The 1,135,034-nt window shown below is 40.2% G+C and overlaps 16 protein-coding genes, 2 long non-coding RNA genes and 1 other non-coding gene across 38 annotated transcripts; 15 read left to right on the top strand and 4 right to left on the bottom strand.

Annotated features, from left to right (window-relative positions):
* Positions 1-16,476: 16,476 nt before the first annotated feature.
* gclm (glutamate-cysteine ligase, modifier subunit) lies at positions 16,477-30,700 on the top strand. The gene is made up of 7 exons (XM_023273474.3): positions 16,477-16,828; positions 21,149-21,211; positions 23,265-23,349; positions 25,913-25,969; positions 26,070-26,272; positions 27,552-27,666; positions 29,069-30,700. Exons 1-7 carry the CDS (start codon positions 16,700-16,702, stop codon positions 29,236-29,238), a joined length of 822 nt encoding a protein of 273 aa, XP_023129242.1. The 5' UTR covers positions 16,477-16,699; the 3' UTR covers positions 29,239-30,700.
* A 2,996-nt stretch (positions 30,701-33,696) lies between these two features.
* Positions 33,697-47,668, top strand: dnttip2 (deoxynucleotidyltransferase, terminal, interacting protein 2). Its single transcript, XM_023273480.3, has 7 exons — positions 33,697-33,864; positions 37,439-39,336; positions 42,454-42,592; positions 42,805-42,900; positions 43,106-43,270; positions 45,355-45,464; positions 47,153-47,668. The coding sequence occupies exons 1-7, from the start codon at positions 33,724-33,726 to the stop codon at positions 47,247-47,249; spliced, it is 2,646 nt and encodes an 881-aa protein (XP_023129248.2). The 5' UTR covers positions 33,697-33,723; the 3' UTR covers positions 47,250-47,668.
* A 60,047-nt stretch (positions 47,669-107,715) lies between these two features.
* On the top strand, positions 107,716-137,281 carry vtg3 (vitellogenin 3, phosvitinless). Of its 2 annotated transcripts, none has more exons than XM_055015280.1 (28): positions 107,716-107,794; positions 108,767-108,787; positions 108,885-109,036; positions 109,906-110,157; positions 112,553-112,711; positions 112,791-112,939; positions 114,413-114,563; positions 114,886-115,043; positions 116,195-116,360; positions 116,941-117,066; positions 117,151-117,369; positions 119,357-119,574; positions 121,503-121,600; positions 121,684-121,808; positions 121,909-122,010; positions 123,899-124,018; positions 125,293-125,482; positions 125,572-125,659; positions 125,763-125,948; positions 126,665-126,758; positions 129,856-130,024; positions 130,510-130,619; positions 130,699-130,779; positions 132,538-132,744; positions 135,164-135,309; positions 135,385-135,523; positions 136,837-136,929; positions 137,036-137,281. In XM_055015280.1, exons 1-27 carry the CDS (start codon positions 107,755-107,757, stop codon positions 136,912-136,914), a joined length of 3,744 nt encoding a protein of 1,247 aa, XP_054871255.1. In that variant the 5' UTR covers positions 107,716-107,754; the 3' UTR covers positions 136,915-136,929; positions 137,036-137,281. The 2 variants fall into 2 exon arrangements, with proteins under 2 accessions (XP_054871255.1, XP_054871251.1); XM_055015276.1 differs by having other exon boundaries at positions 137,033-137,281.
* Positions 137,282-148,785: 11,504 nt separating this feature from the next.
* ttc39a (tetratricopeptide repeat domain 39A) lies at positions 148,786-205,202 on the top strand. 4 transcript variants are annotated; one of them, XM_055004273.1, is made up of 21 exons: positions 148,787-148,989; positions 152,259-152,309; positions 152,423-152,473; positions 152,670-152,723; positions 161,428-161,532; positions 175,840-175,971; positions 176,565-176,605; positions 182,558-182,625; positions 182,725-182,789; positions 182,895-182,994; positions 184,786-184,851; positions 186,370-186,478; positions 187,355-187,422; positions 187,506-187,565; positions 189,311-189,472; positions 191,643-191,734; positions 193,613-193,733; positions 197,137-197,248; positions 197,460-197,574; positions 197,741-197,857; positions 203,317-205,202. In XM_055004273.1, the coding sequence occupies exons 1-21, from the start codon at positions 148,937-148,939 to the stop codon at positions 203,429-203,431; spliced, it is 1,857 nt and encodes a 618-aa protein (XP_054860248.1). In that variant the 5' UTR covers positions 148,787-148,936; the 3' UTR covers positions 203,432-205,202. The 4 variants fall into 4 exon arrangements, with proteins under 4 accessions (XP_054860259.1, XP_054860248.1, XP_054860266.1 ...); XM_055004284.1 differs by lacking the exon at positions 152,259-152,309 and having other exon boundaries at positions 148,786-148,989; XM_055004291.1 differs by lacking the exons at positions 148,787-148,989; positions 152,259-152,309; positions 152,423-152,473; positions 152,670-152,723 and adding an exon at positions 156,087-156,303.
* Positions 205,203-205,661: 459 nt separating this feature from the next.
* rnf11b (ring finger protein 11b) lies at positions 205,662-243,087 on the top strand. Its single transcript, XM_055017832.1, has 3 exons — positions 205,662-206,251; positions 237,316-237,485; positions 239,103-243,087. Exons 1-3 carry the CDS (start codon positions 206,129-206,131, stop codon positions 239,272-239,274), a joined length of 465 nt encoding a protein of 154 aa, XP_054873807.1. The 5' UTR covers positions 205,662-206,128; the 3' UTR covers positions 239,275-243,087.
* Positions 243,088-253,146: 10,059 nt separating this feature from the next.
* On the bottom strand, positions 253,147-268,493 carry cdkn2c (cyclin-dependent kinase inhibitor 2C (p18, inhibits CDK4)). 2 transcript variants are annotated; one of them, XM_023274591.3, is made up of 4 exons: positions 267,711-268,493; positions 265,240-265,372; positions 261,015-261,372; positions 253,147-253,185 (listed from the first exon to the last, which is right to left on the bottom strand). In XM_023274591.3, exons 2-4 carry the CDS (start codon positions 265,369-265,371, stop codon positions 253,181-253,183), a joined length of 495 nt encoding a protein of 164 aa, XP_023130359.1. In that variant the 5' UTR covers position 265,372; positions 267,711-268,493; the 3' UTR covers positions 253,147-253,180. The 2 variants fall into 2 exon arrangements, with proteins under 2 accessions (XP_023130359.1, XP_035805629.1); XM_035949736.2 differs by lacking the exon at positions 253,147-253,185 and having other exon boundaries at positions 253,890-261,372.
* On the top strand, positions 257,090-257,163 carry trnat-agu (transfer RNA threonine (anticodon AGU)). The gene has a single exon. It is a non-coding gene; the product is annotated as a tRNA-Thr (tRNA).
* A 3,214-nt stretch (positions 268,494-271,707) lies between the features above and the next one.
* On the top strand, positions 271,708-356,298 carry faf1 (Fas (TNFRSF6) associated factor 1). 8 transcript variants are annotated; one of them, XR_008604599.1, is made up of 20 exons: positions 271,708-272,023; positions 278,878-278,946; positions 283,087-283,133; positions 285,507-285,772; positions 285,899-285,990; positions 286,958-287,049; positions 296,879-296,984; positions 302,632-302,718; positions 311,639-311,734; positions 312,573-312,696; positions 312,819-312,882; positions 312,991-313,072; positions 321,270-321,424; positions 326,324-326,460; positions 326,585-326,673; positions 335,124-335,204; positions 336,409-336,486; positions 340,607-340,822; positions 354,201-356,033; positions 356,114-356,298. XR_008604599.1 is itself a non-coding variant. In XM_023275060.3 (19 exons), exons 1-19 carry the CDS (start codon positions 271,964-271,966, stop codon positions 354,282-354,284), a joined length of 2,025 nt encoding a protein of 674 aa, XP_023130828.1. In that variant the 5' UTR covers positions 271,708-271,963; the 3' UTR covers positions 354,285-356,298. The 8 variants fall into 8 exon arrangements, 5 of the variants coding, with proteins under 5 accessions (XP_023130828.1, XP_035806094.1, XP_023130994.1 ...); XR_008604598.1 differs by having other exon boundaries at positions 354,201-356,053; XR_008604597.1 differs by having other exon boundaries at positions 354,201-356,073.
* A 23,525-nt stretch (positions 356,299-379,823) lies between these two features.
* On the top strand, positions 379,824-383,575 carry dmrta2 (DMRT-like family A2). The gene is made up of 2 exons (XM_055014431.1): positions 379,824-381,370; positions 381,852-383,575. The coding sequence occupies exons 1-2, from the start codon at positions 380,911-380,913 to the stop codon at positions 382,736-382,738; spliced, it is 1,347 nt and encodes a 448-aa protein (XP_054870406.1). The 5' UTR covers positions 379,824-380,910; the 3' UTR covers positions 382,739-383,575.
* A 71,861-nt stretch (positions 383,576-455,436) lies between these two features.
* Positions 455,437-460,088, top strand: LOC111583978 (uncharacterized). Its single transcript, XR_002747513.2, has 3 exons — positions 455,437-455,575; positions 455,861-455,928; positions 459,998-460,088. It is a non-coding gene; the product is annotated as an uncharacterized LOC111583978 (long non-coding RNA).
* Positions 460,089-522,746: 62,658 nt separating this feature from the next.
* On the bottom strand, positions 522,747-538,766 carry LOC111583977 (ELAV-like protein 4; the record flags this gene model as incomplete). Its single annotated transcript, XM_023293228.3, has 3 exons — positions 522,747-527,397; positions 530,297-530,335; positions 538,525-538,766. Coding segments are annotated over 3 exons (609 nt in total), but the record flags the coding sequence as incomplete, so codon positions are not given.
* Positions 538,767-540,829: 2,063 nt separating this feature from the next.
* Positions 540,830-628,978, bottom strand: LOC111566277 (ELAV-like protein 4). The gene is made up of 7 exons (XM_055017664.1): positions 628,381-628,978; positions 627,703-627,843; positions 599,094-599,180; positions 589,810-590,056; positions 570,274-570,377; positions 565,039-565,192; positions 540,830-541,056 (listed from the first exon to the last, which is right to left on the bottom strand). The coding sequence occupies exons 1-7, from the start codon at positions 628,426-628,428 to the stop codon at positions 540,830-540,832; spliced, it is 1,008 nt and encodes a 335-aa protein (XP_054873639.1). The 5' UTR covers positions 628,429-628,978.
* A 9,802-nt stretch (positions 628,979-638,780) lies between these two features.
* agbl4 (AGBL carboxypeptidase 4) lies at positions 638,781-1,078,384 on the top strand. The gene is made up of 13 exons (XM_055015739.1): positions 638,781-638,916; positions 641,827-641,949; positions 668,179-668,303; positions 787,242-787,336; positions 862,868-863,084; positions 922,085-922,124; positions 1,022,211-1,022,300; positions 1,024,408-1,024,522; positions 1,028,864-1,028,975; positions 1,054,767-1,054,919; positions 1,060,287-1,060,449; positions 1,076,972-1,077,065; positions 1,077,186-1,078,384. The coding sequence occupies exons 1-13, from the start codon at positions 638,871-638,873 to the stop codon at positions 1,077,283-1,077,285; spliced, it is 1,473 nt and encodes a 490-aa protein (XP_054871714.1). The 5' UTR covers positions 638,781-638,870; the 3' UTR covers positions 1,077,286-1,078,384.
* Positions 948,158-968,452, top strand: bend5 (BEN domain containing 5). Its single transcript, XM_023298435.3, has 6 exons — positions 948,158-949,987; positions 951,020-951,150; positions 952,033-952,501; positions 954,174-954,322; positions 959,758-959,971; positions 962,220-968,452. The coding sequence occupies exons 1-6, from the start codon at positions 949,804-949,806 to the stop codon at positions 962,414-962,416; spliced, it is 1,344 nt and encodes a 447-aa protein (XP_023154203.1). The 5' UTR covers positions 948,158-949,803; the 3' UTR covers positions 962,417-968,452.
* Positions 1,078,385-1,078,525: 141 nt separating the features above from the next.
* spata6 (spermatogenesis associated 6) lies at positions 1,078,526-1,123,432 on the top strand. Of its 4 annotated transcripts, XR_004846460.2 has the most exons (13): positions 1,078,526-1,078,658; positions 1,080,126-1,080,263; positions 1,083,308-1,083,356; positions 1,083,485-1,083,526; positions 1,083,652-1,083,776; positions 1,086,134-1,086,214; positions 1,091,642-1,092,049; positions 1,093,283-1,093,385; positions 1,095,379-1,095,419; positions 1,096,304-1,096,467; positions 1,098,981-1,099,077; positions 1,121,502-1,121,644; positions 1,123,227-1,123,432. XR_004846460.2 is itself a non-coding variant. In XM_055019120.1 (12 exons), the coding sequence occupies exons 1-12, from the start codon at positions 1,078,569-1,078,571 to the stop codon at positions 1,121,520-1,121,522; spliced, it is 1,359 nt and encodes a 452-aa protein (XP_054875095.1). In that variant the 5' UTR covers positions 1,078,526-1,078,568; the 3' UTR covers positions 1,121,523-1,121,826. The 4 variants fall into 4 exon arrangements, 3 of the variants coding, with proteins under 3 accessions (XP_054875095.1, XP_023154212.1, XP_023154211.1); XM_055019120.1 differs by lacking the exon at positions 1,123,227-1,123,432 and having other exon boundaries at positions 1,121,502-1,121,826; XM_023298444.3 differs by lacking the exons at positions 1,121,502-1,121,644; positions 1,123,227-1,123,432 and adding an exon at positions 1,107,081-1,111,656.
* Positions 1,104,036-1,105,393, bottom strand: LOC129350944 (uncharacterized). The gene is made up of 2 exons (XR_008604540.1): positions 1,104,371-1,105,393; positions 1,104,036-1,104,256 (listed from the first exon to the last, which is right to left on the bottom strand). It is a non-coding gene; the product is annotated as an uncharacterized LOC129350944 (long non-coding RNA).
* On the top strand, positions 1,115,588-1,119,129 carry LOC118469558 (uncharacterized). Of its 2 annotated transcripts, XR_008604536.1 has the most exons (5): positions 1,115,588-1,116,881; positions 1,116,987-1,117,055; positions 1,117,226-1,117,297; positions 1,117,860-1,117,931; positions 1,118,560-1,119,129. XR_008604536.1 is itself a non-coding variant. In XM_055019132.1 (4 exons), exons 1-4 carry the CDS (start codon positions 1,116,902-1,116,904, stop codon positions 1,118,766-1,118,768), a joined length of 507 nt encoding a protein of 168 aa, XP_054875107.1. In that variant the 5' UTR covers positions 1,115,588-1,116,901; the 3' UTR covers positions 1,118,769-1,119,129. The 2 variants fall into 2 exon arrangements, 1 of the variants encoding a protein (XP_054875107.1); XM_055019132.1 differs by having other exon boundaries at positions 1,115,588-1,117,055.
* On the top strand, positions 1,121,524-1,123,477 carry LOC111588211 (probable serpin E3). Its single transcript, XM_055015637.1, has 2 exons — positions 1,121,524-1,121,581; positions 1,123,227-1,123,477. The coding sequence occupies exons 1-2, from the start codon at positions 1,121,524-1,121,526 to the stop codon at positions 1,123,475-1,123,477; spliced, it is 309 nt and encodes a 102-aa protein (XP_054871612.1).
* A 1,941-nt stretch (positions 1,123,478-1,125,418) lies between these two features.
* Positions 1,125,419-1,130,062, top strand: LOC129350943 (probable serpin E3). Of its 4 annotated transcripts, none has more exons than XM_055019178.1 (5): positions 1,125,419-1,125,614; positions 1,125,713-1,125,813; positions 1,125,902-1,125,988; positions 1,126,622-1,126,705; positions 1,127,091-1,130,062. In XM_055019178.1, exons 1-5 carry the CDS (start codon positions 1,125,595-1,125,597, stop codon positions 1,127,108-1,127,110), a joined length of 312 nt encoding a protein of 103 aa, XP_054875153.1. In that variant the 5' UTR covers positions 1,125,419-1,125,594; the 3' UTR covers positions 1,127,111-1,130,062. The 4 variants fall into 4 exon arrangements, with proteins under 4 accessions (XP_054875153.1, XP_054875144.1, XP_054875133.1 ...); XM_055019169.1 differs by having other exon boundaries at positions 1,127,035-1,130,062; XM_055019158.1 differs by lacking the exon at positions 1,127,091-1,130,062 and having other exon boundaries at positions 1,126,622-1,127,028.
* Positions 1,130,063-1,135,034: the final 4,972 nt, after the last annotated feature.

Here is a 1,135,034-nt window from a genome sequence, read left to right as displayed (position 1 = left end):
CACCAGCTCACCCCGTCAGGGTCCCCCAGTCAGCCATAACTATAAGCTTTGTCAAAAAGTAAGGTTTTAAGCCTGGTCTTAAAATTAGAGAGGGTGTCCGCCTCCCAAACCCAAACTGGGAGCTGGTTCCACAGGAGAGGTGCCTGATAACTGAAGGCTCTGCCTCCCATTCTACTTTTAGAGATTCTAGGAACAACAAGTAAGCCTGCAGTCTGAGAGCGAAGAGTTCTGCTAGGATAATATGGTACTATCAGGTCTTTAAGATATGATGGAGATCGGTTGTTAAGAGCTTTATATGTCAGGAGAAGGATTTTGAATTCTATTCTAGATTTAACAGGGAGCCAATGAAGAGAAACCAATATAGGAGAAATATGATCTCTCTTGCTAACTCCCGTCAGTACTCTGGCTGCAGCGTTTTGGATCAGCTGTAGATGTTTCAGAGAGCTATTGGGACAACCTGATAATAAGGAATTACAGTAGTCAAGCCTAGAAGTAACAAATGCATGGACTAGTTTTTCTGCATCACTCTGAGACAGGATGTTCCTGATTTTCACAATATTTCTCAGGTGGAAAAAGGAAGTCCTACAGATTTGTTTTATGTGTGAGTTAAAGTACATGTCCTGGTCAAAGATAACACCAAGGTTCCTCACAGTAGTACTGGAGGCCAATGTAATGCCGTAACCATAATGTTTACATCTGGCGCTTTTTTCTCGGTTTTGTTGAATTGCAGATATCAACAAGCAAAAAAGCTCGAATAAAGAACTGATTTGCGTACTAAAAAACAGGCCAAAAGTGTTTTACAATTGGGATTTTTTCCCCCTCAGGTGATACACTGTAAGGATCCATCACATACCTGTTTTCTAAAGGTAGTTACTGTTAGGTAAGAGATGTTTTTTTTTTTTAAATTGCATTAAATTATAATGACTATCTTGGCAGGAAAATGCTGTAACTGTTAAATAACAACTTTATACTGCATTTAAGGTGCTTAACCCTTCATTAAATTGGAATTCAGCTCCAGGAAGACACAGGAAAAACATCATCCATATGCTTTTAGAAAACAGTTAAATATTCGTGCAATCAAAACCTAAATTTAAATTAAAATATCGCTGTTAAGGTCTGAAACAAGTCCAATTTATTCTAGTTACCAGTACAATCACTTTTTAAAAATAAATTTATTGATTCACATGTTAAAAAACGGGCCAAAACTGTTTTACGTTTGGTTTTTCTGACGTTCGAACAGTAGCCGTATGGTAAGTTTCCAACCATTTCTGCACTAAATGGATTTAATGGTGTAAAATTACAGATTTCATGTTAGGTTTTTAACTAGTGGTGGGGATGCGATTAAAAAATTAATGTAATTAATTACAGGCTTTGTAATTAATTAATCGCAATTTAATTGCAGTTTTGTCAAATAGCAATATTTGACACAATAAGCGAAGTTTTTCAATTCAAATAAAATTGTGGTTGACAGTTGAATCAATGAATAGACATATACGTGTTTATAATTTAAAATTTATTTAAAAAAGGAAAATGGGACATATAGAAAAAAGTGATTTTGATGACTTAAAGCCTGAATTTAGTTGTTTTTTCCACTGTATGGCACATAAAATCAGCATAAGTAGTTCAAGGAGCTTCAGAAAGTTGAAAATCCAGAGATTCATTCTGTTTTCATCTTTTCTGGGTCTGATAAATGGTGTCATTTTGATGGTTCTTTTTGTAGGAATATCAATTTTTATTTAAGTGGTTTTTTTTTTATAAACAAAAAGTTTTTAATTAAGTTATTAAAAGAGATATTTTTGTTGTTTAGGTTCTTCCTCCTCCAAGGAGGCAGAGCCTCCACGGAGTAAAAACTTAAACCATAAAAATGTTTCATTTCTGTTTATCTGCATTTTTCATCTGTCTGCTACATTCACAGATTACTGCAAATCTAAGTGAAATTATAGCGATTTTATTCAACATTTTAAGACTTTCTGTAAACTCAAGCACTGTCTAGAAAAGTGGTCTATTATGGGATGGCTACACCGTTAGCATGACTCGTAGCTAACGTTAGCTCTGGTGCTAACAGCAACATGTTTTACATTGAGGTGATACCGTCGGCTTGAAGTGACGCAGTGATCAGAAAACTCTTTGTTGTACAATTTGCTCACAACCAGGCTTTTATCCAAGCTGCCATCTGGAAGATTTTTAAAAGGAAACTTTCTGTCCAACAAGCTCAATCTCATCTTCCTTCACTGTTCACCAGTGCCTGACTTCACTCAGTGCTTCCTGTGCTTCTTCTTCATGGCTACAAATAGACTTTAGGTTCATTACCGCCACCTACTGGGCTGGAGTGTTCAGCAGAGTTACCGCTGTGCCAGAAATGAGGGAACTGAGGAGGCTGCAATTAATAGCATTATTATTTTTAACGCGTTATTTTCCAGTTATGAATTATTCGAAAGTAATGCGTTAATGCCCCAGTCCTATTTTTAACACAAAATTGAATATATTTATGGTATTTTTCTTTTATTCTTCAGGTGATTCCATCACATGCCTGTCATTTAATGCTGGTTGCTGTTGCATGAGTAATATTTTTAGTTTAAAAAAAAAAAACAAAAAACAATAATTATCTCTTTTAAGGAAGAGCTAGTTGTTTAATAACTCATGTCCACCTAAAACATTGTCCATATAATTTATTCTAGCTACCAGTATAACCACTTTACTGATTCACATATTAAAAAAACAGGCCAAAACTGTTTTACGTTTGGTTTTTCTCAAGTTTTACCAGTAACTTTATGATAACTTTCCAAACATTTCTGCACTAAAGGGATTTAATGGTGTAAAATTACAGATTTTTAACACAAAATTGAATATATTTATTCAATTTTTCTGTTATTCTTCAGGTGACACTCTGTAAGATTCAATCACATGCCTGTCATTTAAAGGTGGTTGCTATTTCATGAGTGATATTTTTAAAAATTATTAGTAAAATAAAGTTATCTCTTTTAAGGAAGGGATAATTGTTAAATAACAGCCAATACTATATTTAAGGTACAAAACACATTCATTTTAAGTGGAATTCAGTTACATTTGCAAAAAATTACTAAAACTAAAATTTTATTTAAAATATAGCTCTAGTTTGAAATAAATCCAATCAATTCTATTTAGTAGTAAAATCACTCAAAGAAAGGATTTACACATTAAAAACTGGCCAAAACTGTTGTGCAACAGTTTTTACAGGAATTTTATGTTGACTTCAAGAATCATTTCTGTACTAAAGATATTTTATAATGTTAAATAACAGACAAATTGAATATATCTTTGGTATTTTATGTGATTTTTCATGTGAAACTCTGTGATTCCACCACATGCCTGTCATTTAAAGGTGGTTATCATTGCACAAGTGATGTTTTTGCATTAAATTATATTTATCTTGGTAAGAAGATTTATACTGTATTTGTGGTACATAACTGCTGTTCTTTGACAATTTTTGACTGTTTCATATGAATGTTGTCGTACACTCTAAGAAATTTCCCTGTAAATTTACAGTAAAGAGCTGTCAGCAAAAGTTGCCAGCAGCACACTGTTATTTTACAGTAATCCTACCATATTCTACAACAACAGTTTATTACTGTAAAAAATATTACAGTATTATGCTGTTTAGATAGCTATTTCCTGGGGCTTTCATTTTGAAAGCCCCAGGAAATAGCATAGCATAGAAATGGCTCATGGATTATTTTTCAACATTAAGCTTTTATTAAAGCCAACTCTGTATCAAACATAGTTCAAAAACTGACCTATCTAACCCATTCAATTTTAGTAACATACAATCATTTCCTCATACTGAACAGGTTCCCATTGTGCACGTTCTAGTTCAGGTACACTGAGTTTGGTTTCCATTTTTCCTGAACTGTAACAAAAGATACCTATATATCATTTAAATTAACTCCTGCATTGAACACATTCAGCAGCTAACACATTTGAAGTAATTCAAGTCTTGTAAAATACAATCTATAAAAACAATTAATGATGTTTAACAGGTTGTCAACAATCTGTTTAAAAATTGCATATCACATTTCAGGAACCCTGCCTTTAGAATCAGTCTTTCATAACTCTTGATCATGTTCAATAAACACCTAGTCATGGAACAAACCTGGAACTGAAGTATTTTATACTGAACCCAACACAATACTGAGACTTGTTACCTTAAAATGACAACATGAACATCTGGTTGCAGACTGGGCTTTTGCTTTGTGAAAGTGAGGTTCTGTGTGGAGAGGTGTTGTGGGTTTACATGAAGTCCCACTCAGAGTCCATCAATCTTTTTATAAGGGTGACTACATGGGGATTAAAGTAGATGCCTTTTTCTGGAACAGCTTCCTGACCTCTTGAACATCACCTTCTCCTGACTGGCCTTTGTTCCCCTCTCAGGGTTAATAACAAGAAAGAGCCTACAACGAAATGACAAAGAAAGAATATATTAGGTGTGTAGGCAAAGATCCCTCGAACATAATATGGAACTCTGTCACATTCATAAAAAAAACATACAAACAAAAATAAACAGGAAACTCAAATTATTAAGCAAAACAGAGGCTTCCACTTATAACAGCTTTTTAGTTCAATACACATTTAAATCTAATTTTTGCAGCTGTTTGCATAACACCCAAATTTACCTTTCCTAAGTGTAGAGAAAAGCAACATGACATCCTACAAACCTTTTTAAAACTTGAAATTACCTAAATGGTCGAATGCAGACAAGTACATGTGGAGATTTGACAACAGATCAGTGGAGCATCACATTGTATATTTGATGGAAAATTAAACGAAAGACAGAGATAGCTAACCTAACCTAGCTGGATCTGGTTGCTTAGAAATTCATTTTCCTGGTCTGGTTTAAAAGAAAGACCCAAAGTTGTGTCCACTCTGCAGCTAAAGGGGAGCATGCTAGCTGCTAGCTAGCTAGCTGCTAGCTAACAGTGTGGGAAACGTTAGCATTCATGCTAGCAACTCGTGGCTAACACCAAGCAGTAACTAACTGGCTATGTTTATGTTACTGTCAAAGAATAAAACATAAAGTAGACTGACAGAATTAAAAGTAAGGCTGACTTTTTAATAATCCGTTATCTTGTTTAGTGAACCACAGGAGCAGGATGGATCAGCTACAGATGGTCCCTGCAGGTCTGATCCGGGCCAAAAATCCTCGTCCTCAGTTCTTCCTTTACTCCCAATTCTTCCCTCAGTAATGAGTAAAATCACTGATACAGAATATTTTAAACCTATTTCGTCACTTCTTTGTGTTGGCTGTTTGCTAAATGTGGTGATGTGCAGGAAGGTTTGCTGAGACGAGTAACAGTCGGACTGCAGCAACAGTCACACTCAGATCAACCCAAACCAGAAAAATACTGTAATCTGCTGTAAGATTGTATGGTAGCTTGCTGTTAATATTTTGTTCTTTAAAAACACGTGAATTTACAGTATTCAGCTGTATTTACAAAGAACGGTATATTACTGTACAAAATATGCTGTATTTTTACAGCAATTTGTTACAGTGTAGCAGACTTTGACCAAAGGAATTCATCTTATTCAAAGTGGGAATTTTCTTACGGTATTAAAGGAATGTGGATTAGGAATGCAGCAGCTGCTGAATCAGGTTGAGAGTGTCCACATTTATAAAAAGTGGAATTTAGTTCAACCAAAAATAATATCCATATGCTTTTAGGTTCTAGAGTGTCTGTACAATCTAACTTCAATTTTACTTACTAGTAAAGTCATTTTAAAAAGTATTGATTTACATATTAAAAACTGGCCAAAACTGTTTTTTCCCCAGGTTTTTACAGGAATTTTATGGTAACTTCAGAACCACTTCTATACTAAAATGATTCCATCATGTTAAATTGCAATTTTTAACCTAAATTTGCAGAATTTTAAATTTTTACTCAGATGATGTTCTATAAGGTGCCATTATATGCCTTAAAGGCAGTTACTATTACAAATGCATTTTTCAAAATTACATTAAATTACAGTAATTATCTTGGTAAAGAAGAGTTCCTAACTGTTAAATAACAGCTTTATGCTGGATGTGTGGTACATAGCTGCTGTTCTTTACAGTTTTTGACTGTTTAATTTGAGTGATGTGGTAGCAGACTTTGGAATTCATCTTATTCAAAGTGGGAATTTTCTCATTATATTGAAGGAATAAGGATGAAGGAACTCAGCAGCTGCTAAATTTGTTTGATTTATAAAAAGTAGAATTTGTTCAACCAACACAACGTCTATATGCTTTCAGAAAGCGGGTAAATATTTGTGCAGTCTAACTAAAATAGCTGTCATAGTTCTGGTGAGAAACTCATCCATTCTCTTCTTACTTACTAAATAATCAAACAGGCCAAAAATGTTTCAAAATTGATTTTTTTTCTCAAGTTTTTACAAGAGTTTTGTGGTGACTTCACGACCAAGGAACTTTCTCATCTTAAACTACAGTTTTTATCATGACTCCAGTGGAAGTCATCATTAAGCATGCAGTGGTAACACCAGGGAGTTGGAACAGAAATGTCTGAAGCTGATTCATCCCTGAAAGGTCACTGCAAAAGATGCTGTAAAGATAGCAGAGTCTTCCACATAAAGACTCAGCTAATCTGGTGTTACTAAATCGATCCAGATGCACAACACCCCTCCAAAGTTGGTTTATCCTGTGGCTTGTTGTACATCTTGTATTGGTTACCCTCATCAATCCGCCTTACAGCTGCAACCGTTTACATACCAGCGGTGCTTCAAGCCTTATTCCTAAAAAGTGAAGAGTGTTCTGTCCATCATGATATATATACTTCACAGTCCATTGTGTGCCTTGAGATGGCCTTTTGTGCTGTTAATCATATGTGGGAAATTCTACATCTCTCGTTTTCCTGCACACAACCTGTAAATTTACTGCAATGTTGCATCTGTTATAATCATTCACAGTGGTGCTCTGACTGGTAAATGAATCATTCGACTGAAGAGGAGAAGATATTTGTGTTTCTGTTGTTCAGCTGGTGGTGATTCAACCTCTGAACAACTAATCCATGAGAATTTGTGGAAAAAGGCAAACAACAGTAAAGAATGCCTGAGAAATATTAAAGGAACCATTAATGAAATCTTCCAAACAATCCCAAGATCTTGCTCTTAAGATATTTACTGGGGTTATGCCCCTTTGTCATCTTTTCCAAGCATTCCATGTTGGTATTTGGTTTGGCATCTATTAGTGGGGTTAGTCCCTGTCATTCCAGATACAGTTGTTTCCACTTGTAAAGACCATATGTGTCATGGCAGTCTTGAGTTTTAAATAAACTGCTATAACTTGGAAACACAAGCATCTTTGTCACAAAAACAATCAAGAATTTTGGTTAATTCATAGATATTCTTCTAGAAATATGACAAAATCTGCTGGGTCAAAAATATACATAGTGAGTCTTCATTTGAGCATAAAAAACAATGACTCATCAGATCACAGATATAAAATGAATTCCAACTTCTTGACCTGTCAGTGGAAGATGTGAATCCAAACACACATTGTGAGTCAGATTGTGTCTTCTGGATAGAATGACATAATGTGGAGTTGACAGTAAATATTGACAAGGAAGAGAGGCTCTATGGAGAAAAAAGTTCTTCCTCTAGAAGCAGAACCTTAAAGCTCCACTCAAGTTTGCTGCTGATCACATAGACAAAGAAAAGGCCTTCTGGAGGAAAGTTCTGTGGTCAGATGGAACAAAAACTGAGCAATTTGGCCACAATGACCAGAAACATGCTTGGAGGTGAAAAGGTGAGGACTTTAACTAACCCTATCAAGCATGGTGGTGGCAGTATCATGATCTCAGGTTAATTTGAAGTAAATGGAATGACGAAGAAGAAGGATTATATCCACTTTCTTCAGGAAAACCTAAAATCATCATCCAGAAGGTTGGGTCTTGTATGTAGTTGGATGCTCGAACAAGAGAATGACCCCAAACGCATCAAAAGTGATAAAGAAATGGATAAATCAGATTAGAATTAAGGTTTTAATCGACTGAAAGTTCTGACTTAAACCTCATTTAGAACATGTGGACTGTGATTAAGAAAAACTTCTGTGTAAAAAAGACAACTAATCTCGTTAAACTGCACCAATTCTGTCAAAAAGAGTCAGAATCAGAATCAGAATCAGAATCAGAATGAGTTTTATTGCCATTGTTCATGAGGTTCACAAACGAGGAATTTGACTCGGTGCAATGCTGCTACATTAAACATTTAACAAATAGTAGAGATAAAAATAAAGATAAAAATAAAGATAAAGATAAAGTAAATACTATAATAAAAGCTAACAGCTACTATAATAAAAACTAACAACTAAGTACACTGTACAACAAAAAAGTGACTAAGTGAATAAAGTGACCAGTAGCAGCAGGTGGTGGGGGCCACCACGTAGTGCAAATATTGTAGTGCAAAAAACAGTGGTAATTGTTGATGAGTCGGTGCTGAGCTGCTGAACATAGGCACGTGTGTGTGAGGTAGAGTCATCTAGTGTTCATCAGTTTGATGGCAGAGGGGAAGAAGCTGTTCATGTAGCGGGAGGTTCTGGTCCGGATGGACCTTAGTCTCCTGCCTGAGGGGAGGGGGGTGAACAGTCTGTGTCCAGGGTGAGAGGGGTCGGCAATGATCCGACCTGCACGCCTCCGGGTCCTCGAGACGTACAGATCCTGCATAGATGGAAGTCTGCAGCCGATCACCTTCTCAGCAGTGCGCACAATGCGCTGCAGTCTGAATCTGTCCCTGATGGTGGCTCCAGCGTACCACACAGTGATGGAGGAGGTGAGGATGGACTCGATGATGGCCGTGTAGAACTGCACCAACATCTTGGTGGGCAGCTTGAGTTTCCTCAGCTGCCGCAGGAAGAACATCCTCTGCTGGGCCTTCTTGAGGAGGGAACTGATGGTCAGCTCCCACTTGAGGTTCCGGGTGATGGTGGTGCCCAGGAAGCGGAAGGAGTCCACGGTGGAGATGGGAGAGTCAGTGAGGGTGAGGGGGGGTGGTGGGGCTGTGACTTTCCTAAAGTCCACGATCATCTCCACTGTCTTCTGGGCGTTCAGGTCCAGGTTGTTGTGGCTGCACCAGGACACCAGCCGGGCCACCTCCCTCCTGTAGAAGGACTCATCACCGTCTGAGATGAGCCCGATGAGGGTGGTGTCATCTGCGAACTTCAGCAGCTTCACAGACTGGTGGCTGGAGGTGCAGCAGTTGGTGTACAGGGAGAAGAGCAGGGGGGAAAGTACACAGCCCTGGGGGGAACCGATGCTGATGCTCACCGAGTCCGAGACAGTCTTCCCCAGCCGCACGTGTTGCCTACGGTCCGTCAGGAAGTCGATGATCCACCTGCAGAGGGAGTCGGGCACGTTGAGCTGGGACAGCTTGTCCTGGAGCAGAGCAGGGCGGATGGTGTTGAAAGCAGAGCTGAAGTCCACAAACAGGATCCTGGCGTAGGTTCCTGGGGAGTCCAGATGCTGCAGGATGGAGTGGAGGGCCAGGTTGACTGCGTCGTCCACAGACCTGTTGGCTCTGTAGGCGAACTGCAGTGGGTCCAGGAGAGGGGTGGTGATGGTCTTGAGGTGGGACAGGACCAGGCGCTCAAAGGACTTCATGACTACAGAGGTGAGCGCCACAGGTCTGTAGTCGTTGAGTCCTGTGATCCGTGGCTTCTTGGGGACGGGGACAATGGTAGAAGATTTGAAGCAGGCCGGCACGTGGCATGACGCCAGAGAGGTGTTAAAAATGTCCGTGAAGACAGGAGCCAGCTCCTCCGCGCAGTGTCTCAGAGTGGAGGGAGAAACACCATCAGGACCTGGGGCCTTGCGCGGGTTCAGTCTGCTGAATTGTCTGTGCACATCCTGCTTACAGAGGGAAAAGGCATGGGGGGATGTGGGGGGGACTGCCTTTGATGAAGTGACAGTGGCAGCAGTGGAGGTGCTGGGGGGAGGGGAGGTGCTGGGCACAGCTGACGAGGTGTCAAAGCGGGCGTAGTGCTGGGACAGTTTCTGACAAAGGGCTTTGTCGTCCTGTCCTTTAGGAGCCTGAGGCCGGTAGTTGGTGATCTGCCTCAGTCCTCTCCACACAGAAGCAGAGTCATTAGCAGTGAACTGCTGCTGGAGTCTCTCTGAATACACAGTCTTAGCTCTCCTCAGCTCCCTGCTAAAACGGTATTTAGCCTCCTTGTAGCAGTCTCTGTCTCCGCTCCTGAACGCTGCTTCTTTCTCCTTCCTAATCTGTCTGAGTCTGGGTGTGAACCACGGCTTGTCATTGGCATAACTCACCCTGGTGCGCGTTGGCAGAATGCGCTCCTCACAAAAGTGGATGTATGAGGTCACAGTGTCCGTGTACTCGTCCAGATTGTCTGTGGCTCATTTAAACACGTCCCAGTCAGTTGTCTCCAAGCATGTGCGCAGCTCCTCCACAGCCTCACCAGTCCACTTCTTTGCTTTGCTCACAACAGGCTTTGTGAGCTTCAGTCTCTGTGTGTAAGTGGGGATGAGGTGGACCATCACGTGGTCTGACAGTCCCAGTGCAGCGCGGGGAATCGCGCGAAAAGCGTCCTTCACTGTAGTGTAACAGTGATCCAGCGTGTTCTCCTCTCTGGTGGGGCATTTAATAAACTGTTTATACTTGGGTAGTTCGTGGCTCAGGTTCGCCTGGTTAAAGTCGCCAAGTACAATAACCAGGGAGTCCGGAAGGGCCCCCTCCACTTGTTGAATCTGATCCGCCAGAGCGCGTTGAGCCTCACGCACGTCTGCCTGTGGCGGGATGTAAACTGCGGCCAGAACAAAGGAGGAAAACTCTCGTGGGGAGTAAAAGGGCTTGCAGTGAATGAAGAGATATTCCAGAGCAGGAGAACAGTGTTTTGAGATCACAGTCACATCCGTGCACCAGCTGTTGTTGATGTAGAAGCACACTCCTCCACCTTTGCTTTTCCCCGAGAGCGCATCGCGGTCGCCTCGCAGCAGCTGAAACCCCTCGAGTTGGAGCGCGCTGTCCGGTGTGCTCCCGTTGAACCACGTCTCCGTGAAGCACAGGACACACGAGGAGGAGAAGTCTTTGTTCTTCATCAGCAAAAGCAGCTCGTCCACCTTATTGCAGAGTGAGTTGGCGTTGGTCAGGAAGATCCCAGGTAAAGCCGTGCGCGAGCCTCTCCGCCGAAGTCGTGCAAGCACACCCGCTCTCTTCCCTCTCCTTCGTCTTCTCACTCTTTTGACTAAAAAGTGAACCAAATCGGCAGCGGAAGCTAAAAAAACTGGAAGTAGGTCCGTGGGGGTGATAGTCCTGATGTTCAGTAGCTCCTCGCGAGTGTAAGGGCAGGCGGACACACAATTTACGCACAAAAACAGACAAAACAAGGCGCAGCGAAACACCAAGGCGGCCGCTCGGGGCGCCATCTAATACATCTAATGTGGTCAAAGATTCAACCAGAAGCTTATGGACGGGAACCAAAAACTGCTAATTGAGGTGAAAATGGCCCAAGGACATTTAACCGAATATTGGAATTGCTGTTTGTCAATTTTTTGACCCAGTAGATTTTGTCATGTTTCCAGAAGACCTATTTTTAAATCTATGAAAGAACCGAAATGCATGATTGTTTTCTGTTTCAATGGTTCTGTCATAGAAAATGAAAAGTTGTAGCAATAGATTTGTGGCATTTTAAGATTGAAAAAATGTTAAAAGTAGCTGAATAGGATGTGTAAATCAGATTTTAGTACAAACAATGATAAGGCTAATATAACCTAATGTGTCGGCCGAATTTATGTGTACACTAATTAATCCTGTGAAAACTGCAACCCAACGGAAGCCCATGGAGCCCATATAAGGTGATAAAACCGGATTGCAAGCCCTCTCTTCATCTGCACTCGTGAGTTGAAACCAAGGTGACACTAAGCTAAGCAGAAATAATGTCAACCGAGCAGAAATGAAAAACAGGAAGTGGTTAAACTTTTGATACGATTGCATCATACACATCCTGATTGGGTCTTAGGACGGCGGGTTGTGGCTTTCCAGAACAAAAGAGAAGTGTTTAGGAGAAGTTTGCAGGTATATAAGACGATGTAACGCTTTGTGCAGTCAGTTAAAATCTCAAGACTGTGTTCATGTTAGTTCTTACAGCCTCTGTGTTGAATAAACATGATTTGCATCAGACTCTGAAGACGGCTTGAAGACTCTTCCTTGAAAAATTTTTGACTCTAACTTTTGATCCAGCATTGATTTTTGACTACATGTTTGACAAAGCTGCCCGATCATCACTGGCATTTAGCAGGCAGACTGAGTGACAACAGACTGGAAACCTGACTGCCATGATATACACTACAGTACAAAAAGTTTGGAGTCATCCAGACAATTTCATGTTTTCCAGTAAAACTCCTACTTTTATCCATGTGCTAACATAATTGCACAAGGGTTTTCTAATCATCAATTAGCCTTTCAACACCATTAGCTAACACAATGTAGCATTAGAACACAGGAGTGATGGTTGCTGGAAATGTTCCTCTGTACCTCTATGGAGATATTCCATTAAAAATCAGTTGTTTCCAGCTAAAATAGTCATTTACCACATTAACTATGTCTACACTGGATTTATCATTCATTTAATGCTATCTTCATTAGAAAAACACTGCTTTTCATTCAAAAATAAGGACATTTCTAAGTGAGCCCAAACTTTTGAACGGTAGTATACATGGTTTTACAAGTATATGTGATCTTTTCACGGCTGCAGCGGTGTTGCTGTGTCATTTTGTTCAGTTTATTTAATTGTTATCATGCCCCGACACTGAGCTTATGTAAAATGTTTTGGCCAACTGTTGAGAATTTTACATGTTTTCTGACCTGCAAATTTTTATCGTCTGAAAGATACCCATATCACCTTCAGCACGTCCAGAAATAAAACTACCACAGCCATGAGCTTTGGTGACGACATACACAAACTGTTAACAGCACATTCAAATTAATGAATGGCTCCAGCAGTGGACACATTTTTAATTATTGGACCTTGAAAATTGAAAAACAAGTGTAAAACTGTTGTCACGAGGGTGATTTTGGTGCCCCAGAATGTTCCTGTAAGTGTGTATATGTGGAAGTATTCACATTTCCTACTAAAAATACAGACTTTGGTTGAACATTTTACCATTTTTTTATTCTTCTACCATCAATAGAATTTGATGTGCGGCAAGTATGACACACATCAAATAAATTACAGTTCTTTGCTATTTTGACAAAATGGTGATATTTAGGTGTCATGGCACTGAGCTCTGTCTGAAGTGACCTTGAAGTCGACAAAGCTTATAGTTATGGCTGACTGGGTGACCCTGACGGGGTGAGCTGGTGTTTTCATTTGCACAACTGACTTCCCCTCTTGACGTCCCTTTAGTTTGCCCCTAGTTATGCTGCTATAGGCCTAGGCTGCTGGGGAACCTCTCTTGATGCACTGAGCCCTTCTCTAACTACCTATGTATTTACTATATATACCATTATTGCATTACATTCACTCTGTTTCTTTCTGTGTCCTTTCTCCGAGTGTCCCTGGTCCCAGAGCTGGATGCTGGATGCTTCAGATGTGTGGCTGTGTTTTATGGTCCTTGTGTCCCACCCCCCACCTCTCTATCTCTACCTCTACACCTCTATCTCTACCCCTCTACCTCTTCTCCTCTACCTCTATCCCTCTATCTGTATCCCTCTATCTCTACCTCTCTACCTCTTCTGTCCCTCTCAACCCGTCTGGCCAGCAGCAGATGGGTTCCCCCACATTAGAGCCGGGTTCTGCTCGAGGTTTTTTTGTAATCTGTAATTTTTGTAATCTGTTGTAATCTGTAATTGGCGCTATATAAATAAAATTGAATTGAATTTAATTTAATTGAATTGAATTGAAGTAACCTCCTCTGTGATTTAGGTGTTGTTATAGTTTGCTGTTGTGTGGTGCATCTAAACCAAGAAGCTTTTAGAAAAACAACTGCTCCACCTCAGTGTAGGAACCTCTTCAGAACATGTTCACCAGTCACCTCAAGTGCAAAATGTTATTAATAATTTATATTTGTATTTAATATGAGGTGCTTTTGTTGTTTTCCAAACTTTCTGGTGATACAGTTCAAGTGTGAAATATTTTGTTGCACTAAATGTACACGGCAGCATGTAAATACCTCGGAGATGCTCAAACTTCCAAATTCCTGGAAAAAAATCCAGAGAGGACATGAACTCAGTGAAAAGTGTTTCTTTCTACACAGTTTAAAAAAGCACAAGTGCCTCTTGATACTCTCTGCACTCGTGGTCATTTCTGATCACTTTCAAATGAAACATAAACAGTGAGCAGTGCTGTAAATCTGTCCAAACAAGCTCCAAAAGCACTGCAGGCAGGTCTATGTGTCAAAACTGTAAGACAAGAATGTTTGATAGACTCCTGTTTAATACGATTTATTGCCAAAAGTGTTATATCATTACTACACACAAATGTGATTGTGGAACATCTCCTTCCAGATCCACAGGCTTTAACATGTTCCTATAAAAGCCTTCGCTCTCTGTGAGATTTGAAGTCGTGACTGCAGGGATTTCCTGTCATTCGGCAAGAACATTAATGAGATCAGGCAGTTAGGCTGGGTGAGAGGGTTTGGCTCGCTGTCAGAAGTACATGGAAGCAGGGTCAGGACTCTGAGCAGCCAAATTGAATTCTTCCTCCAAAACTGGGAACAACCTTCTTTCAGTGACCTCTGCTTTGTGCTCAAGGGCACCGTCATCTCGAAAGGGAAACGGGACTCTCCAGACTATTAAAAACCTATGCTCTTGTTCTTGTATATAAATGGACTTGTTTCCCATATCTAAGCTAAAAATGTGTCTCAATCCAATATTAGAAAGATATGTAAGACCTCAGACACATTGACTCAAAATGAGAAAATCTTGCAATGTGACTTTAAAAAGATCAAGCTGCTGTAAAGGTTTACAGCATGAATGGAACAAAAAAATGACACAAACGTGACACAAAATGACAAAAGCCACATAGAAAATGATACAAATGAGACACAAAATATCACAAACAAGACAAAAATAGACATAAAAGAGACACAAATCATCAAAAAACAGACAAAAAATTACACAAACGATATCCAAAATGGGCTGCACAGTGGCGTAGTGGTTAGCACTTTCGCCTTGCAGCAAGAAGGTCCCTGGTTCGCGTCCTGGCTTTCCCGGGATCTTTCTGCATGGAGTTTGCATGTTCTCCCTGTGCATGCGTGGGTTCTCTCCGGGTACTCCGGCTTCCTCCCACAGTCCAAAAATATGCTGAGGTTAATTGATCATTCTAAATTGCCCGTAGGTGTGAATGTGAGAGTGATTGTTTGTCTCTGTATGTAGCCCTGTGACAGACTGGTGACCTGTCTAGGGTGTCCCCTGCCTTCACCTGAGTCAGCTGGGATAGGCTCCAGCCCCCCCATGACCCTAGTGAGGATTAAGCGGTGTATAGATAATGGATGGATGGATGGATGGATATCCAAAATGACAAAAACAAAGACAAAATGTCTAAAGCAAGACACAAATACCAGATGAAATAACACAAAATAACACAAAAACGAGACACAAAGTGACACAAAACAGACACGACAAGATGCCGATGAGACACAAAATAACCTAAAAGAGACACAGAGACACCCTGGAAACCTGCCGGACTACTTTCGCCGCGACCAGAACCGGACCAGAACTCGGCTCACGGGACACTGTCGGGGGTAAGACAGTGAGAGTGTACGTTACTAATGATAGGGATGCCATAGAGATTCATGTCAAAAATCCCGAACTATCCCTTTAAATAAAGCATTATCCATATAGTTTAGAATGTTAAAGGAAAGCGTTAATATGATTAAATGTATTAATTACAGTGTTATACATGTAGTTTAGAATATTATTTAATGTATTATTTACAGTATCATACATATAGCTTATAATATTATTAAATGTATTAATTACAGTATTATTTAATATATTATTTACAGTATCATACATATCGCTTATAATATTATTAAATGTATTAATTACAGTATTATTTAATGTATTATTTACAGTATCATACATATAGTTTGTAATATTATTAAATGTATTAATTACAGTGTTATACATGTAGTTTAGAATATTATTTAATTTATTATTTACAGTATCATGCATACAGTTTATAATATTAAATATACTAATTGCTGTATGATTTAATGTATTATTTACAGTATCATGCATACAGTTTAGAATATTATTAAATATACTAATTGCAGTATTATTTAATGTATTATTTACAGTATTCTAACAGTCAGACTAGGCTCCTGGTTTTACCGAAGAGCTTTGGCTCCACCTTAGCGGTCTTCCAGGGGATCTACCAGAACCAGAGTCCGCTCCAGTGATCCGGTCCAGGGTTGAGCCGATCCTAGCTCCGTGTTATCCGGAGCAGGGTTTCCAGCCCACTCCTCCCTGTGGGCGGCACCGACCGGCTTACCTCCGTAACAGCCACTGGGCAACAACCGGAGCAGCAGGTCGGTGAGTGGGGACTGCAAGTCATCCTGACTCCGTCATTTTATCTCCAGCAGCAGCAGCAGCAGCAGTACCAGCAGCGGCCGGGCTCACCTGCTGTCCTCCGGCCTCTCTTCTCCCGTCCCGGACCCTCCGATACCCGCACCAAAACACTGTTCAGCAACTTGTTAGCTTAGCCGCCGAGCAGCACATGGATCCCCAAAACAGCACCGAGGCGAAGCAGCTGCTGAACCACGCCAAGACTCTCCGACTGCACACCGGGAACCTGGTGAACCGGAGCCGCCTGAAGAAGAAGTGTCCCGGGTCAACGAGCGAGGAGGTGAGGCGGCGGTGTCCCGGGGTGACCGTTAGCATGTTAGCTTAGCCTGCTGTTAGCGGAACATTGAACCAGCTACTGGTACCTGGGAGCGGTGTTCACTGAAAACACGGCCTGAGGAGGCTACAAAAACCCGTAACTATGGAGAAAAACTTGACAAGAATGTTTAGAAGTTAATATTTCATGCTTCATTCGTCCATATTTATACAGCTGTTTGGGTCTAAAGTGTAGTAGCTTCGTTGTAAAGTTCTGTCCTGCACCTGAGTTTATTTTGAGGAGTTACCTGGTAGTAAAATGAGATGAATGATTGTTTTCAACTGTAACAGATCGTACAGGTGACATGACTCACCTGCACGCCTAAACAGGTGATGAAAACCATGTAATTAACCCTCGAGCTGTCCTATGGGTCAAAATTGACCCGTTTTAAAGTTTGAAAATGTGGGGGAAAAAAATCACAGTGAAACTTCTGATGTCCACATTTTCAGCATTTTATGGAAATTTTTGAACATTTTTTGGTGGGAAAAAAATGTTTCTGAAGAACATTCACAAAAAATCAACCAAAATCCAGCGAATTTCGCGGGATTGTGGTTGATTTTTTTGGTGAATGTTCTTAAAGAAAATATCAGAAGTTTTACTGATATATATGGAATCACTTTAGATATTTTTAGGATGTTTTTGGAAGATTTTTACTTATTTTTTTGAAAATATTTACTCTTGTAAATTTCTTGTATTTTCTTGCCAAATTTGGGGGCTGTTTTTAAAAATAAAACTTTTAAGGGAAACTTTAAGAAATTACTGGAATTTTCTTCCTGAAGGTTTTGCAAATTTTCAGAAATTTGGGGAATTTTCTTTGCTGAATTTTTGGATTTTTTTTCAGACAAAGAAACAATATGTTTTGGTGCCTGTAAATGAGGACAACAGGAGGGTTAAGAAATGGCAAAGGCAGCAAATTAAGATGTAGATTGTTATTTTTATTTGTATTATTTTATTTAACTTGATATCAGAATGCAGTTCCTGAGCCATAAAGCTGTTTCAGTATCAGAGATTGTTTACAAAAGGTCCCATCGGAATAATTTAAATTGTTATTGTTATTGGTTTACTTATTTTACTTAACTTTTGCAATAATTCCTCTATCTCTATGCTATTAAAAAACATAGTAAATCCACATCCCTTAGAAGACAGTGCGGTTTATAATTTGATGGTGTCTCATGTGGTAATCACATGTTTTAAATTGCCTATATTGCACCATAAATAATGAACTGAAGCTGTTCAATATTAAAGTGCAATATACATTAGAAAAATCTCAATTAGATACCATTTACCGGTGGCGGTTTTTAGAAATACCAACAAGACAGGAGTCAAAATGTGATTAAATTGATATAATTGGCCAGATATCAGTAGTATATTTAATGCTGCAGCTACTGATACTGGTGTATTTTTGTAATACTAAAATAATGTTCTGTGTCCATGACAGTTTGTCAAAACCTAAAAAAATCCTCTTCAGATGGTTTGTTTTGACCGACCAACAGTCTAAAACACAAAAATATTGAATTTAAAATGGTACAAAAGTGATAAAAACAGAAAAAAAACTCACATTAGAGTAGCCGGAACTAGTTATTATTAGCGACAGATTTTCTTTCTTTTGTGTGACTCACCGTTTATTTTGGCTCCAGTTCACTGATAAGCAGAGGTGTGGCAGCTCTTTAGTCGGAAGCGTTGATGATGTGTTTTTTTTTTGTTGTTGTTTTTAGCTCAGCGTCAGTTGTTTCTAGAATGAAAACCTCACCAGTAGTTTTCCTGTGAAGCATGATTGTAATCCCTCACAAGTTGGTTTTCTATTTTTTAATCGCTGTAAACAATTTACTTTTTTTTTTTTGACTAATCAGCTAATAAGTTAATATAGAAATGATTCAGCAAATTAATTATGGATAAAAAATCATCAGTCGTAACAGCAATACGAAGAAGACAGTACTATTACAATTAATAATGCACTGTAATCTATTAAAATGACTATATTTTAGTGCTGCAGCTGCTGATAATGGTGTATTTTTGAATAATAGACTGTTCAGTTTTATTCATACTTTCTCAAAGCCTAAATAGTGCCTCATCATGATGCTTGTTTAGTCTCAATAACAGTCTAAAATACATTCATTAACAATGATATAAAAGTGAGAAAAAGAGGAAAATCTCACATTCAAGAAGCTGAAACTAGTGATTGTTTGGTATTTTGTTTCATAAATTAACTGATCTGGTAACAAAGCAGGTGCTAGATTTTCTTTAAGTATTTATTTCAGAAAAGAAAAATCTAAATTCTCTTCATTCCAGTTTCCTAAATTCATATATTTCTGTTTTCTTTCCTCCTCTGTGGCAGTAAACTGAATGTCTTTAGATTGTGGACAAAGCAAGACATTTGAGGAAGTTAGTCTGAGCTTTGGGAAACACTGATTGACACATTTCACACTTTATTTTGACATGTTGTGAACCCAATGTTAACCAACTGATTGAGAAAGTAATATGAAAATTATTGTAAATTGCAGCCCTACTGACATCATGCCACAGAATATTTAGTATATGATGCAGAAACATGTTTTACAAAGTTATTGAACATGTCCTCCTGCAACATTATGACCATTTTTGCAGCTACTTTGAATTTTTGTTCGTATTTCGCCGCCTGGTTGAGACATCAGAATCGAGGTTTGTTAGCTGAATGTTCAGTCCTGTTTAAACCTCTGTCTGTCCTCCGATTCACATCTTCCTGTTTCAGCTTGTTCCACATTTTCTGCTGCCGTCGACACTCACAAACATGTCTCGCTCATTCATGCGCTCCTCAGACAACTGCTGCAGCTGTCGAACACACCCTTTGTAGACAGACGGGAGGCGTATTTTAAAATAAACCATTCATTGGTCCTTGAACCCGGCTTATCTCCTGTCCTTATCCCACACTACGACTGACCTTTTGCAAAGTTGGTCCGACTGGTTTTTAGAGTAGAATAGAATAGAATATCCTTTATTCGTCCCACAAGGGGAAATTTGCAATGTCACAGCAGCTAATGTGACAGTAAGAAAAATCAACACATCTATAAATTAAAGACATAAGATATATATACTGCACTGCAAAAACTTAAAATCTTACCAAGTCTATTTGTCATATTTTTAGTCAAAATGTCTCATCTCACTTGATTTAAGATAAATTCACTGAACAAGAGACATTTCAGCAGATGGAGGGACTTGTTTTAAGATAATGCATCTTAAATATCTTGTTAAGTCAAACAATCTTGAAATTATCTTGTTTTGAGTTGAATTTTACAAGAAAATTCAAAATAAGTTTAACCCTCGTGTCGTCCTGCAGGTCAAATTGACCCGTTCTAAAGTTTGAAAATGTGGGAAAAAAAAAAAAAATTCATAGTGAAACTTCTGATGTCCACATTTTCAACATTTTTGGGAAATTTTTGAACATTTTGTGGTGAAAAAAATAAATGTTAAAAATGTTTCCTAAGAACATTTACAAAAAAAATCAACCAAAATCCAGTGAATTTTGCTAGATTTTCGTTGATTTTTTGTGAATGTTCTTAAATAAACTATTAGAAGTTTAACTGATATATGTATGGAATCAATTTAGATATTTTTAGGATTTTTCTGCAAGATTTTTACTCATTTTTTGAAATTATTTACAAGAATTTTGTTGCCAAATATGGGGATTTAAAAAAAAATAAAAAATAAATAAACTTTTCGGGGAAACTTTTAAGGAATTATTGGAATTTTCTTCCTGAAGGTTTTGCAAATTTTCAGAAAGTTGGGGATTTTTTTTTTGCTGGTTTTTGGATTTTTTTCAGACAAGGAAACAATATTTTTTGGTGCCCATAAATGAAGACAACAGGAGAGTTAATACATCTCAAATTAGGAGGTTACATGAAAGCAAAAATGTATTTTTGAGTGAAAAACTATTTTTTTTTTTTAGCGTATCTGGCTCATTTTAAGCCACCTAAGCTTGACAATCCTGGTAAAATAGAGCTTAAAATAAGTTTTCCCAGCTAATTTTAAGATCTCGGTATTCTAAATATATCTTATTTCCAGAAATCTTACCAAGACATTTTTCACTTGTTCTATTGGCAGATTTTTTCACTTATTTCAAGGTGAAAGTTCCCTGAAATAAGTGTTTTTTGCTTGTTTTGAGAGGGGCATTTTTTCCACTTATCACACTTGGTGACTTAGATTTTCTGGTTGTTGGTGTGGAGTGTGATGCCGGATTGCAGCTCAGTTTTAGGGTTTCTTGAGGACAAATTGTGGATGTTCGTGTAACTTTGTCTCTGCTTGATTTTCCAGCTTCGAGACTGCATTCAGGCGACGCTGAGCGACTGGTTTTCCACGAACAAAGTGTCATCCAAGGTGAGGGAGCGTCCACAGTTTTCATACAATTCAACAGTTTATCCCGCGTTTCCTCACTCGGTGGTATTTTGTATTGACTTTGGTCAGAGCGTCAGCATGTGAAACATCGGACTGTTGGATTCCAGTGTTCGGGGGAGTAGAATAACTGCAACGATGGGCAGCAAAGCGCCTCTGGGCTCAGTGAAAAGAATCTGTCACGATGAATGTTCATCCAACGCTGCTTGCCAAAGGCGTCATTCCAAATGTGCATCTGTCTGTTCTCTCAGAGGGGTGGGTGGAGGGTAAAAAAACCCATCTGTTGAGGAGGTTTTAAAGGCCTGTTAACTGCAAAATGATTTCTAGAAAGCGGTTTATATGTTTCAGCTGAAGTATTGTGGTCTGAAGATGCTGAAATTGGACGTTCAAAAGTCTGCAGGAGTTGTTGTGAAGCACCGTTCCTGCTGGACCGACTCCTGATCCGGCTGTTTTGTTAGGCTCAGCTAATCTGCCTCAGCTCTTATCACCACGCCCACCGGACTCAAATAGACAAAGAGCTGCAGTTGAGGGTCTGAAATACTTGCAGACACAAAGCTCATGAGATGCACCCGCTGCAGGGATGTGGTTAAAACCCCACGCTCGAGTCGTGGTTTCAGGTTGTGCTTTATGTAGAACACAAGCTGACTTCCATGTTCCTGTCACACAACACTCATCAAGTACAGTTGTCAGCTGCACTTTGAAAATCCATTCTTCATTCAACCCTTATTTTAAACACGAAGGTTTGGAGGTCTCATTTAAAATGGAGCTGTCATGAAAATCAACAAATGTAGAAAAATAGAACTCAACTAGTGATATTTTCTTAACAGTTCTTGTCTAAACACACCCAAGAAATAAGTTTTTTTTAATAACAGAAGAGAAGGGAAATAACAGTGAAAATTTCAGGCTTTTATCTTTAATTTAACCTCAAATTTCAAAGTGCTAAAAAAAATACCATGCTGAAAGTAGGTTGATGAGCAAACTATATATCTGGAAAAGTTTTCAACATACCAAGCTAAAATTTCACAAATATATGTATAAATATCCATATTTTAGGCTATAAAAAATTCAGGCGGATTGACGATGGTAGAGCAGAAATTTGTCATTTATTCAACCCCCTTTTTTTTTTAAATACCAAAATTTGGATGCTTCATTTGCAATGTAGCTAAATAAGAAAATAAAAGATGTTGGCACACAAATGAGAAACTTGGTTAACAATAACAAATACAATTACAAATTAATTTTTATTTAGCAGAAAAATATAAAAAGGCAAAGTTAGCAAAACAGGAAACCATGAATTACAGCATTTAAACATGTTGGAAATAACTAAAAACAAGTGCAGTTGAAGGTAAAATAAAATGAAATTTAAAACCTGGATTGCCCAAAAGATTAAAATGCTTCATATTGCTCTGCAGGTTCTTCCAGGCTGCAAGTGCATGATAAGATAAACTAGATTTTCAAAGGTCTGTAAAAACCGCCGGCATCTGCAGCTCAATCAGTCTGAGTGTGTAAATGAAGAACTGACATCACAAGGCAACAAAACAATAGCCTTATAAATAAATAAAAGCCCACTGAAGCCCTGCATACACTCAGTTAAAAATGTTGCACTTTTTTGCCATTTTCAAGGGTTCATAATTAAAACTTTAGTGTCTTCTGAAGCCATTTCCTTCTAGGAACTATTCTGTCCATGTCCTCACCAAATTTCATAGATGTGAGAGTTCTATTTCTGGAGATATTAACCCCTTTCATGATGCTTTTTTAGAGATGAAAATACAAAAATTTGCAGGTCTGAAAACTCTAATTCACAATATTCAGTTGAAAGTTAGTTCTGTGTCCCAAATATCGAATAAGCAAATTTTAAACAGAATCTGAGACAGTGCAGCAGCATATTTTCCAAATTCTGTCTGACACGAAGTGACTCGACTGACAAAAAAACACTTGGAATAAACAGACAGATGAGGAACGTCATGCTTTTACATGTCTGCAAATAGCTTCAGTCCTGTGGTCTGTAGTTAATGTGTGTGTGTTTTTAATCTCGTAGGAGCTGCCAGAGACGCTGGACTGCTTCCTCTCTGAGGCAACAGATGCTATCACACCTGAAGAGAGGGAGGAGGTGAAGGTTTCAGGTCAGTGCTGGTTTTGTTGTGCTGGATTGTACAAACAGGAAGAGTAATCGAGATTCCTGGGAAAAAATGCCTCCCTTAAGGGCGCCATCCAAAACCACTCCTCCAAAACCGATGAGTGCTGCTGGAGGACTAGACCTGCAGATCCAAACCTATTTCTGCAGAGACAGACAGTTTTGGTTTTCAGGTCCATTATAAATACCTCATATCTAAAAAAACACAAAGATGTTATGTCACTCATCTGCAAAACTACCTGCTCAAAGCCAGCTTAACTAAGACAAATACCATCAAATGACACTTGTTTGAATGCAATATTATGACACAATAGTTGTGTGCGTACTGCATGAAAAAGCACTAATTTGTACTTAAAGTAATTTTGAATGCAGCAGGAGCTGGTGCAGGTATGTTGTTAGACAGGTACGTTATCCAGTCATCTTATACAGACTTGATGCCCTGATTGGACAGTCCTTTTACAGGCCCGTGATTTGTCACTGATAACACATGTTTTTCTTTCAATCAGAGCACTTGATTTATTGATTGCTGTTAGAATATAAAGAGATTTTCAACAAACACAGCAAAAATACTTCTGGAATACACTGTAGCTTTAAATCTCCAAAGCGACACAGAAGATGAAATTCTGCTTCTCTAAAATGCTTTTAATGTGCACAGGTGATGTTCAGAGATGCTTGTCATGTGTTTCTTTTCTTTTATATGTGTTTGTTTTGTAATACATTTGTCCATGAGCAAGTTTTGTCTGGTTCACTTCATTTCTGAGAGCAAATTCAAGAACCTAAGAGAAATCCAGCTGCGTCTTTGTGAGGATTACCACAATCTGGATGACTAAGAATCTACACAGACATATTAATAAATGGTGTTACGATACAAGCAAACACATGCTTGCATTAATCAGAATACTTCTTAGCTTTTCTTTTATTAAACAAGTTGTTGAGACACGTCTGGTTAGAAAAAAACACAGGTTTTAATAAAAACATGTCAGGATTTCCATTTATTCGCCTCGCCTGTTTCTAAAACCCCTTAGAAAGTTGTTTGTAAAGAAAATCCCTGAACTCAGAGGCTGACAGATTGATCAGAGCATCTCCAATCAATCCATGTCACCTCAGTGAAGGTGGTTGTTTGACCATCTCAGAATCTGTTGAGACTTTGTAGGAATCATTTTTGGCATCTGAAACTGACGTCTGCCTATCTTTAAAGCTGAAATTCCAACATTTTCATGATTTTTCACCCAATGGACATTTTCAGTTAATCTATCGCATGTTGGAACTTGAATAAGCTGCCACTTTCAGATGTCCAGATCTCTTGACTTATACGTCTTAGAGCCCTTACATTTTCAGGAGATGTCCAGAAGTTTCTGATGAATGGAGAGAATGCAGCAAATTCTGGCAGGCAAGCCTCAGTTTTGAGCTGAAGACCTCTCAGATTCAAGATTTGTTCAAAAATTGCAAATAAGGCCAATTTTCAAAAGTCTATCTAATATGTAGGATCTATTTCATCTGTGTTACTGTGAGAATAATGTCTGAATGCTATTATGCTTAGAAAGCTTTCATGTGTTTGTAGAAATGGGAGTTACGGCCAATCAAAGGTGACAGAGGTTTAAAAAAAGCAATTAATATCCAAAATGCCAGATGGACATCTTGAATCATGGTTAGGTTGGTGAAATTTGGGATAATAAGACATGGAAGTATCTTCTACTGGTGTGCAAAGATTCAACATCCTTCCTTGTCTTCATGGCCTGATCCTAGTTTGATTTTCTCGTAGACTTCTGTACAATCAGACTTGTTTTTGCCAGAAGAAGATTCACCCCCTGCTGGCAGAAAGCAAGAATGCAGTTTTAATGCATGTGTGTAAAACAAGAAATAGATGAAGTATTTGAGCATAAAGACAGTATGGAAGTATGTTGAAACTCTCCTTTCAAGTAGATGATACTTTCATCTCTTATCATCCCAAATTTCATCAACGTACCCATGAATCAAGATGTCTATCTGGCTGTTTGGAAAATAACTACTTTTTTTTAACCTGTAACATCTTTGATTGGCCATAACTCCCATTTCTACAAACAAATGAAAACTTTCTAAGCACAGGTAATTTCATGAAGATAATATTCTCACAGAAACATTGATCAAATAGATCACATGTATTAGAGATAGATTAAACATCTCCTGAAAATCTGAAGACTCTAGAACGTTTACTTCAAGAGATTTGGATGTCTGAAAGTGGCATCTCATTCGAGAGATTTATTGAAAATGTCCATTGGATGAAAAATTATGAAAATGCTTGAACTTCAGTTTAAAAAATGGGCAGATGTCAAAGATGATTCCTACAAAGTTTCAACAGATTCTGAGAGGGTCAAACACCTGACTTCTACTAATCTCATTGAGTTGACATGGATTGACCCAATTCATGACTGACTAAAGGGAGAATAAAAGTAGTAGGAAATACTAACTACTACTAAATACTACGTAGTACTAAGGGTTTAAACCTACCAGACTCAACAAAATAGCTACAGCATGTTGGGGATGATGCGTTTATCGTTGCCTTGTTTCCACAGTCAAGTTGTTCCTGTGTGAGTCGGGTCAGTCGTCCATCAGAGATGCAGTGGAGATGGGTGAGTTTTCGGCCTCGTTAAAACTGACTCATGTCTCTCTCAAACCTTAGAAATCCAAACTCTTTTCTGTGATTTGACCTCGTTCGTCTCTGATGTCCAGCCTGCCAGACGCTGGCGGTGTCTCAGCTGGACTCGGTGATCATAGCGCCCCCTGGCCCTCTGGAGGGTGACTGCCAGAGTCTGGCTCACCTGCAGCCAGCCTGGGAGCAGCTGGAGGCTCTGGTCAGGAGTCAAAAGATCGCAGCCATCGGAACCTCTGACCTGGACAAAGATCTGCTGGAGCAGCTCTACAACTGGGCTCAGGTCAGTGGGAAGGTTGTGTAGGTTTATCTAAAATCATCAGAGGCCTTCTGCTCGGCCACCTCTGATTTGCTTGAATTTTTTTTCAAATCAAACTGAAGATATTTAAAATGGTATCTGTGAAATTTTAGAAAGATGTATCAAATAATAAAAAGAAAAAGCCTCTCAACCCACTTTCAGCACATTTTTCCACACTTACAAATTTGAGGCTGTTTGAACAAAAGTATCTCAGGAACTGTTCAAAATAAAAGCCTGAAATTTTCACCGTTTTTTCTCATCATGTCGTTGATTCAGAAGCTGCAATATTTGGCAAGTAGATCAAACATTCCCTGATTATAGGTGAGTTGAAAAATCACGAAAAGTCCCATCTTTGAGCACATTTTAGTGATAAACTGATAACACAGAAGTGATATTTTCTGAACCATATGTAGCTTCATGTCACAATAATACAAAACAAAACGTATAGAATACTTTTAATATGACATATTTATTTAAAAAAAAAGAAAAAAAGGTATTTTTGTTGGACTTTCATAACTGATAACTGAGCAGGCGTGACAAGTTATACCAAAACAAGAACTTGCTGTGGAGATTTGAACTTCTCAGTAAACACCTTATAGTCAGGATCGTTGTTTCCTGGTTTTCTTTTAATGTGAACAAAATCCTTTTTCTGCAGCAGAAGAGACATACAAGATATCAGAGTGAGTCTGTCCAGTGAGGCAGGCTGACAAAACTTATAGTTTCACTCAAAAAGAAACTCAGTTTCACGACCTTCAGTACTTTTCCCCCCAAAAACAAGTCCCAGTACTTTTCCACTTTTATCATGTGACACAGCAAGGCTTCTAATACAATGAAGCATTAGCTCTAATACAATGACCACTACAAACTAAAATAATAAACTGAATACTGCCATATCATTAATTAGAAGAATTAAAGGCATGATGAGAAATATCGGTGAACATTTAAGGCTTTTATCTTTAACAGTTCTTTAGATGTTGTCGTTCAAACAGCCTCAAGTTTATTGTGCTCAAAGTGGATTTTTTTTTTCAAGGTAAAATTTCACAAGTCCATTTAGAAATATCCATACGTTATGCTCTAAAAAAAAAATCAGAGATTGTCGAGCAGAAATTCTTCCAAAAATGTGATGATTTTAGATTTTAATTTGAGTCATCTGAGACGTTGAACTCTGATTGCAGCTTTAAACACAATGAAGTATAATGAGCTGTGAGCAGAGCACCACTGACACACCTGGCAGTCCCTGAGGTTAACTCTCCTGTGTGTCCAGGTGAAGCCCAGCAGTAACCAGGTAAATCTGGCCTCCTGCTGCGTGATGCCTCCAGACCTGACAGCCTTCGCTAAAGAGTTCGATATCCAGCTGCTCACACACAACGATGCCAAAGGTGAGGTCGCTTTCTCTTTACTGTTGGTCAGGAGGGTTTGTTTGATTTTTTTATTTTTATTTATAGTCCAGGTTTGTGTTTTGTTTAGCATGAAGAAAGTGATGATGTTTGTGGGTTTTAAAACAGACTCCATTTGTTCCCACTCAAGTTCTCTGTTTTTAGCAAATACAGTAAAAAACCCAAAGCCAACAGAGAGAACTGAACATTTTCTGTGCAGCTAAAGCTTGAAAACAGTTTATCTTTGTCTTTATTGTGAACACAGTAGTTTATTTTTAGTCAGTCCAATGTTCTGAAGAAACTCTTAATTCTGAGAAAGAAGTGTTTGTTTTTCCAGACAGGTTCCAGTAAATCCTAAAGATCTTGGTTATACTGTAAACATATCCAGTGTCATATCTGTGTATCATGAATTGGCTTTTTTAAAAAACAAAACATGTTTAATAATAATCAAAAAAGAACAGCAATAAAAGCATCTTTATCAAAGAGCAAAACACTGAAAAAGACAAATAACAGAAATGACAAAGATTTTTTTTAATAAAGGAACCGTAAAACATTTAAAAAGTCAAAGCAAAGAAATTATTTCTGTTAGAAAAGCCACACTATATATTTTTAATGTGTTTAATATTGTTTTGTGTAATTTATCTTTTATTGCTGCTAATAGAGTGACAATAAAAACTTATTCTATTCTAAACAAAAACAAAAGACAGTAAGACATCCTTTTTAGGAAGAGCAACAGCGAAACATTAAAAATGATGCTGACATTTTTTTTAAAAAGCAACAATGAAATATTGAAAAAATAAAACATTTTTTTAAATAGCAATCTGCCGTAAAATAAGAAAAAATGAACAAATACAATAAAATTTTTGAAAAGCCAGGCATTGTAAAAACAAGACAACAATAAAACATGTATAAAGGCAATTTAACAAGAAAATAACTCATTTTTTAAAAAGCAACAATAACTGAATATACTGAAAACACAAAAACTAAAAACTACCAAATGTCTGATCTGTACTGTAAACATTTAATGTTGTCAGATATCTTTATATTATGAACTGACTTTATTAAAATCATTAAACATATGTTTTCTACAACGTTGGTGTTTAGTCTTTAAAAGCTGGATAAACATTTGATAATGAGACAGATTTTTATTCAAATATCTCCTAATAGATTTACTCTCCAGTCCTGTTTGAGTTCCAGTTTTTTAGGAAATGACTTAACCTTTATACAAATGGAAAATATACATTTATGGCCTATCTTGTAAAGAATGAATTACTGCCTTGAGTGGGAATAATTAGGATTAAAACACAATGAATCTTGACTGCCCAGTTTAACTAGTGTAAGCTGCATGTCTTGATGTTTTTTTTGTGAGTTTTAAACTGCTCCTTCCCGTCGTTATCTTCTCCAGAGCTGATGTCGGCGGCCACATTCCAGGAGGCGGTTCAGGAAGGAGCTCAGGACCTGAGCATCGCCGACTGGAGGCTGGAGTGGGTCCTGCGTTACTCCATCATCGTCAAGAGCAGAGGCATCATCAAGTCAAAGGGCTACCTGGTCAGCGCGAGGAAGGCGAGCCCCTAGCAGCAGCAGCAGCTGCAGATAGACACACGGGGATGAAGCCATTTTCCTGTTTCCATTCTCACACACAACATGAACCCCGGACGCTGCCAATCACCACGAGTCCTGAAGTCATTGTTTTATCTGACAGAAAAAAGTTGCATCTTCCTCATCTGTCATCTGTTTTCTTTAACAGATGCAGGTATTCAGAGATTTAAAACCAGGAAGGTGAACTTAGACTGACAGTGAGATTCCCAGACCTCGCTATGACCAGTTCACTGACAGATCAGAATGATGGAGAACCGCCATGTGAAGTGCCTCTCATCAATCGCTCCTCCTCTTCTCATGCCTGCTTTATCTATTTGTTGGTGTGATTCAAGCTTTAAATCAGTCCGGGTGAAGGCAGAAATGTTTGGTTTGTCGTAGAGAATTCCACTTTGAACAGAGAAATGGAAACTCCTCTTTTCATTGGGGGGAAAAAGTCAGATTTTATTCACTCGATTTAGATTTTCCCGCTCTGTGTGTGTGTGTGTGAGTGTGTATACGTCATATACATTCCTTAATTGAGAAAAACGATGCACTACTTCAAACGCAGATATATTTGTCATGTTTATTGTGTGATACAGATTGAATTCACCACTCTGTGAGTTTATTTTTGTCATGAAATGTTTACCCCCCGTGTGCTCATGAGATTAATCCGAGGGAGAGTACAGCACTGTTTGGAGATGGACGTACCTGGCAGGCTGACGTCTTCGCCTCGTATTCGTTATTAAAAAGCACTGGAATCTCCACATTCAGAGATGTGAAGAAATTGTTCATTCTGAGGACGAAATTTGTATTTATGAGTCCTGGTTGTTTTTCCAGACAGGGTCCAGTAAATCCTAAACTTCTCAGTTGTACTGTAAGCATATTCAGTGTTGTCAGATGTCTGTATATCCTGGATTGGCTTCATTAAAAGCATGTTTTTACCATCAACACTGGTGTTAAAAGAAGACAGGGTAAACACGGGCGAGTGTGACTGACTTTGATGTGGTAACTGAAAAGAAAAAAACATTAAAATTTAAAAGATAAAACTATATCTGAAATGGATGTACTGAGTTTAAAGTTATTTTCTCCTGCAGAATGTTTGATGCTCACTTAAAATTGAATTAAATGAATTAGAAGTGGGCCTTTTAATGCTACCTAAAGCTCTGTGCTGATAGGAAAGAAGTTATTTTAATAGTTTAGAATATTATTTGTGTTTGTTGTGAATTTTGAGGTTTAGCTTTATAGTTGAGTGTCGAGGTCTGATCAGCCTATTAAAGGGATTTTGGGTGCAAAAAATTGACTGGTTCTCCTGCTGCCTCACTTAAAAATGAACCTGACAGTCAGTTTCCCATCATAGACTGTATAAGAAACATTTAAATATGCATTTTAAAAATATGTATGCTTAATTATGTTATTACTGAAGCAATCTATGGTTCCCATTAAAGCCTCTGCAACCAGACCTCCTGTGTTGAAACGGTTAATAAGTCTTAATTTGTAATATTTTGATTAAACACAGCTTTATTTAGGAATATACTCCTTTTGATGACAGTATAAACTAAAAAGATCCTAAATCTAGAGTACGATAAGGATCTACTGTTAGCTGTAACGTTCTATTTTAGTGGTTCTTTTGTAACTAATTAAATGACCTTTAGTACAGATGGATGAACCTGTAGCGTACTTCTGCACATACATATTTCACTGTTTTCACATTTTTAAATGTCTTTCAATAAAAAAAACCCAAAACGAGTTGATACAGTGGTAAGCGTGAACTAGTGAGAAATTAAAAACATTCCATTCACATGTACAAGTTGTGTACTCTGTAGTGGCATTTCCGTCAGTGTTTTAATAGCTGCCTACTTTTACGTAACCACCACTGACGTCTATATTAAGCCTAACAAATGGATTATTATTATTTATTATTATTATTATTATTATTATTATTATTATTATTAATAATAATAATAATAATAATAATAATAATAATAATAATAATAATAATAATAATAATAATAATCATAATCATAATAATAATAATAATAATAATAATAATAATAATAATAATTATAATAATAGTAATAATAATAAACATTTCTATAGTAGCTTTAAAAAATGTAGTGCTTTACAAAAATAGAGCAGCAATGAAATGTTGAAAAAGACATTAAAATATCTGAAAAGAAGCTTGAAAAAAAGACCAAGCACCAGAAAAGACAGCAACATTTAAAAGCAACAGTAATAAAACAACACTTTAAGAAAAAAAGCAACAACAAACAAGTAAAGAAGACAATAAAACCTAAGGGAAGATTAATATTCCTGAAATTGTTAAACATTAAAAAGATAAAAAGTCAACAAAGTATCAGACAAGACATTTTTAAAATTACAATAAAACATTAAAAACTAAAACAGCAAAGAAATCTTAAACACAACGAAACACTTTAAAAGACACGAACATCAACAGATGGAAATAAAAGTAACAATAAAACATTTAACAAAGGCAGCAAGACAACAAAATGTCAACAAAAATACAATAAGACATTCTTTTAAAGTTACAATAAATCATTAAAAATACTAAAGCAACAGAAAAGACAAAACAAAAAAACAAACAACTAAACACAGAGACACAAACATACAACGAGGGAAAAAGGAACAATAAAACATAAAAAAGTAAAAACAGAAAAGACAGAAAGTATTTTTAAAAAGCAACTAAACGCTTAAGACACAAACATCGAAAAAGGAAAACAATGAACAATAAAACATTGAACAAAGCAGCAAGCGAATAAAACAATACAATGGTAAAACAACAGAAAAGACAAAGAAAACTTTAAAAAAGCAAACTAAACACTTAACCCTCCTGTTGTCCTCATTTACAGGCACCAAAAATATTGTTTCCTTGTCTGAAAAGAATCCAAAAATTCAGCAAAAAAATTCCCCAAATTTCTGAAAATTTGCAAAACCTTCGGGAAGAAAATTCCAATAATTCCTTGAAAGTTTCCCTTAAAAGTTTTATTTTAAAAAAAAAATTCCCCCAAATTTGGGGAAAATTCTTGTAAATATTTTCAAAAAATGAGTAAAAAATCTTCCAAAAAATCCTAAAAATATCTGAAGTGATTCCATATATATCAGTAAAACTTCTGATATTTTCTTTTAGAACATTCACATAAAAATCAACCAAAATCCAGGGAAATTCGCTGGATTTTGGTAGATTTTTTATGAATGTTCTTTAGAAACATTTTTAACATTTCTGTTTTTCCACCAAAAAATGTTCAAAGATTTCCCAAAAATGTTGAAAATGTGGACATCAGAAGTTTCACTATGAAAATATATATTTTTTTCCAGATTTTCAAACGGGTCAGTTTTGACCTGCAGGACCACATGAGGGTGAATCAGCTCCTTCAGCAGCAGACTGAGACCTCCATCCTATCGTAGGTCCTTCATTCCATCTGCTATAAGACTGAACAACATCAGCATCAGTGGCTGATAATAGCAGATACTGGACTCATATCACCCCAAATCATAACAATTTGCACAGCAATTCTTGCACTGCTACATCTTTGCACTTTCTAAACTTATTTTTTCCATTCTCATTTCTCATCCCTGTACATATTGTAAATATTATTACTACTATTTTATTATTATTTTATTACTCTTACTATGTTTATTGCTATATAAGCTGCTGTAACAATGTGAATTTCCCCTGGCTTGGGGATAAATAAAGGATCTTAAATGATTTTGTCAATAAAGGAGAAAAAAAGAGACTGGTTTCCGGCTCCACAGCTCTGCCATCAGCTGTCCCATATGTGGAAGCTTATTGGAACACCTTTATTAATAACCTTAACTGGAAAACGACGTGGAACCTGCCAGCTAGATGTATGATAAATAATAAAGTAAAAGAAGTATCTTTTAAAATAATTCACAGATTTTACCCATCAAAAGTCTTTTTGCAATGATTCACAAGAGACATAGATATAATCTGCTTTTTCTGTGAAGGACATCCTGAAGATGTATTTCATTTATTTTGGTCTTGCCCCTTTTCCACCAAATTATGGGAAGATATTTGCAAATTGATTTCTACTTGTATTGAATCAGATTCTTCCTTATACTTTGAACATATATTGTTTGGTTTCACTGACTATCCATCTACCAAAAAACCCAACAATTTTATATTATTAATCTTATTATATATTTAGCCAAATGGCATATCCACAAATGTTGATACACTAATCAGAAACCACTTCTTTCTGTCTTTGATGATGAAGTCAAACAATATATTAAAACTATTAGACATTCCACTAATATGAAAGCCATTAAGACTCTTTTTAATATATTTGTGTTCTGAGGTGCTGCCCCTGAATGTTTGTAGCCCCCTGGCGATTGTCTTCACATTGTACTGCGTTGTTTTCTTAAATAAAGATTTAAAAAAAAAAAAAAAAAAAAAAAAAAAAAGCAGCAGTTCTGCGATCAGCTGCTTCTGCCTCGTTTCTCTTCATGGATTGGTCGCGTCTCGCCGTCAGACCGGAAGTGAACGGAGCGAGGGGAGACGCAGCGTGGAAGATGGTGGCGACCAGGAGAGGAGTCCGAGTGAGCTCTCCGGCTAAAAGCGAGCCGGAGCCGGCAGCCGAGGTCCAGGTGAGTCCGGAGGAGAAGCTTCTGCTCACACCTGGACACGTCACAGGTTACGTGGAGGTTCGATCCGCTTCGAGTGAAGCGTGCACGTGGCTGATCAATGGACCCGATCGGAACTCACGTGGAGTTTGTAAACGTGTCGAGAAGTTAGAGAGGAAAAAACACACAAATGTCACAGTGGCACAGCTGGATGTTGTTTATCCAGCTGTTTACATTAAACTTTATTTAAGCAGCGCGATTTAAAACAATCCAGAGAAAAAGCAGCAAAATTAAACTGTATAAAATGCTATAAACAAGGCCAAACAGTGGAGCAGGTTGTCAGATCAGTTTTTAAAACACAGAAAAACAAAACACTAAAATATTTAGACCACGAAGAGCAAACAAAAGCCATAAAAACCGCCACATTTTTCTTCAAGCTGTGAACGAGGACAGACGTGATTGAAAGAGGAACACTTCTGATGTTTTGAATCACAATCAGTTTGATTTTCAAGTAGATTTTCACGTACAAAGAATTGGATGTTGGGTTTTTGACAGCAAACATGTAGAAAGTTTTCTAAAGAACAACAAAAATATTTAGTAACTAATAAGGAACAAGTTTGGAAAATCCAAGGAATTCTAAAAGTACCAGGAGTTTTTACAAAGTGCAGCACTAGAAAAAATGCTCCTCTCAAAACAAGAAAAAAAACTTACTTCAAGGAACTTTTACCTTGAAATAAGTGAAAAAATCTGCCAGTAGAACAAGTGAAAAATGGCTTGGTAAGATTTCTTGAAATAAGATATGATATTTAGAATAATGAGATCTTAAAATTAGCTGGGAAAACTTATTTTAAGCTCTATTTTACCAGGATTGTCAAGCTTAGGTGTCTTAAAATAAGTCAGACGTTAAAAAATAGTAGTTTTTCACTGAAAAATAGATTTTTGCTTTCATGTAACCTCCTAATTTGAGATGTATTAACCCTCCTGTTGTCTTCATTTATGGGCACCAAAAAATATTTTCCTTGTCTGAAAAAATCCAAAAACCAGCAAAAAAAATCCCCAAATTTCCGAAAGTTTGCAAAACCTTCAGGAAGAAAATTCCAATAATTCCTTAAAAGTTTCCCCTAAAAATTTTATTTAAAAAAAAAAAAAAAAAAAAAAATCCCCCAAATTTGGCAACAAAATTCTTGTAAATGTTTTCAAAAAATGAGTAAAAATCTTCCAAAAAATCCTAAAAATGTCTAAAGTGATTCCATATATATTAGTAAAACTTCTAATTTCTTCTTCTTTCTTTCAAAAATGTTGAAAATGTGGACATCAGAAGTTTCACTGTGAAAATATATTTTTTTCCCCACATTTTCAAACTTTAAAACGGGTTAATTTGACCCGCAGGACAACACGAGGGTGAAACTTATTTTGAGTTGTCTTGTAAAATTCAACTCAAAACAAGATCATTTCAAGATTGTTTGACTTAACAAGATATTTAAGATGCATTGTCTTAAAACAAGTCCCTCCATCTGCTGAAATGTCTCTTGTTAAGTGAATTTATCTTAAATCGAGTGGAATGAGACATTTTGACTAAAAATAAGACAAATAGACTTGGTAGGATTTAGAGTTTTTGCAGTAAAGGATGTGCAAATTATTTACCTAGTTGCTTTTATTAGCTTGGATTTTTAGGGATTAATCCGTTATTTTTGCTCATTTACAAACAAACAAACAACAACATAACATGCATATTTAACAGTAGCAGGAGTAAAAAAATGAGCAATTTCAGTTAACTTTCCCTCCATATTTCATTCAAATTTTCCTCAAATTTTCAAATTGAACTGCTGTTTTTTGGTAACTGGTGAATTTCTGTGAAACGAGTCGTGGTTTTCTCGCTGACCTCCGAACATCTCGACCACAGCGCTGAAATCGCAGCTTTAATCTTCAGGGAGGAGGAGAGGAAGGCTGTAATAAATGCTCAGACTGCAGCAGGAAACCGAGTCGCTGAACAAAAAGCAAAAGTTAGGACTCAGTTCCAGCTATTCTGTTCTGTTTTTGCTCTGTAGAAGACGGTTTAATTCTGTGCTGTCAGAGAGTTTAGAAACCTCATCCTGATATACTTTAGTTTCTTATTTTAAAATCACTAAATATCTGATTTGCATCAACTATAGTCCTTTTCAGACCTGGTGTGTGAGCTATGTAACACTGCTGCTTTGTTAATTGATTAAAGGGACATATTCTGTCATTCAGATGGACGTCACTGTCCCATTAATGTTCCTCTTTGCTTCATATCATATTCACCACATTCCAGCATTTGTTATACATGTGAGGTTGTTTAATCCAGTAAAAACTTACTAATAATCAAAAGACTGACATTTATCAACAGCCATGTTTATTTAGATTATTTCTGTCTGTGTTTGATGGTAATCTAAGTTTATAAACCGTAAAATAAAAATATCATGACATATATATATATATATATATATATATATATATATATATATATATATATATATATATATATATATATATATATATATATATATATACATATATATACATATATATACATATGCTGTGATGAAGTTCAGGACTCAATCTGAGGCCTAATGCTAAAAAACAAATGATTTAACTACAGAGGATAAACACATCTGTGTCCATGTTGGGAGCGATTTACAACTTTAAACATCTATTACAGCTACCAGTGCTGTTGTTTTACCTAAATATGCACAACTTTGTCACTTTGGAGACACTCATAGGAATCTTGCAGCTGTTTGTGGCTGCAGGTATTTTTTTTTCGATGTTTTTTTAATTAATTTCAGCATTCCTACAGAGAAAAGTATTTTTCTCTCTCTCTCTTAGGCATTGTTTCATTGGAAGACAATATAAATATAGTGCACGTCATTGTCCTGAGTACAGAATAAAAATGCAAAATAATAAGAATACAATTAAAACATTTAAAGAAATAAAATAATAATGACAAATAAGTTTATCAGTAGACAAATATTATGAATAGTAAACATGGCTTGGTTCTAGTATTTGGCATTGCTTTGGGCTTTGAGTGTCATTTTCTTGGGTTTTCCACTCTTTTATGTCATCGCTCCTCATGAAGTCACCAAGTGGTTTCCAAATATCCTCATAGACTTCCAGTTTGTCTTTTAAAATATATCTTATTCCTTCCATTGACTTTCATTGTGCCATGTTCTTTGTCCAAGCACCAACTGGAGGTGCGGCAGTTTTCTTTCACTTAAAAGCTATTAATCGCTTTGCCTGCAATATTGACAAATCACTACATTTATATTGTTTGGATCTCAGATTGAGATCTGGTGGATCTAAAAACAGCAGTATCATCTTAGAGTCTAGTTTAATATTTACAGACAAAATGGATCCTATCCGGCTGATCACCTCCCTCCAGAATTTCTTAACTTTCTGTGGCTGCAGGTTTTTAATAAATCTTGAGGAAAAAAATCCAACAAACAGCTGAAAGCAACAAGTTAACTTCATTTCTAACCAGTTTTGTTCATCGTTCTTTCATCAAGGAGGATCAGCAAAATAAAACTTTCATGCTTTCTGTGCACATGACAACAAACCTCCTGAATCTCTTTCCTCTCCACAGGCCACCCCGTCCGGACGGAGAACCAGGAGAGCTGTTAAACTAGCAGAGAGTCCGACCCGGCATCAACCTGTGGAGGCCTGCAGCCAGCTGGAGAAGAACGAAGAAGGAAACGTCCTCAACAGCCCGAGAAGAAGATGCACGAGAGCGTCCAGACTCCACAGCCCAGAGCAGCCGTCCACTCCGGTGGACTCCACTCACGAAACGGACGTGTCAGACATGGAGTCCTGCTGCTCCACGGCGTCCAACAGCGAACCACCGGCGACCAGAAGCACCCGGAGCAGGAGGAGGAAGCCTCGAGTGGCACAACAACAAGATGAGGAGGTGTCTGAGGTGGAGTCGTGCAGTTCTGCTGTATCTGCCTCAAAACATCCCCAGAGCAGCCGCCGGAGCACGAGGAGGAAGACGGTTCCTGAAAGTTCTGATGCTGAGAAAGGTGATGTTAAAGCCGAGGAGTCCCAGAGAGTCACCAGAAGTCAGAGGAAAACCACCAGATCAACTACGAAGCAGCAGACTGAGGACTCTGAGCTGTCCGACGCTGAAAGCTGCACTTCAAGCGTCTCAGGAGCTGAAGTTTCTAAATCGACAACCCGCAGATCTACGAGATCCAGGAGGCCACCTCGTCCTATCCCCATGCATCTAGACGAGCCGTCGGACAGCTCTCAGTCTTCTGCACCGACGGGCCGACGGACCAGATCGGCGAGAGGGAAGGCAGCAGAAGACGGCAGCGAGCCCCAGTCTGACGGGTTTGAATCTGGACCCACTTATAGCGTCGCCACACGGAGACGAAGCAAAGCCGCAGGTCTTAAAGCTGTGGATTCGGACTCTGAGGTGACGGACGTGCATTCCCCGGTGGGCAGCCCGACCCGAGGCCGAGGGACGCCCTGCAGCAGCCGGACGGGTTCAGGGAACAGCAGCCGCGGAGCTCCGACCTCCAGACGATCAGTCAGAGACATAACCGCGGTTAAAGAAAACGTTGAAGAACCAACCGAAGAGGACGATTCTTTAAACGACTCTAAATTAGAAAACACATTGATCACGGAGGACGCAGACTGTACGCTGGTGGAGGAGGAAAAGAGCCAAATCAAATCTGAAGAATCCAAAGTTGCAGTTGTTGAAGTGGAAAAGGAAGCATCAGACAGTCCTGTTTGTCCTTATGAAGCTGTTAAAGAGCCTGCAGTGATCACAGAGGACCAGCAGGAGGAGCCGTCTGCTGAAAAAGAAGCCGGGGACACCTCAGAGATGGAGAGGATGCAGGAAACAGCCCCATCATCAGAGCCGGTGGAGCCTTCAGTCACAGCAGGTGAGAAGGCCTCAGAAACCGAGGACGACGCTGAGCTGGACGTCATGGAGGCAGCTGACGAGGATGTTCCACAGAAAGACAGGCTTCTGGATGCTGCTGAGGAAACCCAGCCCGGTGAGGAGGAGAAAATAGAAGTCAGCACGTTGGAGACAGACACTCAGCAGGTGGTTGAGTCCATCCAGGTCACATGGAGCCAGCAGCAGAAGGTCACGGTAGATCCTGAACCCGAGCAGGAACCCAAAGACGTCGTGGTTCAAAATAAACAAGTCATCAGCCTGTTGGACAGCAGTGAGGAGGAAGAAGATGATGAAGATGAGGAGAGGGAAGTTTCTGAGGAAGAGGAGGAGGTGGAGTCGAGAGGAGAAACTTCCAACAAATCGGAAGCAGCAGCCGCATCTGTTGAAGGACTGTTTATGATCGACACGCGACCCGGACAAGACGCCGACGAACATTATTACAAAGACGAGGAGGAAGAGGCAACCACCAGCAAAAGAGACGAGCAGGAGGAGGAAGACGAGGAGTTTGTAGATGAGGAGGGAGACGACGATGACGACGATGAAGACGCACAAATCCTGTTCTCAAGCAGAGATTCTAGACTGTAAGTAAAGTAGATTCTAGGTGGAGGCCTCAGATCAATATAAAGAAATGCACTTTAAGGAGAATATATCTGAGGATAAAACTAGCAATCATGTCTTATGGATGTCTTCTCTTATTTGCCTTTTTGGGGAGAGTTAGATGAGAAGATCAAAGCCACGCTCATGTCTGTACAGTAAATATGCAAAGCTATTCAGCTGAAGGCAGGAGCTTTATAAAGAACCGGTAGCTTGGGGATAAAAACTGTGCAGCACCTCCACCGCGTTACACTGTACAGACTGTCTGAGGTTTCTGCTGCTTGCATTGTAAGTATGCGCCCATTAAAAGCACAAATAGTTGCTTTTATATGTGGTACAACTGGCTTTTTTGACAAGAATTAACAAGGAAGGGCAAAAGTGATTTGTACAAAGTAATGTTAATTAATAGTATAAAGTGTAAGATAAGTTTTGCGTAAGTTTTTATGCCCTTTGTTAGTATTTAGATGATGCCAATGTATTTGTGTCATTTAAAAGAGGGTAAATAGCCACGCGGTCACCTCTTTTACATGTTAGATTTTAATTAAAAGACATTAATTTGTAGAAATCTCTTTTCACTTCAATATTAAAGAGTCTTTTTTTTTTAAATTCTTGCCCAAAAGTCATCATATATTAACAATGATGCAAACTTCCAATTCGACTCAATCGGATGAATATTGTTATAGGTACTGTGTTGATTATATTCTAGTTTGGGAGCTGTAGAGCTGCTGGTGTAGTTTTTTAAAATTATTTTTAAAGCAAATGAACCTAACTCTTCCCCACATTTCCACTTATAATGCAGCATGATACTCCTGAAACTGGTGGTAGTTTGCTTATCTAAATTTTGGTAGAGCTAATGGCTGTATATAAAAGATGTGAGGCCAATGCCAAAGAGCCTTATAAACCTGCATTCTTTCTAGTGGCCAGCAGGGGGAGAATAAGTCAGATTGTATAGAAGTCTATGAGAATATGACCCAACTTCTCCCTTCATTTGTTACCTCAGTGAACATTTTTCCAATGAGTTGATAGTAGGGCTGCCACAAACGACGCGTCGACTAATCGCCTGAGCACGATACGTCATCAAAAGCGGAAGTGAGCGCGCAATGCAACAGAAATCACCGTCCGAGTGCAGCGCGGAACACGCATGGACATCCGCGCTGTATCGTGCATATATAGTATATGCATATATTATATACGCACAATACAGCGTGGACATCCGCGTTTACGATACAGCGCGGACATCCGCGTCGCATCGTGCATATACTATATATGCACGATACAGCGCGGATGTCCATGCGTGTTCCGCGCTCCACTCGGACGGTGATTTCTGTTGCATTGCGCACTCACTTCCGCTTTTGATGACGTATCGTGCTCAGGCGATTCGTCGACGCGTCGTTTGTGGCAGCCCTAGTTGATAGTCTTATTTGCTAGTTCCAAGATTTATTCAGTACAGCTTGATGTTAATTTAGTAAATTTCAGTCCCATTTAGAGGAAAATAGGTGGTAGAGCAGGGTATTTAGGGTGAGGCTACAGTATCGGCATGCATAGAGTCCTGGAGTTTTCAGTCAGATCAACGCCTCGCTTGCCAAGTATGATTTAAAGAATTTAAACCAGAGTTGGCCAAATTCCAAACTTAAGCCCCCAAAAGTTTGTCCACAAACCAATAAATGACGTCAGCATGTCTTTGTCCATCTTATAAATCCAGTCTTTGGGTGGGACAGAAAAAATCGCATTTCGCCGAAAGACCAAAGCCATCAATTGTGTTGTGTTCCAGCTCCGTCCATCCCTGTTTGTGGCCTTTTGAAGACAGGAATCTTGAAAAAACAGTCACAATAATGCATTTTTTAAACTTAAAGCTTCTATTGCATTCTTCTATTACTGCTGTTTTACAGTGAGATAAATCTCAAATGATAAATAGAATAAAAGATTTTTACTGTCAGTTTCTCCAGGATATACAGAGGAACCGAACACACTTTTGTCTCACACCTTTGTATTACCGCCATACGTTTCAAAAAAGATCAAAATACAGTATGCAGGGGGTCCTCGAGTTACATCGGAGTTCCGTTCCTACGGCCCAGCCTAAGTCGATTTTCGCCATAAGTCGGAACTCTGGCGAAAATGTAAACAATGCCGTTAGGTGCATCACGATATTGATCAGTTCTTCATAAAGTCATGAATACCAACGACTTTCATGCATGTATGAATCATTTTACAAGAAGATAACAGAATAAGCTGCACTGCTTTTACAGCTTGATCAAATAACGTCCCTTTGAAGGGCAAAAATTTAGCGAATGTAGCGCAGTCCAAGGTGGCGTACAACCGGCGAATGTAAACAAAGCCGTCTGATAGCGCCTCGTGACGACGTATTCATCCGCTCCGCTTACCAGCTAGTTCTGCGTAACCAGTTCTGACGTAATGATAAAACGCCGTATGTCAAGGACGTCGTAAACCGAGGACCTCCTGTAAATAAAATAAGCAAAATCTATAAAAATCAACCTATGAACTGGTGGTAGTGCCAGGTTATTGAGGTGATAGTAGTGCATATATGGTTGCAGCTGTGCAAATGGTTCAGTGAATTTCTTATTGTCAACAAATCCTTTAAAAAGACCAACAACATGTTTGTCAGTCTCACTGTTTACCTTCCCTGAACTGTCTGCGGAACTCAACCCCAAAGCAAGTTGAGTTTTTTTAAACAGGGCTAAATAATATCCTTAAACAGCTGGGCTCTACAGTTTTTATAAAATGTTAGTCATTGCCAACACTGCATTTGCTGAGGACTATTTTCAGCTGCGCATTAATACACATTTGGTGCAACATCGAGGACTTCTGATAGCAGGAAAATGCAGTAAATAGTGTAAATGTTCATTAGAATAAAGGAACGTGGAGCTCTGCAGTACAGAGGAGTTTTAGATCCATCAGTTAGTAGGATCACTTTACTTTTTTGTGATTTTTTTTTTCACCCTTGTTTAAAAAAAGAACAAACAGCTAAAGTAATGAGTTTCCACGGAGTCTTCAAGCACATTGTGATATTTTATTAATATTCAGAGGTGAGAAACAAGACATGGCCGCAGCTCCTGAGGAATTTTCTCACCGCCTATTTGTTTCAGGAAAGAGTTGTCCAGCCGTATTGACCCCGGCATCAGAGTGAAGCAGCTCGGGGGGTTGTACATCAGTTTTGATGGCAGCAAATCAAAACCTGTCTCCAGTTCGCTGCAAAAACTAAAGGAAAAGAAGATCCAAGATGAGGTAAATAAGAGATCGATTTTTTTCCTCCTTTTTGAAGGTGATCTGTGATGCAGAATGAATAACGAACTTCATAGTTATGCAAGGACGAGTAAATCCAATAACACCTGAGATGCTGTTATTTTCCAGTTCTTTCTGACTTTGACCTTTTATGTCTGAGTAGCCGAGTGTTCAGAGAGTTTTCAGTGTTGTGGTTTTTTTGTTGTCGTCCGCAGGTGATGAAGAGGAGTGTGATTGGACCGGACTTTGAAAAGAAAGATGCGGTGCCTCCATACACCGAATCCAAACAAAAAGCAAAGTTAAAACGAAGAGTAAGTTTCACAAATTAATGCTTTGACTTTCTGTGCTTCTGTCTGCAAAGTTTTGTCATTTGATTGACTTGCAAGCACTTATGACACTTTCTGCCCAGAAATGTAACCTGTAGTCATCACAAGTAGTTTATCTTGATTTGTATTTAAATCTGGACTTCCAGTGCTTCACAAATGTCTTTATAATCAGTGAAATCATTGTTCTCAGGCTGAGAGGGAGAAAACAACAGGAGATAGCTGGTTTAATATGAAGGCCCCAGAACTGACTCAGGAGCTGAAAGGAGACCTCCAGGTTCTGAAGATGAGAGGCTCCATGGATCCAAAGAGGTTCTACAAGAAGAACGACAGAGATGGTTTCCCCAAATACTTCCAGGTCAGTGGCATCACTCACCTGCTGCTCAGATTTACCCTCTAATAGCATTTTAGACAGACATCAGTAGATACTTTATCAAAGTCAACTGTATTGTCCGTTCTGCTGCATGTAGAGGATATAGACGGGGCTGAAATGTCGTTTCTCTCAGACCCCGTCACAAACATGCAAGACAGTAGAAAAAACAAAGAAGATAAAGACATAGGGGAACAAGACACTAAAAAATGTGGTAAAATACTGCCTGAGTGGTGTACAGATAGATACGATATTTACAGATGGCAGTACAGAATGAAATCAGTATATTGATTTAGAACATAAATAATACAAAATAAGTAATATATTAACAATTATAATTTAATAACAATTAATTGAATAAATAATAATAACGTCCACATCAAAAATCTGTGTTTTTACAAATGGTCATTTGTTCTTGTACAATCCCTGACTGCAAAATAACTTTTAATTAACTCTTTATTAAATATTAACTTATTTTGAAGATACTTGCTGTTAATTTCACAGTTTTTACAGTTTCTGAAGCATTACTGTTAGTTTTTTCCAGCAATAATGTAAGAGCAGTTCTGGATGTCAGAATCATCAATATTGATTAAATTTGCCAAATATTTCATTCATTCATCAGTTTAATTGAATGAAAACTGATATTTACAGACTAAAGAAGCAGTGCAGTATATTGTAATTGTTGGAAAATAAATAATAAAACAGTCCAGTCTGATTGTTTCCATCCACAGATTTATTTATCCCCTTGGGGAAATTCAAGTTATACAGTAGCTCACATGTTACATTTAAGAAAAAATGGCGAAACTAATGTGCAAAAGAACGTACAATTAATGTGCAAATCATGCTGGTCATAGAAATAAGGTGCAAAAATTTATGCTATTTACCATAATTGTGTAAAATTTGCGTTGTTTGAATTAAAATGAGTATTAAACAGTCAAAAAAATCATTATTATTAGAAATAATAATGAATAATTAGCAACGATTTTATAACTGCTCCCAAAGTTTTTCTTCTGGTACAGATAAGCCATGCTCCAACTGATGTTTGTCCAGTATTTATTCTTTTCTTTGGCACAGCAAATCTTTCCTTCACCAGCAAACACCGTGAAAAATTAATAGAAAGTAATGATACAAACAAAAGTATTTTATCAGCACAAAATAAAAACACAAACCTAAACAAAACGTCAATACAAAATAAAATTACAGTCACATACCGTGTGCGCCTTCTGACCAGAAATTCAGGAGTTGTTAAAGTCTTTAAATGTCCTCTTATTATTTCCACTTACGAAGCATCCTCTTTACGTGTCTTGCTATACCAGTAGCTCCTGCAGCTCACAGTTTTTTCTAGGTGATCATGTGAACACCGCATGCTGTTCACTAAGCGCAATACACACTTTGACCACTAGGCGCCAATAATACTCCAGAGAATTCACATACATTCAAAACAAAAGTTTTCTATGCAAAACACAAAATCTTTACTAAGAAACAGAATCCTGTGCAACAGCTACAGATTTGTAATTTGGATAACTCTGGTGCATGAAGCTAACATACATGTCAGCACCTTTGGATGTCTAATCCAGTGGAAAAAACACAAGAAACATCTGTAAACTCAATAAATGGCTGCAAAATGCATTGGATCTGAACACTTTATTAAAAAAATCAACAAAGAGCAATGTTATGCTACGTCGTCGTACTTGCAAAAAATGTAGAACATACAGACTGCAAGGAAAACTGCACCAGAGGAACATACATTAGAAAGAAAATCAGAAATAGATTATGTTTTTATGTCCCAAATCCGATGCAACAACAAATTAGAAAAGTTGATTTGCAGCTTCAAAGCAAAACACAATCTATTGTTGAGTGAAGCAAACCACCTGAATGAACTTTTACCACACATATATTGATGTTTTTACAGATAATACTGAAATTTTTATGCATTTATGAGCATTTTAAATGGAGGAAATCTGTGTGTTTTATGGACATTTCAGATTAGTTGGCATGTTTGAGCTACAAGTACAGTCTGCAGTCCTTACAGGAATTATACTGAGTGTAAAGTGTTTTTATGTGTGATACAGGTCGGTACAGTGGTGGACAATCCAGTCGATTTCTATCATTCTCGTATTCCCAAGAAAGAGAGGAAGAGAACGATGGTGGAGGAACTGATGGCTGATGCTGAGTTCAGACAGTAAGTTGAAGTTTACAAGCAGTCATGGTTTCATTATCATCATCTGATAGTTAAAATGTGGTGAGAACTCAGCACCTAACCCTACTGCAGGTCTTCCCTTCTTTCCTGTGTTCCTCTTTAACCCTAACCCTTGCCCATTGAATAAAACCAACAAGAGGGCCTAAAAAACAAATCTGAAAAAACATCATAGGATGTCGTCCAAAATATGACAGAAACGGCATAGTTTAATATGTCGTCCACATTGTGACAAAACCATCATAGTTTAGTATGTCGTCCAAATTGTGACAAAACCATCATAGTTTAGTATGTTGTCCAAAGTGTGTTAAAAAAAAGTCATATGTCGTCCAAAATTTTACAAAAATGTCATAGTTTAGTATGTGGTCCAAAATTTGTAAAAAAAAAACCTCATAGTTTAGTATGTCGTCTAAATTGTGTAAAAAAGCTCATAGTTTAGTATGTGGTCCAAAATATGACAAAAACGTCCTAGTTTAGTATGTTATCCACAATGTGTAAAGAAAGTCATAGTTGGTATGTCGTCCAAACTATGACAAAAATTTCAGTTTCATATGTTGTCCAATATATGACAAAAATGTCATAGTTTCGTATATCGTCCAAAATGTGACAAAAACGTCATAGTTTAGTATGTGGTCCACAATGTGGAAAACTGTCATAGTTTACTATGTCGTCCAAAATTTGACAAAAATGTCATAGTATGTCGTCCAAAATATGTAAAGAAAGTTATAGTTTACTGTCGTCCAAAATTTGACAAAAATGTCATAGTATGTCGTCCAAAATATGTAAAGAAAGTTATAGTTTACTGTCGTCCAAAATTTGACAAAAATGTCATAGTATGTCGTCCAAAATATGACAAAAATGTCATAGTATGTCGTCCAAAATATGACAAAAATGTCATAGTATGTCGTCCAAAATATGACAAAAATGTCATAGTATGTCGTCCAAAATATGACAAAAATGTCATAGTATGTCGTCCAAAATGTGACAAAAACGTCATAGTTTCGTCTGTCGTCCAAAATATGACAAAAACGTCATAGTTTAGTATGTCGTCCAAAATATGACAAAAATGTCATAGTATGTCGTCCAAAATGTGACAAAAATCGTCATAGTTTCGTATGTCGTCCAAAATGTGACAAAAACGTCATAGTTACTCCACCAAGGAACACTGTTTCTTTCTAGTCATTTCTGTGGTACTTCTGGACATATGGACACAGTTCAGATTTACTGGGATTTTTGTTTGCAAACTGATTTGTTTTTTACTTTGCACTGAATTTGTGACTCTTGTAAACCTTCTCAACTCTAAAAATAAGCCCTTCTTCTCTTTTGTTAACATCTCTTCAGCATTTATCTGGTAACATCAATGTATACCTAAAGATAAATTGAGGAAAATGGTGCAGATCAATGACTAAAAAGTCTACTCATTCAGTAAATACATCCCAAAATCCATACTGTTTTTTTTTTTATTATTTTTATCTTTTTAAGAAAGACATTGTGAACAGAAACTTGAAGTTGCTTCCAAACTTTTGGCCCAATAAAAACACACTTAAGCAGAGAAACAAGATGAAACCAGAGGATGTTTGCGGTCACATTTTTTTTTTATTGCTGATGGATCCCTTAAAAAAAAAAAAAAACACTCAAACATTAAATACAGAATTTTTTTTTTCTTTTTTCAGCAACAACAAAAAGAGATACCAACACATTTTGGCAGAGAAAGCAGCGCAGGGAGCCGGCAAGAGGAACAGGAAGAAGAGCAAATTCCACAAGAAGTGAATCTAAGGACTTTACATGATGAACACTGAGGATTCTCATGAATACTAATATTCAGTTCTTCAACAAGATCGCAGCACGATTGGTATTTTGGAAGTTAAACATATTTACACAAAGCTTTGCCAGATGCTGCATGTTCAAGACTCTTCATCTGTGAAGATGGAACGAGTATCTGTTCGTGTGAAACAGACAGTCGAGGTGATTTAGTAAAAAAAAACAGTCATTACTTTGTACAGTAAATATGATGTGCTTATATTTACCACTGAAACTTGACCTTTTTTATTAACTCAAATGAACCTAGAAATTACATTCTAAAAATAAATGGGATGAACAGAACACTGAAATATTTTTGTTTCACACTGTTTGTATAAAATCCAAGTGGTCATAATTTAAATAAAAGCTCCTCCTGCAGCATGATTAAATATCACTGTTGACTAAATTAAACTGTCAGGTGATTGTTACAAACAGTGATGTGACTAAAAAGGATACAAAACTCAGAAGCAGAGTGAAACTTTAGATGTTAGAGCAGCTGTAAATGTGAGTTAGACAAAAAAAAGCACATCACAAATTGAAGTTCACGTTTCATTTCCACATCGTTCGTAAACCTGTATAATACTCAGACTGCATCTCGTGGTGTTTAACGCAAGGAAAAGCATTTGACTACAGATGAAAGGATAGTCAGAGGTTACCAGTTTTTACAGAATATGTGCATGAAGCATTATTGACACTAAAACAGGACCAATAACACGTGAGAGGTTATTCTGCCACATATGGAGCCGGTTTACTTAAACATATCGTCTTGTAACTATACATTAAACTAGCTTCTTTTGCAATTACACATGTACATGATTTGACTGTCAACATATTCAAACAACAAAATAGCCTGTTAGCTAATTAATTTATCCAATTTCCTGTCACACATAGTCCAGTCTCTCTATAGTCCACTGCAAAAGTTAAAGTTTTCAAAATACTCAAGGGAAATTTGAGATGAAAAACAGAAGGAGTGTCGCAAACATATCAGAGATCAGACGTTCTCATAGGAATGAATGGATCTGGTTGATGTGCATATGAACATAGAACTACGTGGAATTAAGGTGTCAGGATACAGATTTGTGTCTGATTGATTAGAAAAAAATGATATAGTTCCTCTGTCTCCGAACACAAACATATGAGAAGAATTTAGTTTGATGATTAATTAGCTCCTTGCTGCACATATAGCCAAAGATTAGCACTTCAGTCAAATAAAAGGTGATCATTTACTGTATTCCCAGCTGTAAAACAACACATCATCTACATTTAGTGTGATTCAGTATTAATCTGTGAGGAGAGCTCATAATGCCGCTGCGCTTCGTTTGATAAGCCATGATAAAAGGTGTGACTCTGCTCTGGCAGAATGATCATATAGAAGACCTCAGTGGCACAAACACCACATATAGTTCTGATTTTCAGCCCAGAAGAGGTCTCTGTGAAACTGTCTTTTGGTTCCCGTTAGGGCTAAATCTCTTTGTGTCTCCTGCTCTTTCATTCAGGATTACTTTTGTTCCTCCTCTCCCTCAAATCTCCTCAGTCTCTTGTAGGTCCTGGCTCCCAGCAGTGGCTCTTGGCTACCTTCTTGTCTCTCCTTTGTGTTGTGAGAGATGAGCCCTTAACAGCTGCAGCTTACATCCACTACATCTCCTTCACTCACTCACTCACTCACTCACACACACACACACACACACACACAGATAAAACTACCAGAAATACATATATATATATAATATGACCAACATATGACAAAAAAACTACCAGAAATATGAATAAAATGACCAAAATATGAGATGAAACTACCATAAATATGAACAAAATGACCAAAATATGAGCTAAAACTACCAGAAATATGTTCAAAATGACCAAAATATGAGATGAAACTACCATAAATATGAACAAAATGACCAAAATATGAGCTAAAACTACCAGAAATATGAACAAAATGACCAAAATATGAGATGAAACTGCCATAAATATGAACAAAATGACCAAAATATGAGCTAAAACTACCAGAAATATGTACAAAATGACCAAAATATGATTGGCTGATAATGTATCAGTGTTGTTATTGATTATTGATGGGTTGCAGGGACAGAGATTTGTGTCTGAGTCTCTGCTGCCATCTATTGGTCCATCAACAACATGACTTTTCCCAGATTTAATCCCAGAGTCCTGACTTGTTAGTAGAATGATGAAGAGGTCAGAGGTCACAGCATGCAGTGTAAAAGTTCCAGAGAAGACATTAACTGCAGATTGTAAATTTGTAATAGTTTCTACATCATGACAAGTTGTTTTGATCATAGAGTTAAATACCAGATTGTTCAGTTACTAAACGACTGAATGTTGTGTTCCTTTGTAGACACTCTGGAAGTTGTCATGTGGAAATGATGAACCGAGGCATAAAACTGTTGAAATTTAACTTATTTTTCTGAAAACATTTCTGGTTGTTCATAATGTTTTGTCAAAAGATAATTCCTCAAATGTGAACATTTTCAAAATGTGCTTTTTGCACTAAAACTAATGGAATAATTAGGAGTTGTGGTTATTTATAGGTTATTATGCTGTGGTTTTACTGGAGATCAGACTGGGCTGAATGTGGAACCTGGACTAGAATCAGTTTGACGTCCTGCTGCAGGGCTTTGAGGTAAAAGATTCACACTAAGTTGGATGATGAAAAGATGTTGAAAATATTAGGTCCACGTGACCACCACTGTTTCTCTCCCTGCTCAGATTTAGTTGCATGTTCTAGTTGGTGAAAGGTCAAAACTTCTACAAGCTTTGACAAAGTAAATGAGTACAAAATGAGTCAATCAGTAACCTGCAGCTCTAACTTCCTACACGCTAAATGAGACTCCTAATATGTAGACGACGACTCATCTGCATTCCAGTATCCTCACTACCAAACTGTCCAGCAGCCAGAGAAAGATGAGCCAGTAGATGGAATGTCAAAGAATACCTGGATGTCCCTCTGTTTGGATTGGGAAGTATCACAGCATGCTTTTCTGGCCATCCTGACCCACAATCCTTTGCAGTTACTTTGAGCATGAGTATAGACAAGCTGGATCTGCTGACAGATGACGGGTTATTTTCCACCACAGAAAGTTTAAAATGCATTATTCTGATGAAGCAGCATGTCCCAGCTGTACTCATGCTGAATAAAACACAACGGACCATGGGCTGTACTGAAAGTAAAAAGGATGAAGAACTGCATCAAACCTGCTTTCTGTGATTCTGTTTTATTTTATCACCAGTAGGTTCCACTTCCAGGGTAACAGATGACATTTGTATATATATATATATATATATATATATATGTATATATATATATATATATATATATATATATATATATATATATATATATATATATATATATATATATATATATATATATATATATATATATATATATATATACATACATACATATATATACATATATACATATATACATATATACATATATACATATATATATATATATATATATATATATATATATATATATATATATATATATATATATATATCTCAGTTTATGAGATTATGGTAATGCAGTGGACTTATATTTCTGCCATTTGGCTTCAGGTGTGTCTGATTAAACCCTCCATCACCGGTAGATGACTCTAGATATCAGGTGACTCCGTGCATGCCTCATTCTGCTCTGAGGGTTAGTGAATAGAAGTCCAACATGGACTCAATAATTATCACTATTATTGTTGCTAAAGGTACTGCATAGGTGTAAACATTATTTATTTAGCAAGAGATAGTACTTCTGTATCCTAAGAAAGTACCAGAAATGTGCAGAAAGTAGCTTTAAATGCATTTTTGAAGAGAAACAACAGTGTATACTGTACAATGGAATGGAAAACTACAACACTTCCTGGTCTCTAAGGCCTCCTTAATCCATGGTTTGTGTTTGTTGGTCTCTGATGTTAAATCCTCCCCCTGTCCCAGTCCATGATGTGCTTGTTTCTTTTACAGTGGTCCCTGATGGCTGATTTTTTTGTTTTCTTCATCTGCTTTTTCTTTTTGTCTTCTTGTGAGTCGTCCAGCTGTTTCCTTTATTCTGTCTGCTGTTCCTTTCTTCTTGTGTTGAATGATCTTCCAGTTTCTCCAGTGTATGTTTTATCGCATGATTTACACGGAGTTTCATATATGATGTTGCATTTTTTGTCTTTTGGATGGACTAATAGCTGCTGCAGTTTTCTATGTGGTTCTACTGCTGTGTTGATGTTGTGTTTTCTCATTATGGGATGTATGGGTTCTGTTGTCCCTCAGATATATGGAATGCTGATTATGTCTTTATTTTTATTGTCTGGTTTTTGTGTATGTTTTGTTTTTGATGTCCAGAGGAGGTTCTGGTCCGTTCTAATAGTGTTCTAACTGGTAGTTTGTGTTCTCTGGATGTTCTGATGTCCAGAGGAGGTTCTGGTCTGTTCTAATAGTGTTCTAACTGGTAGTTTGTGTTCTGTGGGTGTTCTGATGTCCAGAGGAGGTTCTGGTCTGTTCTAATAGTGTTCTAACTGGTAGTTTGTGTTCTGTGGGTGTTCTGATGTCCAGAGGAGGTTCTGGTCTGTTCTAATAGTGTTCTAACTGTAAATAATAATAATAATAAGTAATAATAAGTAATAAGTAATAATAATAACTATAAATGATAACTCTGCAGAAGGATCCCAACATCACAATCCTACCTGCAGATAAGGGGAGATGTACTGTTATCCTTAACACAGCTGACTATCACTCAAAGGTCAGCAGCCTCCTATGTGACTCAGCAACTTATGAGACCCTAAAACGAGACCCCACCAACACCTACAAACTCAAAGTGGTTAACTGCCTGCAAAAACTGGAGAAAGGTCAGATCATCGACCGGGCCCTGTACTACAAACTCTATCCAGGCGATGCTATCCCTTGCATATACGGGCTGCCAAAAATTCACAAAGAGGGCGCCCCTCTGAGACCAATTGTAAGCAGCATCAACTCTGTGACATACAACATTGCTAAGTATCTTGCCACCATCCTTTCCCCATTGGTGGGGGACACCCCCCACCACATAAGGAACTCGATGGACTTTACAAACAAGGTCAGAAAAATCAGCTTAGACCCTGAGGAAACTATGGTTTCATATGACGTGACTTCGCTTTTTACTTGCATTCCCACTGGAGATGCAATACAGACAGTAAAGAGAAAACTGTTGCTCGACAACTCTCTGTCTGAGAGGACCAACCTCTCCCCCGAACAGGTGTGTGACCTCCTTAACCTTTGCCTCAGCACCACTTATTTCCAGTACAACAATGGTTTCTACAGGCAAAAACACGGCTGTGCCATGGGATCCCCTGTATCCCCCATTGTAGCTAACCTGTACATGGAAGAAATGGAGATTGTGGCACTGAGAACATTCAGTGGCCACTCCCCGAGGCACTGGTTCAGATATGTGGATGACACATGGGTCACCATCAGGAAGGGTGAGGTCGAACCTTTCACAGAACACCTCAACTCGGTGGATAAAAACATCAAGTTCACAAGAGAGGATGTCCAAGACAACTGTCTGGCGTTTCTAGATTGCGTGGTACGCATTGAAACCAATGGGGAACTCAACATTGAGGTCTACAGAAAACCCACTCACACAGACCAGTACCTCCTGTTTGATTCACACCACCCACTAGAACACAAGTTGGGGGTGATCCGTACCTTAAAGCACAGAGCACAGAACATCCCATCAGAAGCGGATGGAAAAAGAAGGGAACACAAACATATTCACTCTGCTCTTCAAACTTGTGGCTATCCAAACTGGGCTTTTATCAAAACAGCAAAAAAGCGCAGGGAGGATAAGAAAGACGAGGACCACAAAAAGAGAAACAACATTGTCATCCCCTATGTGGCAGGAATTTCAGAGAAACTCAGGAGGATCTTTAACACCCACCAGATCCCAGTACACTTCAAGCCCAGCAACACTCTGAGGCAAAAGCTGGTCCATCCCAAGGACAAAATTCCAAGGGAGAAACAGAGCAATGTGGTGTACGCAGTGCAGTGCAATGAGGAATGCTCTGACCTGTACATTGGAGAGACTAAGCAGCCATTACACAAGCGCATGGCACAACACAGGAGGGCCACGACCACAGGCCAGGACTCAGCAGTCCACCTCCACCTCAAGGAGAAGGGGCACTCCTTTGATGACCACAAGGTGCGCATTCTAGCCAGAGAGGACAGATGGTTTGAGAGAGGGGTAAAAGAAGCCATTCATGTCAAACTAGAACGGCCATCTTTGAACAGAGGAGGGGGCCTCAGACACCACTTGTCTCCCACTTACAACGCCGTTCTTAGAGCCCTCCCAAGGAGGTGCAGCCATCTGTCCCACTTGCAGTCAGGTGACCCCCAACCACCCTCCTAGAGGGCTGGGAGGGGTAACGACCGCCCATCAAAGGCTAACGACTCACATTAACACCTAACGAGTCTGTTGGTTTCGGGTCTTTGTCCACTTGTTTTTGCCACCACCCTCCTGGTGGATAAATATCTGGTACTCCCCACCAGGCTTTCAGAACTGAAGAAGCCTCTTGGATGAGAGGTGAAACGTTTTCGACTCACATGAGGTTAGTCCAGTTGCCATAACTTATGCTTGCTTGTGACTTATCATGACCTGGATGACTGAGAACATCCACAGATTTAGTGACAGGATGGTAAATTGTTTGTTATTTGCATTAAAAATCCACTTTATGTCCGTGTACTGTGCTGAGGAGTACCGACAGTTAGAGCAGTGGTTCCCAACCTGTTTGGCTTGGAGCCCCCCCTATAAGCTGCACTCCAGCCCCCAGCGGGCGTAACTCCATCTTTAGCAGAGAAACGAAGCTCCAGCAGTGTTTGTCCATCATACATGAGCAGCGACTTGATTTGTTGAGTGCCGAGGGTGAACTACAATAAAATCATCAACAAAACTGACAGTGAGAGACAAGCTGCCACACACACTGGCACCATCTTGACCCAAGCTGATCAATCATGATGTTCTTAGTTCCATGAAATATGAATGTATTATTATATGCATTGTGTTTTTGTGTTGGTTAATGATGAGATATTTCTAACTGCTTTTGTGTTACTGCAGTATGTGTTTAGAACAGAGGCTTATAGAGGGCAGTGTGGTAACTGTAGGTTTTATTTGCCCACTAGGTGCCACAGCCGTATGTTTCTGTTTTTAGTGCTATTTCTGGTGCTGTTTCTCATATTTCTACTAATGTGTTGCGCCATAGGTTTTTGTAAAACACAATTCATTGTATAAATTCTATTAGATGTAAATAACTTGGAAAACAAAGAACCCCCACAAATTTAATTTGAAGTATTGGTTTCTGATTTAACCCGGCTTCAAATCTAATGTTAGATTCAGTGTTAAATCCACAAACAGAGAGACTTTTGGTGACTTTTCAGAGCGTATTTTAACATAAACTCAGACTTTTGGTGACTTTTCTGTTTGGATTTTAAGATAAGCTCAGACTTTTGGTGACTTTTCTGTTTGGATTTTAACATAAACTCAGACTTTTGGTGATTTTTCAGTTTGGATTTTAACATAAACTCAGACTTTTATTGACTTTTCAGAGCATATTTTAACATAAACGCAGACTTTTGGTGACTTTTCAGAGCGTATTTTAACATAAACTCAGACTTTTATTGACTTTTCAGAGCATATTTTAACATAAACTCAGACTTTTATTGACTTTTCAGAGCGTATTTTAACATAAACTCAGACTTTTATTGACTTTTCAGAGCATATTTTAACATAAACTCAGACTTTTGGTGACTTTTCAGAGCATATTTTAACATAAATTCAGACTTTTGGTGACTTTTCAGAGCATATTTTAACATAAACTCAGACTTTTCTTGACTTTTCAGAGCGTATTTTAACATAAACTCAGACTTTTATTGACTTTTCTGTTCGTATTTTAACATAAACTCAGACTTTTGGTGACTTTTCAGAGCATATTTAACAAACTCAGACTTTTATTGACTTTTCAGAGCATATTTTAACATAAACTCAGACTGTTATTGACTTTTCAGAGCGTATTTTAACATAAACTCAAACTTTATTGACTTTTCAGAGCGTATTTTAACATAAACTCAAACTTTATTGACTTTTCAGAGCGTATTTTAACATAAACTCAGACTTCTATTGGCTTTTCAGAGCGTATTTTAACATTCGGAGCTCTAACTCAGACTTTCCTCTCTTCTCCAGCATTAAAACTTTGTCTGCAGAGAGAAAAGAACGATGTTGGAGGGAGTCTGTTAATATCTCTGGACCTGACATTTCAAAACCTCCACCTCTCCTCACCCTCCCAGCCCACTGATGTGAGGAAATCCAGCTCTGAACAGACTGAACTCCTAAATCCCTCCTGGAAGCTTCACCCTGAACAGACAACTGCAACGCCGTGGTAACGGGCAGATTACAGGTAACAGGTGTAAACTGTTAGTAACGCTCAGAGTCACGTGATGCTGCTCCGTTTATGTAGCGAGGCAGAAAATAAGGACGGGAAGCCGCCACATTTAACAGATCAGAGTTTCCACAGACCAACAGTTCACTCTATTTATGCACTCTGAGAGGAAATTTATCGCTTATTTCTGTCAACCAAACTGGGTCAACATCATACTGTAGCATCAACTTCACATCACGTGGAATTTACACTGGAATTTATAAAGAAGCTGAGAGAAAACTGAATTCAAGTCGAGCTAACTTAACCTTCCTGTTGTCTTCATTTACAGGCACCAAAAAATATTGTTACCTTGTCTGAAAAAAAATCCGCAAAAAAAACTAATTTCTGAAAATTTGCGAAACCTTCAGGAAGGAAATTCCAATAACTCCTTAAAAGTTTCCTTTAAAAGTTTTATTTATAAAAAATTTCCTAAATTTGGCAAGAAAATTCTTGTATATATATATATATATATATATATATATATATATATATATATATATATATATATCAATAAAACTTGAAATATTTTCTTTAAGAGCATTCATAAAAAAATCTGCGAAATTTGCTGGATTTTAGTTGATTTTGTTGTGAATGTTATTCACAAACATTTTAACATTTCTTTGAACTGTAAACTGTCTGAAAATGACAAAAAAGATGAAACTTGGTGCAAAATTACTCACAAATTTCTCCTAATGAGATCAAACTTTGACAAAATGACTTGAAATTATCTGAAATTACCCATGATTTGTCCAAAAAGATTAAGAATTTGTGCAGAAGTGGATTAAAAAGTGAATTCAAATTGAGGTATCTCTATTCTTCTATTTGCTTGATTAGACTCAACAACAAGTAACACAATTTCACCAATTTTACTCAAGATTTGACAAAAGTTCAACTAATGCACTAAGCATTGCAGGAGACCCCACACACCCATCCCACAACCTGTTCAGCCTGCTGCCATCAGGGAGGAGACTGAAGAGTCTGAGGACCAGGACCAGCCGACTGAGCAACAGCTTCATCCACCAGGCTGTCAGGAAGCTGAACTCTCTCCCCTCTCTGCCCTCTCTACCACCCCCTTCCCCCACATACACAAACTCTGGTCAATAACCTCTGACCTGCACTGTAATAGCACATTCAACCGTCAAGCATATTTGCACTTCTTGGACTGTTACTTATTTGCACTGTTCTGAGTATTCTGCACTAAAATCCGTCACTTTATCTCATAGTCATGTTTACATTTCAGTCAGTTCTGCTTTTCTTAGTTCTTAGTTGTTGCTCAGCTCTAATTTTGCTTCCTTTGTTCTTTTTTGCCCTTTAATATCTTATTTTCTAAGTCTTTATTTAATGTCTACTGTTGCACGAAGAGAGAGGAGCGAAATTTCGATTCTTGGTATGTCATGTACATATTGAAGAATTGACAATAAAGCTGACTTTGAAATCACTGAAAACTGTTCAAAATGAATCCAAATGACTTGATTTGCTCAAAAAAGTGGAATCTTTGTGCAAAATGATCCAAAAACTTTTTCTAATTGACTAAATTGTATAAAATTACCCAAACATTTGCTCAAAAAGATTCAAAATGTATGCGATAAGTTGATGTGATCTTCTTGTTAAGCACATTTAACTTCTAGAATTAGGGTTAGGGTTTTAGGAATCTAACGTTCCTAAAACTGATTTAATGGTTAAATATAGATGCATACAAATATATTTTCTAATATACGTGAGTTTGCACACTGTATGCAAGTATTTTTGCTCTATATTAATTCTACATTACAGGTCGTTTACATTTTTTTAGAAACATTTTTACATACGTTTTTTTTTACATACAATGTCTTTGACATGTTTTAGTTCTTCAGTGAACAGTTTTTATGTCTGATCTTGTTGTTGAATCAGTTTTAGACATGTTTAACTTCTAGAATTGAAAAGAAAAGAGTCTAAAGAACCTTTCCTTAAACTGATTTAATGGTTAAAGATAGATGCATATAATATTTTTTTTGTCAAATTTATGCCAGTTTGCTCACTCTGTATTAGTTCTAGATTACAGGTTTTCTACATTTCTGCACACAGAATCTTCTCTCTAATGTCTTTAACACATTTTAGTTCTTCTGTGAACAGTTTTTATGCCTGATCTTCTTGTTAGATCAGTTTTAGACACGTTTAACTTCTAGAATTTTAAAAAAAGAGTCTAACCCTAACAAACTGTCCTGAAACTTGTAAAATGAATAAACAGAGTGATGGACTGCAGTTTGTTTTATTTTCTGTTCAGCTGAATCTCAGTTGAATCCTGATTTCTGTGCATCATAAAGAGAAACAGTTTATGATAAACGTGCGTTTCCATTTTTTTCAGTTTTTTGTCTGAATGTTCTTTCTGATGATATAAAATCAGTTTATTGTGTTAAATGTGTGTTTTAGTTTCAGTGTTCTGGAGATTGAGATCTATTCTCTAACATTTAGCGTCAGACGTTCCTGCAGAAACCCTCAGAGCCCAGAGGGATTCTTACCGATGCTCAGGAGATGGACGAGGAGAGGAAACGTTGTCCATCCTCCAGACGGATCTGAAGACCCGACCGGCCTCTGGGGCGGCGTTTGGTGAAGTTATCTCTGGAGGCTGCTGGAGGATAAATGTGGAGATCTGCAGATAGAAGCCAAGAAGATGAACGGAGCTGGAGAGGAAGAAGATCTACAGTGGTGTTCAAAATAATAGCAGTCCCACATCACTTTATCAGGACCGTCAGTGTTGATTTAACTTATTTCTGTAAGTTATACCTTGAAAAAAGAAACGGGGTGCTGGGGGGAGGAGGGGAGCAGGGCCATGCAGAGACCTTTGGAGGGGCAGGTGCTCAAAGTTAAAAGGGGGCACATGGAGCAAGAATTTGAAACATCATACAGAAACATACCTCATAATACAAGGTGCAGCAGTGGCTAAGTCTCAGGACTGCTGATCAGAAGGTCATTGGTTCAAACTCTGACCTGTGATGTAGTGTATGTGAGAAAAATTATTATTTTGAAGCTGAATTTACGTCATCATTAGACACTGGACTGTTTAACTGTGGCTACTCTTCCTGGAGTCCTTGCTTTTAAATTTCATACCTTTTCCAGACGTACTGTAGAGCCACGGATTTGCTCCATGGTGCTGATTCATAATCTGCCCTTTATTATTCGTAGTGCTAATAATAAGTTTAAAAACAATTAAATGATATAGAAATCATGTATTTAAATGTATTTGTACTTTTATTCAGTTTGACTATCCACTTTGCACAAGACAGCAAGGTTGTAAAAGTTTTATATTTTATATTTAGGCATATTATATTTAATTTGTCTATATATACAAATGTTATAAACAAGTACTGATATCTTTAAATGAGAGGTTGAGAAAATCACAATTCAAATTCTTCTAATTATTATTGTATTTATACTGCAATAGTCCAAAATTATGTGAAAATGCATGTACGTAGTTTCAGTGAAATAACATAACCTCTGTCTCATTGCCTCTAGAAACAGGAAACACACTGCAACTCACTGACAGTAAAATAATACATCTCTCTGATGCACTTTGCCCATGACAACAGAAATATACAGAAACAAAAAGAAGCCTGGCAGACTTTATCCTCTCAGCAGCTGTGTGGTTAACTAGCGGCTAGAACTGATGACAGGTGTGTGTGCAGAGTCAGACACACACACACAGGATGCTCACTTCATCGGTCATCTTGCAAAAATACACCGTACATAAACGAATCCCGCTGCAGAACCTCCTCTCCATCAGGACCATCAGTTGTTGATGTCCTCCCTCGGGTCTCCGGTTTCTAGACTAGCGGCGCTAGCGCAGAGCTACAGGGAACATCTGGACCCCTCAGAGCAGTGGGGGACGTCTACGTAGATCACGTGACCGACCGACGGTAGATCTGAATTATTTTTAGTTTTGTTTTATTTATTATTTTGGTCCTCAGAGACTTTTACACACACACACACACACACACACACACACACACACACACACACACACACACACACACACACACACACACTTACAAATAAAAACAAAATTAAATAGAATTTAAAAAAACAACTTTGACAACAGGGCACTTTGGGCATCAAGGAGCAAAGGGGCAGGTGCTTCGGCCCCCTCCGCCTCCCCCCACCCCCCTCCGCCTCCACCTCCCCTGCTGAAGAAATACCATAATCTTGGGATTAATCAAAAATAAAACCCTAACTCTGTGATATACAAGAACTGTCGACCTCACCTGTTGTCTAAACTGGACAAACCACAGTATTTCAACCCCAACTTAATTATTGACAAAACAATATAGAAAACAGCGGCGGACTACTTCTAGCTGCGGAGGGACACCCTTTTCCAGCTAGCTGCAATCTGACGCAGTGACGCAGCAGAGTGCAACTGACCAGGGCGGAGGGATACGTCATTCTGCTGGGAGAAGAGACACCACGAGGAGGTAAGTTATCTTCTGAAAGTGCTTTTAAGTTTTTGTTGATAAAATTTAATAACAATGGCAGTTTCTTCTGTGATAAAATGGAATGAAATCAGCACATTGACAGAGCTTCGCAAATATGACTACATTTCCGTGTTTTTCTCTATGCTAATCCATGGCGTTAATCAAAGTTTGAAATGGCGCATTAGTAAACTACACCACTGTTGTCAATGGCGGACATTTTAGTTGAGGGGCGTTTATTTAGGTTAGAAATGCTTCAGACGTGACAGGAGCAATAAAAAAAACTTTGGAATTCAACATTTGCCTGCAAGCAACTTCTGGCTAACGTTACCCTTTTGTTAGCTAGCTAGTTTGCACACAGTTAAAGTTGTGCCGGTATGCCCGCGAAACTGAGCCCCCCTCCCCTCCCCTCCCCGGATCAAAAGGGCCGCTATTTGTCTATTTGTCCATCTGCACGGTAAGTTTTAACTTGTGAAATAACAAGTTAATCAAGTCTAAAGACTTGGACGCTTATATTTACTGCATATAGTCAACGTATGTGTCGATGGTCCGAGTGTTTGAGGGGAGGCATTTGTGTTTGTACGGCGTATAGTAATGAAACGAGCTGAAATACTGTGAATTTCTTGCATTCACGCTGTTTATCTACCGTCGCTCTCTCTCTCTCTATTCATCCTCTTGCTCGCTCTATCACAACAGAGCTCTTCTACCGCTGCTGCTCTGGGGATGAAGATCTCTGTCAGGGTGCAGCACTGTCTGAACTGTGTGGCTTGTCTAGTTTATCTTTCTCTACTTTTACTACTTACCCTACAGTCTACTGTTAATCTGGTTATTAAATTGATTATTACATAAAAGGTCAGAAAAATCTGGTTTGATGTAATTCTTATTCCTAATGACAGCTTCATTAAGCTCATATTGACACCCTCAAATTTGTCCCAAATAGATTATTTTCACTGTCACATTAAACAAAACAATGGAGCAATTTTTTTTTCAATTTGGGAGCTTGTAAAAGGCAAATTTGGGGAAATTAATTTATTTTTATTGATTGAAATTCTGGAATTTATTTTCTATACAACTTACAATATCAAATATTTGTTAGATCCAATCCCTGTGTCTTTTTTTAAATGTTGTACTAGATTTTTTGGTTCTTTGTAGAAATACTTGATAACGTAAATGCAGTTTCATGTAGAAGGACCCAAAATATCTCTTTCTCTCACTCTTACTCACTCATGCGATATAAGATGATGCAGATAGGTTAAAAATTGATTCACATTATCTTTTTCAAAACATGCAGCTCATTTTGGTTTTTTTTCTCTTGCAGTTGTATAAAGCAGCCATTTCTTCAAGCAGGAGGTTGACCCTTCAAAGTGTTATGCAGTACCTGGATAAAGAGGTATGTATAGTGTGAATTTGTCAATGTGAACTTCCATAAGAACTGTAGTATTGCATGAGCTCACTTTTGTCTAACTTTGTGTAGGACACAAATCAGAACAGGAGGACAGCTGCCCTTCTTGGTTTTCCACGTTTTTTCTCGGAGGATAAGAAACGTGGAAGACCAATGTCAGGATGTGTGATGTAAGAAAATTAACGTGTTTATATTAATCATTGACTAGATTTACTGGTATTCATTTTAAACAAACGTAAACATTTCTTTTTTCCACAACATTGCAGTTGTACGTTTAGTACACCATTCAAAACTAACTGGCAATTCAAACATTGTCTGATTGTATGAACATTTAAAACTGGTAGGCAGTTTTAAAAAGAGACTGTGTGATATGATGATGATATAGACTGCTGAACTGACAAGTTAATCCCAATAAATGCATAGCCGAGTATGGGGTGTATTTTAATGCAACCACAATTTTTTACCACTTTCGGTTCTTATTAGGTCACCTGAGACAAAGTCAAGGACCTAAATTAATTATAAATTCCAAAGATCTCAGGCTGTCCAGAACCCTATCCAGATATGGTAGAATCCAATACACTTTGTGGATGGAAGGGTCCAGGCCCCAGGGTTTCACATTTGGCAAAGTTTATCTCCCTTATCTATAGTAATCGTAACCTTGATGCCCTAGAAATTAAGATCTTGATAAAAAAAAAATGTAAACACTATTTTTATTGAAATTTTAACATTATACAAACATTCAGACAATATGGTGTCAAAAGGCAAAACAGAAAGACAAGTAAACTAGAATGAATACATTTGGAAAAAAAAATAAAAATAGTACAACAGACACAACGCTCAACATTCAGCAGTTCATGCCACAGCACCTTGTTGTTCAAGATATTCCAACAGCTGTTTCCATACATTTTCAGACTCCTCCGTTCTACCTCTGATCATGTGAGTGAGTTTCTCCAATACAGTACAGTATGCCATCTCCTTCACCCATACGCTTATCGGAGGAATGTCCATTTTCTTCCTAGATAAAGATATCGTCCTCCTGGCCGGCAGGAGTCCAAAATCGGAGTCGATTGTTTTAAAGTTTTCTGGATATATACCTAAAGTACACAGTTTGGCTTGGAGATTTTTGGACATTCCCAAGCACAGTGAATCAGAGTTCCTTTTTCTTCTGAGCACTTAATGCAGGTATCTAGAACGTCAGGGGACCAACGGTTCAATTTCACTGGTGTGATACAGGTTCTCATTAACCATTTGTTTTGTAATAAGTTCATTCTGGTATTAATAGTTTGTTTCTGGGCTTTGATACATGCTGCCTCCCATTCAGAGGCAATCAGATATACAATTCTTGCATATCTGATTGCCATGCTTCCAGCCTATCAGTGGCAGACTCTTTATCATGACACTTCAAGGCCTCGTAAAACAAAGAAACCTGCTTCTGTCCCTTTTAAATAATGACATTTTCAATATGATAGTGGTGGTTCAGTCATTACATTTTTATGTTTTGATCATGTGAGTGAGTTTCTCCAGTAGCTGTAAATATTTGAAGAAATGTTTTTTCGGAATATCGTGCACCTGGCGCAATTGTTCAAATGTAAGGAGGCTGCCCTTAGAGAATATTATCAACACACATCTTCTATTTTCTGCACACCTTCATTTTTCCAGATTTTAAAGCCACCATCTGCCCTTCCTGCACTGAATTGTATATTACCCCATATCGGGGCAAAGCGGGAAGTAGATGAAGTGTCTCCAATATGCTTGTGCACTTTATACCAATTATCAATGGAGTTTTTCAGGAAAGGATTCTTGGTCATTCTTTTCAGGTTCTTTGGGTCAGCCGAATGTAAATACATCATTAATGGAAGGCTTAAAGCAGAATATTGCTCGAGGGTTGTCCTCTATCCCCGATATTATTCATCGAGGATAGAGGACAATACGGTGGCCGAGAGGTGCAAACCAAATTTGCATAATGCAAAACACTTTTACAAAGCTTGAGACAAATTTACATTTAGAAAAACATTTTTACATATCATAAAACAAAATGACAAGTTCTGTAACAAATTTACATTTTAGAAAAACAATTTCACAAGATGCAAACCACTTTTACAATCTCCAAGACAAATTTACAAGCGACAAAACACTTTTACAAATCCAAAAACAAATTTACAAATGAAATTTAACCGGAAAGGGAATGTCCCAACTCCGGGATTGAACTGGAAGTGACAACGAGGAGCGGCTAATGCACTCTGTCGGTCTGATCTGCGCCATTTAAACACTCTAAAGACCGACCACACGAAAAACAAAACCGCGTCAATCGGTTCATATGTTCCCCACAAAACGGGCAAAACATCACCTGCTCGCTGTCCATCTTGGTTCACCATCAATAACAACCAAAAGTTGCATTAGCCCTACCTCCTGTTGTCGTTCTGCACGTTCTGCGCCCAGATACTCCTCCTGTCGTTCTCCTCCACGTTCTGCGCCCAGGTCGCTCCTCCTGTCGTTCTCCTCCAGGTTCTCCTCCAGATGCTGCGCACAAGTCGCTCCTCCTGTCGTTTTCCTCCAGGTTCTCCTCCAAGTTCTGTGCCCACGTCGCTCCTCCTGTCGTTCTCCTCCAGGTTCTTCTCCAGTTTCTGCGCACGGGTCGCCCCTCCTGTTGTTCTCCGCCAGGTTCTCCACCCATGTCGCTCCTCCTGTCGTTCTCCTCCAGGTTCTTCTCCAGTTTCTGCGCACGGGTCGCCCCTCCTGTTGTTCTCCGCCAGGTTCTCCGCCCAGGTCGCTCCTCCTGTCGTTCTCCTCCAGGTTCTTCTCCAGGATCTGCGCACAGGTGGCCCTTCCTATCGTTCTCCGCCAGGTTCTCCGCCCAGGTCGCTCCTCCTGTCGTTCTCCTCCAGGTTCTCCTCCAAGTTCTGCCCCCGGGTGGCCCCTCCTGTCGTTCTCTTCCTGGTTCTCCTCCACGTTCTGTGCCCAAGTCGCTCCTCCTGTCGTTCTCCTCCAGGTTCTCCTCCAAGTTCTGTGCCCAGGTGGCCCCTCCTGTTGTTCTCCTCCAGGTTCTCCGCCCAGGTCGCTCCTCCTGTCGTTCTCCTCCAGGATCTCCTCCACGTTCTGTGCCCAGGTCGCTCCTCCTGTCGTTCTCCTCCAGGTTCTCCTCCACGTTCTGCCCCCAGGTGGCTCCTCCTGTCGTTCTCCTCCAGGTTCTCCTCCACGTTCTGCGCCCAGGTTGCTCCTCCTGTCGTTCTCCTCCAGGTTCTCTTCCAAGTTCTGCGCCCAAGTGGCCCCTCCTGTCGTTCTCCGCCAGGTTTTCCGCCCAGGTGGCCCCTCCTGTCGTTCTCTTCCTGGTTCTCCTCCACGTTCTGTGCCCAGGTTGCTGCTCCTGTCGTTCTCCTCCAGGTTCTCCAAGTTCTCCGCCCAGGTGGCCCCTCCTGTCGTTCTCCTCCAGGATCTCCTCCACGTTCTATGCCCAGGTCGCTCCTCCTGTCGTTCTCCTCCAGATGCTGCGCACAGGTTGCCCCTCCTATCGTTCTCCTCCAGGTTCTCCGCCCAGGTCGCTCCTCCTGTCGTTCTTCTCCAGGTTCTCCAAGTTCTCCGCCCAGGTGGCCCCTCCTGTCGTTCTCCTCCAGGATCTCCTCCACGTTCTGTGCCCAGGTCGCTCCTCCTGTCATTCTCCTCCAGGTTCTCCCCCACGTTCTGTGCCCAGGTCGCTCCTCCTGTCGTTCTCCTCCAGGTTCTCCTCCACGTTCTGTGCCCAGGTGGCCCCTCCTGTTGTTCTCTGCCAGGTTCTCCGCCCAGGTCGCTCCTCCTGTCGTTCTCCTCCAGGTTCTCCAAGTTCTCCGCCCAGGTGGACCCTCCTGTCGTTCTCATCCAGGTTCTCCTCAACGTTCTGTGCCCAGGTCGCTCCTCCTGTCGTTCTTCTCCAGGTTCTCCTCCAGATGCTGCGCACAGGTTGCCCCTCCTATCGTTCTCCTCCACGTTCTCCGCCCAGGTCGCTCCTCCTGTCGTTCTCCTCCAGGTTCTCCAAGTTCTGCGCCCAGCTGGCCCCTCCTGTCGTTCTCCAGGATCTCCTCCAAGTTCTCCGCCCAGGTTGCCGCTCCAGTCGTTCTCCTCCAGGTTCTCCAAGTTCTCCGCCCAGTTGGCCCCTCCTGTCGTTCTGCCCCCAGGTGGCTCCTCCTGTCGTTCTCCTCCAGGTTCTCCAAGTTCTGTGCCCAGGTCGCTCCTCCTGTCGTTCTCCTCCAGGTTCTCCTCCAAGTTCTGCCCCCAGGTGGCTCCTCCTGTCGTTCTCCTCCAGGTTCTCCTCCACGTTCTGCGCCCAGGTTGCTCCTCCTGTCGTTCTCCTCCAGGTTCTCCTCCACGTTCTGCGCCCAGGTTGCTCATCCTGTCGTTCTCCTCCAGGTTCTCTTCCAAGTTCTGCGCCCAGGTGGCCCCTCCTGTCGTTCTCCGCCAGGTTCTCCGCCCAGGTCGCTCCTCCTGTCGTTCTCCTCCAGGATCTCCTCCAAGTTCTGCCCCGAGGTGGCCCCTCCTGTCGTTCTCTTCCTGGGTCTCCTCCACGTTCTGTGCCCAGGTTGCTGCTCCTGTCGTTCTCCTCCAGGTTCTCCAAGTTCTCCGCCCAGGTGGCCCCTCCTGTCGTTCTCCTCCAGGATCTCCTCCACGTTCTGTGCCCAGGTTGCCGCTCCAGTCGTTCTCCTCCAGCTTCTCCAAGTTCTCCGCCCAGGTGGCCCCTCCTGTCGTTCTCCTCCACGTTCTGTGCCCAGGTCGCTCCTCCTGTTGTTCTCCTCCAGATGCTGCGCACAGGTTGCCCCTCCTATCGTTCTCCTCCAGGTTCTCCGCCCAGGTCGCTCCTCCTGTCGTTCTTCTCCAGGTTCTCCAAGTTCTCCGCCCAGGTGGCCCCTCCTGTCGTTCTCCTCCAGGATCTCCTCCACGTTCTGTGCCCAGGTCGCTCCTCCTGTCATTCTCCTCCAGGTTCTCCCCCACGTTCTGTGCCCAGGTCGCTCCTCCTGTTGTTCTCCTCCAGGTTCTCCTCCACGTTCTGTGCCCAGGTGGCCCCTCCTGTTGTTCTCTGCCAGGTTCTCCGCCCAGGTCGCTCCTCCTGTCGTTCTCCTCCAGGTTCTCCAAGTTCTCCGCCCAGGTGGACCCTCCTGTCGTTCTCATCCAGGTTCTCCTCAACGTTCTGTGCCCAGGTCGCTCCTCCTGTCGTTCTTCTCCAGGTTCTCCTCCAGATGCTGCGCACAGGTTGCCCCTCCTATCGTTCTCCTCCACGTTCTCCGCCCAGGTCGCTCCTCCTGTCGTTCTCCTCCAGGTTCTCCAAGTTCTGCGCCCAGGTGGCCCCTCCTGTCGTTCTCCAGGATCTCCTCCAACTTCTCCGCCCAGGTGGCCCCTCCTGTCGTTCTCCTCCAGGTTCTCCTCCACGTTCTGTGCCCAGGTTGCCGCTCCAGTCGTTCTCCTCCAGGTTCTCCAAGTTCTCCGCCCAGGTCGCTCCTCCTGTCGTTCTCCTCCAGGTTCTCCTCCAAGTTCTGCCCCCAGGTGGCTCCTCCTGTCGTTCTCCTCCAGGTTCTCCTCCACGTTCTGCGCCCAGGTTGCTCCTCCTGTCGTTCTCCTCCAGGTTCTCCTCCACGTTCTGCGCCCAGGTTGCTCATCCTGTCGTTCTCCTCCAGATTCTCTTCCAAGTTCTGCGCCCAGGTGGCCCCTCCTGTCGTTCTCCGCCAGGTTCTCCGCCCAGGTCGCTCCTCCTGTCGTTCTCCTCCAGGATCTCCTCCAAGTTCTGCCCCGAGGTGGCCCCTCCTGTCGTTCTCTTCCTGGGTCTCCTCCACGTTCTGTACCCAGGTTGCTGCTCCTGTCGTTCTCCTCCAGGTTCTCCAAGTTCTCCGCCCAGGTGGCCCCTCCTGTCGTTCTCCTCCAGGATCTCCTCCACGTTCTGTGCCCAGGTCGCTCCTCCTGTCGTTCTCCTCCAGGTTCTCCTCCAGATGCTGCGCACAGGTTGCCCCTCCTATCGTTCTCCTCCAGGTTCTCTGCCCAGGTCGCTCCTCCTGTCGTTCTCCTCCAGGATCTCCTCCACGTTCTGTGCCCAGGTCGCTCCTCCTGTCGTTCTCCTCCAGGTTCTCCTCCAAGTTCTGTGCCCAGGTCGCTCCTCCTGTCGTTCTCCTCCAGGTTCTCCTCCACGTTCTGCGCCCAGGTTGCTCCTCCTGTCGTTCTCCTCCAGGTTCTCCTCCAAGTTCTGTGCCCAGGTCGCTCCTCCTGTCGTTCTCCTCCAGGTTCTCCTCCACGTTCTGCGCCCAGGTTGCTCCTCCTGTCGTTCTCCTCCAGGTTCTCCTCCACGTTCTGCACCCAGGTTGCTCCTCATGTCGTTCTCCTCCAGGTTCTCGTCCAAGTTCTGTGCCCAGGTGGCCCCTCCTGTTGTTCTCCGCCAGGTTCTCCACCCAGGTCGCTCCTCCTGTCGTTCTCCTCCAGGTTCTCCTCCACGTTCTGCGCCCAGGTTGCTCCTCCTGTCGTTCTCCTCCAGGTTCTCCTCCACGTTCTGTGCCCAGGTGGCCCCTCCTGTCGTTCTCCGCCAGGTTCTCCGCCCAGGTCGCTCCTCCTGTCGTTCACCTCCAGGATCTCCTCCAAGTTCTGCCCCGAGGTGGCCCCTCCTGTCGTTCTCCTCCAGGTTCTCCTCCACGTTCTGTGCCCAGGTCGCTCCTCCTGTTGTTCTCCTCCAGGTTCTCCTCCAGATGCTGCGCACAGGTTGCCCCTCCTATCGTTCTCCTCCACGTTCTCCGCCCAGGTCGCTCCTCCAATCGTTCTGCTCCAGGTTCTCCAAGATCTCCGCCCAGGTGGCCCCTCCTGTCGTTCTCCAGGATCTCCTCCAAGTTCTGCCCCCAGGTGGCTCCTCCTGTCGTTCTCATCCAGGTTCTCCTCCACGTTCTGCGCCCAGGTTGCTCCTCCTGTCGTTCTCCTCCAGGTTCTCCAAGTTCTCCGCCCAGGTGGCCCCTCCTGTCGTTCTGCCCCCAGGTGGCTCCTCCTGTCATTCTCCTCCAGGTTCTCCAAGTTCTACCCCCAGGTGGCTCCTCCTGTCGTTCTCCTCCAGGTTCTCCTCCAAGTTCTGTGCCCAGGTGGCCCCTCCTGTTGTTCTCCGCCAGGTTCTCCGCCCAGGTCGCTCCTCCTGTCGTTCTCCTCCAGGTTCTCCAAGTTCTCCGCCCAGGTGTGCCCAGGTCGCTCCTCCTTTCGTTCTCCTCCAGGTTCTTCTCCAGGTTCTCCTCCACGTTCTGTGCCCAGGTCGCTCCTCCTGTCGTTCTCCTCCAGGTTCTCCTCCAAGTTCTGTGCCCAGGTGGCCCCTCCTGTTGTTCTCCTCCAGGTTCTCCGCCCAGGTCGCTCCTCCTGTCGTTCTCCTCCAGGATCTCCTCCACGTTCTGTGCCCAGGTCGCTCCTCCTGTCGTTCTCCTCCAGGTTCTCCTCCACGTTCTGCCCCCAGGTGGCTCCTCCTGTCGTTCTCCTCCAGGTTCTCCTCCACGTTCTGCGCCCAGGTTGCTCCTCCTGTCGTTCTCCTCCAGGTTCTCTTCCAAGTTCTGCGCCCAGGTGGCCCCTCCTGTCGTTCTCCGCCAGGTTTTCCGCCCAGGTGGCCCCTCCTGTCGTTCTCTTCCTGGTTCTCCTCCACGTTCTGTGCCCAGGTTGCCGCTCCAGTCGTTCTCCTCCAGGTTCTCCAAGTTCTCCGCCCAGGTGGCCCCTCCTGTCGTTCTCCTCCAGGTTCTCCTCCACGTTCTGTGCCCAGGTTGCCGCTCCAGTCATTCTCCTCCAGGTTCTCCTCCAAGTTATGCCCCCAGGTGGCTCCTCCTGTCGTTCTCCTCCAGGTTCTCCTCCACGTTCTGCGCCCAGGTTGCTCCTCCTGTCGTTCTCATCCAGGTTCTCCTCAACGTTCTGTGCCCAGGTCGCTCCTCCTGTCGTTCTCCTCCAGGTTCTCCTCCAACTTCTGCCCACAGGTGGCTCCTCCTGTCGTTCTCCTCCAGGTTCTCCTCCACGTTCTGTGCCCAGGTGGCCCCTCCTTTTGTTCTCTGCCAGGTTCTCCGCCCAGGTCGCTCCTACTGTCGTTCTCCTCCAGGTTCTCCAAGTTCTCCGCCCAGGTGGACCCTCCTGTCGTTCTCATCCAGGTTCTCCTCAACGTTCTGTGCCCAGGTCGCTCCTCCTGTCGTTCTTCTCCAGGTTCTCCTCCAGATGCTGCGCACAGGTTGCCCCTCCTATTGTTCTCCTCCACGTTCTCCGCCCAGGTCGCTCCTCCTGTCGTTCCCCTCCAGGTTCTCCAAGTTCTCCGCCCAGGTGGCCCCTCCTGTCGTTCTCCAAGATCTCCTCCAAGTTCTCCGCCCAGGTGGCCCCTCCTGTCGTTCTCCTCCAGGTTCTCCTCCACGTTCTGTGCCCAGGTTGCCGCTCCAGTCGTTCTCCTCCAGGTTCTCCAAGTTCTCCGCCCAGTTGGCCCCTCCTGTCGTTCTGCCCCCAGGTGGCTCCTCCTGTCGTTCTCCTCCAGGTTCTCCAAGTTCTGTGCCCAGGTCGCTCCTCCTGTCGTTCTCCTCCAGGTTCTCCTCCAAGTTCTGCCCCCAGGTGGCTCCTCCTGTCGTTCTCCTCCAGGTTCTCTTCCAAGTTCTGCGCCCAGGTGGCCCCTCCTGTCGTTCTCCGAAAGGTTCTCCGCCCAGGTCGCTCCTCCTGTCGTTCTCCTCCAGGATCTCCTCCAAGTTCTTCCCCGAGGTGGCCCCTCCTGTCGTTCTCTTCCTGGGTCTCCTCCACGTTCTGTGCCCAGGTTGCTGCTCCTGTCGTTCTCCTCCAGGTTCTCCAAGTTCTCCGCCCAGGTGGCCCCTCCTGTCGTTCTCCTCCAGGATCTCCTCCACGTTCTGTGCCCAGGTTGACGCTCCAGTCGTTCTCCTCCAGCTTCTCCAAGTTCTCCGCCCAGGTGGCCCCTCCTGTCGTTCTCTTCCAGGATCTCCTCCACGTTCTGTGCCCAGGTCGCTCCTCCTGTCGTTCTCCTCCAGGTTCTCCTCCAGATGCTGCGCACAGGTTTCCCCTCCTATCGTTCGCCTCCACGTTCTCCGCCCAGGTATCTCCTCCTGTCGTTCTCCTCCAGGTTCTCCAAGTTCTCCGCCCAGGTGGCCCCTCCTGTCGTTCTCCAGGATCTCCTCCAAGTTCTCCACCCAGGTGGCCCCTCCTGTCGTTCTCCTTCACATTCTGTGCCCAGGTCGCTCCTCCTGTCCTTCTCCTCCACGTTCTGTGCCCAGGTCGCTCCTCCTGTCGTTCTCCTTCAGGTTCTCCTCCAAGTTCTGCCCCCAGGTGGCTCCGCCTGTCGTTCTTCTCCAGGTTCTCCTCCACGTTCTGCGCCCAGGTTGCTCCTCCTGTCGTTCTCCTCCAGGTTCTCCTCCAAGTTCTGTGCCCAGGTGGTCTCTCCTGTCGTTCTCCGCCAGGTTCTCCGCCCAGGTTGCTCCTCCTGCCGTTCTCCTCCAGGTTCTCCAAGTTCTCCGCCCCGGTGGCCCCTCCTGTCGTTCTCCTCCAGGTTCTCCTCCAAGTTCTGTGCCAAGGTCGCTCCTCCTGTCGTTCTCCTCCAGGTTCTCCTCCAACTTCTACCCCCGGTTGGCCCCTCCTGTCGTTCTCCTCCAGGTTCTCCTCCAGGTTCTGCGCACAGGTCGCCCCTCCTGTTGTTCTCCACCAGGTTCTCCGCCCAGGTCGCTCCTCCTGTCGTTCTCCTCCAGGTTCTCCAAGTTCTCCGCCCAGGTGGCCCCTCCTGTCGTTCTCCTCCAGGATCTCCTCCAAGTTCTGCCCCGAGGTGGCCCCTCCTGTCGTTCTCTTCCTGGTTCTCCTTCACGTTCTGTGCCCAGGTCGCTCCTCCTGTCATTCTTCTCCAGGTTCTCCAAGTTCTCCGCCCAGATGGCCCCTCCTCTCGTTCTCTTCCTGGTTCTCCTCCACGTTCTGTGCCCAGGTCACTCCACCTTTCGTTCTCCTCCAGGTTCTCCTCCAGGTTCTCCTCCACGTTCTGTGCCCAGGTCGCTCCTTCTGTCGTTCTCCTCCAGGTTCTACTCCAGATGCTGCGCACAGGTTTCCCCTCCTATCGTTCTCCTCCACGTTCTCCGCCCAGGTAGCTCCTCCTGTCGTTCTCCTCCAGGTTCTCCAAGTTCTCCGCCCAGGTGGCCCCTCCTGTCGTTCTCCAGGATCTCCTCCAAGTTCTCCACCCAGGTGGCCCCTCCTGTCGTTCTCCAGGATTTCCTCCAAGTTCTGTCCCCAGGTGGCTCCTCCTGTCATTCTCCTCCACGTTCTCCTCCACGTTCTGCGCCCAGGTTGCTCCTCTTGTCGTTCTCCTCCAGGTTCTCCTCCACGTTCTGCGCCCAGGTTGCTCCTCCTGTCGTTCTCCTCCAGGTTCTCCTCCAAGTTCTGCGCCCAGGTGGCCCCTCCTGTCGTTCTCCGCCAGGTTCTCCGCCCAGGTCGCTCCTCCTGTCGTTCTCCTCCAGGTTCTCCAAGTTCTGCCCCCAGGTGGCCCCTCCTGCCGTTCTCCTCCAGGATCTTCTCCAAGTTCATCCCCGAGGTGGCCCCTCCTTTCGTTCTCTTCCTTGTTCTCCTCCACGTTCTGTGCCCAGGTCGCTCCTCCTTTCGTTCTCCTCCAGGTTCTCCTCCACGTTCTGTGCCCAAGTCGCTACTCCTGTCGTTCTCCTCCAGGTTCTCCTCCAGATGCTGCGCACAGGTTTCCCCTCCTGTCGTTCTCCTCCAGGTTCTCCTCCACGTTCTGTGCCCAGGTCGCTCCTCCTGTCGTTCTTCTCCAGGTTCTCCTCCAAGTTCTGCCCCCAGGTGGCTCCTCCTGTCGTTCTTCTCCAGGTTCTCCTCCACGTTCTGCGCCCAGGTTGCTCCTCCTGTCGTTCTTCTCCAGGTTCTCCTCCACGTTCTGCGCCCAGGTGGCCCCGCCTGTCGTTCTCCGCCAGGTTCTCCGCCCAGGTCGCTCCTCCTGTCGTTCTCCTCCGGGTTCTCCAAGTTCTCCGCCCAGGTGGCCCCTCCTGTCTTTCTCCTCCACGTTCTGTGCCCAGGTCGCTCCTCCTTTTGTTCTCCTCCAGGTTCTCCTCCAGATGCTGCGCACAGGTTGCCCCTCCTGTCGTTCTCCTCCAGGTTCTCCAAGTTCTGCCCCGAGGTGGCCCCTCCTTTCGTTCTTCTCCAGGTTCTCCTCCAAGTTCTGCCCCCAGGTGGCTCCTCCTGTCGTTCTCCTCCATGTTCTCCTCCACGTTCTTTCCCCAGGTCGCTCCTCCTGTCTTTCTCCTCCAGGTTCTCCTCCAAGTTCTGTGCCCAGGTGGCCCCTCCTGTTGTTCTCTGCCAGGTTCTCCGCCCAGGTCGCTCCTCCTGTCGTTCTCCTCCAGGTTCTCCAAGTTGTCCGCCCAGGTGGCCCCTCCTGTCGTTCTCCTCCAGGATCTCCTCCACGTTCTGTGCCCAGGTCGCTCCTCCTGTCGTTCTCCTCCAGGTTCTCCTCCACGTTCTGTGCCCAGGTCGCTCCTACTTTCAATCTCCTCCAGGTTCTCCTCCAGGTTTTCCTCCACGTTCTGTGCCCAGGTCGCTCCTCCTTTTGTTCTCCTCCAGGTTCTCCAAGTTCTCCGCCCAGGTGGCCCCTCCTGTCGTTCTCCTCCAGGTTCTCCTCCAAGTTCTGTGCCAAGGTCGCTCCTCCTGTCGTTCTCCTCCAGGTTCTCCTCCAACTTCTACCCCCGGTTGGCCCCTCCTGTCGTTCTCCTCCAGGTTCTCCTCCAGGTTCTGCGCACAGGTCGCCCCTCCTGTTGTTCTCCACCAGGTTCTCCGCCCAGGTCGCTCCTCCTGTCGTTCTCCTCCAGGTTCTCCAAGTTCTCCGCCCAGGTGGCCCCTCCTGTCGTTCTCCTCCAGGATCTCCTCCAAGTTCTGCCCCGAGGTGGCCCCTCCTGTCGTTCTCTTCCTGGTTCTCCTTCACGTTCTGTGCCCAGGTCGCTCCTCCTGTCATTCTTCTCCAGGTTCTCCAAGTTCTCCGCCCAGATGGCCCCTCCTCTCGTTCTCTTCCTGGTTCTCCTCCACGTTCTGTGCCCAGGTCACTCCACCTTTCGTTCTCCTCCAGGTTCTCCTCCAGGTTCTCCTCCACGTTCTGTGCCCAGGTCGCTCCTTCTGTCGTTCTCCTCCAGGTTCTACTCCAGATGCTGCGCACAGGTTTCCCCTCCTATCGTTCTCCTCCACGTTCTCCGCCCAGGTAGCTCCTCCTGTCGTTCTCCTCCAGGTTCTCCAAGTTCTCCGCCCAGGTGGCCCCTCCTGTCGTTCTCCAGGATCTCCTCCAAGTTCTCCACCCAGGTGGCCCCTCCTGTCGTTCTCCAGGATTTCCTCCAAGTTCTGTCCCCAGGTGGCTCCTCCTGTCATTCTCCTCCACGTTCTCCTCCACGTTCTGCGCCCAGGTTGCTCCTCTTGTCGTTCTCCTCCAGGTTCTCCTCCACGTTCTGCGCCCAGGTTGCTCCTCCTGTCGTTCTCCTCCAGGTTCTCCTCCAAGTTCTGCGCCCAGGTGGCCCCTCCTGTCGTTCTCCGCCAGGTTCTCCGCCCAGGTCGCTCCTCCTGTCGTTCTCCTCCAGGTTCTCCAAGTTCTGCCCCCAGGTGGCCCCTCCTGCCGTTCTCCTCCAGGATCTTCTCCAAGTTCATCCCCGAGGTGGCCCCTCCTTTCGTTCTCTTCCTTGTTCTCCTCCACGTTCTGTGCCCAGGTCGCTCCTCCTTTCGTTCTCCTCCAGGTTCTCCTCCACGTTCTGTGCCCAAGTCGCTACTCCTGTCGTTCTCCTCCAGGTTCTCCTCCAGATGCTGCGCACAGGTTTCCCCTCCTGTCGTTCTCCTCCAGGTTCTCCTCCACGTTCTGTGCCCAGGTCGCTCCTCCTGTCGTTCTTCTCCAGGTTCTCCTCCAAGTTCTGCCCCCAGGTGGCTCCTCCTGTCGTTCTTCTCCAGGTTCTCCTCCACGTTCTGCGCCCAGGTTGCTCCTCCTGTCGTTCTTCTCCAGGTTCTCCTCCACGTTCTGCGCCCAGGTGGCCCCGCCTGTCGTTCTCCGCCAGGTTCTCCGCCCAGGTCGCTCCTCCTGTCGTTCTCCTCCGGGTTCTCCAAGTTCTCCGCCCAGGTGGCCCCTCCTGTCTTTCTCCTCCACGTTCTGTGCCCAGGTCGCTCCTCCTTTTGTTCTCCTCCAGGTTCTCCTCCAGATGCTGCGCACAGGTTGCCCCTCCTGTCGTTCTCCTCCAGGTTCTCCAAGTTCTGCCCCGAGGTGGCCCCTCCTTTCGTTCTTCTCCAGGTTCTCCTCCAAGTTCTGCCCCCAGGTGGCTCCTCCTGTCGTTCTCCTCCATGTTCTCCTCCACGTTCTGTCCCCAGGTCGCTCCTCCTGTCTTTCTCCTCCAGGTTCTCCTCCAAGTTCTGTGCCCAGGTGGCCCCTCCTGTTGTTCTCTGCCAGGTTCTCCGCCCAGGTCGCTCCTCCTGTCGTTCTCCTCCAGGTTCTCCAAGTTGTCCGCCCAGGTGGCCCCTCCTGTCGTTCTCCTCCAGGATCTCCTCCACGTTCTGTGCCCAGGTCGCTCCTCCTGTCGTTCTCCTCCAGGTTCTCCTCCACGTTCTGTGCCCAGGTCGCTCCTACTTTCAATCTCCTCCAGGTTCTCCTCCAGGTTTTCCTCCACGTTCTGTGCCCAGGTCGCTCCTCCTTTTGTTCTCCTCCAGGTTCTCCAAGTTCTCCGCCCAGGTGGCCCCTCCTGTCGTTCTCCAGGATTTCCTCCAAGTTCTGTCCCCAGGTGGCTCCTCCTGTCATTCTCCTCCACGTTCTCCTCCACGTTCTGCGCCCAGGTTGCTCCTCTTGTCGTTCTCCTCCAGGTTCTCCTCCACGTTCTGCGCCCAGGTTGCTCCTCCTGTCGTTCTCCTCCAGGTTCTCCTCCAAGTTCTGCGCCCAGGTGGCCCCTCCTGTCGTTCTCCGCCAGGTTCTCCGCCCAGGTCGCTCCTCCTGTCGTTCTCCTCCAGGTTCTCCAAGTTCTCCGCCCAGGTGGCCCCTCCTGTCGTTCTCCTCCAGGATCTTCTCCAAGTTCATCCCCGAGGTGGCCCCTCCTTTCGTTCTCTTCCTTGTTCTCCTCCACGTTCTGTGCCCAGGTCGCTCCTCCTTTCGTTCTCCTCCAGGTTCTCCTCCACGTTCTGTGCCCAAGTCGCTACTCCTGTCGTTCTCCTCCAGGTTCTCCTCCAGATGCTGCGCACAGGTTTCCGCTCCTGTCGTTCTCCTCCAGGTTCTCCTCCACGTTCTGTGCCCAGGTCGCTCCTCCTGTCGTTCTTCTCCAGGTTCTCCTCCAAGTTCTGCCCCCAGGTGGCTCCTCCTGTCGTTCTTCTCCAGGTTCTCCTCCACGTTCTGCGCCCAGGTTGCTCCTCCTGTCGTTCTTCTCCAGGTTCTCCTCCACGTTCTGCGCCCAGGTGGCCCCGCCTGTCGTTCTCCGCCAGGTTCTCCGCCCAGGTCGCTCCTCCTGTCGTTCTCCTCCGGGTTCTCCAAGTTCTCCGCCCAGGTGGCCCCTCCTGTCGTTCTCCTCCAGGTTCTCCTCCAGGTTCTGCGCACAGGTTGCCCCTCCTATCGTTCTCCTCCACGTTCTCCGCCCAGGTCGCTCCTCCTGTCATTCTCCTCCAGGTTCTCCAAGTTCTCCGCCCAGGTGGCCCCTCCTTTCGTTCTCCAGGATCTCCTCCAAGTAATGCCCCGAGGTGGCCCCTCCTGTCGTTCTCTTCCTGGTTCTCCTCCACGTTCTTTGCCCAGGTTGCTCCTCCTGTCATTCTCCTCCAGGTTCTCCTCCAGGTTCTCCTCCACGTTCTGTGCCCAGGTCGCTCCTCCTGTCGTTCTCCTCCAGGTTCTCCTCCAGATGCTGCGCACAGGTTTCCTCTCCTATCGTTCTCCTCCACGTTCTCCGCCCAGGTAGCTCCTCCTGTCGTTCTCCTCCAGGTTCTCCAAGTTCTCCGACCAGGTGGCCCCTACTGTCGTTCTCCTCCACGTTCTGTGCCCAGGTCGCTCCTCCTGTCGTTCTCCTCCAGGTTCTCCTCCACGTTCTGTGCCCAGGTCGCTCCTCCTCTTGTTCTCCTCCAGGTTCTCCTCCAAGTTCTGCCCGCAGGTGGCTCCTCCTGTCGTTCTTCTCCAGGTTCTCCTCGACGTTCTGCGCCCAGGTCGCTCCTCCTGTCGTTCTCCTCCAGGTTCTCCAAGTTCTCCGCCCAGATGGCCCCTCCTGTCGTTCTCCAGGATCTCCTCCAAGTTCTGCCCCGAGGTGGCCCCTCCTCCTCCACGTTCTGTGTCCAGGTGGCCCCTGCTGTTGTTCTCTGCCAGGTTCTCCGCCCAGGTCGCTCCTACTGTCGTTCTCCTCCAGGTTCTCCTCCACGTTCTGTGCGCAGGTTGCTCCTCCTGTCGTTCTTCTCCAGGTTCTCCTCCAAGTTCTGCCCCCAGGTGGCTCCTCCTGTCGTTCTCCTCCAGGTTCTCCTCCACGTTCTGCGCCCAAGTTGCTCCTCCTGTCGTTCTCCTCAAGGTTCTCCTCCAAGTTCTGCGCCCAGGTCGCTCCTCCTGTCGTTCTCCTCCAGGTTCTCCTCCAAGTTCTGCGTCCAGGTCGCTCCTCCTGTCGTTCTCCTCCAGGTTCTCCTCCACGCTCTGCGCCCAGGTTGCTCCTCCTGTCGTTCTCCAGGTTCTCCTCCAAGTTCTGCCCCCAGGTGGGCCCTCTTGTCGTTCTTCTCCAGGATCTCCTCCAAGTTCTTCCCCGAGGTGGCCCCTCCTGTCGTTCTCTTCCAGGTTCTCCAAGTTCTCCGCCCAGGTGGCCCCTCCTGTCATTCTCCTCCAGGATCTCCTCCACGTTCTGTGCCCAGGTCGCTCCTCCTGTCGTTCTCCTCCAAGTTTTCCTCCAGATGCTGCGCACAGGTTGCCCCTCCTATCGTTCTCCTCCACGTTCTCCGCCCAGGTGGCCCCTCCTGCCGTTCTCCAGGATCTCCTCCAAGTTCTGCCCCGAGGTGGCCCCTCCTTTCGTTCTCGTCCTGGTTCTCCTCCACGTTCTGTGCCCAGGTCGCTCCTCCTTTCGTTCTCCTCCAAGTTCTTCCCCCGGGTGGCCCCTCCTGTCGTTCTCCTCCAGGTTCTCCTCCAGGTTCTGCACACGGGTCGCCCCTCCTGTTGTTCTCCACCAGGTTCTCCGCCCAGGTCGCTCCTCCTGTCGTTCTCCTCCAGGTTCTCCTCCACGTTCTGTGCCCAGGTGGCCCCTCCTGTCATTCTCCTCCAGGTTCTCCTCCATAATCTGCGCACAGGTGGCTCCTCCTGTCGTTCTGCTCCAGGTTCTCCAAGTTCTCCGCCCAGGTGGCCCCTCCTGTCGTTCTCCTCCAGGTTCTGCGCACGGGTCGCCCCTCTTGTTGTTCTCCACCAGGTTCTCCGCCCAGGTCGCTCCTCCTGTCGTTCTCCTCCAGGTTCTCCTCCAGGTTCTGCACACGGGTCGCCCCTCCTGTCGTTCTCCTCCAGGTTCTCCTCCAGGTTCTGCGCACGGGTCGCCCCTCCTGTCGTTCTCCTCCAGGTTCTCCTCCAGGTTCTGCGCACGGGTCGCCCCTCCTGTTGTTCTCCACCAGGTTCTCCGCCCAGGTCGCTCCTCCTGTCGTTCTCCTCCAGGTTCTCCTCCAGATTCTGCGCACAGATGGCCCCTCCTATCGTTCTTCTCCACGTTCTGTGCCCAGGTTGCTCCTTCTGTCGTTCTCCTCCAGGTTCTACGCACGGGTCGCCCCTCCTATTGTTCTCCACCAGGTTCTCCGCACAGGTCACTCCTCCTGTCATTCTTCTCCAGGTTCTTCTCCAAGTTCTGCACCCGGGTGGCCCCTCCTGTCGTTCTCCTCCAGGTTCTCCTCCAGGATCTGCGCACAGGTGGCTCCTTCTGTCGTTCTCCTCCAGGTTCTCCTCCAGGTTCTGCGCACGGGTCGCCCCTCCTGTCGTTCTCCTCCAAGTTCTCCTCCACGTTCTGTGCCCGGGTTTCTCCTCCTGTCGTTCTCCTCCAGGTTCTCCTCCAGGTTCTGCGCACGGGTTGCCCCTCCTATCGTTCTCCGCCAGGTTCTCCGCCCAGGTCGCTCCTCCTGTCGTTCTCCTCCAGGTTCTCCTCCAGGTTCTGCGCACAGGTGGCCCCTCCTGTTGTTCTCCACCAGGTTCTCCGCCCAGGTCGCTCCTCCTGTCGTTCTCCTCCAGGTTCTCCTCCACGTTCTGTGCACAGGTGTCTCCTCCTGTCATTCTCCTCCAGGTTCTCCTCCAAGTTCTGTGCCCAGGTCGCTCCTCCTGTCGTTCTCCTCCAGGTTCTCCTCCAGTTTCTGCGCACGGGTCGCCCCTCCTGTCATTCTCCGCCAGGTTCTCCTCCAAGTTCTTTGCCCAGGTCGCTCCTCCTGTCGTTCTTCTCCAGGTTCTCCTCCACGTTCTGTGCCCAGGTTGCTGCTCCTGTCGTTCTCCTCCAGGTTCTCCAAGTTCTCCGCCCAGGTGGCCCCTCCTGTCGTTCTCCTCCAGGATCTCCTCCACGTTCTGTGCCCAGGTCGCTCCTCCTGTCGTTCTCCTCCAGGTTCTCCTCCAAGTTCTGCCCCCAGGTGGCTCCTCCTGTCGTTCTCCTCCAGGTTCTCCTCCACGTTCTGCGCCCAGGTTGCTCCTCCTGTCGTTCTCCTCCAGGTTCTTCTCCACGTTCTGCGCCCAGGTTGCTCCTTCTGTCGTTCTCCTCCAAGTTCTCTTCCAAGTTCTTTGCCCAGGTCGCTCCTCCTGTCGTTGTCCTCCAGGATCTCCTCCAAGTTCTGCCCCGAGGTTAGCGCTCCTGTCGTTCTCCTCCAGGTTCTCCAAGTTCTCCGCCCAGGTGGCCCCTCCTGTCGTTCTCCTCCAGGTTCTCCTCCACGTTCTGTGCCCAGGTTGCCGCTCCAGTCGTTCTCCTCCAGGTTCTCCAAGTTCTCCGCCCAGGTGGCCCCTCCTGTCGTTCTCCTCCAGGATCTCCACCACGTTCTGTCCCCAGGTCGCTTCTCCTGTCGTTCTCCTCCAGGTTCTCCAAGTTCTCCGCCCAGATGGCCCCTCCTGTCGTTCTCTTCCTGGTTCTCCTCCACGTTCTGTGCCCAGGTCGCTCCACCTTTCGTTCTCCTCCAGGTTCTCCTCCACGTTCTGTGCCCAGGTCGCTACTCCTGTCGTTCTCCTCCAGGTTCTCCTCCAGATGCTGCGCACAGGTTTCCCCTCCTGTCGTTCTCCTCTAGGTTCTCCTCCACGTTCTGTGCCCAGGTCGCTCCTCCTGTCGTTCTTCTCCAGGTTCTCCTCCAAGTTCTGCCCCCAGGTGGCTCCTCCTGTCGTTCTTCTCCAGGTTCTCCTCCACGTTCTGCGCCCAGGTTGCTCCTCCTGTCATTCTTCTCCAGGTTCTCCTCCACGTTCTGCGCCCAGGTGGCCCCGCCTGTCGTTCTCCGCCAGGTTCTCCGCCCAGGTCGCTCCTCCTGTCGTTCTCCTCCGGGTTCTCCAAGTTCTCCGCCCAGGTGGCCCCTCCTGTCTTTCTCCTCCAGGTTCTCCTCCAGGTTCTGCGCACAGGTTGCCCCTCCTATCGTTCTCCTCCACGTTCTCCGCCCAGGTCGCTCCTCCTGTCATTCTCCTCCAGGTTCTCCAAGTTCTCCGCCCAGGTGGCCCCTCCTGTCGTTCTCCAGGATCTCCTCCAAGTTCTGCCCCGAGGTGGCCCCTCCTGTCGTTCTCTTCCTGGTTCTCCTCCACGTTCTTTGCCCAGGTTGCTCCTCCTGTCGTTCTCCTCCAGGTTCTCCTCCAGGTTCTCCTCCACGTTCTGTGCCCAGGTCGCTCCTCCTGTCGTTCTCCTCCAGGTTCTCCTCCAGATGCTGCGCACAGGTTTCCTCTCCTATCGTTCTCCTCCACGTTCTCCGCCCAGGTAGCTCCTCCTGTCGTTCTCCTCCAGGTTCTCCAAGTTCTCCGACCAGGTGGCCCCTCCTGTCGTTCTCCTCCACGTTCTGTGCCCAGGTCGCTCCTCCTGTCGTTCTCCTCCAGGTTCTCCTCCACGTTCTGTGCCCAGGTCGCTCCTCCTGTTGTTCTCCTCCAGGTTCTCCTCCAAGTTCTGCCCGCAGGTGGCTCCTCCTGTCGTTCTTCTCCAGGTTCTCCTCGACGTTCTGCGCCCAGGTCGCTCCTCCTGTCGTTCTCCTCCAGGTTCTCCAAGTTCTCCGCCCAGGTGGCCCCTCCTGCCGTTCTCCAGGATCTCCTCCAAGTTCTGCCCCGAGGTGGCCCCTCCTTTCGTTCTCGTCCTGGTTCTCCTCCACGTTCTGTGCCCAGGTCGCTCCTCCTTTCGTTCTCCTCCAGGTTCTCCTCCAAGTTCTTCCCCCGGGTGGCCCCTCCTGTCGTTCTCCTCCAGGTTCTCCTCCAGGTTCTGCACACGGGTCGCCCCTCCTGTTTTTCTCCACCAGGTTCTCCGCCCAGGTCGCTCCTCCTGTCGTTCTCCTCCAGGTTCTCCTCCACGTTCTGTGCCCAGGTGGCCCCTCCTGTCATTCTCCTCCAGGTTCTCCTCCATAATCTGCGCACAGGTGGCTCCTCCTGTCGTTCTGCTCCAGGTTCTCCAAGTTCTCCGCCCAGGTGGCTCCTTCCTTCGTTCTCCTCCAGGTTCTGCGCACGGGTCGCCCCTCTTGTTGTTCTCCACCAGGTTCTCCGCCCAGGTCGCTCCTCCTGTCGTTCTCCTCCAGGTTCTCTTCCAGGTTCTGCACACGGGTCGCCCCTCCTGTCGTTCTCCTCCAGGTTCTCCTCCACGTTCTGCGCCCAGGTGGCCCCGCCTGTCGTTCTCCGCCAGGTTCTCCGCCCAGGTCGCTCCTCCTGTCGTTCTCCTCCGGGTTCTCCAAGTTCTCCGCCCAGGTGGCCCCTCCTGTCGTTCTCCTCCAGGTTCTCCTCCAGGTTCTGCGCACAGGTTGCCCCTCCTATCGTTCTCCTCCACGTTCTCCGCCCAGGTCGCTCCTCCTGTCATTCTCCTCCAGGTTCTCCAAGTTCTCCGCCCAGGTGGCCCCTCCTGTCGTTCTCCAGGATCTCCTCCAAGTTCTGCCCCGAGGTGGCCCCTCCTGTCGTTCTCTTCCTGGTTCTCCTCCACGTTCTTTGCCCAGGTTGCTCCTCCTGTCGTTCTCCTCCAGGTTCTTCTCCAGGTTCTCCTCCACGTTCTGTGCCCAGGTCGCTCCTCCTGTCGTTCTCCTCCAGGTTTTCCTCCAGATGCTGCGCACAGGTTTCCTCTCCTATCGTTCTCCTCCACGTTCTCCGCCCAGGTAGCTCCTCCTGTCGTTCTCCTCCAGGTTCTCCAAGTTCTCCGACCAGGTGGCCCCTCCTGTCGTTCTCCTCCACGTTCTGTGCCCAGGTCGCTCCTCCTGTCGTTCTCCTCCAGGTTCTCCTCCACGTTCTGTGCCCAGGTCGCTCCTCCTGTTGTTCTCCTCCAGGTTCTCCTCCAAGTTCTGCCCGCAGGTGGCTCCTCCTGTCGTTCTTCTCCAGGTTCTCCTCGACGTTCTGCGCCCAGGTCGCTCCTCCTGTCGTTCTCCTCCAGGTTCTCCAAGTTCTCCGCCCAGGTGGCCCCTCCTGTCGTTCTCCAGGATCTCCTCCAAGTTCTGCCCCGAGGTGGCCCCTCCTCCTCCACGTTCTGTGTCCAGGTGGCCCCTGCTGTTGTTCTCTGCCAGGTTCTCCGCCCAGGTCGCTCCTACTGTCGTTCTCCTCCAGGTTCTCCTCCACGTTCTGTGCCCAGGTCGCTCCTCCTGTTGTTCTCCTCCAGGTTCTCCTCCAAGTTCTGCCCCCAGGTGGCTCCTCCTGTCGTTCTCCTCCAGGTTCTCCTCCACGTTCTGCGCCCAAGTTGCTCCTCCTGTCGTTCTCCTCAAGGTTCTCCTCCAAGTTCTGCGCCCAGGTCGCTCCTCCTGTCGTTCTCCTCCAGGTTCTCCTCCAAGTTCTGCGTCCAGGTCGCTCCTCCTGTCGTTCTTCTCCAGGTTCTCCTCCACGCTCTGCGCCCAGGTTGCTCCTCCTGTCGTTCTCCAGGTTCTCCTCCAAGTTCTGCCCCCAGGTGGGCCCTCTTGTCGTTCTTCTCCAGGATCTCCTCCAAGTTCTGCCCCGAGGTGGCCCCTCCTGTCGTTCTCTTCCAGGTTCTCCAAGTTCTCCGCCCAGGTTGCTCCTCCTGTCGTTCTCCTCCAGGTTCTTCTCCAGGTTCTCCTCCACGTTCTGTGCCCAGGTCGCTCCTCCTGTCGTTCTCCTCCAGGTTCTCCTCCAGATGCTGCGCACAGGTTTCCTCTCCTATCGTTCTCCTCCACGTTCTCCGCCCAGGTAGCTCCTCCTGTCGTTCTCCTCCAGGTTCTCCAAGTTCTCCGACCAGGTGGCCCCTCCTGTCGTTCTCCTCCACGTTCTGTGCCCAGGTCGCTCCTCCTGTCGTTCTCCTCCAGGTTCTCCTCCACGTTCTGTGCCCAGGTCGCTCCTCCTGTTGTTCTCCTCCAGGTTCTCCTCCAAGTTCTGCCCGCAGGTGGCTCCTCCTGTCGTTCTTCTCCAGGTTCTCCTCGACGTTCTGCGCCCAGGTCGCTCCTCCTGTCGTTCTCCTCCAGGTTCTCCAAGTTCTCCGCCCAGGTGGCCCCTCCTGTCGTTCTCCAGGATCTCCTCCAAGTTCTGCCCCGAGGTGGCCCCTCCTCCTCCACGTTCTGTGTCCAGGTGGCCCCTGCTGTTGTTCTCTGCCAGGTTCTCCGCCCAGGTCGCTCCTACTGTCGTTCTCCTCCAGGTTCTCCTCCACGTTCTGTGCCCAGGTCGCTCCTCCTGTTGTTCTCCTCCAGGTTCTCCTCCAAGTTCTGCCCCCAGGTGGCTCCTCCTGTCGTTCTCCTCCAGGTTCTCCTCCACGTTCTGCGCCCAAGTTGCTCCTCCTGTCGTTCTCCTCAAGGTTCTCCTCCAAGTTCTGCGCCCAGGTCGCTCCTCCTGTCGTTCTCCTCCAGGTTCTCCTCCAAGTTCTGCGTCCAGGTCGCTCCTCCTGTCGTTCTCCTCCAGGTTCTCCTCCACGCTCTGCGCCCAGGTTGCTCCTCCTGTCGTTCTCCAGGTTCTTCTCCAAGTTCTGCCCCCAGGTGGGCCCTCTTGTCGTTCTTCTCCAGGATCTCCTCCAAGTTCTGCCCCGAGGTGGCCCCTCCTGTCGTTCTCTTCCAGGTTCTCCAAGTTCTCCGCCCAGGTGGCCCCTCCTGTCGTTCTCCTCCAGGATCTCCTCCACGTTCTGTGCCCAGGTCGCTCCTCCTGTCGTTCTCCTCCAAGTTTTCCTCCAGATGCTGCGCACAGGTTGCCCCTCCTATCGTTCTCCTCCACGTTCTCCGCCCAGGTCGCTCCTCCTGTCGTTCTCCTCCAGGTTCTCCAAGTTCTCCGCCCAGGTGGCCCCTCCTGCCGTTCTCCAGGATCTCCTCCAAGTTCTGCCCCGAGGTGGCCCCTCCTTTCGTTCTCGTCCTGGTTCTCCTCCACGTTCTGTGCCCAGGTCGCTCCTCCTTTCGTTCTCCTCCAGGTTCTCCTCCAAGTTCTTCCCCCGGGTGGCCCCTCCTGTCGTTCTCCTCCAGGTTCTCCTCCAGGTTCTGCACACGGGTCGCCCCTCCTGTTGTTCTCCACCAGGTTCTCCGCCCAGGTCGCTCCTCCTGTCGTTCTCCTCCAGGTTCTCCTCCACGTTCTGTGCCCAGGTGGCCCCTCCTGTCATTCTCCTCCAGGTTCTCCTCCATAATCTGCGCACAGGTGGCTCCTCCTGTCGTTCTGCTCCAGGTTCTCCAAGTTCTCCGCCCAGGTGGCCCCTCCTGTCGTTCTCCTCCAGGTTCTGCGCACGGGTCGCCCCTCTTGTTGTTCTCCACCAGGTTCTCCGCCCAGGTCGCTCCTCCTGTCGTTCTCCTCCAGGTTCTCCTCCAGGTTCTGCACACGGGTCGCCCCTCCTGTCGTTCTCCTCCAGGTTCTCCTCCAAGTTCTGCGCCCAGGTCGCTCCTCCTGTCGTTCTCCTCCAGGTTCTCCTCCAAGTTCTGCGTCCAGGTGGCTCCTCCTGTCGTTCTCCTCCAGGTTCTCCTCCACGCTCTGCGCCCAGGTTGCTCCTCCTGTCGTTCTCCAGGTTCTCCTCCAAGTTCTGCCCCCAGGTGGGCCCTCTTGTCGTTCTTCTCCAGGATCTCCTCCAAGTTCTTCCCCGAGGTGGCCCCTCCTGTCGTTCTCTTCCAGGTTCTCCAAGTTCTCCGCCCAGGTGGCCCCTCCTGTCATTCTCCTCCAGGATCTCCTCCACGTTCTGTGCCCAGGTCGCTCCTCCTGTCGTTCTCCTCCAAGTTTTCCTCCAGATGCTGCGCACAGGTTGCCCCTCCTATCGTTCTCCTCCACGTTCTCCGCCCAGGTGGCCCCTCCTGCCGTTCTCCAGGATCTCCTCCAAGTTCTGCCCCGAGGTGGCCCCTCCTTTCGTTCTCGTCCTGGTTCTCCTCCACGTTCTGTGCCCAGGTCGCTCCTCCTTTCGTTCTCCTCCAAGTTCTTCCCCCGGGTGGCCCATCCTGTCGTTCTCCTCCAGGTTCTCCTCCAGGTTCTGCACACGGGTCGCCCCTCCTGTTGTTCTCCACCAGGTTCTCCGCCCAGGTCGCTCCTCCTGTCGTTCTCCTCCAGGTTCTCCTCCACGTTCTGTGCCCAGGTGGCCCCTCCTGTCATTCTCCTCCAGGTTCTCCTCCATAATCTGTGCACAGGTGGCTCCTCCTGTCGTTCTGCTCCAGGTTCTCCAAGTTCTCCGCCCAGGTGGCCCCTCCTGTCGTTCTCCTCCAGGTTCTGCGCACGGGTCGCCCCTCTTGTTGTTCTCCACCAGGTTCTCCGCCCAGGTCGCTCCTCCTGTCGTTCTCCTCCAGGTTCTCCTCCAGGTTCTGCACACGGGTCGCCCCTCCTGTCGTTCTCCTCCAGGTTCTCCAGGTTCTGCGCACGGGTCGCCCCTCCTGTCGTTCTCCTCCAGGTTCTCCTCCAGGTTCTGCGCACGGGTCGCCCCTCCTGTTGTTCTCCACCAGGTTGTCCGCCCAGGTCGCTCCTCCTATCGTTCTCCTCCAGGTTCTCCTCCAGATTCTGCGCACAGATTGCCCCTCCTATCGTTCTTCTCCACGTTCTGTGCCCAGGTTGCTCCTCCTGTTGTTCTCCTCCAGGTTCTACGCACGGGTCGCCCCTCCTATTGTTCTCCACCAGGTTCTCCGCACAGGTCACTCCTCCTGTCATTCTTCTCCAGGTTCTTCTCCAAGTTCTGCCCCCGGGTGGCCCCTCCTGTCGTTCTCCTCCAGGTTCTCCTCCAGGATCTGCGCACAGGTGGCTCCTTCTGTCGTTCTCCTCCAGGTTCTCCTCCAGGTTCTGCGCACGGGTCGGCCCTCCTGTCGTTCTCCTCCAAGTTCTCCTCCACGTTCTGTGCCCGGGTTGCTCCTCCTGTCGTTCTCCTCCAGGTTCTCCTCCAGGTTCTGCGCACGGGTTGCCCCTCCTATCGTTCTCCGCCAGGTTCTCCGCCCAGGTCGCTCCTCCTGTCGTTCTCCTCCAGGTTCTCCTCCAGGTTCTGCGCACAGGTGGCCCCTCCTGTTGTTCTCCACCAGGTTCTCCGCCCAGGTCGCTCCTCCTGTCGTTCTCCTCCAGGTTCTCCTCCACGTTCTGTGCACAGGTGTCTCCTCCTGTCATTCTCCTCCAGGTTCTCCTCCAAGTTCTGTGCCCGGGTCGCTCCTCCTTTCGTTCTCCTCCAGGTTCTCCTCCAGTTTCTGCGCACGGGTCGCCACTCCTGTCATTCTCCGCCAGGTTCTCCTCCAAGTTCTTTGCCCAGGTCGCTCCTCCTGTCGTTCTTCTCCAGGTTCTCCTCCACGTTCTGTGCCCAGGTTGCTGCTCCTGTCGTTCTCCTCCAGGTTCTCCAAGTTCTCTGCCCAGGTGGCCCCTCCTGTCGTTCTCCTCCAGGATCTCCTCCACGTTCTGTGCCCAGGTCGCTCCTCCTGTCGTTCTCCTCCAGGTTCTCCTCCAAGTTCTGCCCCCAGGTGGCTCCTCCTGTCGTTCTCCTCCAGGTTCTCCTCCACGTTCTGCGCCCAGGTTGCTCCTCCTGTCGTTCTCCTCCAGGTTCTTCTCCACATTCTGCGCCCAGGTTGCTCCTTCTGTCGTTCTCCTCCAAGTTCTCTTCCAAGTTCTTTGCCCAGGTCGCTCCTCCTGTCGTTGTCCTCCAGGATCTCCTCCAAGTTCTGCCCCGAGGTTAGCGCTCCTGTCGTTCTCCTCCAGGTTCTCCAAGTTCTCCGCCCAGGTGGCCCCTCCTGTCGTTCTCCTCCAGGTTCTCCTCCACGTTCTGTGCCCAGGTTGCCGCTCCAGTCGTTCTCCTCCAGGTTCTCCAAGTTCTCCGCCCAGGTGGCCCCTCCTGTCGTTCTCCTCCAGGATCTCCACCACGTTCTGTGCCCAGGTCGCTCCTCCTGTCGTTCTCCTCCAGGTTCTCCAAGTTCTCCGCCCAGATGGCCCCTCCTGTCGTTCTCTTCCTGGTTCTCCTCCACGTTCTGTGCCCAAGTCGCTCCACCTTTCGTTCTCCTCCAGGTTCTCCTCCACGTTCTGTGCCCAGGTCGCTACTCCTGTCGTTCTCCTCCAGGTTCTCCTCCAGATGCTGCGCACAGGTTTCCCCTCCTGTCGTTCTCCTCCAGTTTCTCCTCCACGTTCTGTGCCCAGGTCGCTCCTCCTTTCGTTCTTCTCCAGGTTCTCCTCCAAGTTCTGCCCCCAGGTGGCTCCTCCTGTCGTTCTTCTCCAGGTTCTCCTCCACGTTCTGCGCCCAGGTTGCTCCTCCTGTCGTTCTTCTCCAGGTTCTCCTCCACGTTCTGCGCCCAGGTGGCCCCGCCTGTCGTTCTCCGCCAGGTTCTCCGCCCAGGTCGCTCCTCCTGTCGTTCTCCTCCGGGTTCTCCAAGTTCTCCGCCCAGGTGGCCCCTCCTGTCTTTCTCCTCCAGGTTCTCCTCCAGGTTCTGCGCACAGGTTGCCCCTCCTATCGTTGTCCTCCACGTTCTCCGCCCAGGTCGCTCCTCCTGTCATTCTCCTCCAGGTTCTCCAAGTTCTCCGCCCAGGTGGCCCCTCCTGTCGTTCTCCAGGATCTCCTCCAAGTTCTGCCCCGAGGTGGCCCCTCCTGTCGTTCTCTTCCTGGTTCTCCTCCACGTTCTTTGCCCAGGTTGCTCCTCCTGTCGTTCTCCTCCAGGTTCTTCTCCAGGTTCTCCTCCACGTTCTCCGCCCAGGTAGCTCCTCCTGTCGTTCTCCTCCAGGTTCTCCAAGTTCTCCGACCAGGTGGCCCCTCCTGTCGTTCTCCTCCACGTTCTGTGCCCAGGTCGCTCCTCCTGTCGTTCTCCTCCAGGTTCTCCTCCACGTTCTGTGCCCAGGTCGCTCCTCCTGTTGTTCTCCTCCAGGTTCTCCTCCAAGTTCTGCCCGCAGCTGGCTCCTCCTGTCGTTCTTCTCCAGGTTCTCCTCGACGTTCTGCGCCCAGGTCGCTCCTCCTGTCGTTCTCCTCCAGGTTCTCCAAGTTCTCCGCCCAGGTGGCCCCTCCTGTCGTTCTCCAGGATCTCCTCCAAGTTCTGCCCCGAGGTGGCCCCTCCTCCTCCACGTTCTGTGTCCAGGTGGCCCCTGCTGTTGTTCTCTGCCAGGTTCTCCGCCCAGGTCGCTCCTACTGTCGTTCTCCTCCAGGTTCTCCTCCACGTTCTGTGCGCAGGTTGCTCCTCCTGTCGTTCTCCTCCAGGTTCTCCTCCAAGTTCTGCCCCCAGGTGGCTCCTCCTGTCGTTCTCCTCCAGGTTCTCCTCCACGTTCTGCGCCCAAGTTGCTCCTCCTGTCGTTCTCCTCAAGGTTCTCCTCCAAGTTCTGCGCCCAGGTCGCTCCTCCTGTCGTTCTCCTCCAGGTTCTCCTCCAAGTTCTGCGTCAAGGTCGCTCCTCCTGTTGTTCTCCTCCAGGTTCTCCTCCACGCTCTGCGCCCAGGTTGCTCCTCCTGTCGTTCTCCAGGTTCTCCTCCAAGTTCTGCCCCCAGGTGGGCCCTCTTGTCGTTCTTCTCCAGGATCTCCTCCAAGTTCTGCCCCGAGGTGGCCCCTCCTGTCGTTCTCTTCCAGGTTCTCCAAGTTCTCCGCCCAGGTGGCCCCTCCTGTCGTTCTCCTCCAGGATCTCCTCCACGTTCTGTGCCCAGGTCGCTCCTCCTGTCGTTCTCCTCCAAGTTTTCCTCCAGATGCTGCGCACAGGTTGCCCCTCCTATCGTTCTCCTCCACGTTCTCCGCCCAGGTCGCTCCTCCTGTCGTTCTCCTCCAGGTTCTCCAAGTTCTCCGCCCAGGCTGCCCCTCCTGCCGTTCTCCAGGATCTCCTCCAAGTTCTGCCCCGAGGTGGCCCCTCCTTTCGTTCTCGTCCTGGTTCTCCTCCACGTTCTGTGCCCAGGTCGCTCCTCCTTTCGTTCTCCTCCAGGTTCTCCTCCAAGTTCTTCCCCCGGGTGGCCCCTCCTGTCGTTCTCCTCCAGGTTCTCCTCCAGGTTCTGCACACGGGTCGCCCCTCCTGTTGTTCTCCACCAGGTTCTCCGCCCAGGTCGCTCCTCCTGTCGTTCTCCTCCAGGTTCTCCTCCACGTTCTGTGCCCAGGTGGCCCCTCCTGTCATTCTCCTCCAGGTTCTCCTCCATAATCTGCGCACAGGTGGCTCCTCCTGTCGTTCTGCTCCAGGTTCTCCAAGTTCTCCGCCCAGGTGGCCCCTCCTGTCGTTCTCCTCCAGGTTCTGCGCACGGGTCGCCCCTCTTGTTGTTCTCCACCAGGTTCTCCGCCCAGGTCGCTCCTCCTGTCGTTCTCCTCCAGGTTCTCCTCCAGGTTCTGCACACGGGTCGCCCCTCCTGTCGTTCTCCTCCAGGTTCTCCTCCACGTTCTGCGCCCAGGTGGCCCCGCCTGTCGTTCTCCGCCAGGTTCTCCGCCCAGGTCGCTCCTCCTGTCGTTCTCCTCCGGGTTCTCCAAGTTCTCCGCCCAGGTGGCCCCTCCTGTCGTTCTCCTCCAGGTTCTCCTCCAGGTTCTGCGCGCAGATTTCCCCTCCTATCGTTCTCCTCCACGTTCTCCGCCCAGGTCGCTCCTCCTGTCATTCTCCTCCAGGTTCTCCAAGTTCTCCGCCCAGGTGGCCCCTCCTGTCGTTCTCCAGGATCTCCTCCAAGTTCTGCCCCGAGGTGGCCCCTCCTGTCGTTCTCTTCCTGGTTCTCCTCCACGTTCTTTGCCCAGGTTGCTCCTCCTGTCGTTCTCCTCCAGGTTCTTCTCCAGGTTCTCCTCCACGTTCTGTGCCCAGGTCGCTCCTCCTGTCGTTCTCCTCCAGGTTCTCCTCTAGATGCTGCGCACAGGTTTCCTCTCCTATCGTTCTCCTCCACGTTCTCCGCCCAGGTCGCTCCTCCTGTCGTTCTCCTCCAGGTTCTCCAAGTTCTCCGACCAGGTGGCCCCTCCTGTCGTTCTCCTCCACGTTGTGTGCCCAGGTCGCTCCTCCTGTCGTTCTCCTCCAGGTTCTCCTCCACGTTCTTTGCCCAGGTCGCTCCTCCTGTTGTTCTCCTCCAGGTTCTCCTCCAAGTTCTGCCCGCAGGTGGCTCCTCCTGTCGTTCTTCTCCAGGTTCTCCTCGACGTTCTGCGCCCAGGTCGCTCCTCCTGTCGTTCTCCTCCAGGTTCTCCAAGTTCTCCGCCCAGGTGGCCCCTCCTGTCGTTCTCCAGGATCTCCTCCAAGTTCTGCCCCGAGGTGGCCCCTCCTCCTCCACGTTCTGTGTCCAGGTGGCCCCTGCTGTTGTTCTCTGCCAGGTTCTCCGCCCAGGTCGCTCCTACTGTCGTTCTCCTCCAGGTTCTCCTCCACGTTCTGTGCCCAGGTCGCTCCTCCTGTTGTTCTCCTCCAGGTTCTCCTCCAAGTTCTGCCCCCAGGTGGCTCCTCCTGTCGTTCTCCTCCAGGTTCTCCTCCACGTTCTGCGCCCAAGTTGCTCCTCCTGTCGTTCTCCTCAAGGTTCTCCTCCAAGTTCTGCGCCCAGGTCGCTCCTCCTGTCGTTCTCCTCCAGGTTCTCCTCCAAGTTCTGCGTCCAGGTCGCTCCTCCTGTCGTTCTTCTCCAGGTTCTCCTCCACGCTCTGCGCCCAGGTTGCTCCTCCTGTCGTTCTCCAGGTTCTCCTCCAAGTTCTGCCCCCAGGTGGGCCCTCTTGTCGTTCTTCTCCAGGATCTCCTCCAAGTTCTGCCCCGAGGTGGCCCCTCCTGTCGTTCTCTTCCAGGTTCTCCAAGTTCTCCGCCCAGGTTGCTCCTCCTGTCGTTCTCCTCCAGGTTCTTCTCCAGGTTCTCCTCCACGTTCTGTGCCCAGGTCGCTCCTCCTGTCGTTCTCCTCCAGGTTCTCCTCCAGATGCTGCGCACAGGTTTCCTCTCCTATCGTTCTCCTCCACGTTCTCCGCCCAGGTAGCTCCTCCTGTCGTTCTCCTCCAGGTTCTCCAAGTTCTCCGACCAGGTGGCCCCTCCTGTCGTTCTCCTCCACGTTCTGTGCCCAGGTCGCTCCTCCTGTCGTTCTCCTCCAGGTTCTCCTCCACGTTCTGTGCCCAGGTCGCTCCTCCTGTTTTTCTCCTCCAGGTTCTCCTCCAAGTTCTGCCCGCAGGTGGCTCCTCCTGTCGTTCTTCTCCAGGTTCTCCTCGACGTTCTGCGCCCAGGTCGCTCCTCCTGTCGTTCTCCTCCAGGTTCTCCAAGTTCTCCGCCCAGGTGGCCCCTCCTGTCGTTCTCCAGGATCTCCTCCAAGTTCTGCCCCGAGGTGGCCCCTCCTCCTCCACGTTCTGTGTCCAGGTGGCCCCTGCTGTTGTTCTCTGCCAGGTTCTCCGCCCAGGTCGCTCCTACTGTCGTTCTCCTCCAGGTTCTCCTCCACGTTCTGTGCCCAGGTCGCTCCTCCTGTTGTTCTCCTCCAGGTTCTCCTCCAAGTTCTGCCCCCAGGTGGCTCCTCCTGTCGTTCTCCTCCAGGTTCTCCTCCACGTTCTGCGCCCAAGTTGCTCCTCCTGTCGTTCTCCTCAAGGTTCTCCTCCAAGTTCTGCGCCCAGGTCGCTCCTCCTGTCGTTCTCCTCCAGGTTCTCCTCCAAGTTCTGCGTCCAGGTCGCTCCTCCTGTCGTTCTCCTCCAGGTTCTCCTCCACGCTCATCGCCCAGGTTGCTCCTCCTGTCGTTCTCCAGGTTCTCCTCCAAGTTCTGCCCCCAGGTGGGCCCTCTTGTCGTTCTTCTCCAGGATCTCCTCCAAGTTCTGCCCCGAGGTGGCCCCTCCTGTCGTTCTCTTCCAGGTTCTCCAAGTTCTCCGCCCAGGTGGCCCCTCCTGTCGTTCTCCTCCAGGATCTCCTCCACGTTCTGTGCCCAGGTCGCTCCTCCTGTCGTTCTCCTCCAAGTTTTCCTCCAGATGCTGCGCACAGGTTGGCCCTCCTATCGTTCTCCTCCACGTTCTCCGCCCAGGTCGCTCCTCCTGTCGTTCTCCTCCAGGTTCTCCAAGTTCTCCGCCCAGGTGGCCCCTCCTGCCGTTCTCCAGGATCTCCTCCAAGTTCTGCCCCGAGGTGGCCCCTCCTTTCGTTCTCGTCCTGGTTCTCCTCCACGTTCTGTGCCCAGGTCGCTCCTCCTTTCGTTCTCCTCCAGGTTCTCCTCCAAGTTCTTCCCCCGGGTGGCCCCCCCTGTCGTTCTCCTCCAGGTTCTCCTCCAGGTTCTGCACACGGGTCGCCCCTCCTGTTGTTCTCCACCAGGTTCTCCGCCCAGGTCGCTCCTCCTGTCGTTCTCCTCCAGGTTCTCCTCCACGTTCTGTGCCCAGGTGGCCCCTCCTGTCATTCTCCTCCAGGTTCTCCTCCATAATCTGCGCACAGGTGGCTCCTCCTGTCGTTCTGCTCCAGGTTCTCCAAGTTCTCCGCCCATGTGGCCCCTCCTGTCGTTCTCCTCCAGGTTCTGCGCACGGGTCGCCCCTCTTGTTGTTCTCCACCAGGTTCTCCGCCCAGGTCGCTCCTCCTGTCGTTCTCCTCCAGGTTCTCCTCCAGGTTCTGCACACGGGTCGCCCCTCCTGTCGTTCTCCTCCAGGTTCTCCTCCAGGTTCTGCGCACGGGTCACCCCTCCTGTTGTTCTCCACCAGGTTCTCCGCCCAGGTCGCTCCTCCTGTCGTTCTCCTCCAGGTTCTCCTCCAGATTCTGCGCACAGATGGCCCCTCCTATCGTTCTTCTCCACGTTCTGTGCCCAGGTTGCTCCTCCTGTCGTTCTCCTCCAGGTTCTCCTCCAGGTTCTACGCACGGGTTTCCCCTCCTATTGTTCTCCACCAGGTTCTCCGCACAGGTCACTCCTCCTGTCATTCTTCTCCAGGTTCTTCTCCAAGTTCTGCCCCCGGGTGGCCCCTCCTGTCGTTCTCCTCCAGGTTCTCCTCCAGGATCTGCCCCCAGGTGGCTCCTCCTGTCGTTCTCCTCCAGGTTCTCCTCCACGTTCTGCGCCCAAGTTGCTCCTCCTGTCGTTCTCCTCAAGGTTCTCCTCCAAGTTCTGCGCCCAGGTCGCTCCTCCTGTCGTTCTCCTCCAGGTTCTCCTCCAAGTTCTGCGTCCAGGTCGTTCCTCCTGTCGTTCTCCTCCAGGTTCTCCTCCACGCTCATCGCCCAGGTTGCTCCTCCTGTCGTTCTCCAGGTTCTCCTCCAAGTTCTGCCCCCAGGTGGGCCCTCTTGTCGTTCTTCTCCAGGATCTCCTCCAAGTTCTGCCCCGAGGTGGCCCCTCCTGTCGTTCTCTTCCAGGTTCTCCAAGTTCTCCGCCCAGGTGGCCCCTCCTGTCGTTCTCCTCCAGGATCTCCTCCACGTTCTGTGCCCAGGTCGCTCCTCCTGTCGTTCTCCTCCAAGTTTTCCTCCAGATGCTGCGCACAGGTTGGCCCTCCTATCGTTCTCCTCCACGTTCTCCGCCCAGGTCGCTCCTCCTGTCGTTCTCCTCCAGGTTCTCCAAGTTCTCCGCCCAGGTGGCCCCTCCTGCCGTTCTCCAGGATCTCCTCCAAGTTCTGCCCCGAGGTGGCCCCTCCTTTCGTTCTCGTCCTGGTTCTCCTCCACGTTCTGTGCCAAGGTCGCTCCTCCTTTCGTTCTCCTCCAGGTTCTCCTCCAAGTTCTTCCCCCGGGTGGCCCCCCCTGTCGTTCTCCTCCAGGTTCTCCTCCAGGTTCTGCACACGGGTCGCCCCTCCTGTTGTTCTCCACCAGGTTCTCCGCCCAGGTCGCTCCTCCTGTCGTTCTCCTCCAGGTTCTCCTCCACGTTCTGTGCCCAGGTGGCCCCTCCTGTCATTCTCCTCCAGGTTCTCCTCCATAATCTGCGCACAGGTGGCTCCTCCTGTCGTTCTGCTCCAGGTTCTCCAAGTTCTCCGCCCATGTGGCCCCTCCTGTCGTTCTCCTCCAGGTTCTGCGCACGGGTCGCCCCTCTTGTTGTTCTCCACCAGGTTCTCCGCCCAGGTCGCTCCTCCTGTCGTTCTCCTCCAGGTTCTCCTCCAGGTTCTGCACACGGGTCGCCCCTCCTGTCGTTCTCCTCCAGGTTCTCCTCCAGGTTCTGCGCACGGGTCACCCCTCCTGTTGTTCTCCACCAGGTTCTCCGCCCAGGTCGCTCCTCCTGTCGTTCTCCTCCAGGTTCTCCTCCAGATTCTGCGCACAGATGGCCCCTCCTATCGTTCTTCTCCACGTTCTGTGCCCAGGTTGCTCCTCCTGTCGTTCTCCTCCAGGTTCTCCTCCAGGTTCTACGCACGGGTCGCCCCTCCTATTGTTCTCCACCAGGTTCTCCGCACAGGTCACTCCTCCTGTCATTCTTCTCCAGGTTCTTCTCCAAGTTCTGCCCCCGGGTGGCCCCTCCTGTCGTTCTCCTCCAGGTTCTCCTCCAGGATCTGCGCACAGGTGGCTCCTTCTGTCGTTCTCCTCCAGGTTCTCCTCCAGGTTCTCCGCCCAGGTCGCTCCTCCTGTCGTTCTCCTCCAGGTTCTCCTCCAGGTTCTGCGCACAGGTGGCCCCTCCTGTTTTTCTCCACCAGGTTCTCCACCCAGGTCGCTCCTCCTGTCGTTCTCCTCCAGGTTCTCCTCCACGTTCTGTGCACAGGTGTCTCCTCCTGTCATTCTCTTCCAGGTTCTCCTCCAAGTTCTGTGCCCGGGTCGCTCCTCCTGTCGTTCTCCTCCAGGTTCTCCTCCAGTTTCTGCGCACGGGTCGCCCCTCCTGTCATTCTCCGCCAGGTTCTCCTCCAAGTTCTTTGCCCAGGTCGCTCCTCCTGTCGTTCTTCTCCAGGTTCTCCTCCAGATGCTGCGCACAGGTGGCCCCTCCTATCGTTCTCCGCCAGGTTCTCCGCCCAGGTCGCTCCTCCTGTCGTTCTCCTCCAGGTTCTCCTCCAGGTTCTGCGCACGGGTCGCCCCTCCTGTTGTTCTCCACCAGGTTCTCCGCCCAGGTCGCTCCTCCTGTCATTCTCCTCCAGGTTCTCCTCCAAGTTCTACGCACGGGTCGCCCCTCCTGTTGTTCTCCACCAGGTTCTCCGCCCAGGTCGCTCCTCCTGTCGTTCTCCTCCAGGTTCTCCTCCAAGTTCTTCCCCCGGGTGGCCCTTCCTGTCGTTCTCCGCCAGGTTCTCCAAGTTCTGCCCCCAGGTGGCTCCTCCTGTCGTTCTCCTCCAGGTTCTCCTCCACGTTCTGCGCCCAGGTTTCTCCTCCTGTTGTTCTTCTCCAGGTTCTCCAAGTTCTCCGCCCAGGTGGCCCCTCCTGTCGTTCTCCTCCAGGTTCTCCAAGTTCTACCCCCAAGGTGGCTCCTCCTGTCGTTCTCCTCCAGGTTCTCCACGTTCTACCCCCAGGTGGCTCCTCCTGTCGTTCTCCTCCAGGTTCTCCTCCACGTTCTGTGCCCAGGTCGCTCCTCCTGTCGTTCTCCTCTAGGTTCTCCTCCACGTTCTGTGTCCAGGTCGCTCCTCCTGTCGTTCTCCTCCAGGATCTTCTCCAAGTTCTGCCCCGAGGTGGCCCCTCCTGTCGTTCTCTTCCTGGTTCTCCTCCACGTTCTGTGCCCAGGAGGCCCCTCCATTCGTTCTCCTCCAGGTTCTCCTCCAAGTTCTTTGCCCAGGTCGCTCCTCCTGTCGTTCTCCTCCAGGATCTCCTCCAAGTTCTGCCCCGAGGTGCCACCTACTGTCGTTTTCTTCCTGGTTCTCCTCTACGTTCTGTGCCCAGGTGGCCCCTCCTGTCGTTCTCCTCCAGGTTCTCCTCCAAGTTCTGTGCCCAGGTCGCTCCTCCTGTCATTCTCCTCCAGGTTCTCCAAGTTCTCCGCCCAGGTGTGCTCAGGTCGCTCCTCCTTTCGTTCTCCTCCAGGTTCTTCTCCAGGTTCTCCTCCACGTACTGTGCCCAGGTCGCTCCTCCTGTCGTTCTCCTCCAGGTTCTACTCCAAGTTCTGTGCCCAGGTCGCTCCTCCTGTCGTTCTCCTCCAGGTTCTCCGCCCAGGTCGCTCCTCCTGTCGTTCTTCTCCAGGTTCTCCAAGTTCTCCGCCCAGGTGGCCCCTACTGTCGTTCTCCTCCAGGATCTCCTCCACGTTCTGTGCCCAGGTCGCTCCTCCTGTCGTTCTCCTCCAGGTTCTCCTCCACGTTCTGTGCCCAGGTCGCTCCTCCTGTCGTTATCCTCCAAGTTCTGCCCCCAGGTGGCTCCTCCTGTCGTTCTCCTCCAGGTTCTCCTCCACGTTCTGCGCCCAGGTTACTCCTTCTGTCGTTCTCCTCCAGGTTCTCCTCCACGTTCTGCGCCCAGGTTGCTCCTCCTGTCGTTCTCCTCCAGGTTCTCTTCCAAGTTCTGTGCCCAGGTTGCCCCTCCTGTTGTTCTCCTCCGGGTTCTCCGCCTAGGTCGCTCTTCCTGTTTTTCTCCTCCATGATCTCCTCCAAGTTCTGCCCCGAGGTGGCCCCTCCTGTCGTTCTCTTCCTGGTTCTCCTCCACGTTCTGTGCCCAGGTTGCTGCTCCTGTCGTTCTCCTCCAGGTTCTCCAAGTTCTCCGCCCAGGTGGCCCCTCCTGTCGTTCTCCTCCAGGATCTCCTCCACGTTCTGTGCCCAGGTCGCTCCTCCTGTCCTTCTCCTCCAGGTTCTCCTCCACGTTCTGTGCCCAGGTCGCTCCTCCTGTCGTTCTCCTCCAGGTTCTCCTCCAAGTTCTGCCCCCAGGTGGCTCCTCCTGTCGTTCTCCTCCAGGTTCTCCTCCACGTTCTGCGCCCAGGTTGCTCCTCCTGTCGTTCTCCTCCAGGTTCTTCTCCACGTTCTGCGCCCAGGTTGCTCCTTCTGTCGTTCTCCTCCAGGTTCTCTTCCAAGTTCTTTGCCCAGGTCGCTCCTCCTGTCGTTGTCCTCCAGGATCTCCTCCAAGTTCTGCCCCGAGGTTGCCGCTCCTGTCGTTCTCCTCCAGGTTCTCCAAGTTCTCCGCCCAGGTGGCCCCTCCTGTCGTTCTCCTCCAGGTTCTCCTCCACGTTCTGTGCCCAGGTTGCCGCTCCAGTCGTTCTCCTCCAGGTTCTCCAAGTTCTCCGCCCAGGTGGCCCCTCCTGTCGTTCTCCTCCAGGTTCTCCAAGTTCTCCGCCCAGATGGCCCCTCCTGTCGTTCTCTTCCTGGTTCTCCTCCACGTTCTGTGCCCAGGTCGCTCCACCTTTCGTTCTCCTCCAGGTTCTCCTCCACGTTCTGTGCCCAGGTCGCTACTCCTGTCGTTCTCCTCCAGGTTCTCCTCCAGATGCTGCGCACAGGTTTCCCCTCCTGTCGTTCTCCTCCAGGTTCTCCTCCACGTTCTGTGCCCAGGTCGCTCCTCCTGTCGTTCTTCTCCAGGTTTTCCTCCAAGTTCTGCCTCCAGGTGGCTCCTCCTGTCGTTCTTCTCCAGGTTCTCCTCCACGTTCTGCACCCAGGTTGCTCCTCCTGTCGTTCTTCTCCAGGTTCTCTTCCACGTTCTGCGCCCAGGTGGCCCCGCCTGTCGTTCTCCGCCAGGTTCTCCGCCCAGGTCGCTCCTCCTGTCGTTCTCCTCCGGGTTCTCCAAGTTCTGCCCCGAGGTGGCCCCTCTTCCTCCACGTTCTGTGTCCAGGTGGCCCCTGCTGTTGTTCTCTGCCAGGTTCTCCGCCCAGGTCGCTCCTACTGTCGTTCTCCTCCAGGTTCTCCTCCACGTTCTGTGCCCAGGTCGCTCCTCCTGTTGTTCTCCTCCAGGTTCTCCTCCAAGTTCTGCCCCCAGGTGGCTCCTCCTGTCGTTCTCCTCCAGGTTCTCCTCCACGTTCTGCGCCCAAGTTGCTCCTCCTGTCGTTCTCCTCAAGGTTCTCCTCCAAGTTCTGCGCCCAGGTCGCTCCTCCTGTCGTTCTCCTCCAGGTTCTCCTCCAAGTTCTGCGTCCAGGTCGCTCCTCCTGTCGTTCTCCTCCAGGTTCTCCTCCACGCTCTGCGCCCAGGTTGCTCCTCCTGTCGTTCTCCAGGTTCTCCTCCAAGTTCTGCCCCCAGGTGGGCCCTCTTGTCGTTCTTCTCCAGGATCTCCTCCAAGTTCTTCCCCGAGGTGGCCCCTCCTGTCGTTCTCTTCCAGGTTCTCCAAGTTCTCCGCCCAGGTGGCCCCTCCTGTCGTTCTCCTCCAGGATCTCCTCCACGTTCTGTGCCCAGGTCGCTCCTCCTGTCGTTCTCCTCCAAGTTTTCCTCCAGATGCTGTGCACAGGTTGCCCCTCCTATCGTTCTCCTCCACGTTCTCCGCCCAGGTCGCTCCTCCTGTCGTTCTCCTCCAGGTTCTCCAAGTTCTCCGCCCAGGTGGCCCCTCCTGCCGTTCTCCAGGATCTCCTCCAAGTTCTGCCCCGAGGTGGCCCCTCCTTTCGTTCTCGTCCTGGTTCTCCTCCACGTTCTGTGCCCAGGTCGCTCCTCCTTTTGTTCTCCTCCAGGTTCTCCTCCAAGTTCTTCCCCCGGGATGCCCCTCCTGTCGTTTTCCTCCAGGTTCTCCTCCAGGTTCTGCACACGGGTCGCCCCTCCTTTTGTTCTCCACCAGGTTCTCCGCCCAGGTCGCTCCTCCTTTCGTTCTCCTCCAGGTTCTCCTCCACGTTCTGTGCCCAGGTGGCCCCTCCTGTCATTCTCCTCCAGGTTCTCCTCCATAATCTGCGCACAGGTGGCTCCTCCTGTCGTTCTGCTCCAGGTTCTCCAAGTTCTCCGCCCAGGTGGCCCCTCCTGTCGTTCTCCTCCAGGTTCTGCGCACGGGTCGCCCCTCTTGTTGTTCTCCACCAGGTTCTCCGCCCAGGTCGCTCCTCCTGTCGTTCTCCTCCAGGTTCTCCTCCAGGTTCTGCACACGGGTCGCCCCTCCTGTCGTTCTCCTCCAGGTTCTCCTCCAGGTTCTGCGCACGGGTCGCCCCTCCTGTCGTTCTCCTCCAGGTTCTCCTCCAGGTTCTGTGCACAGATGGCCCCTCCTATCGTTCTTCTCCACGTTCTGTGCCCAGGTTGCTCCTCCTGTCTTTCTCCTCCAGGTTCTCCTCCAGATTCTGTGCACAGATGGCCCCTCCTATCGTTCTTCTCCACGTTCTGTGCCCAGGTTGCTCCTCCTGTCGTTCTCCTCCAGGTTCTCCTCCAGGTTCTACGCACGGGTCGCCCCTCCTATTGTTCTCCACCAGGTTCTCCGCACAGGTCACTCCTCCTGTCGTTCTCCTCCAGGTTCTCCTCCAGGATCTGCGCACAGGTGGCTCCTTCTGTCGTTCTCCTCCAGGTTCTCCTCCAGGTTCTGCGCACGGGTCGCCCCTCCTGTCGTTCTCCTCCAAGTTCTCCTCCACGTTCTGTGCCCGGGTTGCTCCTCCTGTCGTTCTCCTCCAGGTTCTCCTCCAGGTTCTGCGCACGGGTTGCCCCTCCTATCGTTCTCCGCCAGGTTCTCCGCCCAGGTCGCTCCTCCTGTCGTTCTCCTCCAGGTTCTCCTCCAGGTTCTGCGCACAGGTGGCCCCTCCTGTTGTTCTCCACCAGGTTCTCCGCCCAGGTCGCTCCTCCTGTCGTTCTCCTCCAGGTTCTCCTCCACGTTCTGTGCACAGGTGTCTCCTCCTGTCATTCTCCTCCAGGTTCTCCTCCAAGTTCTGTGCCCGGGTCGCTCCTCCTGTCGTTCTCCTCCAGGTTCTCCTCCAGTTTCTGCGCACGGGTCGCCCCTCCTGTCATTCTCCGCCAGGTTCTCCTCCAAGTTCTTTGCCCAGGTCGCTCCTCCTGTCGTTCTTCTCCAGGTTCTCCTCCAGATGCTGCGCACAGGTGGCCCCTCCTATCGTTCTCCGCCAGGTTCTCCGCCCAGGTCGCTCCTCCTGTCGTTCTCCTCCAGGTTCTGCGCACGGGTCGCCCCTCCTGTTGTTCTCCACCAGGTTCTCCTCCAAGTTCTACGCACGGGTCGCCCCTCCTGTTGTTCTCCACCAGGTTCTCCGCCCAGGTCGCTCCTCCTGTCATTCTCCTCCAGGTTCTCCTCCAAGTTCTACGCACGGGTCGCCCCTCCTGTTGTTCTCCACCAGGTTCTCCGCCCAGGTCGCTCCTCCTGTCGTTCTCCTCCAGGTTCTCCTCCAAGTTCTGCCCCCGGGTGGCCCTTCCTGTCGTTCTCCGCCAGGTTCTCCTCCAAGTTCTTTGCCCAGGTCGCTCCTCCTGTCGTTCTCCTCCAGGTTCTCCACCAGGTTCTCCTCCCAGGTCGCTCTACCTGTCTTTCTCCTCCAGGTTCTCCTCCAGATGCTGCGCACAGGTGGCCCCTCCTATCGTTCTCCGCCAGGTTTTCCGCCCAGGTCGCTCCTCCTGTCGTTCTCCTCCAGGTTCTCCTCCAACTTCTGCCCCCGGTTGGCCCCTCCTGTTGTTCTCCTCCAGGTTCTCATCCACGTTCTTTGCCCAGGTGGCCCCTCCTGTTGTTCTCCGCCAGGTTCTCCGCCCCGGTCGCTCATCCTGTCGTTCTCCTCCAGGTTCTCCTCCAAGTTCTTTGCCCAGGTCGCTCCTCCTGTCGTTCTCCTTCAGGTTCTCCAAGTTCTCCGCCCAGGTGGCTCCTCCTGTCATTCTCCTCCAGGATCTCCTCCAAGTTCTGCCCCCAGGTGGCCCCTCCTGTCGTTCTCCTCCAGGTTCTCCTCCAGATTCTGTGCACAGGTTGCTCCTCCTGTTGTTCTCCTCCAGGTTCTCCTCCAAGTTCTTCCCCCGGGTGGCCCCTCCTGTCGTTCTCCTCCAGGTTCTCCTCCAGGTTCTGCGCACGGGTCGCCCCTCCTGTTGTTCTCCACCAGGTTCTCCGCCCAGGTCGCTCCTCCTGTCGTTCTCCTCCAGGTTCTCCTCCAAGTTCTTTGCCCAGGTCGCTCCTCCTGTTGTTCTCCTTCAGGTTCTCCAAGTTCTCCGCCCAGGTGGCTCCTCCTGTCGTTCTCCTCCAGGATCTCCTCCAAGTTCTGCCCCCAGGTGGCCCCTCCTGTCGTTCTCCTCCAGGTTCTCCTCCAGATTCTGTGCACAGGTGGCCCGTCCTATCGTTCTCCTCCACGTTCTGTGCCCAGGTTTCTCCTCCTGACGTTCTCCTCCAGGTTCTCCTCCAAGTTCTTCCCCCGGGTGGCCCCTCCTGTCGTTCTCCTCCAGGTTCTGCGCACGGGTCGCCCCTCCTGTTGTTCTCCACCCGGTTCTCCGCCCAGGTCGCTCCTCCTTTCGTTCTCCTCCAAGTTCTCCTCCAAGTTCTGTGCCCAGGTCGCTCCTCCTGTCGTTCTCCTCCAGGTTCTCCTCCAGGTTCTGCGCACGGGTTGCCCCTCCTGTTGTTCTCCACCAGGTTCTCCGCCCAGGTCGCTCCTCCTGTCGTTCTCCTCCAGGTTCTCCTCCAAGTTCTGCCCCCGGGTGGCCCCTCCTGTCGTTCTCCTCCAGGTTCTCCTCCAGGTTCTGCGCACGGGTCGCCCCTCCTGTTGTTCTCCACCAGGTTCTCCGCCCAGGTCGCTCCTCCTGTCGTTCTCCTCCAGGTTCTCCTCCACGTTCTGTGCCCAGGTGGCCCCTCCTGTATTTCTCCACCAGGTTCTCCGCCCAGGTCGCTCCTCCTGTCGTTCTCCTCCAGGTTCTCCTCCAAGTTCTGCCCCCGGGTGTCCCCTCCTGTCGTTCTCCTCCAGGTTCTCCTCCAGGTTCTGCGCACGGGTCGCCCCTCCCGTTGTTCTCCACCAGGTTCTCTGCCCAGGTCGCTCCTCCTGTCATCTCCTCCAGGTTCTTCTCCACGTCCTGTGCCCAGGTGGCCCCTTCTGTCGTTCCACCCCAGGTTCTCCTCCAGGATCTGCGCACAGGTGGCTCCTCCTGTCGTTCTCCACCAGGTTCTCCTCCAAGTTCTGTGCTCAGGTCGTTCCTCATGTCGTTCTTCTCCAGGTTCTCCTCCAGATGCTGCGCACAGGTGGCCCTTCCTATCGTTCTCCTCCACGTTCTCTGCCCAGGTTGCTCCTCCTGTTGTTCTCCTCCAGGTTCTCCGCCCAGGTGTCCTTTTCCTGTCAGGTGTTACTGATGAAGATGACGATGAAGGTTTCCTGTCATGTGTTACTGATGAAGATGACGATGAAGTTCTCCTGTCAGGTGTAACTGATGAAGATGAAGATGAAGGTTTTCCTGTCAGGTGTAACTGATGAAGATGAAGATGAAGGTTTTCCTTTCAGGTGTAACTGATGAAGATGAAGGTTTTCCTGTCAGGTGTTACTGATGAAGATGAAGGTTTTCCTGTCAGATGTAACTGATGAAGATGAAGGTATTCCTGTCAGGTGTTACTGATGAAGATGAAGGTTTTCCTGTTTGTCTCTCTCATGTCCCCCAGGACAAGTCTCTGTCCTCCTGTCCCCCATAACAGGTGTTTTTCTCTCTCTCTACTTGTTCCCAGGACAGATCTGTCTCTCACTCCTCCTTTCCCCATGACAGGTGTCTCTCACTCCTCCTGTCCCCATGACAGTTGTCTCTCTCTCTTCCTGTCCCCATGACAGTTGTTTCTCTCTCTTCCTGTCCCCATGACAGTTGTCTCTCTCTCTTCCTGTCCCCATGACAGGTGTCTCTCACTCCTCCTGTCCCCATGACAGTTGTCTCTCTCTCTTCCTGTTCCCATGACAGTTGTCTCTCTCTCTTCCTGTCCCCATGACAGGTGTCTCTCACTCCTCCTGTCCCCATGACAGGTGTCTCTCACTCCTCCTGTCCCCATGACAGTTGTCTCTCTTTCTTCCTGTCCCCATGACAGTTGTCTCTCTCTCTTCCTGTCCCCATGACAGTTGTCTCTCTCTCTTCCTGTCCCCATGACAGTTGTCTCTCTCTCTTCCTGTCCCCATGACAGGTGTCTCTCTCTCCTCCTGTCCCGTGACAGGTGTCTTTCTCTCCTCCTGTCCCCCATAACAGGTGTTTGTCTCTCTCTCTACTTGTTCCCAGGACAAATCTGTCTCTCACTCCTGTCCCCATGACAGGTGTCTCTCTCTCTCTCTCCTGTGTTCCAGGGATGAGGGATTCACCGTCGAAAAATGTTTGCATTTCAACCTGATCATTTTCAAGTTTCTTTCACACTGAAATGAAGTGCATGACTCAGGTCACACTCCTGCATCCTTATGTGACATATGATCTGAGTTGTCCTGAAAAAATAGATGTTATGGACTGTGATTGTTTTTCAAAAGGAAAAAGCAAAGGTGTGAAACAAAAATCAGTTTCCAGCAGCTGTTGGTGGTAAAGTGTCCAGTGCCCACCACAGCCAGAGAGAAAGGTCAGTGTAAATAAAGTTATTACCATTAATAATATATTGCATTGTTTTTCTTAAATTTCATCATCCTGTTTTAAGTGTTGTTTACCTGATACTCACGCAATCATGAGCACATCAGGACTGATCCAATGTGATTGTAGAATGTCTGCATTTTATGTAGTTTACAAGTGTTTTCGTGCTACCTGTCAAAATCACTTTAAACCATTTAAATAATTTTAAATCACTTTAAACCACGTTGTCTTGAAAGGTGTAAACACTGTTTTATTGACTTTTAATACAATTAGTATTTCTATAGATTTTAAAATTAGAAATGTTTATAGTATTATACAGCAAGTTTTTTAGAGTATATACTAACCGTTAACGTTCATGTTACTAACCTGTCTGTTTTGCCTTTTTGTTATTTTTGTTTTTGTATGTAAGCTGCTGAATATTTTGAATTTCCCTCGGGATTAATAAAGCGTCTGTCCGTCGAGTCGTCGGATCCTCTTGATCCTCATCAGGGTCATGGGGGGCTGGAGTCTATCCCAGCTGACTGCGGGTGAAGGCAAGGGACACCTGGACAGGTAACAGTCTATCACAGGTTCACCTGGACAGGTCACTGTATCACAGGGCTACCCAGAGAGACAAACATTCACACCTATGGACAGTTTAGAATCACCAATTGACCTCAGCATGTTTCTGGACTGTGGGAGAACCTGGAGGAAACCCACGCATGTACAGGAGAACATGGAGACTCCATGCAGGAAGATCCCAGGAAGGCTGGGACACAAACCGAGGATCTTCTAGCTGTGAGGCGACGGAGCTAACCACCAAGCTACTGTGCAGCCTGCTGCTACTATTATTTTTTTTATTGTCTAATATTCAGATTATTGTCCAGATGAGTAGTTAATCATTCTGTTAATCGCTTGTCAGAAAATTGGTTTAAAAAAAAAAAAAAATGGGATGCCAGATTGAACAGGCCACACACCTGAATATATTGAATTTGTAATAGCAACAACAACAACCTGGTTGTGTCACATTTCTGTGCGTTACAAAATGTGTTAGGTGGGAAATAATAATAATTAGAATTACTATCATGTCAAAAACGTACAGAGGAAGGAGAAAATGAGATTGAAAACCTAAATGCAGGATCTAAAATCATAAAGTGGACATAAATGCTTTCTTACAGTGACATAAAAAAACTGAAAATACACACATTTGACTTTTTTCTTAAAAAGTGATGCATTAGATGAAATAATTGTCAGAATAATTCAAACCCAATTTGCTGTTGCTGTCAGCTGTTTTGTGTAGGTATTATGTTTGAAAATGAGTTAGAAGACCAAATGCAGTTGTCTTTTGTGCTTTTTTTTAATTGACTTTTATTTCTAAAAATGTAATTCTCAGTACCTCAGCTAAAATGCTGTGCAATTATGTCTCACTGGGGCATTCAACAGACTCACTGTCAAAACAACCACTTGTGATTTCTGCTGTTAAAGTTTTGCAGAGGTTTTAGCTAAGTGTGTGTACATGTGTAATTGTGGTGCATAACCTTTCATGCTTCTGTTTAAATTGCTTGAAGCGGACCAGCGGTCATCAAGCTTTCTGTATCAGCAGAACGATGGTGCCGCCGCTGTTTGCTAACATGGTTCACTTTGTGTGTCTCTGCAGGGGGAGGTGGTGCACTGGCTGGCCTGTTGGCTGGATGCAGCCTGCAGGAAGGGCTCCACTCCCACAGTGGGTAAAGGACTGATGGAGGGAGGATCCTTCACTCGTCCAAACTCAGGTCAGACGCTGGCGCCTCTGCAGGACAATAATCCAGTAAAACCTGCCTCTGAATACGGCCCAATGCATAAAAACACTCAACTATTTTAAATAACTAATGGATTCTGGTTAAATGTCTTTTATTCTTTTAAAGCTGTGTAATCCTTCAAACTACTGGATCATGAACTATGTGTTTGCAAACTCAGGCTTTGCCAAAGTGAGTTGAAAAATGTCAGCAGTTGTTCAGTGAGTTATTTTAAACAGGAGCCAGTGAACAAGCACAGTAGACCTGTTTTTATATCTCCTCTTTGTCTGTGTCACAGAGCTACCTCAGGTTATAAACATTTCTCAGAGAGCCCATAGTGTACACATTTAGAGGTTCCGAATTGATTTTGTGGGTCGAGTAGAATGTTTACAAGTATTCATTTTCAAAAAACACATTATTTTAACACGAGTATTGGGATGTAGCAGCAGCAGAAGAAGCTGCTCATTCTTTGTTTGAGGCCAAACTAGCCACCAGGCAGGCGTTTTGTGTTACATGGTGATGTAGATCAGTAACAGAAGAAATAACTGCACTCTGAATGAGATATTGTGATATGATGATAACAACAGAGCAGCCCCTTATTCCTATGATTTCTGAAAATAGAAATATGTGAACTGGTGATTCCAACACAAGAATGATCCAGGATTAGAAAACGAATGCGTTTAACCTGCTGTCTTTAGATGCTCTGCCAAGGTGGTTGTTGAGTTGTGATATTAAAAAGTTTTTTGCAAAGTTTATCTTCGATTTTAACAAAAATGCAACCACACCATCAAGATGACTTCTTCGACTTGGTATCAGACTATTTAGTTCAGCCACTGAACTGAAAATGTTTTCCTGTTCTTTTTTAGACTTGTCGTTCTTTAACATCTGGGCTAGTTTCATTCTTAAACCTACTGCTGAGTTTTTCTTATCTTAAAATGGATGTTTGACCACACACAGCAGTGAGCATGACTGATAAAATGCTGTAGAGTGAATTTATCTGACAAAAATCTGAATATTTTTCTGTTTTTTTCTCACTATTCAGTAACAGACACATCAATAATGCTTGAGTACTTGGATTTCTGCCAGTGCACCACCTCCCCCTGCAGAGACACACAAAGTGAACCATGTTAGCAAACAGCGGCGGCACCATCGTTCTGCTGAACGGATTTCATACTAAGTTCTGTTATTATTTTCCTTTGGTACCTGCTCAAACCTCTGGATGGTGTAAAACAATTCTCACTGCAAGAAAACCCTTGTTTTTATTATTTTACAGTGGAAAGTTAGTTGCTTTGTGTGAATGCTTTTTGACACTTGTGTCTGTTGAGCAGGTTCGTTTTTTGAGATAGAAAACAAACTACTACTTTCCAATTAAGCTGTTTATTTTCTGCCATCAGTGTCTCAAAAGAATCTTGATCAAGGACCTTTTCTGTCTGGAACAGCCTCCCAGAAAATGACAAAGTCTGATATGAACAGAACATTTTATACCGTATTGTGAAATGTGATTGGTTATTGAACACAAACATATCATTCAAATATTGAACAGTGATTGGCTAAAGGTGGGGATAACCGTGGTGTAGACTTAGCTCTCCCATTGGTTGGTGCACAGATACGTCCATATCTCTGGCACACGATTCATCCAATCTCCAGGAACCATCCTGTAAAAGAACCTCCTAATACCCTCTTCCCTCTCTCTACCTGTCAGTCTTATTCCTCTGTTAACTGAGATGTGATGCAGCTGCTGGTGGTGTCTCATAGGGAGGATTATTATGGTTTCCACTCTTAAACAACCTTGAGTTTAGCGGTTTCAGTAAAATTAGTTGTTTTATTATAAGGACATAGGAATGTGCTGTGTGTGTGTGTCATAAAACTGAGGGAGAGCAGCTTAACTAAACACAGACTGGTAATGAGAGATCTGTTAGCAGGAAAACTTTTTTGGGACATAGTCACACTTGTCTTACTCTCTGGTTCACCTTCTTTGACCAGTTTTTTTTTTTCACCTCATCTCAATTCAAACCCTAACCTCGTTCTTACTTTTTAATAGATTGTTTTATTTATTTTAAATTTTTTAACACATTTCTTAATGACAATTAGTTCCCCATCCCTTCTTCTTCTTTCCTTTTTTCTTTTCTTAAATCTATACCAAAAAAGATTAAAACGATCATGACAAAGACCTGTGCCAGTTCATTGAGTTCCCCTCAAACCTAACCCTTAAACACAGTTTCTCAGTGTGATTTTAGGACAGAAATGCGACGTTGGAGTCGTCTGCTAGATGATGCTGAAATAAAAAACAGGAATGAGGACGACCAGGGGAGATGAAGTCTGGGAATAATCCCAGATGTCCAATTTCACCAGAGAGTCCAGTAGTTGTGCAACCAGAGCTTCATCCTGAAAGAACAAACAGACTGATTTCATCTTGATGTCGTCATCTCAGAACTTTAAATAACTAAATAAGTTACTTTAAATAAGCGTGAAGAGCAGCAATCCTCCACTTGTTTGTTTCATCCAGACAGACAGAAGCTCTGTGGTGTCGGGGGAATGTGAATAAAGTTAAAAACATAAAGCATCACCGGATTTATCTGTGAGAAATCTTCTTTTCTGACAGATTATAAATTAACCTTTCATGCTTTTCCAAAAAAACCCACCTTTGTTCATGAAAATCAAATCACAAAATCTTTAATTTTCAGGTCATAATCAGAGTTAAAAAATATTTTTTTCAGCAAATTCAGTCTTTTGAGTTTGTTTTTTCAAAGCAAACTGAGTTTTATCTTCTTTTGCAGATTGTTCGTGTCACTCTGACAATGTCACAGGTCGACATGGCTTCATCTCAGAGTTTACTTTCCTCTGACCTGCTCTCAATGTGGAATCAAACGTATAAAAGGACATTTCAGGAAAATCGGCCTCCACTCCTGTTTCACAATGCGGGGTCTGATAATCTGCTGCCTGGTGGCTCTGGCCGGTAAGTTTTCACTGTTTTATTGTGATTTTTTACCTCCATCACAGACTCGCAAACCTTTAACTTTTGTGGTGCGTGTTTGTAACTGTAAGTATATTTTCTGCCTTTTAATACCAAAAATTGACAAAACTACACTGTAAATTCCCTTAAAAATGTGGATTAACTACACTTTAGTTGATTAATTACTTCAAAGTCTACTTATGAGTAGTAAAAAAGTAAAATTAGCTGCAGAAATTTAATTAAACTTGAGAAACCAAGTTCAACAAACTCAACATATTAAGTTGAATCAAGCAATCAATCACATGGAGTTTGCACACAGAATTAGTTTGTTTCTGCTCATTTTTGATAAGAAAACGTGGTTACAGTGAGATCAATTAGAAGTTTGCAGGTGAAAGAACTAAATTTACGAGTAAATTTACGACTAACCCTAACCCGAACCTCTGTAATTTAACAAACACACACACAGCAAGTTTGCATTGTGTTTGTTTTCTGAAATAAAAAAAAAACAACTGAATTTAAACTCCTGGGAAGTCTGTTAAATGCGAGTTTTATTTCTTATACATTTTATTTAATGAGCTCTCAAAAAACTCATCTTTTGAAGTCAACCTACTTTATAAGAACTCGTTTATTGAACTCCAAAGTGAATAAAAATAATACATTTTGAATTAAATTAACTAGAAATGAATAAAATTTGTATATTCACATTTAGTAAACTTGAAAAGTTGAGTAGATTTTTACTAAATTCTTTAATGTTTCGGAGGTAAGTCTGGTGTCATTTAAAGACCTAAAATAATCTCATTTTGTTAGTTTAATTTGAAAATCATTTGGTTTAGCATATTCTGATGTTGTTTACAGTCTATTTTCTGTTAAATTATTTCCTGTATTTGTTATAACATCTGTAACATATAACATCATCATTTTCCCCTAAAATTAAATGAAAAATTCCACTAATCCTGTGTCTCTTGAAACTTTCAGCCTGCCAAAGCGTCCGATACGGTGAGTCTGATTCATCATCAACAAATCACAGTAAAAGTGAATGTTTCCTCTTTTAAATCATTACATTTACCACTTACCACTGACTAAACCTTTCCAGGTGTCAGCCTGAATCCTAAGAAGACCTACCAGTATAAATATGATGGTTTGGTGAACTTCGGCCTCGGGATGCCGGACTTGGCTGAGTCTGGAGTGAAAATGTCGTGTAAGGTTAACATCAGCGGAGTGTCGGCCCAGATGTTCACCCTGACAGTAAGAAGTTCCGCAGAGGAAGATAAAAAGAACAAAAATATATAGTTTAATGTCAGGAATACTGTAAACAAGCAGCTAATGCTATATTTTATTCATGAAACACTGCAGCAGCTGTTGGTCATAATTTAATCATGAATCGTAAATTATTTAAAGCTCCATTTGATAAACTCTGAAACGTTATAAATTACTTTAAAAAACGGCAAATAATCCCAGAGATGTTTAATTACAAACTCTAAAATCTGATGCCTTTTTGGAGAGAATAATAATGAGAATAATAATAATAATAATAATAATTATTATTATTATTATTATTATTATTATTATTTTTATTATTATTATTATTATTATTATTATTATTATAAAAACAATTGATAATAATACAAGAACCTTCTGTTTATGTTGCATTATTGTTGTTGTTATGAATAATAATTAGCATTATGAAACATCAACAGAAGGCTGCTTAAAATAATTATTATTAACCCTAATAAAAATAAAATCTGACATTGTAAATTTCACTAAAAGTCTTTGTTCATGAAGAACTACTTTGTCTTGATTTAGACCGTTAGAATATTAATAATAATAATAATAATAATAATAATAATAATAATAATAATAATAATAATAATAATAATTATTATTATTATTATTATTATTATTATTATTATTATTATTATTATGTACTCTGAGGTCCCGAGATGGAACGTTTTTACAGTTTTTTAAAATGATGTTAAAAATCTTTTCTTTGGTTTCTAAAATATATTCAGGACACTACAGCTTGTCAAATGTTCCTTCTTTAGACATTAAGTTTTGTTGTTTGTATCCATGCAATGACAAAAAGGGTATTTGAATTAGAATTTTCTGTTTTGCAGGTTTCCGATCTGGCCTTCCAGGAGTTCAACGGTTTCCCGGCTAAAGACGGTTTCATTCCGTCTCCGAAGCTCACCCAGAGGATCTCCTCCCAGCTCTCCAAGCCCTTCCTGTTCGACTACACCAGTGGACACATCGGAGACATCAAGGCCAGCACCGAGGTTTCTGAAACGGTGGTGAACATCGTCAGAGGAATCCTGGATTTCTTCCAGGTCACCGTGAAAAGCACCCAGAAGTTCTACGAGCTGGAAGAGGTAAAACATTAAAGTGTTTGTTCTGCTCTGTGGATCATTTAAAGCACATTCAGCTGCCTTAGATTTATGAATTAACTGCAATTCAGATGATTAATTAGTTCAGTCATCTCAAGAGTCATGAAATTATAAAACTAGCTGATTTAAGTTAACTGAACCTGAGGAAACAAGTTCAATAAACTCAAGATATTAAGTTGAATCAACTAGTCACATAAGTTTACAGACTTATTTAGTTTTTAAATACAATTTAAAGAGTTTCCCACTATAGTAACCCACTAACCCTACAATTTACAGTAAACTGTAGATCTGTTTTATTAGGGAAAAAACAACCAGAACTTTAACAAAGTCACACGGCAAGTTTCAATTGTGTTTGGTTTCTAAAATTGAAAAAAAAAAAAAGTCTCTGTGGAGTTTTAACTTTTCAATCCCAGAAAATCTGCTTCAATGCAGATTTCGTTTCTTAACATTTTAATTTGTTGAGTGAAGTGTCAACTGTTCATTTAATGCTTAGAATGAATTTAAGTTAGAAGAAGTCTTTAAGTTCTGAGGTGGTCTGAAAATAGAGATTAGAACCACAAATCATCAAAAGTCATATTTACATGAAGTAAATTGAGTTGAGTGAATTCTCAGCTGCTCATTTATTTAACTTCAAGGAACTCGTGTTTATTGAACTCTATATAAAAATATTTATATTTTAAAATAAATGAACTGTTACGGTTTCTGTGAGGCTCAAGTGCAGGAAAGAGATGGAGACGAACAGATGCAAGATCAACAGTTTTATTTACAAGGAAAATAGATACAAAAACTACAAAACTAAACCGGAAGACTACAACCGAAAGCTGAACCAAGATACTGGTGTCAACCGGTACGGATAACATACTAGTGCCTCTAGAGGCAGGTAGGCGGAATATACAAAGAGGTTACTATGAAGCAAGATAACTAACCCACTGCAGGTAAAACCTTGGCAGGAAAGTGGAACTAAACACACTAGGAAATTCAGGATACAAAGTACAGATGCAACTGATAACTGCAAATGGAATAACTGGAACTATACTGTGTCTTGCACAATGAAAGAGTGGCTACACTCACAAGAATACTTAGATATTCTACTTGCAGTATACTGAGACAATAATTCTAACCTGAAACTCGAAGACAAAAAATTACGAACTAAGCTGGCATACCAGGCAAAAGACAAACAAGTGACTACACTCACTACAGATACACGAGCAATACTAACTTACAGACAACTACAAAACAAGAACCGACGCTAGTCTGGAAGGCACGGACTGAGACTTAGCTGACAGCACAGAATAAGGGGAGACATTAGAGCCAGGAGGGTGTACGTTGAGGGTGGAGTGGCTGGAGAAGGCTGGGAGTGTGGCTGGTGATTGGAGGCTACGACGGCAGGCGTGAGGAAGGGGGAGGGAATCATCAATATTGTATATAATCATCAGAGGTGGTGGAGGAGAGAGGTAGATGAACCAGGTGAGTGTCCAGAGGGGGTACAGGGCTGTGGAATGATGATGGGAGCTGGCGAGTTTTGCAAACCAGGAAGCCAGGTGGATCCGGGAATAGGAGTGGATTGTGCACCAGCAGGTGGCAGTGGGTAGGGTTACAAAACAAACACAGATACAGGTTACAGGGGTTCTGCAAGAAACGGAGGCAGGATAGAATGGGTCAAAGACTGACTGGTATCATTCACGGTCCGGCGCAGAGTGATGAGTGGCATCTGATTATATTGTACAGAGGTAGAATCCTGATTGGCTTTGATCCACCTGCTCGTGCTTCTACTGATGCTGATTACTGATAGACATCACCTGCCTCTGCCATCACAGTCTCTGTGCCAAGCACACCTAATCAGGAAAAACAGAAAAGAGGGGGAAGGAGGAGCCCTATCCAGAGTCTGCAGCAGCAGGCCTGACATTAACTAGAAATGAGCAAAACTTGTACATTTAAATTAACGGTTGAGTTGATCTGACTAAATGTCACATTTATTTATTTTTTATTTATCACAGTATTTATTTTTATTTATGTATTTTATTTCAGACTTACCACAGCATCATAAAGGCAAAAAATAATAGTCATAAAGCAGATAAAATGAAAAACAAAACAAATACAGAACCTAGAATAATGTGTACAGTTTGGATCAAACAACTTCATATAACGGTTTTACCATTTTCCTGAAATAACATAAATAAAAGTTTAGGATTAATTGTGTTTGTATCAAACAACTTCAAATAAACGTTTTACCCTTTCCTTGGCTGTCTAAAAATCAGAAATACTGAACATAAAAATCTGAATTTTTTTAGTTCAATTAACTAGAAATGAGTCAAGCTCAACCTTTCAGTAAACTATGGGTAGATTGGACTACATGTCTTTTTGATTTCCTGTCCTGCAGATTGGGATCTATGGAAAGTGTCAGAGTACCTACGCTGTTGAGGAACTCCAGAACGATGAGCTGAAGCTCACCCGGGAGGTGGACGTCAACAACTGTGAGGAGAAAGCCGCCGTCTACCAGGGGATGGCCACAGCTGTGCTCGACAAAACCTCCCAACAGGTGGGTTTGTGTCACTGCAGGTAAACAGGAATCCTTGGTGAGGCATCAGACGGAATAAACTCTGTTCTGTTTGGTCCAGAGAGGAGAATCCATTGTTTCCACGGTGACGTACGTCTACACGGTGAAGCCCACGGCAGAGGGAGGCCTCATCAAAGCAGCCCACAGCCTGGAGAGACAGCACTTCAGCCCCTTCAATGTGAAGGGAGGCAGCTTCAAGATGCAAGCCACGTAAGACCAGAAATACACCCACCGCCACTTTATTAGGTACACCTGTCCAATAGCTCGTTAACACAAATATCTAATCAGCCAATCACACGGCAGCAGCTCAACGCATTTATTCATGTAGACGTGATCCAGACAACCTGATGAAGTTCAAACTGAGTGTCAGAATGAGGAAGAAAGAGGATTTAAGGACTTTGGACGTGGCATGGTTTCAGAAGCTGCTGATCTACTGGGATTTCCACGAACAACCATCTCCAGGGTTTACAGAGAACAGTCTGAAGAAGAGAAAACATCCAGAGAACAGCTAGTAGATGTGAAGGTCAGAGGAGAATCAGACTGGTTGGAGATGACAGAAAGACAACAGGAACTCAAAGAACCACTGGTTCCAACCAAGGAATGCAGAATACCATCTCTGAAGGACAACAACCTAGAAGAAGATGTTCTACAGCAGCAGAAGACCACGACGAGTTCCTCTGATGACCTCTGATCTGAAACTGAGGCTATAATTCACACAGACTCACCAAAACTGGACAACAGAAGATTGGAGCAAGGTTGCTGGTCTCATGAGTCTCCATTTCAGCTGTGACATTCAGATGGTCACAATTAAACACCATAAAGCATGGATCCATAAAATTAGATAAGTTAGATAAAAAGATTAAAAATCACAAAAAATGAACCCAAAAGCAACAAAAAGATTGAAAATGACAAACAAATTAGACAAAAACAACATAGATCCATCTGGCCTGGTATCAGTGGTTCAGGCAGCAGCTGCTCTAACGGTGTGGAACATATCTTCTAGATAGCTTCTGGTGGTCTAACGGTGTGGAGGATATCTTCTAGATAGCTTCTGGTGGTCTAACGGTGTGGAGGATATCTTCTAGATAGCTTCTGGTGGTCTAACGGTGTGGAGGATATCTTCTAGATATCTTCTGCTGGTGTAATGGTGTGGAGGATATCATCTTAGTACCAACTGATCATGGTTAGGGTTAGAGAGAGCTACCTGAGCTACCTGAGTATTGCTGTTGACCATCTCCATCCCATAATGACCACAGTGGACCATCTTCTGATGCTACTTCCAGCAGGATAATGCTCCATGTCACAAAGCTCAGAACATCTCAAACTGGTTTCTTGAACATGACAATAAGTTCTCTGTCCTCCAACGGCCTCCACAGTCACCAGATCTCCATCCAGTAGAACCTTTGGGATGTGGTGGAACGGGAGATTGGATCATGGATCAAATCTGCAGTAACTCTGTGATGCTGTGATGCCAGTATGGACCAAAACCTCTGAGGAATGTTTCCAACACCTTGTTGAAGGCATGACACCAAGAATGAAGGCAGTTCAGAAGACAGAGGGAGTCCAACCTTTTACTAGCAAAGTGTACCTAATAAAGTGGACAGTGAGTGTGTGTGCATTTTAAGGCTGCTCACACTCTGTCTGTCTGAGATACTAACCAGCTGTGAATGACTTGTGATGCAGGAAGAAGCTGGAACTGTTCAGTGAGGAGGCTTTAGCTGAAGAAGCCACCATTGGCCCGATGGAGAGCCGAGGAGATCTGGTCTACAAGTTCATCAACGCAGAAGATAAAGTTCCCATCATGATGCAGGACCTGACAGACCCGGTTCCAAAGGTAACTGCTCCACAATAAATCAGATCTTTAAGAAAAATAAGAGATTGAAAATGAAAAAAAATGAGAAACAACAAAAAGATTGAAAATGGCCAAAATTGAACCTCAAAAAAGCCCCTCAAATGACCAGAATCCAGAGTAATGAGCTCCGTCTTTTTCATGGTTTCTAAACCCTAAATCTGCTCCGTTCTTTCTGAACCCTAAATCCGCTCCGTTCTTTCTGAACTCTAAATCTGCTCCATTCTTTCTGAACTCTAAATCTGCTCCGTTCTTTCTGAACTCTAAATCTGCTCTGTTCTTTCTAAATTCTAAATCTTCTCCTCAGGCCATGGAGCTGATCAAACGTCTGGCTGCTGCTAATAATCACACAATCGACAGTTCAACCACTGAAGACACGGTGAAGCTGTTCCAGCTGCTCAGAGTAACACCGTACGAAGGACTAGAGGAGACGTGGAAGCAGCTGAGAGAAAACCCAGAGGACAGGTGAGTGTCGTGCTGACGACAGGTGAGTGTCGTGCTGACGACAGGTGAGACTTTTGAATGAGTCACTTTTACAAACTAAACGTCATTCATTATATCTGTAAATTCATCTGCACCTTCTTATGTTTTTTTTTTTGCACATTCTGTTGACTTTTTAATAATTTTTTAAATATATAAATAAATACAATAAATAAATTAGATTCTAACTGTTTTATTAGAGGTTCAGATTGGTCATCAGGGGGGTGGACAAGAGGAAAAATGGCATTTTAGGGGAACTCCAGACTTATTTGGTATTTAAAATATTTGAAAGCTTCTTTTCTCCTAGTTTTTATAGATTTGGTCTCACGACAAGAACATTTACACGCTACTGCATGTTTTAGGGTTTAATACGTGGATTACTGGACATTAGATGGTGGGATGTAGAATGTCCTCCAGCTGGAATGATCCTTCTAGTTTTCAGGTATTTGTTCATAAACCAAAAGTGTGGACACATTTTCACCTGATGCTCGTGCTGGAAGTCAACGTCTGCAGCAGTTTTTATGGAGATTCAACCAGTTGTTTGTGTGTTAAAATGCGCATCTTGACCCTCTGACTTACTGTGTAAAGCTGCACAGCTAGAAAACGGTTAACATTAGCTGCTATATCCGGTGGTTTAGGGACTGATCTGTCACATTTTACTGTGTAGAATCATTAGTGCTCTGAGGAAACTGTGATATACATATGGTCATTTAAAATGTTCAGTTTAGCAAATAAACTCAGCATGTGATGGTTAATGGGCATTTAAAAGCTGCCCTCGTGTGTTATGAATTCACAAGTTATAGTTTAATCACTTTCTTTAGATGTCTTTGTCCAACAACCTGACATTTCCCTTCACTGATAACCTCTAACCGAGCTTTTTATCACAGCTTCATAATGATCCATCTATAAAATCTGATTCCGATCCACTTCAGCTGATTAGATAATTGAAACGAATCTTCCCACTTAATAATAATAATAATAATAATAATAATAATAATAATAATAATAATTAATAAGATTTAGAGGTCCACTACCTCCGATGATGTGAGGCTTCCTCTGGTTGCTTATATTAGGACAGCGTAGCTCATAAGTATTTTCCTTTTAACCTGGTTTTCTCTCCTTTTTCACTTCTTCAGACGTTGGTTTTTGGACACCATTGTTGAGATCGGCGATGCCAGGATCCTGAAATTCCTGGAGAAGAGGTTCCAGGCCAGAGACATTTCTGTTAACGAGGCTCTGCAGACTTTCCTGGTGGCCATTAATCATCTGAAGACCGATCAGGAGCTGGTGGAGATGGCCAAAGTGAGTTCATCTAAAAGACGGTTTGAATACTGATACAAAAACAAGACATTCTTTACATCATGGCTGTCAAATGTGAGGTCCAAAACCGGCCCTCCGGAGGGTCCAAAAGTCCAAAACCGGCCCTCCAGAGGGTCTGATCTGGTCCTCAAAGTGTAAACATTCCAGAGAAGACATTAACTGCATTAATTCGTAAAACTATAAATTCAGTAAAACTATAAATTTAAAATAATTTCTAGACTATGACAAGTTGTTTTGATCATAAAGTAAAATACTAGATTGTTCATTGTTCTTTTGTCATTTTGTGTCTCATTTTTGTAATATTTTGTCTTGTTTTTTCTCTTTTTTGTCTGCCTTTTGTCATAAATTTCAGGTTGTTCATAATGTTTAGTAAAAAGATAATTCCTTAAATGTGAACAGTTGTGCACTAAAACAAAGGAATCATTAGGAGTTGTGGTTATTTATAGGTTATTATGCTGTGGTTTTACTGGTCCAATCCACTGAAGATCAGACTGGGCTGAATGTGGAACCTGAACTAAGATGAGCTTGACTCCACTGGTTTACATCATGTCTGTCTTTTCAGATGTTCCTCAACGTGCCTTTCAGTAAATCCGACGTCTATCTGTGGCACACTGTGGTTCTTACCTACGGTTCTCTGGTCTACAAACACTGTGCTTATAACACAGCTTGTCCAGTATCTGTTGTTCAGGTAATCAGACTCAGGAACACCAAGGTTTTTGTGCAAACATGTAAAATTCTGAGTAAAACCAGACCATACCTGTGTTTGCCGTAGCCCCTGTTGGACATGGCTGTGGATGCTCTGAAAAATGGAATCCATGAAGACCAGGTCCTGGTTCTGAAAGCTCTGGGGAACGCGGGTCATCCAGGCAGCATTAAAACCATCAAGCGCTTCCTGCCAGGAGTCGCAGCGAATCCCGTGGATCTGCCGCCTCGAGTTCAGAGTGCCGCCGTTCAGTCCATGAGGCTCATCGCTGCCAGAGACCCTCACAGTGTAAGAACACTAAAGGACACTATCAGATGAAGGGGTTAGAAGCAGAGTGGTCTGCTAGGTTCCCAACCTGGGAACCACTGGGTTCCCAACCTGGGATCCGAGGAGGGGTGCAAAGCTTTGTCTGCTCTGAGGCTGTGATGTTATAAAAAAAATAGATTTTTACATTCTGGATAAAATCAGAGTAACAGACTCACTGTGTCATCACAAGTCCACCTATAACACATTTTTAAAACACATTTATTTGGTCTTTCTTCAAAAATCCTTTGCTACTTCAATGGCCACACCTCCTTGACCTTTCAACTTCTCTCCTCGCTTTCTTCAGGTTGGCTTCTAGTTCATCCAGATTCATTTGTTTGTGTGCAGTTAGAAAATTACTGATGGAAACGGTGTATGAAAAACTCAAAACGAGTGAAGATTCATCAGTACCTAAAAACTCCAGCTATACCTCGAGAGTTACCTGAAATTAATATCAGACAAATACATGTCCTTTAATATTAAAGGACAAGACAGAATTGTGTCATTTGTAGTGAAATGCTCGCAAATGACAGCATGAAACCAGCGAATTACGGCGACATCAGGAAACAAAACACAGTTCGGTAAAGTCGGAAAGATATTCACAAATTCCGACTTCCGGCATCAATAACTCATTAAATATACGTTGTCTAAACATAAACGATGCCTCTTTTCCATCGTTGTAAGGTAGACAATATGCTACGAGCCCAGTTTAATCAAAAGTAGCTGCAGAAATAACATTGGTGTCTATGAGCAGCTGGCTGTGAGACGAGTGAACAGGAACCGTCTGCAAAATGCAAAACTGCTGCCAACAGCGAAGAGACACAAATATTCAACAAATTTACTGCAGCCAGCAACTTACCCCTGCTGGTCATACTTACATACATACATACTCTTGGTTTGATATTAATTTTTTTTTCTTCATAATTTTAAGGATTTTTTAGTGGAAAAAAAAAATCAACTTAACTCTTATGCATTGTAGTGTCACCAAATTTACTGCAGCCATAAACTCTCTCCTCCTCGTCATAGTACAGCTATTGAACTCTTGGTTTGATATAAAATATTTTTTTTGGAATTTTCTATTAGTAATACAATTCAATAACTTCCTCTTATGTTTTGTAGTGTACTTATGTGGTGGTGGTGGTGGTGGTGGTGGGTGGGGCGCTGGGGCTGGGGTGCAACTTATAGGGGGGGGCTCCAAGCCAAACAGGTTGGGAACCACTGGTCTAACCCACGAAACATCCAAACTGAGTTTCATAGAATTTCTGTAATATTTTCTGGTCTTGATTTTAGTGCCAGAGTGGTCTAACCCAGTACTCAAATACAGCATTACAGTGAATGTTAGACCATTCTGAAAAACACTAAACTTTGAACCCATTTTTCTCCAGAACTACAGAAAGTGGGTCAGACCACTCTGCTTCCAAACCTTTATTGTCCAAGATGCTTCAAAAATTCTCCAGAATACAGAAAATTTTCCAGAAATAATCTAAAACAATGAAAATTTGTTCAGAATGACATGAAAATGGTCAAAAATGGCTGGAAAATGATCCAAAATCAGTCAGAATTTATCTCAAATGATTAAAAACAATCCAGAATGAGTGAAAATTTGCAGAATGAAACAAAATTTGTCCAAGATGCTTAAAAAATCTCCCAAAATTACTTAAAATCTGTCTAAAATGATCCAAAATTGTAGAACATTTGTCCAGAAATACACTAAAGTTGTCAGAAATGACAAAAATCTTCCCAAAATGGCTCAAACATGGACCAAATGATTTCAAATTGCACAAAATAACTGAAAAGTTGTCCAAAATTACTTAAATCTGTTAAGAAGGACCTGAAAATAGTTTTAAAAATGACTGAAAACTTGCAGAATGACATGAGGAGGTTAGAAGCAGAGTGGTCTCACCCATGAAAACTGTGTTGAAGATGGTAAACATGTGAAGGCTCCTAATGATTTTAACCTTCTTGTTTCCAGGTCCAGGAGATCACCATGAGTCTGTTCCTGCAGAAGAATCTCCCCACTGAGATACGGATGTTGGCCCTCATGATGCTGTTCGACACCAAGCCATCAATGGCGCTCGTTTCCATGGTTACTGGTCACTTAATGGAAGAAAAAGACCTGCATGTCGGCAGCTTCGCCTACTCTTACCTGAAAAGTTTTGCCAGATCCAAGACTCCAGACAACCACTTCCTGTGAGTGTAACAATGAAAAATCAACCACTTCCTGTGGGTGTAACAATGAAAAATAGCCAGATTTTATTGTTTGTGTTGTATCCTGTAAATCAATAAATAAATAAATAAATGTAAGTTTACTTTAAAACCCCCGCTGTCCTAAAAATCATGAACTAATTGATCAACTGAAGTAGAAAGTTATCTTATGAGTTGTAAAAGTGTAAAAGCAACTGAGTTAAATTAGCTTCATGATTTAACTTTGAGAATTTAAAGTCTCTGCTGTTGAAGCCATTCTTCTCCTGTTTCCAGTGAGATCAGTTATAAATCTACATATATAAGGACTGAGTTCAACACAACCGCTTGTCATAATTTAAAGAAACAACCACAACTTGCTTTAAAAAAGACATACATCAAGATTACACCATATTTGTTTTCTTAATCTACAAAAAAAAAAACAAAAAACATGAGCCTCTCTCTGTGGAGCTTCATTCTCTAAGAATGCATGCTGGGAAATCTGCTCACATGATAAGTTTGTTTCTTAAAAAAGCAAATTTAATGAGTTCTGTCAACTCCCTGCAGTTCATTCATTCAATTCATTCAAGACGCCTCAAGCTGTAAGAACATGTGTTTTTAAGTTATATGGCGGATCCCTAAAGTCTTGGCATATAGAAAATATCATAAACTATAATGGTACTTCTCAATGGACGTGAAGGATGGACATATGGAAGGATAGGGTTAGTAGGGTTAGGGTTAGTAGGGTTAGTAGGTTAGGGTTAGTAGGGTTAGGGTTGGATTAGGGTTAGGATTGGGGTTGAGTTAGGGTTAGAGGGTTAGTCGGGTTAGGGTTAGTAGGGTTAGGGTTCATAGAGTTAGAGTTAGTGGGGTTAGTAGTGTTAGGGTTAGTAGGGTTAGGATTAGGATTGATTAGGGTTATGGGGTTAGGGTTTGTGGGGTTAGAGTTAGTCGGGTTAGTACGGTAAGGGTTGAGTTAGGGTTAGAGGGTGAGTAGAATTCGTAGTTAGTAGGGTTAGGATTAGTAGGGTTAGTAGGGTTAGTAGGGTTAGGATTAGTAGAGTTTGGGTTAGTAGGGTTAGGGTTATGGGGTTTGGGTTTGTGGGGTTAGGTTTTGGGACAGAGCATCATACCACAGGAGAGGTATGATGAGGGCGCTGGCACAGGGCTTTTTCCTGTTATTTTTGTTCTTTCTTGGTAAGTGTTTCTAAGTTTAAGCAAACTCGCTACCAAGTTTAAAAGGATTAGGGTTAGTAGGGTCAAGGTTAGGTAATTGCTTTTTGGTGCTAGGATGAACTTTAGCCGTGATCAACTCTTTAGTTTGGGCTGATCCATTTGGTCATCCAGAGCGGAGTTTGTCCATGACACTGCCTGTTTCTTTACACTTTTTAACCACCCTCACCACTGTGTAAAAGCCAATTGGAATCCTCCTTGGATGAGTTAAATTCATCTGCTGTCTTTCCAAATGTCTATCCTTCACTGAGAAGTACCAGTTTGACTCTTTCTTCTTTCCACAAAGCCATATTTAATCTGTGGAAGCAAAAACATTTTAGTTATTGACATTTCCTATGTGTCCAGACTTTAGGAACACTCTGGTAAAGTGGTCAGAAAACAAAAACTGGAATTAGAAATCTGCAAAACCCATGTATTAAAATTATATAAACTCCAAACTATAGCTTGATTTGGATACCCTAACCTTAATCCCCCCCCCCAACCCCCCCCCCCCAACTTAATGAGTTCATTCATTAAACTCAACATTTTAAGCTGCAGAGCCTCAAGTTTTTAAGAAACTCTTGTTTCTAGGTTACAAAGTGGTCTGAAAATTTGAAATTTTAACTTGAGTTAACAAGAAGTTTGCAAAACATATTTAACCAAGGTAAACTAGAAAAGATGAGTTCATATGGTTACATTTTCCTTTATTTTCTGCCTTGTAACAGCTCGACTGCCTGCAACATTGCCATGAAAATCCTGGCTCCTAAATTCGGTCGCCTCAGCTACAGCTACAGCCAGGCCAGACGGATGGATTGGTTCAACGGTGCGTTCAAGTACCTGAGCTAGATCACTTTCCTGGCTTTGTTTAAAAACAGTGTTTAACTGTGTATAATTTTCTCTTTGCAGATGATTTCCTAATCGGCACGGCCGGTGAAGTCTTTATGCTTGGAAATGCGACCAACATCTTCCCCACTGAGTTCATGACAAAAGGAAAACTGTATGTTATCGGTAGAATTCTTCAGCTGATGGAGGTAGTTTATTTCTATACTCACAGATTTTCTCTAAAACATACGTTGAAGCTAAACATGTCTTCTGAACAGTGATTGCCTCCTTTTTCTTTACTTTCTAAAGTTCGGTTTCCGTGCTGAGACAGTTCAGCAGCTGTTTGGCAGCTCCATCCCTGGATTCAAAGGAGATTTTAGTTTCAGCGACTTACAGGCTGTTTTCAGTGTGGTGAGTATTAAAGAGTATTAATTACAATTAAATACACAATACATGGTTGATATGAAGTATCCACCCCTCTTGGAGTTTTTTCCCTTTCAACACTGAATCCTGGTCAGTATATTTTGACCAGGCTCTCCTACGTACCTGATAACAGGTACGTAGGAGAAGAACCTTCAGGTCCATCATTGGTCGTGTTGGTCTCCATCAGTCTGACCATCTGGACCTCCATCTTCTTCATAAACTGTTAAACTCTGTCAGGTTCCTCAGGGATCATGATCAACAGAACTTTTCAGGTCCAGACTCTTGTTCTCAAATGGATGGAGGTCTGGACTCTGACTCCTCCAGATGGAAAACTGATCTTCTCCACGTCTCAGTTCTCTTCAGACTGCATCAGGTTGTCCTCCAGGACTTCATTTACCCTCGACCTTTACCAGCCTTCCAGGCCCTGCTGCTGAGGTACACCATGATGCTGCCACCACCATGCTTCACACTACGATGCTGCCACCACCATGCTTCACACTATGATGCTCCCACCACCATGCTTCAAACCATGATGCTGCCACCACCATGCTTCACACCATGATGCTGCCACCACCGTGCTCCACATCATGATGCTGCCACCACCGTGCTTCATACCATGATGCTGCCACCACCATGCTTCAAACTATGATGCTGCCACCACCATGCTTCAAACCATGATGCTGCCACCACCGTGCTCCACACCATGATGCTGCCACTACCGTGCTTTATACATGATGCTGCCACCACCGTGCTTCACACATGATCCTGCCACCACCGTGCTTCATACCATGATGCTGCCACCACCATGCTTCACATCATGATGCTGCCACCACCATGCTTCACATCATGATGCTGCCACCACCGTGCTTCACACATGATGCTGCCACCACCGTGCTTCACACCATGATGCTGCCACCACTGTGCTCCACATCATGATGCTGCCACCACCGTGCTTCATACCATGATGCTGCCACCACCATGCTTCACATCATGATGCTGCCACTACCGTGCTCCACATCATGATGCTGCCACCACCATGCTTCACATCATGATGCTGCTACCACCGTGCTTCACACATGATGCTGCCACCACCGTGCTTCACACCATGATGCTGCCACCACTGTGCTCCACATCATGATGCTGCCACCACCGTGCTTCATACCATGATGCTGCCACCACCGTGCTTCACACATGATGCTGCCACCACCGTGCTTCACACCATGATGCTGCCACCACCGTGCTCCACATCATGATGCTGCCACCACCGTGCTTCGCAGTGGGAATGGTGTGTTTGTGATGATGTTCAGTGTTTGGTGTCCATCAAACATATCATCTAGTCTGATGGACATAAAGCTCCATCCTGGTCTCCTCAGACCAAAGAACCTTCTTCCAGGTGTCTTCAGAGTCTCCACATGTCTTCTGGTGAACTCTAGTCCAGATTTAATTGGAGCTTTTTCCATCAGAGTCTTACTCTTTGTCTCCATAAAGCTTTGACTGATGAAGAACACAACAGTTGTTGAATGAACAGTCTGAAGTTGGAACTCCTTCAGAGGAGTCATAGGAGTCTTGGTGGCCTCCCTCGCTAGTCTCTTTTTTGCTCAGTCTCTCAGGAGTCACTTTAAAGAAGATGATTACTGATGCAGTCACTTAATTCACACTTGATATTTTGGCTTTGTAGAAATCTCTTTTCGCTTTGACTTGAAAGAGTCTGTTTATTTAAATTCATATCAAAAAAGTAAAAATTAAATAGAACATGATTCAATGTTGAAAAAACTATAAAAGGGTAAAACCTCTAGTAGGCACTGTAGTATTAAATGTACTATTGTGTGTGAGCTGTTTTGTGCAGTAAATATTTATATTTTGTTTTATTTTTTAGCTTAAAAACTGGGAAGTTCTGCCAGAAGATCAGCCCGTTCTTTCTGCTTTTACTCGAGCCTCTGGACAGGAGTGGTTCTTTGCTGATATCAACAAATCGCTCATTCGGAGTGTTGTCAAGGTGAGAATAATTCTGATCTACAGTTTTTCTCAGTCGCTTTGGTACATTTCTCAGATCAGAAATGTAAACCTGAATGTCTCAAAACTACTCGTTCAATCTTCACATCATTGTGTCACTTGTGCACATCAAAAAAGCAGTTTCTGATTTCTTTGAAGAAGTTGCAAATGCTTTGGTTCATCTGCAAGGATGAACCAAAGCATTTGTAAAATTCTCTGCTGTCTCCTACATTATCAATTGTTTAAGTCACGCCGATCAAAATGTACTATAATAGGTCTCTGTTGAATAGTCTCACACCCAACAACATTTAGGCATTAGTGCATCGCATAAGTCTTTACATGCAAAATGGTTGAACGAGTTGTCAGAATATGTCAGGATATTTCTATACATTTCCATGAGACATTTTTCTAAATCTGTCCTGAGTTGGTAAATTGCTCCCAGGTGAATCTTGAATTTCTCTACGAAGGGAAATGTGTGAAGGGTTAGGGTTTTCTGAAATCACTCAAAGACACAAGAGAAGATTTATTTTTTTTTTATTTATTATTTATGATGAGGATGAGAACTTGTGTCCCAACAGACAGGAACGTGAGGAGGTGTAGGAAGACTGAACTGGAATTCCTACAGCACTACATGTACAGTTAGCATTTAACCCCGTAGCAACACATTTCTACTATTTCTACTTACATTTCTACTGTAGTTTTTTTTTTTTTTTTTTTCTTTGTGCTATATGTGCTGTTTTCTTTTCTGTATCACAATGAAGTGGTCTGTCAACAAATTACAATACAAACAGTAAAAGCCTAAATGTGAATCTTGTCCAGTCTCTTGGAATCAATCTCCCACATACACTAAGGAGGAACTTACAATTTAGAGAATCAGAACTCATCCTTCATCAAAACTTTAGCAATAGCTTACATCAGAACATCCCTCCAGAGAACACTGCTAGAATGACAACATCACTAACCAATTTGACTGTTTCATCCATACACAATGACACAAGGACTGGTCATTCTGATGGCACTGACATGTTCACTGACACAGACATTTACTTTTGAGAGATGAACTAAGGATTTTGAGCAAGAGATTGGCTTTTGTAAGTAATCCACAGTGTTTTTCTATTTGTACGAATTGTTTTGAGAAATGCACTTACTGTTTTGCAAATGTCGAGGATGATTTGAGAAATGTACCAAAGCAACTGAGAAAAACTGTAATAATGATCCATCTACATCAGCACCAGGGAAGTTTGACAGGGATTAATGCTCCTGTGATGTTATTTTCAGGCTCTCAACGTTTCTGCAGGGAAAGATACTCCTCTGTGGATGATGATGGAGAATCTTCAGAAGGGATATTCATGGCGTTGGACCAAACCTTTCCTGATCTTTGAGGCTCGGTACTTCCAGGCCACCACTCTGGGTCTGCCACTGGAGATCAGCAAATATTACCAGAGCGTCACTGGAGTCTCAGTTAACGGTGAGGAGTCGAACCACTAGGCACTGCAGTTTGATGGGATTCAACCCAGAAATACTATCCCATTTGATGGAATGTTATCTCTTGTGTAGCTAAAGCTGGAATAAATCCTCCACCTACTGAGCATCTCGGACAGCTGTTGAAGTCTGAAATTTCCCTGGACAGCGATGGTTTTATTGGGTAATTATTCTTACGTTTTCGCTGTATTTTTGTGGTGTTTGCCTCAACAGTTTTAAATCACCTTTTTATACTTTTTATATTCAGCTGAGTTCTTCTTTTTTAGGTTCACGAAGGACTTCTGGATGTTCTACGGAATAAACACCGAGTTCTTCCAATCTGGTTCCGAGTTTATCACCAAAATTCCTGTCAGTGCTCCATGGAAGTTCACCGCTAAAATCAATGCTGCACAAAAGAAATACGAGTTTGACTTCCCACTGTGCAACAAAGAGATTGAATTCTTCTCAGTCAGGTATGTTTTAGGAGCTGATTCATCAAAGAAATATAATTATCTTCCCACAATTCTGAATAGATTCACTGTAAAAGTTCAGTTTTTAAACCTTTTTTCACTCGAACATGAACATATTGTGGTGTAAGAGCTTGTTGAATTGAGAGTCAAACCTGAATTAAAAGTTGCAGTGATCCAACAATGAAGTACTAATTGTACATTAACTGTAACAGCACCAACATGTACAGTTCAAAAACAAGTTCTAATTAATGTGAAATAACTGAATATCTGCCAGAAAGAAAAAAGAATCAAAAACTGTAAAAAAGATTGTGGAGATATCATTATTTTGCAAATATTTTCCATCTGTGTAAAATACTATAAAATAGTGTAATTTTATAATCACAGTAAATAAATTATTATTCATAAAAATACACATTATTGATGTGAGCAGTTTTCAACAGTCAACATCCAAATGAATCCACTTTTTCCATAATTTTTACTAGAATTTTTACTTACAATCTAGGTGTAATTTAATGCTTTTTTCTGAAATTTCACTGGATATTATCTGTAATTTAACAAAACAAAAACATGGTTTACCATTTTTCCTACTTTAAATATATCTTGTTTTTTAAAATTATTTATTTCCAAATAATTTAAAATACAGTAAAAACTGTGTAATTTTAAGATCAGATTTTTACAGCAGATGCTCTCTGAGTTTAAGACATGTTTTTTTCTTTCAGCTCCAACGTTTACGCAGTTTCCAGGAACATCGAAGAACCAATTTTGGCCAAAATGACTCCAATGATCCCCGACATTACAGTTTCTAATGACCAGGTACAGAAACTCCTTCATAAGATCACTGTTAAACTAGAACTAATGCAGATTTCGACACACAACAACTTAAACTGGATTTCCAGCTACATTGTTTGGTTCTGAAAAGGTTCTGCAAAGTTCTATTAATGTTTTAAGTCAGCACTTTTTAAAGTTACCAGATTATTTTTCTTAGACGCAGGTAAATGTTCTCTAGAGACGTTCTGAAAGTGTTTGATGATCAAATTATTGCACCGTTTTGCCATAACGTTCTTGAAACTGTCATGAAACCTTATGGAAAGATTTACTAGAGGAATTATAGAATTGATGTTCTACCTTTATTGGAACACACACACACACACACACATATATATATGTATATATATGTTGGGGCTGGGACTTCAGCGCGTTCATTTCAATTAATTAGTTACCACGAAAATAACGCGTTAAAATAAGAACGCTATTTATTGCACCCGCCTCAGTTTCCTCATTTCTGGCACAGCGGTAACTCTGATGAACACTCCGGCCCAGCAGGTGGCGGTAATGAACCTAAAGAGTTTTCTGATCACTGCGTCACTTCAAGCCGACGGTATCACCTCAATGTAAAACATGTTGCTGTTAGCACCACAGCTAACGTTAGCTACGAGTCATGCTAACGGCTAACGGTATAGCCATCCCATAATAGACCACTTTTCTAGACAGTGCTTGAGTTTACAGAAAGTCTTAAAATGTTGAATAAAATCGCTATAATTGCACTTAGATTTGCAGTAATGTGTGAATGTAGCAGACAGATGAAAAATGCAGATAAATAGAAATGAAACATTTTTGTGGTTTAAGTTTTTACTCTGGAGGCTCTGCCTCCTTGGAGGAGGAATAACCTAAACAACAAAAATATCTCTTTTAATAACTTAATTATAAAATTTTTGTTTATAAAAAAAATACATAAATAAAAATTAATATTCCTATAAAAAAGAACCATAAAAATTACACCATTTATCAGACCCAGAAAAGATGAAAACAGAATGAATTTCTGGATTTTCAACTTTCTGAAGCTCCTTGTACTGTATCAGCACTTATGCTGATTTTATGTGCCATACAGTGGAAAAAATAACTAAATTCAGGCTTTAAGTCATCAAAATCACTTTTTCTATATGTCCCATTTTCCTTTTTTAAAATAAATTTTAAATTATAAACACGTATATGTCTATTCATTGATTCAACTGTCAACCACAATTTTATTTGAATTGAAAAACTTCACTTATTGTGTCAAATATTGCTATTTGACAGAACTGCAATTTATTGCGATTAATCAATTACAAAGCCTGTAATTAATTCGATTAAATTTTTTAATCGCGTCCCACCACTAATATTATTATATATTAATAATATATATATATATATATGTATGTATGTATGTATGTATGTATGTATGTATGTATGTATGTATGTATGTATGTATGTATGTATGTATGTATGTATATATATAAACATTCCTTCACCGTAGTCTTCGATAACTTGCAGACATTTTTAATAACATTGCAGGCAAAATATTCCACCTTTGTTTATACATGATAAAGACATCTGAGGTGTCCACATCTGCAAAAAGTTTGTTGAATGTACCTTTGAGAACATTTCTCCTTATTCATCCATCCATCCATCCATCCATCTTCTTCCTCTTATCTGGGCTCGGGTCGTGGAGGCAGCAGATGAAGCAGGTCATTCCAGATGTTCCTCCTCCCAGCAACACTTTCCAGTTCTTCCTGGCGGATCCCGAGGCATTCCCAGGCCAGATGAGATATATAATCCCTCCAGTGAGTTCTGGGTCTGCCCCGGGGTCTCCTCCCAGGAGGACGTGTTCAGAAAACCTCCAAAGGAAGTCTCCCTGGAGGATCTGAATCAGATGTCCAAACCTCCTCAGATGGTTCCTTTCGAGGTGAAGGATCAGCAGCTCTACTCCGAGCTCCCTCCAGATGTCTGAGCTTCTCCCCCTATCTCTAAGGCTGAGTCCAGCCACCCTACGGAGGAAGCTCATTGCAGCCGCTTGTATCCACGATCTCATTCTTTGGGTCACTACCCAGAGCTCATGACCATAGGTGTGGGTTGGAACGTAAATGGATGGTAAACTGAGAGCTTCTCCTTGAGGCTCAGCTTCCTCTTCACCACAACGGTTCGGTACAACACCTTCATTACTGCTGACGCTGCACCAATCCTCCTGTGCATCTCTAGCTCCATTTTCCCATCACTCCTGAACAAGATCCTGAAATACTTGAGCTCCTTCTCTTGGGGAAGCAACTCCCCGCCAACCCAGAGGGACCAATTCCCCGGTTTCCATCAGAGAACCATGGCCTCAGACTTGGAGGTTCTGATCCTCATCCCCACCACTTCACACTCAGCTGCAAACTGCTCCAGTGCTGCTGAAGGTCTGAGGAAGCCAGCAGAACCACATCATCTGTAAAAAGCAGAGATCCTGAGGTCCCCAAACCAGACACCCTCCTCATGACGGCTGCACCTTGAGGTCCTGTCCATGAAGACCCAAAACAAGATCAGAGACAAGAGACAGCCCTGGAGGAGTCCAACACCCACTGGAAACGAGTCTGCCTTTGTGCCGAGTATGTGGACACAGCTCTCACTTTGGTTGTACAGGGAGCGAATGGCTCGTATCAAAGAGCCCGGTACCCCATATTCCCTCAGTACCTCCCACAGAGCCCCTCAGGGGAGACGTTCGTAGACCTTCTCCAGATCCACAAAGCACATGTAGACTGGCAGGTCGAACTCCCATGACCCACTCAGCAGCTCCACAAGAGTAAAGAGCTGATCCACCATTCCACAACCAGGACGGAATCTGCATTGTTCCTCCTGAATCCAAGGTTTGAAAATTGCGTTCCCCCACGTTCCTCCTTAGTTATGTCAAAATGTTTTCTTATTTGACTTTTAACCTTCATAGACCTTCTGTATATATGGGGGAACATCATTTGTTGTGATAAATATCTATAAAACCTTCTTTAAACATCAGATTCTAACTTTAAAACATTATTAGAACCCGTGGATAACATTAGATAACGCTGTGGGAATGTTCCCTGCTAGCTGGGTTTTACTTCCTGTGATTTCTGCCCTCACATAGATCCAGACAGCAAACATCTGGCGTCCAAAAACCAACAGCTGTGTGGAGAGTCAGATCTACGGAGCTGGACTCTGTGTGGAGTCTGAGATAAGGAGGCAGTATTATAATGAGGAGTATCCTCTCTTCTACTTCCTGGGTTACACTCAAATGGCCATCAAACTAGGCCCAGGTAGGAACTGAACCCTGAACTGCAAAAATAAAGAAATCAGGAAAAACTATGTGAAAATCTGACAGCATGACAGACAGAAATATAATACTAGATATTATTAGATATTATTATATTTCATGCAGACTTTGGGAAAATTGGCAAAACTGTAAATTATGTCCACATTAAAAAACTCTATTTATTTCACAATTAGTAATGTTCTTAAATAATGTGCATAAAATGACACTATTTAAATATGTTCTAAACATCATCACAGATATTTGCTATTATTTATTATTGTCCATACAGCTTTAGATTCATTACAGTACTCCATTTTTTTTACACAGATATTTTAAGATGTTTTTATTTTACAGTTTAGACAAAGCACAAATTTAGACATGAACAACATTTCTGAGAGGATTGAATAGATGCAGGTTGTTATTAGTCCAGGTGTGTCCAGGTGTTTCCTAGTTAGCTCATTGCTAACCTAGCTGGTTCTCCTCTACCAGTCAAGGCAAACCGAGATGTGGATAAAATCCACTTGGAGGTGAATGCCGGCCCCAGCACACATCCGATGAACGCCCGCCAGCTGCTGGAGACTCTCAGGAGGCTTTCTCAGGTATCTGGTTCCTCTTAGTGCTCTTATTTTCTCCTGTTTCATCCATTCAGCTTCTCCTGATGCTGAACTGTGTTTGCAGGATGCAGCCCAGAAAGTCGGCGTTTCCTCAGATTCAGCCACCAGAGGAACTCGACGAAGCCCACGAGACGCCGCAACGGACGTAAGCTAAACAGGAAGTAACCCGGCAAGCTCTTAGCAGTGCTATGATTTAGCAGTGCTCATGTTCATAATCATGAAATAGGTGTAAATAAAGTCTGCAGCTATTTGTGTGCACATAGATAGAAAAACCCTTTATTCATCATCTTGGGGAAATTCAAGTAGCTCACACATGTTAAATTTAAGAAAAATAAGGAAAACTAATGTGCAAAATACCGTGCAAAGTAAACCATGCTGGTAGAATTAATAAGGTGCAAAACTGCACTGGTATTTAAACTAAAAAAAGGATATTAAAGAGTCTAAATATGTTATACAACCCTCCTATATTTACATTTAACAAGGCTTATTTTACTCTACAATAATTGCTTTTTCCTCAGTTTTCAACCCTGAAAATACATAACTTTATTTTACAAATATTATAAAAAATATATCTATAAAATAATTATTTTTGCTCATTTTAAATAGACTAAAAATGTAAATTTTTTTATGAGGAAATGCTGTAAAAGAATGAATTACTATTTGTAAAAACACATATTGTTTTGTTCTGTATTTTAAATATTTTTTTCTGTGATTTTACTAGATATTAGCTGTAATTTAACTAAATGGAGAAAATGTCTAAAACAACAGTTATAATCCTTTTTTTACACCTTAGTATACCCATTTGTCTTTCAATATTTGCAAATATCTACAAAACAATATGTCATGTCAATGACAATGACGTTAACACGTCAATTTTTATTAATTTTTTTTTTACCAGATATGGTAAATCATTAGCGGTTATTCATCAAAACAGGGAGAGCAAATGTTTAATCATTTTCAGTCCAAAAAATACACTATTTATTCTTTAAAATAATGTAATTGTTAGGAAAGGAAGGAAGGAAAACTGTAAGGAAAACTAATGTGCAAAATAACGTGCTAAGTAAATCATGCTGGTAGAAGAAGTAAAGTGCAAAACCAATGAATCCAAGCATGTCCACCAGGTAGCGCTGCGACTGAGTGTATTTCAGCCGATGGATGTGATGAAGGCCGGACTCTGATCAAACATATAAAGTTTGAGGCAGATTGGAGCATCTTCAGGAGAGTTAAGCAGCACTTCCTGTTTCATGGCGAACATCAACATTTTACCAGCCGCTATTTTCCCTCAGACTGTTGTGGAACATTTTGATAACTTTTGATCACCCAAGTCTGCTGGACATCCTGACCAAATCTGAGTCAGATTTACCCTGGTTTGAGTTTATAGCTTTTGAAAATGTCCAAAAATGACCCAAAATTGACCAAAACATGACACATAATTCAAAATGGCTGACTTCCTGTTAGGTTTTGGGTATTGGTGTCAATCACAGTTTTCTGCGTCTTGATGAGTGGACTAAATGTGGACTAACTACATGTGGACTAAATTTCAGAAGTCTTGGTCACACATACTGGTCGTAATAAATGTTTGAAATTTTGCAGGGGGCGCTATTGAGACATTTTGACAAACAGGTATGATTCCCCTGAAATGTCACATTAATCATCAGTCCTGATGAGTGGCAGCTTTCACGTTTCCGAGTAATTTTAGGGCCTCAAAATGTGTTTCTTTCATCGGATGAAGAGAGCAGAATAACAAACCCAGCAGAGTCCTCGGACCCTAAAAGTCTAAATAAAATATTCAACAGTTTACACTTAATACTCAGTATTTACGCTTAACAAAACTTCTTTTACTGAACAGGAACTACTTTCCTCCTAAAATCTGCCTCATCCATCCCTGCTTTTTGTTCCTCAGGGTTTAGACTCAACTCCTGAAGCCATGTTCAACGTTAAACTGTTCGCCCTGAGCGGCAACCAGAAGCCTGAAGGGTTCGATGCTGTCATGTACAACGCGTCTGAAGGAAACAGTCGGAACGCTGAGCTGATCGTGTCTCAGGTCGGAGAAGACGTCAACTGGAAGGTGTGCGTCGACGCGGCGATGAGTAATGGCGCCGAGGCAAAGGTGGGTTCAACACAACATCTGTATATCTGGAGGAATCTGTCAGGTTTTAGTCTTATAAAGTAATGAAAGCGTCTCAGCCTTTTTATGGTTTATAAGTCAAGTAAAGTTGTTTTTCTACATTTTTGTTGGGTTAGGGTTAGTTAGTGTTTTTTTCTCATTAATGTGTAAAATATTCAGCTACATTCACACTATAAACGATGCTGTAGGGCCTTAGCCTCAGTTTTTAAACTTGTTGGGTTCATTTTCAACATCAGTTGGTGTTTTTAGGTTATTTCATGTCTCATTAAATAAAGACTGAAGATCATTTGTTGTTATTTCTCTGGTTTATTCTTATAGATTCTTCCAACACTCCTACCTCATCTTTTAGCTTTGAGAAAATCCATCATACTGTATCATACTGTATATCATAACGCCTGGTTCAAAAGGGAATGGGGAGCTGTGACATTTGGAATAGATTATTCGTACGGTTTTTATAAAATTCGTTATTGTTTAAAAATCTCCATTGAAATGAATGGGAAGATGACCGCCAAACCAGTCGTCTATAGAACCGTGTAGCTCTGGAAGAGTTTACAGAAGAAACTTCTTTTAAAGTTAAACAGCTCACAAGACTTTGATGTTTCATTGAACAAATGACTATTCCAGAATGAAAATCCTCGTTGCAGCTCTAATTTCATGCTATTTTCTGCCCCCAAATGAAAGAACTCCAATAAAAACCTAAACTTTAAGTAATTTAAAGAACCTTCCCCTCAATAAAGAGGTTCTTCAGTGGTGAGGAAACTAGTTACCACGGAGAAATATTCCTTAATTGCGATAAAAATATCCAGTGCAGTTTATTAAAGATTGCATTTTCAAACTTTAAACAGCAGCTTTGTGTATATTTTGGACAGAAGTGTTTCTACAACATCTCGACACTTTGACAAGTTGAAAACAAAACAGACTTTTCCCTCAGTGAAGATGAAAACATTGAAGCATCGTTGAAGCTGCAGATTTATTTTTCTTCTACATTCATTGTTGGCTTTGGTCTTTTCCCTGGGTTGGAGAGAATCAAAAGATAAAAGATGCAAAAAAAACCCATTAAAAAGAATCATTCTTGGTGTGAAACACAGCTGCAGTCACAACCAATTATTATTAATCATATTATTATTATTATTATTATTATTAATAATAATAATAATAATAATAATAATAATAATAATAATAATAATAATAATAATAATTATTATTATTATTATTATTATTATTATTAATTAATTAACTAACCAACGGTGAACAGATTTACTCCTGCTTCATTTCTCTACAGAGTTCTCACATGGATCATCCAGAACTGGAGGGCGTTTTATATCCAATAATCCACGTGTTAAACCCTAAAACATGCAGTTGTTGTGTAAATGTTCTTGTCTTGAGACCAAATCTATAAAAACTAGGGGAAAAGAATGTTTAAAATATGTTAAAATACCAAATAAGTCTGGAGTTCCCCTAAAATACCATTTTTCTCTGTCCCACCCCCTCGATGACCAAACTGGATCTCTAATAAAACAGTTAGAATCTAATTTAAATCTCTTTTTTTCCGGTTTTATTTTTTCATTCATATCTCTGTAATTGTGGGAACATTTTTTAATCAACATAACATTTTAAATAATAATAATTATTCATGGAACGTTTCCCTTAACATGTTAGCAGAACCTGGTGATGTTTTTGACATTTTGCATCTTTTTTTGCCTTGTTTGTTGTTTTGTGTTTCATTTTAGTCATTTTATGTCTCATTTTTTCATTTTGTGTCTCATTTCTGTCGTTTTGTGTCTTGTTTTAGTTGTTTTATGTCTCATTTTTGTCGTTTTGTGTCTCATTTTTGTCATTTAGTGTCTCATTTCTGTCGTTTCCATCATCCAACAGTGTTCCTAAAGAATGAGTAGAGCAAGGCTATGTCCTCTCTTCCATTTTCCATCTTTTCATCCCATTGTCAACCTTGATTGAATGTCTCCCTCCAGCTCATACCATCAGGATCAGACTAATTCTTTGGACTGTTTTCCATCAGTCAGTTTGTCCTCTTGGTCAGCAGTAACAGCAGCTAAATATCTAGCTTCTACTGCTGAGAAAAAGATCACATTAGCATGGATTAGCACCCCTGTTACTGTGATTAGAGTAGGGTTAGCAAACAACACAGAAAACATGGAATAAAATGCCACCATTGATGTGGAAGCTGAGCCAATCAAGCCTTAGTTTATTACTTATTGCTGATGAATATGGAGCAGAGAACTGGAAAACAGAGGGTTTATGACCTTTATTTAAGTTTTTGTGTTGGACGTGTGCCCACATCTTTCTGCAGAAACCCTTTTATGTTTTCCACATTTAGCGTAGTAACTCCTTCCAGCCATTTGTGGCGTAGTTTCCTCCTCGTTGACCTCCTGTCTCTGTTCAGGTTCACATCAGTTGGGGATCTGAATGTCAGTCCTATGAGATGTGGATGGAAGCTGCTGCTGTAAATCCTCCTGGTTCCAAACCGGCGTTTAACGGCACGCTTCGCTGGAGCAGAATCCCAGACTACCTGGAGGAGTATGGCAGCAGGTGAGTTAAAAACCTGGAGAATCAGACACATTTTCTGTGTGTTTTCTTGCTGAAGGCGGCTTCACTTTTCTCCAGGATTGAAAGCTACGTTCCCAGCATGGCGTTGCTATTCGGCTTCTACCAGGAAAACCAGGAGAATGTCCAGCGGGAGGTTTCTGCTTCGGTTGTTGCTGCCTCAGCACACAGCTTTGATGTGAAGATTAGATTCCCAAAGGTGCCTCAGAAAGAAATAGGAATTCACAGCACACTTTATGCATTTTCTTTTTGCCGTTAAACTTCTTAAAAGTCAAAGTTAAAACTTAATTCAGGGGCCACGCACAGATCCAATAAAAGCAGTAAAACCAGAGCATAATAACCTAAAAATCACCACCAACTTCAAGTGTTTCCTTTGTTTTAGTGCACAAAAGAAAACATCTTTTTTACAAAACATGATGAACAGCCTGAAATTTTTTAGGAAATATATACGCTGTGACATTTGGAATAGATTCTTCGTACGGTTTTTACAACATTCATAAAAGAAAAACTGCATTCAGCCTCCCGATTGAAATGAGTGGGAAGTTCAGTAATTATAGTAATTATTAATGTGAAGCGTCTCAGCCTTTGTAGGGTTTATATGTCAGGTAAAGTTTTATTTTTCTACATTTTTGTAGGGTTTAAATCCTTAATATATGAAATATTCAGCTACATTCACACTATAAACGATGCTGTAGGGCCTTAGCCTCAGTTTTTAAACTTGTTGGGTTCATTTTCAACATCAGTTGGTGTTTTTAGGTTATTTTATGTCTTAATAAATAAATACTGAAGATCATTTATTGTTATTCCTCTGGTTTATTCTTATACGTAGATTCTTCCAACATGATTTTCAGCACCAAACTCGTCCCACATCTTTTAGAAATGTTTGTCCTTCTGGGTAATGTAGGAAATAAAGCAGAAACAGGACTAATGACACAGTTTGATCCACGCTGATGTTACTTTCTATGTTTTCTAAGGCAGTGGGCCTAAATGAGTGTAGTTTCAAACACCAGACAACAACAGGGATTCGGTTTTCCTGTTTGCTGGAAAAGATTTCTGAAACTGGTGATTTGTTGAGAAAATAATGATATTTGACTTAATAACTGGCTGCATAAATGCAATTATTTTGAAGTTTAGTTGAATTTTTAGTTTAAAATTAGGAATCCATAATTGACTACAGCTTGACTTCTGTTTTAAATGAGCTGATAAATGAAATTGAGATTTCTGTCTAAATTCCAGCTGGTAATGCATGTTGCATGAATGCATGAATCCTCTGTGCAGATTCATGCAGGCACCAAAAAGTCAATGCAAACTGCAAAATGAATTCTCTAAAAACAAATGTTTTGGCTGAACAACAAAAACTTGTAGTTTTGTTGACAGGACTTGTGGGTAATGTAGGAAATGAAGCAGAAATAAGGCTTTGACTTGATAATGTAACTCTTAAACACGTGAGACTTTAACTTTATTTCCTCTTTATATATATATAACCCTTTATTTGCTCTTTGTTGTTTAAAGTACACGGTGTACCGGCAGGCCGTTCCATTTCCTCTTCTAGCCTCCAGCAGCTTCCACGCTTCAGGAACTCAAAAATAATCTGGACAAAAACATGTGAGACTGAATGTTTGCAGTAATTCAGAGTTTGTTTCTGTGCAAACTAAATGAGGAGCTGAGCCGTTTCTGTTTCCTTTCTAAAATATGTTTTATGTTCCAGAAGAGCCCAGATGCGATCCAGACGTCCCAATCCTGAAGGAAGAGAGGACCATGAAATATGAATATTATTAGTGCGCCACATGTTTAGAAATCACCTCTAAAAGTCCTGATTTATCCATTTAGAGCAGTTTAATGTTGGAACACCGATGTTTTATCATTATCTTCATGGTGCTGGACAAATCAGAAACTAATTTTTCAAAATGTTGTAAAAATCTGTGCTTCCCCTGATTAAAATGCAGCGAAGAAAACACGTTCTGTTGTTTTATCTCTTTATTGTAACGGCATTTAAAGGTCAGACTGTGGATTCTACACTAAAAATGATGTTTGGGTTCCATAAACGCTATTAAATCCCATTAATCTTTTTGAATTATAAGAACTTCTAATAAAAGTATGTTCAACCAACAGTTGGAGGAATTAGTTTTTACTCTGTCAAACAAACTTCATTAAACTTTATTTTATTCTGTATTGAAGCTTTTACTCTATTAAAGGTATTTTTAACTACCAGTCTGAACCATCTGAAGTTGCTCATGCAAGTTTTCTTCACTTGAACTTGAAGAAAAATTTGATTTTTAAGCCGATTTTGTTCAGTTACCTCAACTTGAATCTAGTTTGAAATCAACTAATGCAGAAGTTTGAGTTTAAATTGCACAGAATAGCAAGCTGATGGGAGCAATCATGCATTTAATTGAGTTCCTTTAATTACAGATTCTACTCCATGTCTTCATGAAATCTAATTGCCACCATAACCAGATTACTGATAGACAACTTTACAGTGATTAAACTATTATCTGAGCTCATTAATAACGGGGTAAAGTCAGAAAATCAACCACAGTCCTGATAAAATCCCTGGAAACAAGGAAAATACACATCTGCTCTAGAAATCTCACATTGTAATTGAAGTTAAATGAAGACTTTCATCCTTTTCTGGTGCCAGTTTTGCAGATTTCTTTGGTTTTAATTGAAAACCAATCAGTTTATATCTGGTTCTGTTTGCCAGATCTAAAGGGCTGGAATAAAAGCTGTACTAAACGCCGTACAAACGGCAGCTTTGTCCAGGTTTTTGGTAAATAAGCTGCTCCTTTAATGCTTGTTGTCACAGTTCTGGCTGCTCCGGGTGAGATTTGGAGTCAGTAAACTGGATCATAAATGCAAATGTTGGAAGAGACGAGTGTTTATCTGTGACCTACTCTGTTTGTCTGGTCAACACGACTGTTTGTGAGGCCGCTCTGATCCATAAATACCTCTAAAGTTCACCGACCCTGGCGCTGAAAGCACCAGACACCCTTCAGAGAGCTAAAACTTAGATTATTCAGCGTGTTTTTGCGGCTTTTCTCAGTGTCTGAAACGTGTAGTCAGAAATAACAAGGCTTCCTAATCAAAGATCCCGCCTGCTGCCGGCTCTAATTTAACCAGATGGAGCTGAATGGAGAGAAAAGCCTCCAAACACTGAGCAGGAGGAGCTGGATGCTGACATGAAGCTCCATTTGCGTCTCTAATATGGACCTCCGACTTCACCAGGTGACATCAGCCGGTGACGGATCAGCTCATCAGGAGGAGGAATCGACCGTCTGTCCTCTTTACTGCTGCTGGCGCTGTAATTATAGAACGCCTCATTAAACCAACAATTCAGATCCCAATAGTGAATGAATAATGAAACCACACGTCTTTGGACAAAACTCCATGATTTCTGCACTGAGGATTCAGCCGACACCAAAAAGTCAAACTGCAAAATACATCCTCTAAAAACAGATTACGATGAGTAATTTAGGGAGATTAGCCTTTCCTTGAAAATTAATGATATTTTACTTCATAACTGGCTGCATAAATGCAATTATGTTCAAGTTTAGTTTTTAGATCAAAATTCACTTCAATAATTGACTACAGCTTGAGTTTTGTTTTAAATGAACTGATAAAGTGAAATAACATTTATGTCTAACTTCTATCTGTTACTCCATGTTTTCTGCACTGAGGATTCAGCAGACACCAAAAAGTCAAATCAAACTGTAAAATACATCCTCAAAAAAGGCATGTTTTAACAATAAAAGTATTTTTCAGTCATCTAATAATAAATTAGAATGATAGAGGATTAGTCTTTCCTTAGTCGTTCCTTAAAAAAATAATGGTATTTTGCTTAATAATTGGTTTTAAGGACTTGAAATCCTGAACTAAAAGTAAAGAAAAATGATGTTTTTGATCCAATTTATTTAATTTCCAGCAACTTGAATTTGTATTAGTCTCATATTTAGAGTCTAACTGACTCTAATATGAGGTTGGAGTAATTTATGTCGGCTCTTTAAAACTATGTCTGCAGCTTAAAAAGGTTTATTCTAGATTTATCCTGCATCTGGTGGCTGTAAGAGGCTCCATTCAGTCCTTTTCAGAGTTTATCAGAAGTGATTGAAGGCAGAGCTGGATGTTTTCTCTTGGATGAAGGGGAAATGTTGGATTATTGATCAGCTATTACAGGATCAATATCATTTTAGTCAACAAACATCATGAATTCCTTCTGTGCAGTCGGTTTTTGTGTCCTTGAAAAGAAACTGTGTGCGTGCGTGCGTGCGTGCGTGCGTGCGTGCGTGCGTGCGTGCGTGCGTGCGTGCGTGCGTGCGTGCGTGCGTGCGTGCGTGCGTGTGTGCGTGCGTGTGTCACAAAGGACAGCTGTACTGCCCAGGCTTTGATCCCAAAGTGCCTGAAAGTTTTTAAATCCAGAAGTCTGGCCTCTTCCTGCACAACATAGCCGACTTCGAGAGGACCTTCTGAACAAAGCATCTTAGAAAAACTTCGAAGCAGTTGGATTTACTGAAAGATGAACTCTGAACAAACAACCCTAACCCTAACCTTCTGTTTGACGGAATGACAAACACCCAACTGAAGAAATCCTGGCGATGGACCCAGATGAAGTAGAAGCAGCAAACTCTGAGACTCCTAGGAAACTGTTCTCAGTGGGTCTGGACGAACCAGAACCACCAACAGAACCAACACCGGCTCAATCTCCAACAGACAAACCAGTTTCTGGAGACCTGCCTCCTCTGGACCAGCCTGGAGCTCCAGAGGATCAGACCATCCATGTCTCCAGAGAGGACATCCTGCCCGTGGTGATCAGAGCCTTCCAGAGGAGCTCTGAGCTCCAGTGGACCATCCAGTGGACTCCAGTGGACTCCAGCTGGACGACTCCACCGTCATTGCTCTGGTCCTGGTGGTCAACGATATGGTTCAGGGTCATTCTGCAATGACCCTGAAAGTGGCCTTTGAGATCGTAAAGGACTCCAGGACTGCCAACAGGGGCCAATTCTATGTTTCTCTGGGTGACTCCTTCTACGGCAGCATCTCCTGGGTTCTCGGAGTCCCTCTGGAGAGATGCCAGAGTGCTGAACGGCTGACGGAGCTGGTAGTGAAGGAGGTTTCACGGAGGGTGAACTCAGCTCTGTCTCTGGCCGGCAGCAGTCCGGATCTCCCTCCAGAACTGGCCATCTATATCAGCAGCACCAAGTCCAGCATGGAAACCCTCCACCAGCTGGTGGTCCATGCTGCCGCATGTCTGAAGAGATGTGCGGTGAAACTGCACTAACCCTAAAACTGGGCGGCCACTGCTGCAGACGGGATCAGGATTACGGTCACCTGGATGGAAGCATCCAGAATATAAAATCCAGCATCTCTGCTGCTGCAGCCACCGACTCTGTGAGAAACATCCTGGATAAATGGTCCTCAGAGTCTCCTGAGTCTCCTGAGGCTGAACGTGTTGCAGCTGATATCGTCAGAATCATCCTGGATGACCTGCACATATGTGAGTCTGGAGGTGGAGCTGCATATCCTGAAAAATCCCCCAGAACTCATTTTAGCATGGGCCTGGTCATCAGTCAGGTCCGGAGCTTCTTGTCTTCACATGCTGCGTCTTCTGAAGATGCTGGTGCCAGAAGAAGAGTTCCCCAATGCTGTCGCTTTTCCAAAGCTGCCAAAAGGCAGTTTGAGAAAATGGTTTCAGATCTGAAGAATGCCTTCAAGAAGAAGGATCCAGAGGTCCTCGTGGATCTGGAACCGGTCCGAAGCACCAAAGCTGACGACAAATGCCCGTGACCTGGAAGTGTTCCGGAGTCTCCCAGCTATGTTCCACTTTCAGCGAGCTACCGGGTCGTCTCACCAACATGTTCTGGAGAACATCAGGCTTCATTAGAGTTTGACTCCATCAAACCAGGTCTGGATAACTTGTACAACATGTTCAACCGGTTAGATATAGCTGGAAAACATATCAGGAAAGAAATCAGGAAGTTCTCAAGAGAACTGACTGATAAGTTGTACGACCATCTGATGGTTGGCCGTACGTATCACATCCCCATCATTCCTCCAGGAAGATGTCTGTCCGACTCCATCCTCTCCAAAATCAAGAGGCACATGGACAACCCTCAGCTTCAGCTTTCCCCTGAAGTCCTCTCCGCCATGACGGAGGACGCTGTGGGAAAGTTCCTGCAAACCGTCTTATTCTGCACCCAAGAACCGTCGCTGGAAACTCCTCACAGTGAGGAAGTGGCTGGAGCCCTAGAAGACATCAAAGAGTTCTTCATCAAGATCACCAGCCCACATGAAGAACAACCAGAGGAACCAGAGATTCCTGCAGCCCAACGTTCTGCAACACCTGCCAGGCCGAGTCCAGGTCCAGGTCCCAGTAATGCTGCAGCTTCTCCATCTCTCTGCAGGGACGATGAGACTGAGGTTTCTACACCAGTTGTGGCCCTCAGATACTCAGAGTCTCTTTGCAGTTTGGTATCAGTTCATGAAGAGTCAGAGCCCCAAGAGAGCTCCTCTTCACCAGATCCAACCACCGACTTCATCGCTGCTCCTCAAGTTGAGGCTGAAGCTTCAGATCTTCATCCTGAGAGGTCTCAAGAAGAGACGGACACCATCACTGCTCTGGTCCTGAAGGTGATCACTAAATCCCTTCACAAGTCCAAAGCCATCGTCACCGTAATGGACTTCCAGGCCATCCTGAAGTGTCTGTTGGAGCTGCCGCTGAACAACATCAACGTCTCAGCTGAGAGAGTAAACAAGAAGATGGGCAAAATCTCCAAAGCTGTGCTGAAAGATCTTCACAAGGCGTTCGCTTTGGCAGAAGAGCTGATGGAAGCAGTGATGAGATCTGAAAATCTGTTGTTCGGTAACATTTTTGTAAAGATTTTAAAAACGCACCTCGATGCTGTCGCCCAACAGAAACAGAAGACAGCATTCAGAAGGTTCCTCTCAGCAGTGGGACGAGTTTTCACAAACCCCTTCCTGCACACCGACTTGAGCACCCTGCCCACCTTCTCCTTTATCATGCTCTGACCTGAAGGAACCATCAGGAGCTCTCATGGTGTCCAGGTGGAGATTCCACCGAGACTTAAAGACTACCAGTTAGAACAATGTATACAAAACAGTCAAATTTAAAAGACAACTAATTCAATTTAAAAGAAAATAATCTATTTAAAATCCAACTTGACTGTAAAATAAAACAACTTAAATTTAAAAATAATAATTAAAACATTAATTAAAAAATGTAAAAAATAAAAACAACAAATAAACTAAAAAATGTATAAAAAAACTAAAAACAACAAATAAACTAAAAAATGTAAAAAAAAATAAAATAAAAACAACAAAGAAAACTTTAAAAAATGTGTGTCGGTTTGGTTTAAATCTTTTCTTCTGTCTTTAAATCAAAAAGCTTCACTACAGAATCTGTTCTGATGTTAACAGACTTTTCTCACGTTGTTCCTCTAACAGACGTTTCTACAACAACAATAAAAATGCAACTAAAAAAGTAAATAAAGATTGAATTAAAGCTTTAAATACAATCAGATTTAATCAGATTCATATTATTGTGTTTTAACTGTTGTGTATTCATTTTAAAATAGTAATAAATAAATACCAAATAAATACCAAAGTTTTTCTATTTTCAGAAAACTTAATTGATTCTAAAAAGTCAAATATTCATTAATTTCCACAATTTTAACTCTTTAAATACCTGTTTGTTGACTGGATGCTGCTGTTTTATAGAGAAAAATCTTAAAGAAATGAATTATTCCCCGTGTCATAAATGCTAAAGGAAGATGTTTATTATTTCCTTATTCCAGTCTGAGATATCTGAATAGAAATTAGCCACAGCACTGATTCCAATCCATCTTTATTTTCAGGTTTTTATCAACAAATTAATCTTCTTCATGAAATCTGTCAATTTTTCTGGAGTTAATCAGAAATGTCCAGCAGCTCTCTGGGATGAATAAAGTAGATCTGATCTCCTGAAGTCTCCAAACTGCTGCTGAAGGTTCTTCTAGAATCTGGACTTTCATGTGTGACTTCACATGGTGGAGGACATTGCCTAGCAACAGCCAAACAACAAGCTCAAACCTGTTCCTCTGATCTGATTGCTTCAATTTTAATATTTTCACCATAAAAACTAAACAAAAATGATTTCATTTCCACTTAATAAATGTTCAAGGAAATTATTTTAAAGCGTTCAAACAGGAATTGTTCTCATGTTTCCTGTTTCAAATAAAAATTAAAACTTTAAATAATTTACATTTTAGTTCTACATTTAGCTGTTGTCAGATTTTTAAACAGGATGAAATTGTGTTTCAATTTCAATTTTTTTTCAATTTTATTCAATTTTATTTATATAGCGCCAATTACAGTCAAATTGTCTCGAGAGGCTTTACAGAACCCATATGCCTGAACCCCCAGAGCAGCCCTAAGGAGACAGTGGCAGGAAAACACCCTTTTAACAGGGAAAAAAACCTCGAGCAGAACCCGGCTCTTTATGTGGGGGGAACCATCTGCTGCTGGCTGGGTGGGTTGAGAGGGACAGAAGAGGTAGAGAGGTAGAGATAGAGGGATAGAGATAGAGGGATAGAGGTAGAGGGGTAGAGATAGAGGGATAGAGATAGAGGGATAGAGGTAGAGGGATAGAGGTAGAGGGATAGAGATAGAGGGATAGAGATAGAGGGATAGAGATAGAGGGATAGAGATAGAGGGATAGAGGTAGAGGGATAGAGGAAGAGGGGTAGAGATAGAGGGATAGAGGTAGAGGGGTAGAGATAGAGGGATAGAGATAGAGGGATAGAGATAGAGGGATAGAGATAGAGGGATAGAGATAGAGGGATAGAGGTAGAGGGATAGAGGAAGAGGGGTAGAGATAGAGGGATAGAGATAGAGGGATAGAGATAGAGGGATAGAGATAGAGGGATAGAGGTAGAGGGATAGAGGTAGAGGGATAGAGATAGAGGGATAGAGATAGAGGGATAGAGGTAGAGGGATAGAGATAGAGGGATAGAGGTAGAGGGGTAGAGATAGAGGGATAGAGATAGAGGGATAGAGATAGAGGGATAGAGATAGAGGGATAGAGGTAGAGGGATAGAGGTAGAGGGATAGAGATAGAGGGATAGAGATAGAGGGATAGAGGTAGAGGGGTAGAGATAGAGGGATAGAGATAGAGGGATAGAGATAGAGGGATAGAGGTAGAGGGATAGAGATAGAGGGATAGAGGTAGAGGGATAGAGATAGAGGGATAGAGGTTGAGGGTTAGAGGTAGAGGGTTAGAGATAGAGGGTTAGAGGTAGAGGGTTAGAGATAGAGGGGTAGAGGTAGAGGGGTAGAGATAGAGGGTTAGAGGTAGAGGGTTAGAGATAGAGGGGTAGAGGTAGAGGGGTAGAGATAGAGAGGTAGAGGGTTGGAGAGATAGAGGGGTAAGGGGTTTGAACTTCTAATTCAGTCTAACTACATGATGCTGCTTCTAACCTAACCCCACTACTGCTGGTTTTATTTTGAAAAATTAGATTATTTTCCATGTTTATTTTCATCATCACATCATGGAATATAAGGAATTGATAATTTTCCACAATAAATAAATTTTTTCCACAGTCTGGGACACAACAATAATCAGCAGCAACATTGATTCAGATGCACAACTATTTTTAAAACAATGTCGGGTTTATAGAAAAAAACCCTCAAATTATAATGAAAACATCAAAATACATTTAATTTGTCGTGCATTTTTCTGATTTCCAAATAAAAACAAATACAAAAAACAGAATTTAAAAAAATTAACTCGATTAAATTTTAATGGTTGCAAATATGTTGAAAGGAGTTTAATTTAATCAATTTTAATTTTATTTTCCATCACACGTGAGTTAACATCTGTGGTGTTGTTACGGCGGGCACAGAAGCTCAGATGTAGGAAATGAGAAATGCAGATTGAACGATTTAACAGAGTTTTATTTACAACATAATACTACAAGGACTACAATTCAGAACCGGAAATGATTCCAGAAACGGAAGTACTACCTAAACTGCTCAAAGAGGAGTAGAGCTAGGAAACCTCTAGAGGCAAGGAAGGCCAACTACCAAAATTAGAAAAACAAACTACCGTTAATCCGCTTAAGGTACAACCAGGGCAGGAAAACAACTTAACGGGGGAAAAAAAACAAGATAATCCCTAAAACCTAGTCAACAGTAATTCTGTACAGAAAGCCCAGACTGAACTACACAACCCGACTTAGATAACTGTGGTAACAGACACGAAGCTAGATAAAATACTGATGGGCCAAATTACAAACGATAAAACAGACTAAACTCGAGAAGCCTGATGTTGCTTGTATAGTTCAAGGACCAGTCGGGAGTAATATCGGCTCTCGAGCTTTAATGAAGAACGTGCATACAGACATGTGTGACTCTCTTGATACACTTCCGGATTAACCGTCTTAGTGCGCATGCTCATCCCAGAACCCACAACACTTCAGCCCTATAACTCACTGTGCATTACACAACATTAACTACAGTCACTCTTTACATTACATTGCTAGGACTAGAACTTAACCGACTCAGACAGGAATATCCAGCTAGTGGGGGAAAGCAGGCTCTCTCCGGTCCGACACACGTCCTTGTATGGTGACAGCGATGGTATAGCTCAGCTGATGGAATGGCGTCTGACGTGGTATGGAGATTTTCCAGGCGGTCTGGTTAGTTTCTCTTCCAGAGGCGAGCAGGGGGCAGGTGATCCTTTGAACGGAACGGAACCCACGGAGGAACGAAGAACCAGGCATCCGACGATGGAACCAGAAGGATCAGGAAACCACAAGCTGGCAGAACTCAGCTCTAAACACAAGAAAACAGAATTACTGAACGAACCAGGTAAGTGGCACAGGAACGTTCGGCTCACAGAACGAACGAGTAGAGTCAGGTTTTAAAGGGAGAGCCGGAATGACTGATTCGCTGACTTCCACCTGCACCCAATCTGCTGATTAGCAGATGCGCCACACCTGTCTCGGCTTCAGAATAGCACACATCTGGAATAGAGAGAGAAAGCAGGGCCGGAGGAGGAGAGAGCACTGCCACAGCCCACAGCCTAAACTGTGGCTGTGACAGGTGTCATTTAAGATGCTTTCATTCCATCAGATTCCAGCTTCGTTGTCACAGTTTAGATCTGATTCCAGTCGTTTCTCTGCAGCAATGAAATGTTCTGTTCATCGTGTGAATGAATGAATGAATGAATGAATGAATCAATCAATCAATCAATCAATCAATCAATTCATGAACGAATCAATGAATCAATGAATGAATCAATGAATCGATCAATTCATATATGAATCAATCAATCAATCAATCAATCAATTCATAAATGAATCAATGAATGAATCAATGAATGAATCAATGAATCGATTAATTAATTAATCGCAATTAATTGCAGTTCTGTCAAATAGCAATATTTGACACAATAAGTGAAGTTTTTCAATTCAAATAAAATTGTGGTTGACAGTTGAATCAATGAATAGACATATACGTGTTTATAATTTAAAATTTATTTTAAAAAAGGAAAATGGGACATATAGAAAAAAGTGATTTTGATGACTTAAAGCCTGAATTTAGTTATTTTTTCCACTGTATGGCACATAACATCAGCAAAAGTAGTTCAAGGAGCTTCAGAAAGTTGAAAATCCAGAGATTCATTCTGTTTTCATCGTTTCTGGGTCTGATAAATGGTGTCATTTTGATGGTTCTTTTTATAGGAATATCAATTTTTATTTATGTATTTTTTTATAAACAAAAAGTTTATAATTAAATTATTAAAAGAGATATTTTTGTTGTTTAGGTTATTCCTCCTCCAAGGAGGCAGAGCCTCCACAGAGTAAAAACTTAAACCACAAAAATGTTTCTATTTATCTGCATTTTTCATCTGTCTGCTACATTCACAGATTGCTGCAAATCTAAGTGCAATTATAGCGATTTTATTCAACATTTTAAGACTTTCTGTAAACTCAAGCACTGTCTAGAAAAGTGGTCTATTATGGGATGGCTACATTGTTAGCCGTTAGCATGACTCGTAGCTAACGTTAGCTCTGGTGCTAACAGCAACATGTTTTACATTGAGGTGATACCGTCGGCTTGAAGTGCTGCAGTGATCAGAAAACTCTTTGTTGTACAATTTGTACACAACCAGGCTTTTATCCAAGCTGCCATCAGGAAGATTTTTAAAAGGAAAATTTCTGTCCAACAAGCTCAATCTGGTCTTCCTTCACTGTTCACCAGAGCCTGACTTCACTCAGTACTTCCTATGCTTCTTCTTCATGGCTACAAACAGACTTTAGGTTCATTACCGCCACCTGCTGGGCTGGAGTGTTCATCAGAGTTACCGGTGTGCCAGAAATGAGGGAACTGAGGAGGGTGCAATTAATTGTGTTATTATTTTAACGCATTATTTTCGCTGTAATTAAGTAATCAAAATTAACGCGTTGAAGTCCCAGCCCTAATATTTGTATATATATATATATATGTTATTTTTATGTATATATATATATATATATATATATATATATATATATATATATATATATATATATATATATATATATATATACATTTGTATGTATTTATGTATGTATATATATGTTATATATATATATATATATATATATATATATATATATATATATATATATATATATGTTTATATATATGTAATTTATCATATCAGTAAAATAAATATATTTTTGATAATTTAAAGACATTGTGGGGCTGCACAGTGGCGTAGTGGTTAGCACTTTGGCCTTGCAGCTAGAAGATCCCTGGTTCACGTCCCGGCTTTCCCGGGATCTTTCTGCATGGAGTTTGCATGTTCTCCCTGTGCATGCGTGGGTTTTCTCCGGGTACTCCGGCTTCCTCCCACAGTCCAAAAATATGCTGAGGTTAATTGATCATTCTAAATTGCCCGTAGGTGTGAATGTGAGAGTGATTGTTTGTCTCTGTATGTAGCCCTGTGACAGACTGGTGACCTGTCTAGGGTGTCCCCTGCCTTCACCTGAGTCAGCTGGGATAGACTCCAGCCCCCCCCCCCCCCCCCCCCCCCCGCGACCCTAGTGAGGATTAAGCGGTGTATAGATAATGGATGGATGGATTAAAGACATTGTCAAATGCTGCAAAAGAACAAACACAGATTGACACATTTTTCATGTGGACATTACATAATTTTTTTGTTTGTTTTTTTATTTGTTTGTTTTCACAGTCAACATGTAAACTACGACTTTTTGTGTAATTTTCCATTATTCTTTGTAATTTAACAAAATGTTGAACATATATAACATCAGACAGTAGAAACATTACAGTTAAAACAGTTCATTTTTTACAGTGTAGTAGAGCGTAACCTTGCTGCAATCGGAGGGCTTTAGGACCTGGGAGCAGCGGCTTCATTCCGGAACATGTAAATAGAAAGTGATGATGATGATGATGATGATGGTGATGGAAGCAGCACCTTTCCCACGTCACGGAGGAGGAAGAAGCTCCGCGGCGGCACCAGCGGCTCTTCTTTCACCTGAGTCCGAGTTAGCGCCGCTCTCCGCCGGGGTGAGCCTCCCTCCATGCCCGCTGAGTGAACCTGCCACCCGGGGGAATGAGTTTTCTTACCAACTGGAGGCGCAGTGGGAAGAAAGATGACAGCAAAAGGTGAGCACAGAAAAGAGTTCCTCCATGAATCAGAGCAGCTCCAGACTCTGTCGGAACACGTCTGCTTCCATACTTTAGGACCGACTGTTCGTCATGAGCCAGAGATGTGGAGGCTCAGTGCAGGTCTGTCCAGATTTATCAGAAATAAATCCTCAGAATGGATTTAAACTCTGTGAGACTGAAAAGTGTTGAGGAGACTTTAAACTGCCTCAGCTCTGGTTTGTCATCAGATTCAGCCTGTTGGACAACATTCATGATGAGGACGATCAGGAAAGAATTACTCTGAGTACTGGATACTTTACTACCACTAAAGTACACTTTAGAGTACTTACCTTCACTAAAGTACACTTTAGAGTATTTCAATAATGAAGTATTTCCATTTTATCAAGTCAAGTCAAGTTTTTTTACACAGTACATCTGAAACAAGGGTTTTACTGTTTCCTGCATTATGAGTTTAAAAGACAGTTTAAATCCAGAGGTTGAAAGTTTAAATCCAGAGGGCGTCCAACATGTGGCCCGCGGGCCAAAACCAGCCCTCCAGAGGGTTCAATCCGGCCGGGATGAATTTGTAAAGTGTAAAAATTATAGAGAAGACATTAACTACAAACTATAAATTTAAAATAATTCCCAGACCTTGACAAGTTGTTTTGATCATAAAGAAAAATACTAGATTGTTCATTGTTCTTTTGTTGTTTTGTGTCTCATTTTTGTAATATTTTGTCTTTGTTTTGTTGTTTTTTTGTCTTTTTTTGTCATTTGTCTCATGTTTTTGTCCTTTTGTTTCTCATTTCTATCATTTTGTCTCGCTTGTGTTCTTTGTCATATTTTTGTCATTTTGTGTTTTACTTTATTTGTTTGTTGTTTTGTGTATCGTTTTTGTCGTTTTGTGTTTCCCTTTTGTCTTGCTTGTGTCGTTTGTCCATTTTTTGTCATTTTGTAAGTTTTTTGTCAAATTTTTTGCCTCTTTTTGTCTTGTTTGTCTCATTTTTTTGGTCATTTTTTAAAATCTTGTTTTTGTAATATTTTGTCTTGTTTTTGTTGTTTTTTGTCTTTTTTTGTCAGATTTTTGTCATTTGTCTGTTTTTGTTGTTTTGTTTCTTGTTTTAGTCATTTTGTGTTTTCTCTTTCGTGTTTTCTGTCTTAATTTTGTCATTTTGTGTTTTAATTTATTAGTTGTTTTGTGTAGCGTTCTGTTTTTTATGTCTTGCTTGTGTTGTTTGTCTATTTTCTTCTTATTTTGTTTTTCTTTTTTGTCTCGTTTGAGTCCATTTTTTGTCCCTTTGTAACTTTTTTGTCAAGTTTTTTGTCTCTTTTTTGTTTTATTTCATGTTTGTCTAATTTTTGTCATTTTTAAATTTGTATATATATATATATATATATATATATATATATATATATATATATATATATATAGATAGATAGATAGATAGATAGATAGATAGATAGATAGATAGATAGATAGATAGATAGATAGATTTTTTATTCATGCACAGAGAAAGACAAATATATTCTACCAAAGTAGTTACAGCAGATGTACATGAAAGGGAACCCCAGAGAAGCAAGTGCTTATAATTAGGGGACCCAAGCAGCCAAAAGCATCATTACCCACATTCCCTCTCAACCCCGACCACCAACCCCTCACCCCATCAATATACACCTCACACAAGCATACACACAAGCATACACACATATACAGACAGCATCATTTCCAACAATACATGATTTTGTCAGAGATTATACATAGGATGAAGTTGTTTTTTTCTAGCATTTTTTTTTTTGAAGGCAGAAAAGGACTGTGATAATTTAATGAACCCATCGAGTTCATTCCAGATCTGTGGACCCCTACAAGCAACACTCAGGCTGGTACATTTAAGTTTACGCTTCTTCCCAAGTATATAGGTTTTTTTTCCTGGTGTTATGAGTGTGGAGGGGATGGGAGATTGGGATGAGCTCACATAAGCGTTTATTAAGTTGGTTGATAACCTGATACACAATACAGGCATTGTGATCGATGTTAAAATCAGGAAGCCTCAGGAGATCAACAGAGAGGAAAACAGGGCCAGAAGGAGCTGCGTAAGCAGACCATGTAAAAGCATGAATTATCTTCTGTTGTAGTGTAGTTTGATGAGATAACTTGGAAGAGTGTTACACCATATTACAATAATTGATATGTGGTTCAATGATGGATCTATACAAAGTAAGAAGAGCAGAGAGTGGGAGATAATGTCTTAGTTTAAACAATAAACCGTTATATTTTGATAGTTTGTTGATTAACACATCAATATGATACTTAAAATTAATAAATTCATCCAAGTAGATACCAAGAAATTTTGTAGAATTTACTCTGTTAATGTTTTTTCCATTTATATTGAGAGGGATATGATTGGTAATACTTTTATTTCTAACACAATGAAATACTATGTGATTTGTTTTCTTGATGTTGAGTGATGGTTTATTGCATTTAAACCAAGAATCAACTCTCTCCAACTCCATATTAGCTAGAGCCTGAAGTGTAATTGGACTCTTGTGAGACATGAGCAAGTTTGTGTCATCCGCAAACAGGACTTTATGAACGCTATCAGACACATTAGCAAAATCATTTATATATAACCTAACCCTAACCCTAACCCTAAAGGCCCCAGAATGCAGTCCTGGGGAACCCCACGATTAATTATTTTTCCCTGGGATTCATGGCCATTTATATGAACATACTGTACTCTGTCCTGTAAGTAGCTACTAAACCAGCTCAAAGCAGTACCTCTAACGCCATAGTGGTGCAGTTTGCCAAGCAGAATCTCAGAATCAGCGGTGTCAAAAGCCTTTGACAGATTGAGGAAAATTCCAATGGCATGTTCACCATTGTCAATGGCATCATTAATTTTTTCAATTAGATTTAAAACTGTCATGCAAGTAGTGCTGTGTTTCCTGAAGCCATATAAATAAGAGAAAAATAATATTAAAGGAAAAAAATTGTAGAATGTCAGTTAAATTCTAAAGTAAAATCCATACAAAATACTAAAACATTAAGAGCATCTTAAGCTACTAAAACATGTATTAAAGTAGAACTGTCAGTAAAGAGAAAAAGGCCAGAATGAGTGTTTTTGAACTTTTCCAGTTACTGTACTTTGACATCTTTTCTTGTTTAACAGTATTTCTGAGCTGGATTTTAAACAACCCTCAGACTTCCAGTCTTCTTGCTAACGTCTTTTCTCACCATTATGACGTCTTTTCTTACGTTCTCTCTAAGTCGACCTCTGACCTCTTCACAGGGATGCTGTGGCGACACAAGACATCCCTGACAGCCCGACCTCCCCAAGCCGGTACATCCACATTCATCAGGACCAACACCAAACCTTCTGCTGCTAACAGTAGAAGCACATTATTATCATTTTCAGTTCCATTTATTCAGATTGAACTGTGTCTCTTATCTCAGGCTGTCAGTCGTGAACAGTCCAGACCTGGATCCCATCATCACAGACTTCAAGTAAGTGATTTCAATATTCAAACAAAGTCATATTATGAAACTGTCAGAAAATATTCATCTGCCTGGGAGGTCGGCATTCATTACCGTCCATGATTCTCACGATCCTCTAATAATAGCTGCCCTCTCGGCAGGTTTTTGTCCCTTGAGATTTGCTTCTTTTCTCTGAAACATCCTTGATATTGTTCCTCTGTTTCAGGTTACAGCTGCCGGACAACAGAGATGCTCTGGAGTCAGCAAATCCGTCAAAGGGGTAAGAAGGGACAGTGATTGCACAGCTGAAGTCAGTATAAATTACAGAAATAATAAAAGAAAAACTGCACAAGTCCTTAAAATCTCGTGATATACAGGCGGTCCTCGACTTACATTGGAGTTCCGTTCCTACGGATTGACTAAAGTCGATTGTCGCCATAAATCAGAACTCTGGCGGAAATGTAAACAAAGCCATTCCGTGCATCACGATATCGATCAGTTCTTTGGAAAAGTCATGAATAGCAACGACTTTCATGCATGTATGAATCATTTTACCAGAAGATAACAGAATATGTTGACCTGTTTCGACAACTTGAGTATTTTGTTCTATCTAATTTCACTTCCATGGAGACGGCTTTCCTTTTCTTCCAAGCATCAGAAGAGTCTGACTTACGCTGGGAGCCATAGTGAAGGACATAAAATTAGTGAATGTAGCACAATCCAAGGTGGCGCACAACCGGAGAATGGAAACAAAGCCGTCTGATAGCGCCATGACGACGTATTCATCCGCTCCACTCGTCAACTAGTTCCATGTAACCAGTTCTGACGGAACGATGAAACGCTGTAGGTTGAGGATGGCGTAAACCGAGGACCTCCTGTATGCTTTCCCATATTAGTCCTGTATTAGAGTAAATTGCTGTGAACAGATTGCGAACTACAGCAGACAGAAAGAGCTTCTTATTAACGACATGCTGAGGTAAAAGTCAAAAGGTTAATGACTTGAATGCAGCTTCTCCTGCTGTTCATAATATCAATAATTCAGAGAATAACATCATCTCTCAGCTCTGTGTGTGATTCATTAGTTGGTTAGAAGTGAAGCAAGTGATTAAATGCAATGCTACCAAAGTGCTATTACTGTATTATTCTTTAAAAAAAAAAAAAAAAAATCACAAAAATACCCTTACCTGGAAGCCTGGTAGCTTGTAGCTCCCTTTACAGTTCAGTTTATTTTACATTTTGTGCAACAAAAGTTTCATTTGGAAGGAAATCTGCTGTTTTTTGTTGATTTACAGCACCAAGACCTTTTGCTTTATGGCATAAAATTCAATAATAGCCCTTTATTTTATTTGTTTTAACAACTCCTGCCAACTTTAAAGTTACAAGTAAGAGTCTGGCAGCAGAACTACCACACAAATAACTCAAAACAAGCAATAAATAGTATCACTTATCCCCATTCTACTATGTATGTACTGCATTGTACATTTATTTTTGAAGCACAACCATTTTACACACCAGAAACAGTGCAATTATGTGTGCATCAGTTAAGCTGCAACTTCAGCAACCTGATGTCACCATCCACAATTTACTAGATTTTTTGATGTTTGTTTCCTTTGTGCACCAGTTTGAGCCTCAATAATTCACATTGAATTCTCAAAACTCAAGTCTTTTAGCTGTGGTGTTCACATTAAATCACCGCTGTTTTGTGCAGAACAGTTTTAGATGTTTTATTATTATTAGATTAAAGTTAAAAGACCTGAATTGTTTTGAAATAACAGCAATTCTGAACTATCAAATCTGATTTCCTCACACGTAAACCCCATGACCTGCTGGCCTCCTCGCAGCACAGGCAGGAAACCACCGACTGTTTTTAACACTGCTCCAGAAACGCTGTGAATTCCACCTCGTGTTTGTGCTGAAGCCAAAGTGCTTCACTCTTGTGTTTTCATAGGACACTGTGGGGGAGAAAAATATGTCAGATGGGATTTGCAGTTAGACGCTGTCACATGAGTGTGATTTTTATGCTTTTCTGATGTTAGCGGTGTTGCTAATTGAGTGTGTATGTGTGTTACAGAGGCTGGCTGAGTCATACTCAGTGTTTTCAGTGAACAACATTGGTGCTTGTGGCTGAGTTGAGAGTTTTAAAGAAATACATGATACTGAAACAGTTTTTTTTTTCATTTTATAAACATTTGCCTGACACAAAACCAGACTCAAATGAGCTAATTGGTAGAATGCCAACATTGGTACGTTTCCTCTCAGCGTGAACTTCCTTTTTATTGTTATAAGAGTTCATTTAATCCCACCAGCCACTTCTTGAAAGGATGAATCATCTGAACAGTTTTCTAAAACACCTCTAGTACAGCAGACACTTTGACTTCTGCTTGTGTCATAGCAGGACAGTTGGCGCTCACATTAGCAGGAGTGTGATTCTTGTAAATCTAAATGCAGCGTAACTCTTATTAATATCATGAGCTTCCTGTGGTTCTGCTGCTGGTTGTCATGTCACAGTGTGTGTGGTTAGAACGACCTGTTTGTCATGAACCGCACGTTTCTAATTAATACTACTGTTGGCTGCTGATGTGAGAAGTGGATCTAGTCTGTAAAACACCATAAAGGAATTTAGTCAAACCAACTCAACTGTTCTAGCTGACTTAATGTAAATACAAGAGTTGTGCTCATTTCTAGTTAATTGAACTTAAAATGTCTTTTTCTCTTTTTTTTGCTTCTACACCATTATAGGATTTAAAACACAAGTTCTTACAACTTGAGACATTTTGACATAAAATAATGAGTTGAATGAATGAAAATTTGTGAGTTCACTCAACTCATTAAATTAAGCTTAACAAAACTAGCACATGAGCAGATTTCCCAAGATGCACTGCAGTAAGTTAAAACCCTCTGGAAACATTTTGTTGAAGAAGAAACGCTTCGCAGTTAGAAAATATAAGTTTGTGTGCAACTAGTGTTTGTCGCTAGTTGATTCACCTTAAAATCTTGAGTTCATTGGGCTTGTTTCCTCAAGTTTAGCTAATTTAGCTCATCTAGTTTTACACTTCAACAACTTGCAAGATCATTTTGAACTAATCAGTCACTGAAAGTGCAGTTATGCGATGCTGTAAAGGCTGCAGGGGAGCCTGAATGAACTTCAAATGATTCACTCATTTACATATCGGAAATGTAAATCTACTGTCTGTGGTGATCAAATGTGGTGGCACCATGCCCGCTCTCCATTCATTACTTGTTGTGCGTCTCCACCTGCTCGTGCTGCATCTATGTGATCTATTTCTGGACTCGCTGCAGCATTGTGCCACTGCAGCAGCAGAAATCCTCTCAGCTCAGCAGCTTCACTTTCTAATCTATGGTTTTACAACCTTCCTTCCTCTTTTGCTTTTTCTGTGTTTTTGAGTAATTTCACATCTTATATATAGATATATATAAATAAAAAGAGAATCCTGAGGTGGTGGACATTTTAGCTCCTCCTCTGATTTAGCTTCGACCAATGGGAGCATAGACTGCAGTGTGTAGCATAAGGGGTGATGATCGAAAGAGGTGGGATAGGTTTTGTGTTTGTATGTTATTCTCTTTCCTCATGTGTGATAGTCATCCCAATCTTATTAAGGGCTGCTGCTGTGTCCTTCCTCCTCCTCCTCCTCCTCCTCCTCCTCCTCCTCCCTCCTCCATTCATCCTTCCTCTTCTCTTTCTGCCTTTCTGCCCTTCTGCTGCTTCTGCTCCTCCAGAAACAGACCATTGCACTGCGCTGCTGGAAAGGCCTTGGTGCATTTTCTCTTTTCTCTGCCTTTCACACTCACTTACTTTGCCAGATGAAAATGTCAGCAGAGGAAGCAACTCTGTCAAACGGGTAAGACCCTCAGCTGCATGTGTTTTGTCGTTCTCTGAGATCTGTGTTTTTCTTTTTTCATTTTGACACTCAGGCATGTGGACGCTCCGGTTTGCTGTCGGCTCTTTTGTGTCTGGAATGAGTGTGTTGAAAAGCCGTGTGAACCGGCAAACTAATGCTTCGTCACTCTTAGGAAGAAGTGCATGAGCAGATGCAGCAGTGTGTGTGTGTGTGTGTGCGTGTGTGTGTGTGTGTGTGTGTGTGTGTGTGTGTGTGTGTGTGTGTGTGTGTGTGTGTGTGTGTGTGAACAGTGGTTTTATGTGCTTGTAATAACCAGCATTGTGCAAGTTGCTCTCTGGAGAAATCAACTCAGAATTTCAGGCTTGCTGACTCGAAATTGAATTATCAGGGGGACAATGTCCGGTATGCGACAGACTCTCCCCCATTGTCAGTTATTCCAAAATCCTCTACTGTTTTATAGTGTTTGTTTTTTTTTGCTCGCTTTCCTTTTCAGTGTTCTCAGGCCTCGGATTGTGTTTAAGCTGCCAATAATCTTCAGATTTCCAGTCAGCTGGTATCCAGCTACAAGGAAATGATGAAGCCACTGATTGTTTCATCTTTTTAACCTTCACTGATGAGATTTCAACTTTAGTCCTAACAATCTGAACAACAGGCGTCTGAAAACACAAAAATATGTACTTTGTGTTTGATTCTATCAGAGCTGTTATGTAATATGCACGTTTCTCAACCACAGTCCCTCAGTGATGATTGTTCATTAGATTAGTCTTCTAATTTCACTCTAACAGGTGATTGATTAGACTGCGACAAATGTAAAATCTTTTAAATAATGTGAAATAAATAAGCACAGGCTCAGGAATTTGTTGTAGTGTGATGGTTATTGTTCATGTTTTGGCTACGATTAGATCTAGAGGCAGGATTTAACATGTTTTTAACAGTTCAGTTTGAGGTGAAGATCCAGGGAATGTGAATTCAGTGAAACAGCAGATAAGTTTGATGTTGATAATTATTAACACAACTAAAAACTCATGTCCGAGTGCCAATTTTGCCGTTTTTCTGCATGAAAGTAACTTCTTCATGCCTTTAAATGGCCAAGATGTAACTCTGCACTGTTGCTTCCTCTAAAATGTGCAGATCAGATATGAAATCTGCACCTCAAATACTCTACAACTTTGCCATGCTGCACAATAGCAGCTTGTAACACTGGAGTTATTCAGCTAACCTGACTCTGTACAAGAACAATGATCAGGAAAGTCCCACTTCGCGAGTTCACATAATTAGTTCCTTAAATATGTTCTGGATGAAAACCCCTGAAATTTTCTGCTTCAAGGTGGAAATGCTCCACCATGATGTCTTCCTGCATGTAAAGAAACACCAAACTGACATGTTAACAAGATAAAAAAACTAGATTTTCACTGAAGAGAGGCTCAAAGTAACAAGTGACAGCAGTCATGACGCAGTAGAGAAAGCTCTGGTTGGACTGGTTTGGTTTAATCAGCGGGAGAAGACATGTGACACTCCAGCATTATCCAAAAAGTCAATGATGTAAATAAATAAACACCTTGTTTAATCACCTCCTACCAATATTAAAGGTTGCGTTATTGATCCCGCTATCAATTTAGCATCAGGAGGCACTAGTTAGAAGTGGTTATATCCTCATACTACTGTGTTGTGATACTATCAGTTTTTTTGCTGTTTAAAAGTCATTCATGTGTAGAAGAAAATCCCATTTTCCTACGTTGCCGTGCATATGTTTTGTCTGCGGTTCGTGGTTTGTCAGTTTACAGCTGTGACGCCTGATAAGATGGAAATCTTGACACACAATGATCATACGTTTGCTTGTTTTCCTGACAGTAGTGATCTGTGTTATCAGGAAGCTGGGCTTGCTGCTGGTCATATGTCGAACACAACAGTCACCCGCATGTCATTAGCGGTGTGTGTGCTCCTTTATCATGGTGGTTTGTGTGCCATCACTTTATAGTCCGTCTGTGTTTCTAATGGACAGGAATGTAGAGTTTATTAGTCACCGCTGTTACGTATATTAGTCGTAGCTCTGTTTGCTGGTCGGTGCTCGCTCCTCTATTCTTCTGCATGCATCTAAAGTTTGCTGCCGACCTCATATAGTTTGTGTTAAAGTGGTAAAAGTTACTGTTCTAGCCGTTAAATGTACACTACCGTTCAAATGTTTGGGGTCACCCAGACAATTCCATGTTTTCCATAAAACTCCCACTTTTCTCCATGTACTAACATAACTGCACAAGGGTTTTCTAATCATCAATGAGCCTTTCAACACCATTAGCTAACACAATGTAGCATTAGAACACAGGAGTGATGGTTGCTGGAAATGTTCCTCTGTACCTCTATGGAGATATTCCATTAAAAATCAGCTGTTTCCAGCTACAATAGTCATTTACCACATTAACAATGTATACACTGGATTTATCATTCATTTAATGTTATCTTCATTGAAAAAAAATGCTTTTCTTTCAAAAAAAAAGGACATTTCTCAGTGACTGAAAACTTTTGAATGGTGGTGTAAATGACAAATAATTGTTTCTCAAAACAGAAATCACGTTCTGTTATCACAAAAACACGGGCAACAATTCAGATAAGTCACCATTTTGTTTTGCACATAAATAAGCAGAAAAGCCAGCAAATATGATTCATAATGCAAATGAGTGAAATCAATCAGCCTTATGTTGAAGATCATTAAAGCGACGCTCCTGTCAGCCATTAGCGCTTTCAGTTTTACATTAACTTAATCCCCTTTTTCTGCTCATTATGCTGAATGCCTCCTGCAGTGAAACGCGCATTTAAGACAGATCCGCTAGAAGCACAGTGAGTGAAAACAAAGATCCTGGTCATGAAAAAGCCGTGCGCGATTCTTCAGTCATGACTTGTGTTGAGTTTGAGCTCTCTGCAGTCGTCACGTGAGGCTCATGTGTAACGAATACAAAACAACATTATCATCAGCCATTAGGGACATCTGGTCTTCAACCGTAGTCTTGTTCAAACTGCTCCCTGAGCAAATGCGAGGGCTGTAACTTATGCTGATTCCTTTTGTTACTTGCAGCGCAGTGAAAACAGAAACAGCATTAACAGCAAAGCATTCTCTGCCTGAGCCAGGGTTAGGGTTAGGTTAGTTAGGTTTGTCTGCCGACCTTTTTTCTGCCTGTGCTCCTGTTTCCCGTCTGAAATTGTAGATGAGTGCAATGGATTTAATAAAAGAGGAATTTATAAGTAAACTGAGAAAATATCAAGGCTTGGAGGGTATGGCAGAACAGGATCTTGTTCAAAAAGTTTCCCTTTAAAGACAGCCAATAACCCTTGATAGACATCAATTTGTAAAAGTTTCTCAAGGTCCTTAAAGACAAAACTGGCCATGTCTAATACACAAATATCAATATGATTTTCCACTCTCACTGAGTGCATTTTTTAACCAGCATTACTCCTGATCTTACATACCAAATTTTCATTGCAAATAATCATTCATTTTCTGCATTTCCACCCTTTAAATGTCAATTCTTTTGACATGAAGAAAGTGCTGAGATTCATGAATAGTGGATTTAGAGCTGCTCTGGTGGACAAATGATGTGATTCTAAATTACCCCAAGCATCTTTTCTGTGTTGTTTTGTGTGGAAGTTTAAATATGAGCATATGTTGGACAACATACACGATAAGCCAGAATAACCCAATAGTATCGATTCATCAATCTGGAATATGTCAGTGATTAGCAGCAACATTCATTCTGATAAATTGTTGTGTGCAGACATACTCTTAGGATCTTAAAGACGAAAATATCTCATCAAAAAAACTCCCATTTTACTGTTACGTTTTAACATTATTTTCCATTTTCACAGAGTAAGATTTTTAACCAACATTAATCCTAATCATGACTATGAAATGTTCATTCATTTTTAGGATTTTAGCCCTTTATATGCCCATTTGCTTACATTATTCCATGGTTGTTTTAGATAAAAACAAACAACGAACAGAAGATAATTATTTTCTGCATGATAAGTGGTAAGTTTAGTCTTTAGAAAAAGCTCACAGTCTGGGATATGTTCATATGTAGCAGCAGCGTGTATTGTTATTTTGTATGCAGCATCACATTTTAATAAAAAAAAAATAAAAACACAATCAGGACCTGAAAGACAAAAATATCTGCATCATAGAGTTTCCTGAAAATATATCATTAATATTTTTGTTTTTAACCAAAGTCAGTCCTGAGCATCACTACCAAAGTTAGGAACTTGAAGACAAAACTGGCCGTGTCAGAAAACATTCACATATCAATATTTTATCAGTGTTAGTTTAATGTCGTCACTATTGTTTTTATTTATTTTTTAAATACCAAAACATTTTACCATTTACCATTACCATATCATTATCTCATTCTTGTATATGTCAAAGATTAGCAACAATATTTTTTCTGATCGTTTTTTAAATTTTTCATGCAGGGATTTAAAACAACTCACTCAGGACCTTAAAGACAAAAATGTCCACATCACACATATAAACACTTTCATAACAATTTTTAATATTTTTTCATATGTAGATATTGTTTTCTTCCTTAACTGAGTACACTTACATGAGTCCTGACCATTATTATCAAATATTTGTGTGTTTTCAGTATTTAAATGCGTTAGATGCCAGTTTGTTTACATACTGTACTACCATTTTTTTGTGGAAAAAAAACATTAAATGAAATAAAATACTTTCCATCAACTAAATGCTGACATTTAAAATGCTTTTTAAATATCACAGTCAGAGATATGTCAGTAATTTGCCACATTGATTCTAATGCATTATCATTTTTGTGCAGTTTTTTGTGTTGTGTCACATTAAAAAACAAACACAGTTCTACAATTATGTAATTTTATATAACAAGAAATATAACTATTTAAATATAACTTTTTGTCCAGGAGATAGCAGGTTTAAAACTGTCTGTTGTAATAAGATATCTCAGATGTAAAATATTATATATATAATTATAATTTTGATAAAAGGATTCAAAAATTCTCTAACAAGTAACTGATGTAACTCTCATACCCTAATCTTGGTATTTTGTTGGATAATTGCGTATTTTCAGCACCTTTTCATCCAGATGTCTGTTTGTTCTGCAGGTGCTCGCAGTCCGACCTGTCGCTGGCTCTGCAGGACTGCATGGCTGCCCTGGATCTGTTCCTCAGAAATGACTTTGAGGAGGCGCAGGCTCGCCTCAGATGCAGGTAGGAGCTCAACCTGCATCACAAACTAACACAGCTGGACGGATATAACGAATCAACCCACCTGCTTAACTGCATACAAGCAGCTGTAGCGTGTTTTTGGTGTTTGGCCTATTTTTAGTGTTTTGTTGAATAAACGTGCAAGTCATTTTAAACATGTCACAGTCAGAAAGCACAGGCGTGAATAGTAAAATTAATTATGGCTGAATTTTGTTCAGCCGGTTGGGTTTCAGAGGCTGTTAAACTAATGATGAACATGGCAAACACAACAGCTGTTAACGTCAGCAGGTTATTGCTGTCGTTGGGAGCTGCTGACTTCAGCATCGAGCTCAACACTGTGCAGTCCCTCCGTACAAAGCTGTGAAGAAGTATTTGCCCCCGCTTCTTGATTTTTTATCTATTTTTATGTGTATCTCATACTAAACTGTGCTCAAACATAAAACTAGGAAACCTAAATACACACAAAATATAGGTTTTTCTAAAGCAAAAAGGGATTTTATACCTAAATCACTAATGTGAAAAAATAACATTGACAACTAACTTTGATGAAACACAAAAAACGGATCAGTTTCTGATGTTACTGTGATGGAGATTTGTTTTTTTCTGCTTTTTGCAGCCACATTAGAGGTGTTCAAGGATGAGCTGCTCTTTTCTTTTCTCTTCAGGTCTGGGTTTTCACTTAGCCATTCTTTTGTTGAGGATTTCTGAGGTGAACTTATTCATGTCTGGGATCATTGTCATGCCACATAACCCAGTTAACCTAGAAACTTCGATAACCGGATGTTCTTCTGCAGGATTTTCTTGTCAGAGAGCAGATTCATGTTTCAAGCTAAAATAGGACCCTTGTCATCCAGAAAGTTTATCTGTCACTCACCAGCCCATAGAACTTTTATTTCAAATGTTTTAGGGTCATTTTCATGGCTAAATTTATACAAGCCTCAATGTTCTCGATGTTCGCAGTGGTTGTTGCATCATCACTCTCCCATTGGATGCCATTTTTTGCTTGTTTCTTTCATCTAGTGGAGTCTGACCCATGTTGAGGTGAAGAAGGACTGCAGTTCTTTGGATTCATTCAAGTTTTATTTAAGTTTCGAGTCATCTCATTGATGTTGAGAGTAGAATCAAAACTGAATAAATTGGGCAGTAAATGGATCATTCCAGAGCTGGAGGACATTTTATATCCCACCCATCAAATTTCAAATAATCCATGTACAAAATAGTAAAGCATGCCGTTGTTGTGTAAATTTATTTTATAAATCTAAAAATAACCAGTAGAAAAGAATGTTTGAAAATATTTAAAAAAAAATAGCAAATAAGTCTGGAGTTCCCCCTAAAATGTCGTTTTGCGCTTGATGATGACCAAATTGAATCTCAAATAAAACGGTTAAAATTAAACTTAAATCTCCTTTTTTTTGTATCATTTTTTTTCATTGATGTCTCTTGTAATTGTGGGAACATTTTTTTAATCAACATTATATTTTAAATAGTAATTATTATGCATGAACGTGTCCCACAACAACCCTGTTAGCAAAACCTTTTTAGCTGGTAGAAGAAGAAGAAAACAGTGAATCACATGAAATGCTGGAATTAACATCATCAAACAGTTTTCTAAAGAATGGGTAGAGCAAAGCTATGTCCTCTCTTCTATTTTTCATCTTTTCATCCCATTGTCAGCCTTGATTGAATGTCTCACTCTACCTCATATTATCAAGATCAGACTAATTCTTTGGACTGTTTTCCATCAGTCAGTTTGTCCTCTTGGTCAGCAGTAACAGCAGCTAAATATCTAGCTTCTACTGCTGAGAAAAAGATCACATTAGCATGGATTAGCAACCCTGTTACTGTGATTAGAGTAGGGTTAGCAAACAACACTGAAAACATGGAATAAAAATGCTGCCATGGATGTGGAAACTGAGCCAATCAAGCCTTAGTTTATTACTTATTGCTGATGAATATGGAACAGAAAACTGTAAAAGAGAAGGTTTATTTTTCTAATATTTTGAAGCCCAAATGTCCTCCAGTTGTGGAATGAACCAAATAGCAAGAAAACAAACAACAGGACACAGTTAAAACAGTTATACTCAAGAGCAGAGTAGTTTGTAATAGTCGTTTTAAATTTATCTGTAAGTATGATTTGTTAAATTTTAATGTTTGCACAAAAACTAAAAGCAGTTACTGGAAATTGTAACTAAATGGCATTAGCCAGTTGCTTGAACAAATCAGGTGAAGGCCAGTTTAACAAGAAGTTATGTTCTTGTTGTTCAGTGCCTTAGAAATAACAAAATAAACCAATGTCTGTCATGTGTTCCTCCTGGAGATGGCCAGCCAACCTTTTTATACAATAAGCAGTGATGAGTATAATAACTGTCACAAGCAGTGAATCTTAGAGCCAAGTGGTGAACTCATGATATTCTTGGATGATATCTTGCGACTTCCCAGTTGAGATGTCACAGAGCCCTTGGAGGAATTTTGGAAGTTGGACACTTTCTGGAAGATTCAGTGTTCATTAACATTCATTAATGTTCTGTCTGTGGATCTGTGGAGTCCCAGAGCCTCAGACATAACTAAGTGTTCCTTCCCAGACTAATGTATTTCAATCAGTTTGCTATTTCGATGCTTGGCATACTGATGACACCTTTCAGCCAAAGTCATGCTTCTATAAATGGTCTATTTAAGGGATGATTTGATTGAACAGGGCTGTTAGTAATCATTCCACAGCAACTGCAGCCACTTATCAGTGCAGTTTTCACACAGACCTTATTAGTATGAGATAACCTTTTTGTGTCGATACATACAATTATCATTTAAAACTTCTACTCTGTGTTTACCTGGGTTAGCTTAGTTTTATATTTGAAGATTGTTTAGTTTAAAAATACACACAAAAATAGAATAAATCAGGAGGAGGCTGAATGTTTTTTCACATCATTGTGCAGTCTCAGAGAACTGCTGGCATTGCTGGAGACTCTCAGTTTGTTTTTTCCTCTCTAATGTGTGGCAGTCCACATTTGAAAGTCAGATTGGAAGGGACGAATGTATTACAGGATGTGCTATAATGTCACCAACATTTATCTTGGGTTTTGTTTTGTTGATAACAAAATAACACTAATTTTTTTGTTAATTTCCTTAAAGGAATTCTGTAAGTTTATAGGCTTACTAGAAATGTCACAATTCTCTTTTAAGAATGTCAGACTTTTAGAAGATTTAGTGTTTTAAAATGATGCCCGTGGTAAAATCAGTGTAGTATCTATAATAAAAAGAGGCACATAATTAATTTTACACATCTAGATGAGTCTATTTGCGGTGGGAAACATTTTTCAGCCTGAAACAGTTGAATAAACCTCCCATTTTTATGAAAGTGGAATGCTAAAATTGCCTGAGGAGCCCTGTAGAGTTTAAAATATCCAATTTGTGGCTCAGTAAAAGGTCAGAAACAGAGATCCCAGTGTCTATATCATGGCTGTCTGAGGTTTTACATGCTTGACGTTCTGCTTTAGCATTGATAAACTCAAACTCCCTTTACAGAATCACGCCCTGAATCCAGTTTTGTACTCCAACACCATGTTATCAAGTTACTCCATTGTACACTGCTTATTATCTGCTCTATTATCAGAACCTTCATCACACTGTTGCTATAATTTTGCGGCTCTCTCTTTTCTCTCTGAGGCTTTAGGCCACTCCTTAGCCCCAGTTTCTTCTTTTCAGTGCCGAGATGCAAGAACAGTCTCCTACCAGCCACACTTATGTGCTGAAGTCTAGATTACAGACATGGCTAGCAGCCCCGTCAGTGTTTACAGCGATGTTATTTCTTAAGCCAGACACAATTTTATAGACTTTAATTGCAACTGCACAGAAATATTTCTTTGCAAAGTGTCTTTCCCGGTATCATAAGTATAAAATGCTTCAGTATTTTTGAATTAGGATTTGTGAAATATTCCAACACAGTGGACAATTTGTCTAAATCTACCCTGACAGCACCTCAGGCTGCAGTGGGTGTTTTGATTTCTGACTTCCTACTGACTAAAATGGGCCTTCAGCAACTGATGGCTACGAATATGTAGCCTCCATGTTTTGTTTGTGCCTGTTTTGAGTACAACTCAAATGATGTTGGATTTTTTGTGGTAGAAACCATCTTTAGGAAGTAAAAAATTTTGGTATTGATATTGTTTTGTTATATGTCAGAGTTACATTGACAAGGGAAAATGATGGTAGCATAGTTTATTAACTTTCCAGCTACGTACACTATATTGCGAAAAGTATTCACTCACCCATCCAAATAATCAGAATCAGGTGTTCCAATCACTTCCATGTCCACAGGTGTATAAAATCCAGCACCTAGGCTGCAGACTGCTTTTACAAACATTTGTGAAAGAATGGCTCGCTCTCAGGAGCTCAGTGAATTCCAGCGTGGAACTGTGATAGGATGCCACCTGTGCAACAAATCCAGTCGTGACATTTCCTCCCTCCTAAATATTCCACAGTCAACTGTCAGCTGTATTATAAGAAAGTGGAAGTGTGTAGGAACGACAGCAACTCTGCCACCAAGTGGTAGGACACGTAAACTGACGGAGCGGGGTCAGTGGATGCTGAGGAGCATAGTGCCAAGAGGTCGCCAACTTTCTGCAGAGTCAATCTCTACAGACCTTCAAACTTCATGTGGCCTTCAGATTAGCTCAAGAACAGTGCTTCAGCAGAGAGCTTCATGGAATGGGTTTCCATGGCCCAGCAGCTGCATCCAAGCCATACATCACCAAGTGCAATGCAAAGCGTGGGATGCAGTGGTGTAAAGCAGCCACCACTGGACTCTAGAGCAGTGGAGACGCCTTCTCTGGAGTGACCAATCACGCTTCTCCATCTGGTAATCTGATGGACCAGTCTGGGTTTGGTGGTTGCCAGGAGAACGATACTTGTGGGACTGCATTGTGCCAAGTGTAAAGTTTGCTGGAGGGGGGATTATGATGTGGGCTTGTTTTTCAGGAGCTGGGCTTGGACCCTTAGTTCCAGTGAAAGGAACTCTGAATGCTTCAGCATACCAAGACATTTTGGACAATTCCATGCTCCCAACTTTGTGGGAACAGTTTGGAGCTGGTCCCTTCCTCTTCCAACATGACTGTGCACCAGTGCACAAAGCAAGGTCCATAAAGACATGGATGACAGAGTCTGGTGTGGATGAACTTGACTGGCCTGCACAGAGTCCTGACCTCAACCCCATAGAACACCTTTGGGATGAATTAGAGTGGAGACTGAGAGCCAGACCTTCTGGTCCAACATCAGTGTGTGACCTCACAAATGTGCTTCTGGAAGAATGGTCAAAAATTCCCATAAACACACTCCTAAACCTTGTGGACAGCCTTCCCAGAAGAGTTGAAGCTGTTCTAGCTGCAAAGGGTGGACCCACGTCATATTGAACCCTATGGATTAGGAATGGCATGTCACTTACATTCATATGCGAGTCAAGGCAGGTGAGCGAATACTTTTGGCAATATAGTGTATTTCACAAACGAGTTTGCTACTTCTAATAAAGATAAAGCTTGTCCTCTGCTACATGTGCTGCAAAAAGTGCTTAGATTAGTGAACAATGGATTTAGCGCTCCTCTGTTGTACTAAAAATGTACCCCAAAAAACTATCAGACGCAGCTTTTTCTATATTATCTTGTATAAAAGAAAGTTTTAATCTCGGCATATATTAGACAACATATAATATATAATGTAACCCAACGATTTATCAACCAGGTGCTGGTTTTGAGTCCAGATGATTAGATTAGCCACATGAATTAGGAATCAGTTAAGAGTTAAATAATAAGACAAGTAAGTAAGTAAAGTTTATTTATATAGCACTTTTCACAGAAATGAAATTCACAAAGTGCTTCACAGTAAAATCGATCAGCAAATAAAAGCAAGGAGTGACACAACCATGTGCACAAACACATAAAACAAATCAAGTCGTCATAACAACACCACCTAGCTAAAAGTTTGACTGAACAACCAGGTCTTCAGCTGTCTTTTAAAGGACTCAACAGAATCTGAAGTGCGCAGAGACATTGGCAAAGCATTCCATAGCCTCGGGGCCACTACTTGAAAGGCTCGATCCCCTCTGGTTTTAAAGTGGGTATGGGGAATGACCAGCAATCCTTGGCCTGAGGATCTCAGAGAATGTTTTGGGTTGTAGCAATTTAAAATATCAGAAATATAGGCTGGAGCTTGACCATTCAGAGCTCTAAAAGTGATAACTAAAATTTTAAAATGAATCCTAAAATGAACTGGGAGCCAGTGAAGTTCTTTTAAAACGGGGGTGATGTGATCTCTTTTTTTAGTGCGGGTTAAAAGCCTTGCAGCAGAGTTCTGAAAAGCCTGTAAGTGATGAAGTTCTTTCTGGCTCAAACAAGTAAAAAGGCTGTTACAGTAATCTAAGCGTGAAGAAATGAAGGCGTGAATGATCATTTCAAGCTCCGCTTTAGACACCAGAGCTCTCAGTTTAGAAATATTCCTTAGCTGGAAAAAGCAGTTTCTAATTAAATTTTTTGTATGCTGCTCCAGAGACAAGGCAGAGTCAAAGACAACACCCAGATTTCTAAGACGAGACTGGATGGACGAGCCTAAGGTGCCTAAGTGATGCCTAATCAAGGGGATCCTATTTTCTGGGGCAACAATTAGTGTCTCCATCTTATCTAAGTTCAACGGAAGAAAATTTCCAGTTAACCACTGATTTATGCTGGGCAAACAGCTGGTTAAGGAAAACAGTTTGTGCAACTCAGTATCCTTAAAGGAGCAGTATAACTGGATGTCATCTGCATATAGATGGTAAGAAATATCCTTAAACTGACTAATTAACTTCCCAAGAGGGAGAATATACAATAAAAACAAAATTGGTCCTAAAACCGAGCCCTGTGGTACCCCACATGTCAGGCGTGCCGTTTCAGAGAGAATCTGATTAGCAAGGACACTAAAGCTTCTGTCAGAGAGGTAAGATGTAAACTATTTTATGACAGAACCAGACAACCCTACCTGCTCAAGTCTATTTATCATTATGTTATGATCAACAGTATCAAAAGCAGATGACAGGTCCAATAAAACCAGAACCGTGTATTCACCAGAGTCAGCTGCCATCATAATGTCACTGGAGACTCTGATCAAGGCCGTTTCAGTGGAATGATTTCTGCGGAAACCCGACTGAAATCTGTCAAGAACATTAAATTTTTCTAAAAAAGCAATGAGATTCTCTGCTACCACTTTTTCCATTATCTTAGACAGAAATGGAAGTTTGGAAATAGGCTTGTAGTTTAGAGGTAGTGAGGGGTCTAGATTCGGCTTTTTAAGTACTGGTTCAACAACCGCATGTTTAAAAAAGCTGGGAACCACACCAGTTGAGAGTGAAACACTTATCAATTTCACAGTTGTGGGGCCAATAGTGTTGAAATACTGGGTCCTGGCAGTTCTCAACATTTCATTTAAAGAGGCTCTGAGTTCCTTTAGGTGGAGTCTGTGGACCTCAAGCTGTGTTGACTTCCACAGCCGATCAGCCTGTCGACAGTTTCTCCTAAAAGAGCGGATGGAGTCATTTACCCAAGGTTGAGGTGCATTTACTGGTGCAAAGCTGGATTTCACTGGTGCCACTCTGTCTAAAATAGCTGTACAGTGACTATTGAAAGTTTGTGTAAAAACGTCAAGGTTGTTAATTCCCATCAGTACCTGTGGAGCAAACAAGGCTGAGAAGCCATCAGCAACATCCTGATTAATAATCCTCCTTTGAGTTTTAAGTTTCACAGGGGGAGAAACTGTGGGGAAGTCAATGTTAAAAAGCACACAGCTATGGTCACTGACGTGAAAGTCCTTCACACACATATTCCCAACATTTAGGCCAAGTGAGAAGACAAGGTCCATGTGTGGGTCCAGAGACATGCTGAGTAAAGTTAAAAGAGTCAGTGATGGATAAAAAGTCAACAGTGGAGTTACATGTGACATCATCAATATGAATGTTAAAATCCCCAATGATTAAAACCCTCTCCAGTTTAATAATAGATGATAAGAAGTCTGTAAAATCAGTAAAAAAGGCACCCACAGGGCCAGGAGGGCGATAAACTAAAACACAATAAAATGAGTTAAAAGACCCAACTTTTATTATCTGACACTCAAAGGAAGAGAAAGGTTCAGAGTTTACCAGCCTGCTCAAGAGGCTGTCATGGTACACAACGGCAAGACCTCCACCACGGCGCGCCGTCCGAGGCGTCCCTATAATAGAGCAGCCAGGTGGACAGAGCTCCTTTAAGTGGAAAAACTCCTTTTCCCTCTGCCACGTTTCCACCAGGAACATAAAATCCATGCGTTCACTCACAAAGAGTTCATTTAGAGTGAGGGATTTGTTAGAGATGGAGTGAGCGTTCAGTAATGCCATCCGAATCCCCAATGACAGATCAGCTGATTCCACCGCTGGACGGAGTGGCACTGACAGCAAACACCTGTTGCGGTCACGTGGTTTCCAGCTGAGCCGAGTACTCAGTCTCTGGGGAGGTCTGTTTGTGATAACAGCTTGAATAGGATGATGTGGTGGTGGAGGAGATGCTGAAAAAGGCCAGCAAGGGAGGCTAGCGCTAGCAGTAACAGCCTGGGATGGAGCTGAAGACGGGGGCTCAGAGGAGGGTGTGTGGTGAATGAGTAGTCAGTCCTGTGGAAGTGACTGAACAGCATGCTGGATGTTGCCCGTTAGCACTGAGCTACCTAGCTTGTTTGGAAGTGTTCCATCTGAGCGGTAGAATGACGGGCGGTTCCAGAAGAGGTTGAAGTTGTCGATGAAGCCCGTGTTGTGTGTTCTACAGTGGGTTCATTGTGGTTTTGCCAGATATTAAGGTTAAATTAATTACATGCAAACTGTTGAACATTCACAATCTCACACAGAAGAATTGACAGTAAATTCAGTAGACAGTAAGAATGCAGTGAAAATAAAGTATTGCTTTACATTTGAATGCAACACTCCAATCTGATTGAGAAAAATCTTCTTAGTAACACACACAGCCTTGTTCAGAGTTTCCCCAGTTTGTCCTCAGAATGGGGTTTTGTGAGGAAGCTGATGGCCTGGGGTTTCAGACTGATAGTATGTGGTCTCATGTAAAATGTGAGGACATTTGCTGCATTGTGCGAAAGAGAAACACTGAATGATTAATCTGTGAGAACCAAAAAGCCCCGAGGATGTGAAACACCAGCAGAAGCTTTTCTTGTCTGTTCTCTGCTGTAATCCATGTGTGCTTTCCAGTTCTCTTCTTCTTCTTCATTCTGTGACTCCTTTCAGTGGCTATTTGGTGTGTTGTGACGCAATCAGGTGGAACAAGCACAAACACAGCTGCATATCTCTGACTTCAGAAGACATTATGCTAACTTACAATCATTTTCTGGAGACCTAATCTAACTTATGACTCCACATTAAAATAAAATAATGTAGATCCACATAAGGATGACATGTTCCCAGACTGTGACTGTTTCTACAGATGGAGGTCCTCACAATGTAGTAATACCAGAAGGTGACACACTCAGAAACTAAAATGCTATAAACACTGTTTCTTTTCCAAATTGCTTACATTGTGGTTCACATTAGAAAGTGTCACCAGTTACAGACTTACTCAAAGTCAGTGATTAAAAAAATTCGGAACAAAAACGAGACGTGAATATAGTTTAAACTAATTAATTGTGACCTTATGCTACAATAAAAACTGCAATTATTACCTCATGATTGTATGGCTGCACCAACCAGACAAGTAGCAGTTTACATTCACATCTGTCCAGTCTCATGTAATACATGTAGTGAAGTGTTTAACAAAAAACTGTTGAATTTCTTGCATTTTTCACATATTTGCTCAATAAAGCTGATTCTGTTGTAACACGAGATTGTAACCATGACAACAGATGATGCTTCAGTATGGAAGTTGCTGCAAGGAAGCGACAGATTCTAAAACATGGAGGCTTCACATATTATGTTATAATCAGCATATTAGTTCTTGAGTTATAGCTAAAAACATGTTTCATGGGTTCACAGAGGCCTTGATCTTTTGCCTTTGGGCACCAAATTCTAATCAGTTCATGCTTCAGCCCAAGTGAATGTTTGTGCCAAATTTGTAGAAATTCCCTCAAAGCGTTCCTGAGATGTCTCAAAAGCATCCACAGCTGTGCAGTTTTTTTTTTTAAATTTGTGTTATATGCTAAAAATAGATGTTTGGGCACCAACAAAAATACATTGCATCAATCTTTTTGAGTGATGACTTCTAGTGAAATTATGTTCATCCAACAAACTGCACTGAATTAGTGTAATTAGCTTTTCGTGTACAATCAAAGATATTTTTAAATACCACTTACGTAATGATTGGTTGCATAAACACAAGTTTTAAGTTGTTCAAGTCATTCCAAGTCATATTTAAATGTTTTTAAAAATGAATTCTTAAGTGTTTTGTATTTATAATTATCATGAACACAAGTTTCTAAGTTGGCAAATTTCAATAGTTGTGCTGCTCTGGTAAAACCAAACAAACAAAAATCTGTAATTTTGTGGAATTGTTCTTTTTTATTTTACATATTTTTTCAGAATTTTTGAAATATGTGAAAATATCAATAAAATTACAATTTAGGGTTTGAATTCACATGTTTATTGCAAAAATAATATATACAAAAATCTACATACATCTATGAAATATACAAGACTTTCATGTACAGGTACATGCTTTCTGTTGTTGTGGTGCAGTTTTTGGGCCCCAGCTGCTGAAATATTGCAGGTAAAAAACAAAACAACACTTTTTACAGTGTAGGAAAGGGTGGGACCTCGACATCCATAACTCTATGAAGAAATATTTAATTATGATGTAAATTTCATTAGGTTAGCTATACTTGAATTTAGTTTTAAATCAATTCATGTGAGTTTAAATGACACAATCTTCAGGTGATGTAACGTTGTTATGTCACGACTCATCAAAGTAATGTTTGCAACTTAAAAATTACATCATTTAATTTAATTTAATTAGAATTTTTACAGTCATGCATTTTATTAAGTGATGAAAATAGGTCCCTTGAATGACCTTTGTGTAGGTTAAACAGTTTTTTTCCCCCACTGGCTTCCTTTACTGTGGTTTATCTAGGCCCTCATGCTTTAGTAATTCTGAGCTACATGTGCTTCCCTTACATCCATACCACTGCAGTTAGAAACTCATATCGTGTTTTATCTCTTGAAACAGCTTCTCTATTGCAGTATTCAGATGTCTGAGACTCAGGATCTAAGTTTCTCCTGCTCTGATTTACAGTCAGGGAGCTGCTACAGATTCATGTACAGCGTTGTGTGAACACGCTTGCTAAGTAACAAGTCGAGTGTTTTCTGGCATGTTTGCTGTTTTCTTTATCATCCTTTAAATCCAGCAGCAATAGCAGGCTTAGTTGTATTTGCCAGTTCGCTGTTCAAGCATGCCGGTGCAATTTAATTCTCCCATCATGCTGTCCCACCCCATTCCTCACAGCATAGAGCGGGGGCTGGAGCTCTGTGCTAATGTGTACAGTAATAATAGTAATATTAATAGTGAAAGTGACAGAGGTGCCTTTTGACAAGAAGGTGTGATGTTTTCCTCGCTAGGCTTCGTCTTTGTCCCTCTGTGATTCTATTTTTTCTGCAGAAAATGGTTGCACTTTTTAAAGATTTGTGTCTATTTTAAAGACTTTGCTACAAATATCTGCTTATTTGTCACCATTTTTAGTGATCTATTGCTGTCAAAACTGATGCTTTTAGTCAAAAATTGTCCATTTTGCATACAGTCATGCTCTTGCTGTTGCTGCACTTCATGATTTACACCAACATGTGCAGAACTGAATACAAGGCGTGTCTGTGCACACATGTTGTTGGAAAAATTACAGAGCAGCTCCTCCCTTGCATCTCGGAACCTTATGGTGAAAATATGTGGGAGACCCGGCTTCAGCGCCGTCTGAGGCCTTTTGTATCACCAAGATCTGAGATGATGCTGACTGAAGTTAAATATCTGAAGTTCAGCTGAATGAACCTCGCAGCTCCATCTTTCAAGGTTCTTCAGCTCAAGTTTGTGTTGCCGTCTTACTTAAATAAGCGTGATGCAATGGAAATGTAAGGCAGCCAAATCTCCCTCCACCTTCTTTGGTTCTCTGTTGTTGCTTCCTGGTTGTTACTGGGCGCGTTCTTGTTTTCTGTTTGGTCACCGAGATAGAACTGATAATAAACTCAGTTAGGCGAGCAGCTGAAACCGTGCAAATACTGTCTCACGATTAATTTACAATGGCCCATTTTTATTACAACAATTATAGCTCATCACAAGCTCATAGCCACATGGATGATCCTGCTTTAATGTCCTGTCTTCTTTTCATTCTCTATAATTCACCCACAAGTGTCTTCTTTGTCCGCATAGTTTGTGTTCAGAAAAGTGAACTTCAGCATTTTCAACAACCGCTGGAATGTGTTTGTGCTCAGTTTCCATGGATTGAAGAAATCTGTTTACGGTAATTTAGTTAATGTGACTGTGAAGGAGTTGGAGCTCAGAGTAACGTCACAGAAGCCGAGCACTTGAGTCGATCTGCTGGTGAACAGCAGCGAAATGTCAGTAATGCAGACGAACAGCATTCCTCTCTACACACCTCAGTCCTTTTTGTTATCAAAGTTGTCTTTGTGTGTGCATGCATGGGTGTAATAGGTGCACAAACCAACAATAAATACAGGAGCTAAAGCTATTTTAAGCCTCAGCAGTACAACTCGCTAATGGAAAACTCCTCCTTCTGTATGTTTTAAGTAATTACTAGTTATAAAATGCTTTAGAACTGGAACAGCAAGCTTTTTAACTAGTTTAACAGGAGCTGAAAAAAATGTGACAGAAACACGTTTACCTATCTATATAGTGTTTAAAAACCCATATAAATAGACACTTTTTTAAAAATAGAGTTTTAATCTTCAATAGCACCTGTCTGATAGTAGTAACTGATTATTCTGTGGCCACGTTTTTGCTAATCTGCCGGCTAATCTCTCTCATATTTAAACAATAAGGTTTTTCTCTCTAGCACAACAAAGCAGAACGTTATCTGTATGAAGCAATATATTGTTTAACATCCACTGTGCCTTGTTTCATTTTCGAGGCCAGTGCAGCATCATGCTTTCTCCTGCTTCAGAACAGGCATTTGGGGCGTGAAATGTCTACTAACAGTGAAGGAAATGTGTCTGTGTTACCTTATTTGAGAGAAATCTGTCCTTTTTTTGTTATTTCTCACATTTTATAGACTGTTGTTCTTAAATAAATGAAACACCAGTTGACAAAATCAGTTTAATATATAAAGGATAAATTGGGGAAAGACTCCTCTCTTCAGAACAGTGTCTATTTTCTTCTAAAAATGTATGAATATTTTGAATTTTAATATAATATGTACACAAGAAATATGATTAAGCGAACGAATCTAGACGCAAATGAATGTAAAATCTTAAAAATGTGCTTTTTTTAACTTCATGAGTCATTTTAATCAACACAAACTTGTTACATGAGCACATGATCAACTATATTCTCAAAATTTTCAGTTGTTTTGACTTAAACTTTAGTAAAAATGTTAGATAACACACACAGATTTCTTTGATGGTTTGATTATTCCCAGTTATTTCAGAATTTAGCAGCTTAGCCCCAAAATTATAATTTTACTAGAACATTTTTTCCATTGATATTTAAATTTCTGACAATAACATCAAATCACTAGAGATGCTTAGACTACAGGTGTGAGGAATTTAAGATAATACAGTCAGCTAATGTTTTCTAGTTCTCCTTTTGACTGATAATAAGACATTATTAACTGCTTGTTCACTTTTATGTCACTGTATTAGATAATATTATACACAATTTATCACAAATCTAACATTGGCAGGGCTACTGTATTAAAAAGGATTGATGTTAATGGGAGGCCTTTTAGTTTAGAAGTCCTTTTCTTATACTTTAAGATATTATATGGAAAATATTTGTCATTTTTTGTTGAAACTAATGGAAAATTGCCCATAAGACTCCCATGTTAGTGATGAAAAAAACACTGTTTTTCTACATATTTGTAAAAAAAAAAAAAAAAACAAAAAAAACACATATTGTACCATCAAAATATTACATCAACATACCTCAAAACCACTTTTTCTGATTTCCTGTGCTGTTTTAAAAATTAATAAGAACACTATCATCCAAAAAAAAGACCTAAAAGACCCTTTTATTCTCAATTTCTATATCATTTTGTGGCTGGCTTAGACCTTTTTGATTGAGAAATTCCTCTATGCAGGAAAAATCAACTGTTGCGTGTTTATTCCAGGACCAAAGATAGCATGTACCACGCTCTGACCTACGCCACCATTCTGGAAATGCAGGCCATGATGACGTTCGACCCCCAGCACATCCTGACAGCAGGAAACACCATGAAGGAGGCTCAGGCGATCTGCCAGCGGTGAGGCTTTTACCACAACACCGCAGCCAAATAATGACCATGATCAATCACTTTCTCTCTAGTGGACACGAGGCAGTTTAGAAACAAACAGAAACATGAGATTTGAGTCCCTAAAGTTGCTCCTGCTGCAAGTTTAGACACTAGATCCAGTTTGCAAGCTCAGACCAAAACCAAGGAGCTCGCTGAGATCATCCCGACTGAACCCAAAGAATGTCACAACTGACTGCCGCCATTTGTCCTGACGCTCCTGTGAGAATCCATCATGACTCAGCAGCATTAGTCCATCTGACACACACTGTTATTTAGGCTGATCTGAGGTCAGAGCTGCAGGTTGCCTTTTTAATGTCCTGAAGGCTGATAGGAGATTTAAAGCGCGCTCAGCAACTTTTTTTGTTCTTTTTTTTCTGCGGAAACTTCACCCCGAAGCAGCTCAGCGTCCTGGAATGATGCTGAGTCACTGATTTGCATGGAAACAAGATGAGAAAAGGAAATGCAGAGCAGTGGAACGTCACTAGAAAACAGCTCAGAGGTTTTGTCTTCATCGATTTGAGATGGATGGTTTGTGTTTTTTAATTCTTTGCTCTCTCCATCAGGCACCGGAAGAAGTCAAGCTTCTCCAAAAGCTTCACAGAAGGTCAGTAAAGTCCGGATGTGTCGGATGTCAGAGGTTTACATGTCTGACAATGTGAATATGTGTGAAGCCAAGTCTGTGCTCTCATGTTCAAGTGCTATATACACCGATCAGCCACAACATTATGTCACATTTCATATATTCTATCTCACGATGGTCACAGCAAAACATTATCATGTATGATAATGTGCATTCGGTTTTCAAGGTTTTCATGGTTATGTGCCCTCACCTCTCAAGTTGTTATTCATTGCACTTCTGGAAATCAGGACAACAAGGGCTTCTTCTAGGTGGCAGTGTTGTATCCCTGTATGTAAAACTGCCTTTGGACAATCAGCTTTTTCCAACAAAGCAATAATGGAATGGAATCAGCTCCCCACTGAACCAAAGACTGTAACAGATTTTAAAGACTTTTCTGGAGAAACTAAAAAATGGATCAGGAGAAACCAAACCTGTCAGAAATGACTTTTTTTTTTTTTTAAATATGATGCAGTGCTTTTCTACCTTTGCTTGTTTCTCTGCCCCAGGGACTGCAGATGGAAATTAGCGAGTATGCTATGATCTGGTCCAGAGCATCTTTACCTTGTGTTTAATGTTCTTCTAACCCTAACCCTAACCCTTGGATACCAAGTAAATGTTGTCCCAGAACAAACACTCTCCTTCATGCAAATGGAAATCCCAAATGCCAGTGGCCCACCCCCACAGGAAAATGCACCCCAACACATCGCACAACAATCAGGAACATCTTGAGGAACATGACAGTCGCCCAAGATGTTGATTTGACCTGCAAACTTCCTAGACCCCATTCTGATCAAGCTTCAGTAAGATGCAACGGAACAAGTTTGATTCATAGAGACCCCACTGGAGAACCCAGAGAACTCAAAGGATCCAATGTCCTGGTCCAGACCCCATAGGACACTCTGAGAGGTCCTCTGGTCCAGACCCAATGATTCAGAGCATTTTTGACCACCAACACAATATGATGCAGATGGTCATAATTGGGGATGTCCAATATTATCGGCCTGATATTGGCATAAAAATGTAATATTGGTCAATATTGTTATCGTTTTTTTTTGCCTATCATGAAAACCAATAAAATAATGCCTGGATTTCGCCGGCATTTACCGACTGATAGAGGGAGGGAGGGAGAGTGTGAACTGTTGTTTGAGACAATGATATATATATATATATATATATATATATATATATATATATATATATATATATATATATATATATATATATATATATATATATATCAATCATCAATCAATAATCAAGATTTATTTATAGAGCACTTTACAACACTCAAAGGTGACCAAAGTGCTTTCCAGTTAAAATCAAACAATAAAATTAGAATAAAAGCAAATTAAAAGAAAGGAACAATAGAACACATGTCAACAAATAAAATCAAATAAAATAAGATAAAATAAAATAAAATGTCACCGCATTACTGAGTATTAAAAGCCAGTCTGAAAAGATATGTTTTGAGCCAGGCTTTGAAAAGGCCAAAGTCGGTGATAATGCGCATGTCAGGAGGCAGTTTGTTCCTAAGTCTGGGTCCAGCGACTGAAAAAGCGCCATCACCCCAGTGTTTGTACCTGGCCCTAGGGACTTCCAGAAACAGCTGTTTAGAGGACCTTAACACCCTGTTAGGGTTTTGGACAGAAAGAAGTTCTGTTAAATAAATAGGCGCAAGGCCGTTGATTTTAAAATTTAAATTTAAATTTAAATTTTAAAATCTACCCTAAAAGAAACTGGAAGCCAATGGAGGGAAAAGAGGACCGGGGTGATGTGCTGACGCCTTGAAGTGATCGTCAGGAAACGGGCTGCCGCATTTTGCACCAACTGGAGGTGGCTCAGGGCTGACTGGGAAACACCAACATAAAGAGCATTGCAATAGTCTATTCGTGAGCTGATAAAAGCATGAATAGTCCTTTCAAGGTCAGTGCGATTTAAAAAAGGCTTTACTTTAGATAAAAGACGTAATTGATAAAAACTTGCTCTGACCACGTTGTCGATCTGTTTGACAAATGTGAAACTGCTGTCAAAAATAACCCCAAGGTTCTTTACAGACAGTTTTAGCTTTGAAAACAAAGAGTCCGAATCCGCAAGAACATTGTCACCTAATAAAATGAACTCAGTCTTGTCCTCGTTTAGATGGAGGAAATTTTTCCCCAGCCATGACTTGATGTCATTGATACAGTGTGTGAGGGACTGAAGAGCACCACTTTTGTTTGGGAACACCGGTAAATACAACTGGAAATCATCGGCGTAGCAGTGAAATGCTAAATTATGCCTCGCTATAATTGACCCCAGTGGCAACATATACAGTGAAAATAGCGAAGGGCCCAAAATGAAGCCCTGGGGAACTCCACAAAACAAAGAGGCAACAGAGGAGGACAAGTCGCCAATCATTATGGAAAAAGTCCTGTTGGTCAGGTAAGACTGAAACCACTTGAGTGCAGTACCACGGATGCCAACATAATTATTTAGGAGAAGAGAATAGAATAGTCGACTGTATCAAATGCTGCCGTTAAGTCAAGCAGCACAAGGACAACAGGACGCTTGGCATCAACAGACACAGCTATGTCATTGTGAACTTTAAGCAGCGCAGACTCTATGCTATGCCGTGACCTGAACCCAGACTGAAATTTTTTTCAGAAGAAAAATGTTTTCTAAAAATGCCTGTAACTTTGTAAAAACAATTTTCTCAAGGACTTTAGAGATAAAAGACAAGTTAGAAACAGGTCTAAAATTAGATAAAACATTAGCATCGAGATGTGTTTTTTAAGAAGTGGTCTCACAACAGCATGTTTAAAAGAAGCCGGAGCACATCCTGAGCTAAGACAAGTGTTCATTAAAACCAAGAGGACAGACCCAACAGTAGAAAACACCTCTTTAAGCAATTTAGTTGGGAAAACATCCAAAGGGCAATTTGTTGTTTTCATGTGTTTAACTACATCAGTAAGGGATGAAAGGGAGATGGGCTCAAAGTGGTCAAACACTGGAGAGAGTGGGGTTGTAGCAGACTAATCTGGGCTGATGCTGCTGCTGCACAATGCTCTCACAGACAACACTTTGTCCACAAAAAAGCGTAGAAAGTCCTCACATGTAGAAACCGTGGCATCAGACAGGATTGGTGTGGGGGCTCACAACAGAATTAATAGTACTGAACAACACATGGGGGCAGAGTCCATTAGTTGAGATAATATCCGACAGATATTGTGATTTAGCCTCCTTCACAGCCTTCTGATAATGAACGAGACTGTCCCTCAGTATCTCCAGCGATACATGTAGCCTGTCCTTTTTCCAGTGTCGCTCTGCCTGTCTGCAGCGCTGTCTGAGGGCCCGGGTTGAATCATTCAACCAGGGATCAGTCCTGGGCTTGGTGGACCTGGACCTAATAGGGGCGATAGTGTCCAGGATTTCAGAACAAGCTGAGTAGAAAGATGACAGGAAGCTGTCTGGGCATCCAGTAGGATTAATTCCATCACAAGCATAAAACTCAGAGTCCATAAAAGCAGTCTCAAACTCTGCAGCTGTTGAAGAAGTAATAATCTGATGGCGAGATGCTGGGACGGGGGGCTTTCCAACAAGTGGAGGAGCAAGAACTTCAAAAATAACTGGGAAATGATCTGAGATGAGGGGCTGCACAGTGGCGTAGTGGTTAGCACTTTCGCCTTGCAGCAAGAAGATCCCTGGTTCGCGTCCCGGCTTTCCCGGGATCTTTCTGCATGGAGTTTGCATGTTCTCCCTGTGCATGCGTGGGTTTTCTCCGGGTACTCCGGCTTCCTCCCACAGTCCAAAAATATGCTGAGGTTAATTGATTACTCTAAATTGCCCGTAGGTGTGAATGTGAGAGTGATTGTTTGTCTATGTATGTAGCCCTGCGACAGACTGGCGACCTGTCCAGGGTGTCCCCTGCCTTCGCCCGAGTCAGCTGGGATAGGCTCCAGCCCCCCCCGCGACCCTAGTGAGGATTAAGCGGTGTATAGATAATGGATGGATGGATGATCTGAGATGGGAGTCTCAGATATTTCAACAAGTGACACCTTAAGCTCATGAGAAATAATTAAGTCTAATGTATGCCCAGCACTATGTGTAGGACCATCCACAGTTTGAATAAGGTCGAAGGATGACAGTAGACGTTTGAAATCAGTGGCCAGCTGATCAGACGGACAACAAACATGAATGTTAAAATCCCCACAGATTAAAAGCTGTTCATATTTAGAGGCCACCTCTGCTATGAACTCAGAGAACTCCTGAATAAAGTTCTTGTTGTATTTAGGTGGACGGTAGACCACAGCACATAAGACTGGACAAGATAATTCCACTGTGAACAACTGTACTTCAAAACAGGAATAATTATTTACATGTAACGGTTTGCAGGTGAAATTATCCTTAAAAACTGTGGCGACTCCGCCCCCTCCATCTGACTCCGCCCCCTCGACCTGACGCTCGCGGTGTGCTGAGGAAAGAGCAGCGAGGGGGGAGGAGCTCAGTGAACACGCTGTCATCACCGGGTTTAATCAACGTTTCAGTCAACAACAGGAAATCCAGCACGTGTGTTGAGAAGAAATCATTCAGGATTGAAGTTTTATTTGTTAAAGACCTCGTATTAATGAGGGCGACGCGCATCGGTGTGTGGTCAGTTTGCTTGGAACCACGAGCAACAGGGCGGAGATTTCCCTGCATGGAGCCTCGTCTGCAGATGCTGACACGCCGCAGGCGGCCAGAATGTGTGTAGCCGGCATCTGGAACAGCTGATCGGAGCCAGCTGACCTCCGAGGAACACCGCACGATGAAACCGTCATATTCCCAGGGAAACCACAGCAGGTGACGACGATCATCCTTCGAAGACTGCGTCATGTAGGCTCTCAGTCAAACGAGGACGCCGCTTCGTTTCCCCCGCTTTCTGTGCCGACGTTTGCGGGGCGGGGGAACAGGTAGACGCCGCAGGTAGTGGGGAACAGGTAGAGTCCACAGGTAGTGGGGCACAGACGCCAGGAACGGTGGGAGCGTCTTTGATTGTCCACTACAGTGGACAGTAGATCGTTGGCTTTGTCACTAAATCACGAAAATTCGAGGAGGGTCTGGCGATCATACACCAGCAGCGGTGACACGTTATTAACAAAAAGTGAAATTAACAGTAGACCTGCCATACACAGTGGCGCCATCTTGCGACATAAAAATGGACAAAAACATATATATATATATATATATATATATATATATATATATATATATATATATATATATATATATATATATATATATATATATATATATATATATATATTTATATATATATATATATATATGGCATTTTTTCCTTAAGTTGAAGTAGTTTTGCACACAGTGCACTGTGTGCTGCTCTCTTTTTTATTCAAACTGTTCTATTTGCTGCTGTTACAATGTAAATTTCCCCGCTGTGGGATCAAGAAAGGTTTTATCTATCTATCTATCTATCTATCTATCTATCTATCTATCTATCTATCTATCTATCTATCTATCTATCTATCTATCTATCTATCTATCTATCTATCTATCTATCTATCTATCTATCTATCTATCTATCTATCTATCTATCTATTTCCTTATTTTGCACATATAATGTTTCCATCTGACAGCCTTGTTGCATTTGAGAATGCATCCAATGGGGCATCACAATAAAATGAGGCATGGTGTGATAATTCCACCACAGGAGATATGTGATGTTACCTAGAATTAGTTAAACAGCCCACAGATATCGGTATCAGTTGATATCAGACTCAGAAATTGAGAGTTGGACAATATCGGCATATCGGTTATTGACCAAAAAAAGCCAATATTGGACATCCCTAGTCCTAATGTTATGCCTGATTGGTGTATTAATGTACATATATCTGTTTGGTTATGAGCTCTGTTTTAAACTGTCTGACTGAAGATGACTTAAAGTTCTCCTTTTTACCTCAGAGGAACTCCATGCAGAAGTTTGCTACGCTGAGTGTCTTTTGCAAAGGGCAGCCCTCACCTTCCTTCAGGTCAGGAGCAAAACTCAGCCAGATCCTCTGAAACGTCCACTGATAATAATCTTATCTTTGCTCATGCTCATCCCTTATTTCTCTCTATTTCCTGCTCAGGATGAAAACATGATCAGCTTCATTAAAGGAGGAATCAAAGTGAGGAACAGCTACCAGACGTACAAGTGAGAATCTCCACATTATCGGTTGTATAGTTTCCCTGTAAATCTTAATTTTTTTTACTACTTTGTGACACCATTAATGTCATCCTATGATCTGATGTCTCACAGAGAGCTTCACACCATCCTCCAGTCCTCAGGATACACTCATGGTGACAACCACGGCCATTTTGAAGGTGGCGTTAAACTGGGAGTAGGAGCTTTTAATCTGGTAGGTTGAGGGTTCAGTATAATGGTTTGTATCTGTCATTAAACCCTCTACACACCAAAACTTGGCTGCAATTTGAAAAGCTTTAAAGAATTGTGGAAATGACACCATTTTTCCAAATCAAAAACTGCAAAGACAGAAAGAATGTGCTGATGTTCCGTAAACTAATCATGTGGGACTCGAGGTTCTATTGGAAAAATTGACCAAATCTAAGCTTAAAATAGTGACATTTCATCATAGTCACTTGATTCCACAAAATCTTGGCAGTGTTTACACAGAGCAGTGTGGAGACTTGTCAAAATGGAATTAGTAAGAGTCACCATTTATTTCCCAGTATTGGTAACACCTATGTGAAAAATGCTGTGCATGTTTCCATGTTTTTTTTTCAGTTATGTAATGTTTGCGGAATTTCCCTTTTTTGCCTTAAATCTGGTGAGTAGAGGATTCAGTATAATGGTTTGTATTTGTGGTTGAACCCTCTGAACAGCTGAATCTGTGTCAGTTGGTTGGAAAAGCTTGAGAAAATTGTCAAAATGACACCATTTATCAAAGTCAGAAGCTGCAAATACTGAAGGAATCCTCATCAAAATCACCTTATTCTTCATGTTTCATATAAAAGTTTTCCAAAGAAAATTAAGCTTCCTTAAACTAGGCATGTGTCATAAAGCTTATAACTGCAAAATTTCATCAAAATCACTTTATTCTGCATGTCTCATATAACTTTATTTTTTTAACAGCATTTGTTCTGCAAAGAAAAAACAATAAAATGAAGCATTCCTCTGGGTAACCACACAGCCCTTAGTGACTCAGCTGAAACATCCAGTCACGTCACAAACTTAAGGGATTTTTTTGGCTGAAATGCCAGCAGTGTTTACACAAAGCAGTGTGGAGACTAGTCTAAATGGAATTAGTAAGAGTCACCATTTATTGCCCAGTGCATGTTGATTCCAGGGTTTTTTCATTTATGTAATTTTTGAGGATTTTTTTCTTCTTTTCTTCATTATTTTTGGCATTAGAACTGTGTCATGCTTCACAGAAGACATTGCTTAGTTCTCTCTGCTTCAGGTGGTTGTGCTGTTTCCACAGAGGAGCAGGACTTTTTATTGCAGTGAAAAATGAGTCCACAGTGACAGCAGCAAAAAAATATCCAGAAACAACGCTGGATACACTACCGTTCAAAAAACTGGGGTCACTTAGAAATGTCCTTTTTTTTGAAAGTAAAGCATTTTTTTCACTGAAGATATGATTAAATGAATGACAAATCCAGTGTAGACATTGGTAATGTGGTAAATGACTACTGTAGCTGTAAACAGCTGATTTTTAATGGAATATCTCCATAGGGGTACAGAGGAACATTTCCAGCGACCATCACTCCTGTGTTCTAATGCTACATTGTGTTAGCTAATGGTGTTGAAAGGCTCATTGATGATTAGAAAACCCTTGTGCAGTTATGTTAGCACATGGATAAAAGTGGGAGTTTTCATGGAAAACATGGAATTGTCTGGGTGATCCCAAACTTTTCAACGGTAGTGTATGTCTGGAGCCTAATCCAAAGTAAAAAAATAAAAATAAATCATAGTTTGTGATGCTAAAACTCCTCATAATTAAACAACAACACTCAAAGTCTGAAAGATGAACACACAGTGAGAGTTTCTACAATCTAACATGCAAACAGGTGGTGTGTTTTGTTCAGTGCTCATCGTATTTCAGTGTTTTTCTGTGGAAACCTCCAGAAGAAGTTCCTGTAATCGCATTTCCAACCTTTCAGCTCCACTGATTGTCTTCTTTCTGCAGATGATCTCCATGCTGCCCACACGGACACTGAAGCTGCTGGAGTTTGTCGGTTTTTCCGGTAACAAGGTGAGTCTTCCTGACAGTATCTGATGTCCTGACAGCAGATGGAGCCTCCTGCTCTGCTAATAATACACTGAAATTCCACCAAGTATTGGTATGATTTGCAGGTCATGTTGCCTGTGGTTTGTGGTTGCAGGGTTGATTTTCCCGCATTTAGTCGAAGCAGCACAGCTTGACGTGTCAGAGGCTTGAAAGTTTGATGACTAAAGACTGTATCATCTCTGCAGTTTGTTACTTCCTATTATTTGTTGTGCTACAAAAAAGACTTCCAATTCTGTCACTACTGATTAATTCATGTACAGAAAATGACCCTAGCAGTGAAGGTGGTCGAGGTTTGGGTCCTGGTTTGAATTGGGATGGTATTCTAATGACAGATTCATCCTGTAGACCAGGAGAGTCAAACTCATTTTAGTCCAGATTCCACATTTAGCCCAGTTTGATCTCCAGTGGACCGGACCAGTAAAATCCCAGCATAATAACCTATAAATAACCACAACTCCAACTACTTCCCTGTGTTTTAATGCAAAAAATTACATTCTGACAGTGTTCACATTTAAGGAACTATTTTTTATGAAGAACCTGAAATTTCAATTTCAACAACGTTAAGCCTCACTTTTTTCATTTACACATTAAACCTACAGATCAGTGTGTGTTTACAAAAGCAGAAAACGTTTAGTTAGAAGTATGTAGAACTGAACAATCTAGTATTTTATTTTATGATCAAAACAACAAAAAAGCAAGACAAAATATTATAAAAATGAGACACAAAACGACAAAAGCAAAAAACAAAATGCCAAAAAATGAGAAACAACATGAAACAAAACAAAAAAGAGACAAAAAATTTGACAAAAAAGTTACAAAGTGACAAAAAAATGGAAAAATGACACAAACAAGACATAAAATGACAAAAGCCTGGAACAAAATGACAAAAAATAGACAGCAACACAAGAGAGACAAAAAACACGAAACAACAACGACACAACAATGAAGAAAGCAAAACACAAAATGACACAAATAAGACAAAAAACACAAACAAGACTTAAAGGAAACACAAAATAACAAAAACATGACACAAATGACAAAAGTCAGACAAAAAAAGACAAAATATTACAAAAATGAGACACAAAATGACTAAAGAACAATGAACAATCTAGTATTTTACTTTAAGATCAAAACAACTTGTCATGGTCTAGAAATGATTTTAACTTTATAGTTTTAATAATTTACAATCTGCAGTCAATGTTGTCTCTGGAATTTTTTACACTTTGCAAAGCGGGCCGGATTAGACCCTCTGGCGGCCTGGTTGTGGCCCGTGGGCCACATGTTTGACAGCCCTGCTCCAGTTGATGCAGATACACAAACCAAGATCTCCATTCGTACTGGCAGACAAGCAGACGCTGTTCACCCGCCAAACTTTCTACAAACTGCATTAGTGTTTTCTAAATGTCCTGGTTCTGCCGTAATTAACCCACAGATCCTCCATGAACGGAAACTTAATTCCAACTCTTGTGTGTTTTTGTGCAGGAATTTGGCCTCCAGCAGCTCCAGGAGGGTTCTGCAGAAAGCACGTTCAGGTCCTTCCTGTGTAACATGCTGCTGCTCTGTTATCACACATTCATGAGCTTCATACTCGGTAAGCAGTGACACGCAAACACACCAACACACACATCCATCCATCCATTATCTATACACCGCTTAATCCTCATTAGGGTCGCGGGGCGGGGCGGGGGGGGGGGGGGGGGGGGGGGGGGGATGATCAATTAACCTCAGCATATTTTTGGACTGTGGGAGGAAGCCAACACACACATGTACCGCAAAAACGGACAAAGATTTTAGCTGCTTTTGTTACTCCACCAAGGAACGCAGCGCAGTTATGTGACGATTGCCGTACGTTTGTCTGCCCGTCTGTTATTTCGTCTGTGTGCAAAATCACTCAAAAACAGGCCAACTAATTTGGATGAAATTTTCAGAGAAGGTCAGAAATGACACAAGGACCAAGTGATTAGATTTTGGCAGTGATGGGGCTTATAGTCCAGATCCACGGATTTGTTAAAGATTTTCATATCATTGCGAGATAGCGACACGGCGTCACTGTAACCATGACAACCAGTGAACACTATGTCAGCTGCCTGCTGATGATCACATGATTGTGATCCTACTACAAATCCACCGCTGAGGACTTATCAGGACTTATCCATCAGAAATGATCCAAGGAACAACTGATTAAATTGTGGGGGTGTTTCTGAATCCCATCAATTCCTGCTGCTTGCTACATATTTAGGTCACGTGATCCGGTATCTGTACATAACGTACACATGCAAAACACACGCCTGTGCTCAGCGCAAGGTCATTTAGTCTGTGGGTACATCTATATTAAATGGCCACATTCTATGTTGCTGTGATTTCTGGTCATCAATAACTAATAAACTAATGCTACACTTGGGGAATGAGCAGCCTTGGAGGAGTACTGTGCTCTGAGAGCTTTTCTTGTTGTGAATCTCTTCTGCAGGAACCGGAGAAGGAGACGTGGAGGACGCGGAGAAACTGCTGCAGCCGTATCTCAAAAAATATCCCAAGGTCTGCCAGGAGGAGCATCTGTATTTCCTGTTAAATTTAGTGTAATTTTCCTCAAACAAACTGTGTTTTTTGTCTTTCCCCAGGGCTCCATCTTTTTGTTCTTTGCTGGCCGAATAGAAGAGATTAAAGGCAACCTGGATGCTGTGAGTTGTTTCTACTTCCTCTGGGAATATTTGTCCAGTAAAACAAACCAACTCATAGCAGTTAGTATATCATTTTCATCAGTTTAACTTGTAGAAATACTGCAGTGGCTCTGTTATGTATAAAAATAAATAAATGACCCTTCCAATGTTTCACTTTCGCCTCCTTTCGGACCTGCTACTGAAAGTTTCGGCTTCATGTCCGAATGAGCAACCTGCTCCCTTTTCCATAGAAGTTGCAATTGAAATCTTTTCTAAAGTGATTTCTGGAATACATTTTTCACATTGAAACACTGATATTAACCCAAGCACATTACAGAGATTCATTTTGTGTGACAGAATCATAAAACATCTTCAACGTCACATCTGCAGGCTACAAACATCCAGAATAATAAACTCTACTGCCATAAAAACAGAGAAATCATACTCATCGAAAATGAATGTAGTCTGAGTTTTATTTCCCCAACTAAACTTTAAATAAAGGTTTATTGTGTTGCTTCCAGCTGTTTGCAGGAGTGTATCCTCTGAGTTTATTAAATACCTGCAGCGTCACAATAGCAGCAGGATCAGTTCTAACATCTTATAAAGAGGATTAATCCCTGAAAGACAGGAAAAGAGAACATGTCGTCACTTTAACAGACTGATGAAGCAGCAATGTTACGTTTAACGTGTCTGAAAAGGGATTTTGTGGCGAGATTCCTGACTTTACAGTTTTTATCACGACCCATCAACTGAATTAATGAAATGTAATGGATATAGAAAGAACGGGTCAGACTAAAACTATGATTATGATTCTAAGGAAGTTCTGCAAATGTACATAAACATTTAATAGCTGTTTATGTATTTAAAAAAAGTTCTGTAACTAAAGAAACATGTTATTTCTGACACAGTAATAACAAGAATAAAGTATGTATAATTCTTAGTCGGCCTGCTGTGTAAATATATTACACGATACAACATTTTGACCCGTTAGTTGAAGGTTTTATGTGTTTTGTGTGTTTTTTATTTTTTACATGATGTTTGAATATTAATCGCATAATAAAACTTAATATAACTAAAGAAGCGTACATTACCGTTGAAAAGTCTGGGGTCATCCAGACAATTACATGTTTTCCATGAAAACTCCCACTTTTCTCCATGTGCTAACATAACTGCACAAGGGTTTTCTAATCATCAATGAGCCTTTCAACACCATTAGCTAACACAATGTAGCATTAGAACACAGGAGTGATGGTTGCTGGAAATGTTCCTCTGTACCTCTATGGAGATATTCCATTAAAAATCAGCTGTTTCCAGCTAAAATAGTCATTTACCATATTAACTATGTCTACACTGGATTTATCATTCATTTAATGTTATCTTCATTGAAAAAAACTGCTTTTTTTTTCAAAAAAAGGACATTTCTAAGTGCTCCCAAACTTTTGAACGATAGTGTATTATTTCTGAGTCAATAACAACAACAACAAAAACAATTATAGTTCTTACTCGGCCTGCTGAGTGAATACATTATATTTTATTTACACTACGTCGACCCTTTAGTTGAACAGTTTTTGTGTTGTATTTGTTTTTTACATGATGTTTAAATATGAATCACCAGAATCATAATGAACTAAATTAGCTTTTATTGTGCTGAATCATTTCTAAAATCATTGCTGACCCATTAAAACGTGCCTTCTGCTCGTCCACATTCAGACTGAATACGTGTAAGACACAGAGATTCTGAATGGCTTTTTGTGTGTTTCTTCCAGGCTATCAAGCGTTTTGAGGAGTGCTGCGAGGCTCAGCAGCAGTGGAAGCAGTTTCACCACATGTGCTACTGGGAGCTGATGTGGTGCTTCACCTACAAGAGGCACTGGAAGATGGCCTACTTCTACGCCGACCTGCTCAGCAAGGAGAACTCCTGGTCCAAGGTGAGCCGCCAGCTGAGGGATTTGAAAATAATAAGTGCAAACTGAAAGTTCCGATAGCAAGCAGCAAAGTGCACTTTGGTTTCCAACAAGCAAACCATTCAAAAATCCAAATTCACATCTCTCCTCTCGGTTTAGCTGCTCTCAAAGTAGAGGTAATAGTTACTGAAACTGCACAACTTCACCTTTATAACAAAGCTGGTTGTTTGTCCAAACAAAAAATAATTCTAAAGTTACATCAAATTTAGTCATAGTTACAAGTCAATCTCCACATTACTCTGGATTGAAAGACTCACAAACTCTTTATTACAAATATATTATTAAATCTGTATTTAAATATCTGTTTTCTTGTGACATATTAGTCTGAATTTTAGAATTATACTTCTTGTGTCCATGCTGAAGCGATTATGTTCTGACAACAGATCAAACTCATCCAAACATCTATTACTAATTTAGTCACTGATTTACACTCTCCTGCTTTGTGGTTGAATAAATCGCAGATAATTTCACAACATAGACTGAGTGCATGTCAAAATAAATAGCACAGCCTGGATTTTTCAGATGATACTATTAGACGTTTCTCTGTAATCCAGTTTTAAAACTATTTCTGCATTGTTTCCAACATAAATCTGACATTGTATCCCACTATATATTCAAAATAAACTCAATAATTTATTTATATTTACTTTACATTGCACTGATTCACAAACATGCAATGAGGATCCTGGACTCTGGGGGGCGCAATGTGGCGAGCTGGACATCTTTAGACACTAAGTACATTTGTTTTTTTCCAGTTTCTGAGTCACCATCATGGTTTGATATTTCAGATTCAGAAAGATATCGCTACTGCATGCCTTTTATGTGAGATTCATGTAAAAACATAACGATTTTATCATACGAGGTAAGTTTATCCTTAGTATAAAGGCAAATATTAGATAATCTGCAAGTATTATCCTACCTGGAACAATACTAATAAATAATAAGTAAATAATAAAAACATTTATTTCTGTTAGACACTAAGTCAGTATTTTTTCTAAGTCGCACAGCTTCCCCCAATCAGGTTTTGATATTTTATATCTCTGCTGCTCGTTTTTTATGTGAGATACATGTAGAAAAATAACAATTTTATAATACAAAATGTTTTCTCCTCGATATAAAGGTTAATATCAATAATCTACAAGTATTATCGTGCCTTGAGCAATCCAGTAAAATAAAATAATGACATGTATTTTCATTAGACATTCATTTTTTCCCTAATTTCCAAGTCACAGCTATAGTTTTGACATTTCGTATTCAGAAAATTATCTTTACTGCTAGTATTTCATGTGAGATTCATGTAAATCATAGCAATTTTAAAATACAGAATAAGTGTATCCTTAATATTAAAGGACGATATAAAACGGTATACTAGTATTATCATACTTTCATACTAAAGTAATGACATTTATTTGACATAATTTGTTTAGTTTCCCACTTTCCATGTTTAGTGATACAGTATCCCACCGTTGTTGTTTTTATATTTCAGATTCAGAAAGATATCTCTACTACTAATATTTTATGTGACATAGGTGCAAAAACAAAGCAATTTCATAACAAGAAATATTTTTCCCTTGTTTAAAAGGCTGATATAAAAAAATGCAACTGCAAGTATTATCATACCTTGAGCAATGAAGTGAAATAAAATAATGACATTTATTTGACATATTTTTATTTATTTTCCTAATTTCTAAGTGATACAGTGTCCTATCATCATGGTTTTGACACATCTCTACTGCTAATAGTTTAAGTGAAATACATGCAAAAACATAGGAGTTTCATTGCCTTGTTTAAAAGGGTAGTATAAAAAATGGACGAGTATTGTTGTATGAAATAATAGAAGACCAGGATAGTGTAGACTGTTCTTTAAAAAAAAAAAAGAAAGAAGATCCAACGTGTGGCGTCTGAAATTAGCCTGAACACAGCCTCGTAGGGTTAAAGACCACAGAAGACCTTCAGTAAACTATATATTTTTGTTTTATCTTTTCTCATCTCATGGGAGAAACCTATAAAAATCCTTGGCGCTGCAGGCGTCTCCGTGTTCCCAAATATTTGTGGGGTTTTTTCCGTCCTCATCTAACCTGAAAAAGAAAGCTCAGACTGCAGTAGTCGGTAACCACGTTTTTCCTTCCCTCAGGCCACCTATGCGTATATGAAAGCAGCCTACCTCAGCATGCTGACGAAGGACGATTGCCTCACCTTCGGGGAGACGGCGCTGACTCTGTTCAGGTATGGAATTACTCACAGACTACCACAGATGATTCACGTTGACTTTTACATACAGTGGGTACGGAAAGTATTCAGACCCCTTTAAATTTTTCACTCTTTGTTTCATTGCAGCCATTTGCTAAAATCAAAAAAGGTCATTTTATTTCTCATTAATGTACACTCAGCACCCTATCTTGACAGAAAAAAACAGAAATGTAGAAATTTTTGCAAATTTATTAAAAAAGAAAAACTGAAATATCACACAGTCATAAGTATTCAGACCCTTTACTGTGACACTCATATTTAACTCACCTGCGGTCCATTTCTTCTGATCCTCCTTGAGATGGTTCTACTTCTTCATTGGAGTCCAGCTGTGTTTAATTAAACTGATTGGACTTGATTAGGAAAGGCACACACCTGTCTATATAAGACCTTACAGCTCACAGTGCATGTCAGAGCAAATGAGAATCATGAGGTTGAAGGAACTGCCCAAGGAGCTCAGAGACAGAATTGTGGCAAGGCACAGATCTGGCCAAGGTTACAAAAGAATTTCTGCAGCACTCAAGGTTCCTAAGAGCACAGTGGCCTCCATAATCCTTAAATGGAAGAAGTTTGGGACGACCAGAACTCTTCCTAGACCTGGCCGTCCAGCCAAACTGAGCAATCGTGGGAGAAGAGCCTTGGTGAGAGAGGTAAAGAAGAACCCAAAGATCACCGTGGCTGAGCTCCAGAGATGCAGCAGGGAGATGGGAGAAAGTTCCACAAAGTCAACTATCACTGCAGCCCTCCACCAGTCGGGCCTTTATGGCAGAGTGGCCCGACGGAAGCCTCTCCTCAGTGCAAGACATATGAAAGCCCGCATAGAGTTTGCCAAAAAACACATGAAGGACTCCCAGACTATGAGAAATAAGATTCTCTGGTCTGATGAGACCAAGATTGAACTTTTTGGCGTTAATTCTAAGCGGTATGTGTGGAGAAAACCAGGCACTGCTCATCACCTGCCCAATACCATCCCAACAGTGAAACATGGTGGTGGCAGCATCATGCTATGGGGGTGTTTTTCAGCTGCAGGGACAGGACGACTGGTTGCAACTGAAGGAAAGATGAATGCGGTGAAGTACAGAGATATCCTGGAAGAAAACCTCTTCCAGAGTGCTCTGGACCTCAGACTGGGCCGAAGGTTCACCTTCCAACAAGACAATGACCCTAAGCACACAGCTAAAATAACAAAGGAGTGGCTTCGGAACAACTCTGTGACCATTCTTGACTGGCCCAGCCAGAGCCCTGACCTAAACCCAATTGAGCATCTCTGGAGAGATCTGAAAATGGCTGTCCACCAACATTCACCATCCAACCTGACAGAACTGGAGAGGATCTGCAAGGAAGAATGGCAGAGGATCCCCAAATCCAGGTGTGAAAAACTTGTTGCATCATTCCCAAGAAGACTCATGGCTGTACTAGCTCAAAAGGGTGCTTCTACTCAATACTGAGCAAAGGGTCTGAATACTTATGACCGTGTGATATTTCAGTTTTTCTTTTTTAATAAATTTGCAAAAATGTCTACATTTCTGTTTTTTTCTGTCAAGATAGGGTGCTGAGTGTACATTAATGAGAAATAAAATGAACTCTTTTGATTTTAGCAAATGGCTGCAATGAAACAAAGAGTGAAAAATTTAAAGGGGTCTGAATACTTTCCGTACCCACTGTATGTGTGACGTCATAGTGTCATCATCCAGGAAAAGACTGTCCCTGGTAGAGAATGTGTGCTAGAAGAAATCGGGACGGTCAGTGATGTGAAAACAGCAAGAATTTAATAGTTTTTGATATTTTTAAACTGTCTTTGAGATCTGTAACTTATTTTCTCTACATGCTGATGTATGTCTGTGTGTTAAATTTCAGGCAGGTTCCGGGGCTGAAGCAGAAAATAGCAGGAAAATCTTTACCAACAGAGAAGTTTGCTATCAGGAAAGCCCGACGCTACTTTGCAGAAAACCCCATCCCTCTTCCTGCTCCTCCGCTGGTCAGTGCTGGATGAAAACTACTTTAAAATTACATCTGAAATCCACTTCAGTTTCATTTCAACATGTCCCTGTTCACCATGTGGGACAGTGCTTTGAAATTTGAATGAACTGTTTCCAATAATCAGAAAAACCAATCAACTGCCGTGGTTCAGGCTTCACACAGCAAAGTGGAGGTAAACCTCTGTTCATAAAGCAGGTTTACAAGGTTTAATATTTACTCTGTTTCCAGAAATGTCACCCTGTTAAAGGCCAAAGAGAGTCGACTTTTCACAAACCTATCCAAAGTTGTTTCAATCAATCCAAAACAACTAACTAAACAACTTTGGATAACCATGACCTGGATGAATGAGAAACTACACGGACATTTTCACAAACCTGTCGTGCAGCTGGGGTGGATCAGAAAGTGTTTGTCTGGATAAATGTATGTCACCATGGCTCCACGTGTTGAGACCCACTTTTACACTCCTTTAATTCATGGGTCCTTTTGGTCTCCTGGTGATTGATTCAAGCATCAAGCCTGTAGCACCGAGCTAAACGTAGTTGTATGAGCAGAGAAAACAAAAGATACAACTTTATTAACTTTTACATAGCAAAACATGACATAGCCTAATGTAGCATAGTATAGCATTACAGAACACTTTTCTTAATTACATAATATAACATGACATAGCATAGCATAATATAGCATAGCATTACATAGCATAGCTTTACTATGTAGCATAGCATAACATGCTATAGCATTACATACCATAGTTTTACTATGTAGCATAGCATAATAAGCATAGCATTATATAGCATAGCTTTATATAACATGACGTAGCATAGCATAATATAGCATAACAATACATAGCATAGCTTTATATAACATAACATGACGTAGCATATCATAATATAGCATTACATAGCATAGCTTTATATAACATAACATGTCATAGCATAGCATAATATAGCATAGCGTTACATAGCATAGCATTACATAACAGTGTAACATAACAGAATGAAATGGAACAGAACATAGCATAACATAGCATTAACATAGCATAGCAGAGTATAGCATAACATAGCGTAGCATAACAAAACAGCATAGCATAGCAGAGTATAGCATAACATAACATGGCATAGCATAGCATCACATAACATGACATAATATAGTAAAGTATTGCATTAATGGAACGAAACGAAACAGCATACAGCATTACATAGTACTGCATTACAAAACAACATAACATAGTATAGCATAGCAGAGCATAACATAACATAACTAGGGCTGGGACTTTAACACGTTAATTTCGATTGATTAATTACAGCGAAAATAACGCGTTAAAAATAATAACACAATTAATTGCGCCCTCCTCAGTTCCCTCATTTCTGGCACACCGGTAACTCTGATGAACACTCCAGCCCAGTAGGTGGCGGTAATGAACCTAAAGTTTGTTTGTAGCCATGAAGAAGAAGCACAGGAAGCACTGAGTGAAGTCAGGCACTGGTGAACAGTGAAGAAAACCAGATTGAGCTTGTTGGACAGAAAGTTTTCTTTTAAAAATCTTCCCTATGGCAGCTTGGATAAAAGCCTGGTTGTGTACAAATTGTACAACAAAGAGTTTTCTGATCACTGCAGCACTTCAAGCCGACGGTATCACCTCAATGTAAAACATGTTGCTGTTAGCACCAGAGCTAACGTTAGCTACGAGTCATGCTAACGGCTAACGGTGTAGCCATCCCATAATAGACCACTTTTCTAGACAGTGCTTGAGTTTACAGAAAGTCTTAAAATGTTGAATAAAATCGCTATAATTGCACTTAGATTTGCAGTAATCTGTGAATGTAGCAGACAGATGAAAAATGCATATAAACAGAAATGAAACATTTTTGTGGTTTAAGTTTTTAATCTGTTGAGGCTCTGCCTCCTTGGAGGAGGAATAACCTAAACAACAAAAATATCTCTTTTAATACCTTAATTATAAACTTTTTGTTTATGGAAAAAAATACATAAATAAAAATTGATATTCCTATAAAAAGAACCATCAAAATGACACCATTTATCAGACCCAGAAAAGATGAAAACAGAATGAATCTCTGGATTTTCAACTTTCTGAAGCTCCTTGAACTACTTATGCTGATTTTATGTGCCATACAGTGGAAAAAACACCTAAATTCAGGCTTTAAAGTCATCAAAATCACTTTTTTCTATATGTCCCATTTTCCTTTTTTAAAATAAATTTTAAATTATAAACACGTATATGTCTATTCATTGATTCAACTGTCAACCACAATTTTATTTGAATTGAAAAACTTCGCTTATTGTGTCAAATATTGCTATTTGACAAAACTGCAATGAATTGTGATAAATTCATTACAAAGCCTGTAATTAATTAGATTAATTTTTTTTAATCGTGTCCCGCCACATAACGTAACATAACGTAACATAACGTAACATAACATAGCTTTATGGTACTGTAAAATACCATGAAGGAATTTGGCCAAATTAATTCTTTTTTTTTTATTTTTTTTTTTTAGTTTACTTAATGTAAATATATGAGTTTAGCTTATTTCTCGTTAACTGGACCATATTTGCAGGCACGTTTAGCACTTAAAAACAAGAGTTCTTCTAACCTGAGGCAATTTGACTTAAAATAATAAGGTGTATGAATGAGTTTACTGAATTTAGAGAGGTACAACTGTCCAACAATGTATTTAAAATTATCCATCTCTAACAAAGACTCTTGTTTTTTGTAGTTTGAGAAGGTAGACATGGTGGAAACTTGCTGTATGTTTTTGTTATATGAAATTCTGTTTTTTTCTTTTCATAATAATCTAACCACGACATAATTAGTGTTAAATTCAGTCCTTATACCTGTAGATTTCTGATTTATGTCACGGTAACCCGGAGCTGCCTCACAGGTTGTCTTTGTACTGACTCTGAGGCTGTTTTTTCTTTTGTTTTTAATGATAAGCTCTTTAAACTTGGGAAATGTAAAAGGAAAGCAAGTCTGTTTATAATTATTGTCAATGAGATGAGTTGATTTTGAGTTTACTGAACTTGTTTTTGCAAGTTTACTCAATTTTTGTTAGTTTTTTAGTCACAAGGCAACTTCAAACTAAGTTATCATCCAAACTACTCGCATTTTTAAGGCTTTTGAGAAACTTACATTTCTAAATTGAATTAACTTAAAAAGATTAATAGGTTTTACTCTACATTTGCAGGACTTATTTGTTATTTGATTGGCTGAAGTTTCACAGCAGTTGAGCCCATTGAACCAGTGATATCACGTCAATTATTGTTAAATTGAGTTCCAAGGTTTGCTGCAGAGAATTTTTTTTTTTCATATTCACCTATATCAATATAAACTTCACTGATTGTCTCCTGTGCATGGTCCATGCTTGTGTTTGTTCATTGTCTAGGAGATGATGTACATCTGGAACGGCTACACAGTCATTGGCAAACACAAAGACCTGACTGAGGGCATGCTGAAAACACTGGACGAAGCGCAGGCTAAACTTGAAAGCATCCCAAGTACGCTAATGCATTAACCACATTCACAAAGCTCGTTCTCATGGAATAAAATTATAATTTTATTTTCCTCTGAAGTGAATCAACCAAATGTGTTTGATGCTGTACAGATGCTTAACTTCATTCAAGCTTGTTCGAATAGGATGTTGTGTGCAGATGGAATTATGGAGGATGTTCGTCCAGAGTTCAGCTGTTATTTGGTTTTGTTTCTCAGGGACGGAGTTCACCGTAGATGATCAGTGTCTGCTGAGCCTCCTGAAGGGACTTTGTCTCAAACACCTGGGACACCAAGAAGAAGCCGAACACTACTTCACCCTCGTCCTCTGCAAGTAAGTCTGCAAGACATGTGCAGACGAAACCAAACGAGAAAAGCAGATGTCGTTTAGCCTGATTTAATTATCTTCTGCTGGTGCTGACATTTAGCTCAGTTTTGAACAAGGGTTAAAGGGAGTCTTTATTCATCCACCATCGTGTGGATTTGTTCATTGTGTGCAGTGAGACTCAGATTAAGTACGACCACTACCTGGTTCCTAACGCTTTGCTGGAGCATGGGCTGCTGTGTCTGGAACAAGGCAGGAAAGACGAAGCGATCAGACTCCTAGAAGCTGCAAAGTAAGTTTTTAAACCAGAAAAACATATGTCAATATATAACTACGGGACTTTTTGTAAAATAGTCAAATTTTTTGCTGTTTTCAGGCCTAAAATCACCATGACCGCCTATAACTAAACACCACACGGCATTTTAGAGAAAGATTCTTTGAAATATTATATAGACAACTGAGTAAAACTGAAATTAAAAGCTATCTATAAAGATATTGTAGTAAACCTGTTGACTACTTTATATTAAACGCGTCAGAAAGCCTTGGAGTCTGGCCAGTCTTTTCTTCAGGAGGAAATGACATCATGTGGAGCAGGTCATGTGATCTGGAATTAACACACTTCCTGGAGAGGTGTTTTTGTAATGGAGAACTTAGTGGAAAAGGATTTAATTTGTTATTTTACATATTAAATATAATATATTGCCACAAAGGAAATATCGGTCATGATTATCTCAACTTAATAAAAGAACACAATCCAAACTATTTCTGAATCAGCTCATTTTATTATTGTTTAGCTCATTAGAAGGTGGTTGGTATTAAATTCAGACGCTTATTTAGTTGACATTTTAGTGATATCCAGTCATCTTTATTAATGTGATGGTTTCCTTAATAAATAATTATGGAATTTGTAAAGACATGATCATAATGAACATAAAAAAATATTGCTTTTTTTTACTTTTAATAAAAATGTATGCAGATATATCCCGTGGACTTCGAAAGTCCCTCAATTATATATTAACCCATGTTAAAGTCATCTGGACTCATGGAGAAACTTTTAAAATCACCATTTGCTTGTTGAAATCGTAGAAGATCTTTCCTTCACATTTGGGTCATCAGTGCCTCCAACCTGGTCCCCTCAGAGTCAGAGGACTTTTTATGTACGCTAACTTTAGTATGTTTAATGGAGTCATGGAAAATTTTGCCTTCTTACTATGAATATTTTCAGAGTTACAGGCCCTAGAAGTACGTAGAGCTGAGATTTTGACGTGGAAATTAAATCCTAAATCATGGACCAGAGACGTGACCGTGTTCAAATGTCCAAACAGCTTCTTTAACCCTTAGATGCACAAGTTATTGCACCCTACATTCTTCCATAAGTGGGTCAAAAATGACCCGTATAAGAATCATCTTATCACTTGCATAGAAAATAAAGGTTGTTTTGCTAAGGAGGAGCTACCGGTACTTAGTCCTTTGAGTTGGAACAAATTTTGCACAGAAATGACCCATTTGTGCTATCGAGGTGCTTCATATTTGCTCAAAAGTTACTAAATCACATTTAACCTTTAGATGTGTGAGTGATTGGACCCTACTCTCTTCCATAAGTGGGTCAAACATTACCCATATAACAATCAGTGTGTTTTTATGCCATTTGTCATTTTGGTTAAGAATAATCATTTGTATTATTTATTTGTATTCTATTTTTGTCGATACAAGAATGATTTCATGTTATTTTTCACTTTGTAGCAGATTTTGAACATTTTGATCATTGAAAAAGATGAATATTACATAGAACAGCAATAGAAGAATGACACCATCCATTTTGTAAACATTTTTCCACTCTTTTCCTCCTATTCTCCGTCCCTTCGTGTTTGTGCATCACCCCTTGTATGATATCATCAGTGATAAAGAACTTGGAGTAGGAATGCAATAATTTCCTAAAAGGAATAAAAGGTAACTTAAAAATTTAAATGGAATGATGTGAAAAACATGTTTTTTTTATCAATAGCTGGAAAATGAGATGATAAAAACTTCTCATGACAAAGACATTGTAAGAAAACGACCTCACCGGGTCCCCCAGAGAGGACATTAGGAGTAGGTCATACTCCAGAGAGGACATTAGGAGTAGGTTGTACCCCAGAGAGGACATTAGGAGTAGGTCATACTCCAGAGAGGACATTAGGTTGTCAGTAGGTCATACTCCAGAGAGGACATTAGGTTGTCAGTAGGTCATACTCCAGAGAGGACATTAAGAGTAGGTTGTACCCCAGAGAGGACATTAGGAGTAGGTCATACTCCAGAGAGGACATTAGGTTGTCAGTAGGTCATACTCCAGAGAGGACATTAAGAGTAGGTTGTACCCCAGAGAGGACATTAGGAGTAGGTCATACTCCAGAGAGGACATTAGGTTGTCAGTAGGTCATACTCCAGAGAGGACATTAAGAGTAGGTTGTACCCCAGAGAGGACATGAGGAGTAGGTCATATTCCAGAGAGGACATTAGGTTGTCAGTAGGTCATACTCCAGAGAGGACATTAAGAGTAGGTCATACCCCAGAGACGACATTAGGAGTAGGTCATACTCCAGAGAGGACATTAGATTGTCAGTAGGTCATACTCCAGAGAGGACATTAGGTTGTCAGTAGGTCATACTCCAGAGAGGACATTAGGAGTAGGTCATACCCCAGAGAGGACATTAGATTGTCAGTAGGTCATACTCCAGAGAGGACATTAAGAGTAGGTTGTACCCCAGAGAGGACATTAGGAGTAGGTCATACTCCAGAGAGGACATTAGGTTGTCAGTAGGTCATACTCCAGAGAGGACATTAGGTTGTCAGTAGGTCATACTCCAGAGAGGACATTAAGAGTAGGTTGTACCCCAGAGAGGACATTAGGAGTAGGTCATACTCCAGAGAGGACATTAGGTTGTCAGTAGGTCATACTCCAGAGAGGACATTAAGAGTAGGTTGTACCCCAGAGAGGACATTAGGAGTAGGTCATATTCCAGAGAGGACATTAGGTTGTCAGTAGGTCATACTCCAGAGAGGACATTAAGAGTAGGTTGTACCCCAGACAGGACATTAGGAGTAGGTCATACTCCAGAGAGGACATTAGGTTGTCAGTAGGTCATACTCCAGAGAGGACATTAAGAGTAGGTCATACCCCAGAGACGACATTAGGAGTAGGTCATACTCCAGAGAGGACATTAAATTGTCAGTAGGTCATACTCCAGAGAGGACATTAGGTTGTCAGTAGGTCATACTCCAGAGAGGACATTAGGAGTAGGTCATACCCCAGAGAGGACATTAGATTGTCAGTAGGTCATACTCCAGAGAGGACATTAAGAGTAGGTTGTACCCCAGAGAGGACATTAGGAGTAGGTCATACTCCAGAGAGGACATTAGGTTGTCAGTAGGTCATACTCCAGAGAGGACATTAAGAGTAGGTCATACCCCAGAGAGGACATTAGGTTGTCAGTAGGTCATACTCCAGAGAGGACATTAGGTTGTCAGTAGGTCATACTCCAGAGAGGACATTAAGAGTAGGTCATACCCCAGAGAGGACATTAGGTTGTCAGTAGGTCATACCCCAGAGAGGACATTAGATTGTCAGTAGGTCATACTCCAGAGAGGACATTAGGTTGTCAGTAGTTCATACTCCAGAGAAGAGATTAGGAGTAGGTCATACCCCAGAGAGGACATTAGGTTGTCAGTAGGTCATACTCCAGAGAGGACATTAAGAGTAGGTCATACCCCAGAGAGGACATTAGGAGTAGGTCATACTCCAGAGAGGACATTAGGTTGTCAGTAGGTCATACTCCAGAGAGGACATTAAGAGTAGGTTGTACCCCAGAGAGGACATTAGGAGTAGGTCATACTCCAGAGAGGACATTAGGAGTAGGTTGTACCCCAGAGAGGACATTAGGAGTAGGTCATACTCCAGAGAGGACATTAGGTTGTCAGTAGGTCATACTCCAGAGAGGACATTAAGAGTAGGTTGTACCCCAGAGAGGACATTAGGAGTAGGTCATACTCCAGAGAGGACATTAGGTTGTCAGTAGGTCATACCCCAGAGAGGACATTAGGTTGTCAGTAGGTCATACCCCAGAGGGGACATGTCCAGACATGTTCAGACTTTGCTTCTGCCTTCATGCACGTTTACCCATATTATTTTGTGACAGATTTTATGGATAGTAAACCATTACGTATTGTTATGTTTCTTATACATTTTTAACAGTTATATTGCCTTAAGTATACACCATTATGTTTTGTGTACTCCATATTTCATTTATTTGCAAAGGATATGATTTGTCTTCACCCCAAAAATATATGTTTTACTTGATGATCTTCCAGCTGTGTGTGTGTGTGTGTGTGTGTGTGTTTGTTTGTTTGTTTGTGTGTATGTGTTTGTGTGTGTGTGTGTGTGTGTGTGTGTGTCCTCCACAGACACACAATATCATCAAAACATGAATCATTACCAGAACATTAATCATTATGTATATCATACACATCTTAACTCTATTCTTCAGTTTAATAGCATTTGCCATAATTATACATCTTTTACTTTTAGCATATCATACCCAAAAACATTGCACAATAATTTTGTGCTTTTTATTTCACATTACTTTTTCCATTATTTTTGACCAGATAGACACGCATTTGACTGAAAACACATTTGAGTTCTGTTAAAAACTGCAACCAGATCAAGTTTCCGTCCTCTCCAGGAGTCACAATCTCGATCCCAAATCAAATTTTTCTTCTTCAACCAACTTTGAGCCTCAATCTAATTGTATTTATCATAGTTTGAACAGTAAAACTGTTGCAGGTTGATATCTATGACATGGAGTCATAGAAGCAGTTGGTACCCTGGATGTGTTTCTGTTTTTTGTTCTGTTTTAATTTACCAGAGAAAACTTTAAAAAGTGTATTCTGTGTAAACTTTCAAGGCTTATACCGGCATGTGTGATAGGTGGTTGGTCAGAACAAGTTCTAGACATTGAAAGGAACATTTTGATACCAGGATCATCTTCTAGACAGGATTCCTAGGCTTATTTGAACACTCACAGTTGTAACTTCTGGCTGTGAAATGAAGGGACATTTTTGTTCTTGTGTTTTATAGAACAGTTTGGATAAATCTCATTGATAACTAGTCTGCAGGATTCAGCTTGTTTGAGAGTCTTTCAGATTGTCATCTGATAGTGTTCAGTTCAGTTTTCTCCAGTGAATTAAGGAGATTTTGTCTTTAGATTGGGACACCTGGAATGGATTTGGTTGCAGCTTTTAACAGAGCTCAAATGTTTTTTTCAGCCATGGAAGTTTCATGTGTCTATCTGCTGTATTTATGAAGATACGAGGGCTCAAAATGCCTTTATATGTAATGTGAAGTGAAAAGCATGAACCCTAACCTACTCTTACGCACTTCAAGGGCCTGTAACTGAAAATATTCATAGTATGAAGGTAAAGCTTTGGATGGCTTCAATATACATACTAAAGTTTTTGTACATAAAAAAATTTGCTGATTCTGAGGGGATTTTTTGTCAGATATGTGCACATAATGTTTAACTACAAGTCATCACTTATGACACTGTATTTATGTAAATATTAATCCATTCAGCTTTTTGTTTTTCATTCAGTTTTATATTGAACTTTGCAATATAAGTCAAGGTTTACTTTACAGTTTACTTTAAATAATTTTGTGATTTATGGATTTAGATTTAGTTTTGCTGTAAATGAGTTTTTGTTTTTGCTTTTTTCTAGACAAAATTACAAAAACTACTCGATGGAATCACGGACACACTTCCGTATACAGGCTGCTCTGCACAAGGCCAAGGGATGCAGGGAGAACGGCATCCATGTGCCCTCCAGCCCATAGCAGACAGAGGAGGGCAGCCGAGGGCAGAGGCAGCGTTCTGTTTCTGCAGTCCCACAATGCAACACTCAGACCAAAGCAGCTCTACCTATCAGGGCGGACGAATTGTTTTTTCATCAAGAGGGTTGGAGAAGAGGGAGGCTTGTTATTTCTTGCGTGGCCCCCGACCGGCTTCAATGGATCCACTGTGCCCTCTTATATAGATTACAAAGAACTTCACCTCCTCGTGTGGTTTTAAATAGAGTTTCATTGAGAAATGTGTCCATATTTATGAAACATTGCTTCTAGTGGGCTTTGATTAGCGCAGTGGCCACCCATAAGGGGCGCAGTAGAGTAGATAAACAAGGCCAAATGTGCAGATGGAGAATAAATGTGCCTCGTGCAAGGTACTGGGGTTGATTGAGCAGAGCACCGCCTCCATATAATGACTGACACTTGCTCGACCCAGCCAGCAGACCCAGTTGACCTTGTTGCTACGAAGCTTTCCCACTTTTCATGTGTAATACAAAACAGAGATGATTAATTTGACGACACCAGGTATCTACCACATCATCGAGGATTATTCTTTTATAACGTGTCTTTGATCAAAACCAATATGACCAAATAAGGTGCAAATTCTGAATGTTGGATTCGCCTTTTTACACTACAAAATCTGTGTTTGTGAGAATGAGTGAATGAGAATATTAGTGTGCATTTTACATTTTCTTCCTTTACTTGAAACATCGAAAGGCACCAGTTTATTTTTGTGGAATACTATCACAGTCTCCTTCTGAAGAAATGATCAGATCTAAAATCTTGTATTCGCGGTTACATTTTGTGGCTTTTGCACAGCACTTTGTAAATCAGCCTAACATGCAAACTCTCCAGAGTCAACAACAAAAAAGAAAAAAGAAATGCCTGTAAGACTTGCAGTGAGAGTTGTTCTTTACATTTATATACTGTAAATGGCACCTTTTACACAAATTGTCCCGTTTTAAGAGGACAGATGAATGTGTCTTTTAGAAAGGCAGACTCCCTCCTTTTCTCCTCCTGGTGTGTGGGACAGACTCCAAGCAGTACTTGAGCTTGAACAAACAGGCCATTCACAGCGAAGGCCTGCGCTTGTCCGCCTGCTGCATCTTTAGGAGGTGAAGAAGCTCTGAACCAGAGCAACCACCACAGCAGTCCTTCCTGCTTTGTGAACGTTCTCCGCTGCTCCTGTACCAGGCATGAAATACCTATAGAAGCATTTGAAGATTATAACCACATCCTGTATCAAATAGTCATCTGTATATGAACAAATAGAAGAGAAGGAGGTTGGTGGTTAGGTTTTTGGAAAGGCTGTGTACCGGCTACAAACCTAGAAACTCAGGTGGTGTCTCAAGTGTTGGAATTAGAGCACTGCTGATTAATTCATGATTAGAGTGAGGTTTTCAGTTCAATGTGATGAATAGGAGTCAGTTTAAGTTGTGTTTTTTTTTCATAATGGTGGAAGAAATATATTCTTATTATTGTTCTAACAGCAGTTGCTCTTCAGAATATTTCAATAACAAACCACATTTTGCTTTATCGTAAATAATTAAGCTTTTTTTCCTTCTTCTTTTTTGGGTTTTACACATGTAACCACAAAAAGAAATTCTAACCACGCTTAGTGACGTTGTGATGTTTACAATCTGTATATTTTACTGGGCATGACTACCACCGCGCAGAATGACATTCCTGTACATACTGAATGTTTCTGTTGTAATTTAAGATGAAATGATGATAAGCAACTAAACATCTCATTATGTGTTTCCTTTTTTGTGTGTTATCTGAGCAAATGCAATGTGTGTCGTACAAAGTGGTGCTATTTACAGAACAAAGAAGCTCTGCTTGCTTGCTGGCTGCAGGTCTTTATGTCATCCAGTTCATGAGACGCATCTCATTGTGTTGATATGTAAGGCAGTGGCAGCCAGGGATTAATGCTGCCTGCATGATGCATATTTAATTGAAAATGCACAAATTGACCAGCAAGAAAATTGTATAAACGTGAGTTATTTTTAATGGCAGTACTGGGGAAAGCAGAAATGTCCTGGAATTTGCTGTTACAGCGACTCATTTATCGATTCTGCTCGGTGTTTATGTTTTTAGCGAAGGGCAATGTGATGCCGAATCCGATTGGCTGTCAGAAAGAGCATCCTGAATGTAGGCGAGAGCTGATTGGCTTCGGGGGCAGACGGGGCGGGGCGTCGTGTTGCTACATCACCAGCTTTAGTGAGCAGCTGCTTCCCTGACGGCCGGAGGCTCCGAGCAGGAGGACGGCCGTTAGCTGGCTATTTAAATTAACGACGTTAGCTGGTTATTTTAAATAACGACGTTAGCTGGGTTATTTTAAATCAGCGACAACGTTGTCGTCGCCTCGTCCCCCTCCTCGGGTGTAAATTTCCACGAGGCTGCTTCGGTCGTGATTTTTCCAGCCCGCCGAGTAGATGCTGTTAGCTCTTTGTGTGGCTAGCTGCTAGCCGAGAGATGTGTTGTTGTTGAGCCGAGCAGAGCACCTCCTCCCTCCGTCGGGGAGAGGAGATCCCAGCCGAGCAGAGCACCTCCTCCCTCCGCCTGGGAGAGAAGATCCGTGCCCAGAGGAGCAGCCCTCCTCCACCCGCCGCCGTGAAGACTGACCCCCGCGAAGCCCTCGTTACCGACACCGACGACAGCGGGGAGTTTGGCCGAAGAAGGGAGGAGATGGGAAACTGTTTGAAATCTCCCACCTCGGATGACATTTCTTTGCTGCATGAATCTCAGTCGGACCGGGCCAGCTACGGGGACGGAGCGGACCCCGACCAGGAGCCGCCGCCCCCCTACCAGGTGAGTTTATCCAGTCAGGATTAAGAAGTGTTGGTAGGTCTGGGTCAGTTTATTCGTCTATTTTCGGCATTATCTGACTGTGAAGCAGCAGAAAACAGCTGAAAACATGTGAGCCTGGATCCAACACCAGCCCAACCCACTGACCCGTCCCTGCAGGGCCGTCACACTAATCCGCTTTGTTCTGTCCCAAGGTCCTGTCTGTGTCCACCATTTCCCTAAGTCCTGTAAAGAATTCTCCTCCACCAATATAAAATCAGCAGGACTTCATTCAGACATACTGAACTGTGTAGTTGTGGCTCGTTTTAAGAGGAAGTGAACTAAGACACCCAGCTGATTATCTGAAGACTCATTCCTTCTAAGAAAACCAAAATGACTCTTTTATTCAGCTGAATGCATAATGCCAAAATGTAAACAAAGCTTTACATGTAAAACTGTAGAATTCAACTAAAACCTTCAAAGTAATATAAACAAGAGGGTTTACTGTTTCTGTCAGGAGTGCAACTACAAAGCAAATCCAAAGTTTCCAACAAACCCTTCAACGGAAGCATGCAGTTACAAACTGTATGCCATTGCATAATATGCAAATGTAAACAAAGCTTTGCATACTAATGTGCAAAACTGTAGAATTAAACTAAAACATAATAAAAATAAGAGGTTTAAGTCAGTAGTGCAAATACTAAACAAATCCTAATTTTCCAATAAACCCTTCAAAAAAAGCAAAGAAAGTTAATTTTTTCTATTAAACTAAGTGTGAGACTTATTTCATTCAAAGACAAATGGAATGATGATTTAATTTAACTAGATTTCATTTCTATGCCATTGCATAAATCCCACTTGTAAACAAAGCTTTACATATGTACATGCAAAACTGTAGAATTAAACTAAAACCTTCAACATAATAATAAAAATGAGGATTTACTGTTTAAGTCAGTAGTGCAACTACTAAGAAAATCCTAATTTCCAACAGACCCTTCAACAAAGCAAGAAAGTTTGTTTCTGTATTAAGCAAAGTGTAGCATGTCCATATCGTTTTTAATGTAAATGACTATTTCATTCTAAGAAAAGTAAAATGACTATTTCATTTAACTTCATTTCATTTTGTGGAACTGTATGTCATTGCATAATGCCCAAATGTAAACAAAGCTTTTTGTATTTACATGTAAAACTGTAGAATTACTAAAACCTTCAACATAATAACTTACTATTTAAGACAATTGTGCAGCTCCTAAACGATCCAAATTTCCAATAAACCCTTCAACAAAGTCAAAAAGTTAGTGTTTTTTTGTTAAAGTGCAACATGAACATATTTTTCAACACATAGCTAATTATTGCACAGTTGTTCTCTGACTTTGGTCGTAGCTTCAGATTCTATTAATGTGCAGCCAAATTCACACAGCTGTTACCGTTAGCTTCTGTGTATCATGAGTTTGCCAGGTGACATTGCAGTAATAAAATCAGAATTGTAGCAGGAGGTAGATTGCCTTGCAGTCATAACAAGCTGCATTCCAGTCACTGTTTCATACCTGTTCTGTTGCCTGACAACAAAATCGGAAAAATACGTAAATGAGAGCAGCTTTATTGGGAATTCAGCTGAATTCAAGTGCAGTGAACGTGAGCACAGAGAGCAGGAGAGAAGCTAACAAATGTAGAGTGCTTTCTCTGCTGTTTCAACTCTATGCAGTTTACAAAAAAAACTTTTTTTTGTTCTATGATAAGTTTAAGTTCTGCCAGTACTTTTGAAACTTTGGATGTTTGGAGTCGAGTTGGATTTTTGCGCCGCTGTCATTGTCTAAAACTGTAACGCTGGAGCCAAAAACAACTGACGCAACACTTACTGAAGAAGAAAACATCTGTTGTATGAATTAAAATTTCTAAAAAAAAAAAATGTCTGTCGATTAAGCTAACTAGTCGCAGCAGCTCTAACCTGTTGCTGAGCGTTAATTTTAAAATGCATGAAACAAGCCCCAGTTCTCCATTTTTAAGAGAGAGTTAGTAGTTTTGGAAAAGGGTGACTTTCATAAGTTTCCAAACTGCCTCTGACTGATCCCCTCCAGGGCAGCTGCTTTGTTTGTCTGGCGTCCTTGTTTCCAGATTTAGATCATCTACAAACAGACCAGGTTATGCTGTAACTGTAAATATCATGCCTGCTGTTATCCAACTTTTGTGTGTTTTTCTATGTTAGGAGGCAGCTGGTATGTGTTATGCAAGGTTCTGACAGAGAGTTTGCCCATTACTAGGTTAAGCCAAACCTTATCTCTAGATTGAAGATAAGTGTTTTTCAAGCTCTGGAGGCTGGAGGCAATCTCAGGTCAGGGCAGTGGGAGAGCGCTCATTGTAGGAAGCTGCATAATTATTTTAGGTTCAAAATGATGTAACCTTTATTGTAAACTATTTACTACAGAGATTACAACATAAAGGGGAACATTTGCTTGTTGTTCTCATATAAAAATAATATAATTTTGCATTGTTAGACAACTGTAACTAGATTTTAAAATGCAATATTAAAAAAAATAAAATCATAAAAGAAGCATATTGATTTCCCAATTGAAAATCTATGCGTGGAATTGCTTTATGATCAGAAAATCTCCAGCTCCATCATGCATGCCGACCAATTATCAACAGCGTAAATGGTGTTTTTGGTTCTTACAGATCTCACTCTATCACATTCCTTTGCCTCTTTATCTACACATTCCTTTAAAAGATGGAAACTAACAAGAAATACATCCTATTAATAATTCCAAAAATAACAACACATACAGTGGGTACGGAAAGTATTCAGACCCCTTTAAATTTTTCACTCTTTGTTTCATTGCAGCCATTTGCTAAAATCAAAAAAGGTCATTTTATTTCTCATTAATGTACACTCAGCACCCTATCTTGACAGAAAAAACCAGAAATGTAGAAATTTTTGCAAATTTATTAAAAAAGAAAAACTGAAATATCACACGGTCATAAGTATTCAGACCCTTTACTTTGACACTCATATTTAACTCACCTGTGGTCCATTTCTTCTGATCCTCCTTGAGATGGTTCTACTTCTTCATTGGAGTCCAGCTGTGTTTAATTAAACTGATTGGACTTGATTAGGAAAGGCACACACCTGTCTATATAAGACCTTACAGCTCACAGTGCATGTCAGAGCAAATGAGAATCATGAGGTCGAAGGAACTGCCCAAGGAGCTCAGAGACAGAATTGTGGCAAGGCACAGATCTGGCCAAGGTTACAAAAGAATTTCTGCAGCACTCAAGGTTCCTAAGAGCACAGTGGCCTCCATAATCCTTAAATGGAAGAAGTTTGGGACGACCAGAACTCTTCCTAGACCTGGCCGTCCAGCCAAACTGAGCAATTGTGGGAGAAGAGCCTTGGTGAGAGAGGTAAAGAAGAACCCAAAGATCACCGTGGCTGAGCACCAGAGATGCAGCAGGGAGATGGGAGAAAGTTCCACAAAGTCAACTATCACTGCAGCCCTCCACCAGTCGGGCCTTTATGGCAGAGTGGCCCGACGGAAGCCTCTCCTCAGTGCAAGACATATGAAAGCCCGCATAGAGTTTGCCAAAAAAACACATGAAGGACCCCCAGACTATGAGAAATAAGATTCTCTGGTCTGATGAGACCAAGATTGAACTTTTTGGCGTTAATTCTAAGCGGTATGTGTGGAGAAAACCAGGCACTGCTCATCACCTGCCCAATACCATCCCAACAGTGAAACATGGTGGTGGCAGCATCATGCTATGGGGGTGTTTTTCAGCTGCAGGGACAGGACGACTGGTTGCAACTGAAGGAAAGATGAATGCGGTCAAGTACAGAGATATCCTGGAAAAAAACCTCTTCCAGAGTGCTCTGGACCTCAGACTGGGCCGAAGGTTCACCTTCCAACAAGACAATGACCCTAAGCACACAGCTAAAATAACAAAGGAGTGGCTTCGGAACAACTCTGTGACCATTCTTGACTGGCCCAGCCAGAGCCCTGACCTAAACCCAATTGAGCATCTCTGCAGAGATCTGAAAATGGCTGTCCACCAACATTCACCATCCAACCTGACAGAACTGGAGAGGATCTGCAAGGAAGAATGGCAGAGGATCCCCAAATCCAGGTGTGAAAAACTTGTTGCATCATTCCCAAGAAGACTCATGGCTGTACTAGCTCAAAAGGGTGCTTCTACTCAATACTGAGCAAAGGGTCTGAATACTTATGACCGTGTGATATTTCAGTGATATTTAGGGTGCTGAGTGTACATTAATGAGAAATAAAATGAACTTTTTTGATTTTAGCAAATGGCTGCAATGAAACAAAGAGTGAAAAATTTAAAGGGGTCTGAATACTTTCCGTACCCACTGTATAGCAGGCGTATGTTTTCCATTTCGTGAAATATTCCCTCAAAAACTGTGTATACGCTAATAGAATTGAAGCAGCAGCGTCACTGCACATGCTTAGAGAGGTTATTCTATCTCGTTATTTAGTTCTGTTTTGTATATTTGAGTCATTCGTGACAGCTGTTAATCTGATTTAGGTTCACATTTTAAGTCATGGGCTTGCATATTTCACATTTTCTGCCTGGTTGTTTTTTACAATTGTCATATTACCATACTTTTTATAGGGCTGGACCCGAATATTCGGCCGTGATGGTGGTATCCGAATAGTTATTTTGAGATCCCAATATTTGGATTCCACCACCAACACCTCTCCTCCCCTCCCTCGGACGTTGCGAACCGAACCGAATATTTGGATATTCGTCATTAATCAGGCCGAATATCCGGAGCCCAGAAACTGCTGTTCGGGCCAGCCCTAACTTTTTACATACCGGTTAAAAATCTCAGGCTGTCAGAGCTGAGCCAGCTCATGAAAACTTCAACTTTTACGGCAACAGTGCCCAAGAAACCTATTTAAATGACAAATTCAACTGATTTGTTGCCCTTCATTGTAGAACTGCATGTGAGTCAGTGTTACATTTGAACAGACTGTGTCTTCCTTGTTCTGAATGCTTGTCCAGGTGTGCCAGTGTGTGGTAGGTCAAAGCAGCCAGCTGTTGGATCATAGATGGTGTAAGAAATGACACAATCATTGCTCAGTTTCTGTGGAGGAGCTCTGACTAAACTTCCAAGTGTATTAAGAAAGCCTGAGTGCTAGGAGTTTCAAAAGAGGGTTAACTAACGAGTTCAAACCTGCTTATAAAGGACTCTGAGAGCAGCCAGCTTCTCCCTGGTGACCACAGTAATCAGCACCTTCACTATCGAGTTCAGCTTAATACTCTTAGGAGGTGCTGTGTGCGGTAGAAAAGGGACTAAATTCTCCCTTATGCTCGGTTTGAAATTTAGTTTGGTGTGTTGGAAAAAGCTGGCGAGCGTTGGTGCAAATGCCTGTGGATACTGGCTGGAGGTCTGTCCTCCATGCAGAGGGTGGGATTAGCTAGTCGTGGTGCAAAACTTGATGCTGGCAGACCGACCAGTGAAATCCAGAACAAAGACAACATGAGCTCCGGCTGTGCTTCGGTTACAAAATAAATCAGAAACGGAAACAGGATGAATGTACTTTCATCTTGTTTTCAGTAATAAATGAGAAACATTTTATTTCATGAAAAATCTCTCTGCTGTTAATAGCATATGAAATACAGTAAAGCTAGGGCTGGGCGATATGGCCTAAAAAAAAAAAAAAATCTCTGATTTTTTCACAAAAAAATCCCGATTCACGATTTATCCGATTTTTTTTTTTTACCCCCTAATTTCTGAAAGCATTTGAGGTGAGAAATAATCTGTGCAGCAGCTGAATCTGTCCTCGTTTTAGGTCACCGATGCCAAGTTTAGAAGTTTGAGGACAGTTTCACAATGTGTGTAATCTCTGCACGCAGCATCCAATTTGCATAAAGTAGAAGTCCAGTCTACTTTATGCAAATGAGCTGCAGCCCTCTCCAGGTAAACACACATTTTCACTGTACCTCTCATGTCTAGAACCGGAGGGGGCGCTCCTGAGTGTGCGACCCCGCAGTCTGTTGCTCGCAGCAGGTGTGCTTTTTAAATGTTTTTATGTCCGTTTTTTTTATGACCCATGGTGTGTACTTTCGTGAGTGAGTGGTGGAACTGTCACTGTTCAGGATGTGGGCAAAAAAACCCGAGATTTACGCACAGTTAGGAATAATTTTGCTCTTTTGTGACTGCTGTCATGCCGGGGAGCCTGAGGTCTGCTCTCGTGTCACTTACAGCCGTGACTTTCTCCTATCTATATGGACATCTACAACTGAAATCAGAGCACCAAACATCCCTATGGAGCTCTGTAGACCAGAAGAAAGGACTAAACGCCGAAAAAGAGGAAGGAGAGGCGGCTTTCGCCGAAGATTAAAAACTTTTCGGCTGGACTATCGCCGTAAGCTTCCGCCTCTCCCCTCTGTCCTGCTGTCAAACGTCCAGTCCATCAGGAATAAGATGGATGAGTTGGAGACTCACGCAAAGTTCAGAAGGGAATTTATGGACACTTGCATGCTTGCTTTCACTGAAACGTGGCTGTCGGAAGGGGATCAAGACTCGGACCTAAGTCTAACTGGATTCGGAGCCCCATACGTCTGGACCGGGACCCGGAGGCAACTGGGAAGAGCCGAGGAGGAGGTGTGTGCTTTTACGTAAACCAGAAGTACTGTAACACTGTGGTGATTCGGGAGACAGTATGCATTGCTGACATCGAAATTTTCCGCACGGAAAGGCCGCTGGAGGGGGCGTGGGTGCGAAAATGATGTAATTTTTCCGCACGGAGCCGCACGGACCGCACGGACCTCGCGGACGCGGTAAGCATAAAACAAGCTTAAAACAAGCTTGATTTTCAGATGCAGTGCGTTGCTGTGCAGGAAAATCACATCTAGTGGACATGCGCCTTTAGATCTGCACCGCTCGCCGCCATGTTGTTTGTGTATCAAGCGCGGGGGGAGGGGGGCGCGCACTCTGAACTACGGGAGCCCAGCAGGAAGGCGATGGTGGCGGATGTTGATGAGAAAATTGATTTTCATTAAAACAAATCGACATTAAGTACAAAGTCGAATTAATCGATAAAATCGATTTATCGCCCAGCCCTAAGTAAAGCTATAGAAGAATCAGCCTGATCGCACTGCAGACCCAAACATATGATAATAGCAAGTTTCAGCTGGGATTTCCACTGAGGCCGTTTACTGAACTGGGAAATGACTAACTTAAGTGCAACACTTATTCTTAGCTGGAAATTCTATCAGATTGAATAGACAGGAAAACTGCCTCAGGCTCACACATTTAACATACGACTTATGTCACATGTTATAGGAAAGAATGAATTGGGGAGTGGTGAATTACAAGTTTTGACTGCGTTGATTACTTGTGACAACATGCCATTGATTTGATCTCACTTTTTGTGTGCTTCTGCATAACCGGGATAGTTTAAAACCCTTAAAAAACAGTGTAGAAGCCTAATAACAAAACTTGTTTAGTAGCAGAAGTTTACCCCATAGAGATTTAAATTAGTTGATGCCATGCATGTTTACACAAATGTGAAAGTGGTCACGAAGCCGTATCCACCGTGGACACTCTGTGAATAACATGCAAGCACTTGTACAGTACGTAAAACTCTTTAAGTGAATGCTACTCTTCAGACACATTGGTATCGATCAGATGGCGTTTCCTGAGTATCCAGTCAGCAGTGAATTAGAGGAAGGTGAGTTCCTGCGTCTGTAACTGTCCGTACACATCCCGGTCATAACCTGCATTTGGTGCTGCTGATTAAGCTCGTTAATAATTTCAAGATCTGCAAGGGTCAAGTCCAAGAGAAGAGAAGTCCACATGAGGACACTAATCCTAAATTCTGACTGTTTAGATTGACTGCTATCACTTATTTCTCCACCAAGGAGCGCGGTGGAGTTCTGTGATGATCGGCTTACGTCTGTCTGTCTGTGTGCAACATTACTCAAAAACAGAACAATGGATTTGGATGAAATTTTTAGGGAAGGTCAGAAATGACACAAAGACGAAGTGATTAGATTTTGGAAGTAATGTGGCTTATAGTCTGGATCCACGGATTTGTTAAAGATTTCTGTATTATTGCGAGACTGCGGCATGGAGCAGTACCTGTAACTATGACAACAAGTGAACACTATGTTGACGATCACATGATTGTGATGCTACTACAAATCCCCCGCTGTGGACTTATCAGGACTTATCCGTCGGAAATGATACAACTGAGCAGCCTTGGTGGAGTACTGCGATCTCTGAGTGCTTTTCTTGTTCTAGTTAAGACAATAATTTTATTATGTTTTCATGATTTTGTCAAAGGATTTCAGTCATGTTACCACTACGATATACCTTTGTGAATAAATTTAGCTAAATTCATGTGAGCGATAAAGCTCACACCAGATTTATGTTATTAGAAAAATGGTAATTGCTGTAAGGGTCAGTAGGAAGTGACTTTTAATCTCTGCTGCTACCCTTTTGCCCAGAACACAGCAACAAGCCGTTGGAGTACAGCAGTGCCATTGTCGTGTTCTGTGGAGAAAAGCTCAAATCTGCATTCCCTGAATTACAGGACATAACTTTGCTTGCTTCTTTTCATGGGTTAGATATACTACAGTTGAAAAGTTTGGGGTCACTCGGACAATTTAATGTTTTCCATGAAAACTCCCACTTTTATCCATGTGCTAACATAACTGCACAAGGGTTTTCTAATCATCAATGAGCCTTTCAACACCATTAGCTAACACAATGTAGCATTAGAACACAGGAGTGATGGTTGCTGGAAATGTTCCTCTGTACCTCTATGGAGATATTCCATTAAAAATCAGCCATTTCTAGGCTGCATTTCTAATTCAGTTGAAAATCATTGAAAAAGAATTCCTTTCAAAAAAAAAAAAAAGAACATTTCACAGTGACCCCAAACTTTTGAACGGTAGTGTACATCTTCCAGGTTGAGGTTTCTGCAGCAAACTCAGAGCTTCCCACTTGAGTTGACCAGGTAACATTGTCCTGCTGGAAGTTCTGAAAACTATTTTGCTCTCCTGATCTCAAACCATGTTCCATTTTAACAGGGCCGTAAGGCTGTGTAATGTTTTTGTCTTTTTAACGTTTTTTTTTGTTGTGTTAGACTGACCCTAACTGCCTGGCTGTGAGTGATGCAGTGTGCTCAAGCAGGAACTCTGCTGTATATTTTACAGTATGCCTTCAAAACTCACACTTTAGTGTGTATTATAAGTTTCTAAAATTTGCTGTATAAACAATATATAGGCCTTGGCAATGGACGTTTCATCAATAGCAAAGAGACAGCTGTTCGATATGAGGGTAAATAGTTTCACCTAAATGCATCAGTTGCAGAAACAAACCCTTAAAGGGGCCCATTGGTCGCCGTCGGGCATAGGTGTGATGTAGGTGTGCTAATCCACAGACTCCTGGGCCTTCTTTTTTATAGTGTGTCAAGCTGAGATAATTCTTATATCCATAATAGAATAGAATAGAAATACTTTATTAACCTCCAAGGGGAAATTCTGTTGTTACAGTAGCAAGCAGAAAGAGTAAAGTAATATATTAAGATACAAAAAGCACAATAAAATGTAAAATACACTATGAATAAAAATGTACTAAATTGAAAACTACAGTGTCAAATGCCAACAAAAATATATACAGTGAATGAGGAAATTAGCATGTGCAATTATTTTCCTTTATATGTGTAAATTAATTTATTTTTGTGTCACATTGTTACCTAAACTTTAAGATTGCTGCCTGTGTACCTTGATAAATAGGCTAAAGTAGTTACATTCAGATTAAATCTTTTTTCTTCTGGTCTTTATCAAAAATACACTATATTGCCAAAAGTATTGGCTCACCCATCCAAATAATCAGAATCAGGTGTTCCAATCACTTCCATGGCCACAGGTGTACAAAATCCAGCACCTAGACATGCAGACTGATTTACAAACATTTGTGAAAGAATGGCTCGCTCTCAGGAGCTCAGTGAATTCCAGCGTGGAACTGTGATAGGATGCCACCTGTGCAACAAATCCAGTCGTGACATTTCCTCGCTCCTAAATATTCCACAGTCAACTGTCAGCTGTATTATAAGAAAGTGGAAGTGTGTGGGAACGACAGCAACTCTGCCACCAAGTGGTAGGACACGTAAACTGACGGAGCGGGGTCAGTGGATGCTGAGGACCATAGTGCCAAGAGGTGGCCAACTTTCTGCAGAGTCAATCGCTACAGACCTTCAAACTTCATGTGGCCTTCAGATTAGCTCAAGAACAGTGCTTCAGCAGAGAGCTTCATGGAATGGGTTTCCATGGCCGAGCAGCTGCATCCAAGCCATACATCACCAAGTGCAATGCAAAGCGTGGGATGCAGTGGTGTAAAGCAGCCACCACTGGACTCTAGAGCAGTGGAGACGCCTTCTCTGGAGTGACCAATCACGCTTCTCCATCTGGCAATCTGATGGACCAGTCTGGGTTTGGAGGTTGCCAGGAGAACCATACTTGTCGGACTGCATTGTGCCAAGTGTAAAGTTTGGTGGAGGGGGGATTATGGTGTGGGCTTGTTTTTCAGGAGCTGGGCTTGGACCCTTAGTTCCAGTGAAAGGAACTCTGAATGCTTCAGCATACCAAGACATTTTGGACAATTCCATGCTCCCAACTTTGTGGGAACAGTTTGGAGCTGGTCCTTCCTCTTCCAACATGACTGTGCACCAGTGCACAAAGCAAGGTCCATAAAGACATGGATGACAGAGTCTGGTGTGGATGAACTTGACTGGCCTGCACAGAGTCCTGACCTCAACCCCATAGAACACCTTTGGGATGAAATAGAGCGGAGACTGAGAGCCAGACCTTCTGGTCCAACATCAGTGTGTGACCTCACAAATGTGCTTCTGGAAGAATGGCCAAAAATTCCCATAAACACACTCCTAAACCTTGTGGACAGCCTTCCTAGAAGAGTTGAAGCTGTTCTAGCTGCTGGTGGACCAACGTCATATTGAACCCTATGGATTAGGAATGGGATGTCACTTACGTTCATATGCGAGTCAAGGCAGGTGAGCGAATACTTTTGGCAATATAGTGTAGGACATTAAAATTATCAAGAATATAAACTGCCATTGGAATGCCAGCAAAACACACATGATTGTCTTTTAAAAGTACAAAGAGTTGTCTTGGTGCAAACTCTTGTAGATATGCTAAAAACACATTTTAGATTTGTTTTGCTGCTGGAAAATAGTGTAACTTGCACATTTTGTTGGCATGATCGACTGAAATGAAATATTTTATGACAACAAATTTTCCAGCCTTGACACAAACTGGAATGTTCTGTTTAATTATGCGTACAGTAGCCACAACCTCGTTTAAGATCAGGAAATGCTCGCCTTGATTAGCTTCAAGTCCGCGCAGATAGTAACGATGTTACTAACAGTAATAATAATGATATTATGTAATTAGCACAGAAGGTCCCTGGTTCGCGTCCCGGCTTTCCCGGGATCTTTCTGCATGGAGTTTGCATGTTCTCCCTGTGCATGCGTGGGTTTTCTCCGGGTACTCCGGCTTCCTCCCACAATCCAAAAATATGCTGAGGTTAATTGATTATTCTAAATTGCCCGTAGGTGTGAATGTGAGAGTGCTTGTTTGTCTCTGTATGTAGCTCTGTGACAGACTGGCGACCTGTCTAGGGTGTCCCCTGCCTTCACCTGAGTCAGCTGGGATAGGCTCCAGCCCCCCCCCCCGCGACCCTAGTGAGGATTAAGCGGTGTATAGATAATGGATGGATGGATGGGTATTTCTTAAGAATGTAACAATAATGATACATTTTTGGTTTTTTATCTAGAACCTTTCAGGCTTGTTTGTAAACTGTTACGATAGGTTTTATGGTTGTCTTGCAGGCCATTGCCCAACTCGTTATACAGTACAACATGTGGGGCATAATCATTGCATCAAAATATAGTTTAGCTGATTCCAAAGATAAATTATTCCGAATAAGTCTAAAATTGGACAGGTTAAATTTCATCCTTTTAGTAATCTTCCTCACCTGTTGTTTAAAATGAAGTTATGAGTCTAAAATAATTCCTAAGTATTTAAATTCTTGTACAACTTTAATTGTTTGGCCTTGTACAAAGATATTAGGATCGATTTCTCCAGTTGTGTTTTTGGAAAAATACATACACACAGTCTTAGAAACGTTCAGATGTAATTGAGAGCTATCAAGCCATTTAAAGACATTACTCATAGCAACTGTCAGCTCTTGGCAGCTTGCTTTTTGTCTTTTGCGTGAACAAACAACACTGCATCATCGGCATACATTTGACAGACCACATTCGGTGGACAACAACTTGGTAGATCATTTATAAATAAACTAAATATTCAGAGACTGATCCTGCATACCTTCATTGTAACCAGTGGTTGTTTGAGTTACTGTTGCCTTTCTGTCATCTCTCAGATCACCAGTCTGCCCATTCTCCTCTGACCTCTGGCAACAACAGAACTGTCTCTCCCTGAATGTTTTCTCTTTTTCTGGCCATTCTCAGTAAACCCTAGAGATTGCTGTACATGAAAATCCCAGTAGATAAGAAGTTACTGAAATAGTCAGACCATATCTTCAAAGTCACTTAAATCACTTTTTCTTCCCCATTCTGATGCTCGGTTTCAACTTGAGCAGGTCGTCTTGACCATGTCTACATACCTAAATGCACTGAGTTGCTGCCAGGTGATTGATTAATTAGATATTTATTCAGTTGAACAGGTGAATGCTCATCGGTTTTGTGTAAACATGAGCCCCAGGAGGTAAACAAATGATCTTAAACATGTGAAATGAGAGGGTTTAGTAGACTGCAGTGTACGCATCAGTGGCTTGTAGATTCTCAAAGCTGACTGGTGCAGTCTGTCAACCAGCTTCTTTGCTGTCTAGATGTGAAGGTTTGCTGTCAGCAGTTTGCTTTAAACTCAGTAAGTTTGCCCAGAAGAAGTAAGGATGGAAAGTTTTCTTTGGAGGTTGTTTCTAATGAGCTGTCAAACCTGGAGTGAATACGAGAGAGAGAGAGAGAGAGCACAGGAGAGGGAAGAGAAGACTTGAGGATCCAAAAAGTGATTTTTCTGAATCATTCTCAGGGCATCTCTGAGTGCAGACTGGCACAATAAATATAACAACATCCGTAAAAAATGCATGGTGGAATGCCAACAAAACACACTCGGTTGTCTTTTCAAAGGGAGAACAAGCTGTCTCGTCCCAAACTGGTGTGTTTCGAAAACACATTTTAGATCTGTTTTCGCTGCTGTTATCTGAAGATGTCACCATGAAAGTAGCGCAACTTCCTCATTGAGTTCACATTACCGTAATGCGCTGGCCAGACAAGCTGAACCTTCACCACAGGTGTGATTAGCTCACTCTGATATGACGCTGGTTGTTTGTCTGGTGAGGCAGTGATACTCCATCAGAGAGCCACCTGTGACCGATTACCTGCCGTCTTGTCCTAATATGGTAGCAGAAACACTGGAGGGGTGAATAGGGCAACGCTGACAAGTCATTTTGCTGCAGGTCAGCGACACAGTCTGTGGGCTTTGCTTGACACACTACTGCATAGAGATCGCTGTTTGTGACTGCTTACCACAATGGTCTGCACTCAAATAACAACCAATGAATTCTTTTGTCCTTCTCACGCCTTCTATTCACAGTTAAACTCTCATCTGTCTTTGATTTGAGAGCCGTCGCTCACTATCAGAGGGGTCAGAATGGTTTTGGTCATTATATTTGAGTGACAGGCTGCAAACAGATTCCATCCCTAAACCTCCTCAGATTTGGCGCCTCAACATCTCTCTACTCAAAGACCCAGAATTTGATCGAGTAATAAGGAGTGAGTGGGCAGACTTTCTAAAAAACAATGACTTATTTCCATCTTTGCTTTGGGAAACTGGAAAGGCCGTAATCAGAGGTAAAATAATATCGTACTCCTCATACAAGAAAAAAAAAAGATCTACAAACAGAGAAAGAAATTGAAGAAAAAATTAAACAGCTTACAGAGAATTATGCAATAAATCCAAGTGATCAATTATGGTCCGAACTACAAAATGCAAAACTAAACCTCGATAATATCCTATCCAAGAAAACAGAGTTTTTATTACAACAACTAAGATATAATGATTTTGAGCACAATAATAAATCAGGAAAATTTCTGGCGAACAAACTCCAGCGCAATAAAGAAAAATCCTTCATAACAGCAATTCAGGATCCCTCAAGAAAATATACTCAGTCACTTCAGGAACTCAACCAGACCTTCTATAATTATTACTGGAGTTTATACTCAGCAACAGTTAACCCAAACAAAGAAGATATTCATGATTTTCTCATCAATCTAAACTTGCCTGAACTAACGTCAGATTACAGAGACATACTAGATGCTCCACTGACTATCAAAGAATTACAATGTGCATTAGACAGTATGCCAGCAGGCAAGGCACCTGGTCCTGATGGTTTCCCTGCTGAATTTCTTAAACATTTCTGGTCAATGTTAGCACCCCTTTTCTTCAGGACAGTGACAGAGATTAAAAATAATGGTTATATCAGTCCGCACATGAATACAGCTGCAATTAAATTATTATTGAAACCAGACAAAGATCCTGCGCTTCCCTCTAGCTATCGACCTCTGTCACTGATCAACACCGACATCAAAATTATCTCAAAAGCTCACGCCCCTAGGCTAGAGAAAATCATCCCGTCAATAATTCACAGCGATCAAACAGGATTCATAAATGGCCGACACTCCACCAACAATATCAGAAGACTTCTAAATCTAATCTCTTTGACGCAACGCCACAACAAAGAAGCTATTGTTATGTCACTGGACGCAGAAAAAGCCTTTGACAAAGTTAATTGGTCCTTTCTCTTTGCTGTGCTCCACAAATTTGGCTTCGGAGAATCGTTTGTCCAGTGGGTATCAGCTCTGTACAGCTCACCCAAGGCTACAGTCACCACTAATGGGATCACTTCACAAAGCTTCAGACTGCAAAGGGGAACGAGACAGGGATGCCCACTCTCTCCCTTATTGTTTGCGATCTTTATCGAACCATTAGCAACAGCTGTACGTCAGAACACCGATATCAAAGGTATCTGCACTCTGGAGTCTGAACATAAAATTAACCTATACGCAGATGACATTTTACTTTATCTACAAGAACCCCAAACTTCAGTAAAGGAAGTATTTAACCTCATCACAACCTTCTCGCGTCTTTCAGACTACTCCATCAACTGGTCAAAATCAATTATATTACCTTTAACAGAAAACTCGTGGAATCCCGAAGTCCAAAACTCGCATTATTCTTTTCCTACTGTCAACATCAGATATCTGGGCATAAATATTTCCTCCAAACTCTCAGAACTAGTTCACCTGAACTTCACTCCACTTTTGGACAAAGTCTGTGATGATCTGAGGCATTGGAACAACCTCCCCATCTCCCTTTTGGGACGAATAGCTACAGTCAAAATGAAAATATTACCTAAAATCAACTATCTCTTCTCAATGATTCCATTTAAACCCACATCAAAGTGGTTCCAATCGTTAGACTCTGCTATTGGTAAATTCTACTCAAAGAATAAAAAGGCTAAAATCAGTTTGACTACCCTCCAGAAGAATAAATCCGAAGGGGGACTGGAGGCTCCCAACTTCATGTATTATTATTTAGCCAACCAAATACAATATCTCACCAAATGGATACATCCACATGAAGAATATAACTCCTGGCTTAAACTAGAACAGTTAGATTGTAACCAGATCAAAATCTCTGATCTTCCCTTTATCACTTCTGCCCTTAAACATCACTCCTGCTGGCTGGCCCTGGGGTTTGGGGTGGGTCGGCCCTCCCGTCGCTCCCCTGTCCCTTCCTGCTCTGCTTCCCTCCTCCTCCCTCCTCTCCTGCCTGGCCGCTCGTCCTCGTCCCTCTCCCTCCCCTGGGGGGGCCTGCGGCCCTCCGCTGCCTGGGGGTCTGGCATGGGGGCCTGGTGGTCTCTCACTGGTGGTCTCTCTCACCTGTGCCCAGATGAGCCAGAGCCACCCCCCCAGGTGGCTCTGGCTCATCTGGGCACAGCGATTGGTACTTACCTGTGTGCCGCCGCTGGAGATCAGTTTCTGCTGGCTGGGGGCTTCTGTCCGGGCCCGATGCTGTCCTGGGGAGTGGTGGGGTGGGTGGGGTCTCGGTGGTGCTGCGGGGTGGGCGCCCTGCATCCTGGACGTGCCGGCTCCGGGGTGGGCGTGGGGGCTCATGGCCTTTGCTTCCTGGTGGTGCGGCCTGGTCCTCCCTCCGGGGCAGGGTGCTGCGTGCGGCTGGCCCGTGGTGGGGCTGTGGCGCCTACCAGGGCACTGCTCTAGCACTGTGACTTCTCGGGGTTTTGGTGCTGGCCGGGCCGGTCGGGTTCGTGTGGGCCCACCTTGGCCTCTTGCCTCCGGGCTCTGGGGGCCCTCTGCATCAGTACCAGTGGTCTTACTACCTGTCTCCCCCGCTGCTCTGTTCTCTTGGGCCGGATCCACACCAGACTGCCTCTTACTGTGCACTTCACATACTTCACACATCACTGTATATAGCTACTCTTAGGCACATATAGGGACACGACAGTTAGGGCCCTGAGAGCAGGTGGGGGCGGGAACGATGGGCTCTGTGGTGGGGCGGATGGCAGGGCTTTATGGCCTTGTCTCTTCCCCATCACCCTCTTGCTTGCCTCCCCTGCTCTCTAATTTCTTTTTAATGCACCACACACACTCACACCTTAGGGGTAGGTCTGGGACGGCTCGGGGAATTTGGGTCAGGGTAGGCTGCAGAGTAGCCATCCTCTGTGGTCCTCTGGCCCGCCCCCTGGACGCCTCACCCAGCCTCTCCACTTTTAATGCACCACATGACACTCAGGGTTACACTATCACGGTACAGGGATAATGTCTCCAGTCTGGGATCGGGAGACGTATTAATAGGGAGTAAATGGGGGGATTTCACTAATATGGCCTCACTGGTGGGACTCAGCCCCCTTATGGCTATGGGGTGGCGGGGGTGGACCATCATCCGTGTGCTGTGGCTGGGGGGTCCCCGGGACCTTGGGGCTGTGGCCAGGGGGGGTTTTCTTGCGTGCCCGACGGGTCCAGGCTGGTGCGGTGGCTCTTGGTGGGCTGCGAGGGCTGGATTGGCCGTCCTGGTGGGCGCTGTAGCTGTACTGCGGGCTGGTGGCGTGTGGTGGCTCTGTCCTGGTGGGTTGTCAGGGCGCGTTGCGGGGAGTGGGGGCCCTGGGTGTACTGCGCTCACCTGGGGCCTGGTACGGGGGGTATGCGGGGTGCCTCCCTGTCGGCGTCACCGGGCCCCACCACACTGTCCATTTTTAGCCTCTGGACTCGCATCGGGTCCCGGCTCCGATTTCCTCTGGCCGGCTCCCGGTGGCGGCCTGCTTTGTGCTGGGCTGGTTGCCATCCCTTCGGCGGGCCGCTCGGCCCCTGTGTCTGGCTTCCTTGCTGTGTGGGGCCGCTGGCCCCCTCGGGGGTGGGGGTGGGGGAGGGTGTGGGTTTGGGCGGGCGGGATGGTGGGGTGGGTGGTCTGGTGGGGGCTGGGGTGGGCGGGGTTGGGGTTTGGGTGGCGGGTGGGTCCTCGTGCCCCGGGCTGCCTGGGTCGGTCTTGGCGCGCTGGGGGTGTCGGTAGCTGCTCCCTCTTGTTCTCTGGGTCAGCGTCGTTCACGGTGGCCCTGGTGGCTCTCTGGGGGTGCCGCCCTGTGGCTCCTACGGCCCGGGGGGAGGGGTGCCCTGTTGGCTTGGCCCTGCCTTGCTGTGATTGCTGTTCTGGGCTTCGGGGTCCTTCACACTTGCATGTTTGACCAGGTCTCGCCAGCTACTGCCGAGTTCCATTGTCAGCGAATGATGGGACCCACCAGAATGTGCTGAGAATCTCTCCAGAGTCTCTACCCTAAACTCATTCTCTCCTTCACTAGTATCCTCTTCTGGCCTATTCTATTCCATCCTATTCTATACTGTCAAGACATCCACAATTATGGTGCTCAGTACTACTTGTTTATTTATTTATTTACTGATACTCTTTTTCTTTTGTGTTGGTTTTCTTTTTTTAGTTAATTTTTTTTTCTTTCTTTCTGTTTTATTGATGGGCAGTTAGTAGTTGGGAATAACACACCACCTTACAATCTTTAATTGCAATAGCACCACCTGTTATTTTCTATCCCTTTTCATCCTGTTCGTCCTGTTCGTCCTGTCCAGTCTTTGTTTCCCCCACACATCACTGAGGTGTAGCACTGCCCTCCCTGGCTCATCATAGGGAATTCTAATAAAGAATATCTGCTTAGCTTTCAGGGAGGGCTGGTGATGGTCACACACATGCACTAAATATTAAAATATTTGGCTGCAAGACTAAAATATGCATCAATCTCATATAATGTTGACACCTCTTTTGTGGAGTTAAACAATGAGAACAAATGCAGACAAAAAAAAAAGAGTGACGGGCTGCTGTGGGTCTATGTAATGTGGTAGAGAATAAGGATAGTCCAGGCCAATTACTGGTAATCAAGAAAGACTGATATTTTGGGCTGATACCCATTAGATATAATGTTTCATCAGCATGTGATAGCAGAGAACCTGTCACTGATGACTAGGTTTCTTCATTAATAAGTGTGATTGTAACTGAACATGTAAAATAGAAATAGGAGTGATTATATTAGGATGCTCTCCTCTGTTGATGTGGAATCTGCTGGTCTTCTGTATTTTCTTCATCTTTCCCTGTTTTGTCACTTTTACTGCCCGCTCAGGTCCATGTCTTAAAGCTTTGATTATTGTTGATCAGACTCTTTCTATTTTTTTTTTCTGTCTATTATTTTATAGAATGCTTTCCAGGATTAGCTGTTAGCAGAGCCTTAGACACTGCAGCAGCTTGTGTTTCTTGTTTTTGCATTCTCTGCTTGAGAGACATTTCTGGGACAACAGAGTAACGCCAGACAGAGAAAGGAGGCTGCATCAGACCGTATTTAATTTATCAATATTTGGACAACAATTTCCCGATACCGACAATAGGAAAATTCTGTGATTTAATCGGCCAGACTGATTATCGTTCTATTCCTATAAAAGCTGTTGTGGGTCTTTATAATGTGGTACAGACTAGGGATTGACCAATTATCACCATGGCAGATTATCAGAGCCGATATTCTACGTTTTTCAATCATCAGTGTCATTATTTTTTGGCAGATTCTCAATAAATAGATTAAATGTGCTACTTTGGATTGGTTACCCATCACAAGCAATACCCAATCACCACCTAAAGCTGCAGTGGTACGTGCACTGTGTTGTGCAGGTGAAATAGCAGGTGTTGCTGAAGTTGCAATAAACACTGCAGTCTAACCCTAACCCTCACACCAGCATGCCCAGTTTCCCTGTTACCCTGAAGTGCCTGATAATGCATTTTAGATGTCAGTGCTAGGCTAAGGCTATCAGCGACAGGTTTGCTGTCCGGCCCATGGATAACGCTATCTGGACCCGTCACATCTCTGTAAAGTCAGAATCGCTTCAGCAGTCTACTCTAAGGGTGCTTTCACACCTGTTAGTCCGCTAAAGTGGTTCGTTTGGACCCAAAAGTTGTTACAATGTTGCTATTTTCAACTGGTTCGGTTCGCATTCACACCAGTGTTTTCGCAGGTGAACCTACTCCAATTAATGTTATATCTCCCCCCAGTCGTTTGGCGGCGCTGTTTACAAAACAAGGCGTTTACGATGACGTAGGTGTACGCTGATTGGCGTAAAATTCCATGTGCAGGTTGCTACGGAAGCTCCCGTAGACCAAAAAGTCTGCTGCGCCATCAAGTGGTCCGAGACCACCTCCCGAAGGTGGTCTCGGTGCGGTTCGTTAGTCCGAACCAAAAAAATCTGGTATGCTTTCACATCAGCCCAAACGAACCGTACTTGCAGGTGTTGCGGACTCCAGTCCGCTTTAAGTGGACTAAAAGACGTAGGTGTGAAAGCACCCTAACTGACCCACAAATTGAACAAGAAGCGCAGCCATCACCTCAGGAAATTAGCTGCTTCCACAGATGCTACAGCTACACTAATGGCTAGCAGCTAAGTTAGGCTGCAGCCACAGATAAACCTGAAACAGTGTCGTAAAAAATCATAGAACGGTGAAAGGTTTAGAAAACAGAAAAGCGCAGCAGACATAAGTGCAGTAAACAAAGGAGAACGTTTTAGCATCACATAGCACTGTTAATCCATTACTTCTGTTGCCATTGTGCATAGTCAACTCTAGTAATACCTATTAATGAAGTAGCCTAGCCATTAATATCTTCTTCTCTGCTATGACCTGCTGTTAATAAATAAGATTTAAGGCTTAGGAGTTCTGAATATCAATTATTTATCTCCTTAAGTACTAATAAGCTGTTGATCCCTAGTATATATCACCATAACTTCCCTGTTTTTATCCATTGGTAATGCTCCTTATGGCTACTGGTAGAACTGAAAATGAATGAAAGTTTAACCTTTTTCACAAAACTGCTCGTTATCATAATGCTTTGTGTGCCTGCAGTGAAGTCTTTGTGTGTCACATATAAAGACCTGGGTTAGCACACCAACTTCCTGCTTTGATGAAGTAATGTGATGCACACGTCGTTATCGTCACGCTGCCGGCCCCTTCTCTTATCGTATCAACAAACACATCCTGTGATGCTAATGTCCGTCCTTCACCCATTGTTGTGCTGTTTATGTCTGTGCATGCTCGCTTGCATTGTGTGCAGGTGTGTGCAGGTCTCGTTCAAAGCATTTGTTACTCTGCAGTCCTGAGATGCAGAGCTAAGATTTCAGACGCTGCTCTGCAAACGCTTCGTGTTTCCAGTTTTGCTTCCGGTGGTGCATGCTAGCGTCGCTTAGGTGGCACAACAGATACAGCCACAAATGGCGAGTAGTGGAGTAGATATTTGCTGCCCTGGAGAGAGTCTGCATTTTCTCACAATGCTGTTTTCATAGCATGTGTTCAAAACAGAAATTATGCCCGTCTGGCTGCAGCTCCTTTCCCACATGCACATTAGTCCATAAATGCTTCGGCAGGTTTGCATTCACGTCTGTGCAGCTTTCAGCAGCCACTGAGGTATTGTTTTACCGAATTAGCAGTCCAGCCATTTGACTGTAAAACAAGATTCGGGATCCATAAATTAGTCAGTGAGCGTGCAGAAGTCCTCTTTTGCTGTCATTTTCCAACTCATTGCTGTTTAGTGAGCAGAGGCAAACTTGACATATCTGCCTGGAGCAGTCATTTACTATAGGGATAAAGCTGAATACTGGAGATTTGAGTGTAAATACCAGAAACCAACACCTTGTCTGGATGAATGAATCAGTGGTGTTACAGTTGAAAGGGTTTTGTGTGCATCTAAACCGTTTTTCCTTCCTTCTCATGGCTAAATATGTGTGAGAATCTGGGCTGCTGTATCTCTGATGATGTGTGTGTGTGTGTTTTGAATCCATTGCTTCTTATTTAACTTGTGGGTTGAGAGTGCCTCTGGCGTTCGTTCATCCTCCCACTCCTCTTTCCTCAGAATTTCTATCAATTAGTGACTGATGATGAAAGAGGTAAACACCTCCCTTCTCTTGTTTGTTTTTCTTTCACTTTGACCGTGTGCGTCTGCTTTCCCCTCTTGTTACCTGTAATTTTCACCTTGCTTCCCGCTCACCATTAGCAGCCCTGCCTGGCAGTCCTGACAGCTGCTGCTGCTTGGCTCAGCTTGTTTGGCAAAGGAAACCAAGGTCTGTTTTTTTGGCAAGGCTCATTCTCACCTTCCATCCTTCCCACATACTGATTCCTCTTTTCACCCTCACCTACTCCAGTCTCTCAGACTGTTGTCCTTCTGGTCAAATCGAGGTGAGGTAATGAACAGTTGTCAGAGCCCAGCTGACATGCCATGTATTAACTGGGAGAAGCACATGACGACAATCACGCTGCTGACTGCTGCACCCTAAAACACAGAGACCACAGCTGCTGCCCTCTCTGAGGCCCCGTCTATAGTTTTCATTCTTGCTGCCATACCTTTTTGACGTAGCTGACAGCTTCAGCCAGTGTGCTGACTCATGGGTTAACATGCTGCCATGATGAGAGGCCGACTGCCAGTCAGCTTGAATCTACATTTGTCCCGTAAAAACTATTCAACTGAAAAAGACATCTTTTCAATTAGTAAAATGAGATTGTTTTCCAAAAAGGGTTTCTGTGCTCATTATACTGGCTAATTCTAAATCTAGGAATACCAGTGTACCATTATTGGATCGTTGTCTGTTATGATTTTGCATTGAAGGTGTGCTTTTCTGTGCTACAGCTAATATCATCTTGGCTAACTTTATCATGTTATGGAAGATAATACCTCATATTCACAATCACAAAAACAAGGTAAAACAACTTTTTAATGTCAGCATTAGATGCTCTTTCAGCTCTGATTTGGTTTAACAGACTATAAAGTAGAGGTCGACCGATATGGGATTTTCAAAGGCCGATACCGATACAGATTTTTAAAAAAATTTTCAGCCGATGGCCGATATCTAAAGCCGATTGTAGAAGCCGATTTTTAAGGCCGATATCTTTTTTTTTTTTTTAAAGCACATTGATTACAAAAGGCAATTTATACACTAAAAGTATATACATGTATATATTATAAATTAAATACACTGCATTTTCTCTCTCACCAAGAAACAAATCTCTTACCTGTGTTTTTTTACCAAATAAGCAGGTGTGGAGCGAGGCTTGTTGTTGCCTGGGTCACTCGCTCCGCTCATGCGCCGCTCTCTGAGTGCCAGGGGTCCTTCTAAGGGAAAAGCGGTTGCGGCAGCTGCCCGTACGGGTGCCTGATCACAAATCGGCTTTTTATTTGTAAATATCGGCCGATGGCCGATATTGAAAAAAGTCCATATATCGGCCCAAAATATCGGCCGGCCGATATATCGGTCGACCTCTACTATAAAGTAGTGTTCAGGCAATGCAAGTTTATTTGTAAAGAACAATTCAAGGTCCTTTACAACAGAAAAGAAATACATTCAGAAAAATGATTTAAAGGTAGACATTAAAATCATAGAAATAAAACGTATAAGTAGACATGAAGATCATAAAAGTGCATTAAAAGGCAAGAAAATATATTGAGCATCTCAGAGAAAGCTGCTGTAAACAGTCTGGTTTTCAGGCCTGATTTAAAGAGCCGACAGTTTGTTTGTTCAGGAAGTTTGTTCCACAGGTGAGGAGCATAGTAGCTGAATGCTGCTTCACTAGTCTAGGTTCTGGTTCTAGGAACACACAGTAAACCTGTCCCTGATGACCTGAAGGTTCTGGATGATTCTTATAAGTCCAGGATGTATTTGGTCCAAGATCATTCAGTGCTTTGTAGACCAGGAGTAAGATTTTGAAATCTATCCTACTAGAAAAGTATTGTGTTTAAAAAATTACACTAAATCTGGCTTTATTAGCACCAATACTCTTAATTGTTCAGCCGTGTTTTGTCACATAGAGATTTATTTCTGATAATCTGCAGCGGCCTGCTTCCAACCCTGCAGGCAGAGTGGCTGTACCAACTGCTTTTTTCTCTACGGCAGCTTTTATATTCCCAACACATGGCTGCAAATTCAAGAACTGATGCTGACCAGCTTGTGGACGAGGCAGACGCACCGAGCAAAAATACGGAATTATTTCAATTATATAGGCGACGGTGCAGAAACATCCACAGACACCAGGAAGTCCATCTACAAAACATGTTATAAAAAATTATGGAGAACTTAGCAAACCGTCTTGCTGACATACAAGTAGAGTTATGACATAGCGCTCTTATAACACAGTGAGAAACATACAAGATCCAAAACAGTGTTTTCATTTGGTAAAAACTGATGTACTATACTTGCACTAGCATTTAAATTCAAATTTTTAAAGTATTTAAACTAATGATGTATGTCAAGCTCAGTACTAAACAGCAGCCAATTTAGACAATATGAAAGCAGTAAATATAGAGTAGATGTCACTTTATCTGTTTTTTTTATGGTGGTGAATCAGAAAAATTATCTAGTAAATAAAATATTGTGTTAAGATTTGTGGTTACAGATACATAGGCCTCTATCTTGATGAGGCTGGTGTGATCTCCAGCTTCATTCGTGGTGCTTTGAGTCAAAAGGTTACCCGTGGAGTGTGGATATACATGTGGATAATGACAGAGCTCACTTCAATGGCTTTAGCTCGGAGTTGACACACTTTGGCACTCAGTCAGAGGAGTAGAAGGCAGTCGGTGGCTGTTGGAGGCTCAGGGGAGGACGAGGAGGAACTAGTGAACAAACCACAAGAGTCGGTAGTGAGTGTGTCAGAATTTATTAGAATAGAGGGAGGAAGACGCACAGACCACGAAGTGAGACCGTTGAGTGAACAGAAAGTAGTTTAGAGTGTAGCAGGATACTTTTAGAGACGTAGGTTGTGCAATCTACTTTGTTAAATACAAGGATGTAAAGAATGGTCACATGAGGTAGACCCAGTTAGATACTCACGTTAGGCTTGCAAACCCTTTAGAACGATTCGTTTCCCAAGTCAGCCGTGTTGAGAATCAATAACAGTTGAAATGAATGGAAAAACAGAGGATGTTTGTATATGCAGATAACACTGCTTTTGTAGCCACTCAACAAAAGTTTTCAGACACTTGTAGAGACCATAATATTCTTAAATGGGTGTCCTTGGTATCCTTGTGTTCTTCTGTTTTTCTTATATGACATTTGTTGTGTTGATTTTTCAGTTTTTCTTTTTGTTGTTAGTAAACTTTCATTCAGACAGACATGTTGTGGAGTTGTACCTTAAATAATCCAACCATGTAGGCCGCGGTACGATGATATTAGGGCTTTCTTTGACTCATTGTAATCCAATACTGAAACTCATTTTGGTTTTTACTTTGATTTGATGTTGCTTTCAGTACACTTAAATCATTTACTCATGTGGTTTTGCATTCCAATATGTAGAAGAGAAATAGTGAAAGACTTCTTACATTCTGTTTCAGTTGTTTCAAAGCAAAAGACAGCTTCTTGTTGGCCGAAGCGTAGAGAGACAAGGCTGTGGCTGCTTTGAAGTTGGATTCACACCAGCATTGGGTTTCCACGCTTCAAAGAGTGGAAATTTCGGACGGTATACATGAGATGATTGTTTTGAAAGACTTGGACATTGATCAGGAAAGTGGCAACTCTGGCAAGAGGTTGTATTTTACAGTCAGTCGAGGCTTCATCTCTCTTTAATCTGTCCTGAGAGAATTAAATTAGAGTCAAGTGAAATTTTATTAATTATGTGTGTGACACCAGCAAAAAAAAAACCCCCAAAAAACAGTTATGTTGATTTTATTGCTGTCTAACAGCTTAAAAGCATTTCTTATGTCTATCCAGATAAGGAAAAGTGAACAGTAGCTACACCCACCGGCTGCTGGTACAAGGTGTGGAAACGCTACCACCTGCTGCCTCAGACCAGAAATGTTGACAGGCTTACTTACTGTCAGCAGAGACGTAGTTGTATCTTAAAGCAAAGAATTTTGGATTTGATTGGGAAAACTTTCAAGATTTTTGTTAGCTGTTCTATGCGAGTCATTGCATATAAAACATGGAAAAGTTCTCGCCAGCACTCTTCTGAATTAACTCAATAACTTTAGGATATTAAATTAAGCCAAGCAAAATTTTACCTTCATACTATGAATATTTACAGGTTATTATGTCCCTGTAAGCCAGGGGATGAGGCGAGCAACAGAAGTTGTAAAGAAAACCGGGTTAAAGAGACAGGAAACTGATTATGAAACAAAAAGCTATGTATTTATAAATGAAAGCAAAAATAAATCAACTTAAAGTGAGCTTCTTATCAAAAAAGTACAAAGAGTAGGTCAAAATGTCGTACTTTTAATTTTTTCTAGCATTTTTGAGCCTCATAGTTAGCACAGGAGATAAACACGTGACATTTTCAGGGCTGAAAAACATGAGCTCTGTTAAAAACTGCAACCAGTTTATTGTCTGTGACATGAAGTTATAGAAACAATCATTGGTACCCTGGATGTGTTGCAGTTTTTTGACAATTCACCAGAGAACACTTTAAAAAGTGTATTCTGGGTACACTTTAACGGTGATCATGTGTCTTTGTGGTAGTTTTGTGCATTTTTGTGGTTATTTTCTGCTTATTTGTGGTTATTTTATACCTTTTTCCAGCACTACCACAGTGAATGCATAGTTCTGACAGTGAAGCATAGAGGTGGTAGTGTGATATGTGGCTGGAGAAAACTTAAAAAGGTCATTCTGGGTAAACTTTCAAGGCTCATATCAACATGTGTGATGGTTGGTTGTTCTAGACAATGAAAGATCTCATTTTTACCTGCGTTTTGATACCAGGATCATCTTCTCTGTCTGTGTCAAAAAAAATTTCTAATCATAATGATTTATTTACATTAGGTTAGTTAAATACAGCAAATTCATAGAAACATGTTTTGGAGCATTTACAAATCAATAAAAGACAGCTGCATATTGTACAAAATTTAAATTGTAACCTGCTTTAGTTGCTGATATACAGCGTGATGCCTGCTCTGTGGTTTTATTGAAATAAAGTGTTTAAATCAAGCTCTTTCAGCCTATTTTCAGTTCAGTTTAAGCATTACACACAGTGTGTAAATGAATGAGAAAATAAAACGGTTCAAACCAACGAACATGAGCTTACCGTGTCAAGTTTTTTGTGTTGAATGAGTAATTTCTTGCATACAGAATTTGCATTGAAGTTCAAAATGTCCTCGTACTGTTGACATCATCTCACTCAACCTGATTTACTGACCAGTCCAGCTCCAGTTTCAGTTTCTGTCATCAGTTGATGTTTTCCTTCAGCACCAGCTCACGCTGCTAGATACAAAAACAGATTCAGATGTATCATCGAGTACAGATGCTTTAGAATTGGCTGTAAGACCAGATGGACATTTCGAATTTTTAACTCCCATACATCTCTCTGAACTAATTTCAATAGTTTCTGCATCCAAACCATCGACATGTCTTTTAGATCCTATCCCAACTAGACTGTTCAAGGAGGCTTTACCTTTAATTAATTCCTCAATGTTAGATCTGATTAATCTCTCTCTAGTAACAGGCTATGTACCACAGGCTTTTAAGGTTGCTGTAATCAAACCTTTACTTAAAAAGCCCACTCTAGGTCCAGATGTTTTAGCCAACTATAGACCAATTTCCAACCTCCCATTTCTCTCCAAAATTCTGGAAAGAAGTTGCAAATCAATTATGTGAACATTTACAAAGGAATAGCTTGTTTGAAGAGTTTCAGTCAGGCTTCAGAGTGCATCATAGCACAGAAACAGCTCTGGTCAAAGTTACTAATGACCTTCTCATAGTGTCAGATAATGGACTGGTCTCTATACTTATTTTATTGGACCTTAGTGCAGCATTCGATACAATCGACCACAAACTTTTATTACAGCGACTAGAACATTCTATTGGCATTAAAGGGACAGCACTGGACTGGTTTAAATCCTACTTATCAGACAGGTTCTAGTTTGTGCGTGTCAACAATGACTCTTCTGAGCATACTAGGGTTAATCATGGAGTTCCTCAAGGTTCTGTCTTAGGACCAATACTGTTCACATTATACATGCTTCCCTTAGGCAATATTATTAGGAAGCACTGTATTAATTTCCATTGTTATGCTGACGACACTCAATTGTATTTATCTATGAAGCCAAATGAAACTAATCAGCTAGCTAGACTGCAAGATTGTCTTAAGGACATAAAGACCTGGATGACCTATAATTTCTTACTACTAAATTCAGACAAGACTGAAGTCATTGTATTTGGCCCCAAACATCTTAGAGAACTGCTTTCAAAGCATATAGTTACTCTGGACGGCATTACACTGGCCTCCAGTACTACTGTGAGGAACCTCGGTGTTATCTTTGACCAGGACATGTCCTTTAACTCGCACATAAAACAAATCTGTAGGACTTCCTTTTTCCACCTGAGAAATATTGTGAAAATCAGGAACATCCTGTCTCAGAGTGATGCAGAAAAACTAGTCCATGCATTTGTTACTTCTAGGCTTGACTACTGTAATTCCTTATTATCAGGTTGTCCCAATAGCTCTCTGAAACATCTACAGCTGATCCAAAACGCTGCAGCCAGAGTACTGACGGGAGTTAGCAAGAGAGATCGTATTTCTCCTATATTGGTTTCTCTTCATTGGCTTCCTGTTAAATCTAGAATAGAATTCAAAATCCTTCTCCTGACATATAAAGCTCTTAACAACCGATCTCCATCATATCTTAAAGACCTGATAGTACCATATTATCCTAGCAGAACTCTTCGCTCTCAGACTGCAGGCTTACTTGTTGTTCCTAGAATCTCTAAAAGTAGAATGGGAGGCAGAGCCTTCAGTTATCAGCTCCTCTCCTGTGGAACCAGCTCCCAGTTTGGGTTTGGGAGGCGGACACCCTCTCTAATTTTAAGACCAGGCTTAAAACCTTACTTTTTGACAAAGCTTATAGTTATGGCTGACTGGGGGACCCTGACGGGGTGAGCTGGTGTTTTCATTTGCACAACTGACTTCCCCTCTTGACGTCCCTTTAGTTTGCCCCTAGTTCTGCTGCTATAGGCCTAGGCTGCTGGGGAACCTCTCTGGATGCACTGAGCCCTTCTCTATCTACCTTTATATTTACTATATATACCATTATTGCATTACATTCACTCTGTTTCTTTCTGTGTCCTTTCTCTGAGTGTCCCTGGTCCCAGAGCTGGATGCTTCAGATCTGTGGTTGTTCTCCCACCTTCAGCTGCCCATTTCCACCGATCTACTTTGCATTGCCCTTATTATACTTGATTTGCTCATCTACATATTTTTGAATTTACCACCAGCTATATATGTAGTATATTTAATGCCAGAGCCGTACACCATAGCAGTAAACTATAATTAGTTTCCATGTTAGTTGTACTTTGCATGTATCATCTGTCTTATCATGCATGTATTATACTGTGTGTTTTATGGTCCTTGTGTCCCCCCCACCTCTCTACCTCTCTACCTCCACCTCTCTATCTCTACCTCTGTACCTCTTCTGTCCCTCTCAACCCACCCAGCCAGCAGCAGATGGTCCCCCCACATTAGAGCCGGGTTCTGCTCGAGGTTTTTTTCCCTGTTAAAAGGGTGTTTTCCTGCCACTGTCTCCTTAGGGCTGCTCTGGGGGTTCAGGCATATGGGTTCTGTAAAATGTCTCGAGACAATTTGACTGTAATTGGCGCTATATAAATAAAATTGAATTGAATTGAATTGAAGTCATGATTTCCCTTAATTACAATTCCTCATTGACATGTTGTCCCTGTGCATTGGCCTTAATCTCTTTATTACTCCGCCAAGGAACGGGCGGAGTTATGTGACGATCGGCGTACGTTTGTCTGTGAATCTGTGAATCTGTCTGTGTGAAACATTACTGAAAAACGGAGCAACACATTTGGATGAAGTTTTCAGAGAAGGTCAGAAATGACACAAGGACCAAGTGATTAGATTTTGGCAGTGATGCAGCTTATAGTCTGGATCTACAGCTTTGTTACAGATTTCCCATTGGGAGATATAGCAGCCGGCACGGCGTCGCTGTAACCATGATGTGAACAACACTGTGTCAGTTACCTGCTGACGATCACATGATTGCATCCTACTACAAACTGACTGATTTATCAGTTGGAAATCATACAAGGAACAAATGATTAAACTGTGGGCTGTTTCTGAGTCCCATCAATTCCTGCCATCCGCTACATATTTAGGTCATGCAATGCAGCAAACCCCAGCCAGACACGTTAAGTTCAGCCGTCAGCCTTATTTTGAACACAAATCCACCTTCCTGTCCTTCACTCATTCCTTCACAGTAAGAGCTTGTCTCCATTGCAGCTGCTTCTAAGTTTAGACACATCCTTTGCTAGACAGCAACAGCTGGAACCGTTGTCTTTCATCTTTATGTGAATTTTCTGACTTTTCGGCAGCGTCTTCGTCATGCCAAGAAACCGCTTCTTAGAGAATCACTTCCTGGGCTGCTGGAATGGTGACAAAATAAAAGCCCACAACATTAAAAATACGTTTTCAAAATAAAAGCATGGCAGGAACGGTTATTTTAACAGCAGCAAAACAAAGGTTTGCCAAAAGTGATGAACTGATCAACAGACTTTTATTAGAGTAATTTACACGCAATTTGGTATTCATACATAACATGCACATGCATAACACAGCAAGGTCATTTTTTATTAAAGATTTCATCCGTCGGAAATGACACGTCAACTGAACAGCCTTGGCAGAGTACTGCACTCTCTGAGTGCTTTTCTAGTATTGTTATTGGAATGCATTCTGTCTGGTATTAAAATAAACCTTTAGGTCCACGTTTACATGATGTGTGTGCCATACTCAGAAGAAAGTTTCATAAACCTGTGGTTCATCTGCTCCACCCGACTTCCAACTAAAATGGTAACATCTTCTGCTTATGTTAAAATAAAACTGAAAAAAATAGTGGAGAGCGACATGCTGGGCATCAAACCACAGTATTTGGTGGACTATTCCAACCAGTTGTGAGAGTTCTTCCTCAGAAGAGCACTTCTAAATAAATATTAAAAAGTTTGATAGAGAAGTGTGTGTGCTTGGAGCGGTGATTCATCATAACGTAAAATCCTTCCTTCCGAGGCCAGCCTGTTTTTTTCATGCTACATAATTATTAGAGGGCTGCACAGTGGCTTGGTGATTAGCACCGTTGCCTCACAGCTAGAAGATGCCCAGTTCGCGTCCCGGCCTTTCTGGGATCTTTCTCCATGGAGTCTCCATGTTCTGCTTTTCTGTGGGTACTCTGTTTTCCTCCCACAGTCCAAAAACATGCCGAGGTTAATTGGCAGCTTTAAGTTGTCTGTAGGGGTGAGTGTGAATGTGCTTGTGATAGACTGTTACCTGTCCAGATGTCTTCTTCCTTCACCCTCAGTCAGCTGGGATAGACTCCAGCCCGCTAGGACCCTGATGAGGATTAAGCGGTGTATAGATGATGGCTGAATGGATAGGTATTAGGTGCGCTTTCTTAGGAAAATAATCTCTTTATATGGTCTTTTCTCTCTCCACAGGAGCAGATCCATGTGCCTGTTTACCACCCAACACCCAGCCAGGCCCGACTGGCCACCCAGCTGACCGAGGAGGAGCAGGTCCGCATCGCCCAGCGCATCGGACTCATCCAGCACCTGCCCAAGGGCGTCTACGACCCGGGCCGGGACGGCTCTGAGAAAAAAATCAGAGAGTGAGTAGAAAACATCTGTGGGCAGACTCAGCAGATGCAAAGACACAAATACCTGACTCACCAGAATGAGTCACTGTCAGTGGCTTTCCAAGGAATGTTATCTTTAAAAAATCCCACAATGACACCACTATCAGGCTGACAGAACTGTTTGAAACTTTCACAGGGTTCTTGAATGATGCACTATGACATACTGTCTGTGGCACTGAAAATCATTCAACACAAAACCTACAATTACATTCTGTCATGTACGTATCTTTTAAAAAAACAAAACAAAAATAAAGCATTTGCACTAACCAGATTCTTTAAAAAAAAAAAAAAGCAAATTCTGAGCTTTTTGGTGCAACTGCGAAGCGGTTACCAGTAGTCCTGTTACTTTTCAGCTCAACCACAGACTGTGTTTCGACAGACCAGATAGGAGACAGGTATACAAACAAACTGAAAATATAAGTAGTAAAATATGTTAAAAAAGAAAACTAAAAAAGTAGTATAAGATGTTGTACATGTTGAGTCTGGGTTGTTTTAATTTTTTATAAAATATATCACCAAAGCAGTTCTTTACTTTTTGTGGTTTATGCCATTACAGCTGTCATACAGCATAGAAAGTGTTCTCTGTTCTTCTAGTCACGATTGTGCTGTTTCCACAGAAGTGTTTGACTTCATGTTGCAGAAAGAAAATGAGTCGGAACAAAAAAACACACCAAGAAGCTGTTCAACCAAAACAAACAACATGGAAGATTTGAGAGTTTCAAATTGGCTTTCAGTTCCACAGCAGCGTTCCACGTGTGCAGCAATCGTATTCATGTGCCAAAATGTTCAGTACAGATCTGTGTAAGGTCACAGCGAGAGCAACACTTCACTTTTTTTGCTTTGAGCTTTTCCTTCTCTTCTACTATTTCATGCATTTTTTCTGCTTTCTGTGTCCAGTGCCTACCAAGCTGTAGTACTGTTTCTGAGGGAAATATTGAAAGTAGAGATCGACGAATAATCAGGGTTGATAATCTGCATTTTTGAGAATATCTGTAGTATTATTTTTATTAACCAGTTATCCATAAAATTAATGAAATGCATGGGTTTGGCTCTCTCTACCTGTAGTCGAGTACACCAGTAACAGTCAATCAAAACTGAAAGCTACTTTTAACCGACCGAGACAATAAAGCACATTTGGTGATGAATAGATTACAGCAGTTTTCTACCTAACCAGCATTCCTGTCTTACATCATTTATCATCGTGGCACTTTTTACCATCATACATTTTTATGTTCCCCATTGTTCTCCACTAAAACAACCTGTTCTGAATCAGTTCATTTTGTGCAGAAAATGAGTCGAATGAAGCGTTAAATGCTCCTGTTTGTGTGGATGAGTTTGAAGCAGGAAGTCTGAGTTAACAAAGAAAGTTGGTAACCACCTTCATACTTGTTAACTCTGACTGAGGTTTTAGTTTTTGTCGAGCCGATTCACACAAAGAAAGTCTGACGACATCAAACTGTCTTCGTAGTTCAGTCCAAATCTTTCCCAAATGTCAGTTATTGGTCTTTCTTGATTGCCAATAATTGGTGTCTGCCCTGACGACCCCACACTGGTCGATCCTGAACTGAAAGTGTGTGTTAACCTCTGCAGGTGCGTCATCTGTATGATGGACTTTGTTTACGGAGACCCCATCCGGTTCCTGCCCTGCATGCACATCTACCACATGGACTGTATAGACGACTGGCTGATGAGATCCTTCACCTGCCCCTCCTGCATGGAGCCCGTGGACGCTGCGCTGCTTTCCTCCTACGAGACCAACTGACACAAACACCCCTCAGACCAGACCGGACACACACACACACACACACACACACACACACACGGAATATGCACACAAATGGAAATACACAAAACTTCCACCTTGCTAACTTATATCCTGCATTAGTAAGACGGTGATATCCAACCAAGTAAAAGATGTAGGGTGAATTCTGTGTGTTTGTGTGTGAGCATGAGTGTGTGTGTGTGTATATATATATATATATATATATATATATATATATATATATATATATATATATATATATATATATATATATATATATGTGTGTGTGTGTGCGTGCGTGTTTACGGTGCACAGTTTCCTCAGTTGGCCTGCTGGACAGGATTACATCTGGGTAAAGGACCGGACAGGAAGAAGAGTGTCGGTGGTGAGAAGACGGGAGCCGACAGTGGGGGGAGAGCATTGAGGAGGGAGAGGATGGATGACGGTTATTTCTAGATGTGCTTTTAGATATGCGATACATGCACACAAGCGTACACACTTCCTTTATTTACTCCCAGTCAGAAGTGAGCCAAAATGCAGCAGGACATCTGATGTCCGACGTCTGGCTGCAGATTGTGTTTGTTGGACTGCTGAAGCCTGATCGATGCGATGTCGTACTGCAGGACAGCGGGGGGAAGAAGCACCCTGCTGAGTCATATATGATGCAAGAACTGTCACAGATGCAGATATGTGGTTTGAAGACTGCTAGAGATGGACATCAGACTCACAGAGGTCTATCCTGCAGGCCTCCTGGAGTCGTCTCTCTGTACAGATCTTTTCTGAGAAAAACCAGATGGGTCGGTGGATCGGTGGATCAATTGTCCCGCGGCTTTGTGAAATCTGTTCTCCCATTTGTTTTATCAGTCAGCATAAGGGCTCCGTTGAACCAACAACACAGACATGACACAAAGGAAAGTGCTTCTAGTCACCGATGTGATGGAGAGACAGTTGCTGTTGAGCATTTTTTTTTTTTGGACTCCTCAGTGGGATCTTGGATTATCGGCCAAAGCACAAGTAGACCAGTTAACAAACCATCAATTATAAATTAGATATTTGCACTTCTTAATCATTTTGTGTGACAAAAGGACCACATGCATTCAGTAAATATGTCAATGTGAAGTTTCTGATTTGCTTTATGTATATCCTCATTACTGATTTGTAATGAACAATGTGGAGCAGGAGAGGGTACTTAATTTATTACAGGTGACATGAATCAAACTACTGAGTTAATTCCAAGGTTCGTGTCCACACATGGACAGAAATATTTAAAGGTCCCATATTGTGCCGCATCAAACCAAATTATTTAAAGTCTTACAGTGTGTCTTTTGGCTTAAAATTCTTCAAAGATGCTTTATTCCACCAGAACCTCTGGTTTTAGGGATGTTCTAAATGAAAACCGATGAGCTGTTGCTGTTCCCGCCCCCATCAGGAAGAACGCGCTCTTTGTGTCGGCGTTCCACAGCATCTAGGCGGAATTCTTACTGACTTTTATTTTACTCCTCCTGAGAGCTGCGTTATAAACCAAGAGCAGCGGGTTAGCGAGGAATGCTGAGCTTAAAGTCAGTTTTCAGTGTCGCGAAGGTCTAGATCACCATGGCAACCTCTGCTCCAGAACAAGTTCTGTTCAGTGTTTTGGATTTATATCGGCTGTAAGAAGTGCCTCCCTTTAACTAAATCACTTCCTGATGATTCTCTAGAAGTGATACAGATTCTCAACTGAGTGAAAATGTTTTATCTGTAAACTTACTGAAAAAAAAAACATCGCTAAAAGCACTGAATGAATCTGTGCAGTTAGAGCATCGCACGCTGTATGCATCATATTGCCATGGGAACCCAACATGTATCCAGCTAGTGATGCAGAAATCACATAAAATCTGTTTGTTTTTGTTTGTTTGGTCCGTTTACGCTGCTGGTACTGCAGCTGATAGAACACAGATTAGAAAATGAAATACTCTACTGGTATTTATTACATATAAAATTCAACCAATATCATTAATTGTGCTTCGATCTGGGCCAAAAATTACAAGTGATATCCTGCATTACGGGACAGTGTCAGACCTGCATTCACTCCAATACAATATCATGTTAAAACGTATGAAGTTTAACAGTCTAATGTGCAGCTTTCAGTTCGGGATAAGCGGCTGCATTGATCGGTAAAATAAGTTATATTAACACACATTCCTGCAGCGTTTCTTCTTCAAGGTTGGTGTTACGACCTCTTTAAAATTAACGAGTTTAAAGCTCAAACAAACAAAGAGACCGGCAACATATGAACTGGACACAGACACAGCAGGTAAATTGATGAAGGGAAAAAAACCCCCAGCTTTATTTACAAATAACGCAACTAATCAAGGTAGAAATAATGGTGAAAGAAAAGGGCTGTAGCTGCTGGCCAAAAGGAACAAAAGAGGGGTGGTGAACATGGCTAACCACACAGTGGGCTCTCGGACCAGTCACCACCCCCTACTAAACTGCCTAACCACAAATAACTGCTACGAAAGAAAAAAACAGCGAAAACAGGACTACCAGCAACTACAGCCAAACTAAAACAACAAAACCCAGCAATCTAAACATGCATGGGGAGGGAATGAATCAAATACCTGAAAAGAAAGAACTCAATGTTAATCACAAAAGAAAAGTTTACAAACAAAACAAAACCCCTCACGTGTTTGTCCGGGAGGACGTGTGGCTTTGTTGTGCTTGAATCTCTGCTCTGACTGCTGCTCTCTCCTGCCTCCCTAAATACCCTCCTCCTCCCTAAGTGCTAACAGCACTCAGGTGTGCTGCAGTTGCACAGGTAAAGGGAGGAGGGAGATCAGAGAGAGCAAGGAGAGACACAGCAGCCAGCCACACGTAACATCGGAAATTTTTAGATTCCTTATTGTTCTCCATTAAAACAACCTGTCAACTAAAGAAGAAGAAGGAGATTCACATGATGCATCAAAGCCCCTTTTTATGGGACTCTGAACCAGAAAGTCTGAGATAAAGGAGAATAGTTGATGACCACCTTTGTGATACCTGTTATATCTGACTGTTACTGTATTTTTTGTTATGTCGACTTACAAAAACAAAGCCTGACTCTGTCAAACTTGCTTCATAGTGCAGGTCTCTGGTCTATAACAGCTACAAAACTCAAGAAAAGTGGCTTTTCACCATATGGGACCTTTAAAACATCCACAAGGTTGGACTCTTCTAATGTGTCTATAAAATCTGCAGCGAACATGTTCATGAAACTCAAACAGAAATCATTCACGCTGGCAGGTGCCACCGTCAGAGCCTGGGTTTGGCTTGCATGTCAGTTGCATTTTTGCTTTGTTAATTTTCTTGGCATCAAGTTGATGCCTCAATCTAATCCAATCTCCTGGCCACTTTTTAAAAATGTCTACAGCCCAAGTCACCCGGTTTACTGTAAAAGCACAAAGAAATGCGACTGCTCGGCTCTACTCTGGTTCTTCTCCCTGCTAACTTTGGCCCGTGGGTGAGTCGATCAATCACTGGACGCAGATCAGTTTGCCTTTTGTGATCTGTGCGTGTTTGAGAAATGGTGGCAGCCAGCACCTTAGTTTTTGCACAGTACTTTAATGTACTTAACTCTTTATGTTGTACCTCCATCGTGAAGGTGGAGCTTCATGGCCTTAGGTTACATGCGAGCAACATTTTGGTATCAGCTGCTAAAATCTGTCCGGTAAGAATACGATACGATGATACAGACTGTTTAGATCGCTGTCAGTCATTGTACATGTCATGTCATGAAGAATACAGAAAAGTGTCCTGCTACATTGTCACACAACTAATAAATGAATTGTCAGTGTATTGAGGTGTTTGGATTTCTGTCGCATCTCCTTCCTCTGTCTTGCAGCAAATACACTGTGCCAAAAATGAGGAAAAGACAGCAGTAAGAAGTGTTTCCTGTCCATCAAATTACTCACATCGACTACTGCAGCTCCTCACTGGCAGGCCTCCCCACATGCACGGTCAGGATCGCTTCACTGGCTTCCAATTCAAAACTCTGACACTTGCATTCAAAACTACGTTGAAAATACCGGGTCTACACTCCAGCCAAGAAAAAGGGCGCCAGATAAAACCACCACAACAGGAAACCAGGTCGATAGCTTGATTCTTTCTCCTCTGTGGTTCCCCTGTGGTGGAATGAGTTACCAAACTCTGTTCAATCTGCAGAATCACTCTCAGTCTTTAAGAAAAGACTACAAACCCAGCGCTTCCCTGAATGCCTTTGGACGTAACAAGACTACAAAACAAAAGTGTCTGTTGCCTTCCACACTGCCTGTAGACACCAAGCTCCTGTTAACATACTTGAACTTGGTTTATGGCTCTTATCCAGGTTGCTTTCTCCTGACTAGATCCTTGCTTGTCTTGCATCTACTCTCAGATGGACGTCACTTTGGACAAAAGTGTCTGCTGAATTAGAGTGTAGAAACTAATTTAGGGCTTTGTATAACTTGCTGCATGCAGCCTGGACAAGTTTTTTCAGACCAACACCTCCATGACCTGGAAGCAGACTGCAAGATAAAAAATATGCCCAAAAGTTTCCACAGGCAGGTTTCCAGAATATCTGCGCTCCAGCAAGATTACCCACTGGGTTTACTGACTACTAGCCCACCATTAACAGCATTCAGTGTAAAAACACAAGTGAACTGGTGGACTAAGAAGAGCTTTCTCCTGCAGGAGGGTTTCACATTAATTAGTAGGCCGGTAATTAGTGTGCCAACGGTGAACAGGCAAAATTACAGGAGGGTGACATGACAGAGTTGTGTGGATTCTTCATGCCCTGGTGTCATGATTAAATATTTCCGCAGTTAAAACCCATACATATTATATATGAAAACATGCAGGTTAATCAGGAATGTGTGCTCTGACTTTTGGTAATGATCTGTCTGATGTTTTTTTTTTTTACAAAATTCATAAAAAACTGCCAGGAGAAGCTTCATTCAAAGTTTAAATGGGTCACAAGGCTTTGAATGTTATTCATCTAAATCTGTGTTTTGATATCATTTGCGGTTTTCACGCAGTCGCAGCTGAAGTTTTGAGAATTCTTTTGAAAATCCAGAATTCTTCTTTAGCTAAAGTGGATGATGGCACCCATTCTATATTTTGACCAGTAAAATTTTCTGAAAAAGGCGCAGTTAACCTTGTCTCCTTCTCATAAGTTCTCCTCTGCGTGAACAATTTATACTTTATTTGGCATTTTGTCCTCTTTCAACCAGTGTGAGTCTCATTAACATGGGATTTACAGTTTTTTCGTAAATCACCTCAGAGCTCAGAGCACGTTGACCAAAACTCTCATTGACTCCCATTATATCTGAGCTCTAAAATCAGAAACGGTGAGACTCTCAAACCTGCTGCCAAACGTACATAATATACAGTACGGACATGAAAATACATCAGAATGTTCAAAACAAGAGTGTGCTTCACACGGTGAAGGAATTTTTTCAACATGACTTACAGTTTTTGAACTATGACTGTTCGTTTCAGGATCTAATCCTGTCTGCTCACTCCAGCAGCTGATTGGCTGATTGATGCACTTTCAAAGTAAAAGCTCAAAGTTTTTAAAAGATACTGATCAGGGTTTGTGAAAGATGCTGGCTTTTCAAAATAAAATGGCACCATTTATCTTCCGAAATTATTCTTTGACATACCACAAGCAACCCATAATAATAATAGTCCTTCTTTTTAGGGTACTTCCAGGTTACAAAGTGACAACAAATAAAACAGACGAGTCATAAAATCAGCAGAATTTTTGGTGCCTATACCCATTAACATAATCGATCAAATTCGTGCTTCATGCTTTCTTTGACCATGTTCCATTTGCAGTAACAGCAGTTCTTTTTTACCTTTTTGCTAATTCGTGCATTTGGACAGAAATTTTGAAAGTCTGATTCTTTAGCTGCTTATCCTGACCTTTTAGCAGCCCCTTTTCAGCTCACTTTGACTTCAAAGCAGCTTTAAGTGAGGTTCCTGGGACCTGTTGCAGCCAAACACAATCCGTCAGATGTGGTCCTGATGTCTGGTGAGTTTCCTGGATGGACGATTCACAAGAAAAGAAGTCTGCTAAACGGGCGGCTCACTGACTGAGTTAACCCAAGTGCAATGGTGAGAACAAAACCGGACGAGCTTCTAGTTTGTCGGAACCCAGTAAATTGCCAAAAATGCCAGAAAAAGCCAAACAAAAGTGTTTAATAAATCATAATAGAAGGATGTAGTGTGTCATTCAGTGGTTGTTGTGAGTGGAAGGTGTGATCTAACGTGGCAAAAATGGCAAATATTCCAAACTGGGGTGGAGGCTGAGGCTTTTATAGCTCCCTCCATGCTGCCAGGACCAAACTCAGACTCCTACACCTCCATTATGTAGACACAGACTGTGAGATATGAAGTCCACCCAAATGTGCCCACAGGATTCCACTTCAGGGTTACAGTCTGGACCTAATGAAGGCTGGATGGAGCTGACAGTGCAGGAGATGGGGGATAAACACTGTGGCTTCTTTAACAATAGTTTGCATCCGGCTTCAGGACTTGTGGTTTGGCACTTGCCGCTTTGTGGAGCTGCTTTGTTGGTTCTCTGTTAGAGGTGAGCTCATGAGCTTAGATTTCCTGTAATGTGCGAGTGATGACTCAGAGGTATCCAGCTGAGGTATCCACTTTCTTATTTTCTTTGTAAACAATGAAACAGCTGCACTAAATATCAGGAAAGAGATTTTCCTCTGATTTGGATCCCCAGGAAAAACTTTTTTATTTGAGAGAATTGAGCTGGCGGGGATGGTAAGTGACTGCTGTTTTATGATAGAATAATTTTTTTTAAACTTTGAACAGCAGGTTTTCTCTTGCATGAATGAGGTTTGTGTCACAAACAAAAGTCGCACACTCTAGTAATTCATTGAACCTCCTTTAACTCTGAGAACGACACATTCACCGTGGCATCATTTCGATAATCTTCTGCACTGTCACAGCATTTATTTCTGTCCAGAGTTGCGTTAATATTCTACCAAGATCTTGTATTGATGATGGGAGGGTCGGACCAAAGTCTCCTCCAGAACATCCCAAAGGTTCTCAGTGGGGCTGAGGTCTGGACTCTGTGGAGGACAATCCATCTCATGCTCCCTGATCCACTCATTCTCAATGTGAGCCCCATGAATCCTGAGATCGTCATCTTGGAACATGTTCGTGCCATCAGTGAAGAAAATGTCCGCTGATGGAAAGACCTGGTCATTATTTTTATTTTTATTTTTTCTGTTAAGCCACTTTATCCTCATCTCTCACCCTTGTATATATTGTAAATATTATTACTATTGTTCTATTATTACTTTATTCTTATCACTATGTCTACTGTTACATAAGCTGCTGTAACAATGTAAATTTCCCCTGGCGTGGGGAGAAATAAAGAACTTTATCTTATCTTATCTTATCTATTCAGTATCTTCAGGTAGTCAGCTGATCTCATTCTTTGGGAACGTAACGTTGGTGAACCTGACCAACCCCAGATCATAACTCTAACCCCCACAGGCTGGTAGACACTAGACATGATGAAGGCATCACTTCATCCACCTCTCTTCTTACCCTGATGCCCCCATCACTGTGGAACAGGGTAAATCTGGACTCATCAGACCACATGACCTTCTTCCATTGATCCAGAGTCCAATCTTTATGCTACCTAGCAAACTGAAGCCTTTTTTCCTGATCATCCTCACTGATCAGTGGTTTTCTTAGAGCTACAGCTGTTTAGTCCCGATCCTTTGAGTTTTCTTTGCGTTGTGCGTGTGGAAATGTTCTTATTTTCACTATTAAACATAGCTGTGAGTTCTACAGTTGATTTCCTACGATCATCTCAGAGTTTGTTCCGACCACATTTGTTCCTGAAGATGATGGTTCACCGTCATCTTTCAGGTTTTAGTTGGACGGTTCTTAATCTGACTTTAGCAGTTTCATAAATCTCCTTAGTTGTTGTCTTTGCTTGATGCAGGCCAATAATTTGACCCTTCTGAGACAGATTAACATCCTTTCCATGACCACAGGAGATGTCTTCCAACATGGTTGTTTAGAAATGAGAAGCTCCTCGCTGCATCAGCTCGGGTTAAAGAAGTTGTTGTCATCACTGCAGTAATTATCCAATGGAAGGATCTGACCTATTTGCTCAGTTAAATCCAAGTGGCGACTTGTTTTTTAGACGGGCTGTGTAGACGCCTGTAAAAACTGTCCTTGTCAAAAAGAGCAGATATGCTAATAATAAATAGACGCTGCAAAAGAGCAGAACTGCCAGCGGTGTGGTTTGTTTCCTGTGTGGACAGCAGAAAGGAAAGAATTCATTTAGCCAATTTTTAATACTCTCAGATGTGACCATTGCATTTATAACTCATACTTAAAGGCTCTCAGTTTGTTACTCATTTGACTTTGTTCCAGAGATTGTGCTAGAAAGTCAAAGACATCTTCACTTCTCTCTCCTCATTCCTCAGAACTATTTGCATGGGTTTAGTTTCAGAACTGGATATTTGTTTGCAAGCCAGAATTCCTGCCTCACCTCCGCAACACATGGATTTATTTGATTTCATATAAGCAAGAAATCTGCTCTTTTCTTAGAAATAAATGTGAAATTAAGTTATTAATTTAATTTTTGTGAACTAAAACCATCTTGAATTGTCATGCCAGTGTCTTTTCATCAGTATTATTCTGCATCTATCGCCAGTTTTCTTCTGGATTTCCCAAAGAGCTCAGAAATGAACCAGCTACAAAACATTACCACTGGATTTTTCAGAATGTCAAGTTTTTTAGACTTCTCTAAGAATGTCTTAGAAAAATAAGTTCAGATATATTTGGAGAGGAAAATATGACAAACTAGTCCTGCATTTATGTAAAACAAAGCAAATCTGAGTAAGGATAGAACGCACCAAACCGCTCACAGGTGAAGTTAATAGCACTGATTAGCTCATTGTGATACCTGTGAGTGGGCGGGACTTATCAGGAAACAGGTGAACAGCTCAAGCTGGTGTGTTGGAAGCAGGAAATATAGGCAGCGTGAAGATCTGAGGGCTGAATTGCGATGATTTAGTGAGAGAATCTTCAAAAGGCTAATCTTGTCAGGTGTTGGCAGAACGCAGCGTGATTTACCTGAGGATGAAATGGCAAGAAGACACGTCGGCAGAGACAGTGGGATGCTTTGTTTCTGACAGAATGATTCTGTTATCTACATCTGGAGCATGTTTGCCAAAAAATCAGACGTATTTCAGGTAATCTTCCTTCCTTTTAGGTTATTTCTTTAGTTCCTTAAAGGACATTTACTCAATAAACATGTGTGGAAGCTAACCTGTCTCAGAGCAGGTTAACTGTCAGGTTTAAGCCCAAGTTGTTAGTAAACCAGCGTTCCTGTAATACTGACATGATAGGAAAACCAAGTACCAAAGTTTAAGTCTAAAATCTACTTTAGAATGACACCATTGTTTCAACTATTTGAACCAAATTCAAATTAACCTGACTGTGTGAATTTGACTTAAGGACAAAAAATACTCCATTAGAAGTGTATATGTTGAAATCACCTTGTTGTCTAGCGTGTGTCGGACAAGCAAAACCAACTTTAAAGATTAGTTTTTGAATATAAGACTGCAAAACTTGTGCAAAACCTATATAAAAATATTGCCTGGCATTAGGTACAGGCTCTGCGGCATCTTGTTGCCATAATATTTCACTTTATTATCCAGTATTGGTCCACAAGTTGACATCTGCCGGAAATAAACTCAAGAATAGCAAGATTATCTTGACAACTTTTACCAATATCGACTGTAAACCTGACATAAAAAATACCTCATTAAATCCATCATTACCTGTAGTAGAGCACATGTTGTGTATATGTTGAAATCATGTTGTGGTCTAGCATGTTGGACAAACAAAACCATCTTTAAAGAGTTGTTTTTAAGCGTAAGACTGCAACTCTTGCACAGAACGTGACTATTGGCTGACATTATGTACAGGATCTGTGGCATCTCGCTGCCGTAATGTTCAACCTTATTATCCAGTTAAAAAAATAAGCTTGAGAATGTTGACGACTGGGGCTGCACAGTGGTGTAGTGGTTAGCACTTTCACCTTGCAGCTAGAAGGTCCCTGGTTCACGTCCTGGCTTTCCCGGGATCTTTCTGCATGGAGTTTGCATGTTCTCCCTGTGCATGCGTGGGTTTTCTCCGGGTACTCCGGCTTCCTCCCACAGTCCAAAAATATGCTGAGGTTAATTGATCATTCTAAATTGCCCGTAGGTGTGAATGTGAGAGTGATTGTTTGTCTCTGTATGTAGCCCTGTGACAGACTGGTGACCTGTCTAGGGTGTCCCCTGCCTTCACCTGAGTCAGCTGGGATAGACTCCAGCCCCCCCCCCCCGCAACCCTAGTGAGGATTAAGCGGTGTATAGATAATGGATGGATGGATGTTGACGACTTTAACCAATACCAAACCAGACTGACTGTAAACTTGACTGAAGAGCAAAAATACTCCGTCCTCGTCCGATGTTTTGGACAAAGAAAACTAGCTTTAAACGACATGAAGCTCAGGGAAACCTTTGGTCCTGAATTCACACTGCTTTGACACCTACTTAAACACTTTTTTACATGAAGTCCATCCCCTCATTATTGCCTCGTATCCTCTTTCAGCAGGATAAACTCTCTACCACACCGCAACATTGTTCAGGAACAGATTAGAGAACGTGACAAAGAGCTCACAGGAAGGCCTCGCCTCTCAAATTACACAATTTTAACCATCTGCTGCCAACGTCTGGATGTCTGATACCACCTTCAGACGTCTGGAGTCACAACGAGGACAAACTCTGTTCCAGGTATGTTTTTTTTAATGTTATTGCTTGTTGGAGATTTTTTTAAATGCATGTTTAAAGGATAAAACTCTCGCAAAGACATTTTACACTCAGCTGCAAAAAGTAAACTGACAATAACCTGCATATGTTTCTATTAAAGTTAAAAAAGTCTAAGAAGTGAAGATTGACCTTTTGCTCCTTTTTGTATAAACAACAACAACAAAAAGAACGGAACTTCAGTCTGAATTCTCATTTCAGGCTGAACTTACAGTTTATTACGTCACATTATGGACAGACGACTCCAGATGCTTTGGCACTTTTATTAATATTTTTTCGTTCACATTAAACAATTAGCAGCAAAATACAAGAGACACCACTCAATAAAATGCAGAGTCCTGACAAAGAATAATAAGAGCAGAGTTAATGAGGTTATAAAGTTCACAAAGACAGGATATATCGGTTAAGATTTGATTTCACAGTTTCTGTCTCAGTAAGAGCAGTCTTCCTCGTTTTAGGTGATTTTCTGTGAAATTTAAGAATTGTTTTAAGAACGGAGACAACATTAGAGCATCTTTTCGGTATTACTGTTCTGGGTTTTTTTGTGCTGACTAATATTTCAACACAACTGTGCCTTTTTCAGAGTCAAAGTGGTTGATTCAGGTTTGGCTTATCTGTAGCTGTGGCCTCAAAGCCTGTTTTTTTTCACAAAGCACTTCACACATCCATGTACAAAAAAATAAACAGAAAAATACCCCGATATATCCTCAACTAATCAGAGAGGAATCTCTACCTCACCCATCTGAATGACTCTCCAACCAAAGTGGGTGGTGGAAGCTGCAAGCTTTATGATTACCAGGAAATTCAGAGGCAGTGAGGTTTACCAGGAAACCAGCAGATACTGGAGGGAAGAGTGACCCTAGACTGGGAACAATCTGAACAAAGACTGTAAAAACACGACTACTGCCCTACCAAGGCTAGCTAGCATCACTTAAAAGTTCCATCTTGTGACCTTCTTTAGCAAATTATTGAAAATCTCCTATCCCAAGATTGTGTCTTTTAATTCTTCAACTTAAAATATTGGTTAGTTTCACCACAACTCCTGGCTGCATCAGTGTTTGTAGCTTTAAATGCAGCTGCACTGCTGCTGTCCCGCCCCCTTCAGGAAGAAGACTCTGCCAGACTGCCTCTGACTTCCTCTCAGTTATTGTTGGTGATTTTCAGCAGTTTTCCTGTTCAGAACTCAGCGTTGAAGGGACAGGCTCTCAGTCTGCTAAATCCGGATAGAGTCTTTATTTCCTCCTCATTTAGTTCAAACACCTGGAAGTTCTCCTGAATGCTCTGCAGCATGATTGACTTTCAGATCACGATCACGTTTCTCTGGACCTGGTAGCGGATCAGGACCCGAGCAGGTGTCTTCTTGTATAAATACACCTAAATCCACAACCACATCTGTTTCAGTTTGTCAGATGACGTTCCGGTTGTAAAATCAGGATTTTAGTGGGAAAAGCAGCTTAGAGACAACTTCTTGTTAACATTTAGTCTTAAATGGCTGTGTTTCAGTCACTATTTCATCCTTGTTTTCTTGTCAGACAGCAAAAACAGAAAATTATGTAAATGAAAACAGCTTTATTGGGAACTGGGCTGTATTTGAATACTGTATATGTGAGCACAGAGAGCAGGAGAGAAGCTAACGGATGTAAACATCAGCAGCTTTAGACTGAACTGAAGCTCAAAAGTTGACACGAAAACACAGTAACTCACACAAGTCCTTGTTTACTGGTTTTCTAAATGAGTTCCCACCGTGCAAACATCCCTCAGCATTACCGTTTCTTCTTCTTCTGCCTGTGGGCAGACAAGCGAAGCTAGCGGTAGCATCAAAAGCAGCTCTAGAAAGAAAGCTCTACAGAAAATGTACTTTAGAATAATCCAGTTATCTCAACTGTTTGAACCAATATGGAACTAGCCTGAATGACTTGACTTAAGGGCAAAAAATCCTCCATTAGGAGTGTATATGTCGAAGTGACCTTGTTGTCTAGCGTGTGTCGGACAAACAACAAGAGCTTTAAAGATTGTTTTTGAATATAAGACTACAATAAGTACAGAAAACTTCTTTAAGACTGTTTGTTCTTTATGTACAGGATCTGCGGCATCTTGCTGCCATAATATTCGATTTCATCATCCAGTATTGGTCCAAAAATTGAAGTCTACAGAAAACAAACTTTAGTATAACTTGATTATTTCAACTCCTTGAACCAACATTGCCTTGACCTGACTGTGAACTTGAACTGACCTCTACAGACTGATTTATTAGTTTCATTCAAGTCACATTAGAATTCACACTTTTCTCAGCATTTTTTATGGAACTGGTGTTAAATAAACACTTTTGCCTCATGTCTTTGTCCACCTGGACTCTAATAAGGACACAGTAGTGTCTGTTTGCACAATAAAAAGCGAATTCTTATGTGTTTTTCAGGAAGATGTGCATGTAGCTGCAGTAGTGAAGGTCCCCGAAAGAGTGTGAATGACTGATAGCACGAATGCCATCTCTGTAACTGTGGCACAATATACTCTAGCTGGTGCTCATTTTGTGAGGTATGCCTGTAAAATGTAAAGCAAGTCAACCGCAATGCATTTTTATATCGACAATAATGCTCTGTTTTGATTCATACAGTCAGATGGATGTTAATTTACATGTTGTGATCATAACAATGTGATGGGTTTTTAAGACACATTTCAATAGAATCCAGGCGAGCTCAACACAAATACTCACATTATTATCACAATAATAAACATCTAGTGGAATTAACTCAACAAAGAAAAGATTTTACAGGTGAATAATGTGTCTCTAATGCACCAGAATATCTTAAAATGTATGAGTGCATCAAACTGTATTCTAATCATATAGGAACCAATTGTTGTATTTCATTTGTGCTCTTCCCAGTTACCATTTTTATTCCAAAAACATGCATTTAAACGGTCTCTAACTGCAGGAGTATGTCAGAAATGTTATATGAAGCAAGAAATTTTAGAGAGTATAGAATAAAATATTCATATTTTTGCAAAGCAGAAGCAGAATCCAGTTTCTTTTTATTCTTCCTCTTGCTTTAGTCTGTGAAGAAGAAAAAAATGAAAGAGTTTATGTCATTAATATGACAAGAAACGCAAAGTGAAGCTAATACAAGATCAAATCAAACAGATTTATATGAGAAATACACATTTGACTGTGACACCAGATCAGTCAAGACAAAAAACCTCATGAGTTTATCACAAATCCAGACCCATGTGGGATTTAAAGGGGGGAACTGTCGCATCACGCCCAGTCTGCCTCCTCCTCCTGAACGCTCCGCCTTCAGGCCTTTGGATCACTTTCTGTCATTTCCTTGCAGTGAACAAATCCGCCCAGAAAGTGATCCCACGCTCCTCCCCACGCAGTCACACCAGGCCTATAGGTACTAATGCAGGAATGCGTTGTTTTTTGTCTGTTTTGTTTTTGCGCCATGAAGACCCATTTTTACGCAGCAGGAGCTTTTTTCTTTTGGCTCCGAGTGAGGAAATCAAAGATCCGCAGTTTAAAGGGTTGAAAGTCACGAAAATTCATTCAAACGTTCTGACATTTCAGGTGTTTAGATTCATTTCAAGTGTCCATACAGACGTATAGGTGTTGTATATTTATCAGCTCATTCTGTTCCAATGTTTTATAGCATATACAGTATATACATGTGAAAGAATAAACACTAAAATGGCAACAAAATCATAGAAAATAGATTGAAAACTCAACAAAAATGACATTTAAAGGCAGGAACAGGCTAAAAGTTTTCCTAAAAACAATAAAATAAAGTAAAAAAAATGTCTTAAAGGTGACAGTTTTGATGTTTCTCTTTGTGTCCCGAGACTTAAGGAGACATTTTGCTATATTCCTTTCTCGCTATTATTTTCAGTTTCAGTTCTGTGTGCAATTCTTCGTTATGATTTCTTTGCTGCAATATTACTTCACTACTTCAGTATCGTTGCCGTTCTTACTTCTTATTTTTCTATTATATTTGTATTTTTTAGTAATTTCAAGTTATTCCCAGAGCGCATTTAAAGCAGCAGTCTTTGCGCCGAAGAGACTTCCAGTAAAAAAACAATATGAATGACGTTTTTAAAGAACCCAACAAGTGTAAATATTGAGGTTTAAACCATGCAATGTTATTTATTTTGTGAGTTACCGGAGTAATTTACATATTCACGATTTAAACCTTACAGAACTTCTATAAAACACTGTTTTCCGTGACTGTAGTGCATATTAGGGCTGTCTTACCTGCATTTATTCTCATTTTGGCAAAAGAATTCCAAGATTATCTGCTCTTTATTTTAATATATCTTGCAAACCTGTGTAAAACTGCTCATACTGTATATTTCTTAACACATTCATTCTGTTCTAAAAGCTGTTCCACTCAGACTTTTCCGCTGTTCTGAAACTGCATTCCGTGGTTTTGTGCTGTGCGTAAGGACAAAAAAGTGTATTTAATATGATTTGATCGAAAATCAGAAGAGAATTTGTATTAATAAATAATGGTATTTGGGTGAAATGATTAAAAAAACAAACAAACAGCGCATTCTCTCTGCATGGCAGTTTATTTGTGAGCATTTTCAAAAAGAAACATCACAAATCAGCAGGAACTGAAAGCTTTGCTCCGGAAATAGGCTCCGTCACCTCGTGCCACTAAATGAAATCATTCTTTCGTTTTATAGCCTGCAGTTTACCAGTATAATGGCTGATAATATTCTCAGTATAGTCAATCTTTTCATAAGGTCAGTGAAACGTTTGACTGTGTGGTTTTGTTATGAATGTGTGGAGAGACAGATGCGCCGTGCGTCTTCGGAGCGTTCCGGTGTTGTGCCAAAAACAGATAAGAGCACGTATCGTCATGTTTCTGCCTCATTTAACCAGCTCTGTGCCAGAAACCGATGTGGAGCTCCATGTTAAAGATGTGTTTCCCGGTGTCATATCCTTCCACTGCTGCTTTCATCTGGATCAAACGTGCAAAAGTGCATGATTTTATGCCTGTGGTCAGACCAGAAGTGTGTGTTTTGTAAAACCTCGGCGTCGTCTAAACGTATAGTACCACCAGGCCTGACTTTTAGGTTGATTATGGGCAATAATATGATCATTTTTCTGCTGTTAAAACTTTGAATTGTCTAATATCCCTGTTTAAAAGGAAGCTTATATATATATATATATATATAAAAATACAGAAAGGATCTTTTTTGTAGTCATTCTTTAGGCTGTAACCATTAAATATGAATGAAATCAGTCATTTCAGTCAGATTATAGGAGCTTCACTCACTGTCTGGCAAGTGGAAAATTATAAGAATGGAACTGGTCCTTTAAAAGTAAAACCTGATGGCAGCCTGTGGGAGGAGATACCAGTGCGTCTCTGCTTTATTCTGCGGCCTACATTAGAACAAATCCAGTCATTCTTTAACAGTTAAAATGCTCCTAAAGGACCACTTTGACTGCTATAGAGCAGGTTTCTATTTGCCAAAAAGGGACTGAAGCTCCTTTAGTGATTAAAATATTATAAATGCGTCAGGATAACTTAATTTTATTCATGAGGATGACATTTTAAAGGTTGCAACTAGTAGGATTTTTGAAAACTGTTCATTTCTTACCTTTTTCCAAACGAGGAAATCCTACACGCCGAATACATAAACACCCAGAATAAAAGTGTATATTAGCTGCTATCATCGTAAATGTCAGGCCTTTTTCTGGTTCTAAGGACAAACACACACTTGTACTTTGACCACAGACATAAAGTTGCGCGTATTTGCACATTGCGGATGTTGGATCAGATGACAGCAGCTGTAGTTTGTATAAACGGTGCGCCACAGCGCTGGGAAGCGCAATCAGCGTTTCGTACGACAGGTGTTCAGATATCTGCGCACGTCCGTTAGCTCTGTTACCATGGCAACGGTGAAGGCTGCGTGGGGTGTGGGTGGACTGAAGGAAAGCACACAGACAGAAATTTTAAAAATCCAATATGTCTAGGGCTCCATGGAGCCGGATTAACTGAACACGGCACCGTGGCCTGCAGCAGCTTCACTGTATCCGTTAGTTCTGTTAATCCATGCGTTTAGATCCACATTTCACCTTCATCACATTAGGCACTTTCTATTATTACTGTCATATATTCATCAGGTCTGATGGGTCAAGTTCATTTACAGAAACTAGGATGTCCGAGTGTAATTGAAAGCAGCTTTAATCACAGCTGTGCGTCCAGAGACAGAGGAAGCTTCATGCAGGAGCACAAAGATCGGAAAACATGAGCAGGAACTGAATTTAATTTGTTGCCTCCAGCTGTTTTTAGTGTTTTTTCCTCTGAGTTTATTAAATAAATGCAGCATCAAACAGCAGCGGGATCCACAGGAGCGCATTTACACACAAAACACAAAGGTAACTTGATTTATCAGAATAAATGATCCCCAACAAGGAGACCTGATGGATCAGGATCTCATATTAATTCTTTAACTTTCCCTCACCTCAGACAGGTGAGCTGCCACACACACACACACACACACACACACACACACACACACACACACACACACACACACACACACACACACACACACACACACACACACACACACACACACACACACACACACACAGCTTTACAGTTTAAAATCTAGAATTTCCCACAGCTCGGCATTATTTTACTGTAAAAGTCTGATTTGTTTACTGAAATCCAAATATGCTTATGTCACTTCTCGTTTTTAGGGATATTTCTTCCGTTTAACAGTAGGATTTTTGCACCATTGTGTACAGAACTTGACCTTTCTAATCATTAAGCAGAAAAACATGGCAACGAATAGTTGAGTAGCAGCGAAAAGACGTTACCGAAGTTTGATAAATTCTCACCACACATAGACAGATTTTTCAGTGTTTAAATTATAAATAAAGCAGATTTTTTTTTAATGTCAAATGGACCTCAGCGTGTGTTTTCCTGGACCAGCGATCTGCTGACCGTGGCGCCGTGGCTCAGTTGGTTAAAGCGTCTGTCTAGTAAACAGGAGATCCTGGGTTCGAATCCCAGTGGTGCCTTTTAGTGACGAAGACCAAGGAGATGGTGGTGGACTAGAGGAGGAACAAGTCGCCACCCTCTCCTGTCCAGTCTTATAAGTAGCTGGGAGTCAGTCTGGACCACAAGCTGGAGGTCCACAAGCTGGAGGTCCACAAGCTGGAGGTCCACAAGCTGGAGGTCCACAAGCTGGAGGTCCACAAGCTGGAGGTCCACAAGCTGGAGGGCCTGAGCAGCTCCACCTCCTCAGGAGGTTCAGGCCCTTCAAAGTATGCAGCCACATGCTCCTGATGTTCTATCAGTCTGTGGTGGAGAGCTCCATCTTGTTTGCTGTGGTCAAGGCATCAAGGCGGAGGATGCCAACAGACTGAACAAGCTGATCAGGAAAGCCCAGTCTGTGGTTGGTCATCCTGGAGGAGGAGGTGGAGCAGAGGACCAACCTGCTGGACATCATGGACAACACCTCCCACCCCCTCCGTAAAACTGTGGACAATCTGAGGAGCAGACCCTGCTGCTCAAAGGAATGCTACAGGAGGTCATTCCTCCCCACAGCAATAAGACTTTTCAATGCATCTGCATCTGACACATCATAAAGGACTCTATCACTCTGTCTTAGACTTAGACTTTATTATTCCCCAGAGGGAAATTCTGTTGTTACAGCAGCTGGTATTTAACAAGACGACACAGAACATTAGGTCAGGTATAAAGTGAACATAAAATAAAATAGAATAGATTCAAATAAAATTGAAAAGAAAAATTAACAATATATACAAGAATATACAGAATAATATAGAAATGTGCAAATAAGGATGTGTTTTAATGTGCAATGATATAAATAGGTGCAGATAGTTTACAGATGTAATGGATAACGTTTACAATGTAAAGTGTATGTACAGTGGTTCAGTCAGCAGGCCGAGTGATAAAGTCTTTTTGTGAACTGCCAGACAACTTTTTGTAATTATTGTGACTGTCTGCTGATGAAACCACCCTACAAGCACATTCTGCTCATTTGCACATTTCTGTATCACTCTTGCATATTTTGTTGATTTTTTCTTTCTATTTTTCTTTTCTTTTCTTTTCCCTTCACTTTAGACCATTCCCTAATATTCTGTGTTGTCTCATTGTTTACCCCTTTGTTGAATATCCAGCTGCTGCAACAACAGAATTTCCCTCTGAATAAAGTCAGTCCAAGTCTAAATAACCAACATGTATTAGTCAGACAATTAGTAGCATTAGCTGTAAAATGAGACACAATTCCTTCAATCTTAGCTTTAAACTCTTCTGCATCTGTTTTCTTGAGATATTTTGAAACATTGAACACCTAAATAACCAAAACTGTACCTGTAATGTTAACTCTAAAAAACAGAAATCCTAAAGTTATGCAGTTCTTTAAGTGTCCACACTACAGCAGCTTGATAGAGGACATTTGGTTGCTGTGCTCCACCTCATCGTTTCCAGTGGCTCCACTTGGTCTCCTTTCTGAAACTCAGTAATGACAGTAAATCAGCACTCCTAATCCTCATTTGGTAGCTTTGAAAGTATTCTCTCACTGAGCTTTATGAGGCTAAAGCAGAATTAAAACACTATCTCAGAGGAAATGTCTGAATTTCACTGCAAAGTATATTTTTAAAAAAAAATTGGTGCCAAGTAGTCATAACGCATCAACAGCAACTGAACCTGTTTATCTGGCTTTCTTTCAAATGTGCTTTCATTAATACATGCCCACTCATGCAAACAACTTTAGGGCTGTGACAAATAATGGCAGGGTGGTGCAATACAAATGTCATCCAAGAAAAACAATCAGAGCCACATGAGTGTGTTTGAATGAATGAAACTCTGAGGTCAAAAGCAGTGTGGGACATTCAGACAGGAAAAAGCAGAAAGAGGAACGTCTTCATCTAGAACAGCAGCAGTTCACCAGATTAGAAACTAGAAAAGCACTCAGAGAGTGCAGTACTCCTCCAAGGCTGTTCAGTTGACGTATCATTTCCGACGGATGAAATCTTTAATAAAAAATGACCTTGCTGTGTTATGCATGTGCATGTTATGTATGAATACCAAATTGCGTGTAAATGACTCTAATAAAAGTCTGTTGATCAGTTCATCACTTTTGGCAAACCTTTGTTTTGCTGCTGTTAAAATAACCGTTCCTGCCATGCTTTTATTTTGAAGACGTATTTTTAATGTTGCGAGCTTTTATTTTGTCACCATTCCAGCAGCACAGGAAGTGATTCTCTAAGAAGCGGTTTCTTGGCATGACGAAGACGCTGCCGAAAAGTCAGAAAATTCACATAAAGATGAAAGACAACGGTTCCAGCTGTTGCTGTCTAGCAAAGGATGTGTCTAAACTTAGAAGCAGCTGCAATGGAGACAAGCTCTTACTGTGAAGGAATGAGTGAAGGACAGGAAGGTGAATTTGTGTTCAAAATAAGGCTGACGGCTGAACTTAACGTGTCTGGCTGGGGTTTGCTGCATTGCATGACCTAAATATGTAGCGGATGGCAGGAATTGATGGGACTCAGAAACAGCCCACAGTTTAATCATTTGTTCCTTGTATGATTTCCAACTGATAAATCAGTCAGTTTGTAGTAGGATGCAATCATGTGATCGTCAGCAGGTAACTGACACAGTGTTGTTCACATCATGGTTACAGCGACGCCGTGCCGGCTGCTATATCTCCCAATGGGAAATCTGTAACAAAGCTGTAGATCCAGACTATAAGCTGCATCACTGCCAAAATCTAATCACTTGGTCCTTGTGTCATTTCTGACCTTCTCTGAAAACTTCATCCAAATGTGTTGCTCCGTTTTTCAGTAATGTTTCACACAGACAGATTCACAGATTCACAGACAAACGTACGCCGATCGTCACATGACTCCGCCCGTTCCTTGGCGGAGTAATAATGAAAGAGGTGAGAATCAGAAGCTCACTCAGTTTCACTTCTGATTCTCACACTGGCTGCAGTTCAGCAATGTTTTTTGAAATCACAGGAAGAATTTTCTTATAAAGCTATTTTAAAAAAAGATCCCTAATTTAAAGAAATCCATTGATTTATGGATTTATGGACAGGAATAGACTTTAAGTTCAGCCTTTTCACAGAGGAGGCCAAATGGGGCAACAGAAAACCTGAACCCTTCACACATTTCTCTTCGTTAGAGAAAGTCAAGATTCACCTGGGAGCAATTTACCAATTCAGGACAGATTTAGAAAAACTCTAATGGAAATATATAGAAACATCCTGATATATTCTGACAACTTGTTTAAAGAACTGATGCCTAAATGTTGTGGGAGGTGAGAATATTCAACAGAGACCCATTAGAATACATTTAGATCAACAGGACAGAAGCAGCTGATAATGGAGGAAACAGCAGAGAACTGGACAGAATCATTTCATGGATGAACCAAAGCATTTACAGCTGGTTCAGAGAAATGAGAAACTGCTTTTTGATGAGAACAAGTGACACGATGATTTGAAGATTGAACAAGTAGTTTGGAGAATTTCAATTCTGATCTGAGAAATGAACCAAAGCCACTGAGAAAACCTGAACTGATGAAGTCACCGCTTCTTGTGCGTAATTGCGCGCAGCTCTGCGTCTCTTTTTGGAGACACTCATACGGATCCTGATGCTGCATTTATCCAATAAACTCAGAGGAAAAACTCCTACAAACATCTGGAAGCAACGGAACTAAACTTCAGCTCCTGATTATGTTCAGAGGTTTGAGTGTTTCTCGCTTTTCTTGTCTGGTGTTTGCTGACGGGCCTCGCTGCTGATTGGCTGCTGCTCCACACCGTCGTCACCTAATGCCGCCTTCACGTGCGCTCGGACACTTTAGGTGCATTCACAGAAACTTGGACACCGGAGAAGCTACTCACTCTGGCCCAAATACTCGTCGATGCATCGCGCAGTTTCCATCTTCCCGCGGCGTTCGGCGAGCTGCCGGGCGGTTAGGCCTTCGCCGTTGGCGGCCTCAGGGTCCGCGGTGAGTCCGATGATCAGCTGCACCACCTCCAGGTTGCCCTCCTCGGCGGCCAGGTGCAGCGGCAGGTTCCCCAGCTGGTCCACCGAGTTCACGTTCGCCCCGTAGTTCAGCAGCGCGCACACCGAATCCCCGAATCCCGCGCGGGCCGCGTCGTGCGTCACGGTGAGGTTTAACACCGGGTCGCGCACGGTGACGTCCGCCCCCGCCCAGAGCAGCGCCTCCACGACCGGAGTGCAGCTCCACCTCACCACCTGAGAAACAGAAGGTGAAGAAGACAAATGACCCTCTTACCCCCGATAATGAATAATCAAACTAATAATCAATGACTGGAGCTATAGATGAGCAGGAAAGTAAATGTAGAGAGCAACTTATCACACCCAGAGGTTGGCCAAAATAAAACATTAAAACAGGCACAAGATTTTAGTTGAACAGTTAAATACATTTTAAACGGCTGTTGTAGACACGCGGAATAAAGCACATAGCTTTTATAAAATAGCTCAAACTAATTTCGTAAAACTCCCCGAAAATGTTTAAAATAAAGTATACAAGAAAATAGGGGAAAAATTTACAATTAAAGAAAAAATGCACTAAGTGTATTTAAAGGACAGTTCAGACCAGACTTTAGAAAATAAAAGTGATTTATTTAAAGCGGTGGGGAAATAAAGCTACTTTTTTAAAAGGGCTGCAGTTTTCACAACATTATTGCACTATATTATTATTATTATTATTATTATTATTATTATTATTATTATTGTTATTATTATTATTATTATTATTATTATTATTAATAATAATAATAATAATAATAATAATAATAATAATAATAATAATAATAATAATAATAATAATAAGCCTCTTGGGATGTTAAAGGAACCTCTACTAACTCAAAAGCAGTTCCTGGAGGATTTTTAAATGTATTTGTTTATTTATTTTGGTAGATTTGATCTAAATGACATTTTTCAGCTGCATGTAAAATTAATTCCATTAATTTTATCTTTAGAACTTTATTGACATTAATTTACGGAACTCTTGAACAATGCAGGAGATATTAATGCACATTTTACAGACTCATTTTATATATTTTCAGGCAAATTGTGATCCTATTTAGCTTTCTGCTGATAGAACTGTGTGTAAATGACTCTGCACTGATGCAAACCTTCCTGTTTGCTTATTAAAAGGAAAACCTTCATGTAGGAGCGTCTGATTTCAACAGTGTGTATCCAGCATTATGGTCTAGATTCACTGGCAGCTGCATTCTATGGTAAATATCTTTCCTATTAATCATAATAAAGGAATTTTGAGTGAATTCTTTCATTTTTCAGCAGCAGAATAAACAACTTGTCTTCAATGAATGTACATTTTGGATTATTGTTATTATTTGATATTTAAAAGATGTTTTCTTGTGGTTGCTACTCCCTGCTTCTTTTTTCTTTTTTGATTGCACAACATTCAGTGGGGTGAACTTGAAATCAGATTTGAGTTTTCTGTCTGATTTCTTGATATTTCCAGGTTGTCCAAAACTTCTTCTCAGGGCTTTCCTTCTGGTTCACCCGTAGATACCCCACTCTTCCATAAGTGGGTCAAAAATGACCTATATAAGAATTAATGTGGGGTTTTTTTGCCATTTTTTGTTATTTTGGTGAAGAATAATCATTGTTTGTATTATGTTTTTGTCAAGGCAGGAATGATTTCATGTTTGAAATATGTTTATTTTTCATTTTATAACAGATTTTCATCGTTGAAAAATAAGAATATTACACAGAACAGCAATTGTAATGACATTTTTCCACTCTTTTCCTCCTTCTGCTCTCCGTCCCTCCAAATCCGTTCATCACCTCTTATATGATATTGTCAGTGATGAAGAGCTTGGGGTAGTAACAGATGAAGCAGAATTTCTTTAAAAGTACAAAAGGTAACTTAAAAATTGAATTGGAATCAAAAACATGTTTTTGAGTAATAGCTGGAAAATGAAATGATAAAAACTTTTCATTGCAAAGATATTGTAAGAAGACGACCTCAGTGGGTCATTTTGACCCACTTTTGCATCGAAGGATTAGAGACGAGTTCACTGACAGGAAATGAACATGAATTTCACTCAGGCTCTGAGGCTCTTCTGCTGTTAGAGCAGTGAAGTCTCGTGTTCTCAGGACACCTCAAACACACCGAGTTTGATTTTAAAAATGCTGTAGTTTCACTTCTGCTCGTTTGAAATTCTGCCTGGAGTTCAGTCAGACATTTCTGAGTGTGTATTTACTGCACTGCTGCTGTTAAAGCAGTATTATCAGTAGAACCATAATATGTGCTTTTAAAGGGAAATAATCAGCACAAATGTCACAGAGCCATTAGTTCTGCTATTAAAAGGTCAGTTAGAGTTAGTTTTTATCATCCACTAGTCATCCACAAGTAATTCTTTTCTATCCTGAAAAGAAGCAGCTCCACCCTTAGAGGGAATTATGTGGCAGAATCCAGTTAAAAAAATAAAATCTAGTGATTAAATAATCATAATCATATTTCAATTCTTTGTTTATTCTACTTTTAGCCAAGCGTTTTAATTGCTGTCAGTGTTTGGATTAAACAGTTTATTTTAAATTAAGTAGAAAATTAGATGCAGCCGCAGCATTTTTAACAATTAAAATGTCAAAAGGTGATAAAATAATGAGATTTTAGTGACAAAAATCATTTTACAGTCTGTGATTATTTTACAGTATTAACAATAACACGATTTCTTTTAAAGACAAAGGCATACAAATACAGAACCCCATTACTGTCATGATAATTACAGTATTTTATAGATACTGTGATTAAATATACAGAAAACATATACAGAGATTATTCAAAAAAAACAAGCACTAATTAAATCTACACTAAAGTCACTTTTACACTGCTGCTGGTTCTACTTTTACATTAATAACTCTGTTGCTGCTTTAGTCTGATTATTTTAACTTCTTTTAACCTTTTATTTAATAATAATAAAGCTTCTAATTGTTAATTTTACTGATCAGAGATGAGCCAAGCAGAATTTCTTTATCTCTGTGTGCAGAATTACAATAAAGTTCATGCATTTATTCTTTCATTTTTAACATCAGGAGACTAAAATGATGCAGCATTAGCAGCAAAGCTAATCATTGTTATTATTAGTAGCTTAATGAGCAAAGATCAGATAAACCATGTTGCCTGTAGAGCAGCAAAATTTATAAAAAACTGGTCATTTAAATGCATCCAAGACACTGAAGAGCTTAAAGACAGTTGATTTCAGCCACATTATTTAGCTGAATGTACTGTTGGATATTCAAATACAAATAGAACTACATGCACAGCCTCAGTTCCCACCAATAGAAACCAGCAGTGCTTTATTCCTGAATGTGCTGATGAAGCCTTCTAGTGTTAAATAATTTCTATAATCCTCCGGTGAAGAGAAAACAAGCTAAATTCCTCGGTATATGTAGATATGCAGGTTTTAGCAGCTGACAGTCCAGCCTCAGCCACCATTTCCTCCTCAGCACCATGTTGCTTCTCCTGTCTCTCCTCAAACATTAAATCTGCTCTGTAACATGTATCTCTTTCCTTACAACGTTTACAATCACAATAAAACCCGATTATTCTTTATTAACTCAGATTCTGGGAACATCAGGCTGTAAAGTAGAATTCGTCACATGGCTGCATGACTTCTGAAACTGAAAGTGCTCAGAAAAGACACTGACTGCTCCATAAAACACTCCAAAACTGGGAATAAGGCGAGTGTTGTTATAAGTTGATGTTAAATAATTAATTCTAGCAAAATTACAACGTTTAAATGAACTATTTAGCTATTTTCACCTACTTAGATAAGATATGCTACAGTTAAAGACACACACACACACACACACACACACACACACACACACACACACACATCTGCCAACTACACGTGTCTTTATTTAAAAACGACATCAATTTATCTTTTTTGGACAATTTAGCATAAAGATGGACCAAAGCTGGCAGCTATTTACAGGAAACATGCTCAGGCCCTCTGCTATGCAGCCTGCAGCAGCACAGGCAAACAAGGAAGACAAACAAGACACTTTAAAAGACAAAAAAAAACTCATAAATTCGACAAATTTCAAACGTTTTTCACCGACCTGCAGTGGAGTTCTGTTGTATCTGTTCCGTCCATTGACCTCTGCTCCATTTTGCAGCAAAAACAAGAGTGTTTGTAGGTCTCCAGTGGCGGAGGCATCACAGAGCTGGTCAGACACAGACCTCTCAGCCATTCTTATAAAAAAAAATAGACACAGGAATAAAGAATCCGGGATTTTCAACAAGTGTTTGAGGAAGTCTTCAGATACTGATGGTAGAGGGTCCTTTATAGTGGCTTTTCTGGAGGCGCCTCCTTCACACTCCTCCCTCCCTCTTGCATCATCTGAGCCTGGAACTGGATGTTGCTCGTTTTTTTTTCTCACACGGTTAAAATAATTAATTACAAAGTAAAGTCACCTGTTTATACTGATGTTGGAGTTGGAATATATGCTAAATTTATTATTTTATATCACATATTTCAGTGAGGAGGAGGAGTTTAAGAGAACTATCTTTTATCACAACTCATACTTCCATGGTTCTGCTTTTCTTCAGTGCTAATGCAATAAACAATAATATATTGAGGTTAAAGATTCATTTTTACTTGTACTCTTCCTCCACCAAGAACATGCAGATATTAATTTTGCACAATTACAGGTGATTAAATGATATATATTCCACTTTTACACATTCATATTGTACTTATAGCATCATTATTTTTGAAATAATATGTCCAGTAAATCTCTACAGCTCTGTAATCTGCACACTTTACATTGAAATTCACATGATATTCTGCTACCACGTGGAAAATTACTTAACTGTGTTTCTGACTGATTCTGCTTCTCTTCATTGCTAATGCAATAAACAACATAATATTATGGTTCAAGATTCATTTTTATTTTTGCTAATCATCAACCGAAAACATGCAGATATGAATTTTGCAACGTTACAGGCGATTTAATGATATATATTCCCTTTTACACCTTGATATTGTACTAAAAACATTATTATTTTGAAATAAAATGTGCAGTAAATCTCTACAGCTCTGTAAGCTGCACACTTTACATCCAAATTCAATTAATTTACTAAAAAATGACAGTGCTTTAATGATTTTTCTGTGTTAGTTCTGCAATGTAACTGCAAAATAGATTCTACTGCCTCGTGGACACTGACTGAACTCTGTGTTTCTGACTAATTCTGCTGCTCTTCATTGCTAAAACATCAAACAACAATATACTGTGGTGCGAGATTCATTTTCACTTTTGCTAATCATCCACCCCATGATGCAGACGTTATATTTACACAGTCACGGTTGACTTAATCATGTAAATTTCATTTTTACACATTCATATTCTACTTATAACATCATCATTTTAAAATAAAACATGCACTACATGTCTACAGCTCAGAAATCTGCACAATTTGAGTAAAATTCTCATTATTTACGAAAAACAAAATGACAGTTTTTAATGAATTTTATGTGTTAGTTGTTCAATTCTGCTCCAGAACATATTCTGCTACCATGTGGAGAATGAGTTAACTGTGTTTCTGACTGATTCTGCTTCTCTTCATTGCCAATACAGCAAACAATAATAATATATGGTTCAGTCTTCATTTTCACTTTTGCTCATCCTCCACCAAGAGAAAGAAGATATTAATTTTGCACCGTTACAGGCGACTTAATGATATATTTTCACTTTTCCACCATCATAGTCTATAGTCTAGCATTATTATTTTGAAATACAACGTGTAGTAAATCTCTACAGCTCAGGAATCTGCACAATTTAAGTCAAAATACTGATTATTTACTCAAAACAATGTCTTTTTTTTAAAATGAATTCTATGTGTTAGTTAAGCAATCCTTCTCCAGAACATATTCTGCTACTACAGACCTGCTCAGTGCTTAAACAGTAGTGTGTGTGTGTGTGTGTGTGTGTGTGTGTGTGTGTGTGTGTGTGTGTGTGTGTGTGTGTGTGTGTGTGTGTGTGTGTGTGTGTGTGTATTACAGTTCAAAAATATTTTTCACTTTTGCTCATATTTGAGAACCCAAACATGAATTTTGCACAATTATAGTCGATTTAATGATCTATTTTCATTTTTACACCTTCATATTCGTCATAAATTCAAAAAAGACGTGCTATAAATCTCTAATTTAAGTCCAAATTCAAATTAACGACTAGAGAAATGACATTTTAAGATTTTCTACGTGTTTGGTTGCCCAATGCATCTGCAAAACCTTTTCTACTCCCTCTTACAGACTCACTTAAGTCAGTTTTTATTCACTTTTATTGCACTCGGGGTCATAATTACATGGAAAAAATGCAAAAACTACAATTATTTTTCCACCTGGCAGCTCTGTTGTCCTGTGAGTCGATGTTATTTGGTGCAAACGTTGAATTTAATAGAAAAATTGAATATTTGTTGATAAGATTTTAGACCTGTTTGGTGTAGAGGCAGTTTATCTGCAACTGTAACAACTTCAATGTGATATTTAAACGGAAAAAACAAGCAGGAAACAATAATAAAATAAACGTACCTATTTTGAAAGAGAGTGAAACACGAGCCTCCCTCCAGGTGTCATCCTCTTCCCCGGAGCTGCACGCATCAGTGTTAATAAGAGTAAAAACGGCTGAAAATCAGCCAATAAAACGTGATATATATCGAAACATGTGATGTCATTCACTGTGCATTCCCGCTCATTTTTTAAAGAAATGTACCCAAACTAAAAAAAAAAAAAAAAAAAAAAAGTGCGTCATTTCTCGCATCAGAGAGGAGAGCCGAGCTGCGCAAAAACAGCGCTCCTTTCATTTTCAAAAGCCATCCTGACCTCGAAGATCCTCAACGAGCCACCGCGATGTCACACTGATTTTCTCCTCGAATCTATTTTTGTATTTTAGATAATAAAGAAAAATCAAAACTAAGCATCCCAGCTCAGTAAAACATCTCTTCGGTGAAAATGCGTCCTGAAGCAAACAAACAAAAAAGCAGGTTTGAGGCACTGCGACACAATTTGTGCCTCTCCGGCTCAGCTGACAAAATACAGTTTAAATTTTTGCCCAAAAAGATGCGCTGCTGTGATTGGCTGGACTGACAGAGACAAACCATAATAGTCAACAACGTAACGGTGACAAGGTGCCGCGGAGAGACGGGGGCTGAAGTCGGTTTCTGGTTGGACGCTGCTCGATCGACAGTTAAGGGGAAACACAAGGGAAACTTAGACTGAACACCAGAGCAGAACCACTTATCCTCTGATTTTTGTCACATTTACTTATGTAAAACAGTGTCTGATATTTCAGGTAAAGCCTTAATACTCTATTAATGCCCACTGTCACATGAAAGCATGAAAAAGGGGAGATTTCGCTGCATTTTTACTCCTGGACCACATTAGAAAAGGTCCACATCAAAACTCACTATGGAATAATGTGGACTAGACTGGCTGCTTTATGAAACCTTTATTCTTAATGTGAAAATGCAAAAAGGAGGCCATTTCCCATGCTGTTCCCCGTCACTACCGAATAAGAAGCAACTTCGACGGCTTCATCTTGCTTTGCAGCAGGCTGTCACAGACTGGAGGCGACATCCCTGTTTCCTCTCCTCATCTGCCCTCTAGTGATGAGATTTTATAAAGCCTCAAAAGTCCCTGTTTGGTTCAGCAGCATCGAGGTCATGTGTTTGGAGGCCCGGCCTGCTGCGCGCTCATGAAAGGAACACATGCGCCACTTTACGCACAGAAACCAAGAGAGCGCTTCCATCCATGGCCAGATAACGTATACTCTAACCCTACATAGAGTTTTTACATCCAGATTTGAAAAAAAGAAGTAAAATCAGGTCATATGAGAGGTGCTCTAATCAGCAGTCGGTCAATAGGGTGTTTTAAGTACACAACATGGTGCGTAATGGCTGTGCGTAAAGACACAAAGGTTGGTTTTGCGCGTTTTCTGTGCCAGGGATCGAACTGGACTTGGTCCAGTCAAGGTGAAACAGGCACGTGTCGCAGTCAGAGTTACAGGACACCTCACGCCTGACAGTTCAGGACATCAATAATCTGACCTTTCATTTTCCTCGTTAACTCTAATGTTTGTTTTTTAACTCCAGCCCACATAAAACCACCATTCCTGTGAGGCAAGATATGGCACGGGGCTTTATGAATCTGGAATCAGCGCATTTTGGCACACTTTTGCGCACACATCATGTCCTCCACACTGTTGGTCCAGCGATTTTGATGAACAAAAATAAGATTAAAAGCTTCATTTTATGGACAAACTGAACCCCCAAACCCTCCAGTGGGTTTCAAATGGATGTCATCGTTTACACCATTTATCAGAGCCACAGATTATAAAAACTGAAAGGTTCGTTGGATTTTCAACTTTCCAACAGTCCCTGAAGTAATCATCTGCGACGTTCAAGTCCGTTAGTAAAAATAACCACATCTAAGTTTAAAATGAATATTTCATCAAAATCACTCGTCTGTACAGGTCACATTTTAAAATTTGTCAAAAATAAAGCATTTGTTCGAACAAGATTCTGCCCAAAACTAAAAATTCTGTGCTTCTCTGAGCAACCACGAAGCCTCCAGTGATTCAGCAGAAACCAACAATCATGTGACAGAAATTCAGGGACTTTTCAGCTGAACTCCAGGCTGCAGAGTATTGGTGACACCTGTGGGCACTGTGGAAACTTACATGTTGATTCCATGTTTTTAATTATTTCTATAAAGAAATAATCTCATGAAATTCCACTTCCAATTTTATGATTTATGACAATATAACTGTCGTATTGACAGGTAGATCAAATAATTCTCATCAGAGCTGTAACTGCACTGAACTGGTTTTCATTGTACTCATCAAACAGAGACTTAAAGTTACTGTTGACAGTTTTTTGTCTTTAACCGCCCTCATATCACGTGGAGTCTCACAGGGTTGTTTCTTTCTGCTGTATTTGAATAATGTTATTCATGATTGCAGCCTCTGTGTTCCACCACTAATATGATGATGACTCTCAGTTGTCTCCTGGATTCTCTGCAGTGCTGCTTTAATGTAATGAAAGACTGAAAGACTTCAAATTTGCTACAGCTGTGTGTGTGTAGATATGGTTATTATTATTATTATTCAATCAATCAATCAAACTTTACAGTATTTATAGAGCACTTTTCACTTTAAAATGCAACACAAAGGCCTTTACAACATTTAAAAACATTACAAACAAGAAAAACCCATCCATCCCTCCCTCCATATATACACATATGCACACACACACACACACACACACACACACACACACACACACACACACACACACACACACACACACACACACACACACACACACACACACACACACACACACACACACACACACACACACCACTGACAGTAGGGAAATTTTTTTCTTGTTGTGTTTATTTATTGTTATAATTACTATTTCCAGGTGTGTATATATATTTTTTATTTTTATGTGTATATATATATTTATTATTATTATTATTATTATTATTATTATTATTATTATTATTATTATTATTATTATTATTATTATTATTATTATTATTATTATTAATAATAATAATAATAATAATAATAATAATAATAATAATAATAAATCCAGTGGCTATAAAATGAAAAAAATATTTTATTTAATCGTATTATTTTTGTTATATTATTGGTTATTATGGTTATTTTTCAAGAATCTGATTTTGTCATTCTATTTATTATGTTAGAATTTATTGTTGTATATATGCATTTTTTAAATGTGTATTTATCAATTTATAATAATAACAATAATAATAATTTTTTTTTTTTATTGTTAGTAATATGTAGTATTAGGAGTATTTCTGGTGTTGGTACAATGAGAAAGAGTTTATATTGTTACATGGCTATTTATTGTATATTTATTGTTATTTATTGCTATGTGTCTGTTATTGTTATATTATTATTTCTGGCTGTCATAAAATGAAGACAAAAAAACATATTTTTAATGACTTTATTGTTATGTTATAATTTATTGCTGCATATATTTATTTATTTTTATATGTATACATCTATTTATTATTATTCTTAAATCCAGTGGCTATAAACAAAATAAAGAAAAATGAAAAGAATTTTTAATTTAATTGTGTTATTTTTGTTGTATTATTTTTTCCAGGAAAATTATTTTGTCATTCTATTTATTATTATTTATTGTTTTATATTTCTTCTTCTCCGTAATTTTACTATTAGCATTTTCCCCCAAGTAGGAATAGAATGGCAAAAAAAGGAGAAATGATTACAAATGAATGAAGATAAAATATGCATTGTATGGTCATCATCATTATTATTATTATTATTATTATTATTATTATTATTATTATTATTATTATTATTATTATTATTATTATTATTATTTTATTTATTTATTTATTTTTGTATATATTTTTTAAATTTAGTAGCATTTAGTAGTATTCTTTCCAGTGGAATGAAAAAGGAGGAAAAAAAGATTCGTCTATTAAATTTACGTCCTCGCGTCGAGAGTTTTACGGCAGCTGCAGCGGCTTTCCGTCCGTACCGTAAAGAGCAGTGTGCTAGCTGAGCATAATGCTAAGTGAAGACTGCGACGCTACTTTCCTGAATTCTGTCCCCCTGAGGCCGTTTAATCCCCAGAAAGGCTCGCATTTACAACCTGCAGGCCTTCCTCTGCGCGCCACGTCTGAATAACCGGTTTTATTGGTTCCAGAGTCTTTCTGAGAGGCGACAAAGCGACGAGAGCCGCTGGAAGAAGACGCTAAAGCTAACCCGCTTTCAGCCAGTCATCGCCATGGCCTCCGGGAGCAGCGACAGTAGTATGGATAGAGAGATGATTCTGGCTGATTTCCAGGTAAATATCCTTCTACTACCTGTTATTATTATATTATTATGTCCCGCTTTCAGCCAGTCATCGCCATGGCCTCCGGGAGCAGCGACAGTAGCATGGATAGAGAGATGATTCTGCCTGATTTTCAGGTCTGTTTCCTTCTCCTTTATCTGTTATTATATTATTATGTTCAGTAGCATGGATAGAGAGATGATTCTGGCTGATTTCCAGGTCTGTTTCCTTCTCCTTTATCTATTGTTATATTATTATGTTCATTAGCATGGATAGAGAGATGATTCTGGCTGATTTTCAGGTCTGTTTCCTTCTCCTTTATCTGTTATTATATTATGTTCAGTAACATGGAGAGAAATGATTCTGGCTGATTTCCAGGTAAATCTCCTTCTACTAACTGTTAGTATATTATTATGTTCAGCAGTATGGACAGAGATGATTCTAGCTGAATTTCAGGTATGTTTCCTTCTCCTTTATCTGTTATTGTGTTCAGTATCATGTCGGTGATGGCTGAAGTTCTCCAGGCTGCCGTCTAAACAGCAGCTTTCTGGGTTAGCACTGGAGCTGACACACTGAGAGCTAACTGGATAACGAGACACACTGACAGCTAACTGGATAACTAGATACACTGACAACTAACTGGAAACTAGATAACTAAGATAACTAGATAACTGGACACGCTGACAGCTAACTGGATAACTAGATAACTAGATACACTGACAGCTAACTGGATAACTAGATAACTAAGATAACTAGACACACTGACAGCTAACTGGATAACTAGATAACTAGATACACTGACAGCTAACTGGATAACTAGATAACTAGATACACTGACAGCTAACTGGATAACTAAGATAACTTGATAACTAGACACACTGACAGCTAACCGGATAACTAGATAACTAGATACACTGACAGCTAACTGGATAACTAGATAACTAGATACACTGACAGCTAACTGGATAACTAAGATAACTAGATAACTGGACACGCTGACAGCTAACTGGATAACTAGATAACTAGATACACTGACAGCTAACTGGATAACTAGATAACTAGATACACTGACAGCTAACTAGATAACTAAGATAACTAGATAACTGGACACGCTGACAGCTAACTGGATAACTAGATAACTAGATACACTGACAGCTAACTGGATAACTAGATAACTAGACACACTGACAGCTAACTGGATAACTAGATAACTAGATACACTGACAGCTAACCGGATAACTAGATAACTAAGATAACTAGATAACTAGACACACTGACAGCTAACTAGATAACTAAGATAACTAGACACACTGACAGCTAACTGGATAACTAAGATAACTAGATAACTAGACACACTGACAGCTAACTGGATAACTAGATAACTAGATACACTGACAGCTAACCGGATAACTAGATAACTAAGATAACTAGATAACTAGACACACTGACAGCTAACCGGGTAACTAGATAACTTAGATAACTAGACACACTGACAGCTAACTAGATAACTAGACACACTGACAGCTAACTGGATAACTAAGATAACTAGACACACTGACAGCTAACTGGATAACTAGATAACTAAGATAACTAGATAACTAGACACACTGACAGCTAACTAGATAACTAGATAACTAAGATAACTAGATACACTGACAGCTAACTGGATAACTAGATAACTAGATACACTGACAGCTAACCGGATAACTAGATAACTAAGATAACTAGATAACTAGACACACTGACAGCTAACCGGGTAACTAGATAACTTAGATAACTAGACACACTGACAGCTAACTAGATAACTAGACACACTGACAGCTAACTGGATAACTAAGATAACTAGACACACTGACAGCTAACTGGATAACTAGATAACTAAGATAACTAGATAACTAGACACACTGACAGCTAACTAGATAACTAGACACACTGACAGCTAACTAGATAACTAGACACACTGACAGCTAACTGGATAACTGGATAACTAAGATAACTAGACACACTGACAGCTAACTGGATAACTAGATAACTACATAACTAGATAACTAGACACACTGACAGCTCACTAAGTGACTCTGGACTCACACACTAGCTGCGACCTTGCTAACTAGATAACGGCCTCTCAAAGCTGCCGACACTAACTAAGATAAGATAAGTCCTCTATTTCTCCCCACGCCAGGGGAAATTCATATTGTTACAGCAGCTTATGTAGCAATAGACGTAGTAATAGAAATAAAATAATAATAGAACAGTAGTAATAATATTTACAATATGTACAGGGAACTGCGCGTCAGTTCGTGTTTTCCGCCGGTTTCCAGGTCCCTTTCTGGACAAACAGCTGAAACAGAGCTATGGTGGCTGTCAGCTGGTTGTTTTGTTCTAAAGCCTTGTCAGAAACTGCCTCCGCCTCGAAGACAACAGCTTCTTTAGCCCAGTTCAGTTCTGAAAATAATCCTTTAGCTTCCTGTTTATTTGGTATCTGCACTAAAGCAGCGTTCTCTGAATTGACTGCTGGCCTCCTCTTTGTGCATGTTGTGTTGTTGTAGCTGCGTGTTTTCAACCAGCAATTTCACTTTAAAAACGTTTGACAACTGACTTAATCAGTAACCAAGCACATACTTTCCACTGTTTACTAGTTTGCATTACATTTGAGGTGAGTTGGGATGTATAATAAGGCTGAAAGACTTCAGATTTTTCTGATAGATATTGCAGTTTCACTTTATTATGCAGTGAGATACTATCAAAAGGAGGATGGCATGAATTTATCAGATTAAACCCTGGTCAGACAGGCTGCATGATATATGAGGTGTGGCTATTAAATAATAAGACTAGTTTGACAACAGACCTAGTGAGATTAAAGGTTGGCAGAGTAACGTCAAATTCAGCTCGGTCGGTGCATGTCTTACTGGGTACGTGATTATTATAGTAACTGATGCTGAGCATGCTTCTGTTCAAGATTAAAAATCAGTGTATTTAGAAACACAGCCTACTGACCAGTCAGTTCACGTGGAAAATAATATGACCCTTCCTGGAAGATCCCATGGAGCTTTTTACACAGATAGAGAGAGAGAAATGCAGAGTTTTTTAGAACTGCAAGCAACTTCAAGGCCGTTGTTTTATATGTAGGGGCGCCATCAGAAATGTTTCATATGGGATCACAGATGGGGCAACTGAAAATCTCTCAAAAACCAGAAGACATAACTGAATTGGAGGAGTTGCATTATGCTCTTGTAGTTTAGAGGCTAGTTGAAAGTAAGAGAGACAAATGACATACTGATGTACTAGGGTTTCTTATTTTATAGTGAAAGTAAGCTAAGTTACAAAAGACAGCAAAATAAAACAGACATAAAATGATCAGATTTAAAATACAGGGAAAACACAGTAAGGAGTGTAAAACCAACACAGTGTTAGAAATTTGAAAATAATACATATTTGAAAAGCAATAACAGACAATTCAAAAGAAATTAAAACTGAAATAAAATCAGGAAAGATTCGGCAATAAAAGTATGGGTGTGTTTCAATTTCCATGCTACCATACAATATAATACGGCAGAAAAAGATTTAGTCTTTCTCAATACACTGTCCTACTATATTTGGTGAAATTTTGCAGTATGGAAGCCTGCATGTTTTTCTGGCTATTCTGACCCACGGTCCTCTGCACAGTTACATCACAGTGTCTCGCATGAGTATAAACAAGTTTGAGCTTCAGACAGACAGACAGACAGACGGCGGCTCATTTCACTCTACACACTGCGACGGTCAAAGTTTCAGGGGCGATATTATGATGAAGCAGTGTGTCCCACTTGGATGCGTCCTGTATGAAGCAGTATACTTTGTGTGGGCAGCTGTAGCATGTACATACAGTAAAAAGACACAGTATACGATTTGGTGTGCAGCTTATATTTTAAAGAGAGACTTAAAAGAGATCACAGACTAACCTGACCTGGATTTCTTGGGCAGATCGTTCTAGAGCCTCGGGGCCCCCGACTGCAAACGTTCTATCCCCTTTCAGCTGGGCCAGTGGAGCTTGAAAAAGACCTTTGCCTAAAGATCTCAAAGTGCATACTGGTGCATATGGTACTAAAAGGTTAGAAATATAGCTAGGAGAGAATGAGTACATAATAAAATCTATCCTTAAACATAGTGCAAGCCGCTGGAAAGAGGCTGAAACATGAGTGATGTGCTCACATATCTTGGTGCTGGTTAGAATTTCGGTTGTTTGGGTGACCACTGTTCAAAATGCCCGGAGAGAAGAGATGCTGAAAAGTATTTGAGGAGGAAAAGTTTACCTATAGGCTTAACATCAAGCTTATTTATGATTTCAGTAGAGAAAATTCTGTCCTTGTGTGATGGCAGTTCATCAAACTACAACTAGTTATGATACAATAAAATGTGTTTTTGTTGTTACTCTGCTACTCGGTGTCACGTTTTGGTTGAATGATGAGGGAGGTCACATTCTATAAATTTATCTATACACACAATAATGTCACTGCTGCAAATGTCTGGCAGTGAAATGGAAAAATCCCCCCTTTGAAAATAGCAGCAGTGTCATTAATAGCTACACCTTGTATGTCCTTGAATTGCAGCCTTTGCAATTTGCTAAATGCATGTTTCAAATGGATTAATTTTTCAGCAATATTAAGTGACTCATTCAGATTCAGACAGGCCACAGCAGATGTATTGTTTAATTAGAGTTAGGTGACATGGCATCAACACCTCATCACACTTTGGGAAGCCAGTTTATAGAGCTAAAACTGCCAAAAAAAAAAAAAAAAAAAGTATTATTGTTAACACAACACTGGAATGTAATTTCTGAAGATTGTAAAGGAGGCGCCACATTTAAAGTTTTCTCCTGTAGCCTTAAATCCCATAGATTACTACAGTGATCAAACAACAATGTAGTATTTGTAATTTTCTAATGTTTGAGCCAGTTATTCCCTCTTTGGTTAGATAGTTTAGTAGTTTTATGTTGCTACTGGGGAATCTGGTTAAGAATTGCACCAGAGTTGTACTACATGAAACGGTTGATCTACATTTAACAGAAACAACATTAAAATAGATAAACATTAATTTCTTCTAAAGCATCAAGTACTTAAGGCATGATTACAAGCCCTTTAAATGTCAAGAGAGAGTCTGAGCAACTTTAAAAGCATGTTTTCCCTTTAGTGTGTGACCTATGTTTTATCTCTCTGTTTGAATCAGCTATCAGTAAGAAACAGAAACTTGTGGGTGTGACTTTAAAATATTACAGACAACACAAGTGTCAGCAGTGAGGGGTTTTTTGGAGATGCTACATGCTGTTTTTACCTCAAAAGTAAGAACTGAAATTCTTGTTTTACAGAGTGGTTTTGTGGAGCACTTGTTGCTTAAAGATGTCATAAATGTAACACAGCCAGGTATTTTACTGCTCTGTTTTACAGTAAAAACAGAAAAACAGTGACAGCATAGAGTCATCAAAAGACTGACAAAACTATAGTTTCAGTACCTACATTTCAACATTTCACCTTTGTGTGAAAAAAGTCTGTGTTGGTGGTGTTTACAGATATGACCAGTGTAGATTTTAAACTCTTGTTATCATCAGTCATGCCAAACTTCTTCTAAATGTCCCATGTGTCCTTCTTTTGAGCTTTAACTGTGGCTAGAGGGGACGTTACTTTCGACCCTTTTGCCAAAATTAAATCATCATATCCTAAGCTTTATTATTGTTTGCCTTGATGAGTTAATGAAATCATCTTTTATCAGTAAATAACAAAATTCTTTTCCTTTAAAGTAAATCTAGATCAACAGTATCCTTCAGGATGTGTCTGTGTCACTGCAGGCTAATTGTACAAACTGTTAAAATAATAATAATAATAATAATAATAATAATAATAATAAAACAACTCTTCTGGAACTACTGTGCAAAGGAGCACATATCATTGTATCATTTAGAATAAGGTTAAATTATTTAAAAGCTTCTTTTTTTGCAAATAAAAACCTGTGTTAATAATAGTTTTGTTTGACAGGTTGTTTTGAAGCTTCTAGGTGTTAATAAAATGGGGTTAACCAGCAGAGTTACATCACCATCTCATCGTTCCCCTTTGACCAGCCTCCTGGAGGATTTTATGAACTGATCTACCACCGTCCAAGTACTTCCATGTTCTTGGTGTTGATACAGAAAATGCCCAACATTTGAACATCCCAGAACTTGAATTCTCTTCTATTTTCCTGAAGGTTCATCTTGCTTGAGGCTTTTTGACATTTAAATGAGTGATAGGATTTTTTTGTTTTTGTAATGCTGCTGACATTAATGCTCCAGTTTCTTGTCATGTGGTTTATGTGTTGCTTTGAATCTGAAAATGTGTTTTGATTCTGTGAAGGATCAGAAGAAGAAATGACACGACACATCTGGCTTATCACCTCCCTCCTTTTAAATTTCAGGGAGAAAACAAACAGATAAAGCTCAGATATCATGAAAGCAGCAGTTGATGTTGGTGTGGCACTGTAATCCTATTACACTTTAAAGAATACACTTTGTTTAGCCTGTTATGCAGCTTTAGAAGTTTAAGGTGTCTGTGTGTAAACAGTACAAATACCAGCCACTGCTTGCTTACTGTTTCTAGTATCAAAAATTAGTTTTTCTGAATGTTTTAATTTTTCCTCTCTCCTAGAAAGTTCAGTGTTTGCAGAACTTGCTTTGATCAAGACATTGCTGAGTGTCATAGCAGTCAAACCCTCCTTTTGTTTTCATTCTGTCTCTTTTCTTTTGTTGTGGAATGTATTTTTTTATGCAGATCTGAGTGTTTCATCTAATAAACTGCAGCAGAACATCACACAATGCATTTCTCTTTTCTAATTCATTGTTTTTTTTCTTCTCCCCACAGGCTTGCACAGGAATTGACAACATTGCAGAGGCAATCACTCTGTTAGAGCTTAATAACTGGGATTTAGTGGTAAGTTCATTATCTGCAAGCTCTGGGCCTTACTCTCAGACACACAGGCTTTTTCCATCAAGTTCAGGAGGGAAGTTGGCGTCCAGTTGCACACACCTCAATTTTGCATTGACCAAAAAACATTTATCCATTTTATCCACTGGTTTTTGTCAAGCATCGGGCCAAAAATGTCACCCTTTACAGAAAATGTGTCCTGAGAGGTGTGGTCGAGTACGTGTTGTGTTTAGAGAGACACCATGAGAAAGATGTGTCCTGCCAGGTTCGTATTAATTCATGATGAGCCCCTTACAGCGAAGTGCGAATCAGAAGGGGTCAGTCTATATTTAGAAAGATGCTGGCAGCGGAGCAGCAGGACAGACGGCCAGGACTGGACTCGCTGCAGCTGTAAATCTGATGACTTGCAGTCCCTCCACAGTAGGTGTTAGGTTTTTGTAGAAACATATTGCTTGTGAGCGCTTGTGGTTGCGAAGTGCTGGGATGGAGTGGGATAGTAACAATAGAACTGAAGGGACACTTCCCCCCCAAAATCTGCAACGCTGTTTCCTCCAGAAAATTGTTTAGAAGTGCAGAAAATAGTTAACCTCGGAAAATCCTGATTCACCTCTTTTTAAAAAATCTATTTAGTAAGTAGATGACGCCCTACACAAATAGATACTTGCATTAAATGTGGCATTTAGTGTGTGAAAGACAGCTTTTGAGGTCCTTGATGCTGATGTTTTATTTTTTATAAGGGTGGATGTGTTTTTATTACAGGCAAGAATTTAGAAATATGCTTAATAATTGCAATTACAATCTTTATTAAACAGACAAATGAAATCATGAGAATTCACACAACAGGATGCATAGAAACCCAGACAGTGACAGAAAATGTAAAAAATGTTGGACTTGACAGCATTTGAAGCTCTAAACACTGGCACCAGGACCACCCTGTCATATTAAAAACATAATATATACATTTTTAGACTTAAAATGAAAGTCTGACTGGACAGAGATCTGTCCCGGAATCGAAGGTTGCTGCAATCTTCCCAGTGTTTAGTAAATTATTGATATTTCGGCGTGAAATGTGCCTGATTCGGTGGACAGACCTCTTACTTATGGATGCTAAAATATGAAGTGAGACAAAGTGCTGGGGAGAGATGCTTTGTATGACAGTGAAGAGGAAGAGTTGCATTTTTTTTACCTGTCCTGTGCCCGGGTGTGATACAGGTGTCATGTATGTTTAAAAACAATAAAATAAAAGTTACAAAGCACTCAAAGAAATATTCCAACCACTCCTGCACTATAATCCATTTCTCCACTGGCCATCTTTATGGTCAGTGTGCTCAAAAATACCCATACTTTGCAGCTCTACAGTGACTGTAAGATAGACTTTTGTCACTCTAAATTTATTTCAGTGGTTTGAGAGATAAACTGAACGCTTTTCTTGAGTGTTCAGTGCCTGTTTGTACAAAATATCGTTGCTGCACAGCATACATGTTGATTAGTCATACAAGGAAAGGCGTGTACTGCTAATGGCATTAATAATAGCTCTTTTCTATTAAAGTGTCCTAATAAACCAGGACAGTGTGACCCTACATTCAAAATACCAGAACCTGTCATTGATATTTTTTTTTTTTTTTGTTTAAACCTGTGTCTTCTCTCTTGTGACATGTCAGAATGGTCTTTCGTGACGAAAAGGGCTCTCCTCTCTATTTAAAAAAAAAAAAGTACATTGCATTACACATTGATTATCAACAGAAGCCACAGGACAGAAATTAGTTCATAATACAGAAAAGTTGTGCCTGTCCAAGTTAGCTGAGAAACACAAGGATAGTTTTACCTTCAAAGCCACAGAATATTTACCCAAAGCAGAGCAAAAAGTGGAATTTTCAGTGACATGACAAAGACTCTTGTTCAGTGGACTGTGTTTAGTCTTGATAAGAGCCACCTTGGTTTATGGCACTTCACCAAGAAGGGATGTTTGGAGACATCAGTCAGGTCAGAATAATGCTGCATTAGAGGTCACCTCTAAGATGCTTTGCACCATTCAGAGGATTGTTTTATTAACTTGAATCTTTTCTTTACAGAACAAGAACCAGTATTAAAACTTGTATGAACATTTTATTCATGCTGCAATTTGACCAGTTGCCTGAATGAGCAGAGAACATGTTTTAATGGTAACTTTAACCTCACTGATGAGATGTTTATTTGACGATCCCCAGCAGCTGGTGATGAATGCTGGTTTCATAGTGCCCAACATGCATCACTAAAAGTTTTCCTCCAGCTGCTGCCTGTGAAAAGTTCCTCTATAAAATAAAACCCAAAGAAAAGCAGAACTACTATAATATCCATTCAAAGGCTGCTTCAATATGTACGAATGTTATTGCTTTATTTATGCTAATGTGGGAATAGATTGTAATTTACACTACCATTCAAAAGTTTGGGTTCATCCAGAGAATTCCATGTTTTCCATGAAAACTCCCACTTTTCTCCATGTGTTAAAATAACTGCACCAGGGTTTTCTAACCATCAGTGAGCCTTTCAACACCATTAGCTAACACAATGTAGCATTAGAACACAGGAGTGATGGTTGCTGGAAATGTTCCTCTGTACCTCTATGGAGATATTCCATTAAAAATCAGCTGTTTACAGCTACAATAGTCATTTACCACATTAACAATGTCTACACTGGATTTATCAATCATGTGTTGTTTTCTTCATTTAAAAAAAAAAAGCTTTTCTTTCAAAAATGAGGGCATTTCTAAGTGACCCCAGACTTTTGAACAGTAGTGTAATTCTACAAACCTCAGGCAGCTTCTGGACCTTTTTTGGATCCTATCACATTTTTCCTCACTGTGGACTAATTTCTCGCTGCAATATAGATCAGAGAAATGGAATGAACAAAAATGAGGAAGGGAATTACGAGGAGGAAGAGGAGGATACAGCTGGTCGAGACAAGGGAACCAATCGGAGGGCAGAAATGTAGGAGGGCCGTGAACATTGACCAGATGTAGAGCCTTTTTTGGCTGCATGTAGAGCCAGTCAGGTTTTTCTTTCTCTTAATTCCCCAAGGAATAAAACCAGCCATCCATTCAGAATTCCAGTTTGGAAAATCAGAATATCTTGCTAGGAAGATGGGGATGCTATTCCAAACAGTGTGGAGTTGGAATGGATCAGCTTACACTGTGGAAAAGGACACGACTTGTGGAACACAAAGGGGATATATTCTGTATATATTGTGCTATTTCCATAGAGTCCTGCACCTCTATGGAAACAACATAAACATAACTACAAGCAAAAAAAGATCAGAGATGTCTTTTGTGTCGTATGGCACAGTTACAATGCCAAAAATCATTAAAAAAAAAAAACAAAAGTTAAATTTCAGTTTTAGCAGAAGACTTAACATTTGCTTTTTGCCGTCCCAATTTTCCTTTATTCAACACAAAACTAAACGTGGATACCAGCATACATAACAACTAACCGTCGTTTGCTTTTTTTGCGGCATAGAATAATGAGTCTTCTGGAGAAAACCAGTCAATTGTCCATTCAGACAAAAGCTCACTGCACAGCTGACAGCCGTTACAGTTCAGTCCTCTTTGTTCCGATCGGTCGCTCTCCTTGAATATTCCAGCTCTGTCATGTTTTGACAGCGTTGGTTTGGAAACTTTGTGCAAGCACATGCCACAAAATCTGAAATTAAATTTTTCCTTAATATGTGTAGATTAGCTAGTTGTCGCCTTCATCTTAGCAGGTAATCAGTGAACATTTAGGTCCCTTGTGCTGAAAAATATGAAGTTTACAAACCACAAAAGGCACAATCTTAGGATTATATGATATCGTAGTGGCTAAAAGTCATCATTTGGGGATTGCACACTGGTTTTATGGTTGAGGTTTATGATTGGTTGTCCTGTTAAAAGTGATAAGAATTAATGTTTCGGATGCAACTTTTAAGGAAAATCTTTGGTACAATTTCTAGAATTGTGTAAAAAAGCTTTCAGAATGAGTCTCTTTGAAACCTACTCCTTGTGTCTCAGCTCCTATTGCATGTTTTGTCATGGTGTTGTTTACTGACGTAATTCTTTTTTTTATTTTACCACCTCTTTAGAAATGCAGCAATAGCATCATGGTGCATCATGGTGATTACCTCTGCTTCCGTTACAGGCAGCCATCAACGGGGTGATACCACAGGAGAATGGGATCCTGCAAAGGTAATAAAAACGCTGCTGCACATTCAGATCACATTTAATCAGAGGAAATGTTTCTGCTGACGGTGCTGCACTGAAGGAATGTCACCTGACCAGCAGATCATATCAGACTTTTCAATGCACTGTTGTGTATTCGTCACGCTAGAATGACCTTGCAAAAAAAAGCACAAGAAATCTGAATACGTGGAAACAGGGGGTGTCTATCCTGTGTGCCAAACAGCTTTAAAAATAACAGACATTTGTCATTGTATTACCGGTAAATTGAAATCATCACTCAAGTAATGAGCAGGTAGTGTTAACTTTGCACAGAACTGGTGAGAGAAATTTTCTGTATCACCTGCTTTTTTATTGTTTATTTTGAGGAATTTAGGATGTTAAATCTTAAAATAAATGTTGCTTTGTAGACACATGCATACATATCCACTACATAACGCTAACACAGAGGCTGCTGAGTTGGACTGTGTTGCTCCTGCTATGGTTTCTAGTCTGCTGTTTAATAGAGGAATGATATAAAAGACTGCAACTGCAAGGAAACTTTCTGCCAAGAATGGAGTTGTACACAGTTTCTGAATATAAAAGGTTTCTTTAAGAGGCTTTGTGCCCTTCGCTTTCCCTCAACGGTTATTTGACACTTGTGAATGCAGTGAGCTAATCTAAACCCTCTCAGAGTGGCCACGTTCTGTTCAACCGTTTTTATTTTGTGTACACACTCGTGCGCATGTGTGCGCTTGCATGCATGTGCTGCAGTGTGGTTAAGGCCTTCGGGCCATGAGAATATTGCCGGTCTTTCTTGAGGGCACACATTGCTCTGAAAGGAGGCTGGCTGGCAGTACGACCAGCAGCCAACACATTTGCTAAATGGCTGGCATTGGTGTGAGTAGGCTGGCGTTGCCCAGTAAACAGACTCTGATGACGTGACCTGAGCTGGGGCCAGTTGGAGGTTTTGCCAGCACTCCTGTCGCAAATGCATTTCCGTCCTCCCTGGTGTCCTCTTTGCTCGGCAGAATTATAAGAAGCCTGAATGTTGCATCAAAAATTATGTCTTTGTGGAAGAAATCATGTGTTGAACTGTGGTGTAAACAGATCATCGACAGGTGAAGGCCTCTACAGTTTTTCCTGCTTTGGGACACCTCTTGTCGTGCACAGGACAAGAACACCATCTAGATGTTAGAAAGCGCACAACTGCACCCAAACAGCAACAACAGACCTTTTAACGGGTTTTAGTGTTACTGTGCCAAGTCTGGGTGAAAGTGCACCTAGAAACTCTAACTTGTTTTGAAAGCTGGGGCAGTAACACATTTTTACAACATATTCAAGAATTCTAAGGATCGTCTTGGTCAGATCTGTCACATTTTCCCCTATTTTTATGATTTGCCCCAATTGTATGTCATCTTTGTCTCACTATCACTGAACAGTCCATTAGTGACATGATAGCAGTCTGTCTGGTGCTCCTGATGGTCAGTTTTGTGCCAAATACTGCCCCAGTAGTCTCCTGCAATTACTACTACAGCAATTAAATCTATATTCCACACATTATAAAGAAGACTTTCATTGGTAAAATTTGTGTTTTTGCACGCAGACATACAAATGTCACACTTGTCTGATTGTGTTATGTCACAAAGGTGGATTAACTCAAATTTTTACATGCGTTCATTATTGATACACACTGGATTTTCTGTTTGTTTATGACTTTTCTGATGTATAATGTCAGAACAAATTGTTAAACGTCAGCTTTTTGGAATTACCTATTTTTCTGTATTATTTGGGCATGAATTTTGATGTTATCTTCATCTATGTCACAAGTAAAGATACACAATTCATCATCTTTCCTGCCTTTTTTGAACATGTCTAGTTGTAAGGTCTGACTCACTATTCCGATCATCCGATCCTAATATTAGAAAAATGTAAATCTTTAAATAATCTGTGGTTTAAAGTTAGTTACTGGTGGAGGAGATGGTTATAACGTGCTCCTGTAGAGTTGGGTTGATTTGCCTCCCCATTGGTGCAGCCTGTTTGTGGAGGTTTTGTGTCAGTCGACCTTCGCCTCAGGGCAGTGACCTCACCAATGTTGTGGGCCAAATAAAATAGAGCCTTTGTTTCGAAAGCCTGAATTTGGCACTCTGCTCTTGCAAGACAGTTGCTGCTTACACTTCAGGGAACAAAGGGCACACTTTGTTCATGGTTACAAGGGAAAAAAGGCATTATTTACCGTGTTGTGTGAAATATGGGGCATATGCTGAGAACAAAAACATGAGGCAGTGAGCAGTTTCTTAGTTTCTCGCTAATTTCCGACTTTGATAAAACATGATATTTTTAGAACTGACCATATGAAGTCTCTACAGTCACACCATCAGTGACCTTTTCACCTCTGTGCAGTAACTTTTCCAGTGAGGCGAGCCAGGCCAGCATGTACGGACCTCTCAGCCACTCAGAAGCAGCCGATGCAGCAGCAGGAGGCGCAGTTCCTCCTCCCTCTTCTTCATCTTCATCCTCTTCCCCTCCATCGTCCTCGGCTTCAGCCTTCTGCCCCCTCAACTCCTCCTCCCGACACATTGTAGAGCGTCAGCCCCGGATGCTCAACTTCAGGGTGGAGTACCGGCAGCGCACTGTAGAACTGGTACTGGAGGAGGGCAGCACAGTCGGTGAGCTTGCCGATTAGTATAATGTGCCCGCAATCTCACGCAGAACACAGTTTTCATCCTGCCTTTTAGCGCACTAAAGCTTCAAAGTAAAATGTTCCTCTGTGCTTTCTCTAATCCACCTCACAGGGGAAATCAAACAAATCCTCGAGACAGAGCTCGGTGTCCCAGTGTCCAAAATGCAGCTGAAGGGATGGAAGAGCGGCGATGTGTCTGATAGTGTGAGTTAATGCTGTTTATTTTTGCCACAAACGTGCAAGTTAGAAAATGCAGTGAAGCATTAAGAAAAAGGGAAAGTACTGCTGATATAAGCTATATCTTCTTTTCTTTTGTTTTGGCAGTATTTCTTAGATTTTTTAAAAACATTTAAATGTCAAAATCATGTCTGTAATACTTGATTCCAAATCACACAAGGACCACAACATCACCAACAGTGGACTGGTAGCTAATTAACACTATTTCTATTTCTAGCCTTGTAGTGCAAATTAGAGGCTCCCTTCAGAATATTCATAGATGGACTTAGCACATCTAAGTCCATCTAGACAGACTCAGATGTGCTTTGGAATATATTATTTTCAATTCTTTCAAAACTGTAAAAACAAAAAAAACTTTCATGTCAGGCTTGGAAAACAAATAGCACAACACTGCAGTTTTCTATACCCATAAACATATGTGAAGGTGCCATTAGAAGTGAGTTAAAGTGTCTTCGACTATCAGAGTACTGTACGCTTTTAATCACGATTGTGCTTCGGTATGATCAAACACTGAAAACAGAAAATAGGCCCTTGGGGCAGAGGTAGGTGTATGCTTTTCATGAGTAAGTTTTACAGGTGTTTTTTCACTCAGACTGCAGTTCATGTTGGCAAGAAAAGAGCATCGCGGGAGTCTACCCGGCAGTGGGCACCTTGACAACGACTCCTGTGGTGGTTAATGACCTCCAGCATCACCTAACTAAGACAAAAAGTTATATGGTGTTGTAAATGTACTTAATTCAGGTTATTGATTATTGATTGGACCAAAATTAGTCAAAGTTTGCAGCTTTAGATGAAACAAAAAACCAAACTTGTATCTGCATTTGTTTGTCATAAGCACAGTTTCCCTTGCTTAGCAACATATTGCCTTTACTGTTATGATTCCTTTTGCAGGGAACAGAACTATTTTGATCTTTTTGTATCTGTTTATAATCAGACGGTGTTGAGAAGTTTACACCTGCCCAAGAACAACAGCCTGTATGTCCTGACCCCAGACATCGCTCCTACTGCCAGCACCAGCAAAAACAGGTATTCAGGCTAACACACTCCAACTCTTCTTATTCTAAATATGTGTCGTTCCATAATACACCACCGCTCTCTTTTCATGCTGGTACACATACTATCTCCCAATCCCACTGTGCACAAACTCATATACTTTCCCGCAAAAGGCTAATTTATGCTTTCTGCGTCCATGTGCATGTCGATGTGGACTTTAAAAGTGGACAGCAGACAGTTGTGTTCTACTGCAATATCTCTGACTCAGTGTACAACAGAGACGTCGCATCAAACACTGAAGGGCTGTGACTTTGCCATTTTTGTACTTTTTAGCAGCTTCTTAAAGATTAAGCAGCAGCATGGGTTCATGTGATTATTCCTGAGGTGTGTCCGGCACGGTGGACGGACATAACACAAGATTTCTGGAGAATTAATAACTTCCTACAATGTTTAGGTATGCATAAATCAAAGCACCTCCAAAGTCCTGTAGCCTTACAACTCTTTTAATTATCAATTAAAAAATTGTGGAAGGTGGAAAATCTTCTTCTTACACAGCTTCTCCTCATAACAAGCATTTGTTTTCAGCAGCATTTGTTTTTCTGCCGCATGTGCAGACAGTTTGTGTGGTCACAAGTTTTCGACTGCGTACAGATGTTGGCAGAGAGACTTGGATGAATGACAAAACTTATTATTTTCCCCTTGTTTACCTTGCGGACATGGAAAGCATGAATTAGAGTTACGTTCATGAGAAGGTTGGGTTGTCCTGCTGTTGAATCATGAGGTGATTGCAGCACACCTGATTTCCATAAGTCCACTTTTCTGCAGACTTTAGCTGAGGGAATCATCCGCACTTTATAGCATTGTGATGTCAAACACTAGGTTAGAAGGGGAGGAGTTTATCAAAGCTGATCGGAAGAAGCAACTAATCCCAATATTCCAAGAAAAAAAGAGGTGTATGTCTAAATATTAACACATAGCTCACTGGTGGTTCATAGCCGGAACTGTGGGTTCTTGTTTGTCCTATTATGGCCAAATGAGGAATTCCAAATAAACTTTCCCTTACGTGTGTGAAAGAAGTAAAAAAGTGTGACATAAAATGTCTCAAACCATAAAAGTATGAAGCATGTTTTGGCATCTTCAAGCATTTATTTAGAAAGCACCAGATCGTACTCAGACTTATTCAAACTGCTTTTAAAAGCATGTAAACAAAATGTAACATATATTACGGAGTAAAATTAAACAAGAAAAACAAACTTCACAGAGTAATTAAAACTGAAAAACACACAAGGTACGGAAAATTGAAATATGTAAATGATAAAGTATACAATGAAATAGAAAGAGACTCTTAAAAATAAAAGTGCACAATACAAGTTTTGGTAGTTTAGTCTAGATTCTAACTGAAAACTGATTTATTGAAAGCAGTGATTAAAGAGCTGCCTTTAAATTGCTTTTTAAAATTGGTGAAGTAGACCAGACTCCAGTAGCATCATGACTAAACACCATGTTGCTGTGTCTGGTGTGAACTTCCAGGCTTCAGCAAACATATCTGTGCTATATTTTAGGTCCAGAGCATTCAGAGACTTGCAGACAATAAATAGGGCCTTAAATTCAGTTTTATATTTAACTGGAAGCCAGTAGAGAGATCTAAGAATCGGAGTAATGAGTGCAGCAGCATTTTGAATGAGTGGTAATTGTCTAATAGTCATGTGTTATTGCAAACTATCCTAAAATCTTAATATTAGCCGTTTACAGTTAATCTATAGGGAGTGGCATGGGTGCAGTACCTACGAGTGAACACCAGGTGGCGGTCTATGTCCGCGTACACAGAAGGAGTCCAGCAGGTACCATTTTCATTGGTCTATTGGGACACATTGACCCGCTGGTGAACATTCATTTTCTCAGATCTATTGTGACATTTTGAGAAGAACGTCTGCTGCCACAGTCTCCGTGTGTTGTGTAAATAATCATTTCCACCTCGCGTCTCTGCATCTTTCAGCCTGATGTTGTTGCTTGCTGAAGATTCTTTTACTTCTTCAGCGGTAGTCTACATGATGAACACGTCGTGTGTTCTATTCCTTTTCCTCCAGACTACCACATTAGTGACGCCGCCCGGTGATAATAGAGGCTTCATGAAGCCGGTGTCGTCCGTCCAGAGGTTGTTCCGGTCGTCTTAGTGAATGCATGACAGCATTAGCAACCTTTCCCTCTGAAATGTCAGGCAGCTCAGTGTAAAGTCACAGCAGTAATCTAATCACAGGTGGCAGCTGAACATGGGATTGTCTTTTCATCAGTATCAGGTAAACGTCATCCCAAGAAAGAACGTTTCTCCTCGTGAGATCGGTTTTATTTTGAGGTGTGTTGAAATAGTAAAAATGGACGGACTGGTGCAATGAATGAAGATCATTTTTGTACGTGTGCACATGCGTTAATTTAAGTCAGCATTTAGACGGTCGGACAGCTTGAATTTGTCGTGCTTTTATGTTTGCTTGTGCTGCGTGTCACTGTCTTCGGTTTACAGACATTTTGAGGCCAAATGAGGGTGATGAGGATGCACAGTCCTGTGATTATTAAAGGGACTGCTCGTATTTTTAGCAGCTTGTTCCTCCCGGGACGCAGTCTATGAGTCAATGTGCAATAAATGAATGAATTAAAGGGAATTAGGTAGTTTTAAATTGCAAGCAGTGCCATTAAACGGTGGAATTATATATCCTAAAATTAATAAAGTGGAGTATTTTTTAAATTAATGTTTGATCTGTGTTGTTTCAGATCCTTGTTTTCTGCGAGGTAGACTCTTAAAGCTATTTTTCAAGCAAATGTCACCATTATCGACCTTTAAAATTTGAACAAAGCATCTTCAAGGGCTTCTCTGCTGTAAAAGTGTTTAGTTGTGAATCTCAAGTTTAAAAAAAAAAAAAAAAACACTCTTAAAACATTTTTGCAATCCTCTTCTGTTCAGGAAAGTTATGAAGAAGAGAAAGAACGCTCAGGGACACTTTTGGTCTAACATTCTGTGAGCCAGGTTTACTGTGTCTCACAGAATTGTTTATTGAAATTTCCCACTTCATCAAAAAGAAAAGTAGACTTGATCTTTTGACAAATTCCAGCAACCCTCCTCGTAGATTCATGTGTTCAGGAGCTTTTCTTTTCTAGTGTTATGTACAGTCGCCCCAGTTTGTTGACCGTGGGTTGGAAATAAAGAATTGTACTCTAGCTCTCCCCCCAAACAAGCGTCCACATGTCGGCAGAACACATGTAAAAGAAGTCGTTTGGCAGTTTGCCGCTTTGCCTGCTAGTTAGGCTAAGTGGTAGTTATATTGTGTTGGCAGCTAATGGCCCTCATCTCCCCAGTCTTCCCTCCCCTCATCTTCTCACTCCCCCACTGACTGCTGTGTCTTTTTAGCAGCACCGTTGCCATTTCTCCAAGTGTCATCGATGTCATTTTGGGTGTCAGGAGCTCATTATTCTGTGTGAGCTATTTCAGTGGTGGACAGTTGGGGCTGAAAGGAGTGGGTGGGCTCCTGGGTGTATACACATGCATTTGTGTGTATAAATGTGTGTGTGTTTGTGCGTGTGTGTGGTGGGGGGGGGGCGGGGGCTGTCATATTGGGAGAGGATAGGTGACAGATCACAGAATATGAGCAGAGCGGTCCCCCTGTAGCGAAACCAAACAAGCTGTTAGCTGGCGGTAAAAATAAACTGTGGTCACACTGTTATATCCACACTATGAGCAATTTGTGTGCAGTGTCTTCAAATTTGTTGCAGTAGATGGTGAAGGCATCCATCCGAAGTTTGCAGGAAGTACACATTATCAGCAAAGCACCAAGTCAAGGTCCTGATGTTATCATCTCATTTGATTAATAGTACAGCCATAACTGAATTCCTCTAATGCATCTTACGTGCTTACTTTTACCCAGTTTAGCTTCTCTAAGTAGAGTCTGTTAACGACGTGCTTGCGATTTATTGTCTCATTACTGCCAGAGTTGAGTAAGATCTTATGCTTCTGGTATCGCTGCTGTCTTATTTGCTTATAATTGCAACCACAATTGTTACCGAGAATTAAATTTCTCTTTCTAAATTTCACCGCAGCTTTAATGCAACGTTGATGCTTGATTTTACTGTATTTTGCTGCTTGAAGTAGAGTCTGTCATCCACATGGTTGTAATTTATTTTGTCTTTATTGCAAGAATTTAATAATTTCTTATATTTGGGGTATCACTGTTGTCTTATTTGCTTAATATTGCATTCACAATTAGATTCAACTTCCTAAATTCCACTTTAATGCAACTTACTTTTTAGAGTCTGTTTATGACATGGTTGTGATTTATTGTCTCTTTACTGCAAGAATTGAATCAGATCTTATGTTTCTGGTATCATTGCTGTCTTATTTGCATACAGGTGCAGCCACAATTATTACCCAGAATGCAATTCCCCTTCCTAAATTCGACTGCAGCTTTAATGCAACTTAAATGTTTTGTTTGTTTGTTCAATGTAACTTAAATGCTTACTTTAACTCAGTTTATCTGCTCAATGTAGAGTCTGTTATATGTAGTTGGTGATTTACTTTTTACTGTCTTTTTACGGCAAGAATTACATAAATTATTCTGCTATTTTCAAACCGGCCCCAAATATATGAAAATCTTGATGATATTGTTCTTGAGTATACTTGGTCTGTCTCTTGTACATCACAACAACACAGCCACATGTTGTATTGTACGACTTTTAACTAATAAAACACACTGCAACGCTGCGAAAGTTCACATTAGGTCAAAGGCCCGATTTAATTTGTTTTTTGTCCGCCTTCCTTCGAGTTTCATGCGTCGACCAGTACAACCTGCCTCCCAGCATCTCCTCCCAGCTTGTGATCATCATCATGTAATTAACCACGATAAACCCAAATATAGCAGAAAATCTAATTAGTAACATTTTATAAAACTAAGTTCATAATTTCCGTCTAAGTTGCCTGTTTGTTTGTCTTAACTTGGATGGATTTTGCACACTCTAAAGCCATTTTCAAACAGGCATCCGGCAACAATGTTTGCTTCAAATATCCACACGCTCAGTCGCCTCTTTATTAAGTGCACTTGTACAATCTCATGCAATTTGGTGCGACGGCTCTGCCGTAAATTCTGCCTTTTATGAAGAGAGAATGATGATGCCGTTGTGTAAACTTCTGCGTATGTTTATGACTGAAGTCGCGGTGAAAGGTGGTGCTGTAGTGAACTAAATTATACTGACAGGTGGTTATAATCTTTAATGAGAGGGAGGCAGAATATTTGAAAAAGGCAAAAAAAAAACATGATGCTGTTCAGTATAACACTTTAACTAATTATAAAGTCACCACAAAACACCTCTGTTATTATCAACATAAACCGATAATTCTATGATTAGAAAGGCCAGTTTATTGCAGCAACTGTATTGGATTGCATTAGATTGTGTAGGTGTATGTAATAAAGCAACTCCACATTCAAAATAAGGCATCAACCAAGAATAACATCTTCAGCTTTCACTCAGTTAAAGTCAGGCTCTAATTTAGTTTTTACGGATGCACATCAAGACACACCTGAGTGGAAAATATCAATTATGCAACATTATAAATCTCTAGTATGTGTTTTGTTTGAGCCAACAAGCATTTTTAAAAAATTTAAGTAGAGTAACATCACTTGTAAAATAAAATTTTGGTTCACATTTGTTTTGCTTGTTTGTTCTAGCTTTGTCCATCTTTGTGGTTTTATCAAAAAGACAGCAAAGATGACCTGAATTTGACTTACAGAGACATAAAGTGGCTTTTTGATAGTTAAAAATTGTGGTGCATGATCTACTTTTTTTACATTTGAATCTGTGGTTGACAATCGAGGATGAAATGTGACTGTAGGAACATAATTGTAATTCTGTATGTAAATATCTAAATTATTAAGTTGTGTTATTTTCCAATAATTTAAGCACTATTGTCAGATAAATGGGTTATCTTTAATTGGAGTAAGGGTAATGAACTATATCTGCTGGTTTGTAGGAGACTCAAAAGAGAGCTATCCAGCCAAATTTAATTTCACGATGCTTATTTGCTTCAAATTGTTGCTGAGTAAAAATGCAAATGTCCCATAAATGGTAATATCCCTGGCAATTACTTTGTAGAGCTTGGCTGATGCAGTACACAGACCTAAACCAAAGTGACTGATTAAATAGTGCTGCACCGTCATTATGATTCCACTGAGCAAACTCCTCTTGGTTGCCGTGTTTGATTAGAAATAAATCTTGAGGCTTTGGGAGATTTCCCTTTGAGCACCAATCTATCTGCAGTAGTTATTTAGTTAGTGATGTGATGTGAAGTTAGTGCTGCAGTGTCAAAGCCTGGTCTGAAGAAGGTTTTTTTTTTCTGTGGCCATGTTGATGACTGCCTATGAATACAAGAGGGTGTTGAGGAGGAGCTAATCTCTTGCATAAATGATGAAGGCCTGATGAATATTTCACCGGAGCCTGTTTCCTTTCGTGTTTATTCTCCGCTCCAGCTCCCGGCAAGCATGTTTGCCAATGAAAGGTTATTTTAATTTGAACTCTTGACAAAATTTGAAATTGCAGAAATGATTCATTAGGTTTTGTGTGTGTGTTTTTTTTCCTTCCCTCACCTCTCCCCTCTGTGTGAGCCAAAACACAGATGCTTTCAGGGAGACGGTAGCTAGCTGGTTAGCTTAGAGCAGACCTGATGGGAAGACTCCAGCAGTTAGCATGCTAATTAACTTTGGGACGAGATGGCAGACCAAAACAGAGCAGAGCCCAAACGGTTTCGCATTTTTCTGCTTTGTTGTGGATGCAAAATGTGGAGGAGGTAAGGAGACCTTGTGTGTGCCTCATGGCCTCCTCTTTGTATTCGAGGCGAGGTCAGTCAGCATGTACTCTCCTGGTCAGTGTGCTTTCAAGTGGTGTAAGCAGTTAAAACACGCTTATATGTCGGCAAGGGGTTGGGGAGGTTGTGTACGGGACAGTGTGTGCGTATGGGTATTTGTGTTTTGCAGGCACACGTCACATTGTGAGCTTGCGTGTGCATCTCTGTGTCTGGCAGTGCTAGTTTAATAAGGTCTAGAGTCTGCTCTGCGCCGCGGGGACTCGCAGCTTAGGCGATGGGCTTACCTCAGAATGAAACCAATCTGTTTAGCCTGCTCTTCTCCCCCTGCACAACGCTCCGTTTTTGCTGTCCATAAAGTTAAATGACATTTTCCTCTCGGCACCCTTATGCCATGTCAAGTGCCTCCAGAGATGTCACAGGCCGACCTGGATGTCACCGAGTGTGTGTGTTGAGTGAGAAAGAGACCTCTGAAGGCAGAAGCAAACACTGAGACATCCACATTCAATCCTGTGCTGCTCGGAAGACGGCAGCTTTGAAAACACCAGTGGTGAAAGCGGTCCAGACAAAGGGATATTAGACTTGAAACATGGTTGTTCTGTTTATATATGAACCAGCAGGCCTCTTTAGACAGATGGGAAATGACAAGGAGATGACTCACTGTGAATGGCAGTTCTTCCCCCTCTGAGTGCATTTGATATTTTAAGTAGCTATATTTGTACTATAGAGCACAATGAGTGATCTGATTTTCCAAAGTAAATCTTGAACAGAACTCCACCCACGCACACACCAAATGGCTCGTCGGCCTGCCATAAATGACTGATAAGATGTTCCTTCTTTGCTTGGAAGGACAGAGTAACACTTCCACTCAGTTTACCCTCTATCTCTGCCTGTTTAGGAGTCTCGCTGCCTGCCAGCAGCAGCTCGGGACTGTGTCCAAACATAATCGTGATAATAGCTAGATCCTTATTTATGTGTCCCTACCCCTTCCATTTTTCTCTCCTCTCTCTCACACATGCACACATCTCCCTCATCCTTCTGCTCAGCCCTATTACATATGCATCCATCCTTCCCACTCCACACATTTCCAATCTTCTCCAGTTAGCTACAACAAACATTACATTTACATATTGATTTCGTAGTTTTAGTCAATGTAAATATGCTGTCATTACAGTAAATTTGAGCTTCTGTTAACATAAGCTCGTCCAGATCTGCACAGATTAAGGGTGTGATTGCATAATTAATGTGTGCGCTACATATTAATTCCCTCATCCCTCTCTTTTCTCTCAACTCTTCCTCCTCTCCTTGGGTTCTGAGCCCTGATTAAGTGCCTGTTTCGGCCTTTAAGCCTCCCATTGCTATTCAGCCTCACAGATCCAGCGTTTGCTCAAAACGCTACTTAACCTCGCAGCTTATTGTAAATGAAGCTTCCAAAAGTTGATTCCCCCACCTCCTCTTCTCTGACACTGCTGTAAGTTACTGAGTGAGCTGCTGCTGTCGGTCCAGTAACAACATCTTAGAGTAGTGCTTACCTGTAAACACCTTCTGTCTTAGTTTTTCTGTTCATGGTCATTGGTCAAGCTTTGAGGAGAAAAAAATACAAAATATTGCCATTTTAACAGATTGTGATGGACTTGTATGTGTTGATTGTTAGTTCATCAAATTCTTCACTCATGATGTCATGTTGGTTTTATTAACAAAGGTTCCTTGAAAATGTCTTTATTCAGTTTCCTTCTATAAAATGTATTTATTGTGCTTCTTTGTGTTAATACTGTTGTTTTTTTAAATAAAACTGATTAAATATTTTTGCTAAATGCAAGTAACACGGTTGCCAAAAGTGCCTCAGTTTACAATAACCATGTCCGCATCATAGAGTGTATAAAAAAGATAAATGAAGTCACCAGCTTTGAAAAGTAAACCAATTCCAAAATGTTTAAAAGTGCAATACCACTTAGTGCCACTAGGCTCTGGCTCCCATAGACTCCCATTCAAAAATCATCACCAAAAGCTACTTAAATTAATTTTTCCAGCAAGTCATTATGATTTTTTTTGGTTTAAATGCCTCCTTCTTATCAGTCTTTCAGCAGTCCATCTGTAAATAATTCCATAATTAAATGGAAAAAAGGCCACGAAATGCGTGACATATGGAGGTGTGTCTGGTTTAATGATTCCTGATGATTAGTTTTGCACGGCAGGATTCAGGCTAGTATAGTCCAGTATATTCTTTTCCAAATACGGTCACTTCTGGCTCCAGAAATTCCATGATGGCACCCAGGAAGTAGCACAGACACCAGTGGGTGATGTCACAGCGGCTATGTCCATATTTGATATATAGTCTAGGGTCAGTATTAGCATGTTAAGGGCTAACATTTGCTAACTGTGGCACTAGTGACATTTTCGTTCAGGAAAATGAAGAGTGTGAGCACTGGGCCCCTCTACAAGACAAAAGGGATGAAGCAATGCTTTTAAAACTAAAAACTGAGAGCCAGAAATCCACCTGACTAACTAATACTGAAGTTGTTGCTATTCAGGCACAAATTCACTAAATCTTGGAGAGTTTGTGCGACTGTAGCAGTGAAGTCCTGCTTCTAAGGCATCTTTAGTATTTGCAGTTGGGACGATGCTGAAGGCTCACCTGGGTCTTCATAGCCTCCAGGTTTGTTAGCAGTCAGACAGACTGATGGACTCCATGCTGTTGTTGTGCAGGTGGTCATAGCTGTGGAGGCCTGCTGTGCTGCGTGAAGCTCTGGCCAGGCTTGTTAAGACACAACCAGTAAAGTGGGCGACTGTTCCCCTGAGGAGGCACCCACCTCCCCGTGGGCCAGCAGGCTACCACTACTAGACAAGTTTTAGCTTGCCCTGTACTTGACTCTCTTAGTGATGATGTTTGTTATCCGTTGCCTGATTCTTTTCGTCCTCTTGCATCACAATTACACGTCTGCATCAGTCTCTCTGTTTTTAATTTCCTTCACAGTGTTCATCCCTGTTTCTTACGGTTTTTAATTTTGCTCCCTCCTCATTTAGTGCTCTCCAAGAGTCGTTAAACCAGAACTTCCTGCTGGTCATTAGCCACCGTGAGACTCAGAGAGACTACAACCTCAACTTCCCCGGCTCCAGAACCATACAGGAGGTATGATGCTGCCACAGCATGTAAACACAGACCGTACAGTACTTCATAGTCACTTTCTATGCATCGACTCACACAGAAGTTCTGCTCCTCCAGACTCTCCATAATATTATTGTACCTGATTCTGGTTTCCCATAACACAGCTTTCATTCCATTTGCCAAACATTGCTAGTCTATCTCAGCCATCGATTCATTATTCATCACAAATGATCACATTTCAGAGCACATAATTACTCTCACAGCTGCGGTTTGGTACAACCCCCTCTTTTGCTCCCCACTCTTCCCCCAGCTCTCCCAGCAGTCTGAAAGGCACTTTAAATGACTGAACATTGTTTGATCTAGGAATGTGGGAGCCATGGAAAGAGACAGAATCCATTCATTTTCACCATCTGAAGCTAAACAGTAGATTTGACAGCATATGAAATATTTATAGTTGCTCATCCTGGACCCGGAGTGAAGGCAGTGCACCACTCTGTCCAATGGTTATTACCATCACAGCTGCAAATGGATTAAAAGTTAAGGAGCATAAAGATAGAAGAGTGTGCTTGCTTGCCTATGCAGATGAGCGAGCTTGTGTGTGTCTGTGTCAATGTTTGGGCTCATATGAGTTCAAAGCAGCACTTGCCTACACAAAGACACATACATTACTGCCCTATATTGTCCGACTCTAGCCCCCCATGAAGAAGGAGACCCGAGCAGGCGTCATTTATTATTCACAGCGTGCAACTTGCTGACACAGGTGACAGGAAATACACTCCCCAAAGACTGATCAGGTGGCATAGTAAAGCCCTGCTCTCAGTCATGCCTTACTGTGTCTGTTCAGACAGAATTCAGGAAATGTCTTCCTGCACCGTATCAGATTTTGTTCAGTCTTCATAACTGTTTTCACTGGGACCAAGTTGTATAAAACATTTTGGCAGAATTTTGAGAATTACATATTTTTGTACACATGGGAAATCCTGTAATTCATATCAAAAGCCATAGAAGCCATTTTGAGAGTTCAGTATTTTTTGGAAATAATATTCAGCAGTTTCTCTGCTCGGTGTTGATTTAAAGTACACACAGGGAGCATTCAGTAAGAATAAATAAGACTTATATATATATTTTTTTTTATTTCACCATGAAGTTAACATGGAAGCAGCTTTCAATTTTGCACGTGTAACGACAATATATAGACCTCATTGTACACCATTTTTGCCCACGTTTATATTTGTCAAAATAACGAAGAACTAGAACCTTTGCTTGCCGTACTGGCCACACATCAAATTCAACTGATGTTAGAGGACTCAGAAGTTGGTGAAATGTCGACAAGCACTCTAGTTTTAGTAAGAAATAGGGATAAATCTATATATACATGCATTTACAGGAACTTTGTGTCGCCCCAATACCACCCTTGTTTGAAAATGTTGTGCTTATTCCCATTGCCAAGGATGAATTATTGAAAATTCACTCAGTTACTTGGATCTGCTTGAAACAGTTATGTCTATGTCCTCAACAAACTGAGTGAACTGGACTACTGAACCCTTAAGATGGATTCTCAGGTGTTTTTGGGAAGGTAAAATGCAGAAATTTCCAGCACTATAAACTTTTCTAAATATACTATAATCAAAATTCAATGCAATTATTTTCCAGAAGTAACTTGTGGGTTCCAGTTACCTGATAATGAACTCTGAACTAAATCTTAGACAGTGCAGCAATATCCCCATCTGACCGAACACAGACGGACTCCCGTGACATAGTTAAGTAGTTATCATTTGCACTCCATGTATTGTTAGAAATGCCTGCCTGTGTCTTCAGTTGTTCTAATTCCTGAGGCATCGTAGCATCATTTTGATCTCTGGTCTTTTAGTTTGGCAGTTGTTTTACATCCAGACCAGTCATTTACTCTCAGGCAACAGGAGAATGTGTTTTTTCTCTGTCACTTACTGCAGCGGCTGTGGTTCGGTCCTTAGTGCGGATGAAGATTACACTAATAATAATCAGGTTACTTGCAGGGCTTGTAATGGTGCTAATTGAACAGATTAGTACAACCAGCATCTGATCTGGAGGCAGCTTGCCTCCCTGGACGTCTCTTCTCTCCTTCCTCGCCCTCTTGTTTTCCTCCTCCCTTCGTCATCACTCCTTTTTCTCTCTCACTCTCTCCTCAGACAGATGGTTTTGATGAGCACCCACTGTGAACCTTAAGTGTTTCTGCTGGGATTACAAACACTGGGGAGGGGTCCCTGTGGTGTGGGAGGGAGGAACCAAGGACACAGAAAGGAGGCAAAGGACTGTTGGCTTGGTGGGGGTGCTGTAAGAGGCCATAGGGGATAGAGAGGGGACAATGTGGGCTTAAACAGGCCTCCATGTCGTGGTCTTTTCCTTACACATGCTTGTCTTTAGGCATCTCAAGGCCCCCTGCAGGGAAAATGAGACCCAAAACTTTAACCTGCATATATCATATGCACACACCATGTCTCAAAAAAGTTTATTTTCCTGCTACAGGTGCAAGTAAAGTCATTAAAGTGAGTCAAATAGTTGTTGTGGATGACCAGAGTGATGTTGCTTTGGGATGAGAAATAAGATTTGGTAAAATGCTGACATAAATACAATAATAAAAGACGCTGAGAAGAAGGGGAAAGTATTTCTGTTAATTTAAAAAGACTTACGAATGTAACAAAGAAGTAACACCATATTCAGCCTGTCTGACTCCCTTTCTGCTCATACTGTGTCCAGTCACACATATGGACTCCACTACAGAGCACCTTTCTCTCCCCATTCTCCCTTTTGTCTTAGGTGAAGACTAACCGATGGTCCCTGCTTGTGCATATCAATGGGGATAGAGTCTTGTCTTCATGTTTGTCTTTGCCAAAGACTCTGGCTTTGCCTTGTGGCTCTCAGGGAACTGCCCTTACCCCTCCCTTTCTATCCCTTCATTCTCCATCACTCTCTCCCAGTGTCCCTTTCCACCTTCTTTCTTCTCCCTCTCTCGAACTCAAGGCTGTGTAGCCTCTGATTGGCATTACCAGACAAGAGTGTGGGGGTAAGTTGCTGGCTAGCTTCTGAGCTAAGCTGGAGAGCAAATGTTTGCCAGGGAAGTAGAGGGTAGAATAGGGATGGCTGCTGGGTCCTGCGTTGTCCGTGACCAGACCAGTTGTCCTGGGGATTTTCCTCGTCTCCTGCCCCCCGGGGCTGGGCCTGGGCCCCATCCCTGCTCTGCAGCTGGGAGACATATAGGAACCGAATGCAGACAGGGGCTACAGAGCTGAGAAAAGGAAGGTTGGATCGAAAAGGGAATGAAAGAAAGGCATCTGGTGCCTTGGGGAGATGAAGAAAGAGAGCAAGAGAGAGAGAGCTTGTGACTGTTTAACGGAAACCTTTCCTTCTCTTTGATTTGCTTCCAGCCAGGGATTACAGGCAATTGGCATTTACAATGATTGGATCATTAATTTTGCCGTGAGGCGTATTGCCCAGCAGCTCAGCACCACAGCCAGGCTCGCTAATGTTGTGCATAACTGGCTCATACCCCCCTGCCTCATCTCAGCATGAGCGGCTACACACCAGTCAGCAGCACCAATGTATTAGACCTTCATATAAATCCTGCTCTGCTGTGTTAAAGACATCACCTTTACATTTTAGCCTCTGTATGTACAAGTCAGCTTGGTGGATATTTTTAGTGTACTTTTTTTATCTCCCAGTGTCACTCAGATACACTCCAACCCTTGTTTGAGGTCAAAAAAGTTTTAGTTTACAATTAAAAATGTTAGTTAGCGATCTAAAATGTCTTACTCAGAGTCAAGGATTAAATCTAATAGTTTTAATTTGCTGCCATCTACCTTATTAGTGAGGTGTCTGTTGTGGTAGACAGGGGGCAGCATTAGACAGTATCTCTCCTTCTGTGATGGCTGCTCTCGCCAACACATGCAATTCTTTGTATCCGAGGGCTGCAACAAGAAAATTCAGCTACATGGAGGAGTTAAGGCGAAGCACTTTTGTCACCCCAGTTTTGCTTTGCTTTGTGTTGTTTGTTTTTCTTTCATATGGCTTCATCAGATTCTCCTGATGGCTCTATATTTTTCATGTGTCCAGAGAGGCTCTGAGACCCTGCCGGTGTAGCTGGCCGGTGGACAGGCCTGCCGTGTAGCTGTGTTTTCTTTCTGCGTTGAGATCAGATCAGATTGTCCTCAGCCAGGTGTCTTTCACTGTCTGTCCCCACTCTCCTCCTCCTTCTCCACCTCTCACCTCCACCCTCTCTCTGTGGTGGGCGTTAGTTTGTTGTTTCTCTGATGCTGCTTTAACCTCTGACTGCAGCCTCTTCATTACTAGTGTTTATGCCTCTCCTTTCCTCCCTTTTCCCCTCTATTCATCGGTCGGCCAGCCGGTCAGTCAAATCCCTGTAGTCTGGCTGGTCAAACATAGATATTACACTCTGTAATAACACTGGCCACCCGCTTTGACCCCAGCCTGCTATCCTGGCCATAGCTTCTCTTCATAAGGAAAGGCACCGAGCGGTGTGGTGTGGGATTTACGGTAGAAAGACAAAGGATGGACTGTGCCACTCATTTATTATTGTTCTTTTATTTTTTTTCTCTGCTTGTTTGTACTGTGAATTGCTTTGTTCTGCTAGGCCCAGCACAAATAAAATATAATTTCTGGGTAGGGATTGATAACTTAGATAAAATATTTACAGTGTCCTTGATTGGAAGAAAAAAAAAAGAGGATGAATTTAAATGTAATTATTTCTGTTTGTGCTTCCAGACAACCACACAAGTACATCAAGTACATACAGACCAAAGTGTGGTAATAAGGAATGAAGTCTGTCCCCCTAATCTTTACAGTTCGGTATTTTGCAGATGCTTTCCTGCTTTGCCTGAGATTGGCTTCGACTTTGTGTTTGTAGCGTTCTTTAAGTTTCCACCTCCGTGATCAGCAGCCGTGAATATGTCCAAGGATCCATCTCTCCTCAGTGCTTTTTACAAAGACAGGATTTGTGCCGTGTATGGAGGGATCTCTGCTCCACAATAGAGAGTTTTCTCAGCATCAGTGTCCAGCCCCGCGGGTCTGAACGGCAGATTTCTGCCGAACAAATGCGCTAGAATCCATGGCCGCCAGCGCTCAGACGCCGACGGGGCTTTGATCACCTTCGACTGGCGCACATCAGGCTGGCGTTAGGGCTTTAAACCAACAACCCGCTGGACGGTGTAACACGGTGCTTGGTGGGACAGGCGCTGCTAACTGTTTAAAAGCAAGGAATGTTATTAAGTGATGCAGATGCAGCGTCTGCGCATGAATGGGAGAAGAGAAATACTGTTCATTTCAGATGCGTGGGGCTGTTGTTGCTGGGAATTAGCTGTGGCATCTGAAGAATGCTGATAACACTGGCTGTCTTTTTTATTTTTTTTTCCTTCTTCTCCCTCCTTTTGACTCATGTCCTCCTTCATTCTCTGCCTCCATCCTAGTTTCCCCCTTTACATCTGAATAGAGGATAACCACTGAAATTTACAACATTGTATTCACTCATATTGAAGCAGACATAGGGATATTTTCAGAATGAAGTGATGATATTAGTCCTCCTAGTTGAGAGTGAGCTATTTGTGATTTTTATTTGCTTGCCTTACCTTGTTTCTATTCTAGAGACACAGTCATAATTCTACTTTTCTGTTGTTCGCAGGTGAAAAGGAATGTTTCAGACTTGACTAACATCCCAGTCCGGCATCAGCAGTGGGAGGGATGGCCTGCATCAGCATCTGATGATTCTGTAAGAAGCACACAAACACTAAAATGGAATGAACACTTGTTGACAAATATCTCTCTTCCCTTTTCTTTTCTGCCTATATGTTGCCTTCATTGTTTCTTCGACACAACGCTGTGGCTTCAAGATAATCACATATCCAAAACAGATTAAAGCAAAGAATTTACACATTATTAATTTACATCATTTTCATAATTGCAAGCTGTAGTGGAAACTGTTCCACACCCTGTAAATCCGTGCCAAAACCATCTGTCAGATGCATGAGAGTAAGATGTTGGAGCTAATTAAGATGTCAAAGACGGTTCCCATCCTGTGTCCGCTATGTGTGGACATTAAAGCTCACATCATTGAGTCCTGCTGACCTCTCCCATCCCAGGGTTACTCTTACCGACCATTCACGCCGCACACAGTCAAGCTGATCAGAGGCGGCCCTCATACAGAACCTTGAGGAACCTCTGACCCCTTTTTGTCTCACCCTTCTTTGACAGCATATGTGTTCCCATGCTAATTGTTTGGGATGGTTTATCATGCTACATTGAGAAGCTGTTGGGCACACATTCTTGTGTTAACCCCCAGCTAACGTTTTCCTTTTAGATCTATGGGATTGTTGTTTAGTTTCAAGTATTGGTATTGACTTTGTTTCTCTTTTTTCATACACGTCATATGTGCTGGATGTGTGATTAATAAGGATAAACTGTTTTCTTTATACTGTGCTACGATGGATACAGTCTGTTATATCTGTAGCTCATATTTCAAAAACGAACGAACAAAAACTGCACCTGTTTTTATTACTCCAAGTCAAGCTTTTAGGATTAGCAGTGAAAGCAAATGCAATTTAGCCATTAATGTGCATAAAGGGGCGCCAGATAAAAGGTTATGTATCCTTTTACACTACAGAAGATTGTTGGCTTTATTTTGTTCCATGACAGCTCAGAGCAGCCAATTGTAAAGCCAGTAACCACCGAGCAAACCATACCGATTTACCATTGTTAGCATTATCTTTGTAGACTTCCAATTATGTGATCAGTAAACAGCCTGGGTTTGCCACAGAAATACAAATCTTACTGCAAATCTGAAAGCACATTGTGGGCATGTGGCGCAACGACTGACCCCAATTTGGAGCGAATGTGCTCCTGTAGCACCGCAGCGAATGATTTACCCTTCAGGCTTGCAACCACAAGATCCAGCTTGTGCTTTATGACTTCCTTGTTCACACTCACAGAGGAAAAGAGCTAACCACAGACATTTTTCCAAACTGTGTTCAGTATGTCAGGCGTGTCCTGCAGTAGATTGAACTAGGACTCTATAGTTCTTCTGCAAAAATAGAGAAGAGAGGGAGCCATTCTTCAGATTTTTTCAGTAACTAAGTACTTTTTTGGGGATTCTACACTATGTGACCATTGCCTGAATACATTGTCACTTATTTTTTAGATTTATCTGACACTGATAAGGAAAAAAATTGCATCAAAATGTCAAAAAAAAATATGTATAGAATTTTTGAGCTATATTGCCTTTTCCATTATGCTTGTCTTTGAACATGATTAAATTTGCAAAAAAACATGTCATCTAACCACTAAAAGCTACCAGTGCGTGCTTGTTTGTGAATTCCATCACCAAGGAAGCCTCACCAATCTCAGTTTAATGTTGAGTTATATAAGAATAACTTATAAATTGTGATTTTTGCCTTTGCATTTTCATCATGCTATCAGTGGGCCTCAGCTCGTCCCCAAAGGTAGCTGTGGATGTGATGTCCAGGGATCATGAATAGATTTCAGCTCATTGTGGCATCACAGACCCGGTCAGCCCTCGGCGAATACACATCTGCAGCGTCTGTGTTTCCTGTATGAGGAGATATTAAAAAGCATAGAGAAGAGACAGAAGTGTAATAATGGCCTCTGCACTCGCCATAGCCCCCTTATTGAAACGTCTGAAGGTATTAACAGAGAAAGCCCAGGTCTTGGCTGGCCTCGCGGGCGGCTAAGGGAGCCAGGGTTAGCGTCTAGCTCATTAGCCCAGCCTCATCTCCTGGGGTTTGGGCCAATAAACATGGCAGCCAGGGGCCCCAGATTACGTTTAGCTCCGCACACTATTCCACTTACAGCGGAATCGATTACTACTTAACTCTGCTTTGCCTTTGAGTGTGTGATATCACTGTGTTTACCTGTGCATTTATGTTTGTGTGTGTGTGTGTTGTGTGTGCATATTTGCAGATGTGCCTGTCTTCTTGTATACACTGTGTCTCACACACTTTAATACTTCCAGCTGTGTCTGTAGCTCCAAATTTTGAAAACTTTGCATTGAGAATTGACATTTTTCAATTGAAGTCTTGGCAAAATTGTTCGTCTTGTGTTTTTTATTTCACATTTTTGCTCATATTTGTCAATTTTGTAGAATTTATTCAAGTAAAGCTCACAACAGCAAACAATAATGTATAAAAATAGATGTTTTGGTAGAAAATACGGATTTCAGATGAATATAATTTTGCTATTGGTACTGAAACTCTGTCATTGCTTTGGCAAAAGTACTGAAAACAGCCAGAGCCTACTGTGACCCTGTCGGTGTGTTCAAGTGCTGCTGCTGTAGTGGAGTTTGTAGCTTCTTCAGGCACTAAGACTTCATGTTTTGTATCATAGTTCATCTAATTAATGGACTAGCTCAGCGGATCTGTTTCTCCTGTCAGTTATTCTTGTGTTCTGAGAAAGTTATTCAAGTTGCTGTAATGTTAGTTCAGTTACGTCACGTATTGTTGGAGTGTAAGAAAATAGTTTGTCAGACAAAAATTCTCACCTTTCAGGGAAACCGGTAGTTCTGTGTTGCGTTGTCGCCCTGATACTGCCCACTGATTGTGCTTCATTGTTTATTGTGTTGTGAATTATTTAAGGCCTTATGGAGAACTGAAACTTGATCAGGATTCGTAATGCTTAAGTGAGAGCATACAGCAAGTCAGTTTATTCAGTGCACTGTTATTGTATGGAGTGTTAAAGAAGGTGGAAGGAAGCAGTAGCAATGTGAGGTGATGCTCATTTTTGTGCAGGTAGATTTTGTTAACATAGGTCAAGTAATTTGATGATTTGTTAGTGTTAATGCAGGGAATTTAAATCAGGATACTATAAACACTGTTAGCTTCAACAATACTTTTTTCTGTGTTTCACTATATTTTATATTTAATAACTTCAGAACGAGTTGTGCTTTTTTGTTTGTTTTTTTAAGTATAGCTTTCAAAAAAAAAATCATGAAAATGATAATTTGAAAAAAGTTTCTACTTTTGCTTGAGGTGGCTTTGTGGAAAATAGAAGGACTTTTTTCAATAAGTTGTGATGCAGCAAACCTTTACTAGACATTACTGATCAGTTTCTTGTGTTTTCTTTGAAAGAATGATTGCAGCTTTCTCAACTGGGGAAAAAAAATCCTTGAGATTTCTCTCTATTTTTCTTTTGTACACGGCTGAAGTTTGGTTGTTTTTTTTTTACGTCTTTTTTGTAGCGGTTGGCAAACAGTTGGGTTTGTTTCCGTTTTCTTCTGCTCTGTTAATTACAGCCACGCATAACAAAAACATACGGCCATCATCTGATGAAATTCAATTTTTTTTAAAAATAATTTTTAACACCATTTTAAAAGTTTGTTCTGAATTTGTTTCACAATTAAATGGACTTCCGGCTACTGTGGCTGCTGATGTAAACACCTTCTTGTTTTCAGCCTGTAAAACAATCCTGATACCAATTTTTGTTTTCTTGCCAGCTTATCCATCTATTGTCTATTTTTAACTCTACTGACTCTGTCATAGAGAGGCTTCAGTGGGGTACACTTTGCACAGATCCTCAGTCTTTCGTAGGACTCCTTGCTAAATATTTTATATATAATTTAAGTGTCTTAGTCTCTAGTGTGACATTTATCAAAAGTGCAGCAGTCTGGGTTTTGACTCTGCGATTTTAATATATCTGATAGAGTAGATTTTTTGGGGGGGAGGGGGGCACACTGTCTTTTTGTCTTAGCTTCTGTTGTGATTTTTTTTGGGTTCGCTGTATCACACCAATCTTGGCAATAGTGGAAGAAGTTCCCAATCAGCGAGAAGTATGCTGAACTTAGGAAGTTAAAACTTGATAGAATCCGTTTCACTCCAAGTAGATTAAAACAAATACTGCTGAGGATGATGGTAGAGGTCTTTGCAACAGTTGATTGAAGAGGCCAACAGGACATGAGCTTCCTTTGCTGCTGGAAAGATGCTGATCAAGCCCCCTTCCTCTTCACATCAGCGATTCAGCTCTCCAGACCGGCCTCGTCTCATTGGAGCGCTTTTGATCGGCACTTCTTCCTGCACACCTGTTGGCGTGATTGACAGCCGGTGGGACATCCTTATTACATCCCTCAGTCTCTGCACCCCTCCACCACCCACCCATCCTTCCTTCCAGCCAGTAATTGCTGACATTTATGCAGTGTTTCATGGTGTTTGCTAATGTATTAATGCCGCAGAGCCTCCGAGGTGCCTTGCCTTGTAGGGCAGCACCTCCCTCCATTTCCCAGCTGGCATTAATGGAATCCTCCTCTACCTGATAGGGGCCTATGGAACCAAGGGTTTATTGATGGTGGGGGGAAGTGGCGGCATGGTTTCCGCAGCAACGGGGTTCAGCAGTAAGCTCAGGCGGAGCCCCCTCCCTCGTACAATGGGCCTCCTTCAGGTGACATTCGAAGCTGAGTTTGTCTGTCTTCTATCTCTTATCTTTCTGTTATTTTTTTGCTTTCTGTGAAGCTCTCGTCTCGCTGAAGATGTTTGTCTTCATTACCTTTTAGTTGCTGTAAAAATAATACCACTATACCCACGGCTACTCCATCCAGCAGTCATTTATTTAGCCTTTTGCTCTGTATTTATTTTTAAAGTACAGTTGTTGAGGATTGGTTCATCCTGCGACTCTTCTGTTCCAGATTTCTGTTCTCTACCAGCTTACACTGTTTCTCCAGAATATGGTCTTTCACCTTCTGTTTGGACACACCGACCTTCTGTTGTTCACCCATCTTCCTGACTAACCTTTCATTTTTTTATTCATCCTGCCTGTAAAGCACTTTCGAAACTTTGTTTTGTTTTTCAAAGGTGCTATAAAATAAAATTTATTATGATTATTGTTGTTTTTGGGATAAGACTGTATTGTTCCTGAAGGAAATTCTTGTGCCAGACGTTGTTCAAAAAACCCAAATGGCATAACATTAGGATAAATGCAGTGCCTAGTAGGAAAGCAATAAGATGTAAGTACGATATGCTGCTGAAAACAAGAAAGCTAAAACAATACTAGAATCGAAAAGTAATGCTTGAAATGACAATGAGGTAATAAGTAATATCACACATGATAATCTAAGTATTGCACCTGAGAAATGAAAAATTGAAAATTACAATGACAATGTTTTTGATAAAAAGTGAAATATTGCACATGAAAATGAAATGTGATGTTTCAAAAACTACTGAGAAAAGTAATAATGCAAATGATATTACTGTTTAAGTCTAAGATGTTTTAGCTGTCATTCCTGCAGAAAGAGGAGAAGTTTTGCAGTTTGATGGCCATGGGCACAAAAGATCTGTGGTGTTGTTTCCTCTATGCTGCTCTTTTCCGTTTACTGTCTCATTTTCCTCCTCTAACTGTTCCTGCCGTCGCTCTATAAGTGACACAGCGGAGTATGGCGGTTTACTGTGGTTGTGGTTGCCTTCAGTGCAGCTGTCAGTGGTAATTATCTCATACTCTCAGCCAGACACCTAATCCAAACACTGCCTACATGAGAAAAGAAAAAAAAAATGAAACACAGAAAGAATGAAGAGAGAGAGGGAGGTAGAGGGAGAAAAAGAAGGCTGGAGAAGGGAGGAAGGGTTGAAGGGGAGGGATGAGAGAGAAAATTCTTTCCCTGTATTGGCCCCTGAATGCTCAGAGCCTCAATGCAAGTGTTAATTAAAAGAATCCAAAAAAGAGGAGCCAGTTCTTTTGTGTGGAGATGTGGGAGAGGGTCATTTGGGGGGAGTTAACCTCATCCCCCCAGACCTCGTGCCCTGCGGCGCTTCAACCTTGTTTCCACGTTTTACCGCTGAGCCGCCAAGCTGCACTTGTGTACCTCAACATCAGGAGAAGCCGTCGGGTCAAAGTGGGGAAGAGGACTGAGAGGCACTCAACTCGGTCTTCTTTTTTCTTCTTCTTCTTCCTCCTTTTCACCTCCCCTCCTTGCATCCATGTCAGCCCAAACCCCTCCAGGCTCTCTTTGACAGGGGAAGTGATCAACTTTATTTATACACTTATTAGGTCCTCAGACAAAAGCCACTCATTGTGAGTAGCGGGGGTAAAGGGTTTATGGGGATCCTCTCGGCAAGTCGCTGTTAAGATTCTCACGTTTGATTGCCACTCGATTGGAGGATTTGCAGAATAGACTCGGGGGGCATTCCTTCACATTCTTAAAGCTTAGACTCTGTATGTCTTTCTAAGGCTCAATACCTACTGCTTTTCTCTCAGGCCTTTCACCAGCAGCAGAACATTTTTCTGTCTTTTGGTAGTATTGCACATTATTTTAGATTTTATGTCTACCTTTGGTAAGGTCTCCAACAAAGAAGATTAAAGTTGGAACATCTAAAAAGAAAGGTCTAAGAAGAAGTCCAGTTTTTGGAAACTGAACATTATGTTTGTTACCCTTTCTTTTGTGATGTTCTGGTTTTCTGATGTTACTGACAGCTAATAAACAGTACCGCTGAGTGTTAAATTAATTAGAGTTGAGTTGCATGAGGCAATTCAGTTAAGTGTTCTTCGCAGGTGTTCCTGGTGGACTCGGCTGTCCTCGATGTGACTTTTTTCATTGTCTAGAGTACACTTGCTACTAATTGCGAATACACAAGAAAGACAATCTGCTTCTTCTATAATCTCTGTGTCTGTTTGTGGCCTGTAAAAAGTACAGATCTGAGATTACCAGCCAACACATTTAGTCCTAAAATGTGAGACGCTTTGTAAACACACCTGGAGTGTCCCTTTACGGTGATGTCATTCTCGGTTCATGTGGATTCAGTATTGCATGGCGATCCGGCCGCGGCTTTTTTCAGCAGTTTTCTGTGCTTAAAACAACACGGAGGAGGAATACTCATCGAGACTGGAAGTGTCAGGGGAGATACCATGTTTCTCATATATCCTCTCCTCTGTTGCTGGGCTGGAGCTTAAAACACAGTAGTCAGTATTATAACTGGTTTCAGTATATCCCTCGTCAACTGTTTGAAAGCTGCAATTAATGGTTGTTTGCCTCCCGGGGATCAGTCAGAGTTAATTTTCTTCATTTAACAAAAAAAATCAGTGTGTTAACAGCTCATCTAGTTTGAAATCTATAGAGGTGCGAATGGCCACTCCTAACGGACAAAGAGATTAATTGCATTAGAGTTGAGCAATATGGATAAATAACTGGATTGCTGGAAATTTTGTTTGACATTACAGCATTTATAGTTCTAAATTAATATATTTTTCTGGAAAATCAAGTGACTGAGTTGTTTTTGGAGACAATAAACAAAAAATGTGGCTAGTCTAGTGAACTAAACCCTTCTCGTTAAATTCCAATTTAATAGTGTAAAGCACTCAATTGCAATGATATGTAGCATTGCCCATGATGCTGTAATATCACAGCATTGCCCACGATGCTGTAATATCACTATATGGAAATTATATACTACAGTATTCAGAGTAGATTATAATACAATTTCTGGTAGTAAATGTGTATTAATATAATCTCAGGTTGTGTGTACAGGTTGTCCACTGTTATGCAAATATTGTGGTCCAAATATTTACATTTGTGGCTGCTGCACACTTACTTTCTAACACTCAAAAGATAAGAAAGTGTGAAAAGACAGACGCTGGGTACTTTGTCAGATATTTATCAGTGCCAGGCAGCAGCAGACTAGTGAGTCCATGTTGCTGAAAGGTCTGGTGGTTCCACTGTTGTCTCCTGCTGTAGAAGGAGGCACAGAGAGAGAAACTCCCTTCAGTCTGTGCAGCCCTTTTCAGATTCAGTTGGCGTTGCATGTAATCGTCTCTTGATTCAGCCACGTCCAGCTGCTCTTTGTGTTTCTTAGCACCTGACAATGGAGCAGATCACAGGACCTCTGCAGGGGACGAGCGGCTTCTCGGTCTCTTATCACACCCGGCTTGCCCGCTCAGCCTCGGCCCTTGTTGTTTAGAAGTTCACTCTCCCAGAAAAGTATTTGCATCTGGGCTTTCTGCTGGGCTCCTAACAATTAGCGTGCTGGTGAATTTATTGTTGCATAATTGTCAAGTGTCACTACCAAAAAGAAAGATGATTTCATGCTGAGAAAATGTTGCTGTTTGATGTTGTATTTATAGCTCCACATTATTTGTAATCAGCCCACAGCCTGGTATACCTCTTAGTAAAAAGAGAGGTATCTTTAGTTTTACTCTCCATCCTGCAACAGCCTTGCCTATATTGTTGATATCCCTCGGGGTCTGAGCCAGGAGACACCAGCTGTAATGAGTCCCCACTGAACGCTGACATTTTCAGTCCAGGCTTTGGATTTGGGAGCTCATTAGTCAGGTGTTCTTTTACTAGGACCCCCCCCCCCCCCCCCAAAAAAAAACAAAACAACACACAAACGGCTACTGCAGGTGTACAGAACGCTCATGGTCTCCCCTCCTTAAGAGCCTTTGTTCAAAAGTCAAGAAGTACCTCACGATAAGGGATATGATCCTGCAGCTGAGGGAAACCCAGCCCTAAATAGACTAACTGAAGTGGGGACTGGTTGGACTCCTTGTCTTTGTCTGTTCAGCTCCTCTCAATCGTCAAGTCATTTAACTTGATGACAACTCTGAGAATTGAGATTGAGCCAGTAATCACACATGATCACGCACATCTGCTCAGTAGACAAGATATGACATTACTGTCGCTCTTTTCTTATGTCTCCTGTTTCTAGATGACACTAGCTCTCTCCGGGATTAGCTACCCCTGCCATCACCTCAGTGTTTGTCGAAGGTCCTCACCAGCCAACGCCCAGGAACCCACAGAAGAGGTATTCAGGCATTCAGTCGTCAGAGCTGTACACTACTTCCTCCTGGGGCCAACTGTTAGGGGCTTTTGACCGGGGTGGAGCCCGTTCGGAGTCTGAGCCGGTGCCCGACTTGGCGCCGGTTTTTTGTCTTTCCACCACCGGAGCTGCGGCTCTGGGCTCCAAAAACTGGGGCTGTTTCGGGCACCAACTCGTTGCTGGGCCAGAGTTGACCAGAGTTGAGAGCCGAGCATGTCACGGGCAGGGGGCGGGGTGACATCTAAAAACATCTAAAAAGATAAACATAGATATGATCATCAACTTATTGCGCGTGTTTAACCGCTAAGTAATCAATGCAAGCGTAGTCGAAGCTCAGTAGCTAAGCTAACGCTAACACGTTTACTGTTAAGTATCCAAACGTCTTTGATAATTACCTTTCTTCTCAAACGTGATCGCCGGGCATTGGAACGGCGACGCCGATGGGTAACCCCTAACAGAAGGTTTTGCTGTTCAGCGATGGCGAGACACACTAGCAAAGCCATGTACACCACTCAAATGAAGTCCTCCATTGTTGTTGTGTGGGTTTCCGTACGGCGTGAACGCTGTTGAACGGCTACGTACGCAGTGACATACACACGTTTTGTAGTGGCGCAATGACGCAGCTCCAACTTTGCTCCTTCTGAATGGAAACACAAACCGGTTCTGGGGCGGCACGAGATTTGAACCAAAAAAGCACTGGCTCTCAACTTTGAACCAGCCTAGCACCTGGTGCTCTTTGGTCGAAAGCCCCTATACGTGTATGCTATTTCATCAAAGGTGCTAAAGAAATGCTTCCTTTAATTGAAATCATGCATGTTTACAGTGCGCAGATGTCCATATGATCAGCGACAGCGAGGGGGATGATTATGAAGATGCGTCAGAATTCGGTGTGGATGATACAGAGATGTTCGGAATGGGCTCCTCAAGCTGTCGGAAGTCACCCATGAGTATGCCAAGTCAAGCAGTATAATGTTAATTCAGAGCTCAGTTATAGCTCTGGATATAGTAATATATTACAGGTTTGCACACCCAGATCTTGACCCTGTGATGGTTTTCGTGCTTCTTGCAGTGCCAGAGAACAGTGAGAACGAAGCTGATGCCTTACTTCACTTTACTGCCGAATTTTCTTCCAGGTGAGCTGCGTGTTTGGTTCTTATTCTAAGAACTTTGAAATCATGCAAAGCTGGAAGGTAGCAGTGCGTTTATGAACTAGTGTGCTTTTTTTGTGCTTGTTTTTTTAGGTATGGAGAGACCCACCCGATGTTCTTCATTGGGTCTTTGGAGGCAGCATCTCAAGAGGCCTTCTACGGCAAAGCCAGAGATGTACGTAAGTTTTAGGGCTGTTTAGGGCCTCATGGGGACACTTGTTTCACTGAGATAAAAAAAAAAACTTATTTTTCTTTGTGCCTTCATATATTTTCAGTTTCTATGCGAAAGATACGAGGTATTAATGTTAACACTGATGTCATGTAGTCTAGTCGCTGCCTATTTTGTGCGGTTTTCTTTGCTTAAGATAACACGGAGAAGGAACACAAACTGAGCAGGATATTATTCATTCTCTATCTGTCATGGGAGATCCTGCATTCCTTAATGTCTTTCCTTTCATTACCCAGCTGGAGCGAAGTTAAAACACAATGGTCAGTATTATAACCAGTTTCTGTAGTCAGCTAGTCGAGGCTTTTCAGGGCTGCAGTAATGATAAAATTTGTTATCTTAATTTAGGAAAAAACTCAGGGTAAACACACACATATCATGTATAGATGAAATGTAATAGAATATGGTAACTTGTTGGTGACTTAGTCTGGGTTTTACATGATTCTATTCTGTTTACGAAGGTGGGACAATGAAAAATTTCTACTGAGATCATTGATACAAACACTCCTTTAAATGCAGATCATATAGTTTTAAGCTAATTCCAGTTAGCAGCATTTATAATAGAGGTCTGGGAATGAGAGATTTCATCGCAGCACGTCTAACAAAACTCCATAGAAGGCTTAACAATCTGTACAAAGCTTGCAAAAAATTTGAAATATTTGAAATCATTGCAAAGAGTCTGAGCAACCATCATGTGCAGGACACAACTGACAAGTTTATCCAACAGGGGTTTGATTGACATTAAGAGTACATAAAAAAAAAATTGACAAAAACGTCTAGCCTACTTTCCACAGCCCTTCTTTGTAACAGTATTGGCACTGACGATGTAAGTTGAGGTCTATTTTCTTATAGTGTTTACCATGGATGAGCCTTTGCAGCGACACTGATATAATTTCATCAAACCCTCATCAAATTTTCACCCTGACAGCTGAGGCTTTATTTTTAGCTGTCCACTTTCCCCCCTTGTTTTTCAGCTTTTTGTCCTTTTAAGGAGGCTTGTATCAACTGACAGCTTGTGTGGATTACAGCCTTATTAGACTGTGAGGACACAGCAAGATGTTAGGGGGGTTCAGATCACCAGGCGCACCAAGAGGGAGGGTGAAATAGATGACGGTCGGTGTACAGTGTGAAGAGCGTGGTCGGGAATGAGAGAAAAGTACAAAAAAAAGAGAGAGTTGGAAGAAGAAAAAACTGAGGGAAAAGACTGGGAGGAATAAAAGCATATGAATTTGTGGGATGAGGGTAAGAGATGCTGAGAGTGTGAAGTAAACAGAGATACAAAAAAAAACCTAAAGAGAAGCTTGGCGTCTTGCCTGCTTCCCAACTGATCTCCTCTTCTAAGCCAGCACAATATGGCTGATGTCTCTCTGGTGTTCACACACTCTGTACTGTACCGCTGTGCTCTATGGAGCGCCGGGGCGAAATAGTATTCATTTTCACTGTATTTTGTTTTATTCTGGGTGAGCTTGATTTAGTCTGCCAACTGTGCCACGGTTAAAATGGCTTTAAAGGAGCTGGATACACGCAAAGATGTTGCCTGAAAAACAGAAGCTATTTGATCTGTTCTGTGTTTGTCCTGTTTTGTCACAAGCATGCGAGACGGCAGGCCAAAACATGCTGCTTTTCATGGTGTCATTAAACAGTAGCATATGTGCACAATTACACCATCCCATCTTCATCTATCCAGCTATCCCATCCTTTGCTCTTTGCTTCCATTTGAAAAGGAGTCTAGTTTTTGTGTCCTCATCGTAGAGAAAAAAAAAGCCCACTTCATTAAGAGGATATTAGAATAGGGCAGGTTTGACTGAAGGGGGACTCCTCGGTGGGTTTATAAACAGAGGAATCAGTCTGGGAGAGGCTAATCACTAAGCAAAACACTACATTTGATGAAGTGTTTCTGAAGGTGTGTGTTGGGGGGACTATTGAGATAGACTCAATCCATCCTTAATGAAAATGCTTTGGGCTGCAGAGCTGAGCTGAGCTGAACCCTCTTGGGGATCAGTGGTTAGTCAGAGCGTACAGAGAGATAGGCCACCCATCACTATCCACGATCCTCGCTAAATCCCCATCAACGCAGTGGTTAATCACTCTAACCCCGCTCTCCTTCGCTTTCCATTCCTCTCTCCTGTCTGCCACACACAAAGACATCAAAATTCATAGCCTTGCTAGAGAGGGGAGTTCAGGGATTTATCACCGCCAAGTATCCGCTTTAAAACCTACCAACAGCCTCGCAGAGTCAAGAGGAAGGAGCACCGGTCACAGCGGCATAAAGATGTGTGGATGTCCATCACATCTGGAACTTTAAATCACAAGCAACACGGATCAGTTAGTGGCTGCATGTGGAATGATTGCTGTCCTGCATAAATAGAAGGATATAATGGTGCATACATTATGCAACATATCCTAATTTATCAACCGTCAGCAGCACAAATCGACCAATATGGGACTACTAATTATTAATAATTAAGGAGGCAGATAACCAATATTTGGAGCTGATATGCATTAAATCTTATATAGTAAGTGCATGTCATAGCAGAGATCCTGTCATTCCTAAGTAGACTTCTTTGTAAGTAAGGATTACGATTCCTATAAATATATGTAAATGCAGCAGCAGTGAGGGCGTTAGTGCATCACGTGACCCGATGACGCCCTCATCTGTTTACACTGAGATCATTAACCGTTTGTCTTCTCTTCTGCTGCAGTCATACCTTCTGCTTTTCTCTGTTTTCTTACTTTTTAGCTGTTTTGAAGGACAATTCTTAGAGCATTATTAGTTATTGTTTTCCGGACTGTGTCTGTGGCTGCTTCCTAACTTAGCCACTAGCTTCACTTTTGCCTTTGTCAAAGTACCATATTTTCTACGATGATGTGACTGCTTCTTGTTCAGTTTCTGTTGCAGGTTGCATCTCTGCTGGAAAGACATGATTATCAGAACAGATTGCTAAAGTTAATCTTACTTTACTAAGGTATTACTGTACTTCAGACCTTTTAGTGATCGCCTTAGCCTAGCGTCTTCAGCAAAATAGGTTCCAGTTACACCAAGAAGTGAATAATTTGGGCATTTTCAGTCAAACACGGAAACTGGGAATGCTTGTGTAAGATTGTGGTCTTCTGCAGTATCTGCTCTGTTCATTGGATCTGCCAAAAGCCATCAGTCTGTATCACAACAGCTTACAGTGTTGACTAGTTATTACTTGTAGCAAAAAGGTGCATTTAAATTGTTAATGTCACTGATAATTGGAAAAAAGTTGAGGGTGGGCCCAGATTATCAGTCGATGCCTAATCAGTAGACGATCATGGGTCCAATCTGTAAAGTCTTGGAAGAGCTTTGTGCTTCAGCACATTCAATAAAAGTAGAGAAAGTGGATGCTGCATTAAAGTGTAACGTCTCAGCGTACGTTTGAGTAGATATTATTGACAGAACTCTGTGTGTAATATCATCCTTTTAACACATAAAACTGAGCTGGAGTTGTCTGTCAGTGTGAGGAATAAAGAGGTGACTGTGCAAATGAAGAAGTGAATAATAACTTCATACAAAAATAAATGACATTATCAAAACTCTCAAAGGATTTCTAACTATATGCAGAAAGACCAGAGTTCTGTTCAAGACTATATTCTAAAAGAAATAATGTTTTATTGACCAATGGAACAAAAATGAACTTCTATCAAAATAATGAAAAGAGCAAAGTGTGGAGAAAAAACGGGATATCTCATGACCCAAAGCACAAATTACCTGTCAAACATGATGGTGGTCAGATTAAGGCCTATAAATCTGTAATCCTGCTCAAATGAAACCTGAGACTTTGCAAATTTTAACGCAGTATCCAATATTTTATTTCAAATGTGCTGAAGAGGGCTTGAGTGATTTAAAAAAAAAAAAAAAAAAAAGGCGACGTGTACCAGCAATAGACACTTTTTGAATGGCAATAAGAAAATAGTTTGACAGATGCTCTTCAGTTTCACTTTTCCTTAGATGGAAAAGCACAAAGAATGACTGCATGAACAAACTGTGTGTGCTCCATCTGTATAACATAAACAATTTATCTCCCCATCACCTTATTTATTTTATTTAAGCGTGTTTTTCATTGTTGTATAACAGTAGAATGATATAAGGTGTACATTAGTAAATAGGCTACAGTTGTTAAAATACGTCATGATTAATTCAGATAAAACACCAGATTAATACTGAACACCACAGTCTTCAGCAGTGAGTGGACAACCTCCCACATAGCTGGTCACTGGTCTGAATGTGTTTTCCCACAGTGAAGGCAGGGTCATTTGAGCTCCTCATTTTGAAGTATGTCTGTTTTTAACTGGTCCAAACTGGTTTGGTTCGTCAAGAAAAAGTCTCATCTTGATGTTTCACAAGTATCATCCACAGAAAAATTGGAGATTGATTGAACTAAAGGAAAGCGACACGACCTGAGTTTCCCTACAGAAGCATCAAATTAGAAACTAATTCAAATTGTATGACAGTGTCACATATTTCAGATTTTTTTGCTCATATCGCTGCTTTAAATCTCTGCTGCTGCAGACTGACAGAGAGTTGGAAGAAAGATGAGCCTCAACACTCAGAAAATGTTACTTAGGACTTAGACATGCTGTGATATGAGAACAATAATGTCTGGTATTTTGGTTTTATTAATGTAAGCTTTTCCTTTAGTGCAGGGTTCCTTTACCAGCTGAGTGTGTGACTTCATGTGGAATAAACTTGGTATTTAGGGGTGCAGGGTGGGATTAGTTTGGTTGCATTGTGGGATTTTTAGCAGTAAGTAGCACCCTCACTGTGGGCACTGTATTTTTCATTCCATTTTAAAAAGGCACCATAAGGGCATGTAAATAAAATGGTTAAAGTTAATATACTACACCAGGGAGTAAATCTGAGTGATTTCAGACACAGGCTGTAATGCAGCACGCCTGCCTGGAAAAATGGAATTTCACTCGCCGTCAGAATTGCAGTTATTTGGGTTACATTCCTTATTTTTCCTCTGCAGCCATTGGGAATTACGCTTACTTGGAAAAACGGTATCATCACACTTTTAAGCGTTTTAGACTGAGGGGTGAGAAAAGGTGTTGCAGCAGTGACCATTATGTGAAAAATAATGTTTTTTTAACATCAAAACACACAAACCCACTCTACTAGGTGTGATAAAGTTCAATTTTGAACGTATACATGAGCATAATTTTTAATTCCAAGAACAGGGATGATCCAAGGCTTCAGGATGTGACTGAATTAAAGTACCAAATTCTTGTGTTATGCAATCATAGTACCCATTAGAGCTGTGCTATGTATTCATTTGTCCAGTTCTACTTTACTATTGGATGTAGACTGCAGGTAGAAGTGGTCATACGTTTTATGCAGCCTTCTTCTTGCCTTCTATCTACACGGTTTTAAAATCCCCTTAAATATGGGAAACAACAGCAGCAATGTCCAGCCCCAGGCCTTAAAGCTGTGCCAGTATTTCCATAACTTATCCATGTTAATCACAGTTTTTGCGTCCGACATGTATGTTGTCCACAAAAACAGTTACCCGGACAAATATGCCAGAGAGTTTTTTCCCCATGTAGCAGAATGATAATGAAATGCAGCTAAACAAGCGACAATATAATCCAGTCCATAATTTGTTGTTCACAAATGCAGATTTATCCAGAGGCCACGTTTGAATGTTCAGTTCCAGGCAGTGAGGGTTTGTTTTTCTTGTGGAAATCTTGGATGAGCCGTAGCAAAAACAGTAAAAGTGCAAGAGTGTTTGTCTTTGTAATTTATTAAAAAATAAAAGGAGCAACAATGAATAGTAAGGAAGAGAAATGCAGAGTGAATATTTCAGCTTCAGGCTCGTGTTTAGAGGTCTGACCAAGATTCAAAACACAAATGCAAACTTAGAATAGTATCAGTCCTTCGCTCAGCTTCACCTTCCTCATAAAGACAGCACAGATCCTCACGGCATTTGTGTTATTAGACCTCGGTGCTTGACGCTGGTCACAACATGATCACATAACAAAACAGTAGAAAATATACACTACTGTTGCGAAGTTTGGAATCATCCAGACAATTCCATGTTTTCCATGAAAACTCCAACTTTTATCCATGTGCTAACATAACTGCACAAGGGTTTTCTAATCATCAATGAGCCTTTCAACACCATTAGCTAACACAATGTAGCATTAGAACACAGGAGTGATTGTTGCTGGAAATGTTCCTCTGTACCTCTATGGAGATATTCCATTAAAAATCAGCTGTTTCCAGCTAGAATAGTCATTTACCACATTAACAATGTCTACACTGGATTTATCATTCATTTAATGTCATCTTCATTTAAAAAATGCTTTTCTTTGGAAAAAAAAGGACATTTCTTAGTGACCCCAGACTTTTGAACATTAGTATATTCACGGTCAGATCTATTATGTGCTCTGATTAACACTTGTTTGTGATTGTCACATTACAGATACAATTCGTCCAAGTATGAATGAAATTTTGCTACATCAGTTTTCACATTGCAGATTTTGATGAAAATTTCTAAATGTTTTCATTGTATATTTTTAAGTGTGATGATTTCTGTAACGCTCCATCGATCTTCCTCCATGTAAAACGAGCATTGATTATACAGACGCTCCAACGCTATTCTCCTGTGTGAAATCTCTAGTGTCACACACACAAAGCCAGCTCAGGTTTAGGTGAACAGGTGTGGCGGAGGGCTATGGGGTCACTGTCTTGCTCAGGTTGGACCTAGTAATTTAGTTGAACTGAGGGATTTGCTCCTCCCTGCTAAGAAAGGCAACACAAAGGATCTCACTTGAAAGCGGAGAGGGAACAGAGGGGTACAGACAGTTTAACTGAGATGAAGGAGTTCAGTTGGTCAAAATGCCCACTTTGATTAGCCTTTACACTTGCTCTAATTGAGCATGCATGTGTGTGAGTACGAGTCCTCCACTTGTGGAGTTAAGTTTACTGTGGATGTGAGTTGGGGACGTCAGTTTTTCGAGTGTGTTTCAGGTTTTTTTTTTTGTTGTTGTTTTTTTCTCCCCCCTTCATGTTGTAAAACTCTCCCTCTCCTCACACTCATTCCTCTCTCAAGACTGAATTTGCTTGTCTTCTCAGCATGAGTGTTTAATCTTTTCAGGCTGTTGAATCGGCCCAGTGAATGAGTCCCCGGCTCCTTCTCTCTAGGAGCCCTGGAGATTATTCTAAAGCACTAATCGTTGAGCAAACACAGCAGTGCTCTCCCATTCCTATTCTACATGGGCCACAGTATAGCACAACTTCTTCTTTCACTCCCCCTCACGTTTTTAACGCCCTGTGTAGATTTTTTTGCTTTTTGGCGCACGTAGCCTAGATGACTGTTCCTGAGAAGCAGACCCCCTTAACTCCCCCTCTGCTACAGCCATAGTTAAAAATGAACTAAGCAGAGAGTTTTTCTTAGTTGGTCTTTTATAGCAAGAGAAGTGACATGTAATTTAAAGAGCATTATTTCCAACACTGTCCCCTGGAACCTTTTCTGTTTGTGGGTGTGTTTGTTTTTTAATTAGATTGTCAGTAGGGAGAATCTACCAGGCTTATATGATGGTGTCAATATCCTTGGATTTGGAGCTTCGTCAATATTGTCTGGCCCTGCCGCTACTAACCTGAACAGGCTGTTGGCATTTGGTGTAAAATAAATAGAGTGATTTGTCTGTTTTGTTTTCTCCATATATTCGTCGCCTCTCAGAGAAGTTTTATTTACACCGCTGTCCATTTGATTTTGCGTGGTATTTGCTTTTTTGCCAGTTATGGCCTCGCTGTGGTCTGTAGGAGTCATGCTAGCTCTGCACTCGGCGGGCTCTCATGTCATTTCATGTTCATGTAATGTGGAAGTGTCTCTCCTGTGATGAAACACCCAGACATGGCTGAGAAACTCACGCAACAGATCTGAGAGCAGTGGAAAGATTTTGTTTTAACATCAGAGACTTGACGTCAAACCTAAATCTAACAGTTGCCTTCCTCAAATTTAACAAAATCTTTGCAAATCACAGCCAAGTCAGTTACTGTAAATTAACTAAAAAAACAAAGCATCAGTTGCAGTAGCCTGTTCACCGGCCAGGTCCTAAGAGAATTCATGGTGCAGTTTGCTCACAACTTTTCTTTCTCTACCTTGAATTCCCTCCACAGAGAAAGCTGCTCGCCATCTACCTCCACAATGACGACAGTGTTCTCAGCAACGTCTTCTGCTCCCAGATGATGTGTGCTGACTCCATTGTCTCCTACCTGAGCCAGAACTTCATCACATGGGCCTGGGACGTCACAAAAGAAGCTAACAAAGCCAGGTGCAGTGTGATTGTTTTCTGTTCCATGGAGTTGTTTCGTTGCACACTGCAGTTGTGCTATGAAATGAGACGCTACTTAGCTAAATTCTGCTGCTTAATGATTGCATTATATGATTTAATTATTTGTGAAAGTTAGAAAAGTCTTGCCTTAAATCTGTTGACTAGTACAGCAAAATCACATAGCGCTGGATTTCTTAAATACCAACATTTAATTACACTTACATGGGATAGAAACACCTGTCACATTAGATAAATAGTACTTTTGTGACACATAATTTAACTTTTATTGAGACAAGTATGGATACATCTAAAGTAACATTTTTCAGTTGCAATTTGTTGCGCACTTCCGTTAAATTGCGCCGCACTACACAGGTTTTCAGTAACTGTATTAGACCTCCTGCTATAACTGTAGTACTGAGTAGTTTTCTGTAACACCGGTTTCAGTTTAAAGCTGCAGCCGATAACCTTTGACTGATCAGACAGGCTTTAAATAGGAATTAAATATAAATATAAAATTAAATGTGTACATACTGCATAAATAGTTGCCCTTATTGTATATTGCAATAACTCATTACTCCTTTTTGTGAAGGTTAATCTACCCGTGTTAAATGGTCGCTTAGTCTCATGATGATGTGAATGAAAAAATTGCTAATCAGCAAAAGCGATGCCCAAACCTCTGATATCCGATTTGTTCAAATTCAGTTTTATTAGGCTGTAAACACTGAGTTAATTCTCTGTAGCTCAGAATCATGCTATACTAAGTATTTTGCCAACTGTAAAGTTTAGAAGTGGAATAACTGAACCTCTGTGCCCAGACTGCATCTTAATCCTTATGTTTTATTTATATACTATCCGGAGATTCTGCTTTACCATTGGCATAAATACTAACGTGTGTCTAATAAAGAGGGTGTTTGACTGTATTTCAGCAGGAGAGCAGCCTGAAGAGTGTACTGCTGTCCTGTGTCATTATTTGAACTGCTCTCGTAGAAAAGGTTAATCACTGGATTACTCCAACCTTCTTACGACACTCAAAAAATTATGTTTAGGCTCAATAAAAAAAACAGCGCAGTTTGCATCCGTCTTTTTGATTTACAGCAACTTTTAATAAAATTCTGTTCAGCCAACAAGCTACAGTGACTTAGGGGAATTAACCTTTTTACAGTCAAAGCTATTTGAAATTGTGAGTCTAAACTGTCTGAAATTGTCCAGGCGTGATAATCTTTAACTCAGGGTGAAGAAAAACTAAGTCATACAGTTCATTTCATTAAGGTACCTCAACTTGAATTTAGTTTTAGGAGAACTAACTCAGAAATTTGAGTTTAAATAGCACATCATATTAAGTTGATGCAGTTACCAATATTAATCTGTCAATCTTACCTATTAAAATTTATCTTGTTTATCTAAATCAGTAAATTCCATATTTGTTTGAATCTTAAAATTATACCTTTAATTAGGCTGTGGAAATAGACTCCTTAAAATGCTTTTCACTGAGTGCTGTTGCTATGTTGATTGAATTTAAAGTCAGAAAATCTGGGGCTTGAACAAAAGCTGAAAATGAGGTATTTTGTTACGCCATTCCAGTGTGGACAGGAAACATTTAGAAAATAATCTAAAAACACTATTGTAGACGGAACCTCATTTGACACATGAACGGCATTTTAAAATCCATTTGACATGTCCTTAATTGCTGGCATTCAGCTCTCACTCCGTTGCTCACAGCCTGTATCTCTGTCTTCCCATTCTCCCTCCAGCTTCATTCTCTTTTTCAAGCTTGGAGGTTGCATGTTAACAAAAGGCGTTGTGTTTGCATGGTGAGGCCCCTGATTGGGCAATCTTGACTAAGCTGTCTGAATAGAGGGTCAGTGGGAGATGAAGGACTCCCTCTGAGTCCAAACATCTCTATCTCCCCATTTATCCTCAAAGTCTTAGCGTAGCTCCAGCGCACTGTATTGTCAGTATGCTGGTTTGTGTAATGTGTGTCTATTACACAGGACTAAGATGGATGCTGCTCACCAGCTTGTAAAATTAAATGTATGTTCAGTTTTCAGTGTTTGACAGAAGATCAGATGTCCTACAGGTGCTCATTAGCATCGTCCCAGTACCTCCCTTCATCTTTACGCTACATCTCTTCCTTTCCTCGTCTCCTTCCTGATTTTTCTTTATTTCCCTTCTATTTATTTCATCAGCTCTCTCTCTCTCACCCTCCAGAGTTAAGCCTGCCCTCTGGTAGCAGCCGTTTAAGAAAGACCCTGACCTCACCCCTCCATTATTTCTTTTAAGGAAATTCCCTCCTTCCTTCATTCCGCTCTCCTTTCTCTCTCTCATTGGTCTCCTTTGCTTTTTGCCCCAGCTGGGCCTTTTTATTGCACATTAAAAGGGAGGCAACATCTGGAGCTTTTCATCACACACAGCTAGTCACAGCTTTGCTGCTAATGCATGCATGCACATGTGCACACTAACCCGCTCACACATCCACTGCAGCTCCGCATTCTCACGCTCTCTGGCTGATCCACGGTGACTGGTGATTGGCATCAGTCACAGGCCGTTAGAACGGTATCCTGATGGTGTGTGTGTGTGATAAACCTGCTGATACTGGAATGTGCCTGTTGCTTAGCTCGCTGTATTCTCACAGGCCTCCCAGTTAAATGATTAATTATGCATAAACGCAGTACTGGTGATTGGATGCCAGTGGAATTGTTGCTCATGGGAGATGAATCTGATATATCGTACAGGCTGTGCACTGTCATCGCACAAGGTAAATATTGAAACTGTGGGTAAATAAACACATTGAAAGTAGATTATTTGTGTTTTGTGTGCATTGTGCCTCCTCAGATGTATTATATTCCACACTAACATGTCTGTACAAGCACTTTGAGCAAAATAAGCTAAGGTGACTTTATGTTTATGCAAATTCTTTTGTAGTGATTTAGACAGATCAACAGTGTACGAGGGCCTCTATTATGAACACCTGTACAGTGTAATGCATTCTAGTACAAAGGCAATGAAGGTAATTTTGTTCTTAATCTGCAAATGGCCTTGCTGAAGGCAGACACGAAGCAACGTGCAAACCTGCTCCGTACACCTGACTTCTCCTCTTGACATACTCATACCTGAAAACATGGCAGGTTTAGAGGGAGAACAAAATGTCACTTTCAAATCAAAACATGTCCACATTCACTCTGAAACAAAGTGTGTATGACACAGTGAGCTATCGGAGCATCCGGTTCCCATCACGCTTCCCTACAGGTGGCTGGCAAAAATATTCCCTGCATTGCTACTGTACTGGCCTGACTCATCAGCTGCTCAGCGGAGCAAACGTCAGGCCTAACCAGTCAACTCGCATCTTCACTCAGCACCTTGATGTGAAGAAATGTGAGCTGACAGTCCAGGGAAACATTAACTGTTTTAGCTGTCTGGAAGTGCAGTGAGAAATAGACATGGGATGGGTGACAAATTAGAAGCTGTCAGTCACATTAGCCACTGAAGCGGAAACTTATCGTGCACAAAGTGTGTTGCAAGTTGCATGCAGGTGTTTTGCGTCTACATTTAGTTACCCTAAAGGTTTTTAAAAGTCGCGGGTTCGATATGGACGAGGCTACATTCTTTACCATGTTATATTATGAGACTGCTGAACTGTTCACCTCAGTTTCTGGAGAAGCTTGACTTCCTCCTGCCCTCAGTGTTGAGTCCGTACTTGTTCTTCATAAGCTCTTCATATCCTGGTTGCACCTTTGGTCTCATCCTGAGTGACAGTAGATACATAGTAGGCTGAGTGCAGTTCTGTGATAATGATTTTCGCTGTGGTGGACTGATTTTCTTAGTTTCTGAGATAGAAACCTTGCTCTTGTGCCTGACGGGAGATTTGCGATTGGGTTACCCTTCAAGGTAGTGTCCATTGTTCCCTGGTCTTTCATTACAGGTTAGAGTTTCCTTGTGGGCTATTGTTATGGTCTCGCTGAGTCGAGGTCTGATCGGGGACAAATGTCAGAACAAAATGATCTGTGAGATTTAGGGGACTCAACTTCTTCATTGCAAGATGTGGGTCACTCAAAGTTCAGCGTTTAGAAAAGTTTTGTCTGAATGATATTTCAAAGCATTTTTCACTTATCTTTCGCTCTAATATCCATATTTTTAGCTTGCACTGGAGTGATTATTGCTTCAAAAAAATTACCACAGTGAGCTCAAGTACGCAATTTCACAGTTTGAAAAGTCTGCAAGTGGCTCCCTCCTCCCGCTTCGGCTTCATCTTTTAATGAGTTACACCCCCTCTCAGGCAGCATCCCTTCTATCTGTCTTCTTTCTCTGACCCGCTGTCCCTCCACCCATTCCATTACTTCTCTATTTTAGCAGCCAGTTATTAAAGTAGATCTTATTAAAAGGCAGGAGAAAAAGCTAATCTATATTTGCATTCAGTCTATAGCAATTCATTAATATTATGACATTTACAGGGAGCTTGGCGAGGCCCCGGCTGCCTGCTACCCTTTTCCCTCTCTGAAATGTTAATTTAAAAAGTTCTGTCTTTGTAATGGAATAAGAAATCCTCTCTTGCCCTATCAATTCTGGGAGTCTGGTGAGGAATACTAATTCATCTGTGGTTCCAATTGAGATAGCATTTCACTCTGATGGAATAAGAAAATGCAGAATTGGTTTTAAATTCCTTAATGCCACGAGTTGTGTGTTTCTGTTTTCCGCTGTGGTCTGAGACGTATACGTGTTGGTTTCCTTTTGTGCTGAAGATATTTGTATGCAGACTTTGATATAGCGCATGCTTTTGTGTGTGTTTGTGTCTGGTTTATTCATCTTGCGTTTTTCTCCTAAAACACAGGCCCTGAAATATATGTTAATTTTCAGTACTTGTGTTAAATATATTGAAGAAAGATGTATTTCTGTGTCTTCCAGACTACTCACCATGTGCACGAGGCACTTTGGCAGTGTGGTGGCACAAACTATACGGACATACAAGACAGATCAGTTCCCTCTGCTCCTTATAGTCATGGGAAAACGCACATCCAACGAAGTTCTAAATGTTATTCAAGGTAATTATTACTTTATTAACCTTATAATTAACAACATTATATAGATGTACAGTAGTTGTCTGCAAGCACAAAGATTAAATTACATTCTGCAGATTTTCACTTTCATTCTATTTTTTTCCTTCAGGCAATACAACAGTGGATGAGCTGATGATGAGGTTAATGGGAGCAATGGAGATCTTCACAGCACAACAACAAGAGGACATCAAAGATGAGGTGAGGCTCGAGTGGAGCCAGGAATTCTGTTACTGCAGGAAACACAAAGGTCAAGCTCAGATTCTTACAGATGCAGAAAAATGCTTCAGATTAGCTATTTTTTTTACTTTTTATTTACGCATTTTATTTTGCAATAAAAACATCAAGCATAGTGGGGTGCTACTGTTGTAAGAATATACATTTTACAAATTTTACAACTGCGTTATATAGTGTGTCCATTTCTCCCATCTCTTCTCAAATTTGCCCATTGTCAGTCTTAAATAATGAGTCATCCTTTCCATCATGTAGATTTCGTCCATAATTTCTCTCCATTGTGTCACAGTTAAAATGGTACTTTTCATCCAGTTCCTTGTTATGGTTTTCTTGCAGGCCAACAAGATCACTCTGTAGAGGTAGATATCCTCCGCATGTACCTCCTGTTTAGATGGTAGACCCAAGTACATAGTCCATGGATTGTCTGATATCTTATAGCCGAAGATTTCCTCAATTACCTTTGCAATATTCTCCCAAAAAGGTCTGACATTTGCACAGTTCCAAAATACATGAGAATGATTGGCATCCATATTACCACATAGTCTCCAGCACAGTTGTAAAATTTTAAGCTGCTTACTTTTGATGTGTGGTGTTATAAAATACCTAATTATGTTTTCCAGCCATATTCCCTCCATTGTCTGGAGCTGGTTGCAGCATGTTGTAAAAGGCAAATAGAATGCCAATCTTCCTCTGACACTTTAAGTTGTAATTCAGTTTCCCACTTTTGTTTTACGTACAGTGAGTTAGTCCTATTACAGTTATGTAGACATTTATACAGTCTGGATACAATTTTTAATGACAATTTTCTGTGTGCCCCTCTCACCATTTCAATTAGTTCACTGCCCTCTTGTGAAAAATGAACCCTGATATCGGAATTTAAAAAGTGTCTTAATTGGAAGTACCTAAACAGGTCTGAGTTATCCAAGTTAAATTCAATTTTTACTTTCTCGAAAGATTTAAACACTGTCCCTTCAGTTAAAGTACACACAGCTGTGATTCCCTTATCCACCCATCTTAGAAAAGTATTATCAAGCTGACCACTTGTGAATTTAGGAGAATGCGAGGGCCATACCAACAATTTACAGTCTCCTTCCAACTTGAATTTATTCACTATATCCCACCAAATCTTGAGGGTTGTTTCAATTATAGGATTCACTTCTTTAGGCTGTGAGCTAGCTGTGTCTCCAAGTCTTGTTTGGGGTTGGCATGTATCATAGTTAAGTTCAATATGCTTCCATTTGGAATAGTATTCTGTTGCGCACCAGTTAATCACATATCTCAACTGAGCAGCTAAGAAATATTCCTTTAAATTTGGGAGAGCGAGGCTTCAGATTAGTTTTTAAATTAACTACCTGCGGTTTGCTCACGCGTGATGGAGCTTCAAGCTTTTAAGTACAAGAATGTGCTCATCTTCATGATGGAGACTTCAGTGGCCAGGAGAGTTAATAATAATGTGTTTCCATGTAACAGAGTTGGACAACAGCGTAGAAAGTGGTGCACAACATGCTTCTGTTGGATAAACTAGCCAGCCGTTTCTCTGTGCACCATGATGTAGAAATATCTACTGTGGCCGACTCAACTCAACTAGAAACTCAAGTATACGTTTTCAGATATGGTCAAACATCAAGGGTGCGCCAGGACTTTCTAGTCTCTTCAGGTTTAGGTTTCTATTCAAAAACAGTTAAACACATTGGGTTTGGATTAGTTTTCCTTTGGACACATGAAGACGTCTAGTAAAAACTCAAACCATCCTAAACTGTTCTCCTAATTTTCCTGAATTACCTAGCTATCCAATACCCCATTTCAACTAGGATACCGTACTTTCCAGACTATAAGCCGCTACTTTTTTCTCACGCTTTGAACCCGGCAGCTTAAACAACGATGCGGCTAATGGATAGATTTTTACAGGCGAACTTCATGCCGTCAAAACGTCTAGCCTCGTCACATCAGAATGAAATTACCGAACAGGTCACAGTGGACCAGTGAAACTGTTCGAATTAAATCAAATGCACTCACACTAAACTCTTCAGATCAGTCATTTTGCGCTTCATGCACACACCCTCATCGAAGAAGGAAATAGAGCTGCTGCAGTAAGCTGGCATCAACGAATCCATGGTGAGACGTTGGAGTCGGCTGCATGAACAACTGACTCAATGCGTGTTACTGCTGTGTTATTGCCGTGTTACTGTTGTGTTAGTGCCGTGTTGCTGCCATGTTCCAGGCACCGTTTGGAAAAAAGCGTTTATTTAATTAAAAGTTAAAAAAAATCTTTCTGTGTAAGTATCTCCTGTTACAGCGTGGACACCTGCGGCTTATAGACAGGTGCGGCTTATATATGTACAAACCTTTTTCATTTTAAGTTTAGTGGGTGTAGCTTATATTCAGGTGCGATCAATAGTCCGGAAATTATGGTAATCTGAATGATGCTTCAGAGCTTAGTCCCAAACTGTCCGTGTTTTGTCCACCCATGAACCAGCTTTCGACCAGGAAAACTTTTTGAGAGTGGATCCAACTAGGGATGTCCCAATCAAGTTTTTTTTTTTGCCCCCAATACAAGTCATTTAAAGGTTAAAAAAAAAAAAAAAAAAAAAAAAAGTCAAAAGATTTTTATTGTCATCTTCATACACAAGAGAATCAAATTCCGTTTCTCAATCAGTGGCTGCAGTGCAATACAAACATCAATAAATAGTGTACTTCATGTTAAAATATAGATATCATAATAAACTAATAAATAGCAATCAAATCAGATAAAAAAAACAATTAAATCTCTCAAACAATCCGGTCTCTCTAGTGTGTTAAAGTGTGGGTGTGTATGTGGGGATGGAGGACAGTCCATTAATAAGTCCTACAGCCTGAGGAAAAAAGCTCTTCAGCTTCCTGCTAGTTTTGCAGATGATGCTGCTGTATCTCCTCCCTGATGGCAAAAGGGAGAAGATGTGTGAGGGATGAAGTGGGTCCATAATGATGGAGGTGGCTCTACTGATGCTGGTATAGCTCCATCAGGCAGGGGAGTGGGGTGCCAATGATTTTGCTGGCTGTCTTGACCAGTCTGTTAAGTCGCTTTTTGCCCTTCACGCTGCAGCACCCGAACCAGGTGGTGAAGCCATGGTTCAGGATGCTTTCAACGGTGCCCCTGTAGAAGGTGGTGAGGTGTGTGGTGGGGAGGCCTGTTTTTCTGAGTCTGCAGAGGGAGTGGAGCTGCTGCTGAGCTTTTTTGAGGACTGCCGAGGTGTTAGTGGTTGAAGTTAGGTCATCATCAATGTGAACCTCCAGTACTTCACACTGTTGACCTTCTTCACTGCAGTCTGTTGATAGATAGTGGTGCATGATCCTGTATGCCATCCCTCCTGAAATCGACAACAACCTCCCTGGTCTTGTCCACATTGAGGGAGAGGTTATGGAAACTGCACCATGAACTCAGCTGTTTCACTTCTTCCCTGTATGCAGACTCGCTGTTATTTACTGTCAACCAATATCCTACCATTTTCTTAGATAATTTACACCAAATATTGTAAATTAGGTGTAGTACCTTGTTGTACCACCTGGTAGAGTATTTTTACATTGTTTAATACTGTAGTGATCAGAGTAGATGGGCAGTTTGATGTTGGCCAGAGGAGAGCAGTTTGAGGGTTTAAAAAGTAAAGGGGCACCATGACAAAGTTGGCTGCAACATCAGAACAGAACAAATGTCCAGTATGCTCAATTTGTATTGTAACTTAATGAAATATTGATTCATAAGGCAGAGAAAGTTACTCAGATTTCTGACACTTGTTGTGAGGCAGCAGATGTAAACAAAGGGCCTGGGTTTCCCTTCGGGGATTAATAAAATTATTGTATTGTATTGTATTGTAGGTTAATGCTGGTACCAGTCAGTTAAAAATGACTCTCATCAGCCCCTGATGCAGATCCTAAGATCAGTGCATTCAAAGCTCCAACCCTTTGTGGGTCTGGAACAAAGAATTTTCTACCTCAGAGGCCCAGGGCGGGAATAATTAGACCAACAGGAGCGATTACAACTTTGTGACTGCCATTTTAATAAAAATATGAGATAGTATGCCTAATCTAAAGACGTGGAAGAAAAGCCATAGCTTCAATTTGTAATCAGAACAACAGTGTAGAAATGTGACGATGCATTTGTCTCATTTTCTCTGCTGTTAAATATCACCAGTTAGAGTTTGTAAATGCTGCTAGAAGCGCCGACACATAAAGAGACGTTCACAAACACTGACTGCCATTTGGAATAGCATTTATCCATTTCATACGAGGTTTTAATATCGTTAGCTGGTGTTTATGACTGACGATGCAAATTCACAAAGGCAGACTGCTATTTGCAGTGTTTAGAAATGGCCTCACCAGCCTTCTGTGGATGAAACGAGTTGTCTCCTCGCACTGTGCTCCTTTACAGGAGTTCAGCATAAAACTAGAGGGAGTTTTGAGAACAAAACCAGCATTCAAACAGATGTAGACAGTGATGTGATGACATGACTCCATGGTGGAGTCATTTGGTTGTTTATTGGAAAGTTCACGTGTTGAACCAACTCCAAACCAGCCTAAAACCAGCACCTGGTAGACGGAGGCCTTACTGAGGCAGGAGCAAATGTTTTACACTCTGCTTAACAGATAAATTGCAGCATGTTGGGACAAATCAGAAAACAATGTTTAACCATGGTGTACATGTGATGATGAGCAAAGAACCATTTAACCATTTCTTTCCCCTTTAGTTGTCCTGCCATCCGTAGCCTTTGGTCTTTGAATAGGTACAGGAATCAGATATGCCTCAATTCAGCCCAGTTTGTAGGCTACACTGCGCTGCTACCCGTCTGTCGACTGCCTCTTTTACTCCAGTAGAAAGTGGACCAACACCATTCAAAGGTACACTCCATAGAAGACAGCGATGGGAAAGAGGTGCAAGCGTTTCCTGTCATAGACAGGAATCTGGGATAGTATGACAGTCGGGACCTCTCATTGTCACAACACCTGACCTTCTGAACCACCTCCTGACATATTTACCAAGTGACAACAAGCAAGAGAGAATGAATGACACTCTAGATGTTTTTCTGCATTTAGGTTTTTGTCAGTTGTATGTACAAGTAATCCCCCTTAACAATCATATACATCTAAATGTCCTTCATTAGTACAGTCTCTTTGCAGTGTAGCAACTGTGTATTTAAGCAAACCAGAGATTCATCATCATTAATAATACTACTTTTTTCTCTTTTCTATTTATCACATATACAAATGTTATAAAGTTAATAATTGTTACCACACCACTTTTCCGTCAGCCTCTCTAACACTGCTGTGCCTCTTCTTTTAACTACAGTATCTATGGATGACACATGTCACACTGTATTAGGTGTTGAACAGTGAAAGAGTCAGTCAACCAGACAGCCTCTTTAACTATGCTGTTGTGAAAGTCACAGCATCTCATATGAAAATCACAGTAAAGGAATGAATCTTGCTTAACACAAACCCAGAGGGTGAGACTTCCTCAGGTGAGCTACTGAGTGACAGCTATTCTCTCCGTGTTGTTATTATTTCTACAACGTTCTGGCTTCTTTTGTGGATTTGTCACTCTTGGTTGCTGTTCAAATAATCATCAATGACAGGATGTAACAAGAAGCATGCAGAGTATGTACATGCATTGCATTGTTGGCACACTCCGGCTATCATTAGATTTTTTTCCAATGTTAGTGCCAGTGCGAGTACAGATGCCAATGGGATACTTTTCTTATTTTGATAAATATGTGCATGTTTTTCTAGAAAACCCAGTTTTTCATTAACATATAAGCCAAAGTCCTCAAATGTTAAATGTTGTCTAAACACAAGCTGCCGTACAAGAACTCTGTTGAAATTAAACACTCCGAAAACTGGCAAAATTTACATTTAAATCAGGACCTGGCTGATCAAAGAATAAGTAAATGAGAATTTTGAGCAGACTTTTGATGCCAGCTTTCACACAGTTTCTCTTCTGACGCTTTCTGCTATGTACACATTTCACTGGGTACCAAAAAACTATGATTCACACTGGAAGACTGGTGCAGTTTACTCCTTTACACTGTACATCACCTTTAATATATTAGAAAGTATGTGTTTTCTCCATTATTTATACAGGCAGGCTAATTTTCCTTGACTGTATTGCTTGTTGACAGTACAGTAAAGCTGGTCTGAGAGGATTAAAGTGTTTTAATTATAAAAGGACAGTGCATGTAATAATGAAAGTATAATAAACAAGTGTGATTATACATTATTTGTACGTTAACCTCAGGATTTGAGCACATCCTGTAAATGACAGCACTGATCACATCTCTGGAGTGAACTCAACCTTGATGCTGCCTTTAAGCACTTTTAAATTTCCTTCTTTCAGTTTCTCCCTCCTATTTTTTTTAAATTTCTGTTTTTCACCTCACCTTCTCAAAGGCAAACTCAGACACGAACATAGACGCCCAGCCAACCCCAGACATTCCACTTTGACACCGACTTTTGTGTCTGTCTGGAAATGGAGCAGCTGGACGGCCACATTGTGACTTTAACCAGCCTCGCTGACTCGCCAGTCATTCCGATGGTCGTCTGTGTCTTAGCTTTAGTAGTTAGTAATCAAATGACTACTCGCTGCAGGTTTTGTGCTGTCTGTTGGCATCACAGTGTGTTTTTTGTCACGCCATTTCACATGCAATTCATGTGAGGAGCACCCACAATGAACCGATGTACAGTTTTTGGGGATGAGCAAGTGTTTTGAGTGAACTATTATATATAAAAACAACATTGTGGGTCAAGATTAAGAGCTCTAAATGTGCGTATTCCATTGTCAGACTGTGAAGTGACGGCAAATAAATAATTCCAAATGAAAGTTGCCCCTGCTAAAACCCAAAATCAAACAGCAAATTAAAAAGAGCAATTAACAGCTCTATTATTTGTTATTTTTGAGCAAACATTAAATGTGCGACAGCTTGCTTTTCTGAACGCTAAGTGTATCTTCACCACTTGAAGCAGCCAACTTGAACTGTAGCCAAAATATAGTTGTGGAAAATCTGTTTCTTTTCTTTTTTCTCTTCTGAAGTTAAGGCCCTTAAAATCACATGGTGTTTGAGCTGATATATGTCAGATTAATATTTAGTTCCATGCCTCTTTGTATTAGGACAATGAAGTAGAAGCCACGACTTTCTGGTCCCTTTGGGTTTAGGTTTCTTTAAAATAATAAAATTAGAAATTGGATGGGAGCAGTTTTGTTTTGGACCCTTGAAGACATCTTGATCTGTACTCTTCATGTTCTTGATTTACCTAGCTGTCCCATACCCCTTTTGCACTAGTGTAATTCAGAACCACTGCTAGGTTCCAAACCATGCTTCCCATTTCAACAGCCAAACCAGCTCTAGACAACTGGTTTGAGAGTAACGGGATAATAGGAATGTCCCGTTTAAATTTGCCCCCAATCTGAGTCACAACTTGACCTGTAGCCAAAATATAATTGTGGAAAATCTGTTTTTTGTTTTTTTTTTAATCTCCTCCAAAGTTCAGGCCCTTAAATCACATGGTGTTTGAGCAGATAAAAGTCAGATTAATATTTATTTTCTTGCCTCTTTGTATTAAGATATTCAGTGCATTTAAATATGTTTCAAAATGAGACTCATTAGCCAATGATACAAATGCCGCACCTTTCCTGCTCCCTTTGTTGCACTATTTAAATAAAGGCCTAAAAAAAGAGAATCAAACATGAACTACTGTGACTTGTTTGCGTGACTCAGGGCTGGTCAGCTGAAGGTAGCCACTTTTGATGCTTTTGTCCATCTCCGCCATTCTTTTACAGTTTCCTTTCAATGTTCGCCTATTATGCGGGCCAAAAGCACAAATGTATCTTTACATTTTCCAATTCAATGCAACAATACACACTGTTGTTTTGCTTAGCCATTGCCGAGCTTGCACAGTAGCCCTCTGATCGTCACAATGAGCTTACTTTGCCGTATCCGGCCCGGCACACAGCGTGGGCCTTCAGAAAATACAAAACTAATGGCTGTGTAGCGTTAGCACAATGGACACTCGTATTTAGACCCAGTCTTTGTCGAACACTTTGTAGCCACAGCAGGTAGGAAGAGAAAGGCCGCCTGTCCCCTTCCCTCTGTACAAACAGGAAGAGAGAAGACAGAGTGAATAAAAGAGAAAGGGAGGCTGAAACTGAGATGAGGAAACATAAAAGAGGCTCAGGGTCTGGTAAATGACGGCCCGTTCACAGTGAATTCCCCTCTGGTGCAACTCTTTCATACCTGGTGTTTGTACGTAACCACACTTGACATGCTGCATTTTCTCTCTGGCTTCCACACCCAGCTCCTCAGCTTAGATGTTTTTGTCCTTGTGTGTCCTTTATTATGTTGTTAGTTAATGGGAACGACTTTCTTCTTTCTTTCTTCCTTGACTCCACGCAGGACGAGCGCGAGGCAAGAGAGATGGTGAAGAGAGAACAGGACGAGGCCTACCGTTTGTCTTTAGAGGCTGACCGGAAGAAGGTACGAACAAGGAGCATCTTTAACTCCAAACTGAAACATTGAAACATCAAGACTGAGTAACTTCTCCTTGATTTCCCATATTCAATGTTTATACTGTTAATCCTGCATATATACTGCATATATCTTAGCATTAATACTGTTTATGCTGCTCAGACCACCGTTTATCTCTACCTATACATTTAGATTATCTAGTTTTTCTGTTGTATCCACATATATATAATAGTGTGCTCATTGCACTCTGTTCATACAGGTTATACTATCACATTTAGTAAATAATGCCCTTTCCTGCTGCTTTTGCCCTTCTAGTTTGGATGCTAAACTGCATTTCATTGTCTTAGTACTCTACGTAATGGCAGTAAAGTTGAATCTAATCTAAACTCTACACATAAGGACCATTCAAATAAATAAAAATACAAATAATATGATGAAATGAGAAAAGAAATATCACAAAATAACTACATAGAACCTCAAGATTGGCGTTTGTCTTCCTAATGCTCACATCAGTCTACAGAATGGATCGAAAATTCACATTAAGCAAGTGATGCTAGTATAGTTGTAATGTACACATCCACTTTTCATTTTTTTTCAACTTGTCCTGTTGCAATTTAATAGGAAAAGCAAGTATTTACATCTTGAAGAAATAATGTCAATCCAATCTTCTATTGTATGTATTTCTGGCTTTTGCCACTTTATAGTAATGACATTTAAAATCTGCAAAAGAAAACGTGAAGCAGAGCTTTCTGATGACAGTACGTAAGCTTTAGGTGCAACGAAACGTTCAAGCTCAGAAACACTATTACTGTAGTTTGATTTCTTTTAATATTTACTAAGAAAATGCTTTTTTGGTCTAACTGCATACAGATGGTCACCCTGCAGTTATAATTTTTAGGGTTTAACGCCATAAAATGCCAAAAATGTGGAGATAAAATACAATAGGAGCACCTACAAATCAGTCCATTTTAGCAGGAAATAAATGCCACAGCACTGAAATCATTTGTCTCTATAGATTCATCCAAGTTAGGATTTCTTAGATTATTTTATCATTAGTGTAGATTTAGAGACTTCACTGGCTTGAAAAACAAGTTGTATGGATCGCTAATGACACGTAATTACTAATTCTTTAAAGCAAAGTGACACCTTTGGATTGAACTTGGTGTTTTAGTTCTGCTGTCCCATTTGATGAAATGAATTCCATCATTTTCAGAGAGAAGCCCAAGAAAGAGAAGAAGCCGAACAGGTTCGCCTGGAACAGATGAGGAAGGAGCAGGAGGAGGAGAAGGAGGTGAGAACCACAGTTAAATCAGTCTTAAATTCGCATTTTACACATTACTCAGAGTAATATTCCATAGTTGTCAGTGTAAAGCCGAGCAGCTCCATGATCTGCCAGCGTACTGTGATTGTGCCATTGTGCTGCCGTCTTTTTTTTCCCTTTCTTTTGCTCTCACATCACAATAATGACTCAATTAGATTGTGGTTTTGGTGAAACGTGTAGTGTGGGTGCAACAGGCACACAGCCATTTCAGAAGAATTAAATATCCTAATTACAGCGAAGCCAATCGCTGTTAATGTCACCTTCCATACACACAGTTATTGTTCTGTTTAACTGCTTCATACTGGCGTCGCACACAAGCTCACATTCATGGGAACAAAAGACTGAGGCAGTTCATGTACACAGACCTATGCACAGACATACACACAACCTAAGCAAACATACATATTCACCTGAAAACAATTATTGTCTGTGGAGAGGGGGGCAAACACACACACACACACACACACACACACACACACACACACACACACACACACACACAGGAAAACAATAATTGTCTGTGAGGATGGCACCAATGTTGTAATACAGTCTGTAGTAACACAGTGATGTCCTGGCTGCTTGTTGTTTACAGAGCAGCCAGCCCGAAGCCAGCAGGACGTATTGGGTGACCCGGCTCGCTCAGATGATTTGTCACTTAAGTTAAACACACGACAACAAAAGAGTCCCCAAACCTGGCCTTCTTAATTATATCACTGTAGTCCACTAACCAAACTGTCTGCACACGCCTCTGTATTTTAAACCACAATAGCCGTTATTATCCACCTGTTTCCTACTGATATTCATTTTCGCTGCCACAGCTCAGCGGTTTCCATGGTGTTTCCTGAGCTAACATGCTGTGTTGTGCTACAGTCTAGGTGTTCATAAATATGAGAACCGGGAGCAGCTGCTGGACCTGGACAATGGCAACTTAGGTTTCTTAAAGGATAACTTAAAATGGATGTAAAATACGTGCAGTTTAAGCACAATGATGCACTTGGTTTTTATTATGTGCTACTGCAGTTGTGATGAGCTTAAGTCCACATATGCTGATAGATAAACAAGTTAAGAGTATATACAAGATTAGAGAAGATAAGATTAAACTTTATTAATCCCAAAGGAAATTCTTGTGCCAGATAGTGCTCAGAAAGAACAAAATGACATAAGAAATGCACTGCCTAAAAAGCAGAAAAGCATTAAGAGATGAGTACAATACAATACTGAAATACAATAAGTAAACTAAAATAAAACCAGAATAAAACAGTAGAACATAATGCTGGTGTGTTTATGCATTATTTCATCAGTGATTCTGTTTTTTCATTTGGTTCTCGGGCAATTCCTCTAAATATATGTATGGAAAAAGGACACAATTAAGTTTTCCAGCTTACAGAGGTAACCCCAAATGCTTAAATACCATTAAATTAGTTTGAAGGTCACAGTTAGTCACCAGGCATTTGTAGCAGCTTGAGTCTGACATTAAATCAACACTTTCATGAGTTTATTTAGGTTTTAGCATCTACATTGCAGATGCTGCTCTTCAGCTCGCAGTGCTGGAGTCAACTGAGTTATCTTTCTACTTGAGAGACGTTCTTACCTGATGGAGAGATTTCTGTTTTGTTGCTTTACTATTGAATTTTTCCATATCTTAAATCTGCATTGTTGTCCCCAAACTCTTTCATTTGAGAGCACCGAGAGACTATCATGAAATCTCTCATAATTAGGATCATTTGGTTTACTTGTTTGCAGTTTTTCAGTCGAGTCTTATGAGGCAGTGACTTAGTAATGCGTATGCCAGAAACTCCAGACACAACAAAAGCATCAGGGAGAGCACAATGCTAGTGGGAACGGTTTCTCCCTGATTTTGTGCCTTTGTGCAAAGAAAAGGGAGCTGAAAGTAGTGAGCTGGTGGACTGGCTGTGGGGTTGGAGGGACAGTGTGTTTCATGTGCCTGTGTGGGCTGACATTATTCTTTACCTCCTTCAGGGGTCTTAGCATACAGTTGTGCGGCTGTCAGGTGCACCTCTCCCCCCTGCACTCGTCATCTGTTTGCTTTCTGTGATTCGCCGAGCGGAGCTGGAGAGGCGGATAAATGGACGGAGAGATGCTGCTGATTATTTGTGTGGAGCTTCAGGCCGAGGCTCGACCAGACGTGTGTCCTGTGGTTTCTTTGGGGACGCTACCTCTCACTTGCGTGCGTGTTTATGCTCGCGTCTGTGGTCTGCATTTGTACGTCCGCTACCACGCACACTCCTGTCTTTTGTGTAGCTGCGTGTTGGTTTGTCCCCGGGGCCCCTTTAACTCAGTCAGCATCGGCTCTTATACCTGAGGGAGCTGATGGCAGAGCGGCACGCGCCCTACCCTGCCCACCCAACACCAGAAGCTGCTAATGAGCTACTGTTGTACACTCTTATGAAATATAATTGCATTATGGTGTGTAAATAAAGCCGGGGCGTGTTGTCACAGCATATGCTCCCTGGCAGGCCAAACAGGAACAACAAGCCAGGGGAGGAGGAGGTGAGGTGCAGCAGCAGAAAGAAGAGGGAGGCTCCAGGGAGCAGCTTAAGCTCGTTTTTTTGGAGCTCAGGAGAGTTGATTAGCTTTGCTGCAGGAAATGACAGTTGATGTTTTGTCTTTATGTGAGATAAGCCACCCTCGCTTTGTGTTATCGACTGTTTACCGTATTTAAAGTCTCCTCAGATGAAACAAGATTCTCAACTATCTATTACAGACACTGACATATTCAACAGGCTCAGTCTCAGGGTGACAGAATACTGCAGGATAGCCAGAAAGATGAAGACACTTGGCTGTTTTTAACGTGCTGATATGCTACTTGGCAACCTCCTAAGCTACACCAGGCTTCAGGGAACAGGGTGAGACACAGGGCAACTAATTCAATAACATTCTCAGGACAAGGAGATGGTGTAGTTACCATGAAGCAACAATGCTGCCATCAGACTGTGGGGCTCGTCTTTCGTACGTGCTTGGATGGTGCGCCGTCATCTTTATACCTGCCAGTGCTACTGTGGAGTCTTTGCTTTAAGGTTACAGTAAACACAGACTGAGAGGAAGATTTTCTTCTTGTTCTGAAGAGGTCTTCTTCCACCGTGTGTCTTTTGACATTGTGATTAGATGTGCGAGAAGCTAAATTAGAAGAAAATATGGGCTTTCTACTGCTTTTAAGGAATCTCAACTAAGTATGTAATGCTAAGTTTGAAAGTTTGAGCATAGAAGCTGTTTGTTGTGCTTCATAAAAGATAAAGTTAATGGATCCCTCTGTGGGGAAATTATCATGTTACAGCAGTTAGATACACATGAAACTCGGTAGGAAGCAAGATAAGCGATAGAAAAGTACAATGAGGATAAAAATAATAATATAATTTGTCTTTTTGCTTTGGTCATGGCAGTGTACTTTGTTGGATTCAGTTAACTCAAAATTACACTTCAGTTCTATAAAACCGGTCTTCCAGTTTCTGCTAAAGTGTGAAAGTTCTGTTCACTGCTCCTTTAGCGTTGGGTGTCGCAACATCTGCGTCTCTTCAAAATGTTCTCCTGTGACTCAGTACTGTTTTTTAATAGTAAAGAAAAGAAAAAAACAACAAGTCTGATTACAAAATCACGTTTTATGCTTGGGCAGAGAAAATACATAAGAAAAACTGGAAACTTCAAGTAGATTTTTCCTAAAATTAAGTCGTAGAAATGTCTCAAATGAAATTTGAGAGGCTTCAAATGGCTCTAATGTTACTTGCTGACTTAACTTAGATAAATTTAATTCCATTGTATGTCACCAGTTGAAGCAATCAATTTAAGTTGATCCAGCAATTATCTTGTAAAGGTCATTGCAGTGAATTTGTGATACTGAGCTGTATAACTACAACTGACTTGACTTGATTTTACTTGTCACAAAATTACTCACGCTGACTTTGCCGTTAACAAACTGTAAAAATTAAACAAATACTTTAAAAAGTGCCCCTGGGCTTGGAAGAAAATTGGCAGCACCAGTGACGACAGCTGCACCTCACCTACACCTGTATGCAAACGCGTCCTCATCAGTGAACTGTACTGACAAAAAAATACTGGATGTTCTTTTTTCCAGGCGATCCGCTTGTCCCTGGAGCAGGCCCTACCTCCAGAGCCCAACGAAGAGTCAGGAGAGCAGATCAGCAAACTGAGAATCCGCACACCCAGCGGGGAGTTTTTGGAAAGGCGTTTCCTGGGCAGCTGTAAGCTCCAGGTCCTCTTCGACTTCGTGGCCTCCAAGGGATACCCCTTCGATGAATTCAAGCTCCTCACCACCTTCCCCCGTAGAAATGTGAGTGTTCTCTTACAGACAAGTTAACCCTGGTGTCGTCCTGCACATCAGATTGACCCGTTTTAAAGTTTAAAATGTGGAAAAAATATATTTTCACAGTGACAATTTCCACATTTCCAACATTTTTGGGAAATTTTTTAATATTGTTTGGTGGAAAAAAAGAAATGTAAAAAAAGTTTTTTTTTTTTTTTTTTTTTTTTTTTTTTTTTTTTAGAACATTCACAAAAAATCAACCAAAATCCAGCGAATTTCACTGGGTTTTGGTGGATTTTTTTGTGAATGTTCTTAAAGAAAATATTAGAAGTTTTACTGATATATATGGAATCACTTTAGATATTTTTAGGATTTCTTTGGATGATTTTTACTCATTTTTTGAAAATATTTACAAGAATTTTCTTGCCAAATTTGGGGGATTTTTTCTTTTTAAATAATACTTTTAAGAGAAATGTTTCTTCCTGAAGATTTTGCAAATTTTCAGAAATTTGGGGATTTTTTTTGCTGAATTTTTGGATTTTTTTTGGTGGCTGTAAATGAAGACAACAGGAGGGTTAAAAAAAACCAACACGTAACATAGTTCTTCTGTTCACATGTTTACAGCACTGAGCAAAGTGAGGAAGCAAAACTATGCCATAAATAGTTTTTATTTATTAGTTCATTTTTTATTGCAAAGTGTAGTAAGTAGAAGGTACACAAAGTAGATCAACAGGTTTACTTCTACAACAGCAGTGTCAAATGACGGGGCAGTAGACTGGTCTTCCCATCACTTCTGTCTGTGCTTCTTCCCTGCACTTGACTGTCAGTTTTCATGCCTGGCTGTTAAATGAAGCCATCAACCTAACCCCTGCCAAAGTTAATAAAAAACAAGCATCTCTGGAGAGCTTCTTTCAAAAGAGAGACAGACTTGATGCTGGGACAGAAGAAATGCATATTTAGCAATAAAAAGTAATTCAAGCAGCCCTCTGTAGCTGTATGTTTAGAGCTGTTGACCTGCTGACTGTTTAGATGCCACCTCAGGGGTACTGACTGATGGATGAGAATCTTCACACCTGAAGTTCCCATTGCATTATTATTCTTATTATAGTATTGTATGTGCAGTGTAAATGCTTTAAAAAAAACAAGCTTTTTTTACTCTACATGTTACTGATATATTCTCAGATGTCTTTGTTGTTCTGTGTAGCTGATTTAATAGATGCAGCGTTGGTGAAGGTTTAGTCTGCATTTCCTACAATGTTGGACAATAAAGTAAATGGTAATTTCACAAGTGGAAGATGAAGGATTCTGCCCACACATAAAGTGCTACACTTGTCCTCCCAGCAGCAGGTTGTGTTCTCGGCCACCGCTAACATCTCTGCTGGAGAGATCCACAGCTGGAATTGGCCTTTCCGTGTGGGCCTCAGCAGGACGTTAGTTATCTGCTGTGGCTGACTCGTGATTTAATTCTTCTTGCTTTTTTATCATTATTGCTTTTACCAGGTCTGTGTGCCGCTGCGTCACCGCCTTTGTTTCCTCACACCTGTGATGGGGAAAGTTAAGCCGACTGTTCATCCGTCCACCTGCGCAGCCGTATTATTCAGTGAATATTAATTAGTATCAGTCTGCTGTGAATACAGTACACTATGACTGTTAGGATACAGTTGTCAGCACTAACAGTAGTATCCTCTGTGGCTCCTCTGCTGATGCCCAGCAGCACTGAGCTTCATTAGAGGGACCGATCCCGCATTCTGTGGTAGCAAGCTAATGAGCACTATTTTAACTACCAGTTTAATTAGCCGTGCTGCTGGAAACAAAATGGGATTTCCATTAATCAAGTGCATGTGGAGGGTGTGTGTGTGTGTGTGTGTGTGTAGGCGTGTGTGTCTGTGTGTCTGTGTGTGTAGGTGTGTGTGTGTCTATCTGTGTGTGTGTGTGTGTGTGTGTGTGTAGGTGTGTGTGTGTGTGTGTCTATCTGTGTGTGTGTGTGTGTGTGTGTAGGTGTGTGTGTGTGTGTCTATCTGTGTGTGTGTAGGCTTGCCCAGGCAGTGTGCCATCGCAGTCTGTAGAGACCGCCGGGGCACAAACACCTCCAAGTAACACACACATTAACGCGTAGCTCACACTCTCCATTTCATCACAATCACACACTTCAACACATGCACAAATATTTTCAAGCAAACACATGCCCCGCTCACAACTTTGTCACTTAAAGGATTCACAGTTGTCTCTTTATAATCAAGAGTAAACATGTGTTTGAGACAGAGATAAAGATGTGTCTGCATCGCAGATGAAATTCCGGCAAAAACAGGATGGGAGGATTAGAGGGGGAGAGAAGCGAGGAGAGGATGGTGACTGCAGAACTAGTCAAAAAGGGAACAGAGAAGACAAAAGCTTAAACAAAGAAAAGATTTAATCAGAGAAACAGTCTGAAAGAGAAAAGGATAGAGAAGACAAGTGGAGAAGATATTAAAAAGAAGAAGATGGGAGATAATTCCAGAAAACAGAAAGGCGAGCGATTTGGGGAAATAGAGGAGGGAAGCAGCTCAGTGCTAGTGCCAGTATGAGGCTGTGAACACAGGCCCCTGTCTAATCCTGCAGCTCTGTGTTGTAATTAAATGAGAGAGAGCATAGAAAGCCTCCATCCCATCCAGACGCTCTCACTGTTGCTCTGCCAGGATCAGAGGATAGAGGATAGACCACTATTGCATTTGTAATACTGCACAACTGTTGAAACCTCTTTTCCCTTTTCTAGTTTTCGGCGGCTTTGTGCAGTGTCACTCTTTCTTTTGTTATTACCCTCCTTGTCAGTCTGCTTTACGTCACTCGCTTTCATTCAGCTGTAGCACAAATCAGTGGATCTACTCAATCTGACTTCGGAAGACGAAGTGAAGCCGGATCTAATAGTTTTGGTCGTAACGACAGAATTACTCCCTCGGATGAAGAGCTGTGTTGTGAATTAGTAAATCTGCAAACACATGCTTATTCCCATTTGTAAACTTCAACTTCCACCACTTTGGAGGTTCACATGTGTCTGATTCATGCTTTCGCCACCTTCCTGTAGCGTCGCCAATAAGTGTCTATTAGTCTCCACTTTTTGGACTCAATCTCTTCCTCAACATTTGGTATCAGTGGCTTATCTCTTCAGCACTACAGCAGGCCTTACACTGGCATCATTTGTACTAGGCTTAGCCGTGCTCAAGGAACTAACCCTTTCTCCGTTTCTATGACTGTCAGCGAGTTTGAGGAAGAGGAGGGGGACTTTTAGTGTTTCAGTTTTCAGCTTTCCATTCAAGAATTTCCTCCCTCTTCTTTGATACTTGTTGAACAGAAACCTCTGTTGAAAGGCTTGTGGTCGTCTTCCTTCATCACGCGGTGAATATGTTTAGACTGCCGTTATAATAATTTGCAATAGGCTCTTCCTGCCCGACTGCACGTAGATACCAAAACATTGTCGGACCGGTGGATTAGTTTCCTCACTGTGATACTGTTCTCTATTTCACCTCCTGCTAATCCCTCTTCCAGCTCCATCAGTGAATTTGCCCGAATGATTCTTAGACAAAACCTGAGATGCAGAAAAAATAAACAGTGGCACAGAAGAAGCTGTGTTTCTGTACTGCAATAGATTTTACATCTGCTATGCTGCCGTGTTTTGTTTTTCTTGTCCTGATATGAGAAAGAGTCGTAGGAGGACTCGCAGGAAGTTCAGCAGCAGTTTATTATGAAAGTAGTTTCACTGCAAGTTTCCTCCTCAGGACTTCTTATATTTTCTCCATACAACACAAACCACAGAGCTTTTTCTGTGAACACAGCTATAAAGTGTGGAGACCAGAGAGGTGTACTATGAAGTGAGATTGATGAGTTAGTGAGGTGTGTTGAGCCTAAATGTCTCCTTTAACCTGATAGATCGCCATGGTAACTGATGCTGCACAGCTAACCTGCTCTAGAGGAGGTTCTGTTCAGAGTTTGGGCTCTAAATCGGCTGTAAGAAGCATCATCCTTTGACCATGTTCTCTCTGAATGATACAGACTCTCAGCAAACCTGTTGAGCTGTATATTACTGATCTAAGGAATGAAGTCGTGCAGCTACAGTAGTGCAAACTGTGTGCATCACATTGCCATAGGAACCTGCATGGATTCATTTAAAGATGCAGAAAATGCATAAATATGTTCATATCTTCAGTCTTAGTCCATTTTACACTGTTGATGTTACAGCTAACAAAATGCATATGAGAAAATTGAATAGTTAATTGGTATTTGACAGAGAATATTGAATTAATAGCATTATTTCACAAAAGCTATGTCATCTTCATAATGAGACCTAAATTCACTTCTTGAGTATCACGTTTAAATGAATAAAATTAGAATTTTTAGAGCTCTAATGTGCAGAGAAACCAACTACATTTAGTGGACTAAGTGTTAAAACACAGATATGAACCGACACACCTCACTGTTTTCCACCAGTGTTCCTCTCTTGCACTGTTTGCAGTCACTGTGTTGCTAATTTATCATAATATATTTGTGTTTTCTTCATACTTCTCTGGTTTAACAACCTGTTCCTCTTGACTAAAGTAGACAGAAAGCATCTTTCCATTTTGTGCAGAAGAGTCAAATTACGCATCAAACACCCCCTGATATGATGAAGAAAGCATGGTCTACAAAAAAAGACACCTCAGTATCTCTGTAGATTAAATCATAGTCTTTTTGTCCCAATTTAGGCAATTTGATTTGCAACAGCAGTCAACAATGAAATTCAGACCATAAAACAGTACAGTACAATACATAAAAACATAAACATAGAAAGATAGATATAATCTCTTTAATTTCTGTATGTTGTTTTCTGCTTATTGTAACTTCACCTAGATGTTTCTGCTTCACAGTGCAGAATGATTTATCTGTGCCATTTGACACTGACTGTTTTACTTTTGCTGCTGAAGGAGGAAACTTTCTCTGAGCTCACAGAAATGTGCTTTTAGATTCATGTCCAGCACGCAGTATCATGAGGGAGGCGTCTGATTGGTCCAAAATATAGCATGACAGGAAGCAAACGCAGCCAAAGTCATAAAAAACTTCAATAAGAACAGGGAGTCCTGCGACAGATGGTGGCCTCCTCAGAGCCCTGACCTCAACATCATCAACTCAGTCCGGGATTAGATGAGGAGACAGAAGCGAGCGAGGCAGCCTAAACCCACAGCAGGACTGTGGAACATTCTCCAAGATGCTAAGCACCTTCAAAAACTGTGAAGAAGTGGAAGGCAAAGGGTGGTCACACCAAATATTGATGGGATATTCTGCTTATTGCACAGCAGTATATAAAAGCATGAGTTTATGACATTGTGGTTATTCAAGTTTAATGTAGAAACGTCTTTGTGCACGTATGATGAAGATGTAGCTTTCAGTGGTCTAGTAGTTTGGCTTTTGAACCAGAAGTATTTTTACATTCACAGATTCTTGGTTTTTCAAGGATCTGGAAGGACTACATGTAATTTTCGGAATTTGCAACTCAGTTATTGAAGTATTTTGCGACTATTTTATGTGTGAAAACACATCTACAGAGAATCTTCAGTAGTAAAAGCCCAGTTTTACCTCCTGAATCTCAGTCCTCTCATCAGCTACAACCTTCTCCTCCTCCTCTTCCTTCCATGTTTCCCTCCCTCTGCCTCATTTCCCCTCCTCTTTCCTTCTTCTCCCTCTTCCTAGCTTTTGTAATTACACTTTTTGCTCTCCAGCCTTTGTATTTTTCCCCTTTTGCATTTTCCAGCTTATCTCAAATCCAGCTCCCTTTTTCACCCATGCCAATATATATATTTTAGCACAAACTAGCCTTCATTTTCTCTCACTTTCCTTGCGCTCTGGTTTTCTTTTCTGTCTAGTTTTGTTCTGCTTCAGTCCTCCTCCCCCCGTCCAGGCTGTGCGGTGCGTTTGAAGTGTCGTATTCTGGTCTGTTCTTTTCTGTTCACGCCCCAGCGCTACGTGTTGTCAACGCTCCTGGCAGCAGATAATGATCTCCCACTGCTTTTGTAATTGGCCAAATAAACACTTGACGACACTAGTTTAAAACAGACAAGTTATTTGGTTTTAATTAACATAGCGGGGCCTGTAATGGCTTCATTAAAAATGCGTTATTTCAGCTGCACGTTTGATTATGTTGGGAACGGACATCTTGAGGGCCTGTGTTTATTTTCCCTTTCTTTTCTTTCACGGTGGAGCGTTGCTTAGTGTCGCCTCCTCTGTTATCAGTGTGTTTTATTCGTTTGAATCAAGTGACTTACAACTGTGCTGTTTATTTTAAACTTCACATTTAGTGCTAATTACAGTTTGTGTTTTGAAATATGTTATTATTTTATGTATACAATTTTTCATAACGAATTTAGTTGCCTGAAAAACACCGTCTTTTTTGTTAAGATTCAGTAGTTATTATATTCTCTCTTTAGATTTTGTTTCAGCCAGACAGCTTAGTTCTTATTCTGTTGATTTATGTCATTTTAATTAACAACTGGAAACCTTCTTCCCAAGTTGTTAATTAGTTTCGGTTGTTATTTTTAAAAGAAATGCGTTATAGAAAATAATTTCATCTTTTGAATTCATCAGATACTTCCCTAATTTGGCTGATTGATTTGATGTGAATTGGCTGTTGGAAATTATATTGACTCAAGGTTAAAAACAAACTGCAAAGCAGAGAGCTAGATTGTGTCTGTCTTTTGTATGTATGTATGTATGTATGTATGTATGTATGCGTGGCTGTACGGCACAGGAGGAGAGAATATGGCTTAGGCAGAGCAGAGGAAAACAACAGCTTTGTTTGTTGACAGATGCCTCCATGCTTATGGTCTGTTAATTGGATAACAATGTAAACAATCACCGATGGCGCCCGTCTCCTGTGTCAGTGTGGCATCTTGTTTCCCTACTTTCTTTTTCAGAGTCAGATGCTGCTGTCCCCCCGTCGCCTCTCCCTGGTGCACCACCAGCTCAAACTCTCATCCCCATTTTACTGCGAACGTGCACACTTCTACGGCGTCTACACACACACACACACACACACACACACACACACACACACACACACACACACACCTGCTCCACCCCGAAGCCTCATTTACTCCTACCTGATGCTGTGGAGTCCCAGCAGCCTGTCGAGTTTGTTAGCATGTCAGCCGTTTGTGACGCGCTACTCCTGAGGTGGGAAAAGGAGCACAGCAGCCCATTTTGGTCGCCTTTCCCCACCGTTGGGATGGAATATGGCGTGCACGTACACCCTCTGCACGTGCATGCCACCTCTCCTCGTAGCATCTCGCTCCCCGCGAGGCAGTTGCCTAGGTGAGGTGAAGTCGACGTGGCGGCCCCTCCCTGCCCGCCGCAGGCTGCCAGGACCCCGCCGACAAGTCAAGAGTCTAAATGACACATGGAAATGAGGACGAGATGAAAGGCTCACAGTCAAACCCTGCATGCACATGGTGTGACATTTCCCTACACCCATGGGAGATGGAGAGGTGGTCCGACACTGAGTTGTCCTCCTCGCCACCTCCTAATTTACCTGCCTTCTGGTTTGTCTTCAGACACGGACCAATATTGCAGATCTTTTGTTAGCATGTGTTTAAATGTGCACAGAGACAAGTAGAATTCCTTACTTTCCTCTTTACTGGGTCCTCCAAAATCATCTAATCTTTCAGATTTTGTAGCTGGTGCTAGTTTTACTGTGCATGTAGATGAGCGAGAATTCTTTAATTCTTTGTCTCTCAGTCCTCCACAGTCACCTGAGATTTCAGATTTTCAGTTAACACGTTTAACCCTCGTGTCGTCCTGCTTGTCAAATTGAGCCATTTTAAAGTTTGAAAGTGTGTGTGTGTGTGTGTGTGTGTGTGTGTGTGTGTGTGTGTGTGTGTGTGTGTGTGTGTGTGTGTGTGTGTGTGTGTGTGTGTGTGTGTGTGATTGTGTGGGGGGGGGATTTTTCACAGTGAAACTTCTGATGTCCACATTTTCAACATTTTTGGGAAATCTTTGGACATTTTTTTGTGGAAAAAAAGAAATTTTAAAAATGTTTCTTAAGAACATTCACAAAAAAATCAAAATCCATTTTTTGTGAATGTTCTTAAAGAAAGTATGAGAAGTTTTACTGATATATATGGAAGATCTTTTTAAAAAATATTTACCAGAATTTTTTTGCCAAATTTGTGGGATTTTTTTGAATAAAACTTTTAAAGGGAAACTTTTAAGGAATTATTGGAATTTTCTTCCTGAAGATTTTTTTGCTGAATTTTTGGATTTTTTTCAGACAAGGAAAAACAGTTTTTTGGTGGCCGTAAATGAAGACAACAGGAGGGTTAAAAACAAAATACATAACAACATGTTTACAGTACTGAGCGAAGTGGGGAAGCAAAATTATGCCATGAATAGTTTTTAATTCATCAGTTCATTTTTATTGCAAAGTGTAGTAAGTAGAAGGTACAAAGAGTAGATCCACAGGTTTACTTCTACAGCAGTGTCAAACGATAGGACAGTGGACTGGTACCGGGCCTCACAGAAAGATTCTTTATTTCATTTCTGGCGGAGTCTGCAGGAGGTTAAATGGGTGCATGGACCAGTAGAATTTTTTTAGTTGATGTTTCAGATTATGTAGTTTACATTTGTTTAAAGGTGCACATAGACGAGTAAAGTTTCTTTATTTCCTCTTTTCTGGGTCCTACAAAATTGTTTAATATTTCAGATTTTTTTTTTTAGTTAGCACTTAAACAAACAATATATATTCCTTTTGGTGTCCTCCAACACCTTAAAATATTTCAGATGTTGTAGTTAACACGTGTTTTTTCAAATTTTGTAAACTGTGGACATAGACGAGAGTAGAATATCTTAATTTCCTCTCTGAATCTTTGAACATCGGGGTAAAATTGTGTAATATATCAGATTTTGCCGTTAACGCTTGTTTAAATGTGCACATAGACGAGAGTAAAATTTCTTCAATTCTTCTTTTGAGTCCACGAAAACCCTCTAATATTTCAGACTTTGTAGTTAATATATGTTTATATGTGCACATGGACTAGTAAGATTTTTTAAATTCTTTTAGGTCCTTAAATATCGTCTAATAATTTAGATTTTGTAGTTAACACTTGTTTTAAGGTATACATAGAATTGTGGGATTTCTATACTTTTTCTTTTCTTAGTCCTGAAAAAATCATCTCAATATTTCAGATTTTGTACTTAAAGCTTGTTTAATTATGCGCACAGACGAGTAAAATCTCCTTAAATGTTCTTTGCTAAATCTTCGGACAGCATCTAATATTTCATATTTTGCACTTATAGACATGTAGAATCTCTCATTCTACTCTGAATCTTTAAATGTCCGTTAACTTCTCAGGTTTTCTATTTGATGCAAGTTTAAATGCGTACATAGACAAGAGGAGACTTTCTTAGATTCTTCTTTTGAGTCATTGAAATCAAATGTTGAAGATTTTTCTTTAATTCTTCCATTCTGAGTGTTCAAACACTCTTCAATATTTCAGATTTTGTCAAATTTGCATGCAAAGGAAAGTAGAATTTTTTAAATTCTTTTCTGGGTGTTTCAACATCATCTACATTTCAGATTTTTGAGCCAATTTATGTTTAAATGTGCTCAGTAGAATTTCTTTATTTTTTCTTTTCTCAATCATCAAACACCCTCTAATATTTCAGATTATGTAATTAACACAGAGTTAAATGTGCACAGATGAGTAGAATTGCTTTAATGCTTTTCTGAATCCTCCAAAACCAGTCATAGACATGTAGAATCTCTCATTCTGCTCTGAATCTTTAAATATCCGTTAACGTTTCAGGTTTTCTATTTGATGTGGGTTTAAATGCGTACATAGACAAGAGGAGACTTTCTTAGATTATTTTTTTGAGTGCTTGATATCAAATATTTTAGATTTTGAAGTCAACATGTGTTATTGTCTTCTTATGTTGTTCAGGTTTTGTAGTTCATACTTGCTTAAATGTCCACATAGATGAGTAGAATTTCTTTAATGCTTCTCATTTGAATCCATGAACATTGTCCTAATATTTCAAATTTTGTGTAGTGTACACAGATGAGTCCTTGAATATCATCTAATTTTTCAGATTTCTAGTTATCAAATGGTTAAATGTGCACATGGATGAGTAGAATGTGTTCAGTACTTCTTAAGTAAAAAAAAAAAATCTCACTTCAAGGTTTTCTTTGGACCATAAAGATGCAGTTATTAGGATTAAGATCTGCACATTTTTAAGTACCTGATGGTTACAGCACTAATAGGACTGATGAATCGTTTGTTGTCGACTCTGCTGAACGTGAGAGTCGTGGTTCAGTTCACGGTCAGAGTTCACGTTTCGCTGTGTTTATTGTGAGGCCGACCTTTAGCTGGCTTTGCCCTCTGACCTTCTCCGGCAGGTACAGCCAGGCGGCTAATTATCCCACCGCGAGGTTAGAACAGGATCCTAATCAGAGGGGCTGATGCAGCAGTCAGCAGATAAGCCCCGGACACATCTCAGTGTTAGATTGGCCCGATGTAACACTACCCTCCTGTGATTAGCTCACATAAGCTAAGAGGCCTGCAGAGAGTGTGGGGAGGGTGGCGGCTGTCAGAGAGTCAGGTTGTCCTGTTTTAAAAAACATGGGTCAGGCCTCTTCCATGTCGGCTAACTCCATCAGCTCCATGGTGGGTGGTACTGCTTTATTTCTCTGCTTTTAGACACTTGCTGCTGTGTGGAGTTTTCAACACAAATCAATGTTTGTGTTTGTCTCAGCTAAAATCAGCCCTTATTAGCCATCAGAAACACCTACAGTCCTCTCAAACCTTCTCTCTTCTGTCTGTAGGCTTCATTGGTTCGCTCTGAATGGGAGCATTTTTTAAGAAAAACAAACCCCATGGTCCTCTTAGGGAAACACATTTCTTGCTGCTCAGATTGCAGCTTGGACCTTTTAAAAACACGATGCTGGAATAATACACAGCGTACCCGCTCTCCTGAATAATTGCAGCACTAAAGCAACACTGTTCTGAAGCCTCAATCAGAGATGTGTGAGGAGACGCTCACACAGGGAATTCTCTGAATGTGGATAAATCTGAAAAACTATGTGAACAGTTTAGATCAGTGGTTCTTAACCTGGGTTGGATCGAACCCTAGGGGTTTGGTGAGTCAGTCTCAGGGGTTCGACAGAAGTCAAGAGACACACCCGACTCATATGATTGGTGATGACACGCCCTGCTTGGCCATCACTGGCTGCAGGTGATCACGCTACATTGCTTGGCCAATCTGTGCTGCAGGGAATTTGGAGTTCTCAGTAGTCGACTTGTGACTGTCGTGATGGTACGTCGTGTGATTTCTTTCTTAATATTTTAATCCATACTAACTATGTTGAGCAAAAAAAGAAAGTGGTCGGACGAATATGTACAACATGGATTCACATGTATAACAGAACGTGATGGGAGTCAGCGTCCTATCTGCATGATTTGCAATGCCAAGTTAAGCAATTGTAGTCTAGCACCAGCAAAACTAAAGGAACACTTCCTTAAGCTGCATGGAGATGGGGAATACAAGAACACAAGTGATGTTAATGCACGGTTCATTTTGTGCACCAGTAAAACATATAACTATGTCTTGAATTTGAAAAAAATCATATTTTATTTTTTAATAAAGAAGGGTTTGGTGAATGCGCATATGAAAGTGGTGGGGTTCAGTACCTCCAACAAGGTTAAGAACCACTGGTCTAGATAATACGGTTGAAGTGACTTAAAGTCCACTCTAGTTCAGGTCTGTTTGTAAAATTGGAGTTCAGTGCAGATGTGCAGAAACAATTAGTCATTTATTTAATTGCATTTGTAGAAAATTGCTGCTCTAAACATCTACACAGATAAAAAAAAAACTTGATCTCAAAGGACAGAACACCCTCTCAGTTTTACATTTACTTGATTCTGGTCTGGAAAAGCCAGATTTCTGTATTTTTATCTGACAGGCTTCACACATAATGGTTTTCATCTCACTGTTCCGCTTTCTTGTCAGGAATCAGTTCTTTGCAAATAAATATATGATGTATTGCTACAGAGAATTTTAAGTATACAGTATAGAACCAAACAGTTTAATAGTAATAAAAATAAATTCAGTCTACCAGCGGGACATTCAGGTGTTTGTCAGGGAGAAATCTTGCTCAGGTAAACTAACTAAACTCTCAAAAGGAGTTATAAAGTCAATATTTTATCCAGTTTCTGCTGAATAAAAGGTGCTTTTTAAAATATTTACTCTCGACTGCAGTAATGATAAGGAATCTGCCATTTTCTTTGCTTTGCAGCATTGAATCATGGTCAATTAATTTGGCTCTTTTTGACAAAAATTTTACAGAAAAAAGATCTTCAAGCTCTATTAACAGACTTTGGAGTTTTTATTGTGCTTAATAATTATTGGAGATTCTTGAATGTCTCACCCCAATAACAAGATGAGAACCAGGGGAGTATTAAAGGAAAAAGGCAGGAAAAGCAAAGAAAAATCATCTTTTGGTTGATATAGTTTAGTAGAATAACAAACTAAAGTTCTTTTTTAGCTTTTGTTGTGTGAGGATTGAGTCTTTGCAGAAAATATTGTCATTTTGGAATTAAAACACACTATTGAGAGCCCGGCAAACGTCTCACAGACAGTTTTAACTTCATTTGTGAGCAAGAAGACAGACTTTGGGGTTTTTACTTTGCTAAATAATTATTAGAGAGAATTGAATCTCATCTGTTTTGCTGCAATGGCGATTGGCTTTATGCTAGAAGTAGCAAAAACTGGAATATCTAGTCACAATATCAAGATGAGTAATACTGTATATCAGTCCTTGGGAGTGTTTATGGTAAAAGACAGGAAAAGCAAAGAAAAGGCAGATTTTGGTTGATATGATTTTATGGTAGACTAGCGGACTAAAGTTCTTTATAGCTGTTGTTGAGTGAGGATTGGGTCTTTGAAGAAAATAGACCAAGAAAATTGTCATTTTAAAGTGAAACCCATATTATTCAAAGCCCTGCAAACATCTGTAAACACCTGATAGACGCTTTTAATTTGCTAAAAAGACAGAGTTAGGGGTTTTTATTGTGCTCAGTATTTATTAGAGAGTATTGAATCTCCTCTGTTTAGCTGCAGTGACGACTAGCTTTATGCTGGAGTGTCTAGTCCCAATATCAAGATCAGAATTATATAGTTTTATATCAAACCTTGGGAGTATTAATGGCAAAATAATGAAAAAATATGACTTAATAATGAGTTTATCCCTTTTCTGAGCCATATTTACCAGCTATGGAATCTATAAACTGAACCAGGAAGTTGTGAAGACTCAGTTTTCTGCCTGGCGATGAAAATAGTGGTTAATTTCAGTAATTAGCATTAATAAATCTTTGGTTATTGACAGTCTGGTTGTGCTTTCCTCTCTTCCCAGATCACCCAGTTGGAGCCAGGGTCGACCCTGCTGGAGGCCAAGCTGTTCCCACAGGAGACGCTCTTCCTGGAGGCTAAAGAATAAGAAGCCGGGCCTCCGATCGCTGAGAGGACCGACAGACTGATGAACTGGCTGGACACACACTAGTCACCGAGCATGGCCCCCCCACCTCCCAGTGTGGGCCTACAGTACACACACACACACACTCAGAAACACAACACCAACACACACTCAGACCTACAGAAACACAACACCAACACACACTCAGACCTACAGAAACACAACACCAACACACACACACTCAGAAACACAACAGGAACACACACTCAGACGTACAGAAACACAACAGGAACACACACTCAGACGTACAGAAACACACTGGCATGCACGTCCAGTGAGACACAGTGCAGGTAAGCTTCTCTGCCCTCGGCCTGGGGGTGGAACATGAATGCCTAGAAGTGAACACAGAGGAGCAGAGACAGAATCACAAGCACACCACAGCCAAACCTCCTCCTGCTTTCTCTTCTCCTCTCACACACTTCACCAACGTCACCAAACTGCTGGTTTTTCTCACGACACGGAACAGAAACGACTGAGTAGACAAATCTTTGTCCCTGTTAAAAACAAATAAAAACAAAAAAACCCAACAGAAACGAGGACTTGTTCCCTCCCCCTCATCACACACCAGGCTGCTTTTTTAGAACATGGCTTTGTGTTTGAAATTTAAGAAAATGTTTAAAAAAAATAAAAAATGTAATAAAGTGAACATCAAGAAGAGATGTCGCCCTATGAAGCCCAGCTGTCTCCTCTGCACCTGTACGGACCCCGTTAAACTCCCCCATCCTCCTTCCTCCCCCGTTAAACTCCCCCATTCCCCGGTTAACCTCCCCCATCCTCCTTCCTCCCCCGTTAACCTCCCCCATCCTCCTTCCTCCCCCGTTAACCTCCCCCATCCTCCTTCCTCCCCCGTTAACCTCCCCCATCCTCCTTCCTCCCCCGTTAACATCCCCCATCCTCCTCCCCCGTTAAACTCCCCCATCCTCCTTCCTCCCCCGTTAAACTCCCCCATTCCCCGGTTAACCTCCCCCATCCTCCTTCCTCCCCCGTTAACCTCCCCCATCCTCCTTCCTCCCCCGTTAACCTCCCTCATCCTCCTTCCTCCCCCGTTAACCTCCCTCATCCTCCTTCCTCCCCTGTTAACCTCCCCCCATCCTCCTTCCTCCCCCGTTAACCTCCCCCATCCTCCTTCCTCCCCCCGTTAACCTCCCCATCCTCCTTCCTCCCCCGTTAACCTCCCCATCCTCCTTCCTCCCCCGTTAACCTCCCCCATCCTCCTTCTTCCTCCGTTAACCTCCCCATCCTCCTTCTTCCTCCGTTAACCTCCCCCATCCTCCTTCCTCCCCCGTTAACCTCCCCCATCCTCCTTCCTCCCCCGTTAACCTCCCCCATCCTCCTTCCTCCTCCGTTAACCTCCCCCATCCTCCTTCCTCCCCCGTTAACCTCCCCATCCTCCTTCCTCCCCCGTTAACCTCCCCCATCCTCCTTCCTCCCCCGTTAACCTCCCCCATCCTCCTTCCTCCCCCGTTAACCTCCCCCATCCTCCTTCTTCCTCCGTTAACCTCCCCCATCCTCCTTCCTCCCCCGTTAACCTCCCCCATCCTCCTCCCCCGTTAAACTCCCCCATTCCCCTGTTAACCTCCCCCATGCTACTCCCCCGTCCTCCTCCCTCTGCACCCTCTCCGTCCGCTGTCCGATGTGGGGAAGGCGGGGCCCGACGGGTCCCCGGCCACCTGGGGACCCGTCGGGACTCCAGGTGGCCCGTCGGGACTCCAGGTGGCCCGACGGGACTCCAGGTGGCCCGTCGGGACTCCAGGTGGCCCGTCGGGACTCCAGGTGGCCCGACGGGACTCCAGGTGGCCCGACGGCCTCCACTCTCCCTGGTTTTAACATCCACTGCTCCACAAGCCAATAGATTGCTCCGTTTTCATTTTTTTCCTTCTTTTTTTCTTTCTTTTTCCTCTTGATCCTTTTTAAGTTTGATGCTGTATTAGTTTTAGTTTGATATACATTATATAAAATATATGAATATGAACATCAATTTGTCTCAGCCGGAAATCTGTTGAAACACACATGCGTCTTTTTCTCCTTCACGTGATTTAAACGTGTGATTTGTTTTTATTAGATATGCAAAGACGGCATATAAAGTTTTTATTTCAAGGGTTGCAGAGTAGAATTATGTGCCTTAGTTTCTACATTATGCAAAGAAAAATCAAATTATTATGGTTTGTATGATTTTCTTACCAATTTTATAAATCTTTTGAGCGTTGTTTGTTGCCGATAAAATCTAGAAATTTTTTAGTTTTTAGTAGATAAACACCAAAAGCAAAAAGTCTGATTGAAAAGTAAATTCTTCTCAATGTGAACTTACACATAAATGCCAAATACTCATAGTTTTAAAAAAAGAGAAAGTTCTTTTAGCTGTTATCCAAGGATTGTGTCTCTGAGGAAATTTTTCCTAGAAAACTGTCATTTTGTAGTAAAAAACCAAATACTGCAAACATCTGGAAACGCCTTACAGACATTTTTAACTTAATTTGTTTGCAATAACGTGGAATTTAGGCTTTTTATTATACTTAACAGTATGTATGCGGTCATTAGAGGGCATTAAATTTCTCCTGTTTTGCTAAATGATAGAAATAGCACAATTTGGAATATTTAGTCACAATATTAAGATCATAAATAAATGGTTTTATATCAGACCATGTGGGTAATAATGTATTAAAGTAGGCAAAACAAAGAAAAAATATATGTATTTTGGTTTATATGATTGTGTTACCAATTTTATCCATCTTCTGAGCTTAATATATGGGCCATGACATCTATAAACTGAGAATTATTTGTTTTAAGCAGAGAAACACCAGAAAATAGGCACACAAAAAAAATTCACAAATTCTGCTCAGTGTGAACTGAAATTATCATGTAGTCTGTAGTTTCTGGCCATTATATGAATATTGTAAGTCTTTTAAGAAAATTTCCCCAAAAACATTCATTTTGGAGTAAAAAACACATTAACCCAAAGTACTATAACCCAAACATCTGTAAACTTTTGTTTTACTAAATATCTTATTATAAGACCAAATTTTGGCCTTAAGAGAACCTTAAATTTCTCTTGTTTAGCTACGATGATGATTAGTTTTATGCTACAAATGGCAATACTGGGAATATACAGTCACAAAATGATTAAATATACAAACCTTAGAGTATATATTTTTTAATTTCTTTTAAGGATTCTGATTAAAAAAAAAAGGGATGGAATCATTTTAGTTGGTGTCAGAAATCCAATCTTTAAAATCGGTGATCACAGTGAAATTGAGCATTGTGCTTTTGCAAGTCCTTTAAATAACTTTTTAAATATTATCGGAGAAGAATATCCTACTCTGGCTTCTCACATTGCAAAGAAGAACTCTGTCTTTGCTTGAAATAGCAGTAATTGGAATATTTAGTCACATTATCAAGATGAGAAATGTATGGTCTTATATCAAACCTTAGTTTTTATGTTCTGACACTCCTCTGGTGGGTTTTAATGGGGACAAAAGGCATGAAAAGCAAAGAAAAATATCTAAATATGTTGATTTACATGATTTTATTACCAAATGTATCCATTTTCCAAACTTTTAAATATATAAATTGCAAAATGTGTTTGCTTTAAGCAGAAAAACTGAGTCAAAATGAGTAATTTAGAGCCTCCATCATGTCTGTTTCCATCTGAAATAACCTGAACTTGATGCTGATGTTGCCTCCGACCGTCCCGATACCAAAGTTCACACACTTCTTCTCCCGCTGTCAAACCTTTTGCATGCTTCTCCTAACAAATGTTTTAATATCCTCGCTCTAACACCGCCTGGTGATATCAGCTACACCGCCGCTAATTTCCAGCCTCCAGCGAGGAGAGATCACGCAGGCTTAGCCCTCCATCTGCAGCTGAAGGCAAAGTTTATGGAACCTCAGCAGAGCCCAAGTGCTGCTTCCTCATCGGTGAACCGTCACACCTGGACTCACAGCGACATGTACGTAATAAGACCGGACAGTCAGCAAAATGCACAGAATTGCGCTTTCACAGATTATATTTGATGTTTTCTCTCTTTGAACCTTGACAGTTTACAGCAGAGAGAGAGAGAGAGAGAGAGAGAGAGAGAGAGAGGAATAGCATGTGATATCGCAAGTTCCAGCCAAACACCATGAGTGGATATTACGCAAATTAAACCATCTAATGAAGCATAACAGCTGCACAAGTGATGAAGAGGTATGAAGAGTTACGCCCCAGCAAACATTAGTCTGAGTAGGAACTGCCAGTTTAATGTGAATGAATAACAGAGTTTTTAAAAGAACATAGCAGCTCTAAGGTTGTTGTGTGAATGTTAAAGAAGAAAGTGCTAGAAACGTGTGATTTTGGAGTAAAAACATTTATCCAAGAGCTTTTTAATATGCTTTAATATACGGAAATGTCACCTGTTTTGCTAAAAGGATGTAGGAAAATAGGTAAAATATGTTAAAATATTAAGTTACCCAGATGAAGCCTTCTGTTTCAGCGTCAGGAATGATGCGGGGTATGAAGAGTTGCCCTTATTATTCTGCGGAGAAACTCCCATGTTAATGTGAATTAATAATATAGTTTTGAGAAGGGAATAGCAGATCTAAGGTAGTTTTAGCTTTTTAGGTGTGAAGATTAAAGAAAATGAGTGCTAGAAAGTTGATTTTGGAGTAAAAAACATTAATCCAAAGCACTGCAAACATCTCACAGACATTTTCAACTTGATTTATTTGAGTTTAGGCTTTTTTATATACTTTAATATACCTAAATCTCACCTATTTTGCGAGAATAATGAAAAAATATTCCATATATACACATGTGGACAAAATTGTTGGTACCCCTCGGTTAATGAAAGAAAAACCCACAATGGTCACAGAAAAAATTTGAATCTGACAAAAGTAATTATAAATAAAAATTCTGTAACAATTAACCAATGAAAATCAGACATTGCTTTTGAACCATGGTTCAACAGAATTATTTAAAAAAACAAACTCATGAAACATGTCTGGACAAAAATGATGGTACCCCTAGAAAAGACTGAAAATAATGTGACCATAGGGACATGTTCAATCAAGGTGTGTCCTCTAATTAGCATCACAGGTGTCTACAAACTTGTAATCAGTCAGTCGGTTTATTTATAGGGTTACAGTAGTCACTGTGCTGTTTGGTGACATGGTGTGAACCACATTAAACATGGACCAGAGACTGGAACTGGAACTTTTTGGCACATCAGCTCTATGTTCACAGACGCAGAAATGAAGCATATGAAGAAAAGAACACTGTCCCTACTGTGGAACATGGAGGAGGTTCTGTTATGTTCTGGGGCTGCTTTGCTGCATCTGGTACAGGGTGTCTGGAATCTGTGCAGGTACAATGAAATCTCATGACTATCAAGGTATTCTAGAGTAAGAAATGTGCTGCCCAGTGTCAGAAAGCTTGGTCTCAGTCGCAGGTCATGGGTCTTTCAACAGGATAATGAGCCAAAACACACAACTAAAAACAGCCAAGAATGGCTAAGAGGAAAACATTGGACTATTCTGAAGTGGCCTCTATGAGCCCTGATCTAAATCCTATTGAACATCTGTGGAAGGAGCTGAAACATGGCGTCTGGAGAAGGAACCTTCAAACCTGAGACAACTGGAGCAGTCTGCTGATGAGGAGTGGACCAGAATACCTGCTGAGAGGTGCAGAAGTCTCACTGACAGTTACACAAATGGTTGGATTGCAGTGATTGCCTCAAAAGGTTGTGCAACAAAATATTAAGTTAAGGGAACCATCATTTTTGTCCAGGCCTGTTTCATGATTGTATTTTTTAAATAATTCTGTTGAACCACGGTTCAAAAGCAATGTCTGATTTTCTTTGGTTAATTTTCATAGAATTTTTATTTATTATTACTTTATCAGATTCAAATTATTTCTGTGACCATTGTGGGTTTTTCTTTCATTAACCGAGGGTTACCAACAATTTTGTCCACGTATGTAGAACCCTAACCCCCTAATGTGCAACCTTCGCCATGGTTCTGAAGAAGCTTTTCAGCTGGAGGATGGATGCAGAGGTGTGAGCAGCTGCACAACAATAAACATCATTCTGAACAGGATCTCCCATGTTAATGTTAATTAATAATATAGTTTTAAGAAGAGAATAACAGATCTAAGGTCTTTTTAGCTTTTTAGGTGTGAAGGTTGAAGAAAATAAGTGCTAGAAAATTGATTTTGGAATAAAAAACATTAATCCAAAGCAAACATCTGTAAACATCTCATGGACAAGAACGCACGTTAATGTGAATTAATAGAATAGTTTTAAGAATAAAACACCAGATCTAAGGTTGTTGTACCTGTTAAGTGAAAATTGTAGAAAAATTTCTTAGAAAATTGTCATTTTGGAGTAAAGAAACATGAATGCAAAGTATTATAAACATCTTTAAACATCTCACAGACATTTCTAGCTCCATTTGTTACCAAAAATCACAGAGTTATTCCCAATGATTGTTGGAGAGCCCCAAATCTCACCTGTTTTTCTAAAATGATTTAAAAAAATATGCAAAATATGGTCAAATATGACAATTTATATAGATTGAAGCCCCTTATGTGCAATTTTCAGACGTCATTTGTCTAAAGAAGCATTTCAGCTGTAGGAAAAAAGGTATGAATAGTTACAACAGTAGAGTAGAGTAAAAAACATTCATCCAAATCATTGCAAACATCTCTCAACCCCTCACAGACATTTTTAACTTCATGTATTACCAATATCATAAAATTTAGGCTTTTTAATATACTTCAAGATTGCCTGAGAGCCTTGAATCTCACCTGTTTTGCTGGAATGATGAAAAAATATGCAAAAAATGTTAAAAATACTGACCTTAGAGTATGTATTTCTGATTTCTTCTGAGGATAATGTTAAAGTAATCATAAATAGTCATTTAGTAGTTTTCATGGTTTGGATTCAATCTTAAATAGATTATTAGCAGCAATTAAAGTGAAGTAAAGACGTATAAATGAGAAATATACCTTAGTTTACATATTATGACACTCCACTGGGAGGTATTACTATAAAGAGTAAAGAAGAAACATTTTTATTTTAGGATTTTATACTAGAATAGCAGACTGAAATCATTTTAAGCTCTTGCTGTGTGAGGATTTTAAAGAAAGTCGTCCTAGAAAATACGTTTTTTGGACTAAACATCAACACAACTTAGTTCACAATAAGATGAACTGTTTTCCTTACTAATTATTCGTAAGCTTGATAATGTTCAAAAATGTTATGCTGAAATCATAAATGTGGTTGTTTTAGTTGATGTCAGGGTTTGAATTCAACCTTGAAATAGATTTCTCTTTAATTAATATTACAGAAGTATAATTTCGCTTCTCGTAGTGCAAAGAAGAACTCTGTCTTTGGGGGGACTTTCATAAGATCCCATTCAGTCCCAGGAGGAGTTTAACGCTTCTTTATGAACTGGATCGGATTAATCCAGCATAAGTGAGTGGAAGAAATCAAGTCTGTTTAAGCTGTTTTGAGTTGATTTACTTTCATATGGGAGTTCAGCAGGATTTAGCTTAATCTTTGTGGGTGAAAAAGACAATTATGTAGTGCACCGATCACATCCTGCAGTGTTTGGTGTCGGAAAAGAGGAGCTTCGAGATGTTTTATCAGGTCCTTCACTGCTGCGTCTCTTGCCGTGCGAGTTGTACTGGCATTGAGAAACTCTTGGGTGAGTATATCGCCAGGAATCCTCGCGTGTTGTCCATTTCCTCTGCGGTTGTCTTTGTTTCTCACGCAGCCAATGAGTCGCCTTAATGCGCTCATTCAGCCTCACTTCCATGGCTCTGACCAGACAGGAGATGTTGCTGAAGGCTGCAGAGGGAAGAAAATCCTCCTCGCTCTGTTTATTTCTTAGTTCTCAGCCAGTATATTGTGACAGAAGATGAGGCTCGTTGTGAAATATCCCAATTTCTAAGCAGCTGTTTCTGTTTTTGTTAGAGTTTTGTTGAATTTCCCTCTTCTGCTTCATTAAACTATCACAGTTAATCATTTGGTCTTCGGAAAACTTGGAAAAAAAAAAAACACCAGAAGTAGGCAAAATTCAATGCAGGTGCTTTTTAATTTCAAAAGAATAGCTCTGGAGCTCACCTCTTTTGCTAAAATGATGAAAAATGTGCAAAATATGTTCAAATATGACGAGTTATACAGACCTGTTTTAAAAGAACAGCAGATCTAAGGTTGTTTTAGCTGCTGTGGTACAAATAATGAAGACATTAAATATAAAGATAGCATTGACTAAATAAATTATCAATGCTATCTTTCTTTCTCCCTTAAAAAACATCTTACGGACCTAAATAATCAGGAAAATAGTCTGAAAATGGAATATTCGGTGTTCATTTTGGCTGTGAAATCAGATTTTTGTGGTAAATTGCAGAGACCTTGCTGCAAGGTTTGTAATTTTGTCAGTAAATTTTCAAGCAAAAATGCCAAGCATTCCTCGAATTCAGCTTCTTAAATATGACGTTTTGTCACTTTTTGACAGAAAATCTAATTTTGGTTATCAGTCATAAAAAACAGCATGTTTTTTTATGACTGATAACCCAAGAAACTGTAAATACTATCATTCTTTCTCCTTTTTAAAACATGTTACAGACTTAATTAAGTTAGAAAATATTCATAAAATGGATATGGAATGAATGTTCATTTTGTCTGTGAAATCAGTGTTTTGTAGCACATTTCAGGCTTTTCAGAGAAAAAAAACACAAGAAGATTGTGATTTTGGAGTGAAAAACCTGAATATCCAGATCTCTGTAAACATCTCACAGACATTTTTTTACTTGATTTATTTGAGTATAGGCTTTTTAATATACTTTAAATCTCACCTGTTTTGCTAAAATGATGAAAAACATCCAAAATATGTTAAAATATGACAAGTTAAGCAGATAATGTGCAACTTTTAGACGTCATTTATCCGAAGAAGCTTTCCATCTTCAGGAGTGATGGAGACATCTGTAAAATCAGTGTTTTTTTTAGCACATTACAGGTTCTTCAGTGACCCTCTACCAAGAACAAAACGTCAATTATTGTTTAATTTAAGCTTCTCAAAGGTAAAGCTTTGTCACTTTTCTTCATCGTGCAATAGAAAATGTGTAGTTTGTTGGTTGTCAATGGAGAAAAACCAACAATGATGTCACACTGGAGAATGTGTAAATGCTAGAAAGTTATTAGGACCAAAAAAGTCAGAAAACCAGTAAATGTGTTCCTAATTTCATTTGGAAATGTGTTCAAAAAACCAAACTGATTTGGATCTAAAATAAACAGTTTTTAAAAATATTGCTTTCCAAAAAAAAGTGCTTTCTTGGCTCAACTGGCCCTTGATTAGAGGTAGACTGTCATCAGTTATGTTGAAGTAAAAAGATTTATATGTCATATAATGCAAGATCTGTCTTCATCTGGGGCTGCACAGTGGCTTAGTGGTTAGAACCATCACCTTGCAGCTAGAAAATCCCCGGTTCATGTCCAGCCTTCCTGGGATCTTTCTGCATGGAGTCTCCATGTTCTCCTGGTCATGTGTGGGTTTTCTCCAGGTTCTCCAGCTTCCTCCCACAGTCCACAAACATGATGAGGTTAACTGGTGATTCTAGATTGTCTGTAGGGGTGAATGTCTGTCTCTATGTGTAGCCCTGTCATAGACTGTTACCTGTCCAGGTGAACCTGTCATAGACTGTTACCTGTCCAGGTGTCAGCTGATAGACTCCAGCCCTCTATTGAGGATTAATGGTGTATAGATGATGGATGGATGGTTGTCTCCATTTGTTCATCCAGGACCTGGTGGGTACATCCTGTCCTCTGGAACCCAGTTCTGGTTACTTCTTTTTTTTTTTGTTTGTTTGTGAATGTTCAGAGTCATTCTGTGGATCTTCATCTGTCGTATGACTTCCCATTCTTTACTTCTCTCTCTCCACATCCTTCAGAGGAGTTGAAGCCCTGTCTGTCTTCCACTGGTCTCACAATCAAAATGTTGCATCATTTTGGTCATAAAATGTAAAAATACAGTATAGAATTACAATAAAGTAATTATTTACCAATGATCACAGGTGGAAGCCAGTGGCTCAACTGAACCCGACTGTCACCGTTTTAAAAAGTGCATCATCCAGACAGTTCAGAGCTGCCTTCATGCTCACAGTTCAGCCTCACATTGGAGCTTACTGATGCACTAACACGGCTGTAAAATGGTTTCAGATGTCTCCAGACACAACACTCATAAAACCATAAACATGAAACATTTACTTTGAACAGCAAAAAAAAGTTTGATTGACTAAAATGTCCTGACGTCTTCCTCCACGTGTTCCTTCTCTTCACTGGGAGAGTAGAATGGATTCCTCTTCAACAATGTTCGGTCACATGACCGATTTCTGCCATAGTTTTCTAGAAACAAAAGGTGGCTCATCTCACCTCACCTTCCCCTATCGACAAATAATCATTATTAGGACAAAAATGTCTGGAAACCAATAAATTTAGTTCTAATTTCATTTGGAAATGACTAAACTTGTGTTAAGAGCTTCATATTAAACCCCTGTGTTGAAAAACTGTGTTATAGCTGAAGAGTTCCAGTTCTGAAGTGGACAAATGGTTCATTTAGATCAGTTTTACCTCCAGTTCTTCTAAACTTAAAAGTCAGCGTGGGTTTCCTGAATGTGACCGGTGGAAGCAGGAGCTCTGAGAGGAGAGGTTAAATGTCTGTGGATGACATTTGTATGACAGATTGAGAGTTTTGCTGCTCAGACTCGTGCAGCTGGAGGCGAAGGCGAGGTCAGGAAAGGTGAGGAGCTGAGTGAGCGTGAAGGAGACCGACAGGTGCATCGCTGCATAGTGCAGATCCTCTCAACTGTGAGATTACAGTTTCTATCGTGCAGCTTTCACGTGCACGAGCATGTCCACCAGCTGATGATAGTGATGGAGTCGGAAACGCCGTTGAGACGTAATGATATTCCTCCATCATCCCTGACCAAACTTGTCATGGGTTATTTCTGTTCTGCTGGCAGAAAGTGGTCAGGAAGCAGCTCTGACAGTTGTGGAACAGGGTTTGTCAACAGTCAAGAGAAATGAGTCATTTTTTGGTAAAATGTAGTTTCTGGATCGACAGCAGCCTCCAGGCGACTTTCCATCAGGTAGAAAACACGACCAATTTATTTCAAATGGACACATTCAGCGTCTTTATTGAAATAAAACTGATTTCGCTTCATGTGAAGTGTTTTCTTAAACTGAAAATCTTCTCAGAAATGTGCATCTCCACCTCCTTCTTTTGTCAGCTGACAGAAACCACTCAGCAAATGTTGTGCCAGTGAGTTTTCAAGGAAAAGTGTCAAACATTTCTCATTTTCAGCTCCTCAGATGCGACATTTTGCTGCTTTTCTTTGTCATGTGACAGAAAAAAAATGAACATCTTTAGGTTTGGACCTTTTTGGTTTGAGACATTGTGGAAGTTGTCCTTTTTCCTTTAAAAACTTTATTATATATCTCATTAAGCAAGGTAGTATTCTTTAAATGGAAGTTTAAAGAATATTTGGCATTCATTTGGTCTTAAAAAAAGGTGTTCACTACACCAAAAATGGTTCTTTGCAGTGACGCCATCAAAGAACAATTAAGAACTTTAGCAAAAATGGTTCGTTAAGGAACTAATTTCAAGATAGATCTTTGTAGTTCATTTTCCAAAATAAATGCACATTTTAGAAATTGTAAAAGTTATTTTTTTCCCCCTTTTCACATTATACATACCTAATTACGTATGGAAATATTCATAAAACTGATTAGTGATGAGAATCTTGGCCAGTTGCTCTTCCACGACACTCAGCTACTTTTTTTTTTAGCTTTTTTAATTTTCATTGGTGAAGAAGTTAATGCATTTTGCTGTGGAAGTCAATTAGTGTATTTTTTGCTAATTTTAGTTCCATTTCAGTCAAACTTTATATTATACGCTACGATGCTGCCTGGAACCACAAATGTTTCTTTGCAGTGAAGAAGAACCATTTTTGGTTCCACAAAGAGCCTTTCAGCAAGAAGTCCATTAAAGAATCATTTCTGCCAACAGTTCTTTAAAGAGCCTCCAAAAAAGCATCAAAACATGATTAATTTAGGCCCCGAAAATGTTGCTTCTCAGAACTTTGACAAAAATGGGCTCTTTCAGTAACTAATTTCAAGATAGATCTTTGTGGACCCACTAGGTTCAGTAAATGTTTTTCAAAATAAATGCACCTTTGAGAAACCTTAAACATTGTTTTTCTAATTAAGTCAGGAAATATTTGTAGAATTGATCAGTAATGAAAATGTTGGCTCGTTGCTGCCTCCAAGCTGTTATTTTTTACCGTGTGTTGGGGAAGAAATGAGTACATTTATCTGTGTCATCAAGTTTTTTAAAATCTTTTATCTGTTTTTGTGTCATTTCAGTCAGACTGTGGCTGGATGTCTTAATAAGTGTCTGTCTGAGCAGCGCCTCTTGAATGTGACACCAGGGAACAGAAAGAATCGGTGTCGTAATGAGCTTATTCTGCCGCCACACATTCACTGAAGGCAACATCAGGTTTCTGTCTTGATTCTCCAGCTACAAAAGAGGAAAGCGCCCGTGATGTTTAACCAGCTCCGCCGGGGTCAGGAATGCAGAAGACTGCGAGGGAACAGAATTCCCGACACAACTGATCTCCTCCCTCCTTTTGAAGTGCGACCCGCTGAGATCTCTGAGCTCGGCGGCTCCTTGAATCGCAGGATCTTTGCCTGCATCCCAGACTGGCCTAACCTGGAAGGTCAACCCAAGTTTACTTTCTCAGACACGCGGGCCCAAAGAAACAGAATCTGTGCAGCTTAAACTGTTGGGTTTGCACAAAGGGAGGGTCATCTCTGGCTCTCTGTCTCTGCTGTTTGTTAACGACACAATAGGCGTGGAAAGACTTTGGTTTTTATCTCCAAAGACAAAACACTTTTTCTATCTCCAGCCATGTAACCAGCCTGCTGCTAAAAGATGACTTTGAAGTCAGTCTAAGTTCTGAAAAAGTAAAGGCTCGGATCCTTTTTTTAGTCTTTTCAATTGTAGATTCATTTCAAGAGAGCTGCTTCTTTTTCTTATGCAAAGTTTAATTCAGTTTACCCAGCAGCTATTTGGTGAAATTGAGCGTAATTAAATCAACTTATCGACAAATAACCAAGAAAATGTGTTTGACAAGTTGGCAAATACATAATTTAATTATGCCTTCTTTTCTAGTGTCAGTTTAAGAAGCCCCATGAACTCTGCAGATTATCCCATTTTATTTAGAGATGAGCTTTTTCTACAATTTTTACTTAAAGATTTTATTCACTGTTGCCAAATATCATATCAGGATTTACACCACGTTCACCTGAACTTTCATTTTTTCCTCCCATAAATCACATTTGACACATATAGACCAATAGTACAGACTCTGCAGAAGAATTGAACATTTATTATTTAGACTTTTTTATCCTGAGAGTTGGTTTTAATTCACATAATGAGATCATGGCTCCATCTCTGTGGCAAAAAACAAACTTGACTGAATGTTGAGCAGCAGTTATTCTTCTTTCTTATATAAGAAAACAAAGATGACATTTAATTTCCCTCTATGATAATGAATGGCTTTCTGTATACCTTGCAGATTTTTTGTTAACCCTTTTTTGTGCTGCTGTTGTGCAGACAGCATCATAACACCATTTATTTTATATTTAAAGCAATCTAACAGCCAGTTAGCGTTGTTTATTTGTGATGCTAACAGGAAATATTCAGATATGTGCTGATTGTTTTCAGTAATTCATGAATTTGTTGAATTGGTTGGATTTTAAATTAATTCTGCAGCACTGAAAACACATTTGTTTTGCTGGTTTCTTGGTGTTGCGTGTTATTTGAAGGATAGCATCTGTTTTCAGTGCAGACTGTTCATACAGCCGTGATGGAGGGAAAGTTTTAATGTGGCTCCTGGAAAGTTTGAGATGAAAACTAAAAACATAATTCATTAAATCTAGCATATCCTTTTAAAATATTGTGCTGTAATGTAGCCATGAAAACTATTAGTCTGTTGATTAATTAACTTTTTTAGCCAACAAGTGTTTGTGAACTGTTTAATTTTTCAAGCCTGAATATTAAAATACCAAATTTGGGGGGAAAATACACTAATAGTTGATAAAGAACAGTGATAACTGGAACCAAAACAGTATGTTTTCATAGTGATGCCATAGAATGATATTTTTAGGAATAGTTCCTTAAAATGTTCAATTTAATCATCAGAAAACTGTGAGAAATGTTCACCAAATCCCAAATTTGCATCTTCTAACATGTCGTTCTCTCTGTAAATGTAAGAATGTGCAGCATTTCTGATCCTTCCATTATAATACATTTAGTATTATAACATGTTCCTAAATGCCAGCTTGAGATTTAGAAGTTATGCTGCATTTCTCACTGTTTTCTGATGATTAACTGGGAAAATAACCTGCAGATGGATGAAAATAATCAACTGTTGCTCTGATTTTATGCTATCACCTGCCATTAAATAGCACAGACCTCTTAAACCTTCAGTTAACTTGTGGATCCAAACTAAAAATCAAGAAATATTAATAATAATAATAATAATAATAATAATAATAATAATAATAATAATAATAATAATAATAATAATAATAATAATAATAATAATAAATTTTATTTATAAAGCGCTTTTCCAATAACTCAAAGACGCTGTACATAAAATACAATAAGATAAAACAAAACAGTTAATTAAAATCAGTAGATAGTAAACAAGTTCAAGATAAAATACAGAATCACTTAAGGAAAGCAGATCTAAAAAGGTGAGTCTTTAAAAGGGATTTAAATGTGGTGAGGTTGGTGCAGTCACGGAGGGCATGGGGGAGGGAGTTCCAGAGTGTGGGGGCGGCAATGGCGAAGGCTCTGTCCCCCCAATGTCACCGGCTGGTCCTGTGCGGGATGGAAAGGAGGTTTGTGTGGGAGGAGCGGAGATTCCTGGGGGGGGTGTAGGGGACGAGCAAATCGGTAAGGTAAGAGGGGGCAAGATTATGGATGGACTTGAAGGTGAGGAGAAGCAGTTTGTACTGGATGCGGTGTGAAATGGGGAGCCAATGGAGGTTCTGCAGGACGGGGGTGATATGGTCATGAGAACAGGTTCGGGTGAGGAGTCGGGCAGCAGAGTTTTGAATGAGTTGAAGTTTATTGAGAACTTTGGAGGTGGAGCCGAAGAGAATGCTATTACAGTAGTCAAGGCGGGAAGTGACGAAGGCATGAATGAGGGTTTCAGCGGCTGAGAAGGAGAGGAAGGGGCGGAGACGGGCGATGTTGCGGAGATGGAAATAGGCAGTTTTGGTGATCTGATTAATGTGGGGTTCAAAAGTGAGGTTGCTGTCAAATATCACACCGAGGTTGCGGATGTGAGCAGAAGGAGATAGGGTGGTGTTATCAATGGTAATGGGGGAGTGGGGAAATGGTGTGAGTGATTTAGGTCCAATAAAGATGAGATCAGTCTTGTCGCAGTTTAACAGGAGAAAATTTTTCCTCATCCAGGATTTAATGTCGGCCAGGCAGCTGGAGAGAGAGGGGAGGGTGGTGGTCGCGGTGGTGTTGGTGGAGATGTAGAGTTGGATATCGTCGGCGTAGCAATGGAAGTGTAGGTTGTGGCGGCGGATGATGTTGCCGAGGGGGAGGAGGTACAGGATAAAGAGGAGGGGGCCAAGGACTGATCCTTGAGGGACACCATGGGACAGGGGGGCGGTGGGGGATGTGCACTTGTTGACCTTGATGAATTGTTGTCGATTAGTGAGATATGATGTGAACCAGGTGAGGGCGGTGCCGGTGATGTTAATGGAGGATTGAAGGCGGGACAGGAGGATGGAGTGATTGATTGTGTCAAATGCTGCAGAGAGGTCGAGAAGAATGAGGATGGTGACTTGTCCAGAGTCTGAGGAGAGGAGGAGATCGTTGGTGACCTTGAGGAGAGCAGTTTCAGTGCTGTGATGAGAGCGGAATCCGGATTGAAAGGTTTCATACAGGTTGTTGGAGGTGAGATGAGTTTTCAACTGGGCAGCGACGACACGTTCTAATGTTTTGGATAAGAAGGGGAGGTTGGAGATGGGCCGGAAGTTGTGAGGGGAGGTTGGATCCAAACCAGGTTTTTTGAGGATGGGGGAGACAGAGGTGAGCTTGAGGGGTGAGGGGACACAGCCAGTACTGAGGGAAGTGTTGATGATGTTAGAGATGAGGGGGGAGATAACAGGGAGGCAGTTTTTGAGGAGGTCAGTGGGGATGGGGTCCAGGCAGGATGTGGAGTTTTTAGTTCCAGTGATGAATTTGGGCAGGTCCAGGGGGGAAACGGGCGAGAAGTGGGCCAGGGGGGGAAAGTTCAGAGGGTTTAGTGGAGGAGAGGGGGGATCAAGTGAGGTGGGAGAGGTGACAAGGCTGCTGTGGATGGAGATGATTTTGTTATGGAAAAAAGAGAGGAATAGGTTGCACTTGTCGGTGGTGAACGAGTTTGAGACGGTGTCCAGGGGGGCAAGGAGTTTATTGACAGTTGAGAAGAGGGACTTGGGGTTGTTGGAGCTGGTATTGATCAGGTCAGAGTAGAAAGTGGACCGAGCAGATTTCAGGGCGTCTTTGTATTGTTGGAGGAAGTCGGAGTAGGCTTGGTGGTGAACTGTCAGGTTTGTTTTCTTGACAAGACGTTCTAGCTGTCGTTTATGGGCTTTCATGAGGTGGAGTTCGGGGGTGTACCATGGAGCAGAGTGGGAGAAAATGACTAATTTGGATTTGAGGGGAGCAAGCTGATCAAGACAGGAAGAGAGAGTATGATTGTAGTGGTTGATGAGGTCAGTGGGGTTATTGATTGATGGGGGAGGGGAGACGGACAATGCAGTGGTCGGTGAGGCGGAGAATACAGAGGGGGAGAGTGATCTGGTGTTTCTAAAAAAAGATTGTCCGTTTTTCCTTGGGCAGGGGGGTGGGGAGGCTGATGTCCATAGTTATTGCTAGGTGGTCAGAGATGGAGAGATGACAGCTGGAGATATTTAGGACTGTAAGACCAGAGGAGCAGACCAGATCGAGGAAATATTGAATGTATTTGACAGCTAGAGACACAAAAAAATAAGATGCAGATTTGGGATTTGATGATACTTTCTCACTGTTTTCTGTTGATTAATTGAGAAAATATTTTCTTCTTGGAGCTCCAGTTTCATGTTACCTATCAGAAAAATAACAAAAATGAAGACCAGAATCCCATAAAGTAGGTCTTTGTATGGAAGCATCCTCTGAATATTGAGGTTTTTTAACTGGTTCAGACCCAGAAATGCTGCAAATTCTTATATTTACAGTTTATACATAATAGTTGTTGAAATTTTTGTGTCTCTAGCTTTGAAATAGATTCAGTGTTCCTTGATTTTTAGTTTGGATTAAATTAGAAGTGTCATTAAATTAGAGCAGCTATTGATTATTTTTTTTTATTAATCTGCAGGTTGTTTTCTCAGTTAATCATCAGAAAACCATGAGAAATGCGCCATAACTTCTATATCTTAAGCTGGCATCTTGTAACATGTTCGGTCTATTTGACTGAGAACCCAAAATATTAAATGTTTTATAACGAGAGACCCAGAAATGCAGGAAATGCTTTACGTTCACAGACAGAACAACATATTAGAAGATGAAAAACTGGGTTTAGGTGAACATTTCTCACTGTTTTCTGATGTTTGAGAAAATAACCATCACAAGTCTAATTTAATGCTATTACATAATATATATATAAATTCAATTCAATTTTATTTAGATAGCGTCAATTACAGTCAAATTGTCTCGAGACGTTTTACAGAACCCATATGCCTGAACCCCCAGAGCAGCCCTAAGGAGACAGTGGCAGGAAAACACCCTTTTAACAGGGAAAAAAACCTCGAGCAGAACCCAGCTCTAATGTGGGGGAACCATCTGCTGCTGGCTGAGTGGGTTGAGAGGGACAGAAGAGGTAGAGAGGTAGAGATAGAGGGATAGAGGTAGAGGGATAGAGATGGAGGGGTAGAGATGGAGGGGTAGAGGTAGAGGGTTACAGTTGGTGGGAGAACCACCACAGATCTGAAGCATCCAGCTCTGGGATCAGGGACACTCGGAGAAAGGACACAGGGAGAAACAGAGTGAGTGTAATGCAATAATGCTATATATATTAAATATAAAGGTAGATAGAGAAGGGCTCAGTGCATCCAGAGAGGTTCCCCAGCAGTCTAGGCCTATAGCAGCAGAACTAGGGGCAAACTAAAGGGACGTCAAGAGGGGAAGTCAGTTTTGCAAATGAAAACACCAGCTCACCCCATCAGGGTCCCCCAGTCAGCCATAACTATAAGATTTGTCAAAAAGGAAGGTTTTAAGCCTGGTCTTAAAATTAGAGAGGGTGTCAGCCTCCAGAACCCAAACTGGAAGCTGGTTCCACAGGAGAGGAGCTGATAACTGAAGGCTCTGCCTCCCATTCTACTTCACATATATATATATATATATATATATATATATATATATATATATATATATATATATATATATATATATATATATATGTATATATATATATATATATATATATATATATATATATATATATATTTGTATACAACTTTTAAAGTAGGTATTTATTATTATTCTTATTCTTATTCTTATTCTTATTCTTATTCTTATTATTATTATTATTATTGTTATTATTATTATTATTATTATTATTATTATTAATAATAATAATAATAATAATAATAATAATAATAATAATAATATAGAGGTTCATTAATTGGAAAAAAGGTAGAATTTAATATCAGTGAATGCATTAATAGAGGCCTTTTAACTAGTCAGGCCTAGTTTTTTGACTAAATATAAATTCCACAGTTATTAATTATAGTTTAATTCCTTACATCAGCTTCCTCCTGGTTATTAATCAGTGTAAAGTTGTTGTGTGTCGTCACTGCTCAGTTTATTTCCAGCAGCTTCATGTTCTTCTAGTCCAGATCTGCTGAGGCCTGATTCCTCCATTAAACCTGAGCTACTGGGATGAAAGCAGTAAAGGGGCCGGTGGGGTCCTGAATGGGTGCAGTGGCGTGAAGGGGAGTAATTACAGCTTCATATTAATTGTTTTTTTTTTTTTTTTTAACCTTCTTTCTGCGCACTGGAGGTGGTGGTGACATCTAGGAGGGCCAAGTCTTTGTGCCCAACACTTCAAGTTTCAAAAACAAGGCCAATTGAAGCGGAGCAGCTCAAAGCCGGCTCCATTGTAGGCGAACACATTGAGTTTTGATTGGGGACAATGGTGTTTCTCAAATTTCTTGCAAAAAGAAAGCCATACTCCATCTGTGATCTCAATGAGCGCCTATTCAGGGCTTCCCTTCCTTTCTGCGCCTTCGAAAAGGAGGCAGATGTGGAGGGATCGAGCAGGGGAGAGTGCATTTTAATTGGCTGCAGTGTGTAGTGTGTTGTTTTATGCACACACACACACACACACACACACACACACACACACACACACACACGCACACAGTGTGGAGTTATAGCCACTATAGGCTGCACAATAATCTCACCGTGTTGATGAATACTTGTAGCCCATTCATTAAACAAAGATAATCCCTGCCAGCCCACCTCGGGGGCACAAAAACGTATTTCGTGTGTGTGTGTGTGTGTGTGTGTGTGTGTGTGTGTGTGTGTGTGTGTGTGTGTGTGTGTGTGTGTGTGTGTGTGTGTGTGTGTGTGTGTGTGTGTGTGTGTGTGTGTGTGTGTGTGTGTGTGTTGTACTGCATTGCCTGAGCGCCGTCCAGCAGCTTTGGCAGACAGGGACCCTTCAGATCTCTGAAATATTCATACCCACTGCAGGGTTGTCCCCATTTACTAAGAAGTGTTATTCTAGCGGCTGAAGTGATGCTCGGAGACCTCTGCTGCCTCTGCAGCTCAAGAGGCTCCTCCAGCAGCCAATCCTGAGGAAAATTTAGCCCTATATGTTTGCCTGTGACTTGCTGCAGGCAAATACACCAATCCCTGCGTTTCTTCTTTAAATGTTTGCTCAGTGTTTTTGCAGTTTAATCTCCTGCAGTGCTGCATGTTGCAAATAGGGAAATATTGTGGGGGTTTTTTACTCACCTGCATTTGCCCAGATGATGGATAAAAGAAATATCCAAAATTATGTCTATCATAACAATAAAACACTCCTAAAATGCTGCTTATAATAATGAATATTTTTTACACCTACTTCCTGGTAATGCATGGCTGCAAGGTAAACAGATTTTTATTTAATGTGCTGTTTTTACATAACAATGTTGCATCAACTTAACATTGTGTGGAATTTAAATTGAAATTTTGCATTTGTTGATTTCCAACCAGATTTAAGTTGAGCTAACTTAATTAAATTGACTTGATAACCTTTTTTTTTAAAAAAAAACATTTTTGTAGACTAAATAAATACAATGCCAAGGACAATGCAGGTGAGTATCAAGTCTTGTATAAATGATTGGATAAATGAGTTTGTTGACATAATAATGTTGCATCAACTTAATGTGTGTAATTTAAACTCAAATTCATGCATTTGTTGATTTATGACCAGTTTTAAGTTGAGCTAACAATTAAATTGGCTTGATAACCTTTTATTGTAGACTGAGCAAATATTACACAAAGGACAGTTATCATATTTTCTATAAATGCAAACATTATTTCAATGAGTTTTCTTGACATAGTAATGTTGCATCAACTTCATATTGTGTGTAAGTTGAGCTAACTTAATTAAATTGGCTTGATAGCCTGTTTTTTGTTGTTGTTAATTTTAGGCTGAACGAAGGACAGTTAAAGGTGAGTATTACGTTTCCCGTGAATTCAGTGAGTTTTCCTGACATACTATTGTTGCCTCAGTTTCATTGTGTGTATTTTAAGCTCAAATTCATACGTTTGTTGAATTATAGCAAGACTTAAGCTAACTAAATTAAATTGGCTTGATAATCTGTTTGTTTATTTAATTTGCAGAGAACAATTATAATAGAAAGGACAGTTAAAGGTGAGTATCATGTCCTCTATACATGCAAACACTATTCCAATGAGTCATCTCGATTTAATGATGTTGCATCAACTTAATACTGTGTGATATTCAAACTCAAAATCATGTGTTTGTTTCTATTGACATTTATGTTGAGCTAACTAAATTAAATTGGCCTGATATGCTATTTATTTTTTTAGTTTTGCAGACTGAACAGCTGTAATACAAAGAACAATTAAAGGTGAATATCATGTCTTCTATGAATAAATTCTACTAAAGTGATGAATTTGGGAACGTTTTCAGTTGGGATTTGACCAACAGTGGACTCCTGTACTAAGTTTAGGCTTCGCCTGCTAATTCAGTTGCTGGAATATGATGTTCTGCTGCATGCAGCTGATGCTGGTCACATTTAGCAGTGGATTTAACCACCCTGCTCTTTAGTTTAGTGTAACAGACTAGTAAGTTAGAGTGATAAACGTTTTTGGAACAAATCTGCTCAGTCCAAGACGGTTTGACTCACATTTTTCTTGTTCAAGTAGCCGTCAACTATCTTTGTAAAACCGGACATGTGTTTGCATCAACTCTTTTCATTTGGTTTAGCGGGTTACTAATCATAACAGTAATATTAATAATAACACAACAGTTGTTAGGAAAGTTGTAATTACAAATACCTTTAATTGTAGAGGAAAAGATTATTCCTCTAATTTCATGGAGGTTATTGGTTGGACTTAATTTTATTAGAAATTGTCATAACTCAAAAAGATTAATACAATACTTAAGCTGATTTTTATGCTGTTTTGTAGTGTGTGCTTTATTGCACTTTGTACATTTAAAAGGAAAAATATTGTGCTTTTTATGCCATTACAATTTATCTGATAGCTAGTTTCTTTACTAATGTGTTTATATAGTAGTCTAGATGATGGATATTCAGAGATACACATCAGCAAAAGTCTGCAAAATGAACTCCATCTAAACAAGAACATAAATAAAATGCTGCTTCTGAATGAAAAAATAGTATCTGGATGTTTCTTGCTGGTTTTACTTAAATAGCATATTGTACACTCTTTGATTCAGAAACAAACAAACAAAAAATGCACATTTCATATCAATTTTTTTGAGTCATGACATCTTCTGTTGTAATTATGTTAAACAAACAAACTATGATTAGTTCAATTAATCCACTTTTCCTTTACAATCACTACTTATTTAATTATTGGTAGAATAAACACAAGTTTTATAAATTGATAAAAATTAAAGTGTCTCATACCTAGTTTTGTGTTTTTAAGTTGACAGTTGGTAAAATAATTAAGCTGGTTCAGTTAGTTCCTCTTATAGCTCCTCCCCTTCATTGAACAACTTTAGTTTCAGGATGCATGAATCAAGTTTGGAAATAAAGATAGACTCAAGACTTAATACTATGATTAAAAATATTCCTAACTTTAGTTATTTTAGTAGAATTTAATTATAAAAGAATTGATACCTTGTATTGTGTTTGCTCCACCTACAGTTTTCTGAAATGATCCAGACATGTTCAGGGGAGGGGATTGAAATCTGGAGCTCAAGTTGAAGGAAAAAAGCCAATTTTATTAAGTTACCTCAACTTGAAGTCAGTTTTGAAACAACCAAGGCAGAATTTTGAATTTTACCAACATTATTATTAACACATCATGATAATGTTTGCAGTTTAAATGACACAGATTTGTGTGTGATGTGATGAAGTTGTTAAAATGGGGACCCTGATTAAAGAGTGTTTCCATGCAGTCAGATGAATATGACCTCTTGTGTAGCTTAACCCTCCTGTTGTCTTCATTTACAGCACCAAAAATATTGTTTCCTTGTCTGAAAAAAAAATGCAAAAATTCTGCAAAAAAAATTCCCCAAATTTCTGAAAATTTGCAAAACCTTCAGGAAGAAAATTCCAATAATTCCTTAAAAGTTTCCCTTAAAAGTTTTATTTTTTTTTTTTAAAAATCCCCCAAATTTGGCAAGAAAATTCCAGCGAAATTCACTTTAATTTTGGGTTTTTTTTTAGTGAATGTTCTTAAAGAAACATTTTTAACATTTCTTTTTTTTCCACCAAAAAATGTTCAAAGATTTCCCAAAAATGTTGAAAATGTGGACATCAGAAGTTTCACTGTGAAAATATATATATTTTTCCACATTTTCAAACTTTAAACCGCAGGACGACACGAAGGTTCAGTGGAAAATGACGTCCCTCAGGTGATCACAGCTTTACGTCATTAACAGGTATTTGGTTCAAACATAAACGTCATTATTTGCAGAATTTTCCACGCTGGCTTTCACATCATGAACTTGCGTGTTGTTTATGAGCGTGAAGTGCGGGTTATAAACTCCCCAACACCGTGGCCCGCTGCTCCCGGACTCCCTCCGCCTTTAAAGGAATGCGTTCAGCCCGGTCCGCGTCCCCGGCGCGGCGCGGCGCGGCGCGGCGCGGCGCGGCGGAGCTGCTGTGAAGCGGCAGGTTAACAGCCTTTTGTCTGCTGCGCCCGTCAAGCGTGTAAATACTTGTGTGAAACCCCCGTGCGTCCCCTTGTCTAACTGCTACTCTAACCTCCGCTGTGTGGCGGAGCCCCGGCTGCTGCAGCGGGAGAGCGCGGGGAGGGGATCCGGGCCCGGGCGGGCTGCAGGCAGGGCGGCGGCGGTGGGAGAGGCCGCTCAGAGAAAGCCGCGCCGGGGTGCGGGGGGCAGCGGAAACATGCTGCTACATATGTCGGGTCAAGCATGGCCTTTGTTAGCATCTTAAAAGGGTGTTAAAAACCCACTCGTCCGTAGTCGCTCAAAGAAATGAAAGCAAGCCTCGTTTTTTTGATGCATCGGCCTAATGAAGTGGTTAAAGAATGTTGGATTTTCTAAGTGCTCACAGTCACTTTTAATTGCGCGGGGGGCATTTTTAATTGGGCCGGCGGGAATAGTAGTGAACTTAATCCTCATCATAAAAGCATATTTCTCAAGAACTTTCCGTTTGGCTCAGCAGAACCGAAACGAGACAAAATATGGTGTGTAAATTTAACCAGATGATTTGGGTCTTTACAATGAATTCACTCATATTAAAGAGCGCGGAAGCTCTCTGTATGGACAAATGCAGCTCAATAAACACGTGTCAAGTTCAAATGCTGTCCCCTAAATTCTGCCAGCAGCAGTAGGGACGGTGCGTAATGACAGGAGCCGATGGGAAACTTTGCGCTTTGTTTCCACAGCCTGGTTTATACACACATATAAATAAATATAGAGATAAATTTAAATCAGTCATCCCGAGGTGGCCTGGAATCTCTCCTCTGAGCGCTCAGGGCCTCCTCTGCTGTTTGCAACTATCACTTTATAGCCTGCAGGACGGGAGATCGTAGCCCTGCAGATAATTACTTTGAATGTCAAAAAGATGTAGTTTTAATATCGTCTCTATTAGCCTGTTGGCTAGGTAATTAAGGTGCAGATGACAGCGGAGAGGGAAACAGATGGCATTTGCTTACAGTGATTCAGAAAGTAAACAGTGAGTCTGGGAGGGGAGAGGCAGCCATTTCTCTCAGCTCCGACTTGTTGTTGATCACTCAGACTGTTGTCATCCTCCAAGGTGCTGACAATTGTTGATTTTTAAGAAAAGATAACAACATTTTCCTTAATTTGAATTCCAATAGCTGCATGAATTATGTGCTGAGTGAACAGGTGAGGAAGCAGGTGGCTCAGTGCGCGCTGCCCTTTTGTCGCTCCGCGCGTCGTGGACTTCTTAAGACTCTGGAAGTGTTTGTCAGTGGATGAGAGGAAAACACAGCAGTCAGTGATGTTAGAGAGGTTATTAGAAAGAGGGGGAAATAAGGAGTTAGTTGTGATTTTTAAAATATTTCACATAAAGCAGAAAAAAGAGTGAGGATAAGGAGAAAACAGGAAACAATAAACCTTTTCTTTAGTCTCACATGAACTTGAAATGCTTTAAAATCATTACAAATACAATTAATTAATGTTTATGTCGACACAATTTAACAAAATATGTGTATGTATTATTTATACGAATGAATGTAATTATATTTGCTATTTTTCTGTCTATTTTAATTATATTACACTCAATGTGACGATTATCTTTGGTAGCAATTCATTTAAAAACTAAATTTAAAAAAAAGTCTTTATTAATCCATCTGTACACGCTAACCTAAATATAATTAATGCATTTTGGGATAATAATAAATAACGTTAATGTGCAAATAAATGACAATGTTAACGGTGTAACAATATATAACAATAAGTAGAAATTTAAAGTGTCTTTCATAACCAAAAATTAGGATAAATAGAAATTTATATTTTAGAAAAACAACGAAATGTTTTACTATAATAAGCTGTAAAATGAGCAAATTCGATGCATAAAAAATTATGTTTTAAAAACATTCTTTTAAACAACAGCAGAAAGTACAAAGCGAGTAAATAATAATGAATCATTTAATCATTTAACTTCGAGTTATGTTTACAGTTTTGAACGAAAAATAAAATAAAAACAATGCAGAAAAACTGGTGTCAGGCGCATTTAATCCCAAACTATAAAACACAACCGAATAAATTCACTTCTGTCTGCAGGCTAGTCTCTAAATAAATGCTGTATTTGTTTGAACAGACTTTTTTCTTGAATTGACCTCATGAAGCAGATATTCAGAGGGTTTTTCGTTGCAGGCAGCAGCAGAGATCTGAACACTCCCTGCTTTCCCTGTTGGCGCTGAACCGTGAATCCTCTGTTCACTAAAATCCACACATTCATCCGCTGCAGTCGATAATTCAGAGCTTTTTTTTCCTCACATGCCAAATCTTCCTGAACCAAAAAAATCAAAGATACTTACCTTCCAGAGGAGACAACAGTCAGGCAGCATCTTTAACTTTAAATAATCTGGAATTTGGAGCATAAATGAGACAGAATACTTCTTGAAACAAAGCTCTTGGAAGGGATGAAAATGCTCCTTCATTTCAGGGTTATTATTTCATAGCTTATGCTCCTGTTTAAATGCAATTAGACGTTCTATTGTTTTAAATCTATAAAACTCTTTTTTGTGAAATACACAGCATCGATTTGAGCTTTCCGGGAACTCCCTTCACATTCTTAACACTTGATATTTGGAAAAAAAAGAACTCAGGTGGACACAGTTGAAAAAAGAGGCAAGCCAATCAGATTGCGCCTTCCCCCTTTGGCCAATGACAGACGCCACATTGTTGTCAAATTTGTCTAATGAAAACGTAGGAGCAACAATAGAGAGAGGAGAGAGGATCTGTATCACTGACAATCTCTGGAGGAAGTTAGTGTCTCAGGCTGCGGCGGGAACAGCTCAGCTCCTCCCGGACAGACTCGCCTCATCTCGGGTAGGAATGATCGCTGTGCTCGGATTTAAAGTCGTCTGCTTCTAGTCACACTTTGGTTTCTGCTGCTCACCACTTCTGGGACAGTTTCGATCCGTTTTTTATTAATAGAAATAAGTGACTTCAGCTGCAGCCCAGAGATGTTGAGCCCCGCGGAGCAGATGTGATCAGCTCAGCAGCAGTTCCACCGAAACAGATCGTTCGTTCATCGTCGTTTTCTTCTGTAAAGTTTTAGTTCTGTCAGTGAAGAACACGGAAATGGATCTGAGACCGGAGCTCCCCACCGTCTCCTCGGCCTCTCAAGTCCACCCCGGAGCGGCAGCAGCGGCCGCGGCGGCCTCCATCCCGGTGTCCATGGCCGGGAACCTGCTGCGCGGCCCTCCGCTCATCCTGCGCGCCGCGGACAAGTACCCGCGCACTCCCAAGTGTGCGCGCTGCAGGAACCACGGCGTGGTGTCCGCGCTGAAGGGCCACAAGCGCTACTGCCGCTGGAAGGACTGTATGTGCGCAAAGTGCACCCTGATCGCGGAGAGGCAGCGGGTGATGGCCGCCCAGGTGGCGCTGAGGCGGCAGCAGGCGCAGGAGGAGAACGAAGCCCGGGAGCTGCAGCTGCTGTACGGCACCGCGGAGGGGCTGGCCCTGGCCGCCGCCAACGGCATCATCCCGCCGCGTCCCAACTACGAGGTGTTCGGTTCCGTCAACAGCGAGAGCAACTCAGGTGAGCCGAGCAGCAGCCATCAGGTGTTCCATCCATTCAGGATTTAAATGTTAATGAAACACAGTTAGTCTGTTCAGTCCGCAGCACTGTGGGCGAGATGTTGAAGTTTATTAAAATGTGGTGTCTTAATAATTTGGGCCCAGATTAGACTCATGATTCGGTTCATTTAGCCTTTTTTGATCCGTCAGGCCCAGATAATGACGTTGCTAAACAGCACAACTGCTAATAAAATGACGTTTAGCTGTAAAAATGTATTGTCTTTAAGGGGATTTTACATTTGGACGCAGTTGTTGAGGGTTCAGATATTTGTGTAGAATTGTCAACACTGCTCTTTAAATGCCTCTAAAATAGCCTCAGTTTATTTCTTTTTCCATAAATCTGTCCCTCTGGTTCATTTATGACCTGTGGTTTCCTGTAACATTCATGTTGTGTCATATTGCGTCTCTCTTCTCACACCGTGTTCTTCTGTTTGTGTCCGCAGATTCGAGCATCCAGAAGTACGAGCTGTTTCCAAAGAGCCAGCTGTCCGGCTCCGCCACCCCGCAGCAGTCCGCGGGGAAACCGGCGTCCACCGAGAGTGACTCAGCTCCGGGCATCTCCTCCCCGGACGGCCGGCACGGAGGCTCGGGCTCAGAGAACGGAGACAGCGAATCGTTCATCAGCTCTCCGGTGTCGAAGCCGTTAAAGGACGGAGAGGAGACTCCCGGCTCCGTCAGCTCCCTCGGCTCGGACTCCGGCTCCGAGACCGACAAAGACGAGCAGGAGCCGTCTCCTTCCTCCGCGGCCTCCCGCCACATGAACGCCATCGACATCCTGACCCGAGTGTTTCCGAGCCACAAGCGCAGCGTGCTGGAGCTCGTCCTGCAGGGCTGCGGGAAAGACGTGGTTCAGGCCATCGAGCAGATCCTCAATAACAGCGGCGCTCAGGGCGCCAACAAGGCCGGGCCCGAGGAGACGTGGACGGCGGAGAGGATGCTCCAAAACGCGCAGCAGCCTCCTCCGTCCTCAGCCACCACCACTGCCCCGACCAGGCCTATGCTGCCCGGAGCCATGACGCTGAGTAACCGCTCTGCGTTCTCTCCCCTGCAGCCAAACGCCCCGCACTTCGGCGCAGACCCCAGCACCTACCCCCTGGGCACCCACCTGGGACTGAACCCGCTGCGGCTGGCCTACTCAGCGCACAGCCGGGGACTGGCTTTCATGACGCCCTACTCCACCACCGGCCTGATGCCCACCCTGGGCTTCAGACCCCCGATGGACTACGCGTTTAGCGACCTGATACGGGACAGGACGATGTTACACAAGGAGCAGGGCTACGCCAGCGGCCTGTACGGGCCTCTGGTGAACAACACGCCGGACAAACAGTGAGGCGGCCGGCTGCGCTCAGAGACACATTCCGCTGTATTTGTAGCCACAAGTGTTGAAAATCAGTGACGTATTTTGGCTACAAGATGCTGTACATAATAGGATTATCTGGCTTGTAGTCAAATGGTCTGAGAGGGAAAAAACTAAACTCACTGATGTGTAATTTTCAAAAATAATTTTATATGTTAGGCTACAAAAAAGTTTGGATGACATCCCCCATGTATCAGTGAAATAACCGAAATTTATTTATAGAATCCAAAAATAAATCACGATCAGTCTGGAAAATAAAAAAAATTAAACCCAGACAAAAAGGTAAAAACTACACACATGATTTTATTACAGATTTCTATGTCAAATCTGTACCGAAGAAATTATTTATCAGAGGGTTTTGGCTGTTGAAAGCCCTTCAGATTTTACAGCTGGTTGGTAAATGCATTTTCTTCTCTCTCTCTCTCACACACACGGGATATTAAACACAGAAAAATTTAAGTTATTAAATAAAACATGTAGCTTCTAAGGATGTTAACCTCATTCCCTGCTGTAAAAGTTGAACTAATGCTGTGTAAATGCCATTCATTTTTTTCCTTATGTATTTTTTCCAGTTATCTCACTCTTTTTTTTAGTTTGTTTCCAACTTGCCTGTATTATATATTGCATTTGGTAATATGAAATGCTATGCTATATTTGACTTTTCATTTATCCGTTAGTCAGCTCCAATATTTTGTGACAACGTGCTGGATCAAGTCAGTTCTTCTTCAAATGTTACAAGCTGTGCTGTCACATTGTATGAATATTCTGAAAATAAATGTTATTTTAAAGAAAACGGTGGAAACCCATAAATACTGGTCATTTTTTGACTGATTTAGGGACGTAAAATCCGTGCGTAAAAGCTGAGAATGCGTAAAAGACGCACCAAAACGCACCTGGATGCATTTGGCTGGAAACTGTGAAGGTGTGAAATATTTAGGTCACCTTGAAGGTGAAATTCTTGTTTGGACACTTTTTGAAGGAAAAAAAGTACAAATCATAATTCCAAGAGCGTAAATGCAGATAATAAAAATAATTATATTAGAGAAGCTACAGTCAGAGCAGATAGAGAGACGGTGGATTTATTTTAAAGCAAAAACATTAATTTACTGATTGTATCTGTCGTTTATGGCTATTCTTGCAAGCTTAATTATTCTAGATGGTCGAAATAAAATAATAAAGTAGATAAAAAAAATATTATCCAATAACATTTGGTGGTATAGTTTTTCTGACATTACGCACGTTGATGTGTGAACTCGAAGGAAAAGTCCCATTGTGCATAAAGGACTTCATAAAATACTAACATGTTTCTTTGAAAAACTGTCCATTAACTCCAGAATTAATTTATTTTTCTTATTTAAAATATTTTCAAAGGCTGGACAGAGATAGACAGGGGGTCAGTATGTTTTGTTTTTACTCTGAATTAACCAGCCTCATATTAATTACTGCACACACACACTGTAAAAGCAGACTGTAAATACCAAAGCTGAAAAGAGAAACTACGAAGGAGGAATGAAATATTAATCTTTAGTTATGAGTTTTTATATTTTTAAAACGAACCAAATCTCCAAATTCAGTTAATCGACATCTAAAGTTTGTGTATGTATTAATCGTTCCTCATTAAATCCAGATATGTGATAAAATATTAAATAAATTAAACAAACTAAGTTATTTATTTAAGTGGCTAAATGTGCAGATTAATAGCTACAATTACGCAATAAATATCTCAGAAACAGAACAAAGTGTACAATTAATTACGCATGTGTGTAAGAAATTAGGATGACGCAGTTTAATTTATTTTGCATAGAAATAATATTTTCTTATCACATAATCAAATCTAAACTATAAAAACCAGCATTTCTGTATGATTAAAAATTATGATGATTATGATGAAAAAGAAATGAACGTGACCTTTTTTTTGGTCAAAGAATTAATCTCCTCTGATGAATTCCTCCAATAAGCTTATCAATGAACATGAATGTTTATGAACTAAAGTCAGACTGGAGGCCATATGACCCACTGAGCTGAGCCTCTGCCAACACTTTCTCCACCCAATCAGTTATATTTACTGCATCCATAAAGGCAGACCGTTTCCAAATCCAATGGCGCCACCTGCAGGTCGGTTTATGTCAGTAGGAAGCACCGCTGGACCTTTGATCGACCAGAACCTGCAGTTCAGAGCAAACTCGGTGTTAAAAGATGACTGGTCGAGCTGCAGCTCTGAGCAAAGCCAGTAAGAAATTGTGGAGTGGCACAAAAACTGAATTTTGGGTGTTGTTTTATGCTGTTGAAGAACAGAGAACAGGTGAAAACTATATAAATGTTGATAATTATCTCACATGCACAGAATAATACAGAAAAGATGCTTTCATGTATTTCATTGGGGGGGAAAAATCACTTCTAGGTAAAACATACAGTTTATTTCTGATTTTAATCTAGAAAATTCTATCCATGTGTGATGATATTTCACCTTTTTACAGCCAAACATACTACAATAAAATGTGTTCTCATTGTTCCTGGGTTAGTGATTGTGTAGATTTTAGCTTAATGATGAGAGAAGTCACATTCTTTATCCTGCCATGAAATGGTAAAATCCACCTCATAACAAAACTTGATATGACAGAAAAATATTCTGACTTCAATACATACATAAGACTTTTACAGTAAATCTATAAAAAAACATTCAGCTCAGGATAAAACCTTTAGAAAATGTTGTTAAGCGCAGCAGATAAACCATGACTGTGTGAAAGTTCACCTGTCTGAGGTGAGGAAAAGTATCGTGTTATTTTATAATGTTAGCTCCTGATCCATCCTGTCTGCATGTCAGGGATCATTCATAATTATGAATAATTAACAATTTACTGCTGTGTCTTATGCATAAATGTAAACAGCTGTTTTGCTGTGGAGATGCTCATATGGATCCTGATGCTGCAAGTATTTAATAAACTCAGAGGAAAAACTCTTACAAACAGTCAGAAGCGACAAACTAAACTTCCTTTCAGATCTGGGTTCATATGTCAACTAAAATCAGAAACTGAGTCATTGGCTTTCTGTGCTGTTTATGGACTAGAAGCATTCTGATATATGCTTAATCTACTGTTGTTACAGCTGTGAACATGACAAAAATCCAGAAGGTCTTGGCTAGGTGAAGCAGTTTATTGATTAGTGATATAATTAGCAAAAGAAAAGCTGATGACAATACAAAGAAAAATTCAAAGAACAAAAAACTAAACAAAATGAAGGCTAACAGAGTTGTAAAAATGGACTAAAACAAAACAGCAAAACTAATCTCTGTAACCAAACTTAGAGACACAATAGCAACAGCCATGTGACTGATAAAAGAACTTCACACATTTGTTGTGCTTCAAAACACAGAAAACACAAGTAGCATCTACACAGTTAAACAAAGTGATAACAGAAGTTATATCTGGACATGACACTCAAAGACAGCAGGCTGGCTGCTCATGTTAAACCACAGGATTTAAACTCCAGGTGTGGTGATTGCTGCAGTCTGATTGGTGGAGGGAACTGGTGAAGGTCCAATCAGGTGCAGCAGTAGGCGGGGGGAAGAAAGAAGGCTTCAGATCTGGTCAGGAGCTCCAGGCTCATCATCCAACATGGTAGACAGGTGGGTTCTGAAGCCAGCTGTAGTCAGGAGTCCATGGAAGCCGTCTCCCCACCCAGAGGCCCTAACAGATCCAGAACTAACGGATCCAGAACATGAATGAAGCTCACAGACAGAGGCTTCAACACTGGAGCTGCACTCTCTGAACTCTGGAAGTAGAACATCCAGAGTGAGTATTTTTCTAAGTCTACATTTTCTCAGAGGCTTTTTTCTAACAAATATGATACTTCATTGTCATTCGCAGCATGGAACATGAGGAACTCAGGCATGGCCCCAGTAAAAACAGCAATAAGATTCAAAATGATGATATAAACAGCAGCGTATTGACCTAAAGGAAACAAAAATGAAATACATATATAATATTAGCATAAACCTATTTATAGCTAATAAAAACCTATATAAAACTGATGAAAATGAGATAAAACTAATAAAAACCTGTTTAAAACTAATAATCAAATAAATGATGAGATAAATAATGGCCTTTTCACCTAAAGAAAATAAGAAACATTTAAAACTAACAAAACCTACTTAAAATGAATAAAACATTTAAAATTAATAGAAATCTCTAAAAAATTAACAAAATCTATTTAAATGTAATAAAAACCCATATAAAATTAACAACAACCTATATAAAACTACTAAAAACCCATATAAAGCTAACAACCTATATAAAACTACAAAAACCTATATAAAACTACTAAAAACCTATATAAAACTAACAACAATCGTTTTAAAACTAATAGAAACCTATATAAAATTGCTAAAAAAAATTTTAAAACTACTAAACACCTATTTAAACTAATAAAAAATCTGTGTTAAAACACATACATCCCTTGCAAAATTATTTTTTGTACTGTTGAAAGTTTCTGTGACTCAAACCTTCCTAGAATGATATAATTCTCTGTTTCTGATGGATGAGTTAAGGGTCATTAGCGGTCATCTCAGGCCTTTAAAAAAGCCGATAGAAGATGAGGGAAATGTGGGATTAATTTAGAACATGTGGAGTATTTCTATGGTTTGTTTATACCTTGAAAAAGTCAGTAGACTGGAAAAGAGACCAGTTGAACTTGGACATAAACTAGCCCATAATGCTACTGAAAGCACAGCTGACTTCATATCAGAGCTGCTGTGTTAAACAAACTGCACCACTAGATGTCACTCTTGTCTAACTAATCATATCTGTAGTCCTGTAAAGTATTTTTGAAGGTCCCACTATAACTGTTAAATTGCTACCTGGTATTTCACAGTAGTTTTACAGTGCTGCTATTGTAATTCATTGATTGTTGACTATAATTCTGTACAGTAGAATATGAGGTTTGCTGTTTAATACTGCACACGTGGACAAAATAGTTTGATTAATGAAAGAAAAACCCACAATGGTCACAGAAATAATTTGAATCTGATAAAGTAATAATAAATAAAAATTCTATAAAAATTAACCAATGAAAATCAGACATTGCTTTTGAACCGTGGTTCAACAGAATTATTTAAAAAAATAAACTCATGAAACATGCCTGGACAAAAATGATGGTTCCCCTAGAAAAGACTGAAAATAATGTGACCATAGGGACATGTTCAATCAAGGTGTGTCCTGTAATTAGCATCACAGGTGTCTACAAACTTGTAATCAGTCAGTCGGCCTATTTATAGGGTTACAGTAGTCACTGTGCTGTTTGGTGACATGGTGTGTACCACACTAAACATGGACCAGAGGAAGCCAAGGAGAGAGTTGTCTCAGGAGATTAGAAAGAAAATTATAGACCAGCATGTTAAAGGTAAAGGCTAGAAGACCATCTCCAAGCAGCTTGATGCTCCTGTGACTACAGTTGGACGTATTATTCAGAAATTTAAGATCCATGGGACTGTAGTCAACCTCCCTGGATGTGGCCTCAGGAAGAAAACTGATGACAAATGGAAGAGACAGATAATAGGAATGGAAACAAAAGAGCCCAGAACAACCTCTAAAGACATTAAAGGTGAACTCCAAGGTCAAGCTACATCAGTGTCAGATCACACCATCCATCGTTGTTTGAGCCAAAGTGGACTTCATGGGAGATGACCAAGGAGGACACCATTGTTGAAAACAAATCATAAAAAAAACAGACTGGAATTTACCAAACTGCATGTTGACAAACCACAAAGCTTCTGGGAGAATGTCCTATGGACAGACGAGACAAAACTGGAACTTTTTGGTACATCAGCTCTATGTTCACAGATGCAGAAATGAAGCATATGAAGAAAAGAACACTGTCCCTACTGTGGAACATGGAGGAGGTTCTGTTATGTTCTGGGGCTGCTTTGCTGCATCTGGTACAGGGTGTCTGGAATCTGTGCAGGTACAATGAAATCTCATGACTATCAAGGTATTCTAGAGAGAAATGTGCTGCCCAGTGTCAGAAAGCTTGGTCTCAGTCGCAGGTCATGAGTCTTGCAACAGGATAATGAGCCAAAACACACAACTAAAAACAGCCAAGAATGGCTAAGAGGAAAACATTGGACTATTCTGAAGTGGCCTCTATGAGCCCTGATCTAAATCCTATTGAACATCTGTGGAAGGAGCTGAAACATGGCGTCTGGAGAAGGAACCTTCAAACCTGAGACAACTGGAGCAGTCTGCTGATGAGGAGTGGACCAGAATACCTGCTGAGAGGTGCAGAAGTCTCACTGACAGTTACACAAATGGTTGGATTGCAGTGATTGCCTCAAAAGGTTGTGCAACAAAATATTAAGTTAAGGGTACCATCATTTTTGTCCAGGCCTGTTTCATGATTGTATTTTTTAAATAATTCTGTTGAACCACGGTTTAAAACCAAGGTCTGATTTTAATTGGTTAATTTTCATAGAATTTTTATTTATTATTACTTTTGTCAGATTCAAATGATTTCTGTGACCATTGTGGGTTTTTCTTTCATTCACCGAGGGGTACTAACAATTTTGTCTGCGTGTGTATGACTAGATTTTCCAGTAATATACTGTATTTATATTGTGTTTCCAGGGTGGTTAGAATGAACTGTAAATGTAAATACCAGCAAAATACAACTTTCCTTCCCTGAAAATGTAAAACTACCATAAATAATAATGTATCTTTAAGCTTTATTATCCAAAATTGAGATCTTCCAACTCTGTTTAACATTTAAAAATGAATATAGCATGGAAAATATCAAAAAATCATAAAAGACAAAGGGTAGGGCAAGTCACATTTTTATGGATTTATTTCATTTATGGCATAAGTTTAAAGTTATCAATAACACTCTTAGCTTCCTAAATCAAGTCAGCGGTCTACATAGTGCTTTATGAACTCAAAATCAAACAACAAAACATCAGCTTTTACAGTTTTTAACTGTATTTTTACAGTCATTTATTACAGTATACTTAAAAGAAGTACCATACTGTGTGTATTAATGGATCAACTGCTACAGAGTCTAAAATATTAAACATAATCTGAATTTCCAGTCTGAACTATAATCTATACAGGTTGTATATTTAATCTGAAAAACAGTTTTCTTGTAGTCTGATGTGAATTAATTTGGACAAAAGCCTGATGAACAGGGCCACATCTTCTAAAATGACAAAATGAGTTTTGCTTTTACTGATTATTACTGTTAAATATTAGATCTCTCTCGTCTAAATCTCTGTTAGTAAATGATTTGATAACTGATAACCAGATTGATTTGTTCTGTTTGACTGAAACCTGGTTGCAGCAGGAAGAATATGTTAGTCTAAATGAATCAACTCCTACTAGTCATACTAACTGTGATGTTCCTCCAATCACAGGCCAAGGAGGAGGAGTGGCAGCAATTTACCTCTCTAGCTTAAAAATGAACCAGAGACCTAAACCTAGTTACAGTTCATTTGAAAATCTTACTCTCAGTCTCTCTCATCCAGATTTAAAAGCTCAGAAACCAGTTTTATTTGTTGTTGTATATCGCCCTCCTGCTCCTTACTCTGAGTTTTTATCTCAATTCTCAGACTTTTTATCTGATTTAGTGCTCAGCTCAGATAAAGTCATTATTGTGGGTGACTTTAACATTCATGTTGACGTGGACAGTGACAGCCTTACGACTGCTTTTAATTCAATATTAGACTCAATTGGGTTTTCTCAACATGTAAATAAACCAACTCATAGTTTTAATCATACCCTTGACCTTGTTCTGACTTATGGCATAGAAATCAAACAGTTAACAGTATTTCCCCGGAACCCTCTTCTTTCTGACCATTTTATGATAACATTTCAATTTACAACAATAGATTGTATAGGAGTTAAGAATAAATATCATTACAGTAGATGTCTGTCTCACAATTCGGTGACTAGATTTAAGGAAATAATACCCTCTCTATTTAGTCCAGCACCACTTACTGATATAATGGAAGGGAAATATTATAATTTTACCCCCACAGAAGTGGATTATATTGTTAATAATGCTGCAGCCTCACTGCGTACAACACTTGATAGTGTTGCACCTGTAAAAAAGAAAGTTCTATCTCAGAGAGGACCTGCTCCTTGGTATAATTCCCAGCTGTGGACTTTAAAGCAGGCGTCCCGAAAGCTGGAAAGGAAGTGGTACTCCACTAATTTAGAGGAAGTTTATGTAGCTTGGAAAAAAAGTCTAGTAATTTATAAAAAAGCTCTTCGTAATGCCAGGACAACATATTATTCATCTTTAATAGAGGAAAACAAGAACAACCCCAGGTTTCTCTTCAGCACTGTAGCCAGGCTGACAAAGAGTCAGAGCTCTGTTGAAACTTGTATTCCTTTAGCTTTGAGCAGTAACAACTTCATGAGCTTCTTTACAAATAAAATTATTACGATTAGAGAAAAAATTAATCTGGCCCTTCCGGCAAATGTCACAGATGTATCATCGAGTACAGATACTTTAGAATTGGCTGTAAGACCAGATGGATATTTAGAATTTTTCACCCCCATACATCTCTCTGAACTCATTTCAATAGTTTCTACATCCAAACCATCAACATGTCTTTTAGATCCTATCCCAACTAGACTGTTCAAGGAGGCTTTACCTTTAATTAATTCCTCAATGTTAGATCTGATTAATCTCTCTCTAGTAACAGGTTATGTACCACAGGCTTTTAAGGTTGCTGTAATCAAACCTTTACTTAAAAAGCCCACTCTAGATCCAGATGTTTTAGCCAACTATAGATGAATTTCCAACCTCCCATTTCTCTCCAAAATTCTGGAAAGAACAGTTGCAAATCAATTATATGAACATTTACAAAGGAATAGCCTGTTTGAAGAGTTTCAGTCAGGCTTCAGAGTGCATCATAGCACAGAAACAGCTCTGGTGAAAGTTACTAATGACCTTCTCATAGCGTCAGATAATGGACTGGTCTCTATACTTATTTTATTGGACCTTAGTGCAGCATTCGATACAATCGACCACAAACTTTTATTACAGCGACTAGAACATTCTATTGGCATTAAAGGGACAGCACTGGACTGGTTTAAATCCTACTTATCAGACAGGTTCCAGTTTGTGCATGTCAACAATGACTCTTCTGAGCATACTAGGGTTAATCATGGAGTTCCTCAGGGTTCTGTCTTAGGACCAATACTGTTCACATTATACATGCTTCCCTTAGGCAACATTATTAGGAAGCACTGTATTAATTTCCATTGTTATGCTGACGACACTCAATTGTATTTATCTATGAAGCCAAATGAAACTAATCAGCTAGCTAGACTGCAAGATTGTCTTAAGGACATAAAGACCTGGATGACCTATAATTTCTTACTACTAAATTCAGACAAGACTGAAGTCATTGTATTTGGCCCCAAACATCTTAGAGAATTGCTTTCAAAGCATATAGTTACTCTGGATGGCATTACATTGGCCTCCAGTACTACTGTGAGGAACCTCGGTGTTATCTTTGACCAGGACATGTCCTTTAACTCGCACATAAAACAAATCTGTAGGACTTCCTTTTTCCACCTGAGAAATATTGTGAAAATCAGGAACATCCTGTCTCAGAGTGATGCAGAAAAACTAGTCCATGCATTTGTTACTTCTAGGCTTGACTACTGTAATTCCTTATTATCAGGTTGTCCCAATAGCTCTCTGAAACATCTACAGCTGATCCAAAACGCTGCAGCCAGAGTACTGACGGGAGTTAGCAAGAGAGATCATATTTCTCCTATATTGGTTTCTCTTCATTGGCTCCCTGTTAAATCTAGAATAGAATTCAAAATCCTTCTTCTGACATATAAAGCTCTTAACAACCAATCTCCATCATATCTTAAAGACCTGATAGTACCATATTACCCTAGCAGAACTCTTCGCTCTCAGACTGCAGGCTTACTTGTTGTTCCTAGAATCTCTAAAAGTAGAATGGGAGGCAGAGCCTTCAGTTATCAGGCACCTCTCCTGTGGAACCAGCTCCCAGTTTGGGTTCGGGAGGCGGACACCCTCTCTATTTTTAAGACCAGGCTTAAAACCTTCCTCTTTGACAAAGCTTACAGTTAGGACTGACTGGGGGACCCTGAGGGGGTGAGCTGGTGTTTTCATTTGCAAAACTGACTTCCCCTCTTGACGTCCCTTTAGTTTGCCCCTAGTTATGCTGCTATAGGCCTAGGCTGCTGGGGAACCTCTCTTGATGCACTGAGCCCTTCTCTAACTACCTTTATATTTACTATATATACCATTATTGCATTACACTCACTCTGTTTCTTTCTGTGTCCTTTCTCCGAGTGTCCCTGGTCCCAGAGCTGGATGCTGGATGCTTCAGATGTGTGGCTGTGTTTTATGGTCCTTGTGTCCCACCCCCCACCTCTCTATCTCTACCCCTCTATCTGTATCCCTCTATCTCTACCTCTACCCCTCTATCTCTACCTCTCTACCTCTTCTGTCCCTCTCAACCCGCCCGGCCAGCAGGCAGATGGGTCCCCCCACATTAGAGCCGGGTTCTGCTCGAGGTTTTTTTCCCTGTTAAAAGGGTGTTTTCCTTGCCACTGTCGCCTTTTGGCTTGCTCTGGGGGTCAGGCATATGGGTTCTGTAAAGCGTCTCGAGACAATTTGACTGTAATTGGCGCTATATAAATAAAATTGAATTGAATTGAATTGAATTATAAATATGACGTCAAAAATACCCAACATCCAGCAAAATGTTATATCTTTAAATCTGTCTTTAACCCTTAGATGCATCAGTGGATCAAAAATGACCATGTGAGGTGGTTTTCTGACAATATCTTTGTAATGAAAAGTTTTTATCATTTCATTTCCCAGCTATTCCTCAAAAACATGTTTGGAGCCCCTCTGGTGACATGGTTTAAAAAAAGACGGATTTTCACGCAACATCATTTGGCTGCGGGCCGAAAGTTATCGGGGGGTACTTCGTGGAAGCAGTGGAGCGCTGTGGGGGCTGCCCAAGGCTCGTACGAACTGACATGGGCACGGAGAACGTGGTGGTCAGAGACCTTCAGCGGTATTTACAGAGAAATGACGTGGATGACAGAGCAGCGGGGAGAAGTTACGTCACAGGAGCAAGTACCGCGAACCAGAGAATTGAGAGCTGGTGGGGAGTGATGAGACAAGAAGGAATCGAACCCTGGATCACGCTTCTGGCAGAACTGAAGGATGAGGGATTCTTCGCTGGGGATTTCATTGACATAGCTCTGTCACAGTTCTGTTTCATGCCAATCATTCAGGTAAATAGCCTATATCATGATCACTGCCAGAATTCCAGGAACTGTACCATCAACTCTACATTACCTTCATGTAATCTTAGAGATTTAAGCCACTGTGAGTTTAATTTGTGTGATGTGTTGATTCTTTAGACTGTTGTGGAAGTAAGATACATCACAATGTAATTTAAGCTACTTTTATTTGCTTAACACAAACTTTTGTTTTTCTTACTCACTGCAAAGGCAGAGAAGAAAGAGAACTATATTTCACTTATTATAGGCCCTAATCAGTGTTTAAAAATGCACTGCATGCCAGCTGTGACTGAATTGTTCTTGTTTCTTCAGCAGGAGGTATTAAATGACAGCCGGGGTGTTTGGAATGCTTACCGTATAAGGCCGTCCAAGAACACCAACGTGCCCAGTGGCATACCTGATGTCATGTACATGGCCCCTCACCTTTGGGGGGCAGAAGACTGTCTTGTTCTACTGACTGATGATTTAACCACATGTAAAGACAGCTGCACATTTGTCAGTTCAGTCCCATGTGATGTGAACGTGTTTGATTTGTGCACAATAATAATGGAGGAATCAAGCTTGGAGTTCCCATCTACCATGTCCCAGGCACTTGATTTCTATTTTCATCTGAGGGACGTGGTTCATCCACAGTTATTTGAGGCTATTTAAATGAACACAAGCATACAAATCATGTAGTACATTTGGTACTTTAGTACATGCTTTTACAGCATAATGTACATATTACTTCTCATGTTTGTGTGTTTAGAGAGTAAGAGTAACTAAGTAAGTGGTAAGAAATGTTTGACTCAAATAGTTGTAGACTACAAGTTAGACAAAATGAATCTTTTTGGGCTAGAGTTATTATCCTTCAATTAATATTAAACTTGTCAAACTGTAAAGGCTTCAAAAGTCATTCATAATAGTTTGGTTGTTACATGTTTTTGGTATTTTGCTTTAGGGTGAAGTTCTAACAAAAAAAAAAAGATCTCTTATTGGCATCACCTAAATGGTAACACAAAAAATGTATCCATCTGTAACAAGGACAATAGCACACTGAGCAGCAACGACACTGACTGGCAATGATGCCATAAATCTAATGTTATGATCAATTAGACAAGAAAACCAAGTGGGCTACTGTATAGTGTATCATCAATGCTCCGTATGTTTCCTGAGCCTGTTTTTGTTTTTGTGGAAGAGATTAAAACAATCCAATGTTTGATAAAGAACTGTGTCTTTCATAACAAATCACAGCACATTTATAACACTAGAGAGTGAGGTGCAAAATAACTATGGGTGGTGTCATTAGAAATGTTCAAGTGTAAAGATGTATAGAATATAAGAGAGACAGGACATCAACATTTTGTACAAACTTGAATGGTTTACTGTTCTTTTATTTAAATAAAAAAACACCATAGTCAAAAACTACGGGGCCGTACACAGATTATTGCAGGTTGCAGAGAAGATGCGCTCGATTTGCTTACCCAGCTGTCCAGGAATTATATTAATAGTATTAGTTAGTATTTTGTGCGCTAATGTACCTAATTCGTGGCCACAAATTAGTATCTTGTGGCCTTGAATTAGTATTTCCTGTGAACGAATTAGTATTTCGTGTGAACGAATTAGTATTTCGTGCGAACGAATTAGTATTTTGTGCGCATGTTATCGCTATATTGTGGCCACAATTTATTTTTTTTACCATGTCACCAGAGGGGCTCTATATGTTTTTGATATCATTCCATTTCAATTTTTCAGCTACCTTTTATACTTTTAGAGAAACTGCAATATCTGTATTACTGCCCCAAACTCTTTATCGCTGATAATATCATACAAGAGATGATGCACAGACTTGGAGGGATGGAGAGCAGCAACAGCTGGAGGAAAAGAGTGGAAAAATGTCAACAAAACAGATGTTGACATTCTTCTGTTGCTGTTCTGTGTAAAATGTCTTCTTTTTCAATTATCAAAATGTTCAAAATCGGTTAGAAAGTCAAAAACATTTTCTAAACATGAAATCATTCCTATGTGGACACAAATATAATACAAATAATAATACAAATGATTATTCTTAATCAAAATGACAAAAAATGGCATAAAAACACATCATTTTTGACCCACTTATGGAAGGGTGTAGGTCCAAGCACTCAGGCATTTCAGGGTTAAAAGCAGTTTTCCAGTGACAGGATTCCTCTTTGACACACTGAGCTGCAGGTTTGGGTTTAGTTTACATGCTGCACTGCTTACAGCGTCCTCTGCTGGCCACTAGTCTGCACAGCACTGAGCAGAAACATGCCAAACAGCAACAGGATTAGTTCTGTTGCAGCCTAATTAAGATGCTTTTACCAGGAAAGATGAGTGTTTTCTGCTCAGTAACAGGTGACTTATGTCTCTGTGTGGTCAAAGTACAGCAGCGGACGCCTTACATGTGGTCGCATTGGTGATGTTTCGTGGATGTCTTTGTGATTTCACTGCACCTGTAACACACAGAATCATTCCAGATGTGGGATTTGTGTCTCCAGAGTATGAAAATCCAGAAACTGCGAGCTACAGAATTATGTAAAGGACGAAGCAGCAGCATCAGTTTGTCCAGGATCTGCTACAGAGCGTGCACAGCTCTATTTTCTATGCTGCTTTCTCTGTGTTCACTAATGAATAATTAGACACAGGCAGATAAATAGCCACAGGCTCCCGGAGCGCTGCACACACAGAGAGGGAGAAGGAAATCCATTTAGGTTATTACTCCATACATAAAACCCATTTTCATTTTCAGAGACGCTGTTTGGTTTACTGTCAGAATAACAAATAGATAACAGCAAAACAAACCAACACTGAGGCGAAAAACAATTGTGCACATTCTGGACTGAATTTAGTGTCCTGACTCATACAGCTCAATAAACTCGCAGTGAAAGAGATAAAGAAGGAGAGAAATAAAATATACCTGGGCTTCAGAGATGCACTGAAACGTTTGACAGCTTTACCAACGATGTTGCATCTGTGATGGAAATAACTAAAGTCACTTAAATCCACTGTTCTATAGATTAATAAAACCTCTGATTATGTATGTTTAGTTGACAGGTTCTTATTCTATAGCAAGGCATGTTTCAGTTTTAAGTCCTGATTTAGTGTTGGGCTTAATCAGGCTTTGGATTGATTTGTTTTTATTTTTCATTATTTTTTGAACAAATTTTATTCATTAAATTCTTATTTATTCATTTATCTGTTTAGTGTATTTTTTGATGATCTTATTCTGTTTTTATGAATTTTGACTTTTAATCTTTAATTTTCTTGGATTTAAAAAATATTATTTTTATCATTATTATTATTATTAGTAGTAGTAATTTTAGAGGTTTATTCCACTTAAAATTATATGTTCTGTCCAAATACTTGTCATTTTAAAGGTTTATTCCACTCAAAATACCATTTTTTGTCCAAGCACATGTAGTTGTAAAGGTTCATTCCACCCAAACAAAACTACGATGTTTCCAAAAACTTGTTTTAAAGGCTTATTCCCTTCAAAATACTATTTTATGTGCAACTACTTGTAGTTTTGAAAGTTTGTTCCACCTGGATGTTACTTTCTAACTAACAGGATATGGTTTTAAAGGTTGATTCTACCTAAAGTACTACTTTCTGTTCAAGTACATGTAACTTAAAAGGCTCATTCCACCCAAATAATCCGAATTTCTGTTCAAATGCTTGTCATTTTAAAGGCTTATTCCCTTCAAAATATTTTATGTGCAACTACTTCTAGTTTTAAAGATTTATTCCACTCAAAATATCACTTTTTGTCCAAGTGCTCGTCATTTTAACAGCTTATTCCCTTCAAAACATTGTTTTATGTGCAGCTATTTGTAGTTTTAAAGGTTCATTCCACCTGAAAATGACTTTCTAACTAACAAGGTATGGGTTTAAAGGTTTATTCCATCCAAAATACTACTTACTAAGTACTTGTAGTTTAAATAGTTTTTTTTGTTGCATCCTAAATATTACTTTCTATGCAGGTACTTAAAATTTTAGAGGTTTATTCCAGATAAAATTGTATATGTAAATGTCAGATAAATTGTATTATTATTCTCCTGCACAGTATTGTTTATGTATTAAGAAGACATTGTAGTCCTGCAGTGCCACCTTGTGGTCTGTTCCGCTTTTATTTTGTTAAGCGAGCGTTTCTTCTTCTTCTTCTTCTGCGGTTTTTGTGACGCCGAACTTCCTGTTTGTTTGTCTAAACAACGTTGTGCTCACGCATCGTCGGAGAAACGATAAAAACCTGTCTAAAACAGTAGTTATACATCACGTTTATCTATTTGAATTGTATTAAAGAAGGGTTTACATTGTGATTTACCTCATTATACTGTATTCGTAGCTCCGAGCAGCGGCGTGTGTGTGTGTATGTCGAGCTGGAGAGCATGCTAGCTGATGGCTAACACTTAAATTAGCGCCCTTGGAACGGTGGAATGAGGTATGAAAATGTTTAGTATGCATTATTATCAGATGAGTTGCGTTTATTTGTATTGGATGTAAACATGATTTATACGTGAATTGTTTATGATACTACAGTGAAGAATTTTGTATTCTGTTTAATTCTGTAGTTTTCACAGTGCTTATGGTACACCTGCTGGTAGAGAGTGAGAATAAATCAACACCCGTTTGAAACTCTGCGTCTTGCTGAATGAATCCAAGGGGCCGCTATAGTGAAAACTCAACCCTACACCAGCCCTGCCATCCCTGGTGAGAAGCTGACGCCATCACATGAAGTCCGACTGCCAAACTGGTACCAGCCAGTTTACGTCGCTTGCATTCCACTCCTGCATCCAGGCAAGATTTAAAATGGACGGCATGCTTAAGGTACAACTACATGCAAAAGAGACTCTGGATAGCTAGAAGCAAAGACGCTGAAAAGGGACTATTTACACACGCCAGCTTACAGCATAACTGAAGTGCCTTATATAATAACATGGTACTATGAGGTCAAAATACTTGTGAGCTAATTCCCAGTTCCTAACAGTTCTGAAATTGGTGAATATTTCAAGGTACATGTGTTTGTGGAAGGGTGAAGTGCTTAAGCTGTTACTGCTTGCAGCGCTTATTTCTGACATTTAGTTGTTGCTGTTCTAGGCTAAAAATCCTTTTGAATGTCCATAATCTGTTAATGCTTGACATAAATATTACTCTGTGGTAAAAGATAACTACAGCTTACAAGTGTAAATTCAGGCATAGGACAATCAAAGGCTACACTCGACTTAAAGCAGCTGAAGAAACAAACAAGATGTCACTCCTGTCAGAGAGGACAGACAATCTTAAACTCATCTCAGATCCAGCTCACGTGAACAAAAGTTAACAGAGAAAAGCCAAGAGATGCATGACCAAGACACTAAGAAACGTAAGAAGACATTCAACAAGACCTATGACTCTTGGAAACTGGTAGCAAGGGAGACTAGGACCAAACTAAAAACCCTCTGCTCATCAGAAGACCTCATTAAATTACAGCAACACATTCAAGCAAAGCATGATGATGTAAGCCAGCAGTATGAACCTGTCCTACGCAACAGTAACACCACGCCAGAGATCGTCAACAAAATGGACGCTTGTGTTACGTTAAAAGAAATTTGTGACCTCATTAGTAACCATCTAGAGACTATTAATCAAGATTATAATGACCAACTTGAGAAAGAAAGAGTAAGAGAAAGATTAAACAAAAAGGAATATGGGTCTGTCTTTGGCCACACCATAACTGAAACCGTAGGGTCATCAGAGTCATCTGAGAGCTCAAGCAACCATTCCAGCTCAGCCAGTTCCCACAGCAATAGAGTAGATGCACAAGCAGAGCTTGCTGCTGAGCTGGAACAAGTAAAGCCATGAAAGAAATTTAAGCACAGCAAGCACATCTTCACAAGTTAGAGAGTGAATGGAAACTTAAAGAGGCAAAAATGTTGTCAGAAATGAAATAAAAAGAAGTGGAAATGCAACAACACTTGGAACAAGAGAGAACAAAATTGCAGCAGTTACAAGCAGCAACAGATGTAGCTATAGCAGCAGCTCGTGTAAGAGCATATAGCGGTTTTGAAGGTTTTGAGAACCATAATGAAGAGATTAATGACCAAACTAACTCTGCTTGCTACAGAATGGAAACCAAACCTCGATTGAATCCAGATGCTGCATCATTCCAACCTTGTCAAGCATCTCCTCCTGAAGTGACAATGACCCAGGAATCTGTCAGTCTAGCTCAAGCAATCGCTAGTTCATTAAGCTTGAACCGCTTGCCGGTCCCTGAACCAACCGGGTTCAGTGGTGACCCTTTAAGGTTTACTGACTGGAGGATGTCATTCATAGCTCTTATTGACAGAAAACCCCTCCCACCAAGTGAGATGTTTTATCTCAAAAATTATCTTGCTGGAGAGGCACGTAAAGCTGTAGAAAGTTTCTTTTATGGAGATTCAGAGACTGCATACAATGGAACATGGAACGTCTTACAGGACAGATATGGGAACCTGTTCATCATACAAAAGGCTTTCCGAGATAAGCTCGTGAGATGGCCAAAGATCAACACAAACGATCCACTAGCACTACAGGAGTTCGCTGACTTCCTCCAAGGCTGCACTGAAGCGATCCAGCACATCAAAGGACTAGCTATCTTTAACGATTGTGAGGAAAACCACAAGTTGCTCAGAAAACTACCAGACTGGATCGTGCGCAAGTGGAGTTGAATTGTTGAGGAACTTGACACTTCTGGAAGCTATCCAGATCTTGCCTGCTTCACAGAGTTCCTGAGCAAAGAGGCACGGATTGCTTGTAGCCCCATTGCTTCTCCATTGTTGATAAATTTCAAGGCCACAGATGAAAGGTCACCAAAGAGAACCAAAGCCCTCAACACAAATACACAAAGAGCTTTGCTCAAGAAAAACAAGAAACATACAGTAGCAAACCAAAATCACCTTGCTCTGTCTGTAAAAGTGAAGCTCATGGCATTGCGAAGTGTCCCACCTTCGCAGCGAAGAGTGGTGAAGACAAAAAGACATTCATACATGAAAATAGGCTCTGTTTTGGGTGCCTAAGAAAGGGTCACATGACCAAAAAGTGTAAGAGGCAACACACATGCAACATATGTAGCCGTCGTCACCCAACCTGTGTGCACGAAGACAGGAAACAAAGACCTGTGGAAGCAGCAGGGAATAGCTCCACTTCCACAGAAGAACCTGCGAACCAGGAAATGCATAAGGCTGTATCTCATACATCAACACAACGTGCTTCTGCTACTTCGAGTATCGTCCCAGTCTTTGTGTCTTCAATACAAGAGCCACACAGAGAAATACTTTCATATGCAATACTAGACACACAGAGTGACTCAACGTTTGTCTTAGAAGATTTACTGAACAAACTGAATGTTGATGCCCAACCAGTAAAATTGAAACTTACTACTATGACAGCCATTGACACAATCATATCTAGAAAAAAAATCGATTGTCTTCAAGTTCGAGGACTACACTCAGAGAACCACATCAAAGTAGAGCAGGCCTACAGCCGTGACTTTATCCCAGTGGACAAGTCTTACGTCCCAACAAACAGCGTTACTGTGGCCTCATCTCAGACACTTAGCAGATAAGCTACCACCTCTTCAAGACTGTGATGTAGGGCTCCTAATTGGATATGATTGTCCAGCAGCATTAGCTCCTCTTGAGGTTATCATTGGCGACAAAAATCAACCGTTGGCACAGAGATCAGAACTTGGATGGAGTATCGTTGGCTCATCAGACCCCCACCTAGACAGGCAAGGAAGTCAGAGGTTTGTGCATCGGCTCACAGTTAAAGAACTGCCAATTCCACCAGTAACAGATGTTCTAAAAGCCCTAGAATCAGACTTCACCGAGAGAACATATGAAGGTAAATACGTGTCACAGGATGACGTTCATTTCATACAGTTTCTCAGTGACCACATCAAACAGAGGAAAGATGGACATTATGAGATGCCCCTCCCTTTCAAGGGCAACAGTCCACCCCACCTTCCAAACAACAAGAGGCTAGCCACAGTTCGCCTGCAGTGTCTTAAGAAGAAATTAAAGGCCAATAAACAATATTATGGTCAATACGTTACATTCATGGAAGAAACAATTAACAAGGGTGATACAGAACCTGCCCCTACAAAATCTGAGAGAGAAACTGAGTGGTACCTTCCACATCACAGCATTTTTCACCCCAGAAAACCGGACAAGCTAAGAGGTGTATTTGATTGTTCGGCCAAATTCCAAGGTGTTTCTCTGAACGACACTCTCCTAACTGGGCCTGATCTAATCAACCCCCTGGTAGGAGTTCTTTGCCGCTTCAAGAAGGAGGCTGTAGCAATTATCTGTGATATTGAAAGAATGTTTTATCAGTTCTCTGTCACTCCTGAATCCCGGAATTATCTGAAATTCCTCTGGTGGAAAGGTGGAGACTTGGAGAAGGAACCACAGGAGTACAGGATGGCGGTTCATCTCTTCGGAGCTGCTTTGTCTCCAGGATGTGCCAATTTCAGCTTGAAGCATCTGGCACGGCAACACAAAGCCATCTATCCCCTGGCATCAGGATTTGTGGAGAAAAACTTTATGTTGATGACGGGTTAGTCAGCATCCCATCAATCGAGGAAGCCAAGAAACTGATCGCTGAGTCACAGGAGTTGTGCAAAAAGGGAAACTTGCGCCTTCATAAATTCAACTCGAATGAAGAGGAAGCCTTGGTCTGCTTAGATCCCTCAGAAAGAGCAGCAACCATCGAACCTCTGGAACTGGATCCAACCCCATCAGAGCTTGCACTTGGCATTCAATGGTCAATAAAAATGGACACTTTCAGGTTCAACATCAGCTTGACAGGTCAGCCTTCAACCTGGCGTGGTTGCCTTTCTGTCATTGCCTCTCTTTATGACCCACTCGGATTCATTGCTCCATTCAGCTTAATGGGAAAACGTATCCTCCAAGAGCTGTGTCACAGAGGCATCGAATGGGATGATCCACTTCCAGAAGATATGAAGCCACGGTGGGAGGAGTGGATAAATGCTCTTCATAAGTTGAAAGAGGTTTCAATTCCACGATGTTACCACCCATGTGACTTCCATAACATTGTCAGAGTAGAGTTGCACCATTTTTCGGATGCCAGCTGTGTGGGATATGGTGCATGCTCTTACCTCAGGTACAAAAACGACAAGGATGAGGTCCACTGCAGTCTTGTCATGGCGAAAGCAAGGGTCGCACCCTCAAAGGTCACAAGTATCCCAAGGCTAGAACTCGCAGCTGCTGTGGTTTCTACAGAAGTCAGTGTTATGTTAAAAAGTGAACTTGACATGAAGATTGAGGAAGAGGTTTTTTGGATAGATTCACAAGTTGTGCTTGGCTATATTAACAATGATGCCCGGAGGTTCCACATATTTGTTGCGAACCGTGTTCAGCTGATAAGGGATAACAGTGATCCCAGTCAGTGGCAGTATGTGGACACTGCAGAAAACCCGGCCGATCACGCATCCCGAGGTCTTTGTGCCTCAGACATTCATTCAACAAACTGGCTGCGAGGGCCAAAGTTTCTCTGGGAGCGTGAATTATATCTAACACCCAGCACTCCAACAGAATTACTCGTTGGTGATCCTGAAGTCAAGACAATTCAGGTGTTTGCAACCGAAACTGAAACCTGCAATGACATCCTCAGACGTCTGAGTCGGTTTTCTTCCTGGACAGCAATTCTTAAAGTGGTTGCTCGAATCAAGAGGCTGGGGTCTAAACAGAAACAACACAGTGAACATGTGACTGTTGAGGAGCGTGAGAAGGCTGCAAAGGAGGTGATTAAGATTGTACAGCAGCAAGCCTTCCTCCATGAGATAAAGATGCTTCAGGATGAAAAGGATCTTCCAAACTCAAGTGCTCTTTTCAGTCTCGACCCAATCTGGTCTGAGGAACTTCTCTGTGTTGGTGGGAGATTGAAACAGTCATCACTCTGTCACAAAGTCAAGCACCCAGTCATCTTACCAACTAATAGCCACATCACCAAGCTGATTGTGTCCCACTTCCACGCCAAGACATGCCATCAGGGTCGAAGCCAGACTTTAATGGAGCTTCGAGCAGATGGATTCTGGGTAATTGGTGGGAGCAAGTTGGTTGCTAAGTTGATACACGCTTGTGTGTTTTGCCAAAAACTTAGACGGCCGACAGAAAGCCAGCGAATGGCTGAACTACTCAAAGAATGTGTTGAGGCTTCAGCACCCTTCACGTACTGCGGCATGGACTGTTTCGGACCGTTCATTGTTAAGAAAGCCCACAAAGAATACAAACGATATGGCTTGATCTTCACGTCTGTACTCTAGAGCCGTTCATATTGAAATGCTTGAAGATTTGTCAACAGACTCATTAACTCACTGAGATGCTTCATCAGCCTGAGAGGAACTGTTCGACAACTGTACTGTGACCAAGGCTCTAATTTTGTTGGCGCCAGAAATGAGTTCAAAGAAGCACTTAAACAATGTGACACAAAGCTACTAGAAGTCTTTCTGACGGAGAAACAGTGCGAATTTGTCTTCAATGCCCCCTCTGCCAGTCATGCAGGTGGTGTCTGGGAACGGCAGATTAGAACCGTCAGAAATGTGCTGAACGCCACCTTTGCACAGTGCCCAGGTCGACTTGATGACGCCTCCCTCAGAACACTGCTATATGAGGCCATGGCAATTGTTAACAGCCGCCCATTGACAGTGGATGGAATCAGTGATCCTCAGGCACTGGAGCCTATAACACCAAATCACCTCATGATGAAATCTAAAGTAGCTCTTCCTCCCCCTGGAGTATTTGTCAAGGAGGACCTGTACGCAACAAAGAGGTGGAGAAGAGTTCAGTATCTCAGAACAGTTCTGGAGCTGCTGGAAAAAAGAATATCTGCTGAATATATCCACAAGGCAGAAGTGGCACTTACCTCAGCGCAACCTCAAAGTGAATGATATTGTCATTATCAAGAACGACAACCTCCCAAGAAATCAGTGGCAACTTGGATGAGTGATTGAGACTGTTCAATGTAGTGACGGCTTAGTTTGTCCAGTTAAAGTGCAAGTTGGGGAGCGAAAACCTTACAAAAAACAAGACCCTCCCTCCAAGCCCTCAGTTATTGAGAGACCAATCCAAAAATTGGTGCTTCTCCTTGACAACTGATTAGAACAAAAAGATTGTCAATGCTGCATACACTGCATTATGTATAATGCTATAGTTACACATCTGATAGCTTAACTTGATGCTTTTCATTTGTTAGTCAAGAAATCCTTTTCAGTTCATTCACTCTTTGTGTATTTGTTCATTCATTGTACTAGGATTTGGTGGGAGTGTAAATGTCAGATAAATTGTATTATTATTCTCCTGCACAGTATTGTTTCTGTATTAAGAAGACATTGTAGTCCTGCAGTGCCACCTTGTGGACTGTTCCGCTTTTATTTTGTTAAGCGAGCATTTCTTCTTCTTCTTCTGCGGTTTTTGTGACGCCGAACTTCCTGTTTCTTTGTCTAAACAACGTTGTGCTCACGCATCGTCGGAGAAACGGTAAAAACCTGTCTAAAACAGTAGTTATACATCACATTTATCTATTTGAATTGTATTAAGGAAGGGTTTACATTGTGATTTACCTCATTATACTGTATTCGTAGCTCCAAGCAGCGGCGTGTGTGTGTGTATGTCGAGCTGGAGAGCATGCTAGCTGATGGCTAACACTTAAATTAGCGCCCTTGTGTACTGCCTTCATTATTTGCTGGTAGTTGGCAGGAGTATTTCTGTGGTCACAGCGAACCAAGTGGATTATCGTCTTTGGCACAAGTTTGAAAGTTTGCCTTTTGAAGAAAACCTGCAGATTAAATGCCTGAGTGCTCACCAGCCGCGGATATTGTCATAAACCAAAGCGCTGGCTCTTGTGCTTCCTGTATGTTATTCAGAGGCGATGCTACCTGGTCAAGAACAGGCTTTTAGGATCTCGTCCAATTTTCTGAGAGGATTACCAAACATGAAAGCAGCAGGAGCATCTAGACACAGCACTAACATTAGGCCGGCGAATAGAGCCACCCATCCAAAGCAGCTGGTGCTCCGTTTATTTCCTCCCTAAAAGAATCCACTGCTTCCATCACGTGTGTCCACTTTCTGGTGCATGTATATATACTAGGTGTAAATGGATCAACACAGGTACGCCAAGCTGGCTACACAGTGCTGTTCAGGGTCTGCTTTTGGTGTTATTTTAAAATTCAAATCATGGAGAACAGAAGACAAATAGCATTTCTCAGATTTCTTTTGAACTTATCTGCATATTTGATGTCTTATCACAACAAGCCCATTATTCTATTTTAGTTTTGGCTAAAAAAAAAAAAAAAAAAAAAGCAGTTTTAAAGGTTTATTGCCCTCAAAATACTATGTTCCATCTAAGTATCTGTAGTTTTAAAGGCTTGTTTAACTCAAAATACTCACTTTTTTGCAAAAAAAGGGGAAATAAATCCAGGTTATTTTTTTTAAAACACATTTTTATGTTTTACCCTCCACTCTGGAACTGACTCGACACACTGTGATGAGGAGGAAGCTGCTGAGTGAAACCTATTTACAGTTTTGAAGGTAACAAGAATGCAGCTGAATGCTCGGTTGCCATATACACAAAACAGTTGAATAAATCTGGGACACCAAAATCATGCAATTCAACAAACACTCGAGCCAGAATCTTGCAACTTGCTGAATGACACCTGAGAATCTGCAATGCAAAAGACCATTTACCGGTAGGAAACCTAATTTATTATAATGTCTGAACAGATTCATCCAGTCATCCTAAGAGCCTCAGTAAAAAAAATAATTGTTTTTAATGTTTAATTGTGAAGAAAGCAGGGACAACTACCTGAAAATGTCTATTTAGTTGCTTTAAAAACACCAGAAATCACCAAAGTGGATGCGTTTCTTAACTGGGGATGGACAGACTTATACAGAATAACTTCTGTTTAATGGTTCTTGAAGATGTTTCATCTCTTGTCCTCACATCTTCAGGTCTGAACTGAAGAAGAGGTGGAACGTCTCAAAGAGGTGCAGCTACTTTTAACTAAAGCGCTATACAAATAAAATGTCTTATTATTATTATTATTATTATTATTATTATAAAGCTCTTTGGATTACATCTGGTACTGCTAACTGGAGCAGATTCTTCAACTAAGTTGGCCCAAGTTGAACGGCCAGTTCAACAACTGGTATAGTGTATTTGGGAAAGGTGCAGTGCAAAAACCACACGATTACCGACTGATTACAAGGATTCTTCCAAAAGTTCTCAACCTCATTAGAAAGCATCACAGGAGAAAGATTGTTCTTGCATTATTTTTAAACCCCTTAAACTTCAATGAATGTGGTCCACAGATGTTCAAGTTTTTCTATCCCTTCATGGAACAAGGTCACATCATGAATCTCCAGATTCTCCTCAACAGCTTCATCATCACTCTGAAAGTGACAGCTATGTAAGTGGGATTTCAGTTTGGGAAACAAATAAGGTTCATGGAGCTCGAATCCACATTTGGCTGCTTCTTCCTGCGGCGTTGTTTGGATGGATGCATTGTCCTGGAACAACATCAACAGCTTGATGCTTTCTTCTACTCATTTCTTTGATTGCTTCAAATATTTAAGTAATGAAATAAGGCTTTATAAGATACAACTATGTCCAAAAATCTGAGTTATTTTTTATTATTATCAGTTTCTTTAAAAAGGGACCATGTACAATATTAAACATAAATGTTTCCATTTGATGTATTGCACCAGAGTTAGCTTTAAGCTAAGCTAAGTTATGCTCCTTGTTTCTGGGTGAGGTCAAGAACTTTCTGAATTCTCCAAAAACCAATAATCTAAACACAAATACTACCTGGCACTGGTTTTTACAGTTGAACAACAGAACTGTAGAGCTAATTACACCCCTAAAACCTCATCTCCATACATCGAAATGACACATTCAGACATTTGTTCATGTGAAAATGGTCCCCTTGTGCCTAAAAATTACTTAAATGTAACCATAGCTTTGTTATGTAGGAAGCTTTAGATGTCTGAATCCATTTTTGAAAATGTTATCATTACAATATTGCTGTGTTGACTGATAATTTTGCTCATTTTATGTGTTCCAGCATGTAAAAAACATCAGATAGGCATGTTAACAGGGTAAAAAACAAAGGTTTTTACAGAACGGGGTCTTTAAACCCCACATTTTAGCTATATTTCTTTATGCTTTGCAAATCTGCACCATCAAACGTATGTCAAATTAGCTGTTATCTTGGAAAAAAGAAAATCTTCAACCTTAACCACAATAAAGACATATATTTAGGTTTTTTAACTATATTTTGCTCTAAAAACAGAGCCAAAAGATGACCTAATAAGTGAGATCCAGGTGGTGTTGAACCTCAGTGCAGCAAATTATCAAATAAATTAAAAACTAGTTTACAGAACTACAGAAAAGCCACCTGGATCTCACTGATCTGCCCACAGCTCTATGCTTCTGATGGATGATCATTTTCTCACATTTTGTCCTCTGAAGCCAGAAAGCAAAAGTAAACCAACATTCAGCTTCAACCAGCCAAACCAGTCGAGCAAAGATGCTTTTTTTTTTCTCCACACTTTTGACATATTAAACCAAACTGCACCCACAGATTCACAGTTTGAGCCATGAGTTCTTCTTCTGGAGCCACTCTGACCCTCTCATTTGGAAAAAAAAAAAGGTATAAAATGAGTGCTATACTGATGCTACCAGGCATGAAGAGGCACAGTGAGCTGTTGCCAGCGAGTTATCTGTACCCTGCTAGTGCCCAGATGGCCTGTGTGTATTAATAGTGTGTTGGTTAAATCTGCTGGTGGTGGCTCCATCTCTTTGTGTGGCAATTAAACAGCACACAACTGATGCTGGATGAAAAACACATACCTAGAATGTGTTTTAATAGCTCAGAGAAGAATCTTCATTTCCTGAAACCCGGTTTTAATGTTATGACCATGTAAACATTCTCTATTATGCTCATTTCCAGCTCTGTGTTTCTATTCTGGGACGACAGTTGAGCAGCTTTGCGTGATTCACAGCTCAAAAAGCCTTTTTTAAAATCTTGGTGCTTTATGAACCTCCTCAGTTAATTTTCTGCCTAAACAAGCTAATTCAGCTCCTGTCTCTTTAAGACTTCACTCATAAACGACACTTCTTTCTGATTGGCCGACTTCTGGAAGCCTTGTGAGCATCACTTCCTGTTTATGTTGGTATCTGTTTTACTTCTTACTTTTCAATTTAGCCTTATTTTACTTTGCTTATTTGTGTTTTTAGTAATATATCATGCACAAATCTTGTTGCTTTTCTACTAGGAACTACATTTATTTCTTGTCATTTTTTGGAGTAATATCTGGCACTTGGGATTAAAAATCGTATCTTATTTTAACTTACCTTATTTTACAGAGGCTGCAGCTGATGACCATGTGAAGAAATCCATGATAATCTGAAGTCAGCTCATCGCAAAAGGAGAAGAAATGGTAGGAAAACTAATATTTTGAGCAGTCGGGAGCCGGAACATTACTTTTACACACTTTTACAGACCCCAGCATTCAAAGGTTTCCCTGCGTTGAATGTGAACGTCTAACGTCGTAGCTAAGGAGATCCCAGTCACGTTTGTTTGTCCCCAATCTGATCGGAGTCACTTAGTGTTTGGTATCCCAATCCGATGCTGTTTTCCTGTGTAATACACACTTCAAGTACATTAAAGTTATTATTTCAGTCCTGTGTAGATGCTTGATGACTGGAAAACTCTGCAGTGCTTTAAGAAAATCATCATTTACCCCCTTGGTTGGGTGTCCATGATTGACTCCAACAAAGGCAAGAAACTTGACTTGGACTGACTTTCTCCTTGTAGCTGTGTTGCTGCGAGTCCAGTGAGTTTTTTTGTAGATTTTCCAGATAGTTTAGCTTATGAGCTTGTTGTTAGTTCAGAACAGAATTAGTTTTTGGAGGGCAGACTTAGGAAGTCAATTGGGTGATGTACTTGAGGTGTTGAGACATACAGAAGTTAAGGATTGGTGAGGAGTGGATCCACATTGTCTTCTTCGATAGATGGGGTTTTACAGCTGAATAACAAATAAATGTTCTGTAGGTGGTCATAAACCTTGTTGTAAAGCATAGTTTAGTGTCTGAAATGTCGTGTTAGAAAGTAGAAAGATGTACTGTGGCTCCACAAGCTGAATTCTCTACTTCAGAGATTCAGTTTTCATCTCTGTAATCTTTTGACCTTGTCGCTGTTTTGAGGAAGTTTCTCTCTCTAGCTAAAGTAGTTCAGCTTGTGTTGCTTCGGCACAGCTTTTAGCTGAGTTATGAGCGTTTACTTTAGAGATGTCGTATCAAATTAGTAGTACTGAATGTGGCTCTGTTACTACAGTATCTTAAAATACTTGCAATTCAGATAATACAAGTGATTATTGGACTGCTTTTGTTTTCCATTTTAAAATATTTCCACACTACAGACATTTGGGCAACATTCTGTGCCCTCTGTACACACTCCAGTCCAGTAGGTGGAGGTAATAATGAGCGTTTAAGCTGTTTGAAAACCACCAATGAAACCAAAAGAATAAGAAAAAAAACAGAAGAACAAGAAGAACTGTGCTCTTCCAATACAACACCTGTGGGATATTTGTGTTCAATAAATCCAAATCAGCTAAATATGCCTTAATTGGCCCTGATCCCAATCATTGAGATCAGATCAGGTCATCCCTGATTGGACTATTCCATATGTTTGTCAGAAAAATAAAACACAACTACAGCCACCATTTCTTCCATTTTCCCTTTCTCCAGTGACAGCAGTGATCTTAATGTAGTCTATGTGTACAGTGAAAGAGTGGGGAGCGTGCATGTGGTGGGAGGTGTGTGCACGTTGGTTGGCAAGGAGCTCCCGGAGACGCTTCATATGAGTTTTAAGGATAAATGGACGTCAAGCTGTGCAGACACAGCGTGAGCACACTTAATCTCCTCCAGTGGAGAGTGTCAGTCAACACTGCTGGGGCAGATAAGGTGTGCTGTATTGTGACGGTGTGTGTGCATGTGCACACCTGTGGGGGTTGTGTGTGTGTGTGTGTGTGTGTGTGTTCGTGTGCGCATTTAAGTCTACAGAAGATGCTATGTGTCTTTCTTATCCAGCATTCTCCAAACTTTTCACAAATCTCCAAACAAAAACAAACACACAAGACGTTGTGCTTCCATCGATTCTGAGGCCGTCACAGCGACTTCCATTCATTCCTGGAGGGTCATTCCATGAAGAATTAGTCAGTACCTCCCAGTTGACTCCTGCAGAACCAGCTGGTTTTTTTTATGTACAATAACTTTAGTACATTTATTGAGGTCATGCAAAACTGTACCTTTATATGAATGTTTTCAGAGTTACAGGTGTACCTTTTCCAGCTTTTCTAAGCCTCATAACTCCATAAGTACAGATAGACACATGCCATTTTCAGGACTGAAAACTCAAAACTAAAATATTACAATATTAGAAGATGAATATAAAATGTCAGTAAAAATTATCCTTCCAATGACTAGAACTTGTTCTGATTATGCTGATAGGAGCCTAGACAGTTTACCCAGAATGCACTTGTTAAAGTTTTCTTTGGTGAATTATCAGAAAACAGAAGCACATCCAGGGAACCAATGATTGTTTCTAGGACTCTGTCATTAAACTGCTGCAGTTTAACTGTTGAAACTATGATACATCCCATAAAACTGATGCTCAAAGTCGGTTACAGAAATAAAAGTGTGCTGAACAAAAATACGATATTGGCTTTTGATTGTGACCCCTGGAGTGGATGTAAAATCTGATTTGGTTGCAATTTTTACCAGAACTCTGTGTTTTTCAGCCACTAAAACTTCATGCGTCTATCTGCTGAACTGATGAAGTTATGAGGCTCAGAAATGATGCAAAAAATAATGCAAATTATAAAGCTTGCAATGTCCACTGGCACCTCTGTACCTGAAGGGCCTGTAAATGACAATATTTATAATATGAAGGTAAAAATCTACATGGCCTCATCAAAGATACTAAAGTTATTGCATGTAAAAACTTAGCTGACTTTGAGGGGGTCAGGTGGGAACTTTGATCAGATTTGGTAGTTTTTATATGGAATGGCTAATATTAATTATCTTCAACCTCACTCTAACCCAACTTTCACTTTTAAATGTAACTTTCAAATTTAGTTTTAGTTCACAGAAGAGAGGCATATCCCCACGATATGACTTTATAAATACATTTATGTCCCCACATTATGAGTAATACAAGTGGACAAAGGCCAGGTGTGTAGAAGTTTGGTTAAAACGTGTCTGTGTCTGTCTGTGTGTGTGTTCTGCTGATTTGAATACAGTAAAGTATAGTGTAATGTCTGTAACTTAACAAAATACGGACAATATATAAAATAAGAGTGAATTGTGAACAAAATTATGGTTAAAAATTTACATATTTTTTACAGTAAGCAGTTTTGAAATCATTTTTATGGTTTGCATTACAGCTGATTCTTTTGGCACATGTTCAGAGGCATTCTGGGAATTGCAGGAGGTCAGTAACTGTCCAGGGAAGCTGACGAAATTCAATTAAAATTTTTATTCTGTGACGTTAAAGAATGAACCATTTGAGCCTGAAATTAATTAGTTTTAACTCTGAAACACAATTTTCAATATTTTTACTATCAGAAAACAGTTGTAATTATTATGTCATTCCATACAAAAAATCAGACCAACTGTTTAAAATTCCTCCTTAATCACCTCAGAATCTGCTGATTTTTAATCTGCAGTAGTTTCAGCTAAGGTTTACCTTCATACTACTGAATATTTCCAGTTACAGGCCCTCGAAGTACATAGAATTTTGTGTTTTTAAATTACATTTGCCATCATTTCTGAGCCTCATAGCTTTTTCATTTCAGCAGATACATATATGAAACTTTCAGGGCTGAAAAATGCATTTGAGTTCTGTTAAAAACTACTACCAGATCAGTTTTACATCCACTGAAGGTGTCACACTCTAAAGACTAAATCAGCTTTTGATGCAGCAGTTTAAAGCAATCCCTAGTACCCTGGATGTGTTTTCTGTTGTGTTTGTCGAAAATGACGAAAGAAAAATATCCAAAATGGGTCATAAATTGTCCAAAATACATTCAGTTTCTCTAAAATTGCCTTGAAATTCCTATTGGGTGGGTTTTCCTGATGAATCGGTAGCACAAAATAGCCACAACTGCATCAAATATAATTGTTGAAAAGCTAAAACTGTTTTACCCAAGAGCAAGATGGAAAAAAGTGCCAATAAGTGTGATGGCTTGTGTACGTGTATGTATATGAGAATGCAGAGAGACCCAGAGGTGTGTCAGGGCAGTGTGGGGGGATCACTCAGTGCCGTGGGTGGGAGTACTGGGCTGGTTCAGGCCCATGGTTTTGCACAACCAGCCGGCAAAGTCCACTTCCTCCACTTCTGATCACTTGATGAATGTGTGACTCATCAGCATCTTCAGATCAGCCCTCTCAGCTGGGTTTTTGATCAAACATTTTGTCACAAAATCCTGGAAGTCACTGGTGAAGACACCAAGCGGAAGCTTGGGAGAAGGCTCATTCACAATGATTCCGGTTCCGGTTGAGTGAACGCTGGCGCGTTTGGCTGCCGCTACTCACCGGCAATTTTTAAGTGTTTTTAGCGGTTCTCCGGCCCATTCCAACCTACTCGACTGGGAATCTTAAACCTCCTCTACCGCCTGATGTTCCTCACTACTGCTGTCATAGCCCTACAGTGCTGTGATTGCAGGCTAACTATTGCCTACCTGCTCGGTTCACCTCCCAGCTCCACGTCTTTGGCATTCTCCACCGTTTCGCTATGTGGACTGGCGGGGCTTTTGTGTGGTCCCTACTGGTCTGGACTGTCCTGGTTCTCCTCCATCTACCGGTTGAGGGACTACTCCAATATTCGCCGGCGGAGCTTCTCAGGCTCCGCTTCCAGCGGTCCAGATCTCCTCCGGCAGCCCTGCGTCTCCACCCGGACATCGGCGTCCAGCAACGCCCGAGGTGCGTCCAACAACGCCCGAGGTACATCCACCGTGGTTCTCGGCGGGGTTTCCATTTCTCCGGCTCCAAAGGGATTTCCTCCTTCTGGTCCTCCACTCGCCGACCACCCAGAAACACCGGCCGGTCTGTCAACCACAGTGTGTTAGCCCGCCTGGCTAGGTCGGCTAATGCTCCTCTCTCCAGCGACAACACCGGCATCAACTTCGGTCTGCTGAACATCCGCTCCCTCACGGGCAAAGGACATCTCGTCCAGGATCTCCTTACCGACCGTAAGCTTGACTTTCTTTGTTTAAATGAGACTTGGCAAGTACCTGGTGACTTCTGTCAGCTTAACAACTCCACTCCCCCTGGGTTTGTTTACATTTGCAAACCTCGCGGCTCTGGTCGCGGAGGGGGTCTCGCGATACTGTATCGCGAGAAGTGGAAGGTCGTTCCAGTTTCTCTGCCTCCTCTCTCTTCAATAGAATGCCTCGCCTGTCAAATCTCTGGACCCACTCCCACAATCATCGCCACAGTCTATCGTCCCCCCAAGCCTCACACTGACTTTTTAAATGAATTCTCTGGCCTTCTCACCCACCTTTCCGCTCTCTCCCCAAATGTAATCCTGCTGGGAGATTTCAACATACACATGGACAATACTGCTCTCCCCCTCACCAAAGACTTCTCCTCATCACTCGACAGTTTCGCCTTTCAGCAGTTCTCTGACTTCCCCACACACATAAAAGGACACACCCTGGACTTAATTTGCTGTTCCGGTCTCACCCCTTCCAACTGTACTGCTGATCAACTCCTCATTACGGACCATTTCCTCCTCACATTCGATGTCACCCTCCGTCTCTCCATCTCTAAGACCCCCCGTACCATCTCATTCCGCAACATCAAGGACATTAACATCAACTCCCTCTCCTCCGCCATCGCCACCTTGACATTAGACTCTTCCTCCACCCCTGACGACCTGGTCAACCTTTACAATAACAGCCTCACGAACATTCTCAACTCACTCGCTCCTGTCAAAACGCGCTCTGTCTACTTCACTCGGTCTGCTCCCTGGTTCACTCCCGATCTCCGTGCCATCAAATCTAAAAATCGCCAGCTTGAAAGACTTTACAGGAAATCTGGTCTCACCATCCACAAAGACATGTATACTGCTCAGTTATCGCATTACAAGGACTCCATCTCTCAAGCTAAAGCACAATACTATTCTGGACTCATCTGCTTAAATGCGGGCAACACAAGGACTCTCTTTTCCATTTTCAATAGCCTCACCCAACCCCCTGACTCCCTACCCCCCCATCTCTACTCCCACGACACCTGTAATTCTCTCCTTCAGTTCTTCAATGAAAAGGTTATAAAAATCCACCAACATCTTGGCTCCACAACCTCACCCCTCCCCTCCTCTGAACTTTCTCCCCCCTGTCATCTATTTTCCACTTTTGAACTCCCGGGTCCCTCAATAATTTCTGAGTTTATTACCAAGTCCAAGCCTTCCACATGCCACCTGGACCCCCTTCCCACAGCCTTGGTCAAATCCTGTCTCCCCTCTCTGCTCCCTCTCATTTCAGCCATCATCCATTCCTCTCTGTCTTCTGGTTTTGTTCCCACTCCCTTCAAATCTGCAGCGGTCAGCCCCATCCTTAAGAAGCCTGGTTCAGATCCCAATAATTTTAATAACCTCCGTTCCATTTCCCACCTTCCCTTCATCTCCAAAATCCTAGAAAAAATTGTTGCCTCTCAGCTCCACACTCATCTCACACGAAACTCCCTCTATGAACAATTCCAGTCCGGTTTCCGTCCCCGCCACAGCACTGAAACAGCCCTGATTAAGATCACAGATGACCTCCTTATGGCAGCTGACTCCGGTTTACTCTCCATACTCATCCTCCTTGATCTGAGTGCGGCCTTCGACACTGTTTCTCATCCCATCCTTCTCAGTAGACTTTCCTCCATCGGCATCACTCACACCCCCCTTCACTGGTTTCACTCCTACCTCACTGGCCGCGCTCCGTTCATTCAGCTCAAGTCCTTCACTTCACAGCCCTCCCCCGTCACTTCTGGTGTGCCCCAGGGCTCCGTCCTGGGGCCTCTCCTCTTTATCATATACCTCCTCCCCCTCGGCAATATCTTCCGTAAATATGGTATCCATTTTCACTGCTTTGCGGATGACACCCAGCTCTATCTCTCCAGTAAACCCAACTCCACCCTCCCTCCCTCCTCCCTCACCCACTGCCTTTCTGACATCAAAGTTTGGCTCACTGCAAACTTCCTCAAATTAAACAGTGATAAGATGGAACTTCTCCTTGTAGGTACTAAATCCACCCTATCCAAAGCTGACAGTTTCTTTCTCACCATTGACAGCTCCACAGTGTCCCCCTCCCCTCAGGTAAACAGTCTGGGTGTCATCCTCGACAGCTCCCTTTCTTTTCACTCCCACATTAATAACATTACTCGGTCTGCTTATTTCCATTTACGTAACATTAATCGTCTCCGCCCCTCCCTCACCCCTCATACCACGGCCATTCTAGTTCATAGCCTCGTCACCTCCCGTATTGATTATTGTAACTCCCTCCTCTATGGTGTCCCCCACAAATCCCTCCATAAACTCCAACTGGGTAAGAATTCTGCAGCCCGCATCATCACCCGTACTCCCTCCTTTCACCACATCACCCCCGTCCTCCAGCAGCTTCACTGGCTCCCGGTCCAATTCCGCATCATTTTCAAGATCCTGTTGTATACATTTAAATCCATCCACAACCTCGCTCCCCCCTATCTGTCTGATCTCCTCCACATTGCCACTCCGTCTCGTTCCCTCAGGTCTTCCTCCTCCCTTCACCTCTCTTTACCTTCTGCCCGCCTCAGCACCATGAGGAGCAGAGCTTTCAGCCGCTCTGCTCCCCAGCTCTGGAATTCTCTCCCACCAGACATCCGTAACATTGTTTCTTTAACCCAGTTTAAGTCAAGACTCAAAACTCATCTGTTTAAATCCGCATATTCGTTGTAATTTCAGTGTTTCTTTTAACTGTTGTGTTACTTTTGTCTGCTGTTTTGTTTTATTTATTTTATTGTGTTTTATCCTCTGTAAAGTGACCTTGGGTGTTTTGAAAGGCGCTGCTAAATAAAATGTATTATTATTATATATTATTATATAATGCACAGCGTTTCCCTGAATATACATTTATTATGAGCTGCATTGTGTTCAGCAGCTTATCTGGACTACTGCAGAGTAACACCAGCTCCACCTACTTATCTGGAACTTCATGCAGATGAAGAAAAAAAGAAGCGTTTGCAAATATTTAACCTGCAGGTCTTATAATGTGGTTACAGTAACCAAAAAACCCTCTCCTCATATGATATACATGCAGCGTACTATATGTGATATGCTAATAAATTCTGAACACGTTAGAAAGATGCCCGCCGCTCCCAGAGCCCCGTTCTCGCTGTTCCTCATCAATGCTTTCTGCTGAAACGTACCATTTACAATATGCAGTTAATGAGTTGTTGAAGGCTGACAATGAATCCCATTCTAGCCGTAATAGTGGAAGGTTTCCCCAGGGGCAGCTGTCTGTCTGTGTGTGTGCGTGTGTGTGTGCGTGTGTGCGTGTGTGCCTATACTGTACTGTGTGTGTGTGTGTGTGTGTGTGTGTGTGTGTGTGTGCCTATACTGTACTGTGTGTGTGTGCTTATACTGTACTGTGTGTGTGTGTGTGTGTGTGTGTGTGCGTGTGTGCCTATACTGTACTGTGTGCGTGTGTGCGTGTGTGTGTGTGCCTATACTGTACTGTGTGTGTGTGTGTGTGTGTGTGTGTGTGTGTGTGCATGTGTGCCTATACTGTACTGTGTGTGTGTGCTTATACTGTACTGTGTGTGTGTGTGTGTGTGTGTGTGTGCGTGTGTGCCTATACTGTACTGTGTGCGTGTGTGCGTGTGTGTGTGTGCCTATACTGTACTGTGTGTGTGTGTGTGTGTGTGTGTGTGCGTGTGTGCCTATACTGTACTGTGTGTGTGTGTGTGTGCTTATACTGTACAGTGTGTGAGTGTGTGTGTGTGTGCCTATACTGTACTGTGTGTGTGTGTGCCTATACTATACTGTACTGTGTGTGTGTGTGTGTGTGTGTGCCTATACTGTACTGTGTGTGTGTGTGTGTGTGCCTATACTGTACTGTGTGTGTGTGTGCCTATACTGTACTGTGTGTGTGCCTATACTGTACTGTGTGCGTGTGTGCGTGTGTGTGCCTATACTGTACTGTGTGTGTGTGTGTGTGCTTATACTGTACAGTGTGTGAGTGTGTGTGTGTGTGCCTATACTGTACTGTGTGTGTGTGTGCCTATACTATACTGTACTGTGTGTGTGTGTGTGTGTGTGTGTGCCTATACTGTACTGTGTGTGTGTGTGTGCCTATACTGTACTAGTGTGTGTGTGTGCCTATACTGTACTGTGTGTGTGCCTATACTGTACTGTGTGTGTGTGTGTGTGTGTGTGCCTATACTGTACTGTGTGTGTGTGTGTGTGCCTATACTGTACTGTGTGTGTGTGTGTGTGTGCCTATACTGTACTGTGTGTGTGTGTGTGTGCCTATACTGTACTGTGTGTGTGTGCCTATACTGTACTGTGTGTGTGCCTATACTGTACTGTGTGTGTGTGTGTGTGCCTATACTGTACTGTGTGTGTGCCTATACTGTACTGTGTGCGTGTGTGTGTGTGTGTGTGAGTGCCTATACTGTACTGTGCGTGTGTGTGTGTGCCTATACTGTACTGTGTGTGTGTGTGTGTGTGTGTGTGCCTATACTGTACTGTGTGTGTGTGTGCCTATACTGTACTAAGTGTGTGTGTGTGTGTGTGTGCCTATACTGTACTGTGTGTGTGTGTGCCTATACTGTACTGTGTGTGTGTGTGTGTGTGCCTATACTGTACTGTGTGTGTGTGTGTGTGTGTGCCTATACTGTACTGTGTGTGTGTGTGTGTGTGCCTATACTGTACTGTGTGTGTGTGTGTGCCTATACTGTACTGTGTGTGTGTGCGTGTGTGCCTATTCTGTACTGTGTGTGTGTGTGTGTGTGTGTGTGCCTATACTGTACTGTGTGCGTGTGTGTGCCTATACTGTACTGTGTGTGTGTGTGTGCCTATACTGTACTGTGTGTGTGTGTGTGCCTATACTGTACTGTGTGTGTGTGTGTGTGCCTATACTGTACTGTGTGTGTGTGTGTGTGTGCCTATACTGTACTGTGTGTGTGTGTGTGTGTGTGCCTATTCTGTACTGTGTGTGTGTGTGTGTGTGTGTGTGTGCCTATACTGTACTGTGTGCGTGTGTGCGTGCCTATACTGTACTGTGTGTGTGTGCGTGCCTATACTGTACTGTGTGTGTGTGTGTGTGTGTGCCTATACTGTACTGTGTGTGTGTGTGTGTGTGTGTGTGTGCCTATACTGTACTAAGTGTGTGTGTGTGTGTGTGTGCCTATACTGTACTGTGTGTGTGTGTGTGGTAGTCAGTGAAAACAGAAGCGTCTTTAATCTTCATTTGATGACTCCCACTCAGAGCAGGGAGGTTCAAAACATTGTGAGGAAGAAAAAGAAGTGGAAGAAGTAAATGAGAAAAGAGTGAGAACAATAGACGACACACTGGGTGAGACAGAAACACACCAAGAATGGAGAGGAAGAGGAGTGAAATAATAAAAATTAAAAAAAAAACTCTGGATTTGCGAGGAAGAGGAGGAGATCTCACCGGGAAGCGAGCCAGAGAAGGAAAAAGCTCTTTTCAGGTAGATCTTCTTCTGTCAGTCCGTCGAATGTCGCCACACATCCTGCATTAATACGCAGCAAACAACAACAAATACCTGATTTAAACTGTGAGCTTTGTGTGTAGGAGTGGAGATCTAACAATTCCTGGAAGGAGTCTCCAGATTTAACATTTTGTATTTTAACAATGACGTCTAAACACACTGAAAGACGTCATGTGTTGGCACCAAGGTGGTTTCTTGTAGCTGAAGCAGTAAAATGTGACACTGCACAGATGAGTCAGAGTCCTGAATTAGACCCTCTTTTCTTACTGCTGTTTTAACTGAAGAATGGAGGTTTGATGGGTTAACTGCACTGTTAGAGCAGCTTTTATTCTCCACCAGGTGAGAGAATAAACCTGAGCAGGTTGTACTTTTTACCTGCAAACGCCTACTCAGTGTCAGATCTCAAATATCTGACTGCAGCATGAAGTTTATGTGAATTTATGAGAGAAACTTGAGCTTTAGAAGCACCAAGATGCAGTCAGGACAAACAGAACTGTGAAATACAGTCAAGAAGAAGATTCCTTTTGTATTTCTTTCCAAAAAAACACAGAAACCTGAGTTTAAAATACACACGTTTACTAGCATTATGTCAACACAACTCATCACAACAGGGATTGCAACTAAAAAGTTCAGATACAGCAATAAATTAGATTTTTTTTGTCTTGCAATCAAGATGTACCTTCAATAAAAGCCGGACAGGGACTACATATATCCACTAATTCTAGAATAAGCAGTGGTGTAAAGCCACATCTAAGCCCTTACAAGGAGTGAGATTCATGTTTACAAGGAAAAAATGTCTAAATATGTAACTTTGATAGTCAGAGATGAGTTGTTAGGGGTTAAATCAGTGACAGGAAAGACTTTAATATGCTAAACTAACATGGGAACCATACCTGCTTTACACTGGATGAACAGAATGGTAAATTACAGTCAAGCAAAGGATTACTTTTGGATTTCTTTCCAATTAACACAAAAATCTAGGTTTAAATTGTACACAACATTAAGTTGATGCAACATTATTATGTCAACACAGCTCATCAAAATAATAAAAAGTTCACCTAGATCAATGAAATTGATTATTTTTGTCTTGCAATTAAGTTGTACCTTCAATTAAAGACTGGCATGAATTACATACACTACCGTTCAGAAGTTTGGTGTCACATAGAAATGTCACTATTTTTGAAAGAAAAGCAGTTTTCTTCAATGAAGACCACATTAAATGAATGATAAATCCAGTGTAGACATTGTTAATGTGGTAAATGACTATTGTAGCTGGAAACAGCTGATTTTTAATGGAATATCTCCATAGGGGTACAGAGGAACATTTCCAGCAACCATCACTCCTGTGTTCTAATGCTACATTGTGTTAGCTAATGGTGTTGAAAGGCTCATTGATGATTAGAAAACCCTTGTGCAGTTATGTTAGCACATGGATAAAAGTGGGAGTTTTCATGGAAAACATGGAATTGTCTGGATGACTCCAAACCTCCCTGAATATCCCTGAATTCTAAGCAACGGTGTAGAGCCACATCTAAGCCATTACAAGGAATGAAATGACTATTTTTCAAGGAAAAAACATCTAAATATGTAACTTTGATGCACAGACATGAGTTTTTAGGGGTTAAATCAGTGACAGGAGAGAATTTAATGTGCTAAACAAACATGGGAACCATACCTGCTTTCACTTAGGACAAACAGAACTGTGAACTTCAATAAAGCAGAGGATTCCATTGCAATTAATGCAGAAATCTGAGTTGAAGTTACACACGTTAGGTTGATGCAACGTTATTCTGTCAACACAACTCATCAAAATTATAAAAAAAAGTTAACCTCGATCAATAAATTACATTCTTATTGTCTTGCAATCAAGTTGCACCTTGAATTAACGACTGACGGGGGGGTATTTGAAATACAGCATGCACATACAGTCTATGAGTATGCTGTAGATTCAATCGAGTGACACCTGAATGCCATGATGTTTTGCACTCATTCATGTCCCCTCAGGCCACCAGTTCAAATTTCAGTTTATTTGAAGACAACCTCTGGTGAAAATCAATGTTTCTTACCTTGTTAAAATGTCCATATGTTGTTTTTTTATATGCTTGTAGACACATAATGATCAAAATAAGCCGTTAACACCACGACTGAGCATTTCTACCCTGAAGCTGCAGAGTAAAGATGACAGCCTGTCATGGTTTGGGGTTTTGGTTGCTAGTTTTGTTCTATTGTCATTCATTCCTGTGTTTTCCTTTTCTGTCTCTGTTTTTCTCAGTGTGTAGGTTTCATGTCCTTTTTCACTTGCTTTCTGTTTTATTTTGAAATTCTTTCCTCGTGTCACTTCTATTTGTTTCCCTTCCTTTTTATTGCCCCCATTAGTTTCTCCTGTGTCTTGTTTTTCCATTTAGTTCTCAGTGTATAAATAGTCTCGTCTTTTCCTCTGTTTGCTGGTTCGTCCTGTTCGTGTTTTTCTTCTGGATTATTGGATTTTCTTCGGTTGTCTTCTTATATACACCTGGACCTTAGTTTGGACTTTTCCTGGGACTCCAGCCATCTCAAGTTTGCTCCACACTATTTGTTTAGTAAGTTTTTGTTTGATTCCAGTTTTGTCTTTTCTTTCTTGCTTTCTAAAGTATACCCACCTGGGTTTTTCACCAGAAAACTTCATGACAGCGTCCCAAAAACACAGGTTCAGACTTCCAGGATTCATATGCAACAAACACAAGGACCCAATCCTGTCAGCTCATTACTATTTTTCAGAATCACTTTCCTGTTTAAACATGTGTGTCTGAATGACTCCAATATTACAAATCCACTGTGCAGCACAGCGTAGTTTTGTAATGTTCGACCAAAGCTGTAGATGTTGTGCTCAGGACTTAAAAAAATATAATGTTTGGAAAGAAAAAAGAAAAGACTTAAAACTTTTCAAATTAAGACAACTTTTAATCAAATTATATTCAACCAACAAACTATGTGGATTTAGTGGAATTCACTTTTCCTTGATAATTAACTGTATTTTTAACACCTATTTAAGAATTGGATAAACATCTATTAATGAAATGGTTAATTAATTATCATAGCTCAGAACGTCCGTTTTAAAGCTGACAGCTGTTTTCAAAAATGTATTTGCTCCAATGAGATTTTCTTTTGCAGTTTTTAGTTATTTTTATGTTCATATGGTTGCTTTTAAGAAATTAATTCATTCAAGAACAAAATTGTGCCACAATTAACTTTTACAAATTTTGAATTGCACTTGTGTATTTGATCTAAGGCCATATTTATCTTGGGAAATGTGACATTAAAATGTGTTTGTATCATATTAGTTCTAATAAACCATTTTAACCATCTAAATTCATGCAGGCATGTTAGGTAGGCAGGAAACGTTAAATCCTGAACTCTGGGTGAAGGAAAATGAGGTTGTCATGCCACTTTCATTAAGTTAGCACAACTTGAATTTGTTTTTAATCAATTAACGTACAAATTTGAGTTTAAATTATGCTGAAGTAATTACCAACATTATTATCAATGCAACGCATCAGAATAATGCTTGCAACTTAAAAGGTTTACTGAGGTCAATATGTTACATTTCTTGTAATCAAGCTTTTTAATTAAGTAGTGGGAACTCGTATTCTGAATTTCTATTTAAGGTGAAGGTGCAGCAAGTGTAAGGATGATTAAAGAGTCACATCTCAGCCATTTTAAGATATAAGGGAATATTTTCATAGAAAGAAACCTTCTATATATTTACCACTGGCACACAGAGATGAGTTTTTAGCTATTATAGGTGTTTTAACATGCTAAACTAAGATGGGGAACATACTCACTTTATTAGTAACACTTTAGCTAAAGGTGCAGCTCAAAGAAGCAGGTTTGATCCATCCAGGCTTTTTGTGTGTGTCAGCTGGCTCAAATAAACCTAAAACCCCAATCAGATGTGATAAAAAGGGGTGTTTAGTGCATCATGTGACAGGTTGTTCTAAGAGAGAACTCTGAGGCTGTGCAGCATCACTTACCATGGTGACCCAGCAGGTTAAAGGAGAACCATCTTCATGACACTGAAACTCTGACTTTGTCCTCATTTATCTCCCTTCATAGTGCATCTCTCTGCTCTTACAGCTGTAAACTCTGTCAGTGGATGAGAATCAGATCATTTATCACAGAAAAACCTGCTTCACTCAGAAAATATCCCGAAGTTGCAAATGAGGCAAGTTTTCTGCCAAACTGGGGAATAAGAAAAAAAAATATGGATCTGTTCTCATAATTACCAGATCAATGAAAACACAAACACTTTTAGTTTGAGCTCCAGCAAACTGCTGTTATCACAGTTTGTACTTTTTAAGTTACAGTGTAAATCATGATGCTGGAAAATCTCCTTTTTCTTGGTGAGCTCAGTGCCACGTCTCATATTGATGCTTCGTTTGTAGAGCAGTTTACTGTAACATAACGCTCAAGAATGCTGGTTTAATTTAGATAAACTTCATTCAGTTCTACCAACTCCTGCCGATCATTTAATAATGTACTTTTTCTGTGTATAAAAATGTCCTTTAAGATGTCATTTTCAATGTATGTTTATTTTAAATCAAGAATTAATTAAACACGTATAAAACTGCGGTATTTATCACCATTTTAGTGCATTTCAGCTCATTTGTTTTGGTTTCTAACCTGCAAATGTATTTCTTTCAGTGCTCTTGTGGCATTTTATAGATGGTAGTGTGCAAAGTACATCGTGTTTTTAGTTTCTGAGTTTATCATGCTTGATTGTTCCCAACACTATTAAAGCATCAGCTTTTTTTAAAAATAGATGTCAGTGTGCAAAGCTGCATCAGGTTTTTGCAAAACAATAACGCTATAACACTTCCTTAAAGTGTAATTTCAATTAATCACCTCTGCAGAACATTTTATCATCTTTCAGCTCATATGTTTTGGTTTCTTTGTCAGTAAACTTATTGTGCTGAATTTCTTTCAACACTATTGTAACAACAATTCTGATTGTAACTCTCTGTTCTCTACATTTCCAGACCTGAATTCTGTCAGAAGTTGGTGGCGAGCAAACAGATGTGAAAGGAGAGTGAATCTTGCACTTGAATGCACAAAAATGACCAGAAACATGACTCCAGTACCGATATACAATAACAAAAGATAATATTGCACTGTGTCTGTTGAATATGTTAATATTAACACTCATTAATGCTAACTTAATTTAGATAAACTTAGATTAACTCACCGCTGTAGGGCATTTTAATGTCTTTCAGCTCATTACTTTTGGTTTCTACATCTGTAAATTTACTGCATTGAATTTTTTTCAGCGTTGTTGGGGCATTTTAGAGATGTTAGTGAGCAATGCTGGATCAGGTTTTAAGGCTGTTATAGTCAGTATTTTATGTACATATGTACATGTAGTATTGTTTGAACTGCTCGTCCCTACAGGACATTTAGTGTCTTTCAACTCTTTTGTTTTGGTTTCTTGGCCTGTAAATTTGCTGCTTTGCATTTCTCTCAGCACTTTAATAGCAGCAGTTTTGGTTGCAGCTGTTTTTTTTTTTTCTGCAAAAAAGTCACTGTACTTTTGAATTCCCAGACCAAATATGTCTAAAAGGAGAGTGAATCTTGCACTTGCATGCACCAAATAGCAAGAAACAGGACTCCAATACTAATGTCCATATCGGTAATGTTGCTCCGTGTCTGTTGGATTGTAAAGAAACACTCTTTGCTAACAACTTTAATATATCAACTTATGTATATGTCAGTTTTTATTTGCTGCTTGTTTCAGCTTCCTACATGTGACTGACAAATGTGCAAAAGTAGATTTAAAACAAATTTAAAAATGAATTTGGACAGACAAGAAGAGGTGACTCGCAGGTTTACCAGATGACAACAGTAACTTTAGCTCTGGCACATGTGCAAAGTGTAGTGTTGTGCAAAATGGATTTGAAAATAGATTGAATCTTGAACTTTTATGCACAAGAAAGAGCAGAAACATGACTCCAGTAATAATATATAAAATGATACACTCACATTAACCCTCACTAATGTCATGGATCAGAGTCAAGGACAAACTTCAGGCCCACATACAGACACACTGAGGTGGAGGAGAAGAAGAGGAGGAGGAGGAGTGATGAATTATGTTGTTATGGATCTTTGTAAACTGAATCCAGAAAAGTGAGGATAGCTGGAGAAGTGAGAGGAAGGTGGAAAAAAAAGAGAGGGAAACTGGGTCAGGCAGGAGAGTGGAGGTGGGGGAGGACTGGACTGGAGAAACATTATTGACACCCCTTTTCCTCCTCCCCTGCCTCCCCCCTCCTTCCCCTGACCAGCAATTACACCCCTCCAAATTATGATCTATACCGGCGGAGTGGAGCTGACTGCGGATGGAGATAGATGGAGATAGATGGAGCTCTATCTCCCTCTTTCTTTCTTTCTTGCTCCACCCTCTCTCCCCCTTCCAGGTTTGCCAATGGAGACAGATGGCGCCGGGCCCCTTGGCCTTGGCCCCTGCAGATTGATTATTGATCAGGAGGACAGAGATGGATCGAGGGGTGGAGAGGATGCTGGTGAGTGAGGCGAGGGTTGCCGAGTTGAGACAGAGGTGGAGAAGTGGGAGGATTTCAAGGAATTTATGTTGAAAGAGTGGGGGAGGAGGGGGAGGAGGATGTGGCCACAGCGAAAGCTTTTCTTTAGCTCAGCCATCACCTTGAGAGGGAGCTATTGACTAAACTTCAGATTTATGGCCAAAAAGCTGAAGTGTTTTGAATTCTGTTCAGGATTCTTCCAAGTTATAGCTCATTTTTTTTTTTTGTCAATGAATGTCTCGGACTCACTGTAGATGTTAATCAGAGCTGCTGGTGCATACGCCGCATATCTACACCGTGCATGAATGAATAAAAAATACAACTTTATGCTGAGTCTTGGCAGCGTGCAGCCACAGGATTTACTTTGCAGATAAAGAATTATCTAAGCTTTCTTCTGCAGCACTCGGAATACCTTGTTGTTGTTTTTTTAACATTCCTTATTATCTGTGAGCTAATTTTCTGTGCCCTTGTGTTTGTGCTGTTGGTGCTGATGTGTTGGGAAGGTGAAGCTGCCTCTCCTCGCCAGACAGATGGCTATCAGCAAGGCTCCTGAGACTGAGTGCTGCTTTACAGCCAAGCCAAGAGGTTAAGCTGCAATCTCCACTGTCTCCCTCTTATTTTTCCCTCCTCAGTCACTGCACCTTTCATCTCCTCTCCTCCATTTCTGTGTGTGTGCTCGTTTGCTCGCTTTGCAGCGCTGTGTGTGAATATCAGTGTGCGTGATAAAGGAACAGAAGGAGGCTGTTGGCTGGTTCGTCAGTGTGCTGGAGGCAGATACTGCAGGAAATAAATGACATGCAGGCAGCTGCCCTCTCTCAGTTTACACTGGGCCCATCACTGATGGCATCTCCCGACTGTGTGTCCTCACAAAGTCATTATTCAACTTAAAATGACCAAAATTCATTTTTCTGTAATTACCAAAGTGCTCACACAGCCTGAGAAATACTAGTTGTGTATAAACAGACTTCTTCTGTCTTTGTGTCCTGGGTGGAGGCATCTCTGTGGGCTTCAGGTGGTGGGAGGATTGGAAGGATGCAGGATGCTGCTCTCGTGGCTCAGTTTGTCCCTGAAGGCTTTATTTAGACACTTAGAGCCTCAAGGACAGCTACTAAATTAAGAACTGCATGTACACATCTATTTTTGTGTAAGAGGCTTTGATTACGAAACACCTTCAGTGTACAGAAGACTGTACTGTACACAGGAAGTACTTTATAGATGTTAGTGTGCAAAACTGGTTAACACTACACTTTAAAAAGTGTAGATGAGCTGTAGTTGAAGTAAAGTGCTGTTTTAAATTCAGCTATCCATTATCTATACTGCTAAATCCTCATTAGGGTCATGGGGGGCCGGAGTCTATCCCAGCTGACTGAGGGTGAAGGCAGGGGACACCTGGACAGGTAACAGCCTATCACAGGTTCACCTGGACAGATAACAGTCTATCACAGGTTCACCTGGACAGATAACAGTCTATCACAGGTTCACCTGGACAGATAACAGTCTATCACAGGTTCACCTGGACAGGTAACAGTCTATCACAGGTTCACCTGGACAGATAACAGTCTATCACAGGTTCACCTGGACAGATAACAGTCTATCACAGGTTCACCTGGACAGGTAACAGTCTATCACAGGTTCACCTGGACAGGTAACAGCCTATCACAGGTTCACCTGGACAGGTAACAGTCTATCACAGGTTCACCTGGACAGATAACAGTCTATCACAGGTTCACCTGGACAGATAACAGTCTATCACAGGTTCACCTGGACAGGTAACAGTCTATCACAGGTTCACCTGGACAGGTAACAGTCTATCACAGGTTCACCTGGACAGATAACAGTCTATCACAGGTTCACCTGGACAGGTAACAGTCTATCACAGGTTCACCTGGACAGATAACAGTCTATCACAGGTTCACCTGGACAGATAACAGTCTATCACAGGTTCACCTGGACAGATAACAGTCTATCACAGGTTCACCTGGACAGGTAACAGTCTATCACAGGTTCACCTGGACAGATAACAGTCTATCACAGGTTCACCTGGACAGATAACAGTCTATCACAGGTTCACCTGGACAGGTAACAGTCTATCACACGGCTGCACACATAGAGACAAATCACTTTAAAAGGACAAAGTGTTATTTCAAGTTGAATCCACAAAAGTGAATTCCATCTGTTCGTGCATCTATTTGAAACTTTACTCCAAATACAGCTCAATTACACTTTTTACAGTGTAGTGTTACATACCTTTGCACACTAACGTCTGTAAAATGCTTCATACATATATAGTAGTCTATACAGTAATCTAAGCATGGTGAAACTCTTCTGTAGAAGCAAAAAATTTGGTTTCTCTCATTTTCCTGCACTGACTGGTTAAATTTTCACCAAATACTTGTGAGACCGCAGCATATTGCAGCTAAATATGACCATCTACATCTTGTTGTGACAGCTTTAAGGAAATTAAGGAATACTGAAAAAGACAACTGTTGGACCAACTTGGTTTCAGTCAGATCTACTTAAATAATTAGTTTTGAACAGAGTGCACTGCTGCAACTTCATTGTAAGGAATTTGAAGGTTCCACTTTTTCCAACTTTATTTTTCTTAATGTTATTCCTACATGAAGAAAACAGTGGTTGAACTGCAGCTAAAACGCTTTTAGCACAACGCTAAACCTAATTTTCACACTTTTGTTGAAATTCAAACACCAGTTTAAGGAAACAGAGTGTAAAAGTAAATTGCATCTGTTCGTGCATCCATTTGAAACTTTACTCCAAATACAGTTCAACTGCACTTTTTACAGTGTAGTGTTCCATAGCTATGCATGCTAATGTCTATAAAATGCTTCCTACAGCTATAATACAGTATCCTGTAGTAATCTAAGCGTGTATCCTGGTGAAACTCTTCCATGGATGTAAGAATGTGTGTGTTTACTCTCATTTTCCTGCTCTGACTGATTATATTTTCTCCAAATGCTGGTGAGTCGGCAGCATAATGCAGCTAAATGTGAGCGGCTACATCTTGTCGTTTATGCAGGACTCCCCCACTGTTTGTTGACACTCAGACAGAGCACCAGCCATCTCCCACTCCACCAGATAATTCTCCTCTGTGGCATAGCAGAGAGAAACTTCATTAACCCCAGTGCCACGCAGCCAGTCCTGGAGATGTGCATGTGTAATGTGGCTGAAAGTGGCCTTTAACTCTGTAAACACTAACTTGCTAAATGTCAGGATGTATTACACACTCCAGCTAAACCGAGAGCCGCTCCACCAGCCTGTGTTTCATGGGCTGTGGATAAGTCTAAAAATTATGTAATAAATATTAAATGAATGCAGACATGTAGTTTCAGCAACAATGAACCCACATTACACGGCCCCATGAAACACTTTATATTTAATTTATGTTAATATGACATGTTACACGAGTGCTGGAAGCCGGCATCATGTGCCAAAGTGAAAGTTAAGGCCATCTCCATTATTGTTGTCAAGTCGTCTTGTCTTGTCGGTTCAGATTAGTTTTTAAATCTGTTTCAAACCTGCTTCAGTAGAGTTCTTGGCCACATGGGGGTGACAGAAAAGAGAAGTAAATAAATATTGCATATATCAGCTTTTGTGTGAGTGGATGAGGTGAAATATTTAGTAACGAGTGTTTCTTTAGAATCCAACAAACAAGGAGCAACAAGGAGTCCAGATGTTTCTGGTCATTCTTGTGCATGCAGGTACAAGATTTGCTCTCCTTTTAGGTCCATTTTTCCGTCCAGCAACTTCTGAGGGAATGTGGTGCTGGTGAAGGAGCATAAAAGGAGTTTTTCATAGAAAACAACTGAGATGGATGCTAAAAGAGTGCTGAGAGAAATTCAGAAAAGCAAACTGGCAGGTCAAAAAACCAAAACAAATGAGCTGAGAAACACTAAAATGTCCTGCAGAAGAAATTAGTTTTTTTTTTAAATTTATGTTGATAATAAATAAGTAAATAAATAAATATAGTTATTGTTTTTGAAAAAACTAATGCAACTTTGCACGCTAACATCTATAAAATGCTAAACCAAAGCAAATGAGCTTAAAGACACTAAAATGTCCTACAGAAGTCAGCAGTTGAATTTACATTTTCTTTTTTTGATCTATTGTTGATAATAAGTAAATAAATAAATAGATAAATAGCCGTTGTTTTTGAAAAAAAACTAATGCAGCTTTGTACGTTAACATCTATGGAATGCTAAACCAGAACAAGGTAACACCTGAAAGACACTAAAGTGTCTGGATGCTTTAGTGAGCAATTTAGTTTTTTGACCTATTGTTTATAATAAGTGTGTGTGTATTTATATGTATATAGATACACACACACACACACACACACACACACACACATTTATTATCAACAATAGGTCAAAAAACTATATATATATGTGTGTATGTATATATATATATGTGTGTGTGTGTGTGTGTGTGTGTGTGTGTGTGTGTGTGTGTGTGTATACATAAAGTCTCAGGGTGTCACACATGAGTGCAAAGATTAACAAAATCTGAAGAGTTGCAATTGATAAAGTTTTATTTTAGGGGGAAAACGTGTGTTCTCATGTTAAATTCAACATTTATTACCTCAAACATAAAGTCATGAGTTGTTTACCCTTTTATATTAGAAATGGTTTTATATAAGCAAGTATTAGCCTTTCCCCTAATGTCTAACATACAAACTCTTCACATGAGGCTCAAGCTTTACACAGAAGGATGCTCCATAAGAGACCGACACTGTTTTCCACGAATGTTGGACTTCATTGCATCGTCTTCTTCAATGTAGAAGTCAACAACAAACAAACAAAACCAAAGCAAGAGTGTGTGAAACTGCCATATTTCCTTTCCCTGTATTTTGTGTATTTTGATGTTATTATGGTTTAACGCCACTAGAGGGCACCGTGGCGCTAGAGTAAGCTTTTGTATGCTGAGTAAGAGGTTAATTGCACTAGAAGAAGCGATCTCAGAGAGAAGAAGAAGCGATCTCTGAGAGAGAAAAGAAGCATGAAAAAGGTTAGACAAAAGGTTAAAAGTTTAAGAAGATAAGATAAATAAGAAGAAAGAAGAAAACCCAGGCTAATTCCTCTCTCGGTACTCAGCCAACGAGGTATTTTGTCTGTTTAATTTTGTAGAAGTTTTATTTTGCCAATTGTCTTTATTTTCTGTAAGCTAATTGTTGTTTCGTCTGTGTTTTTTAGTTTTCACGGTGGTATTTATGAATCTGTGGATTCAATAAATTCAGCAGTTTGAGAAAGCCACTTGTGTCTGTTGGTACCTGGAGGAATTATAGTGTGTTTTGTAGACATTCAAAAATGGCATTAATCCTGTTATTACTAAAAAACTAAATGAGATTGAGAAAACGTCTGTTCTAGTCAATATGGTTCTAGCATTATTTTAGATAAGATAGTCCTTTATTTCTCCCCAAGCCAGGGGAAATTCACATTAATGCAGCTTTAAACATTAACATCTATGAAATGCTACACTAAAACTAATGAGCTAAAAGACAATAAAATGGCAAAACACTTGGCAGAGTTCAATGTGCCATCACAGACAGTGAGATGACCAACAACAGCAGCACTCATGCATCCCCAAACCATGGTACTGCCTCCACCATGCTTGACAGTAGGTACTGTCCATGCTGGAGATGATGCTTCTCCTGGCCTTCTGCTTAGCCTCACATTAGCAGGAGGAAGATAAAGCTGGAAACTGGACTCACCTGACCACAGAATCTTCTTCCAGTTCCTGGCTGTCCAGTTCTTGTGTTCTTGGGTCCAATGACACCGGGCTATCCTCCATCTCTCATTGATCAGGGGCTTCTTGACAGCCTTGTAGGACCTTCAGCCATCATCTGAAAGTCGGCCATGTACAGTGCAGGTGGAACACTGGACACCAGTTTGGTTTGACCACTGCTGCTGAAGCTCCTGTGATGCGATTCAGCAGTTTTCCTGCACGTGTGGATCAGGATGCGGTCATTTCTTGCTGAAGAAACCGTTGGAGGCCCAGATCTTGGTTTGTCTTCCAAGCTGTTGGTTGGTCTGTATTTCTGCAGAGTGAATCCAACAGCTGAAGGACTGCATCTGCACTTCCTGGATATCTGGCAGCAGCTGGATCCTTCCTGGCTGAGAATCTGGATCTGTGTTAGGTTCCTTGTTTTAGTCATTTTTGTCTCTGAAGAACTTTCTAATGTACTGGCTTTATATAGACATGAAACACGGCATCCAAAATTCTGTCTTTTAATAAAAAATATGATCATTAGTGGATCACTGGTACCAAAATGACCCAATACTCAAAATTTCTCATGTTTTTTTTATGGAACCAATCAAATTTAAGACTTTAATGGCTTTTTAAAAAGGATTTTTTAGTATTTTGGCTGTGACTACTAAAATAAATTACACATGAAGACTGAATTGTGATTCTTAATGCAACATTTCACAATGCATGGGGTGTCTGAAAACTTTTTTTCACTTCTGTATATGCTGTAGTTGTTGTTTTGTAAAAAAGCTAATGCAGTTTTGCACATAAACATCTACAACATGCTAAAACGTGGCCGTAAACTCATCACGGAACAGTTTCACCAGGATACATACACAAACACACCAGACAAACAACTTTAGCTGGCTGGCTCATGAAAAGCGTCCCCATCCCTCAGATCACAGCAGGAGGTTTGTAAATTCTCCCCAAAGATGTAGGCAAATTGTGCAAATTAGGTAAAGAGAATCAAAGGATGTGAGAGAGTGCAGCGCAGACGACAAGCATAAAAGAGTCGTCAAACATCCTGCAGGCCTCCTGGTGAACCAAAGAGCACGACCAGCTGTGTGTTTACCGCCATTTACTGCACACCTCTGAGTTCACACATAAAGACATCTCTCCTCCTAATGCATATACAAATATTATATGGAGAGAAATTCAGGAATATGTTTTGTGTTTGTTGCGATAGAAATGTTTTAGTCACTTCCCTGATGCCTGAGAAAGCTTTTTTTCTTCCTGTTTGCAGAGAGACAGCAAGCCTGACCTAAATGAGACGAGCTCCGACAGCACACACCTGAAGCCGAGCACATAATGATGGACAACGTGGAAGGACTCTGGCTGCAGGTTTGTGTGTCTGTGTGTGACTACCTGCTTGCAGAGGTGTGTTTGTGTGTGTGTTGTTGTGCATCTGAAGTGACAGATCCTTTTGAAGTCCTCGCAGCGGGTGGATGGAGGGTTTGCTGGGCTACAGAGTGTGTGAGGCTAAAGTTTGTCACCTTATGTTTCATGTGGGTTCTTGCAGATCATTTGCTCTTGTAGCTGCCCATCTGAAAAGACAAACACTTTTTCTCTTTTCTTGCAGGGGGGGAAACACACATTGCACACACACCGTGACACAGCAAACAAACAAGAAAAAAAAACCACAGAAAACATCAGTCTTAATGCAAAACTCAAGTGTAAATCTTTTTACATTTTACAGTCTGCACATAGAATGATGTAATGATGCAGATTTGGGTTTTTCTTTTTCAACAAGATGTTTAAGAAATTAATGCAATAATCAGAGATAAAATTGTGTTTTCCTGACATATGCAGGAATCAAACCTGTGATAATGTTTGGCTTCAACAACAAAAAACATATTCAGTGCAAAAGTTTGCATCCGTCTTTTTGAGTCAAGGCAACTTTTACAGTTTTTCTCAAATGATAAGACACTGTTGCTGAAAAATAGCACATATTTCCCAGCGCACTGCACACTATTTTCTTTATTTGAACACAATTCACAAAGCACTGCAGACTTGTGTCAAAAGTGCACTTTGTTGTCAAAATCTGAACTTTGTTTTCAAAATTAAGACGCACGAAGCAAAACTAGGACACTGCACTGCTAAATACAAAACACTCTTCTCTCACTGTTTTCACATGAAGTGTAAAAATATGATACAGTCCTCAAAGATGACAACTTAAACACAAATGCATCCTATAAATGAATCAGAGGGACCATTGCAGTGCCTGACTGTACATTATAAAATAAAAATAATGTTAGACAAAAAATACAGCACTGTATTGTACACAGTACAGTCTGCAGATATTTACACCACGTCTGCATCAATTCTTTCAGCCTGGTCAGACCTCAGGACCTCATCAACATCACAAGCTGTGTTTTCTCTGGACAGAAGGACCTAGTGTGTCTGATCCAGTCCTGACATGCATCAACAGAAACATCACCACATGCCAAGACCACTGATTGATAGAAATTTTCCCAAAGTCTGGCTGCTGCTCATATACCTTCCACCTCCATGTAGAGAAGAATTCTTCTATAGGATTCAGAAAAGGAGAATATGGTGGCAGAAAAACCACAATAACTTGAGGATTCATACTGAATCATTCCTGAATCAATAGTCCTCTATGAAAACTAACATTGTCCCAGATGTATTCATGTGTATCATCAGAATCCAACTGAAAAACTCTCTGGAACAAACGCACACAAAACAGAGACAAAGTCAGTCATGTACACTTTCTGTAATTTTACCAGCACTTGTGAATCAGAATTATGCATTAGATTTTTTACAGGATTCTCAGAACATTTCTGACTGCTTGTATTTGTAGCACTCACTCTGGAATAGTTCACAATCAGTCACAGTCACTCTCAACACCTGAGCCAATCACCAGCAGTCTCTCTCCCACCTGGAATCCACCCGTTCCTTTGTTTGAAGCACATCAGCTTCATTCAGTCACACACAGTCACTTGAACAACAGGATCACCCCACACCACTCGTTTCTGGAAACCATTCACTTTTTACAAGCCTGGAAACCTGGAAATCACAGCATCAAAGAGGACGTGAGTTCAAACCCCTGTTAAGCATGTTGGAAGTTGGTTGACATCATGCTATTGCTCACTATAATACTCATGCTAATGCTAACAGGCTTTCAACTGCTTTTGGATTTCTGGATGCCACCCACCTGAACCAACATTGTGGTGAACATTGGTGAGCAACTAATGGAAAATGTGATGATGATAATTATGAAGCCTGTCTGCAGAACAGGTTAGGTTTTCATGGATGATTTAAACTGATGGCGAGCTACCCTGGACCAAACTGGAAAACTGTCTGACAAGTTTCACCCCTTCACCCACCCCACTCTTTAGCAGGTCTGAAGCCCCACAGCTTCATCCCTTCCAGAATGGTGTGGTAGGACTTGTTGGAAATTTTGGAATTGTTTGGAATTGTTTTATGAATCAGCTTACCTTTCACTTCAACCATGAATTGTCAGTGGATTATTGATATTGAACAAAGCACATAGTCACTTTATATTGTTTAAAGTGAAGCTGCTTATTGTGGTTTGGATTGATTGAAGGATCGGTGAAGGTTTGATTTTCTGTTATTGTTTGGTATTTTTGTATTATTATTTTAATCATTGTTTTGCCTTGATACATTCAAGTATTTTCTGTTGATTATTTTTAATACATTACCGGTAACCTAATTTCTGTGTTTTGTCTTCATTAATCTTCACACAGCTCCCAGAGCTGAGCCTTTTCATAGCTTAGCCCTTAGCCCACCTAATGGTAGCCTATTTCCATTTGCAAGTGCTGCATATTGTTCCAGTATAGACATGTCACTGAAGTGACAAACAACATTTACATACCATGTAAAGTAGTCCAGGTCCAGGTTCTGGTTCTGGCCGTGGTCTGCGTCGTCCACGTCCTCTTCTTCCAACATGACCTCTTACTCCTCTGACATCCATTCTGAACAGCTAATGCTGTTTCCCAGGAGGTTTTATAGTGTGCAGTTCATTGGCAAAAGTGTTTTCAGTTTTGACCTGTTGTGTCTTACAGTTTTTCTCAATTGATAAGACACTAAATTCCATTCACTGCACTCTGTCACCAGCTGACTGCACACATTTCTCAAAAACAGGACTCTGCTGTCAAAATTTTGGACACTATTCATGGTTTGCACTCAGTTTCCAAAACTCTTGCACTCTTTTTGCAAAAGACTGATCACATTTTTTGCTCATTTGAACACACTTTTCACTCATAGCACACATTTTTCAAACAGTGAACACTAGGAAGCAGAACTGGGACACTGTTCCAACACTGCTGTCACAATTAAGACACAACAGGTCAAAACTGAAAACACTTTTACCAATGAACTGCACACTATAAAACCTGCTGGGAAGCAGAATTAGCTGTTCAGAATGGATGTCATTGGAAGAAGAGGACATGGACGCAGATGTGGACGTGGACGACCAGACCACGGCCAGAACCAGAACCTGGACCTGGCCCGGCCCCTGTACCTAGTACTGAACCACGACCCAGACAAATACCAAGGCCAAGACCTAGACGGAGACAAAGACGCAGGCAAAGAAATACAATTCCAGATGAAAGTCATGCCACTGTCATTGATAATGTGCTGATTCATGGAATGACAATGAAAGAAGCAGGGCAAAGAGTGACACCCAACCTGAGCAGATACACAGTGGGATCAATTATTCGACAACTTAAAGAAGACAGCAGGTATGAGCAACTCTAATATACACATACTTTACAGTATAGTAGGTTTACTGTACTTTTACCATTGTTTTTGTAGAGTTGTCAGACTGCGTGTTGTGGCAGGAAGACTGCCTTTATTTAATCAATGCCAAGAGGCCTTGATTGTCCAAATGGTGGTACAAAACAATGCAATTAAACTGTGTGAAATCCAGCAACGGATAATCCAAGACAAGAACAATTTCAGAGGAATCAACAATGTAAGCCTCTCCACCACTGATCGTGTGCTGAAGAAAAACAGGGTCAGCATGGAGCAAATCTACAGAGTTCCCTTTGAAAGGAACTCCCTCAGAGTGAAAGAACAATGATTTCAATATGTGCAAGTGAGTATATCAAATTACTCTTGTGTATCGTAACTACAAATACTGTATTACAGTATAGTCCTTTTTACACATGCACTCTTCTCTGAACAATCTGTTGGTCAGCAGATGGTAAGGATGGTGCATAAAGTAAATAGTTTCAGGTTTATTGTGGTTTACTTTACATGGTATGTAAATGTTGTACGTCTATACTGTAACAATACAAGCAGTCAGCAATGTTCTGAGAATACTGTAAAAAATCTAATGCATAATTCTGGTTCACAAGTACTGGTAAAATTACAGAAAGTGTACATGAGTGACTTTTTCTGTGTTTGGTGTGCATTTGTTCCAGAGAGTTTTTCAGTTGGATTCTGATGATGAACATGAATACATCCTCCAAGACAAGGAGAGGGAGAAACATCATTGGACAATGGGCTATAGTCAACGTCCAGGTCAGCGTGGGGCAACGTAACCCTCTGTGCTGCAATAAGCAATCTGGGAGTAACTGACCGTCATGCGGATCTGGGCCCATAGAACACCCAGCATTTGTTGACTTTCCTACATGGACTTAGAGGATCTACTGACACGAGTGCAGCAGGGTGTTTGGCAAGCAGACACAGTTTTTGTTGTTGTCTGGGACAATGTCAGTTTTCATAGAGGACTATTGATTCAGGAATGGTTCAATATGAACCTCAAGTTATTGTGGTTTTTCTGCCACCATATTCTCCCTTTCTGAATCCTATAGAAGAATTCTTCTCTACATGGAGGTGGAAGGTATATGAGCAGCAGCCAGACTTTGGGAAAATCTCTATCAATCAGTGGTCTTGGCATGTGGTGATGTTTCTGTTGATGCATGTCAGGACTGGATCAGACACACTAGGTCCTTCTTTCCAGAGAAAACACAGCTTGTGATGTTGATGAGGTCCTGAGGTCTGACCAGGCTGAAAGAATTGATGCAGACGTGGTGTAAATATCTGCATACTGTACTGTGTACAATACAGTGCTGTATTTTTTGTCTAACATTATTTTTATTTTATAATGTACAGTCAGGCACTGCAATGGTCCCTCTGATTCATTTATAGGATGCATTTGTGTTTAAGTTGTCATTTTTGAGGACTGTATCATTTTTTTACACTTCATGTGAAAACACAGTGAGAGAAGAGTGTTTTGTATTTAGCAGTGCAGTGTCCTAGTTTTGCTTCGTGCGTCTTAATTTTGAAAACAAAGTTCAGATTTTGACAATAAAGTGCGCTTTTGACACAAGTCTGCAGTGCTTTGTGAATTGTGTTCAAATAAAAAAATAGTGTGCAGTGTGTTGGGAAATGTGTGCTTTTTTCAGGAACAGTGTCTTATCAATTGAGAAAAAGTCGGAATATATATAATTTTCAGACTTTCATTCCATATATTCCGACTTTCATTCAATATATTCTGACTTTCATTCCATATATTTCATATATTATATATATATATTTATACGTATATACGTATATATGTATATATATGTGTGTGTGTATACATATATGTATATGCACATGTATATACATGTGTGTGTATGTGTATATATATATATATATATATATATATATATATATATATATATATATATATATATATATACAGTTTTTGACCATTAAAATATTTTTTCATTTTTTTCAGTGCAGTTACCAAACTAAAGATAAATGTCCACTGGATCCAGCAATTTCCCACATCCCATTCCTTGTCTATGTGAAACGCACCGCGTTCCATGCTGGCTCTATTGTGGTGTGTCTCCCTGGAGCTCATTTGCATAAAGTAAGCTTGACTTCTACTTTATGCAAATTTGATGCGGCGTGCGGAAGTCAGACACATTGCAAAGCTTTTGTCAAACGTCTAAACTAGCCATCGTTGAGCTAAAACCACAGCTTATTTTTTGTCTCAGATGCTTTCAGAAGTACTTTTCGCTCATGTGTTTTCAAAATAAAAGAAAGTTTGCAGCTGAGCCGCCATGTTGGTCCGATGCATCTGCCGGACTCAAGCTGAAAGTGGTGTCATGTGACCAGTAATGGCCCACTAGTGACCGCCTACCAAGTGGGTGATTTTCAGATGCGGCGCATTTACATGTGGGAAAAACGGATCCAGTGGACACGTAGCTTAACTTGGAAAGAAAACCAATCAAGGCAATGCAGAAATGTAAATCTTGTGCTGCAGAATTACCCAACATCCTCAAACGTTCCAGTCCTTCCATTGCCAGTATCAACCGGTGGTTTACCGTGTTGAAGTATAACTCTCATTTAGCTTCTCCTCTGAAAAAGAGAGATAGTTTTTGTCTTTCCTTGTGGCTCCTCACACATTTCAGACACTGTGATGAAACAGCAATTCACAAAAAAGTCCTAATGTAAAACTCTCTGCATCCATTAAAAAAAAAAAAAATCAATCTCACCCTGTATTCCATCATTCAACATATCTAAGAATACAGATGATCCCTTCAGTCAAAGTGATTTTGTTTTTGTACACCAAGGACTTGGGTTAATATTTCTGACCGCGCCATCATTTGTAAGCATCAGCGGTGAACAACAAACATGGCCGGATGTATTCAGATGCATTATGTCGTGAGAGGAGGTGTAAACACATTTTTATAAGTATAGGCATCGCTTTTGTCAATCGGTGATGAACAGTTGACATTTCCCAATAGAATAAAACCTTTCTGGTTATTGCTCTGTGCAGAAATCACAAAAATATCAGGAGAAGTGTTCTGCCCCAAAGATCCACCCAATGCCACGACGCCCACACCAACACGAAAGCAATTTGCCGGAGTTGCACGATGCATTAGAGGCTCCTTTAGCCTTGGCAAACATGTAGATGTAAGTTCAGCTCACTTGGATGTTAAATAAATATGCTGCTTTTATGGTCAGAACAAAAAGTTGACAGTGATGAATGTCCTCGACGGAGGTGAGCGTCGCTTCACACTGAGCACTGTGTTGATACTGAAACGGGATGACGAGTCGATCCTCTTGGTTTGTCTCCGTCTTTCTGTTTTTCCTCACTGTATCCCTTTCTTTGCTCTTTTTATTTTGTCTCCCACACAGGGGGGAGATGAGGGGAGGACTGGAAGGTGCAGATGCTCCTGTGAATAAGAATTTAGGAGGAGCTCGATATTGTCTGTGAGGCTGATGAAAGGCAGGAGAAGAAAAGGCTGAGGGAATAACCAAAAGGGTGAACAGAATAGAAGAAAGGGGGTAAAAATAAATTGTGAATAATGTATATTGCCGGCCTTCCTCATGCTTCGCTGTTTAATACGGGCCTAAATCCCTCAACTTTTCGTAAAAACTTCAACAATTTCGCAGTCGAGTAATCTTCCGATTTAATAACCTTAAGCTTCCCTAGCTCCATAAATCTGACGTTCTTACGCCTTCCTCCCCACAACCTCGGCCTCCCCTCCTTCCTCCCCTCCTTCCTCCCCTCCTTCCTCCCTCATTCCGAGCCTCTGTGCATTTTATCTCCATAATAGCACAAAGCGGAGCGAGCTGCCTCGGTGAGAGAGATAAGGGAAATTCCTGCCCGTATTTTAATAGCTTCGCTCAGCTATCTCTTCCTACCAACTCCTCAGGAGCTGCCAGCCGGCGCTCTCACCTTGGACACAGCACCCAGAGGAGAATCCTACAGAAGGGCATGACTGCTGAACGTCTGGGGTGTGTGTGTGTCTGTGTGTGTGTGTGTGTGTGTGTGTGTGTGTGACAAAGAGAGTGTTGGCATTTGTGTGCTCGAGTATTTGTGTGTGTGTGTGTGTGTGTGTGTGTGTGTCATAAATGCATCTGAATTTGTACCCGTGTATACAGTAGGTGTGTGTTGTTTACAGTGCAGGATACAGATGTTGCAGCTGCAGCAAAATGCAGTGAAAACATTTGGTTACAGTCAGGATAAGATCATCTTCATAGGCGAATATGTAAGAAATGACACTAATTTGGGGCTGATATCAAAATTGCGTGGTTGTTTTTTTTTAACATATAAACAGCAACAGGGATGAGACGTATCAGAAAAGAGCTGTGAACAAAACTAATGTTTGATTTATGTTTAGTTACACAACTGTGAAAACCAAAAAAGCCAACAGGTGACTTCAGATTTTGCGTCATTTAATGCAGACAGTGTCATGTTGCTTTGAAAAGACAACAAACAGCTTTAACATTATCCATGAAACATCAATCAAACCCAAAATTCTACCATGTCTCACTTCTTAGATGGTGTCTTTTTCTCATGGTTTCGATTTTGTGTCATGAAAATAGCAAAAAATGACCAGTTTACAGTACTGAGCATGCAGCTAAGCAGAGCAGCAGAACATCTGATAAATGTCCTCTGCAGGATGGCAAGAGAAGACCTGTTATTACAGAATATTTTCAAGTTTTAATGTTTGAATGGATTTAATTTGGAATAAACAGAAAAAGCGCTAGTTTCATCCTATATAAATCTGTCGGGTTAATGCTAAGGTTAGCCGAACCCGCATCATGTTTCATAGAGTTTTGAAAAGACAACAAACCGCCTTAACTTTAACCATGAAACCTCAATCAAACCCAAAATGCATCACTTCTTAGATGGCGCCACTGTTATCTTTTTCTCATGGTTTCCATTTTGCGTCATGAAAATAGCAAAAAACTACGAGTTTACAGGATCAGAGGATGCAGCTAATCAGAACAAAAGTACATCTGATGAGCGTCCTCTGTTATCGCAGAATATTTAGTTTTTTGTGTTTGAATAACTTAAATTTGGAATAAACAGAAAAAGTCCTTGTTTTACATCAAATGTAAAATATGTTTGAATATCTAAATTTAATTCCACAGTCTGTACATACGATAATACACACTCTAAAAAGTAATTCAAGACTTATTTCCACCACTTAATTAAATGCATTGTTGCAAGATAACACAGCAAATTTAGTGATTTAGAGAAACAGTTTTAATGGGTTGGGTTGCCAGAATAACGTTGAGAGTTGCATCAACTTAATATTGTGTGTAGTTTAAACTCAAATATCTGCATTAGTTGATTTAAAATTAAATTAAAGTTCAGGTAACTTAATAAAGTTGACTTGATAAATTCCTTTTTTTCTCCTCTCCCCTGCCTACAGAACACTGGAGCAACTGAATTTTTAAAAAAAAAATCTAGTTAGCTTCAAAAAAAAATTCATAATATGTGTTTAGAATTATTGTAATTACATCCGTAACACTTGATAATCCCATTTCAGTAACATGGAAATAGTAGTTGGACCAGTATCAGTTTCTAATTTGTGCAGATCGTGAGGGCGTTTAATGTTTAGCTATTGTTTGTGGGACAATTTAAAAATGTGTGTAGCTTTAGCTTTTAAGATTTAGATATTATAACACATAATAGCAGTTTAGCAGACGTCTCTATTTAGAGTGCACTGTTAAAGATTTGTGTTTTTTTCTGTTACAACATTGATATCTTCCATTTCCTGCCAAACTTGTACTTGTCAAAGCAGAAAAATTATAATAAAACTTGTTTGATGCATTAGATAGATACAAATAACAAATAATTTTAGAAAGAAAACCAAGCAAGGTCTTGCAGAAATGTAAATCTTCTGCTGCTGATTTGTCCAGTATCCTCAATACATTCTTGCCCTTGTCCCTGATTTTTCCCATCGGTGGCTAATTTCCTCTCATCTGTCTCCAGCTGCTCTTTTCTACTCATCCTGGTTGATGTAACTGTGAAGGTAAAGAACAAGTGTAGAGATGTGAGCTCCCCTGAACTGAAGCCCTGAGCAGGAAGAGTCACTGGCGAGAGTGGCGACCAGAAAATGAGCCCTCAGTGGCTTCACACTTACAATGCTAATTGTCTTTGATTGAGCGCTGAGCCGAGCCGGCAGCACCGGGGAGTGAAATGTTTTAGAGTCAAGGGCGGGAACAGCGGCGCCTCCGTTTTTATTTTGGCTGAGCCTGGACGGAGAGAAGAAGTATTTGGTCCCAATAGAATGAACCACTAATCGACTGCTGCCTTCAGGGACCACTTACAGTAAAACCAGCACCTGTTTCAGAGTCCAGGAACTTAATTCAATTTAATCTCTCACACTAAGAAATTAATGAAATCATCAGAGACAAAACTGTGTTTTCCATTTTAGGTCCTGCAGCTGATGTCATTGTCCTGAGTGCCTTTAAAGAAGAACATGACCGGCTGAAGGAGACAAACGGCTGAAGGGTGAGAATCGAACCTGCAGCCGCTGGTACAGCCTGACACTCTAAAATATACAGTTTGTTTTCATTAACTTCTCTGAAGTTCTACATGAACAAAAACTATAGAAAATTTAATTGGGACAAGTTCAATTTTTATTTGTTTGCCAACTTTAGAACTTGTGTTCATGATTGTGGCTATTAAGTGTGTAACACACACAACTTTCTTTTAAATGTGTAAAAATGAGAGAACAATGAAGGTACAATTAATCTGTCATGGGCCATGTCTATTGCTGGTAATATTGAATTTCAGCTGTCATTGTGGGACAGTGGGTTTAAAAGGTGGGAGAACAGTGGTCTATGCACCATTAATCAGTTATTTGAAGGAAATAATTTCAAATCTTGTGCCCAGCTACAAAACCAGTTTCTTTTGCCTTCAAAAGACCACTATCGATATTTGCAAATAAGGCATTATTTGCAAAGTCATGCTGAGTGGGACTAAGTTAAAAGAAACCCCACAGGTATAGAAGAATATTTCATAACTGTAAAAGAAAAACACACCCTACAAAAATCCTGTGTCTTTTATATATAAAAAGTTGATGGAAAGTTTAGGAGACAACACATCTGATGTTCGTTATAAATGGGAGCTGGAATTGAATGTTATCATTGAAGATATGACATGGAAGGATGTGTGTGAGATCAGCCTCAAAGATATAAACAGCAATCTCTGGAAAGAATTTGATTGGAAAACTAAAAGTAGATACTTCAGGACTCCTTTAGTAATTTAAGTTTTTTTTAAAAACACTTCCCCATTACATTGGAGAAACTGCAGTAAGGTGGCAGATCACTCACATATTGTCTGGGACTGCCCAGTACTGTCTCAGTATTGGCAGGACATTAAGCTTGAGATGGAAACTATATTCAAGGTTAAACTTTCTATGGATCCAATGTATTTTCTGTTTGGAATTCCTCCTGAGAATATTGATGACAAAGATCACAGATATGTATTTCGCATCCTTTTGCTGATTTCAAGAAAGATTATAACGGTCAATTGGAGGAAACCTTCTCCTCCAACTAAGATAGAATGGAAACAGACTGAAACAAGTTTATATAATGGAACATTTTACTGCAAAACTTCAACTGAAAGCCGACTTTTTCATACAAGATGGACTGCAGTGACAAATTATTTGAAAATATGATGTACAACCCTCTGTCAAGTATTCTTTACAAAGTGTTGAATTCACTCTTGATTTGAATAAACAAGTTTAAAAAAATGAGAGAACAATATGTATTTATGAGTAATCAACGACTAGACTTGTGTTTTTGGTACCAATCATTAAGTAATTTTAAAAAATACTTTTGATTGAAAAGGAAAATCTAATTTGGCTAACTCATTTTGGTTTGTTGGTTGAACATAATTTCATTATAAGTTATTTTATCTCAGAAGTATAGATGCAAACAGCTGCGTTAATATTTCTTTTTGTTGAACCATTGTTTATTTGGGGGAGAACTTAAAAATATAAAGATTGGTTATCAAGCTAATTTCATTGAATTTAGTTTTAAGTCCACTAAAATAGAAATTTAAGCTTAAATTAGTCACAAAATTAAGTTGTTGTAATTACCAACCTTACAAAGTCAATGCCACTGGTTTAAGTTAGATGTATTTAAATCACCTGATTCCTCTACAAGGAGCAGTTCGCATTGCTACAGTTCCATTTCTGTATATAGTGTGTTATATTCAATTTTATTCTTACTATTTTTCCCTCCCTGTTCCTCTTTCTATAGTTTCTTTATTTTTTGTTGTAGTTTTCCATATTCCCAGGGTGACACCGACAGCCGAAACCAAATTCCCTGCATGTCATGTTGGCCATTAAAGCTGATTCTGATTCTGATTTTAAGGAAATCAACCTGAACTTTCCCATTTTTTCAACTTAAATAGTCGCTTTACCCAAACATAAAATGTAAAACACGATTTTGTTATTGGATTTGCTTTACTATTCTTTTATTTTCTTTATTCTGTAATCCTACCTGAGGGAAATGGGCTGAGCTGGTGCAGATGCAAAATCCTAATGGACTAAAACAAATAGGGCTGGGACTTTAACTCGTTAATTTTGATTAATTAATTACAGCGGAAATAATGCATTAAAGATAATAACGCAATTAATTGCACGCTCCTCAGTTCCCTCATTTCTGTCCCCCCCGGTAACTCTGATGAACACTCCAGCCCAGTAGGTGGCGGTAATGAACCTAAAGTCTGTTTGTAGCCATGAAGAAGAAGCACAGGAAGTACTGAGTGAAGTCAGGCTCTGGTGAACAGTGAAGGAAGACCAGATTGAGCTTGTTGGACAGAAAGTTTTCTATTAAAAATCTTCCTGATGGCAGCTTGGATAAAAGCCTGGTTGTGAGCAAATTGTACAACAAAGAGTTTTCTGATCACTGCGTCACTTCAAGCCGATATCACCTCAATGTAAAACATGTTGCTGTTAGCACCAGAGCTAATGTTAGCTACGAGTCATGCTAACGGCTAACAATGTAGCCATCCCATAATAGACCACTTTTCTAGACAGTGCTTGAGTTTACAGAAAGTCTTAAAATGTTGAATAAAATCGCTATAATTGCACTTAGATTTGCAGTAATCTGTGAATGTAGCAGACAGATGAAAAATGCAGATAAATAGAAATGAAACATTTTTGTGGTTTAAGTTTTTACTCTGTTGAGGCTCCGCCTCCTTGGAGGAGGAATAACCTAAACAACAAAAATATCTCTATTAAATAACTTCATTATAAACTTTTTATTGATAAAAAAATTACTTAAAAAAATTGATATTCCTATAAAAAGAACCATCAAAATTACACCATTTATCAGACCCAGAAAAGATGAAAACAGAATGAATCTCTGGATTTTCAACTTTCTGAAGCTCCTTGAACTACTTATGCTGATTTTATGTGCCATACAGTGGAAAAAACAACTAAATTCAGGCTTTAAGTCATCAAAATCACTTTTTTCTATATGTCCCATTTTCCTTTTTTAAAATAAATTTTAAATTATAAACACGTATATGTCTATTCATTGATTCAACTGTCAACCACAATTTTATTTGAATTGAAAAACTTCACTTATTGTGTCAAATATTGCTATTTGACAAAACTGCAATTAGTTGCGATTAATTACAATCCTGTAATTAATTTGATTAATTTTTTAAATCGCATCCCACCACTAAAAAACAAAAAAAATTTTGTACTTTCACTGAAATTAAAGTACAAGTTTAAAGGGAAAAAAATGTAATTCCAAGTTGACAGAATCCACAGGAGTAAACTGTCTTTGCCAAAGCACAAAGATAAATAAGATTAATTGGATATAGTACTTGATCTTAACTACAGCTCAAAAACACTTTTGTGCAGTATACCGATGAACACAAGGTTTGAAGTTGATCGCTTGATCCAATCAGATGTTCTTCACCGGTGTTTGACATTTTTCATGAAGCAGTTTTAAAGAAAATAATTCCTGTAATTAACCTTTTTTTATTTTGAACTGCAGCTATCAACACATTATGTTTAAAATCTTTAAAGCAAAAACAACACAAAATGTCCTACAAATTAACAATACATCTTCTATCTGAGTGAACTTCTCCAGTAAAATTTTAGCATTCTTATCCACTAGTCTAACCAAATTTGTAGGACGGCCAAATTTAAGTGTTACATTTGACCGGCATGAGCTACATGCAGTGGTACAGCATATTCAACCAGGTATTTTAGTAAGTTTAGCCTTAACACTGTACAAAAGTCCACTACTGGTCATATCACAACTGAAAATATTCCTAAAGCCATTGCTTTAGTGGAATTTAAAGCATTTTAAGTAAAGATATTTACCTTGAAATGTCCTTTGTATCATATTTGTTTTTGGAAAATCAAGTTGTCGGTCACTTTACTCTTTACATAAATTTAGGTTTAAATGATCTGACACAGAAATTTGAGTTTAAATTAGACATAATATTAAGTCGAAGGAAATATCAACTCAACAAAACAGTGTTTGTAACTGAAAAGGTTCATTTAAATCAGTAAATTAGAATTTTGATCTTGCAGTTATGCATTTAACAGAGTGATGGGAATAGAAACACCAGGGGTGAAAGTAAGCCGGTACGGTCCGGAACGGCGTTCCGGTAAGAGTTTAGGTCCCGGAACGGCGTGGTACGGAGATCACGGGAGATGAGCTGCCAGCTCAAACAGTGAACCGGCCGCGGATCCCGCGACCCGTGCGAATCGTACTCGTGAACACAAAAAAGTGATGCTAAAGCATGAAGCCTAAAACATTAAGCACTTTATTTCCTACGTAAATTTCAAACACGAGATTATTTTTGCTTGCAACCGTAGGATAATAAGCCATGACAAAGCGTTCATTCTCCGTGGGCGTCTGTCTCGCTCACACACGTTTACATTGTTGCATTGTTGCACTACAAATAAAAGCCTGTTTACATAACTGACTAGACTTTTTAAATCAATAAATGTATTTGATGAATTAAAATTATAATATATATATATATATATATATATATATATATATATATATATATATATATATATATATATATATATATATCATGATTTTTCAATTTATCTATAGTACCAGCAAAAAAAAAAATCTACTTTCACCCCTGAGAAACGCTGAAATATGTGAAGGAAAAATTACTCACTTTCTCATGACTGCCAAGTCATCCCAAATTCTGCAAACCTGTTTATGCTCACTCAGTCCCTAATATGACCCTGAGACAGACAGACGCTTGGAAAAGATAACATAGGAATGAAAGGCAACTGTTTGGCTGACAACATAAGAATGACAAGGTTATATTGTTGTATTCCTGTCCAGATGGATCCTGAACTAACAGTCCTGCTCCCATATTTGGAGTGTAGCCTTAACCATGTCATGCCTCCCAAATGGTATATAAGCCCAAAGCCAGAGAGACTCCTCAGAACTGATGCTGCCAGTGCTCACATCACTGTGTTACTCGCTGGATCATTTCTCCTGAATTCAGTAAACCTTATTCTCAACATGAGCCATCTGAGTCTCCAGAGTGTCTCTGAGTTTGCCTCCTGAACCTTCTTTCGACATCGCAGAATTCCCTAACAAAATACCTTTTAGATTGAATATATAAATAAAGAGCTCTTGATTCAAGCTTGTACACAGAATCCACAAAAGGTCAGGATTAGTTTTTTATTGAACACTACCTGACTGACACAGAGCGTCTGAATGTTTCCAGCTGCTGTGGCTTTATGTAGTGGATAAGATAAGATAAGATAAGATAAAGTTCTTTATTTCTCCCCACTCCAGGGGAAATTTACAGGTGGTGATATGGATTCTATTTACCGATACTAATTAACACTTCAAAGGGAGATTTTAAATTTGCATTTCACTGTCAGGAAATCCTGTTACATTGTTTTGATTTGCGGCTGCCAAAAGTGAACTCGACGCACAAAAGCCCACATGTTCTAATGACTTTTAATCCATCTGAGTCAATAGACATCAAGGTGTTTATGAATATTAGCATCGTCTGTCTGAGAAATTCCTGACACAACTATTCCCGACTGGATTTTTTGGAAGTAAAAAAGAAAAAATGGAGGAACAGGCTCAATTCCATCACACCAGGAAGTGTGGGCTGCTGCGTTGTGATAGGCCGGCTGCCAGCGATGCGGAGTGACAGAGTGTGGTGCTCACACACTGTGATGACAGCAGAGATGCTGAGGGATCACTGACATGGTGTGTGTGAGTGTTCTTTGTCCATGCAGAGTGTGTGTCTGTGTGAAGATGCATTTTCTGCCTGTTTGCTTGTTTATTACAGTGAAGCAACCCTCAGATTTGTTTTTATTGTATTAACGAAAGCAAGTGTAAGCAAGCGCATATGATGTTATTAATATTTTCATCCCTTGTGTGTTCTTATTCCAGCACAGCTCCACGAGGAAATGCACACAAACACACACACACACACACACACACACACACACACACACACACACACACACACACACACACACACACACACACACACACACGTCTAATGCAGCTCGTACACAATTTAAACGTTTAGCCGTTTGCCCAGAACTGGAGGGAAAATCCAAAGAAACACAGAAGCCGAAGAGACAAACACAAATTTGGCGTCTGCAGGGAAACCAGATTTTAAAGCAGGCTGACCGCCACTGCACACACACATACACACACACACGCGCACGCACGCACGCACGCACGCACGCACGCACGTTTGATTGGAATTAACGTTTAAAACTATAAATACTTGGACAGAAATTAGTATTTTGGGTGGAACACACGTTTCAAACCAAATTGTAGTTAGTTAGAAAGTAATAACTGGGTGGAAAAAACCTTTAAAACCATAGCTTGTTCATAAGAAAGTACTATTTGAGTGGAATAAACCCTTAAAACTACAAATACTTGGACAGAAAGCAGAATTTAGGTCAGAACAAACCTTTTAAATGATAACCTGTTGCTAAGTAGCATCTGGGTAAAATAAACTTTTAAAACTATAATTACAAGGACAAAAGTACTATTTTGGTGGAATAAACCTTTAAAACCATGAATTGTTCCTTAGAAATTACTATTTGGGTAGAATAAACCCTTAAAATTATAAAAGTACTATTTGAGTGGAATAAACTTTTACGACCATAACTTGGGTAATTAGAAAGTAATATTTGGGTGGAATAAACCTTTTAAGCTGTAAATACTGGAGCAGAAAGTAGTATTTTGGATGGAACAAACCATCTCTGCCACACACACACACATCCTTGTTGTAGCTTTACAAAATGCTGAAAGAAGCATCTTGTCGGAGCTGCTTCATCCATTTTTTGATATGAGGATGTGTGTGTGTGTGTGTGTGTGTGTGTGTGTGTGTGTGTGTGGGTGTGTGTGTGTGTGTGTGTGTGTGTGTGTGTGTGTGTTGCTGTGGGCGGGGTGGGGGGGGTTGAGGTCTAAACAGTGAAAAGGAAAGCAGTGAAAGGGAAAAAAATGGGAGCTGGGTTGGGATTAAATGCTGACATTCTGCAGTTCTCAGCGCCCAGAAATACCCCATCTCCCTGTCTCTGGTCTGGCAGCCGGCTCTGGCAGTTTTGGGGAAGAGAGGATTTGCCTGTAAGTCACTCAGCTTTTATGTAATAGCTGTTTGCAGCGTTCCAAGAAGGCATCTGCGGAGATATGACTGAATCAAGAAGGGAGTCGAGCCGATCCTCCAGGCTGCAGTTGCCGGAGGATTGTTTCAGGAAGAAGTGGGAGAGATGGGAAGAAAGAAAGCTGGAGAGAGAGAAAAGCAAAAGATTGAAAAAAACAAATTTCTAAGAGGACGACTTGCTGGGAAATCATCCTGTGGCTACAGACTGCACCTTTAATGTATGCTAGATGGAGGTCTTGTAATCTTCCTCGCCTCCTGTCTAGTCAGCAGTGCTGCTCTAAGCCGCTGTGGTCGCATCTAAATAGGTGAACACTCACCTATCTCTCTCTTTGTGCGACCTGTTGTAGATGGGATGTAATCCACTGCTCATTTTATCACCAGCCAGAACAAAACAGGTTTCTGCTGTAGTCTGGGTGGAAGTAAAGGCTTTATTCACAGCTGCAGTTTGACAACACATTAAAGTGTGTTGATTTACACTGATCTGTCAATTAAAACACAAAAATAACATGAACAAGCTTCTTTCACAGAAGTTGTTCAGTATGTGTGTGTCTGCAGCAGAGGAGGCTATGTATTTGGGACTGTATTTCTAGGAGCCTTGTAACAGGTAAAATGAGAGTAAAGTTAGCTTCTCTCGGCCCCAAAAAATAATTTTGTACAGTTATGGGTGGAATAAACCTTTAAGACCATAACTTAGGTAATTACAAAGTAATATTTGGGGGGATTACACCTTTAAAGCTATAAATGCTTCAACAAAATGTTGTATTTTGGATGGAACAAACCTATACGGCCATTACTTCTTACTGAGAAAGTAATATTTGGTTGGAATAAAGCTGTAAAACTGTAAATACTTGGACAAAAACATAATACTTTGGGCTGAATAAACCCTCAAAACTATAACTTGGTCATTAGAAAGCACGTGTGAGTGGAATAAACCTTAAAAACTCTAAACACTTGGACAGAAAGTAGTATTTTGGGTGAAATAAACCTTTTAGAACCATAAGTTGTGCAGTTTAGTGATCATCCAGGTCAGTAGGTGGTCATGACTTTAAGGGTCCTGAAAGTAGGGTCCTACCACTGCATTCCTGAAACTGTATATCTGGGTGGAATGTACCTTTAAAACCATCAATACTCAAGAAAAAATGTCCTATTTTGTTGGAACAAACCTTGAAAACCATAACTTCTTTCTCAGAAAGTAATAATTGGTTGGAATAAAGCTTTAAAACTAGAAATACTTGGACAAAAAGCAACACTTTGGATTGAATAAACTTTTAAAACCATAAGTTGCTCAATAGAAGACGCATGTAAGTGGAATAAACCTTACTTCAATTCTAAGTTTTAGGGGAAAAAATGGGGAGCAACAAGTTTATCTTTACACTTGCTGCTGTATTTTTTGGTTGGAAGATACAGTCAGGTTTCAGCACTGGTCTGAACTGAGCAGAACTCAGTGAAATCCGTTAAACTCTATGTGAATGAGTTCAAATGTGACGTTAGCTAATTAACACATATCTCATTGCATCAACAGCAGATGCATAAATCCCTGTTCTTGCTCTTATATCACCTAGACGGACTATTTTGATGCACTGTTCTCATGAAAGCAGCAGGGGGTCTCTAATTGGTCCAAAGCACAGCAGTAAGAGTCCTTATGAGATCTGAGAGGTTCAGTTATTCAGACACTGGATGGTTTTCACCCGCTGCCAATCCGAGTCAGAGTCAACTTCAAAGTCTTCTTCATTTACAAGATTTAAAGCTGTTAGGCGGTACTCAGTATTTCCAAGCTTATTTCTCTCTTAACTCCTTTACACTCAAAGGATACTGCTGTAGTTATTTAGCCAGTCATAGATTTAACAACCTAACAATTTGCTCACTGCTCCCCTCTTTTAGAATAAGCAGACCCAGTCGAGACCTCCAAATTGCAACTTACAGCCTAAATATTTTTGATGTGCTATCTGCTGGCTGATAACCACTGACCTGAATTAAATACTTGTAATTGTTAACAGTGACTTGTCCGGTGTGTGTTGGTGCAGGTCAGTCCCCACATCTTCATGTCTGCTTTTATTAAATCTGTAAAATGTAAATGTAATTGTTCCGTTTCACCCCTTACTCTTGGCTTCAGTTACATGTCAGCCATGCCCACCTCACCTGTTCATCTCTGCCTTGCTGTCTGTATTTTGGTTTGTCTGCCTACAATCCTGCAAGTGTCCTGCAGCAGAGGAGGCTGCATTTTCAGCACTAGAGTTGTAGGACTGTATTTCTAGGAGCTTTGTAAAATGACGACCACTCGTTTGCTCTAAGGGGCAGTTAACTTCTCCAGACCACAAATACTGACAGAAAAATACATTATCTACAGCAATGGGTAGAATAAACCTTTGAAACCATAACTTGTTCATTAGAAAGTAACATTTGGTACAAACAAACCTTAAAAACTATAAATACCTGGAGAGACACTCGGATTTTGGGTGCAACAAACGTTCAAAATCATAACTCCATTAAAAAGTAATATTTGATTGGAATTAACGTTTAAAACTATAAATACTTGGACAGAAATTAGTATTTTGGGTGGAACACACGTTTCAAACCAAATTGTAGTTAGTTAGAAAGTAATAACTGGGTGGAACAAACCTTTAAAACCATAGCTTGTTCATAAGAAAGTACTATTTGAGTGGAATAAACCCTTAAAACTACAAATACTTGGACAGAAAGCAGAATTTAGGTCAGAACAAACCTTTTAAATGATAACCTGTTGAGGAAGTAGAAAGTAGAAAGTAATATTTGGGTGGAATAAACCTTTTAAGCTGTAAATACTGGAGCAGAAAGTAGTATTTTGGATGGAACAAACCATCTCTGCCATAACTTCTTACTGAGAAAGTAATATTTGTTTGGAATAAATCATTAAAACTATATATACATGGACAATAACTAGTATTTTGTGTGGAATAAACCTTTAAAACCATAATTTGTTAGTTCAAAAGTAATATATGGGTGGAAAAAACCTTTAAAATGATAAATATGTTGACGGAAATGTGTATTTTGTGTGGAATAAACCTTTAAACCCATAACTTCTTAGTTTGAAAGTAATATTTGTTTGGAATAAATGGTTAAAATTAAATGTGATAATTCCACTTGCTGCAGTTTGTTTGTATTTAATGTTATTGGCTCAGTAGCGCCCTCTGTGGAGCTGTGGTGTATAACTGGCGTGTGGCACACGGTCAGTTCCTGAGAGGCATGCATGAGGTAGGTCAGAGGGCACAGCACGGAATCATAAATGGTTTCTTTTGTGTTGTCCTTTTGTTTATTTTATAAGTACATGTGCAGTATGATCTATCCAGATGTGCAGTATGATCTATCCAGATGTTCACTGGAGTGTGTTCGCGTGTATTTGGTGTTTTTGTGTGTTTGGACAGGTCCTATAAGCGGGGTCCTAAGACTGCAGTCCTGATATCAGCTGACTGGTTGACATTTGACAAAAATTTCTTATTAAATTGAATTGTTGCGATTTAGACTTTGTTAGTCTGAATTTGAAGGTTTATTCTGTTTGCAAAAAAATACATTTTGTGCGTTTGATGATGAAGTTCATCAGAGAGTCTAAAAGGGCTTCATTCATGTTAGGCTACAGCTCATAAACTCCATACAATCTAATGCAATTTTAAGGTTTTGTATAAAAACATTTGACTGATTTAATGCTTTAAGTATTCAGCGACACCAAAACTTCTAGTAAAAGATATGAGGATTCTGAAAATAACATCAGTGCAGATACTGTATTTGACTATTTACCAGTGTTTTAAATGTATTTATGTCATTAGCGATAAACAGATCTGCTCAACTGACCTTTTTAATGATTTTATAAATGTGTTTTCTTTCTTTTTATAATTGTGTTTTCATCTGCTGTTTTAATGTCCTTGTGAAGCACTTTGAATCGCCTTGTTGTTGAAATGTGCTATATAAATAAACTAACTTTAACTGATTGTAAACTTACTTAAAAGATGCTGATTTACATTAGAATTCGTGTAAAATGGAGGTTGACCCATGAACAGAGATCACAGATCGTCTCTGTAGCATTTTAATGGGCTCCTCTGTCATAATTAAGGCTCTCAGAGACAAACTGCTGTATGTGTCTGATGGCGTTTTAATAAATGTGTGTGTTTCCATAACATCTTTGGAGACTCTTCTAACAGTGACCTCCTGCTGCTGCCGCCTGCTCCCATCCATTTTCCAGGCGAGGAGCAGTTCGTCTCGAATCAGCCTAAAGTCACAGATGTGTTTTAAAGGCATCAACATCAGCTTGGTTGAAGAGAGAATGCCATTTTGTACATCTAAAGGAGCAAAAGTAATCAACCTCCATACATCAAACAGAAATACTCTAAAATGTCATACATAAATCAGTTTATTCCATTGGTTACTGGTGAAGTGGCTGCACAGTGGCGTGGTGGTTAGCACTGTCGCCTTGCAGCTAGTCGATCCCTGGTTCGTGTCCCGGCCTTCCTGGGATCTTCCTGCATGGAGTCTCCATGTTCTCCTGTACATGTGTGGGTTTTATCCAGGTTCCTCCCACAGTCCACAAACATGCTGAGGTTAATTGATTATTCTAAATTGGTGTGAATGTGAGTGTGATTGTTTGTCTCTATGTGTAGCCCTGTGATAGACTGTTACCTGTCCAGGTGTCCTCTACCTTCACCCTCAGTCAGCTGGGATAGACTCCATGACCCTGATGAGGATTAAGTGGCGTATAGATGATGGATGAATGGATTGATGGATGGATACTGGTAACTCCAACCATCAGTTTGCAAACCTTTCAGTCCCTGTAATACCTCACCTGTCCACTATTTGGCTTCACTGTTTCCTCTCTTCTGCTGTCACCTGATCACCCACCTGCCTCCACACCTGCTCCTAAATGGTCTTTAACCCTCAGTTCATGTAGAGTTCCAGGTTCCTTTGTTCAGATGCAGAACTGTTTGGGATGTTCTTTAACTTCTATCTGCCCGAAACCGTCAGATTTGTTTACCTGCTTCGACACTTGGTGCATCCATGGAGTGTAAGTCTGTTTATTAAGTCTGTTTATTAAGCTTTAAACTGCCTTAAACTCTGCTTCTCGGTAGAAAAGGGCTTTGTTTGATGGTTTTACTAGAACAGAGACAATCTCACCGTACTCTATGTGCACATTTTTACCTCAAACACAAACTATATTTTTAAGGACTTCTCAAACAATTTTGAATTACACAACAGTTTAACTTTGTGATGTCTGTAGCTGTAATATTTTGACAAGTTATGACACAGCGTATTGTGGATAAAAATTTCCCAATAAAACTTTATTTTTCAGTTCGTCTTTGTGTGGAAATTACTCAGCCTCGGACCAAGTTCACGTCTCATCTTTCAAGTTGACTGATGGTGAGTGTTTAGTACTCAAATGACAACTAAACTTTTAGCTGTGACATATTTATAGTTTTTGGGATGCTGCACTGTAAATAAGTTTAAGTTAATTCAGTCAGAAACAGAAAACTGCAGTTTAAAGTCATTTTATTGGCCATGAAAATGAGAACTTAGAACTGCAGCTGTTGAAGCCATTTTGAGTCAGTATAAAAACAATCTGTGCTGCTGCTCCGAGTTCCAGCGATATAAATGATGAATCTACAGACGTAAAGACTGAGTTCAGTACTGACCTTCATCATGGTTGGATTTATTTAGATTATTATGAAATGAAACAACCATAATTTAACAAAAAGACACCAAGTTTCTACCATGTGTGTTTTCTTAAACTACAAAAATCAAGAGTTTTAGCTCTAACAACAACAATGCATCCTGGGAGGTCTGCCTTTATGCTGGTTTGCTTCTTCTAATCTTAATTTAATGAGTTTAGTGAACTCTGAGTGGTTTATTCATTCAACTCATCATTTTAAATCCAAATGCCTCAAGCTGTGAGAATGTTTTTGAAGTGGTTTTGAAAATAAAATGAGATATTTCAAATTCAATTCCCTAGAATTTAGAAAAACTCGTGTTTACATTAAATAAATGAGGAAAGATGGGGTGGTTTGACGACATTTCTCTGATTTAGCATGTGTTTGCTAGCGTGCTAAAGTGTTAGCATGGAGTATTTAGTGGTATAGATGTAGGATTCTGTAGTCAAGATTTTTTTCCTTTTTGAAAGGTAATTTGGACAAAAGAGATGTTTTTATGTTTATGCATTTTCCACCAAGCTGATCACAAACTGCAGCTTCATGTTGCTGTTTGATGTGTTTTTAGACGGAATCCGCTGCTACAGACACTGCAACAGGACATAAACTAAGAGTTCCTGCTGAGATTTCTACCCTTTCTGTCTTAAGTCTGAATCGGCTCGAATGTTTAAGAGATCACAGTATACTAAAACTAAATTTCCATTCATCAGGACAGCTTTGCTATAATCCACTGGCTGTCTTTGACTTTAAAGCGCTGAAATTTAAAGACACTTGTTTAAAACAGAATCTGTTTTTCTGTTTGTCCTCTGACCTCCAGTGTGAACGGATTCGGTCTGAACTCCAGAATCCCTCTGGCTTGTGTAAACTTGACGTGAACTCAATCACAGGGGATCCGGACCCTCGGCCCGGCTAATTGCTGGTTAATTATATCCTCAGACACAGGTCATAGCTGGAGCCAAACGGCAGCTCAAAGCTGACAAATACTGAACAAGGCCGCGACTTTAAGGACTTTACTGAACTTAATCAAAGACGTGTCGGTTGATTTTTGGTGGGTTTCTTGGTGTTTTATGTTGGTTTTTGTGTGTCAAATGCTTTTTTTTGGTTCACAATCCTCAAATTATCCTTACTTTTCTATCCAGCCTGAGCATGGGAGCAAAACCTGTTTCTATACATCTTTTTGGTTCCATGTAAGTGCTTTGTAGTTGTAGGTTTCTGAAGAAAATGCAGATTTCCAGCTGCTTTACATGAAAAACTTTACAGGAAGTGAAGGTGTAACTGATGCTAACAACATGATTATTTTTTATTTATTATTTTTTAGTCACTCTGCATTAACTGGTGAAAAAGAAGCTGCAGTGTGTTTCTATGTGGTTCATTTTTCCGTCCCCGGTGTGCTACTGTGACTGTTTACTGTTGTCTGATTTTGTGTTTTTCCTGACAAGTCTACATTTGTTCACCGCTGACTTTGTTGCTGAGTTTTAATTAACAGGATTAATTAGGCAGCTAGCAGTCACAGTGTGACTTGCACGTCAGAGATATTTGACAAGAACATTAATGGATTTAGCTGCGTTTAATCCCCGAGGATGAAATATATGGCTGTTATTTCTTAAAAATAGTTTGCTTTTCTGTGTGAACTTGAGAGTAAACCTGCAGACACATTTCTGCTTGTTAGCAGCTCATTGTTGCGGAACGTCAAACATTGTCTGTGGTTTCAGTGCTTATTGGGATAAAAATTCTAGAAGATTTATTGTCAGTTTATATTTGACTGACAAGATCCATTTGGTAAATTACTTGATTTTAATGTTGTTGTAGAAAGACATTTGGTTGTAATGCAGACTTGGTTTCAATTCAATATACTTTTTTTTGGGTTTTTTTGGCATGATAATAATAAATATAAAGGATGGTCTAACTAAGCAGAAAAGAGGCGAGACAGTAAAAAGAAAAATTCATTCAGAGGAATTAAAAAAATTAAGAACACGATTTTAGAAAAAGAGCAAGAGAATGAGAAAAAAACAGCAAATATGCAGAGTGTGTGCCATGTGTATAATAGATGTGATGATAATTGTCATTTTCAGTGATGTTTGACATGTTGGAAGTTCCTCTCCTCCTCTGTTGCTTTTCACTGCTGCTCAGTTCTGTGAAATTTGAAATTTGAGTCAAACTGTTTAAAGAATTAGTCTCTTATATCCTTGAATTTGTGACATTTGGGGAAGAAATGCATCTTCGTCTCTCCGTGTCGTCTTTTCTTTCTCTGTATTTCGACTTTGGTCCCTGAGTCTGTATTTGGTCTCTAATTTGCATTTCTGATTCTGTGTTTATTTTTAATAACTGCATTTTCTCCACCTTAAACTTTAGCTGACTTTAGTTTTGCGGTAGAACTGTTCTTTATTTTAAACAAGCTCTTTTACACACTGCTGTAGCTTTAGATGGTAATTAATTAGGGCTGGGACTTTACCGCGTTAATTTCGATTAATTAATTACACCAAAAATAATGCATTAAAAATAAGAATGCAATTAATTGCAGCCTCCTCAGTTCCCTCATTTCTGGCACACCGGTAACTCTGATGAACACTCCAGCCCAGTAGGTGGCGGTAATGAACCTAAAGTCTGTTTGTAGCCATGAAGAAGAAGCACAGGAAGTACTGAGTGAAGTCAGGCACTGGTGAACAGTGAAGGAAGATGAGATTGAGCTTGTTGGACAGAAAGTTTCCTTTTAAAAATCTTCCAGATGGCAGCTTGGATAAAAGCCTGGTTGTGTACAAATTGTACAACAAAGAGTTTTCTGATCACTGCGTCACTTCAAGCCGACGGTATCACCTCAATGTAAAACATGTTGCTGTTAGCACCAGAGCTAACATTAGCTACGAGTCATGCTAACGGTGTAGCCATCCCATAATAGTCCACTTTTCTAGACAGTGCTTGAGTTTACAGAAAGTCTTAAAATGTTGAATAAAATCACTATAATTGCACTTAGATTTGCAGCAATCTGTGAATGTAGCAGACAGATGAAAAATGCAGATAAATAGAAATGAAACATTTTTGTGGTTTAAGTTTTTACTCTGTCGAGGCTCTGCCTCCTTGGAGGAGGAATAACCTAAACAACAAAAATATCTCTTTTAATAACTTAGTTATAAACTTTTTGTTTATAAAAAATTACATAAATAAAAATTGATATTCCTATAAAAAGAACCATCAAAATGACACCATTTATCAGACCCAGAAAAGATGAAAACAGAATGAATCTCTGGATTTTCAACTTTCTGAAGCTCCTTGAACTACTTATGTTGATGTTATGTGCCATACAGTGGAAAAAATAACTAAATTCAGGCTTTAAGTCATCAAAATCACTTTTTTCTATAAGTCCCATTTTCCTTTTTTAAAATAAATTTTAAATTATACACATGTATATGTCTATTCATTGATTCAACTGTCAACCACAATTTTATTTGAATTGAAAAACTTCACTTATTGTGTCAAATATTGCTATTTGACAAAACTGCAATTAATTGCGATTAATTAATTACAAAGCCTGTAATTAATTAAATTTTTTAATTGCGTCCCACCACTAATATTAATCTGTGAGTTTCATTCTGTAACCTTTTGTCCTTGTTAATTTTTGGATTAGCACTTCGAGAGGAATACGCAACTTCTAGTTTCTAGCATATTCTGATTGTAAAGAGATACCCAATTTATATTCAGTATTTAGGGCCAGGTAACAATGAAGTAGATTGATTATGTTCATTTTGTCGTTTACTTATATTTGATTAGCAATTCTTTTTATTCGACAGAGTTGGTGAGGACTGTCTATGTCTGCTGTATTCCTCAGAGCATCATCTGACGTGTCCTTGAGGAAGACGTGGTTGAAACATGTCAGGAAGGTAAAACCATCACCCTCACTAACTGTCGGATAAAAAGAATTGCTAATCAAAAAGGTAATAATGAAGTTTGAGACTTGGTTTGATTGGCTTAAGTGTTCTCGGTAAGCACCTTTTGTAAATTTATTCTTGTTCTTACACAGTGCAATCTTATTTTTTCTTCTATTTTATCTTTTCTGCTTTTTTTGTAATTACATTTTTTTTGTGATGACTTTGTGCTCTTTTGTTGTACTTCTACTGCTAATCCAGACGGCTGCTAAGCTGCCTTTCATTGTTGTTTAACAACAACAATAAGGATCTGCTGGTCTGAAATTGATCAATGTTGGGTAATATTGGATCAATAAGTCTCAGGACCTTCTGACAGAAGGGACTTTTGTTTTTGAGGGTTCAGGCTTTGTAGAGTCTGAAATTTCAGTGTCTTCTAATTTAAGGGTGTTTTTAGTCTCTTAAACTAGAATGTGTAGTCCTGTTTCAGAGGCGTAAATCACAAATGACTTCACTTTTGAGAAAAACTTAATTCATATTAATATTAACATGTAAAACGTAAAATAAATGGCGTGCAGTGGTTGTTGCTGATTCAAACTTGTATAATGTTCAGTGTGTTGCTGGTTCAAGTTGTTGCAGTTAGTGCAGAAGTCGGCTTGTACAGGCTCTGTTTATGAGGCCAGCAGCTCAGTATTAGTGACAGTTATCACGCGAATGTTTCTGTGGTCTTTGCACACTTTTTAATAGACTTTTAATGAGGAAGTAACGCCAACAGTCACCAGTGAGGGGCGCTCCACCTCAGTTCCTCACTGTGAAGACTTACTGTTCAACATTCATTCATATGTGTGATCAACTCTTCTACCCTGCAGCCTGTAAAAGCTGCTTGTTTGTGGTTTATAGACAAGCAGTAATGAAGTACGTTGTCACTTTGATTTGTTAAATGTGCTGCATAAATGCTGAAGAAGACGTAGAAGAACATCACGTGAAATCTGCATTCAGCTGCTGCTTTGGGTGCAAGTTAGAAAATGTGCTTTAAAAAATAACATAAAGGACACAGTGCAGGCGTCATGACGGTCAGGTTAGCGTGGCCTGTGACCTGTCAGTCTAAATAAGATGGATTGCCTGAGGAGAAGCGGGAAAAGAATACATATGAAAGCTTATTGTGCACATATGGTCCATTAAGCACTTCCCTGCTTGTTTTTATGGCTGGTTTAATCTTTTTTAATCTGTCAGAAAATCAATTTGTTCACGTCACTGCCAGGTTGCGGAGTGGAACACTCCATCACACATCTGTAGACCTTGTGTGCCTGAGCAAGGCATTGTGCTGGATGCTAGTCATCAGAAAACTGCTATACAGAGATAAATGAAGGCGCTGATGGATGGATGGATGGATGGATCGGGGAGGAGAAGATTGAAAGGGACTGAAAAATGTACAAGCAAGTTAATGTGAAACGAGTGGAAAGATATACGGGACACACAAAGGGCAGACAAATTACCTGATTTTCTGTATCTAGAGAAGCGCAAGAGGCTAATAAAGTGAACAAAATGTAAGTAAAATGTAAATAAGTTTTACACAGAAAGTAAGTCATTAAAAGAACTAGAAAGATAATAGAACACAATCAGATTTTTATCAGCATTTCTAAGTAGCACAATGTAGTTTTAGCAGATTTCTCTTTAGCGTGCAACAGTTTAAAGCAAAATATAAAGATAATGTTTTCACAGGATGCAGGTATAAAAGGTGTGACAGTCACTGGGTGCACAGAGGTTACTGTTGGAGATGATTTCTTTAATGATTTGTTTTCATCATTAGTTGGGTCTTTTCTTTCTGTTGTGTTTTTCTATTGTTAGGCCCTTTTGTCATTTATTATAAATCATGTTCACTATTATTATTATTGTTATTATTTATAAATGGTAATATATTGAAGAAGCAGGAAGAATAGTTTTGCAATTACTTGTGGAAGGAGAAGTCGTGGGATTAGACAAGTTTCAACCTTTTCCCACTCCTTTTTGAGCAAATAATTCATTGTCTTTTGTTTTCTTTTTTATTGAAATGTTCAAAATATACTTTCAAAAATAAAAAAATAAAAACATTCATCACTTTTAATATATTAAAATAAAAAAATAAATTAAAATTCATTAAAGTCTAGTTTGACTTTTTTAAACTCAAAATATTGCTGTTAAACATAAATTAAGTGTTCATATATGCAAATTTCCATCTTTCAGTTTCCTACACCAGAAAACAAAGTTATTCAAAGCACCCATTCCATTACTGAACTGCATGATTTCAAGATGTAAAGTCTAATTTACTCCTTTAGCTAAACTTTATAAACATCGATTTGAAGTTTTAAGGTGACATAATCATGTTGCTAATTGCATCAACTTAATATGTGTAATTTAAACTTTTAGTTTCAGTTCTAGAGAACTTATTGTTACTTGTCGTTCAGATTTGACTGACAAGATCCATTTGAACAATTATTTGAAATAAATATTATAGACAATCCCTGACTTGGCTTGAATGTGAGGTTAACAATTTCGGACAAATACATGATTGCGAGATACAGAATCTAATTTACTCCTCTAGAAAAACCTTAAAAACATCATTTTGAAGTTTAAAGACATAATCATGTTGCTAATTACATCAACTTAATAATATGTGTAATTTCAACTCAAATTTCTGTGTTGAATTGATTTAATATGAAATTTAAGTTGAGGTAGCTTAATAAAATTGGCTCGATAACATATTTTTTCTTCACTTTGGCTTCAAGATTTCCCCTTTATCCTAACTTAACTGAACAATTTCAGACATTTAAGACTAATTCTAAAAATTGCTTTGATTGTGGTGGCAAAGCTAATTTCCTGAACTCAATATAGGTTGTTGGTTGAACATAATTTCATTAGAAGTTGTCATAGCTCAAAAAAATGATGCAAACTGTTATTTGTTGAGCCTAAAACTCATACTAATACTGTCCCATGCGCAATAAGAAATCTTGTGCATACAATAGTAAAATATTTAGTAAATATGCATGCCAAAATAAAACTGTAAAGTCCTCCTTTTTAGTCTTATAAAGCTCAGTAATTTAACTGCATGTCTGCCAGCTTTTAGTAATGGGATCTATCCACATAAATGTGAAATTTTATGTTCAGCGAGATAGACAGGAAAAAAAGAAAGAGGGGTAGATAGATTGAGCTCCATGTTTAAAACCCCACAGTGAACTGGTGATTATCCTGCATTCAGCAAAAACCAAATAAGTCCTGTAATTCCTCCAAAGGGGCGGGATGCTAAAGGAGCTAATTTGACAGAACAAGTATAAGAGAGAAAAAGTATTTTCTGTAATAATCTGTGGATTTAGCAGGAGAAAGGGAGGATACCTGGGATAAAGCAGGGGTTTGGCTGAATCCATTACACCACTATGGGATTATTAACACAGCCAGGAGTCATGGGGCTGATAAATACCCCTATGAAGACATTGCAGGGGCAGTGAAATGTGTCATTTCCACTCCCGACAGCACGGAAAGGAAGAAAAACCATTAAAATTGCATGCAATTTATTTGTCAGCTTAGAAAGAAGGGGAAAAAAAGTCTGATCTCGTAAAAGTTTTTTTTTTTTTTTTTTTTTTCAAAGCAGGAAGGCTATTTTCCCCTTGAGCTGCTCGGAAAAGGAATACGCCTTATTAGCCTCTGCGACACACACAGCGTTATTTGGTTATGCAGTGAAGCCTAAAACAGTCGGCCTTTAAAGCTGCTTCGTCCCTCCATCTCACTGAGTGATTACCTCTGTCAGGCCTTCAGCAACACACACACACACGCACACACACACACACACACACACACACACACACCCCCCGTTAGCAAACTGGTGCACATACTGAACATAAAACACCTGTCCCCTAAAACGCCTGAGAGCTCTCATCCGGCTTCTCTGCCACACCTCGATGTGCAGTAATTCTGGAAAAGGGTCTCTTAAAGATTCGCGGCCATAAAAGCCAGATGCAGTGAAATGCTGCTGGGATGCATCTGCAGCTCCGAGCAGGAAAACACATTCCTCCAACATCAGATGTGTAGACAACAGCAAAGGAGACACCTGCCGAACAGTGCTTAAATGCTTTGTGATGCTAATTATTTAATATTTTTTAGTCCTTAATATAGATAATATTTCAAGTCATGGCAAATAGCTGTAAAATCACAATACTTCTACTAATTTAAATACAAAATAATATTGTTTCATGGACAAATGTAAAAGAATGAACATTTAGTAATTATTAAAAAAAAAAGAAGGTAATTTTACTAGATATCTGGAACAAAACTGGAAAAAAAACTGTCAAATAACTTTTAAAAAATCCAAATTCTTTCAAATAACAGCATCTATCTGTAAAATAACAGTATTTAAACCCTTAACGCCCACTGTCGTGAATTTGCATAATATCGCTTTCATTCAGACTGCAGATGGAGTTTCCATTCCCCCAACGGCGGTTTGTGCAGATTCAAAACGGGAACCTTTTAAAGCTCTGGTTTCTGGTAGGACCGGTCAGAGTGGGACCTAATTATTATATATCTGTTACTATTATTATATATCTGTGCTATGTGTAATAGACAAATTAACAATCTTCATTTATTTTAGCGTCAGCTGGAAAGCAAAAACACACAAAAATCAGTTTTTTATTTAATTGTAAATAAATTCAGGCTTCAAGGGGTTAACTTTCCTCTACTGTAGGAGTCCACAACAGCAAAGGAGCCACCGATGAAAACTGTTTCTGATGAAAATTAATAAAATTAATAATTGATAAAACCAGGAAAACCTAGGAAAGTTTTAAAACTTATTTAACATTTTTCAGGCAATATAGATAATCTTTCCTTGAGAAAGGGCAAATCACTGTAAAATAAGCTTTTTTATTTTAAATTTTTGCTGATTTTGAAGGCATAAAAGCAGTGATTTTATTGAAAACATTGTAAAAGAATACATTTCCATTTGCCCAAATAGTTTTTATTAATGTAAACATTATTTACATTTGACCTTTAAAAAAAAAAATTATGGTTAACTATGTAAATTTGATGTAATTTAACAATATAGAAATAATCTATAATTAGAATATTACAATTACAATAATTATTTACCATTTTTCAGTCCCTAACATACATGATTTTTCTTCTAATTAATGGCAAAAGTAAAAGCAGTATAATAACATTCTTTATTTGGCTAATTTAAAGACAAAAACAGTGCTATTTTATGGGCAAACGTAAAAGAACAGATTACCATTTTTGTAAAAATACAGATATTTGTCATGCAAATTTATATTTTTTCAGTTTTATTAGTGATGAATTGTAATTTAACAAACTGGGAACATTTGTAAAATAAAAAATGTACATATCTATTTACAATTTAGTATGATATATAATTTTTCAGTCTTTAATATACAAATATTTTCTTTTAAACAGCACCACAAAATTTGGAAAATTAGCTGTATTTTTACTGAATCAAATACAGAGTGTAACTTTACAGTCAAACATTCCAAAGGAATGAACTGCACTCAGATTTGTGGTGTGGACATTATTTACAGTTTAATTCTGGCAAACATGTACATTTATATTTTTCTGTCATTTTACTTGATATTATTTCTAGTTTAACAAAATTGGAAAAATATGTGAAGTAACTTTTCTTTTTTCAGTAGTTAATATTCTAAATTATTCATTTAAATACCAGAAAATATTTAATAATATTTTTTATTTTTTTACTTCTAATTTAAGTGCAAGAAATAGTGCAGCTGTTTTATGTATTAATATTCATAGAAATACTGATTTTCAATGTGGATGTTATTTCCAGTTGTTTTTGCAGTCAACATGTAAAATAATGCTTTTTTCTAAATATTAACTTGCTAACATAATTTTTTTCAATCGTCTATTTTTCTCAAATAACAGCAAATATCTACTATTTATTATTTGTTTTTGCTCAGTTTAATAAGCTTTGTCCTTGTGTTCCACTGATGCTGGGTTCCTTTTTTTTTCTTTTTTGCCTGTATTATATTATCCATACTTGCTTGTAATTGTTGCATTCCTTTGATAGTTTACTTTTTGGACAGAAAAAAACTTGCGCATTTGCTACATTTATAAATAACTTTCATTTAAAAAAAAATCTTTTTCTTGTTTTGGAAAAAAAAGACAGAACACACCTCAGTGTGCAGTGATTCTGGAAAAGGGCTTCTTTAAAAGCCAGTTAAGGTTCTGCTGGGATGCAGGAATCATTCCTCCACTAGTAGTCCAACACTCAGATCTGTTGTCGATGCCTATGAAACTGTTTTTGTGCTTTGTGATGCTAATGTAGTAAATGAAAGGGCGTGGGTGAGAGACACTCGACTAAAGTTGTTCCACAGTGAATGGAAACGACCGACAGCATTTTTAATGGGGAATTAAATGGAGGAAGGAGGCAGCAGTTGGCTCGTCGTCCCTCACCAGCCGGCCTCCTCCTCCTCAGCCTCTCCTTGAACAAACTCAAGAGGAGGATGAGCGACTGAAGCCAGCTCTGGTGGACGCTGACGTTCTGTTTAACCCTGTCTTAATTAAAAACATGAAAAGGAGAGGAAACGCTGCCTCACTGTTCTCACAGAGCCCTTTCCAAGGACTCCCTCTACATGTTGATGTGGCTGCAGATGGCAACGTTATCGGCCTGAAGGACCAGACAGACGGAGATGAAGCATCATGACTGTTGATGGAAAATGATGGAGACAAAACAAAGGCAATGCAGTCAAACTTGGTTTCCAGTTCAGTGCAGACCAGCGTGTCCACATCTGACCATCGTCTCAATGTTTGCAGAGAAGCAGAACTACACTGCAAAAAAAGTAACCAGATTCTGTGGAAAACAAAAAATTCTGCAAAACTTGGCATAATCCTGAAGCCATTTGGGACTTCGTTGTGACCAACGGCCATTTGACAAAATTTCAGGGACTTTTCACTTGAACTGCAGGCTGTGTAATACAAACCAGTGCTAACAGAGGAAAATATATTAAACTGTCGAATACTCTAACATTAAAAACTGTGAAAACTGTTAAAATAATGGCAAATGTCACCAAAACTATATACTAATGAAGTATATACAGTAAAATGGTAATTTTATAATCTTGCATATTTGTTAAAAATGATGATTCTTAATAAGGATAAAGGATAAATTAACATTTGGAAAAGTAACAATGTTGACATTATTTACAGTTTTGGCAGGTTTTTTTGTTTGCGTTGTTTCTTAAAAAAAAATTACTGTCACCATGTACACATGTACATCTAAACTTAATGCTGGGATTCATATTTTCTTCTGAGTTCTGTGATAATTGGTGTTGGTTAGGGTCTGTTGGCAACATTAGTCAAAAACAGACTTGGATGAAATCTTCAGAGAAGGTCAGAAATTACACGAGGACCAAGTGATCAGATTTTGGCAGTGATGCAGCTTATAGTCTGGATCCACGGATTGGTTAAAGATTTCTGTATCATTGCGAGATAGCAGCACGGCGTCACTGTAACCATGACAACAAGTGAACACTACATGATCACATGATTGTGATCCTATTCCACTGCTGAGGACTTATCAGGACTTATCCATCAGAAATGATCCAAGGAACAGCTGATTAAATTGTGGGGGTGTTTCTGAATCCCATCAATTCCCACCGCCTGCTACATATTTAGGTCACGTGATTCAGTATCTGTACATAACGTACACATGCAGAACACACGCCTGTGCTCAGAGCAGGTCGTTTTGTTTGTGAGTACTACATTGAGTAACCACATTCTATTGTGCCGTGATTTCTGATCATCAGTAACTAATAAACAAATGCTGCATTTCCAAATTAAAAAAAAAAAAAAAAAATTTAAAAATGCTGCATTTCTGACTGTCATATGGGGGAATGGACAGCTTAGGAGGACGACTGCGCTCTCTGAGGGCTTGTCTAGTTTTCCATCTTGCCTGGATTATTATTATGCTCATTTGCTTCAAATTTTTCTCTTACTTGGATAGCTTACATTTTAGACAAGGAAAAACAGAATTCTGAGTTTATGTGAGCTTGGTGTTGTTGTAATGCTCTACATAGATGAAATTGTAAGATTGGTGATAAAAGGTGGAATTATGAAGAAGTTGTACTAATTTCTGTGTTTTTCCAACCCAGTTTCTATGCTTCTGTAAATCCAGTGAACAGTGAGCATTCAGAAATGTTGTAAATCGATAACTGTACCAGCTATTGTGGCACACTATAAAAACTGTTGCTTAGATCCTACTCAAAAAAAATGAGGCAACATTTTCCAAGCATTTTTTCGTAATTTAGTGAACTTCTTTTTTTGATTTAGGAAAATGTGTATTTTACTGTGTAAAAATTTTTTAGTATAGCCTTGAAGAAAAAGCCAAAAAATGAGTTTAACCAACTTAAAAAACAGTAAGTTGCTATCAACATCATACTTAATTATAAATAAAGTAAAAATTTCTATGTATATTTAAGAAATTGATTTGGATGAATTTATGCACTCAATCTTATTGATTTCAAAAAATTTTTTTGCATGTTTTGAAAGTCTAAATTACTCTATAAAATTAGTAAGAAATAACTCATAAAATCTGAGACATTGAAGAAAGAGATGTTTGTGTCCAACATTTATTTATCAAAAGTATTTACTTTAACTTTACACTTCTTAACCATTTACATACAATTTTCTTTTTTAAAACTAGAATAGATCAGAGTAACCTGTGACCTGATCTTAAAGTGCTGAACAGAAAACTTCAGTGTTTTTAGAATATGTAAATATACCCAAGGGTATGACAACAAAACAAGGTTTTTGATTTTAAAATGCATTTCAAGAATTTACAGAATATAAATTCTGACCTGCAGCTGATAAAATCTTCACAATGAAAACATTCATCAGAAACTCCACCTGCCTACAAGGACAATTAATAAAGAACCAATTAGCTTATTGGTAGGTGCTGTCCACTGAGCTCCACAGCACTCTGAAACCTCAGTATAACATCAATCAACAACAAAACAACAACAACAAAAGTATGACGTTGCTGAACAGGAACTAAAACCATTCATGGTGGACCAGCTTAGGCAAGAAGCTTGTTTTTAAGTGTCATGAAATTGGCTGTTGGTTTTGGGTGCAGCGAGTCTAGTCCAACAAAAAGTCTTTGGAAGAGCTCAAATGTCTTTGAGAGTTTAGGTGGATACTCAGATTTATATGTTAATCCAAGGAGTAGGCAGCATGCTCTTGCTAGACTTTCAAGACCAGCCAGCAGTGGGACACCCTCGATGATAATACCAGCAGCATCTGGCTCCTGACAAGTGTAGATTCTCACACTTTTTCAGTTCCTCATGTATATTTCTCTCAGCTGTTCCCTGTGTGACATATACAAATAGAACACAATTAGGATGAAATGTCTCATTTGTTGAAAAAATAAATAAAAGAAGAAAAACCACAAAACTAAACTCACTGTCATCTGGAAAGTAAACTCCATCATGTTTGAGTATTTTTGAGTTCAGAGTGTGGCTTTATGTTTTGGGGTATAATAAGATATATCTGGTCCTTCGCAGGTCGACATACTACACTGTCCCTCTTCTTTTTTTTTTTTTTTTAACAAAAATTATGCCAAAACCCAGAGGTCCTGACTCTGTCTGACGTGACCTGACTGAGTGTGTGACCTGACTACGTATGTCTGTCGTTCCCTATGCGTGGGAGAGCGTTTTTTATCTGTCATGTAGTAATTTTCTTTACCATAACAGCAACAAGCAGTAAGTGTGTGTGTGAATGTGTTTGCACAGTGCTCAAAAACCAGCCGTTCTGCAGTCGCAGCAATTTAGGAGAAATGATCCTGGTTGATTCCACCATTCACCACGCACTGCTAGCATTAGCTGCACTATCCGGAGCTCCAACAACGGTGTTAAATAGAGCCCCAGAAATCGATTCTGTATGGCCATCCGTACAAAATCGAACAGGAACTACAAACAGCGCTGCTAATGATTAGCTGGCATGTTATCATTAGCTCCACGCACAGCTAGCTGCTAGCTGGAATTTTGAAAGTAGCAGTAAACACATAAATAACAGTAGCAGAATAAAAATAATTGTAATCCTACTAGAAAACGATTATGGAGACAACATTTGTAGACGATATGAAGTAGAAACCGCATTTGTCTACGAAATAAACTTTGTAAGGTTAGCCGTTTTTCACTACACCACATTAAGCAATGCTAAGGACCTTGTGGCCTACAATACTGGCAAACACAGTGGGAAAACAAGACAAGCCATGCTTCTGCATTAAAGTCGGGATTAAATATTGCAGCAGGCTCATGTCCATTCGACTAAAACCTCATTTTGAGCAATGAAAACAGTTACTTACATGTCTGCGTGATGTATAGCCTGTCCCTGAAGACCAAGTCAACCGAAGGAAGGCGTCAGTGTTTGAATGATGCCCGGACAAGTTGGTCCTGCAGGATGTGGACGTGTCCGGAAGCTGTAGTTTTGGTAAACGCTCTAAAATTGAGTTTGTTAAATCAATTTTGTGAGAAGTTCAGTAAAATCAACTTTAGGATGGAAAATTTTAAGTTAGTTAAATATTCACACTTATTACTTATCTGTAACTTTCAGAAACGCAAAACAAAAATTGAAATTGATTTATTGGAGCACATATGCTTTGTAAAATAAAGTAATATGAACTACATCACTGAAGGACTATTTACAGTGCAGATTTTTCATTAAGAGTTCTTTCTTAATTAAAATTCAGAGAACGGTGACGTTTCTGCCCTTGGAGTTTCCTTCCCCCGCCCCCCCATATAGAGCACATTGTTGTTTCCCTTCACACAGAAGCCTCATTGGACTCTACTGTAGTGAACTCTGAGCTGTGGAAAGCAGAAGGTGTCTCAGGTGAGAGTGAAACCCAGCTGAAAGCGGCGCCATCATTACCTGTCAGATGGAGGAGATTGTTCCTTTGAAACAGGAACTACTACTCCAAATGACTTCTGCTTATTTGCACCCTCATATTCCTCGCAGTTCATCCATCTCCTCTCTCTCCAGTCAACTTCCTCCAGGCGTACATTCTCTCCTCTCCATTCAGATGTCAGTTCCTCCCTTTGCAGATTTATTCAGGAATATGAAATGAAATCCTCTCGCACTTTTGACTCGTATAAAACGCCTTCATTCAAAACAAAGCTTGTGAAAACGATTTCTGCCGAAGCTGTTAACATGCAAAACTTCGCCTCATCCTCCTCCAACAACATGCGACGTGACCCGACCTGTCAGACGGTGGGATAAACAAAATGAAAAGGAGGTTAAGGAGGCTGATATTAATCCTGGAGATGATAAAAAGGCGAAGCCGTTAAAACACAGTCTTCTACGGGTCACATTCACCCTCTACCTCGGCATCACTGGAAACTTGGAGCGAGTTTTTTAAGTTTGAGGAGTGTTGAGACACTAAAATGAAATGTCTGCAATTTCCTCTTTGCATGGGGGAATTTACATGAGGCTGAGTGTCCTTCAGTCGCAGTGGAGCCAAATCATGATTAAAGGTACAGTCATCAACTGGAGCAACACCGTCTCCTCTCTGTCATTTATAAACCTCACCGTCGCTGTTATTTATGAGCTCATATGCCCAGATTAGCCATTTTGCAGCCGTCTTTATGCCAAATGATTGACATTGTATTAAAGTCGCCCCTCGGCGTCTCTGAAACAGCTGACTGCGACTGTAAGACGAGGTGTGCTGGAGAGACTGATGAATCAGCGTTGCATTCAGCAGCCAAACAGATGTTGTTCCCCTCCTGTTAACAGAGAAATGCCTACAGTGTCCTGCATGGGACATTTGGCACCCTGATGTCTGTCATTATTCATCGTGAGAGGCTTTCCAATAACAAGGGCAGGCAGGGGGCATTTTTTGAGCACATTATCCTCTGAGAAATGCGTCCACGGTGCCACCAGGGGCCACTCCAGGAACAGAGTGGCCCCTACTCGGCGTGAACTCGCCTGGGCAGCTGAGCCGAGGTGCCAAAGAAATTGAAGGATTGAACGGGAGTCCTTGGACAGAGAAAGTGTTTGGATGCTGATGCATAAAGTTAGAATGAGGATGTGGGGCGTATTGACAGAGTTGGGAGCTGAGAGGTTTGGAGTTGTTCTTGTTCTGTGTGGCCTCAAAGACAAAAAAACTAAATACCAGCAGAATAAACTCCATTGGGAAAAAATAAATTATATATGTATATATGTGTATATGTGTGTGTATATATATATATATATATATATTATATATATATATATATATATGTATATGTGTGTGTGTGTGTGTGTGTGTGTGTGTGTATATATATATATATATATATGTATATGTGTGTGTATATATATATATATATATATATAAGATAAGATAGATAAAGTTCTTTATTTCTCCCCACTCCAGGGGAAATTTACATTGTTACAGCAGCTTATGTAACAGTGGACGTAGTGATAAGAATAAAATAATAATAGAACAATAGTAATAATATTTACAGTATATACAAGGGTGAGAGATGAGGATAAAGTGGCTTAACAGAAAAAATAAAAATAAAAAATAAAAATAAAGTTTAAATATATATATATATGTATTAGTGGTGGACGCGATTAAAAATTTTAGTCTAATTAATTACAGGCTTTCTAATTAATTAATCGCAATAATTGAAGTTTTGTCAAATAGCAATATTTGACACAATAAGTGAAGTATTTCAATTCAAATAAAATTGTGGTTGACAGTTGAATCAATGAATAGACATATACGTGTTTATAATTTAAAATTTATTTTAAAAAAGGAAAATGGGACTTATAGAAAAAAGTGATTTTGATGACTTAAAGCCTGAATTTAGTTGTTTTTTCCACTGTATGGCACATAACATCAACATAAGTAGTTCAAGGAGCTTCAGAAAGTTGAAAATCCAGAGATTCATTCTGTTTTCATCTTTTCTGGGTCTGATAAATGGTGTCATTTTGATGGTTCTTTTTATAGGAATATCAATTTTTATTTATGTAATTTTTTTATAAACAAAAAGTTTATAATGAAGTTATTAAAAGAGATATTTTTGTTGTTTAGGTTATTCCTCCTCCAAGGAGGCAGAGCCTCCACGGAGTAAAAACTTAAACCATAAAAATGTTTCATTTCTATTTATCTGCATTTTTCATCTGTCTGCTACATTCACAGATTACTGCAAATCTAAGTGCAATTATAGCGATTTTATTCAACATTTTAAGACTTTCTGTAAACTCAAGCACTGTCTAGAAAAGTGGTCTATTATGGGATGGCTACACCGTTAGCCGTTAGCATGACTCGTAGCTAACGTTAGCTCTGGTGCTAACAGCAACATGTTGTACATTGAGGTGATACCGTCGGCTTGAAGTGACGCAGTGATCAGAAAACTCTTTGTTGTACAATTTGTACACAACCAGGCTTTTATCCAAGCTGCCATCTGGAAGATTTTTAAAAGGAAACTTTCTGTCCAACAAGCTCAATCTCATCTTCCTTCACTGTTCACCAGTGCCTGACTTCACTCAGTGCTTCCTGTGCTTCTTCTTCATGGCTACAAACAGACTTTAGGTTCATTACCGCCACCTACTGGGCTGGAGTGTTCATCTGAGTTACCTGGGGGACAGAAATGAGGGAACTGAGGAGCGTGCAATTAACAGTGTTATTATTCTTAATGCGTTATTTTAGCTGTAATTAACTAATCGAAATTAACGCGTTAAAGTTCCAGCCCTAATATGTATGTGTATATATATATATATATATGTATATGTGTAGGTGTGTGTGTGTGTGTGTGTGTGTGTGTGTGTGTGTGTGTATATATATACACATATATATATGCCTTGTTGTTCAGAAAGTGCCTCCCTGTGTCGTCTCTACAGCTGCTGCAAAGTGTGCAGGAATAATTAACTTTTTCATATCCAGGGGAGTGTTGTCAATGGGGGAGAAAAAATGAGAAATGGAGCAATGGACGAAAAGGGAAGCGATGGATGGACAGGATGAAAGCATCAGCTCTTTAGCGGAGTCCTCCCGTGGGAATATGTAAATACTTTCACTAAAGTGCTCGAACTGAAAGAGATGACAGTGGAAGTGCTACTAGCAGGGAAGAGCTGGTGAAAACTGCATCCATTTTTATTTCCATGTTACTAAAGAATGCACAGAATAAACCTCAAAGAAAGACAGTCACGTGACTCCAGCAGCACCCACGTTTTTAATTTAATTAAGATTTATGATCCTAGAGGTTTAATTTTGTTATTGAGGGAAAATTTGTGCAGCTCGGGTGACTTTGTGAGACATTTTGCGATGTGCTTAGGGTTAATATTCTTGGCTTCTTTGCAGGAAGACGTGAAACTATTTGGATCACAGTTGGATTTGGAAACTATTATCTATCTGTGCACCTTGTCTGTATTATTCTTAATTTGTTTTCTCCTCCTCTTGCCTCCTTGTCAGCGCTGTGACAGAGTTTTGATGGCTCTGCTCAGCATGCGTGGCTTCCTGGTGTTGCCCAATAAAAAAATTTTTTAAAAAAGCACGGGAATGAAAATAGACGCTTTCAGGTGTTTCATTCGGAAATGTGTGTTCGGATTCAACATGCACAAGTAAAACTGTGTCTGTCTGCTTTTTAATTAGCCTATCTCCATCTGTTTATCTGTCTACCCCTGTGTTTGCCTCCACCTCTGGAGTGCCTTATTTCCATTTTTATGTCAAGTCTAATCTTTTCTTCTCTACTTCTTGTCTTAAAGCTCAGCATTCACTTTGAGCAGTGAGAGTTTGTGTGGTTCTGTAGAGGCCTGGCTCCTCTGCTTCCTCTTCCTCGTCATGTTTGACCTACTGGAGGTTTTGTCGGTTCAGAACCAGGACTTTCTGCCGTGGAAAGTCTCTCTGCTCATTTACTGTTCGCTGTGGCCCTGGGCAACCTTGGTCCGACTCTTTTCAGCGATCCGCCCATCCTGCTGAGCTGTTTGGGGAAATTTCCTTTGCACCTTTTGGGACTGAGGAGAGTTTTCCAGTTTTTCCAAGAGGATTAAGAGAGTTCTTCTCTGCCTTCCAGCAAAAGGTTTTATCTCAAGGCTCTTCTTCTCTCGGAGCAGTAAAAGTTTTTCCTTCCCACAAATTCATACCAAAAGGCCATGTAAATACTTTATCAATGAGATGCTGGAGTATCCTTGAACACAGCATCAGGAAGAGTAGTCCTGACTGACATAACTTCAGCTCTGCCTGTACTACTTCACATTTCAAAACCAAATACTGTAAACCCTCTGAACCCCAAACCCACTCATGTGCTTGAAAAGCATTTTGTCATGGAAAAATCTTTAAACTTTTTGAAAAAACATCTTTTACTCATTGTAACAGCAACTAGCTGTAAAATGTTTTTTTTTTTTTTTTTTTTTTTGCTGATTTTAAAGAAGTGTATTTGTACAGGCAAAAGTTGTGAAAGAATAAATCTTGACATAACATAACAATGTGGATATTATTTCCAGTTTTGATCTTTTGTATTTGGTCCAACCAGATTCTGTAAAAAGAAAAAAACCTAGAACTTCTGCAAAATTGCATAACAGAATTTCAAGGACTTTTGGGCTGAGCTGCAGGCCGTGTAACACAAAATGGAACAGATGCAAAAATCTAAGTAGTAAAATATCTGTACAGTGTTTTTGACAACATTTGTATACACGTGGAAATGTGCTCAACAAGTTCATTCCAGTTTCATTTTGGAAAATAGATTACCAAAGAAAGTTATTTTTTACAATTTTTTTCTGATTCTAGCATCATACCTGTTTTTCTGCACAGAAAGATATGTTTGAGTTCTCTCTACTTCTGACCATGTTTCTGCTGTTTGCAGAAAGAAAAATGTCAAAGTACTTGGAGTTTACAGGGTTAAATCCAGTTTAAAAACATTTCTTTTCTCATGTGCCTATGCTTGAAATCTGCACGCTATCATTCAATTATCTGCACCTCACTGTGATGCTCTGAATGTTTGATGTAAAGCACTTTGAATTGTCTTGGACATGAAGGGTGCTAAACAAATAAACTTGCCTTGCCTTAAACTTTAATGCACTTTACTGAAATCTGACAAAAACATGCGCTTATGTTCGTAATGCATGAAAAAACTCTTAGTGTATCAGAATAAAACCTTAAGGTACACACTAGAGTAAAAGTATTTTGTCCTGGCTAACAGTTCCGCTAACCACATCAACACAAGTGCACGTTCTCCAAAGTGTACTTCACCTATTATTGAAGTAATTATCGGGGCCCTGCAAGGTCAACAATGTGCCTTATTAGCTTTCACTCCAACTCCAAGCCTTTGTGTCCAGCTGCCTTTAATATTATGCATGCAAAGCTAAATGTAGCATTAGTGGAGCCCCAGAGAACGAGGTTTGACATTGATGACTTTGTTAAGGGGAACATATGTTTGAACAGATCGCCCCCTCTATAAATATAGGCTGCGTTCAATCCCCATGGCCTGAAGGCTGGCGGCAATGTGTCTGCTTGACATTATCCAGAATGAGAGAAAGGGAGGTAGAGCGGGTGAGGGAGGAGAACTATTGTGTGGTTTTTGTTTCACTCTGTCGTTTTTCAATCCTAAAATGTTTCCCACAAAAGGCAAAATGTGCACACTTGTGACCTACACCAGGCAGCGACTTTGAATGTCCCCACAGGTTCTTCTAATTCTGATCAAAAATCCCATTAAAGGCATAATTGATTATTGATTATTGCAGGAATAATGGGTGCCAACCGGCTGTTAACCTTTACACATAAACAGAGTGAGTGTTGATTAATGAGCACTGCTCCTGATAAACTGATGAATAAAGATATCAGAATAAATGAAGAAAGCAATATTCAATAAATTACTTTTTAGCAGTACAGCTGCACATACAGACACATCCCATCTCAGGCAGAGTAAATTGAACATATAATCAGCTGTTTTTAGCTTGGTAAAGTTATTTATTGCTTCGTGTGATGAAATAGAGTAGGTTTAAGAATCTTCAAGTTAATTATGGTAATATAATGAGCAAAGGAAGCAAAGCAGCAAGAAAAACTGTGAAAGAAAATCAAATAAGAGTAAACGGTACTGCAGCCTGCCAGGTAAACTACAATAGAAAAGAACCTAAATGCAAAACAAAACTGAATGCAAATGCTTTTAGGGCACCCAACGGAATAATTTCTAACGCTCCTTTCACATCTGCACTACTTTCTGTTAATCTAAAGGCAACTGAACATGTCGGCTTCATTTTCACATCACTTTCAACAGGGCTCAGGTCCCTATTACATATAGTTACATTAATGGACAGACATGCAAGTACTTTTGACTTGTGTAAAGAGATTTATGAAAGACTTTTTTCTACATTTTAGCACCAATACTAGCTCAAAACATCAGAAAGGAAAAGACAGTTTGCAGCCCTTGTTCCCTTTGCACGATAATTTCGAATCTATTACAAATTCAAATGTCTATAAAAATCTTTGGTAAGACAGATTCTGCAACAGACTCACCAATAATTAATGATTTGGTATTTTTTTTGGCTGAAGTTCATTTTGTTGCTTCCAGATGTTTGCAGGAGTTTTTCCTCCGAGTTTATTAAAAATTGGCAGCAGGATTCATGTGAGTGTCTCCAAAGGAAGAGAATTTCCTGCATTTTTGTATGTAGAACAGCTCTGCCGGTGCCATTATTAAATACTTCTGATTATAAATGATCAACAGCATGGTGACAGGAACAGTCAGGCTGTTACAAGTCACACGACGTACTTTTCTTCAGTTTATCATCCGAGTTAAATTATTTGTTCAATAGCAGGACTCTGCTATATTTCAAGCATCTACTCTTTTACAAATAGATTTGGGAATATTTTCAGCTATGATACAATAAAACCTTGAATCTATGTTTACGGTCAAACTTGAAAAACTTTTTTTTTCGAATGGATGTCAACTTTAAAACATCAGTTCATCAGTTTGCTAATTAAGTGCATGACTCTTAGAAATCACGTTTAAATCACTTAGAAAACTAGATGGAACAACTTAATTTTTTTATCAACTTGGAAAACTTGAGTTCCTTACCAAAAATAATAATCAGGAATACATAAGTAGAAAAATATGTCTTAAAAATATAAACATAGGTAGAAAAATGTCCTAAAAAATGTAAGTAGAAAATTATATTCTAAAAATAGAAACATAAGTCGAAACATATGACCAAAAATATAAACATCAGTAGAAAAATATGTCTTAATAGATTCTCAACATGCCATAATTATCTTATGTAGGATAATTAGATATTATCCTACATATGTAGGATAATGTCCTAAAAATATAAACACAAGTTGAAGAATATGTCCTAAAAATATAAACATAAATAGAAAAATGTCCTAAAAATATAAACATAAGTTGAAGAATCTCCTAAAATATAAACATAAATAGAAAAATATGTCATCAATATATAAAGGTAAGTAGAAAAATATGACCTAAAAGTATAAACACAAGTAGAAACATTTTAAGCATAAATGTAAAATGTGCATTTCCTTAAAAAAGGAAGAAAACAGTGTAATAAATAATGTGTTATTGCACAGAGATACTTACTGATTGCAAATGATCAAGAAGTGAGGCGAAATGAAAAATTAGTTCCGCTGCTTGCACTGAAAGATAATGAATCCAGTCTATTGGCTCAGAGAGTGTGACCCTCTGAGTGGTAATTAGAAATACGTACGATTATAGAATAGAAAATAATAATTCTGCTCCCACAAATTTGTTTCTTAGTAGAAGTTACCATAACACAAAAAGATTGATGCAAACTGCTGTTCTTGAGCTCACACACTTGTTTTTAAAGTGTGATTTGCATTTTTTTGGGCATTTTTTTTTTGTTGCTTTCTGTGTCAGCTTTGTAATTCCTAAAAATAAGTTCTCCCTGCAAGAAATATGAGACTCTCGAGTTGTTGGTGTTTGGTCATCTGGTTCAGCACTGCCTCTTTCACGTAAACATGCTTATCGGGTTTAGAAATCTTTAAATGAAGATAATAAACATATCTAGGATATGTTGAACTTTCTTCATTGTGCATTTCCTTGGTCAGGAGTCGACACAAACCAGATTCCACCACAAGGCCACACAGCAGAACACATTCACACAATATGAAAGAAACAACGCACACTTTCATACGTTAACGCACTTCCTTCCTCCCTGACACACCAACACAGAAACACTTCTAGCCTTTCCGAAGCTTCTCCTCGACTCCAGTTCTAACTTATTTTAATCAGCTCTGTGCTTTTCCGGCCCTTTTCCTTGCGAGTGGGTTTGTAAATGAAAACCATTCTGCAGCGTGAGCAGATGGTGAGCATTGAAGAGCCTGTTGACAGGTAGCCTATAGCTTGTTGTCTGAGCTGGCGTCATCACACACGCAGCAAGACACGCACAAACACAGAAAAAAAGACACACACCTATACACACACACACACACACACACACACACACACACACACACACACACACACACACACACACACACACACACACACACACACACACACACACACTGCAGCAGCTTTGAGGCCTAATTGGTACCCAGAAGGGTTTGATGGAGAGAAAGAGAGAGACTGATCTGAAAGAGGAAATGAACATCAAAAAACGCAGACCAGCTGGTCAACTATTTACCTCCAAAGCAGCGGAGGAAAGAATTCACATTTAATGCTGAGTTGTTTTTTTGTTATTGAAATGGAATCCGGACTAAATTAACGAAGTAAGCAAACACGTGAATTGCCGTTTGAAGTATCAGCTCTGCACCCCTGAGATATTAAGACAACAGAAGCCTTGTTGTTGATGACAGCTGTCATGGAATCCCAGATATCCGTGTCTGTGTGTTGGTCTGTCAAACATCTTTTCCAAAACGTCTTCTTCAAAGTGATAAGCAACAAATTCATTGTTAATGTAATTTAGTGACATCTTCTGTAATGACTGGATGCTGCTGAGGTGTTCCTCTAGTGTGTCCCAGTGAGGGAGTCTGTCAGTCAAATCGGAGTGGATGCCGTTTGCTTTTCTAGTGTTTCAGCAGGGATCATTTGCTGCTTAAGCTAACCAACCACTTCTCCTCCAGTCAGAGATGACTCAGAAGGACTTCCTCACTCACTAACTGGAGAGTCGAATGCTCAGCAACAGAGTTTAATGGTGCCGGAGGCTATCAGCAACCAGACTAATGTGGGAGCTCTGACTGTTCTCAGTGTAGCGGTAGAGCTTCATGCTAAAGAAGGAATATCACAACACAAAGACTCAACATTGAAATGACATATAGAACAGCAGATTTATAAGTTTAATTCAGTTCAATTTCATTCATATAGCGCCAATTCACAACACACTATCTCACAGCGGGTCGCTTAGTAAGGTACAGACCTTATGAATTCTAAACAGAGAACAGAAAACCCAACAATCCAAAGCTGCCTTTGGATTCCCAATGAACGATGGTGGGAAGGATGGAAAAAAACCCTGGGATAGAGGGGGGAAAAGTACACAGACAGAACCAGGCTCTGGGAAGTCAGCCATCTGCCTCAACCGGTTGGGTGAGAGTGAGGATGAGGAGGGTGGGGATAGCAGGCCAATAATCGCCATCGGTATCAGCCCCATATCAGTCAATTCCTACATAATTAGACTTCTCGTTGTGAGAAGTGCTGATGTTGATATGAAGCAGAATATCGGTTTTCTGCCTTTAAGTACCAGTTCAATTCAATTTTTCTTACATAGTGCTGATTCACAACATGTCATCTCAAAGTGTTGAGCATAGTAAGATACAGACCCCACAGATTATAAACCGAACAGAAATCCCAACAATCCACAGCTGCCTTTGGATTCTCAATAAACAAAAGTGAGAAGGAACAAAAAAAAGCTACAACAGGGAGGTGGAGAATAAAAAACCTCCAACAGAACCAGGCTCAAGGAAGGTGGCCATCTGCATCAACTGGTTGGGTGGGACTGGATAACCGTCGAATCATCGCCATCGGTATCAGCCCCATGTCAGGTGATCCCTACATAATGCTCACACGATACTGTTGATGTAAAGCAACAATTTTCTGCCTTTCTTAAGTATCAGTTCAATTAAATTTTTACTCATACAGCACAGATTTACAACATCTGTCATCTCACAGCACTTAGCTGAGCAAGGTACACCATTATGAATTATCAACAGAGAACAGAAAACCCAACAATCCAAAGCTGCCTTTGGATTCCCTGTGAACGACGCTGGGAAGGAGCGAAAGAAACCCCGGGATAGGGAGGGAAAAAATAACCAGGCTATGGGAAGGCAGCCACCTACCCTTACTGGTTGGGTGACAGTGGGGATGAAGGGGGTGAGGACAGCAGGTAGTGAGGCCATCAGCTGCAGATCAGGAACTTCTAGATTCTCTAGAAGACCTCTGCTTCATGCAACCAGCATGCAACCAGGCATGCAACCAGCATGCAACCAGGCATGCAACCAGCATGCAACCAGCATGCAACCAGGCATGCAACCAGCATGCAACCAGCATGCAACCAGGCATGCAACCAGGCATGCAACCAGGCATGCAACCAGCATGCAACCAGCATGCAACCAGGCATGCAACCAGCATGCAACCAGCATGCAACCAGGCATGCAACCAGCATGCAACCAGCATGCAATGCGGTTGAACCAAATTGCTCCTGATGTCAGGCTGACACCTTGCATGGAAGTTCTGCTGTCATCGGTGTGTGAATGAGAAACGCATTGTTAAGCTCTCTGAGTACCCCTGAGGTAGAAAAGCACTATATAAATACAGAACATTCACAACAAAAACTACCTGTTAGAAGCTTGGTTAAGTTAGGCACCAAAATTACATTTAAAATACAACCTTTGAACAATGCCACCATGTGATGGTGAGTGCAGCCTGATCTACCAGCTGTATGATGACACATGGTTAGATGTAAAGGAATGAATGCAAAGATATGTTGATCTGTGATACACGACAAACAAACAAAGCAAGGCATAATTAGCAGTGCGGTTTAGTTGTGAAGTGGTAACTTGGAATTACACTCTGCAGAACAAACAGTACTTTTTGCATAACTGTTGTGAATGAGTCTGCCTGCTCAGGGCCAGGGATGGTCAGGCAACTCTGTCAAACATGTAGTCAAAAAATCACTTCTGGATCAAATGTTGGAGTCTTCAGAAAAGTTTTCAAGAAAGAGTCTTCAAACAACAGATGTAAGAACAAACATGAGCAAAATCTTGAGATTTTAGCTGACTGCACAAAGCATTACATCATCTTGTATTCTTCTGCAAACTTCTTCTAAACTGTCCTTTGTCTGAAAAACCACAACCCATCGTTGTTAAAGAAGCAATCAGGATATCCAGGGTGTGTGATGTAATTGTGTCAAAAGTTTAACCTTCGTTTCTTAGAAATTACCCCTCCTCTCCTTCCACAACTATCCCCGGTGGTTTAGAGTACATGAATTCAGTTAACAAGCCACATTGTTTGTACTTGAGTCTGATAAAAACATCCTATTTTCCTAGTTTTAACATTTGTTCAGTCTCAAAATCCCACAACACAACTGAGGTTCTGGCGTTCAGTTCTGGTTACATTCACTGACAGCCTGACCTTGAATTAAACCACATCTTAGAGTTCACGCAGTCGTGCAACAGAAAGCTGATCTGAGAAGGACAAAGCAAGTTTCTTGACATGTGCTTGACTCACCGGTAATGTTAGCAACAGGTTGACCTGTTTCTGTGTTCTCAGCTCAGAATGACCTCCACACCTGTCTGCTGACCTCACAGGTAGCTGAGCGTGTTGGAGGTCTGTTTCACTGTGACCCCTCCCACTGTTTGACCTTTGTCAGCCAGTTTTTAGTGTTTCTGTGCACGTGTGTACCACGTCTGAGTTTGAGGACAAAATGACCAGCGTGAAGTTTTGTGCAGAACAGTGGGTGTGTGGGGTTGTGTTTGTGTGTTTTGTGTGCTGCACAGCCTCACAATCCAAGCAGTGGTTGCAGGCCAAATGGTGCATGGAGAAGCTTCATCTGTGTAAGTGGCCACTGGGGGCAGTGTTAAGTGTCCTGGAGGGTCTCCAAGGTCATAACGTGTGCACACTCGCACACTCGCACAGACTCCAAAATGAGTGTGTGCCCTGGAGGGACTGTGGGGTCGTTACGCTACTAATGGGGCCATATGGTCACAAAACAAACACAAACTGTTCCTCCTCTCCGCCTGTAATAAGGTCATGAAGATGCTGGTCTCATTCTGATGGAGGAACCAGCTGAAGAAAATGTGCCAGAGGATGTGGACTGAACTCTCAGGGAGGATGGTCAATGACCTGCAGAGCCTCTTCTCCATAGCAGCCATGAATACGAGCCTGTTGAGTCACGCCACAGAAGGATGAGACCTCCAGAGCTGATCGATACGCCATCATTTGATGGTTGTGACTTTTCCTGGACCTCTATGGCGTCTGCTTCAAGGAAAGATGCTGTGTTACTATAGCCTCTGGTTTAGCTTAGCCTGTGGAGAAAACACACGAGTCTGTTTCAAGAAACTTCACTGCACTCAGAAAGATAAAGGTTCTAACTGGAACCGAAAATGGTTCTTTACAGCGATGCTATGAAAGAATTATCTTTTAAAAGATTTATTTTTTTTAAAGAACCCATAAAGGTGGTTCAAAAAAGATTTAAAAATTGTACCTTTAGGCACCATAAATGCCACTAAAAATATAGTTTTTTAAGAAACCATTTTTAAGAACTCGTGGACCCACTTGGTTCTATTTTGATAACAAGCTTGATAGATTCTACCTCATTTTTCAGCAAGAAAAGTCGACTATTTTGACATCTGAACTGTTAGATCAACATATTACAAGATGCCAGCTTTTTTTTTTTTTGGTATTTAGGAAACTGTAATGAGTATTTTTCAGTTTTTTTTTTACGTTTTATAGGCCAAATAAGTTTTATTATTATTAATAAAGAAACTAATCTTCAATTTGATAATTAAAACATGAGCTGCAGCACTAATTTTATGCTAATACCTGCCACCAAATTACATATATCCAGTAAAAAAATGAAGAAACTATAGTACGTGAATAAGTATCCCCTAAATTCCAACTTTCTTTAATTGGTGAAGCTGCTTTGAAGAACAAGAGAGCTTCTGAAGAATCATTTAAGAACCAATGTTTCTCTGAAAGTGGTTAACATAGAAAAAAACAATAACAGTGTAGAGAGTCTTAAGCTACACCTGTGCCCCAGGTGAAACCACATTTATTTCCAGTTAGATCTGAAATATGTAATGTGTTCATACTGTAAAAATAACCAATGCAAGCAGTGTTGACGTCCACCATTGTCCCCCAATGTTATGCTTCCAAAAATTTTAGACAGATTAAAAAGACGGTGTTTGCATAACAAAGACAAGTACATAAGCAGGAACACTTTTAAAGTCCTCTGATTTCGCTGGTTAGCATCTGTCCGTGCAGATGTTGCATCACTTTCTGCTAGAACAGTTGTTCTTTGTTGTTAGTTCATTTCAGCTGCAGCACACCGAACCACAGAGAGTCTCAGGAAATAAGCTGAAAGAAAAGTAATGTTAATTTTTCAGATTCTAAATCAGAAAGTTAACTCCATAATTTCTCTGTAGCCTCTCAGAAATCTGTGGAGCAATCTGACGGTTAAAGTAAGCTCTTATCACTGACCTGCTGAACTCCTAAGCAATCAGCTGCACTGAGAGAAGTGGATTTACTCACTGTCTGCAGCTTCAATAGCACATTGCTGTCATCAGTAACAGCATCCAAGAGGAGCATCGTGACCCAGAATCTCTGCATTGCTACCCCTGGATAGAACATTTCATCTGATGAGGCTGATAGACTCTGAGGACTTGATTGATCTGTTTGCACACAAAAGGTGGAGGAAGAAGCTTCTTCTGTTTAAACCTGTGTTCCATCACTGCAGCTCTGGAGTTAGTTCCAGTTTGGTGGTTGCATGTTTGTTGTTTGGCCTGTTTGTCTCATCTGTGTGAAACTGTTTTCACAACTGCAGTTTACGCCGTCATCACCATCATCGTTTATTCTGCCGCTCAGTGGCTGGTATGATTGCTCTTTGACAGCCAGTTTATGTGCTGAGATGCTGAGTGGAGCTGTGCCGTTTAAGGTGCTGAAGCGGTCGGAAGGAGAACCTAAATCTGCCATCGAAGCCTCCTCCGCACCCGTTTTACATTTACACTGATAGTAGTCCTACTGTTGGATCACCGAATGATGTCTGTCTGTGCAGACAGTCAATATGGCTGTTTATATGGGCTTAAATCTGAGTTAAATATAAAGTCTGTAATTTTACTGATTTTTTTTGCCCATTTCTTTACCTTTTTTTTCCATATTTTTGAAATGCACAAATCTATCCTCATGTGAAATCTATAACTTTACAGAATTTTCCAGTAATTATATGGATTTTGCCATTTATTTATCATTTTATCCATATCTTTAAAATACACAAATCTGTCATCATGTAAAATCTGTAATTTTATGAAATTTTATGGTAATTTTACAGATTTTTTTTTGGAAAAATACCCAAATCTATCATTTACAAATATAGACTGAATTCATGTCTAATGTAAAATAACACTGAAAAACCTGTAACTGTAAATAAGCAGAAACATTTCAAGATTTTTTTTCTTATTGTTTTGAGACTGAAATACTGTTAAAATCCATTTTCAAATGTATCATAGTTTCATACATTTACTATTTATATAACAGATAAAACTGATGATTCACAATTAATATTGCAAATATATCTCTAAAATTACATATAATTGGTGTATTTTTTACAAAAATTCAAGATAACTTGTATAATTTTAATATTTTCATATTTTAGAAATGTTTACAATTAATATACATTTGCAAAATTATCAGAATTTCACAGATTTCCTGTTTATTTAATAGATACAATTCTTGAATTCACATTTAATATTCTAAATATCTCTAAAATTAGATGTCATTGGTGTACTTTTACAAAAATTTAAGGTAACTCGAATGTCACTTTAAAATTAATATTTTAAAAATATTTTAACAACAAAAATGCTGAGTGAATATGCTTTCATCAGTGCAAATAGTTTTTCTGATCTATTTACCTAATCCATCTCATATAAATGTTATTATATATTGAGTAATTCTATAGTTTTTACATTTGTAAATCTCCTTTTATTAAGCATCACAAAATTAAAAATATACGTCTCACATAAGTTTTCAAAATGTTTTTTAATCTTGAAAAAAATACTGTATATTGTGGGACCACTATTTTCATTATTTTTTTATTGTTGGGTTTTTTGACCCCTCAGCTGCTAGAATATTATTTTTTTCATTTTCACAGCGTAGTGTTTTATTCCCATATACAGCCGATCAGTAAACCCACTGAATCTTGTCGATGCATTAAGAGTCACAGAATGTGGTGCTATCTGATGTCAGTCATTGCAGGATTTAAATTAGACTTTGTGTAACTTGTGGTCTATGTGAGAAGCCATTTCGCCACCATTTGGCATCATGTTGTTTAAATCAAGGCCTCTGTAAAAATCATTGCTTGATTTCCTGACCGAGCTTTATAAAAATATTGAAAACTTCCTTTGCTAATGGCTCGTACTCTCTTCAGAATGTGAATCCACAGAGGACAACAATAGATTGACCATTTTGCCGTCGAACTAAAAGGCTTTGAGAGAGAATATTAAATTTAATCTCCTTAAAGCAGCCCGGATTTCTTTTATTCAATAGTTAAATGTTTTTCTTTTTTATCGATTCAAGTCTGAGCCACATGTACTCGATATTTTAGTTAACTTGTCACTGTGGGCATGATTCAGCCTGTAAATACAGTTGTATAATCATTTCAGAATTTCCAAAGTCAAGGTAAAAATAGCCCATGATCAGGTCATGACTTGTCTCAGTTTGGGTTCAAAACTGCGCTACAAACTGGGTTTATGGATGTTTGCCAGCCAGTGAGGGTCCAATGAAAAGATGCCAGTGAGTGAATCGGATGAAGGATCCAGTATTTTTGTATTTTGACCCATAATAGAGAAAAGTTGGGACAAGTTGTCTTCTGCCGCTTTGATTTTCAAGTGTTCTTTTGAAACTATGTCTCTTGTGAATCTCTAACTTTTCTGAAGTGCAGGACTATTTTAAGAGCACCTGTGCACCTGATAAGGTCTCGGTGTGCAGTTGGCCAGACCTATGTTTCACTGATTCAGTTCTTTCCTTTCATTTTAACTTCCTGAGGTTTTGCCGATGCTGTTGTTGGGCAAAACTTGGGATTTAACCTCTTGTATAGGTAGTGGAGGTAATTCCAGGACGAGCGAGGCCTAATAACGGCCATCTGCGGTGTTAAATTTCATGTTTAAAGCACCTTCATGATGGCACAAACAGATCCTTGAGTTTTGTGATGGTAAATCACCTGCAGCCTCCAAAGAGCGCAGGGTTGGGCTCCAGTCTGCTGGGAGCATAGATTCCTTGTAAGATGAGCATCTGAGGTAAATGACAAAATATAAGTGAACAGAATAACCACCCGAGTGAATAATTCATGAGATCACATCAAACTCTATTACTCTTTGTGGGAGGAGATGTGAAAGATTAAAATGGGAATGTGATTCTGGTGAAAATGTTCTTCCTTTCCCCAAGGACTGGAAATATGGCCTCTCTGTCATTCATATTGTACTTCTAATACTTTTAAGTTACTTCACAAACTTCGTGAGGCTTTTTTTTTCAGGTGTCAGTAAGTTATTCTTTGTATAATGTGCAATATATATTTTCTTCTTCATGTTTTATTCACTATTGTTTCACAAAACCATTAGAAACTTCAAATGCTAAGTCTAATTGCCATTTTTTATCAACCAAAACGACCAAAGCTTTGGTGTAATTTGCTATTCATCAATCTTACCGACTGCTTTTGTCTGCTTCCTGTCTCCTGAGGTTTATCCTCATTATTAATGGCTAATATTTATGAATTCCTGATTTATTTGGAGAGTAAATGAGGCCCGAGTAGATGTTTGGGAATAGATATGACACACCTGACCACTTGGTGGGGTTGTTAGTCCAGCTATCTCGTGGCAGGTGAAAGGGCAATATGGCATCTGGTGCAGATGTGCCCACGAGCTACACAGTCGTAGTTTACATGTGGATGGAAAACAGTTGCATGTAGGGAAACTCGGCAAGAGAAAATGTGAGAATTTCTATAATTTGCCTTTCAACGTTGGGCTGAGTCTCTAGAAGCGAACCACAGACACAGAAAACTGACTTTGTTGGATTATTTTGTTTTAGCAAATCCCCTGACATGAAAACCAAATCACATCAGTTTATGTATATTAAGGCTTTTTGCATCACCGAAACAACAGGGACATCCTCTCAGGAAAAATTATTTAACAGCGCTTTGACACCATCTGTTTCTGAAAACAAGGTGAGAACGTCCAAAAAGGACACATGAATACATTTAATATCAGTCATGGAGATTAGTCGTGATTAATGTGTGATGACAGGAGATAATCATGTCAATATTTCTCTATTCATATTCAGATTTTGTACTGTTCCAGCCCAGGAAAAACAAAGTGACTAATCATAATAATGTCATAGACAGACTTTAATAGATGCATTAAGATTGATATACCCCTGGGGTGAATGGGTTATTGCTCATAAAGCAGGATCATCTGCACTGACAATTAAATCAGATAGCATTATGGGTTCATTTAAGAGACTTCCAGATAATGCACGCATAGAGAAAATGGTCAAATACGTAGTAATTGCGACAAATTCAAGAGTTTGAGCAAGAATACATTTAAGAGATTATCGGAGAGGTGCCTGTCTGGAGCGGCAGTGAAATGGAAGCCTGCAACTTTAGGGGCAATTCTTTCATTTTAATTATTATTTCATGCTCAGACAAGAGGATAGTGAGGAGTGTGACCCAAAATAACACCATTGTATAGTCTTAGGAGAAGATTAAGATAAGATTTGTATGTTTTTATTCTTAACAAATCCTATGAAAAGACTTCTCTGCTCTGTCTGCCGGTCGAAACCCACATAGCCGAACTAAAGCTTTAAAAAATAGGTAAAATATACTTAAGCTTTTTAAGGAAAAGTCCCAAACCATTGGGTGCTTTAGCCTTTAGTTAACACTAGTGAAATGGACGTAAATAGAGGAACACTTTTGTACTTTGATACACATTTTGTCATTTCATGCTTTAAGTAAACTCTTTGCTGTAATACAGCATGCTTAAATGCTTTCAAAGGTCTAATTTGTAGGATTTGGGGGATTTGTTGACAGAACTGGAATATTCTGTTCATGATTAGTGTATAATCATGTTTAAGTTTGTTTTTCTCAGCTTAAAATGAAGCGTTTTATAAGTACAGTGGGAGTAAGTCCTCGTCTATGGAGCCCACCATGTTGCACTGTTATGCTTCTAGACAAACCAAACTCTACTAAAGTGGGTTTCGCATTTTTATCCACCACGTTAGGTTCGCCTCGTATTCTTTTTCATATTTTGCTCTACCTGATTTTACAGACTATGTACTATTTCATGCAGCATGCACAGAGTTGGGACATATCGTTTAATCATAATAATGCGTCTTCAGATTTTATTGCCGCAGTCTGCTGCATAAAATGAGCCGTCATCTCTCTGTACGCTCTCTGAAGCTCGAGCTTGTTTATGCTTGTGCAAGACACGGTGACATATATGACGTAACCGTGCAAAGGATTGTAGGCCAGAAGGGTCAGGAAAGTTTGCTGAGTAGCAAATTGCAAAATCTGACCAGATGTAATAAGACATCCTGTTTTTTTTGGGCTGCAAACTGCATTTGAGAAGTTATGTATTGGGACATAGTGAACCTTTTTCTAGTCCACTATGTCGTTCTGTACAGTAGATATTACAAAACACCCAACCTGCATTCTTTCCAGCAGCCAACAGGGGGTGACTCTTCTGGTTGCAAAAAGAGACGAATTGTACTAAAGTCTATAAGAAAATGATCCTACTTTTCACTTGATTTGTTACCTCAGTAAACATTTTCCTTGTGATTTTATGGTCTCAGTTGCTACTTCCAAGATTTCTTTAATACAGAATGATGCTCATTTACTAAATTCTAGTCCTATTTTTGATAAAATAGATGTTAAACCTGGGATGTTTTAGAGTGTGGTTACTTTGAGACTGACAAATTGCTCCCACATTAGCATAGTGGCCTTCAGTTTTCAGTCATGCTTTAAAACGGTAGACCACAAATTAAAGGGGGACGTCCGCCAACTTAAATATAAAGGCTTCAGTCCACCAACATGTTCAGAAGTGAAAGTATTCAGCTAGTTCTCCTCTAGATGTCACTCAATCCAGCACACTGGACCTTTAATACACTATTTGCAACACAGAGTTATGTTTCATCGAAGATTAATTACTTCGCCAAAGAATGCGGCAGAGATATGTGATGATCGGCGTGTGTTTTTCTGTGTGCAACATTACTCAAAAACAGATTACCAGATTTGGATGAAATTTAGGGTCAGAAAGGATGCAAGGACCAAGTGATTAGATTATGGCTGAGATGCAGCTTATAGTCTGGATCCACAGATTTGTTAAAGATTTGCCAGCATCACTGTAAACGCTACATCAGCTGCCTGCTGACAATCATGTTTGTGATCCTACTACAAATCCACCGCTGAGGACTTATCAGGACTTATCTGCTGGAAATGATCCAAGGAACAACTGATTAAATTGTGGGGGTGTTTCTGAGTCCCATCAATTCCCGGCGCCTGCTACATATTTAGGTCACATGATCCGGTATCCATACATAAGGTACACATGCAGAACACACGCCTGTACTCAGAGCAGGTCATTTAGTTTGTGGGTACATCTATATTAAATGGACACATTCTATGGTGCTGTGATTTCTGATCATCAATAACTAATAAACAAATGCTGCATTTCTAAAAAAAAAATGCTGCATTTCTGACAATTCCATACGAGGGAATGAATGGCCTTGGTGAAGTTCTGCGCTCTGAGTGTTTTTCTAGTTCATTATATTTTTGTTATTTAAATGCATTTTTGTTTACTTTAAAGACTCTTTAACTAGGGGAAAATTGAAATTTCTAAACCATTGCAATTATTTTTTAATAGGAGGTCATCATATACAGATTTTAAACTGACATGTTTCTATGAAATAATTTACCTTCACACACACAATAACACAGGTTAAGTTTGTGGAAACTCATCCTTATTGGACCTGGTGCAGAGACGATGCTAGTTGTTAACCAACAGTGTGAGTATTGTGAATGTGTGAGGGGAAGGAGGAGCTGGGAGACAGAAATGGAGAAAGGCTGATTGTATGTATTTGTACATATTTATCACAGTGAGGAGTAAATGTTGAAATTCACCGCTGGCGTGTGTGTCTATGTGCGCTCCAGCTGCTGTTTCATGGCAGATTAAAGCCTCCTGTGGTCAATTTGCTCTCCCTAATGTCAGGTCCCCTCCAAAGACTTGAAACACTCATAGCCTAGCAACCGTGGCCACAGCTAAGGGAAGCGCAGCCATGCATGCAAAATTCCACCTGCTTAGGTGTGTGTGCGCGCCTATATAGTCTGTACGGGTGTTCATCTGTACACTTCAATCAGTTTCGTGCATGCAAATGCAGGTCTGATTGTCTTTTTTTAACCATGTGGATGCATGTATTTTACTCCTGAAATGGTCATACATGTGGAAACAGAAATTCCTTGTCCCCTCCTCCCTTCCACTTTAAATCTGCACCTAAACTCCTTCCTCCCTATTTCACCTCCACTATCCTCCTATTTCCTTCATCCAACCGGATCCACAAGCACCGAGGCTCTCCAAGGGAACCAGCCAGAGCTGCTCAGAGGGCCGGGCTTGGTGCTTTGTGGCTGGGCAGCAGCTAACCGTCTCCGGCCTCCATGGCTAGGATCTCTGCTTTCTGGGACCTGGCCTGACTTATAGATTGGACTGCTGGATAGCTTCAGGCAAGAAATGGTGATACATATTCCCCAGATAGCACAATGAATCAGGAATGAGAGAGCAGGAGGGGAGCCAGAGCTTCAGTAGCACCACCACAAACCAGCTGGTCACCCACTTAAATCTAAAGCAGATGGGATGTCTTATTTCAGACAGGATTTGCTCAAACACTGGAGACCTCGCTGTAAATCTTTTGTTTATCATTAAGAAACACATGGAAAGACAAGAAAAGAAACCAGTGCGAGTATAAAACAACCAAAGCGGAGCAGGTTAGTGAGAATATGCAAATTGCAGTAACCTTATTTGTTGAGCATTTTCCTAAAATGTGGACAAAATGCTGCACAATGAGACAAAGAAAGCACAGGAAAAAAGGACGTACATGTAAGTGTAGTAGAGGCAGGATTAAAGTAGTTGTTCTGTGGGGGATGATCGCTGAAATTGTGAGTATTTTTGGTAGTAAAAGCTGATCTCAAATGCGTTGGTGGTTTTGTAATGTTAATTTATCGTTTAATCACAACATTCATGAATTGAACCAACATTTTCCCACATGTTGACCTTTTTCTGAAGGCAGGAGGTAAGACACCTTCATCAGCTGCAGCACTGAGGGTTTTTTGGTGCATTTTTGTTGAATAAAGAAGCAAATTTCTAATCGGTTAATTGCTCACAATCTGAGACTGGACTAACATTTGCAAACGTGTATGACGGTGTGCTTAGATTAAAAAAAAAAAAAAAACAAGAAAGGAGGGAGAACGAGAGCTGCAGGCAGAGAGACGTGAGCCAGCAGCAGCAGCTCTAGATTACATTAGCAAGGCATGAGGCATCCAGAAGGTCAGTGAATCAGATACTGGTTCAATATAGCAGCGCAGCTCTGAGGGCAGGAGCTGAGCTGGTCGGCTCTCCGTGCGGACTGCTGAGGAAGCCTTGTCTTTGTGTTTAAGGAATTTGACCATGCTGAGAACGGACAGAAGAGCTGACTCCTGGAAACGGCAGCACGTCGGCGAGGGAGGAGGAACTTTAGTTGCTGAGTGGATGTGTACTAACAATACAGAAGTCTGCTGTTTTCTTTACTTGCCTTTGTTTTACATAAAACAAATTACACCTGCGCGCCGTCTGTGTTCCTGTAGATGTTTGCGGTATTTTGCTGATCTTGTAAGATACTCATGCAGCCTTCGTGGAAAACCGATCAACGGCTCACATTTGATAGATTGCGATATCAAAGCAAAATGATCCCCTACAGTAAATCCTACACTTTTTTTTGCTGCACTACAATTTGTTTAAAAAGAGAAAAAAAATCAATGACAACTACATCTATCCATGAGCTGTGCTGTGAATGAATCTAAATTGTGAGTGGCTATTAAGTCTCTCATAGATCATACTGACTTCGATACGGTCCCTCTAACTTTTAATGGCCGGCACTTGCAGTAGATGAGTAGTTCACCACTCTTAGCCCATTATACTGTTAGTGGACACACAGTGCAATCAGGAGGGTCAAAGATTTTAGTGTGCTCCATCAGTGAAGTGCACTACTCAGTTGGATTCTAATTGACCTGCTGTATAAGGAGTGGACAAGCTAGGCCTCTCCCAGTGAGAAATAATAACCACTAATTGTCAAATCTGCCAGAAGGGGAAACCGTATTACAGTGATGGTCATTTTTGCTTACAGATGTCCAAACCAGTCACCGGTAAATATGTTTCCAAGATACTGCATAACCTAAATCAATCAGGAATTGGAATGGGAGACACAGAAAATGTTTAAAAAAAAAAAAAAAAAAAAAATGTATGAAGATGAGCATTAAATGAGGAGGTTCCACTTTCAGCAATGGATATATTAATAATGCACCGTATGAATGAAATATTATCACCAGAACAAGCTAATGAATGCAGTATATATGTAGTATGAAAAGATCTTCAGAAAGACATGCATTGCAACAAAACATGCCAGCTCAATTAAACAAAAACATCCTGTATTATGCAAAATCTGAGAATTTAAGAGAATGACTTCAGCATACCAAGCTAAAAGTGAGATTTTCTTTCTGCATTATTGCTGTAAAGGCTGGAAATGCCCTCACTATCACTGACTGACAGAACCTGTGGCTTCAAACCTAGAAACATCCAACAAATTGATACAAGAAAGACCGCCATATTCGACAAAGAGCTTTCCAGGCTCCGCGTGGACATCGCCTGCTTGCAGGAGAGGTGGCTCGCTGACAGCGGCACCCTCAGGGAAGAAAACTACACCTTCTTCTGGCAAGGCAAGCCCCTTGAGGAAAACCGCCTGCATGGCGTCGGCTTCGCTGTGAAGAATACCCTCATGGCCTCCATCAAGCCTCCTTCTGCAGGTACGGAGAGGATTCTGTCTCTCCGGCTGTCTACGTCCTCTGGCCCAGCGACCATCTTCAATGCATATGCTCCAACACTCTCTGCAGCACCTGAGGATAAGGACCAGTTCTACCAGGCTCTGGAGGAAGCGATATCCATGATTCCCAGTACCGACGTCCTCTACCTTCTTGGCGACTTCAACGCCAGAGTGGGGGCTGACCGAGAGGCCTGGCCTTCCTGCCTCGGCGCCTATGGTCGCGGGAAGATGAACGACAATGGCCAGCGCTTGCTAGAGCTATGCTGCTTCCATGGCCTGTGCGTCACCAACACTTTCTTCCCATGCAAGGAGATCCACCAGGTATCCTGGAGACATCCGCGCTCCCGCCTTTGGCCCCAGCTTGACCTGGTCCTGACCAGGCGCAGGGACCTGGCTAGCATCCTCCTCACCCGCACCTACCACAGTGCTGACTGTGACATGGACCATTCCCTTGTCGCCAGCAAGGTGCACGTCATCCTTCGCAGGATCCACCACGTGAAGAGGAAAGCTCGGCCGCGCATTAACACTTGCCGCACCGGGAACCCAATCAGGACTCAGCAGTTCCTGAAAGATCTTGATGAGACCCTCACCAGTGAGACATCTGGAGATGAAACCTCTGACTCAAGGTGGGCTCGCCTCCGTGAATCAGTGTACAGCGCAGCCATCTCAGCCTACGGTAAGAAGGAGCGCAAGAACGCTGATTGGTTCGAGGCCCACTGGGAGGAGATAGAGCCTGTGACTGAGGGGAAGAGGCAAGCTCTGCTTGCCTACAAGGCTTCCCCTTGGCCCCGCACGCTCGCCGCACTAAGGGCTGCCAGGAAGTTGTCTCAGCAGACTGCTCGCCGCTGTGCCAACACCTACTGGCAAAATCTCTGTGGCAGCATTCAGAAAGCTGCAGACACAGGAGACACGAGAGGCATGTACGTGGGCATCAAGAAAGCGAGAGGCCCAGCCCCCAGAAAGTCTGCCCCCCTTAAGTCAAAGACAGGCGATGTGATCACGGATCAGGGAAAGCAGCTCGAACGCTGGGTGGAGCACTACCTCGAGCTGTACGCCATGCAGAACGTCATCACTGACATCGCCCTGGCCGCCATTCCCGACCTACCAGTGATGGAAGAGCTCGACGACCTGCCCACTAAGGAGGAGCTCAGCAAAGCCATCGACTGCCTCGCCAGTGGGAAGGCCCCGGGGAGCGATGGCATTCCAGCCAAGGCCTTGAAGAGCGGGAAGCCTGCGCTGCTTGAGCCCCTACACAAGCTGCTCTTCCGTTGCTGGGAGGAAGGACATATCCATCAGGATATGCGCGACGCGAACATCGTCACTTTGTATAAGAACAAGGGCGATAGAAGTGACTGCAATAGTTATCGTGGGATATTCCTTCTTAGCATCGTCAGGAAGGTCTTCGCCCAGGTGGCCCTTAACCGTTTGCAGACCCTCGCCTCCCGCGTCTACCCAGAGTCCCAGTGTGGCTTCCGCGCTGGCCGATCGACAGTGGACATGGTGTTTTCACTGCGCCAACTCCAGGAGAAATGCCAGGAGCAGCAGATGCCACTTTTCATCGCCTTCATCGACCTTACAAAGGCATTTGACCTGATCAGCAGGAGCGGACTCTTCAAGCTTCTCCAGAAGACTGGCTGTCCCCCACACCTGCTCGCTGTCGTCACCTCCTTCCATGACAACATGCATAGCACAGTTTACTTCGACTGTGCCACCTCCGAGGCCTTCCCTGTAAGCAGTGGTGTGAAACAGGGCTGTGTCCTTGCGCCGACGCTCTTCTGCATCTTCTTCTCGATGCTCCTCCAGTACGCCTTCAAGGACTGCAGTGAAGGAGTATTTATCCACACCAGGGCGGATGGCAAGCTGTTCAACCTCGCTCGTCTCCGCGCCAAGACCAAGGTGTTCCTGGTGCTCATCCGTGACCTTCTCTTTGCGGATGACACTGCCCTAGTATCCCACACGGAGGAGGGCCTGTAGCAGCTTGTAGATCGCCTCTCCCATGCCTGCAAGGAGTTCGGACTGACCATCAGTCTAAAGAAGACAAAAGTTATGGCGCAGGGCACGGACCAACCCCCGTGATCACCATAAATGGGCATGTGCTGGAGGCTGTGGACAACTTCACATACCTTGGGTCTACGATTTCCAGCTCGCTTTCCCTGGAAGCAGAAGTCAGTAGCAGGATTGCCAAAGCCGCGGCAGTCATGTTCAAGTTACACCTCAGGGTCTGGAACAACTCCAGCCTCACGAAGAAGACAAAGCTGTGCGTGTACCAAGCCTGTGTACTTAGCACTCTCCTCTATGGCAGTGAGGCTTGGACCCTCTACACAAGGCAGGAGAAGAGACTCAATAGCTTCCACCTGAGATGTCTGCACCGCCTTCTTCACATCCGCTGGCAGCACAGAGTACCAGATGTGGAGGTGCTGCAGCGCACTTGGATGTTGAGCTTGGTGGCCATCCTGCGAGAAAGACGCCTACGCTGGCTTGGCCACGTGCAAAGGATGGACCCTGGACGCATCCCAAAGGACCTCTTGTACGGTGAGCTGGCTGAGGGCGCACGACCAACTGGCCGCCCTCGCCTACGCTACAAAGACGTCTGCAAGAGAGACCTGAAGCAGTGTAGCATTGTTGTCGCCAACTGGGAAAGCCTAGCCGAGGACCGTGCGTCTTGGCGATCAATTGTGAAGTGTGGGGTTTGCGAGGGGGAACTCCTGAGAAATGAAGCCATCGCCTCAAAACGTTCCAGGCGAAAGGAACGCCAGAGAAATCAGGAAGCAACATCCTTTGTCTGTGCCATGTGCCACCGGGACTGCCACTCATGAGTGGGTCTCTACAGCCACTCACGCAAGTGCAGATAAACCGATACTTATTGAAACTACTCCATCGTCTCTTGAAGACGGAAGGATGCCGACGACGATACTTAAAAGTTCAATGAATGTGCAGACAATATTCCAATGCCTAACCTTCTGCATCATAAATAATGCAATAATCATGTAATTCAGCATGACGGACATTAATTTTAGTTTCTGACATCACTGTCAGGAAAAACACAAGAAAATAAATATCTGAATGTTTGGAGTGGAATTCTCAGGGTTTCAATCGACCATTGCAGGTCACTCAAATTTTTATTAGCCAATGGGGACTCAGCTCTGGGAAAAAGGCCCGCCCACATAGGAAGTTTGTGACAAACGTCAGACAGCAGAAACCAAAGTGCTGCCAAGGAAACTCTAAAACCCTGACAGTGAGACCTTATAAGAAAAATAAGGTCAAATCATTTGTGTGCAAGTTTTATATTGTTTTATTTATTGTCAGCATTGTTCTCTGAAATTTTATTTTGGTTCATATTTTAGGAGTTTTGTTGGCTTATATTGATTTTATTTGTTATTTGAGACACACTGAGAGATGCGACACGAATCACTGCTTAGGTTTAGTAACAGAATGGATGTGGAGTATATTTTATTTATCAAAATGTCACGTCACTGTTGCTTGTTTTGCTGTTTAAGTATGACGGGTTTGGCTGAATTTAAATTGAACTACTTGTGACATTTTACAGCTTATTTATACTGGATCTGGACTCAGTTTTCTTTTATTATTTGTATGGAATTTCTAAGTTTTTAGGAATTTCCTTTAGTTAACCCTTCTGCTCAGCAAAATCCAAAAATTCAGCAAAAGTTCCCAAATTTCTGAAAATTTGCAAAACCTCCAGGAAGAAAATTCCAATAATTCCTTAAAAGTTTTATTTAAGAAAAAAAATCCACCGAATTTGGCAAGAAAGTTCTTTTTCAAAAAATGAGTAAAAATCTTCCAAAAAAAAATCCTAAAATATCTAAAGTGATTTCATATATATCAGTAAAACTTCTAATATTTTCTTTAAGAACATTCACAAAAAATCAGCCAAAATCCAGCAAATTTCGCTGGATTTTGGTTGATTTTTTTGTGAATGTTCTTAAAGAAACATTTGAAAAAATTTCTTTTTTTTTCCACCAAAAATGTTCAAAAATGTCCCAAAAATGTTGAAAATGTGGACATCAGAAGTTTCACTGTGAAAATATGTATTTTTTTCCCCACATTTTCAAACTTTAAACCGCAGGACGACATGAGGGTTAAAGGATTTGATCACTTGGCGAATTCAGTTTTCTTTAACTTATCTTCAAATGATAATGGAATAAACAAAAATAATAAAGCAGATTTCTACAAAAACATTTCTAGTGACATGTGAGGTTCCTCCAGAGTTCCCTGGATCGGCCTCAGCATGCCTGTGTAGATTATTGAGTGTCTGGACGTTGGAATCTCGGGGGATGATAATTCTGATGAAACCACTGAGCGAGCGCTCATGCCCTGCAGACTGGAGCACTGTGACCACTGCAATTGGTTTTGTATTTAGTCACATTTTGTGTCCTTTAAGCAGAGCGGTGGGCCTAAACCATGCAAGGAAAATTCACCCTGGCACAATTTTCTGCTTGTTTAGAACAGAGTGAAGGATGACCACAGAAGGTCACAGTCTGCGTCGCTGGACAGCTTCACTTGCAAGAGAACATTGAAGTTTATAAAGGGGAGCTTCTGCTTTTTACTACTCGTGCGGTGGTTTCATTTATTTTCTCATCACTTCCTTTCAGTTCTCAGACTATCTTAACTCACAAATGTAGTTTTTCAGATCAGAAACTACTCTCAACAAACAGCAGCAATTCTGAAAGCAGGCAGGCTCGGATTACAATCAGGTTAAAAGAAAAAAGAAAGGAGTTTGTACATCAGCAGGATTAGAAAATAACAGTGCATCGCATTATTAAAAAGATCTCTCCAGCAGAAGCTACAAATCATGACCACTCTGTCCTCTGCTGCTGCTGTGCAAACACAGGCTACATAAAATATGTGCACCAGTTCAAGAATTACTGTCACTGCTCATTTCACTTTCATTCACATATTCACATTTATCTGTGATTTTAGAGCACCGCCAGGTCATTGAGCGTATGTAAATACACAGAATACCGACATTTAGTTTGAAATTGGTACAATTTTGAAGCTGCATGTGGGAAAAAAGATATTTCTGAGCAAAAAGTTGCTCTATGGTCCAGTAGTGTCTGTCTTTTATTGAGCAGGAGCTACATAATACAACGAGATGAAGGTAGAACCAAAATTCACTGAGGTCTTTTGAGCAGCAGGGTCACATCTCTTACTGCTAAATAATGTCTTTTAACGCAGTAAAAATCTGAAAAAGATGTTTAAAAAAATGACAAAGATGTGATCCTTAAGTGAGGTCTTTCTGTCACATCTTTTTTTAACTTAAGCCGGAATTTTGTAATTGACATTACTTTGTAGGAATCTGGACTTTGGAGACACAGTATGTAATATCCACATCTTTCTGTCAAGCTATGTCTTCTGAACTTAAAGCTCTGAGGACAAAATGATGCATTATTGAAGTGAATGATGTGGCTAACAGGAAAGATGATAAGGACTTGAGGAGAGGAATGAAAAAATGGAAGGTTTAGAAGGTTCTGGATGCTCACTGCAGCAGGACCAGAGGTCTTTGTGGAAGGTTTCAAAGTTGTTCAAGTTTTTACAGCTCTGCTGCTGCTAATAAAAAGATAGTCTTTAACTGTGAATAAGTTTGTAATTTAACGGTCCCATATTTTGCCCATGTCTCTATTAAAAGGTTAATAAGAGTCAAAACTTTCCTTGCATAACAGATGTCAGTATATGTGGCACACTGTGGACAGCATGTTGTTATCTGTGTAAACACTGACTTCATTTGAATCTTAAGTGGGTTTTTATTTATAGACATAAGTCAAATTATTTATTAGATTGATTTTCTAGATATTATTCATGTAATGTACATGGAAAATAAGACTGAACAATTAGAAGATAAAAATTCTGCAGCCTTTGTTGTTCTTTGCTTATATCTTTGGCGTTTTAGAGTGACACTGTCAAACATATACGTAATTTCATGGATTTTTTTTCTTTAACTCTTTCCACATGTTTGAAATGCACAAAAATATCAGAGAAAACTTTGAAAAAAGAAAAAAGAGCTTGTGAATCCACATTTCATATGTCAATGTGATGACTAGTCATAAAATTTCCAGATTTTTAAAGAAAATTGAAGTTTTTTGACATAAAAAGACATTCAAAAATGCATCGGAATTTTACAAATATTTAATAAATTATTTAATAGATAAAACTGAAATTCACGTCCAATGCTGTAAACATGATTCAGAACCAAAGAAATGATGGTTCTGTAATTTAACATACGTTTGCTTGTTAAAGAAGAAAAATCTGGTATAATTGCAGCAATTTTCACAACAAAAATGTTGAATGAATGCATATTTATTTAAGCATTGAAGATTTGTCAAAATGTTTTGTCTTTAATGGCTAAATTAATTGTTTTCACACATGTAAATATCTGTCATTGAACAACCTACAAAATATTTTACTGTATTAACTAGTTTTTATTCTTTAACAGTATTTTTTCAGCATCCCAGCTGCTGCGATATTACTGTAATGGCAAGGAACAACTTTGTAGTTTTTCAGCTTATATTTAAACTTCAGACTTTAAAAAAACAAAAAAAAAAACACAATATGAGACCTTTAAATTCTGACATGGTTGAGATTTGTGAGAGGCTGATAGTGGAACCGAGAATAATTCTCAATTATTCAAACACACAAATTCTTTTTAATATCCAAGTCCAGAGAGTGTTTTTGGAGAAATGCTGAGATATTAGCATTTGAAATTTAGATTTAATTCTCTTAAGACGTGAGACAAGTGCTTCTACTATCCTAAACATCCCATGGGAGGAAGTGATTCCAGGACAGTGGCAGTCATTTCCTGAAACTTGATCACTCTTTCACAAATTATTTCAAACGCAACACAGAATTTTCCCAGAAGAGATACCGGCAAGGATGTTGACAAAATAATAAATCCACATTTCTAGCTTTGAAATAAATTATAAGCACAGCCGGCGTGGCAGTAAAAAATAACTGGACAGAAAAATGTTGGAGAAATTCTGAAATCTGTGTTGGATCTCTGGACATTTGATGTTTGCTTGAACTGTGGTCTGCTGTGTTCTGCATGTAGACGTGAAAGGCATTGTCAACAGTTTGTTTCACTCAGTGTTGGAGGTGGTTTTGCTTCCTTTCCTCCAGCGGTTTTTGACAGCTGCTGCCATTTCTGGTCAGCTCCATCCAAATCACAGACTGCTGCTGTTCTGTTCTGTTCTGTGTGTTTTGACATACTGTATATATTGAAGTTCCTGCTGCTTCACACTTGAACTCTGAATGCTCTTGTCACCCCACATAAAATACAACAAGGCTTAACCTCATGAGATGAACTCCACAGAAACAGAAAAGTTAAGAAAAATAACTCAAACAGTATGTGATGGTGGAGTACAAAGAAACTGTGGTGAATTACGTGGGCTTCATTGTCATAGCTCCTGCCATCTGTTTTATTGCCAAGTTAGCTGTGAAGATCTCCTGATGCAGAGACATTTCTGAAATTATGTCCAATGAAGCAACAAAACAGAGCGTTCAGGCGATCATACAGGTTGCCAGATTCACCCGTCATACCGCTCTGTTAAAGGTGCCATATGGTGAAAATCCTTTTTTTATTGAGTTTTGTGGTTGTTACAAACTTAGAGGTGTTGAAATAAAAGCTGTTGAGACATAAAGAAGTTTACTTCTGCCGTTCCTCTAGCTTTTGTGCAATTAGTTAGTGTCCTAGGTTCATGAATGAGTAAGAATTTGACCCAGGTGCTGTTTTACACTTAACTAATCAGTAGTTGTTGAGTATAATCCTGCATCATTATTGCTTCCAGGTGAGCTGCCTCATAGTCCACCAGGATTATTTACTTTCTGGCGCAAAACAGCAGACGAAAGTCAGACATATCCATGCTAATGCTATGCTAATGTTGTCGGACTCTGAAGCAAGATCAAATTTCTCTAAAATGCCCCCATTTTGGGGTGCTCGTATAGCTCAACGTGTTGAGCGGGCGACCCATGTACAGGGGCTGGTCCCCGACGCAGCTGGCCCGGGTTCGATTCCCGCTCGCGGCCCTTTACTGCATGTCTTCCCCTGACTCTTCTCCCATTTCCTGTCTCTCTCTCACTGCACCTATCCAATAAAGCCGATAAAAGGCCAAAAAAATAACTTTAAAAAAAAAAAATGCCGCCATTTTTTCATTCTCTGTCTGCTACATGTGCAGACTTTGTGCTGCTATGCTGCTACAGTTCGTATGAAGTCATGTGACCGCAGGGCGATGTCTGGTGAAACGGAGTCACGTGATTATTGTTGCTTCATCTGATTGGTGAAACACAGTCATGTGGTAGATCCACTGGGGGCATCTCTCCGGCAAAATAAAGCAGCTCCAATGTGGTAAATAAAAAAGTAACAAGTCGAATGTAGACCAGTGTAACGGAGTAAGAGCAGCGTTTCTTCTTCACAAGCTGAAAGTAACAAGTATGGCAGAGTAAAACTACTCTCAGAAGTACGTTTTTCAAAAAGTTACTCAAGTAAATGTATTGTGTTTTCATGTCTGTCGTTGTGCTTCAGTTCAACCTAAACTTGGTTGCTGTTTACGTAAAAACAGAACAAGTATGAAATAGTGACTAAAACACAGCACAGTAAGGCTACATGCTAGCTATGAGTCACTCTGCAGCACTAAACTGCTAATTTTATAACCACAGTATCATCTGACGTACTCACCAAACCAGTCTTAAAAACAACTGTCTTGTGAATTTCGTGATATTTCCGTGTAAGATGGTTGCTGAGAGGAGAAGTTAGAATCAGCAGAGTCCTGTCTCGTCCACTTTTCCTGGTGCTGGCATCAGCTGTTTCCTCCATGCTGTCGGTCACAGATGCAGAGAGAGTTTTATTCCTGAACATCAGCTGTTCATTGGCTTCAAAGTGAAATGACCAGGAGTTACAGTCATAGTGAGATGAACCATATCTGCAGCACTTTGAGCTGAAAAACTGATATATTCTAAGGACATGTGATTCTTGCATCAGTTTGCTGTAAAGTTCATTATTTGGGACCTTTAAAGCTCCAGGCAGGAGACGGTTATCTTTTCCTAGTATTAGGGCTGGAAATGGGGAATTTATTTCTACAATCCAAAGTGCTGACTTGGGAATAGATGACTTAACATGAAATACATGCCAGTCTATGTTAGTTCTGCCGAAAAACTATTCAGCTGATGGCGCAACTGTTGCTCTGAACTATCAAACAAGCAGCTACTTGGATGTGAGATGAAAGCCAGATTTTCTCCAGTGAGGGAAAAGGGTCTTAACAGTTTTCAAGGCAATCGTCTCTGTAATTGTTAAGTTTGTGTGTGTGTTCCTGCTGATAGGAGCATGTGGCAGACGTTGTCATTGTTTGTGTGTGAATGTGTATTTGGCGTGCCGGACCACCGTTGGAAAGCAGAGCGAGCATCCTAGAAGCTGTTGGAAGAAGATGATTGGCTTGAGAACGCGGTGGCCCCTTAGTGACAGATGGTTGGGTGCTGGGCTTGCAGAGCCGAAATCACCCACTCACACATATGTGGACTTGCACAAGCCTGCACACACAAACACTCGCATTCAGGACACAGCATTCAAAAATGCCCACACATACGCAAACATACATGTTTGCATGTGGAGACAGGAGAGTGTGTGTGGTCTTTATCTATATTCATATCTGTGGTAATAACAACAGGAAAGCCAACCAGAAACACTGCATATTTACAAAAGCTTTGAAATACATAAGCACGGAATAATGACACTCGACAAAAAAAACAAAAAAAAAAGGGGCAAATAAATCGACACAGCCTGACAGCAAGACAGATGCACTGACAAACATTCAAGCATACGGGCATGAATTTGGAAAATGGCATGAAAACAATATGCGCTGTAACCAGTGCCAGTGTTTTGGTTTTACTGGGGGTTTGCAGCCTTGGGCTGAACACAATAAAGCTTTGCTGTGTGTCTCTCTGAACAAACAGGAGGGGATCTGGTGCCTGCTGCTTCTGCTAGCCAATACTGCTCTCACTGTCACCGCCACCATCATCACAGCCATCAGAGCCGTAGCAACAAATAACACCACTCTGCTTGCCATAGAGGTGCCCACCGTTAGCGGAGCCAAAACCAAACATCCAGAGAGCTGGAGAGGCAGAGCAACCACAGGTATTTGTAGTCATGAGGGGCAGTGCAGTTATAGTGTACATATAACCCAGGACAGGGGCTCAATTAAACACAAAAACAATCCTTGAGATCCCTTAGGCAAAAATAGAGCTGATGTCGAGGCATTGCTGTTGTGGAACCAAATGCCTACTGGGAGGCCTTAAAAACATAATAATGCTTCAGAACATTTGTGAAGCTGCAGATGTATTCATTTTAAGCATTAGAATGACTTTAAAATGCTAACAGTCCAGGTGTCATTATATTTCTGACAAAACATATAAGCTGTTATAAACTAGTCGCATATTAACACAGTTAATAGGAGACATGGAAGATGCACAAAGCACACACATACACTGAATACACAAATTCCTATGACCTATCCAGGTTTTTTTTTTTTTTTTGCTTTTTTTTGGAACAGTAAGGAGCTGGCCCACTGTTCAACAATCTGGATGGAGGCCACGTTGCTCTTATTGCACCAGTTGGAAGCTCTTTTCCAGCACCCTGGTGTAAAACTTTACCTTGGAGGATGAGAAGGCTAGAAGTTGCAGTAGACTGCGTGTACTTGTCTTTTTTTTTTTTCTTTAAAAATCAAAGCCAAAATCTCCAATCTGCCAGTATGAGCACCGAATTTGACTTATACAAGCCGAGACAAGCCCCGATCCTCTTGGGGTGAATCTCATCAGTGCCTCGCCTCTGTGGAAGCTCTTGTGGCATTCGTCTCATTGAGGATTTCACCATTAAATCCTCAAAATACTATGTTTTTTTTCTGTTTGGCACCATGATGATTGCAGTTTGGTTAGGACTGTGTCGAAAGGTCGAAGTTGTGGATGAAACTATGATGTGCTGACAATTAGTGTTTGCTAATACTGAGTCCAAATCCAACACCTTTTCCCGACATAATACACATTTCAAGGTCTGTAGATTAGCTCTAGTGCCTGGCTGCACCAAAAGGTGGCGCTTCTTGTTATTCACTACTGTAGTGACCAGAGGAGGCGGGCAGTTCTATGTTGGCAGGCAGAAAGCATTGTGGGGGTTTTGCTAGTAAGGGGCACCATGACAAAGTCTTTTGTGATGCTTTATGCCCTCCAACCAATGGACATATTTTGATTCAAGTCAAGATTAGCCTTTTCATATCCTATGCATCTGTGATTTAGAGCCACAATATCAGAACACTACAAATAACCAGTTTACTAGATTACAATACACATTAATCAATTAAAGTTTAATAATGCTGCATTTAATAAAATTGTTATTGTATTTACGACACCTGCCTTTAGGGTTGTCTTGTTGAGCCCCCGTCATTGAAACAAACTGCTGTTGGCTCGTCTTTCTGCTCAAGGAATGGAAGTGAACATTGGTATCCTTTGTATTATATCCCCCAAAAACCCTCAAAACTGTTCCTGATCCAATGCTCTTTCACAAAAGTTGTGTTACTATGCAACAAAATGTCTGTGATGGTTCCACTTTGACCTTTAATATTAGGAAACTGGGGTTCAAATCCCAAGTGGGACTATTATTCTGAGATTTCAGTTTAATTTTGCTGCTTGGTTAGATGTAGGCACTAAAACTACTTGATTAGATTTAGGTAAAAGTCATGCTTTGACTTAAAATATGATCATTTAACAACATGTTTTAAGGTTTTCCTTCAATTTCTGGGTTGCCAGCATGACTTGATTTTTAAAAAAAGGAGTGACAGTAAATAAATGTTTGTTGCTTAGAAATATAATCTCGATACATGACAGGACAAAGATAATCTGGGAGAAAACTCCTCCAAACGTACTTGAAGTTGCAGGCAGAGCTGTACAATCCATTCATGGAGCTACAGTATATTGTCAAAGTGCATATTTTCAATATTAAAGCTTGTGGGAGCTGAATTAAGAGCTTCATTTACCATTACACTACTCAACTACTTTCTACAGTTCTCTACACCAGCAGACTGATTGATGAGAAGCGTTTAAGAGCTGAACGGTCATACAGTATCACCTCAGGTCTAGGTAAATATGCAAACCTATTAAGGCTGCTGAGTAAATCACCTGCAGACTGATGGAGTGGTTCTACATTGTGTGTTCATTCACACACAGAGAAAGATGTTTCACAGGGACCAACGCCGAGTTCCCTGTGAACTCAATCACTTAAAGGAATTAAAGCTGACAGTGAAGATAATTACATCATTGCTTATTAAACAGGAGCTCAACAGCTTTAACTTCTTTGCATTATTTACATTGTGAGAACAGCAGCAGCAGAAACTGCCATTAGTTATAATGTGGATTTTTGAGCACATCAGCCAAAGACCGCATAGGGACAGCCCAATAAAATATACGTAAATCATAAAATCACTTGCACCCAGTTGTTGTTCTGATTGAACTTTTGCTCTTTATGCTCTTCTGTCTACTTTGCAGTCAGTAAGCCTGCCATCAAGTGTCATTTTAGTCTGTTTGCCAATCATCATCTCTGCAGAAGACAATACGGCTCCTCTTGCCTTTAGAAAAGTGGCCAGTGTGTCATCATCTAATCTTTCCAGCTACTGCCTCGCCAACATTATCACAGCCGTCATTGCTGCAGAAAAAAACAACACTGCATTTGCCAGAACAATCAGTGAACTCCATGCAAACAATACCTTCATTTCTACACACTGCCAGTAACCACAATCATCATTACTGATCTCGAATCTGTTGCCATTTTTTTTCTCTCCCACAACATTCACGGATATTGTAGTATCTGATCTGATATGAGTTCTGATAGTTGTTGACCATAGAGTGAACTTTTAACTAACAGGTGGTAGTAAGTACTGAGGAATGTGTTTTCGGCTCCAGAAATCCTATGCTGTGTTGACATTGGGGTCCACTGTTAACCTATAGCTGACCTGTGACCCTTAGGAATGTGCAGAGTAGGGGGTTTTTGTCTGAGGAGGTGTTGTTCTTGAGTAGGGGTTTAAACCAGATGCTGTAATTCTATCCTTTACCAGAGGGTATAAAATGCCCACCAGCCTTTTGTTCAAGTGGGATTTTCATATTGGCTGGGAAACTCTCCACAGGCAGACCATGGTGCCTGTTCAGATGCTGTCTTATTTATGTAATAAATTATATTATGAAAGCAACAGTGTCAACGGACGTTTTCTTCAACATCTACACATCCTTGAGGTTTAAGAGAAACTACGACAATATCAAAAAACTGCTTGTCGGTGTCACTGCCGAAGCTGTTGAAAGGATGCTGGGATTTCCAAGTCCACAGTTTCCACATCCACACAAGCTCTCGTCAAGGCCAGAACTCAGTCAAACACGAGAGCTCATCTACTGCAGTTACAGTCTGCAGTGAGCCGCTAGTGTCTAGTTAGTGGGTATAAAGGGAGAGAACACGAGCGGGAAAGAGTCGAGGATGTCATTCCTGCTTCCACTATCTGTCCTGGCAGTTTGCTTTATTGGGAAACCACACTGTGACTGGAGAATGCCCTCCTGATGACAAAAATCTACCCAGATGAAGTGCCCTTGAGAAAGACATTGAATCGCTGCCAGCTCCAGGCAGCAGGAGTGTTGTTCTGCAACTGTGAGTCTGTTCCCTGTGTTCCCTTTGGAGCACTGCGAGTGAAAGGAGATTTTTTTTTCTTTTTTTTTTTTAACCAGGTGTTACCATGTAAATAAAACAACAAAAACTATGAAAAGCTCAAAAATACTAAAAAACAGTGCTGAAAAACTGGAGTAAAGTCTGCACCCCCATGCAAAGTAAACAAGGATAAATGGCACTGGATGTCAAATATCTTCACTTTTTGTACGTGTGGAGGGTAAAGAGCAACATAGTTTTGTGCACCAAATGCTTAATTTGTAAATGTTGCCATCATGCTGGTCAGCGTCTGTGCATCTCATTTGTTTATCATTTAGAGTGTTTTACTTTCCATCAAATCAACGTCATGGTTTAGTCTTCATCATTATAAGGGTCACTTTGTGTAACGGAGAGGGGTTGGTGCATCAAACCAAACTAAGACAGATTCAGATGTTCCCATGAGACCACGTACATTATTTACACACCATCTGCTGGTCCAGTCATCGGCGGATGAAGTCCTGTCCTGTTTGTCTCTGCTGCATTATGTACAAAACAGCTCAGTTAATTTGACGTTGCTGTTTTGCTGCATGCAAATGAGAAGAGTAGGTAAGGATGGATGGTCTAAATAGTATCATCTTCATTATTTTCTATTTCTTTAAGTAGCCTGTCTGGGAAATTGTTAAACTGGATGAAAAATTTATACTGTCCATTATATCGGGCATGCTTGAAGTATTATGATCCATTATTAGACATAAAAGTATGCACGGACTAATTGCGGGGTATTAGGTCATTATGATGCAGCTGTTGGCGAGTTGCTGCATTAGAAATAAGCCCTTCTTTTAGCTGCCTCCTTCAGCTCTCTGCCACCCACTTATCTTCAGAGGGCACTGTCGCTGTAAACAGTGCAACAGTCAGTATATGCTTAATGTATACTGTAATGCTACATTAACCTCAGCACAGTCAGCATTTACCCTCCAGTGTTACACAGCTTCAGGATATAATAGCTTTAGTCCAGTGTTATGAAATCACTAATAAAGAGTTTTCATAGTTAAGGCATGAATATGTCTTACTAAATTATATGAAGACCACAGATCTCTTCATTTCTTCATGCAGTATGTATGTATAGAAATATTGCAAGTTCATGTTAAACAGTTACAACATAATTGCACACTAAGATTCATTAATAAGGACAATTAAGAACCAGTATAGCTTTAGCTTCAAGAAAATACACAACGCAAATCTGTAGTCTCCCTTGTCCAGGCCTCTCTGTAGTACATTATATTCTGACCGCACTTTATTTTCAGTCTGCTATAGGGAGGGAAACGATCTGGATGTTTGTTTCTTTAAATCAGTCACAATCATATTGGATGCAGCTAAGCAATAAGTATGACTTCCATGTTCCCTCAAAATAGCAACGGGTGGAATTGTTTTGGTGGAGTTTTTGTGCTGTCATTAAAATTGATAATTGAATGAAAATAAATAGCTGGGCTATCTTATTACAAAATCCAAATCCTGCCAAAACTTGAAACGTCCTAATTGGTTGCCGTTGTTCCCTTTAGTGAAGTGGATTTGAAAATGATGACACACAAATAGCAGAAGGAGAGGACAAAGCCGCCTGAAATGAGTGGCTTATACCCACAGCTTACATCCGGTGAGTCAGCCTACTAAACCAGTAATGACTTCAGTAATATTAAGGAAGACGGGTGTTGGACTCCACCACAGTCGCCCCTTGTCTCTGATCCTGTTTGTAATATTCATGGACAGGATTTAAAGGCAAAACTAGGGTGAGGAGGGGATTTGGAGACTTCAGAGTGTCTGTTTTTTGCAGATGATGTGGTTCTGTTAGCTTCTTCAGACAGTGACCTTCAGTATTAGATTCCATGTTTCCTTGCTGGAAACCAGTGAACTGATCCTTCTGGATTGGGGATGAGTTGCTGCCCCAAATGAAGGAATTAAGTGTCTTGGGATTTTGTTTATGAGTGACAGGAATATGGAGTATTAGGTGGATAGACGGCTTGGGGAACCATCAGTGGTAATATAAGTCTTGTACTGAACTGCCATGGTGAAGAAGGAGCTGAGCTGGAAGGTGAAACTCTCAATTTACCAGTTGGCCTATGTTGCAACTCTTATTTATGGTCATGAGCTCTTTTTAGTGATTGAAGGAACGAGACACAAGAGGCCAAAATGTGTTTCTGCCACAAAATTGCTGGACTCGGCCTTAGAGATCAAGTGAGGAACTTGGAAATCTGGAGGGAGCTCAGAGTAGAGCTACTGTCCCCAAAAGGTGCCAGATGAGGTGGTTTGGGCGTCTTCTTTCGGAGGTTTTCCGGGCAACTAGAAAGAGACTCCGGGGTAGACGCTACAGTTTCTGAACTCATTGCATATCTATCGTATATCTGGCCTGGGAATACCTTGAGATCCTCCAGGAGGAACTAGAAACCAATCAAGACTGTTGCTTTTCACACCATAGTGAATGTATCGGTAGAAGGATGCTGAGTTTTGAACTGCCAGCACAGGAGGCCTAGAGGAAGACCAAAGAGGAGGTTTATGGATGTAGTGAAAGAGGACATGAAGTTAGTTGTGAGAGAAGAGGATAGGGTTGGATGGAAGCAGGTGGTTCACTATGGCGAGCCCTGAAAGAAAAAGCCAGAAGGAAAAGGAAATGATTAAATAAACCTATTTTAGTCATGATGAGAACTTCTGCAGGCCAGTTCTGTTCTCAAACATCACATTTTAGAATCATTTATAGTCTGGAAAGAGTCCTGAACACATTTCAGTAAATATTAAATTTTACTTCACCTATTAGTTGTTGAACATCACAGTTGAGAATGATTTACAGTCCAACAGTCTAAGAGGAGGACTGAACACTTTTTAATAGATACTGAAGTCTATTTCACCTCTTAGTTGTGCTTTACAGCAGGATAGGCCACAACATGGGTGTCTTCTCTGCAACGACACAAAATCTCAAAGTTGACTTTAAATTTGGCGAACCCCCCGCTGAGGTTGTTCCGCAGCGCTAAAGCTGAGAGCAGAGTGAGGAATGAGTCGCTTTATTCAGTTATGTACAGAAAGCCTCCACAGAAAATAACATTACATGTGAATATCTCTCCAGGCATTTGGCATCACCAGCTGGGCTTTGTTTGGAAGCTTTAGGGCTGAGTTCACCTGCATTTTTTTCTGCATGCGGTTGACCGAGCATCTCAATATAGCATCGCATTAGTGAGCTGTGCATTAATGTGATGCCACGACTTACGTCACAACATGGCGACAGATTGTGTGTACACGAAAACGCTGCCTCTGAGCAAGAACAGTGTGATCCCATGGTGCTGGAAATATTGCATTGAAATTAAGAGGCTTCACAGGAGAGCAGATTGCAAGTTGAGCCCTCGGGGACTGAAACTTCCTGAATGAGAGCCAGAGCTTTATTAGACCCCAGTGAGTGTCACTGGCTCTCTGAGGGAGTACCAGCACTGATGGCACCATCACCGTTACACGTTTTACTCGTGAAAAAAAATCGTGTTACACTGAGGGATACAAATCTGCCAGGGCATTTGTTTAGCTTCCAAACACGGCATCAAGTGACCTGCAGAGGAGAGGCAACTTAAGTGGGCAGCAAATGTGGGAAATCCTGAGTTGTGACTTGTGATCCCAACAAAAAAAGACAGATTTGTATGGAGGAAGTTCATGCGTACTCGCTGTCAATGGTTGTGGTAGAAATTTTCATGCTGATCAGATCAGATATGGCTGGAAAGTAAGGAAGAAGTATAAAGGCTTGATTCTCGTTGGGAGAACAGTTAAGATACACCAGCTTCAGGGAATTAAAGAGACTGTAGCTATTGTTGATGCCACTAAATGCAAGATATGTTGGTTGAGATGTTGATTATCCACTGTGGGAGGAACTTTGTCAGTAAAAATTAAGTGTTATATATAAAAATACCACCTATGAAGTACCCAAACGAAAAAGAAAGCATTTGGTTAAATTAAAGAACACAAATCTGCAGGGGCATCCAAACAGTTTAGCATCCAAACAACATGAAGTGACCTGCAGAAGAGAAGCAAGCAAGTGGGCAGCAAATGAGTGGTAACTTCTAATCTTAGCAAAAAGAGACTGGATCTGTATGGAGGAATTTCATGCATGTTCATGTTCCTGTCGGTGGTTGTGGTTGATTTTTTTCATGGTAATTTGTCAGTAAAAGTACTAATCAGATCCGGCTAGAAAGTAAGGAAAAATTGTAAAGTCTCAGTTGTTGTTGGGAAAACCATTAATTTACATCAGTTTTGGGGACTTTAAGAAATGGCAGGTGGAGAAATTGTGGCTGTAGCTGCTGTTGATGTCACTAAATGTAGGATATTGGTTTGTTGAGATGATGTTTATCCACCATTTCCTACCAAAAATCATCATGTGTTATATAAAAATATCACTGGTGCCCGTATAGCTCAACGCGTTGAGTGGGTGACCCATGTACAGGGGCTGGTCCCCGACACAGCTGGCCTGGGTTCAATTCCCGCTCGCGGCCCTTTGCTGCATGTCTTCCCCCGACTCTTCTCCCCTGTTTCCTGTCTCTCTCTCACTGTGCCTATCCAATAAAGCAGACAAAAAGGCCAAAAAAAAAAATAACTTTAAAAAAAAAAAATTATAAAAATATCACTGATCAAGTTCCAAAACTAACAACAATCCCCCAGAAAGTCTTTGGTTAAACTAAAGAATACAAATCTGCAGGGGCGTCCAAACAGTTTAGCCTCCAAACACGACATCGAGTGACCTGCAGAGGAGAAGCAATCTAAGTGGGCAGCAAATGTGGGAAAGCTTGAGTGGTGACTTCTGATCTTGGTAAAAAGAGACTGGATTTGTATGGAGGAAGTTCATACTCGCTATCACTGGTTTTGGTTGAATCTTTTCATGCTAATTTGTTGGTAAAAGTGCTAATTAGATCAGCTAAAGTTAGAAAGTAAGGAAGAGGTGTAAAGGCTCAGCTGTGGTTGGGAAAACAGTTAATTTACACCAGTTTCAGAGGCTTTAAGAATAGGCAGTCAGAGAAAATACTGTAGATGCCACTAAATGTAAGATATTGGATGGTTGAGTTGTTGATTGTCCACCGTGGGTAAAAACCACCATGTGTTGTATAAAAATACCACCTATCAAGTACCAAAACAAAAAAAGCATTTTCAAAGGTTTCATAATACGGATTGTCATAACACTATCACAGCTGCAGTCGCAGGCAAAGAGGAAGTGAAACTTTAAGAAAGGCGTAAAAAATGGCAAAATGGATTAGAGATGAGAAGGCAACGGCTGCTGCGATCTTGATGTCTGAACTGCTGGCAGGAGAAAGGCCTCTTAAAATCACTTTTCTGAAGAACATGTCACAGAATTCTCAGTATGGAAGCAGGAGCTGTTTTCAAACACTAACTCAATATCACATGCTGCAAAGTAACACATACGACAAACTTTCTAATTAAACAGAGGGTCCAATCAGCCTGATGAGCGCTTTAATGCCAAAATGGAAAATGAAGTGGACGGCATTCATGTCAGTGCAGCTCAGATAATAAATAACACACAGCGAAGCTGAGTCTCTTTTGATTGGGCAATGTGAAATCTGTAAAGCGGGCAAAGGGTTGAAGAGAGGTATCCCATTAATGTCAGAGTGTGTTCCAAGGAGAGCTAGAGGGCAACAACAGCTCCCCCACCGCACAGATTTGACTACGGAAGATTTGTCAAAGACAAGTAGCTCCTTATGAAATAATATGCTTCCGACTGCGAGGCTCATGCTTGTCATTTGGCAGAACTGCCTTCTACATCACAGCACGGCAGGATGCTGACATTCACACCATGGAGTGAGTGTGATCAGCTCTCACCCAGGCAGATGAAAAGTGGTTTATATAGAAACTGAGAGGCAGGATCATATGGTTGCACCTGGTGACAGTCTATGGTGAGAACTGAGCCATATTAAACCCAACAACTCGCCATAACGAGGAGCACTTTGGCTTCCTTTTTGCAATTTAAACATCTTGTTTGCATCAGATATCTTCCAATCACTCTGTATTTGGTTTTTATCTGAATAACAAATAAAGCAAATCTGTTGACTCCTTCACAAAAAAGACTCCACAACAAAGTTAAAAGCATCAACAGTTGTTCAGGCTTTTGAACCCCAAAGAAGTCAGTTCAAAAGGAAACTTAAGAGCATATGCTGACTCATGCCATCCCCATCTACTCTGGCCTTGATGAGAGTGGAGGATCATTAAACTGCTAACAACAGGAGAGGGAAGACAAGAGTGGCTGAGCATATCACCGTCTAACTTCCATCATCTCCTCCACAGCCGCCGTAATGCTCTTTGGTGTGATTTTGATTATAAAGCCGGGCTCGCTTCGCCACGCATTACTGAGTACATTGAGAACATTGTTATTGATACTGCTGGTATCCATATATGCTCATCAGGCCTGCAGCTGCTTTGATAGAGTTTTGATTTAAGGCTCTAACAGACATGTAAGTCGCCCCTCTATTTTCTAGAAATGGTGAAATCTTTTAATCTTGCTCGGTTCTGTGAGCGTCCCGGCCACTTAAATTGACACAGTCTGCACTTTGTTCTGTCCTCTGGAAGATGGTGATTTCTTTGTTCATTTTTAAAATCCTCCTTCCACATCCTGCTCCCACATAATCTTCTTACACCAATGAGCCAAATTATGACCTCTCACAGATGAGGTGAATAATGCTGATGAGCTCGTAACAACTGTGAACGTCAATGTCTGGCTTGATTGAGACGGTAACAGTTGGTTTTAGTAGTTGTGGTTTGGATAAAGCAGAGATTGGCAGGTTTGGACGTAGAAAAACTTGGACAAAGAACTTGCCGCTTACTGAACTTATGGGATTTGCTTTAAACTTCATGATACCAGATAAACAGGTCAGTCTTTGAAGTAGAACCTCAAGGAACCTTTTAGTTCCTCACCAGTACCAGTCTGGAGTAACCTTTTGACTTCAAAACAGAACACTTCAGAAAGGTTTTTCTAGGAATGTCTTCTCCTAATACTTCTTCTACTAATACTATGACTAGTATACCCTCGTGTGTTAGTAGCCCCTGAGTTACATTCTACCAGGGCCTGCAACGACTTTGCATCATTCTTTATAGAGAAAATCAAAAACATTAGACAAGCAGTTAGTGCCTCCACAACAGGTTCAGGACATGTGCTGTGTCAGCGTAAAACCAATTTAAACACCATGACACAATTTAATCCTATCAATCGCAAAAACCTGGAGGACATTATACATCAACTAAGCTCCTCCTCCTGCTGCCTGGATATTCTGCCTATAAGGTTTCTCAAAAAAGTTTCCCAGGTACTGCTGACAGATCTTTTATGGATTGTGAACTTGTCTCTTACGTCAGACGTCTTTCCTCAGACTTTAAAAACTGCTATAATTAAACCACTTCTAAAAAAGAGCTACCTCGACAAGTCACAAATGAACAGCTACAGACCAATCTCTAATCTCCCATTTTTAAGTAAGATCATTGAAAAAGCAGTTTTTCAACAGCTAAACAATTACCTAACAAAAAGTAACAGTTTCAGTGTTTTTCAGTCAGGTTTTCGGCAGCATCACAGCACTGAGACAGCCCTTATTAAGGTGATTAATGACATCCGCTTAAGTACAGACAGCGGCAGGATGACAGTCTTAGTGCTGCTGGATCTAAGTGCTGTCGTTTGACACAGTCGACCACAATATACTACTCAACCGACTGGAGAACTGGGTGGGACTGTCCGGCACAGTACTCAACTGGTTCAAATCTTACCTAAAAGACAGGAATTTCTTCGTGTCTATAGGTAACTTTACGTCTGAGCAGACAGCAATTACATGTGGAGTTCCCCAAGGTTCCATCCTGGGGCCTCTTCTGTTTAACATCTACATGCTCCCTCTGTCCCAGACTATTGAAAACAATAATGTAAGTTACCATAGCTATGCAGATGACACGAAGATTTACATTACAATGTCCCCAGGAGACCATGGCCCTGTACAGGTGCTGGGAAAGTGTATTGAACAGATAAATGAGTTGCTGTGTCAGAACTTTCTTCAGCTAAACAAAGACAAAACTGAGGTAATGGTTTTTGGAGCCAAGGAGGGGTGATTAAAAGTGAGCTTAGAGCTTCAGTCTCTACAGCTAAAAACCACAGACCAGGCCAGAAATCTGGGTGTGGTGATGGACTCAGAACTCAGCTTTGAAAAACACATCAAAGCAATTACAAAGTCGGCTTACTATCACTTAAAAAATATCTCAAGAATTAAAGGACTGATGTCTCAGCAGGACCTGAAAAAGCTCGTCCATGCGTTCATCTTCAGTCGGCTTGATTACTGTAACAGTATCTTTACAGGTTTACCTAAAAAAAACACTCAGACAACTGCAGCTAATTCAAAACTCTGCTGCTCGCGTCCTCACTAAGACCAAGAAAGTAGATCACATCATTCCAGTTCTGAAGTCTTTACACTGGCTTCCTGTCACTCAGAGGGTAGATTTTAAAGTCCTGCTGCTGGTCTACAAAGCTTTAAATGGTTTAGGACCAAAATGCATCAGAGACCGCCTGACTCAGTATAAACCAGTGGTTCTCAAATTTTTTCTGTCGGGCCCCCCTTCGGAGGACAAAAAACTTTTGTGCCCCCTCAATAACTTTGTGCGTATATATATATATATATATATATATATATATATATATAAAATATATATATATATATTATTTTTATATATATATATATATATATATATATATATATATATATATATATATATATATATATATATATATATATATATAAACTGTGAAAACATGAATATGCAGGGCTGTGTTATTTTATCTGATTCCATTTTGTTGTTTTTCACAGTAAAGATCAGGGGTGTCATTCTCATTTTAGTCCAGGGACCACATAAACCCCAATCTGATCTCCAGTGGGCCCCACCAGTAAAATCACAGCATAATAACCTATAAATAACCACAACTCCAACTTTCCCCTTTGTTTTAGTTCAAAAAAGTACATTCTGAAAATGTTCACATTTAATGAACTATCTTTTTACAAAATATTATGAACCTGAAATTTCTTAAGGAAAACAAGTTCAATTTCAACAGTAGCCTATTATGCCTCAGTTCATCATTTACACATGCATTGTGACTGCCAGATAACAGTTTATCTACAAAAACACAAAACATTCAGTCACAGGTTTCTGCAACTGAACAATCTAGTATTTCACTTCATGATCAGAACAACTTGTCAAGTTCTAGAAATTATTTTAAATTTACAGTTTTACAGATTTACAATTTACAGTTAATGTTGTAATTTTTATCATTTGTAAAGTCGGCCCGCGGGCCGAAATGGACCGTCTGGTGGGCCCACAGGCTGTATGTTTGACATTGCTAGTAAAAACAATCAGAGGAGATGAGCCGAGTACGTGACGTGATCGAGTACGCTGGTGTTCTGACTGCACATTAACGATGCGTTCTCCTGTTCTCAGGAGTCTGTACTTCGGAGTCTGAACGGCCAGTGCATGTACCATAGATATATACAGAAGATCATTATTATTATTATTATTTATATTTATGGCATATACAGTCTATGGGCCAGCACAATTTCAGTATTGTTGTACGCCGCGAAAAACAGGCCGACGTTACAACAATAGTTCAGGTAATTAGTTCCGTGTTGAAGGACCTTTTCCTCCCAGTCGCCCGCGACCCCCCCCGACATGCCTCTGCGCCCCCCTAGGGGGGCGCGCCCCACTATTTGAGAAACACTGGTATAAACCAACCAGACCACTCAGGTCATCTGGATCAGGTCTTTTATTAGTTCCCAGAGTGAAAACCAAACATGGAGAAGCTGCATTCAGCTTTTATGCTCCGTATATTTGGAACAAACTCCCAGAAAACTGTAGATCAGCTGAAACTCTCAGCACATTTAAGTCCATTCAGAAGACTTACCTGTTCTCAGCTGCTTTTGACTAAGTTCTTCTAACAGTTATTTTAAATCTTATTTTATGACAAACTCTGCAGTGTAACCTTTAAAATGTCCTTGCTTCCCAACTTCTGTTTTTGATTCTTTTACTCTTCTGCATCCTTAAATTTTAATGACCTTTTTAATGATATTATAAATGTGTTTTCTTTCTTTTTATAATTGTGTTTTCATCTGCTGTTTTAATGTCCTTGTGAAGCACTTTGAATCACCTTGTTGTTGAAATGTGCTATATAAATAAACTAACTTTAACTTTAGTACTACTAATACTTTTTTCTCCAACCTATTCTTGAAAGACTACTGCTTCTTCTTGTTCTTCATATAATATTACTTCTTTTTCTACTCCTTTGTCTTCTACAACTACTACTACTGCCTCTTCCTTCAAGTATCTCTCACTACTAGTAGTAGTACTTTGCCATCTTTTCCTTAGCTTCTTCAACTACTTCTCCTACTTCAATGTCTTCCACTTCTTCTACTACTGCTTTTTTACTCCTACCTATTCTTGCACTACTACAGCTGCTTCTTCTTATAATACTACTTTTTTCTGCTTCTCTACTTTTACCACTTTTTACTACATTCACTTCTTTGTCTTCTACAACTACTACTACTTCTACTGTGTCTTCTTCTACTACTACTTAAATTCTTTTTCTTCCACTACTAGTATTCCTACTCCTACTTCTACGTCTTCTAATTCCTCAGCTTCATCGACTACTACTAGTACTACTACTTCTACTAGTACTATGACTACTGCTACTTTTTTCCTACTACCTCCTTCTTTCTCTGCTACTGCTTCTTTTTGTTCTGCCTATGATATGACTTCTTTTTGTCTACTTCTTTACATCTACCACTTTAACTGCTTCTTTGCCTTCTACAACTACTGCGTTTTTTTCTACTATTTCAATTTCTCTTGCACTATTAGCATTACTACTCCTACATCATCTTCATCAGCTTCATTTCTGCTTCTACTACTACTTCTACTTGACTTTCTCTTCTTCTACTGCTTGTACTTATTCTACAGTACCACTTCTACTACCACTATTTCTACTTCATTCTTCTTCCAAAGCTTTGTCAGCTTCTTTTCTGCTTCTTTAACTACTATGACTACTACACCCTCTTTTTTTTTTTTTTTTTTTTTTAAATATTTTTTTGGCCTTTTTGTCGGCTTTTTTTTATTGGATAGGCACAGTGAGAGAGAGACAGGAAACAGGGGAGAAGAGCCGGGGGAAGACATGCAGCAAAGGGCCGCGAGCGGGAATCGAACCCGGGCCAGCTGCATCGGGGACCAGCCCCTGTACATGGGTCGCCGCTCAACGCGTTGAGCTATACGGACACCCCGCTACACCCTCTTTTAATAGTACTTCTTGTACTTCTATCGTTTTCTTCTTTTCCGCCTTCTACTATTACAACTACTACTACCTCTGCGTCTACTTCTTTTACTACTGCTACTTTTTTCTGCTTCTTCTACTACTATAACCTCTTTTATTAGTACTTTTCTTACTTCTACTTCTTCTATGCTTTCTTGTTTGCCTTCTGGTACAATTACAACTACTACCACCTCTGTACCTTCTTCTTTTACTACTACTTATTTTTTCTGCTTCTTCTATTTTATCTTCTCGCTCGTAGCAGTAGTTTTTGTATTATTACTACTTTTACATTTAGGCAAATATGGCCCTCAGCATTAGTCTTGAGTCAGAGGATTTTTTTAACAGAATGTCAGACAAGATCTAAATTTGCCCGAATACACAAAACCAGACTCTAAAACTTGTAATTAGTAATATCTCTAATATTGTTTAAAAGACATAACTTAATGCCCAAAACCATAACACAATATATTTTCTTAGTATGTTTTGACAATCAAAAGAAACACAACAAAGTGTAAAGTGTCCATCAGGCCTACTTCTAAACCTACAAATGAATCTTCCAGGAATCCCTATTGAGTACATAAAGGTTCCTCCAGGAAAATCTTCTCCCAGGAACTCAAGCAGGGTTCCTTGAAGCTCTCCTAACTCTGCGTGCTGGAGATATTTCGATGGCACACAAAGGACTATAGCATCATATTAGACAGACGTAGATATTACTCCGCCAAGGAACATGGTGGAGTTATGTGACGATTGCCGTCTGTCTGTCAGCAACATTGCTCAAAAACGGACTAACAGATTTGGATGAAATTTTCAGGGAAGGTCAGAAATGTCACAAGGACCACCTGATTACATTTTGGCAGTGATGCATCTTATAGTCTGGATCCACGGATTTGTTAAAGATTTCTGTATCATTGCCAGATAGCGCCACAGCGGCACTGTAACCATGACAACAAGTGAACACTACATGATCACATGATTATGATTCTACTACAAATCCACCACTGAGGACTTATCAGGACTTATCCATCAGAAATGATCCAAGGAACGATTGATTAAATTGTGGGGGTGTTTCTGAGTCCCACCAATTCCTGCCGCCCGCTACATATTTAGGTCACGTGATTCGGTATCCGTGCATAACGTACACATGCAGAACACATGCCTGTGTTCAGAGAAAGGTCGTTTTGTTTGTGGGTGCATCTATATTAATAACTGCACTTCTGAAAAAAGTGCTGCATTTCCGACAATGTCATATGGGGGAATGAACAGCCTTGGTGGAGTACTGCGCTCCGAGTGCTTTCCTAGTTTGTCATGTCTTTACCTCATGTTTCCATTTGTGCCTCCAGGACCAACTCTCCTGGGAGCTTTCATAAGGCCTTCGATGACCACAAACTAAATGTCCACAGATGAGTTCCTCTTTCTAGTTGAAACCAATTTCTACATTTTTTAACAAACAAAATCAGTGAAATCAAACTGTATATGAGTCATAACTCCAATATTCCATCTTGACTCTATGATCCTTCATTCAGAGGCTCTTTCATTATACACTTTGAAGTACGATATTTCAAACTAAAGCCTCCATCAAGATGTTGTGCCTGCCAGGTTTATGATGGAGGTTTTTATCCGTCTTGGTCCAACTATTAATAAGCAGTATACTTATAATAATAATACTACTACTACTACTAATAATAATAATAATACTACTACTACTAATAATAATAATACTGATAATAATAATAATAATACTGCACTAAGCAGTAACTCTGTCCACTGGCTGTCTTCAACCTGCTTTAACTGCTGATACTAACCTTACCTTGGCCTTTCAAACATCACACCTTTTTCTAAATTAACATTTTTATTGATTGTTGTGAAGGAGATTGATTTCTTGTCAGAATATTCATAAGATCGTTGATAGATTTCAGCTTACCACACAACACAGAAAGTTATTCTCCCTGCCTCCTCAAAACTTTATTAATGTTAACATACTGTTTGCAGAATATGTTATAACATAATGTCTAATTGCAGTCTTTGAAAGTTGTTTATCCTGATTCAACTAATGTAGAGCACTTTTTAAAATTTGTCTTAAATGCTTTATTTCTGTTTTCTAACAGATTACTTCATGTTTTAGTTCTTTATGCACCAAGTTTTTTTGTCATATACTGACCAGAAATTAAATAAGAAGCACACGTTGACTCCATATAAAGCACTTTTTATCCTGAAAGAAGGACCACGGTGGCCCTAAGGTGTCTGGTGGGGACACAGGGGGCAGTATTATCTCACTGATGCAGTCCCCGCCTTCTTTTCCTATAGCTGCTGAATGAATTCAGCACTGCGTTTTATGTCTGCAGCATTACTACCTCGTAGTCGTGACTGTCCCTCAGTAGCTGAAAGGTCACAATGAACGCAGATTAAATCTGTGATTTACTGTTGCGGTTTTGTTGCGTGGTTAAAAACTAATTTTAGATCTTTGTGACGCGTTGAGAGACAGAAGAAGACGAATACTCCAAGGCTACAACTAGTCTCTAAGAGTAATGTTCTTTTGTTTCTGTAATTTGTAATACCATAGGGCCTTGACTATATCATTACATTAGTTAGGTTTTTCTCAGTAATTAATAATACCGCAGGGTCTCAGCTTTGATGTGTGTTAGTCACTTTTATAGAGTTTAATCTCTAAAATGTAAATTTTTCAGGCAAAATCATGCCAAAAACGACATTATAAGGTCTGTTTAAATTTGTTAGGGTACTTTTGCAATTCCAATAATGATTCTTTCTTTACTTTAAAAAGAAGAAAACAACTTGAATTGCATGTTTAATCTTGTTATTTTGCATATTGATGATCTTATTCATACGCATGTTTTCATTATTTGTCTAATTTGACATTTGTTTTAGTTGAAAGCAATTTGCAACTTAGTTTTTCTTCAGATAAAGTGATTATTATTATTTTGTTTGATTAATCAGATTTTTTTATTTTATAACAGAAAATATTAACATTTATTTCATTATTTGTCTAATTTGACTTTTTTTATTATAAAGCACTTTGAAACTTTGTTTTTGAAAGGTGCTATACAAATATTTATCATTATTTTAATTAATTGATCAGCTCTTCTTTAAAATAATAGAAAATAATCAAAATTTTATATTTTTCTCATGATTAAAAGCTGTTACAAGCAGCTAACCACCACATCGATTGTAAATTGTCAATCTTCTAGCAGGTGACTAATCAATACAATAAACAAATCTATAATTCTATGCATGCTGTCAGGTGCACTTTTCACTAAGAGCACTAATAATGGATTTAACAAAAGAGAAACAAATAGGAGAAGAGTGATTTTTAAACTTCAAATTCTATAGGAAGGATGTTCACTATTGTATGTTGTGTGTAAAACATCTGAAAGCTTCATTCCTCACGACAAGAAACATCCGAGCTCTTAACACCTCATTTTATTGTCCCAACATTCAAAAGTACAAATAATTCAAACACAACAGTTTTATGAAAAAGAAAAAACAAACATTTACAGCAAGATTTTTATTTTTGTTTCCAGTTTCAGAAATGACCTAAACTAGCAAGGATAACATGAAGTCATTCATCGCAGTAATTGGATTAATAATAAGAATAAGAATACTAAGAATAATAGCAATAATAATCATAATAATCATCATTGATAATTGTTAAGTAATAACAGAAGCAGGAGAGAGTAGAGAGAGCCGCGGTCATGGGGCCCTGTGAACATTTTTTCGTCTTTTTTGTCTTTAAAGATTTCATTTTATAGATTTTTCAGATAGTAAACAAACACGTCTCAGGAGGAAAAATGAAAACTGACAAGAAGAGCCTAGTTCCTCTGTTCACCTTCCCTCCTCCACTACTGGCTGCGTTGTTCCTACTGGCAGGCTGCCACTATAAGGCGCTACAGGGGATGGTGTGAGCCATAGGGTTGGGCATAGAGCGAGGTGACGCAGCCCCATGTTTCAAACACCCTGACATGCACACACACTCACACTCGCACATTTTGCACAATCGCCCGTGCCACACAAACACACACACACGCACGCAGGGAAACACACACATACACTCGTATACATGTGCACAAACACTACTGTACTGTATTACACACACACACACATGGATTCACTCCACGCTGACGAACGTTATGCGGACGATGCGCACAAAATACGTAAAGGAACATGCACACGAACATGCACACATCCGCACGCACACACCACACGTGCACACGGGGTCTAGGCGGAACACAGGCACGCATCGTAAGAGTTCAAAAGTCATACAGTGTAGGAAATTAGTTCACACATCAGAACATTCTACTGGGGTCGTTGCATAATTCAAGCTCCCGACGGCGGCGGGGAGCAAGAAGGGGTCTGGTTGGTCGGTTGGTTGGTCGGTTGGTTGGTTTGTTGCCGTTATGAGAACATGATTGGATGGCGCGGATGGCTGTTGGATGATGGTAATGGCGTCGGATGACCTGGCTTGTCAGATGACTGAGGTGTGAGAGAGGAAGAGGATGTACTAATGCGAGCATGCGTCTGAGTGTTTCAAATGCTCTCCACACACCTCCTTCATGTTTTCAAGTCTTAACAACAAACAAAAAAAATCCAATTTCCTTTATATTTATACGTCTGGAACCATTCCCTTACCTTTCACCTTTCAAAATATATAATATATATCATATTAGAGTATATAAAATATAGAATCGGTACAATCCCTTTTTTTTATACCTCCAGAGTACTTCTTTAAGTATAGCAACAACTGTTGTAAATAACAGTTGGTGTGCAATGGTAACAATTTCTCATTTTTAAAGATTTGTTGGTATGTCATTTGAAAACATGATGAATATTCTTAAAAATAAGTTCTGACTCTTTAGTGACTTTGACCGATTTAGTCCAGTGCAATGAATGACCCTCAAAGAACATTTTTTTGTTTTTTTAAATTTATCTGCCCAAGCCTCCAAGAGCTGAATGTTATATAAAATGTTCACTGAAAACTGAAAACTATGCTTTCAGACCCACATTTTTGCATAAGGTTTCATCACAAAGCGGTAGTAAGTGGAGGGAGGGTGTGGACGGAGTGGCTTTTTAGAACTACACAAACTTATCACAGGTTATATTGAACCAGAACGACTGTTTATAACATTCTATTAAGACTAAACTTTATTGAAAAAGATCTAAAGATTTCATTTTAACAAGACAAGAAAAAAGCAATAGCAAATTTAACTATTAACTAGGTTATGCATAGCGAGTAACTGTTTCTAGTAATAAGGGAAGAGCGTCCCCCAACCCTCCAGACATTTTTTTCAGTTTTCTTGACTTTTAGATTTTTTATATTGTAATTTTGATATATTGGTACAAAGCACAAACGTACTAAAAGTTCTCTCAGTGCAGTGGACTACTGGAAGAGCCTCTCCACTAGTCGCTTTGTTCCCTTTTGCTCAGAAACGCCCCCCTCCCTGTACCAGAATCACGCAAATACACAGACAATGAAACAAATAAATACATAAATTACACAGATTTAAATTAATCAATTAATAAATATAGAATAAATAGAAATAAATAGAAAAATAAATAGTTTAAAAAATAAGTAAACAAAACCGTCAAACAAATACAGTTATATTCTAAGCTTTATGTTCGGTTTCTTTTGCCGCGGTAGTTAAACTCAAAAGTTAATCCAATTTTTTTTTTCTCCACAAGCAACATGACAACAATTGAACAGTTTCCTCACAAGTTTTTCTAAGTAACTGAACCACCACTTCATAATAAATTGTCATATGAAAAAGACAAGCTCAAACAAAAGAACAGTGACAACTCAGATAGTACAGTAGATATTGTAAAACAAATGTAGACTATATATATATTTATATATATCATCTATTTGTACACAGCAAATAAAGACACAGTTGTCATAGATCCTTTTTAAGGAAACAAATATCTAGACTAACAGAACTAGCTAATCATCATTAAGTTTTTGACAAACGTTTCACGCTCAGCAAGTAACCAAAAAAGTCAGCAAGCCAAACAAACAAATGAAATCAAAAAATACAAAATAAAAAGTTTTGTTCAGTGATTCTTACAAGGCCCAAAAATTCATTAAATCTGGTTATTCAGCAAAGAAATAGTCTCACCAGACTCCTGGGCCGACATTAAACAAATATTAAACAAAGAACAGCAGCTCAATTCAATGCCAACATCGAAGTATTTTTTTCTTTAAACAACACATAGAACAACAAACTTGGATATTTAAGATATGTGAATAATGTAGTATAGCACCTACTGTTGATCGCTAAAAGGAAGTTCTTTTCAAATGTAAGTTTCACAAACGCAGAGCGAAGAAAATGATATAGATAATGTGTAGTATGCTCTCTAAATGGATAGATGTGTATATATATCTAGTTACTGATATCCCATATTGACTGATGACGAAAAAAACGAAAACAAGTGAACAAAAGGGTCTTCTTGCTTTGGGCTCTGGACTTAATATGGATGGTTAGGCCTCGGAAAAAGACCCCTCTCCCTTCCCTTTTGGGTATCGCTGTTGAATAATTACGCACTAGTACACATGTGAAAAATTACCAAAATCACCTGCCTCAAGTTTGCATCCCTTTTCACAAAACCTTCCATCTACAAAATCGCTTTGCCGACTTGGAATTCCCCAAAAAACCGAGCAAACCTCTGATCCGATAAGGTACCACGGCAGAACGACAAAGACAAGGTGGTGCCCCCTCCCGCCCGCCCCGGCCCCCCCTAGTTAGCCAGTCAAAATATTTTTCTCTTTTTTTTCTTCAAATCCAGATTCTTGTAAAAATTCTTCAATAATTATTATTTTAATTATCATTTATAAAAATAGATCTTCTTTCTATTTATTTTTATCTTTTTTTTTCTTAATGCGTATTTTTTTTTCCAAGCAAAGAGATCTTCTCTTTGGCAACAGTGTTATTTTTTTTTCTTAAATTACTGAACGTGTCATCAGGAAAGCTAACCCATCCCCTCCCTCGCCCCATCTCCCTGAAACCCCAAGTGAGGAAAGACATTATGTTTTGTTCGCGATACAAAACAAAAACAATGTTAGAAATTCATTTTTTTTCTACATCAGTTACCGGGAAATCCGCAGAGATCCCATCTAGAATCATAAGGGGGAAGTTTTTTAAATTACACACTAAAAATGAATGAATGGTTCACTAATTTAAAAAAGAGCCCCTTCCCTTTCATTGACAGGGAGGTATATAATACTAACGACAGTGGATCCGGATTTACAAAAGAAAAACAAATCCTGAATCAAGACAGAGAAAAGGCTCCAATCTAAAAAGGACATTCTCTTCTCTGAAATAAGGGGGATACAGGGATTTGCTACTGTTTACACAGAAGAGAAAAATCATTTTAACAACCACAACAAACAGAATATACAACAAAGAGAAGCCTGCATTATCACAGGAGCTTCCAAAAACTCGTGAACATTTTCATCATTTCATTTTTGTAATACTTAGGCAACATTGGCTTATAGGTCCAAAGTTATAATATAAGCCATTTCTAGTTCAATTTGTTTGATGGTTTGTTGGTTGCTTTGTGTCCCGGTCGGAGTTTTGCTGTGTTGGATGGCTGTAGTTGGGTGGTAGTGGTGGTGACTGAAGGGGGATAAAAGGGTGGGGTGGGGGAGGGGATGGGTGGAGGGGGTAAGAGGTGGAGGGGAGGGAATTTTGGGAGCAGACAAAGTCGCGGGGCAACTGCTTCTACCTGTGAAAAAGTTCAGGACTTGTGTGTCTTGTTAGTCTTGAAGGAGACTTGCAAGACGCGGTCGCCCAACCTGTAGCCGTTGAGGCTGGCGATGGCCATGGCCGCCTCGTCGTAATTCGTCATGGTGACGAAGCCAAAGCCTTTGCACTTGTTGGTGTTGAAGTCACGGATCACCTTGACGTTGTTGACGGCACCGAACGGCCCGAACAGCTGCCAGAGCACACTCTCATCCGAATCCGGGGACAGGTTGTACACAAAGATGCACCAACCAGTACCCGTGTGCCCGGGGATGTTCATGCCCACCAGGCTGGTCATGCTGTCAATGGTGATGGGGGAGAACCTGGGAGGAGAGGCGGAGCGAGGGGGAAAAAGAGGAAACAGAGAGAAGACGGCAAGCGTTAAGTTGCATAAAATGAAATGGTTTCTGCATGTAGGTTCAATGAAATGGCCATAAACCTGTGAAAAGCTCCATGTCCTTCCAGCTCAAACAGCTCCTCTGCATCATACGCTACCATCTACAGCCAGATCTGCACATCAAACCACCAAAACCCTGATCTCCAACCCAAACCACACCTATTCACAGGAATTGGTACATATGTATGTTGGTGTCTGAATGCACGTGTGCAACTAAATCCGCCCATTTCTGAAAGGTTTCCTGTCGGAAATGATGCCGCCGCCGAGCTCCGCTTCTGCTGAAGGAGCCGCAGACGAAGGTTCTGTCTTTGTGCCCTCGAGTGGCTCCTTTAGGTGCCTAAATTGCAGGAAGTTGTTGAATTAAAACCCTTGCTAGAAATTCATCAAAGATCATGCAGCAGCCTGCTAAATCTGTTCTCGTTCGCCTCATAATCTTCTTTTTCTTGTGATGCAAGAGATTTGAATCCTCAGTTGACTTCACTTTATTGCCTTTCCGCTCAAAGGAAAGGGAAAGGAGGGGGGAAAAATACCCCCACTTTTAAATAAAAGGTAAATGAGATAAAAAGGTTCATTTCTTATGCCACCTCTCTCCAAGAAAACGACTATAGGCATTATTGGGAGTGCTTTAATTGAGATTTCCGCTTTGCTGCAGCTGTCTTAGAGGAGGCTGCTTTCTTAAGGAAAAGGAGGGAGGGAAGAGGGAGCAAACTAAATGGAAAATGGAAGCACTTTACAGCCCAGTGGCATTAAGGTACAAAGTGTATTCGTCCCTCTCCTCCTCCCCCAGCTCCTCCTGCAGGGTGTTCTGGTCTGTTCTATTCCAGAGCTCGTGGCACTGATCGATAGCGCTGCTCGGGGCCCCCAGACTTCTCTCTCCAGCGGCTGGTCGGCAATCACTGCGACCTTCCTGCGTGACTTTGGTCATGCAGAGTCTGCTGCTGGCCTTTGTGCTGGCTGTGAATGCTAATACGAGCGCAGAGGGTGGTGGGCTTATTGACCGTACGGACTCTTTGCACTGATTAAATGTGCTAACTGTTGTCGCTGCATCAAATAAACAGATGATATTAGTATATAGCTGTATGATTAGGATTAACTACATTATAAATCTTCTGGTTTTTAATGTCATCATAGCACTACTGCTAACTGTATCACAATAGCCCTCCAATTACATGGCCTTTCTGCCTTGTTCAGGTGATTTTAATATTTTCTCCAGGACCCAGCAGGTGGAATCTAACAGGCCTTTTCACGTCGAGGCCTCGTCTGACACGCTCGGCCACTTCCAGGCCTCTCCTGCTGGGTCTCAAAGAGCTCGTGGTGTTTTCTGAGTAAAACGCTGCAGAGTGTGAGGTTGTTGGGGGTTTTGGACGCTGACTAATCACTACCACTGTGCCGACGTGGAAACGTGTGTGTGTGTGTGTGTGTGTGTGTGTGTGTGTGTGTGTGTGTGCGTGTGCGTGTGCGTGTGCGTGTGCGTGTGCGTGTGCGTGTGCGTGTGCAGCCATCAGAGCGGGACCAAACACTAACCAGTGTTAGAGACGAGACCAAGGGTTGCATAGCAACAGCGTAGCTGACCAGATATCTATTCTGTCCTTTTCTGAAGCTAAACCATTTCCAGCTCTTAACACTCTCTTCTCTTTCCTTTCATATAATAACCTCAGATCAGTGGAAAACACTTCTAACTTAATGACATGCTCTGCAATCAGGGCACCTGAATCACACACTATTTCCACCTTTTGTGAAATTATGTAAAGATTGAGGGCAAAGTGCTCACAGGGTTAAACCTGCGAACGCCACAATGCATCACTATCACACTCGTGGATTGTGCATTTGACAGAATTACGGGTTTTTAGTGGAACTTGCTAAAAGAGAACATTTCTCTGGAGCTGAAACTTTGGTGCAGTTTGAGTTGCTAAGTTGACTGACTGATGAGGCCCCCCGAGCTTACAACATGCAAGATGCCACCGTCAGCACATGAAACATCTATCACCACAGTGGCTGCTGCTCTGGCTTATGTAACACCTATGGTAGCGAGAAAAGCAAAAAAAAAAGAAACATGGAGGCAAAAAGGAAGGAATTCGAGCAGAGCAGTGCCGAGCAAAGCTGGAGCTGTCTGCAGTGAAACAGCGATTCCTGTTTCCAGCAGGGATCCAGGTTCATCCAGCCTCATCTCCAGCTAAACGATTCCTAATCTCTGCTAAGATATTAAGGATATACAACTTTGTCGTAGCTTACAGTGTACAGATTCACAACACGCATATTAAATGTACAAAATGTTTAATTCCAATGATTAAATGAGGGGAAATTTCCATAAAATCCAAGTGAGAAATTCCAAATTTTAAGACACTGTCCCCACCCGAGCTATAGCTGCAGAACAACAAGGCAGGAGAACCTGAATCCGATAGAAAAAACATAACACACACCTAGAAATTAGGAGTTTTACATCAGAGAACAAAATCCGTTGAGTACACAGAAACAACCCAAAAACAATCCAAACAACACCAGCACTTGTCATAATGAAACCAAAGCAAATTCATCACCACTGAAAACAAAGACTGATTGTTTTCTGTTCTGTTCCACCTTTAAGTGGTTGGGAGGGTTTTAAAGGCAACTCAAGCTGACGAGAAGAGGAGAAACAAATAAACCAAGAACAAGAAACCAAACAAATCAAAGAACCAAAAATGCAGCTGACCTTGAACGAATTGTCAAACGCAAAGTGACTGCAAAAATACAAGGAAACGTAAACTAAAAAAAGAACCAAAAAAAAGGATATTGAAAAATCATTGAGTCAACATGGACATCTGGCATTGGGTGAAGTTTTTAATTACCTCTTTACGCCATAGGCCATATTAAGCAAATTGTCCAGCCTGTAAAGAGAAGGAGGGTTCTGGGGTTAATGGTGGGCAGATGGTCGACTCACTCAATGGAACTAATGTTAAGTCCCTGTAGGAACTGCATGGTCCTCCTCACTCAAGAACAAACAAACCCATCTATAGTTGGTCCATTACACTGAGGAGCCCCACCAGGAGAAAAAACGCTATCATCAGTAAATGAATCTACAGTACGATCAGTATGGTCTGCACTCGCTCGCTTCGGCCGCTGAGCAGCTTCGGGCTGCAGCGTCACCTCGCTAACACCGCAGCGGAGTGTTGCAGGCACATTGACATTACTGTAGGTTGCGACCGTTTCATACAAGACTACAGCAGTGGACTGGTCACAGTTCAGTATTACAGTTACATACAGAGCGCTAATGGCAGGTGAAGCGTAGCATTGCACCCGGCTATACCAAGACGATAGCCTTAGCCGTAATGCTACAGATCATCGTCTTATGCAGGAAATTGCATGTGGGTATCCATACAATTTAGGGTTCATTAGGATGGAGGGTAAATGAAAATTTATTCTCGTAAATCTATTTTTTTTCTTTTTTTGTAACTGGTGTTAACTCAACTGAGAGAACACCTGAGATGAAATGATCCAGAGTTCTGTCAGTGTAATGGTTTGGCGTTTGAATGATGGTGAGTGAGAGAGAGAGAGGTGATGATGATGCTCTACGAACAACAACAAAAGAACACAACCGAATGTTAAACTACCCATGAAATGTGGGTCTTGGCGGTTCGGAGGTCAACCTGTTGAGTGCTAACAGGTCAGGTGGAATGGTGTTAGTCGGAGAGTGTCCTCTGTCTGAAAGGGTTTGTTGCTTTTTTATGGGAAGATGTTCTGGTTTTTCTAAGGATTCCAGCCATTGCAGTCAGATGGTGTAAATTACCGGGTGTGTGTCTGTGTGCAGAAACCTGTGGGCTGCATGAATCTTGGCCATCTTGGATGGATGCAGTCTGCTTGGTGACTCAATGACCTTCATTCCTCACTTGGGCTCATCCTGTCTCATGTCTTATTAACTCCTCTGGCCTAATGGACAGGGGCCACGGCTTATTGAGCAACAGCTGTCCGGTGACGCCTCGTTCCTCTTGAAAACACAACAACTCTGACTTTGACTCGACTGTCAGGGTTGTTGCTCCTTGTCTCTGTCAGTCAACAAACACTTGCTTTCTTGCACAAACATACACACTTACACACACACACGTTCTCCTCAGGATGTGCCAAAATATTTCATTAAAATGTTGTGTAAAAAGCTATTTTAAAGAGTCAGTAACCTTTGATTAAATGCAAGGCTGCAAAGAAAAAATTCATTTATTGATTTAGATGTACCTTTAAAGTTGAAAATTCCCTTTTGATGATTTGTCCTCAACATAATAATGTTGGTAATTATACCAATTCAATATTGTGCCTAAATTCAACTTAAATTTCTATGTTGATTGATTTAAAAGAAAACTAAAGTTGAAACAAATTTGTTAAGTTTAGGATTTCAGGCCAATATAAAACCTAATAAAATACACAAGTTTTACTCAGGATGTGCCAAAATATTTAATTCAAATGTTGCTTCAAAAGTTATTTTAGAGTCACCAACCTTTGATTAAATGCAAGGTTGCAAGATAAAAATTCATTTATTGACCTAGATAAACCTTTAGAGTTGCACTATCCCTTTTGATGATTTGTCCTCAACATAATAATGTTGGTAATTACACCAACTCAACATTGCCTGTGAATTAAACTTAAATTTCTATGTTGATTGATTTAAAACAAAACTAAAGTTGCAACAAATTTGTTAAATTTGGGGATTCAAGCCCTTAAAATCTTGTATTTATGCTACCACTGATAAAGAAAATTGGTACATTAAAATATCACTGATTGTCGAGGAAACACTAATTCCCCTAATTTGATATATTTGGTTGGTTTAACATAATTTCATTACATTCTACCAACTAACAACATCACGTTAGTTGGTTGGAGATGATTCCTTTAGAAATTGTTTTAACTCAGACAGACTGATGCAAACTGTGACATTAATTGTTTTTGTTGAGTCTAACCATGCGTTTCCAGAGTTTAACTTCATATACACACAACTTGATTATCGTTCATTTGCAGGTAAGGGAGTAATGTTGCAGGCTTTCAATACATAAATGTTATAATAATAATAAGGATAATAATAATAAGAGGCATCATTGTAAAGCTATTTGTATTAATCATTTTAAATTAGCTGTACATTTCCAGTTCAGATAACAGATCAGTGTAGATAATTGTAGTTAAGCACCTTGCAAATTAGAAATCCTGCAGAATAAAAGAATCACGTTTTAAAATATTCATCCAGCACTGGCTCACAAGCTGCTTTACATCGAGCCATTTCAAGATCCAAATGCCTAAGATGTGTTTAAATGTTGTAAACAGTCATATTCTGGTGACCCGCATTGAAATCCCACATTGCAGGAAATTTACATAACTTTTTAAACACCTACTTTTATCTGCTTTTAGCATTTGTCTGCATTGTAGCACTTTCCTCGCTTAGAATTAGCAAACGAGTACAAGAGCAGCCCTAAAACAAAGAACAACAGTAGGAGAAAAGGATATAAGGAATCATTAAAACAGTAATTAGCCCATTACGTGGGAAGGGAACAAGCAGTCTGCTTTGTGGGTAAATGAGTCAATTGGAGAGGAAGCTCAGAGGAGAGCAGCTCCAGGCCTGAGAGCATGAAGACATCTGCTGGCCGCCGAGCCGCTGGGCCACAACAGAACAACCTGCTGCTGACACCGTCTCTGACACATGTACGAATGCACACGGATGCAGGCTCACCACGCAAACACACCGCCAGCTTTTCACACTGCCTCTCCAAGCTCCACACAGACAATAGGGCTTTTGTGCTTTCTGTCAATGCATGTTAATGGAGGAATGGGTGTTTTTTTTTCTTTTCTTTTTTGAAACAAACAACAAAAAAAATTCTGTTCAATTAAAATTGGCTCCTGCCCTGGATATAATAGGGCTAATTTGCTAATTAGTACCATTAGTTAACGACAGAGGATCGGAAACAAGCCGGGATCTCGGCTTCGCTGCATTGTGCTTGAATCGATTATGTTTGCTGTCTTGGAGAGGGACCATACAGGCACATTATATACTAACCTGTGCTACAGGCGTCACGGCACGGATGTGATTATAACTGCAGCAGGGTTGAGTCTTAACTTGGGTCTTACAAGCAGCAGCACATACTGTATGTATTATTTTATGATATACATTCACTGTATCTTGACCTTAAATTTGTCTAAAAAAAGACAAGACCAAATGCAGTGTTGCATTCAGAAAAAAGGGCTTTTTGCATATTTAGTGACATAAAAGAAACTGTGCACAGGAAGTACATCAGTAACTTCTTGAGTGTGTGATAGGTTTTATTTTTAGCACCAATTTCATTTTATAACATGTCTTTACTGTAGTCTGAACTTAAATTTCAATTTGTGTTATAAGGAGATGAACTGACCAGACAATAGATGATAAAATGCAGTGTTACAGTCAGAAGAGAGAATAATAAATAGGGAATCTGTGCACAGGAAGCACAGTTACAGCTTCTAAAGTGTCTCAGATCACATATAGATTGCACACACACGACTGATGCATAGTAATGTATATATCTTGACCCTAAATTTCAATTAGAGATTAAGAGAACAGACAAGATGACTAAATGCAGTGTTACAATCAGAAAACAGTGTGTTTTACAGATTTAGATGAAACTCTGAACATGAAACATAACTTCAAAAGAGTCTAATAGATTTTACTTCTAGCATGAATTTTCTTGTATTTCAAGCATCTATATGACTTTGAAGTATAGTGATATATGTAATTTGACCTTAAATTTCAGTTAGTGTCATAAAGACATAAAAAGAACATACAAGAGATGACTGAAATGCAGTATTAGAATCAGAGAAGAGGGCTTCTTACAGATTTAGTTAAGGGAAACTGTGCACATGAAGCACATTTATAACTTCAAAAGTGTCTAATAGATTTTATTTTTTTGCACCAATTTCGTTTTTAGAATATACGTATCTGTATTTTGACCTTCAATTAAAATTTTTCTCAAAGACATGCAAAGAACAGACAATAGAGGACTGAAATGCAGCGTTGTATTCAGAAAAGAGTGCTTTTTGCAGATTTAGTTAAGCATAAAAAGGGAAACTGAGCACATGGAGCACATTTTAACCCCAAGTGTCTAATGGATTTTATTTTTAGCACTAACTTCATTTTATTTTAAGCATATATACAACTTTAAAGCATACTAATATGCATATCTTGACCTAAAACTTCAATTTGTGTCATAAGGAGATGAATAAAATGAACAATTGATGACTAAATGTAGTGCTGTATTCAGAAAAGAGAATAAAAAGGGAAACTGAACATAAAGCACAATTATAGTGTCGAATAGATTATATTTTTAGAATTAATTTTCAAGTATATATTCAACTTGATGCATACTATTACATATCTTGACCTTAAATTTCAGTTTTTGCCACGAAGAGACAAAAAGAACAGACAATAGATGACTAAATGCAGTGTTACAATCACAAGACTGATTTTTGCGATTTTATTTTTAGCACTAATTTGATTTCATAACATGCATATACCGCAACTCACCCTTAAATTTGAATTTCTCATAAAGAGATGAGCAGAACATAGAAAGATGACAAAATGCAGTGTTGTATTTCGAAAAGAGTGCTTTTTGCAGATTTAGTTAAGCATAAAAAGGGAAACTGTACACACGAAGCACATTCTAACTTGTAAAGTGTGGAGGTTTTTAGCGAAGGGCTTGGGAGCAGAGAGCAGGGACACAGTGAGGAAGTGTCCTGTGGTTGTGAGTTGTGATGAGAAGCGACAGCTCTCCTGCAGAGCCTGTAAATTGGCTTGGCGTATCACAGACACACAGCCACGCTACATCGCTCAGGTGTCACACCAGGGAAGCCGCTCCAGAAGAAAAATACCTTCCAAGCTCTGACTTTGATGGAGAATAAACAGCACGACCGGCTTAGTGTTATTGAAAGAGAGAGGAAATTGTATAAGCACATATTCTGTCTGCGGCTCTGAAACGGTGCTGTCGGATCTGATGATAGAGTGCAGGATGCAATCACCTGTTTCTGTCTCGCTTTTGGGTAGTTGAGGTGAAAGGTAACATGAGTGGAAGGAGTAATCCCTAAATGTCTATAGGTGTCATAAAAAGGGCTGTTTGTGTCATTAGTGGGTGACGTAAAATGGATGGGGAGGATGCCATATATACAGCATGTGAAGTATCTACTGTATATATATAAAGTTTAGTGATGGTTTGGTGTGAAGGTTACAGACCTGAGCAAAAATCTACTTTGCATGCATTGATTTAATGAAAATAAAACCGTTGAAAGTCAAATCTGTTAGTTAATTTTGGTAGAATTTGCTTTAATTTGACCTTATGCAGGATTTGTAGTACATAAAGTCTCTGAAGGCCAAATGTGTATTCAGATGTGCACAACATTCTAGTTTAGAATTAAGGATGCAAAGTGTGCAAGTTCAAATTTAGTTTGATGAAAAATGAGTCCATATCCCCCAATCCATGTTTTTTTTTTTTTTTTTTTTGCCCAGGCCTCACAAGGAATAACTCTGGGAAGCATCGGCGTGATGGCTGCATGATGAAATGAGGGGAAATACGTAGTTGTGAACGACAGAACCCCACAGTCTCTTATGAACAGCTCCTCTCTGATCTGGGTGGACCCACACAGGGCGCTCGCTGATTTCGAGACACCTGCACCAGGTGCAGAGCTCACACCTGTTGTTCAAACGCAGGACGTACTTGCCAAAAAAATGATTGTTCACAGGAGAAAAGGTGCATCGCTGTTGTTCCGTACACGCTGCGATGACTCATGCTCTCCCTGTGCGGGCGTTACATCCTCTGTTCGAACAATCTATAAATTGTATTTGGTGCAAATGTTTTCCAAATCAGGCCTGTAGTTTAGAGCAGACATGTTTCCTTGATTAGATGCATTTATTGTCATGTTGACCAAGAATAATTGCTGTGAAGTTTGAGGCTGATGTCAGTATTTTTTTTACACACTAGACATTAAATCTCTCATATTTCAGTTTCACAATATAATATGCATAAACTGCTACTGTTTGACAGGGTTTCTAGTGAATACAAATTACTGGCTTTCTCATACAAGTTGAACACATAAACTTAGAGATTCCCAAACTTCTGGGAAAGTGATTCAGATCTAATTGTTGATCATAATAGTACAATTTGGGTAGATTACAATGTCTCTGGAGAAGAGGAGGAGCCACTGGTTCTAAGAAGTGAAAGTAAAGTAAAAGGGCATCATTGCTTTAGATTACTTTAATTTTGTGAGGAATTGTGTGTTTTCCATCACCGACTGTGTTTACATGGACTTGACTATCCCAGTTCTGATTGGATTTCACATTTTTGTGTTTGCACACGTTAACATATTCCAATTTCAGAAACTTGAATCCCAGCTTTGAGAAACCTACTTATGCTAGCTGCTTGTACTCCCAAAGAAAACTGGGATACAGCTGCATGTTCAGACATCCTGTTTGTCTCCTTTTTTAAAGTAATCAATACGAATCAAAGTCTTCTGATTCTTTGTTTAGGTCAGCTATCACACAGATTTTGTTAAGCAATCGCAACATTTATTATAAGTGGCGGTCAGAGGTCATTAGACGTCTCCTTAAGTCTTTGTCATGGTGCCCGTTGCTGCTAAACCCCCACAATGCTCTCTGCTAGTCAGCATGAACCGCATCTACTCTGAGTAATGCCTCCTCTGGTTGCTACAGGATTAAACAGTAAGAGACGCCCCCCTCTGGAACAACCAGGCACTACAGCTAATCTACAACACATGTTCTAACATGCATGTGGAGAATAAAGGTTTTTGACCTTCTTTTGGAACTTGTGGAGTCATTGTACATGCTTCCTTCTAACACTGTGTTCTACTGGCGCTAGAGAACAGGGTTTGACCACTCTAACTGACTGGAAACCAAGTGATATTCCCCACAACCACACCAGTCCTCAGGAATGGAACTATTGTTTGCACTGGTGTTTCCTGTGGTCTCATGAATGGAAACTGTGTCACCCAGTCAGAAAAATGCAAATTTTCTCTACTCTCTGGGTCACTGCACTCCATCATTGTGACCCTTTTGCATCAGTCCCAGCTGTGCATGTTCATCCTCGTCCTACACTGGGGCAGCGACACCAGTCAGAGTGAAAGACATGTCTCATGTTTCTTGATGGATATGCCGAATCTGTAACACATTTAATAGTGCTAAGCTTGCTATAAACCAAAGTGGCTTCATTTTCAATATCCACAGTCAAATTAAGCTAACAGGAATGTTGGATTAGACGTCACAGTACGCAGTCATCAGTGGCCAGATTTCACTGAACCATATTCCAGATATGATCATAACTGGGGATACTGGTGCACATGTAAACACAATCAAGATATGGTCAGTACCTATGAGTTGCTATGAAGAATTCAGAACATTTCCTTGCAGCATTTAGGAACAAAACATGCCACAAAGGCAAGTGAGTGCTTTCAACTGTTCCAAAAACCAGCAATCTGGATGTGAATTTAGTCATTTGAACTGCTGACTGTAATGCTGATTGTCTGAAATGCACAATGCCTAGCTGCACTGACAGTACTTTTTAAAAAAATGCAGTTTGGAACTCGCAATTACCTTCTCACCTTTTGTTTTTATGCACATAGGCTTGGATCTTTTGGCTTTTATTCTAAAAAAGTGTATTTCTAATGCAATTTTTTGTACTCCCGTTCTTAAGAGCTGCAGCAGTGAGTCATTTGACTTCGTCTCTGGGAAATTGAGACAGACTTTTAATTTGAGAACCAGGGGCACCTGAAATAGTTCCTCACTTCACGACTTTATGATAAATGAAGCCGCTCAAATAGGCCTTTCAGTGACAACTTAATGTCACCAAAGCTGCTTTTAAAGCTACTGAACAGTGGACCAGCCACTGCATGTTACTGAAGAGTTTTGGTGGGCTCGCCAAAAATAATAAGGTTTGGAAACTCTGCATCATACACCTTTAAAACCATATGTCGTGATATAAATGTCTACACTGTTTGAAGAGCTTCCCACCCCATCCTGACTGCTTTCTGCCTCCACGACCTCTTGTAGCCGTGCCCTGGTACTCACCTAAACCTCTGGGCCTGGTGGTGCAGGGGCCCGGGGTATCGGCGGTTGGGGGACTGGTAGAGTTGCGACAGAAGGGCTTGGCTGGTCTTCTGACTGGGGTTGTTGGCAAACTTGACCGTGATGGGCTCGGCGGCACCTGAAGGCTTCTGGCCATTCAGGCCCTTGATGGCCTCCTCAGCCTCTATCCTCTTATCAAAGCGGATGAAGCCGACGCCTCGGGAGCCACCTGCGGGGCCAGCACATCATAAACAGACAGGGGCCCCTTTTACTTTACAGGTTCTACACACAACTTTCACTTCATATATGTTCACTCTGTGTGTGTGTGTGTGTGTGTGGGTGCAAACATTGTTTCCCAAAGTGGAATTTATGCTTCTGCACATGACAAAAAATGCAAAAAAAACAGATAAACTCTTAATCAGGAATCCCTACGTGTTGATTTACGTGAATTAAAGGTGATAATGTGCTTCACAATGTAAAAAAGACACAGAAGAGCTCAACACAGCGTGACAAAAATATGAATTGTGGAGTAAAATAAATCATTCTCTGTCACAGATATTTTTTTTCTGTGAAACAGCTTCCAGCTCCTTCTGGGAGAATGATAACAAAAAGTATGATGACCCATTTATTCACTAGGCTGTGTATTAACTACTGAAGTGTCTCGCTGTGATGTTGTACACTGTACAAAAGAAATAAATCGGGCAGCTACGGTGCCAGAATAACTATTACAAAATGGTAGAATACTGTAAGGTTCAAAAAGTAACAGAAAATATCCGCAAAGTAATGATAATTTATCATTAAATGCTCATTGTGGAAGTACAAATTACTATTTGGAAAAATATGGACGTTTGATGCGGATGTAATCTGATATTTTCAGCATGTAAATGTGGAAACTCTGACCGCATTTCAGTCCCTAATATACAAATTTTTCATTCAAATAACAGCAAATATCTGTAAAATAATGATATTTTAATGTTATAGGATCATATTGTAAAAGAACAAATTATTTGTAAAAATATTGACTTTAGATGAGGATGTAATTAAAAATTTTTTCTAACACGCAGCATGTAAATTTTATTTCTTTTCTGTTATTTTACTTCATATAAAACACAACGTGGAAAATCAGTTTTTAAAAATGGAGCATTTTTCAATTAAAAGCAAATATTTGTAAAAATTTTTTTGCTGATTTAAATACAGTAAAGCAGTGTCGTTTTATAGTCAAATGCTGCAAAAGATCGAAAGACCATTTGTAAAAATATTACTTAAAAAAAGCAATCAAAATTATTATTAAAAATGTATCAATAATTTTTCCATCCTTGATATACATAACAGTTTTTATAAAATAAATTCAGGAAAAATTGCGTTATTTTATTGCCAAATATTGTAAAAGAATATATTACTATGTTGTTTATATCTTTCTATTTTTTGGCTTTTTTTTGTTTGTTTTTTATTTACATTTAATATGTAATTACAACCTATTTTCCTGTAGTTTTGCTAGTAATTATCCTTAATTTAACGACACAGTAACACTATAAAAAACAAACTGTAAATTGTTTAAGAAAATCACAGTTAAAGCTTTTATTTTATTTTACAGTGTTGCAGAACTTGTGTGAGTATGAGTGTGTACGTATAGAATCTTGATCATAACAAGGCTTATGATAAGATAGATAAGACGTGGAAATGAATTAGGCTGAGCTGCCTTAAAAATGTACGCAGAAATGCCTTTTTTCAGTACCATTATACATTCGATTCTTCCTGCCTTCATCTGCTACCACTCTTTTGACGCCAACATTCAGCAGTTAACACGAGGATGTCCATCCGGTTTTACAAGAGACAGAAAACGCAGAACAGTGACACAAAGCCAGTGGGCAGCTATAGACTGAGCGTATGAGGCTGTGATGTGGCATTTGGCCCAGAGTCTGTTTGAAGCTCCCATCCATTCGTCCCTGACGCTCCCTGGACTTACAGTCATCCACACAGACTCCTCATGCATTGTTCTCTGTGACATTTGAGCCGTTTCCTTGGAGATATTTTTTTTGTTGTTGTTAAGAGGAACATTTAGAGATGTGCTACCTGGGAGGTCCTTTATGGGTGTCTGAGAATGCTTTGTGTGCATTACTGACTGTATACAGATAGATGTGTGTGTGTGTGTGTGTGTGTGTGTGTGTGCGTGCGTGCGTGCGTGCGTGCGTGCGTGCCCTTTAAAACCATATGTCGTGATATAAAATGTCTACACTGTTTGAAGAGCTCCCACCCCCATCCTGACTGCTTTCTGCCTCCACGACCTCTTGTAGCCGTGCCCTGGTACTCACCTAAACCTCTGGGCCTGGTGGTGCAGGGGCCCGGGTATCGGCGGTTGGGGACTGGTAGAGTTGCGACAGAAGGGCTTGGCTGGTCTTCTGACTGGGTTGTTGGCAAACTTGACCGTGATGGGCTCGGCGGCACCTGAAGGCTTCTGGCCATTCAGGCCCTTGATGGCCTCCTCAGCCTCTATCCTCTTATCAAAGCGGATGAAGCCGACGCCTCGGGAGCCACCTGCGGGGCCAGCACATCATAAACAGACAGGGGCCCCCTTTTACTTTACAGGTTCTACACACAACTTTCACTTCATATATGTTCACTCTGTGTGTGTGTGTGTGTGTGTGGGTGCAAACATTGTTTCCCAAAGTGGAATTTATGCTTCTGCACATGACAAAAAATGCAAAAAAAACAGATAAACTCTTAATCAGGAATCCCTACGTGTTGATTTACGTGAATTAAAGGTGATAATGTGCTTCACAATGTAAAAAAGACACAGAAGAGCTCAACACAGCGTGACAAAAATATGAATTGTGGAGTAAAATAAATCATTCTCTGTCACAGATATTTTTTTTTCTGTGAAACAGCTTCCAGCTCCTTCTGGGAGAATGATAACAAAAAGTATGATGACCCCATTTATTCACTAGGCTGTGTATTAACTACTGAAGTGTCTCGCTGTGATGTTGTACACTGTACAAAAGAAATAAATCGGGCAGCTACGGTGCCAGAATAACTATTACAAAATGGTAGAATACTGTAAGGTTCAAAAAGTAACAGAAAATATCCGCAAAGTAATGATAATTTATCATTAAATGCTCATTGTGGAAGTACAAATTACTATTTGGAAAAATATGGACGTTTGATGCGGATGTAATCTGATATTTTCAGCATGTAAATGTGGAAACTCTGACCGCATTTCAGTCCCTAATATACAAATTTTTCATTCAAATAACAGCAAATATCTGTAAAATAATGATATTTTAATGTTATAGGATCATATTGTAAAAGAACAAATTATTTGTAAAAATATTGACTTTAGATGAGGATGTAATTAAAAATTTTTTCTAACACGCAGCATGTAAATTTTATTTCTTTTCTGTTATTTTACTTCATATAAAACACAACGTGGAAAATCAGTTTTTAAAAATGGAGCATTTTTCAATTAAAAGCAAATATTTGTAAAAATTTTTTTGCTGATTTAAATACAGTAAAGCAGTGTCGTTTTATAGTCAAATGCTGCAAAAGATCGAAAGACCATTTGTAAAAATATTACTTAAAAAAAGCAATCAAAATTATTATTAAAAATGTATCAATAATTTTTCCATCCTTGATATACATAACAGTTTTTATAAAATAAATTCAGGAAAAATTGCGTTATTTTATTGCCAAATATTGTAAAAGAATATATTACTATGTTGTTTATATCTTTCTATTTTTTGGCTTTTTTTTGTTTGTTTTTTATTTACATTTAATATGTAATTACAACCTATTTTCCTGTAGTTTTGCTAGTAATTATCCTTAATTTAACGACACAGTAACACTATAAAAAACAAACTGTAAATTGTTTAAGAAAATCACAGTTAAAGCTTTTATTTTATTTTACAGTGTTTGCAGAACTTGTGTGAGTATGAGTGTGTACGTATAGAATCTTGATCATAACAAGGCTTATGATAAGATAGATAAGACGTGGAAATGAATTAGGCTGAGCTGCCTTAAAAATGTACGCAGAAATGCCTTTTTTCAGTACCATTATACATTCGATTCTTCCTGCCTTCATCTGCTACCACTCTTTTGACGCCAACATTCAGCAGTTAACACGAGGATGTCCATCCGGTTTTACAAGAGACAGAAAACGCAGAACAGTGACACAAAGCCAGTGGGCAGCTATAGACTGAGCGTATGAGGCTGTGATGTGGCATTTGGCCCAGAGTCTGTTTGAAGCTCCCATCCATTCGTCCCTGACGCTCCCTGGACTTACAGTCATCCACACAGACTCCTCATGCATTGTTCTCTGTGACATTTGAGCCGTTTCCTTGGAGATATTTTTTTTGTTGTTGTTAAGAGGAACATTTAGAGATGTGCTACCTGGGAGGTCCTTTATGGGTGTCTGAGAATGCTTTGTGTGCATTACTGACTGTATACAGATAGATGTGTGTGTGTGTGTGTGTGTGTGTGTGTGTGTGTGTGTGTGTGTGTGTGTGTGTGTGTGTGTGTGTGTGTGTGTGTGTGTGTGTGTGTGTGTGTGTGTGTGTGTGTGTGTGTGTGTGTGTGTGTGTGTGTGTGTGTGTGTGTGTGTGTGTGTGTGTGCGTGCACGCACGTGCGCTGGTATCTATTAATGGCTGCTGTGCCTTGTTTTAATGAGGCTGCCTCGATGGCCCAGAGGATGCTCGCTCAGTGACAGCAGCACTCTGCCGAAGACACTATTTACATAATAGTGTGTGTGACTGAGGCTGAATAAAAGAGAGGCAGTAAGAAAGAGGGGAATGTTGTGTTGGAGCATCATTGTGTGCAGTCTCGTTCTCACACTTAAAAAGCCCTCCTTATTGTTATTCCACATTTTTGTACATGCCATCCCTCTCCCCATCTCTCTCTCGCTCTTTTTTTTTTATTTACACTTGCTATTGGCTCGTGTCATGGCACTTTGCTCCCATGTATTCTTATTCGGAGAAGCACCTTGACCATCTCGCTCCTCCCTTTTGTTCTCTTTTTCTCTCCAGGACATAGACACCACAAGGTTATTTACTTTCAAGCCAAGCAGCAAAACACACCAAAAAAAAGCCCAAAACACTCTTTTGAAGGCAAACAATTTATGAAAATGTTCTTTGGATGTGATAATAAACTTTTGTTCCAGCATACAATGAAATAACATCTGGAAGTGAAGCTCTGGTAAATGAAATTCAGCATTAAAATTCTGTTTAAAACAGATAAATAAATGCGGCTGTACATCAGATTTTTTTAGAAATACTGCTTGAAGCACTGTAGTTTTACCTTTTTTAAAAATGTATTTGTGGCAGGAATATGTAACATGTGCACTTTCTAAGACTGAACTGGAAGTATTTTCTTAGCTCTTAATACTGTAAAAAAGATGCTCAGAATCATCTTGCAGCAGCGGAAACACAGAATTCCTTTACCTAATTTGCTTTATTTTTTGCTTTTTTTAAAAACAGAGTTGACCTTTGTAAATCAAGTATGATTTCATATTTGATTTTATATTTTTCTACCTACTTGTACACCATCTAAACAGTCTTTTAGCTTTAGTATATACATTCTGCACATAATTATGCCTTTATACTTTATATATCTATATCCCCTGTGTGCTCTGCTCTTATTTCTGTATATTCTGTATGTTTAAAAAGCTGCTAGTTTCTTGAATTTGCCCCAGGATCAATAAAGTACCTGCCTACCTGAAAAACAGTGTTTAATGTGTCTGGGTGATTTCCCATAAAAGAAAATGGAAAAAAAACAACAAAAGATGTGGGTCCACTTTCTCATAAGACATTAACTGATAAAAGGTACAAACATAAACTGAAAATTGGCGTCCAATAGGTGAAACCTGCCAGTATTTTAGCAAATGAGGATTTGTTCAAACCGTTAGCACTGTGTGGTTCTTCTGTAACTTCATTAAACTGATATTAAAGAAGCTCATGTATTGTTTCAAGTATCTGTACATTGACCAAGTCATCGTCAACGGCACACACTGCTTCTATTTTCTTAGAATTAGGAGCACCTCAAGGAATAATGGACATAGTTAAGGAACCGAGTGTGCTTGTGAGGTTCCTGGAGGAAGCTTAGGGAAAAAGTTTCTGGAGGAACCTTTAATGACACAAAAAGGATTCCTGGAAGATGTTTTCATCGAGTTAGGTCTACCTGACACTTTACAACTGCAGTGACACTCGGTTTTATTTGTTTTCTTCTTAACCCTCGTGTCGTCCTGTGGGTCAAAATTGACCCGTTTTAAAGTTTGAAAATGTGGAAAAAAATATATTTTCACAGTGAAACTTCTGATGTCCACATCTTCAACATTTTTGGGAAATTTTTGAAAATTTTTTGGTGGAAAAAAAGAAATGCAAAAAAAGCGTACAAAATCCAGCGAAATTCGCTGTATTTTGGACGCATTTTTATATGAATGTTCTTAAAGAAAATATTAGAAGTTTTACTGATATATATGGAATCACTTTAGATATTTTTAGGATTTTTTTGGAAGATTTTTACTCATTTATTGAAAATATTTACAAGAATTTTCTTGCCAAATTTGGGGGATTTTTTAAAAATAAAACTTTTAAGGGAAATTTTTAAGGAATTATGGGAATTTTCTTCGTAAAGGTTTTGCAAATTTTCAGAAATTTGGGGAATTTTTTTGGCTGAATTTTTGTATTTTTTTTCATACAAGAAAACAATATTTTTTGGTGCCTGTAAATGAAGACAGCATGAGGGTTAAGTGTATTTTTTGGCATTACATTTTGCAGCTTTTGTGAACAGAGCAGAAGTTTTTGAAACTGGTTTTGTATCTTTGGGTAAACTGAAATCTTTTCTGACTTTCTGCTGACAGAACTGTGTGTAAATTACTCTCGACACAAATGCTAAAATCTAAACATTGACAAATTTTTTTTGGGGGGGGGCTAAAATATTCTGTGTTGTAAATAATAAAAAAAATTAAACTGGAACCCCAAACAAAACGGCACTTTACCATATCTATCAAGTTCCTTGAGCCATAATGAGGTTCCATAGTGGAGAGGAACCCCAAAAGGTTCCTTAGTCTCTTCTACTTTTACTAGTGCAGAGTAAAAAGTCAGAACAACTCATAGTGTTGAGCATCAGAATCCTGCGAGATGGAATTTGGGATTTTCTGACAAATTTCTACAAATTGTTTTGGTTCTGGAACTGTAGAAAAATCCGATTTAATGGACAGAAAAGCTGAGTTTACACATATAGTCTTTTACAGATGGTTTCAATATTATATTTATTAGAATTAGTATTCATGTTCATGCCTGGAAAAGAAATCTCTGCTGTCTAAAGATGTATTTAAGTGGCAGATTTAAGGAGAAGCTAACCCTGTAGTCCTCCATTTGCCATTTCCAGTGTGTACATTGCTGCTCGGAGGTTGTTTTAAAAATGCACAAAAAGTGTAAAGGGAGGAGAAATCCACCTGAAATGAGCAGCAAAGGGCCGGCTGATATCTGCAGCCTCCATCCGGTGAGTCAGACTCAACACAAAGAAACTTCTGACCAATCGCTGCTGAGCCCGAACCTGAACCACAGCGTTTTCCTTTCTCTTCTGGGTGATCATTAAACTCTAAGTGTAAGTTATTCACTTTTATTCTCATTTTTTTACTTTTCTGGGTCCCTCTCCCCTGACAGCCTTTCACAGTTTCCCCTCCCTTCCATCCTGTTGTGCCAGCTCTGTACCTGTACATTTTAATTAGCTTGTCTGACGCAGAAAAATAACTATTCTAAAGGGATGTACACAGTGCAAACAACAACCGCTGCTGTTTCTTCGGCTCCCTTCATTTATTCCTGTAGTTGTCGTGCATGTGAGGTAAAAAGGGGGTCAGTGCTGTGTCTCTGGGAGGAGCTACAGTCTGCAAATGGAAATGGACAGTTGCAGCTTTATTATCTGGTTAAAAAAAACAACTTCCCCCAGTATCACTCTTCACCTTGATAACTGGAATCAGTCCAATTTCACAACACTCTCGCTGCTGCAAGGCACTTGGCAACTCTGAGCCTTGCTCAAGGGCACCTCAGCGGTAGTTAAGGAAGAGGGAGAGCGCTGATCATTGGCTTCCTCCGCTGAGACGAGAGAGCAGAAGAGAAGGACTCTATTCGTCCTTTAATCCTCACACTTGTTTGGCCTTGAGCTCCTCCTAAGCTGGTTGTTGCTGGAGGGCCTCCAGACAAACGCTTGGCATACAGATGAAGGCCCGGCACAAACACACACACACACTTCTGTGATGACTTGAAGAGGTGTTATTAAGAGTGAAGTGTGAAAAGAGGACTCGAGATGTCCGTGACCGTTTGTAATGGTGCGTGACCGATTGCAGAGAGCGTGTGCGCGATTCAAGATGCGTTTTCTTCTGTTTGCTCGAGTGTGAACCGGCCTCTCTTGTCCTTGAGGTTGTACAATAGCATCGTGAGAAGGTGAGAGAGACGTGAGGAGATGGTGGTTGACCTCATCATCATCCTGCAAAACGTGTATGTGATCCGCTCACGGCTGTACGCTGGCAGAAAACAGCGACTCAGGAGTGAGATTAAGTCGACATCAAGAACGAGTTCAGGTAGCGAAGCAGAACAGATGGTTTCTGCCACAAACAGCGAGTTGAAGACAAGACTGATCATTTTTTTAAAATTATTTTTCTAATCTCTCACTGTGCAACGACTGCAGAAAGTGTCTTAATATCAATGCACCAAGCGACGCTCCATATGTTTCATGTGTTCAGAAACGAATCGCTGTCAGAGTTGGATTTCCAGCATTAGTTTAACCCACTGAACCCCAAAGCAGCTTCTGTGCACTGTGAATTCATTTTTCACTGCCATGTAAATACCTGCACCTCGATGGAAACAGCGCAATCATGGCTATAAAAAGAGGAAACTCAAACATCTATAATGCAGTATGGCACAGTTAAAATGCCAAAAATCCTTAAAAAACAACAAAAGTTAAATTATGTATTCTACAAAAAAATTTAACATTTTTCAAGTGCCCACAGGTGTTAGAAATACTGGAAAAATGTGACTCTACATGCTTTATGTAAAAACTATTTACATTTTTTAATAGTTTACATCCTTGTCTCCATATTTGCTCTATGAATGCACACCCTGCAATTCAGCCGAGAAGTCTCTGAACTTTTGTCACATGACTGTTGGTCAACGTTGAGTGAGTGAAGGTTAAACCAAGGAGCATAGAATTTTCTGCTGTTTATAGAATTTGTGAAGTGATGATTGGTTTACGTTTGTCCGTCCGTTCATCTGTCAGCAACATCACTCAAAAACAAACTGAAATGAAATTTCCAGGGAAGCTCAGAAATGACTCAAGGACCAAGTGATTAGATTCTGGCAGTGATGCCAGATATAGTCTGGATCCATGGATTGGTTAAAGATTTCTGTATCACTGCCAGATAGCGGCACGGCATCACTGTAACCATGACAACAAGTGAACACTACATCAGCTGATTGTGATCCTACTACAAATCCACCGCTGAGGACTTATCAAGACTTATCTGTCATAAATGATACAAGGAATAACTGATTAAATTGTGGGGGTGTTTCTGAGTCCCATCAATTCCTGCCGCCTGCTACATATTTAGATCACGTGATACGGTATCTGTACATAACGTACACATGCAGAACACACGCCTGTACTCAGGTCATGTTGTTTGTGGGTACATCTATATTAAGTTGCCGAGATTCCTGCCATGGCCTTTAATGGCCATGGCCATGCCCCCCCCCCCCCCCCCCCCTTTTTTTAAAAAAAATGACACATCATGATTTTAAACTTAGATTCGGTTAGTTTTCTAATTACTGTTGGAAATCCAAAGATTCTTTGCGTTTGTATGGATTCTGGCTCCTATAAATGATGTAATTTTAGTAATTTTTATTCATTTTTTATTAATTTCCCATGCCTCTGGGGACTCAGAGGGTTAGAAGACAAGGCTTACGTTATTCTATTTTCAACAAATTCCACTACAAGACCAAATTGTGTGTTAGTTCAACTCTCAGTACTTTCTAACCTCCCTGTCCTGTCTGCAATATTCAGCCCCAAGCTCACTTCTTCCACTAAATGGCTCGTGTAGTTTTTAGAAAGTGCATAAGCAATAAACAGTGTATTTGTTGGCTTATTTACCACAATGGATTAACCTCTAAACCCGCCTCCGGGTTAGAAAGGAATGTTTTTGTTGAAAAAACTGCCATAATTTCATAATTTATCAGAACTAAAAACTGGAAAAAAGAGAGAATCGTGAGATTTTCATGATATTGACAATAAAATATTCGTGTGTGTAACTTGCGTGTAACTTGTCATTTCAGCAGACAACTGAACCCAAATTAAACTAAAATAACTTCATTCTACCAGTCTTATTTATTACATTTTTAATGTCAAAATTCATCTCTTTGCATTAACCAGATCTTAAAAAATACAGTAAAATTCTGTGCTCCTTGGCTCAACCGGAAACACATTAGAGGTGCGACAAACTGTCATGTGACAAAAATTTAGATAAAAGACGAGCACAGGAACAAAGTAAAAAAATGTAAATAATAAAATAGTATTATGTGAGGTCAGTTTTCCCTGTATTGGTAACACCTGTGAGCACTTACACATGTGAATCCATTTTTTCCCACAAGTTTTGCAAAAAATAATCAAAGAAATTCAACTTTCCTGTCTGCGTTTTGATGCTTTATGGGGTTACAACTGTGTCATGCTGCACAAGAGACATTTTTGAGTTCTTTTTACTTTTAGCCATGGTTATGCTGTTTCCATAGAGGTGCAGGACTGGATATTACCGTGAAAAATGAGCCCACAGTGAAGAAAAATGTGAGAGGAGCCGAGAAACTCCTTCAGAGGGTTAAAACACACTGGAGAGCTTCTACTGCGGCAGTATGGAGTATTTGTTCTAAATAAACTACAGTGTGTATCATTTAAGTTTATTTATCAGCTTTAAACTCATACAAATTCCACGTATGTGAGCAGAAACTACCTGCAGATTTAATTAACAAAGCAGCTTTAAATGGGGGGAAAAACAAGCTCTGCGGTACACTTTTTATTTACTACCCCTCTGTCACGCCGTATTAATAATAAACCTGGAGAAGAGGGTTTATTTTTCTCCCGTTAAACATCGCAACAAAAACAAACTTGCAATCTGTGAAGCAAGCTGCCAGTCTAGGAAGCCCAACCTAATGACTGTCCTTTCAACGGGCCCCTGAAGCCGAGGCCTACTTATCAACCAGCAGCCAGCCATACAGCCAGCATTAGAGCACAATGTACTTACTAAGGTACAGCAATCTGTCTTTCTCCCCTTCTCCTCCTCACTCCCTCCTCTCCCTCTCCTCCACACTAATCAACAGAGGCTTATGTAACTCTGTCTACCTGTGCTTATCTCTCTCTAACACACACCGACAGGCACACTGGCTGCCTTACTAATAACACACTGCCTCGGTCTGGGGAGGAGGAAACGGGAAGAGAGGGTGGAGGAAGGGAAACAGAGAGAGAGTTAGAGGATGGAGGTGGTGGAGTGGGAACAGAGAGTTAGAGGGTGGAGGAACAGGAAGAGAGGGAGAGGGTGGAGGTGGAACAGAGAGAGAGTTAGAGGGTGGAGGAAGGGAAACAGAGAGAGAGGGAGAGGGTGGAGGAACAGGAAGAGAGGGAGAGGATGGAGGTGGTGGAGGGGGAACAGAGAGTTAGAGGGTGGAGGAACAGGAAGAGAGGGAGAGGGTGGAGGTGGAACAGAGAGAGAGTTAGAGGGTGGAGGAAGGGAAACAGAGAGAGAGGGAGAGGGTGGAGGAACAGGAAGAGAGGGAGAGGATGGAGGTGGTGGAGGGGGAACAGAGAGAGAGGGAGAGGGTGGAGGGGGAACAGAGAGAGAGGGAGAGGGTGGAGGGGGAACAGAGAGAGAGGGAGAGGGTGGAGGGGGAACAGAGAGTTAGAGGGTGGAGGAACAGGAAGAGAGGGAGAGGGAGAGGGTGGAGGTGGAACAGAGAGTTAGAGGGTGGAGGAACAGGAAGAGAGGGAGAGGGAGAGGGAGAGGGTGGAGGGGGATGGGTGAGGCCGGAGCGAGAGAGGAGGGAAAAAGATGAGGAGAGAAGGGAAAAGGACAAAAGGAGATAGAGGAGAATGTTAGGTGACAGTAAAAGGATGATGATGAAAGGAAACAGTGCTATTCTTTGCTCGCTTCCTTCCCAAACAAAGCCGCTCCTTCTCTAAAAACCCCACTATCATTTCCCCAAACACTGACTGACTGACAGAGAGAAATGACTGCTCCTCTGAGAGACCAGGAGAGAAAAAAACGAAGGAAAGGTGAGAAACATGGCTGCTGGGTAATGAAACACACATTCACTTTCTTTTCTCCCTCTCAAACACACACAGTTTCATCCATCCAACTGCATTGTGTTTTTCACACCCATGCACCATTGCACACAGACATCAGCAAAATCTGGACATTTTTAGCTTCATCTCCTTCTCCTTCTCCAGCTTCATCTGCCAAACGATTCTCCAAAAGATTTCTAATATGGCAGCAGCAGAAAGAAAACCGTCATTCCTACTGGCCTCTAATTAGAAGCCGGAGGAAAAAAAGGCAATGTCCTTGTTTTAAGTAACATTAGTGTGCCTGGCTACAGATGGCATTTGAAAAGCAGCGAGAGGAGGGACGAGGAGACTTTGAAGAGTGGAGGTGCCCTGTGCTTTAGCCTCTGTCAGTGCACAGCTCCAACCATCTGTCTGCTGCGTGCACGTATTGATGTGGATATCTGCATGTGGTTTTTTTACATTTTCGTGCGTGTTTCTGGCTATCGTGGAGATAGGATGCGCTCTGAAGATGAAATAAAAACAAGAAACTAAAGGCAGAGAGGTGTGAGATGAGAGTATGAGTCAAGGCTGCAGCAGTCATGCAGCTTTCCACCGGCGTTACCTTGACCGCTGTGTTCTGTGCTGCCGGACAGGCTGGGAACAGGGATTCAGCGCCGTGTCAGTCTGGAGGGGAACATTCATTATTCAAGTCGGGAGAGGAGAGAACATACTAACTGTACCGAGGAGTGAGGGGTGGGGGGAGGAATTCCTCTGAGAAAAAACTGTATACTTGAAATTCACAAGCGCCAGATGCAAACGTGAACGGTTTGAATACAAGAGAAAGCTAAAAAAAACAACAAAAAATCTGAACTGTGGAGTCGTGCAGGTTTGTGGGGAAACTCGCACAATAGTCGCATTTCCTCAACCTTGAGATGCACACTGTAAAAAAAAAAAAAAAAAGCTAAAAAAAAATCTGTAGAACAAAAAGTCCAAGAAATCTGCTTAAAAAAATGGTGGAATACTGCAACGTTCAAAAACTATGAAGATAATGACAAATATCCTTATTTTTATTTTGCTAATTTAAATACAGAAAAGCAGTGAAATGTTATGGTCACATATTGTAAAAGGATGAATTGTTTGGAAAAATATCTATTTTTTAATTAGGTATTAAATTAATACTTTTATTTTGTACACTTACTGGATATTATCTGTAGGGAAATTCTGGAAAATTCATTAAAATTACATATTTTCAAATTTTACTTAAAAAAAATCAACCAATATACACATTTTTCTTTCAAATAGTGTTGCAATATTTGTAGCTTATTTAAACACAGAAGAAACACTACTTTTATAGTCACAAATTGTAAAAGAATAAATTATTAAAGTATTAAATTAATACTTTTATTTTGTAAACTGAAATTCAGAAAAATGTATTAAAACTATATATTTTTAAATTTTAATTAAAAAATAAGTCAATATACATATTTTTTTCTTTCAAATAGTGTCACAACATTTGTAGCTTATTTAAACACAGAAGAAACACTAAAATGTTATAGCCACACACCGCAAAAGAATAAATTATTTGGAAAAATAGTTATTTTTTTGTGTACATTATTAGCCTATTTTGCAGTCAACTTGTAAATTAATACTTATTAAATATCATCTGTAGTTTCACAAGACAGAAGTTTGGTAAAATGAAATCTATCTGTCTCACACACTGTAAAAGAATAAACTGCTATTTGGAAAAATATTGATTTTTATCAGGGACATCAGTTACGGATTTGATCTAATTTTTACAGTCAATATAGTAAATTCATATTTTTATTTTGTAAACTTACTGGTTATCTGCAGTTTCACAGCAGGGAAATTCTGTAAAATAAATTAAACTATTTGAAACATTTTTTTAAAAAATCATTTATATATTATTCTTTCTAATAGCATCAACTTGAGTAAAATAATATGTGCAGCTTATTTAAACACAGTAGAAACACTATAATTTTAAAGTCACACACTGTAAAAGAATAAAATTCTATTTGTAAAAAGTACAGATTTTCGATTTTTGACGTACAGGGTTGACCTCGTTTTAAAGCTAGCATGTAAATTAATACTTCTGAAATGTTACGAAATATCATCTGTAATTTTACAAAACTGGAAAAACCTGCAAAACAACATTAAACTCAAATTTATCTTTTTTCTGTCACTAATATGCAGAATTTTACTGTCAATAACATCTTTTACATTGTTTACCGATTTAAATACTGTAAAAAGATTGTGTAATGTTATGATTAAAATATTGTAAATATAGAATTTTGACGTGGACAGGGCAAGTTATTTTTTTCTAAAGGTTTAGCGTGAACTAATATTCTATACTTGCCCTGGAAAATAACTTTATTATAACAACACAGAGAAAATCTGTAAAATATGTGAAATTTTTCTTACTTTTATCTTTCATTTTACAGTCCTTTCTCTTTCAAATTATGTTAAGAATATTTTGAGCTGATTTACCAGAATGAACTAAAATACAATTATATACTACACGATTATATTATACTGTACTATTATCCTTCCGATGGGCAATTTTAAAAACATACACCTTGGAAAATATTTCATAAATCAATCTAAAACTTCACAGATACCCATTTAAATATTCATAGTTTATGATTACAAAGTTTGAAACAAATCAGAGATGCTGGAGCCACAGGTTCTGAGATAGAATAATGAACTAATATGCATTGTGCCGACCACGTTTGGATCGTGTGCCACTAACTTGAGGATATTTCAGCAGAATTCCACAACTGTTGATGCATCTGTGCAGACTAAAGCAGTCAGCAACAACCTCCCGGCAACACTTCAGAAACATCTCATCCAGAGTTTTCATCACTTTCTCTGTTTCAGCTGTGTGATTTCTGGATTTCTTTCCAGCAAAAGCAGCGTTTCAGTTCCACCTAAAACAGCATGGGTTACATTAAAACTTTGCTTAAACGGGTCGTGTTCTGTGCAGTGGTTATTCACACCAAACATGATGTGACTTTAAAACCTTCGCGAACATAAATTCAGCTCCTCTCATGCTAGTGACAGCACATTTGTGATGCTGCATGTTTACGGCTGAACTTCTCAAGCAGCGAGTGTTTCTTGTTTTGTTGTGAGATTTTTATTTTTTTTATTCCCGAAAGCTCCGATACACAACTTGGCAGTAAATTACGCTAAAGTGTCTGAAAAGCTTTCAAGCATGGACGCTGCATGTAAGGCGGATTTCAAAGAAACCAAACCTTAATTTAATGCTACTTTGATCAGGAACAACTCTGCCTATCATGCAACTCTTAGCTCAATATCGGGTCATTTTTTTCTTCATTCAGCGTGCAAAATACACTTAATAGCAGCGGCGGCGGTGGCGTTCACTAACATGGGTTATATGATGGGATGTAGGCTTGTTACCATGGGAATCTGCCAGCTTCAGTCTCGCCTTTTCACAGTCAATCCCTGCACGCACTGAGCTGCAATTTAGCTTCACATTAGGGCTGTCGTTTGCCTGCCAATCGATTGTATTTGCAGTCATTGATCAGGTAAGCATTGACCTCTGTGTGCATACAGGTCTGGGGATGAAGAACTAGGAATAGCCGGCTATTGATCCGGAGCCGTCTCTGATATTATATCTGTTTCAAATCGAGACTGTCAAACCACAAAATCATGGCCCGACCGAAGGTTAGAAGGAAAAGGCTGGAGAGGAAATGTGGCGCTATTTGCACTGATAAAGAGACAAAATATGCTGATCCATTCAGAGGGAATCAATAACAGAGGAAGAAATGGAGAGATACCCTTGTCAAGTCGATGTTGTGTTCGCTGCCTCAGTCTCTGGGGCAATTTGGCAGTTTTAGTGGATTTCTGTTTCAGCCACCTCTGACTGAAAGATGCTAACAGTGATGTTTTTAAAGTTCCTTTCTCGTCTTCTCGAACAGAAGAGTGACTGCAGGGTGCATCCTGTTGATGAGGAGGCCATTTAGAGAACAGACATCATGTTCCCAATTTAGCAGAGCAAGTGCCGGGGATCATCTTCCCATCTGCCGCTGGTCGCTGCAGAACATCCGTGACTTCGGCAACTTTCTGCAGCGACTTTCTGTCTGGACATCGTGCAGGCGAGTCTCAGATCGGAACTTAGCTTGGCAGGAGAGTGAATCACTGACGGAATTGGATTTTAGACGCTGATGAGGCTGATTCAATAAATATGTGGACACTAATGACGCACTGATGACCTCAGCAAGACTTGAAGGCACCACATGATAATGACATCAGTAGCTTAAAGTATACGCACTGTTAAAAATTAAACAAGTAACATTTTAAGTGTAATATTTTAAACAATTTACTGGTATTTTACACTTGTTTCCGGTTTTGTTTCAAGATAAAAAGTCTTAATTTGCATGTTCACTGTAAACAAATCAAAGCAAACATCTGTATTATTATAGTCTGTAGAGTTTAGTTCTTTTACAGCCTTTGACCCTAAAATTACACTTTTCAATGCATTTAAATCAGCAATAAATAGAATTATTTTACAGATATTTGCCATTACTTGAAAGAGAAATAATGTGTATTCGGCTTGAAAAAAAATCATAAATATTTTTTGGCTTTTTTTTAAACAGATTTTCCATTGTTGTTAAACTACAGAAAACAGTAAAATCCCATAGAAAAGTATTATGTATTAACTGTATATAAAAAAAGAAAAGCAAGAGGTCAGAACTACACGTTTGTACAGTGTTTTGTTCTTTTACATTTGACCATAAAATGACTTTTTAAACTGTATTTAAATCAGCAGTGTCATTACTTCACAGACATTTTCCGTGGATTGAAAGAACATATATTATACTAAAATGTTAAAAAAAGGAAAAAAATATGGATTTCCCCACATTTTATTAAATTACGAATATCTACTAAAATCACTAAAGTTTTAATTCACATGTTAAGTCAAGATAAAAACTGAGAAGAAACTGAAGAAACTGTAAAAAAGCAAACAAAAATCTGTATCTTTACAGTCATTCATTCTTAATTGTATTTTTTCTTTTGCTGCACTTAAATCATAAAACAATATAATTACTTTATAGATATTTGCCAAAAGGTTTGAAAAATGGTTGAGATGACAGGTTTTTCCTGTTTTGTTTAAGTACAGTAAAGTATTCATTTATGTTGCTAAAAAAATCATTTTCTTATACAAATCCCATTTTGTTTTGTTTACAATGTTTGACCATAAAGATAAAACTGTATTTAAATCAGAAATAAATACTAATAGTTACTTTAAAGATATTTTCAATATTTATATAAATATTTATATTTAATATTTTTTTGTAAAATCACGGAAAAATTTTAATTTAGATGTTAACTCAAAAAAGCAAAAACAAGCAAAACTGTAAAGAACATTATCAAAAATCAGTTTTTTACAAATAGTCATTCATTTTTAATTGCACTTTTTGTTTGCTTCAATTAAATCAGTAACTAATATCATTAAATATTTGTCATAAATTTGAAAAAATGATGACTGTCTTTTACAGAGTATTCCTGTTTTGTTAAAGTTCAGATAATATCTAGTAAAATCACAGATAAAAACGTATTCATTTACATGTTAACTGTTAAAAAATAAATAACACTGCAAAACTACTGTTTTACTGCTAAAAAAAAACATATAACAAATGTTTCCCATTATTTTCACAGTTTTCTACAGCTTCGGAGCATTGCAGCGTTCCAATGTTTTTAACGTATTTCCTGAAAAAAACCTATCAGTCTTTCCAGATTTTCAGTGTATAATCCTTAAAGCCAGGAAGACTTGGGTTTTCATTTTCCGCTGGGGGGACGTTTCCTCATCGTCACGGTGACGTTAAAACATCTGTCTGGACACCGATAATCGAACCTCAAACCAGCGTCTCTGCCTTTTCTGTTCTCTGCCTCTCCTTCTTGTTTTGTACTTACATTTTTGAGTCGCAGGAGAGTTTTAATTTGCAGCCCATTTCTCTCTTAATGGCAGTGTGCGTGCGTGTGTGTGAGTGTGCGTGCGTGCGTTTGTGTGTGTGCGTGTGTGAGTGTGTGTGCGTGCATGTGTGCGCGCGTGAGTGTGTTTGTGCGTGCGCGCGTGTGAGTGTGTGTGTGTGTGTGCGTGCCCGCATGTGAGTGTGTGTGCGCGTGTGTGAGTGTGTGTGCGCGCGAGCGAGTGTGTGTGTGTGTCCGTGTGTGAGTGTGTGTGTGAGTGCGTGCGTGTGTGGGTGCAGTAACAGAAGATGAGTCAATGATGGCAGCCTACTGCTCTCAGGGTCCTTCTAAAGTCCTCCATGTCTTTAATCACCAGCAACTCTAACATCTAATTAATCATTAACATTTCTCCTGCTGATCCTTCAGCCTCTGGGGGCATCTAGCAGAACATCTCTCCCTTTATCTGTGTTCAGCATGCATGGTTTCAGGTTTCAGGTGCTTTAGGTAGTAGCTAGGACGGTAATTAGTAGGGCTGGACCTGAATATCCGAATATTCGGTCACGATGGCGGTATCCGAATATTTATTTTGAGAGCCAAATATTCAGATTCTCCTCCTCCCACCTTGGACGTTGTGAAGCGAACCGAATGTTCGGATATTTGCCATTGATCGGGGCGAATATCCGGAGCCCAGAAACTGCTATTCGGGCCAGCCCTAGTAATTAGTGCAGGTGAAAGCAGAACAACACCTTCTGCTCTGTGGACAGACTGACCAATTGAACTTTATACACTGGTGCAATTAAAAAAAAAAAAAAAAAAATCAACAATAAATGTCATTACTTTACTGTATTTCTGACTTTCCCTGCTTAGTTAAATTACAGATAATAAGAAGTATATAGTACTTTGATTCTTCTTTTTATTTTTTAAGAGTATTTTTTATCTTTTTATTATTTGCACTGATGCTAATTGTCGTGTTCTTCCAGACAAATTTCGTTGTACTTCTGAACAATGACAATAAAGTCTCTTTAACTTTAACTCTTTAACTTTAATTTATGTGTTAATTGTAAAAAAAAGGCCAAAAAACCAAAATCTCAGAAAAAAGGAATTAACAAAAGAAAAAATTGCATTTTACAAATGCTAACTGCTTCTTTCACAGTATTTAAATTAGACTATATTTATTCAGCAATAAATATCATTACTGTAATTAGGATTATCACTGTTTAGTTACATTACAGATGATAATAATGAGTGAAATGACAGAAAGAGTAATAAAAAAAGAGAAAACTGTATTTTTACAAATGGTAACTGCTTTTTTCACAGCATTTAAATTACATAATTTTTTCTTCTCAAGCAAGCATAAGTTATGGCAACTGGACTAACCTCATGTGAGTCGCCTCACCTTTCGACTCACATGAGGTTAGGTTAGTCCAGTTGCCATAACTTATGCTTGCTTGAGACTTATCATGACCTGGATGACTGAGAACATCCACAGATTTATTATTTTTTCTTATTTATTCAGCAATAAATGTCACTACTAAATACTTTACTGTATTTAAGATTTTCCCTGTTTAGTTACTTTACAGATAATGAGTAAAACTACAGAAAAAAGGTATAAAAAAAGAAAACTGTATTTTTGCAAAGGGTAACTGCTTCTTTTACAGCATTTAAGTAAATTCCACTGGTTTGATTTATTCAACAACAAATGTTTTTACTCTACTGTATCTAACATTTTCCCTGTTTACTTTACAGATAATGAATAAAATTACAGAAAAAAGTAATTAAAAAAGAGAAAACTGTATTTTTACAAATGGTAACTGCTTCTTTCACAGCGTTTAAATTACACATTTTTTAAATTTATTCAGCAATAAATATCACTACTTTTCTGTGTTTAAAATTCTCCCTGTTTAGTTACATTAGAGATAATAATAATTAGTAAAATCACAGAAAAAAGTAATTTAAAAAAAGAAAAAAACCCAGTATTTTTTACAAATAACTGCCTCTTTAACAGCGTTTGAATAAGTTACACTTTTTATTTATTCAGTTCAGTTACTTTACAGATAATAATAATAATAGTAAGGCGTAAAATCATGGAAAAAAGGGATTAAAAAAGAAAAATTAGTATTTTTACAAATGATAACTGCTTTTTTCACAGTATTTAAATAAACTACCCTATTTCTATTTATTTAGCAATAAATATCATTACTTTATTGTATTTAATTAAACAGAAATATTATATTTTACAGATATTTTCTATTTTTTGGAAGTATAAGCATATCTTAAGGATATTTCCCTTTTGTTAAATTAGAGAAAATATATCTAGTTAAATTTCAGAAAAGAATATTAATATAGAAACAAAAAAAGAATAAAAATTAAAAAAGGGTGATTCTAAATAACATTTGCATCAAAAATCTGCATTTTAACAGACCATAAAGTCAGTTGTCAGTGTATTTAAATCAGCAAAAAATGTATAGATGAATAAAATTGATGTGTTAAATATTTTTTTGGCTGATATTTTGCATATTTTGTTAAATCACGGAAAAATATACTGTACATAGTAAAATCTCACAAAAAAGGTATAATTTACTTGATAAAAGATTTAAAAAAAAAAAAAAAAACCCATTCCAAAACAGTTAAAGCCACCCACATCAAAAATCTGTAATTTTTTTTTTTTTTTTTTTTAACAATTTTTTTTTACTATCCTAAAATAAGATTTTTTTTACATGTATTTACTGGATCTATCACAGATGGTGATATTAACTTTCTGCATTAAGGTACGATGGTGCTTTTAGTGTCAGAAATCAAATCAGAATTCTTTTGTCACCATCTTCTGAACCCCAAATCTCACCGGTGGGTAGGGAAGTTGTTATCTTCAGTAAAATCCCCCAAATTATACAATTCATCAGAGCCAGACAGTGTAAAAACTCAAAAAAAAATATCATTGGAATTTCACATTTCCAATAGTGTTTTGGAGTTCTGTCAGAAAAATTGACCACTTCTAAGCTAAAAACGGTGATATTTCATATAAAAAAAACGGCTTATTCTTCACGTTTCATTCAAAAATGAATCATTTGTTGTAATTGGATTCTGTAAAAAAACAGAATATTCTGCACTTCTCAGCATAACCAGAAAAATACTAATAAATTAGCTACAACCAACAGTCATGTGACAAAAATTCAGGGATTTTTTCAGCTGAACTGCAGCCAGTATCTCCACAGAGCAGATAGGAGACCATTATACAAACAAATTAAAGATGTAAATAGCAAAATAGCTATACTGTGTGGAGTATTTTTCAAAAATACAGTGACAATAACAGATGGCAGCACTTGAAAATGGTTGTACATGTTGAAGTTTTTTCCACTTTTGTAAAATAAAGAAACGAAACTTTTGGATTTGCTTTTTAAATGATTTATGGGATTAAAAAGTCATTTTTTAATTGTCTGTACTAGTAGTTATGGTTGTGCTGTTTCTGTAGAGGAGCAGGACTTTATATTGCAGTAAAACAAAGAAGCCCAAAATTAGTAAAACTGTCAGAAATGCCCAGAGACTGCTCTGGGTTCGGAGGGTTAAACCACTCCATTAGCATTATATTCTTTTGCAGCCACGGTATGAAATACAACGGAAGACTTTCTTTTACATGAAACTGTTAAAAAGCACTTGTGTTAACTGTTAATTTCATTTGGTTTTACTCAATGTCACGGATCAAATAAAAAGGGATGTGATGTGCAGGAGAAAGGAGTGGGATATTTCTCAAACTGCTGCACTGTTTTGACATTTGCCTTGGAAAAAAAAAAACTGCTCATTTTTAAGCAGCTAATTGAATAATTGTGACACTGCAGACAGGTTTCTCTTTGAAAATCCACCAAAGTGGAGTTTTGTAGGTGTAAATTAATTACTGTTGGCCTCTCTTAATTACATCAGTTAGTCGCACTTGATTAAATGATTCCTCTTTGATTTACCTCTCCTTCTGTCAGACAAAAACACACTAAACTGGACAAGGCACTGTTTCAGGTGGACAGTAATGAGGTTTTAGTGCCTCTTAAGAAAGACCCGTATGAATATTAAAGCATTAAGTGGCAGCTTTAAATCAGAGGACGTGAAAGGAGCGATTATGTGAAAGCCCATTTATTTCCTCACCTGAGCATCTTCCCTTTGATCTGTGGTGCTTCATAATATTCTCAGTGGTGTAAATGAAGCAGTGCACATGCTAAGCGGTCCTCTTTAAAACTGACCCGGTGCCAGTCGGGAACGAACACGATGAATGGCCGAGCCTCTAATGAATGCACTGGAACCTTGTCTGAGCTGCCTGCGTGGACATTTGTAGTGTTTAATCTTAATCAGATGGAGTTTTACAGCAGAGTCCACCGGGGCTCAGAGACATGCAGGTAGGACAGGTTTATCGGTCAGGACAGAGAAGCAGGAGATCCAAATGTGTCAGGAGGAGGGACACTGTGGCAAAAATGAACAAGTTTACTGTAAATCATGTCCACAAAAAAATCTGCTTTTTTAAAAGGCAGTTTGTTCTTTAATTCTATGATTTTCACAGCATTTAAATCAACATGTATATAAATATTTGGTATTATTTGAAAGAAAACAGAAATATAATTACAAATTATAATCACAGAAAATAAGAAATAATTTACATGTTAGCTGTGGAAAAAACTGGCCAAAATTGCAAATGCCCACAATAAAAATCTGCATTTTTAAAATGTTTGACTGTAAAATTACAATATTTTTTTTACTGCTTTAAAATGAGCAATTTAAATAATTAAAAAAAATTTGATGTTATTTGAAAGAAAAATATAGCTATATTGCTTTTTAAATGTAATTTATAAATAATTTTAACTTTCCCTGTTTCCTGTTCCTTGTTGAATTATAGATGATATCTAATTAAATTTCAGAAAAAACTGTAATTGTTTTGTACATAATGTCCTTATTGTAATTTCTCCTTTTTACCAGTTAGATCATAAAAATAACTAGTAAAAATGAAAACAAACTGGACGAACTTGTAAACTGCATCTACATCAAAAATCAGTATTTTTATATAAATAGTATTTTGTTCTTTTATATTGTTTGAAATTACACTATTTGTACTGTATTTAAATTAGGAAAAACTATTGTTATTTTACAGATATTTGATGTTATTTAAAATAAATTATGTATATCAAGGATTGAATAATGGTTAAATATTTTTAACTGCTTTTCTGCAGACTATATTTCCAGTTTTTTTAATTATTATTTTAATTACAGAAAATAAAATTACAGAAAAAAAGTTGACTGTTGAAATAAAGGCCAAAACTGTACATAAAGTCTGTGTCAAATATGTGACCTAAAATTACAGTTTTACTCCTTCACTTAAAATATAAATATTATATAATTCCGTCTTATTATTTATTATTCATTTATCTCATTGTTTTCACCATTTTAACAGTTTTTCAATGATATTGCTCCAGAGTTTATTTACACATTTTTTCTCGCACTCTTGCTGCCAGTTTTTTTTTTTACAGATATTATTTCCAGTGCATTTTTTCCAACTTTTTTTTCCGTTTCCTCCCTCCTCAGCTCTTCCTCTGCTTCCTCCCTCTTCTCATTTCCTCTCCTTCCCACGTCTCTGCTCGTCTACGCCTCTCTTACTTTCTTTTCTTCCCCCCATCCTTTGTTTTCTTTCCCTCTTCTTCCCTCCACTCGCTGTGTACAGACAGGTGTGCACTTCACTGCCAGCAGTGATTTATTCTGCTTAGGCAAATGAGTGTGGCTTCCAGCATGCTGCTGCTCTGTGCTTCATCAGAACACTGCACAGAACGCTGGAGCAGGTTGGAGCCTGTAGGCACACCAGCAAGCCCTGAAATGGATCTAAGAGACACGCTGGAGGGCTTCTTCTGCACTACAATGGGCTGATGGGATTCACTCCTCTGTTTTGGACATAGTGGAATGTGTAATTGAGCATGTATTTTATGCAGCTCGTGTAATCATCGTTCCTCAGCTGAGGTCGGGTCACGAAAATCGCCTGTTGAGGTCATTCAGTCGCTCGCTATGTTTGGAGGACGCTAGAGTTGGGAGACAGGATCGAAATCGATACATTTTTCCGCTATTTGAGCGTCATAATACAGCAGAAACATGAAAAATCACAGATAAAATCATGCACTTGAACGGTGTCACCGATTTTCAGTGCATCAGACAAACATCTTTGCTCAAAATTAATATAATTTCAACAACTTATGTAACTCAAATTTGGGTCATTGCATGAATAATCAGTCTCCCACCTGAGTCCCTCAAAGTCTGATGATTTTTATGTACAGTAACTGTAGTATATTTAATGAGGCCATGCAGAGTTTTACCTTCATAATATGAATGCTATTAGATTTACAGACACTAGAACTGCATCGGGTTATGTCAAAATTTTGTGCTTTTAGTTTCATGTTATATTACAAAAAAATTTTTGACACAGATGGAATCATGTCTATTAGACGATCCTGGTATCAGATGTGTGTGAAAATGATCCTTTCATTGTCTATAACTTGTTCTGACCAACCACCTACCACACATGCTAATATGAGCCTTGAAAGTTTACCCAGAATGCACTTTTTAAAGTTGAAAAATCAGAAAACACATCCAGGGTACCAGTGCTTGTTTCTGTGACTCTATAGACATTAAACTGGTGCCGTGTTACTACTGAAACTATGATACATCCCATAATATTGATGCTCAAAGTTGGTTATAGATAATAATTTGCTAAAGAAATGCTGGAAAAAGTAACACGAATTAAAAACAGTAAAATTCCAACACACCTCTGTCTACTTCAAGGGCATCTAACTCTAAAATGTTGAAGGTAAAATTGATTTTATTTCATTTAATTCCTCATTTTCTACGTTGTTTTCATATGATCATAACGTGGCATATCATTTCACTGCCATTCATCTTTTAGAGAAGCTGTTTGATTTATTTTTTTGAATTTTGATTGATTATATTCTATCATGATTCTTGATCCTTTCAGAGTTGAAACGGAACATGTTCAGTGTGTTTTATAGTTTTATGCTACTTTACTCTTAAGCTACTTCTATATACAAATAAAAGAAGGAATGTGCATGTAGTCTGCTGATCCACAACATCAGCACATTCAGAGCAGTATTTTAAGCACACAAGCATAAAGAAAAGCACAAAGATGTAGGTCTTGGGTGCACCGACTGTGTTGGCAACTCTAATCACACCTGCTACTCCACTCTTTTATGGAGATACAGCAGCACAACGTGTAAATGAAGAAATACACTCTTAGAAAATCACATCACTGGTCTCACTGCTGTGAAACATGGCAACACCAGCTCAACAAATTTGGAAAAGCTTCTCCAGAAATCTGGCATGACCGATATATACATATGCATTTACACTGACCAGCCACAACATTAAAATGTTGCATAGATTCCTTTTGTGTCACTTTGACCCATCGAGGCATGAAGGCAGGACGTCTGTGGGGGTCCTAAGGCGTCTGGTACTTCATGGATCGGGCTTGTTTTAGTGCATCCCATGAATTCTCAGTCGCACTGGGTTATAGTTCACAGCATTTTGGACTCTTTGTCATGTTCCCTGAGGCATTCCTGGGCAGTTTTTGCAGAGCCGTTGAGGATATTGTCTTACTAGGGGAGGTCATTGTCGTAAAGGAATGCAACGGAGGGCTGTGCACGGTGTGCAGAATCATTTACGTGGGTGGTGCATGTCAAAGTAACATCAGATTTTCCAGCCGAATGTCGAACTGCAACCAGATGATCAATATATACTTCAGCTGTCGGTGGTTTTAATGCTCCACTGGCAGTTCCTCTGTTATTTCTGCTGTATCTAATGTCAAAAAATGGTCGCATCATGAAATAAAATGTGACATTTCAAGAACAAAACCTGAAAGTAGCGACTGTTGCTAAAAAGAAGCACGACAATAACACACGAGAGACACTGTAATCTTCCACATAAACAACAGGAAGCCTATAATGGCTCAGTCTGATCTGACTGATCAAGATTCAGGAGATATTATTTGTCACATGCTCGCAGTGAAACGCAAAGTGACTGTTCCACAGGGCTGCACAAAAACAACACGCCCCTCAAAAGTAGAAGAAGTCAGAAATAATGAGGAGTAAAGAGACTGGAACTGCAGAGTAGATTGGTGCAGGAGTTGCAGACATCTATGTGTGATATTTGCGTTTTGTGTGTGTGTGTGTGTGTGTGTGTGTGTGTGCTGCAGCTCAGAGGTGATGGTGGTGTGTAACGGTGTAAAGACAGAGGAGGCGCTGCCCCATGGATACCTGTGACCTGGTCGACGAGGATGCGGGAGGTGATGATGCGTCCGTACTGGGAGAAGAGCTGCTCCAGCTCCTTCTGGGTCATCGTCTTGGGCAGGCCGCTCACGTACAGGTTAGCATCTCGGATGGAGGCCGAGCTGGGTCGTGCATATGACACCTGCAGGAGACAGAAACAACAAGAGTCTTAGAGCTTCTTCAAATAACAAAATAGGGCTCCTGTGCTTTAACACGCATCAGCTAAAACCTTACGTCGGAGCCTTTATGTGTGTTTTGTGGATGGGTAAGGGTGTGGATCACTGGATCCACAGGCAGGAAGATGCGACTGTGTTTTCTCAGTGCACCTTGCCTTGGGGATTATGGTTGTTAGGAAAAGACTTAGCTGCTTAGAACGCTGGAGAGATAACACTTGGTGCCTCCCTAAGTGGTGCTGGGGGAGGTGAAGGAAACTTTGTTCTCCTGAGTGGAAACCTCAGGTTTTTTAAAAGTCATTTCATTCATTGTTGTGATTCTGTGCACCAATCTGAGTGAAAACATGATTTAATTAATAAGTTAATATGTTGTGATTGCAGATTTTTAACTAAGCAGGCTTTCTGTCATATTTATTCATCAAACTAGAACATACTGCATGTGGAAGCCATGGTGAGAAGTGATTCACTGTGCAGCTTCTCTACCACCGAACCTCCTCAACATCTTCATTTGTAGACCTGAATTTTTGCTGCAGTGAAAGTTGTGTAAATCCCATTACTACTGCTGCTGACTGGAACAGCTTTCCCTCGCAGTGCTTTCATTACATCTGACATGTGGAGACATAAGTCATCAAATAAGGTTAAAGTCAGGCAAATATGGCGGCTATGCAGCTGTATCCTTGAGCAACAGCATGGAAATCCTGCTGAACTGGAACAGTGAGAGAATGGGACTGGGAACAGCTGGCTTTCCCCATGTCTCACTTTTTCTTTTCACACATCTTCCTCTTTTAGTCTCTCTGCTCTCAGCTCCTCTGTCTTCCTCTTCCTCCTTCTCTGCGTCTCTCTGCCTGGATGTTTTGCTTCCTTCCTGCAAACGCCGCCTTACTAAACCTTTCTCTCTCTTCCAGAGTCTGCCTCTTTTCTTCTCCGTGCAGCTCTCCCTCATTTTCTCTCCTTGTCAGCCGACTCCAGATGTCTAATCCATCAACACCTCCTCAAGCTGTGAGAAGCATTGTGTACGAGTGCAGCTGCCGTGTGCGCATGTGTGCGGCAAAGTCAGAAAAACTGTAAGTGTGAAGATTAAAGCGATCACAAGCACGCAGCGTATAAACGTGTCTGAGATTATGTGCATGCGTGTCACTGTGAGCTGCTCTCACCTTTGGCACACTGCTTCCCCTCACACCTCAGACGCAAAAGCTACAGCGAAGCCACCGCTGACAAAATCTGAGGTGTCATGGTGGAGGAAAAACCACAGCAGTGAAACAAACTCAGAGACACTTCAGAGAGACACATCGCCTGAGAGCATGTGAATCTCTGGGCCAAGCGTTTTCCCTCGCAAGTGTAGTGGCAGAGAGTGGGGAGGGTGTGACATGAAAGAGCGACAAACTTAATTTTAGAATTACTGCGCAGCCTTTTCATTTACCTTGTTACCTTTAGGGTTTTCAGTCTGTTGTGGAGCGAGAAAGCAAGGAAAGAGGATAGTGGGAGGGAGGAAATGAAGTGTGAAAGAGCGATAGCGCCAGACAGAGATGCAGGGTTGTCTTGTGTCATTACGGAGACCGCCTTTATCTCAGGAACAACTTGAGGCAACCTCTTGTGTCATGAGAGTGTGAGAGTGAAAATCTGTGAACTCAGTCTGCTACACTCAATAAAGACCTTATAAATTTCACACTATGTAAACAACCTTCAGCCTCAGTGTTGGCTGCTGCACATTGCATAGCACTGCTCATGCGCATTCAAATTCAGAAAAACACCTCTATCTTTATTAATATCAAACACAGTTAAGCTACTGTGGATACAAACGTGTTGTATTCTTAATACTGGCAAATCGCTCCCCTTCATGTCTTTGCTCCTCTTGGATATCCAGGCCACAAGATGGCATTTACATGCCTTCATTTTTAAAAGGCTCTCTTAGTTAATTAATATTCCGTTATTTATTACTGCTAAGATGCACAGAGTACTGCTGGAATTGCTTTGAAAAATGGCTATTAGAGATCAAAGCTCGACATGGAGAGAACTAGGGCTGGGCGATAAATCGATTTTATCGATTAATTCGGGTTTGTACTTAATGTCGATTTGTTTTTATGAAAATCGATTTTCTCATCAACATCCACCACCAACACCTTCCCGCTGGGCTTCCGTAGTTCAGAGTGCGCCCCCCTCCCCCCCGCACTTGATACACAAACAACATGGCGGCGAGCGGTGCAGATCTAAAGGTACGTGTCCACTAGATGCTATTTTCCCGCACGGCAACGCACCGCATCTGAAAATCACACGGACGGCGGGTGGTCACTAGCGGACCACAACATGGTCACATGACAGCACTGAGCAACAGCAGGCTGCTACGTGGTCACATGACCGAGCTTTCAGCTGGACAGTCCTGCAGACGAGTCAGATAAACACAGCGGCTCGGCCGCAAATTTTCCCTTTTATTTCATAAACACGTCACCGAAAAGTATTTCTGAAAGCATTTGAGGCGAAAAATAATCTGCAGCAGCTGAATCTGTCCTCATTTTAGGTCACTGACACCTAGTTTAGAAGTTTGAGGACAGTTTCACGATGCGGAATCTCCGCATCTAATTTGCATAAAGTAGAACAGTGGTTCTCAACCTGGGGTCCGCTTTGTCTGCTCTGAGGCTGTGATGTTATAAAAAATAGATTTTTACATTCTGGATAAAATCAGAGTAACAGACTCGCTGTGTCATCACAAGTCTACTTATAAAACATTTTAAAAACACATTTATTTGGTCTTTCTTCAGGTTGGCTCTAGTTCATCCCGATTTATTAGTTTGTGTTACAGTTAGAAAATTACTGACGGAAACGGTGTCTGAAAAACACAAAACGGGGGAAGATTCGTCAGTACCTAAAAACTCCGGCTATACTTCGAGAGTTACCTTAAATTTGGTTTTATTAAAGAACTAGACAGAATTGTGTCATTTGTAGTGAAATGCTCGCAAATGACAGCATGAAACCAGCGAATTACGGCGACGTCAGGAAACAAAACAGTTCGGTAAAGTCGGAAAGATATTCACAAATTCGGACTTCCGGCATCAATAACTCATTAAATATACGTTGTCTAAACATAAACGATGCCTCTTTTCCATCGTTGTAAGGTAGACAATATGCTACAAGCCCAGTTTAATCAAAAGTAGCTGCAGAAATAACATTGGTGTCTATGAGCAGCTGGCTGTGAGACGAGTGAACAGGAACCGTCTGCAAAATGCAAAACCGCTGCAAACAGCGAAGAGACACAAATATTCAACAAATTTACTGCAGCCAGCAACTGACTCCTGCTGCTCATACTACAACTCTTGGTTTGATATTAAATATTTTTTCTTCATAATTTTAAGGATTTTTTTAGCTTAAAAAAAAATCAATAACTTAACTCTTATGCATTGTAGTGTCACCAAATTTACTGCAGCCATAAACTCTCTCCTCCTCGTCATAGTACAGCTATTGAACTCTTGGTTTAATATAAAATATTTTTTTGGAATTTTCTATTAGTAATACAATTCAATAACTTCCTCTTATGTTTTGTAGTGTACTTATGTGGTGGTGGGTGGGTGGGGTGCTGGGGCTGGGGTGCAGCTTATAGGAGGGGCTCCAAGCCACACAGGTTAGGAACCACTGAACTAGAAGTCAGTCTACTTTATGCAAATGAGCTGCAGCCCTCTCCAGGTAAACACACCGGATCACAGCGGGAAATGCACCGCAACCGGACCAGCATGCCACATGCAGCGCATTTCCAGCTGCGATCAGGTGTGTTTACCTGGAGAGGGCTGCAGCTCATTTGCATAAAGTAGACTGGACTCCGGGGTGCTGAGAATAGGTAGGGGGTAAAAAAAAAAAAAAAATCGGATAAATTGTGAATCGGGATTTTTTGTGAAAAAATCTGAGATTTTTTTTTTAGGCCATATCGCCCAGCCCTAGAGAGAAATAACAGGTTCTCCAATGAGGCAGTAAAATATGAAACTGTCAAGATGCTGTTTGCAACACACTGTGTAGCATTTGTAAAATTTAATGAATCAATACGCATACACATGAAAGGAGGCTCAATCTCAGTTTTTTTGGGTCATCCAAACATTAATCTTTGCTCAGTGAGAGCTTTGCTGTGCTGAAACTGCAGGTTGGACAGACACGGAACCTCCATCCTCAAGAAACTACCAAATAAATACAGATGTAGTCACATACTAACTAATGCAAAACACACAGACATCACTTATTAGAAGTCATCTCTGTCTTAGATTTAGACCAGATGTGGACTTCTGTGCCGAATCCGAGCCAAGTCAGACAGTATACGCTGTCGAGGGAATGCAGGGAGTCCCCCATTCACAAACAGGCTAATCCCATCTTGTTAGATTAGACTAGATTAGATCAGATTAGATCAGATGACAGCAAGCGAGAATCCAGGGATTACCACAGAGCAACAGATTACTGCCCAGCTTAAAAGCAACAACACAGCAGCAGGCGCAGAGCAGCGAGGACGAGACGAGAAAACGAGATCAGCGGGAAGACTGATATGTTTTTGTAAAACAGCTGCGAAAACAGCACTCGTGAGGCTTTTTAGCCTTCAGAATGTGTTTGGAGGATGGACAGCACAGCGCTGGCACCGATTTATCTATGTTACCTCTGTGACAGCAAGCCTGCGCATTAGTCATGCCATTTAAAAGGCAAGAACAGACAGAGCCCTCAATTATTTAGGAAAACGTGATGGACGCGCTCCTTCCCTTTCACTCACAGATATCTATATAATTTCACCTTTACATTTTGACATTTGGAAAGTAATTAGCATATCAGCCATAGTCGCGAGCGTTTTAATGTGTCTCTTTGATTTAGATGGTCTTTTTATTTCGGAGGCTCATGCATGTTAATCCCATCTCGCCCTCCAGCACATTCACTAACAGCATCTCTATCTGAAAAGGGCTCTCACCCTCATAATTTAAGTTCAACATGACCTCTACAACTTTTTGGAAATGCATTGAACAGGATTGAGTTTTACATTTTGCAGCAATTCCTGTCTAGTGTTTGTTCTGCTCTAGACGGTGTCGGTTACCTTGATTGTTTTGGTCTGAAGTCTGAGTCCATTTAACGTGTTGATGGCTTTCTCTGCATCCTTTGGATCGATGTAGTTGACAAAGCCGTAGCCCAGACTCTGTCCTGAAAAGCCACAAAGAAAGAAGGAAAGAAAAACTTTAGAAATGTTATTGTTCATTCACTTGTTTTGCTTCTGCATCTTCATTACACATCATTATCCTACTGCTTGTGTGGACCCTTTATTATCAGAGTAGGAGGGTTTACACTTTAAATTTCTTCTATAGTTGCAATTTTGTGCCATGCATTTGAAATTACTAGGAATCTAAAGGTAAAAACTGAGCTTCTTTGACCATCATCCAGTGTGTAAAGCTAAAAAATGAAATGCAGACCCAGCTCCCATCTTGGACAACATACATCCTCCTCTGGGAAATCCTTTGCAACATATCTTCATCACCACTGACGAGATCACAGTGACTCCAGCCTACGGCACCATGAGACTTGGTGTGACTTTTGTCAACCATGTGTCATGTGAAGCCCGCTTTGTTGCCACGACTGTTCAGATTTGGGCATTAAAACATGAGATGAATGAGACAGCCTCTTTTTCCAGGTCTTCTCATAGGGACGACTTCCCGTCTACTGTGCGCAAAAGAAGATGAACAGAACAGTAGCTTTAGAAACAATTCTGGTACAATAACACTAAAAAATGGAAAAAGAAAACATCTGTACTTGATACTTATGTCACAGACTCTAAAAAAAATCAGTCTGGAGACCAATTCCCACCACTTAATTACATGCACGGATGTAAGATGAGAAAAAAAGTCAGATTTATGCATTTAGATAAGCCTTTAAAGTTGCAAACATTCTAATTCAGTAGACTGACATAATAATGATGGTAAACTTAATATGTATGTTGTTTAAACTCAAATTTCTGCATTAGTTGATTTATAACTAAATTCAAGTTGAGGTAACTTAAAATTTTGTGCAATTGTAAGAAAAGAGGACAGTTTCTCCTTGGGATTATCAAATAGCAAAATCAGCAGAGTCATGTTTGTTTTAGTACGGTGAGAAGCAAAGTGTTACTGTTAAGTTATGTAAAATATGAAAAAGAAATGTGAATTTCACTGGAACAAAAGTAGCTTACAAAAATAAATTGAGTGTCTAAATTCAGCTCTGTATAATCATATTTTTCAGCGTTCAGTTGAGGTCAACCTCATGCAGATGTGCCAAAGCCAGTACACTTTAAAAGTAATTTAAAGGACCTTTTCCCACCACCTTTTGAAAGATAAAAACCCAATTTAGTGATTTCCAGTCACAATTTAAGATGAAAATCTTATGTTCATGGGATAGATTGGCATAATGATGATAGTAATTGCATGAACGTAATTTTGTGTGTTGTTTAAACTCAAATTTCTGCATTTGATGATTTGTAACTAAATTCAAGTCGAGCTAACTTAATAAAATTAGCTTGATAACTTGATTTTTCCTTCATCAGGATTTATATTAACATACCTGGACAATTTCAGCCTGCTAATTAAAGATATCTTGGATTTTAGAGGAAAAGCTAATTCCATCCACTCAATTTAGTTTGTTGGTTCAACATAATTTTGTAAAATTGATGCAAACTGTTGTGTTAATTTCCTTTGTTTGTAGTTGAAAATCAAATTTCTGTATTTGTTGACTTGTGGCTAAATCTAATTGGGGCAACTTAATGGAACTGGTTAAAAAAACCTTACATTTTCTTCACCTTAAGATCATAATATCCCCTACCTACTTAAAATCGTGTGGTCATAATCATGGTGATAAGGTACAAAAACTTACAAATTCCCTGTAAATAATGCAGAAATGCTAGATGGAACTTTATTTGTATGAGTTATTAACTTAAAAACTCGAGTTGATGCTATCAATAATTAGTGGTTTGACAGCAGAAAAGCTAACTCTTCCTACTCAGTGTAGTTTGTTTGTTGTCATAACTCGAAAAGATAGATGCAAATATTCTATGCAATATTGTATTATTGGTTGTTATTTTGGTCATCTGGAGTTTGAAGCTGACACATTTGCTGTACATGGAAGTGTCAGCTAGTCAATAAATCTAATGTACTAATCTGAACTGAGTTATGACAGTGATATTACAAACAACATATCTGTTACTGTCTTTGCAGCTGTGCACAAACGGAGCAAAACTACCACCCCCACTTCCCTCTGAGCTCAAAGTGTCTTAGATAGCAGACTCCCTTTGAGAGCGGAGCAGGCCTGACATCTCCCAGTGTTTCCCCAGCAGATCAAGCCTTTCAACAGGCTTAGGACTTTAAGCGGACGCCTCCAGCCATCAGGGCCTTCAGTCGGCTAGTTTTTCCACAAACAGCCCCGATCCACTAACACCACACACGAGCACAGAGAGGCGCAGTCGGTTTAAGAAGTGCGGCGTGCACACATATTCACGCTAATGGGAACAGACAGCGGTTAGTCAGAGACAAAGTGAATCACAAAATATGGAGCATGGCTGTTTCACAAAATAAATACATTTGGGCTATGGATATCACAGCGCAGAGCGGCTCAGAAGCAAGCAGTGGAAGGGCCAGGAGGGACTTGTAGTCCTAACATCAAACAGCTGATGATTTTCTCTTCTTCTCTCCTCTCCTCCCTCTTCTCCTCTGGATTAACTGTGGATTATCAGACACTCTATTGTTAATTAAAAACCTGCCGTCCTGGAGAGACTACTGCTATTTATAACTAACCGTCCTCTCTTCGCTCTTCTTCTTCTTCTGCTCTGACTCTCAGCTGACATTAGGTGTTAAGTTTGACAGTTTAAATATAACTCACAAAAACACTGTAGTGGCTTCTGCTTTTTTTTCTTAATTTAACATAAAAGAAACCATGAATAATGAAGAAAAAGAAAATGTGGTGAAATAATTACTTCTTGCTTTAGCCTGCCAATAAGTAACCCCAGTGTTGTGAATAACCAGTACTGGTTCTAATGGTAACTGCTCATAGGTGCATCTATTGAATTTCCAGTGAAATTCGAGATGTGTGCAGCTGAGTGGCTTCTACTCGCTGCCTCTCTCACTCATGCCTCCCACTTTCCCGGCACCCTCCTCACCCCTCTTCGTCATCTTCAACAAGAAATGTGAGGTTCGACAAGCGCTTCCACCAGAAGGTGCTGACAAAGAGCACTCATGCAGGGCCGTGGAGAAGGGCTGGCTGGCACTTAATGGTACAGAGACACTTAGCCTTCATGGAGCCGTCCAGTCAGCCGAACGGAGCCAAACTGGCAGCCATGGAGGCTACTGTTGTAAAGGGGCAGGAAATGTGTGCGTGCATGTGTGTGTTCGTGGGACATTTGTGCAAGTTTGCATGCACGTGTGAGTCAGCAGTGGATTACAGTCTTACAACAGGCATTCTAGTGTATTTACTTTGATTGCAGCTCTTATGGATGTCAGCAGCTGCTGCATGTAAATGATATTTCTGCACTTTAATTGGGCGTGTCTGTTGTAGACACGGGGAGCTTAGGCTGGTATTGGCACATCGCAACGCCTCCACTCGCGTCTTCACTCCCTCTTTGGCAACGCTGAGGGGCCTCCGGGGCGGGAAGGAAGAGGGGTGGGAGCGCGGCTCGCTGCCTGGCATCGTTCCCCAGGTGAGCGGGGGAGATGAGGGGTAGACGGAGGGAGACATCTGCCTGCAGCATCAGAGGAGCTCCAGGAGGGGATTCCACCCACCATTTCCAGCCTGCTGTGGAGCAGCAAACAGCGGGGAGCCTCCGGCAGACTGCCTGGCTGGGTGGGGGGATGTAACGCCAATACTGCGCACTGGCAGATGCACACACATGTGCACGTAAACATGTAATCACTCAATCACGGAGGCAAACAAACACAAGTGTGTCCAATCAGCAGGATGGTGGCGAGGGGCACTATGTTTCCTACCGTAAAGATTAAGTCTGTTTCAATCCTTTATCACATGTATGCCTGCACAACGTTGCATGATTTCTGTCTGCAAACTACACTACAATGTGCATGAAGACACAACAGGCAGTGTGGTTGGTTTCAGCCCATCTTAGCTCATCAGAACTCTCCAGCACGATCAGCCCTGCATTTGGATCACAGTTGGGGCTCAACACACCGCAGTTCAGCCCGGTTCTGATGCAGTTCAAAATGGCTCAGCACCACTTGACTTAGCGTTGAATGCAAGGTCAGCTCAGACCGGTTTAAGATTGTTAGATTATTAGAAGAATCCAGCCGGTAGAGGGTCGCAGGAGGGTTGCAGTTCATCCCACCTGACACTGAGCACACTGGATAGATCCCTGGTGCATAGCAGACAACCGATTACACCTATGTCCAATTAGGAATCACCAATTAACCTGCCATGCATGTCTTTGGATTGTAACAGACAGAAAAACCACTCAGGCACACATGCAAACTCCACACAGAAAGGCCGACCACATTCAAAACCCGAATTTTCTTGCTAAAAACAAAACGTATTCCCATAAAACTTCTCAAAGTGTAAATTCTAGCCACACATTTAGGTATTATTGTACTGAAAGTTGCTTCCCTGGTTCTTACAACCATAACAATTCAACAAAAGTTCAAAGATATTCAGTAATGAATCATGCTCATACTGCATTTCTTATATTATGCCGGCAGTATTTGGGAGTATTTAAGTTTTATTTTGCCTTAGATATGCAGGAAAGTTTAAAAATTAATGTAGTGGACACTGCATGTGCCTGATATTGTGAGTGTCTTCCGTTAAGTCGCTGGAATTTGTTCTGAAAGTCTGATAATCACTGCTGGATTTTCTAGACATTGAGTCTGCTGGTGTTTTATAATTACAGAAAAATAAGCTAAGCGCTGCATATGAGGCAATGTAGAGAAGCTATTAAAAAGGCCTGATAAATTGCCTCTAATGGATTTGTAGCTAACAGAAAAATCTGCCTTGTGCTGATCAGTTAGCGTAATAGAAACATTAACTTATATATTTTAATTGTCAATTAAAAACCGAGAAACCCAAATGATGCATTGCTCTTCATAATGGCCTTTTAATGGGCTAAGACATTCGCTTGCTTTTGATTCGTCATCTGCTTACTGTACCACTTGTGCAAGTTCGGCTGCAGTTTGTAAGGACTTAAAGAAAATGCTTGGCAGCAATAATAATAGTAAAAAAAGGCTTCTTAATAAAAAAAATTATGCAAATGCAATAATAGCAGAGGTCCCTGAATGGAACATGTGAAGTGTATAATCTAAGAATAGAGGCTGTTCATGATATTATATTTGCCAAAAGCTGCCATTATATAATGTATAGGTTTAGGTAGCACTGTAGCATTGCAGTGTTTTATCACATAAAACCACTAACAGACTAACCATGCGGTGGGAGAGTGAGGAGGTGGGGGCTAATTCGAACCCACCTCCACTCTTTCGGCGAAGCTTTTGTACAATCTGACATAAATTGTATAGGGAGGTTTTTCAGTGGTAAAATCACTGCTATTTCTAGTGAGTAGCTCTGTGGTGTGTTGGCGAGGAGTTATGACTAAGCCATTATTTGTTTCCTGAGGAGCAGCAGGTTGCCCAATGTGTGAGATGAGAAAATGAGTGTACTTCGAGCGGGTGTCCTGCCTGCTGGTGCCGCCATGTAATTTCACCTTTCCTTTGCCCCCACTGTACGTACACACACACACACACACACACACACACACACACACACACACACACACACACGAGAGCAAGCAAGTGTAAAGCCACATTAGCATACCTGTGCAAAATTACATACATATATATGTGCAATAGGCACAAAAATAGATGTATACATGGCTACACCGAACTTACAAGCTAGTTAGATATATAAATGTAAGGCTCACAGTGAAATACACACAGTACGACACTCCAGTGCATATTGCCTGACATTATTTTGTACCTTTTGTTGTATTATGTGACTAAGAGCCCTGCACTGCAGACATGAAAGCATCTTCATCTCCTGCTATCATCAGGCAAGGCTCACATGATGCACTATAGACACTTTGATCTAAAGTGGCAGCTACCAAATAAAACACACACATAGCTGCAAGAAGCTCCTGTTTCACCATGTGCCTCACTGCCGTCTATTGTTCCTAATAACGCTCTCTGAAAATGTGTAGCTATTTGTCAAAAAGTTCATTTGCAGAAACAGATATTACAGTCTTGTGTATAAACAAAAGGGAAAAATCTCTGTACGTGAAGAGAACTTTAAAGGTTGTCTGTCAGTAACCGAGTCCATCTGTCATTCAGAAGTCACATGAGGACGGAAGCTTTATAAAAGGGTGAGATGGGGTCGGGATCAGCAGAGCTATGAGACACTAACACACCTTGAGAGGACCAGTTTCCCCACCTCTCCCTGGAAACAGGTGGATTAGTTCGGTCAGGCTTAAATTTAGTGACATTTTAAGATGATGCAAAAAGGTGGATGGGAAAAAAAGAGAAACATTTCAATTTGTCAAAATAAATGTGTCGCATTCCCGACTCCCGTCCCCTGACGTTTTGCCCCTTGCTGCTGCAGCAACTTGAGGTAGTGCTATTTTTGACGTGCCAGCGCTCCCCCAGCTTTTCAAAGGTGCCCTGTCACCAGCTTCATGTCAAAACACACTTCACTTACCTTCAAGACTCTCCGCAAGAAGCGGAGAGAGAGAGAAGGGGAGTTTGCACAAAAAAGGATAAGAACAAAAAGGCTACAGTGCCGTAAATACCAGCGGTACAGTAAGTACATATCATGTGGCATGTATTGAGCCTGTTTAAATAACTAAATTCATAAACAGAGCCACGTCTCCCCCACACACATGTATCTACTGTAGATCCCTCTCCCACTCACTCATTCAACACATCTTTCCCTCCTGGGTTGCCAAGGTAGCAGCCACTGTTACAGTCAGGAGGCTCCCACTCTCAGCTCCCAAGGCCCTGCTTCCTCCAACAGACACACACTTGCCCACATAGAAGCTCAGGGACAAACACAACACGTAAACCGCCCCCTCACGGTGGCGCCCTGAGCCCTGGGGCCAGTGGACTGCAGCCTGCAGTGTGTGGGCTGCTTGGCAATCTGTGCAGCTGAGAAACAGGAGGCAAGCTGACAGACAGAGGAGCCCCCGTTTAAGTCTTGGATAACCCTGTTACGTCAGGATTGCACCTGCTTGGACTCTGTTCGAGAAGCCTCCTCCTCCTCCTCCTCCCCGAATCCTGTCCGGCAGCACGTATGCAGAGGACAAAAAGACCAAAAAAAAAAAAAAAAGACTTTCTCTTCTGCACAGGTACAGTGCACTCAAGAGCGCAGGGTTGGAATGAACCAGCCCTGAGGCGCATTGTGGATCTAAGGCCGGCACAGGGGACAGTCACAACCTCTATGTTCCATGTAAAGGGCACTCGGATTGAAATGAGAGGGGACAGAGGCTGTCTGACGGGAGGGTCACAGGAGGAGCAGGGCGGCCAGGCCAGTTCAGGACATCCAATTTTGGGTCCTGAGCAGGTGGAGGGGAGGCAGAGGGAGGCAGGACATCCTCAGGACCCGGGACTCTGAAACTTTAATGTGTGTCGTCCTGCTTGCGCATTCACTTCTGGGCCTGGCAGCTCTCTTAATACCTGGCTTCTGAGATGTCAAATCCGTTTTTCATCTCTTCCCCTGTCAGCTTTGTTCACGCTATCTCCAGACTTCAGCCCATTTCAGGTTCAGATAAACGCAGCCTGTATGTGGGATATAAACGCTACGAACCCAGATCTCCTGCAGCACGGTTTCAGGGAGGGTTTGAGAAGTTTGTGATGTTTTTGTCGCCACGCAGAACAACACTGCATTCGTGTTGTTGTTTTTTAAGGTCTCATCATGAGACAAAAAGAGGAATAATGGTGAGTTTTGCTTCCATCACTCCAGTCCAGTAATAATTTTTAAAAAATAACTCTCGTAGCACCTTTCGAAAATTAGGTTACACACAAACAAACAAAAAAAAGCTAATTAGACAAATAATGAAAAGAAGTCAAACAAATAAGGTCCCAACTATCAATACTAGTTAGGAAAGTGACCTCACAAGTGTAAATTTGGGGGTTAAGACCTTATATTGTTGTTTATGATGTGATTTTTAAATGAGTAATTTACATTTGGGGGATTAAAACCCTCCAAAAAGTATATCAAATATTACTTTACCTGACCACAATACATATTTAGACTGGGATTCAACAGTAGAATTACTTATGGAGAATAAAGTAAATAATGTAATAGTATAGCTCCGATCCTACAGTATTCTAATTATTTATTATTGTGGATCTTAACCTAACCTGAACATCCCTACAGCATAATTAATTAATGGAGACTTAAGTTCTGACCTTGCAAAAATGCACATGAAAACTCAACAAATCCAAGTATTAATCAGCTTCGTTAGTAAAATAGAAAAAAGCTCGGCTCGCAATCTCTTGTTGCCGATGTATATTTTAGTAGAAACTAAGAAATGTGGGTAAACTGAGGTTTATATTTTGAATATTTGATTTTCAGACCTCATGCTTGGAGCTAAGCACCACTCATCTGTCCTCGTAAATCAGGGTTAGACGGCTGATTTGTGGTTGGACTTGATGTTCCTGACGATGAAATAAAAAAAAAAAACAGGCTTTCTGAATCTCAGGTTTCTGCTCTACATAAAGGCTTGTGTGTTTTGTAAGGGACATGTGGACTTACACAAGATGGGAGGAAAAAAAGTGAAAATAATTACAAATATCTGCAAAATAAGCATATTTTCAGATGATTTAAATAGACTAAAACAGTGTAATTTTACAGTCCTAGACTGTAAAAGAACAGGTTTGTATTTGTATACTATTTAATGTGGACATTACCTACAGTTTTGCTGTGGTTTTCTTTTGCCAAAATGTAAATGAATCCCCTTATATGATAGATATTATTAGTAATTATTAAAACAGAGACTAACTGTAAAAAACACAAATATATATACTGAATATATCCTTAATATACATTTTTTAAATAAGAGATTTTTTTCTGATTTAAATACAGTAAAAAAAGTGTAATTTCACAGTCAAACATAAAATAAGCAAGTACCATTTATAAAAATACAGATTTTTTTTGTTATTTTTTTACAGTTAACATTTCCAATACACTATTTTCTGTGATTTTACAAGATAATATCTGTAATTGAACAAAACAGGGAATATCTGTGAAATTTTTAAAAACTATTTACCATTTTTTTGTCTTTAATATACATAGTTCTGCATAGAAAGCAAACCAAATCCAGCAAAGCTTGAGTGTTTTTTTTTTTTTTGCACCTCCGCTATATGAAAAATTGGTACCTGTCCTTCTGTTACTATTGGTTTCGCAGCAGCCTTTCATATAGAGCTGCTGTCTGTCAGAGGTGCTCCAGCTTCAACTACTCCACATCTGACATCACAGTCCATCTATTTTTCATGGCCAACATCTGCTTGGCTTGCTACATTGTCACTATGATTTGCATCAGTTCCCCAGATTCCATGTATAAAACCAACACATGGAAGGTGACTAGAGTATTGCTCACAAAAAGCTTCAGTCACTTCGTTTTGGGACGATGGGTTTAACGTGGAGGAAAAAGAATGATTTCACCTGCATTAACAGAGAAAGCTTCATCTTAAAAGGTGAAAATGCTGTGACTACTAGAGGAGAAGGTAACACCTGCAGCCAGAACATTGCTGACAACTACTTTCTACAAAAGTGAGTAAAGGATCCCATCTACTGAGTTTTTGGCGATTGTGTGAGAATGCAAAAAAAACTGTTTTCCGTGCAGGTTTAACCCCCCTCCGTCCCGCTGCCCTCTCTAATGCAGTCAGTTCTTGTTCCAGCATGAAAAGCTATTTTCTTCTCCTCCGTGTCATTATGAAAACAAATGCATTCATTTCTCCAGCAGAAATGCAGCTGATGCAGAAAAATGATCCCGAAAAATGACTTACTGACAAGGATCAGTCAATTCCATTTCGGTGTGTACGTGCACGCCTGTGTGCACGGCCATGGGTAGATGTTCAGGAGTGCATATTCGGTATACTGCAAAGTCCACAAAAATGTCTCCTGGCTCTACATAAAGGCTTGTGTGCTGTGTATTTGTGGCTCAGCGAGGGGACATGTGGGGGGAAAAAAATCAATCTTTGAAGCGCCTAAATAATGACAAATATCTAAAATAATAATAATTTTTTTATGATTTATACATAATAAAACTGTTATTTTATAATTACACGTTGTAAAAGAACAAGCTGCTATTTGTATACTATTGGACATTATTTACAATTCTGCCCTGTTTTCTTTACAGTCAACATGAAAATAAATTGTTTTTAGTGACTTTAAAATAGATTTTTTTTGTAATTGAACAAAACAAGAAGAATCTGTAAAATTATTACAAATATTTACCATTGTCACTCCTTAATATACATAAAATAATTTTTTCAATTACAGCAAATAGTACTTTTTTTTGCTGATTGAAATACAGTAAAAATGTCAATGTGAATGGTAATTTTACAGAAAAATGTACAAGAAGGAATTATCATCCATAAAAAAATATACATTTTAGAGATTATTTACAGCTTTGTCCTTGTTTTCTTTGCAGTCAACATGTAAATTAATATTTTTTTCAGTGATTTTACTAGATATTATCTCTAATTTAACAAAACAGGAAACATCTGCAAAATTTTATAAATTATTAACCATTTTTCAATTCTTAATACACATAATTTTCTTTTGAATAACTGCAAATATTCTCAAATCTTTTTTTTTCAAAAAAATGTGTACTCTTACAGTAAACTGTTTCTGTTAACATATAAATTAATATTTTTTTCTGTGATTTTACTAGATATTCGCTCTAATTTAACAATTTATTAACCACTTTTCCATTCTTAATATACATAATATTCTTTTGAATGACTGCAAATAGTCTCAAATAATATTTTTTTGCTGTTAAAAACAGCATAAAACAACTGTGTACTTTCTTTTTTTCAGTTAACATGTAAATTAATCATTTTTTCTTTGATTATACTAGGTATTAGCTTTAATTAAAAAAAATCTTTTTCCCATTCTTCATATACCTAATTTTCTTTTAAATAACTGCAAATAATGCCAAATTTTTTGATAAGTAAAAAACAAACCCTGTATTCTTAGAGCAAATTGTTTCAGTTTTTCTAACATGTAAATTGATCATTTTTTCTGTGATTTTATTAGATATGATCTGTAATTTAACAAAACAGGAAACATCTGTGAAATTTGACAAATTATTAAAGATTTTTCCATTCCTAATATGCCCAGTTTTCTTTTGAATAACTGCAAATAATGTCAAATAATATTTTTGGCTGAGTGAAAAACTGTAAAAAAAAAAACAACAAAAAAACAGGTATTTTTAGAATTAACTGTTTAATTTTTTTGGCTAATGATTTTCTATGATTTGACTAGTTATTATCTGCAACTTTATGGAAAATCTGTGAAACAAAAGCAAACTGCTGAATAAAAATTACAGGTAAAAACTGTTATATTGAGAATATTGCAAATTTTCAAGTTAACTGGGCTGTTTGCTTTCTTCTAAAGACAGAATGAACATCTTAAACTTTAATCATACATCGCTCTCTGCCACTCTCCCCACATTCACCCAGTACGTGACCTGCCATTCCAGAGACAATAAAACCCTGGACCTGCTGTATGCAAACATCAAGGATGCATACAGCTCCTCCCCCCTCCCCCCGCTGGGCCACTCAGATCACAACCTGGTGAGACTGCAGCCATTTACATACCTATGGTGAAGAAACAACCCCCCACCACCAGGTATGTGAAGAAGTGGTCTGACGAGGCCACTGAGGCGCTGCAGGACTGCTTTGAGACCACAGACTGGGATGTGCTGTGTGGTCCACACGGGGAGGACATTGATGCACTGACAGACGCTGTTACGGACTATATCAACTTCTGTGCAGAGAACATCGTACCGACCAGGAAAGTACGGTGTTTCTCTAACAGCAAACCCTGGGTGTCCCTGGAACTGAAGGCCCTGCTGAAGGAGAAGAGGAGGGTCTTTGGATCTGGGGACAAAGAGGAGCTGAGGAGGGTGCAGAAGGAGATAAAGAAGAAGATCAAGGCGGACAAGGCCAGCTACAGGACCAAGATGGAATCTCACCTGCAGGACAATAACACAAGGGGGGTCTGGAGAGACCTGAGATCCATCTCTGGTTACAGCAGAGGCCATGAGAGGGGAGCTGCAGCAGGAGGCCAGGAGTGGGCCAATGAGCTGAATCTGTTCTTTAACAGATCTGACTCTGCTCCCACTCCTCCCCCCTCTCATCAAAGCACCGACCAGCCAGCTCCTTCTTCACACCTCAGCTCTCTACCACCACCACCAACAGCACCCCTCCTCCCATCCCCGTCTTCTACCACCTCCGGACTCCACATACAGCCCCATCTTCTATGCAGTGGTCTGCTGGGGAGCAGGGAGCACTGAAAGGGACAGAAACAGACTAAACAGAAGGTCAGGAGGAGGTTCTGTCCTGGACTGTTCCCTGGACTCCATAGAGGAGGTGGATGAGAGGAGGATGTTGGCAAAGCTCACATCCATCATGGACAATCCCTCTCACCCACTGCATGACACTGTGGGGTCTTTAAGCAGCTCTTTCAGCAGCAGACTGAGACATCCACCCTGCAAGAAGGAACGCTATCACAGGTCCTTCATTCCATCTGCTGTAAGACTTTACAACATCAGCATCACTGGCTGATGTTAACATAACCTGCACTCATATCATATCATCTTAAATCACGGTAAAATCTGCACAACAATTCCTTGCACTGCTGGCATTTTCTGCACTTTTACAATTACATGTATTCCACAAGCCACTTTATGCTGATGTCACTTATAGTGTAGTAATACTGTATTTATTCATTTTTCATTCTTGTATATATTATTGTTATTATAATTATTATCTTTACTGTAGTAAACTGTAGTTAGTGCTGCTCTGAAAGATTTTTGCTGCTCTAACACTGGAAATTTCCCCTGACCTGGGGAGTAATAAAGGACTGTCTTACCTTAAAGTTACAAAGCATTTCTATATGTAGAGTCTTTCCTGCTTGGAATGCAGAAGGACAAGTGCAAAAGCTACTCCAGTCTAAAGTCTTAAGTGAGACAACAAAACAACACTGAAGATATCTTCTCTTTAAGTGTACATGTGCAGACAGGAAATTCACAGGTGGAGGCCCGGGGCTTATGTGCAAGTGTGTGTGGGCAGCGAGGTGCGTGTAAACTAGCCTTAAATAAAAGATTAACCTGCATGTCCCTGGCGTGCTATGAGAGCACCAGGCAGGCAGGAAGGTAGGCGAGCAGGTGGGTAGCAGGAAAGACACCCAGAGGTGGCTCTTCTACCAGCTGAAGTCAGCCGGGGTGACAGACGGAGTTGAAGTGTCCACGCCTGCCAGCATTTGCCTGAGCCTCATGTCATCCCGGCATCATTGGAGCTGACAGGAGCAGGTTCAGAGGAAGCCGAGGGGACGCCGAGGACCTGTCTGTCCCTCATACCTCTGAGACCTTCCAGAGCTCACACCTTGTCAGGGAACACTCACAGGTTAGTCAGGAGGCTGGTGGGAAACCAAAGAGATGCAAGCAAATGAACGCAGAAGAATGCTCGCTTAAAGTGAATTGGAATAAAAGCTGAACAAACTGAATCCATCGGAGGAATGGTTAAGTCTTGCAAGGGTTGAAACTACACTGCCTGTCCAAAAAAAGAAAAGTCGCACACTCTAGTAATTCATTGAACCTCCTTTAACTCTGAGAACGACACATTCACCGTGGCATCATTTCGATAATCTTCTGCACTGTCACAGCATTTATTTCTGTCCAGAGTTGCGTTAATATTCTACCAAGATCTTGTATTGATGATGGGAGAGTCGGACCAAAGTCTCCTCCAGAACATCCCAAAGGTTCTCAGTGGGGCTGAGGTCTGGACTCTGTGGAGGACAATCCATCTCATGCTCCCTGATCCACTCATTCTCAATGTGAACCCCATGAATCCTGAGATCGTCATCTTGGAACATGTTCGTGCCATCAGTGAAGAAAATGTCCGCTGATGGAAAGACCTGGTCATTCAGTATCTTCAGGTAGTCAGCTGATCTCATTCTTTGGGAACGTAACGTTGGTGAACCTGACCAACCCCAGATCATAACCCTAACCCCCACAGGCTGGTAGACACTAGACATGATGAAGGCATCACTTCATCCACCTCTCTTCTTACCCTGATGCCCCTATCACTCTGGAACAGGGTAAATCTGGACTCATCAGACCACATGACCTTCTTCCATTGATCCAGAGTCCAATCTTTATGCTACCTAGCAAACTGAAGCCTTTTTTCCTGATCATCCTCACTGATCAGTGGTTTTCTTAGAGCTACAGCTGTTTAGTCCCGATCCTTTGAGTTTTCTTTGCGTTGTGCGTGTGGAAATGTTCTTACTTTCACTATTAAACATAGCTGTGAGTTCTACAGTTGATTTCCTACGATCATCTCAGAGTTTGTTCCGACCACATTTGTTCCTGAAGATGATGGTTCACCGTCATCTTTCAGGTTTTAGTTGGACGGTTCTTAATCTGACTTTAGCAGTTTCATAAATCTCCTTAGTTGTTGTCTTTGCTTGATGCAGGCCAATAATTTGATCCTTCTGAGACAGATTAACATCCCTTCCATGACCACAGGAGATGTCTTCCAACATGGTTGTTTAGAAATGAGAAGCTCCTCGCTGCATCAGCTCGGGTTAAAGAAGTTGTTGTCATCACTGCAGTAATTATCCAATGGAAGGATCTGACCTATTTGCTCAGTTAAATCCAAGTGGCGACTTGTTTTTTAGACGGGCTGTGTATTATCCAAGTGCATTTTTGAATAATTATGAGTTTATTTTAATTCTTAAACTTTGTTCTATGCTCTTTATACTCAATAATGGAATATGAAGCAAGCAGGGCTCCATTATTGCCATCAGTAGAGATAGAGGCTTTATTAGTCATTGTGTAAATCCAACAAAGTTAGTGGTATACTGACAGAAATACGATGACATATTCTTACATCACAGAATTTAGTCAAATCAACTCATCTTTTCTAGTTTACGTAATTTAGAGTTTTACTAATTTCTAGTTAACTGAACTTAAAAAAAAGTCTCACTTTAATTTTCCAGGCCACTTTAGAACTAAAAACATGGGTTTATGGAATTTGATCCATTTTGACATTTTAAGTTACTGATCAGTGCACTATAAAACATAATAAAGTCATGGTGAAAAATATTAGTTTTACGAATAATAATGTCTAGTTTTTATTCTTAGGTCTCTTCAGAACTTTAAAACATGCATTTTGAATTGAAATGATGAGTTTAATGACTGAACAGCTGAGAATTCACGAAACTCATTAAATTAAGTTTTTAAGAAACAAAACATACAAGCAGACTAGCCAGAATGGATTGTTAGTGACTTAAAACTCCTTAGAGTCATTTGTTTTTTGTAGCTTGAGAAAAAATATATGGAGAAAATATGAGAGTTTTAGTAACATTGAATTTGATCGAAAATGATGATTTGAATGAATGACAGCTTCATTAACAGCTGAGTTCACTAAATTCATTAAATTAAGTTTAATCAATTAAATTAAGAAGCAAAACTAGGAGATAATGATGCATTGTTGGAGGGTTAAAACTCCAGAAACTCTTGTTTTTTGTAGTTTGAGATAACAAATATGGAGAAAATTCGATTTTTTTGCTAGTACTATTCTTTTTAGATCACTTTTGAACTTAAAAACATGAGTTCTTGTTTATCAGGAACAAAATTTCCATAAGCCAGATGCATTGTTTGAGGGTTAAAACTTCTTAGATACTCTTTTCTGTAGTTTGAGAAAAACAGACATGGTGGAAACTTCCTGTATCTTGTTGTTAAATTAAGTTTTGGTTGTTTCTTGTCATAACAATAAAAATACATTGAAGCATGACAAAGGTTAGTATTAAATCCGTTCCTATGCACGTAGAGTTAGAATTCATCTCATTGTAACTAGAAGCAACCGTGATCCAAAATGGCAGCTCAGATTTTCTCCAAGTTAAATGAAGAAGAAATTCTTTAAATGTAGAAAACAGAGACTTGCAGAAGACAAGTCTGTCTTTAAAAGTTATCTGTGTTACTAGCTGATTCAACTCAATATCTTAAGTTGAATGAACTAATTTTCCCAACTTCAGTTAGTTTAACACAGTTAGTTTCACACTTTCACAGCATATAAGATGATTTGAACTAATGAATCACCTGAAGTGCAGTTCCATTTTTCAGGAAGCAGGGGAACGTCCAAGCTGAATCAACTTAAAATATGTGTGTAAATAACATGCAGCTGCATCACTAACCCTAAACAAGAGCTTGACTTTCCTCAAACTTGATTTACTCAGGAATCCTGATAAAAATCTGTCAAATTGTCAGAAGTTGATGTTTTTTTCCATCCAAATGCAGGTTTATATGACAGTACAGGAGTATATATCAGCCTAAAAAAGTGATCTCTTTACTCTTCCAGCCCTCCCTCCTGCAAACCTGGCTTAGTCAGTTAATGATTTGGATGACTGTTAGAGAGCATGAAGCCTCTTGGCATTCCCTGCTGGAAGGGATCGGTGCTTTGTTAGCCTAAAAGTTTGCACGAGAAAATTGCACCCATGGGAGAGCAAAACAGGCGAACACCACAGGGGGAGATGGAGGGAGGGCAGGATTTATTTATAACTTTTTCCCCTTCTTTTTTTCTGCGTTGACGCTCATCAGATAGACCTTGTAGTGCAGAGCAGAGAAGTACCCTAAATGGTTTAGAAGTGAGCGAACAAACATTTCTGCTTCTCTAACGGTCCCCATTTAGAGCCCGAACAAGTTTACAGCAATTCTGCTCATTTTTAAACTCTCTCCAAATATGTGTTGTTAGCCCGGCTCCTGGCTGCTGCTGCTGTTTGGCAAATCACACTTAAGGGGAAAATCAGGTGGAGGAGAGAACATGGTGATAGTGATGATGATAGCATGTGGTATCCCAGCGTTATTTTTGTACACACCATCCTCCATTATCCCGGTGTATCTCTCAGGCTCCATTTTGTGGCCCATTATGGCGGAAGAGGAAGATGGTCCTGAAGAGGAATCGCGGAGCAGCAGAAATACACTTCAAAAGAGCAGGAGAACAGAAGGAGGCTGCAGCAGCTCGGCTGGCGGCCATCTCCGCTTTGCAGTCAGAATTGTCGTTTCCATCGGCCCTTTAGTCGTACTTAATCTATTACGGGGAATCTAATTCTGTGATTATGTTGGCGTATGTATCTGTGTGTGTTTACTCTCCTCCCCTGCTCGCTATCCCAGAATGGCTCGGTGATCTCGAGTGCTGCCTGCCTGCCTGCCTGGTGCTCTTTAATGAGATTATCAGGAGAAGAGTGTCAGTAAGTAGGATCTAAAATGAAAGCCATTATAGAGCATTATCACAGAGCTGCACCACCACCACCACCACCCCAACCTTCCCCCCTCTCTCCGATCCATCTGCTGTATGACCACCCACACAGCAACTACGCCCAGATTACAGCCATGATTAGCGCCGCAAAGTGCTGCTTAATTTAAACACCTCTGGAGAACATGTGGCACTTTGCAGCATTGGCGGGTTGCTTCGCTTGAACACACACACATGGAGGGCAGAGATGGATTTCTCCTGGCAGACGCCGATTCCTCTCAAACACCTGAATTGTTTGGCTCGAGTGCAAGTCTGAACAGTTTCATGTGTTCCAGGTGTGACTGTACGTTCAGCTCCGTGTTCGTGACCTGACTGGTGCTGCTTCGCCTACCTTTGATCTCGCTGCGTGAGAACAGCGACGTTCTGTTTTGCAGTGTCTTTCTGAAGTAAAATATATGATTTGTTGAGAATTTAGTTGTTTACATCCAAACAACTAGTAGTCAGTTGTTTACATCCAAAGATGCCCTTCAGAAGCTTAAAGGTTGACTGAAAATGAAGTAAAAACACCAAATACACTGAATCCGTCTTGTCGTGATTAAATCTTTAAACTATTATTGAAGTGTACATCGGATATTATAGCTCAAAAGCAGGATGCTGACTAAAAAAATAAGTCCAGTCATCCTTTCCAGCCTCATTAAGCTGACTACAGTGACTCACCTTGTGCTTTACCTGTCTTTTCCTCTTTCCTTTAAACTAAACTGCCTTTTGGGACAATTAAATCCTCAAACGCTGAGTGTGAACATGGACATAAATAGACCAGTTAAGAGGCTTTTTTCTGGTTTCGATTATATTCACAATTAGACATTTACACGGAGATTTCGTCATATATATCCTTGTAAACCTGACGAATACTAGTATCATGGTAACCAATCATGGTACTGTAAAACATATAATAGGACTTTTGCTAATGATAATGACTCTTTTAAATTTTATTTCCAGACTACTTTAGAGCTTAAAAACATGAGTTCTTTGCATTTTGACTCAAAATGAGTTGAATGAATGAACAGCTGAAAGTTCACTCAATATTAAATTAAGTTTAGAAGAAATAAAACCAGCATACATGCAGACTTCCCAGAATGCACTGTTGAAGAGTTAAAACTCTACATATATGACTGTTCTTTATGATATTAATCAAAATAAATGTAACTATGACCAAGATTAGTACTGAATTCAGTAACTGCACGTTGATTTATAATTTATCTCACTGTAACTTGGAGCAGCCTCACAGACAGCTGTAAGTTCTTCATGAGGAAGAAACTTAAAAAATGTAGAAGGAAAGCAAGTCTGTCTCTAACATTTGCCTACGTGACTATTTCATTCAACTTAATTTCTTAAGCTTATTGAACTTGTTTTCTCACATTCAGTGAATTTATGTCGGCCAGTTTTACATTTTGACAACTCATAGGATGACTTTACACAAACTAATTAACTCCAGTGCAGTTAATTCACATTTTTAAGGCAGCAGCTGAACCTAGATTTCTAAGCGAAATGAACACGTCATAATTCGCATTGCGTGTGGTATTTGCATGGACATTTATGATGTTTACACACACAAACCATCCATTTTGAAACCTTGAATTACTTTGTGGATTTTAACCTGACCTGCTTCATGTTGCAGACTTGACTAGCTTAGAATTTTTAGTTGCTTTCACTGCTGCTGTTGTGTTTCTGTTACATCACTTGGCTGAAGCTTCACCTGTGCAGGTAGTCGACAACATTCAGAAAACTGGATAAGATGTATTTAGTTTTCTTTCCACCCACTTCCAGCTAGGACATTCAGATTGCTCCAAACTGGGTCAAGATTTTCTCAGGTTTCTGAACTCAGAATGTCATATTTTCATTTGCAAAACATTCACAAAACCTGATCATAACCAGGATACTCATGTCCATATAAACACACTCATTATATTGCAGTATATCCTGACTTTCTCCCTACTACAACTGGAATGTATCGTCATTTTTTTATGCTTTAGCTTCAGTGAAACATGAAAAGGGCTGAGGCAAAGAGATACTTTGACAGTTTCTAAAAAGTCTATATTTTGGGAAGCACAGCCAGCAGAACCCCCATTGTAACACAAACACTCTCCATTTCGTACCTGTGATCTTATCGCGAACCAGCTTGCAGGACTCGATCTCGCCGATGCTACCGAACAGGCTGCGGAACTCCTCCTGGGTCATGTTCTGGGGCAGGTAGTTGACGATGAGGTTTGTCTTGCTGTCGTCGTTCGACGGGCCGGTCTGCATGGGCGAGGGGCAGCCACGGCTGTTGGTGGTCGGCCCGTTGGCTGTGGTGCCTCCTCCGCTGGGGCCATTTGTCACTGGAGCCTCCATGTTACTGATGATCTGGAGGAAAAAGGCGAGGAATTGTAGTGGAAAAAAGGGGCAGGGAGGAAGAAGGAGAGAGATGGCATTCATTAGCAAAGGCTTTTCTATAGTATTGAGCAATTTGGAGCACTGAATATGTAGCAGGGCATTGCAAGGCTCTCACAAAAAGGTTATTTTTAAAAGTACTTCTTTAAAAAGCATGTAGTCGGATCAAGAGTCTCAATGAAAATGGCCTTTAAAACTCCAGACTTTTCTTTTTAACAAGATTTGAATTTGCAGCACTGAACAGTCATGTGAAAAAGTAGGAAATTTTTGTGTTTATTGACATAAACGGACAAGCAAACATTTGATCCTCTTCGAATCAATGCCTAAAGATAAGGGTGATATACTAGAACACAACACTAAGGACAAGACTGTTTTTTTCAATCATTTATTTACCAGAGTATCAATAGTTGTAGTATTCTTCCATGGGAAAAGTACCGTAATTTCCGGACTATAAGCCACGACTTTTTTCTCACGCTCTGAACCCTGCAGCTTATCGAAGGGTGCGGCTAATGTATGGAATTTTACGGGCGCGCGTCATGCCGCCAATACGTTTTTTTGCCTGGTCACGTCAGACCAATGAAATTACCGAACAGGTCACAGTGGACCAATGAAACTGTTCGAATAAAGTCAAATTCACGCGCACTAAATTCTTCAGATCAGTTACTTTTCGCTTCTTGCACACAGCCTCATTATGGAGAATCCACGAAGAAATGCATACAACGCGGCCTTTAAGTTAAAAGCAATCGAGCTCGCTGTCAGAGAAGGAAATAGAGCTGCTGCACATAAGCTTGGCATCAACGAATCGATGGTGAGACGTCAGAGACGGCAGCGTGAAGAACTGACTCAATGCAAAAAGACGACAAAAGCTTTCAGAGGTAATAAAAGCAGATGGCCCAAACTTGAAAACGTTCTTGAAGACTGGGTGAACACACAGAGAGCAGACGGCCGAGGCGTTTCCACCGTGCAGATCAGAATGAAAGCCAAAACAATCGCCACCGAAAAGAAGACTGAAGATTTTAAAGGTGGACCATCGTGGTGTCTCCGATTTATGAGGCGAAAAGGCCTGTCCATCAGGGCACGGACTAGTTTGTGTCAGCAACTCCCTGCCGACTACAAGGAAAAACTTACAAACTTCCGCAAATTCATTCAAACAAAGATAGCCGAGAATTCCATCGGACCAGACGACATCATAAATATGGATGAAGTACCTTTGACGTTCGACGTGCCTCTCACTCGGACTGTTAACAAGAAAGGTGAATCGTCCATCACGTTGAAAACAACCGGCCATGAGAGAACGCACTTCACTTGTGTTCTGAGCTGCACAGCATCCGGACAAAAGCTTCCACCAATGGTGATTTTTAAGCGGATGACGATGCCAAAAGAAAACTCCCTCAAGAAATCGCCGTGAAAGTCAACAAGAAAGGGTGGATGATAGAAAGCCTCATGTAGGAATGGCTGACAGAGTGCTACGGTAAGCGACTGGGAGGATTTTTTCACAGAAAAAAAGCATTGCTCGTTTTGGACAGCATGAGGGCCCATATAACTGATTCTGTGAGAGCAGCCATCAAGAGGACAAACTCAATCCCAGCTGTGATTCCTGGGGGCACAACAAAGTTTTTGCAGCCGCTAGACATCAGTGTGAATCGTGCATTTAAAGTGGCACTCCGAGTTGAGTGAGAGGCTTGGATGACGAGCGGTGAGAAATCATTCACCAAAACTGGCCGCATGCGAAGAGCAACTTTTGCCAGTGGATCCTGACAGCGTGGAGTAGTGTCAAAAAATCCACGATCACCAACGGGTTTCGAAAGGCTGGTCTGCTGCGTGATGAAGAGGATAGCACAAGCTCAAGCGCGAATTTGCCTCGACACGAAAGTGACGTTGAGAGCGACAATGAAAGAGAGACTGAGAAAATGTGTGACGAACAATTTCTGAGGCTGTTCAATTCCGACACCGAAGAAGACGACTTCAGTGGTTTTAGTGCACAGGAGGAAGGTGAAGCTAGCGATCACTGACTTTTAATCAGCCACGTTACTGCCATGTTACTGCACTGTTAATGCCATGTTACAGGCACTGTTTGAAAAAAAAGCATTTATCTAATAAAAAGTTAAAAAAAATCTGTGTAAATATCTCTTATTACAACATGGACACCTGCAGCTCATTGTCAGGTACGGCTTATGTATGTATAAAAAAAAAATTCATTTTAAATTTAGTGGGTGCGGCTTATATGCAGGTGCGCTCAATAGTCCGGAAATTACGGTAACTATACCCTTGGCACCAGAAGCTAGCATTGTCCATTTTTGCAGAATAAGTTCTTGTAAGGGTTTGCATACTAGTTTTTGAACACTTTTCCTGAAAAATGTCAGGTTTTCTTGCATGTACTGCCTGTTTCCTCTGCAACATTTCAATGAGATTCGAATCTGGGCTCCTACTAGGCGGTTCCATAAGCCTTCATTTTTTTCTTTTCGACCCAGTCCTTGGTGGATTTGTTAGTGTGCTTCTGAAAGGTCCACTTCCGATTTAGCTTCCACTTCCAGACAGATGGCCTCACATTATCTTCAAAGGCTCTTTGATATGATACAAAATTCATAGTTGAATCAATGACTGCAAGCTGCCTGGTCCCCGAGGCGGCGAAGCAACTCCAAACCATAACATTTCCACCACCGTGCCTCGCAGATGGTCTGAGATTCTTCTCCTGAAAAGCTGTCTTTGGTCTGTGCCAAAACATGTCTACTGTTAATGTGGCCAAACAAACTCTCTTTGATTCATCTGTCCAGAGCACATTATTTCAAAAGTCCTGCTCTTTGTCTGTATGTTCATTGGCAAACTGTAGTTTTTTTCTCTCTAATGTTGCTTTTGGACAGCGGAGGCTTTTTCCTGGCACGCCTCCCATGCAGGTCGGATTTGTGCAATGTATTTCTGTTTGTAGATGCAGCATTTTGACACCAACAGTTGCAGAGTTACCTGCAGATCCTGTAGACCATTTTGAGGTTCTTGGAGACTTTCTTTTCCATTAAACAAAGCTATGCTAATGGGCTCAAGGACATAGTAGGAATGGTTTGAAATCTGTGCCATTTGTAGATGACTTTCTTTAGGGTGAAATTATTTAATTCTAATAACTTCCTTTAAATTTGCTAGCCAGGCTCTGAGGTATCCACAACATTTTTTCTGAAGGCCTTGGGGAACTCTCTAAACTTTAGACAATAACAAAATAACAGCAAAATCTAATATCAGAGGTTTAGATAAGACAGGTTCCATGTCTGTCTGAGGTTCTAATCAATCATTTACTCAAATCTCTAACCATCTGACTCTAATTTTCTGAATATGAAGGTGGAGTAAATGTAGCTGTGCATTAGCCTTTTCCATGTCCCTGACCTATTGTTTTTCAAATTTTCAAATCTTTTCTGTTTTCAATAGCCTCACCCAACCCCCTGACTCCCTACCCCCCCATCTCTATTCCCACGACACCTGTAATTCTCTCCTTCAGTTCTTCAATGAAAAGGTTATAAAAATCCACCAACATCTTGGCTCCAAAACCTCACCCCTCCCCTCCTCTGAACTTTCTCCCCCCTGTCATCTATTTTCCACTTTTGAACTCCTGGGTCCCTCAATAATTTCTGAGTTTATCATAAAGTCCAAGCCTTCCACATGCCAACTGGACCCCCTCCCCACAGCCTTGGTCAAATCCTGTCTCCCCTCTCTGCTCCCTCTCATTTCAGCCATCATCCATTCCTCTGTCTTCTGGTTTTGTTCCCACTCCCTTCAAATCTGCAGCGGTCAGCCCCATCCTTAAGAAGCCTGGTTCAGATCCCAATAATTTTAAGAAACCTCCGTCTCATTTCCCACCTTCCCTTCATCTTCAAAATCCGAGAAAAAATTGTTGCCTCTCAGCTCCACACTCATCTCACACGAAACTCCCTCTATGAACAATTCCAGTCCGGTTTCCGTCCCCGCCACAGCACTGAAACAGCCCTGATTAAGACCAAAGATGACCTCCTTATGGCAGCTGACTCCGGTTTACTCTCCATACTCATCCTCCTTGATCTGAGTGCGGCCTTCGACACTGTTTCTCATCCCATCCTCCTCAGTAGACTTTCCTCCATCGGCATCACTCACACCCCCCTTCACTGGTTTCACTCCTACCTCACTGGCCGCACTCAGTTCATTCAGCTCAAGTCCTTCACTTCACAGTCCTCCCCCGTCACTTCTGGTGTGCCCCAGGGCTCCGTCCTGGGGCCTCTCCTCTTTATCATATACCTCCTCCCCCTCGGCAATATCTTCCGTAAATATGGTATCCACTTTCACTGCTTCGCGGATGACACCCAGCTCTATCTATCCAGTAAACCTAACTCCACCCTCCCTCCCTCCTCCCTCACCCACTGCCTTTCTGACATCAAAGTTTGGCTCACTGCAAACTTCCTCAAATTAAACAGTGATAAGATGGAACTTCTCCTTGTAGGTACTAAATCCACCCTATCCAAAGCTGACAGTTTCTTTCTCACCATTGACAGCTCCACAGTGTCCCCCTCCCCTCAGGTAAAGAGTCTGGGTGTCATCCTCGACAGCTCACTTTCTTTTCACTCCCACATTAATAACATCATTCGGTCTGCTTATTTCCATTTACATAACATTAATCGTCTCCGCCCCTCCCTCACCCCTCATACCACGGCCATTCTAGTTCATAGCCTCGTCACCTCCCGTATTGATTATTGTAACTCCCTCCTCTATGGTGTCCCCCACAAATCCCTCCATAAACTCCAACTGGTTCAAAATTCTGCAGCCCGCATCATCACCCGTACTCCCTCCTTTCACCACATCACCCCCGTCCTCCAGCAGCTTCACTGGCTCCCGGTCCAATTCCGCATCATATTCAAAATCCTGTTGTATACATTTAAATCCATCCACAACCTCGCTCCCCCCTATCTGTCTGATCTCCTCCACATTGCCACTCCGTCTCGTTCCCTCAGGTCTTCCTCCTCCCTTCACCTCTCTTTACCTTCTGCCCGCCTCAGCACCATGAGGAGCAGAGCTTTCAGCCGCTCTGCTCCCCAACTCTGGAATTCTCTCCCACCAGACATCCGTAACATTGTTTCTTTAACCCAGTTTAAGTCAAGACTCAAAACTCATCTGTTTAAATCCGCATACTCGTTGTAATTTCAGTGTTTCTTTTAACTGTTGTGTTACTTTTGTCTGCTGTTTTGTTTTATTTATTTTATTGTGTTTTTATCCTCTGTAAAGTGACCTTGGGTGTTATGAAAGCCGCTGCCAAATAAAATGTATATTATTATTATTATTATTATTATTATTATTATTAATAATAATAATAATAATAATAATAATAATAATAAAACTGTGAAAAACATCAATTTTATGTGCAATTTATTTGAGTAGATCACCTTTATTAATAGGCAACACTTCAAAAAGTATCAGATGTTTGCTTGTCCAAAAATAAAATTAAAAAGACAACAATTTCCACTTATTTTTCACATGACTACATATAACAGTTTTTGAAATGCAACATCATGAAATAAAACCATGTACACTACCGTTCAAAAGTTTGGGGTCACCCAGATAATTTCATGTTTTCCATGAAAACTGCCACTTTTATCCATGTGCTAACATAACTGCACAAGGGTTTTCTAATCATCAATGAGCCTTTCAACACCATTAGCTAACACAATGTAGCATTAGAACACAGGAGTGATGGTTGCTGGAAATGTTCCTCTGTACCCCTATGGAGATATTCCATTAAAAATCAGCTGTTTCCAGCTACAATAGTCATTTACCACATTAACAATGTCTAGACTGAATTTATCATTCATTTAATGCTATCTACATGGAAATGACTGCTTTTCTTCCAAAAATAAGGACATTTCTATGTGACCCCAAACTTTTCAATGGTAGTGTAACTGCCATTAAATCATGTGATATGGTTGATATACATATAAATAAATGTGATTAAGTATCTTGATTCTTTATGTAATTCAAGAATAAAAGCTTCTCTGGTGTGTTAAGACTGCTGAAATTACACCTTAGGAATAATTTTGATCAGTGTGGGAAGGCATGCTGTCAACAAATAAGTAATTTGGTGCAAAACAAAACACTCTCATGTCATTATGTCAGTCATGCATCATGAATATTTAAATTTAAACCAAACCCTTGTATGGAGTCACAGACTTAACATATAGTGAACACACTGTACACTACACACGGCGTTCGGCATCTCTAAACACTAAAAAACACATCAAACACGAGACACAGGGAGGATAAACAGCTAAATATTCATGACGGCGATGTGAGGCCTCTGATAGCTGCTGAGGTTTGTGGGAGGGGGCAGCGACAGGGCAGCCCTTCAGCGAGCTATCTGACTGCTGACGCTGCTGCTGTGACAGAGGGAAGTTTACATTTTCATATCTGGTTTTTGCAGAGCATCTCAGGATCAAAGTGTTCAAAGAGGAACTGTGAGCTCGGTGTAAGTGTGAGAAAACAGGGAAGAGAAAAAAAAAGGTGAGAAGGAGGGAGAGGAGGCAGGTTGCACTTTGCTTTTCTACCGGAGCACTCTGATATTTATTTAGCACAAATGCTTATTCTGGGCGAACATTATTTCCCAAGAAAAGCAACATGTAAAGTGAAATTATTGATACGTTTGCATAAAAAGCATTTGCTCAATCAAATGAATGGCTGTTGCTGTGTGCGTGGTTTGCAAATAAAAAGTGCAGGAACATCTAATCTGCATCACTAAATGTTGGGAAAATAAAGCAGAACCAGACTGATACTAAATCCTGTGGTTCCTGTATCACATGCATGGACTGCAGTGTTTTTACCTTCACCAGTTAAAGTGAAAGTCAAGAAAAATGACTGCAAATTCATGCCCTTCTGTTTCCAGCACACTGGAGCAGGAGAAACGTGATGACCGAACATGCTGGTACCCAAATTAAGATGCAAATATTCTTTAATCTGATTCAATCAAATTTTTAAAGTCATCACTCAGATCTCTCCTTCCCTCTCTGCTCAACCATTCTGCTTTCAGTCTATTTTTAACTATTCTAAAGTACATGCAGACAGGCTTGGAAGCAGGGCTGGTTTTAGCAAAGCAGAAATGACACGAGTCGTATTTCACTCTATTTCTGGATTATCAAAAAAAAAAAAAAAAAAAAAAAAAAGAGGCCGGACCTGTGTTCTAATAATATAGCTCAAAGCAGAATTTAAAAATTTCTCAGGTTTGTCCAGAAATAGTTTTCAAAAAAACAGTTTGCAACGTTTACGATGCGGCTTTAATCACCTTGCTTTTATCTTCTTACACGTGGTGATAAATGAGACAGACAAACAAATAACTCCTCAGTTACCAAACACTAGCATGCCAAAATAATGTGCATATGTGTGAGTTTAAATTGCCATTCCTGAACTGCTAAGTAAAGTAGGCTCAGAACTGTTTTCTGGTTTGCCATAAACAAGGTGACCTAGAAAAGCCAACAGTGCATTTTAATGAGAACTTCAGAACAACTACAATGGGGAAGCCTGTGGTCTTTATCCAGCTCTGCTCAAATAACTCCACCTGCACTGCTATTTGTTAAAACATCCATCTTGTCCCCGATGCTCAAAAATGAGGCAGTAATTCTTATTATTTAGTATTTTTTCCCCTCCATTTAAGTGTTTTTGAGCAGCACCAAAAGAAAAGAAAAAAACGTCGGTCTTTGAATCTGCTTCCATCTTCTCGTTTTAAACACACACTTCCATGCATTCACAGTCCGTGGCATCTGCAGCGAGTGGAAGAGCTCACGCACACAATCACACACAGCGAGAGAACAATGGCTCGAGCTCACAGCAGAAAACAAACAGACAGGGAGATGTCTAAAAGCTCTCAAGATGAGCGCGGCATGCAAATTGTTCTTTTGACAGTATCCTTTCCCTGCTCACTCTCCACTTCACCACAACAGAGATACCGAGACAGACTGAGCGAGAGCGAGGAGGAAGGAGGAGAATAGTATCTAGCCATAACAGAGTTGATTGGAGAGGGGCCTTATTAAATCTGTTTACATTCCCTGCTGGGCTCCATTCTGTCAGAGAGACTTTCAACTCCATGGGACGTTTTCTGAGGAGTTTTTCCACCAAAATGGCTGCCTCTAATTAACAGGGACCTGCCGAGTCCCAGTGGCCAATTATATTCCTCTCCTCGTCCCTGCCCACCAGCATTTGTGCAGCTCAGCAGTCCACTTCATGTCGGTTGTGAACACTCTGGCCGTCCCTGCTGTCCCGCTGTGGAGCCCAGTGCCGAGGACAGAACTCGCTGCATGTCCTGCTGACTGCGTACAGCACTCAGCCGCTCTCAGCCTCCAGATGCAGCTTCTTTTCTGCTCACAAGTTAGAACGCCGCTTTGTGTAGGAGGCAGAAGCCAACGCGGGGCTGTTGGCTAAAAGTAAACAGTTGTTGGAAACATATGAAACAAAAGTGAGAGGGTGTTAGATAAGAAATTTTGATCTAAATGGTTATGAGCTGGAAAAAGACAACCAAAAAAACCCAACAGTGCCTGGTGGCCATTCTTAAAACTGGCATCTTAAGAATGATAAATCTGTTTGTTTCACACAAAGAGGCTACAGTTCTGCAGCTATAAAGCAAAGTGCATGGGAGGGAGCTATTACTTTGAAAGTTTTAACGGGTGCCTGAGTGCTCGATAGAGAGACGAAGAGAGAAATTAAAAGCGGGAGCAATTTCAGTAAGAATTTCCCACAGGTGCAGGTTTGCATGTGTTAATGAAAAGCACAGTAGACTTGTGACAGATGTATTTAAAGGCTTCCTCAAATCTACAGAAAGCTAAGAAATGCTGTGCGCCCATCTCTGCATGACGGCATCCATCAATCTCTGCTCCACTTCCAACTGTCTCAGTCAGCAGCATCACCAGAACCAGTGCGGCGCATTCATGTAAACACAGTGCAACACATCAGATCAGATCAGATCACTTCATGGGTGTGTAAAATGGCTGTTCCATCCATTTGGCAGCAGTAGTCTCCTTACCATCTTTGGCTGTGTCAGCAATCCCTTCTCTGCCCAGCCCTGGAGCTGTGGGAGCTCTGCCTGACGCCACTGTGTCTCTGTCGACCCCTATGGAGCGGAGCACAGGGAGGGACCCACGGCCCACCGTCAACATCATACACTCACTGTGAAGGTTAGGGGGGTGGGGGGTTGCAGTGGAGGGGGAGGAGGGCAGCTCACTGGCAAAAACACAGTAACACCTTTTGCAGTCAAACTAAAACGGTGGCTCAGGATTTTTAGCTTTTTTTTGTTTAAGATGTTTTTTTTCATTATTTCATCAGCTGTTTTAATCATCTAAACACTTTCACAGTCAACACAATGAAAGCGTGTATTTGTGTGTGTGTGTGTGTGTGTTGGAGCTGGCAGATTGGTGTGGAGACTGCGATGACCTTGGCAGAGTTTATAATGAGGGTTTCCCTCTTGCTCTCTGTGGGTAAACAAGCCTGTGGTTGAAGAGACAGAAATGCCACAAATGAGCAGGAAGTCTGTTCGCCGGCTCTCCAGAGCAGGGGGCTTAAATGCCTGCAGCTATCTGCGGATGCTACAACAGCCAATTTAGCAGGAGAGGAGGAAGAGAGGAGGTATGACCTCTGCCTTCATTTACTCCTTCAGAGAGATGAAGAGCCGGACTGAGGGATCAGATGGGAGGAGGAAGAAAAGGCAAGGCTGAGTAATGGGGAAGACACTTCAATACTTCAAAGAACGGGAGAGACGGAGGCGGGGGAGGAGGGAGAGTCTCTACATGTTCTGTTGTCAATGTGTCTAGTAAACTTAGGCAGGAATGCATAATGGAGGTCTAAATGAGAGTGAACTGTCAGCTTGAAAGGGAAAAAGAAGATGCAGAGGGGCAGAGAGGTCAGGGTAGAAAAGAGGACAAGCAGTACAGTTCCTCCTTCCTGACAGGTTGGGAAAATATCGGGATATTTTTGGGATTATCGTATAGAAAAATCAGCTGAGCCACCTTTGTTTTAGTACGCTGAGGACGAACGGGTTACTGTGAATCTGAATGGGACAAAAGTAGGTTACAAGAATCAGGTTGAAGCCTAAACTTCCTTTAAGCTGAGGTCAAAGCCAGTACACTCTTAAAAAGTAATCCAAGGCTCGTATTCCCACCAACTTTAGCAAAATAAAAAGCAAATTTGCTGATTTTGATCAACTTAAGAGTTGCACATACTATTTTTGATGGGCTGGGTTGACATAATAATGTTGCATCAAGTTAATTTTGTGAGTAGTTTCAACTCAAATTTAAAGCTAAATTCAAGTTGAGCTAGCTTGATAATTGGATTTTTCTAATTCAAATCCCCTCCTTTATCTTTACATACCTGGACCAATTTAGACTGGTACCTTTGATTTTAGAGGAAAAGCTACTTCCCTAGACTCAATTTAGTTTGTTGGTTGGACACAATTTCTTAACATTGATGCAAACTGTTGCATTAATTTGCTTTCTTGAGCCCAAATATTATTTTTTTTAGAGTGCAAGATGTATTTAGACCCATTTGAAAGAGTCAAGAGTGGACAGTGCCGGGGACAGTTACACCACAAGGGCCACTAGTCGGGATTTAAAGTGTAGTGGAGCAACATTCATCTCATCAACACACTGTACAGCCTGCATGCTGTAAAGCTACCCTGAAAAAAGAAAACGTTAGGCAGAGGTGAAACATCAAAAATCATCTTTCACCCATTCTGCAAAGCCGTCACTTTGACAAGCTCCGTCGTGTGGAGGTTGATGGCGTGCCGCAGCAAGCAGACAGTGCAAGTGTCGTCGTGGCATGTAGAAATGTGGTGATTAAAATGTGAGAAGCAGCAAGCAGATGCATATGAGTCTCAATATCGGCATCAAACGTATAGTGCGAGGGAGCATAATGTGGGAAAAGGGGAATATTACATTTCTTAGAAGTGCGTTTAAGTCTCTGCATCCCATTTTGGAAACACTACTCAGTGCTCAATATTCAATGCTCAACCATTCGATAAAACAAACACAGTTGCTCACACACACACAGTTTCATCTTTCTTCATATGCTCTCTGTCTTTGCGTTTATCACATGAACACACACGTGCGTCTTCTGATAAAATCTCAAATAACAGTGGAATAAGGGTGCAATGCAATTACATTCTCCAACCATTGAGATGAAAAACCGCTCATGGATACATTTTCAATTATTCAGGGAATACATTTCAGTCGGTACTCAGATGCTGGGAAAAGTTATTATATAATCAATACACTCTATAACGCCATTAATATTTGATGCCACAAAAGTGCTTCCTGTCTCCTTGGGCTCCCAGCCAGTGGTATCTGGGTACTGCAGTTGAACAGGACGAGCTTTAACTGCCTACAGCAAGGGAAGGGGAGCATACATTTACTTTCCTGCAACACTGGAGAACACAAAAGGCAGACACGTGGCTTTCTTCAGGAATTAACTGCATTTGCTTTGATTTCATCTCAATCTTTCTTCTATTTTGTGCACAAAGATTATCTCAGTTTGCCTTTCTTCACCCCTTTTTGTTAATTTTACAAATTTTCAGACTTTTACTGCATATGCATTCATTTAATCTCAATCTTCTATTTTGTGCACAGAGATAATCTCACTTTCACTTTCTCCATATCTTTATGTCAATTCTGCAGATTTTTTTTGTGCTTTGCTACATATGTATTCATTTAATCTCAATTTTTTTATTATTTGCTTGTGCACAAATATTATCTCAGTTTCCCTTTCTCTACCCGTTTTTCAATTCTACACAAATTTTCAAATATTTTGCTGCACATGTATTCATTTCATCTCAATTTATATTCTTTTTCATGCACTAGGATTATCCCATTTTCACTTTCTCCACAGGTTTATGTCAGTTGTACACACATTTTATTACTTTTAGCTTCATGTCTTTCATTTAATCTCAATCTTTGTGCACAAAGATTACCTCAGGTTCCCCTTCTCTAAACCCTGCTGTCAATTTTGCAGAAATCTTCATATTTTTTGCTGCATATGTGTTCATTTAATCTCTATCTTTCTTTTGTGCATAAAGATGACCTCACTTTCATTTTCTCCATATCTGTATGTCAATTTTGCAGAAAGTGTAGGGCTTTTTGCTACATATATATTCAATTAATCTCAATCTTTCTTCTATTTTGTATACAAAGATTATCTGTTTCATTTTCTCCACAGCTTTATGTCAATACTACACAAATTTTCAGATGTTTGGCTGCATATGTGTTCATTTAATCCCAAATTTTCTTCTTTTTTGTGCACAATTATCTCAGGTTTCCTTTCTCTAAAGCTTTACGTCAGTTTTGCACACTTTCAGACTTTTTGCTGCATACGTATTCATTTAATCTCAATCTTTCTTCTTTTTTGTGCACAAAGATTATCTCACTTTTTCCACATCTTTGTCAATTCTACACCAATTTTTGCACTTTTTGCTGCATATGTATCCATTTAATTTGTATTTCTTCTTTCCTGTGCACAGAGATTATCTCAGTGCTCCTTTCTCTACATCTTTATGTCAATTCTACACAAATTTTCAGACTTCTACTGCATATGTAATTATTTAATCTCAATCTCTTCTTTTTCTTGCACAAAGATGATCTCACTTTCTCCACATCTTAATGTCAATTTTGCAGAAATTTTCAGAATTTCTGCCTCCCTTTCTCGTCTGCTCTCCTACTTTCACCACATACAGCTACCACTTTATATTGCTGGCCTGGCGCATGCTTCCCTCCCCGTTTCCTTACAGAGCTTAGACAATCAATTTACCCTGACTTGGCCAGGATAGATGGAGGCTGTAGAGACTGCAGAGTAGACAGTATGCTGCAGGATCTCTCCGCTGATAGACACACTGCCTGGCAACTACAAAATGGAACCAGCATGCAACCATCTGACTTGTTAGACGTCGCCTCACCGACTTGCTTCGGATATCATTTGTGATTTCCTTCTGCCTTTTGCATCTTTTACAAACACCGCCGATGTAAAATTAGCTCACAGAAAACTAAATTTATCGTCAGCTGCAGAGATATTGATAATCACGTTTCCCCTTCTCATGGACTCTCTCCCAAACCGAATTGGAGCTCCTATCAAACCGACTGAGACACAAAGAGATTAATACGACTTTACTATCTCGGCTTCTCGGCCAGTCAAGTTCCGTGTAATGCTCTCTGCGCTATTGATTTTTATTTTTCTCTCTCCTCTCCCTTTCTTCCCGGCCGTCTCTCTTTCTCTCTCTCTCTGCCTCTCAGCCTCTCAGCCTCTCTCCACCTCTGCCAACCTCTTCCGAGCTCTGAAAAGTCCTGCAGGTCAGATGGATGCTGGGCCGGATCAATCAGGGGAAAGTAATCTGGGACGTCTCATACACGCAGGTACACACACAGACACATCACAGATCCTCACACACCCCTCTTGTGTTGCACTCTGCCCTGCCTGCCTCCAGTCTCATCGATCTGCATCTACTTTACCAAATGGATTCTTCTCTTCTTCTATCCTCCTCCACCTTTTTTCCCCTCTCTCTGTGTGACTCAGAATAATAAATGTTCCAGACTGTGCGAGACGTGTACGTAAGCAATTTTTCATTTAACTTTGGCTTGACTTTTTTTTTTTATCCCCTCTCTTCTTTCTCTTTCGTGATGTTTCAGTCTCTCGGTGGAATCGATGCAGTTTTCCCACACACTCCCTCCTTTGGCCCCTGGGTAATCAGCACATACTAGTGTGGGGTCAGAGATCAGGAGATGACAGGATAGGGTGCCGAGGGGGATGCCGAGCAGGATCCAAATAATCTGAAGATTTATAATTTGGGTTGAGTCTTTTTAGTAAATTTTTTTGAACTCTTGTGTATTGTTCAATTTCGCTCATTTCTGAAAGTTAACGTGTCTGGCGCGACAAAAACTTTATATCATACTTTATATCCATATTTTGCATTTCACTTTTTTAATTTTTAATTTAAAAACTTTTCTCAAAAACTATTAGTGGGCAGTCAGAAGACAGAACATCCTTCAAGCACAATGACTCTGAGGACCTGTGCTGCTCTATACATCCAGCACAGAGTCACATTCCCTCTGTCTCCTTTAGCTCAACCAAACTGTAGGCGGAACTGGAGCCTTTTGTCCACTGGCTGAATCCCAACTCTGCACCAACGCATGCAGAAAATTGGTGAGCATCTTGACTCTGGAGATGACACTTCAATTTGTGCAGCTCCAGTGACTGGTGCTCTGCAGTTCCTCCCTTGTGGGGGTGTGAGATCAGCTGGACACCTGCCTAGCTGTTTGGCTGAGGCCTGGAGCACTGGGGGACTGGGCCTTGGAATGGAAGGTCTGGCCTTGTCCGGCAGCCCAAGTCCCCATCCCTCGGCCCCGGCTCGGCCTCTCAGGTCCTCATCACAGCTCCCGTAGTTTCCCTCCCATGCCAGCAGCGGTCCCTCGCTCGATGCCCCCGAACCCTATTTCTCGATCCAACCCTCGGCCGCTAGTCGATGCGGTGTCGTCCTCCCAGCAGCAGTCTCTCCCTTGAACAGTATCAAATCCCCATCAACAGCTTGCCAGCCTTTGTTCCACTGCTGCCAGCACCTCAGCTTCCAGCTCAAATCAGCAAAATGTCTCCGCTGTGCATCGCTGTCTGTCCTGCTGTAATCCCTGGGTGTGACGGATGGGAGAGATCATTGTCAAGGCCCTCAGCGAGGACATTTTGGTGGATTAAAGAGGCTAAATCATTGTCTCATCCCCTACACGGGATTCCATCCTTAATTAAATGTAAATGTGGCTAAGGGTTTTAGTGGAGATCGTATCTGTCCAACATATGGGGCTTATTTTCAGTAAGTAATAATCTTGTTTCTGTGGATGGCGAGGACAAAAGACACAGTGAGAGAATAGGTTTAAAAATAAGACAGGAGAGGTTCACATCACCTGTCATTTAACGTGAACGAAAGGTTTTCATCTTTGTCTTTCATTCTCAGAGCACAAAAAATTGCCTTGACTATGCTAACTCACTCCTACTCACCCTGTAAATGAAAATAAATGAGTGCAACTGAGTCTACAGCAGACCTGCACTACTTCCTGGTTGCATTTCGGGCTACCGGCTTGTGTTTCTGTGCAGAGATGAAGTTGCTTTGAGCAGGGCTGGAGACAGAGGATAGAGGACGCAAAAACAGACAGCGAGGCAGCGAGAGCAGGCAGCCTGATCCAACTGAGTCAGCACCATGTGTCATGAGCGAGGACACCACCTCCACAAGTAGCTGGCAGCTGAACGCGGCCACACACCTGTGCAGAGAGCCAGCCATTTCACTGAGGCTGCCTCCTATCTTTAGCAAAATACACTCAGACACACTAGTGCATGCATAAACAAACAGATGCACGAGTGCACGGAGATCCACTACCTGACTGCATGCCTGTTACTGCGCCCACCTGCATGTGTCGGGTCAGAAACAAGCAACTCAGTAGTGTTGTGTTGTTGCAACCGACAATAAATAACTTTTTTTTTTTTTTGACTCACTGGCGAAAGAAACCTTCACAAAACTCCTCAGACTGAACTCAATTTTCAGCATAATTCACAGCAGCAGTTCTAATTAAAACTGGTTTGAAGTTGGATGAGGTAATATTGGCTTTGTTGAACAGGTATTTAAAAAGCTATAAACAGCCTGGAGGTATACGATAAGAACAAAACCTACAGAGCAGCACTTACACGGAGAACAAGGCAGAGACAGGAACACTTGCCTGGCTGCTACGCAGAGGCAGAGCTCTTCCTAATCTAATCACTGTTTCCCCCATCAGCTGCATCTCACACAGCCTTCTTGTGTGTGTGAGTGTATGTTGGTGTGTGTCTGCCTTACAGCAACAGCACAAGAAGCTAAATCACATAGACACCGACTGACCGCTGCACTGGAGAATTCATTCCACAGCTTTGAGTGAGTGTATGTTTGGTGTGCGTATGCGTGTGCTTAGCTAATCTTGTTATTGATCTGGCTCTGAGCCGGAGCTCATATAATCAAATAGCTGCAAGGGAAAAGGACAGCCGTCCGTCATCTGTCTTAATGAGTAAACAGTTTGATGGAGGCAACGAATAACTCGAAACTACGTGTAGATGCAGGGGAGGTTACCATGTCGCTGATACAGTGACAAGCTGAAACTCTACACCCATCTTCTGGCTAAATCGCTTGCAAATCTTGAGTGACATGGCAAAATATAAAATTATTTCAAGCCTGTTTTCATACAACGGCCCTGTTTGATGTTCGCTGTAGATACAAAAGTGGCGGCATTTGAATATTCAGTCGCATTAATCACCGTGCAAACCTGATATTTTTTTAAAAATACGCTGAGATTCTGCTACTGTAAAGACGCCCTGCACTAGTCATTACACGATCAATCTGGAGTTGCCCATCTCGTGTGAAAATCTAATCTCAGCATAACTTGACGTGAGAGTGGTGCAATCAGAAATGGCTTCTGCTGCAGCAGGAAAAAGGGAGGAGAGAGAGCGAGACACAAAAGCCTACATGTATACCAGCGGTGCTAACGGATGAGGCCCGCGGCACACCAGCGAAACCATTAAGTGTGGCGTGCATTCAAACGAGCAGATTAATCCCCCCTACTGCTGTATAGTGCGGGGTAATTGAAAATGTCCACAGGAGGACTATCTTTGTTCATATGCTGTGGCGAGGAGGCGACGTATAGAAGGCGGCAGCGGAAAAAAATCCTGTGACGGCATTTTGGTTTGACAGCCTGCAGACGAGATGGCGCAGATCTACCCCTCTGCTGTTCTACCCTTTCTGACTTGACGGGTGCTGATCATTGCTGCTGCCGCCGCTGATGTTTATCAATCTGATAAGCACCGAGGTTGTATCACTGACTCGCGTTCCTCTCCATCTGGAAGGAAATAATACACATCGACTATGATGATCAATATTCCTTTTTGGGACACACACCTCTATTATCAGAATTAGCATCTTGTGAAACTGGCCTGATAAATGCCAGCTGGGCAGCTACTGCAGCTCTGGTCTCATGTGGACGAAATTAAAAAGGCAAACTAAAACTGCTCAGGTATAATCAGCCTTCGCTTCTTGCATTTTCTTCGTGCACGAGAAGCTTTTCTTTTTAAATGAAGTGTGTCAGCTCCATGATCTTTACAGACAGCGGTCCCTGTATTCAGAACTGGCAGACAGACTCTACTGCCACTGTGGGGTTTCTTTCCTCGCTAGTAAACCAAGAAGATCAGTGTTTTCTCCCTCCGTGTTAGCGTTGCTATTGATGAGATAAGGCAGCCAAACTGATGCCGCATTTGTCGGCCCTAATGTGTCTATTACCAAGCACAATGGTGCCATTTTGTAGCATGTTCAGTTGCATGTTCAATCTATAATTCATCCGGCTACAGAAAAACATAAATGTTTAATATGTCAGAGGTGGTGAGGCCTGTCGAAAGCGTGACCTTGAAACGTCCTTTAAACATCACACGGCAACAGTGCTGGGGCCAGTTAAGCTGCCGAAGCCAAACAACAGGCAACGTGCACACACACACACGCTAACACTCGTACACACACGCTAACACTCGTACACACACGCTAACACTCGTACACACACGCTAACACTCGTACACACCAGCCAGCGCTGCCTGCTGATGCTTTCCGCTGCTTTCTGTTCTCTCTTCTTTCTTTCTCTCTCTTTTTTTTCCTGGGATGCAAAATGCAGATGAGACGAGTCAGCCGCTTGTGCACAGTCTCACGAGAAACTGCCAGTCAAATCCAAACATCTGTATGAATACCAAAACACACAGGGTACAGTGGAGGATGAGAGGGGAAGAGAGGGAGGAAAAAGGAGGGCTGAGAGACGGAGAAGATGAGGGAGGCGAGCGGATCGAGAAGAATGAGCGGTAAAGTAACTAGGAAAGCCACTGTTCCTCTCTCCTTCTGTATTTTTTGACTGAACAAAGAGCCATACACACATGAATACCTCTTTCCTCCCACTGTATTTTCCATCGGGATATTTATTCTGAAAAGCAGCGATGCACAACAAGGGCTCGGTCCTGTGTTTGCTAGTGGGCTGAGGCGCTAACACTCCCCAGCTGATTATGTGTCTGTCTGTAGCAGTTTGAGCTGCTGCCAAAGGAATTAGGTCTAGTATTTGTGAATGCTGCTCCCCTCACAGCAGAATGCCTTGCCATGCCTCTCAGATTTCTAGCTTTTTTCAAAGAAGAGACGAGCAGAAGAAGGAGAAAAAAACATTTTAAATAAATGAAGGAAATCACTGTGGAAGCCTATTAAATTTTCAACGTGACCGTTTTGTGAGACTTCATGTGTGTTTAGGCTTCACACAAAAGGAATATTTAAAAACCAAAGCGTGCTAATTGGGACAGAGATTGTTACAGCAGCTTCTTATTCAAACAGGCTTTTGGCTCATTAACTGCTTCCATCCAGCTTTTGTTTAAAGGAAAGTGGAAAAGACATTTAAAGACAACAAAATATTTTGCAATATTTATACAGACGCCAAACCACCAAAATACTGATAGACTGCATAATATACTTGCATGAAACGTGCCAAAGCAGTGGCAAAACCTCTTACCTCGAGTGCAGAAGCAAATATTCTAGTGGTGTCATGTCACACACAAATCAAATCTTTACTTTGTAACAGCAGCTTTATTTTTAATCACAGCTCAGCTGCACATTTTAAATTATAAATGCAATGTGTCATTTAAGCATCATGGCTTTAATACGCATTTTGCATGAAAGTAAGGCAGTCAAGCTAGTTTAAAATCATTGTGATTCAGGCTTTTTCTTATAAATTGCACATCTAGGGAGGAACACCATTCTCTTGGGGATATTGTAATTCTAATGGTTTCTCTTTGCAAGTACTGGTGCGAGTTTAAACACCACCAAATGCTAACTAATGAACTGCAACTAAATAGTCTTAAACTTTAATCTGTGGCTCGATTATCTCTACTATCTTCATTTTTAAAAAAAATCTCACTTTAAACCTCCTCACACATGTATTTATAGCTGGCTGACTGCTGTCTCAGCTCATTTATGCTTCTGTAGGACATTTACCTAAAGCCACGTGCACTGAGGCACAACTCATGCACAATAAGAGCCACTGCATGTGACCATTTCAGTTAATTACAGTGAATGTGAGAAGCTGCAGTGTAACTTCTGCTTGTAAAATGTATAAAATCCCTGAATGAACCACATTAATAGCAGCACGACTGTGACTGCACACTCTCAACACAAAGCTTAAGATTGCTGAAGGCTCTCTACTTAGATACTGAAACCACTTGTCCTTGTCCAAAGTGTCCTTTATGAAAGTCAGTAAGATATTCACTGTACACTGAGGAGCAATGCACATCCACATAAATTCCACCTTAACCTGTCAAATTAGCCATATATCATCTTGAAAAATCCCCCTCAAAGCAAAACAGCATACTGGTCCCAAAACAACAGCTTAAAGGAAGTGAAAGAGGTTGCTATGATTTAGTTATTTAGTGATAAATAGCATCAGTTTGTTAGCTAGCTCATCAAATGGTGAAGGGTTATTGTTGTTTAACACTTTATTTCACCGCAAGAAAGTGTTACCAGAATAATGAACACGGGAAAAAAAATTCTAATTATAGTTAATTTTTGTGGCTCTTGATATTCTTATTCTTGTTATTTTTTGGATTATGTAAAATAAATTCATGTAAAATATCTATCATACCACTAAGAATAGCCTGGCCTTCCAATAGCAGCAGGTAAAGGTGCGTTTATCTGTGACATTTCCTGCCACACACCCATCTCCAGTAAATCAGAGCGAGCTGCTGTTTGTGCAAAGAAGGTTAAGGGGAAACTGTTCCACTCCACCTCTCTCTTTCGCTCTCTGTATTTGCATGGCGTTTAATCAGACTCTAGTTAAACGTGTCACTCTACATCTGGACACACGTCAGTCGGCCCTCTCACACAAACTACAAGTTCACGGATAAAACAATGTTTGTATTTGTGGCTCATCCTCTTATTTCTTCCTCGGTGTGTCCGAATCACCTTCACTGCTCCTCAAACCCATGAACTCCACACCCGAGCATCCACTCCTATCTTGCGTTTCTCTGATCTGCAGCTATGTTTAAAGCCCTGAGCACATGGTCGGTTCACTGTAGCTAATAAATTCCTCACACACCCCACCCTATTAGCATTGATGTGTAACCTTGGAGCTCATGGTGTTCTGCCTGAGGGTAATGGAGCCACTGCATGTTTGTGTGTAGCCGTGTGTGTGCGTAAAGCGATGGCCTGTCTCTAGATCAGGTCCCCCACTGGCTTCCATCAGGAGGCTTCATGGTGCTCACTCATCTAATACCTCCAATACTGATGAACCTTCCACTCTTTCACTCCCTCGCTGCTCCTTTTCATTCTCCTTTCTTTCAGTCTATAAACATACAGCACTCTTTCTCTGGGTCACGCCTGTCCTCTTATGTCCTCATGTTTTCCTGCTTCACACACCTTTACACCTTTGCCGCCCTCGGCTGCCGGCTCTAAGCATCTGGGGAGGCAGCTGCCGCCGAGCCACGTCACCAGAACAGGGGGTGGTCGCCCTGGTTTCAATTAGCATTTTGATTACATCCCACGGAAAGTAGCCAGCCACGCAAACAATCAAACATTTACTTGCTGACAAATGAATAATTCTTCTGCTGCTCTTCATGCAAATACAAGTGTGAGTCAGTCCACTTTGTGGATGCCGAGAAAACCATTTTGAAAAACAGATGGACGCACCAAGAATGCAAAATAATAGTATTGACTCTGTAGTCGGAATGCTGATGTATTGGCAAATGAAACACTAGTCCGTCTTACAGCTGGTGACAGGTGAAAAAATACGACAGGAGGATGAAATGGCTGCTAGTTTTGTTAGTCAAGCGGCAACCTGCAGCGGCTGGGAAATGAAGCCAAAGTGGAAAAAAACTGCAGTCCTCGAGTCAATCCCCAAAGACTCCCATGGTAGAAAACAAAACCTTGAAGCAGAAATAAACGTATTTTTGGTCTCTATAGCTGATTTCCCCATTCAACACAATACACAAAGGTATTTTTTTTAAACACGTTGACTGTATATATTGTTTTAAAGCTAAAAATTATGCAAAATTCAAGGCGTGGCCACTCCACCTCTGTGCTCGTTTTTAGATAAACAGGCTGTTAGGTGCAGTCAAGTCTGATTTACCTGATGTAGACTGCAGATATAAGCCTGCCATTGGCTGAGCAGTTGATAAGGATGTCTCCTCCCCTTCTGTTAGCTTTGTGTTAATATTTTCAAACACCTACCGCAATCTACATGCTGAAAACATCAAGATTTGCAGAGAATTTTGATTGTGCACAAGGAATTAGCCATGCTCGTGTCAGTTCAAACTTTCCTGCGTGCAAATATTCCACCAAAACCAGTCCCCTGTCACTATTTTGACTGAATACTACCTCCTTATCCCATTATTAGCCACGCCCAAGACCAGTGTGATTAGCTTAAAGAAATACAAACACACCAGAGCTTTATTTTTCTCCCTATAGCACAAGAACATGAAGTGTAGCCAGACCATTCTCTGTTGATACGTCAGCGTTAGAGAATGGTCTGACTATACGAGACGAGGTGGAGTCAGGGCTTCAAAACTGCTCAACAGGAAATCTACTGTTGACGTCACGGAGGGTTCATCCATCTTTATATACCGTCTGCAGTGAACCTCTCACTCTGTCACTTGGGTGTGATGAATGAATGGATAAACGGATGCAGCGTTAAAGTGAAAGTCGTGAAGCTGAGCAAAGCAGAAGACTTCTAGAGCTTATAAGTTACCACATATATGCACATACACGGCCATGAAACTTGAGGATGCACAGCGTTAGAATTCACTGAAATCTAGGCATGCGCGTAACTTCAACACACCTACACACACACACACACGGACAACACACCCTCGCACTGTGTACACAAGCAGCAAGCCAGATTACACGTCTACTCGCACAACTTCCACGCAACATTTTGCATACATGAATATCAAATCCTCCAAAGTCCCCACAATACAGCCAGCGTCCACAATTCACCTCTGCTGCAGTCCTACAGAAAGGTAAATATGAGAGTAGTGGTGGTGGGGGGACACCTACAGACATGGCTTCAACATAAAATGGGTGCTGCTCCCCAGTTTAACCCTTCCCTCCCTCCTTACCTTCCACTCCTGCCTCCACACATCTCCCATGAGCATGATTTCTGTCTCCGTCCTTCCATTTCTGCGTTCTGCCCACATCCTAACCCCCCTTGCCGTATCCTTCTCCCCTGGAAGAGGAGAACTTAACATTCTGCACAACAAATAGTTGAAGAGTATGACTGCATTGGCCGTGCAGGAGGAGTGCAGGCTATAAATACTGACTCTGGGTGACAGCATATGTACGACCTGCTCACAATCAACCAGCAGTTTCACACATTTCCAGGCTGCCCGGAGCCTTTTCTTACCATCTTAAACCCATTCCACTCCATTTGGGAGATGCTGGCCGTTGTCTCACGTTCTCTCCCTCCTTCACACAACAGCTACAGCAACGCCTTTAGAAAAGAAAATCCCTAACTCTCCACTGACAGTGTTTTTTTCCCTCTCCTCCTCCTCACTCTGCCTTTGCTTCTGACTGAGTCTTTAGCGGCGAGCGGAGACGAGCGGCGTGCTGGAAGTGCGCGGAGCGAACATCGCCTTCTTCCACAGATGCTGAAATGCGAGCAGTGCGCCTGGATGAGAGTACCGGGGCTGCAGCAAGGCTCTCTCTCCCCTCCTACCGCCCTCCCGTCCTTACCCCACCTCCCCCTCTCCACCTCTCCCTCCCACAACCACCCGCCCAGTCGCCTGCTCAGCTGGAAGGTCAGATCCCGCCCACTCACCCACCCCCCGAGTCTGTGATTGGCTTCTTGGCTTGCCCGTCAGTCCCGGGCCTCACCTCCCCTCCCTCAGTGTTAACACCTTCGCTCTCTGGCTGGCTCCAAGCCCTCGTCGGCACACGCCAACCTCAGCCTGCTTTGGCAGAGAAAAGGCTCTCTGAATCCCAGCAAAGCAATCAATCGCTGCTGAGGTCTGTGCTGGAGTGAGCCGGGCAGAGCTGCGCGGAGCAGAACGCTAAAAGGCTGATTGCTGCCTCAAGCGCTATGGTAATAGGATGCCTGCGCTGCACTGTGTATAGAAATGAGCTATTACTGGGTGCATGCTGAAGTCCCCTGTACGTTTGCGACTGTGTATACAGACTATCTCTTTCTCCATTTACTCTCTGTGTCTCCCTTACACACGAACTCGTAGTTGTACGCACAAAAAGCTGGCAAGTTTTGGTCACACAAAGGAATTGTACGTTTAGTTTTTCATTTGTTTTTATCTCAAAACGTGCAAATCGCTTCAAAAATGAAACACAGTCCAGCAGAATGACTTGACTCAATTTAAATTTGGCTTTAAATGCACTGCCAGGAAATACGCACAGAAACTCGTGCGTAAAATGGCACACACCTGTCCACACAGGTGCAGCCTAAAAATACAAAACAGTGGACAGTTTTAAAAGGATTTTTTGCAAATTTTTAAAAAGAAAAGGTGACAAAAAGCGTGTGTCGGGCAAAAATGAACCCGGTGCAACCTGTCTGCATGCTGCGGTGACGGTTACAGTGACAGAAAGCTCAGCCGGTTTAAACGCGCAAGAAAGCGACAAAACGGTGCGTCCGAACATCTCTACTCACCATGACCATCCTCCTGTCAGGCTGTCGGTGTTGCGGAGGGTAACGGTGGGCTCGACGGGCAAACTATAAGAACCGGATAGCAGCAGCAGCGGTGTGTTGGAAAGGATGAATGAACCGAGCGCGTCTACGAGAGCCAAAAACTAAACAGAAGCTAAACCGTGGGCGTGGAAAATGTGCAGCCTCGTCCCGCGCTAGAGTGAAAAAAACACTACTATAATAAGAGAAAGAATCCACTGAATGGATCAGATTCAGCTTCTACCTGCCCCCCCTCAAAAAGCCCTTTACGGAATGTCCAGTCACCTCATGCGCGCTCTCCCATTGGCTGGGGAGGCGCGGACGGGGCGGTGCGCTCGCGGATGAGGGTGGAGGAGGCAGGCTCGTGTGGTCCGCGACGTGGGGTGCAGAAGGGAAGCGTCACGCGGGGAGGTGAATGCCAGGAAAGCAGTTAAGGTTGATTTTATGTTTGTGCGTGCGCATAATTGTCTGTCAGCCGACTGTTAATAACCGTGCACGAGCGTGCGCCGACACTCGTGCACGGGCTTTTGAGGCGCGCGTCCCCCTCCTCCTTTTGTCACCATAAGCAGGAGAAGGTTATCTGCATTCGTGCTGCAGTGTGTGAGTGCATGCTCCCTGGTGAAGCCGTGTGTAGTCTGCTGCAGCACTTCTCCATTTTACCTCAACCACAAGGCTTCCTACACATCTCCAAATCACTATTTCTGAAGCAGCTGCCAGTTTTTTCTGTTTTTTTTTTTTTTTTTGTGCATTGTGCAAGATGTAGAATCCCACCTCCTACCTCCACTGTAAATCCCCTCCTGACCACCACATATAGTCAGCTTTCATTTCAGGCCTTTTGTGAGAAGATAGAGGTCGTGCCAATCTTTGAAGAGCATTTCGAATCATTTTACTGATAGTAGGTCATAAAAAGAAGTGTTTTGAGGAACCTATTACCATCACTTACTCACACTGCAAGATAAAATATCCGATTTACTGATTAAGACGGGCTGCACAGTGGTGTAGTGGTTAGCACTTTCGCCTTGCAGCAAGAAGGTCCCTGGTTCGCGTCCCGGCTTTCCCGGGATCTTTCTGCATGGAGTTTGCATGTTCTCCCTGTGCATGCGTGGGTTCTTTCCGGGTACTCCGGCTTCCTCCCACAGTCCAAAAATATGCTGAGGTTAATTGATCATTCTAAATTGCCCGTAGGTGTGAATGTGAGAGTGATTGTTTGTCTCTGTATGTAGCCCTGTGACAGACTGGTGACCTGTCTAGGGTGTCCCCTGCCTTCACCTGAGTCAGCTGGGATAGACTCCAGCCCCCCATGACCCTAGTGAGGATTAAGCGGTGTATAGATAATGGATAATGGATGATTAAGACACTAATCTCATCGAAAACATTATTTTGATGAGTTGTGTTGACATGATGAGGTTTGTAGTTGAGCCAACTTAATATTATGTGTAATTTAAACTTAAATTTCTGCATTATTTGACTTAAAACTACATTTAAGTTGAAGTAATTTAATAAAACTGGCTTGATAATTTCACTGTTTTTCATTCTGAGTAAAGGAATTTTCGTCTAGTCATAGTTTGTTGGTTGGGAGTTTTCTGAACTCATTTGACTCAAACTGTCAAATAAATTTTTCCTGTTTGCTGAACTCAAACATCATCAGATGTTGGTGCCATGTTTTGACAATGCAATTAAATAAGTCTCTGTGGTTTTAATAAGCGTATACAAAACCATTTTTTAAAACATACTGTTTACATGAGAGCTACATGGAGGGTTATTCATTCCTTTGAACAATTATTATTTAAATTAGTGTCCGGTTAGGACTTCTGAGGGTAGAAGCCCCACAGGGACTTCAATTACGTTACGTTTTTTAGCCTCAATTACTGATACATTATGTTCACCATCATCTAGTATGGCAGCATGAAATCTCACCAGCACTGAAAAAAAAAAGTTTGTTCAAGGTTTACTAGCTGACTTTGTGTTAAACTTATGCATTATTAGCTTGTAGCACCAGAGTCGATATGAATTCTTAACAGCCTTAGCATCCATGGTGATATAACATTATTAAAATATCAATGTCAGTGAAGTTCTAACTTTAATCCTAGACCCATGAACTCTAAATTATCTAAATTAAATCTAAATGACTTCTAAATTAACTGCTAATAGTCACATTAAAAAAAAAAGCCCAAAGAATATCTGCACACGTTATCTACCATTTATGTTGTAGTTAAATTAACATTAAAAATGTGAAAATAAAGTTGATCTAATGCATAAGTAGCAAGTCTGTAGGGATCAAAGGAAGATCATCACATTTACTTCTATGATGAGTAAATTCTTGTCTCTTATGATTAGGTCCCTTCTAAATTTGCAAGCATACTTCTTGTGTAGATATTAATATTCATTGTATGTACATGCTGAAAAAGAAAGCAGATTTATGCTCTTAAAGGGGGCATCTCACCTGAGTTTACCCCTTTGTTTGTGGAGTATTTAAGGAAATGATGCCATCAAATGAATATTTATTGATGTTGTCAATTGCTTTGACAAATTATAATGATAATATAATATCCGCTGAAGTTTATTAAGCTGCAATGAATATTAATGAGAAGTAAACCCAGGAGAAAAACCTGCCTCAGGTTGATTCTGTCCACCTGCCTCCTACCTCAAGCAGACAAGAAGAGGGAGCTCTTGCCTCCTTTAACACAGTCACCTGGCAGGCAGCGGTACCTGCATGAACCCTCACACATACACACCCAGGCACTACGCTGTATATCCACATGAATTCATATTTACATGCAAACCGCACAGCTCCTCGCAGCCTCACACATTCAAACACCTTATGCTGCCGATACAAACACATAGCTTCATTTCATTTCACACCGGTTACATCCTCGAATTGCCAAGAGATCAAAACATCTCAACACATTATTGCACCATTTCCCTTTGTGTTCGACACAAGTCGGGCCTCAGCTGTGTGAGAGCTGCAGGAGCTACCAGGACATCCATTAAAGCTCTCGTCCGTCTCCTTCCCGACATAGTGTAGGATCTTGATACACTATTTATAATGCAAAAGGTGTGAAAAACAATAGATATGAGGTTCCCGGTCAAGGTTACATAGATGGAGTTTAATTAATAATAGAACTACATGATGTGAGATCTTAACAGAAAATAGTCGAAATCTGCTGCTTTTCTCTGGGAGTGAATAATTAAAACAACTGTTAGCTGCAGTCCTGCTGCCAGGTTGAACTTTGTAGAACATCTTTTGATGCCTTGTTGCAAAACAGCAGACGTCGTCTATGAGCTGCTAGTGTCTGAATCCTGAAGCCAAATGATGCCCTCGGTAACTCACTGAAGGCCCTGATGTGTACATACGTAGCCCCATACTGCAGACGCTGCAGCTACAGCAGATACTCGACACCTAAAGTTGCACCATATATACAATTGTGAATTTCAACCATGCACTCAAATTAGCTCCCACATGAGCACACTGAGGAAGAAAACAAGAGGAAGTGTGAGGAATGATGAGGCTGGGAAGGGAAGCGAAGCCGCCTCGTCTCGTTGTCTCCCCCCTTTGACCTCTCCACCTGTCTGGTTAGCTACGGCTAGCTAGCTAGCCCAGCTGAACCATGTGCCTGACATACTAATGAGAATCCTCACTACGGCCTCAATTAGGCAGCACACATGCACACACTTTTTTTAATATATCCACACTGGAGGGGAAGATGGGCTGAACACGCTCGCTATTGTTTCAGATAGAATAAAATATGCTGGCACTTGCAGTCTGGAGATTTGTACCGATCACACTGTATATAACAGAGGGAGAGTAATGCAGAATGAAACAATGAAAATGGATTAAAATAGAAGTGCGTCTTTGTCTCTCTTCCCTTTGTTGCGCACTTCTTTATCTTTTTCTGCACCGGAGCAGAGAGAAGAAAAAAAAAAAAAAGCAAAAAAAAAAAAAAAGGGCAGCTGAATAGTACCAGGCAACAAATCCTCAGTCTTCTGTCCGGCTTTTATCCTCCTGCTCTGACCTTTTGAGTTTAATAAAAGCTCTGGCGTGGACCCTGGAAAAGACATTCTCTCCACCCCACAGCCACTAATATTCCCATGTTTTTATTGTTGCTTTTTGATTCCCTCTGGTGCGGAAAACAAAGTCAGTAACTTACGCTCAAATCACTCTTTCGTGTTTTTGTGTTCCGTCAACTTTTAACTGTCGATTTGTCGAGGTGGTGGAAATAAAGTGGGTGATCATTTTCTTATTTCATAATGGATGGTGTCTTTGAGTCTGTTTTCTCTCCTTGTAATGTGGTCCAAATAACCTTTTCCTCTAAATGAGAACATGATTTGAAAGTGAAAATAGTCTTTGCCTCGGCTTGTCATTTCACTAGATTGCTCTACGGGACAGTGATTTTAGAAAGCAATGAAAGTGAGTGACTACCACTACTCAGTAAATTAGCTATAAACACAGTCTGTTCCTTCCAGCATGTTGTGTTATGTAGCAGTGATGTACAGACGCACAGCAAAGATGGAACCATGTTGCAGCCATGTTCTAGTTATGGATACACATAATATCGTCTGTGGCCACACGAGGCGAGTGGTTGTTGAGATATTCAGGAGCATTCATGCTGAGATTCTTTCCAGTCTGGCTGTCAGTGATGTTGCAGCGTAGCTTATTATCTCGTGGATATGGCCTCTTTCTATTCATATTTTATGTCTGCACATATAAAATATAGCTGAATAAATGCAAAAGAAGTAATTAATGTTAACGATTAAAAGTCTTCCATTTTGTAAGGCTTTGCAGAAAACAGAAGTGCACAGCGTTGATTGGATGCATTATTTGGCCTTTTATTAGATGATGCTAAATAGTTTTTTGAGGAGCAAAATGATATTTCTTTTCCTCTCACAAAGTTTTGAAAGCTAAAAAGCTTTTGTGGCTGTAACCCAGGAGAGGCAGCCATACCGTCAGCAATGTGAAACTCCATCTCGCTTATCGGCTCTGGCTCGTATCCACAAAACGCACACAAACTCCACGACTGCTTCCGAACATACACAAACACACGTGTGCACGAACGGTATTTTATCCTATGAAGCGCGTTGCCCTCTGACACAAAGAAGCCTGGACGTCGAGTGTTGTTCAGCCTGTGGAAACTGCTTTTTCTGAAAAGCAGAGTGCTGGCTAATTGTCATGAACTCCTCCTGCCCTCTATTCTGCCCGGCTTCTCCTCCCTAAACCCCTCCTAGTCACAGATGTTAATGGATTAACTGCAGCCTGTGTTGTCCCTCTTACTCTCTCATTCTGGTTCTCTTGCACAAGATCTCTGCCACTCCCTGAAAAATTCTGTCTGTTTATGCTGAATCTCTAATAAATATCTGTAAGGCTGCAGTAATGTAAATGCACACTGTGCTCTGGTAGCAGCTAACACATAGAGTTCTGATAACAAGTGTGAGAGAGCAGGTAGAGAATAGTGTGTGCAGCATAGCAGCTTTGGTTTGAATATTCAGCGTGCAGACAGTGATAATTGTGGTTGCTCTTGGTTTGAGTCTTGTTAACTGTCAGACGCAGCGTTTCAACACCTGTCTTATGTTTCACTCTGCATAATAAGACTTCTATTTAAAGGAGGAGAAGTGAAAATGCCAGCTGAGGTGTTACCTCAAAGTGCTGGAAAGAAAATACCTTGATTATTAACAAGAGAAGAAAAAAAAACAAAAAGAAAACTAATCTTCGCAATTACTACTTGGGGTTCAGAGCAAATTAATGCAACCAAGGACATTAGACAAGAAAACGGTCTGAAACAGAATTATCACCACTACACAGCGTGGCAGCAGCACTGTAATTGAAGACAAAACAGCATTTTAAGCGAGCTATGAGGGAACGGCGCAATACTTATTGTGCCTGGTTAATTTTCAATGCAAAATATCCCATAATTCAACGCAGCCGTAGTGCATTTACAAAGCTTGGTGCATGCTTCTCAGTATGCCACGCTTTACTTAGGCTCCCTTTTTGATTTGCCCTTGAAGGATAGATTTAGTTGCTCTATTGAAGTTCTGGCAGAAGTAGCATCTTGCTGTGCTACTCAGACTGATGACTGCCTCTTTCCTGGCAGGTGTCCACCCTCTACCGGTAACAATCAACAAATGAGAGTCGCAGCCTTCGACTCACCCGACAAACTCAGCATCAGCGAGGCCCAGACACCAGACGGCTATTAACATGAGAACATGCGGCTGTTTCTGGACAACAATGGTCACTTTGGACCCGATTGACTTTTGTTGTTTTGCTCTCAGTGTTAAGAGCAGGGGGCTTTATTTTCGCGGATAAATGGTGGTTTTTTGGGGTAATTTCATGCTTAGGGATGCATGTGTGCACCTGCATTGATGCTGTACATTGGGTCAAAATCGCCTCTTTGTTGCTGAGAAGCGAGGTGACAGTTTAGCAACGGAGGGGAGCAGTTGGACACAAAAGCTGCTCCCTAAAAGGAATCTCACGTCCTTAAGCAGGAGCGAGCAGACACAAAACAACTTATTTAAACCACTGAGGGCAGATGATGATGTTAAATTACAGCAACTCAGACTGGAAAAAAAATCAGTTCAGTGCAAAGACTTGCCACTTGGGTGCATTTATAGAGCGCAGAAATGATCAAACTTGTCTTGTGTCCCAACAAAATCAAATGATTTGCTCAACATTGACATCAGTCTCCCATTCACACAGCTACAGACATCCCACTGACACACAAAAACTAGTGATTAATGACAATGCAGGGTTAATTACTGCTCACTGAATGATCTTTTCACTTTTTTTCCTAAACAAATGTGTGAATTCACATTGCCCAGAGACAGAAGAGAATCCCCTGAATGGCATGTATTACTTAAACTATATTAAAGATAAGTATTTTTTGTGGTCAAATTGAGCTAATCTAGTCGTATCTTCTCCTCCTACATCCTCTTCCCTGATATACAGTCAAGCTTAACCCCTGCCTGTGTCACTCTCCCTCATAGAGACTCCACAGATCAGAAATGAATTCTTCACGCTGATCCCGGAACAAGGCTGTGCTGCATTTGTCACAGCCACTTTCTTCAACTTTAACTCAAAGCTGTTTGGTATGGCTGGAGCTTTGCAGACTGCAGAGATGTGACGGGGGGCTGTTTGAAAGCTCCGACTGAATGCGCCGTCTGTGGAATACGAGAGCGAACGCTTGCTCAGTCGCTATGCAAACACTGCAGAAACACGCTGCTCTTTTTGTCGCTTTAATTCAACGCACTTCATGTAGATAACTGCTCTTTCCATTGAAGGAACATAGACGTTAAAACACACTGGCTCCTGTGTGTTTTTACAGAAGAGATGATGCTGATGATGGTCTTTGAGGTCTTTGAGGCTGCAGCCCAACACAAATGAGAGAGAAGGTTTGTGTAGGTGCCCAGAAAAGGCTTAGCTATGCATTCGCTTTTGAGTCTGGCATGTGTTCTGGCACCGAGAGTGTATTCTCAACAGGACTCTGGTGGATTAGTGTCCATTTGGACAACAGAGTGGTCCGCAGCTTGGGGTGACATTCAACTTCAGCAGGCCAGCAGCTCCCACACTGATCATAAAGTTTAGCTTCATTAGCTGCCATTGATGGATAATGCATGTAAAGGTATAGATTTGGAGTCCGAGGTGGGTAGAATGACTTGGCTGGCACACTGTTTTCATTTTTGTTGATGCTGTGGCTTCTAATGTGTGTGAAATGAGGCGGTGTGGTGGGTCAGTGGATCGTGGGGGTTTTAGCGGTGGGCTTTGGGGCAGTGAGGACGGCAGCCCGTTTTGCGTTTGATCCCGGTCGGGGTACATCCATGCTCACAGGGTGACTGCTGTGGTCCATCTGGTGGAGGCTTTAATCACAACTCACCCCCACTCACACACACACACACACACACACACACACACACACACACACACACACACACACACACACACACACACACACACACACACACACACACACACACACACACACACACTACAGCAACACAAAGCACACAGAGCTTCCTACTTGAGGTCCATGAGAGATTTTTATTTATATCGTGTATTTCTGTCATTTCTGCGGTCGCGTTTCTCTCTGCAGTCTTTGTTTACTGCTTTTCAGAGCTCAAACACGAGGCCTCACGAGGAGTCTCACCATCAGCTCTGCATAAATGGCTGCACTTTCGAATAGGAATAACCTTTCAGAAATTAGACACATCCAGAGTCCCTTCATTGGACTGGCCATCGGCACTGTGCACCAAAACATGCCCACGCTGCACAAATCCAGCTTCTCCAAATGTCACTTCATACTTAACCGCCCTTTTCTCATGCTTGAGGAAAAGCAAGTGGGTAATAGACGAGAGAGAGAAAATAAACCCACCGGGTTTCAGTTTAAATGCCTACATGCTTAGAGACATGTTGAAACACTGCCGATTAAAGAGAGAAAAAACAGTCTTTTTAGTCAAAAACAAACACTCCAGAAATTATTTTCCACTGAGAAGATAACATGACGTTGTGTAGAAAAGGCATCAGTCTTGCTTTGAGTGAAGTATACAGATAAACAGTGCGAAAACAGAGGCAGAGATAACTGCAATAGTTCTGTGTATATTCCAGTAAGTCGGTTTACTTTACAGTCTTGTCACTAATGTATTGGTGCAAGAATGCTGCTGTTAGAATGCATCTATTATTAATGGGAGTGAGGGGTTAGCATATAATGACGATGCTGTTGTTGCATGTCTGGGTTCTGTAGAGGAGCCACTTAGCGTTAGCCTCTGCTTGGGGAAAAAAAACCCAAAAACCCTCCAGTTTGCCTTTTATGAGCTAATCCACTGAAAAAAGGGATGACATATTTAAACCTGCTTCAGTGTGTGTTAGACACCTTCACAAAGCTACTGTAACTTCAACGGTCACTCTTCCTCGTGCACTAATGCACAAGTCAGCCATACATCATTTATTCATGGTGACAGCAGATACTTTGCCTCATCCCCGGCAATTAGCGAATCGATAAAAACGCATTGGCTTTGAAACTATCGATTCTGAGAGGAGAAGAACAAAAAAAAAATGGTGTTGTTCATCAACATGCCAGGATTCCAGACGCAGACAATCACTCAAGTATCGGAAGCGTTTGTCAGCTCTTCACCAACAGGCGCTGAGTTGCCAACAATGAGGCACGTTTCCTCACATCGCTGCCCTTAAAAAAACCAGAGCCGCATATTGTCTGGTTCAGGAGTGCTCACCTATGAAATGGACGTCTGTTTTGAGAAGCGGAGAAAAAAAAGATGATTTAATGTTCTTTTCAAGATTTTGTTTGTGGTATGAAATTATGTTTTTTGTCAAGGAGAGCTGAAGCCATCTGAGTGAGATTATCACAGGCGTAGACGGGTCAGTAAAAGGCTTGCACTGGCTAATACCTCCTTTGTGGAGGTTTATAAAGCTGACATATCCACAGTACATTTTGATATCGCTGTCGGTTTTATAATTAATTCACACATCCAACACTCGCACCTCAAACTGCTCTTTTAAAGGGAACAACATGTCGACCGAATTAGCCGTTCTGCTCTGAATTGGCCTGTCAAATAGTTGCTGTTTCTATTTCTCCCCATTAATTGCTTGCACATAATAAAGCACACACCAAATTTGACAACACAATACCATGTTCTCTGCAGTCTTGTCGGTTTCATTATTCCCCCTCCGTATTTATCCTCTTAAGCCAAATGAAATAACTGCAACTGGATGTGAAAACATTGTCCAAGAGAGGCGACGAATTTGTCCCTGAAATTAAATGCTGTATATTACTGAGCAAAAGAGCAGCCCTGGGATTTTTTTTTTTGAACTAAAGAAGAAAAAGGAACCACGGGAAGCGAGATTATTTTATTCAACCTATTGAACTGTACAAACGTAGGCAGAGAGTGGAGGTAGAGTAGAATTCACAGGCCCACAGTGGACGTTTAATCCACTGCTACACAAACTGTAGTAATTATGATGATTTAGTTATTTTAATGTTTGCATTAAAGGGCTTGTCAGTCGGTGTGGGGAATAATTGCTGGTTCAAATCTTCTGCTTTGCTGCTGTGGCAGTGGGTGTGACCCTTTTGTTTACATCGGTTGTGCTCTTTTGCCCGCCTCGATAATAATTAGCTCGCTGAGGTGACTCGATCAGCGTGTTACTGCCGCTCACGTCGTATGGAAGTGAAATCTGGAGGTGACCTCTGGGTGGGCGTTGGTGCAGCAGGGGTTACGCTATTGTTTGTCCTGAGAAATAAGTACGAACCAATTAGGTAATAATGGTAATTTGTGATGCAAGAGGTGCCCTGAGGATGGGAAGAAATGGCATGATGCACAGGGAAAAAAATGGAGACAGCGAGAGGAAAAAAATGGGTGGAAAAAAACTAGAGGGAGTAGCTTTACAGTGTTTGTGTGTCTGTGACAGTGTGTATGGATGTGTGTGTTTGTCTGTGCATGAGCCTGCAGACACCTGCTCCATTCTGCAGCGATGGCTCCCAGCGGGACACAGGCTCAGCTGCTGATCACTGGGCCCTCCCTGCAGCACTGGTGGCCAGCACACACACACACACGCACACGCACGCACGCACGCGCACACACACACACACACACACACACACACACACACACACACACACACGCACACAGCTCTTCCAACAAATCCCAACCCTTCAGGCCCCCCTCGCAGTACCGTTCTCTCTCCCCGTAACTGACACACCACATGTGCTCATATCAAGTGCAAACATGACTTGATGCACGCACACATTCATGCGATGTCGCGTGTAAATCCTCCGACACGCCGCGGTCACACACACACACACACACACACACACAAACCGCTGCTATAGGGAGGAGCAGCGTGTCTTTGTTTACTGCAACCCTATAGATAAAAAGCTTCGGCAAACACACTGCATCAAAACCACTGTGATTGCAGCTAAACAGAGAGAGAGAGAGGATGAAATGATACCAGGAATATTTTTGGACTCTTTGAATCACTTCATGCTTCATGCTAGTAAAATATTGCACAATTTAGTTTCCCTCAGCCTTGGATTAATCAGCTGCCATTGTACTTGATTATTACTGTCGATCATGCACGTATCTCCATCTTTCTGTTTTCTTTTTCCCCCTCTGTGGCGTCGCTCCGTCTGCTGCACCTGTTTGTGCCTCAGTGACAGCAGGGTTGTGGAGCATAAATGAACTAATTTCCTGGATATAGAGAACACTGCAATCAAGGAAAGGGGGGAAATGCAGCAGCGAGCGGCAGATGGAAGGAGCTAATCATTGTTATGAAATAGAGATGACCTCTAACTATCTCCTGGCTGCTAATATACCGTGGCTGCACACCAGCTACTACGCTTTCTTCTTCTTCTTCCTCCCTCTTTCTGTTGTTGTGGTGATGATGAACAACTTCAGGCAGGTCTGAAATGTGACCCTCCTTTTAAAATTTTTTTTAAAATGCTGAAACAGAAAAAAGATTGGAGTTGTCAAACAAAGCCTAGTGTCACAGAGAGAACGGCAGCTGCCTGCAGTGGGTAATCAGTGGAACCTTCTACAAATTAACAGCATTCAGCTCTGAAGCATCGAGCACTGCAGGTTTTTCAGATGTGGGCTTTTTACAATTAGATCTGAGTGGCTGAAAAACGGGATAATTTGCAGTTACGTTTTATGTTCACACGTTTATTTTAAACTGTTTGTTGCTCTGGTCATCCTACAGCTGTACGAACGATACTGCGGACGCTTGTTCTGAACAATTTCAGTTTAAATTTCATTAATTGTATGCTTCTCTGCACTCCTGGGTTCTAATAAGTGCAGAAGCGAATTCATAGAATGCTCTTTTGAACGCACCGAAGACTGAAAACACACAAATAGACAAAGACATGACGTGGCACAAACACACACACACAAATGCACTGTGTTGTGGAGGGGGAAGTGATGCGAAACTTTACTGCAGTCGTATGATGTGTAGAAGTATGGATAAATGTAAATACAACGCAGTGTCTTTCAAATTGCTGTCGGAGTGATTGCGAGGCAAAATGAGCGATGAATTTCTTTCTTTTTTTGACAAATGCTGCAATGTTTCGCTGCGGCTGTAGAATTGTTTTTCTTTTTGATGGCACCGACGTAAAAACAAAAAAAAATTGCTTGTTTTTGAGGCTTTACACACCAAAGCCACCAGAATCTTCCAGCACATTTATCTAATGTATGCAAATGATCTCGCTGTGCTTAATGAAGGCACCATTAATCACTATAACGATGGTCTTTTTTAACCAGGGTAATCATGCACAGACGTACACACACACACACACACACATTTTCCACCAAATACACAACGATATGCACTTACACACATGCTCATACACACACACACGCACACGCACACACACACACACACACACACACACACACACACACACACACACACACACACACACAGGAACATGCCTCATCACCAGCGACACACTGATGACAAATGTGCAAAATCCCTCGAAATAAACCATTACCAAAGCATTTCACCACAAATGAAACGTCTCACAGTGACTCCAGTTATCAATACCACTGTTTTGCATGAATTTTGTCTGCACTTTTTCTGCATTTACGTTGTACTTTATTTACACTCTGTGCTGTTAAATTCAATGTAATGTGCAACTAGTCATCTGATCCCCATGCTCCACCCTGCGATCGACTGGTTGAGATTCATCTAAATATGTTAACGTGTCAATCATATTTACGTAATAAATTCAGCCAATTAGTGCCACTGGCTTCAACAAATACTTTATGGTCCAGCAGCTTTATGCAAACAGCAGATAACACAGTCATGAGTCTAAACGGACAGTGGGACACGCTGTGCTTTGTGTTCTGTATAATAACAACAAAACACTGAAGAATTCAAAGCGAAAAAGAAAAAAAAAACTGCATGACATTTTTTTGAAGCCCAACTCCTCACGGACGCATTTCGCTGCTTATCCCCGCCATGCATTTGCATACACTTGACGGAAACCCTTGGGTACAGTCAGCAGCATGACAGTGGGTTATGGAGGCTTCCGGGAGGCTCTGGGGTGTGGATCTGAGCCAGTTTGAAGGGGAGCCGAACCAATGAAGAGCCCACAGCAGATTAGACACCCACAGCTTCATGTCGCTTTAATGCGGCGAGTCAGGGATTTTCTTACAACGCTTTTGCCTAAACGCTCAGGGTTTTCTCATGCCTCTTTTTCTCTCTCATTCCCTTCCCCCTGAAGTAATCTTTTCTATGTAAATTGCAGAGTAATGTTGACTCCAGTGCAAAAAAAAGAACGTCCTGTCTATCTCCAGTAGCTGCTGCTCTGTTTGCTAACAACAAATTGTCAGATGCTGATTGGAATTTAATTGATTTGATATTCAAAATGTTATTTTAAATTTGTGCATCTTAAATGTGCATCTCATAAGTGAGTCGAATTATTTCTTTCCTTTCCGAGACTGGTTTTGAAAGTTACGAAATAGGAGATGAAGTGTAGTGCTGAAGCCTGTCTATTCACAAGGAAATTAAATTCACAATCAAGGAGCAAGTGTAAAATAAATAAATATGAAACACTGCAGCACCCAGCACAGTTGACAAAATTCAGCAAAAATATATTACCCACACGAATACCCGCTCACACATGCGTGCACACACACAAACACCTCAAATTCCCTTGATAACAGTCTGACTGGCAGAGGCTAAAGACAGAGTAGGCGTTCGTAATTGAACAAACATAACAATGTAAATATTTACTAATACTATCCACTGGGGATACAGGCAGAATCCCACAATTGATTTGCTCTCTTCCTGCCCTTTTTCTTCTCTTCTTTTTCCTCAACGCACAGTTTTCACACTCTTTTTTCTCCCATTTCTGGTGTTCATTAAGGAAGCTGGAGATATATAGAAATAGAAATATATGCATATATATATCGGTCTGTCTATCCTCTTACCAGGGGCGACCTGTAGCCCATCTGGGCAGGCGATGGCAGGAGATCCCTGGGAAATAGCGGCGAGTGCGTCTCGGGGACGGAGCCCGCGCCACTGGCTGCTAGTCCCGAGAGCTGCCCGTACCTCGCCATCATCTTGAGATGCTGCTCACAGAACACACAGCACTCGTAACGCGGGGGAGGCACGGGAGGAGAACGGAGAGAGGAGAGAGAGAGGGGAAGGAAGGGAGGAAAAAAGAGAGAGAGGGGGGGGGGGGAGAGCAGATAACAGCAGGTAGGAAGGACGGTGAGAATGGTAAAGGACAGAAGAGGGAGTAGAGGGGGTACAACATGAGGAACGAAGGGGGGTAGAGGGGGAGAACACATTGCTCTCACACCAATGCATGTGTGAACGTGCACGAGGCACTTGCGGACATACTATACGCGCACACGAAGGCACACATACAATTTTAGCCCCAGGTAGGCAATTTCGCACAAGCAAAACCTGCGTTTGATGGGCTTGATGGCTACCCTGGTTTGGTTACAATAGAGGGGATGTAAAGTCTCGGCGCTGGCTCTCCGTTTATTAACACAAGGCAGGATGAGTGTGACAGACACGCACGGACACACAATACATGACAGAATGGTTGGCAGCAGACACACACAGGTGAGGCGTGGAGAAGAAAATCCAAATTTCTTTACCTCATTGCTCAACAAAGCGGCGTTGAGTGTTCGGCTTATTTCGAACATGTTCAGATTCGGTGCTTGTTATTTTCGTTCTGTCCTTTTATTTTCAGATTCTCTTCAGTTCTCCCCCCCTTTTTTCCTCTCTCTTTTGGGAGTCAGTCCCGCAAACAGGAAAAAAAAAAGAAAGGAAGAAAAAATCAATTGGGGGGACAAAAAGGGAAAAGAATCCTCTTTAATTTTCTGATTCTGCAGTTGTGATTGCTCAGTCCTTCTGTTCTCTCTCTCTTTTTTTGTTGCTCTGCTGCTGATGCACTTCTTCTGCTGGCTGTGGCTGTAGCAGTAGTAGTAGCGGCGGTGGCGTTTTGTGCCCAAGGTTTCCGTGCACGTCTAAAGGAGTCAATATGCTGTCTTTTAAAAAAATCTCCCCAGAGTCAGCACATTAAAACAAGCAGTCGGTGGGTTGATGGGTCGGGCTGGCGGGCTGGCTGGCTCCCTTATCTGTCCCCCGCACACTGGCTCACACAAAACACTCCGATCCTCACACTGCTTGCTAGCAGATTAGCCTGTCCCAAAACATAGCACTTAGTTTAAACTCCCCTCCCTTTTTGCGCTCTCTCTCTCTCTCTCTCTCTCTCTCTCTCTCTGGCTCTCTCCTTTTGCTCTCCCTCCCTTCCTCTCTCACTCCATCAGTCTCTCTCCCCCACCACCCTCCGCCTCTCTTGCATCCCAGCAGCTACAGTTCATCGTGCAGCCACAAGGTGGGAAGACTGTTCTAGCAGCAGCAGCGACACCATCGCCGCCACGTCCCTTCCTCTCCGTGCCACTCCTATCTTTCACATTTTCCTCTCTTCTCCTGTGTGTCTTTTAACATGTGAGGGAACATTTAAAGAAGCTGGACTGAATACACAGCCGGGATTAATCGGTTATTATTTAAGGAGCTGTGAGGACAAACACTGTTGATTCTAAATGTGGCTTTTTACACAAAAAGTATTAAAAATGGCAAAAAAGACAATCATTTAGCACGTTCTTGGAGGTGTTTTGCAACAGTAGAGTAATGGCATGTAATAAAAACCCTCTCGAGGGACCCTCAAGAGGGTGTAAATTAAGGGTACCTCTCAGTAATATGTAACCGAAGAGAAGGGTTGGGCTGATGTGAGCATCAAGGTCAGGTGGTTGTCCTTTTCCTCGGCAGGGTGTGGCACCGAGATGACGAAGCAGCTAGTCACAGGCATAGCAGGAGATTCCAACTATGGAACAAACAAGACAAAAAAAAAAAAGAGAAAGATCAGGGAGATGTGAGCCAAGAGGATGATTCACTGCACCTCACGGGATACTCTAACTGCTGTAACATAATAAAATCTTCGAAATGGAACGTGTGTGCATTTTAGGGGAGAAAAAGAAAGAAGTGATCATGTTGACTAATCAAATCTTGCTCGGCGTCTTACTCATGACTCCATCAGCGAAGGATTTATATTCCCAGTGCTTTAAAATGTGCTTCTTTTTTGCTGTGTTGGATCAGAGCGGGGAGAGCGGCCAGTTAGTAGCAGCCTATTGACACCGGACCATCTGCTTAGGTGGACGCCGTCCAGCTCAGTGGAGAGAGGGAGGAAGAGAGGGATGGAGAAAGTGACAAATAAAAGGATGAGGAGTGATGAATGGATGAGAGAAGGGATGGGATGCAAAGCAGAGCGTTGGCAATTTACTAGTTTAAAAAGGGGGGGAATATGTAGAGGAAGCTTTAAATGAGCACATTTTCTGATATATACACGGCTCTGATGTGCATTGTCTTGGTTCCAGTGTTTTTTTTTTTCCTTTTTTTTTGTTGTCCCTTCAAGAAAGGCTGCTAGCCACATCCCTGTTCTGTCAAGCCCGTGGTCTCTGGGGACGGCTGGTCCGACGCAGCCCTGGGGGGAGCTGTCAGTCGAATCATCCAGAGTGAGGGCTGATTCCTCAGTCAGCTGCCTCTCAAGCCTTCCTCTCTGACCCAGCCTCGCTCCCATGAGCCCTCTGATTGCTGTCACCATAGTGATTCTCTGTGTACGGCCGGCTGGTGTCTGCATCCCCGCCACGCCTCACCCCCTCCACACCCAGCCTCTCACTACTGCCCCACTCGTTGCCCCCCGTGTTCACATTTTTGCATGACTTGTTCCTTCATTGATGATGGACTGTGGAAGTCCTCAGCCGGCCACGGTAAAAAGGGTTTCCCTGTACTTGCAGGAATACAAATACAAAAACACAGATTTGCTCCCCTTGAACACGCACATCAGGTTTCAGGCTGGAAACGTAAACAGGAAAATTTTTGTGTCATTTTTTTTTTTCTTTTTTTTCAGCTGTGGTACCGAGCTACAAGCAGTGACTTATTTGATCACTTTACAGTTCAAAAGAAAGAGCATCTCTCTGAAAGAGTGAAAAGCAAGGCTTGAAAATACCTTTGTTGTGTCAGAGCTACTGTTTCCCTCAGGGGTTTCTGATATGTTCTGCACAGGACTGTGATGATGTGGTGTGTCCTCCAGTCACGAGAAACACACGCCGAAAATAGCCACGATTTATTAGAGCTACCGTAGATTCTGTATTTAACCGTGACAGGGATATCTACATGTGAAGCACATTAATGTGTTCAGAAATCACTAGAGGTCAAATATATTTTCATAAGCATAAAATACACTCTCTTGAGAGATAATTAAAATTTGAGAGACCACGGTGTGGAATGTGCTTCTCTTTCATGTTGGTCTGTTTTCCAGTGATGGATGTGTTCATTACATCTTTGATGCACTTTGCAGACACAATGACAAGAAGCAGAGCATAACTTGGGCAAAAAGAAGTTACTGTTCCTATTTTTTTCTACTTTCTAACGACATGTTTAAGGATTCATGTATAGAGTATGAAAGAAAGGGAAAGCTCTATTACAAGAAACTTAAAGGTGAAGTATGCGATTCTGGCCATCAGGAGGAATTTTCTCCATTTGTTTGTATCATTTCGGTCAGTATTTTTTCCTGAACCCTGGAATAATAGCATTGATGCAAACATACAAATATTCAATAATTCATCTTAGCTGCAGTGACATAGAAATAGAAAACTAGCAGCAGATGATGCAGAACAGGTACAGAACAATGGAAGAATAATGCTTTTCTGACTGATGTTCCAAACGATGCTGTGATATAATGGACATATTTAAGAAGCCTGCAGGTGACGATGAGGAGTGTGATGTAGAAACGTCAGCGAGGAGTGTGACGTTGAAACGTCAGCGAGGAGTGTGATGTAGAAACGTCAGCGAGGAATGTGACGTGGAAACGTCAGGGAGGAGTGTGACGTAGAAACGTCAGGGAGGGGTGTGACGTAGAGACGTCAGCGAGGAGTGTCACGTAGAGACGTCAGGGAGGAGTGTGACGTGGAAACGTCAGGGAGGAGTGTGACGTGGAAACGTCAGGGAGGAGTGTGACGTAGAGACGTCAGCGAGGAGTGTGACGTGGAAACGTCAGCGAGGAGTGTGACGTAGAGACGTCAGGTTGGAGTGTGACGTAGAAACGTCAGCGAGGAGTGTGACGTGGAAACGTCAGCGAGGAGTGTGATGTAGAGATGTCAGGGAGGAGTGTGACGTGGAAACGTCAGGGAGGAGTGTGACGTACAGACGTCAGGGAGGAGTGTGACGTAGAAACGTCAGGGAGGAGTGTGACGTAGAGACGTCAGGTTGGAGTGTGACGTAGAAACGTCAGCGAGGAGTGTGACGTAGAAACGTCAGCGAGGAGTGTGACGTAGAAACGTCAGCGAGGAGTGTGACGTGGAAACGTCAGGGAGGAGTGTGACGTAGAAACGTCAGCGAGGAGTGTGACGTAGAAACGTCAGGGAGGAGTGTGACGTAGAAACGTCAGGGAGGGGTGTGACGTAGAAATGTCAGGGAGGAGTGTGACGTGGAAACGTCAGGGAGGAGTCTGACGTGGAAACGTCAGCGAGGAGTGTGACATAGAAATGTCAGGGAGGAGTGTGACGTAGAAACGTCAGGGAGGGGTGTGACGTGGAAACGTCAGCGAGGAGTGTGACGTGGAAATGTCAGGGAGGAGTGTGACGTAGAGACGTCAGCGAGGAGTGTGACGTAGAAACGTCAGCGAGGAGTGTGACGTGGAAACGTCAGCAAGGAGTGTGATGTAGAGATGTCAGCGAGGAGTGTGACGTAGAAACGTCAGCGAGGAGTGTGACGTGGAAACGTCAGGGAGGAGTGTGACGTAGAAACGTCAGCGAGGAGTGTGACGTAGAAACGTCAGGGAGGAGTGTGACGTAGAAACGTCAGGGAGGGGTGTGACGTAGAAATGTCAGGGAGGAGTGTGACGTGGAAACGTCAGGGAGGAGTCTGACGTGGAAACGTCAGCGAGGAGTGTGACATAGAAATGTCAGGGAGGAGTGTGACGTAGAAACGTCAGGGAGGGGTGTGACGTGGAAACGTCAGCGAGGAGTGTGACGTGGAAATGTCAGGGAGGAGTGTGACGTAGAGACGTCAGCGAGGAGTGTGACGTAGAAACGTCAGCGAGGAGTGTGACGTGGAAACGTCAGCAAGGAGTGTGATGTAGAGATGTCAGCGAGGAGTGTGACGTAGAAACGTCAGCGAGGAGTGTGACATGGAAACGTCAGGGAGGAGTGTGACGTAGAAACGTCAGCGAGGAGTGTGACGTGGAAACGTCAGGGAGGAGTGTGACATAGAAACTTCAGGGAGGAGTGTGACGTGGAAACGTCAGGGAGGAGTGTGACATGGAAACGTCAGGGAGGAGTGTGACGTGGAAACGTCAGCGAGGAGTGTGACGTAGAGACGTCAGGGAGGAGTGTGACGTGGAAACGTCAGGGAGGAGTGTGACATAGAAACGTCAGGGAGGAGTGTGACGTGGAAACGTCAGGGAGGAGTGTGACGTAGAAACGTCAGGGAGGAGTGTGACGTGGAAACGTCAGGGAGGAGTGTGACGTGGAAACGTCAGGGAGGAGTGTGACATAGAAACGTCAGGGAGGAGTGTGACGTGGAAACGTCAGCGAGGAGTGTGACGGGAGCAGCTGGTTTGTCATGTTTACATGCTTTGAACTCGCTTATTGAACCAACTAAATGTATTTTTTCTCCAAGGAACGGCGCAGTTATGTGATGATTGGTGTACATTTGTCTTTCCGTCTGTCTGTCTGTCTGTGTGCGACATTACTCAGAAATGGAAAAATGGATTTGGTTGAAATTTTCAGGGAAGGTCAGAAATGGCACAAGGATCAAATGATTTTTTCAGTGATGCGGCTCATAGTCTGTATTTCTTAAAGATTTCTGTATCATTGCGAGATAGCGGCACGCTGTCACTGTAACCATGACGACAAATGAACACTAAATGATCACATGATTGTGATCCTACAACAAATCCACCGCTGAAGACTTATCAGGACTTATCCATCAGAAATGATCCAAGGAACAGCTGATTAAATTGTGGGGGTGTTTCTGAATCCCATCAATTCCCGCTGCCTGCTACATATTTAGGTCACGTGATCCGGTATCTGTACATAACGTACACATGCAGAACACACGCCTGTCCTCAGAGAAAGGTCATTTAGTTTGTGGGTAGATCTACATTAAATGGACACATTCTATGTTGCCGTGATTTCTGCCACAACGATGATCCAATGATCCAACGACTGAGCAGCCTCGGCAGAGTACTGAGCTCTCTGAGTGCTTTTCTTGTTTTAATCATAGGATTTCAATGCTGGAGCCCTGCTGCAGGTTTGACTATTTCCAAAATGTACCTTCCAGATTCCATGAACAAACATTAAGTTCACACGAAATTTGAGAGTAAAAGTTTGTGAATTTTGACCGTAAATAAGCTTATAAATTTGATCATTTTCTTCTACACTATTAATCAGTTCCTTTGTGCATTATAGCCCATAAGGCATATAATATTAGATAACATGGCTGTGAAAAAAATAAACTTGGAAAATGCATTTAATAATTTTTACATATTAGTCAAACAAGTAATAGAAATTAGCAGCTTGTGAGTTTTTGAATTAAGGATTCGTTGAGCGACAAACGTGTGCATCAAGTTGGAGTTGCTTGAAAACAAATTCCCCGGTTGCTTTTTGCTGCTAGTCCACCACAATGTAATCCCAGTCTTTCAGTATGTGTCTGCAGCGAGCAGCGGGGTACATGCTAACTAGCTAAATATGCTAACTAGCCAAATATGCTAACTAGCCAAATATGCTAACTATCTAAATATGCTAACTAGCTAATATCAACAATCTTGCTCAGGATCGTGGAGTCTAGCTTTAACCCTCATCCCTGTAGCATCATCTGACATTTAAATTCTACATTTGGCCCAAACCTGCAGCAAAAGACACCATGTGGCTGCTCCATCACAACCACAAACTGTATATTTACACATAGTAGTTTCTGTAGAACAACTATAGAAGTTTCTAAATGAAATGATATCTGTCGCTACTCAGTGTTTCATCAATGGGATCCAGTTACAGTTGGTATCTTGAGTGCTCCAACTCCAGACGAGACCAGCCGGGATCTTCTGGTAAATTCAACTGCTCTCATGCAGTCTCTCTATTGGATAAGATAACATGTAGCGTGTCTAATTCATTCTTCTCATGCTCCATAATTCAATTTCAATCTCCCTCTTGAAAATGAATGATTGTGCCACCATAGAGCCCTTTAATTGGCATAGTGTTAAAGGAATGACATAGCGCAGAGGACAGCTATTCAATTTTCAATTTAAACAAAATATTACAGAGCAGCTCTGTATTCTCTTCCTGTCATCTGAGAAATAATCAGTCCGACCTATCTACTCAGCAGCCTGTTGATGCTCGCCACCAAACACAGACCACACGTTGCCCTCTCCCTGGTCTTATTCATTTGCTCCTGTTACATACAGCTTATAACCTGAAAATTAGCAGCAGCCTGTATGCTTCCTTGCTCTGGGAGTTGTGCGGCTGCTCATTTGATGTACTTAATCAGGTGCAGCCTTTGTAATGGGAAAGAAATAGGGCCAGGCTTGATTGGCCTTGATGACATCTCTGCTCCAATTGTCTAGAAAATCTCCAGCTTTAATCAATCTGCAGGATAATTCAGAATCTCTTGCTGCTGTTTGCAATGATTGGCTTTTTTTCACCTCTGAAAATACCATCAAAATGGGATTTATTTCAGGTATGGCTGTGATAAAAACTGAGGTGTGCAGTGTACAGATTGTAATTTAAAGGCTGTGTTGGAAGTTTTTTTTTTCTTTCCGAGTTTACTGCTGCCTGCAGAATGTAAATGTTGCACGCTGGACTATAAAGTTTTCTATAATTATAACAGCACTAACCGTTGATTTACTGTGTTTGGGGGAAGTTTTTGAAATCAGAATATTTGCACATCGATTTTAGGAGAGAAGCATTTCCAAGACCGACTCCTGCACTATGTGTAACTCACAAAAACACATTTACTTTTTTTGTTCTGGTGCAAAACCTTCATCAGGCAAATAGTTTAAAAAGAACCGACATGGAAAACAAGAGGCTGTAACTCTGCAAACCAATCGACACACCCATAAATGACAAAACATCATTCCACCAAATGGAAACTTTCAGTAAGAGGCAGAATGTATCCCAATTTTTTGTTTATTTTGGCAAAAAATCTAATCAAATGAATGCCTAAAACCCCCAAGGACCAAATGTGCCTTCGCATATGTACATTGCAATGAAGATATTCCACAAAATACACGTTTAACAGATAACCTTAATAATTAATTTACTGATGACCCTACCATGTTAAATAAATGCAGACTTCAGAATCCCTGCAGCATTAATGTATACATATATTAATAAAAACAATCAGCACATCTAAATTAGTAAATGAACTTCAACAAGAAGTTAATGTTCAGTAAAACCATTTGTCTGATGAAGGTCTAGCACCTAAATGCTACAAATGAATGTATATTGCATATAATTAGACAGATGGATAGATAGAATGGTAAATTGTGTATGAAATGATAAAAAAAATCTTGTGATAGATTATCAGTGCTTATTGATGTTATACACTGATGAAAATGCATTATTTTTGCATTTCTGTTTGAAAAAAAACCCCTCATTGTTTATGCAAAACATCTTTAATTTAACAAAAAAATCATAAAATCAATATTTCTTTATCACTATTTGCATCTAGTTTTAGGAGCATATTCACAGTCTTCATTGAATTTCACAGTTTTATCTCTGTCTTATCTCTTATTTTTATACTCGCATTATTTTATTTGTATTTTTATTTGGTTATTTATTCATTTATTCTATTACTTAACGTGTACAGCACTTTGGTCGACAGTGTTGTTTTGTGCTTTAGAGATAAAGTTGGATTTGGATTTGGATTTGGATCAATTCAATGGAAAGGAAGTATTTGTGGAATTATGATAAATTTGGATTTCAACAGTCGTCATATAAAAATATACATTTTATTGCTATTGGCTATTAATGTTACTTTACATTAGATGCGTCAATTCTATCTAACAATGTGTTTTAATTTTTATTATTTTATTTTTTCTAGTTGAAGAATAATGTGGAGATTGAAACTACTACACTATTTATTTATGGTATAAAAATAAATGAGTAATTTAAATGTACAAGATTAAAATCCTACAAAGAATTACATAAAATATAACTTTACCTGACCACAATAAAAAAAATATTGTTTACAGTACGGTATTAATAATTACAGAGATTGACTTAAGTCATTTTAATATTAAGGCTAAGACCCTCAAGTGTTATGGAGATTAATTTGATTAATTTAGTGCTAAAGTTATGATTCTACAAAAACAAAAACATAAACTCAACAAATCCAACCGTTCCCTAGATCCCCTATGAGTAAACTTTGCTTTTATATGCATTATTTTATGTTTTGAGTTTGTTGTTTATTATATTTATTATTATTTTTTACATTGTTTTATCATATAAAATGAAAACATCTGTAAAATGTAAACAGTGCATGACTAGAAAAATAAGATATACTAAAAAGAGACCCTACAGTGGTACATATGGTGTGAATAATTTCAACATTAGGGATTAAAACTGTAAAGAAATATATAAAATACAACTTTACCTGACTATAATAAAGATTAAGGTTAAGACTCTACAGTATTATGGAGATTTTAAACTAAAGTTATAAGCCTACAAAATTTTACACAAAAACCCAGCAAATCCAAGGATTCCCTGTGAGCAAACTTTGTTTTTATTTTTGTTCTAATGTTTACTGTTTTGTATTTAATACATGGATAGATTTTTGGTATGATGTGTATTATTTATCTTTTCTTATTTCTTTTCTTTTCTTACCCACACTCACTGATTTCTAAATACATTTATTTTCTAAACATAGAGTTTATTTACAGCATTATATGAGTGGTGCATTTTCACACGTATCAAATAAAACTTAATCATTAAAGAGATTACCATAAATAATTTAAATAAAGTATTATGGAGATTAACCTGACTCATTTTGGAACTACAGTTATGACCCGAAAAAATATGCATTATATTATTAATATTTGTGGTGTTTGAAAGTGGTTTTTAAATTATATAAAACTATTACTATTATTGCTTTAAAAATTATTTCAAGTAATAACAATAATTATTATTAACAGTATCTTATACATTTTTTTAAACCAAGATTAATTTTTAAAATTAATTTTTAGATTTTTAAAAATTTCTTGAACCACAGCAACATTTCAGAGTTGTACTATTTTTTTATTGTATTTATTTTTTAGATAGCTGAGACTCTATAGTATTACTTAATATGGAGATCATCATAACTAATACAGGTATTATGGATATAACCTTAAAGTAATAATTATTATTATTTACAGTATCTTATCATATTTTTTAACCAGATTACATTTTTAAAATTAATTTTTAGATTGTTATTTGAGTTTTCTTGAGCTGCAGCGACATTTCAGAATTGCACTGTTGTTTCTATTTTTTTTTTTTTTATGGAACATATAAAGTCCTCATCACATAGAGTTTACTTGCAGTATTTAGTGACTTGTGCACTTTCATATAAGTACACAAATATATAAAACAACTCTAACTATAATAAATATTAATGCTTTAAGACTCTTTATATTTATAATGAAGATTAATCTGACAAAATGTGGCACTAAAGTTATGACCCTAAAAAATATACATCACATAATTTATTTTTATTTTTTTCCTTTATGAATTCTGAAATAGATTTATTTTTAAAATTATTTTGTTATTTATTTTGGTTTGTGTGTTTGTTTACCGTATATATCCTAGTTTCCCAGAGCCGCACTGACATTTAGTCTGAGTTGCACTAGTTTGTTTTCCTGAACATGTCATACATTCATCATCACATGGACTTTATTTGCAGTATTTAATGACATGTGCACGTTGATGTACGCGCACATATCAAATATAATCCAGTCCCTGCACCTGGACCAGCTCACCTGAGTGAACCTATCTGCTGATAAAGGTTCCGTTTCCCTGGCAACCACAGAGCGTCGGCCGCCGTGTAGCAGATGGAGAGGAAGATGGAGGAGAACGCTGCTAGAGACGTCGAGACCGGTGTGTAAATATCACACTTACCTGACTTCCTCTTCGTTGGTGGGCAAGTACAAGGACGCGCGTGTTTTCCTGCTGTCTGACGGATGATTCGTGCGTGTGTCCGGCTCGCTGCGTGTCTTTATGCCGACGCTACACTCGGGATGCTAACGTGCTAGCTAGCAGGTGCAGGGATGTAAACAGGAGCCATAGACTATATTCAGAGCTAGCCGTGCTGCTAACAGCGTCTGTTAGACATATCAGCAGCTGAACACGACTTTAAAGAACCACCAGCATGTTCACGTTCACTGTTTATCCGACGGAGAGAGCAGGAGGGCAGGTGTTTGGCTGTGTGCTAGCTAGCCGTGCTACCAACACACAGCAGCCGTCCTCTGAGCTGCTAATTAGCTAACTTAGCTGTTTAATTAGCAGTTAGCTGTTTAACTAGCAGTTAGCTGTTTAATTAGCACCTGAAGCTGATTCTGCTTCTCAAACTACAGTTTGACCGTTTTCCTCCTGAATTAAAGTCAAGCAACTGCAAACAAATCTTAAACTCCACTATATTGAAAAAGCATAACTCGCATTTATAGCCAAAACGAGCTTTCTTGTGGCAGGAGTGTTGTAGTGTTCGTTTTGTTGTTAATTAATGAGTAAATCAGCATACATATGGACAGGTGGAGGAACAGGAGCTCCCTGAGGATTTTGACTTAGTGGTGGCTAAATGTGGTCCCTGAAAATCTTGTCAAACCAAAATCAGAGTTAAGTACTGTGTTTTAGGATCTAATATATATATATATATATATATTTTAGTAGAGAGCCTAGTTAAGAGTATGCAACAAAAAATAGATTACCTTAGTTTCTTATTTTTGCAGTTAGTGTGACTAATTGTCTGACTTACGTTGACTAAGGTATAGTAAACATATTTTTTAGTTTGGTTGTGCACTGTTTAAATGGACCTGGACAAGATTATTTCAGTATTAGAAATTCCATCCATGTGTGATGATAATTTAACTAACTACAGTGACTAATAGCACAATAAAATATGTTTTAAAATGTGTTACATGGCTATTTTTTGTTATATTTTCTTGCTATTGTGATTCTTGATTTGAGGTCATGTTTTGTCAGACATCTAAATTCACAGTAGGATAACTTCTGCAGAGATGTTGTGAAATGGAATATTCTCCCTCATACAAAAAAAAGTGGGCGTTGTAGTTGCATTCACTGAACATCAGATGCCAGAGTTGCAGCGAATGACCTGATCAGATCTGTGGTGGCCAGTCAGAGTTTGAGGGTGTTCTCGGTCCTTCTGGTCCTTTCATATATTTATTTTATTTTATATATATTGATCCCACAAGGGGTATTCTCTCTTTGCATAAGCACAAAGCTGGGGTAAGAGCACATGGTGACAGCTTTACCTGTTCTATCTAACAAATTTTTGGGATGTATTTGTATTTGTTAAATGTTCTTAAAGTTTGTCATCTGAAAGCAGCCTATATAGGTTTGGAACAGGGGCGCCTCCAGGATTTCTGTATAGGAATCATCAAGAATGCCACAAGAAGTGGTCAAGCACTGTTGTAGCATTGAGGCTAATTAAAACTTCTGTTAATATGAGTGTTCTGATACACTTTGGTTTCTTATTTTGCAGTTATTGTTGCTAGTTATCTAATGTGCATAAACTGATATGGGTACAGCTACCATTTTGGTTACTAGTATGACTAATGCTCTAAAAAGAGAACAGATGCTGCAGAGTGTTTGAGAGAAAATGGTTTACTTATAGGAGAGACATCTGTATTTATTTATGATTTTAATATTGAAACTTCTGTCGAAATGTGTGATGACAAACGATCAAACTACAGCCTACATGGTACAGTCAGCTACCCCTTATATATTTTAGTATTTTAGTCATTTAGAGAGGTCAGGTTTTGTAGTGCATCCTGCTAGGAAACAGCAAAATCTCCCTGATAACAAAACTTAATATGACAGAAATATTTTGACTTTACTGAACGGATCAGAATTTTACTGTTCAATATTAACCATCCATCCATCCATTATCTATACACCGCTTAATCCTCATTAGGGTCGCGGGGGTGCTGGAGTCTATCCCAGCTGACTCAGGTGAAGGCAGGGGACACCTGGACAGGTCACCAGTCTGTCCAATATTAACCAGCTGTGATAAAACTCAGGGTTCAGCTGAGTAACAAATGATTTACCTGTAGCCGATGAGCTGTAACACTGTGTGACAGCTCACCTGTCTGATGTAATTCATAAAGTTACTTACTGCGTTGTGCTAAATTCTGTGTAAATGTGCACACTTCTCTTTTTTTGGAGATGTTTATATTTATCCTGCTGCTGTTGATATTAAATCAACTCAGAGGAAAGAGTCTTACAAACAGCTGGAAGCAACTTATTTCAGCTACTGTTAACATTTTGAGGTCAGTGTGTCATTTAAAGGCACAGCCTATACCTTTCATAGTCTGTGATGTTAATGGACGCAGGACCCAGTTCAAGGAAAGGTTACTAAGTGTTAAAATTCAGAAAAACATTTTGAAAAATGTAGAAGTTTGATCACAAATATACAAAGAAAGGGAAATAATATAATAAAAGTAGCAGATTTTACAATGCTATATGCAACAGTGGCAAATAAACCACACATTTAAGCAGCATTGTGTTGATTCTTTATGTGCAAATATAAGTGCTGCAGATGAACAGAACAGATGTCTGTTAAACTTCACTTGCTTCTTATTTTCCGTTTATTTTTGTCTCTTTATTTTGCACTGCAGATCAATTTTGTTTTTCTACAGTTTAACATTAACAAAATCCACTATTAGAAATATGATTAAGACGTCACTGTTTCTGAGAGGTAACTTTTAAATGAAGTTGCCTCTCAGTAAGATTCGACTCATTTTAATTCTCCATACTGCTCTTGTTCTGCAGGCAGTGAGGCTGGAGGAGAGGATGCCTTGGTGGGCAACGTGAACAAGCTGATGGTGAGTCCTCCAGGATCCACAGGAGTTCCACGAAAAGGACACCTGGTGTTTGATGCCTGCTTTGAGAGTGGTGAGTAGCAAAGCAAAAAAACACAATGCAGTTAAAAAACACTTGGCAGATAGTGTTGTAATTGATGGCATCCAAAATTGTCATTTCGTTGACACTGTGATAAGGGATGCTATTCTTCTGCAACTCTGAAAACCTGGAAAAAACATGGAAGGACTATACTGACCAAAACGTTTAGCAAAAATTTTTTCTTGCACAACATCATTGTGATCAATTTGTTTTACGTAGCTTCTACTGTGACATTTATACCAGGTGACACAATTGGAAATAGACCAAAAAATTCATTTCTTATGTATATCCTTCCAGTGCAAATAACAAAATAATACAAACTACTGTTCCTTCAGCCAAACTCATAGTTGTTTTCACTCATTACCGTTAATTAGTTATCAGTAGCTGGTTCAGCACCTCTGATCAATTTTTTTACATCAAAACTGAATAATTTTAATGCCACCCACTCCGGCCTCAAGTTTTTATGTAACACATCCATCTTGTTCAAACTTCCTCAGTTAGCTTTCTCATTAGAGTCTGAAGTACACAAATTCTACTGTAATTTCATTGCATTTGCTGCCTATTCAAGCTGGAGCTGACAGCAAGGTCTTTCTTTTGAATTTTAAGACTTCGCCTGGATTAGCAACATCTCATTTGTGCAACCTTATCAGGCTGTATGTTTCAGTCCACAATCTTTGTTAATTAGATGTGCTGTATTCATATTGACTGAAAATAAACAAGAAATCAGTGGAAAGTGGAACTTTTTCACTCCAGGCGTTGTATGTTTGACATTGTCACTATCTGTCAGGACTAGAAAATCAAGATGCAAACCCCAACAAATACCGTCCATATTGGTGTATGGCTTGACACTCTGCAGTAAAGCTCGCTAGACTGTTAGCCTTACGCAGGATTTAGGTTCAAAAGCAGAAAGCAGCTGCATATATTTTCTGAGTTTTTCTGAAGAGCTTTTCTATAACAGCTGCGTGAGTTTGTTGATCTGAGATCTGACATATCTTGGCAACAGTAATGTCACGGACATATGACTTACAAGATTTACAGAACAGTGCAAGGATCTTAAAATCTTATTATAAATCACTAAAAGTCAATGCATGGGCATTAAAATGGGTTGTTTGTGCTGGTATGTGCTCGTTCACATACTTAATATACAGATACAGATATATATGCATGTATGTAAGTGTGTATAGTGTGTATATGAACATACACTGATATACTCTGTATATAATAACTTTGCAACTTTTCTCTTAACTTCTACCAGATTTGCATGCCGTTTAGGTTATTGTTGCGGTGAGGTGTTTGATCCAGTGTAGATTACAGTGGGTTTTCAGCACATTCACATTTTTAGAAACTAATAAATGTCACCTCGAAATGAAAAATGTAAAAAGCAACTGGACTTCTCCCTCAATGAAGAGTTTAATTATTTTTTTTTTTTACTGAAGCTGTGAGGATTATTATGCCCCAGATGACTGAGAATCTACACACACTCTCCAATGAAGTCTCATACATGCTTTTTCTTTTTCAGTTGTGTAAGCTAAATAGGTGTAAGTTCCATAAAAAGGATATCTATACTTAATTTACAGTTACAGTACTTTGTCCATTTCCTTTATTAAGGCATTCAGGCATACAATAGAATAAAGTTAATAAAGTCCACAGTGCTTTGGTAATGGCCTTTGTTTTCTGACAGCTGAACAGCATGACAATGAAAATAAAGTATGTCTTCACGTTTGACAAGGTCGGTTAGTTAGAGTCGCACACAGGCAAACACTCATGTAGGCAGAGTAAATCAGGGAATGAGCAGGTCTCTGTGGGACTGAATCTTAGGTTCAGATGGCACTCAGATTTCATATTTCCACAGATAAGCCCATTTTAGTGTCTGCAGACTGAGATGAGCTTTAACTTCACCCTGTTTACTTTCTGATGTCTGGCCTTGGTGTCATTGTCGCTGTTTTTCTCCAGAGTTGATTTAGTGATTCGCTTGATTTTCAGCGAGCTAGAGGTCACAAAGAAGTTATTCTTACAGTTGTAGCTCATCCCTGACTGATCACTTATTAATTCACGGGAGGAAAACCAGTCTTGTGTGGGTATATAAAGAATAAAATTCTAAATATGTTACATTAGGTGGATTGTGTTGAGATATCAGTGTGGTGATTGCCCTTTTTATAATTCTTTAATTCCCAGATGACATGGCCAGAGGGGCTCAGACATTGATTAATGGGTGATGAGCTCCCACACTGAGATCAGCTAACATATGAGCGTCTCTGGCTCCGGATGTATCTCTTGAATGATTTATGGAATTGATATTAATCTCTTTCCAGTAAATGCATTACTAAAGTTAGAATGCGAGATGAATTGATGTTTACGGGATAATGTCAGATTAATGCCCTGTTGCTGTTTCATTTAAACATTGTGGGTTTTATCAGCATTACTTTAAAGTTAGCCGAGATGTTATTTCATACTGATGCTATCACAATATACCGTACCCGGTCATTTGATACTCAAAGTCATCTAAAATCTGTGTTTTTGGCATGTACCTGCACACTTTTCTATCACAGCAGTAGTAAAGAGTTGATCCAAAGTGTGTTCAAACAGCTGGAATGACTTGATTCACATTTTCAGTCAACATCATTTTGTCGTAACGTAACTAAATACAATACCAGCCTTTAAGGTACTTGTAATGCAAAATATTAGTACATTAAGACAACGTATGCAATTTGATTAATTGACTTTTAATGAATTAAAAATCTGAAATCTTCTCTGAAAGATTTATTAATCCCTGTTTAAATTTATATTAGCTTTCTTAAAATACATGTTTTTATGTGACGTGTAAATCTTTGGAAACCATGGTAAAGGACTTGAAAATAAAAAAAAGTACATTTACATAAATTCATCTGCAGAATGGAAAAATGACAGCATAATATAAACAATAATTTTTGCTAAAAAAACAAAACAAAACACTGTTTCTCTTAAACATAATTGTCTTACACAAAAAAACGACATTTTTTCATTATTGTGACTTCAACGTTCTCTCTGGATGACTTAACATCAGTGAAAACATCTCAGTGTTTGTTGTTACAAGCAGCCTAATGCCTGCTGACGATACTGGTGTGAAAGTGTAATAGAAGGCCAAAACACAACTCTAAACAACTTGGAACACAACGCTGCACTTCCTTGGCTCCCCAGCATTACACCCGCCTAGCATAAAGTACCATAAAGCATAAAGGTAGATCAGATAAAGGATTGTCCAAAAAGGCAAAGAGCAGGCAGGCAGGCAGACAGGCAGGCAGACAGGCAGACAGGCGGGCAGACAGGCGGGCAGACAGGCAGGCAGACAGGCAGACAGGCGGGCAGACAGGCGGGCAGACAGGCAGGCAGGCGGGCAGGCAGGCAGGCAGGCAGGCAGACAGGCAGGCAGGCAGGCAGGCAGACAGGCAGGCAGGCAGGCAGACAGGCAGGCAGGCAGGCAGGCGGACAGGCGGACAGGCAGGCAGGCGGACAGGCGGGCAGGCGGGCAGACGGGCAGGCGGACAGGCAGACAGGCGGGCAGGCGGGCAGGCAGACAGGCAGGCAGGCAGGCAGGCAGGCAGACAGGCGGACAGGCAGGCAGACAGGCGGACAGGCGGGCAGGCGGGCAGGCGGGCAGGCGGGCAGGCAGACAGGCAGACAGGCGGGCAGACGGGCAGGCGGGCAGGCAGACAGGCAGGCAGGCAGAAAGGCAGGCAGGCAGGCAGGCAGACAGGCAGACAGGCGGGCGGGCAGGCAGACAGGCAGACAGGCAGACAGGCAGACAGACAGGCAGGCAGACAGGCAGGCGGGCAGGCAGGCAGGCAGGCAGGCAGGCAGGCAGGCAGACAGACAGGCAGGCAGACGGGCGGGCAGGCAGGCAGGCAGGCAGGCAGGCAGGCAGGCAGGCAGGCAGGCAGACGGGCGGGCGGGCGGGCGGGCGGGCAGGCAGGCAGGCAGGCAGACAGGCAGGCAGGCAGGCAGGCAGGCAGACAGACAGGCAGGCAGACAGGCAGACAGGCAGACAGGCAGGCAGGCAGGCATTCTTTCAGTTACTAGTGAGATTCACGACTTCTATAGTTTTCTTTTTTCCCCCGTATAGGTGAACGATCGTCTGTTTATTGAGTGGAAATATGCTTTAGGAGATTCATTTATTAATGTAATTTTACTTTCTTTTATAAGTTGAAGTACACAGATTGCTAGCCAACTTTAAAAACCATTCTTCTCTGTCAGGATTATGCAATCACTGTGGTTGTCCTGGCTAGGTTCTGTAAACATGCTGGACCCTATCTGAGCTCAACAAATTAATCTTGGTCTCATCTGATCAACTGATTTCCTCCCAACATTCATCGGGCTTCCTTTCATGTACTTTAGCAAAGTTTTTTTTTTTTTTCTGGATGCCATCCATAGAAGGTGACTGTGCAATATCCTCACACTGTCTGAGTGGTCACAGAAACTCTGATTTTCACCAAGAAACCCTGTGCCAAGTCTGAATCATTTGCAAGTCTGTTTTTTTCAGTTTGTTCAGATAATGCACTATTTCTGGCATAATTTGACATGAATGGCCACTGTGGCCCTGACTAGTGGTACTATGGCTCATTCTATACCTCCTGATTACTTCTGACGGATTTGTAGTTGGCCACTGATCTTTCTTTATACTTTTCTGCCAGAATCAGATTTTTCAATGTCTCTTTCAATTCTTTTCCATGTAGAGCCATGCTGCAGGCATGTAGATAGACACAATCCATAGGTCCAAAAGCAAGAAAGGATCTGGTGCTCACAAGTCAGTTAATTGAGTTGAGCTGTAAATCACAGATGCACTCAGTTTAGCTTCAGTGATCTCAGTTGTTTTCCACCTGAGTGCCAGTTGTCAAGGTGTTATCACTTTCGTTGCATTGAGTTTCTATTCTGTGGCCTGTATTATCAGTACAGCCGTTGCAATGTATTTTTTTATAACAGTTCATAAGAAGAAATTCTCTGCTTTTCAACTCTGAAATAACATTCAGGTGATATAGTACTTACTGTTGTTTGAATTGAATCTACTTGAATTGTAGAGTAAGAAGTACAAACAAGAACAAGGTCTTTACAGTCATTGTTAAGTTGTATTACAAACCCAGGATGTTCAGAAGTACAAAACGTGTAGGCTCACTTAACTATGAGTACGTGATATTGAGCTTATAGTAGATTTATTGCTAGTTTGAACACTTCATGAGACAGTACATACCTAAAATATTACCAAGGCTAATAACATGAGCTGCTGTTTTTCACATATTCACTTTGATATTCACGACAGCAATGACAGGAAGGAAACTGGAGACAAGCGTGCAAGTTCTTGCCACACATGTACATTTCTCAGAGCTATTGAATCGGTTGTCATGACAGCCTATGTCTATTTTACTCCCCTCAAACCAGATTGAATAGCGGGAACATGGTATTTCGAGCAGACGATTTCATTATAAATTTATGCAGACCTATAAGTTAGTGGGGTTTTGTGTCTGACTCTTGATGCCATCTGCAGCACATGTAGACTCTCACAAAGCACAGATTTTATTTTGTTGTGTTAGTATAGCACAGAATAAAACCTAATAGGTGTATTGAAATAGACACTGGTTATGTGAGCTGTTTGCCAAAGGTATAAAATCTCATTTACATTTAGATGAGGCTTAATTCACTTTGTTGTCAGCCCTGTGCTGATCAAGTCAGTGATGGTCTACAGATTTGCATACAGTAGATATCTCAGCCAACAGGTCTTCTGGCACAGAGTCATTCAAAACCATTAAAGGCCCTTTTCAACACTATGCTTAAACATGATGTACAGTATGTTGGTGACCTGGACTGTGCAGTATTTGGTTCAGTAGAGCTTTATCACTATGTTCTTACTCACTGGTTCTGTTGACTGTGTAATGATAAATATGCCCGTTTTTACTTACATCCATCTGAAAATAGAGTTTTCCATATTCAGATCATCTTCTTATGCTACATAGGACGGTAGAAAATAGAAGATTTCACTAATCTGTAAACATTTCTGTCCATTTCTGGCCTATTGTTGCGTATTGTGTCAAGAGGCAGAGATTCGGGTAAGTGATAAAAGAAGCCTAATTGTTTTTTAGAGTGAAATCCAAATGACATTCTTATCTTGTCTTGTCACATTTGTTTGGTCACACACTCCAACTGTTGACATTCCCGACTAAGTCCCAAATTCTTTTGTGAATGCACCCTCGCAATGTTGCTGACTAAAGTGCCATCTGCCTCTACAAAGGATGGCGCTGACAGCACAGGCATATTGTTTTACTGCACCTCTGGACCGTGCACCAGATGTAATTAAGCACTCATTGATTAGTCAGACTGTTCTCTGCTGACAATGACTTGCATGGTCAAAGAAATTCCCCAGAGGTGACAAGTGTTTAATGGGGTCCATTGATAAGCACAACTCATAGACTCATCTGGCTTTACAGTCAATTCACTCAATACAATCCAACTTATATTGGAGAATGGAGAACAGATATGTACCTTCTGCTTTTTCTGACAACGAGGACCAAAACACTCTTTTAGACTTAATTGTGTTTTTGTTTCTTTTAATAATTGACCTGTTTTGTGTGTCTTGTCACAACTTGTTAAACTGCATAATGGAAAAAAGTATTGAATGAAAGATGTGCCGATTGCACGTTATGGCAATTGATCCGGATGAACAATACTCACTCGCTGACAACTCCAAAGTAGGGCAGTACCTACCAACTCTTTCTGGATATTAAGGTTTTCCCCACGGACATTACGGATTCGATGAAATCTCTCATGCACTTAATGGATTTGCTCTACAGATTTTAAATCATCCCTCAGTAATGATAATTAATAAGGAAATATTTTCCCTATTTTTGAGATAAAGAAAAAACTAATAATAAACAAAAGAGGCTGTCAGGAGATCATTAATGAGGATAAGTTGTAGGAGAAAATGTTCCCAAAGCTAAGGAAGGTTTTATTGTTTTTCTCTCTCTTATTTCCTTTAAGCTCTATTTTTCCTTTCATCCAGCACTGAACAGTGTATTTAATCTGTATGCTCTTACCTCCTCCCAGAAACTGTCATGCTGCAGCTGCACAGACCCCTCTGAAAAATGACTGATTAGAGTCATAGCTGCAGCAAAATTCACAGAGCAAAGACAGAGACAGAAACGGAGAGTGAGAAAAGAAGGTTGGGAAGAGGAGAAGGTAGTGCAAAAAAAGAATAATATGAGCTATGGAGGAGGAGTGGGGTGGCTGGTGGTCTGAAGCTGGTGTAGGGAGAAAGGCAGTCAAGCTTGTCAGAAGATATTTATACACTCCAGAGTGCCCCATGAATCAGGATAGTTGAGTTTCCATTGATTAAAGAAGAGGGAAACGTTTTTACAATCAAGCCAGATGCTCAGAACGAGTGGCTTGGAGAGGCCTGAGCTTTGCTGCAGTATGTAGCGCTCTGCTTCACCTCCCCTCCCTCTCTTGTGAAAACAATCCAGAGGGAGAGGCAGCCCAAGAGTGCAAATACATATTTTCTGTTAATATCCTTTTGCTTTTAATCACAATGAGCATAATTTTGACATTTTGTGACACTTATGTCCCCGCATGTGAACTTGGCACTGTGCATTGTGCAGCCATGTGGCCTCCTCACAGTTAGATTTTTGGTTTTTGTATAGTTCACCGACCTTAGAATGCTCTCTCTTATGGGCTTTCTAGAAGAAGATCCATTCGTCTGAGTGGGAGGGAGCACTCCTGACATCTGATGTATTGAGAGGCACTCCCAGTCTCTCTGTCTCTCTTACATGTCCTTGGCAGCGGAGAAGCTTCACTGCTCAAATCACTAAATGGCCTCTCCAGTTTTTCCTTTTAGCCATTTTTTCTCCTCTCTCTTTCTTTTAAGTCAGGAGCAGAGTATGGAGATAAATTGGAGTTGTCTTGGAACTGTTGGAAAGACCATTGCTTTTGATTTATGCTATTTATTGGTCATTTGTATCCATAAGAGATTATTCTCTATTATTATTGTGTTTTTTATTATTGTCATATCCTATCTGCGACTTGCTTCAGGCATTTATTGTCAGTTTTATTTCTTTTTTTGTGCTATTTCATGTGAGGGGAGTTGGGGGTGTCTTATATTGGCTTGACCCGGAGGGAAGCTTCTATCGGGGTCCTTGAGGCTCAAAAACTTACATGGTGTGTCTTTAAAGCCCTTATAATAAATATTTCTATATTAAGACATGGATCAAATGACTGCTTAAACGTGAAAGAGGTCGCTTGTGGAGAGTGTTTTAGCTTTAGTTTTGTTTTTAGAAACAGCAGGCAGCCTTTTTCAGTAAAAAAAAAGTTCTAAAGACCCATTTTACTCTGTCTGCTCATTACCAAATGGCAGTCAAGTTAGTGACTAGTTAGCAGAGCGTGAACATTAGACTCCAAATGAATGCTGATGTAAAAAGGCAACTGTTTGCTAAGTTCATTCATTTTAAAGGTGTCAGCATGCCAATTTTGTGTTGACAGCTTTTTTTGGTTCCATCCAGTGGCCAAAAAAACAGTTGGTGCATGTATAATGAATTAATATACAGCTGTTTATTACTCAGCAGCATGTCTCTGTTTTCTGCTCTGTTTCAATTTGTTCGTCTGGGCAGAACAAACACTCCAAAGGTGGTCAGTCGAAGAATCATAATGACTGCAGACAGCCGCTATCTGCCTTTATCACGTGTGTTTTGCCATGGGAGGTGAGGAGTGTATATCAGTAGCATTGCATGAAATGCAAAGTGATAATCATGTCTGACATTCGAGCCTGTTGCGTATGGTCACGTCTAATCACCGAGCGAACACATTGGCTCAGTTGTGCCGGTCAGAGATGCCAGAAAGTAGTACAAACACCCTCAGTGTTGTGTAAGTTAATTGTTGATGACTCTGATATGAACTGTGCGTAGGAAACCCAGCCAGTACCTCATCTTCTCAAAATGTCACCAAATGCTAGCAGCAGCAAGCTGTTTTGGAAGTTTTGCGTAATGAAAGGACTTGATTATCAACTGTACACATGGTGTGGCTGTGAGATTTGGAAAGGTTGAGGGGAAAAATATTCAGATACCTGATGTTATAAGAAATAGTCTATTTGTAATATAAAAAATGGCATTGTTGCTCCTTCTATATTGAAGGATGTTGTGTGACACAAACATGTTTAACTTTGTTGTTGTTTATAAATTCCAGCTCTAGGCTATTTTGTGTTCTAAATGTGCTTTGGAACATCACTATTCATTGGCTCAGGGCCTGCCTCCAGCATCGTGATACAAGTGTGTCGGAAGTGAACGTTACTGCAACCACATTTCTGCATTGCACAAGTGGTGTTCGTGCACAGGGCTCCAGTGATTCATCCAGTAATTCATTTCCAAGCAATTCCTGACGCCATAAATACAGTTTCAGAGCAGACATCTCATTTTTCATCCGAGGCAAGACTGTACAGTTTGGGAAAATGGCGAGGATTTGTAATGCTTTACCAGTTCATGTTTTTCAACCTGCCTGTGTTTATTCTGCTGATTTATTTAGAAAACCTCTCTCTGAGATGAGCTTCATTGATGTGCCGGGGTCTGTTTGATAACACGAATTCATGTACAGAATATACTTATACAGCGAAGGGTGAAATACTGACAGGAGCAGAATTCTGAAAGAATACATTTTGGTCTGAATCCAAGCAGCTATCTTGTAGGTCTGCTGCTCAAAGTAAACAGTATTGAAATTCACTCCTTGAGGCAAAAATGCTGTTATCAGGTTCTTTTTTTCTTGAACATTTCAAACAGCTCTTATTAGTGAAGGTGTTGGAATATGCTTTACTTTATAGGGAAACTAAAATATGATGTATTCTAGGTTGAATAGGCATATATGCTCATTTGAAAATATGTACTGTTGACCATCATTGTATTGTTTTGGGTTAAAGATTGTGATGGGAATAGTTCATTCAAGTACATAACAGGTTGCATTTTGTTGTAGGAGGATTGTCTGGTCCTTTGATCAGATTGTGAACCGTTAAAAAGCATCTTAATCACTACCAACAACTGCATTTTAAAAATTGGTTTCTTAAAAAAAACTGAGCTGAAGTTACCAGCTTTTTAAATTTCCTCAAAGCACTGTGATATACCTGCATTAGTTGATTTTCTTTTGACCACATGGGACCTGCAGAATAATTTGCAACATGTTATTGACATACTATCACATTCTGAAGTTGTTAAAGTTAAATATGTTAACAAACAGTGGCTTATTTACACATCCAACAAAAAAGAAACAATGCTTTTGTTAATTTAGAGTTTCTGATCACATACATGGATGTCAATTCAATATTTAATGTCCTTTCAGCTCTGCTTTGGTATTCATTTCATTTCTTGAGTAAAATTACATTTTTTTTAGCTGTTAAATTCCCCAAGTTCACTGGCCCAACACTATCTTTGTCTGTTTTATGATGCTGGGCAGGCGGTATACGATGAGTTTATCCGAACTTAGTCTGAAAACAGCTGCTTGTTTCTGAAACTACTATTGATGACTAATTTAATTAAGCTACAGGCTGTATATTCTGACTCACTGGATGTAGACTTCAGGTTTAAGCTTGGCCATTTGTGCCACACAAATTGCAAAGCTCTGATAAAGACTTGGATTGTGCAGTAAGGCAGGCCTGCTTGGTTCTTTTGGTGAATTATTCTGTTTAATGACATCTCTCTTCATGCTAATGTTCCACCAAAATAATTCTCCCATAGCTACTTTCCAGGAATACAAACAATCCAGAGCTTTTTCTTTCCTCTTTAGCAGAATGATAATGAGGAGCAGCCAGACAATTCTTCAGCACTGTGGAGATAGATCTGGCTTTATGAGACTTCAGGCTGTAAAACCTCCCCCCAACAAAGAGCTGTCAGACATCAACACACTCTGTACACTGTAAAACACTATAAAGAATTTAGTCAGGACAACTTATCTTTTCAGTTTGTTCATTGTAAATAAATGATCTTTGTCGACTGGACTTGAAATATCAGATTTTTTGAATTTTCAGACCTCTTAATAACTTAAAAACATGAGTTCTTATAAACGGATGAACAGCTCAGAGTTCACTCAACGCAGCTTAAATTAAGCTTGCAGGAAACACAACTAGTAGAAAAGTAAACTTCCCAGGATGCAGTGCTGGAGAGGCACGACTTCCCAGACTATTGTGTCTTTATAGTTTGAGAAATGGTGGTTAGTTTTTCATAATCATTCAAACAATTCTAACCATGACGAAGGTTAGTTTTGAATTCAGTCTTGACATATACAGTCATCATTAGCAGCCGAGTTGTTTTTGTATTGACTCAAGTAAAAAAAAAATGGCTTCAATAGCTACAGCTATAAGTTCACATTGTTATATGAAGAATAAACTCCTTAAACTAGTATGTCTATAAACACTGTCCATCTGACTAGCTGATTTGATGTATTAAGTTTTTTGAAGTTTCTCAAGTGAGGTTAATTTAAATCAGCTAGTTTTACACTTTTACAACTCATTAGATGACTTTGATGTAATAAATCATCCAAAGTGCAGTTAACTCATTTTTAAGGCAGCAGTGGGGCTTTTCTAAGCTGAATGAACTGAAAATGATTTAAGAGACGCCACAGAGTTTGGTGATGATTCTCTGTGGCCCTGATCACTTTACACATAGTCTACTGATTTGCTAACATAAAAATATTTATTACTGAGACATCTTTCTTTGCTAGTGTTTTTAACAGGCATTTCAAAATTCGTCTGTTGCTATTTGTGACACTAATTCAGATTTAAATGTTGATTCCGTTTCAATAAACTCTGCAGCTTTGGTTTAGTGGAGTAGAGGACTTTAGGAGAGCGATGCTATTTTATGTTTGACATTAAGCTAGTCGCTCTGCTTTGTTGTGCAGCATCATGTTAGTAAAAACAAAAAAAAATAAACTATATCCAACTACAGCTTCAGTCTGATTACAACAGACTGTATTTCTGTTGATTGCTAACATGATGCCTCAGTTCTGGAGGCTTCTGTCCGACCCCGCCTCTGTTACCACTGTAGCTGCACCTGCATGCTAAGTGGCAAAGATTTTTCCAATGTTTTCTTTCTAAAAGAAATCACTTGAGTTATCATCTCTTCCTCGTCAACTTGGCATCATGCGGAACCTCCTGCTGCGATGGAGAAACTTCATCCCAAAAAGCTCCCTGCACTCTTCTTCTCTGATGAATTATGTCTAAATTGAATTACCCAATTATGTCTCATAATCTCCCATATCCGATGGTATGAAAAGGGATTAGATTCTTATAGGACGGATTTGCTTTTATGGTATATTCTGGTAAAAAAAATAGAATTTATATTTGTACTTTGTGACTTTATCATATATATATTTATTGCTCCGTATTTACATTTTTCTTAATTGCACGATGTTTGGGTGCAGTGCCTGGCAAAATGATTGCTGAAAAAACTCCTTGATCTTCTTCCAAGCCTTTTGAATGGCATTCAGCGCTGCCTTTTCCTGCTTTTTAATTTTTTTTTTCTTCATTTTCTCTTCTTTTTGACAGTCGCACCACTTAGTATAATTCCCTAGATTGAAATGCTGTTCCACAATGAGAGATTTTGCTCCTAACTGATGAAAAACCTCTCCTGGGATTTTGAGACATCCTCTCTCCTGATTTGTCCAAGTCCTGGGTTGACTCTTGCCACTTTGCGATTCAGCTTGTTAAATATGGACCAATCTGATTAGCTCACACAGCCGCGGACCGGGCAAGCAAGTAAATACAGAAAAAGTAGCTCTGGTAAAGTAAATTACCGGAGGGATAGTGGACATTACAGATGGAAATGAGGTGATTTAAGATGAAGCAGTGGTTCTTTGTTTGGACAAATACAGCCAACTTGAGGTCAAGTTGTATTTACCGCTATAGTGGCTCTACTGTGCTGTGCCTCATTTGAGAAGCTAGAATCTTGAATGGCAATCACTTCAAAGAAAAAACTGTGTTTGGTAGACCAACACACCTAGTTTTGTCTGATTTCTCTGCTCTGTCAATGCCCAGGGTTTTCTGTTCTTCTTTGATTTTTTTTTCTTGCTGACCTATTGGTTATTGGCAAGTGATTTCTTGCCTCCCTTGTTTCCCTTCTTTTCTTGCATCGGCTCCCTGTGTTCCTGAACTCATTACCGAGCAATCAGCCCCAGGCGCTGAAGTGTGCACCCAGAGGGAGCAATAACTGTAAATAAACACTACTGCAGGCTCTCCGATAACATGTTACCAAGATGATAACAGCCCTTCTTAGCAGGCCTGTTGACCTTCTCCTTGCCTTAGGCTTGCGAAGGACTCCTCAGCTTGCTGCGCTTTTATCTCAGAACTCCCCCCCACCACTGGAGCTGCTACTGAGGACCAGGGAAAAAGAAGGAGACAGTTATAGCAAGAGAAGAAAGAGAAGAGAGGGGGAGTGCTCCAAGAAGAAGACACACGACAAGATAGAAACAACAAAGAGCTGACCTGGGCAGTTGTCCCTCTGCCACCGCCGCCACCTCCTCTGTCAGCCTTCAGTCTTTGTACGGCTCAACATAATTAACTTGTTAAAAGATAACATGAAATTGGAACAGACTCGCATTTACTCAGTGGCCACCAACACGCAGCACACAGCAAAAAAACACACACAAAAAAACAAGGTGGAGAGTTACAGACAGATGTGTAGACAGAGAGGATGAGAAGTCAGGAATGGCAGCGGCCAGAATTCTGATGAAAAACATCATTCAAACTGGCGAACCAAACGTTTTTTCGGCTTGAGAAACAGATGAAAGTAAAAATTGCAATTCCTCATGGTTCACTTCGCAATACTAATGCAGAGTGTCTGACAGTAGCATGTCCAGAGCTGTGGGGCTAAAGCACTGTCTGGATGAGATTGATAATACAATTAAGCCAGTCCCAGTAAGAATGCATCACTATGACCCATTACTACACCAACCGCTTCAGATGGAGCATACGAGTCTAGCTCTAGGGCCTTTTGGAAGGTAAAAAATACAATTATAAAAGGCTAGCAGGAAAATGTGTTCTGTTTAGAATGTGCAGGCAGCCCTGTACATCATCAGATATGTGTGGGCTGCCTGCATATCTCACTGCTGTCCTCGGGCCCAGCTTTCTTCATCTATATTGAAACGAGGAGCTCACTGGAGCATAGATGGACTCATAACAATATGATTTTTTTCCCTTATTGTCCCTTCTTATTGTCTGCTCTTATCCTGGTTTTGTTGTATATTCAGATTATTTTCACAACAATTTCCACATTAGGTTTGCAAATACACGGTGTGTGTGTGTGTGTGTGTGTGTGCGTGCGTGCGTGCGTGCGTGCGTGCGTGCGTGCGTGCGTGCGTGCGTGCGTGCGTGCGTGCGTGTGTGTGTGTGTGGCTGTAGAAGACATTAGGCAGCTCTTTGAAATATTACATTTTAAATGAAAATACTTTCTGTATGCTCAGGTCAGTGTTAACAGTGTTGTAGACAACAGAACGTCCAGTCAGGGCTGCAGGTTTTTTTTAACAGGGCATTTTCTTAATAAAGTGCAAGGGAAAGATTTACTGGAATTTTTCAAAGGAACAGTACCACGGTGGTTTTACAGTTTGTTGTTGTGAGGTATTTCTTTTTAAAACCTCACTGTTCAGTCCACGGTATGAGTCTAAGTCATGCTGCATGCTTTTATAGATGGTGCTATACTTGGGAAACTGGGATTTCCTGTCCTCAAAGCCACAGAATTTTAGTTTATTTAACTGTGTACATCACCCATCTCCATTTTGTCAGATTTAAACGGCCTAGAACGTTGTTGAGTTTGTATGTCATTTGACTTTTGAACAGTTGTTTCTTGTACTAGCCAAAAATGTTTCTTGGAAGGGATTGCTCATCTCTCCTGTCTCACTATCTAAATTCTGATACCAAAACGGCATTGTGTAATGCATTTAACTACCCTTACTGTGCTTGTGTTGGGGGAAAATTGGTTGTCGGTTTCTCAGGACTGCCATATCAATTTATTGGTTTGAAATAGATTTGTTTCTCTCATGTGTTACTTCAAAAAGCAATACAACTGACCAGCAGGCAGCAAGACTTTTTCTGTCACCATCAGATTTTACTTTTTTTTTTGCCAGGCATATCCATTACTAGAAAACTCCCCTTTATCACCTCCATGGACATGTTTCTGTGCTGATCCATGGAGGAATACATCCCAGCAATCCCATATGGGGCTTTTGCTGCGACAAACCATTGTCTTTAAAGTATTGGACAGGAGAATTGGCAGCAATATCATGTTGTTTTGAACTTGCAAAAGACATGTATGCCTTGCATTAAATGTGTCTTGTCATCAGGGTCAGGTTTCCAGACAACCAGCTGAGACTCCAACATGACATTGTGCCCTGTCAGTAGCCTGATGTGACATAAAACCACACCTTGTAATTTTAACACTTTTATACATACACTACCATTCAAAAGTTTGGGGTCACTTAGAAGTGTCCTTATTTTTGATAGCAAAGTAGATTTTTTTCAGTAAAGATAGCATTAAATGAATGATAAATCCAGTGTAGACATTGTTAATGTGGTAAATGACTATTCTAACTGGAAACAGCTGATTTTAATGGAATATCTCCATAGAGGTACAGAGGAACATTTCCAGCAACCATCACTCCTGTGTTCTAATGCTACATTGTGTTAACTAATGGTGTTGAAAGGCTCATTGATGATTAGAAAACCCTTGTGCTGTTATGTTAGCACATGAATAAAAGTGGGAGTTTTCATAGATAACATGGAATTATCTGGATGATCCCAAACTTTTGAACTTTAGTGTAAATAACAAGAAGATAAATGTAAGCTGCAGTTAACAATTTTCTGTTATTTTACATTTACTTTTCTGGTTTGTTAAATTACTGACAATAACTACTAAAATTACAGAAAAAAAGTATTCATTTAAAGGTTGACTATTAAAAATCAAAAATCTTTATTTTCACAAATAGTAATTCATCCTTTTACAGTGCGTGACCATATAGTTATACTTTAAAACTTTTTATTTTTACTTGAAATCAGCTTAAACATAGCATTATTTTGTGGATATTTGCCTGTATTTGGCAGATGAATTATCTTAAGGACTGAAAAAAAAGTGTTCATTTACACGTTAACTGAAAAAACTAACAAAAAACAGCCAAAATTGTACTTAATCTCCACGTCACAAATCTATATTTTTACGAATTGTGATTTGTTCTTTCACAATGTTTGACCATGAAATTATGCAATTTAACTATATTCAAATCATTACAAAATGTCAGTATTTTATATATATTTGTCATTATTTTCCCTAAAATCACCTATATTAAGGATTGAAAAATGGTTATTTTACAGATTTTCATGGATTTGTTAAATGACAGAAAATATCCCTGAAAAAACAGTGACTGACAGAAACTACACTGTTTAACCGTATTTAGAGCTACTAAAAAATGTCATTATTTTGGCACCCTTTGCTGTTATTTTCACAGATCTTTGCTTGGATTTATATGGATTTTGCTACCTTTTGAAGTCTTTATGCCATGCTAAACTAACTGGCTACAGTCATATTAACTGTGCAGACATGACAATGTAACTGTCAGCAAGAAGCATGTAAAGTTATTTTCTAAAAGTCTGAACCAGTCCTTTGAGTACAAAACACCTGAAGCCATCCTTTAATGTTTGAAAGGATAGGCAGCAGTTTATTATACCTGTTAGGTAGTTAGATTGTGGAAACTTGGAGGTGACCTCTTTAATCTTGCCTGCAGATGAAGTGATAAGGCATCAGGGGAGAAGGCATGCTTTGAGAAGTCATGAGGCAGGAGATTGATGTTGCCTCGGCGACAACTCGCCTTTAGAAGAGAAAGAGAGAGAGAGAGACGGAGTGAAAGCAGACGTTTAGCTACAGGTCTAAACTGAGCCTCCTTCACTGTGGCTGCTGCTGCTGCTGCTGCTGGCTGGAATCAATTCTATCTTTATCAGTCCCCCTCTTCTGTGTCCAGGAATCCTCCTCACACCGCAGAGCAGCCGGGGGGAAAACTGATGTGTTTTCCAATAATGAAATGGAACACAGTAAAAAATAAGTTTAAAAAGGTGCCTGGTTGGTCTCCCTCAGCAGTACAGGCCTCTTTTAATCTGGAGCCTTTTTTTTCTTAACACAGTAGCGACCCCATCTATGCCAGCCAAAAGAAATTGAATATATTATCCGACATGGTGGCTTGTATATGTGTGGAAGTTGGGTTGAATTAAATGGAGTTTTTTCACTTTGGAATTGTTATACCCAGATTTTTTTTGGTCTGCTCTAGCTGCACTCCAGGCATCTCCAGGGACTGTTAATATTAGTAAAGCTAAACTAAATGCTGCAAGAAACATTCAGTCTTTTACTAAATGTATGCAAAGCTGTCATTACAGAGATTTCATGTGATTAAACTGTGCGAAAACATGTAAGATTTAGGATGTGACCGCTGCTTAGTAGGAAGCACCTCTTTTTCTGTCATGACCAGCTTTTACATCGTTTATAGCCCAGTCAAGTCCTTTTATTAGTGCAAATTTAGCCCTTTTAAACTCCACGGACATGTTTCTCTGTAGATCCACAGCTGAAGATACAGCCTAGCGCTCACATCGACAAAGCATAGTCTTTAAAGCTAAAGTGTTGCATGGGATAAATGGCAGCAATAACCCATATGATATCACTTTCAACTGGCATATGGCATGTGAGCTTTGTATTTAATGCATCACCATCAGGCTTCCAGACATCTAGCAGAGACTCCAGGATGTCACTGTGCCCTGGCATATTACATAAAACCACAAGTTATAGTTTTAACACTTTTATACGGATTAAACAAAGAGATATGTCAACTAATGTACACAATTTACTGTTATTTTACAGGTCTTCCCTGGGTTGGTTAAATTATAGACAAACTAATTGCCTATTGCTGAGATCTCGTGATTAAACGACGTGAAAACATGTAAGATTTAGGACGTGACAGCTGCTAAGTGGGAAGCAGCGTCACCACACAGTCTATTTCATTTTGAAACAACTGCCTATTACTATTCTAATGGCTGGCTGCGTGAGCGAGTTCCACCTCAGGCCTGAGGCAGGCAGGCCTGCTGCTGCTGCTGTACGATGATCCATCTGCATGGCACAAACCATCCATCCAGTGGATAGCTACAGGCTGCAGGCCGGCCCATTGTGTGGGCTGAGCACTGTGACTGCTCCCTCTTGTACCTCGGTAATGGGATTACATTAGCCAGGTTCTTCTGCTCCCTCTCCAGCTCACACTCACACACACAGACAGACACACAAACAGACACACAAACCCTGTGAACCCATGTGTGAATGACTGACTGTCCACTTGGCCAGCTCGTGTTTGCACCCTACTTGCCTATGGCCCTGTGTAATGATGCAGGTTTCATACCCATTTCACAGACGCTCTTGTTTTCAGCAGCGTTCGCATAGTGTTCGGTGAGTTCCCCCCGTCTTGGAAAATATTTCATGTTTTGCTATTTTTTGCGTTTGTTTTCATGGGTGTGTGAGAGAGACAGCAGGAGGGGAGAGGAAATTCAGAGAAAGAAAGACAAATTTAGAGAAAGACAGAGGGTTTTGTTCAGGGTTTTCCTCAAGGAGAGCCTGTCATGTGTAAAATCTTGTTCAGAACCAGCAATTGTGTTTTGTTGGGCTGCACCAGCAGCGCTAAGCTGTTCGTTGAAAACCAATTTGTTAATGTCTAAACGCTGCACTAGTTTTCCCTCAAGGACAAAGATTGATATTCAACATAACTTGCCAAGACACCACTGAAGAAGAATATGGAGAGAGATGATACTCAAGAGGAATTATGCAAGAGATCTCAAGGACTAGGAATTGTGTCTTTTTTCCTCCTTCTCATCTTCTCTCAGTCTGTAGTTCATTAGCTTCACTTACACTAATACAATCTGTCTGCTCCATAAAGAAACTAAAATAATTCTTGACAAATCTGGTGTACTGTGAATCTCTTCAGCATCATACAGACTCAACATAACTGATCTCAGCTTTATCTGCTTCGTCTTTAATGCTTTCCGAGGGCGTTTCAGAGAAATCAGCTGGCCGTTAATGTTAGTTAAACACTAAATGATACGGGATTGATTAAAAGGGTCAGGCTACTGGCCTACCAAACCGTTTGAATCTGGAGGTAGCCACCATAAAATTAAAACGGGGATCAATGGCGTGTCATATCCCTGCTGCTCTGCGGGCTGAACATGTAACTCTAACCTTGAGGCTGCAGCCATCTCTCACGTCAGGCCTTCCGGCATCAGGCTCGATAACCCAGCCGCCCATGGCTACTGTCTAATGCTATCCATGCTATAGTATTCACGAGCAGGAGCAAACTGATAATAACTCGGTCTCTGTCTTCAATCTCTTCTGTTAAAGGTTGGACAGAGGTGTGTCTACATGTCAGGAATTTGATAGTTTTCATCAATCAGAGATGTAAATGTGATAATCAGTCAGGATGGGAATAATCAATATTGTTGGTAATTCACAATCAAGTTTAAACTGACAGCGACACATCTTAAATATTACCACCATACAATCAGCAGAGTTTTTGTGTCTGCATTTAAAATTTTAACTTCATGCTATGAATATTTTCAGTTACAGACCCCAAGTACATAGGAGTGGGTGGAAACTTTGCGCTTTTCAATTCGTGTTTTTCCATCATTTTTGACTCCTCATAACTTCATAAGTACAGGAGATAGACACATTAAATATTCAGGGCTGAAAATCACATTTGAAAACTGCAATCAAATCTGTTTTACATTCACTCCAGGTGTCACAATCTAAAGCCAAAATAGAATTTTTACTAAGCACAGTTTTTCCCTCAAATTTAAGCATCAACATCATAGTCTTAATGGCAAAACTGCTGTTTAATGTATATCGCATATATTCACAGGAACAAGAATTGGTACCCAGGATATAATATTTGCTTTATGATAATTCACTGGAAAAGAAACTTTAAAAAGTGCATTTTGGGTAAACTTTCAAGGCTTATATCACCATTTATGAAGGTGTTTAGTCAAAACAAGTTATAGAAAACAAAAGGTCTCATTTTTAACTATATTTTGACACATGTATGATCTTCTTGCCATGATTCCTTTAGCGTCAAAATAATTTCCTACTATAGACATGTAGGCGGTGATTGAAAAAATTAGAGTAATTTATTTATTTTATTATTTTCTTTCTCTCTAAAGCAGGGAAAGCAACAATGTAGTTTATTGCAAATCAATATGCAAACCTCCACCATGCATACACATACAGAAGCATTATTTGTGCTGATTATTCTGTGACTGTTTACCTCTTCAGTGAGTGTAACTACAGGCAGCCTGAAGCTCTGGCTGCACAACAAGCCTCTGGTAGTGTTTTCTGTTCTGCTGAGGATGAATACCTGTAAGGTGACAAAGACAAACACAATATATTGACTTCATTTCCAAGCAATTCCTTCTTAATGGTGAGAACAATGCTCCATTTTTCCTTGCACATGGCCTTCTTTTTGTAATTACTGTGATGTTTTGTAAAAATCTGTCCACTGTATGAAACTACAGCACATTTTGTAAAATAAATTACAATCAGGGCATCGCAGTCTGCAGCAGATTTTTGTTTGTTTGTTTCTGTATGTTGTCCATGACAGCATTTTTAATCCCTATGAAATTTCATCTGCCAGTGGAGGAAAATTGATTCACACAATGTTGTTTTTTTTTTTTTTTTTTTTTTTTGCCAGTCAACTGTTCAATTAATTGACATTAGTATATATTAAATTATGATCTGGAGGTGACTGTCACAGCAATCAAAATAATAGTTCCTGAGAATTAATTAAAGGCAAAATACAATGCCCCCAAATAAATAATTGCTGCGCCCTCAGAGAGTGGTTGTGTTTTCATGACTGAATAACATTATTAAGGCTGTGATCAGAGGAATGACCTTTGGATGCCATTGTCAGCTCAGTCTAATAGGCTGCATTCGCCTCCATGAATGGCTGTGATGCTGGTATGAGAGATGATCGATTCAGTGTGGAACAGGTGCTGCTCCGCCGTCTTTCTCTTGTCTTTGTTGGTAGCTGCAGCTGGTTCATCTCTCAGCCTGCGCTTGGCTTTATCTGCTCTCAAAAGCTTGGGATTGCATTGCCAACCAGCCAAAGAGCTAGTTCATGCATGCATGCCTGCCTCCTGCACAGCTAGCCGGCCACCGTGCAAAACAAGCTAGGGCCGAGCAGTAATTTAGTAATCAATGCAATTGTCTTTCTCTCTGTAATGATATTAGATTAAAGGTCTTATGTCAAGATATTACAGTTCACTGCTGTCATGTTTAAATGAATAATGGGGTCAGAATGTAACAGAATTTGCTAGATTTTAAACGCCAGAACATCTACTATTGAAAGACAAAAAATGGTTGACTCAGTGCGTCAAATTTGACTTTTAACATAATTTTAAATCATCTAGAGATTCTGAATATTCAGGTATGAAAGAAGGTCATATTGTGAGTTATCAGAGATACTCATTTTTTTCTATTCTTGCCACACTTTTGAGATCAGTGACAAATACTCGTACTTTAAGAGGTGCATCTGTAATAGTTTGTAGGTTTTCAGCAGGTATGGATAAGCAGATAATATAATTTAGTACGAGCATTTGTTTTATTTCCATCACAAGCACAAACGCCACACATATGCAGAGAAAAAACAAATGCTGGACATGGTGAAGGTAACTTATCAGCACCTAAACTTGTTGTCTTTTTGTCCCTAATACAGATTACCCCTCTGAATTTGTGATTGTCTGCCTCACCTTACTTTGTCAAGTTTTTTATGCATCTTGCGTGTAGAATCAGTAGAGTCTGTCTGAATAGGATGATGAAAGAGAGCATTTATAACCGGATCAGCCACAATATTAAGACGATTGTCAAGTAAAGGAAAAACATTGATTGTTTTGCTACAGTGGCCGCTACCAAGAAGTGGAATACATTAGGCAGCAAGCGAACAGTGAGTTCTTGAAGTTGACACATTGAATGCAAGATATAATGACAAACCTAAGGATGTAAGTGATGGCCAGATGACTGGTAGCACCGCCAAAACATCTTGTTGGGTTTTCTTGGTGTGCAGTGGTTGGTTCTTACCAAAGATGGTCCAACTGGTGAATCAGTGGCAGGGTTATGGGTGGCCAAGAATCACTGATGCTACTGTAGCACAAATAGCTTCAAAACAAAAAACCCCAAACAACCCCTCATAAAATGAAAATATTTTTTATTTATACGTTTATTTAATAGGGACAGAACAAGAAGCATTGTTACAATAACCAATACCATGTTCATAGGTCAATAGCTAACAGCTAATTCACAGAGCAGGTCCCTGACACATACAAAAACAATAAATACAACAATCAATGTTACATGAATATATACATTAAACACATTTACATATAATAAAATGTCTATCAGTGCTGACAGTTTTGGTTTGATTTGAGCCATCGTTTGATTTTACAGTTAAACTCATTCAGATCTGTCAGGTGTTTCAGTTCAGCAGGTAAGGTGTTCCAGATCTGTGGCCCTTTCACTGAGAATGCACTTCGTCCAAAAGCGGTTTTACACTGGGCTGTTCTGCAGTCTCCGTTTGCTACTCCTCTTGTAGTCATACCACGAGTTTCACTTCTTTGAATCATACCGCTAACAGAATCTGGAGCAAGACCAGTAACACATTTAAAAACAAATTTTAAAAAAGAATAGTTTAAGAAATTTTTAAAACTTAAAAGATTGTGTTTTTCTAAAATTTTACAGTGGTGCCACCTCATGGGCTTTCGGTTAAGCACTTTTAAAGCTTGTTTGTAAAGGGAGATTACACCTAAAAGAGCTGACTGGTTTGCCTGGCCCCAGACAGTGACACAATATGAAAAATGGGACACGATCATCGAATGAAAATACAACTTGGCTGCATTGGTTGTCAGGTAAGATCTTATTAGGCGAAAACACCTTAAATTAGTCCTAATTGTTTTTGATATTTTCTTTATATGGGCTTCAAATTTCAGACGAGAGTCTAAGACAACTCCCAGATATTTGACCTGATCTACTCTTTGAATTATATTTTCATATATCTGTATCTGGAAGTTGTCTAAAGACCTTGGCATCAAGGTAAAACACACAGAGACCGTTTTAATAATAATAATAATAATAACAATAATAATAATAAAAACAAAGCTTCTCATCATGGATCCATGAATCCTTGGATTGTTGAGTTTTCGTATATATTTTTGTTGGGTCAAAATTTTAGCTCTAAATTAGTTAAGTTAATCTCTAGGGTTAATCATGGCGTAGGGCGTTAACGATAAGGTTTATATTAGTTAGGTGCAGTTCCATAATATGTCATGCTGTAGGGTTCTAGTTATATTATTATGTTAGTTTATTCTACATGATTAAAAACACTGTAGGGTCTGGTAGTGTTTTATGTAATTTTTGTTGTGTTTTAATCCCTATTATGTCAATTATTTAGGCGAAATACCACCTTAAATAACACTGTCCAGAAAACACAAGGCTACTTTCTTGATACCAGTTATGATCTATTTTGTTGTGCTTTTTTTTTTTTTTTTTTTTTAATCGAGAAGAACTTAGAAATTAAATGTGAGAAAATTCAAATATGTTGAGTTGACTTATCTTGTTTTTATTTTGGGACCATGTTTTGTTTGTTTGAATTTGCCTTTATTATTTATCTAATGTAACATTTGTTTTATTGCAAAGCACTTTTTAACTGACAAGGAATCTACAATATACAAGGTTTTATTATTAATGCTACTTAAAATGTATGATAGAGAGGTGGCAAAATACAATGCATCTTTGGCATGTTCTGGAAAAACAAATCTGATCCACAGAAGTCCCACTTGGCAGTTTAGAGAACCCACAGGTTCTTTAACGTTTTGGTTCCTGACACCACAGAACCCACTCGGAGGTCTGTGGAGTCCATTTCTGGGCAGTTCAGGGCTGTTTGGCAGCAGGAGATAGTGTCAAGCAGGTGGTTTTAATGCTGTGGCTGATCGGTGTGTACTGTATTTCAGATTTGCCCAGCCACTCCCTAGTCTGCAGAGAAGGATATTTTCCTGGCTCCGCTGTGCTGGAATGAGACCCACTCACCATTAGTGGAAGCTGTTAGTGGACGGGCTTCAAATGTAAACATGGATCAGTCATCAGCTGGTTATTACACAATAACGCCATGCAATTTGTGTCTTACTGTTTGTGCATTTCTGTTGTATGTCGTGCTGTGAATGAGAATAAAGCTTTAAAATATAAAGTTGCAATCCAAAATACTGGCATTGTGGATATTTCAGAGCTCCTGGTAGTTTTCTGTGGACTTAAATCAAGTGATGATAGCAGTTCTGTGGGTAGTTTCAGTGGAACTGAGCTAACTGGGTGTGTGTCTGCGTGTGTTGCAAGCTGACTTGTGGATTAGCTGTGCGATTGCCAGAAGGAGAGAGATCTGCTTTGACTGTGTGGTAGTTAGCCCATCTGTCTATAGTCAGCTATCTGTGTGTGCATGCTGCTGCTATGGAGCTACCTGCCACCAGGTGGTCAGCGGTACCCCGATGCCCTGATGGAGGGCTGTGGGGGAGGCTGAGCCTTGTGGTCTGGCCCAGTTTGCCAGCAAACTTGGCTCTCGAACAGCTGCTGGTCTTAAACGGCATTACAGTTCAGCATTTAAAATGACAGAGTCGGGTGGTCTCATGGACCAAGTCCTGGACGAAGTCTAGCAGTTTATATGAACTGTTATATATTCATTTTTCACAGCAACAAGAAAGTGTTTTTCTCTTATTTTTTTCTGCTTTCACTTTGACATTTATTAGTCAGTGCGTGCTCTACGTGTAGCCATGGATCAGAAGATATAGAAAACTCCTATATTTAGAATGCTTGTCATGTAGTCAGCGGATATCCAGCCATCTTATAGACAGATATAAGAAGGGCAGCTGGGAAATAGTTCTCATTGGATTAATTATACTCTCACTGATCATCTGTTTTATTATTTATTTTTCTCTAACTACTATAGTTTCTGTCAGATATGGATGGCTGGAATGTCTGCTGGTCTTTCTACCTCTCGTACTTGTTTGAAAGGCTTCCCCGTGTAGAAAGACGTGAAGATATATAAACCAGGCAGGACAAATCTACGACAATGATGCACAATTAGCAAAACAAGAAGATTCGAAAGAAGATTCTCAATTTAAACTGAGCAACATCATTTTGTGTTTTGTTTGCCTGCACTGTAAAAAAAACAAAAAAACAACAGATTTCAGTGTTATTTTTGATCAATTTAATGTCATTTTACAGGTTTTCCTAGTTTTGTTATATAACACATATTAGCCTGTAAAATCAGAGAAAAAAGTACTAATTTACATGTTGACCGTAGCAAGACACACCAAAACATAAAAATAAAAAATGTCCACATCAAAAATCAGTATTGTTATAAATGGTAATTTGGTAATTTGTGTTGTTGCAACATTTTTTTTCTACTGTATTTAAATCTACAAAATATATTGTTATTTTACAGATATGTGCTCTAATTTTAAAGAAAAGGTATGTATATTAAGAGCTGAAAAATAAGAAATGATTTTTTTAATTATTATTTCACAGATTTTACCTGTGTTGTTAAATTACAGACAATAGCGCATTAATTTACATGTTAACCACAAAACAAACAAACAAAAAAAACAGGACAACACTGTAAATAACATCCACATCAACAACCTGTACTTTTCTAAATAGTGATTTGTTCTTTTACAGTGTTTGACTGAAAAATTATAATATTTTTCACTGTATTTAAATCTATAAAAAGTTGATATATGTAGTAATTTGAATTAAAAAATATGTGTTTTAAGGACTTTCCCACTCTCATTAAATTACAGATAATATGTAGTAAAATCATAGAAAAAAAATGTGCCACAAAACACATCAAAACTGTAGATCAAAAATCCGTAGTGAAAAATCAGCTAAATATATTATCATGTTACAGTTATTTGCTGGTATTGTCACTGTTTTTATGGTTCTTGGATGCTATGGTGTGCTTTTTAACATTTTTTTTTTGGTTTCCATATTGTCCTTGTGTTTTTACAGACTTTTTTGTTTGTTTTGCAGCGTGGTTGTCTTCTAGGAATACAGAGGAAAAGAACTGCTGTGATCCTCTGTGTTGTGAAATGCTCAGTACTATAAAATGCTAATGTGAGCTGCTTCACCTTCTCTGCAGGGAACCTGGGCCGCGTTGACTACATCAGTGAGTTTGAGTTCGACCTCTTCATCCGTCCTGACACCTGCAACCCTCGCTTCAGAGTGTGGTTCAACTTCACTGTGGAGAACGTCCGGGAGACACAGGTCAGCAGCTGTGGTCTTGTACTGTGTTCCTAGTCATCGTGTCGTACATGAACAAACACTGGCTGTGTCTGTAATCACTCGCTTGTTAACTCGTTCGCTGCTGTCAACCGAATGGGCAGAAATTTCCTTCATATAGTGAACAGTGCGTTTGAGATTTTACTCATGCATGAATCATCGGCGTTTTGCATCATTGCTGACATTTACACAACGGTAATTTTAAACCAGAGAATAAAACACTGTAAATTCCAGTGTCTACCCTAATATTTTAGACACTTTATCAAAAATACATTAATCTATTGAGTGTTATGATGCTGTAGGCCCTGAGGAAATTTACTGGTCTTCCTGCGAATGCAGCATGAGCCTTAAGATTATAAATTATTCTGAAAACAGTCTATATTAATGTTCCTGCTTAATTCTTATCTCTTGCATGCAAAATACGAATCTGTTAGATCATTTTGGATTCTGTGTTGTCATTTGAACATTGCTAATGAGCAGGGCACTCACTTTTTTTCAAGCTACTCAGTGTGAACAAGGCCTTGGTGAGCAGAAGATGTTACTGGTATGAAATAATGTTATGTTTCGTGGTGCCATTCGTCTACCCTACAGACTGACCATGAATGTCCTCTGCAACATTTGTGCCTGCACCACCATCAGAGTTGTTTCCCCATGGAACTGAGGCTGTCTTCTATTTCTTTCCTCACCTCTTGTCACAACTCCTGAACTTGATTCTGCCACTGGTGAACTCAGAGCCTGTGATTGGCTGACGAAGGTGGTCACATGCCACAGAGATACACTGTATGTGTGTACAGTGAGTGTGGCTTCAGGGGGACGGAGGCTTGTTCTTTCATTTGAATATAACATTGCAAGATAAAAAAGAAGGTAAAACTGACAATATTGGCATTTACGTTGGACCGCTACAGTGTAATTTGTGTGCAGCTCGGCAGCACTTGTCAGGTTTGGAAAAAATAAGAGATAAAGGTGAGGGAGGGAGACAGTCTAAAGACAGCCAAATTTAAAGACAGAGGTGGTTAGATAGGAAGATGGAAAGAGAAGATGAGAGTGAGAAAAAAGCAAAAAGAAAGTGACAGAGAAAGACGAAAATGGAAAAAAAAAACAAAAGGCAGAAAACAGCGAGAATGAATCCACATCATGCTGTTGCTGCTGTCTTCCTGTAGAGTGTCCAGCCCAGCCTATCTAAGGCTATCAGGCCTATCATCCCATCTCCCTGCAGTGCTGTAGTCAGCACTAATCACATTTTATGGCACTGAGATGAATGGGAGGACTCGGCTTGGAGCCGGATCGATCCCAGGGCCAGATAGACCAGCACCAGCAGCCTGCAGCCTGGGCCAACAGGATATTTGCTGTTGTGGCAAAATGACAAAAAGAGTGTGAGAAAGACAGAGAGAAAGTCACAGTGGAGAGAAAAACACTGTGGTGGCTAAAGATTTATAAATATCATGTATAGGAGCATACTGTGTATACAAAGGTACATGGAGGAGAAAGTCCACAGGTGACAAAAACAGGTGAACGACTGATGTTGCACTTCCACTCTATCTATCTATAGGCCCCCTTACAAGCTTTTTCATAGAAAACAGTTTCTTATCTGTCCAATTTCCTTCTTGTAAAAGGTCTTGTGCGAATTTAATCTACTCCAGTGAAGGTGTTGTGGTTAAGTGCTGCCTGTGCATTTTGTCCAGGTGTGTGTGTAAACAGACACTGTGATTAGATCATGTCTGTGTGCCCAGAATCATCAGAATTCACATAAATCTTTAGCTTACATCCTAGTGGTTGTAATATTGCTGTGATATGAAACAAAAAATAAGCAGAGAAATAAAAAAGACAAAGAATAATATAAATAAACCAAGTGTAGCTACTGTGTGGGGGAGAAGCTGTGCTATAGAGATATCAGTGGGTTCCAGGGAAGAACTGGGCTGTTGGAGTGTTTCATCCAGCTAAGCCTTGCTAACTCTCAGCCTGAGCCAAGGGAATGGGGAACAGTAAAAGCCCGTGATATTGGAAGTGAGATGGCCATTTTGAAGGAATGTAAGCTGGTGAAACAGATTTGGTCTGCCTCAATCAGCTTAGCAGCTTTGTGGAAATTGGCTTCACCGTAGCACTGGTTATGATGGATGGCTGGATGGATGAATGTCTCTTTTTTGTATATCCCTCCTTTTTTGGTGTTTATTGAACCACTCACTTACCTCAAAAAGCTAAGACCGATTCTGGTTACGTTGGTTGCAATGACCTGGACCATGTGACCGATTGAGGTTTTTGCTTGGTTTTGCTTATTTTCTGCCAGAAAATGTCCCTAAAAACATCCTTGTACACAATAATTGCTCTGAATTTTGACCTTGGAAACAACAGTCTGTTGACATGATGCAATTTGGTGCACATTTCTGTTCCCCCATCCACCTCATCCATGTATATCATGCATTTTCATGGGACAAAGTCTAGGCTTCACTTAGATTTATTGGTCACTGTAAGGTATAAAAATTTCCATGTTATCTTAGGTTGAATATATTAGAGACAAATAATTTATCTTATATAAATATATATGTTTTAGGCCGACACTGTCAGTCACAACTAGATGTATTGTCATAAAATCTGGTACAGACTAGAGATGTTAGTGATCAATTATTCATCAATTAGTTGCAGTTCTGTAATTATTTCAATTTTAAAATATAATAACCAGTAAAGCAGAAAATGTACACTAGCTGTAGTACCTGGTTGTACCATCAGGTGACGCCTCTTGAGATGGAAGACTGCACTTCATTTGCTCTGTTTAACACTGTAGTGACCCAACAAATCAGTTGCTCAGACTACGAGTGAGGGGGTTATGTGTTGGCAATAACAAAATGAATGAAAATGTTCATCTTAAACTCCAAATTGTTCAATGAGTTATTTTGTGATTTCTGTTTCAGTTGGGCCATGTCTGAATTTAGACTGTTGTGGATGAGTGAGGGTTTTTTTTAGCAATGGACCACCATGACAGAGACTTCTACAGCGGTTAATGGATTCCAGCCTGCACCCTTATTCAGGGGATTTGACCGACTAAACTTGAGTAGAATTGTCAAGTTAAATGCTGTTTACAGGTTTCCACTGTTCTAATTGAACACCTTTGCACTTGACAGACTGCAAAAAAAAAGAAAAAAAAAAAGCTGATACATCTGCACTGCCTGTACGCAACACGGTCCTATTGTCACACAGTCAAATTTTTCTATTATTTAACCTTTATCTATACAGGTAATTTCATTGAGACACGGGGTCTCATTCTCAAGAGAGACCTGTCCTCTTGAACTTGTTTTAAGGCTCTTATCCAGGTAGTTTTCTCCTGACTAGATCCTTGCTTGTGTTCTATCTACTCTCAGATGTATGTTGCACTGGATAAAGGCGTCTGCTAAATGAATTTGTAGAATTGTTTTATAACTATACAAGTGAAGTAATTATTAATTGTCACATAATTTGCAGCCTAAAATACCCAGTGTTTACTTTCTTTGTTTCTGAAATGTCCACTGTAAGTGAGCTGATATTGTGGTTAATAATAAGTACCGGTGCTTAGAAACAGCAATATCAGCATATGGAAAAACTAAACTGTATTTCATTCTATTTAATAATTAGTCGATTATTAATTTGTTAACGTGGTTGACTTTTGGTTAAGAAAATTTAGTAAAATTTGCATCCCTTGTTCAGCTATTTATGTTCCCCTTGTATGATCAAATACCTTGCAAACTAAGAACAATCAGATCATCATGGGCTTTAATTTGCAAATTTTAGCCTGCATTTCTACCTATGGACAAATCTGTGCAATGCAGATAAAATCGGTGCGATATAATACTTCTCTATCAGTATTTCTACTCATGGAACAATCTGTGCAATAGCTACCAATGATATGTGCAATATTGTTGTTTCCATCTGAACTAGTGCGAAATTATATTTTTGGTTCATTTTTGTTTTTCTACTGATATTTCTTAAATGTTTGCGCTATTCCTTTTACTGCTGTACATTGCCATTTTTCCCACTGGCATTAATAAAGGCTTATCATTTTCTATTGTGTGCATTACACCAGCTAAAGATCAGCATGAGAAAAAGCATGTTCGAATGCTGCCGTTAGCATTTAGCTCACAACGCTGTTAGCATGGCTTTTTAGGCTTAGTTGTGTGATCTGATAAACGGCTTAAAATGCCACAATTATCACTGAATAATTTATTAAGCAACAAGTCGTTTCAGCACTAAACAACACATGTTTCTTCTCATATTTCTGTAGTGCTTCCCAGTTCTATATAGAGAGGGGTGTGAGTCTAAAGCTTCCTTGGCACGAATGTTTGGAGTGACTGCAGGGCTAATGCCAAAATATATCAGAATACAAGATATGAGAGATTGGTACTGCTGACTTTGTTTTCATCAGTAATCTTCACCTCATTCAACACTGTGGAAAACTCGTTAAGACAGAGTACATCAGGTGCTGGAGTGGAGGAAGAGAAAGCAGAAGAGGGATGTTACTGTAATAGCAGAGATGAAATTAGGTTGTTCATGCTGCTCTGATGTGTGAAGCCATAAATTATATCCTTTCTCGCTTACTTTGAACCAAACTGCAAGAAGTCATCAACCTGTAAAAAAAAAAGAAAAAGTTTTGCATTCTGTGTCCAAACTGAGCGAATTTCGTTTGACATGCAGGTTCCAGCTACCAGCATTTCATTCCAGGTCTGTGCCAGAGTTATGATCAGAAACCAGTGGGCGAGATGATATGACACCCCATTGAGTAAGTTGATATGCCTTTCCATTCTGCTGTAGGGGTGTGCTGGATGTCAGGTTCCGTGAAGGGCACGGCTGTGAGCTATTATCATAGCAGCCTTCAGGGAGCCATTCATAGAAGACAGGCGGTAAAACCTTGCACCGAGCGCCTTCAACTCCTCCAACTGCTGCAGGGGTGATTTGTAAGCCTCACTTGTCCAGGGAAAGCACAGCGTAGGGCAGTTACTCTCCATAATCAGGAAAGAGGACGAACAGAAGAAGAATAGGCCATGTGTTACATAGAATCCCTAAAGAGCTATTATCACTTTAGTTTTTCAGACAATGCTCACCTTTTCAAATTAGTGATGTTATGCAATTTGTCGTGGGGGATGTAAAACATTAAATAGGATGTTAAAACCATCAATGAACAATTATGGATCCTGAGTTGGCGACGCTAATCAAACAGTCTTCTCTACAGCTGTTGTTTTCCACAGACTGTAACTGGGCTAGGACCATTTTGGAAAAAACAAACAAAAAGAAGGAAAAAAAAATGGTAAAATGTTTACAGTAGATTAACATACATAATTTAACACAGATATATATTGTCTTTGTCATTTCACAGCCGAATTTAAGTAGAATTGCACATTTTTCCTGATTAAAAACATCTCATAATTAAAATGTAAATAATTTAAACTACACTATCTTTTAAATAACAGCATAATTGTATTATTTCATAGAAATACTTTATCAATCTGCAAATTTTGCCTGTTAATGTACAGATTTCTATAAGAAAAATATAGAACATTTAATTTAATCTTCACTCTACTGTTTCTTTTACATACTTTTAAAAAAAATACTACCAATTTCCTTATCAGAGAAGAGCTGTGAAATAATTGTATTTGTATAAAACACAGTAGCTGGGTTTTATAGTTTTTGAATGTTACGCTAGTCTACAGTTTTTTTTCTCTCATCCACAACTTTATTGGCCTAGATTTTGTTTTACGAAATTAGAATTTTAAACTGCTTAAAAATTGTGTGTTTCTGTTATAAAATGTTGGATTCTTGTATGTAAAGTTACATACTTTGACTGCGCTTTCATAGGAGGTCTGTTAAAAAGGTCTTTTCCCATCTTTCACACATATATTCTCTTAATATGAACAACACAGAAAAAAATCTGTATTTATTTACAGTCAACGTCTTTAGAAAACAAATCGGTGTTTTTACAGTGCAGCACTACAAATGAGTGCAATAATATACACTGATCGGCCACAACATTAAAGCTGACAGGTGAAGTGAATAACATTGATCATCTGGTTAAAGTGCAATGTTCTGCTGGGAAAACTTGGGACCTGGCATTCACGTGGATGTTACTTTGGCACGTAGCAGCCACCTAAGCAGGGTTGCAGACCAAATACAGCAGCCAAGGCGTTGAACTGGTCTCCACACTTCGCTGATCGAACATGTGCAGGATGCGTCGAAACAAGTCCGATCCATGGAAGTCGCACCCCACAAAACACGGGATCCAAACCTGTTGCTAGTGTCCTAGTGCCAGACACCACAGGAGACCCCAGAGACCCCCTGACCATGGCCCGACAGGCCAGAGCTGGTTTGGCAGTACTGGGGGAACTACACAACATCATGCAGGAGGTTTTAATGTTGTGGCTGATTGTTTCACAAGTCAGACAGCACATGTCTTAAAGGCTATTGTGTTTTGCGGTCTTCAAACGTCCGCTACGATGCGTCATTTTCAAAAATGTTTAAATTATCATTTTTGAGAGAATAAAAAGTAAAAGAGAATGACAGAGACACACCCTGAGATAGGGAGATTTTACTGCAAGCGCACGGTAATGGATGTGATGCACTTTGATTGTTTCTTTTTCCATAGAGACGAGACAGACGCAGGAAGGGAGGCAATATAGAACGAGAAACGACTTGTTCATGTCAGCAATACGTTTCCCTCCCATTCTAAATAGAGCATGTTGGCTTCACTTCTGGGAAGTCAGCAGCTGGTTGTGGTGTGTAGCATCAATGCCAGCCTGTATAATAGAGGTTCTTATCTGTGCTTGCTGCACCATCAGCTCTGGACAATGTTGTGGTTTGGAAGGCCTGTCTGTGCCATTACTGTGCAGATCAACCAGTGAACTTCACCCCTGCTCCTCCCTGTCTTCTTGGCTTTGCACCAGTGTTTAGGGACCCTCCAACCCCCTGTCTGTTCTACCTCCTCCCTCCCTCCCTCCCACTGTGCTCCTTGCATCTCTTCACCGTCATGTCTGAGTTGTGATGTCCTTCAGCACTGACAAGAGGAATGAGAGCACAGACAGGTCTCTGGTGAGCACCATTGGATGAACATGGGCTAATCATTGCTGGCGTAGCGTGGCCGTGAGCGTGCACTGCAGACAGCTGCTTGGTGGCAGTTACTTGTGGCAGGACCACATTGGGTCTGCTTCTGGGAAGGATTTCTGGATGCACACCACAGGATTCGACTCCTATAGACACACACACACACACACACATGCTTGTCAACAGGTCCACTTGTCTTCTTGTCCTTTTTTTTCATTTTCAGTCCTCTACATTGCCTTTTCTTTCCTCTCTGCCTCTACAGCGTATGGCATAAGGTAGATAGGCATGTGTCCTGTGCTTGTGGTTGTCGTCTTCTTTGAAAGTTCATTTTTTAAGCTTCCCACATTGGCTTCTATGTGACTCTGCCAAAGGGATTATTTCACTTCAAAAACACAGTGAAGACCCAAAAAGTTTAGGATCCCAGTTTCAGACCCTGGAAGTAAGTTGTGGAAAAGCCTTGTGGTTTTGAAAGACGTATAAGACATCAGACAGTTGTGTCAGGGAGTGTAGGGTATCGTGAGTGACCTTGTTCTGTTAAGGCATGCTTCCTTATTGTGAAAGCTGATGCTCCCCAGATCACTTCATAATGACATGGACAAAAGAATATGACAACAGCGCAGAATGAATTTTCAAATTGTCTCCCTGATAGCAAAATTAGTTTTCCCTGGGTTATCTCTGCTGACGCTAGGTTCCTTATCAAAATTCATTGCCTTATTTTTAGTGTGATTCACTTTTAAAAAGGAGGTACAAAGCTTAAGGGCATGTTTTGAAATAAAGCAGACATACTTTTTATTAGGCATTTTCAGATTCTCTTTATTCAAACAGTGGAGACTTAGGAAGAGCGCACAATTTCTGAAGACTTAAAAACGGGTTAAAAACATTGTGTTACTGGAGATATGCTTTGTACTTTAGTTTTACCCCTTACTTTGTCCTCATATTCTCCCACTGCATTCAATGAAAAAATAAAAATAATGTCAATAAATATAATATTAGTGTTTTAGATATGTAGAAACACTAAACCAGCTTAGATTTTGTTAATGTGTGGTGCTTCGTGAGGCAGCTTTAGCTTGTTTGGCCGGCGTAGGAACATCTGCAGATGGACTGGTGTGTGCACCCATCAATGGGCCATTCATTCGGAGCCCAGCAGTATGGCAGACTGAGACGCTTCCAAAGTGGACTCAATTTTGCGAATCAAGGCATAGAGTGCAAAGAGCAGTCAAGTGCTGAGAAAAAAAGCGTCTGTATTTTAGTGGCTGCAGGTACGTAGCGCCCCTCTGCACACAGAAACAGGCTGGGATTAGAAGGAATTGCCCAGAAAAATGTAATGTAGCACAGATTGAAGAATGTATTGTTAACTTTTTTTGCGATTTGTCGAGTTAAATCTGTCCTCTGTGACTCAACACAATGAAATATCCCACCACGCTTTAGGAGAGCACCAATTTGCAGGTATTAAACTGTTCTTTACACCATGTGCCTGAGTTAAAATATAGATGTCTCCTTCTGCCTCTGGTTCTCATCACAAAGCCTGCTTAAATTAGATGAATGCATTAATGTACATACCCTTAAAGGCATTTGAATAAATTAACCTCCAACAGTACAGTACACACGAGGAATGCTCATTCATAAATACAAATCTGCAAAATCCTGCGTGAGACCAATGCACACACACAAAAATAAATGCCCCAGATACTTGCAGCTTGAAATGCTGCATGTCTTTTGATAGGTTGACTTAGAGATCTGGCGGTGGCGGGGTGCCAGCAGGCCTTTGCAGTCCTTCAATGGAGAAAACAGGGTTGCAAGGCACAGCGTGGAATCAAAAGAAATGGGGGGAGAGCAATGGACAAAAGAATGAAGAGAGAAATAAGAGGAGTGAAGTGCTGTAAGCTGCTCTTTTCAAACATCAGTGGTGCTTTAGAAAGACTGGTATTACTAATATATGGAGTATTCCTTTTACCTGTAGTATTGGAATATTAACAAAGCTAATTGTATTCCAAATATATGTTTAATATTTCTGATTTATGTTCACAATGTGTTGCAATTTACTCAAATTTTTTTTTTAAAATCACACAAAACTTGCCAGCTAGTAGTTCATTTATCACAGTTTCACTCACTTATGGTCAAAATAAGTAATCAGAGAAAGAGGCAGGATAAGCCAGTAAAACCAGGGAGGGGAGAGAAAGTGGAAAGCAGGGCAGAAAGGAGAGGAGAATTGTTGAGGTTTCAGCAGGAGGCATTTTATGGTGACTTGGTAAGGGCCTTGTGGAGCTGCTGTGCATCTGCATGAAATGATGAGCCTGGTGTCAGGACATGGATCATCCTTTTACACCGAGTAATGAATACAGATTGCACACCGGATAGAGAGGCTCTGCAATCTGCTGCACCACAAATGAAACAACTGCCGTTCTAATCAAATAGTCTTTTCATGCCAGCGCAGCCCTCAACTTGGGCTAAATTCAATTCCAGATTCACAGATTTGTGGGTTGGGGGTTGGGGAGACGCAGGAGGCCAGGGGGAGTTATAAATGTTGTAATTAGAGTATTGTTCAATGTGTGTGTGTATGTTGGGGTGGTGGTGGTGGTGGTGGTGGTGGTGGGGGGGGGGGGGTTCCCTGGCATCATGTTGTCGTTAACCACTTGGTTATTTTAGATAGCAGTCAGAGGAATGGGTCCAATCACAGCAAACACACAAACACACTCGTGCACAGACGCACACATTTAGCTAATTATGCCAACTAGTGGCTTGGGAGAACACATTCTCTGTATTCTGTATTTAGGGAACAGCGAGGAGCTTTGAAGGAGAGCCGCAGTGCCTCTTTGATGCTGCTTTTGTTTTTTTGTTTGTGTGGTTTAATAATTTAATCAAGCCAAACGTCCTCCTTCTCTCTGTAACTGTCTGTTGGTGGAAGCTAATTACTCTGCAGATTGTTCTCCTGGTGCTAGAGATGAGAGTTTAGATCCTGGGGGGGGGGGGGGGGGGGGGCTGTAATTTAACAGTGTGCTGATGGGCGAAGCTGTCTGTCGACTGCTGCTTTATTGTTTTGGGAGGCTGCTGACGAGTTACTATTCTAATACCACCATCTGATGACAACGCCTGCAATGTTGTGTTTTCTTTACATTAACTCTATCTGCCCATCCATCCATCATCCATCCATCCATCCATCCATCCATCCATCCATCCATCCATCCATCCATCCATCCATCCATCCATCATCCATCCATCAACTCCCTCCCTCCATCCATCCATCCATCCATCCATCCATCCATCCACACTATAAACATTTCAAGCTCATTCAACTTAGAAATCAAATTTCCTGTGGTTCTTTAAAAACATAAATTAAATGTTCTTCAGATGATTAATTAGTTCAAAGTCATCCTATTGTCAGAGAGGAGGGCTAAGAGGCTCACTCTCCAACCAGGAACCGCTCACTGTGATGAACGACACAGAGGCTTCTCTGTACTTGCAGCAAGGGTAACCCACACTCAGTGTAACAAGACACGTCTCGTGTAAGCTACAAAGAGGTGGTCCCTGTCATCCATTATTTATACAGGTGGGTTTACAGGATAATGATATGCAAGTAGACCATAAATGGGAGTGAGTAAAGTGAATGTGGGTGTGAGTGAAGTGAGGTGGTCCATGTATATATTCTCGTAGAAAAGCAGAAATAAAAAAAGGTATAATGGGTGTGGTAAATGCATAGCTTATATATGAAAACATCATATGTTACAATCAGGGTTAACACAGTTCACAGTACAACTATTAATGATAATATAAAAACCTTCTAACACCTATGAGTTGTAAAAGTGTAAAACTAGCTGAGTGAATTAATTGAGCTTGAGAAAACAAGTTCAATAAACTCAAAATATTAAGTTGAATCAACTCATTTATTTACATTGGAAATGGTCGGTCAAAGATAATAAAATTTCTCATCAAGAGCCTGTGAGGAGTTTTAACTCTAATAATGCATCCTTGGAAATCTGCTTATCTGTTAGTTGTGTTTCTTCTAAAATTAATTGATTGAGTCATCTGTCTGTCTGTCTGTCTGTCTTCCTCATTGTAAAAGTGTCAAACGAGCTGAGTTAATTAACTCAATTGAACTAAACAAGTTCAATATACTAAAAATTTTAAGTTGAATCAACTATTCACAAGGCAGTAACAGATATAACTTAGCTAATAAAGATACATCAGGTTTTCACCATTTCTGTCTCAAAAATGTGAGTCTGTGGAGGTCTGTAACTCTCTAAAAATGCATCCTAGAAAGACTGCTTAATGTATATAGTAGTTTTCTTTCTTATAATTAATTTTTAACTAATATTTATTCTAAATTGGCTGGACATTTTAAAAAAGTGATATTTTTTGTTCAGTTCAACATAAATTAGTGAATTATTGTCGTGTATCTACATTAAGTAAACTCAAACAGATGAGTTGGTTTGACTTTTTTATGCTTTAGTCTGTGAATCTGCTGATCTACCAAGTCTACTCGGTATTGTATCTATGAAATGATATATCCACACTGCCATAAAAATCTGGAAGTTGCATCCAGGCTAGCATCTAGCTTCCATGCAATTCAGGAGTTTATTAGTTCCATTTTTATATTTGTTTAACACTTATAGATAAATAGATAGAAAAAATGAATTAGAATAAGATGAGACAGAACTCTGACAGTGCAAATTAAAATTGAATGTACAAAGTTTCTCAGCAAAATTAAGTTAAATGTGCAAAGTCTCTCAGAAGGTAGGTCTCTCCTTTCAGAAGAGATTCGCTGAACATCAAGACTGCAGTGGACAGCAATGACTTTCTGTATTATAATTCAACTAAATGTTAATTTCTGTCTAATTTACGGGAATTCTGTCTCACCTTCAGTTTTTAATGTGTTATATTGTCTTTATTATAGTATACAATAAAGAATACTAAAACAGAGTTTAGCTTGTGGTTGAGATTGCACAGAAAACAGTTTTGGATCTTGAAAGATGTGACAACTGAATGTACTGTGGACTGAACAATAAAGTCCACACCAACTGACCATGAGAAGAGTTTTGAAAAGAGAATTCGTTTTTTTAAAATGCATGTTTTTAAAAACTATTTTCCCTCTCCCTCCCAGGTTTTTATGATGCATTTAGTTTCAGGCTTTCGACTTATACTACTGGACCATCCATTTAAAGTGTGTTTGCCTTCACTTATCCAGGCCAAGTCTTTTAGAAATTACAGAACAAGTCAGTGATATCTGGCCTAACCAGCTGGTACAGTATTCTAAAAAAGAAGTACGCGGACTGTGAGGATAATAAATGCAGCTTGCATTCTTAAATGTATGAAATTAAAATTTAATAGTAAAAAAGTGCCTTAAAAACTTTACAAATCAATTTAGCAGGTTTACAAGGTCAAAGCCTGTTCAACAAAAACAACAGGCTCTTTCTCTCACAATCAATATTTCATCTGAGTTCCGCTTCTTCTGTTTAAAATCAACAGAGAGAAAAGTTCACATTATTTTCTGGTCCTTTTACATGTAATGTGGTTCTAAATCCATTATCACTTTGCAAAAGTGATGGTTATCACCTGCTGACAGGTTACAGAAATATACAAGAACACGATAAAACTTATTTATCCCAACCTCCCATCTATCTATCTATCTGACACAACATTATATATTCCTATGTACACATTTACGAGGAGAAAACAAATACAGAGTGAGATTAGAGATTAGATAAGAGGAGCGGTTGCAGCGTGACTATACAAATATACCATGTTCTTGAGAAAGGAACAAACATGAAACTCTGATTCGTTGCTCTCGATAAATAACTAAAATTGCTTCTGAATCTTTACAGAATGTTTTGTTTTATGAGTTGTCTTTGCGGTTGCCAGTGATTGATGCACTTAAACATATAGAAGATATAATCTACCTTTGCTGGTTGGTTGGTGCTGCTTGTTGTTGATGTGTTTGTGGATCATAATACGTGTGATTTGGGATAGAGGCTTTAAGATCTATTCTACTTTCCTGTATAGTGATTGACAAACCACATCACTGCAACAATTACAGCTTCCATTTAGTGTTCACAATCCACTGCTACAACATGCCTTTTCTGTTTCTACTAAAAGTTTAATATACACCAGAGATTCTCAGGAGTTATACCTAAAAAGCACGTTTAACTATATCTGCAAGCTTGGACTGTTTTACGTGATATTGTAGATTGTTTTCTAAAGCTTTTTCTTGGGTAGTTTCCATTTGAGCTTCTTTCTGAATGTCACAAATGTACAACACGACTCATTCAAATTCCCTGTTGCTGTCTTTAGTCAGTAACAACAACAACTGACCGCTCTGCGTCGTCTTGAACATTTCATCCTTCATCCTTCTAAAGCAAGGCTGAATAGTGTAACTGATTTGATTTTAATGCTGCCGGGTCGAATTAATGGTCATGTAATCAAATCAACAGGAGACTAGATTAGTATGTACAACTCTGCTGTGTAATGTTACACACACTGCAGTGGACAAATACATCCTCATCACAAATTAATCATGTTTGAAGGCTATAGGAGAAGGCGGAGTGGAGTCTATAAGTCTGAGAGCACGAGAAAAGATACTTTATTTCGGATTTGTTTTTAATTTAACACTATATTTTTTATTACTACTAATACCACGTGACCAATTTTAGTCTCTAAAAAATGTCCCGGATTTGCTTTAACGACACAACTATTTGCTTGTAAGATGAAAGTTTGTTCAAATTTGTCCATGACAGTTAGAGCTACTTGGTCTTTTTTACTATTTGGGGGTCATTATCCTGCTGCCCGTTACATTTAATAAAATCTATCAGTTACCATCAGCACAACATAATTTCATGTGTGCAGAATAAATATAGTACAATCATGTTGTACTGGTGTGATATTTTAAAACTTAGCATTTGTTAGAATAATTCATGTTGAAAAAATGTAGTTTATACTTAATCTATACACTCTAACTGACATTAAATTGAATCAACCCTAATACCGTATTGGCCCGAATATAAGACGGCCCTGATTATAAGACGACCCCCTCTTTTTCAAGACTCAAGTTTGAAAAAAGACTTTTTGAACACCAAATTAATTTTTATACAGAAAATAATTACAGTACATCTGAAACAAATGATTATAACAATATATTTGAGAGAAAAAGCATGTTATTTTGCCTCATTCAAATCTTAATATCTGAACATTTAAATATGTAAACTAAAGTGCAATCACATTCGTAAATGAATGGCTTCTGGTTTTTGAAATGTAAATAAACCAATCTATTGTGATAAAACAACAAAATTGCAATAACTGCATTAACCATCAAAGTGAAGTCTAACTGTAACTGTAGCCTTGAAACAAATCTGAGTAAGGAAAAACATTGCAATAAAATAATGCTAACTGGTTAAACTTGAGAGTAGCTGAGATCTGTCATGACAGAACATTACTCCTCACAAACATCCTCTGCCTCGCTGTGATCAGTGTCACTGTCCTCACTCCCATCCTCTGGCTCCGCTGGTTCCTCCCATAGCACGTCATCCTCACTGCCGTCCAGGGCATTTGATATACAACATTTTTTAAACCCGTGGATGATGCTCTTTGGGGAAACTGCATCCCATGCGTGGAGGATCCACTCACAGAGCAAACGTACCGAAGGCTTCTGAATCTTTCCTGTCGGTGTGAGTGCGTGATCACCAGACAGGAGCCACTCTGTGTATTTCTTTCGCAGATTGTCTTTGAATGGTTTGTTGACCACAACATCCAACACCTGCAGCTGACTTGTCATTCCCCCCGGAATGATCACTAAGTCGCCGTTCATCGCCTTCACTTGTTTTTTGACTGGATCAGACAAGTGTCCACGAAATGCATCCAAAATCAGCATGTTCCTCTTTTTTCTGAGTCCCCCACGCCGTCTGCCCCACACAACCTTGAGCCAGTCCACTACAAGCTCGGTCTCCATCCAGCCCTTTTCCTGGGCACGTACAATAATGCCAGCTGGCATCGCCTCCTTAGGTACTGTCTTACGTTTTAAAACCACATACGGAGGGAGTTTGGTTCCGTCTGCGAGGCAGGCTAACATGACGGTAACGCGGCTCTTCTCATTTCCAGTGGATTTCATAATAACTGATTTCTCACCTTTCTTGTGTACAGTGACAGGTGTTGGCATGTCAAAAAACACAGGTGTCTGATCAGCATTGCCAATCTGATCCAGTGGGTAAGAGTGCTTTTTCCTTAAGTTGATGACATAGCGCTGAAAAGACAACAGCTTCTCTCCAAAGTCAGAGGGCAGGCGCTGGGCTAGACTTGTTCTGCGTCGCAGCGTTAGTCCGTTACGCCGCATCATTCTTTTACACCAGCCGAGGCTTGCTTTGAAGTCAGCGGTGGGTATGTTTAGCTCTTTGGCTATTTCCACGGCCTTGAGCTGAATGACAGCTCTGCTGATGGGCATCCCGTCCTTTCGTTTCTCGTCCACGTACGCGCACACCCTCCTGTCAAGTTCTTGGAAGCGGCCGCTCTGAGGACCACGGAAAGCTTTTCTCTGACTGTGAGCATTTTTTAGGTGATCTTTTTGAGCTCTCCATCTCCGTACATTACACTCTGTGACACCATATTTCACAGCCGCTTTGCAATTGTTTGAAGACTCTGCTTCATTTATAACCATCATCTTGAAGTTTACATCATAACTTCTCCTCAGCTGCCGGTTAACCTGGCCAATCTTCGACCCACTTTTCTCCAGATTGTCGCTACGTTTCTCCATTTTCTGTTATCTCTTCTATTATTTTCTTCTCTTTTCTTTCTTACCGCTATTTTTTATTTTTCTTCTTCGTGCTACCGCTATTTTTATTTTTATTCTTCGTGACAGGGGTTCGCTTTGGCCTGGGGAGTCAAGTTCAGCATTCGCTTCAATGATATCTGGCGCCATCATGCGTCGTGAATGGGTATAATGTTTAGACCCCGAATATAAGACGACCCCCACTTTTTCAGTCTTATTTCAATGCAAAAAACACCGTCTTATATTCGGGCCAATACGGTAAATTATATTGACAAAACACAAGTACATTACACTGGACCAAACAGAATTGCTTAATGCTGAAAGAAAAATGTTTAAGCATGTCAAAATACAAAAATGTTGAGTGCATTTATATATGTTTACAGTCAAAATTATTACTTCGATTAATTAAATCATTTAAAGTATTGCTTGGATATGTAAACAGTTCTATTGGAGCAGCTAAATGAACTTGAGTTGAATCAACATAATTTCTTTTTTACATTTTTACTTCTGTAATATTAGTTAACCCAACCTGATGAATCCAGTTTTACCCAACCCTTGGAAATGAATATAAGTTGAATCAATGCTAGTAAACTAAACACAAGTACATTAAGCTAGTTGAAGATGATTCCTTAATGCTGAAAGAAAACTAGGCATGTGGAAATACTTTCCATACAGTTAAAAGTTATTATTTTATTTTATGATTTGTTATTAAATCATAGAAAGTATGACTTGCATGTAGTTAAAAGGGTTGATTTAAGCTATAAACAATTCTGTTGGACCAGATTAATGTACGTGGTTTGAATCAACTTCATTTACTAATGTACTTGTACCTGATTAAGATGGACTGAACCGTTGGAAAAAAGACAAATCAACCCTAATAATTTATGTTGACTTGACACAAGTACATTAAACCGGTCCAAGAGAATTGCTTAATGCTGAAAGGAAGCTGTTTAATTGTGTAGAAATACTAAATTTCTGAGTTAAGTTTTGAGTGCACTTGTCTTTGGTTTGGGTGTTATTTGGTGCAAATGTTTAAATGTCGAGTAGATGAAACACCCGCAGACTTCATACTTCCTCCACCATGCTTCACAGTTGAATACCCTTTGATATCTTTCTTTCTCCTGTTTCTCTCCTTACATACACTTTTCTCTCACTGCCACTGATCTCAGACTTTGATTCATCAGTAAATCTGAGTTTTTTCTGGCATCTGTTTTGAAGTGATTGTATGTCTTCCCTCACTAGAGTTTGGCCTTGTTTCCTATGTAGAAAAGTGGTTTAGAGACCACCCCTTATCCTCTGAGACCACTACGAAACAGCCTTCATTCAACACTATTTTTACCGATTAGAGTCTTGTTTGCTTGAGTAGGAAATTCTGTATCTTAATGCATTTGCTTGTCTATGTTTTACTCAAAAAAGATTTGTTGAGCTTGTGATGCCACTTTTTGGTTTGTCCTTTTCGTCCTTTGGGTGCAAATGACCCATTTTCCACAAAATCTTTTAAAGCGCCATGCTGTGCCCCCGGAGAAACCTTCGGTCCAACCATAATTTGATGCTGGGAAAGCCCCTCTTAGCTTCAAAAATTTGACTTCTGACACTTCTACTTATTTCTAATTCCACAGCTCAGCTGGAAACCCCAGCACAGTCTGATTTTTAACAAGCGAACATTGACTGCAAATACAGTTAGCTGAACAAGTCTCCGATGAGTAGATCGAACCTGTTTTGTTCCTCATCTCAACAAGTGCACAGAGTTACCATGATCACTGTCACAAATTTGCCTTAATTTGGTTGCTGATCTAGAAACAGTCTTGTTTTTGGCTGAGTGCATTATCCTGCTGGAAGAGGCCACCGTCATTGCCATGAGGGAAAACCATGAAGACATGTACAGAACAACACTGTTTAGGTGGGTGGTTCATGTCAAGGTATCAAGCTGCCTCTGCTGGCTCTCCTTCCTCCCATAATGCACCCTGCTGCTGTCTGTTTCCCAGCTAAACAACTCACACAATGCACTCTGTTATTTTTAAATGCAGTTTATGCCACCTGTGTTTTGTTTCTGAATCTGTGCAGCTCGAAAGCGATTACCATGGAGGGAGAGAAGCAGGTGATTTTGGAGGGAGACACTTTCAGACTGTGCTCACACCCCATGTGGTTAGGTCAGGCCAGTCGGGCTAATTTACGCGATGGGCTGTCAGTGACACTGGGTGGGGTTCTTGCTGCCGGAGGCATGCTGGTCCAAAGAGCATGCTGTGAGGAGAGACATTTATAGTCACTCCAGTGGCAAGTGCATCCATGCTCAGTCTCTAATACACTCATATAGTATGATATACTGTGTTGGCCTTGGAGCATGAGTACAGTATCTGTGTATGTGTGGTAGACTGTGGCTCATGCAGAGCTCTATCTCTTGGCAGCACCTGGGGTGGGTGGCCTCGACGCTGTGCATCGCCTTAAATCAAGACTGTGGTCACAACTGTGTTTGTGTTGTGTCCTCCTTTGGAGCCTGCAGGTATACATTCAGAAGCCAAATGTCAATAAAACAAAACGGTGATTATTCAGGCTGGTTGGCCCAAGTGTGTGTGTGTGTGTCTCCATGTGTGTGTGTGTGTGTCAGAGCCCCTGGGGTATACAACTTCCTGTTATGAGACGGCTTGGTCACATCTGCTATGAATGCTTCATGTCTCGCTGGTGGTAACCTGCTATGGGTGGGCACACTAGCACGACACACGCACCAGCGCAACGGCACACGCACCAGCGCAACGACACACCAGCACAATGACACACGCACCAGCACAACGGCACACGCACCAGCGCAACGACACATGCACACGAAAATGCATTTTATTCATCCAACCGCAATTAACTGTCAGTGTTTGTTCCATCATACAGTGTGCAGCAGCATCGGCCTGTATTAACGTAACTGCACAGAAAGTGAAACACAAAGCTCACCAGATTAAAAAAAATATCAGTTTTGTTACATTTTTTATACTGACTTGTGTTTGACTCAAAACAACAGCATTTAAACCAGATTCTGAGGTGAGTGTGTTTATCTTCTGTCAGACTGAAGACAAGCTTTTAAAATTATTCATGTAAAAAGTTCTGTTTTTTGGGAAAGCTGCAGGGAACTCAGTCGCCCCGATAAGCACAGTTCCTGCACTGCTTTGTCTCTGTGTTTCCCAGAATCTCTAGTATGGAGTTAAAAAATGCAAAGTTAGCGTGACTCGTGGAACTACAAAGGCCTGAATTCTCCTTTAAGACGTAAAACAAAAGATTCTCAGAGGTCAGCATGAAATCATGGATTTACGTTTCAGAGCACGCTACTTGTGGCACATTTTGCATTTCATTTTTATGCATTTTACACTTTCTGCTTGTTATTTTATGGCGTTCACATGACGCGAGATGATAAAGATTAGGATAAGGAGCGATGGGGTTATGAGGTCATTTATTGCAACCACACACCGTGCAATGAGACGCTAAATGCAAAAAACAGGTTCACGCTAACTGCTAAAACACAAAGTGATGACTTTTTATTATACCAGGCTGCAGATATCGCTCTAAAATTAGGCTGAGAAACTATTTATGACACCAAAACTTGTCTGCCACACTTAATTTGCACCAACATTTCTCTGTCGAATGGTCCTTGCTCATCTCAATAAAAAATATTTCATGGTGTGACAAATTATATATTTTAACATAACAAATAAAACCAGAGCTGGCACACAGGGGGTCCAGGGGATCCTTGAATTTGTTCTATATTTTGTAAGGTGAAAACTTTAGCTCTAAACCAGTCAGGTTAGTCTAGATTAAGCTACATCATTACATTCGTTAGGGTATTCTCCATAATTACCGACACTGAATGGTTTCAGCATTTACATGAATTAAAGTCAGGTAAAGTAAATTTTTATACATTTTTGTGGGGTTTTAAACCCTATTGTGTAATTTATTCATGTAAAATCACTCCATAAATAACACTACATGGTCTCAACCCCAATATTTAAACTTCCCAATCATAATCTGTTTTACTGGAAAACATTTTGGCGCAGCAGCTGTTGTTTTAAATGTGCTACTGTTACGTCCCCAAGAACTAGGGGATGAGGGGAGTAGCAAATACACAGAAAACCGGGTAAAGAGGCAGGAAAACTGATTGTGTAGCAGACAAATAATTTATTTTACAAAAAGGAAACAAAATTAAGATTCAACAAAAGGCGAGCTTATTGACACAAAACTGCTCCAAAATCAAAGCACCACACTTGTGATTGGAGCAGAATGCGAGACCCCCACACAGCACACTAGCCACTGATCTGGCCCACTGGCCAAGATGAGATCTTTTAACCGTCTCTGATTGTGCGGTAGCTGCAGGTGTACTTGGCCACTCCCACCAGACGTAACCTGAGAAATGAAATTTTAAAAAAGATGGGAGAGAACAGGAACAAAAACACAACCGAGCCCACCTGCACACAAACACACCAAGGAACGTAACAGCTACATTCAGTCAGTGATGTGATTTTACACTACAGACTATTTCATGGCGCGCCAAAGTATACATTTAAACAAAGCAAATACAAACGAAGTTTACTCATAGGAGAACCAAGGAATCCTTAGATTTGTTGGGTATTTATGCATATTTTTGTTGGTCAAAACTTTAGCTTTAAAATACTCAGGTTAAGCTCCATAACTAATCGTGCAGTATTATCTGTAGTATTTACATTAGGTTAGGTTAAGTTCCAAACTTTGTGATACAGTGGGTACGGAAAGTATTCAGACCCCTTTAAATTTTTCACTCTTTGTTTCATTGCAGCCATTTGCTAAAATCAAAAAAGTTCATTTTATTTCTCATTAATGTACACTCAGCACCCTATCTTGACAGAAAAAAACAGAAATGTAGAAATTTTTGCAAATTTATTAAAAAAGAAAAACTGTATATTAGCTGTAGTCTTACATTTGTTCAGTTGTTCTCCACAATTAAACACTGAAAATTCTGAACATGAACATGTATTATCGAAACGTAAAGTGCTTTTTTAGTATAATTTTTATAGAGTTTACTCCCTACTATGTATTTTACTCTGGTTAAATCACACCATAAACAAACACTATAGAGTCTTCAAGGTTAATTCGTATCACTGGTTGTATTCTTTTATACTGGAAAACACTTTGGTGCAACAGCTTTTGTTTCAAATGTACTATATAAAAATCAATGACTTGAATTTACAGTACAAGCTATTTCACGGTGAGCCATAATATATATTTAAACAACAAATAAAAACAAAGTTTACTCATTGGGAATCCTGGGAATCATTGCATTAGTTAGATTATTCTCTATAATTAATAGCACTGGGCTCTTAATATGTTATATCATCATGAAGGGGTTTTATTCCACAATGTGTAATTTACTATGGTTAAATCACACCTTAAATAACACTTTAGAATCTTAACCCCAATATCTAAACTTGTTAGATTAATTCATGACACCAATCATATTCTTTTTTTAAAGCTGAAAAACACCTTCATGCACAAGATGTTGTTTTATATCTGCCTCATAAAAATCCTTGACTTAACCTTTCAGTTAAACCTGTTTCATGATGTGCCAAAATATTACCAAGTCCCACCTTTTTCCCAGCATAAAGTAGCCTTGTGCTGGTACAAAGCTGATCTTCTGTGGTTTGGAAACAGGGATCTGTAAGTTAGAATTTCTACTGTAAATGCACAGCTTGGCTCTCCACTCACAGAAGACTCTCCCTGGCATGTATTTTAAGCAAAGCAAACTTTATAGGGATTCTCTCTAAAACATGATTCAGATTGGGGATCACAGTGTGATAGAGACACCTCACTGCTTTGTTCAGTCTGCATGTGTGATATCTCCACCATGGCAGCAGCTCTGCTGGAGAGTGTTTGAGAGTAAACAGATGTTGTTTGTCTTTCTTTAGCATCTCCAGGGATGCAGTGGACCTGTGCTTTCCTGTAAAGCTCACAAAGGAATCAGAGATGGAAATAGCTCAAACAGATGAACACTGTTTCACAACAAAAGTGAGACGAGGATTTCTTTTTACCCTGCAGTGCTCGCGGACAGTATGCTCTCGTGGTTGTATCGCTAAAATACATATGGTTCAAAAGATGGCCTTTGTTCTTCGATGGGATGCAATCAGATCATTTTCACATACGGTAGATGCTCTGGTTACATGGTTATTTAGATTTTCAAATTCAGCTTAGTGACGCTTTGTGAAATTGAATTTAAGAAATATAGGTTAGCTCGAATCATGAACAACTAATTAATATCAGCTGTCACGCCATGTTAGTTAAATAAACCCAGGTATTGTTTGAGGGTAAGCCCAACCAAAGCCCCAAAGCTCCATGTCTAACCATTTTATGAAAAATGTGATCGCTCTTTCTGATACAACGGGGACGCCTGTATGTATGATAGCTGCAGAGGTACATAAATAGCAGGAAACAGAGTGTTCCTTTCCACTCTAATTGTCCTATCATCGTTAGCCAACATAGAACACTGACAGCCTATGTGTGCTGTCAAACCCTCCGAATCCCCCGAGGAAAAGGCTCGCCTCTGTGGCTACTGGATCTGGCAAGCGCACATACATCAGTACACTCAAATGAAAAGCTCTGAAATGTCAAGGACCAAAGGAACGAGGAAGGGAAATAAAATGGGGGAAGACACAGATAAAAAAGACAGAGAGTGAGTGGAAGTTTTGGTGTATAATGAGCAGTTGGAATGTGAGGATTGCTGAATTAATCAGACTGCTAGAGCTCATACAAAGTAGGCAGAATGCTTTTCATGTGACAAATGTGTAATTAAGAATGATTTTATACCCGCACCACCACCACCCCTCACACACACACAAAAAGCCCTTGATGGACTAGAGGTGGATGCGTTGAACAAAGCATGTGTGTGAGTGTGTGCTTGTGTGTGTGTGTGTTTTTAAAGAGAGAGAGCATACAAGTATGAGATGAGATGGAGGCTTTAATTACAGTCCTATTAGAATAACACCAGCCCCCATCGCTCACTGATACTGAGTGATAGGATGGGATGTTTTCATTTTGGCGTCTAGCCTTTTTTTTTGGCTCCTAGATTTGACACCATATTTTTTCAGCCAGAACATGTGGATTTTAAAGATTTCTTCCCCTCTCAGCCCACACACACAAGATGTTTATTTAGACTTTTCATTTTTATCACTGGTGGCAGAGATGCTTGATCACTAGCTTTGGAAAGCCCGTACACAAATGTAGTTTTATCCACTGTGGTTTGGCACGATTCAGTTGGCATTTGTTTAGATTTTAAGAACTGTGAATCGGGTGTGGAGCTAAATAACTTTACAGGTAGCTGGACGATTCAGATAAGAAGAACATATCCGCATAGATTCTCAGTCAGTGAGGTCACGGTAGGACTTCTTGTTTAGTCTATTTGCCTTTTGCTGAAGCACAAAGGATCTCCTACAAATAAGAACAAGAAGAATCCAAAAACACCACATTTACATTCAAAAGACAAATCCCTCTAGTGGCTGTAGGAATTAAAATAGGAGCAAATGAAGAAGTGATGTTGTAATGTCCAGTACTTAATGTTTTGCTACAGCTTAGTATCATTCTGCTACAGGGTTTTAAAATAAGCAAAATTGTTTTGGTGGAACATCTGTACAGATGTGAGCACTGTCACTAAAATGAATAGTATGTACATTTAAACATTGTGCAGTGTCATTTTTCTACTTATAGGCAAATATGTACAATATAGATCAAATCTGCTCAATATTAATGCTTCTCTATCAGTATTTCTACTTGTGAAAGAATCTGTGCAATACCACTGACGTGCAATATTGTTATTTCCACATCCAGAGGAATTTGGATCATCTCGACTGGTATTTATGTATATTTTTTGTTTAGTTTTATCTGTCTACTAATATTTCTGAAAAGTTTAATAAAAGACTTTCGTATAAAAAAATGCGTGATCAAGCCCAACTGCATGCCAAATCCTCTGCAAAATGTGATATTTTTAGTGTGATTGGTTGCTGGCCTGAAGGTTGTTGTTATTGTCTCCCAAAGTGAAATGGATTTTGAAAACGGCAACACATAGATGGCCATGACACCTGACATGAGTGACCAATGGCATGCTTATACCTGCATCCTACAACCAATGACTATAGAGAGACAAATTGGTTTGGGAGGAGGTCAGGGTGGATAGGTGTGTCAACAAAACATCCAACGTTTAAGGTCCCATATGGTGAAAATCTATTCTTATTGGGTTTTGATGTTGTTATAATCTTGGAGATGTAACAAAAAAAAAGTTAAGATATGAAGATGTTTACTTCTGCCATTCCTAAATCCCCCCTACAGCTAGTTAGCCTCCCAGCTTCACAAGCAAATACGAGTTTGACACCTAGCTAACCAATACTGATTACCACACTGTCAATCAAAAGCCCCGACGGCGTGTTCGTCCTGAAAAGGAGCAAAAACAGCAGCAGTGCATTGGTTTCAGAGCAAAACAGCTGGTTTACAACAGCCCTAAAATGAGTTATACAGTCAAAATCTAACTAAACATCTTTGCAGTATTTTGAGCTGTTAAAGTTAAAGACACACTGTGGTGACAGATGAGACTTTGATTAATTTGTTGAAAAGAACTGCTATATAGACCTTTAACAGGGGAGACAACTGTTTGTTTCTTGTTTCCAACCTCCAATAAACAGTTTTTTAGCATAATCAAGATTTATTTTGTAAGTAGGGATGCAACTTTTAAATAATTGCATGTTTTCTAAACCACTAACACTGACTTAAATAATATCAGAGTACATTATACAGTGGGTACGGAAAGTATTCAGACCCCTTTAAACTTTTCACTCTTTGTTTCATTGCAGCCATTTGCTAAAATCAAAAAAGTTCATTTTATTTCTCATTAATGTACACTCAGCACCCTATCTTGACAGAATAAAACAGAAATGTAGAAATTTTTGCAAATTTATTAAAAAAGAAAAACTGAAATATCACACGGTCATAAGTATTCAGACCCTTTACTGTGACACTCATATTTAACTCACCTGCGGTCCATTTCTTCTGATCCTCCTTGAGATGGTTCTACTTCTTCATTGGAGTCCAGCTGTGTTTAATTAAACTGATTGGACTTGATTAGGAAAGGCACACACCTGTCTATATAAGACCTTACAGCTCACAGTGCATGTCAGAGCAAATGAGAATCATGAGGTCGAAGGAACTGCCCAAGGAGCTCAGAGACAGAATTGTGGCAAGGCACAGGTCTGGCCAAGGTTACAAAAGAATTTCTGCAGCACTCAAGGTTCCTAAGAGCACAGTGGCCTCCATAATCCTTAAATGGAAGAAGTTTGGGACGACCAGAACTCTTCCTAGACCTGGCCGTCCAGCCAAACTGAGCAATCGTGGGAGAAGAGCCTTGGTGAGAGAGGTAAAGAAGAACCCAAAGATCACCGTGGCTGAGCTCCAGAGATGCAGCAGGGAGATGGGAGAAAGTTCCACAAAGTCAACTATCACTGCAGCCCTCCACCAGTCGGGCCTTTATGGCAGAGTGGCCCGACGGAAGCCTCTCCTCAGTGCAAGACATATGAAAGCCCGCATAGAGTTTGCCAAAAAACACATGAAGGACTCCCAGACTATGAGAAATAAGATTCTCTGGTCTGATGAGACCAAGATTGAACTTTTTGGCGTTAATTCTAAGCGGTATGTGTGGAGAAAACCAGGCACTGCTCATCACCTGCCCAATACCATCCCAACAGTGAAACATGGTGGTGGCAGCATCATGCTATGGGGGTGTTTTTCAGCTGCAGGGACAGGACGACTGGTTGCAACTGAAGGAAAGATGAATGCGGTCAAGTACAGAGATATCCTGGAAAAAAACCTCTTCCAGAGTGCTCTGGACCTCAGACTGGGCCGAAGGTTCACCTTCCAACAAGACAATGACCCTAAGCACACAGCTAAAATAACAAAGGAGTGGCTTCGGAACAACTCTGTGACCATTCTTGACTGGCCCAGCCAGAGCCCTGACCTAAACCCAATTGAGCATCTCTGGAGAGATCTGAAAATGGCTGTCCACCAACATTCACCATCCAACCTGACAGAACTGGAGAGGATCTGCAAGGAAGAATGGCAGAGGATCCCCAAATCCAGGTGTGAAAAACTTGTTGCATCATTCCCAAGAAGACTCATGGCTGTACTAGCTCAAAAGGGTGCTTCTACTCAATACTGAGCAAAGGGTCTGAATACTTATGACCGTGTGATATTTCAGTGATATTTAGGATGCTGAGTGTACATTAATGAGAAATAAAATGAACTTTTTTGATTTTAGCAAATGGCTGCAATGAACCAAAGAGTGAAAAATTTAAAGGGGTCTGAATACTTTCCGTACCCACTGTAAATTCAAAGAGCAGTTACAGTAAACACCAAGTTGCCCAAAATATTGACTTTGACAAAACATATCCGAACTATTTCCAATCATAAATAAGATTATACTAGGTGTTTTGGACACATCTAGCAATAAAAGCAAATTGATTTAGTAATTATTTTTCTCTATAAAAAGGCTGTAACTGTCGACTCTAAATACCAGGTGATGTTAGCAAAAGACAAAACAAGTTTGTCCAATGTCCTCACAGACAAAATTTCTTCTTTTTTATTTTAGTATAGTCCAATATCCCACATTACTAGGATGTCTCAAAGAGCTTCCCAATCTGTAAAATCTGTTCATAAAATGGCTATAACAAATACATTAGTTTTATCTATTTTATTCAAAATTGTTGCTTCAAAAAGGATTTTTAAAAAATCTTTTTAAATAAATGAGCCCCAATTGCTCTTTATACAATTAGAGCTGCAAACCGATAGCGTTTCTCAATTTAAATAACTTTCACACAGTCTGGCATCAACTTTTTCCCCAAAAGAAACTGGCTGTGTTCAGTCGCTGATATCCATAATAAAAGTTGTTGTGTTCTATCTCGGTTTGTTTTTTTGTGACCATACTGCAGCTTTTCTTTCCTTGTTTTTCCTGAAGGTTATTGGACTCTTTTGTAAAATGCTTTCTGATGAAAATTATACACAAACTGAATTACTTCCCAACTTACAATTTATTGCATCATCGTTTCCTTCAATATGTTGACATTTGCCAATAATAATGGTAATTTATATTCTCTAGACCTGTGGTTCTCTGTCAGGACGGGGAGACCATTGAGGGATTGTAAACTGATTTAAGTATAAGCCTGCTTGTGTGAATATGACAAACCGTACATGGGATCAGTTGCATCTGCTTTTTAACTTTAAACTTAACAGTTATTAAATGACGAGTGATATTTTAGATTCACTTCAAGGTCTGATGTGTTTTCCTATGAAAGAGGGCATTAGGGTGTGAATTAATGTCAAAAATGCTAAAATAAAGTGTAAAAGTTGCCCAACAATAAAAACTATGAAGAAATTGATAGAGAATAAAGAGAATAGACATTTTTTTTTTTTTTTTGTCAGGTGATCATGCCTAATGCTGCATATACAGTCGTCAGTAAGCAGGTTGGCAGAAAAAATGTCATTTTTTTACTTTTAAGGCAACAGAAGCATGTTCAGTCTTTAGATTTACTCTGATTACAGCTCATTTTCTAAAAAGGAAAGTTTATTCCCATTGTTGTTTATTGGGACTGAAGATTTCTTTCTAATTTTTGTTCCATGGAGGAAGAAATCGGAATTGTTTACATTTTTTTCTTTGCTTAATTGCTTTTTGACCTTTTAAACTTTTAAATTATATTATTACCAATATCTAATGATATAGTAATTTATTCATTTAAATGAGTGTATTTTGTAGATTTGTTTCACAGTCTGTGTTTTTTCATGAAAGTGGTTGTGAGGGTGATACTTAATGTCATACATGATAGATTAAAGTCGACAGATAACAAAAGACAAATAAAGAATAAATGAATAATAGAACACTTACAGTTTGCAGGGTGACAGAAAACGGCCATTTTTTGTCTTTTTGGACCTTTGAGGCAGCAGAAACATGTTCAGTCTTCAGATTTATTCAGATTACAACCACTAACCTAAACTACAATTTATTTCACTGTTGGTGTTACTCAGGATTGAAAACTTCCTTCTAGTTTTTGTTCCATGCAGGTTGAAACTGAGATTCTGTACATTTTTACTTTTCTGTCATAAGTTTAAAGGAGACGACCACTGAGGGGAACCTTCTCAACTTCAACCTCACAATATTACCACTATCTAATGACATAGTAATTTATTCATTCAAATTATTGTCCGAATTTCTTATTTTCCATATCTGATGTAGACAAATACAGTATGTGTGAGTGTTTGTGGGTGAGCTGATTGCGCAGCAGAACCCCGGCTGTCCGTCATCAACCCAACTGCATTAACCTCGGCCTCTGTGCCTGCAGGGCCCACCGCTTCCATTTCTCTGCAACAAATACAGGTCCTGGCCCAGGGCAGCCTGGCAGCCAGCATAGTTAATGACTTATTTACTGTTTAATGGCTGTATACCGCACCACAACAACAATTAATGAGAAAAAGGCACATTCACAAGCAGTGGGGGTGCCAGGTGGTGGAGGTTATTTTCTCCTTCTCACTTTATCTGAGCTCTGCCTTCTGCTCTACCATGATAAACTCCCGCACACCTTACCTGGAGACAGACAGGCTGACAGCTGCGAGGACAGCTACTTTTACAGAGTCTGAGAGAAAAAAAATACATACCTTGGGCTGACCTATTTCCAGCCCAAAAAAATAAGAAATCTATTTTATTCTATTCTGATGTGAAACAAACTCAACAATCACTGGGCGTTCTCTCTCCCTGCGAACACTCTCTTTTTTGTCAGCTAGTGGAAGAAATAAAACTTAATTGAATATTTCTCTTTTGTTTTGAATCTCCAAATCCTATCCCTTTGCTTTTTTACCCTCCTGCTTTACTGTCGTCCTCTGTTGTTCCCGGCAGCTTTCCTCAGCGTGGTGAATACCATCGCTCAGGCGCTGAGATGTTGCTGACCACGGTGCTGAAAGCCTCCTGCCTTCCAATTGCCAGAGTGTTCATTTCATGGTTCATATACCCCGTTCTCCATTTGTCAGAGTGCCATTAGCCCCCAGCGCTTATTTCTTTAACCCCTTCCCATACAAATAATAACAAATCAAATGCACGTTTGTTGTACCTCACAGCCACGGCACCCCTGCCACTGCCGGACTTTCAATTAAGGAGGTGGAACGCGTCGTGCGTTGGTTTCTGTGGATAAAGAACATGTTGCACTGAGTTGAGGAAACTGAGCTGTGTTGCTTTTAACTTTCATTTAAAACAAGGTACATGATACAAGCCATTATGTGACATTCAGGCCTTCTGGTGAACGTGCTTCTTCAGTCATTTCACATAGTAAATCACAGCATATGCTAGCTCGTGTGCCGTCTCCATCTGGCCACGTTGGGTTTCCAATTTCCACGAGAACTTCCTCCACATAGCTGCATTAAAAAAAGAAAAAGAAAGCTGATGTTAAAGAGTCTTGACTGTATGCCATTAATCATTTGATGTTTCGTACTCATGGTGCTGTGCTCTTTTAAATGTGAAAGTAGCATGACACTCTTTAGCTTGTCCTGTGGTCGCAAGAGACCCACCGACATGAGCATTTTCATGTGGATGTATTGTTCTACCAGTAGTGTGTGATTAATGTGGTTTGAGATTTTCAGTTTATATTAAAGTTGCATTACTTCCTACCTTCATCTATGAGCATCAGAAACAGCTCAAAATATAACGTAGGCTGCGCTGAGAGATGCATATTTTTTCTCTTTACTTCAAGTACGTACTAGAGCTGTCCTCACATACTGTTTCCTGCAGCATACATACAATCAGGGCAGACTACTTCATCATAATAATTCTCGCTAAATTTTGACCGTCTGCAGCGCAATCTTGGTTTTACTCATGCACGACAGAACATATGTGGCGGTAACCATGCAGAGGATTGTGGGTCAGATTGGCCAGAAATATCTGCTAGCTGACAAACTGCACAATCTGACCGGACATCTGGGTATTTTTGGGTTACTGCATGCATTGGGACGTATTAAATCGTCTTCTGGAATGCTAGATTATAAAGTAGTATGGTTGTTATAATGCCTACATAGTTTATTGTGGCCTGAAGATTTTATACGTTAAGCAACGGACATCATGTCAAATAATTTTATTTGCCATTTGTGCGCAGACAGACAGTCTAGGAACATAGGAATTCTTGTGAAGGGCAGGAGAAAAATAATAAAATAAACACCAATCAAAATAGGAAGTACAAATATTTCTAAGACAAACCACTCTATAAGAGCAATAAATGATACGATGCAAAAACATGATAAATGAATCTGAATGCTACAAGGAATTAGTAATGCACTAACAAGCATCCCAGACTTTGGATTTATCAAAATCTGAACCAGAAAAAGGTTTTATCACCAAGTTGGTTTTTACATTTTGACTTTGTGTTTAGTGCATAACTTTAAACAGTAACGTAAAGATCACAGAGTGCAGCCAGTCAGCAGGCAGTAACTGTAACAAGACAAATAAGAAGCAGTGTTACAGTGTTAGCAGCAAGTTTAATTGAGGGATTATGAGTCACAAAAGTACTTCCAGTGTGCAGGAATGTACAAATTAGAGAATGTGCAAGGTTACGGGGCTGTTGTATCTGTGCTTAAAATAGCATAAAATAAAATAAAATACTACCTTTACTATAAGTAAAACAATAAAATCTTTAAAATAAACTGTAGTTACAACTCCACAGACAGCTAATTTACCTTCATTCTCTATTTCACTTATGTACGACGCAACACGTGACAGTGACCATGCAGAGGATTGTGGGTCAGAATGGCCAGAAAAGACCTCTAGCTCGCAAACTGCACAATCTGACTGGACATAGTAGGACATCTGGGTATGTCTGGTTTACTGCATGTATTGGGATGTACTAAATTGTCTTCTGGAATACTATGTAGTAAAGCAGTATGGATATTATTACGCATACATAGTTTAACGTGGCGTCGTGTTAATTAACCAACATCCAGTAAACCAGAATTCAACACACTAGCATCCCAGGCTTTGGATTTATCAGAATCAGAAAAGTTTTATTGACAAGTAGGTTTTCACATGCAAGGAATTTGACTTGGTGTTTTCGTGCATAACAGTACACGGTAACATAGATTAAAAAGTGTTTCCAGTCAGTAGGCAGTAAGTAGAACAAGACAAATAAGAAGCAGTGTTACAGTGTTAGCAACAAGTTTAACTGAGGGATTATGAGTCACAAAAGTACTTCCAGGAATATACAAATTAGAGAATGTGCAAGGTAATAGGGCTGTTGTATCTGTGCTTAAAATCGCATAAAATAAAATACTACATTTACTATAATTTAAATATAAATTTAAAAAAAGAAAACTCTTTCAAATAGTGTAGTTACACCTCGGCAGACAGCTAATTCTCTTTCATTCTCTATTTCACTCCCTTGGATGTCCTTCATTTTGAGGGCCGCCTGTTTTGCTTCCAAATTGTCCTTCATGCCAAGCTGGATTTGTGAGCAGTGCTATGCCAGTCGCTAAGTAAATGTGTTTTTCAATCTATCTGCTCCCCAACCATCCCACTCTTGTCCTTCTCCCTCCGTCTCTGGACTCCCTCCAGTCCCCTGTGTTTTTAGGACAATCCCCGTGTTGTCTCATCTCTCGCCCGCCTTCCTACCTGGCTGCCCATTGCCCTGCCATCATTCCTCCCAGGTCTCGATAAATAACCCCCGCACCTCTCTGGCCCTCAGCTCTACTGGCTGTTGCAGGAGCACATTTGTTAAAATATCACCTGCTGTAGAGGGGAAATTGATACTGCTGCAATGTGCTCTGGGCAATAGAGTTTTGTGTTGAGTTAAAATGCCACAACACAGACAGTTGTAGTAAAGTTCAGACTTTCACCAAAATAAGAAAAACAGCTCTGTTGTTCTTTCTGTGACGTTTTTGGAAAAGAACGACTGCAGCCTCTCCCTTGCTGTGAAGAAAACGAACAAAATCTTGCGTCGTATGGTTAATTACACAACAGGCAGAGACGGAGATGAAATCTGATCTTATATCGCCTTAAATATACGCAAATGATCCCACATAACTGTAGCCAGTTGGTTGCGCTCTATAATAAGGAACTTCATTAAAATGTGAAAAACTGTTTGGTCTCTTTGGTTCTACTCCATTTCTCCAAAAACAGGCCAATGATCAGATGAGACATCCCCAGATGACCAGGTAAGAGGAAGAAGCAAAAGTTCCTCTCTGAAATCTGCTATTATCCAGATGGCACCATTAGCGATTAAGCCAGAACATTTCTCCCCTCTTATAATTGACTCCATAGGCTATTAGGCAGGTTGGCACTAGGCTAGGTCCACTGATGCACACTCCAGATGTTCTCTTTGTGTGTGTGTGTGTGTGTGTGTGTGTGTGTGTGTGTGTGTGTGTGTGTGTGTGTGTGTGTGTGTGTGTGTGTGTGTGTGTGTGTGTGTGTGTGTGTGTGTGTGTGTGTGTGTGTGTGTGTGTGTGTGTGTGTGTGTGCAGCGAGCGAGAGGAGGAGGTGGAGTTTGGCTGTGGCTGCTCGTGGTGGGTCCAGGGCTGCCTACAGATGGACACAGGGCTGGGTGGGTGCTGGGAATAAGTCACATTCAATTATATCAACGTCTCTATCAGTCTGTCAGTTTGCGGTCCCTCCGTCTCTCTATCGGCCTGTCTGTCTCTCTTTTGTAGCCTTGGGGGAAGGAAGATTAAAGTGTTCTGTTTTCTGTGCAAGATCTTTGTCTCTGCTTTTTGGGTTTATCTGAAGATTAAATTATCTCTCATCCGTTCTCTGTCTTTTAGTGTGTGCAAGCAAAGTGATGCTTGGCAGGCCGCATTAAGTGCTGCTTCCTATTATTAAATTGCAAGCAGTGGAAGGAGATGTAATATCAAATTTACATGTTTGCATTTCCTAAAATACTTGACTTGGCATAGTGGAAATGAAATGTACCAGCAGTGAATATGGAGATCAGCCACGTTTACAGCTCTAGATTAACATACCAACACACCGTTAACACTATTCTCATGTCTCGTCCTGTCATAACCCTCAAGTTTGTACAGCTTTCCACCAGGCGGGAGCTTTTTTAAGTGTTTGAAAAGACTTTTTTTAAAAAGTGTTTGTATTACATTACTGAATGGACTTTCAGTAATCCTTTTATAGCTAAAAAAGGAGCTAAAAACCTATTAATTATTCATCTCCCCACGGCTGGTGGTAAAGAGGAGAGGCGCTCTAGGGTTTCCATCAGCTATTAGTAAACAAATCAATGCTGCAGGCTGAGCTCCTTGTCAGTACAGAGCCATCTGCCCTTTACCGTGACTTTCAGGTGATGGCCAGAGGAGGACCTACATGACACACTGCATCTTCACCGTAAAACCAAGCATGGAAAAGGGAAAATGAAAGTTTGTTATGGTGGGGTTTCATTAGGTTATTGGGTTTGGGAAGCTTGCACAGGAATCTTAAGTACACCAGGTGATCCCTCTGTGAGAACAACACTTAATTTATTCATGACATCAATCTAATTTGTGAGAACAGTTGTAGTTACATTACTACTCCAAGTGGGTTGGTTCAACGCATTATGCCTCCGTGAGCAGACACTCGCGAATTTTTCACGACCCTCCAAACAATAGGTATTTGATGTAATCAAAGAGCGCAGTTTGAAGCCACTAATCCAATTTCTTTGGCAAGATACATTGTAATTTGGTATCATCGTAATTATGAACTGAATTGTGAACTGTCTGTAAGGGAATTGAATTAGCCGGCAGAAGAGGAGTAATATGATTGGGAACTGGGAGAAATCAATACAGCGCTGCTCGTCATCTCAACGTTGACCTGAATCCTGCCTGAATGTGGATCTTTGGGGGATTCAGCTTAATTCAATCTGGTGGAGCTAACACGCTCCCTGTCCCCTCCACATGGTTGACAACAGCTCTGTCTTGATTTAGACTGCTGGGTAGGAGCCCTGCTGAGGGAAACAGAGCTCTGAGAAAAGTAGCGGCATTGGATGGATTTTATCCATCTGATTCTATGAAATATGTGTAGACACCTCAGCCCACACAAACTATGCAGATTCTCATGCTGCAGCTGCCTTTCTCCATTATCCAAACAAGGCAAACACACTGTTGTACTGTAGTGGTTCAGCTGCTTGTAACAAAGTTCTTAACAATAAAACTTTCTTAGGCGGCTCTCTGATGAGCACCGTGCACTACATCACTGCGTTTGACAAACAGCCCTTTCATGCAACCTCAGCTGTGTTGACAAATGATTCTACAGTAGAGTGCATAGTCATTCTCATCCTCGTGGGTGCAGCCCACCGGTGATCGCTCCACCCTGATGGAGGTAGTAGTTTGAGGAGAGATGGTGAATGCAGCAACTGCAGTAACCACCAACGTGGTTCACCTTGATGGATGAGACACTGAAGTGCAGATTGGAGTTGTTGTATTGAAATGCTGCCTGAAAAAATAATGTTTGACTATCTAATTCAACAATAATAAGCCCTTTATCTCCCACTTTCCTGACTTTTATTGTATACGCTGCAGGTATTTTATTGTAATCTTCATTTCCTCTTGTTTTGAAATTCCTGTGTTGTTCCATGAAGTCTTTGTCTTCTCTTTTTCTTTATTTGGAAAAGCTCAACAAGTTGATGTTAACCTTATACCAATTTAATGAGAAAAAAGCTCCCACCATTCAGCTGTCTTTGTTTGAGGGAAATAGCTAGCGTATTGTGTTGTTCTATTGACTGCTTGACATTCCAATACGTTCTGCAGCTCTCTCCGCGGACCCTGATAAGAACTTGATAGCTAGCTGGAGATGCTCTCCTATTATAGCAGCAGATGGTTTCTTACCATTATTTTATCTTTACAGATAAGATTAAAAAGCCCAGCTTACACTACACATAGGTAATCAGAGCTGAGAGGAAAGAGCACCTCTGATGCCAAGGAGAGCCCAATGTCAAGGAAAATCAATACATCTACCCCCTCCCAAAATCAAAGCCCTTTTTTCTCCTCCCTGCTCGGTTCACTCAGATAAAAGCTTTGTGTGTTGTATAAAATCAAGCAAACAAGGTGGGTGTCAAATAAGTGCAAAACTCTTCATTGTTTTGTTTTATTTCTGTAATTCATCAGATTCAGCTGCTCCGTCTAGACTCCGCTACCGCTGCAGACGCATCTGGCTCGTGTAACAACACACCGTTCTTTCAATTGCGAAGCGTCTTTTATTTGAGTGAGTCAGACTTGATTGCGCACATTGTGTTGTTTGTGAGGGAAGCTCGTAAAGGTTATACAGTCCAGTGAAAGGCTATCTCATTCACCGGCAACAAAGGAGCACGTCTCCGGAGCCAGGTATAGAATGGACTCGGGGAAACAAATAGCTCTTCCTGCCTTGTTATTGGGGATGCATTGGAGAGGTGGGCTGTGGATGCTGAGGGATGATTACCAGGGCGTCTTTTAACAGACTTCCTCAGGACCATCAGCCGTTGTGGTTCTGCATTGTCCTGCATCAGCATCGTGACCAGCGCCTCACTCTTCAGCTGCATCACCTGCTGCGCCCTGATGTGTTGACACCTACTTAATTCCTGTGGGTTATTGCAGATCCTTCCCCACTTAAGTGTGTGTGTGTGTGTGTGCGTGTGTGCGTGCGCGCGTGCGTGCGTGTGTGTGTGTGTGTGCGTGCAGAGGGAAATCATTGCTAGCCTGGGAGAAGGGAAAAAGCTATTCAACAGGGGTGCCCACGGTGGCAAAGCCATTTCCAATAATGTCCTCTTTCTGCAACAACAATTGTGTTTAACCCCAATGGCTTCAGCTGCCCACTATTTGTCATCCCACCTCTTGCTCCCTCACCTCCCTCCATGCCTTCACATACAGCAGCAACAGCGATGAAAGTAAGTTTCCCGACCGCAGGGCACATACATGGTCTGACTCATACTGCTGCTGTTGGAGGGAACGACTGGGCAAACTGTCTGCTCTTTGGTGTCACCTTTAGATGTGATTTTACACGATTCAAAGCATTTCCTTTGACCTTGTAGATGCTGTTTTTATGCAACAAAGCGGTGAATCAGAATTTACTTTAGATTTTTCATTAACTTGAAAATTTGTATTCTAATGTTATTTCTGCATACTTGGCTTTTACGGAAGTGTGAATGAAAAGAAAAAAGAAAAGTTCTGTTATTTTTTTCTTTTCAAATGGAAATGCTGCCATGACTCATATTAGCTTAGTACTAAAAGGTCTTAGCTATAATATTACAGTAGTTAGATTACAATAATTAACAACACTGTAGGGTATCAGCCCTAATATGCATTGTAGTCAGGTGAAGTTGTATTCTTTGTCATTTTTGTAGGGATTTAATCCCTAATGTGTAAATTACTCATGTAAATTCACACCATAATTACCACTATAGAGTCTCCATATTCATTTCTTTAGAATAATTCATAATTATATTCATTTATTTCCCTAGAAAACACTTTAGTGTCACGGGTATGGTTTTAAATGTGATATAGAAAAAAACAATGCAGTCATCACCAATATTTTTCTGATTGCATCTTTAGCACTTATTTTTTTTCTTTTGTTTCAATACTGTTCAGCCTGTCAATCATATTTTCAATGGGGTGGGACCCAGAAAATGAAGAAGAAACTTCAACTGTGCAGTGAAATTATTTTAATGCATGCGTTATGTTTTCCTTACTCTAATCAAGTGATGTGCCTGACCTTAACCAAACATCTGATGTGTAAAAGTGTCTAACAGCGTGATATTTTCCTAAATCATGCAGTATTGGTGCCTAAACTCAACCAAAACGTGACTACAAACCAAAAGTGAACGACAGAAAGCGACGCTTAAGTCTGAGACTCTCTCGTCCATTATGGGATGCAAGCTCTGGTCTTCAGAATCAGCTTTAATGGCCAAGTACCTTTGCAGCATACAAGGAGTTAGATTTCGGCTGTTGGTGTCAATCTAGGAATAAAGACAAGAGAATAATAAAGTAACTACAGAAAAAAAAGTAAAAATACATAGATATTTACAAATTGAGAAAAGAATATAGATAAACAGTAGTGCAAAATGACAATAGCCAAAGTGAGAACAAGAGCTAAAATGGGAATATAGTGGAAAAAAGCAAAGATTACTGCTTCCAGGTGAATGTCGACATCATTTATGTTTATTTAAAAATTAAACTATGTTCCCCTGAACACATAAGTGAGAATGCAGTTTATTTGTATAGAAACATAAGTCTGTGGAGACTGAATTGGAAGAAAAATGCTGATTGACTTTACTAACTTATTTATGACATGACAATCAACACAAAACACTAGTGGCTCATTGTAAATGGTTCCATAAGTTTAAAACATTAGATTTCTTCCATCACAAACACTACGTCCTACATTTCCAAGTCCAAACATCTGCTGTAAAGGCATCCCCCAAGCAGTACCCACAGCCTTGTCTACATTCCATAAACTGACCAAGGTGCCTCTTTAGGTTGAAACTCCACACCTGAGGAGACCTCTGGTCCCTATTTGTGACCTTAGTTGTGTAACAGACACATCTCACGTGACTGAAACACTAACCAGCCTAACATGGAAACCACCTATGCATTTTGTTTCTCTGAATACAAACTGTTCACGAATAGGAGATTATTAGATTGTTAACAAGTGACAACCCAAAAACTTTCACACTCTCATTTTGTATTTCTTGTACTTTTTTTACCGTGTCTCTTTTTCCCCCTTCACTCCCATCTCTAATCTTTCTTCCACCCCGACTCCCCATGTCCCTTTGCTGGCGAGCGGCGTGCGGAGGTGATTTATCTGCGGCGTTCACCGAAGTCCCTTCACAGTGACACACTCACAAACACATGTACGAACATGTGCACAGACATATGAAGCACACACAAACACGCACAGGTATGGCTGCAGCTGTGATATATTTTAATTACAGTTTTAGTCAGAAGTAATTAAGGTTTTATATCTGGAGGGACAGCTCAATACCCACCCCCCAAAACACACGCACATGCATGTGCACAAACGGAAAATACCACCTTTCTTCTGTCTTTCTTCAGGCATTTCTGTAAGATTTGTATTTTGGAGTTAGATTCTTTTCTCTCTGTAGTTTTTTTTTGCTGGCAAGATAACTAAAAACCTACAACAAAGTTTGGACACTTACCACATATCATCGCAGAAGTTAAGAAAAAAAAATTTAATGAAAAACAAATCTGGTTGTCACTGTTGCCAATATCATACTTGGGTTGCACCATAGACACAAGCAGAGTTTCTTTGGTACCTGAGTTTGCTGAGTGTTTTTCTTTCACAAATAAGAAAACCTTTTGAATTTTTTCCATTTTTTAATACAGATATAACAAGGATTGGATTAATTCATGAAATAAAAAAACAAAATATGATCTAGTTTATGCAATATCAAGCAAAAACACCAACAAGTAACACGAAGAGTATGACCAAATATTTGCTGCCAGCTTCTACTATGTGGTCAAAATCATGTTTGGCAAGTGTTTTATCATCCTGTGAGTCACAGCCTGAAACTACAGCTGGGTAACAGAATTCACACATCACAAGTGAAAGTTGTCTGCCCCTGTTTCTTTTTGTCACATTGAGTTTTTTTGAGTCAGATATGTAGGATTGAAGGAGGAGACTGTGCAAACGGATGAGGAAGTGATTTATGCAGAAACAGATAGGCTTTGCACTGTAAGCTGAGTTGAAGAGCCGATTTGGAAGCTGTAAGACTGTTGTGTTGTCATAGAGTGCTGACGGGGGGCGAGCTGAAAGTGCGCTGAGGAATGAGGAAAGAAGGAGAAAAAAAACAGGAAATGTGTCTGAGCGTGTGCGTATTTACATGCGTGCGCTTTTTGTTGCGCGTGCTTGAGTGTGTATGTCTGGCACAGATGGAAAGACTTCTCAGGGATTACTGTGTAACTGGAAGAGGAGAGAGGTGGTAATTGCATTTTAATTACAGTGTTGATGGTTTTGTGCTCTGCCAGATGGAAGGTTCTTTCGATATAAGCACAAAATAAATCAGCCCTATGGAAGATAAATCAGCCCTTAGGTGACTAGTTACCTGCTGAACTGAGTCTCTAACCTTGTCTCGAGTCACAGGTGGTGATAATTAGTTTAGGATAGTTGCTATCCAACCTACAGCCCTCACACAGAACCTGCTTACTAGCAATCCTACCAGTAGGGCTGAAGTCTCCAGGCTGCTTTCATACGACGCGATTGCCATTGGTTGGACAATCGCCAGTGTTACTTTCATAAGGAGAAAGGCCCTACATGGGTGACCCTCCAGGACTAATCCATTAGCTTTGGTGGCAGGAGGGCTGCTGTTATGCCCCTCTGCACCCCACCGGCCTTGAAGTGGCAGAGTTTGAGTTTTTGGATGGTGCAGGGGCTTAATTGTCTACACCTGAGAAGGTGTGGATAAAAGGCATGTCTGGGGAGTCTTGCACTGTCGCCACATTCTAGCTGCTGGAGCTCACTGCGCCGTCAGTGCCACTTATGTTTTTGCACTTTATCCCCCAGATATTTATGCATTTACAGCTCATATTTCTGTAAATTCAGATGTCATCTTTACTTTATGCTGTAGCCCATGAGCCGGATTGTAATCATGGTTCCTTGCATTTTCACAAATGTGAACAGACTGTGGCTTAAGGGTGGCTATAGCTGTGATAGAGCAGGTTGTCTTCTAACTGTTAGGGTGATGGTTCAATCTCCAGACCCTTCACATGTAAAGATGTCCTTGGGCAAGACACTTAACCCAGAGTTGCTCCTGATGGCAGGCAAACACGTTGTACGGAAGCTCTGTTGCACTGGTGTGTGAAAAACACATTGCAAAGCGCTTTGGTTACCACTAAGGTAGAAAAGTGCTATATAATTGCAGACCATTTACCATTAAATCAAGGGAATTGACAGCTTACCATGTAAAATAAGTTGCAGTGTGGCTTCAGTTGGGGTTAGGGTTGGAAACCAGTGGCCAAAAGCTCATTTCCAAACTATGTAGCGGGCAGTACAGCTCAACGGCGCTGGCAGGCCATCTAAAAATGGTAAGCTAGTTCTTGTGTTGGAATCACCATTTGATCTACTTCATTTTTTTGGAAATCATATCACTTCTGAGTCTGTTGTTATCATTTTAGATTAATATAATAATAGTTTTTTTTTCCCCACCCAATCGATTATTTGAAGAGTAGGTATGATTTTAGTTGGCCAATGTTTTCTTTGGTTTTCTGCAGCCCTACACACCAGCAGATGAGCAAGGAATCTGTTTAAAGTAAATACTTAATTGAATCTGCTTTTGTAATACTGCCGTTTTTTAAAACTAGCTTTTTAAATTAAGACTTTTACCTAATCTAAGACCTTATTTTCTATCCAGACTCAATTTTATTGTTTTGTTTTTAAGAATTTAAATGGATTGGTGCCACCATATTTAGCAGAACTTCTGCATCTTTATACCTCAATTAGAGCACAAAGGAAATAGTTCCTGGATTTTTTGAGATCCAGACTTTCAACCAGTAGCTGCTCCAAATATCTGAAACACTTTACTTTTCCATGTAAGAGCTGCTCAGCTTTTTGTTGGCATTTGATTCAAGTAGAGTTTGACACTTTCACTTCTTCCTCTATTTTCATTATTTTATTGTCTTGTTATTCAGATTTGTCTTTTAGTCATCATGTTTTATGGTTTTCTGTGGTTCAGTGAGTGCGCTTAATGAATAAATCTGACTTTGTCTTTGATTTTTAATATCTGCTCGTCTGTCGTCAAATTCCCCATTTCAGTCTTTACATATTTTGTCTGTGATGTCAACAGTAGTTACTTTCTGCTCTGCCTGGTATAAAAAGGCTTGTTTTTGTGATTCTCTTGCCAGTTTCTAGATGCTTCATGTTTATACTTAATGGCAAGACATTTTGCTTTTCGCTGGCACGCCAGCAACTTTATGAGAGTGACCTTTGGCAGCTTGCTAATTGAGATCAGTGTGCCAGTCCTGAACTCCAGATCTCACCTTCTCAGCTTAATGAACCAAATATGGCTGCAATATAAACGCCAGAGTCAGCGATTTTAGAAGTCATTCTCACTGTCAGGGTCATTTGTTTTTATAATTCTGAGTTTTCATCATAAAGTCACACTGCATTTTTATTGTTGTATAATATTCTTAGTCCGTTATGGCCACCTATAAACCTGAAAGAGCAGTAATGTGATGGAAAAATAAGTGGAAAAACGTGTCAAAAATGCAGAAGTGGATTGTACATCATTTCATAACATGCAGCTTTTGTGTACAAACTAGTGTTGTGATGGTCAAAGTTTGGGATTGGCTGATACATGGGTTTTGCAGGCCCAATACCTGATTATTGGAGCAGATGGCTGATATTTTGGATATATATCTATTTTAATATAATATTTTAACAGCATGTAATTGCAGAGAACCTTTCTTGTATAACTGAGCTCCTTCATTAATAAAGGTGACTGTAACTGAATATGTGAAATAGAAATAGGAGTGATTAAATTAGGAGGCTTTCCTTTGTTTATGTGGGATCAACTGAGACTGATCAGTTTGTCTCCTGCAGTTACGTATACGTTTCTTCTGTTTTCTTAATATTCTTCTTGTCCACTAAGGTGCATATCTGCATATCATAAAGCATTATTAATTATTATTTTCCAGACTCTGTATCACGTTAGTCTGTGGCTGCCTCCTAACTTAGCCACTAGCTGTTAGTGTAGCCTTAGCCACTGTGAGAGAAGCTCATTTCCTGGTTTCCTGCTTGTGTTTCTTGTTCAGTTTTTGCTGCTTGAGACGTTTCTGAGATGACAGACAGAGAGAGAAGGCTGCATCACACCTGAAATGTGTTTAATTTATCAATAATCTGTCAAAAATCTACCGATAATTGATAAAATGCCAAATATTGTCAAACAGACTGCTAATTGATCTTTCCTTGGTCAAAATATGGAAATGCAAAAAGAATAGTTAATGCTTTTCAGAGTGCAGCATTAGTTTTAGGTGAGGTGAAAGTGGAAGCAGAAAATTGAAGTCAACTTTGGCTCTCCTGATCAAGGTGAGTCCCCAGCTGTGTGCTTTGTGACAAGATGACCCTTGCAGGTCTGAATCTGACACGACCGACAGCCCTGCAGCTTTCTGACCTGTGGCTGTTCCTCACTCCATCTCCCACTTTCTCTCTCGCTGTCTGTCTCTCTCTCTCTCTCTCTTGCTTCTTTGCTCTTTACGAACTGTCTGAGGCAGATAAGGCAGGCCTGATAAGCCGACTTCTGTCAAAATGCTCCCCCCATCTGTGCGGACCTGCACCTCAGAGGAGAAAATGTATTTATATGTCATATTCTCACGTCTGCTGCAGATTTGATACCAACCTAATGAGTTTATGATACAGTGGAAGAAACCGCCTGCTGTCTTTACCTTTCAGACTAATATTGGGAATTTCAACAATAGCTGAAGAACTCCAAAGGCAGATGTTTGGTGGACAATCACTGAGTCATGAATCACTTCCTTCTTTCCTTAATTGGCCCAGAAATGTCATTTCAATCTTTTTCAGCCGTTTGCTTTCACACTAAACCTGCAACTACTCTTAACCTTTCAATTAACATTGCTCAGGTGCACCTTTGCCGGCCGCTGCGTCTTTGCATGCATATGGACGGCGAGTTGGCAGGTTTAATGGTGTTGGTACATGGGTCATTTTAATACATTTACCAATTATAGCAGGATTTATTTTTATCCAGCCCACAGCTAAAATCATCTCTGTTGTGATATTTTTGAGCACATTACAGCCTTGTGCTTCACCCGATGTGGAAACTATCTCAGGTAATTTGCAGAGAAATTACCTGTGTTGCTTGTAGTATAAGCGAAGCAACACAATTTAAAAAGAAGAAGAAAAAAGACTCAATGACACCTCAAACAAAATATTCTCAGACTTAAATCCACTAACTGCAGATTTTCGGGGCTTAGAAAAAGGCAGTAATAAAGCAGCAAAGAATTATTTTGCCAACCGTTTATGCGAATTAGCTAAACCAATGTGATTGTTACAGTTCAGAAAGCTGCTCAGACACAATAAATAAATGGAGGAACGTGTATACCTTTGCATAGAAAACACTCCCTCCATGTAAACATTGTATTCCTCGTGGTATCAATTTCAGCGCCAATATGAGGCTCTTTCTGTGCAGGAAGCATGACTAGAATGTGCTGTAGGAATGCAGGAATGTGACACATAAGAAGGAAAATGTATGTTTTTGTTATATTCCTCAACATGTGTGCAGCACAGTGTTGTAGATTTAAGCGTCTTCCTTCTATATTTATATTTCAGTGGTGTTGAAGTCGATTCACGTGGTGTCTCTGCTAATACACGTAGCTCTGTCTAATCTGCTTACTATTGACTGGGAGTCCAGTAATCGCTTTATGGTAGAGAGGAAACATTACATGGGAAGCTGCTGCATCATGGCGGGAGCTAACCAGCAGCTCCACTCTCCAGTGGGTAACATTGCTAGCAGTCTGTGGAAAAAGCTGGGTCACATCTAATTAACTATTTGAAAAAGAAGTTAGTGTCTAATAATGAAATTGCTAAGGATTAATTAAAATTAGTACTATAAGTAGGTACTGCTAAGTAACTCATTCTCACTCGACTTCTCTCCTACACACACTGAATAGCTGTTAGAATGCCGCTCCACAGCTTGTTTACACTTGTCAAAAGTTCTCACAAGGTAGTCAGTAATGAAAATAAATGCTATTTGTATGGACAGAAATTGGTGGCGGCATGAGGTGTCCTGATATGAGAAAGACGAATACACAGAATAAAACTAATGGTGACTGAATCCAGTGTTTTTCTCGATCAAAAGCCCTCAGATGACATTATTACTGTTTAAAGAGAACTGCATTAATTTAAGACATCAGAGTCTGTTTAGAGGCCTGCAGAAGTACGACTGCATATGTAAGCAAAGTTGTTTAAAGACTTCTGTTGTCTCCAGTGGGAGTCGTGTTGGGTGATTCTTACCAATGTAAATTTAAGTTAATAGTGACATTGTTTTAAGGTGATGTTGGCCAGCGTTGCTCAAAGCTACCTCAAGTTCTACTAGCAGACATGGACACAAATGAACCCAAATCTTCGACTGATCTGTCAGCAGTCAGAATGGGTACAAGATGTAAGACATGGAATAGGAACAAAATAAACTGAGTCTGACAGTTTTTAAAAGAATGCATTGCTAAATCGATGCAGGATTCTTATCCTACTTACCAAAGAAACAAATAGGAGGCTTTATTTCAAAAGTTAAAAGTATTTATCAAGACTGTCCCTCAAAAGCTTTATTTCTAGTGTATTTAAAGCAAACCCAAACTCAAATACTCGATGGCTCACCAGTTAAGTTAGTCAAATTATTGTTGCTTCCACTTTTACTTAAAGTCTTTCTCTGATCCCTGCAAAAAATTATTTGTTCTACATACTATTAATATTTCACAACATACATTTGTAATTTGTTTCCATACACGGCCTGCAGTTGAGCCCAGTTTAGTAATAAAGTCACGTGACTGTTGGTGGCAGCTGTGTCATTAGTGCCTTCACAGCTGTGCCAAGGAGCACCGAATTTTTCATTTTTTACAGAATTTGATGGCTGCAAACACTTCGTTTGTTGTTCATTTTTAAATGAAACAAGTAGATTGAAGCGATTTTGATTAAATGTCATGATTTTAAGCTCCGATTGGGTAAATTTTCCAAATCAGAGTCACACATTAGTTTGAGAACTGTTAGAAAGCTAAAAATGTGAGCATTATTCCTGCTTTTGCTGTTATTTGCCATGATAAATGTGGTCATTTTTGCAATATTCTGTTTTTTCGTTTGTTTTTTTACATAACGGGGCATTGGTGTTCAGAGGGTTAAATAAGTACCCATACTACTCCACAGCAAATTTGTTCTCATAGTTTATGTTTTCTTTCATCATTTTCTTTGCTTAAACCCAGTATATGTCTCTTTTGGCAGTGTAGTTATGTTTTATGTTCAATAACAGTAATAGGAAACATCTCTACCATCACAGTTAATATTGTTATTATGATAATCAACGCAACTGCAAATGATTTTAAAAACGAAACTTGAACTTAAAGTTGGTCCATTATGATTTCTTTCGACTGCTTGTAAAGAGTGCAGTTTGTTTGTTGTGTTCTGTGTTTGTCGAGGTTAACAAGGACACGAATAAGCAGTGCAGTTCAGTGCCTGCTATGTCTTGGCCTGCTTTGGTGCACTACAGTGGGTTGGCTCCACATAAACCTCTATGCACTAGCAGGAGCTTTGAGACAGAGCAGCATTCATTATGAGTAAAATGGCTCCTTGCAGACATGTTAGTATTTGAGATTATACAAAATGATGGCCTCTTGTGTGCGCAGACTCTTCCTCTTTCCTCTCATGCCTTCTTTTTGTCACTTTCTATGTTATGCACATCAACACACTATATACACACTCTTTTGTGTGTGTGCACATACTTGCATCCCTTGTCTCTGATGTGCCAGTGGTTGTTGATAATGAGATTCCTACAGGATGGGAAACTCCAGGGAGACTGACTGACGGCCCACTTTAAACACTGCACTCTCCCTCTCCCTTTTTCTGTCCTCCGAGACGCCGAGGATGAAAGGAGGATGGGAAGGAGAGTAAAAACAGACTGTAACACACATACACATATGCCAAAAAAAATAAAAACAGTAACAAATATGTGGGGCCTTGTCGTTTTGTGGGAAAATATTAGGGCGAGCAAGTGTTGGGTGCTTTAGAAAACAGTGATTTGTTACTATGTCGAGCAAATCATGAATAAAGAATGCTTCTTTAAGGTTACACTATTCACAGGTAATTAGGTAAATGTGCTGGTCTGAATAGACTGTTTGCATTGTAAGTAAAACACATGGATTTATATGCGAGCTTCAGATCACATGCATCTCTGTGTGTGTGTGATGTATTGTGTCTCCGATGCAGCCCCAGTGAGGAAAAAGGATAATTACTTGCCTTTTGCTGTCATGTCAAGTTGTCTCCTCGTACTTATGCACGTTTCCCCGAGTGCTCAGAGGCCCTGTAACATATATAATATATCTCTCACATACACAGGTTTGATGAAGTACCTGGTGCCACAGAGGACAAACAGAACTCATTTCCTGTCACTGCCTTTGGACCTCATCTCTATTCTCATTTCCTCCCTTTGCTCAGAATACAATAAAGCCACTTTATGGTGCATCCAGAGAGGCATGTTGTTGCTTAATGCATTTTGCTCGCAGGTTCTCTTCAGTGGGTGGCACTCATCCAACTCCCGACAAGGCACACAAATCTGTGACAGCAGAATTTAGAGATTGTTTCTGGAGCTGTCACTAATTTGTGTGATATGTACTGTAAGTAGGAGTAGCACGAGCACAGTCTGGATGACGACCAAAATTCACCCAGTTGTATCCAGAAGTTTGGGCATCCCTCTGCAAAAGACTTGTTTCTCCCTGCGGAAAATACCAAAATTCTGTTCTATAAATTCAGGACTGTGTGTTCCGCCTTCAGCAGATGAATGTATTAATACAGTCTACAAATAAATGTTTTTAATAGCTTAAAGGTGTATTTTTTTTTTTTTTACAGATTTTCCCAATTTTGTTTAATTACAGCAACTAGTAAGAACACATGGAAACATATTAATTTATTTGTTAACTGTAATGAAAACAACAAAACACCAAAACTGTAAATAAAGTTCACATTAATAAACTGTATTTTTACTATGAACGATGCAAAAGACAAATACATCATGAAAATTTATTGTTCATGAGGTTCTACTCGAACATAATACATAATAATATGTATGGAAATACACAAATATAGTAATCATTTCAGGTATTTGCCATTATTTGGTAGAAATTTTATGTATTTTATTGAGTGAAAAATGTTTAATGATTTCTTCAATTTGTTATTTTACATTATTCCCCCCAGTTTTGTTAAATTTCAGATAATATCTAGTAAAATCACGTCCACATCAAAAATTTGATATTTAAAAAGTAGTAATTTGTTCTTTTACGACTGCAACATTACATTATTTTTCCTGTATTTAAGCAAAAAAAAGTTAATTATTTCATAGATATTTGCTATTATTTGAAAGAACAAATTAGTCACATTAAGAAATAAATAAAATAATAAATATTTTTTAAAAACTAATTTTGCAGCTTTTTCTGATTTTGTTACATGACAGATAATATCTAGTGAAGTGAAAATACAAAACAAAAACATAAAATAGGTCGACACACTGTAAATCACGTCCACATCAAAATCTGTATTTTCGCAAACAGTAGTTTATTCTTTCACAGTGCACGACCATAAAGTTACTGCTTCGCTGTATTTAAATCTGAAAAAATATTATTTTACAGATAGATTACAAATATTTGGCATTAGTTTCACAGTTTGAGAATGTTACAAGCTTTCCACTGTTTTATTACTACGCCAAGGAACATGGCAGAGTTATGTGACGATCGGTGTACATCAGTCTGTCTGTCCGTCCCTCCATCTCCTCCGTCCATCCGTCTGTTATCAATATTTCCCAAAAACGGACGAACGGATTTGGATGAAATTTTCAGGGAAGTTCAGAAATGACACAAGGACCAAGTGATTAGATTCTGGCAGTGATGCGGCTTAAAGTCTGGATCTACGGATTAGTTAAAGATTTCTGTATCATTGCGAGATGGCGGCACGGCGTCACTGTAACCATGACAACAAGTGACCACTACTCAGCTCCATGCTGATGATCACATGACTGTGATCCTACTACAAATCCACCACGGAGGACTTATCAGGACTTATCACAAATGATCCAAGAAACAGTTGATTAAATTGTGTAGGTTCTTCTTCTTCTGATTCCCATCAATTCCCGCCGCCCGCTACATATTTAGGTCACGTGATCCGGTATTCGTACATAACGTACACATGCAGAACACACGCCTGTGCTCAGTGCAAGTTCATTTTTTATTAACGACTTCATCCGTCGGAAATGATACAATGACTGAGCAGCCTTGGTGGCTATTCTTGTTATCTTTTTGGCATCCTTGTTGTCAGATTTTGACCCTGGTTTGACAGAATTATTTATCGTACATATGTTTCGGTATGTCCATGCCATACACCTGTAATTTCATCTAATTTTCTGAAACTCAAAGCACAGACAAGTTGTTTAACTTTCATGTTGTCGGCAGATGCCAACGCTTCCTGTCAGTTCAGACCTCATAAGACAGGGGAGTTAGGGCGGCGCCAGATGATTGGCTGATTGGTGTTTTCCTCCATTTTAAGTCATATTCCCAGTGCGAGGTGTGCAGTCTGAAGTAATAATCCTGTCTAAATGGAAAACATGTCTTGGTCATAATCCAGCTGCCTCTCTGTTCCCTTAGTGTCTTTGTTAAACAATCTACCATGGTAATGAAGTGCTAATCTGCTCAGCTCTTTACACAAAGCATCTGCATGTCTCCTAGAGGCAGAACAGGTACACGATGGAGTGCTCTTTTCTTTGTTTGCTTGTTGCCTTTCAAGAGGAAAGGCACTCAAACACACAGGGCAAACACAAAGTAGCTGGAATCACCAGCTGAAGGAGAACTTTAGAGGTTGAATTAGAAAGTAACCGCTTTTTGACATTTGCTCACGGTGTGTAAGCTCATTTAAAGAAAGACCTGCTCCCTTTGCTGCAGTCATATTTGAGGCCAGGTTGTAAATCCTGATGGCGCCGCTCGGTTTTTTAATAGAACATTCTATCTATCAATGGCTTTTTCCAATCATGTTCCCACAGCAACACATACATTTCATATTAGGCCGCTGTGCACCGTAATCTGTGGCATTAGCCATCTAACTATATTAATCCATTTGCACTTTCCCCTGTTGATTAGAGCGCATGTGAAATGTGACGGTGGTTGGCTGGTATAGGGCAGCAGTTGCCTGAGGTGGCAACGAGAGCGTGAGGTTTCATACCCAGCCATGTCTGCATTCAGATCATGATTTATTACCCCCTTACCACACACACTCACACACAGACACACACACTTGTGCATAGCCATATCTTTCGCTACAAAGATATTGACAGACGTGAAAACACACAATGTCTGGCATTTAGAGTTCACACACACATACACACACACAACACCAGCGGCTGAAATGGGACATGACACAAATAAGTGTGCAGCGCATGAATCTAGACCAGACCTGGGCATCCTATGGCCCGTGGGCCACATCCGGCCCACCGGATGACCCTGACTGGCCCGTATGAAGTCGCTGGAAAATATTAAAAGTCAATGCAAATATATATCATCGCAATACATGCAAGCAATACGCCTGCACTGCTTTTATTTTTGAAAGATCTGCTCAGTTAACGTTTTTTCGCACGTGCTTTCCGTACTTAGCACAAGATTTATGCGCTGATTGGTTTGTTGGTCAGCTTCAGCCCGGAAAGATGTCCGCTAACGACAAAAAAAGAAAGATCGATTCCGAATGCAGAGTTTTTAACAAGGCATGGACTTCCAAGTATTTCTAAACTGAAGTCAGAGGTAAATCTGTGTATCTCGTTTGTGGAGAACAGATCGCGGTGCTCACAGATTATGATCTGAATCGACATTACGAGACCAAACATGGTGGAGAAGTACAAACATTTGACTGATGCAGAGCGGGGAGGATGTCTGAAGGTTTGCTAGCTAAACTGCTAAAGCAGCAATGACTTTGTTTTACCAAAGCTCACATCAAGGGATGCAGCAGTCAAGACGAGTTTTCTAATATCCTACAAAATCGCCAAAAGCAGTAAACCATTCCCTGATGGAGAGTTTATAAAAGAATGTCTAATGGACTCTGCAGCGTTTATATGCCCGGAGAAGAAAGGAGCGTTTGTTAATGTGCCCCTTTGGAGGCAAACCGTAACGAGGCGGGTGGAGAGCATCGATGAAAATCTGGAGCTTCAGCTGCACAACAAAGTGGACAATTTTGACGTTTTCTCCTTGGCTCTGGACGAGAGCTGTGATGTCCGTGACACAGCCCAGTTACTCATCTTTGTACGTGGACTAACAAAAACCTTTGAGAGTTTCATGGCCAAGAGATAGCTCTCCTACACCCCCCCACTTTCTCAAGGACACCTGTTGACTTTTGGACCGGGCCGACCGAGGACGTCTCCATAGCAACCTGCTGTGTTATCGCGCTCCCACCCTCACGAACTGAGACACCGGAGGTCTGAGACGGAAGTAGATGGGCTACACGCATACACACACATTCGGACTCATGAACTGAGGACTGAGCTAAACATTCACACACATGTCCATAACACCCATCCCCCCCCGCCTCCACAAGCTTCCCTCACTATACACAGGATCCAGGAATCCGTGCAGTAATTTGCTGCACAGGAACCGACTAACTGTGCAGTGCTCCCCCCTCCACCACCCCACATCCTGATCCTAACTATCCTTGTCTAACGTCATGCTTTGTCTGTTGCGGGTTTGTTTTTTTTAGGTTCCTTCTCAAATTGAATTTCCCAACATTGGAGGTTTCATTTGGTACAACGAGCCTTTTTTTTCTTCTACCCTCTGCAATCCCTACCCAGATCCCAACATGTCTTTTTCTTTTTTTCCTCAAGAAAGGTGCGCGCAGCACTGCAGCAGCAGGAGCTGTCATTGGCAGGGCAGCTCAAATGAAATTTCATTGTATATGAAAGTGTGCAATGACCAATCAAGATTGACTGATTGATGACGGAGGAGCTGTCAGCTGTGCAGCCAATGAAGGGAACCACGACGGTTCACTGATGTAAATACGTACATGAACAAGCTGGGACTAAAATGGGAGAATTTGGTTGGTGTTACAACTGATGACTGTCCAAATTTGACAGGGAAAAATGTTGGACTTTTGAAACGGATGCAAGATAAAGTGACTGAAATAAACCCAGAACAGAAACTGATATTTTTGCACTGTATTATACATCAGGAGGTGGTGTGTAAGTCAGTGCTAAAAATCAACCACGTGACTGATGTTGTAACTAAAGTAGTTAACTTCATCAGGGCAAGAGCATTGAATTACAGACAGTTTGTTGTCTTTTTGGAGGAGATGATAGTGAACATGGTGACCTTGGTTACCAGACAGCTGTCAGATGGATCAGCCTGGACAAGATGCTTAAATGAGTTTGGGATCTGAGAGCAGCGATTCAAGACTTGGGCATTGTACATCATTGTATTGTGTAATTTACAGTTTTTATTGAGATATATTGAACATTGCTGTAAGTGTAGTGGGGAGCTGTTGTCTTTCTTTATGCTTCACAGTCATCTTAATGTAGATTTAGAAAAACTGACAACACCTCATAGCGTTCATGTTGAACAAAAACTGACATGATAAGGCAAGTTTCAAATGTCTGCCAGCTGATGGTCATATTGTTGTAGAATAAATTCTGAGTGATGGCTTACTTACTTCGCTTGTAAAAACAGTGACTGCTGAAAAGTAATTAAAGCACTTGGAAAATCAGTTTCAGATTTTAAGTATGTCTTTATGATAGTAAATATCTACAACTCAATAGGCAGCAGTCATAGTTTGAATGAAAAAACAAAATCTTTCATTAAATAGTTGTGTTCTGTGTTCCACATTTTCATTATATCATTGTATTGTTTCGATTACTGTTTTTATTGAGATATATATTGAGCAGAGCTTTTACATGTACTGGTCCGGCCCTTAACAACTGTCAAAGTTTCTCATGTGGCCCCGTATGAAAATTAATTGCCCACCCCTGATCTAGACAGTCTGTGCACGTTGGGTGCGTGCACTGATTAATCACAATCTAAAAGTGTGTATTCACATGCAAGAGAATATTGGTTTCCGATACAGAGAGAATTTTCAGCGGCGTATTTTCCCATGTCTAAAGAAAGTGTGAATTTGTATTACACCGTAATGTCTGTTGGCATCAGTGTGCGTTTCCATGTGTGTAAAGCAGCAAGTGTTCACGAGCGCGCCGATGTCACTGTGCAGACTTTAATATCCCAGCAGAAAAATAGAACGTGGCTGATAAGAGAGCAGCGAGAACGGCGCAGAGAGATCAGAAATCCCATACAGTTGAGAGCACTAGTCCATTGCAAGTGTGGCAGAGGTCACAGTCAATTTCAAAAGGAGCAGGTCTTGTATATTAGAGTCTGGAGAGATGGGAGACCCTCCTGCTCTCTATCATAAAGGGCCCGTGCCCGAGCAGGGCCAGATGTGATCAACATGGACCTTGTGGAAATCCCTGCTGAACTGAACTGTCTTATTGCGCGGCCGCGAAGAACAATAGCAGCAGAACATGCAGACCAAGGCCTGCCGTTTCTAATCATCATCTACAAAACCCACAGGAATCCCTTTCATAAGCCTACAATAGAAAAACAGCTTTATCCAAACTTCATATACTTCTTCACGCTGTCAACACGTATGAATAGTTACGTTTCAGTCAAGCTGCCTTAACAGGAATGATGACGGTCGGCTGATGGAAACACAAATCCATTGTAAGGTGATTTTTTTTTTGTTTCATGCTTGTTCTACTGTTGCTAGTAAGAACAATAATAGTATAGTAAGTAGCAGTACAAAGCTCTACAGTACCTATATTACTGTATTTCTCTCTCTTCAAACCATGGAAACACTGATATCTGCACTGCAAAGATCAGTGTAGCTGCAGAGATATTTGTAAACTGTGCTGGCCGTGTTCCGTATAATGAAGTCATATTTTTTGCATCTCTCTTTTTATGTGTTTTTAATAGTTTTTTGAATTCTTCAACCAAAGGAGCTCAAACTGTATTATATTTATGACTCCAAGTTTTCTCTTTTATTATTTTGTTTATCTCGTACAGTCATTTTCATGCACATGTCTATATATTTTTAAAGCAGTTTTTTCTTACCTTCCTCATGTCAGCTGAGTGTAAGTTATGTGTGTTTTGTGATATGCAAATTTGTCCTTGCAACACTGCCATTTCCCTTAGAGGCTCACTAAAGTACTCCATCTATCTAAAGTTAGATTCACTTTGGGTTTTGAGGAGATTTTTTAAAGAATTCTGGAAAGATAAACTACTCTGTAGCGCTATTAACATTATGAAATACTATAAAAATAACAATATTTATTCAAGGCACACATGTTGGCTTGTGGTAATAATGACAACTTACCAGTAAGTCAAATCTGACAATGTTAATGATATCTGACAGCCCCTAAATTAGAATGTTGACATCTGCGCACTCTAGCTGGTTGAACTGATGTTAATTTCACTGACAAGACAGGCGACTTCACAGTCATAAATCAGGGGATAGACGGTGCCGGGTGACTGGCGTTAGGAGCACAAAAATCAAGTGATAATTTAAACAATGCACGGCCTCAATAATGAAGCTGGTCGACTGGAGAAAAGTTAGAAGGCAACGGAGGATGAAATATTCAGTCAGAGGTTGAGTTTTGGGGATATGTTGAGGAGATCAGTTCTATATTTTAGCATCTTGACTCGATTCTTGGAAACAAAGTCCTGTTAAACTATGTTTGTGTCTTCTGGTTGAACTGCATTGAGTTTATCATTAATAGAGACATTTTTCTTGTGTTTCGTGTTACCTGGAAGTGACCTCAGTTCTGTGACTGTGTGTCTTGCCTCCTATCAGACTTCACAGCTGGTTTACCCTGATGAGACTTTCCCTTTGCTCTAAAACAGATCGGTGACCTTATCAACCAATTAGATGCTATTATAAATGAATGAGCAGCGCAGATCAGCATGAGTCAAGCTTGACTCTGCACTTGTTTTTAAGTGCAGGTTTGACAACAATTGGTTAAGGCAGGGAGTTCTTTCGGGGTGATCTGACAGATCAACATTTTGTAAATTTAAGTGCTGATGTTTGCACATAAATTGGTTTGATGTCATATTCACATCAAGTCATGGCTATTGTTCCTGACAGGTTCCTAGTTAACAATAATTCAAGAGTGTACAAGAGGAGAAGAGGAAAACTTTTGAAATTTAGCAGCTCACTAGATTTAAAACTGACTTGACCTCTGCCTAGGATTCTTAAACTGATAATTTCAGGTCTTAAATTTGGATTTATAACAGACAGAGTACGTGTTGCTACTTAGGAATATAGCACATTGTTGGCCAATCGATAAGTTTAGTTTATGCTTTTTAAAAGGACAATAAAAAAATATACACCTACACTGAAGAAAAAACAAAAAAACTTGCAAAAATACAGTGAAAATGTAGCAGCAACAAATAGTACAGTGAAGAGTAGTGAAAATAATGGCAAATATTATTAATATTAATTCTTGATTTAAATACAGCAAAATTTCCATGTTATTACCTGCGAATTTAGTTAATATTTTCTGTAATTTAACAAAACTGAAAAAAATCAGTAAAATTTGAACTCATTTAAACAATTATTTAATACTTTTTTTAATCCTTAAAATACTTCGTTTTTCTTATCTAATGATGGCAAATATGTGCAAGATGAGTTTTTTTTTGCTAGTTTAAATGCAATCAAAAAGCTGTAATTTGATGGTCAAACATTGTGAAAGAAGGAATTACCATTTAGAAAAATACAGATTTTTCATGTCAGCATTATTTACAATTCTGGGCTTTTTTCCAATGGTTAACATGAAATTTGTACTTTTTTTCCTGTAACTTTACAAGATTCTATCTATAATTTAATATAACTGGAAAAATCCATGAAATTGCACATTTAAAATGATTCATTCATTATTTTTTACTCCTTTATATACACAATTATTCTTTCAAATGCTGGCAAATATCCGCCATACAACAATATTTTTTTGCAAATTGAAATACAGTCAAAATGCTGTAGTTTTACAATGAAGAACAAATGATTTTTTAAAAAAAAGATACAGGTTTTTCATATGAACAATAATTGCAGTTCTGGTCTGTGTTTTTAATAGCTAATATGATAATTAATACTTTTTTCCCTGCGATTTTACTAATAATTTTCTGGAATTTAACAAAACTTGAAGAAAAACTCTGCAAAATATCATTTTTCTTCTATTTTTTTGAAGATTCAAATACAGTCAAAATGTTGTAACTTTACAGTCAAGAAAGATTTCTCATTTATAAACACACATTTTTGATGTGGACATTTAGAGTTTTGGCCATTTTTTAAATGGTTTACATACAAAGGACTATTTTTTTCTGTGATTTTACTAATTATTATTTGTAGTTTAACATAACTGTAAAAACTCAAACAATAACACTTTTATTCATTAATTAATTTTCAGCCCTTGGTATACATAATTTTTCTTCCAAATATTGGCAAATATCTGCCAAATAACAATATTTTTGTGAACTAAAATACAGTCAAAATGCTGTAATTTTCCATTCAAGACCAAATTATTATTTATAAGTAAATTTACAACCCAGAAAGAATTCCCATTTATGAATACAAATTTTTTATGTGGACATTATTTAGAGTTTTGGGCATTTTTTTTTTACATGCTTAACATGCAGATTGCTGCTTTTTTCTGTGATTTTGCTAGTTATTATTTGTGATTTAACATAACAGTGGTAACATGTAAAATAGACAATAATAATGTCAAATTTTTTAAAAAATGACATTTTTTACACTGTGCTGTATCATAACTCTGCAATAATCCAACACGGTTTCTCTTTCCTCTTGTCTCCTCTCTCCTGGTAGTTGTTTCTTCCTTAAACCAGCACCTGTCTGGGTTCATCTTCCCTCTGTAACCTCGTCGTCTTTCTTTCCCCTCCCATTACACCTCGGCCACAGTTAACAAGCTCTGGAGAATCGCCTCTGAAGCTGAGTGGCTACTTGACACTTGTGGGAGCAGGTGTTTGACATTGTGACGACTGCAAACCTAAATCCAAAGTCACCATAGCTCACAGTGGTGACAGTGCTATCTAGCCGTCAGTCAGGGCTGTGGTGCAGGCAGGCTAGCAGTCAGCGGTAATTGATGTGAGTGGAGTTGACATCCTGGGCAGAGCGCTTCAGGTTGGTCTCTGACTGGGACCGAGCAGCCCATCATTGCCAGTTATTAAGCAGCTTGCGCTCTGCTGCACTCACTCAGAGGGGAGCAGGTTGTCTCTGGGTGTTTACATATGAATGTGTGTATATGTGGGGGAGTTTTAGGGATGTTTCGGGGGGGTTGGCGTGTACACTGTTAGCGGAGGAGGAGGAGGATGGAGCCAGAGCAGCAGGCCTGAGCGGTTTCTGGAATCAGCTGAATCCATACAAGAACACGGGGCAGTCTTAGGTAAAGTCGTACACCGGAGGCAGCCTCCTTCTGGTGTAGCCAATAGTTTTTAACTGCTACATTTCACTTTTTATCTAAGCGATACTTGACTGACGTTTAGCCCCGTTTAAGTTGTAAGGTCACACAGAAGGAAGCTGCTCTGGAGTTCACGCTCGATTGGCTCCCTCTGCAGTTTGTGTCTCTGCTTTTCTGGCTGGCTTGTTGGCCAGTTGGCCCACTTGTTAGTCGACTTGATGTTGTTGGCTTGTGTGCTGTACGCTGCTCTGTTAATGTCCTGATAAAGCTATCTGTGTTCTGCAATGTGCTGGGACATCTGCCCTCTGCTGAGCCTGTGTTGCTGCTGCTGCTGCTGCTGTTGCTGCTGCTGCTGCACTTCGACTGTTTTTATTTTAGAGTTTGTAAAAGTGCTTCATTTGCTCAGAGGAGAGCAGCCCGTCTCTGGATGTTCGCTCATGTGTTGCTGCAAACATCATAATTGCATCAGTATCAAGGTTATTGCTTTTTCAGAGTTCTTCTTTCAGTTCTTCTTTCAGAATTTGCTGTATTTTGAGTGCCTTGTTGTAGTTCATATTTTATTTTAGCAAGCTACTTTATTTAATCATGCTGCTAGTTTTAGTCCAGTTCTGAAAAACAACAAAAATACAGCAAAATTATCCGTTTTATACACTCATGCAAGAGCTGCTGCTTTCCTTTCTGCTTCTTTTGTGATACATAGTTATTTTATACTTTTATTGAATTTTAACCCAGCTTTCAGAAGACTTTATCCACTTTAGTAGTAAAAAAATGTGTACAATAGTCTTGAATATACACAGCCTTCTGGTTTGCGACCTACTTTTGGTGGCTTGCATTTATGATTTTTGATGAGCAACCTGTACAAGTCGCAACTTGTGCAATGAGACTATCTTTCACATTAATTCTACACCATGGGACACAGACATTTTTGGAATTGGCAAAATTTTAAACATTATGTAAAAAATAGTAAAGAAAAACTATTTAAGCCTAAGATAATAACAGCTCAATTTATTTAGCATTATTTATTATTATTTTATTAGCATTTACTTTACATAAAACCCTACAACTCCTCCATATCCTGTCTCCAAACCTAAAGTTTAAATGTGTCTCATGCATGTGTCTCATTCTCCAAATAATTCCTCAGATAATTTTAGTTCCAGACTACTAAAATGAAGCAGATGCTAGATGTGAAGTTAGTGGTAGAGTCACCTGAACAGAAACGTGCTGAATTGAAGGTCCGTTAATGGATGCAAAAATGAAATTTTGTGATGTTGTTGAAAGATGTAACTTGGCAGCTGCTAGAGTTTGGTGAAATATGTCATCCTCACTTAGCTGAAGCACATTTTATCCTATTTTTGGACACACTATGATCATATGCTCACATGCTCCATCATACAGAGCTGAACATACAGAGCTGTCCGTGGTCCTGAAGCCTTCAGAGGGTTCCTCTTTGTCAGAGCTCAGGCTTCCCTGCGTTGCTCTCCTCACCCATGGCAGATCGCAATCCTAACCTTATGAATATTAACACCGGCTTTGCCATACAGTAGGGAAGCCCAGGATTCCTTCATGCATATTGATGAATGGTCCCCTTTGAGCCTCTGAAATCTACACATTGGTTTTGGTGGCCCAATTTCAAAACTCTCTCCTGTGCAGGGGGTACATGAATCTTGCATAACAAGGGGCTATTCATGAGGTTTGTGTCAGCAGGTGGAAAAAGCCACATAATGCATGCTGATTCTGTCCAGTGGATTAGCTGGTTTTAATATTCAGGTTTGATCTTGGCCACCGTTTGCCCTTTGAACTGTCCAAGATGCAGGCCGGAGCTGGTGTACCGAGGGAGCGACGGGCACCCCCTGATGAGTATAGCCATAGTCTTTCCCATTGTAAATCACAGCACACTCTGTGAATATTAATGCTGGCACCTCGATTAGCTTGAGGAAATATTCATTGCTGTTCCAGCGCTCTGAGGCACCCCAAAGAGTCAGTGAGTAATATGATCTGCTCCTAACACCTGTCCACATGGTTCCTCTATTTATGTGCTGAGATTAGACTATAATCATGTTCTGTGTAGCCTAAATCTGCTACGCACGTGGAATATGTTTTCAGTTTCATAGCGACGGAAGTACAGACCAGAAAGAAATGCACTTTTAAAGGGCACGGACACCCACGTACACCCTCATGCACATTTATGCAGACTGTGCATCTGGTGCTGACAGATTCAGTGGCTCATCTGGGCCTGGTGGACTGTGAAGAGCCACCTCTTCCTCTCAGAGAGGCAGGCTGCTGTGGTCTGGGTCTTGGCTGCGGATACCAGACGCTGCTCCAAATCCTGTCAGTCAGCCTCTGCTGTCCTCCATGGTTGAGAGAGGCAGGACAGCAGAGCAGGTTTCTCTGTGTTTTTCTCCACTGGTGAAGGCAGCGGCTGCCAACACACATCAGCACAGCAGCACCTGAAGGCAGTTGACTCCCTTTTCATTACTGCAAGCTGAACAGCTTGTTTTGGGAAGGGTATGCTTTGTGTGAGCCTGTGTTCGCATGATTGGATAACAGGCTGTTATCAAAGGAGACAAATTCAGATAGATGATCTGTGGTTTTGCAAAATGTTTTATTAAGCAGAAAAAAATGTTGCTACAGCAGCTTTTATTCTGGCAACATGAGAGGAGTATTCATGCTAGAAAGCCAAATCCTATATAGATAGATAAAGCTACAATAGAGCCAAAACATAGCAAGTACAGATATATTAGCTGTAATGACACAGAAAGATAACATTACTGAATGATGATCTTCATTTGAATTCAGCCGAATATTTGTGCTGTCTCCGTGTTCTCATAACATGATAAGCATTCAGAGATGATGAGCAATGAACAGTGATTGTTTCTTTATTAGCTCGGATGCTACGCGGTAACCAGCCTATCGCTGATTTATTTTAGTTTTTTCTTGGTGCACAAAAATTCTGGGCTCTCCTCATGCCTAATTATTATCCTCCTCCACAGGAGGTCTGGAGAAAGAATTCAGGAGTCTCCATGATGCATTCCTCTCTATTTCTGGCCGTCGATACTGTTTGTTTTGCACACTGTCATTTTCTCCAGTCCCTCCATCTCTCCACCACATTTCCTGCTTTTTGCTGCTGCAAGGAGCCCGACACTCTAAGGAAATCAACTTTTCTGTCAGAGTTCAGATAAATATAAAACCACATGGAGGGCCAACAAAAGGGAGAGAGTCCTTTTAATGGTACCTCTGTGGTCTTTATTCTCACTCACACTCTCTCCATTGCTTTTCTCCTCAATGTCCTTTCGATCCATAATTGGAAATTTCCTCTGCTTAGCCCTGTCGGAGTGAGGGACAATGTGGCATCCATGTTCCGTGGAGCATGGTCGAAAGAAATAGAGCATTGTCTCATGAAGGCGAGGCAAGCATGGTCTGGGGACTTATCTAAATTGAATATCTGTCTTGTTTTTTAGGGCTTATAATGAGAGTGACACACTGAGCACGGGGGTCTCTCGCTCCACTGACAGCCCTGCTCTCTTTGAGAAGTTGACAGATAACATGGAATAGGATACATGAAAGCACACGCTCTGTGGGAGTATTCCCACCCAACATCGTATTATTACTGAAAACAATGTTCACACCCAGTTACAGGGGAAGAATTTCCGTTGTATCTGCGTCGGTGTGTAATAGGCAATACAGGTAGAGGTGGGCGCCTTCAGGATGTTACATCCATCTTATTCTGCTGACCCTTCGTGAAAATACTGAAAATATTCAGTCAAGACAGCTTTAATGTGCTTTTTTTAAAGAACTACTTTTACTTTCTCCTTTCCCCAAATATATTTCCTTAAATTATGTTATTACTTGTTATATGTGGTGTTTTCTACTGGCCCCAGCATCCCTCTCACTTCTCATAGCTCACCAAAGACACAATGACACTGCAGTACTAATAGCACTTTTTCTTGATCTTGTTTTGGCCGGCTGCTTCATCCTCCAGTCGGCGAGATAGCGCAGCTAAGATCGTTATTAAATTGGCTCGTTCCTTTAACCTTGGCTTCTGATAATGTCGTCTTTTAGAGGAAATTAAAGTTGGTTGTGAAAGCAATTGAGATATGAGAAGAATGGCCTCGGCTACCAGGTAGAGCTGTTACTGTATCAGCCCCTTTTTTGTCACGGTGATAAAACACATTGTGGTCATTTGTTTTCTTTGTCCGTATCATATCACAGCATCACCCAGGATGAACAAAGTTTCTTATGAAATATTATTCCAACTCAAAGTATGGCTCATGGGCAGGCGTACTGCCCTCCCCGTTCTTCTGGGGGGTGGAAAAGAGGACGTTTAAGCTGCAATGAAAATGTCGATGTAAAGAAAACATGTCAGTCCGGAACAAGAGGCTGCGTATAATGAGCAGGCAGATGGTCTTAAGGAGAATACTAAGCAATGGTGATGACAGACAGGCTGACAGGCTGGCACAGACGCTGCCACTCAGGAGACTGGGGGAGAGGCTAGGGCAGTTTCTATCACTGTCAATGCCCTCACTCTCTCCCTCGCTTCCCCTTGCATTTGTCTCTTTTCCTTTCATATCTCTCTCCCACACTAACATCGTGTCTTGTTGTTGTTTTGTTTCAGGAATTTAAAAGGAGTGTTAGCGTTTGATGTTTGATGTCACTGAGATATCTCGCACATCCGGATTCCATCTCACATCTGCGGCACCATTTAAATTTACTTTTTTCTTTTCTCTGTGTTAGTTGGAAAAACATTTAGCGGCGGATTGTTTTCATTTATTTCCCTCCTAACTGCAACTATGCTGATCTTCCCCCTCGACAAAATGAGAACTAGCAGAAGATAAATGCACTAAGCGCATTCACATGACTCCTTGCTAATGAGGTTGCTAATTAACACTAGCTGGAGTAGGGAAGGTGAGAAGCTCCGGCTAGGAATAGATGTGCGAGGCCTTGCAAGTTTTCTCCGTTTCTTGTGCAGCGCTACAGTGTGCAAGGTGGCTGTGGATGTTTTTAATTTGGCCAGATGGTGGAAACTTAACTGCTTGATTGACTTCAGGAGTATTTTTAACAGCAGAGTCGCGATATGGCTACAAACAAGAATCGAACCAAAATAAAGGTAACCCAAGCCGGTGTTCTGCTGCAGTTATTACAGCTCAAGGTCGCCTGTCTGTGTGTCAGTCTGGTGGCAGCAGAACAGGAGAGCGTCAGCCCTTATATCTCCGATAGTGGACTAATATGATGGAGCAGAGTGAAGCAGAGCAAAGCTATATTTAGGACACTTTGGTTCCGGTGACCATGGCTCTTAGATCCACTACAGTCCCTCGGAGGATTCACTTTTGTTCAGTCTCCGGAGGTACAGGAGCTTATGGTACCCTTCAGGGAGGTATTAAACTGATGGATACTGCATTTCAATGAGAAACAGACACTCTTATTCCTGCATTTATTCAATGAAACACAGTACCAGAGCAGATTCCTTGTACTCCTGTGTACCTCTCTGTTGTGATGTCCTGGCTTTGCTTTATTTAGTTTTTTTGCTGTCTGTCATTAATTATATATTTTCTGTCTGCTCCACAACCCTCTTGAATTATTCTGCTCATTTAACCTTTTTTTTTCATTCATCCCCACCCCTTTCGCTTAAAAGTGAATTTCCTCTTACCTGGCTCTTTTCATGTGCAGGATTGTCTCTGCGCGGTCCGAGCCCTTTTTGACATGAGGTGATAGTGTCTGCCGGATGAATATATGCAGGAACCGGTTCATAAATGCCTTTGTGTGTGCGCTCTCCTATAGGCTCGTCCTTGATTTTTATTTTTTTAACTTCCTCCTGAGTTGTGGTGTCTGCCAACCAGCCCCGTGTGAAGGTCATCAGTGGAATTGGAAAGTGCACTTCGCAGAGTCAAACAGATGCAGGATACAGATAGTGCATTGTTTATCTAATCTTGTATCAGCGCTGTAACGAAGTACAAACAAAGTCCTCACACAATCAGATGAGAGCTCAGAAGCTTTTTACACTGTCAAGGACTTGTTATATCTGCCCTGGAAGTTGTTTGCGAGGTTTCAGCTGCTGGCGTTACGAGCTTCCAGCCTCCAGGGAAACTTTGGACGTACTGTATTTACATGCATAACTTAAAACACATATTCCCCTCTCCTCTCCTCCTTGCCTCAGCTCGCTCTGATTTCCCCTTTGTTAAGCAAATGAGCGCTCCAGAAATTGACTGTGATTTCCTCCTGCTTCGCCGAGGCCCCTGAGTGATTGTGTGCAAGTCCAGAGCTGGAGCCGAGGCCCAGGCGCTCTGCGGGCTGAATAATGATGGCAGCACATTGACTGAGGTCTTAAATTAAGGGTACTTATCTTAATTGAACATCTGAAATAATGTTTTATTTACAACAAAGGGAAGGTGCTGGAGAAATGAAGCAGTCTGCTCTGCTCGATTGCTGCCTGCCTCTCTCGCTCTCTTCCTCCTTCTCTGCTGCCGCTGTGGTTGGTTAAGCTCCGGCTGCTGCAGTATACATTTCTGATGAGCCACTTGTAGCTTTTGATCTGGCAGTCAGGAACGTGAAGGTCATTATAATGTTGGGACTGTGGTTCAAAGGTCTCAGAAAGGCAAAAATCAATCCTTGCTGTTTCTTTTTGTTGTTCAATCACACAATAAATACAATAACAAAACCCAGATTTCGAGCAGTAACTCAAAAAAATGGCTTTTAGTGTAATATTTCACCTATAATCAATACACAAATAGCTGTTTAAAGGCCTACACTAATAAAACAGGCCTGTAGTGATATGCAGCACATGATTAGTTCAGACTTAACAGCAGGAATTCACGGGGAGAAGAGGGATGTATGTGTGTGTCTGCACCAAAAAACAAAGTACAGTAGCTCACCGAAACTTGATTACAACGATGAGGTTTTTCCCACAGCATTAATCAGTCGCATTGTTACAGAAATTGCCATGATTGGCTCCCCATCAGAGTGATTATGCTAATTTCAGCCAACCAAATGTCACGTCCAGCCTCCAGGCACACCTTTCCCGCTCTGCCGGCGGCGACGTGGCTGCCGTGATTGAGATAGCTGATATTTGACTGAGCACCGGCATACCTTCTTTCTGATCACTCCAGTGATTACATGAAATTACTAGTTCTGAGGAAGAATGGCTGAAGATAGCATTTAGCCAGCAGGAGTAGAGAGAGGCAGGCTGGGAGAATTGATTGAGATTTTCAGCAATTACGCTTCATTCTTTGTGCAAAACATAGACCGTATTGGATTTTTTTTCTAATGTGCCTCTCCCCAGGTACGGTGGTGCATTAGAACAGGACTATTGATAACTTATGTAATAGCAATTTTATAGTGACATTAATGGTTTGTATGAAATGATAGGGGAGCCTATTTAAACTTTGAGACCTTATGAGATTCTTTGAGAGCTGGGAAAGACATGGGCGTTGATAAAAAAGACGCTGTGAGGAGGTGAAGTTGGAGGAAGGTGACCGCTGCTGCCTACAAGGACGAATAAATGTTGAGAAAAAGCATCCGAACAACGTTTTTCTAGTTTTGTGCTGTGTGTTAATAACGGTCAGTGTATTAGGGCAACTTTGTGCCTTTAAATGTGGATGTGTGCGGGTATGTTTGTGTGATTGCGTGGCTCCTCTCCAGTCATGTGTGCCATCTGCTACCTCTGCAGGTGGCGCCACCCAGGGCTGATGTTGTTGATGCATCATCACACCTTCTCCATCACCTGTCCCACGCTATTACCACACAACACACTGACTAATGAACCTATCGCATACACCTTCTCCTGGCAGAGACTCCTGTGTGCCAGTGTGGATGTCCTAGTATATGTTCGGAGGCTTCATTTATCGTGATTTATCGTTCATACCAACAGGGGTCGCGGCCTCTAAACGTCGTAAGTGTTTCTTTATCGGCAGCGTCTACATCAGACAGAACAATTAGAAGCTCCTCTCGCCGATGTTCTCTTTTATCTGCAGAACTATATGAAGAGTAATCCCCGCAGGGAGCGATCATATATAATGGATGGCTTCCCTGTCACTACCATTTAGCCTTGAGAGCCCAAATCCCACATCTGACTTGAAGATCAATGGTGGCTTCAGTCTGCGTGCTGTCAGTCATATCGGTGGCCTTCCTGCTGCCCTGTGCAGCGACGGGCCGTTCGTCTGACCAGCTGGTCATTAGGGGGCTGTTAGGAGAGGAGCTGAACCACCCGGAGGCTTCTGAGAGACCCTGATTTTAGCACAGTGAGGACTTATTCCTTCTTGAGTCGTTCCTGGTAGTCTACCTTATGTGCACTTCACCAAGTTACCATCTCACCTGATCCCACTCTCTTCAGGTCTACTTCTGTAGTTCATACATCTACCTCTTATTTTTTCTTTTTCTTTCTGTTTCTGTTTTTATTTTATTTGCTTTTATTTCCTTTCCTTTATGCTGTTTTCCTTTATTTTTGTTTCATTTCATTTGTTTTTCTTTCAACTCCTTTTGTGTCTTTGCCTTTCCTTTCTCATTGTTTCCTTTCCCTTTTCCTTCCTTGCACTTATTTTCCTTTCCTTTCCTTTCCTTTCCTTTCCTTTTTCCTTCCTTGTACTTTCCTTTTCTTTGCTTTCCTTTTTTCTTCCTTGCACTTTCCTTTCCTCTCCTTTTCCCTCCTCGTACTTTCCTTTCCTTTCCTTTCCTTTCTCACACATTCATTCCCTTTGTTTCCTTTCATTTAATTTTTTTACATTTCCTTCCCTTTTTCCTTCCTCGTACTTTCCTTTCCTTTCCTTTCCTTTCCTTTCCTTTCCTTTCCTTTCCTTTCCTTTCCTTTCCTTTTCCTTCCTTGTACTTTCCTTTTCTTTGCTTTCCTTTTCCCTTCCTTGCACTTTCCTTTCATTTCTTTCCTTTCCTTTCTCACTCCTTCCTTTCCATTGTTTCCTTTCATTTATTTTTTTCATTTCCTTTCCTTTTTTCTTTCTTGCTCTTTCCTTTCCTCTCCTTTTTCCCTCCTCGTACTTTCCTTTCCTTTCTCACACATTCATTCCCTTTGTTTCCTTTCATTTATTTTTTTTTACATTTCCTTCCCTTTTTCCTTCCATTCCTTTTCTTTCCTTTCCTTTTCTTTCCTTCTAATCATTTCCTTCCCTTTCATTTCTTTCTTTTCCTTTGCTTTGTTTCTTTTCCTTTCATTGTTTACATTGACTTTCCTCTATTCCTTTTTATTTTCTTTTCCTTTCTTCCACATTCCTGTTCTTTCTTCTCCTTTTCCTTTTTTTCTTTCCATTGCCTTTCCTTTCCTTTCCTTTCCTTTTTTTCTTCTTATTCTGAGATTATCCCTTCACTCACTGACAGCTCAGACAAAATCTTGCTCAAGGGCACCTTGACAGCAGTTGTTACAGGAGAGCACGGCATTCTTCATTCCTTCCCTCGGCCAGCTTTTCCAGAGCCAGTCGCGGTGACCTGCTAATATCACGGCCTTAGCCACGTATGCGCATGTCATTAAAAGCAACTGTGAAAAACTCTAAGGGGCAGTTTTGGCTTCAGTCAGATTTAAATTCCAACCCCAGGGCCACTCCAGAGTGCTTAACACCAGGAAGTTAGTTCCAAACCACTTCTCCTAATTAACCTCAAATAAGTCCAGTGTTAATGTTGCAGAGATGCTTCTTTTATGTGGTTGTGTAGGCAAAGGAGTTGTGTTTGTGGTGCACATGCCAGTCTAGAAAAAAAAAGGCCTTCTGTCAGCCGTAAATGCAGTTTGGAGTTTAATTCAATGTCTCTCCTTGTCCTGCTCTTCCTCCTTTTTCTGCTTAAGTCCTTTACTCTACCCCCCTCTACCTCAGAGCCTCAGTTAAAATACTACTGGGTTAAAATTCTCTGACAAAGGCAAACATTTAAACATACAGGTGAAAATGACATTGTGAAATACAATTTGGAGTAAAAACCAATTTTTGATCCTTATTACTGTATGCCATCCAGCAGCTCATTTGCATTTCTTCCCATTTTTGTATTTTTTCATTCATTAGATGTTCTCATCTTAAAATGACCTGTTTTTTGTCAGCTGTTGTGAATTGTGTCTCCTTGCTGCTCATAAAGTTGTTTTCTTATCTGTGGTGCCAGTTGTTGGGTACTTTAGGTCTGATTACACAGATAAACTGTTATTGCCATAGATTTAAGGGTTTTCTAGACTTTATACAATGTTTTTCAATGCATATCTAATGAATAGTCTTTATTAAATATTATTTATACCAAATGATATTACTATTTTCCAATTACCACAAAAGGGTGGGCAACTAGTGGTAGTAGTTTTAAAGTATTATCCCTCCTGTAAAGGCTCAAGTACCTTTTGCCCATCCCTAACCCCTGAGGTATCTTACTCTTTTAATACACAACTATACTATACTTTTAATATCCTTAGAACTAATTATTTGTGCAGTCTGAGGCAAAATGGGTTGACTGAGTGAACCGACAACCCAAATCTGGTCCCAAACAACTACAGTAACAATAAAAATATCAAGAACAAGGGTACAAAGGTGCAGATAAAGGATAAATAATGTTGTTTTCCCCCATGTTGATTTATTTGTTTTTCATTTCATCCGTCTACCTGCTGAGCTTCCAGCCGCTTTACATAATGTTGATTTCTATGGTCCAAATAGACTGCTCTGATGAATTTCTCCAGCTTTTTATTTCCCTTTGATAAATAGTATACAAGAGAGAAAGAAACATTTCTTTGTTTTATTCTCCCTTTCTCCCCTCTTTCCAGTGTTTTTACCAAACTGTGGCCTTTTAATCCAATAGGCTGCTGCTCCGTAGCTCATAGTCATGCAGCCTCCGCTACCTGTATAGCTCTATTTAGAGCACTTTCCAGCCTGGGACGCTCCTGGCAGCTGTAGTACTGCACCACTGCCTCACATCATCAGGACTTCCTACACCCCCTATAATGTTAATTATCTTATCGAGCAGAGGAATCTCCCAGTGATTAATGTAAGATATGTGCTTCACTAAGGGATGGAGGGATGGACAGAGAAGTGGGAGGAAGGATATAATTATTACTGATAAGTATCGATCCCCCATCTCTGCCCCTCTGTTTGCCCTCCTCGCCCTCCCCGCCCTTCCCTGCCTATTGAGTTACGGGTCTGCAGTGCCTAAGTAATTTGTAATGGGCATTCACTGTGGCAGTGCAGAAATCCTATTTTGTGATGGCCAGCTAATGTGATCAGGACCATTTTAAGCTGTTTTTTTGGTGCTCTGAAATTACATCTGTTCCTCAGAGGGCTCTCTCTCTCTCACTTTCTCCCTCCCTCTCTGACTGATGTGATTAGATGGGCAAACTGCACCGGCTGTTTGGGCTTCCTTCCTGCATAACACCCACCCACACACTCACATACGCACCAACCTTGATACGGCCGCCTCGTCCCGAATGTTCCATGACCCATCTGCCAATCTCCGCCCCTCTTTCCGTCCCTCCATCTCTTCAGCCCATCTCGGCCTCAGTGAGTCACCCCGGTCTGGAGAAATTAGCAGACTCAGTGGAACTGCTCCTCTCCATCCTGCAGCACTGAGACCAGACTGCCATGCTAAGACAAAGTAAACATTAAAGCACTGACATTATCTCCTCACAAAGGGATGCTGTGGAGCGTGGAGTCATGTTCTTTGGCTATTATAAGCAGTCATGTGATAAATTCATACTCTGCATCCAACCCAGTGTCCACAAAAAATATATTCCTATACAACTAAATTTCATTTTCAGCTTTATATTATCCGAAACCTAACTATGTCTTTAGCTGCCTAAACTTAAGCCAACCAGAAAGCAAGTGAGAGCCAAAAGTAAACACTGACAGAAACTTTAGTCTGAGACTGATGGTCCCTCGTGAACCCTGGTCTTCTGGGTGAAAGTCCAGCCAACTGTTGTTTCCCTCAAAACGTAAGTGAGAATACGGTTTAGTTGTATAGTAACGTCATTTTGTCAAGACTGGATTGGACTGGGTATATATATATATATATATATATATATATGTTTTATTTTTTTTATTTTATTTAACCTTTATTTAACCAGGAGAGATAAGATAAGATAAAGATAAGATAAAGTTCTTTATTTCTCCCCACTCCAGGGGAAATTTACATTGTTACAGCAGCTTTATTTACAATATATACAAGGGTGGCAAAATTTTTAACAGAAAAAATAAAAATAAAAATAAAGTTTAAAAGTGCAGAGATGTGCAGTGCAAGAATGTCAGTGCAAATTTTATGGTTTGGGGTGGTAATGATATAGTCCAGTTTATGTTAACATCAGCCAGTGATGCTGATGTTGTAAAGTCTTATAGCAGATGGGATGAAGGACCTGCGATAGCGCTCTTTCTTGCAGGGTGGATGTCTCAGTCTGCTGCTGAAGGAGCTGCTTAAAGACCCCACAGTTGATCCCGTTGAGATTAAGAACCTTGTTTTCAAGGAAGTCCTGGCCAAGATAGGCAGCAGCAAGTCCAAAGCACAGTTGTAAAATTACACAGTTAAAACAAAAATACAAACAAACAAAAAATACATTTACAAGCAAGTTATAAAAAACAAGTGCATGTTGGGGAAACGGCCTCAACAACTCGCAGTTTAGATTTAAAGGCACTCAATGAGATGAACTCGGTTAATTTCCAGTCTTTCTGCTACATATTCCAGGCAGAAGGTGCAGAATAAGCAAAAGTTCAGTACAACCATATGGAACAGAAAGCAACAAATGATCTTGTGAACGGAGCGAGTGAAGATCAGAACTTTTCTGTGTAGTTAAGGAGCAAATGTAGGTAGGCAGTAGTAGTAGGCTAAAGCTGACCATCCCACCCAAGATTATAACTCTCAGTGGTGCGTTGACATTTTACAGTTTGTAATAAACCTCAAAGAAGTGTGGTAAACTGTATCAACCATTTGAAGACACTGAGCAGAAGCATTCATATACAAAAGATCTCCGTAATCCAACACAGACAAAAAAGTTTCAGCGATAAGCCGCTTTTTTACACTAAAAGAAAAACGCAACTTGTTTCAAAAATAAAAACCCAGTTTTAGCCTCAGCTTCTTCACAAGATTCTCCACATGTGGAGACATATGTATTGCCGTGTGCTAAATTCATACTTTGCATTCACCCCAGTCTCCACAAAAGTATGCTCCTCTACAGCTAAACTGTGTTCTCAATCAGTTTTGAGGAAAACATGTGTTCTGCCAGATTGCGTATGTTTCTAATCTATGTGTCCTGCTTTGCAATGTGTGTGTGAGCACCAGAGCAACATATTGTCCTCAACTTAACCATAAAACAAGGGAATACTAAATGTAAACAATGACAGAAATTCTAGTCTGAGACCGGTGGTCCCTCGTGAACCCTGGTCTTCTGGATGCAGTCCAGCCGTTTCTCTCACAGCTGATTGAGAATACAGTTTAGTTGTTTAGTAACATTTTTTTGTAGAGGCTGGGTTGGACTGTGTACATCTATGTGATGTCGTGCTAAATTCATACTTTACATCCAACCCAATCTCCACAAAACTATGTTCCTATACAGCCAAACTGCATTCTCAGTCAGTTTTGGGGGAAACATATTTCTGCTGGATTACATATGTTTCTAGTAAAAGTGTTCAGCTTTGCAGTGTATGTCTGTGTGTGCCAAGGCGTTATCTTATCCTAAACCTCACTAGGTCTTTTTGGTGTTTAAAGGTAACCAGAAAGCAAGTGAAAACCTAAAGTTAATAGTAACACAAAGCAAAACTTAAATCTGAGATTGATGGTCTCCCATGAACCCTGGTCTTCTGGGTAAAGTCCAGCCGTTTCTCTCACAGCTGATTGAGAATTCGGTTGAGTTTAGTAACGTAATTTTGTAGAGGCTGAGTTGGACTGGGTATGTCTATGTGATGACGTGCTAAATTCATACTTTGCATCCAACTCAATCTCCACAAAATTATGTTCCTATTCAGCTAAACTGCATTCTCAGTCAGTTTTGAAAGAAAGATATTTGCTGGATTTGCCTGTATGTTTCTAGTCAACGTATCTTTCCCATTCATTTCGTTTTACTTTACTGTTGCTCCTTTCCAGCCAACCAGTCATGTATTAGGTAGGGTGGGATTTGTAACTATGGTAAACCAGGAAATGGAGGAGAAGCTTCCAACATGTAGTGAATCCTGCAAAACAAGATTTTTTTTTTTTTTGTCAAACCGTAACCAAGTAATTTTGGTGGATAAATTTAACCATGCTTTTAACAAAGCGGGATAGTTTCCTAAACCTAAACACATAGTTTTGGTGCCATGCCTCCACCCTGCAACTTTCAAACTGACCTCCTTTCTCACCAACCACATCTCATTCCTTTCAAAACATAACTGAGAATGCAGTTTATCTGTATAGGATTGTAATTTTGTGGAGACATCATAGTATGTAGTAACAGACTTTCCTCCAGCTCATATACATGTTGGTCTTACAGCGACTACTCATTGATAGACTCAGCTATTTGAATATATTCTTCTGTCATAGTGGGATTCAGATCAGACATCTGACTTACCTATTAGCTACCTACAAAGATTTAGATATAGAAGGGAGGAATTCTAACAGTCTGAAATTTGTAGCATGCTTTGGCTATTTAGCTGGTTGCCAGTATCATCAAAAAGCATGCAAACCAGCATTTAACAAACGTTGACTGCTCGTGGATGTTCCAGTCTCTGGTTGCCTAGGTAACTTGGTTTCCTTCCTTATTCCCATCCCAGATGTTTTAGAGTGAAACTGGCTAACCTATGCTTCACCACCGTATTATTTCTTTTAGCACACATATGCACTTTAGTAGACATCAGGAAATGGATCAGTCCCATACAGACAGTGAGATAATATCCTGATAGACCAGGCTTAACAAACTTTACATTTGGAAGTGATTTCAGAAATACAAATCCTGATATCACATTTTGTTTTTTTGCCTGTATATGAGGTATGAGTGCAGTTGTAAAGTTCAGGTTTGTTGGAGAATACATTGATGAGTTGCTCTTTAGTTTTGACATGGTTGAAGTGGTAGAAAGCGATGATGTGAGTGGTGTTTTCCTTTAATGCGGTAAACATTTGGAAGACTCAGGGATGGTGTCCTGTGTCATTCAACAGCATCCTTCACTCCCATTGTGAGCTGCCTCAAAGTTTCCATTAGCTTGACTCACCTGTTCATCACCAGCTGTTATTTCACGTCATTGCTAAACGTTACCAAATTATCTGTGACACCTTACAGACATGTTGCTGTTAACTGGATCAACCCATTCTCCACAAAATCACATTCTGATTAAACTAAATTAAACTGCATTCACAATTACATTTGGAGTAAAACAAATTATGTTCATTTGCAACTAATCACAATTACATTTCTAATCAATGTATTACTTTTGTGTGACTCCTTTTCAGCCAATTAATCATACATTAGACGTGATGTGTCACCCCGGTAACCCAGAAAATGGAGGAAAAGGTCACATTTTTAACCCAAACAATTGCATTTTTTCTGACCCTTAAGAAGTCATTTTGGCTTCTAACATTAAAAATCACTACCAAAGTTGATATTTTTCTAAACTGAACCAGAAAGTAGGTGAAAACCAAAAGTAAACAGTGACAGAAAAGGAAACTGAAGGTCCCTGGAACACCTGGTCTTCTGGAGAAAAGTCCAGCTGCTGTCATCTCTCTTAAAATGTAACTGAGAATGTAGTTTAGCTGTAGAACGGCATTTTGTGGAGACTTGGCTGGACTGGATATATCTATCTGTGAGAACGCCATTTCTTTTCAAATTCTTCTTCATATAGTACCAAGTATGCTTATTATCATTATTATTGTGAATAAAACTAAATTAGAAAATGAGCATCCATAAAATGTTTTACTATCCTTGTGTTTTTTTCAGTGTGAATAATTCTCTGCAGTGTGTAAAGATCCAAATCTTAATGTATGCATCGATTCCATAGTTGTCTGTGGAGCCTAGAGATGTTTATAATGGTAATGAATCAGTTCATCGGTGGTTCCATAGCCAGAGGACTCTCCTCTGGAGGTAAAAAAGAAGAAAAAGAAGTCTTATTGAACAACAGAAATCAAAGTCCCAGCTTGGATAGTTAGCGAGGAGCCTCAGAAGAAGATTGTTAGAACAAACATCCACTTACAGCTCACGCTTCCCTCAGTCTGTCTGAGCACAGCAGCCCAGCCCAGTGCCAGAGTGCTGTCAGAAAACTGTGTTGTCGTCAGGAAACATATTTATTTCCTTTCTGCCTGCCTGCCTGCCAATCCCCATGGAGCTGTTTAGTGTGAAGGCAGAGATTTGACAGAGTGGAGGCAGAGAAAGAGAGAGAGAGAGAGAGAGACGGAGGGCTTTTGCACATTTATGTGTTAGAATCAAAGTGCTTTGTGTGAAATGTGGAGTTGGTATGTTGGAGACTGTGTGCTCGTGTGTGTGCACGTGTGTGCATGCATGTGTGTGTTACGGCGAGGTGGTGATAGTTGGCAGCAGGTCTGCGTCTTGCTGTGTGGCGGCTCTGGGGTGCGGCTCACATTAGGGGAGGATGGAGGAGGTGGGGAGGAGGGTGACAGCCGAGCGCTCGCCCTTGGGCTCCCCAGATGCTGCACCGCCGAGGAGGAGGAGGAAGAAGAGGAGGAAGAGGAGGAAGAAGAGGAGGAGGAGGAGGAGGAGGAGGAGGAAGAAGAGGAGGAAGAAGAGGAGGAGGAGGAGGAGGAGGAAGAGGAGGAAGAAGAGGAGGAGGAGGAGGAAGAGGAGGAGGAGGAGGAGCAGGAAGAGGAGGAGGAGGAGGAGGAGGAGGAGCAGGAAGAGGAGGAGGAGGAGGAGCAGGAAGAGGAGGAAGAGGAGGAGGAGCAGGAAGAGGAGGAAGAAGAGGAGGAGGAGGAGGAGGAGGAGCAGGAAGAGGAGGAGGAGGATATGTGTGCGCTAAGAGAGAAACCGGTGTACAGGCGTATGCACGTGTGTCTCTAAACGCTCAGATTCTGCTGATCCAGCAGCCCTCTCTCCTCCCCATCTCGCCTCCCCTTCCCTCCAGCTCCTTCCCTCCAGCTCCTTCCCACCTTCCCTCCCTTGCCTCCCCTCCCCTGCTCTTTATGGCAGAGCACCAGGTCACCTTCTCAGTTGCTGAATTTAATACTCAGCTGGATAGAGGCAGGAGGAGGGGAAAAAAAGAAGAAGAAGAAAAAGGGGAGGTGGTGAGGTGGGGGTTGAGGACTGGCAGGAAAGAAGTGAGCAGTGGAATTTTTCTCGCCTCCTTTTAGAGTGGATTTTTGAGATGATTTCAGAGACAGATTGTGAGGACCTACATGCAGCAGAACACACGAGTGGCTGGCTGTCCCGCAGTCCAAACACACATGCAGCAACACATGGCGCACCGAGGCTCTGCTGGTTGATTAGCAGTCGGGTCACCTTTCTCCAGCTGTGAGTGTGGTTCATTTAGATGAGAGTGATAAAACAGGGAACACACTGTAGCTGCGGGCACACAGCAGATAGCAGCGGTGGCCACCACACAGGGAACACATCGCCGGCTGCTCCACACTTTCCAGGAGAAAAAACCCACACTCTCTCATTGTCCTCTGTGAAATACTGGGAAAAACTGATTTGCTACAAGTTCGTTTTGTCATCTGAGATGATAAGCTGTAGGTTTTCGGCATGTGAAATCTTTTCATCCGGCTAGATGAGAGAGACACGGACAACATACTGTAGCAGCAGCAGCACATCAGCTTTCTGTTAGAGCAAGAGTGAAGACAGTGGCATCAGTGAAAACTTCTCAAAAAGGTTTCTCACATGTTTTACTTTAAATGCAGAGATCTTATCTTTGCACAGAGAAGGTGGAGCATTCTTTAAATGACTCTGCTTATGTAAGCCTCTTTCTGGCTGTGAGGAGCCCATTTGTGGTGTGTAATGCTGTGACTAATGTTATAGGCCAGTGAGTTGTGCAGTCTGGTCTCAGTGGACCTGCCATAAGGCAAATGCATGCACACATTAACACATGCATTTTGAAACACCTTAAATTCCTTGAAACAACCTTAGCAGCTCTTGAATGCCTCACAAGCAGATTTATGAAAACATCTACAACAAATTGTGCCTATTTTCATCCTTCATTTCAGTAGTTTTACCATATTTTCTTTTAGTCAGGGATGCTCTTTTAGCAGACCTGAAGATTCTACTCGTATATGTTTCATATCATGTCATTGAAATACTGAAATGGATGAATGCATTATGATTTAGTTCCCATAAGCAAAAAACAAAAGTTGTTTTCCTCACTTAGTTGCTTTTAGAGCGACATAAAGAGACAAAGTGGAGTGAGATAACAAATATGCAGACACATATTTTGCCTTATTTTCCTGCTGGACAGCCACTCAGTCATATGATACTGTATGTCTGCCCTGATGGAAATGAAAGTGGATGGAGTGACAGACAGAGTTTAGTTTCTCAGCTCCTCAGGACTTCTGCCACATGGGGGCATGCCTTGTCTAAAGTGTGCCCTGGCTACTCACCACTGTATGAGTGTGAAGGTTGTTTAGGATTATGTGTGTGTGTGATTGTGTGTGTGTGTTTTTTTTTTTTTGGGGGGGGGGTGGGGGTGGGGGGGGTGGGGGTGGGTGGGGGGGGTGGGGGGTGGGTTTGGTGGGGATAAAGCCTTTGTCTTCACCTGGCTGGCAGAATGCCTCCTGTTCAATCTCAGCTCTGTCAAACTCACTTACCTTCCACCACTAACAACAGATGTCTGGCTAGCACAACCTGCACCTTAGGTTGTTGTTTGTGCCCTTAGGTATCACACACACATGCACACACATGCACACACATGCACAGAGCCGGTTGTGTTAGCTGTCTGTCAGTCAACATCAGTAGCTGGCACCTTTATTACAGCAGGCAATAAGTCAGTGCAGGGGTGTGAACGGAGGAAGATTTTGATGGAGTCAAAGACGGAGGACCAAACAAACCTCACAAGAAAACAGAGGTGCAAAGAGCCGAGGCTCAGCTTTGTTTGTTTCAAAGTACTGTATAAATGACAGAGTGAAACCTCTCCAAATAGAGCTATACACAATCTGTAAATATATTTTAGATATAGTCATTAATGTGACTAGATTTGGTCCATCTGGAGGTTGGAAATTGGTTTCAAATGGCTTCATTATGGTTACTTTGATGACTAGATGGCACACTTAACTCCTAATATTTTTAATTTCTTTTGAGACAGGTTTGCCGTAGCAAATTCAGTTAATATGAAGTGTTGTCCATCAGTACCTGCATCATCTGTAACTCTTTCCAGACGTAGTACATAACATTGCTGCTCCATCCGTCTGTTAAAGTGCCAGCATTCTGTCACTCAGAGGTCACTTTTCTTTTAATGTTCCTCGGGGCTTCACCCAGATGTACCCACTACTGTGATGGACATATTTGTCATTCACATGAGATATAGACAGCACACCAAGTGATGTGTATACATAATAATGTACTAATAACCAAAAAACTCAATCTAAACTGACAGCATTTTATCTAACAGTCCAAATAACTATTTTTGATTTCCTGAATTACTGGAAATTCTGTCCATGTGTGGTGATATTCTAGTTGCTACTTTACTAACAGTCAAATAAAAATATCCCAACAGCTGTCATGGAGTTCAGGACTCAACCTGAGGAAAGCTGACATGTAATTGGGACAACTCACCTGTGTGAGGTGAAGTAAAGTCTGTGATTCAGACTGATCTTGTCTCTGTATTAGGAATAATTTACAAATATCTGGTGAAGTTACCAGCATTATTGTTCCATGTGTGCAAATGTGCACATCTCTTTCTTTTTGGAGATTCACATATGGATCCTGCTACTGCTTGAGGCTGCTGGTGTTTAACAAAGCCAGCAGAAAGACTCCTACACACAGCTGGAAGCAACAAACTGGTCTGTATAGTCTTTTTATTGTGGATATTAGATGTGAAATTGTAGAGCAACGTGAAGGAGAAAGGGGTCTCTGATGTTTTTGGACCAATATTGTTGCTGTAATGTGGGAAAACCGTCGCCAAATCATTTCCCACAACTGGAAGTACTGCTGTTTGCCTGTCCGTTAATGTGACTGTCCAGACTGTCGAGTAAACAGAAAGTAGTGCATGTCTAAAAGAGGCTTGTGTTGCAGGATTTTAATGTGGTTAAGTTTTTTTAACCAGTAGGTGTGGACATAGTTTTTGTCCAGCTCCTTGTATCTGTGACCCACTTTTATGTGTCTGCTGCTTTGATGGTGTCTCAGTCTTGTTTTTGGAGATCTGTCACAGTCGGCCCTCTGCACCGTTATCCCTGGAGCTCTGGTAATATGTGACGCTTGTGTCTCCTTTATGTTCTCCCAGTATGGCTCATTGTTGGTGAGTCTGCTCTTGGTATGTTGCTGCACTGCTGTCACGAGTCCACCTTGGATAGTTCTTTGGAGAACAGGGCATTTATCCTTTTGGCTTCTGCTTCTGTGGTGTGTCTCATTAGTTGGGCTGCCAGCAACGTGAGCCTTTGTTTAGCCGTCTCCAGGGTCTCAGTTATGCGCATCCCATTGTGTTTCCTCAATAGTCAGGACTTACCCTTGATCCCCACACCAGTCTGCAGGTGAGTCAGACAAATAACCTCTTTCATCTTGGTTTTATTAACTTCCAGTCATGAGGGCAACACAAAGTGGCCACGTATGATGGGCATCAAATCACCTGTGCCGACATACCAGCAGCATAAAGACATACATCAATGACAACGTGCACTGATACACACAGAAATAAGGTTTTATTTATATTCCCAGTCATGCACATCCAAGCTACCATAACTTTAGTGCTTCTTCTGTGTGTATGGTGCATCTAGTTTGTGTATAAAGCCAGTTTATGTTGCTGTTTAACGTCCACATGGGTGTGTGTAGGTCTCCACATATTACAGTAGCAGGGAATAGCATCACATTAGCATCTTTCACTCTTAACCTTGGTTAAATTGAGGCGTACACATGTGTAGTGTCACAGGTCCAGTTTCTCAATTACAGAAAATGTACTACAGTAGGCCTAATACTTCTCATGGTCAAAACAATTTCACGGCTCCTATAGGCGTTTTGCACTCTTAACCCCCTCAATTCCCAATCAATACTTCTGTCTGATTCCAAATTTCATTCTTGCACAGCTCTGTCCAGAACTGTAAGCCTTAAATAGTCTGCTATAAATGTCTGTTGCAGGGAGAAAGCTACTTTCTGTCTCATGTTTGACCTCTGGTACTCATTCTGCTGTAATTAGGTGGTAAAAGGTGGCGGTTTTTGGATGCACTTAGAGGCTATTTTAATGTACATTTAATAAAAGCACCTGTGCAAATAAATGCTAAGATGAACTGGACATACTGAAAATGTGTCCAAAAGCCATCAGAAATGTGTGCAGGATGTTTCCTCGGCTAAATTTAGCAATGGTATTGATTCTATAACCTTCTAATGCTTCTGTTTAACTCCGTGAACACTGATATGTGTCCACTTTTTGCCCTCTTATTGGCTGTACAGCAGTTGTGGCCATTATGCTGATACAGTCAGTGGGAAGTGTAAATGCACTGGATCATTTACTGTGTGAATGTGCTGAAGATCTCTTACTTAATCTGAAGAGACTGGGTAGCATGCTCCTGTTAAACAGTAAAAAACAAAGTGCATATTGCTGTTTTTGCCAAATAACCTCTGGCTAACATCTCTGGCTGAGGACCAAAACACACACACATACATATAAACGCACACTCACTGACTCCCTCTCTGTAACACACACACTCGCAGTGTTACAGTAGTGTAGAATATAGTACTAAAACATCAATAGCTCCCCCTGTGGCAACTTGAAAGCTGCTACTGTTTGACTCTGTCCTCCATGCTTGGAGCTACAGTGTAGAGCTGCAGTGTACTCTGCTCTTAACTAATGAAATTACAACAGGCCTCACAATCACATCTGCAACAATAACGTCTGTTTGTACCAATCTTTTTTAAATCTTAAACTAGCCTGTTTTGATTTTGACACTGCATTGATTCAGCTCAGTGTTGGTGATTTCAGCTTCTTCTTACTGTCAGATATTACCTTTGTGTTTTCCCCCCAGACTGTTTGATTTATGACTGTCGTGAGGTTCTTTTTTCCACCTCTTCGCTAATTAATTCTGCATTATTTTCAGACAGACAGCCATGCCCTCAAATGGATAGAAACCGGTATGTGTGTGTTTTTTTTACTGCTTACTTCACCGAAGGCAGAATTTATCGGTCTGTCTGCTGCTTCGTTCTCAGTGTTCTCCTCTATCCGTCCCTTTGTCACCTCTTCCTCCCTCAGTGGACGCTCTGATTATTACGGAGTCCTTTTGTTTCACACAGTCTTCTCCAAATGTGGGGATGTGTATTAGAGTGCTTGTCTGAGCCTGAAATGGAGGTTATATGCGGATTAGGCGAAATTAAATGCAAAAATGGATCAAATTACTTCTGGCGAAGCAGCATAACTTTTTAGTGACACTTCTTCCACGGACAGGAGGTGAATGGGAGGTGATATGAAATGACAGTGTGTAAGTGGAAGTGTGTAAAAATGAGCCATGTGTGAGTCCTTTCATTCGGTATTGGATTCCGGGACGTCGCCGCAGAGATGACCAAATATATATTGCGGTCATTTCCTCTTAAACAAATAATTTCTGCGTGTTAACATGTCCATTAACCCTGGCCGAGAAAAATCATTAATTTTTCTTCAGTGGACACATTAGTCATCAAGTCGATTCTCGCCGCTGTCTGTTGGTGCAGATACAGGCTGAGGCTCGGAGACAGGGCCCTCCATCACCCGACTGAAACAGTGATGCTGCAGCAGACAAAGTGAAACAACAGACAGAAACGCACACTCACACACACATGAAAACAACACCACACACAGGGCCTGGCTACACACACATGCATATAAATCACACACACACACACACACACACACACACACACACGCACACACACACACACACAGCTTGTTCTGTCGCCAGGCTTATCAAGACTTTTATTATGCCTCACAATACTGGGTAATTAGGTGTCCTCTGCTCTGCCTGCCTCTCTCACTAATGGTAGAGAAATAGACCTGTCACTATTTGGGCACTCGAAGATTCAACAAATGCTAAGCAGTAATGGCTTGCTTTGTATCCCGTAATGCATTGCATTGACAGTGGGGACACTTAAAAAAGGAGACGCTGTCTTTTTCTACATTCTCCTCCTCTTTCTCTCTTTCATTTGACTTCTACTCTGGCAGCTGCATGAAATTTAAGAATTGCAGATTCAGGATGTGGATGATACGAGTCGGTGAGCTTTGGTCTTTGTGGAGCTGTTGTTTCGCTGGTAAAAGACAGTTATCTTCAATATATGTGCTGCTACTGTAAGATGAATCCATTACAATGTGAGATTTACTGAACATCACAGAATTTTTTTTCGGTTCTTGTGTACTTAGATAAAATTCAGCAGCATTACTTTTCATCTGAACAGACGATAGCTTGTCCTAGGTGGAGTTTGCTGTGGGTCACTTTGTGAGAGAAGGAAAAAAAGGAGATGTGGAGGACAGACTAAGAGCATTACAGAGGAGAAAAAGATGAGAGGAGACACCAGAGGAGAAATGAGGAAAGACAAGGACATAAAATGGAAGAGAATATGTGAGATGAGAGAATAAGGAGAGGCGAGAGAGAGTTTGTGGCCTGTGGTTAATCCCTGTTTTACTGATCTGGCAGTTACATGGCAGCTGAGACCAGCACACTGCCAGGCCCAAACCTCCAGTCTCCTCCCCTTACCCACAATCTTCATCTACAACAATTATTCATTCCATTCGTTCGTCTTCTTGACCTGCTTATTCCAGTTCAGGGACGCTGGAGGAGCTGGCCTGGAGCCTGTCTCTACATAAATTGGACAGAAGACGGACCAGTCCTTCACATGGCCAACAAACAGCTCCTGCACCAGCACTGTTCTCGTCCTCTGATTAAGCTGCTGAAATAACTCTCCATGTAATATGCTCTCATTAACATTAACGGCAGTCAAGGACAGTGCGTAGACGTCAGGGGCAAAACGTATGTGAATCTATCAGGAGAGAACAGAGGATTTGCAGTTAAGTAGCTGGGCTGTGAATGGAGCGACTATGACTTGCATCAGGGAGCTCATTCCACAGACAGCATACTGCATGATAGCGTGGGGTCATCCTGAGCTGTCATGGACCAATGATCTATTTCTCTACCTGTCAACCCCTCAGAGAGACTGAGACAAGAGAGAATAGCCTCACCCTCACCTCTCTCCCTCTCGCTGACTCCCCCCTTTCTTTCTGTCTCTCTCTTTCCCTGCATCCGCAAAGCTCCTCAGCAGCCAGTGTTATGACAGGAGGCAAACTGCTGTCTTTAGCAAAGATATGACTGCGAAAACAGCTAACTTTAAATTCAGCGAGACACGAGGCCGCGTCAGTTGTTTTGAGGAAGACCAATGTAACGCAGAATGTAGTGTCTGATATAAAATTGCATGTAAGGATCTTAGAAAACCAGAAAGTCCTCCAAATTAGACGCCAAATTCATTTGTAACTGCCATTCAGAATGACATTAAATGACTTTTTGTTCTCAGGTCTTCGTGGACGAAATAAAGTGTTGCAAAAATGAAGAAACGTAAAGATCATGTTTTGGGTCTGAATACGTACTTTAAGCCTGGTCAAAGCTGGACAAAGTCAAAAAATCTGCTCCCAGACCCTTGGGCTTCTGGCAGTTTTCACAGGGATCCTCTATCAAAATCTATTTTTAATACCGGAACTATTTTAGTTTGACATAACAATCCCAACCCAAGGTCCATTTACAGCCTTTTTCTCTTTTTTTTAAGCCTTCACCACCCAGTTCATTATTGAAAACCACATGACAGAGGTAGGAAGCTAGTGAGTGGATCTTTTTTTTGCGGAACTATATCAAGAATGATCCAAATGCTCTTTTTATTTTAAAGAAATGTGGTTTTATACGGAGCCCCTGCGGTGACATGATAAAAAAAAAATAAATAAATTGTGGCCACAATATAACTATAACGTGCACACGAAATACTAATTCGTTCACACGAAATGCTAATTCGTTGGCACGAAATACTAATTTGTGGCCTCAAAATACTAATTTGTGGCCACAAATTAGGTACAACGTACACACGAAATACGAATTTGTAATACAAATTCGTATTTCATGGCCATGAATTCATATTTCGTGCGCACGAATTAGTATTTCGTGCGCACGTTATAGTTATATTGTGGCCACAATTTATTATTTTTTTGACCATGTCACCACAGGGGCTCCGTAGATTTAGGATACACACTAACTATTTACATCAATGTGCAACACTTTACAGCAGTGAACAGTGGTTTGAGAGGCTGAAAAATGTCAAAACAAGTAAAACATGTCAGAAAAAGACAATGACAGAGAAATATACAACTCTGGTATAAGCAAACTGATAAAACGGTAAATGTTTAAGGCAAACTGACCTTTGGTTCATTTATTTATAAATAATCAAGCCTCTTTCTCGATTTTGAAACCCATGACTTCTTTTTTCCTGCAAGTGCAAAGTCAGTTCTAGGGCAAATACAGTTTTAATGCAATGTTTCTCAAGCGCAGGTATTATAAATGTGTTTCAACTACTAGTAGTATTCAGATTTGCATTACAACAATGGTGAAGTAATAAATTCATGTGGCTGAATCTAAAGCATTGGGCTACATTAGAAAGCTAATTCTCACAGAAGTTGAACAGTACAATCATTGCAGCGACGCAGCTGTCATCAGGATGACTCCATACATATCAACCGTCCATGAGCACAGAAACTTACTAAACTGTGCATGAATGTTTCCACATGTAGGATATCACTTATGAATATTATCTTGTGCTTGAGATTTAGAAACCCACCTGACTGTGTGTATGCAGATGCCCCTTAAGTAAAGGAAAATCACAAGGACAGTTCCAAAATGCACTCAGTCCCATCAGCATAGTTGATGAAATCATATTAACACATCTGCTAATACGATCCAGAACTATTTAACTGAAGTACAGTCATTGTATAAATAATGTGAAATATTATCAGAATATTGTGAACAGCTTCATGTAACCATTTTGATCAGTTGTGTTAAAAATTTTGTTGTAATTTTCCAGGTTTTAATACAGTAGCACAATACTTGTCTGTAAAATATAAGCAGGATTGCACTAGCTGTGGTATTCATTCTGACCAAGGGATGACTGGCAGTCGTGAAGTTGGGTATTTTTTGTTAATTCTGGCATTAACAGCCTACATTCCCCTTATATATACTGATATTCAGTAGGTCGGCTTGGCTGCAGCGACACAGCTGCTGAAATCTGTGACAGTAGGTAGAATTTACCATCACTAGCATCCGTTAAATGTATTTTGCACTTGTTGCTGAAACGTGCAACAAAAGAGAAAACTCTGCTATGCATAGAAGATACTAAACAGCTGGTTATTGCTGCAAAGAATGTTCAGAAATAGAGATTTATTGAAGGATTCTGCAAGTGTTGATGAAGACTGTGATAAGGAGGAAGGAACATCAGCGAAGTGAGCAGCTGCTTTGTCATGTTTACTTGCTGTGAACTAGCTAAATGAGCGAGCTAAATGTTTTGGTAACTTTCAGTGCTGCAGGGTTGACATTTACTTTGGACTCACACAAACATTTCATTTCTCTAGACTGTTTCTAAAAAATGGTTGGCAACTTTGACTTAAACAAGTAAACTTGGTTGTTTTCTCCTAGAGCACTCATCAGTTCTTTTTTTTTTGCATGATATTCTATGAACCATTGAATATTTTCTAGCCAGCCCAACAATAACAATGATTTATTAAATACTCTACAATCTAAACTAACATGTGAATATGGCTCTGAACATGAAAAAGAAAAGATGGAGGAGGAGTGAACAGGAAACACAACAGATGCAATTTGAGATGAGCTATTGAATGTTATGTGACTGTGAAGTCAATTAGAACTCAACACACCATGAGGTTTATTCAAGGTATCTGTTGTCACATGACAGTAAACAGAATAAATCCAAAGTATGTTGCTATATTTAAAATAATTCTGTTATTAAAAACAGGCTATTGAGTCAAAATAGATCTCAGATTTTGCTTTCTGTAACAAACATCAGGAGAAAAACCTTGGATAATTACTTTCATTTTACATTTTAGCTCAACACAGACAATACAAATGAGCAGCAGGTTTCTGTAATTCGGGACTCATTTATTGGCACATGTTTGAATGAAACCGAGGCTGGCTGACAGCAAATTCCAGGGCTGCTTTTTGTTGCTGGTCTGCTCCCATTCTGACCCACCATTAATTGTTGAACAGCATCAACGACATTTTAAAATTTTAGTTTCACAGTTTGTTTACATGAAAGGTTTAATTCATTTTGTAATTTCACTACCGGTTCAAATCCCATGAATGGTCTTTGAAAGGCTTCCCTCACTTGAGTTTAGTTCCATCAGAGACAGGGGGAGGGCAGTTTGAATGCACCAAGGCCTCTGCCTGCTGGATAAATAGGGCTGTTCTGTAGTAGATAATGGCTGAGTCACATATTATATTTATCCAACTCAATAAAGCAGGAGCAGGCAGGCAGATTACTCTGCCCTGAGTCAAGGAGATAATGATATCTGGCTGCTAGCTGGCCCAGAACAGGCTCCAGACAGACCAACAGGCAGGGAGACAGATGGAAAGTGCTGCTAAAGGAGTTGTACATGGATGCTATTAGCATGAGACTTGTGTGGCCTCCCTAAGCCTGCCGCTGCTTGTGTCAGCCCAGTGCCGCTCCGTAAATGTCACCTTTCCTCTAAACTCGCTGCGATACTGTGCCTCCTCTACTTTCACCGATGTGAGACTGTGCATCTGCTTCTTCATATCTGCGCTTTACAGAACATCTTCACAGGCTTTGCAGCAGAAGCAGCCCCTGTAGACAGCTGTGTTGATTAAAATAGAAGCATCTGTTCCATCAGATGCACATGACACCAACAACTGCAAAACATGAAGCATAATTCTGTGTGTTTTCTTACACACTTACAGCTTTTTTTTATAATTGGCTATTTATTATTTAGTAATTTGCTTTCTTGATAGAAGTTTTTTAAACATCATTAAAGCATTTTTGATAATAATGGAGATGTCTGAGGGGAGGTGAGGAGCTCTGGACAGTAATGTGGATCTCTTCTAATCTCGCTTAAGTGATGATAATGAAAACTCAGCAGCTGCTTCATCCTCCAGTGTGCAACAGTCCCGATACAGCTAAATAGAATAAACTGTAAACAAAGTCTTTTCGTAATTTCTCGTAATTTTCAACATGGAATAATCACCATTGCTCCAGTGATTGCTTTGATATTTTTTCCAGTGAGTAAAAGCTCAAAAGAGGAAGCCTAATTTGCAACAAAGCAGCTACAAATACCCTCAGAGGTACATGCTGTGTGAAGACGGCTCACTCAGCCGGGGAAGAGAGACACTTGAAGCTCACTTTGTTTCACTTTGTCTCTCACACGCCTCTCCTTGGTCATAAAGCTCTCCATTTAGCCAACCCCGTCCCACAGTCCATTCCAATTTCTACCTCTTTGAACGTGACAAGTGATAAGGATGGATTATCGTGAGAGCCGAGAATTCCTCAGGATAATCCTTCACAGACAAAACACTGTGACATCTTGGCTTGTGTTTTTTTTTTTTTTTTCTTTTTTCCTTTTCAAGACACTCGAAGTGCTGCGGTTTGTTATGGTGCGGCTGTTTGACTTTCTAAACTTGTTTTAATCAAGGCTTTACAGAGACGTGATTCAAGTGTCTCTGGTTCAGAGGCAGCAGTTTCTCTGGTCGTCTGCTCTGTGTGATTGCTGTAAGAAGAAAAAGTCTATGATTACACAAGCTCTGATTCGGATGCTGCGGTAAAAGTGTCTTTGCAGAACAGTGCAACAGGACAATTTACTTGGCTTTAAACAAGTATCACTGACCATGCCTGTTGCTTGCACTATGTATAAGATTAAACTTAATATTGTGTGTGAGCAAAACAAAATGAAGCTTGTCAAGGTTCTATACTACACACTGAATTATAACAAGTCACTGTGAGACTAGTAAACTTAAGTAATAGATCATTAGAAACACATTTTTATTCACTGATCGTTGCTGCATAATGGTGGATTATGGTAATTTTTTGCATGTAACTGCCATAAGAGATTGCTTCATATAGGGCCTACAGCATTAGTATACCTCTTATTGTTGAGTTTAGATACAGTTTTGTAATTTGCCGCAGTGGCTTTTCATGTCGTGTGTGCAAAGAAAAAAACAGGAGGGTTTGTGCAGCATACGCAAACAACAGAAACTTTTGTGTTGTATAATTGCATTTTATGGGCGACTGCATTCTTTTTCACTGAATGCTTCATTCTTCTCCACTGAAATATAAATAGGAGCTGTGTTAAACTCCATAATGACATTTGCTGAATGAGATTTTTTACTGCTGTGAGATTAGTAAATGAATGTTACTCTAGTAATGAGAAAGCCTCCCCTACATGCCTCTTGCTGTTGGTGATAAAACAAGGTGAGGAGAGGGACGAGGGAACAGGAGCGCAGCAAAATGCAATAATCTAATGACATTTTTAGGCTTGGTTGTCATGTTATGTATGTAATTGAATTGAAAAAATGTTGCTGATTCTTGTGAACTTTTTGTTTACCTAATTGCACAGCCAGACTGCAGGCATTCTGTCCTCACACAGACCAAAATCTAGGTTTTTAAGGTATATTGTTACTTCCTTTTTCGACAGACTACTTTAAGAAAGAAAGTAGTTCTTTATTTTAGAGTACAAGATGACAGTGAATTATGGTCCGACTTATTTTAACGACACCGTGGTTTAAAGCATTTGAAGCCTTGTAGTAAATCTCCAACTAATCCTTAAATTTTAGATTATAAAAGAATGAACTCCAGTTGAAGGGCGTTTTTTACAGTCTAGAGATTTTGTTCTTGCACAGAAGCTGTTTTCTGCCACAGTTCGGTTTGTGTGCTGAAGTAAGCAAGCCGCTGTCGATAGGTGAATAATGCGAATGGAATGGATGAAGGTCTCACATAATTTTCATCTGCCATTCTGTGCTGCAGTATGAGTCAGTGCGAAAATTACAATAGCCTATTTCACCCTGTTGTGAGTCAACTCGAGTCAATTTTATCACAACTTTGCATCAAGGGACAAAACAATCTATACAGCATACGACGACTTCTATTCTTAAGTCTCACAATTCAGATCAGGAAGCACTCCCTGCTCCAAAAAACAAAGACACCTCCAGACAACCAAAGAGACTTATCTTCCAGAACAGACAGACATGCAATAAATTAAAGGGAACATAGCAGATCTACAGTATAAGTTATCATCGTTGTATGTAATGTGAGGAATTTCCGAGGATGTCAAGCAGCTTTCAGATTGCCAAAAATAGATCCAGGAGACCAGATCCAGGAGACAATGTCGGACAGAGGAGACGATACATTTGTTTATGAGAGGGAAACAAGCACAGAAAAGGATAGGCAGGACAACATGAACACAAAGGATAGAGACAGACAAGATCCAGATCCAGATCCAAGGCATCTGAAATCAGGACTGAGACTGAGCGATAGGATGCAACACAACTATGGGTGCGCATATGCTTGATGGACAACAAACAAACAGGGATGATTGATGATGATGATTGAGAAAGCTTACAATCATTTGCAATGAGCTATACTTAAAATACTAGGCATAATAGATACATTAAGCATGAAATTTATCCACCAAAGGGATAATGTTGACAGATAGAAGGTCTGACAGCTGAAGGTTATAGCAATTAGCTGAAAATCAAGGTGAATACATGAGTTTTAAGTCTGGGGGTTTAAGGGGCTCCGCAGAACTTGATGTAGGGAGGTGAATCCTGTAGAATGGAGTACAATAGCAAAGCTTTAAGCTGAAAACACAGTCTTAAAATTATCAAGTCTCAATGCTTTAAATATGCGACTTGGAGTTTCTTCTCCAGGCATGGACAGAAATCACCAAATTTTTGTTCTATTGCTTAACTGTAAAATAGGGGGGATTTCCTGATCAATAGAGACAGTAGAATCAAAACGATAGACTTTAAGAAATCACCTCATCTAGATTGGCCAGTAACCAGCATTTTAGTGAGCTTTTCACAGTAAACAGGTAGGCCTGCAATTTCATGACTTGGGCTTCAACATAGAGCTGAGTGTCATCACCGTAGCGGTAGACATTCATTCTTTTACTGGGTAGAGAAAATTAGAGGGCCCAGAAATGAATTATTACCATTAGAAACACACTTATCTTCAATAAGTGAGACGCCACATTGGTTTTCAATTGGTTTAGGTGGTCTAAGGTGACAAAAATAACACTGAGACTCATAAACCACTTTAGCATGTGTTGGTTTAGTTGAGCGACAGACTGGGACACCAGTGTTTCCAGTACATTTTTAATGGATGGTTGGGGACTGCTCTGTAATTTCGAAGGCTTTCTTAATGGTTTATAGTAGGTGTTTGACCACAGCAGTTTCAAAGCTAGAGAGGCCAGATGCAAGTGACAAATTAACAACATTTGACCTTGTAGGCTTAGAAAATGACCAAAGAGTTTTGAATTGTTTTGACAGGTTGTGGGATGTCTAACAACACAGTTTAGAAAGTGTGTTTAAATATAGTCTTAAAGTGTCCAGACTCAGAAGTTATGTGGGATTCAACATAATGCTCAAAAGGGCTGCAAATAATCCTAATTTTCATTATTGTATTGATTATTTTGTCAATTCAGTGATTAGTTGTTGGGTCTATAAAATGTCAGAAAATGGTTAAAAAAAAAAAAAAAAAAGCTGACTTGTGTTTTTCAAAGCTCAAGATGACAAATGTTTTGCCCACAACCCAAAGACATTCAGTTTACTGTCATAGTGGAGCAAATAAATCAGAAAATATTCAGTTTATGAAGCTGGAATCTGAGAATTTTTAGCTTTTCTCCTCAAAAAAATATCCTCAAACTGATACACTGATTAGCAAAGTAGTGGGCGATTAATTTAATAGTTGACAACTGATTGATTAGTCATGTTGGTTCAGCAGAAGTAGCTGGAGATGAGGAATGGATTTTATATTTAATGTCCTCTACTTTACTGCTGGAAAAAATTGTAAAAATCATCAGCTGTAAAGGACAAATAAGACAAGCAAAAGGGACTGCTGCATTAACTTAGTCTACTCTTGCACTGTAAACACTGTGAGAATGTTTTTATTACTATTATTATAATGATAATGTCTTAGGTTTTTAAAAAACATGGGTATTTCATGAATGTTATGTAATGCAGATGTTACTTTGGATGCAAATTGTGTTATTGGAAAGAATAACCTGAATGTGGCAGGTTGAGTATAACCTAAAGTCCTGAAGTTGATGCTCTTCTTAAAGGCATTTTTCAGTTTTTCTTAAAACTAAAATGTCTTTTTTTCTTTGCCTGTATTGAAGTTTAATTTGCCGCTGTAGTGTGTGGTAAAGCTGGCTGCTGCCTCCTCATCTAGCACAGTAAAAAGCTCAGTGAGTTTGCCTCTTAGAAGACCTCCTGTTTCTCTCTGAGGATTTCCCAGAAGCTCTCAATGGCCCTTTCTCTTTAATTCAATTTCAGATATGTTCCTTCCCCTGAGAAGCCCTCTGAACCTCCCCTCAAAGTATTTTAAGAAGAGGCAGAGTGAGGGATGCGAGGAATCAGAGTTGCCCGAGATGCCGAACACCACACTTGTTTTGCCATCCTGCCTTACAAACCCAATCCACGGCCTCATTGTGTCACTGGTTCCTTCGCTGTCTGTGTGTCCTCGACTTACACTCCTTCTCTTGTGTCTTTCTCGGCGTTCGGAGCAGATGGTTATTAGATCTGAACCCACTCCTCGTCTCTCAGACCCATTTCCCCCTCCTTCAGTGTTTGTGCTAAGTGGAGACCTTGCACCCTCCAACCACTTCATCCGCTTCACTGCCGTCCCTCCAGACTCCTTTTAGAGGTGCTTTCATTTAATCATTTCTTTTAAAAAGATTTTTTTTTCTAGGCAGTACAAGGTCACAGATCACATCAGAGCCGCTTTCCGACTCAGTGACCATTTAATCAAGCCGAGGTCCATTTCGCAGCCGCTCTTTTCAGACCACCTTTTCTTCCTGGGGCTGAGGGGTGAAGTCTGTGGCCTCGGCCCTCTGAATCCCATTCCTGCCGAAGCTTTAGAGGGGACTGGGTGACTTACACCAATTCTCAGGGATTTAGAGCTTGACTGAGTGTCCCATATAGCCCCGTAGACTCACCTGAAATACTTCTGCTCACCCCTGACCCCAGCAGATACAGTCCTCCACCGAAAATGTTCTGCATGACCTCAGTGTTTTTAAGTGCTCAAGTTAGAAGTTGGCTAATGGACGATGCTGCACAAAAGTTATAGGCGCGAAAATGAAAGTGAGAATCCTTTCAAAAATAATGCCACTAATAGCTTTGTTTACCAGGTCACAAAGCACATTAAACACAGAAAAAGTAAATTAAATTAACAGTTGGTGCGACTGCCCTTTGCAGCATCATTTCAAATAGCTACACTTTGGGGACAGTTTTTCACATTACTTTGCAGAACTCCTCTGAGATAATTCTTCACACTGAACAACTGGAGCTCCCTGACTGTGTTTCAGGACAGATACAAATCTAAACATCTTAAGTTAAACTTTTGAACTGCTCTGTTGCTAAACCAAATAATTCTACGGACTAATTTTAAACTACACTAGTTTTGACAACTTTCTTTTAACAACTCTCCATTCAGTCCTCCTAGTAGGATGTAGGTTTGTTGGGATTTCTGTAACATACTGACCAGATGTACGTGGAATTTAGTCAACACTGCTGAAAAACTTAGCAAAAATGATGGAAAGTGTCATGGAGACAAAAAGAAGAAAAGCCTTTTTGAAAGTTCTTGAAGTTCATGTCCAGTGAAAATCAAGTTGTTTTTTTTTTTTTTTTTACTTTATTAGAAAATAAGCAGTCAACACCATAGCTTAGCATCTCCAAATTTAAACTGCAGTATATTGATTACACTCTCAAAGACATGAATCCAAACCTCTGGGGTTTCATATGAAATAAACGTGATCAACCAATCCTATCTACTTGTAGGGCAGGATTGTCTGTGTGATTATTATTCTTCACAATCAGTTTCTGACTACAGCACATATGGACAAAATGCTCCAATATTACAATTTGCCATTGTGCAGTGAAGTTTAATAGTGTTTGGGCAGAGCTGAAGTTTAATTAGCAAAGTCTTGGGTAGAGATGAAGGTGGGACTACGTAGATCCATGCATTCTAGAGTAAACCACAGTGTAGAGTCACATCTAAGCGTTTATAGGGCACAAAGAAATTACTTTCATGGAAAAAGCTGTAACTATATGACTTTAATACACAGAGAGGAGCTTTTATGGCTTAAATCAATGACTGGAGAGAGGTTTTATGAGAATAAGAGCCATAATTTACACCTCTACCATTGATCTTTTTCAAGGCTGCACAGTGGCTTGGTGGTTAGCACTGTCGCCTTGCAGCTAGAAGATCCCTGGTTTGTGTCCCCACCTTCCTGGGATCTTTCTGCATGGAGTTTGCATGTTCTTCCTGTGCATGTGTGGGTTTTCTCCCGGTACTCTGGCTTCTTCCCACAGTCCAGAAACATGCTGATGTTAATTGGGAGCTCTTAATTGTCCATAGGTGTGAATGTGAGTGTGATTATTTGTCTGTATATGTAACCCTGTGATAGACTGTTACCTGTCCAGGTGTCCCCTGCCTTCGCCCTAATTCAGCTGGGATAGGCTTCAGCCCCTGCAACCCTAATGAGGATTAATGTACAGATAATGGATGGATGGAAATTTTGGCAAGTTCTAGCAAGGAAAGCATGTATTAAATAACAGTAAAAACCTAGTTAGTTAGTTGAAAGTTCCTGTTATTGTCATGGCTTTCTGGCTTACTTACTGGAACTGAACATTGTCAATAAATTTAGTTTCACTTGTGCTTCTCCTGCTGTGACAAGACAAAATGTCTGCCCTGGAGAAGGCCTGTTGTTATTGGTTAATGTAGTTTGATGACCTCTCGTAATTCCAAGCTTAACTCATCCTAAAACAAACTGAGCAGATGTCTAATGAGGGGGGATGGATGAAAACACCACTGTAAGCATGTGTGGCCTTTAAATGTCAAATGAAGCATTTGGACTTCTTTTTTGTTGTTGTTGTTGTTCTAGTTTTCACTAATTATGATGTGAAAGAAGAAGCAAGCCCAATTGAGTGCGTTGTTCTTTCTCTGAATTTTATGTGTATGTATGTGGTTTTTTTTTTGATATATACATACAAATTTGCAAAAATAAATACACTTATTTAGCCTCAGAAGAATGAGCTCATGAGTTTTTCAGTCGATCAGGTCGAGCTTCTGGATGTCATCATCATCAACCATCCAGCAAACTATTCAGATCATGATTTGACAGTCCTGGTTTTGCAGCTGAATGGCCTAAATCTTGTCCTGGATTATTCAGAACCCAATTTTAATGGACACTGTTGAAGAAATCTGACATTTCCAGTGCAAGTGACTTGTTTTTTCAAATTAGAAATCAGAAACAAAAAGCAGAATACACAATGCTTTATCATTTGACCAAGGTTTAAGATGTTTCAGATTTATATACTTATTCATTCCAGATCTATAGTTATTTCTATCAATAAATGTAATATAAATTGTGTTTATTCTGATACCGTGAGCTTGTTTCATAGAAGACGTTTTAAATGTCATGATATGAAAATCACAGGTGCAAATAAAAACTGAAATTAAATTTTAAAAAAGGTCTACCTCAGTAAGTGGAGTGTGATATTTTTTAAAATAAAACAAATTAATAGGAATTAACATAATTGTTTTAGCAGAATCTATTAATACTGGACCTCCCACAGATTGGAATCATGTTTGGCTGGCACATAGCTAATGTGTGACTTCAGAAGTTAAACATTTGTTTACCTACATTTCAAAACAAGCTTATTAAGCTTTGTGTTCAAAGCACAGTGAAATTCTTTCTTTGCTGATGATATCATAGCATTTAATGTATTAATAATATGATTATTGCCATGGAACAAAAGTATTCATAAATGTACAATTAATTAACTTAGTTTCCTCTAATAGTTTCATAATCCTCAGCAAATCATATTTAAACACAGTACTGGAGTGTCAAAGAATGAACAAGAAACAGGAGGGAGTAATGCAGCAGAAGAAATGAAATAAAATCATTTCAGCTACAGGGATTATGTTGACCAAAAACAGGAGTCAACACAACTCATTTGTTCAACCATTTAAATCTGCACCACAAAGCTTCTTATGAAGATCTTATTGCCTTGCAAAGTCGAGTTGGAATGATTAATTGATCAGCTGACAACCAGTCAATTAAGTGCCAAAGTATTTTTAAAGACAAAAATGTTCAGATTTTCTTATTCCAGCTTCTTTAATTTGACTTCTTTGACAGTAAACTGAATATTGTTGTGCTTTTGAGACATTTAAAGACATCAACTTGAGTTTTAAGAAACACTGATGACATTTTTCACCACTTTCTGGCATTTTATAGACCAAAAAACATATCAGTTAATCAAGGAAATAAACAGATTGTTTGACAAGCAAAATAATTGTTAGCTGCAGCCATAATTCAAAGCAAAAAAAATAAAAATGGTGTGCCCTTGCAATTGTTGCACCATGTGAAAGGTTTCAAATGGCTTTTTTCAGCTTATAAAAATGATCATTTTTATGATCAACTCACAGATAAAAATGCTTCCAATCTTTCTAGAATTAGTTATACTTTTAATTTTTTTCTTTACAGTTATTCAAGTTTCATCTGGCAGAAATTCCAGTTTTGTTTTCTCAATATATATTGCTGAAAAACAAAATATCACAATGTCAGTTTTTTTTCAAATTTATGCAGTCCTATTCTAAAGTAACTAATACCTGTAATATGTTCCATTTGTAACCTAAATGATAGATTTCCTCTCGGTTATTTCTAGAATCTGTACTTCATCCTGCAGAGGATCTCAGAGAGGTCACTAGTCCATTACTCCATTTAGAATCACTGGTTAACTTACTATGCTTGTCTTTGAACTGTGTCTTTTTTTGTTTTATATTTTTAATTAATTGACATTATTTTGTAGAGATCTGTTTTCACTCAGTCATGAGAGTCTTTTATGTAAATTCTTGTCAAAAAAGCCAAATTAAATCGACCATAATTCAATTTCAAAAAGCTTTAAAATAAGAAAACTTCCATTACTTGTTGTAGGAAATGTGAACTCCACAGAGGAAGGCCTCTGTCGATCAGCAGGCACCACAATGGCTCCGTTCTTTTGTAATTGGTCGTATTTTGTAGGTCAGGGATTGCTCTACTTATCTTCACAATGTGGTCACAAAGCCCATAAACTGGCTTATCTTGAAAATGCAAACACAGTGTGTATTTCTAGCATCATGTTTGCAGTAAAAATGGCCAGAAACATGTCCTTCAGCGATGATCACGGACTTTTCCATAGTTATTACCTCTCATATAGTTGCAGTGATGCCTCTTGGTTGTCAGCTAGTCTGTGGTCTTTGCTCTGTTTTTAAAGTAAAGCTTTTACAGAAGATGTGAGGCAGTGCGTCAGTCAGTCTTTGTCTTTGTGGTTGGTTTGGTCTGTCAGGGTGCCCAGCCTCCAGTTTCTCATTCTCTGACACATCAGCTGTCACACTTGTCACCTCCTGTTCCTTTCTTTAATTTCTGTCACACGGTGTGAACTGAATTCAGCTAAACTGAGCTGATGCAAACTAAACTGACCTTACCTGCTACCTGCCTGGTTTCTTCAGGACACCTCCAGCACGCTCAGGTCTTATTTGCAAAACCAAATTGATGGGACTGATTCGGGCACAGCAACAGAATTCTCAGGTTTGTTTTCCGATGGCGAGTTTGACACATCAAACAAACTTTGTTAAATGGTTCTTCATCCCTCAAGGCTTCATTTTAACAATTGATCCAGGTCAGCTTTTCTCATGAAACTCCTCCATCCCATTTCTCTCTCAGTCTGTCTGCATCTCACAGCCACTTTTTCCCCTACCTGCCGTAAATGTGCAATCAGTGCCACAATCTCGAGCTTTATTAATTAACCGAATGAGCGTTTAACTGTTAATTTCTGAAGCGTTTTTTTTTTTTTTTTTTTTTTTAATGTTCTGTGTGCTTTATTATTTTCATCTGTGCTAGTCTGTCTGCCATGTGTGCTCGTGGTGCTTTATTGATCTGTTTTGCTGCCAGTCGATGATGGGTGTGGTGTTTTCCATGCTTATCAGACTGTAATCAGTCAACTGAAGGAAAACTATCACTTTTTGTTACGCATGATGCTCCAAAGTTACTCCACGCATTAATTCCATCATCCATTCAATAGATATTGGACACGTTTTTTGTCCTCCTCTTTCTTTTTTTCACCTCTCCGTGTCCTGGAGTGATGATGCATTTCCTTGTAGAAATAGCCACAGTACTGTTTGCCTGCACCATTAGGAGGCTCGAGCCATTGTTCATCCTCCGACTCCGTGTCATCATCCTGTTACTTCTCCTTTCCTTATCTTTTCTTTGTCCTCGTCCATGGTGTAGTGAGCAGCAGATGCAGCAGTGTTGTTCATTTCGATGTGTTTTCATCATTTTCAGACAAAGGAAACTGAGGAGCTGTTTCCAGACAGACGGAAAAGTACACAGCAGCTAAAATAAAATGTTATGCCATGTTTTAAAAAGCCTCTCGGAGGGAGGTGCTCTATGTTAGTATGTGTGCTTGTATGTGTGTGCATCCGCGCATGGTGATGAGCTCGAGGTAGAGAAGATTGCTTTTTTTCCAGCCTCTCAATCACAAAGAGACAAACTCAGAGGTGCACACAGGCAAAGACATGGCAGACCATTCCTAGACTTACAGATCCTGAAGCTCTGCAGCCAGAATCTAAAGAAGGTCAAAACAATATCTCCCTGGATTACATCTTTCCTAATAAGTGCTTCAGTTTATTATTGGGGGAGAATAGAGATGTGTTTTATTTTGTAGAATCACACTGTTTCCTTCCTCTCTGATTTATGGATTTTCCCCTGCCCATCCTCTGTCTCCTCTTCCTGCACCAAGTTGTAAACATGTCTTGGCATAAATGATCTTGTGAAAGGACCAGTGACACAAGGGGCTCCTCTCTTTGCTATTTTGAGCCTCTTCGTCTCCTCCGTCCTCCATCCTCCTGCCTTTGACCCGGAAATCGATCCCTGCGTATCATCTTGAAGGATGTCTCAATTCCTAAAATGCTTTTTAGGGAGAAAGGAGGCTTGTCAGAGGTACCATGAGCGAGGATGCACAGGTGTGTCCTTTGCACAAGTCTTTTCAGTACTTGTGACATAAAATGAAGCTTGACACATAGTTACAGCATGAAAACCACGGCCTGAGTAGGACTCTAGTCCTCACAAGTTGTATTAGTTAATTAAGATGATGAAATACACAATCAAATTATTGAATTACATCCATGCATTGTACATTAAAGGAAAAGTGAATGTGTTAAACTGTTATGCTCATCTGACAGATATTCTAAAATCTAGCGGTATACTGTAACAAAACAATGGACAGAAGGTGCTGCTGTGCCACTTATGTAATTTATTTTTTTGTCACTTTAAATTGACACTTTGAAGCAAGGATGTCTCATTTTGTTTAATGCATGTTGCCTGGACTTCTTGTCTTTCATCATGTCTTGTTCTTGCTACTTAACTTGCAACGACAAGAGCTGAGAAAAGGAGTCGAGGATGGATAAACTGAGAAATGAGAAAAGGGAAAGGAGTGAAGCATCTGAAAACGAGTACACATAATTTGGTCACACCAGCACTAGTCTGACTTAACAGATGTAGAGTATCGGTATAAGCTTGCCGTTGCATTTCATGTGTATCCATCCATCCATCATCCATCCATCCATCCATCCACTCATCCATCCATCCATCCATCCATCCATCCATCCATCCATCCATCCATCCTCCACCCATCCATCAATCCATCCATCCATCCTCCACCCATCCATCAATCCATCCAACCATCCAACCATCCATCATCCATCCATCCATCCATCCTCCACCCATCCATCCATCCATCCATCCAACCATCGAATCCATCCATCCTCCACCCATCCATCCATCCATACATCCATCCATTCATTTTCTCCCACTTATCTGTGGCCTAGGCAGCAGATGAAGCAGGTCATTCCAGACGTCCCTCCCACCAGCAACACTTTCCAGCTCTTCCTGGGGGATCCTGAGGCATTCCCAGGCCAGATGAGATATATAATCCCTCCAGCGAGATCTGGGTCTCCTCCCATTCAGACGCGTTTGGAAAACCTCCAAAGGAAGTCTCCCCAGAGGCATCCAAATCAGATGTCCAAACCACCTCAGCTGGTTCCTTTAGAGGTGAAGGATCAGCATCTCTACTCCGAGCTCCCTCCGGATGTCTGAGCTTCTCCCCCTATCTCTAAGGCTGAGTCCAGCCACCCTACGGAGGAAGCTCATTTCAGACGTTTGTATCTATGATCTCATTCTTTGGGTTACTATCCAGAGCTCATGACCATAACTGAGGGTTGGGACGTAGATGGATGGTAAATCCAGAGCTTTGCCTTGAGGCTCAGCTCCCTCTTCACCTTGACAGTTTGGTAGAATGCCTACATTACTGCTGCTGCCACACCAATCCACCTGTCCATCTCTTGCTCCATTTTCCCATCATTCGTGAACAAAGATACTTGAACTCCTTCACTTGGGGAAGCAACTTCCCCCAACCCAGAGGGAGCAATCCACCGGTTTCCGGCAGAGAACCATGACCTCAGACTTGAAGGTGCTGATCCGCATCCCTGCCGGCCACAAAGACGATGTCTCCATCACAGACAATGTCTCCATTGTACCGTTTAAAGAAATCCCTTTTCACAACAGGAAACAACAACAACAATCTGCTAGGCACAACCTACCACACTTAAAATTTCAAGTTTTGGAAGTTTTGATGATGTAATAAAGCAGCCCTGTTACTTTTTGTCGGTAAATTAGCTGTTTGCATGCAAACATTCCACCATAACCCAAATAATTCCCTAGCTACCATTTCGAGGGGACACCATCACTGCATCCTGGGCTTGGCACCACCCAAGATGATTGTAATTGATTTAAAAAATATAGAAACCAGAGCTTATTATTTCTCCTGCAGCAGAATAACACTGAGGTGCAGTCAGACCATTCTACACAGCACTAGAGAATGGTCAGACTACGCTTTTCAGACATACAGTATACTGCTAGAGCTGCATTTTAGTCCAACTTGTGCCACCTTTAGGCTACGAAAGTCACAGCAGAAACACTTTAGACCTATTGATGCAGATTTGTCGTCATCCATATCGGTGACTACATGTGGCATTATCAGTTTTGTCCTGCATATTTTTTTACACATCGTCCATCACTGACTCCACTAAAACTGGATTCTCTGCAGCGTTCCACTATCAAACATCTATAGCTTCACTTTCCTCTCTCCCCCTGTGGTCCAGTCTGCCCTCTGACTGACACACATTATGAAAAACCCACCCTCTAGAAGCTTTGCAATCAATCAAGAATAACAAGCTGTGACAATGAGACTTCTAATAACACATCACAGAAAAAAAAAAAAAAAGCTAGAAAAACAAGAAGGAAAAAAACCCCTAACTGAACCGCCTGCAGGTGGTGTTGGTGTTAAAATTGCAGCTGTTACTGTCATTTTCTTTAGATGTTGACACTGATGTCTCTCTGCAGGTCTGAAACGATGCCGTGCAGATTATCAGGTGTAGAACTCGTCTGATAATTGCAGCTCCTCCTTTTGCATAATATTCACCTCCACTGAACACGAAAGTCTTTGTTTGTGTTTTCATGAGGTGCATCACATCAGAATCATCTTCTGCACTGTTGTCTGATAGTAGAAGAAAAAGAAGGGAAATAGGGGCGTGTTGTGTGTGGAAAGCGGTTAATATTCCACCGGGGCGTCTGCTATTCCCAACATTTAAGCTGAATTTAGCTTCTCAGCTCCCTCACAGACCCACCTTCACATCCTCAACACTGACCTGTGGCATCGCTTCTTGCTGATGCAGCACGACTGTCAGAGATGAGCCCCGGTGTCCCTCAACATCCATCCTCTCCCAGTGATCTATCTGCTGTGAAAACACACACACACTCACGCCGCCTTTGACCTCTGTTTGGTTCTCTGTTTTCAGCAAGCCTTCAAATTAGTCTGAATGTGTTATATCAGCAAGTGTCAGAGTGAAGGGCCGTGGCAGTGGTGCAGAGAGCGGAGACTGAGAATATGGGCTGCCAGTAGTAGTGGACTCTCATTAACCTCCCTACCTCCTCTCTTTTCACCAAGTCTCCTTCATCAGCTCATCCAGGCCTGAAGTGACACATGGGCCTCTGGAGTGTCAGTAGCGATAAAGATGCCGCCACTTCAGTGTTTTAATTGGAACTTCTGCTGTTGATGTGTGAACAGCTGTAGGACAGAGAAGGGCAGATCTATCATCCCTACCCTCCACAGACCGCCCGAGGTCAAATGGCAGCAGTTACTCTGGCAGGAAAACCCCCAAAGCTCCTGTTTATTTATGATTTTATTGCTCCGCTCCGCCCCTCATGCTTAGTCCCGTTCGCACATCTGCATATTCACGTCTGGTTGTGAAATGACTAAGGAAAGAGATAGGATGGGGGGACATCTGGAGGAGTGTGGGGCTGGGGCGGCTGAGCGAAATTACCAGCGAGGTTGTATTTATAGACTGAATACGGGGTTCACACACTCACACTAGTTGATGGAGAATACACGCAGTCTCACACTCACATTCACTTGTGTGAATCCTCGACTCTCCCCGCAGACACGAATCCATTATTCATTTCAAAATGACTCATTTCTCGCCCTGCGGCTCCTGGCAGTAGTGTAGCGCCTGACCGAGGGGGGTGCTTTTTCTAATTAATGCAGATTGTGCAAGAAAACAAAAATAACATATTTACTCTGATGCCTGATATTATAAGAGTGCAGGTGTGAAACGGCGCTGGTGGCAAAACAAATTGCGCTTTTGACCTATTATAACCCTGTGCACTCAGGACTGCAGCTTGTTTTCAGGGGACAGATCAGCGAAGCTTTTCCTCGCTCTTTTGTGCTGTATCTCTTCTGTTTGTGTAGCGACGTTTTCCATGTTCTGTCGAGGTTTTTACAATAGAAGTAAATCCACAAAACACGAGTATACATGATGTTCTTAGACCTGAAGCTGTGTACTTTGTTTTTTTTTCTGCATCTGATGTCAATCCAATCTTGTCATTCATTCAGCGTGAGTACAAACCTGATCGGTAAAAAGCTAAGAAGGCCGATATGAGCAAAAAGCTGAGCATCTCGCTATGTTGTCTAAACACAGGGAAGAAGAAGAAGAACTTTCCTCAGGCTGTCCTCCTGAGATGTGATCCAGTTTTAATGAGCCCACCGAATGTCAATGAAAGCATTTTTGTTTACTTCTTACACTATCATCTGTGTAGCGTGTCGACAGACAGGACCAGAGATCATCACGGAGTAGAGATCACATACAAAGATGCCAACAGACAGACAGAGACACACTCACAGGTATCATCGCTATACGCACCCCGAGATCGAGGTGGGGCCTCGTCTTCTAATTCAAACATTTGATAAGGTGAGACACAGCGCTGCTTTGCATGCTATTAGATGGCAATCTAAATAGCATTTACATGTCATTTACGTTTATTACCTTTTTTTGAAGAGTGGTGTCAGCACCGTGTGCATATTAAAGCTCATATTTATTCCACTAGCCAGCATGGTCCTTTGCAGAATTTGCAAATGAATGCAAATATGGATTTACTCTCCAGACAGCTTGTGAAAGGTAGTGGTTATAGGAAACGGTTGTGAAATCTGCGGACACAGTGATAATTTGCAAGGAATGATGTCTTAGTTGATTTGAGTCTTTGGTCAAGGAAATATTAGCGAACCAAACTTTTGTTCTCTGACCTTGGTTTGGAGTCATTTTTGTTATGAGGTTTTTGATCTCATGCTATAGGAATGGTAGAAAAAATGATTCGTTTGCCATTTTAGAAAGCATTGCTCACCCACAGCCGCTAGCCTTCCAACCAGGTGTCAGAGCTGTTTAGCATTCTCTTTATTTCCGTCTCTGACTTTCTTCTTGTCTTGCTGTCTGCTCATTACAGCAAAGAGTTTTTCAATGCAACTTTATTTAGGGCCCTGGCTTTGGAAAATACCGTCAATTAGCGCAAGCAAGAATAATAATGAAACCGTTTAATTGCATTAACATAATGCCTTTGAACGATCATTACCAAAAAATGGTCGCGATAATAAAGCAATTACTATTTTCAGACAGCAATTAGCCTGGCACCTTTCTCCAATACTATAATTACTAACAGCAAGAGGAATGCGGATGGATGTATGCGCTGCAAGTTTGTGGAGGAGCTGGAAGCTAAGGAGAAGATGAAGATGAAGATGGGCCAGATAGGCTGTCAAAGAACAGGCGTATCACCCCGAACACGCAATTCCCCTCTGACACATCCACAATAACCCTCGAGAGGAGCAATCGCTTCCCTCTGTCCACACACAAATTTCAATGTTGTTTTGCACACATCTCTCCATTATGAAAGTTTTTTTTTTTTTGGTAACGGGAGGAGATGTTGAAATAGAGGGAGTGAGATGGAAGGAGCAAGGCAGGCATGGATGGAGGAAGGGAGGGAAGAATGAAAAAGAGAGATTGGTTTTCATGCCTGGTAGTCAGCGAGCCTGTAAATCTCCCAGGAGCGTAGTGGAAGACAGCAGAAGGTTGATAGTCATCCATCACTCCTGACAACCCCACTGCTCTGGAAGGGCCTGACAGCACAGCCCTGCCTGAGCGAGAGGTGGGGGAGGAAGAGGGGAAAACACAAGAAGAAAGATAAATAGAATGAGATGCTGCCTGCAGAATGAGCAAATTAACTCTTCCGTGTTTAAAGCAGAAGGCGAAGGGGGAAAAGGAAGGTGAGAAGATAAATGTGTGGAAGGTGAGGGAAGAGGAGAGAAGTGCAGCAGTTGGCTTTTCCAGCCGCTCTGTTCATCCCTCACTGAGTGCCTGTGGCGGCAGCAGTGATGCTGCTGAGGGAGTGGAGGTGGACAGGATGGAAGCAGCTCTGCTGTCCTCGTCGCAGCAGTGCAGCAACAACATGTGGCTCATATCGGAAAAGTGCTAAATTCTCTTCTCCAAGTCCTCGTTTTTTCTGCTACGTCATATTTTTTGAGCATATACCATTTGTGTGTACTAGCTCTGCTGTGCTCATCAGAGCAGTACAGGAAGAACATGTGGCTCTTATCAAAAATGTGCAAAATTCTGTTCTTCAAGTCCTCCTTTTTTCTACTATAGTAGTTAATGAGCATTTAACATTTGTGTAAGATAGCTCTGCAGCAGTAGAGCAAAAACATGTGATTCATGTCTGAAAACGTGCTAAATTATGTTCTTCAAGTCCTCTTTTTTCTACTATGTCATATTTTGTGAGCATGTACCATTTTTGTATACTTGTTCTGCAGTATTAGAGCAAGAAAATGGAGCTCTTATATAAAGAAATACAAAATTCCTGTCTTCAAGTCTTTTTCTGTCGTGTAGTTAGTGAGTGTATGCCATTTGTGTATACAAGCTCTGCTATCCTTGTTGCAGCAGCACAACATGAACCTGTGGCTCATGTCAAAAAAGTGCTAAATTATGTTCTTGAAGTCCTCCTTTTTTCTTCTATACTATACTTAATGACTATATACCATTTGTGTGCACTAACTGCAGCAGTAGAACAAAAACTCGTGACTCATGTCTGAAAGAGTGCTAAATTCTGTTCTTTAAGTACTTTCTATCTTACTATAATACAATTACTGAGTGTATACCTCTGCTGTGCTCATTGCAGCAATAGAGCAAGAAAATGGAGCTCATGTCTAAAAAGCACTGTCTTTTTTTATACTATTGTGTAATTAGTGAGCATATACCCACTATGCTGTCCTTGCTGCAACAGCACAACAAAAAAGTGGTATATATCTAAAAAAGTGCTAAATTCTTTTCTTCAAGTCCGCTTTTTTATACTATAATACAATTACTGAATGTATACCACTCTGTAGTAGCTCTGCTGTGCTCATTGCAGCCATAGAACAAGAAAATAGAACTCATGTCTATAAAGTGCTAAATTATTTTCTTTATGTCCTTTTTTCTACTGTAATACAATTAATGAACATATACCATTTGTGTATGTTTTTGTAACAGCAGGAAGACAAAAACATGGTGCTAATATCTAAAAAAGTGCTAAATTCTTTTCTTCAAGTCCGCTTTTTTATACTATAATACAATTACTGAATGTATACCACTCTGTAGTAGCTCTGCTGTGCTCATTGCAGCCATAGAACAAGAAAATAGAACTCATGTCTATAAAGTGCTAAATTATTTTCTTTATGTCCTTTTTTCTACTGTAATACAATTAGTGAACATATACCATTTGTGTATGTTTTTGTAACAGCAGGAAGACAAAAACATGGTGCTAATATCTAAAAAAGTGCTAAATTATTTTCTTCCACTTCTTTATTTTCTACTATAACACAATAAGTGCGCATATACCTTTTTTGTACACCAGTTTGGCAGTCATCATCACTGGAGTAGCGTACTAACATGTGGCTCATTTCTAAAAAAGTGTCCTTTTTTTGCCCTCAACTCCTATATTTTTACTCAGATCCCATTTGTGAGTGCGTACCATTTGTGTATGCTAGCTCTATCGCAGTAGAGCAAGAAAATGTGGCTCATATCTTTAAAAAAGGATAAATTCATTCACAATTTGAGTCCTATTTCTTTCTAATGAAGTATAATTAGTGAGTATAAACCATTTTTGTGTACTCACTTTGCTGTCCTTGTCGCAGCAGTGCAGCAAGAATATGTCATTCGTGCTGAAAAAATTGCTAAATTATTTTCATCAAGTCCTCTTTTTTAGTTGTAACATATTTTTTGAGCATATACCATTTGTGTATACAAGCTCTGCAGCAGTAGAGAAAAAACACTTGGTTCATATCTAAAAACGTGTGAAATTATTTTCTTCAAGTACTTTTTTGTACTAAAATACAATTAGTGAATGTATACCATTTTTGTATAGCATCTCTGCTGTGTTCGTTGCAACAGCAGAGAAAAAACGTGGTTGATATCCAAAACAGTGAAGAATTCTTTAAGTCATTTTTGTCTACTATAGTGTAATTAGTGTTTAGCAGTGCTGCTGTCCTCGTCGCTACAGTAGAGGAAGAACATATGGCTCATATCTATTAAAGCACTGACTTCTCTTTTTCTTCTAAAATACACATTAGTGAATATATACCATTTGTGTTTAGTAGCACTGCTGTTCTTATAGCAGCAGTAGAGCAAGAACATATGGCTCATTTCTAAAAAAAGCATTAATTCCTTGTCTTCAAGACCTATTTTTTGACCAAAAGGCTGTTAGTGAGTGTGTAGTGTTTGTGTATACTAGCTCTGCAGCAGGAGAGCAAGAACACATGGCTCGTATTGAAAAAAGGGCTGAATTATTTTCTTGAAGTCCTCTATTTTCTACTATACTATAATTAATGAGTGTATACCATTGGTGTATAGCATCTCTGTTGTACTTGTTGCAGTAGTACAGCAAGAACATTCGGCTCATATCTAAAAAAGTGCAAAATTCTTTACTGTGTGTATACCATCTTCTTTCGTTTTGTGCTTCATAGGTATGCAGACCAGTTCACTTGAATAAATTCCTTAGAATTACCTTGGAAATGGTAGGGTATATTTTTGTTAGCTATCAGCAGTGACAGCATGGGTATTGTTTACACCTTGCGAGTCTGAGTGTGTTATCATCACAAAACATGGTTCTGGAGACACACACAGTGGCAGGAACTACTACAAAGACCATTTTGAGTACTTTGACAGGTGTTTGAATGACAGGCTGCAACATACAATCACGAACTCAACAACAGGTGTGTAGTTGAGCTTAAAATGAAGACAAGAGTTCCAGGATGGGTCTGATCCAACCCATGAATACAGGCTGCTCATGCAATAATGCAATAATGTACTAATGACTGCTGAGTTCTCATGGGGTCGGAACGTCAACATGTTGATGTTCGTTACAGCTGGAGTGATCCCAGATGGTCTGTAGCTTTAGAGCTGCATCATGTGAATATTAAAATCATTATAACCCTATTTACAACTAATTTGTAACACCAGATGTGTTCTGAAACAAAATCCTACATTTTCATCTGTGTCAGAGAAATGTGTTTAATAAACGTGTTTTCCAAACCTCAAAAACTCAAAACCATTTGCAGAAGGTTTATGACACACTATTTGTAATATTTCTTTTGCAGTACAACGTCAACTCGTAGCAGTTGCTTATGTTTAGGCACTTTGCTAAGGTTAAGAAAGTTCCCACATGGTGGGTTTTGATTGTGTTTTGTTGTCGTTGAAAATTTAGAGGTGTGAATTCAACGCTAATAAGAGATGAAAACTGTTACTTCTACCATTCCTCAAGCCCCCCTCAACTAGATTCCTTCCAGCTTTACAAGACTGGAAGACAGCAAGTACGTTTGGATGGACATTTCTATTGTAGTTTGCAAAATGTTAATTTCTAGGATGCTAATTTTTGTGTTTCCTTTTAGTCAAGCTGACAAGAATGACAAAGTTTATGTAGAAATTTAATTTTTTTTTTGGAGAGCTGCAGGGAAACCACACTTTTTGCTCCAATGTACGATTTTTTATTTTTATGCCACTCCTCTTTCAAATCTCTACAACTGAGGTGGAAAGTACAAAGTTAGCATGTAGCATAGAGACGTAACAGGCACATTAATGGAAACACAGCAGGTTGAATTAAACCAGATCTGCCCCACAATTAAAAATCTTTCATAACGTCCCTCACCACCCAGTAAACATCATAAACGAGGAATATCCATTAAAATAAAACTAAAAAGTGAGCAAATCCCACATTATTTTTACTAAAGTGCTATGTTCCAGCTGAAGAACCAGTAGTTATCTAGCTCAAGCTTTGCCCCCTAGCTGCTTCCAGATGAACATTTCAGGATTAGCAGCTACCTTGTAGTCTATCAGGATCATTTACTTTCTAGAGCGCCTTCTACTGACTCTAAAATGTCTCAGTTATGAGTAAAGCCCACCAAATGTTCTATTATAGGCTGCTAGAGAGTCCACAGGTCAAAGCTCTGTGGAAACTTTCACTCTGATTTGAACCCAATAAACAAGGACTGGGTGGGTTATTGTTATTGTTATTATTATTTATATGTTGTCTGTTGTGCTTCACTTCAAACTAAACTCTGCTGAAGTTTGTATTAGTTAGCTTCCCTCCTGCTCTCTGTGCTTGCAGAAAGTTCATTTTCATACAGCTGAAGTTACAGTAGAGTGCTTCCCATTTGCATATTTTCCTGTTATCAGACAACAGTATGAGATAGTGACTGAAGCACACCCCATTAAAACCACACATAAATCAACACGTTGTTTGACTGATTCACCAAACACGAGTTGCAGAATTTGGCTGTTGTGAAATGATTGCTGAGAAAAGAGGCCAGAGGTGACAGAAAGTTTTGATCTCAAACATGCATTTATGTCTGTGTTGGCTGCTATTTGCTGTCAATCACAGATACAGAGAGAGTCTTCTTCCTGAAAGGGGCGTGGCCAGCAGCAGCTCAACGTTATTTAAAACTACAGACACTGAAAGAGCACATTTAGAACAGGGCTAAAAACCAGGGCTTATGCAGTCATGGTGAAATATCTGCAGTGTTATGAACAGAAAAATGAAAACACATTCTTTGGGGATATGAGACTGTAATTAAATAGCTGAAACATTAAAACATTAACAGTAGTTTGAAGTATAAGTATATATGTATATGTGTTTTATATAAGTATAAAACAGAATTTTTGGACTTTAAAACATAGTTTAATTTCAGTCATTCAGGTGAACAGGTATCAATAAAAGTGTGAAAGAGTAGACATACAGGGCAAGTTTCATACCTAATACTTGTGCATTCATTGCTGCAGGTAGGCATTGGCTGGGTGGCAATAACAGAGGAACTGCATGTTCAGACAACATAAGAGTCCTATTATGAGGGAGCTGACCCTGTCAATTAACCAGACATACAGTCTCTACATATCGGAAAATCTGCAGCTAGCTGACCATGACGCTATTCTACATGTATCGACTCCAAAACCAACACAGACAGACAGGCTCATTATAAATCACAACATGGATTTGTGATCCTATTATCGTGCCGCAGTCTTTCTATAGTACATGCAGTATGTGTCTCTGTAATTAAACAAGAGCAATAAAAGACTTCTTTAGATGCGAGCTAATGTTTATCTCCAGGCTTTCCCAGATACTCCATTGTGTGAGCTGTAAAATATCCATTTATAATACAAAAGGTTAATGTCTTTCAATCCTGGTGTTTGTTTGTGTGTGTGTGTGTGTGTGTGTGTGTGTGTGTGTGTGTGTGTGTGTGTGTGTGTGTGTGTGTGTGTGTGTGTGTGTGTGTGTGTGTGTGTGTGTGTGTGTGTGTGTGTGTGTGTGTGTGTGTGTGTGTGTGTGTGTGTGTGTGTGTGCGTGTGTGCGCGTGTGTGTGTGACCTCCATCAGTGTCTGGAGGGTATTGGCCATTGCTGTCACTCAGTACCAGAGAAGCCCTAATTAAAGAAGTTCCAGTTGTACGTCGCCTTACAATGGAAGGGGGAGATTGCCTTTCAACTCTGTGCCCAACGCCGAAACTTCCTCCTCCTCCGGTTGAATAAAAGAGTCTGCTACAAAAAGCCATGAATGCCTAAACCAAACAAAAGCTCTTTAAAAGACTGTCACCATGCTATCTGATATCTCCTGGAACAGCACTGCTTTGAATAAATCTTTTTCAGTGAAGGAGGGAGAAGGAAATTAAAAGCTGACATTTAAAAGGCTGCTGCTGGGCCTCGTGGCCCCCAGGATCAATAGCTAGGTATCTCACAACTTCCCCCGCATATTAGCTCACTTTTCCACGGGGCGTCTCAGACTAAGTGCAAACAAACCAGAAGTACTTTAGGAATATTACTGTGTTGTTTTGACGGTTTACCTCTGCGTATGTGTGTGAGGCAGCAGAGTGTAGTCACTTTCTCTGACTGTTTGTGTACCTGTAATGTGTTTAAAGGGTCCCATCCTTCTCTTCCTCATGTCAGCACCTTGAGCTGACATTGGTCATTGGGGACCTAAACTGTCAGCAACATCACACTGAGGGGAAAAGAAAAGGAGACAATGTAAAAGAGAGCAGGAACAGTAAAATGTGTGTGCAAGTGACATTTCTGACATTTACTTGTAGTGGGTGACATTGTCAGTAGCGACTTTGTGAACAGTCTGTCATGTATAGCAGAGTTAGTCAAGGTCATGCATGTGCTCCCGAAGGAATCCCTCCTTTCTCTCTGACATGCAAACACACATACATGTCCCAACCTACACGTACAAGACGGTAACCTCCGTCCTCTCCCACAGGGGCTCAGACCGTCCCCGGTGTTCCCCTGTTAGACTCTTATGCCACCTTTTTGCAGCCTCGTAACCTTCCTCACTGTCACCGGGCTTTACAGGAGCTTAGCCGCTGCTGAGCCACCCTGCTTGAGCAAACCTTCATCACAATGCCACCATGCAGATTCACCCCAAACCCAGAGAAAAGGCTTCCTGCTTGTTTGCGAGGGCTAAAATAAACAAACAACAGTGTTGTATGTAGATTAAACAGGCCATTTCAGCAGTTATTACCCATATTTCATAAGCATTCAACTGAAAGCACACCACTGTTATCATGCTAGTCTGTATATGCAGACGGTTTATGACAAGACTTTACATTGGTTTCCTTTGCAAAATTTGCTTTTGCAGCATAATGTCATGATTATGTTTAGGCACTTGGTTAAAGCTGTCTTGTGGTTGTTAGAAACTTGGAGGTGCAAACTAAAAGTGGTTAAAATATGAAGATGTTTACTTCTGCACTTCACTGTTCCTATACTAGTCCATGTAGGCCATAAACCTACTGTTTATTACAACTTCAGGCTCTATTTAGTAGCCTCAACCATGGGTTGTCTTGGCTAACATCGTTGTCACCAATGTAGCGGCACCTATCCAGGTTGTCTTCTCCTGACTAGATGCTTGCTTGTGTTGTGCCTACTCTCAGATGTACGACTCTTTAGATAAAAGCATCTGCTAAATGAAGTTGTAGAATTGTAGAATCTCAGGTTGTATGGAAACAGTAGCAAGTGCAACAGGCCCAACAAACATAGAAAGTTAGACAGTCATTCCGGATGACAATTTGAGGTCTGATCAAAAATGTGTTAAACTCTGCGTATAACAATCAAAAAGTGTACCTCAGTTAAACATGGTTGCCATCCAAATCACTGCTGCAGTACTTGTAACATTGCTTCGAAGTCCCATTATGAAGCAACATCTGTGATGAATCTCCTGAATGGTGTCAAAGTGTTGACCCTTGAACTTGAATTTAATTTTGAGGAAGACAAAGAAGTCATTTGAAACTAAATGTAACAAGTAGGGCAGGTTGGGAGCATGACTGTGTTGTTGTGGACAAAAACCTGTGTGTAATCACCATACTGTGAGCAGGTCATACCATCATGCCACTGGTTACATACTTTGCGCCAATTGTTCTCCTCAGGATGTTACAGTAGATCTCTGCCTTGACAGTCCAAAAATGTGAGATTAATCCCTGTTGCACAACCTCAGGAATGTTGAAGAATACAACAAACATGCTCCTAGTGAGGTTCTGACATGACAAAACTTGCCTGGTTTTGGAAACTGTGGTGTTTTCCCACCATGAAACTGCTGTTTCTTCTCTTGATGGTAGCCACAGACCCACGTCTTGCTGCCAGTGAGGATCCTCCACATGAAGGTTGGCCGATCCTAGCTTCTGACTGACACAGATTGTGGTGTTGTCTTCTCTGGTCCAGTTTGTAGTTTGAATAGACACCTGCTTGTGGACACAACATTGTGTAGTCCTACTGACTAATGATAGCTACTACTTGTACATGTTGCAGACGCATGGTGCTCTCCATACATTTACACCACGAACAGTAGCAGAACTTCCTGATCACTCCCTTGTATCAGTACATTAACTAAACTACTTTTTTTGGAGGTACACCTGAAGGGTTTCACCTGTGATCTTGCTTTAATCAGACAAGAAACTTCTAATTTGATAATAACAGCAAATATGATGAGTCATAGTTAAAAAGCTGGTCTCTAAGCTGCAATTCTCTTCTGAATAGTTTGATTTATTTACAACCTGTCTGGCAGTCTGACCATGTTTTTGTTAAACCTCTTTATAGTTAATTCCTAAGTTTTTGCAGCTACATTGCCAAGTATTATCAAATTGCTGCTGGTACAAGGTATTAAATTAAAACTGAAGTTGGGATACATTTTTCCAACTTGTGTTTTAGTCATGGCTACACCACAAGCTTACATGCCAGGAAAGTATGAACCTAAATGACAGCTGTGGAGGATCGGTGTCTACCAGTCACTTATCATTTTTAGATGACACCTGCAGCAAAGTGACATCTTTCAGTGGATTGCACTGTCTTGCTGTTCATGTAACTTACATAATGTTATTCCAGTGCCGCTGAACAGATGTGACATACAGCAGATCTGCCATCATTTTTCACTGAGACAACATTAAAAGGTGTTGTTGCAGTCAGAGAGGCTTAAATCACATCCTTGATAAGCTTCTAGTATATCAAGGATGTGTTTTTGCTCCTTCTCCTGCGTTTTAATTCACTTCAAAATAATGGGCAGCAAGCCTGAATAACAAGAAACTGTCAAATAGTCCTAGTTCTTTCACTGTAAAAAAAAAAAAAAAAAAAACACAAAAAAACATGTTTTTTTTAAACAGAGTTAACTGGATTCTTTTTGGACAGTTTCCTGTCATTTCACAGACTTCCCCTGTTTTATTACATTTCAGATAATAAAATATTAATTTACAGATTTACCATAAAAAATCAGTCCAAACTGAAAATAGCTTCCATATCAAAAATGTGTGTATTTCTCAATAGTAGTTTGTTCTTTTACAACATTTGACTGTAAAATGACACCATTTTTATTTTGCTGTACTGAACAATCCTGAATATATATTTTTAAATATTTAGGCTTATTTTGGAGATTATTTTATAGATTTCCCATGCTGTTAAATTTCACAAAATATGTACTAAAATTACAGATAAAAAGGAAAAAAAACAGGCCAAAACTGTAAATATTGTGCACATCAGACCATAAAATTACAGCTTCATGGTATTTTAAGCAGATAAAAATCTAAATTTTACAAACATTTTTAGCATTGTTTTCAAAATTTTTACTTTTTTAAAATGTTGCAGTATTTGCGTTTTTGACAACATTTTTTGGAACTCTTGCTGCAAGATTTCCCTTTTTTTTTTACAGTGTTGGTACTAGACATATTTAACACATTCCTACACGTTAAACACGTCTTTGCAAACATGTCTCATTCCTTTAGCATTAAAACTAACAGGTGAGCAGAAGTTCGACCTAATTAGTCGTCCCTTCACCATTCTTTGATTTCTGCATCCTCGCATTAACTTGCTGTAAAATGTCAGTCCTTTTCACACAGTTTTGCATGTGGTGTAAATATGAGGGAATGCCCAGTGTATACTACAGAGGAGCTAGTGTTTCTTTAATAGCAAAGTAAGACAACAGTTTTGTCATGTACTTGTTGCTATCTTGTATTAGATCATGAATTTGAAAGGGAAACCTCAACACTTCATTGAACCAACCTGACTCTGTTTTTTGTGTATATCTTGTTAATTATTAGTAATTATGTGTTTTTGTGCTTCTATAAACATGTCTTCCGGTCGGACTGGCTGTATGTGTGCTGCTTTTGCTGGTGTCAGGTAGTTCCCAGTACTGTGGGTAGCTGGCATGCTGTGCGTCAGTGATCAGACTGATCAAAGACAACAAGAGAAGAACAGGCAGAGCTGCCAGCTGCTATCAGCCTGCCTCCCTCTGACGGCCGTGGACAGGCCTCACCGATCCGCTCGCTCCCTGTGATGAAATCGCAGTTTAGCCGAGGTGATTTAGGGAGCCACAGTTTGGCGATGATTACAGGTAATCTCACCTGATGCCTCATCCTGTCTTAGCTAGATTGTTGTGGGCTTGCTGAGGCCGGTGGGAAACATTTCATGCACAGCGTTGTGGGAGTACCAATGTTTCTGTGACTTAAAGTAAAGTATCTCTATATTGCTGCCATGCGAGATTCCCTCAAGCAGTTTCTGTTTCCTGCACATAAACCCATCAACACGGTGGATCCTTTCCAAAATTATAATAGGACAATCTCTCTGACCTGATGGCCACCTGGAGTTACTGTACACACACTGTCTACATCAGAATCTACATTACATCTTCATATTTTTGTAGAGTGTCTGTAATACAATATAGTAACATAACTGTATAAAAGATACTCCAGCTTTTGGTCTCTATAGAGCAATAATTAACAATTAGTCATATACCAATTATCATATTTCTATGATTATGTAAATAAGACAGGAAATAAGATAAGATGGGACTTTGTTGATCCTGAAAGAACATTCATGTGAAAGGAAAAAGCACAGCATGAGAATAATATCAGTACTGATTAGAAAAGCAATAAAATATTAAATATTAAAAGCAACCTGGAAATATGACTAGAATGGAAAAGCAAGAAGTAATGCCAACAAAAAATTCTGAAATCTTAAAGTAATATTTCACATGATAATAAAATAGTGTACATGAAAATGTAATATTGCGCAGGGAGTTGAAATATTACGGACAGAAAAGCAATAAGATATAAAATATTAAAAGCGACCTGGAAATATGACTTTAGTAGAAAAGTAGGAAGTAATACTGGCAAAATTTGTGAAGTACTAAAGTGATATTACTCATGGTAAGAAACTATGTTACATGAAAATGAAATATTGCAATAATGTTGTCCATTTAATTGAAATGGTGCACATGAAAATAAAATACTGCGTATGAAATTGAAATATTACAGATGAAAATAAAATACTGCATACGAAATTGAAATATTATGATGTCATTTAACTTGTATCGTACACAAAACTGAGTTATTATGCATGAATTTAAAATACTACACATACGTTTAAAATAGTGTATTATAAAATAAAAAATGATATTGCATAAACTGTGGAGAAAGTAATTTTGCAAATTACACTATTAATATTCCTGCAAAAGGATGAGAAATTATACAGTTTTAATTTAGTAGTAGTGTTTAATCTATTCTGTAACAGCTTTCACATTCTGAACACATTATTATTTTTCCTCTCCAACTATCACCGTCCAGAGGACAAAGCACTCATTCTCTCTGCAGAGGTCTTGGTCTACACATTTAGAATGGTTTCTTTAATAATTTATCTGGACTTCTTCCAGGAAGCAACGCTATCTGGCCACACAGCGGATCGATGGAGATCAAAAGACAGTGTTTGGTCCTAAACGCCATCCTATCCTGAAACGGCTCCAGCGAGGCTATTTTAGTGCCAGCTCCTGTGGCTGACTGAGTCTGTTTAAAGGTTAACGAAGAGGTTGGGGTTAGAAATCGGTGCTTCTAAAACATGATATACAGCTCACAGTCACAGCAGGCTTCCCTCTGACCCTGCACTCAGTTTAATATATTTCAAAATGAAAACAGCAGCATTTATGCAAAGTTTTTTCTTTCCTTTTTGGCTTTGCAAGGAGGCATTTCTTCAGTCATTGGTTTTGATCTACTACCTCATTAAGTCCCTGCAGATACATTATAGTTATTTGCTGCTGTGAGAGAGTGAAAATCTTACTTATTGCACCATTAAGGCTCACTTAAGTTTTTGCATGTTGTAAGATTTTGTCAGCTAAAGGAGGTTCGACTGGTGTAATACCGACAAACCGCCTTCACGACAAGTTTGTGAAGATTTCTGCTTTAAACAACGTCTCATTTACGATCAATACTTGCAGAAATGTTTGCTTTAATGTTCCATACAACGCTTAAAGTTGTCTGTCGTCACATGGATAGTGTGTGCAGTGTTAGTGTGTATATGTGTGTGTGTGTGTGTGTGTGTGTGTTGCGACACCACAGAGACACCTGTTCTATGTGCCATTTATCAGTGATGGGTACGACGCAGGGTTTTGACAACACTCCATCGACATGACAGCTCAGACAGCATGGATGTTAATCTCTTCTAACTGCTCCCAGCCTAATTAAATCTTCCAGGGCTGCACACATGCACACACCAACACAGCACACATACATGCACACACGTGGTGGTTTCTAAATTGGTCCTGGTTTGTGCTTAAATTTTAACGATCTGGAGAATTGGCCCTGAAGCAGTTTGTTTGACTGAAATACTGTGAAATTCTGTTTAGTGTTTTTGTGTAGAGAGAGAATTAGGTTCATTGGTCAAATAGACTCACAAACACAAAATATTTGATTCCTTTTGTCAGTAGTTTTCAGTGTTTATACATGCAGCGTGGAACAGCGACAGCATTGTTCTTTTATTAGTGGTGTTGTGGTACTGACATTTAAAAGATGAAATATTGACAGCATGGTCAGTAACACAAATATGATAACATCTTAAATAACCAGCTCCAGTGAGTATCTGAGGACACTCCAACATAGGAACAGCGTTATAGACTCTTTTACCTCCTTACGCTTATATTTTGAGTGTAATTAATTTGCCAAAAAAAAAGGAAAAACAGTTTGTAAGATTTACTGATGTTTTCTCATGTTTTCTGTAGGTATCACAATAATATCATTAGTGTGAAGTGTTTTGGCCACAATAATCATGTACTGAAAATCTAATACTGTTAGATTCCTACCAGGATGCAAACTAAGAGCTCCACATATACACAGTAGTTCACATCATTCCTGTTTCTGTATGAAGGCTGTAGGTTTCTGATCTCTCGAAAGCTTTAGGTGACTTTATTGGTAGGAATCTCCCCTCATTCTGACCCAGACCAGACCCTACAGTCATGTTAGAAGTTGTATTTTACTGTATATTTAATCTAAAGTACATAGAAAATCTCAACATATATGAGAGTTTTTGTTGATGTCAGAGAAGCTTCTGTCAACCAAAACCACACAAAATGATCTTTGTGCTTGCATGTGTGATAAGAAGATTGAAATGCAAACACAATTTCATGCAGAAACGAATACCGAAATTGCATCGGTCCTTTCAATCTGCTTAAATTTAACCTCATAACAGCACAGTGAAGTTAGGTTTGTCTAGAGCCCTGCATTTACATATGCAGGGAAACATGCTACTGCAGCCCAAATAACGGCCATCTGTCTTTACACATCTTTCTAACATTAGATACTTCTTTTAGAGGAAAACAACTGTTTAGGCAGACGAATGAGATGGCATATATTATAGGGCTGGATGATCTGATAATCATATATCATGAGTGAACTTAATATGGCATATTCCACATAAACAAAGTAAGAACCTGATTGGTTGGGATGCACTTGGGTTTACTAGATACACAACTTGAATGTGTATCTTATTTTGTCAATGGATGGAGAATAGTTGCAAGTGCATGAAGATCCTGAAAAAAGTGGCAAAGCTATTAATGAGATATAAATGATCACTTGTGGTGACTTATGAATAACCAGTATCTTAACTGAACTAAAATTGTCTGAATAGATCAGTGAAAGACTAAACTTTGTGAAAGAAACAGAAGAAAATAAAGTGGATGGCCCATAATTTTGTGCCATGCTACCTTTGATCCAGGCAATCATGTCAGCATATCAGCCAACCAACCAACCGGGTGACCGACCGACCGGCCGACCGGCCGAAGTTGTGATTCAGAAGTTGGATTGAATTCTACTGCGAAGAATCCCCATATGTTCTTTTGGCCAGATCACCCACCCTTTGTACATTACGTTGAACAGCTACAACATTATAACAACTTGCTTAATATTGTCCAGCTTGCCCTTGTGGCACTAAAACAGTTGTAACACATTGGGGATGTCGGAATTCTTGGGGTGTCCTTTGGCGTCTGGTACCTGGACTTTGGGTCCTGTTTGTTGGAATGAATCGGGTTTGTTCCAAGTTCATTACCTGAATGCTTGATCTGATTTGGATCTGGAAGTTTGAAAGCTTGGTCATCACCATGAGCTCTTTGTCATGTTCCTCGAGCCATTACCTGGCATTTTTTATGGTGTTGCTTGGTGCGTTGTCCTCTTAGTCGAAGCCACTAGCCTTGGGGAGAGCTGTTGCCATGAGGAGGTGGTCCACATGATCATGGCCCAAGGTTTTCTAGCATAACATTGTACTGTAGCAAGATAATCAGTGTTGTTCACTCCACTTATCAGTGTTTTTAATCTTGTAGAAATAGATAGTTTTTAGTATTTAGGATGGGGTGCTTCTTCCCAAACAAACTCCTGTTGCTACACTAAATTTAATAGCAGTCGCAGTTCCAAAGGAATATCACTGTATTCTTATATCTTGAATGTCGCAGCACACATCTCCTCAGAATATCGCTTGTTAGTAATTGATCCAGGGCTCCTTTACCTTTCTTTTAAGCCTCTCAAACTTCTTCTTGTCTTGAAGATTAAAGACTTGACTCTCTGATCCGATGCTCGGTCGCAAGACAACAAGATTCTGTTTAATCTGTTCGGCTTCAGCGGAGTAGGAAGCAGACTGAGACTTCTTTATGCCACATGCCTCCTTTTCTACCTACCAGTCCACCTGTTTGTCTCATCTGCATCTGTCCACACAGCCGGGAGAACTCAGTTTATTTTCTTTTCCTGCCCACAGTCACTTTCTCTCACCTTTATTTATCTCTGTTGTTCAATTATCTTGCTGTCTCTTTGTCTCTCTGTGTGATCGTCTGTCTCCAACTCGCCACACCACCTTTTCCTCTGCTTGACTGTCTCCCTTGTTTTTGTGCATCGCTGTGCCTCTGATTCGGTCTCCTGTTCTTTCCTTGTGCCTTCCTGTCATCTGTCCAGTCTTAGCACCCTCTGAGTTAAACAGGCCGAACAAATAGATTACAAACAGTGGGTAGAGTGAATCTAAGGAGGAAGACAATCTGAATTTGTTGTGGATAAAGAATGAGGAAAGAGGCTGTGCAGTCAAAGAAAGCAAGTGGAGTCAGAGTAAGGCTATATTTGCCTGAGGGGAAAAGGCTGAAAAGTAGCTCTCGCAACAGATGTGCAGGGCAGTAAAGTGTAATTGAAATGCCAGCAGCAATGGTCTTATCTCCCCGCTACAGGAGCCTGCTGCCAGTCTCAACATCAGTTAGATGTCATTTTACCTAAGTCTGAATCAGCCTGCCACAATCCGCAATCCCCATTCCTCTGATGCTAGGCAGGAGAAAAAGGCAGAAATGGATGAGGGGGAGGGAGAGGAGAAAGAAAAGGAGGGAGCGGAGGGTGGGGAGTCTGTAATAGGATTTCAGTAGCACCCAGTTAACTTCCACCACCTGGACTTAGTTGGTAATTTGATATGCCCCATCAATAGGATTCATTTACCCCACCGCAGTATTACCATTGCCATTCATTTGACTTTTAAAAAAATATATTGATTCATTTCTCTCTCCACATTTTCCCACTCGTCCTGATCCTAATCACACTAGTGGAGGGAGGGAGGCAGGGAGGAAGGAAGGAAGGAAAGGAGGGAGGGAGGAAGGGAGGAAGGGAGGGAGGGAGGGAGGGAGGGAGGGAGGGAGGGAGGGAGGGAGGGAGGAAGGAAGGCAGGCAGGCAGGCAGGGAGGGAGGGAGGGAGGGAGGGAGGAAGGAAGGCAGGCAGGCAGGCAGGGAGGGAGGGAGGGAGGGAGGGAGGAAGGAAGGAAGGAAGGGAGGGAGGGAGGGCAGAAGGGAGGGAGGGAGGAAGGAAGGAAGGAAGGAAGGAAGGAAGGAAGGAAGGCAGGCAGGCAGGCAGGGAGGGAGGGAGGGAGGAAGGAAGGAAGGGAGGGAGGGAGGGCAGAAGGAAGGGAGGGAGGAAGGAAGGAAGGAAGGAAGGAAGGAAGGAAGGCAGGCAGGCAGGCAGGGAGGGAGGGAGGGAGGGAGGAAGGAAGGAAGGAAGGGAGGGAGGGAGGGAGGGAGGGCAGAAGGGAGGAAGGAAGGGAGGGAGGGAGGAAGGGAGGGAGGGAGGAAGGAAGGGAGGGAGGGAGGGCAGAAGGGAGGGAGGGAGGGAGGAAGGAAGGAAGGCAGGGAGGGAGGGAGGGAGGGAGGGAGGGAGGGAGGAAGGAAGGAAGGAAGGAAGGAAGGAAGGAAGGAAGGAAAGAAGGAAGGAAAGAAGGGAGGGAGGGAGGGGAGGAAGAGCTGTTCCTCAATACTGTAGCTGTAAAAGTCCTCAGAGGAGGTGGAAAGCCAGAACCATGGCTGTCCTCCAGGCAAAGCTTAATGTTTTGGGCCAGGCAGCCTCCCTATGGGGAGTACCATAATGTCCTCCCAGATTAGAGGCTGGAACTCCTCGAAGCTGCTGCCTTTTATCAGGAACTTGGTCCCACAACATGGGATCATCTGTGGGACGTTAAAGCTGCCTTATTTCCTCACTGTTACCTGAATGTGTCATGACTTTAGTGTGTTGTCAGTATTATTCATGGTGGAGGTGACAGCCTGGCTTTGCGTTTCTACCCCCACTGACATTTTCTGCCACTTTCATGTATGAGGCAGAAATGATGAAGAATAAAATGTTTTTATTGTTGCAAAACCCCATGTTTAACTGGATTTTAATTAATATGACCAAATATGAAATGAGCCCTGTGATGTTTTGTCCTGCTCAACAAAATTCATTCTGTCTGTACTCAATAGCTGTGAGGAAGGCATTGTCTTCCCCATTAAAAATTAGAGATTTAACGCTTCAAGCTCAAACACCGAGGCATTTTTTGACTGACTGGTACAGGCATGAACTGAAGCCCACTCCTTTGTTTACATCTGTTGTCACACATTTGTCCCAAAGGAAGATAACAATTTATGGCAAGATATAAGGGATGCAAATTTTAAAAAGTTTTCTAAATCAGCTGAGCACAGTAAACATTTTTCCTGTGCCCTTACTGCTGTTTTAGTCAATGGACTAACACTCTGTTGCCACTGGGATATAAAAAAAACAATAATAAACTGTCCTAGTTGATTGTGGTTTGTCTTGGAAGCTATTAAGCATTACAGTAGTCTTTGTCATGGTGCCCATTGCTAGCCAAACCCCCACAATGCTCTCTGTTAACACTGAACTGACTGCCACCACCTCTGCTTGTTACAATATTAAACAGTAGGAGACTCCACCTGGTGGTACATCCAGGCACAACAGCTTATCTACATTACATTTTCTTACATGCATGTAGAGAAAACAGAGGGTTCCTGTCTGTTGGAGACTGTAGAGTAATGGTACACCTAATCATCTCCACATTACATTTTATTTCCTGCCAGAGCTTTACAGCAAGGTTCATGACCACCTACAGAACATTTAGGATCAGTTTGGATGCAGAAATGCAGTTTTTTTCATCATGCATTGCAGGGCTATTCAGTTGTCAAGCATATACATTTGATACTGATTTTAAAGACTTGAAGTTATAGTATGTATTATCTAGGAAAATGACATTAGCTTTGGACTTGGTATCGGGACATACTAAATACAACATTAAATGACTTCGATCAAATTTGGGGCAAAAGTGCTTGATCAAAACATCCCTTGTAAAACTGAAAAGCTACATTTTTCCGGCTTTATTTGCCAGATAGGCAGCTATCTTCTTCTGACCTTTGTTGTTACACCACTACATTTCTTTACATGTTACCACTAGCAATGCAATACTGATGTCAGAAATTTTTCTTGCATCATTCACATGATTGTGCACAAAAAAACTAGGACCCATCTGTAAGAAAAAGAGAATATTAGTGCTACTAATTGTCAGAATGTCCACTAGGTTTTAACGTTTAGTCGTTTTATCGTTTCTTTCAGAGGGTGATATTCAACATTGTCAACTTCTCCAAGACCAAGAGTCTGTACAGAGATGGAATGTCTCCTGTTGTCAAGTCCACCAGCAGGCCAAAATGGTAAGTGCACCAATTTTACTAGCGTTATTTTGAAGGTAAATGTTGTGTACTAATGTCCATTATTAGTAATACTGTCTTAGTATTGTTGATTATAAAGTTGTATATTCTATCGTTTTTGTTGGGTTTTCATCCTTAGTATTTAAACTACTCATGTAAATTCACCCCATAAGCTTCAGTGTTTAAATTTGTTCGGATAATAATTATCTTTGTCAACTGGAAAGCACTTTGGCACAGCGGCTGTTTTTTTAAATGTGCTGTCTAAATAACAGTGACCTGACTTCTTTACATTGCACACTGTGTAGGAATGTGTTTTCATCTGGAAAATTTTAGTCCGCATTGTGGTTGAGTGTTTAAAGGCTTCCCTCAACTTTGAAATACTTTTCTTCTCTGCCCAGCAGTCGACACACACTTTCCACAACACACACTCACACACACGCACACACACACACCCTAAAGACTGATACTTTAGATTTCCAGAGTGGATGCGTCTGTGTGCATTAGCATGTGATCCATTGGTTGCCAGTATGATGGCTGTCTGATGTAATAACGCTTGACTGATGGATGCAGAGGTGTGTGTGTGTGTGTGTGTGTGTGTGTGTGTGTGTGTGTGTGTGTGTGTGTGTGTGTGTGTGTGTGTGTGTGTGTGTGTGTGTGTGTGTGTGTGTGTGTGTGTGTGTGTGTGTGTGTGTGTGTCTGTGTGTGTCTGTGTGTGTGAGAGTGAATAGGTGTGGCAGGAGGGAATGGGGATGGTGCAGTGGGGTTGGACGCGGCGTCTGCCAAGCAGGCTGGTGTATCCAGTGGGGCGAAGAACAGGGTAGCGTGATGAAGTGTTGCCGTCCAAGAGGAGCCCTGACATCTGTCATCAGTTGATGGAGGGCATCCGCAGAAACACCAGGCATCTGCCACCCTGAGCTGTGTGCGTCTGCTAGTCTAGCGCCCGCACCGGCCATGCCGTAGCATACCGGTCGCAGGCTAATGGGAAGAGACAATGGGCACGGCACCGTAGACAGGAAAGATGAACTGCTGTCTACAGTACAACGCAGCACAACATGATGCAGCATAGCTCAACCGCCTCACTCTCTTCTGTTTTGATTCCATGCGGTGTAGTCGCAGCTTTGTCTGTTGTGCTTGTGGAGGTATGGCTTTTTCATGGTGCCACCACTGTCTCATCCTGCCAGCCATTTATTTACTGAGAAGTTAGAAAGTGCTTGCTTTGAAAATGGTGGTATTTCTCAGACAACTGTAGTTATACTGTCAGATAAGTTACTGTGCAGACAGCGCTACAGTATAAACCAAAGTTTTATTCCTGTTTTCTTTAAATCAGTGGCGCTCTAAGACATTTTTCTCAAGGTAAGTAATGTCTCTCGTTATGAAAAGCAAGACTTTCCAAACATTCTTGGTTTCTCTTTTGACATAATCTTGAATTCTGAGACACCACTCTACTCCGGAACCTTTCCTGAGTCATTTAATTCTATGAAAATTAACCAATGAAAATCAGACATTGCTTGTGAACCGTGGTTCAACAGAATTATTTAAAAAATACAATCATGAAACAGGCCTGGACAAAAATGATGGTTCCCTTAACTTAATATTTTGTTGCACAACCTTTTGAGGCAATCACTGCAATGAAACCATTTGTGTAACTGTCAGTGAGACTTCTGCACCTCTCAGCAGGTATTCTGGTCCACTCCTCATCAGCAGACTGCTCCAGTTGTCTCAGGTTTGAAGGTTCCTTCTCCAGACTCCATGTTTCAGCTCCTTCCACAGATGTTCAATAGGATTTAGATCAGGGCTCATAGAGGCCACTTCACAATAGTCCAATGTTTTCCTCTTAGCCATTCTTGGCTGTTTCTAGCTGTTTGTTTTGGCTCATTATCCTGTTGCAAGACCCATGACCTGCGACTGAGACCAAGCTTTCTGACACTGGGCAGCACATTTCTCTCTAGAATACCTTGATAGTCATGAGATTTCATTGTACCTGCACAGATTCCAGACACCCTGTACCAGATGCAGCAAAGCAGCCCCAGAACATAACAGAACCTCCTCCATGTTCCACAGTAGGACAGTGTTCTTTTCTTCATATGCTTCATTTCTGCGTCTGTGAACATAGAGCTGATAAGATAAGATAAGATAAGATAAAGTTCTTTATTTCTCCCCACTCCAGGGGAAATTTACATTGTTACAGCAGTTATGTACCATGTACCAAAAAGTTCCAGTTCCAGTCTCTGGTCCATGTTTAATGTGGTACACACCATGTCACCAAACAGCACAGTGACTACTGTAACCCTATAAATAAACTGACTGACTGATTACAAGTTTGTAGACACCTGTGATGCTAATTAGAGGACACACCTTGATTGAACATGTCCCTATGGTCACATTATTTTCAGTCTTTTCTAGGGGTACCATCATTTTTGTCCAGGCATGTTTCATGATTTTATTTTTTAAAATAATTCTGTTGAACCACAGTTCAAAAGCAATGCCTGATTTTCATTGGTTATTTTTCATAGAATTTTTGTTTATTATTAGTTCTGTCAGAATCAAATTATTCTGTGACCATTGTAGGTTTTTCTTTCATTAACCGAGGGGTACCAACAATTTTGTCCACGTGTGTATTTGCTGTGAGTTTAGCAAGTGCCTGCTATAAAAATGATGGTATTTCTCAGGCAAGAGTAGTTATGCTATCAGATAAATTACTGTGTAGACATTTTCACCAAAGTTGTATTCCTGTTTCTTTGAAGTAGTGGTAATTTAACTGGCATTTTTCTAGCTAAGTAGTGTCCCAGGTTATGGAAAGCACTACTTTCTAAATGATCTTGGTTTCTCATTTGACATAATCTTGAATGTCTGAGACACTAATCTGCTCCAAAACCTTTCCTGGGTCATTTAGTCCCCAAATCTTTTCTTAATACAGTAATCATGCAGACCTGGTCATGTTTATGTTTCAATAAGCTCTCATGAATAGGTGTTTAAGTGACAGACACAGCAGAAGGTAACGCTGCTGAGGACGGACTCCGTTTACCTCCTCAGGCTAATAGTGTTCTAACCGCTCCTCTCAGCACTGTGCCATCTAAGAGGCATCATGTCTCATGCACTTGTAGAGCCATATTCGACTGTCAGGGGCTTCCAAGACTGCAGATGACATTGTTTGTGTCCCCACAAAGTGGTCAAGATGCTTTTAACACAACCTCCTCTATTTGACTTTCCATGAGCACAACAAAGCACAGACAGCTCCTAAAGTAGCAATCTTCTTTTTGACAGTTACAGATATGGAATAAATAAAAAGGCAGAGCGTGGACAGCTTCGCCTGTCTGATCCAAACTCACACAGGACAGGATGAAGAAGGTACGAAGAGAGAGAGAGAGACTTGCAGAAACAGACCGATAGGATGGAGGAAGAAAAACAAAGTACAAGAAAGAGATTACTGAGACAGGTAGACAGGGAGGAAAGAACGAGGGAGAGTGAGCAGGAAAAGATTGCTCCCCAACTCCCTGCCGCCCACCACCCCATGTCTGTATTTATCAAAAGAATCGTCAGTATTAGCTCAGGAGTTGAAGCCTTTATCTCCCCGTGCAGGTGCCTTACGTCCTGGGGCCCCAGGGCTCTGCTGGCCTCGGCTAAGGTGGGCGTCTCAGAGAGACAACTGGCAGATTACAGTCCAGCAGGACGTTCACGGCTTCAGGTGGAAGGATCTATCCCGCTATCCTTTACTTCATCCCTTTTTCCCTTTATCACTAATGCCACGACTCCTCCAGCTGGGAGACATCAGAGCCAACAGAGGCCCGGATATGTAACACTTTTGATGAAGAAAGAAATATGTATATTAGGGATGTTCTGATCCAATATCAGGATCGAGGTGGATCGAGGCATTTTTTCAAACCTAAACCTGATCCTTGGTTTACATCTGATTTCACACAGGGGTCATAAAAGAAGAGCACAACTGGTGACAGGATGTTAGTGATACAAACTTTGCTTACTTTTCTTAATATTCCAGTGTATTCAATACACAGACCGAGCACAGTGGACTTCCATCCTCCATCCTCTTCCCTCTCCACACTACATTACAGATAGTGTACTATTGCAGCTTTAAAACAAGATTCATGACCACCCACACTATAGTTCAAAAGTTTGGGGTCACCCAGACAATTTCGTGATTAAAACTCCCACTTTTATCCATGTGCTAACATAACTGCACAAGGGTTTTCTAATCATCAATGAGCCTTTCAACACCATTAGCTAACACAATGTAGCATTAGAACACAGGAGTCATGGTTGCTGGAAATGTTCCTCTGTACTCCTATGGAGATATTACATTAAAAATCAGCTGTTTCCAGCTAGAATAGTCATTTACCACATTAACAATGTCTACACTGGATTTGTCATTCATTTAATGTTATCTTCATTGGAAAAAAATGCCTTTCTTTTAAAAATAAAGACATTTGTAAGTGACCCCAAACTTTTAAATGGTAGTGTATGTGACATTAGGGAACAGCTTGGATGCAGAAAGGCATTTATTCACTTATTTTTTTGTAATACATTGCAGGGCTATCCAGTAGTCACGTATAATCAATGGACTGCCTTTTCCAACTACTTGAAGTGTGTATTATGTTGGAAAATTAGATTGGATTGGGACTCAGCAGATACTAAACAATATATGACTCAGATTGAGGGCAAAAAATCTTGATCAGGACATCTCTGATGTGTATATATATATATATATATTATGGGTAAACAAATCAGAAAATGCTATTGATTTGCGAAATTGCAAAAAATAAATAACAGTGGGTTTGTCAGTGTTTTTAAGTAGTTCATTAAACATGAGTGGAACACTAATTTTCATTTGCACTGTGCTCTGTCCAGCATGTGGAACTTGCACATGTGGAACACATCTTATTATTTCTGTGCTGGGGAATAGCAAAATAAAACTCTGAGTTAACAGCTGAATTAAAGCGGTTTCTTTATGCAAACACTAGTATTATATTCATTACTCACTCCAAAAATATCATTTGGCTCCTGGAATTGGGAATTGACTTAAAGTTCAAAGTGAAAAAGGAGTGTGAGTGTTTATGAGTCAGAGGAAACAGAGTAATCCATATTTTCTTGTACCAGCCTGTCGAACACAACAGCCCCCTTGGTGACACTAGGTGCCAACCACACTCCCTGCGGTCTGCTAGTTGTTTGACTGCTAGAGCAAAGAATTGCTCAGCATCCTTATTTTCCGAGATAAGCTAATTAGAAAGTCAGAGAGCGTGGTGTAATGCAGCTGTTGGAGGCCGGAGTGCCATAGGGTGGAGTAATGGCCAGGACGGCTGCATGAGACGGAGTGCATCAACCAGCAGATGCCTCATGTAGCCCCGTATGGAGAGCAGTAATTGGAGAGGGCACAGTCAGACAGTGGAAGTGGAATTTTTCAACATGTCTGTGAAGTGTGCAACTTACCAATGTTTTCATTGTTTTATGTACAGATTGTCTTTAATTGTTTTGTTTCGAAAGCAAGATATAGAGAAAATGTCTTCCTCAATTGCCTTTGTGTGACCGTCAGTCCCCGGATATTATGACTCTGGGACTAGAGTATGTTTGGTATTTTTACTCAAACTGTTATTTTGTTATCAAAATATTGGATTGTTACATATTATGTAATTGATAGGGCTGTCCCAAACAAGTTTTTGCGACCCCCAGGTCATTTAGCATTTAGTATCTGTCAATTCCGACTCCTAGTCTGATACCATTTTACTTGATAATGGACACTTTAAGCACAGTATGTTGGTAAAAATCAGTCCACTGAATATGCTTGACAATAGAAGAGCTCTGTAACGCATTAAGAAACAAGAAAAACACTTTGAGAGTGCAGCACTCTGCCAAGGCTGCTCAGTTGTTGCATCATTTCCGACGGATAAGCCATCAGTGGTGGATTTGTAGTAGGATCACAATCATGTGATCGTCAGCAGGCAGCTGACGTAGTGTTCACTTGTTGTCATGGTTACAGTGACGTCGTTCCGCTATCTCAATGATACAGAACTTTTTAACAAATCGATGGATCCAGACTTTAAGTCACATCACTGCCAAAATCTAATGAGGTGGTGTTATGGCTGTGGTTTTGAACTGTTTTGTTGTCTGGGAGTGGGTGTTCTGTGTTTGTCTGTAGATCTTTGTCTCATCCTTGTTTTCTGTGTAAGTGGTCTGTTTCGTCCTGTTGGTTTGTAGTGGTCAAACGTGGTCAAACATATGCCGATTGTCACATAACTCCGCCGAGTTCCTCAACAGAGTAAAAAACCAAGTTGTTCCTTCATGTTCCATGGTCGATGTCTTAAATGTAGCGTGGACAATGTAGTGTAGTTGAGCAATTTCCTCTCTAGGATCAGTAAAATATATCTGATTCTGTTTACCATGACTCCACAAACTCCAAAAGATGGCGAAACCTGTATTCTCTACATGCATGTAAGAAAACGTATTGTAGATTGGCTGTAATACCTCGTTGCACCACCAGGTGGAGTCTCTTCCTGTTTACAACCCAAGAAAACAATCACTCGCACTCCAGGTGATTCTGTGATGGCAAGCAGAAAGCATGGCTGGGATTTTGCTTGTAAAGGGGCACCATGACAGAGATCTCTGTGATGCTTAGTGACGTCAGAACTAATGTGTTTACAACAAGTCAGGTTTTACTCGGACAGCGTTCCTTTATCTCAGTGGTACGTGTTGCAGAAATGCTTTTACAGTCATATCATGTATCCGCAGACTTAAACAATAGTATCAGTACAGGACAAATGTTTGCTGCCCTTACTGCTGCCGGTTATTGATTAAAAATTTTATTTTATCTTATTTTATTTAATTAGATTTTATTTGTTGACATGCTCTATTGTTCCTTTCTTTTAATTTGCTTTTATTCTAATTTTATTGTTTGATTTTAACTGGAAAGCACTTTGGTCACCTTTGAGTGTTGTAAAATGCTCTATAAATAAATATTGATTGATTGATTGATTGATTGATTGATTGATTGATTGATTGATTGATTGATTGATTGATTGATAATGATGCTGATTATTGATTAAGAAATGTATTCAGAATTTGCATCTCAAACATCCTGCCACAAATAGGCTTAGATTCATCCTCAAGCTCATACCGATAAAACAATACATTGATCAGCCCTGATCTCGACATTTGAAATGCGATTGCAACATCCTTTGTCAGCTTACTCTGAAAATTCCCACATTTATGAACCTGGGACCAGAGAATGTTTGTTGTGTTTACTCAGACACATAATTGGTTATCAAAAGAGTTGGTTGATTCACTTTGTGTTGTCAACAATTCGTTACAGCTCGACTATGTGCCATTTATATGTCAAATACATCACAACAAACCTGTCTGTGCAAAAATGAAAACCATAAAGCAATTAACTGACTTAACAGTGAAGCAGCATCCTCATTAACAGTCCTGCTTTATGTGTGGATGCTTAAAGTGTTTGATTACAAAACAGATGATTCATTTTACATGCATTTCTGACATTATGGCTAATTTAATCTCTGAACTGCATCTCTCCACATAATTTCTAGTTTATTAGATCTGTGATGTATAATATATTGGAAATGTTATGATGTGCTGTGTCTCTTTTAATTGACTTTCCACTTCTTCGTCAGCCAGTAGGTGTGTGGCTAAAAATAGCTACACCTCTAACTGAGCTAACAGATGAACAGTCAGAGTTGGAGGAAATGGGTTGCCAAACACTGCCTCTAAAGTTAGAACCAGCCAACCTTGATCAAGGGTAAATGCTTTTTCTTCCCTTTTTTCATAGGAGGCCACAAATAAAACTGAGGACTACTTTTCAGGCAGTTGTGCTGAGCTCCGAGTCGACAGTCAGTCAGTCAGTCAGTGAAGCAGTCAGTCAGGGCAATTTTGCTTTTCTGCCAAAATCTTTCCTGTAAGCGTGTGATGCAACAGCAAAGTGAAATTCTATTTGGAGATGTCTGCCTCTCCATCGGGGTGCATGTTAGCAGTAATTGTTCTGTCAATCAGCAGCACTCCGTCCTGCCTGCTTCCCCTGCCACCTGTTAAGTCCTGGCAGAGGGTGAGGGGTGAGGAGAGGTGAGGCAGGGTGAGGGAAGAGAAAGGATACCTCCAGTGCTCTGTGTGTCTCCTCTTGTTCACCTCTGGCTGTCTTTACAGTGTTATCTCCTCAACTCTTATACTTCCTGCCTGTTTATCCTCTTGTGTTTTCTTTCTCACCTCTTTTTTACTTGTTTACACTCTCTCTCTCTCTCTCTCTCTCTCTCTCTCTCTCTCTCTCTCTCTCTCTCTCTCTCTCTCTCTCTCTCTCTCTCTCTCTCTCTCTCTCTCTCTCTCTCTCTCTCTCTCTCTCTCTCTCTCTATATATATATATATATATATATACAGTGGGTACGGAAAGTATTCAGACCCCTTTAAATTTTTCACTCTTTGGTTCATTGCAGCCATTTGCTAAAATCAAAAAAGTTCATTTTATTTCTCATTAATGTACACTCAGCACCCTAAATATCACTGAAATATCACACGGTCATAAGTATTCAGACCCTTTGCTCAGTATTGAGTAGAAGCACCCTTTTGAGCTAGTACAGCCATGAGTCTTCTTGGGAATGATGCAACAAGTTTTTCACACCTGGATTTGGGGATCCTCTGCCATTCTTCCTTGCAGATCCTCTCCAGTTCTGTCAGGTTGGATGGTGAATGTTGGTGGACAGCCATTTTCAGATCTCTCCAGAGATGCTCAATTGGGTTTAGGTCAGGGCTCTGGCTGGGCCAGTCAAGAATGGTCACAGAGTTGTTCCGAAGCCACTCCTTTGTTATTTTAGCTGTGTGCTTAGGGTCATTGTCTTGTTGGAAGGTGAACCTTCGGCCCAGTCTGAGGTCCAGAGCACTCTGGAAGAGGTTTTCTTCCAGGATATCTCTGTACTTCACCGCATTCATCTTTCCTTCAATTGCAACCAGTCGTCCTGTCCCTGCAGCTGAAAAACACCCCCATAGCATGATGCTGCCACCACCATGTTTCACTGTTGGGATGGTATTGGGCAGGTGATGAGCAGTGCCTGGTTTTCTCCACACATACCGCTTAGAATTAACGCCAAAAAGTTCAATCTTGGTCTCATCAGACCAGAGAATCTTATTTCTCATAGTCTGGGAGTCCTTCATGTGTTTTTTGGCAAACTCTATGTGGGCTTTCATATGTCTTGCACTGAGGAGAGGCTTCCGTCGGGCCACTCTGCCATAAAGGCCCGACTGGTGGAGGGCTGCAGTGATAGTTGACTTTGTGGAACTTTCTCCCATCTCCCTGCTGCATCTCTGGAGCTCAGCCACGGTAATCTTTGGGTTCTTCTTTACCTCTCTCACCAAGGCTCTTCTCCCACAATTGCTCAGTTTGGCTGGACGGCCAGGTCTAGGAAGAGTTCTGGTCGTCCCAAACTTCTTCCATTTAAGGATTATGGAGGCCACTGTGCTCTTAGGAACCTTGAGTGCTGCAGAAATTCTTTTGTAACCTTGGCCAGATCTGTGCCTTGCCACAATTCTGTCTCTGAGCTCCTTGGGCAGTTCCTTCGACCTCATGATTCTCATTTGCTCTGACATGCACTGTGAGCTGTAAGGTCTTATATAGACAGGTGTGTGCCTTTCCTAATCAAGTCCAATCAGTTTAATTAAACACAGCTGGACTCCAATGAAGAAGTAGAACCATCTCAAGGAGGATCAGAAGAAATGGACCACAGGTGAGTTAAATATGAGTGTCACAGTAGAGGGTCTGGATACTTATGACCGTGTGATATTTCAGTTTTTCTTTTTTAATAAATTTGCAAAAATTTCTACATTTCTGTTTTTTTCTGTCAAGATAGGGTGCTAAGTGTACATTAATGAGAAATAAAATGAACTTTTTTGATTTTAGCAAATGGCTGCAATGAAACAAAGAGTGAAAAATTTAAAGGGGTCTGAATACTTTCCGTACCCACTGTATATATATATATATATATATATATATATATATATATATATATATATATATATATATATATATATATATATATATATATATATATATGTTCTCTTATTCTCCTTCTGTCACTCTTTTCTTCAGTGAAGGTGAATTCGACAGTGCTTTCCTGCTATCTCACCATAGTCAGTGCTATACTATTTGTTAATTGTTCTTCATACCTTCAGCTCCACTGGTAAACATGCACTAATAGTTTTTTTGGCCCTTGAAAGCAGTGCTGATACATCATTGCATACATGACACTGCATAGGTTTACATGGCAAACTTGCTAGCCAGCATTTTTCTTGTTGCCCGTTACCACTAAAGTGTTTCTCTTGTCATTGATTAAACTCCTAAAAACTGCTCTCAAATTACATATTTAGAAGCTGAGAATTATCCCTTCCTGCCTTAAAATGGCTTAGATGTAACTCTATATCGTTGCTTTTTTCAACAGCGCAGATTTATAAAGATTTGCTGCTGCTCGAGCATGCTAGCTCACCTACGATTCTGCACAAACACTGTAATATTGGAATATTCAGACAAAAATGTTAAACTGGACACTGATTCTGAAGAACAACAACAAATACATGGAAAACCTCAACCTGCAAGCTGACAGGAGTGGTTCCTTCAGTTTGTTACGTATGAAACTTTGGAAGTCTAAATCTGTGTTTTTGAGACTTTCATTGGTAAACTTTAAGGCAGAAATGCTTGTTTGTGGTGTTGAAAAAACATACCAAAAGAACCCAACCATTTTTGTTTAATTATAGATAATATGTAGTAAACCACAGAAAATGTATTGATTTGACTATCAATAATGTAAATAATGTCCACATGTACTTTTACTAATGGCAATTCTCTCTTTTACAATGTTTAACTACAAAATTACACAAATTTCCCTGTATTTAAATTAACAAAAAAAATTTAAAAATTAAATTATGTCACAAATATTTGACATTATTGGAAAAATAATCATGGGTTCCTATTTTTTCCCAACCGTTGTATGTTTATTATATTACAGAGTGATTTGGATTCGGATGTGGAAGATGAACTTTATTGACTCCCTACCAGGAAAATTCACATTACAGCAGCTACATACAAATGAGACATGGAAGAAGCAGGACGAGAAAACAAAAGTACAATCTAGCTTAAAAAAATCAGGTTTTAATAAAGACTATGTACACCATTTCCATGTACAGATGGGGCGTGATGAATTAATTTATGGATATGTATAGAACATCAATGAAATTACAGAAAAATTCTATGCTGCATGATTTCTACTAGTCCTGCTTATATTTTGCTGTCATGAGGTCTGTAGTATAAAGGAAATTGCACTTGTCGGCCTCGTTCAGAAACCTTTTATCCGACGCCACACACTCGGCTCCCATCCTGTGACTGCTGCAGTGCTGAGCTGGTCCGTTTGGGTCGAACACTGTGTGATGGTGGGGAGACGGTTCCCCTCCTGAGGACAGAGTGTCAGGCAGCCCACCAAAGACTGACTGACAGACTGTAAAGGTTGAGTCACAACCACAGCAGACCTCCTCTCCGACTCCTCCCCACGAGTCCACACTCTCCTCTCCTCCCCTGCCAGCCGAACCACTTGCACAATTAACCGTGTGGTGTGCCTTAATAATAGACCTTTTAATTGTCGACAAATGAAGAGTGATGTAAAATAGCTAATAGCTGGTGCTAATTAATAGGGGAATTGAGCGCTTGTTAATTAAGGGCAAACAGGACAAGGACCGACTCGGGTAATTTGAGCAATAAAACCGAGACTAACGATTGATTTCCAAACAGACTCGCTTCATAAAAACATCAAGCGACCCCCAGTTTGCCATTTGAAAGCGCTTGCATCTCCCATCCTAGCCTTTAGCGCCATGTCCTCTGGCCACAGACACACATGCATAAAGGAAGTATACACAGAGGAAATATAAACAGGAATATCTGAGCTTCCTACATACGAGTCCCCACAGACGAGATGCAGCAAGACAAATCCCAACTATATAGCGTTTTCACAACGTAATAACAAAGATTTTAGCCACAACAAGTGTCTCAGTGGAATGATTCCATGTCTGATTTGCTTGTTTTGTGTTTAAACACAATAAACTTTAAAAGACGAAGGTTTTGCTGTGGTTTCTGTGATTTGTTTCAACATAGTGTTATTTTACAGGTTTTTCCTGTTTTGTTAAATTATAGACAAAATCTAGTAAAATCACAGAAAATATTTGATTTCATTTAAAAAGATGTATTTACATGTCACCCATAAACACAACAGTTAAAAACTGTAAATAAAGTCAACATAATTTATTTTTTAATTTACAAAAGGTAGTTCTCTTTCTTACAATATTTGACCATAAAGTTACTCTTTTTTTTCTATTTAAAAATCATTTGCTATTGTTTGAAAGAAAATTATGTATATTCCAGACTGAAAAATCAGTCTGGTTCAGGCATATGGGTTCTCTAAAGTGTCTCGAGACAATTTGACTGTAATTGGCACTATATAAATAAAATTGAATTGAATTGAATTGAATTGAATTGAAGAATGGTAAATAAAATGGTACTAGACTGTCATTTTACAAAATTTCCTTGTATTGTTTAACTTTAGACAATATGTAGTAAATCATAAAAAAGTATTGATTTACATGTCAACTGTCAGAAATGTAAATAATGTCCACATATACTTTTCCTTTTTGCAGTGTTTCCTCTAAAATTACACAAATTTCATTGTATATTTGACATTATTGGAAAGAAAAATTATGTATATTAAATTTTGAAAAGTGATAAATGATGTTCTTAAATGTTAAGTGACAAATTCTCCCTGTTTTGTTAACTTGCTGACAATATGTAGTGAAAATCACTGAAAAATAAGTATTAATCTACATGCTGACTGTCAAAAAAATTGACAAAACTGTAAAATAACACATTATTTTAAATTTATTTGACATTATTGGGCAGCAAAATTATATATATATTACAGATCAAAAAAGTAAAATAGTTATGTGACTGATTTGTTAAATTGTAGATAATATAGTAAAACTTAAGTATATATCAAGTATGAAATATTAATTTACATGTTGACTGTAAAAAAAAAATGGGGCAAAATGTACATAATGTCCACACCATACATTACACTGCTTTACTGTATTCAAATCCCCAAAAATATGATTATTTTACTGGTATTTGCAGTTATTTTTACGGTTTTTGAACGTTACAGTATTCCACAGTTGTTAACGTACATTTTCTGGCCCCTTTGCTGCCAGATTTTCAGAGTTTTTTCACCCATTTTTTTAACAGTGTGCATTAAAATGAATAAATTCCTTCTCTAGTTGATTGCACAGAAACCAATTTATGTTGATATTTAGCACTGGAGTGTTCTGCCTCGCCTATTTCCCTTGAATTTCCACGTTCACCATCTTCTTCCTGAGACCAGGGGAGCTCTACTGTCTCCTCACATCCATGTTTCTCAATTGTAAAGCTTTACTGCAATGTTCAAGTGTAACATAATTTTTATTACACCTATAGTGTGCCCGCGGCCCTCTATCTCTGTGTGTTTAATTTAAAGCAGAGTCTACGTTTCCTCAGCCTCAATCCCATTTTGGAGAGAGAACCATCCAAGGGGTTTTCAAATAAGATTCTTAGATTAAAAAAAAAAAAAAAAAAAAAAGTTATATAGGATGTTCTCTTTCTGTCAACATTGTGTGTGATAAGGGAGATGGACAAAATCTTTTAATAAAACCAAGCATAGAAGTAAGTGAGAGCAAGACACACACACCTAATTATCTGTCACTGGCCTGTCTGCTAAGAATAAACAGACTGATGTATGAATCCCAGCGAATAACTCATGTCCTTCTGCTGCAGAAACCACAATCTGGAGTCACTGTTGGTGTTGCGGCTGCAGTTACTTCCCTCTCCACCTCGCTCCAGTTGTCTTGAGAGAGGATAGTGATCACAAAGCTCGGGGTTTATTAGATGAAATAGCACCTCTCTCAATTTCCACTTTTCCCTTCCATCTGGGAGTTTTCTTTTCTTCCGTGTAGGACTGGGAAGACGCTCCAATCAGAACAATCAACAGCACGTGCGGCTTCCTTGTTCGCAGAAACTCATTAGTATGCTGCCAGAGGTGGTGAAAGAGGATTATGTGGGAGAAATAATAGGACAAAATGTAGCAAATAGATTAATAATCTTTTGGATGAGGATAAGGATGTGTGCAATGTGTCTGTGAGTGCACACAATAGCACATATATTTTTGGAGAGCGTGAGAGCATTACAACAGAGAGGCAACTTGCCTCTGACTCTCCATTCAACCCACAAAATGACTTACCTGGACAGTTTTATGTTTGCCTGGAGGAGAATTAAAAAGGCACTTCATTTCCCCTTTTACAGGCTGGGTACGCATGTCAGCGCAGCCCTCCCTGAAAGCGCTCTAATCTCAATGCTTTTGTCAGGGGAGATTTGGTAGATTGCAGTAGGCAGAGGTACAAATTGGTTGTGTCATCTTATAATGAACTAGGTGAGGCGTTGTAGTTTTTCTGCAGCTAACAGTCCCCTGATTACTGTACTGTAAGTCCCTGCTGCTTTTACTGTTGTAGGCAGAGGACCTGACCTTCACCTCGCTTTGTTCGGGAAGCCTGATCTCGTGAACGCTGCAAAATGTTTTGCCGTAGTAAGCCCGGTGCGATGCGAGGGAAACTCTCCAGCAGCTTGTTACACAGTAATTTCATACACATGCAGTAGGCCTCGTAGATCCAGGCTGGATTTACATCGCTTATATAGCAGCCGGGCCTGCGTGCTGTGCAGAATACTGTGAGGTGTTTTGTGCGTCGATGCTCGGCTATAGGCGCTTTGAAGCTTATTGAGTTTGCTCAGCACGATGCCGCTTTGACCCCCTGACTCCAACTAAGGGATTATGGGTATCTCAGCAATTCCACAAAGCCACGCTGTCAGGTGTTTACGGGACATATTAGGACGCTCTGTAGGACTGGTTGGTATCTGCATGCTGCCCAAGACAGGAATCTCTAAGGGTGTGCATGTGACTGAATCTCTAATGAAGCCAAATGGCTCAGCTAAGTCAACAGTGGTGGAGCACATTCCAATTCCACAGACGCTTAAAATGAAAAGAGTTGTTGGACCAGATTTTATTGTTTGAATTTGTAACACACTACTGAATTAGTTTTAATTAAGTCACATTAATGCCACTGGTTTAAGTTAGATGTGCTTAAATCCTTGGATTACTCTCCAATGAACAGTTTCCATTGCTGGAGATTTATTTTAAGAAAAATCAACTTGAGTTTACCCATTTTTCCAACCCTAACTTTTGCTTTACACAAACATTATATGTAAAATATGATTTTTTTCAAGTGTATTTGAGCTGTAGTTGAAGAAATGTTCCAAATAAATCTTACTTTTGTTTTTGCTTTTGTGGAGGTAGTTTCCTCTTGTGGATTCTATTAATTGGAAATTACTTTCTGATCCTTGAAAATTTCATTCAAATTTCAGTGAAAGTGCAAAAAATAGGTTTAGCATTGTTCATCTGATATCCACATTTCTTTAGTTTTCTCTGCTGCAACTCAAGGGATTCTTAACTTGGAAAAATTAGAAACTTCTGTTTGATTTTCAGTTGCAGCAATGTTCATTTGAGGGGAATCAATTGAGTCTAACTTAAACCAGTGGCATTATTATGAACTGTTAACTTAATTTTTCATTAATTTTGGTTTTACGGGCTCATTTAAGTTGGTCAAACAATTCTCTTTTCTGTTATTCTACTCAAAGAGGTCAATGGAGGAGTCAGGCAAAAAAAAAAAAAAAAACGGAAAACACAGACCTCAAATGCAATGCTAAAAGACTAGTAAGCTTAATTTTCACACTTTCAACAACATTAGAACATCGTTGGACAATGTGTCATTTCAATCTGATAGAATCACCAAAACTACTATAGACTACCATCGCCATGCTAGAAAGGTAAATGAGATTCATTTGAAAGAGTACATCACTGCAGTTTTTTTGCAGTACATCATATCTAGCATCTTCAGCCAGCTGGCCCACAACAATATTCTCCTCTTTCTATTCAAAATGGAGTCATGGAGAAATCCTTCTTGTCCCCTAATTGCATTTCCCTCTCCTCGACAATGTTCTCATTCTGCTCTTGTTGATACATCAACTCAGTCTGTGTAGATTCGTGTCAGAGTGAGCAAACACTCAGATAGGCACAGCCTCCATTAGCTCTGGACCAGTCCTCTGTCTCAGCTAGCTGTCACCGGAGCATCTCCCTCCAATACTTTGTCAGGAGACTTCCACCGATGTGTTGCTCGTATGATTTTGTGGAAACAGTTCTCGTGTCTGTGCAGCTCGAGTGTGTTTGGGTGTCAGAGAAGTGAGCGGTGAAATGGTGTGTGAAGTTCAGGGGATTGGACTGTCTCAAAACGCATGACTGTGATTTAATTACTGCAGCGGAGTTAAAGTTACAAGAGCAAAAACACGCAGGGAGAAGGAGAAAGATCCAAGGATGGCAAGTTGACGGAATAGTGATTTATTTTCCCTCCCTCTCCCGACATGTGAGCGTAGGCAGCTGTCCATGTAATATTACACCAGGGACATGCAGCTATGCATTCACACTTATTGCACACATTATTATTGTTGATATAGTATTTTTTATAAAGCTGCCATTCGATTCTTTTGGGCATATGTTGGGAATCAGAGAACTTGTTTGTGAGTTGGAGACAAGAATCGGAGGAGATTTTTGTTGAGATACACTGTCAAAAAGTAGCCATCAAGTAGTTAAACTCACCAGATGTAGGTAGAAGTCTGCAATTTCAGGCTGTTTAGTTCTCACCTTTCACTGTCTGCATGTCACTGTTTTAAAATTCCTCTCACAACAGGAATCAACAATCTTTGTGCACACTAAAAATAGTAAGTTGTACTGATGATTTGGACCGTGCAGTAAGACAGGCTTGTGTGAGTGTTGTAAAGACTGTTTTAGGAAAGTATTTTATTTATTATTACTATTCTAACTGTTAAGCCCTATCTTCTCCAGTGGCGCCTTATCATGACTGACCCTGCACTGGGACCCAAGCTGGGATATGCAAAAAGAGAAGTTCACTGTGCCATAATTTATTTGTGACCAATAAAGCCCTCCTCTTCTTCAGTCTAACGGGGGCAATCTTGTGTATTTGCCTATTAGTTATGAAAAACAGGACCAGATGAAAGCCTGGCGACAGCTTACACCGGACATGTTTCAAGTACAGACAAATAAACAGACCTTCCACCTGTATTCTGTTGTCAACAGATTTCTTGAAGTTGTTGTTGTTGGCAATGATAGATTAAGGACTGTCCTACAAACATCTATATTTCAAGACCAACTGGTGAGGATCGCTGTGGACGAAGTACATATTGGTCTACTGCTAGTGAATCATGGATGGTTTTAATGAGTCCAGTTAATCCCTCCAGAGCTAAAGTTCAGTTCGTTGGACACCGATTATCAACTTATGTCTCTTTTATTGGTAAAAGTCAGTTGACAGTCATCTTTTATTGGATTTTTTTGTGTGAGAAATTACCCTTTATAATGATGAAGTTTCACATGTGAAACAAACATCACACCTATGACCTGGATTCCAAAATGCACTTTAAGGACTGAGGATTGAAAACGCTTGATGGAGAACCCATGAGTGAGGATATACATGTGTATCCTGTCTTTCTGCACCCGTGACGTATAGGAAAAAGAAGATAACTGATAAACTGTAGTTACGTGCAGCTATTTTGCATTGTTGTAAACTTTGTGTTTTCTTGTTCTTATTGTGTCTTTTGTTGCTGAAAGAGTTAATTTAATGAAGGGCGATGAGCTGATGGAAACGTTCCCAGTTTAGCATCAACATGTGAAATCTAAACTCTTTCATTTCTGAGAGGATGTGATGCTAATATTTCCTGGATCGCTCAGTTTCTTCTCTGTTTTAACCATCTCGTTCTGCAGTTCAGTTTCCAGTAGTTTACCATACAGAACAGCAAGAACTAGAAATAATAAGTTGTCCATATGCAGCTTCAAGTCATCTCAAACTCTGGAAGAACAAAAGTGCAGCAGGAACCACACACAGTGAGAATGTACAAACCATGTCGTCAGCAGGACGGACAGATGTGCGTATTTGAGATATATCATTTAATATTAATATGTCTGTCTCTGTTTGTACAGTACTATTGTATTTTATGCTTCACACTTTAAAATCAGAATGTAAGACTTGTACATTCTCGTCACATACCGTGACTTAAAGATCATAAAATGCAGTGGTGGGTTAAAACAAAACAAAGGACAGATGTGTTGTATTTAAGTGACATCTCTTTAAACTGACAACTTCAAGGCAAGGACGTCTCATTTTGTTAAAAACCTGTTGCTTCGACTCCTCTCTTTTCTTCCGTTTGAATCTCTGGTGGGAGGGAATAAGATGCGAGGAGGAATCAAGGATGTGCACTTAGTGGAATTAGATACACCATGCAGTGTTTAGCCCAATATGACTTTCAGAAGGTTTAAAGAAGTATAAACAAGCCAGAGCTTTATTTATTTATATTTTTTCTGTAGCAGATTGTGAGTTAGACTAGACATCAGCTGACTACTCAAGACACGTTACAAATATCTGATATTTTAGCATCAGATGAGCCGCAGCCTGAATGTTGTTTGGGTGTCTGGTTGTGGCGATGTTTCAAGTTGTCTCTCTGTCCATTTGTAAAATAGCCATTTACCAAAATAAAAAAAATAAAAAAATCTCCCTGCATCCCTGTCCACTTCACGACACAGGATAAAAGCTTAAGCTGACAGCACAAACTGCCGTCCACCAGCAGAGCTATTGTTGTCCTATAGAGAGAGCGATGCCACCCAGCCAAGTGCTGTGTGTGTGTGTGTGTGTGTGTGCGCGCGCGCGTGTGTGTGTGTGTGTGTGTGTGTGTGTGTGTGTGTGTGTGTGTGTGCGTGCGTGTGTGTTTGTTTGTGTGTGTGTGCTTTTGCCTCTGTGGCCTCTGGGTGTGCGTGCAACACGCACACACATCCTCCTCTGTGAATGTGTGCATCTGTTTGGACTCGCTCGTGTTTGTGTTTGTCAGCAAGTTTGTTGACAACACTGTAGGACATCAGGGTGGGATTGCTCTGAATGTGAGGAAACGGCTCATCTGAATATAGATGGGTCCCATCTGGAGGCGCTTGGCTTTGGCCCTTCATAATTTTGTAAGCAGCTAAGCATCTGGGGCCCACTAATGAAACTGAAGGCAGAGGAAAGGGCCCTGGGCTGCCGCTGGGCTGCCCGTCGCTGCGAGGGGACGGAGGAAAGGAATGAGGACGAGTGGAAGAATGGATGGAGGGAGGCTCGAGCTGGGAGGAAAGAGTGTGCAGAGAATATTGGAGGTCTTAAAGAGACCTCGATGGCTCCTCAGAGACAACAGGCAAGAAAGCCAAGTAGGCCATTAGAAAACTGAGTCATAAAATGAAGACAGTGGTGTCTTTATTGTGGCCCATTAACTTGGATGTTCATGTGGAGATCGCTGCTCTATGTGCCACTGTAATGAGCAACATAACGATGCCCCGGCATAGACTGATGCACTGTTAAAAAAAAAAAAAAAACAGGAAAAGAACACTCTGATTAAGTAGAATTATGTTAACTACTAGCACCAGCTTTTGAGGGCAGAACAGATCCTAATAACTCACCTGAATGAGTAAATCCTAGCAGGAGCTTCTCCTGTCTGTCACTTTTTATCAGGGTCTTTGCATAAAACTGGAAAAAGAAAATGAAAAAGAAGACGTTCCTCTTCCTAAACACGTATGAAGGAAAAGGCTTAATGTGCGCCACTCAGATTTACTGATTTAGGTAAACCTTTAAAGCAGCAAATATTGTTTTGATGAGCTGTTTTGCTATAATAATGTTTGCAATTAGGTTTTTACTTTTACTATTACTTTTACTAGTACCACTTATCGATCTGGTCCTTTAACAGTTTTCTCATTGGTACTTTTTGTTTGTTTGTTTGTTTAGTTTTTAAAGAGAAAAACTAAAGAAATTAAGACCAGAATAAAGATTGCTTTATTTTGTCATGCATACTGTATGTATTCATATTTATATGGACACTAATGTTGTGTTGATGAGTTGATCAGAGCATTATGGAAAGAATAGAAAAGAGGATTTTATTTACCATTATGTAAATCTAACAAAATTTGTGGAACTATAATATGTAAAGCATATAAAATTGTCAAAGGTTTAAAACATTATGTGCTGAGTTTCATTAAACTATCCAGCGTTATTTAGGGGGTCCTTGACTTATGTCGGAGTTTCACTCTTACAGCGCAACATAAGTCGATTTTCGCTGTAAGTCGGAACTCAGGCGAAAATGTAAACAAAAAGACAAAAAGTTAGCAAATGTAGCACAATCCAAGGTAAACTGGCGAATGGAAACAAAGCCATCTAATAGCACCGCGTGACAACGTATTCATCCGCTCCGCTCTCCAACTAGTTCCACGCAACCAGTTCTGACGTAACGACGAAACGCCGTAGGTCGAGGACGTCGTAAACCGAGGACCTCCTGTATCAGAATTTAAAGCTCCACCTTAAACAGATTTTATGTAAACATCAGCACATTGTGTTGATAAAATCCGTTTCACTCTTTACTTTTGAGTATAAAATTAATGCAGGACATTGACAGTATTTTTTCTGTGAGTTTAGCAGTTTAGTGAAGTAAACATTTAATTCAATTCAATTCAATTCAATTTTATTTATATAGCACCAATTACAGTCAAATTGTCTCGAGACGCTTTACAGAACCCATATGCCTGAACCCCCAGAGCAGCCCTAAGGAGACAGTGGCAGGAAAACACCCTTTTAACAGGGAAAAAAACCTCGAGCAGAACCTGGATCTAATGTGGGGGGACCCATCTGCTGCTGGCTGGGTGGGTTGAGAGGAACAGAAGAGGTAGAGAGGTAGAGATAGAGGGATAGAGGTAGAGATAGAGAGGTGGGGGGGACACAAGGACCATAAAACACACAGTATAATACATGCATGATAAGACAGATGATACATGCAAAGTACAACTAACATGGAAACTAATTATAGTTTACTGCTATGGTGTACGGGTCTGACATTAAATATACTACATATATAGCTGGTGGTAAATTCAAAAATTTGTAGATGAGCAAATCAAGTATAATAAGGGCAATGCAGAGTAGATCGGTGGAAACGGGCAGCTGGAAGCAGTGGGCTGGAGGAAGTTAAGGTACTTCTTCAGCCACTAATACTGCAATTCAGTCAGAGAAACTGTAAAAATAGTGACAGAGTTTTTTTCCAGCCCCCAAATAATTTTGTTGATTTAAAATAAGATTGAAGTTGTAGTAAATTAATTAAATTGGCTTTACGACCTGATTTTTCTCCAACTGCAGGATTCTAAGTCTTTAAAATCTTGCCACCAGTAATTGCTCATTTTTAAATATAATCGCAAATTTCATCAAAAACTCAATTAGACGGATGCAATCTGTCATGTTAATTGTTATCGTCAAACCTAAACCTTAGTTTTTCGACTGCCACATTTTCCCATACTGTACCTCAGCATTCCCTTACAGCCTGAACTCCAATCTGATTTTTCCATCTCCAGCTTCACATCCTTCCCTCCAATAAAGCGGTTGACCCTGAGCAACTGTACTGTCCACAGCAGCTACAGCCAGTGGTTTGCTTAGGGAACGGAAAGCCATAGGCCCCTTTTCCATCCATCCATCCATTATCTATACACCGCTTAATCCTCACTAGGGTCATGGGGGGGCTGGAGTCTATCCCAGCTGACTCAGGTGAAGACAGGGGACACCCTAGACAGGTCACCAGTCTGTTACAGGGCTACATACAGAGACAAACAATCACTCTCACATTCACACCTACGGGCAATTTAGAATGATCAATTAACCTCAGCATATTTTTGGACTGTGGGAGGAAGCAGGAGTACCCGGAGAAAACCCACGCATGCACAGGGAGAACATGCAAACTCCATGCAGAAAGATCCCGGGAAAGCCGGGACGTGAACCAGGGATCTTCTAGCTGCAAGGCCAAAGTGCTAACCACTACACCACTGTGCAGCCCTCTAGGCCCCTTTTCCTTAAACTTTATTATTATAGCTCCTTTATTCCTCTGTCAGCCTGATTTCCCAGTGGAAATGAAATGAAAAAGCAATTGGTTCTCCTTTTTATTACTGTCATCTTTGTTTTCTGGCCCAGAGAGTAAAATTGCCTGATCTCAGAGAGTTGCACTTTTACCCCCCATCCGAAGTCACAGGGAAGAAAAACAATAACAGGGAAAATAACAATCAGCACTGTAAAAAAAATGACCTGTCAAAATGAGTGCGTCTGAAACTGGAGGGCCACCAGCAGCCGACACCCACCAGCTTTTTATGACGGGAGGATGAGTCAGTTGGAGTCGGACGGTGGCCTTCGCTATCTGCCAGCTCCCACAGTCCAGGAAAAGATGTTTTAGAGGCGATTAGGATCACAGACGGTGGAGGAGGGAGAGAAAATAAAGGAAGAGAGGGAATATCTGCAGGAAAAAAGGGGAGGTTAAAGGATAGAGGTGGAGATGGAGGGGAGGAGGAGGACTCCCCTGAGGTTCCTACTAACCCCACGGAGACATGCTGATGGGGGGATCAGACTCCTCATGCACAGTGCCTCAAATCATTTATTCATCGGCTTCATTAAGAGAGAATTACAAGGCTGCTTAAGGACCCCCAGGTCACTCACTGTTCTCAGTCATCACTGTTCTTAATGAAAGCCTCCAGTGTGTCCTAACTGTCAGCTGTTTATGGATTTTCAGGAACAATTATTATTATTAACTCAAGAACAACTTTGTGGCATTTATTGTGATTTTACAGTCAGCAGATGTGTACAGTAGAGCTGCTAATCAAACGGAATGACAACAAATGATCGCTCATAATGAGCGCCTGTGATTTGAAAACAGCACTCATCATTAGCAGCTCCTTTAACTTCTTCTGTCTTCACATACAGTAGCAGACGGCACAACACAGCAGCGACTGTCCTCTGGACCTTCACACGTGTAATTATAATCGAGGAAGATAATTAAGGAGGCGGAGAGGAAGACAGATCTTGTCATTTAGCGAACAATGCCGTCCAATCTGGTCTTATGTGCTTCTACTTCCTGAATTATCAGCTGACATGTTGGCGCAATCAGCCAGAAAGCCTCCCGTTCTGTTTGACAGCCACGAATGTCAACAGGCAAACATCTAATTTAGCCAAGATCCACAAGCTGATGACATATGAATATGCATGAAACAAAGACAAGGAGTCATGTTGCTGTTGTCTGTCAGAAATGTCACCTGCTGGTCAAAAAGTACTACTGAAATGTCTCTCATTTATACACTAGCCTTCAGAAGTTTAGGGTCACTTAGAAATGTCCTTGTTTTTGAAAGAAAATCAGTTTTTTAAATGAAAATAACACTAAATGAATGATAAATCCAGTGTAGACATAGTTAATGTGGTAAATGACTATTGTAGCTGGAAACAGCTGATTTTTAATGGAATATCTCCATAGAGGTACAGAGGAACATTTCCAGCAACCATCACTCCTGTGTTCTAATGCTACATTGTGTTAGCTAATGGTGTTGAAAGGCTCATTGATGATTAGAAAACCCTTGTGCAGTTATGTTAGCACATGGATAAAAGTGGGAGTTTTCATGGAAAACATGGAATTGTCTGTTTGACCTCAATCGTTTAAACTATAGTGTATGTATTGATGGAATAATATACGGTGCCTATGAAAAGTATCCACAACTCTTTGAATTTTTCCCCTTTTCAACAATAAGTTTCAATTTAATTTGTCTTTTTTGACAAGAATTTACAAAAGAAGACTCTTTCGTGTCAAAGCGGAAACTGATTTTTACAATTGAATGGCAACAGATTGTTATTAAAAAGTAAAATAAGTGACATAAGAGGTGATGTATGAAGTACTCACCCCATTCAAGCCAGTACACATTTTAATATATGCACTGATTAGCCACAGCTTTAAAACCACCTGCCTAGTTTTGGGAAACTCTGGTTAAACTGCACAATAACACAATATCTCAGGGGGTGTCTTGTGTGAGTTAAAGGCCACCCATAGGCCAGGTTACAGCTCTCACACCCAACACGGGTCATTCCACAGAAAATCAACCAAAAAATTTCAACCTGATCCCCTCAGAATCAGCTGATTTTTTATGTGCAGTATCTTTAGTATATTTAATGAAGTCATGCAAAGTTTTACCTTCATGCAATGAGTATTTTGTGAGTTACAGGCCCTTAAAATACAGAAATGTGGGTTAAAATTATGCTGTTTTAATTTATGTTACTTTTCCCAGCATTTTTGAACCTTCATGGCTTCAGAAAATACACAAGATAACCTATTTGTGAGTGTCAAAGTATGCCTGTGTTAGAAATGTATTTGAACACAGAAGGAAACATGGGTTGAAAATGATCCTGGTATTAAAACCTTTGTAAAACTGAGACCTTTTCTTTGTTATAACCTATAACATGCTGATATGAGCCTTAAAAGTTGACCCAAATGCACTATTTTCTCTGGTGAATTATGATAAAAACACAAACACAACCAGGGTATCAGTGATTGTTTCTGTGATTCCATGTCATAGATATCACCCTACTGCAGTTTTCCTGCTGAAACTATGATACATCCCATAATATTGATGCTCAAAGCCGGTTATAGAAAAAATTGCGCTGAACAAAAATCAGGATTTTGGTTTTAGAGTGTGACACCTGGAGTGAATTTAAAACTGATTTGGTTGCAGTTTTCACTGGAGCCCAAATGTGTTTTTCAGACCTAAACATTTCATGTGTCTCACTGCTGTATTTATAAAGTTATGAGGTTCAAAAATACTTTCAACCCACTTCTGTGTACTTGAAAGAATTTGTAACTTGGAAAATATTCATATTATGAGGGTAAAATGTTGCGTGTCTTCATTAAATGAACTAAAGTTATTGTACATATAGAGTCAGCTGATTCTGAGGGTGTCAGATGGAGGCGCTGACTGATTCTTTTAGAATGACCCACACAAGATATTCAAGGATACATTACAGAACTCAAGTTTTTGAGTTCATTTCGTCCCCTGATGACACAACCTTATCCACAACAATACACAGTTACAGCCACTTAAATGTCCTTGGAAACTAATCAAGCACCGACTACAATGAATCATGACCTGAACAAAGCACATGATTGGCTTTGAACAAATAAGTTTTCCTTGAATTTATCAAAAAATAAACAAACATTGCTGCAACTACTTGAGCTTTCTTGGCATTGTGACCAACAATAATCTGACATTAAGATCTCAAACTCAACAGCTCTCAAGAACAATTTCACAACTGTCAGGATTCTAAATAAATGAAAACAACATCCTCTTAATCCTTCACACAATGCTTTACTTTGGTCTTAGTTTAATTACTATAGTACTTTGGTGTAGGTTTTGTAACTTTATGGAAATACTGAACAGTGGATTGTAAGAACATCACATGGAAGAGGATAATAATATCTGTACTTTATTAGTTCTGTTTGACAGAATTCGGGCTTCTTTCATAACATACTTCATAGGTGGAATGCAAAAAAATGCCTTTTATGAAGTACCAAATGTGCATTATCTCAGTACACTAACAGATTTTATTTTTTTTACTTGTAGGTCTAGAATTATTTGAGTAGCGTCACACAGTGTAGCATCGTATTTCCAGTAGCCTAATGTGATTAAACGATAATAAAACCCCAAAAAAGTGCTTCCTCTGATTGTAAAATAGCCAAAAAAAAATTTGTGTCTGTTTTTTTTTATTGTTATTTGCTAGTTTTTGAAGTTTCCCAACAGAACATTCATCAGTGGTCAGTGGTTAATAAAGTTTTAATGTTACAATTGATATTTAACAAACAGACAGCTGCATCTGGTTGAATGAAAGATGCTGCTAATGCAAGTGCAATGTTTACCATGTTCACCAACCTGCAAAGTGACAAATTGCAGTTTTGACCTGATGAGGGCAACCAAAAACACTCCAGATGATGAGGCTGAGCTTCTGTCAAGTTCTGAATATCTGTATAGAGCTATGAATGTGTTAACCTTCACTGGAGTTATGCCATTAGCACAGCTCCAAACTGAAATCTGTGCTGAATGCTTTCACAGCAGGTGATTTTTGCAACACATATTTTCAGTAATTCAGTTCCAGCTGGCTTTAGAAATACTTAACTTTTCTCGAATATGTGTGAATATTTTCTGAGGCAGGAGCGGTTTGTGGACTGTAGATGCTGGTCAGGTTTATGCTCGGACCGGTCGGCTTGTAGAAGAGATGGAGATAGAAACACAGATTGAGAGTCTATACAGTAAAAGGCAAAGGGAGCCACTGATGCATTCTGTTCAGCCGGCTGTAAAAATGAATGAATATATAAATGAAAATGTTTTTGATGCATTCAGTGGGAAGGTCAGGGTTCAAATGATTTTTTTGATGTGGGACTTGGACTTAAATATCAAAATAAACATGATGCACAGTAACACTGCTTCAGATGGAATTAACACTAAAGACACTGTTAGTCATATCAACAGGTGTCTTTCTCAGGCAATGGGCTGGAAACGCCTGTTAAATATGAGCCAATTAGATCAACTATCATATCTGTAAAAACAATAGAGTAGCTGGAATACTGCAACATTCCATAAATATTTTTTAAAAATTAAAGTAACAGCATAGTATCTGTAAAATAATTATATATTTTGCTGATTAAAATACAGGAAAACTTGATTTTATCATCACACATAGTAAAAGAATGAATTACTATGTGTTAAAACATTATGATTAAAGATTTTTGATGTGGAGAATATTTGCAGTTTTGATATTTTTTTACAGTCAACATGTACAACACTACTTTTGGGGGGAATTTTCTTAACAAAACAGGAAAAATCTATATAATAACAGTTTGAAAATTACTTCGCAAATTAATATCCTAAGCACATGCATTTTACTTTCAAATAACAGCAAACATTTGTAAAATAATTACATATTTTGTCAATTTAAAACACCCAAAACTGTAATTTCACAGCAAATATTTTTAAAAGACTTATTTTTGTCAATCTAAATAGAGCAAAAAGAGTGTAATTTTACAGTTGCACATTGTAAAAGAATGAATTACAATTTGTGAAAATACACATTTTTGATGTGGACATTATTTACATTTTTGGCCTTTTCTTTTAGTGTTAATGTGTAAATGCACATTCTCATTTTACAAGTTATTATTGAAGAAAAAGTCTTTAAAATAAAAATTAAAAATGTTTAAATTATTAGTTAATAATATCTGTAAAATAAAGTTTTTTTGCTGATTTAAATAAATAAATTAAGTTTAAATCTGTGATTAAATGTTGTAAACATAACAGCCTGTTATTTCTAAAAATAGGAAAATAATGTGGACATTCTTTACAGGTCAGCCCCCCCCCCCCCCTTTTACAACCTACACGTAAATTATTACTTGTGATTTAGCAATTTCTTGTAATTTAACAAAACCGAGAAAGTCTGTGAAAGAATATTTAATAATGATTTAACATTTGTATGTCTACTGTTCTTTCAAATGATGGCAAATATCTGTAAGATAGTGGTATAGTTTGCCTGTTTGAATACAGTAAAACTGTAATTTTCCAATCAAATGTTGTGAAAGAGCAAATTACTTGTAGAAAATGTAGATTTGAAAATGTAGATTTTTTATTAATTTGATTTTAATATCTGTAATTTAAGGAAAAATAACTAAGATAGCAGTAAGAGAATGGTAAATATCTGGATAGTTAAACTATATATTTGCTCATTGAAATGCAGTAAAACAGTGCAATTTTATGATTACATTATAGTAGGAAAGAAAAAGTAGGAAAGAATGATTTAGTATTTGTAAAAAAAATATAAATATATATATATAAATATATATATATATAGTTTATATATATATATAAAAATATATATATATATATATATATATTACTTTTAATGTGTAAAAGAACATTTTTTATTTTGTGATGTTACTAGTTATTGTATGTAATGTAACAAAATAGCTAAAATGTATGTGGAAAATAGCAGTCTATTTTTTTTCAAAAGAACTACAGTTAAAACCTGTTAAAAAGCATGATTTTTTTTACCGTATGTGTCTGATTGTAGGCGTTTGCTGGACATATGTGGTTTTCCGTGTCCAAACAACAACCTGAGAGCGTGCCAGCATACGTACACGTGTGTGCGTCTGTGCTTTTGTTTGTATGCAGCGATTCTTCACTCTCCCTGGCAGCGTCCCAGCTCCCCCGGCCAGACCAGCAGCTGGCAGCCAGAGATTCCCACTCATCAAGCCACTTTATCACCGGGCCCACGGAGTTCAAGGGGCTGTCAGAGACCAAGCAGAGGAGCCTCCTCACTCCTTTAACACCAGCACACGGTCGAGTGGCACAACCTGGCCGGTGAGCCCTTGAAAAGAGAGGCTGTGAGAGTGAAGTACCACCGATAGTTTGACAAAGGATTAAATAAAGAACGAGAGCTAATGTGTTTGGCAGTCAGGCACGCTCCTCTCTATTTTTGTGGTGTGCATGTGGGATTCCTCGGCCGGCTGAGCTCTTCCCTTCCAGTCTGAAAATAAAGCGTTTGGAGTTCTTTGCTGCTGACAGACACAAACACAGCAAACGCACTCTCTGTTGCCGAGAGCAGCCTTCAATTCGCGCTAAATTATTAACCGACTAAAAACACTGGCTGTCACCTTGTTTTAGCGCGTGGTGTTTTCAGATTCTCCAGCAGTCCTGGTTTGATTTCTTACCAGCTGCTGTGTTAATAGCGTGTTCTGTGCAGCCTGTGGAGGGCAGGAAGGCTGAGCTGTTATTGGCTGCTCTGTATAAAACATACAAGGGTGGAATCAGGGCTGTTGTTGTTGTTAAACCAGCAAGTAGTTTTAGAGCTGAACTGACATCTGTGAAAATGTATATGACTTTATTTGGGGCCAGTACTATTCGTTAATCACATCAAGGCTGTTGACAATATATGATTCCGTAGTCTGTGTTGCTACTCTGCATAAACATACATCTTTCGGGTGAAAAGAATAAACATCTATTCACATTTTACTAAAATAAGCCAGATTTTCTACCCCAAAATAGTACATTTTACCGTTTACCAAGTTTTAGTATCCATACACCTTCAAATATGTACTTCAAAGCCTGCAGAGAAATGCTTTTTAGCAACTCATTTGACTTTAAGGATACCACTGGAAAATTCTGATAACTGATTATGTTTTGTACAAATTAAAGAAATTGAAATATTTCCTGTGGCATTGCAGGCTAACGTATCAAGCTAGCTTTAGTCTCCAAAGCTTGACAGATCATGTGTTATAGTCGTGTTAAGATATGTCTTGTTAGATGTTTTTTTTAAAGTTATACACAAGGTAAAATAATAAAAAGATAAGACTTGACTAATCCTGAAGTAATTTCTTGTGCCAGATACTGATTAGAAAAATTAGATGAGAATAAATCCAGTATGCAGTGTAATGTGCAGTACATTACAGTATTGATACTGATACTGAATTCTACAATATTATTCCACATGATAATGAAATATTCCTCTGGAAATTTAAATATAATAATAGATTTAATTAGTTTTAGATCATATTTTTTCCAAAGATATTCAACCTATGTGTTTTAATTCCTCAAAATTTCGATAAGATGTACATATTGGAGCCATGTTGTCTTGTAGTTTGTCATAAGGTTTTAATTTTTTTAATGTAAGAACTTGTTATTGTCAGTTACAATGCCAGGAAAGCTGAAGCAGCTTGTTGGCTCTATAGGAAATTTAGTTCAAACGTTGGTAAATCTTGTTGATTTTCTCTTCATAAATTCAGGAATCCTTTTTGTTCATCCATGATTCTGGACTAGGCCAGAGTATACCTAGGGGTGTAAAGCAGACTAACCCTGGGTGTAGTCTAGGCAGGAAGTATGCAGTATTTTGTGATGTTTTCTGTGTGTGAACCTCGTCTGAGGAGGATTTTAAAATCTCTGAGGAAACAATGAACGGCGTTTAAAGATTGATTTAAATGTGCTCGCCTAGTAAAAGCACCTCAACACTCAGGTCACCTATTATTATTGTTTTAACAGCAACTCTATTCTGAAATATAAAAACATAATAAACATTATTGCCTCAATGTGTCAGTCTATTTTCAGGTGGTATTACATCAGATTCCTGCATTACAGCTGGAAATGTTTCATTACAGGCTACAAAAAACAAATATGTTAACTGGTCAATAATTATTAGACTTCACATTGATAAGTCTGTTAAACAATGTATTTTTATATTTGTATAAACGAACTTTCACATATCTGAATTACCACCATTACCTACCATGAACATATGACGTGTTTGTTGTACATTATATTAGATGATGCTGTTTTAGACGTTACATCTCTGATTCTACAAAACCAACATTCTATCTAAAATCACAAGTAGCAGATTGCCAGTTCTGTCTGACTCAGTTTAAAAAGGCAAAGATGAGTAATATTAGTCTGTTCAACGACATTAAATAAAACAGCAACTCAGTCTTTACAAAATTATGTTCCTATACCACTAAACTGTATTCTGAATTACTTTCTGAAGGAAATCTATTTCCTGCTGGGTGACGTTATTAGACTAATTTCAGGTGCTATTGCATTTATACATTGCTGCGGATGAATCATACCAATATACAGGAAATGTATTTCCTGCCAGATAACAGCATTTGTAACAAATCCATTTCTAATCAGCTGATCTTTGCTTTGCCATTAATTTTGCTGCTTTGCAGTTGTTCCTTTTCCGCCAAGTTGTATTTGAACCCAAATCATATTTATAGGTGTGTAACCTAAACCAAGCTTCAAATGAGTAGTGAAAGGGTTGTATTTTAACCCAAATCATATTTTTCCAAACCCTAACCAAATCACTTTGGTGCCTATCAAGCTTTCATGTAAAAGTGTCTTAACCAAGTAGTTTTGGTTCCTAAATCAAACCAGAATGAGTGAAAACTGGAAACCTCCTAATGTGGCTCCTTTAAATTTCCTACAACATCACAGGTAATAGTGTGCCTTTCTTTCAAATCAAAACTTCCTCAGAGTGTAATCAGGAATGCATTTTAGTTGTGTAGGTGTGTTATTTTGGAGGCAGGGTTGTTCATAGGCACTACAGCAGCTACTCGAGGCCTGAAGTTTCCACAGCGAGCTCCTGATAACTTGAAACTGAGCTTTAAGCCTCCACTTCTTTACGCCTCTACACAGCAAATAAGGAACTGTAAAATTGCTCTCACTCCTGGTCCTCGTAGTTTCCACTCCTGATCTCCATTCTCTGTCTGGCCCTGCCTAACACACTCTCTCTCCTTTGTCCTACTTAGCCAGCTACTGCAAAATCACTTATCTTCACCTTGCTTCCTCTGTCTCCTGCTAATACACATTAGCAGCCAGCAGCCATATGTAATAGGGCTGTGCGTGCCCCCGCTGGTATAATGGCTTCTCTGACACTTCTCCCATTAAATTTGGTCAGGCGGCGCTGCACAGGAACCCTCTGCACACTCTAAAATATTCTTATGTAACTACCATAAACAAGCTGGCCAGCCCCGGTGACTTTGGGAATAGACTATTTTTGGGTTTGTTGTACCTTTTTCCTTGTTTATTTCCTAAGACTCCTCCGGTCGGACGCTCTCCCCGCCTTCTTCGGCTGTAAACCTTTTTACCGCCATAATAAGGTAGCTGCATTACGGAGCTCATCAGATTACAATGTGAATACGTGGACACGTCTGCTATGTTTAATGGGTTTGTTTTCTTCCATATCTCTGCAGTAGCACATACAGTAAGGGGATAGCATCTGCTGCTCCATCGTCGTCGTCTGTGTGTGGTGAAACTCAGGCCAAGTCCCAGATAACGCGATCATCGGCGGCATCCATAAACGTTACCGTGACAAACGAGAGCTCCGATCCCGGCCGATAAGCGACGTATTCATTTGTTTAATTAAAACAGCTTGTCTCGTCGTGGCGAGGGGTCATTTTGGAGAATGTTAGAATTAAAGCAGGTAATTAAGTAAAGCTCCAGATAAGAAACCCCACAGAGGTGCCTGCTTCTGCCAGTAGGGAAGGCAAACTTAATCTATCCCTTCTGCAATCCCACAAGGTCGTTGACTTTATTAAAGTCTCGATGCCACTACCACTGCCCACCAGCCCAACGTGATGAAATATTTTATATACTTGTTGGGGAGAAGGGGGAGGAAGAGGGGAGCCGCCAATAACAGAGTAAAGTCTATAATACTAGTACTACACAAAATGAAAGCAATTAAAGGCTGCTTGTTATCTTGTCCATGGGAACAGGAGAAGAACTTGTACAGCAACGAGCACCTTGACAAAGATATTTGTTTGGCCAATGGAGTGTGGCGTTAATTATCACAGGCTGATTAAAGGCACTGAGTGGGAATGGATGTCGTTTGTCTTGCCAGCCTCAGACTCTACGGCTGCCAGCCAGGGCCTTTATTTTAGGGTCTTTTTTGGGCTATTTTTAGCCCAGGGACTGCCTGACCAAATGTTCAGGGACTCAGCAGTACAGTTGAATATCACAGGATTGTCCAACAAAAGTGAGGAGGATGGAAACTTCTGTCAGGAGACTGTTTTTATTTGTTTTGTCTTTTTAAAGTTTAATGATGTTTAAGATATTCACTTTAGTTAGAACAACAAAATTACTTACAAACATAAATAAATCAGGCTGATAAACAAATTACGAGCCATAATAGTGCAGAAAAGTGCTGTTCTTAGTTGAATTTTATTCAAGTTTTACAATCTTGTAAAAACTTTAAAAAAAAAAAACTGTTGTAAAACTACTAATTTAGTTTCAAGTTGGAAGAATCTACTGGTCATTTTAGGTGATATTGTGAGCAATATGAGTTCCTTTGATGCTGAAAGCATATTTAAACCTTAAACATCAACATACTTACCTTTAAGAAACTGTTGAACAGAGTGTAAGAAACTTTCACGAGATGTAACAGTGCGTTTTCCTTATCTGATGCAACAGGCAGCTATAGGAAAGCTGTTTAATGAATAGTGGATTAAATATCTTTACATGAACACTGGTTGGGAACCGTTAACCGCTACAGAAGTCTCTGTCATGGTGGACATTTGCTAGCCAAGTCCCCAAAATGCTGAAAGTACAATCGCAAAACCACTCATTTAATGATTTAGATTTGAACATTAACATTCCTATGATTCTTTTAGATTGCCAACAGAGGTGGACTGGCCATCTGACATACCATACACTGTCCTGGTGGGCCGGCGTCTAGTTGCGGCTGGTCAACAGGTTCCCCCGGGCCTGTAATCAGTAAATTGTAATGGGATTTTACGTTTCACGGGTCGCTTCTATTATCCCGGCGCAGCTTTTTCGGTGTTTACGGCGTTGGTTATCAGCTCAGGAAACACACAGACCAATTAGGGACGAGTTCAGCTATCCCACATGACGTTACTCAGCCAATGAAGTCTGAGCATTGTAGCTGCTAAAAGCAAGCTCAGCGTTCAGAAAACAGTTGAGAGGCAAAAGGGACAGACGAGAGGAGGACACCGAGAAGAAAGTAGCCCTGCACATGCTGACGATATTCAGCTAAACATACAGTGAGGCATCTTTCTCAGCTATGAATATAATCAAAACTAAATATCGTACCAGACTGACCAATGAGCTCCAGATGTGTTTGAGAACGATCCTGACACTGTTCAGACCACGATTCAAATTACTGGCTGGATAAGCTGCAGCTCTGTCCTCCCATTAAGCAGCAGGGATATAAGGGGAGTGATAGAAGAGGAAAAAAAATGTAAAAGTGTTCAGTTGTTTAATTTTTTTTCGGATTTAGGCATTGTTAAAGATATATATAAATTGCTTCAGGTTGTTCAGTCATTATTTTCTTCAAGTTCTGCACTTTATTTTCAGATGTACAGTTATATAAAAAGTTTATTTTAAAAAAAATGTTGTCAAAATGTTTTTTGAACCGTACTGAATTTATTTGATTTGATAGTCAGTTATTGATTACATGCAGACACTAATAAAACTACCAGGTTACATCAACATATTTCACACTAATTCAGTTAGACATTAAGATGTTCTGGACCTTTGCTTTCATATATTTTCTCTGACTGGACCTCTTTGAATTTTAGTTGAATACTCCTGCTCTACTGGATTGCATTTTCTTTCCAATTTGTCAACAAGTTTGTATCGGTGTCTAAAGATGTTTTTGAATTTTTGTTCTGAAAATCCGACCTTTCTGTCAGTTTTTGTCCTTGCATTCAAAAATTAGTGCTTGATTCCGTAACTGATAATGTTGTGGGTTGGTCTGGCCCAAAAATGCCAGGGCTGATTTTTTGCCCCAGTGCACCCCCGATTGCCAACATGGAAATCCCCTAGTTACTAAAGTAGTAAACACAGCAAACTATACTGTTTATAATCTCTAAACTGTAGTTTATTATCAAAAATAATCCTCAAATCTGATCTTCATCATGGCATAAACTGTAAACTCTTGATAATGTCATTCCATCTACTACAGTAATTATCACCATTTTTAATGTATTTTAGCAGTTTATTATCGCTTATTGATATTATACACTGATGAAAGTACATTAATTTCACATTTTATTGATGAAATCTGATGTAATTAAAGAAGATATCTGACTTAACCAACAAGTCTGTGTAAAAGTACAGAACACTTTGTCACTAATTTTGTCAAATTTTAGAAATATACACGACCAGTCAGAAGTTTGGACACACCTTCTTATTCAGTGGTTTTTATTCAGTTATTTTATACATTGTAGATTAATACTGAAGACATCAAAACTGTAAAAGAATACATATAGAATTATGCTGGACACAAAAAAGTGTAAATCTTCAGTATTAATCTACAATGTAGAAAATAATACAAACAAATAAAAAGCATTGAATGAGAAGGTGTGTCCAAATTTTTGACTGGTAATGTATTTACAGTACAAAACTTGAATTTAACAGTTTGATATTTTTAAATGGCTTAAAAAAAGTTAAATTACAGATCTATTTTAATGTTTTTATATGAAAAAAATCATCGTTATTCACTGTTAAAGGTTTTTAATGTTATTTTACATGTAAATTCACAGTTTATTCTTGGAATTTTGTGATTTTTTTCCCTGTTTTTCAAAACAAGAAATATCTGTAAAATACAACAGAAAAAAATCTGTTTAATTGCCATTGATTTTCACAATGCACACAAGCAAAAGACAAGTACAGAAAAATGTCACACAAGTAAACGTGCATATTGACTTCCCATCACTCTGTGCTGGTGTGTGTTTGTGTGGAGTGGTTGTGTCGTATAAAACAGTTACTGGGATCAGAGAAGGCTGTTTTTTTCTTTCTTTTATAAGATGTTCATCTCTAACACCTAAATAGTCCGACCATCTCTACTTGTCAGCATTTGTCAGGTCTATCAGCCTGATGTGTCTGTATTCTTTCTTTCCTTCCCTCTTCCTACTCACATAAATGCACACAACACACAAACACAAAAATACAGCCCAGCACCAGCACCAGACAAGGCCAGGAAAACAAATATGCCCATTTTCCTATTTGATTGGGTGTCAGCGTGGGGAGGAAGGGGGACAGGTGTGATGCATAAAATGACCCCACGACTCCATCACGAGCACGACAGCTTTATGGTGAGGAGGTGTTTCAATCACGCCACCGCGCTGGAAGGCATCAATCAATACACACACACACCAGTACACAAACCCTCCATGACCACAGAGAAAGGGCACACTGTAAAACAAGAGCATTTTCATTTTTTAACAATTTAATGGTATTTTACAGATTCCGACAGCTTTGTTAAATGTGATATAATAACTAGTAAAACACAGAGAAGGGTAATAATTTAGCCTACATGTTAAGAATTAAAAAATAGACTAGAACTGGAACTTAATGTATGTATTTTTACAAATAGAAATTTGTTCTTTTACCATGTGTGACACTAAAATTACTACATTTACATCAGCAACAAATATATAATTATTTTACAGATATTTGGTCTTTTAAAAAAAGTATATTAGGGACTGAAGAATCATTCTTTAATGTTTTATTTTACAAATATTCTCTGTTTTGTTAAACTACATAAAGTATGTTGTCAAATCAATTCATTTACCAGTAAACAGTAAAACAGAAAAAGATTTTTTAAAAACGTGTAAATAATCTCCACATCAAAAAATTGTAGGTTTATAAATAGGAATAATTATTAGTATTATTATTTGTGTATATTTTCCATTATTTTAAAATAAAATAAAAGGTATATTAAGGATTGATAAAAGGTAAATAATTCTTAGCCGTTGTTTTACAGATGTATTTATTTTTGTAATTTACAGACAATATCTAGTGAAATCACAGAAAAGAATCTTTTAATTTACATGTTGACAGTAAAAAAAAAGATAAAAGCTGTAAACAATGTCCACATAAAAAAAATTATGCAGGTTTATAAATAATAATTAATTGTTTCACAATGTGTGGCCATAAAATTATATAATAATCAGCAAAATAGTGTAATTATTTTAGATATATTTGCCATTATTTAATTGAAAAAAATATGGATATTAACAGTTGTTTTACAGATGTAATTAATTTTGTAAATTACAGCTAATATCTAGTGAAATCACAAAAAATCTATTAATTTACATATCAACAGTAAATAAAACAGATTAAAAAACACTGTAAATAATGTGCACATCCAAAAATTTTAGCTTCACAAATAGTAATTAATTGTTTTACAGTGTGACCATATACTGTATTTAAATCAGCAAAGAAGTGGAATTGTGTATATATATATATATATATATATATATATATATATATATATATATATATATATATATATATATATATATATATATATATATATATATATATACATATGTATATATATGTATGTATGCCATTATTAAAATTAAAAAAACATGTGTATTAAGGATTGACAAAAGGTAAATAATTATTAACCGTTGCTTTACAGATGTACTTAGTTTCATAAATTACAGATAATATCTAGAAATATCACAGAGAAAAAAATATTAATTTACACGTTTAAATATAAAAAAACAAACACACAAATGGCTAAAATTGTAAAAAATGTCCACATCAAAAAAATACGATTTACAAATAGTGATAGTTCTTTTACAGTGTCTGATAGTAAAATTACACAGGTTAAAAAAAATTACACTGCATTAAAAAGTGTTATTTTTTGATTACCCATATTTAATTACGTTTTTTCCGGCACCCATGCTGTCATTTAGTTTTTTTGTTTTGTTTGTTTTTAGCACATCGGCCTTTAATAATGAAACATTAACTCAGATATCGGGCTTTACTTTGCACTCAATTAACCTTTGGAACTCAAACTTCAAATAAATTGGTTCCTCCAGTTGGAAAATTTTAGTTAAAAAAGAACTGCAGATTTAATAAGTTACCTTTCTCCTCGTCCCACCTTTGTAATTATTTCAATTCAAAAGTGGAACAATGCAAAGTGTAACTTCTTTAAGGTGCAAAATCAAGGTACAAATTATTAAATAACTGCTCTATCATTAGTCTGTCTGTAACCCTGCAATTAGTGGCCTAATTCTGTCTTTTGTCCCTGAAAAGGTTTTCAGGAAGCTGCAGTTAACAGCGTGTTACTGAATAAAACCACAATGAGAGGAGTAGGTGTTTCTCCACAGGTCTTCTGCAGAACAAATGATACCAAAACCTTTTATTATATGGGTTGTTTGTATCTCTTAATCTAGTATTAAACAAAATAACTGCAATAGTAATGATGATAATAAGCTTTCTTTCTACAGAACCTTTTAAACCTGGATGTACAAGGTGCTTGACAAATCATTCAATTATGCAAAACATTTGAAAGAAGCTATAAAAAAGATTGAAAGAATACAGTAAAAAGAGTAGCAACAGAGCATCAGAAAAGCAATAAAATGTTTTTTAAAAGCTTTGTCTGTCCAGGATTTTTAAAGCTTTTTGTCGTGAGAAACTGAACGAGATGTTCTAACTGTAAGACAGGAGCTTGTTCCAGAGTGCTGGAGCTAAAACAGTAAAATCGAGGTTTTCAGCCTGGAATTAAGGACTTATAACTGAGTCCTGAAGTATATTATTACTTATTCTTAGATGTGAGGGGCTGAAGATGCAGAATCAGGTGTTAAAAGTTCAGATATGTAGTGATTTAAAAATAATCAACAGATTATTAAAAAGACTTTTAGAATGAATATGGAGCATGCATCAAGAGTTTTGAATCAGCTGTAACCAGTGGTGGGCTTAAACTCTATCTGAATCACTGACTTACCATTCAATATTTTCCCATTAGTCTTTTTTACTATATTCCCAGTAGTTTATTCTCTTCATTTCATAGCGTGTCTCTGGACTGGGGCATTTCTAGCAGTGCATGTTTTTATTAAAGCTTTTATCCAATCATATTTCAGCTGTCATGTGTTGCCAGGGTCAAAGAAATCTGCCCTTGAGTGCCTTCAGAATCAAAAGTGCAGGTGCCTTAAACTTAAAACATATCGCAATGAAACTGTTGCTTTAACCAATCAGATTTTGAGTTTCTGACCTCAGTACCATCTAGCAGGCGTACGATGACATCAGCACATTCATGTCCTGTGATTGGCTGGTCAGGGAGCGTAGCCAAAGCTAGGAATTCCTGTCTATAGCTAGTAAAAGTATTAATAGCTATTTTTTTGAACCATCTATAGCTGATGTCCTGTTATCCTGCCTTTCTGTATAATATTGATGTTTTTTATAGGCATGGCATCACAGTGATGCTATTAAGAGGTGATTTGATTCAGGGAGGATGCCACTGAAGGCCTCGGTGTAAAATGCACAACCCGCCACTGGCTGTAACCAACTCCTGTGTTATTAAGGCAGGTAAATAGTAAACAATGCTTCAGTACTTATGATGCTGAAAAAAGAGAGCAAATTTAGTATAAATTAACCAAAAAGTTAGATTTGGAAAAGTTCAACTATTCCTACTTGCTACTGGTAGACTTAGCTGAGCTGGAAACTTGGTCCAGCTGGTGGCAGGTGGGGTTGATCTTCTTATATCTGAGGATTAAATCAGCGATGACAGTCAAAACTCACAGTCAACGCCTTGTTTTTAGCCGCTGCAATGAAACTCAGGAGAAGCTGTTTGTGTATATCTGTGTTTAAGAGTGAGACAGAAGCAGGAAGGAGGGGCTGGCATCATACATGCATGTGTGTTTGTGTGTGTGTGTGTGTGTGTGTGTGTGTGTGTGTGTGTGTGTGTGTGTATGTGTTGTGAGGGGTTAAATGAAAGTCAGTGCACACACATGGGGCATCATAAGCAGACAATGAAAAATGAGGGTGGAGAAGCTGTACAGCGAGTTTCCCTGTGGGAACAGCTACAAGCAGCATACGTACCTTTGGTGATAATCGCTTTGCTTCTCTCTCTCTCTCTGTGTGTGTGTGTGTGTGTGTGTGTGTGTGTGTGTGTGTGTGTGTGTGTGTGTGTGTGTGTGTGTGTGTGTGTGTGTGTGTGTGTGTGTGTCTATCTTCAGTGTGTAAGTGAGAGAGCAAAATGAAAACTGGGGAATAAACGTAACAAACTCAAGTTGTAACTTAGTGTGTGTGTGTGTGTGTGTGTGTGTGTGTGTGTGTGTGTGTGTGTGTGTGTGTGTGTTCAGAGACAGGGAATAGGTTTTTCTACAGTAGATTCTGCGACAACATGAGACTTGAACTAATATTTTGGTTAAATAGAAATGTGTTGCTTTTGTGATTCAGGTTTACCTAATTGTAGGAGATTTCTGTGCATATGCTTTGTTGACAAGGTTTGTCTGGGTGTATCTTTGTAGTCGACAGGAAATCCTTTTTCTGTCTACCTCGAATTATATTTCTCTTACACTCTCACTGCAAAAATTCTAAATCCTACCAAGTCTATTTGTCTTATTTTTAGTCAAAACGTCTCATCCCACTTGATTTAAGATAAATTCACTTAACAAGTGACATTTCAGCAAGATGGAGGGACTTGTTTTAACCCTCGTGTCGTCCTGCAGGTCAAATTGACCCATTTTAAAGTTTTAAAAAATATATATTTTCACAGTGGAACTTCTGATGTCCACATTTTCAACATTTTTGGGAAATCTTTGAATATTTTTTGGTGGAAAAAAATAAGTTTTACTGATATATATGTAGTCACTTTAGATATTTTTAGGATTTTTACTCATTTTTTTGGAAATATATAGAAGAATTTTCTTGCCATATTTGGGGGATTTAAAAAAAAAAAACTTTTAAGGGAAACTTTTAAGGAATTATTGGAATTTTCTTCCTGAAGTTTTTCTTCCCCAAATTTTCAGACATTTGGGTATTTTTTTCAGACAAGGAAATGATATTTTTGGTGCACATGAATGAAGACAACAGGAGGGTTAAGACAATGCATTTTAAATATCTTGTTAAGTCAAAAATCTTGAAATTCTCTTATTTTGAGTTGTATTTTACAAGAAAACTCAACATAAGTTTAATGCATCTCAAATTAGGAGGTTACATGAAAGCAAAAATCAATTTTTGAGTGAAAAACTACACACACATATATATATATATATATATATATATATATATATATATATATATATATATATATATATATATATATATATATATATATATATATATATATATATATATATATCATATCTGGCTAATTTTAAGACACCTAAGCTTGACAATCCTGGTAAAATAGAGCTTAAAATAAGTTTTCCCAGCTAATTTTAAGATCTCAGTATTCTAAATAATTCTATATCTTACCAAGCCATTTTTCACTTGTTCTATTGGCAGATTTTTTTCACTTACTTCAAGGTAAAAGTTCCTTGAAATGGGTTTTATTTCTTGCTTTGAGAGGGGCATTTTTTCCAGTGCAGTAGGAGCAGCTGCTATTATAACTGCTACTGAAGTCAGCAGTTAATGGACCTGCAGTACCTTGTTTTTTTTGCCATCTTTATGGAATAAGTTTATAGGTACAATCACTGGCTGGCCCAGAACTTTCTTCATCTGAACGAAAGTAAAACTGAATATATCCTCTTTGCCTCCTCCGATCTGCACCTCAACATACTGTCCAGTTCACCGCTGAGTTTCCCCGTCAGTAATACAGTAAAAAACCTTGGAGTCATTTTTGATAGCAAGTTGAGATTTGACAGGCAGATTGCTTCCGTTGTCAAGGCTAGCTTCTTCCAGCTACGTCTCCTCACCAAGGTCAAGTCCTTCCTTTCTAAACGTGACCTGGAGAAGGCCATTCACGCTTTTATCAGTTCTCGTATCGATTATTGTAATGCTCTCTATTTTGGTGTCACACAATCGTCACTCCGTCGACTACAACTGGTTCAGAATGCAGCTGCCCGTCTGTTAACCTGCACATCCAGACACACTCACATCACCTCTCTGCCCTCCATTAGCTCCCGGTTCATCATCATATTGAGTTTAAAATTTTAACATTTGTTTTTAAAGCCCTTCATGGCCTAGCTCCTTTATACATATCGGAGCTTTTAACCATCCACCGCCCCAGTAGAGCCCTCCGGTCGTCCATTCAGATGGTGCTGGATGTGCCCAGGTCCCGGTATAAGCAGTGGGGTGATCGATGCTTTGCTGTAGCCGCCCCAAGACTCTGGAACGAACTCCCACTGGAGCTCTGCGTTTTTACCAACCTGCAGCTTTTTAAATCTAGATTGAAAACCCACCTATTTAGACGTGCTTTCGAATCCTAGGACTGTTTTTATGGTTTTATGATTTTCTTAGTTTTGTGTTGTTATGGGTTTTGTGGTTTTATAGTAATCAAAAACTGCATTGTTTTGTTTATTATTCTGTCTGGAAAGCACTTTGGTCTTCTATGTTGTTGGAAAGTGCTTTACAAACAAATTTTTGATTGATTGATTGATTGATTGATTGATTGATTGATTGATTGATTGATTGATTGATTGATTGATTTGATAGGTACAATCTGGATTGGATGCCCTGCACAGAATATGACACAAGGGATGTACTTTTTTTTGCCTCTGATCTGATCCAAAGCTATAAAAATTTAGTATATGCGGATACGAGTCCAAGTCCTCTACCATTTTCCCAGATAATACACACTTTTGATTAGCTGTAGAGTGTCTCTGACTGTTTAAGACTGTGGTGACAAGAGGAGCAGATTTGTGTCGGCAAGCAGGAAGCATTGAGTTGATCTAGCAAGTAAAGGGGCACCATGACAGAGCCTTATGTGATGCTTAATGACGTCCAACCAGCTCACATGTGCAAAAGCCGAAATCAACTTTGATAGTGTTCCTGTATCTTAGTAGCAGAAGTATTGTGGTATCTGTGGCTCAAAATAGTAATACCAGCACAGGACCAATGTCTGGTTTGCTCATTTTGTAAAAATGTTTTTTTTTTTTTTTTGAAGTAGATTAAATTATGATTGACAATGCTGGATTTATTTAAACTAAATTTTATTTTCTGACACCTGAATGACAGCAGATGTAAAGGAAGGATTGAGCTTGTGTTTGTGTAGATACCACTTTATTGTTCCTGAATGCCATCTTAGATCCATATATGCCAGTATATTGTGGCTCAGAATGGTCAAATGGAATCTTTTTCTTACTTCTATTACGTCTTTTTCTTCAAACATTTGCCTATTTTTATCAGTTCTTCTATACTTTGGCCATGATATGGTCTTTGGATCGTTTCAAAAGGAGGCACAATACCATGTTTTACAGTTGTATTTTTTGAAAGATGTTTTCTTGTTTGTCCTTGAGAGGAAATGAAAGGTGGGTGGCAAACAACTGCTTTCACCTCTGTCTTCTCGTTTTACCTCCTATGGATCTACACAGATGACTGCAGAGCGCTGCACAACTGCTTGTCTGCACTAGTTATGCATTGAAATTCAAGTAAAATTGTCCAAGTTAATGTTTTATTAAAGTAGATGGAGTGGTGGATGTTCATTTATCAGGCACAGATATATTTATTTAGACATTTTCCACATGTCTGCAGTGGATAAACACTGGCTGATTATGGGATCCTCAGTTCATAATTTTCCTGTTATTGCATTCTGTACTTTAACTTTGATCCAATCCAATTTTTCTTATGAATTTACCCTTTTAATCTTAGAACTTATGAGCTTTTGCTTCATAAATTACCTCCCCTCCCCCTAATTTGTATTTTAAGTAGTGTCTGTTTTTGGGGTTTTTTTCCTTAAATGACCCTAATATATCATCATATCAGTTATACTTTATCAGTTGACAACATTTTCATAGAGGATTTTAGATTGATCTACCACAGTATTAGTAAGGTTCACGCCATTGTTGTTGATAATAAGCCAAGACAGCAATTTGTAATCAAAGTGGTCAAGTCTTCCAAATCATTAAATTTTTAAATGAAAGAATGCCAGTTCCAGCTGCTCCACAAGTATGTGGCACACGGATGTGGAACAGCACTACAGTACACAAGCAGAATTATTATCCTGCAAGAAGCTACTCTTTAAGTTCAGTAGATGGAGTTTTGGTTGCTTCAGCAAACTTAGATCCAGTTAGCTCCATTCAGCTTCAGACTGGAAACTAGATACCGAATTGCTGTATGGGACCTTAAATGCAGCTTTCCACCTGTTTGGTTTCTGTTATAGGGCTGCATGATATTAGAAAAAAAAACTGACATTGTGATCATTTTGTTTTTCTGCAGTAAACTTTGTTTAACTTACAGCCAACTGCAAGAGGTAGTTTGTGTCTAAAACCTCACAGTCTGAGCTTCAACTCTCATCATGTTCACCACTTTGTCTGTTATCGTACAGAACTGACATCTCTCATCGAGGCCCAAAACAGCTTCTCTCATCCCCGCTGAGATGTTCTCACTTGTATGATCATGTGGGAAAACACAATTCACAAACAGCAACGTGTCAGTTGTTAGTCCTGATTAATGAAATGGTCGGTCTGACTTCTGATTTTCAAGCCACTCTGTGAGGCAACTTGAAAACAATAGGTGCACAGCGATATTATTATTGAGCGACTGGATCATATTTTTGCAACCCTCTTTGTTAATTGGTTTTATGTCTTTTGTGAGGTGAAAAGTTACGGCATCAGTGATTTCTGTCGCTCTGTGCAACTGTTCTCATACAGTGTAGCGCTAGCAGAAGCCTCCAAAGCGTTTATTTGCTTTGGACGGTATTCAGATCTTGCTTTTCACTCGTCATTCAGAGCTTTGGAGATGTGTGTACAAATCAGGTGTGTTCCCTTCTTAAGTGTGGTGGTAACAACTGCAAGGCAATAAAGGATCTGTTTTTGGCCAAATTATTCTTTCTACAGCTGAAATATCTCCATTCACCTGAGGGCGGTACTACGAAGCCAGATTAGTGGGTTAGCGAGGTATGATGAGCTGAAAGTCATAACCAAGAAGTTTTTGTCTGGCTAGATCACCATGGTAACTGATGCTACGGAGCTAACCTGGTCAGGAGCAGGTTTTGTTCAGACATTCAAATTTAAATCGGCTGTAAGCAGCGTCTCCCTTGAAACAAAGCACTTCCTGGCCATTATTTATGAGCGATGCAGATTCTAGGCTGAGGGAAAATGTTTTAACTGCAAATATGTTGAGCTGTATGTTCTCTAAAACCACTGAATTAAGCCGTGTAGTTACAGTATCACATGCTGTATGCGTCTTGTTGCCATGGGAACCCAACACGTGTTTAGTTGGTGATGCAGAAATAAATAAGTAAAGTTTGGTCCTGATTTGCTGACAAGTTCGTTTATGCTGCTGGTACTGCAGCTGATAAAACACAGCTTAGAAACTTGATTATTCTACTGTTATTTGTTAAAGAGAATATTCAAATTTCACTTTGATTTGGCCAAAAATGAAGTGAATTCCTGCATTATGGGACAGTGTCAGACATAAATACTTCAATACAATATCATGTTTCAATATATGAAGTTTGAAGTTTAATAGTTTTATTGTGGAGCTGTCGGTTAGAAATAATCAACTGCATTGATCGGTAAAATAGAGACATTATGCACGTTTAACAGTTTTCTACCGGCATTCCTGTCTTGCGTTATTTCCAGTCACAGCTTTTTTACTGTCATACATCATTCTTTTGTTCGTTGTTCTCCATTAAAACAACCTGTTGACTGAAGCAGCTGCACACGATCAGTTTATTTTGTGTGGAAGGAGAGTCACATGACGCGCCACACACCTCCGTTTATGTGAATAAAAGGAATAAAATAATAAGAACACAATGTGAGTCTGAAGTTGAAAGTCTGAGTTGACAAAGAAAGTTAAAAAGCACCTTCGTGATATCTGTTAACCCTGACTGAGGCTTTAGTTTTTATCGAGCCGGCTTACACAAAGAAAACCCGGCTATGTTGAACTTTCTTTGGAGTACAACCTTCTGATGTTTCTTTTTGCAACCAAATATTATTTTTCTTTGTTTCCTGCATCTCAACAAACTCGACATCTTGTTAATTTAATTTTAAATTTAATTTTAAAGACAATTAAGTGTCTCCAAGAACCCTTAAATCGGGACTTATCAGACAGACTTCTCTTGAAGAAAGAACCCTGCAAGTTTCCTTGTTGTATCAAATAGCATATAAGAGATGTAGCACAGTGCGGTCATTTCTTGACTGTTGCACACATCTTAGTTTCGATGCTGAAAGGAATTTTTGTGCAGCAGTTGTGCAACAATCCCGGCCTCTGCATCGTTATTGCCACTCGTCCATGCAATACTTGTACATCACAGTGTTATTCCCCAGCCCAGCAGTGGTGAGGAATAACATATAACTGTCTAGTTGGTCTCTTATTATCTCATGTCAGTCCAAGCAGCACTCTCCTGACAAGTGGTGTTTGACTCAGTCAGAAACTGACACACACACAGAGACAGACAGACAAACAGACAGACCTGGTGTAGAAAGGCAGACAGACAGACAGACAGACCTGGTGTAGAAAGGCAGACAGACAGACAGACAGACCTGGTGTAGAAAGGCAGGCAGAAAGAGAGACAGACAGACAGACAGACAAACAGACAGACCTGGTGTAGAAAGGCAGGCAGACAGAGAGAGACAGACAGACAGACCTGGTGTAGAAAGGCAGACAGACAGAGAGAGACAGAGAGACAGACCTGGTGTAGAAAGGCAGACAGACAGACAGATAGACAGACCTGGTGTAGAAAGGCAGACAGACAGAGAGACACAGAGAGAGACCTGGTGTAGAAAGGCAGGCAGACAGACAGACCTGGTGTAGAAAGGCAGACAGACAGAGAGACAGACCTGGTGTAGAAAGGCAGGCAGACAAACAGACAGACCTGGTGTAGAAAGGCAGACAGACAGAGAGACAGACCTGGTGTAGAAAGGCAGGCAGACAGAGAGAGACAGACAGGCCATTCCACAGCAGCAGGATGTGAAGCGCTGCCAATCTTTTCATCGCACACGGACCTCTTTCTCTCTGATAGAATAATCAGCATGCACTCGACAGGAGAGTGAAAATTGCCATTCACGCACAAAAACATGGCGAGGATAGTCAATTATCTGCGGAGTTTGTTTTCTTCTCCGTGCCATCTATTTGCATACCGTTCCTATGAGAAAGTGCTTTTGATGTAGTTAGACGGTTCTGGTCAGTATGATATTATGTGAATGTGTCTTATTAGCGCAGTGTGTGTGCAGACAGGGAAAAGGTCATAATGTTTCTTTGTTCCCATAGCTCTTTTTGCTCAATTAAGGCTAATCACCAGAGCCCAACATTGATCCAGCCTCTCAGCTTTTCTCATGCTTGGATTCTGATGATCAGTGTGCGTCTGTGTGTGCAGATTGTGTGTATGTTAGTGCTGGTGGACAGAACATGTGCAGAAACCTGCAGTCACAGGGTGAACCGTGTTCATACATGTGCCGTGTGAACATGTGTGTGGATGTAAATGCCATTCTGTGATCTCCCGCACATCGAATGATTTACCTCTCTGGTGTAATGGACCAATTTCTCTCTCCTTTTTTTCTCTATTCTCCATCTCTCTTTTTCCTCCTTTTTCAATCTGCGTGAAAATATTCTCTCATTTAGGTCTGTGACAAGTCATCTGTCACTCAGAACAGAGAGGGAACGAGCCCATCTGATGGACAGAGTCCTATATGTTTGGATATATGTTAGAGTATATTGTGAATGGTGAGAATATCATTTTATTTTTACATTTTTTGATTCACTTATGTTTGCCCAATCAGTACTTGTTTTGGTAGTTTGCATGCATGCTTTTAGAAGCTTGTGGAAATACCTTCATGAGCAAAACATTTGTCTTCTTTTAGAGATAAATCAATATGATATTTTAGAATTTTCCTACCGACTGCCATCAATCCAACCACTATTGATTGTCTATATGTTTGCTGAGGGAGCCAACACTATTAGAAAAAAATATAAAGGCATCAGATCTGTGTTTCCCATACAGTTCCTATGAAATTGCTCACTCTTCTTGGAAATTTTCCTCTTCTATTGCTTTTCAACATTGACTCATGTTCAATATGATTTAGCTTTTATATAAAGAATATGTCATTCTGTAGTTGTTGCCAGACATGCATCTATTAAATACTGACTTGAAGGGAGTGAACATTTAATCAATCGCTTTTTGCATTTTATATTTTGAATTAGTTGACATTACTTGGTAGAAATCTGTTCTCATGTTGACACGATAGTCTTTTTCTTGTAAATTGTTGTCAAAAAGCCAAATTAAATGGAAGATGATTCAATGTTGAAAAGCAATAAATTGTGAATATCTTTTAATATATTTGTAGGGGCATGATCATAGTTTCTGTTTATCTGCAGAACAAAATGTCTGCAGAATACACAAATGGTTTGCATTAGGAATTAGGAGTGCAAATTTCAAACAGTTTTTTTCTTCGGTAGTCGGCAGAATTGTCAATCAACACTCAGTTAAACTTTGAAACAATTGATGTACTGCATGTACTGTCCTATATGCTGGTAGAGCTGCATTTACCAAAGATCTGTAACATTTGCAGCAGGAAAATTTTTCTACTTGATTTCAGCTTGTCTCGAATGGGTGAGCTCTACCAGAAAGCATTAACTGTCACATAAGTCTCTGTCATGGTGGCCCATTACAAGTTAAAGTCATACAATGCTCTCTGCTTGCCAACAGGGAACTACATGTAGTCTAAACAACCACCTGCTCGGGTTGGTTCAGCTTTGAACACAAACTGCACTTTTCCAACTTAGTAAATATTAAGAGGTCCTACCTGGTGTCCCAACCAACTACCATAGCAATCCTACAGTACATTTTCTGACATGAATGTCCTTCACTTCTACCTTATTGGTCAATATATTTTTGTTCAGTTGAATTATCTACAGCAGTTAATGGTTAATCAGTGATATTCCTTGTTAGCATCATGAACACCTCTGCATGAATTTGTCCAAAACTGATGCATTCAAGCCAACTGATAAATCTGTTCTTAACACAACACTGTAAATGTGTGTCAGAGACCCAGCTCTTCTGTTAGTTTATCATAGAGAGGGATGGTGCTGTATTGTCTTTCTTAATCTGTGGTTTCTAACTGTGGCAGGGACATCTCTGGTTTTAGAATAAAGTGTACCGTAGCATTTACTGTCCAGACCCACTCTGCAGTGATGAGAAGATGCAGAGACACCGTTGTAGTGTTGCATGAACCAGGCCTTTATTTCCTCATCTGGAGCAGTGGACATAGTACAGAGCATTTGGTAGCTGGTTTTTTTTTTTTTTTTTAAGTTTTGGGCCTATCTACACATTTTATAGCTGATGACACTAACATCTCTGCACGCAAATACTTACATCTCACATGCACACAACTCCAACTGACAGTTCCTATTAGCTTTAAATTGCACTTTACAGGTTAATTATTTACCAAGTGGAATTCTAAAGAAGGCCGACCGTTAAATTAGTTTAAATGAAATGGCGGAAATTGCCCCCCTATAAAAACAACTAATAGCCAATATATTTGTCCAATCGTTCGGCCCTTTTGGGACAAAGACCTCAAGCAAGACTGAACGTTCCAAAAGAGCTGCTGGACTCTGTCTTTCTTCGTTTTATGTCTTGAGAGTGACGTTTATTTGTTAACCATGACAGACACTGAGTTTTATAGCAGGATTCAAGTGTTCAGAGATCAAGATGTTTTCCGTATTACGTGATCCCCCCATCCTGTTCTCTTTAAATGCTTTGATAGGATGTAGCAGAGCTTTCTGTGGCATGTTCTCATCATGTCTTTATTCAAATCGAAGCAGACAAGCAGAACATTGACTAAAATTCTACGATTACTTGTTTTGACACTATCAAGTCAACTTTAAGCTTTCTAATTATAGTTTACTGTTTCAGTGAACTATAGAGTGATCCTTGGAACTTCTTGCAGTTCCTAAAGAAGCTACTTAGATGAGAGCTGAAGTGTCAAGAACCTAAAACAGGAAGTGAATTAGCTTTTTACTGAATTTTCGAGAACTATCATGGCCTGAATGACTGAGAATCTGCACCATTATGTATAGTAATGCATTTAACTTTGGCATAATTGCAAACTAACTCACCCACTAGGAACAAAGCGTATTAAACCAGATTTTATACACTTTGTTGAGAAGTGTTTGGAGATCCATTGTGTTGGATGTTGATGACAGGACTGTATTAGATTGTAAAGATCAATGGTATGATTCTATAGTTTTGAAATGACATGAAAACTAACTTCCTTACTAAGCCAAGAGACCTGAGGTTCCTTCTGAAAACAGACAAGAGAATGTTCTCCAATATCGCAGCTTGCCATTGTGAGTAGTTTTACAGTCTTTAAACAGAATTGAAGGTGAGCTGGTGTGCTTGAGCTGCAACAAGTAGCTGTGGGGTGGTTGGAGACAAATGCATGGACTTAATAGATCTGTACTTTCTACAAAAACCAACAGTGTTTAGTTGTATCTAAGCCATTTTTAGGTTTGAAGGGATTATTTTCATGGAAAAACTTGTAAATATGTAGTTTTGATACACGGAGTTGAGCTTTAAGGGGTTAAATCTGTGTCCATAGGGGGAGTTTGAGGCTTTATATGGCTGTTTTTCCTCTCCATGTTTCCTTATCGGGTCTATTAGATAGTAGAAAACAGTCATTTGTCTCGTGAATGGCAGTCTCCCACCCTGTAGGCAAATGCTAGGCCTGTTTTTTTTTTTAGTACTTTGTTTTCAAATGAAACTGTAAAATACGAGTACTATATCATGGTCTAGATTCATGCTTGTTTTATATATTTATATCTTTGACATTCGGCAGGCAAATAGAAAATAATAGGCTGGCTTTTTGAGAGTCATAAGCCTTTAAGGGTAGTCCAGCTGCGGCTGCTGTAGCCGCAGGCTCTCTACTGTAATAACCTGTAATTCCTCCTTTCTATTATAATCACCAACACAGCCTGACAGCATGCACACACACGGATAAATACGCACACAGGTGCAGTGCTGTGCAGATGTTTCAGGCACCTTAAATGCTTTGATTCTTTGCCGTCATGTGGCATCATCAAGGAGGCGTCTCGGACTGATTCAGAGGAATGACGATGACCTCATACATTCTGAGACATGAAGAACTACCTCCAGTGACAAGAACAAGGAGTCTGATGGTCTGACCCCAACAGACAGCTGATCTCTACATCATGGAGTCATTCTGGGATTTACATGTTTACATAGAGAGATGACATAGAGGCAGTGAGCCTGAATCCACAGGAGAACTGTGGCTAGTTCTCCAGATGCGTGAAGCAACCTAACTCACTTCAGCCTGCAGCAAATGTGAACAAGTGTAGTATATATTGGAGCTAGGTTATAGAACTGAAAGATCTAGCACAGTAAAATGTTTCATTTCAGTCAATATTGATAATTATTGATCATTTAATAAATGCCGACACAGAAACAAAACCCTTTATGTTGAAGTTAATTATCCACTTTAGCCTTAATATCAAGGCACACAAGTAGTAATTCTGGTTAGAATATCAGGATCAGGGCAGGTTATGGCAGTTTTCAGTTAATCAGTATCAGCAGAAAGCTAAGCCCATTTCTTTGTTGTCTTTTGTTTTTGGCCTTTTTGCCTTTATTATATGTAGGACAGAGACAGGAAACATGGATAGAAGAGTGGAGGAATGACATGCAGTAAATGGCCATGGGCTGGAGTGGAACCTGTGACCGCTGCATCGGGGACTACAGCCTCGGTTTATGGGTCGTCCGCTATCTGGGAGCCCCCATTTCTTTATTTCCATCTGCTGTCACACAACCCATGAAACAAGCTGCAAAACCGGCTGTTTCATATGCTGCTGTAAAAAATGGTGACATACCATAATGTTCAAAAACTGTATTTAAAAAAAACTCTCAAAATAAAATCAAATGTGATTAAAATAAAGATATCTTTAGTGAATTTAAATACAGTAAAACAGCGTCATTTTATGGTCACACATTGCACAAGAACATATTACTATTTGTAAAAGTGCAGATTTTTAATGTGGACATTATTTGTAGTACAGATAATTGTTCTATTACGACAGCAAATATCTGCAAAAATAATATTTTTTCACTGATTTAAATACAGTAAAAATTGTGTAATTTTGTGTTTTGTAAATTTTGTAAAAACAATGTAAAAAATATTTTTATGTTATTGACATTTTTTTAAAAAGATTATTAATAAATGTAGACTTTTTCCTGTAAGTTTTGGTTAATTTTTTTAACAACACAGGGAAAAGGAAGACAAGACAAGGAAAGTCTGTCAAATAACTGTTTGAAAAATAATACTTTAATACATTTCCATAATTTTTCTTGCAAATAACAGCAAATATTCATTGTTGTATTCCAATGTTGGAATAGAACAAATGACTTCCTGTAGAAATATAGATTTTTGCCATATTTGACCTGTTTTTTCAGTGACCTAGTATAATTTTTTTTCTGTGATTCTAAATCAAATCAAATCAAATCAAATCAAACTTTATTTATATAGCACTTTTCATACAGTTAAAAATGCAACGCAAAGTGCTTTACAACATTAAAAACATTAAAAACAAGAAAACCCGTCCCTCCCTCCCTCCCTCCATATATACATATATGCACACAACTGCAGGAGCACGCACACGTACACGTCCACACACACATACATACACACACACACCCATACATACACAGACACACACACGCCCACAGACACACACTCCCACCACTGACAGTAGGGAGACATGGCATGACACTGACGATTGTGGAAAAAAAAACGCCTCCATTGGGGTCGTCCACACCGGGAGGAGTCGCAGGCCATGACCACTGGGGGCGCTGGCACCCAGGCCCACAGACCCCCCGACCCCAGACAGGGGGACCCCCACACCGAGGTGGGGAGCCCCCCCAACCAGCCGGACCGAAGGGACTCATGGACAGCACCCCCAATGGGAGACCAGACACAGCCCCCAGTGTGGAGGACCCCCCTGAGGAAAACACTGGAGTTAAATAACTAAAAATTTAAGACTACAAGATAGAATAAAAGACCTATAACATAAGTAAAAAGGTGAAAGGTTAAAAAAAGTAAAAATACATACGAAAATAAATACAAAATGATAAGGACATAAAGATTTAAGAGGTTAGTTAAAAGCCTGATTAAAAAGGTGAGTCTTTAACCTTCTTTTAAAAATATCGACGGTCTCTGCAGTCCTGAGGTTCTCCGGCAGGCTGTTCCACAGGTGGGGGCCATAGTGGCTAAATGCCGCCTCACCGTGGGTTTTTGTCCTGGCTTGTGGTATGGATAAAAGGCCACTGCCAGAGGACCTCAGGATCCGTGAGGGTCGTTATGTTAAAAGGAGATCAGATAAATAAGAAGGCGCAAGGCCGTTAAGACATTTAAAAACTAATAAAAGAACATTAAAATCGATCCTGAAGCGGACGGGGAGCCAATGCAGCGACTTTAAAACTGGTGTAATGTGTTCCCGCCCTCTGGTCCTCGTCAGCACGCGTGCGGCTGAGTTTTGCAATAATTGCAGATTTAAAATACTCTTTTTAGGAAGACCAGAGAGCAGGGCATTACAATAGTCTAGACGAGAAGAGATAAAAGCATGCATTAGCACCTCCATGCTGGCCTGAGAGAGAAACAGACAGACTCTGGCTATGTTCTTCAGATGATAAAAACCTATTTTTGTTATATTTTTAATATGTGGGATAAAATTCAGCTCAGAGTCGAAAATCATGCCCAGGTTTTTTACAAATTTTGCTGGTTTAAAATCTTGTAGTTTAGATAAAAGTTTCTCTCTCTGGCCTTCAGGACCTATGACTAAAACTTCAGTTTTGTCCTGGTTGAGCTGTAGGAAGTTCACTGCCATCCATGACTTAATGTCTAAAATACAGTTTAAAAGGGAATCTATTGGCCCTGTGTCATCAGGAGACACGGCAATGTACAGCTGTGTATCGTCAGCGTAGCTATGGAAACTGATGCCGTGTCTCCTGATGACGTCCCCAAGAGGAAGCATATAAAGATTAAAAAGAATGGGACCTAAAATTGACCCTTGGGGAACCCCACACCTAATTTCATGGGTTCCTGAGGAACACGTATCCATGCATACATAAAAGCAACGGTCTGTGAGGTAGGAATCAAACCAGTTAAAAACAGTACCAGAGAGGCCGACCAGGTGTTTGAGTCTGTTCAACAAAATATGATGGTCTACTGTATCAAAAGCAGCACTTAGATCCAGTAGAACCAACACTGTGAGTTTTTTATTATCCAGATTCCACCTGATGTCATTTAAAATCTTTAAAAGTGCTGTCTCTGTACTGTGGTTCATTCTAAAACCAGACTGATGTTTTTCTAAAATGTTAATTCTGTTTAAAAAGTCACTGACTTGGTTAAAAGCCAGTTTTTCTAAAATTTTACTTAAAAATGGTAAGTTGGATACAGGACGGTAGTTATTGAGAACATTGGGATCTAAATTGCTCTTCTTCAGAAGGGGCTTCCCCACCGCCGTTTTAAAGGCAGTGGGGAAGACACCCGTCTGAAGAGAGCGATTTATAATGTTTAAAAACTGTTCCTCAAAGAATCCATAAAATGATTTTAAGAGAGGTGTGGGAATTGGATCTAAAAGGCAGGTTGTTGGGTTCACTTGGAAGAAAACTCGACCAAGCGTCCTTGCATCAACCAGGGCAAAACTCTCCAGTGTTTCCTCAGGTAAGGACAGCAGATCAGGTGTGTTCACAGGTAAAACTTGTAGGGATAAAAGGCTGGATCTGATGTCCTTGATTTTGGTTTCATAAGTGGTCTGCAAAGTTCTCACAGAGGGCGTCAGATGGCGTCTTAAAAGCTTTATTAAAATTAGTGCCTGCTAAAACATTAAAGGTGGAGAAGAGGAACCGGGGGTTGTTTTTATGGTCTGTGATAAGCTGTGCGAAATGGGAAGTTCTTGCCTGTTTGATTGCATTATTGTAGGTTTTGAGTTGTTGACGTAAGATCTCATAGTGAACTGTTAATTTTGATTTCCTCCATCTCCTTTCAGCACTCCTGCAGTTTCTTTTTAATTGATTGATTTCATCATTTTTTCTCCACGTGGATATAGGTTTTCTTCTGATTGTTTTAGTTAAAAGTGGAGCTACTGAGTCCACGGTTGACTTCAGTCTTCTGTTAAAATTATCAACGATAAAATCACACGGTGCAGGTAAAATTTCGGCAGGAGTGCTTTGTAAAATCTCAATAAAATTTGCAGCCACTTCAGAAGTTAGGTAGCGTTTCCTCACCATTCTCACCGGGGCCTCCCGCTGGTTAAAACTGGTGATATTAAAAAACACACAGTAATGGTCAGACATAGCCAGGTCAACAACAGAGGACACACCAATAGACAGGCCATGGGTTATAACCAGATCCAGGGTGTGTCCCCTGCTGAGTCGGCTGCGTGACATGTTGCTTAAAATCAAGGCAACTTAAAAGATTTAAAAAGTCTCTGGACATTGGGTCCGAGGTGTTATCGATGTGTAGATTAAAATCACCAGTTATTAAAACTCTGTTGTATTTGGTGTGAATGATTGATAAAAGTTCTGAAAATTCACTGATAAAAAGGCTGGAGTGATGGGGTGGTCTGTACACTGTTAAACAGAGGATCTGAGTGCTGCTAAAAACAAAAGCATGATGCTCAAATGATGAGTAACTGTTAAAAGATACTTCAGTTGGGGTGAGAGCGTTTCTAGTGATGGAGGCAGTTCCGCCTCCTCTTCTACTCTGTCTGGTGGAGAATAAAAAGTTAAAATTCGGTGGGGAAGCCTCGGTGAGAACAGCAGGTGCATCAGTGCCAAGCCATGTCTCTGTCAGGAGAAGACTATCCAGTTTATTATCTAAAATCAGGTCGTTAGTAATAAAAGTTTTGTTTAAAAGAGAGCGCACGTTCAGCACGGCCATGTTGATGCTCGTGCCAAACGCGCGCTCCTCCTGGCGTTTTAAAGGAATCAACGTTCTTGGTCTAAAAACAGTCCGGGTTCTGTGTGATCTGTTAAAAACTACAGTTGGGATGTTATGGGTGATGTTGTCCCGTGTCTCCGTGGGCAGAGGGGAGGTGTGTGAGGTGTGTGATGAGTGGGCGTGGCCCGTGGGCAATCAGTCAGCAGGTGTTGATTGAACCGTGTGGTGTATGTTTGCTGTTAAAACCGAGCTGCCCAGTGTGCTCGGATGCAGTCCGTCTTGTCGATAAAATCCAGGGCGGTTCCAGAAGAGATTAAAATTGTCAATAAAGTTCAGTTTGTGAGCTGTGCAGGTGTGCTGGAGCCAGGTGCTCAAACTGAGGAGTCTGGAAAAGCGCTCGGCACCGTGTGACAGAGTCGGAATTGGTCCGCTAATGAAGACTGACTTACCACAGCTTTCCATAAGTCTGAAGAGGTCCATAAAATCCTGTTTCATCAGCTCAGACTGTCGCCGGGTCGTGTCGTTTGTTCCAATATGAATTATCACACGGCACACTGAGGATTGGATGGACTGTAGCAGCTCAGGAAGTTTGTCCAGGATTACAGCAACGGTGGCGCCAGGAAAACACCGAGTGGTGGCGTTGAAGAAACGGATGTTTCTGACGATGCTGTCGCCGATGATGAGAGTTGTGGGACTAAACAGAGGACGGGGTGACCGGTGGGACAGGTCAGCAACGCCTCCATCTGGAGCTGGGGAACGCTTCGCTGACACCTTCGGGCTACGGGCAGGGAGAGGAGCCGGAGCTGGGCGTGTGTCCGTCCGCTGTAGCGCTGAGGCGGGCCGCTCAGCGGGAGGGGAGGCGGAGGTCCTTGTGCCGGCTGCAGTGCCAGCTCTGGCGGAGGGGAGCTCTGTGGGCTCCGGATGGTGATGACCGTTATGGCAGGTAGCCGACTCAGCTCCGGGATGACGATCCAGGGCCGTGGCAGGGCAGTGGAGACTCCCAGAACGCCTCCGCACAGCCTCCTCTAGGAGCCTCCGGCGTGAAGCAGAAGTCGAGGCCAGGGATGACAGCTGCTGATCCGGGACTGCAATCGGCGGGGACGCCGATCCGGCGGAGCGTGCAGCCGTCTCGGTGTCCAGCAGAGGAGGGGGAGCCGCCGGGCCGTTGGAGCAGGAAGTCACTGACACGCCGCTGGCCGCTGGTGCGGCGAAAACTGCTGGCCTTTCTTCAATCTGCGACAGGGCCATGAAGCGGTTCGAGAGGGAGAGTGGAGGCGAGACGGCTTTGACTGGGGTCTTCTGCCTGCCCCGGATCACTACCTCTGTCCACGATCGCTGGCGGTTGGGTGTAGAGCAGGACGAGGGTCGTGGACAAGAGGGATCCCAGGGTGCCGTGTCCTGGAAGGCCGCAGAGAGAGAGGCAATCCTCATGGACTGCTCGTGGGTCACCTCCATAGTCCTGGCCAGCAGAGCGTCTTTGTCCCTCAGCTCAGCGGAGAGACGGCGAACATCTTCCAGCAGGTCAGCTATCTTTTCATTCGCTATTCTAAGTTGTGGGTCTTCCCCAGGGTACACAGAGGTAGCCATGTCGCGCTGAGCTGTCGCACGGAAGTGACGTCAAGTGATTCTACTTCTATTGTGTGTAATTTAACTGTTAAACAGTACAGTTTTCAAAAATTACTATTACAAGCTGCTTTTACAGTGTATATACACACTTAAACATGTGTTTGCCAACATTGTAGATAAGATGAGATGAGATAAACTTTTATTGATCCCACAGTGGGGAAAATTCACCGTTACAGCAGCTCCAAGTAGACAAAAACTATAAAGGTAGTACAACAATAAATTAGAAAAATACAGTGCAAAAATGTAGCGAACATTATATACACAGATTTATTTTTAGAACACTATTTACGTTAGGATGAAATTGAAACAGTTATTGCACATAAGTGATAGGATTGACTTGTTCCTCTGTCCACCTGTTGAGTCTGAAGAACAGAAGAGCAGAGTGTTCAGACAAAGGTCAGGAGAGCTGAGCAGTTAGTAGGTGTCGGTAGATTTGTCTCTGAGGAGAGGTGTGGCCCTCATCTCATCTCCCCCACAAACCTCACGCCGTGGTTCTGCTACTCTCAGCCACTAGAAAGTGTGTGTCTGGGCGGAGGGGCTTGGATGGTACAGGTGCCAGACTCTCTCCCTGCAGCCCCACGGCGGCCGGAGAAGTTAATTGGCAGCATCTGGCTGTCTGAGAGCCCAAGTGCCCATCCTCCATCCCACCCTGCTCCTTCCCCTCCCTCCTGGCCTCCCCTCCTGTGGGTGCTGCTACCCCTGGCACCCGCTCGGTGACACCAGTCTGGCTGCAAGCTGTGAAGTATGCGCCTGTGTGTCTATGTGCGATATAGCGGGGAGTATGGAGGCAGACAGGGCAGCCAGGCCCCCAGCTGCCACCGCCGTGCCAGGGGAGACGCAGCAGGCAGACAGACAGGCAGGCAGGCAGGCAGACAGGCAGGCTGGCAGGCAGACAGGCAGGCAGACAGGCTGGCAGGCAGACAGGCAGGCAGGCAGGCAGGCAGACAGGCAGACAGGCTGGCAGACAGGCAGGCAGACAGGCAGGCAGGCAGACAGGCTGGCAGACAGGCAGACAGGCTGGCAGACAGGCTGGCAGGCAGGCAGACAGGCAGGCATGCAGACAGGCTGGCAGGCAGGCAGACAGGCAGACAGACAGACAGGCAGGCAGGCAGGCAGGCAGGCAGACAGACAGGCAGGCATCTTTATGCCATGGCCAGCAGGGCCCTGGGGGAGGAGGGGCACAATCAGATAGGGACTCTGGATGAGTACAGTTCTGCTGATTTGGTGACAGACGCAACACGCATGCTGATCACGCTATCAGGGTGTTTGTGGTGCAACCTCATGTTAACTCATGGATAAGGTCGGGTCCCAGAAACATTTCAGTCGCATTGTAAGTGTGATTTTAAACTCTGAACCCACTAGCCTCAGCTCTGGGAAGGTCATCTCATGCAGGACTGAATATCTCAAGTGTGAGTTAGGAAGTTTGCTGCTGAAATACACTGAATACGTGAGATCTGCATTCATTCGTGGTTGAAGAACTAGTTGCACAGCAGCAAAAACAGTAATATTCATAAACGCTGTGACATCATCACTAGTATACAGCAGTAGGAGAATAAAACTGATTGAAATCATCAGTCAGGAAACACAGGGAGAAACTAGGAGCATCTAGACTATAAAAGTAGGTCTATTGCTCAGCTCTTAGCAAACGATTGGATTATTTGAACACAAAACAATTAGAATCTTTTTCTTACAGATTATTGTAATGCAAAGAGTAAAATTATTTGAGCAAGCAGCCTTGTGTTATATGCTCAATAAATGTAATGTTTGCTCGCCACTTAAGAACACAATAATGACTTCTCAGCATCTTTGTTAAATGTATTATCCAAATCTCCTGCGTGTGTTATAGTGATTTTTAAATCTCCTAACATCGTCTGTTTCAGAATGTTGCCTCCAACTCCATCCAAAGCCATCCAGCCAATTCTTTCTGATGCAATTTGTTTCCCAAAAAGATTTACTGTACTTAAACATCTGAACCTCAAGCAGCTTCTGGCAGTTCTTGCTTCTTTCAGGCAAACGTTTCACTGTAATATAAAGTTCTGGGCCTCTGCAGAGGAGGGATATTGTTTTTTTTTTTTGTTTTTTTACAGAATCAAGGTAATACAAATGGAATGCCACTGCTGGTTAGAGTTCATGAGCGTGTGTGAATGAGGAACACATTGTGAAGCGTTTTGTAGAACCTAGCTAAGTTTAAAAGCACTATATAAGTGCGGCCCATTTTGAAATCATTTGATGATATATATCACGATTGAAAGCTTAGATTTGGTTGAGTTTTCCAATGGAACACCATGTCCCAGATAAGCAGTTTGGGGAGCGTTGGAAAGATCAACATTTTACAATTCTGTCTGTTTTTGCAGTTTCTAATTCTGATAAATGGTGTAACTTTGGTGATTTTTTAAAAGATAGCATGTCTTTCAAAACTGCCGGATATGGGGTCTAGAATAAGAATTGATTGATTCTCCAACTGATTTTCCAATGGATGCATTGATTCTACTGAGTGCTAAATCGCTCGGTGGTCATATCAAATATGACCAGTGTGCTGAACAACTAGACTGGATTTTCTGTGATGGTAGAATAAACTAGTAGACTGGCACTTTTTTTGAATGTTTTTTAAGATGATGCTTCTTTTATGCTCAGTCGAGCCGTAGCATAGGTGGAAGTATTTTGTTAAATAAGATATAACTGATTAATTCCTGTTTTCTGAATTACTTTAGTTTAAAGCAAACCTTTGATAATTATGCCAACAAGTCTATGAATGCTAAAGCCTACCCACCCACTTTTAGCATCATGTAGCTCCCTTTCCTCTTAATTGCCTGTATATATCATACATAGAGTGTATTTAAGGATGAACCAAGCCAAATGGGTCACGTCCATAATTACACACAACTTTAAGCCTTAATATAGTTTAAACAGGTGAGTTATATACAAATCCCTCTTCTGTACAGTTGTCATGAATGTTTAAGTTAGCTATAGAGACCAAAACTAGTTTTATTTTACAGGTTGTAAGCATGTTAATTACTACTGTAAAGTTGGAGAGTTTACCATGAAGGTCTGTGAGGATTGACTCACTTTTGGAGCCAGCCTCAAGTGGCCATGTGAGGAACTGCAGTGATTGGTCAACATTAGTGCATGTATGGGACAGCATCCACTGTCCATATTCCTCAGGTTGTTTTCCTGTTCAGTTCATCTGTCTTGTAAACCGCTAAATGTAAGCTTTGAAACATTACCACTCAGTGTGTTTAACATTCCTAAACAACAGTTAAATTAATCTCATTCTGTATAAAAAATATACTTTATTATGATTACATGAGGAACAGTTGTTGTTAACAAGCCCAAAGTGGCTGTTATTGCAACATCAGCAGTTCCAGTTATTCATCGCTGCTTTATTCAAGCTGCTGGCTATTTTTTTTCCCCAACAGCGAGTCATTGTGATCAGTGTAATGGACTATGAGAGGTGATCTCATCTCTACTCAAAATTTAATAAAAAGTGATTTCAGAATGTGTCATATGTGTTGCTCCGCTTTCACCGAGTAAATTTCCAGAAAGAATGATCTCATCACTCTGTTACCTTATTCCACGAACACACTCACGCACGCACGCACGCACGCACGCACACACACACACACACACACACACACACACACACACACACACACACACACACACACACACTCAGGAGATGATGATGTTGATCTCAGATCTCTTGTTCCAACGTTACTGGCTTGACTCATTGTGAGATCAGAGGATTTTCTCACAAACAATTCATGTCATGTACTTGTGTATTTGGATAAAGAGCGACCAGAGTACAATAGCCACAGAAGATGCATTTTATGACAAGAAAAAAATAAACTGAAATTGAAGTAACCAATTCATCATTCAGTGGATCTGAATAAAATAAAATTAAAGAAAATGAAACAAAAGGAAGAACTGTGGCTTGGTCAGGTGTAAAAGGTAATTCAAGACAGCTGTTCTCACAACTTAATTAAATGCTTGGTTTCAAAGAAAAAATGTCTATTTTTTAGGTTGCAAACATTATTTTGATGAGTTGTGTTGACATAATAATGCTGGTATTTGCATCAACCTAATATTTTGTGTAATTTACACTCAAATTTCTACTTTGGTTGATTTCAAATAAAATTCAAGTTGTAGAAGGTTTGTTTAGTTGAGGTGGCATTTTTCTCTAAATTGAGTTTAAGATTGTAAATTCCTAAAAAACCTGTGTTAATGTTACCAGTCTGTAAGTGGAAAAGAGGAAACATTTAGAATTTAAACTCATGTCTAGATTCATTAAATCCAGCTAAATTGAAATTGTGCAAACTTAATGATATTTGCTTGATAACTAAATGTTTTTTTGCACCATCAGTTCAACATGTCATCCCTGCTCACTTAACATGCCTGGACAAATTCAGATGATCAAAACAATAAGAGTATAGGCATAGTAATTTTAGTGTATGTAAACTTCTACTTTGAAGAAAGTGAAAAAAAATCTCTAAAAAAATTCTCGCTCTCATTATTCTGGCATTTAGAAAATAGAAATAATTTTGGCCATCCTACATGACCTAAAACAGGAAAAGTTTAGTCTGATTTATTGTCAGACAGTGAGGAAAAAAAGGTTACATGTCTTTTTATACAGTGTATGCACATTTCTGGTTTCAACATATAGATGCATGTATCTACACACGTGGACAAAATTGTTGGTACCCCTTGGTTAATGAAAGAAAAACCCACAATGGTCACAGAAATAATTTGAATCTGGCAAAAGTAATAATAAATAAAAATTCTATGAAAATTAACCAATGAAAATCAGACCTTGGTTTTAAACCGTGGTTCAACAGAATTATTTAAAAAATAAACTCATGAAACAGGCCTGGACAAAAATGATGGTTCCCTTAACTTAATATTTTGTTGCACAACCTTTTGAGGCAATCACTGCAATCCAACCATTTGTGTAACTGTCAGTGAGACTTCTGCACCTCTCAGCAGGTATTCTGGTCCACTCCTCATCAGCAGACTGCTCCAGTTGTCTCAGGTTTGAAGGTTCCTTCTCCAGACGCCATGTTTCAGCTCCTTCCACAGATGTTCAATAGGATTTAGATCAGGGCTCATAGAGGCCACTTCAGAATAGTCCAATGTTTTCCTCTTAGCCATTCTTGGCTGTTTTTAGCTGTGTGTTTTGGCTCATTATCCTGTTGCAAGACTCATGACCTGCGACTGAGACCAAGCTTTCTGACACTGGGCAGCACATTTCTCTCTAGAATACCTTGATAGTCATGAGATTTCATTGTACCTGCACAGATTCCAGACACCCTGTACCAGATGCAGCAAAGCAGCCCCAGAACATAACAGAACCTCCTCCATGTTCCACAGTAGGGACAGTGTTCTTTTCTTCATATGCTTCATTTTTGCGTCTGTGAACATAGAGCTGATGTACCAAAAAGTTCCAGTTTTGTCTCGTCTGTCCATAGGACATTCTCCCAGAAGCTTTGTGGTTTGTCAACATGCAGTTTGGTAAATTCCAGTCTGGCTTTTTTATGATTTATTTTCAACAATGGTGTCCTCCTTGGTCGTCTCCCATGAAGTCCACTTTGGCTCAAACAACAATGGATGGTGCGATCTGACACTGATGTACCTTGACCTTGGAGTTCACCTTTAATGTCTTTAGAGGTTGTTCTGGGCTCTTTTGTTTCCATTCCTATTATCTGTCTCTTCCATTTGTCATCAGTTTTCTTCCTGAGGCCACGTCCAGGGAGGTTGACTACAGTCCCATGGATCTTAAATTTCTGAATAATATGTGCAACTGTAGTCACAGGAGCATCAAGCTGCTTGGAGATGGTCTTCTAGCCTTTACCTTTAACATGCTGGTCTATAATTTTCTTTCTAATCTCCTGAGACAACTCTCTCCTTGGCTTCCTCTGGTCCATGTTTAGTGTGGTACACACCATGTCACCAAACAGCACAGTGACTACTGTAACCCTATAAATAGGCCGACTGACTGATTACAAGTTTGTAGACACCTGTGATGCTAATTAGAGGACACACCTTGATTGAACATGTCCCTATGGTCACATTATTTTCAGTCTTTTCTAGGGGTACCATCATTTTTGTCCAGACATGTTTCATGAGTTTATTTTTTAAATAATTCTGTTGAACCATGGTTCAAAAGCAATGTCTGATTTTCATTGGTTAATTTTTATAGAATTTTTATTTATTATTACTTTTGTCAGATTCAAATTATTTCTGTAACCATTGTGGGTTTTTCTTTCATTAACCAAGGGGTACCAACAATTTTGTCCACTTGTGTATAACAGAAATTGCCATTGTCATTGCTAGATTAATTACTTTTTATACCTACTGTGTGACTAACAACATGAAAAAGCAAAAAATGTAGTGAAGAAAATGTAACTGAAGCAACTTTATTTTTAAAATAGTTGTCAACCAAAAGAACTTGTATATTTATTAAAGATGATACTTAAAAAAATCCTTGTTGGAATAGCATGCAATGAGCTTAAAAATGTGTGTTTATGGTACCAATTATTAAGTCAGAAGTAATTAAAAATACCTTTGATTGTTAAGGAACAGCTAATTCAACGTAATTTCATTAGAAGTTGTCATAACTCAAAAAGACTGATGCAAACTGTTGCATTCATTTTCATTTGCTTTCAGACTGTGGTCAGTTGCTGTTTAGTTGTTTGCATCACTAATGGACTGTCTCCTGCAGATGGACTCTGTTTCTATACCATCTCTAACCTGCTGTGTCTAACATATGCACATCATATAATAATAATAATAATGTCGGTATGTGTGTGTGTGTTGTCTCTATGCATGTGTCTGCTCTTATTATTAATATTACGACTTAGTCTGGCGCCAGTCTGTCTGTTACACACACACACATAGATAGATAATGTAATGGGAGTATAATGTTGCACTCTGGGAAATGCTGCATCACACAATTATAGGTGGACGGTCTCTCTCACACACACGCACGCACACACACGCACACACACACGCACGCACATTCAAGCCCACTGGCTGCTCGTCTCCTCCCAGCAGCTCACACAGCGCCACTCACCAGGGGCTTCATGCTGACATCATCACATTATTAGATGTCTGTCTGTGTGTGTGTCTGTGTGTGTGTGTGTGTGTGTGTGTGTGTGATTTTTTTATTTTATTTTTGTGCTTTTTTTATGGTTGCTTGCTTGTATTTTCCCCTCTACCTTCCCCATTATTGCAGATGAATGTGCACCTGCCCTGTTGCCCCATAGGGGACCAGTGGCGCCACAGTGGTGAGGGCACAGTGATCATCTGCTTCCTGCTAATTGCCCTGCTGCCCCACAAGACGCAGGGGAGGCAGCTACCAGCAGACCCAGCAATCTAGCTGAGACCCCCCGTGGGATGCGTTCAGGGCATGTTTGACTTTTTTCAATCAGAAAAGCGTACTGTGAAGTACATTGTGGTGCTCCTGGGCACATATATATACAGAAATATATATATAGAGAGAAAGAGTTTTTTGCTGCGTATCTGTAGATTTTAATTGAAAAATGCTCCTTCTCCTTTCTCTTCTCAACAGGTCACCTTTCACTCATAGTGGTGGCCCTCTACTGGCCCATCTAGGCACTGTTGTTATATTATATACTCTTATTTACTGTTATACCCAACATCTCCTCACATATACCTCCTGTGACCTTCAGAGCATCAAAATCAACACAAAGTTTCACTTTATTTAATTTATCTGCACATACATATTACACAGCTTCTTACAAGTCTTTCAGTCATAAATAAAAGCTGCATTGGAGACTCAATAATGAAAAAAATCTGCTAAAGAAAGGATTAAATGAGAACATGTGTTTATTCAATATCTATTCTCCTCATTGCTTCCATCTCAGGGTGCATCAGTTAGAGCAGCTACTGTAAATCCTCCGCCACTTTCATCTCTACGTGCCACCTCAGGGGTGATAAAAGTATCCCTGGTGAATGTACGAGTGCTGTACATCTCTCACACTTCTGTCAGATTCAGAGTGGAACAGATTAGCAGTCTGAGTTAGAGGCCAGTGCAAACAGTCGTATTTGCACTACAGACGTTTTGCATGATGAGAATTTAGTTTATACTCCTATCGAGAGCAGGGAGCGTAACAGTAGAGTGTGTTTCCATTTCTAAGAAAAAAAATAGAAAATTTAAAGAAGATAAAATCACAGGCATGAGCTAGGAGGCTTTTTTGTTCAGGTGGAAGATGATATGGGAAGAGCGTGATGGATGTGAAAAAGAGATGAATTATTAGGTGAAATGAATTTTAACACACAAACACATACTTCCACACAACCACTCCGTCTGCATTAAACATAACAGCAGATCAAACTGGATCACTCTCATAAACAAGCAAAGGTGTTTTGCTTAGATGAAGCTGCAAGATTTATGACTGCTTTGAGTTTTTTTGTGGAAATAACTTCACATTTTATGTCCGCTGCATAATCTGAACTCCGACGAAGCGCTGTGGGTATGATCTGATATTGACCGAGCTGATTCGAGTAACTCACCTTGAAATTCATTGAGATCTAAAAGCTGCCAATCCTCTGGCAGATCAGCTAATTAAATGTAGCAGTAATATCAGTAATATGCGAGTATCAGGGCTAACACTGAAGGCTAACGGGCTAACAGCTTTCTACAGAGCCTCTAAAGGGGAGGCAGCCTGATGGAAGTGCACCTCCAGGGCGTTTAAATGCAGCCATCAGGTGAGAGAGTCTTATTCTGTCATGTTTCAGTCTCATCAGAGGGCTGTTTCTGACCTGAGAAAGCTGCTAACGGCCTGTTGTCTCCACAGGTGAGCAACTCTCAGCTCTCTCATTACAGGAAAGTCCATAATTCACAAGTGTTATTGCGAACTGCCAAAACGTACTGCTGCTAGCCACCACACTGTACCAGCAGCATTAATCCCCAGTTATTTCATATCATCAGCCCTGACTGTAATGTGCATTTTCTCGACTTTTCGCCCACACTGCAGCAGCAAATTATGATTAACCTCTAAAAATCGTGGACAAAAATGCTTTACTGAACTTTCACACACTAAGTCCTTTATGTTAATCTGTCACTTTAATGTCTGAATGAACACTCCGCTCACTTTTTCGTATAACTTACTTGGTTGGACTTTAGTAACACTTTTATATCCTTTTGAAGTCTGAACCGCACCAGTCACATTAACAACAAGGACAAGCAATGGTATTTCGAGCACCAATATTCATCCAAAAACATACTAAAGCTGTGCAAAAGACACTGTTTGTGTAAAAACAAATCACAACACACCTTTCTCATTCAGTTTGCTGCACAATTTCACTATTTGGGTGCAAACTGAAAGTTCCATAAAAATAAAATGTCACTGCAATAAAAACAGACACTGACAGCTTGGATTAATGATACTCACTAATAATTAATATAATTTGAGTTTTTCTTCTCCTGCAGGATGTTAACAGGAGCTAAAGTTAAGTAAGTTGCTTCCAGCTGTATGTATTATTTTTTCCTCAGAGTGCATTAAATACCTGCAGAATCAAAAAGCAGCAGAATCCATCTGAGAATCTCCAACGCAAGCGAGATTCGCACATTTGAAACAACTGAACATCGCTGCTCAGTGACTTCAATAATTACTTAGAATATTAATTACCCCTGACAACATCACAAAATCAGATTTTTCCTCATTCACTTTGCTCTATATTGATAATTACAGACACTAAGAGTTTAGATTAAAGCATCTCACCAACAACCAGTGTAATCAGGTTTGTTTGTTTTTTCTATGAGATGTTAACAAGAACTGAAATTTGTTGCTTCCAGCTGGTTGTAGGAGTTTTTTTTCTGAGTTTATTAAATACCTGCAGCATCAAACAGCAGCAGAATCCATTTGAGCATCTACAAAGCAAGAGGCTTGTGCACATTTGTGGACATGAAGCAACAGAAAAACAGCACTAGTAATTTTATTAAATACTTTTAATGTATCTAACATAGAGACAGGCTTATTTCAGGGTCTAACAGCGAGTCATACTGTGTACTTTTTCATTTAAGACAAGTGAGCTGTCAGACAGAGTCACAGTTTATCAGCAGCAGGTAAAGTATTTGTCATATAGTGGTCGTCTTCAGGTGTTTCTGTGGTAGATATGACTTACGCAGGAACATTAACATAAAAGCAGCCTGTCTGGATAACAGAATATCATCATTTTAATGGACCGATGAAGCAGCAATGTTTTGTATCCCATGTCTAAAAGAGGCCTAAGACTTTCCTCAACACTTCCACATTTAAGAGGGCAAACCATAATCCGTGCCTCTCTGCAGCACATCTGATTCTCACTCTTTATTAGTGAAACTTAACCCCAATCGAAGCTCACACTCCTGTGAAGCTGCAGTCTAATAAATATACTGTACCGCCACATACAATATACAGCAGGCCAACCAAATTACAAGGCAAGCACAGGTTGCCTAGTAACAGTGTCTCCAGAAAGCTTTGTTGCAACTTGGTTTGCATCCAAAAAAGATAGATGGATGCTCCAAGAATATAGATGCTGTCATGTTTGCACACGCATGCACGCAAACATATGTAGTCACTTCCCCACACATGAATATACATACCGGCGTGACTGACACTCCTGAGATGATTCGGAGGCTGTTTTCTGCTTGACTTAGTATGCAAAACAAAAACACAGGGCCGTGCTTTAAAAACAATGAGCCTATCTAACATCTGGCAACATTTTAGAGTGCCAAGAAATATTGCCTCTTCAATTATTGGCGTAGTAACACAGAGGGAGTAAGGAAATATGTCATTCAATGTGAAATGTTTGCCAAATGGACTAACTGTTTGCTTTAAATAAGCTGGTGGGGATCTGTGGAGCTTGACAGCTATACGGGCATATTGGGAGACATTTAACCTTCCTAACAGTTGACAGGATAAACGTTTGACAAGCTGAAAGTGACAACAGCGATATAGAAAATAAAAGGGAGTGGATGAGTGTGTGTATTTGTGTGTCCAGGCCTTTGCAAGTTTTGTCCTGCATGTGTTTTTGCTTTTTTTTTTCTGAGAGTGCTCCGAGCGGCCGTGATTGGCGTGTCCTCTACGCTTGATTGATTTGAAAATATAGACAAGATGTCACCCATATGAAAGCTTCCAATTTCTAAGCCTTCATCTCAAAACTTCACAGAGATGCCGGCACCATCAAAATCAGAGCAGGAGTTTGTAGCTACCAGTGGTTCAGAAGTAGAAAAGCAAAGCGACACCTCGCTAAAGGCAGCCTGCTACTTCTATGAAATCCTCTCCCTTTGTATTCTCCTCTTGTCTCTTTTTTTGTCCCTTTCTGTCTGACTTTGTCTCTTTACTTGTCTCTTTCTCTGTTTGTCATTCACTTTCTGCCTTTGTCTCGTGTTTCAGTCTCTCTATTCCTCTTTGCTGCACATCTCTCTTTATTCTGCAGGGCTGTGATGAGACGCTCTGGAAGTTAACTTGTCCCACAGCTCGCTGTGAAAGGAATGACCTTGATGTAGCTCACATACGGTTTTCAGTTTGCCGTGTTGTTTCCAGCGTGCCACTCTTTGCATATTCCTGTGTGTGTGTGTGTGTGTGTGTGTGTGTGTGTGTGTGTGTGTGTGTGTGTGTGTGTGTGTGTGTGTGTGTGTGTGTGTGTGTGTGTGTGTGTGTGTGTGTGTGTGCTTCTGTGTTTCTGTAATCACTGAATTGTAAAAACTACGTGTGAGTGCATTATCATATGCAGAGAGCTTCTCTGTTTTTTTTCTTCTTCCTCATCCCACGCAGTGATAATTCTGTTTGGGAACGACGGCACTGTACCACGTCAAGAGATGGGCAGGGGAGAGGCACAGGGAGGTACCATTTAGATAAAACAAATTGCCAGCTGCCGAGCAGGAGCAGTCACCGTTCAGATAAAAACCAAAGGGACCGTGAGCATTAGTGAGCTTTTTTTTTTTGCATTGTGGTACCTAAAGGAGGTGAAGCCCCTTTTCTCAGCCGCCACTCCATGCTTTTCTTCTTTCTTTTTTTCCCCCATAACAAGTCACAGAGCCATTTTCTCTGGCCTATAACTATAATGCTGTGATGGGACAAGCAGCAGTAATTAAAATCAATAGCCAGGACTTTTCCAGTCTCCGGCAAGGTCACACACTGCCCAGTAGAGAGAAAGACAAGGAGAAACAGAGTGGAGTGGGACTGCATGGATGGGCAGAGCCAAACAGGGAAATATGTAAAGAGGTGAGGTGTCATCTTATTTTAATTAACCTGCACCTCGGAGGGCTGGCAACACAGTAATGCACCAGTGTGACTATGTATGTGTGTGTTGTGTGAGCGTACATGCGTCTGGAAGTGTGTCACGCCGTCTATTTTGTCCTTGATGGCCAGTTTTGTTCACCGTACTTCAAACCGACGTGGGCATGCAGTCTTAATAATAGCATTCAGCTTCTGTTGAGGGATAAAATAAAAGGCTTTGCTCTAGTTTTTTTTCCAAGATTGACCATTTTTCTTCTGCTCCTTTGTCCAGCTTTGCAGGCTGTAAGACGACCCCGGTGAGCTGGCTCCAGTTGGCAGCCTGGGTGTGGTATAGCTAGCCACTAGCTGCATTAGTATTCTGCTGAGATAGCCACATGCAGAGACATTTTCCTCTCTCCTCCTCTGAAGGAATAATCAGCCTTGCCTTTCTCTCCTTTCTCCCCCTTCTGCCTGAAAGAGGCTCAGTGATTTAGCTTTTTTTGTTTCACCAGATACCTGCAGGGACATCTTCAGGAGTTTGAAAATGTGTGTCCGTGTGTTCACTGTGTGTTTCTGTGTGAGACCTTTTTTGCCAAACCTGATTTATCAGGTTTCTGAGCAAACACACAAAACTCTCATGTGTCTCCTCCCTGTCCTCTCTCTTCAGGGGGGAGAGAAGTTCACTCTGTCAGAGTTAACGCAGAGCAGTCTGTCCTGTTTGTTGATTATAAGGTCCTGTTCCTATCACAGCCCTGATAGCATCTTCATCTGATCTGTTGCCAGAGTCGCTAGCTCACTAGCCAGCCCCGCCGTCACACAGCCGCTACGCTGTTAGCCGCCACCTCTTCCCGTATATCTCCGCATCAGTCCCAGATCTGCCATCGCCCTGCTCTCTCATCTTCTCCTTATCTCCTTATTCCACCTTTCTCCCAGCTCCCACCACCCCAAACCCACCAATCACTCATCACCCTCATCTTTCTCTTGCTTTTATCCTCCACTCTCTGAGCGTCTGCCAGAGCTCCTATGGCAGCACTGTTGTTGCCCATGCTTGGTCTTCTTCACGTAAACTGCCAAGGCGGAGTCAGTGAGTGACAGGACAAGACAAGAGAGATTTGGAGAAAGACAGAAAAAAATGGAAGGTGGAGAGAGGAAGAGACAAGCGAGGCGAATACAGTCACACCTGCATGTTCACCAGACGAGGGAAAAGAGGAAGACAGACAGACAAAGAGTGTGAAAAGAAAACATGTTGAGTAAGCAGAGAAGTTCTGTGGACTGCAGCAGTCCTGTCCTGGACCCCATTGATCGTCCACGAGGTGCATGGATCAGTCAGCTTTATTTAGCTCTGTGCTAACATGCAACACATAGTAAAGAAGACACAATACTCAACACTCAGCACCTCACTTCTGCTTACCTGCTTCTCACTCCGTTTAATTATCTGTAGTTGATCACACAGTCACACTACAACTTTGTCATGAATAAAACATGACTGTTACGTTCATCAACTAAAGTTTACACATGCTTGTAAAAAAAAAACCATGTATATCATGGCCGTCTGCAGTTTTCAATAATTCTTGTAACTCCTGTAATTTTCTATGACGGAATGATGAAACTCATGTCCATTTCACAAAAAGAAAAACAATCATACACTTTAGTTATTTCATGGATTTATTGTAGGTCTGATAGAAATATGATAAGTGACATGGGTGATAAATGACATTATTGTTGCTCTTGACAAGAAACAGCACTGTGCATCACTTTTTATTGATCTGTCGAAAGCGTTTGACACTGTTGACCATGATATTTTAAAACCTAGACTTCTTCATTCAGGACTCTCGGAGCACGCAGTTGCTTGGTTTGCAAACTACCTCAGTAATAGGACTCAGTGCATTAAATATGACGGTCTGTGCTCTGAATATGTTAATGTCCACAAGGGGGTGCCACAGGGCTCTGTATTAGGTCCCCTTTTATTCATTATTTGTATAAGTGATCTGGGTATAAATGGGTCAGATGCTAATTTGCACTTTTATGCTGATGACACAGTTATTTACTGCTGTGGATCAACTCTTGTTCAGGCTGTTGAATCCCTGCAGAAAGCTTTTGTTGCTGTCCAGCACTCATTACTCCACCTGAAACTTGTCCTCAATGCAGACAAGACTAAGCTAATGTTGTTCTCGAACTCTAGGAAGTGTCCACGAATGATTCCCTCAGTGTCCACACTAGAGGGAAATGAAATAGAGGTGGTTCAGGTGTATAAATACCTGGGTGTTTGGATTGATGACTCCCTCACTTTCAAGCCACGTGGAAAATCTTGTAAAGAAGCTGAGGCTAAAACTTGGTTTTTATTTTCGAAACAAGTTGTGTTTTTCTTTTAGTGTAAAAAAGTGGCTTGTCGCTGCAACGTTTTTGTCTGTGTTGGATTATGGAGATCTTTTGTATATGAATGCTTCTGCTCAAAGTCTTCGAATGGTTGACACTGTTTACCACGCCTCGTTGAGGTTTATTACGAACTGTAAAATGTCAACACATTTCATTTTCATTTCATTTTTCATTTATTTATTTATTTTTAAAATGGGACAATTCGTATTGACGTACATTTTCATGTAAATACGATACATTGTAGCCATACAGCTAATTTCCATCTCAAGTCCCATTGGCAGATCAAAGTTAGAGAACATCATAAGAACATAACTGAACAAAAACAAATATATATATATATATATATATATATATATATGTATACATATATATATATATATATATATATATATATATATATATATATATATATATATAAAAATAAGAAAACGATAACACTTAGTGGACATAACAGACAAAAGCTGAGATATCAAGGCAGCTACCAACCACTAATTAATTAACATTTACACATGATTATATTGCAAATATCTCTTTGTTGCTATTGCACATTTTCCTCTACATTATTGCACATTGTCATACTACACTTATCCCTCTGTCACTATAACATAAGGGTCCGCTATATATATCCCTCTGACACTGTTACATTTAATTGTATTGCACATTTCCCATTGCCACTATTGCACATAATAATATTGCACATTTCTCTTATTCACTATTGCAGATATCCCCGTCTACATAACATATAATTACCCCATGCATGTCCCATCTAACACTGTTGCACATATCCCATTATCACCGTCGCTCATAATCCTTAAACACTATTAAACATGGCTATATTGCCTGAAGTCCACATCTACACATTTAAAACAAATTACATAGAGTCTTCAGGGACGAGCCCAATCAATGGCGAACAAATTTACACAGTATTATGATCATAGATCTGATTTTCCAATAGCCATGCTTTGAGATGTTTAGTAAATGAGGTGAGGTGTGGTTGTTCACGAATGGCACTTGGTGTAGTATTCCAGGTTTGTGATGCACGAAAAGAGAAAACTGACTGCCCAAGAGCACTTTTCCTAAAAGGTACAACACAGTTACCTCTAGAGCCTGCTCTGGTTGATCTGCTGGAATTTTTCTTTCCAAATTCTTGTAGCGGAGGGGGAGCTTGGCCATGAAAAATTTTGTAAAGCAGAACAGAATCAGCGTATTTTATAATGTTATCCAAGTTTAATTGCTCGTATTTCTTAAGAATATGACAATAATGATACATTTTTGTTTTTTTATCTAGAACCTTTCGCACATCACTGCGAGTTATACTCTCGGGTGGGATGGCCAGCTCTAGCCACCAGAAGGACCCATCATTGGTGTATTTTCATATACAAGGCAATACTTGGACTTCTGCCTACCTACATTTGCTCCTTAATGGCACAGAAAAGTTGTGATCTTCACTCGCTCTGCTCACAAGATCATCTGTTGCTTTCAGTTCCATATGTTTGTACTGAGCTGGGTAAAAAGGCTTTTGTTTATTCTGCACCTTCTGCCTGGAAAATGTTGCAGAAAGACTTCAAATTAGCTGAGTTAATCTCATTGAGTGCCTTTAAATCAAAACTGCGAGTACTTGAGGCCATTTCCACAACTTGCACGTATTTTTTATAACTTGCTTGTAAACTTATTATTATTATTATTGTTTTTTTCCTCTGTATTTTAATCGTTTTAACTGTGTAATTTCATAACTGTGTTTTGTATTTGCTGCTGCCTATCTTGGCCAGGACTCCCTTGAAAAAGAGATTCTTAATCTCAACGGGATCTCTCCTGGTTAAGTAAAGGTTAAATTAAAAAAATAAATAAATAAATGACAAAAGCTGCTGGATCAAAATATAAGAGCTAATATTTTCACCTCAGTTAGACGCTTTTGTTGGCTGTCCACAAGCTTCTGATTGAATCTTTGACAACTCTTCTTGACAGAATTTGTGCAGTTCAACTAAATTTGTTGGCCTTTTGACACAAACTTTTTTCCTCATCACAGTCCTCAGGTTCTTGTTAAAGTCAGGACTTTGGGAAGACCAATTCTACAATTTCATTTAGCAGACACTTTTATCCAAAGTGACATACATCTGAGAGTAGATACAACACAAGACCAGCCTAAAACCTCTACTGTGGCCTGATTTAGCCATTCCTTTACTACTTTTGATGAGTATTTGGGCTCTATGTCTTGTTTGAACACCCAGTTGTGTCCAAGACCCAACAATATGGCTGACGATTTCAGATTTCTTCAATATTCCATTCAATTTGTGTAAAGCACCAGTCTCACTTCCAGCAAAACACCCCCAGATCAGAATACTGCCACCACCATGCTTGATCGTGGGTTTGCTGTTCTAAGGTTCTTGGCAGTAGGTTATATCTTGCATTTTCTTCCTGATTGTGCCAGTGACACAACTCCACCATGTGATTTATACTTACAGTTTTTTGCACAGTTCATTTAGGGACCTGTAGCTAATTTGAAATGGCTCCAAGTGACTTCCCAGACTTTGTGAATCTGTTGAGTGTATCTAATGGGCCCTATTTCAATCGTCTTTGGAGGAGTCACCAGCTGTAGTCAACCATTATCACTCACAAGAGGTTAAAAGGCCATGTCACTAAGAAAAGTGGATTTACACAACTTTCTACACACCAAAACTGATTATTCAGGTTGCTATATGTATATTTTTATAGGAATAATTGGAACTCAAGACTACCATGACATGCATGGTCTTTACAAATGTATGTTAATCTTTGTTCTTATCTGTATCTTCCAGATCCATAACTTTTCTCTCAGTCCCATTTTCTGCCTTTCACACAGACGATTCATACATAATAGCGTCATAATCTCTTGCAGTTACAAATACAAAATAAATGGAAAGCTGAAAAGACCATTTAGCCACGCTTGGTAATCACAGACAAACTGTAATGAGGTCAAAAGAGGAGGTATTGTCCTTTTGGAAAGCAAATTAATGACATCTAAGTCAACTGATCTTAATTTTGATGCTTACCTTTCATTCTCCACTTACGCTACCAAAGTGGCATTCAGGTTGATTATCATTTTCTGTGATGGATCACACCTGCTGATTTTAACACAAATCATTTTTGTTGTTTGCCTGCTTTGGTTGACCCTTACAGTTTAGAAGGGCCACTAAATAGTTTGTATTTGCATTAACAAAAGTCTTATAAAATGCCAAATGACCTTGGAAATACACTGTGATTATGCAAGTCTGAAAGAAATCTCAAGTAATTAAATCAGTTTGCCTTTCAATTTATCAAGTTAGTAGATGATTTGTCTGTTCTTCTAATTGAACTGGTCACATTCATTTTCATTCTATCCATGACATATTGTCATTTTTGTGGATTTTCCTTAAATGAAAAATGGTGAGTGCAGTATTTAAATGACAAATGCTGAATCACAAAGTGCTTTTTAATAATCACAAATGACTCCCTTTGAATTTAATCACTCCTGCCTCTTCATTCAGATTTTTTTAAGGAATTCATCAGAGAATGGTGGAGTTTGTGCATAAACAAAAAATACATAGAATTTTGGTTTCTTTGGTTTAACTCTGCAGATGTCCCTGCAGATGATTAGCAGGTGGCATCGCCTTCATTCCCTCAGTGCTTGTTCTGCTCCACCAGCTGAACTCAACATCTCTGGAAGAAGGCAACCTGACATATTGATGCAACTTCTGCGTTGTGATTTCTCAGTTCTCTGTATAACTCATGTGCCTCTGTTTCCTCGTCTATCTTTATACTTTCTGAACTTTCTTCCCTCTCTGGCAAACTTCAGTCTTCCCATTGTTCCTCATGTCTCTGCCTGATGCAGTCAGAAACCTTTTAGTCTTAATGTTCTTAAATTGAAGACCTGTCCTGTAAATGACCTCTCTAACTTCCCTATAATGTGTTTGTCTGTTGCAGGCAGAGGCTTCCAGCCAAGAACGTGTATTACTACCGTTGCCCTGACCACCGACGCAACTATGTCATGTCTTTCGCCTTCTGCTTTGACCGGGAGGACGACGTATACCAGTTCGCCTACTGCTACCCCTACACCTACTCCAGACTGCAGCATTACCTGGCCAGCTTGGAGCGCAGGAACCTGCCTTACCTGCAGAGGGAACAACTGGGACTCAGTGTGGTGAGTTGGGAGGTGAAAAGTGTTGTGAGCAGGTGGAGAGGGAAGTGTGTGAGGGGTGGTAATGGTTACGGCTGGAGCAGAGAAGTCGAATGGTGGCGAAGATTAGAGGTGGAAGGGCTATAAGGCTCAGTGTGTGTGTGTGTGTGTGTGTGTGTGTGTGTGTGTGTGTGTGTGTGTGTGTGTGTGTGTGTGTGTGTGTGTGTGTGTGTGTGTGTGTGTCTACCCCTACACCTACTCCAGACTGCAGCATTACCTGGCCAGCTTGGAGCGCAGGAACCTGCCTTACCTGCAGAGGGAACAACTGGGACTCAGTGTGGTGAGTTGGGAGGTGAAAAGTGTTGTGAGCAGGTGGAGAGGGAAGTGTGTGAGGGGTGGTAATGGTTACGGCTGGAGCAGAGAAGTCGAATGGTGGCGAAGATTAGAGGTGGAAGGGCTATAAGGCTCAGTGTGTGTGTGTGTGTGTGTGTGTGTGTGTGTGTGTGTGTGTGTGTGCGCGTGTGTGTGTGTGGCTGTGTGTGTGTTCAGATTAAGGAGACCCAGATTGGTAACTTAGGTGTGCCTGCCGGTCATAACTTCAGCCTCTCATGTTATTATTAGGATTGTTGCACTCTGAGATGACGGACTGTAAGCCTCTGGGTGTGTGTGCGTGTGTGTGTGTGTGTGTGTGTGTGTGTGTGTGTGTGTGTGTGTGTGTGTGTGTGTTTGTGTGTGTGTGTGTGTAAATGACTGTGTGTAATCAGCAGAGCTCTCACCTCGGCAGTAGAAGCTAGTGTATCATACACACTGCCTCCAGTCTTGTCTGCTCTTATCAAATAATTGTAGGAGAAAAACTCATTAGAAATGCTTGAGAGATTACGACTTTTTCTTCTGTCCTCCGACATTTGTCAGGGAATGCTTGCTGCAAGGGGGGCACTGTGAAAGTACAGGTATTTGGAAGGAGCACCTGACTGTAAAATGCAGAGAGGAAACCGTGGCATGTAACGGCTGGTAAAAAATCAGGAGAAATACCTCTATCAATAAAGGACCTGATGACCTACAATAGTAATAACTAGGGACGTCCCTGTCAAAGTTTTGTTTTTGCTGTGATCTAAATCATTTATTATTTTTTATCTGCTGATATCCAGTACCATATTCCAAGATAATACACACTTCAGGTATTGTATATTAGCTATCGTACCTACTTGTGCCACCAGGTGGAGCCTCTTACTGTCTAACACTATAGCGACCAGAGGAGAGCATTGTGGAGGTGTGGCTAGTAAAGAGCACCATGATAGAGTCTTCTGTGAGGCTTAATGACCTCCGGCCAGCACACTCACATTAGATCAAACTGGGGTTGAGTACAACTCATTTCTTTATCTCAGTGGCTTTCATATTTGTATCATTGTTATGCAGCTTTGAATTTATTTGAGCAATTAATCAACTACTGATTGATGTAACTGCACATGTGTAGTAAAATAATAAACCTAATAACAAATGTTGCTTAGGTTTTTGCCGATACCAGTCAGTTAAGGATTTCCTGGGTTGCCACCATCAAAGGATTGGGCTTCAGACATTACTAGTAATAACGCTATTGAATTGAGTGTTTTGGATTTTAATTGTTTTAAAACTAGGTTCTTCAGGCATGATTCAGTAGTGAAAAGAAGAGTGGAACCCTTAGGATTTCTGCTTTGGTTAATTTGGCGACACCTGTGGTTAGTGGTTGTCACAGCAAATGCTTCTTGTTTTATCATCGTGTGAAATAACATAAGCCAGGTCAACAAGACCCACTCGCATTCTGCACAAGACTATAGTAACTCATTCGACTCCTCCCTCCCAGAAGGGCAGAATAATAAAATGGGGGTGGTCTCCTTTTTTTCTCCAGGACTGAGAAGCCTTGAGCCCCATTGTCTGTGTAGTCATCTTCACCAGAAACACAGCTGCTCTTCAATATCTTATGTATCTTATTCTATTCTTTTGAGATTCATTTGAGTTTTGATGCCTTTCATGATCGGTGGTTGTTAAAAGTGCTATGCAAATAAAGCTGGATTGGACTGGATTGGAACAAGTTGGGCTGCAAACATGCCTTTAGCAGCAGAGCAAGGGTTGGAAGTGTTTAATGTGTGGCAACCTAACAGGGTGCAAAGAAAAGAGTTATGCTAGTAATGTGAAACATGATAGTGATGAAACTCACACTGGTTTTCCCGATTGTAATACTAATATTTGTTATGCACAAAAGCTTAATAATAATAATAATAATCATATAATATAAAGATGTATTAATTGTCATCTGCACCTATTTAACTTCTCAGGTATCTTGTGAATGTTGCGGCTATCCATATCCAGCTTTTAATTTACCATAAGAGTCAACACCATACAGTTTAACTTTAAAGGAACGCAGTGACTGTAAGGCAGTGCAATTCTGAATCATTTGTCATTTAAATGATATTATTTATTGCATATGTGCACCCTTTAAAAATACACCAGCTGCTGTAGAAGTGGAGAGGAAACAACGGGTTACGACAGGATTGCTGTTTCATATAGTTATTCAAACTGAAATGAAAAAGCCAGTTAAATATCAAATGAAATAAGTATATGCCATCGTAAATATATAAATAAGTCAATAATCTGTCAGCAGCAACAAATGAGACGGCATCAGTGAATATCACTGACTGCTCAAAGGTCAGCATTCAGTAAAGGGAGGTTTGTTGCTTATGGAGTAAATCATTTAAAATGGATACAGGGTAAATGGATAAGTGTCATTAAAATACACAGAGTATTGGCAATAAAACAGCCATTTCAGCATCACGGCTTTGAAAATAATAATGCAACTAAGACGTATTATATCGGATTGATGTGAGGTGACACGAGCGACACACATCTCACTCAAAGCTGAACTCAAAAGTTGCCACTCTGATCTTTTATAGCTATTTATTGTGCCATTTAGTTATTTCCTCACTTAGTTCATAACAATATTCATTTATTTCGCTGACATATTTAGCCATATCAGTTTCTGTTAAATGGTATTTTGTAGTTTTAACTATACTGAGAACTCCTGTTTTTGAGCATCTGCACATCGTTCCATAGCTGAACCTCTCTTTGTGTACCTGAATGTTGCCTGCTTCTGCCAAAGGACTCAATAATAGAAGTCTGTTTTGCCCTGGCAGCGTCTTTGTTTGCAGCTTCAGTTTACGGTGACTATGACAGGCAGAAGGATGAGTTGTTCTCATCAACTAGGTATTATTTAGAGTAGATCTACTGTATCCCCTGTTTGTGGTAAAATTCATATTTACCCCAAATAACTGAGTTTAGATATTGATCTGTTAATTTAGGAGTTGATCCTAGACCAGAAATATTAGGATTGGAAGTACAGATACAGGTACACCATTGAAAAACAGTTGATTACCTCGAGGTTTTCAAAGACCACACTAAGCAAGTGCAGCTTCATTGTGACTGTTTCTTGTTGAAATTAAAGTAAAAAAAGGTAAGAAATGGCACATCATATCACATCATCACCAATCTCAAAACTTCTGTGTTGAATACCCAGCATTTTCTCCGGTTGCTTCAAAGGAAAACACATCCAAAAGTTAACCGATTGAAGACAATTAATGTGAAGGAGAGATCAGTTTCAGCGTTCTCAGCTACGTGAAGGTTCGCTAGGGTCTACATGATCTGAAAACTCAGCTGTAAGCGGTGCAAAATTCGCCCAAATTTGTGGTTGGTAGTAGTGTGCATTAGGGATTGACCAATCAGCATCCTGGACGATTATTTGTATCTTATTATTGGTATTGATTTTTCCAACTATCTGTGCAATTTGTTTATTTTCACCAACTCTCAAACAGCATCCCATCCACATCACAGTCTGGTTGGTAATATCCAGCCAACACTGAATGCTACTGTAGTGCAGAGCTGTTTTAGCAGATGTTGTTGAAGCTGTAAGGAACACTGCAGTCTAACACAAGTATGCCCAGTTTACCCCATTTTTATAAAGAAAAATGACTGAAAAATTCACTTGCAGCTGGAACTTAATTTGCAGACTGTGCTAGGCTAAGCTATCACTAAAAGACTTGTTGTCAGGCATGTGGCTAATGCTACCTGGAGTACCTCGAACATATTTTTAAAGTGAGATTAACTTTAACAATCTGTTCTAACTGACAGACACATCTTTTTAGCGTTGACACAACCTGCAAAAACTGAACAAGAAGCACTGCCATCTCCACCAATCAGGACATTAGGTGCTTTTACACTGGCGAGGCCTACGCTAATGGCTAGCGGCTAAGATGCAGTCACAGATTACGATGAACCAGTGTCTTGTTAAACATTAACATATATTGTTTAAAGCTATGGGCCTTAGTGGGCAATAAAAGTGATATAATAGAGAAAGATTAAGAAAACTACTTGCAGGAGCAAACGTATCGATGTTTAAAGTAAACAGAGGAGAGCATCACTTTTATTGCTTTTGAACATATTTAGCTCCATGTCAATGAAGAAACCTAGTAGTGAATGACAATTGCCTGCCATCCCATGCTGTTAATATATAACATTAGATGAGTATCAGTTCCAAATATTGGTCATCTTAATTACTAATAACCAGTGAAAAACATAAACATATCCCAAGTATGGAGGTGTGGAATATGCAGATATAACCCATGTATCAGACTCCAAGCACACTAGAAAGTAGAATCATAGTGACGCCTGTGCATTTTGATGTCAACAGTTGTTTGTGTTTGCATCCGAAGGGGAATATTATCTATATAAATGCTTAATAAAAGGTTTATGTAGATTAGGCCCTATTAAATAGATAAAACTACCAATATAATGCTGGATTACATGAATCACTTATGTGTGTGTGTTTCTAAGTAATTTCAATCCAAATGAAGGGCAAGACTCACCCACTAACAATTAAAATCCCAGCAAAGGTTTTTACTGAATGTAAACGCATTAAAGGGCAAATACAGAATCAAATCTGGAGCATAAATATGCCAAAAACTCTGACTTGAGATAAATGACAGCCTTCTGTGAGAAAAAGATCGAGCCACAAAGTAAACAGTTCTGGTATATGGAGGTGTATTTTTCTTTACCATTGTCCTATAACCTGTTGTCACTCGGCAATCTGCAGGAGAAAACACTGAAGAAGAGTATAAAATAAAACGGATCTACGTTAAGCAGACCAGCAAATAAAGGGTTAGTGTTTCCATCCAGTGCTGCTAACTAATCCTCCCCCTCCATCTGTACTACGACTGCTTTGTGTAGAACATTGTGTAAATACGAAGCTATACAATTCAGCCTGTGTGGAACACTATTTTCTCTTTATTTTAAAGCCGCGTCATTTCTTTGAGCAAGACGGAGGCGAACAAGAGAGAGGACAGACCTGGTTTGGCTCCCAGAGTCAGTATTAGTATTCATAGTCATAGAGAGGTTTTATGACCGTATTTTTCTCTTTATGTTCTCTGGGCCTGGGTGGCAGACATCCCAGCTCCACCCTCTCATATCTCTCTCTCTGTCTGCTCCTTCTCTTGCTGTTACCTTCTCCCCCACTATCTATCACATGCACACACACACACACACACACGCACGGACGCACACACACACACACACACACACACACACACACACACACACACACACACACACACACACACACACACACACACACACACAGACAGACACACAGGTCAGGGAACGAGGGATGAGGAGGGATGAGGAGAGCTTTCTGACTGCATCAAAGTTTAAAGACGGATTGCTGTAATTTCCAAGGCAGAGTCTTTGGAAACGGTGGAAACGGCAGGGGCACCACAATAGCTTTAACCTTCTAATGGGTACAGTTATCTCATAAGGATGGAAATAAGAGCCGGGGCCATTTGCACTGGCATTCTTCTATCTTGCTGACTAATTTGTTTTTTGTAATGTATTCCCCTGAATAAAATCTCTGCTGTCCAGCCTGCACTGGTAGGCTCAGATAATGTAAAAGAAAGGTTGTCTTCTCTTTTTAATTTTTTACCTGCAGCTCTCTTTATCATTATAAGTGAGGTAGTGTTTGCTGTTTTTTTTTTTTTTTTTTATTATTTTCTCACCCAAACCAGGATTCACTAAAGCAGAGTGAATTGATTTTAATGTGTAAATTACTCAGACTGAATTTACTCGAATTGAGCTGCACTGGAAGAAGTCGGTTTAATTGAGGCAGAGAGAGAGAAGCAAATAGAGGCCGGAGACAGGAGAGAGATGTAACAGCTCTGGGATGGATGAAAAGGGCAAGCCGGGACGATTTGAATAAAACTTTCAGATCAGCCTCCTCATTCTCTTCACTTTCACCTCATTTTCCACCTGACAATTAAGACTTTACAGTAAGAGAGCAATTCACCTGTTCAGGAAAGTCAGTTTCATATCATCATATAACAGCAAGTGACGTCTCTCCAGTAAACAGTAAACTTTATTTTTTTGCTGTTCATCATCTACAAAAAGAGACTCCCGCACACTCTCTAACTTGCTATCTTAAATTTATTGGTGCAGTGTTTTGATACAAGACCTTCATCAGGCAAAAAAGAAGCATTTGTTCATCATCTGGCATGATGAAAACAATATCATCTTTTTTCTGTTTTTTAAAACAGAAAAGGAAGCTGTGATTTATTTAACTAATTGAAATGTCTTGATCATGATACACACCTGTACCTGTAAAGTCTTAAAGATCCAGTAGGAACTATTAAGGCCACTTTGTGATTTCCATATCCACGTACGAAAGCTGATGTAAAATTCATCATCCATGTGTAGCCCAAACATTAAGACTGCGCAAAACAAATGCTTGAGATACTGTTTGAGGAACTTCTCTGTCATCCACACCTTTCTAATTCATCATTAAAGGAGTTGTAATTGAAGTAGTCGCTGCCAGACTTTGGAGGTGCTTTGATTTGTATAGAATCTCCATTGATGGAGCCCAAATGCAGTAGGAAATCTTAATTTCTCCAGAAACCCTGTGCTGTATTTGCACATCTCTGGAATAATCACATTAAAACAGCAGTACAGTGTTAGCCGTATATTCCATGTGCTTTATTGTTTTCACATTAGAGGAAATTCAACTGTCCACTGAGCAGAGCGAGCTGTTGTAGTTCCAGTTAACAAGCATCCACTGTCACCTGCTTTGGTCTGCAGACACACGTGAAAAGCATGCAGGCTTTAAAACTGCTAACCTTTTGTCAATTGAACTCATAAAATGCAATCCAACATGCATTTGCAGCCCTCTTGGTCCTCTTTTCTTTTGTTTGCAAGCCTTTTGTTGAAAACCTTAATTGCATTTGATTCCAATTTTAAAAATGCAAGATTCTGAACATAGATATAGCAATGATGTTAATATAGCAGCAAACAAATATCTACTGTGCAAAGATATAACAAAATAAATAATATAAAACTAGAAAAGCACTCAGAGAGTGCAGTTCTTCACCAAGACTGCTCAGTCGTTGCATGATTTTTGACAGAAAAGTCCCAATAAGTCCACAATGGTGGATTTTTAATAAGATCGCAATCATGTGATCATCAGCAGGCAGCTGATGTAGCGTTCGTTTGTTGTCATGGTTACAGTGACGCCGTGCCGCTATCTTGCAATGATACAGAAATCCTTAACCAATCTGTGGATCCAGACTATAAGCCACATCACTCCCAAAATCTAATCACTCGGTCCTTGTGTCATTTCTGACCTTCCCTGAAAATTTCATGCAAATCCGTTGGTCCATTTTTGAGTAATGTTGCTAACAGACGAACATACGCCGATTGTTGTATAACTCCACCGCGTTCCTTGCCAGAGGAAGAGATGTTGTAAACCTCTGTATGATGTGTTTGACAACCAATCCAGTTGCATGTACATTTTAGGGCATTTTAGTTCACATGAATCCTTCCATTTGAAACTATAGGCTCTTCCCACGCTTATAAAAAGATGAAAAGTGCCGGATTAGAGAAGTCAAAGTGCACTACAGCATTCAGCTGGTGCCCTAAAAAACAACATATTTTATGTTATTTGGCTACTTCATGTGCCCACGTTATGGTGCAGACAAGTGCAGATAATGTCAGTCGATTTGAGGACAGTTTGCGTCAACATTTCAATGTATTTTACAATGCTAATGCAGGCTAATGGTTGTAGCTGGATTATGTTTCAATGGTTCCTATCTACACAGCCTTTCTGGTTGTAAATGAAAGTGTGCAGAGGAGCATGGTTTGGTCTTTTTTTGTCTAATAAATACAGACAGTACTTAATTTCTGAGCCTAATAAACACCAATTCACTTTCTCACGTGTAAATTATAGTATTGTATCTTTTTACTGCCATTAATCACAGAACAATTCACTTTTTTAGTCTAAAAGGAGCTGCCTTGTCCATTTTACAGTTTGTACAGTTTGTTTAATTCATACAAAGTGTTGAAAAAACCATCTTATGTCATGCTGGGAGCAGTTACAAGGTAAGCAGCAGAGACTCCGTGAAATGAATGCTCCCTGCCAAGAAATAGTGTAGCACCTAAACCCCTATAGTTTTGCAGGAATAGCAATACAAAACAAGATATAAAATGTTAATTAGTGAGGAGCTGGTGTTTGGATTTTGTTACTGCACAAAGCCAGGATAACTCATCAAATTTGCAGCCAGAAGGCAAATGAGCACGATAAAAACATCAAAGCACTGTTTTAGAACGTATTTTTACCAAAAGGCTCTATTAGGCATTAATTAGTTGAGATTTTTTTTTTTTTTATTGTCATATGCGTATTTATCAGGTCCAACATGCGCTGTGCTTGTAAAACCTTTCTGACATGGGATAAGGAACATTTTTGCATCATCAGTCTGTTAAAGTTACAGTATTCTGTCATTCAGGTCCACTTAAAAATTCCTCACTGCTTCATTCCCCAGAGAGTCACAGAATGTTGTGATGTTTTTGGACCAATATTGGTGTTGAACTGTGGAAAAATTCTTCCTCAAATCGCTTCACAAAACTTGAAATACTGTTGTTTGTACATGTTTATCTAATTATGAATAAAATAAAGACCCATGCCATGTTGAAAATGGCATGGTAATGTTACTCCTGCTCATCTCATATGATCGCCGTCACATCTTAAAGGTAGCAGAAAGGACTACATGTCTGCAAGCTGCCTAACTGATTATCTGGCCATTAGCTTGTGAGTGAACTATCACCATTCCCAACTCACACAAGTGCTTTGAAGATATATACCCACACTTTCACACACACGTCACCCACAAAGACAAATACCAGAAGAATTTGACTTTTTCCCCAGAGAAGAAGGCTTTGGATTCCTCCTGTTCCTGCTCTGCTGGGTTCATGGCCTTGCGTCTGCTCCTCTGGTCCCTGCCTGTCTGAACATTTCCTTTTGTAGACCATCCTGACAGTATCTGAGTAAACCTCCCTCTCTCTTCCTCCCCCCTGAGGTGCCCATGTCCACAGAGGCACAGAGAAAAAGACAACGCGCTTTTGACCTGCTACAATGCTAACAAGCCTCTTTAAAAACATGCCTGCTGCTTTCTTTCTCTCAAACTATTTCCTGATTTCTGCTCGAGTGTCCCCCCAGCCATCTGAAATTGAAAGCACCTTATTTGCCCACCTTGCCTTGTTGACAAAGCGTTTCTTTTTTTTTTTTCCTTCCCACCAGCCCAGGAGTTGCGGAGGCAGCAGTTTGAGGTTTTTCTTGTGCTCGGCACGGTGGGGAGGGCAGGGCTATGACACTATTAGTCACCTCTGACATGGTGCAGCCTCCGACTGTAGACCAGATGGAAAGAAAGTGTAAATGAGAGACCTCAGGGTGGCGGAAAGAAGAGGCCACTGACCAGCCTTAAGCCTGCATGCTACTTCCCAGGCCCGTCCTTGCTCACTATTATGCCGCGATTCGGTTCACATCAAGCAAAACTATTGATCTCGGAATCACAGTGCAGAGATGTCACATCCACTCAGTTCTATTTTTCTTCTTAAATCTCACAAAATCAAAGCGAGATTATGATTGATCACTTGTGCTGTGTGGAAGGAAAGTAGTGGTCACTGTCAGCTGCAGTGATTTAGCATTACTTAGACTGTTGTGATTGAATTTTAGACCTAATCCTGTCTGCTATCAGTGTTCAGGTACCATGTCTGGGTGTCTGCTCGGTGGGAGTGGAGTCTCGAAGAACTCTTTTTTCTCCTTTTCTTTTTTTTTTTCCTTGTGTCTGGAGCGAGAGGAGGGGAGTGGAGTGGAGTGGGCACTGCAGCTATATCTGCCTGGCTGCCTCTCTCTCCCCCCTTATCTCTGTGTTTGTACACTGTGTGCCAAGATCCAATCAATAGCCACTCCAGCCGTGGAGAGAGGAGAAGGTCAGCAGCCACACCGGAGGAGCCTGGCTCGGCAAACTGATGGAGACGCAGGAAACACAGGAAGCACACCGCGGGCTGGACTGTCCTCGTGTTAATAACCGACCTTACAACATGGATGCCCCATCAGCTCACTTTGTAATTCACTGCACTGTAAAACGTCACGAACAAATCTTGTCAAATCAATGCAGCTGTTCTAGTTTACTTGGTGTAAATATATGTTTTACTAATGTCATTTTCAGACCACTTTAAAACATTTCAAATGTTTAAAATGAGTTGAATGAATGAAGAGCCGAGGGTTCACTGAACTCATTAAATTACAAAAGACAAAACTAGTGTATAAGCAGAATCCCCAGAAATGCATTGTTAGACAGATAAACCTACCCAGAGACAGATCTGATGGAAACTTGTGTGTCCTTGTTTCTTTTCACACTAACCAAATCAATTCTAACTATGACAAAGGTTGGTCCGCTGTAAAATAGAATTTAGGGGACTTGATCTCACTACTTTGCTTAATAAAATGCATAATTACAATATATAAATTTACTGAACCATTATTTTCATTGCGTCTACTTAACATTATGTGTAATTTAAACTCAAACGTCTGCCCTTGTATTTAACACTAGTTGTAGTAACTAAAGGAAATTGACTCGATAACTTAAGGATTTCTATCTTCTCAGCATGCAGGGACAATTTCAGACAGTTAAGATACACAATTAAAGTTAAAACAATGTTGATTACTAATAGTTTTGTTGTTAAATTTCTTTCTTAAAAGTTAGTACATGAGCTCAAGTTACTCGAGATATGATGAGAAACATGAAAAATTCAAACTTACTGAAGAAAATTGAACTAGAGCAAGTTAATTTTTTGTTTACTAACAAAAAACGTGTGTTCATAATTAGCTATGTAACACCACGCCATTATTGAAGAATAATCAACCTAAAGCAGTGTGTTTATACTATCAATCACTACATTAGTGGTAATTAACAATATCTTTACTTGAAGAGGAAAAGCTAATTACCCCAACTCAGTATAGTTTGTTGGCTGAACATAATTTCATTAGAAGTTGCCCTAAGAGGAAAAGAAAGTTTTGTTTGGTTGGTTGGTTGGTTGGTTTGTTGGATGATTGGTTGGTTGGATGGTTGGTTGGTTGGTTGGATGGTTGGATGGTTGGTTGGTTGGTTGGTTGGTTGGATGTATGGTTGGTTGGTTGGTTGGATGGTTGGTTGGTTGGTTGGATGGATGGTTGGTTGGTTGGTTGGTTGGATGGATGGTTGGTTGGTTGGTTGGTTGGATGGTTGGTTGGTTGGTTGGATGGATGGTTGGTTGGTTGGGTGGATGGTTGGTTGGACGTTTGGTTGGTTGGTTGGATGGTTGGATGGATGGTTGGATGGATGGATGGATGGATGGATGGTTGGTTGGTTGGATGGATGGTTGGTTGGATGGTTGGTTGGTTGGTTGGTTGGATGGATGGTTGGTTGGTTGGTTGGTTGGTTGGTTGGTTGGTTGGATGGATGGATGGATGGATGGTTGGTTGGTTGGTTGGTTGGTTGGTTGGTTGGTTGGTTGGTTGGTTGGTTGATTGGTTGGTTGGATGGATGGTTGGTTGGTTGGTTGGATGTTTGGTTGGTTGGTTGGTTGGTTGGTTGGTTGGTTGATGGTTGGATGGATGGATGGTTGGTTGGTTGGTTGGTTGGTTGGTTGGTTGGTTGGTTGGTTGGTTGGTTGGTTGGTTGATTGGTTGGATGGTTGGATGGATGGTTGGTTGGTTGTTTTTTAACATTATTTAGAATATGTTGGATTAAGTCCCTACACCTGTCAACTTATTATTTCTCTCACTGTAACTAGAAGCAGCCTCAGATTGTCTTTGAACCAAAAATAGCTTCAACAGCTGATGCTGTCAGTTCTAAAGTTAAATGAAGAAACTCCTCAAACTCTGAAAATGCAGAAGGAAAACATGTCTGTAACCGCTGTCTGTCTAGTTACAATGTAATATGTGGAGTTTATTGAACTCGTCTTCTCAAGTTTAACTGATTTAATCAACTAGTTTTACACTTACAAGATGACTTTTAGTTCATTAATCCACCTAAGTTGCCATTAACTTGTATTTTTAAGGCAATAGGACAGCAATGTTTTCTAAAATGAATGAACTTAAAATGATTTTCAGTGTAGTGGCTTCGACTTGACACTACTATCTATTACAAAACAATAATACATTTATATTTTAAAAATAATTGAGCTGTCTAACACATGAGGAACAGCACTTCTGACTATATGATGAAACACGGTGATTGGCATTCATATCTCCTCGGCAAGAGCTTTGCACACATCATACATTGTCATCGGCTAATAGAACAGCTTCCATTGTGACGAAGTGCCAGTTTTAATTACACTAACTAATTAATGCCAACTTGGTCTGAAAGCGGATTCTGATATCTGAGTTCTTGACACTGGAGCTATTCTGTGAATAGCTCTGTGATTGGTTTGTCATGAGGAGAGCCCTCCAACTACTGACTGCCTCCTTTAAAGGCCAAAATCTGAATAGCCAATCAGCACTTTATCATGTGGATGAGGTGCACGTGTAGCAGCATGGTGCACACTTTGTGTTCAAATAGAGGAAGTCCAGACTGGCTGAGCAGTCAAGGCACAAAAAGATTTTAGAAATGTATTTTTCACTGCAGTAAAACATACAAATGACACAGAAGCAGCTAGAAAGACGATCACCTGTATATCCCCGCAAACAGACATGGTTTTGTAGCTTTGTTAGCGTATATTCAAGAACACTTGTCAAGCAAGCTGGCACCACTCAAGTAAGTAAACTGCTTTTCCTCTGGCTGAGAGGTAAACAGCTCCAGATAAGAGAGTTGTTTTTTTTTCCTTTAGTGGCAGCCTGTTCATGAATGCATTAGCTGTGGCCTAAACATCAAACAGGAGAATAAAAAAAGTTATTTCAAAAAGAAAAATGAAAAAGAAAAAAGACAAGGCATACAGCTGTATCAGCAGGTGGAAATGTAATTTTCACTCCATATTTTTTTTTTCCTTTTTTTGACTTCCTCAACTAAGTTCTGACAAAGTTTCTCTTTTGTTTGTATCCTGCTTGTTAAGTTTACGGGTCCTCGCTATACCCCTCTGCCATTTACCTCCCTGTTTTTGCATTTGTCATGAATTGTTCACTGTTGGCCTCGGGAAGCTTTTGCATTTTCCTTGGCAGCAGCTAACAGGTATGCGGATGAAAGACAGAGACTCTTTATCATATAATAATATGTTAATCACTGCCTACAGCAGCGCCGGAACTGTAAGGAAATTCCTCAAAGATGGAAAGGTCATCAATGTATCGTTGCAGGTTTCTTGGCAACGGTCCTTGTTTTTATGCTGCTTTCTATTTCGCTTCATTAGCGAGTGACCCTTATTATATCAGATGCTTCTAGCCATCATAGCGCTATCTGTAGGCTAGCTCAAGAATCTGGGGAAAAAAGTGTAGCTGTGACTGTCGTTTTTTGGCCCCAGACAGTTGACTAAAGAGATGGTCCAGAGGGAGCAGAAGATAAGCAGGTTTATGATCTATGTCCTCATGTTATAGTGCTGTATGGCCTCTTATCTCCAACCAATGGTTCCCTCCGGATACTAGATGCTTTATTACGTATCTCCACCGTTGCATCCCTGCCATCTCTCTGGTGATCAGGAACGCAGTAATGAGGGAGGGAGGTGTCGAGGAGACGGGGAGTGCATTAAGCATGGCTGTTAATGTGTAGCCTACTGTGAAAGGAGAGGCAGTGCAGATCTGCAGTGTGTTTAACTTTACAGTTTTACACGCTGCAGCTCAACTGTGTGTGCAAAAAAAGAAAAAATATGGCCGATAAATAGATTAAAGTATCACAGGTGAAGCTTTGTGAAATTGGTGTGGGATGTTCACACCGTGCTGACCCCTTGTTGATCCTTATTATAATGCTGGCACAAAAACACACAGATTTTGGGTTACTCAGACAGAGATAATATTTATTTTGGAAATTGGAACTTATTCACACCTTAATGGCTTAGCATTCTGCCTCTCTGTCTCTTTTCTCCCCCTCTCTCTTGTGCTTTCACATGAATAAGAATTAAGCTAATGAAAAGTTCCCTGAAATGGCTGATGTCTGTGGGCTTACAGTGCATTGAAGAGGAGTTCTGTGGCTGGCGGTTAGTTCAAAAAGACGTTTATGGAATTAGAGAAGGAGGTTATTTCAAACTGATCCTTTGTAGCAGTCAGCAGACGCACATTTCCCTCTCGTCTTTGTCTTTTTGTGTCTCTCGCTTCTTGGGCTTCAGAGGTAAATCTATTCCCATCGCCACAGCTGTGTTCCAGCCATCAATCTGTCCTCCTCTGCCAATGGATATTTACTCTGCCCGCTTCCTAGATGACTATGGAGCACTGAGCAGGGAGCACTCACTCCGTCTCATTTGGGTGTCAGGACTCAGTTCCCCAGGGGGACACAAAGAGGAACAAAACAGATAGCATTCAAGGCTTTTAATAAATCAGAATACACCTTTCTGACAGTGTAATTGCTTTCCATTGCCTGGCCTAAATTCACTGGCGAGCAGGAAAAGGCAGGCAAAAGAGGTGGAGGAAACAAGAGAAGGAAAAAAAAAAAGACAGGGAGTGGGGAGTAACGCAGAGCGGGCTGTACAGTAGATCATTTGTTCGGGGGGGAAAAGAATGAAAATTAATGAAAAGAGAGTTGCTCGCCCTCCAAAGGCAGCCAAGCTTGAAATTCACTTTGAGGGAAACTTAATTTGTTGTAAATGGGCAAAAAACATATTACTGCACAGCGCGTAGAGGGGCTGCGCGGTGTGTCCGTCTGCTGCGTCTGTCTGTCGGCATGTGTTTGTGGCAGATGAGGAACGCTATGCTCTGAATAGCTCAGCTGAGAGGGGGGAAACACAGGAGCCTGTTAATAACTCCAGTAACAGCATTCTCTTTCTACATGACTGCTCTCCAGCACTCACTTCTAGCACGTCTGAATACAACTGCAGGATGTGGAGGAGAACTTGTCAAAAAGTTACTTGCAAGGAATAAAGTTTGGCCTGTTCACTTTAGGCGTGTGCATATGTTTATATGTCTGTGTGGGTATGTAGGTGTAAACGTGTTTATGTGCACACCTCACCTAGCATTAAAGCTTCGATTCCCATTTTTTAAGACAGTCTAACAACGATACTGACTTGCAGAAGCTGCCTCCCTTGTTTCTTCTGTCCTTACTTGCTCTTAGGAGATCTGTTCTTTAAGTAATTTTGGACAAAATCCACAATTCTTGTTCAGCGTAAAAAATTTTTTTTTCAACATTATTCTTTTTTTTATTGCTCACTGTTTCCTTGCTAAGAAGTGTCAGGGGGGTATTTACATTGACAAGGACTTTTTCACTAAAAAGGCTGTAAAAACTAGAAGATATCCTCTTGGTTTGGCTAACAGACTGCTGAAGCCCCATATTAGCTTTTTTTTTTTTTTTTGCTGAACTTTGAATTCATTTTTGCTTGAAAGAGTGCTGGGGATTATGTCTCCTATCATTTACATTGAAATTGCTTCAGGAAGGGATTTTGGCGCAGCCAGAATGAACCTAAGGAACAATTATAGCAACCAAAAGCACTATCAATGTACATATGGGGATGTGTGCATTGTTTTAAGATTGACTTGAGAAGTGGGGAGCTTATCACTGGAAGAGCAACTTTAAGGTTTGTGACCAAAGTTAATAGTAATGTAGGAAACTATATAGAAATTGAATTTGTAAAAAAAAAAAAAAAAAAAAATAAAATACTCGCTATATAATACAATATTACACTACTGTATCATCTTGACTCAGTTTTTTAGGTCAGTCATGTCCACTTCAGAACTATAACCCTGTTACACCTAACATTATCTACATATGTCAGTTTACAACTAGTATTATGCTGCATATGCATAAATAAACAGGTTCTCAAAGACCAAATGTGTCATTAATTTGAGTAGATGGGAGGCACCAATGCACTTCTCATGCCTGGTCTGCTAGAAATTGAAAGAAGGTGAAAAATTCCAAATGATGAACATTAAGTTTCACCCCATACAAGGCAAACCCAAATCTCCAAGATGTTTGACGCACTCGTAATATCTGAATGAGATTCTCAAAGTTTTCACGTCTTGGATAAAGCCATCTTAAGAAATTCAAGAATGAAAATTAGTAGTTACTTCCACTGAATCAGAAGACGTTATTTGTCATCACTTGGCAGAGTTGGTGGTCCATCAGTGTGACTCGGGAAACACTCCTTTAAGAATGTGGCCATATGCAGACCAGACTACCTTCAAATGTGGCCAGAGCGATCGAATCACAATTCAGCACAATACTTGGATCTGATTACCCAAGACATTCTAATATCAAGTGTGAACAGGACCTAAGAAGGTTTGTTAGGAACCCCCGGTTACATCATGCACAAGTTTCCAGAAGAACAGATTGTTATTGGAGGTTTGAAGGACAGGGCCTACCCTGTGATGAAACCTACATTCACTTAAAGCAGCCATGTCTTTAATTATGCCTGTCTTTAAGCCTTAATACAATTTAAACACATGGTTTATATCAAAGCTTATTCAAAACATAGTTGTCATGATAAGGAAATTTAGCTATAGAGACCAAAATCACTTTTTGTACCAGGCTGTAAACATGTTGATTTCTGCTGTGAAGATGGACATTTTAACATGGGGGTCTATGGGGATTGACTTTCTTTTTCGGTCACGCTCAAGTGGACTTGTAAGGAACTGGAATTTTTTTTGGCTCTTCATTGTTGGCTTTATTTTTTAGCCCTGGAGGTTGCTGCTTGATGTAGTGTGACTCACCGGATGTAGGATGCAGGTATAAGTCTGCAATTGGCTGTTCATGGGAGGCGACTTTAACCTTCGCTAATAACAACAACCTCCGAGCAGCAAATGACCAAACTGAAACTTAAAAATTTTGCTGAGGATTTGGATCCTGCAGTCAGGCAGCCCTGCTATTTTTTTTTTTTTTTTTTTATTGTGAGTTATCCATTTTAATGACAGTTCTCACCTACCTGCATGCAAATATTCCACAACAGCATTTACACCCATCACTATTTTGAGGCATCCTTCGCTGAGCCCCGTCCACGACAACTGTGTTTGGTTTAAAGAAATACAAACGAGTCAAAGCATTTTTTACCCCAATAGCAGAATGATAGTGAGGTACAGCTGGACCATTATGTTCTACAGAATGGATGAGATTATACTTGATGTGACACCATTTAAGGGAAAAGAATCAGGCTAGGTCAAGTTAAACGATTCTAAATGTGGATTCGATGCTAGTTTTTACTCTGACAAGGCTGAAAATTTGCCATCTATCCATATGCATGTAACAGACCATTTCCTCCAGGGGGACAACTGAAGACAAAAGACAAACAGTGGCAGAGAAATGGAATTGTTGAATGGGAGCCAGGTCAGTCTATATTTCACAGTTAGACATAACTTCACATTGCATAAATAGTGTTTACCACAAGGGAGAAAGAGGCTGTGCTCCATTTGGCCTTCCCAGAGTGCTGTTTGTTACAAAGCGGAAAGGGCAAGGACATGTGTTTAAACCTTTTCAGTGGAATGTAGGCAGTGTATGAAGTGGCAGGTATGATGCTGAACCTCTGTCAGCCGATAATTAAACAGCAGCAGGTGGTGGAGATGCTGTGGCAGATCATTTGTTTTAGATTCTGACTGTTGGAAAAGTTAAAGGCAGATTCAATTTCTATCTGGGCTGAGTAAATAAGACATTTAAAACATATCTTTGTTAGTTTGTATTGTTTATGATGTTTGTACATGGGGCAATTACATTCTGAGCAGAGGGATTGAGTCAACTACAGAGGATTGATCCAGCCCAATATGTTTAGTGATAAGCTGTAGCCGAGAGCCAAGCATGACTGACAGGTCATGGTTAAACTGTATGATCACAGACGCGCTGCAGTTTTATCCTTGCCCGCAGTTATAGACCTCAACACTCAACAAACTTATGTGTTAGGAATTCTGTATGAAGCAGATCAGATGTCACATGTTGTCAAATCGCTGGCTTGAGCCTGTTCTATGGGCTCTCAGCCTCCATTCCCTCAGTGTTCTCATAGAACATCCCCTCAAGTAGATGAAAGGGTATGGATTAGGGATATCCCAATCAAGGTTTATGTCCATTTTTTTTCTAAATTAGTATGGGATAATACCAAGTCCCTATCTGGTACCATTTTCCTAAATAACACACACTTCAAGTACATTCACGTTATTAAAATTAAACCAATGCATATGCTTGACAGCTCAAATCTCTGCAATGCATTAAGCAGAAGATGTGTTTCTGCATCCAAGCTGTTCCTTAATGTTACATACACGACCGTTCAAAAGTTTGGGGTCACCCAGACAATTTTATGTTTTCCATGAAAACTCCCACTTTTCTCCATGTGCTAACATAACTGCACAGGGGTTTTCTAATCATCAATGAGCCTTTCAACACCATTAGCTAACACAATGTAGCATTAGAACACAGGAGTGATGGTTGCTGGAAATGTTCCTCTGTACCCCTATGGAGATATTCCATTAAAAATCAGCTGTTTCCAGCTAGAATAGTCATTTACCACATTAACAATGTCTAGACTGTAATTCTGAGTAATTTAATGTTGTCTTCATTGAAAAACACAGATTTTCTTTCAAATAATTAGGACATTTCTAAGTGACCCCAAACTTTTGAAAGGTAGCGTAGGTGGTCATGAACCTTGTAAAGATCTGGTATGGCACTGTCAGAAATGTAGTGTGCAGAGGGTAAAGTGGATTGCGGATCAACAAGATCAAAAGGACGGCAAAAACCTGTGTTCTCTACATGCATGTCAGAAAATGCCTTGTAAATTAGCTGTAGTACCTTGTCGTGCCACTAATTGGAGCTTCTTGCCGTTTAATACTGTGGCAGCCAGAGGAAGCTTCACTCAGACTACAAGCAGTTCATGTTGGCCAGCAGAGAGCACTGTGGTGGTTCAGCTAGCAATGGGCACCATGGCGAAGACTTCTGCTATGCTTAATGACCTCCGACCAGAACTAATGTGTTCAAAACAAGCCAAGATCAACTGGACAGTGATCCTATAATGCTGTGGCATATGTGTGTGACAGAACTGCCTTTGTAGCTCATATCTTGTGTCTTTAGACTTAAACAGCAATAACAGCAGCAGACAAATGTTCACTGTGTTACATTTTAGCTATCAATTAATCCATCATTGATTAAGAATACTGGCAATTATAGACTTTAATAACTAGTCAAAATTTGCATCTCTAGCATCTAACCACAAATTATAAGATTAGATGTAGGTTCATAAGGATACAGATCATTTAAAAATCGCCTTGATCAGTTCTGATCCCAATGTTTGAGTTCTTTCTTGCCAACTGTTTACCACAAATCCAGTCTCAATATACAGTACTAACTGATGTTCCCTATGCAGCCTAGAAGTGTCAGCAGCTATATTCATTTGAGTATATTGGGCACCTGGTTCAGTTGCAGCACTTTGTAATAGACATTTTAATAACACTCTAGACAGGAAACAGCAGGGGATGTCAATAAACTGAATATTTGCAGGATAAATCAGATCTTTCATGTGGATTTTCCAGCCCTCTTAAGGCCTTCGCTACTCTCTCCAGTCTATTGGCCTCTCACCCATCCTTGGGCAAGGGCTCTGACTCTTCACCCTCCCCCAGGCTCAGCCCCTCTGACTTGGGCCAGCAGCTCGGCACGCCCGGGGGCCTGGAGACCCCCGATAACAAACAGCTCCAGCCAAGCCGCTGGCCTCCCCACGCCTACGGAGGCATTTACCCACCACAAACAAACACCTCGCTCTCATTCCAGACAGGTCTTTTTTTATTTTTGTTTTTTTTCTCTCACTACCCACTTGCACAAAATACATTTTCTTTTTTCTTTTAGTCTGTCCTCTTTTTTTTAACCTGAAGTGAGAAAGAAAAAAATGAAGGAAGTGACGGGTCCCATTTTTCCTCCACTTTTCTATTCTCTCTCTAGCCACTCGTGTTCTCGCTCTCCCACCGCTGCTGTGTGTTGCGTATTGCGTGTGCATGTGTTTTGTGTGTGTGTGTGTGCATCTCCCTCGTGGTTGAGCGTCAGCCTAAGTGTGAGAGAGATGGATGCCAGACTCCTCTCTCCTAAGGTGCCATGTCTCCCCTCTCTCTTCTGCTGCTGCATATTATGATATAGTGCCTCTGTTGGGCCAGTCGATTGCCTTTAACAGGACTGGGGCTCACTGGCCAAATTGAAAGGGATTGCAGCCTCCTTTTCATCAGAGTCAGAGCGGAGCAGAGTGCAGAGTCCACAGGGCACAAGGGGGCACGGAGGAGGTCTCTTTTTCTGCTGCACTCTTGCAATTTCACTGTTTTCTGTTCCATTGTTTGATGCCATCTGATGGCTGTGGAAACATTTACTGGGGGAAATGAATATTCTGTTTCCCATCAATCTGTTTCTCCATTTTCATGCAGGACTTCCAATTGACAGCGAGCATGGGAGGTGGCGGAAAGAAAATCAACAACAGTCTCAAAGAAAAATGTCTTCATTTTCCATTTTGTTTGCCTCACACATTTGAGACATGTCATATATGTTTGCCTTCTCTTTTCAAGTTTGCCTCTTCAATTCTTTTGTGGAAGACAGCGCTTGAAAGGAGCCATCTCTCACGCGAAAAATTCCTCAGTGTACACTTTAATGAGTAAGCAACACTTACATACACTTTCGGCTTGTTATATCAGCGCAATGGCAGGCGGACATGCAGAAATGAGGAGGAATACCTGAGAAACAAATTCACTCTCTGATGCATTAATACAGACGCTATTAATGATATTCATGGAATACTAATCACATCAAAAGGAATTAACTAAATCCCACTGATACCATTATGGTTGTGTTCATTACGCCCAAAAGAATCAATAACTTGAAGTGAAGTTCCCAGTGGTGTTTTCCGAGGTAGGGTGTATTTAAGCACATGTTCGCTTTTGCACATTTTCCATTCGTGTATAATTACTTTGTCAGTTTAAATAGATTTGTGCAACCTCCTTTTTGGCTATTACATCCCTTTCTTCTGTAGCTGTGTCCTGTTATAACCTGCTGCTGATATGGCTCAGTTTGACTCCCTCAAATCAGCTCCATCTAATGAGATTTAATTAAATCAGTGTCGAAGTTTCCACACACCTTTCTGCTTCAGAAGTCAGCAGTAGCAGAAGTCACACTTTTGTCAGACAACTCTGAATAATCTATTATTTCTGTCTGGTCATTTGAAGTTTTCCACAGCCCAATTGTCCATCATGAAGGATAGAAAATGAATGCATTCAAGCCACTGCTTAGGATAATAGATTGACAATATCCAGACAGATTACTGGCGCCAGTTACACAGACTTGGCCTGCGTGCTAAGTTTCAAGGGAAAGGCTTGACTCCGGTGACGGATGGCTTCAAATAGCAGTGGATGTGTGCATGAGTGATGGAGACGGGACTTCTTTTCCCCCTCTGCCTCCACCCTCTTTCTTCCTCCTTCCTCAGTTGCTGTGGAAACGGGCGGCAGATTTGAGGCTCCTGTCACCTACTCTTCCCGTAAAGTTGTTAAACTTTAGTACCCACATGACAGCCTCACATGTAGAGAGAAAAGCATGCCGGAAAGCAGAGCCATGCTTACAGGAACACACACACACAGACATGTACATCCACACACATACTGGCTGACAAATCTGCCATCTATTTAGTGTATTGACCTCAAGGTTCAGTGCTTTTTCTCTCTTGACTTACAGGATGGTTAAGAGAAAAGAAGGGCCGGGGTGAGGGAGGACAATAGAGAGGGCACTTGAAAAGGCAGTAACCTTTCTCTGCTTGGTGTGTGTTTGATAGGGACTCCCCATAGTACACCATTGTGGAGCTGTCAAACCGCCTCCCTATGAATTCAGAGTGACACTCGAGAGGTACATAACGCCTTGTCTAGGCCTCCTCCTATGTCCATCTTCTTTCATTCACGGATCAATAGTTGTCTTTATTTTCAATTCCCTCTTCTTCTTCCTCTCCTTCGCTCCCTCCTTCCCTCCATTTGTCTTTGACAAGGCAGCCCTAAATGTCTGCTTTAACTAGCTGCTCACAGCCCTCCTCAAAACACATTTACATACACATCAATCACGCTGTCAAAGGTAAAGGCATGACGCCGTGTAAAAACCAGAATTGGATTATGGCCTTGTCTCATCCCTGACACTGACTGCTTGGTTGGCTGGCTGACTAGACTGTTGATGCACAAGTTAAACAGCCTGAATTGTTACTGGCTGCTGTTTTTTTCTTCTTTTCCCCCATAGTGCTTATTGTTTGCTGCTTGCATGTTTCAATGAGCCAAACAAGGAGAAACTTCACAGTAATAGTGTCAGTGAAGCATTACTTCTCAGTCATCCTGACATTTACATCAGGGAGTTGATTAAAGAAGAAACGTATACACTCTGCAACAAGGATTCTGCCAAGAGAACAACAAACACGTATACAAAAACTGTGAGGTGATGTGGATGGTGAAGGGAGCTTTGAGATTGTAATCACCACACTGAACACTTACTTGAATATGGCTGATTACTGGTCAGCTAGTCTCATACAGTCAAACCATTTTTTACTGCACCTTATCATTCTGCTATAAGGAGAAAATGCTCTGGCATGTTTGTGTTGTTTTAAACCAAATCATATTGGGAAGAGCTAAATCAAGGATGCAGCAATGGTGTCCCCTCAAAATAGTGATGCAGTGAATTGTTTTGGTTGAATTTTTTTGTGTGCAGAGAGGCGAGAACTGTCAGTAGGGTTAACTAAGCGAATATTCGCATCTCTAAATTAATATTCGGATACCACCACAACCACCGAATATTCAGATATTCAGGTCCAGCCCGAGTTGTAATGTTATTTTCTACCTACTGAGCCTGTGCCATTTGGAGGGAAGTGAAATACAGCATGTTTTGTCACTGGAAGTAGTTTGCACTGTTCAAACGTACAAATGTTACCTGACTACAGGTATTTGTTTCAAAAGCTTTATGTTGTGAAAAACTGAAATTTGTGTTTCTTGTGCCTTATTTATTTATTGATTTTATATGTATGTTTGTTTGTTTATTTTATTTGTTTGTTTATTTGGTAAGGACTGTGCACATTAATGAAGGCCCATTTATTCAGCAATGGACAAAAACATAATAGTAATACATAAAACAATAAGTCACAATAAAATCACATTGCAAAAAGTACACAAAGAAAACATAACAGTGAAACATACAATAAAACATAGGACAATAGGTCACAATAAAAGGTCAGTAGAACTTTAACTTCTCATTTTGTAAAGATGTTATTTGTTTTTGCTATTTTTTTTTATTTGGAAATACCAGAATTTGCACATTATTTTACATTTTTGTCTGTCTGATCACATCATTTCTAAAAAATAAATCGGACATTACAATCAAACAGTTACTCAGTACTTGAGTAGTCTTTTTACCAAATACTTTTTTACTCTTACTTGAGTGATTTTTTGGATGACTATTTTTTACTTCTACTTGAGTGATATTATTCTGAAGTAACATCAGTCTTACTTGAGTACGATTTTTGGCTACTCTACCACCTCTGCTGATCATCTAATGAATGTGACTTCAGTATTCTGCTAAACTAATGTGATGCTCTTGATAACTGTAGTTTTGTTGCTGAAGTGCCAAAAACTGCAGTTCCTCAAATGTCCACTTGAGGCTAGCTCCAAAACTGAGTCATTCCCCATAGACCTCCATGTTCAAATACTCGACTTTACCGAAGAAATAAACATATTTACTTCCTGGTACAAAAAAACCCAAGCTGTTTTGGTCACAAATTTTCACTTCATGACATCTATGCACAGTGTGATTTTTTTTTTAAATAAATCATCTGCTATTTACAAAAAAGTCCAACTGCTTTCTACTAAGGATTACCATGACCTGGATAACCGAGACATTACACAGATATATAACTCACCTGTTTGATTTGCATTAAGGCTTGAAGTCATGCATAAATCAGGCCGTGGCTGTGTAAAATCAATTGTAAGCTTTTCGGTCATCATTTATTTATATGTTAATCATCTGTTAATCTTCTATTCATGATAGCTTGCGTCTACGTGTTTATTCATTTTCAGAGAAAGCCGAATGCTGATGTGGCTTTCAGGTTTCTCTGGTGAGCGTTTCAGTAATGTGTGTCTCTTCTAGAACTAGGATCAGGAATAGAGACTCGATGCCTGCTCAGGTGTGCAGTTTCAGCTTACAAAGGTTGCTTGGAATGTTTTGCTTCTCTAGGAAGCTGTTTTGTCTGAGGAAAATAGGACTACAGTTTCTTAGGATATGGAAAACTTACTATAGGTCACAACATAAGCTGGGAGTTATTTGAACAAGCCAGTCAGAAAAGATTTTTGTGTTCATTGTCATGTTCGAAACTAGCTGTTAATCTTGTTTTCCCCTGAGTGAGAGAGACACACCAGACTGATTTCCTCTTTCTCCTCATTGCAATGGATTTAATTTGTCATGACCCAGCAAAGGCTTGGTTTATTTTTTAAGGTAATAAGAGTCAGGGAAGTAATTCCACAACAGGTAACTGGTGGGTGCCATCGTGGGACTGTTCACGGTGTGCATGCCTTCCATTCCTACCCCACCTCCTCGCTCATTTTTGGATTAGCTGGATGTTAGGAGAAGTCACTGCCAAGAAGGTAGTCACTGGAGCTTTCACACTCAGCTTCAACACCGCTGGTCTGGAAACCTGTAAGGCAAGGCAAATATATTTGTATAGCACAATTTGTACACAAGGCAATTCAAGGTGCTTTACAATGGCAAAGAAATACATTCAGAAATGAAAAAAGAAGAAAATAAAGAAAATCGATTTGCCATGTCAGAGAAAGCTGCAGTAAACAATATGATTTTCAGGCCTGATTTAAAAGAGCCAACAGTTTGAGCAGACCTCAGGTGTTCAGGAAGTTTGTTCCACAGGTGAGGAGCATCATAGCTGAATGCTGCTTCACTATTTTTGGTTCTGGTTCTGGGAACTCACAATAAACAATCCCGAAGGTTCTGGATGCTTCATATGGACCTAGTAAGTCCAGGATGTATTTGATCCAAGACCATTCAGTGCTTTTTAGACCAACAGGAAGCCATTGTAATAAGGTCCAGTTTCCTGGTGGTAGTTAGGACTCTGGCAGCAACTTCTGGATCAACTGCAGCTGCTAGACTGAGATAAGTGACAATACAGAGGATTTGTCCATATTTCTATACTGTTAGTAGTACCAACATTTCTGACACCCTTGATCATCAATTCAAAGACAAGCAAAAGCGACTGTTCTCTCATGTTGTTGAGGTTTGGTTGGGTTTAGGCATGAAAAATACTCATTCAAGGTGACGAAGACATTGTTCTTTGGGTTAAAACAGCAAAATGATTAAAGTTGGAGATCAATCATGGTACTGATGAAACGAAACTTATTTTTAATGTTGGAACACAAACAGTGATCTCTGATACCACTGTCACACAGTTTGATCCCACCATCTGCCCCGTCCTCATCCCTGAAAGCTTTCTGCAGCTCTAATAATGCTACTTCCACAGGCAACAATCATTATTTGCACAGCCACAGGAGCACAGGAGGACCTTGTGTTGTGTCGCTACAGCTCGTTTTATGCCTCTGAAAAAGCGACCAGTGCTGTTGTTGTTGTTTTTTTTCTCACGAGGACATTCTTCTATGACTCCGCACTGGTCAATAATAAAAGGACCAATTAACCAGTAGTAAGTAACCCGATGAGAAATTTAAAATAAAAAATGTAAAGGCCTTCTGAAGTGAAGTTCAAACAGTAGAGCCTGAGGTTAAAGGCGAAGGAATGTGAGGAGGATGCGGGGAGCCCTCTGTGGCCGAGGCTCCCAGACAGCAGCATGTATCACTGGGCTCATCATCACGGCTCATTTGAGGGTTTGATCCCAGCAAAGGCACTTCACTCCTCGACGCAGAGTTCATACCACCCAAGGGTGGCATCTCCGTAGCTTATATTGGCAAACACAGTATGGCGAGAAAGGAGAAGCTTCACCCCTGAGGTATTGCCATCTGCTGGTGTATAGCCCCCTTATTCCCGCTTTCAAATGCTGGTAATTAACAAATACTACGGCGAACTGTAAATGCTATTTTTGCACTCTGTGTGTGAGGAGGGTGCAGAACATCACAGGAACTCCAGCTTGTTAATTAGAGTATATTTATGGCAATTAAAGGCAAGCTTGGAAGAGACTTAACTGAAAGAATTCTTAATGTCTGGCCCTGAGATATATATCATTTAACTCGCGCTGCTGTGAATACCAACACCGTCTGTCCAGAGTAGCTCTTTCAGGTGAAGCACGTCTCTGTTGGTTTCACTCTGTATCAGCACAGATAGTTAAAGTGGATCCACAAGTGGATTCAGCCTTAATATGGTGTCAGAGAAAGCTGTCTGATTTTACACCATTGTGGCTGTTAAATGTGACGATCTGCCCTCTGTTTTCACTCTCTTCCCTGCATTATGCTACTGTCTCACGGTGGGGAGTTTGACCACGAATATTTCACTATCCAATTACCTGGTGAAATTGGCTGTTTAATTTTACAGCCTCAATGAATGCACTCTATCAGAATGATGGCAATTCAGTTAGCCCCCTAACACCACCCCAGGCAGCCGGCCCATTGGACAAAACTTTCCGTGTGTGTGTGTGTATATATGTGTGTGTGTGTGTGTGTGTGTGTGTGTGTGTGTGTGTGTGTGTGTGTGTGTGTGTGTGTGTGTGTGTGTGTGTGTGTGTGTGTGGAAACTGAAGAAAAAAAACACCAAAGAAGTATAAATCAAACAAGGTGATGATAACTTTGACGTTGACACCGTGATCCATCGTCTTGCCTCCGCATTGACTGTTTTCATTTTAGCCAGCAGCAGGCTGCGACTGAGAGGCTTTCTACCAAAATATAATTGTTTAGAAGTAATGAGCTGGAAAAAAGGACAGAGAAAAGGGGCAAAGCAAGAGAGAGAGAGGGAGGGAGCTGAGACTGACTATTAGACGGAGGGAAGAAATTTAACGCACTACAGTAAACACGACTGACAAAACAAGTTACAATTTGGAAGCATGTTATGGCCTCTCTCCGTCCAGCGTCTGTCCGCCGGTCCGTTGATAATGCTTTTAGTCTGCAGCCAACACACATCTGATACAAGGACTGTGTGGTTTCAGATATAAATACACATTCCTTATTGTGCACAGTGAACCTAAACATCAATGTGCACAGTATGTCTTGTAAAAATCGCATTAAATAGATCTTGTGTGAAGAAAACTAAATCGTTGCTGCAGTGACCTCTAACTGAGCCAGGAGGCAACATGTGTAAATCATCCATAGTTAAATAGAGGTGATGTGCTTTAGCCAGACCTGCAGCTAACAATCACTAATCATGATTATTTGCTTTATGAGTTTTTTAATTGAGAGATAGCCTGCTCTAATTAATTAATTTAAAATTATGTGTTGTTTGTGTGACCAACTCTCAGCTAGTAGAATAAAAAAATTCCCTTTTTTTCTTTTTTGTTGACAATTACTCAGACCATGAATCAATTATTAAGAGTTTCCAATTGATTTTTTTTTAGCTTCAAACACTGGTCAAATCATGATAACATCATAACCATAGCCATAAAATAATAAATGATTGAGCCGTTCCTCCACAATCGTACTATATACCAATGTATATGTACGGGATTTTTGCACTAAGAACAGTATTCTCTGCTCTATTTTCACTGTAGCAATTATCGTTTTGCACCACTGTGTTTACATATTTATTCTTTTCATATGTGTAAATATCCGTATACAGGGGCCAGTGGTTTACGACATACAGCATTATGTCGGAACCGGTTACGTGAAACTAGTTGGCAAGTGGAGCGGATGAATACGTCGTCATGCAGCGCTATCAGACGGCTTTGTTTCCATTCGCCGGTTTTACTCCACCTTGGATTGTGCTACATTCACTAACTTTTTGTCCTTCATTATGGCTCCCAGCGTAAGTCAGACTCTTCTGATGCTTCGAAGAAAAGGAAAGCCTTCTCCATGGAAGTGAAATTATCATTGGTTTTCATGGCTTCTCCGAAGAACTAATCGGTGTCGTGAAGCATGCAACGGCTTTGTTTACATTTTCGTCAGAGTTCTGACTTACGGCGAAAATCGACTTACGTCGCGCCGCAGGAGCGGAACTCCGATGTAAGTTGAGAACCTCATGTATACTTTTTTGTTTTTATTTGGTTTTTTTTACGTCAATAATTTATTTTCTCTTCTTCTTTCTAAGGTTATTTTATTAATCTCTTTCCTTGTCCCTAGGGTGACACCAGCAACGAAATCCAAAGTCATGTACGTTGTCTATGTGCTTGGCCATTAAAGCTTCTGATTCTGATATGTTTGTGATGGTGGAAATTTCTGTCTTTTTCTACCAAATTCAATTGCAGGTTTTCAGTGTTTTCTTTTTCTGATATTAGCTAAATATGAAACACTGTATCTCCGTTATAATCACAAATAAAGGTTATTTTATTATTAGCCTTGATTATTTTCTCGATTACTACTTTTCTCTACAAAAAGTCAGAAGGCCTCAAACAATCACCTTCTTATTGTTAGACGTCTTCTTCGGTTAGACCAAAAGTCCAACATATTAAGCATTTACTGACATAAACGATGAAGAAATGCAGAAAATTTGAGACGTGACAAATCGTGACTAATTGGGAGCGCAGGCTAGACGGTTTGCATTCATACTGACTCCCATAATGCATTGTGCTTCCTTTTTGTGTCTGTATACATGATTTTTTTCAGTTCGCTGTCAAACAGAGACTTAGTCAAATGTATGTAAATGTTTTGTAACCTACTGTAGCTCGTTGCATTTCCATAACAGGATCCATCACAGGATTTCTTAAATAGCTTCACCGTTTTGCCGTGCAGCAATAATGATCTCCCTTAAATTCTGTTTGCCAACACAACACAGGCTTTCACGTTTTTTTTTTAATGTGTATTACTCTGTAGTAGGGTTTTTTTTCTTCTTTTTTTGGTAAATTAGATGTCTCTTACATGACTTTGAGGGTGAGCAAGGGCAAGGAAGAATTACCAGGTTGGGCAGATAACATTGATTTTGATCAAGACTGAGGAAAGAGAAATACAGGGAGAGAGAGAGCAGGAATAGGAGCTGGCTGTCTGCAAGACATCAAACTTTCCACTCTTCCTCAGATCAAAATTACCACCTTAGATGGGAATGAGAATTTTAATTAGAACTCGGGGCTATCTCATCTCGGAGTGTGTGCGCGGCTAAAAGACTAATTCCCACCACACACTCCCATATCCCCCACCCCTACCTTCACAGGCCACTTTGTCCGTTATTTAATAGGCTCTTTGTTATCTATCTACTTGGGTTTGCCAGATACTTAGAGCCCCTCCATTGGAATATTAGGTATTCTGATGAGGCAGGCAGCTGTGTGCTTGATGCAGATGGTGCCTGCTGTAATCAGCACTCTCAAAAGAACGGCTCTCATATCTCCCCCAAACTTATCCTTTTTATGATTACAAAACACAGAGCTGCAAATTGTTATGAACAAGATAGATATATTTACTGGCAGCATGAAATATAGTGGCGCCCAGCAATTCAATCCTTTTCAGGTTGATTCGTATTGCTGAGTGCATTCTCTTAGATGAGGACATTTGGTAATAGGGACCGTGAATAGCATTCAAATTCACCCTCTCCAAATGGGGTATTATGTGTTAGAATTGGTTGAAATAGAGACCTTGTAGAAAATGCTGTACAGTGTGTTCAATCTGTTTGGTCAAGGACGGATCCATAACCTCAGGGAAGGCTGGGCGGCTGCGGTGGGCAAAGGCAGTTGGTTAAGAAACAAACGACAAATGCGAGTCCACACTGAACCGCAACAACACTTAGCTGTGTTAATGACTGCTCCAAAACATGCAAAAAGGGAAGGGAAGAAGAAAATAAAATGGTGCTGAGGCAAGATGTGAAAAGTGTGCTGCTTGCATTTCTGTCAAGACTTTATCCAGATTTAATTTACACCTCATAATCACAGTGCATACGCTACGCCCTTGCAAATGCGTGAACCTCGCAGTCTTCTACCAAATTACTGAACATGCAATCATGAAATCTTGGGCACAGCAGAGGTTGTATAGCTGGTAATTTCCTTTTTGTTTTATATGGTGAATGTGTGACTTGTATGTAATTATATATAAATGCAAGTCTAATAAACAGAAAGCCTGAAGGAAACTGTCAGGTTTCCTCACTTTAGCCACTGTGGAGAAAACATTTGAGTTCAAATCACAGAAAGGTTCCTCAAAGAATCACATTGTGAAGTCTGAGGCTCAATTTGGACTCTATAATATTATTATTGTGGTATTTTTTGCCACAAATTTAAGAGTTGGACAATATTTTTGATGTTTCCAAATGACGTGGAGAGACTTGCACGACATAGGAAGTCAGATGAGATCCAAATTTGCCCAAATATACAAAACCAATCTCTAAAATTTTGTTTAATAACATTTTTAAAACATCCCCAATATTCTTTAAAAGAGTTGCATAATTTAACATGGCAGGATTTGCAATTTTATTTTTTATTTTGTTTTGTTGTCATATTTTTGTCTATGACTGATGATGAATTTTATTGTTTGAATTTATTTTATCAAATCCTATTACATTTTATTTTATTTTATTTGTGTGTGTGTGGTGTAATTGTGTACCACTGTGGTGTACTGCTGACTGTAGAACTAATTGACTCTCGGGGATAATTTAGATTAAAATAACCTAAAACTATTTCTGCCAGTTTTTTTTTCAATTAAAACTGATGAAAAACACAAAGGCATCTCCTCATTGGATTGAAATGGAAAATTATGGTCTGCAATTGCCTCTTCCCCTATATTTTTATTCAGATTCAGCAAAAAGATTACACAAACAAACCAAAAATCCCATTTTAAAACACATGATAAAGGTCTAGTATGATGTTAAAAAAAATTTAAAAGAAACACAAATGCTGTCTCAGTTTAGTCCCATCTGGGGGAATCAGCTCTTTCCTCCTGGAAGAGCCGACGCAGGATTTAAGCAATGGAGCTCTAAGGGACTTAAAACTATTGAAGATCTTTACCTGCCGAACTCAGATATTCTGATGACCTTTGAGCAGCTCATCTCCAACTACAATCTTAGCAAAAATCACTTTTTTAAATACCTCCAGATTAGAAACTTTATTAAAACTAATCAAAACAATGAACATAGGAAACCTAAACAATCTTCATTAGAAAAAATGATGCTAAAAAACAGCCAGAGAAAAGGTCTCATCTCAGAAATTTACAATCTACTGACATCTTCATCATCTGAAAACTCGCATTACAAACACAAGGCCTGGTCAGAAAACTTACAATTGGAGATTTCAGAGGAAGACTGGAGTTTGGCCTGTGCTGAAGCACACACCAAAACTATAAACACACGCTATAAGTTAATTCATTACAAATGGTTAATGAGGACTTACATCACTCCAGTTGAATTAAATAAATATGACAAAAACATTCCAGACATCTGCACAAAATGCATAGATTCAAAGGGAACTTTTTTTCACTGTATCTGGCAATGTAGGAAAATAAGCCCATTTTGGGAGGAGGTGAGGAAAACAACAGAAAAAATTATTTCAAAACAAATTCCAACAAATCCAAAATTTTTCCTCCTGGCACTGTATCCAAAAAATTCCAAATATAAAAAACATGAAAGAGCTTTTATAGACCTCAGCTTGCTTACTGCTAAGAAGTGTATTGCATTACTTTGGAAATCAATGAGTAGACCAAGTATCAGCCAGTGGGTGAGACAGATGCTGTCAAATCTCCCTGTAGAAAAAATAACTTACACTTTGAAAGACAAGCAGCGGGTCTTTGAAAACATATGGGGACCCTTTGTGAAGTACGTCAAAGATCAAGATTTAGCAGACCCTCAGACTGATGAGTGATTGATGGACCATGCAGCTTCTGCACCTGCATTTTTATTTCTGTGTATATTCTCATAGGAATGCATGTGCATTATGTACTAATATAAGGGCACTTAAGTGCTGATTTTGTTGTTTTATCTTTGAAATAACAGACAGTAACTGAACTTGCACTAAAGTTTATAGAGGAGAGAAGCAGTTTGTTTGTTTATTTGTTTGCTGTTAGTTTTTTTTGTTTGTTTGCTTGTTTTTGTGGTGTTTTTTGTTATTTTTTTCTTAAAAAAAAGCAGCAAAACAATTTGTATTCTATTTTATATACAATGTAAAGATGTTTCCATTGCTGTGAAAAACAAAATTAAAATATTGTGGAAAAAGTGATGAAAAAACTCACCCCTTGTTTAAAGCTGGTTAAAATGAAGCATTATAATGCCGTCAGCCATGTTGTTTTTTATAATAAAATGAACTAAGCTGAATATAGTTTACAGTATATGCAATGTACACAGTTACAGTAAATGCAGGTGTAAAGTGTCAATTAGAGCTAACTCTGCAAAAACAAAAAAAAAAGAAAAAAATCCTCCAGGAATCCTTTTTGTGTTGTTATTCTTCCCTGATTTGATCGGTTAAAGGCCTCCAGGAACTCACCAAGCAAGCAAGGTTCTCTGAATATCCCCAGAGTTCCTTGAGGCCTTCCTGACTCTAAGAATACAGGAGATGTTTGTTGATTTAACAGGAAGAAGGTGGAGATGCTGCTTTCTACACTGTTATAATGTATTCTTCTCATTCCTAAATCCCATCCCATTTGTACTTGTGTGCATTTGAGTATTTCCAGCCTTGCAGAGAACCAGGGCAGCGAGCGTTGTCAGGTGTAGGCTGGGACCTTATCAATGAAGCAGCTCAGCCTGTAATTAGTACGATAATCAGCTCCCTAATTCAACCACTGCTCAGCATCTCACCCAGCTCGCTGCTCCTCTCCCACTCCTCCCTTCCTTTTCTCTTCCTCGTACACTCCCCAACAACACTCTTCCATCTTTCCGCTGTCATCTCCATCTCTTAATCTCACCTTTTAGTCAGTTCTGTCTTTATTTCATGCCTCTTTCTCGCCACCCTCGCCTTGTCTTTTGCCCAGCCCGACACCTCCGTCCTTCATCCGTGTGAATCTAAAGCCAAATGAGTGAATTCTTCTCATTAGCAGTGCATTGGGGCCAACGTGCCCGGAGGGAGACTGAGCAATCTCAGCAGCGCACAGCTCAGCAGAGCTCCGAGGGGTCAATGAGCTGGTTAAGAAGTGATGTTTAATACTAGGCAGGCGGTTTGTAGTTTCCTTCGCTTGTACAAAGGTGCTTTATTACATATGTATGGGCAAATAGGAGTGTATGCACACACACACACACACACACACACACACACACACCCACACACACACACACACGCACACCCCTTAAGGGAGGCTGGTTAAGGCATTTAATGATATTAATGACTTTATTTTAGAAGCACTTTTGCAAACAAAGAAAATCTTAACAGGATAAATAAAGTACTTAACGGCCTCATTAAAATCAAGAGAGAACTTTTTTAATTTTTCTCTTTCTACTTCACTTCAAAGAACTTCTTCAGGGCGTCACATTCCCAACAGTCCTCAATCAGAGTCTTCACACAAAGACACCATAGTGCCATGTTCATTAGAAACCCATGTGTTGCTTTTTTTAAAAGCTTTTTTGAATTCTGTTTCATTCCGACAGTGTCACAGTGCTTGAGGCGTACTTAAGTGCAACGACCAGATGGGCTGTGGAATAATTTTTCAGTATTTCTAACGATGTAACAGCTCAATAAGCAATTCACAAAGTAAAAATAACTGGCTAATTATCAGGCAGGGCTGGCTAACCACCTCACCAAACAGCAGATATGCTAAAAATCCACTTAAAATATTTGTGTTTAGTAGTCAATACACCAGTCATCACTGACACAAAAGCTGGAAATTTAAATGAAACTGAGTCCTTCTATCAGTCTAACTGCGTGAACATCGTTATAGCTGAGCTGTGAACAGCAGAACGTTCTCGGTTTTATTTCCTATGGGCTGTGTCTATGTGCATGTCTGCATCATGGCTCCACCTGGAAGGGTTTGAAGATGAAAAAAAACCCTCACTGTAGACTTCAAAGAAAGGAAAAGAATCAGTGAGCAACTAAAAATCAATGGAAACACAGTTCCAGCAGTAATTAGTAGGTATACAACGAGTCATAGTACCACTAATCCGAGCTTCAATAGTCGTCCTCTTGGAATGATGAGGACAGTAAACTAATGGATGATCCAGCTGTGGGCAGCTGCTTCAGACTGGGCTCAGGGCTTATCAGCTCAGGCGGTGTAAAGGACAGTGCATAATGTCAACTTCTACAATGGTGGAAAAAAGTTTTCAGACACCCTTAAAATTTTACACAATCTCAAATGTTATCATGAAGTATTTGTGGAAAAATCTTTTTTGTGTGTTTCAAAAGGTGTGGCTGCATTAGACAAACAAATACAAATAATTTTTTTTTATTTATTGTTTACAAGAAAAACTAACAAAACTAAATTCTAACAAAATGACCCAATACTCAAAATTTCTTATTTTTATGGAACCAATCAATTTTAAGTTTTTGATGACTTTCTTAGGATTTGTTTAGTATTATGGCTGTGATTAAACTAAAAGAAACTACACTTATAGAGTGCACCTAAGAGTGATTCTTAATGCAGTATTTCACAAATGTATGAGGTGTCCGAAAACTTTTTTCCACCACTGTGTATGGGGCATCCAAGAAAAATACCCTTTCCTGCTGCTAGAAACCAAATTGCCAGGTAAAACTTTGCTGAAGAACACAAATATTCGTATTTGACATGAATACTGATTAATATTGGGAACATTCTTTGGTCAGGTGAGATGAAGAGAAACATTTTCAGTTCAGATGGAGTCCAGAATGTTTGGTGTGAATCTGTCCAGGACTACCACAGTGAAGGCATAGTCCTGACAGTGAAGCACGGAGGTAGCAGTGTGATGATATGATGCTGTATGAGAGCAAAAAGTGTTAGGAAGTGACATTTATAGATGCACCATGAATGTGTGATAAACCAAAATATTGATTCTCAGCCTGCAGAAGCTTGAAGAAGAGGAATATCCCAACATGATAACCATCCAAATCACACAACAGATTCTAAAGAAGAAAAAAGGGTAAATAGTGACCTCACCAAGTATGTCGCCTGAATGGAAGCCAACAGAACACCTTCAGTATTTCAAGAAGAAGTAGAGCATCGCAACACCTCCAGCATGAAAGTAGTCTCTGGAGAATGGCAGATCATCTCTCCAGAAATTCTGGTATCCTCCATGCCGAGGAGGGTTGCAATCAAATGTTGCTTATATATAAATAAAGGTGGACATGCAAATTATTGAAAGAAAAGACTTGGATCTCAGCAATGAAAGGTGTAATGATTTTTTTGCACTGAGTTCCTATTGTAGGGGCCTATATTTTTAACATAATAAATCGAAACAATTTTTAAAATTATTTGACATTCAAGTGATACTGCACATTGGGTAAACTCCCCTGTGTTGTTTACTGGATATTAATTAGTCTGATCCGTAGAGAAACTGTGATTTTAAAGAGTGAGCTGTAAACAAATCTATAGCTACAACAACCTCTAAAAAAAGACATTCTGAGTTTGTATTCCATGCAATTAAATGAACAGCTTTCACAGACCATTACTTCCCTCACAGTTTCCAAATATTCCAAACTAAATGCACCACTTTTGTTGTGTTATAGGTTCTTTGTTGTCTAAATGCACTGAACAGCATGTCCTCTATGCAGCTGTGCTGGTAAAAGTATAGTGGCAGGAAATTCAGTCTCTCCAGAAATGCAAATTCAGCTCAAAGAGAAGCATAATCTGCCCTTGAAAGCCGATTTGGATTGCTGAGAAGTTGTATAATATTTTTGGTGCTGTAGAATAATTGTAGTGGTGAACTCTGCGTCTCCCAGACAAATCCATCAGACTCTTCTCAGAATAAGCCAGACTGGACTTTCCTTCCAGCACTTAATGTACATCAGGTCTGGAAGTTTGCTGCTTTTAAATGGGGCCGCACCTAATTAGATTTGCCAGAAGTGAAGCCTGCCCCAACTACACCTGACAGAGATATTTTAGTGTTCTGTTGCTGCCTTGGCCTCCTTTTGAGATTGTGCCGGGTGTGAGAAGGTTCTGAAGTCATCTCAGGACAGTAAACTGAGTGATAGAGCTCTGAATGGTGTTGTCTATTCTTGCATAGTTCTGGCCTTGTTTGAATAATTGGGTCATTGCAACTGAGTACAGTAACTTCAACATATTTAATGAAGCCATGCAAAATTCTACCTTTATACTATGAATATTTTCTGAGTTACGAGCTCTTAAAGTACATAAGGGTGTGTCAAATTTTTGCGCTTTCTAATTTTCACTATTTTCCAACATTTCTGATCCTTCATCAGTAGAGGAAATAGACACATGACATTTTCAAGAATGAAAAACACATATTAAACCCAAATTAATTTACATTCAATCCAGCGGTCACTGTCTGTCTGTCTACAAAAAATCCACAAAGACAGCGTAAACAACCACAAAGAAGCACAAACGACTGCAATAAATCACACAAAAACGACCACAAAGAAACGTACAACAACTAGAAATATACACAAAATGACTACAAGGAGACACAGAACAACTGCAAAGAGACACAACCACCACAAATAAACACAAAATAACCACAAAGAGACAAAACAACTACAAGGAGATGCAAAACAACTACTAAGAGACACAAAACCACCACAGACACTAAACAATGGGCTATATACACAAAATGATTAGAAAAAAACGATACAAAGCAACTGTAAAGAGAGACAAAGCCAAAATACAAATAGACACCACACAACTACAAAAAGACACAAAACCACCACAAAAAGACACAAAACAACCAGCAAGAGACAAAACAACTACAAAGAGACACAAAACAACTGCTATATGACACAAAACCACCACAAAGACTCGCAAAACAACCACAAATATACACAAAATGACTACAAGGAGACACAAAACAACTGCAAAAAGACACAAAAACACCACAAATAAACAAACTAACCACCAAAAGACACACCAGTAACCACAGACAAGCAGTAAACACATACAAAGAGGCATAAAGCAGCTGTAAAGAGATGTAAAACAACCACAGATATCATATCATAGTTTCAATGCCAGAAGTGCACCAGTTTAATGTCTATGATTAGAAAATGCAGAGAAGAGTTCTGCATTTTGGGTAAACTTTCAAGGGTTATATTACAATGTGGGATGGGTGATTGATCAAAACAAGTTATAGCAAATGAAAAATCTAATTTTTACCAACATTTTGTACACCAGGATCATCTTTCAGCCATGACTTACAGACTGTGAATTCCAGACTATACTGATGCTGGAGCTGCGTTACATTTGGCCCTCTGTGTATAAAAGCCTGAAGCATTCTTGCTATCTTATGCAACATCTTATAGATCCAGTTTTTAGAAATATATGTAATAACTGTATTATTTTAAGACTCTATTAATGGAATAAGACAGATGCTACTCGGTGTGTGTGTGTCTCTGCCAGTTTGTGTGCATGCATGTGTGTGTATGTGGAGGGTTGTGTTTGTTTGTGTTGAAAAGAAATCAGGGGGAAGTACAGCTGTCTATCTGTGTTTGTGTATGACTGCCAAAAATGGCCTGGGGAGATGTGTTGTGCATGCAAACACACACACACACACACACACACACACACACACACACACACACACACACACACACACACACACATTCACAGAGACCATAATGCAGCCACCATGGGGCCACTTGGCTTGTAGCCTTTTCTTGTGCTGTTCTGTAATGTGATTTGTCCTGACTATTGATACCCCAAAATGCCCCACTCTCCTCCCTCAACCCTCTCGTTAGCCCCCACCCACCCCACTTCACCCCCACTTCCAATTTCCACACTAACCCAATTAGCATCTCGTCAATAATGCTCAGCATTTCATTTTGCTGCTTTAATTAACAAATTCAATTTGCTCGAAACTGCTGTGAAAACAAATTAAAAGCACGGCAAATTAAAAGCCCTCAGTTCCAGCGGATATAGCTAAGGTGATTACAGATGCGTCAAACGACTGTTTTCTTGTTTGTTTTATCTCAGGAGGGGAGAAGAGACTCCTGAGAGGAGGGGAGACCTTGACTGGGTTGCTGGGGCAGTTTAAGATCTTGAAGTGCGAGGGAGGAGGGAGAATAGGCCTGGTGGGATGGAGGTGGGATGGAGGTGGGATGGAGGTGGGATGGAGGTGGGATGGAGGTGGGATGGAGGTGGGATGGAGGTGGGATGGAGGTGAGAAGGGGCAAAGCTGGTGCTGCTGCATACTTTGCCACAGGGAGGCACCACTACCCATTAACAGCAGGGATTCTGTCAGAGTGGATAAACACAAACACTGTACACACAAACATTACAGGCAACACATTGTTCAAAATCACCAGAACTAACGGATCCTTTTTTGTGTTTTTATTACAGATGATGTTGTAAGTATGCTAATGAAATCCAATTCCAGTTAAAGCTCCAATAAATTATTAATTTAGTTAAAATATTCCCTTTGGATGTTGGGCTCTGTCAATCCTGTGCCGTGTAATCAATTATGTAATGTTCTTAGCCATTCAGCATGGAGCCAAGGAGTCGAGGGTTTTGAGCTTATTCGCCAAAACGTTGCAAGTCTTCTCTTTGCCGTCCTGCTGGTTTCTGTATGGTTGGATTTCCAGTGTGTACAGTTGGAACGGTGCCACAATCTTCATATTTGAACCGATGGATCTCTACAAGCAAACAGTAGAAACCCGTCTTTGGATGATTGCTTTGCAGATTGCCTGTATAGCCATGCAGACAGTGAACCAGTATGTTATGAATCTGAGGGTTACCTTTCCAACCACAGGCCCTAGATGGACACCCAAAGACAAAGATAGTTGAAAGAAGCATCAGGAATCAGTTGACATTACTGAGTGTGGGTATGTGCAGACAGTGGAACAAGGGGAAATATATCCAGAGTGAGATTTGCGTTGAAGGGATTCATGATTTTCTTTCAACCTCTGCCCACTCACCTGTTGTGCATTTTTACCTGCACCTGTACCCATGAATTTATCCTTCTATCCAGTTTGTCATGACTATCTGGGGTTGAGATGCGGTGGCAGCACATTTAACAGACACCCCTTTACCTAGCAACATTTCCCAACTGTTCCTGTAGGATCCTGAAGTGTTCACAGGTCGGATGAGATATGTAGTCTCCCCAGCAAATCCTAGGCCTGCCCCAGAGTCTCCTCCCAGTGTTATGGAAAACCTCCAGAGGAAGGTATATTAATCAAGCCTGAACCACCTCAGCTGGCTTCTTTAGACTCAAAGAAGAAGTGATTCCTTTCTGAATTCTCCTCCAAATATCAGAGCTGCTCACTCTATCTCTGCAACTGAGCCCCAGAATTTATTTGAAAAAAATTTGTACCTCTTTCACAACTTTTTTTGCGGATTACTCAGCAGCTGAGAAAGCTTGGAGATCATGTGGACTTTGCAGTCACTTTGACTCACATAAGTAGTAAAAAATGGATGGAGAGACTATTTTATTTTTAGTACAGCCAATGGTATGTGTCCCCAGGGGTGTTTTTTTCTCGCCTGGAAACCCACTGCATCTGAATATCACCTGCTTGGTGGGCGTGTCACTTGCTGATCAATAGGTCGTCACATGACAGCCCTTCAAACCTTCAGTCTGGTAGAGGTGTCGGACCAATACAGCGGCTCGGTCGCAAACTTTCTCTTTTATTACAGAAACGGTTCAGCGAAAAGTATTTCTGAAATCATCTGTGGTGAGAAATAAGCTGTGCAGCTGCTGACTGCCCTCATTTTAGTTCAACAATTTGTTTAGATATTTAACGAAAGTTTTGTGAGGAGTCCGACCTTCGTTCCCTGCACCAAATCTGCATAATGTAGAAGTCAAGTCTACTTTATGCAAATGAGCTTTGGGCAACTCCAGGGTGAAGCGCCACAATGTAGCTCGAAACGCACATACGTGTTGGACATAGATAATGAATGGGATGTGAGAAACTGACGGATCCTTTGGGGACACACATTAACAGTGCAATCATGTTCCCACTCATGAAATAATGGTCTTTAGGCTGAGTTACGTTTCTGCACGAACGAGCCATGCAGGAACGAGCCACGCAGAAATCCGTGTGAGAGAACGTGTGGCTTTATACTCTGTGCAGCGTTTGCTCCCAACCTGCAGGGGGCAGTGTATCGCAAACACACGTCTACCTGGTCTACTCTGGTACTAAACTAGAGTAGAAGAAGTTTGCCATCGTTTACACCACTTACAACACGGGATTTTACCAAATAGTTGCATTTCAGCAGCTAGTTTTAATTTCACACCATGAATTGTTCATAACCTGGTTACCACGGTGATCTCTGTGTGATGAATTGTGCAAGTGCCCATATTTCTGGACTTCAGCTGCGAGTAGGTCCTGGTCCTCTGCCATGTTTTTCCGTGCGGCTCCGCCCACTTTGTTAGAAAAATGTGGAAATGCACGACACGGAAATTTTCCGCATGAGAAGGGCTGCTTGAGGGGGCGTGGCTGCTAAAAGGATGTGATTTGTCTGCAAAGAGCCGCACGGACCTTGCAAGCATAAAAAAGCTTAAGTGTGATTGGATCTTACTTTTTGTGAACTATTGGGATCTTATAAAAAAATTTTTTTTTGATTGTTGCGATTTTATTCATGTCTCTTCTTTATGTGCTTTCTACCTGTCTTCATTCTATCTTCTACTTGTTTTTCTTGTCTAAATGAAGCTAACAGCTGGGTTGGTTGGCCGCTTTTAAAAACACACACAGGCCTCAAGATTCCCTGCAATTAGCAGAAAGCCGATGCCACATATTAGATCTCATTCTGGCCTCTATCCCTGTCTCACTGCATTCCTACACAAACAGGTTATAGAGGAGTAGAGCAGACATGCTTCTCAACAGCACTCTAAACCTCTTGACCGGCCCAGTTTACAGACACACATACACTCACACAGCTAATGGAACTGGCCATAAGCCAGGTACCTGTGATGGTCAATGCAGCTTTGTTTAGCCGCAATGTTAAATTGATTTTTAGGTTCCAAGTCACATGGTTCTGGCAGCAAGCTGACCCTCTGCTGACAGAGTGAGAAAGCGAGAGGGAGGGAGTCTTACTGTACAACACAACTTTCACTGTCTCCTTCACCGACACACAATTTGTCCTCGTCAAATGAGCATCCTCTGATCATTGTCCTGCTCTATCCTCTTTACCTTTCCAAACTGTGATTAGAAGCTACCGAACAGAGCATCCATCTGGTCCACACATCAACATCTGGAGGGTGCATTGGCTGTTTTGACACAGAAAAAAGACACACACACACATCTCTTGCATCTTACAGTTTATTATATATATATGTGTGTACGTTGTATTTGTTTGCTTGCATTTGTGTTTCTGTGCATCTCCCACACACTCCTCACCCTCCTCCCTTTCCCTCCTCCGCTAGCAGCTAATTATTGTCCTGCTTAATTACCAGTAACACAGCAGTCCAGCCCGCTTCAGCTTTAAAGAACTATTCAGCACTCCATCCCGATACCTGATTGAACTCGACTAAATGGAAAAGTTGTGCTGGGGAAAACGCTTTAGTCACACAACATTTTGTTTCATTTCTTTTCTAATATGTCTCTCACTGTCTGGTTACTTGAAGATAACAGACATTTGAATTTGTTTTCGGGGATATCATGAAAAATAAAAAATAACAGGTTTTGAAATGGAAAAAGGCAGCAAGACACAAGAGAGCAGAATTGTTTCATGACTCCAACACATACACATTCACCACCCTTGTTGGATCCATAAAGGCGATAAACCAATAAAAACATACACATTTCCTGACCTTCAGCTCCAATTAGGCCCCCGAGGAGAGATGGGTGAACTTTTCAACCTTACATCTTGTCTATTGATGCTCCAATAGTGTTGGTCTGAAGACAGGGAGAGCGGCGAGTCAATATTCAAGCTCACTGTTGTGAGGCGCAGGAGCACAAGTTTCCGTTTCAGTCGCCGGAACTTAAAAAGTTTGTTGACACTTCTGAAGGCTCGAGCTCCAAGTCCCATATGGAAGAATCTCCGTTCCATTTTCTATCTCTCACAGTTGATTGAAGACCCCGAAAAGAAAATGATGGAAATATAAGACTATAAAACCAAGGTGGATTTTCCACTATACTGCTGGCACTGGAGTGTTTCCTAAAGATAAAACTTTTTAACGCAGCAGAAGAGACTGTAATATAAATGGAAAGGCTGCTCTCTTAAACTTGTTGATGAAGGACACAGTAGTTTTTTACTGCCGTCCAAGCTGAGCGGATACAATGGGAAATCAGTATTCTTTCAGTCATTTGTTTCACTGACATGATCAAACAGATAAAATTTCACGTAAATTACTTTTTTTGTATTAAGTATGCAGTAGAGCTTTTAGGAAAAAGAACAATCTTGAAGAAGCTGCCAAAGTTTTGTATTCATAAAATTTATAAAAATCATTATAAAAAAATAATTCAGCATCTAAACGAGATGTGACAAGCATGATTTATGATTGAAATGATTAACGTTCTGTGATCAGACTGGAGAACAGCCAGGCCTTGATCTCTGCTCAGCATTGCCGTAGCGGTGTCCTGACAGTGTCTGCGACTGGGAGGACATTGATTCAGCGTTCTCTGGTAAATACCAGATCACTACACCTGCACTCCATCAGGCAGGGGTCAATCACAGCCCAATGGGGAAATGATCAGAGGACAGAGTCCATCTGTGTCTGTGTGGGCGTATGAGTGCAGTTGTGTGTTCCAGTATTACGTATGCCATCGGTGTCCTCAGCTCATTGATTGGTCCCCAGTGTCAAGACGCTGTCATTGATTCTTCACCCAGTCACACTGGAAAGTCTTGGTTCAGCAGGGGCTCTCAGGTTACCCATTTGTGCACAAATGTACACTCATATACAGAAGACACTTACACAGGTCAACATACAGTTTGACATTTACTCAAAGGTGCCTGATAGATATAGTGAAAAGAAGACATGACAACAGGGCAACTTGATGGTACAAATATAATTCTGTGGTGTCAAAACAGCTAGACAGTGCAGTTGTTTTAACTGTGAGAGATTTTTGGTCAAACTGACAAACTTTCCAAAGGCCAAGAAGGTTAGCCAAAAACTTAGACCGTCACTTGGAGCTGCTAGCAACAACCCTGTACCTGCATGATCAAAAGAAGTAGTAAGTAAAAAGTAAAATCAGTTGCAGGCAACATGGTAAGGGAAAAAGATGCTTGTAGCATGCACTGTTTTGCATTGTTTTATACCTATCTACTAGCTACAAGTTGCACTGTGCTATAAGTACATATTTAACCAAATTCTTTTTAAATTAATTTTATTTTGTAGGCATATTTTGCATCTATCTATCTATCTATCTATCTATCTATCTATCTATCTATCTATCTATCTATCTATCTATCTATCTATCTATCTATCTATCTATCTATCTATCTAGTGAAAAAATAATGGTTCTAAAATGCTCTCTGGTTCTTGAAATGACAATCACCAGTTGAAGAACCTCTTTATATAGGAGGTTCTTCATGTACTTGGAGATATGTGGTTTGGTGGTAGGTAAGTAATTGTTATTTTGGCTTGATGAATCATTTTCTCTATAAAACATCAGGAAGCAGTGACAAATGCCCATCACAGTTTCCCAGATCTCAGGTCAACATCTTTTAATATGTTACTCTGTTTCACCAACATCCCAGAACCAAAAATATTACATGGATTATATTGGTAGGGACCCATAAATAGAACCAGGTGGGTCTACAAAGAGTTGAGGCTGAAGTTGAGGACAGTTTGGAACCAGGGGAATCTTGTCTCCTAAGAGAGGTACTTGCAGCCGCTTGTGATATGTAGAAGACAAAACAAGATAAAGGCAGTTCCCTGCAAAGCTCTTGTGCTAAACAACACTAGATATGCAATCCTGTAGCTTTACATTGGAGTCTGTTTCTGTGCTAGTCATCAGTGTGAGACACCAGTGGGTGGTCCACCACATACTGCTCACTCTCTTGACCTCTCTTCTTTCCTGATTGTTTGCAGTGGACTCCTAGATTGGGCTTCCATGAATTAGGGGGAAGCAGAACCTGAAGAATCAAGCACAAAAAACAGAGAAAAGTATTTCAGCACATTGCCTCAGTTTATGTCCACTAGAGACTGCTTGTTGGATGCTTTTTGTTCACTTTCAAATCCGATTCGGATTGTTTTTGCTGCAGCCTGGCATTGTAGGCCGTGCTTTTTCTGGTATAAGCTTGTTCTGCTTGATCTTACACCTAAGCTCCTTCTGTGTTTTTGTAGTTCTTCATTATGTCCCTTGTGAAGCCTAGTCCTGCAGCAGGATCTGTTGATCTGGTGTCACCCACGACAAAATAAACACTATAGGATTATGATAAATGCAACTATTCTCAATTTTTATGTACAGTAACTGTGTTGTAGTATGTAAAGTTTCTTCTCTTTTAGTTCCACAGAGCATCAGCACTAGTCAGTGGTTGACTCTTCACAAGAGGATTTCACTCAGACATGAGATTCCTCAGGACTTTTATTGCCTTTTTGTAGCCAAAACAGATCTCCATCTCGTCCAGAGCTTCTCTAAATATAATGGAGGAGATTGGTTCTCCACTTGGCTGATGTCCTTGTCAAACTTGCTGACTGCCAGTCAAACATGGATAACACACCCATATTAGTGATGTCACACCCAAGACCACTTTAGCCGTACAATATGGTGTTAAAGAGGCGTTTGTTACCATCTGGCTGGCTGAGCCGGTGTTGGCTGACTGGATGAAGTTATTGCCTTTAAACTGACAGACTGAGTGTTTGAAGGGAGATAAGTGGTCCGCCATGGTCATACAGCCTGGACCCATGGGGTCCTTGATCAAAAAGCAGGCGACCTGACAGACTGCCTGTGACAGAAAGATGGAGGAAAGGGTCCTCACAGCCGGCTTAGCTGCTCTTTTAATTGGTCTTCATGAATATTTAACGATCAAGATGGAATTGAATCATGTTTTTTAACTGCTATGAGAAAATCGGCAGCGCATGTGCATGTATATGTGCAGCATATGACCCCACTATACAATATGAATGCATTGGACTGAGCGCTTCAGCGTGCCAACGTGTATTATCTGTACATGCCAGCTGTTGTGCATATTATCAGATTACTGCAGTCCACCGTGTTGGAGGTGCTGCAGTAATGGCAGCAGCAGGGAGGACGGTGTATCGTGTGCAGGTGGCCGAGTCTGTCCTCTGCTTCCGCTCAGGAGGAGCTGCTTTCCGCTCTCACAAAGAATAAATCTTTTATTTGGTTTGTTGTATTTTTAACCGAGGGCTCCTGGTCACGCAACAAAGCTCTGCCTTCCATCCCCTCTGCTCCCATCTCTCTCCTCTTCTTGGCGCCACGCTACACATTACCTGACACTGTCATACGAGTGGAGACATGATTGCATTTCTTCTGGCAAGCAGCTGTTTTACAACAGAAACAAGATAATAGAGGTTTTTTTTAGCTTCTGTGCAGTTATGTGTGCTGTATTTTTGTCATGTTCAAAAAATATTAATATATCTCAGTTTTTTCAGACGTAATCTTATTCATCAGCCAGTAGGAGATCTGTTGTGCAGTTTTTAGGAATCCCTTCTGTCCTGAACACCTGTATTCCTCTGATATTATGATGTGTTCAGTTTTAGTGGGCCAGTCAGCCACACCCAAACATAACCTAAAAAGCTCATCCCATTAGCTCATTCTTACCTCAGCTCCCCTCTTTGTTATCAAGGGATGATGAGTAAGATGCAGCGAGATGCGCAGGCAGCCGAATACAGCAGGTTCCCCTTTTACCTCCAGAGGGCTACAGATCGGCGTGTGTCTGTGTGTGTGTCTGTGTGTGTGTCTGTGTGTGTGTCTGTCTGTGTGTCTGTGTGTGTGTCTGTGGTGGTTTTCGCTACACAGAAGTGAAAATAGTGACTCAGACGATTCTGTTTGACCAGATGAGGTAGAGCAGAGACGCGATGAGAGCACCAGCAGATGATAGAAGATTAGTCATGTTGTTGACAAAGATGCTCTCACTCAGGGCCACATTAACCGACGACCCGTTTGTTCTATAGGACTGTGTTTGTGTATGTGTGTGCTAACGGGTCACAGGGGACGACAGAGCGACTGGATGCAGGTGAATGTTTGCTAGATGTGAGCTCATCAGGACGCAGGGTGACACCGTACAGTGATAATTAATGCATGGCACACTGTCATGTCAGCGTTTAGATGAAAGGCGTGTAACCCAACACACTCACATGAAGATGCTAATATGACAGTTAGCATCATTTTTATATTAGCAGCTGATTACATGACTTCTTGCATGTTAAAGGGATGAAGCTGTGCGCAAAAATCACACAATGCTGCAGTTTAAACATATTTCAATTGCAGATTTTACTTTGTTCGTCATTCTCTGCATCTCTTATGACTTTGTTTTTGCTGTTTGGGTTCTTCACATCCACAAAAACTTCCCTTTTATAAATACTGAACAAATATAAGAGGAGGTTAGAAGCAGAGTGGTCTAACCCACAAAAAATCCAAACTGAGTTTCATATAAATTCTGTAATATTTTATGATCTAGATTTTAGTGGCAAAGTGTTCTAACCCACAATCCAAATGCAGAGGGTCCTCGGTTTACGATGTCCTCGACCTACGGCGTTTTGTCGTTACGTTGGAACTGGTTACGAGCGGGTCCTCGGATTAAGACGTACAGCATTTCGTCATTACATCAGAACTGGTTACGTGGAACTAGTTGATGAGCAGAGCGGATGAATACGTAGTCACATGGCGCTATCAGACAGCTTTGTTTACATTCTCCGGTTGTACACCACCTTGGATTGTGCTACATTAGTAAACTTTTTGCCCTTCATTATGGCTCCCAGCGTAAGTCAGACTCTTCTGATGGCAGTGCTTCAAAGAAAAGGAAAGCTGTCTCCATGGAAGGGAAATTAGGGCTTTGTTTACGTTTTCGCCAGAGTTCTGACTTACAGCGAAAATCGACTTATTTTGATCTGTAGAAACGAAACTCCAACATAATTCGAGACCCCCCTGTATAGCGCTTTGAATGTTAGAAATACTTGAAAACACAAAACTTTGAACCCATTTTTCTGAAAGACTAAGAGACCACTCTGCTTCCAAACCCTTGATAAATGAATGAAAATGGTTTTGTTGATTGTGCAAATAGTCACAACAGCTAGTATAAACTCCAGAGGTATATGATGTTTTTTGTGTCATGGAAACGTGGCCATGACTCTTACCCTAAATAATAACACAAACAGTTTGCTTGGTTAAAGGTTAATTTGATATTGTACATAACGAGGTTTGTCCAGATTCTTTGATTAAAAACACAAATGGAATTACTTTTATAATGAACAGAAACTCAGGAACTGTTTTTTCATGTATGGATTTGTAATCTTTACCCATACCATATAATAAGCATGTTGCCTTTCCGGGCACAAAAAGCCTTCTAGAGATGGAAATACATCTCCTTAGTTGGACTTAATCTTATGCAACCCGCACACAAACGTGCTAAATTGCTTCAAAATCACACCACTAACATGAAGCTAAAATGCTTAAACATGTAAACAACAAATAGATAATCCAACATATAAAATATTGAAGTAATTTCTGTTTCCACGTGACCAAATATACTCATTATTGTAGGTATAATAGTAATAATAAGAAGACTATTTTCTGAAAACAAACTTTCCCATACAACAACATATTTCCCCGCTAATGGAGTATTCCCATCCCACAACAACATCAAATACTTCCTAAAAAAGCTGTGAAAGTAGTTGGACGGTGGCTGTGGCAGTGTAATTTAGCCATATTGACTTTAAATTAATTTGAAATGAGCTACAAAATGATGGCTGGGATTTCTAGTTCCTCCTCCCCTCTTCTGTCCTCCTTCAGCGTCTCTTCCTCTGTGTGATAACAATCAGCAAATATGAAAAGTAAATTCTGGAGGAAATGTTGGCAAATGGGTTTTGGGTAGATTGTGCATGAATATTTAATTTAGTCATAAAGCAGGGGTTTAGTACATTAATGGTTTTTTCTTCCACTGCTGTCACTCCGTTTGACTCCTTCCTCCTACTTCCCACCCAGATTAGGACTCTGGAACAGTCTGGCCTCGTGATTGGCTCTGTTAATGACCATATTTATACTGATTAGTGTATTATAGATTTCTGTACGGAGGGTGGCAATTGTCAGACTCGTATTAGAAGACTATTTATAAAATAAATAATTCTAGTTGTATCCAAGAGAGACTAATAGAAACTAATAACAAGAGAATCTGATAAAGACGTTCATGGAGAAACCGGGCGGTTCGTCTTTTAGTCAGAACATCAATGTTCCACCGGTTTGAGGTCTTTGCAAAATTGCATTTTTCCACCGATGGAGGTGAAGATCGAACATTATCAGGACTCATAAAACAGCTAAAAATGGCCGGATTTTCTGCTCAACTTACACGCCTAGAAAAATAACAGCTAATTCTGTTCTCATATGGCTGTGCATCCGTGTTGCAGCCTCTCGGTGTGTTTCGCTGCTGTTTACTGTGCTGCCGGCCACACAGCCCCAGCAGAGTCCAGACGGCTGGCCGGACTGCAGTGACAGCTGCAGCTCCGTCACCTCCGGCTCCCAACTGCTTTCTTGTTTTCTGACCTAATAGCACTTTAACTGGCAGGTCCGGTCCAGATTTACCTGCAGTAAACATCTGTGGATTTCAGGCAGACAGGCTGGTACAAATAACTGCTTTAGCCTCTAGGGTTTCTGTTTAAGTGGCCTGCAGCATCACATCAGCTCAGTTTCCATCAACAGACAGAAAAGAATATTGTGATGTTCAAAACCTCTAAACATAGTGAATATAAACAGCAAGTATCTGTAAAATAATATTTTTTGTTGATTTAAATACAGTAAAAAATAGTGTAATTTTATAGTTGTTAAAGAACAAATTAATACTTGTAAAAATAGAAATTTCTGGATGTTATTTACAGTTTTTCACTATTTTTTAGGGTTAACATTCATAAATGAATGTTTTTACTGTGCTTTATCAGTAATTTAGCTAAACAGAGAAAATATATAAAATAACTCTTAAAACTGATTTACGAATTTTCAGTCTTTATTATACATAGTTTTGTTTCAAATAAAGGCAAATATCTGAATAATATTAATTAGAAAATAATGACTGTTTTTGCTGATGTAAATTTATTAATAACGGTGATTTTATGATGAAATGCTAGGAAAAATAATGAAAAATATATTTTGAATATCATTTACAGTTTTTTAAATGATTTTTTTTCCAGTTTGATATAGCAAATTGTTTACCTGTGATTTAAATCTATAAAATAACAGTTTAACAATATAAATAATATTTCTTTTAAAAATCATCAACAATTTTCTGTCAAATAATTGAATTTTAGCTGATTTAAAAACAGTAAAACAGTGTAATTTTATGGTCAAATGCTAGGAGAAAAACAAACTAAAAATCTAGATTTTTGAACATCATTTACAGTTTTGACCATTTTTTTTTTAAATGCTTTTTCAGTTTGATTTTAGTTAGTTAGTTAGTTATTACCTATGATTTAAATCTGTAAAATAGCAAATCAAAATATACATAATATTTCTTTTGAATAACATCAACAATTATCTGTCAAATTTAATTTAAAATCAGTACAACAGTTTAAATCTATATTTCTAGGGTTAACATGTAAACTTTTAAATGTTATTTTATAAGTTATTATCTGTAATTTGCTCAAATGGGGAAACTGTAAAATAACAGCTAAGAATTTATTATAATTTTTTTTTTTTTTTAATTTTAAGATTTTATTCAGAACATCAGCAACTATCTGAAAAGAAAAAATATATAGATTTTTTGATGTCGGCATTATTTACAGTTTTGATGGTTTTTTTTTTTTTAACGCTCAACATATAAATCCGTGTTTTGTTTTTATTGTGAATTTACTAGTTATTATCTGTAATTTAGCAACACTGGGAAAATCTTTACAATAATGGAAAAATGTTTTTAAAAAATTACTGTTCAAGACTGTTGCTGTTGAGCTTAAAAAGTACAATTTTTAATCATTCAAATACCAGAAGATTCTGTTTTTATTTTCCGACATGATGAATCTGACCCACCTGATACACAAAGTAGAGATAAGAAGGATGAAATCAGCCAATCAATTAGCAGTGAGTGTTTACAGCGCTGGCTTTAATCTGCGACAGTGAGAGGAGAGGGGCAGCGAGGCTCGGCCGCCCTCAGCCGAGGTGTGATCCCTCAGCTCTTGGCCATGTTTGATAAAGATTAATTCAATCCTATTTTCTGCCCTGACATGCTTTTGCTAATGTAATTCTGTGTGTGTCAGATTCCCCGTCTTTGTGTGTCTGTCTGTCTCGTCCTGCTAAGGAACACTAAGCACCTTATTCATGTTGAGGACCAACAAAAGCAGCAGGAAGAGAAAGCGGCGGTGGCGTGTTCTGAGATTCATTATCTGTGTAGAAGTACTGGCAGGCTGAACGCTGCTTTCCATTTGCTGGGCTACAGTCTGTGTGAGCGTCGGATTCTGTTTACATCTGAGAGAGAAACAGTAGAAACATGACTTGAAATGATTTTCAGAGCAGCTCTTATTAACTCCTAAGGTTTCTTGGTGGTCCAGTCTTGGTTTATGTGCATTTTTCTGATTCCACACTTTTTGATTCCACAGTTTTTGCACTATAATTAATTTTAGAATGACAATTTAGTAGTCAGTCAATCGTAGTTTGATCATTCAGTTGACCTGCCTGTTAAAATTTAGACAGGACAAATCTGCACTTGTTTTTATTGATTACTATTATCTTGTTGCCGCGGATAATGTTCTTTAAAATCATTAAAAGGAGACATTTAAACCACATAATTGCAAATGAAACATGATAATAAGCACCGGAGTTGGATAAAATGTGCAGTAAAAGGTTTAAAGAGAAGTGCATTAAAGATGTGATCACTGTACTAACGGAGAAGGCTTCACTTTTTTAAATGTTTCTGCTAAAAACAGATCTACTGTACATTATCCTGTACTCTCCACTGTTTGAGAAAGTTTAGCCAGCACTAGTCTGCACTTGTTTTTTTTTTTACTATTAATTTGATGTAGTATAAACCATTGCATATAATATCCTTTAAAGTTATTAAAAGGTGACATTGAAACCAAATTACTGCAACTGAAGTAGAAAAGCTTGGAAGTAAAGAGAAAGTTTAAAGAGAAATGTATTCCAGACTTTATATAAGACGGGACGAGACGAGATAAGATAGGATAAGATCAACTTAAGCAAAGGTTGGTGAAATATACACTTATAGAGAGGTTAGTAATTAAATAGAAATCAAAAAAGGATACAAAGTACAAAACGTAAAGTGTCTAAGTGGATGCAAAGGAATTGTGTCTAAAAAATGAAATAAAATAAGTACAAAATGTAAACTAAATAACAAGAAACCTGATAAACAGAAAGTGAACTGAAAGTAATTGCACAGAAATATTGCACTTGACAGTGATGATATTGATAGTGAGACTATTGCACCTGATAAAAATTGCAGAAGATATCAAAAACCTGATAATATTGCACATGAAATTGAATAAATATATACAAATTATGCATTTTTTTTCATTTTATTTACCACTTATTTAACCAAGTTAGTTGAGAACTGATTCTCATTTTCAGTCCACTGTAGTCACTCTTGCAGTAGAGCCAGTAGAGGGCGCTACACAGTCCCAGTGATCATTTATTCAAACTAGATGCTAATACAGACTTTAAACTTGAGAAAGTTTGGACTGCAGAAATCTGGATTTTATTGCTTACTGTTATCTAGTTGTAGCTATAATGTCCTTTAAAATGAGATATTTAAACCAGATAACTGCAGTTTAAACCTTATAACTGCTATTTGTACTAGGATAAAATAAACAATAAAAGGTCGTAAGTAAAAGTGTTAAAATTTTCCTGCACTACAGACCAAAGAAATAAAATAAACATTAAAAGCTCGTAACTAAGACGCAAGTTGAAGGAAAAATGTATTCGATTTTCTTCATGCAGTACAGACCAAGAAGGTTTAACTGAAGAAATGTTAATGTACAAAAATGTGAATGTAAAAACAAACCTATTATATATAATAATATATTTTCTTGGTGTAGTAAACCATAATCTTACAATAAGGTGCTATACATGGTCTTTAAAATTATTAAAATGAGACATTTAAACCAAATTGCTGCAAGTGAAGCACAATAATAACTATTGTTGTTGGATGAAATAAACAGTAAAAGATCACAAATGTTAATATATCTGCTAAAGACAAATAAAATACTGTATTTTCTTGGTGTAGTAAACCATAATCTTATAATAAGATTGTAAGATTACGGTTTAAAGTTCTTTAAAATCATTAAAATAAACATTTAAACCAAATAACTGCAACTGAAGCTCAATATAACTATTGTGATTGAAGAAAATAAATAGTAAAGGATTGCAAATATTAATATTTCTGCTAAAAACCAAACATATTATACATAAAATTGCATTTTTGGTGTAGTAAACCATAATCTTAGAATAATTTGTTACACATGTTATATAAAATCATTAAAATGAGACATTTAGACCAAATAACTGCAACTGAAGCTCAAAAATAACTACTGTGGTTGGATGAAATAAACAGTTAAAGGTTGTAAATGTTAGTCTTTGTCCTAAAAACACACATAATATTGTATTTCTTGGTGTAGTATACCATAATCTTAGAATAAGGTGCTACACATGTTCTTTAAAACCATTTAAAGGAGACATTTAAACCCAGTAACTGCAGCTATAGCTCAATATTAGCTATTGTTGCTGGATGAAATAAACAGTAAAAGGTCATAAATGTAAATATTTCTGCTAACAACAAACTTATTATACATAAAATTGTATTTTTTGGTGTAGTAAACCATAATTATACCGTAAGGTGCTATACATGTTCTTTAACCCTCGTCTCGTCCTATGGGTCAAATCGACCAGGTTTAAAGTTTGAAAATGTGGAAAAAATAATATTTTCACAGTGAAACTTCTGATGTCCACATTTTCAGCATTTTTGGGAAATCTTTGAGCATTTTTGGTGGAAAAAAAGAAACGTTTAAAATGTTTCTTCAGAACATTCACAAAAAAATCAACCAAAATCCAGCAAATTTCACTGGATTTTGGTTGATTTTTTTTCTGAATGTTCTTAAAGAAAATATTAGAAGTTTTACTAATATATATGGAATCACTTTAGATAATTTTAGGATTTTTTTTAGAAGATTTTTGCTCATTTTTTGAAAATATTTACAAGAATTTTCTTGCAAATTTGGGGGATTTTTTTTTTTTTTAAATAAACCTTTTAAGGGAAACTTTTAAGGAATTATTGGAATTTTCTTCCTGAAAGTTTTGCAAATTTTCAGAAGTTTGGGGAAATTTTTTGCTGAATTTTTGGATTTTTTTCAGACAAGGAAACAATATTTTTTGGTGCCCATAAATCAGGACGACAGGAGGGTTAAAACCATTTAAAGGAGACATTTAAACCAAATAACTGACGCTGCATTGTGCTTGGATGGAATGAACAGTAAAAGGTTGTAAATGTTAATATTTCAGCCAATAACAGAAATATTCCACATTTTCTTGTATTTTCTAGTGTAGTAAAGGATGTGAAGGTTGTGTACATGTTGTAATCTGTCTCTGCTGTTGCTGTTCCTGCTTTGGCTCCATATCTGGCTGACTGTGGAGAAGCATGAGTCTCTGCAGGAGGCAGCGGCAGCCTCAGAGCGTGTTTGTGTGTGAACATGCGTGTGGAGTGTATGATCTCAGCTGTCTCATGTTGTCACAGTGACCTCTACTGCATGCCGTCCAATTACATGTAGCTTACAGTCCGTGTAGCTTCCATGTAAGTGCACGCCGAACCATATAATCATATTTTACTCACTGTGCCTTCAACCTCACGTTTTATCGCATTCCAGCATCTTTCTAGTAACACCAAGGAGGTTTTTTTTTCTTTTTCAGGCTCCCCTATGGTGCAGTGACCTTCCCTCCTCAGTCCAAACACGAGCATCTTCCTCTTTATTCAGCACTTTACTGAAACTTCCCGCCCTCTCTTTGTTGAAAAATATTCCCCACATCTTTTACATCAGTGTGTCATTTCTTTGACTTTTCACTTCTCCTCAAGTGCGTCCGTTTCTAACAGTTTTGATTTATACTCAGGTCAGACAAAGAGCTTTTTTTCAGCATAACTTGATCACTGAGATCACAGTTTTGAGCACTTACTCAGTTTACAGAAATGCACCAGAGTACTTCTTTAATGATACTCAGATTATCTGGATGACACAAACCACACCGCCTTACTCTTACCGTCATCTTTATCCTAACACTTGCCTCTTAAAAAAGCCTTTCTGAAGATTAGTCAACTGTAAAATATAAATATAAATAAATAAATAGTGAAAATCTGACAGCAACAGTGTCAGAAAAAATATGTAAAAGACTGAAAACAAAATGTTGAAAATCACAGAATATCTGTGAAATGACAATTAAAATAATTAAATTAAATAAATACTGATTAATTAAATACAGCAAAACTATGTCATTTTGCCATCAAACATTGTAAAAGAATTAATTACCTTTTTTATTTGTGGAAGTTATTCACAGCTTTGTCCTATTTTTTGTTATTTTTTTTGTTTTTTAATTGTTAATATTTAAATTAATAATTTTTTCTGGGATTTTACAATTTCTGTAATTTGACAAAACAAGAAAAACAATCATAAAAATTAAAATAACCCATGAAATAACCATTAAAAATTATTTACTATTTTTCAATCCTTAGGGTACACATTTCTTTCTTTAAATAACCACAAATATCAGTTTAAAAATAAAAACAATTGTATATATGTATATGTATGTATAAATATCGATTTTTGACTTTTTCCTGTCATCTTACTAGTTATTAACTGTAATTTAATTACAGGGATAATCTGTACAATAACAATTACAAAAGTTATTTACCACTTTTCAGTCCTCAATATGTTTTTTTCTTCAAATAATGACAAATATCTATAAAATAAAGATATTTTAACTGATTTAAAGACTATTTAAAGACAAACAGTCAAATTTTACAGTCACACCTCATTGAAGGATGAATTACTGAATATACAGATTTTTCATGTGGACAAATATTAATAGTTTTGATCTATTTTCTTCACAAAGTATAAAATAGTTATGTTTTCTTCGGTTTTAGTAATTATTATCTGTAATTAAACAAATCAGGAGAAATCCGTAAAATTATTGTTTGCAAAATTATTGTAAAAAAAGTGAACTGTGTTGGACTTTTTTTTTTTTTTTTTTACAGTTTTTGTTGGGTTTATTTATGGTTAATATATAAAATATTACTTAATTGTGATTTTGCTAGATATTATTGTAAACTTAATAAAACTGAGAAAATCTGTAAATGAGCAATAATTTTAAAAAATATTGCAGTGAAAAATAGTTTTTTGTATTTTTCACAGTTATTGTGTAAAATATTACTTTATTGGGATTTCACTAGGTAGTATCATTAATTCATATCATAACTGTAAAAATCTGTAAATAATCAATATTTATAAAAATATTACAGTGAAAATTTGTTTTTATGGTTAATATGTAAAATATCACTTTATTTTGATTTTACTAGATTTTATCATACATTGAATAAAACTGACAGCTTCTGTAGATAAACAGTAATTAAAAAAAGATTACAGTGAAAAACAGTTTTTAGTTTTTAGTTTTTCTACAATTCATATGTAAAATATCACTTTTGGGGGATTTTAATAGATATTATGAAGATATTATAAAACAGAGCATCTGTAAATGAACAATAATTTAGAAAATATTACAATGAAAACAGTTTTTTTTAAGTTAATATGTAAAATATTACTTCACTGTGATTTTACTAGCTATTGTCATAAATGTAATAAAACTGAAAATCGGTAAATAGGCAATAATTAAAAAAATATTACTAAATTAAAAACTTTTTCCATGGTTAACATGTAAAATATTACTTTTTTGGGATTTAAATAGATATTATCTTGCTTTTTTTAAAAACAGAAAATCTATAAATAAACAATAATTTTAAAACTATTTCAGTGAAAAAACTTTTACTTTTTTTTTTAAAAACAGTGCAGACTTGTAACTACAGTACTGATGCACATCTATTTCTAATAACTCCTGAGCCTTTTCCACTCATGTTGTGCATTAGAAGTCTGTGATGAGTGTTTAGCAGCCTGTCGGAGAGTTTTCTGCTGGCAGCGCCGTGTTTGACAAGAGGACGACTCCAAGTACGTGGAGAGTCTCTTTGCTTATCCCTCTCAGCAACTGATTAGCGCGGTGCTTGAATATTAATGACGTCTGGTCCTAAAAGCTTGCTTTGACTGTGACCTCGTCACACTGCAACACACACACCTACACTCAGGCCCTTCCTTCATCCCTCCCTGGGATGTGAAGATCTTCTCTCCTGAGGGACCGCTAGATGAGGAGGGCTGAGGTGTTGATTACTGCAGCGCTCGACAGTCGAGTGTGTGCACGCCTGTGATTGTGTGTGTGAGTGTGTAGAAAGGCAGCAGGTTAAAGAGAGGGGTAGCGAGCTAGCACCTCCTCTAGACTCCTCCTCGGCTCGGTGTAAAATTGCTTTCAAACACACTCCATCGAAACCCACAAGGTCACACTTAAACATGCACACAGAGTGTCGGGGGAATGACTTTAAAAAGCAGAGATATCCCAGCTTTTACGCTGTTACACCTGAAATTAACAGCAGCACAGTGTTGTTCAGCGGTTACTCAAGGTAGTTTCTCAGGTTATTTTGGAAAAGTGTGAATGTCTCTGTCAGAATTACTCACAATGCATTTTAAAAATCACATCAAAAACTAACTTTTATAGATAATTTTCATATCTCACTGCAAAATATTAACTACTATTCCTATTGTAAGTAAAATAAATTTCACAAATTTTCTCATGCACACAGAGCATCAGGAAAATTCCTTTAAAAACAGAGTTATAGAAGCTTTTTCACCACTGTAATGTAACCCTCCTGTTTGGTTTGTTTCTCAGGAACAACAATGATGTTCCTGGGTCAGTCTGACCCAGTAAATCCCAATAAACATTATTTATATGTCATTATTAACTCGATTTCAGTCAATATTTAGTGCAATGGTGTTCTTTACCATTCACAGATCATGGTTCAATGAGGATAATTCACTCGTTTTTCATTAAAAAAAATGCATGTTAAAACTTTTTTAAATGTACATTGGAAAGACCTACATATAAAATACAATAGTTTTACATAGCATTGATTTTTTAAAAACTGTATTTTACATGTTGGATTTTTTTTTTCTAATGAAGTGATGTTTATAAATGGTCACAAGACACCGCTTCTGTTCATTGTGGGTTTCGCAGTGGTTCATTTTATATGTTGTTTATACATTTAACAATTTGTATTTTTTTTGTATTACTTTAAAATGGATCTATTTGTCCTGCAACACACCCAGAGGGTTAGACTGACAGCAGCACAGTCTTGTTAGGGGGTTACTTGATGTAGTTTCTCGTGTTATTTTGGAAAAATGTTCATGTAACCGTCAGAGTTACCCACAGTTCAGAGGACAAATTACCTTGAAAACAGAGTTACAGAAGCTTTTATACAATTAAACCTTAAATTAACAGCAGTACAGTCTTGTTATGAGCTCAGTAAAGGTAGTTTTTCAAGTTATTTTGGTAAAATGTTAACGTAATCGTCAGTGTCGGCACGGAATTACCCACATACATTTTTTTTTATGTAAATAATGTTCTTATCTCACCATTAAGCTACTGCAAAATAGAAGCTATTACTACTGAACAAACAAAATCAATTCCACAAATTTAATTCAATTACCTTTAAAGCAAAGTTTTACAAGCGTTTTCACTATTCCACCTTTAATTAACAGCAGCACAGTCATGTTAAAAGCTAAGTTGAGGGAGTTTCTCAAGTTATTTTGGAAAACTTTGAATATAGCCATTGGAATTATTACCAGTTCATTTTAAAATCATATAAAAATCCAAGTTTTATAATTAATGTTCATATCTCATCATTAAGTCACTGCAGAATATAAAGTACTATGATCACCAAGCAAGTAAAACCAACTTCACAGATTTTCACATGTATAAGTTTGCATGCATACCAGGCGTTGGGGAAATTACTTTATAAACTGAGTTATAGAAGCTTTTTTACTATTACACCTTAAATTAACAGCAGCACAGTCTTGCATAGAGGTGACTTGAGGTAATTTCTAGAGTTATTATGGAGAAATGTTAATGCGGCCATCCGAATTACCCACAGTTCATTTTAAAATCACATAAAAAAACAAACTTTTATAAATAATGTTCATATTTCACTGCAAAATCTAAACTACTACCACTGCTAAGCAAGTAAAATCAATTTCACTAATTTGAGAGGAATCTACAGAGTTATGCTTGACAAGTGATGATGTGATCGATTATTTTATAGCATTTATCTGACTTTCTGTCTTCTCTCTTTCTTCCAGCAACAAAGGCGTCTAGACCTGCTGACCATCACCAACTCTGGTAAGTCTCTGGGATTTTATTTTCTCCACCATCTGCAGCAGCAGCACCTCACCGCTGACATAAAAATGCCCTGCACTGCCCCCGTTGGAAGCTCAGCATCAGCATGCATTCTGTCTCCTTTATAATATGGTTTCATAGTGATTTGACAGAAACATGCCAATAAGACAGCGAGAGTGTTTTCCTTTTAGCCACTCTGAAAAAAGGGAACACGCTGTTTTCTGGGTGCTGCTTTCACATAACTGCACAGTTAACGCAGATGAAACTGTGCTGTCAGAAACCACTGCTGATCTGATGGCTCCTGGTCCGTTGCTGCTGTCTGTGGATGCGATGTATTAAATGTCAAACAAATGAAGCTCTGAAGCTTTTAGGAAACAATATGGAAGTCATGAATTCAGTTGTAGTCAGAAGAGCAGGTATGTTCACCTAAACGTGTGTTCAGCACATATGCATACTGTACATACCTCTATATATGTGGGTATTATGGCAGGTTATGGCATATGAAAGGCTATTTTGGGAACTGATTATTCTCTTGTTATAAGGCAACATATGCGCAATGCCTGAATACAGTGTCTGCCATCCAGACACATGATCGTTGTAATTATGTGACTGCATGTTTTGTGTGTATTTGTAGACATATACATAAAACAGGGGTAATTGGGATGTAAAACCGAGCATGAAAGTGGCGTTCTTATACAACTAAAATGCATTCTCAATTGGGAAGTTTATTTTCTCTGAGATTACATTTGTTCATATCATGAAGACATTTGAAATATATCTGAGCCATTCATTTTATTGCTTTGCTGTTACTTCCTTACAGCCAAACAATCATATATTAGATGGGCTGGGACTCTGATAAATCAAAAAATGAAGGAGAAAATTAGAAACTGTTGTGAAATTCTCTTAGTTTTAAATGAAACGAAACTTAAGTCTAAAAATAGTAGGACACAAACCCTAGCTGTCTTGGTGAAAGTTCTGTTGCAGATTTACACCTCCGCCTGCTAATGCAGACTTTGCAGCTCTTGTTTTTTTGTTTTTTTTTTAAACATAAATGACAATGCAATTTAGTTGTTTAGGAATAGGGCTGTCCCAATCAAGATACGTTTTTTCCCGATCCGATCCAAGTCATTTAATAGTTAGCATCTACAGATATCCAACATGATTTTCCTAGATAATACACTAAAAGTATTGTAGATTAGCTGTAGTACCAGGTTGTGCCACCAGGTGGTGCCTCTCACTGTTTTACCCTGTAGTGACCAGAGGAGGTCGCCCCTGTGTCGGCAAGCAAAGATCATTGTGGTGGTTTTCATAGAGGGGCACCATGACAAAGACTTCTGTGATGCTTAATGACATTCATCCTACATTCATATATTAAGTTAAACCTGTATCATGTAGATTATCACTTTTTTGTCCAAGTGTATATGAAATAACTACCTTAGTGGAACGTATTATGCATCTGCAGCTTTGCCAGCAAGAATTACATCATCACTGAATCAATTACTGATCAATTTTGCTGCACGCATTGAATTACAGACTTCAGTGGACGTAAACAAAGGTGTAGGTGCTAGCCGATACTGATCAATTAAAAACTGCCTTGATCAGCTCTGATCTAAGGATTTTTTTGTTAGACAGTTCACATTTTAATTCATTTTATTTAACCAAGAAATCTTTGAGAATAATATCTCTTCTTCAAAGGAAACCTGGCAAACAAGGCTCACCATTGTAAAGTTACGAATATAAAATTGAACATGACACAACTAAAACATATGAGAACAACTGGATGCTTACACATCTAAATGTTATAGAACACTCCCACATGTTCCCATAACTCACATAAACATGATATTTTCTTTCACAAGCACAACTGGAATGCTGCACGTTCAAGAAAAACTCATTTAAACTCTCACCTTTATAAAATCTGCACTTGTGCTGTTGGAACAGTGTAATAAACTTTCCCTCTTCTCATCACCAAACCACTCCAACTACAACATATTCTGACATTGATAATAAACTGACAAGCAGGTGCAAACAGCATCGAGACAAAAAACCTTTTCATACACTCACTTATATAAACACACCGAGTGTTTCTTCACTACTGCGAGCCTTTGAATGTAATAAATGAGAGAACTGATTTTAGTCGCACATCTAAAGACTTGAACTTGTTATATTATGACAGGTAATCTTTTCTGAGCATGTTTTGCTTGTTTATTTGTTGATCTTATTTTCAGTTGACACGACTCGAGGTACAGTGATGCGGGTGCGTTTTGTGCAGAGTAGTTTGAATCGTATCCAACATGCAGCTTAAACTCGTAACACATAGTCAGACGCACATATGGTGCTCCAAGTTTGACTGGATGCGGAAACATGTCACAAAGTGGTTGCACCGCTAGAAATGTGTGCCCGTCTCTTAGAGAAGCAGCTGTGCAGCGAGGGATCCGCTGAAACGGAGTGCGGGGAGAAGTTCGAAAAACGGGCAAGGAGAAACAGATGGCGACTGCGAGGAGGATACAGAGACCCATATGTCTAAAGTATCTGGATGATCTAATATGCTTTGATTAGAATAATGCATATGTGAGGCTCATGGAGACCCGGTTAATTTAGCAGGTTTCCACTGCAGCTGTTCCTCAGGCCCCAGGCAGAGGCAGCGCTCACCCCCAGCCTTCACTGTCTGACAGAGGCCAAAGAACGTGAGAAAGACTTTAGAACAACGCCTTCGATGGCCAAACGAGAACAGAATAGAGCAGAATTATGCATAAACCATGTGATTTTTTTTTTAATGTAAACATTTACGATTTGCAACTAATCTGGTGTAAAGATGTGATACTTCTCAAAAGGGTGCAGACGATATCACTGCATGGATGTGCAGCACCTCCTGTTTCAACACAGTGATACTAAAGGAGTAATTTTTAAAAAGTAGCATTTTAGTTGATGCTTTATAAGTAACCTTAGATATGTACTTAAGGAGAAATATGTATGTAATGTTTTGTGTAACCATTGATTTTAATTGCTTTACAGTCGCTCTTTTTGCAGCCAATCAATCATATAGGAGAATACCAACAAAATGAAGGAGAAAGTAAAAAAACAGTTGTGGAAGTGTCTTAGGGTCGACACCCTTCCTGAAATGAAACTTAGGTCTAAAAGTTCACACAAACCCCAGGCTCCTGGGTGAAAGTCCTATTACAGACCTCCACCCCTTAAGGCAGACTTTGCAGCTCTCGCAAACTGGAAACATTTCCTAAAACATCATATTTTTACCTTTCGAGAAGAAAATATGTTTCTTTTAAAACATAGATGAGAGTGCAGTTTAGTTGTTTAGGAATAGGGATGTCCTGATCCAGATTTATTCTTTTCCGTTGAGTATATGTAATGTTTTATGCTACTGCCTTTTGCGTGCCTTGTTTGTAAAAACACCACATCGTTGTTAGTCTGTTTTGGTGAGCTTTGGTCAGGGAACGCTTCGTCTCTTTCAATAGAATTAAGACCAGACTTTAGTCCAGACTTCTGACTGTCATACCGTGAGACACACTCCACATAGCCAGACTTTCTTTGTGTTTGCTGGCTCAACAAAACCTAAACTATAATCACAAATGATGGGTACCATGATGGACTTTCTTTGTTAGCCACGTTTCTTTCATCAGGTTTTATATACACTCTCATAAAAGATTTGATGCAACATATGACTCTTCTTCTGCACAAAATAGACCCATTCTGCAGCGCCTACTTCAGTTTTACTCCAAATGCTGGTAGAAAATTGTCGTTGGTGTGCTCTTGCTGCAGCAGCAGCCCTTAAACTTTAGCCTCATTCATTTAAACATGATGCTCAGGTTAATTATGATATGGTCCGATAATGAAGAATATGTGGAAATCATTTCATACACAAACTGGAAGCTGCTTGAGACACATTTGTACATTCCTACATGCATCAAGATGTGAATAACTTCAAGGTGACGAATGGAGTTTTGAAGGCTAAGGATTGTAGAATCATGCTTCGTTTTTTATCTACAGCACATACCATGAATGGTTGTTCATAATGTTCAGGACGTGCATGCTGCAGGTTGCCGTAATGTGCTTTCTTTCACCAGGTTTTCTTTTCTTTCTCTGTTCTGTAGCACAAACATGAAGCTGTTTTCTTCCATTTAAGCATTGCTCTGTTCAGATGATCTATATAGGGATTTATTATTAGTATAGTGTCAAAACTGACAGCAAAAACAACCTGATTCATATTAAATTACATTTTATACAACAAAAAAAGGAAAATGAGAGCCTGGATGATGTGCAAAGCCACTTGTCTCGCAAAGACTGCTTTAATGTTGTGCTTTTTTTGTTTGTTAACTGGTCCAAAGCATCAAACTTTGGCACTAAATGGTTTCGTGAGTGAGATAAACATTGAACAACAACCTAATAACTGCTGGAGATGTATTTTCTGTTGCGATAAAGTTTCACTAATTGGAGAACAAAATGTCCTGTTGAACTTCTAATGTTACATCGCTGCAAGATTCCATTGAATTCATCTTAAAACTGCTCAAAACTTAACATCTCCCTGTTGGGATCAGCTGGCAGTAGTGGGAACAGTAGAACCAGCCTCCTTCAGGGTTCGATCTACACCTGCAGAGGGACCCTACACAGGCTGAAATAGCTTTCAATTATTCCTCACTGAAAGGTTTCGTCCTCCGACTAGAGTGGAGCTCGGTGTGCCGTTTAAATTATTGCAGGTCATTATTCAGGTTGTTGTTATGTGTGGCCTTGAAGGTAAGTCTATTATATTCTTAACTTGGCAGACATATTTTATCCTGCCCTGCTGCTTATTACTATTCACAGTAGGTGAGCAGACACACACACACACACACACACACACACACACACACACACACACACACACACACACACACACACACACACACACACACACACACACACACACTCTGAACACGGTGAAGGTTATTATGCTGGCTGTATGAAGAGCAAGTGATGCTTGCAGATGAGCAGCTCTGATAGGGAAACACAGGCAGGACACCCTCTCCTTCTCCCTGCAGATTAAAGGAGTTTCCTTCCTTGTCGTCCTCCTCACCTGCCTCCCCCCTCTGAAAGCTCCGTCCTCTGCTCGTTTGACTCGCTTGTTATCTGCTGTTATTTATTAGCGATCTTGCTTGTTGTTTTTGCCCTTTTGCGTTGTATTTTTCCCCCCTCCTTCATTGGCTTCTCGTCATCTTCGCAACACGGACGGCGAGGAGGAATCGCAGGGTGTGAACGAACTAATAGGCTCAAGTGGCTGCGTAACGTGCTGTGTCTGAGAGAGAGAAAAGATTTGATGAGGATTCTTCCCCCGCTGCTCTGTTGGCTTCTGTTTCTAATGGCGTTCATTAGCTGCTCTGAAGAATGATTCACACTTAAACATGCATTCACACACAATAGATGAATGTAATTGAGCGCCGGGGTGAAGTCGTAACTTCCAGGCTCAGTTCAAAAAGTAAGAAAAACGCTTTCACAACCTCACTGATAGTGTGTCGCAACTAAAAACAACTAATATTGTTCATTCAATATTTTGCTTTTAATGTCTTTTAAAGCACATTTTCCCGTATTATAAGTCCTAGATGTTTGCAGACTAAACATCGCAGTTCCACTGAAGAAGTAAATCCATGAACAAGTTGATTATTTGCAGCTAGCAACAACTGTCTGTAATAACAGAGAGAACTCAAGTCTGTCTTTAGATTGCAATGATTGCAGCTACAGCGCTATAGTAACCACAGTAAAGTCCTTATATGAGACTCGCCACTTGATAACACCCCATGGCGCTTATTTCAGGCTAACAACATCAGAAATGAATGCACAGAGAGGCATAACTGCAATCTCAGTGATCAACATGTACATGTGTAGAGTCACTAGTCGAATCTAATAAAAACTGCATAAAAGTTTGTTGACTTTGCCTTAAAATACAGTTTAAAAAGCATTTTTTCATCACAAAATATGTTTCTGCTGTGCATGTACACCAATCAGGCATAACATTCTAACCACTGACAGGTGAAGTGAATAAAACTGGTTATCTCTTTATCATGGCTTCTGTTAGTGGGTTGGAGATATTAAGCAAGTAAACATTTTGTCCCTGTTTGTTAGAAGCAGGAAAAATGGGCAACTGTATGGATTTGAGCGATTTGGCAAGACGACGGGATCAGAGAATCTCCAAAACTGCAGCTCTATGGGGTGTTCCTGGTCTGCAGTGGTCAGAATTTATCAAAAGTGGTCCAAGGTATGAACAGTGGTGAACCAGTGGGTGGCCAAAGCTCAGTGATGCATGTGGGGAGTGAAGGCTTGACCCGTGTGGTCCGATCCAACAGAGGAGCTAATGTTGCTCAGATTGCTGCAGAAGTTAATGCTATTTTAAGGAGGTACAACATTTCATTTCATTGTTTTGCAGATGATTTACAAATATATGTCCCATTGAGACCAAACTCTACATCCATTGAATCTCTGCAAAATTGTCTGAGAGAAATGAAGGATTGGTTGGCTCTAAATTCCCTGTGCCTAAATCAACAAAAAACTGAAATTGTTGTTTTTGGTGACTTGTCTCTTCTAGAGGGTGTGGATAGTGCACTTGGTCCTTTGTCCTCTTTCAGTAGACCATTTGTGAAAGATCTTGGTGTGTACTTAGTTTCTGGCTTTACTCTGGAAAAACAGATCAATGCCGTTGTCAAAAACAGTTTTTTTCAGCTACGTCTGCTTGCGAAAGTCAAATCATACTTGCCTCCAAGAGACTTTGAGAGAGTGATGCACATGTTTATTACAGTACGCTTGGACTACTGTAATTCTCTTTATGTTGGTTTGGGCCAAGCCTCAATTCACAGGCTACAGATGGTCCAAAACGCTGCTGCCCGTTTACTGACTGGAACCAAACAGTACCAACACATCACTCCAGTCTTGTCATCGTTGCACTGGCTCCCAGTTCGCCAGAGAATTGATTTTAAAATTGCTCTCATGGTTTTCAAATGTCTAAATGGCCTGGCGCCTTCTTATTTGTGTGACCTACTGTCCATTCGTAAACCTGCGAGAACTCTGAGGTCCTCATCCCAGCTACTCTTGGATGTTCCCAGGACCAAATTTAAGAAAAGCAGAGGTCAGCGAGCCTTTTCTTTTGTCGGTCCCACTCTGTGGAATAGTTTACCTCCACATGTCAGAGCTGCTGAGTCACTTGAGCACTTTAAATCTCTTGTTAAGACGCACCTTTTCTCCCTGGCTTTTTAATCATCAGATGTGCTGAATATGTTATTTTATTTGCATAGTATAATTTATGTTTTTATTCTATTTTTATGACTTTGCTAATTTTAAAGTTATGTGTCATCTTTTAGTGTATTTGATTGTTGTGAAGCACTTTGGGCTTTTTAGTTGTAAATGTGCTATATAAATAAAGTTGACATTGACATTGACATTGACATACCACTTACCTAAGCACCTACCTAAGCATTGTGCAGACGACCCTTTCATGGAAACGGTATTCCCTGATGGCTGTGGCCTCTTTCAGCAGGATAATGTGCCGTGCCACAAAGCAGAAATGGTTCAAGAATGGTTTCAGGTGTTACCTTGGCCTTCAAATTCCCCAGATCTCAATGCAACCCAGCATCTGTGTGATGTGCTGGACAGCACCGATCCATGCAACTTCCAGGACTGACAGGATCTGCTGCTAACAATACAATACAATACAATACAATACAATACAATATGATGACTTTATTAATCCCCGAAGGGAAATTCAATTGTCTGGTCTCATCTGTTTACTTTTGAATTAAATAGTCTGGTTGCTGATGGTAAGAAAGATTTTCTGAATCTTTCTGTCCTGCAGCGCAGGGATAGGAGCCGTCCACTGATGTTTTGTTGTTCACTGAGGCAGATGTGAAGTGGATGATCCATGTGATCCATCTTTCTAAGTGCCCATCTCTCCACCTCATCCTCCAGTGTGTTCAGTCTTGGTGGTGGTAACATCTTGGTGCCAGATACCCCAGCACACCTTCAGGTCTAGTGGAGTCCAGATACCCCAGCACACCTTCAGGTCTAGTGGAGTCCAGATACCACAGCACACCTTCAGGTCTAGTGGAGTCCAGATACCCCAGCACACCTTCAGGTCTAGTGGAGTCCAGATACCCCAGCACACCTTCTGGTCTAGTGGAGTCCAGATACCCCAGCACACCTTCAGGGACTAGTGGAGTCCAGATACCACAGTACACCTTCAGGTCTAGTGGAGTCCAGATACCACAGCACACCTTCAGGTCTAGTGGAGTCCAGATACCACAGCACACCTTCAGGGTCTAGTGGAGTCCAGATATCCCAGCACACCTTCTGGTCTAGTGGAGTCCAGATACCCCAGCACACCTTCTGGTCTAGTGGAGTCCAGATACCACAGCACACCTTCAGGGACTAGTGGAGTCCAGATACCACAGTACACCTTCAGGTCTAGTGGAGTCCAGATACCACAGCACACCTTCAGGTCTAGTGGAGTCCAGATACCACAGCACACCTTCAGGGTCTAGTGGAGTCCAGATATCCCAGCACACCTTCTGGTCTAGTGGAGTCCAGATACCCCAGCACACCTTCAGGTCTAGTGGAGTCCAGATACCCCAGCACACTTTCAGGTCTAGTGGAGTCCAGATACCCCAGCACACCTTCAGGTCTAGTGGAGTCCAGATACCACAGCACACCTTCAGGTCTAGTGGAGTCCAGATACCACAGCACACCTTCAGGTCTAGTGGAGTCCAGATACCCCAGCACACCTTCAGGTCTAGTGGAGTCCAGATACCCCAGCACACCTTCAGGTCTAGTGGAGTCCAGATACCCCAGCACACCTTCAGGTCTAGTGGAGTCCAGATACCCCAGCACACCTTCAGGTCTAGTGGAGTCCAGATACCCCAGCACACCTTCAGGTCTAGTGGAGTCCAGATACCCCAGCACACCTTCAGGGACTAGTGGAGTCCAGATACCACAGCACACCTTCAGGTCTAGTGGAGTCCAGATACCCCAGCACATCTTCAGGGACTAGTGGAGTCCAGATACCACAGCACACCTTCAGGTCTAGTGGAGTCCATGCCTCGACAGGTCAGGGCTGTTTTGACAGCAAAAGGGGGACCAACACAATATCAGGCAGGTGTTCATAATGTCATGTCTGATCAGTGTATATAGAGCCATTGGTCAAATCTGATAAAAACAAAGCTGCTTCAAAATTTGTTGATTTTGCCTTAAAATATGTTTTTTATTGCAAATTATGCTTCTACTGTGCATGCATATTGTTTCACGAGCGCACGGTAGAGTCATCAAGCAAACTGTGCAACAACAGAGCAGATGATTGGCTGTTAGTTGGAGGGGCAGAACATGGTTCATACAATCAATCAGACTATATTTAAATAGCACCTTTCATACAAATGAAATGCAACACAAAGAAATACAGACAACACAATTAAAAATGCAATTAAACAATGCAAACAACCCCCCACCTCCAACACCATGTTATAAATACAGGACTCTAAAACACAGGGATAGAGGAGCTGAGGAAACGCTATCTTAAATAACACGTGCAATGAGTAAACAGCAGATAACATCAATTAAACAGAATAGGATAGATTAATGAATAAAATAAAATATCTATTATTAAAACAGAGATAGGTAGCGAAATAGATAGAAATAGAAGTCAGAACTTATAAAGACAGAATGATAAAAATGAAGTAGTAGACTGTACATTGAACAGACTAACATATGTAAACTGAATAAATACAACTGTCAGAATTCTCTCATAGATTTCTGTTCTGCTGCTGCCATCAGCTTTGACATCAATATTTCTAACTCACATGTTCATTGTAAGAAAAGTTTTTCTTTAGTATCTCTGCATAGTTATTGTGTCATTACATCAGTCATTTTTTGCCTCTAGTCAGCTGCCGTCACTGCTCCAGTTTTAGACAATGGCTGCAGCAGCAGAGTCCGATTCAGTTAAATATAAAAGTTTTCAAATACCCAAAGCTGAAAAAGTTTGGGTTTGCTTTGAAGTATCCCAAAGCAAAAAGGTGATCTGTACATTGTGCAAAGCTTCTGCTAAAGAGAAACACTCCCTTTACTTCTCTCCTGCTCTCTGTGCTCACATATTAATTACTATCAACACCTGAATTCCCAATGAAGCGCTTCTCGTTTGCATATTTTCTATTTCTGTCTTCAGACAATGAAACACGTATAAAAAAGTGACTGAAATGCAGCTCATGAAGACACACGTTAACCAGCATTTGCTTCCAAGCTGCTGCTCTGCAACTAAAATCCTCATTTTACACCAACATCTCCTGACAAACTCTCGTACGCATCAGTAAAGATGACAGCTGTGCAGTGAATTTGGTTTTATTTCATAAAATTTAAAGCTGCTACCGAAGTCAGAGAGCATTTACACAATAAGGAGTAAAGGAGCTGCTTTAGCTGCTTCATGCTTGTAAGATAGCCACCGTGTTCACGTGACACTTTGTTAAATATGAAGACCAAACTTTTTCACTTTAAGGACTTTAATCGAAACTTGGATTTCTTTAGGACTTGCACCACTGACTTAAGTAATAAGCCCTCTTTTTTTATTTTTTTAAATGAATGTTTAAAAGTTTTATATCAGTAACAAATGGTGTAAATGGTTCTTAATGATTTTCTGGATCTTTCATGTGAGCCTAGAGCCAAATTTGAAGCTTTCTTTTCCACCACTGTTTCCCTTCTTCTGGTCATAAGACGATATTTTTCTTCCATTTAAGCGTTGCTCTATTCAAGGGATCCATGTAGGGCTTTATTATTAGTATAAAACGACAGCAGATTTATTTTGATGTATTCTTCTACAGCAAAAAAAGAAGAGAGTGAATGCTTTGCAGAGACACTTCTTGCTCTGTCAACTATTTTTTAATTTGTTTTTTAAATTAATATTTAAAAGTTTTACAGCTAACAAATGGTGCCAGTGATTTTTGAGGTTTTTAAGGATCTTTCATGTGATTTTCAAACTTTACTTTCAACTCTTTTTTGGAGTTTATAGTTTAACTCTACAATTTTGCACTTTGATATGTAAATTCTGTGTTTCTTTTACAATGACATACAGCTTGTGAAACTTTTTTTGGGAGGAAAGTTAATCATTTTGATATTTTAATCAGTAGACAAATAGTCACTATTGGCACATCTAGTGTCCTTTTGCCTGTTGTGGTACACTTGTATTAGAAGCTGTAGTGTTTTCTGTGCTGACTTTAACTGATGGAGGATGGCTTATCTTAGAACATGGACAGTAAACATCATGAACATTTTTTCATAAAGAAATGCAGAATGAGAGGCTACATTGATTAATAAAGTTAGTGGAAGACTAAACCGGACACTGTGACTATACGGTGTAGGTGTACTTTACATACTGTACGGCTGTCCTAAATATACAAAGATGGAGGAAGAAGCAACAACAGAGAAAATAAAAAAAGCACTTTACGTCTTCCCTCCTCTTTCTCATTTCACACACACATGCACACTCGCTACCACACACAGACCCACTCAAACCTCACTCGGCCCTCTTTAATTGGACACTTGAGCAGCGCACGACTGCATCTGGCTCCTGTTGAACACAGCCTGACATTTCAGACTGCTGACCTTTCCAGCCCCACCACAACTAAATAATGATTAGTCCTGGCAACTGTTCCACCACAGCAGCAGCCAGGTACGCTCACATGCACACCAGCATGTACACACACACAGGTGCAAACTGCACACAACAGAACAACAAAAACACCTGCATTGAAGGCTTTGTCTTTTCACAGTGAGAAAATGGGGTGCAGACATTGATTTGAGAGGCCATTGTCATTCTTTTGGCTTATCGATTAGATTGTCCTTTTCCATATCTGCAGTCAGCGCTCAATAATGTGTTGTTCTAAATTAACTCTGCTTGCCTCTGTTTAGTTTCTCCTTTACCTTTATGCGCTCTCAGCATTACAGTGGAAAAAAGGTCAATCATATTCATGAGATCTGGGCAGATTTGAGAGGACGGTTGAGTCTGAGTGTGTGTTTGCACGTGCGCTCGTGCACACACTTTCAGGTCTGTGCACAGATGCGTGGAGCGTGAGTGTGTGTCTAAAGCAATGAAGCAGCGTGGAGATAATAGGCAGTTCTCAGATCTCCTCTGACTTTCTTCTTTTTCACTCTATCACTTCTGTCTTTGTATCTCCATTTCCCTGCTGTTTCTGTCAGAGCAGAATAGAAATGTTCTTCATTAGAGCCTGTCTTTTTTTACAGAGATTCTTTGTGTTCCGAGCTTTACTTTCTCCAGACAAAACCGCTGTACATATCTCCGAGGTCAGAGGTCGCCTTTTGCACAGCCGGCTGCACATATTCAAAAGCTGAATCTTTCATTACACATATTAGCAGTGTGGAAATTTAACCCGTGAAAGGCACAAGTGTGCTCACAGTATGTAGAAATATGGAGCTGATTGCCAAAACTCTAATTATCTTAGCTGTATTGTTTCCATGGTAACAACCAGGTCAAGGAATATTTTACAAATAAAATCACACATATTCAATTTTGGAAAAAAGGGGTCGCATCTTTTTGGTTTTCAAATGTCTAGTGGAGTATTTTAATTACATAAAAGGTTCAGCCACAGAGACGAGTCTGTTTTAACAGTGCATGTTAAATTACAAAGCCAACAAATCTAGAAAAATGGCAGAAAATTTTGGCTTCTTGATTCAAATAAATGTAATTTTAAACCGGAGAGTAAGATATTACATTGTTTAAATAAGCTACAACTGATAAATAAAAATGTAACCTGAAAATTTACGCTGGGCATCACAATTAAGTTTATTCTAAAAGAAGAACTTATAGTTGCTGAAATTGCCAGGAGGAGCTGCAGTTAATAAAACTAACGCGCCATTAGGAAAATAAGGAGCCATGCAAATTAGTTTGGTTGTCGATAGCCAGTTATTGCAAAGAGCTCAGCCAGCAGCTACAAGTTTATACCAAACTTATTACGGTCAGCTAGAACAAGACAAGCCGTGAACCTCATAAACTGAAAGTAAACTTTGTGTGGGGCAACGTTTTTCTCATAGAGGGAATAAGAAATGCATTTTTAATTCCCATTTTTGTTTATGTGCTGATATAATTAAACTTTAAACTCCCACGAGCCCTTTTCTCCCAACCAGGACATGCCGGCATTTACAGTGTGTCCCCATTTGCATAGCACATGTCAGGAAATAATAGAAGAAGTTGGGAGATTACTTTAAACTTAAATTGTCTGCACCGTAAATGTGAGGTCAACAGCAGAATTCACACGATCCACCAGCCTGGCCTCCGCTCAGTCATTTAACCACATCCATTTCTTCAGATAGAAGTCTCCAGGCGTCCATCCAAACAATATAGTGATATTTCATGCGTTTGTGTCTCTGTTGCAGCGCTGCTATTGTTTTGAATATGATGTATTTTCCTCGGTTCCTGTTGCAAATTGCATTCATGGAGTTCTGTCAGAGTGCTGCTGCAGGAAGAGCCTCTGCCATCCTTTCAAACCTGTGAATCGCTTGCCTCGCCAAACACAGAAGGATTATTTAAAGTCTTTGTGTTGCCACCGTTTCTATTTTACTTTGATGAAAAGATGTTTGCATCAGAACATTAATCTTTTCTCTCTTTATTCTCGCAGATAAATGAAAGTTAACCCTCTCATGTGTGCTAATTTCTGCTTTGTTCCGCCGCAGACTTCATCGGTTGATCTTTATCTGTCGGACCGGTTCCTCTTTGAGTTAGGCTGAAACATTTATTCATCAAGCTCTCATTTATTTCTCATTTATACCCGTCCTTCCATAAGCTCACATTTTAGAGTTAAGAAATAAAGATCCAGCACCTTTTAGCCACATTCACTGTAGTACTCTGAAATGTTACTGTAATTACGTAGAAGAAAAAGGTGCTTCAACTCCATTTTTTTCTCCAATTCATTCCATTGCAGCAGTATTCAGAAACCATTACAGTATTTTTTTTTACTGGCTTTAATGCTTTTGCGCTTCTTCCACATGGCCACCCAAACACCCAGCACTTTTTCTTTGGCAGCGGGATGGCAAAAGAGAAGACTAGAGTGAGAAAAGTTGCAGGTAACAGCATTTGCAGCCAGTCAGGTTTGACCCGAAGGTGGAAAGTCGACTGAAATAACCTGCATGCGACCTCCAGTCCGGCATACATACCTGAGCTGATAGAAATCTCCATGACTGCAAGGTTGGCTGGCTTTCAGGGTGTCGAGCCACAGAGATTTGTTTTAGTGGAACACAGGATTTTTGCACCTTGAGAGAAAGAAGGGAAGGAAGAAGAAAAAAAACAGAAGAACATTATTTATATGAAAAAAATACTATCAGGCTTTTGTGTAAATGAGCAGCTGTGAAAAGAACACTTCCTATTACTGCCCTAATTATACCCTTTCTCTGTGAATTTGCATATTTTATCTCCCTCCTCTTCATTATGGGGGACTATGCTTCCATTTTGATGTGGTTTTTAAAGAAAAAACTGCACACACACACACACACATAAAACAAGCAAAGAAAGAGATGAAGGATGGAGGAGAGGAGAGGAGCGCTGGCCGCCTCATATTGAGTATTTTCCAGTTGATTTTGTTGAAGGCTTCTCAGCAGCATAGCTAAATAAGCAGCAGCATGCTAATGAATGGAGAACGAGTGTGATAATTTACCAGACAAAGACTGGAAGACTGTGAGAGATAGCAGCCAGAGGCAAGGGGGGAGGCGGGGGGCAGCACGATATTGAAAATATTTTGAAAATTTTTGTCATCAAACAATTATTTAACACCTGTCTCCAGCCTATATGCCTGAAGCTTTGTTTTTTTTTGTCAAGCCTATATTAATAGTGTTTAGAGTAAATATTCCCTGCGTCGCAAATACGGTAATTTCACGCACTGTACACACAGTCAGTCATGTGTTTCATGTTCTGGCTTCCACAAAAGAGGGGAGAGAGAGAATGCTAAACTCAGAGGACACTAAAATGACAACAGAGAGGCGCTGAGACTCTGTCTGTCCTCTTTCTAAAAGGACGATGTGACGGAGACAGTAAACAGTCTGTGAACAGGCTGTGGGCTCTGAGATTATTTCTTTGTCACCAGCACAGCCACCAGTGTTGCTGAGCACTGCTGTGGAGCAAATCCTCCTAGAGAGGACTGATTGGATTTTTGTTCCAGAGAGCCTTTTGTGGTAGCAGCATAGGGACTAGATAATAGAGGCCGATGCCACTCTGTCTCTGTGTTATGGCTGGTGGATTGAGTTTTTGGACTGTGTGTGTGTGTTTGTGTGTGTGCACAGGCAGGATATTGTCTCTATAAACAACCACTACATCAGTATTTGCAGCCACTTTTAACCTTTAGGAGGCTAATTATAAGAACATTTGGGCACCTTTTACTAATATATGGCTTTATCATTAAGCTAAGTTGAATTGTTAATATAAGAAGCTGTCACTCTGCTAAGTTGATTAAATGAGAATCTTTAATGCTCCCAGCTGCAGAGCAGGTAGATGAATGCCACCAGGAGACGCCTTGACCTTGGTCAAGGTCATTATCAGGCTTTTCTCAGTTTGAGCTTCAGTCTGTCTGTCAGATCTGTGTGTGCAGCATGTGTGTCTACTGGGTGTGTATGTAGAGTACTGTATGTATAAATAAAATAATATATACATTATTGATTTCTGCAGGGAGAATCCTACTTTTAATTGCTCCACTTTCACAGTGCGGGTCAGGAACCAGGTTCATCTACAGAGCAGCAGCTCCACTCTTCCTCCAGAAAACTCTGAGCAGACTCTGAATTCCTTTCAATCCAGGAAACTCTCCAGCTCATTAAGTCTTCCTGCTGTCCTGTGTGTGACTTTGTGCTGACCTCTGTTGGAGACCGTGGAATGATACAAATGGATCTTTACAGGCCAATCACACACAAAACCACAGAGATGTTTACTGAAGTGCAAGTTTAAAGTGATGCCGCTTGGATTTCTAGCTTCCCTGGACTCTTTAAGGTCTGCTGTGCAGCTCAGTGATGCAGAGGTGGACTGTTGTCAACCTGTGCCAGATTGGTGTTGACTGTTTCCTCATCCACAGGACTAAATGTGTCCCAGCAGCCAGTTTCCCATCGTCACATCAGCTGGCTTCCTGAACGCCGACAGCAGAGGAGAGGCATGACGTGTGACACAGTTTTTCACAGTCAACGCAGGAATCCCAGGAAGTGTTTGTCTGTCCGGGCTGAAGGATACACGTTGTGAGATATATTGTGTTTTTATTTCTATTCCATCCGATGTAAAGCGTCACTCAGGGGGGGTTTCTGACTTTGGTTTGGTCAGCGGCAGGCTGTCATGAAGTTAGAATGATGAATAAATTCAGTTTTTTTATGACAGATTTGAAAGTTTAAGTCATTTTGCACACTGTACACAGAGTTTAGATTTGCTACTTAAGACGAAAAGCAGATTTGTTTCAGAATAAAAATAAATACATTTCTGAAAAGGCAGCAAAGCTTCCATAAAATATTATGGTTAAAAATAATGGAATACTGTGATATTCAAAAACTGTAAATACTGCTACTACTACTACTACTACTAGTAATACTACTAATGATAATAATAATAATAATAATAATAATAATAATAATAATAATAATAATAATAATAATAATAATAATAATAATAAAGAAAAAATATCAAAAAAATGAACATTTAAAAAAAATTAACAATAAAAATCTCTAATGCAATCAAATTATTAGTAGATTTAAAATCTGTTTTTAAAAAGTAGTGTAATTTTACAATCTAACAGATGGTTGAGACAATTGAAAAATATTTGTATTTATTCATTTATATTACTAATTTTTTATATATTTTAAAATCCTTAATATACTTGTTTTTTATTTCAAATAACAGCAAAAAACTGTACAAAAATGTTATTTTTTGCTGATTTAAATGCAGTAAAAAAGTGTAATTTTCAAACATTGTAAAAAAAAAAAATAAAAAAAATTCCAACTACCATTTGTAAAAAAAAAAAAAATTTTAAAAAAGATTGTTGATGTAGAAGTTATGTTAAGTTAAGTTAGTTAAGTTTGTGGCCTCTTTATTCTCCAGTAAACAAATACAGTAAGACTTTGTTCCCTCGATTTCACTAATTATTAACTGTACTTTAACAAAACAGGCGAAATGTGTAACCTAACAGTAAAAAAGTTAAAGAAATGTTTTTTAAAAAGTGTAGAATCAGGGCATAAGAGAAAAAAATGAGGAAAGCTCTGAAGAAAACAAACTTCACTCGAGACTTTCAACTGAAATTCCCACAAATATAATAAAAGAGCAGAAAGTAATGGCAGAAAAAATAAAACAACAATACAACTTCTAGCTTCAAATGTGCTTTTCCAGACACAGCAACTTCAGCAGCACTCGGCATTAACCTCAGGATCAGTCTTAACCTCGGTTTGTACAGTAGAAGCTGCAGCAGCGACTCTATGGAGGGATTTGAGCTCCGTGACCTTGTCTGTCCTTGACCACAGTGTGATTCAGTTTGGGTCTGTGTCCGGCTGGTTGGTGGTTAAATAAAAGGCCGCTACTTTTGCCCTTCAACACGAGCAGGGCCCCCTTCATCTGATGTCCCCCCGGTGAGCAGCGAGCCGCTGGTTGGTTGGGGTTTTATCCGCTATTATCTGTCAGATGCTGCACACCTGTGAGCCCGGCCGCCCCCTCTGCATGACGGCCGGCTTCGGTCGCTCGTCCAATCCCAGCGGCTCGTCGCTGTCAGCTGCAGCAGCGATGAGAAGTTCTCTGTCTGACAGCCGCCCTGGAGGAAAGGCTAAGAGAAGCACGGGGAAGAGAAGGAAAAAAGGAGGGGAAAATACCATTAAGATGAGCTGTATTCCCACAGACCAAAGCCTGCCCACCAGCCATGTGCTGCAGCTCACCTGGCTGCCAGATAAGTGGAGATTAGAGGACAGGAGACGGGTGGAAAAGGTATTAAAGGTATAAGAAAAATTCTCTGTGAAACCCGGGGACAGCCTTGATACTTTCAGGATTTCTGGTGTCGCGTTTGACATTTGATGCCGACGCAGAAAGGGCACAGAGACACACAGTCCATATGGCTGGTACACATCTGCAACCTTTTCATGTATTTTTCTCAGCTTGTTTGTTATGGTTCAAGTTGCAGAATTACGGTTTTGGGGAGTTTCCTTTCTAGTTAGCAGAGAATAACCGTCTGGTGAGATCAATACGGGTCCGCAGCAGGAGGCAGAGCGGCCCTAATGAACCGAATTGACTGGTGCTGAAATATGATCAGTATTTCTCTGGTGGTCATTATGTTCCTTGTGAAGAAGATCAATGTCTCCTGGGTGGATCAGTGAGCGCACGCAGCATGATGGCAGGGCCAGCACTGATACCATTCTAAATACTTAATGAAGGATTTATCCCCAATAAGATTTGCCACAGTGTGTGTGTGTGTGTGTGTGTGTGTGTGTGTGTGTGTGTGTGTGTGTGTGTGTGTGTGTTTGTTTGTTTGTTTGTTTGTTTGTTTGTTTGTTTGTTTGTGTGTGTGTGTGTGTGTGTGTGTGTGTGTGTGTGTGTGTGTGTGTGTGTGTGTGTGTGTGTGTGTGTGTGTGTGTGTGTGTGTGTGTGTGTGTGTGTGTGTGTGTGTGTGTGTGTGTGTGTGTGGGTGGGTGTGTGGGTGGGTGGGTGGGTGGGTGGGTGTGTGTGTACGTGCGTGCGTGCATGTGTGTTTGTGTGTGTGTGTGTGTTTGTGCCTCTTTCTTCCTTTGTTTCTTCCGTCTCTCTTTCAGTCAAAGGTCTGTTTTGGGCCTGCAGCATCAGTAACTGATGTGCTTGTATGAGGCTGTGCTGTTCATTTCATGGGCTATCACTTTTTAAATTGGTGAATGCCTTCTTCATGGTTGATTAGTAATTCATGCAGAGCTAATTAAGAGGCATAATAAGAGAAAGTCTGGTGAGATGCCTCCAACCAAAATAGGAAAACGGTTTTACCCCGGACAGTAAACACTTGTGATTGATTGCAGCAGCACCAGAAAAGACGTTTTTTTGCTGCTTTTTTTTCCCTGAATCTTGGAGCCAGACATCCATATCTTCATTTTGCTCTTTGCTTCCCTGACTTTAGAGCATCTGTTCAGAAAGTCGCCCTTAATGATCCCTGCATCCTCGCCGTCCGATGTCGTCACCTTTCTGGATCTGCCAACCATCATCAAGCACACACCTGCACCAGCATCTGTCCACAGGTGCTGCCTCTGCAAAGCAAACGCTGATTTCTGTTATTCGCCTAAACACATCCTCATCCTCTGCTCTGTTGCTGGGTCCGATTGGAAGCTGGCTGTTAACTTTAACTGTCTGTCCATCTGTCCGTCTGTCTGTGGGAACTCTTTATGATTCCAGTCGCAACGCTGCAATGATGACGTGTGTAACTGCAGTCTAATTCCATCATTAGCATCATTACTGCTATTATCCCGTGTCTCCCTTTAATGCAGGCTAATGGATGACCAATAAAGATAGATGAGCCTGGCAGTGTGGAGCTAATAGGCAGGACATGATGTCTGGCTTCTGTCCTGACTCAGAGTCTTTTAGCAGATCAACTCCCCACCACCAACAGATAAAACATAGCAAAAATATTATCAGGAATTGTGTTTGTCAGCTTTGGCGAATCACTGTATCATCAGTTAATTAGCACGCCAATAGTTTAGGCCAAAATCAAAGCAGCTTCTGTGTGCTTGACTAATTATTGAGAAAAAAAGAGAGCAGTTTGGATTTATCAAACAAATAGCAGCTGTGAATTCAATTCTCATAACGGTGAAAAATCAACACACAACAATGGGCACGCAGCGTTTAACTGATATTTTTCATTTATTAGCATTCTGGGTGTGGAAAGGTCATTTGAGACTTAATGAAAGTGCCGCCACCTCCGCTTTAATTACATGCGTATAGTCTTATATGTGTGTGAGTGTGTGTGTGTGCGTACTCACATAAATGCTAAGGTTTGTTCATTTTTGATAAATATTCCATTCCTGCTCTCTGTCCTTTGTAGTGATAATTTAAACATATTATCTTGTCCTCCGGTTCTCTTGCAGTCATGAATTAGAACCAGAATAGATGAAATTAAACAATGACTGCGCTTTGCTAGTGTTTGCTTTTATAGAATCAAATGGATATTACAGCAAAACTGATAACAGTATTTCTTATATTACCAAAAAACAAAAACAACAACCAAGTTCGTAATCAATCAATGTTTTTGTTGGGAAAAAAATCACAGTGCCATGAAAAAGCATTTACCCCCTTCTCGAATTCTTGTTTCCCCCGCTGAAATGTTTTTAAAAAGAACATCATACCAGCAGTCAGACATGGTGTTGTTAGTGTGATGGTCTGCTTTGCTGCTTCAGGACCTGGACGACTTGCTGTGATTGATGGAACCATGAATTCTGCTCTCTACCAGAAAATCCTGAAGGAGACTGTTCAGCCATCAGTTCGTGACCTTAAGCTGAAGCGGGACAACGAAAACACACAAGCCAGTCGACTTCTGAATGGCTCAAGTCAAGTCCGGACTTGAATCCGATTGAAATGCTAAAAGGCCGTTCATGCTCCAAAACCCTCCATTGTTGCTGAATTAAAACAACTCTGCAAAGAAGAGTGGGCTAAAATGTCTCCACAGAGATGTGTAGCACTCATTGCCGGTTCTAGAAAAAGCTTGATTTCAGTTGTTGCTGCTGAGGGTGGCCCAGTCAGTTATTAGGTTTAGGGGGCAATTACTTTTTCACACAGGGCCAGGTAGCTTTGAATAGTTTTTTCCCCCCTAATAAATTAGATCATCATTTAAAAACTGCATCTTGTGTTTACTTGGGTTATCTTTGTCTGATATTTACATTTCTTTGATGATCTTAAACATTAAAGTGGTGAAACTATGCAAAAAAATAAGAGTTTGAGAAGGGGGCGAATACTTTTTCACTGCACTGTATATACAGTAGTTATAGAGTGAATGTGTCCAAACTTTACAGCATTTTGTTCTGTAGCAGTTTCACCCTGTAATGAAGTTGCACATCTCATCTATCAAGACTTTACATTTCTTCTGCCACAGCAGTGACATGTTCAACTGTGAAAAAACCCCCAGAAAAATCTTACATGAAGAAAAGATAACAGCATTCTTAGTGGGGTCTAAACATGTGTAAAGCAGGATGCCAATGTTGACCTGCACTTTGACATAATGCAGCAATGCAGAGCAACGAAACTGGAGAGGAAAATTTACAGAGATTTTAAGCAGTTTCAGTTTCATAAAGACAAAATGTGCTGTCCCACTTATTAACAGCCCAGTATCTGCAAATAAGTTTAATTTGGGTGGCGGTACGCTGGAAAACCAAACTCCACAAACACTGAACAGGTATAATAAGATGCAATATGTGTCTCTTTTCAATACTAAATACTAATTCTAAGCAGGTTGTGAGTAAGAAAGGTTTTCATGAAGAAAAAGTGACAGTATTTCCCATGATGAATTGCACAAATGAGAGTAGAACAAATGCATAATTATAAAAACAGATTTCTGAACAGCCCAGAAAATAATCACAAACTGTTACCTTTTTTGCTACCTATTTGTCAATTTTGTGAAAAAGGAGATTTTTTTATCATTATTTTACTGGAGTGTATAATTAGACTTTTTTTTTTAAATGTTACAGTAGAAAAAGCACAGGTGTTACTCGTATCATTAATAACACTTCTTCAGTAAACCATGAGCAACAAGGAAAAAAGAAAATGAATGTTGGCTACATTCCATTTAGATGAGGCAGTTTTGTGGTTTGTTATTGTACATGTTAGCAAATTGTCATATCTAGAGAAAAAAAATATTCAAGGCTGAAGGTTCTTCCTGCCATGACAAATCAAAATATCTGCTGATGATACAAGAACCTCAAATCTGTGGCAGCTACATGGAATCCAGCTGTCATTTGTGATTTTGTTGGGGTTTTTTTATTGCTGTTTTCACTATAATGACTTACATGGATGTTTTCAGAATCAGCTTTATTGGCCAAATCTGTGCACACATACAAGGAATTTCACTCCAGTTTCGTCTTTGCACTCAATGAACTTTGACAAAAACACATTTTAAACAAGAGCAACAGGTTAAAAAGGGAAAATAAGCTGACCTACTATGCACAGCTTCAGATGTGCGTGAAAGAGCATGTTAGAAGTGAACCACAGATCAGTGCAGATTCCGATGACAGGCGTAAATACAGTTATTATGCATAAATACAGGGTTATATTGACATTTTCTATACATGCAGTAGGTGGACGGCACTGCAGTGGAGCAGAAAGCTGCACTGCTGGAATGAAACATTAACAGACACGTGACAAACGGCATCAGCGGTGGTTTATAGGATTCAAAAAGAGTTCTCCGAGTCATTATAGACTGATTTGTTGTTCGTTCATCAGAGTGACAGCCTGTGGGAAGAAGCTGTTTTTGTGTCTGGTTGTTTTCAGAGCTCCCCTAGCAGAGGGGATGAGATGGAACAGATTATATCCTGGGTGTGATGGGTGTTCTAACTCAGGACATGTATAAGTCCTGGATGGAAGACAGGTTGGACCCAATGACTTTCGATGCATTCCATGCAGTTTTGTTCTTTCTGGTGGTGGTTTATCTGTGAAAAAAGGCCTATTGGGACCCACTGGAACAAGAAGGTCAGAAAGATGTCAGTCAAGAATATAGTTTTCACATCCAAATGGTTGTAAAAGGAGGTCCAGTAGACTGAGAGACTGGAAGAATCTATTTATCTAGCGGCGGCTAGCTGAGGGAATCGCCAGTTGGTTCTTTTTTATATAAAATTTCACATGGTCAAGCAGAAATTGTTTTCAACATCTGACGACTTCAGATGAGCTGACTGCTTGGATTTGCAGGAAAATCGTTAAAATCACAAAAATCTGTATTTAAAAAAGCTGTGTTATTCTCACTTTACAGCCAGCGTTTGACTTTCTGAGTCTATGAGGATCTGACTGATGTTAAATTTCCATAATCTGCCCAAAGTTTGTGTCCATACACTGAATACAGGGGCAGAAGTGTGAATTTGTAGAATATAAAGATGCTAATTTACTGGTGTACAACGCATCACCTATAGGTAACCTACACAGTAGTGTAATTACAACAACTGTGAGTTTATTCCTAAATTGATTGATTGATTTATAAATACCTAAATTTTAAAACCGAGTTGGGTTGTGCTTCCGCTGCTCATTCAAACAGCATCAGTGCTGACAGTGAGAAGTAGTTCCAAAGGCAACATACGCTGTTTCTTTGTAGAGTCGTGTGTGAGCTCTGCCAATCAAACACATGCAAATGCTGGCAGCTCTTATGATGACAATAAAAGCATCAGAAGAAAAGTATTCCTGTTTGGCAATATCACAATGAGTAAGTTTTACTAAGTTCAACATTGAACAGGTCACCGTGTTGTGTAAAGTTAGAACAATTTTAAAAAATAAATAAAAAAGTGGTTGAACAACAAGGATGTTCTAGCACTTGGGGCAAAAGTGGAAGGAGATTCTTACGACTCCATCCCATGTTGGAAACCATAGCTAAAAAGCAGCAGTTATTAGGTCAAACATACGGGATACATTGCAAAGGGTAAAAATTATAAAGACATTAACTAAATTTTTAAATTAAATTTGTAAAACTGTAAATTTGAAATAATTTCTAGACCTTGACAAGTTGTCTTGATCATAAAGTAAAATGCTATATTGTTCAGTTCCAGATGACTAAATGTTATGTTCCTTTGTCGACACTCTGAGATCTGGAAGTTGTAATGTGAAAATGATAAACTGAGGCTGAATGTTGTTGAAACTGAATTTATTTTTCTTAAGAAATTTCAGGTTGTTCATGATGTTTTGTAAAAAGATAGTTCCTTAAATGTGAACATTTTCAGAATGTACTTTTTTGCACTAAAAGTAAGAGAGAATTAGGAGTTGTGGTTATTTGTACGTTATTATGCTGTGATTTTACTGGTCCGGCACAGCTGAGATCAAACTGGGCTGTCGGTGGCCCCTGGACTAAAAACAAGTTTGACACCCCTGCATTTGGCGCCTCACTTTTCCAGACAAAATTGGTACGCTTTTGTGTCACCAAACATGCGGTATACATTTCAATGCCTGGATTTACTCAGATGCTGAGACTAACTGATGCAAAGGTTGAACCACTCAGCTACACTATGTTGTGGATGTAGCACTGTTGCATGCATGGTTATTGTTGTACAGCTCTTTCTAGGGTTTTTTTAAATCAGGTTTTGTTTTTGTAGGGGGGAATATCCAACCATTTTGTTTTTCTCTACATGTTGTAATCATGTTGCGTCACCTGAATACAGAGGATTTTTCTTGGAAAATAAGCAACACAAAAAACATTATTTCATGTGACAGGTGCCTCGGACAGGAACAAGCATGTCTAAAAGTTTAAAACTGACTCCTGCACAATGTCTAACTTGCAAAAATCCTTTTTTTTCCACAGCATTTCAGTGCTAGATCGTCTTTGGAGAAATGTTTTGGTGCAAAGAGAAGCCATTCTAAATGGAGAATCTCTGCAAATCTGCAACCAGTGAACATACACCACATACTATAGTATGAATTACAAAATGTTAATCTGAATGAAAACTTTTCATAGCACACAGAAAGTAAGAATCAAAAATATCCCAAAATTAGTTTACAATGAAAAGACTAGACCTACAGATTGTCTTTGTAGAACTTCCAAAAAATTCACATATTAGGCACATAGCGTTAAACTTAGCAAAAAGGTGAAAAAATCTATAATAAATCCTTTAATGTAAAATTGGCTCAAAATTCTCCCCAGTACAAATATAAATACAATCACCTGGTAAACCTCCAGAGCCCGTGCAACATTAATCTATACATACACGTATGTATATCTTTGCACCAAACCATTTGCCTGATGAATTTCTAGCACCAAAACATTGTGAATAAATGTGTTTTTGCAAGTGAGACAGTGTTTGAGAGTCTTTTAAGAATCTCTTGGGAAATATGTACATAATTTTTTTTTTTTTACAGAAATTGGAAAATACAGGGGCTGCACAGTGGTGTAGTGGTTAGCACTTTGGCCTTGCAGCTAGAAGATCCCTGGTTCACGTCCCGGCTTTCCCGGGATCTTTCTGTATGGAGTTTGCATGTTCTCCCTGTGCATGCGTGGGTTTTCTCCGGGTACTCTGGCTTCCTCCCACAGTCCAAAAATATGCTGAGGTTAATTGATTATTCTAAATTGCCCGTAGGTGTTAATGTGAGAGTGATTGTTTGTCTCTGTATGTAGCCCTGTGACAGACTGGTGACCTGTCTAGGGTGTCCCCTGCCTTCACCTGAGTCAGCTGGGATAGACTCCAGCCCCCCCATGACCCTAGTGAGGATTAAGCAGTGTATAGATAATGGATGGATGGATGGATGGATGGATGGATGGAAAATACAGTTCATTTCCAGAGATTAGTTTTCACTGTGTCTCTGGATAGACTTCCATCTTAGCTGCACCTTTACATATAAAAAAAAGTTGCTTAGTTTTGTCTAAACTTCTCCAGACTGCACAAGGCAGGACTTTTAAGTGGAGAGGTGTTCCCTTACAAACAGCGGCCACTTCAAAGACAGAGAGCTCCAGAAACTGAGCAGCCTTATGCTGACAAGCCCAGCTTTGAGGACAGGAGAGCTATTGAACAGAAGCTTAGATTAACAGTAATCCTCTGTTCGACTTGTTCAGAAGCTGCCCAAATATCTTGTCTATCACTCTCGTTCCTGTTATAGTTTGTGGGGTCTGCCAAAGTAGCTGCAAATAGATACACAAGATAACTGCAGCTTGGCCTCCAAAACTTCTCAACAACTTTTGGTCCATTTACTTTAAAATGTGGAGAAAATGGCACTTTTGTATATGAATGTGTTGCATTTGTTGATGGTTTGACTTGATGATTCTTCACAGAAAAGCGAAGCGAGCTCCTAAATCAATAGCTGGCAGACGTAACCCTGCACTTGTATTGAAAACAGCCTAAACTACTGCTCCAATAAGCGAAATGAAATGAGTGGCATTATGTTCTGACAGTCATTTTCATCGCTTTGTGCGTTTGTTTTTTAAACTCTCTTGTATACATCTAACTGACTCAGGGAACGGTCATACAGCACAGTGAACAAACATCATGGAGAAGCTGGCATTTGAAACGGGCCCAATCATAACTAACTAAATGCCTGAAACTATGAAACGAAATATCAGAGAAGAAAAAAAAGGCTCTGCATCAGTTACTTTTCAATTACAGCAGCCGAAGCAGAACGAAATTGTTAGTGTCATTTATCGACTGTGGTGCCCTCCATTAGAGTAACAACTGAGAGAAATCCATCCTGTTGTAGAACCACCTGGCTGTCTTACAATAACAAAGAGTTCATTTCTGTCAGCTGCTCTTAAGTGTTCCTGGTTTGAGACAAGGAACAGACGAGAAGAACACCAGGAAACACATGAAAGCACGCTGACACCAATGAAATCTAACCAGGCAGGTAATCATCTTGGTGGGTTTTCTCATTGTAGTTCCCTAAAAAGAAAATTCCCTCCTTAAGTCTGCACTGTTTTCCATTAATCTGACCTCAACTGAACATGACGGCTTCACGTCTGAATGCGCACCCTGCTCATTTTTCCGTGAAAATCACGACGGGGCTGGACTGAATAACATTTCACATTTAATGTGAAACAACTCTGAGCTGCACCCATTTGCTTTAACAAATAGCGTGACTTTTTCCACATTTCAGCTCCAATATTGGTCGAAAAACATCCCAGAGTGCACAAAAAGCACATTGTGCTGCCAAAATCACAACACACCTTTCTCATTCTCATTGCTCTGCGATTTCACATCAATTACACATTGAAGTATCCTTAATAATAAAACTTGACTGCAATAAAAACAGACACTAACGGCTTAGATTAATAATAATAAATGACTGCACTCTGGAGTTTTATTTCACAAGACGGATGTGAAGTTGAATTTGTTGCTTCCGACTGTTTGTAGGAGTCTTTCCTCTGAGTTTAGTAAATACCTGCATTGTCAAACAGCAGCAGAATCCATCTGAGAAGTGAAAAAGTTGCGTGAATTTACGCGAATGGAACAACAGAACAACACTGCAGGTAACTACCTTTATTAAATACTTTTATTTATAAATTATCCCCAATGTGGAGACAGGATTGATGAGGATTTAACAGCATGTCACGTTGTAAACTTTCTTTGATGTCAGACAGGTTTGTCAGCTACAGTTAAATCATGTGTCACATAGCAGGTTGTGCTGAGTTTTTGAGGATTTTTAAAAATTATTTTATTTGTATATAGTGTGCCATTTTCTTCTTTTTTTTTAATCTATAGCTGGGAGTCACCAATCGTAATTTCGCTGTATGGAAACACAATGACAATAAAGATTCTTGAGAATAATGCTTAAAAACGTTCAAATTTAATACATTAATATTTATTTTGTGCCTCCACCGATTTAAAACCGGCTCTTGAACACCTTTGCATCCTGCAGCAAAGTTCATGTCATGTCTATTACTCATGCCTTGATGATCTGCCGTGGTGATGTGGACCAGGCATGAGTAGCCGAGCGCAGACACCATCCCCAACCCCTCTATGTGTATATTTTTTTAATACTTTGTGAGGAAAAAACTGTCAACCATATCCAAAGTGCAGGACCAAAGAGAAGTAAATAATGTATGCTTTTGTTAGATTCTTTGAAGACGATATGTGCTACGCGTTGCCCGTTTCCAATGTGGCAGACTTCAGACCTCTGCACAGGACAGATTTTGATAATCAGAAGGTGTATCTGGTCCACAGAGCTGGAGAGAATGGCAGCGCAGGCCAGCCGTGCGACGCACAGATCCTTGCCCTTGCAGGTAAGCTGTCCTCCTGACACGCCGGCTTCTCTCTTTTTAACGCTCCTTTTCTCCATCTGGCCGAGTGTCGTTGATGTGCGCGGAGCTGGGAAACGTGTCAAAGCGAGTGTTTTTGTCCTCCGTGATCAGCTGGAGTCTGACTGAGCAACAACAACGTCCTCAGCTGCGGCTAGCTAGATATGCTAACATAAGTTTGGTAGGTAGTCGTACCTTGTCGCCGGTGCTTTACAGGTTTTTTTTTTTTTTTTTTTTTTTTTACACTCAGACTGCCGTGTTCCGCGAGTTACCAGTCTGGTTTCGGCGCAGTGCTGTCGCTTGTCTCGCTAAATACGTGGCAGGCAGCGTTAGGGAGTCCCAGCGGTTGTTTACAACACGAAGCTAACGCTGCTAGCTAACTCTGTAGCAGTTAGCATGCTAGCGGCGACGCGCTAGTTAGCTGCAGAGCTGCCACCACATTCTGAACATGTCTGACTGTCTGAGCTGCTGGCATTAGCAGGAGTGTGCAGGGTACAGCTGAGCCCGGTGCTCCGGAGGCTGGGGCGGGTTGCGGTTAGCTTGTTAGCTGGCTTATCTGCAGCTTTTGCGCCACAGAGGGGTTTGCGGTGCTGCAGACAAACACAGAGCTGTCTGTCCGGCAGGAACACGCCAGCGTCATGGCTGTTACATGACACGGCTGTTAACAAGTGTGCAGGAGAAGTGCTTTCAGCCGCAGCCTCGCTAGTGTTCGTTTTCTGTGCACGATCTTTAACCAGCTACATCACTAATCCCCGAATCTGAGCCGTCTGGGCTGCAGGATCCGTTCAGTGTAGCCAACACCTTCCAGCATCAGCCAGAGCAGGACGGTGTGTTCCGCAGTCTCTCTGGAAGGCTTCAGGTGCAGAACATGCTGCTAAAGTTAGTTTAGTGCAGCACAATGAGGAGACGAGGCAGCAAATGGATTCTATTACCCTGTACAGACTTGTGTGGCAGATCCATGTAACTTTCTGGGAACTTTAATGAGTTTCTTCCTGCTTCTATTTCTGGGCTTCACAGATACAGTAGAAGAATTTGAAGACAGTATAACGCAAAAGAAGATGAAAATTCCCAAGATGACCACGAAGAATTCAGGAAACTCTATTGAGAACAGTTTTGGAGAAGAGAGAATGCCACTCAGACATAAAAAGGTAGGATCATCTCAGGTGGACTGTGGTTGTTTTGCAAAGAAAAAAAAAGAGAAAATCATTCTGAACATGACTTACTGTAATTATAATATAACCTTCTGTACCTCAATCACCTCATCATACTGTCCCTTTCACAAAAATGCATCCTCTCAGATATCGCTGATCTGGACCTTTTATGTCCTATTGTAGCAGATCTCTGGGACTTCAAATACAGACTTAGTTTGTGTGCATATATGATGTCTTTATTTTGAAAGTAATTTTTATGGAAAATTATTATTAAATGAAATCACAGGGTTTCACTTGTGTCAGAGAAGGCCCTGCCTGGATTACTAATAAATAAATAAATCTAAGTTTGGGGGGTGGGGGTGGGGGTGGGGGTGGTTGGGGGGCGGCATGTGCTCAGCTGATGTTAAACACACAGATCGTCTTATTTTTAAACAAACATATTGATGATTCAACGTCACATTTTCATAAACTTGGCTGACACCCCAAATCCCCCACGCTATTTTTACCATATGCTGGATTAACACAAATTCAGCACTCTGGACAGCTGCCCTTTCACAGACAAATCCTCTGAGCGGCTCATCAAAGAACTCAGTGACTCCTCTCCTCCCAGTTCCTATTGAGATCCACACGGTCAAAACAAAACCGTTTGCATTTCTGCCTTTCATGTCATTTTCACATTGATCCATGGGGTTTTTGCATCCTCCTGTGTTGAATGGAGTCACACTGAGTCCTATTTAAGTCCAAGTTGTAAAGAAACTTGTGAAATTGTGTGAAATGTTGTCACAAACCCACCTCTGAAATCTTCATAGTCCAATTTGCAATATTCAAATTTCCTTTCTTTGGCCTGTTTCTTCCCTAAGTTGTCATTATTTTCCTCAGGCCCTGTCTCATGACCACGGACGCCCACTTTCCAACTCCTCCAAGAGCCTGGCAGCGGTAGTGGCTCGCCTGGAGAGAAATGCAGCCAACTCCTGTATGGAGGGCGAAGAGGACCTGGACGAGGACCGGTTGGCCGAGGAGGGAGAGGATGCGGATGATGAAGATGAAGACATGGAGGCAGAGCATCAGCAACATCATCACCAGCAGCACTTGGAGGTGGACTCGGATTGCGTGTCCGAGGTGGCCGCCGCCGTAGTTCCCAGAGTCCTGTACGAGGAGCTGGTTCACAGCTACAGGCAACAGGAGGAGGAGATGAGGAGGCTGCAGCAGGAGCTGGAGAGAACCCGCAGGCAGCTGGTGCAGCAGGCCAAAAAGCTGAAGGAATATGGCAGCTTGCTGACAGAAGTCAAAGAACTGAGGGACTTCAACAGGAGGCTGCAGGATGTTCTTCTCATGAGACTGGGCAGTGGTGAGAAAATGCACACCAACACAAAAACAGACCCTGCGGCCACAATGGTGGTTAATAACCTTTAAACTTCTCTGTCTTTTAAAGAAAGTTCAATCATTTTGTACTTAGAATGAATACACATTTTACATAGTCAACAAAAAAAGCTGCTACTCAGTCACACAGAACTTTAGTTACTTTTAAAGATAGGCAGTAAAATCTGTATATTTTCAGTGAGAGGAGTTTTGTATACTTTATAATACTAGTGTTTACTATATATCTGCAGTAATGTTGACAAGAATCTACACTTTATTTTAAGGGCAATGACAAATGTGTGGAAAAACGTCAAGAAAATGATCACACTATGAGGAAGTTTTGAGAGAAATGTTGCTGAATAGATTTGGAATCATTTTCAAACCTTGTTTTTTTAGTTTCAATGTAAATGCCATTTAATTTTGCTGTCATTATGATAAATTATGCCATGCAGATAAAGTTAGAAGTGAAACTAAACCAGCTCTAAAGTAACGTAACTTTGAGGGCGGGGCTTTAGTTTGTGTCTTAGGCTGTCAGAATGGGCTACTGATAAGACCGACCTTCCTAAAACAGAAGAACTTTGTGGGTTCATCCTTTTTTGTTTTGTGTTTCTAACAGAAAATGAGACACTTAGTTGTTCCAATTCAAGTATTCAAGTAAATGCATTAATATTTTAAAATTGACTGTATTTTATTATTGAATAGGGGTGTCACAACTCCATATATCAGTGCACAGAAGAGCTGGTTTGCAAACAAACTGTGCAAACTGTAACCCAGTGTCACATGCAAGTTTTTCATAATACAGGCAGCGCAACCTCTATACAAAGACTTAAGATAAAGTTAAAAAAAGAGGAAAACTCAGGAGTACAGATTTAACAGGCCTTTGTGCTGCTCGGGATGCAATATAAGTTGTAAAAGGGAAAATGGCAGGTATAACAATTGTTAAAGGTTACATAATGCATAATATAAATTGTAATCCAGCCAGGGATTTTGAGAAGATAAGATAGAACTTTCTATTGCTTAGAAAAAATTACAATAACATGAGAATAAATGTGGTCTAAGCACAATACATTAGTAAAAATCCAAATAGGTAAGCTACAATAGAAGGTCAAAAGTAATAGATCCATTTCTGAAGTGGTAAATAATACAATGCGCTGTAGTTGTAAGTGTGATTAACAGTGGTGTCATTGGCTTGCGCGGCCCTGGACAAACTCGAGCTTTGCCAGCTGCTGGCGTTAACCTCGGCTCCCCCGTAGATCTGAACAGAGGCGCCTGGCTGCTGGCTAGACCATCTAATGGACAGGCTAAAGATTAGAGCACCCCGGGATGCTGTCAGGCAGGGGATGGAGTGCGCTGACCGATATTAAAACTCATCAGCTACATTGGGGCTTAGCATGGCTGGCCACCAAGCCAGCTTAGTTACTGGGCTAAAATAACCGCCTGTCGCAACACACAGGGAAGCCGAGGCGGGAAGCAAGCAAACAAGCAGGTGGGCGCTGTTCCAATGGAGGACGCTCAAACTATACTACTGTAGGGATTAAGGTGCAACCAGCTGCTTATGAATAGCATATGGTGCAGTGTAATAAAGTTTTGTAAAGTTGACTGGAAGTGATTGATTTGTTGCATGTATGTCCATAATATTAAATGTGTCCTTTGTCTCCTAGAGCCTATGCATGACAATGGCACTCAGACAATCAAGGCTGAAGTGGTTGAACCTATTGTTGAGGCCCAGGAGACATGCAGAGAAGAAGCCAACACCAGTTCCAGCTACTCACCCTCACCCAGAACAGTGTACACCTGCAACGACGGGAAGGTAAGTCTGACTGGACTTAAAAAGCACTCTTATTCAGATTTTCTTTATCCATTCCAGCTGGCGCACAAGTTTTGTTCTGTTTTTTTCTAGTCTCACCGCTTGTCTGCTTATCAGCCACCAAATCTTCTATGTCGTCTTTTATGGGACGTTCCCTGTTTGTTTTCATCTGTTTTCCTTCTGACATTTACTCTCGAAAGCAAAATCAGTCATCCGAATGTAAACAAAAGGATCCTCCACAGTAGAATTCAAAGCGCAGGAATGAAAGATGTCATAAAAAATGATTGCCAGGACTTTAACTTCTGATGCTGTTAGAATTTGTTAGTAATGCTCAGTACGTAGAAAACAGGGCTGTATTTTCAGTTCTGATCACTTACATGTGCCTCTCTTCAGTTATATATTTGGTAAAACGAAAAGATCTCCGACCCTCTCTTGTAAATAATGTTAATAACACCTGCCAACCTTCAAGAGTCATGAGTTCTTCAGTTCTTTCTCCTGTATTCATGACTTTCTTGCTCTTGGGTGGCAGCAGAAAGTGCCCTGATTCTGCAGGAAATGCTGTATTTCCTCTTAACGCCCATAAAGCTGGGAACATGCTGTCATAGTTGATCAGTCCTTTCCCCCTTGCTGCCCTGCCCTAGCAGGTAAACAAGGTTGAGAAGATTATTATTGTTCCTGCAAGCCCAGCCAGCATCATCAGTGTTTATTAGCCTGTTAGGGTTCTTTACTCCCCCCATTGCTGTAACTCAACCAGCGTCCTGTCTCTGATGACAGGGGGGGAATTGGTACTACAAGCTCTGGGGCCTGCAGACACTTCAAGCGTGAAGAACACTTGCAAATTAGAACTCTCCTACATCAGGGACCCCATATTAATTATTTGCACGAGAGGAATTTAAAGTGAGTGACAGGTTAGCCCTAGTGAGAGCAGGGAGGGAGGGGTTGGGGAAGGAGGAGGGGAGATGGAGGGAAAGAGATAAATGAGAGCAAAGGGGAGGGAGGATGAAAACAGTCTTGTCTAACTCGAGGGCAGTAAAAAGCTTGTCTACTGGCCAGGGGCCTAAAGCACATTAGCTGCACAGGGAAAAGCCTTTTGGATGCTAGCCTAAAGACTTTACGGTGATAAGAGAGTGAAGAAGGGAAAGAGAGTCACATATGCCCCCTGTTGCTTTAGCTCACCTAGAAGGCCAGGGCAGCCTGCCTAGCCTGGCAATCAGCTTGGAGTGCTTGGTGCAGGCTTATGCAGTGTGCAGTGACAGCGTGTAGAGAGCTGCAGGCTAAGTTCATAATGAAGGTAATCCAAGCTACAAGCAGCTAGTAGCCTGAGCTTATTTACGTGTTCTACTTTGGTGAAAGTGGTCCTTCTCAGGATGTTTGATCTGAGCAGGAGCTGGTTGAGATGTGTGCTGTCACAGTTGGACTAAATCGTACCTTGTCCTGCAGATGTCACAATGTCAGACATTTGGTAGTAATACTGCTGCAATTCCACAGTCCACGATACAAAAAAAAGGCCTAAACTGCTCCACACAGTGCTAATAACCTGGCCACATGAGTGGAGATGAGCACAAGCAACAGAATTTTGGAGAGTAAAGGGTGGATATTTTTTGAACAGGCAGCACTTCACCTCGTCTGCCACTTTGTGCTGCTCCAATTTTGCTCACATCACGAGCTGATGGTGTAATCTGGGATGCAAATGTGCCAAACTAAGCTAGAGCAAAACATGAAAATACAGTGCGTGTGCAACTTTTTGTTGTTTTATTGGAGGGAACGTTGAGTGATTTGTGTGGAGCGGGCTGAAATGTGGATTGAGCGCTGAGCGTTGTTAGATGCGATGGGAGCAAACAATGAGGCGTGGAAATTACTACTATTACTATCACTGTTACTGGATCAAAACCTACAATCTGATGTGTTTGAATCAGCTTTGGCACACAGAGAAGTTTGTTGTCTGGACTAAAGTTGCTGAGTTGGTGGAGATTCAGATATTAGATGATGTTTATGAGTTTTCAAACCACTTTGTCATCAATGCTGAGGTCTAGCAGGTCAGTTTAGGCTTAGAATACGCTGGCGGTAACCCTGCATATATATATGTGACACAGCTGCATACAGCCTTTTGGTTGTTCGTAGCTTGTCACGGTCATCACCTCTCGCTATGATTGTTTTTTCCACAAGTCGCAGTAGACCTGTTGCTACACCTACACAAACGTTCAAAAGTTTGGAGTCATCCAGACAATTCCATGTTTTCCATGAAAACTCCCACTTTTATCCATGTGCTAACATAACTGCACAAGGGTTTTCTAATCATCAATGAGCCTTTCAACACCATTAGCTGACATGATGTAGCATTAGAACACAGGAGTGATGGTTGCTGGAAATGTTCCTCTGTACCCCTATGGAGATATTCCATTAAAAATCTGCTGTTTCCAGCTACAATAGTCAGTTACCACATTAACAATGTCTACACTGGATTTATCATTCATTTAATGTTATCTACATTGGAAAATAAACTAATTTTCATTCAAAAATAAGGACATTTCTAAGTGACTCCAAACTTTTGAATGATGATGTATATAACAATAATATCAATAATGACTTTATTTATATAGCACTCTTAAGAACAGTGTTCACGAGGTGCTTTGACAGTCAAAACATGCAGAGACAATCAAGCAAAACATAAGGAGACAAGGGAGAGCAGTCAAATACAATAAATAGTAAAAATGATAACTAAGTGAATAATTAGCTAGATTAAGATGCATATCAGACAAAGGAACAAGGCAGTTTAAAAACTAAAGAATAAGATTGAAGATTAAAAGTTAGAATTAAAGACATCACACCAAAGAACTAGGCAACTAAAATTAAAATAAAGCAAGGGAGAACATGCAAAATAAACAGGTAAATAGTACATAACAACATACAGTTGACAGATCTCAGCTCTCGTAGGAGGCGGTCGCACTTTTCCTTGCTCCGCTATCTCTGTTCCTCCCTACCCTCATGTCTCCCTGCTTGCTGCATTTCTTCGTCTCGTCTCGTCTGTCTGACTTGGAGCGATCGCTTGGCACTGGACCTTCGAAACACCGATCATGGAATTGATTAACTGGTCTCTCAACGCAATTGACAAGATTGTCGCCACAAAGAGCACAGGCCTAGGGGAGCCTACCTGCCCGGATGGGAGTTTTGCCTCTGGTTACGTGATCGACGCCTGGGGGAAGTGGAAGGGGGTCATGTGCCTGGCACCCCTATCCGTGGAGGATGTGGAAGATGTTTATATATTCGGATTTATGATGACAGGTCTGCTGATAATTGGCTCGTTCACTGGCCTGAGCTTCTGGAAAATCAGGAAGACCGCAGACAGAAACGACGTCCAAACTCTGCTGGTCTATGCAAACGAAAGGATCACGGCTGCCGATTCTCGGTATGACGAACTCAATCGTAAGATGAACAATTTGCTTGGTGTGACTGTTGATTTGAGTCGCAGATTGGAAGCCATCAGGGTGAGAATCACTACAGCTGAGGTCTAAAATTGTTGAGAGCAGTAGGGGGAAGGTGAAATTACTTCTCTTCCGCCCAAACATGTGAATAACTGATTACATTCTGGCGCCCCTAGAACAATAACAAACTCCTCTGGAAGTTTCATGGCCAAGAGATAGCTCTCCTACACCCCCCACCCCCCCACCCCCCCCCCCACTTTCCCAAGGACACCTGTTGACTTTTGGACCGGGCCAACCGAGGACGTCTCCATAGCAACCTGCTGTGTTATCGCGCTCCCACCCTCGCGAATCTGAGACGCCGGAGGTCTGAGACGGAAGTAGATGGGCTACACGCATACACACACATCGGACTCATGAACTGAGGACTGAGCTAAACATTCGCATACACACATGTCCATAACCCCCCAGCATCATCATGGATGGTGGGATGGTAATAACATAAGCAGTCAGGTCCGTGGAAATTTAGACTCATTTTTAGATTTTTTTGTAGTTTCACCTCGGTACGGCATCACAATAGATTTGTAATGAAACAGTCAAGATGTGATTGTAGCGTAGCTTTAATTCAAGGAGTTAAACAAACATATTTCATGAACCTTTTAGGAATTACAGAGCCTTTTTTAAATATACCCTACTTTTTCACAGGCTCAAGTATTTGGACAAACACATGATTACAAATTTGAGGATTATTTTTATAGATCTTCTGTAGGCAGAAAAGTTTTGGCGCGCACCATCAGTACATGTAGCTGTGGTGTAAAAGAGACTATCCCATGCAGGCTATATAATAGCATTATCATCCATTTTCTACACACAAATAAAACTATATGCATTGATCATAGCACCTAGTATTGTCACAGTTACCAAAATTCAGACAAAATGTTACGGAATAATGAATTAATAATAAATGTGTGGCTTTTTGTAATTAAATTAAAGCAGAAAAGCAAATATTTTGACAACATTAATGCGGATGTGAGAGGAAGCCATAGAACAACTGGAGTGAATTACTGCACCGTAGTTTGTCCAGACGTTTTCATAGTCAACCTGAACTGTAGGAACTCGTCACTGCGATCAGCTCTTAACACCACCTTCACATGTCAGAGTGATGCTTATAAAAGGTTGAATCCTTGCAGAGATAAAAGCAAGCTGTACTGGAATGCACGTTTCATCCATTTTCACTCTTTCTCCAGGAACTGCATTGATCATTGTAGCTGGTGGTGTTTATCTGTGTACTTGTGAATGCCTGACTTTTAGCAGCTTGTTGTAACGAGTGTGAACGCTGCGTTTACATGTAGAGATTTAGTAGTAAAGATAAAGCCAAATTATGCTGTTATTGTTGCCCTTAATTGCCTTATGAAACTCCGATGGTGAAATATGTTTGCTTGTCATTAAACACTTGTAACTGTAATTATAATATCTATCATATTCACTAATCTGTTGCTTTTTAAAATCTTTTCATGAGGTCAGCATGTCTGACAGCGAGACGCTTTGCCAAGTTGGTCATGTTGGCTGCCTCAGTCTAAGTTTAACGGAAGGCTTTATGGTCTGCAGGCTCACCCTGACTTCAGCTATGTAAGCTAAATAAGGAAGTTGTTTTAAAAAATAAAAAATCAGCATCTGCTTTATGGACAATCCGTGCACAATCGACAAGAGCGGTTGCATTTCCAGCCATGGGTTATTTTTTTCACCATTAAAGCTGCTGTGTCATTAGAAAAGGAAAACATAGGTGTGCATGAGGCGAATCATTGGAAATAAGGCCTCTCTTAGAACACTGGCATCCTTAAAATGTCGATACTAACAAAATGGTACACGTTTAACAGCAGGCTTTCAAGTATTAGTGTGCTGTGAGACATAAGGCGCTGTGATGGTAGCTTAAAAACATTTTACTATACTTTAAACTAGACATGCAAACTTTAAGTTGTGCTTTAGTAACCTTTTGTTGTGAATCTGTCTCCTGTGCAGGTACACCTTGGTGGCGGGATCTGGGTGGAGGAGGAGAAGTGGCACCAGCTACAGCGGACCCAGGGAGACTCCAAGTTCACAAAGAACTTAGCTGTGATGATCTGGGGCACAGAAACCCTCAAAAACCGGAGTGTCACCGGAGTGGCCACCAAAAAAAAGAAAGATGCCCTGCCCAAACCTCCGCTGTCGCCCAGCAAGCTCAAAATTGTCAGAGGTAAGATCAGTTTTAGAATGAATAAAATCACGATCATTTGATGGTACGCGTCCACAGGATCTCTCACTTCAATGCTTTCCATTAATTGTCTTTGTGAGCCATCACACAATGCATTCTGGTAGTGTTTTGTTGCATTTTGAGGAACAGGGCGTCGCATTGCCCACTTTTCATTTGCAAAAAGTTGAAGTCAGGGGCTATTTAATGCAAATGAGGTGCATTGAGCGCGATCCAATGCCTCTGGAATCTTCCAAAAACTTTAAACTAATCATTACTGATTTAAAATGAAGATGGTTTCAGCAGAAACAGAGAAACTGTTTCTCCCCTCAGACTGTTGCAGAAACACCTTCTGGTGGTCTGTTTTCATAATAATAGAGAAAATATCCCAGCTAGCCACCATGATATCAGTTATCTGAATTGTATGTCCATGACAGCAAGCTCCCATGTTTGGAAGCAGCATTGCTTTGAAACGTTTATATAACTTTGAAACTAGCCATTGTCAGTCTAAAATGATGACAGATTCAGCAGCTGCATAGCTTATTTCTTATTTCAGACATTTTCAGAAACAGGAGTGTTTTCGTAGTGAAAGAGAAAGTTTGAAATCCGGACAGCAGGCAGCCTACGGGTGAAGCATTCGTCCAATCAGGTGCAGCAAATATTTGTGCAGCCGTAGACAGGTGAAGTGTGTATTGATTTCTGTTGAAGAGCAGCTGTAAATCATCTGAGTTGTACGCAAATCGAGCATCCAGTGTTGGGAAGCAGGGCGACCCCAGATTGCCTAAAAACACCCCTATAAATCCGTCACTTCCACCGTTCATTGTCTATGTGGAACGGCATTTCTGGTAGTCTCCCGTTCGGTTTTAAGACACAAAGCATTGCCTACTTCTCATTTGCGGAAAATTGAAATCTTAGCTCCTTTATGCAAATGAGGTCCGTCGAACGGGGTTCCGACTCCTCACAAAACTTTGATAAAACGTTTAAACTAGATTTGTTTGTCTAAACTGAGGAAATTTTTCACCTCAGATGTTTTCAGAAACACATTCACTGTACTAATTTTGTAATAAACGAGAAAGTTTCTAAAAGAGCCCCCATTTTTGGACCGGTTTTAAGTCTAGGAAGCAGGCAGCCTCCGACTGAAGCATCGGTCCAATCGGGTGCAACCAATGTCTGTGCAGCTGTAGGAGGGTGAAGCCCATATTGATTCCTGTTAAACAGCGCCTGTCAATCATATGTGTGAGTTGTACACCAATCGAGCATCAAGTGTTGGAAAGCAGCGCAGTGATATACATATCTAAAAACAGCCCTGTAGAGCCCTCACCCCAGGATTGGTCACTTATTGTTTCTGTGAAATGCCCTGCAGTGCGTTCCAGTGGAGCTTCGTTGCGTTTTGAGAGACGGACTGTCTCCTCATAAAGTGGAAAAATTTTACGTTCACCATTGTTGGTCTAAAATGAGGACCTAATCGGGAACTGCATAGCTTATTTCTGACCTCAAGTGTTTTCAGAAACACATTTCTCTTATAAACGACGAAGTTTCCAAATGTTGGTGTGGTTTGAAATCTGGGACCAGCATCCAACTGAAGCATTGGTCCAATGTTAGTGCAGCTGTAGAAGGCTGAAGCCTGTATTGATTCCTGTTAAAGAGCACCTTCAGACATCTACGTGAATTTCCAGTGTTGGGAAGCAGCGCTAAAAATGAACCCGTAGATCCTTCACATCAGTGCTTTCTGGTAGCATCTCGTTTCAGCTTGACGGACAAGGCATCACGTTGCCTACTCCTCATTTGCATAAAGTTGAGGTCTTGGCTACTTTATGCAAATTAGGTGCATCAAGCAAGGGTCCAACGCCTCACAAAACTATTAGTTTAAAATGAGCACAGTTTCAACAGATTATTCCTCATTTGCTTTTGTAAAAAAAGATAAAGTTTCCTAATGAGCCGGTTTGAAATCTGGGAGCGTTTATCAAATCAGATGCAGCAAATATTTGTGCAGCTGTAAGAAGGTGAAGCCTGTGTTGATTCCAATGTTGGGAAGCAGCATGATCTAGAATGCTCCTGTGGACATGTACCATAAGAGACGGATTCTTATTCAGAAGATTCGTTTGTAAGTTGAGTCAAGCTGGAAAACATCAGATACAGAAAAAGCATTCATGCACTGTTTCATCCATAAAAATACATTCATTACACGTCAAAGATAAGATGAGCGGCTCTTAATACGATGTCGTCTGACTCCTCCCACTCGCTCCTTCCCCAGAGTGTCTCTACGACAGAGTGTCTCAAGAGACAGCCGACAGTGCAGAGATTACGCAGAGATTGTCCAAAGTGAACAAATACATTTGTGAAAAGATAATGGACATCAACAAGTCCATCAAGAACGAGGAGCGGCGGGAGTCCAAGCTGCTCATCAGACAGACAGTCAAGATGGAGAACTTCACCTACGATGGCATATAAGGATCAACCGTCACGCCAGCGCCTTCTGCCCCTGCGTGGTCAGCAGGACACTGAGGGGACTCCATGTGGGCGTTTGGGGGAAGCTGTCACCATTTCAGAAGCGCTTATATTTCTTACACATCGGATTTGGTTCTTAAAACAAACCGGCCCCTTCCCTCCTCCCTGTAGAGCCACGTCTCTCCCACTTTGCTAATTGGCTCTCAGACAGCTTTACCCACCAGTTAGAAATGTAAACACATGTGAATTAGTCTGATATGAGCTGGTGTGATTGTTTTTATAAGCTTTACAGTGGCATTGGTACAGAGATACGGTTCGTTGAGGTGTGTGCATATGTGTCAAAAGATGAGAAATTAGATATGATTGTTAAATTAATTTATTGTTCTGTGTCAGAACATAATTTTGGGTCCTTGAACTTTTAAAAAGTTTTGGAGAAAAAAAAAGTTCCCTAGGTGACGTTTTGAAGATACTAGCTCGCATTAGATCTTAGTGAACGGTTGACTGTTTCACCCGACGGCTGCTGGGGATCTGAGTGTTTGCTGTTGGTACTTATTGCATAGAATGGGACGCGAGGGTCTCAAATGCACAAGTCTTAATTAGTAACAGCCATATTTAATTTTGCAGCAGAGATTCTGTTGCTCCAAGAGATTAATTATGAGTGTGTGCGCCCCCTTAATGTAGGTTAATCACAACACCTCACTTTATTAAAAAGAGGGCTTATAGAGATTTAATGGGCAGAATGACTCTAATGTTGAGTCCACAGAGTGCTATATTTGTTTTTTTTTATGTTGACCTATGAGTTTCGAATGTTTGCCATCACTGAGAGAGCACAAGAAAGGTTTTGATGGGATATTCGTGTGTTACTCTTAATCATACATGTCACTTTCGGAAAACTTGACTGTTGGGTTGTAGTGGTACGGGCACACTGATGCCTAGAAAGGCCTTAAATGGATTTGGCAATCACCAGGGACTGGTACGCTCCTGGGTTTTCTAGTAAGCTGTGATTGTAAATATATAGCAAGCTGAAGTGATGAAGCTTCACCTGCACTTTGCTGTGAGAATGTAAGAGGTGGCCAGGTACTATTTTCTGTGTGGTTCACACCATTAAGTTGAGCTGAGCCGGACTACTGCCGTGATGAAAATCAGTGCACAGCTCTGTACGGTCCAGGTCATCTTCTTGTGGGAGCAGTGTTAGCTGTGGGTAAAGCTGTCTGGAACACTATTTTGCTGTTGAAGCTGTCTGGCCCTGCTGAACCCCATAATAACCCCTCCTTGTTTAAAGCCACACCGCTGGGGAACAAAGTAAGGTTGCTCCAGTGACAATTTCCTCTGAGCTATGCCATCAGAACTTTTAAAATGTCCTGTTTTTCTTGTATGTTTTTCATGTTTTTTATTTTCTTTCCTCTCCTGTTGTTTTATTGTTTTGACCCAAAATGGTTTGTGTGGCTGTCTGCAGGCTGGAACTAAATGCTGCAGATTGAAATCTCGACTGTGACCTAGCTGTGGCTAACTGTGAATCTGCTGCAGAGCTGCCCATCAAGCCTTTCTCCTCTTCTCACTCTTAGATTCTCGTTTGTCCGTCGGTTTCTTTCCGTCTCTCATTTTCTTTGTCTGTCTTGTTTTTTCTTGTTGTTTCAAAAAAAGTTCAGATCAGCCTTTTCTTAAGCTACTTCATGTTTTTGGAGATATTTTAGTGTACATAAATCACATCTTTTTATTTTTCCACCAAACATGGATATTTGAATTTGTAGTCATGTTACAGTTTATTGGTTCCGGTTTAAGTTTAGCTAATTGATGTTGTAATTTCATGTTACCTGTCAATTTCATGTTTCTTTTTACGTTTATATATATATATATATAGATACTATTTTTTTCATATGAATTGTTGGCTTTAAGCTTGATGTTGTATCCAAATGTAGATCAGTGGAGTCTACAGTTGAAAAAAATATCCCCCCGCTTAGCCAAAGTGATCTCTGTGGAAGGAGAGAGACGAGGCTTTCCTTGCATCTGATTTTTGACAGAACCCATACATTACATTCACAACATGTGATATTTAAGAAACCTCACTTTAGGATCTGCGTACGGATCTGCCATAGTAAGATGAAAACCTGTATTGTTAAACCGTTGCGCTCGAACAGTTGAGATGCAGTAGTTAGATCAACACAAATCATTTACATTGAATGCACTTTAAACTTCTGGGCAATTTCTTCAAACTTAAAGAAATGTATTTGTGGTATTTGTCCTTTTTTTAAAAATATGTTTATAGATTAAGGCTTAACAATCATTGTATTATCATGAAGCACCTTAGAACATTTTGGTTTATTGTTTGTTACGGCTAGAATGAGTTCTGGGATTTAGTTTTGTTTTGTTGGTCAGATGAGCCCCTGACATGCCAATGCTCCTCGACAAGCTTGATAGATTTAATGAGAAGTTTAAGAAGAATTATTCGGGGTGTTAAGAAAACATTTTTCCATAAGTTAAATTATGTTAAAACTGGAATCTCAAACTCCACTACAGCCTCCTGAACAATAGATGGCTTATTTGGCGAATTGACAAGCAACAAACAACTCTTCTGTGCAAAACAGGATTCACCAATTTAAAGACTTTTAACCAATGAAATGTGCAAGCTGACTGGAATATGTGCTTTAACTTAATGTGTCAATATGCTGGTTATGTATAAATATGACTTATATAGGCATAAATAATTGTGTATATTTACAAATGAGTGGTAACTGTAAGCCAAAGTATTGAATGCTGAGATCAAGCTAAAGAAGGGGGATGCTGACTGAGGAATCAGCAGGGTTTGCACAAAAAATGGCCCATGCCACGGTATCGGAGCTTAGTGAATCTTAAGTCACCTTAACGGTGACATGTTATTGATATGTATGTATATTTTTTTTTTTTTTGGGAGGGTGGGCTCCTTTTCAAACAATTCCTTTTTTTCAGCGTCCTTTACTTTTTTGTTTGTTTTATTTTTCCCTGTACAAAGCAACATGTGAGGTTTACGTGCGCTAGGGTGTATTTGACAATTCATGCAATTTTTAAAAGAAAAGATTTCTGCTGTGCAAAGCAACCTTGCTGAAAATTCTGACACAGTTTGTCGTGTGTTGTGTTTGTGTTTGTTGTTTGATGCCAAAAGGGGGTGTGGTTAAAATGATGCTTAAAGAAAGAGCATTTTTATAGAGCTATTACATCCTGTAAAGCATGTTTGTTTTTTTTTTTTCACAAGGCTGGTTTTCCTGGAGTGCGGTTTAGCCTAATCCTTTAACCACCTTCTGTGGATGAAAGCTGTATGGAAGTACTGTATGTTTTTAACCCAGATTCGGTTTAATCTGTGATGGCGAGGACGATCTCTATCAACTGTACGGAGTCACTTGCAGAGAGGTGGTTTGGGTTTTAGCAGCATATTAGTAACGTACACCATCACATACCCAGTGCAGAGCCATTAATGGACTCTGCAACACCACCAGACCTTCCAGTGCTCTCACTTTCACACTTAAGTAGCGATAGGCAGGAAACACAACCTCGCTGGCTCTGTGATCCTCTTCTGTGCCACCTCTAGTTCCTTACTCTTGACATTTAGACGGACTAGATTTAAGAAATGCACACGTATCGAGATAATAGCGAATCTTTTTCCTCCGCGTTTCGGCGTTTTTGGCTTATGTTGTGAACACCCTGTCAAAGCTTCAGGAGCTTTATGTTGCTTTCTGACAGTTTGATTGGGGATAGAGGAAAAAAAACATCCATTTTTAACTTCACTCTGTGCAACAAGATAAGTGGCTCCATGTCGCAGTTCTCAGAAGTTACACATACACAAAACACATTACCGTTAGAGCCTCAGATACAATGTCAAACTTACTTCAAGATCAGAAAAACGGGAGGAACACATTGTTAGGCCTATATTTTTATTAAAGGTATCAGTAACTTTGTATACAATCCACAAACCGGTTCTACTTCATCTAACTTCACCGTCCTACCTCATTGTTACTCTGGTGTTTGTCAGTGACTGTAAACTTATGTGTGTATATTAAAAAAAAAAAATCTATAAGAAAAAGGTATACCTGATTACTCTCAACATGTACAGCATATAAAACTTGTAAAACACCTCAGTACACAAATATCATTCTTAGGAGAAATCAGTTTTATTACCTGCTTAAAGATGCTGCTGTAAAGGGGTGTCTGTGTGAGGGGTCGTCTGAATATATATCTTCGCTCTTTGCTATGTTGTGCAGTTGATCAGTGGTTGTGTTCTGTCTCTGTATTGCATTCTGAGATTTTTACTGGTTGACGGTGCTACCAGCAAACAGTTCAAAAACTGATCTATCGGACCTCAAATGGTGCTGTTTTTCTATGTTTTTATCGTCATACAGCTATGTTTTATTCAGGTGTGTCAACCGCCACTATCCCCTCAGCTAATCAAATTCTAAGCCAAAATATCTCGCAAAACCGATAACTCTGCTATTACTATATCGACTTATATGCTATCCATCCAAATATTGTAGATAGTGATTATATCCTCAGCTGTGAGTTTCAGAAGTACCTCAGAAGTTGCTGATTTTAAATGGATGCATCTGTTGTCTATCAACTTACATTGTTGCAGTTGTATTTTCAGAAATATGCATTTTTACTGGTTAGATCAGGTTACGCTATAGATAGTACATGAGTATTAGCTCACACTCAGTTAAATTCAAAGGATACCACTGTTCACTGGTTTGCATGCCAGACTGTCATATAGGAAATCTCACGTGGACTCGGCAGTGTGTTGCCGCAGGAGAAGAGGTCCTCTGCAAAGCCATGTTCTGTTTGAGTCAAAGTCCAGCTTGTTTTCTAGGAGAACGATTCCATTGGTAGTCTTAATTTAGAAGTGATCCTGGGAATGTGTAAATTTAAAAAGAAAAAAAGAAACATGAAGTTGAGATCACTAAGTGCATCCATGAAGCCGTCTTTGTGGAGTTTCCTGCATGTTAGTTGGTACAATCAATTCGATCTCGTTGCTACTTTAATCTGTGATTCCCAGTCGTATCGCTTTGTCCCTCAATGTCATTTAAATGATGTAATTTTCAGTGTTAAAATGATGAATTTAGTGTAGCAATTTGTTCAATGATTGACTTACTGTGAGTTTGGCTTAAGTGTACTAAAAGTGCATTATATTTTCTTTCACACTGTTCACAAACACCAATGGCATATTTTTTGCGCCAAAGTGTTTGAAGTATGTTTTTTTTTTTTTTTTTCTGTTTTTGAAGAGGTGGGTTGGGCTACCTTTTAGTATGTATGTACTTTTTTTTTTTTTTTTTTTTAAATTAAATCCAACCATGTTTTTGAACATGAATTGTGCTGGCGCCTCTCTACTGTGAGTAGTGTGTGTTTGAAATACACAGCGGTTGGTTTTATTCAAGCACTTAAGCCATTCGTTGGACTGTTTTTATAATGGTTCAATTGTCAACTTTGCTCTGGTCCAGGGAATTGACCCAGGGAGCTTTGTGTGTAATTGAATTCCTATGCAGGTGTTGAGTTACTAACCTGGTACCACATCACTGTTGGGTGGAGGACCAACTACAGAGATAGATAACTGGAGAGAGTTGAATGTGTCTGCATAGCGGGACAAACGGCGACATGACAAATCCATACAGAACTACGCTTTCACACTCGAGTTGAATTAAACTGAGCTAAACAGGGCTGCTTGGGTATCTACCTGTCTGTACTAGTTATAAATGCATTGCAGTGATCATTAGGGAAAGACAGGGTTATTACTGTATGGATTATTTCCAGTTGGTATGATAATGTGAAAAGATTTTCAAGACTATTGCAGTAAACACTCCCTCACCCTACCTTCGCCTCCCAGAGGCAACCCTACATTTACAGAAAATGTTCTAAGTATATGCGATAGAGAGTGTACATGTCTTTGCTAAACCGGCCACACCTCTGCTATGCGAGCAACTCTTTGACGCTTAGCATCCTGTTCTGTGTTTTCTCTTGCTGCATTCAGGAACACCTGTTTAATGTATAGATAAACAGAAATAAATCGAGACTTTTATTCTATCAGCGCAAACCTCTGGTCTTTTTTCTTGTCATTTTCTGCCTCATGGTCGAACTCACATTGGACACAAGAAGCTCAGCGCACTGAGCAATTCTTGTTCAGTTTGTAAAGTCTGTGTTCAGCCGTTTAGCAGTATCAGTCTGTGGACGGTAATGTTGGGCAGTTTGCTGCTCCACCGCTAAAATATCTCACCAACCATTTTAAACAAACATAGAATGTTCTTCTTTCCTTATTTCAAGATAAAAGTTAAGAAATCTCATTGTTTTGGTTCAGTTGTTCAGAAAAGTTGTTAACTGTTCAACTATTCAGTTTACCTTGTCCAGTATGCCTCAATGGGAATTATATTGTTCAAATAATGTGACTAGCACACAGACACAAATGACTGTAAAATGCTACTTTCCAGATTCCAAATTCCAGCTTTTTTTAAACCAAACTGCCACATATGAAAAAAGCAAGACGAGAATGGGCTGTTAGCGGGTCGATGCTACATGTCAGTTAAGGCCAGGCACTTGGATGACCTCGTCTAAGAAATTGTTGACACCACAGAACAACAATCTGCGTCATGAACGCAGATTAAGTGTCACCGCTTAAGTCCAGATTTATCACATCCAGCTCGTACAGCTGCAGAATAGTTTGAGATCATCTACTGAGGCTGATGATGAAGTTGTTGGGAAGAACAATCAAAGGGAAGCTGGTCTTTGATCTTATCAGCCACAACAAAGACTTGATCTAGTGCTAGAATGGCATTGTTCATTTGACACTAGCAAGATGGAGAGCGGCCCTGTTCACTGATAAATCTAGTTTTTAAGCCGTGCAGAGCAGATGGCGTTTGGTGTCATTAAGAAAGTGATTCCATGAAGGTGGAGGGACACGGAGAAAGAATATGTCTGAATTTCACCAATGGCAAACTCAGTTCCCAACGATATTCTAGATGAAGTCCTCTTACTGTGGTTATCCTCTTCATCTGCTGCCATCACCTGATGTTTGAATGTGCATCTGCATATCTCAAGAAGATGTTTCAGTCCTACCATAACCTGCATATTTACCAGACATATTATCCATCCAACACTCAACATTTCCCTGACGTCCAGAAATGTCCACTAACTTCTCCAAACCTTTCAGGAAGAGTGGGACAACGCTCCACAAGCAGCATCGACATCCTCAATAACAAATAGTGCAGACTTGATTGTTTCTTGATGTCCATTCTTTTGAGGAGATGTATTTGGGCCATGTATTTGATCAACAAATACTGATGTTTCAAGGAATGGATAGAATTTAATCATTACACATGTCCAACACTGTGATCTTGACTTAAAAAATGTCCATCAACTTCGCCTAGCTCTTAAAGGAAGAATAGGACAAAACTCCACAAGCAGCATAGAGTACTTCATTAACTCCAATATAGCGCAATTTGGTTGCTTCATGATGTCCATTCTGTTGTTCAGATGCCATCTGTTGGATCAGCAAACACCTCTTTCCTCTGGTTCTACAGGAATTTATAGATTTTAATCATTATGTGTGTCCAATAACTTGATCCTGCCTTCAAAAATGTCCAACGACTTCACCAAAGTCTTAAAGGAAGAATAGGACAACAGTCCACAAGCAGCATAGAGTACTTCATTAACTCCAATATAGCGCAATTTGGTTGCTTCATGACGTCCATTCTGTTGTTCAGATGCCATCTGTTGGGTCAGCAAACACCTCTTTCCGCTGGTTCTACAGGAATTTATAGATTTTAATCATTATGTACATCCAATAACTTGATCCTGCCTTCAAAAATGTCCGACTTCATTAACTCCAATATAGCGCACACTTAGTTGCTTCATAGCGTCCATTCTGTTGTTAAGATGCCGTGTGTTCCACCGACAAATACTTAATACCTTATGTTTAAAGGAATTATATGTCCAACAATGTGGCCCTGTCTTCAAAAATGTCCACCAACTTCACCGAGCCTGTTGGTAAAAGTGGGACAACTTTCCACAAGCAGCAACTTCAACCTCATCAGCTCCAATATGGTACAGACTTGGTTGTGTCACGACATACATTCTGTTATAGAGATGCCAAATGTTGGACCAGTAAATACTTATTCCCCTATGTTAAAAAGAATGGATAGAATTTACCCAAATATATGTTTATACTTTTGTTCAGTATACATGCGTTGGTCCGGAAGGATTCCTTCCTCTGACTTTGCCAATCCTTTATCATCTGTTTCATCCAACAAAATGACAGTTTTCTATTTTTTACTTTAATGTTTCTGCCATATACATCATAGTTTGAGCACCAACAAAGAAACACCAGAACAATCCGAGGCTGACAGCAACATTTTCAATCAAATTTTCTGGTGCTTCAGTGATAAATCAGCGTGGCCGCATTACTTTTTTCACTAACAAATGTTCAGAAGTTCCACTTGTTCAAAGTGACTAACTTCATTTTCACTCAATCTGTGTATTTTAAAATCAGGGTTAAATCCCTCCAATAACTTGAAGCGTAAGCCCACTCTTCAAAGGTGTATTCTTTAAAGGTGTTATTTTTACACTGGAATCCCACTTAACTGATGTCACATGAGCTTTTATTTTCAAATTGGTGGCCGTGTGGCTGAATGCGTTTCATAAAACCTTAATGACCCCGAGGCTAATGCAAATTTCTCAGCACGCGACAGCCCAGTAAACTTTTAATTTAAATGCAAAAAGTAAAATTGGAGTTGGAGCTTGTCACACAATAGCAGAGATGCAACCCGGGAGGCTGACACCATAAAGACAGACAGATTTCCAGACAGACAGAAAGCAGGAAGAGGAGCTGCTGTTGTTTGTCACAGAGCAGCCACACCTAGCGTTAGCTTCATCCACTCAGCAGTCAGCTTCTGTCACCGCATGCCTTCACCTTTTACACCTGCTTTGACCAGAGATTTTGGTTTTAAGTTTGTTTGTAGCTGCATGTTTGTGCATCTGCAGTGAAGGTGAGGGATTCACAGCCAGATTTTTCCCAACAGGACAGCAGCGACCACGGCTAATCGTACTGTATTCATTCAGTTCTCCTGCTGCCGGCCTTCCTCTGAGCCACACAGCCGGCCGATGATTGGCAGCGCTGTATCTAACATGTCCCATGTCCAAACCGCATTGTAGTATCAGCTGAGCTGCATGAGAGCAAGATAAGGCAGAAAATGGGGTGTTGACATATCAGATATCTTGTAAGATGGCTTGTTTGCAGAGGCATGAATCTAAAATGAGCCTCATCACTGGATGTTGGATTTGGATGAGTCCACATTGGAAACTGATACCAAGTGGCCACTGAAGGCCGTTTTCCCATTCTTTCTGTAAACACACTGAGCTCCACTCACTTCCTCATCTCCTTATTCCTCTCTCTTGTCTTGCACACTGATGCATTTCCATATATTATTGCCTCTGTAAGCAAGTGTGTCGTGCGCCCAGGCTTTTCTACAGCCCAAGGGGACTTCTCAATGTCATTATCGCTAAAGCCTGCCACATGTCTGTAATGTATTGCCGCCTGCCTTTATTGGCAGCGCGATGATTCAGTGGTGGTGATGATGGATTAGTGCCGGCTGGGTCGAGCTGGGCTGGGCTGAGCTGGTCCAGACTGGGCTGGGCTCTGCAGCCTGTCGCATAAACACTGTGTCCTCCTCACACACTGCAGTATAGAGGGAGACATATTGTATTTATGTCACACACAGCCTAATGAATATGGTCATTTCAGGGCTTTTATGGAGCTTCTTGGAACATTGTCTGATTCATCTTGTTCGCCTTTTGCATTTCATGCAGACATGGTGCACGCAGCAGCGCTGCATAATACGTGGCCGTAATGCATTCTCTTTATGACATTGTTCGGTTCTGAATGGAAAATATAACCTCTTGTGTTGCCTTCTGTTGAAGGGGAACTTCAGTGAGGGTGCAGACTGTATGTTACCTCAGCGTAACAAGATGTGATGCTTTTAGCATCACACACACACATACACACACAACAGGTTTAGAGGAAGGACACACAGTGGCACGTTTTATTACTGAATATGAAACACACTCCATATAGCGCAGCCACTCAGGCTGAACTAAACTTAATGGTACACTGGCCACCAACTAAAACCCAACACTCACAACTTGATTACAGGCTTTTCAGTCTGTCCACGCCAGCGTTCTGCTGTTCACTGTCACTGTGGTCTGACTCCAGCCTCGACACAAGGAAATAAACGGACATTAATCCTAATTTCTTACTTCTTGCAGTGGCGACTGACCACCAGCACTGCTGCTGTTAATCTTTCCTGTCCAGACAGACATAAGAAATGGCAGTCCTGTTGCACTGTTTTAAAAAATTTAGTAAAAAAAACACAAAACATAAAAATCTGGCAGAAAAAAACATTTAAAAAATGACAGAATACTGTGACAAAAAAAACTGTACAGATTGTGAAAATAACAAATGTCTGATATAAACAGATTATAATTTTGTGTTTTGGCTGATATAAATACAATAAAACAATGTAATTTTACGGCAATATGAAGTATGACAAAAAAATTACTTTTTAAAAATTATAGATTTTTGATGTTGACATGTAAAGTTTTGTGAGGGTTTTTTGTTGTTTTTTTTTTTACTCAAACTACTCCTTTTTTCTGGAATTTTACTAAACATCTGTCATATAACAATATTTACAGATATGGAAAATCTGAAAAACACGTTTATCAGTATCTGTGAAAATAAAAATAAAAATTTGAACACAGTAAAAATGCTGTAATTGTACAAACACATATTGTAAAAGAACAGATTACTATTTGTAGAAATACAGGTTTCTGATTTTTGATACTTAAAGTTTGGGCCTTTTTTCACAGTCGACATGTTAATACTTATTTTCTCTAATTTTCCTAGATATTGTCCATCATTTAACAAAACAAGGAAAATCAGTAAAATGACACTTAAGAAAGGATTTACCATTAATCCATAAAATTTTCTTCAAAAAATGAAAAAAAACATTATAAAATAATTACATTTTTTGCCAATTTGAATGCAGTAGTAAAGCAGTATTGTAGTTTCATGTGGACTTGTGGACAGTATTTACAGTTTTGGCCTGTTTTTTAGGGTAAATATATAGATTCATATTTTTTTCTGTGATTTTACTGTGTTATTTGTAATTCGTCAAAACAAAGAAGATCTATTTTTTTTTTAAATGCTTTAAAATGTTCCAAAACATAAATTTTTTACAGTGTACACCATGTGTTTGCTTTATCAGAGCACCATGTAATACAAACACATAAAATGAATGCAGCAGTTTGTATTAATAGTGAAACACTAAACAATATCCCCAGTATTAATAACCAGCCTGGTTTTCTTAGCAGGAAATGTTTTCTTCAGTTTTTCTGTCGCCGACTGATACGACACGCAGACTTTGACTCCGTTCGAACCCAGCAGACTTATTTTGCTTACCCTGCAATATTTTTCCCCTAAAGGCACGGAGAGCTTTCTCATTATGGAAAACAATTAGAAAGCAACAAAAGAGTCGAGCTTATACTTTTCTAATTGAATCTCATTTGTGCTCCTCGCGTGACTGTAGGTGGAGAACTTGATTGCCTAATTTCTGCAAGATTTGTTTTTGTTTTCCATTTTAAGCACTTTCACATTATCTACGTTTATTTACAGCAGCACGAGGCTGGAAGTGAAATATGCGAGAAGTGCGTTCATTACATTATCTCTTCTTATATTCCCATCTCTGCTGCTGCTGCTGCTGCTGTTTATCGGAGGAGTGACTGCAGGGTTAACAGACAATAAGCTGCCACTGATTAATTCTGGTCTGCGCCCACATTGACGAGGTTCCACCCAAACCCTCATCCAGCTGCGTGTTCAAATGTCACCTAACTGTATGATAAGATATGCTGGTGAGTCTCAACTGTAGCTGTCAAATTCCTGTCTGCTGCCAGCAATATTCACAGGGCCTTATCACTTTTAAGGAGCTTATTTTGCTGCTTCGATGATAAAAACTAGTAAAGTTTGCAGTCCGTCAGCCCCTCCGGCAAGTGGATGCAAAACTGAGCTCTTTTACCCCAAACTCACACACATACATACCTGTATACACACACACGCACACACACACACACACACACACAGGCACACACACAGGCACACACATGCAGAGTTAAACACAGAGTATCCAAATGGCCTCTATTAATGCAGATGGCTCCCCCAATTAACAAGATTCAAGGCGATGATGAATTTTTCATTCTCTGAACATTTAAGCTAATTATGGCCCAAATGAAGCAGGTTCCATTGAATCACCATGGCAGGGACTGCCAATGGCAGCCAATGTCACTGTCACACTGCCACTCTGCAGCACCACCCTAATCTCTACGACTGCTTAATATTCATCTCCCACTGCTGCCGTCGCCTCTCCCCTCCCCGACTCACCTCTCCTCTCCTCACATTTCCTCTTTTCTTCCCCCCTTCCTCCTCTTTCCTTGCTTCTTTTCTCTCATAACTTTTACTTCTCTCTTTCCTTCACCAGTCCCCCTCCTCTCTCTTTCTATCTCCCCCTGTCTCTGCCTCTGTCCCCATAGATGTTGTTTAAAATGGAAATCATCTAATTGCGCTAATAGCATTTTAATGATAATTTAATGTAGTAAATAAAGCTTGTTACAAGCGAAGCAATTTTGTTGGATTTCAAGGGCAATCAATCTGTGTCCAGTACAATCTGCTCACCTCCTTGATGATGGGTTTGAGATGTCAACAGTGTGTTTTTACTTTTCGTGCAAGCTGCAGGTCTTAACTCCGTTCATGTCGACAGCTATGGATGCACAGAAAACAGCAGAACCTCCTCACAGGCTCATGCTTCACATCCAGAAACGGTCTCATCCGTGTGCTTTAGGACCATGAATGGTTTGGTAGCTTGAAGTCAGCGAAGACGTCAGGATTTACTAGAACTCAGTCTCAAAAGAGAGAAATGCAAAGAATGTGACAACATGAATTGGATGCATGTGTGAACTTTGCATGCTGTGAAGCAGTTATGAGGCAGTAAATTTACACTGATTAGCCACAAGATTAAAACCACTGACAGCTGAAGTTAATAGCATTAATTAGCTCTTTGCAACCTAATGTCCTGCTGGGAAACTTTGACTCCTGGCATCCATGTGGATATAACTTTGACACACACCACCTGCCTATTTTATCATGAATTCCTTACTTAATTGGTATAATGTGTTGTATTTTATCTTTATGGTGAACATTCTCTGAACCCACCTGCACCATTAGCTGCTAAACAACCCATCCTGTCTACAGGACAATGTACACAGCAAAAGCTGCTCCAGAACAACTCGAGGAGCATGACCAAGAGCTCAAGTCTTTGGTTTAAGAAGCACACTATTCAGCAAGTGATTTTAAAGTTGCGGCTGATTGGTTCATGTTGCTTAATCTGCTTATAATTTTATATTAATGTTTATTTTCAGCTGCACATATTCTAAAGACTAGTTGCAAAAATGCAGAAACAAAAAACTCTCGTATGTAGATCTAGACTTAAAACGTAACTTCTACATGCAGTTCAAGCCCCTTTGTATTTCCTTTGTTGTACTTCTTCTTCAGGACTTCTTCGTCTTTTGACATTATCCTTTTTCAACATTTGGTCTGTTTTGAAACAAACTTTATGCCCAGTGGTTGTTCATGCCATTTTCGTCTTTGTTGTTGGTTGAGATTATCAGGATCAAATTCTCCTTAAGAAATTAACATACCTGAGTTGTTTCAAGTCTGCTTAGCTTTGTGAGTCATTGTTATCCATGAAAGAGATTAGACTTGCCTTGTAATCAAAGATGAATAGTTCCTTTTGCATTTGGATTCTTCTGCATATTTTTTTTTGTTTTTTATCAACCATCCCCCCCAGACTAAACAAATTAAAAATGATGAGGAGCTTGAGCTGGAAAGAGAAAAGAATAAAGTGCCACGAGAAAGAAAAACAATTTAATTTCTCTTTTTATGTTCTACCAGTGGTCATTTAGCTAGCCTCTTTATTTAAATGGTAATGTGAAGCCGACTAAACAGGCATAGCGAATCAGCCTGAGAAGAGAGGGAGACTTCAAAAACAGCCGTGGTGTTTTCAGGCTCTAGGAGTTTATCTGGGTCTTTCCTCCTGTCGTCTGACAGAAGGAGGCGGAGTGTGGAGCCGATTGAGCGACAAGGATAACTCTTCTCAGTGTTGGACTATAATTAATTAGGTGTGATAAATTATACACTGGCACATGCACGCTCCCAACACACACTCACGTACACGTGCACGCAGCGTCTCTTTCTCCTCATACGTGCTTCATGTGCAGCAGAATCACTATTAGATGAAGGTTACCCATGCAAGACACAAGTCCTTCCTGTTTTTATGAAACCTAATGTGCATTAACTGTCAAACTGAGGAGACTTTTTATGAAAGCAGTTACATGCTGAATGACAACCCACACTGGTAAAATACAGTCAAATCCACCAATTAAGTCCTCAATTTTGTCAGGAATTCAGGATGATAAATTATTTGCATTGGAAACACATAGATTATTGTTTGTTTGCATTTTTATGTCCAAGAATTGAATTTATGTAGACATACACTACTGCATAAAAGTTTGGGGTCACTTGGAAATGTCCTTATTTTCAAAAGAAAAGCATTTTTTTCAGTGAAGATAACATTAAATGAATGATAAATCCAGTGTAGACATTGTTAACGTGGTAAATGACTATTGTAGCTGGAAACAGCTGATTTTTAATGGAATATCTCCATAGAGGTACAGAGGAACATTTCCAGCAACCATCACTCCTGTGTTCTAATGCTACATTGTGTTAGCTAATGGTGTTGAAAGGCTCATTGATGGTTAGAAAACCCTTGTGCAGTTATGTTAGCACATGGAGAAAAGTGGGAGTTTTCATGGAAAACATGAAATTGTCTGGATGACCCCAAACTTTTGAGCAGTAGTGTATATAAAGACCATTTTGAGGATTACCATGTAAAGTGAGAGAAAGTCTTAAACCAGTGTTGTATTTTCCACGTCTGTGAGGGTTCTCTATTGATAGGGTGACATAAAATTCCCAAATCCACCTACTCCAGCCAAAAATTTGTGTATGCTCAGGCAGTAGCATGCATGCACGGTATATGTAGACACAGATCTACTGCAAATGTATGGAACACAGTCCTATAAACAGACTAGGAAGTAGTATCAAAGCCAATTCATGCTTTCATCATCTACTTCTGTCCAGAAGGACCCGCATGGATCTGCCTGTAGACATCTGCAGCCCAAAATTTGTGACCACTGGTACTGTGCACTCTGCAAATGTGCCAACTGTACATGCACCAGGAAAACAAATAGGAAATGCTTATCATGAGGAAATGAGATGAGATCCTCCACTATCCACACCTGTATAATTCATCATTAAAAGGGTTGCAAATGAAGTCGCCACTGCTTGAGTTTAGATGCATAAGCTACATGTTTTCCATTGATGGTGCTATAATACAGTGGAAAGTTCTAAATTTGCCAGAAATCCTTACAATGTCCACCCACCATGCTGCTGAATGAGAACCCGTAGATGCAAAATACAATACCCTCCTGAACAAAGTCATAGGACCAGGGGAAAATCCCAAGTATTCACATTTTGCACTAGTGGATCATAACCAGGTTGTAAGTAGAGCTTTAAAATGCAAAATGAAGAAACAGGAGCAAGAGACCAGAAATAGAGAGTAGACAGTTTATTGAAAACTAAACAAAACAAAGCTGATCAAAAGTTTCAGACCAAAGCCCAAAAAATTCCCCAATAAAGGTTTGAGTAGTGAGGAGCCCCAAGGATCTTGTTGATCACTAATTACTACCCTGGTCTTGAGATTTTGTTCAATAATCTATCTTCCATCTACTCCAGAACTCAGAACTTCATGTTCTACCAACAAAGGAAAGCCCAACTTTATCAGTAATTCATAATAATACATTATTCTTATTGGAAACACATAGATTACTGTTTATTTGCATTTTCATGTCCCAGAGTTTAAAGTTCTCGTGCACATAAATAAGCAAAGTTTTAGTATTACCATTGTTATGCTTTCTGCATCCACAAGTGGTTGAGGGTCCTCTTAGGTAAATGTGATTCAAATTTCATCATTTCCTCAAGTCTGTACATTGAAACTAGTGTGGACGTACATGTGCAGCTCAAAGTTTGTGTCTGTGCACCAACTCCAGTACAAGGGCAGTAGTGTCCATAAAACACGTAGACGTCTAGCTCAAGTTTGGAGCTGAATCATCCCAGCTGGATTTAAGCAATCCAGGAAGTAGTATGAAGGCCAGTTCATGCTTTCTGCTACTGTACGTCTGCAAGTGTATGTATGATATAAATGTTGTCATTTACCTGAATCCATCAGCCCACACTGCAAAAACTCAAAATTTACCAAGTCTATTTGTCATATTTTTAGTCAAAATGTCTCGTCCCACTCGATTTAAGGTAAATTCTCTTAACAAGAGACATTTCAACAAGATAGAGGGACTTGTTTTAACCCTCCTGTTGTCCTCATTAATGGGCACCAAATAATATTGTTCCTTCATCTGAAAAAAATCCAAAAATTGAGCAAAAAAAACTCTCCAAATTTATAAAAAATTGCAAAAATTCCTTAAAAGTTTCTCTTAAAAGTTTTTTTTTTTTTTTAAGTCCCCAAATTTGGTAAGAAATAAAAAAATTTAAAAATTTTTAAAAATAAAAATTGTAAATATTTTTGAAAAATGAATAAAACTTTTCCAAAAAATCCTAAAAATATCTAAATTGATTCCATATATATCAGTAAAACTTATATATTCTTTAAGAACATTCATTAAAAAAAAATCGACCAAAATCCAGTGAAATTTGATGAATTTTGGTAGATTTTTTTTCCCGAATGTTCTTAAAGAAATATTTTTTAACATTTCTTTTTTTCCACCAAAAAATTTTCAAAAATTTACCAAAAATGTTGAAAATGTGGAAATTTTCACTGTGAAAATATATATTTTTTTCCACTTTTTCAAACTTTAAAACGGGTCAATTTGACCCTCAGGACGACATGAGGGTTAAATATCTTAAGTCAAACAATCTTGAAATTATCTCATTTTGAGTTGTATTTTACAAGAAAACTCAAAATAAGTTTAATCCATCTCAAATTAGGAGGTTACATGAAAGCAAAAATCTGTTTTTGAGTGAAAAACTACTGTTTTTTTTTTTTTTTTAAGCATGTCTGGCTTATTTTAAGACGCCTAAGCTTGACAACCCTGGTAAAATAGAGCTTAAAATAAGTTTAGTTGGATTATGTTCATTTTGTCGTTTGTTATTATAGGATAGCGTTACTTTTGAACTGACAATTCAGTAAGGAAAGATGTTTTACCTTGGCGACATGTTTCAACGGCATCTGCCATCATCAGAGCGTCATGTGACGTGTGATGACGTGTCCTTTTTTGTCACGTGGCCGGTCTGACAGATCTGTCAGAATCAGTCAGACTGGCCACGCCCCCCGCTGTCCGGTGGTCTCTGGAGGATGGAGTCCAGGTATTAGAGGGTATAGACCCCCTCATCCCAGTTCATGGAGCAGCTCGCCCGCTTTCTGATCTCGATGGCCTCCTTAATCCATCGTTTATGTTTATTGGTCTCCGATGTTACAATCCTCCCCCTGTCCCACGTGGCCACGTGATAAAAAAGACACGTCAGATGACGCTCTGATGAAGACGGCAGATCCTGTCGAAACATGTCAGCAAGGTAAAACATCTTTTCTTACTGAATTGTCGGTTCAAAATTGACGCTATTCTTAAAATAAGTTTTCCCAGCTAATTTTAAGTTCTAAATTTTCTAAATATCATATTTCAAGAAATCTTACCAAGCCATTTTTCACTTGTTCTATTGGCAGATTTTCACTTATTTTAAGGTAAAAGTTCATTGAAATATTTTTTTTTCTTGTTTTGAGAGGGGCATTTTTTCCAGTGCATAATTTGTGACCGTACGAACTGTACACACTGACCCCGCAGGTGTTCAAATCAAACACTTTTTATGAAGAAAAACTGCAAGGAGGTTTTATGTTGCTGACATCTTTATATTTCATCATCAAGAGTTGTAACTGAAGTAGTCGCTGCCGTATTTTGGAAGTGCTTTGCTCTACAGCGACAAGTTCTCCACTGATGGTGCCTAAACATGGTGGGAAGTCCTAATTTCTCCAGAAATCCTGTGCTATTTCCACCAGCTGTGTTTGCAACTCATCTTACTTTTGTAGTATGAAAAGAGTCTGCTTTCAAAGTCCACATCGAGGACGTGAACCAACTAACTCTTGTGCTCAGGTTGCCTTGAATTAAGTGTTGGTAAATGCCACATCAGTACAAATGAACACAGAAACATCGAAGGCATCACATCGATCAATAGGACACTGTTTTAATGCATCAATAGGTGTGAATGATCTGGTGTTTGGTTTGTTCTGTGACTCAATGTATTCATTTTCTGCAGTGGTACTCATTCTGTGAAGGTTGATGGGTAACTTTCAGAGGTCAACACAGTGATATTTGGACTATTTAATGAAAAAAAGAAGTCATTATTTAGTTTGTGCTTCTTTCATTTGTTTTTAAATTAATATAGTCGGATGCTTACACAGTGTATAACTCAGTAATGTTCAATTGGTGTTTCTGTTGGTCTGTTTGTGTTCATAAACTTCTTCTTCTTCTCCAGTAAACACATATTAAGTTTTTTAATCTATTTTTGAAAATGATTTTATTGATAATTCACCATTTTTCCCTGTTTTGGGAAATTACAGATACTAACTAGTAAAATCGCCGTGTTTCATTTTAAAATTACTGTACTTAAATCAGCAAAAACATATTATTTTACATATCTTTGTCATTATTTAAAATACAAATTCTGATTATTATGGATTGAAAAATTATCATTTTTAACTGTTTTACATATTTTCCCTGTTTTGTGAAATTACACTGTATTAACTAGTAAAATCACAGGAAGAAAGTATTAATTTACATATTAACTATAAAAAAATAAAAGGTCAAAGCATTACGTAATGTCTACATCAAAAATCAAATGTTTTTTAGCATTTAAAATTACTGTATTTAAATCAGCAAAAAATGTTATTTTACATATCTTTGTAGTTATTTAAAATACAGATTCTGATTATTAAGGATTGAAAAATCAGCATTTTTAACTGTTATTTTACAGATTTTCCCTGTTTTTGTGAAATTACAGAAAAAAATCCTTATTTACATGTTAACTGTAAAAAAAAAACAACACACACAATAACAAAAACAATTTATTACTGCATTTAAATCAGCAAATATGTTGTTATTTTACATATCTTTCCCATTATTTAAAATACATAATCTGTTTATCAGGGATTTAAAAGTAATTTTTAAAAATGCAATTGTTATTTTATGGATAATAATAACCAGTAAGATCATTTACATGGTAACTGTAAAAAGGAAAAAACTGTAATGAAAGCTGTTTATTATTGCATTTAAATCAGTAAATATATTAATATTTTATATATCCATTCTGAAATGCTCAGTTGGTGTTTCCGTTGTTTTTTTTTCCTCATAAACTTCCCTCACTGCAGATCTGGGATCTCGCTGCAGCTTCTCCAGTAAACACTTGATAACATTTTATTTTTTTTCCAGCAAAGTTGTCATTTTAGTTCAGTCGAGGATTTAACTTATTTTCTTCTACCAATCTTCACCCTCCTCCTCCTCCTCTCCCTCAGTAACTGCACACTTTAAAAGCTCTACACCAGCTTGATGGTGACGAAGATTGTATTTATAAGTGAGAGAGTGAAAAAAGCAAGAGTTTTTAGCTGCTCCGAGCTCAGAATTTAGTCCTACATGCAGCGAGATTTATCGTTTTATGTGGCGAGATGCTGCAAAGTATCACTACCTGCTGGATATACACAGAAATGCTGCATCACCATGTTAAACTGATGGATGAAACAACCGCCGTGGACATAAAACGTCTCCGCTCCTCCATCAACCTTTAACACCTTACATCACCACGTTTCTGGGTGCTTTCTGCTGTCTGATGGGATTCGTGGCCGAAGACCAAACTGACACTTGTCTTTGCCGCTCAATGTCAAACCTGAACCTCAAGTCCACTGCTAGGAGTTACAAACACACACACACACACACACACACACACACACACACACACACATAGGAAGGTGCTTTTAATGGCTGCGTGTTAATGAGGGTCTTGTTTGGAGCTGTCAGATGACCCAGGGCCATGCAGACTGACACCAGCTCCATGTTCACAGCTCTGGAGGTCACCACAGTCTGTGTTCGTGTCCCGGTTCATGTGTGTTTGGTGAAACAGGAAATCAGTTATCAAACCTAATTACTTTTCTAGCCAGTGAATTAACATAATATCCGTATATCTTTCGTCTTTTTTTAGTAGTTCAATTTTCAATCACTACAGTTGGCGATAATCTTAATTTTGAATCTTATCTATCGAGTCTATTGTAGGAAGAGGGTCATTCTCATTGTTTCTGACTGTAAGTGATCTGTGGGGACCTACTAGCATGATAGGAGACAGAAATGGAGTTTATTTCCACCACATCTTTAACAGCTTTTCAATGGACTTTTTTTTCAGTGATTTATTGGTATTTCACTGATTTTCTCTGTTTTGTAAAATTCCAGATAATAACTAGTAAAATAGCAGAAAAAATTAATTTACATATTAACTGTAAAAAAAATAGACCAAAATTCTAAATAATGACCACATTAAGAATCTATTTTTTTAGTGTTTGATTTTAAAATTGCTGTATTTAAATCAGAAAAAAAAACAATTTTACATATTTTTGCCATTATTTGAAAGACAAAATCTGTTCAGTGACTGAAACATTATTTTGTAAAATGTAACTGTTATTTTACAGATTTTCCCTCTTCTGTAAAATTACAGATAATAACTAGTAACATTGCAGGAAAAAATATTAATTTACATATTTACTGTAAAAAATAAAAAAAAACCATGCCAGGTTTTTCAGTGCTTGTTTTTAAAATTTCCGGATTTGTATCGGCAAAAAAAAAAAAAAAGAGCTATTTTATATATCTTTGCCTTTATTTTAAAAATACACTCTGTTTATTAGGGATTGAAAAATTAATTTTAAAAAATGTAATGGTTATTTTACAGATTTTCCCTGCTCTGTGAATTCACAGATAGCAACTAGTGAAATCACAGAAAAAGTTAATTATTTTTAAAAAGATAAATATAAATTAATTCATGTATCGACTGTAAAATAAATAAATAAATAAAACAGGCCAAAACTGTAAATAATGTTGATGTCAAAAACCAAAAAAAAAAAAATGCCAGGGTTTGATTTTAGAATTACTGTATTTGAATCAGCAAAAACATAATATTTTACATATCTTTGCTATTATGTAAAAGATTAAATCTACTACTAAAATCACAGAAAAATATATTAATTCATATATTAATGTTAAAAAAATAAAAGGCAACTGGAGTTTATGTGTTTAGCACCCTTCATGTCCAGGACAATTCAAAGTGCTTTACATCAAACATTCAGAGCATCACAGTGAGGTGCAGATAGTTGAACAATAGCGTGCAGATTTCATGCATAGGCGCATGAGAAAAGAAGCGTTTTTAACCAGGATTTAAAAGTGTCTACATTTGGTGAAAGTTTAATCTCCACTGGCAGTTTGTTCTAGAACAGCTAAATGCTGCTTCTCCATGTTTAGTCCGACTCCGGTCTGGACTAGACCTGATCCTGGATCTAAGTGTCCTGCTGGGTTTGAATTCTCTGAACAGATCACAGATGTATTCTGGGCCTAAACCGTTCTGGGATTTGTAGATGATCGGTAGGGTTTTAAAATCTATTCTGTGACTGTCTGGAAGCCAGTGTAAAGATTTTAGAAGAAAAACAGGCCAAAACTGTAAATAATGTGAAAAACCTGTATTTTTATAAATGGTCATTTATTCTTTTTCAGTGTTTTGTTTCGATAAATTACTGTATAGAAGTCAACAAAAGATTTTTATTATTTTTATTGTTACTTTAAAGTAACAATTAATTAATTTGTCTTTTAATTAAGACAAAAATTCTGTTGCTTTATATCTATGTATGCATGTATGTATGTATGCTTTATACACTGTTATTTTGCAGATTTTCCCTATTTAACCCCTCAGAGCCTGGAAAAAAATATTAATTTGCATGTTTACTGTGAAAAAAATAAATAAAATAAAAAATTCACACAAAAACAGGAAAAAAAACTGTGAATACTGTCCACATCAAATAATATACAAACAGTAATAATTTTTTTTTAAGTATGTGATTATAAAAGTACATGGTTTCACTGTGTTCAAATCAGCAAAAAAGTATTCATGTTATTTATATTATATTCACAGTTTTAACCCCAAAGAAACAGTGAGAGAATATAATAAGAAAGCTACAAGTAATTCAAAATTGTACTTTTTTAAATTACAGTAATTGTTTAAAAGTCATTTATTTTTTTGTGTACCAACAGTTGCTTTGTAAGTCACTGCAAAAAGCTCATTATTTATCACACCCATGTACTTCTATTAATCATTTTTCCTTATAATTCTCCCATTTGTATTTTTCTCAAAAATTGTTGGTTACACCAAAAGTCAACCATGTAGTTCAGATTCAGATTCAGATTCAGATATATTTATTCATGCACAGAGAAAGAAATATACTCTAACAAAGTAGTTACAGCGGATGTACACGAAAGGGAACCCCAGAGAAGCAAGTGCTTATAATTAGGGGACCCAAGCAGCCAAAAACATCATTACCCACTTTCCCTCTCAACCCCGACCACCAACCCCTCACCCCATCAATATACCCCACACACAAGCATACACACAAGCATACACACAATCACACAAGCATACACACATATACAGACAGCATCATTTCCAACAATACATGATTTTGTCAGAGATTATACATAGGATGAAGTTGTTTTTTTCTAGCATTTTTTTTTTGAAGGCAGAAAAGGACTGTGATAATTTAATGAACCCATCGAGTTCATTCCAGATCTGTGGACCCTGACAAACAGCACTCAGGCTGGTACATTTAAGTTTACGCTTCTTCCCCAATATATAGTTTTTTTTTCCTGGTGTTATGAAGTAACAGTAGTTACTGTTGGCCCTTTATTTGATTCATGCAGTTATTTGAGGAAAGCTTAAATTGATGGAGAATGTTAGGATATTACAAAAATAAGCTAAAAACATGCATCTTCTACATCTTTTCACAGGCAGGTAATAACCACATCACTGTGGATAAAGATTTTAATGCGTTCTTTTTATGTCCTATTTAATTTCAGCCATTTTTGCCTTCATATCGACAGAGACGGTGGAGAAAAGGGCAGAAAATTTGGGTGCAGGAGTCAGAGAATGAAACTCATCTAATGGGATTCAAACTGGAAATCCAGAGGGCATGTATGTGTGTCCTGACCTTTTTCTTTTTTAAAGCCACAACCGCAACACAATATATGCTTCTTTTAAAGTTTTACCCAAAAAGAGAATCAATTGTCTTTCTTTTTTTTGTCCAGTGTTATTTTTCTTCCGTGTCCTCAGCCAGTGTTTTCCAACCTTTAGCACACTCGCTGTTAGTCTTCCTTTATGTGTTGACAGTGAGAGTGTAATCTAGCTCGCTGTGTGGAGACCAATTCACAGAGTGGGAAGTGCCGGAGCCAAGCTGTGCGAGTGTGGGTCTTTGTGTGTCCTCGTGTGTGCGTTTAAGTAAAGGAGACCGGAGCTGACAGTTTGCCAGCAGCCTTGCACCTGCACACAGCTAGGTGTTGATGTCAGACGAGGGGGTTGAAGACAGGCAGAGGGAGAAGGTGAGGAAGGGATCCGAGGCGAGGTGTTGGGGATGGATTAGAAAAGACTAGTGAGGAACACGGGATGGGAACTCTGCGAAGGTGGCGTCGCCGTGACATGTAATTCCTGTCTGAACGTCTCCTCGCCATGCACGAGCCACAAGTGGAGAGGAAAATGTGCAGCTGTGTGACAGGCGGGGTGGGAAGAGGCAATTGGATTGATACATTCTTTCATAGGTAACTGCCAACACCAGAGTGCAGCCGGGGCCTCGTTTGTCAGACTCGAGGAAATAGCATTACAGCGTGACGTTTCACTCCGTCTTTGGCACCTCGCTTCCAGAATTCAAAACGGGAGACAGTGATGCTAACATAACATGATGGTCAATTTAATTGTAGTTAAAAAGACAAAAATGGGACATTTAGCGTCTTTATGTTGCCAGCCTCTCGAATGGTTTGGTTGAGATGGTGCCGTACATACGCTACCGTTCAGAAGTTTAGGGTCACTTTGAAATGTCCTTATTTTTGAAAGAAAGGCAGTTTTTTCAGTGAAGATAACATTAAATTTATCAGAAGTCCAGTGTAGACATAGTTAATGAGGCAAATGACTATTGTAGCTGGAAACAGCTGATTTTTAATGGAATATCTCCATAGGGGTACAGAGGAACATTTCCAACAACCATCACTCCTGTGTTCTAATGCTACATTGTGTTAGCTAATGGTGTTGAAAGGCTCATTGATGATTAGAAAACCCTTGTGTAGTTATGTTAGCACATGGATAAAAGTGGGAGTTTTCATGGAAAACATGAAATTGTCTGGATGACCCCAAACTTTTGAGCAGTAGTGTATATAAAGACCATTTTGAGGATTACCATGGAAAGTGAGAGAAAGTCTTAAACCAGTGTTGTATTTTCCACGTCTGTGAGGGTTCTCTATTGATAGGGTGACATAAAATTCCCAAATCCACCTACTCCAGCCCAAAATTTGTGTATGCTCAGGCAGTAGCATGCATGCACGGTATATGTAGACACAGATCTACTGCAAATGTGTGAAACACAGTCCTATAAACAGACTAGGAAGTAGTATCAAAGCCAATTCATGCTTTCATCATCTACTTCTGTCCAGAAGGACCCGCATGGATCTGCCTGTAGACATCTGCAGCCCAAAATTTGTGACCACTGGTACTGTGCACTCTGCAAACGTGCCAACTGTACATGCACCAGGAAAACAAATAGGAAATGCTTGTCATGAGGAAATGAGATGAGATCCTCCACTATCCACTATCTAATGCTATATTGTGTTGGCTAATGGTGTTGAAAGGCTCATTGATGATTAGAAAACCCTTGTGCAGTTATGTTAGCACATGGATAAAAGTGGGAGTTTTCATGGAAAACATGACCCCAAACTTTTGAACGGTAGTGTAACAGGTGTCCTCTGCAGAAAACATGTTGCTGCAAATATCATCAGTTTCTGCGTCTGTTAGCTGTTGGCTAACAGAAACTTAGACAGTCTCTCTTAAAGGGACACTAAGACTTGAGGAAATAGCATTACAGCTTTAGCATTCAGGATGGGAGTGACTGACACTACCACCACGGAATATCAATTAAATTATGGTTAACAAGACCTAACTGTCTATAAACTGGCCGCATGTAGATTGGTTCGGCAGAAACTGTGATGTACGTACGAGGTGCACTCAGGAAATAATATGCTGTTGCAGTTACCATCATTAGTTTCTGCATCTATTAGCTGTTGGCTAATAGAGTAACGAAACTTAAACAATCTCTCTGGAAAGTCTCAAGAAAATAGCATTACAGCGTGATGTTTCACTCCGTCTTTGGCACCTCGCTTCCAGAATTCAAAATGGGAGACAGTGATGCTAACACAACTTGACCGTCAATTTAATTGTGGTTGAAAAGACAAAAATTGGATGTTTAGCGTCTTTATGTGGATGGCCTCTCGACTGGTTTGGTTGAGATGGTGGCGTACATATAAGGTGCACTCGGCAGATAATGTGCTGCTACAAATATCATTTCTTGCGTCCGTTAGCTGTTGGCCCACAGAAACTTAGATAGTCTGTCTGAAAGGGACACTAAGACTCAAGGAAGTAGCATTACAGCTTTAGCATTCAGGATGGGAGCGACTGTTGCTAACACCATGTAATTAGCAATTAAATTGTGGTTAAAAAGATAAAAATGAGAGTCCAGTGTCTGTGAGTTGCCTGCTTTTTGAATGTTTCGGCAGAAACTGTGCCGTACGTATGAGGTGCTCTCAGTATGTCACTGAAACTGTCAACATACGTTTTTGCATCAATTAGCCTTTAGCAGTGAGATTCCTGCTGCCCTCAGAGCAGAGAAATGTAGACAATATCTCTAGAGGGACGCTCGAAATTCAAAAAAATAGCAGTACAGCGTGATGTTTCAGAGCAACCGACGCTACCATAACATTATGGTCAATATGTTATGGTTAAAAAGACAACAAAAATGGGATCTAAGTGTCTGTCTTTTGCTTTTGGATTCATTTTGGTTGAGACGTATGCATGAGGCATGAGGTACATTCAGTAGATCACATGTTGCTGCAACTACCATCATAAGCTTCTGCATCTGTCGGCTGTTAGCAGTGAGGTTCCTGTTGCCCACAGAGCAAAGAAACTTAGGGCCAATTTACACGACAATGGCTGTAGGATGAAATGCAAAGGTTTTGTTTTGTTTCGGTCTCCCACTTACACAGAAATGGCGTTTTAGACAACCTAAAACGGGAACTTTTGGATACGGGTTCCAGAGCGGAATTTTTCTCAAATGTAACAGCTGCCGTCGCTGTGTGAACGAGTAGCTGGAGTTTTCAGAGAGAACGCTGACGTCACGCTCCACTTTGTGCATTACAGTTTCATTCTAGTTGACATGACCCGGACCGGACGACAACAGGAACAATGGTGGACTGCTGTGTTGGGCTTGTGCTGCTGAGTCTACTGAATTTATTGAATCTCTTTCAGCAAAATGTACATTTGTTGTGCCATTACTGTAATCAGCGAAGACACATTCAATAAATACAGCAGATAATCAGCACACCTCTACATGGGCGGTCACGTGGGGTGTTCCTCTACAAGGTTGCATCGCTGACTACCATCTTGTCATGAATACCACAGTGTTTTCAGTCCTTCCAGCGTTCTAATGTAAACACAGATTTTTTTCCACTCTGTTGTCATGTAAACCCAACAAGGCAAAGGCAACACTTTTGTGTTTTTGGGTGAACTGTTGTCGTGTAAATGGGGTCTTAGACAGTCTCTCTGGAAAGTCTCACGCATATAGGAATGCAGTGTGATGTTTCACTCTGTCTTTGGCACCTCAGCTTCAGAATGGGATGCTAAACAATGTGATGGTCAATTTAATTCTGGTTATAACGACAAAAATGGCACGTTAGCATCTGTGTGTCACCTGCTTCTCAAATGGTTTGGAAGAAGTTGTGGCGTATGTATGAGCTGCATGCAGTAAATAATAGTTATGTACAAAAGTTTACATAGACTTGTAGAGACCATGTATATCATGACAGTCTTGACTTTCCAATGATTCCTATAATTCTGAATTTACTATGATGGAATCATTAAAACACATGTATTTTTGTCACAAATAAACAATCATGTATTTTGGTTGTTTTATGGATTTTTAATTGATTTGGCAGACGTGTCGTACGTATGAGGTAAATTGAGTAGATAAAATGCTGCTGCAACTATAAACATAGGTTTCTCCATCTATCATCTCTTAACGGTGAGTTTGCTGTTGCCCACAGTGAAGAGAAACATAGACAATCTCTCTGGAAAATGTCGAAGCAATAGCATTACAGCGTGATGTTTCACTCTTCAGCTTCAGAATTCAGGATAGGAGCCACTGATGCTTGCATGGTTAATTTAAATGTGGTTAAAAAGACAAAAAACTAAATGTTAGCATCTATATGTCGCCTACATTTCGATTGGTTTGACGTACATTCCTTATGTTGCTGTAAATATAATTTTCTGCATCTATTAGCTGTTAGCTGTGAGCTTCCTGCTGCCCACAGAGCAGAGAAACTTAGACAGTCTCTCTAGAGAGACGCTCAGCAGGACACCAGGGGGCTCCACAGCACTGTTAGCATAACACACTGAATTATTAAAGTCCATAGCATTGATAATTCAATACAGTAGTACAGTGTACGACAGGGGATCTGTAATGGAATGAAAAAATTATATAAATTGGACTTTGATTGGACTTTGGTGTGATAAGAGGGGAAATTGTTGTGGGGTTTTTTTTTTTTTTTTTTTTTTTTTTTTTTTTTGCAGGTGCTGTTTTGAACCCTGCGCTCTGTACGTAGGGATTTACTGCCCTGCATGACCCAGTTGAGTGGTGGAAAGAGGACTGAGAGGAATAGCGACAGACAGATGGGAGAGGGTTAATTGAAGCTGACATGTGTCCAGTGTTTGTGTGTCCCCAGATGACACCAGACTCTCACTCATATGCTGCCGTTGCCTCATTCAATCCCTCTGAAGCGCAGTTTTTATATCACCAACTGAACAAATCCACATCATTATACGTATCTGTCGGTCGTGTTTCATTGTTGTGATCTTGTATCACCGTGTTGCTGCATGTGTGTTCACATACAGCATGTGTAAAATGTGCAAATAGTAGAATTATTTGGGTTTATTTCACAATCTAACTCTGAATGAGCCAAGTCATTCATGTTTATTAGTCGAAGGCCATCTGGGTGTTTGAGATTCCAAACTGAAGCCAAAACTGAAAATATCACCTCCACAAAATATCTCATATTCTTTTTTCTAAATTCACTTTTATAAAGCATCTTTATTTTGTGGAAACTGACAAAAACAACAAGTGTATAGACTTGTTTTCTAGTCATTTACAGATTGTTCGATTAATTTTAGATGTATTTATTTTGTGCAAATACACAACATAAAGTCATCTTAGGACATTTCACTAGGTAAGGTCAAGATCAAGTTTTATTTTTTTACTAAGTCATTTTATGTATTTTCTTTGCACTTCCTTGCACAGCCATAGGTGTCTTTTTCTTCCTAAATATATAGGAATATGTGCAATATCAGTGCTTTTCGACCTACTTTTCCATAAAAGTTGCAACTGCAGTCTCGCTAGATCGTATCAAGTAACATTTCACTTTCAACACAGAACAAATCTGAACTACAGCCAGTCACATAAACAGAAAGGCTCACAAGCAATGCTACTTTCAGTTGTTTAAGGAGATTTACGGAAGGATTTTTCTCCATCTCAGCACCAGTATCGGGCTAAAAACATCACAGAGCACAAACGACACCGTTTTTTTGCACCAAAACTACAAAAACCCCTTTCTCATTCACTTTGCTGTACAATTTTACATTATTTACAAACTCAAATTTCCTTAAAAATACAACTTTTTTCCAACAATAATGGACACTAACAGCTTTGGTTAATAATTCTCAGCAATAATTAATGTAATCTGGATTTTTGTTGTTTTTTTTCTAGAAAGTGTTAGCAGGAGTTTAGTTTGATGCTTCCAGCTGTTTGTCGGATTCTTTCCTCAAAGTTTATCAAATACCTGCAGCATCAAACAGCAGCAGGATAAATATGAGTATCTTCAAATCAAGAGAGCTGCACATATTTACACAAGTGGAACAGCTTAATAAGAGCGCTAGTAACTTTATCAAATACTTCGAATTATAGTTTATACCTGACATGGAGACAGGTATAAATAAAAAATGACAATGATAGGGAAAATATGGGAATCAAAATTGACATTGATTGTATTCAACATCACAAAAGTAACTTTGTGCAAAAATATTCAATGTAAAAATGCATCTTAAAAGAACATTTCCTATTCCAGTCACAGAAGTATTGCACAAATATTGACCTGTCAAAAATGAATTCTGTTGAAGAACGTCATCCCTCACATGGGGATTTCATTGGCAGCCCAGATTCTTCCTCATCTGCACCACAGAAAACCTACCCAGGAATTAGTCTGATTCTTAAACCCTGTGAGCATTTACAACCTCATCTTCATCCAGATCTGGACCCTATACAGCACCTAAAACTTGTTCTAAACCGGCAACGACTAAAGCCTGTGGATTAACTTACCTTACATGATGCAAGAACACCATAAAATACAGAAAGGCACATTCAACAACGTTCAATTTAAACATTACTTCTTGGTTTTTTGTTTGAAGCCAAAGCAGCTGCTGTGAGGCAGCAGTGATCCAACCCGCTTTCTGTAGTTTTTGAGAAAAATGGGTTCGCAGTTTTGTGTTTTTAAGAATGGTCTGACATTCAAAGCACCACAGTAACATTACATTTGGGTTTGGGTTAGACTATTTTGCCACTAAAATCTACAGAAATCATATAAAGGTCATTTCAGATTTTTTTTGTGGGCTACACCACTCTGCTTCTAATCCTCTCAAACAGGCCTGATGAAGTTCTAGAACCGAAACATTGCACCAATAAATTTATGACTGCAAGTTAGACATTGTGCAGAAGTCGGTTTTTGTACCCATTTCATGTCTGCAAGTACTATTGTGACTTATTTTTTAGATTTTACAGAACATAACAAGAAAATCGCTCAGTACTCCACCAAGGCTGCCCAGTCAGCTACAGTGATACTCACAATGATACAGAAATCTTTAACCAATCTGTGGATCCAGACTATAAGCCGCATCACTGCCAAAATCTAATCACTTAGTCTTTGTGTCATTTCTGATCTTCCCTGAAAATTTCATCCAAATCCTTTAGTCTGTTTTTGGGTAATGTTGCTGACAGACAGACAGACAGATGGATAGACAGACAGACGGACAGATGGATAGATGGACAGATGGACAGACAGACAGACAGACGGATAGACAGACAGACAGATAGACAGACAGACGGACAGATGGATAGATGGACAGACAGACAGACGGACAGACAGAGAGACAGATGGACAGAGAGACGGACGGACAGAGAGACGGACGGACAGAGAGACGGACAGACGGACAGACAGACGGATAGACAGACAGACGGACAGACAGACGGACAGACAGACTGATAGACGGACAGACGGACAGACGGATAGACAGACAGACGGACGGACAGACGGACGGACAGACAGACAGATAGACGGACAGACGGACAGACAGACAGAGAGACAGACAGACGGATAGACAGACAGACAGACAGACGGATAGACAGACAGACGGACGGACAGACAGACAGACAGACAGACGGATAGACGGACAGATGGACAGACAGACGGATAGACAAACGAATGCTGATTGTCACATAACTGCACCGTGTTCCTTGGCAAAGAAATAAGTAGTTTCAAATGCTACCTTTTCCTCTCAAAAACCATGCAGTTTGGGTTGCTGTAAATTACACTCCTACAATGTTTTGTATTTTTTTTGTAAATGTTGAATACTGTTTATGTCTCCAACACTTTTCAATACAAAGCGACGTCCTTGTGCTCAGCCGTCAGTGTTGAAGGTGGAATGTTACAAAGTTATAGATGAGTAAAATTACATAACTTCTCCCAACTGCACAGGATCATACTGTCAGTTCCTCTGTGTGTTCTAAGTAAAGTTTTGCATTTTTATTCATTTCAGCTGAGCCGTAGAGATTCATTCATTCTGTCTCTCGCTGTCTGTCTGGATGCTGGTGTGTCCCAGCAGGCTTGCTGTAGACTGGCAGAGTGTTGATCTGAGTGTCAGTGGGACTGGGGGTCTCCTTTCCCAGCACTCCTCTCCTCCACCAGCTGACAGACAAGGTCAGGGACTCGTCCCGCCCGTCTTCCTCGGCTCCTGACAGCCTTTCCTCGGGGAGACAAACCTCAGACAACCCTGCGCCGCCCAGCACGCACCACTACCAATTAATATTGCATCACCATTTTCCAGTCTGCTCCCCGAGGACCCTCCTCTCGGGGTGTGATTGGGCGACCTCGGCCTGCTGCTTCCTGACCTCACTCTGCCTCCTTCAATAACAGCCGACAAGTAGATTACAGTCCACGTCGCAGCAATCAGGTTGTTCTGTTGTAATTTATATGTTTTAAATTGAACAAAGCTGAAGTCTGTGTGGCCCAGAGTCGCTACGTCATCACGGTGGATTGGTTTTGTCCTGTTTCAGAGATGAAGCAAGCATTTGAGGTTATGATTAGATTTCTGCAAAGACAATGCCCTAAATTCTTCCACAATTTTACACATATATTTTGGTTTTTGCTGTAAGTATGAGGTCCATTTGGTAGATAATACGTTTCTGTAAACACCCCTAGAAGTTTTTACATCTGTTAGCTTTTAGCAGTGAAAATCACCAATTAGTTCATATTGTCAGGTTTGCAAATGCGTTGCATGAAAATTCAAAAAATAAATTGTTGATTTCAGTATTATACTTGTTGACATGGTGTAGAGTTATTTATAAATGAGGGAGTAAGAATCATTATTTACAACTAATATATTTTCAACCAACTGTATGCGGACGGATCTCTGAAAATGCTTAAATCACACTTTTTAATCTTGTTTCAAGGACAAGCTGGTCTTAAATCTACAGTCATGTCACTGTTATACAACCTAAAATAAATCAAATACATCTTAAATTTTGTACTCAACATGAATGTTTAAAAAGCAAATGTCTACTTTTGAGTTAAAAACAGTTGCTTTTGGGCGTAGCTGGCTGACCCTAAAACACAACAAATGCTGTCAAAACACGACTAACTATTAGGATTTCTAGCTAACTGTGAGAAGACATATCTCAAAATGCTGAAATGAATCTCTGTAGTCTTATTTCAAGTACAAGATGGTCTTAAATCTAGAGAAGTGCCGTTATAATACAGCTCAAAATAAGTTTAATACATCTCAAATTAGGAGGTTACATGAAAGCAAAACTCTGTTTTTGAGTGAAAAACTGCTATTTTTAGCATGTCTGGCTTATTTTAAGACACCTAAGCTTGACAATCCTGGTAAAATAGAGCTTAAAATAAGTTTTCCCAGCTAATTTTAAGAGCTCAATATTCTAAATATCGTATCTTATTTCAAGAAATCTTACCAAGCCATTTTGACTTGTTCTATTGGCAGATTTTTTCACTTACTTCAAGTTAAAAGTTCTTTGAAATAAGCTATTTTTTCTTGTTTTGAGAGGAGCATTTTTTCCAGTGTATATATATAAGAAAAACTCTTGGAAAAAATGTCTATAATTTTACAGCTATTTCTTTATATTTTACATTTTTTCTGTGTATTTGAAATACATTTAAAAATCAATAAAATTAGAAATATTTATTAGAAATCAGCACATTCATCTAACATTTTTGTTGTGAAAACTTCTGCAGTTACACAAGACATCTCCCATTTAATAAACATATCTATAAATTTACAGAACCAATACTTCTTTTCCTCTTAACTTTTAGTAAGTGCATCTAAATTTAGAAATTAATTTACAATATTATTCTTGAATTTAAAATTTTCATCTATTATGTGAGAAGATGTTTGTGATACATTTGCAAATGTATATTAACAGTTTTTTAGGTTAAAAAATAGGCAAATTTCTTTAAATAATTTGCAATAAATTTTACATTCATTCATAATGCCTGGTTTTCAGTGTTATTTTACATTAGACATTTTATTAATATTTTCGTGTATTTCAAAAATCCAGAAAAACTATTAAAAAGGAAAGAAATCTGAAAATTAAAAATATATACATATATATTTTCTGTAATTTACTTTCACTTTTTACACTTGTACATATCCTCCATAAAACATTAAAAAATAAATAAAAATACATGATGTGTAAAATTAAGGCCAGAAATTTTTATTATTCCTGTATTTTTGTGGGATGATTATTTTCCAGTAATTTTTTATTATTAACATTAACTTTTTTAAGTTTATTTTTTACAGTGTATGTTAAAATAAATTTACCTTTGGATCTGTACTCTTGAATAATTTCTATTCTGATTTTTTAAAAAAAAAACAAAAAAACGCAACCTCAGGATTGATGAAAATTACTCTCGGAAGCAGTCACCGTGCCACCTTTTAGAGGGACAATAAAGGTTTTATCCCCAATATTTTTTTCTCTAAAACCATTCAGAGTTTGTATTGTAAGTAAAGTATAAGGCGGTATCTATCATTTTGTGGCGTGTGATGCCGAGGACAGACCATCACAGGGAGATTATTTTATGGATTTCTTCACTCCGTCGCCGTGTTTTATCACTCTGATTGCGGAGCCACTGTTTCGGCCTTGTAGCTCCATTCTTCAAACTCTGAACTACTTGCAGTGAGAGACAGAACACCTCCTGCGACCTTAGCAGATGACTTATCCTCCCACCTTGGGGACTGACTAATGTGCTTGTGGCTCTGAGAATAGCTCCACTGCCGTCCGTCTGGGTTGGGGTCGGGAGCAGCTCGAACTCTCTGCAGCGTATTTGTCTGAATCACCAGCTCCTCGCTCGTCCGTTTCACTCGTCCTCTCGAGCGTGCACACACACTTACAGCTAGCTGACGTACATGCACACATGCACACACACACACACACACACACACACACACACACACACACACACACACACACACACACACGTAGCTACATGCTACTGCTCAGTATAGCATGATGGAGGAGCTCGGGGCTACCTGTCACACCTTGGCTCCTGAAGCACTCACCTGGTTTCCCCTCAGCACTGATTCACTCCAACTCTGCAGAGGTGGCACGAACATGCATTTTTGCACGCGGATTGTGCTCCGGGACGCTTGCTTTTGGTGCATTTCTTTAAATATATCCTTGATGCAGCTGCAGAAATGGCCGCTTCTGAAATCCCATCACATGAGGAGGGAAGAAAGAGTGTAATTTTCAGCTAAGGAGTTTGTGTGTTGCAGATTTTAGTCAGAAAGCTGACTTCTTCACAGTCTGTGCATGTGTGCATGCATACGTGTGTGTGTGTGTGTGTGTGTGTGTGTGTGTGTGTGTGTGTGTGTGTGTGTGTGTGTGTGTGTGTGTGTGTGTGTGTGTGTGTGTGTGTGTGTGTGTGTGTGTGTGCGTGTGCGCTCCACAGATTGCTAATCTCTCTGAAGTCCTGTTTGTTCTCCAGGTTTGCCCCCACTACAAACATTTCCCTGATCAAAGCTGTTGAAAAGGCCTGCCACTTCAAACAAAGTACCCACACACACACACACACACACACACACACACACACACATCCATTCCAACGCAGCTCGACACGTTGTCATGGCAACCACGTTAATCCTAACACCAGCCCGTCGTTCGGTTGTTGTTGCGTGAGAAGTGGGAGGAGGAACGCCGCTGTCGTGAAGCTTAATTACTGTTTCGGTGCTCGTTTAAATTAAAATGCAGAAGTTTGGTTTCATTGTAAAAGAACAGCAGGTCTGGAGGTTAAACTCTAAACTTAGATGTCACTATTCACTCCAGTTTTTCATTTAGATACACAGTCTGTCTCCCTTTACTCTCCAGCTTCCCCACATCACTTTTTTTCTTTTAGCAGTTATACAACAATCCAAAAATTCATCCTTTTTTTCTCTCTCTCTTCTGTATTCCATAAGTCATTTAATTTCCAGAGATAAGCGGCGATGTTATCTGAGACATTTGATGTGAGCTTTATCAGGGAGTTGTATTAACAGCAGGTGTTACACTGTGTTTAAATCCTTTCAAGTTAACTCACAGAGAGATTAGGGAGATGGAGAAACTCTTAGTACTTTTTTTTTTTTTACCTTTTTAAATCACATAAACAAAACCAAAACATGTCAATTTACCCCGTGGGTACAACCAGAGCCTTTATTCTACTATGCAAATACTTCAACTTGAGCTAGAATGCAAAAATAATTTTAAAAAGTCACTGTGGTGATACTAAGTTTGGGAGAGAAAGTGTCTTCTACTGTACAGCGATGGTGTTGTCATTAGCCTGATGCTCATTGTTTATAGTTTGGATTTGTGTGTTAATGGAGGAAGCTGAATGCTGAATTCCATTTGCAATTAAAAGAAAGCCAATGAATAAAGGATTTTTTTAGCCTTATGTGTAATTGTAGGAGTACTAATCGATGCATAATGGAAAGTCTGTCAGCACTCTTCTGTATCGTAATGCGGGTCAATCTGTGGAGCTCGCACTTTTCCAGCTTTGCCAGACTGGAATCAACTCAGTCCAGCTCGGAGAATTCATTTGTTCTGCGTTTTCTGAGCCTCAAAATTGTCTTTGTCCAGCTAATGGTGGTGCGAGATCAGCAAAATGTTCAGATACACTGTTTTCAAATGCAGACAAACTACAATATTTAAAGATTTTCTTGTGGTTCTTGAATCTAGATGTGAAAATGTTTTGTTATTCCTGCAAAGACTCATATTTCTGAGGACAGGTCATTGATGTTATTACAGCAGATCGCGTCTATAAAAGAAGTTTCCTTTTAACGGAACCAAGGTTAATTTGTTTGGCAGCTACAGGAGAGACAGACACTGGGACAAAATGGATTCTTTTGGAAATAAAAATAAGCTTGTGAGACTTGCAGGAAATATGACGCCAATTCAAGATCACAGCGATCAAGGAGCTGGACTCATCAAACAGCTGTCAAGACGCCAAGTCCCTGAAAAGACGAGTTCTGAAAAAAATGTTAAGAGTCAAACAAAATCTTCCCTGCGTCCCGAAATGTGCTGCTTTCAAGAGCCTGACAGGAGAGAAACAGAACGAAGAAATGCCCATTACAGGAGCTGATATTCAGCTGAAAGCTTTGGAAATTGCTAGAGAGCCGAAAACACAACCAACCGAGTTCAAAGTCTGTGGAAGCGATTGATGCACCGAAATGGACGGAGCCTCGGTTTGCAGGACTTCTTGCTCCAACACTTCCTCTCAGATTTCAGAGAGAAGCTGCTGATAGAAAGCTGATTCTCTTTGAGATGCTAAAATGGAATTAGACAGACCTGCAGGCGGTAGTTTGTCATGTTTGCTGTATTTACACAAATAACTCGGTTGAAAAGCTGTGATTAGCAAACATCAAGCAGCATTTATACTGACGTAGTTTAATGCAATTTTAATTTAACCCTCAAATGGACACGTTAAAAACAATGTGGGAAAACTGAAAATGTAGCAACAAGAGTGACAGAAAATATATGTAACTGTAAAAACAGTCACACATCTGTAAAATAATGATGTTTTTGCTGATTTAAATATACTGCAAGTAGTGTTACTTTATGGTCAAACATCATAAAAGAAGAAAATACTATTTTTTAAAATACAGACTTTTCATGTGGACATTATTTACAATTTTGGCTTGTCTTCTTACAGTTAATGTGGAAATTAATGCTTCTTTTTCCTGTGATTTTATTACCTGCAATATAGCAAAACAGGGAAAATATTAATTTTCTTTTAGATAACAGCAAATATCTGCAATGTGTGTGTGTGTGTGTGTGTGTGTGTGTGTGTGTGTGTGTGTGTGTGTGTGTGTGTCTATATTTAATGCGCTGATTTAAAAACAATAAAATTAGTTTGCATTTTTACATTTACAATTTGCATTTATTAAAAACATTTTTGTGCACTTTTCTGATTTTAGCCTCTTTTTTATTTTTACAGCTAACATGTAAATGTATGTGTTTTTTCTGTGATTTTATTATCTGTAATTTAACAAAATCTGTTAAGTAACAGTTTAAACATAATTTACTCTTTTTCATGTGGATGTTATTTACAGTTTCGGCCTGTTTTCTTACAGTTGATGTATAAATTAATTCCTTTTTCCTGTGATTTTATTCTAACAAAACAGTAACAAAAAAAAAAACAGTAAATATAGTAAAAAAAAAAAGTTTTTTAATGCTGATTTAAAAACTGTTTAATAAACTGTTCTGTTTACATTTTATGGTAATAAGAAATAAAAAGCTTTTTATACAAATATATATTTTTGATGTGAACATTTACAATTTTAGCCTCTTTTTTTGCAATTACCACATAAATTAATGTTTTTTTTCCGTGATTTTGTTCTTTCTTTAAAATAATTTTTCAAAAATGTATACATATTTTCTTTTAAAAACAATAAATATGGTAATAACTTTTTTAAAGTTCTGATTTAAAAACAGTAACAAACTGTTTACATTTTCTGGTCGTAAAGAACTATTTCTAAAAATGTATATTTTTGATGTGGACATTTTGATTTTAGCCCTTTTTATGCATTTTTCTTGTAACTTGATGTTTTTCTCCATAATTTACCTAAATCTGTAAAAGAACAGTTTAATTGACATATACCTATAACATTAAATATATATAGGGTTACATATGTATAAACCTAACATTAAAATATACACATAAATATACATATACTGAGTTTGGATTAAGTAGTGGTTCTAGTTCTAGTAAGTATTTAAGGGATTCATTTAAATCTAGTCAAGTGATGGGAAAACGTCTGCATGTGTGCCACAAGTGGGTCTAACCGTTTAGTTTTTTTAAAGGATGATGGAAAATTCTCCTCATCACTTTCTGTGTGTATGCAAGCATATACATTGATAACTACACTCATAAAAGACATTCAAAAGCATTGGAAACTATAATGAGTTTATTACTAATATGTTGTGATACAAAGAAGTGATACAAATAAAAGAATGTTTTATTAATAATAATAATAATAATAATAATAATAATAATAATAAATTTTATTTATAAAGCGCTTTTCCAAAAACTCAAAGACACTGTACATAAAATACAATAAGATAAAACAAAACTGTTAATTAAAATCAATAGATAGTAAAACAAGTTCAAGATAAAATACAGAATCACTTAAGGAAAGCAGATCTAAAAAGGTGAGTCTTTAAAAGGGATTTAAATGTGTTGAGGTTGGTGCAGTCACGGAGGGCATGGGGGAGGGAGTTCCAGAGTGTGGGGGCGGCGATGGCGAAGGCTCTGTCCCCCCAATGTCGCCGGCTGGTCCTGTGCGGGATGGAAAGGAGGTTTGTGTGGGAGGAACGGAGATTCCTGGGGGGGGGTGTAGGGGAGGAGCAAATCGGTAAGGTAAGAGGGGGCAAGATTATGGATGGACTTGAAGGTGAGAAGAAGCAGTTTGTACTGGATGCGGTGTGAAATGGGGAGCCAATGGAGGTTCTGCAGGACGGGGGTGATATGGTCGTGAGAACAGGTTCGGGTGAGGAGTCGGACAGCAGAGTTTTGAATGAGTTGAAGTTTATTGAGAACTTTGGAGGTGGAGCCGAAGAGAATGCTATTGCAGTAGTCAAGGCGGGAAGTGACGAAGGCATGAATGAGGGTTTCAGCGGCTGAGAAGGAGAGGAAGGGGCGGAGACGGGCGATGTTGCAGAGATGGAAATAGGCAGTTTTGGTGATCTGATTAATGTGGGGTTCAAAAGTGAGGTTGCTGTCAAATATCACACCGAGGTTGCGGATGTGAGCAGAAGGAGATAGGGTGGTGTTATCAATGGTAATGGGGGAGTGGGGAAATGGTGTGAGTGATTTAGGTCCAATAAAGATGAGATCAGTCTTGTCGCAGTTTAGCAGGAGAAAATTTTTCCTCATCCAGGATTTAATGTCGGCCAGGCAGCTGGAGAGAGAGGGGAGGGTGGTGGTGGCGGTGGTGTTGGTGGAGATGTAGAGTTGGATATCGTCGGCGTAGCAATGGAAGTGTAGGTTGTGGCGGCGGATGATGTTGCCGAGGGGGAGGAGGTACAGGATAAAGAGGAGGGGGCCAAGGACTGATCCTTGAGGGACACCATGGGACAGGGGGGCGGTGGCGGATGTGCAGTTGTTGACCTTGATGAATTGTTGTCGATTTGTGAGATATGAAGTGAACCAGGTGAGGGCGGTGCCGGTGATGTTAATGGAGGATTGAAGGCGGGACAGGAGGATGGAGTGATTGATTGTGTCAAATGCTGCAGAGAGGTCGAGAAGAATGAGGATGGTGACTTGTCCAGAGTCTGAGGAGAGGAGGAGATCGTTGGTGACCTTGAGGAGAGCAGTTTCAGTGCTGTGCTGTGTTTTCTTCATTTTCTTGTAGATTTTAATGCCTGGTACCACTAAAGTTACATTTGTTTGGACAAATATAATGATAACAACAAAATAGCCGATAAGAGTTTAATTTCAGAGCTGATATCTAGATATTTTCCATGGTTTTCTTGATAATAACCAAAATGATTTCAGTTCTTCCATCAGTAGCTATGGCGTTGTTCTGCCAAAAACAGCTTTTAGGATTCCATGTTTTCTTTTCTGTCTGTTTTAGTCCCATGAGCCACACAGGAGTTAGTACTGATTCATAACCATTGTTTCTGATGACTGCAGCCATGTGTCTTGGCTGCTCTCCGCCAGCTTCTGACATTGTTCTGCTGTCACAGCAGCCCATTCCTGTTGCACTAATTCTAACTAATCTGCTTTCTTTTTGGGCTTGTGGTTCTCCATTTAGCGTTTGATGATTTTCCACAGGTTTTCAGTTGGATTTAGATCTGGTGATTGAGCAGCCAAGGTATGTTTCCAATGTTCTGGTTCTCCATCCAGGCTTTAACTGACCTTGCTGTGTGGCAGCGGGCATTGTCTTGTTGGGAAATCCAGTCATTGGAAGCAGGAAAGAGTTTTCCAGCTTATGGAAGAAGACTGTCTTCCAGAGTAGTCCTGTACATACCCTGGTTCATTGGCCCTTCACACAATTGCATTTGCCCTGTTCCACCAGACTGAAACTACCCCAGATGGTCACTGATCCACCCCCATGTTTTACTGTAGGGGCAGACAGTCTGGTTTGTAGCTTCTCCAGGCTTCCTCCTAACCAGTAAGTTGGCTGGAGTGGACATCAACTGAAAACTGGATTCATCCCTGAAGAGAACCTCAGCCCAATCATCAACAATCCAATCCTTGTGATCCCAGCAAAGAGTAACCAGCTTTCCTCTGCCTTTCCTTGATGAAGGGCTTCTTCCTGCCCTGTGTGACTTCAGATCAGCTTCAACAAGTCAGTTTCCCACTATCCTTGCTGAACAAGTCCCATTTCTCCACAGTGTTCACTCATTTTTAAGGTCCCTGGAGGTCTGAGGACGATTTTTGACACAGGAACAGCTGAGTGATGGTCATCTGGTGGGTAGAAAGACGTTTCCTGACCAGCTAGCAGTTTGGTAGAACCATGTCGAGCTTGTTTTTTCTTGGTGTAATGAATGGCTGTCTTGGAGATCTTCAGGTTTTTCGCTACCTGTCTCTCACTCATGCCAATTTCCAGCAGTGCGAAGATGGCTGCCTTTGTGGCTTCACATAATTCTCTAGTTTTAGGCGTTATGTGAGAGCTGCCAGCTTCTGAGTTGTGCTACAGCTTGAATGTCAACAGGAAACCACTCTCAGCCTTTACATGTGCAGTGCTGCTGATGACATGAAATGTCCTCTTATATACCCTAGGAATACAATGAAGCTTCAGCAGGTCAAATAGGACATAAAGTATTACGGAATCAGCTACATTTTTTGTCGTGTTCATCAGGTAATGAACCTTTAGTGGTACCAGGCATTAAAATGAACAAGAAATTGAAGAAAACAAGAGTGGTCTAATATTTTTTTCCATGACTGTATATATACAGCATAGACACTGTATATTGCCATAGATGGTACAATTGATGAATTTACTCATGACCTGTGATTGGGGCCTTCTGTGTAAACAAGTAGCACCCATTAAGGCCCAGTGTTGCACTTTTGAACCATTGAAAGAAATCCCTAAAAATCACATGTATTATACTTCTAAAAAAATAATTTGAGTTGTCTATCCCTAAACATATTGAGGATGAAGGAAAAAAAAAACTACAGGTCAAATACTTACTAGGAAAACTGTTGAAATTGTTCCTAAAGAGAGAGCTGGGGGGTCAGTGGAAGACATGCTGTTTGAACTTGGAATGTGGTATGTTTCACTGTATTAATATTTTCCTGCCAAAAATGTTGCAGTTTTGTAGTTCAGAGTGTCAGGTGCTGGGATATGTAGTGTTTGTCTACATTCAGTCAGAAATAGGTACAGCTAGACAGCCTTAAAAAATGTTGCAATTTTGCAGCTGTGGGCCTCAGAGGGTTAAAAGAATTGTGCAAAACCACGGTTATGGCAAATATGACTGTTTCACAAATAAGTGATAAAGCTGCCAGTGTGGAAAAGCTCTCACATCCTGATGTACTTATATTAACCCAATGTACATTTTAGTACCACTTAGGTTTGGTCGCCTGAGATGGTTCCAGTATCTGTCTGGCTTATGGACTATTTGTAATGTTAACACCTAGGACAGCTCACAGCTGCCCACAGTCATAGCAACAGTGTATACTCAGCCAGTTCATGCGTTAGGGAAAACAGCTTATTACAGGCATATGAAAACAATAAAAATATTATCATTTATGTAAATTTATTCATTTAGATTACATCAAGTTCTGTTTTGAACACAAAGGGCCATTCCAAAATGTACTCTGGAACATTTCTGGAAATGTTCCAGACATTCTTCCCAAACTAAAGCAAGGGATAGGCTGGTAAATGGCTAGCCCTTTTGCTCTGCTGGGACAAAGTCTGCGAGAAACTTGCAACTTGCATAAAATACATTAAGCTGCCACTTTGAGAGGTCTATCATACCAAATTGATACATGCATGGGCAGCACAATAAAATGGTATAGGTGGCAATTTGCCCCCCTGAGTGGTACCAACCAACCTATCTGGCTCATGGACTATGAAGACATTTCTTAGTTCTCTTTACTTCTCGTCATGGTTGTGCTGTTTTTATAAAGGTTCAGGACTTTATTCAGCAGTGAAAAACGAGCCCACAGTGAGGAAAAATGTGACAGGAGCATAAACGATTGGGATTTCAGATGTTAAAAACACCTATTTGTGGTTTTGCATGTAGTTTCTATATAGAAACAACAGTCACACCTGAAGTCTTGTCATCATGGTGAAGTTACCAGACAAACACCTACACAGAAATATAAAGATAAAACAGAGCATGTAAATAAAGCAAATTTGAGTATTTACCTGGCTATTATACTTTTCTTTTCAAAGATAAACCAAAGAAAGCAGTGAATTTGTGGCCTTTTGCACGCCTGCTGTAATATAGGAAAAGATATATTATGCACAAAATCATGCTTCTTCCAACACACTATTCTGCTGTTAGCATGCTAGAATATTTACCCAAGCAGCTAAAAAAAAACAACATTGTTGATAAAATATCACTATGCAGAAACAAAGGCTTCATCGCTGACATTTTTTGCTATTTTGCACAGTTTTCTAGATAGAAAATTTGTGTAATATCAAGAAAAAAGCAACGAGAGTTCTTCAGTTTTGCGTTCTTTCATCTTCAGAAACTGTCTCTCGTGTGTAAATTGCAGAAGGAACTAAAGTAAAACTGTGGGTAATAAAGAAAGCGGGATCACATTGTTATTCTGTTATTGTTTTTCCGTGTCTCAGTGGCCTGTTGATTTGAGTCGAGCTCTAAGTGGTTGTTAATGGCACGAACATGGCTGTGTTTTTAAAATAGCAGACTGCCCATTAGACTGGTATTAACAAGCTAATGGCCTGTTACTAAACTGCTGAATGACATTGTGGCCGCCGCCAAGCAGAGCTGATGGTGCAACGCACACATGGTCGCATACAGATCCTCCATGCACCAATAAACACAGGAGAACTGAGGAGGAGAAAAAAACGGGATGAGGGACAAGAAAACAGGCAGATTTAGAAAGAATTCTGTTAAAATATGTGATTACCAAACATCCAGCTGCATTTATATGGACATATTTTAATGTATTTATCATTTAATCATCAACTGTACACTGAAAAATAGAAAAAAAATGAAGAAAAACTGAAACTCTGGCACAAGGAGTGCCATAAAATTTTTTAATAAATAAAGTTGCAAATGTCTGTAAATTAATTATATTTTTCATGATTTAAATACATTAAAAAAATTGTGTAATATTATGGTCAAATGTTGTAAAAGAACAAAATTCCATTTATATAAATATAGATTTTTCCTGTGAACATTTTTTATTGTTTTTTTAAACCATTAATGTGTTTTTCCTGTGATTTTTATCAGCTGTAATTTAACAAAACAGAGAAAGTCTGTAAAATAACATTTTGAAAAGTATGTAGCATTTTTTCCAATCCTTAATATAAATAACCTTTATTTCAAATTAGAAGTTCAGATTTTTTTAAAAAGTAGCATTTAAATTACAGTGAATCTGTCTGATTTTACAGTCATACACTCTAAACAAACAACATGCTATTTGTAAAAATACATAATTTACAGGTTTTTGTTGTTACTTTTACAGATGTAAAAAGTGTAACTAGTTTTTTTTTTTTAATGATTTTATCAGATGTAACATGATGTATGTATATGTATGTAATATAACGAAACAGAGAAACCTATAAAATAACAGTTTAGAACATTACCACTTTGTAGCCCTTAATATACATAATTTTTCTTTTAATTAATGGCAAATATCTGTAAATTTTATTTTATTTTTTTACAACTTAAAGTACCTATTAAATAAAATTATTAAATAAAATTACAGTAAAACTGCATTATTTTACGGTCATACATTGCATTTATGGATTTTTGTTTTACTGGATATTACAACTTAATATACAATTATATGTATATTAAATTTATTTCAAATAAGAAGACATATCTGTAAAATAATGACATTTTTTACAAAATGACAGTAAAAATTTTCAGTGCAAATCATATTGTTGTGGTCTTGTGGACATTACTTCCAATCTTACCTGTTTTCAGGGTCTCTTCTAGTAAATCTTTATCCTATGATTTTATTATATATAATATAACATAGCAGAGAAAATCTTTTTTTAAAAAACGTTTTAAATATTATTTATTTTTTCAACCCTTAGTATACAGAATTTTTCTTCCAAGTAACGCAATTTTTTTGTAAATTAATCATATTTTTAGCTGATTTAAAATGCTAATTAAATGCAGTTTAAATTACAATAAAGCAGTGTAATTTTACAGCCATACATTTTGAAAGAACTAATCACTTTGTAAAAATGCTGATTTTTCATGCAGACATTATGTACAGTCTTCTTTTTTCTTTTTCTTTTGTTTGAGGGGGAAAATGTGCAGGAGAAAGCCGGAGTGAAAGACATAGCTGGAGGTGTGACGGTAGTTATTAAAGCTGGGATGCACTGTGGTTGTTCACCTCGGGACGCCTGTATTGTTGTGGTTCAGAAATTATTGATGGGCAGGAAGAGCTGCAGAATGAAGAACTGCACATGGCTTCTGTCTGTACGTCTAACTGCCTGGATGCTCTGCCGGTCAGCTTTCCTTCAGGTGCAGCTTCTGTCCAAATGACATTTAACTACCAGCTCTGATGCAGGTGGAGCTGCTCGTGTTTTTGCTCGTCACCATTTTATCTTCTAGCATGTTGCATCCTTCGCATATACAAGCATGTACAGTACACACACGCGTGCACGCGGACACGCTCGTCCACCGTGGAGCAGCGATAGGGCAGCGCAGCAGGAGGTATATCCCAGGGAAATCATTTCTCCCTCGCCTTTTCTTCCTATTTGTAACTTGTCCTTTCAAGCAAGACGGCCCTTAAAGTTCAGTGGCGCATTCTTCAAAAAAGGCTATTACTGGCTGCCTCTGATTCTGTATCACGCCGAGCACAGACCAGCCATCCCTCCTTTTTATGTTCTTCTCCTCCTGTCATCATTTTCTGAAGCCCAGAGAGGAGAAGTCAGGGTTTGAGAAAGGCCTGTGACCAATGCCTTGAAACCCTAAGCAGTCCCCGCCTCTGACTTTGCGCCAGACGTCCGTATCGTATCGCTAAAAGGAGGCCATTGCTTTTGATACTTGACAGAGCTCGCTCTTTGTCTCTGTCTTTAGTGGATCTTCTGTCTCGCCCTCTACGCCGACTGTCTATCACGCTCAACACTTACTGGGCTTCTTCACAAAGACACTGTGTGACTGTAAGAGATACCGGCTGCTTCTAAAAGCCACGAAGAAGAAAATCTCAATGATGTTGTTTGGCCCCGAAGACGAAAGGGTTCCTGAACACACAGTTTCGTACGGAAGGATTTCTGAACATCTTCTGGTCCGTAGCCACATTTTTGACCCCATTTTTTTGGAGAATATTCATCTAATTTGTCATTCTGTTTTGCAAAACATGTTTGCGGCTCCAATATTTTTGAAATGCACTCACAGTTATTCCATCAGAAATAATCAGGACTCGCTCTAAATTCCAATTTTTTCTTAGAAACTATGGATATTTAAAATGGCGTCTGTGAAATTTTAGACTGATAAACAAATACTTTCCTGAATCAAATGAAAACAGCTGTTTGAACAACAATATCTCAGGAACTATTAGAGATAAAACTCTGACATTTTCACTGTTATTTCTCATTATGTTATTCATTCAGAATCAATAACGTATCAAGAATATCAGCCTGATCTAGTCAAACATAATCTGATTTTTTTTCCTTCTTTTTTGAAGAGGAATGTATTTCACGTGCTTATTTATCTGTTTATCACTGTTAAACACTTGTTTCAGTTTTTAGTATTGCTCTATATTTTTAGTATTGCTCTATATTTTTAGTATTGCTCTATATTTTTAGCATTTAGATTAAGACCTGAGTACCTAATTTCTTGCCATGTTGTGTGGATACATGTGCTGGTATGACAAGGAAGACTAGACAACATTGAATCCTATATTTGTTTAACATATTTTACTATCAGGTCATTCCTCAAATCATCAAAATTTTGCAATATTTTTTGCTCAGATGATTTGAATGACATCTTTTATAGCATAAAAAAGTGGATATTTGTTTAGATATTTGGGAAATTTTAGCCTAATATATCAAACGCTTGCTGAAATGACCCACTTCCAGCACACTTGATGCTATTTTTGAACAGTATCTCAGGAACTACTAAAGGTAAAAGACTGAAATTTTCACTATTTTTCCTCATCGTGTCATTAATTCTGCAGTAATTAGACAAGTAGATCAAGTATTATCTGATTACGTACAAATTGAAATCTGAAAATAAACTGACACCGGCATGAAAAGTCCTATTTTGGAGCACAAATTAATAAAAAAATTGAGATTGCATGAGTCAGCTCGTAGTATTTTCTGAACCATGTGTAGCTGAATGTCACAATAATTCAAAACAAAACATTCAGACTAGTTTTTTATTTTGGAGAACCATTTTAAAGTCATATTTGCTTAATCGGTTAGGAAGATTTAAAGAAAATGACTTTATTTTCCATTTTTGAGACCAATTATTTCATATTAAAAATGATTCCTCATGTTTTGTCTTGTGTTATTGTGACGTGCAGCTCCATATGGTTCAGAAAGGTTGACTAGTTGACTTCTGCATTATCAAAGATGGGACTTTTGATGACAGCTTCAATCTATCTATCTTTTTGTCATATTTAAACTTGATCTACTTGTCTGTTTTTGCAGATTCTGAATTGGTGACATGATAAGAAATAGCAGCGAAAATGTCAGGTTTTTATCTTTATTAGTTCCTGAGATATTGTCATTTAATCATAGCTTTAAATTTCAGTGAACAAAGTAGGTCAATGGGCAATTTTAAAGAAATGTTATCTCTGAAAGTATGTGATCTTTGTGAATATCACATTTTATGCTATAAAAGTTTCAAGCAAATCAGAGATGGTTGAGCAGAAAATGGTATTTGAGATGGAATGGCCCTGCAGTAAAATATGTTAAACAAATATCTGTTTAAAAAACAGGGATGGTGTTTGGCAGCCGCTCACCCAGCAGTGAGCAGCAGCTGAGGTAGTCAGATCAGTGCTTTCTCACCTCGCTGCAGTGATTCAGGAGTGTTCTCCAGGTGAATCAGTGCAGGTGTCATCACTGAGAGTATCAGTGCTACAGAGCGAACGCCTCAACCCTTCTTTAGGAGGTAAAACAGTCGAAACCCTGCTTTGCCATTTAAGCTCCATTTTAAACTTCAATATCATGGCAGAAATTTTAGCAGCATGTAAAACAGGACACTCATTTGTGACCCGAACAGGATCAGAGCTCACGCTACTGGATGGTCATTGACGTCCAGAGGCCTGAATCCCACCAGCAGCTCTCCATTAAAGCTCTTCAGCTGGAACCCTGATCAGGACAGAACATTTCCCCTCCTTCGTCTGCCTCCGTCACTCCCGTCGTCTGTGACCTCCACTGTCATCACGGCTGCCCTTGAGGAGCAGAAATCTCTCCATTTCACAGGGACCAGCCATAAGGGGGCTTGATTGCGGCAAATTGATCCATAATCACACAGTGCTCAGAGCTTTTTATCCTGCCGCCTCTTCATCTCCACTTAAGAGGGCCGCCGTTGGTGTATTTACATGCTGTCTTCTCAAGGGTTTCCTCTGCTCCCACCCTGCTCTCTCTCTTTTTTCTTCCCTCGCTCTCTTTATTTCTCTGTCTCGCTTCGTCCCTTTTATGACTCTCCCAACTTTCTTTTCTCTTCCTCTCTCCATCTCTTCCTTTTCTGTCTGGATGTGATGCCAATCGGAGAGTCTCAACATGGCCATTGTAATCCTGTCGCCAGGCTAACACCGTCTCTGCCTCTCAGACAAACCTCTGACCACCACAGCTCTGCTTCTGATTGCCCTCTTCAGCTACAGACGTGATGGCCGAAGAAATGGAGAGAAGTGAAGGAGTGAGTGCAGAGATGGTGGGATAAATGTAGAGAGATGTTTCAGAGCTAGAGGAGACTTCAACCTGCAGATACCTGAAGGTGGTGTCCTCCAATACTCTGTCTGGCATTTGTCTTTCTCTTGCATCCATCTGACAGTTCAGTGATTTGAATCATGAAGAGTTGCTTAGGTTAACACATTTATTAGGTTAACAACGAATACTAATTCCACTGCTAATGGTTCAAATTACTATGTGTACACTAAAAAACATGCATGCTCATTACCATTCCTTTCTACTTTATTCAGTTACAGACAAGTGAGGTATTAAAAATATGAACTTCAGACAAACACAAAATAACACAAACTCAAAATCAGTTACTTTGATAAGGAACATAGACCATGAAAACATTAAATTAACTTGTGCATCTAAACTAAAAACAAAGACACAATGAATCCATTTGGTAGTGACCATCACACTAAACAGTTTTGTTTGAACTGTAAATGTAAGAATTAGTTACATTTCTAAGCCTTCCATTATAACACATTTAATATTTTGAGTTGTGCACAGTGGCTTGGTGGTTAGCACCGTTGCCTCACAGCTAGAAGGTCCCCGGTTCGTGTCCTGGCCTTCCTGGGATCTTTCTGTGGAGTCTCCATGTTCTCCTGTACATGTGTAGGTTTTCTCCGGGTTCTCCAGCTTCCTCCCACAGTCCGAAAATATGCGGAGGTTAATTGGTGACTCTAAATTGTCCGTAAGTGTGAATGTGATTGTCTCTATGTGTGATAGACTGTTACCTGTCCAGGTGTCCCCTGCATTCACCCTAAGTCAGCTGGTGTGGACTCCAGCCCCCCTGCGACCTTAATGAGGATTAAGGTGTGTATAAATAATGGATAGATGGAGTTGTGGACTGTTAGCCAGGCAGAACAACATGTTACGAGATGGCAACTTGGGATATGTGAAACTGCGATGGACATTTCTTGCAGTATTCTTCACTTTAACAGACCAAATGATGCACTGAGAATGAAAGTAGTCATAAATTGCAGCTCTAATTTCATGCTGTATCCTGCCACTAATAACAACGAAGAACCTTTAATGCTCTATCCATCTATCCATCCATTACCTATACTCTGCTTAATCCTCATTAGGGTCGCAGGGGGGCTGGAGTCTATCCCAGCTGGCACCTGGACAGGTAACAGTCTATCACAGGGCCACGTATACAGACAGTCACTCACATTCACAGAATCACCATTTAACTTCAGCATGTTTCTGAACTGTGGGAGGAAGCTGGAGAACCTGGAGAAAACCCACACATGTACAGGAGAACATGGAGACTTCACGCAGAAAGATCCCAGGAAGGCCGGACATGAACCTGGAATCTTCTAGCTGTAAAGTGAAAATAGACTCACCAATGTAAACATGCAGGTAATACAATAACATGAAATGCGTGATTGGGATGTTTTCAGGTTTTTCAACCCCTAAAAATGACTCCAACATTGTAAGGATCGATTTATGTGAATAAGAGGAGTTTATTTCAGTGCCAAATTACTCTGTTCTCAGAATTCACCTTGCACTGATTTCCAAAATGTGTATATTGGGCTTGACATCAATCAGTGACACCCCCGATTCAATTAACATTTCAGCTACAAAAGAGTTTCTAATCCACTCTGCTGCACCAGACATTGCCTCATTTTCTGGGAAATAGTTGCATTTTACTGAGATAAGCTCTGACATCCATCCATCATTCTATTAACTTTACCTGCTGCTTTATGATGTCATCAGATCATGAGGAGCTGGAATCTATCCCAGCTGACTTTGGGCTAGAGGTGGGAAACACCCTGGACAGGTCACCGCCCATCACAGGACATGAGCCCTGACAAGAACCTCCAAGTCGGCTTTTGACACATTTTCCTCGTTCTGAAAGTCATCCAGAGTGATGGCAAAAGCATCTCAGTCATCCAGACTAGTGAACCACAACAACAGTTTTCTGATTCATGCCTCAGTTTGGTGAAGAGTGATGCATTTCAACCCCAATTAAGTCATGTGAAAATGTCAGCTGAATGGGTGTTGATGGCAAGTCATTTTTCATCCGAAGATTTTGCAGTTGTAGCAAAGACTTTTCCAAAAGAAAGATCCTTACTGTACTTTCTATTCGAAAAAGTTCCCGAAAAGCCAGCTGAGAGTTTTTTCCTCTTGGCTTTGGTTCAGAATCGTGGATCTCCACCATCTGAGGTCCAAGTGAAGCATTAGTTCTTAAACTTTCTGTCGTGTTTCCTGATTAGGGCTTTTTTCTTTTTGATTCTTCTCTGCTGGTCATTTTCAAGAGTCAGCATCTTGAGATTTTGCTCTCACAGAGCTTCTAAATGGCTTCATATCTCTGCAGCCCAGCTACACTCCCACACCGCTGAAGTAACTTGCACAATCAGGAGTTGGGGTGTGAGCCAGAAAAGGTTTTCCCAGTACACAGCACGTCAAATGTAGCATGCCAGAAATACCCGGATGTCCTGCTACATCCGGTCAGATTTTGCAATTTACCAGCCAGCATGCCATTCTGGTTATTCTGGCCCACAATTCTCTGCAGTTACATCACATATTTTACAGTATCACATGAGTGTGAACAAGCTTGAACCACAAGGGTGCATTGATTTGTAATTTTGCACTGCAGACGTGGATGGTCAACGTTTAAGGCACATTATTATGAGAAAGTAGTCTGTCCCACTTCTATGCATACTACATGAAACAGTACTTTGTTAGATACAGCTGCATTAAGGACTTAAAGTAAAAAGTTATGTGATTTAGAGGATCCAGTCTCCACAAAATTACAATCAAATACAACAACTGTGTTCTCCGATGTAATTTTGTTTTGAAATAAACATAATTTGTTGTGGGAAAGGCGGCCAGTTCGAAAAAATTATGGAGTCTTTGGTATTATGTAGGAACAAGGCAGGACTTTCACCCAGAAGAACACAGTTTGCATCCAACAGACCATCCCTCTCTGGTTTACGCTTTTTGAGTTTTCACTTGTTTACTGGTTAGGTTTGGGAAAATGCCACATTTTGTTTCATACCTTGTACATCTTAGAAGCTTGGTTAAGGTTAGGCACCAAAACTATATGGTTAGACCCGGAGAAGTACCATAATTTGGATAAAAATATGATCCTTTCACTAAATATTTGAGGTTTTCCTCCATTTTCTGGGCTACAAGGGTGACATGTTCCCTCCCATCTGATATATGATTGGTTGGCTGAAAAGGAGCCACAGTGAAGCACTAATATAAATGGCAAAGATACGTTGATTTAAAATGTATTTGTGATGTGGGAAAAAAATATAAAATGTAATTGGTTAGGAAATATCTTCAAAAACTGAAGAACTGTAGAAGCCTCTTGGATGAGAGGTGAAACGTCTTCAAGAATCTACAAGATGGTTCTGGATGGACCTCCAATGGATTTTTACTGAAGCTCCCACGATTACCATGCCCTGGATGACCGAGAACATGCACAGACACACCTTCAAAACATATTAAATAATCTAGTTTAGTTGTCTAGGAATGTAATTTTGTTGAGATTGGTTTGGATTTGATAAATCAGCTTTCATCTTCGGAGCAGTCTATAGGTGTTACTGTTGTGCAGGTATCATATTAACTTTTCTTTCTGACTTAAGAATATTGTTTTTGATATCAGCAAGCAACTCTTTCATGCAGATGATCAAAACAGGATCAATAAATTGTTTAGGATGTCTTGCTTGGTGATTGGTTTTACCCCACAGTTCCTGTAGAAAACAGAAATGGAGCTAAACTCAAAACAATTTTGTATTTCAAGGTTTCAAGGTCCATCTATTATACTATAGTGTTTGCAACAAACCCTTATTCAGCGAGCCACTAGTGATGCCTGGACTGGACAACTCAGAAGATCTTTTGTCTCCGATTTTTGCGCTTTCAGATCTGGTATTGATCCGTCACACCCTTTAGCTATTAATCAAGTCTGAAATGGCTTTTTATGGCTTTTTTATTTGGTTCTTTTGAAGGCAGCGTCTACACTGTTTGTTCGTAGGAGTTGAATCGGTGGCAAATGAGTTTCGCCACTGGAGGTTAATATACGTTTCTAATCTAATATTAGCTTATTCCTGAGACTCTCCTGCAACACAGCAGGAGGTTACTGAGCAGTTAAAGAAATTATGGTATGGATGAGTGTAATTGAGAAGAAAATTTAAAGTTTCATGTGTTGTTCTGCTGCTTCTCTTTGTTCTCACCTCACCTCTGTATTTTTATTCTATCTGCGTCAATATCCTCTCCTCTTACATTTTTTGTCAATTCAGGCAAAACACCAGAGAACCATTTTACAACAATTAGTAATGTTTCTGCTGGGTTTTTTTGGTGTTCTACTGCATCCCTCCTTCTCCCCACCCCTGCTCTGTGAGAGTTTCGCTGTGTAATGTGTGCTGTGTGAAGTGACAGGGATGCTTTATGAATGTGTGAGGAGGCCTTGGCAGTGCCCCTGCCTCCCCACAATAAGATGAGCTAAATAAATCTGAGACACGCCACAGGCTCTCCAGCTCCTGCAAACACACACACATACATGCGCTGACTGAAAAAAAAAATATTTAAGTCAGGGACCTGGTCAGTTCCTGCGGAAGAAAACAGCATCATAAAACTCTTATCACTTTAGAGCCCTCCGCACTTCAGCACATATCGCCATCCCTCTTTTTCTTCCTCCTTCTTCTTGCTCCAGCTCTGTTTGTCCTTGAGGAGGCGGCTGGGCGGCGTCTGGAGTGAGGGGGGTGTGAAGAGGTGCTTTGATGCTTGTTGGGGCTCACTCAGCTGGGCCGTACACAGCGCTGCATCTCGTCCCAAGGCTCTATATAAATTTAACGCCAGTGACAATTTACAGCTCGCGCCCATCCTCGATATGACGCACTGAGCAGAGCGTCAAGCGTGTCTTGTTGCCTTCTTACCAAAGTGAGGCTAATTTATTACAGTGTAAAATCCACAGAGCAGAGAGTTTTGGGGGGTGGGAGGAGGAGGTGGAGATATAAGGAGACCTTGGTTTGAGACTTCTGGTATAATGTGGTATAAAGCTGTGGCTAGTCTGACATTGTTTTGTTTTTTTTATATTGTATCACTGTGTATGGAGCAGGACTGCAGTATATACTGGAGCACATTTCCCCTCCCCACAGTGTGCCAAAGAGTTTAGATCTGCCATATTTCATCTGGTTTAATATAAAACTCAAGGTTAGGGATGTCTATATGAGTTTTTTTTTTTTTTTTTACCCTAATCCAATCCGAATCCCAATCTGATACCATTTTCATAGATAACAAACACTTCAAGTACATTAAAGTTATTAAAATCAATCCAGTGTATAAGCTTGACAACTGAATGCATTAAGAAAAGTATTGCATTTCTGCATCCAAGCTGTAAGCGTTAATGTGCGTAGGTGGTAATGAACCTCATTTTAAAGCTCTCTAATGGCACAGTCTGAAATGTAGTGTGGAGAGGGTACTGGCAAAAATTTTTCTTCTCTGTATGTATCTCAGTAAATGTATTGTAGATTAGCTGTAGTACCTGTTTGTTCCAGCAGGCGGAGCTGTTTACTACTGTAGCGGCCTGGGGAGGCGTCACTCAGACTTCTGTCAGTTCCGTGTTTGCGAGCAGACATCATTGTAGGAGGTTAGCTAGCAACAGGCCACCATGACAAAGACTCGTGACACTTAATGACCTCCGACTAGAACTTATGTTGTTTAAGACAAGCCAGGATTGACTAGGACAGTGTTCTTATATTCCAGTGACATATGAAAAGGCCAAATTCTTTTTTTTTTGTCCATATGTGCAGGCAGATAACTGGATAATGTTTTGCACAGGGTTCTATTCATTCTGCATCACATTACGCTTTATAACAAACACAGAAAAGCAGATGGGACTGTTTTTACAGAATATAGCAGCTACTTGTGTCAGTGATTGTTTCTGAGGTGTATTGAGCAGACATTAGCACAGGATTTCTGGAGAATTTAGAGCTTCCAAATATGTTTGGGCACCATTGACTGAAAGCAAATCAAAGCACATCCAAAGTCCTACTGCGACTACTTCAATTACAACTCTTTAATTCTAAATTATAAAGGTGTTGATGGCTGAGAATATTTGTTTAAAGCGCTATTTGTTTTCCTGGCACAGTTGATATGCTTTTAGTGCCAACTGTCATGTTTGAGTTGTGCTTAACGGAGCCATATTTGTGTCCCATATTGCATCTCAGTCGACTGAAACAGCAATATCAGCACAGGATGTCCACAGTGCTCAATTTGTGTTACTAATGAATCGATTGTTGGTTAATAATGCTGCTTATATTTGATTGAGACAAGTGTTTAAGATGTGCATCACTAGCATTCTGCCACAAATTGTTCTCTGGATATAAATAAAGTGTCAGTGCTCAATAAAGCTGATAGTAAACTGTTAAAAAAAAGACTTGATCCAGACATCCCTACTCAAGATGCTCTTTAGCGTCCAGTAGCATAACTGTGGTCATGCAGTTTAGTCTGGATATGAAACTCTAACCCTGTCTTCTCGAGTCACATTTATTTTTAAAGTCGGTAAATGTATTTAAATATATGCCATGTCTTCAAGAAGGTCTTGACAGGGCTCCCCTTGTCCCTGCTGAGGAAGAATGATGAGGAAGATCTCAGTTAATTATATCATGTCAACTTATAAGATTTAACCCAAAGTTCCAGACACTGCTGTCACAGAAAGAGCTGACCGGCACAATCAGGCCTGACCTTCAGAATCTATCAGATTTATGTTGTTTTTCACCCACACTTTTCCTCTCGCCGGTAATTTACATATTTATCAGAGCCGATCGTGGTTTGACATCCTTTAATTTTTTATTTCCTCTTGGCGAGCTGCGAGAGAATGAGCAGTAATGTGCCATACAGTGCAGCGCATGACTTTGGCAGGTGAGAAATGTGCTGAGGGAGCACTTTGATTTGGAAGTGTGGGCATAAATTTTGCTTCTGCCACTTTCACTCACTCATTGTCCCCCGCCTCCCCCTCTGCTCAGCCTGCACCATCTTACTATAGCAGCACCTCCGTCCTGTACGTTCTCTCTCTCTCTTTTCTCTCATTTCATTTCTTTTTTTGAGCCGTCTTTTCTTAAATCTTATATTTTTTTGGGGCCGTGTTCCGAGCTGCTGCGACAGGCCCGTGGAGGGCCGCGATGATGTGAAGTTAAAGAGGTTCATAATTGAGAGACATGGCCTCTCAGGAGGAGCTGCTGTTCCCACACCAGAATTTAAACCAGAAAACTGCTGGGACGCCTCACATATGTAAACTGTAGATAGAATGCTTTGTTAATACCAAAGGGAAATTAAATTTCACACTAAGGTAGACAAAAAAAAAACCATAAAAATCCATCCATCCATTATCTATACACCGCTTAATCCTCACTAGGGTCATGGGGGGGCTGGAGTCTATCCCAGCTGACTCAGGTGAAGGCAGGGGACACCCTAGACAGGTCACCAGTCTGTCACAGGGCTACATACAGAGACAAACAATCACACTCACATTCACACCTACGGGCAATTTAGAATGATCAATTAACCTCAGCATATTTTTGGACTGTGGGAGGAAGCCGGAGTACCCGGAGAAAACCCACGCATGCACAGGGAGAACATGCAAACTCCATGCAGAAAGATCCCGGGAAAGCCGGGACGTGAACCAGGGATCTTCTAGCTGCAAGGTGAAAGTGCTAACCACTACACCACTGTGCAGCCCCCCATAAAAATTAAACATACAATTGCAATTACATATGATAAAGAAATAGGTTACATATATTATAACACAGAGTACTATAAATACAACAGAATATTTGTCATTGCACAAGTTCTAAGACAACAAAATGCAGTTTGGCATCTAACCAGAAGTGCAACAAAAGCAGGAAAAGTGCAGTGCAATGTAAAGTGTCTAAGTAGAATAACATTAAGGAGTGAATGTGCGAAGATATACACAGTATGAGCAATATTAACAGTATAAAGTGTGCATGTATGTATGCAAAATATATGGTTATGTATGTGGTATATGTCATGATAGAGTATTAACAGAAACAATGGCATAAAAAGATGGGTGTGAAATAGAATATTGTGTACATATTGGAATGAAATAGACTTAGAACTCAACTATATAGTCATATAATGAATGAAATTAGATTTCAAAGATGCCCATTTCACAAAGTTAAACAGAATGTGTTCGTGTCGGAAATTTGATTACTTGTGATATTTTATAACAAAAAAAACTAAAATAACTGAAATTTCTGCAGCATTCTGCCAGTTCTGCATGGATTCTGCCATATCACCATACTCCCATATTTATTTTTGGTTTAAAAGCAACACTTCTTAAGCTGCAGAAGCTCTTGACCAGACTGCGTGATTCTTTCTTTCATAATTACGGAGCAGAAGACACTCGAATCGTCTTTTTTCAGCACATGTAGACAACTTCTCAGTGCAGCAAGATAAAAATGGTTTATATTGTGCTCACATTTGTGGCCATGACCTTGAAATCGTATTTTTTAAACAGCATACATGAGGATTAATATGTTTAGTTAATTAATCAGTTATTCAACTGACAGATTGTTGTTGTTTTTTTCATGTGTGGATCATTAGTTAATCATTACAGGAATTTATCACTCCAAATGCCAAACATTTGACGGATTCCAGCTTTGGATTTACTTCAGTTTTGTATCATTGTACACTAAACATGTTTGTGTTGCACTATTTGCTATGCAAACTGGAATTTGGCTTCTGTTACAGATGAAATGGCAGTGATGTAGGTGTGACATTCAGCTCTGTACTCTTCAGAGAAGGATTTTATTGTTGAAGCACTGCTGTTTTTCTGAAAGCTGTCAGCAAACACAGACCAAAACGATCCAACTCTCCTTTTTTTCCAAGAAAGAGGGTTAGATCATTTAGAAAGCTACCTTTCACTCTGATCCTTTGCCTTCTCTTTATCCTTTACTGCTGTCTCTGGTGCTCTTTTTGTGTCAGTCTCTCTCCCAGCAGCCCCCCTGGCTGTTGATCTCTACTGACACCTAGAGGTCAGGAGACGCTGCTGCATCGCTGCACTCCTGAGACCAGAGCTTGACCTTAACCTCCGTGTTACGTGTGATCCACACCTGAGACCAAATTTGATTTTCCTTTACATACAGCTAAGCTGTGGTGCTTGCTTCCTGCAGGTTCCCTGTGGGTGTTGGAGTGCCTATGGAATAGTGGGACTTAATTTTGTGCTACAATGCTTGGCTGCGCACAGCCAGATACAGAGGAAGGCAGAGATACAGACACATAAACACAACAACTACTTGGGGAGCGTTTGTGGAAGCCCTGAGGAGACACAGCCCCACACACACACACACACACACACACACACACACACACACACACACACACACACACACATACACACACACACACACACTCATGCATGTTCGTATAGCTATCTCTGTGAAGACATTTATTAATGGTATGCATCCTTAGCCCCTTATGCTAACAGCCAACACTTCCCCTTAACCTAATACTAACCTTCACCCTCAGACAGCCTTCTGAAGGGGTGACGACTACCCAGATGATCCTCAGTCCCCCTAAACGTCCTCACACTGATGGTCTAACAGTCAAAGTGGTCCTCACTAAGATAGTTGTGCATGCACACATACACCCACACAGACACACAGGGAGTGATGTGGGATAAACAGTGCATCCATTGTAAGCTCCAGGAGTCTGCTGGAAGAGATTGTTTTGATGAAGCAGCAAGGGCACACTAGCACTGAGACTAAATGTAGCATGGCCATGATGGTTGAATTCCCAGACAGTCGGGACCTTGGCAGCTGCTTCTGGTTTGACTCCCAACTTTCTGGGTTCTTGGTTTTACTGTAGAGAGGATGTCTGTGTGTGCGTCTGCCTCTGACTGCAGCTTTCACTGTAAACCGTGTGCTGCGTCTGAGTGTGTCCTGGTGTTCTTGTATCAGGAGTCCATGCGGTGGCCCGGGGTCGAGGCCAAAGTAGAATTTGTAAGTGATGGAATTTCACAGCCACCGAGCACCCAGCGGCCGGTCAAACCGCAAGCACTCACATTTACAACAAACGGCCTGCCCCGCTCCACGGAGACTCCTGAATGGCAAAGCCATTTGTCTCTGTGAAGGGCAGAGGGAGGAAAAAGCGAAATAAAATCAGAGGCAGAGTACTTAAATGGAACAATGCTTTTTTTTTTTGTTTACGACCCCTAACTACTCAGACAGACACACGTACGTTCACACACAGACACACACACACAGACACACACACATGCGCACACAACACACACACCCACACACACATCACTCTGAGGTTAAATTGGAATTAAGGAGAAGGAAAGGTACATAGCCTGTTGCTAATTAGCATTTTCTCTGCTCAGCAGAAGAGGGTGGAGGAATCAATAAGATATTAAGTTTGTGTATAGCAATGAGGCACACAATCACTTTCATCCATTAGCAACAGCAGATTAGAAGAGAAACACCGGCCAAGAAAACAGCTCAACTTTGACCTCTGTGGTTTGAAACTGGGCTGGGAACAGATGCTGCTTGTGTTTCTGTTATTCCTTCAGTTCAGGTCGAATATGAGCGAGGAGGATCCTCAAAATATCAACAGAAATATCAGAAATTAATGTTTCCTTCTACAGGTAAAGGTTCATTTGACTTCTAAGAGTGAAGCATTTTCTTTCTTTTTGATCCTGCCTTCAAATACACCATCTCTGGAATTTACACTCTAACATTTCACAGCAGGCGTCCGATAAAAACTCAGATCACTTGAGATGATTTTGATGTAAGACTTATATAGAAGTTGTAGTTATCCGAACCACTGGCATGCAGAAAAAAAAGTCTAAAGTTCTGAATTGTTTTCAGGGGAGAATCTGAAACCTCTGTTTTACAAAATCTTCCATTTCAACACTGAAAGTTTTATTAACCCTCATGTATGCGAAAGCATACCAGTATAAAGACTGGAAATGCTCGGAGAAAGCCCAACACCATCTCTAAAGCAGACGAGGAGAGATGTGTGTAGGCAGACCAGAAGATGTAACTCAAAGAAGACCTTTATCAGGTCACACCTGTTGCAGCTGGTCCTGACCCTGTAGATGTATTATTCACCTGGTCTCCTGAATATTCTGTGCTGTGTGTCGGTTTGATGTTTGATTCATGTGTGTCTGGCTGAGGATGGACGGACGGGTCAGCTTGTGTTCTGACTCGGCAGCTCACACCGACTATAACAGGCTGCATGGATATCCAACTTGGAAACAAAATCACAATATTTCACTATAACACTCTTTAGATTTGCTCCCTATAGATCTTTGTGCATAAACAACACCACCATTTCCCTCTTCCACATCCTGTCCTCCCCTTTCCTTACACCTCTCTCCCCCTCCTGCCTCTACAGACCACCAGAGTCCAGAGAGGGAGAAGAAGCTGGTCTTCCTCACAGCTCGTGTTCATCCTGGAGAGTCTCCTGCTTCTTTTGTTTGTCAAGGTAAAGTTTTAAAGTCAGTGCCCTGTTTCATGGATGCAGCTCTGCTTGGCTGCATGTTGCTTGGTCGTGCACACTAATACTATATCATACATCATATTTAAAGTGTAGATAGACATGTCAGGATATTATACAATACATTTCCTCTTTCCTTTTACACTTACTCTGGCTGTTGTTTAAGGACATTCAAATGGAGCTTGACTGATTCTGGATTTTTAAGGACTTCTGATATCGCTCGATAATGTTCCTGTATGTGTTAGAGTTACATTAAAAGTGTAAAATAATGGAGTCATTCTGTATAACTTTCCAGCAATGTATGAACACACTGCCCTTTGCTCAGCTGTGATATTGACTCTGCTACATGTGCTGCAGACAGCGCTGAGAGGATTGTAAACACAGCGGTTGGGGATGCTCTGCTGGACAAACTGCTCATTGCCAACATCTCTAAATTGCCACCAGCATCTTTTTATATATTTTGGAAAAGAAGGTTTACTTATTGACAAATGTTTAAGAACATATATGCAGATACCAATATACAGTCTCTATAAAAATGATTTACCCCCTTCAAAGTTTTCCCGTTTAATTGCTTTTCAACATTCAATAATGGCCAATTTGATTTGTTTTTTTTGATGAGAATTTATGTAAAAAGACTCTTTCATGTCAATGTGAAAACAAATTTTGGAGATTTTACTTTTTTACTGAATTGTAGAAATTTGCTTTCACTTTGACATGAAAGAGCCATCTTTGTAAAAAAAAAAAAAAGACTTTTTCACATCAAAGTGAAAACAGATTTGACAGATTTTACTCGTTCTGCATTTTATGTTTTTAACTAATTGACATGAGTTTGTAGGAATCTGCTTTCACTTTGACATGAAAGAGTCTTGTCTTTGTATTATTGCCAAAACAGCCTGATTATATTGACCATGATTCAATGTGAAAAGCAATCAGAGGGGAGAAAACTTCCATTAAGGATGAATGCTTTTTAAAGGCACGGTATCTGTGATGATATTGTCCATCCAGGCTCTAATTTTAAACACTAAAATGATATTTTATTTATAACATATTATTACCTTCATAGACTGAATGACAATGTTTGCATAGATTAATAGAAGTGATATTCTTTTTCTAAAGAATGAAAAGTTTTTGCCACTTACCTAGTATGTATTCTCACAAGCAAAATTTGTATGCTAAGAAATAAAAGTGACATTTTTTTGTTTGTTTACATAAGTTTACAATACAACATCTGTGTCTACAATCGTGTCATTGTCTTAGTCTTTCAAAAAAATTTCCCAAACCTTTTGATTTCTAATAAATAGCCTGTGTATTACATAATGGCAGAGTGGAAACTAAGAAAACTTTTTATTGGACTCGTAACTGACTAAATGTGTTCATCAGAACCAGCTGATGATATAACAGCACATCATAACTTCCCTGTGAATCCCAGGACAGCGACCCTGCACCTGAACCTGCTGCAGAACTACAAGAATAGACACAAGAACCTGAGTTTCTACATAATATCTGAGGAAATACAATCTGGACATACAATTGGGTTGCAGTGGCTTCGCTCCTGAGCTCCGGTAACTCAAAACTAATAAAGCATCTTGAAAAACCGGGAACCTTTTGGGAAATTGTCTCCTTGTGCAGTCCAACAACCTGAAAGACAATTTTAGCAGGATTTAATGCACCGATCCTGCCTCTTAGACCAAGGTTATCTATCTATCTGTCTGTCTGTCTGTCTGTCTGTCTGTCTGTCTGTCTGTCTGTCTGTCTGTCTGTCTGTCTGTCTGTCTGTCTGTCTGTCTGTCTGTGTCTCTTTTGGACCTTGTGTGCACATCATCATGAATCAGATGAGCTGGCTTTTAGCCCGCTGTGTGCTTTCTGTTTTTCCAGCGCCGTCAGCTCCATTCCATTTGTATCGATTTAGGCTTGACGTCTCCTATTCCTCCCTCGATTCAGACGATGCCCCCTCGCTGTCCTTCCTTCTCCTTTTGTTTCTCAAAACTCAATTAACTGCCAGTCCGCCTTTGGTTTTCTTTTCAAATCCATTTCACTCTCTCTCTCTCTCTCTGTGTGTATGTGTGTGTGTGTGTGTGTGTGTGTGTGTGTATAGGTGTGATTGACTTCCTGGTGAGCCAGCATCCCGTCGCTCAGATCCTCAGAGATCATGTGATCTTCAAAATCGTCCCCATGCTGAACCCCGATGGCGTCTACTTGGGCAACTACAGGTACAAACACACCCGCCTACACGTGTTTTAATTCTTAATTTGAATGCATCACTACATTAAATAGAACTCGCACATTACATGGTTTTGCATTGTGCTACATGGGATTATATCCTCTTAGCTCCACCTTTAGGGAGCTTAATTAATTCATATAGCTCACAGCAGTGCATTTGTTGGAAGATAGTATTTGGCTGCAGGGCTGTTCTCGCTGCCAGTGTCTCTGTCCATCCTCTCCGTCTTTAACACTGTTGCTGGAGCTCTGTGGGCATCCTCCTCTCCTCTATTTTCCTCTCTTCTCTTTCCCTTCTTCATAATTGCCTTTTACTTAATAGGCTCATCCCTCTGAATACTAATGCTCACTGAGCGAAGCATCAGCAGCAGCAGCTCCCACTGTGTTGGGGAATGCCATCTAGTGGTGCCGTCGTGCCACTGCATTAAAAAACAAACATTTGCGGGGACTCTCAGCAGCAATCTGAGTGATGTTATTGAATGTGAATGGTGGCTGCTTAAAGACTATTTTCATTAGCTCGCTTTCACATCGAGTGGCGATAAGCAGAATATTGACAGAAGGTGAATATTGATGGTCTTCACCTCACCAGTCACACAGTTATGGACGTCCACAAGCGCTCTCTCCCAATCTGTCTTACATGCACACACATAGAAACACACATAGAAACACTGATGCCGTGCAGCCGCCTTCTCAGCAGGATACAGTGGAGAGCACACTGGAATGGAAACATGCAGAGCAATCAATGGCAGTTAACCTGGGATGAGTATTGTGTTCATGGCTGGCTGCTCCGCTCAGCAGCTCTGCAGTATCAGTAACTCCTGTGTCATTACCGGCGGCTTTAGTAAATGTCAAAGATGCACATGACAACAAACAGGGCAGATCAGGGGCCATCTTTACATGTAAACATCCCATTATGGCAAGTGAAGGCTGTAGGTAGCACCTATAAGGTGGAATGACTCACAGGAATGATGGTTGGAGCTCCTGCAGCATCACAACAGCATCCGCAGTCCAGCTGCACCATCTGTACATGTGTCTGATCCAGCATTTCAAGGCTTTTTCTAATTCAGCCTCCAAAAAAATGCAAAAAACAAAACTTTATTAGGTGTATCTACCATGTATATCCTGTCTGTACAAGGTAACCTGTGGAGTTTTTAGTTAAAGTGACGTCATCAGAAATTCATTGTGTGCATCCTTTATGCTTCCCAAATGGATTTTCTTCCTCATAAATGCCTGCAAAGCTGAATTTTTTTTTTTTTTTTTTTAAATTTGCAACCACACAATGTTTGTGTCCTCAATCACCCTTTATTTACTCTATTTACCTTCAGGCATTTTATTTGACTGTCTGAATTCTTAATGTTTAATTTATGCTGTATATAAATTGTGCCTTTGGTAATTTGTCCTCAAAAGGTACGCTATTCTCTGCAGTTCTACGATTACACAATGCAAGGTGCTGCATTTATATCAGCAAAACCGTACCCTTGTTCACCTCTACTCCTTCACCGATGATGCAAAACGAAAATAATTAGTCAAGTTGAAATCACTTACACAATTAACTACCAGGGACCTGTACTATAAAGATACCTCAACAAACTCAGGATATCTTTTCATTATCTGGCTTTGTTAAACATAATAACTGCAAACATGTCAACTTGTTGGGTCAATCCAGTGTTTCTGAATCCAGCTATTCACACAAGGGTCTCAAACCTGGACAGGTCACCTGGAAGGAGCTACAAGAAGAGCTCTAATTCCAAAACAATGTGAGGAGTTTACAATAAAATACAGGCTAGAAGCTGCTACAGCCAAAGTCCAGAGGGAACGCTGCAAAAAACTGCAGACTAATTATTAGGCTGATCAGTATCACTGCCATTTTGGGTATAAGTTGCTTAGATGTAGGTTTCATATTTGAAATTCAAGCTTCAGCTTAATTGTGCATCACAAGATTGTGTAACAAAACAACAAATGTAGTTCCATTAAACTGCATCCAAAAATTCAACAAATAATCAAGTATTAAAGCCATCATTCAGTCATTCTTATGGCAGTTTTAGCCTCTGTCTTAGTAAAACAAACAACAACAACAGATACATAAACATAATTCAAATTGATAAGTAAACCGACTGTAAATCTAATCAGGTCAACAGGTAGGTTATATGGCTTTTAGAGTTTTAATCAGTTACTGTTTTAGGATTAAATCGCTCTACAGAGGCATTTAGAACAGCAAAATGCCTTTGAAATAACTTGCAGCTCAAAAAAAGTCTTGAAAACTGAGCTTCACATACTTCCTAGGGAGTGCGATGCCTTTTCCAAGAGAACTGGTTGGTCAATCAATGTGTTTTTATACACACTGATTGGTTATCTTGAACATTACCTGCTCCAGAGCACCTTTGACTTTCAGCATAAGTCACCATGATAAGACGAGAACCACCACCGAAGGACTGAAACCCCAGAATCAACCCTGGAGCTTCGTAATATAAGCCTCAGGTGGCAAAAATGAGGAAGTGACTTCAGAAATAGGGATATTTACAGTGAAATGTGTATTGTAGTAATATTTTTCCTCCTCTGCTTTGTTGGTGCATGGTAGCGCTGTCATCTGTTGATCAGAGGAAACGTGGGACTATTAACCAGAAGTGTATAGATGCACAAGACACAAACAAAACAGCAATGATCTATTGAAAACATAATCCAAACTGTACACTTTTTCTTTTTACTTTAAGTCTGTACTACAGCTGCCCTCACAAAGTACATAAGGTTTAATGCAGTATGCCCACAACTGGTAGATAATAATAATATCATAATACAATAATGCTCCTTAAACTGTAGCTCTTGTTTAGTGCACCAGAAATCACTGCATGGCAAACAAAAGAAAAGTTAGAAAGAAGAAGTCTGATCCAGACGATGCATTCTCAGTCAACCATGTCATGATAATCCTAGAGGCTTCAGTAAAAAGCAGCCTGACTTCTCCTCTCAGTTCCTGAAAACGCTTCACGTCACATCTACGCTGTTTCTTCAGTTGTAAGAACTTCAACAAACCAGAGAAAACTAGTGGACACGTACCATCAACACTTCTCACTTTAAGTTTGTACTGCAGTTTATTGCAGTATGCACACAATTGGTAAATACTATTTTGTCATAATATTGCTCCTTAATCTGTGACGGTTGCAGTTTGTTCTGTGAAATGAGTTGTTTTCTGTCCTGTGTTTATATTTAAGTGTGATATCAGGATGTAACTGTGCAGTGGATTGTGGGTCAGAATGGCCAGGAAAGCATGCTGGTTTGCAAACTGCACAATCTGACCGGATGTAGTAGGACATCCTGGTAATTTATATACTATCTACTGGGACATATTAAGTGTTTTTCTTGAGTACTATATCATGTAGAAGTATGGATATTGGAACAGGCATACCTTCCAACATGAGCTGCACAGTGGTGGTTAGCACTGTTGTCTTGCAGCTAGAAAATCCCAGGTTCATGTCCAGCCTTCCTGGGATCTTCCTGCATGGAGTCTCCATGTTCTCCTGTACATGTGTGGGTTTTCTCCAGGTTCTCCAGCTTCCTCCCACAGTCCACAAACATGATGAGGTTAACTGGTGATTCTAAACTGTCCATAGGTGTGAATGTGAGTGTCTCTATGTGTAGCCCTGTGATAGACTGTTACCTGTCCAGGTGTCCTCTACCTTCACCCTCAGTCAGCTGGGATAGACTCCAGCCCCCCATGACCCTGATGAGGATTAAGTGGCACATAGATGATGGATGGATGGATGCCTTCAGACATGCTCTATAGCACTGCTACTGACCAGTAACTCCACAGAGGAGTTCAACCCTCCTGCTGTCTTCATTTACAGGCACCAAAAAATATAGCTTCCTTATCTGAAAAAATCCAGAAATTCATCAGAAAAATTCCCCAAATTTCTGAAAATTTGCAAAACCTTCAGGAAGAAAATTCCAATAATTCCTTAAAAGTTTCCCCTTAAAAGTTTTATTTAAAAAAATAAAATAAAATCCCCCAAATTTGGCAAGAAAATTCTTGTAAATATTTTCAATAAATTAGTAAAAAATCTTCCAAAAAATCCTAAAAATATCTAAAGTGATTCCATATATATCAGTAAACCTCCTAATATTTTCTTTAAGAACATTCACATTCAATGTTGAAAATATGGACATCAGAAGTTTCACTGTGAAAATATTTTTTTTTTCCCCACATTTTCAAACTTTAAAACGAGTCAATCTGACCTGGAGGACGACATGAGGGTTACATCATTTGGGTTAATACAGTAAACTGCACTACAAACTTGTGTGTGTGTGTGTGTGTGTGTGTGCATGTGTGTGTGTGTGTACAGGTGTTCTCTGATGGGCTTCGACCTGAATCGCCACTGGCAGGATCCCTCTCCGTGGGCCCACCCGACGCTGCACGCTGTTAAACAACTCATAGTGCAGATGAACCAAGACCCGGTGAGCATCACACACACACACACACACACACACACACACACCCACACACACACACACACACACACACACACACACACACACACACACACACACACACACACACACACATGCACGTGCACATGCTGAGCATTCCTCCACCAGGCTGCTGTCTGCTGGTCCTGAGAGCAGTTTCCTTTCTCCCTGCTTGCTTCAGCATGTTCCTCCAGCCTGTGTTTACGTTGCGTTGCACTGGGGAGAACCGAGAGTCCAGTCAGCACCTCCAGAATGTCAGCTCGGCTCTCCTGGCCATTCAGAACACACTACTGAAGCAGGACTGTGCTTTCAGTCTTTAACTCTACTCTAACTTTTCTTCCCGTCTCTAGTTTTAGACTTTGAGGAGCGCCACAGAGGCAGGCCGGGGATTTCTCCTCTTTGTTCCTGATGTTAATTATAAGCAGAGCGGCAGGTTGGTGGGATTACTGAAGGTCAGTGGGTGTCCTGGGAATACTCTGCCCTTTTGTACACTCCTCTAATCCTGATAAGAGACGGAGCAGGCCGGGGTGGGATGCAGGGCAGGCCAGAGATGGGGTGAGGCGCAGGGCTGGCATCGGGCAGATTAACCTTTTCCCCCGACGCTGAAACGCTGATCGATAGACTCTGTCATGGCAGCGTGATCCACTCATGCCTGTCGTTCAAACACAGCAACACACAAAGTCAGCCGACACACAAAAACACAGCTACACTGTAAAAATGACAATTAAAAATGCACTGTTATTTATCCGATTGTCCATGTGTTGTTAAATTACGGATAATAGTTAGGAAAACCATAGAAACAAAGTAATACTTTAAATATTAACTGCAAAAATAATGTACCAGGTATCAACACAATTGAGGGAGAAAGTAGCTGAGTAGTGGCCAGACAAACTTTACACTGGCTAAGAAACACAACACATTTTTGAATGTTTTTAATTTTTTAAAAATTTATTTTAACCGTAAACTGGCAAACATCTGTATTGTTTTAAATGGTATTTTGTTTTTTAACAATATGTGGCCCATAAAATTACACGCCTAAAATTATATTACTCTTACTGGATTAAAATAAACAAAAATAGTTATTTTACCACTTTTACAAATTATTTAGAACAATGGTGTATAATAAGGATTGAAAAAATGTTTAAATTGTTATTTAAATAGATTTTTAACAATTTTAAACGTTTAGTTGTTCTTTTACAAGGTTTAACTGTAAAATTACACTATTTTCACACTGTAAATTAGCAAAGTATACTTATTTTACTGATATTTGTTGTTATTTGCAAGAGAAAATATTATATTTTAAAAAACTGTTATTTTACAGATTTTCCCAGTTTTGTTATGTTCAAGATTCTATCTAGTAAGATCATAGAAAACAAGTATTAATTTAAATCTTAACTTTAAAAATAATGTCTCCTTAAAAAAAATAAAAAATAGAAATGCTAAATTGTTCTTTTACAAGATTTGACTGTAAAATTACGATTTTCACACTGTAAATTTGCAAAAAATACTTATTTTACTGATATAAACTATTGAGTTTTTAGCTATTATTTTACAGATTTCCCCAGTTTTATTATATTAAAAATACTAATTTGTAAGATCACAGAAAACAAGTATTATTTTAAATATTTATATATACATTTATAATAATGTCTGCTTAAAATTTTTTTTAAGTTGTTCTTTTACAAGGTTCAACTGTGTGATTCCACTATTTTCAAACTGTATTTAAATTAGCAAAAAAATATTAATTTTACTGGTATTTGCTGTTATTTGCAAGAAAAAATATATGTTTTTAAAAATTATTTTTCCAGATTTTCCCAGCTTTGATAAAATCAGATAATAGGTAAAAATAATATCAAGCAAAATTCCAGAAAATAGTAGTTTATAATGTTTACCATAAAATTACACTGTTTTTACTCTTTATCAGTTCACTATTTTATACATACTTGCTGTTATTTTAGTCATTTTTACATTTTTTGTAAACATTACAGAATTTTACAGTTTTGTGTTTTTTGTAGCACCTTTGCCGCCAGATTACCACCATTTGTTGGGATATTTTCTTTCAGTGTACGGCACTGTGGTAATGTATCCGCTAATGGGTGTCCTAAGTGCCTGAATGTAGTGTTTTTCTCAGTCAGGTGCATACTTTTACACATAAATTGTAATTATCACAGCATTATATCGAGCAGTAGTTTCCGACCTTGGTGTCGAGGACAAACACTATTTTTTTTTCATCAATCTTTGTTCTGTTCTTATTTCTTGCAGAATAAATACAATTTTACATCTTATTTTTAAGTCAGCGTTGCTTTTATGAAGAGCCTAAAGACGACTCATGCAGCGCGTTTTCCAGCACATTAGCATACATTTCAGGCTCAAGCACAGATAATTAATGGCAGATTTTTACAATAGATTTCCACAGGCTACTAAAATAACCTAATCGCCTGCCACCACAGTGACTCTGACTTGTCTGGCTGGGCGTACGTCGCCCCCAGTCAACCCAGTGTTGGACCATATGTTTCCTGAGTCCTCTCCTGCTGGTCAGATGCCTTCCACTCCTTCTCCTTCGCTGTCGATCGCCGTCCCACCAGCACTTGTCCTGCTGCAGCCCCCCTCTTCTCCCTCATGATTGCCTTCAGTCTTGCAGAGTTAATTTGGAGGCTTGGGCAACCTCTCCTTTTCCGTCTCGCTCTCGCCATAGCCAGTTAATCCCATCAGACACACTACTCATGTCCGGGGCTCCCAGATGCCAGTTTCAATGCCAACTCTGCAGCCAGAAGGCCCTGTGCTGCTGCCCTCCATTCATGCTCATCTAACACAGCGGGCGTAGAGTCTAATGAGGCTACCAGGGCTGGAGGGCTCTGCTGGAGGACTCCATTAGGAGGAGATCAGCCACCGCCACAGCAGAACAGTTGGACTAAACTAACATATGTGCTCCGAGTACTAGTTATTTATCAATTATATCCAGTTTATTAGTTGTTTGTTTAACCCACCTAACCCGTCTGCAGGTTTGAAAGGTGTGGTACCTTTAGAAAATCAACAAAGTTACACAATTTATCTGAGTCAGACACTGTAAAAACAGAAATATTGTCACATTCTGAGCTGTCAGAGATTCCTAATTATCTGTTATGTGTGGTTCAGCAAGAAAAAAAGGATCAAATCCGACCTTAAATTTGTCATATTTCTTCAAAATGAGCTTAGTCTACATGTTGCATTGATAAATTTGCCAAAAATTATTAATTTTCTCAAACAAGATTCTGTAAAACCCCAAAAATTCCAAATTTTTGGACTCAACCGTGAAGCCAGTAATGACTCAGGTGTGAGCAACAGTGGCATGACAAAAATTCAGGAGCTAATAGGTTGAACTGCAGGCAGTGTTTATACAGAACAGAGAGGAAACAAATGTAGGTAATAAAAAAAATACAATTGACATATTTTCCATTTTTTATTAGGCACTTGGAAAAATGTTGGACATATTTATTTAGGGTTTTCTATTCATTTATATATATATATATATATATATATATATATATATATATATATATATATATATATATATATATATACATACATATTGCTAAAATTTACACAGTTTACACTAAATGGATTCTATAAAAAAAACTAAAAATTCTGTACTCCTTGGTGCAACCCGCGAGATATGAGGAACTCAACAAGTTCAGGGACTTTTCAGTTGAACTGCAGGCTGTGTAAGCAGGTAGCATCCAAATTAAAAATGCAACCAGTAGAATATCTATAGTATGTAAAGCCAACATTTTTTTTCCAGTATTTGTAATACCTGTGGACACTTGAAAAAGCCTGGAATGAATAAGCTTTTTCCAATTTTTATTAAATATAAAATAAATCCTTCTTAGTTTTTTCCATTTTTGATCATTATTGGCAGTGTCATACTGCACAGAAGACATTTCTTAGTTCTTTCTACTTCTAGCCACATTTGTGCTTTTTCCATAGATGTGCAGGATTTCATATTTCAATAAAAAAATGAGCCAACAGTGAGTAAAAAATGTGACAGAAGCCAAAAATGCTCAGAAACTGAGTAACAGTAAATAGTGAGCCAAGATGCTCTGCAACAACTGTACATTTTATTGCATTTTTAAAACATTTTGCTGTTAATTTACAGTTGTTTTATGGCATTCTAATTGTGTCATGCTGCACAAAAGACATTTCAGAGTTCTCTGTCCTTCTAGTCATGGTGTACAGGAAGTAAAAATGTGACAGAAGCCAAAAATGCCCAGAAATTGAGTAACAATTGAGAGTAAAAAATGCAATTTCTTAACTATTTATTGTTAATTTGCTGTTGTTGAATGGCACTTTGACTGTGTCATACTGCACAAGAGACATTTCTGAGTTTTCTCTCCTTCCAGCCACGTTTGCGCTCTTTCCATAGAGGTGCAGGACTTTTTATTGCAGTGAAAAATGAGCCAACAGTGAGTGAAAAATGTGACAGAAGGCAATAATGCCCGGAAACTGAGTAACAGTTGAGAGTGGGACAAGATAATCTGCAAAAAATGAACATTTTACTGCATTTTTAAAACTATTTACTGTTAATTTAAAGCTTTTTTCTGGCATTCTAACTGTGTCATGCTGCATAAAGGACATTTCTGAGTTCTCTCTCCTTCTAGTCAAGTAACAATTGAGAGTAAGAAATGCTATTTATTTATTTAATTTAACCTTTATTTAACCAGGTAAGTTAGTTGAGAACTGATTCTCATTTTCAATAACGACCTGGCCAAGAGGCGACACACAAACAAGATAAACAACAAAAACAGATTGCATGTACAGCAAACCACACAATATTACAAAACAAATTACACAATGACTTGTAAAATAACCAAATTATTAACTATTTACTGTTAATTTGCCTTTGTTGCATGGCATTCTGACTGTTTCCTACTGCACAAGAGACATTTTTGAGTTTTCTCTCTTTCTAGTCATGTTCATCTGTTTCCACAGAGGTGCAGTGAAAAATGAGTCCACGGTGAGTAAAAAACTTACGGCAACAACGCACACAAGCTGCTTAAAGTTCACAGGGTTAAAAACAAACAATAGCTAGAATGAGAAGTAATTTCAAGTTCTGGGTAACTTTCCACAATGTGCCTTCACACTATGCCTAAAAACTAGAGTTTGTAAGTAAGGGATGGAGAATATTCATATTCACAGCAGCACCACATAATATTGATAACGCTTAAATCGCAGCAGCCACTGAGGTGACAGTTAAGAGACTGGAATTAATCAGCAACGCTCACAAAACTCAGAAATGACTGTAATTTCATCCAAACAGCGAGCAAAATATGACTGATTGCACCTTTAACTAGCCGGAGAGTATTTATCATCCTATAGCTTTCATGTGCCTGAAACTGTGTTCAGGTATCTGCAGCAAAGCTCCCAAAGATTCAGCATGTCAGTCACCAGGTGGGAGGCAGCTATCAGCGAGGCCCAGCAAACAAACCAGAGAATATATCTGGAAGAGCAGCCCTGATTTGTCACGTTAATGTTGCTGCCTCGTGTTAGCCGTGCTAAAACGTGTTGGGAATGCAGGTTTTGATAGCGATGCTGTCGCTGGACAAATACAGTAAATGTTAACGGTGTCTGCAGGCGACAATAAATGGTAATGAGCTGTTGGTGATAAGGACAGTTAAACTGGTAAAGACAGCGACATGTTCTGTCTTCATAGCAACAAATTTCAACATCAGAAGTCAAAGAACAGAAAGAAATAGCTTGTAGTTTCCTGGAGTTAGAAAATGACTGCCTTCAGAGAGCATTATGAGATGACAGTAGGAAACATCCACCGGTAATGACCACTTTAAAACACAGAAAATACGTTTAATTTGATCGTAAAGCTACACAGTAAATTCAGGTGGTATTTTGGCATCGATGTATTTGTTTGCTTTCCCTCACTGACAGAATCCACCTAAAGCCAAACCCATCCACTGCTGCTTGTATAATTAGCTGCTGCCTTCAGGGACAAACTCATCATCTGATTGGAACAAGTTGGGCTGAGTCCATTGTCTGGTCCAGATGCTGATGCCAACTGGCACATTAAGTCATGCACTGCAAAAACTCTAAATCCTACCAAGTCTATTTGTCTTATTTTTAGTCAAAGTGTCTCATCCCACTTGATTTAAGATAAATTCACTTAACAAGAGACATTTCAGCAGATGGAGGGACTTGTTTTAAGACAATGCATCTTAAATATCTTGATCAGTCAAACAATCTTGAAATTGTCTTGTTTTGAGTTGAATTTTACAAGAAAACAAAATAAGTTTAATACATCTCAAATTAGGAGGTTACATGAAAGCAAAAATCTATTTTTGAATGAAAAACTGCTATTTTTTGTATGTCTGGCTTATTTTAAGACACCTAAGCTTGACAATCCTGGTAAAATAGAGCTTAAAATAAGTTTTCCCAGCTAATTTTAAGATCTCAATATTCTAAATATCATACCTTATTTCCAGAAATCTTACCAAGCCATTTTTCACTTGTTCTATTGGCAGATTTTTTCACCTATTTCAAGGTAAAAGTTCCTTGAAATAAGTTTTTTTTCTTGTTGTGAGAGGGGCATTTTTTCCAGTGTACATAGTAAAAACCTGGTTGTGGTCGTCTGCTTTCTGATCCAGATTCTGCCAAAATTCTTAAAAAATACATGACCGTTCAAAAGTTTGGGTTCATCCAGACAATTCCATGTTTTCCATGAAAACTCCCACTTTTATCCATGTGCTAACATAACTGCACAAGGGTTTTCTAATCATCAATGAGCCTTTCAACACCATTAGCTAACACAATGTAGCATTAGAACACAGGAGTGATGGTTGCTGGAAATGTTCCTCTGTACCCCTATGGAGATATTCCATTAAAAATCAGCTAGAATAGTCATTTACCACATTAACAATGTCTACACTGGATTTATCATTCATTTAATGTCATCTTCATTGATCTTTTCTTTTGAAAATAAGGACATTTCCAAGTGACCTCAGACTGTTGAACATTAATATGTATATATCTATATATACATTTTAAACATGTTTAATAACCTCTCAGAGCTGAAACAGATTGAAATTTTTTCCCTTTTTTAGTTCAAAGTGCAACAGAAAGAAGTCAGTCGTTTTGCATTTTTGATGAATCTTCAATAAGAAATTCTAAAATAAATAAATAAATACAAACACTAATTGACTTATTTCTAAGATATTATTTCAGAAGGAAATGTGTGTGTCAGATGTTGCCCAGAATTACAAAATCACATAGAATAAGAAATGCAGAAGCAGAAAAGTAATAACATGTAAGTACGATAGAATACTGAAATAAAATTTTAAAAAGACAAAATAAGTCTAGAAGAGAAAAATAAGACAAAAAGCTGGCAATTATATTAAGGTAATAAGTAATAATTACACATTTTAATGAAATATAGCACCTGAAAAATAAGATTAAAATGAAATGTTCATTACACTGACAATATAGGTTTATACGAGCCTTTTAAGTTAAGTCAAAACATTGTTTTGATGGTTTTTCACAATAATGTTGGCAATTACACCAACTTCATTTTGTGTGTAATTTAAACTCAAATTTTTGTGTTAATTGATTGAAAACTAAATTCAATAAAATGAGCTTGATAACGACAGATTGAGTCCCCTCAAATAAACAATTGCAGTTTAAAATCATTTTTTAAAAGTTAATTACCAACAATTTTGATGTTGTGAATGAATTCATTTCTTAAAATGTCTACATGGACAAAGAAAACTACTTAAGATAATCTAATTGAAGAGACTTAATTTTTAAATATTTGTCAACTTAAGAACTTGTCTTTCTGATAATTAAGTACTTAAAACACAAAAACCATTTTAAAAAATTGTGGAAAAATTAGTTGGAACAACTTAATTTTCATTGGTAGTCAACATAAAGATTTTATGTGTTCATGCTACCCATCATCAATTATCAACCTTTGATTTAAGAGGAAAATTTAGTCGTCAGCTCAAAAAAATTAATGCAAACTGTTGCATTAAATAAACAAATGCAGCACTAATTCAGGGACAATGATTGTCGACATTCAGTGTTTTAATATTCTCATCATCCTGGATGATAACACTGAAAACTGTTTATGTTGGTAGTAATAATTCATCAAAAACAGGCTGGTTCGTGTTCAGTTATTTTCAGATTTGTAACTCGTATTAATCAACTAGCTGCAGATTGCGAGTGTTAATTGAATTAAAGATACAGTACATGTTGTTGTTGATCTTCATGTACATAAATCTATCAGTCACCATGATTCTCTGCTGCTTTAAACACCCCCAGCTCTCTGCATAAGGTGTCATAATTCAAAGTCACATCGCCCTCTGTAGCACAAAGGAGCCTATTCAGTTGGAACCCATCAGCCATTCCAGTGACAGACACCTTAGTCACTCCAAAGTGATTCCCCATCATTGTGAATTCAGTGCTGCTCTCTTTCTGTTGGTAAAATAGCTTCCTTGTTCTGTTCAGGCAATAACTTCTGCTGCGTGTTTCCCAGACAAGAGCCATTTAAATCAGAGCTGGTAGCAGAAGCAGCTTCACTGCGTCGCTCCTGACGGCTGCAAACTTTTACTTGACAAACATTTGTCTTGAAATCCAACACAGCTCACCGGCATTTATGCAAACTCTGATCGAAATAATGTTTTAACATCAGCGACATGAAGCGGAGAGTTTTATTCATGTATGAACAGAGAAAGGTGGCAGTTTAGCATCGAGACTTTAAATTCATCACTTCAGACAAAATACAGTCTGAGTGAAGAGAGACTGAAGATGTGAATAAATATTCTTCCTTCAGAGGAAGTAAAATTGAAGTTTATAGGAAGAACATGTGTAAAGCTGACTGTAGTATAAATACACTGTAAAACTTAGTCAAATCAACTCATCTTTTCTAGTTTACTTAATGTGAATAGATGAGTTTAGCTAATTTCTTGTTAATTTAATCTAAAATGTTAGATTTTTGTTTTCAGATCACTTTTAGAAATTGAAAACTTATTTTCTTATAACTTTAGACGTTTTGACTGAAAATTATGACTTGAATTATTTATTTGATTTATTCCAGACACGCTACAATATCATAAAGGCAAAAGAGAGAAATTACACAGTTGCACAAAATGAAAAACAGAACAAACAAACAGAAACAACATCTAAAAATGAGTAGGATCAAGTTGAACTAATGAGTGTACAGCTGAAAGTTCATTCAACTCATGAAATTAAGTTTATAAGAAGCAAAACTAGCGTGTAAGCAGATTTTCCAGTCATTGTTAGACCATTAAAACTCTCCAGAGATTCTTGTTTTCTGTAGTTTGATAAAACAGACATGGTGGAAATTTGCTGTGTGTCTTTATGTTACATGTTAAATCAAGTTATGGTTGTTTCTTTTTATAATAATAAATATAAACAAATAAATAAATCTAGCCATAACAAAAATTTAGCATTGAATTTAGTCCCTTAACCTGTAGACATATAATATAATATAATATAATATAATATAATATAATATAATATAATATAATATAATATAATATAATATAATATAATATAATATAGGGCTGCACAGTGGCGTAGTGGTTAGCACTTTCACCTTGCAGCAAGAAGGTCCCTGGTTTGCGTCCCGGCTTTCCCGGGATCTTTCTGCATGGAGTTTGCATGTTCTCCCTGTGCATGCGTGGGTTCTCTCCGGGTAGTCCGGCTTCCTCCCACAGTCCAAAAATATGCTGAGGTTAATTGATCATTCTAAATTGCCCGTAGGTGTGAATGTGAGAGTGATTGTTTGTCTCTGTATGTAGCCCTGTGACAGACTGGTGACCTGTCTAGGGTGTCCCCTGCCTTCACCTGAGTCAGCTGGGATAGACTCCAGCCCCCCCCATGACCCTAGTGAGGATTAAGCGGTGTATAGATAATGGATGGATGGATGGATAATTTAATATAATATAATTTATTTTTCTTAATTTAAGTGACAATGTAAAATGACAAAAAAAATCTTTAAATTTAGAAAATATAAAAGAAAACCAAGTTTTTCTGTAACCTAATGCAACTAGTGGATTCAACTTAATATCTTGAGTTTGTTGAATTCTCAAGTTAAAGTCATTTAACTGACAGACTTTTCAATTTTCACAGCTCAAACGCTGACATCAAACTGTTTAATCAGCTGAAGTGCAGTTAAGTCACATTTTTAAGGCAGCAGAACTTATGTTTCAAAGCTAAATTATCCTAGAATACTTTATAGTGTACGGGGTAAAAAGAAAATTCATCAGGGATAAATGGATTCCAAGTTTACTCTTTGGAAGCTTTGGAAGCTTTTTTGTTTTTAAAAATAACATCGTAAAACATACACTACCGTTCAAAAGTTTGGGGTCACATAGAAATGTCCTTATATTTGAAAGAAAATCTGTTTTTTTTTAATGAAGAGAACATTAAATGAATGATAAATCCAGTGTAGACATTGTTAATGTGGTAAATGACTATTCTAGTTGGAAACAGCTGATTTTTAATGGAATATCTCCATAGGGATACAGAGGAACATTTCCAGCAACCATCACTCCTGTGTTCTAATGCTACATTGTGTTAGCTAATGGTGTTGAAAGGCTCATTGATGATTAGTTATGTTAGCACATGGATAAAAGTGGGAGTTTTCATGGAAAACATGGAATTGTCTGGGTGATCCCAAACTTTTGAACGTAGTGTATATATTGTACCAGCTGAACTGTGTAGGAACCAAAGAGATGTAGGTGTTTTAGAGTTTTAGGTGTTTTGTAGGATGTCAGGACCAAACCTAAATGCACACTTAGATGTCAGGTTTCAAAAACAAACAACCGAAAAAAGCGATCTCTATTGACGAAGCCAAAACAAAGATAACCGAAGTGCAAAAGGTTAATCAAAGAAACACAGGGAGCTGATAAAGGTTAACCTAAAATCCAAAAAGTCAACAAAAACATGGGGAGCAAAGCAGAGCAAGAACCAAAGTGAAGCAAAAAGATCCAAAAACAAAAGAGCACAGGGAGAACTCAGGTAAACAGGTGAACACATGAACTGTGTCGTGGATTATTTTCTGACTAACACATCCACTGAACACATTCTGAGAAGGAAATAAGCAAAGTCAGTGGTCTTTGGTCCACTTTTAGGTTTGTTTTGCACCATAGAACAAAAAAACAAGTTGCTCTTGAGGTCAGCTGAAGTCGAGACTCCCAGTGTTTTCATAAATAACGTTCTAATCTTCACCTCGTGCATCACAGAACCTCCATTATCAGTCTCTGAGGTACAAACTATTACATTCGACTCCCTTTTCTTGTCAGCTCCTGTGTTTGTTTTCACATAAACTATCCTGTTTTTTGCAAGTCATGCTTACATTAAAAAGCGTCAGCAGATCTCCAGTCTGTTCTCTCTGGGAGGATTATGTGACGGACAAGCAGCTTACAAAACAAATCTTTAGTTACTAAATACACACACACACACACACACAAAAAAAAATGCTCCTCTCAAAACAAGAAAAAAAACTTATTTCAAGGAACTTTTACCTTGAAATAAGTGAAAAAAATCTGCCAATAGAACACGTGAAAAATGGCTTGGTAAGATTTCTTGAAATAAGATATGATATTTAGAATCTTGAGATCTTAAAATTAGCTGGAAAACTTATTTTAAGCTGTATTTTACCAGGATTGTCAAGCTTAGGTGTCTTAAAATAAGCCAGATATGCTAAAAAAAATTAATTGTAGTTTTTCACTCAAAAATAGATTTTTGTTTTCATGTAACCTCCTAATTTGAGATGCATTAACCCTCCTGTTGTTCTCATTTTCAGGCACCAAAAAATATTATTTGTCTGAAAAAAATCCAAAAATCAGCAAAAAAATTCCCCAAATTTCTGAAAACTTGCTAAACCTTCAGGAAGAAAATTCCAATAATTCCTTAAAAGTTTATTTTTTTAAAAAAAAATCCCCAAATTTGGCAAGAAAATTCTTGTAAATATTTTCAAAAACTGAGTAAAAATCTTCCAGAAATAATCCTAAAAATATCTAAAGTGATTCCATATATATCAGCAAAACTTCTTATATTTTCTTTAAGAGCATTCAGACAAAAATCTACCAAAATCCAGTGAAATTCCCTGGATTTTGGTTGAATTTTTTTGTGACTGTTCTTAAGAAACATTTTTAACATTTCTTTTTTTCCACCAAAAAATGTTCAAAGATTTCCCAAAAATGTTGAAAATGTGGACATCAGAAGTTTCACTGTCAAAATATATTGTTTTTTCCACATTTTCAAACTTTAAAATGGGTTAATTTGACCAACAGGACGACACGAGAGTTAAATTTATTTTGAGTTTTCTTGTGAAATTCAACTCAGAACAAGATCATTTCAAGATTGTTTGACTTAACAAGATATTTAAGATGCATTGTCTTAAAACAAGTCCCTCCATCTGCTGAAATGTCTCTTGTTAAGTGAATTTATCTTAAATCGAGTGGAATGAGACAGTTTGACTAAAAATATGACAAATAGACTTGGTAAGATTTAGAGTTTTTGCAGTGTAAATGGTGAGATCAGACTGATCAGGCCACTAAAACAGGGATAAAAATAGTGACAAAGTGGGCAACATGGTCGGTAAAAATGACCCGGTGAGGTGGTTTTCTTGCAATATCTTTTCTAATGAAAAGTTTTTATCTTCATTTCATATTACAGCTATTCCCCAAAAACATGTTTTTTTTATATCTTTCCACTTAAATTTTTAATTTAGTTACCTTTAATTACTTTTAAAGAAATTGTAATATTTCCATGAGTACCCCAAGCTCTTTGTCCCTGTTAATATCATACAAGAGATGATGCACAAACTTGGAGGAATGGAGAGTAGCAACAGCTGGAGGAAAAGAGTGGAAAAATGTTGACAAAACAGATGCTGACATTTTCCCATCGCTGTTCTGTATAATATAACAAACCTATTTCAAATATGAAATCAGACAAAAATATAATACAAACAATAATACAAATGATTATTCTTAACCACAATGACAAAAATGGCATGAAAACTGGTCACTCCACTTGTTTAGGGCAAAGATTTATTAGCATGCACTGTAAAACATCCTAAAATTAACTCATATTTTCTAGTTTACCTGAGAGCATCGTATTAGTTTTGCTATTTAATGTCTAATTTTGATTGTTAAACTACTTTAGACCTTAAAAATTGATTTCTTATAATTTGAGTCATTTTGAATTGAATGAATGAACATCTGAGAGTTCACTCAGCTCGGTGAATTATAATTATAATTTATAAGAAACAAACAAAACATAAAGACATAAAATCTTTACCTTTACTTTCAGTGAAAATTAAGTTGTTCCAACTCGTTATTCCACATTATTTAGAAGGATTTGTGTGTGTTTGTGTGTTTTAAGTACTTAATTACCATAATTATGAACACAACTTGACAAACCTTCTTAACTTGACAAATATTTAAAAATTAAGTTGCTCCAACTGATTTTTCTTAAGTTTTCTTTGTCCACGTAGAAATTTTAAGAAATGAATTCATTCACAACAACAAAATTGTTAGTAATTAACTTTTTAAATGATTTTAAACTACAGTTGTTTATTTGGGGGGGATTCAATCTGTTGTTATCAAGCTCATTTTACTGAATTTAGTTTTTAATCAACTAACACAACTAGCATATAAGCAGGTAAAACTTCCCAGAATGCAGTGTTAGACAATTAAAACTTCTCAGAGACTCTTCTCTTTTGTAGTTTAAGAAGACAAACATGACCACATTTCAAAACAATTAAAATAATTCTAACCATGATGACAATTAGTACTAAAATCAATCCCTACAGCCAAAAGTTTCTAATTTATTTCACTGTAACCATGAGCAGCCTCGCAGATTGTCTTTGTACTGACTCTAGTCTGAAAGAAACCATCTTGTCTGTAAGTTCTCATGTTTAAATGAAGAAAAAACTCTTGGAAAAAAAATTCAGAAATCTGTCTGTAACCATTGAAAGTTAAAACTAGTTGATTCAACTTAATATCTCAAGTTTATTGAGCATGCTTTCTCAAGTTCACTTAGCTAGTTTTACACTTTCATAACTCCTTAAAGAACTTTGAACTAACTAATAATTTTTTTTTGAAAAGGGGCAGGGAAACTTCAAAGCTGAATTAACTTTTAATTATTTACGGCACATTAACTGCCAGTTAAGTTAGCTTAATGCAGCTTTAAATGGGTCTCTGGCTCTGGATTGTTCATGGAATGAATAGAGTGTAAAATGTAAAATATTACAGTGATCAAGTCCAGCCATTATGTGGAGAACAACTAAGTATTTGCTCATAAGCTGAGTGTAAACTTCCATCCATCTGAAGGCGACTCTGCTTTCTAAAATTCCATCAATTACCATCTGCAGCTGAACACTGGTCAGCAGGGAAAATGGCTGAAAGAGTCGGTGATGCAGGGAGCTAGAATCTGTTCCCAAGCTACCCTGCTGTTTGTTTTGAAAAGAGAGAAATGGAGAGGGAGGAAGGAAAAAAAAGGAAAGAGACCAAAGAAACAAATGGACCCATCTCCTTCCTAAAGCGTTGCTTTTCCAGCTCATTTATCAAAAGCAGAAGAAGAATTCTTTATGATTGGCTGATTACCAGAAGCATTCATCACCGGTCCATGCATCCCCTCCAATGTGACACTGCCATTTTGGATAATTTGTTAAGGATGACAAAGAGGTCATTGTTTCCTTGGCTTATTTTTGACCTTTTTAATATTAGGAAATTAATTTTCTATCTGAAACAAATGTATTAGGTCCTGTCACAGCACCGAGATGGATTTTGCACCTTGAAATCCTCCCTGATGTCCTCCTTCTGTGACTTTCTCCGTCTGCCTTTCTTGTTCGGCGGTCAGATTTGCCTCATGTGTGAAGCTGTGTGGGGTTTTTGTGTGTTTTCGTGTCCTCCCCATCTCCTCTCTCCTCTCTCTCTGTGCGTTAAAATGTCGTCTGGTGTCAGCCAACCATTTCTGATCCATTTCTGAGATTTACGGCCAATTTTCGCCCATCATCCCTGCGTCGTTTCAATCCCTCCGCCATCTCTGTCTTTATTCTCCCTCCGCTGGAAGCTGAATTGTCTGCTTTTCACAGGAAGACGCAGATGAAGCTCTTATGCTCTGGCAATTTTTATGCTATTTTACTCAACACAGTTCAAAGGCTCCCACCTTATCTTATCTTTTTTTTTTTTTTTTTTACATAATATTCAAATAATTTCTTCAATGTCTGCCGTTTTGCTTCCCTTGGCTTATGGCATCTTCCTCCCTGCACCTCCTCCTCTTCCTTCAGGTTCTCTTGGCAGAGGCCTCCCAGCAGATGTGGCAGCTTATGTGGCACTAACAGGCCTGAATCGGAGGCTGCCTGCACCCGTTCAGCCTGATTACAAGTCACCTCTGTGTTCATAAACTGACAAATACCACCATCAGTTTCAGACTGAGAGGGCGAGGGGAGGAAATCAGATAGATGGAGGCAGACGGAGGGAGAGTTTTGTGTCATTTACTCTCATCCATGAAGCAGGTCGTGCCATCTGCCATGTTCTGTCACTGCTGCATCATTAGAGGGTCACTGACCACGAGCCCCCCGACCCCAGTTGGCTTCTCTAACTAATGAAATATTGGCTGGAGGTTTACGGTGTTTAAGTGATATTATCAGGAATGTTTACCATCTTTTTCGTACCTTTTTTTTGTGCAGCTTCAACCTGGTGTTTTGGGGTGAGCAGCGCATCGTCCAAAGGCTCTTCGCTTATCTTGTCGCATCTTTTCACGCTCACTTTCCCTGCTCAGTTATTACCAGTTCACTTGAGGTTGTAAATTATTGTCGCGGCAGAACTCCTAAGATCGGCCAGCGAATCTTCAGCTCTTCCAGGATACTTGCTCTTCTTGAAAACAACTGTTATTATCTGAAAACAAACACAAATGCAGGCAGAGTTAGGTGCAATTGTTACTTAGGAAAGACCTCAACGACTGGGATCGAAGCCAGTCAAGAGATCGTTTAACTCACTGATATTGACTGAATTTAGCAAAATTTAGGCCAAATTTATGTTTGCTATCATACAGGTGTTGCAAAGAAAGAGGAAAGTTCTTCTTTCTCATTTGAAGAAATAATTCAAGGGACCTGTTCCCACCATCTACTGAAAAGCATGTTGCAAGATAAGCATTCTAACTTACTAAAGATAAAGCTTTAAAGTTTCAAACATTGTTTTAGTAGGTTGTGTTGACTTAAAAATGTTGCATCAACTTAATATTTTGAACCATTTAAACTCAAATTTCTGCATTAGATTATGTAACACTAAATTCAAGTTTAGGTGACTTCATGAAATTTGCTTTAAACTTCCTTTGTCTTCACTGTGAGGTCAGGATTTCAAGTCTCCCTCCTAATTACTTTTACAAAATTTGCCAACTTGTATAAATAATTAAAGTAATTAGGTGCATGACACTTAAAATTCCTTTTAAATAACATGGAAGTACTAGTTGGATCTACTGAACTTTTATGAATAAAGAACTTCAAAATGTGTTTATGCTAACCATGAAGTTACTTTTTTACTTTTGGCTAATTCCCCTAACTTAGTGTAGTTTCCTGTTTGAACATAATTTCATCAGAAGCTTTCGTAGCTCAAACAGATTGGTGCAAACTGTTATTGTTTTTGTTAAACCTATGCACAGTTTGAGGCAGTATTTTGCAACGTGGTCGTAACAGCTGCATTCAGTACTGCTAATTTGATGTAGAACACAAAAAAATAAACCCTGTGCACTCTTAGTTCGCTCAGGTAACTTAGGAAAATGGTATTGAATTGGAACTCGGAATCAACAGGTTGTCGATATTCAGTGATTTGGACTGGATGTGGGGAAAAATGCTTGATCAGGACATCACTATTTACTGTCGTTTCAGCAAAATATGGCAACCTGAGATTAGTTGATGAACACAGACGCTGATCACCTTGTATCCTCCTGAGGAATCACCGTTCACAGTTCCCCGTCTTGTCCACCTAATCTTGACTTTTTCACCCTTATCTACCATTTTCTGCTAGCATGGCATCCCATTAGCATACCATCGTTGTCTTCAGTGATCCACTTTACTCTTTTTGAAACACAATGGTGGCAAGAACCTAAAAGAACTGGGCGCCATTTGCTCTTTAATGCTTCTATTCAACCTTTCTACTGGCTATCTTTGGTACCCCATCCACTGGTTCTACATTAACCATTAGCAAACCTTTTGTTGAACTGTGTTTCTTTCACCTGCACCAGTTCTTAAGCTTTTTAAAAATATATATCCTGCATGACCATTTGCTGAACCCCTTTCCTCAACCACAGTTATCCAGTTATAGCTTAGCCACTGTATGTGGGCACAACAGGCCTGTCAAGCTTTAGATCTCTCTACATGTTGAAGCTGTCTGTCAGATATACAAAGAGTCTGGATGGTGGTTCCTTGTTTTGACAGTTTGCAAAACAAAAATACAAGAGCAAAAATGTAAGGGACGGATTAAACAGGGTTTGTCTGCTCTGACTACCTACAGCAGTCTAACCCAGTGCTTGCTTCTTATGCCAGCAGCTTTTCATTCTACATTATTTTGTCAGATGGTCCTTGCTGTGTCAGAGTGAATGAGCCAGCGATAGTACTTCCAGATAGCATCACATTCAGCGAACGCACAGAGCATCCTTCATCCTTAAAGGCTTTTCTCTTCTCACATTCAAAGTGAGACAAATTGTTTGATGAGAGGCATAAATTTACCCAAAAATCTAACCTTGCTTGTGATGTATGTGAAGCCAAATGAAATGAATGAATGTTTTTCTTCAGTTTGCTTAAAGGATGAACAATACAATTCTCGAAATCAGTTCTATTTGCACACATTGTTGTGTTTGCTCCGGGCGTATAATGTTATCCTTAATTGTTCTCCTCTTTAAATGTGTAACAATCAAGCAGAAATTGTGTATTTGTGATGCCAATGTTGACTTAATTGGCTAGTTGTGATGCAAAATTTGTTTACCTCTGTGTATAATCAAGAACCCATTGCTGCTTAGATTACCTTTAGTAAAACCAAATCTGCCCCATTTTTTTGTTGTAAATTGCATATGTACAATACAAAAACAGAAATTCTGACAGGCGTACCACAGTCGATTGGCCTGCCTTCCAGCCACGACAATATTTCCTCCCACTATGCATCTCACACAGGCAGAGACACTACTCTCCTCCCACAGGTATTATGTGTTTAATGTTGTAGAATATGCATTATGTGAGTAGTGCGTTTAACTTTTTTTCTCCTGAACAAGCAGCACTTCCCCCTCCTCTCCTCTAAAGGTACGCTGCTGATGCCAAGAGCTTTATTCAGGAGCTTGTAATCCTGCTTCAATCAGCTTCTTTTTCCTTTCCGTGTAAAGATAAGCCCAGCATTTACGGCCTGCACCACAACCCCCTCCTGCACCTCGCTCTAATTAATATGCAGCAGATAAGTACTTGTCTGACAAAATTCATTCGTTTGACCTTCTAGGTTTTACACTAAACTGTTTGCCGCTGCTGCAAGTTCACCACAAGTTGAGAGTTCCCTGGAGTTTCTGCAGCAAGACGGGGCTTTTGTTTCTCTCTGAGAGGTTTAATTTGGACACTCGCTCCCCCGTCTGTTTCTCCCTCTCTCTCTTCAAATTGTCTTCTGACTTTCAGTCAGCAGTCTCTGTTTCTTAATTGCCTCTAATTGCTTAATTACAATTTCAAATGAACAATTCTGGAGGTCAGAGCGGGTTGTTAATTGAAGCATCAATCACAGTGGTGAGGCCTTCAGAACTGTCTGGGTTTGATTGACAGGGCATTAACTGAGTGCTGTAGTAAGTCTGGACATGACATTGTGGGGGCTCCATCACTGTTACTGCTGCTCCTCCTGCATCCTTCAAGGAGACCTTCACAGCATCGTGTGGAAACCTTCTGGGTTAGGATCAAGGTGGTCAAAGATTTGAACTGGGTGTAGTTTGTGACGTTCTTACAACAAACCATGACTGTTTATGTCCTTTACCGTCTTTTGACACGTTTTCTCTGTGTTTGAGTAGGTTTCTACAAGATAATCCTCTTCTGTCTTACTTTGTGAACTTTATAGATGTCTACTGCAAGTCAAACACCTAGCTATGCTACTCTGTCCACATCTTTCACTGGCCTGAAAGGATCTGTAAACTCTGCTCCTTCTACTTTTGTTCTTGTGTTGATTGTTCGTTTTAGGCTTTAGGTTTGTTTTTAATGTGCTTCCAACTTTGTGGCCACAGTTTGATAAAGGCCATTTCTTGTTCTTCGCGCCTTCCGCATGGTCCACAAAACAAAAAATCTGTTTTCTGAATTTGACTGCTGCTACCAATTATTTTCAATTCTAATTAAGATTCTGTTTTTCTTTTTGATTGACCAATTAGACTTTTAGTCTGCGCAACATATCAAAAAAGTGAAAGAAAGTACAATTCCCCACAAACCAAGGTGATCTTTAATGTCTCATCCAAAAAGATTGAGTTTAACACCAATGAAGAGAAGAAATTATGAAATAATAATTGTAGTGAAGCCAGATATCATGAAAGATTTAAATTTTATTTAAAAAAAACTGACTTATTATTATTAGACTTTTATATATGTTAGGAAACTCTCGTGGCTCAAGGATTGCGGCAATGATTGGTATTACCACTAACCTCAGCCTGATTCTTTGTTTGCATCCACTGTTATACAAGTGTTGTTAAAGGACAACACAATTTGGAAGAGCATAAATGTGTTTTAAGTATAATTCTTAGTCACTGAATAGCAGTAATATCAATCAATAATCAAATATTTGATTGTACAGATTGCACAGTGGGCATCTATTCTGTGTTCATACCACTGATTTAGCCAATGGACACATGATTTGGGTTTCAAAGACAGCTCAGTTACAGATACCAATAGGATGTAGTTGATCCTTGTTTTTCTTAAATACATGAAATCTTGGCTGGTCATTAAGCATCACAGAAGTCTGTCATGGTGCCCATTGTTAGCTAAACCCCCACAATCCTCTCCTCATGCTAACGTGGAACTGCCCATAGCCCAAGTGACCCCCTCTTGGAGTCACAGCAGATTTAAACAGCAGAAGCAGCAACACCTGGAGCAACAACCAGGTACTACAAGTAATCTACAGTACATTTTCTGACATGCATGTAGAGAATACGGGTTTTCTTCATCTTTCAGAGCATGTGGAGCCACAGTACATCCTACCCTCTAACACTACACTTCAGACAGTATCCGACTAGAGCTTTACAACAAGGTTCCTGATCACCTACGTAACGTTAAAGACAAGCTGGGATGTAGAGATGCAATGTTTTTCTTAATGTATTGCAAACCTATTCAGTTATCAAGCTTATATGTTGTATTGATTTTAGTAGCTTCAATGCACTTAAAATGTGTATTCAGCAGACACAAAATGATAAATGACTTGGATCACATTGGGGGCAAAACACTTAATTGAGACCTCCGTAATATTACCACTACAGTTCAAAAGTTTGGGGTCACTTAGAAATGCCCTTACTTTTGAAAGAATTGCATTTTTTCAACGAAGATAACATTATAACATTAAATGAATGATAAATCCAGTGTAGACATAGTTAATGTGGTAAATGACTATTGTAGCTGGAAACAGCTGATTTTTAATGGAATATCTCCATAGGGGTACAGAGGAACATTTCCAGCAACCATCACTCCTGTGTTCTAATGCTACATTGTGTTAGCTAATGGTGTTGAAAGGCTCATTGATGATTAGAAAACCCTTGTGCAGTTATGTTAGCACATGGATAAAAGTGGGAGTTTTCATGGAAAACATGGAATTGTCTAAGTGACCCCAAACTATTGAACGGTAGTGTAAATAAATAATCAGAGATTCTGCTCTTATCTTTTATTCTGTATATTCTGTATGTTTAATATGCTGCTGGTTTCTTGGATCAATAAAATACCATTAATTCAATTCAATTTTATTTATATAGCGCCAATTACAGTCAAATTGTCTCGAGACGCTTTACAGAACCCATATGCCAGCTTTATTTTGTTTTAGTGTGATAGATCTTTACTGGCCCTCACGGAGCTCGACTTTAACCTCATAAATGTCCAAACATTCAGCAAACACATACTGCATATACTGTGCCATTTTTAGGTTTCCACATACTTATACCATGCAGTGTATTCAACTCCTTGTGTTTTCATGATTCTGTGTAACTAGTTAAACACTAAAATGTAAACTAACTTGCCATGCAAACTTTTCATTCACCTCGTGATTCCATAAGAGCACATAAGAACCAGTTCACCCTCCTGTTGTCTTTATTTACGGCTCCAAAAAATATTGTTTCCTTGTCTGAAAGAAATCCAGAAATTCAGCAAAAAAATCCCCCCGAATTTCTGAAAATTTGCAAAACCTTCAGGAAGAAAACTCCAATAATTCCTGAAAAGTTTCCCTTAAAAGTTTTATCTTTAAAAAAAAATCCCCCAAATTTGGCAAGAAAATGCTTGTAAATATTTTCCAAAAATGAGTAAAAATCTTCCAAAAAATCCTAAAAATATCTAAAGTGATTCCATATATATCAGTAAAACTTATAATATTGTCTTTAAGAACAGTCAAATCAACCCTAACCCTAACCCATTTCGCTGGATTTTGGTTGATTTTTTTGTGAATGTTCTTAAGAAACATTTTTAACATTTCTTTTTTTCCACCAAAAACTGTTCAAAGATTTCCCAAAAATGTTGAAAATGTGGACATCAGAAGTTTCACTGTGAAAGTATTTTTTTCCTCCACATTTTCAAACTTTAAAACGGGTCAGTTTTGAGCCACAGGACGACACGAGGGTTAACCTCTTCACCACATCCAATTTTGATCACCTGCTTGTCCTCCCTCCTCCCACGCTGCCACCTCATCCTCCCCCTCAGCAGAGGCTGGGAGACCCAGGTGATTATGAGGCTGGTTTCCCTCGTCGAGATCCCGACTGCTGGGCTGTAACTCCTTCAGCTCTCCTTCCTCCTCCTAATAGACCTACCTCTCGTCTTCCTCTACTCCCTCCATCTCCCTCCCTCTTCTCTCTCTCTTTCTCCTCACCCCTCCTCTTTTTTATTTTCATTCTTAATTTGACTCTGCCTTCATGTCTTGCTGTATATTTCTCCCCGTGTCTACCTCCCATCACCACTGCTGCTCAGTTGGCTGCGTTTAGCTTCTTTTTCTCCCCCCTCCTCCTTCCTTTTTTTCTTTTTGTTTTTCTGTTGTTTCTCTCTCCTCCTCCTCCTCCTCCATCCTCCACCACCACCGCCACCTTCCTCCTGCTGCTGTTCCTCTCCTCTGGGGCTCCATCCATCAGGTTGTCGGGGGCTGCTAGCGGCCGACTCCCAGCCACCATATTTCACCGCCAGCCAGCCAAGCAGCTGACAGCATAGCCACCGCCAGGAAATTGCTTTGGCTGTGAGCGGAATTTCAAACACCGGCACACTGCGTCGCCTGGGCCGCCCAAGCACCGCTTTCCTCCTCTCTCTCTGCTGCCAATCTCTCCCAGCACATCTCTGTGTCTCTCTATCGTTTCCTCCCTCTCTCTGTTTGTCTTTACCTACTTATTCCACCCTCTTTGCACCACCATCTCTGTTTTTTCCTCTCCCCTGCCCCTCCACCTCTTCACACGATATCACATGCATCCTTTTCCCTCTTAGCCTGTTTTTTTTTTGTTGTTGTTGTCTCACCATCCCTTCATTCCTTTCCTTCTGCTTCTCCTTTCCCCACTATATCGCTCCCTCCTCTTCCTCCATCCTCTCCTCCTCTTTATGACCCACAGGGAACAAGGTGTGGTGCTGCATCTTTAATGAGGCAAAAAGAGAGGAGATAAAAGAGGGAGAAGGAGGAGGAGGAGGAGGAGAGGAGTGTGAGGATAAAACCAGGAGGAGAAGGTGGACACAGTGATCAGATAGAGGAGAGGTGGGATGGAGGTGGGTGTAGCTCCAGAGTTCAGGGTTGGTTGTTAGAGTGGGGATGTATGGGTGGTTGTAGGGGGGTTGTATTGCTGCCCTTGTCAGGACCAGTTTAAGACTGCTGAGGTGAAGGTGTTTTTAACAGTCTTCACACCTGTTCTTGTTCAGCTTAACACTCTATGAAATCATGTTTAGGTTAAAAGATAAAAGGACAACTTCTGCTGAAATTCTCTTTGACCAACAAATTGCATTTCAACTTTAAGGCACATTTAAAAAATAATTACTGAATGATTGGTTGTGTGAACACTTTAAAAGTCTTTATATTGATTACTCACCAAAATTAGCTCGTTCCATATCATTTAAAAACAGATTTTTGTGTGTTAGGCAACTAACATAATTATGAACACATTTTATTAAGCTGACCAACATTTTAAAAATTACCTTACTCCAATTAGTTTTCTGTTCTTGTACAGCTTGAAACACTTCCTTTAACAACAGTAATTTGGTAATTAACTTTTTAGAAATAAAAAGTATTTTATTTTTGGTGGCATTAAGTGGGTCATTCATAAAATGAAGTTGTTGCAGTTAGTGTTTCCATTAGGAATGACTTGACCAAAATTAGTTTTTTGTTTTGTTTTTTCTTATCTTATCTGGGAGCATCTGATACCATTTTCCTTCATAATACCCACTTCAAGTATCATAGATGAGCTGTGGTACCTGGTTGCTTCTAACAGTTTAATACTGTAGTGACCGGAGGAGGCAGACGCTGCATTGTTGGCAAGCAAAGAGCATTGTGGGAGTGAAGCTCATAAAGGAGCACCATGATAGAGACTTGCAAAAGGCCTGCTAACTTTAGAGCAGTAAAAAAATAGTAATTTCAGTAAGGACAACCTGACATAGTGGTTGTTCATCCCAGTGAAACATCTGATGGGCATTTTTGTGGCTGTTTTCATATTTTAGTTTGACAGCAGATGTAAAGTTTAGATTGTGCCAACACAGATCACTTTAGAATTGTCATGATTGTCCTGAAACAAGCTTTCCACAAGCCATAGCCAGAATAGTACCTGTCCTTCTCTTACTGAACCGAAGGCTAACAATTCTAAACTCTAAACAAAGATGACCAAAATATTTGTCATGTCACTCATAGGTTTCCTTAAGGGCAGTTTTGATCCTTACTATGGTGGTGCCAGCTATCTTAGCAGCCCCTGAACCCTTCTAACGCCCAGCTAAACCACAAAATATGCAAAGACGTGGAGCATGAGTCGAGCTGCAAACGTCTCTGGGTCATGAATTGTTCCCATCGGTCTGTTGAAGCAGCCACACCTTTAATAATGCATAACTTGAAGCCTCACTTCAGTTTTACCAAGTGCATTATATAAAAATAACCCCTCATAAAGTTGACGTGATCAGGGAAATTAGCTATAAAGACCAAAGTGCCTTTTGCAGCAGGCTGTAAATGGGTTTATTTCTGCTTTTAAGTTTGGCATTTTAACATGGGAGACTATGGGGATTGATTCGGTTTTGGAGCCTCAAGTGGCCATTTGAGGATCTGCAGTTTTTCTGTATTGGCTTCATTTTTCAGCCCTGGAGGTAGCCACTGGGTAAGAATGCATGAAATCTTTGAGTCCACACCTGAGTGACACAGTTTTAATGAATATGCTTTGTCATTTCTTTATCAACTTGAAATGACACAAGGGAGACAAACTGTATCACAACAATGAACAACAATGGTTTAAAGGTGGAAAATTCAAGAAGGAAAACTAAAATCACGGTGGAGTGATTTTATACTTGTTTGTTCCTCACCACAGTCCTCAATTTGTTTTTCCTTTGTGAGTAGTTTCTCACTTTCTTTTGTACTAAGACAAAAATGTCCATCAATAGCACATTCAAAAATCAGGTTCATTCTTTAATACCGACACTTTCGGGGAAATTTATTTTGTTGCTTTCTCAGTGTGAACACAATAAATAATTGAAACCCATTTGAATTAGTATTTTAAAACTGTTAAAACATTGATTGCACTGGTTGCTGGGCTGCATTCCTATTGGTGAACTAGGAACATCTTCAATTATATCAGAATTTAAACTAGTTTGAAAGAATTTACCTTTCCTCCATTAGTTTAAGTTGCATTTTTGATCTCTCAAACTGTCTTTGGTAAATTCTTTCTCCTGTAGTATCAACATTTGTCCAATACTGAACTTTGGGAGCATTAAACACTTGAAACTGGTGCTTCGGTGGAGGTGCCATCTGGACTATGCAACATGTTATGATGATTCTGCATCTTGTCATATTATAGGGTGAGAGCTGGAGGTCAGAGAATATGTCGTTTGTTTGTTTCTCAAAATAAAAATCTGTATGTGTTTGTGTGTGGGCTGAATGACAACAAGAAAAACAGATCTGATCAAATCCATTTTACACAGTGTATACTAGATAGAAAAGACATTACACGCTCAATATGAAGTGAGTATTAACCCGATAAATAAGTTTGGTGTCTGTGATGAATCTAAGAGAGAGAGTGTGTGTTTATATTCCTCTCGGCTCAGCGGTCCATGTATGTACTGAAGAGCTGCCCTTCAGAAGGACAGCTTGATTGAAGTTATGTGTGGGTAGTTGGCTCCTTTCAGGTATGACCATATTCTCAGATGGAGGTGTCTGGAGGGTTTGTAGTCGTCCCATGGGTGAAAGCCTCTTCCTCAGAGCCAGCAGAGGCCTTTCCTTACTCCCAGCGGAGAGTCTCTGCTGTGGACTGTTGCTCGCTGACAGAAAAAATTTCCCACCTAACCCACTGCTTCTTATCTTCTGTCTGTTTCCTCTGTCCCTCTGTTCTCTTTCTCTCTTCCCCCATCAGAGGGTGAGCTTGGAGTTCTACATTGATGTCCATGCCCACTCCACCATGCTGAACGGCTTCATGTATGGCAACGTGTTCGAGGACGAGGAGCGCGTCCAGAGACAGGCCGTCTTCCCCAGACTGCTGTGCCAAAACGCACCAGACTTCTCCTTTGTAAGTCGCACAAACACACACACAAAGACACCAGAGAGGCGGGATCAGGAGCAGAATCTAAATGCCGGCGGTTTTGGAGGTTAGCTCCAGAAGAGAACATGAAATTGCCTGATTTCTGCAAATGCTAAGAAAGTGGATAGTTTCTGCACTGCTGCACTGTTAGCGGCAGACAGATGAGGAGCTCGGAGGTACAGCTGTGAAAAAAAGGCTATATGTTTATTTTGCATATTGTGTATATTGAGCGGATTTTGTCATACTTCCAGAAGAACTGCAGTAAATGTATAAAAACAAAACAACAGTACATGATTTTTTATGACAAACAAGTCTTTCCATCATAGAAAATTAATAGTTATAGGTGTCATTGAAATCTCAAGACTGCATGATGGGTTAGGGGTGGGGCAGGCACCAACCTTCCAATTAGTATCAACACAACATATCCTGGTTTGTCTGTATTTTACTCAAAATGGAACCATAATTTACTAAATTAACTATATTGAAGAGGATTTGAAAATGGTGCTTGTTGCCACAGAACTTTTTTCTCTAAGTTTTATCTATCAGTATGGCGATACATACAGAGATTTTCAGGCCTGCTGCATTTTCTCCCTCAACAACAGCTCTGAAGGAAAATCTACACTTAGGGTTGTAACACACACAGAAGTTTGCGAGTTCCCTATGAATTTGTTGAAAAGTAAGCTGTACTTCGTGACTTTCTGAGAAAGACATGCATTTTCCCTGATGAGACATTCCCAATTATACTGATTATATTGGCATTGTTTCTTCATTTACTAATAAGGAAATAGTAAATGGAAACTTAGGACTTCCATGATGTACATGGTCTTCACAAGAATATATAGACCTTAGTTCACAGCTGTACAACTGCATGCATTTGAAGCAGGATGTTGATTTTAAGAATAGCATTAAACATTAACCAAAACAGTTAGTGGATGAACAAAGATAATCGGAGCTGAAAGAAGCTCTGTTTTGAGAAAATATTAATTGTAGCTGCTCTGTCACTGTTTTTTCTTCAAAAATTGTGTTCACACCTAACAGCGTCTTATTTAGAGAACTCCATTTCCATTGGAACGCTTGCAGGTCTTTGCAGATTTGTCCGACACAACAGTTGATATGGAACAGACCCATTTTTACCACAGAGCACAGCTGTGCAGTGTGAACTTTTTAAAGTGGCGTGACATGTAAACTGGGACACAAACACACAAGCAATTTGTTTTTGCTGTTATTGTTTGTGTCTGAGAAATAATCTGTCATTCAAGGTTTGTGTCAGTTGGGAAACTTTCCCTACCGATTGGTACATACTGAAAGTAAACTCTACAGTTTCTATGCTACAGGATCTCTAGAGGTTTGTGAGGTTGTGCATCATAGATTGGTTATTAATGTGTGTTCAGAGCGGCTGCGCTCTTGGTGTTTAGACAGTTAAGGATCCAGGTTGCACTGCATACATTTGAGTTAGGATTTTGAGTTAAAGAAGACATTAAATTTGTTGATTTCAGGTGGGAAAAAAAGTACAGGCATGCATTATTTAGCAGTATGCACCCAACAAACACATTATAAACAAAAAGCAATGTAGGAATTTATTGTAGACACTCATGAGATGTTGAGCAACTGACGGGAGTGCAGAAGAAAGGAATGATTTTCATATTGACCACGGAAGAGAGAAGGTCAGGAGAGCACGTAAAGATGAGAAGGTGAAACTTTGTTACCTTGTTTAGAAACAATCTGACAACATGCATGGATTATCTATAAAAGATGGACATAACCACCATGATGTCAGCCATGGGACTGAAGTTTTGAGGCTTCAACTTCCAGGTTTGACCATATTTTGACAAGAAGGTGGAGCTGAGTTCTGAGTCAGATCAGGGAGATGTTAGTCTAACTCACTGGTTATAGGTTGCAGATACAAACCTGACAATGGTCGTGTACTTCACATGACTTTCTCCTCCCCTTCTGCTACAGTAAACCACAATAGCCTCCGAGCAGCAACACTGAAAATTTCAGGATTTGCAGCAGGTTTGGATCGTGCACTAAAGCAGCCGGCTAGTTTTTGCCAGTGGATTATTCATTTTAACGACAGTTCTTGCCTCCCTGCATGCAAAAGTCACACCATCAATTCATCCTGCCCTTCATCCTGTCCTGAGTCCTGCCAGAGATGGCTGGGATTGATTTAAACATGGCAGCTTTTTACCCCTACAGCAGAATGATAACAAGGTCCAGTCAGACCATTCTACACGGAGCAGGTTCAGCACTAGTCAGAAGTTATCCTCTAGTCCTGATCCATACAGCAAGTTGTCAGGGAGGCATTTTGTCCCTCAAAAATAGCTCTAAAAAAGGTTCAACAGAGGTAGTTTTTGAAGTTCTGATTCTAAAATTGCCAGCAAGTTCCTGCAGTGAGAAGAGCCTAAAGAGACAAAGACAGCGTCTGCATAGATACTAGTGATTAAGACCATAAACTCACAAAGAAAATGTTTACTGAGATAATAAATAGCTTAGGTCACTTTCTCACAGACTTCTATATAATCTGACTCATTTTTGCAACTGGTCCAGTCGCCCCCTGCTGGCTGTTAGGAAGAATGCAGGTTCATAATGCTTATTCACTGGCTTCACTTTTCAGATCGAGAGGCAAACGTCCATTTTTTACATACAGTCTATGGAAAATGACGTAAAATAACTAAAATATTAAAACATGCATTCAGTGATTTCAGCTCTAGAATATATTTGAATTCGGTATGAATTGTGTAAAGAAAGATACAGCTGAATTCAGTTTTAGGAATGCAAGATTATGCAGTATCCAGACAGCAGCAGTGGAGGAAGAAGTTCTTAAGAATCAAAAGTATGAGTAGAAATTATGTATGAAAATCTACACCGCCACCCCAAAATATGCTTCTAGTTTGACAACTAAGAATATGAATTATGTGAAATTTCTGTGAAGTTGCAGATCCACATTTCTATGATTGTGCATTTCTCTGTGTGTGTGTGCAGAACAGAAGTAAAAGGTCACGACGAAGCACAGGACTGTGAAAGCAGGGCAGGAAATTCTGTCTGTGCGATGCAGGTGTTCTGCTAAAACGGCCTCTCAGGTGGCTGAAACTGGGTTTATTTGGACAGGAGGGGATGGAGTACACTGAGGAGGGTGAGGAGGGAAAACAAAGAAGGAAATGAAAGTATCGAAAACGAATGGAGGACACAAGCAAAGAGCAGGTTGGAGAACACTTTCATTCAGTGGTTGTGATGTTCCTCCAGTGAGCCACACATGCAGAAGCTAACAACATGTTTCTTACAGACACCTTGCCCAGCAAAAGTGTTTCCTCACAGCCCCGTGTCACTCCCACTGACCTTCGTTTTCTTGGCGACAGTGACATTTCATAGCAAAGCCACTTACACACATCATAAAGACTAACCTTTATTGACCATTGACACCATGGATACAGAGACAAGCCAGAAAGGCAGATGTTCACCCACACATGTATGGAAATGTCACTTATTGTCCACACCTATATGCTGCGTTACGAAGGACGAGTAAAACGCCATTTCAGGAGAATTTCTCTCTCCGTCGTTGCTCTGTATTGCTTGTGTGACAGCTGGCCCAGGGGTCATCTCCCTCACTGTGCTTTTGTCCCTCTGCCCATTCAGCACTACCTAAAGCCCAGTGCAGCAGCAGCAGCAGCAGCAGCAGCAGCAGCACAACACAATCACAGCAAACTCCCACTGGTGGCCGCCAAGTCTGCATTTCAGCAGGGCAACTCTCACTGCAGCACACTGGAGTGACAGTGAATGGAAACTTTTTCCACACTCTTCCCAAGGTGGCATCATATTTGTGTAGTATAGCTGACGCACTCAAACCTAAAATAGATTTTTTTTTTTTTTTTTTTTTACAGCCAACCTCAGTAATGACATTGTGCGATTTTGTTAAAAACTAAACTGTCCTCCATAAGTTATTGAGAAAGAAATGCATTTTCCCCAATGAGACACTTCTAATGCTGCTAATTTTAGCAGCTTTGTTTCCTAATTTTGTCGATAAGGAAATAAGGACTCTTGTACATAAGTTAAAACAAACTGAAAGTCACATATTTGTCCTATATATGAACAGATATAAACGTATAGTTTTATTGGAGCCTATTTAGTTTTTATATGGTTAGTTCAGGGTTCAAATGACTGACTCAAGACCCTTCAGTATCTACTGCAATTATTAAAAAGGCCTACAACTGTATCCCTCTGGGGAACCTTGTACTGCAGAAGTGTGAGGTTTTTCTATGAAACATCCAGTTCTTGTACAATCATATGTGTTTTTATTCTGTCTGAGAAACAATCTGTCATTCAGGTTTGTACCAGCTGGGAAACTTTGGCCACCCACTGGTTTATATTGAAAAGTAAATTCAACAGATTCTGTTTTAAACAATAACTATAGAAGTATGTGAGGCTGTGGGTCATAGATGTGTCCAAAAATCTCCAAACTCCAATGTCTGTTTGTCTGTCTGTGTGTTTGAATATGATTTAACCCTTTAACCCCAAACAGTTTCTGGGTGTTTTTTTTTTTGCTCCTGTTTCATTTTTTTTCTCACTTTGGACTCATTTTTACTGCAATATAAAGTCCTGCACCTCTGTGGAAACAGAACAACCATGGCTACAAGAAAAGAAAACTCAAAAATGTCTTTTGTGCAGTTTGGCAAGCTATAGTTCCATAAATTTAAAGTAAGTAAAAGAAAAAATAGAATTTATTTTACAAAATATTGGGAAAAAATTAATCAACATATGCAGTGTTTTTCCAGGTGTCCACGTGTGTTATAAATACTATAAAAAAATAAAAATTTATTAAAAAATGATGAAATGGTAAATCTAAAGGCTATAGATATTTAATTGTTATCTGTTTCCTATCAGCAGTTTAGCCAAGAAGTTGCTGAATTTTTGTCACATGACTGTTAATAACAACTTAGTCACTCATGGCTTCTTGGTTTTGCCAAGCAGGACAGATTTTTTTGCTTTTTGCACAGTTTGGCTTGTGTAAACAACTTAATTTGAAGGATTTTTAGAAAATGTAGAATAAATAGTTTGATGAAATATTAAAATTTTAAGCTTAGATTTGGTTAATTTTTCCAATAGAACCAACTTGCCACAGATGAGTAGTTCAAAGACTGCCAGAAGGGTGAAAAGGCAGCATTTTTTTCTATTTTGTTAGTTTCTGGCTCTGACAAAGGGTGTACTTTTGGCACTTTTTTGAACAGAACATGTTTTTCAAGCCAGCTGGCAGATGTTAGGGTTCACAGAGTGGGTTTTTTTCTGAGGACTTGAGCCCAGGTGTCTCTTTCCATAAACCACCTCAGTGTCTCACATGTCGTTGTTTCTGTGTCTCCTCAGTCCAACACTTCCTTTAACCGTGACGTAGTGAAGGCCGGTACTGGTAGACGTTTCCTCGGCGGTCTCCTTGACGACACGTCCTACTGCTACACTCTGGAGGTGTCCTTCTACAGCTACATGACAGCTGGCAGCACCGCCACCGTGCCCTACACCGAGGAGACATGTATCCTTCGCCCCGCGTGGAAAAGGAAAGATATGCTTCAAAGTATAGAGAGCAGCAGCAGTAATATTGTCCTTAATTTCTCATGTCTTATTGTCTCACACACACAAACTGTTCCTGCAGCAACAATCTCCCACTGAAATCAACTGATCTTGTAATCACTGGAGTCGTTATTTTAATGTTCTTGGCTGGGAGAGTGTGTGAACGTGTGTGTACGAGCGACTGTGTTTGTGTATTTCGGGTCATGTGTACTCGTTAGAAAAAGCATGTTGCTTCTTTGTTGCCTCTTGTTGCGACAGATGTGCAGTGACAGAATAGGGATGTGATAGCTGCGTCTATTGATTTCCTTTACAAAGGAGAGAGGAGAAAGGGGGCCTGTGTTGGCATATGTAGTGCCGTGTGCGCACAGTTCAAGCTTTGATTGCGATAAACAATGGAACAATGGAGCAAACAAGATCCCTGTCAACTACTATCATGCACACACACACACACACACACACACACATACATTCATCACGCTATAAAAGCGAAGGTCGCAGGTGCCTTAATGGAGGCAGATGGGAGGAAGTTTTCCTTCGACTGACCTTCTCGGGGCTGAAGAGCTCCTGAGAGCTGGCCAGTGGCTCTGATCTCACCGATAGAGTGAGTGAGAAGAGGGAGGAAGAGAGATTTGTAGAGAGCGATAACGACCCTACATATGAAAAGTATGTGCTCCCCTGCACATCCTCTGCTGGTGGAAGGGGCAGCTGGATATAGACGAAGCCCTAGTGCCCTCTAGTGCCGATAGCTGGAAACAGTCTGGCTGCCACAGCTGAGGAAAGTCACGATTCATTAACACATGAAAAGTTAGAGATGAAAAGATCACTCAGAAGTCTTTACGGTGATGTTTTAAGGGGATTTAGTGGCAAACATGCAACGAGAATGATTAAAAATAAGCCTGTACAGGTGAATTCATGCATGATTTTATGTGTTTTTCATGCAATGTCCATCCATCCATCCAACACCAATCAGTCCTCATTAGGGTCACGGAGGGCCTGGAGTCTATCCCAGCTGACTCAGGGTGAAAGCAGGGGACACCTGGACAGGTAACAGTCTATCACAGGGCTACACACAGAGACAAATAAGCACACTCACATTCACACCTACAGACAGCTTAGTATCACCAATTAACCTCAGCGTGTTTTTGGCTGCACAGTGGATCGTTGGTTAGCACTGTCACCTTGGAGCTAGAAGATCCCCGGTTGGCGTCCCCACCTTCCTGGGACCTTTCTGCATGTTCTCCCTGTGTATGCATGGGTTTTCTTCAGGTACTCCGGCTTCCTTCCATAGTTGAAAAACATGCTGAGGTTAATTGATAATTTGAAACTGACTGTAGGTGTGAGTGTGATTGTTTGTCTCTATGTGTAGCCCTGTGATAGACTGTTACCTGTCCAGGGTTTCCGCTGCCTTTGCCCTAAATCAGCTGGGATAGACTCCAGCCCTCAGGACCCTAATGAGGATTAAGCAGAGTATAGATGATGGATGGATGTTTTTGAACAATGGGAGGAAGTACCTGGAGAAAACCTACACATGCACAGGGAGAATATGCAAACTCCATGCAGAAAGATCCCAGGCTGGGTTGTGAACCAGAGATGTTCTAGCTGTGAGGTGAAAGTGCTAACCTCATGCAATGTCATGGCTTGCATTACAGCTGTGATGCACAAATGAAAGTAGGAGTGTGATGGTGGCACTGAAAAAAAAGGAGTGTGGTTGCTGCTTGTGTGTCCGTGTGCAGATTTCCTTTGAAGGTCAAATTATGAGGTCTGGCGGGAGACTTCTTTTTTTGCTTTTTTGTGTATTCGTGTTTAGCTGCGTGAAAAAAAAAAAGAAGGGGGGAGGCATCTGAGGAGGAGGAGCCGGGACCTGGTGTCGAGTGGAGATTGGGGTCAGGCAGGTTGAAGGAACCGACCATGTCACTTTTTACACCCCAGCAGTCAGCTCGATGGAGCGTGCAAATCATCAACAGAGACCTTTAGCATCCCCCACCACCACCTTCCTCTCTCCTCACCTGACGCACACACACATGCAGACCTCTAAAGCAAATAAATAATAATGCCCGCCACCTTCCAAATGCACTGCCCTCACCCTCTCATCTCTCCCGACTCTCCCCTTTAACACCACTGTGACTTGCAGCCACCAAAATTGAAATCTTAACCTTTCTCTCAGCTGAGACTTTTGTCACAGTTTGAAGGGAAACGACAGTATATGTGTGTGTGTGTGTGTGTGTGTGTGTGTGTGTGTGTGTGTGTGTGTGTGTGTGTGTGTGTGTGTGTGTGTGTGTGTGTGTGTGTGTGTTTGTTTTTTGATTTTCGCGTCCTCCTCTCTCCTCTATTCCGTCCTTTCCTCTCATCTCATCACCCAGAACATAACAGCTCATTATATCATCTAGTCAAGCTGAGAATCCTCTTCTCGGAAACAGCGGGGACAACCTCTATTGTGTGTCTGTCTTCTCTTTGTCCTCTAATCATTTAGCACCTGTGTGTGCGTTTCCTCGTGTTTTTCCACCTGCTCCTGCATGTATACGTCTCTCCTCTGTGATTTCATCAGATCCAGAGAGCTAAATCTGCAGTGCTGGATTTAAACAGCAGATTTTTTTCCTCCTGTTTTATATTGAGTGCAGCAGCATTTTTGTTTTCTTTTTTTTTTTACTGGAGCCTCTAATTCCAACAGCAGAGTTTGAACTGGAAAGTGGAATGGATCAAGGTTGAGAGAATCTGGGATCTCGTTCAAAACACAGCTTGACGCTTTCTGCAGAGTGTGTGTGTGTGTGTGTGTGTGTGTGTGTGTGTGTGTGTGTGTGTGTGTGTGTGTGTGTGTGTGTGTGTGTGTGTGTGTGTGTGTGTGTGTGTGTGTGTGTGTGTGTGTGTGTGCGTGTGTGTGCGTGTGTGTACAGTGTGTGTTTTTTATGAGCCTACTTACTGACTGTGTATATGTGTGTGTTCTTTTTTGTACTGTGGAGGGACAGCAATCTCTTTGACTTTGAATAATTACTGAATTTATTTTTTTTGCTCTTGTTTTTCGAAGAGCAGCTGCTTCTTCTGTCAGTCCAGATGTGCAGATCTTCAGGAGAGAATTTCAATGCAATTATCTTTCTTGATTCGTGCAAGTGAAGAAATGCATGCAGAGGAAGCTACAGTCTTCCCTACGGACTGTACAGGAAGATGGATAGACCTTCTGTGACGTCACTTGTAGGTTTCCCAATGAAGCTCAGTTTTGTGACTCCGGTTGTCGCCCTCTCAGCAGTGCCAGACTCCTCCCACCTGTCAGTTAAAGTGGCCACACCCTGAATCTCACATAAGATTATAGACTGTATACATAAGATTAACCTTCTGAATCCTAAAAACTGCTGGCAGCTTAGAAAGGTCTTTCATATTTTTAAAAAACGCCAATAATTCACCATTTATCGATGCCAGAAACTGTAAAAACAGAACCTTAACCAATCTTAGCTTAAAATCATGATATTTAGACAAAATCTTTTTATTCTATATATGATAAAGTAGGTATAGAAAATGAATGAATGGATTTGTGGGTGAAGCTAACATATGTTCTCAATTTACTAGTAATTTATCAGTTATATCTAGTTTAAAAGTTGTTTGCTCAACCTTCTGTACCCCAAAACCTTCTGGCAGATTTTAAAGGCGTGTTATTTTTACAAAATCACCAAAATTACGCCATTTATCTGAGCCAGTAACTGTAGAAACAGAAAGAATCATCAAATTTTAACGTTTCCGACAGTCCTTGAACTACTCATCAGTGATGTATGGTTCAGTTAGAAAGCTTAACCAAATCCAACCTTAGAATTGTCATATTTAATGACTCAATTATGCATGTTTCAGGTAAATATTCACCATAAAATAAGCCATTTGCACTAAATAGATTCTGTAAAAAAGAAAAAAAAAAGTTCTGCATTCATTAATAACTCAGCTGCAGCTAACAGTAATATCAGAAAAATGTAGTGACTGTTCGGCTGAACTGCAGGCTGTGCTTAAACAGAAAATAAGAGACAAGTATGGAAATACATTTAAAATCTAAGTAGTAAAATATCTGTAATATGTAGTGTCACCATTTTTTACAGTATCAATAACATCTGTGGACACTTTGAAAAACATTGTGTATGTTAATTACAAGTTTTTCCAATTTTTGTAAACTAAATATTTCAAGTAATTAGGATTTTTTGTATGATAACTGTTTCATACTGCACAGAGGACATTTCTGAGTTCTGTCTTCTTCTAGTCATGGTTCTTCTGTTTCCATGGAAGGGCAAGACTATATTGTAGTGACAAATGTGTGAGGAAAAACATGGCAGGAGCAAAAAGCAAACAAACAAAAACAACAAAAGTAAATTCCAATTAAACAACTAAAAACCTACACAGAAACTGCTTGAAGTTCATAAGCAAAAGGATAAAATCAGCTAAAGATGGGATATTTTAACTTAAAATACTCCAAAAATGAAAAATGAGCAAACAGTGGAAAAAGGTGCCAGAAGAGCTTTGGAGTTCAGAGTGTTAAGACTTTGTAGAATTTAATCGGGTGAGTTATATAAGATTCACCTTCCATCATTAACGAGGAAATTAACTAAAGAGATCAAAAGTGCTTTCTATACCAGGTTGTAAACATGTTTATTTCTGCTGTAAATTTGAGCATTTTAACATGGAGGTCTATGGAGATTGACTCGCTGTTGGATGCAGCCTCTAGTGGCCATTTTAGGAACTGCAGGCCCTGAAAGTTGTCGCTTGGTACAAATTTCTGGGAATGTCTTCGCATCAAACGTGGTCACTGATAGTCTGATCAAGCGCAGCATCGATGGGTTATTCATCTGGATTGTGCAACATCAGCAAATGGGTGGATGCATTGATACAGGATGTCCTGACAGTCGGGTCAGCTGGCTTTGAAACACACACAAATACACACTCCCCATTCCCTTCATGTGCGTGAGTGCCAAACACTCACCATAACAGCGGGCCTCCATGAATACCAGAGCTGCCAATGGAACACAGTATGCATCAGTGAACGTGACGCCCGTGGACAGGCTGTGACAAGTATGCAAATGGTATAGCTCGGAGGCAAATAAGCTTCACTGCCGCACATCATACACATCATATCACACAGACACGCACAAATGGATAGGCGCTCACACATGCAGGCGAGCGCACACAGACACACCGGCATCTATGCACACAGTCGATTGCACAAATATTGTTGCCATGCTCAGATGACCAGGTGTCCTCACATGAGTACATGCAAAGATGCACAAACACTCATGCACAAACACCTTCACTTGTGTTTTCAGTCGGTTTTGTGTGGACGCTGATAAGGCCCAAAGTCGGAGAAAGTTTGGAAATTTCGTTCTGAAGTTGTGCTCACGGCTGAAAATGTGTGGTTGAAACTTTTAAAATAGTTTGAATGCTGAAAGAAGCTGAAATAGCAGCTAAAATGGAAGTTTAAGTGAAAATTTTACCTTAATACTTATGAATATCTTTAGCGTTTAGAGGCCTTTTTACATAGAGATGGTTTGAAATTTTGCACCTTTTAATTTGCGTTTCTTTTTTCTTTAACTTTATAAGTACAGGAGACAGAAACATGAAACTTTCAGGGCTGAAAGACACACTGGAGTGCTGGTTCAGGCTCATCTTGTACATATGAATTTCTTCTGTATCAGAACAGTATTCTAACATGCGCATATTTTAACTCTGGTAAACAGAATGTAAAATTTTGCATATGTGCAGGTTCAAAGCATCATCATGTTAGAAAATTGATTGGACACAGTAGGAATTATGGCTGGAAGATGAACCTGGTGGCAAATGTAGGTACAGCCTTTAATTTGTTGTAACATGCTAATATGAGGGCTGCACAGTGGTGTAGTGGTTAGCACTTTCACCTTGCAGCAAGAAGATCCCTGGTTCACGTCCCGGCTTTCCCGGGATCTTTCTGCATGGAGTTTGCATGTTCTCCCTGTGCATGCGTGGGTTTTCTCCGGGTACTCCGGCTTCCTCCCACAGTCCAAAAATATGCTGAGGTTAATTGATCATTCTAAATTGCCCGTAGGTGTGAATGTGAGAGTGATTGTTTGTCTCTGTATGTAGCCCTGTGACAGACTGGTGACCTGTCTAGGGTGTCCCCTGCCTTCACCTGAGTCAGCTGGGATAGACTCCAGCCCCCCCATGACCCTAGTGAGGATTAAGCGGTGTATAGATAATGGATGGATGGATGCTAATATGACCCTGAAAGTTTACCCAGAATGCCCTTTTCAAAGTTTATGCTCAAAGCTGGTTATTAAAATATCCTTCTGAACTAAAATGACATTTAGTCTTTAGATTATGACACCTGAAGTGGATGTAAAATTGATTTGGTTGCAGTTTTTAACAGAACTCAAATGTGTTTTTCAGCTTTGAAAATTTGATGTGTCTATTTCCTGAACTTATGAAGTTATGAGGAAAATGCAAATAAAAAGGCCACACTGTAGACCCAACCGTACGTGCTTCAAGGCTTACAGTAACTGTGTCCAATGTAGCTACATTGATCCAAAATGTGTCAGCTGCACAATCAAGGCTGTAAAATTGTGCGATTTCTACAGTTTTTTTGGTTTATTTTCTTTTCACCTGCGCCAACGTCATGGTGTCTTTTTCTTTTTGCTTCAAACCAGCATCAAAGCCCTCATAAGGGTTACGACAGCAGGATGAACCACAGGACTTTCATCCCAGTTGAGTTGAGTAGGGTTTTTTAATCACAATTTACTCTCGTTTTTAGTTGTTTTTTGCTTTTCTTTATGCTACAAAACTACTTCAGAAGGCTTCAGAGCCTGAACTACTTGGTCAGATTCAGGAAAATATCCTGATTCGGGTAAAACACATGAAATACACACAGTAGTTTTCTATATTTCTAGAGCGATTTCCCATGAAAAGCCCCTAAAAAACTTTGTCATCTCACAAATTTACAGCCTTTTTCTGTGTAAAATAACACAGTGTGGATCTACTTCCTACTATTACACGTCTTTTGTGAGACTGTGTCGAACTCTCAGTCGAAGAGTAAAAATTGAAAGCTTGTAAAATGTCAGCAAGTGTCGGAGTTGAAGGCAGCGATGTGTAACCTACTCAAAGCGGTTGAACAGCCAGTTTGAGATCAGGAGTGAGCAGCTGAAATGTTAGAAATAAACTTAAAGGAATCCATTGTAAACCACAGATAATTGCTGGCAGTGCAGATCTTTTGAAGCATCTCTCGTTGTGAGTTCATTTTTATTTATTATCTCTTCTGCCATTGTATTGTAGCATTATAAAAATGAATGGATTAATGTCGGCAATAACAAAGAACATAAAGGCAGAGTTGGAGCTATAAAGTGCAGGTACTTAGATGAGATGTGTGTGTGTGTTTATACTTTAATTCACTCTTTGTTTTACAGTGTCTTCCTTTGTTTAACTTTTTGGAACAAATTGCTCCTTCTGAACCATCAAATGACAGAAAGAAACATACTAATTGCCATATTAAAAGAGTATCTATATGCTGTTTTTAAAAGATTAGTGCATATAGTGTAAGAAAACAGGTGTTTTTTTCATTTTATTGCTCAGGTTTCAGAGCTCGTCTCCTTGACAGTGACAGTTTGTCCTGTCAGGGATTTCAATCAGCTCCTGTTTGTCCCTTTGGGCAGCAGGACGTGAGGTCTTTCAGTCCGCTGATTCGCTGCTGGGGACAAAAATGTCCCTTTCAGTATTGCTGTTGTCGACTAGCCTCTTAATTAGCATTGATAATTAGTCCTCTACGTGTCAGAGCGGTGACAGGACCTGTCAGTGGCCTGTATTGATGGCTCCAGCATCCCCTTGCTCGTCTCCTTGTTAACTCCCGTCTGATCTCGACAGCATTCTCCACGTGTCTTGTTCGTTTTACCACTAGGGGCCTTGTTGTCTGCTCGTCACCTTGTCGGTCTGTCTGTCTGTCTGGCAGGACCGGGCACAAGAGACGTGGCGGTGAAAGACGCTAAATGCCGCGCTGACAGCAAACATGTGCAGTAAACAAGTCATGACGCCGCCTCCATCTCACGTGTCCCACAATCTCATCAGCATCAGAGTCCGGCGTGCCCTTGAGCATGACAGTGACCTGCTATTGATTGGACAAGGCCACGATGTGTACAAGATGTTAAAGAATACACCTCACACACCTCAGGGACAGCAGCAGAGACACTGACAGGCTGAACACACACCTCAGTGACCTCCCCACTGATGGATAATGACTACACAATGATCTGATGATACTTTACAACCCCGTGAAGATGAAGACGCATAATACGCAATATTCCATCTCAATCATCAAACTTTTAGAGCAATTTCTGCTCAGCAATGTCTGATTTGCCTGAAAGTTTTATAGCATGAAATGGGGATATTTCTAAACACATTTGTCAAATTTTAACTTCATATCTCAAATGAGAGGGTTAGAAGCAGAGTGGTCTAACACCACAGCTCAAACCTAGCGTTATGGTGGCAGTTCTAACGTTAGACCGTTCATGAAAACACCAAACTTTGAACCCATTTTTCTCAAAAACTACAGAAAGTGGGTTAGACCACTCTACTCCAACCCTTCAAATACTTTAGGAGATAACAGTACATGTACCTTTTACAGAGCAATGCATTTAAAAAACATTCTTTTTTTCAGATAAAAGCTTGAAATTTTCACTATTATTACCCATAATGCCACTGATTTAGAATCTGCAGCATTGGACAAGAACATAAATACAATACAATTATACAATAATGAGAGCACTGAAATATGAAGAAACTTTGAGCACACATTAACAAAAAAAAAAAAGAAAAATTGGTCATGCAGAAGTCAACTAGTGATATTGTCAGAACCGTATGTAGCTACATGTCACAATAAGACAAAACTAAATATATAAAATACTTTTTAATATGAAATACTTGACCACAAAAATGAAAGGAAAGTTGTTTTTGTTGAATTTTCATAGCTGGCTGAGCAGGTATGAGAAGTTGTACCACAAAAATATTGGTAGATCCAAGTAGATCTGAGTTCTGGGGTTTCAAATGGATCTCTATACAATACAGTAAAACTAATAAAATATATGTTAATTTTTAATATGGGTATGTTTTTCATTTTCAACATTGGTTTGGAAGAGACTTGCCAGGTAATTTTGTATTATTTCTTTAAGAATTATCACATTAGCATCAGTGGGATTTTTCTAGTAGAAACTTTCATGTCGACATATATTTAATGGTAACTTGATCTACTAATGTGAGCAAGACTTTAGTGGTAAATTTATTCTCATGATCACCGTGGAAGCTGTTTAATAGGATCAAAATGGATCCTCTTGCTTTGTGTTCCATTGGGGATAAACTTGGCCTTTAAAACCAAAGTCACAGCTGGACTGTGCAGAAAGTTAAAGTGTGAAGACATGTATAAGACCTGCTAAACAGTCTACCTTCAAGCATCTAAATGTAAATGAATTCAGTATAATATGCACCCTTTCATTGTGTTTTTTCCAGCCTACATTGTGGGGCCTGAAGATGAACAATACATATGCATATATTTTGTTAATTTTATTTGGCTATCCAGAAAATGTTTTTGTGGTACAACTTGTCAAACTTTCTTTTCATTTCTGTGGCCAAATATTTCATATTTAAAGGTATTTTTTATGTTTAGTTTTGTATTATTGTGTCATGCAGCTACATATGGTTCATAAAATATCACCAGCTGATTTCTGCATTATCATTTTGTTTGTTAATGTTTATTCAAAGTTGTGACTTTTCATGATTGCTTCACTTTTTTCATATTTTACTTCACACATAGTAGTCTGATCTGCTCATCTAGTATTACAGATTCTGAATCAATTGTATGATGAGAAATAACAGTAAAGATTTCAGAATTTTATCTTTAATAGTTCCTGAGATGCTGTAAATCAAACATCAAATTTTGATGAGCTGAAAGTGGGTCAACATGCAATTTTTAAAAATTTCACCAAAGCAGTTAATATATCAATCTAAAGTTTCACAGATACCATTCTAAATATCTATAGTTCATGATAAAAATAAGTTTCCAGTAAACCAGACATGTCTGAGCAGAAGGCCCCTGATGATTTCAGACTGAATAACTATTATCAGCATGTGTTAATTCAACACAGGCTGCGTTTTGAAGCAGCTGAAGCAGCTTTTCTGAGTATTTCCACCACCACTCTAATCCGAGCTGCAGCCCACTGACTGTGTCCTGGCTCACGCCGGCATCACTTCCTGCTTCCAGAGCCCACGGTTTCCCCCGGCAACGGGCCAGGCAGCAGCAGGGCATCCTCTGTGTCCCCGACCGTTCACCCTGTGGAAGAGGTTCTCCTTCAGAAGCCGACCGTCCATCACAAAACCTCCTGTAATAGACGGTGAGTCGTGATAAGCCAAGCTGAGAGGCCATCTGCGCTCGGTGGGGTCCGGGAGATATTTCTGTCGCTGAGCGTGCCTGGCCAAAGAGCTCAGGACTGGCACCAAGCTCTGCTGATGGAAGAGAAGTGAGGAAAACATCGAAAACTTTCCAGAGGTCACACAGAAGACGTCAAGGATACAAGGACACTGTAAACAGTACAGTTGTGTGAGTGTGTGTGTTTACATCAGTGTATCATCTCTAGTAGCAGACGCATGAATCAGATTAAATCACATTTCAATCAGAGCACATTTTAGAATAGAATAGTCATTGCTAAATGAAAACCCGTGGCAGTTTAGCAGTTCTTTGGGTTGGCAAAGTCATTACAAAAAAATTCAAATGAAATAAATGAAAATATAATACAAATAAAAATTGTGCAAAAAGGGTTCATTTTACTATAATCACAACTGACTAAATGAATTATTTCAGGTCTTTAGTTTTAAATGCTACTGCTGGTTACGCCCCCTTCAGGAAGGACATTCTCTCTGCATTTTCAGTTCCTCTGATGCTAGATGTGTACGAAGAGTCTTGTGTTCACTCTTGCAGCTGACAGCAGGACTTTTGCTGTGCTTTGCTCGTGGTTGAGACATTTTAGAGTCAGCAGAAGAAGCTCTAGAAAGTACATAGAATAGAATAGAATAGAATAGAATAGAATAGAATAGAATAGAATAGAATAGAATAGAATAGAATAGAATAGAAGTTGTTTGTCTTTGCAACTTTGCAACAAAATTAGACATCTCTTGCTGCATTATAAATAAATACAAAATGCTTAAACATCATGAGTTAACCAAAGTGCTGCACAAGTTATCAGTGAGGCAGCAATGTAAAAAATTATTAATACTTGTAAAAATCTATTTGTAAAACAACTAAAAATATAAAATACTAAAAACAAAGCCAAACCTTGCAAGATTAATACCTGAAATAAAATAGAAAATACTAAAATATGAAGGCCATTACAAGCAACCAAAAGCCATTAATAACATGTACGCCTTGACATTTTTCTTAAAAATGTCACTGGAGGAGGAACATTGGATTAAATAAAAGCTGTTTTGAAGCTTTGGAGCTACTGCTGGTACAGTTAACAGCTGCTGTTGAGCATCCAAGAAGCCTGGGGGTAAATTAGGGCAGAGAAAAGTCCTGAAATGTACCCAGGTGCCAAACCATGCATGGCTTAAAATCGATTCTGTAGTAAACAGGCAGCCAGAGCAGCGATGCAGGAACAGATGCGATGCTTTTCATTTCTTTGGTACCGGTTAGGAGTCTTGCAACAGATAGAAGCGGCCAATATGAACTGCATTAATTTCCTCAAGGATGTTACTGCTGTAGTCACAGTCTTTGTGTCATTCAGACAGAGGATGCATCTTAGTTTATTACCTTGGAGTTAATCTGTTTGTCAACATTCAGGCATGTAGTTTGGTTCTCAGTAGCTGGTGGATCAAACAGTCACTTCAGTTTTATTGTCATTTAGCGGAAGACAGTTTTTTTGTCTATCCAGCACCTCCTGGTGGTGAATTATCTTCATATGTGCCTTTTTTTTTGGCCATAATAGCTGCATGACTGTACTTGGGATTATTAGCCTTCTCACTGATCGGTTAATTGATCCACAACTTTGATCCAAACTACCTCAACAACTGTTGCACTGGTTTCCATGAAAGTTTGTATAGATTCTAATGGTTTCCAGAGTGTTAATGCTAATGATTTTGGTTTTCTCTAAACTTTTTCTCTTGAGCCACTAATGGAGCAAATATCTCAGGTATCCTTTGACATCTTTACTGGATGAATTCTCTCAGCATCCTTTATATACATTTATGTTTTCCATGTGATTAACTGTAATAACTTTGCTTATCATTTAATTTTTCTTCAGCATCATCATCGTCAATTTTATGGTTTTACGTTACATACTAGAAAGAATAAAGGCATTCCCATCAGCTGCATTTAGCAAATTAGCATTCTAACATGCAAAAATAATACTCGTTTAAGACATGAAAAGAGCAACATTGCTGCTTCATCAATCTGTTAAATCATCATTCAGGCGAGATTTGACAGCCCATCAAGTGATGTCTAATATGTCATACCTATAAACAAAAGACTCAATCTAAGCTAACAGCAAGGCCAGCAGCTTATCTGTCCAAATAAATAACTGTCAAATTTATTAATGCTGAAAATGATGTCTATGTGTGATGATAAGCTAACGACTACTTTACCAACAGTAAAGTTTAGTATATTGGCTGTGATGCTGTGTAAGACATGACACAGTGTACGCAAAGTACAAAGTGAGACTTTCTGTTAGAGCCGAAACAATCCTGTCTCTTTTTTTTTGCAGATAATATACAATTATGAGTAATTAAAGAAATTACTGCTGTTGTTCCATGTGTGTAAATGCACACAACTCTCTACTCTTATGGATCCTGCAGGTTTTTAATTGATTTGGAGGAAAGAGTCTTACTAATAGCTGGAAGCAACAGCTCCTTTTAACTTTTTGTCAAAACCCGGATTACATTCATTATTAGTGAATCTCTGTCTTGAGATTATGATTTTTCTATGGACATTTCAGTTTGTAGTTTATGTAGAATTGTAGCTAACGGGAAAAAATGTTTGTGAATTTGGTGCACAAACTGTGTCTTTTGCTCTCTGTGAAGTTTTTGGACCAGTATTGGTGCTGAAATATGGAAAAATCCCCCAAATACCTTCCAAATAGTGCACTCAAAGGGCTGTGGCTTGTGCGTGCCTATTTGTTTATGCGACGACATGAAATTCAGACTTGTGCCACGTTGCCAGTGATGCAGATATGTGTCCAGGTCCGACCTGTCGTTGCAGCTTTTATGAAGACATGAAGCCAGCATGTTCAGTTTCAGATTAAATGGAAGGAGTGGAGGTCTAAAAGAGAGCAAACATGGTTAATTTTATAGCTGCATTATCACTGTGAGATAGTCTGACATGGCTGTGGAGTTTTGTGTCGAACTATTGTGCATTAAAATTAGCATAAAGGCAACATTCAGGAGGGCTTAACCTTCTTTTGTTCGTCCATAGTTTTATCTCAACCTAATCAGTATCATCAGACTGTTGTGTTTAATGAGACACACTGTGAGGGCTCCCCACCCACACACACACACACACACACACACACACACACACACACACACACACACACACACACACACACACACACACACACACACACACACTCACAGCAAGTCTGGCCTGATGCAGGACTCACAGACAAACAGCCAGATGGGGTATAAACATAGTGTGGAGTCATGTGGAGAGTGTTGCCATCAGCCTGCCGAGTGAAGAATGAAGTCCTGCTCAGCCTCCTGAACATACACATCAATACGCCATCAAAGGCCAAGGTGACAGACTCGCTACAGAGGGGCTGGCTTGCAAATTTACAGGCCTAACTTCCCGGTAATACCGTCTGGTTTGTGTGTTGCTTGAGGTATGACAAACTACAAAGCCGGAGGTGTACGCCCCGGCAGCCTGCTCAAACCTGCAGATGGATGGTTTACAAGTCCAACAGCTTTTGGGGAATTGCTTTTTCGCCTTTAGCAACTAGAATTTATGTAGCGTGGGTCTTTTTTTTATCATTTCAAAGAAAAGGGAAAAGAAAAATGACCAAACACCATCTATTTGTTGTTGTTTTTCCCTCTTATTTTAAATGCTTTTTGTTGTTGTCTGTATGCCAGTTGTTTCAATCACACAGACAGATAGTCCAGCAGATGACAGGTCGTATCTGAGTATCACCAAGGTAATGACAAGGGAAAAGTGACGGATTACGTCTCCGTGTTGCTCCATCATGCTCCAGCCCGGTGAAGGATGGAGGTAGCTACTCATCAGTGCCACCAGATAGAGAAAACCCGCTCTGGATCTGTTTGTTTGGATGAACTGTAGAGGATGGAGATGTGTCTGAAAGAGGTGGACGGACAGATTGGCAGCTCATAATGACGTGTTTTTTCCAGTCCACTCACCTCAGATGAAATTTACTTGTGTTAGCTCCTATTTATCTGCATTTACTACACGCTCACTCCTGCTGATTGGGAACATTGTCGGCATCTAGTGTTTTGCTATTTCTTCATCATCGGAACCTGATTGGCGTCATTACTCGTCTTGCTAGCTTAATGATCGCAGGCTTAGCAACAGCACTAGGCGCTCAGCTGTTTTAAAAAGGCCACAAAGTTATTGATATTGTCCCTAATGTAGTGAGGGACGGTTGGGCAGGGGGATGATGTGTGCGCTCACCTCTGCATTTAAATTAGGCCCCAGTGTATAAGTAATTGCTTTTGTCTGATTCATACCGGCGTCGTGCATTCGGCTGACGTGAGTGAAATGCAGCTGATTTAGCTCCACTAAACTCAGCAGTGTGGTGTAACTGGAGGATTTACGCTGCTCATTTCTCCTGGTGCTTGTCGCCAGTTATTTATTGGAGCTCGCTGGGTGTGTCGGCCATGACGGAGGGGATGTTTTTAAGGCCCTTTTCGTAAAAATACTGCTTCATGTTACACGTGTCTCAAAATCTACTTGTAGATTTAGTGGTTTGAATGCATCATGCAAATGTACATAATCGATATGAAAAATTTAGAGTGCCTTCAATCTGTGGAAATTTTTCACCTCCGTTCCGTACAGTTGGGTGTTTTAGCCTGCAGTATTTTTGCAGCTGTGGCTTTTCCTGCCAAGCTGCTTTCTGCGAGCTGAAAAAAAGTCACGTCACCAGTTTTTCTTTATGGTTCCAAAATAAATTAGTTGCATAGATGTTTGTCACAACAAATGTTTTGACTTGTAACAGCAGTAAATCATATATGGAGCCAATACCATTAATCATTGCATAAAAAAGGCCTATTTAACTAAAGCCTGCATTACTGGTTTTCTATTTCTTGCCACTTGAGTTCAACACAAAAAATCAATGTACTGTCACCACATAAAATTTATATACTGTTAAAATGTTTTTTAAAACTGTTTTTAACTGTATTTCTTTCCAATTTACTGTTTTTTCTAAAGATTTTTCCCTGTTTTGTTAAATTACAGACAATATCTAGTAAAATCACATAAAGAATGTGTTTATTTACATATTATTGATTAAAAAAGAGAGACTGCCTTGGCGTCTACATCAAATATGTTTCTACAAATGCTAATTCTCTCCCTTACTTTAAAATTACAGTACTTTTTTGCTTTAAAAAATTCAATAAGCAAAACAAAATCTAATTTCATGAACATTTGCTATTATTTTTTTTAAATTATGTTTATTGAAAATTAAAATTAAAAATGTTTCAAGCCTGTTAAATAGTTATTTTACAGTTTTTCCCCTTTTGGTTAAATTACAGAAAAAAAAATTCAAAATCACAGAAAAGAAGTATTGGTTTACATTTACACACAAAAAAATCTGCCAAAAAATAATGATGTCCTTATCAAAGATCTGTATTTTTAAAATAGTAATTATTGTTTTGTTTTGTTTTTTTACAATGCCTACCAGTGAAAATACATAGTGTTGCTGTATTTATTTTGTATTTATTTGACAGATTATTGTGGCAATTTTTACTATTTTTACAACTTTCTTTTAATGCCTCTATTTATTTATTTTTTATTTATGTATTTTTATTAACAAATTTTTTTTCTCCTTTTTTTTCTTTTTTTCTGACTATTTCAGCAGCCAAAGAGCAACATGAATATTCATTTCCATTGCTCCTGGCCCTCCTGTTAATGAAAGTCCAAAATTCTAACTAATTTGGGCTCAGTTTTTGGTCTCTGAGGAGAAGTTGTGTGGTTTTAGTTTGCTAAATACTTCATGGTGTGTTTGTCATAACAAAAATAAAGTAAAATTACAGTTCATAAATCCAAAAGAATCAGCTTAAAGGTGGCAAAATTCTTCGTAGAACTGATGGAAACAGTTACTACAAGTGATTCCTTTTACATAAAAATAGTCTTTGCTTGTTTTAAATACAGATTTATACACCTTTATGTTAATTTCCACATTTTTCCCCTTGTCATGTGCTGCCTCCTTTGTAATGGCTCTGTAACTACCACTTTCAGAAATGTTGTTTTGCAGAGCTACTTCAATTCAAAGACATTTAACTTTAACTTCCTGTATCAGACACAAAGCTGGGCCGAAACGTGGCTCGAACCTTCCTGGACTACTACAAACAGAACAACTTTATCAAGGACAACCGGCCGACTCACATTCAAAGGTAAAACAGTCACAGCAGTAAATAACTCGAGTGTCTTTTGCTCATTACTGAATGTGTTTCTGTTTTCTGAACTTTGTGCCTCCGTCTCCGTCATTCATGTTGAATTGTTTGTCTCTGCAGCTCGGAGGCGACGTCCCAGACGGGCAACGGTAACGGGAAGGTCGGCGTCGTTGGCAGAGACTCATCGGACAGAGAGAAGGAGAGGAGTGTCAGACACTAGATGGACAGACGGACTCAGGCTGAGCATGTATAAAATGCAGAGCGCCATGGCAGGAGGATCCTTCATGCTTCTTCGCATTTATAAGCTCCACATCTCCGCAGCTATAAAGACCTATTTTCACAGATTTGTAACGTGGGATGGCTGCTACTTGCAGGACTGAACAGGTTTCCTCCTGGGTTGTTTAGTGACTATGAAACATGGAGTATTGAAACACTGAAGGGAGACGGACTGCTTATCCATCTGAACTCCATCTGAGGCCTTCACTCATTTTTGTTGTAAAAAAAAAGCATGCTTCTTCAGTCTTAGTGACTTATTCAATGCTGTTATTGTGTTATTTGCTCTGTTTTATACTATATTCAGCCATTAAACAATTAAGCACCTAATCATAATGTTTCTGTCTTAAATCAATACCGAGTAGCCAAATACGACCTTGTAGGGTTCATTTGATCAGTGGTTTGGTAGATTTTCACATCCAATATTTAGGATTTTTTTTTTCTAATTTTGGTGTTATTTTTTTAAAACCACAAATAACTTTAAAAGGTGCTACTATGACCCTTATAATCTGCACAGTCTGATTGGTCCTGCATCACAAGTGGCAGCCAATCAGTGAAGGATTAAAGTGGAAACATGTAAAACTAAGGCTGCACTTACATTGTTTTAGCATGAGCAATATGTATCACAGCCACATAGAGCAAAGCAAATGAATTTGAATGCAAAATGCTGCAAGTTTTTTGCCGCTTGATATGAAAAGAACCCTCACATGTTTTTCATTCTAAGACTGATCTACAAAAGAAGTCTGTCTGGATTACCATTTACTTGAATTTAGAAGTTCTTGGATGAGTTTTTTTTTTTAAGTTTATTTAAAAGTCACAGAGTCTGCTGTCTGTTTTAAAATGTTGTTAAGATGTTGTTGAGATGTCATTGATTTTTTTGTGTTTCATTTTGTTTTGTTTATTTTTGCAGGGAAAAGTAAAGAAAAAGAGAACAGCCACAGAGCAATAAATACGCCTCATAAAACAATACAAAACTTAAAAGTCCATCAGTGTGAGATAATAAATCAAAGTCAGTAAAAACAATAAAACTGTCTAATGATTAAAAATGTTGTTGGTATGTTGTTGAAATGTTGTTTAGATGTTTAAATGTTGTTTAAATGTTAAGAGTCGGTTTGTTTGGATTCTGTGCGGTGAATTTGCAACGTGACGCAGCGAGCCTCTGATTGGCTGTTTCCCCATCACGTGACGCAACAGTTGCTGTTATGACAACCAGCTTTAAAAGTTGGATGAATGGCTCCGAAGAAGCAGCAGCGGTGGGTTTCCTCCTCTGAAGTGCCGCAGAAGTGTCTGAAATGCTCCGTACAGCTGAACATCCAGGCAGTGAGTCCGTGTAAAAACTGCTGTTACGATACAAAACCCAGAAAACGACCTGTTGCCGTGTTTTTTGGTAACGACAGCTAGCTAACGAGCTTCCATCAGTTTTCATTACTTAATGCTAATTAACCGGCTAGTTAGCTCACCAGCTAACGCTAACCGAACATCCCGGCGAACTGGTTTAAATATCACAGACTGCGAGAACTAGTGTAGTTAATTTGTTCACCACTTCTCCTAAATCCTCCTCAGTATTACCAGCAGCCTTATCGGTGACGCTAGTAGCCAACAGAAATGTATGTCAGGAAGTACAAACCGTTGGAGATTGAGCCTCAACTGTTCAGCATTTACCCGGTTAGAAATACAGTTCTTCTGTCCTACATGTTGCTGTTCGTAACATGAGCAAATAAAACAAAACATACCTATGAAACCTCATATGTACATATAAACCCTACAGAGAAAGAACATATAAACCTCCTGACACATAACTAGGAAAACTAAGCTCAGCTCGAAGTTTGTTTCTTTTATTGCCTTTCATTACAAGCTAACAAGCAGTCAGTCAGACAGCTGGACAGACATGCAGACAGAAACGAAAGACAGTCTGTGACAATATAGTCACTTTTTTTTCTTTTTTCCATTCTTTGACATTAATGTACCGGTACTTATTTTTTAGTTTTTTTAAATTGTACCTCTCCAGCTTAGAGATGGGAACTGAAAAAATAAATGGGTAAATAAAAAAAAAAAGCAAACCAATCTGACTTGCTTACAGAAAAGGTTAAATATCTCATTTCTATTCAACCATTGAGTTAATCCACAAACTTGTCAGGTGTGACCTTAAAGGACAATGATCTGACAGAGTGACTGGTGCTCAGACACTCCTTTGACTGTAAAATACCACTTTGAATTACAACTTTATTCAAATGACACAATGCCACAGATGACAAGAGAAAGATGAGAATGAGCCACTGGCTGCTGAACACTGCATGTCAATTATGTTAATAGCAAACCACTTGAATGTCCAAAACTGTATCCGTTGTCATCTACAGAAATGTTTCAGATAACACAGTACAACAGAAAATCTGCCACATGATGTGATCTTGTCCTCCAAAATCTTCAACAACTTCACTGAGCCCTTCAGGAAATTAGGATAATCTTCCACAAGCACAATCAACAACCTTATTAACTCAACTCCCTATCTGCCCATTATCATTCCCAATATACCTGGTTGTATACTTGGTCCATTGTGTTGTGGAGATGCCCTATTTATTCCTCTATGGTAATAGGAATACATAGAATTTAATAAAATATTACATCCTGAGTTTATATTTTTGTTCAGTATACTTGATGTTTGTTTTAAAATGGTGTGAACTATTCTGTAAATGTGTGTTTATGACAGTTTTTCATTGAAAACAGACTAAATCCAGAAGTTGAGCACCAAATCAGTCGTATGCTGTCTTGTTCCATGTTTCTGTGCAGGTCACATGCCCAGGAGTGCTGCTCACTAAGAAGAATGATGTCTACCTCAGTGTGTGCATCATGGGCCAGTACAGGAAGACCCCCTGTTTGCCGCCGGTCTTCCCCTTACGCTTTCTGCACAAAATGGTTTTTGTCAAGGTGAGAATAATACAATTTATTACAGAAATAAAAGATGTCTTCTTGGCTGGGATTGCCATCCGGCTGTGGCTGTTTTGTTCAGACTCAGAAGAGAGACGGTGAGAAGGTTAGAGGCTTCATGTCCAAACCCTTCAAGCATAGCAGCATGTATCGATTCTACAGTAGATTAGTCATAAAAAAAATGTCCATCCCAGGGTTATATTTATTTATTATTTTTCAATTAAAGCGTTAAGAATGTTAAATGTTTTAAACTTGCTTAGCTAAACACATTAACTTGGAGCAGTCAGTTACATTTAGCTGATGAGTAGCGAATAGATTATTGGACTAGATTAGATTTGATAGAAGTTTGTTTGTATTTTCGTTTCTGAGACAAAGCAGTTCATTCAGCAAAATTATTAGTGGAATACTATTGAAAATAATCCATCTTTAACACTCCAAACTAAAAGCAATTTCTGGGAATTTTTTTGGCCCTGTCACATTTTTGGACACTGAGCTCAAGCAATTAGTTTAATTAAACCACTGATGCAAAAATAAATATAGAAAATGAAATTATTTTTGGCAAATTCTATGCTCTTAAATTGTCAGTAATGAACACTTTCTGTCTTTAATAATGGTAAATTATGTACCCTAATGTTTAATAGTAATGTTAGTCACCTTAGTAGTATCATTTGATGAATCAAACAATTAATTGAGGGAAATATTAAATAGATTAATATGAAAATAGGCTGATCAGGTCACAAAATGACCTTTTGGTGGCCTCTGACCAGGGCTCTCCATCACTTCTCATTCTTCTGGACTTAACAGCTGCTTTTGATACAGTTGATCACAACATCCTTCTCCACTGACTGCAATGCAGTGTTGGTCTGTCTGGTGCTGTGCTGGACTGGTTCAAGTCATTCCTGGCAGGTAGAGCTGGGTATGTGGTCCTGGGGATGCCAAGTCAAGGCCCCACTTTGTCACCTGTGGGGTCCCTCAGGATCTGTCCTTGGCCCCACCCCCTTCGACATCTATATGTTCCACCTGGGCCACATCATCGGCAAGCATGGAATGTCCTTTCATTGCTATGCCGATGATACTCAGCTCTACCTGCACATTGACCCCACTTCCACTTCAGCATCATCAGCCCTGATAGCCTGCCTGGAGGAGACGAAGGCATGGTTAGCAGAAAACCTCCTGCAACTGAATGCTTCTAAGACTGAAGCCATTCTCACCAGCTCAAATCCTCTCCCATCTCTGCTATCTCACTGTCTGATTTCTCCATTCCTCTCTCTTCCTCTGTCAGAAATCTGGGAGTCATCTTTGACCCACACTTGTCATTTGAACACCACATACAAAATCTCTGTAAAATCTCATTTTTTTCATTTAAAAAACATCTCAAAACTTGGTCCTACTCTCTCCCCTTCCGATGCTGAGAAGCTGGTTCATGCCTTTGTCTCCTCCAGGCTGGACTACTGCAATGCCCTCCTCATCGGGATCCCAGCAAAAAGCCTCCAAAAGCTTCAACACGTGCAAAACACCGCCGCCAGGATCCTGACGAGGACGCCCAAACATGCCCACATTACACCTGTTCTCCGTAACCTCCACTGGCTTCCATTCTCAAAACGCATCCAATACAAAGTCTGTCTGCTTGCCTACCAGTGCATTCATGGACATGCCCCGGACTACCTTTCAGAACTCGTAATCCTTCGCTCCATTCCCAGACAACTTCGATCCACCAATACCAACCTTCTGTTCACTCCAACATTAAACCTGAGAACAATGGGTGACAGAGCGTTCCAGACAGCTGCTCTGAACTGTGGAACGCATTACCACCATGCCTGAGGGCCCCACAGTCCCTGGAGTCATTTAGGAAAGGGCTAAAGACATTTTTATTCAAGTTCTAACATGTTGCTATTGTTTTTGAAATGTTTTATAAATGTGTTTTTGTACTTTCCCTATTGTAGCACTTTGAGATTCTGTATGTAAAGTGCATTATAAATTAAAGGCATTATTATTATTATTATTAAAATAGTCCTTAATTGCAGCCCTCTTTGAACTTCTGAACCCCCAGGCAGTTTTCACAGCAATATAAAGTCCGTGAATAGATGCTCAGAAATATCATTTGTGTACCATACCAAAGTTATACTGTCATAATTCATTAAAAAAATAAACAAAAAGTAGAATTTCTTTGATTATTTATTTTACAAAAAATGAAGAAAAACCCAGAATCGATTTGTGCACACAGGCAGCACCAATAATAGAAAAGAAAATGATGGCTCTACATTGTGTTACCTAAAAGGTTTATAAACAACAAACCAAGTGTTACTTTTTTTATACCCAAAGATGTTTTTCCATGCTCAATGTATCTTCCAACAACTTGCACCTTCATTTACTGTTTTTGAGCCATGCTGTCCTTATTTTAATTCTCAAGTAAGTTTTGTTTTGCTGTTAATTGCTGTGATTTGTTTCCTCTCTGTTCCGTCTAAGCACAGCCTGCAGTTCAACCAAATAGTTCCTGAAGTTTTCCCACCTTACTGTACATCACATCTGAGTCAGTCATGGCTGATTGTTTGTGCTAAGGAGTATTGTGTAAACACTTTATTTTTTCCAAATTTTTGATGACACATATAGAATAAAGTAATTTTGATGATATCATGATTTAATTTTTTTTATAATACCGGTGGGAAGTTTAGAGGCTTTATATCCCAATGCTTCTAGCATAGTGGCATGTACGTATTGATTGTACTTTGATCTACATTTAAAAAGTTGGACATCCCAGTGTTTTTGTTTTTCCATTCAAATCTTGAACATATGTTAATGCCTTTTTGTACACGTTTACTTGGGGCAGCATTAAGTTAAAGTCAGTCATCGAATAGTGAAAAGATTATGAGGCCACTGCTCTGAATTCTGAAATATTTCTTAAGATTCTAACCAGCAATCCTGTGTTCTGCTGCTCATAAAAGTTGCCTTCTGTCTCTGGGGAAAATGGCAGAGTTCGACACTGACCTGTCTGCCTGATCTTGTTATAAGTATTGATTTGCTTTGTCTGTACTCTGTTCCACCAGACTTTCCCCGCCGTTGTTGACCCTGCTGATGTAGCCGACCTCCTCGAAGGTAAACGGCCATCTGGGATTTGCTTCCTCATCTCTTAGTCCTGAATCCCGTCCTGTGCAAGCTTATAGGCTATTAGCCGAGATAGCGATCATTAGCTCACAGTCTGTTTATGCTTTCCTTCCTTTTAGCTGACACTACATCTTTCGAGCTGATTCAGTTGGTGCCTCCAGGTACGCTTTCTGATGATGCCATCTGGGCACGTTAAGTCCCTACTGTATCCAGTCATTACACTGCAGAAACAGCATCTTTAACTTGGATTGTGTGTTCCTGTTTTCTGTCTGTGTGTGGTTTTTAGAAGGTGAGATCTTAGCCACAATGAAGGAAAGCAGCAGAAATTTCCTGTATCCTGGTCCCAGACTGAGCTCCAGAGAAGGAGCTGCAGAGAGAGAGATGCTGATGAAAAGATCCTCCTCCTTTCCCGTAAGCTGTATTCCACTTATTCCTTTCATGTCTTTCCTAATCCTCTTTCCAACACCTGCACCCGTAATTATCAGACTTCTAGGAATTATACTGAAGAATGCTGTAAAGAGTCGACGTAGGAGTGAAAAAGCTCTTTACTGAGTGTGTGACACATTTATCAAGTGACTTACTGCCACTTAGAGGAAAATGTAAAATGTCTTTGATTGATCATGTGTATGATGAGAGGAGGAATATCCAGTCAGAGCTACAGATTTACTCATCTGCTGCATTGTACAGTGTTTACCAATAATTCTTACGTTATAATATATACAGGGCTGCACAGTGGTGTAGTGGTTAGCACTTTCACCTTGCAGCAAGAAGGTCCCTGGTTCGCGTCCCGGCTTTCCCGGGATCTTTCTGCATGGAGTTTGCATGTTCTCCCTGTGCATGTGTGGGTTTTCTCCAGGGTCTCCGGCTTCCTCCCACAGTCCAAAAATATGCTGAGGTTAATTGATCATTCTAAATTGCCCGTAGGTGTGAATGTGAGAGTGATTGTTTGTCTCTGTATGTAGCCCTGTGACAGACTGGTGACCTGTCCAGGGTGTCCCCTGCCTTCGCCCGAGTTAGCTGGGATAGACTCCAGCCCCCCCCGCGACCCTAATGAGGATTAAGTGGTGTATAGATAATGGATGGATGGATAATATATACACCCTTTTATACACGTCCCCCCTTTTTTTTTCCTTAAAAGTTTTCTTAAAATCATCTTATTCCTTGCTGGCTCACAGTATCAGTTCTTTATTGAACCTATATGAGGTTTACACCAAGAGACTTTAAACAAGGTTTGTGAAATGAGCAACAACCTAAAGTATTTCTAATATGAGACGATATGTCGGATGCATGGAATGTAAATGTAAACAAATCAGTTCGAGATACGTTCTTTGGTTGATAAATTCGTATAACTTCTTGGCAAGTATTGATATCAAAATGCAATATCTCACATGTTGTTTATCATAATCAGTGATTTTTTTGTACAATCACACAGAAAACAGAGTTTTTCTTCATAAAATCTCAAATAACTCCCGTCTGTGCAGTCAGAAGAGAATTCGTCTTTTTTTTTTTTAAATTCTATTTAATTTTTTGATCTAGCATACATTTTTATAACCGTTTTCTTACCCACCTCACGTCAGCTCAGTGTAAGTTGTGTATGTTTCGGGATATGTAAATTGCTGCTGCAACGCTCCACTTTAGTATTTTAAAACTAGACCGCAGGGTTTTTACAAATATATGAAGGGCTGTTACAATCAAGTTCACACAGTTCTGAATCAGCCAATCAATGGCAGGTAAATCTCTCTGTATTTCACGGTTTACCAGATTTTTAAATCTACGTTATGTCCCAACATTCCTACGCTCGCTCATCATTATGTCATCATTTTGCTGATCTTTAAGATAGGAGTGGCATGTCGCTATGTCAAAGTGAAGGATTTTCAGCTTTATCTTTCACCAAAATGTTACTTTTAGCAGTTTGATAAATACAAAGCTAGATGAAAAGGTTCCTGATAACAAATTCAAATAACATACTGTTGGATTAGCTAAAGGATGGAGGATGTTCCTGTCAGCTGATGTTTCTAAACAGAACTCACATGTCACAGAGACCCCACATTGTGCTCACCGTGTGATCCAGCTTGATCGACACCAGTATTACACGTGTCATTCTTTACCTGCACCTGATTGTTGCTTCATCAAAGTGAGCCTCCTTCTAATCTCGGTGGCTCTGCACATGACAGACAGGTATACTACCAAGATAACGATTCAAAAGCACTGCCTTGTCTTAGACAGTTGCTATTTTCTTCAGAGAAGATGGCATTTTCCTTATGCAGCTGTCAACTATCATCGCTACACAGACAAGAAAAATAAACTGAGGACTTCCTGTCTTTTCAGTCGTTCCTCATCCTGTATCTTTTATTTTTTGTGTTTTTTCTCCTCCTCATCTTATATCATCTCCTTCTCAGTCTGCCTCCTCCTGCTTTCATTCTTTCATCTTCACGTGTCTGCCGGTTGCTTTTTCCCATCCTCCCCTTGTCCTCTGAGGCACTAACTGGCATATTTAAATGTCTTTAAACACCGCTCCCCTCACCGTTGCTTTTATGTTTGTGTTTGAGGCCTTACATAGCAATTTAGATGTCTCTCTCCAAATGCCGTATTATTTAAACATCACTGGAGCCTTTTTCTCCTTTTCTGCAATTTGTTTTTCTCCGACCAGGCATAGATTGAAGATGTGTGGTTGTAAATTGGTGTTCCGAGCAGCGCTGTTATCTGTCCTTTTGTCTTCGTCTCCCAGTTAAAGGTGTTGTGTTTTTCTATTGTCCCTCTCCCTCAAGGGAATCTCCCCAAAAGTGGAGTTTACCACAACATCAGTCATAGAGGAGAGTGATGGAGGAGACAGCTGGACTGCCTTCCCTGTAAGTGTGTCCTTTTATTACATCTTTAGATCTGTGCATACACGCACAAACACGCACCGTATGTCCAATTTCTTTTCATCTGCATTGTCGTTGATCTGTAGAGCACTTTGTAAGAGGTGTGACAGGCTGCACACGGCTACATACTCAGTGTCACTGTGCAAGTGTTGACCACGGCCACAACGGTAAAGATTGATCTCTAGAGGGCTCTAATGAGTGGTATCGCTCGCCATCGCATTTGTCTGTTTCCAGCGTACATACCCACCTTCTATTGTTGCCATGGCTACTGCATATATCTATCCATACTGGCAGTGTTTCAAGGGTATCTGTTCTGTCCTTGTGAATGTAATTACGGGGAGGCAGATCTGTGATGCTGATAGCGAGGCTTCTCTCACATGTCTGACTAGCTGGGAGTTTTCACACAACCAGTCATTCACTCATTTTTAAACTATCCAGGTGGCGGCTCACCTGTATCTTTAATACTTGTTGATGGGTAATTGTGCTCAGGTCCATATAATCTCTATTTTTTTCAAGAATTTTAATCTATTCTGACTTAATTTTCTTCCTGTTTTCCTTTGTCTTTGCATTACTTTCTGAGTTTTGTTCCCTAAATGTTGCAGTCTTTCAGTCTAGAGCTGAAACAGTTTAATTAATCCATTGATACGAAATAAATATATATAATGAAACTATTTTTGACAAATTAATTCATTCTCTGACCTCATATTCTCAGTTGTGAGGACTCTTTGTCCTTTGAAACGGTAAATTATACACCTTAATATTTAATGGTCATGTTAATCACTTTGGAATATAGGAAATTGTAATAGAGGTTTATCAGAAGTTTCATTTTATGAACTAAACAATTCATTTAGGTAAGGAATTTGTAGACTGATATGAAAATAATCCTTAGTTGCTGCCCTTTTTTATGTATTCCGTGCATGGTAGCTGTGTTGTAAATGTGATTTAACGGCTGTCACATTCATTTTCCTTTAAAACTGCTTGGACAACATTTGTCTGTCAAATTAGTCAAAACTGGAAATGCTGGTAAGGGCCAAGGAAAAATGAACCTTAAGACATGAAAATGTCTCAATAATTCAATGCAAAGTGAAGTAAAAACAAAACAAACAAACACAGGTCTGCTGCCTGTATGATGACATGCAAAACAAGTGCAGCACTGCCCCATGCAGCCTTTCTGGTCGAATCAGTTACTGCCCTTTGCATTTACTTCTGGATGCAAAATGCAAAGTGTTTCTGAACATGACAGTCTGAACCATCTGCACCAACTGCCTCATTGTTTAAGTAATTCTTGATGCTTCAGTAAAAAGCAACCAGACCTCTCCTCCAGGTTCTTGGAGGTGTTCTAAAGTTCTAGCTGCTCCCCACCAGCTCCAGGCAGGTTCTCATTTTTCACTGCACTATCAAGTCCTGCAGCTCTATGGAAACCGCACAACCGTGGATAGAAATGTCTTTTGTTAACTATAACAAAGTTATAATGCCATTAATTCTTAAAAAGAAAATGAAGGCGGAATTTCTTTGATTATTTATTTCACAAAAATTTGAAAATTGTAGAATGTGCACATTTTGCCCATGGGTGTTAACGATGCTGGGAAAAAAATGATGACTTATTTAATTAGTTATATTTTTTCACACTACTCTGAACATCAACTCTGCAGAGATGTTTCCCCATGCTGAATGTATCTTTCAACAACTTGCTGATAACTTGCTTCTCTGTGTGCTGTTTTTGAGCCATGCTGTAATTATTTTATTGCTCTTGCATCTTTTATTTTGCCCTCAGTCACTCTACTTTATTTCCATACTTGTCCCCTCACTGCCTTCCTTTCAGCCAAAAAATCCCCAGATTTTTGTCACGTGACTGTTGATTACAGCACACTTTTTTTTTTTGCAGAATTTTAAGATGAGACATAAGAATACAGTAATTCGAGTGAAATGTCACAATTTTAAGCTCAGTTTTGGTTAGTTTTCTACCAGTCATATATGATTAGTTGAAGGAAAATTGGAAAATCCAACGATATTTTATGTTTTTACATTTTCGAGCATATTTTCTTTTTTTAAACAGCATATCATACAAACAAACTGGCGGTTTTTGGGATTCAGAGGGTAAAGTATCATCTAATCATCTCCTACTTCTTTTCCAACCCACTGCATGAATTACCTGCTATACAATAATGGTTAAAAGCCCTAAAAATGAAAGTATCATCTTTATCTTGATAGTCATATCCAGTAGTGTATGCACCAGTTATTTCAGCAGATGGATACTGAGAAGACAGAATAATGCTGGTGGACTAAAGAAAAGTGTTACTTAGAAAAACAGGAGATCTTTCAGAAACTGTACTGTTAGAGACATGTGATCCATCACACAGCAGTTGGCATGTTGTGCCAAAAACACCACCATGCATTTCCCAGGTGTGGTCACCTAAGCTCAGCTATTTGTTTAAATGGGATGTCAGTGACAGCGAAGCAGATTGTCAGTGTTCTCGCAGCCCCTCGGGGGGATGTCTGGATCAGAGCACCGCTGTGGCTGTCAGACTGTAGAATTTCTCCATTTTCTCTCTCCTAATGGCTCCTCAGCATAGGCATTTCCCTGTCTACCTGCCCACCCGGCTGACAAATCATGTCCTGTTCTAATGGAGATTTAGACGGATAGAAACTTCCACAAAACCTCTGAAACTCCGCTGATCAATACACGCTCAGTCTTTACCAATATATTGAGTCTTTTATGCCCATTTTACGTGTAATATATTTTATTAGGTGTCATAATTCTTACTTAAACATCTTTGTATTTCAAATTTAAGACCTCTAAGCTGCATTCCTTTGGTCATGCAAGTGTCACGATGTCAGTCTGTTCACCATTTTGGTCCACACTGAAAAATCTCAACAAATCCTGAATGAATTGCAACACAATTTCTGGTGATCCCTGATTTTTGCTTTGGAGCCATTATGAGGCTCATGTTTGTTGTTTGAAATGAAATGTCTTAACATCAGAGGCACTGAGATTACATCCACTCCTGAGATGTCATTGGCCAGGTCAGCTTTTATTCACTGCGCCTCCAATGTCCAAGTTTCACTGATGTCTCTTGGCTGTGCATTCAGCCCGTAAACGTCACAGAGAATATTAAGGATACAGTTTGTCCCTTTAGTTGACAGAGGAACACACAAGACCTTAAAATATTAACAGCAGCTGAAGTTAAGTTTGTTGCTTCCAGCTGTTTATAGGAGTTTTTCCTCTGAGTTTAAATACTCTACCGTTCAGAAGTTTGGGGTCACTTAGAAATGTCTGTATTTTTGAAAGAAAAGCATTTTTTTTCAGTGAAGATAACATTAAATGAATGATAAATCCAGTGCAGACATTGTTAATGTGGCAAATGACTATTGTAGCTGGAAACAGCTGATTTTTAATGGAATATCTCCATAGGGGTACAGAGGAACATTTCCAGCAACCATCACTCCTGTGTTCTACCCTTAAAACCTTGTGCAGTTATGTTAGCACATGGGTAAAAGTGGGAGTTTTCATGGAAAACGTGAAATTGTCTGGGTGACCCCAAACTTCTGAACAGTAGTGTTCCTGCAGCATCAAACGGCAGCAGGACTATATAAGCGTCTAAGACTGAGCTGTACTCAGTTAATTACTTCCAATTATAAATTATCCCTGGCATGACGTCAGGTTCGATAAGGATTGAGCTTTAAATAGCACTATGTATTTTTCTTCACTTCAGACAGATGAGTTAGAGTTAATCGGCTTCATTTAAATCATTTCTTACGCAGTTGAATCCTGAGCTCTATCCCAGCTAGATATTATGTTATTGTAAAAGTCTGATCCTTTTACTAAAGTCAGAGATTTTTCCATTTCACAGCAGGATAATTGCAGCAGTGACATTATTGTGTGTATGGTTGCATTATAGAACATGACCTCTCTAACCATTTAACTAAAATAACGCAACAGGCACCCGAATTACACTGAAAATGCATTTTATTGCACTATATGTAGCTGTAGTTTCATAAATTATCTTCACACACGGACAGAATTTTAAATGTTGAAGCCATTTAGGCGTGATATCTTAACTGTGGGTGAACTTGTTCTCCTTAAATACATGGTGGTCTTGCGGTAGCTAATGCAGGTCAGATAATTAGTAATATTAACTATAAAATAAGAGACCAAACTATATCAGTTTACTTTCATATTGATAATTTTCAACTATCCTTTATTCTACAATAGAAAAATAGAATTCCTGAAATTCAGGTATGGTTTGTGGCTTTCGTGGCACTTCAAGGTTTTCAGTGGCCCAATCTGACCAACCCAATTAATCATTTCTGGAGTCTGCCCTGTGCAACGATCATCCAGTAAACTGTGATTACATGTGGTCCACACATCTGTGTTTTTGTCCACATAAATAAAATGCGTCCTTTGAACCTTAAATTTTTTGACTAGCACAATTTTCTGTCCAACACTTTGGTTTCCCTCCCATCGTCCTCAGTGGTACTTCCTGTAGAACCATGTTTTTATTTACACCTGCTTAGTGCCAGCATGTTAGTGTTGTCGTTGTCAGCTTCGTGGATGTGTTAGCGTGCTGAAGTTAGCATGTAGCATGAAGCAGCACTGTGCAGTTTTACACAGCCACTAGCACATTAACCTTGTTATTATTTATCAGCATCCCCGGCTTTGTTCAACAGTGTTTTTATCACACAAAGCTAACAGTGGAAATCACAGCTAATCACATCAGACAAGCCTTCGCCACTCAGCTGGTGATGAGAAAAATGACTCGCTCTCAGCGAAGAAGAGAGAGAAGGAAGCCAGAGATGGTGGATTTGGAGAGGAGAGCACACTCGTCTTAATTCCATTAAATCAGATCTTTCTCAAATGGCAGCCTCGATGAGGATTTATTTATAATTTAGTTTCTCTTAAAAATAGTTTTAATGTTGTGTGATTTCCCTAATTAGCATTTAGATTATCTTTGTTTTACAGCCAGGCAATGCCTCTTTATCATATTAGACTGGAGATGGCCATCAAATGCAATTAACATTTTATCTAAACTTATTTATCCCCGGTTGGCATTACCTGCAGGAAGTGGGATATTGCATCGGAGAATGATGTTAGTGGCCATTAGAGTTATTGAAGTAATTCTGCAGAGGTTGTCTCCATGGCAGGTTTCCGACTGCAAGAGCTGCTGTTGTTTTAACACTTAAGCTGGATGATTTAGCTAATGGTTTAATGGTTTCGTCCGGCGAGAGCAAGTATATGTCAAGAGCCGCAGCAGCTGCTTAAATGGCAAAAATGGAACAAATTGTGGTTTGCAGAGAAATCTCAACAGCTCAACTGTTGTGTGTCACCTTAGAATCAAATCATGAGCCTAATGTGTGACAGCAATATTAACATTTTTCTTGTTTTCTCTCTCATTTTTTGTTTTTGCTCTCTAGCATTCTCTTTCTCCAGTAAGGCCATCTTCAACCCCAGCAAAGAAGTCATCCAGTGGGCATTTTTCCATAACAGATAATTTGAACCGTGTCTCTGTGAGAGGTGGGAAGGAAAAGCTAAATGCTGACCCTGGAACTGCAAACTCTGCAACATCCAGATGCTGTCCTGTTTCATCCTCGTCTGGCTGCAGCCCTCAAAAAAACAAGAAGGAAAGAAAACACACTGCGACCAGACTTTCTGTGGACTGTGGCTACCAGCAGCCCACGGTTTCCTCCAGGACAAGAGCCCTGTCGCCTTATACGCACCGCAAGATGTGCCAGCTTTCTGAGGACGCCAGGCAGAGGCTCCACCACCTCCAGCTGGGGCCTCACCACTTCAGGAAGGAGACCGAGAGCCAGCCGCCCTTCCTGGTTCGTAGCATTACCTCTATTCCTCAGAAGTGAAGACGGCTTACAACATAATGGCATGGCGGCTTGTTTAATGCCAACAAAACATGTGTTCAGTGCACAGGGGTGTGTAAGATTAATGGGAGCTGATGTAGTTCAAACCTCAGTGGGAGCTTCCCAAAAATTTAGCTTAATCTAGTGGGCAGATTAAGTCGAGTGGGCATAATAAGAGAGCAGCGTTAATCTTTTCACCTGAGCCGTTAATGGATTTTGACGTCATCAAAGTGTTTTGCTACGTGTGCGCGGAATACGGCCGATTATCCTCACTGAGGGACTCGAGGAGGCTTTAACGTTACAGCCTGGGACACGGTTAGCACTTTAATTGCAGCTGTATCACTGCTTTTAGATCTACATGTAAAAAGAAGAAGATTTTGCAGAACGTATACAGTCGACTGGACAAAAACAACAAAGCCTCTAGTCGTCCACACCTCCTTCCCTCTGTTTCTTCATTTAGATCAAATCTAATCCGGAGGTATAAATATCCAACTCCACTTGCACGCTCTTATTAAAAGGAATGATTAGATAGTGTGTTTGTTTTTTTGGTCTAACACACACACAAGCTGAATTTCCTCACCACAACACAATGGGCGTTTCATTAAAGACATGAGCATGCTTTCCCGCTTCTGGATTTCCTAGGGGAATCTTCTTTTGACAATTAACCCTGGTAATTGAGAGTCAAGCTGCAATTAACAAATAGATACCTAATGAAGTAGTTTAGCCCGACGGTGAATGCATTATCAGTGCACGTTTCAGAGCCTCGGCTGCTGGTTTGTGTGTAGAAGGACACGCTCCTATAAATAATCTTTGTGTTGTTGCGTCTTTGTTTTCTTGAAGCCTGATTGTGATCCTCTCTGGGAAATGACTCTGATGACAGACAAATAGCTAAAACAGTGAGCTTTTACTTTATTCTGCACAAACTGAAACAAATGAGTGATTCTGATTAATGTACTCCGTTGTTTATTTCATTTATGCTGTGTAGCCAGCAAAACATTTGTTTTTCGTCATGGCGTTTCTTGTTTGATGAATTGTGGGATTGATTAATGCGCTGATTTAAGGACGCTGTTGAAAAGTTAAGATAAAAAGAAACTCCTCACCATGAGTCAGTGCAGGAGTTTGAATTTGTATATAGAATAAATCAAACTTTAACACTAAGTTAATTACTGTGTTTAACAGTAGATGTTTTATGTGTTGTGGCAGGTCTCTCGTTGCAGTAACATCTCCTGGATGGAAACACCGTCTTCCTCTGCAGGGAATACTAGTTTACGTCGACACTCCGTCAGCTTCTCTGCTGATCACACAGGTAGACATTACAAACATACAACACCTGATACATGTACTACGACACATCTACAGCTGATCTATTTGTTGTAGAAATAACTTGCTAGTTTGGGGGCTGCACAGTGGCTTGGTGGTTAGCACACCCGGGATCCTTCTGCATGGAGTTGTTCTCCCTGTGCATGCATGGGTTTTCTCTGGGTTCTCTGGCTTCCTAAACTCTAAATTGTCTGTAGGTGTGAATGCGAGTGTGACTGTTTGTCTCTAGATGTAACACCTACCCAGGGTGTCTCCTGCCTTTGCCCTAAGTCAGCTAGGATAGGCTCCCTAACCCTAATGAGGATTAAGTGGTGTATAGATAATGAATGAATGGACGTTTGGACAAAATCCTGAGCCAGTTGAATTCTTTACACAAATTGCAGTCGTCTGCATTTGTAAACCGTGCTTCTGTATAATTGTCAAGCAAATTTGCAGTGAAATGTCACAGCAGAAAACAAACAGAAAAAGAAAAGCAAAATAGACTCATTTCTATTAGATAATAGAAATGAGTCTAATTTGCTTTGGAATGTATAAACTAGGCTGTATAGAGCCATCAGAAAGTGGCAGTAAAAACAACACGGCTGTACTAAAGAGAGTAGAAGAAGCAAAAACAAAGCCATGTGTTTGCCACTGGCTAAATAAAACATGAAGAAAAAAAGAAACTATTTTTAAGGCTCTATGAGAAGAAGATGGAGAGAGGTCTTCATCAATATTTTCGATTGGGCAAGTTATGCGCATAACTGTTCTAATGTAAAATGCGCATAAACATATGTAATGGAAGCACAGCTGTAGACTATAAAAGATGGATGTAGTGACTATCTTTACTACTGTTAAGCAAGTTCAAGTCTCGTTTGCTCAGTAAAATCTGGACATTGCAGGCGAAGGATAGAAACATGAGGACAGGTTAGCTCTGTCCTTAAAGATTCGCTGCTTTATAGTCTGTTTTACTTTCAGTGCGACCAAAATTTACAAAATTAACATCATACTTTATTTAAAGTCTTGCAACCAGCAATTAAGACCATAAAGCCACATGGAAAATCTTTACAGAGATAACAAATCAAGTAAAAAGTAGGGTCATTATCCCAAAGGCATCTATACAATCTGACTTCATTTTACAGTCAGAGGAGTCGCCCCCTGCTGGTGGTTAGGAAGAATACAGCTTTAAGGCTACATCCATTTTTTATATATCATATATTTTATATGAATGTCTGTTTTTGTCTAATGCCTTTATCTTAATGATAACTTAATGTAACAGTTGTCCAGAACAAGTATACAGATGGTCCTCAGTTTACAACGTCCTCGACCTACGGTGTTTCAACATTATGTCAGAACTGGTTACATGGAACTAGTAGGCGAGTGGAGCGGATGAATACGTCGTCATGCAGCGCTATCAGACGGCTTTGTTTCCATTCTCTGGTTATACTCCACCTTGGATTGTGCTACATTCACTAACGTTTTGTCCTTCATTATGGCTCCCAGTGTAAGTCAGACTCTTCTGATGCTTGGAAGAAAAGGAAAGCCTTCTCCATGGAAGTGAAATTAGATAGAATAAAACACTGGGAACATGACTTTTCTAAAGACCTGGTCGATTTTGTGATGCATGTAACGGCTTTGTTCCGACTTACGGTGAAAATCGACGTACATCGATCCGTAGTAATGGAACTCCGACGACCCTAAGGACCCCCTGTATTATTCATTTTTTGTTTGTTGTGCTTTTCAGTAGGTGTGACTGAAATATGTGGTTTCACAATTCTTATATTTGGTCATTTCCAGTTTCATTAGTGTCAATCAGTTGAAAACTATGACACACACATGCATAGATGTATACATGCTGATTTGTACAGATTCTGTTTTATTGTGTTTTAGAAATACACATTTTTTTTCATTTAGAGGAAGAACTGTAAGATGTTTTTGTGGATCAAAAGCTACTCTGTTGTGTCTTTTTCCATAGAAATCTTCACTTGTCTTTGTCATTGTAGATTCTTCATTCCTCAGGAGTTACAGACCAAGAACATCCAGAGTAAGTCTTAATTATAATATTTTAAACTGGAAAATACTGTGAGCTTATGTTTTGATGCTACAGAACATTAGTGCAGTAGAGATAAGTATTCTGATTTTATGTGTTGTTTTTGAGTATCGATGTGTTTAGACAGTCAGAGACATGTGTCCGCCTAGTAAAACCATATTCATAAATAATAATCTGTCTTTCATACCAGATACACAGTTAATATCCTTAATATTGTGATAAACTCTAGATGAGCCTAAAAATGAAACCTTTCATTTGCTGTAACTTGCTTTAACTGACCACCTATCCCACATGCTGATATAAAAGTTTACCTAAAATGCTGTTTTCTCCAGTGAATTATCAGAAAACAGAAACCGATGATTGTTTCTGTGACTCGATGTCACAGGCAATAAATTGGTGAAGTTTTGCTACTGAAACGATGATATTGATTGAAAGAATTGTGCTGAACAGAAATAAGATTTTTCCTTTAGATTGGTACACCTGGAGTGGATATAAAATTGATCCTACTGCAGTTTTTAGCAGAACTCAAATGTGTTTTTCAGCCACTCTAAAATAGCATGTGTCTATCTGCTGTAGCTGCGAGGGTTAAAAAATGATGGGAAAAATAACTTGGAATGAAATTTCAACCCACCCCTATGTACCTCAGGGGTCTGTATGTCTGAAAATATTTATAGTATGAAGGTAAAATTTTGCATGGCTTCATTAAATATACTGAAGTTATTGTACATAAAAATCAGCTGAGGTCGGGTTCATTGATTTTTCATGGAATGACTCAGATGTGTCACTCTTGGATATAAAATGTTTCCCAGAACAGAATTCATGAGTAAAAAAAAACCTTATCTTCCTTCTCAACTCTGTTTCCTTGTGACCTTTTGTAGGTGGAATCAGGTTCTGTGAAGGTTCAGTCGCCTCTGGAGACCCCGACTAAACATGAACCGAAGATCAAAAGCCCTGCAAGAGGTTCTGCCTCGGCTCAGTCCAGCCTGGCGCTGTCACACTCCAGAAGCCCTCTGAATGTCAGCAGCCATTCCCTCAGAGAAAGGTAAAACCCTTTCCTTTAAAATATTTCAAATTTCGTCCAGTGTTTGTAAAATGAACGAGTGCGTCCAAATCAAAACCACTTTTCCTCATCCTTGTTTTATTCCTTGAAGAATTAAAACTTCAGTTCTTCTGGACAAATTGGAGATGGCTGTAATTAGTCTCTTTCATATTTTAGTCTCCATTAATGACTAAAAAAATAGTTTGGCATGTTGCAATCCTTCCAAAACCTGTCTATTCAGAAATAGGTGGAGGTTCATTCGTGTTGAAGCTCAGTCTATATTCACAGCAAAATAAAAACATATATAATTGGTGTAACAATCCTAAAGCTTGATCTTTCCTTCCTAATTACTTGTTGGAAAACCCTGCATGCAGTGTTCCAGGATTAGGCCCTAAACCAGCTGAGCAAGACCGACTGCATAAACCTGGATGTTTTTCGATAAAATATTAGAAATAAGCTAAAAGGACGCTTGTTTGTGTCATATCTTAAGATATTCATCAGTGACACACTGTCAGGATCACCTCTGAGCCCTGAGTTTGGCTTCTCTTGCTGCTAAACAATCTGATTGTCCACATACCTGCGCCCAAAGCAGCAGCGAACATAATCCTCTTTTTTTTGTAGTGTTTGCCCTGAATTTATCCTGATCCATCTGTGTAAACTATCTGTGTTTGCTCAAAAGATCTTAAAAGCAAAAGAGAGACACCTGTACGAGTTTCCAATCACAGTGTACAGCAAATATATGGAAATCCCACGAGGTGTTAGTCAAATGCTGCTGCTGCTGGGTGTGTGTGTTTGTGTGTGTGTGTGTGTATGTACATACACATCCAATCTTTAATTTTGATCACACTCGACAGGCAGGATGAATTCCCCTCCACCTTTTAAATTACAGAAGCTGATGTCTTGTCATGTTTGTTCATTACGGAGGGAGAAGGCAGAGAGAAGGGAAAACAAAGAGGAAAATGGTATTGATTTGTGTTTCAGCTTGAGACTGATGCATTTGACCCGATGCACACTTTAATACATTCAGAGAGACCTTGTCATCGATCACGGCAGCTGCGAGTTGAGCACGCCGACGCGGCCGATGTTCTGTTTTGTTTGTTTGTTTGCGCTTCCCTTTCCCCTTCGTTTTTCTGCTCAGTCCATAAGTAAACATTAGAATCAATGGACAATCTTGAACTGCAAAGTAAATTGCAGGAAATGAATGATACTTTCCCCTCAATTGGAAACGCGACAGGATTTGCTGGGTGGGAGATTAGAGTGGGCCTTTGTAGATTCCCTCCGGCAGGGAGAGGGGCACGTCTTACCACGGATCTTTGATCTATAAAGAAAATGACAGATGCCAGTGGCAACGTTTGCCCCCGAAGCCCCGACGTCTCAGTCTATTCATGTCTCTGGATGATTTGTCCTTGATGACTTTTTGAAGCAGGTAGTGAGTTTATCTGATTACAGATGAAAAGCTTCTGTTCCCAGACTGCGAGCTCGGCCAAGACAGCCGTCCTGTCAGTCATCGGCCCTCCGCTACCAGCAAACAGACGTGGATGAGAAGCAATACCGGAATTTATTTTTGTCAGCGCGATTGGTTATTTCACAGCTGCCTGTGGCCAACCTGCAGACGCATTTATACAGTACTGATGAAGCACATTTGTGCCTGCAGTCTGAACACACAGTTAGCCGTCAATTGTGAAATTACTTTTTCTGAAAAGAATTTGAATGTAAAGGAGCCAATTTCAAAACGAATGTTTAGGCGGAGGAAGCAGTGTCAGTTTTAAACGTTGCACAGTGCAGAAGAGTGCCTCACATCTTATGTTGGGTTACAGCACAGACTAGTGGACTAAAGGAATAATGACAGACGTTCTTGTAAAAACAATACAAGTTACGATTGAGAGCAATCAGTCGTTTATTAATCATTGAAGCTACTTTTTGAGCTAAAAATCCCAAACATTTTCTGATTCCAGCTTCTTCAACGTAGGTTTTATTCTGTGTTCTTTTTATTTTTTGTGACTAGGAAAGTTGATTATACATAAGTAAAATGTGAAATTGTTATTTTTAAAATTATTTTCTCGCTCTGGTTCACTTCAAATATGCTTTTTGTACACATATTTGTAACTGTACATAGTAGTTTAACACTTGATTTCCTTCTTCAACTGGTTTGAATGCATGTGTGTTTTATTTTGTATCTATTTGTTGACCTACTCGGCTCATAAAGCTGATTGTACTTCTGATTAATGAACCCTTAAAACAGAGCAAAGTCTATTTTGCGTAAATTGAGAAGTTAGAGGAACAAAAATTAAGATGAAAATTTGAAAAATTAAGCAGAACCCATATAACAAACATTTTCAATTTATTTCTACAGATGTTAATTGTGTTGTGACGCCTCAGGATTAATCTTGTCGTATCCTACTATGCAAAGCTTTATATCTACCTAACTTGTCGCAGGTATCCATTACTGAAAAGTCAGGTCATATAGTTGGTTATGGGTTTGTAATCTGCCATTTCTTTGTGGTTTTGTTCCTCAGGTTTCAGACCAGTCAGCCCAGTCCGTCCTACTGGGAGCAGATCCACAGTCGAGTCCAGAGGATCCTGCAGAGCCATAAAACCAACTGGGACCAACAAGTGAGCTTTGACCTTTAACCCGCTGTTCTGACCGCAAAGTGACCAAATATTTAAGAGTTTTCAGCATTAAACCAGCTGCATTAATAGTCTTTTACTTGCAGTATTCGGTCTGTATCGAGGCTACAGCCATTAACACGCCTTAACCTCGAGATTTTATCGCTCTGTGAGTGGAACAGGCTCACACATGTATCTTAATTTATCTCCTTTCATGTTCATGTAAATCTCAAACCTCCCCAGCACGTCGAGCCGCATCAGCCGCCATCGCTCTTTGAAAAGGCAGGAAATTTGCAGGGGTTACGTTCAAAAGCGTAGCAGCAGCGGCTTCCCTCCACCCATCAGCTGGACTGTATTTTAAAATGCCCCGATGGTGAAACCAAACGGAGACGTCGTCTAATTTCTCCAAAGCTGTGTGTGAAATTGGCTCAGGTATAAAGAAGCAGTATTTTTTCTTAAAGTGTTCTCGCATTACTATTCTTCTTGAGACATCAATCCATAAAATTACCTTACATATTAGGACCGATGGACAAGTTAGGACCAAAACCATGGTCCTAATAAGGAAAACCATTGCATCTGATAGAGAATGGCTCATTAGCATCCCTGGTGGTGAAATCTAGAAAAAATGGTATGGACTCAAGAAGAAGGGATTTTTACAATTGCGTGTGTATTGGTTTTAAGAAGTGCACCCCCTCTGGCCAATATATGTAAAAACAAGTGTGTGTAAAAAAAAAATTGAAGTGCGCCACCTTTGGCCAACATATGTAACTGCAAGTATGACTCAAACATTAAAATGAAGGGATGAAAGACTATGGAGGACTAAAAGTGCCAAAATTAAATAAATAAATACATCATTAAATAATTAATTAAATATGTCATTAATTAATTAAAATTGGAATTAAATATTTCATTAATTAATTAAAATTGGAATTAAATATGTCATTAATTAATTAAAATTGGAATTAAATACTTAAATGTGTTATTAAATAAATATATCATTAAATAATTAAATATGTCATTAATTAGTTAAAATTGGAATTAAATATGTCATTAATTAATTAAAATTGGAATTAAATACATAAATGTGTTATTAAATATGTCATTAATTTATTAAAATAACAATTATTTTAAGTAAAAAACATATTTCATTATTTCACGATTTAATTAATTATTTCATGGTCCTTGTGGTGCAGTGGATCATGAATTAATTTTATCTGTCAACCTCGCCCGTCAAAGTCCGTGGGCGGGACTAACGTGAATCTAGTCTAATCCACTGCTTTTGTCTGCCTTGAAACCGGAAGTAGAAGTCTTTCTAAACATGGAGGCTGTGTAGAGGGAGAGTCGCTATGAACTTTCTAGAGAGTTGGTGAGAGATATTTTAGACCTTGCAGAGTATGTGGAAGCAGGACCTGCTTACCGCGAGCATGTAGCGTGTAAAGCAGAGGAATTTATTGAAGTTGTTGAAGTTATTTCCGCACTTTCCGACCAAGATGTTGACCGTAGAGTGACTGCAAATTTAGAGGAAGTACTCCGCCGGTTTTCTGGTACCAGGGTGCAACAGGAGCACACACAGGGACCAGGGCGTTTGGCATACCGAGGGAAGTTCTGGAACATCACGTTCTTTGTGGATTACCAGCCTGTCAAATTGCAGCGATGCTCGGAGTGTCGAGCGCTTTTCCTTTAGGACCTACTCGGCGCGGCACGGCTCCGCTCGTCTTTGTTTAGCCGCGATTCCACAAGCATCTACTCGGCACGGTACGGCTCGTCTCATCTTTGTTTGCGAGCGTTTCCATACGGACTAATTTTCAGCACCTTCTCGGCTGAGGTTCCCAGCGAGCTGAGATGAGCCGATAATGTGGCGTTTACATAGTGCAGGCCACTGATTGGACAGGGAGTGACGACACAGAGCAACTTCAGCACGAAAACAAAATCCTGCATTAAAAAATGACTGTAAACAGCGACGGTGTGCATTGCTCTTCACGAAACTCTCTGTTCTTCATAATTTTAATGTGACAGCCAGACCTGTACCGTGGGTGAATGAAGAGGTCGAGACTTTGTCTTTGGTGGCGGACCAAAGAATACAGAGAGAGCTGGACGGAGAAAGTTTATCAGGAGGTCTCTGAGCGGATGGCCGCTCACATATACAGTAGACTGTATATAAAGAGGACAGAAGCAGTGTAGGGAGAAGCTGAAAAAGCTCAAAAGTGACTATCGGTCCACCCAGGACCACAACGGCCGGCGTGGGTCAACCAGGAGGTGTTGGAAGAGGTTTAATGGAAGCTATTTACTGGCACCGCACCGGCGAGCAACAGGAGGGAGACTCAGCCGCTGCATTGTTGGAGACGTTCGAGGACGGTGAGTGTTTTGTGACTTCAAGAAACTTATACATCATTTATTCCATTGGTGGCAAGCCTCTTTTAAGCAAACAAGTATTTTTTAGAAAGTAACGTCGCTGTCTCCTGTAGCAGACAATAAGATAGCTAGTTAGCCATCAGCGCTAGCCAGTTAGCCATCGGCGCTAGCTAGTTAGCCATCGGCGCTAGCCAGTTAGCCATCGGCGCTAACTCCGTGTTCTGCTTGTATTTCGTACTGCTGTTTCTAACGTTTAGCTCTCAGAAGCTAATACTTCAGTCAGCATGCCGTGTTTTTCTTGTACTTAGGGTGAGTGTTTATTTCTGTTCAAGAATCCCTTTCCACATGCGAAGCCTACTCCACCTCCGTCGCGGAGCCCCCGGCTCCCCTGCCTCCTCTCCACCAGCTGCAGCGGCTCCTCTCCAGCACCAGCTCGGACACCGACACCAGCACGTCACAGCAACGTCTTATCACCGGTAAGACACGGTAAACAGAGAGCATGGTTGATTTTCGTATTATTATTACTACAGGTGTAAATGCCTGCAAGCATGATCAGAACAACGAGACCAATGACCAAGAATTGAGGCAGGTGTAAATGCAAACTGTGCAGCAGCCAGCTCAGGAACGCCTGATGAAAGCTACATGTAGCTACAGTGACACATAAACAGAACACATGCAGCTGCATTTATTTTCCATTGATTTAACAAGTAAGTCACTCTAATTAATTTACGTTATGGTGCGGTGTACTATTGCAACCATTCTTCTTATAGTCACTAGGTAGCTGTGAAACTGAATGAAAATATACATAAAAATGAGAAAACACAGCTCTTCTTAGCAACTCCAAAATGTGCACAGGATGAAATGAAGTTCACACCACGTCGTTTTTGTTTGTGGTGGAGCAGTTACTGCTTGTGCTTTGGTTAAAGCGAAGAGTGCCAGAAGTTTATTAAAGTATCAAAGACATGATCATGATTGAAAATGGATGGACGGGTGGCTAAACACATCACATCATAGCTGTGGAGTCCTTCCAGCTCCTGGGGACTACAATCTCTCAGGACCTCCTGAAAAAGGCTCAGCAGAGGATGTATTTCCTACGACAGCTGAGGAGACATGGCCTGCCACATGAGCTGTTGATCCAGTTCTACACTGCAGTCATCCGATCTGTCCTGTGCACCTCTGGATCAACCACACAGCAGGACAGAAACAGACTACAGCCCATAGTACGGACTGCAGAAAACATCATCAGAGACCCCACTCACCCTGGACATTTGGACTACAGTGCCCTGTACACAAAAATCACCACTACTGTGTTTATAGCAATTACCATTTTGCTAATGTGTTCATACATTCCAGTCTAGCTGTACATTTCTGTTTATATTGTGTTCTATTTTACTATTTCTTTTTCCTCCCTGTTCCTCTTTCTATTGTTTATTTTTTATTATTCTCTTCCATATTCCTAGGATGACACCAACAGCCGAAACCAAATTCCGTGTATATTGTGTACTTACTTGGCCATTAAAGCTGACTCTGATCACTTTTCTGTCTTTGGTCTAGGCAAGAGGAAAAGGGGCAACAGAAAATTGGACCTTCCTAGCGTACTTGTGGAGATGCAGGCTGAGGAGGAGTGGAGTCATGCCCAGCATGATGAGAACATCTGGTTGCTCCTCAGCGAGGCAAGAGAGAATGAAGCTGCCTTGCAGCGGGAGGAGATGGCCCAGAATACTGCCTTCAACCAGTCATTCCTGGGTGTGCTGGGGTAGCTGGGTAGGCAGTGGGCAGCCGGCGAGTGTGAGCGAGTCCACCTCCCATAGACTTGAGATTTACAAATGCTGGTCATATAATTAGAATATCATGAAAAAGCTCATCTTTTGGACAACTGTCACGTCAGCAGTCTTCCCCATGATTGTGTAGCCTACAGAACTAGACTGAGAGACCATTTAAAGGCCTTTGCAGGTGTTGTGAGTTAATTAGCTGATTAGAGGTGTCTTCAATATTGAACCTTTCTACAATATTCTAATTTTCAGAGATACCAAATTTGAGATTTTTGTTAGTATTCAGGTATAATCAAAGTTAAGAGAAATAAACATTTGAAATATATCAGTCTCTGTGTAATGAATGAGTATAATATACAAGTTTCACTTTTTCAATGGAATTACTGAAATAATGAACAACTTTTTTCATGATATTCTAATTATATGACCAGCACCTGTAGTTGTATATAGTTTTACTTTTAGTCCTCCACTGTAGGACAGGCCCACCACAGTTTGTACTTTGCACATTGTAAATAGTTTTGATTTTGCTGCTGACTAATAAACTATTTTGTGACTTATGTGATTGCATCATAACTTCTCATTTTGTCTGTTAAGACACTGGTAGGAAAAGAGTCAACAGTCTGAACCAAACAATTCTATATTCCCTAATAATGTATTTGTGTTTAATGGGATTTAACATGTTTTAACACAAACTCCTTTATGGTTCATAATTCCGGTGACTGAATTACACCAAAGCAATACTGATTTATCAAACTGTAATTTTCTTAAAACAGCTGTTTTAATGTTTTGGCGTTTAATTTTTTATTTAATCTTGCTAACCTTCACAAACAAACAATAGCATAGACACATCTACAAAAGTTTATTGTCAGAATTGCATTAAAGAAAACAATAGCGGTCCGGGGACCGAAAAACAGAAGTATAACAAGAAGAATAACTTTGCATGACACGTACTGCATCAGTGCATCCTGTACATCTCTGTCCTCCTCCTCTACACCTTGTGCCACTGCAGGCTCATGTGCTGCTGCTTCAGGTAAATCCCATGAAGTCTCATCAGAGAGCATCTGAAACACATACACAGCATACATATTTTAATACCTAATAGCGATAAACTGCAGCCATTACAGAGTCGTTCACAGGACTGATACATGATAGCTAGCGAACTAGCATTAGCTTACCCTCATATGTCGTCTCGTTCATATCCTCTTGTCTTCGGCTTGATACTGCTGCATCGCCTCCCAAACTCTCCTGTGTGTCTTCTCAGTGTTTCGACTCGCCGCTCTCAGCTTTCTCCGACTCTTCTATTACTCTGAATCTGACAGAAAGCCACAGACCGAGCAGCAGGTGTACTATCGCCTCCATGTACATTGTTGCATTGCGTTTGTGTCGCACAGAAATGACGGTAAGGGACTTTCGGACCGCCGTGCTATGACGACTCCACCCACGATGAGGTGGTTCTCAATGTAATGGAAAAACAACTAAACCGAGACGAGCCGTGGCGCGCCGAGTAGATGCTAAAGGAAATGCTAAAGGAAAATTTGTCTTGCACCGCATGTATCAACATTTGGGAAAGAGGACCGAGTCTTTAGCGGTTGCTAATAAAGTTTTGTTTTATTGAGTATCCAAACCAACGTAGAGGTGAATAGCGCCACCCAGTGTATCGGAATGTGTTCACAAGCTCTGCGTCAATCCATTATCTGGAATCGATTTGCCTTGACTTGATGTGCAGGGTAACCAATCAGGTGTTAGGATCCGCCCACCGACTTTGACGGGCGAGGTTGACAGATAAAATAAATTCATGATCCACTGCAACACAAGGACCATGAAATAATTAATTAAATAGTGAAATAATGAAATATGTTTTTTACTTAAAATGAATTGGTATTTTAATAAATTAATGACATATTTAATAACACATTTATGTATTTAATTCCAATTTTAATTAATTAATGACATATTTAATGCCAATTTTAATTAATTAATGACATATTTAATTATTTAATGATATATTTATTTAATAACACATTTAAGTATTTAATTCCAATTTTAATTAATTAATGACATATTTAATTCCAATTTTAATTAATTAATGAAATATTTAATTCCAATTTTAATTAATTAATGACATATTTAATTAATTATTTAATGATGTATTTATTTATTTAATTTTGGCACTTTTAGTCCTCCATAAAAGACAGTTACAAAACTAATAATAATAATAATAATAATAATAATAATAATAATAATAATAATGATGATGATAATAATAATAATGATAATACCTATTTTGTAACTGTCTACATTTGAAAAAATAAATAAAAACAACTTTTTGTGTATTATGTACTTATTTTTAATCAATTTAAGACCACAAAATATTAAATCAATTCTGATTACCTTAATGGATTGTATATAGTTTTCCTATACATACAATTCAATTTCAGGCAATGGGTGATGATGATGATGATGATGATGATGATGATGGTGGTGGTGGTGGTGAGAGAACCTGTATATCCCAGCTGACTTAGGGCAAAGGCAGGGGACACTCTGGACAGGTCGCCAGTCCATCACAGACACATCATACCAGGAGACTTCAATCAAACATGTCTAAAAAGTGTTCTCACCAGTTTTTACCAGCGTATGAACTGCAACAAGGGGGGAAACCATATCCTGGACTGTGTATATCCAACATCCAGTATGGATACAATACTGTTTCTCTTGCCATCTGGGCCAGTCAGACTCCCCACAGCAGAACAACAAATCCAACCACAAAACTATTACAACTTAGCAACAAGGTGTTTCAGAAACACTGAATGAGACCTGTTCACTTAAGGAGAGATGGAGGAATATTCAGAGACTTTGTTGTTTAACATCAAATACTGTGCAGACAATATCACAGTCCACAAGTGCATCTGTAGATTTTCAAACCAGAAAGCCTGACGAGCGAGGTCCAGAAGCTCCACAAAAGCTGCAACACCACCTTCAGATCAGGGGACAAATCACAGTACAGCTCTGCTAGAGCTGAACTAAAGAGGCAAGGCAAGACAGAGCTAAACTGCTTCTTTGCCAGGTTTGAGGCCAACACGACAAATACCATACCTTTCATGCCTCCTCCCAACACTGATATCCCTCACCGGAACTGAAGGACCATGAGGTGAGTTGTGTGCTGTTCCTGGATTCAACAATCCCTCATAGAGCGCCCACAGAGTGAAAATTGGTTCCCACATCTCCCCTATCACTCGAAGCACTGGCTCCTGTCAGGGCTGTGTGCTGAGACCTCTCCTTTACTCTCTGCTGAGAAACTAGTCCATGCATTTGTAACTTCTAGGCTGGACTACTGTAATTTCTTATTATCAGGTTGTCCCAAAACTCTGTTAGAAACCTCCAGCTGATACAAAATGCTGCACGCAGAGTTCAGGAACCAGTACTAGAGATCATATTTTTCCTGTATCAGCTTCTCTTCATTGGATCCCTGTAAAATCCAGGATAGAATTTAAAATCCTGCTTCTCATTTATAAAACTGTTAATGACCAGCTCCATGGTATCTTAAAGACCTTATAATACTCTATCATCCAAACAGAGCCCTTCCCTCTCAGACTGCTGGTTTACTGGCTGGTTCCAGAGTTTCTAGAAGTAGAATGGGAGGCAGAGCCTTCAGTTCTCAGCTCCTCTGTTGTGAAATCAGCTCCCAGTTTTGGTTCTGGAGGCAGACACCCTCTCTACTTTAAGATGAGGATTAAAACCTTCCTCAGAATCACCTGAGCTGTCCCTTAGTTATGCTGCTATAGGTTTAGACTGCTGGGGGACTCACATGATGCACTGGGCTCCTCTCCTTTCTCTATACTATTATATATCACCATTACATATGACTAACTCTGTGTTTCCCCTGAGGTCCTGTGTCCTGTGCTTGATCTCTCCATGGATGTCTCTGCATGTGGAGCTCCATGTCTCTGATCTCCAGCCGCTGGCCTCACCACCTGCTGTCCTACTCTCCTCACCCCAACCTCTCCTGCTATCCCTCCCCCTCATCCCCACTCCAACCCAGCCGGTCGAGGCAGATGTCCTCCCTCCCTGTTCCCTGAGCCTGGTTCTGCACCCCCCACCCCACTAGGGCAGGGATGTCAAACATGAGGCCCGCGGGCCAAAAGCGGCCTGCCAGAGGGTCCAATTCGGCCCGTGGGATGACTTTGTAAAGTCTAAAAATTATAGAGAATTGTACATTTGTCAAACTGTAAATTTAAAATAAGTCCCAGACCATGACAAGTTGTTTTGATCATAAAGTAAAATACTAGATTGCTTATTGTTCTTTTGTGCCTTTTTTTTGCTGATTTTTGTCTTGTATTTTTGGTCTGACTTTGGTCATTTGTCTCATGTTTTTGTTGTTTTGTTTCTCATTTTTGCTGGTTTATGTTTCCTTTTTGTCTTGCTTGTGTTTTTTGTCTTATTTTTGTCATTTTGTGTTTCGCTTTATTCATTATTTTTTGTCTCATTTTTGTTGTTTCGTGTCTTTTTTTGTCTGGCTTGTGTCATTCGTCCATTTTTTGTTGTTGCTTTGTGTCTCATTTTTGTAATATTTTGTCTGACTTTTGTCATTTTTTAAAAAATGGATGCAAATTCCAAATCATTTCTAGATCTTGATAAGTTGATTTGATCATAAAGTAAAATAATATATTGTTCAGTTCCAGACACCTGCGACTAAATGTTTTGTGCCTTTGTAGATACACTCTGATCTGGAAGTTGTAATACACATGTAAATGATAAACTGAGGCATAATGTTTTTGAAATTGAATTTATTTTTTAAAGAAATTTTAGGTTGTTCCCGATGTTTTGTAAAAAGATAATTTCTTAAATGTGAACATTTTCAGAATGTACTTTTTTGCACTAAAACAAAGGAAAAATTTGGAACGGTGGGTATATTACAGGTTATTACGCTCTGATTTTTCTGGTGCTGCCCACTTGAGATCAAACTGGGCTAAATGTGGCCCCTGAACTAAAATGAGTTTGACACCCCTGCACTAGGGGGGTTTTCGGTTCCTTTCCACCATCACTGACTGCTGCTTATAGGAAATCCAAAAGCAACTTTGGATTTTTGTGTTTTGTTTTCTGTTCTTTCTGTAAAGCGCTATGTGATGACTTGTGTTGTAAATATGCGGTGTACAAATAAAATAAAATTAAATCGAATTGAATTGAATAACCTCACACTGAACACCACTAAAACAATGGAGATGATATTGGACTTCGGGAGGAAGCATGACACAGAACCCTTCCATATCAAAGGAGTAAAGGTGGAAAGAGTTCAGACTTTTAAATTTCTGGGAGTCCATGTTTCTGAGGACATCTCCTCTTCTGGGTTTATATCATCCACAGCAATACCAGTCTAACATTGTTCAAGCTGTGGTCCTTATAAGATCCCTCTGCCCTATCATCTGTCCATAAACTGTATCTTTCCTCCACATGATGTGTGTGTGAGAAATGGTCCTAACAAGAACCATCTCCCCTCCCCCACCTGCTCCAATCACACCTATGTAGTGATTTCAGGTTAAAAAAAATTTTTCCTTCCTACAACAATGTAGGAAGGAAAAGATAATTATTAAACTAAACAAACCAACACAACCTGAACTGTGTGTGATATAACTAAATAAACAAAACACAAGAGCAAACTAAAGTGGCCAGAACAAAAGAGAGCGAGACTTTAAAATGGCCGCCCACTTATATGTACCACCTCCACCACCTTTAGATGCAGGATGCTTGAATGCTACAGAGTTAGAGATAGGAGAATTTTAGTGAGACTGTCACACAGTTCTCCTTCTTTCGATTATGCTTTTAAGCAAGTATTCAGACTGATTTCACCATTTTATATCACAGCTTCAATGCTTACTGTACTGTGTGTGAATGGTAATGCAGTGTGTTGGATGTATGCATACCTGCTAATGTCTCTACTTCAGGAGACTTATGGGTTCATATCACCCACAGCAATACCAGTCTAACACTGTTCCAGCTGTGGTGCTTATAAGACCCTTCTGTCCTATCATCTGTCCATAGACTGTATCTTCCACATGATGTGTGTGTGAGAAACGGTCCTAACAAGAACCATCTCCCCTCCACCACCTGCTCCTAACCCAAAACACTTATTTCATCTGCCTACACTTCCACAAAGATCACGAACATCACCCAGCCTTTCACCAACTGCATCAATAAAAGTGGGGTGGGAATACAAATGCTAACTGCTAATCCAACCAGCATTGCCACGTTCAACTGACCCAGGCCCATTTAGGAGATGCTCCAGGTAGTGAACAGTGTCGATGCTAACATTTAGTTAGCTGCTAATGCTAACTGCTAATTCAACCAGCACTGTCACCTTCACCTATAACATTGCTCAAGCTGTGGTCCTTATAAGACCCATCTGCTGTATTGTTTGTCCATAAACTGTATGTATGTATCTTTCCCCCCACATGATGTGTGTGTGAAACGGTCCTAACAAGAACCATCTCCCCTCCACCAGTGATTTCAGTTAAAAAAAATAAAATAAAATAAAATAAAATAAAATAATAATAATATGATAATAATTTCTTATCTGTTCATGACAATGGCTTGTAAACAGCTGTATTTTTGTTGTGTTTATTTTTTTATGGTTACCATTTTTATGTATTGATTTGGAAATTTGTGGCCCTCCAGTATCTCTGTTGCTCTTTATAACTGCGCGCGGAGTTACTCTGGCGTGTGCTGTGTCATAAAACCCGTGCTCCTGCTTGGCTCCACACCTGCTCTGTCATCTAGTTCAGACCGGATTACTGCTCTACACGCGCACCGCGGCGGTGTTAATACTGGACATGGTGAGTTATTTTTGCTTCATAATAATGTGCTGTTCATTATACTTGCATGCGGTTTTCATACGTAAGTTAAAGCAACGTAACTAACGTAGCTAACTGTGTGTCGATGTGCTCAAACTTCACGATGGTGATTAGCTAGCGGCTAATGTTACGTTCGCTAACGGTTAGCGGCTAACGTCAAGTACTCCAGAGGGCTGTACTAAGAAGCCAGTTCAACATAGACGGGCTTTCTTTGTGTAACTCTGCTCAATAAAACCTAAAGCTAGCCTTAGTTAGAGTTAACGATTATCACAAAGGTGGTTATCAGTTTTCTTTGTCAGGCGTTCTTCTTCAGATCCTGTGCGCGTTCCCATGAAAGTGGCCGTTTTAGCGCGTCATGTGCCGCTTTTCCAGCACATAATGAACCGAAAGTGTGCAGCTGCTTCAGTCAGCAGGTTATTATGAGAACAATGATGAATATAAAATATGTGATGGCATAAATAGGGTGACCAGACGTCCCGATTTACCCGGGACCATCCCGTTTTTGAGCCCTGCGTCCCGTGTCCCAGCGGATTTTACTACCCCCATTGTTTTGTCCCGTTTTTATACAAGCGCGGTCCCGGGCGTCCTGGCTTTTTCCTTCTTCCCCTCTTCAATCAACACGCACCACACTACATGTTATTAGCCAAAATAGTGCATTATGGTTAAAACGTGTTGTCTTTGGGCCATGTATATGTCAATCAAAGTGTTGTCATGGTAATTTATATATGAACCTATTAAAAAACTTGTCGGCCCTCCGTGTGTCTGTATCTTGATGCTCATTGGTCCGTGGTGTTGTGTTTATACGTTCACAACAGCCAGCTCCACGCCGCGGCTCGAATGAATCAGTTCACCGGCACAACATGCCAAAAAGAAAATCGAGGCTAACTACAGAGCTCCTGGAGCAATACAGCTTTTTAAGAAAAGTTTCGGGAAACGAAAATGCAGCATTTTGTTCACTGTGTAAGTGTGAGTTTTCCGTTTCTCATGGTGGAAAAGCCGACGTGCAGAGCCACAGCAAAACTAGCAAACACAAGAGGTGGGAACAGGCGGGAAGTAGCTCTGTTAGCGCATTTTATGGACCTGCAGCTGCTGGCGATCAAGAACTTAAACGTGCTGCTCAGAAGGCCACATTTGCCTACCACCTGGTGAGACACAATCAAAGCTTTCGTTTCGTTTCGAAAAAATGCGCTCCACAGGGGCATTTGTGCCAGGAATCCTGGCACAAATGCCCCTGTGGAGCGCATTTTTTCAATAATGAACAATACATGGACTGATGAGAGAAACCGCATGTCGTTGGACACTTTGAAAGCACTGCTTATTACTCGGGTTAACATTCATGTTAGCTGCTCTGAGTTTTATGAAAGCATAACTCCAAACCATAGCTTCCTTAAAAAGGTACACTCAAGTTTGAAGTATTAAAGTGGAATAGAATTCCCATCTTCATTACATAAGTGCACATTTTGATTGTTTTGTTCACCTGTTTTTGTGGTGAAATGTTTAATGGTTTAAATTCCACTTAATTTACCAATTATTTTACTTCCATAATATATTGAGAGTCAAATGTGTTCATGCTGTAAAACATTCATTGACTTCAATAAATTTCTTCTTGCAGAGAATCTGTCGTGTAACGTTATATGTTTGGGTCAAAATTTAGTGTCCCAGTTTTTAATTTTGAAAATCTGGTCACCCTAGGCATAAAGCTACTACTGGAAAAGATGTAAGACAGGAATGCTGATAGAAAACTGCATCCACTAATATTTTTAACTGACCACTGTACAATAAATCTATTAAACTTTAAACTTCATATATTTAAACATGATATTGTATTGAAGAGCATTTAGTCTGATACTATCCCATAATGCAGGAGATTACTTTAATTAGTGATGAATCAAAGTGAAATTAATGTTATTAATTGAATATTCTCTGTAATAAATACCAATAGATAATCAGTTTTCTAATCAATGATTTGTCAGCTACAGTACCAGCATGTAAATGGACCAAACATAAAAACATGTTTACATGATTTCTACATCACCAACTAAATACATGTTGGTTCCCATGGCAACATGATGCATCCAGTGTGTGATACTGTAACTGCTTCATTCAGTGGTTTTGGTAATGTAGAGATCAACAGGTTTACAGATACAACTTCATCCTTCAGCTGACAATCTGAATCACTCATAAGTAATTGTCAGGAGACGCCTTGGTTAAAGAGACGCTTGTTACGGCCGATTTAATCCTAAACTTTGAACAGAACCTGCTCCTGACCAGGTTAGCTCCACAGCATATGTTACCATGGAGATGTAGCCAGGTAAAAAGAGAGCCACCTTCTACTGAAAACTCTGACTTTAGTCTCAACATACCTTGCTAACTCACTAAACTCGCTTCGTTGTACAACCCTCAGGCGAGTCTGGACAACTACAATGTTTTACACATCGGCACACATGTTTTTATTGACATGAAACTCATTTTTCTCATCTGTCCTACCATGAATAGAGAGAGAGAGAGCATGACTGAGACTGACAGAGAGAAAAACTTATGAATAAAACTAAAGTTGTCTTTATGCACATAGTGAGTTGTTCTGTTGTTAAAACATATGATGAAGCTTCTGAACTCTGTTTCTGTCAGTGCGTCATAAAAAACATAGGCCTATTTAGTGAGGAGGAGGACCGCATGAGTGTTTGTTGTTTTATCAAACAAGTAATACACGTCACTGCCACATGAATAGTTCTGATTAGACAACATCTCCTGAGTCAAAACCTTAAAGGTGCTACAGGGCTGTTGCATTGAGCTATAATCTGATTAAAGCCATGTTGTAACACCATAAATCATTGTCTTCATAGTCTGTCTAAGCTGTAAGACCAAACTGTTCAATATGATAAACCCATGTTGCGTAAGCAACACTATCAGTAATGTGATTGTATGTTTGATGCGTTCATAAGTCATTCACACACCAGGAAATATCGACATTGAGATGATGTCCAGATTCACAGTGTTAACTGCATATATAAACTGCCAAAGAGTGCAGCTTGAAATACAGAGTCATGTGCTGTGTAAAAGTTTGACTGATTGTGTCACTGTGTTTACAGGAGGATGGCTCAAGGTTCTCTTCCACTGACGACCTTCTGACTGCACAGGTGAGTGGGAGAAAACATATTGAGCTGTTATTTTGATGATGTTTATAGTAAGTAGTTTGTGGTAGTGTATTATGTGACTGAACAATAATTCTTAAAGATAAAGACGGTAACTAGAGAAATTAGATGTAATTATATCTGCTGCTTTTAGTGAAAATGCATATTTCATAAACCCCCAGTTTTTTCCTCTGATGTTATAGCCTGATGAGATGACGCTTCAGTTACAATCTGAACAATTGGCTCCAAACTGGAATATGTTAGCAGTAGGGATACACATTTTGAATTTTTTTTCTGACTGATAACCGATGCTCGTTAACTGATAAGATTAAAACGCTATTTTGAGTGTCTGTGCCGTCGTCTTGTGCCGATCAGCAATCCATTCCTCTGTTGTTGATTAAGAGGGCGACTGACAATGTTTTATTGTTGTTGTTGTAAAAAACACACATGTGCGCTGCAACAGCTGTACAGTGCCACATCTACTGTGCTCTAGCTCAGCTGCTCGTGCTCAGATGGCGGCTAGATCTCCACATTTTCAACTGTTTTTATTCATAGGGCAGCCAAACACTAGGCTGAAGAGTGAGGAGCTAATAAAATAAAATAGAATAAAATAAATTAACCGATAGTATTATTGCTGCAGACATCTGTCCCTCTGCTCTGCCCAGTCCTATTGTGGACGCAACTTTTTTTAAAAATGTACTCCATTCAGAAACCCTCTGCTCTTCTCTGCTCCCATGCTCTGTTCCTGTCTAATAAAGCACGAATGTCCAAAAAATAATTTGGCTCAACAGGGATAAACATTTTAAAACTTAATTTTTCTGTGTTTTGCAGGCTCAAACTCGTTACGCAAGTCGCCTTAAGAAACTCAAAGCACATCAAGATGCGTGTGAGAGGCGCTACGAGGAAGCTCAGACACAAAGATTGAATGATGAGAGAGAAAGGACCTTGTTAGACGGTAGACTCAACACAGTGGTAAGTTGTACGGCACCTTTTTATAATGTACTTTAGAGTGACAAACAAAAGCACAAAATGACAGAGATATTGTGTCTCATTAGTAAACATTCATGGCTTCACATGCAGTGTCACTTACACTTTAAAATTTCTGCGGACTTCTTTTGAAAGTCACCTTTGTGGCATCTTTGCAAACATTGCATACATTGCATAATTTACATAATTAATAAAAATCTGTAAGTAATCTTTAATTGCCTGTAAAAATTTCAAAATGCTTCAATTTAAATGTAACTAATTTCCCTTTACATTTTTTGCAGATGGAAGATGAAATAGAGGTTCCACCCTTAACAAGAACAGACAGTGTATTTGTAAGTAAAGCTCATGTTGTACATGCTTATTGTTAGTTCTTAGTGGCAGACACAGTAGTCAAATGTTATTTGCATTGGCCCAGAATAATCAGCTAAACAGATTAATTTGTTGTCATGTACATTTTTAGAGAAGATAATTGTAGTATGAAGTTGCATCCCTTTTGATTCTCATGTAAAATAAATGTCTGTTCTATTGTAGCTGACCAAAGAAATGCTTGGGTACACCTCCAGTTTGTCACCTTCCACTATCAGCAGTGCGGATGAGTATGTCCCAGCATCATCAGAGGCTAGTTCAGATGAATCATTAGAAGAAAGAAGTCAGAAGCAAAGACCAAAGACGTCATCAGAATCAAAAAATGTCTCAGATGGGTTATTGGGAGCAAAGAAAGAGAAGCAAGGCATGGAAGCAAGTGTGCATTCCAGAGAAGAGGATTCAGATGAACCAAGACTCAAAACAGGGATGGAAGTAAAGAGGATCTTTTTTCTAGTCAGGAAGAAGATTCTGTTAAATCAAGACTCAAAACAAGAGAAGTTACAAGAGATGCTCAAGTTTTAGTGAAGAAGAGCATTCAGGTGAATCAAGACTCAAAACCAAGAGATACAAAAAGAGAAAGAAAGATATAAAGACTTACACAAGATGTAAAAAATCTTCTATCTCTAGTTCAGTTGAGAAGAGTGGTTCTCTGGTTGTAGCTGATGTTCCAAATGTAGATGGGTGCAAGAAGTACCACCAAAAGAGAAACTACTGCATGTACTGCGGGAAACCGCAAACAAAAATTGCACGCCACCTGGAACGTAAACATGGGGATAAAAAGGAAGTTGCTCGTGCAGTGATGTATCCACCGAACTCTAAAGAAAGGAGAAATCTGCTGGATCTCCTTCGCAAGCAAGGAAATAGGGCACACAACATTGAGGCACTCACAAAAGGAGAAGGGACACTGGTACCTTGTAAACAGCAAAGTGATGGCAAGAGCAATCCAAAGGACTATCAGCATTGTTTTGCATGCTTTGGGTACTTCAAGCGCAAATCGCTGTGGAAGCATGCAAAACGGTGCACACTTGCTCAAAATGTTCGCAGAACATTACCCGGAAAAAACAAGAATACAAACACTCTGTGCTTCTGCTCAGCCTGTACCTCAAGATGTTCACACGAAGGTATGGGCCCTTGTGAATGGCATGACTCAAGACGAAATTGCCCATGCAGTAAAAGAAGACATCTATATCATGAAGGTAGGAGAGAAGATGTATAACCGCCAACGTGAAACTGCCTCTCAGCATGACAATGTTCGTCAAATTATGCGAGGACTGGGTAGACTCTTGATCATAGGAAGGACGGTGACCCCTCTGAAAACAATAGAGGAATATATTGATCCACAACACTTTCACCATGTGATTCGAGCTGTAAAAGAAGTAGCTGGCTTTGATGAAAAGAGGAACAAGTTTGGGAAACCCACTCTAGCCACAAAGCTAGGGCAAAGCATCCAGAGAGTTGCCGATATCATGGAGGCTGAAGCTCTTTCGTCTCAGAACAATGAAAAGAAGCAGGTTGTCCAAGAGTTTAGGCGCTTGTACAGTCTTACCTGGAATGAAATGATCTCTTCTGCTGCGTACCGTACACTTGAGGAGAAGAAATGGAACAAACCCAAGCTCATTCCATTGGCAGAGGATGTGAAAAAAATGCATATGTACATGACTGACAAACAGAAGCAATACTACAAGCAGTTGTTGGTTGAGAAAATCCCGAAGAATTGGAGCAATCTTGCTAAAGTAATATTGGCACAGATAATCCTTTTCAACCGAAGGCGGGAAGGCGAGGTCTCAAAGATGCGTTTGGAAGCATTTCTCACCAGGGACAACTCCCCACTTAATGAAGATATTGGTGAAGCACTGACGGCATTGGAGAAGAGGCTCTGCCAGCATTTTGAACGTGTGGAAATTCGAGGGAAGCGTGGCAGAAAGGTGCCTGTCATCCTTACTCCAGTAATGGTGCAATCTCTGGAGCTAATGGTGGAGGAGAGAAGCTCATGTGGAATAGGTGAAAACATCTATTTATTTGCAAGACCAGGTTTTGAAACAAGGCTTCGGGGGTCTGACTGCATCCGTGAGTTGGCCAGAAAGTGTGGGGCTGAAAAACCTGAAGCTCTGTCATCAACAAAACTAAGAAAACAAGTGGCCACTCTATCAAGAATACTCAATCTTAATGACACCGAACAAGATCTTTTGGCAGACTTTCTGGGGCATGACATAAGGGTACACAGGAAGTTCTATCGCCTCCCCGAAGGGACTTTGCAGTTAGCTAAGATCAGTAAGGTATTGATGGCCTGCGAACAGGGCAGACTGGCAGAATTCAAGGGGAAAAGTCTGGACCAAATCTCGATCAGCCCAAATATGGTAAGAAATTATTACTTGTAATGGCAAAGTTAACTGTGCACGTCTGTAATTTTAATTCACATATTTTTCATTTGATACAAATTGCCTTTGTTTGCCATCGTGAAGACCGATATGAAGTTGTGGAAAAAAGCTCAGGGGAGTCATCTGAAGATGAAGGTCCAGCGGCTCCACCAGGTATGTCTGTGCTTCTGATTGGTGTGCTAGATCACAATAACATTTCCTTTTTTTGTATTAATACTATCATCCTCAATCTATACACAGTAATTCTGGACATCATGCGTTAGACTGTATAGACTGTTAGTCATGACACGTACATAATTTTGTTTCCTATGAATGTTTTCTAGGAGAGGAACCTGTGACTCGAGGCGAACAGGGCACTTCAGAGCAGCAGCCTGTAGAGGAGCAAAGCTCGGGAGGTAAGCGTGGTACAGCTCTTACTTGTCCCAACAAATTATGTACATTTGTGTCAGCAGCTCAGAGCTGTTCCTATACACTGTACATTTAAGATGCTGAAATAAGAGGATTTGGACTTACTTTCTTAAAAGAATGACTCGCACAGATTAATTGATTATCAAAAAAGTTGCAGATGCATTTAGTAGTTTTCTTTCTATAAGACAGCTGTAGATGAGACAGGAAAGATGGTTGAGAGAGAGAGTATGATGCACAGCAAAGGTGGACTGCTCTCTGTGTTTTACTTCCAGAAGTGTTAACATACATTAAAAGTCAGTCAAACTCCTTTTCTAGAGCCAGGAAGTGAGTGTGCTTGCTCCTTTAATGACTTAATTCTCTATTACATAAATCATACTGTAAATATGACTAAAATAGTGTTATCCAACTGGCGTGTAAATGGAACACATCTAATATTGATATTATTTACCGCTATGTTTTCTCTGTGTGTTGTGAAAATTTCTGTAGAATGTGTTGCAGTAGGCTAGTCATGCTACATGCATAATTTTGTTTCCTATGAATGTTTTCTAGGAGAGGAACCTGTGACTCGAGATAAGAAAGGCACTTCAAAACAGCAGCTTGGACAGAAACGAGGCTCGGGAGGTAAGAATGTGTCGTCATCATTATGTGTCCTGTATTTCCACATGTATGTTAAATTATTGTTGTAGCTTTTCTATACACTGTAACTGAACAGCAAATCAAAAGCTGATCGACCCTTTTCATGCCAGACACCAGCAAGTCTGTCCAGTCTCTCCTGCTTGGCTGGGATATTTACTTTGTCATCACAATGCCTTTGTCTCACAAATGGTGTAAAGTGAAAATATCTTCTTGATCTTTTTCATTTTTTTATTTTTTATTTTTATAGGGCAAGGTCTATTTTTCTGCACTGTTTGAACATTTATATACACACGCCAAAACAATTACCTGGTAGCTAAGTAAACAGCAGTGTGAGAGTAATTACCAAGCAGGTAGCTCCTTAACAATGAATTGCAAAACAACATAAAATGAAAAATTGTATATACTGGCATGTCCAGGCCAAACACAGGTAGGCTCTCAACTCAACCCATGTTCTTTAGTGAGTGACCACTTGCATACACAACAAGCACATACACCTGTTGGTGGGACGGCAGGAAACCCAGCGTGGCTTCTCCTTTTCTGTTAATGTTTGACAATTTTCAACATGTATTAAATTTCCTGTGTAATAAGTGTTCTTTACAATCTCCTTTCCAAGGTGCTAGAAAGGTAAAACGAATGTGGTCAACAGAGGAGGTGAAAGCAGTTGAAAAGTCTCTGATGGAGTTCATTCGTATTGGCAAGACACCTGGAAAACAAGCCTGTGAGAAGTGCATCGCTGCTTCCCCTGAAGCCCTCGCTGACAGGGACTGGAAAGCAGTCAAGTTCTATGTTTACAACAGAATTATTTCAGATCAGAGACTGTAGACATGGACCAAGCTTATAAAGGTAGGCCTACACCTTCCACATCATGACAGGAGGCCTTCTGTTTCTATAGGATACATGAGGTGTATCTATTATATGTTGGCTGTACACATAGTGAGGCTGAAACTGTTCATCTGTTGTAAAAACTAAAAAAAGTTACATGTAATCATTGTTAAAGGGTTTGATTAAAGGACCCCAAAGGTTAAGGAGCCTTTCACTTATAATGCAATGCAATACAATGCAACAACTTCCTGGTTCGTCCTTTTTACTGCGGTGAACCTTTTGGATATGTAGGTGTTCTGTCTGAGAAGACACTGTTGTATTTAAGTCACACCTGTTCATTAAAGGAGACCTGTTATACTCATTTTTGGGCCTTTGCATTTGATTTCTGGACTCCTATATAGCAGCTACACACGACTGCCCACACAGACAACTTTGTAGATCTTTGGGACGCTGTGCCTCTCACTGCATCTCTTCTTTGTATTTCCTGCATCCTGCGAAAATGGTCTGTGTAATCTATTTGTTTTTTCAGACACGGTCGACGATAAACTTCATAGCATATCTCACTGCATGTTGCACATCTGAAAAGAATACTTTATCCATGTCTGTATTTATGTGGTAAGCCTAACACAGCTCCATTAAAACCTTTACCTTAGCTCCCCGTATGCACGCTCTATAGTGTTACACAGACAGCTGCTTTTGTCTGATTACTTACACAAAATAAACACAGGACAGAGATGAGGTGAAGTTATGGAAGTTCATTGCAAGCTACCAGAGAATGGAGGTGAGTGGGAAAGAGACGATGGCTGACAGGCTGAGTGTAGCTGGCTGGAGAGGTGCAGGGACAGCAGGCAGGTTAGAAAGAGGGCAGGCAGGGTGTAATGATCCCAGGGCACAAGTATAAAACATGGAAACAACAGATTCTCAAAAATGACTAGAACTTTTAGTGGCATATGAACAGTATCTGAGACAATGATTTGGTGATGAGGGTGAGTTGAGCAGGGGTAGATATGCTGGATAAGGTGATGAGCTGATGGGAGAAATGTGTGCAGGTTGAGCTGGGATCCAGGAGAGTGAGAGAGGCAGCACCACAACACCACCATGCCCACAGCACACACAGACAGACAGGAAGGAGCACAGGAGATACATGGAGGGGAAACACTGGGCCATGGCCATGACTATGCTATATGCTGTCTGACAAAACATATTTCAAATTCTTGACTTTAATCTGTTTCTTTCCCTTCTCTCAAGACAGAACAGTTCATCAGAAGGATGGGATAAACACAAGCATGTTTGTAATTAATTTTTAAAGACTTGTTGCCTTCTAACAAAGCTGTTTTGATATTTTTGTTAGGTTATTTTGGTGTTTTGAGTTGTATCACAGTAATGACACATACAGGATATTTAAAATTTAAAGTTCCGGCGGGCCTTGTAAGTACAGTTAAAATACATGGAAAAATATATATATATATATTTGGTGTGTATCTTAAATCTGAGGTGATATAGTTAAAATAGATTTTTTTCCAAGTTCAGGGATGTCTTTCATTTGCTCCTATGGTGTGTAGAAAGGGTGGTCCTAAAATGGTAGGCATTAATTTGGGGGTCTCAAGAAGATAAGAAATACAAGACTGTGCTGAGAATTTCTCCAGTCTCTACCCTAAACTCATTCTCTCTCGCACTAGTATCCTTTTCTGGCCTATTCTATTCTATTCTATACTATCAAGACACCCACAATTATGGTGCTCAGTACCATTTGTTCATTTATTATTGAATCTCTTTTTCTTTTGTGTTGGTTTGGTTTTCTTTTCTTTTTTCAAATTTTTATTTATTTATTTATTTTTTTTTATTGATGGGCAATTAGTAGTTGGGCATAACACACCACCTTACAATCTTTAATTGCAATAGCAACGCCTGTTATTTTCTATCCCTGTTCATCCTGTTCGTCCTGTTCGTCCTGTCCAGTCTTTGTTTCCCCCACACATCACTGAGGTGTAGCACTGCCCTCCCTGGCTCATAATAGGGAATTCTAATAAAGAATATCTGCTTAGCTTTCAGGGAGGGCCGGTGATGGTCACACACATGCACTAAATATTAAAATATTTGGCTGCAAGACTAAAATATGCATCAATCTCATAAAATGTTGACTCCCCTTTTGTGGAGTTAAACAATGAGAACAAATGCAGACAAAAAAAGAAAAAAAAAAAAAAAAAAAAAAGAAATACAAGACTGTGTGTGTGTGTGTGTGTGCGTGCGTGCGTGCGTGCGTGCGTGCGTGCGTGCGTGCGTGCGTGCGTGCGTGCGTGCGTGCGTGCGTGTGCGTGCGCGCGCAGCTGTAGCTTTCCAGCCTGACCTGTGTGTATCCATCATGTATTTAACCCTTCAGAGCCTGGGGTTAATGCTCTCTCTCTATTCAGGTCAACACAACTCATACATTAATTACACAACAAATGGTTATTAATATTGTAATGTCTGTATATCTTATATAGACATAAAATATAATGAGGCGAAACGAGAGTGGTGTCTTTCAATGTGTTTACTTCTGAACTGCCAGACCAGACTGCCAAACATGGGGTAACAGGCATCCCATAATACCTTGCGCAGGTACTTCTTAAAGTGACCATAACACTGTTTTATACATTACAAATATCAATATTGTATTACTCATATGTGACATCAAGTTCAGTGTTCAGCTAGCAGTGCCTTAAAAAAATAAATCCTAACATGTCCTTGTCTCAGTCTGATCCAGTTCTTCTCTAAGATGAGGAAGTGGGCCGACATGTCCAACCTCTCGCAGGACTTCAGGCTACAAATGGATGGCTGGAGCGAAACTTTGAGGTCTCCACCGTGATCTTCCGCAAGTTTGATGTCTTGATTTAGTAGTAAGAGACTTCCTTTTTGTCCAAACCATTTGACTCTGATGGTGTGTGTCCACTGCATTCAATGTTCAACAAGTGAGCAATGGTTTTGTTTCCATGAATATAAACATATATGAAGAGTACATTGTAGTCCAAATTGTTTTCCTGGTCATAAAACTGTTCACCAAGAAGTGTTTCCATTGGAGAGCTGTTACAGTTTAGGGCTGCATGTGACAAACAGCTGCTCGAAAATAATAAAAGTTGCTATATTTAACAATAGCGCTTCTAAGCATCCAACTTATACTTACTCCTTGAGTGCTCTTTGTTACTGTGACCTGGAAATCAGTCCCCTCCGCCATCATGGAGGATCTTCCAAACCTTTAAATGCTCAGTAAGGAGAGTGGAGCTTAGTGCGAGTAAACACAGCTGTGTTCTACGCACAGTAACTACAGGTTATGTTTCTGTGGTTTAGTGTCTCACACACACACACACACACACATATTATTTATCTTTAACTGCAGTATTTTAGCTCTGATATCCATCTTTTACTGCAGTATTTTTCCTCTAATATTCTTCTTTTACTGCAGCATTTTAGCTCTAATATTCATCTTTTACTGCAATAGTTTAAATGTATAAGAGCTCATTGTTTGCATCTATTGTACTGCAACTAATGTATTGCATATATTATACTACAACTAATGCATGACAGCTAATTTTTTACAGTAACGTATTAGAGCTAATGCTTATCATCAATTGTACTGTTAGATCTAATGTGCTACAGCTAATGAAGCCTGAGTGTTGACCAAATGACCACAAAAAGACACAAAATAATCACAGAAACAAAAAATTTGAACAAAAACACACAAAACTGACCGCAAAGAGACACAAAATTACCATAAAGAAATGCAAAGTGATCACATAACCAAAAATAAAACAGAAAAATGAATAAATTTGAAGGGACTGAACAGGAAAACAGTGTGACTTTTGACTTTTTCTCGATAGATAGATAGATAGATAGATAGATAGAAACTTTTATTATTTGGATGATGTTCATTTTGTTGTTGACTATCATAGGATAACGTTATTTCTTTTACACCGACAAATCAAAAATAAGATGGTTTCACCTTAGCTGACATGTTTCAACTGCAACTGCAGTCTTCTTCAGAGCGTCATCTGGCGTGTGCTGACGTGTCCTTTTTATCATGTGACCAGTCTGACAGATCTGTCAGAATCTGTCAGATAGGCCACGCCCCCCGCCGTCCGGTGGTCTCTGGAGGATGGAGTCCCAGGTATTAGAGGGTGTAGTCCCCCTCGTCCCGGTTCATGGAGCAGCTCGCCTGCTTCCTGATCTCGATGGCCTCCTTGATCCATCGTTTATGTTTGTTGGTCTCTGATGTTAAAATCCTCCCCCTGTCCCAGTCCATGATAAGATTATTTCTTTTGCAGCGATCCCTGATGGCTGATTTTTTTGTTTTCTTGTTCGACTTTTTTTTGTGTTCTTGTGAGTCGTCCAGTTCATTCATTTATTCATGGCATCAGACCACATGAGTCGATAACAGCCTCGTGGCCTCTCCATTAACCCCTGCCGTTCCCTGGTTCCCTCCAGATGAGTCGTGGCCCCTCCAGTCAGGAAGCAGCAGCGGAGAGCTCTCTGGATCAGGAGAGGCCCAGGCCGAGGCCCTGTGGTGGGGACACCACCTGCAGGTGGCGCTGGTCAACACGGTGGCCTTCAGGGGCATCTGGCAGAAGCAGTTTCTGTTCACCAACTCCCAGAACCTGCCCTTCATCCTGTCTGATGGGACTCCCATCAAGGTGCCCAGCTTCAACTCTTCTGGGAAGGCTGTCCACAAGGTTTAGGAGTGTGTTTATGGGAATTTTTGACCATTCTTCCAGAAGCACATTTGTGAGGTCACACACTGATGTTGGACCAGAAGGTCTGGCTCTCAGTCTCCACTCTAATTCATCCCAAAGGTGTTCTATCAGGTTGAGGTCAGGACTCTGTGCAGGCCAGTCAAGTTCATCCACACCAGACTCTGTCATCCATGTCTTTATGGACCTTGCTTTGTGCACTGGTGCACAGTCATGTTGGAAGAGGAAGGGACCAGCTCCAAACTGTTCCCACAAAGTTGGGAGCATGGAATTGTCCAAAATGTCTTGGTATGCTGAAGCATTCAGAGTTCCTTTCACTGGAACTAAGGGTCCAAGCCCAGCTCCTGAAAAACAAGCCCACACCATAATCCCCCCTCCACCAAACTTTACACTTGGCACAATGCAGTCCCACAAGTATGGTTCTCCTGACAACCACCAAACCCAGACTGGTCCATCAGATTGCCAAATGGAGAAGCGTGATTGGTCACTCCAGAGAAGGTGTCTCCACTGCTCTAGAGTCCAGTGGTGGCTGCTTTACACCACTGCATCCCACGCTTTGCATTGCACTTGGTGATGTATGGCGTGGATGCAGCTGCTCGGCCATGGAAACCCATTCCATGAAGCTCTCTGCTGAAGCACTGTTCTTGAGCTAATCTGAAGGCCACATGAAGTTTGAAGGTCTGTAGTGATTGACTCTGCAGAAAGTTGGCCACCTCTTGGCACTATGCTCCTCAGCATCCACTGACCCCGCTCCGTCAGTTTACGTGTCCTACCACTTGGTGGCAGAGTTGCTGTCGTTCCTACACACTTCCACTTTCTTATAATACAGCTGACAGTTGACTGTGGAATATTTAGGAGCCAGGAAATGTCACGACTGGATTTGTTGCACAGGTGGCATCCTATCACAGTTCCATGCTGGAATTCACTGAGCTCCTGAGAGCGAGCCATTCTTTCACAAATGTTTGTAAAAGCAGTCTGCAGCCTAGGTGCTGGATTTTATACACCTGTGGACATGGAAGTGATTGGAACACCTGATTCTGATTATTTGGATGGATGAGCCAATACTTTTGCATATATACACACACACACATATATATATATATATATATATATATATATATATATATATATATATATATATATATATATATATATATATAATATATATATATATATATGTGTGTGTGTATATGTATATATATACATATATATGTGTGTGTATATGTATATATATGTATATATATACATATATACTTATATATATATATATATATATATATATATATATATATATATATATATATATATATATCTCCAGTGAATTTAAAAGAGCAGTATTTCTATGAACATTTGGAACTTCAGTTATTTAAACTTCTTAGATGGTTGTTCAATAACATTTGTCAGTGACAGTTCTGATCATCATCAAGGTGATGTTTGACTGTTTCTTTGTCATTTTCTGAACTAAATGACATTAATCCCTCTCTGCAGCTGATCCCAGTGGAGCTTCTACCATCTGTTTCTCATCAACCAGTTCCTCTATCAGACATGCAGCTCCACATTTATTAGAAACTCACTGTTATCTCTGTAATCTCTTTATTTTCCAGTCCTGCCTGTATTTAATTACAACCTTGTTCCATTCAGAACATTTAAATACATTTTCTTTCACCATCCAATAATTGTTTATTATCACAGTGACAAGAGAAAATGTTTCACTTTCTAGATATTTAATAAAATGTTTAGTTAAATATGTTTGGCATTTACAAATGATGTGAGTCGTTTCTGTTTCTACTCTGGTGTTGTCTTTCTTTTAATCTGCTGGACATGGTTCTGTGACGTTTAAAGTGAAATCAGGTGGAAATAGACCTGAGCTAAACTCTACTGATGACTGAATCAGAAGAAGTCCTGACCTCATTGATCTCCCCTCAGGTCAGCTCAGGACGGGATCGGATCAGCGCTACACGGTTCTGGAGCTGCCGTTCCTGGGCCGCTCCCTGAGCCTGCAGGTGGTTCTACCCAGCGAGAGGAAGACGCTACTGTCCTCCCTGTAGGCTCAGCTCACACAGCGCCACCTAGCGTCCTGGGACACCGGCCTGCGCAGAACCAGGATGGACATCTTCCTCCCAAGGTAGAGAACAATGCTTCAGGATTAGAGACTGGTTCAGGACTTGCAGACTCTTCATGAGGCTTGGTTCATAAACATGGATCTTCTTCTGGTGTTTCCAGATTCAGAATGCAGAACAAGTTCAACCTGAGGTCGGTGCTCCCCGCTATGGGCATCAGCGACGCCTTCAACCCCACAGCAGCCGACTTCACCGGGATCTCAGGTCAGTCCATCAGTTCATAAACATCCAGGATGTCCTTCAGGTTTAATCCCAGGTTCTTCAGGTATCTGACAGTTTGTTCCTTCTGAAGTGGAGGAGGGTCTCTATGTGTCTGATGCCTTCCATGAAGTCAGGATAGAAGTCACGGAGGACGGGACCAAAGCAGCTGCTGCTACTGGTGATAATATGATAGATATTAATATAACAAATAGATATTAATCCTACTGTTGTCCTCATTTACGGGCACCAAAAAATATTGTTTCCTTGTCTGAAAAAAGATCCAAAAATTCAGCAAAAAAATTCCCCAAATTTCTGAAAATTTGCAAAAGCTTCAGAAGAATACTCCAATAATTCCTTAGAAGTTTCCCTTAAAAGTTTTATTTTAAAATAATCCCCCAGATTTGGCAAGAAAATTCTTGTAGATATTTTCAAGAAATGAGTAAAAATATTCCAAGAAAATCTATCTAAAATGATTATATATATATCAGTAAAACTTCTACTATTGTCTTTAAGTACATTCACAAAAAAAATCTGCCAAAATCCAGTGAAATTCGCTGGATTTTGGTTGATTTTTTTATGAATGTTGTTGAGAAACATTTTAATATTTTTTTTTCCACCAAAAAAATGTTCAACAATTTCCCCAAAATGTTGAAAATGTGGACATCAGAAGTTTCACTGTGAAAATATTTTTTTCCCACATTTTCAAAATTTAAAACGGGTCAATTTTGACCCGCAGGACGACACGAGGGTTAATAGAACAGAACAAACCAACTGTCTAAAGTTTCTAAAACATGATTTTCTATCCCTGCAGGGATGGTCCTCCTCAAAAGATCCCGAGCTCCAGTTTTCAAAGCAGATCGGCCGTTCTTATTTCTACTGCAACAGGTTCACACAGGTATTTACTTCACATCATACAGATGTTTTCAATGTTTTAGTCTAGAAAAGCACCCTAGTCAGGGTATGCTGTTTGACATTTTAGTTTTAGTATGAAAATAAATAGATCTTTGAATGAGTTGCACTGATCAGACACCACAGAAATACTCAGTGGAGCAGACAGGTTTGAGCTGAGCATCAACAGGTGACCTATCCTTGAGCTCCTGGAGGGTTTTTGTGAACAGAAGCTTTGGAACACGTGTGTGAATTACTCCTGTTGGACCTTCTCTCTCAGAAGTTTAAAAATGAAATTAATAAATAATCTGTTTCTGTTCTGTGATTCATGTTCAGTGGTGAAATCAAAAAACATCCAGGAAACTTTTCTACATTGATGCAACGTTTCCCAGAGCTTCATCTGATGACCTGAAACAGAACTGACCTGCTGATGGAGGACCTGTTGAAGAACCCTAACTCTGTAACTGATGAAGATAAAGAAGAAGGTTTTCCTGTCAGGTGTAACTGATGATGATGAAGGTTTTCCTGTCAGGTATAATTGATGAAGATGAAGGTTTTCCTGTCAGGTGTAAATGATGAAGGTGACGATGGGGGACGACTGGGGGACCCTGACGGGGTGAGCTGGTGTCTTCATTTACACAACTGACTTCCCCTCTTGGACGTCCCTTAGTTCTGCCCCTAGTTCTGCTGCTACAGGCCTAGGCTGCTGGAGGACCTCTGTGGATGCACTGAGCCCTTCTCTATCTAGCATTATATACAATGGTATACCATAAATATATGTTCCATTATTGCATTACACTCACTCTGTTTCTCCCTGTGTCCTTTCTCCGAGTGTCCCTGATCCCAGAGCTGGATGCTTCAGATCTGTGGTGGTTCTCCCACCAACTGGCCTAATCTCCATCTGTGGGATGCTGCTGCTGCTGACCTTCCTCCAGCCCACTGCTTCCAGCTGCCCATTTCCATCAGTCTACTCTGCATCACCCTCACTATACTTGATTTGCTGGTCTACATATTTTTGAATTTACCACCAGCTATATATGTAGTATATTTAATGCCAGAGCCATACACCATAGCAGTAAACTATAATCAGTTTCCAGCCCAGAGGGATATATGCACAGATTTTTTAAAATACCATGTAGAAGACTATATACAGGAAGATGATGTATCAGTTCTTGCACATAGATATACAACAGTTCTTTATTACTCCCCAGGTCAGGGGAAATTTCCAGTGTTAGAGCAGCAAAAATCTTTCAGAGCAGCACTAACTACAGTTTACTACAGTAAAGATAATAATTATAATAACAATAATATATACAAGAATGAAAAATGAATAAATACAGTATTACTACACTATAAGTGACATCAGCATAAAGTGGCTTGTGGAATACATGTAATTGTAAAAGTGCAGAAAATGCCAGCAGTGCAAGGAGTTGTGGAGATTTTCTCAAAACAGGTGAGTCCTGTGAATATGACCAAAATATGAGATAAAACTACCAGAAACATGTACAAAATGACCAAAATATGATTGGTTGATAATGTATCAGTGTTGTTATTGATTATTGATCGGTTGCAGGGACAGAGATTTGTGTCTTGAGTCTCTGCTGTCATCTAATCTCTCTCATGTAAGATCATGTCACAGGAGGGGGCGCTACTGACCTCTTGTGGAAACAGGCGGTAACGACACGACATTATTACTAACTGTATAGTTGGCGACATTACAGGTGAGCAGCACTTCCTGTTCATCTTCAAGGTAAAAGCATCTTTATTGTACATTTTATGTCAAAAGTATTACTAAGCGAGTTAGGTCAATTCAGAAGGATCTCTGGTGTAAACCAAGTCGTATTTAACGACAGCTAGCTTCTCCACTTGCTCCGATTACTTTTGTTGTAGTCTGAGTCACGTCCAAACAGGAAATGAATCCACAATGTAGCTAATGACAATCTATAGCAGCATCTCCGTGATGGCAGCGTTAGCGAGCTAGCAGCTAATCAGAAGCTAGTGACAAGCTAACTCCAGCGCTACCAGCAGCGTCTCTTTAAAAGGTGCTGATCACGATATCAGGCTGAAACATTAGACCCGGGACAGGAAACGGAGCTAGAGCTCTGTGTCTTGGAGAGAATTGATTTTAGAATTACACGTGTTAAGGTATTAGTCCATGTCATAACAAACCCTCGTTAGCACTTCCGCTAGCTGGCTAACACTTTCGGTCACGAATGCATTTGAACATTAGCTATAACGTGTTTATTTTTGAACGTATAGTGACAACAAACACAATTTGAGGGAGTCGATAAGCTAGTGGTCCTGAAATAGATTTTGGTTCATACTGCAGATTCTTCTGAGTCTCACAAAACCACGTTTTAGCATAAGAGCATTACGATAGTTTTACGTTGAAACAGGAAGTGCTGCTCATCTGTAATGTCGCCAGCTTTGCCTCAAATAATAATAGTGTCGTTACCGCCTGTGTCCGCCAGAGAGCAGTAATGTGTACAGTAAAGATAATTTCACAAGACTTGAAGCCTAAATATGCTTAATTTTCTCTGATGGAAAGAAAACTAATGAATTCTTTCTGTTTTTAACGTTTCTGGCTGATAATTGAGTCCTTCTGGTGATAATTCTGGTCGTTATAAGTGTGTATGTGTGTGAAATGAGGGCTTTTTATCACTTCTTTAAAATTATTTCTATTTTATATTTCCCACTTTTCTGTGTTTCCTTTATAAATGGACAATATCCGACCTAAACGTGAGATTTATGTTTAAAATACTATGATTTCAGTTTCTGAGCTCAGATGTGAAAATGTGTTTTGTTTTTTACTTATTTAAAAAAAATTCTACTGTATGTTTACCTTTTTTGATATTTTTCAAATATATCAGTAAAAATGTATAAATTTATAAAGAATAATTGGAGATTGGAGGTTTTTGCATGGATGATTTATATGAAGTGTTCTTATCAGTGTTTGGAGTATTTGTGAAATGTTTTAGTAAAATATTGGACTGAAACAGATTTTTATTTTCTATTTTCATTTTGATTCTAAACAGCACAGAATCTGAAAGAAAGTGAAATGTAAGAGTTTTTTTGTGTGTGTTTTTGTCTTTGTTAGGCCATAAAACAAGTTTACTCGTGTTGTCGTGGTGTTTTGGGCACTAAAAATGTTTGCTTTTCCACTGACAATAAAGAATCTAATCTAATGGAACCTGTTCTCTCTGACTGGAGTTCAGGTTTCGTTGAGTCAGTTTACACTCAGAAAGTCCGATTTTGTCAAACCTTGTTCCCACAACAACAACAGGAAGCTGCAGAATTTATGCAACAAAAGCCTTTTTTTAAAAAAAAATCCTCTTCCAGCTTCTGTTGGTTTTAATAAAATGATCTTTTAGTATTTCTCTGTGTTTTACAGCGTTTTGATTTATAAACCAGGAGCTGCTTCACTGAGGAGAGTCTTTTAGTTTTCAGGTAATATGATGGTGAAGAAAATGTGTTACTGCAGTAAAGATTCCACTGAATTATTATTTGATCCATGAACTTGTCATCAGAATCCCTCAGTTCTTCTCCAGTTTGTTGCTGCTGTCGGGTGAACAGGTGAGCTCCAGGTGAACAGGTGATGTCAGCAGCAGGTCAGTCTGTGATTGGAGCAGTAAAACTCATCTACATTAAATTAAATGTTATGCTAATGTAGATGCACTCATGTGACATAAACTGTGAAGTCCACTCTAAACTGTATTAAGGCTTAGAGCCAGGATTTTTAACTTTTGTATCTCTGTGTTCCCCCCGCTGACCTGAGCAGGTGGTACGTTCCACTCAGACACACCTGACGGGATCAAACCACCAACACACATGCCACAGAGCTCCACTTTATTTCACCTTCACCAAGTTTTATCGATCTTTTCATGGTTTCTTCATCTTTGAATGAATATTTTTGGCACTAAGTGTGAACTTTTTGAACGGACTCTGCTCGTCAGATGGAGGAACGTCGGGGAGTTTGTTGGAAGATTCAGGTGAGAGGAAACAGAAGTAGGATGTTAGACAGGACTGATCTGCTGTCCTGTCTTCATCAGACACTGATGCTGTGGCTGAACGTCAGGTCAGATCAGATCAGCAGCACCTGATGTGCATCAAGAAACATCATGTTTCTTGATGCACATCAGGCTCCAGGTGGTTAGAATATACTTGACTTGTTCATTTAAAGTGTTTTCCTCAAAACTCGACCAGCTTCATTAGAGTAAATCGTCATGATGTCGTGTTCAGATAATACCAAAGAGGAGGTTTATGCTTTCTCTGCTTGAGGCTTAGAGCAGTTAAAAATAACAAATTTGAAGTTCTTACGAATGAACAATTAAGAAAAAGCTCATCTGTTGTCAATCATGTTGGCACCGTCTGCAAAGATGAAGGCAGATAGAAGCACAAATGGGTGGTAATCAAGAAACATATTACCAAAAAAGATCACTAGAATAAGCACAGGTTATTTTTTGATTATGTTGAAGTCACATTGTGGAAAAAAAACTCAATTAAATTTTGATGATGCTATGAAAACATGGTAATTTAAGAAAAATAGGAGAAGTACATCTAATGAATCACTGTAACCAAGAACAGAGTTGAGGAGCTTGTATTTTGAGAATTTGTAAGTTTGTGTGTCAATAATTCATGTATGTTAGTATATTGTCCAAAAAAGAATTAAAACGTCACTGTTTGGTATGTCGCCTTAACCCATTCATGCATGAATTATGATAACCTCAGTTAGGATTTTTTTCCCCCCAATTGTTTTTATTCATCTTTACGCATGAAAAACAAGGTTTGTACTTTATTTTATTTCAACCCATTTTTCTAAAAAATATATTTACATGTCCACTGAGATGGCCACCATGCATTTTGCTCTAGAAATATGGATTTAACAAACAAATGGATAAAATGATATACAGTGTATTGAACTGTGAAATGTGATGTGAACTATAAAATAAAATAATTGATGCATAAATAATTCAAACAGCATTGAGGGATTCACTCTCCTGTATAGATTCCCAAGTCTCTCAGATGACATATTTTCAAGAACAGCAGCAGTAATAGCCTAATTGTGGTCAATGAATTGTAGTTGAAATATAGCTGGTGATGCATGATGTGCACTTTAGTGGACAGGAGATTAATCATAATTGCCTCCCAGTATAACATCAATACTTGGAAAATTTTGCAATTGCATGACTCCTTAGATGTTCCTCGATGTCACCATATTTTTCTTTCCTGCAAAGGTCTCTTTTTTATAGAAGGCTTGAACAAAAGAAAATGAGCTACTTGGTGTTTCTGGCTGCCTGTCGGCCATCTTGGTTTGACTCTTTTTTTAAAGAATTTGCAATGGCTAGCCAATCACTGGCAGTGGAAGAAATGATGCAATAGGATCCACTGTAGTGGCTGATGTCCAACTATGCCATCAAAACTTATGCACATACAAGAAAACAGCTTTAGAAGAGCTGCACACTGTCATGACCTCTATGCATGGAAGAGTTAAAGGCATCAATAATGAACACAACACAAATAAATTGCTATCATATTACAATTCTGCATAATACACAGTGGAGAATCACAGTGATATTGTAATAATTGAAGGTATTTTTCTGCTGTTCTATCAAAAGTTGTCAGGAGAGGCAAAGAATTCTAAACTAAATAGTTACAGAGAAGAGGGGGAGAAATAAACTGATTTCAGAATGATGGAATGAGATCTATAATGAATGAAACACAGGTTTCAGGTAGTTTAGCTCCGCCCACTAAGACTGTCTCCGCCTGTCTTCTCTAACGTCCCCAGTTGAGACATAAACTCTGACTTGGTGACACTCAGACTCCCACTGGACTTTCCATTCAATTTACACATTTCTTCATATATGTATAAACACACACACACACACACACACACACACACACACACACACACACACACACACCCACAGATAAAACTACCAGAAATACATATATATATATAATATGACCAACATATGACAAAAAAAACTACCAGAAATAAGAATAAAATGACCAAAATATGAGATGAAACTACCATAAATATGAACAAAATGACCAAAATATGAGCTAAAACTACCAGAAATATGAACAAAATGACCAAAATATGAGATGAAACTGCCATAAATATGAACAAAATGACCAAAATATGAGCTAAAACTACCAGAAATATGTACAAAATGACCAAAATATGATTGGCTGATAATGTATCAGTGTTGTTATTGATTATTGATGGGTTGCAGGGACAGAGATTTGTGTCTGAGTCTCTGCTGCCATCTATTGGTCCATCAACAACATGACTTTTCCCAGATTTAATCCCAGAGTCCTGACTTGTTAGTAGAATGATGAAGAGGTCAGAGGTCACAGCATGCAGTGTAAAAGTTCCAGAGAAGACATTAACTGCAGATTGTAAATTTGTAATAGTTTCTACATCATGACAAGTTGTTTTGATCATAGAGTTAAATACCAGATTGTTCAGTTACTAAATGACTGTTGTGTTCCTTTGTAGACACTCTGGAAGTTGTCATGTGGAAATGATGAACCAAGGCATAAAACTGTTGAAATTTAACTTATTTTTCTGAAAACATTTCTGGTTGTTCATAATGTTTTGTCAAAAGATAATTCCTCAAATGTGAACATTTTCAAAATGTGCTTTTTGCACTAAAACAAATGGAATAATTAGGAGTTGTGGTTATTTATAGGTTATTATGCTGTGGTTTTACTGGAGATCAGACTGGGCTGAATGTGGAACCTGGACTAGAATCAGTTTGACGTCCTGCTGCAGGGCTTTGAGGTAAAAGATTCACACTAAGTTGGATGATGAAAAGATGTTGAAAATATTAGGTCCACGTGACCACCACTGTTTCTCTCCCTGCTCAGATTTAGTTGCATGTTCTAGTTGGAGAAAGGTCAAAACTTCTACAAGCTTTGACAAAGTAAATGAGTACAAAATGAGTCAATCAGTAACCTGCAGCTCTAACTTCCTACACGCTAAATGAGACTCCTAATATGTAGACGACGACTCATCTGCATTCCAGTATCCTCACTACCAAACTGTCCAGCAGCCAGAGAAAGATGAGCCAGTAGATGGAATGTCAAAGAATACCTGGATGTCCCTCTGTTTGGATTGGGAAGTATCCCAGCATGCTTTTCTGGCCATCCTGACCCACAATCCTTTGCAGTTACTTTGAGCATGAGTATAGACAAGCTGGATCTGCTGACAGATGACGGGTTATTTTCCACCACAGAAAGTTTAAAATGCATTATTCTGATGAAGCAGCATGTCCCAGCTGTACTCATGCTGAATAAAACACAACGGACCATGGGCTGTACTGAAAGTAAAAAGGATGAAGAACTGCATCAAACCTGCTTTCTGTGATTCTGTTTTATTTTATCACCAGTAGGTTCCACTTCCAGGGTAACAGATGACATTTGTATGTATATATATATATATATATATATATATATATATATATATATATATATATATATATATATATATATATATATATATATATATATATATATATATATATATATATATATATATATATATATACATATATACATACATATATACATACATATATATCAGTTTATGAGATTATGGTAATGCAGTGGACTTATATTTCTGCCATTTGGCTTCAGGTGTGTCTGATTAAACCCTCCATCACCGGTAGATGACTCTAGATATCAGGTGACTCCGTGCATGCCTCATTCTGCTCTGAGGGTTAGTGAATAGAAGTCCAACATGGACTCAATAATTATCACTATTATTGTTGCTAAAGGTACTGCATAGGTGTAAACATTATTTATTTAGCAAGAGATAGTACTTCTGTATCCTAAGAAAGTACCAGAAATGTGCAGAAAGTAGCTTTAAATGCATTTTTGAAGAGAAACAACAGTGTATACTGTACAATGGAATGGAAAACTACAACACTTCCTGGTCTCTAAGGCCTCCTTAATCCATGGTTTGTGTTTGTTGGTCTCTGATGTTAAATCCTCCCCCTGTCCCAGTCCATGATGTGCTTGTTTCTTTTACAGTGGTCCCTGATGGCTGATTTTTTTGTTTTCTTCATCTGCTTTTTCTTTTTGTCTTCTTGTGAGTCGTCCAGCTGTTTCCTTTATTCTGTCTGCTGTTCCTTTCTTCTTGTGTTGAATGATCTTCCAGTTTCTCCAGTGTATGTTTTATCGCATGATTTACACGGAGTTTCATATATGATGTTGCATTTTTTGTCTTTTGGATGGACTAATAGCTGCTGCAGTTTTCTATGTGGTTCTACTGCTGTGTTGATGTTGTGTTTTCTCATTATGGGATATATGGGTTCTGTTGTCCCTCAGAT

Source organism: Amphiprion ocellaris, chromosome 2 (assembly GCF_022539595.1).
Source record: "Amphiprion ocellaris isolate individual 3 ecotype Okinawa chromosome 2, ASM2253959v1, whole genome shotgun sequence".
Lineage (NCBI taxonomy): Eukaryota > Metazoa > Chordata > Actinopteri > Pomacentridae > Amphiprion > Amphiprion ocellaris.
Note: the sequence above shows the minus strand (reverse complement) of the source record. Positions and strands in the feature narration are given on the sequence as shown.

Excerpts from the sequence above, each read along its gene's own strand:
- gclm (XM_023273474.3), top strand. The coding sequence starts at position 16,700 with ATGGATCCCCAAAACAGCACCGAGGCGAAGCAGCTGCTGAACCACGCC. Across the intron at positions 21,212-23,264 it reads CGAACAAAGTGTCATCCAAG|GAGCTGCCAGAGACGCTGGA; the intron begins GTGAGGGAGCGT and ends TTAATCTCGTAG. Across the intron at positions 25,970-26,069 it reads CAGAGATGCAGTGGAGATGG|CCTGCCAGACGCTGGCGGTG; the intron begins GTGAGTTTTCGG and ends TCTGATGTCCAG.
- dnttip2 (XM_023273480.3), top strand. The coding sequence starts at position 33,724 with ATGGATTGGTCGCGTCTCGCCGTCAGACCGGAAGTGAACGGAGCGAGG. Across the intron at positions 42,593-42,804 it reads AAAAGAAGATCCAAGATGAG|GTGATGAAGAGGAGTGTGAT; the intron begins GTAAATAAGAGA and ends TGTCGTCCGCAG. Across the intron at positions 43,271-45,354 it reads GTTTCCCCAAATACTTCCAG|GTCGGTACAGTGGTGGACAA; the intron begins GTCAGTGGCATC and ends TGTGTGATACAG.
- vtg3 (XM_055015280.1), top strand. The coding sequence starts at position 107,755 with ATGCGGGGTCTGATAATCTGCTGCCTGGTGGCTCTGGCCG. Across the intron at positions 115,044-116,194 it reads AGAGAAAACCCAGAGGACAG|ACGTTGGTTTTTGGACACCA; the intron begins GTGAGTGTCGTG and ends TCACTTCTTCAG. Across the intron at positions 135,310-135,384 it reads CTGGAGGAGTATGGCAGCAG|GATTGAAAGCTACGTTCCCA; the intron begins GTGAGTTAAAAA and ends ACTTTTCTCCAG.
- ttc39a (XM_055004273.1), top strand. The coding sequence starts at position 148,937 with ATGAGTTTTCTTACCAACTGGAGGCGCAGTGGGAAGAAAGATGACAGC. Across the intron at positions 175,972-176,564 it reads GCTCAGGCGATCTGCCAGCG|GCACCGGAAGAAGTCAAGCT; the intron begins GTGAGGCTTTTA and ends TCTCTCCATCAG. Across the intron at positions 187,423-187,505 it reads ATCTCAAAAAATATCCCAAG|GGCTCCATCTTTTTGTTCTT; the intron begins GTCTGCCAGGAG and ends GTCTTTCCCCAG.
- rnf11b (XM_055017832.1), top strand. The coding sequence starts at position 206,129 with ATGGGAAACTGTTTGAAATCTCCCACCTCGGATGACATTTCTTTGCTG. Across the intron at positions 206,252-237,315 it reads AGCCGCCGCCCCCCTACCAG|GAGCAGATCCATGTGCCTGT; the intron begins GTGAGTTTATCC and ends CTCTCTCCACAG. Across the intron at positions 237,486-239,102 it reads TCTGAGAAAAAAATCAGAGA|GTGCGTCATCTGTATGATGG; the intron begins GTGAGTAGAAAA and ends TAACCTCTGCAG.
- cdkn2c (XM_035949736.2), bottom strand. The coding sequence starts at position 265,371 with ATGGCTGAGAGGTCTGTGTCTGACCAGCTCTGTGATGCCTCCGCCACT. Across the intron at positions 261,373-265,239 it reads ACAACAGAACTCCACTGCAG|GTGGTGAGGTGGAGCTGCAC; the intron begins GTCGGTGAAAAA and ends TCTGTTTCTCAG.
- faf1 (XM_023275060.3), top strand. The coding sequence starts at position 271,964 with ATGGCCTCCGGGAGCAGCGACAGTAGTATGGATAGAGAGATGATTCTG. Across the intron at positions 311,735-312,572 it reads CCCAGGAACCCACAGAAGAG|TGCGCAGATGTCCATATGAT; the intron begins GTATTCAGGCAT and ends GCATGTTTACAG. Across the intron at positions 312,883-312,990 it reads ACTGCCGAATTTTCTTCCAG|GTATGGAGAGACCCACCCGA; the intron begins GTGAGCTGCGTG and ends TTGTTTTTTTAG.
- dmrta2 (XM_055014431.1), top strand. The coding sequence starts at position 380,911 with ATGGATCTGAGACCGGAGCTCCCCACCGTCTCCTCGGCCTCTCAAGTC. Across the intron at positions 381,371-381,851 it reads CAACAGCGAGAGCAACTCAG|ATTCGAGCATCCAGAAGTAC; the intron begins GTGAGCCGAGCA and ends TTGTGTCCGCAG.
- LOC111566277 (XM_055017664.1), bottom strand. The coding sequence starts at position 628,428 with ATGTTCGAAATAAGCCGAACACTCAACGCCGCTTTGTTGAGCAATGAG. Across the intron at positions 590,057-599,093 it reads TGCTGACACAGCCAAAGATG|ATCATCAGTAACATGGAGGC; the intron begins GTAAGGAGACTA and ends TTTTTCCTCCAG. Across the intron at positions 570,378-589,809 it reads GGTTCGCGATAAGATCACAG|GACAGAGTCTGGGCTACGGC; the intron begins GTACGAAATGGA and ends GTGGCTTTTCAG.
- agbl4 (XM_055015739.1), top strand. The coding sequence starts at position 638,871 with ATGGAGAGGAAGATGGAGGAGAACGCTGCTAGAGACGTCGAGACCG. Across the intron at positions 668,304-787,241 it reads AGAACGTCCGGGAGACACAG|AGGGTGATATTCAACATTGT; the intron begins GTCAGCAGCTGT and ends CGTTTCTTTCAG. Across the intron at positions 922,125-1,022,210 it reads GCTGACCATCACCAACTCTG|ACCACCAGAGTCCAGAGAGG; the intron begins GTAAGTCTCTGG and ends CTGCCTCTACAG.
- bend5 (XM_023298435.3), top strand. The coding sequence starts at position 949,804 with ATGTATGCTTTTGTTAGATTCTTTGAAGACGATATGTGCTACGCGTTG. Across the intron at positions 952,502-954,173 it reads TCTCATGAGACTGGGCAGTG|AGCCTATGCATGACAATGGC; the intron begins GTGAGAAAATGC and ends TTTGTCTCCTAG. Across the intron at positions 959,972-962,219 it reads CAAGCTCAAAATTGTCAGAG|AGTGTCTCTACGACAGAGTG; the intron begins GTAAGATCAGTT and ends CTCCTTCCCCAG.
- spata6 (XM_023298443.3), top strand. The coding sequence starts at position 1,078,569 with ATGGCTCCGAAGAAGCAGCAGCGGTGGGTTTCCTCCTCTGAAGTGCCG. Across the intron at positions 1,080,264-1,083,307 it reads ACAAAATGGTTTTTGTCAAG|ACTTTCCCCGCCGTTGTTGA; the intron begins GTGAGAATAATA and ends CTGTTCCACCAG. Across the intron at positions 1,086,215-1,091,641 it reads ACAGCTGGACTGCCTTCCCT|CATTCTCTTTCTCCAGTAAG; the intron begins GTAAGTGTGTCC and ends TTTGCTCTCTAG.
- LOC118469558 (XM_055019132.1), top strand. The coding sequence starts at position 1,116,902 with ATGGCAAAGTTAACTGTGCACGTCTGTAATTTTAATTCACATATTTTT. Across the intron at positions 1,117,056-1,117,225 it reads AGGTCCAGCGGCTCCACCAG|GAGAGGAACCTGTGACTCGA; the intron begins GTATGTCTGTGC and ends AATGTTTTCTAG. Across the intron at positions 1,117,932-1,118,559 it reads ACAGAAACGAGGCTCGGGAG|GTGCTAGAAAGGTAAAACGA; the intron begins GTAAGAATGTGT and ends CTCCTTTCCAAG.
- LOC111588211 (XM_055015637.1), top strand. The coding sequence starts at position 1,121,524 with ATGAGGAAGTGGGCCGACATGTCCAACCTCTCGCAGGACTTCAGGCTA. Across the intron at positions 1,121,582-1,123,226 it reads CTTCAGGCTACAAATGGATG|ATGAGTCGTGGCCCCTCCAG; the intron begins GCTGGAGCGAAA and ends GGTTCCCTCCAG.
- LOC129350943 (XM_055019158.1), top strand. The coding sequence starts at position 1,125,595 with ATGGACATCTTCCTCCCAAG. Across the intron at positions 1,125,615-1,125,712 it reads ATGGACATCTTCCTCCCAAG|ATTCAGAATGCAGAACAAGT; the intron begins GTAGAGAACAAT and ends TGGTGTTTCCAG. Across the intron at positions 1,125,814-1,125,901 it reads CGACTTCACCGGGATCTCAG|TGGAGGAGGGTCTCTATGTG; the intron begins GTCAGTCCATCA and ends TTCCTTCTGAAG.